At 49.6% G+C, this 1138735-nt stretch overlaps 5 protein-coding genes and 1 pseudogene across 7 annotated transcripts; 4 read left to right on the top strand and 2 right to left on the bottom strand.

Moving 5' to 3' along the window:
* Positions 1–95391: 95391 nt before the first annotated feature.
* SDK1 (sidekick cell adhesion molecule 1) lies at positions 95392–819043 on the top strand. The gene is made up of 45 exons (XM_052636011.1): positions 95392–95635; positions 372592–372751; positions 392359–392465; positions 394582–394729; positions 536546–536679; positions 635719–635830; positions 636445–636635; positions 644095–644178; positions 647498–647692; positions 649931–650047; positions 651295–651462; positions 653343–653445; positions 655727–655903; positions 662751–662887; positions 675318–675465; positions 676369–676509; positions 680947–681128; positions 702488–702603; positions 704812–705004; positions 709259–709357; positions 714577–714768; positions 717052–717173; positions 737703–737812; positions 739439–739589; positions 740146–740383; positions 745801–745916; positions 747110–747299; positions 749194–749292; positions 758202–758396; positions 759511–759712; positions 763767–763870; positions 766094–766164; positions 773039–773174; positions 774275–774334; positions 776214–776315; positions 783800–783915; positions 785755–785941; positions 787634–787771; positions 791964–792125; positions 792780–792905; positions 804330–804494; positions 806961–807098; positions 808630–808750; positions 809059–809188; positions 818798–819043. Exons 1-45 carry the CDS (start codon positions 95392–95394, stop codon positions 819041–819043), a joined length of 6573 nt encoding a protein of 2190 aa, XP_052491971.1.
* LOC128043636 (heterogeneous nuclear ribonucleoprotein H3-like) lies at positions 288584–289483 on the top strand (annotated as a pseudogene).
* Positions 819044–1005100: 186057 nt separating the features above from the next.
* On the top strand, positions 1005101–1058863 carry FOXK1 (forkhead box K1). Its single transcript, XM_052636034.1, has 9 exons — positions 1005101–1005591; positions 1037820–1038005; positions 1048451–1048607; positions 1049001–1049147; positions 1049586–1049779; positions 1050174–1050340; positions 1050445–1050729; positions 1051509–1051733; positions 1052240–1058863. Exons 1-9 carry the CDS (start codon positions 1005101–1005103, stop codon positions 1052500–1052502), a joined length of 2115 nt encoding a protein of 704 aa, XP_052491994.1. The 3' UTR covers positions 1052503–1058863.
* A 3175-nt stretch (positions 1058864–1062038) lies between these two features.
* Positions 1062039–1078870, top strand: AP5Z1 (adaptor related protein complex 5 subunit zeta 1). 3 transcript variants are annotated; one of them, XM_052659879.1, is made up of 17 exons: positions 1062039–1062115; positions 1072778–1072915; positions 1072985–1073171; positions 1073357–1073498; positions 1073583–1073695; positions 1074004–1074172; positions 1074415–1074555; positions 1074720–1074757; positions 1074824–1074986; positions 1075367–1075545; positions 1075903–1076045; positions 1076212–1076352; positions 1076708–1076819; positions 1077049–1077146; positions 1077479–1077611; positions 1077689–1077903; positions 1078134–1078870. In XM_052659879.1, the coding sequence occupies exons 1-17, from the start codon at positions 1062075–1062077 to the stop codon at positions 1078402–1078404; spliced, it is 2424 nt and encodes an 807-aa protein (XP_052515839.1). In that variant the 5' UTR covers positions 1062039–1062074; the 3' UTR covers positions 1078405–1078870. The 3 variants fall into 3 exon arrangements, with proteins under 3 accessions (XP_052515839.1, XP_052515848.1, XP_052515854.1); XM_052659888.1 differs by lacking the exon at positions 1062039–1062115 and having other exon boundaries at positions 1072785–1073171; positions 1078134–1078400; positions 1078582–1078870; XM_052659894.1 differs by lacking the exons at positions 1062039–1062115; positions 1072778–1072915 and having other exon boundaries at positions 1073096–1073171; positions 1073346–1073498; positions 1073588–1073695; positions 1078134–1078400; positions 1078582–1078870.
* A 2619-nt stretch (positions 1078871–1081489) lies between these two features.
* On the bottom strand, positions 1081490–1137346 carry RADIL (Rap associating with DIL domain). Its single transcript, XM_052658403.1, has 14 exons — positions 1137257–1137346; positions 1132639–1133237; positions 1101294–1101529; positions 1098986–1099618; positions 1097814–1097851; positions 1093281–1093441; positions 1089677–1089789; positions 1088955–1089192; positions 1088314–1088486; positions 1084684–1084834; positions 1083306–1083947; positions 1082368–1082507; positions 1082139–1082278; positions 1081490–1081731 (listed from the first exon to the last, which is right to left on the bottom strand). Exons 2-14 carry the CDS (start codon positions 1133171–1133173, stop codon positions 1081626–1081628), a joined length of 3306 nt encoding a protein of 1101 aa, XP_052514363.1. The 5' UTR covers positions 1133174–1133237; positions 1137257–1137346; the 3' UTR covers positions 1081490–1081625.
* Positions 1120419–1122805, bottom strand: PAPOLB (poly(A) polymerase beta). Its single transcript, XM_052658415.1, has one exon. It carries the CDS (start codon positions 1122624–1122626, stop codon positions 1120707–1120709), a length of 1920 nt encoding a protein of 639 aa, XP_052514375.1. The 5' UTR covers positions 1122627–1122805; the 3' UTR covers positions 1120419–1120706.
* Positions 1137347–1138735: the final 1389 nt, after the last annotated feature.

Consider the following 1138735-nt stretch of genomic DNA (forward strand, 5'->3'; position numbering starts at 1 on the left):
ATGAATGGGATAAACTCAGTGTGGTCCGACCAAACGGTGGGAGGTTATTCAACCTTAGAAAAGGAAGGGAATTCTCACACATGTCACAACGTGGGTGAAGCCAGAAGACGTCATGTGAAGTGAGATGAGCCTTTTGCAATGGGACAAACACAGCGCAATGCCACTTACACAAGGTCCCTGGAGGAGCCGGAGTCACGGAGACAGAAAGCAGAAGAGGCTGTGGGTGGGGGGCGATGGGGAGTTAGTGTCTAATGGGGACGGAGCCTCAACCTGGGAAGATGAGTAAGTGCTGGAGATGAGGACGGGGAGGCTTGCACCACACCCTGAATGTGCTTAATGCCGCTGAGCTGTGCACTTGAAAGCAACACAGTTCATCACGACGGTACATTCTATGTTACATGCACTTTATCACAGTTAGACACGACTTTTTAAGTAAAAACAAACTAATCTCCTGGGTTGGTGAACTCCGCAGCCCGGTGATGTCAGGGAGGCCCTGGTTCCTTCCATTTTTCTGCCCTGCCAACCTTGGGGACGTTGTCGTCTTTAGCCATCTCCCCTCCTGGTCTAAGACCTCTGCGGCCTCTTCCGATCTCACAACTTCACCACGGTGACAGCAAGCAGGAAAGGGGGCCTGTCTTGGCAGCGTCTCTTTTTTGAGGTTGAGGAAGCTCTTTTCCTGGAAGTCCCCTGTCGTCCTCTCCCCCTCCCCCGCCCAGCGGATGGGACAAGTGACATCACCTGCCCTTCACCCGTCCTGTCTATGGGCGACTGGCCACGGTGAGCCCAGATCCCAGGGCACCGGGGCTGGGCCCTGCCCCAAGCACAAGTCTGCGCGGAGGTGGTGACGTGCGCAGACCCGGGGCCCTGGGATGGGGCCGCAGGAGTGGCCACCCCAGCAGGCGACCAGCACAGCTCGAGACGACGCTCATCACCCCTTTTAATGCTGGGTGGTTTCTGTTTGCTTTTGATTTGTAGGAGCTCTTTACATATGATCAAACGTAAGCTTTCTGTGAGGAGTGTTAACAATGGTTTTCCTAGTCTGTTGCGTTCCTTGGAGTGGACTGTATTTATGTAAGGCCAGGAGTCAGCTATTGGCACCCCACTCCAGGACTCTTGCCTGGAAAATCCCATGGGCGGAGGAGCCTGGTGGGCTTCAGTCCATGGGGTCATGAAGAGTCAGACACGACTGAGTGACTTCCCTTTCACTTTTCACTTTCATGCACTGGAGAAGGAAATGGCAACCCACTCCAGTGTTCTTGCCTGGAGAATCCCAGGGATGGGGGAACCTGGTGGGCTGCCATCTCTGGGGTCGCACAGAGTCGGACACGACTGAAGCAACTTCGCAGCAGCAGCAGCAGGAGTCAGCTATGGTTTTTCCAGTTGTCATGTGTGGATGTGAGAGTTGGACTACAAAGAAAGCTGAGCACTATAAAGAAAGCTGAGAATTGATGCTTTTGAACTGTGGTGTTGGAAAAGACTCTTGAGAGTCGCTTGGATAGCAAGGAGATCCAACCTGTCCATCCTAAAGAAAATCAGTCCTGAATATTCATTGAAAGGACTGATGCTGAAGCTGAAACTCCAATACTTTGGCCAAAAGATGAGAACTGACCCATTGGAAAAGACCCTGATGCTAGGAAAGACTGAAGGCAGGAGGAGAAGGGGATGACAGAGGATAAGATGGTTGGATGGCATCACCGACTCAGTGGACATGAATTTGAGTGAACTCCAGGAGTTGGTGATGAACAGTGAAGCTTAACGCACTGCAGTCCATGGGGTCACAAAGAGTCGGATACTACTGAGCAACTGAACTGAACTGAACTGAGGAGTCAGCTGGAAGTGTGCTTTTTATGCCCAAATCTCGATTTCATTAATAATACAGATGCTTGTCTCTTGCTGAAAAACTAAATTGGAGGTAGCTGAGGCCATGAAGCCCTCGTTATTGGCTTTCAGGCTTCAGACATTTCCAATCAGAGGCAGATGCTGAGCCAAGTCACTGGGGGCTGCAGGTGCCCTGGTGCTCTCGGGGCACCTGCTGGCACAGGAGGGCAGCGAAGTGATGGGGCCACTGCAACCACGCACGAGGGCCGCGCGGGAGGAGAAACTGCCCTGTCAGCTGCTGTGTTGCGCCAGGGCTTCCCCTAGGAGTGGGGGACCTTTCCCTTCCATCCTCAGGGTACAAGTGGTTGTGCTCTGCCCTGTGGGGACCTGGTGGGGAGCACGCCCTTGGCCTCTGCCTGTGTTCCTGACTTACTGACCACAAGCAAACCAAGTAGATGGAGACTCTCAAAGAACTTGATTTGGAAAAACAACCCAAGTGCAACAGAGACTGCGTCTCTATACAAAGCCCACACAGACGATTCCGCTGATGGGCTTAACCAGATGGCAAAGCTGACTCGATGATCACAAACGTACACACATCTCAGGCCACGGGAGCCACGCAGGCCTGGGGCTGGTAGGACGGAGCAGAGAGCAGTGCCCATCCCTCATCCTGGTTCCTGGCCTCTGCACACTCCTGGGAGGTGGTGGGATGGACTTCGGGGGCAAGGAGAACAAGGGAGATGCTTTGCTGTCTCATTGGTCTCACTTGACTTGTTCAGAGCCCAGGGAACAAGGGGTTTATTTACTGGAGATCCCCTTGCAGCCCCAGGACCCCATCACCTGGTTTTTGTGGACACAGGGGCTGGAGTGACTTCAGCTCCTGGGTGTGTCGTGAGTCCTGTGCTCCAGGTACTGTGCTCCTTGCTTTGCAGGTGTAACAACCTTATGAGGTTAGAACTGACATTGACCCATTTTACAGATGGGGAAACTGAGACACAGGAGGCCACGTAACCACAAGCAATGCTGCTGCTTTTGGAAAGCAGAAGCCCCTTTGCCAAAACCCAAGTGGGGTCTCCCATGTCCTGACCCATCTGTGGTTGGCAGCTCACCTTCCTTGCCAGCTTTCTGAATCGAGGACGCTGACGACCAAGTGGGAGAATGGAGATCATGAGAAAGGGTCTGGGGGAAGAGAGAAGAAGGAGTCCTGAGATACTGAGGAGGAAAGGTCCTCTTCTGAGGCCGGGAGAGGGTGTGGGGGTGAGATGCAAAAGGCAGGAGCCTCCCTGCACCTTGTGGGGCAAAGGTGAAGCTGGGTTCTCACCCGGGGAGGGGCGGAACACACGAAACAGCATGAGTCTGGAGTGACAAGTCCTTAGGGGTCCCCTGGGGCCCCCTGACCTTAGGTCACACTGCTTCCTCTCACACTGGCCCATCAGTTCTCTAACTGCTGCGTGTCAGCGTACTGCCTGGAAGGAGTCGGCAATACACCAGGCTGGGGAGAAAGTGCTTCACTGGCACCCCACCGGCTGTGCTTCCATCTGGGACACCCAGGAACACCCTGAAGCTGTGGGCGGAACCACGGAGCATGTGACTGCCTGCGGCTTCATGTATTTTTCTGCAGAAACCATGTGCAGCTGTCACCAGCCTCCAGAAGGCATCCTCCATGAGATTAAAGCCATTGTTCTCTGTCAACGGCCATCCCTCAGGCGGGCAATGGCTCTGGACTGGGACACCATCTTCTCAGTGACACCAGAGCTGCAGGCTGGACCTGTGTAGGAGACGGAGCACTGGGTCAAAGCCACCCACTCAAATCCTGTGTGATTCCAGGCTGGTTTCCTACCCCCTCTGCATCCTCATTTGTAAAAATGAGAAGCTCCTTCCACGCGTGAGGAGTAAAGACAGTTACCAGCTTTCCTGGTAGCTCAGTGGTGAAGAGCCTGCCAAGCAGGAGACGCAGGTTCGGTCCCTGAGTTAGGAAGATCTCCTTTGGAAGGAAACGGCAATTCGCTGCAGCATTCTTGCGTGAAGAATCCCATGGACAGAGGAGCCTGGTGGGCTACCGTCCACGGGGCCGCAGAGAGTTGGACACGACGGAGGGGCCAAGCACACGTGCTCGGGGCCTGAGTCACACGTCCGGTTGCCCTCTTGCCTCCTGCACAGTCTCGCTCTTCTCGTCAGACTCCTCCTCCATCCGGTGTTCCGCCTCCGGGTCCCCGAGGGTGGGACAAGGAAGAGATGAAATCTCGCTTGTTTTACCACCTCTGAGCAGCTGCAGTTAATATCTGGGGGGAAGAAGCTGAAATCGTCATCTCGGTCAGGACTGTGTTTCAAGGGTTCTCAGCGCCTCTCCTCAGATGACCCCTCCCTGGTCATGAATATTCGAGAGCCCGATGATGGTCCAGTTGCTCAATGCAGCCACCGAGAGCGAACATCTGGGCCCCAGAGACACCACACCCGGAGGATATTAGCAGGAGAGGGAGGTGCTGGACACGTTTCCTCCTTGGCCACCTCCCAGCCTCAGCCAGCCATCCCCAGACGGCCCCCATCTGCGCTGGCCCACGGAGGTGAGAGCGGGTCAGCACTTGGGGCCTAGGCCCAGAAATCTCACTGGCGGCCCTGATGCCTGAGCACCTTTATGGCCCAGTCAGTCCTCGGCCTCATTTCCTTGCAGTCTCTGCTTTTTTTTTTTTAACTTTCAGCTTCCATATTTTCTGGTGACAAACTAGGTCATATCCACAGCAAAGGGGACTCTACCATCATATCATGCCATCGTTATTAAATAAATACACACTGACCGTAGGTTGCTGATTCGTTCTTAATTTGAAGGGGAGGGTCAAGACCAGAAGCACAGGCGGCCAAGCCCCCCACCCCCAGCTCCCCCAGTCACCCCCCTCATGCCTCAGGGGCACCGTGTGGCCGCTTCCGGCCGATGGGCAGCGACCTGAGGAGGTGGCATGAGGCACTTCAGGGCGGGAGTAGTTAAGAGCGGGCATGAGATGGCCCCACTCTCTTGTACAGAATGTAGGGGCCACGTGGTGAAGTGGAGAGCAGCATGGGAAGCTCCCTGGATGGCAGAGTCACTGAATGGAAGACTTTAAAAATATAGATTGATAGAAAACTCGAGGTACAGAAAGATCAGCAGGTCAGGAGACGACTGCCCTCAGAAAGATCGTTTGTTACTCAGAGAGGAGGGGGCATGTTCCCGAGAGGAGGGGGCATGCGATGCCAGGCAGGGCTGCACGGGGAGACCCCAGGGCGGCTGGAGGCAGAGGGAGGGAGGGTCAGGGCGGACCAGAGACCTCACTGAGGTCTCTGTGGAAGGAGTGGACAAGGCGGGGTGGGCAGCTGAGGACTGGCTGGTCTGGATCGTTCCCGCAGGCTCAGGGCCCGTCGCCGGTTGTGTGGAACCTGCCCAGGGTGGAGAGGACAGGTGGACAGTGGCCCAGAGTGTGGGAGCCCCGTGGAGGAGGGGGAGGGTGGTGGATGGACCCTGGGTCGGTTGGTTTGCCTTGGAAAGGTGTGCTCACAGGTGAGTTGTTTACTGTCTCTAGGAACTAGCCAGTCTTGGGAGGGGCAGTTCCCCCCGAGGTGTGACAGCATCAGACCAGAAAACAAGGGACATGGTTAATACAAAGAAGCTCATGCTGGGCTTTGTGGGAGGGAATTAACCTGGGTCGTGTTGAGCCATGAAGATCTGGGGGTGATGCGCCATATTAGGGTAGAGCACTGTCGTAGGAACTCAAGGAGAAGTGCAGGAACTTGGCTGTGGAGCTGAGTCTCACAACGTTGTGACGTCTAAAATGTTGATTCACTCACTCAGTCAATCCTATATTCAACCGGTGGTGACTGCACATCAGCTGTGTGTCAGGCCCAGTGCTGGGTCTGGACTCTCAGAGGTCAAACTCTAGCCCTGCCCTCAATGGAACTCTCAGTTTTAAGAGAAAGTAAGAGGCATTGAAGGGTAGGGTGAAGATGGCCAGGATAGAGGCTGGGCAGACCCAGACAGAGGGTGGGTCCACAGTGATGACTCAGGGAGTGATTCCTTTTCAGGTGGAGAAATTAGGGAGGGCTTCTCAGAGGAAGCGATGTTTGAGTTGGGTCTTGATGGAACGACATAAGAGTTTTCCTGCGGAGACAGTGGGCATGGACGCTCTAGGTGGTCTAGGAAAAGCAGATAAACACACATCCAGGCTTGGCAAAGGGCTCAGTGGGGCAAAAATAACTACTTTAAAAATGGGCAAAGAAGCTGAATATTTTTCCAAAGACCTACAAATGGCCAAGAGGTATATGAAAAGATGCTCAACATCACTAACCGTTAGGGAAATGCAAATCAAAACCACAGCGAGATATCACCTCACACCTGTTAGGATGACTATTATCATGAAGACAAGAAATGACAGGTGTTGGCAAGGATGCGGAGAAAAGGGAACCCTTGTACACCGTCGATAAGAATGCAAATTGGTGCAGTCATTATGGAAAACAGTGTGGAGGGTCTTCAAAAAATTCAAAATAGAACGGTCATGTGATCCAGTTCTGGGCATATTTATTAATACACACCAAAAAGAAATGAAATTAGCGTCTCGAAGACAAATCTGCACTGTCTGTTGCAGCATTATTGACACCACAGTCAAGACACAGAAACACCCTAAGTGTCCAGTGACAGATAAATGGAGGAGACTGCGGACTATTTAGCCTTTAATAAGAAAGAAACTGTGCCATTTGCGACAACATGGAGGAGCCCAGAGGACACCGTGTTGAGTGAAATAAGCCAGACAGACAAAGACAATTAAAGTAGGGTCTCACTTACATGTATGTGTGTCTCAGTGGCAAAGAATTTGTCAGCAGTGCAGGAAGTAAAGGAGATGTGGGTGTGGTCCCCGGGTCGGGAAGATCCCCAGATGGAGGAAATGGCAGCCCACTCCAGTATTCTTGCTGGGAGAAGTCCATGGACAGAGGAGCCTGGTGGGCTAGAGTCCATGGGGCTGCAGAGCCAGACACGACTGAGCGCACACACACACACTTTGAGAAAGTCACAGAACCCGAGGCTAGAGCAGTGGTCACATGAGAAATGGGGGAAGTTGGCCAAAGGGCACAGACTCCAGTTACAAGATGAACAAGTCCTAGGTCTCAACACGCAGCATGGTAAGTAGAGTTAATAATGTTTGAAAGTTGCTGAGAGCCCCTCCCTCAACACACTCAAAATGCTAGCTATGTAAGGTGATGGATACAGTAACTTGTGGTAATCACATTGTATACACATATTAAATCATTGCATTATATGCTTTTTAAAAGTCACATTGTACAACCTAAATATATATATTTCTCTGTGTGCCATTAAACCTCAAGAAGCTGGGGGGGGAAAAGAGTTCAGAGTGGCTGGAACAGGAAAGGACCAGGAGTGTGGTCAAAGACATGGCTGGAAGACCAGGTGGGCTGACACCTGAGGTGGCTCTGAGAGGAGGGGCCGGGCTCCGGACCTCCTGCTGCAGGTCCTGGAAGCCTGGGCCATGGACAGACCAGGGGTAACATGATGAGATTAGTGGGCACAGCTAACAATGAGATTAGGGTCTCAAGGCCCTCCTTCAGGGGCTGCACCATCAGATTTTTGGGACACTATTGGTAAAGAACTTGCCTGCCAATCCAGGAGACATAAGAGACATGGGTTAGATTACTAAGTTGGGAAGATGCCCTGGAGGAGGAAATGGCAACCCACTCCAGTATTCTCGCCTGGAGAATCCCATGGACAGAGGAGCCTGGAGGGCTACAGTCCTTGGGGTCCCAAAGAGTTAGACATAACTGAAGGGACTTAGCATGTATGAACGCAGATTCTCTCCTGTTAAAGTAGGAGACAAAAAAGTCACTTAATCTCCTTTCCTCCAAGACAGGGAAAGTAAATACTCTCCTCCCTTCTTGTATTTATAGCAGATATAACGAATCAATAGACATTCTTTGGATTGGAGGCCATATAGAGCCTCAGAGGCTTTCTCAACACTATTTCAGGCAAGTACTACCCACAGGTCCAGATTGACACACATGTCAAATTATGTGTCATTTAAGAGGTTAAGGGCATTGTGGCCTTTTTATAGAAGTATTAGTATTTTCATTTGGAAAAATAAGAACTGTCCTAGGGATGCAGAGTTTAATCAGAGGAGTAAATCTCTAATGGTAGAATTTTAGAAAGCAGAAGTTTGGAGAAGGGAGAGGAGGTCTGTATGACTGCCTCACATCAGACCTGCCTCACCCACTCGGAACGTTGTCCTGTGTGGAGACGAAGGACACGCTTTTTGTTTTCTCACTTTCCTGCCTCCATTGTCGGCAAAGCCGTCCCTGTTTGTTTTCCTGGCCATGGTAAACACGGCGGAGCAGGCGGGAGATGTTTCCATGGCAAGCTCCCCCCACAGCCTCTCCTTTTGTGTCCCCACAAAGCCCACGATCTGCAGGCAAAGAACAGACTCTCAATAAACATTTATTGATTGAATCTAAATTGCAATTTTGTCTACGGCCCTCTGGGAAGCCGAGTGGAAAGGAAATTCACCCCCATACGGTGCGGAGATGCACTGACTACCTAGAAACCAACCGAGGACCGCCCAGACTCCGAGATGGTGTCTGTCAGAAGCCACACGGATCAGGACTCATGAGGCCCCTCGGTCAACTCTGGGATGCACACCCTCTTTCCTCGGCTCCCCCTGTGCGAGCCCTGAGAATAGTAACCGGCCTTTTCCCTGCTCGGCGTCTTGCGACCTGGCCCAACACTCTCCATGAAAACTTGTGAACGAATGAGACGGTTACCAGCACCGGGAGACGAATGCAGGGAGGTGCTCCTCCCCTCCTCCCCAGTCCGCTAGGAGAGTGTGGGGCCCCTGGAAGGGCAGCTGGGGTGGGAGGTCGGGGCAGGGCGGAATATACGATGAGTTCAGTTCTGAGCTCCGTGAACTCGGCTGGTGGGCTTTATCTGGGGGAGCTTGGGGTTTGGGGGCAGACGTTGGTTTCCTGGAAGCGACAGGGGACCCCCGGGGGAGGGGACGCCAGGGGGAGAGCGTCAGGAGAGCGGGGAGAAGCCCAGCTCTGGTTCTGGAGCAGGGCAGGAAGTGAAGCGGCCGGGGGTGTCAGGGAAGGGACGGTGGAGGGGAGGCGGCCCCGGAGAGGAAAGCGGGGCCTCCACGAGCGCCTTCCTCACAGGGCAGCGAGGAGGAGAGACGCCCACAGGGTGTGGTGCCACCTGGACGGCGCGGCCTCGTCACCTGGAGCCCCGTCCAGCCTGGAAGCTGTGCCTGGCGCGGTTAAAACGGCTCAGTTCCCACAGAGACGGAGAACCGAACACGCTCCCATCAGCCAGCCTTTCTTGGGTTGCCCCCTGCCCCGCCCTGACCCCCTTCCCCCGGCCCTGGGTCTGAGCTTCCGGTGTGACTTTACGCGTTTCTGGCGCCAGCGCACCGGCAGCGTGGCCGCGCCCGCGTGTGCAGCCTCTGGCCACGTTTCTCTCCTCCCGAGAGATCAGGTCCGAGGCCCCGGATGTTCTCGAGGCTTCCGGGTTCTCGAGGGCCCGGATGTTCTCGAGGCCCCGGATGTTCTCGAGGCCCCCGGATGTTCTCGAGGCCCCCGGATGTTCTTGAGGCCCCGGATGTTCTCGAGGCCCCGGATGTTCTCGAGGGCCCGGATGTTCTCGAGGCCCCGGATGTTCTCGAGGGCCCGGATGTTCTCGAGGCCCCGGATGTTCTCGAGGCCTCCGGGTTCTCGAGGGCCCGGATGTTCTCGAGGCCCCGGATGTTCTCGAGGCCCCGGATGTTCTCGAGGGCCCGGATGTTCTCGAGGCCCCGGATGTTCTCGAGGCCTCCGGGTTCTCGAGGGCCCGGATGTTCTCGAGGCCCCGGATGTTCTCGAGGCCCCGGATGTTCTCGAGGCCCCGGATGTTCTCGAGGCCCCGGATGTTCTCGAGGCCTCCGGGTTCTCGAGGGCCCGGATATTCTCGAGGCCCCGGATGTTCTCGAGGCCCCGGATGTTCTCGAGGCCCCGGATGTTCTCGAGGGCCCGGATGTTCTCGAGGCCCCGGATGTTCTCGAGGCCCCGGATGTTCTCGAGGGCCCGGATGTTCTCGAGGCCCCGGATGTTCTCGAGGCCCCGGATGTTCTCGAGGCCTCCGGGTTCTCGAGGTCCCGGATATTCTCGAGGGCCCGGATGTTCTCGAGGCCCCGGATGTTCTCGAGGCCCCGGATATTCTCGAGGGCCCGGATGTTCTCGAGGCCCCGGATGTTCTCGAGGGCCCGGATGTTCTCGAGGCCCCGGATGTTCTCGAGGCCTCCGGGTTCTCGAGGTCCCGGATATTCTCGAGGGCCCGGATGTTCTCGAGGCCCCGGATGTTCTCGAGGCCCCGGATATTCTCGAGGGCCCGGATGTTCTCGAGGCCCCGGATGTTCTCGAGGGCCCGGATGTTCTCGAGGCCCCGGATGTTCTCGAGGCCTCCGGGTTCTCGAGGCCCCGGATGTTCTCGAGGGCCCGGATGTTCTCAGCGCCCAGAGGCAGCGCGTGGACCCGGGCCGCGTTAACTCACGGGTGCGGCTGTGAGCAGAGGAGGAGCCCGGGACTCCTCCGCGTGGAGACTCGGGGCTGAGGGCGCGGGGAGCCCGTGCATCGGGGACCAGGAGGACCCGACTGTCTCCACCCTTCGTGCTGGGAGCGGCAAGCGGCCTGCTGTGTGGGGAGCCTGCTTCTCATGCCATCCGCGTGGATGGGGCGCCCACTCGGGGCGGTTCTGTCCGCCGAGCCACTGGACGCTGTCACCGGGAAGGTGCGAGCGCGCCTCCCCACAGCCTCAGCTGCCTGGGCCAGACGGGTCGCGGGTGAGGGGCTGCAGGGTGGCCCGGGAGAGACTCGCAGAGCACACTTCCCAGTGGAGTCTGCAGAACAAACCAGAGGGAAACAGCAGGGATCCCGAGTGCGGGGCCAGGGCGTTCGTGCCCGGCCTGGTGAGAGGCTGCCTCTTGTGGTGCGGAGAGACTGGTTCCTAGGCAGTTCCGGGAATTCACGGCCGTTTGCCAGCGACTCGCCAACAACCGTGAGGCTCTGGCCTTTGGAAATCAGGCTGCTGTGTGTGGGGCCCAGGCAGGAGTCCAGGGGCCGCGGGAGGTTACAGAGAGAGACCCCAACACATCCCAAGGGCTCCAGGCCACTTAGGGGTGGAGAGTGGGAGGTTCTGGTAGAAGGCTGGACAGGCCAGCCAAGGCCAGACCCTGGTGATGGTTGCAGGGCTTTGTCCTGCCTGCCTGGGGAGCTGTGGAGGGTGCCAGGGTAGCCTGTTCGAAAGCTCATTTCCCCGCTACAGTGGGGAAGGGACTGGAGGGAGAGCGGAGGGTTCGCAGTTAGCGGAAAGGAGCTCGCCTGTGATGCAGGAGCCTCAAGAGACGTGGGTGCGATCCCTGCGTTGGGAAGATCTCCTGGAGGAGGGCATGGCAACCCTTTCTAGTATTCTTGCCTGGAGAATCCCATGGACAGAGGAGCCTGGTGGGCTATAGTCCATGCGGTCGCAGAGTTGGACACGACTGAACAACTTAGCACGCAGCATGGGGGGACTCTGTAGCTAGCTGCCACCCACAGCACCCGCTAGACTGTAGTCTCCAGTTCTGAGCCTGCTGTAACCTCTGACTCCTTGTGGGTCTCACAGCAGCTCTGGCAGCCACCTGCGGACCCTGGGGGCTTTTCGATGGTCTGCAAAATTGTATCCATGCGTCTTTGCACAGTGACTTCCAGGCTCTTCCCATCTGCAGAAGAGTCCGTTGCCCCACGCCCAAATCCTCGGGACTTGCCTTGGCCAGTAGAATTTGTCAGAAGTAAAAGGTCCGAATGCTAAGTGTGGGCCCCGTGGCGTTTTGCATGCTCTCCTCTCCTCTCTCCACCCCACAGCTGTCCTGTGAGTCCAGGGCTATCACCCGCTGGATAATGAAGACATCACTTCCTGTATCTGTTAGTGCTGGCTGCATAACAAGCCATGCTCAGTCACGTCCAACTTTCTGCGATCCCATGGACTGTAGCCCATCAAGCTCCTCTGTCCTTGGGATTTCCCAGACAAGAATACCTGAGTGGGTTGCCATTTCCATCTCCAGAGAATGCTCCGGATACTCTTCCCGATTCAGGGACTGAACCCGGGGCTCCTGCGTTGCAGGCGGGCTCTTACCCATCTGAGCCACCAGGGAAGCCCTCCGTGCTGACCCTGGGCCAGGCTGCTTTGCATGCTGTTAGTTGCTCAGTTGTGCCCGACTCTCTTGTGACCCCATGGACCATAGCCCGCCAGGCTCCTCTGTCCATAGGATTCTCCAGGCAAGAACACTGGAGTGGGTTGCCATTTCCTCCTCCAGGGGATCTTCCCGACCCAGGGATCGAACCTGCGTCTCCTGCATTGGCAGGTGGATTCTTCACCACTGAATCACTTGGGAGGTGTAACAAATCACCCCCAAACTAAGCAGCACAAAGACACACGCGAGCGTGAACTCGTGGTTTCTGTGGATCAGGAGTCAAGGCTTGGCTTGGCTGGGTCCTGTGGCTTTCAGTCTCTTGTGCGGCTGCACACAGGGCTCAGATGGGACCAGAGTCCTAGCGGGATTGACCAGGGGCAGAATCCGCTGCCAGGCTCAGCTCCCTGTTACTGTGGAATTCAGTTCCTCTCGGGCTGTTGGCCGGAGACACGCCCCAGGCTCTCGATGCATAATTTCACCATGGGGCAGTGTCATAGCACGGCAGCTGGCTTTGTCAGAAAGAGAAAGAGACAGAGAGAATGTTATCAGGATGTCAGTCCGACTTCTGTGTCCTCATCTCAGGAATGACGTCCATCACGGTTACTGTCATCTCGTTCCTAGAAGTGAGTCGGGGGCTAAGCCCACACTCACGCTTGTTCAGTCCTGCCTCTTCTGTGATGCTTCCTCAGGCCCTCCTGCACTGCGGACCTCCCCTTGTCTGACCCCATTGCCTTTGGTGGCTGGGCCACCACTGGGCATTTCTCAGCTCCCTCCAGGAACATCTGATCGTGTGTTTGGCACCACCTGGTCTTGGTGGCTCCCTCCGTTGCCTGCAAGATCTTCCTTACCCGCCAATCCAGTTCCTTCTTCCCATGGAAGGTACTAGAGCACAAGCTCTGGGCTTTGTTTCCAGCTCTGTGTCCCCCTGGAGAAGGCGATGGCACCCCACTCCAGTACTCTTGCCTGGAAAATCCCACGGGCGGAGGAGCCTGGTGGGCTGCAGTCCATGGGGTGGCAAAGAGTCGGACACGACTGGGCGACTTCACTGTCGCTTTTCGCTGTCATGCATTGGAGAAGGAAATGGCAACCCACTCCAATGCTTTTGCCTGGAGAATCCTGGGGACGGGGGAGCCTGGTGGGCTGCCGTCTCTGGGGTCACACGGAGTCAGACACGACTGAAGTGACTTAGCAGCAGCAGCAGCTGTGTCCCCCTGGCTCACCCGGAATCGCGTCTTCCATTTAGCGCGAACATCAGGATTGATGGATGGCATAACTCTGAGTCCCCTCTGTGTATGACACAGGTGTGACCTGCTATGAGAGCTTGAGACCACAGTGAATATGCGTACAGGGTAAGAGACAAGCAGAATACTGTTACGCCCTTCAGTTACCCTCCCCCACTGAGACCAACCTGTGTGACTCCATTACAACATCCCAGCGGGAGACTGTTCCCAGTTTCACGTGTGTATGTTAATGTGTGTATTCGGTGCCACGCAGTTTTATAACTGTGTGTATTGTGTGACTTCTGTCAACCACAGTCTACACAGTTCCATCAAAAGGACCTCTCATGGGAATTCCCTGGCAATCCAGTGGCAATCCACGATCTCACCTGAGAGGGCCCGGCTTCAATCCCTGGTCAGGGAACTAAGATCCTACAAGCCAAACATAGCAGCAGTCAAAAAAAAAAAAAACAAAAACCCTAGTGCTGCCTTTTTATAGCCAGAGCCACCTCTCCTCCCCGCTTCCCCTGGAAGCCCCTGGCAACCACTAATCTGTTCTCACCTCTAATTTTATCATTTCAAGAGAGTTATAAAAATGGAATCATACGCTGTGTAATCTCTTGAGGTTTCGCTTTTGGCACTTAGCACAATTCTCTTGAGATCTGTCCAGGTTATCATATGTATCAATAGTTTGTTCTTTTTTCTCTTTTATTACGGAGTCGTATTCCATGCTATAGACACATTGCCACTTGTTTAATCACCACCCTTTGAAGGGCATTTGGGTTGCCTCCAGTTTGGGGCTATTATGAATAAGCCGCTGTGGCCATTCCTGTGTAGATTTTAGTGTGAACATGAGTTTCCGTCTCCCGGGGATGCACGCCTGGGAGGACAGTGGCTAGGTTGGATGGCGAGCACGCACTCCATTTTCTGAGGGTCTGCCGCACTCCTTTCCGGAGGGGCTGCACTGCTTTGCATGCCCACCGCTGTGTGATTCATTTCCTCCACCTCCTCACCGGCACTTGATCTTATCTTGGGTTTTCCTTTTCGCCATTGGATAGGCATGTAGTGACAGGTCATCGTGACTTTATAATTACGTTCCCTCACTGGCTAAGGATGGTGAGCCCCTTTCCCCTTCTGTGTGTCCTCTGTGGTGAAATGTTTGTTTATGCTTTTGGCCAATTTTCTAATTGGAATGTTTATTTGCTGTGAATTTTGTGAGATCCTTTTTACATTCTAGACAGAAGTCCTTTGTCAGATATGTGGTTTGTAAATATTTCCCCCTTGTCCGTAGCTTGTCTTTCCATCATCTTAACAGGGTCTTTCATGGAGCAAAGGTTTTAATTTTGAGGAGATCCAATTAACCAAATGTTCCTTCTATTAAACATGCTTTCAAGCAACTCTTCATCCAGCCCTATATTGTCAAGGCTTTCTCCTATTTTAATTCTAAGAATTGTGTACAGCTCACCTTGGATAGCACAGGTTTGAACTGCATGGGTCCACTTACAAGCAGATTTTTTTCAGTAGTAGAGACTACAGGATTACACATGCTCAGGTGGTTCAGTCCGTGGATGACAAAACCGTGGATATGGAGATGACTCCTGGATGAAGGGCTGTCCATAAGTAGATTACCATGGATTTTCAACTGGGTGGAGGGCTGGTGCCCCAGCCCTACATTGTTGAATGTGTATGCTAAGTCGCTTCAGTGGTGTCCAATTCTTTGTGACCCCATGGACTGTAGCCCACCAGGCTCTTCTGTCCGTGGGATTTCCCAGGCAACAATACTGAAGTGGATTGCTATTTCCTTCTCTAGGGAATCTTCCCGACCCAGGGACAGAGCCCATGTCTCCCGCATTAGCAGGAGGTTTCTTTGCCACTGAGCCACCAGGGAAGCCCCTGCATTTGTTTAATCACTAACTGTAAGTGTATTTTCAGTCCATGGCCCATTTTGAGTTAGTTCTGTATAAAGTGTGAGGCTTAGATAGAGGTTCATTTTGTGGTGGTTGTTATTTACAGGCGTCCAGCCGCTCTTGGAGACAGAAATGGCAACCCACCCCAGTATTCCTGCCTGGAGCATCCTATGGACAGAGGGACCTGGCCGGCTGCAGCCCATGGGGTCACAGAAGAGCCAGACGCAACTGAGCGACCGAGCAAGAGCAAAGTGGCCCCGGCACTGTTTACTGAGTGGACTGCCCTTCTTCCATTGAATTGCTTTTCTCCTGTTTTCTAAGATCAGTTGAGTGTTTGTGTGAATCTGTTTCTAGCTCTCTGTTTGATTTCTCTGACCCATGTGTAATCCCTCTGGCAAATCCACACGGTTCTGATCACTGTAGCTATATATGCATGCCTGTGTGCTCAGTAGTGTCCCACTCTCTGCGACCCCATGGACTGTAGCCTGCCAGGCCCCTCTGTCTGTGGATTTCCCAGGCAAGAATACTGCAGTGGGTTGCCATTTCCTATTGCAGGGGTAACTATATAGTAACCCTCAATATTAGAAAAATTTCTCCCAGTTTAATCTTTTTCAAGAACATGTTTGCTGTTTGAAGTCCTGTGCTTTGCCCCAGAAACTTCAGAATAATCTTATCTGTAAAAAATCTTGCTGGGATTTTGATGGTACTTGTGTTAAACCTATAGATCAATTTGGGAAGAATTGACATCTTCACTATATTGAATCTTCCCACCATTCATGTAGGTCTTTTTCTGCTTATTTTGTGAGTATTTTGTGACATTCAAGATACAGATGCTGTGCGTGCTTTGTTAGATTTATACCCGAGTATTTATTTTCTTTGAAGCAACTGTCACTGTTTCCAGTTTCACTCTTCACAGTTCATTGTTATTATGTTGAAATGTGGTAGATTTTTGTAAGTCGATCTTTCACCTTACAGCATTGCTGAACTCGTTATTAGTTCTGCAAGTTTTTTGGTAGACGCCTTAGAATTTTCTGTATAGGCAATCAGGCCATTTGTAAATGGTGACAGTTTCATTTCTTCTCGTCCAAGCTATATAACTTTTATTTCCTTTTCTTGCCTTATTGTACTGGCTAGAACTTCTAGTACTATGTTGAATAAGGTGGTGACAGAAGATATCCTTGTTTTGTTTCCAATCTTAGGGGGAAAACATTTAGTATTTTACAATTAAATACAATCTTGGCTGAAAGGTTTTTGTATATGCTTCCTTAAGTTCAGGAAGTTCCTCTAGTCCTAGTCTCCAGAGAGCTTTTGTGATGAATGCATGTTGGATTTTGCCAAATGTAGTAGTTTTTTTTTTTTTTTTTTTGCATAAATTGTTAAGATCATATGATTTTTCTTCCTTAGCTTGTCAGTATGGGATATTGGGAGAAGGAAATGGCAACCCACTCCAGTATTCTTGCCTAGAGAGTCCTGTGGACAGAGGAGCCTGGTGGGCTGCTATCCATAGGGTCGTACAGAGCTGGACACAACTGAAGCGACTTAGCATGCATGCATGCACTGGAGGAGGAAATGGAAACCCACTCCAGTGTTCTTGCCTGGAGACTCCCAGGGACAGAGGAGCCTGGTGGGCTGCCGTCCATGGGGTCACACAGAGTCGGACACGACTGAAGTGACTTAGCAGCAGCATGGGAGATTACATTCACTTTCGAATATTGAACCAGACTTGCATCCTAGAGTAAAATTCCACTTGGTTATAGTATAAAATTCTTTTTTACGTATTATTGAGATCAATTTGCTAAAATTCTTGTTGATGTTGTTTTAATCTAAATGCATGAGAGATACTGGCTTATATTTTTCTTCCTTTTACCTGCCTTTATCTAATTTTGGTGTCAGGGTAATCTTAGCCTCATAAAATAAGCTTAAGGTATTACTTTCTCTTCTATTTTCTGGGAGAGATTGTGTAGAATTGTTGATTTTTGTAGGGATTCCACTATATAAACACAACTTTTTGCAGTCTGCTAATATTGTTGCTTCACCACTTGGGTAAAATGTAAGCTTCCTTTCACTTAGGTCTCTATTACTGCCTCATGTAAGAAAAAATAAATACATATCACACACATACATATAATATGTGTATATACATGTACGATGATGTATATAATTGTCTTAAGCATCTCTTACATATACGAAAGTCACATCAGGTGTTATAACTTTGCTTCGCTTATGAAACACAACTTACGATGCTCAGGAGAAGTGACAGTCTGTTATACTTATCCCTATTTCTACTCATTCGAAACTTCTCTTTTTTTTCTTTCTGAAGTACCAAGCTTTCTTGAAACCAATGAAAAAAATAGAAATTCTCAGTAACGAAACCGAAGTTCTATTTTAAAAGCTTCTGTTTATACCACTTCTTTTACCTAATCTTTAAGGATATGTTTGCCAACAATGAATTCTCTTTGTTTGCTTTCATTTGAGAATCTCTCTTTTCCTCGGTTTCTGAAGGATATTTTTACCAAATATAGAACTCACAGTTGACAGCTCTTTCTATAGCACTTGAAAAATGTTGAAAGACTTTCCGCTTCCATAGTTTGAGATGAGAAATCTGCTATCGTTCAAATTGATGTCCCATGTAAGCAATGTGCTGTTTCTCAATGTTTTTAAATATTTTTCTTTGTCTTAATTTGCAGATGTGTAATTTTTATGTGTATTTCTTTACACTTATTCTACTTGAGATTAGTCAGCCTTTTGAATCTATAGTTTATTGTCCTTCTCCAAATTTGGCGAGTTTTCAGCCATTATTTCTTTGGATACTTTTTCAGTCCCACTTTTTCTTCTTTTGGGACTCAGAAGCTATGAATATTTATCCTTTTTCACTGTCTCAAAGTCCCTGAGAATCTTTTCTTTTTCAGCTTATTTTATGTTTGTATTAAGGCTAGGGAATTTTATTGCTCTAGCCTCAAGTTTGCTGATTCTGTCCTTTGTCATCTCCACTCTTCTGTTGGGCCCCTCCTGTGAGGTCTTTTCCTGGTTATTGTATTTTTCAGTTTTTAAATTTCCATTTGGCTTTAAAAAAATAACTTCTGTTTCTTTACTGAGAGTTTCTATTTTATTTGTTTCAAAAGAGTTTGTAATTGCTTCTTGAGCCTCTTTGATGATGGCTGCTATTAGATTCTCGGCCATTTCAACCTCCCATTCATTTCTGTAGGATGCCTGTCGACTGTCTGTTTTTTCACCCAAGTTGTGATTTTCCTGGTTCTTGGTAAGAAGGGCGACTTTTCCGTTCTGTCTCGGTCATTGGGAGTATTATACTATGAGGCCCTGGTCCTATTCCAGTTTTCTCTCGAGCAGACAGCCTCCTCTGGGAGGCAGCACGAGGGTGGACAGGCTGTGTGGCCAATTCCCAGCTGAGCCCCCGTGCCATCCTGGCTGAAGTGACTGCCCACTCTCGCCGCCTTGCTGCGGCTGGGTTGGCAGCAGTTTGCTTTCCCCTTGGCTCTGCAGACACCTTTGCAGTGAACGCGGAGAACAGCTTGTGGCGTCTTCTAAGCCCTGCTGCTAGGCTCCCCCGACACAGGGATGGGAGAAGTGGGCACGTGAAGCCCACTGCTGTGTTGCTGCAGGTTCACAGCCAGAGGCGGAGACGCTTCTTGAGCTTCTTGGCTCTGTCATGTCCAGGGGTCTTCAGTTGTGAGGAGGAGCACTGGGAGGCGTGGGCCTCTCAACTTCGTCCTGAGCTGGAAGTTCAGGTGTGAGAGGACCTTTCTATTCTTACTTTGCAAAATGGCTATTAAAATAATAACACTTACTCTGCCTGCCATCTGGAACTGTTCTGAGAATGAGCTAAGATGTACGTGTATATGAAAGTACACTGGAGACTCTGATGCTAGTAGAGAATTTTATTATAACGATTTGTTATTTCTGAAACTAGAGTCTGGTAAGATGTATCTTGAGAAGAGACAGGAAAAATAGTGGAGGCCCTCCATCTATCAGTTTAATGTTGGCGAAAGCAGACTTCACAGCCAGAGATCAGCCTTCTCTTGCCCAGTTCCCTGTCTCTCTCGAGTCTGTGGCAACTTTCTCTTGACGATCAATAACCCGGGAGAAAGCGAGAGGAAAAGTGAAGATTAGGGTCATGGCAAGGAGATAGCAGTAAAGTAGCTTTAAAGAGCCTAATAAACCAGGATAATTGAATGTAGTAAGGTTCGTGGCTAAGACAAGGGTGGTGTCTGCAAGCACCATTTCCAGGAAAACGATCACGAAAGGGAAAAAAGTGCCGAAACTGGGAGGTAAGGAGCAAGTCACAAAGGGGACCTGAGTGGGTAGGGGTAGGCATTCAGGATGGTCACCTTTACTCAGGGGCATGGGACAGGGCTACCCGCTGGAGTGGCCCCAGTGTTATCAACCAGGATGATCTGGGCCTCATGGGTTCTTCCTCCCTGTTCCAGGTAGACAAAGGCTTGTGCGCTTCCAGTGTTTGAGTCTCAGCTCTGCCACCTTGAGTCTGTGTGATTTGGGGTGAGGTCCTTAATCCCTCTGAGCCTCAGTTTCTCCTTCCATCAGTTGAAGTTGGCACAGGTGCCCACCCCAACAGGGTGTTTGAGGGTCAAAGGTGAGGGTGAGCCTGAGTCATCCAACTTGCCCGTAGTAGAGAACCGATTTGTAAGGTAGTCCTCTCCTGGGCTCTGGGCCCAGGAATTGTGGCCTCAGTCCAGGCTAATAGTAGAGAAGGAAATGGCAGGCCACTCCAGTATTCTTGCCTGGGACAGAGGAGCCTGGCAGGCTACAGTCCATGGGGTCACAAAGAGTCAGACACGACTTAGCAGCTGCGCACTCAAGCTAGGCTAAAAGACAGGAGACCGTCCATTCAGTCATTTTGGTTCCTCCACAGTCCTGACCCACTGCCGAGAGTGACGCCCCGCTCCCTTCCTTCTTGGGACCGGCTTTCCTGGTGTGTGGGCATGAAGGTACAGCGGATCCACCTGAGGCTCTGAGTAAGGCTGGCAGGATGCCTGCTTTCTTACCGGTTTCTCTAGAGCTTTACGCAAACCTGGGATGTGGAGCTGCAGACATGCAGCCCCTGGAGGCGCGCGTCGGCCAGCCGGCTGCCCCCGGCGTGTTTCTTAATCACCTTCCCTCTGGAGCCAAGTTGTGCTGTAGATGGTGTTCTTCCCACCACTGGCTCGGCCAAGAGGCGCCTGGAGCCCTTTGGTTTGGGGGGAGGATGAAGTCTCTGGAGTGTCCTAAAATTCCCACGTCACTTCTCTCAACATTAAATAAACACATGGAGTAACTTTTGTTATTTTTACCCTTTGAGAACCAGTGTTTTGACTAATAGCAGTAGATAACATGTATTGAAAAGCCTGCCCGCACTGCATGCCAGGCATATTTCATCTCATTTAATCCCCCAGCAACCCTATGGAACAGAATCTCATACTGCTCCACTTTAGCAACAGGGCACTTGAAGCTCAGAATTCAAGTCATTTGCCCACGGCTGAACAGCCAGCCTGGTGAGTCACTTCCCCAAGGGCCAGAAGCTCAAGTGCCAAGAGCCGAGGCAGCACACTTTGTCTGCTGGGGTCAAACTGTAGATATTCGAGGCGCTGTGGGCCAGACGGGCCCCGTGCAGCTGCTCGTCTCTGAAACGTGAGCGCCATCACGGGCAGTCTGCAGACAATGGAGCGTGCAGCGTTCTAAAGAATCTTTAGGGAAACAAGTGTTGGGCCAGGTGTCACTGTGTGCTGACCCCTCACCTGAAAAGGCCAGCGGATCAAGTCAGTGAGTAAAACAGGAGCAGAACAAACAAAAAGGCAACCCACCCTGATACACACCCTGACATGTTCCAGCCCGTCTCCTCCCCAGACGAGGGGGAGACAGCGGACGCAGCACAAGTGCCTGCTCTGTGGCCGCCAGCGCGGGGAGGGGGCGGTGCCCACGAGCCCATCGGTGGGCAGTGGCCGGCACTTAGCCTCAGCCACTCGCTGACCCCCACCTGGACACAGGGCGGTTCCCAAGCGAAGGCACAGGTCTGGACTTGAGGGGAGCATGTGTGTGTGTGTGTGTGTGTGTGTGTGTGTGTGAGAGAGAGAGAGACCTCTGTTTTCTAATATTGTAAATGAGTGAAACGGATCCCCGAATCCTGTGCAGACCCGAGGAGAAGATGCCCAACTGCTGGCCGTGATCTGCTGGCTGCCAGCATAGGGCCTGTGTGCTCTGAAGGCTTCCCCAACAACACTGCATTTATTAAGTAATAATTCATCTGTTTTCCGATATATTTTATTTATCAAAGACCTCAGTAACTGTCAGGCAGAGTTTCTTATCAGCAGGAACTGACCAGCGGACAAGTGTTACCTCCCAGGCCGGATGATCAATCCGGAGGAACCAGGGAACCCTGACATTTCAATTATCCGGAGCGTCCTTATCAGCGGTCAGTCCCGGCCACGGCGCTTACCATTGTTCCGAGCCCCTAATTGGGACTCTCTGATCTGGTCCCAGGGCCGCTCCTTCCCGAGGCTCATCCTCACTGCTTCTCTCTGGCGCTGCCTTTGTATTATTCAACAGACCGCACCGCCAGCACCCTCGGAGTGAGCCGTTCTCCTCCATATCCACGCACGGTGTAGCATCCTGAGCCGCTGAAACTAAAAAAAGAAGAAAGGGTTTCTGTTTGCTGCAGCACCAGCAAAAATACAGAGAATTTTTTTTTTTTTTTTTTTACATAGAACAAAGAATTACTCCAGACCGAGCAAGGCGGTGGACAGATTTCCTTTTCCTGGGGCTGGTGGTCAAACTGCAGAATTTGGTAGGGGAGTCAGTACTGTGCAAAGTCACTTTAAGTTATTCTTCATCATGTAAAATAGAAAAAATTAAAGTGATGTCCTGGGAAAGTGGAGAAATCAGCAAATAAAGCAGCTGAGGTTAGGTTCACATTTGCTTTTAAAGAAGAGTTCATTTTAGTTGCTAAGAGGCCTGTTGGCTTTCTCAAAGCCTCCTTGAGGGGCGGGGGAAGAAACACCCATCACCACTGGCCCCGCCTGTGCCCCCTCTGAAGAGGATGCCGCCTGCTGCCCTGCTCACGTGACCTCACCTGGCTGGGCAGGTGGGGCCAGACGTGGGGACTTGACCTTGTGCAGCCAACGCAGAGGGTGACAGAAGTCGATGAAAGACCTGGTGGGATTCCCTGCGCAGGAAACACGGAGGGAAGCTGGCTGCTGCCCTGGGCTCCAGGCTGCAAGGCCGTGGGGCATGTGGGCGGCCTGCTCACCAAGTTCTGGCTGACGTCCTGGAGTGGCTGAGACAGGAGGAGGCAGAGAGAGAGAGTACGGAGGAGCCATGTGGAGAAGGAGGGGGTGCTCCAGGAGAGGAGAGACGAGCAGGTGCCCACCTCCCAGAGGCACCGTGCAAACACAGCTCCTCCGGGGAGACCTGGCCGCGGACGATCGAGAAAGCTGCCAGGAGCAGAGACAGGCCTCAGCCGTCTAGAAAACCATGACTCTTCGGACACCGCACGCCGAGGTTTCCGTCTCTGTCCAATAAAAAACAGGTCTAGACCTCTTATGGCAAGACTATCTGGCGGGATCACTGTGAGCAGGGAGGTGGGGCAGGGGGTCCTTGCAGTTTGGGGAACACTGACCACAGATCCGTTAGCATCGCAAGGTTTTTCTCTTACGGAAAAGAGTAAGTGGGATTTCCCTGGCTGTCCAGTGGCTGAGATTCTGTGCTCCGAACGCAGGGGGCCCAGGTTTGATCCCTGGTCAGCGAACTAGATCCCGCATGCCGCAACTAAGGCCCGGCACAGCCAAGTAAATACCTATTTTAAAAGAGTCAGCAAGGCTAGGAAGAAACCTTGTGGGGGAGTCATTCTAACGGGTGGGAGTGGCAGGGAGATTGCGGCAGCAAATCAGAGAGCGCCTTCCCCTGAGGCCAGCCTGCTCCCAGGAGGGGAGGCGCCCGTCTGCGGGCTCGCTGGCCTCACTCACGTAAGGATGGCCAGAGTTCAGGGACCCGCACGGAGAGAAAGTGAATGCAAGCTCTGTTAACGGGTTGGTTCTGTGTGATCAGCTAGACAAGCGATCCAGCGAATCATCTATGAAGCGAAAGATAGGGATTTGTGGGGAGAGGGTCTGAGTCTGGCCTCGTGGTTGCGTCTGCACCCTTGAGTCTTATCCAGGTCATACTGGGGGAGGGTGTTTCTTTTCAGTGAGCTGTTTCCAGAACACGAGAGGGTGGGGGATTTCTTAACCCTGCTGTTTTCTCAGAGCACAGGACTCAGATAAAATTCAGCTTTGCCACCCCTGGGGGGGTCACCTAAAACACTTTCACGGTGTACGAATACTTTAGAAGACTGTCATCTTTGCCTAAAACCATCTGATGGTCCTCTGGGCCTACCCCTTCTAGAACCTTCCCTTCTACCCTGTCCCCCCCCAATTGAGATGGTCCCTCAAATTCTGGAAGGGTTTGCAGTAGGAAGCGGGGGCTGAGCAGAGAGGCTGCCCCAGCGTCTGAGGAAGTCTCCTGAAGTCTGCATCCTGGACCCCATCTCAGGCCCCGTTGTCAGGAGGGGACCCTCAGCCTCTGCCCCTCTCCTAACCTCTTTCACTTTAATCTCCCACCAGCTCTGTCCCCAACAGCAGATACTGACCCTCCCCCATCCCCATCCCCCGCCATGATCTGTTGCAAAACCCCAACAACAGACTTGCAAATCTCAAGCCTGTTGACTTAAGTCTTCTTGACTGTGCAGATCTGCCTGTAAAAGAATTTCCAGGAGCTGGGTTGCCACAGGATGTGGAGGGTTGAAACCTATTTCCATATGACAGTGAAACTAATATTCATTGTGATCATTATCATGATAAATAGTATAACTACTGAAAGGCCCATGGGTGTGACTACGTGTCAGGTGCTGCTGGAAACACATTACACGTGTCGACTTAAAAAGTAGTCCCAGCCTAGAAGCTGGGAGTTAGGTCTCATCTGGTGTGAATGTTAGGACTCCATGCCCGGGAGACAGCGTCTCAAGTGACCTGAGAACTGTTCCAAGGAGGTGGGGCGGGGAGCCAGCTTACACAGAAGTTTGCCACAAGGGCCAGGTAGTCTGAGCATCAGAAAAGAAAAGCAGGTATCCCAAGTTAAAGAATGTAGCACTTTTCTGTGTATGGGAAGACGCAAGAGTCTGGGCTCACTGAAACTGTTCCTTTCGTACGCCTCTGAGCTACCTGGGGCCAGCATCCTGCGATTTGGTTTTTCACATCCTGAGTTCCTCAGTCCTCATCATAGGGAGTGGCAGCCATCTGAAAGCTGCCACGTCACAGGTATTTTTGTTTCTTTCCAGTGACTCAGATAGTAAAGAATCCACCTGCAACGTGGGAGACCCAGGTTTGATCCCTGGGTTGGGAAGATCCTCTGGAGAAGGAAATGGCAATCCACTCCAGTATTCTTGCCTGGAGAGTTCCATGGACCGAGGGGCCTGGCAGGCTACAGTCCATAGGATCGTAAAGAATCGGACACAGCTGAACCACTGACATTTTCAGTTTCTGGATTCAGAAACTCACATTTGGAGGGCCGGAATAGCTGATGACCGTGACATCCTTGTTTATTAACGTGGCGGGACTGATTCGTCCGGTCCAAGCTTCAACCCTGCAGCGGTAGGTATCTTATTTTTCCCATTTTACAGAGCAGGAGGCTGAGGCACAGGAGCGTTGTTACCGAGCTGGGGTTTCAACCCAGGCAGCCAGAAGCCACAGCAGGCCTTTCACCACAACCCTCAAGCATGCTCAGGGCTCCAAGGCGGCACCCTCTCCTGTCCCATAAATGATTGTTTCCCCATTCCTGGCAGCTGGAGCGGAAGGATTACCTGCTGTGAAGTCAGGGCCAGGTTTTGCTGAGACACGTGGGCTGGTCACCCAGCGCACTCTTCCTGGCCCGGGGCTGGGAACCTGGATTTTCCTTTCAACAGGCTCTCAGATGGAGTTAAATGAACTCGAGATTTCATTAAGATAGCTATTGTGTAAGGGAACCGGGCAGTCTGGCAGAACAGGTTTTGGCTTTGTTTTGCTGTAAAATAGGTACCTATTTTAAAATCAGATGAGTATCAGTTTTGGTGACCCTCCGTCTGCAGCGACTCACTCACTCTCTCCTCAACCTGCCTAGGAGGGGGTGTTCCTGTGGCTGCCGACTGCGGAGCCTGTGATCCGGGGTTCACCCTGGAGATGGTAATGTGTAGATGACTCTGTCCTACTGTGTGCTGGGCACCAGCTTAAGCCCTTAATACACGTTGTATCTAGTTCTTACAAAAACCCTGGAGGTGTGTGATGACTAAAAGCTGGGGCCTTGGAGTCACCCGAGGTTAATTTAGATCCCTACTCGACCATTTAGTAAGCTGTGGCCTTTGTAGGTTCAGTCCCCTCTGTAAGTTTCTATTTCTTCATCTAAGGGTGGACATCCTGAGAGTGTCTGCCTGACAGGGCTTTTGTGAGAATGAATGAAAGCATGCATGTAAATACATCATGCATGTACAGTCACCACCAAAAGAATATTCGCTTTTAAATGGGCATCGCTAGCCTCACTGTACCCAAGAGAAAATGAAGTTCAGAGAAGGGACACGACTTGTCCCCAAATCACAAAGCTAGTTAGTGGTGGAGGTGAAATCGGGGAGGGGGTGTCTGAACCCAGATCCTGGCTGCAGTAAGCGATGAACAAGTGGAGAGTATTGATGGTAATGGTGATATTAGTAGTATTATGACAAGCTGGCGGCTCGGGCTCCCGGGAGCCTGAGCTGATGCCCCACTGTGACCGACGCCCCGGGAGAGTGAAGTAAGTCTGTGGCTGATGGTAACAACCAGCACCGATGAGGAGGGGGCTTGCACGGCGGTTATTAAAGACAGTGTCCTCTCACGCCTCACTTTGTTCTCTGTATGTGCCAGTGAGCAGAGGGTCTGCTAAAGCTCCCCTGACCCCCCAGAGGTGATGATGCTGTCTGTGCCTAAATTTAAATACCCAGCACACGTATTGAGAAATACACACCAGGAATCCACAAGATCTTCCAGAGGTGTGTGGGGCCACTTGTCTCGATGGTAATAATAACGGTGATGACGGAGAGGCACTGTGCTCTGGCGACAGGTATGGATGGGGAGAGTCCGCTCCAGTCCTCGGTTCAGAACCCAGCTCCGGCGCTGCTAGCTGTGCGGCTTTGAGCTAATTCCCTAACTCTGTGAGCCTCAGTTTCCCCATCCATAAATGGTGACGATGAAAGCACCCACCGCTCAGAGCTGGGGTGAGGACGGAGTGAGATGATGCGTGTGGAGTGACGAGCACGTGACAAAACCCACAACGAAGTTTAGCTGCTGTTTGGAAACATGGGTCTGTCCCGGCTCCCGGGGGTCTGGGGTCACGTGTGTGTGTGACGGAGGCGGTGGGGGTAAGCTGATCTGAGGCCCTGTCCCGGCTCCCAGGGGGGCTGGGGTCACGTGTGTGTTTGTGTCTGTGTGTGGCAGCAGAGGGGGACGTGAGCTGATCTGAGGCCCTGTCCCGGCTCCCAGGGAGGCTGGGGTCACGTGTGTGTGTGTGTGTGTGTGTGTGTGTGTGTGTGTGTGTGTGTATGTGCCTGCACGTGTGCGGTGGTGTGGGCTGATCCGAGGCCCTGTCCTGGCTCCCAGGGAGGCTGGGGTCACGTGTGTGTTTGTGTCTGTGTGTGGCAGCGGAGGGGGCCGTGAGCTGATCCAAGGCCCTGTCCGGGCTCCCAGGGAGGCTGGGGTCATGTGTGTGTTTGTGTCTGTGTGTGTGTGGCAGCAGAGGGGGGCATGAGCTGATCTGAGGCCCTGTCCCGGCTCCCAGGGAGGCTGGGGTCACGTGTGTGTGTGTGTGTGTGTGTGTGTGTGTGTGTGTGTGTGTGCCTGCACGTGTGCGGTGGTGTGGGCTGATCCGAGGCCCTGTCCCGGCTCCCAGGGAGGCTGGGGTTGCGTGTATGTGTGTGTGTGCCTGCACGTGTGCGGTGGTATGGGGTGATCCGAGGCCCTGCATTCGAACTGCGTTTCCTTCGAGCACAGCATTGTGGCAGCTTTGGCCTCTGGCCCGACCGCTCGGGAGAAAGTAAACACATAAAGACCTGGCAGGTCCCACCACTCCTGCCCTCACCCTCCCCTGCTCCCCTGCCCCCAACACACATCTGACCCCCTCTTTTGATGTGTCCCGAGTTCTGTTGCACCCTGGAAGGAAAACCAGTTTCTTAGTTGTGACACTGCCCTATTTCCCCTTTTATTAAAAAAAAATGGTGAGAAACCTTCCCTTCTCGCATTCCTGCACCGTCTCCTCTTTCTCTCCCTCAATTTCTTAGGAATGAAATCACCCAAGATATAAATAAAATGTTCTAAATAAAGCTCTGCTCTACTGCGGCATAAGACGTATCTGTGTATGTATGTGACTGTCAGCCAAAATAAATTAACCTCCAATGGAAGTCATTTTCATGTAATTAATTATTCCTGTATCAGCTGAAAGAGACAGGTGCGGCCACTGGTGTGCTTTGCCCGGACTTCTCAGTGAACTTTTTAAGACAGCTCCGCTTAAACATGCTGAGTGACTGGTAAGGGCAGCTATGGCTTTTGTTCTGACACTGTTTCTTGACTTGGAGCCTTCATTTCTCAATTACTGTAAATGGAAAACAAAAGAACTGACATCAGAGGCATTTTTGAAGTACAGGATGTGCTAATTAAGCAGCAGGAACACAGTATCCTCTGTCAGCTGATGTTTGCCTTCTCCAGGTTAAGAAAGGGGTTTAAGCTGTTTGGGGCTTTACAACAAAACAACCTGTGATGTGGTTAAGTCTGTGATTAACACAAGTTCTCTCTGCGTCTTGGCAGTCAAAGCCCTGGCATAGTAAGATATCTGGATGAGCTGGGGAAATAGGATGAAGATGGCCAGGTGACTTTGCAACTTAGAGAATGAAAGTGTCCAAATAAGGACAAGCAGAGAGTTGGTGTCTCGAGTGGATTGCTTTAGGACCCTTTTCTTAGCCTTTTTCTGAAGTTATTCAAGGCTTATCAAAGAGGGACATGTCACGCAGCAGGACAGAATCAGACTCATCAACAGGCCGGAGTGATGGGCCTATTTAACAAGTGGCTGTTTTCCAAAATAAAATTCTGTCCTGGGGATAAGAATAATAAAAGCAGCTACAGGGTGTACAAAGATTAACAGCCACCTTATGACCTTCACCTTTCTGAGTCGTTGCTTTAAGTGTGTCTCCTGTTCACAAGCAACATGTAACTCTGCTTTAAATCCAACTTGATATTTAATAAGTGAGTTTAACCCAGTCACATTTATTGTGATTGCTAATATATCAGGATTTACTTCTGTCATCTGATTTTGTATTTTTTTCCTGTTTGCCGTGTTCCTGCCCCTTCCTTTCTCCTATGTACTGATGAGCTGTGTTTATTTTCATTTGTTTCTTTCACTGTGATGGAAATGACAACTTATGGTTCTGTTCTCCTTTGTTACTCACAAATTCTTAAACATAGATACTTTTCTCAAAAGCCTAAAGGTATACAGCGTCTCGGAGAAGGCAATGGCACCCCACTCCAGTGTTCTTGCCTGGAGAATCCTGGGGATGGGGGAGCCTGGTGGGCTGTGGTCTGTGGGGTTGCACAGAGTCGGACACGACTGAAGTGACTTAGCAGCAGCAGCAGCATACAGTGTCTCCGTTCTTCCAAGCAAGAAAAGGGCTTTAGCAAATTCAGCCTCTTCCTTCCCAGTTTCCATGTTGCTGTTCTATAGAGGTTCGTATATATCTTTTGTAAACACAGAAGTAGCTTTTCTTACAATCAATAGTTAACCAAGACTTATCAAATCACTTAAGGATGTTTCTGTTCACTCGAGTTTCCTGTGTCACACTCTTTCACCTTTCTTTCTTCTGGAGGAGACACGTATCTTTCTTCTGGAGTACATCCTTTAGTAGCTTTCTCACGTGAGGGTGGGGCCATCTGTGGAAATGAACTCTTTTTAATCATTTTATATGTGAAAATACATTTAGTTTGCCCTCACCTCTGAATGATAGCTTATCTGGGTATATTATTCTAGACTGACTGTTTTTTTGTTTTTTGCTTAGCAGTTTTATGGTATCTCATGTTGCTGATGAGATTCTTCCTAATTGTCTTTGCTTTGCGGGCAGTCAGTACCCTCCCCCTGGCAGCTATGAGTCTTTTTCTGCTTATCCTTAATACTCTGCTGTTTCATTAGAATCATCTGAGTGAGCTCATTTGTATTTATCCTACTCACCACAAGATGTGAAATTTCTAATTAAGGATCCAATATCTTTCGTCAAAAATAAACTTGAGCAAATGGAAAGACATTTCTTATTCTTGTACAGGATGACTCAATGTCATGAAGATGTCAATCCTTCATAAAAATACCAGAATTTTCCCCCTGAAACTACACAAGTTGATTTGAGTGCCAAAATAGAAAGATAAACATGCAAAAATAGGAAAGTCACAAAAAGGGCAATAAAGGCTAATGACTCTTCAAGATATTAAAACACATTATATAGCCTCTATAACTAAGAATGTTGTTTCGGTGCATAAACAGGCAGAGAGAATGGTAGGAAATAGATACAAGGACATATGAATATTTAGTATGTGGTTAATGTGATATCTCAAATCATGGGGGATAGGATAGACTTCTTTTTTGTTGTTTTCAAGTATAGTTGCTGTAAAATATAGAAGCTACAGGTATATAATATAGTGATTAACAATTTTTAAAGGTTGTACTCTTGCCTGGAAAATCCCATGGATGGAGGAGCCTGGTAGGCTTCAGTTGCTGAGTTGGACACAACTGAGCGACTTCACTTTCACTTTCATGCATTGGAGAAGGAAATGGCAACCCACTCCAGGGTTCTTGCCTGGAGAATCCCAGGGACGGGGGAGCTTGGTGGGCTGCCATCTATGGGGTCACACAGAATCGGACATGACTGACGTGACTTAGCAGATACTCCGTTTATAGCTATTATAAAATATTGGGTATATTCTCTGTAGAATATATCCTGTGGCTTATTTTACAAACTTTTTGCTTGTACATCTTAATCCTCTACCCTAATACTGTCCTCCCCCCTTTCCCTCTCCCCACTGGAACCACTGGTTTGTTCTCTAGATCTATGAGTTGGCTGCTTCTTTGTTAAATTCACTGCTGCTGCTGCTGCTGCTGCTAAGTCACTTCAGTCGTGTCCGACTCTGTGCGACCCCAGAGACGGCAGCCCACCAGGCTCCCCCATCCCTGGGATTCTCCAGGCAAGAGTGCTGGAGTGGGTTGCCATTTCCTTCTCCAGTGCATGAAAGTGAAAAGTGAAAGGGAAGTCGTTTAGTCGTGTCCGACTCAGCGATCCCATGGACTGAAGCCTACCAGGCTCCTCCGTCCATGGGATTCTCCAGGCAACAGTGCTGGAGTGGGGTGCCATTGCCTTCTCTGGTTATATTCACTAGTTGGTTGTATTTTTTAGGTTTCACATATAAGTGATATCATACAGTATTTGTCTTTCTCAAGACAGACTTTTAAATAAACAGTTTTGTGATATGTATTTGGACATAGAATCAAAAGTTAATCCATTTCTCACATCATATGCTACAATAAATTCAAAATGGATTAGAAGTCTAATGTAAACAATGAAATGCACAAGTGTTTTTTTTTTTATTATGGATGAATTCCTTCACAACTTGGCTGTAGAGAAACTCTTTCTAATTATGATGAAAAATCTAGATGTAATAAATAAAAAGATTCGTATATTTGACTGCATGAAAAATATATACCTTTATGATTAAAAAAAATCAATGTAAGCCGAGTAAAAAACAACACATGAGAAGCCAGGGGACAGGAGTATAACTTACATTACAGATAAAGGGTTACTATTCCTAAATATAAAAAGCCTTTTAAAGGGAGGGATGAAAGCCCGCAAACTTGACTGAAAAATGGAGCAAAAGATATAACCACATACTTCATTAAAATCAATACACAAATAGCCCTTTCAGACAAATGAAAAGGTATTCAACTTTACCCTCAATAAGATATACAAATTAAAACTGCACTGAAGTATCATTTCTTATCTTTCATTTTAACAAAAATTTATGAACAACTGAGTAACACTCTAGGGGAAGATATGTGCATGCCTGCTAAGTCATATCTGACTCTTTGCAACCCCAAGGACTGTAGCCCTACCAGACTCCTCTGTCTATGGATTCTCCAGGCAAGAATACTGGAGTGGGTTGCCATGCCCTCCTCCATGGGATCTTCCCAACCCAAGGATCAAACCCGAGTCTTCTGCATCCCCTCCATTGCAGACAGATTCTTTACCGCTGAGCTACCTGGGAAGCCCCCAGGGGAAGATGCAGTGGGGTGTAGAGAGACCACCCCCCTGCAGGGAACTGGACAGCGTTCAACCAAATACCAAGCGTCTACTCTTTGTCTCACCAATCTCACCCTGAAGACACATCCCCACAAATATGAAACGACTTGATGTGAGGCAGTTATTGCAGTCCCATTTCTGATGCCAGAATATCAGGGACAACCTAAGTACCCATCCATAGAAGATGGATTGGAAAAATCAGAAATGCAATAGATTACTAGGCAGCTAGAAAAAACAATGTGGAAAAGCCCTAAGAGGTGACAGAGTGATTTCCAGAATATCAGTTCAGTTCAGTTCAGTCGCTCAGTCGTGTCCAACTCTTTGCGACCCCATGAATCGCAGCACGCCAGGCCTCCCTGTCCATCACCAACTCCCGGAGTTCACTCAGACTCAGGTCCATCGAGTCAGTGATGCCATCCAGCCATCTCATCCTCTGTCATCCCCTTCTCCCCCTGCCCCCAATCCCTCCCAGCATCAGACTCTTTTCCAATGAGTCAACTCTTCACATGAGGTGGCCAAAGTACTGGAGCTTCAGCTTTAGCATCATTCCTTCCAAAGAAATCCCAGGGCTGATCTCTTAATGGACTGGTTGGATCTCCTTGCAGTCCAAGGGACCCTCAAGAGTCTTCTCCAACACCACAGTTCAAACGCATCAATTCTTCGGCGTTCAGCCTTCTTCACAGTCCAACTCTCACATCCATACATGACCACAGGAAAAACCACAGCCTTGAGTAGACGGACCTTAGTCGGCAAAGTAATGTCTCTGCTTTCCAATATGCTATCTAGGTTGGTCATAGCTTTCCTTCCAAGGAGTAAGCATCTTTTAATTTCATGGCTGCAGTCACCATCTGCAGTGATTTTGGAGCCCCAAAAATAAAGCCTGACACTGTTTCCACTGTTTCCCCATCTATTTCCCATGAAGTGATGGGACCGGATGCCATGATCTTCTTTTTCTGAATGTTGAGCTTGAAGCCAAGTTTTTCACTCTCCTCTTTCACTTTCATCAAGAGGCTTTTTAGTTCCTCTTCACTTTCTGCCATAAGGGTGGTGTCATCTGCATATCTGAGGTTATTGATATTTCTCCTGGCAATCTTGATTCCAGCTTGTGTTTCTTCCAGCCCAGCGTTTCTCATGATGAACTCTGCATATAAGTTAAATAAGCAGGGTGACAATATACAGCTTTGACGTACTCCTTTTCCTATTTGGAACCAGTCTGTTGTTCCAAGTCCACTGTTCCAGAATATATTGTTAAGTAAAAAAAACAAAGTTCAAAAGATTGTTATAATATGCTGAGTTTTGTATGTATGTATTTATTTTTTTTTTCTGTAAAGCAATACAGGAAACAAAAGCAAAAGTTAATGAAAACAGTTACCTAAAAGTTTAGGGGACTGGGATAGGAAATGAGATTTCTTGAGTATAACTTTTTACAGTTGGGTTGTGTAATTATCATATCTATTTCATTGTTTCTCTGAGTTGTGTCCAAGTGTTTGCACCTCCATGGACTGTCACCTGCCAGGCTCCTCTGTCCTTGGGATTCTCCAGGCAAGAATGCTGGAGTGGGTTGCCATTTCCTCCTCCAGGGGATCCTCCCAACCCAGGGATCAAACCCATGCCTCCTGCTTGGCAGGTGGTCAAACCCATGCCTCCTGCTTGGCAGGTGGATTTTTTACCACTGAGTCACCCGGGAAGCCCCACCATGTCTATGATTGCCTTTCATTCACACCCCTCCTCTCTCTGTCTCTTACTCTTTTGAGGGGTGTCTTTGTTGCTTCTCCTGCCTTGGCCACCTTGAATTAAGCATTTTATGTGATTCAGTTTACTCCTCTATCAGCATGTGAATTACGTTTCCTTTAAGAAACGTCTCAGTGGTTTCAATGTGTATGTCCAGCTAGTCCAAGCCTCCCTGCCGACGACCCTACACTGCATCCTCACACAGAGCGTCCCAGCTTCTGTGATAACGCTGGTGTCATGCATTTCACTTCTCTGTTAGTTGCAAATGCCCAGTTCATTGTTGCTGTTGTTATTTTGAAGTTATCTTTCAGCTCAATTAAGAATAGTAAAATATTTTGAACTTTATTTCTTCTCTACGGGTCTTCCCTTCTTTATGCAGATCTGAGTTTCTGCTCTAAAAATCATTTTACTTCTCTCTGAAGGATTTCTTTTTAGCATTTCTTAGCAAGGTAGGTCTACTGGCAATACATTCCTGATTTTTTGTTTGTTCGAGAAAGTGTTTCTTCTTAATTTTTTAAGTATGACTTCACTAGATACAGTTTCAAGGCTGGAAGTCTTTTTTTTTTCCCCTCGACACATTAAACATTCCACTCCTTTCTTTTTTGCTTGCATGGTTTGTGAAGAGATCTGTGAGGTAGACTCGTTCTCATTCCTCTCTAGGTAAGTGTTTTCTTCCTCTGTCGTCTCTCAGGACTTTTCTCTGTCTTTGATTTTCTGCAGTTTGAGCGTGAATCGCTTCGGTGTAGATGGCTTGGTATGTATCCTTCTTGGTATTCTCCTGTAATTACAGTTTGCTGCATGTCATTAATTCTGAAAGGTCCTCAGCCATATCACTTTAAATCTCCCTTCTGTTTTCCCTGTTTCTTTCCCTGTTGTCCCCATTACACAAACCTTTGCGCCTTTTGTAATCATCCCACAGCTGCTGGGCATTTTGTTCCTCGTTTCTCCCCACCGATCTTTCTCTTTGTTTTTCAGTTTGGAAAGTGTCTTCCGACATTTTGCAAGCTCAGTGGTTTTCCTCGACCGTGTTCAGTCCACTGAGTTGCCCATCGAAAGCACCCTTCGCAGGGCTCCCCTGGTGGTCAGGTGGCTAAGACTTTGCCTTCCAGCGTAGGGGATGTGGGTCTGACCCATGGTTGGCGGGCTAAGATCCCACATGCCTCATGGCCAAAAAAACAAACCGTGAAACATAAGCACTGTTGTAACAAATTCAATAAAGACTTAAAAAATGGTCCACATCAAAAAATCTTAAAAAAAAAAAATCCTTCGCTTCTGTTCCGTTTTCTATAGCGTTTCCCGGTGATGCAAGCAGAGAGATGAAAATGCCCGTGATGGATTTCATCTCTGCTTACATCACCTGCCTTTCGATGCATGCACTGCTTTTCCCGTTAGTTCCCTTAGCATCTTAAGCATTGTTACTAAAACCCACAGCCCGGTAGTTTCAACACCTGTGTCATACCTGCGTTTGATTCTGGCACTTGTTTTAGTCTCTGCAGGCTGAATTTTTTTCCCTGGCCTTTTATCATGCCTGTAATTTTTTTTTTTTTAAGTCAGACATGGCATATCAGGCAATAGGAGCTGAAGCGAGTCGGCTTTCGCTTTCCGTGTGAGGTTTTCTGTTTACCTGCTGGAGGTTAGGCTGTGTTAATGCTTGCAGCAGCTTCAGTGTCAGAGGCTTCCGTTGCCTCTGGTGTTCTTGCTTTTTTCCTCCCTGTGTCTCTGAGTTTCCGTGGAAACTTCTTTTAAAATAGAGTCTGTGTCTTGCAGATTTCTCAGTTGTAATTCACTGTGATTATGCCGGGGCCCTACTGAGGTGGTGGTGAGGCGCTGTCGAGCAGAGACATTCTATCATCTTATGATTAAATCTCAGGCCTTTTTCTGCTTGGATTTTGGTTGTTTTTGTTTTTCAGGGGACCGGAGTCCATGGACTGCACCCTTCAGAACTGTTTATCAGCTGTTTTCCCCTCAACTTCTGTGAGATAGGAAGGCTAGAGTTGGTTCCAGCTGTCTAATTGCCCCTACCCTAGATCGGAGAGAGTCTGGAAGTTTCCTTTGAGACTAGGCCTGTGTGGCTGAGAAGTGAATGTTCTGGGTGTAAATAAAAGGTAAAACTTGTGTAGCTGGGGGACCCCCAAAACTGGGCCCCTAGGAATTTAAATTCTCCAGGAGCTTCTGTTCCCCATAAGCTGTTTTCCCCTATATTCACCCATCTCTCCAGATCTCAAAGCAGAGGTTTGCCCTGTGACCTCAGTTCTATGAGGGACCTAAGAAGAGCTGTTACTCAGTTTGTTCAGCATTTTTTCTTCTTGGGATGATGGGAGTGATAACTTGGGAGGATGGGAACTGAAAGTTGGAAATCAGGTTCCCATTTTCTTTTCCTTGCTTTCTTAATAGGCTACATAACCATTTTGTTTTCTATTGCCATTTTGCTGTAGTGCCTTTGATGACGGCGTCTCTTTTATAGATTTGTTCATTGTTGCTCTAGGTACTATGTTATAAATGCAAAATATTCAGCAGTCCACTGGTGTCTGTATTTTAGCAGATTGAGCAAATGTAGAAAGTTTGCTTATTCTTAATATTCCTTTATCCTCCCCTATCATGATAAAGCAATCATGGAGAATCACATCAGTGTTATAATTTTCACTTTAGCCATCAAGCATAATTTGGAGATTTCAAGAGGAAGACTCCACTGTGTTCTTTGTTATTTCCTTGTGTTCTGAGATCCCTTCTTTCATCATTCCCTTTCTGTTTGTAAAACTCCCTTTAGCTATTCTTTAGCATTGTTCTACTGGTGGCAGATTCTCTTAGCTTCTAGTCATTCCGAAAAGTCTTGACTTTTCCTCCATTCCTGCGGGAGTTTTCACTGGATATAAAATTCTGAACTGGCAGATCTTTTCTTTCAGCGCTTGAGAAATGTCGTGTCAGTGCTCCTGGCCTCTGTGATTTCTGGTGGGAAATCCACTCTTGTATGGATTGCCTTTTCCCCGTTAGATGAGGTCTCAGTTCTCTCACTGCTATCAAGAGTTTTTTTCTTTTCCTTTTTTCTTTTTCAACCAAAGGGTTTTCATAAATTTGCTTGTGATATGGATTTCTTTTAGTATATCCTGTTTAGGGTTTACTCAGCTTCTTGAATCTGTAAGTTTGTGTCTTTTGCCAAACTGAGGAACTTTTTAACCATTATTTCTTTGAAGACTTTTCCAGTCCCACCATTTCCTCCTCTTTTTCTGGAACTCAGATAACATGAATATAAATATTTTGTTACCGAGCTGCAGATCCCTGAGCCTCTGCTCTTGTGTCGTGTATTTTCTCTGTTGTTCTGATTTGTTCATTTCAATTGTCCTGTGTTCACGTTCACTCTCTGTCCTCTGCATTCTTCTCTTAAGCCTATCCACTGAGGTTTTTATTTTGATTATTGCATTTTTCAGTTTTTAAATTTTTATTTTAAAAATTATTTTCCATTTCTGTGCTGAGACTTTCTTTTATTTTCACTTGTTTCAAGTATGTTCATGATTGTTCACTGAAGCATTTTATTACGAATGCTTTAAAATCTTTGTCAGACAGTTGTATCATCGGCATCATCTCCATGCTGGCATCTGTCTTAGTTTTCCAAGGCTGTCACAACAAATTACCTTAAACTCAGTAACTTAAAGCAGCAATATTTATTCTTCCGCAGTTCTGATGGCTGGAAGTCTAAGATCAAGGTGTCACCAGGCCTGGCTGCGTCTCAAGGGTCTGAGGGAGAGACTGTGGGGTGCTGGTGGCTGCCAGCACCCTTGTCATTCCTTGGCTTGTAGGTCCAGTGTCTGCCTCTGTCTTCATATGGCTTTCTTCCTTGTCAACCTTGCTGTGTCCTTACTCCTGTAAGAAGAGGAGAAACGCGTGCTCAGGCATGTCCGACTCTTTGTGACCCCATGATTTGTAGCCCACCAGGCTCCTCTGTCCATGGAATTCTCCAGGCAAGAATGTTGGAGTGGGTTGCCATTCCCTTCTTCAGGGGGATCTTCCCGGCCCAGGGATCGAACCCAGGTCTCCTAATTGCAGGCAGATTCTGTAGCATCTGAGACACCTGGGAAGCCCATTTCCAGAGAAGTCATATTCTGAGGTTCCAGGTGAGCATGGACTTTGGGGGAATGCCCTTCAACACAGTGTAGCATCTGCCGATTGACTTTTCCTCATTCAAGCTGAGTCTTGTTGGTTCTTTATGTGGTGAGTAAAATCTGATTGAAACTTGACATTTTGAGTGTTATGAGAGTTTGGATTTTATTTAAACCTTCTGTCTTAGCACGCCTTTTCCACACTCCTTCAGCTGTTGGAGGGGTCCTTCCCTTGTTGCCCTCAGTGGAGGTGGGGGGAACGCAGGTTTCCCATTTGATGTGCAGTGACATCAGAGGGAGAGGTGTTCCTGGTTGGAGCTGGGTGGAGGGCTGGCTCAGGCTCCCCACGGGCCACCACCGCTGCCCCGGCTGGTGAGCACGTGGCGTTCCTTACTTCTTTCTGCATGGTGTCCACTGTCATCAGGCGAGGGGAGCCTTGTTGCCACTGGACGGTGCCAGTGCCAAACGGTCTGATTCTCCTCTTGGCTCTTCTGACGCCACTGCCGCAGGGAGGTGGACGGTTGTGCCATGCTACTGGGCACATGTGGACGTTCAGGGCCCCCTCCATGGTCTCCAGTGACGCCATGCGGTGGGGCCTCATAGCCGCCTCAGTGGGGGTGAAAGTTCTGGCTTTCACTTGGCCTTTGTTGGTGGACTGCTGAGCGCAGGTGGGGTCACAGTGTCTCCTGTGACGTTTACCTGCAGTAGAGCAGCTATTGTCTTAAAGTCTTCTTTCTAGGCTGCCCCTTTCCTGGTTCATTAGTTAGAGAAAGCCAGCTTTCCTTGGGACTTTTTTTGGTCTGCGCCTTTTGGTGCTCCCAAACTGCTAGCTTTTTCAGTGGGATGTACATGGGATAGATGAAGCAGATGGAAACTAAAGCACTCAGAGCTGTAGCTCACTTCTCCTTTCCTCAGAGCTCTGCCTTCTTCTTTCTACCTTTCAGCTTCTTTATGTATTTGTTTTCAATATAACGTACAAGGTTTTTAGGAAAAAGTCCGTGAATTCTATCTTCCTGTGAGTGGAAGTTCCTGTTTCCAAGATTTTCTAATTTTTAAAAATCTTGCTCTTTCACTCATTCTTGTCTGCTTCGTCACCTTGGTCCTGTTCAGTGGGTATCAGTCCTCCCTTTATCTCTGAGGATTGTAATCATACTTATTTTAAATCCATTTCATGTTACCGTCACATTTTTGTTTCCTTGGGATTGATCAATCTGTTGCTCATCTCCTATGAGACGTGCTTTGGAATTTTCGTTTGAAAGCTCATCTTGAATTGAAGTTCTCTGTGTCTGTGGGTACATTTCCCCACCCTGGGACTGCTCACTGTGACCACAGTTTTTCAGGGGTCTCCACCAAGCCCATTGGGTTTCTGAGTAACAAGGGGGCTTCTGAGTAACAAGGGGGCTTTTACAGTGACCTTGAGCAGGTGTGATTTGACTTAAGTGCCACAGGTGCCTCTGCTGGTTCCTGTCACCCCCGGCAATCACCCTGGGCCACAGACGCAATGTTTGAGCTCCATTCGTGGATGGGAGTGGCTTCCCCAGACTGGACCCTGTTCTGGGATACATGGAGACCGTTTTCTGTTCTCTTTGTCTTGCAGGATTTAGCTCCCAAAACATCTATATATTTTTTGAAGGCGGTTACGTCTTGGAATATGTTTATACTTTGATCATTGTTTCTGTGATTTAGGAACTGGAAAGGAGAAGGGCTGTGTGAGCTCACGTTGCCATTTTAATGGAAAGTAACCTCCCCTGCCCGCCTACAGAGCAGCAGGGCCTCACGGAGCATGGATCGCCTTGGCGTTTCAGCTGCTATCTTAATTAGTTTGTAGTCAGGCTTTGGCTTGATAACTGTATTAAGTCTAGATAATGATAACAATCCTTTAAAAAGATTATTGCCCTATACGTTAGATTTCTCAATCGAAAACCTTAAATTGCAACATGACATATTTCAGGCATGTATTACCTTGGGTGACAAAGGCAGAGAAGCCACAGAGAGTCTCTGAACATGGCTGAAGTTCCTGCTCTGGCGCACAGTTATGGCATTTTTGTAAAACTACAAAGAAAGGAAGAGGATGTGATATTTCTCTCTGAAAGGCAGCTTCTTTTTCCAGCACAGACTCGGGCCTCATAACCCCCAAACCCAGGCAGGGTTTCTGCCCTCTGGTCCTTCTGACGGTTGTTCTCATTCAGTGCAGGTGATCAGCCAAAACGCGTGTGAACGAAAATAGCAGCTCCACCCACCCTCAATCCACTTTCTTTTCTGTCCCCCATCGCCACTCCAATTTGGCCATAATTGTGCTGTTCCCATAACAACAGCCAAATCACTGGATCTTTGTGGAGGGCTTATAACAGGGTTGTCCACAAAGCTGCTGGCAGTGCCGCACGGATCCCGCGTATCAGTATCTCACAAAAGAGACCGCTATCGGGGAGAACGCGTCTTGGCAGCTCCGAGTCCAACTTGCAGCCGATGCTGCCGCTGTGTTTCTGAACAGCAGCCCATCTTCCTCCTGCGTTCTCCACAGGCATGAGGCCTTCAGATCGCCACTCCCTTGTGGCCTGCCTGGGACAGTTCAAAATGCACGCGCAGAGAGAAACACACAACAAAACTCCTCTGTGTGTATTTCACCAAATTGCTGCAAAAATCAAAGAATCACACTCTCTATCAGGTCTCAGGGCTGTGCTTCAGGCAGTGTGGTAGCATGACGCCAGTGCCAAGACTCGAAACACGTTCAAGTGCCTCTCTGTATGGAAAGATGGAGAGAGAGACAGAAAGACAGACAGACAGAGAGATGCACACAGTGAGAGGCAGAGACGGAGACGGAGGGAGAGAGACAGACAGGGAGAGAAACAGAGGGGGAGACAGAGGGAGAGAGGGACAGAGGGAGAGAGAGACAGAGACAGAGACAGGGAAAAGAGGGAGGCAGAGGGGGAGACAGAGGGAGGGAGGGACGGAAAGAGACCGAGAGAGAAGGGGAGAGAGAGAGAGAGAGCAAGCGCTCTCCTTTCTGCTGTCCATCTGTGTGGCATCAGGGAGCCGGCTTGTCGGTCAAGGTGGAAGAGCTGGCTGAGTAGCAGCCCTCTTGTCCCGGCCGGCAGGTGCATCAAGCCAGGTGTCACGTGTCCCTGCCAAGAGCTGTCTCGCTCTCAGTACTAAGTGAGGCAGCCACAGTGGGTAAACTGGGAGCAGAATCCCGCATTCCATCTGAACTCAGAGCTGGGGCTTTGCAAACAGACAGCTCCCGTCCCTTTTCCGGGGAGCTGCTGACACACGAACTGTCTTCATCCAACTCTGGGGTGGGTTGGGGGGTGTTGGTGAGAAGTTGAGTCCTGCTCACCTTCAGTCGCTGACTCGGGGGTGTGGTGGTAATGACCATGTCACCCCAGGAGCTGCAGGGCTAAAAGCCTTTGGAGGGAAACTTAGAGCCCCAGGTCACCCTCCTGCAGAATGAGATCATGGCTGATGCCTCTGGGGGCCCTGGGAACGGGGCTGGGCTGGGCCGGGGCGGGACCTGACGCCTGGCAGCAAGGTGAGCTCAGAGCTTTTGGCCTCAGGTTGTACCCACTAGGAAGGGCATTTCAAATGCATCACTTTAGATGAAAATTGGTGGCGCTAGTGGCAAAGACCCGCCTGCCAATGCAGGAGACATAAGAGATGCGGGTTCAGCCCCTGGATTAGGAAGATCCTCTGGAGCAGGGCGTGGCAACCCACTCCAGTGTTCTTGACTGGAAAATCCCGTGGACAAAGGAGCCTGGCGGGCTGCAGTGTGTGGGTTTGCAAAGACTCAGACACGACTCGGCGACTAAACAGCAAGAGGGCCATTGCCCTAATCCCTGTGGAGTGTCACTGGCCCACCAGGAAGCTCTCCTATGTGATTGTTACTTGAGAGAAATAAAACCTGTAGTCTTTGCCCTCAGGAAGCTTTAACATTCCTCTGGGACAAAAAATCTAAAATACCTGAAATTGTTAGTAAACAGTCGTTAGTGAATGTATATTCAATACTGTGTTTTAGGCTGGCATCTTAGTCCACGCAGGGTGCTAAAATGAATTTACCTTAGACTGGGAGGCTTAAACAACAAACATTTCTCGTAGTCCTGGAGGTTAGGAGTCCAAGGTCAAGATGCTGGCAGATTTGGAGTCTAGTGAAGACCAGAGTCCTGGTTTGTGGCCAGCTGCTTTGTTGCTGGGTCCTCACGCAGTGGAAGGAACGAGGGGTCTCTGGGGTCTCTCTGTAAGGGCACTGACGCCATTGGGCTTCCTCGGTGGCTCAGCGGTAAAGAACACCCCTGCCAGTGCAGGAGACACAGGAGACATGGGTTTGATCCATGCGCTGGGAGGATCCCCTGGAGAAGTACATGGCAACCCACTCCGGTATTCTTGCCTGGAAAATTCCATAGACAGAGGAGCCTGGCGGGCTACAGTCCATTGGGTCGTAAAGAGTCTGACACGGCTGAGTGACCAAACACGACCTTGTGCTTGAGGGCTCTGCTCTCATGAGCTCGTCATTCCCCATCACCTTGGGGGCTGGGATTTCAAGATACGAATTTTGGGAAGACATAAGCACTCACTGTGTTGCAGCTGGCATCTTCTAATAATGGAAGTGAGTGTGATGAGTAGATCGAGTTGGGGAAGATTTGAGGCAGGCTGGGTGGACTGAGACACTGAACTCTCCCCCTGTCGAGGTGAGGCAGGAATTCTTCCTCTTCCCAGATGAAGACTCTTGAGAGTTAAGCTAGTAAAACAAATGAGATTAGATTTTTTTCCATCTTCCTCGTCTGTCCTTCTTCTCTGAGATTACTCATTAGGCATGGAGGATGGCTCAGAATTTCGTGACTGCTAGTCACAAGTCCTTTGTAGGGTCGTCATAAATTTGAGAGGTAGGTAGTTTTACAGGTGAGTTCAGGGAAGACTTCCTGGAGAGGGGGGTGACCCTGGACATGGCTCTTGAAGGATGAGGCCGCAGAGGGAGCCGTGGCAGCAGCAAGCATGCCCGGTTCTTGCAGAGCAGACCTGTCGTGCCCAGCCCTGGCGCAGCCCTTGATGGAGATCCCCGTGCATTTATGAGCTCCGGGGTGCGATACGTTTGAATGGTTTGAAACTCTGGGTTTTGCTTTGATGAGAGTTGAGTACTGTGGGTTTGGTAAGTCCTCAGCCCTGTGTGGGAACAGGTCACTGGCCAGCCCTCTCCGCATCTGCCAACTCCCGACAGAGGATGGCTCAGCTGAGGGAACAGTTAGTCCCGCTCACCCGTGCCCTCTGGCGGTGTTGCTGCTCCTGAGTCGGACCCGCCAGACGTACATCTGTTTGAAGGCAAGAGAGGAAGCGCCTCTTCCCTCGAGCTTCTCCAAGCTGACCAAGACTGCCGGTTTACTGATGGGGCACAGCCTGAGGAAACGGGGGCCCATGTTTAATGAATAAAAGGCCGCCTGTGCAGACCTGCCCAATTCCAGGCAACGCGCACATGGTGAGGGTCTCCCTCGGGGTGGGTGGTGTGGCAGGTGGGAAGGGCACAGGCGAGACCTCCGCCCTGGAGGACCCTTTTTCAGTGCTCTTGCTGCCAGAGAGTGCCTTGCCAGTCATTCAATCACCCTCTGGCTTGTTAACGCAAGTATTTATTGAGCACCAGCTGTGTTCCAGGCATGGCACTGAGTTCTGAAACTACAGTGAGCTGCCAAAGCAAAGAGATGCCGGGTGACTTATTTAAAATAGTGCGAGCTGTGAAGCCCAAATCTTCTAGCACTTTTTTAAAGGGCCAAGATAGTAAATGTTGCTGATTTTATTATGTGACTACTCAGCCAGATCGTTTCAGCATGAACACGCCATACACAGTACATAAATGAATGAGCATGGCTGTGTCCCAGTGAAATGGTATTTACAAAAACAGGCATCAGGCTGAATTTTACCTTCTGGCTACAGCTTGCCAACCCCCGATTGCAAAAGATGACACCCCCAATACCTAGAACCACAGAGAATTAGAATCAGAAGGAACCAGATAAATCTTTAGTTCCTTGCAGAAATTGTCTCTAATTGCCATGTGATCCAGCGATCCCACTCCTGGGCATATATCCAGAAGAAACTTTAATTCAAAAGATGCACGCACCCCTGCGGTTCCAGCAGCGCTATTCACAATGGTCAAGACGTGCACACAACGCGCATGCCCATCAGCAGATGGATGGACACAGGTGTGGCGCGTGTGTGCCGTGGAGCGCTGCTGCCGCCCCTGCCAAGTCACCTCAGTCGTGTCCATGGCACCCCAGTCCAGTGCTCTTGCCTGGAAAATCCCGTGGATGGAGGAGCCTGGTGGGCTGCCGTCTGTGGGGTGGCGCGGAGTCGGTGGAATACTGCTCAGCCACAAGAAGGATGCGATAGCGCCGTGTGCAGCACCACGCGTGGGCCGAGGGACGCCATTCTAAGGGAAGTGCCTCAGAGGGAGAGACAGAGGTCATGCGGCACCGCTTACATGTGGAATCTGAGATGTGAGACACCGGAACTTACCTGTGAAACAGAAACAGACTCACAGACACAGAGACTCGTGGTTGCCGGGCGGGGGGGGCGGGGCAGAGGGCGGGACTGGGAGTGTGGGGTTCACAGACGCCAACCGCGGCATACAGGATGGACAGACGGCGGGTCCTGCGGAGCAGCGCGCGGGGCCGTAGGCGGTGTCCTGTGGTTAAGCATAGTGGAGTAACACGAAAAAGAATATGTGTGTGTGACACGCAGCCAGGTAGATCAACATGCATTGTATGTGTATTCAATTATATGTTAACATGTATTATGCATACAGTATGTATTCATATATATGTGAATCCAACTGAATCCCTTTGCTGAACAGCAGAAATTAACACAACACTCCAAGTCAATCATGCTTCAGTAAAATGATTTTTAAAAAATTGTCTCTAAGACTCCGCTAAGAAGTAACTGGCCAGTTCTGTTCAGGCATAGGGACTATACCCCGTGTGAATCCTGTCTGGACAGTTTCAGTCATTAGAAGGTCTCCACCGAGTACAGCTTGTTCCTGGATATGGAGAAGCTAGTATGTGTGTCCCACATCTGCCCCAACGCAGTCTGTTTAGTGAGAACTCGGAAGTAACCCAAATGACCGTTAGTAGAAAATAGAAACGAATCATAGATATGCATAGAATGACACATCGTAAGCAGTTACTAGATCCATACTTATCAGAATGAATAGATCCCATAAAACAAAAATTTCAGAGTGATGTGAAATATTTGATGTCATTTGTACAAAATTGTAAGATATACAAAACAATGCCAGCGTTGTTTATGATGGCATATATATGTAGAAAAATAAAATCAAGAATTAATGTGTTTATACCAAATTTTTGATGCTAACTGCTTCCAGAGAGTGGAGGGAAATAATGGAACTGGTACAGGAGGTAAAGATAACCTCACTTTCGCTTGTAATTCTTTACTTCATTATTAACATTCTGAAGAAAGGGATAAAATTACGGCTAATGATGGGTTGCTGCCTAATCTCTGCCATCAGTTCCCATCGTGAGAGTGCCAGGGCGCCGCTGGAGAGTTTTAAGTGGGCTCTGTGACACTGTCAGGTGTTTAAATGATCCCTCTGAGGTGGAACGGGTGGACTGGAAGGAGTCACGGTCGGTGAGGCTGCAACAGTCAGTGGCCGCTGCAGGTGGCATGGGCAGGCTGGGCAGATGTGGTGGCGGCAGCGGAGGCGGTGGTGAGGGCGATGCAGGTGATGGCGGCGGTGGTGGTGGAGGTGATGGAGGCGGTGGTGGTGGAGGTGATGGAGGCGGTGGTGGTGGAGGTGATGGAGGCGGTGGTGATGGAGGTGATGGAGGCGGTGGTGATGGAGGTGATGGTGGTGGTGATGGAGGTGATGGAGGCGGTGGTGATGGAGGTGGTGAAGGCGATAATGGTGGTAAGGATGGTGGAGGGGGAGTGTAGACATGATGGTTGGGGAGGTGATGGAGGCGGTGGTGATGGAGGTGATGGAGGCAGTGGTGATGGAGGTGATGGAGGCGGTGGTGATGGAGGTGATGGTGGTGGTGATGGAGGTGATGGAGGCGGTGGTGATGGAGGTGATGGTGGTGGTGATGGAGGTGATGGTGGTGGTGATGGAGGTGATGGAGGCAGTGGTGATGGAGGTGGTGAAGGCGATAATGGTGGTGAGGATGGTGGAGGGGGAGTGTAGACATGATGGTTGGGGAGGTGATGGAGGCGGTGGTGATGGAGGTGATGGAGGCAGTGGTGATGGAGGTGATGGAGGCGGTGGTGATGGAGGTGATGGTGGTGGTGATGGAGGTGATGGAGGCGGTGGTGATGGAGGTGATGGTGGTGGTGATGGAGGTGATGGAGGCGGTGGTGATGGAGGTGGTGAAGGCGATAATGGTGGTGAGGATGGTGGAGGGGGAGTGTAGACATGATGGTTGGGGAGGTGATGGAGGCGGTGGTGATGGTGGTGATGGAGGTGATGGAGGCGGTGGTGATGGAGGTGATGGAGGCGGTGGTGATGACGGAGGTGATGGAGGTGGTGGTGATGGAGGCGGTGGGGGTGCGGTTGTGATGGTGGTGGTTGATGTGATGCTGGCTATGGTGGTCACCGTGATTGGCTGGTGGAGATGAAGAGCTGTAGAGGTCTGCAACATGCTTAGAAGGTAAAATGAACAAGATTTAGTGATTCTTAGAGTCACTTAGAAATGAAGAATGAGGAACAAGGACAAATCAGATGTATTTTGTAGAAAGTCTTGTAATGACCTTAAGCAGCTCTTAGTATGGTTGTAAGCCCGTCTCTGCTGACCTGCCTTTCATAGTTCAGCCTCCCAGTGTGCCTCAAACAGCACCATTCAGGCTCCAGAAACACCTCTGCCTTGCACGTGTTCTTGGTTGCTCTGGGGGGTTCAAGACAACTATACACATTCTTTGACCATCTTTCATCAAGAGATGGGGTTTCTCTCCCTTCCTCTGAGACCTAGGCTGGCGTGTGACTGTTTTGATGAATAACTTACGGAAGGAGTGACGTGGGTAACTTCTTCCCATAGCATCTTGCCTCTGAAGAGGAGTTGAGACTTGGTAACGGATGCTCCATCTGCCAGCCTGGTCCCTGGTGTGCCGTGATGCATTGTCTAGTCACTGAGGGTATTTAAATTACTCAGTCTGAACACTCCCACCCATGGAAGATCTTAAATCCCAACTCACAGGAAGATACGTGAGAAGCAAGGGGCAAAAATCTGTCAGCGGTTCCCTTGCTTACTAACCCTCAGCTCGTTGGAACGCTGCTTCCTAAGTGAGTGTTCAGTGTGTAAACGCATATGCAATTTCGAGACTGCACAAAATGAGGAAAATAAGTTGATGATTTCATGTGGTGACTCTTAAAAAATCTAAAGAGTTCATTTATGTTATTCTTGTTAACATTTTCATTGTAAAACGGCATTTCTTCCCAGGATGAAAGCTCATTGAAACGACGCCTTCCTAGGAGCATATGTGCAAACTTTACACTCGGCTAATTTTATATCCGATTAAAAGTTAAATGCATGAAGACATCCTTTGGAATAATTAAAGACTCTTCAGTAGAGGCATAGAAATGTGTCCGAGTACATCTGAACTCAGCAGAGATGGAGCCGGGGATCAATATGGGCTTATGTCATTTTATGGTAATTTAGAAGGAAGCGGAATTTGGCTTTCAAAGGACATGCTTTTCCATTTGGGGTAAAATCAGGTGCATTCTCCATTCAAAGGAAGTGCCCCGCTCGTGTATAGTTAATGTATGAAGGACAATTTATCTCCAGGTTGTTGGCGGGAAAGCAATCATTTAAGGGGCGCGGGTGTTCCCTGGGAAGGGAGCCTCGCAGACAGTTTTGATCCACTGATGAGTGCTGTCTAATACGCTCCCTGAGGTACAGTTTCCTTAAATCCATTAGCCTTTTACAGTCTTCCAGGAAGTGCAGTCTGGAGATGCTTCATCACACTGTATTAACTTGCCAACGTAATGGACTGCGCTCTCTTTATTTTCATAGGAAGTGCTAGGATTTGACCTTGAAACCCTTAACCACACTTTATAATCCTCAGCCTATCCTGGCACGGAGGGGCCCCTAAGCAAGGTTTGAGTCCGTGAGACTTTGGATTTGAAGAACGGAAACAGGAGGTGTCGGAGAGTGGGGGTCCTGGTGGCTGTGTCTGGACGGGTGGGGGCAGATGAAGAGGGGAACTGAGTCACAGGTATCCTGTGGGCTCTCACCTTGTGCCAGACGCTCACTTCACAGGACTGTCCTCAGGACTGTCCTCACTATCCACAGGACTATGGATGAGAAAACGGGCTCAGAGAGGTTGAGGAACTTAACCCAAGGACACCCAGCTACTAAGTGGCAGAGCCAGGATTCAGACTCAGGTCTTTTAAAACTTTTGTTTATATTTATTTATTTTTCATGGGAAGACACTTTATTTTAAACATAGCAGTGTGTGCATGCCAGTCCCAAACCCCCAGTCTATCCCTCCCCCCACCATTCCCCCTGGTAACCATAAATTCATTCTCTAAATCTGTGCAACTCACGTTTTTTTGACTCAAAAGTTTGAAATCTTAAGCATGATGCTGTTAGAGGTCATGTTGAAATAAAAGCTCTGCTTTTGAGGAAAGTAAGTTGGTTTGGAATGCGGAATGAAGCGGGGCAAAGACTAATAGAGTTCTGCCAAGAAAATGCACTGGTCATAGCAAACACCCTCTGCCAACAACACAAGAGAAGACTCTACACATGGACATCACCAGATGGTCAACACTGAAATCAGATTGATTATATTCTTTGCAGCCAAAGATGGAGAAGTTCTATACAGTCAACAAAAACAAGAGCAGGAGCTGACTGTGGCTCAGATCATGAACTTCTTATTGCCAAATTCAGACTTAAATTGAAGAAAGTAGGGAAAAGCGCTAGACCATTCAGGTATGACCTAAATCAAATCCCCTATGATTATACAGTGGAAGTGAGAAATAGATTTAAGGGCCTAGATCTGATAGATAGAGTGCCTGATGAACTATGGAATGAGGTTCAAGACATTGTACAGGAGACAGGGATCAAGACCATCCCCATGGAAAAGAAATGCAAAAAAGCAAAATGGCTGTCTGAGGAGGCCTTACAAATAGCTGTGAAAAGAAGAGAGGCGAAAAACAAAGGAGAAAAGGAAAGATATAAGCATCTGAATGCAGAATTCCAAAGAATAGCAAGGAGAGATAAGAAAGCCTTCTTCAGTGATCAATGCAAAGAAATAGAGGAAAAGAACAGAATAGGAAAGACTAGAGATCTCTTCAAGAAAATTAGAGATACCAAGGGAACTTTTCATGCAAAGACGGGCTCAATAAAGGACAGAAATGGTATGGACCTAACAGAAGCAGACGATATTAAGAAGAGGTGGCAGGAATACACAGGAGAACTGTACAAAAAAGATCTTCATGACCCGGATAATCACGATGGTGTGATCACTCACCTAGAGGCAGACATCCTGGAATGTGAAGTCAAGTGGGCCTTAGAAAGCATCACTACAAACAAAGCTAGTGGAGGTGATGGAATTCCAGTTGAGCTGTTTCAAATCCTGGAAGATGATGCTGTGAAAATGCTGCACTCAATATGCCAGCAAATTTGGAAAACTCAGCAGTGGCCACAGGACTGGAAAAGGTCAGTTTTCATTCCAATCCCAAAGAAAGGCAATGCCAAAGAATGCTCAAACTACCACACAATTGCACTCATCTCACATGCTAGTAAAGTAATGCTCAAAATTCTCCAAGTGAGGCTTCAGCAGTACATGAACTGTGAACTTCCAGATGTTCAAGCTCGTTTTAGGGAAGGCATAGGAACCAGAGATCAAATTGCCAACATCCGCTGGATCATGGAAAAAGCAAGAGAGTTCCAGAAAAACATCTATTTCTGCTTTATTGACTATGCCAAAGCCTTTGACTGTGTGGATCACAATAAACTGTGGAAAATTCTGAAAGAGATGGGACTACCAGACCACCTGACCTGCCTCTTGAGAAACCTATATGCAGGTCAGGAAGCAACAGTTAGAACTGGACATGGAACAACAGACTGGTTCCAAATAGGAAAAGGAGTACGTCAAGGCTGTGTATTGTCACCCTGCTTATTTAACTTCTATGCAGAGGACATCATGAGGAACGCTGGGCTGGAAAAAGCACAAGCTGGAATCTAGATTGCCGGGAGAAATATCAATAACCTCAGATATGCAGATGACACCACCCTTATGGCAGAAAGTGAAGAGGAACTAAAAAGCCTCTTGATGAAAGTGAAAGAGGAGAGTGAAAATGTTTGCTTAAAGCTCAACATTCAGGAAACTAAGATCATGGCATCTGGTCCCATCATTTCATGGGAAATAGATGGGGAAACAGTGGAAACTGTCAGACTTTATTTTTGGGGGGCTCCAAGATCACTGCAGATGGTAACTGCAGCCATGAAATTAAAAGACGCTTACTCCTTGGAAGGAAAGTTATGACCAACCTAGATAGCATATTCAAAAGCAGAGACATTACTTTGCCGACTAAGGTCCATCTAGTCAAGGCTACGGTTTTTCCTGTGGTCATGTATGGATGTGAGAGCTGGACTGTGAAGAAGGCTGAGCGCCGAAGAATTGATGCTTTTGGACTGTGGTGTTGGAGAAGACTCTTGAGAGTCCCTTGGACTGCCAGGAGATCCAACCAGTCCATTCTGAGGGAGATCATCCCTGGGATTTCTTTGGAAGGAATGATGCTAAAGCTGAAACTCCAGTACTTTGGCCACCTCATGCAAAGAGTTGACTCATTGGAAAAGACTCTGATGCTGGGAGGGATTGGGGGAAGGAGGAGAAGGGGATGACAGAGGATGAGACAGCTGGATGGCATCACCTACTCGATGGACCTGAGTCTGAGTGAACTCCGGGAGTTGGTGATGGACAGGGAGCCCTGGCGTGCTGTGATTCATGGGGTTGCAAAGAGTCAGACACGACTGAGTGACTGAACTGATCTGAAGTTGGTTTGGGCTGTGTTTCTCCATTGAGTGCCTTTGTATATTATCATGTAATCTTTCCTTCACTTACCCTAAGCCAATGGCTGAGCTGTCCCCTCCTGGCTTCTTCCAGGAAGAAGGATCCTTCCTTGGGGGCTGAGGACAGTGTTGTTGTTGTTCAGTTGCTAAATTGTGTCTCTTTGGGACACCATGGGCTGCAGCACGCCAGGCTGCTCTGTCCTTCACCGTCTCCCGGAGCTTGCTCAAATTCATGTCCATCAAGTCAGTAATGCCTTCCAACCACCTCATCCTCTGTTGTCCCCTGTCTTCCTGTCTACAGTCTTTCCCAGCATCAGGGTCTTTTCCAATGAGTCAGTTCTTCACATCAGGTGGCCAAAGTATTGGAGTTTCAGCCTCAGCATCAGTCCTTTCAGTGAATTTTCAGGGTTGATTTCCTTTAGGATTGACTGATTTGATTGCGTTGCAGGCCAAGGGACTCTCAAGTGTCTTCTCCAGCTCCACAGTTTGAAAGCCAGCAGTGTGCCAACTTTTATTTCCTGCTCTGGGTCTCCAGAACAAGACATTCAGTAGGGCTGAAATGGTCCCGCCATGCAAACCTCCTGGATGCTGAGCCTGTACAGAGCTTCCTTTTGCCTACCTGGACCAATTGGGGTTTGCTTCTAAACCCCCAGGGACACCCTAAAGTGCTTGACTCTGCAGAGACCAGTGCCTTTGGATGGCTGATCTGAGATCCTGTGGGTCACGTCAGAGGTGGCCCATCACCATCCCCTGGTGGGTGTGTCTGGCTGGAAGCAGTGCCCAGGTCCGTGGCTGGCGCTCCCGAATTTGCTTCCTTCTGCAAGCCATAAAGGCTTTTAATTACTGAAGAATGATTCCTGCTTCCAGCCAATTTATCAGCCTCTGGCAAGAAGAAGAGTCAGCTGGCTATGAATCCTACCTGATTACTAATAAGAACTACATAAGATGACACTGGTGCTGAGGGATGCTCTTGCTTGGGCCCCAGCCAATGCAGTTCTGGATGGGCTGACCCCGCTGGAGACAGCGACTGCTCTCCCTGGTGCAAAGGAGAGGCTCCCCGAAGGCAAACGTTCCCAGGGCCGTGAAGGATTGGGAAGCGGGCGAAGGCGGTTTCCAGCAGGTCCCCCAGTGACCCCTCCCCATCCCAGGAGCAAGTTCACTCCCTCCAGGCCACCAGTCCCTTCTCGGGGTGCAGCAGCAGCAGCAGCGCTTCCTCAGCTGGAAGCCCAGGGCTTGGTGCTCTACAGGCGCTCACAGTGTGGGCGATGCGGATTGGAGCCAGGATGCCTGGGTTCAAGTCACACGATAAATATCCCAGGTGCCCACCGGTGAGTCAGTGGACAAACTGATTGTGCCATATCCATACAATAGAGACTCGTTCATAAAGAGGAGTGATGCTCTGGTACACACTGCAACGTGGCTGAACCTCAGACACATGATGCTCGGTGAGAAAATGCCAGACGAAAGGTCACGTATGGTATGTTTCCAGTTCTCTGAAATGTGCAGAACAAGGAGAACCTAGAGGCAGAAAGCAGACTGGTGTCACCAGCGTGTGAATGCTCCTTCGTGTCCGCCTCTAGGCGACCCCATGGACTGTAGCCCACGAGGCTCTTCTGTCCGTGGAGCTTTCCAGGCAAGAACACTGGCGGGGGGCGGGGGGGGGGGGGGGGCTGCCATTTCCTACTCCAGGGGCAGTGGCAGTGAGGCGTGACCGCTTGGTGGGTGAGGGTTTCCTTTTGGGATGACAAAGTGCTTTGGAAGTAGGTAGAGGTGAGGGTCACACGACATCTGTAATATACGGAAGGCCACTGAATTTTTCACTTTGAAATGGTTATTTTATGTCATGTGACTTTTAGTCCAAAAAAGCAAAAAGAAAAGCAAGTCAGATCATAATGACGCATTAAACAAGGTAGGGAAGTGTTTTCCCTCCAGCAATGGCCAGTAAGACACCTGAGTTCGGGTTCAAGGCCAGTCTGGGTTCTAGGAAAGCCGTGCACTCCTGGTCAGCGTTCAGGCAGCTGGCCTCACCTCTGCTCCGTATTTCTTCCTCCCTTGAACATGGCTGCCCTGTCTAGGGCAGGGGTTCCCAGCCTCCAGGATCTAATGCCTGATGGTCTGAGGTGGAGCTGTTGTAATGGTAGTAGGCATAAAGCGCACAATAAATGCGCACCTGAATCAAAAGCGCACAGTAAATGCACACCTGAATCAAAAGCGCACAGTAAGTGTGCACCTGAATCAAAAGCGCACAGTAAATGCACACCTGAATCATCCCATGACCATGCTCCCTCCTCCGCCCCGCCTGGGACTGTGGAGAAACTGTCTTCCATGAGACCAGTCCTTGGTGCCAGAAAGGCGGGGGCCGCTGGTCTAAAGTCGCAGGAGCCACTCGCTGTGCGGTGATGGGAAGCCCTGAGGACCATAGGGAGCGCGGGCCTGCCTGTGCGTGGCGGCTGCTGAATCAATGCTAGTAAGGACCCACCGCTTGTCCTTCTGTTATGGAGAAGAATCAATTCTTATTTATTTAATCCTCTCTAGAAAAACAGCAGAAGCATGGATGGGGAACGCCAGCCGGGGGGATTTGTTCCCCATCCTTGTCTAGACCCCTTAGTGCCTGTGAACGTTCATGATCACAGCGCCGCTAATCCTCGTTCTAATATTTCTTCTCTGCGTGCGTGCTGCCTGCTAAGTCACTTCAGTCGTGTCTGACCCTTTGTGACCCTATGGACTGTAGCCCTCTGGGCTCCTCTGTCCATGCGATTCTCCAGGCAAGAATACTGGAGTGGGTCGCCATGCCTTCTCCAGGGGGATCTTCTCCACCCAGGGATTGAACTCGTATCTCCTGCGGCTCCTGCATCAGCAGGCGGGTTCTTCTCTACTGAACACAAGGTCTATGTTATTTCTCATTATTTATTGTTTTCCCAAAACAATAAACACATTGAAATAAAAATCAGAAGCAGTCATCTGGCAAGAGCTTGCTGTGGGGCCCTCCAGAAACCCACACAGTGGGGGATGCATCTGTGAATGAATCCAGGGGTCCTGGGGGTATGTTCCAAGACCCCCAGGGATGCCTGAGACTGACTAGTACCGGACCCCAGTTGTGTTATGTTTTTTCCTACATGTACATACCTGTGGTGAAGTTTGATTTATAAGTTAGGCAGAGTAAGAGAATATCTGAACTGCCAGCAACACTACTGTGGCAGTTCGGGGGCAATTATTAAATAAAACAAAGGTGAGTTGCACGCAAGCCCTGTGACGTCGTGCCAGTAAAGCTGATAACAACTGCGGCTCCCGAGCGACTAACAGCAGGCACGCGGGAAAAAGCGGTGGCTCACGTGCCGGAGGAACCGAGCAGGACAGCAGATTCCATCCCGCCACAGTGAAAACTGAGGAACTGTCTAGTTCTCGAATTTTCCATTTTGCGTCTTCTGATAGATGACCACAGGCAGCTGAAGCTGGGGAAAGGGAAACCAAAGGTGAGATGGGACGGCTGGGTGGCAGGATTGCGTGGTAACCGCAGTGCGTGAGTTACAGTCGGGGATGCTCGGGAGTCTGGAGAAGGGACCCCAGAGCCTCTCGCCCAGGTGGAGGGGGGCTCAGTTGGGGAAGGGCTCTTCCCTGGGCCTGAGCCAGCAGTGGGGCTTGCCGAGGCGAGTGCGGGGAGCAGCAGGCTGCGTGGGGCGGACGGGGTCTTACATGGCGCAGCCTCCGCTGGACAGTTGCCACTGGTTTGGTTTGGCTGGAAGTGCAACATGAATGTGGTCAAGAAAACAATTGTCAGCGCCCGTGTTTCCGCCGTCAGACCTCCCTCCTGCTGGACACGGCTGTGCTAACCTGGCCAGGAGCCGAGCCAATGGGGAGGGCCCCAGGGCTGGCCACACTGCTCCCCCGAAGAAGGAGAGCAGGGAGAGAAGGGTGGCATTTGAGAATCAATGCAGGAGAGAAGCAAACGAGATGAGCAGCTCCCATAAGATGGGGCTTGAGGTGACAGAGTTCAGTGCCTCGGGGGTTGGATTTTCTGCTGATTGTGCCGTGGCTATTGGAGACTTGGTCTCCTTCAAGGCAGGAAAAAGAAGGCTGGATTTACCTGGGTTACAGCAAGGTATGGGCCTTCCCTGATGGCTCAGCTGGTAAAGAATCTGCCAGGAAAGCAGGAGACATGGGTTTGATCCATGGGTCAGGAAGATCCCCTGGAGAAGGAAATAGCAACCCACTTCAGTATTCTTGCCTGGAGAATCCCATGGACAGGGGAGCCTGGTGGGCTACAGCCCATGAGGTCACAAAGAGTCAGACACGGCTGAGTACTGAGCCCAAGATGCCCAGTGAGGTAAGATGGGGATGGAGGTGAGGTGGATGGTGAGAGGGCCCCCCCATGATGCCCTTGGCTCATCTCTAGCATCTGGGAGTTTATCCTGATGGCAGAGGAGGACTCTTGGATCTTGAGCAAGTCAGCCTCACTAAAGCTCAGCTGCTGCTGCTTTAAGACGGAGGTGATACTAACACCTGTCCTAGAGTTTTGTCGTGGGCCTTAGAGAAAACCACACGAAGAACAGACCCAGCAAATGTCCTGGCACAGAGGAGCCTCTCAATTAATGCTTATTGAATCTGGACCTTTATCTGCCCCATGTCCTATTCATCTAAGACCAATCCTCTCTCCAGAGCTGATCCATATTCTGGATCACAGAATGCCCGGGATGTGAGTAACATGATAATATCGTGTTTCGTAGCCACCTTTGCTCCTTGAGCCAAAAGAGGGAGCAAAGTGGACATTTTCGCGGGCAGAGGAGAAACACACAGTCTGTTTCATTCCAAGGTTCTGACTCTTGAGCGGACTCTTTCTGAGATCAAGGGCCTGAGTAACAAAAGCCCCAAGAAACAGAGATTAAATAAAAGAGTAACCGACACGCACCGCGCATGTGCTCAGTGTGCCTCTGTGCAGCGTCTCCCTAGTCTTCGCCTCGGCTCTGTGATGCGATGCTTGTAGGAGCTCCTCTTTACTGATAAATAAGCAGCCCAGAGAGGTTGAATAGTTTGCCCAAGGTCACACCGGCCAGGAAGCGGCAGGTCCAAGACCCGAGTCCAGACTGTTAACCATCGGTCTGAGCTCTTGAGTCATTGTCCTCAGGAAAGCCAGGAAGGCTCTCTGGCAGAGGAGTGAGTATCCAGAAGTGCATAAACCACAGTCCTGAACTGACCTTGATGAGAGCCTATAGAGTTAGCATTAAAAAAAAAAGGCGTTTGTATGTGCATCTTCACCCTCGTAATCCATTCTGTTCAGATAAATTAACTGTGCTCAGCAATGCAGAGAGGCAAGGAGCAGCCCCCAATCAGATGGCTCCACGCACACGCCGTTTTCTCTTGTGGGACCAAGTCCTGGAGGCGTTTCCTGCAGCCCAGTGACTTCGAGTGTGACCACTGCAAAGTACAAACAGGATTAAGAGGAAAACATCTGTGTTTTTCAAGGCTGCTCTAATTCAAAGACAAACATGCTGTGGAGATACCCAAATGCTCGGTGACTTTTGCTGTGGGGAGGGGCGATGACCGTCTGGGCTGGGCTTTGATTGGAAGAGGTGCAGGTAATGCCCAGGCACCCTCACGCCTGAAGCTTTTGGGCGGCCGTGAGCACGACGACAGGGGCGTGGAAGTATATGTATGATTCCATAATGTCAGATTGAGTTAGAGGCCATCTTTTATTTTTTATTTTTTTTGGTTAAAGTCAGTGAGTCCTTAATATGTTTCCCTCCCAGGATGAAGTCTTTGGGGTTGTAGAAATACTCCAAATATGTACTACTATTTTATTAACGAGTCTCGCGTCCCATACAGGGCTCTGAACTTCAAAGAAAACTAGCCAGGATTTGATCTTCAAAAGAAGAGAGGAGTCCCCATTAAGATGCTCACATGCCTCAAGCTATGTGCTGGGTCCAGAAAAAGTCTCATTTTGGGAGGAGAAAAGAAAACTTAATTACCAATGAATGAAGCAACTCTCAGAGCATATGGTTTTCGGGTTTGCCAAGCTCCAAAGCCAATTTGTTACTTTATTATTATTGTTGTTGTTAATCTTCACTTGAAAGATGTCTTAAGCCACTGAGTCAGTCTCTTTCCTGAGGATGCAAAAGCTGAAATGTCTCTGGAAGGCAAAACCAAATGGGATGGCAGATCAAAGTAATATTTTTGTCATCTATCGACATTCAAGGGTGACTGTAAACTGTGTCCCATGATGGTTTTTTTCCCCCTCCTAACAAAGAAATAGCCACTCTCCCTTGTTTGGGAAACCTACTTGGATGCCTCAAAACCCAATCTTTCCTGATTCTTCTGTTCTTTTCCTTTGGCAAGTGTGTGCTGCCTGCTTCTGCGCCATTCTTTGGAAGGGATCTTCTTCCCTTGTTTATACTCCCATGTTTCAGAGAAGACGTCACGGCTGCAGCAGACATGGTTTGCAAAAAGTCCTGCTCTCAGTGAGCCAAGGAAAACATGTTTCTAAAATCTTGCTAACATTTTAGCTTTGGCATCTTCAGACCTCATATTTCTCCCCTCTTTCTGTCTTTCTCCAACACGGCTGTCAGTGGACTGTTTGGTCTTAAGAGTAATCAGGGCAGAGATGTGCCCTGGAGCTCTGCCACCAGCTGGAAGAGAGTGTGTATTATAAGATTACTGCTCCCTCCAATTTGAGGGGCAATTTGAGCGGGACAGGGAGCTGCCTGGGTCTCAGTTGGGATTCTGCATGTGTGAGACGAGGCATTTGAGAATTGTTAGAATTGCCCAGAGGACGGAGAAACCAGCAGCCCACAGGGCATTGTGAGGAGAGTTTTAAGACTACTGAACAGACTCAGGGCTTTATGAAGGACCCCTTACGCTGGTGACACTCAGCTGACCTTTGCATCCTCAAGTGTGCAGGTCAGGCATCTTTTGAGTCCTAATAGTTTCTTCTGTGGGCTTCCCTGGGGGCTCAGATGGTACCGAATCTGCCTGCTAATGCAGGAGACCTGGGTTTGACCCCTGGGTCGGGAAGATCCCCTGGAGGAGCAATGGCTATGCAATCCAGTATCCTTGTCTGGAGAATTCCAGACAGAGAATTCCAGGTGGGCAGAGGAGCCTGGTGGGCTATAATCCGTGGATCGACTATTTCATAGGTGGCCAGATCGAAGTGCATTAGTGCTCTCAGGGGGCTACGTCTTTAAATGCCTCCTGGACAACACCCTCAGGGGCCCCTACCTCCTTCCTAAGTGGGCCTTTCTGCAAAATCCCAGTGCACTTCCTCAAGCTGGGGCATCGGCTGGCTCAGCCGCGGTCCTCGCTGAGACCACAGTGGCAGCTGCTGAATATTTTATTAGTCACTGTGTCTATCTGTGAAGCGTGCATCTGGATGTCGTCTTTCCTGTTGTGACACCCTTTCCCTTTAAAGGAGCCGCCAGTGATGATGGGTTGTAGTCTGTTTAGAAACAAGGACTCAGCCAGCTCCTAGTCAAGCTGGAAAACAGTCCTCCTTTCTGAGGACAGATCTTTGAAAGTTTGTGAAGATTTGGTAAAATGGAACACTCCTTTCCCAAGGAGAGTTTTGCTTTTAGGAAAGCTCCCTGTCTGCCCCTTATTCCCCTGCCACTAACCCCAGGGAAGAAACTTCAGAAAGGAAACGTGAACCGAGGGGTCCCCAGGGCTCCCCAGCGGCCGAGGGGCAAAGACTCTGCCTGCCAACGTGGGAGACGCGAGCTCAGTCCCTGAGCAGCAGAGATCCCGTGGGGAAGAAATGGCAAACCAGGATTCTTGCCTGGGAGGTCCGTGCACAGAGGAGCCTGGCAGGGCTGCGGGGTTGCAAAGAGTCAGACGTGCCTTTGTGACTGAACAACAACAAAAGGGGCCTCCAGGGTTGCTTTTCAAAAGGCACTGATTTCTGAGATCACTGTTCTTGTGCTCTTGTTTTAGAACTTGGGTGAGTTAATTTATTCCATCAAACAAGTGTTTACTTAGTTGCTATTATGTCAGGGACTAAGCAAGGTACTAGGCCTCAGCCTTGAAGAAGACAGCTACCTTGTCATCAGAAAACAGAAGGCCCAGTGAGGGACTCATTCACTCATTCTTTCGTTCACTGCACACAGTTTATGGAGTGCCTACTGTGTGCCTGGCATTGCTCTAGAGACTGGGATACACAGCAATAGACAAAACAAACAGAAATCATTCTGGTGGGGGATGGACATTTTTCAAATAATCACACAGTGTGTATAGTTATAAAACACAATGAGCCCAATGAAGAAAACTTCTTACGAAGACCTTCACTGGGATTCTATACCCAGCTAAGCCATCGTTCAGCAGCCAGGGCTAAATAGCAACATTTTCAGATGTACAACAAATAAGAGAGTTTATTATCAGCAGATACTCTATATCAGAGGAGTAAGAAGAGGAGAGAAGCACGAGAAAAAGAAGAAAAGTGAGAAACAGGCACAAAAATTCATCAAATACATTGGAAAGTGCAGTGAATTATTGCTTACCCTAAACTGCTATTTTTTGTTTCAATAGAGGAAAAAGTGCGATTCATGAAAACCAGTGAAATAGAACACTGGGATCAAAAAGGAAGGATATTTCATAAAGCTGGCTTTTTAATTAAACAGATAAAATAGACAAGCTTCTACCAAGATTTAGAAGTGTATCAGAAAGGCGTAAATAAATGTAGGTATAGAAATGGGTAAACAGAGATACAGTTGAATTTTTTTTTTAATCAGGAGGATACAATGAATAACTGACACCCACAGAGTTGAAAGCTGAAATGACGTGAATTATCTTCTAGAAAAATATAGACTACCAAAATTGACTCAAGAAGGTTCAAGCACACCAAAACTAGGTGAAACTACGGAAGTAATTTTATAAACAGTATAACCATGGTGAGCCAACCGTATATTCACGAGACCGCAAAGACGGCTCGAGCACCTTTGTTCTACCAGCCAGTGCCCTGTTCGTTATCCTATAAAGAAAGGGAGGCTTCGGTTACCTGGCCCATAGAAAGAGTCAGGAAAAGAAAGATGGGTTATCATCGCCCATCTCTCACATTAAGCTTTGTGTTAACATGAGAACTTTGTTTACTGCGCAAAGACCTAGATGTCTCAGATGACATGTAGGCAAGACCCCTCCAGAAGCTGGAATTGCAAAGGTGAGGTCTGCCAGGTCCATTCTGCTCTACGTAAATGCAGTTGCCAAATGCTATCGTGTTAAAAATGAGTGACCCGAGGGAATTCCTCAGTGGTCCAGTGGTTAAGACTCCATGATTTCATTGTTGAAGGTGCAGGTTTGATCCCTGATTGGGGAAATAAGATCCCACAAGCCACTCAGCAAGCCCCAAATAAATAGGATTAATGCTAAATCCCATGGGATCCCAGGACAGCAAGTGAAAAACCAGAAAACTTAGATTCCATACTAATAAGAGATTGGCAATGTTCAGGATATAAAATAAAAATGTAAAGTCAATAGCATTTCTCTATAACAATAGAGACCAGTTAGAAAACGTCATAGAAGGAAAAGGCACAGAAAACAAATAGAAGAAAAATACTATATCAAATAAGTGTATTTCCAATAACTGTGAATAGATAGATCTTACGAAAACTTCATGGAGAAAGTACAAAATATGACCAGAGGAAAATTTGCTTTGTTAAAGCAAGGATAAATCATATGGAAGGTTGTTAATCTTTAATGTATTAATAATAAAGATATTAATTCTACTCCAATTTAATTTATAAATTGAATTCAATCTAAACAGTAATTCTTACAGAACTCTCCCATACTTACTCAAAATGTCATGGCCAAAACGTGAAGGCCAAAGCCAAGAACACCCTACAATTTGTTGAAGAAAGAGCGGGGAACTTGCCCTACTAGGTACCAAAACCTTTATAGAGTTTTTGGGTTTAAAATAGTATAATAATAACACCAAAAATAAGGTGATAGAGTAACAGAATAGGAAGAAGAGAGAAAAACCAATGTATATGGAAACTAATATTCACATTAGTGAGGAAAGGATAAAGGCCAATTAATAATCCATATAAAAATTAGTTCCCTCTCCATAATGTACACAAAAATAAATCCTGATGGATGAAAGCTGACATGTAAAAAATAATATTAGAAAACTCTTAATGGAAAATGTAGAAAAATATATTTTTGGCCTCCATGTAGGAAAGGATTTCTTAAGACACACAAAGAAGTACAAACTACAGGAAACTATGAATGGATAAATCTGATGATAATAAAACAAAGTCTCTGGACATAAAGAGGCTAAATTAAAATCTAAGGCACAGATGAGGAAAAGCAATAACTGATTCAGATGTGGTTTCTGGAGTATATGAAGAATTCCTACAAGAAAACAAAAACTCAATAGACGAATGCAGAAAGAAAATGAACAAATAACTCACTGACAAGGAAATCTGCAGAGTGAGTAAATATCTGGGAAAAAAGAAGGTCCGTCTCACTAGGAATCCGCCAAGTGCAAACCAGAGCAACAACGAGACACTGGTTTCACACCCATCAGACAGGCAAGAACTTCAGAGCGTCACAATGCCGAGAGTGGCGAGAATGCAGAGAAACACAAGCTCTTGTTCATTCTGTACAAACACAAGTTGGCACAGATTTGAAAGAACATTTGGTGGTGTCTTGTAAAGCTGGAGACACACATGCCCTATCTCCCTCCAGTTCTGTTTCCAGGTGTGTGCCAAAATGTCTTCAGCAAAGGTGTGGTGTTTTTTTTGCCTCACACCAGTTCTCCAACTCAGAAGGAAATGGCACCCCACTCCAGTGTTCTTGCCTGGAGAATCCCAGGGATGGGGGAGCCTGGTGGGCTGCTGTCTATGACGTCGCACAGAATCGGACACGACTGAAGCGACTTAGCAGCAGCAGCAGTTCTCCAACTCTCTGATACTGAGTGTCCTACAATTTATTTCAATCCTGATTCTAACTAACTGGAGTTAGCGCAGAGCCCACAGGTGAACGGCTGAGTCCCTCAAGACTGGCCCCACCCACTTCATGCCAGTCACGAAGTCCAGGTTGCCACCTGTTGTCTAGTCCCTAAGTCATGTCTGACTCTTTGTGACCCCGTGGACTGCAGCACACCAGGCTCCTTTGTCTTCTGCTATCTTCTGGAGTTTGCTTAAACTCATGTCCATTGGGTCAGGGATGCTATCTAAACCATGTCCATCAGGTCAGTGATGCTATCTAAACCTTCTCATCTTTTGCTGCCCCCTTCTCCTTTTGCCTCCAGTCTTTCCCAGCAAGAGAATTCCAGAAAAATATCTACTTTTGCTTATTGACTATGCCAAAGCATTTGTGTGGATCACAACAAACTGGAAAATTCTTAAGGAGATGGGAATACCAGACCACCTGACCTGCCTTTTGAGAAACCTGTATGCAGGTCAAGAAGCAACAGTTAGAATTGGACATGGAACAATAGACTCATTCCAAATCGGGGAAGGAGTACGTCGAGGTTGTATATTGTCACCCTGCTTCAACTTATATGCAGAGTACATCATGAGAATCAAGACTGCCAGGAGAAATATCTGTAACTTCAGATATGCAGATGACACCACCCTTATAGCAGAAAGCGAAGAAGAAATAAAGAACCTCTTGATGAAAGTGAAAGAGGAGAGTGAAAAAGTTGGCTTAAAGCTCAACATTCAGAAAACTAAGGTCATGGCATCTGGTCCTGTCACTTCATGGCAAATACATGGGGAAACAATGGAAACAGTGAGAGAGTTTATTTTTTGGGGGGGCTCCAAAATCACTGCTGATAGTGACTGCAGCCATGAAATTAAAAGACTCTTGCTCCTTGGAAGAAAAGCTATGACCAACCTAGACAGCATATTAAAAAGCAGAGACATTACTTTACCAACAAAGGTCCATCTAGTCAAGGCTACAGTTTTTCCAGTAGTCATGTATGGATGTGAGAGTTGGATTATAAAGAAAGCTGAGAACTGAAGAATTGATGTTATTGAACTATGGTGCTGGAGAAGACTCTTGGAGTCCCTTTGACTGCAAGGAGATCCAACCAGTCAAACCTAAAGGAAATCAGTCCTGAATGTTCATTGGAGGGACTCATGTTGAAGCTGAAACTCCAATACTTTGGACACCTGCTGGGAAGAACTGACTCATTGGAACAGACCCTGATGCTGGGAAAGATTGAAGGCAGGAGAAGGAGACGATGGAGGATGAGATGGTTGGATGGCATCACTGACTCGATGGACATGAGTTTGAGCAAGCTCCAGGAGTTGGTGATGGACAGAGAAGCCTGGTGTGCCACAGTCCATGGGGTCACCAAGAGTCGGACATGACTGAGCGACTGGGGTGAACTGAATTGAACTTTCCCAGCATCAGGGTCTTTTCCAGTGGGTCAGTTCCTCCTGTCAGGTGGCCAAAGTATTGGAGCTCCAGCTTCAGCATCGATGTCGTCCCCTGTACACTTCTGTATGTTTGACAGGTTTCATTGTATATGAGCTAGAAGGAGAGAGAAATTATATGAAGACATAACTAATGAGCTGTAACTTACAGTGAATGAACCCATCCCAGGTGCACAGCCTGATAAACCTTTACAAGGTTAACACTTGCAGAGCGTAGTGCAGACCGAGCGCTGCAGAAGGTCCTGCCAGTGACAGGCCCGCCCCCTGCAAAGAACAATGACCGCTGTAACTTCCATCAGCACCAGGGGATGGTGTTTGTGTGTTTGTGTTAGAATGAAGGAGTCGTGTAGAGTCCTAGAGTAGATTCTCTTTAGCCGCTGACTGCACTTTCCCAGCGTTGTCTTTAAGATTCATCCCGAGAGGCTGTTTCTAAACGTCCTCAGCGCTGATCCAATCAGAAGGCAGGGGCTTCATGCTCAATGTGAGGAAGAGCTCCATCTTCACGGCCCCCCCAGCCCTGCAAAGCAGCAGAGAGGGAGATCTAACCCTTCTGAAGGATGCTTTTTTTTTTCTCTCTCTCTTAATTAATTTATTTTTTATTGAAGAATAATTGCTTTACAGAGTTTTGCTATTTCCTGTCAAACCTCCACATGAATCAGCCATAGGTATACACTGAAAACCACAGCTGTTTAGGGAGCTGGAGTCCATCCTGCCGACGGCTGTAGGAGGATTTGACGATGCTCCCAAACCCCCTTCTGGGCCTCAGTCTTCTGACTCCCTTGCCTAAATGTCTGCTTGAAGTAAAGTAAAAACCAAGTGTCAGGGACTGCAGGAGGGGCTTGGAAGAGCTTCCCAACTCAGCCTTCAGACAGCTCCCCAGGGGAGTAAAAATAATTACGGCTGCAGAGGGAGACGCAGATACTAATTTCACACAGACGTCCAAGGCTTGCCTCCCTCCAGCACCCTGTTCCAAACCCTCACTCGCAGGCAGAGTTTTTAAATGTTAACCCTTCATGTTGTCTTTGTCTGCAACGTTTAACCTACAACTCAGAGGCCTCGGAGATATGTTGTGAAGGAGAGAGGTACAGATGCGTGCTGGTGGGGTCTCACAGCTGGGCTGGAAGGATGCGCACTTTGACATTTCCTGACATGTGATCTGTTACCTGGGGCTGCGTGTTGGCGGGCTGTGGGCCATCGACCTGCTTCCAGGTCCATCCAGATGCCCCTATGGGTGGTTCAGTTCATTGAAATCTGTCATCGAAATGAATGGACTGATGGAAGTCTCTGCTTAAAACTAGAAAAATAGTGGAGGTTGGTATGAAACACACACACACACACAAACTAGACAGAGCCCAGCAGAATTCTACATCTATCGGAATCATTTTTCACTTCCATGTTATCACTTCGCTTTGTCTGTGACAGTGAGGTTAACCCAAGTTACACACGCTCTGGGTGGTTTTCCTTGGAAGATGGATCGCCACAGATGACAGTCTGAATTTGACCACCAGATCCACTGCCCATGGTTAGACTCTGTTCCCGCTGACCTGAAGAATCAATCCCTGGAGAAGGAAATGGCAACCCACTCCAGTATTCTTGCCTGGAAAATCCTATGGACAGAGGAGCCTAGTAGGCTACAGTCCATGGGGCTTCAAGAGTTGGACACGACTTAGTGTCTAAACCACCACAACCAAAGGATCGGTACCATAATTTTTAAAATACTCGTTCATTCATTTGGCTGCACTGGGTCTTCATTGCAGCGCTTGGGACCTTTGATCTCCGTTGTGTCTTTCAGGGTCCTCAGTTTGGTATGTGAACTCTCAGTTGCTGCATGTGGGATCTAGTTACCCGCCCCTCACAGTGGTCAAACCTGGGCCCCCTGCATTTAGAGCTGGGAATCTTAGCCACTGGACCACCAGGGAAATTCCTCCCATAATGGTTTTATTTTTGCGTCCATCAAGAAAAGTTTTAGTTGCTCAGTCATGTCCGACTTTTTGCCACCCCATGGACTGTAGCCTGCCAGGCTCCTCTGTCTATGGGATTTTTCAGGCAAGAATACTGGAGTGTGTAGTCATCCCTTCTCCAGGGGATCTTCCCAACCCAGGGATTGAACCCAGGTCTCCTGCATTGCAGGCAGATTTTATTATTATTATTATTATTACTGTCTGAGCCACCAGGGAGGACAGCACTGATGATCCGGGTAAAACAGGGCCCCGTGAGGCTCAGAAAACTCTCGGTGAGGACAAGATTAAGAAACACACCTGTGAGTGGGAATCACAGAATTGCCATGGAGACCAGGAGGACAAGGGTGACGTTCGTGGCCCTCATGAAGCTGATTTGCTCTCTGTGTAAGGGCAGAAACTGAGGTTATTTCAACAAAGAACCAAAACAGCGGAAGCGTTCATTCCCCATTGGGTTTAACCCAAACTGGATGGTGTCTATTCGCTTGTTATTCCTCTTGGACTCCGGAGGCAAGAAAGAATCACGACTCTGGAGAAAGGATGCAAGAGCAGCAAGGTGCTGTTGAGATGATGAGGTGCCAGTCGAATTATAGACAGTCTGTCCAGAAAGGCAGAGAGCTGGTGCACTTGAGGATTCAGCCAAGGAGAACAGTGGAAACCAATAAATTATTTTGGCTGCTGAGAATAAAAACCTGTTGGTGGGAAAGGCAGGGAACAGAGTGATGGGGTAGGAAGGAGAGGAGTGTCAAGTCAGATCCCGCTTTGGTGCCATTACCTCTAACGTTGGAGAAGACAGCTGGCATGGTGGCTGTGTCCGAATTCTTGTCTGCAGCTCCCCAGGGCTGCCTGATGGTATCTGGCTTTTGCCTTTGCCATCTGCAGTTAGGAGAGAAAAGCTCCTTTTAAAATATGAGCCACTTGTACATTTATAAAATCTTGGATCTTCTGGTTTGTACCCGCACCAGGGATTAACAAACAACAAAATGCCATTAAAAGCTAAAAAGAAGTTTTTTTGAAAATCCTCAGAAGGTTGCAGACACCTCTGCAGAGTTCTCACTCAGTCAGAGTCCATGGACTCCCAATCTTGTCGAAACCACTGCTAATTAATACCTTCTCACTTCCCCGCGGAAGCAAAACAATTTACAATTAAGTCAGGCAGCCTACGCATAATCACCCTCACACCTCCTATGTATGTTTTGAGACGTGCTCTCACATTTCATGATCCGTTTGCTTTACAGGATGGGTAAACGGCAGACAATTATGGTGATAATATGGCTGAGGTGTTTGGTTTTTATCTCCTCGCAGTAAATTGTGGTTGTTCAAGCCTTCACAATAATGGTTTCCATGCATCTCCCGTTTTCTTCCTACCACCTGACAATAAATATGCATTCTTTTTTTTAAACAAAAAATAATGTTAGTTTATTATAATCACATCACTTATTCAAGTAGCAATATAATTAAAAAGTTTCTTGGTAGGCATGACTGAAATTAATCATACTAACAAATATATTCGATGGTGTGTGCCTCTGAAAACAGAATCTTAGGTGTGTTAAGTCTGATGTGTCTCCTTTTTCTATGCAGCAGCGAGAGGTGCTGTCTGGGTACTTGGGCAGGTGATTTTGCTTTTGAGAGATGCTATCAAAGGGCATGAGGATTTAATTTAAGATTTTTTTATTAGAAGGGAGTGTGTCCCACATGTGATTCTAGGCACAGGATCAGGACTGACAGGCTTCAGAGATTCACAAGCAGCTGGAATGATCATGAAAATCAAAGCCAGGGCGATGGGGAGAGTTGGACCACGGAGAGTTTCCTAGCATCTTAGACCTGTTCTCTTTATTGCTCGTTCCCTCGAAATGTCCTTAGTCTACTTTTGCCAGAGGCATTCTCAGACTTAAGAAAAAGGAGCCGGGTAGGCTGTTTGTAGAGGTCCAAAAGGATTAAAATTTAAAGGTGAAAGCCCTGTTAGAAATACTTCCCTCAAAACTCTCTAAACAGTTGACAGTAATATTCTCATACCTTTTGCCTGCTGGCTCTCTCCTGGGGGTGGCCTGAAAACGTTCTTGGAAAATAATGTTTCAAGAACACACATAGGCAATCTGTGAGTGTGATTTAGAGATTACTTTCTGAGTTGTCCCCTCTGCAGAGCACATCAGAAAACTATAGTGATGTCACCATGAGCCTTCCTCCCCTGTGACACCAGTGTCATTAATTAGGTTACGGAAACACAGAACTAAATTGCCATCTGGGGAGGGTAAAATGCAATACTCTTTTTTCTTTTTCTGCCTTCTGAATTTTGAATGTGTTACAGTTGGCCATAGCCAAAGCCATCCTTTAAGACCCTCTGACATTTGAAAGTAAGAAATCTGGAGTCTGACTTTATTCTAAAGCTTTTCTCCCTAGTCCACCAAGAGCGCTGTGGATTTTACAAAGTGTCTTTGTACATATTAGCTCGTTTGTTTGTGAACAAGATCCCTAGCACTTGGCAAAAGGGTGGGTGGGCGGGAGGCATGCTGGGCTTGATTTATTATTTTTTCCATTGGGACAGGAATGGAAGCAAATGGAGATCTAGTCATCCCGCTTCACAGAGCTCTCTCTGCCCATCTCTCGTCCTCTCCACGAACTTCCAATCTGTGTCAAGCCCCCTGGACCGCCACCACATTTTATTTGGGTGTTACTCTTTAAGGCCATTGTGTTTTCCATAGCAGTTCTGGGACCCCCCTCGGAATGCCGGGAGGTGACCCCTTCCTGTGGCTCTGGGGTCTGCCCTTTCTGAAATGTGATCTCCAGTCCTGAGCTCTGACGGGGGAACGACTTCACGCCGCAAAGCCAGCACAGCTGTTTTGTGACTCATGGGAATATCATATTTAGCATGTTTTCCCCAGCGAGATGTATTTATTTAGCTGACACATAATACTGTCGAAAAGCCAAGCCTGCCCCGCTCTTACACTCAGCCTTACAGAGGAGAGTGGAGGAGTGGAATGGGCAGAAGGAGCTTCTTCGGGAGAGCCAGCTGGCTGGGGGGGCCCCTCGGGCCATCCGAGCAATGAGCTCACAGTGGAGATCTAAACAACAGGCAACGGACACCAGGCACGGAGCTCCAGGGCACAAGGCAGAGGAAGGACTTTGTGGCCAGTTCATCCTAAGCATTTGCAGCTCACAAATATTGCCACTGAGCCTGGGAGATCACTGATTGCCCACAAGCATTCTGGAGAGAAAAATACAGTCATCTACCACTTGAGTTGATAGGGTGTTTTGGAAAGTGGTAGTAGCATTATGGCCTTTCTCCACTCTGTAGGTCATCCTCTGGAAGGTAACAAGGCTGTTAGCACTTGAACAAGCCAGATGGCTCACTCAACAGACAGCAAACTCCCGCTCCTCCTTGACCCAGTCCCCAGTTCAGCTGTTCCCAGCCTTGGCATCACTGAGCTCAGAACATCACCCAAACATAGGGCATGAGGGGGAAACACGGGAGTGAAATTAACGTGTAAGTGGCAGGCAGTCTTCCCATCTTGTCTTTAACCTTCCTTAGTGATGTCTGGATCATGGGGACTTTGCCAGAGCAGGTGCTGGGGACAGTCACTGAGACCTCCCATTTTGTGGAGAGCATCACATTGAAGTTGCTCACATTCAGTCTCACCTCCCTCCTTCCTGCTCAACTGCACAGACTCTTGAGTTCTGCCTAGTTTCCGTCCTCACTTTCCAGCCCTTGTCCTTTTATCAGCTAACCCTGAGCTTTCTCTGCAGCGCACCACACCCACTGCCTTCAGCTCTTGCGAGAGAATGTTAAAGAAAACTGGGGCTGGCCCTGATCCTTGGGGGTCTTGTTCTCTACACCTCCCTGTGCAGAAGGCTCTGTCCCTTCACCACTAGGATTCGTTCCCTTGTCTGTGTCATTTACCGACTGTGTCAAGATAGTCCCCATCTCAACTGGTCAGTGGCTCAGTCATTTCAAAGTGGATAAGATTCCTCTTGAAGTATTGAAAGTGTAAGGAGGTGTCTTTTGAAACTTGGTAGTAGTAAAATCCTTAGTTACCCCACTGTTGTGCCACCACTGGGCATCTAGAAGGGTGTCGGTATATCAATCAAGACCGGAAGAGGCACTCAGTCAATGTGCAGCTGATCATGACTAGTAACGAGGAGCCCAGGGGACAGTGCCACACAGGAAACGAGCCTTTCCCGCCCGGGTCACTGCTAGGCTGTTGCAGAATTGGCCTCAGATAAGCTGCAGGGCTTCCCTGGTGGTTCAGATGGTAAAGGATCTGCCTGCAATGCATAGATCCAGGTTCAGTCCCTGGGTCAGGAAGATCCCCTGGAGAAGGAAATGGCATCCCACTCCAGTGTTCTTGCCTGGGGAACTCCATGGACAGAGGAGCCTGGCGGCTACAGTCCATGGGGTCACAGAGTTGGACATGACCGAGTGACGAACACACCCTTATCGGTTATAAGAGAGCCTGTCTTTCAAGAGTCACCCTCCAGCTTCCCTTTTCAACCCACTCTCCCATCCAGAGTCCTGGTCTTCAGCTTCTGGTTCCCTGCACAAAGTCAGGGAACCATCACTCTCTTTGTTCTATCCTGTAGGGCAAAAAGAAATCACAGTTTTCTGTGGGTGTAATGAGGTTGGTGGTGATAATGAAGATCGTGCTGAAGATGGTGGTGGTGATGAGGCTTCTAGTGATGAAGATGATAATGATGGAGGTGTCACTTGTGATAATGATGTTGATGATATGGTAATGGCGTCAGTAATTAAAGACTGCAAGACACCAGTCTTAGCAGTTTGCATTTATTAACTTGTTCAACCCTCAGAACACCCTTATGAGGCCAAGGATTTTTTATGATCGATCCCATTTTGCAGGGGAGGTAATCAAGGCATAGAGTTGCTAAGGAACTTGCTTAAGGTGACAATAGCCAGTAGAAGCAGAGCCAGGATTTAGACCTAGACAGTCTGCTCCAGAGCTCACACTTTTGGCCACTGCACTAAAGGTATCGATGCTCTGAGTCTTTGAGGTCGTAAATCTGGGAGCCAGTGAACTCGTATGACTGTTATGTAGAACTGCCATTAATTACGTTAAATGACCCCACAGTGAGGATGGGATGGAAGGTGAGGGGACAGAGAGTAATACTATGTCACACCTTTTCTCAAAAATAATCTCATGTCAAAAATGGAGACAAGCAGAGCTGTTTGGGAAAAACAGGTAAGGAGGCCTGGATCCTTGTTCAATGACCTTCCCAAAGACCCTCCAAAGTGGCTCTGAAGGCTCTGCCCCTCAGAGATCTGAGAGGCTGCAGAACTTGGATGGGAAATCTTTGGGTTGCAAGTATAGTCAAGAATACTGGCCACTGCTTATAACATACCTGCTACCTGCCAGGTTCAGTTCAGTCACTCAGTCATGTCTGACTCTTGGCAACCCCATGGACCGCAGCATTCCAGGCTTCCCTGTCCATCACCAACTACTGAAGCTCATTCAAACTCCTGTCCATTGAGTCGGTGATGCCATCCAACCATCTCATCCTCTGTCGTCCCCTTCTCCTCTCCTGCCCTCAGTCATCCCCAGCATCAAGGTCTTTTCCAATGAGTTGGCTCTTTGCATCAGATGGCCAAAGTATTGGAGCTTCAGCTTCAACATCAGTCCTTCCAGTGAACACCCAGGACTGATCTCCTTTAGGATGGACTGGTTGGATCTCCTTGCTGTCCAAGGGACTCTCAAGAGTCTTCTCCAACACCACAGTTCAAAAGCATCAATTCTTGGGTGCCCAGCTTTCTTTATAGTCCAACTCTCACATCCATACATGACCACAGGAAAAACCATAGCCTTGACTAGATGGACCTTGGTCAGCAATATAATGTCTCTGCTTTTTAATATGCTGTCTAGGTTCGTCATAGCTTTTCTTCCAAGGAGCAAGTGTCTTTTAATTTCATGGCTGCAGTCACCATCTACAGTGATTTTGGAGCCCCAGAAATGAAGTCTCTCACTGTTTCCATTGTTTCCCCATCTCTTTGCCATGAAGTACCTGCCAGGTACTTAAAAAAAAAAAACACCAATGTGTCTTGTAGCACAAATTCTGTTTTATGAAAGTTGGGGTAAATATTCTTTGGATATTAAGAAAAATCAGTTTAAATCCTCAGCACTGCTTTTAGAGCGAGGTGTGACTGTCCTCATGGTATAGGTGAGGTTGCAGAGGCTCAGCGCAACCTGCCCAACTTGACCTCGTCTACACTGGTGGCAGAGCTGGGGCTGGAGCCAGGACGGAGTGACTCCGGAAACCTGCTCCCTCCGGGTGTGTCACCCCGTGGAAGCGAGAGTCTCCGCTCCCCTCTGCACAGCTGACTCGCCCCCTCGGCCTCGGAGGACTCCAGTAGACCCTCAGGTGTGCGTCCTCTGGGCAGCAGGTGGGCAGCCGCTCTTGCTCCCACACCCCATTCATTCCTTCCCCTGTAGGTTATTTCTGAGCCCACGGCCTTCTCTTCTTCATTCCAGTCGCCACCAGCTTGGTTCGGATGGAGGCTGAGCTGCATCATCTGAGCTGGGATTCCCCGGGCCCCGCCGCGGCGCTCTGAAGGTGGAGGTCACGTCTGTGAGCTGACGTCCTCTCTAGCTCGGTGGCCACTGGCGACGAGAGGTCCCCACTCCTGCCAACCAACATCCCCGACTTCATGCATGATCTGCAGCTCTCTCAGGTGGACACCATCTGCTTGCAATGGCTCATCTGTGCCTACTTCTCTCCAGTCTGGCTTGGGACATCCTGGTATTGACCATGGTTTGATCTAGTACCTGTCTGCTATAGGAGCCATTCAGATAGCCTCTGCGGACCAAGCTTGGAAGTCCATTCAATCCGTTAGCTGTTTTCTTTTCATCCTCTCCCCCATAGAGAGCGTCTATCCATTAGTCGTTTCATCCTTTTAAAAACCAAACTGGGCAACTGGATTGGTGGTTTTTCCTTCTCCTAGCAGGATATTGACCTTGACTTTGACCAGGAAGTTGTGTTGCTTAGTGACCGAGGGTATCGACTCTAGTCAGACTGACCCGGGCAGAAGCCCTGGTTCCATCACTTCCCATCTTGGGGAGCCTGCCTGATAGGTGCCACTTTCTCTCCCTCTAGGGAACTGCTCCCCCCACACTCCATCACGGGGGCTGTGCTAGGTTGCCAATCACAGCACACCATCACCTTGGCTACAGTGATTGGCCCAGGGATGGGTCCACCAGAATCCTTCCCCAAATTTTCCTAAATAGATCCTGATGGGGTGGCCATTTCTACCCATACAATCCAGACCTGCTAAGGTCCTTTTTTTCACGTCTCCAGTGAGGGTCTGTTTGAGATAGGTAAAGCAAGCTCAGAGCGTGAGAATCGAGAGATGGGAGACCTGGGAAACAGGGAGTGAGGAGGAGAGTTGCCCACCCCCAGAGCGCAATCTCTGCGGTCTCCAGAGCCAGCAGCATCACCTGCCTTTCAGTTGCACGAATCAATGGATCCTCCTCTCCCCTTGAGCTGGTTCGTGTGGGCTCCTGCTGATTACAACCAACGTGTCCAGATGAATCCAGCACTCGACTGAGTTTCCTACTGAATCTCTAGAAGTCTTTCCTCTTTAACATCATTTGAAGACTTCTTTTCTTGTGAGCGGTGTGAGAATCTATTGCAAACTACACAACCAAATCCTGGAGGCCCAACTGTCTGTCTGTCTATGCCTCTGTGGATTCTCCACTTCCACCTGGACAAGCTTTTCTTTTTCTTTCAGTGACCTAAACTGCTCATAAAGCACTTTTGTAGGTCGTGGTTTGCTTTAGTCACAAGTTGTGTTTGACTCTTGTGACCCCACGGACTGTAGCCCACCAGGCTCCTCTGTCCACGGGATTTCCCAGCAAGAATACTGGAGTGGGGTGCCATTTCCTTCTTCAGAGGCTCTTTCCAATCCAGGGATTGAACCCAAGTCTCCTGCATTGCAGGCAGATTATCTACCTACTGAGCCTCCAGGGAAGTCCGTCTGCCTCCTTAAATGCTGCCAGCCAGCGTTCGAGATCAGAATCTGCTCGTTAGGTTAACAAACCTGCTCTGTCGAGTCACTAATTTTGGCACTGGTAATACACAGAGGAGCGTGACAAAGCTCTTACCCTCCGTGAGGTTACATTCCAGGGGGAGAGGCAAACGAGCGGGTGAAAAAATACATAGTGTGACTCAGGTGCCAGTAAGTCTGGCAAAGATGAAGCAGATCGAGTCAGAGAGTGACGGGGGGCACGGACGCCATTTTAGACAGGTGGCAGGAGGAAGCCTTTCGGAAGAGCTGACGTTAAACCAGAGACCCAAGTGAACTCAGGGAGTAAGCAAATGGGGAAAGGAGTCCAGGTCTATGTACAGCAAGTCTAATGATCCTGAGGCAGGAATGAGATTCCTGATAATCAGTGAGGCCAATGGTGTGAAAGTGAGGGGCAAGTCTGCGCGTCTCTTTAGCCTGCACTGCACCTACTAGTCTACCTAATCGCACCAGGACCACAGCCTCGTCTAACTCAGTGAAACTAAGCCATGCCCACGGGGCAACCCAAGACGGGCGGGTCATGGTGGAGAGGTCTGACGGAATGTGGTCCACTGGAGAAGGGACTGGCAAACCACTTCAGTATTCTTGCCTTGAGAACCCCATGCACAGTATGAAAAGGCAAAATGATAGGCTACTGAAAGAGGAACTCCCCAGGTCAGTAGGTGCCCAATATGCTCCTGGAGATCAGTGGAGAAACAACTCCAGAAAGAATGAAGGGATGGAGCCAAAGCAAAAACAATCCCCAGCTGTGGATGTGATTGGTGATAGAAGCAAGGTCTGATGCTGTAAAGAGCAATATTGCATAGGAACCTGGAAAGTCAGGTCCATGAGTCAAGGCAAATTGGAAGTGGTCAAACAGGAGATGGCAAGAGTGAACGTCGACATTCTAGGAATCAGCAAACTAAAATGGACTGGAATGGGTGAATTTAACTCAGATGACCATTATATCTACTACTGCGGGCAGGAATCCCTCAGAAGAAATGGAGTAGCCATCATGGCCGACAAAAGAGTCTGAAATGAAGTACTTGGATGCAGTCTCAAAAACGACAGAATGATCTCTGTTCGTCTCCAAGGCAAATCATTCAATATCACAGTAATCCAAGTCTATGCCTCAACCAGTAATGCTGAAGAGCTGAAGCTGAATGGTTCTATGAAGATCCACAAGACCTTTTAGAACTAACATCCCCAAAAGATGTCCTTTTCATTATAGGGGACTGGAATGCAAAAGTAGGAAGTCAAGAAACACCTGGAGTAACAGGCAAATTTGGCCTTGGAGGACGGAATGAAGCAGGGCAAAGGCTAATAGAGTTTTGCCAAGAGAACGCACTAGTCATAGCAAACACCCTCTTCCAACAACACAAGAGAAGACTCTACACATGGACATCACCAGATGGTCAACACCGAAATCAGATTGATTATATTCTTTGCAGCCAAAGATGGAGAAGCTCTATACAGTCAGCAAAAACAAGACCGCGAGCTGACTCTGGCTCAGATCATGAGATCCTTATTACCAAATTCAGACTTAAATTGAAGAGAGTAGGGAAAACCGCTAGACCATTCAGGTATGACCTAAATCAAATCCGCGAGCTGACTCTGGCTCAGATCATGAGATCCTTATTACCAAATTCAGACTTAAATTGAAGAGAGTAGGGAAAACCGCTAGACCATTCAGGTATGACCTAAATCAAATCCCTTATGATTATACAGGGGAAGTGAGAAATAGCTTTAAGGGCCTAGATCTGATAGATAGAGTGCCTGATGAACTATGGATGGAGGTTCGTGATATTGTATAGGAGACAGGGATCAAGACCATCCCCATGGAAAAGAAATGCAAAAAAGCAAAATGGCTGTCTGGGGAGGCCTTACAAATAGCTGTGAAAGGAAGAGAAGGGAAAAGCAAAGGAGAAAAGGAAAGATATAAGCATCTGAATGCAGAGTTCCAAAGAAGAGCAAGGAGAGATAAGAAAGCCTTCCCCAGCAATCAATGCAAAGAAATAGAGGAAAACAACAGAATGGGAAAGACTAGAGATCTCTTCAAGAAAATTAGAGATACCAAGGGAACATTTCATGCAAAGATGGGCTCAATAAAGGACAGAAATGGTAGGGACCTAACAGAAGCAGAAGATATTAAGAAGAGGTGGCAAGAATACACAGGAGAACTGTACAAAAAAGATCTTCACAACCCAGATAATCATGATGATGTGATCACTCACCTAGAGGCAGACATCCTGGAATGTGAAGTCAAGTGGGCCTTAGAAAGCATCACTACAAACAAAGCTAGTGGAGTGATGGAATTCCAGTTGAGCTATTTCAAATCCTGAAAGATGATGCTGTGAAAGTGCTACACTCAACATGCCAGCAAATTTGGAAAACTCAGCAGTGGCCACAGGACTGGAAAAGGTCAGTTTTCATTCCAATCCCAAAGAAAGGCAATGCCAAAGAATGCTCAAACTACCACACAATTGCACTCATCTCACATGCTAGTAAAGTAATGCTCAAAATTCTCCAAGCCAGGCTTCAGCAGTACGTGAACCGTGAACTTCCTGATGTTCAAGCTGGTTGTAGAAAAGGCAGAGGAACCAGAGATCAAATTGCCAACATCCACTGGATCATGGGAAAAAAAGCAAGAGAGTTCCAGGAAAACATCTATTTCTGCTTTATTGACTATGCCAAAGCCTTTGACTATGTGGATCACAATAAACTGTGGAAAATTCTGAAAGAGATGGGAATACCAGACCACCTGATCTGCCTCTTGAGAAATCTGTATGCAGGTCAGGAAGCAACAGTTAGAACTGGACATGGAACAACAGACTGGTTCCAAATAGGAAAAGGAGTACATCAAGGCTATATATTGTCACCCTGCTTATTTAACTTCTATGCAGAGTTCATCATGAGGAACGCTGGGCTGGAAAAAGCACAAGCTGGAATCAAGATTGCTGGGAGAAATATCAATAACCTCAGATATGCAGATGACACCACCCTTATGGCAGAAAGTGAAGAGGAACTAAAAAGCCTCTTGATGAAAGTGAAAGAGGAGAGTGAAAAAATTGGCTTAAAGCTCAACATTCAGAAAACTAAGATCATGGCATCTGGTCCCATCACTTCATGGGAAATAGATGGGGAAACAGTGGACACAGTGTCAGACTATTTTGGGGGGGCTCCAAGATCACTGCAGATGGTGACTGCAGCCATGAAATTAAAAGACGCTTACTCCTTGGAAGGAAAGTCATGACCAACCTAGATAGTATATTCAAAAGCAGAGACATTACTTTGCCAACAAAGGTCCGTCTAGTCAAGGCTATGGTTTTTCCAGTGGTCATGTATGGATGTGAGGTTGGACTGTGAAGAAGGCTGAGCACCGAAGAATTGATGCTTTTGGACTGTGGTGTTGGAGAAGACTCTTGAGAGTCCGTTGGACTGCAAGGAGATCCAACCAGTCCATTCTAAAGGAGATCAGTCCTGGGATTTCTTTGGAAGGACTGATGCTAAAGCTGAAACTCCAGTACTTTGGCCACCTCAGGTGAAGAGTTGACTCATTGGAAAAGACTCTGATGCTGGGAGGGATTGGGGGCAGGAGGAGAAGGGGCCGACAGAGGATGAATAGGCTGGATGGCATCACCGACTTGATGGACGTGAGTTTGAGTGAACTCTGGAAGTTGGTGATGGACAGGGAGGCCTGGCGTGCTGTGATTCATGGGGTCACAAAGAGTCGAACGCGACTGAGCGACTGAACTGAACTGAACTGAACTGTACCTTCAGGTTAATTAGAAAAAGGCACCTACTCTGGGTAGACTAATTCACACAAGGCGTCATTGTGTAGGACATGACCTGGACAACTGTACTTGGCAGTCATGAAGATAGTCTTAGGGGATAAGGTCAGATAGAGACAGGAACCAGTTCATTTAGGACAAATGCTGAATTTTACTCCAGAACCACCCAAAGAAATAAAACAGGAGCCACAAGTGTAATCCAAAACTTTCCAATAACCACATTTTTTTTAAAAAAAGATGAAATCACTGTAATCATATTTTTTTAAACACTTACACAGAACATTAACATTTCAACTTGCAATGAATATAAAAAATTAATGAGATATTTGGCATTCTTTTTTCATAGTGTTTTTTAAAATCTGCTATATATTTTGCACTTATATTGGGTTGGCCAAAAATTTCATTTGGAGTTTCCATAACATCTTACAGAAAAATCCCAATGAACGTTTTGGGCAACCCAATACATAACATCTTGACCAAGTGTTGAAATTTTATCAGAAATATTTGATCAGTATTTAGAGTCCATATGTTTACAGTGAGAAAGTAGATGCATATATTCAGCTTGTTTAAAACATGCTGAAAAGTTTTCCTAATAACTGAATTGGCCATCAGTTCTGAAATTAATTCAGTTCAGTTGCTCAGTCGTGTCCAACTCTTCGCAACCCCATGGACTGCAGCACGCCAGGCCTGCCTGTCCATCACTAACTCCTGTAGTTCACCCAAACCCATGTCCATTGAGTCGGTGATGCCATCCAACCATCTCATCCTCTGTCATCCCCTTCTCCTCCCACCTTCAATCTTTCCCAGCATCAGGGTCTTTTCAAATGAGTCAATTCTTCGCATCAGGTGGCCAAAGGATTGGAGTTTCAGCTTCAACATCAGTCCTTCCAATGAATACCCAGGACTGATCTCCTTTAGGATGGACTGGTTGTATCTCCTTGCAGTCCAAGGGACTCTGAAGAGTCTTCTCCAACACCACAGTTCGAAAGCATCAGTCTTTGGCGCTCAGCTTTCTATATATTCCAACTCTCACCTCCATACATGACCACTGGGAAAACCGTAGCCTTGACTAGACGGACCTTTGTTGGTAAAGTAATGTTTCTGCTTTTCAATATGCCGTCTAGATTAGTCATAACTTACCTTCCAAGGAGTAAGCATCTTTTAATTTTATGGTTGCAATCACCATCTGCAGTGATTTTGGAGCTCAAAAAAATATTCTGACACTGTTTCCACTGTTTCCCCATCTATTTCCCATGAAGTGATGGGACCAGATGCCATAGTCTTCATTTTCTGACTGTTGAGCTTTAAGCCAACTTTGTCACTCTCTTTCACTTTCATCAAGAAGCTCTTTGGTTCTTCTTCACTTTCTGCCATAAGGGTGGAGTCATCTGCATATCTGAGGTTATTGATATTTCTCCCAGCAATCTTGATTCCAGCTTGTGCTTCATCCAGCCCAGCTTTTCTCATGATGTTCTCTGCATAGAAGTTAAATAAACAGGGTGACAATATACAGCCTTGACGTACTCCTTTTCCTATTTGGGACCAGTCTGTTGTTCCATGTCCAGTTCTAACTGTTGCTTCCTGACCTGCATACAGATTTCTCAAGAAGAGGTGGCAAGAATACACAGTAGAATTTTACAAACAAGATCTTCATGACCCAGATAACCACAATGGTATGATCACTCACCTAGAGCCAGACATTCTAGAATGCGAAGTCAAGTGGGCCTTAGGAAGCTTCAGTATGAACAAAGATAGTGGAGGTGATGGAATTCCAATTGAGCTGTTTAAAATCCTAAAAGATGATGTTGTGAAAGTGCTACACTCAACATGCCAGCAAATCTGGAAAACTTCTGCAGTGGCCACAGGACTGGAAAAGGTCAGTTTTCATTCCAGTCCCAAAGGAAGGCAGTGCCAAAGAATGCTCAAACTACTGCACAATTGCACCCCTCTCACACGCTAGTAAAGTAATGCTCAAAATTCTCCAAGCCAGGCTTCAGCAATATGTGAATCGTGAACTTCCAGATGTTCAAGCTGGTTGTAGAAAAGGCAGAGGAACCAGAAATCAAATTGCCAACATCTTCTGGATCATGGAAAAAGGAAGAGAGTTCCAGAAAAACATCTATTTCTGCTTTATTGAAATAAATTTAAAATTGACTTCCTCAGTTACATGGGCCACATTTCAAGTGCCCAGTGGCCACATGTGGCTGGCATATCAGACAGGGCTGTCCTGTGTGTTCTGGGGTCCATGGTAGGGTGGACCACAGGCAGGGACATGAACTGAATGACCTTTAAGAAGGATCTTTCGGGACTTCCCCAGTGGTCCAGTGGTTAAGAATCCGCCTTGCAACGCAGGGGATGAGGGTTCAATCCCTGGTCAAGGATGCCGCATGCCACAGAGCAGCTGAGCCCGCGCGCAGCAGCGACTGCAGCCCATCCACTCCCGAGCACACGTGACATCAGAGAATCCACGCGCCACAATGAAAGATCCCGTGGGCTGCAACTAGGACCTGAAGTAGCCAAATGGATAAAATATTTTATTCTTAAAAAAGAAATACTTTTGGGCGCTACATGGAGTCCAGAATGGAAACTGGGAGAGCAGCTGTGATAGCCCAGGTGGGGGATGAGGAAGCCTTGCTCCCAGGAGGTAGGGCTGGGGGAGGGGGTGTGGTGACGCTGGGCAGATTTGGAATACCTTCCGAAGGCTGGGCTCGTGGGCATCTCAGGGAGCAATGGAGATTGACCGCAGGGTCCAGGAATACTTTCTAGGATGCTGATGAAGCCCAGCCTTCAAGATCCCTCACTCGTGTGGGCTCCTCTCCAAGGTTTGGGTTCTGTGCTGCATGTGGTACTTGTCAAATTTTACAAATTTGTGATGACTTCTTTTCTCATTCCAAATAAATACTCACTTTTGTTCCTGATTTGATTAATACTTTTTTTTTTTTTCTTATTCCAGATTGAGTAAGCTTCAAATCCATAAAGACTGGGATTAGCCTCTGCTCTGGGATGTACTGGCCCATTTTGAAAACGAGAAAACTGAGCCTTGAAGAGGTAAAAGTGACTTGACCTCAAGAAAACTGATCAGCTCAGATCACGTGTTTTCCTGCACTGAAGCATTTTTTCATCATGTAAGTCGGCTTGAAAGAGCGCTCTGGCTTTTATGGAGTTATTTGTTCTTTTTAAGCTCCCTTCATGTTTCCAGAAAGTCCACTTTTGACTGTATTATCTGCATTCTCTTTCTAAATGGAGCAGGTAAGTAGGCAAACTAATTTTTGAGCATGTGTTCTCTGCACTTTCCCCCAGACCATGAATTTGTTCTGTGATTTGGAAGTGAACTAACATGGTCACCACGGACAGGAATACCTCCTGTACAGGGTGGTGGAGAGGATTAAATGAGACATTCCATGTAAAAAAATAGGACAATGTGTCTATTTAAAAAAATTTTAAAAACGCTTATCATTTTTTTTTTCCGACCGTGAGGCATGTAGGATCTTAGTTCCCTGATCAGGGTTTGAACCCATGTCCCCCTGCACTGAAAGCACAGCATGTTAACGACTAGACCAGCAGGGGAGAAATGACCCCAAGTGCCTTTATTTTTCAGAGATGCATGATGAAGTGACTTGGGGGAGGATGATAGGAATAGTTCCTCAAGGAGAGAGAAAGAGAGGATGCTGGGAGGGAGAGACAGGAGAAGCGAGGAGGAGGAAGGGAGAGAGAGAGTGAACGCAGATGAGCGTAGCAGAAAGCCACAGGTGCGTTCATCGTAGTAGTCTCTCAATGTGGCTGCGAATTTGAGTTTTTTCCAAGAAAAAACAAAAGCCACTGACCTTCAAAGCCACTTGACCTTTACTTTCTGCTCAATAAGATGTTTGGCTTACCGATGCGGGGCAGTGAAAGCTTTCCGTCAATAGCCGGGCTAAACTGGCCTTTTTGCTAACACTGTTAATGTTCCTTTCTCATCTTGGTCGCCCCCATCCAGGGCATGGCAGTGTGGGGGCGGTGCATGTCCCGCCTGCGTGTTTTATTACCTGAGATGGAGTCTCCGCCTCCTGGGATTCCCTAGCGCATCCTTGCCAGGTGAGGCCAGGGGCCCCGCTGCCACCTGCGTCACCCTTCTGCAAGCAGCTTTTCTCCTTCCATCTGCTGTCTTTCTCCTTATCGTATCATTTTTGGCCTCAAAGCCCGTCTCATCAATTGCATCCCTGCCACCAGGTCTCCAGGATGCCAGCCATGTTAAGATCTCCATTTGCTGCCAAGGATCCGTATGAGCCAGCCTATTATTTAGGCTCCTGGCATCAGGACGTGAATCCGGCTTTGTTTATTTGTCCACTCTCTGCCTATGTAATGTCTCCTTCAGTGGGTCAGCTTCTGTCTATTCCATTTATTTTTTTTTTATGAAGGCTACAAGGCTTTCCTCCTGGCCTCTAGAACAGAAGCCTCATCAATCTTTATCACTCGCTGGCTTCCTCCCGTCTTATTTTAAGTTTGGAGAATCTGGTGAAAGAAGTGTTGGACCTTTTAAAGCTCTTGTAATAGAGCCGATATGAGTTGAGGTGTGAAAGCTGGAGAATCATTTGTATTATAATTCTCTGCGCGTGTCCTACTCTAAGCTATAAATTCCTTGAGGACAGGGGCTGTGTCTTATTCCCTAACCCTAACCCTCAAATTGTTTCAGGTACCTAATAACAACTCAACAAATGTTCTTTGGTCAAATGAAGATTCCCAGGCTTCCCTGGTGGCTCAGTGGTAAAGAATCCACTTGCCAGTGCAGGAGACCTGGGTTCGATCCCTGGTCTGGGAAGATCCCACATGGCACGGAGCTGCTAAGCCTGCGTGCTGCGGCTACTGCAGCCTGCACACCCTAGAGCCCATATTCCACACGACCTGCACCTGGAGCAGCCCCTGCTCTCTGCAACTAGAGAAAAAGCCTGCCTGGCAACGAAGGCCCTGCACAGCCAGAAACGAATGAAGAAAATTATTTAAAAAAAAAAAAAAAAGAAGCATCCTCATTGCTGTAGTCATAACCCCTTGTTAACTGGACAGTCTTTCCGAAGGAACAAGCCATTTTCCTTTAGACATCAGACGGCTAGCAATTCAGAGAGTCCTTGGCCTTTTAAGTCATCAAACGCCATCGTTAAGCAAAGTAGAGTGTCTGCAGGGTACTCTTCTGGGCTTAGGGCCTGGGGAAGAATAGGGAAGGATTCAATACAACCTGTATTTATTGATCCGCTACAGATCAAGGTCCCTTGGTGTTCATTCTACAAACTCTGTTGGGAGCCAGTGTTCCAGGCGCCGTGTAAGGACCAATGACAAAACATGACGAGCCGCTGATGGCTCTTAAGGAGCTCCCAGTGTCTCGGGGAAGGATGACCCAAGCACACAAGTGATCATCAGACAAGACAGAGAAAAATATGTGCCACGAGAAGATGAAAACATTGTCAAGAGTCCTGCTTCTGAAATGGTCCCGAAAGCTCTTGGGAGAAGACACTGGCGAAACAATAACAGCGGTATTTGTGGAACCTGTTGTAACTACAGAGTATTCACAAGCTCTGGATGCTCCTCTACCACGAAGCCTGAAAGAGACCCCTCATTTCCTAGAGGAGGACAGCGAGGCTCGAGGAGGGACGGCAGCCTGGCCCGGATCTCCCAGCCGGGGGTCGGCCAGGCCGGGACCTCCTCCGCTGCTCTTTCCTCTGGGCTGTTGTTTAGTCACTAAATCATGTCTGACTCTTTTGTGACCCCACGGACTGCAGCCTGCCAGGCTCTCCTTCCGTGGGACTTCCCAGGCAAGAATACTGGAGTGGGTTGCTGTTTCCTCCTCCAGGGGCTCTTCCCGACCCCGGGATGGAACTCGCACCTCCTGCATCGGCAGGTGGGTGCTTGACAGCTGAGCCGGCTGGGAAGCCCTTTCCTTGCTTATTTCGGGGGAACTGGTGTGAGGTGCTGATTCACAGCAGACTCACCAGTTACCCCCACAGGCTGACTTAGTTGGCCTGGGGTGTGCTTCTACAGCCCCCTGAGTGATACTAATGAGAACCATGTGTGTTAATCATAGTTTCTTATTCTGTACTTTTGATGCTTTGCTATCTTGGGAACTTGCAGACCCTGGAGGGATGTTCTCCTGAGGCTGGCTAACCAGTTTCTAGAGATGGTAAACAACTCGCCCATTAGCGTGACTTTCATATGCAAACCGAACAACCCAGAGCTCCTACCCCAACCCCTCCTCCCACACTCTGGGCCACTGTGCACCTGCTCTCACCAGCCGGGGCAGCTGCCTGGATCTTCTTGATCACTTTCATATTGAGAACCCCATGGATCTGCATGACGAGGGTAAAGGTGATTTGTTAAAATATCAAGGAGGGGACTTTGAGGACAGCAAGGGGAATCTCACTTCTGCTCGGGGGCAAGATGGTATCTCACTTATAAATAATAATGATCATCGAACACCAACCAAAGGAGATGAGAGATTCTGGGAAAAGAGTGTCATCATTTTGGTGTAGGAAATTGAGCTGATGACATCTCTGTTAGGGAGTAAATGAGCAGAAAAGGAAACACATGGAAAGAGTATTTTTGATTTCCTAAAGAGCCCTTGACATGGTTCTGCCCCAACATCCATTTTTAAATCTTTAGTTAACATAGGATGGGGTGGGCAGTGTGGTTTTTTTTTTTTTTTTTTAATGAATGAGAAAATGACTTAGAGACAGGGAGCAAAGAACAGTAATGAAGAGGCAATTCTGGCAGGAGCAGTTCAACTGGCGGGACCCCGACAAGGAGCCCTGGAAACGGTCCCTTGTGATGCTTTTGCAAACAGTCTGGAAGAAGACTGCCCCGAAGTCAGTGACTCGGCGCATGGCCTTGGACCTTCCTGGGTGGTGGTACGTCAGGCCGATGGAGATGAACGACGGGAGGTCTTCAAGGCTTAGCGCCTGGGCAGGAAAGTGGCAAACGAGCTTCACTGGGGCAAACCCGGGTAATGCATCCCAGGAGGAGCAACATGGTGCTGTCAGCCGGGGACCCAGGGAAGGGGTCGGGCAGGCACCATGCACTTTTGCTGGAACATGTCAGGCAAGACACAAATAGAATACGGCTCTTCCTGGGAAGGGCACCAGGTCACTAGGCGACACCGCTCGTTGTCCCACTGCTTCAGGAAACGCCTCTCTTTCACTGTTCTCCCCTCACGCCCTAGCCCCTCCTTGCTGGGTGTTCCTTTCAACTTTCTTCATTCTCCTTTTGCAGCTATGATTTTGAATGTTGGATTGCCTTCCACAGAGTACCACCTCCTCGTGAGTCCCTTGTTCAGTCACTCAGTCATGTCCGACTCTTTGCGACCCCATGGCCTGCAGCACGCCAGGCTTCCCTGTCCTTCACTAGCTCCTGCAGTTGACTCACACTCATGTCCATTGAGTCCGTGATGCCATCCAGCCATCTCATCCTCTGTTGCCTCGTTTCCTCCTGCCTTCAATCTTTCCCAGCATCAGGGTCTTTTCCAATGAGTCAGCTCTTTGCATCAGGTGGCCGAAGTACTGGAGCTTCAGCGTCAGTCCTTCCAATGAGTATTTGGGGTTGATAGGGCCCCTCCCCGCAGCTGGCACTAAAATAACCTCTAATAACTTGCCCACACAGCCGGGTATTTAAAACCAGCCGTGGCGCGGGACTTCCCTGGCAGTCTGGTGCTTGAGGCTCCACACTTCCAATGCGAGGGGCGCAGGGTCGAGTCCTCCCACCTTTGTCTCCAAGCCCTTTGTTCTGCCGACCTTCTCACTTGGCACTTGTGTGTCTAGCTTGTGACTCCCCCTCTTCAGCTGCACCACCAAGAACTGAGCACGTGGCTCCAGCTCTGGCCAGCGCGACCCACTCTCCGTGCACCACGCTGACCACCGCGTGCTGCAGGGCCCCCACAGCGCTCAGAGGCCGCCAGAGCCCAGCGGGGAGCCTCGTCGCACACGTGTTGCTGTGAAACCACGTCCTCCCCATCCAGTGCTTCCCCCGGAGGGTAGCAGATTTATGGAAATGGCACACTTGAAAATTCAAATAGCTTGGGAAATGACGCAGACAACCTCATGGCCGAGAGACTCACAATGGCTTATTATGGCAAACTGGGGTGTTCTGCCGCACTCTGCTTGTCCAGCTGACAGCAGGATAAATAACTGTGTGGCATGAGATGGTTTCGGAGGCCCCTTCCAGCTCTCAAATCCTGTGATTCTTGGTCCTCCCACCATGTTTTCTTTGGAGCCACGGTTGACCCCAGAACAGAGCCAGCGGGGCCAGGAGGCTGCCTCAGTTGTGATGGTTTTTGAGAGGAAAAGGAACAGAGAGAGCAGCCTCGACACACACACTGCCACGTGTAACATAGACAGCAAGCGGGTCACTGCTGCCCATCCCGCACAGCAGCCCAGCCCGGCGCTCGGAGACGACCGAGCGGGCTGGGAGGGGGAGGGGAGGGCGGCTGTACAGGTGCTCTCACAGCCGATTCACGTGGGTGTACAGCAGGAATTGATGCAATGTTGTAAAGCAATCATCCCCCAATTAAAATTTTATAAAAAAAGAAGTTAAAGACAAAAGAAGCAGAGGTAGGAAGATGCAGCATTACTGGAAATTCCAAACATCTCCCAGTATGAGTTGGACAAATGCTTTTTGCACCTCAGGTGGGAGGAGAGAGCGGCTGCTACCACCTCCATGTAAAAACATAACTTATTTTTGTTTACTCACTATTTATTATAAACTGAAATGTATTCAGTCTAGAATTCTTAAAATTTTTAATGAAAACGTCACCTATAATCCAATACAGGAGCGATCACCATTAATATTTTGGCGCATTTTCTTCCAATTGTTTTTTAATATTTATCCATCTTTACAGCCATTCATCCATCCAAAATATACCCATGTATTCCATATTATTTTTTAAAAAAGAAAAATGGTATAGACAACTTCTCCCACTTATTCTGACCATTTTCCTAGGTCATTAAATATTCTTTGAACATACAGATTTAATAAATTTGCAGTAGTCCATGAAGCAGATAAACCATGATGTATAATAATTTCTACTTTTAGACATTTAGGTGGCTTCCAATTTTTTTTTCCTATCACAAACAATGCCAAGATAAGCATTCTTGTCCATGAATCTTTGCATTTTCAATTATTTTAAAGAGATATTTATTGGAATGTAATCTTGGGCCAAAGAATATGAATTCTTTTAAAGCTTTTCATATACATGTATCACCAGAGCACTTTCCACAGTCTCTATGTGACCCTGTAGTTATGCACCTCTTTTCATTTAATAACTTCTCAGAATGATGGAGTCGATCAGCTCTCAGCTTCACTTCCTAATTGAATAGAACACAGGAGAGTGAAAGGGAAAAACACATAATGAATGTTCTACTTGAGGCTGAGGTGCCAAGGAGCACGGGTGGGCAGCGATGACCGTGCCCATAACCGTGACAGCAAGTCACTCACTGTATCCGTTTGCTAGGGCTGCCCTGAAAGAGTCCAGGTTGGGTGGCTTAGGCAACAGAATTGAGCTTTCACACTGTTCTGGAGGCCAGGGATCCGCGTCCATGCATTGGCGGGTTCCTCCTGAAGCCTCTCGCTGTGGCTTGTGGGTGGTCCCCTGCTTTGCCACCTGTTCACAGGGCCTTCCTCTGTGTGGGCATCCTGGTGTTCCTGTGTGCCCAAATTTCCGCTTCTTCCAAGCACACCAGTCAGAATGGATTACAGCCTGCCCTAATGGCCACGTGGTAAGTCATGTCACCTCTTTGAAAGCCACTCTCCAAGAGCAGCCCCACTCTAAGGCATTGGGTGTCAGGCTTTGCACATGACTCTGGGGACGGGACACATAATAGCTAGTTGAAGGAGGGCTGTGTATTTCTAATCTGAACCCTGGGTCGCTAAGCAGGACTCCTGGACCCTGCAAAGTACTCTTCTTCCAAGTACTGGGTTGGCCAAAAAGCTCTTTGGAGTTTTCCTGTATGATGGTAGGGTAAACCTGAACAAACTTTTTGGCCAACCCAATATTTGCTTGAGTCCATAGGGACTGTCTCTGGGAGACTGTATTTTCCAAGATGGCTACAACGGTATTTCACAACTTGCCTGCTCTCCTGCCAGGTGACTTGGCCTCCCCGCTACCTCCAGCCCAGTCAAGAGATAGCATCTAATTCTCCCTCTTCTTGAATATGGGCCAGTCTCAACCGATAGACGAAGTGATGGTGCATTCCTTCCAAGGCGAGCTCATGCAGTTTCCAGACACTCACTCCCAGGTGCTCCCTCTTGGACTCAGCTGCCATGTCGTGTGGAAGCCCAAGTCATATGGAGGAACTGCACGAATGCAGTCTGGTTAACAGCTGCAATCCAACCCAGCCTGCAAGTGATCCCACCGCAGGCACCAGACAGACATCGATGAGGATATTCCAGATGATTCCAGTCCCCAGTCCTTTCCTGGCTGTACCCTGATTAAAACACTGACCCTGAGAACCTGTGAGCAGAGTAAAGTGATTTTTTTTTTTTATACCACATTTTGGGATGATGCCACTGAAGCCAAAAGAGGGACAGTGGAATATTCACAGCTGTTCCACGGGCAAGTGATGGCACTAGATTATTCTCCAGCTCTCGCAACCTTCAGTCCACAGCTCCTTCCACTATTTACTCTTAAACAAGGGTTTATTTTTCCCAGTGAACCACACACCACTGGGGGCACTGGAGCCAGGAGGCAGTGATGCTTGCCTAAGCTCCAGAGTGCATCCAAGGACCAGCGGATGGACGTTGCAGAGAGCCCGATTACAATTCAGGGCAAGTGAGACCTTGGTCGTAACCAGAGCTTTCTCCAAATGGAACGATCTTGAGGGCTGACAAAGAGGAGCTGAGTGCCTCCGGCAGACGATTGGACTTAATAGGCATTAAGATCCGTTCCGACTATCCCTTTCAGTTCTGAGATCCCATCGCTTCCACGCCTTGTTCCCAAAGGGAAATAAGAGCTTTCTTGTGTTTGACTTAAAAGTTCCCCTTTTAAACAGGATGCCCTTTAAGGTCCCCTCTGATCAGTTTTCATGATGCTGTCTGTATAGTATTTTGCCTTGCCTACCTCCGAAGCAGGAGACAGCAGCAGGACAGAGCTTATTACCCCGCTTGTTGGCTGGGCACCCTGGACACGTGATGGAAACTCACCGAACCTCAGTGACGCGCAGAAACACATTTCCTATCAGAGATTGTTGTGAGGATTAAATATCATGCTTCTGTGAAAACTGAGTTTCCCCGGTGGCTCAGCAGTAAAGAATCTGCCTGCCAAGCAGGAACTGCAAAAGACGCGGGTTTGATCCCCGAGTGGGGAAGATCCCTGGAGGAGGAAATGGGAGCCCACTCCAGTATTCTTGCCTGGAGCATCCCATGGACAGAGGAGCCTGGCGGACCATGGTCCATGGGGCCGCAAAGAGTGGGACACGACTGAAGCGCCAACATGAGCATGTGAGAACCAGGTGGGGAGATGTCTATTTGAATCTGGTGTTAAAGTCTCTCCCTTCCTCTAAAGTAAATATCTCAAAACTTCTCAAAGTCTGCCAACTCCCTTCCTCTTTCTATGCCTAAAATAACTAAGGTCCCCTGTGGAAGAGAGTGATGAAGAGAGAGAAGATAGATAAATAGACAGAAAATACAAACTGCATCTTCCTTAACTTGCTCCAACTGCTCACCAACTAAGCTGTGCCCCCTGCCCTCTCCCTGGCCTCCCGTACAGTGGCCTGGATGGCCTTCCCCTGTACATGGCCAAACCTTCACTTGACAGGACACTCCCAAGGGTCTGGGCTTCCCTGATAACTCAGTTGGTAAAGAATCCACCTGCAACGCACGAGACCCCTGTTTGATTTCTGGGTTGAGAAGATCCACTGGGGAAGGGCTAGGCTACCCACTCCAGTATTCTTGGGTTTTCCTTGTGGCTCAGCTGGTAAGGAATCTGCCTGTGATGCGTGAGACCCGGGTTCTATCCCGGGGTTGGGAAGATACCCTGGAGAAGGGAAAGGCTACCCACTCCAGTACTCTGGCCTGGAGAATTCCAAGGACTGTATAGTCCATGGGGTCGCAGAGAGTCAGACATGACTGAGCGACTTTCACTTTTCACTTTCCCAAGGGCCTTCAGGACCCTGAGCTATTAATTACCAACCCCTCTTTTTGGGTCTCTCTTTCTACAAACACCAAATAATCTTGCCACCTTCTACCCTCACCTTCGCACTAAACCTCTTGAAAATGTCACCTCCATCTCCCACTCATTCCTCCCTGACCTGGGGCTGGCTCAGGCTCCCGGTGAAACTGCTGTCCCAGGTCTGGGAGGACACTTTGGTCACTAAATCCAGGGGTCACTTTTCCATCCAGAGCTCCTGGACACTGTGCTGTCTTTGCCACTGAAGATTCGCTGAAGTCACCCACCTCCCCATCAGCTGGACACCACACCCTCTCCTGCCTTTCCCAACCTCTGCTCCCTCCTTCTGTTTTACCCCCAGACCCACGCATCTCGTGTTCATATCAGTGTGATGTTGTTCCACAGACATCTCAGCTCTAACGTTCAAAGTGGAATCAGTATTCCTCCCACCTTCATCCCTCCAATCCCGTTCCTCCTCCTGTGTTCACCCTCTTAAGAAACAAAAGGCTGTTTTTCTAGCTGCTTGAGCCAGAAAGCAGGTGTCCGCTTTGACACCTCCCTTCCTCAAGTGTGGATCCTACCTTCTAAATAGCTCCTTAATCTGCCCCTTCTCTGCCGTGCCCTGGCACTGTCACTTCCTATTTAATTGCTGCAATGGTCTCCTAGCAGGTCTTCCGGCTTCCAATCTTGCCCCAGCTCCAGTCCAACCCACCATCCGAATGACGTTTCTAAAAATGTATCTCATTGTGTGACTGCCTGTTACAAACCTTGAGTAGATGTTCATTGGTTTCATGCTAAAATTCACACCCCAGGCTTCCTCACCTGGTGCTCCCTCTGTCTGAAAAGTCCTTCTGTCTCCTGGCTATTGACTCAATTCCCGTTTATCCCTCTGGTCTACATTTAGACTTGCCTTCTGGAAAACTTTCCTTGATTTCCCCAGGCTTCAAGATCTTTCCTCAGATGTCCCTTTAAGTGCTTTCGCTTATCACACAATTACTATAATTGCTTGTTTCTCTCTTGCCTAGCACTGGAGCTGGCACAAACCAGGAATTTAATAAACACTTGCTGAGGAGTAGGAACGGAAGGAATTACTTTCCAGCGGGTCTTCTAACTTGAGCATGCATCTGAATCCCCTGAGGGCTCCCCCCGAGATGCTGACGTTTGGGGTGATGCCCTGGAATATGCATTTCCGACCGGGTGCTGATAATGATGGCGTGGGACCACACGTTAAGAGCTTAGAAAGGTGAAGGACGGTCACCCGTAAGGAGGGCTGGTAGAAGAGTGTGGAGGCTCGGCGAATTCCTGGGGCAGGCACATGTGCATGCTCAGTCTCTTCAGTCGTGTCTGACTCTGGGATCCAGGGACTGCAGCCCACCAGGCTCCTCTGTCCCTTGGATTCTCCAGGCAAGAATACTAGAGTGGGTTGCCATGCCCTCCTCTAGAGGGTCTTCCTGACCCAGGGATCGGAGCCCCGTCTCTTGTGTCTCCTGCACTGCAGGCAGATTCTTTAACGCACTGAGCCACCTGGGAACCAAACGTCTGGTACCTCTCTGTTTTCTGCAGCCCCCTTAAGAAGAGCATTTCATGAGAGAGTTCTGTCTCTGAAAAGATTCTCAGGACACTGGGTAGACTCGAAGGTAACCAAAACACAGGCCCCCGTAGGAATCAAAGGCAGCACCTGGTGGCTTGGGAATGGGTTGCTAGGCAACGGAACACAGGTGAGGGTGAGGGCAGGATGGGCAGGTGGTGGGGGTTTTTGAGTGAGACTCAGGCATTCGGAGGGCAGACGTCCATCAGAAGGCCATGGGAGCCAGTTGGAGGAATCCCCTCCATCTTGCCTTGGCTTGCACGCGGCCGGGCGCAGCGTCCCTGTGCGGAGATGCTGAGGCCGTGCCTTAGCCTCTAATGGGACTGGGGAGTATTTTTCTCAGGAGAGCCACTGAGAGCCCATGAGGGGCATTTCTTAATGAGTGATAGGTGAGAAATGACTCGGGCTCCTCACCATCTGCTTTTTAAAAATAAGCTCCTTGTTTATTATGAAATACATATTCACATTTGAAAATTTTTTTTTTAAGTAGAGAAAAGTCATATAACTCTAAATCCCCTAAAGGAAACATTTAAGTTTGGTATCCACTCTTTTAGAAAAAAAGAAGAAAATGAACATAAAAGGGATTATTTTATTTATACTTGCCCTATAACTTTATAATAGAGAAGACTTAGCTGCATATAGTGGGCATTTCTGTATTGATTTTGTCTGCTTCATTCTTTTAACAGTCATGTGGGATTTCATTGTGTGGATTCACCATATTGTACTTAAACTTCCTGGATGGGCAGTTAGGTCGCTTCCCATTTTTGCTACTATTAGCAGTGCTGCAATGGACAACCTTAGGCACACATTTGTGCATCTGTGAGGTAGAATGGGTAGATCAAAGGCAACTTTGATTTTTAGTATTTAAAGCTTAGTTGCAGATGGCAGGTTTCTCTCCAGAAAGCCTTAATTTATATCTCTACCCACAACCCGAGTGCCCTTTCCCACACACCGCTACTTGCCACTGTCACTCCTTTAACTTTTATAAGCCCTATTTAATTTTTTATCTCTTGGATCAATTTCTTTGGGCATTCTTCAAGCATTGATTTTTCCCTTTGTATTTGTTCTAGACTTGCCTGTTCCTGGGCTTTGCTCATCTTTCTGTTAGGAATTGTTCATCTATTTTCTGTACTGACATAAATACCATTTATATAGAGTTTGCTGCTTGTTTCTCTCCCCACCCCCACCATGGTCCCATAAGTGTATTGAGTCTACACAGTTGAGTCTATTATGTTCTAGGAAGATGCATATTTTCCTTTTAAAAAAGCAAAATTATAACTCTATCATGAAACAAATCTTTCCTTTTATCTCATGATGGGCAAAAGAAGAGGGGGGAAAAAAAGCACAGAATGAGTGAGAAAAGAGAGCTGTATTCATCATGTCTATTAAGTTTTTGAGACAGTGTGATTCTCCAGCTTTAATTCATACGTGAATCCCCTGGAGATCTTGTTAAACTACGGATTCTCATTCAGTAGTTCCAGGAAGGGATTGAGATTCTTTATTTCTTACCAGCTCCCAGATGAGGCTGCTGGACCACATCTGGAAGAGCTTCAGTTTATGACAAGTTGAAAATACCAGCGGTCTCAGTGAACAGCACTAACTCCACTTCAATGATCATTTGTTCTGAAAATCCTTTTTCTAAGTAAGCAGGGAAAACCCTAACTTCTTGTTCTGGGAAATAGGAACTAGCCACAGCTCCTTTTTTTTTTTTTTTTTTTTAAGGAAAACTAATTCTGGTTTCATGGAGTAACATGCCTCCACACCTTGGTCCTTTAGAATACATATATGGCTAAAGCTTTTAAAATATGTATAAAATGTTCACTTCTTGAGACCTTCTTATTGGGCTGGATAAGATTACACTGAGAAATTAATTGGCCCTTTGGGGGCAGAAACATTCCAGTTCTGTGCTGGCCACCTCCTTGCCCCAGCATTATAGAGGGGTTTTTCTGTAATCTGTTTTCAAGAATATCTAGAGTCTAAACATACCCCCTAAGACAGTAACCTAATGGGTCATGTAAGAGGTAACATTGTCTGGTGTGGAAAAAGTCTTAGAATTGGGCTCAAGAGAGCTGGGCTCCTGCTCTGGCTTTATCACGGCTACTTTGCGTCTATTAAACTTCCCTGGCTTGGTTCCTTCAACTGTAAAATGAGACGCCATTAGAGCCTCACTTACTCAGGATGATACTGGAATAAAAAATTTCCCAGAGGTGTCTCCAGACCTTTCGGGGTAGCAGTGATGTCAATGCTTCTGCTGCAACCTCCAGCATACTGGCTTGCCTTTCCAATTTCCAAGCAAGTTTCCATAAAGGTGCCTCTGAACTGCAAAATCAATCACAGCAAAAGAGGCTCGGGGCACTTTTTTGAGCGTCCTGACGTCAAGAAGTTGCCCGAGCCACTGAAGGGCAGGGAGGCCTGGCGTGCTGCCTTCTGAGGGGGCGCAGAGAGTCAGACACGACTGAGCCACTGAACAGCAAGATGGGCACGCGCTGGCATTTGCAAGGAAGGTCACGGTCATGTGCTCCTGGACGGAAGGAAGAGCTTAAATGTGGACTGGACTCAGCTGGCAGAGCGAGGGTGGTTTGCTTCAGGAAAACTGGTATGAGGAAAGGGAAAGTAGCGTTTATCGACTGGGAATTATCTCACTCCTTCCCAACAACCTTGTGAGATGGGACTTGTTCCTTACTCTTTACAGGGACATAGAGTCAGCAGTTTACCCGGATTTCGCAATTGGAAAGCCTGGAGCTGAGACCTCCAAATCCTCATCCGCTCCTAAGCACCTCTTTCATCTTATCTCCCCGCTGCACTAGGGGCACACCTCTCACACAGCGTGTGGCGGGGGTGAGTGCGATGCTCCGGCACAGGGCTGGCCTGCCGGGGTGGCCATCGTCCTGTAGGCATGGCTCATTTTCCTCTCTAGACTCTTACATAACCCTGCAAGTTAGAAGAGGCCCAGGGCTGCTGCATGACGTAAGAATAACTGGGGGTTCCCCGGCGGCTCAGTGGTAGAGGATCCGTCTGCCGATGCAGGAGATGGAGGAGACTCACGTTCGATCCCAGAACGGGAAACGGCAGCCCACTCCAATATTCTTGCCTGGAAAATCCCATGGACAGGGGAGCCTGGTGGGCTACAGGCCATGGGTGGGGTGTGTGCGCCAAGAGTCAGACAGTACTTAGCCGCTGAGTATACACAGGGCTGCTGCAATGGAAACTAATATGGCTCCCTCACCCCAACCCACCGCTCAGTGCCCTTCGGATACCCTTGGTCCCCAGGGTTCTGCTGTGGTATTGGAGTCAGTGCGCACTAGTGTTTCAAGAGGGCGTTAGAGAACACGCTAGCTTTGGGTTGCATCTCGCTTTTTAGCCCTCCTCGCATGATGTAGGAAGTGGGCAGAGGGCAGGCCCTGGGATCCCATCCCGTTCAGAATCCACCTCCTTGACCGGCTGCTGTCCTCGGTCCTCAGTTTCCCCACCTTTCCTTCTCAGGGTCATTGTTCAGACTTACTAGAGGCTGGGGAGCGCACGGTGGGTGCTCTGAAAGCCGGAGCTAGCCCCCCGCTCAGAAACCTCGGCCATGTGACCCGCTGTCCACTCTCCCGCCTGAGTCGTCCTCGCCTGGAGCAACAAACGCAGCAACAAGGAACTCGCACCCCGCGCTTCCTGGGGACGCAGCCCCGAGCGGGGCGCAGGCCCTCTCCGGCTGCCATCACCACCTGCGCAACCGCACTCAGTCATCACAGGCCCCGGGCCTCAGACTGCGTGTCACCTTCCAGGGCCTCCTCTCACAAAAATTCTAGCCTCCCAGCCTCCAGGGCGCTTAGTTCACCGCATACACTCGGCGAATGCTTACCACATGCGGCGGAGCTCCGCCGCCCGCGCCCACCCCGCTTTGCGGGCGCCCAAGGCTCAGAATCAGCAGGAGACCCTCCCTCTAGAGGACCCTCCCCTGGGGGACCCTTGCTCGAGGAGACCCTCTTCATGCAGGGACCCTCCCCCTGGGAGACCCCCCCCCCCAGTGGATGACCTTACCTCTAGGGGGAGACCCTCCCCCTAGTGGACGATTCTCCCCCTAGTGAACCTTCCCCCTGGGAGACCCTCCCCCTAGTGAACCTTCCCCCTGGGAGACCCTCCCCCTAGTGAACCTTCCCCCTGGGAGACCCTCCCCCTAGTGAACCTTCCCCCTGGGAGACCCTCCCCCTAGTGAACCTTCCCCCTGGGAGACCCTCCCCCTAGTGAACCCTCCCTCTGGGAGACCCTCCCCCTAGGAGACCCACCCCCTGGGAGACCCTTCCCCTAGCAGATGCTTCCCCTAGGAGGCCTGCCCAACCCACGCTGGGAAGCAGCCCAAGCTGTGCTCCCCGCCGGCCGCTCATGACCTTGGACGCGCTTCCAAAGCCAGTGTCCACTCCTCTCAACAGGCGGCGGGTCTGCACCCACAGGTGCCTCTAGTTGCTGGGATCTGAAAACCCGATCCGGCGTGTTTCTTCTCGTTTGCAATCCCGGCAACTTGGCGCCGAACCACAAGAACGCCGAGCGGGCGGGAGGGGGCGGCTCCCCGGGGGCAGCGGGGCGGGCGGGCCGGGGCGCTGCAAGAGCGGGGCCCACCAGCCGCCCGCCCGCCAGCCAGCGCGTCCCGCGGCCGCACGTGAGAGCCCACCTGCGCGCGGGCGCGCTGGGGCCGGGCGAGGCCGGACCGCGCCCGCGGGAGCCGCCCGGGTCGCGCGTGCAGAGCCGGCGCCGGCCTGCAGTGCCCACCGCGCGTCCCTAGGGGGCGCAGCCGGCGCGGGAAGCCGCCCGAGTGGAGCCCCGCGGCCCGGCGCGAAATTCCGGGCGGGCGGGCGCGGCGAGTTTGAAAGCAGCCGAGGGCGCGGGGGCGGGACGCGGGGGGGGGGGCCGCGAGCCGCCTCCCCTCGGCCAATCAGCGGCGGCGGCGGGCGCGGGCGGGCGGCGCGTGCGGCCCGGCTGTGAATGGGGCGCGGCGGCGGCGGCGCGCGGGCGGGCGCACTTTCTCCCCGGCGCCGGGCGGGGGCGGCGGCGTCTCCTCAGCGCCCGCCGGACCCTCGCCGAGACGCGGCGCGGCCCGGGGCGCCCCGGCCGCGGAGCCGGCGGGACGGGCGTCTGCTCGCGGACAACTTCTCCCCCGCCGCGCCCCTCAGCCCTCGGACGCCCGGCTGCCAGGCCCCCGCGCGCCGTCCCGCTCTGGCGGCTCCTCGGCATGGCCCGGGGCGCCCGGCCGGCGGCCGGCGGCGGCGGCGGCGCGGCGGGCCCGGGGCGGCCGCGGGGGTCCCGGCCCGGCCCCGAGCGGCGCCCGCGAGGAGCCCGCGCGGCGCCCGGGCGCCCCGGCGCGCACGCGGGGGAGCGCGGCGGGCGGCCGGCCACGAAGTTGGGCGCGGGCCGGCGGCGCGGGTGGTGGGCGCTCGCGGCGCTGCAGCTGCACTTGCTCCGGGCGCTGGCTCAAGGTAAGCGCGGCGCCCCGCGGGCCGGGAGGGGGGCGCCCCGGGGGCCGCCCGCGCGAGCCTCCAAGCTGGGGGCCCTTCGCCCCGCAGCGCGCCGGGCGGCGCCGGCCACCGGGAGCCGCTGCGCCGCCGCCCCCAGGTCCGGCCCCCGAGCCCGGGCGGGGGGAGCCCGGCGGCTGGCGGAGCAGAACTTCGGGTGCCCGCGGCCCCGCGCCGCCCGCCCCCGCCCCCGTGCCCCCCCGGAGACCGCGCTGGTCTGAGGAGGTGCTGCCCCTCTGCCGGCGCCAAGTGACCGCTGGAACGGGGAGGTGGCGTCTCTCCCGAGCCTGGCCCCCGACACCTGGGTTCTGTCCAAGACCCGGAACGTCCCCCGGCCCCCCCCCGAGCGTCCCTGCTCGCTGAAGTTTGCGGGTCTGGGGAGGCGGAGAGGTGGAAGTACCTGGCTGCACGCGCCCTCTCGGTGCGGGCTTTCACGCGGCCGCGGGCGGCTCCAGGGGCTTGGCTTCGGTGGTCCTCGGCGTCGCGGGAGGCAGGTGGACGGCAGATGCGAGCACTGAACTTAAATTAGCCGTGTTCCGTGTCCAGAGAAGGTGATGTGTGTGTAGCGACGGATGATGGTTTAAATGGAATCGCATCTCAAAGGTCTGATCTCAAAACTATCATCCGATCGCGGAACAGCAGAGAACTCATCCTTCTCCTGTGAATGTTAACCTGATTGATCCGCACTGAGGTCCTCCCCTCCCTCTCCCCAAGGCTTTCCTAAATGCCCGCTCTCGTGTTTTGCTACATAGAAACAAATTGCCATATTTCTGGTTAATTTAACTCTCCTCCATTACTTGGAAAATTTTCGTTTCGCTTGTTTGTGCTTTTTTGCTTAATGACTGACTTTGGTAGAAAAGCATTTATTAAGTCGTTTCGTAAAATGGGATCTGGAGATTGCCAGAGAAGCTAGGTTCAAATGAGGAAAGCTAAATCAGTTAGGGATGACCTTTAAGATAGAAAGGGTGTTTATTAAGTTTTCCTTTTTTGTCACCGCCCCCCCCCCCCAAAACAGTGACTTGCACTTTACAGTAAGCTCTGAACCTTAATCCATGCAAAAATTTGTGTACAAGTTCAGAGTGGAAAAATCTGGCTTTGTTTTGAAATATATATATTTTAAGTTTTTATCAGTTTGAAGGCTGTCAGTGTGTTGCTTTTTACAACGGTAATGTTAGTGAAATGAACTTAAAACAAGCACTAAGACAAACTTTGTTAGGGAGGAGTATTTTATTCCTCATTGCCAATAAAAAAAAAAGGGGGGGTACCTATTTCACATTTTACATTTACATGGTTTATAAAGTGTACAGATCTTTTAGTATAAAATTTCAAATAGGTTGTCACAAATTTTAAATTCATTGACAGGTTTCTGTTCTCTGTGCTCTGTGAAATGTGTAATATATCCATCATTTTTTATATCATATTGAAAATTCATATTACAGGGGAGATGTCACCATTTGACAAAAGCTCATGTATCTTGAAAATGAAAATTCTGGGGCTGCTACAGATTTCTGATGGAATGATGAGTTGGCCATATGCAAGGGAAATGTATTCTCTTGAATCTTATCAGATAAAATGTAACATTCTAAATGGAACACTTACCACTAGGTTAGAACCAGCCAAAAGTACTATATATTACTATGTAGCTAGGTGAAGCAATTCCTAATTTCTCTGTAACTGTTTCCTTCTAATGGCCTTTCATGTGGCTAGGCTTGGCCGTGACACCTTGGGAGACAACAAGGGCCATATAGACTAGTAAAAGTTACATAATTTCACAACCCAAGTTTTAACCAGAGTGCCTAATTGACCATTAAGTGAAACACCAAGTTCAGGTCTTCTAATTGTAACTTTTTAATAGTCCTGGAGTTTCTTTTTACACAGTAATGATAGTTTGAATTACATAGTCTGCTTACTGGTGGGTGTTTGGGACTTTTCTCCATTGCTAAAGAGTGGAGTCTTTTTAGTTGTGCCAGGCAGGTGGCAATGCATGCTTTCCATATATTGTCCACTAGGGAGCCACACTTGAGTGTTGAAGAAGGATGCTTTCTGGGGCGGAGGATGGCAGGGTCATCAGTGTCATTTGTGTGAAGCCTGTGGTGTCTTAGCTTTCCTGATGGACCATTACAGGCTTACTGATTCTGATAATGCTCAGTACAACCTTGTGTTAAGGTTGTGTTCATCAAGAGAAGAGTAGGGAAGCACTTCTCAGTTACTGTTTGGGGTGGTTCACAGTTCTTAGTTTCTCCTTTGGAGTTATTTCCAGCCCCCTGGACTCATGGCTCTCCAGCTGTGGCGTGTATCAGAATTACTTGGGGAATTGGGTGAACCTAGAGAGGAGAGGGCCAGCTCTTTTTGTTCTTTAGTGAGTCACACTGAAGTGGTGAACTTGCTTCCAGGTGTCCCTGATGATACCCACCAGAGTTTGAGAACCACTATCTTGGCTTGCTTAGTTTGTCCTCATCCTATCACCTATTGATTCCCCATGTTTCTCAAATGTGTTTGCATGTCCAAATCACCTGCAAGCTCTAAACAATACGGAAGGCTGACCCTCATTCCCAGAATCTGTTTTAATTGACTTTTGGTTTGACGTGAGCATCCGGAGATTTAAAAACTCAAGTGGTTCCTGTGCTCAGTCAATTTTGAGAACCACTGTTTTAATTTTTTTTTTTTTTAATCTACGATCACTTGATTTTTCCTTTAACCTTGTTTCTTGCTGGTCTTGTGGTTCTGTAGACTGTGCACCCCCTTGCTGGACCACACACAACTCCAGTGAGCTTTCTACACTTTTAGCTGATTTTCACTTGTTCCATGTTCATGATCTCCAACTTTGAAATGTCTTCCAGACTTAATTAGCTTTTGAGTCACTCATTCTATTTATTCCTACCGACATTGTCAAGTTCCTGCTTTGTGCTAGTCTGGGGTTTACATCAGAATCACCAGTGCAATTTAAAAATACCCTCGTCTCTCTGGGCTCTACCTCCAACCAGCAGGTCTTTGGAGGGAGAATGTGTGCGTTTAAAAACTCCGCAGGTGATTTCTTGTGTCTTTGTGTTATGGCTTTATCCTTGTAGGCCAGTCTCATAATCATACCCAGTTCTCTGTCATCCTTACCCTGACTTGCTGTGACCTGGCCTCCTACATGGATCCCTTTTCTTGGGCAAATCTCAGCCTTGAGTAAGGTCTACTCTGCCCCTGGCTTGCTGAAGAAATCTCCAAACAGAGCTGAATTGGTTCAATACAAATCTACCTTCGTCTTTGGCCCTCCTTGCTTCCCATCTTCCCAGAGTGGTTTGTTTTCCCTGTTCCTCTTACTCCCATACCCACTTCTCCTCACATCTTTGTAATTTGAGTCTCACCTGGGGCTTGAGTTCCAGGCTGCTAGCTTCACCAGAGAGTCTTCATGGTGCCACACTTAGTTGCGTTCAGGTGCATCTTATTAGCCCATGGCATGTTTAACAGATGGCAAGTGGCCACCTGGTTGGTAGCCGTCCTGTAAATCTAATAATACGCGACTATCACCCTCTGTGCAGTGTTACGTAGGGCCACCTGTACCTCACCCTTCTGAGCCCTTATTATGCACCAGGCACGATGTGCTTTACGGGTACGCTCATTTACTCTTCACAACAACCCCAGAGAGTCAGGTAGCATTTTGTACTCATTTTGCTTATGAGGAAACTGAGGTGCTGAGCTATTAACTAATTTGCTTAGGGTCTCAGGGCTAGGGGTAGAACCAGATTGGAAGGCAGACTGCCTGATCCACGGTTTCTGTGCATAACCAATGGACTGGGGTGTCTCCCACGCAGCCTGTGGCTCTATGGGGGAGGGGGCAGGAGGGGGAGCAGTCTGATCAATACCAGAGGGAAGATGGTGGCTGATGCTTTCCAAACACTGTACTGAGTTACATGACCTCAAGTTTCAGGTTACCTTATTTACTGTTCCCTTAGAACAATAAAAACTGCATTAAACAATCTGGGAAACAGAAGAATGTGCATAGCCTTCTGCACATATCTGTTCCTCTCCTATAGTAAAATGACTTGCCGTTTTGCCTTTTCTTTTTGAAGACTTTTTTTTCTCATAATGTAAATGCCAGATTACAATTGAGAGTGGGATTGTGACAGTCTGTTGGCAGATTTGAACCCCCTCAAAATTGACCACTAGGAGCATGCTAACCATTTCTTTGAATGACACTTGGAAAATGCTCACTTAAGTACATGTATTTAAGTTCCTCAAATGGAAATAGAGAGGTGGGGTTTGTGAGGTACTGATCTTTTGTTAGCAGGCATTTTAGCTAACCCCAGTTCAGTTTAGCTACATATTGGGATTATATCTAACCAGAAAGTTTTTGTGTCACCAAATATTGGAGTAAATCAAAGTCACTCTGGAAAGCTAAGTGGGTGGTGAAGTGGAGCCAAACAGGGTATTGTTGTTTAGTCCTACCTGTGTGTGTGTGCCCAGTCACACCCGGCTTTCTGAGACTCCATGGACTGCAGCCCGCCAGGCTCCTCTGTCCACGGGATTCTCCAGGCAAGAATACTGGAGTGGGTTGCCATTGCCTTCTCCAGGGGATCTTCCCGACCCCGGGATCAAACCTGCATCTCCTGCACTGGCAGGAGGATTCTTTGCCACTGGGGCCACCTGGGAAGCCCTCTAAATTCTACCTACTGCTGCTGCTAAGTCGCTTCAGTCGTGTCTGACTCTGTGCCGACCCCAGAGACGGCAGCCCACCAGGGTCCCCCGTCCCTGGGATTCTCCAGGCAAGAACACTGGAGTGGGGTGCCCGTTCCTTCTCCAATGCATGAAAGTGAAAAGTGAAAGTGAAGTCGCTCAGTCGAGTCTGACTCTTCATGGACTGCAGCCTTCCACGCTCTTCTGTCCATGGGATTTTCCAGGCAAGAGTACTGGAGTGGGGTGCCATTGCTTCTCCAAAGTTCTGCCTACTAGTTAGCTGCCTCCATATTCTGTCCATCCTGAGTCCTCGTGTTGTTTCCTTGGGGGAACTTGGCGGGGGGAGGGAGTGCCTTCTTCCAGGTGTCCTTGAGGTCAGGGACCAGTAGTGTCTAGTGAGGATGTCTAGAGACTGAGACAGTGAAACTCAGAAACTGGGTCGTGACCAGGTCATGACTTAAGTTCCTGTAAGAAGGGAGAAGGGCAGTAGCTTTGAAAGTAGACTCTTTCAGTCCAAATCCATGAACGCTGAGTAAAGTGAGGATGAGGAATGAAAATCAGGTTGAAAGGTATAGTACAAAGAGGAGTTAAAGTACAATTATCTAAAAAAAAGAAAAAACAAAAGTTAAGCTCTCAATGTAAGTTTATGATCTGGTAAGACTTGGGGTAAGCAGTCACTGTTTTTTACCTAATGTAACTGGGCATTTTAATACATATACAGTCCCTTTCATTCTAATTTAGTAATTTGACTTCCTCATTTCCATGAGGTATTTTCTTAAAATTTACCGTCAGTTCATAAATCTTTTAATAAAACAGAACTTTTATTTTTATTTTAAAATATTAAAATTTAAATTTAATTATTTCAAGTAAATTTAAATTTATTGTAAATTAAAATATTATTTAAAACAAAAATTTTATTTAAAAAATAAAACAAAATAATAATCTCCTTTAATATAAACATTTGTGCCTTATTTTGTCACATGGGGCTGCAGCGATGGCCTCTCATGTCATTCTTTTGTAGCAGTGTGTAGAAATCAGTCTTGTGTTTTTTTTAATGATTCCCCAAAATAGAAAAGTCTCTCGTAGTTTGATAAATACCACCTGCCAGTTACCGAACCCATACCTGAGCCCTGTTCTGGAGAAATACACTGTTACTAACCTTGCAGCTTTGGATACTACTCTACTTGGACACTACTCTCACCGTATCCAAATACAGACAGAGTTAAAGAGGGATGGGAGCCGTGCTTCTGGAAGCGCTTGTTTGCCCGTTTGCTCTTCTGGCCTTGAGGTGGTCTGACCCCTGACAGGCCGCTCTGAAGACAAACTCATTGCCTTGGTCTGGCTTCAGGCTCCCTGTCCCCAGGGTCTCCTGTGGGTATTGTGGGAATGAGAACATTTTATAAAGCTTTCCTAGAAAAAAGGATATGGCGAATGCAAAAGACATTGGGATAAGGGTTAGTAGACCTGGTTTCTATTTCATTCTGTAACTAACTTGTCCTATTAGCAGGTCTGTTGATTTTTTTCTCACCTGTAGAAGTTGGAGGTTAAGCTACATCTTCAGAATTGTTCTCCATGGTTTTTTTATTTGCATTTTGTCACATTGTTTCTGCCCTTTACCCAGCTTCTGTGTCTTCTGTCTGGGGATTCTGTAACTCCACATATCTTAGCTCTTAGGACCTGATTCTCTTCATTTTGCTTTTGCTGTGTGGTGTTTACAATGTTGAAGACAGCTAGGATGCAATATAATATTTCTCCTTAGGTGCTGCCATCTTACACATGATATATTTACTCTAGCTTGAAAGTGGTTCATGCTCAAAATTTTAGGTTCTCTAAAATGAATTAGTGCTGCAATTTATCAATGAAGACCTGAAGTTTGGAGGAATAAGTTTCTTTAAAATGTGAGATGCTTATTTATTTAAATGGCTGGAAGAAAAAAAGGGCAAGACTAATTGAAATCTAGGAGGTAATTAATGCAGTGAGAAAATTTGAAAGAGATGAAATAGTGATGTGCCAACGTTTATGTTTACTGGACAGTGACCGTCAGTAATTGATGAGATTAGTGGGTGCTGTTTCTGGGTGCTACCTAGTGCTGTGTTGGTTGTCTTCATTAGGGACTTTCAGTAAATCAAATGGTTCTCAAAATTCACAATAATTATTTTTCACTTTAACAGGCTTAGCTGGCATGCTGTTGGTATACCGACAATGTCTAGTGAAGATAACAGCTATCAATTAAATCTAGTTCCTTAATAATGAATGTCAGTCAGATAAATCTTCTAATGTACTGATATTTGGAGATTAGCTTGTTGAACATGGGCCAAGTCTGTAGTTTCTGCAGTGTTTTTGGGGGGTGTGTGTGTCTGTAACTTTGGGGATGTGGGCTAATGAGAATGGGCTAGATTCCTGGGCCCATATCATCACCCAGATAAATTTAGCCTTTGATGTAGTGTTTTGTTGCCTTATCTCTCTTCTAGAACTCTCTTCTGTATTCTAGACATAATTCTTTATTGTGAGAGGCTTGGAAGCTCTCAAATATGTAAGCTTGATTTTTTGAAGATGAATGATCTTTCCAAGAGAAAGAATATAGCAAGGTAACTAAAAAATGACTGTGGCAATTGGAAGAGGAATATGGCTACTCAGAGTGCTGTTAGTTACCTTTATTAAGAATCTTACCAACCCAAGCAGGCTAGTTGAGAAAGTTAGATTTTGGGTGAGGAGAGATAGCATAGCTTATATCACACGGGTATAACCTGTTAGTATGTTACATCCACAGGTATCTATGGGTTTTTCTCTTCAGTGTGAGCCTTAATTTTGTGTATATTTGTGGTTGAAGGTCAGTTCTATCTCACCTTCCCTCTAGGTGTCAAATGTGATGCAAAAAGAATAGGAGGTTTTGATTTTGTGGGCCAAGCCCGCTGTACAATGAGCGTCAGTGTTGATTTAATACATGAACCACCAGATGGCAACAGGAAAAGTATTTATATAGGATGTAATCTCTAGTTTGTGGAGCTATTTTTTCCCCCTCCCTTCCATGGTACACTGCTTTTCAGCACTTCATGCAATATATAAAATTCTTGGCTATGAGCAAGGTGAATTCATAATACCTTACAATGCAAATTACAACCAGGAAGTAAAGTAGTGGTGAAGTATTACTTGGGGAAAAAAAGACATTTTATTTACATGAGTGCATGTATAAACTGTTCCCAGAGGGAGTGGGTTTCTAAGGATGCAACTTTATGATTTATATTCTTGTACAGTTATGCTTTTTCTAATTTTTTATTCAATGTTTAGCTCTATAGCAATCTATGATGATTTGCAGAACATAAAAGAAAACATGGCTCTTAGCCTCCAGCATTTTATGTAACACCTTTAAAAGGAGGAGATACATGAGTTAACAAACATTGTGTGTATTTATGTATTTTCTGGCCAAAGGTATTTTCACTTTATGTGAAATTTGTTTTATTTTTGCTGTGTAGGTGTGTCCCCCTTTTCTAAGTGTGTCTTCTTGGCTTTTCTAAGGTGTTTTGTTTTTCCTTAGCTAAGACTTTCTTGGTTGCAAACTAGAAACTCAGTCTGAATGACTTAAGAGAAAAATGGTTTTATTGAAGGCATCTTGAGGTATCAATGTTACAAGACAAATACTTTGAAACTTGGCAAATTTAGGATTCAACTCCATCTCCAGGTTCAGTTCAGTTGCTCAGTCATGTCCAACTCTTTGCAACCCCATGGACTGCAGCACACCAGGCTTCCCTGTCCATCACCACCTCCAGGAGCCTACTCAAACTCATCGGCGATGCCATCCAACCACCTCATCCTTCTCCTCCCACCTTCAATCTTTCCCAGGATCAGGGTCTTTTCAAATGAGTCAATTCTTCACATCAGGTGGCCAAAATATTGGAGTCTCAGCTTCAGCATCAGTCCTTCCAATGAATATTCAGGACTGATTTCCTTTAGGGTGGACTGGTTGTGTCTCCTTGCAGTCCAAGGGGCTCTCAAGAGTCTTCTCCAACACCACAGTTCAGAAGCATCAATTCTTGGGCGCTCAGCTTTCTTTATAGTCCAACTCTCACATCCATACATGACTACTGGAAAACCCATAGCTTTGACTGTATGGACCTTTGTTGGTCAAATAAAGTCTCTGCTTTTTAATATTCTGTCTAGGTTGGTCATAGCTTTTCTTCCAAGGAGCAAGCATCTTTTAATTTCATGGCTGCAGTCACCATCTACAGTGATTTTGGAGCCCCCCAAAATAGTCTCTCACTGTTTCCACTGTTTCCCCGTCTATTTCCCATGAAGTGATGGGACCAGATGCCATGGTCTTAGTTTTCTGAATGTTGAGCTTTAAGCCAATTTTTTTGCTCTCCTCTTTCACTTTCATCAAGAGGCTCTTTAGTTCTTCTCTTTCTGCCATAAGGGTGGTGTCATCTGCATATCTGAGGTTATTGATATTTCTCCCAGCAATCTTGATTCCAGCTTGTGCTTCATCCAGCCTGGAATTTCGCATGATGTACTCTGCATATAAGTTAAATAAGCAGGGTGACAGTATACAGCCTTGATGTACTCCTTTGCTGATTTGGAACTAGGCTCTTTTTCCATGTCCAGTTCTAACTCTTGCTTCTTGACCTGCATAGAGATTCCTCAGGAGGCAGGTCAGGTGGCCTGGTATTCTTATCTCTAAGAATTTTCCACAGTTCGTTGTGACCCACACAGTCAAAGGCTTTGGGGTAGTCAATAAAGCAAAGGTAGATGTTTTTCTGGAACTCTCTTGCTTTTTCGATGATCCAACAGATGTTGGCAATTTGATCTTTGGTTCCTCTGCCTTTTCTAAATCCAGCTTGAACATCTGGAAGTTCACTGGAGCCAAAAATTCAAACCCTCTCAGGTGCTGTCCTCTTTGTTGTCATCTCTATCTGCTTCTGTTTGTGTGTTGGGGTCCTTCTTGATGCTCACTGAAATTGCCTTTCTCTTTGTGACTGAAATGGGCTGTCTGCATTCTTATGCCAGACTCTGAAATAAAAGATTGACTTAAAGCTTTGGTTGTGAAATAGTCAGATTTGCATTTTAAAATGATTATCTTGAGAAGGAAAAAGCACTTTGATTGCAAAACTGAGAATGGGTTGGGAGAAACCAGAATGCCTTTAGACAAAGTTAGACTGTGTCACCTGTTGACATGAGAGAAAGTCATAGCTTGGGCCAGGGTGGTAGAGTTCGAGATGAGAGAGGAGGATGGATGGGTTGAGAGAGAAGTAGGGGACAGAAGGTGGATGGGATTTGGCAATAGGTTGGGCACAGAGGCTGAGTGAGAATGTCAGGTGGTAGCGTCCGACTTTCCGACTTGCATGCTTGGTTGGTTAGGGGAGTCAGTCACTGAGGTTAGACACCTTAGTTTGGGCAGGGTAATCATGATTTCCAGTGTATTAATGTGAGGTGCCTTTGAGGCATCCAGACAGACTTGTCAAGAAGATGTTTGAATGTTGCTTTTGCAGTTAGAGGATAGCTCTGGGCTTTTGATATAAATTCTTGTGGAGATAATGTAGCCTGTTTAAGAGGATAGGCTTGGCATAAAATAAAATCGACCCATAAAAGCTAGCTGTGCTTCCTTGGGTTGGCTACTTAATCTTCTTTAAGCACGATTTCTCATCCCTGAAGTATAATTGTACAATGTACCTTCTTAGTTGTACCTACTTCATATGGCTATTGTGAGAATCGGTTGAAATGATCACAGATAAGGAAGGTATTTAGCCAAGTACACAGCATGTCTCCAGTACGTGTTAGGTGGTGGTATGGTTGTTTACACTTTGGTGAACAGGAGTCATGCCTCATTCATTTTGTCTTTTCCCATAGTTCTGAAGTGTTAGTCACTCAGTCATGTCAGACTCTTTGTGACCCTATGGACTGTAGCCTGCCAGGCTCCTCTGTCTATGGGAATTCTCCAGGCATGAATACAGGAATGGGTTGCCATTTCCTTCTTCAGGGGACTCTTCCTGACCCCGTGACCGAACCTGGGTCTCCTGCATTGAGAGAGCCCTCAGGGAAGTAACAAGCCACTAGGGCAGAATGGGGATTGTGAGCAGCTGTCGTGACTCGAGTGTGGCCACGTCAGTGTGGCAGCAACTTACTGGCTAAACTGCAGGAGGGAGAGGGGGATTGACGAGAGTGCGTCTGATATGAGGACCGAGAAAGGCCATTGCATTTGTTGATAGAGCAGGAAAGGTCGACTCTTTCCAGTACAATTTCACTAGCGTTGTAGGAACATAGAGCAGGTTGAAGCTGACTGCAGGGTGAACGGGCAGTGAGAGTGGAGTCGACGGGTGTTTTTCTCAGACTGTTAAAGCTCAAGCAAAGAACTGCAAAGGCATTTGAAGTGTGTAGTGACAATGCCTTGGGAATATTTATCTTTTCCAATTTAAAACCTGTTCTCAAGGCTGAAAAAAATTGTGGGCTGTTGTCAACTGGCAAAACTGTAAGTAACCATCACAATTCCCTGAAGTGATCAATTCACAGTTTCATATTTTGTGACTCCTGGAGGCTTCTAGCAACATTGCTACTGGAGCTGATGTAGAAGACTTCCACTCCCACCCTGCTGTAAACACATCGAAACTGTGGACGAAGGAGAACAAGGACGAGTAGAAGCATTCCTGAGGCTGGTGAACCAGGAATCCCAAAGGTCAGAAGTGGAAAGAGAATTCAAAGCCAGGGTATCATTGGGAGCTCAAGGCCTGTGGTGGTTTTAGATCTGGGTATAGGGCCCAAGGGTCTCATGAAGGAATAGGAGACATGGTCTTAGGTCTGCTTAAAGAAGGAAGGCAGAGTTGGGGACTTCCAGTATAAAATCTTGAGGGGTGTCCCATCTGTGAAAAGAAGACTAGAAAAGTCTTGCCCACTAGACTGAGGGAGTACAAAGAAACGTGCTGTCCTCCGGGGCTGTATGTAACTAGGAATAAAAAAAGCAAGCCCATACCTCACATTGGGGGTAGGTTGAAATTTAACATTTCTTACAGTGTAACTAATCCTCAAGCTAAGAAATTAGCACAAAATCTGGTCCAGAATTGTGGGAGCCCTCCGAAATAAGTGTGAAACTGTCCTGCAGAGCAGAGGAACAACCTGGGACTCAATAGAAGAAACCACTCATGCTAAGGATGAGCTTGAAATAAAGCATGCCAGTCACACAAGGAAATGAATCATTACAAAGGAGCTTTGGCAGATGTTGTAAATAGGAGAAAGGTGCTCCTGGGACATGGGACAGAAATCACTTGGTTAAAATTATTAGCGATAATAAGACTGCAATGAAAGAACATCACAGATTGGGAAGAGAACACACAGATTTGGAAAGGAACCAAGTAGAATTTCTAGAAACCTCAAGTAACCTCAGTGCATAGGTTAAACAGCTTGCTGCTACTGCTAAGTCACTTCAGTTGTGTCCAACTCTGTGCGACCCCATAGATGGCAGCCCACCAGGCTCCCCCGTCCCTGGGATTCTCCAGGCAAGAACACTGGAGTAGGTTGCCCCTTCCTTCTCCAACGCATGAAAGTGAAAAGTGAAAGTGAAGTCGTTCAGTCGTGTCTGACTCTTTGCGACCCCATGGACTGCACAGCTTGAGTGGATATAAATGAAGAGAAAACTGTTGATCTTTGAGGGGTTCTGAAGAAATTGCTTGGAAGAGAGAGAGAGTGAAAAATGCATGGTTAAGACTTATGGAATGTAGTACAAGGCAGTTCACTGTTACCTTCTGTGAGCTTCCTGAAAGAGAAAACAGAGTGGGAGAGAGACTCTTCAAAGATATAATGGTAGACATTTTCCCATAATAGATGCAAGGCTTACTTCTTAGGTTCAAGAAGCACAGTGAACCCTAAGCAAGATAAAAACAATTCCATACTTAGACACATTGTACCTGAGACACTAGGAACAAGACAGAAGCAACTGGGGGAAAGTCATTGTTGAGACTAGAAAACGTTCTGTTGGTAGCAGACGGTGATGGACCATTATCTGCAAAGTGCTTTTGGAGAGAGACAAACATCAACCTGGCATTCTGTATCCATATGAAGTAATACTCAAGGGTGAAAATGAAACAAAGTTTTGTAGACGGAGACCAAGTTGGTCACTTCTGCTGAAGGAACTACTAGAAGATGTACTTCAGGACGAGAGAAATTGGAAACTGAAAGGAGGAGTGAAATACAAATAGTGAAGTGCTGACAGAGGGTTCAGAACCTGGCGGATCAGCGTAAACAGAGTCCTGGTGGGGCTACGAGTAGGCAGGTCAGTTAGAGTCTGGAATTCAGCTTAGCACTTGGGAACGTTGGGAACGCAAAGATGAAGGATTCAGGTAAAAAAGACGCTGCGCGACAGCGGTGATGACTTCCTTGTCTACATAAGAAGATTCTTGCCACTTTGGACCAATGTCAAGACCTCCATGTTTAGCCAACACATTCCATAATGACCTCCTTAACATTCTGAATTGGGGTCTTAGCTGTGGAAAAATAGGACTTGAATCTTAGCTATCAGATATGCAATGCACAGGGTAAACTACATTTAACAGTTGAAGGAAAGCATACATATGGAGGGAGGACCATGGTTAAGATACAAAGAAACTCAATGGATGAGGATAAATCGCAGATGAAAGTGTTGACTTTTGCCATGTTGTGTCAACTTGATATGATTGGCTGGTGGTTTTTGACCAACTCCTGGACTTTGAAAATTGCTTAAATCTAGTATCACAGTGTTATAAAGACCACAGTCATCTGGATCTTAACTTTGCTGTTCCCCGTGGGGTCACAAGTGTGAAAGGAAAGCTGTGGCATGCTTTTATGTGGATAGATACTTTATAGCAAGTTAAAATCTATAGTTTAACATTTTATTATCTGAAAATGCAGCTTAAGAGGACTTTTAGAAACTACATTTCTTTGGTTTGAAAGTTGCTCTTTCTTGGATAAATAAACTTAATTTCATCATAGAGACTATGGAGAATTAAAAACTCTAAAAAAGAAACAAACAAAACCCAAACCCCATTTGCCCTTCTCCGAAGTCAGCTAGTGAGGAAACACTGGGAGTCTTAACCTGCTCTGACCCCCATCCCCGGCTTTTAGGGAGTAAGTCGGGTTGGATGGAGGCCGGCGCACTGCATGTAACAGTCAGTGGCAGGCAGCTCTTACCAAAATGGTGAGATCTGGATCTTTATGGCGTCTTTTCTAGCGGCTGAGGTAGCACATGAGGAAACTACGGTACTATGTTGGTGCTAAAAAGGTGTTGTAGAAGCGGATCTAATCGACATGGAAGGATGTTCAGAATATATTCGGTGAAAAATGAGGTTATAGCATGGTTTGTACAGTGTGATGGCATGTCTTTATCGAGTGCTTCTCATGCAGCAGGCAATGTGCTGAGGCCTTTCTGTGCAAGATCTTCCCTTGTGACAGTCCCTATTTCGTAGATGCGGAAATTGAGGTGCGGAGAATTTGAGGTCGCCCACTTAGTAAGTGATGCACTTGGGCTTTGAATGTAGTTCCGGCCGACTCAAGCGCCCCGCCCCTGCCCCTTGCCCTGTGCTGCCCGTGCGTGTGACCGAGCACATGCGCTGGGGCGTTTCTGACACAGGGTCATTCACACGAGTGTCAGTAGACAACGGCCTGGGGTGCGGGGCCCCGGCACATCGAAGCGGCTGTCTGTCGATGACTTTATTTCCTTTTACTTTCCTCTAATTTCTAATTATTCTGTAACGGGCTTGGATTGCTTTTGAAATCAGAAATAGTATAAAACTTATAGAACAGTGTAACAGACTAAAAAAAAGTAATGGGGATATAATTTTAAGTCAGAAATGGATAAGAAATTACTGTTTTATATTCAACAAGTATGGTTGAAGAAATAGACCAGTCTGCTTAAAGTGCTTATCTCTGTGTTATGGGAAATTTTTCTTTTTTTCTGTAAGTTCTAAGTTTCAAACAATAAGCATTTATAATTTTAAAAAAATTGTGAAAGCAATTATTATTTGCTATAATGTGATATTAGTGGATTTTGGGAGGAATATGGTATTAAAGTAACTTAGTGGTTCAGCCTGAGATTGCATTAATGGGGACTTGAGATTTTGGTGCTTTTTTCCTATTCAAGGAAACTTAAATTACTGTTTTGGGCCTTATTTTGTTCATCTACTTGAAAAAGGCATGCAGTATCTTAAATTACAGGCTTATTGTAAGAACAAAAACTCCTTTGAAAGATGAGTTGATAAACATATTTGTACCATCGATTTTTTAGTTAGTGATGTTTAATATTTTATGATTCTGGTGTCACTTCTCCCAGTAACAGCTCTGATATCAAATACTTTTAATAAGTTTAAATTTTAATGATATTATGTACAAAAACTTTGCAGCATGTAGCTTGTGTTCAGTGAAAATTAGTGATTTTAAATTTGTTTTACATAAATTATGAACTAATACATATATATTAAATATAAATGCAAATTACAAGAGTATTATGTATGAATGCAGTACTGTAGCTGACCACAAAAGATGCTGTCTTCTAAGAATGACCCTGGTACACAGCAGGGAACCCCATTGGCCATTTCTCTGCTCTGTCATCTCTTGATTTGTTTTCATGGAGTTCTGCAAAGTCCTGCAGCTTCAGAGCTTCTCTCGTTCTTGCTGACCCTGAAGTTTACATGCTTAACTTTTTCTCAAGTCTGTTTTCCAGTGTGACTTCCTTTTGCTTAAGCTAGCTGGTATAGTGTTTTCTTGGAGCAAACAATATTCAGACCTTTTAAAATGGGAAGGCATAGTAAGCACTGCCAGTAATTTTGAACTGTATTATAAATTAAAAAATTGTACAAGTTCTAATAGTAAATATTTCAAGACAAGCAAAGGAACATGTTCTGAATTCTGAATGGGTGTACTACTCATTGAATGACAACAAATGGATTTGGTCTTTGCCTGTTTTGATCTTGCTTTCATCTTAACCACTTTCCAGATTGATTGGAAAGTGAAAATTCCTTCCTCTAACCCTGCTTAAGGCGCTGTTGTGCCTTCAGCTCCTCCTCTGTTTCTGTGGCTTGGCTTCCTCCTGTGGCTGTGCCCGCCTTGGCCTCTGGGAGTGGGCTCTTCTCTGCCCCTTCCTGTTCTCTTGGCATGCTGTTTTTGAGGGGCTGCTGTTTTCCCCTCCTCACCAAGGTTGCTCACCTGCAGTCTCTCCTCCGTGTGTGTGGCAGCATGTGCGGTCCACGTTTAGGATGTGAGCAAAGTTAATAGGCACCAACCCCCAGAAACGATGCTCTATTAGAGTAGATGTGCCTTTGTGGTTCTTAAGCCTCTTTCTTTCACTTAGCTTTGGTAAGCAAGGAGGCTTAAAGTGTCTTTTCATGACAGGATTTTAGTTTACAATTATGTTTTATTATGTAGTGCTTCTGTTAGGTCCATACCATTTCTGTCCTTTGTTGAGCCCATCTTTGCATGAAATGTTCCCTTGGTATCTCTATCTTGAAGCGACCTCTAGTCTTTCCCATTCTGTTGTTTTCCTCTATTTCTTTGCATTGATCGCTGAAGAAGGCTTTCTTTTTTTTTTTTTTTTTTTTTTTTTTTTTGAGTTATTTAAAACCATTTATTTTATTGCAGCTTCAAAATAAGTTAAGTCCTACTATTTTAATTAACTTCTGCATTCATTAGAATATCAACACAATCCTGAATAAGAAGAAAATAATTGAGTTTGATGACTGAGAAATCTTCCCTTTTCCCTTTAGTAAATCAGCTTTTAAAATATAGATAGAAAATAACATATTTAACCTTTTAAAGCTATAACTAAATGATAATGGAGATATGGGAATAGTTACATATCCAGTTTCAAATTCTGATTAAAATATAATTTAAATGTTCACAGGAGCTTACTTAAACATTTCAACTAATTTCTTTTTTTTTTTTTTTTTTTTTCCAACTTAAAGAGACTTTTATTGACTGAATAAAAAAATGTAACCATCTATTAAAACAAAATTTTGATAGATTAAAACACATAAAACATGTTTAAATCCATAGCTTCATTGTGGTATGTTAAAAAGTTATTTTTTTTATTTTTTTAGGACACTGGGGCGAGAGCTAACTCATACATACTGGTTTATTTTTTTTTTTATTTTTTTTTTTTTTGCAGAGAGGCTGGTGGGAATTCTTCACCTCCCCCATTTGATTTTTTTTTTTTATTTTTTTTTTATTTTTTATTTTTTATTATTATTATTATTTTTTTTTTAATTTTAAAATCTTTAATTCTTACATGTGTTCCCAAACATGAACCCCCCTCCCACCTCCCTCCCCATAACATCTCTGTGGGTCATCCCCATGCACCAGCCCCAAGCATGCTGTATCCTGCGTCAGACATAGACTAGCGATTCAATTCTTACATGATAGTATACATGATAGAATGCCATTCTCCCATATCATCCCACCCTCTCCCTCTCCCTCTGAGTCCAAAAGTCCGTTATAGACAGCTGCGTCTTTTTCCTGTCTTGCATCCAGGGTCGTCATTGCCATCTTTCTACACACCGAGGAAACCAGAATTGAAAGAGACACATGTACCCCAATGTTCATCGCAGCACTGTTTATAATAGCCAGGACATGGAAACAACCTAGATGTCCATCAGCAGATGAATGGATAAGAAAGCTGTGGTACATATACACAATGGAGTATTACTCAGCCGTTAAAAAGAATTCATTTGAATCAGTTCTGATGAGATGGACGAAACTGGAGCCGATTATACAGAGTGAAGTAAGCCAGAAAGAAAAACACCAATGAAGAAGGCTTTCTTATCTCTCCTTGCTCTTCTTTGAAACTCTGCATTCAGATGCTTATATCTTTCTTTTTCTCCTTTGCTTTTCCCCTCTCTTCTTTTCACAGCTATTTGTAAGGCTTCCCCAGACAGCCATTTTGCTTTTTTGCATTTCTTTTCCATGGGGATCGTCTTGATCCCTGTCTCCTGTACAGTGTCACAAACCTCCGTCCATAGTTCATCAGGCACTTTATCAGATCTAGGCCCTTAAATCTATTTCTCACTTCCACTGTATAATCATAAGGGATTTGATTTAGGTCATACCTGAATGGTCTAGCGGTTTTCCCTACTTTCTTCAATTTAAGTCTGAATTTGGCAATAAGGAGTTCATGATCTGAGCCACAGTCAGCTCCCAGTCTTGTTTTTGCTGACTGTATAGAGCTTCTCCATCTTTGGCTGCAAAGAATATAATCAATCTGATTTCGGTGTTGACCATCTGGTGATGTCCATGTGTAGAGTCTTCTCTTGTGTTGTTGGAAGAGGGTGTTTGCTATGACCAGTGCGTTTTCTTGGCAAAACTCTATTAGCCTTTGCCCTGCTTCATGCTGTGTTCCAAGGCCAAATTTGCCTGTTACTCCAGGTGTTTCTTGACTTCTTACTTTTGCATTCCAGTCCCCTATGATGAAAAGGATATCTTTTTTGGGTATTAGTTCTAAAAGGTCTTGTAGGTCTTCATAGAACCATTCAACTCCAGCTTCTTTAGCTACACTGGTTGGGGCATATACTTGGATTACCGTGATATTGAATGGTTTGCCTTGGAAATGAACAGAGATCATTCTGTCGTTTTTGAGACTGCATCCAAGTACTTCATTTCAGACTCTTTTGTCGGCCATGATGGCTACTCCATTTCTTCTGAGGGATTCCTGCCCGCAGTAGTAGATATAATGGTCATCTGAGTTAAATTCACCCATTCCAGTCCATTTTAGTTTGCTGATTCCTAGAATGTCGACGTTCACTCTTGCCATCTCCTGTTTGACCACTTCCAATTTGCCTTGATTCATGGACCTGACTTTCCAGGTTTCTATGCAATATTGCTCTTTACAGCATCAGACCTTGCTTCTATCACCAGTCACATCCACAGCTGGGGATTGTTTTTGCTTTGGCTCCATCCCTTCATTCTTTCTGGAGTTATTTCTCCACTGATCTCCAGTAGCATATTGGGCACCTGCTGACCTGGGGAGTTTCTCTTTCAGTATCCTATCATCTTGCCTTTTCATACTGTTCATGGGGTTCTCAAGGCAAGAATACTGAAGTGGTTTGCCATTCCCTTCTCCAGTGGACCACATTCTGTCAGACATCCTGGAATGTGAAGTCAAGTGGGCCTTAGAAAGCATCACTACAAACAAAGCTAGTGGAGGTGATGGAATTCCAGTTGAGCTATTTCAAATCCTGAAAGATGATGCTGTGAAAGTGCTGCACTCAATATATCAGCAAATTTGGAAAACTCAGCAGTAGCCACAGGACTGGAAAAGGTCAGTTTTCATTCCAATTCCAAAGAAAGGCAATGCCAAAGAATGCTCAAACTACTGCACAATTGCACTCATCTCACATGCTTAGTAATGCTCAAAATTCTCCAAGCCAGGCTTCAGCAGTACGTGAACCATGAACTTCCAGATGTTCAAGCTGGTTTTAGAAAAGGCAGAGGAACCAGAGATCAAATTGCCGACATCTGCTGGATCATGGAAAAAGCAAGAGAGTTCCAGGAAAACATCTATTTCTGCTTTATTGACTTTGCCAAAGCCTTTGACTGTGTGGATCACGTGAACTGTAGAAACTTCTGAAAGAAATGGAAATACCAGACCACCTGACCTGCCTCTTGAGAAAGCTATATGCAGGTCAGGAAGCAACAGTTAGAACTGGACATGGAACAACAGACTGGTTCCAAATAGGAAAAGGAGTACGTCAAGGCTGTATATTGTCACCCTGCTTATTTAACTTATATGCAGAGGACATCATGAAAAACGGTGGGCTGGAAGAAGCACAAGCTGGAATCCAGATTGCAGGGAGAAATATCAATAACCTCAGATATGCAGATGACACCACCCTTATGGCAGAAAGGGAAGAGGAACTAAAAAGCCTCCTGATGAAGGTGAAAGAGGAGAGTGAAAAAGTTTGCTTAAAGCCCAACATTCAGAAAACTAAGATCATGGCATCTGATCCCATCACTTCATGGGAAATAAATGGGGAAACAGTGGACACAGTGTCAGAGTATTTTTTTGGGCCTCCAAAATCACTGCAGATGGTGACTGCAGCCATGAAATTAAAAGATGCTTCCTCCTTGGAAGGAAAATTATGACCAACCTAGATAGCATATTCAAAAGCAGAGATATTACTTTGCCAACTAAGGTCCGCCTAGTCAAGGCTATGGTTTTTCCAGTGGTCATGTATGGATGTGAGAGTTGGACTGTGAAGAAAGCTGAGTGCCGAAGAATTGATGCTTTTGAACTGTGGTGTTGGAGAAGACTCTTGAGAGTCCCTTGGACTGCAAGGAGATCAGTCCTGGGTGTCATTGGAAGGACTGATGCTAAAGCTGAAACTCCAGTACTTTGGTCACCTCATGTGAAGAGCTGACTCATAGGAAAAGACCCTGATGCTGGGAGGGATTGGGGGCAGGAGGAGAAGGGGACGACAGAGGATGAGATGGCTGGATGGCATCACTGACTCACTGGACGTGAGTCTGAGTGAACTCCGGGAGTTGGTGATGGACAGGGCGGCCTGGTGTGCTCCGATTCATGGGGTTGCAGAGTCGGACACGACTGAGCGACTAAACTGAGCTAAAGTAGTGCTTCTTCCGTATGAAGCATGATGGGTGGAGAAAGGATCTACTCCTCTGATCCTGGTCCTTTCTTCTTAAGGTCATCACTGTTCTCTGATTATTCTTTCAGTGATATTTTTGTGTAAGGCACCCAGGTGCATATACCCACCCACCCACCACTTTAGCATTATGCACATGGTAGCCTGCTGTTATCTACTTTTGGAGATTGGACTCAGCGTAGTGGTTCACTTAATAATGTGTCGTTTCATGTTAGGAAATACAGATGTGTCTTATATTTAAATACGTGTATAGAAAATGTGCTTGTAAGTCATTGGCTATAGTGTATTGGCATTATTACGTGATGATATCTTAAGTCTTAGAGCTGGGTTCAAATCCTGGCTTTGCCATTTATAAACTTTGTCACTTTGGGCAAGGTACATAACCTGTCTGTTTCAGTTGCTCATTTATGAAATCAAAAGTTAGTATCTCTTCCCAAGGTTTTTGTAAGGATTAGAAGAGAAAATGTATGTAAGATTTAGCACAGTGTCTTGCTTAATATTAATAAATCATAGCTGTTTTCATGCTTGTAAATTTATCAGATCAAGTGAACCGCTAATGTGTTTCTCCTTCCTCAACTAAAGTAGAAGACACAGGAGACATTACATGTTTCTTGACCTCTTAACTTATGTTGGTTGTCCTTTTTCTTCCAGTCTTGTTTATATTCGCTCCTGCTCCCTTCCTCACCCTCTCCCCAGCCAATAATTTGTATCTCTTTTGCCTGTGAGGTTTCTTACTGGTCAGTGGTACCCTCCTGCCATTGCAGTGTCGCTTCTCACTTGCCAGGTCATTCTGACTCTTTGTGACCCCAGGGACTGCAGCATGCCAGGCTTCCCTGCCCTTCACTCTCCCATGGAATTTGCTCAAACTCATGTCCATTGAGCCGATGATTGCCATCTGACCATCTCATCCTCTGTTGCCCCCTTCTCCTCCTGCCTTCAGTCTTACACAGCATCAGGATCTTTTCCAGTGAGCTGACTGTCTGCCTCAGTTGGCCAGAATTAGGTGCTATCATTTGTGCTTTAGTATAAACCTCAGCAGAGAAGGCATATTTCTGTTGATGATACTCTGGAGTGAATTTAATATTGGCAATTATATTTAGTCATGTCAATAGACAGGACGATTCTTCTTGTGACTGGGATTTCAACTGGGATAGAACTGATATTTGGCTACAGATGGCAGTTGACACAGAGGGTTAAGTGTGGGCCTGAGATTCTACAGAGGCACTTCTACTGTGGGCCTGCCTGGAAGTGGCCCTAGGAGGCCAAACCATGATAGGGGAAGTGTGTGTGTGCATGGCTAGGGGTATGCAGTGATACGTTGTTCACTAAAAACTATCAGGAGAAGTCAGAGGCAGTGGGTTCTTATGAGGGAATAGTATGCAGGGTATGGTGTGTTTTTATAAGAAAGAAAAAAAATTGGTGTGTATAAACCAGATGAGCTTCCTTACTGAACTCTTTTAATGTTCTGCTCCAGAGTACAAGCTGTCTAGCTGTGGGAAGCCCCCAGCCTTTTCCACAGGGGTGGCATGAGTCTCACTTGACAGAGTCTGCCAAGCTGTCACACTTGGAGGGCTGAGGACTGGTGCACCCAGGAATACTTGTGGACCTTTTAAGGGGGTTGAGTGCCTGTAAGAGTGTCTGGGGGCTTAGCTGCCCAGTTTAAGGTATTAATTCACATCAGTGTGATTTCATCTGTTCCCACCGACTCATGTGGCCTAAACAAGCCGCCTGATATTTGAGAGGTTTCTTTTATCCTCTCTTCAAGGTTGTTTTCTGGCTTCTTGGCTTTGATAGGTTTTCACTACCTGAATGATACATACGTGCACTGTTTGAGAATCTTAATGTTTTTGTCCCCATTGAGTTTCTGTCATATGTTGTGGTCATGAGTGAGAATCTGCTATGTACTCCCAGGGTGTCTGGTGATGGTCTGCATGTCCTTGGTCTGTGTATTGCCTTTCTGCCATGGAACTGTCATCGCTGAAAGAAAGGCATAGAGATGTAGCTGTTGAAAGACACTTGAAACGTCCTGCTCAGGGAGCTCACTTTTGTTGCTGACTCTTTGTATTAAGAATCTGATTTCCTCCATTTGTCTAGATCTAGTCCATTCTTAGAAATTCTTTTTCTTCATTTACTTTTCTGAAAATTTGAACATTTAAAGAGATGACGGCTCAACTCTGTGCCAAGGCTTTCTGAGAAAGTGAGAAAATGAATTTCATTTTAGAATAGCTCAGAACTGGTAGAGGGTGTGGCGTGGCCGAATCACAGTTCTTCTGCCTTTTGAAACCACCCTTCCAGATTCATTTCTCCTTGCCCCCTTCTATCTGATGTGTGGGTTTAAGAAGCAGCAGATGATTCTGCCTCTTACACAGTTTCCCGCTCTCTCCCTCCTCACCCCTTGTACGTGGATAAATACACTCAAAGAGTTAGCCATTCTAATTCCAGACATCTTTGTCCTCCTTTACAGTTGGAGGTTCCCGCCCCCCCCCCCCCCCCCCAATCCCATGTTCTTACCTTACATATAATACTTTGGACTCTATGAAGAAAGCTACAAGTAAAATTATATGTATTTTTCTATTATACAGAATGAGAACTCATGTTCCTGTAGATTGCTGCTTAGTATTCAGAATTGTGTATTTCAGCATCAGAGTTCCTTCTTTAAAAAACTGGCCATGTTTAATATTGATATTTTGTTTGTTTTGGTTGGTATATGAACACGCTGAAGACAGAGGAAGCTGGTTGACTAATTTTTGTTCTTTACAAGTAAGTCATTAGAAATCAAACCAAGTCTGTAGTGCCAGTTCATGGTCTTTGTAGACTTTTGTCAAATATCTTACATATTTTAAGCAATTTCTCTTTTACTCATAATTGCAAAAATCCCAGAATTACTCCTTCTTGAGGTATAAGGTTTGTTGAACTAATCTGTCTTAAGAAAGGAAATAAAAGACCTTTCATATATCCTTTGCTGCTAATAGAATAATGCCAAACTTTGTTTATAGTGTTAAACATAGTAAAAAATGTTTAAAGTAATTTTGATCTCAGGAATTAGATAAATTAGTACTTTGGTCCTGGCTTAGAAATATCAGCCAAGGCTAGGCAGCCTTACTTTAAACCTTGTACTTGATAAAAGTTGAATGTTGCCTGCAGACTTGGACAGAGAGGATCACAAAGTTCTTGAAGTTTCTGTGTTTTTCTTCTGAAATGTAACTTTTCTAACCTAACATAAGGTATAGCTATGTCTTGCTGTGCTAAAATTTTAAGATACATCAGAGCATGTCTACTGATGGCTCTTGAAATGAAGATTAACCAGACCATCTGACCTGCCTCTTGAGAAAGCTATATGCAGGTCAGGAAGCAACAGTTAGAACTGGACATGGAACAACAGACTGATTCCAAATAGGAAAAGGAGTACGTCAAGGCTGTATATTGTCACCCTGCTTATTTAACTTCTATGCAAAGTACATCATGAGAAACGCTGGACTGGAAGGAGCACAAGCTGGAATCCAGATTGCCGGGAGAAATATCAATAACCTCAGATATGCAGATGACACCACCCTTATGGCAGAAAGTGAAGAGGAACTAAAGAGCCTCCTGATAAAAGTGAAAGAGGAGAGTGAAAAAGTTGGCTGAAAGCTCAACATACAGAAAACTAAGATCATGGCATCTGGTCCCATCATTTCATGGGACATAGATGGGGAAACAGTGGACACAGTGTCAGACTTTATTTTTCTGGGCTCCAAAATCACTGCAGATGGTGATTGCAGCCATGAAATTAAAAGACGCTTCCTCCTTGGAAGGAAAGTTATGACCAACCTAGAGAGCATATTCAAAAGCAGAGACATTACTTTGCCGACCAAGGTCCGTCTAGTCAAGGCTATGGTTTTTCCAGTGGTCATGTATGGATGTGAGAGTTGGACGGTGAAGAAAGCTGAGTGCCGAAGAACTGATGCTTTTAAACTGTGGTGTTGGAGAAGACTCTTGAGTGTCCCTTGGACTGCAAGGAGATCAGTCCTAGGTGTCATTGGAAGGACTGATGCTAAAGCTGGAACTCCAGTACTTTGGCCACCTCATGTGAAGAGTTGACTCATTGGAAAAGACTCTGATGCTGGGAGGGATTGGGGGCAGGAGGAGAAGGGGACGACAGAGGATGAGATGGCTGGATGGCATCACTGACTCGATGGACATGAGTTTGTGTGAACTCCGGGAGTTGGTGATGGACAGGGAGGCCTCGCATGCTCCGATTCATGGGGTTGCAAAGAGTTGGACATGACTGAGCGACTGAACTGAACTGATTGTACATAAAAAATCTTTTTTTTGAAACTCAAAAATCTTAAAAAGTAACCTGGAAGAAGATGATACTACAGAATCTTTGGACAGGTTACTTAGAAGCTTCGAAATCAAAGTCAAAAAGAATTAGGAAGTCATCTTTGATTTTCCTGGGTCCTTTGATTTGTGTAGATTTCCCTGTCGCATGTAAGGTGCTCATGAGAGTAGAGTATAGCGCTGGTGATGGGGCCCTGGCTATCAGGTGGTTGGCAGTGGGCTTTGGCTTAGCCCTGGCTCTGAAAGCTCAGCCCAGGAATGTGAATCAGGTGAGAATATCAGGACCTGTCCTGCTGTTTTAAGAAGAACTAACCTATGCTGTTGCGAAAACTCAAAAAAGCCATGCTTTTTCCTTAAAAAACGACCAAAAAAAAAAAAAAACCCAGCTAAAATATTATAAAGATCTTATAGTATCTTAAGAAGTTTATGCAAAGAAACACTCTTCGTGTTGTGGCAAAAGTTATTTTTTAAACCTTTGGTTTAAAAAGGTGAATGTGGAGGTGTCTTGACTGCTTTGTGACCTTATTTACAGGACTCAAAGGTGGAACTGTGTGGGAGTGTGTATAGGGAGGTCTTGCTTTACATCCTTGCCCTCTAGCCTGTTTGCTCCCACCTCCTGTCACAGGTAACCATGCTAGTTTCTTTTAAAGATAATTTTTAAAATTGAGATGAAGTTCACATAACACAAAGTTAACCATTTAAAAGTGAACAATTCAGCGGCTTTTGGTACTTTCACAGTGTGGTACAGTCACCACCCCTGCCTCGCTCCAGAACATTTTCATCGCAATGGAAGGAAACTTGTGCCCATTGGCAGGAGCAGCCCCCAGGGCCCCCGGCTGTTTCCCGCTCACTAATCTACTTTTGGCCAGCCTGCATTTACCTCTGTCCCATGTAAATGGAGTCATACAGTGTGGGGACTTTTCTTACGGCTTATTTCCCTTAACCATGGTTTCAAGGTTCACTCGCTTGTTGCGTGTATCAGCACTCCATTTATTTAGTTATTTATTTTAATTTTTAAATTGAGGGATAATTGCTTTACAGAATTTGGTGGTTTTCCGTCATACATCAACAAGCAGCAGCCATAAGTACACCCATGTCCCCTCCCTCCCATCTCCCTCCCCACCCCACCCTTCAGCGTGTGGCAGAGCCCGTGTTTGAATTCCCTGAGTCATACAGCAAATTCCCATTGGCTATCTGTTTTACACGTGGTATTGCAAATTGCTGTTACCCTCTCCATGCATCTCCCCTTCTCCCTCCTCTCCTCCCACCTTGTCCGTAGGTCTGTACTCTATGTCTGTTTCTCCATTGCTGCCCTGAAAATAAAGTCAGCAGTGCCATCTGCCTTCCCTGGCAGCTCAGGCGGTAAAGTGTCTGCCTGCAATGCGGGAGACCCAGGTTCGATCCCTGGGTTGGGAAGATCCTCTGGAGAAGGCAATGGCACCCCACTCCAGTCCTCTTGCCTGGAAAATCCCATGGATGGAGGAGCGTGGTAGGCTACAGTCCATGGGGTCCAAAGAGTCGGACACGACTGAGCAACTTCACTTCACTTCATATGATATTTATATTTCTCTTTCTGACTTACTTCACTCTGTATAAGGGGCTCTAGTTTCATCCACCTCAATGGAACAGATTCAAATGCGTTCTCTTTATGGCTGAGTAGTATTCCATTGTATATGTGTACCACAGCTTCTTTATCCATTCATTGGCCGATGGACATCTAGGTTGCTTCCATGTTCCAGTTATTGTAAACAGTGCTGTAGTGAATGCTGGAGTACATGTGTCTTCTTCAGTTCTGATTTCCTCAGGGTGTATGCCCAGGAGTGGGATTGCTGGGTCATATGGTAGTTTTATTCCTCGCTTTTTAAGAGCACTCCGTTTATTTTACGGGCTAAGTAGTAGTAGTCCGTTTTTACGTGTGTGCCATAACGTGTTTATCCATTCTTCCATTAATGGACGTTTGCATTGTTTCCGCCTTTTGGCTGTCGTGCCTCATGTAGCTGTGAAAATGTACGAACATGTGTCTGAGTACTTTCATTTCTTTTGGGTATATTCCTAGGAGTGGAAGTGTTGGGTTGTGTGATGTTTCTATGTTTGATGTTTTGAATAATCGCCAAATTGCTTTCCACAATGGCTGAGCCACTCGAGAGTCCCACCAGCAATGTGTGAGGCTTGCCACGTCCCTGCCAATCCTTGCTGTTCTTTCTTTTCTTTGCAATCCTGGTAAGTTTGAAGTAGTATGTCTTTGTGGTTTTGATTTACATTTCTGTAATAGTTAATGAAGCTAAGCATCTTTCTGTAAAATCACTGGGCATTTGTGTATCATTTTTGGAGGAATGCCTCAAGTTCTTTGTCCATCTTTAAACTGCATTGTCTTTTTGTTGAGCTGTGAGTATTCTTCTAAATTCTATCTGCACCCTTACCAGATATGATTTGTGTATTTTCTCCCATTTTCTTACTAGTTTCTTTTAAATGGTTTTTTGTAACTTAATTTTTTCAACCTAACAATATAATCTAGAAATCAATCTATATAGGTACATAGGGATTCTCTCTCCTTCCCTCACTACCCCCTCTTTGAATAGTACCTCGCTATATGGATATACTGCAGTTTATTCAACCTGTTCCCTAGTTACTTGGGTTCCATTTTCAGTCTTTATTCCAGATAGTCCAAGCTGCATCTAGCACTGAAAGCTCTTCACCTGCCTCTAGACACCACTGAACGTTTTTCAGCCGATTCTTCTATTCTTCTGTAACCTAGTCTAAGATTCAGCCAGTACTTTCCATGTCTTGGTGTCACCATTGTCCACTGAGTCACCTCAGCTAGAGACCTAAGATTCACCTTGAGTCTCCCTCCTCCTTCTTGATTCTTCCCCATCCCTTGGCATTCCATCCCTTACCTACAGTCAGTTTAAAATCCTGTGGGTTTTCTTCTCTAAGTATTTCTAAAATCTGTTGTCATTCTTGCTGAATTTTCTGCCCAGTTCTTGGTCAAATGCATCCTCCACATGGCTTCCAAAATAAACCTCCCCACGAATCTCTGCTGACAGTGGCTTTTACCGGGGAGAGCTTCATAGTCTGAGCCTCGTCTCCCTCCGCTGTGTAATCTCTTCCTGGGGTACAGTTGGCCCCTCAGAATATTGAGTTGCAGTAGTTCAGCCTTCTGCTCCCTTCTCCCCATCTGTGTTGCTTTCACCTCCTTTGTTTTCGCAGGTCCAAAGGGAACGTCCTAAACACTCTCTCCTAACCCCTCCCTCTCACCCTGCCTTTGGCCAGGCACACTTGCGCTTATTCCTTCAGCCTTAGCTCAGTTATCACTGCCTTTCAGGTTTCTGTGTCCTCCAGATGGAGAAGCGCCTTGGTTTCCACAGCATCCTGTGCGTCTCCCCACCTCTGCACTGTCCTCGTTATAGTCGATCGTGTCAGTCCCTCTTCACAAGGCCGAGAACCTCAAAAGATAGGATTGTTTTATTATTATATTCCTCACTCCTGGTGCAGGGCCCAATATATAATAGGAACCCAAAAAAATACCTGTTGAGTGAATGAATATGTTGTACAGTTTTCCTTTACCAACATTTATGCCTGTGCTTATTGAATTTCCAGATCTTGCTGTAAAAGGTAGGAAGAAATGGTGTGGTTAACATGGGCCGACCTTCATGTAGCTCATAACATAGTTGGAGACTCTAGAGGAACGCGTCCTGCCGAGTTCTTTCAGCTCCTCTGCTTGTAGAGCCGAGGTCCCTTTTGCATGTTGGCTGGGGCCACCCTCTGCTCCTAGAGGCCTTCCTTGTACAGCCCCTCCACCTTTAGACCGGCAGCGGCATGCCGCATCCTTCTCATTCTCTGAAAATCTCTCGCTGCTGCTTTCAGCCAGAGCAGCTCTGCTTCCCAGGGCTCATGTGCCCAGGTCAGGCTCGCTGGGACAGTCTCCCTGTCTGTGCACGCCACAGTGCTCTAAGGTTCCAGAGGGTGGCGGGGGGTGGGGGGCATTTTTGGGATTCTGCCTACTGCAGTGCTCCAAGTTTAGTGATGTCTTGACAGATTGGGGAAGGGTTCTGCTTTGGCCAGTAAAGTGTGTCTTTCCCTGCCTTTCAACGTGAGGGTTTATGTGACCTGTTTCCATTTCTTCAGGCCCCTTGGTGTCCTGTTGCTGCCTTTGTGACAAGGAGTTTAGTCATGTGACGCAGCTCACAATGTGGAAATAAGCTTGAGAGAAATAAGTCTAAATGGACTGTTGGTCCCTGTAATGAAATCTAGTATGCACTGTTCTAGGAGATGAGATTCATGTTTCTTTCCTCAATTTCGGTTTTAGATTCAGACTGTTTTTCCTGCCTTTCTTCTCCTTCAGCATTTGAAATAACTGAATAGGTTGTTCCGATTCTAAGCATAATATTGGTTTCCTAAAGTAAGTGTCTTATTGAAATAAACCTACAGAAAGGTACACAAATAATATATCACTAGATAAATGTTCACCAATGGAACAAACACATGTAATTAATATCCAGATCAAAATATTAGAACATGGACCCGCATTCCAGAAGCCTGACTGTCCTCTGGTCCCTTTGAAAGCAGTGTTTTGCTTGCCTGTTAGTCTGAAGAACTTTTTGTTTATATAATCGGTTAAAAAAAACTTTTAAAAGAAGCAGGTACGAAAGGTAACCCTTAAACTGTTTGGAACATGGGATCATAGTTAGGAGGCTGGTCTTGCAAGTCTGTTTGCTGCAGAGGATGGGGCTTAGTGACCAGAGGTGATGTGGGGCTAGGTTCCTTACCCTTTTGGTAATAAGAAATAAACTCTCATTGTATCACTGACTTTTAGTTATAAAAATGGGCTTTGCACTCTAAGTAGTAGTAGGCTCTTACTTTTACTGTTAGGATAGAAACTGGAATTGTTGTTCGGCCTTTTGGCTAAGATCAAGTGTAAAATAGAAACTGGAAAACTGTTCTTTAGGAAAGTCAACCTAATGAGGTCAATGTGGAGTGGCGGTTGGTTTTTGTATTTTATTTCTAAGACCAGAGATTTTAGTTCTTCTCTTCTATAATTTTGTTAAACCAGTGCTTAGAAAATAGAAAAGGGAAAAATTATAGAATTTATGTTTGAATGTTCTTAGGAGCCAGTGTTGAAAAGGTAGTCCTTTTTCCAAACTAAATTTTTCTATTTTAACATATGGCAAGTTTCCATGTAGAACTTTTCTTTTTTAGGAAAAAAGAACTTTTCTTTTTTAGGAACAAATTTTAGGAAGCTATATTCAAGCCCTGCATGCTGTGATAAGACTTTGATAATGGCATATCTATTAGTTTGTGTGTCTCAGAGCTTTATTTATTCTCTGCATTGCCAAAAGAATCCTGGCCCCTTTGGGAAAGACAGCTTCTTAACCTTCTTTCCTCATCCACAGTTGGGTGATGCTTCAGTGCCACAGGTCCGTGTTAAGCCACAGATTCTGATACGGTGTTCTAAGGTAGAAATCTGACTACTTAAAGTGATAGACTATATCATAAATACTGATACTGAGGATTCATAATCTGAGTAATCAATAGTTTATTTTTCTAGTTACATATAACATTCCCAGTCTTATGTGTAATATCCTGACCTTTGTATGTATCATCTTAACCTATAACTGTGTATTTCTGTAACCTCATGGATTATTTATTGCATATATCTATACATAGCATAAGTAATTTTATTTATTTTCCTTAATATTAAAATATGAACTTTAAAAGAAAAATATGAATACATCTTAAATTGGGAATTTTGATGTTACACTTAAAGCTCTTTTTATTATAATCATATGAAGAAGCTCTTTTTGTGTAATCCTGGTTCCCAGGGACCAAAATGATTTTTATTATAGATGATAGAATATGAGAATAACTATTTCCATTATAGAACTGATGGATTAAAATGCATATCAGCAAAATAAGCCAGCTCCTTGTGTAAAATTATTAATTTTGCTAAATGATATAGTTTTATATAGCTATGAAATAGTACTATAACCATTGCTGAGTAATGTCTTACACATTTTAAAAATATACATGAATGGTTCTCAGACCTCTTGAATTTCTTGTGTTTTGTTCAACTAAGTTTTTGTGAGCAGGATGATCTTACAGGTGGTGGCTATGATAAAAGTGGCAGGCTTTTAAAAGTTGTGGCTAGATTGCATGAGTTAAATACATTCCATTTGAGAGACCTGAGCGAGGCTGCCTTGCTTGGCTGTATCCATATATATTCTCACTTACGAGAAGGAGCCACCAAAGTGAAAATTACTTAGGCATTTATGTATCTTGTCAAATACCTCTTCATGTAACAATGATAATGTGGTTTAGCTTTTCCACCCCCGATGGCTTAGGATTTGTAAAAATGTGACTTGTTCATTAAAAAAAGTCGAGTGTGGACAACTATAAAGAAAGTAAACATTAAACTGGAGAAGAAAAGAAAGTAAAGATCAACAGAAATCTTCCTCCACAGAGATAATGGCTGTTAGCATTTTGGTGACCTTGTTTCTAGGAATCTCTCTGTGCTTACATACACATGGAAAGTATACATATCCCCAATGAAGTGGGGTCACAGTGTATGTTGTTATCTTTCACCCAACAATGTGTTTTCAAACGTGTAAATATAGACATGCACTGTTATTTTCAATGGGTGAGTGCATTCTCCTCCAGCGTGAGTCAGATTTTCCTTCACTCTCTGATTAATAGACATTGAAGTTGTTTTCATTCTTCTCCATATTAAATCATAATGTGGTGAATATGGTTGGGTATATATTTTTTCCTAGTTGTCTGTAAATATCTTAGAGTAGGGTAGCTGCATCCCAGAGCATTTCCGTTTTGCTCTGTATCACCAGGCTGCCCTTGAGAAGGTGGTGTTAATTCACACCTCACTAAGTCCTCATTTCTACATCTTCTCACCAACACTGCTTTGTTGGTCTTTTTGATTATTATAAATCAAAAATAGGCGAACTGATGGCTTCTTTTTTTCCAGTTTATCTTTCATTTTTATTGCTTTAACTTGCATTTTAAAATGTAAATATGTCCAAGATTAGAGTATGCACCTCAGTTCAGTTCAGTTCATTTCAGTCACTCAGCTGTGTCTGACTCTTTGGACCCCATGAATTGTAGCACGCCAGGCCTCCCTGTCCATCACCAACTCCCGGAGTCCACCCAAACCCATGTCCATCGAGTCGGGGATGCCATCCAGCCATCTCATCGTCTGTCGTCCCCTTCTCCTCCTGCCCTCAATCTTTCCCAGCATCAGAGTTTTTTTCCAATGAGTCAGCTCTTCGCATCAGGTGGCCAAAGTATTGGAGCTTCAACATCAGTCCCTCCAATGAACACCCAGGACTGATCTCCTTTAGAATGAACTGGTTGGATCTCCTTGTAGTCCAAGGGACTCACAAGAGTCTTCTCCAACACCACAGTTCAAAAGCATCAATTCTTTGGCACTCAGCCTTCTTCACAGTTCAACTCTCACATCCATACATGACCACTGGAAAAACCATAGCCTTGACTAGACGGACCTTTGTTGGCAAAGTAATGTCTCTGCTTTTGAATATGCTATCTAGGTTGGTCATAACTTTCCTTCTAAGGAGCAAGCATCTTTTAATTTCATGGCTGCAATCACGATCTGCAGTGATTTTGGAGCCTAGAAAAATCAAGTCTGACTCTGTGTCCACTGTTTCACCATCTATGTCCCATGAAGTGATGGGACCGGATGCCATAATCTTAGTTTTCTGAATGTTGAGCTTTAAGCCAACTTTTTCAGTCTCCTCTTTCACTTTCATCAAGAGGCTCTTTAGTTCTTCTTCGCTTTCTGCCATAGGGTGGTGTCATCTGCATATCTGAGGTTATTGATATTTCTCCCGGCAATCTTGATTTCAGCTTGTGTTTCATCCAGCCCAGAGTTTCTCATGATATATTCTACGTGTAAGTTAAATAAGCAGGGTGGCAATATACAGCCTTGACGTACTCCTTTTCCTATTTGGAACCAGTCAGTTGTTCCATGTCCAGTTCTAACTTACTTCCTGACCTGCATACAGGTTTCTCAAGAGGCAGGTCAGGTGGTCTGGTATTCCCATCTCTTTCAGAATTTTCTGCAGTTTATTGTGATCCACACAGTCAAAAGCTTTGGCATAGTCATAAAGCAGAAATAGATGTTTTTGTAGAACTCTCTTGCTTTTTCCATGAGCCAATGGATGTTGGCAATTTGATCTCTAGTTCCTCTGCCTTTTCAAAAACCAGATTGAACATCTGGAAGTTCATGGTTCCATACTGCTGAAGCCTGGCTTGGAGAATTTTAAGCATTATTTTACTAGCATGTGAGAATATGCACCTAACACCCAGTTTTTTCACCTAGTGATTTCAGCTCATGGCTAATCTTGTTGCATCAACATCCCACTTGCTTCCTTCCCTCTGTGCATTTGAAGCATGTTCCAGACATTATCATTTAATCTGTGTCAAATTATTATTCAATACCTCATTTTGGTTGACATCTCTCTGTTACTGAGACTGAGTATCCTTTTCTGTACATGTTGGGTGCCAAGTGGTTCTACATTTTACTTTAGTAGTGAATTAGTTGATCTTCTCTCTGTCAATTTATACCAGTTGCATTAGTGTGATTTAGCACTTCGGTTTAGTGATCTTAAGATGTTAGAAGTAAAGATAATACTCGGTTCCAGGAAAGACTAGACTCTGTGCTGGTCAGATAACGTCAGCATTTGGTCCTGGGTATGACATCTTCAGGATGTTGACAAATGAGCGTGCCCTCAAGAGAGAGATCAATGTGGAAAAAATTTTGGAATAACGTCACACAGAGGATGGTTGAAGGAGCCTGGTGGGCATCTTTAGTTTGGAGAAGACAAAACTGCGGAAAGAAGCTGATGAGTGGGGGTGACTCTGCCGATCCGTCATGTGGAAGGGTTTTGGGGAGATAAAGAGGAAGAGGCTGCTAATTAAGTAGCAATAAATGATATTTCCTCTCTGGCTCTCCTCCTCGGATTTTACTGAGTTTGTTTACACACAGCTGATAAAAGAAAGCAAGTGATTAGTTATGTGATGCTTTTGAGTTTCCAGGAAAACCTGAGATGATCTTTGTCGGCTATACACCCGACACACCCCTCTCTCCAAAAGAGGACTTAATTCTGAGGCTTAAAGTGATTTCGCCATACAAGAAAATACTCTTCAGTAGAAAAAATTTTCCAGCTAGAAAACTGCCCAGTATAGGCCCAGAATTCCACGTCGATCACTTCAGCATAAAGTTTTGAAATATTTTTTATAACTCATTGGAGGCGAAGCTTGACCTGAACGGATATGTCTTTATTTACCCCCCTTGGTATGAGTATTCATACATTTCTTTGCAGAAACAGTAATGTGTTAGATTATATTGTGCTTTGCCATACCCCAGAGTGTGTTGTGTGCTGCTATATTATTACTGATCTAAAACCCAAAGAAATCTGAATTCTAAAACACTGGTCCAAAGACTTTCTGTACCTGTAATATAATGGCTGTTTTTCATACGTTAAATGATGTACTGTGTATTTTGGTGTCTGATCACTATGTGTGTGTAAAAAGAGGATGATAATGAGTTCCCCCATTTATCCTTTGGAGGCTATGAAAATACGGTTAGGATGTAGAACATTCAGAATAGGATTGCCTGAAAATAACATGTTACAAGTATAGTATTATTATTCAGTATGTGTTATAGTATTATTATTCAGTACATTTCTTCTGAAAATGGGAAGAATAATGTTGAAGTGTATAGCTGAAATATTATAGATGTTTAACAAAGAGATGTCTTCCAGAGGCAAGCAACATATTTCAAGATGTTTTCACTTCAGCTAGTCTGATCAGTGCATTATAATGCTATTTTGAATTATTTGAAATGAAGTAATGTATCATAGAACAGAATCAGGCCTGTTGGAAGGTCCACATTCATGAACCCTCTGAATTTTCTTTTGGGCATATATATTGAAGTTACTTGTAAGTGATGATGATCTCATTTTAGATCATGCTAGCATTCTAGTTCAAGTGATCTAGGTTGCTTATATTGTGAGCCACCCACCAAACATCACACTGAAAGGTAGTGTGGTTTAAAAATGTATTTATAAAAACAACTCACCTGGTTGGAAAAAAAAAAAATCAAGCAGCAGAAAAATATGTTTAAAAAAAGTCTCCCTTCCCTAATCTACTCAAAGATAATTGTTACTAAAATTTTTTTGTGTGTATTTTTAACCCTCAAAATCTTTTTTCGTGTTAGCTTATATGTCTTAAAAAAATAATACAAATAGGATTGTATATTATCTATAATGTAGGATTGTATATTCTCTATAACGACCTTTGGGCTTCTCTGGTGGCTCAGTGGGAAGAATCTGCCTGCTGTGTCTGGGTTGGGAAGATCTCATGGAGAAGAAAATGGCAACTCTCTCCAGTAATCTTGCCTGGGAAATCCCACGGACAGAGGATCCTGGCAAACTACAGTCCATGCGGTTGCAAAAGAGTCAGTTGGACATGATTCAGTGGCCAAGCAACACTGACCGTTACTGTTTCACATATGTGTTAGAAATCTTCCTATAAATGTACACATAGATCTTGCTGTCACTGTGTAATGTTCAAGAGGTATCATAACTTTCATGGATGGTCCTTGATGGACCTTTAGGTTTTTTTTTTTTATTAGACATGATCACGTACTGAATATCTTTGTGTGTAGTTTGACATATTTTTTGCAAGAAAATCCAAAAAGTAGATTCTTACCATGAAAATACTGGATATGCACCTCTAAACATACTGATAGTGTTGAATTCCCAAGCAGGCCTCACCAGTCTGTCTACTTACTGTGTTCATGAATGCTATTTATCCCCTCTCTTGCTGCTGGTAGGTTTTATTTATGCAGGTATGTTTTACTTTTTCATTGAAATTAATTCATATTTTGTTAATGTCAAGTTGAAAAAACTTGTGTGTGAGCCAGGCCATTTTTCATGTTGCAGACAGTGGTTGGTATTCATGTAGGTTCTCAGCTTCCATGTCTTTGAACTACCTTCATGAGGCACTCATGACATTGGAGAGAAACAGATTCTCTCTCCTCTCTTCATTGTGACCTCCTTGTTCATACACTTGTAAAATTAAATGTCTCTATTGATACATAATTTACATGCCATATAATTCACTCATTCAAAGTGTAAAATTCAACAGCTTTTAGTATAGTCATAGTTGTACAACCAATCAACAGTCAATTTCAGAACATTTTCATCACCCTTAAAAGAAACCTCACACTCCTTAGCTGTAATCCCTCCATCCTTAGAATCCTGAGTGGGCAGTGGGGTGGTGGGTGGTCTCACCTAAATAGCAGTTAGATTATTTACTAATTTACTTTCTGTCTCTATAGATTTGCCTGTTCTGGACATCTGATATAAACAGAGTCATACAATATGTGATCCTTCTGTATCTGGCTTCTTTCATTTAGCATCATATTTTCAAGGTCCATGAAACTTGTATCAGAGCTTCATTCTTTTCTATCACTGAATCGTATTCCATTGTATGGAGATGACACATTTTATCTATCTATTCATCAGCTGATGGACAAATATTTGAATTTTTGGTGGTTATGAATAATGCTGCCATACAACTTTCTGTGTGGCTGTGTCTGCTTTCCTCTTGGGTATATACCTAGAAATGGAATTTCTGTGTCATGTGATGACTGAAGAACTGCCAGGCTGATTTCAAAGTGGTTGCATCATTTTATATTCCCACCAACAGTATGTGAGGTGCTAACTTCCCCAAATCTGTGCTGGTAATTGTCATTTTCCACTTAAAAAAATGAACTATAGCCGCGCTAGAAGTGGAAGTGTTATCTCATCGTGGTTTTGACTTGTGTTTCCTTGATTGCTAGTGAGGTTGAGCCTCTTTTCATGTGCTTATTGGTCATTTACATATCTTTAGAGAAATGTGTATTTGGATTCTTTGCACATTTTAAAATTACTTATTTTTGAGTTGTGATAATTCTTAACTAGTATATGATTTCCAAGTATTTTCTCCCATTCTTTGACTTTCTTTTCGCTTTCTTGATGGTGTTCTTTGAAGCACAGAAGTGGTAAGTTTTGATGTCCGATTTATCTTTTTCTTTTGTTTCTTGTACTTCTGGTGTCATATCTCAACATACATTTTTAGATGGTGAACTTGCTTGGTGAAACACCTTCCCTTTGGATACTGGTGCAACATGTTTCTTTCAAACCCTCCTTGAACATCTTAGGTGCAGGGTATTTTAAGGCAGTGTCAACTAAGTTGACTTAGATGTTTTACTTGGCAGTATTTTAAAGGTATTTTCATAAAATTAATCAACATTTCATAACATGTGACCTTGCTGTGTAGTTCTGCATATTTATGGTAAAACATTTGTTGTTACTTACTTTATAGGTACTAAAAAAATCTATTTTTAGTTTGAAAATGTGGCTTTCTCATGTTTTATTTTGATTAGCAGTAAGCCTCTTTTTTTTTTTTAAAGCTAAGATGGTTATGAATTTATTGCAGATTAAAAACCACATTATCCAAACTTATCTTTAAAGTTAATATCTCTGACATTTTTGAGTAACACTAGTTGATACTGAAGTTGTTTGAGATTTTAAACGATTTATTTTTGGTCATCTGCAGAAAGTTAAAATTTTTTTTTCTTTATTGTAGTTTTAAATCTCTTTTTTCTGGATAATTAATGTACAGGGCCTGGCTTACTGATAAGTATGACTAAAGCTGTACACATTACTCCTAGCAGGGTTCCATCCTTTCATGTCAGTGCTGTGAATTGTTCTCACAGTCTCCCTGTTACTCTGACGTTTTACCTTGTGTAGATATGAATTTTTGTTTTGTGGGCAAAAGGGATATGGTTCAGTAGGATTCAGGAACTTAAAAATTGCCTTCCTTCACATTTCTAATATGTATTAATAATAACTCTTTCAAAGTGAAGTCAGTAATTATAAAGGAATGATAATGGAATCTGTTATCTATTTGGAAAAACAAATTTACCATTTGTTTTAGAAATAATATATTTCTAGACCCTAGAATGGGGAAGGCAATGGCAACCCGCTCCGGTACTCTTGCCTGGAAAATCCCATGGACAGAGGAGCCTGGTAGGCTGCAGTCCATGGGGTCGTGCAAAGAGTCGGACACAACTGAGTGACTTTACTTTCACTTTTCTCTTTCATGCATTGGAGAAGGAAATGGCAACCCACTCCAGTGTTCTTGCCTGGAGAATCCCAGGGATGGCAAAGCCGGGTGGGCTGCCGTCTATGATGCTGCGCAGAGTCGGACACGACTGAAGTGACTTAGCAGCCGCAGCAGCATATCATTCAGTTCAGTCAGTTCAGTTCAGTCGCTCAGTCATGTCCGACTCTTTGTGACCCCATGAATTGCAGCACACCACGCCTCCCTGTCTATTACCAATTCCTGGAGTTCACTGCAAACTCATGTCCATTGAGTCGGTGATGCCATCCAGCCATCTCGTCCTCTGTCGTCCCCTTCTCCTCCTGCCCCCAATCCCTCCCAGCATCAGAGTCTTTCCAATGAGTCAACTCTTCGTATGAGGTGGCCAAAGTACTGGAGTTTCAGCTTTAGCATCAGTCCTTCCAAAGAACACCCAGGACCGATCTCCTTTAGAATGGACTGGTTGGATCTCCTTGCAGTCCAAGGGACTCTCAAGAGTCTTCTCCAACACCACAGTTCAAAAGCATCAATTCTTCGGTGCTCAGCTTTCTTCACAGTCCAACTCTCACATCCATACATGACCACTGGAAAAACCATAGCCTTGACTAGACGGACCTTTGTTGGCAAAGTAATGTCTCTGCTTTTGAATATGCTATCTAGGTTGGTCATAACTTTTCTTCCAAAGAGCAAGTGTCTTTTAATTTCATGGCTGCAGTCACCATCTGCAGTGATTTTGGAGCCCAGAAAAATCAAGCCTGACACTGTGTCTACTGTTTCCCCATCTATGTCCCATGAAGTGATGGGACCAGATGCCATGATCTTAGTTTTCTGAATGTTGAGCTTCAAGCCAATTTTTTCAGTCTCCTCTTTCACTTTCATCAAGAGGCTTTCTAGTTCCTCTTCACTTTTCGCCATAAGGGTGGTGTCATCTGCATTTGAGGTTATTGATATTTCTCCTGGCAGTCTTGATTCCAGCTTGTGCTTCTTCCAGCCCAGAGTTTCTCATGATGTACTCTGCATATAAGTTAAATAAGCAGGGTGACAGTATACAGCTTTGACATACTCCTTTTCCAATTTGGAACCAGTCAGTTGGTCCATTTCCAGTTCTAACTGTTGCTTCCTGACCTGCATACAGGTTTCTCAAGAGGCAGGTCAGGTGGTCTGGTATTCCCATCTCTTTCAGAGTTTTCCACAGTTTATTGTGATCCACATAGTCAAAGGCTTTGGCATAGTCAATAAAGCAGAAATAGATGTTTTTGTGGAACTCTCTTGCTTTTTTGATGATCCAGCAGATGTTGGCAATTTGATCTCTGGTTCCTCTGCCTTTTCTAAAACCAGCTTGAACATCTGGAAGTTCACGGTTCACGTACTGCTGAAGCCTGGCTTGGAGAATTTTGAGCATTACTTTACTAGCATGTGAGATGAGTGCAATTGTGCAGTAGTTTGAGTATTCTTTGGCATTGGCTTTCTTTGGGATTGGAATGAAAACTGACCTTTTCCAGTCCTGTGGCCACTGCTGAGTTTTCCAAATTTGCTGGCATGTTGAGTGTAGCACTTTCACAGCATCATCTTTCAGGATTTGAAACAGCTCCACTGGAATTCCATCGCCTCCACTAGCTTTGTTTGTAGTGATGCTTTCTAAGGCCCACTTGACTTCACATTCCAGGATGTCTGCCTCTAGGTGAGTGATCACACCATTGTGATTACCTTGGTCATAAAGATCTTTTTTGTACAGTTCTTCCATGTATTCTTGCCGCCTCTTCTTAATATCTTCTGCTTCTGTTGGGTCCGTACGAGGTGCCTAAGTAACATTAGCATTTTAAGGTAAAGCTTACCACTTTGCCATTACCACTGATTAGGACTAAAGGCTAAACTGAGCCTGGGGACTAGGCTTCACTGTCCAGAAAAGGCTATTCTGTTTCTCCTCGTCAGTATGTCATACTCTTTTATAAGGGCATTGCCAAGATAGGAAGAGGGTGCTGCTTCAGGCAGGGTATTTGATTATGTCATTCTCCCAGGGCGGAGCTCTGTGAATGAGTTCAGACCTCTTAAGAAATAGGGAGCTGTGGTTCTGTTGCTTTGAGGGTGCCAAATTCCTAATGAAGGTCAAAATGCAGAGCTGATGGGGCCGATTCCTGGCAAAATCCTGATGCTCAGAAACCACTTGTTGGATATCTGGGATCTCTTACTTTTAAAATCTCTCCTGACATGCAAATCCCTACCACCAAGATAATCTCACTTTATCCTCTCTTGTGGCCACATTGCTGAGTACTTTGGAGTGAGCCAGAACAACTTTGAAGAGTGCTTGTATTGGTCAGGATTCAGTTGTAGAGAATGGAGTCTAGCTCTTACTAGTTCAAACAGGAAGAGATTTGTTATAGGGAATTAAACGTCTCTCTGCATTGTTAGTAAGAAGGCTGGAGGAGCTCTGAGTGAGTCAGTCTACAGTGTTTTCCATAGGTGTGTGTTTTCTAACTCGACCTGGTTCCTCAAAATTCTCCACTGTCCTTCCACTTGTCCTTGATTGGGTGAGTCTTCTGGTCCTTGAATTGTCAATTTCTGCTCCACTTCACTCTGGTCCCTTTTAATCTTAGCAGATGCTACAGTCCAAGTGAGAAAGAAAAAGCTGTGGTGTGAACTTAATCATTCTTCTGTCTTCTTTCCTGTCCCTTTCAAATTACTGTGAGGAACTTGCAACCCTTAAAGAATGTAGGAAAAAGGAGGCACGAGTCAGCAAAGTTCCTAGGAGCACAGAGATTCTTAGAATTGGAGTCCAGAAAGTGAAGAGAGTAAGCGTGAGGAGGGAGATAAAAACACTGTTGAGACTCCAGAATCGGCCTCACAAGCACTTGAGAGCAGCAGGGTCCTCTGCACTTCTTGAAACCTTTCTTCGGAGTCTGGGACCTTCCCGTCTCCTGTCTCACTGACTGAAGCCGTCTCTCTTTCCTTTGTTGAATCCTCTCCTGGCTTCAGGGCTCAGCCCTGTTTTCCTTCTCTCTTTGTGGGTAATCAATGGAAAAAATGGAAACAGTGAGAGACTTTATTTTCTTGGGCTCCAAAATCACTGCAGATGGTGACGGCAGCCATGAAATTAAAAGACGCTTGCTCCTTGGAAGAAAAGCTATGACCAACCTAGACAGCATATTAAAAACCAGAGACATTACTTTGCTGACAAAGGTTTGTCTAGTCTAAGCTATGGTTTTTCCAGTAGTCATGTATGGATGTAAGAGTTGGACTATAAAGAAAGCTGAGCGCCCGAGAATTGGTGCTTTTAAACTGTGGTGTTGGAGAAGACTCTTGAGAGTCCCTTGGAGTGCAAGGAGATCTATCCAGTCAATCCTAAAGGAGATCAGTCTTGAATATGCATTGGAAGGACTGATGCTGAAGCTGAAACTCCAATACTTTGGCCACCTGATGTGAAGAGCTGACTCATTTGAAAAGACCCTGATGCTGGGAGGGATTGGGGGCAGGAGGAGAAGGGGACGACAGAGGATGAGATGGTTGGATGGCATCACCAAGTCAATGGACGTGAGTTTGAGTAAGCTCTGGGAATTGGTGATGGACAGGGAAGCCTGGCATGCTTCAGTCCATGGGGTCCCAAAGAGACACACTGAATGACTGAGCTGACTGTGGGTAATCACCTGCCTAATATATCTCTAGCCTTAATCTTCCCCAGAGGCCTTCATTGATTCCTCTTAGACATGTCAGATCAGTCTAAAACCAACTTTTTTTTTTTTCCTACTCCCAATTCTTCCCTTTACCCAGTGTCCTCTGTCTTAGTCAATGACATAATTTATCCAGTAACTCAGGCCCAGAACCTTGGCATTATCCTTGGTCTTCTATTTCTCATTCTATGTTCAGTCCATTAACCACTTGCACTTGAAACTTTCAAAATACACAGTACCGAATTATATAGTCACCATGCCATACATTACAACTCCAGGACTTTTGAGTGGAATTTTTGAATCTTTTGATCACCTTTGTGCCTTTCATCTACCCCCTACTTCTGGCAGCCACCAGTCTATTGATTACTAAAGAAACGAAAAAATTTCTCTTCAGATACTGAAGTCTGCAGTGGAATTCTTTGTTTGCTGCTCCCTGCAAGACTGTCTTCTCATTCTGTTCATTTGTTCACACTGTTGCTTCTGAACTTTTTGTTATCGCCATCATCTGATGTTAGCCTGCCTTCTTTAAGTTGTAGTTTTCCTCACAGAGTCACTTTTCCAACAATTCCTCTCCAGTTGCACCAGCCAAAACTGATTTCTTGTGTTCTTGCTTTTCCTGTATTAATAGCTGTTTTGTACTACCCTGATAATATTTGAAGGGAGTCATGAGACATTCTGTAGTACACGGCGCAGTTGCTTTATAGGTTAAAGAGCGGATTTAATGCGACATTGGTGGTGCTTGTTCTGTCTTGAGTAAAGACTCTGCCTGCGATGCAGGAGACCCTGGTTTGATTCCTGGGTTGGAAAGATCCCCTGGAGGAGGCCATGGCAACGCACTCCAGTATTCTTGCCTGGAGAATTCCCATGGACAGAGGAGCCTGGTGCGCTACAGCCCATAGGGTCGCGGAGAGTCAGACGCGGACACGACTGAGCGACTGAACATTGGCAAACGTGCAACAGGCACAGTGAGCGCTAAGCTGGAGCCTCGCGAACACTGGCCCAGGAGGACTGCTGCCGGCAGGCAGGCTGTGACAGGGCAGCGCCCCCAAGTCGGGGAGCTGTGGGAGAGAGTGGGGAGATGGTGCCGGCTGGATGGCTGGCGACTCTCCCAGAGCCGCTGCCGAAAGGGCCTGCTGCAAGTCGACCTCTCCTCCCGTCTGTCCTCTGAGGGCTACGGTCAAGTGTAGCCGAGACGCTCTGTCCAAGGTGGTTTTCTGTCCAAAAGACCTAGGTATTTACAACCTCCCTTTAGTTTCATTTCTGCCAAACTCTTGAGGGCCCAGGGCCCATCACTAGAGCAGTATCTCCCTATAGCTTGTTTCTAAATTGTATTCTGAATTTGGTTTATACTCCTAAATGGCTTTATAGGTTTTTTCTCCCCATGCCCTCAGAGGTAGTTAATGTGCTTCTGAACCACTCGGGTACCATTTTAGTAAATGAAGAATTCAGTTCACTGGATGATACCCCTGTGGCCGGAAAGAGTTAATACAAGTTTCTTAAGTGCCTTATTAATTCCCAGGGAATAATTTATGCATTAGAGTGTAGCTTAGTATCTAGCCGGTTACACACATACACTATGGAATTCCGCCCCCCCCCCCCCCCCCCCCCCGTTTTGAAAAGTAGAATTGAGCCCTTGAAAACAAATGGAGATTGAGCTTAAATCTAGGACTCCTGCTTCATAAATACTTAAACACGTGTAATGTTTCAGTGAGAGAAGGGGTATATTGTTGTAATAAAGGCGAAGCAGGTTCATATCCCAGCTCGGCGCTGTGCTTCTGTGAGACTGTGGGACATTAACCTCGCCACATTTTTCTCATCTTTAAAGTCAAGAATCATGCTTATGTTAGAGACAGCATAGGACAATTGTTAAGAACTTAGGTTTTTTTAAAATTTATTTTTAATTGGAGAAAAGTTGCTTTACAATGTTGTGTTGGTTTCTGCCACACAACAATGCAGACTAGCCATGATTATGCACACGTCGCCTCCCTGTGATCGCCCCCCTCATGCCATCCGTCTCGGGCATTGCGGAGGGCCAGGCTGGCTGCCCGTCCCATCAGCAGCCTCGCACCACTGTCGGCGTCGCACTGGGTGGTGTGCGCGTGTCCGTCTGGCTTCCTCCCTCCCTCCCCCGCTGCGCCCACAAGGCTGTTCTCTGCATTGCGTCTCCATTCAAGTAGCTGCATTGGTACCGTTTGTCTAGACTCCATGTATATGCATTAATACAGTATATTTGTTTTCCCCTTTCTGACTTCGTTCAACATAACAGGCTCTAGGTTCACCCACCTCACTGGGACTGACTCAGATTCACTCGTTTTTTATGGCTGAGTAGTGCTCCCTATTGTATATCTGTACTGCATTTTCCTTACCCATTCATCCGTCAGTGGACATGACGGTTGCTCCCATGTCCTAGCTATTGTAAATGGTGCTGTTATGAACACTGGGGTACATGTGTCTTTTGCAGTTATGGTTTTCTCAGGGTATGTGCCGAGTAATGGGATTGCTGGGTCATATGGCGGTTTTATTCCTAGGTTTTAAAGGAGCCTCTGTACTGTTCTGCACAGTGGCTGCATCAGTCTACATCCCTACCAACAATGCGAGAGAGTTCACTTCTCCACATCCTCTCCAGCATTTAAGAACTCAGGTTTTAGTGTATAATTCGGGTGCACTGAGTTTGGTTCCTGGCTTCTCTACATTAACTGTGTGACCTTAAGCAAATTAATCTCCAACTCAGCCTTTTTCACTTGTAAACTGGAATACTGCTAGAACCTAACTCATAAAGTTGTTTTGAAGATGAACAGCTCAGTAAATGCGAGCTGCTATGTTTATTATTCACCATTATGACTTTTGGTAAGTGATAAAAGGTGCTCTGCCTGGGACATGGCAGCAAGCGCTGAGTAGAGCACAGCTTTTGTCTTCAGCATTGTTAATCGCAGAAGCTTCCTCTGCAGTGTTCCAGTTTTAAAGTGCAGTGGAGTCAGCCCCTCACAGAGCAGGGCACGTTGATGCTCTGCCCCTTGTTTCCCCTATTGTTAGCCTCTGTCCTGTCTTTGGAAGGTTCTCCCTACAGCTTTGTGCCTGTCACTGTAGACTTGCGGCTGGCTTGCTTTCCCCCTCTCTTTGCCCCCTAGGCAGAAGTAACCTGAGCGTGAGCTTGAGCTTCAGCATGTCTCCATCTCCTTTCTGTGTCTGCGCCTTCACTGCTTTTGCTGCCCCTTGCCGCAGTCTTCAGCTGCCATGTGGTTGCATTTAGAAGAAGAAGATCCTCCCTGTAGCTGTGTGACGTGGACTTCGTGAGCCCTGTGGTTCTGTGATGAGATGGGTCTCACTTAAGGGGAAAGTCACTCTTGGATGGGCTCATCTGAACAGGAGGCTAGCTTCCGAGGCAGGAGAGTGAGTGGCACCGAGGCTGGAGAGCAGGGTAGGGGAGGAGCTCTGGGTTCCTGCAGGACGGAGCTTCACTTGACCCTGGGACCCGAGTGTGACTGACCAGGATGTCCTAGAAGGCGCTGCACTGGTGGGTGTCTGTGAGGGAGCAGCTGTGTGGAAGCAGCTAGAGGACTAGGAGGTGAGCAGTATGGGCACGTGGCCTGTGAGGTTTTGTCTGCTTTCGGGGACCAGAAGCTCTGTCTTAGAGAGCTCCCTGTTGGTAGAGTCGGGAATTTACTCCTTGAGCATTGTCAGGCGGCAGATAGAGCAGCAGGAGGAGGATGGAGTCTGACTTTGCTCCGCTGCGTCTCACGTTTGTGCCCTCTTTTCATGGAGCGCGATGATGTAAGCCCATGACGGTGGTGTGTAGCTGAGGTGCTCCAGCCACAGTACGCTTAGTCTGAGGGTATGTGTGCTGGGTTTCTTCAGTCCTGTCCGACTCTCTTGGTCCTGTGGGCCACAGCCTGCCAGGCTCCCCTGTCCATGGGATTCTCCAGGCAAGAATATTGGAGCGGGTTGCCAGGCCCTCCTCCGGGGGAATCTTCCTGATCCAGGGATCAAATCGGTGTCTCCTGCATCGGCAGGCAGTTTCTTTACCACTAGCACCTGCTGGGTAGCCCTTGGTTTGAGAACAGTAAACTATTTTGAGTCAACCAGTATGTAATGGATTAAAGGGGTGAGTGAGAGGACCCCACCCCCACCCCCAGCCTGGCAAGTAACATGATTTAAAAGTAGTAACAGTGGAAATAGGCATATGCCATCCAGCAGTGAGCTCAAACAACAAGAGCTTGTTAGTGCCCTGTGAGCCTTATCTGCTAAGAGTGTCTATTGGAGAGGACAGGCATACTCTGATACTGAAAATGGATAAATCTTCTGAAGTCAGTAAATGACTCTTTAGTGTGATTCTGTATCTGCCCCACTGAGCATCTGTTGTTACTCCACTGTAGTTCTTTAGTATAGCACACTTGTGGGGACAGGTTACAGGGACAAGGAAAGTTAAGTGTTTAGTCATCTGTGTGTTGTTTTCTTGTAAATTACCAATAATATTGACAACATGTCATTTTGCTTAATGTAGCTGATAGACTATAAGTTTGGACTGAGGCGTCTTTCCTGAGACACTCTAGGGCTGTGATAGAGTTTCTAGAGTACAAGACCGAGTCTCATTGCGTACTACTAGCCGTGGCCATTAGCCATGGCCTTTTCCGAGTGACGTTCCAGCTTTTACTTCTATAGTCACCCAACGTGTCATGTTAATTTTGCTTCATTTTACAATGCAGGGCCTTGTATCAGTTTATTCACATCTCACAATCGATCATGTCTATGGTAGTTTGCTTGAAACTTAAAAAAATCAACGATACAATTATAATACTCATTTTTCCCCCATTAAAAGTGAAATAACACTGTTTTGTTTCTGAGGAATTTGGCTTCAATGGTTTTTGTTTGGATCTTAAAGAGAATTATGATAGAATAGTAAACACAATTAGTGACAGCTGGTTGCTGCAAGGATCAGTAATATCTGATAGGTAGACATTTATTTTGTGATAACATACTCTAGTGAAACTAGAGTTTTATCTAGTTTCACTAGATATAAAACTAGAAGAATAAAAACGAATTTGAAAGCAGCTTGGTTACTGCCTAAACAGCAGTTATTTTGAAAGTCTGTTGCCATCTTTTTAAATGGGTAGCCTTGTATTTCAATGGATTGGTTAATCTTAAAGACCAGATGGTAGTTGTATCAAAATTTCATAAAGATTTTATGTCCTGTGTTTTGCTATCAGCTAAAATCATTAGAATTTATTAACTAGGAAAGTTAAACATCACCCCAATCCCACTGAGAAAACAAGCATATAAATAATAAGAATAAAAATTGATGAATCATTTTATTTACCTAATAATTGATTGACTAATAATTTGTCATTATTCTCAAAGAACACAAGGTAGAAACTTAGAAGAGAATGAACCTTAACACCATTGTCTTCTCAGAAGAGGAAAAATAGAGAAGAGGCGGGAAAAACATGCAGAGTAACATCATTATAAATCCAAGTGTCAGTGATTACAATAAATGTAAATAGACTAGGTTATTCAGTTCGTAAAGGTTGTCAGATTAAAGAAACCCAAGTTAATGAGATGCCAGGTGTACAAAAAGCATATCTTAAAAATAAGGATACAGAAAGTAAAAGAATGGAAAGTTATATTTCAGGTTCTTTCTAACTGAAAGAAAGCTGGTATATAACTATATTGATGGCAGACAAAATAGAGATTAAGGGAAAAGGCATAGTAGAGGGGAAGAAAAGCACTGCACAATGGTAGAAGATTCAGGGCATCAAATGCAAAGAACTTAGGTGCTCTGTGACTCATGTGATCACATAGGAAACATACAGACACAGGAAAACGGCCAAGGCACAGTCCTGTGGGAAGTGAGCACAGCTTTCTGAATAACTGATAGAATTGACAGGTAGAAAATTCAGAAATATGTAGAGGATTTGAAGAACATAAGTAACAAATTTAACCTAATAGATGTATATAGAATGTTACACTTTTTGTATAACCCATTCTTTCCAAGCACGTATAGAATTTTATTTGACATTGACTATGAATAGGATTGTAAAGTCAGTCTCAACACACTTCAGATGATTGCAAATCACGTAGAGTATGTTCTTGCACCGTCATGGAAAGAAGCCACAATGAAAAGATAACAGGAAAATCTCCATAGGTCTAAAGGTTAAGAAATGTACTTCCTAGAGAGGTGGAATGGGAGGGGATATATTTATATATATACTTATGACTGATTCCTGTTGTATGGCAGAAATCAATACAACATTGTATAGCAATTATACTCTAATTAAAATTTTTAAAAATATACTTCCAAATGTTTTCTAGATTAATGAAATTTTATAGAAGCACTGGAAGGACAAAAACCAGTCATTTAAAATGTTTTCTGAATTAATGAAGTTTTATAGAAGCACTGAAAGGACAGAAAACAGTCATTTAAAAAACATTAACAAATCCCTGTAGTTGAACCTAGTAATTAAAAATTTTCAGCATTTGGGTATACTTTCCTTAATGTCCAAATTTTTTGATAATTCTATATTCCAGAGATCTCCAGTATGTTGAAAATTCTCCTTTCCCTGGAGCCCAGTGATCATCTAAATGGAATCATCTGCGTCTCTGATCTAACTAGGGGAAAGATCACTCCTGCTGGTGGCAGGAGAATGTGCCATGACCAGGAAACACATGGATTTACCAGAAATGGAATATTAACGCGCAGGTCTCAGCTCACAGAGCTCTGGAGACCAGCTGAGCCTGGAGTGCGACTGTGGGCTAGACACAGGGAAGGGAGCTTGAGACCCAGACAAGCTGAAGTGGGTTGGTTCTGCTTCTGTATTTAAATGATGGTAGCAGAGACACCTGCAGGCCTTCACCGATGTGTCTGAGATTTAACCACCCCTTCCCGTGTCCATTTCTGAGCAAAAGAGGGAAGAGGTGTTTTAGGTCATGACTGATTGTGATCTGGAGACCCCCCTTGGCCCCGCCCCGCCACCTTTTCCTTTTAAAAGGTTTGGGTAGCATGAAAGGATTCAGGCATTCCAACTTCTGAAAAGGCAATGAGTTCTGGCCCATTTTGAAAGAGTGAGGATCTAAAGAGGACAGACACCAGGTTGAAGAAACAATTTGTCACAGCATGGGTGCAGGAACACACTGTATATGGAGTACCTTGCTGAAGTGGAGAGGGTTTGTCCCGACCAGTGCGTGGAGGGGAGATAAGTGTCGGGGAGATACGTGTGCTTTTCTGGTGATCATAGCCTCATTAGCTTTTTTTTTTAGTTTCCACATTATCCCAATTTATAGTTACTGTTCCTAAGGCAGTTTCTTTGATTCCTGTTACTGTTACCTTTTTTGAGCAGAGGCTGGATATCTGAGTGATGTAGATGATGGCATGGAAAACTTGAAGACCATGTGTAGTCGATTACAGTTGACTCTTGAACAACACTGGTTTGAACAGCTCACCTCCACTTGTTTTTTCACTGTTTACTAAATACATACCACACTACTACGCAGTCTGCAGCTGGTTAAATCACAGATGCATAACCTCATGGAGAGCTGACTGGTCTGTAAATGTAAATGCAGATTTTCTTCTGCGTGGGGTTGGCACCCCTAATTCTTGCATTGTCTAAGGATCAGCTGTGTATCCTCTTTTACTCTTCTTAAAGTATTGGATTAATCCTGGATAGATACTTGCACATTTTAATGAATATCTTTCATTTTGGGGTTATTTTGAAAATTGTTGACATTTAGAATAAAAGTTGATATAAATAAGTACCACATTTGGATTTATAAAACGTACTGAACATGACTCCCAATTTTTGAAATAACCATAATTTTAAATAATTAAAATGCTTATTCAGTTCAGTCACTCAGTCATGTCTGACTCTTTGTGACCCCATGGACTGCAGCAGCACGCCAGGCTTCCCTGTCCATCACCAACTCCTGGAGTTTGTTCAAACTCATGTCCATCAAGTCAGTGATGGCATCCAACCATCTCATCCTCTGTCATCCCCTTCTCCTCCCGCCTTCCCTCTTTGCCAGCATCAGGGTCTTTTCCAGTGAGTCAGTTGTTTGCATCAGGTGGCCAAAGTATTGGAGTCTCAGCTTCAGCATCAGTCCTTCCAATGAATATTCAGGACTGAGTTCCTTTAGGATGGACTTGTTGGATCTCCTTGCAGTCCAAGGGACCCTCAAGAGTCTTCTCCAACACCACAGTTCAAAAGCATCAGTTCTTCAGTGCTCAGCTTTCTTTATAGTCCAACTCTCACATCCATACATGATTACTGGAAAAACCATAGCTTTGACTAGATGGACCTTTGTTAGTAAAGTAATGTCTCTGGTTTTTAATATTCTGTCTAGGTTGGTCATAGCTTTCCTTCCAAGGAGTAAGCATCTTTTAATTTCATGGCTGCAGTCACCATCTGCAGTGATATTGCAGCCCAGAAAAATAAAGTCTGACACTGTTTCCACTGTTTCCCCATCTATTTCCCATGAAGTGATGGGACCAGATGCCATGATCCTCGTTTTCTGAATGTTGAGCTTTAAGCCAAGTTTTTCACTCTCCTCTTTCACTTTCATCAAGAGACTTTTGAGTTCCTCTTCACTTTCTGCCATAAGGGTGGTGTCATCTGCATATCTGAGGTTATTGATATTTCTCCCAGCAATCTCGATTCCAGCTTGTGTTTCTTCCAGCCCAGCGTTTCTCATGATGTACTCTGCATATAAGTTAAATAAGCAGGGTGATGATATACAGCCTTGACGTACTCCTTTTCCTATTTGGAACCAGTCTCTTGTTCCATGTCCAGCTGTAACTGTTGCTTCCTGACCTGCATACAGATTTCTCAGGAGACAGGTCAGATTGTCTGGTATTCCTATCTCTTTAAGAATTTTCCACAGTTTGTTGTGTAAAATGCATATTGAGAGATGTTAAATTTTACTACTTGGAATTAATAGAATAACTCATGCTCTTTCTTCTCTTTGTAAAATTAAAAAAAATACATAGCCCCAATTAGTTGTATTCTATGCTAAGTCCCTTTAGTTGTGTCTGATTCTTTACAAACCTATGGACTGTAGCCCACCAGGCTCCTCTGTCCATGAATCCCAGGCAAGAATACTGGAGTGGGTTGCCGTGTGCCCCCCCCCAACCAGGGGATCTTTCTGACCCACGGATTGAACTCGTATCTCTTACATCTCCTGCATTGGCAGGTGGACTCTTTACCACTAAGTGCTACCTGGAAGCCCTGTATGAAGTTTCCTTAATGGTTCATCCAAGAATTGGCTGTAATCCATTTCTAAATGCCCATAGAGAAGGAAATGGCAACCCTCTCCAGTATTCTTGCCTGGAGAATCCCCATGGACAGAGGAGCCTGGCACGCTACAGTCCATGGGGTTACAAGAGTCGGACACGACTTAGCGACTAAACCGCCACCGCCACCGAATGCTCCATGGCCTGCCCGCCACTCTGTGCTGTGTGTGCTTGGTCGCTCAGTCGTGTCTGACTCTTTTGACCCCATGGACTGCAGCCCACCAGGCTCCTCTGTCCATGGAAATTCTCCAGGCAAGAATACTGGAGTGGGTTGCCACGCCCTCCTCCAGGGGATCTTCCCGACCCAGGGATAGAAATATTACCACTCTGTCATGAATAGAAACCATGATAACTAGGTTAACAAACAGACTGTGATCCATAGTTACACAGGCCATGTTTGTCCTTGTTTGATGAAGCACCGTTCACTGTGGACTCCATACAAATGATGAACAGAAGCAGCAGTCTAATGTGCTTGAGTTCATCCTGTGTCGGCCTCTGTGCAGAGTCCTAGGGTACCTGTGTAGTCCTCATAATGATCTCATAAAGTTGAAGACAGGGATCTAGCCCACAGCAAGGTTGACCAGTTGCCCAAGTAACACATTTTGTGATAGAATTAGGTTCTGAATCAACATTTTAGACCACTGTCAAATATCACAAAGATTCAGACTTTTTTTTTTAAGACAAAGGAACCCAGAGCTGTGGACAAATGGGGACAGTATGATTTCACTTTAGGTCTTATGTTTATGTCTGGAAAAAAATGAATATAAGAGTTCTTTTTTAAGCAGTATTTTTCTTTGGTAATTATCATTTTAGAAATTAATTTTCTGGGAAAAATGTTGGTAAATGCAACATCATAAAAGTTAAATTGAACTGTCCTCACATTTCATTTGTGAGAACATTTTTTGGTATCATTTAATGCTTTAAAAGCTCCTGAAAAAATTAATGATCCATTTATATTTTTCATACATGTCAAAATCACACATTTATTAAATCACATACAGTTGATCACATTTCATTGGACATTCATATTGACTTCGTGAGTCTGGAGTAGACTGTTCAGCTCTGCTAGCAAAGGCATTAACCCTTGCCCTTGTTAAAGACACATCCTGAAGCATAAGAGCAAAATATTATTGACTGTGTTGTGCTTAAATATCTCAAAGTGAAATAGAGTGAAGCAAAGTTAAATGAAGAAGTTGTTGAACTTAAACTCTGTTTATTTTCTCATTTTCTTTTTTAACTTTGGGATGTATCTGGCCAAATCTAGTCTTTTTTACTCATGTGATAATTTGCTTGATATATTTTATTAAGATTTTTAAAAATACTAAAGTAATTAAAGATTTCAGAATGTTTCATATCTAAAATTTGGTTTTGAATATCCTCTGAAATTAGGGCTAAAATTCTTTGTTAAAATATAAATGAATTATTCATAATGATAATGGAGTTATTTTTTGTATTTATTTTTAATTTTTATTGGAGTATAGTTGGTCTGCAGTATTGTGTTAATTTCAGGTATACAGCAAAGTGAACCTGTTTTATATTACTATATATAAAATAAATGATTAATAAGAACTTACTGTATAGCACAGGGAACTCTAGTCAGTACTCTGTAATGACCTGGATGGGAGAATATAAAAAATAGTGGAAATATGTATATGGAAGTATTTTTAAAACATAGACAATGGTGAAATGCACTCCTTGCCATTTGCAAATTTAAACCTTAATGTTTTCGCTGTGTTTCCAGGCAGCCTTCCCTTCCATTCTCTACATGGACTTTCCCCATCCCTCTCTGTTCCCTACTGTCTCCCTCCTCACGTGTGCCCTTCATTGAAGAAATGGAAGCCATTAGTGGAAACACCCCGGGCTTCTTACCCACCTGTCCACATGTTTATTCTTCTAGACACCCATCCTTCCCATCTGTATTTTAAGGGCTCCTGGTCCTAACTTCAGAAAGGATCCCCTAAATTCATCTATTATGCCCAGATTCATTGTCCGTGAAATCTGCCGTCATATGCCTTCCATATTCTGACTTTCTTGCCTTGAGAGGATGGGGCATAGTCCTGTGCAGCACATGCTAGAGTTTTCCCTCTGGGGTGGATTTGATCCAGTAACAGTTCCCTGTATGTCTGGTTTCTCAAAGCTGGGAAGTGACACAACAGTTCCATCAGGGCACGTCCCCGTCTTGCCTCTCCCCACCCCCTACCACGAGGGCTGCCCTGTGTGGGTAGGACACCTCGTAGCTCTTCAGACGGGAGCACTGTTGGAGAAGGAGGGGTTCATGGCCTTGCAGTGTCTGAATTCCCATGACATCTTCGTTAGCTTTTACAGACTGTTCTCTCAGTTTGTAAGACTCTTGGTAGGGATCCATATTAAATGTATCTAGCTATAGTTTTTGAAAAATGAGACCACATTTGCCCTTCCCCAGTCATCCTGTACCTCTTAAATTTTTTAGCCTTTTGTGTGCATGTGTGTGTGTGTGTGTGTGATGCAGCACATACAACGTGCATAAAGCAGATGTGCAGTCCAACCAGCTATACAATAAGCGCTTGTATAGTCACCACCAAGATCAGGAAGCAGGACATTGCTGGCTCCCCGGAGCCCTCGCTTTGTTACTTCTCTTGACAGATTAGGCAGGTATTGCATGAGCTCATGCACGAGTTCCTACACTGTGATTAATACAAGTTAGGAGACTGCAGTTCATTTAGAGTATCTAAGAATCATGACTTCACTGTTTTCACCAGGCTGTGGATTTTAGTCTTCCTTTTTCCAAGTTTAGTTTTCTGTATGTATTCTGAAGATGATTTTTTTTGACCAAGAAGGTGTTTGTAGTTGTGTATGCTTTATACAATTGTTAACAGTGTAGGATAACTAACTAGAGCTTCAGTTTCTACAAACCTCAGTTTATTCTGAGATTGTTTTCTGATAAGACTTCTAGAGATTCCTGCCATTTTCTTAAACATATGACATGTCTCTGTCTTTTGAACATTTCTGAACTTATTAGAATGCCTGCTCAATCATGTTAATCGCCTTAAATATCTCTTCTGTTTCTTTCTTCCTGAAATCATGTGTTTGTAGTCAGAATTTGATCTTGGACAGGCTTAGTACACTCTCGTAGTTGAGGTACATGTTCAGAATCATGGTCTTAGAAGAGGTGATGTTTTATGTTTTTTTTTTCTTCTTGCTTCACCTCTTTATCAGGCTTTTTTCTCTTTCTGTTTTTTCCCCCTCTTCCATCTCTGTTCACTGTTCTCTCTCTCCTTCCTTTCTTTCTCTTACTTGAACATGGTATAGAAAACACAAAACTAAGTTTTAAAACATAATGGCACACGTATCAGACAGCCCAGGTGTCGTACGGCTATGCCCTGAGGGACTGAAGAGAAGGCAGACAGTGTTAATGGCCTGAAGCGTCAGTACATTGAGGGTGGCCTGATAGCTGCCCTACTGTTATGTGGCCATTGGGCAGGTCTTCCTTGATTATCAGAAAAAGTTGAGCTAAACTTTCTCTGCTGTTGTATTTATGAGTTGTGACTAAGTGTGTCCTTTTTTCCTCTTTCATGATCGTGTTGCGGTTATGGACAGATGCATTTCTCAATTATATTTGCTTTAAAAAACCATGTATTTAGTAACACTGAATGTAGCTTAACAGAGTTTTAAACCGCTAATAATGTTCATAGGTTGACATGTAAGCTGTACCTGTTTGTTTCTGGTGCTGGATGTGGTGATCTTTGACAACTTGTTTCTTCAGTTATTTTAATAAGGGAGGACATTTGGAGCAATTAGCTAATCTAATCATTAAAATGGTCTTTTAAGATTACAGCATAAGTTAAGGTATGACTCATCAAAAAGTTTTTCTGTAAAAGCAATCTCAAAATAGAAAGAATTAAGTGTTGTCTGGAATTACTATGCAGCTAGAATTTTCTGTAGGATTGAAGGTTGTAGTAGCTCTGAGCATTGATATTGATTTTGAAAATTAAACCAATTGGCAGTCATCCCTGGAGGACTTGATTTCTGAGACCTTCATATGTACTTGGACTACAGTAAATAAAACTGCATCCTAGAGGGAGCCAAAATGTGGATTTTAAGTATTTAATAAAAGCATTAAGCATTTTAACTATTTAATTTCTCTTGCAAGAATACTGGAATGGGTAGCCTTTCCCTTCTCCAGTGGATCTTCCCAACCCGGGGATTGAACCCAGGTCTCCTGCGTTGCAGGCGGATTCTTGACTAGCTGAGCCACAAGGGAAGCCCAAAAATCCTGGAGTGGGTAGCCTGTCCCTTCTCCTGTGGATCTTCCCGACCCAGGAATTGAACTGGGGTCTCCTGCATTGCAGGTGGGTAACTTACCAACTGCTATCAGGGAAGCCCTGCAATTGCAAAAGAAGGGTTGAATACTGATTGTTAGAGATATGGTACACCATTTCTAAGGCATGACTGGGAACATTAGTGCAGCTTTCCCTCCAAAACATCTAAATCAGAGCCCTGGTTTTCAGACCGTCCCTCAGAACCCCAGGAGTTATGGGAGTCCCCTCAGGCATCACTGTGGGGCAGGGGGTGTGTATAGCCGTGTAGGAAGGAAGACGCTGCCCCTCCCTACTTCCCATTGAGCTCTGCTTTTTTATTTGCCCTCAGTACAAAAATAAAATCTGAGATTTAGCTTAAAGAAAGGCTTACTTTTATAAAGATGGAAAGCTGGAAACTTTGTTGCACTGGGCTGTGGGAACTGCAGTTTTCTGCCTACAGTGGCTTTCCTCCTGTCTGTGTTCTCTCAGACCTCCCTCAGCCCACACCATGTGCCGGGGCCTGAATATAGTAAGTGGCTCTTTTGTGGAAGCTGTCCTCTCCTGTCTCCCCCAACTCCTGACAGAACTGGACGGCCGCACCGTGGAGACACAGCGTTAGTTTAAGGGATGCGCGTGTGATCAGCCAGGTCGGTTGGCAGTCCTTCGGCACTTTTCTGCAGGACTATCAGGGAAAGACTGTCTTTCTGTCTGGATTGCTGCTTGTGTGTGGGCTGCCAAGTGGCCACCTTCTCAGCCCTGTCGGGGTGCTCCTCTGAGGAACGCAGCCCTTGGAGGGAGCAGAGCCAAGGCACTCAAGCCCTGATGACGCTCTAGGAATCTGGGTCCCTAAAGGTAGGAGTCTTCCCCTCTCGGGCTACTCACTTGTGTTGTGGGTACATTCTTTTTGTTAAAGCTGTGTGATTTTTTTCCATTCAGAACTATGAACAATATCTTAAGATGAAACATTAGGAACTATACTGCCTGGTTATTGTTTTTTTTTTTTAATTAAAGTGTAGTTGATTGACAATGTGGTGTTAGTTTTAAGTGTATAGCAAAGTGATTCAGTTATACATATTATATATATTTTCAGATTCTTTCCCCTTATTAGTTCAGTTCAGTCACTCAGTCGTGTCTGACTCTTTGCGACCCCGTAAATCGCCGCACACCAGGCCTCCCTGTCCATCACCAACTCCCAGAGTTCTCTCAAACTCATGTCCATTGAGTCGGTGATGCCATCCAGCCATCTCATCCTCTATTGTCCCCTTTTCCTCCCGCCCCCAATTCCTCCCAGCATCAGAGTCTTTTCCAATGAGTCAGCTCTTCGCATGAGGTGGCCAAAGGATTGGAGTTTCAGCTTTAGCATCATTCCTTCCAAAGAACACCCAGGGCTGATCTCCTTCAGAATGGACTGGTTGGATCTCCTTGCAGTCCAAGGGACTCTCAAGAGTCTTCTCCAACACCACAGTTCAAAAGCATCAATTCTTTGGCACTCAGCTTTCTTCACAGTCCAACTCTCACATCCATACATGACCACAGGAAAAACCATAGCCTTGACTAGACGGACCTTTGTTGGCAAAGTAATGTCTCTGCTTTTGAATATACTATCTAGGTTGGTCATAACTTTCCTTCCAAGGAGCAAGCGTCTTTTATAGGATATTGCAAAATAGTGAGTATAGTTCTCTGTGCTATATAGTAGGTCCCTATGGGTTATCTGGTTTATATTCAGTAGTATATATATGTTAATCCCAAACTCCTATTCTGCCATTCCCCCTCTTTCCCACTGGGTAACCGTAGGTTTGTTTTCTATATCTGTGAATCTATTTCTGTTATGTATATACGTTCATCTGTAAGTTTTGCTCCCTTAACATGTGCAAATGATATCATGGCGCTTGCCTCTCTGTCTGGCTCACTTCAGTTAGTGTGATGATCTGCAGGTCCATCTGTGTTGCTGCAGATGGTCTTATTTCGTTGTTGTTTTTTTTAATCATCGTTATTAAAATAATCATAATCTAGGCTTTTAGCTTTATTTTTTAAGTTACTATTATATTTTTCTTATAATGAGTGGTTTTTATATCTGGCCAGGAATGCATTTAAGTAAAACACTTTGGATACTGCCTATAAAATGTCTGCTCTCAAAACAGGGTGCCTGTGTGGCCCCTTGGTGCTGACAGTCGACTCCAGAGGGTGTGGGGCTCCCAGTCGGGAGCAGTGGGGGGCACCGGGAGAGCCGCAGAGTGCACGCGCCGGCCCCATAGCAGCTCCTGCCGGCGCTCTCCAGTGTCTGAGCCTCACTTTCAAGAGTTTGGCAAGTTCAAGACAGAATCTGTAGGCTTCATGCAGCTCTTCAGAGGATGCTACTACTCAGGGCATTCTGGAAGTCACGGTAAAAAGCCAAAATGCTCAGTAATTAAGCCCCACAGATAGGAATTTAGTCATGACTCTTTGGGTCTTAGGGCAAACCCAGGAAGCCTCTTTGTCTGAGTGAATGTTGAGGTCTCCTCCTTGCCTCTGGAATTCTTGTGCCTGTTTAGACCAGTAGATCCTTTCACAGAGAAATTTTTAGAAGTAAGGTATTACTGTGCTTCCTCCATTTGACTTCTGGTTCTGCCATTCTGCTGTCATCTCTGCAGGCCAGTTAACATCAAGGACCTGAAGACAGGTGTTCCTTCCTCTCTCATGGCCTTCTTTGAGTGAAGCGCCTTCTCTTTCACATTCCCTCCACTTCTCTTGGTTGGTTTCTTCAGCGTTAGAATGCAAACCTCGAGAGGACAGAGGACAAGCTAGTTTTGTTCACATTATGCTCTTCACTAGACCCAGTGGAGTACCTGGCGCAACAGGTGCTCACTGTTCAATCTGTTGAATAAATGAACAAAGCTCCTCGGTTATTTAAATTTCAGTCGCTTGTGGGGCTGATTCTCATCAGATCAGTGCAGAAAACAAGTATTTTAAAGCAATTAGACTTCATAGGAACACTGTCATGCAAATACGTAATTCTGGGTAGCCTACTCAAAGGCCACGCCCATAATGTTAGTAAATGGAGAGAGAGAGAGAGAGAGAGAGTGTGTGTGTGTGTGTGTGTGTGTGTGTGTGTGTGTTGTGGGGGCAAAACAGATTTTACTTTCAATTCTTCAGCATTAGGTCTCCTTAGGTTTATTGACATTCTTCAAGAGGAATAACTGCTGAAGATTCCTGTTGAAACGTCAACTTTTCTTTGCTGTGCGTTTTAAAACATGTCAGAAGTATGTGAGAAGCTACTGTTGGGTTGATTGTCCCAAGTTGTGTAACCCTGGCCCAGTGCTGCCTCCACAGTCCCAGCTACCTGGCCTGCGGATCCTGAAGCAGCTGGGGGAGAAGTTGTCAGGGTTTAGCTCCATGAGAAGCCCTCAGGAAGGGAAGTCTATGGTCTGTTATGAAATTGCAAGCCCACTGGAAGGAGGAGGGAGTTTTAACTTGGGGAATTTCCATATTGGAAATGGTTCTGCCTGTGTGTTACGCCATGTACTTACACAGAATAGCAATTCAGCACATTTGAATAGTAAGGACTAGCTGCCATTTATAGCATGTGTACTGAAAAAGCAAAATGAGTTGCCGATCATGTCTGCCATCTTTTTGCTTTGGCTGAATTTTAAAGTAACAAACTTTAAGGAATTTAATATGATCAAAAGATAAACATATACTAAATTCTTAGAAAAAATACATGGCCATTTATCTCTGATATTGACATTATTTCCATAATTACTTAATTAAAAAACCTTTATTGAAACTAGTGCTAATTTTCTGGACGTTCGCAGTAAGAAAATTTTATTTCTCTTGTTATACGTCTGTTACTTGTTCTTTGATTCTGTTTTATGTCATACCTACTAGTAAGTTCTCGTATATTTTCTGCTTCAATGGAGAGATCTTGTCTTTTCTCCATTTCCATATATCTTCTCCTTCCTCAAGTTACTTCTATCACATCTTCATTTCCTCCTCTTCTCTCTTTATCTTTTACTTTTGATTCATTCCCTTTACATCTACGGTTTACCTCTCTCATTTATTTATTTTTTAAATTATTTGTTTCACTAGGCAATTTCAAATAGGCTAAGAGCCAGCTATACTTCCTGACCTCCCCTGTGGCTGCCTCCTCCTTACTTAGACCTACCTGTTGGCTAGAATTCTCCTTTGGTCATGCAAAGTGTACAGACCTTTACTGAATATTTATTAGAGGAAAGATATATAGCTGGGCAAGTTTCTGATCTCAATCAATTAAAAATAGCTAGTGAATTTTTCAGGGTGATTATTTAAAGTGCTATACCGATAATAGTTACTGAAATGAAGCCATATGCACAACCTGGCATTTTAAAAAATCTGTTTTAAGTATTTTAGGTCTTTACCTTGGAGCAGATTAATTTTTTAGTGGCAAGCCTCATTTTCTCTGCCTTGAGTTATGACCTGGTACCAGGCTTTATTGCAAAAGTCTCAGACCTAAAGGATTTAAGGTTTATTATTGCAATTTTAGAGCAGGATGGAAAGGAAAGAAAAATAATTTTCCTGAGTGAAAGGACCTAGTTCTTAACAATAGCATTTTGATTTGAGGACTATACTGTGATAAATAACTCTCACTGTAGAATCTGGGATGAAATTAACACTGAGAGAACTTATATATCCCTAAGGCATTAGGTGGCCGATTATGACTCTGTATAATCTGTTTTCACACAGTGTAGTACACAGATATGTGTGTGAGCCGAGTGTAAAGCAGCCTTCCTTTACTTGCTCTTTTTTGGCTCTTTTTGGTGGCTCCTTTCAGTGAGGGTCTATCTAATGCTGCTGGAATCTTCTCTTCTTGTCATCATGGTAAGTCTTATCAGTTGAGTAGGATTTTGATGACTGTGTTTGAACATAAATATACAGCAGCAGAAAGTGTGTACACCAAATTCATAGTTGTTCTTGGATTTATTATATCTAGAGAAATGCCATCTTTAATATTTTCTAGTGTTTTACAAATTCCATTAGAATACTAAGGTTTAGAAAACTAAAGATAATTCTTTCTTTTCAGACTTTCAAAGGGATACACAAGATTTAAAATTCATTAATTTTTAGAAAATAAAAGCTTTGCATTTATTTTTTAAACTAAAACACTCTGCAGTATGAATTATAGTTTTGAAACATGTAATTAGGAAAAACAGTATTTATTAACAATTGTATACAATTGATTTTTCTCCCTAGAAAGCATTTTATTTTTCTAACTTATTATTTTTATATTGGAGTGTAGTTGATTAATGATGTGTTAGTTTCACATGTGTAGGAATGCAATTCATATACATGTATATGTGCAAAAAAATCATATACGTACACATTTATATGTATACTGTATCTGTTCTTTGTCAAATTCTTTCCCACTTAGATTGTTACATAATATTGAGCAGAGTTCCCTGTGCTATACAATAGGTCCAGTTTGGTTATCCATTTAACATATAGCAGAGTGTACATGCCAATCCCAAACTCTCTAACTATCCCTCCCTCCACCATTCCCCCCTCTAAGTTCCTCTCTGAGTCTTTTTCCTATTGTATCAATAAATATATAAGTATCATTTTTAAAGATTCTACATATGTGATATCATACTCATCCTCACACATGTACAAATACATATACATACACACATATTTGGTAAAGAATCCACCTGCAATGTCAGGAGACCCCAGTTCAATCCCTGGATTGGGAAGATCCTCTGGAGAAGGGATAGGCTACCCACTCCAGTGTTCTTGGACTTCCCTTGTAGCTCAGTCAGTCAGTTCAGTCATTCAGTCGTGTCTGACTCTTTGTGACCCCATGGATTGCAGCATGCCAGGCCTCCCTGTCCATTGCCAACTCCGGGAGTTTACTAAAACTCATGTCCATTGAGTCGGTGATGCCATCCAACCATCTCATCCTCTGTCATCCCCTTCTCCTCCCACCTTCAATCTTTTCCAGCATCAAGGTCTTTTCAAATGAGTCAGTTCTTCGCATCAGGTGGCCAAAGTATTGCAGTTTCAGCTTCACCATTAGTCCTTCCCACGAATATTCTGGGCTGATTTCCTTTAGTATGGACTGATTGGATCTCCTTGCAGTCCAAAGGACTCTCAAGAGTCTTCTCCAATACCACAGTTCAAAAGCATCAATCCTTCGGTGCTCAGCTTTCTTTATAGTCCAGCTTTCACATCCATACATGATTACTGGAAAAACCATAGCTTTGACTAGATGGACCTTTGTTGGTAAAGTAATGTCTCTGCTTTTTAAGATGCTGTCTAGGTTGGTCATAGCTTTTCTTCCAAGGAGCAAGCATCTTTTAATTTCACGGCGGCAGTCAGCATCTGCAGTGATTTTGGAGCCCAAAAATATAAAGTCTGTCATTGTTTCCCCATCTATTTGCCAAGAAGTGATGGGACCAGATGCCATGATCTTCGTTTTCTGAATGTTTTCTGAAAAGTTTTAAGCCAACTTTTTCACTCTCCTCTTTCACTTTTATCAAGAGTCTCTGTAGTTCTTCTTCACTTTCTGCCATAAGGGGGGTATCATCTGCATATCTGAGGTTATTGATATTTCTCCCGGCAGTCTTGATTCCAGCTTGTCCTTCACCCAGCCCAGCGTTTCTCATGAGGTACTCTGCATATATAAGCAGGGTGACTGTATACAGCCTTGATGTACTGCTTTCCCTATTTGGAACCAGTCTGTTCCATGTCCGGTTCTAACTGTTGTCTCCTGACCTGCATACAGATTTCTTGGGAGACAGGTCAGGTGGTCTGGTATTCCCATCTCTTTACGAATTTTCCAGAGTTCGTAGCTTAGCTAGTAAAGAATCTGCCTGCAATGTGGGAGACCTGGGTTCTATCCCTGGGTTGGAGAAGGGAAAGGCTACCCACGCCAGTATTCCAGCTTGGATAATTCCGTGGAACAGTCCATGGGGTCACAAAGAGTCGGACATGTCTGAGCCACTTTCACTTTCACTTTTCACACATATTTACATTAAGTTCAGAAGTCAAAATTAAATGGAAAGCTATTTTTGAGATGGCTCACTTTCATCTCTAGTCCCTTCACTGATTCCCAATGTCTCCTCCATTTTTCATAAAAATAGGAAAATGTGTGTTTTCTTGGACGAGAGACAGTATTGTACATTCCCTGCTGTCCATCTCTTTTCCCCACAATGTATCCTGCAGATTACTCCATGATAACGTCTGGGGGCATTCCTTGCTCCTTTTTATGGCAGCATAAGTACTGGATAATTTTGCTGTGTAATTTCATTAGATGCTACAGAATTCCTCTTTATGGGGATTTTGTTTTGTACTTGTATTGACACTGTTTGATGTTTTCAGTTACTTCTCAACCTTGCCAGGAGAAAAGGTTTTTGCCAGGTAAGTGGGAACTAGTGTTTCAGTGTAGTTCTAGTTTGCATTTCTCTTCTGTGCATAGCTGAGCATTAAAAAATTATTTCACAGCTTTCTTTTTTGTGAACTGTTGGTTCATTTTTTCATTGCCTATTTATCTGTCAAATTTTTAGTACCTGTTGCTTCTATTTTTGAAGAAAAAGATTATCTTCTTGGAAGATGAATCGTGAGTGTTAAATATAATTTGGTTTCTCATTTGTTTTAGGATGATCTTTTTTGGATGTGTGTTTTGAAAGATGCCGTCTCACAGTCGTAATTTCATTTGCTCTGTCTAGATCGTTATGCGTGTGTTCTACGTAGATGGGGTAGAGAAGTTAGGGACTACTTTTCCTGTCTGCATTCTCTAGCTGCTCAGCTTTTTGGGGTATATTAATATTTCAAGCCACCTCTCGCTAACAGTGCATCATTTCAGGTCCTGTGTTGATTAGTCTTCTCACCAGATAGCAGAAGACCACAGAGCCTCTACAGGCTTCTTGTCGATTGTGAACTCATGTGCGAAACAGTTGTCTGGTGGTGGTAATTATTTCTGTGGGACGGCATTCCCCTTTTCTCTCTATATTTGTAATATATTTCCATAGTCTGTGTTCCTTGCATCTCTTGCCTAAAATGGGTTTACAATATCTTTCTGCAAAGGGCCAAAACAGAAGTAAGCGTTTCAGGCTTTGCAGACTATATGGTGTCACAATTGCTCAAATTTGTTTTTGTAATGTAAAGATGACCTTAGACGACCGACATGTAAATGAAGGTCATGGCTGTGTCCCAGCAAACTGATGGGGAGTAGGGGAGGGAGCAGAGTGGGCAGATTTGGCCTGCGGATGCTAAAGAACCCACCTGCGACGCAGGAGACCCAGATTCCATCCCTGGGTCAGGAAATGGCAACCCACTCCAGTATTCTTGCCTGGGAAATTCCATAAGCAGAGGAGCCTGGTGGGCTACAGTTCATGGGGTCGCAAAGAGTTGGACACGACTGAGAGACTAACACTTTCACTTTTTCACTTTCTATTCTGCCGACCCCTGGTCTTACCATTATAATTAAACTCCCCTTCAATTTGTTTAACTGCCTACTTCCTTGCCATCATTTTGAGTAAGTTTAGTAGAAATTCCCTTAAATGTAAAATCAGATAGTAGAGTCATGTACCTCCAGGGTATTTAATATACTGTTTGGATGATGATGACAATAAGATTTTACTTGTTTGGTTCACTATTATTGCAGCACAAATATACAGAAAAATTCTTAAAGATCAGAATAACTAGAACGTGCTTCAATTCCTATTTATTGGATGCTAATGTTGCTGACAATACTCCCTTTGAGGATGAACTTTGCAGAGAGACTGTTGGACCGTGATACCATCGCACTGTCCGATCTCTGTAGAAGTGATAGTTCTAAGAGGAAACGATCTGCATCAGAAAGGAGCCCTGTCCTACTCTTGTAGTTGTTATTGTCCTCAACTGAAAGTAAACTTAATAATAATGGCTTCTATGAGTTAAAAAAATTGAAACAGGTAGAATATGTAAAACTTAGTTAACTGTTGAGTCAGGTATGGACGTCCTGATCGTTTCTGGATATTACAAAGAGAAGAAAGTGTTCCCAAACCTCTCCTTCCCTGAAAGACAGAAAGTTGTGTTTACCCACTGCTGACACACATATTTGTCCTCCTGTTAGACTAGTATTTAAATGAACATTTAAAAATCTCCTGTTGCTTAGCTCACTTTTGTGGGAAACATTTATTCAGTTCCAGATTTTATCAGAGGCATTTAAAATCCGGTACCTCTTACCATCGTGTTTCCATCCAGTTTTCATGGGGTTGCAGAAGGGCAGTTAGTAATAGGGTATTAAGGGGTTGAGTGAAATTAATAATTTGAGAATTAAAATCAGCCTGGAAGACTTTGAATCGTGGGATGGTAGAGTTGAAGGGATAAACCAGTAAGGACAGGAGGAGAGGAGGCGCATTGGAAACTCTCTGAGACTTTGGCAGTCTGTTGTTTGAACCTAAAGCATGTGCCCTTGACCTTGCCAGCCCAATCTTTGCTTCTGTTCATTTCCACTCCTAGAAGCAAAAAGAAGCCTGGTATGACCTGGCAGCTCATCTGTATTTAACACTTTGTTTCAAACTTGTCCACGTTTCTATGAGAACCAAGCGAGACAGTCAGTGCAGAGCCCTGAGAACAGCACTGATGCCAGTACCTAAGGGCCGAGTAGGAGTCAGCTGTGGCACACGCAGCTCGATTGCCGTTAGACCTGTGAGTGTTGCTCCTTGTGTCTTCTGTTTCATTCATGAAAGTTAAGACTTTTGTGCTTCTGTGAAATTGAGTTGTCCCCAAATTTTCATGCGTCGCTGCCCTGCTTCCTCATACCTCGTTTAATAGTATAAGCCGTTTGATTGAAGCACAGTGATGCTGCTTTGTTCCTGCATCATGCACGTATGTTTCCCCTCTACAATGGCAGAGTTGAGTGGATGAGACAGAGATCATGTAGCTTGCAGAACAGAAATTATTCCCTGTCTGTATGTTATAGGAAGAGCTTGCCAGTGCCTGATATATAGGGCCTTCTGGTCCAAAGTGAAGGTGAATGTAAAGTACTCAGGTAACAGTTTTCTGAAACCATCATTTAGTCATTTCTCTTAATCTCATTGAAACAGATGATATTGTATAAAAGGGGATAGCACAAAATAAGATGTTTATTTAGGTTTTTATTCATGTTGTTGTCAAAGAGCTGATCTTGAATTACTGTAAATTATTAAAAAGATTACCAATTGCAGTAAACTGTGTGAATTAATTTAAATGCTTGAGGTTTCTTCTTTTTCATAATAGATGAAAACTGGAACCTATAAAATTTGTGGTACATTTCTTTCCACTTACTGAGAATAAATACATGTATACTGTGTAGTAATTTGCTTTCATAAGAATTAGTATTTCAGGGCAGCACTGAGCCTCATCAGCTCATGGTATGAACTCAGAACATTATTCTAGACGTGAGGAGTCAGTGGTATCACCCTTATCCACAGGAGACAGCATGTTGCTTCCCATTGAGGAGGACTTTAGGGACGAATCTTTGTTTTGAAATGTATCATTACTATTATCAGAATCACTTAGATTCAGAGCCTTAATAAAGACTATGAACATAGGTCTAAGATAAAATTTGATTTAGATCTGACTTTAAATTGAAATATACATGTGACTTCAGAGAATATGGTTTTGATAGTGTGATTGTTAATTTCCCCAAAGTGAATCTGCTTCTTGAGTACGTGGGTTTTCAGAGCAGTCTCCTTACTGGCAGGGGAATTTCAGACAAGTGGTGTTTTTCAGACAGCAAGGCAGATGGCTCTTTTTCTTCAGTACAGGGTATGCCAACCAAAAGAGACAGCTACACAAACGTTAACCCCTGAGGGAGTGAGAAAACAGTTGCTGTCAGTTGTTCTTTATAAGTCTGTAGCTTGAGTTCAGAACGGTGTGGGAAAAGAGATCTTTTAAGAAAAGCATGCATTAAATGCACAAGTGCAGCCTATAATCTCAGTTCTCATTAAAACGGTGGAAGATGATGTAATATAAAAAGGAAACAAACTCTTAGGTCTGATGTTTCTGAGATAATGTGGCAGCATACTGCTTGGGCTTGATAGATTGCTTCCCAGTTTCTGTTAAAACCTTCTTGTAGTTGACAAACGCAGGCAAGTGAACTATAGAGCAAATGCCATATGCTAAGATCTGGGTAGGAGCTTCCCAAATGAGGTTGGTGGAATGGATTGAGACTAGTTAGGGATTATATCAGGGAAAGCAATGGCAACCTGCTCCAGTACTCTTGCCTGGAAAATCCCATGGATGGAGGAGCCTGGTGGGCTGTAGTCCATGGGGTTGCTGAGGGTCAGACACGACTGAGCGACTTCACTTTCACTTTTCACTTTCATGCATTGGAGAAGGAAATGGCAGCCCACTCCAGTGTTCTTGCCTGGAGAATCCCAGGGACAGGGGAGCCTGGTGGGCTGCTGTCTATGGGGCCTCACAGAGTCGGACACGACTGAAGCGACTTAGCAGCAGCAGCAGGGATTATATACCACAAGTTCTGCTTCAGAACTATCAGTAGAACAGGCCCCACCCAATGTAGGATAGAGTTTGAAGATTGGGAGCACATGTTAAAGATTTAAGAGACTTGACGATTGGAAGCACGTGGGTTATGTTGAGTGGAAAAGTTTGCTGCCTGTAGATTTTGAGTCTGTCAAATCCGTGGCCTTAACCTGTTGCTTTCCCATCTCCACTAGTTCGTTTCCATTCATCTTCCTCTAAAACCCAATTCCCCATGTGCAGCCCAGTAGCAGGAACTAGGTGAAGGTGGCTGAGGGCAGCCTACCCCCGGAATGCATGTGGGTGCCCATGCGTTTCATGTAGATGTACAGTGCACATGGCAGCTGGCAGGAGTGCCTCTCAGATCAGGAAAAGCTGCTCTCGCCACATGATCACACTACAAGGGGTGTCTAGTTGCACATCAACAGCTGAGCTGAGAGGAGAGCACACCTAATTTCAATCTGAGTCTCAGTCTGAGAGGGGGAACCTGCCAACATTTAGTGGACATAGAGGAGACTAAAGGCATGTTACCTCGTCTGCAAGAACGTTAGATTTAAATAGCTCTGTCCTCTACACAACTTGTATATGGAAGATGTCTATTGTGTAGTTTCTGAAAAGATTCTAGAAAATAAGGGAAATTAAATAATGACTTTGAAGAGATAGTATATCTCTCTGAAAATGATTGCATGTAAGAAACACATTTAGTATAAATATACAACAAATTTAGTGTCAGTTTCCTGGGATCTTAAAAGATTATGACCTTGAGTAAAAAGGAAACCAGAGAGCCCTAAGGAGGAACAGGACGAGATGAAAGAAGAATTGTCAAAGCTGGTTGAAATAAAAGAATGCAAGAAAACAAAAATTGTGATAAAACTTAAAATTTGTATTAAGGCAATCAAAAGAAGCTTTGATATTCCAAAGCATGGAGGAGTATTATGGAAAACAAGCTTGAGAACAGAAGGCAGAGAAGGAAAGGACAAAGATATGTAATGAGAAGTAGATACAGAGGGCAGACCTTCAACCCAAGAGGTGTTCCATAGCGGGAAACTAGAGCAGTTATCAAGGAAATCATGAGTGAGCTTGCCCACGCCAGAGAAGAATGCCAGTAAAACTCAAAGGACACCCTGAGAAGCAGCCAAAAATAATGGAGAAGAGCTCCTACTTAGGCTATTCTGGCAAAATATTTGAACTTTAAGGATAAAGCAAACCCAGGAAATAAGGTTACTAACAAGGGAACACCCTAAGTCTGCGGCTCTGTAATTGTGTTCAGCCTATATATATACACACACACACACACACACGTAAAATCTTGTTTTTAAATGACTATTTTCAGATGTAAAATAACAGCATTCATGTTTCATCCCTCAAAAAGCTCCTTAGATACATGTTTCATCCATGGAAGAGATCACTCTTGGATTTTAGTTTTTTTTTTTTTACTTTGAAAGGAGAGCGTGGAGTTGTATAGCCTCCTGATGCTTATGCCATGTCCTTTGATTGGAGGTTAGCAGTACGGGCTGTCAGACTAGCTCAACTGAAAATTCACCACCCAAACACAGAACCCAAAATAATCCAGCTATATTTCCTTTATAAAAAGCCATGTGCCAAATAAAATGACTCAGAAAGGCTCAAAGGAAAGAAATTGGTAAGTGTACACAAGGAGAATATAAGTTCCCTTACCCTAAGACAGCATTAAAATGGAACAAAAGTAGTCATGAAGATGAAACGTATAAGCCACAATAAAGAAGTGACATTAATTTTTATGGGATAAATTACATCACAATAAACATTAATCACTGGGAATGCAAAGGAAAGAAAAGAGTAATGAGACACTAATGTTTCTTTTTGGCAGATTGTTAGACAAGGAGTCAGGAGGATCGAGGGCATGAATATTCTCAGGGTGAGCTAAGATGCACGTCGAGAGCTTTACCCTGAAAATAGAGGCGATTCCTTCTTTTTAGGGCCCCAGAGAATTCTTTTTTCTAGATCATAAAATCTAAACTTACAACAAACTGAATATAATAGAAAATACATTCCCTAGCCACAATGAAATTTCAAAAACATTGTACATGAAAATTTAAAACAGAAAGTGCTGAGTTCTCCCCCTCTACCCTGCTTCAAGCCATTTCCTAAATAACTCTTGACTGGGTCAAAGAGAAAAGCAATACTAAGATTACAAAATATTTAGAAAAACTGTATAATGGAAAGTGTATGTTAACGCTGAGATGTGATCAAAGCAGTACCTAGAGGAAAATGAATGTACTTAAATACTGACATTTCTTAGCAAGAGGGAATAAAAAGCATTTCAGCTCAGACCTAAAAGAAAAAGGGAAGTTATTAAAAATGTGCTCTAGAAAACAGTACTTGATAAGCTTGTTGTCACCATAGGAAGGACTTCATTGTGTCCTGGGGCGTACCGGTGTCTGAGTCTGGGCGGAGCTGCTTCTGTCGCTCCCCACTGCCTCACCTCCCATCCCTGTCTTTTGCAGAGTTTTCTTTGCCTGTTCTCTCTTAGGCCTTTTGCAGAGTTTTCTTTGGCCTTTTGCAGTTTTCTTTCCCTGTTCTCTCTCAGGCTGTAGCACCCACACTTGGAGCTCTCCCCAGGTCAACCATCTACTTGGAGCTGCCTTTTCACTGCCACCAGGAGTGCAGGGGATTGTGGGCGGGGAGCTCATGAGCCCAGCTGTTCTCAGCTCTGTTTCCATCAGCCTGTTGTCGAGCCCCTCTTGCTTTTCTGTACTTGTTGACTCTGAGCTGGGAACTGCTTTTGCTTCTCTGTGAACGGCTCTTGCCTTCTGTTTGGGGCCACAGTTAACATTGCTCGGTCTTCCAGGAATCCCTCATGTTTTCAGTCCTGCAATTTTTCTGGTTTCCAGGCACCCTATAAAGTATTTAATCTGCTGATGGCACTGTTTGGGGCCCAGGATTCTTTAATAACAAAAGTCTTCTGTTGGTGCATGAGGCCTTTGGTGGGAGAGAGGACAGACACTTGTGCACAGATGCCCTGCTTTTTTGGCTTTTGTTTTTGTGGTGTGTTATCTCCTTGAAGTTCTCTAAGTGCTTATTTTTAAATTTCTTCTGTTTGCTGAACTAACAGTTAGTGAGGGGTTGGGAGTGTGCACCTATCCCTGTCGTACACGAGGAGACACTAAAGTCACATTAAGGAGACCAGGCTGTCTGACTTCAAGTCCATGCAGCTGCTTCACTGACTTTCCTGGGTGTTAGTTGGAGGCCTCTTTTTCATGCCATTTCTTTACCTCAAACACCCAGTGTTTCTTGTATTCCTGTTCACTTCTGTAGGTAACGATCAATGACAGAGTGTATTTCTTTAGCTCAAGTGAGAATTCTCCTCTCACCTCGTGGCAAATACAGGTTCAGCACAAGGGCTCAACTTCAGATGACTTTTCAGGGGCCAGGAGGGGCTGCTTTGGGGCAGGGGTTTTCCTGAGCTTCCTGCTGGGGGAGGCAGCCCTGCCCCATTTCCTTTGTCCCTTTGTGCACCTGGCTGTCTTCCGGGTTAGCAGGCTGTGCGCATGCCCACCCACCCCTCCCTGGAAACAGACTTCAGAGCTAAGCAGCTGAGGCTGGGAGATGCATCCAGCACTCCTACCCTCCAGTTAGTTATCTGGCCAGTTGTCCGTGGCCAGCGCCCTCCCCTAGCCTGCACTGCACTGATAATGGGATTATCTGAGCTTCTGCTGGGAAACTTGTCATCTGTCACAGGTTCCTTATGTTTCCTTGGATTTGCCATTGTGTTTTCAGCAATTTTAGTTTTTCCAGAAATTCACTCATCTATTCCACAAATGTTTATTGTGGAGGGCAAGTGTGTTGGGCTTTAGAAAATTAAGGTGAACAAAAAGAGAAACAGCCCATCGTGATGGAGTTTATACATAGTTGTATGGGGAAGATGGGCATTAAACAGATGACTGACTTACAGAAAGCTCATGTTCTGTGAGGAAAAGTTGCGGTGTGCTTTGGGGACACGTGAAAGGGCTACTTACTGGGAGAGGGATTGTTGTAGAACTCTCCCTGGAGTCAGTGACAGTTGACCTGAGCCCTGGGAAGAGAAAGGAGACCGAGGGGATGGAAAGTAAGGACAAGAGTGTCGCTAGCAGCGGGGAGAGGAGGTGAAGAGCCTTACGGATGAGGGTGAGCATAGTCTACTGGGCATTTACTCTTGCTGTGTGCACTTTCACTATATATTTATTCTCCCGTTTCATTAAGTGTGGGAGAGAGAAAAATTTTGATCAGTTGTCTTGATTGAAACAAGAAGTCTCAAAGAAGAATAATCCAGGAAAATTTTTCTGATATAAGCAATTAATGAAACATAAAAAATTTGCATATTGTATGTGCTATGCTATATATAAATGAACATGAAGGCACTATACCAATACCAGGGCTTCTCTCATAGCTCAGTAGGTAAACAATCTGCCTGCAATACAGGAGACCCAGGTTCGATTCCTGGGTCAGAAAGATCTCCTGGGGAAGGAAATGGCAATCCACTTCAGTATTCTTGCCTGGAAAATCCCATGGACAGAGGAGCCTGGGGTCACAAGAGTCAGACACAACTTAGTGACTAAACCACTGGCACCACCATACCAATACCAAAAATATTATCCTTAGGAGGTGGGATGGTGTGATTTTTATGACCTTTTTTATACTTCTATTTAATTTTCAGCTTTCCTATGAGTGTAGGTTGCTTTTGTAGTCAGAAAAAATTTTTCTTAATGTCTAATTTATGGCTTGACTTATAAGCCCAAACAAACAATTGCTAAGTAATTTCGAGAGAGCAGGCTTTAAATTTAACTTTTTTAAGTTAGGACATGTATGACAGTTTTTAAACTATGCCATAAGGGAACCAGGCTGCCTCTTCCTGAGTTCTGTTCTTTCAGTGTGGCTGCTGGCTTCACAGTAACTGGACGGCTGCTGCACCTTGAGAAAGTGCATCTGTATCCAGGCAGGGAAAAGGAGGCAGGCATTTCAGCTGGGTGTGTCCCTTTTTATCAGAAAATAAGTAGTTGTCACAGAAACCTCACCTGTTGGACTCCCGTTTGCCTGTCACTGGTTAGAACTGTGTCACAGAACTGTTTGTAGTTAACTATAAGGAAGCCTGAGATAGCAAGTTTGTGTTCTTTGTATTTAAGCCAGAGCACATTGCTCTTCAAAACGAAATAGGGTTCTATTAATAAAAGGATGAATGGATATTGGTTAGGCAACTTGCTGTGTCAGCTACAGGAATGGTTGCTTATAGATGGTAATAAAAGTCAGGAGCATGATTAAGACTACTCAGAGGGAGTATTCAGAGTAAGAAATGAGAATCCGTGAAAGAGCTTGAAGAACTTTAGGATCAGAGGAATGTGTATTCTCCAGGGAGGGCACTAAGAAAGAGGGGCTGTGAGAGTGGTAGAAAGGTGATCATTTGATGGGTGTTGCATTTTCTAAGCCTCCGGAGAGAGAGGAAGACAGTTTGTCTTGTCCTGTGTGCTGATGAGTCAAGTACACCAAGAACTGAGGTGTGAACTTGTTGTTAAGTCTCTAAAGTCATGTCTGACTTTTTGCGACCCCATGGACTGCAGCATGTCAGGCTTCCCTGTCCTTCACTATCTCCTGGAGTTTCCTAAGACTCATGTCCATTGAGTCGGTGATGCCATCCAACCATCTCATCCTCTGTCACCCCCTTCTCATCCTGCCTTCAATCTTTACTAACGTTGGGAACTTTTCTAATGAGTTGGCCCTTCACATCAGGTAGCCAAAGTATTGCAGCTTCAGCATCAGTGCTTCCAGTGAATATTCAGGGTTGATTTCCTTTAAGGATCAACTGGTTTGATCTTGATGTCCAAGGGTTTCTCAAGAGTCTTCTCCAGCACCACAGTTCAAAAGCATCAGTTCTTCAGCACTTAGCCTTATTTATGGTCCAGCTCTCACATCCATACCTGACTGCTGAAAAAACCATAGCTTTGACTATACTGACCTTTGTCAGTAAAGGTACTCTGCTGATTTTGTTGGCAAAGTGATATCTCTACTTTTTAATATGCTGTCTAGGTTTGTCATAACTTTCCTTCTAAGAAGGAAGTTTAATTTCATGGCTGTGGTCACTGTTGGCAGTGATTTTGGAGCCCAAGAAGAGAAAATTTATCACAGCTTTCACTTTCTCCCCATCTGTTTGCCATGGAATACATCATGCAAAATGCCGGGCTAGATGAAGCACAAGCTGGAATCAAGATTACTGGGGGAAATATCAATAACCTCAGATATGCAGATTGACACCACCCTTAAGGCAGAAAGCAAAGAAGAGCTAAACAGCCTCTTGATGAAAGTGAAAGAGGAGAGTGAAAATGTTAGCTTAAAGGTCAACATTCAGAAAACTAAGATCATGGCATCCGGTGCCATCACTTTATGGCAAATAGATGGGGAAACAATTGAAACAGTGAGAGATTTTATTTTTGGGGGGCTCCAGAGTCACTGAAGACAGTGACTGCAGCCATGAAATTAAAAGACACTTGCTCCTTGACAGAAAAGCTATGATGAATCTAGACAGCATATTAAAAAGCAGAGATATTACTTTGCCAACAAAGGCCTGTCTAGTCAAAGCTATGCTATGGTTTTTCCAGGGGTCATGTATGGATTTGAGAGTTGGACTATAAAGAAAGCTGAGCGCTGAAGGATTGATGCTTTTGTACTGTGGTGTTGGAGAAGACTCTTGAGAGTCCCTAGGACTGCAATGAGATCCAACCAGTCCATCCTAAAGGAAATCAGTCCTGAATATTCATCGGAAGGACTGATGCTGAAGCTGAAACTCCAATACTTTGGCCACCTGATGTGAAGAACTGACTCATTGGAACAGACCCTGATGCTGGGAAAGATTGAGGGCAGGAGGAAAGGGACCACAGAGGTTGAGATGGTTGGATGGCATCACCGACATGATGGACATGAGTTTGAGTAGACTCTGGGAGTTGAGGATGGACAGGGAACCCTGACATGCTGCAGTCCATGGGGTCGCAAAGAGTCGGACATGACTGAGTGCCTGAACTGATTTGCCATGAAGTGATGGGACTGGATGCCACGATCTCAGTTTTTTGAATGTTGAATTTTAAGCCAACTTTTTCACTCTGCCCTTTCACTTTCATCAAGAGGTTCTTTAGTTCCTCTTTGGTCTCTGCCATTAGAATGGTATCATCTGCATATCTGAGGTTATTGCTATTTCTTCCAGCAGTGTTGATTCCAGCTTGTGATTCATCCATTGGTGACCTTGGAGAAAGTGTTTTCAGTGGTGGCTGTGGGCTATTTAGTGAAGAGGGATGAAGTAGTGGCAGTGAGAGTAAAGGACTCTCAAAGGGCTCTGAGCAAAACAGATGGCGGGAAAGGGAGAGGAGTGATTGGGGGAGCTGTGTGTTTGGACAGCGATACTGGACTGCGGCTAAATGTCTGAGAAAGGCTTTCTATCGGAGAATTGTATTTCCCAAGGGACGTGGAAGTTGTTGCGATCTAGAGCCCAGGGGGGAAGGTAAGCTTTGCAGTAAGGAAAGACAGGGACACAGAAGGACTTTCCATAGTTTGGTGGCAGAGATATGAGAGGTAACTTCTGATGGCTTCTGTCTTTTCTGGGAGATGAGAAAAGACATCTTCCTCAGAGCTATGAGAGAGATGGCGGATGTGGAGGCTGAGGAGAGTGGACAGGATGATTGATAAGTTTCGTAGGGAATTTGGGGGAGAGTGAGAGATGGGTAGGTGGGTTGCAGCCCAGTCATGCTTAGGGAACCTGAGTTAAGTTCCACAGCACCAACACGCCCTGCATCACTATCTTATGGAGGAATATATTTTTAAAAATTTAGCTGACATTTCTGACTGATACCTTATAAGCACTTTAGAGGTACATAATCATAGATTTGTAGGAAAAAGCTGTTAAAACATGCTAAATAGGTTTCTTTGTCTCTGAAGCAAGTAATTTTGAATAATAATAACATTTATTGAGGGCTCCACTCTGTCCCAGGTGAGAAGGTGAGCACATTACTTGCACGATTTATCCAAACTTCACATGAGAAACCTAGCAGGCGGGTGTATTACTGTTGCCATTTAAAAGATGACTAAACCTAGGCTCAGATAATTAATAACATGTTATAGATCACAAGGCTAGTTGGCAGCAACAACAGGACTTGACCTGCGTCTCATTGACTCCAGAGTTGTGTTAGTAACTACTGTTGTATGGATCGAACCACATAAAATTTCCTGTTTTGTAGGTAAAAAATGACAGAAGATCGGCAATTTTATGGCTCAACCCCATACACAGTACTTACCCAAATAATCACCAAGGTGATGGACTGCTTTGTCCTAGGTATTGCCTAAGTATTTTAGTTGCCATATTCTGTGACATTTTGAACTATTTATTCAGTACAACCTTGGTTATTTTGATTTTTGAAATCACATTTGTTCTCATTTTGAAATAGTATCTTTAGTTTGTTTTATTTTTTTTTGCTTATTTTTGGCCTGGATTTGCAGCTTGTAGGGTTTCAGTTCCCAGACCAGGCATTGAACCTTGGCCTTGGCAGTGAAAACACTGAATCCTAACCATTAGACCACCAGGCAACTCACAGTTTTGTTTTGCCTTTTTTAAAAAAAATTTATCTAGGTCTCTGTTGCCATGCGTGGGCTTTCTCTAGTTGCGGCTTCTCTAGTTCCTCTGGTGGCTTCTTGTTGTGGAGCGCAGGCGCTAGGTGCCGGTGGGCTCAGGAGTTGGGGTGCGTGGGCTTACTTGCTCCGCAGCACATGGGGTCTTCCCGGATCAGGGACTGGACCCATGCCCCCTGCACTGGCAGGCAGATTCTAATCCACTGCACCACCGAGGAAGTCCTGTTTTACTTGGAATGAGTACGTTTTTATAGTGATGTCACCTTTTCCTGATTATACTGACAAATTGTATTTTGTGCTGGTGGGAATGTGCTGGGAATATTGGCAAAAATATAGAAGAAAACAAACATTACAACTTTAATTTTTCACAACATAAAAATGGACTGAATTGCAGTAGCTGTAAGCCTGCTTATTTAGTATTCATTTCCATTATTTATCTATTATCTATATCTATAATTTATCTATTGTCTATGAATATATATAAAATCATTATAAGCCAAACCACAGGGTAAATATCGGTTTCTTTTAAGACATTTCTTCTGGTTATAAAGCAATCCATACTTATAGAAATGTTGAAAATCAAATATATAAAATCATATATAATCAAATATACATAAATTACATATAATCAAGTATTATATAAAAGTAAAATAATTATGAATTTGTATTCTCCACAACATCTGATTCAGTGAGTGGTAGTCAGTCAAGAAATAGGATTCATTTTTAATTCAGGAGATTTCTGACTTACTACGTATCGTTGACTGCTGATCATCCTGACTCCCTTTTATTTATGAATAAAAGTTTTGAGTAAAGAGAAGGAATTCTTCCTAACTTCGCACTTCACCTCCAACTTGTGAACACCCCCAGGTACCAATGATATTAAAAGTAAATCAGCCACTCTCCCATACTAATAAAATATTCATAAATAGTATTCTTATACTTCAGTTAAAAGTTTCCATTTAAAATCATGAATTTAGAAATTGGGCGATTATTTTTTTCAAATTAAGGTCTTAATTAAAAGGATAAAAGTTGTCTCTGTGACAGTGTTTGGTTTACCAAGTTAGTGGAGGGTATTTGGCTTCTTATCTGCTTCATATAATCAGTTAGGTTGCATCCATATCGAAACCCTTAAAGTGTCTACTAATTGTGCTCCGTGCTGGGGACCTGATCTTAAACTGTGTAGTCTTAGTATTTGCATATAAATTTTAGTTCAGGTACGAGAATTTCTTTAAGATGGCATGGAAATTAATTATGTGACTGTGAAAAATAATTTTCTCCCAAGTTAACTGCACAAATGACTGTAGCCCTAAAAGGTTAATGATTGTCAAACATCTCTGATGCATGGAACCTATTAAGTGCCAGTATCATTTGAATTAGTAGCTCAACTAGACCTCCTTGAACAAGTAGTCTCAGCCAAAGGACGACAGCACATAGTGCCCTTTTTCTTGTTTTACAGGAGCACTTTTTAAACTCTGCAGCTAGAGGACTTAAGTCAGTCTTAGTCACAGTAGATCTTTATATTTCAAATTAAAACAGTTGACAGAAAACTACAAAAGTAAAGCAATTATCCTTCAATTAATAAATAAATAAATTAGGAAATAAAAGCAAAAATAAACAAATGGGGTCTAATTAAAATTAAAAGCTTCTGCACAACAAAGGAAACTATAAGCGAGGTGAAAAGACAGCCTTTGGACTGGGAGAAAATAATAGCAAATGAAGCAACTGACAAATAACTAATCTCAAAAATATACAAGCAACTCATGCAGCTCAATTCCAGAAAAATAAATGACCCAATCAAAAAATGGGCCAAAGAACTAAATAGACATTTCTCCAAAGAAGACATACAGATGGCTAACAAACACATGAAAAGATGCTCAACATCACTCATTATCAGAGAAATGCAAATCAAGACCACAATGAGGTACCACTTCACACCAGTCAGAATGGCTGCGATCCAAAAGTCTACAAGCAATAAATGCTGGAGAGGGTGTGGAGAAAAGGGAACCCTCTTACACTGTTGGTGGGAATGCAAACTAGTACAGCCACTATGGAGAACAGTGTGGAGATTCCTTAAAAAACTGGAAATAGAACTGCCTTATGACCCAGCAATCCCACTGCTGGGCATACACACCGAGGAAACCAGAATTGAAAGAGACACGTGTCCCCCAATGTTCATCGCAGCACTGTTTATAATAGCCAGGATGGAAACAACCTAGATGTCCATCAGCAGATGAATGGATAAGAAAGCTGTGGTACATATACACAATGGAGTATTACTCAGCCGTTAAAAAGAATTAAAAGCCATTAAAAAAGAATAGAGTGCCTGATGAACTATGGATGGAGGTTCGTGACACTGTACAGGAGACAGGGATCAAGACCATCCCCATGGAAAAGAAATGCAAAAAAGCAAAATGGCTGTCTGGGGAGGCCTTACAAATAGATGTGAAAGGAAGAGAGGCTAAAAGCAAAGGAGAAAAGGAAAGATATAAGCATCTGAATGCAGAGTTCCAAAGAATAGCAAGGAGAGATAAGAAAGCCTTCTTCAGCGATCAGTGCAAAGAAATAGAGGAAAACAACAGAATGGGAAAGACTAGAGATCTCTTCAAGAAAATTAGAGATACCAAGGGAACATTTCATGCAAGGATGGGTCTGATAAAGGACAGAAATGGTATGGACCTAACAGAAGCAGAAGATATTAAGAAGAGGTGGCAAGAATACACGGAAGAACTGTACAAAAAAGATCTTCACGACCCAGATAATCATGATGATGCAATCACTAATCTAGAGCCAGACATCTTGGAAAGTGAAGTCAAGTGGGCCCTAGAAAGCATCACTACAAACAAAGCTAGTGGAGGTGATGGAATTCCAGTTGTGCTGTTTCAAATCCTGAAAGATGATGCTGTGAAAGTGCTGCACTCAATATGCCAGCAAATTTGGAAAACTCAGCAGTGGCCACAGGACTGGAAAAGGTCAGTTTTCATTCCAATTCCAAAGAAAGGCAATGCCAAAGAATGCTCAAACTACCACACAATTGCACTCATCTCACATGCTAGTAAAGTAATGCTCAAAATTCTCCAAGCCAGGCTTCAGCAGTACGTGAACCGTGAACTCCCTGATGTTCAAGCTGGTTTTAGAAAAGGCAGAGGAACCAGAGATCAAATTGCCAACATCCGCTGGATCATGGAAAAAGCAAGAGAGTTCCAGAAAAACATCTATTTCTGCTTTATTGACTATGCCAAAGCCTTTGACTGTGTGGATCACAATAAACTGTGGAAAATTCTGAGAGAAATGGGAATACCAGACCACCTGACCTGCCTCTTGAGAAACCTATATGCAGGTCAGGAAGCAACAGTTAGAACTGGACATGGAACAACAGACTGGTTCTAAATAGGAAAAGGAGTACGTCAAGGCTGTCTATTGTCACCCTGCTATTTAACTTATATGCAGAGTACATCATGAGAAACGGTGGGCTGGAAGAAGCACAAGCTGGAATCTAGATTGCCGGGAGAAATATCAATCACCTCAGATATGCAGATGACACCACCCTTATAGCAAAATGTGAAGAGGAACTAAAAAGCCTCTTGATGAAAGTGAAAGTGGAGAGTGAAAAAGTTGGCTTAAAGCTCAACTTTCAGAAAACGAAGATCATGGCATCCGGTCCCATCACTTCATGGGAAATAGATGGGGAAACAGTGGAAACAGTGTCAGACTTTATTTTTCTGGGCTGCAAAGTCACTGCAGATGGTGACTGCAGCCATGAAATTAAAAGACACTTACTCCTTGGAAGAAAAGTTATGACCAACCTAGATAGCATATTCAAAAGCAGAGACATTACTTTGCCGACTAAGGTCCGCCTAGTCAAGGCTATGGTTTTTCCTGTGGTCATGTATGGGTGTGAGAGTTGGACTGTGAAGAAGGTTGAGCGCCAAAGAATTGATGCTTTTGACCTGTGGTGTTGGAGAAGACCCTTGAGAGTCCCTTGGACTGCAAGGAGATCCAACCAGTCCATTCTGAAGGAGATCAACCCTGGGATTTCTTTGGAAGGAATGATGCTAAAGCTGAAACTCCAGTACTTTGGCCACCTCATGCGAAGAGTTGACTCATTGAAAAGACTCTGATGCTGGGAGGGATTGGGGGCAGGAGGAGAAGGGGACGACCGAGGATGAGATGGCTGGATGGCATCATGGACTCGATGGGCATGAGTCTGAGTGAACTCTGGGAGTTGGTGATGGACAGGGAGACCTGGCGTGCTGCGATTCATGGGATCGCAAAGAGTCGGACAGGACTGAGGAACTGAACTGAACTTTACAACTGTGGCGGATTCATGTTGATGTATGGCAAAACCAATACAATATTGTAAAGTAAAATAAAGTAAAAAAAAACTTTAAAAAACAGTTTATATTTCAGAAGGTAATTGTGATCATGTATTATCCACACTGTACTTTATAGAACTGCTGAGTTATTCCTTGAAGCTTGGAAATAAATGTATTTTTTGCAGACTTAATATGGACGTTAAAGAACTGAATAGAATTAATGCATAGTTATTACTGTGGATATCTGAAGTGAAACTTTTTTTATAGCTGTTTATAGAAGAAAATATTATTATATGGTTAATAATTTTATTTTAAAATGCCAAACTTTCTTACGTCTTTCTTAATCTTTGCCTTTTAATCTTTCTGTTTAATGGATACCTTTTCGTGACTGTCAGTAGTTAGCCAGTTCCAAAGAATCAGCTGGAATGTGCTTTTCTTTTCAGTAGTGATATATCCTGAAGGACAGTCTGAGGAACAGAAATTCCTTTAAGAGACACTTTTCCAAAAATGATTGCATGGCTCAGTAAATTTGGCAAAGACCGCACACTGCATCCTCCCTTTACAAGGTTAACAATGTACATTAACAGACTGAAGGATCTGAGAAACCTGGAGGAAATAAATAAGGTTAGCATTGTCTAATTCGGTGTTTCCTAATCTTACTCGATGACAGAAATTTCTACTCTTCTTATTGACCGACTCTTTGTGACCCCATAGACTATAGCCCTGCACACTCCTCTGTCCATGGGATTTCCTAGGCAAGACTGCTGGAGTGGGTTGCTGTTTTCTACTTCAGGGATATTCCTGACCCAGGGATTGAAGCCAGTCTCTTGAGGTTCCTGTATTAGCAGGCAGGTGTTGTACTGCTGAGCAACCGTGCAAGCCTAATACCGTGTGTAGTTGGTTTGCAGTGCTAGTCTCAGATGTGCAGTAACGTGATTCAGGTTCCCATACATATACCTGTTCTTCACATCCTTCCTCCTCATTAGTTTGTTTTCTGTGTGTGTGGGTCTAATTCTGTTTTGTAAAGTTCATTTGTGTCATTTTTTTAGTTTCCACATATAAGTGATACCATGCGATATCTGCCTTTCTCTGTCTTACTACACTTAGTAGGTGGGAGTACCAGACCGCCTTACCTGCCTCCAGAGAAACCTGTACTCAGGTCAAGAAGCAATAGTTAGAACCAGACTGGTTCCAAAATGGGAAAGGAGTACATCAAGGCTGTATACTGTCACCCTGGTTATTTAACTTGGAGGCAGAGTACATCACGCAAAATGCTGTGCAGGATGAAGCACAGGCTGGAATCAAGGTTGCCAGCAGAAATATCAATAACATCAGATATGCAGATGATACCATCCTTTTGGCAGAAAGTGAAGAAGAACTAAAGAGCCTCTTGATGAAAGTGAAAGAGGAGAGTGAAAAAGTTGACTTAAAATTCAACATTCAGAAAACTAAGATCCCAAGATTGTAGCATCTGGTTCCATCACTTCATGGCAAATAGATGGGGAAATAAAGGAAACAGTGTCAGGCTTTATTTTCTTGGGCTCCAAAATCACTGCAGACAGTGACTGCAGCCATGAGATTAAAAGACACTTGCTTCTTGGAAGAAAAGTTATGACCAACCTAGATAGCATATTAAAAAGCAGAGACGTTACTTTGCCAGCAAAGGTCCATATAGTCAAAGCTATGGTTTTTCCAGTAGTCATGTATGGATGTGAGAGTTGGACTATAAAGAAAGCTGAGTGCCAAAAAATTGATGCTTTTGAACTGTGGTGTTGGAGAAGGCTCTTGAGAGTCCTTTGGACTGTAAGGAGATCAAACCAGTCAATCCTAAAGGAAATCAGCCCTGAATAGTCATTGGAAGGACTGATTCTGAAGTTGAACTCCAGTACTCTGGCCACCTCATGCAAAGAGCTGACTCATTGGAAAAGACCCTGATGCTGGGGAAGATCGAAGGCAGGAGGAGAAGGGGGTGACAGAGGACGAGATGGTTGGATGGCATCACCAAAGCCATGGACGTGAGTCTGAGCAAGCTCCAGGAGATGCTGAAGGACAGGGAAGCCTGGTGTGCTGCTGGCCACGTGGTAAAAGAGCTGGACACGACTGAGCCTGAGTGACTGAACAGCAAACGATAGTCGCTGAGTCCATCTGTGTTGCTGCGAATGGCATCCTTTCATGCTTTATGGCTGAGTAATAGCCATTGTGTGTGTATACACACACACACACAGACACACGTGTGTACATCACATCTTTACCCATTCGTCTCTTGATGGGCACTTAGATTGTGTCCATGTCTTGGCTGTTGTAAATAGATCTGCAGTGAATGTTGGCTGCATGTATCTTTCCCAATTACAGTTTTTTCCAGCTATGTATCAGTGGAAGCTAGAAAAGGCAAGGAAATGGACCCTCCCTAAGAGGTTTCAGAGGGAGTGAGGCTCTGGCTGACTTTTGCCCTTTTATATTCATATTTTGGACTTCTGGCCTCCAGGACTGTTAGAATAAATCACTGTTACTTTTTGCCATCAGTTTGTAATAATTTGCTGTAGTAGCAATGGAAAACAAATACAGATTTGGGTGCCTGGAAGAAGAGTGCTGCTGTAACAAATGCTTTAAAATGTAGACGTAACTTTGGAAATGGTTAATGGCTGGAGGATTGATTTTGAGTGCATGATTGAAAAAACCTAGTTTGCCTTGAGCAGACTATTGGTAGAAATATGGATGTTCAAGGCTCTGCTGAGTGCACAGAAGAAAATGAGAAGCTTGTTATTGGAACTGGGGGAAGCAGATTCTTGTTTTACAGTATCATGGCAGAAAGCTTAGCTGAATTATGCCCTGAAGTTTAATGAAAAGCAGAACTTGTAAATGATCAACTTGAATATCTAGCTGAGAATATTTCCATACAATGTGCTGAAGGTGCATCTTGGTTCCTTCTTGCTGCTTATGGTAAAACTTGAGAAGAAATTCTTTCTGTGGACTGCAGCTTCAGTGCATAGCCTAGAGTTCCAGCGTGCCCTTTCTGACAGCCTGCCCCAGTGGATACACTTTGAATAGGAAGGTTGTGGAGAACCATATTTGTTTCTTTAGAGTGTCAAACATATGTCATATGTACAGGAGTTTGAATTTGCTCATCAGTCTTCAACATGTTACAACTGACAATAACTTAACTGATCTAATTACAGTGATCCAAGCCAGTATATAAGAACCACACCTTCTCTTATTCTGAAAAGTTTTTTGGTGTTTCTCCCCTTCTAGGTTGAAAAGCATTTCTCTCCCCTCTGCCCCTCCCCCCCCCATTCATATTTACTTTGTACCCTGGGATTGTGACCTTATTTGGAAATAGGGTCTTTGCAAATGTGTTGAAGTTGACATGAGGTCATGCAGGATTAGGTGAACCCCAATCTAGTGACATTCCCTTATGCAGTTAGGGGAATTAGGACCCAGGGACACAGACACATAGGGAGAATACCACATGAAGACAGAAGCAGAGATGGAAATTGTGCTGCCTTAAGAGACGCTGATGCTGGGAGGGATTGGGGGCAGGAGGAGAAGGGGACGACAGAGGATGAGATGTCTGGATGGCATCACCGACTCGATGGACATGAGTTTGAGTGAACTCCGGGAGTTGGTGATGGACAGGGAGGCCTGGCGTGCTGCGATTCATGGGGTCACAAAGAGTTGGACACGACTGAGCAACTGAACTGAACTGAACTGAACTGAAGCTGAGAACACCAAGGGTTGCTGGCAGCCACCAAAAGCCAGGAGAGAGGCATGGAGGAGATGCTCCTTCTGAGCCCCCGAGAAGGAACTGGCCCTGCTGGCAGTCTTGATTTTGGGCTTCTGGTCTCCAGAACTTTGAGAGAATAAATTTCTATTGTTTTAAGCCACCTAGTTTGTGGTATTTTGTTTTGACAACTCTAGGAAACCAATCCATCTTCTAACAAGTACAAATTAGGTAAAGGGCCCTAGCAAATTAATTGAAAACCTGATAGCAAATGTCAGTCTCCCACAGAGCCAATGACTATGATGGCTGTCTTCCAAATTTGGAATTATGGAGGTGAAAGTTGGTGATGATAGCTCCTTGGATAATTCTCAAACCTTTTGTACCAGGTGAAATTTGAAATGAAGTGAAAAGACATTTTAACAAAATCAAGCAGTATCAAACTAAGAAGGGACAAGAAAGAACTAGAAGGAAGGTTGCATAAAGTGGCCCCATGTCTTCTGCAATTTGTTCCTTTGCTTGTAACTTTTGCCCTGGGCTGGCCAGAGAAGTAATAGGTAGACTCTACAGGAGTCAGCTCTTAAATTGACCTTCCCATCATTCTTTTCCTCTGTCCCATCAACCCCCACATGACCTTTGGTCTTTGTGCAGGACTTAGAAATGCACTTTGAATATAAGTAGTTGGTTATAGCAGTGCTGGGACTCAACACATGCCTCTTTATGTGGAATAGAGTTGTCCCTTGAAATTCTGCTTCAAAGTACATTCTATGAAGTGAAGCTGTGTTTCTTTCTTTTTAGTTTTTCTACCTTAGAATAAAAGATTTCTTCCCACAAGGAAGTAATTTTACCCAATATGTAATTTTAAAAACTTTCAAAGAAAATATATGTATCCAATAAAAAAATAGGAATATTAAAAAATATTCTCTATTCAAGATAGCATGATATATATAGCCTGAGATTAAATTAGAAAAAAAAAATGCAGTCTTTGGCAAAGAGATATCAGTAAGTGCACTGATGTACTGTATTCACCGTGGAAGGTGTCAGTTTTATAAGGATGATGGTTGTCCCCACATTAACCCATAAATTCAGCTCTAATCAATAACTGAGCACTTGCAGTGTTTTTCATAGCAGGCATTTTCAAACTTCACAGAAGAGAATAGTATCGTGAACCATGTGCCCATCATCTAGCTTTGACAGTTATCAGCATTTTGATGATCTTGTTATAATTGAAGGAATTTGAGAGGAAGAGTGTGTTTTTATTTTCCTGGAGAATTTTAAAAGAGGACCAGAAGTCATGTCATTTTTGCCTGTAATTACTTCAGTTTACATCACTAAGTACTTAATTTTTTGAACATAACTACTGTTCCATTGTCATACCGAAAGAAGTGAACAGTGATTCCTTAACGCCGTCTCGTTTTCCATCCACAGTCAGACTTCTCAGGTTGTGTCCAGAGATGGCTTTTTCCACTTGGCTTATTTGGATTCGGATGTAAACAAAAGTCCTTCCATTGTATCTGAGTATGCCCTTTAAACCTCTTTGGTTGTATAATGGCTTTCCCTCTTTTTATTTCCTGCAGTTTATTTGTTGTGTGTGTTTTCGTGTGTGAGATTGTGGACAAGTGTTTGGGGGTGGGGTGGGTGTTCCAGTGGTATGTGCTTGAGCCTTCTCTTGATAACCTTTCATTTGAGGTTTTAGTGTTCATTGATGAATATTGCCCAGAACCATGATTTCCTCAGGGGTTGAAAAACAGTGCGTTTCTAATGATAGCATTCTTTATGCTTTTATTAGCTGGAATTCTTTATATAATTTATCCCTCATCAGCTATATAGTTACCCTGAAATAGTTATATTAGAAGGGCAAGATAAATCTTAATTTTTTTTCCTTTATCAGTTTTCAGAGTAGTAAGCGAATGCTTGATCATCTGCTGCTGCTAACAAATTACCCCAAGATTCAAGGGGAGTAAAACAACAACTGTTTTATTAAACATCATTATTTGATAGGTAAGGAATTTTGGAGGGCTTGGCTGACAGTACTGTTGAATGTGGAAGAAGGTGTGTGGGCTGATCTGAAAGGTCCAAGACCACTTCACTCATTCTTTCGCATGTGGACATGCAGTTGTTTCAACATCATTTGTTGCATAAACAGTTCTTTTCCCATTGAATGGGATGTAGAACACTTGTCAAAACTCAGTTGGCTGTGGAGGATTTATGGATTGATTTCTGGACTCTCAATTCAATCCTATTGGTCCATATCTCTCTCTTCATGCCAGTACCACACTGTTTTAACTGTTGTTGCTTTCTAGTAGGTTTTAAAATTGGGAGTATGAGTCCTCCAACTTAGTTCTTCTTTTTCAAGATTGTTTTGTTGTTTGGGACCCCTTTACATTCCTTTTGGATTTGAGGATTGGCTTTTGCATTTCTGTGAAAAAGACTCCTGGCATTTTATAGAGATTGCACTGACTCTGCAGATCACTACAGGTAGTACTGATATCTTAACAATATTACGTTTTTTGATCCATGAACATGAGGTGTCTTTACTGTTATTTGTCTTTATTTCAGCAATGTTATATAGTTCTTAGTGTACAATTCTTGTACTTTCTTGATGAAACTTATTCCTAGTTATTCTTTTAGATTCTATTATAAATGGAATTGGTTTCTTAATTTCCTTTTAGATAGTGTATTGCTGATATATAGGAATGTAACTGATTTCTGCATGTTGATTTTGTACTCTGCAACGTTGCTAAATTCATTTAGTAAGCCCCAGTAACTTTCTTATGGATGCTTTGGGGTTTTCTGCACATAGGATCATCTTTGAATAGAGAGAGTTTACTTCTTCCTTTCCAATTCAGATGGCTTTTTAACCTTTTTCTTGTCTAAGTGCCCTGGCTAGAACTTCCAGTACAGTGTTGAATCACTGTGGTGAGAGTGGGCATCCTTTTCTTATTTCTGATCTTACATGGAAATCTTGTCAGTGTTTCACCATTGAGAATGATGTTAGTTGTGGCCTATTTTGTAAATAACCTTCATTATTTTGAGAAAGTTTCCTTCTAGTCCTGCCTTTTAAAGTGTTTTTTTTTTTAATCTTGAAAGAATATTGAATTTTGTCAAATGCTTTTGCTTGTCAATTATGATCGTATGGTTCTCTTAATGTTCTTTGTTCTATTAATGGGTGTTTTACCAATTGTCTTATGTTGAAGCACTGTTGCATTCCTGGGTAAATCAATTCGGTCATGGTGTATAATTCTTTTTAAAAAATTTGTTTATTTTTAATAAAAGGATAATTGCTTTACAATATTGTGTTGGTTTCTGCCATATATCAGCATGAATCAGTCATAGGTGTACACATAGCCCCTGCATCCTGAATCTCCCTCCCTTCTCCCACCACTTCCCATCCCTCTGGGTTGTTACAGAGCTCCATTTGAACCCCCTGAGTCATGCGGCAGGCTCCTTCTGGCTGGCTGTTTCACATACGATAATGTATACGTGTCCACGCCACCTCTCCACTCGCTCTACTCCCTCCTTCCTCCCTCACCCTCCCCCACGCCTGTGTCCATGCATCTGTCATGGTGTGTAGCTCTTGAAATGCTGTTGGGTTTGGTTTGCTGGCATTTGTTTTGAGACCCTCGTTAGTTTTTGGTAGTTTTATTGGTTGCTAGAATAGCAAGGGTCTTAGTCTCATCTTGCACATTTCATCACTTCATTGTGGAATCGAGCATTTTGGAAAATAGCCCTTGTTCCATTTAGTGGAGACACTATTTAGAAACCATAGTTTGGGTTATTACTTTTCGGTGTTTACAGTGGTCAGAGCTAGAAAATACACACCAATACACACATATCTATCTCTGAGGTCATGTACACACATACATATTTTTAGTAATATGATAAATATTAATTTTAAAGTGAAAAACTTATGCTTCTAAATGAAGCGAAAGTGTACTAGGTCATCTTTGATTTTATTTTGGAAAGTATGATACTACTCATTTGAATTACTCTGATATAACCATGATAGTTAGAAGCAATGATACCACAGTATTTCTATTTACAGAAAGACTACAGAATGCAATTTAATATTTCTTTGCAGTTCTCTTCCTCCTCACATGCCTTTCTCCTCTCCATCCCCATTCCCCCTCCCCTACCTTAAGCTGTATCCCTCTGGAGAGATGTTAGTGAAAAATCAACTTTTTTTTGGCTTCACTGAGTGGCTTTGGGATCTCAGATCCCAGACCAAGGATTAAACCTGGGTCATGGCAGTGAAAACGCTGAATCCCAGCCACTAGACCACCAGGGAACTCCGCAAATTCAGCATTTTATAGTAACTTGAAGTAATTGTTTTCTCTGTGTGGTTATGCCACCAACTTGTGCAATTTAGTTCATTTTCTATCTCAGTAACTGCCTTTTGTTTGTTTTTGCTTAATTTTGCTTTTAAATTACATAATAGGATTACATGGTTTCATTGTCAACATTGTAAAAGAAGATATATGCAAAGAAATCAGCCCATGTACTCTTCCTGTTTGTATTTTTACTTTGTCATCTAAGTTGTTGCATTTGTTAGTATAAAGTTCATAATATTTCCCCATAGATCTTTTAATTTCTCAAGGGCCAGAGGTAATGTTTCATTCCTGATTTTTGTGATCTGTATTTTCTCTTCTTTTTCTTGCTAAGGGTTTATATACTTAAGGGTTTGTCAATTTTGTTGATTTTTTAAATAACTTATTTTTGGTTCTTCAAATTTATCTTAGAAAACTTATTTTTTCTATTATTTTTGTTTTATATCTCTTTAATTTCTAGTCTCATCTTTGTTATTTCCTTCTTTATGATTGCCTTCAATGTGTTTTCCTTTTATTTCTATATTTTAAATTCAGATGCTTAGATTTTTGACTTGTGGTCTATCTTCTTTACTAATATAGGCATCTAATTCTCTATAAACTTTCCCTTAAGTCTTGCATTAGCTGTATCCCATACATTTTGACCTGATGTGTATTTATTTTTGCTGATATCAAGATCCTTACTAATTACCGTTGTATTTTTCTTTGATCCATTGTTATTTAGAAATGTGTTTAATTTCCAAATGCTAGTGGATTTTTCTAAATTTTCCTCTATTTCTTAATATCTAATCTGATCCTATCATGTTTGGTGAATATGCTTTGTATAGTTTTGATCTTTTTATATTTATTTATTTATTTATTTATTTTTGGCTTTGTATGTGGCTTATCTTGGAGAATGTTCTGTACTTGAGAAGAATGTTTCTTTTTTTGTTGTTGTTGTTGAGTAGACTGTGCTATAGATGTTGGTTAAGGTAATTTGGAGAAAGAAATGGCAGCCCTTTCCAGTATTCTTGCCTCGACAATCCCATGGACAGAGGAGCCTGGAGGGCTACAGTTTGTGGTGTTGCAAAGAGTCAGATATGACTGAAGGACTAACACTAAGGTAATTTGGTTGCTAGTATTTTTCAAGTCTTCCATTTCCTTACTGATCTTTCTGCTTGCTTTTTATCTGTTATTGAATGTGAAACGTTGACATGTGCGGTATTACTGTTGAGTTGTCTGTTTCTCTCTCTAGTTTTGTCATTTTCACTTCCGTGTACTTTAGGGCTCTGTTATTAGGTTCATAAATATAATTGCTACCTTTTCATCTGAACTGACCGTTTTATCACAGAATTTCCCTCTCATTTTCCAAGTTATATTTTTGTCCTGGTCTGTTTTGTCTGACTTTAGTAAGTTCTACTTTACTTGCTGTTTGCATGACTCATCTTTATCCTTTTGTTTTTGACTTACTTGTGTCTTTGAATCTGAGTGTCTCTTTTACATAGCATATAGTTGAGTCATTTAAAAAACATCCATGCTGTTAATCTGTTTTTAATTTAAATGTGTAATCCATTTTCATTTATTGTTATTACTGATAAATTAAGATAAACATCCATTTCATTATTTTCTACATGGCTTATATCTTTTTGGCTCATCCATTGCTCTGTCACTGCCTTCTTTTAGGTAGATTTTTTTCACCATATATATGTTATTTTCTTAGTTGTTATGTTGGGGATTATAATTAACATCTTAATTTAAAACAATCCAGTTCATATTAATCCTAACATAATTTCAATAGTACATACAATTTTGCTCTAGAGCTATATTAGCTCTAACCCTTTTCCCCACCTTTATGCTATTTTTGTTTTACAGATTGCATCTTTATACATTATAAGCCCATTCACATTTTTATAATTGTTCCTTTATATAACTGCCTTTCAAATCAAATAGAAGAAACTCATTACACCTTCTATCCTCCCCAGATATAATTATTGTCTTTTATATTTATCTATGTAGTTTCCTTTACTGGTATTCTTTTGGATTTGAATTGTCATTTAGTTTCATTTCATATTGAAGAAATCCCTGTTTTAAATTTCTTGTAGAGCAAGTCTGCTAGTGACAGATTCTTTCAGCTTTTCTTTATCTGTGAAATTAACTTTGTTTTTGGAAGGATAGTTTTGCTGGATATGTAATTCTTGGTTGAGAACCTTTTTCTTTCAGTGCTTGGAATATGTCACTCACTGAATTCTGGCCTGCCTGGTTTTTAATGAGAAGTAAGCCATTAATCGAATTGTTTTTGTCAGACCACTCTGGGGATGTGGCCTTCCCTGCTTAGTGAGTTCTGACTGACAGCAGTGAAAGTGCTTTTTGAATGGGGCCTTTCCAGGGAGTTGAGACAGTGTTCTGGAAATGGTGCTTTCCGAGGAGATCCAGACCCAGTGGCTGCAGGGCTGCAGGTGTTTACAGTTCCTGTGGTTGTGGGGCTGCTGGTTGGCAAGGTCGCTAGTTTTTACGAGAGTTTAGGAGAGGAGTGGTGTATGACATTGTAATGTGCTCTAAGCAGGGTTTATCTGTCTTCCTGAGATGTACTCCTTGGATTTTTGTTAGATTTTGGTTAGTTTCCAAAATTTTGAAAAAGTTGATTTTTCACAGTTACACTGGCATTTTCGTTGTTCTTTTGGATGAGAGCATTTACACAGGCCCTCACTCCACTATTCTGGAATCTGCCATTCCCTGACCCCTCCCCCCCATATGGATCAATTTTAATAGCAAGTGAAGCAATAAGATCATGAATGTTACATACATCATTTACCCATTTCATACACTTAGAACTAAAAACACAAATGCATGTATGTAAATCCATAAAATATATATAATATCTGCATCACCGAAAATACATGAACAGTTCCAAATAGTGGTCTCCTCAGGTGGAGGCAGACCTGGAGCTGGGATGGGATGAGGTAGATAGGAGCATGTGTGTTATAATTAAGGGCCAGTTTTATTTTGGACTTCTGGGTTCATGGGATTTTATTACATTATTATAAAACGTACACAAAAGATTTTATGGTTGTGGTTACTTTCACATTAACACACGAGATAGGGAATCTATTATGTAATGGAGTTTTATAAAAGAGCTTTGACCTTGGCTTTCAAATTCATTTTTACGGCCAGAAGAATTACTTAGGGAGCATATCTTTGCCCAGTCCCCCATGGGACTGCCTTAGCTTGCCCTACCTCCATATCAGGACAAGACAGGGATACTGAAGAAAGGAGTGCTGCTTTGGGATGAAATCTTGTCTCACACTGCCCTTTGCTAGGGCCCTGCCGCCACCTCCAGTATCGTAGCCCTCAGCTCCACAGTGTGCTCTGAGGGGTTTAATAAATACAGAGCAACGGTCAGCAAGGCCCCAGTAAGGACACCGGCAGTCCTGCCCTTATTGAATCTGTGTTTAAAGCCTGATGTTTTCTGGTTGCTCAAGCATTCAAGAGTTTTTTTTAGAATAACCAAGTGGAGATCTAGGGGAGATAACCTACACTGTCATCGAGATGACTTGTGCATAGTATCATGCAGGCAGGATTAGAATGGAGAGGAAACTAAGAAAAATGAAAACTTAAACAGTTGCAGTTTTCTATTTTAAAGAATGACTTTTTAAAATAGAAGTGTCAGCACAGAGCATTGATAATGGGAGTACTGCCACTGGGTAATTTATATCACTGAAAATCTTTTTGAGAGACAGTATTGGTAGAGTCAGACGGTGCTCCTAAACCTTTTCACGTATGGAATCCATAGGAAATGTTCATTTTATGGCTTGTTGAGGAAAATAGCAAGGCTGCTCATGGCTGCAATAGCTGGAACCAACCATGGTTCACTGGTTGTGAAAATCCAACCTTTCTGAATTTGCTTCTTGTTTACCAGTCTAAACTATGGGGATAGTTGTGCCAACTTGTGATGACCTTGTATCTACTAGCTTTAGAATACAAAACCTTAGTTTCTCAAATACTGAAAATGTAACTTAACATGTGAATACTGGCCAAATCAGAGGAAATGCATTTGTACAAACGCGCAGCCGTTCTGTTGTATTGTCACTTAACTCTCTGGACTTGAAAGCCAATGCGCGGCATTCGCTAGCAGTCGATACTGATGCTCGTGTGCGTTTGTGGCTGGCTGTACTGGCTTCCTCACGAGGAAAGTGTGAACGTCTGCTGCTGTGTGTGCCCTGTGCAGGCTATTGTGGGAGAGACAGAGAGGCAGAGAACCGGTCCTACTCGTGGACCTCGATTTGGCTTATCACGTGTTGCTTTGTTGCGAAATATAAATGATAAGGTGGTGTCATTTACAGAAAATAATATGCAGAGAATAAATGTAAAAAGGTCTTAAAGAAGAGAAGGCTCCATGTGGCTTAGTGTCTGGCACTCAGTAGGATATACAGGGGATATGTGTGAGGTCTAATTGAGATTCTTAGCAAGGGATTTAATGAGGACTGAAGAACTGAACTATCAGACATAAAAGATGGTGAAGTCTGGCTATTCAGAGAGTTTTTATTGTCTTCCTAAGAAATTTACTTGGAAGCACAATATTCATTTCTAAAGAGGAAGACTAAGTTTTAGAGAAGAAATTTCTCCTAGATACTATTATAAAGTTTGAGTATTTCTATTATGATTTTATTACATCCCATCTGTGGTAGATGTTTTATTGGAATTATTTGGATGTTATCATCAAGCTGTGACAATGATGTTTTAAAGGTCATACTCAAAACACAATTAAATTTCCCAAGTGAAATAAGAATATGCATTGTGAAAGGCAAATAATTTGAAGTAGTTTCTCTTTTTTCATATGGGCCATTCTATGATGACATTTTGAGGCATTTAAGTAGATCACGATATTGTTTCCTTTTTGATTGCAATTTCCCTTCACTGTTTGTGTAGCTTAAAAATAGAAACCAATGTGTTTAAGTTACATTACTGAGTCTTATAGTTAATATAAACTTTATTTTAAATTCAACAGTAGGTGCCATTATAACTATGTGGAAACTTGCTAATATTATTGTGTTCTTATATACATGTGATGGCTTCTGATTGGTAGAGATTTAATTATTCACACTTCGGTTTATCGTAAATCGGGTAAACCAACAGTTCTGTACCTGTGCCATTTGCTTACTCATTGGGAGATTGCTAAGATTCCCTTCATCTCAAATTTTGTGATTTTATTTTTACTTTTTCCCCTCTAAAAGTAATAAATGATTATTTCTTTCAAATGTTTGGAAATTAATACTGGAAATTTTAAAATTATTGTTGCCTACCACAGATTATTTTAATATTTGACAGTGTTTTCTGTTTGATTTGTGGTGCTGACTCATAAATGCCACTGGGAACAAAGGCATTTTGGTTCTAATATAATGATCAGTTATTTAGGTAGCAGCATAATGACTTGGGCAAACAAAAATTTCCTTATAATTATGAGCAAAATAACAGATGATACCAGTCTGAATAAAGTGAAAAGCACAAGTACATTAAAAAAGGTTAACTCAATATCATATCAGTTTCAATAGCCCAAAGGTTACTGTCTCTTAAAAATAGGCTGATATGGTTGTTTGTTTCCATGTGGATTGCTCACTGGTGTGTACTTTCTGAGAGGGCAGGTGTACTGCACATCTGTGTGGGTACTAGAGAATTGTATTTCAAATTGAATTAAATGGAAATATGTGTGTGTCTACCTATTCATCTCAGGTAAGAGTCAGAGATGACCGAGCGACTGAACTGAACTGAATAGAGAATTGGTAGCATTATTAACAGAGTCTGTTGACTTTTCTTTGTTTATCTAAACAAATGACTAGTCTGCCCTTAGGACTGGCATTGTTGTAGGGATATAGTAGAAGTTGGTGGGAAAGGAGTTGGAAATGATTAAAATTATTAAGTACTTCTGAACTGGTTTTGAAAGCTTCTCTGGGCTGAAAGCCAGTTGATTCTTGTCAGTGTTTTTATATGACTGAGGTCAGTTACTTCAGAGTTAGAACAACTGCTGCCTTGGTAAGTGGTTTAATTCTGCCTGGTGGTACAATATAGGATCCTTTTAAATGCAGCTGTAATCGATGTTTAAATAAATATGTTTTGATTGGACCAGAATGGAAAAGCTATTTTGGAGTATTTTCAAAGGCAGAAGTTTAAAATAATGTAACTTGTTAATTTTGTGTTCTGTAATGTATAGAGTAATATTGAGGTTTCAATTTTTATACTAAGTAAATGATAATATTCACGTAAACTTTTTATATAAGAGTGATTACCAACAAGTGAAAGATTCTGAGCAAAAACAGTTGGATTTAAAAAATTGAACTAGTTCGCTAAAGGCTTGGGTTCTCACCATGGCCTGTCTTTGGCTCATCAAGGCCTACCACGGCCTTTTAACTCCAGGACGTTTTAATATCCCATTGTTGAAGAGGATCCAGTCCACCTCTCTCGTCTGTGAATGCTTCGTTAGTCCTGGAGCTCCGGGAAGGAAATGAGTGTGGCGTTAGCGGCTGTCTGAGTATCCTGCCGCCACAGGAGGTTGGAGTTTGAGGGAGAGAGCAGAGTAGTCGGAGGTAGAGCCTGGGTGTGCCTCATCCAGGTGGCCCGGAGCCTTATTGCCAGACAGGACTGCACAGATTTCACACCGTTAGTGCACAGGCCAGGAGCAAGCAGCCATTGGGCTGACCCCTGTTTTTAATGCTCATCCCCAACATTGTGTGCAGAGCAGCCTTATCGATGTGTACCCTTCCCGTTCCCCACAGTCTCTACCTTTGTTTTGTTTCATGGCTGCCTGTCATCTCTGCCTTTTTGCCTTTGGAATTTTTTGAGTTGACCCCATGTTGGGGTAGTAAGTAGACATAGAAAGGTTTGGAGAGGAGAGTGACATCATCAGTTATGCTTATAAGAAAGTTTACTTTAGCCAAACAGTACGGGGTTGATAGAGAAGGGTAGTGTCTGGGTAGCTAACCCTGTAAGAAAGTTAATAGCAGTATTTTTCATTTTGTTTCATTGCTATCTTCCTCAGAATAGTTCTGTATGTTAAAATATTTAAACAAAGTGTAGAACAACTTAATCCAAATGTTTTTTGCTCTCAGTTAAACGCTGATGCTTTGAAATAAGAACTCAGTCAGTAACCATCTCACCATGCTTATCGTGGTCTAGGACTTGGATGTGTGTATTGCAGTGGACTCTTGGCTTAGAGAGTCTGTCCTAGACATGCATGCGTGCATGCTCCATCTCTAACTCATGTCTGACTCCTTGTGTTCCCGTGCGATTTCCCAGGCGTGAATCCTGGAGTAGGTTGCCATTTCCTTCTTCAGGGGATCTTCCCGACCCCGGGATCAAACTTGCATGTCCTGCATTGGCAGGTGAATTCTTAGCCACTGAGCCGCCAGGGAAGCCAGGATGAGATATAGATATATCTATATAATTTGCAATGAATCAGACATGACTGAGCGACTGAACAACAACATGTAAATCTCATCTATGATTGATAAGACAATCAATGATAAGACATTGGTATGTCTCCGGGAAAGATTTTCAGATAGCCCAGACAGTAGAAATAACCCCAGATTTGCACTGAAGTACCAAACATGTTTCTCTGTGTACCACTTGTATCTGGGGGAAACTTGCTTTATGATCTTTTCCTCTCCTCCTGCACGGTCTGGGCACATTGTTGTCAAGTCAAGATCAAATATGCCAGAGTTAGACCTTGTTTGAATCTTATCTCTTTCTTCAACTTTGGGCCAGGTCATTAATCCGCCCGGGCTTTGGTTTCATTTTAGATCGTTGATAGATAGATGACTTTATGGATGTGATGAAGCATACTAAGAATATATGGCTTTGTCATCCAGACGAGAGTCGTGAGCGAGAATGAGCCGGTCTCCCAGTGTTTGAATGTTTTCATCAGAAGGAATATTCAAGGGAAAGCCACCAAAGGCTTGAATGATGGAGAAGCCACACACAACATCCACATGTAAACACACAGGCACACAGGGAGATTTATGTGTGCGCATGAATACAAACATTGATAGAAACACAAAGTGAAGTTAGAAGGTTAACTGATGAATGGAGGAGTCTCCATTTTGTAGTTATTCTAATTGAACAAACAGGACATCTGTAATGTAAGCATTCCCCTTTTATACTAAAACAGAAAAGCAGAAAATGACCTCTTCTACTTTTTATGCCTTTGTGGACAAGATTGAGCAAACTGCAGAGTTGGTGAGGCACAATTTGTTGCCAACAGGATTAAGAGTCCTGGAGGAAAAAGGCACAGATTATCCTTTCACCTGAAATTGCTCTTTCTCTCCGTACGAGTAGGGAAAACAAAAACAAACACTCAGTGAACAGAGACAGGGAATACTGCCTGCACTCACAATGCTTGGGGTGAAGAAGTCCTTACAAGTTGGCCTTTGTTTCTCCCTTAGTTAACGGCCTGCTCAGGATTCACTGCGCTTCCTGGAACTTCATATTAAAAATTTCGTAGATCACAGAAGGAATTTTCAAACAGCATAATCTTTGCTGAGAGCCATTACCAAACATTTGCTCTTTCAATGACTCTTTGAAAACAAAGCTGCTTTGAGCGCTTTTGCACCCTGCCAGGCTTCACAGATTTTTGCATCGTGGGAGTGATATTCTGTGTTTCTGTGACCAGTGCCACGGTTGACTGGTCTCAGCAACCTGCTTAATCTGTGATGAAAAGATGTGACTGAAAGAGCAAAGAAATGAAGGAAAAAATAACTTTAGCAACAATATGTTTGCTTACAGGAATCGGTTTTTCCCAACATGTGTAACATTGGTCAGTCTCCTTTAATAAAGAAGATTTATTTTCAGGAAACCAGCTTTATGTGAATCATGTGTATATCATAATACTTTATTTACCTATATTTTGACATTTCAAGCTGGCTACTATAAACTGAAGAGTCTTCATATAGCAAATGTTTCTTGGATGATACGTCAGGCCCTGTCCTAGCACTGGGTGTCCAGGGGTATGTAAGAATAGGGCTTTCCTTTTAAGGGGATTCTACTTCTGTGGCAGAATTGTAGCAAATCCTGTAACTAGTCCTTACTAAATGACTACAATGTGCCAGATTTGGTTTTAGACTCTGAAGATAGTGGCAGGCATAGTCTTGCTCCCAAAAGACACTGAATTTTAAGAGAAAGGTACAGTCGCGGGTGAGAAGCTCAAACAGAACTTACAGAGAATCAGCTGAAGTCCAGTGTACGGTGATAACTTGGAGAACTCTGTAGTTCACTCCTTTCGCTCAAGTAAATTCCCTTTATGACTAAAATGTTACTTTTCCTCTGTTCTATATTATTAATCATCCATCCTCAGTCTTTAATTATAAGCATTTGCTTTATTGATTTTTTAAAAAAGTTCACTCTGATTATTTCTAAAAGAAGTTACAAATTCCATATAGCAAGCCATTTGACAAATTACTGAAAAAATAATATTTGAATAATATGAGTATCTCATTTATCTTGTTATTGAAGGAGATTTTAGCCAATTTCTGCTTCCTATATGTTGAATCGATCATTCTTCTTCAGCACCTGTTTGTATAAGCTTGTTGATTTGATCTGTACTTGAATTCACTGTTCACATTTAATATGCTGGAAAGACAGTACTATGGATTACTCTCTTTATGAGTAATAATTGAATAAGAGTAATAATTACTCTGAGTAAGTTGTTCGAATGTCTGTTTCTAAACTCTGCTTTTAGAAATTTATTTGCTTTTGCATTCTCAACTCTACTTACCGCCGTTTGATAATAATGGATTATAAACTGGCAGGGCCGTTTATTTACCAAGGCTTGCAATACTTATTTTGTAGTTTCCAGTTTTGAAATAATTAAGCGGTACTGATGTACAGTTCCCATCGCGTTTTCAGAACCGAGCTAGTTAATTAGCTTAAGTGGCTCTGTCAGCCCTATCGGCAGTCCAGGGCACACAGTGCATGCTTGTCAGGCTGCTGAGAGGGAACGTCTAAGAATGCCATCACCGTGGTCAGCTTGCGTCCCTTCCCACCCTTGAGGTACGAGTGGGCTTTCGTTTTCACAGCATAAAAACAGAACCAGATAATGTGAACTGACACTTTTGCTCGTGATTAGCATGGGCCTTTTTGTTCACTGTGGGTTGGTGGTTTTCCAGTCCTTTGCCTTGCTGAGCTTTCCCTGCTCCTCATATCCTGTGTCCCTTTCCGATGTGATGGTCTCTTAAGGTTTTATTACATTTTGTTTGGGATACCTTCAAGGCCCCTGGAGTCATACCAGTGATGACTCCGAAGTATTGTTTAAGTCGCCAAGTCGTGTCCAGCTCTTTTGAGACCCCATGGGTTGTAACCAGTCAGGCTCCTCTGTCCATGGAATTTCCCAGGCAGGAATACTGAAGTGGGTTGTTATTTCCTTGTCCAGGGTCTCTTCCCGACCCAGGAATCACACCCACGTCTCCTGCATTAGCAGGCAGATTCTTTACTACTGAGCTACCCGGGGAGCCTGGAGACGCTGAGAGCCACTCACAGACCATTTGTCCTGTGTCTGCCTTCTGGTTGGCCGTACATTTGGGTAGGTGGTCTTGTTCTGCCTCTTGTCCCTCCAGTGCCTTTCAGGCATCCTTTGTGGGTGGGGTTTGAGGTGTTGCTGTTTTCTATTTTCATCAAACTTTGTGTAAATTATGGAATTACTCCACAGCATACGTTTAGTACAGTTTTGCTGGCTTTAGAATCTAGCGCTTTGGCGGGGCAGTGGTGAATGAAGTGGAAATGGAGAGAACAGGAGGAGAACAAGGAGGAAGAAACCCAGACTGGAGTGGGACTGAGAGCAGGAGAGCCGAGTGTGGGGTGACTGTGAGCCGAAAGCCGGGCAGTGCCGACACGAGAGGCATGCAGAGAGGCGGCCTCTGTGTGTTGGGAGGACGGGCAAGAGGGGTGAAGTGGAATGTGGAGTCTGAGTTTTGACATTCCTAGTTTATGTTGTTGAGACACTGTGTGGAAATCCCCTGTGCTGTGTGCTAAGTCGCTTTAGTCATGTCCGGCTCTTTGCAACCCTGTGTCTTTGTAGACTGTAGCTTGCCAGGCTCCTCTGTCCGTGGGATTCTCCAGGCAAGAATATTGGCGTGGGTTGCCGTGCCCTCCTCTAGGGGGTCTTCCCAGCCCAGGGACTGAACCTGCCTCTCTCGTGTCTCCTGCATTGGCAGGGGGGGTCTTCAGCACTAGCAGAGTCTAAGTGAATAAAGGTATGTACTTGCTGGGATGTATGTTTGAGAGTCACATATTGAATACTTCTTAGCTCCGGTGATGAGGCCTATATGAACATGCTCTCTGGGCCTAAATTTGCTCATCTATAAAAGGGGCAAAATAGGATCTTTGTGAGGAGTAAGTGAGTTAATGTGTGTAAAGTGCTTAACAGCTTCTAGCACATAATAACTAATATTTAAATGCTAGTTACCCTCACCATCACAATTCAAGATTTGTTTAGAAAGAGGTATTATTATAGAGTTGGCACTTGAACAGTGTAGGGCTTAGGGAAGCTGAACCCCTGCACAGTCAAACATCTGTATAACTTCTGACACTCCTACCCACAAATTAACTAATGATAACCTACTGTTCTCTGGAAGGCTTACCAATAATGTAAATAATCGATTGACATGTTTTGTGTATGTATTAAACACTGTATTTTTACAATAAAGTAAGCTAGAGGAAAGAAAACATTTTAAGAAAATCATGTTGTTCAGATGCTCAGTTGTATCGGGCTCTCTGCGACCCCATGGACTGCAGCATGCCAGTCTTCCCTATCCTTCACTATCTCCCTGAGTTTGTTCCAGCTCATGTCCATTGAGTTGGTGATGCCATCCCACCATCTCATCCTCTGTCACCCCCTTCTCCTGCCTTCAGTCCTTGCCAGCATCAGGGTCTTTTCCAAAGAGTCAGCTCTTTGCATCAGGTGGCCAAAGTATTGGAACTTCAGCATCAGTCCTTCCAGTGAATATCCGGGGTTGATTTTAGGAAGACGAAAGACATTTATAGTACATTTATGTGCTTATGAAAAAAATCTATAAGTGGACCTGTGCAATTCAAGCCCGTGTTTTTTGTCAGCTGTACATATTGTAGAGAAGAGGGATACTTGACTTGAGCACCTTAAGTGCTCTGCCAGGGGTCACATAATTAGTAAGTGTCAAGAATTTGAACCAGGTCAAACTGTATTCCTAACTACACTTGTCTCTCTCCTTCCTTTGTGAAAATAAGCTCTTCTGCAGAGGTTGTGTGGTGTAAAGAAAAGATAAAGGACAAAATATCTAACCTGAAGAAAGGCTACTCACTGCAGTATTCCTGGGCTTCCCTTGTGGATCAGCTGGTAAAGAATCCGCCTGCAGTGCGGGAGACCTAGGTTTGGATCCCTGGGTTGGGAAGATCCCCTGGAGAAGGGAAAGGCTACCCCCTCCAGACTTCTGGCCTGGAGAATTCCATGGACTGTGTAGTCCACGGGGTCATAAAGAGTCGGACACGACTGAGCAACTTTCACATCATTGTAAGAGAGAAAACCTTACAGAAAGGTGCAGATGGCGCTTGGTATTTGAGAACTGCTGGGGAAGAGTGAAAGGGGCAAAGGGAGAAGGTCTCAGTGGAGCAGAGAGACGCCAGAGAGAATGAGAGAGTAGAGAAAGGTCATATAGTTTCTGCATTTAGGGACAAGAAAGCTTCAAAAAGCACCTGTTGGTTGACATTGTCAACTGCTGCGTGAGAAAAGGCAGTCTGAGTCACTGTTTGGTGTTAACAGATTAAATTTATTTCCCTTTGGAGCTAAAATCAATTGACTAAAAATACAATAAGAAACAGAAATATATGATCTAGTGATGTCGATGAATCAGCAAAAATTTGGAGTTAGATTTATTCTTCTGAGACCCCCCTTCTAGTTCATAAGTTTTATCGACAGAATATCCTAGTACCATGCAGTATCTGACATTTGTCAGTTTAATTAAAGATCTTGTTGGACCACTCAGCTGTCTTGTGCATCTGTGAGGCTTCTCTGCAAATCTGAAATGTAGCAGACACACTGCCATGAAAAGATGAACAACGTGCTCATGGTAACCTGGAAAAGCACCCTTTTAATGCAATGACTAGTCTTATCCATACTAATTCTTGCCATTTTTTCTTAATTCTTTGTGTCTGCTCTACAGTCAACAAGTTATGAGCTGACTAGACCATATTTTGAGAGCAGCAGGTTATGAACTCTGCTGTTTAATTTGTCTGACGTCTACGAGGGCTTGGTAGGGCTGGCGCTTTGTTCACCACATATGAGCCCATTGCCTAGATTAACGCCCAGCACATAGTAGGTCCTTAATCAGTGTAATTTAGATAAGGAGTGAGTGAAGTTTCATAGTCAGAACATTTACAAAAAATTTATCTGACACAATATAATAATATACGTAATCGGTGTGTTTCAAAATTAATCAAAAATAGAAAACAGACTATGTAAGTTACCAAAAAGCACAATTTCATTTCATGTAAAATCAGACTTTTATACAGTTGACATTGTGTATGTGCATGGGTGGTTGGCGGGAGGATTATAGAGCCCAACTCAGAACCGTGGGCAGGGTTAGGGCAGGGGTTTCAGACCCCCAGACCTGTGACCCAACCTGACTGAGCTTCCTGGGGTTCCTTCTTGGCAGATTTTCAGACACCCTCCCTCAAGTATTATGGTTTGGCATATTGTGACCATTCATCTCACTTAACAAGAGAATGACTTCCACCCTCTTTAATAAGAGCTACACTTTATCTTATTGAAAGGCCAAGATTAGATAAGAATTGGTGTAGTCTAGGGGTGAAGTTTCCGATGAACCCGATGAGTGCCCATAATATTTCTGGAGCCTATGATATTGATGCAGCAAATATATTTTGAGAACCTACTTGGTACAGAGTATTTTGGAGAGTAAAAGATGCCTAATGCACATATATCCTGCGAAAGCTTATAGCTTTGAACTGTTTTGAGATATAATTCAAATACCATAAAATCCACCATTTTAAAGTACAAGTTCACTGATTTTTCACATATTCACAGGTTTATGCCAGCCAGCATCACCACTAATTCCGTAAGATTTTCGTCAGCTTGGAAAGAAATCCCATGTGATTAGAAGTTACTCTCCATTCTCCCTCCTCCTCCCCCGGCCTCCATCCCTGGGAACCACCAGGGTACTTTCTCTCTTTATGAATTTGTCTGTTCTGGATATTTCATATAAGTGCAGTCGTACAGTGTGTGGTCTTTTGCGACTGAAAGTTTTCACTTAGTGTTTCCAAGTTTCATCAATGTGGTAGCATCTTTCAGCACTTTCATTTTCATTGCTGAATAATATTCCACTGTATGGATGTACCATTCCACATTTTATTTATTCATTAGTTAATGGACATGGGGATTGTTCCTACTCTTTTGGACATTATAAATGATGCTGCTTTGAATACTCATGTACATGTTTTTGTGTGAAAGTATGTTTTCACTTCTCTCAGTTATATATCTAGGAGTGGAATTGCTGGGTCATATGGTAACCTGTGTTTAACTTTTTAAGGTTATGTAGAATTTTAATATCTACAGAGTGCTTTATATCTTTATTTATCACAGTGACTGAGAAAGGAAACTGAAGTTCTGAAAGATTAGCTAGGCTAGAGAAAAGCTTGCATCTGTCACAAATATACATTTAAAATGAGATTCATTGATGTATTGGTTAATTTAGGGAAGAACTGAAACCTAAATATTCGTCTGGAAGGGTAAATAAAATGTATGGTATTCACATAGTGGAAGTCTGTTGCAGATAGATACGTGCATAGAACAGTTATCTACATAGCAGAAAATATATGTATATATACACACACCTCATCAGAAATAGGTTTAAAATCATAGAACATAATGCCTAGTGAAAAAACGGGTTGCAGAATGATAGATACAGTATAACATCATTTACGTAAGCTAAGAAAACCATAAAGAAATAATATACATGGTACCCACATGCAAAAGTGTAAACATGGATATGGAGACATTCACCCGTCTGTGGAGTGGTTGGTGTGCATCTCTAGCTCTGAGCTTTAGAGTTCCTGCCATTACTCTTCGCTATATATTTAGCAAATGGTTTCCATTACAAGACTGTCAGTTTCTTTATGTAGGGATCACATTTTCTCCACTGTTTTATTTCCGTTGTCTAGCACAGGGTACCTAGCACACGAATGTGAAAGCATGTTTTTGAATGGCTGAGCAAATGAGTGTTCAGTTCAGTTCAGTCGCTCAGTCGTGTCCGACTCTTTGCGACCCCATGAATCGCAGCACGCCAGGCCTCCCTGTCCATCACCAACTCCTGGAGTTCACTCAGACTCACGTCCATCGAGTCCGTGATGCCATCCAGCCATCTCACCCTCTGTCGTCCCCTTCTCCTCCTGCCCCCAATCCCTCCCAGCATCAAAGCCCTTTCCAGTTAGTCAACTCTTCGCATGAGGTGGCCAAAGTACTGGAGTTTTAGCTTTAGCATCATTCCTTCCAAAGAAATCCCAGGGCTGATCTCTTAATGGACTGGTTGGATCTCCTTGCAGTCCAAGGGACTCTCAAGAGTCTTCTCCAACACCACAGTTCAAAAGCATCAATTCTTTGGCGCTCAGCCTTCTTCACAGTCCAACTCTCACATCCATACATGACCACTGGAAAAACCATAGCCTTGACTAGGCGGACCTTAGTTGGCAAAGTAATGTCTCTGCTTTTGAATATGCTATCTAGGTTGGTCATAACTTTTCTTCCAAGGAGTAAGCGTCTTTTAATTTCATGGCTGCAGTCACCATCTGCAGTGATTCTAGAGCCCCCAAAAATAAAGTCTGACACCGTTTCCACTGTTTCCCCATCTATTTCCCATGAAGTGATGGGACCGGATGCCATGATCTTCGTTTTCTGAATGTTGAGCTTTAAGCCAACATTTTCACTCTCCTTTTTTACTTTCATCAAGAGGTTTTTTAGTTCCTCTTCCCTTTCTGCCATAAGGGTGGTGTCATCTGCATATCTGAGGTGATTGATATTTCTCCCAACAATCTTGATTCCAGCTTCTGTTTCTTCCAATCCAGCGTTTCTCAGGATGCACTCTGCATATAAGTTAAATAAGCAGGGTGACAATATACAGCCTTGACGTACTCCTTTTCCTATTTGGAACCAGTCTGTTGTTCCATGTCCAGCTGTAACTGTTGCTTCCTGACCTGCATACAGATTTCTCAAGAGGCAGGTCAGGTGGTCTGGTATACCCATCTCTTTCAGAATTTTCCACAGTTTATTGTGATCCACACAGTCAAAGGCTTTGGCATAGTCAATAAAGCAGAAATAGATGTTTTTCTGGACCTCTCTTGCTTTTTCCATGATCCAGCGGATGTTGGCAATTTGATCTCTGGTTCCTCTGCCTTTTCTAAAACCAGCTTGTACGTCAGGGTATGAGTATTAGGCCACTTAAAGTATTTTGGGAAGAAGGTAGGGTGGGACAGATTAGATTAGCCATTCTCCCCTTCTGCTCACTGTCTCTTCATACCTTCATATCCCCTGGTGTTATCATAATATGAGGCCTGCAATTACAAGAGTAGTTCTGTGTGACATGACATGCTAATCAAGCAGATGGTGTGTGCAGATAAGCAGGAGAAAAGACATCTTTGCTGCAGAAGTCATTGCTGTCTCCTTTAAAGTATGGAGTATTTTATGATATCTCAGTAGATTTTATCTTCATTGTCAGGGTAATGATTATGTATCCTATAAATCTTGATAGCTTTGTTGTATGAAGTGTCAAATTACACAGCTTAGGTAGTTGTAGAAAGAAAGATGTCTAAGATCAGATTTGGAAGGAGTATTACTAATGTTTTTGCCTTTCAGGAACATGTTGGTTTCACTTCTTTGTGTTTATATGGAGGAAGAAAACTGTTTCCACTTAGGGTCTGTCCCTCCTTTCTCTTTATTATCTTCTCCCCACAGGAAAAAGAAGGGCAAACTAAAGTTTGGAGCTAAACAATAATACGGTGAAGTTTCTGGTTTCCACATCTCGGTTCTGACCCTTTCCCCGAGTGTTTCGTGGCAGTAAAGATGCTCCTTGCTCTCCCTGCTTCACAGTAAGCAGAGCAAGCGGGTCAGCCCTGGCAGGACGCGTCTGGTCCTGTCTCAGCCTTCCTGGGTGGGCAAACCAATTAAGGCTCTCTGGGAATCAGGTTATGAGGAAGGTCATAGGGAGCCTCATTTTTGACCCTCAGCTATGTTCTCCCACACAGTTCACCAGAACTACCAGGGACTATAGGTAGCAAATGCTTTGATCCCCGTCTGTCTGTCTGTGCTTATGCTCAGTTGATTAGAGCCAGGCATGAGGGTGAAGTGAGCCATACATTTCCTGGGTTACACTTCCCACCCCGTAACAATGATAGTCTTGATTTTCTCCATCCTTTGCAATGTTGAAACTTTTTTATTCATAATTATGTCTCACAGAATCTTCAGCCAGCATGTTGGCATTGTAGGAATTTACTCAGCTATTCAGAAGCAATGTGACCTATTTGAACCCATAAAAGCAGTTAAAATCCTGAGGGATCCTGTCAGAGCACATTGATGATAGTTGCTTTTATACGTGGTGAAGCCTTTTATTTTTATTTGTGAAGGTACCAAAACAGTCTGTCTTCCTTCAAATAAATACCTACTCAGCACAGGAATATTTTACTTTATAAATGTAGCTGTTGTATTTAATTAAATCTGAGATGCCACTGATTAAAAAGATGCACTGTCTTATGTCTCACTAAAAATGATGCTGCCAATTAATTGTAAGATGCTGTTGGTTAGACGGTGCAAGCCCACTCCACGGTATTACAATATGAAGAAAAAAGAAATACGGAACAAATGGATTAAGGAGTGGCTCTCCATTTGCAGAATATCTCAGTAGGAGCAGGTTGGTGTATTAACCCCTGAATGGTGAACTTAATGTCTAGAGACTGAGGTTCTAGTTTTGGCTACAGGAGAAAATGTATATAATTTTGCTTTGAAAAGGATAGAGATGATAGAGTTTGGAACAAGTCTGGCCTTTGCCCACCTCTCCAGCATCTTCTCATGACACTTAGTTTGGCCTTATTTTAATTTCTCAGGCCCCCCGTCCTTTGCATACGCTATTTTCTCGGTCTAAACGCTTTCTTGCTCCTTCTTTTGGTCATGTCCTACTAACTCTTCAAGCCCCCCCTTAAATATTACCTTCTCTGGCTCTCCAGGCTGGGTTTGCTTGCTTTAATACGCTAAGGCATGTATGCCGAGTCTATGTACTAACTGCCCCTCGTATTTCTTGTTAGTAACATTTGTCATGCTTGTAATGAAGTGTTTATGCAGCTTTTCTCTTGTTGCCTTTCAAGATAGGCTTGTTCATGCTCTGTTCGCCCTGCGTGTTCAGTGCCTGGCACGTATTCTGCACCTAACTGAGGTTTCTTGAGTAAATAAAGTGGCAGTGTCTGCCAGTGACACATAGTGCTGAGGGTGGCAAGTCAGAGTCTGAGGTGCCCACTCTCTTTGGCAAGTAGAGTCACTGGATACTTAGAAGGCATAGTTTTAGTGGGAGAGTGGGGACAGAAGTGAGACTGCAGAATATGCTACAAAGGAAAGCGAGACTACTCTCCATAAACACTGGAACACTTGCAGATGGTTTCTTGACTTGATAATACCTTTCCTTGTGTTTTCCTAATTTCATGAACACTGTCAGAATCCTCCAAATTACAGCAAGATAAAAAATAAATCCCAACACATGCTACTATGATTTCTTTTCTCAGTGGATAATGGATAGAATGGAATATTCACTTCAGTAAAGTAATCACGGGCAGGCAGTTCAGAGCATTCTGCTCCAGAAGAGCAAAGAGTAGCCCAGACGTTCTCTTCCCCTCTGCTTATCCCTGAGCCAAAAGTGCAGTCATCTCTCTTTTTTTTTTTTTTTTTCAGTACCACTGGCATCAAAAAATATGTACTCTTTCATCTCTGTGCTCAACAGAACTTGAAACAGAACTTTAGAAGACCAGTTCTTCACATAAGCATGAAGTAATTTGAAAATCCTATGTGATGGAAGTGGCCTTGTGAAGATCCTAATTGTGAAGATCTTCCGGGCTGTGTTGTGAAAGGTGCTGTGGGCAGGCCCATAGGCAGTGCTGCGTGTAGTCCTGGTGTGTTCTGCTTGTGACAAGTAATAATGGTGACAAAAGCTTGACACTTGCGGTTAGTCACCTGTTCTGAGCACTTTACATACATTTGCTCGTTTAATCTTTGCAACAAATTCTATGAGGAAGCTGTCCGATTCCTTTTTCTCTTTTCTTTTTTTTTTTTAATCCATCAGGAAACGGATGCTCAGAGTAGCTTGCCCAGGAGAGCAGAATTGGTGTTTGAACTGAGGCCTTCTGGCTTCAGGATCCTTGTTCCTAAAGACTGTAATGTACCTCTGATGGCGCTGATTATATGGTCAGGACCTGGGATTGACTGCCATTCCCTTTTCTGCCTCCTTCCTCCTCCCCTTGTGCTGTTTACCTGTCCCCTCTTCACTTGGGGTGTGAGTGTCTAGAGAAGCCTCAGTGCAGACGCTTCCACGCTCTCCCACCCGGGCAGTTCCTGTTTCGGAGTGTATCGGTTTCTGTGGACACCGTCACTGGCTCTGTATGATTCTTTTGCAGTAGGAGCTTTGTTGTGGGTTCAGTCAGTTTCTGAATGCCGGTCACAAATCCTAGTCAGCCTTCACCATGTTGATCATTTGAGAAAATACGTTCCTGGTTCTGATGACTGTTTTACATGCAAACTTCTGGAAAACCTAATCTGTTTTTAGAGTTGATAGCCACCTTGTGTATGCATTAAGTACTGAATTTCCCAGTGTTCAGGAAATGCACTACAGCATTAAAGAAGAATTAACAGCTTTCTCTAAAGAACAGAACTAAGCTCAGTGTGGTTTGGAGTTAATCCCTGCCTAGAAGTCCCACAATCAAAAGGGCAAAATGTGGAAAAGCAAAGATAAATAAGTAAAATTGGAAAGTATGCAAAGCCGTTAGATATGTGCCAGTGACTCAGAAGTAGATAAAACCGAGAAACTCGTCCCAGCCCTGGGCTATGAACGGGCCGCCACAGCACTGGGTGTCTGAAGTGTTTCCCTGACGCTCAGACCTCCTGTCAGTGGTGCTCGGGAGAGCCTTCCATACTCGCTGCAAAGAGAAGAACGCCCTGGAGGGGAAACAAAACAAAATGCTATTTAATATTCAGTTTGGTATTCTTTAAATTTACAAGTGTCAGTAATAATATCATAGCTGGATCAACAGTATTGTCATCTTAGCATTAAAATGTTCCCATTATTTTTTTGGCGTGGTCAATTTGAAAGTATTGTTTAACCTAAAGGATTTTTAAAGGTTAGATGAAATAGCATTTATTTTGCACAGTTTGATGGATTGCCAGCAGCAGGGAAGACTTGCAGCTCAGATGTTTTCAACACCCTTCTGATCCTCTTTTTCCACTTTTCCTTGCTCGTTAATTTTTCTTTCAGAGCTGTGACCATTTTACTTTATATAGAAGAGATGCCTACGTAGTTAGGTGTTAATGAACTTCTCTGCATTTTATGTGTCTGTGTGTCTGCTTCATCATGTCTCTTAATAGCCTTGCTGATGTTTGGGGGAGAGTAAGGGGAGGTTTTGCTTAATTTTGTGATATACTTTGTATTGTACAATAAGCAGGATTATAATTAATTGCCATTTTAGAGAATCTGAATGTTATCTCATTGTATTCATTTTAATATACAAAGAATCTTTATGGAAGAATTTACCACATCTCAGGAACAATTATTTTTAAACATAGTATTTGGGATTGCCTTATTGCATTGTTGCTTAAGTGGTAGTGCAAAGGAGAAAAGAGTAAAACGCTTTACTAATGATCTTTTTTTACAACGGATTTCCTTCTCTGAACTCCTGCTTTTAGTTATTTCAATGTTAAATTTACTGTTTGTCACTAAATAATTGTGATGTTCACAATTACATAGCTCTTAAAATTGCTCTTCATATTTGCTACTTATGATAGAAAACCTTTTGACCTAAATATTTTATGAATACTTAAAATTTCATATTATTGACTTTAGACGTGTAGAGTTTAATTTTTAGTACTGAGCTACCATATGTAAACTGCTTATATTACAAAATGAAATCAGTAGAGAATGGACATGTTCTACTTTGCATGAATGTTCAAAATTCAAGTACATCTCTAGGCAATGAGGTGGCTTCCCATTGGTTCTTGATTGGGACTGTATTCTTGCGGACTTGACAGTGGGTGTTATACCAAAAGACGGCTCCCATCCCCTAGGTTAAGGGTGATGTTTAGAGTACTGTGAGTTTGTGAGAACTTGCTCTCAACCTCAAATAAATAGAGTGCTCCAGGAGCTCCATTTTTTTATTTCTGATTTCTGGGCATTTGAGACTATTTTGGAAAGAGGGCAAACGTTCTTGTAAGGTGATTGAGTTGATAAGACCCTAGAGAAGTGGAATTGTCCCATAGTGTCTCAGTACTACTTCCCTGCCTCCACAGAGCATCCCTAGTTTGTTATGATGAGCCTGAATAAAAACTAGATAGCTTAAGTTTTACTTTAGATCTGCATTGGCTACTATAAGAAAAACATTTAAACTGGAACCTGATAATTAAGTTTTTAATAAGATTTTCAATATGCTAAATGTACAACATAAGAGACGTATAAAAAATGTCTGAGCATGGAAGAGACTTCTTGGAGCTGTGGAGCATGGTTGCTGATGAGAAGAAATAAATAGCAGATTGCATGGTGCTCAAAGTCAAATAGTAAATCAAAAGACATAATGCCTGGTTAACAACAGTAATGGGGATATAATTATGTGTGTGTGTGTGTATATATCTGTATCTATATTGGGATTTCTGAATTTCAAAGTAAAGAGAAAATTCAAGTATCTAGTCAAAATATAACATGTTAACTTCAAGTGGAAGACAGACCCAAGGATTCTGTACCCAGCTAATAGTACTACTTAAGTGGTTAAAGGGTCCATGTTAGCAGACATACTATTGGTCTAACTATGAATCCTTTCATAAAAAATTAAGAAAACATTGAAGGCAGTGGCAAAATCTAGGGTGGAAAACCTGCACAATATTATAGAAAAGAAACAATGGCTTGTATGCAACCAGTGGAACTCGAATCTAAATAATTGCTAGTTAACAGGTTGTGAAGCTAAGTGCATTCATTGCACTGAAAATACTGTGGAACATAACCAATTTTTATTTTCTTAATAACACAGGAGTTCTTTTGCAAAACTCAAATTATTCCTTTCTATAGCTCTTGAGTTCATGTGCATTTCTAATTAATTGAAAAATCTACTCTGGCAAGGCCTGGGACCAAAGGGAGGAAAGATAGTGATAAACTTGGGATATTTAAAAGTGGGTGAGGAAATGATACGAATATGATAAACTGTCATTTCTAGGGAAGAATACCAGAAACAATCTGATTTTCAGAAGTAACCATAAAAATAGATAGCATTTAATGAGTGTTGCAGGTCTTATTTTAAGTATTTTGTTATCTCATTTTACACTACATATTTTCAGGGATCTTAATGGACAGGAAGTGTAAAAAACATGCACATAAGGTACAAGATATAGATACCTTAATTTTAAAGTTTTTTTTACTATTTCCCCTTCGCTGTTTTTAAAAATTAAATTTTTTTTAAAAATTGAACAATTGTTTACAGAATTGTATTGGTTTCTGCCAAACATCAACTTGAATCAGCCATAGTTGAAAAGTCTAGGGAGTAATCATAATGAGGAATTGAAGGGAGCTGCTGTAGATACTGATGTAAAGAGAAAGTAATACATTGGCTGGTGAGAGTTATCCTCCTTTCTATAAGAAAGTTTAAGCACAAACGATGCCAATAGTTTACCTTTTTTACTGTGGCAACGTAGTCTGCTTGGTTTATATCTGACGATAGAGAAGAGTAAAATTTTTATGGAGGAGCCAGGACCTCAGTTTCCTGCTTTAGGAAAAGAGAATATGTAGTTAATTTTCATGATCCCTATCAAAAGAACAATGAACTTTTGAAGAGGTTGGTGAACAAATGGAGTACAGAGCAAGGCTAATTGAATCTTCAACAGGGAGAATTTCTGGAGATAAGTAGGTTTCTATGATTTCATAAGATGGGTTTTTTGGGACAATGAGAACATAAAAATACTAAATTCAGGAGTGAAAACTCAATCGAAAAAGACCCTGAATTGTGTTTTAATCATGGAGTCAATTGCTTTTTATACTTTTTTCTTTTGTTTTCCCTCTGTACAAAGAATCCTATATAATAGAAAAATATTTCCAGGTGGTATTGTATTATAGAATTCAGTAACTTAGATTGAATTTACTTTTGCTTTTGCTTTCTGAATGGATTAGGAAAATTCTTCTGGGCAACCAGGGACCAGATGATCGGACAGACATCATATCATTTCTTTGCTATGAAAATTATAATTCAACCTTGGGAAATTTTTCTAATGTTGTATTTTCTGTAAATAATACAAAGAGTAAAAATAAGTAAAACTGTTACTCTGTTTTTCTCCCTTCATATTCTGAATAATAAACAACTGATTTTTGGCAAATACATATTAATTTAATTTTAGGGATGTTATTTTTTAGTTCATTTTGATCAAAGATGTAAAAAGATCCATTATTTTATGCTCAAAGGTGTGTTAGCCAAGATAGCTTGCTGTGGATATCTGGTATGTTTTCATAAAATAACTATGTTTAAAAGAGTCTTTTCTCTGAAATCATCTCCTTAAACACTTAAACCTAGTTAGATCACCCTAAGTATAAGGGATTTGTGAACCACGTAGGATATTTCAGGAATTCTTTCATACAGATGCAAACAGGAGGCTTTAGTATTATTGTGGAAAGGAAAAAAGTGGGAGATTTTGGGGTAGCTGTTTCATTTCTGCATCAAAATTTATTTTTTCTTTTTGCTAATAGTCTGATAAGCAATTTTGTTTATCTAAGAATTTCTCTCCATAATTAATCAAACCCAAAATGTTTAGCAAAATATTTTTGATTATTTGAAATGGCTATGGCTGATTAAAACTATTTCTAGCAAAACTGACTATATATTAATTAGGTCCCATCACTTCATGGGAAATAGATGGGGAAACAGTGTCAGACTCTATATTTTTGGGCTCCAAAATCACTGCAGTTGGTGATTGCAGCCATGAAATTAAAAGACGCTTACTTCTTGGAAGGAAAGTTATGACCAACCTAGATAGCATATTCAAAAGCAGAGACATTACTTTGCCAACAAAGGTCCATCTAGTATGGTTTTTCCAGTGGTCATGTATGGATGTGAGAGTTGGACTGTGAAGAAAGCTGAGCGCCGAAGAATTGATGCTTTTCAACTGTAGTGTTGGAGAAGACTCTTGAGAGTCCCTTGGACTGCAAGGAGATCCAACCAGTCCATTCTAAAGGAGATCAGCCCTGGGTGTTCATTGGAAGGACTGATGCTGAGGCTGAAACTCCAGTACTCTGGCCACCTCATGAGAAGAGTTGACTCATTGGAAAAGACTCTGATGCTGGGAGGGATTGAGGGCAGGAGGAAAAGGGGACGACCGAGGATGAGATGGCTGGATGGCATCATCGACTCGATGGACATGAGTTTGAGTGAACTCTGGGAGTTGGTGATGGACAGGGAGGCCTGGCGTGCTGCAGTTCATGGGGTCGCAAAGAGTCGGACACGACTGAGCATCTGAACTGAATGAATATTACATCCTCCATATGGAAAAAATATCAAAACCGTGAGGTCTTTGATTTTCTGTTCTTGTCAGACGTAAAACTGTCAGCATTTTTTTGCAAGTGGTAGAAGAGCTATAGGAACTACTGAACTAAAATGAGCCTTTTCTTTCTATGCATAAGCTGCTGCTCAGCCGCTGAGTGATCTCGGGGAGGCAGGCCTGTGTTATCGTCCAGTGGCATTGACTTACACTTTTACAGAGAACAAATTTATGGCCCTTATCTGGTGAAGACTTTATGAATGACTGGTATAAATCAAGAACTGAATGATTATTTTTCCCTTTGAGCATAAATCTATGATTCAGAGACTGATTTCTGAGTAACTTTTTTTGTAACCCATTTAAATGACCATTTTCATCCACTTTTCTATATTTTGGCATAAAACAAATAACTAAAATATAACTTAATACCAATGACAGATTTATTTTTCTTCTGTTAAGGAGCTCCTGGAATTCACCTGGAACTCTTATACAACTCAGTAAATGACCTCAATTAATAGGGTGGTGGGAATCCAATGCCTGGGATTGACCGAAGCAACTACGTATGTCCACCTTTTAGGTGGGAGAGGGAAAATGAAGTATATATTTATTTTTAAAGGTACTAATGATGAAATGTGCCATTCATTGAGGAAAATAAGTAGATAGGAAAAGCCGGTCATTTCTAGGACATTTGCAGAGTAAATAACTTCTGTCGCAAGTCCTAGAAAAGTGAAAAAGTGTTAGCCCATGATCTTCTGAACACTCTTTCCCAAGAGACTTTCCTTCAGGAGGATGTCTCTAAAAACAAGATGGAAGACATGCAAACTCACTTGGAAGGAAAAGCTAGAAGCAGGTGGGCTTAAAAATAGTTTCATGAACACTGGCCTTCTCCTCAGGAAAATTTTGGTCTATAGGTCGATCCCTGTAGGTAGAGGGGTTTCATGAAATGATCTTTTATTCTCACGTGGTCCTTTCTCTGTCTTCCTCTTGTTATGTGCAGTTGTATGACTTAAACAGTTAACAACATGGAGAAAATAGTTGATCTTGGCTGTTTTAAAGGGACAGCAAGAGAGGGCTGTAAGTGAAGTGATGCAGCCCCTGGTGAAGAGGATGGCCCCCTGGATGAGCAGGTTGAGGATGTGTTTGTTAGGAGGGTTGATTGAATCACGGTATAGAAGTAAAGCCCTTAGGACAGTACTTGGCACAGGGCATTCAACCAATAGCAGCAACTGTTACCATGCAAAGTAAGGGCTGCCTGTACTTTTAATCATTTTGCAAGCAAAGAAACCGAATTTTGGAAAGATTAGATAATTGTCTAAGGCCACATAGGTAAGAAGTGTCAGAAACCCATTAACAGAGCGTTTTGATGTCTCTGGACGTTAGTGTTGTAAGAACTCACAACCTGTCTGTTGATGCTTCTGTCAGAATACCTATGGAGCTTGCATTACAAATGGATTGTTTTCAAAAACTCATCCACCTATCTAATCATGTCTGTAGCCATCTAGGGGACTCTCTGCTTAGCTGGGCTGACCATGTAATATTGCCAGGGCTTGCCTGAAAAATGAATTATTATACAATGATTGCACAAAGCTTCTGGAAGCTAGTGACACACTTGGCCTTCCAAGATTGTTTCTTGGAATGAATCAAAACTCCTTAGTCTTAGAATGAAGGAGGAACCACCCTGGAACAAATGAAAAATCCCGGAGAAGGAAAAGAACATCCCAGTAACTGAGTGGAGAAAAGTGGGCTAACTAACTGCTTAGCAGTGAAGATGCCTGGTTACACTGGGAGATGAGCAGGGTGGGAAGGGATGTTGAGTGACCCTACCTTTAGTTTCCAGGATTCAGTGTAGTCTGTGCTCCATTCATTGGCCAGCTAGTAGTTGGAGTCCACACTGAGTAGTTAAATCTGAGTGAGTCTGATTCTAATTTACAATCCAGCTTCCAAAATGGAGGAGATCCTATTCAGAATATCTTAAATTATTCAGGGTAGAGGAGAATTGTGATATGGAGATGGACTGTAGGATTAATACTAGGCCTGGAAAGATGAAGACCAAAAAAAAAATTTGATTAAAGAAAAAATCTGACATTATTTAGTGCCTCTAAGATGCCAGGGCTTCTGCATGACTTTTACTTATTAATTATGTAATTCTCATAAAAATCTTGTTAGCAGGCGTTGCAGAGACAAGTAAGCTGAGACTCAAAAAAGTTAAGTAACTTAACTACTAGGGCTAGCAAGTGGTAAAGCTGAGATTTTCTTTTTAAACCCAGACCTATTTTAATATATTACACAGCTCTTAAATGAAAGACACCAGAGTAAAACATTAAAAGTAAGACGTTTTGGGAGTGCATGTCTCAGCTTCGATCTTGAACATCTTTGATCTTGTTGCAGGAACCCCAGAATTCATGTTTCTCTGGAAATAATGTTTGAACTTGTGATTTGTTACCTGGGCCGTACTGCAGAAACCTATTTTATGTGCTTATGGCTGTCTTTCTGTGTCTTGATATGTATATCGATTTCTTTATATATAGCTTTCTGTACTGTTGATCAATAAAATGCATATAATTATTATATAGGGGCTTCCCTGCCAATGCAGGAGACCAGAGTTTGATCCCTGGGTTAAGAAGATCCCCTGGAGAAGGAAATGGCAACCCACTCCAATATTCTTGGCTGGCAAACCCCATGGACAGAGGAGCCTGGCGGGCTACAGTCTCCATGGGGTCACAGAGGAGCCAGACACGACTTAGTGACTAGATAGCAACTATTACATAAAATAATACATTTTGGGGTATATCTTAGGGACCCTGGGGGCTCTGTTCCTCACCTGGAGGGCAGCCCTTCCTGGCAGCAGTGCTGGGCAAGAACAGGAGCGCCGGTGGGTAAGTTGTCAGGGGGTTCCTCTGTGCTGGGTGGCAGCTGTCTCCCTCTCTGCGTTCGCGAGGGAAGCGGCATGGCCAGTGCGTCACTGCTCGGGAATTCTAGATTTGAGAATAAGCAGCACTTCCCTGATACATTCTTATGTCGCATTTTTCTTTCCATGCGAGTATTCTTAATGTTTCTGTGTATTGCAAGTGTGTCTTCATCAGCAATCAAATGCTTTTCGTAGCAAGTAACAGAAACAGACTCTAGCCTACTAAAAAGACGCTTGTTCCAAGGCCTCAGCGGTGTTTTCACGGTGGGAGCCGCGCTCCGGACTGTTAGGCAGCGAGGAGCTTCTCTGCTTGTCTGGCTCTTCTCTAGCTTACCTCTGTCTCTACCTTTGCCCCTCTGGCTTTAAGGTCACTTTCCTTTGCCTGTTGACTTCCTTCTCTCCCTGTCCACTGGTTTGCTCTCGGCCTCTGAGCAGAGTCCTATGGGGCTGCCTCCCTGCTCATGATTTTTTATCTCCTCAGTTTCTAACGAGCAGATTCTAACCAGAATCTCTGAGACGTCATTCCAGAATCCCAGAGACAGAATGGCCTGATGACTGGCCCAGCCTAAGGTAGATACCACCACTAGTTAGGTACCCATATGACGTCCATGGTCTGGGGGCCGAGTCCGGCCCTCCCCAAGTGCTGCTGGGGGTCAGTCTTCTGCTGGAACAGGAGCAGGGGGAGACTGGGAGGTGCCTGATAGCAGTGCGTTACTCACTAATTGGATTTGGCTTTTTTGCTTCTGGCTTTCTTGTATTTAATTCCTTTTAAACTAAGGGAGCAGTTATTGCCACTCATTCTGTATTGTCAAATTAAAATTCACTTCCAAAGTATTCCCAGTAATAAAGGGCTCCCTGAGAACTGTGGTACAAGGAGGACCAGGAGCAGACTTACTCTGAAAACTGCAGAAGGTATTTTAAAGCAAACTCATCTCTCTCACTCACCAGGACCCTAACAGACTGCTGATTGTTTAGCTGAGTAAACTGAAGACACACACGTGGGTTTGGTCTATAAGTTAGACTGTGCCTTTCAGGCACATTCTTTGCTGCTTCACTGCAATGAGAAATACCAAAGGTGAATGCCAAATCAGTTTCTCACTGTTGCACTTATAAAGGCAGTCCATGAAGTGGTGAATGGAAGAATCAAACTTTCATGGTAAAATCTTTTACTGTAATCTGTTCTCAGCTCTGTCAGAGAAGCAGCGTGGCCGAGTGGACTAAGGGGAGGACGGGGAATTTGAGCTCTGAGAGATGATCTATGTTGCAACTGACTAGCTTTGTGACCTTGATAAAAGCACATTGACCGTCATCTACTTCCTCATGTAAAATGGGGTCTACCTGACGGAATGATCAGAATATAGGTACATTCTGATTTGAGCAAACTGAATAATAAGAGAGATTTTATATGAATCGGGAGTGGGTATCAGAGGACTATGGTTTGTAAGAAGATTCCTCCTAGAATTCATTTAAAAACCAACCTCTTCTCAGGCTTTTAAACTGTGGTTAATTGACAAAAGTTAAATTTATATGTATGAGTTTTAAAAAATACACTTATTGGATACTCTGAGAAAAAAAATTCTGGTAGAATTATGATTTGATAACTCAGTAAATCCATGTGAAATACTAAAAAAAAAAAATGTTTTGCAGGCAGCAGTAAACAAAGAATATTTTGAGACCTTAGATTTCAGGGTGAATTTTTCAGTATGAGAGTGACTGTAGTGCCATTTCTGCCATATCTTTGCTGACTTGTTGACATGGGCATCGTCATATTGGTCTTGGCGTCATGACACCGGTGCTGAGTCGGCATTCACACTGGCAGCTTGTCGTCCTGCTCCAGCCAGGAATGGCCTGTGGGCAGTTTCAGTTTCTCTGCTGCTATTGGAATTTTGAGGTAGCAGTGTTGAAGGTTCTATTTGTGCTATGGCAGCCTTATGGCTGCTTGTGAATGTATTCTCCAGAGGACAAAGCACCCTAAAAGCTAACATAGAAACAAGCTCAAAGGAGTAAAGTAGGAGGAAGAAATGAATAGCAGTTTGTTATATATTTATATTGAATTTTGCATAACAGTCTTAGTTATTTAAAAGTACATTTTGCCAGTTTTCACATAGAGAAACTCCTCAAGTCCAGAGACTGAGTGGCTAGAGACACAGCATCCAGATCTTATTAAGAACCCAGATTTCCTAACTTCCCAGTCCAGACTGCTCTCTGAACTGTTGCAGAAGGGTGTTGGTGGACTGGGTTCTGAAACCAACTGATATGTGCTTTTGAGTTGCGTTTGAAGGAGATATTCCACTCCCTCCATAGCCTAACAAAATTTGCTTATAACTCCCCAATAAAATTGTTTTCCTCCATCTGAAAGAGACTCTCCCAAACCAGTCTGAGGATGAACGGTGCTCTGCCATCTTTTCCAGAAAGGGCTTTGTGGCTGAGCCTCATTGTTGCATGGGTTCACAGTGTGTTATTGCTAACTTGTAAATATTCAGTTACAGGAAAGAGTGACTAAAATCTTGGCATTCTTTTATACTGCTGAGAAAAAGCTAGGTTTTCTGTTTCTTTTAGAGGAAGGTTTTCCCAAAGTTTCATCTTGGTTGCAAAACATATCCCCAGAGATTCCAATCAACATAACTCATGCTGACCAGCTGACTCCAAGTATGACAGCACCGTGTTCAGCAAGTCCAAAGGAAGCCAGGTGGAGGCCAGAGAATATGCCTACTTTCGCCCGAATTATCTGGTTAACTAACTTTGGTTCTTGATTTCAGCTGGCCTCAAATGAATATTAACCCAGAGGCAAATTTAGTAGCCTTTCATGACGCTACAAGCATTTTGCCATTGCAGTTACCGGTTTATAGTTGGCTGCAATGCTTGAGTTAGTGCAGCACTTGAAATGCTTGGTTTAGCCGCTTTGATATGTGGGAGGAAGATTTAGTTGGATTAGATTTCTGTTCTTTCTTTTCTCTTGAGAAAGATAAGGCAGGTTCTCAGATTATTGTATTTGATTAATAAACTCCCCTCTTCCAGGTATGCCATCACTATCTCTGTCTCTATTACTATCTCTGTCTTCAGCTTTATCTCCATCTCTTCTTTTTCTCTCTTCTTCCCTATTTCTTCTCCCTTTTCTTTAGGTGTATATTAAACAGGAAAAAAGTTCCAGCACAATGACTGAGCGAATTGCAACATTAAAGACTGCTTGGCCAAGAACCTATTAATCTTTGTATGAAAGCCTTTAGGGACCAACATCAAATACAAACATGTTAGAAATCTTTTTGCTATTCCAGCTCAACTGACCCAGAAAAAAATTTAAGAGCAATAGTCACTGCTTAACAGAAAAAAGATACAATTGTAAATTTGAAAAGCTCTCATCTTTAACATGGCTCTTATGTATCACAAGCTTGACAACCTTATAGATTCCATGCATGCTGCAGTTGACTTCAAAAATCTGTTTTAAACACAATTTTACATCGAAGTTTTCTGTGTATTTAGTGATTTACTTTCCCTTTTCACTTTCATGCATTGGAGAAGGAAATGGCAACCAACTCCAGTATTCTTGCCTGGAGAATCCCAGGGATGGGGGAGCCTGGTGGGTTGCCGTCTGTGGGGTCGCAGAGTTGGACACAACTGAAGCGACTTAGCAGCAGCAGCAGCAGCAGTGATTTATTAATAATTTTAATTTTTGTTAAATAGCTTACATTGCATGTAAATACTACAATGTATTAAGGAAGTGTTGAGAATTGTTACCCCACATAACTGTCAATTTAAAGCAGTGCTCTTTTAAGCAGTCAACTGAAGAAAGGAATAATAACAGAAAAGAGGCAAAAACCATAGATGTGGGTCCATCTGATAGCCTGTTTTTGCTGATAATTTTGGCCTGTTTTGTGATGGACTTGTTTTCTTTTCTTTGAAGACCTAGAGTTAGAGATCATGCCTGGAGTGCTGCTCACCTTACCTGGGGAGAGCCAGCATGATGGAGAGAAGACTAGGAGGTCATGTTTCCAAAGGCTGTTTTAGTGAAGAGTGGGTTAGTTTGACTTTTCTTTCATCAGGATCTGTAAGAGAGTTTGCACTTTGTTCCCTTTGGTTTTAGTGTGTGAAGTGGAGTCTTCACTCAAGCCCTCTCTTGAGTGAGACTTCTGTTGAGAGTGAGTGCTCCAGCTGCGCCCCCTCACACTCCCCTCAGGAAGTTTGCTTCTCCACAAGAGCTGCCTGGTTCTCCTGCAGAGCGTGGGTGCTGGAGCTGGAGCTGCCAGGTGTGGAAGATCACGCTTCCCCATTGTAACTCTCACGACAACTAAAGTACTTCCATTTCGTGGATGCTGATTAGCTCATCCTAGGTCAGTTTTCCAGCTAAGTGACCCAGCTGAGATTCTGTCCCGAGTCAGCTGACCCAACACCGATGGTCCTAATTGCTTCTAGATTGCTTCCCCATGCGGTGCAGCTTGCTACCATCACCAACCCTAACTGCCCTCTCTGGGGGTTCTGCGTTGCGACCCCTGGCGGGCATCAGTGCTGGCAGCAGAGTGGGTTGGAATCAGCATATTTTGCTTCCACGTTGACCCCCAGTAAACTCAGACACAGGTCAGAATTGGCCGACTTCATAGCACTGTTTATGTTCTCTCGTTTCCTAGGTGACTTCCCTGGAGGAAAGATGGGGTAAAATTCTAGAGCAATTTTTGAAGACTTTCTCTAATTGTTAAGTTTCTATCTGGATCCCACTAATAAGAAATGAAGCTGTATCACAAAGAATAAACTTCCAAATTACATAATTCTTATTCTGATCAGTTAATTGCCATCTATTTGGCTTCACAAGAGTTAAAGATTTCTAACTTATAGTTTTGTGATTCTTAATAATACAAAGAGACTTTTGTTAAAATATTACTGATATAAATATTTTCTTTTTCTCACTATTTTATGGAAGACAATGACTGGCAGAAAAGCAAACTATAGTATTATTAAGCATAAAAGAAATTATGTTAGAAGTGTTTTCCAGTGTGATTTCCAGACCCACATGTTTTGACATGTGACTTACTTAAGGGCGCTACTGTTCAAAGAGGGAAGTAAAGGGAATTGATCTCTATGCTATTTTACTATCCTAACTCTTGACTGTCTTCTGGGGGGGGGGGGGTGGTTCTGAGTTATTCTGTTTGTTCCCTCCCTTCTCTTAACCTCCCTTCTGTCTGTGGTCACTGTCTGGGGACCTCATCCTTTCTCATGGATTTATGGTGATTGCTCCCACACTTGGATTTCTAGGCTGTCTCCTCTATATTCACTTATTAGCCACAAGATTGCATAGTGAGACTGATGCAGCTTTCTCTCCACTAGAAGTACTAAAAAAAGGCAGGACTGCTGCTCTGGACTAAACGTTAGCTTTGGAAATTAGGCCTAAATTATGTTTTAGGTTGTAAATGAGTGTAGCATGATGTGGCTTGCATCCTAAAGTTATTTTAAAGAGCTAGTTCCATAATGGTTCCAAACAATTACATCATTTTATTTTCTATATAATATGGATTTTAATTGTAACACTAATGAGTATGAGGACACTTTACATTCACTCACGTAAAGCAATTTGATGAGTTAAAGTGAGGTGACATTTGATGGATTCAGTGGGACTTTAGATCAATTTGCATTTCAGTGGTATTTTATGGCTGACTTCAGAAAACTTTATTTTAAATAGGATTTCTTGGTAAGTTAAAGGATTTAGTGGGATGATTATAAAATAATTTATTAAAAAGTGTGCAGTGTTAGTTTTCATTGAAATTAAGCTTGTATGAGTTAAATTTAAAACCTAATTCAGTATTTTTTAGGTTATACATTTTCCCGAACCTCTTTTGAAGTATTAATTTTGTCATGCTTGTCATTCTAATCTAATGATGATTTGATGTTTGCAAACTGAATAAATTTGTATGCAAGGAGTTCTGCTGTGTTTTTAATCAATGAAGATTAAAATTTGGCAACTATAATAAAAATGGAAAAATTTTAAATAGAAAATGAAAATAATGATTATACTTTAGAAAGTACTTTTATTAATGTTCTTGTCTATGAATTACGTAATATCTTTCTCATCTTTTTATTCTGTAACATTTAGAAGGTGATTGAACCTTAAAAGAAGTAATTACTACTAAATTGTGAAGAGTATGTAAATTAGAACAGAATATTTAAATTAGAACAGAATCCTTGTGCTCACATTCTTCCCCATTTCCCTGAAACATTTGATCTAGAGTTGCAAATAAAAACCAGAAAAATGCTGGACTACTTTAAAAACTCATCTGCCCTCCCCAGGAACTTGCATAGACAATAGAATGTTCTCTAATGAAAGTATATCTTTACTTCTTTATTACTTATTGATAAAAATGTAGGGCTTAAAATATGTAATAGATCAGTCACATGAAAAGTAAGATTCCTGGGTTAGATATCCAAAGGGCAGCAGTTACTATTCATCAGTCCAGGAGAGCCTAGTATGGTTTAACATTACTTTTCTTTCCCAAAGATCTCTTGACACTAAAAGACAATTAATGCATACTTAAACGAGGCAGCAGGACGTTTATCGCAGCGCTTCACCTTTGCTGCTCAGTGCCCTTCAAGGAGAATGGAGAGCTTCAATGCAAAAAACAGACCTAAAAACTGAGCTGAATGATTAGTAATAAATGATTCTTAAAAAAAAAAAGAACTAACATTGTTATTTCCCAGTATTGAGAGGCCACCTCTCAATAAAAGATGAATGTGATTATTTCCAAGGCTGAAATTTGACTTTTAAAAAATGATGATTTAGCATGATAACACAAATGTTTAATAGTATATGAAAGGCAAAACTTAAAAAAAATATGAAAATTTATGAAACCTGTAACTCCTATCAGATGTCAGCAGTTAAAGTTAGGTATGATGGCACCCCACTCCAGTACTCTTGCCTGGCAAATCCCATGGACAGAGGAGCCTGGAAGGCTGCAGTCCATGGGGTCGCTAGGAGTCGGACTCGACTGGGCGACTTCACTTTCACTTTTCACTTTCATGCATTGGAAAGGAAATGGCAACCCACTCCAGTGTTCTTGCCTGGAGAATCCCAGGGACGGGGGAGCCTGGTGGGCTGCCGTCTATGGGGTCGCAGAGTCGGACACGACTGAAGCGACTTAGCAGCAGCAGCAGCAAGCAGAATAAAACCTTATTCACATAGCTTTGTAGAAGCTTTGACTGAATAGAAGCTTCATCTTTTGTAGTACTGTAACTTACTAGTGAAGAAACCACATAGCTGATACCCTGGAAAGAGATAATGTGTTGATAATTGAGAATGCCCCTTATATGTGTGTGAGAGACTTGACAGCATCTTAATCACTATCTCATTTGATCCTCTCAATTCTGAGACATTGTTAGAGCAGGTGGGATTATTTTACATTTTACAGATGAAGAAATAGAATAATTGTTATCCAAGGCTACATGGTTAACATTTGTAACTAAGCTCCAGATCTTTCAAAACTCTCCTTTTCCCCACAGTGCTTTTAAGGTGCTGTGTTGTAAGTCCTTTGATTCCTTTGACTTTATGTATCGTGTTTAACACTAAGCCAAACATTTGCTGCTAAGATCTGCATGACATTGCTATTTCATATTCTCAATATAACTTCTGCTTATAACTCCTTCTGTAACAAAGATTATCCTTTTATAGTTATGTTGTCTTCCAGCTAAATTTGATGCCTCCATTTACAGACCGAAAGATAGAATGAGCCCCATATTCTGAATCACTCCCTTCTTTAGCCATAGCCTATTCCAGGCCCCCAGGAAGAGAGCAGCCCCATCAGTGTGTGTGTTTCCTGTTGCTGCCGAGTGTGTCTGCGCTGCCGGTGCCATCTGAACAGCGCACTCAGCTACAGAGACAGCACTAGCCTCGTGAACTGTCTGTTGGGAAGGCCGCTAGCCCTGTACTCCTGCCACTGGCGGCATGCGAGGACGTTGGCTCAGTGCTGGTCAGACTCTGGCTCGGGAGCAGCCGACGTCTGGGTCCCGCTCCCGCTGCCACTCGGTTGGCATGGGGCCTCTCATCTTCTTTGCCAGTGCTCATCTTTGATTCTTTGTTTTCCTATTCAAGTTCTTAATCTTTCCTGCTGTAGAATCTTCACTCACTTTGGACAGCCCTCATACTCAGTTCTAAAAAAGTTTATTCTTCACTAATTCCCTCATTGGCAGTGATCCTGTTGTTGTTGAGTTTTTTGAATGTGTAGTTCACGGAAGTCTTCATTTGAGCCTCAGCTGGTTAGATACAACATAATGAACTCATTTTTTTCAAAAGATGAATAATGTTAAATTTCCCCTGAGTAAACATTCCATGCATTTGTTTACATGCCACTTTCTTGCTTAAAACCGATAAACTGTTTCTCAGGCCATGATTATACATGAGGAGCATGCAAGCTCCGAGTCCAGCTGTTTCACTGGAGACCATTATTGCACTTCTTACAAAACCGTGGCGAAATAGTCATGAATAATATTAACTTGTTTGGAGGTGTGGTCAACCTTTCCCAGGACTGACTCAGTGGACAACAGTCAGCTCTGTGCCAAGATACGGAAGTGGAATCCAAAATTCCACATGTTAATACTAGTCCTGATTCTGTATAGGAATTATACTGGGAGTCAGTGTTGCTAGGAATGTCCTGTATTGGCTTAGCTAATACTTTCCAGTGGGTTTAAAAAAAAAAGTTTCTCCTACTTTTTAACTTGCTTCTTAATCCAATACACTTTTGGATGAACTATCAGACTTTGCTTTATAGAACAGAAAAAAAAATTTCATTCGTGCATTTCTTGGTTTTATTACCATGTCAATAACATATCAGTTTTGTGAGAAGACTGTCAGAATGGCCAGCTCAGCTCTGACTACACACTGAAGAACTCACCCCCACTGAAGGGCCCTTTTCTTGCGCCAGAAGCATCTAGGTGAATCAGAATGGGACATGAATGAAAATAACTCATAAACCTATAATGGACTTCCTAGGTGGCTCAGATGGTAAAGGACCCACCTGCAATGCAGGAGACCAGAGTTCGATCCCTGGGTGGGAAAGATCCCCTCAAGAAGGAAATGGCAACCCACTCCAGTATACTTGCCTGGAGAATCCCCATGGACAGAAGAGCCTGGTGGGCTACAGTCCATGGGGTCACAAAGAGTCAGACACAACTGAAGTGACTTAGCAAACCTATACTGTACATTTTTTAAAGTTACAGCTCTATTGAGGTGTAACTGACATACAACAAGCTGAAAATCTTTAAAGTATACAATTTAGTAAATTTTGATGTGTATATATCATGAAATCATCACCATAATCAAGGTAGTGAACACATATATTCCTCCCCTCAGGTTCCCTTGAGCAGAGTGGTAATTCCTCAAGCAGGTTCTTTGCACATGCCTCCATCATCAGTCACTGAATCAGCTTTTAGTCACTGTAGATTAGTTTGCATTTTGTAGAGTTTTATTTAAAATGAAAGCATGCAGTATGTCTTCTTTTTGTCTGGCTCGATTGTTTTGAAATTCATCTGTCTTGTGTGTATCAATTGTTCATTGTTCATTTTTGCTGTCGTGTAAATATTGTGTGGATGGGCCACAATTAGTTTATCAGTTCATCTGTTGATGGATATTTGGATTATTTTGAAGTTTTGTCCATTACAAATAAAGCTGGTATGAACATTTCGCTTAAGTGTTTATCTGGACTTAGGTTTACATTTTTCTTGGGCAGAACATAGGAAGGGGCAGTGGAGTCATATGGTAAGTATACTTTTTAAGGACACTGTTTCCAAAATGGTTATTCCACGTCTGGTTTCTTCAGAGTCATGCCAACACTTGGTGTGGTCTTCTTAATTTTGGCAACTCTAATAAACATGTAGAAGTATCTCATTATGGTCTTAATTTGAATTTCCCTAATGACTAGTGATTTTGGCCATCTTTTCATGTGCTTATTTGTCATCCGTATATCTTCTTTGGTGAAGTATCTTCAAATCCTTCATCCAGTTGAAATTAGGTTGTTTGTTAAATTTTGGAAGTTCTTTATTTTGAAAGCAAGAATATCAGGTATGTGCTTTGCAGGAAGTTTCTTCCTGTCTGTGACTCACCTTGTTCTTAATAATTTCTTTTGAAGAATAGTTTTTAAGTTTGATGTGGTCAAGGTTTCCAGTTTGTCTCTTTTGTGCTTTTGGTATCATATCTAACAAACCTTTGTCTAATCCAAGATCACAAATGTTTGCTCCTATATTTTATTTTAGATATTTTTTTTTAGTTTTTAGTTTATGATCCATTTGGAACTATTTTTTATGTATGGTGTGAGGGATGGATCTTAGGCATTTCCTTCTTTCTTTTTGGTAAATGGATCTCTCATTATTCTAGTACCATTTGTGGAAAAGGCTCATTTTTTTTTTCCTCCACTGAATTGCCTTTGTACTTTCCGGACATCTTTTGTCCATGTGTGTATGAGTTTGTTTTTGTTTTGTTCCATTGATCTACTTCTCTTTATACCAGTAGAATGAGGTTTGATTACAGTATTTTTATAATAATTCTTGAAGTTAGGTAGCATTAGCCTCCTGTCTTCTTCTTTTGTTCTCCTTTTTCAGAGTTGTTTTGGCTATCCCATATAAATTTTGGAACTAGCTTGTCATTTTCTGACAAAAGGTCCGCTAGGATTTTGATTGAGATTACAATTGAATATATAGACCAGTTTGGGAAGAATTGAATCTTAATGAGTATTGAGTCTTTCAAACCATGGACAGGGTCTCTGGATCTCTGAAAATTTAAAGTGAGTATCTCGGTTCAAAATGTAAACCACTCAGGAATCAAGAACAAAGTGAAAGAAATACCTCAGGTGCCTCACAGATTAAACAGTGCACTGGAACATTGGTCTTTTTATCCCGTCAGCTTTGTTGTGCTGTAATTGACATGTAGCACTGTATAAGTCTGGGGCTTCTCAGGTGGCTCAGTGGTAAAGAACCTACCTGCCAGTGCAGAAACTCACATTCAGTCCCTGGGTCGGGAAGATCCCCTGGAGGAGGAAACGGGAACCCATTCTAGCATTATTTCCTAGAGAATCCCATGGACAGATGATCCTGGCAGGTGACAGTCCACGGGATTGCAAAGAGTCAGACACAGCTGAGTGACTGAGCATGAACACAGTTTGTACAAGTTCAAGGTAACAGTATATTGACTTGACCTACATACACCATAAAATGATCATCACAATAAGCTTAGTGAATATCACCACATATAGACACAAAATTTAAAAAGTAGAAAAATACCTTTTTCTTTGTTATGAGAACTCAGGATTTTCTTTTATATGTAACACGTATCAGCGTTAATTATGTTTATCATGTTGTACATTATATCCCTAGTGCTTATTTATCTTATGACTGGAGGTTCATTCATTTTCACTGCCTTCATCCAATTCCTCCCTCCTGCAACATCGCCCCTCCCCCAGCCTCTGGTAACCACAAGATCTGAGCTCCTTTTCTATGAGTTTGTTTGTTTTCAAAGTATAATTGACCTACATCACTGTGTTAATTCCTGGTACATAACATAGTGATTTGATATTCCTATACATTTCAAAATGATCACCTTGATTAGTCTAGTTACCATCTGTCACCATAGAAAGATATTACATCTAATTAAACTATCTTCCCCACACTGTACATTTCATACCCATGACTCATTTACTTTATAACTGGAAGTTTGCATTTTTTTTTTTTTTGAGTTTGCACTTTCTAATCTCCCTCTCCTCTGGCAACCCCCTGTTTGTTCTCTGTACCCGTGAGTCTTTCTGTCCTATGTTTGATCACTTGTGTTCTTTTAGATTTCTCACATACATGCAGTTATACAGCAGTGGTCTTTCTTTGATGTGCTTCACTCAGCGTAATGCCCTCTAGGGCCATCTGCGCTGTCACGCATGGCAAGCTCGTGTTCTTTTTCATGGCTGAGTAGTAGTCGTAGTCTGTTCATTATCCAGTCACCTCTTGATGGGCATTTAGGTGGCTTCCATATCTCAGCTGTTTTAAATAATGCAGTGAACGTGAGAGTGCAGATATCTTTTCCAATTAGTGTTTTCGTTTGCTTTGGATAATTGCCAGGAATGGAATTGCTGGATCACATGGTTCTATTTTTAATTTTTTGAGACATCTGCATCCCCTTTTACATGGTGACGACACCAATTCATTTATGTTTACGTTCATTTATGTTTACATTCCCATCAACAGTGCACGAGAGCTCCCGTTTTCTGCATCCTCACCAATACTTGCTGTTTGTTGTCTGCTCTGACAGGTGTGAGGTAATACCTCATTGTGGTTTTGATTTGCATATTAATTGGCTGTTTGGTTCTTGATCAGTTCCCCACAAAATTTTCATTTAACGTGAAATGTCTAAATGTTAGATGTCTCACTCAGTAGAAACCTCAAGCCCTCCACAGGAGTCTTTGTCCCAAGATGCCAGTCAGTCATGAACAGGTGGACTCACCATGTCTGCGGATACCACACTGGGTGGTGAACATTCTGGATGAAAATAAGTGGGGTTTAAGCTAGAGATCTGGAGAAGGCGATGGCACCCGCTCCAGTACTCTCGCCTGGAGAATCCCAGGGACGGAGGAGCCTGGTGGGCTGCAGTCCATGGGGTTGCAAACAGTCGGATACGACTGAGCGACTTCACTTTCACTTTTCACTTTCATGCATTGGAGAAGGAACTGGCAACCCACTCCAGTGTTCTTGCCTGGAGAATCCCAGGGACGGGGGAGCCTGGTGGGCTGCCGTCTATGGGGTCGCACAGAGTCGGCACGACTGAAACGACTTAGCAGCAGCAGCAAGCTAGAGATCCAAGAATATTCAGATCCTTCCTTGATCAGCTAACTCTTGGTTGGAATTTCCTGCAGGAAAGGCAAAGGAATACATGCAACAAAAATGAGACCATTATCAATAAGAGCAACATAATTCTGGTTATGAAAGAAAGAAGTCAGATATCACAAGTATCTAGATAACCATGCCTTTTATAGAATTATAGCCTTTCATGTTGCAGCTTAATACTTTTCTGAAGGAGTATTGATCACAGTATGAGACGAGGCTGTGACACAGACAGCGGGATTGCTTATCGCCGCCAGAGCTTGGACCCAGCAGCCCTGTGTAGTCAGTTATGTGAAGACAACAGATAGGATGGTGAGGGTCATTGCAGACAAACCACCAGTCCTTCAGAGACAAGTCGGAACTCTCTGTCACTGGCGCTGTCTCTCTGCCGTTCTCTTACGTGGAGAGCACAACCTTGCGAGCTAGGGTCGTGCTGTGGTTGAGAACGCAAAATTAGCCTACATGGATCCAGACTGCCATTCTGCCTTTGCACATGTGGGGAGTCCATTTCTCTATGCCTCTTCTCTTTAAAGAATACAGAAAACTGTAATCATAGCACGGAGATACTAAAAACGAACACTTGGTTTTGGTGTGCTTGGTACATTTTGTGTCTTTAGCATAATGCATTTTTAATCTTTCATTTCGTATGTTCTTGTTGCCCCTGACTACCTGTGAGAGTGTGAACTGTGTGTTCAGTGAACGACTTTCGCTTTGCTTTGTGTAAATTATTTGCTCTACTCACCCCGTCTTACCTCTTGCATTCCCTCTTACTTTTTTGATCTTTTCTTTTCACCTCAGTCATCCTTCTCTTTTACTTCAAAACTAATTTCTTCCAAGAAGCCTACCCTCACACACCACAAATGACTTATAGATTAGAGGTGGGATGGGGGATATCTTTACTTCCACAACCCAGAAACAACCTCTCCATATCCAACCTGTAAAAATAAAAAGCCAAATGCTTTTTTCTATCCCAAAGCAAAGAGAAAAGTTTTAGCATTCTATCCTGAAACTTAGAGTTCAAAACATTTTGTGTCCTGTCTAGTAGTGTGGAGAGTATTTAATAAGCATTGATAAAAAAATTAACCATTTTCTTCCAATTAACAATTTATTTTATTTAGCTTATTTCTAACAATTTTAGAATAGGAATAAGACAAAACTACTAAACAGAGATAATAGTAGTTTGAAAAACCTTTATGTCACATATACTAAATTTGAAATATTGGAAGGCTAGAATCCAAATTCAGGAGTAATTAACCAAAATAGTTGACAGATGTCAGCCATGCTAATAAAATTTGTATACCCTGAATATTTTCCAGCTTGTAATTAACTGCACAGATGATGTGATCTGATTTTGTCACTAACTGCTTATTAATGAAGGAGATAATGACTGGTTACAAAATCCATGGTGCTAGATGCATACCAAGTTTAAACATTTCCCATACAGCTGGAACCAGCAGGAGTCATACAACCCTTGATATTAGTTTGATTTGTGCTTACTTTCTTCATCTGTGATTGCCAACGGGAAACTGAATTTGCTAACTTCAGCTTTAAGTGACCTTGAAGATAGTAAATCTACTTTTAATTTTTAGTCAGCAAGCATAATGGCTTTTATTTTTAGATTTTTTAAAATTAAAATTTAATGTCGTCAGGCTAGTGATATCACCAGTGAAAGTTTAAAAAGTGCAAGCGGATAATGTCAAGTTCAGTTAAAGCCACGCAGAACATAATCCCCTAGTGTGACTTGAAGATCTGAATGCATTAAATAGTTAAATAAATAGTTCAGTCACAAAAGAGCATTAGTCATTATTTGCATATAATGTGACATTTACCTTAATATAGAAGAGAAACACTCTTCAGATGGCGAGTGAATGTCTAAGCATAGACAAGAGATTGTATTCGGTGTTTGACTTGAGAGCACGTGCTACTAGAGATCATGGGCGCTTGCTCCTGTCTTCCATCTCTTGTCAGCCAGCGCTGTTGAGCGCTCAGTGTGTGTGCCAGACCCTCCGCCGGGGCTGAAGATACAGTAGTGAGGCGAGGATTCGGCAATCGCTGAGTAGCTTGCACCCTAGAGGGGGGTGGACAGAGAGTCACTCCAGAGAGTCCAGCTGTGGTGTTGTGAAGGCAGGAGCGTTTCATTGTCACTGATGCTGGAGGTCAAGAAAGGCTCTCTTAAGAATGGATTGCTGAAATTCCAACCCAGAGGTGACTAGGTGGAAAGGGAGGATGAGTGTGCGGGAGACAGACCGGCTGACCGCAGGGTGCCTGTGGCGGGAGAGAACAGCCACTGAGCGGACAGGGTCTAGGAAGCCGGTTTCAGGAGCGGTGTCTTATGCTGTATTGTAAAGGGAACCCACAGGAGGGCTTAAGAAAAAGAGGGGCCATGATTAAACTTCAGTTTTGATTTAAAAAAAAAAACAACACCAAAATGACGAAAAGCCTATGACTGCGGTTGGACAATGGATTGCAATGAGCTAAAGTAAGTGTGGACTAGAGCAGTGAGGGGGCACTTAGAGTTGTTTTGCCAAAAGCGTGGAGCCTGACCGGAAGCGGAAGGGCTCAGGAGATGCCGTGGAGCAGCCTTCCCGTCGCTGTCTCGTCTCTAAGAGGCCTGTGCAGCCCTCGCACCGCTGTTCCTTGTGTCCTTTTTCCCTGGAAAGGACACGTTAGTCTAGTTCTGTTCTTATTTATAAGACAGATGACTGATGCCTCCTGAGCCCAGGCCCCTGCTCTTTGCTCTCTTCCTTGGGTGGTCTCTCTCTCTCTCTCCAGTAGAGGGGTCTCCAGTATTGATGCTCGTCTGCCTGCTAGTTTGGCCTGTTTGACATCTGCACTTGGATGTCTCGCAGACAGCCCCAGTGTCACATGTGCTTGGAGCCCCTTTAGAGCCCCTTTTTCCAAACTTCCCTCCGCTGCCTTCTCGCCTTTTGTCTTACTTACTTTTGTATCCCTGTGTTTGGGGTAATACATACGTGTTGAATGCGTGGGGGAATTCACCATATAATTTCAGTGGTAGGTAGTTCTGTTAATAAGAAGAGGGAAGGCTCTTTCCTTATTCCATCCAGGAATAAGAAAACTCCATTCATTTTACAAGAAAACTATAGTTTTTCAAAGTTCTTTTAAAAGAACCATCCCAGAGGAACGGGAGGAACGGTGCCTTGATACAGGGCAAGAGTGGCCGTCTAGGCAGCCCACCTGGCTTCTGTTTGTAAGAATTTGTGTTTGTGTTTTTTTCAGAGGTGTTTTGCTGGAGTAGAATGGTTATTGTCTAAAAATGTTCTGTCTTGTTAGGTTGTGTCCTTCCTTATGCTTTGGTTATTGGAGGAAGTTTTTCTTGGAGGTTTTTTTGTCTGGTCCCATTGGTGTTTCTAGGTTGCCATTTTCTTCAGCATCTGATCTGGGATAAGGCAAAAAGAAAACTAGGAGAATATACTGCTGTGTCTTTCTTTGGGTCCTGGGGTCCCCGTAGCCAATCTTACTTCTTTCCACCTTTCAGCAGCTTTTATGATTGTTTTATAGATTAGCTTCAGAGTTTTTATCTTCACTTAGCAGGAGAAATAGGGAAAAGTACATGTACTTCATCTTGATTTGGAGCTGGAAGTCAGGAGGCTTTCCTGAATGATTATACATCTTTTAAATATAATTTTCACATTAAATCAGAATATTCTCTTCCCAGGGTAAAGGAATGTTCAGCCAGTTTAACTTATACGTGTTTTATGCATATTTGTCAGTGTTTTGGTTTTGGAATTTTTGATAGCTTTGTATGAATCTAAGATTTTGCTAAGAATCACAGTACTGGTTACTGTAACTTAGGGAGCTTCTGCTGTGCACTCGGCACTCTGCATGCTGTCTCTAATCTTCTCTCGACCCCTGTGCATCAGGTTGTGTTATGTCTGTTTTGTGCATGAAGCATCTGAGGCTCATGGAAGTAAATTAACTTAGCCAAAGTCACAAATGAAGAAATGGTTGCATTAAGGTATGAACCAGAGTTTGTCTAATATTAAAATATTTGCCCTTGGCCTTTATCATACAGTTGCAGAAAATTGGATAAAATCTCAGAGTTAGCAAAATTTCCACCAGCCCTTCTGAAAACAAAACTAAAATTACTCTCTCAATGCTTTGTTTGACTTGCATTTAAAGTAGGATTTTAAAGATAGTTTGGGTAAGAACAACCAACTTTCAGAAACTTTATCCAGTTAAATACCTTGGATCCATTCAACTCTATCAAGTCTCTGCTTTTAATTTTCTCTAGCACATCCCTGACAACGTATTGTAAAACAGCATTTGTAGAACAAGTTAACTATGACTTTAAGCAATACCTGTTTTCAAACAAGATTAAACTGTGTTTGAATTCAATCCCTGAGAAATAATATTAAATCAGTGGCACTGGATAGAATTAGGTTAATATCCTAGAGCATTGTTTTAGCTACAAGTATTTTTGGATGTTAAACTCTAGCGTCAAGTGTGTTTGCTTATGAGATTATTGCTTTACCATGAATTTATTCTCTTCAAATTCTGTTTCAGACTTTCAAAAAGTCTTTATGTGGCTCATCTTTTTAAAGACCGTGTAATCAATAGAACAGCTTTCAAGAAAAATGTTGAGAAAAAGATGGATGGATTTTATGAAGGGAAAGTTAATGAACTGATGTGAAATATGAATGAATCTGATGTGCTGGGTTTTAGGCCCCTTTTTTGTGCAAGTGACAGGTTACAGAGCTCTGAACCTGAAATCTTATTAAAATGTTAGAGGATGGAGATATAGTAAATCTCATCTTGAAAGTGTTCTCTACTCAGCAGGTTGTAATTCAGCATTATTTGTATCTGTTTTAATATATTAAATATTACACATTAAACTACTTTAGAGGAAGCAATTTTATGTTCAATACTTTAATTACAAAAGTAAAATAACCTGATTGTAGCATTTGAAGCAATTAGCACATTATGAAGAAAACATTAATTATTTTTCTGCCAGCAGCCTCCTCTTTGTCCTCTTTCCCTCTTGCCTACTAATGTTAACATCAGGTTAAAATAAATAAATTCATATTAAAAAAATTAGAGAGTTTATCTTTCCACATCTTTTTCCATGTTCAAGTACAAACACACACATACTTACACCCATGGACATTTCAAATGTATTAGACTTCACTAACAGTAATTCTGTGCTCCATAAATGGGACCATTCTTTATACATATGAGTCTTCAAATTGCCTTTTTCCTCTCTTTCCTTCAGGATGATAGATATACATCCAAACTATTTAAAATTAACTAAGGGTTTCCCTGTGGCTCAGCTAAAAGAATCCACTAGCCATGCGGGAGACCTGGGTTCCATCCCTGGGTTGGGAAGATCCCCTGGAGAAGGGAAAGGCTCCCCACTCCGGTATTCTGGCCTGGAGAATTCCATGGACTGTATAGTCCATGGGGTCACAGAGAGTCGGCCACGACTGAGCGACTCTCACTTCCGCAGTACTTAGTGTCTGTAGTAGGGACAGTTTATGCACTCATTCCCTATTGTTGGATATTTCAGTAGGTTCTGGTGAGATTCTCATTTTTGCTTTTAGTGACGTTTTCTGACTGTTGGAGATGTTGTACATCTTTTCATTTTCTATTAGCCACTTCAGTTCGGTATTTCCTCTTTGTGTTACTTGCCTATTTTCCCATTGAATTGTCTTTTTGTTTTCAGTTTGTGGGAGTTCTTTCTGTATCAGGCATTAACTGTTTGATCATTTATTTTTGAAGTATTTTTTTTTAACCAGTCTGTAACATTTTTGAAGTGATGGTATTTTTTGCTATAGAATAAATACAAAATTATGTTCTCACAGTTATCTGTATTGTCATGAGTTTCCTGTCTTCCCTAGTTCTACACATATCCTCCTAAATGCTCTTAGTCTGAATGTTATTGTTTTACTTTTTTTTGTATGGAAATCTTTAAGTCATCTGTAATTTACTTTTATGTATGGTGAGATGCAGGGGCCAAGCTTTGCCTTTTTCTTGATAGCTAACCATTTATTATGCTAATGGCTTTTAGTAAATAAACCATCCTTTCCCCCTCAAAATTTAAATGCCATCAGTATTCTTTTAAAATATTTAAATGATTACATTTCTTCTCCAGCTTAACCCATTTTCAGAAAGGTAATGGCTTTTTAAAAGCAGGATTTAGTAAATTGGAAAGGTTATTTCTCTGTGTTCAAATGTCAAATGCTACCTGATACTCCTCATTGTTGCTGACTGAAATTGCAGGCACAGGGATTATTGCTATGAACAAATCCTTTAATCAGGATGCAACTTAATTTTAAGACCCTGGGTAAAAAGGGGAAAATTTGAGATATTCATTCGGTGCCTCTACAAAAACAGTAACATATAACTACTATGAAGAAAGTAATTTATTAAATATAAGAAAGAAATCTTCTTTTCTTTGCAAACCTGTGCAGAGAACTTAGGTTCACAGAGGCCTTCTCTCTCCTCCATGGCATAAGCCACATAGGGATGGCTCTCTCGGCTGAGGGCACCTCAAACTGCTCCTCCAGGGGCATCTGAAGGCAAACTCTCTACTTGCCAGTACTGTTTGGGTTCATCTTTTAAGTATTCCCTGCACAGAGATATCAAATCCAGGCATATCTTACTTTCATTCATTGTGGAAATAAGTCTTTGGGATTGGTTCTACAACAGTGTGCTTTCCAAAATCTTTTTGCTGAGGAATGCTGATTGAGTTTATCCACCATCATACAAGTAGTGAAAGAGAGGAAAAGTAACTTCAGTGTCTCTAATCAAGAGGTAGCAGCAAGAATTATATTAATGACAGATCTGAGAAGATTTGGTTATATATTCCGCCACTATAACGATCGAGCATCCTCGTAATTAGAAACAGGCTCTTGAAGTCTGTTCAGAGCCCTTTGCTCTTGTTGTTTGGTCACTAAGTTACGTCCAGCTCTTTGCGACCCCATGGACTGCAGCCTGCCAGGCTTTCTGTCCATGGGATTATCCCGGGCAGAAATAGTGGAGTGGGTTGCCATTTCCTCCTCCAGTGGATCTTTCTGACCCAAGGATCAGACCCACAAGTCCTGCACTGTGGGTGGACTCTTTGCCACGGTGCCACCTGGGAAGTCCCTCAGAACCCTTTTAATGGACAGCTTAAATATCTGACGGTAAGACCTAAGTAAATAGAATGCTGTATTCCTAGGATGGAATAGTACGTCAGGAGAAGGGGACGACAGAGGATGAGATGGCTGGATGGCATCACTGACTCGATGGACGTGAGTCTGAGTGAACTCTGGGAGTTGGTGATGGACAGGGGGGCCTGGCGTGCTGTGATTCTTGGGGTCGCAAAGAGTCAGACACGACTGAGCAACTGAACTAAACTGAATGAATCTTCTGCTTCAGTGAATATTTATGGTAGATAAATATTCTCACAGTATCATGTTTCATGATAAAATATCATCTACAATAGATATCCAGCATTTAAACTCAAAAGATACCAGTAAAAAGACTTGTGGGACTAACTTCTCACTCATTTTCATTTACCAAATAAAATGGACTAAAATGAATTAGAAAGGTAAGAAACCAGGAGGAAGCCAAGGGAGGAGGGGCTTTCCAAGGGATGCAGGAATTAGTGTGGTCGGTTGGTGCACAGCGTGCCCATCAGCTCAGTCCTGAGAGGTGCCTGTTGGATTTGGCAACAAAGCGGTTGTCAGTGGTATAGCCAGACTCAGATTTCTGAAGTGGAACTGAAAGATGGAAGCCAGTGGGGGCTGAATAGAGGACTGGAGATGAAGTAGAGGCAAGCTTACGAGTATTTGATTTCAGTAGGCTGGCTGTAAGGAAAGTGGACGAGACAACAGCCGGAAGGAGATGGTGCAGGGCTAAGGGAGGTGTGTGTGTGTGAGATGCACACAACTTGAGCAGTGTCCCAGGTTTCAGGAATAGAGTGAGAGGGGGTGAGGGAGGTGGTTGACACGAGGTCCCTATAGAGATGGGGAAGCGTGGAGCTCTACTGAGAAAAGGGGAGCCCTTCCCACTGTGTCAGCAGCGAGGGAGGGAAAGATACATGACAGCGTGCGGCAGGATTGGGTCAGAGGTGGGGTCAGCAGGGGAGAATGGAGACAGTGCGTGTCCTTCTGTGAAGGGAGAGATGCAGGGGAGAATGGAGACAGTGTGTGTCCTTCTGTGAAGGGAGAGATGCCTTCTGAGCACAGAGAGAGGAGAGAGAGGACCTGGGGACCCTGGTCAGGGAAGGGAGCTGCCGAGCAGAGTGCGTCTGCACAGGACCACTGTTCCCGGTCCTGCTGATGTGTTGGCATGGAATCAGAATTAAGCACATTTAACTCGATTTCCAACCCTGAATATTTGATGGAAGGACTGATTGATGCTAAAGCTCCAATACTCTGGCCACTAGATGCAAAGAGCCGACGCACTGGAAAAGACCCTGATACTGGGAAAGACTGAGGACAGGAGGAGAAGGGGACGACAGAAGATGAGATGGTTGGATGGCATCATCCACTCAGTGGACATGAGTGTGAGAAAACTCTGGGAGATGGTGAAGGACAGGGAAGCCTGGTGCGCTGCAGTCCACGGGGACACAAACAGTCAGACACAACTCAGGGCTGAACAACAGCAACAAAACCTGACTTCCATTATCTTTCACCACATAAGAGATTTGATGCTGAGAAGTTATGTGTAATATAGGACTGATTTACTGAAATCTACGCTAAAATAAATATTTGATGAGCAACACACAAGTAAAATTAAATAGTTGCATCACCCTTCATGAACCCTGCTCTACCTGATTGCTTTCCATTTTGCTCTCTTTCCAGTATCAACACTTTTCCTTCAACTATGAACCACCTGTTTATGGCCAATCAAACCAGTGCAGTAAGGAAGAGCCTTGGGACAGTACATGAAAGTGTTGCTTTGGGCAGTTGCCAAGAAAATGGACCCCAAGTAGGAGTGTTAATATACTGTATAGGTTTCTCTACTTATGAGCTCTGTCTATAATATTTTTTGTATATAGAAAAAATAATTTGTTCAGAGCTCATTAACATGAATAAACTGGTATCTTAGAACAGGAACAGAGGGCTAAACTTTTTAAGTAAAGTAATTAACCTCCAATTAAATAAATTAATATTAAAAAGATTTTATAAATTTGTCAAAGGTTATTGAAACTGACTCGCATGATTAAAAATAAGTCACAGACATTTTTGAGTCTTGTCTGTGTAACATACCTGGGGCCTTTGTCATTTCAGCTTTCTTTGGACTGGGTCGAGTGTCCATCTCAGCTCTTCCGGGCAGTCACTCTCCTGCGGGTTCTAGGGCGATGGGGCCGTCTCCGATCCCTAGATGCTGGCTGTGCGCCGCTCTTGCTGAGCATGCAGTTCCTTTCTGCCACCCTCTAGAAGCTGGCAGGTTGGGAGTTATATGCCAACATATCAATAAAATGAATTTATTAATTCGTTCTGAATCATAGGGAAATTCTTACAGTAAACATCCCTGGAATAAAGTTAACCATGTGATTGTTGTATCAAAAAGTAAAAAGCAAGAAAGTTATCTGGAGAATGCATTAACAACAAGTCAAAGCCTTTACTCCTAAAATGTCACATTAAGAAGACTCTTAATTTTCTGTATATTTGCGTCAATACTAAGAGCTCAAAGTGCCTTCATACAAATATTAAAATTCAGAGGAATACATGTCATTGTGTGACTTCTTGGAGTTGCCCTCCCTGCATCCACCAACCTGTTAGAAGTTCCTGACATTTACTTTTCCCTAAAGCCTTGTAAGGTTTTCTGGTGAGTCAGATTTTTGTTGCTCGTCCTGCTGAGGTGCCCCTTTCATCGCTCCCTCCTTTTGTTCTGTGGCTCGTTCTGAGTTTGTTTTTTTTCCCAGCACAGAGCACATTCCATTGTGAAGCCCTTACTGATGTCAGCTGCCCTGTCCCACCTTATTCAGCCGCGAGAAAACTGCGCGTGGCCGTTGTCATTTCTAATGCCGCACTCCGTTTGTCCCAGCTTTGCTTCCTCAGCGCCATCCTGCCACTGCAGTGAGCTGACCTAACCCTTTGCTGGGTTAGACACCGGGAAACGCTGGGCCTGGTGGGTTTATCTGTCAGGTGGGTGTTCGTAAGATACCCTGCCGTTTTGCTGTTCCTCCAGTGCTGGCACCCTTGACCAGTTCGTTTCTTTCTTCCATCTTTCCCAGTTCCTGTGGGGTGAAGATTCAGCTCTTCAGCTGATCCTGTGCCTTTCCCCAATCCGTTCCCATGTATATTACACGCATTGTCCCATCCCTTCCTTTTACGCTCCCAATTTCACAACTTTTGGTTGAATCTGAGCATGGTGTTCCATTTTTATGGTTAGTAATTATTGTTCCTAGCTGGCCCACATGATGTGCTGTGGAAGATATTTCTTTTCTTCCCAGGTTTTCTGTGTATCTATTACTGGTCTATCCCTGAACTCTATAAAATTCAGTTTAATATGGCCAGACATATGAGGTGGCTTATCATTTCCTTTTTCGTCTTAGAGATGTTCCTCCAAGAGGCAGGCTTCAGTCTGAGCTGCTTGTTTCCTGGGCCTTCTGCACAGCCCCATCTTAAAGCTTCACATCACACTGTCCATCTGCTTCCTTCACCCATCTCCTTTGGGGTCTCCTTAGCTCCCTGGATTCCATGTATTTTTTCCCTTATTTTGCTTCCTATTTCTTGAAGCATACCCTCTAGGAGTTTCCCAAAAATGCACGTGAGAGATGTACAATTTTAGACACTTTTGATCTTTGAAAATACCTATTTTGCTCTCATACTAGTCTAGGTATGAATTTCTTAATTATTTTCCTTCAGAATTTTCAAAGTGTTGCCCACTGCCTTCCAGCCTCCAGTGATTCTCTTGGGAGATCAGATGTCATCCTAATTCTTGTATCTGACATATAAGAAGATAAATACTTTAGGATATCTCTCTATCTTTGATGTTTTGAATTTTGCGTCCATAGACTTGATGTGGTTGTGGCATTGGGCTGGGTCTTAGTGGGCTACTTTAATCTGGAAACTCTTCCTTTTTCAGAAAATGTCTAATATTATCTCTTTGGTAATATCTTTCATCTTATGTCCCTCTTCTTACTTTATGAAATTCAGCTAGAGTATAAATAAGCTCTAAAACTAGAGAGATTTTTTATCTCTTTTTCTCATTGCTTTACCCCAGTGCCTGGTACCCTGCCTTTCTGATGTAAGTACTCTGTACAATAAATATTGACTGAATTTATAAATGAATTCTATTTGGCAGTTAAATCTGGATTTATCTTCTAGCTATTTTGCTTTTCTTCTTACGAGTCTTTTTCTTTTTGTTCTATCACAGGGAGATCTGCTTCGCCGATCGTCCCACTTCCCTGCTTTTTTCTCTGCTAATCCATTATTATTTTCAAGAGCCTTCCTTTTTTCTTCTTTTTTGTAAATCACATTTATGTTCAGAGTGCTGATAGGAAACAGAATATAAGTATACAGTCTGTCTGGAATTTGTTGTTACACATAGTATGAGAAAGAGTACAGAACTCGCTTTTCCCGTATGTGTGTATCTGACACGCCATCGTTATCACTGTGGCCTCCAGCCTGCGGTGCTCTGTGGTGTCACGTTTGCCATGAATCAAATGACTGTGCGTAGGACTCGCCCTTTTGCTCAAGCGAATAGAGATTCTATTTTATCGTCCTCTTTCATCTATTGTGCACTATTACCATGCTATCTCAATTATTGCAGTTTAATAAACAGGATTTATATCTGATAGTGGAAATCTCTGCATTTGTTCCTCTTTGATATTATTTTGATCAGTGTTGACCTTCCTGTATTTCCATGTAAGTTTGTATAATCAGTGTGTCAAATCACACACACACAAATACTATGCAAAGATTTGAATGCGATTATGTTGTCCATAGATGAACTTGGGAGCCACTGATGTCTCTACAGTATTATATCTATTAATCCATGACTTTTGTATATTATTCTTTCTATTGTAATTTTTATATTTAATGATGACATAGGAACCTGAACTTGGCATTTCAGGGGTGTTGGCCTCGTAGTTCTTCTTTTTTCTACTCCAGGCATAGGTGCTCAGGGCCGTTTCCCCATCTCTGGAGCTTCTGAACTTAAAGAGCCATGCAGGTGTAAAATGTTCCTCTCTTTCTGATAGCTTTGATCTAAAAACAAATAAATGCCTTTTAGTATTTTTAAACTATGACTTTTTTTTTATCAGTTGTGAAAATTATTTTAAAATATTTTATGTACTTATTTCTGAGTACTATTATACATTTTTCTCTGAAGGGAAAACATAGAAATGCACATTTCAAGTATATAAAGCACTTTTTTGGGACAGAGAAACTTGTTTTTCTCTGTTAAAGCAAGGTATAAAAGTTAAAACTTGAAGTGTCTCTTGTATCGATTACTGTGTTTTTTTTTTAAGAAAAGTTATGTTTTTTTAAAAGCAACATTTATAATATGGTAAGTATTTGCTTACTGCTTGTTTCACAGTATGTGTTTAATGTTTATGGTGTGTGTACATATGTGTGTATCTATACACACATATAAAGTACTTTGGCTGAAACATGTTTCAATTTTAATGCATTTCTCAGTTCAAGTTTTTAATAGCAGATTTTTATAGTCAAGTTAAGTCCTGACTTTATATTGTGCATTAAATTCATCCTTACCTGGAGAAAATATACATTTATATGATGTTTTTCCTTTAGATTTGATGTTGAACTATATTAATAATATCATACTTGAAGTATGATAAGTATCATACTTGTAAGTATGTAAGTATTTGACACTGAAGTAAGTATCATATTTGACACTGAAATAATAGTATCATATTTGAAAAATATTCATAGTTGAATATTTTGAAAATGTTCTGTGTGTAGCCAAAGCTAAAATTATTACTAACTGAGGGTACACTTAGAGGAAGAGTTTGAAAGGAGGGGCCCAAACTCCTACAGAAGTTGTGTCAGAACATTTGAAAGTGGTGGAGGCAACTCTATAAGTGAGGCTGCAATGTGGGAGATCCCCAAAGCAAGCCGGAACTGGGCGTCCACTTCAGAGTGGCCAGTAGAGCTCTGTGGATGAACTCCAGTGGGCATCCCGATTGGTGGTCCGGCGCGGCTTCTGGGACGAAGCGGAGCCCTCCTATCTGCTTGTCACTTGTGTCAGTGGGTGGCATTCTCTAGAAACTGTCATAATTTTTCCCATCATTTTATAACATGCAAACTCAACTATGAATAAAGCTATTGAAACCAACAAATGAAAATTAGGAGAAGTAGGTACTTAAAACATAATGAATACTCTCAGTATAATTTGAGATCTCAGCAATTGAAGACTAAACCTGAGAAGAGAGATTCTAGTAGAGATACTCTGGTGTCCCTGGCCATTGGTTTTTCCTGTTGTGTGATACCTATGGACACTTTCTTTTTGACTGGCCTTCCACCCCTCTAATTGCTGAGGTTTGTATGATGTTAGGTTTTTGGTGGGATCAAGCCCCCCATGTACTGGAAACATACTCTTCCTGATTAACCATTTAATGGAGGATGGGAAAGGCCCAGGAAGGGAGGTAGTCCCTTTTTTCTTCCTTATCATTCGCTTATCTCACCATTCAGGCACAGGACTTGGAAGGACTGGAAGGAGTGCCTGGTGAGCCGGCTTAGAGCATGGTATTGGTGTTCACGGAACCATTTTACGGTCTACGATGGTGCGTTCTGGGGGGTCAACACTGAGCTAGCCATAGGTCTGAATATATATCCGATGAACCACAGGAGCTCGGTGAGGAGGATTTTATGTTAGCCAAAGCCTGGACACGTTCACATGGCCCTCGTCCTTCCTGAATAGAAGTTGTAGTGACCTCTAATCACGCCTGTTTTCTTGGGCTGATTGTAAAGCGTACACACGGATCTCTGTAAGTGCTGCTTCAGGGTGTGGTGGTTTTCCTCTCCTCAAATGGGCAACCGTGTTAGGTGAGGTTGGCTACGCCTTGACCTCTGCCTCATAGAACGGGACTGTTGGGCACAGTGGCAGTCATGATTTAACACGTGAACACTCATGGGAAAGGAACTTTTGTTTAGTCCTTGGGATGTGGAGAGGGCCTGAGGATCCTCAGGCAGATTCTTAGCTTTTCACACTAGCTCTGGGAGCTGTGTTCTGCAGGGTGTGAAACACTGAGGGGTTCCGTAACGGATGCTGCTGCCCCAAGCAGGGAGTGATAGGAAGTGCGGCAACATCGATTCGCGCTTGCTCTCTGAGGCTGGATGCATTCTGAGCGCTCACCTGGAGAACAAAGCGAGCACTGTTCTTTCACAGACAGGATCCTTACCTGCTGTGTCCTGACCTCAAGAATCCAGTTGGGTTGTGTCTTGTCAGCTGGATTCCTTAGCCTGGGCTATGGACTCAGCCTTGCCCTGTTTCTGGCAGGTTCACCCATCTTCAGCCACTCTTATCTCAGAATGAGGATATCTGTTGTTTGAGCCATGTTCCATATCCACAGTTCATGTGAAATTGCTTGTCATTCTCGCTTATCACATAAAATAATAACTGGCTCCTGTCTATTGTAGCATTTGCTAGTAATGGCAGAACTATCCAAATGATTGTGATAATGTGTCAAGAGGATTACAGCAAGTATTCCCCCACCCCGCTTCTCCATAGCAGAGTTGAACTGAACAAGATAAAGGGAATTTTCCTAGCTTAGGATTTTGACTAATGATTTACTATGTGTTTAAACTGATGTGAAATGGCTGGAGACATTGACTTTTTAGAGTTGGGAGTATTTACAAATCATCCATGGTAAACATTATGTACCATCCAATTCTTCTTCATTAGTATCTTTAGTTCCTTGGATAAGTATGCTGGTAAAAATCTGTCTCCCTCTGTCTCTCTCCATATGCACATAATATATGTGAAAACATACATGTAGTTGGTAAATGAGATCTTAAGTAAAGGCACCATATATTGATAAATGTGGTTATACCTGAGTGGTAGAATTTGGGATACTTTTTATTTCTTTATACTTTGCTCTGTGCTTCATGGAGAGCATGTATTTTTAGTGAATTAGTAAAAAAATTTATGTAATTGCATATTACTTTTATGGTAGAAAAATGGTTTTAAAAATTGCTGACAATTGAAAACAGTAAAATTTATAAATGGACAGTGTTTAATTAAAACTTTTTCTCCAAATGAAAACTTAATTTTCCTTAGTATTAGACTTTGTTTATTTATTAGCTAATGCAATGGAACAGTGCTTGGAAAAATCTGAAAATGCATCACAGGTTTATTAGAGATCTTGCTTTAGTATAATTTTTAGGCTTTCTGGCTTTCTAATTGTTATATGTAGGTGACATAATTATCACTGTTACTGTATTTTTTTTATTGTGGATTTTAAGCAGTTCCTTGCCTCATTTGTTTATAATGATAAATATTCAAGAAATGAAAAATTATCTTCATATTTTTGAATGGAAAAATTAAAACACAGAGAATCATTTGTTCAAGTATGTTAGTTGTTCGGTTGTGTCCAACTCTTTGTGACCCCAGGGACTGTAACATGACAGGCTCCTCTCTCCATGGGATTCTCCAGCAAGAATACTGGAGTGGGTAGCCATCGCCTTCCACAGGGTATCTTCCTGACCCAGGGATCAAACCTGGTCTTCTGCATTGCAGGCATTTTCTTTACTGTCTGAGTTACCAGGGAAGTTTAAGTTGTGAGACAATTTCAGATAAATGTTCAACATTTCTCTATTCTTACTTCATGTGACATTCATGTTGTTTCAAAGAATATTTTCTGTTAGTACTAGTGAAATATGATTTTTCCGATGCCTAATGTGTTTTCCAGAAGGTTAAAAACAAATTAGTTTATGGAATTTGGGGGGCTGTTTACACAATTTGAGCTTTTCTCTAATTACATAAAGTCTGGTGGCTCAGACAGTAAAGAATCTGCCTGCAATGCAGGTGAGATCCAAATTTAATCCTTGGGTCAGAAAGATCCCGTGGAGAAAGGAATGGCAACCCACTCCAGCATTCTTGCCTGGAGAATTCCATGGACAGAGGAACCTGGTGGCATACTGTCCATGGGGTCACAAAGAGTCGGACATGACTGAGTGACTAACAGTTTCACTTTCATGAAATACTCAGTAACAGCATGTTGTTAGGTCTAAAGATAGATTTTTCTGATTATGTGATTATGTACAGGCTGATTTTTAAGTTTGGAATTTTCTATCAATTGATTTCATCAGAAATTCTTTAGAAATTAAGATGCAGTAAATAGCGTCAGATGATGTGTACTTCTTCAGTATTTTAAAATATTTGTGAAGAGCTGGTCTACTTAATTGTGATTTAGTTTTCCAGGTGGGGCATATTTCTAGGTTGGTTTTTCAAAGAAAGTTTTTGGTAAGTGTCAATGCCATGCTTTTCCCTTATCCATTGACATTTCTGAAGACTTTGTATTCTCCATTTAATGCCTAATTATTTAAGGATTCTCGGAGCAGTTTGCTTGAAGTCTGTTTTTCCCTCTTAGCCATTGACAGCAAAACACATCTGCCTGAGCGAGGCCCTTTTGATCTTCAGAGAGCTTTATCTAAAGGGAGATTAAAAAGAAGTCTGTCAGGCATTCTCCCAAGGAAATTGAAAGCGCTTCCTGAGATTGCAGATCAGGTGAAGCTTCTCTGAATTAAGACATAGGAAGGGAACTGTGCTGATCAGTGGCTTACTCATTGGTTAGAGACTTCAGAGAATTGCTTGACTTGGTATGAGAGAATATTTTTAATGTCATCTCAGGCTCAGAATTTATGCAATAATATTGATGGCCAGAAGCAACATCTTTTCATTAATTTTACTGTATTTAACACTCCTCTTGTCCATGAGGACAGAGACTAGCAAGGTTCCAATGGTTTTCAGCCTTGTTGGGGCCTGGTGTCATTGGAGGAATTTGGAACTGGGCTTTTCTGAGTTGAGTTGAAAATTTTCAGAAACGTGTATGCCAACCCCCTTTCCTCATTTTAAACAAATATACAGAGAGTGCTTATTTTTTGTCAGACTCTTAGGTTTGTACTGTTCACCAGGAGCAAATCTAACAGGTATAGGATCTAACAGGCAATGGGCTTCAGAGCCAAAGGACTGTCCTCAAAATACTGTATATAACTAAGATGTCTTGTAGGGCCTCAGTTTTAGTAAAGAAATATAAAGTCTGTAATCAAACTAAGTTTCATTTTAAGACTATTAATTTAGCCTTTTAAAAAGTTAGAGCTGGGGGTGGCTAATGAGCTGCTAATTTGTAACATAAAATATGTCTGTGAAAAAAGAAAGTCTGCTTTGGGGCTCTCTGTCAGTAAGAAAACCTTGGGGAGAAAGCTGTAACTGTGTACAGTAGAAACTTTTTTTGAGTTTGGGGTTGTGAAAGGAGAGGGAACTATGAAAGTCTAACGAAGGATTACAGCCTGATTTCTGAAATGAATGGTTGAAAGGACACGGAAAATAAGGGACCAACAGGAGAATCAAGCTTTCCAAATTTCTTTTCAGAAGTTCCAGGCTTTTTATGAAATTGTGAGAAAATGGCTTAGCCTTATGTTCTTCCATTTCGAGCTGCTTGGAAGAAAGTATCATATAAATGCAAATTTCTGCTGTAATAATGTGTTCACCTTGTATTATGTGCCTCAAGAGTTGGGAGAACCCAGGAGCTATTTAACGTACAAAGCCTTGCCTATAAGATATCCCTTTATTACCTAAAGAGTTGGCTGTGTTTGATAAGCGACTGCCTCTCCTTTCTCCTCCTCATTTATAGTCCCACAGAGTCTGAGAGGACCAAAAAGAACCTGTCAGCACCTTCCAGTTCTTGCGTCTGTTGGAGGACTGTGGGTGTATTAGGACTTCTGCTGCTGTCCGTTGATAACATTTTGATGTCCTTCATTTCATTCATTAGTTTAGGAAAACAATTTGAATTTCCTGTACAAGTGCGTGCTAATTACCTGAGTCACGAGAAGATCGAGAGAGGTCCAAGGGTCCTATTAATTGCCTTGAGCCTGAAAATTTTCTCATAATTAGTTTGGCAAAAAGAGTCAGTGAGATTAGTTGCTAATGAGGAGATAAGTATGTAATTTTAGCATGATATAAAGCTGTGATTGTCAGTAAGTGGTATTAGGAATCTGGATTATTTTTATTAGAACTTTTTTCTCTTGACAAAATCATCATCATCTCCAGATATCGTAAACTGGGTTATTTCATACTGTTATTTTTAACGTGTTAATCCTCAAACTACAGGTAATTAAAAGCTTGCTAAGTAAGGGTTCATTAATAAAGTCATCAATATGAGCAGTCAATTTAGATTCTTCAACTAATTCAGAGAAATTCTATTTCACATATTTATACTTTGTTTTCGTTTGTCTGAAATGTTTGAAGTAAGTCAAGAATAAGAAACTCATGTCAACTTATTTACATAGACCGACTTAGTTTGTGTTCAAGTGAAGAACTGGTAACATTGCAAAGAAACAAATAAAATACTGCTTTTTACTAGCCAAGAACAAAATGAGTGTTATGGGGCTTTACTTTCTATAGTCCATTTGGCTTTCTGTTTTTAATATAAAACTTGCCTGATTTTACTAGTATGAAACACTCTGGGACTTTAACCTTCAATTGTAAGGTGAAGTTTCTCTGAAACAAACATTGAAGTATTTTTCATTAGTGAAAAAGGCTCTTTTCCTCTTAAAAAAAAAAATCAAACTCTTCAAATTATTTATAACCACAATCACCTTTACTTGAGGCATGTGCTGTAGTCTTGAGCATTTATTCAGCCTTTCCCTTTGGTAATCTTTATCTCCTTTTGTATTTCGGCTTCTATGAAAGTAGCGTTACAGTGAACACAAGCGCTTTCTATCCTTTACCCGTGTCTCCTTCTCCACTGTGTTTTCAGTTAGAGAATTCATACTTCCCTCCACTACTTTTTTGTTGGCAAAAGGTTTGTCAACGTTTGCATCTCTTGTTTTTTAGATATCCACAAAATTCCATTTTTAGCTATTATAATAGTTTTCACAATTTCAAAACTTTTGCTGAAGGAGGAAGGATGCTAAAGAACAATTGAGTTTCTACATGTTACACATTTTGTGTAAATTCTATTGAGCATCTGGCATATGCCTAGTGTGTTGCTAGGTACTGGGAAGGAGATTAGAAGAGTTAATCATTTTTCTGCCTGAAGAGATTTATTACATAATTAGAAGGATGAAGCTAATAAGTTAGAAAAAAATACAAGCTAAATATATAAGTATGTTTTGAAGGAACAAATACATAAAATTGTTTTTGTATCTTAGCAGAATAATTGTAATTGATAATGACTAGTTCTGTATCTAGTTGAAAATGGTTACTTCCCCATCACAGGGCCTTGAAATAAATAGGGCACTACTGTGTGAATTAAGAAAAAAAGTCACTGTCTTACTGAAGTGAAGTTTGTGGAGCACTAGAAAGCTATGGCTTCAGCAATACGTGAACCGTGAACTCCCTGATGTTCAAGCTGGTTTTAGAAAAGGCAGAGGAACCAGAGATCAAATTGCCAACATCTGCTGGATCATGGAAAAAGCAAGAGAGTTCCAGAAAAACATCTATTTCTGCTTTATTGACTATGTCAAAGCCTTTGACCGTGTGGATCACAATAAACTGTGGAAAATTCTGAAAGAGATGGGAATACCAGACCACCTGACCTGCTTCTTGAGAAATCTGTATGCAGGTCTGGAAGCAACAGTTAGAACTGGACATGGAACAACAGACTGGTTCCAAATAGGAAAAGGAGTACGTCAAGGCTGTATATTGTCACCCTGCTTATTTAACTTATATGCAGAGGACATCATGAGGAATGCTGGACTGGAAGAAGCACAAGCTGGAATCAAGATTGCCAGGAGAAATATCAATAATCTCAGGTATGCAGATGATACTACCCTTATGGCAGAAAGTGAAGAGGAACTAAAAAGCCTCTTGATGAAAGTGAAAGAGGAGAGTGAAAACGTTGGCTTAAAGCTCAACATTCAGACATGGCATCTGGTCCCATCACTTCATGGGAAATAGATGGGTAAACAGTGGAAACAGTGTCAGACTTTATTTTTCTGGGCTCCAAAATCACTGCAGATGGTGATTGCTGCAATGAAATTAAAAGATGCTTACTCCTTGGAAGGAAAGTTATGACCAACCTAGATAGTATATTCAAAAGCAGAGACATTACTTTGCCAGCAAAGGTCCTCTAGTCAAGGCTATGGTTTTTCCAGTGGTCATGTATGGATGTGAGAGCTGGACTATGAAGAAGGCTGAGCGCTGAAGAATTGATGCTTTTGAACTGTGGTGTTGGAGAAGACTCTTGAGAGTCCCTTGGACTGCCAGGAGATCCAACCAGTCCATTCTGAAGGAGATCAGTCCTGGGTGTTCTTTGGAAGGACTGATGCTAAAGTTGAAACTCCAATGCTTTGACCACCTCATGCGAAGAGTTGACTTATTGGAAAACTCTGATGCTGGGAGGGATTGGGGGCAGGAGGAGAAGGGGACAACAGAGGATGAGGTGGCTGGATGGCATCACCGACTCAATGGACATGAGTTTGAGTGAACTCTGGGAGTTGGTGATGGACAGGGAGGCCTGGCGTGCTGCAATTTATGGGGTCACAGAGTCAGACACGACTGAGCAACTCTACTGAGAAAGCTATGAGAACTTAGAACCTGAGCTTAAATTACTCAGTGTATGTTTGAAGAAGTTAAGACCAGTGACTTGCCTAAGTTAAACAGCTGCCTAATAGTAGTGCCATAAGAACATGGGGTAATATACAGCAAGTCTGAGTTGCTGGCAAACCTATGGAAGAGACGCTCATAAGTATTATTGATGTAATAACATGAAAGGTCATTTTATTTGACCCTTCCCTTTCTTCCACCTTTGTTCTTCTTTCTCTTGCTACTCATCTTTCTCCATCATTAGCAACATCATCAGTGTCATTATCCCTTCTATTTGAATGGCTCCTTATGGCTTAAAATATTTTTATATATACCAATTTACGTGAGCATTACAGAAACCTGTGGGGTAGGTCAAGCTTATCTGACCGAAGCTGATAAAACACACCTGAAAATCAGTGAAATAATTTGCTGCAGCAAATGAAAAAAGACCTCAGACCCAGATGTCCTTCTCCAAGCCTTTCCCACTGCCTCTCAGAAAGTCGGTTCCATCCCCAATCCTTTCCCAAACCAGGGAGTCATCTAGAACGTGTGGGAAATGAGGAGTGAAATTGTTTAATGCTTATTGTAATTATTTGGCTTGCACCTTTAAAAAATGCTTTATAAATTTACTTCTTAAATAATCCTTGTAGATTTGTGTTGTATGCACTATTTCTAGCTGTTACATAGTATAAATAAAAATCTAGGCTGGTTTGAAGAATAGCTTTGTGGGGTGTTTAACCGAGGGACCACCCACCTCTAGATGGGACTCTTGCATGAAGTCAGATGTTGGCAAGCCTAAATAATTTTGGAGAAGCCTTTTGAATTTGTGTGCTCACATGTGCTCCTCCCCTGGAGAAGGAAAAAGCTACCCCCTCCAGTATTCTGGCCCAGAGAGTTCCATGGACTGTGCATGGGGTTGCAAAGGGTTGGACACGACTGAGCGACTTCCACTCGTATGTGCTCATTGATTACTGCTGCATTTTCCCTCTAGGCTCAGCTACTAGCATATCTTCAATTATTGCTTTTTTTTTTTCATTCTATCTTTGTAATTACCGTCGTTCTACTTCTAGCTTCTTTTTCCTAAACATAGAACCCTAATTCCTAAAATAAGATGCTAATATATTGATATAGGATAATGTTTAGAGAGTGTGGTAGAAATTAGGTGATCATTTTAGACTATTGTCTCCATTTATTTTTCTTAGGCTATTTTTCCAAATCCACGTGTATTCTTAGCTTTTCTTATTCGTATATATTCACAGCAATGAAGGACAGAGGAAGATTCTGGGTTTTTGAGTCAGTGGTTTCAGTTGAAAGATGCCCTCCACCACTTGCCAGCCATGTGGTGTGATGACTGGGTTCCTGCAGTGTGGGATAGAGAGGCAGGAGATGAGGTCAGAGTGGTGTGGTGTAAGAAGTACCTGATCAGCTGTTGCTGACTTTGCAGATGGAAAGAGAGGTGGGTCAAAGGAGGCGGACGCCATAGAAGCTTGGGAAGGCAAGCAATGCTGTCCTTCCCTGCAGCCTCCAGAAAGGAGGCAGCTCGGCTTGGGGTAGCCCAGTAAGACCTGCGTCAGACTTCTCAGTGTTTCCCTGGTGTATCTTTTTTCTTTACCTTTCTGTATTTCACTATGCTTGTGCCTTGTGTCTCTTGTAAGCATTACAAATGGGGATTTCTGTTTTTTTACCTAGTTTGACAATATTTGTTTTTAGTTGGAGGATTCAGAACAATTATACCTGCTATGATTATTGATCTATTTGGAGCCGTTTTCACCACTGTATTTCCACCATTTTATTTTGTCCCCGTTTGACATTGTAAAAACCTTTTCCTATTTTCCCCCACTCCTTTAGATTTAACAAATTATTTTTCTGTTAGCTTTGCAGTTACTCTTGAAGGTTTAATGTGCATATTTAAAGTCTAAAGACTTCACTCTACCACTCCCAAGATCTGAAGGATCTAAATGATGAATTAAGATCTAAATGATATTAATTCTGCTCATTTCTCTTCTACATTCTTGTTTTCCAGTATATTTAGTTCTATCTCTTCTTCTTTCTTAATCCCCAATGCAGTATCTTTATTGTTGTTTTATATGGTTTGGGATTCACTGTGTGTTTGCTGTTTGCTGTGCCCAGCTCTTCATCTTGCATTCTCAGACCATCCTTCTGGGTTTGCAAGTCTATATCATTCAGAAATTCCTTTTGACATTGTTTGGTTTTGTCTTCCTTAACGTATTTTTATTTTTGCATTGTATTTGAAACAGTTTTATTTGCTGTAGAAATCTATGTCAACAGTTATCTTCTTTCTGTATCATAGACTGTTCTGTTGTCTCCTGACTTCCCAACGTTGATGAGAATTCTTTGTCAATTGACTTGCTGTTGCTAAGATGGTCTGTCTGACTTTGGTATTTTAAAGTTTCATAGTAATGTGCTGAAGTGTGAATTCCTTGTAATCATCTTTATTGAACTGGGACTTGTTGTGCTTCCTGAATCTGAGGACTTATGCCCGTCATCAACGCTGGAAGGTTTCTGTCCTTATATCCTCCCTGCATGTTCGACAATTCCTGTCACATGTATTTTAGCACTTCTCTATTCTGTATCTCTGAACTTTAAACAACTTTTTTTCTGTTTGCCTTATTCCACATTCTAGTTACTTGTCTCTTCTATCTCCTGCTTCAAAAGTTCTCTTTTCAGCTATATCTAACTTGCTGTTCAGTTAGTTCTGTTTGTTTTTAGAAGGTGTATTTTTCCTTTGTAAAGTGTGCTAAGTCATACTTTGTCTCTTGGTTCTTTCCTGTGACTTTTAATTGCCTATTATTTTTTAAAACACGTTGAGTATCTTGGATTGTTTTCAATATCTTAAAATTCTAAGGTATCCTAAATTTTTTAGTGAGTCTCATGATCACATTTGCTTGGAATTTTAAGATATTGAAAACAATTTGGCACATTACCATGAAATTTTAAAATACCAAAGTCAGACAGACCATCTCAGCAACAGCAAGTCAAATGACAAAGAATTCTCATCAGCAACATTGGGAAGTCAGAAGACAACACAACAGTCTATGATACAGAAAGAAGATAACTGTTAACATAGATTTCTACAGCAAATGAAACTCTCAAATACAGTGCACTCACTCACTACAACGCTTTCTTTTCTCATGTTATTTCTATTTTGAGTTTGTGTGTGTGGAGATTTTAATTGTAAAAATGGGAAGACTGCACATCACGAGGAGACTTTCTCTGGAGGCACCTGTGTCTTCTCTTACTTTGGGACAGCTACTAAGGTGGGGCTACTTCAGATTAATTCCTCTGTTTGGAGTGCTTTAGCCTCCCTGGTGGCTCAGTGGTTAAGACCCTGCCTGCCCATGCAGGTGACCTGGGTTCGATCCCTGGGTCAGGAGGACCCCCTGGAGGAGGCAATGGCAGCCCACTCCAGCATTCTTGCCTGGGAAATCCCGTGGACAGAGGCGCCGGGTGGGCTTCAGGTCCACAGGGTTGCAGAGAGTTGGACGTGACATAGGGACTAAACAATAATAGTGTATGCTTTGGACCACACAGATAGAGTAAACTTAGATTTTAGTCATTCATTAAGGCCAGTTTGTGGTTAAAACTCAGATACTCCCCCCACCTTTATCCAGAATTAAGACCAGAAAAAAGACTGTTTCATCTTTTCACAGGAAGTAGGGATCTCTAGTTGCTTTATTGTAGTTTCTCACCTTGTATGGGCCCTGGGTGTTGCAATTTGTACAATCATTAAACCAGACGCTCTTGGTTCTGGGCCGCCAGCGTAAGCTGCTTTGTCTAGGTGCTCCATCTTTATGCTTGACGCTTACTTGTGTTATCCTTTGAAAAGGAGTTCCCTCGTGTTGTGAGCTAAGCTATAAACATAAAAGGAATTTCAAATATACATCTTTCTTTGTATATTTTATTGCAAAGAAAAAGCTTTTGAGGGGTCTCGATTAGTTTATTTTCTATTTCCTACGGTGTACGCTTGCCACAGCTTCTGCGTCAGCACCTGCTGCTTCAACTCACAGTTCAGTGTCGTGTAGACGGTTTCTTTCCTTAAGTCTCTGTTAGCTTCAGACTTTTCTTCCACAAGCTTCCTCATCTCTTTCAGACTTTATGGAATTGAGCAGAGCTGGGGCCTCCTACTGAACTAGGTTTTAGTTTACTGGAATATTGTGACTGGTTCGATCTTTTATCCAGACCCCTAAAACTTTCTCCATGGCAGCAATAGGACTGTTTAACTTTTTTTCTTTTGGTCATTTATGTATTCACAAGAGTAGCACTTTTAATTTTTTCAAGAGTTTTTACTTTACATTAACAGCTCGCTTAGCTGTTTGACTTAGAGGCCTAGCTTTTGGCTTATCCACAGTTTGACATGTCTTCCTCCCTAAGCTTAATCACTTCTGGCTTTTGATTTAAAGTGAGATAGGTGTGACTCTTTCTTTCACATGAACACCCAGAGGCCATTATCAGTTTTGTTAACTCATCTCAATATTGTTGTGTCTCAGAATAGGGAGGCTCAGAGACAGGGAGAGGGACCGGAACGGCCCCTCACTGGAGCAGTCAGAACACGGTGGACATTTGTGGAGTAAGTTTACTGTCTTACGTGGGCATGGTTTGTGGAACCCCATAAGAACTACAGTAGCAACATCAAAGATCACTGACCACAGATCACCCTGACAAATGTAATAGTGATGAAAATGTTTCAAATTTTATGAGAATATAATGAGATATTAAGAGAATTACCAAAATGTGACACCGAGCCCCGAAGTGAGCAAATGCTGTTGGAAAGTGGCATAGATAGACGTGCTTGACACTGGGTTGCCATGGAGATTCGATTTGTAATAAAAAATACAGTATCTGTGAAGCGCTATAAAGTGAAAAGCAATGAAATGAGGAATGCCAGGAGTTTCGACTGAGGTCATTTTCCTACAACCTAAAATGTTTACTGTCTGGCCTTTCGCAGGAAATGTTTGCAGACCTCTTTGCTCTGTATTTACCCTGATTTATTTTTCTTTATAGCCTTTAACCTTCTGCCCTTCCTTCTGCCCTTACCATATGGTTATTTGTTTATTATTTGACTCTGGCTGCTATAATATAAACTTCAAAACAGACTGTGTTTTCACCAAAATAATACCAGGTATGGGTAGGAGCTCAGGAAATGTTTGTGCTGAGCAATGAATGAGTTAGCAACATGTGAGAGAGCGTTCAACTTTCCCACATCCTTGTGTGCACCTAATAAGAGATTGATAAACTTTGCCAATATCTGGGTGCAGTGATATCATGTTGTTTTTTTATTTGCATATCTCTGGTTACTCCTGGTGAGACTGCAACTTTTTCTGTGTTCTCTGTTTATTGATGATGTACATTTTATCCTGTGTGGATTGCTTGCTAATCCTTTACCTGTTTCTGTTTGCTGCCTGCAGTAATGCTTTGAATCCACATTGATGCTGCATTCCTCCAGAGGGGATTGTATTTGCTTTTGCCAGTTGCCTGGGGGCTTAGCTACCTGAAGGGTACATTTAAAACTGGTTAGGTTGCTATTGTTTTGGACTTCCCTGGTAGTGTAGTGGGAATTTGGGCCGGATACCTGCACGAGGCCCCCTGGTGGTTAGAAATTCTCAGGGAACTTGCTTTCCCTTCTAAAACAGTAACTCAGACCTGTGTCCTTGCCTTTTTCTTCTGTACAGGGGTTTATTTCTCATTCACCTTTACACTGTGGGCGAAGGACTTTGTGATCCCAACTGTATTCAGAAGTCTCTTTTGAGCCTACCCCCTTGTAGGAACCATGGGCTTTACTGCTTATCTCTGATGCCCCACGCATTCAATGAATCAGAAGCTCTGGGCCACCAGAGTTCAGAGAGATGGTAAAACCCCACTGCCCTCCTGGAGTATATCTTTCACTTTTTTCCCTGCCAGTTTCTTACGCTCTGCCTGATCAGAGATACATTTTGGAATACCTTTAAAAAAGTATTTCATCTAACATTTTAAATTGTTGTCAGTAGGTGCACGCTTAGGGTATCTGATCTGTCATAACACCATGAAATAAAGCCTGTCTCTCTTTGTTCACCAGCACCACCCATTCCATTGCTGTAGTTCTAGAGTGTGTCTGGTAGAATAGGTTCTTTCACTTTGCTATTGTGCGGTGTATCTTTTTAATGGATGTTTTGACATCTTTTACATGTCTTAATTATTAATCCTTTCTTATGTTACGAGTTCTGTCTGCCAAATCTGTTGCCTTTTTTTTGGGTCACACAAAAATTTAAGTTTTGGTGTCGTTAAATTCATTGTTTTTCTCTTATGTGTTTTCAGTTTTGTGTCTTTGTAAAGAAGGAATTCTTACCCAGGGTTATAAAATATTTATTTTCCCTTTACCTTCTATTAATATTTATATAGTTTGTTTTGAATATATTGATCTTCAGTATGTCTGTAATATTTCTTGTGATTGATATGAGGTAGGCTTTAACTATTTATTTCCCCCGAAGGACAGCTGATTTGATTACCTGATTCTGTCTCAGTGTATCAGTCAGGGTCCTGGCAGCAAACAGATTGAGCGAGTAAATAGGGATAGTTTTTGAAGAGTTTAATAAAGAGACTAACAAATTGTGGCAGTTGAGGGAAAGAAACTGAAAGGAATCCTGCCATACTCTGGAGCAAGTAACAGCTGTTTTTTTCCCTCACTAGGCCTATGGCACCGACTCCAGTACTCTTGCCTGGAGAATCCCATGGACGGAGGAGCCTGGTAGGCTATAGTCCATGGGGTCACGAAGAGTCAGACACGACTGAGAAACTTCACTTTCACTTTTTACTTTCATGCATTGGAGAAGGAAATGGCAACCCACTCCAGTGTTCTTGCCTGGAGAATCCCAGGGACGGGGGAGCCTGGTGGGCTGCTATCTATGGGGTTGCACAGAGTCGGACACGACTGACGCAACTTAGCAGCAGCAGCAGCAGGCCTATAGGGAGAAGGTCAGTGGGAGTGGAAAACAGATGTGGAGAGGGCCACCTGAGAAGAGCTGGGGCATTTTGCCAGGGGGTGCTGAGAACTCTGTGGCAACCCTGTAGAAACAGCCGGTGTGTGTGGAGGGAGGCAGCTGAGGCTCAAGGGCCAGAATGAATACCTTGCCCTAGTTATTGACCCTCACTCCCCATTGGGAACCAACTGGAAGTCATAGAAGCCCGCTAACGCAGTCCAGACAGGTCAGCCTCCTGGGCACAGGGCAGGGTTCAGAAGGGCACAGCTGGAGAGGTGTGGTAAGAGGAAGATGTTACAAGCATGCCCAGTGATGGAAAGTTTTATCTTTTAAAATTCTGAGCCTCCATAAACTATATGGCACTGTACCACAGTAGTGTGCTGGTTACTGTGGTCAGATATGCTGATTTGAATCTCGATCTGCCAGGCACTACTTGTGGCATCTTAGACAAGGTACTTAACCTCTCTGAGTCTTAGTCTCCTCAGCTATAAAGTGAGAACAAAAACAGTGTACCTACTTATGAGGAAGAAACAGATGAGCTAATCTGTGCAATAAGTTTAGAACCATGCCTGGCGCATAATAAGTGCCAAGGAAATGTTAGCTATGATGAGGATGATGGGAACAATGATATTCATGACTTCAGACCTTTTAAATTGTCTTGTTAATTGCTGTTTCTCTTCCTGTATTAGTTTTACTCTTTAATATAATGCTATTTTAGCTTCTTATTATTTCATATAGCTCAAACTTTCATTGTTTTTTTAAATTTAAATTTATAATTGGAGGCTAATTACTTTACAGTATTGTATTGGTTTTGCCATATATCAACATGGATCTGCCACAGGTGTACACGTGTTCCCCATCCTGAACCCCCTTCTCACCTCCCTCCCCATACCATCCCTCTGGGTCATCCAACTTTCTTCCATGTTTGAAGTTTCTATGGAAGTTTTAGGATTAATTGGTCAAGTTCCTGGGCTAGGGATTATGTTTATCAATAAATTTGTTAGAAATTGACCTTTTTACAATACTGAGTCTTACCATTCTCGAACAGAGTGTATCTTTTTGCTTATTCGGCTTTGCTTATGTTCTTCAGTGAAGTTTTACAGTTGGCATAAGGGTCTTGAATGTTTCTTTTAGTTTTATACCACTTTAGTGTTTATGTTACTTTTTTCTGTTAGATTCTTAAATTGCCTATTTTGGAGGTGGAAGAAAGCCATTGATTTTTGGGTTGACTATGTATGTGTCCACTTGCCAAAATTTCTTATTTTTTCTGTTGATTGCCTCTGATTTACTATCGTTTATGAATTATGACCCTCATCTATTCCTCCCTATCTTTATACTTCTGTATTTTTGTCTCTAATTGCAATACCCAAATCAAGTATTTGGGTGTGGGGTATTAGCAGATAAACCCCAGCTCCTTGTTTCAGTCTTCCTTTAACGGACACCCCTCATATGTGACCATTACATATAAACTTTTCTCTAAATTTCTGGTACATACCCTTGAGATGAAGTTGCTAAGCATTTTTGTTAGAAATTAGAGTTGCTGCTAAACTGCTAAGTCGCTTCAGTCGTGTCCGACTCTGTGCGATCCTGTAGACGGCAGCCCACCAGGCTCCCCCGTCCCTGGGATTCTCCAGGCAAGAACACTGGAGTGGGTTGCCATTTCCTTCTCCAATGCATGAAAGTAAAAAGTGAAAGTGAAGTTTCTCAGTCGTGTCTGACTCTTCGTGACCCCATGGACTATAGCCTACCAGGCTCCTCCATCCATGGGATTTACCAGGCAAGAGTACTGGAGTGGGGTGCCATTGCCTTCTCCCAGAAATTAGAGTTGGGTATCATCAAATGATATTGCACCCTTTATTTGATAACAATGTTTTTTTCTCTAATAGAGTACTACAATAAATTCATTGGGGTTCTTTCCCTATTTCCATTATTATTAAATAATGGAATATTTATTAAATAAATATTAAATATTATTATACTTATATACCTTGGATAAACCCTACATGGTCGCAACACTTGCCTAACTTTTATATCCTGATACTTAATTTTTAAAAAGTTACGTGTGCTCAGAAGTGTTATTTCTGAGTTTCTCTTCTCATGTTTATCATGTTTATGAAATCAGTTAATGTTGGTCTGTTAAAATACGTCAAGTAGCTTTTTGAAAAATACTTTTCTTTGTCCCAAGACATTTTATATAACATGGGGATTATCTGTTCCTTGAAGATTTGGAAAACCCTCCTGAAAACCATCTGAGTGTAGTGCTGCTTTAACTTTTGGAGTCACATCATTAACTGTTGTTAAGATTTTAGTTCTTCCTGTGGTCACTTGGTCTGCTCACATCTTCCCTTATCGTATTCTCACTGTACTCTTTCTAGTATATTTTTCTAATATTTTATCCATCCTGCCTACGTTTTAAAATTAAAGGTGAAACATTTTCAAAACTGAGTTTTTTCCTTTTCCAATTCTAGAGTGTTTTATTTGAATGTTCTCCCTTTCTTCTTAGTCAGACTTTGCCAGTTTTGTTTGTCATTCCAAAGAACCTAGGTGTCAAGTGTCCTGGTATTTTTGTTTTATTTTCTAATTAGTTTCTTCTTTTATCTTTAATAATTTATTCTGCTTTCCTCTGCAGATTTATCTCTGAGTGCTCCCATCCCCCTGACTCATTTTCTGAGCTAAAAACTGACTGAAATTTCATGTGTTTTCTAAATAAACGTATTTTATCTTCTGATTTTCTTCTGACCCTGCTTTGACTGTTTCCCAGCCTTTATTTTGTAAGCTCTAATTTTTATTTATGTATAAAGGAAACAAAAATTTTTCCTTTTTTTTCTTTACCCAAAACATATTTTTAAATAAGGTTTTAAAGTTCAGTAGATTAGTATAGAGATAATATTGTTTGTAGCCATGCTTTAATTTTATCTCATTACATTCATTAAAAAGGTTTATATAATTTGTTTTTTTTGAATTTGTGAATGTATTCTTTTGTATTAATATTTGGTAATTTTTGTGAACATTCCAAATTTGTTGAGTGTACATTTATCTGTCTCTTATAACTATCAATTTCTCCTTGTGTTTATCTTATATATTTTAAAACTATTGTATTAAGCACATAAAAGTTTTATTTGCTTTGCACATACTTTATTGAAAGTGAAAGTCGCTTAGCCGTGTCTGACTCTTTGCCACCCCAGGTACTATATAGTCCATGGAATTCTCCAGGCCAGAATACTGGCATGGTTAGCCTTCTCCTTCTCCAGGGGATCTTCCCAACCCAGGGATCGAACCTAGGTCTCCCAACTTGCGGGCGGACTCTTACCAGCTGAGCCCCCAGAGACGTCCAAGAATCCTGGAGTGGGCAGCTGGTCCCTTCTCTAGCGGGTCTTCCCGACCCAGGAGTCGAATCAGGGTCTCCTGCATTGTAGGTGCACTCTTTACCCACTGAGCTATCAGGGAAGCCCCAAGTATTTTATTAGCTATCTTTTTATGGTCTAGAATAGATTTGGAAGTTTTGTCTTGTAAAGGGTCAGGTGATAAGTATTTAGGTTTTGTGGCCAGATGGTTTCAGCTGCTCAGCTCTGCCCCTGTAGTGTGAAAATAGTCTTAGATGATATATAAATGAGAGAGTGGCTTTGTTGTTGTTCTTGTCTGACTCTTTGCAACCCCATGGACTGCAGCACATCAGGCGTCCCTTTCCTTCACAGGCTCCCAGAGTTTGCTCAGACTCATGTCCATTGAGTCAGTGATGCCGTCTAACCATCTGACCCTCTGTCATCCCTCTCTCCTCCTGTTCTGAATCTTTCCGAGCAGTCTTTTCCAGTTGAGTCGGCTCTTCACATTAGGTGCCAGACTACTGGGGAGAACAGCTGTGTTTCAGTAAAACTTTATTTGTAAAAACAATTGTCCCACTGGTCTCAGTTTGCCAACTCCTGGCCCAGCATAAGGATTATGAAACTCTGAAATGTAGTTATTCTTTTTCTGCAGTGTCATCTGTGTTACATTTTGTAACATTTTGGTAGTGTTAACAAACAGACTGGTTCCAAGTAGGAAAAGGAGTACGTCATGGCTGTATGTTGTCACCCTGCTTATTTAACTTCTATGCAGAGTACATCATGAGAAACGCTGGGCTGGAAGAAGCACAAGCTGGAGTCAAGATTGCCGGGAGAAATATCAATAACCTCAGATATGCAAATGACACCACCCTTATGGCAGAAAGTGAAGAACTAAAAAGCCTCTTGATGAAAGTGAAAGAGGAGAGTGAAAACGTTGGCTTAAAGCTCAGCATTCAGAAAATTAAGATCATGGCATCCGGTCCCATCACTTCATTGGAAATAGATGGGGAAACAGTGGACACAGTATCAGACTTTATTTTTGGGGGCTCCAAAATCACTGCAGATGGTGATTGCAGCCATGAAATTAAAAGACACTTACTCCTTGGAAGAAAAGTTATGACCAACCTAGATAGCATATTAAAAAGCAGAGATATTACTTTACCAACAAAGGTCTATCTAGTCAAGGCTATGGTTTTTCCAGTAGTCATGTATGGATGTGAGAGTTGGACTGTGAAGAAAGCTGAGTGCTAAAAAATTGATGCTTTTGAACTGTAGTGTTGGAGAAGACTCTTGAGAGTCCCTTGGACTGCAAGGAGATCCAACCAGTCCATTCTAAAGGAGATCAGCCCTGGGTGTTCTTTGGAAGGAATGATGCCAAAGCTGAAACTCCAGTACTTTGGCCACCCCATGTGAAGAGTTGACTCATTGGAAAAGACTCTGATGTTGGGAGGGATTGGGGGCAGGAGGAGAAGGGGACAGCAGAGGATGAGATGGCTGGATGGTATCACCGACTCGATGGACATGAGTTTGAGAGAACTCTGGGAGTTGGTGATGGACAGGGAGGCCTGGTGTGCTGTGATTCATGGGGTCACAAAGAGTCGGACACGACTGAGTGACAGAACTGAGCAATGTGTTAAATTTGTACAGCTGTACCCATGTTTGGCATTTCTGGTATCCTTCCTCTTGAATCAGTATTGAAAATCCTTATTTTGCTAAAACATTTTACTTAAATGCATTCTTTCTCAGAAAGAACATTATTATGAAAATTGGTTTGGGTTGGCAGGGGAGGGCAAAAATAAATCTTAGAAACTGCAGTAGTTTGTGGCCATTCAAAGCGGAGTCCTACCCGACAGAATCTTACTCCTTAGCATGTAACTTCCAGGGCAGGTCATCGATTAGGAAAGCCTCCTTAGGGGCACGATAATGAGAAAATGGTAAGGCGTTCAGATTTAGTATTGTTTCCTGAATGTAATGGGGCTTCCCTGGGACTATTCTTTAGGGTTATTACAGTGTCTGTTTCTGAGGCCCCATGTTTTTCTTCCTCTTGCTGCTGTATGTGACGTGTTCGCTCTCCTCTCACCCTAACTGGAGGCTAGTCTGTCTAGTCTACACTAGCCCCTTCAGAGAAACCCTCTTGGATTAGTTGTCTCATTCAGGGCTTTCCCAGACTCATCTATTTTTGTCTTTACTCTGATAGTTCTGTAGTGTGCGCATGCCCAGTTGGGTCCAGTTCTTTGCAACCCCCTGGACTGTAGCCCGCCAGCCTCCTCTGTCCGTGAGATTTTCCAGGCAAGAGTATTGGAGTGGGTTGCCACTTCCTTCTCCAGGGATCTTCCCAATCCAGGGATCAAACCTGCATTTCCTGCACTGGCAGGTGGATTCTTTACCAGCTGAACCAGGAAGGAAGGAAGCCTGCTATCCCTAATTGAATGATTAAATTTCTACTTTTCCTCTCCCCAATTTTATGTGGTATCTTTTCTTCTGATATAAACCTGATTATATTTCTTTTTTTCCCTGTATCTTTCTTTTTTTTTTTTTGGTATGCAGGGTTCTTGCTTAAATTATTTTCTGAAGTTTTTGTAATTGCTTATTTAACTTCTTATTTGAGAAATGATTTAGTATTTGAGGAGAATGTATTCTCCTTATTTATCTATTTTTGTTTTATATTTTTGTCATGAATTTCAGTTTTATTACATTATCTTCACAGAATGTGATCTCTGTAATTTATGTTCTTTTGAATTGAGGCTTAGTTTGTGGCATAATATGTAATCAAGTTTTATAAATGTTTTGTGATCATAAAGTGATTTTTGAAGTCTATCACAGTGATCATCAGTTTAGGTTGCTTTCAGCTATAGGTAATGGAAAAATAGTTGAAAATGGCTTAAGCAAGAAGGAAATTGATTATTTGCATAATAAGAAGCCCTGAAGTTGGGTAATTCAGGTAACTTGTTAAGTGGGGGCTTCAGTAGTGTCATCAAAACCGAAGTTCCTTTCATTTTTCCATTCTCCCCTTTTCAGCTTGGGCTTATGCTCTTAGGCTGGTTCTCCCCCTGGTTTCAAGATGACTCTCACAGATGATGACCAGATAAAGAATAAATGCCCTCATTTTAGTGTTGGTGTGTGTAAGACCTTCCCCAGAGGCTACTATAGATCCAACAAGCTCTGAATGACCAGAATTGAGTAATAGGCTCATTCCTAAAGCAGTCATTGGGAATAAGACCATCATGGGTAGTAAGTGCAATAATAATTTGCCGCTTGAGAGTGAGTCAGAGTTGGAGGCACAAAAGTGACAATTGCCTTTCCCAGAGAACATCGACCTGAGCCAGAGTGAAGAAGAGTCAGGGTTCCAAGAGTGAGTCTAAAGCCTGGGGGAGCAGGGGGTGCAGGGGCAGGGACCGAGTGGGGAACCGGCATTCCTGTCTACACAGTGGAGCCCTTTATCAGCTATGAGGCTGCGCAAGCAATCCAGGCATCGTTTGGAATATTTATTTCTTCAGGTGTAACTTAAGCATCGTTTTGGCTGTAAATAATTCAGTTTATCATGGGAAGTTTAATGTGATTTTTGTCTTCAATAGTGATTGCTGCCCCCTGAAAAAATGATTACTGTTAAATTCTCTGTTACTATGAGTATGTCAGATATATATTTTTTACGATTTTGTTTATAACTCAGAATCTTAGGATTTTGAGCAAACGTTGTGTCTTCTTTATTGTTCATCCAGCAGTGAGCACAGTATTTCCAGAAACTAATTATCAGTAATAATAAAAGGTGCGTATCTGGAGATAGATTGAAATGTAGCTCAAGATGTGATTAGCTACCTAGTTTGTTTTTATTAAAAATGTTTTTCCCTGCATATTTGTAATCCAGGGAAAGTGTCTAATATGAAAAAGATTTATTTTAAGACAGCATATAAAAAATAATTGGTTTAACAGCATTGTGTGAATACAAATGAGATGGTCCTATTAAAATCTGGTCACAAAGCATATATAGTAACATAGCAAGATTCAGACTAATTGTTAGCTCAAGTCTGTGGTGAAGCGCCGAGTCCCTGTGAAGCTGTGGGGTCACCAAACGAGTCCTGTCAGAAGGAATGATGCTGCCATCACACAGCAAGCAGTCAAAGGTCAGTATGCTAGAGTAACTCATTGTCAGGATGAACGCTTCTATCTGCCTTGTGCTTACTGGTCTTTCACTTACTTTCTCTCTTGTTGAGAGAACACCCAAAAATGATGGACTGTCACTTGCCTTCAAGCTTGGTGTTCGACTGAAACCGATTTAGTGAAGGGAAATCCATTTTAAGTAAAATTAGTATATGTATCTTGTGACTGTTTAGTCTGGTAACCGCTAGGTCCTTTACTTTGCATCTGGGTAATTTTATATGAATGATGGATTGTTGCTTTATTTTAGTAGGAATATAGGCATATTTTAAATTAATAGTCCTTATACCTGATATTGTTCAGTTGCTAAGTCATGTCCACCTCTTTGCAACCCCATGGACTGCAGCACCCCAGGCTTCCCTGTCCCTCACTGTCTCCCGGAGTTTGCTCAGACTCATGTCCATTGACTGAGTGGGAGCTGCCATCCAACCATCTCATCCTTTGCCATCCCGTCCTCATCACTGATACCAATTAGCAAAAGAGAAATGAATTCCCAGATTTAACAGCTCTTTCAGGATTGTTTGGTTACTCTTGGGGAAGGTGTATGAATTTTGGTCTAGATATCACATCTGGCATAGGATAAATATATTTACTAATTAAACAGTATTTACTGAGTGTCTGTGATTGCCAATAATTCATGTGTTCTGTATGTCACTTTAAAGGTTGCTATTACTTTATATTTCTTTAGAGATATTATTTTGTGTTAAGAATTTACCACGTAGAAAGCTCTGACTTCCTGTCAACCTCCGTGTAACTCAGGAATACAGTTCAGTGGACACGTGAGTGAAGTCCTGCCTGCTCAGACCCTCACTTGCTGGGAGTGGCTGGAGAGGGGAGAGCGCTGCCTGGGCCCACAGCCCTGATGCGGGTGGTCTGTGAGCACCGCCTCTTCCATCAGCTCTAGGACATGCCGGAGACCTTTGTTCCCTGTGATTCTGGGGATGGTTTTCCAGATTTTCGCGAGGCAAGGAGCTTCCTCTATGCTTTGGTGAAGTGCACTCTGCCTCATTTCTAGGGGCGTTCTTGGACCGGACTTCAGGGGAAAGACTAGGAGAGAGTGCCATCCCCCTGTCCCTCGCTCCCCCAGGCAGATGCTCTCCTCCTTGGCGTTCACTCCTGGGTGGCATCCATCCTGTGAAATGTGGCAGGCGTGAAATTTGGGAATGGCAGGTGTGGAGATAGACAGCACCCCTCGGCCGATGCCCTTCTTCATGCCTCGTGCTCTACGTACTCTCGTCGTCAGCCCCACTTTACAGCACTTTGTAGATGGCAGGAGAGAAAGGACTAGGGTCTCGTTTGGACTGCCTCGTAGACGTTCAAGCATGTGCTCATGGAACTTCATTTTACAGGCGTGTGTAGCCTTAAGTGAGCAGGATGTCTCCTGTTCGCTAAGGGGCCCACATTGGCTTTGGTTCAGGCAGGTCCGCGTATCTTCCTATCATAATACCGCAGTATGGAGTGCTGTATGAGACCCTGCCGAAGTCTTGAGGCATAGAGCCTGGGCCATCAGTATTTTGAAAGTGTCCTTCTGACTTCAGTACACAGTCAAATATGAGAACCACTGGTTTAAAGCTTTGAATAACACATTTGTTGCAATTTTAATGGTAGATATTACTGAAAAAGGTGGAAGTATCTATAAAATGAATTAAAGATTAAAAATTCTCTTTCCCTTCATTCATAAACCATTGTGATAGTAGTCTTCTATAGAATTACCTAATTTTGCCCGATGAGATTTACTTAGAAAAAGAAATAAACTTATAGCTGTGTCTCTCCTGAAGTCTTTTTGCAGCAAGTAATTAAGGCAATAATTAGTAATAATTAGGCATTCTTACCTGAGGTGAAACTTTAGATATTGTCTCATTGTTCCATTGAAAGTTACCTGAGCGTTATGGCTTTTTAAATGAATCAGAGCAATAAATCCAATATTGTTTGCAAGCCAACTGCTTTTTCTCATGTGCCAACAATTATGTAATCAAACTATAAAGTAGCTATTTAAAGATTTCTTACTCTTGAACAGAATTTAAATTTAAGAATTAGAAATCATAGTTAGCACAGATAAAAGTGTCTTATTGACCACCACTTATTTGATGCAGTGAGTTCAGGTCCTCTTATGAAATATATTATAGGCATTTAAAATCTTCTATCCATTACCTTTTATTCCATTTTACATTGACTCCCTGTTGGTTTCTGGATACGACTCAAGGTGTTGGTTTCATTTTCAAAGCCAAATGTGATTTGGACATTGGGCAGGATAACCCTTAAATTTCCTAAAACAGATGCTTTTTAGGAACTTAAAGCATGAGAAAGCCGTAATAACTGCTTGTTTAAATCCAGAGCAGTTCCAAAAGTCTTTTCTGTTCATCCCAGACTCTCTTCTCTGCTAAAATTTATTATGTGTGAGGGCAGATCTGTGAGTGAGAGAGGGGCATCTGTAGTTAGAAAGCTGGTGTCTGACAGATGTCTGTGGAACTGGTGATCTTGCCAGAGGAGTGGGTGGGCAGCTGGCATGCACCGAGCGGTTCTACGTCAGAGTTCCTCCTCCTCAACACAGCGGCTTCATCCCGTCTCTCACAGTTTACATTTGATAAGTGTCCTGTTGCTTTCTGGTTGACGGATGCTTTGTTTGTTACATAACATCCTGACATCCTATTAAGACTGTAATTATAAAACAAAGCCCCAACTCATTGACAGTAGTGGCAGACAGAGATACAGCTGTTTAGCTTGTTCCTCTTAATTGAACATAGAACTTAATTCAGCCTTTCGTTGCCTAATGACTGAAATTTTTATATTTTAGATGAGTCAAGAAAACAGTGGGAATTTAATTGAGATTCAGATAATTAGTTTATGCGTGCACTGTGTTCCAAGAGATTTAAACATTTGTCTGTCTGTCTGCCTGCTTGACACATACTTCTCCATCCTTGACATTGCTTGAGAGCTAAAACTCTACCTGAGTTGTTAATCTCAAGTCTAGAGTTCTGGTCGTTCAGTTATTGTCATAATCATTTTAATGATGCTTATGGATTTTGCTCTCAAAAAAGAAAATTAAAAATATTTCTTCTGGTGTAGTGTGCTGTTCTCACTACAGAGCATTGTTTCCTTTATTTCTAGTTTACACATTTTTACAAGGAAATACCCACACAGATAAAATAGTCATAATCAAGTAATTTGATTCCTGGGATAATTCTTTTATTTAACTGAAGAAAAGGAGAATTATAGGAAGGATTTTACGAATTCCGTCTCTGAGTCAGGGCTTTTGTATCGTCAGGGCGTTTCAGGGTCCGCTTCTCTCTTGCAAGGTTAAAAGAACTGTTTCCGTGTTAGCTCACAACTACTGCCTCTGGTCGTCCTTTCTCACTCACAGCCTCTGACTTGTGGATCCGCAGGATAGTAGCTCGGTCTGACTTTCTTTCTACGTGGAGTGACTACACTGAATTGGCACTGAAGTTCCATTACAAATCCTTCATCCAGCCTTCAGGTTTGAATGGGAAATATCAATTCAGGAAGCACATGAGTCATCAGATGTTTCAGTGGTTTGATACAGCCAGAGCATCCAGGAGAATAAGTTTCTGTATAGATTGCTTATTGAACCAGTCCATTTCTGCATCATCTTTAGGTGGGTTTCGAAAAGTTAGGTTTTTCACTAAACTTTTATCCCATTTAATAGAATTTGGGTATAATTCAAGGACCAGAGAAAGCAAACAAACACCTCTTCCCTTCAATGTTCAAAATAGTTATTACGAAACCTTTTTTTTCTTACTGCATAAGACTTTTATGCTTTTTTTTTTAACCTTGAATCAGTATGCTTAGCTCATATACAATTTTAACAAGTTTTGTTATGCTATTCTGTTATAGTCCAGATTAAAAATAGGAATTCGGGGAGAGGTGATGAGTAATACTAGATGGAGCAATGAAAAATGATGGGGTAATCATTTTTGGAAGAGAGGGAAGGAATTTTAATAGTCTGGGGATATTTAGGGGTGTGCTAAATAACTCTGAGCCAATAATAACTTCTAAGGATATCATAGCATTATGCTGTAGTAAGATTAGTGTTGGAAATTGTAAGTTTATGAAAGAGGGTTATGTTTTATATACTCTATTAAAGAAGACAAAATATATTGGGAAAACCACTAAAACTATTACAAGTCTAACCTGATATTTAAAAAGACAAGAGCAAATGTATGTGAAAGTGAAGTCGCTCGGTCGTGTCTGACTCTGCGCCCCGTGGACTGTAGCTTACCGTGCTCCTCCATCCAGGGGGTTTTCCAGGCAAGAGCACCGGAGTGGGTGCCGTTGCCTTCTCACCAAGAGCAGATGCATGTCAAGTTCACCTGTTTGGAGTGCTTCGCTCACTGATTACGCTGCATAATTCAGAGCTCAGTCCAGAGACTTTATCTGGGAAGCGTTTGTCATGCTCTTATTATGGGCTTCGTTCGTAGCTCGGTTGGTAAAGAATCCTGCCTGCAATGCAGGAGACCCCGGTTCGATTCCTGGGTCAGAAAGATCTGCTGGAGAAGGGATAGGCCACCCACTCCAGTATTCTCGGGCTTCCCTTGTGGCTCAGCTGGTAAAGAGCCCGCCTGCAGTGTGGGAGACCTGGGTTCAATCTCTGGATTGGGAAGATGCCCTGGAGAAGGGAAAAGGCTACCCACTCCAGTGTTCTGGCCTGGAGAATTCCAGGGACTGTACAGTCCGTGGGGTCCCAAAGAGTCGGACACGGCTGGGCTTCCCTTCACTGTCGTGCGCAGGAGGTGAGGTGGGGATTTCTCCTCTCACCAGGTGCCTGCTCCTTTGGCCTCGGCTTCATGTGTGTCTCTGTCTATCCATCTGCAACCCAACCTCTTGCTTGAGTTCCAACCATTGTTTCTTACACGGTAATGTTTAGCAATGTCCTTCTCTCTTGTGAAAACTTGAACCCTAATGTCACTTGCACACATTTGTGCAAAAAGAGATAGAGAATAATAGTAGTGCATATGGGCCAGTGGGGCAGAAAAGCTCAGCGTCGTCTCAGGTGGGGAACTTGGGGACTGATCCAGAAGTGACTTGAGGGGATAGTGTTTTTTTTTTTTTTTTTTCTTTTGTTTAGCTGCATAAATTTTATCCTTCCTTATTAAGTGTAGGAATTAACCCATCAGTTCTGGATGCGGAGGCAGGCTTCCTAGCCTTGGTACTGTGCCCTGCCTGTTAGAAGTTGGACTGGGGCCTGCGAATGCCATCTCTTCCCTATTCAGAAAGCCTGTGTTAAAATAAAGAACTTGCTCTGCTCTCTCTATTTATGAACTCTTTGGATGGGAAAAAGGACTTCCCCAGATTTCAAATCTGTAATAAAGGCATTAAGAAAAGGCTTCTCTTTGTCTCTCTTCCTCAGAGTCACTCCTTGGCTTGGTTAATGGGGACACCAGTGTCTGCCTCTCAAGCCTGGAGCTTTAAGGGAATCTCAGTGCCTGGCGCCCGCTAGCTCTCTGCAGCCTGTTGATCACAACATTACGTTTCCCCAGAACCATCTTCCCTGTGAGACTCCTCTGTGCCCTTAGCTCAGGCCAGCAGCTGGAATATGTAACAGTTCCAAATGCTTTCCCTTGGTTTATGGAGGCTTCCTACAGCACTGATGTAACTGTTCCCTTAAAAATGGCAGCGATGGTGTCTTGCTTCCCACAGGGACCTCCACTAACTCCTCGGTCGTCCAGGTTCTGCACCCCTCCGCAGCCTTAGCTCCCTCTGCTTTCTCCCCACCTGCTGCACCTTGGTCTCTGCAGTGGGCTGTGTCCCCCCACACAGCCGTGAATGTGCAGGTTCTGCTCTCATTGCCTAGCTGCCCTTACAGTACTGAAGCCCAGGGAAGGAGAGACCACTGTCTCTCGAGTTAGCAGCTTTTTCTAGTGTAGATGTAGTAAGCTCGAAATTTCAGTTCTTCTATTCCAGGACAGTTTTCTACCTAGGACATATGTATCCTATTTTCGCAGTGGACTGTTACTGTGAAGATCAAATAAGATCTTAACTGTAAAGTTATTGATGAACATTTTCCAAGGCATAGAGACAGTATAACATAGTGATTAAGAGCTTGAACTCTGGAGGCACATGGCTTGGTCTTGAACCCTTGCTGTAGCCCAGAGTAAGTAGCTGTGTGGCTGTAACCTCCCTGTCAGCCCTGCTTCTTCATCCCTGAAGTTGGGGTGATACAGTACTTGTCTCAGGGCTGCTGCAGGAACAACGAAGTCAGCATATCTGGAACTTCACGGGTGATGCCTCGTATGGAGTCACGTGCTGTACATTTTAGCTGTGGTCATTTCTGTTATCTCGGTTGCAGCTGTGTTTGTAATTCCTACAGTCTGTTTATGGGATTCTGAATTAAACTGTTCTTTTTGCAAACATAGACACATATACATATATACTTTTTTAAAGTTCCTGTAACTTGTTAGGGTATCAAGCCCTATTTTTAACATGTCGTCAGCATTCTAAATGTAAGAGGAGAAGTTGTCATACCTACCTTATCTTGTTTTACTTCCTTATTACAATATATAGAGAAAATAATACTGTTTTGTATTAACAGGTGAATTGTTTGGAACAAGTTGCTTGGTGAGGGTGAAAATTTAAATGGTGAGGATTCAGGTCAGGTATAATACACTGGTTTATGCTCAATAAATTTCAAATCAGTGAATTTTTACATGTTGAATTTCTCTGTTTTATGAAAGAATGCCTGTGCTCTCAATGTTTAGCCTTTTAGTTCAGTTTCATTGGTTACATTCTGAAGGCGTAAAGAATGGGCCATTGGTTAATTTATTTAGTGTAGTGAAGGCATACAAATTCAAGCTAAATCTGGCTAATTTCTTCTACAGGCTGGAAGATAAAAATCTTTTTTACCTCCCACAGTTAGGTTAGTAGTGCGTGACCAGACTCCTCTTCTGAGGTCACCTGATTTAATTGTGGTTGTGAAGCAGCCATACAATGTGTCTCCATATTCGTATTTCTGTCCCTTAATGTTTCTAGCTCAGAGTAATTAAATAATTAGTGTTGCTGGTCATGCCATTTTTCCCAGTGAAAAAGTCCACAACAAACATGTGAGAGTTGAAATCATTCTAGATTAAGAATGTTTATTGACGGACAAGACAGTGCTTACTCCCAAGGCTTTATTTTAACCTATGACTTAAAAGAGAGATCCTGAGAAATGTTCCTAAAAGCACATTACCTCCACGTGAGCCCAGCGGCCACTCTCTTAGTTTTTAGATTGTTTTGCCCTGAAGATAGGCATCCCTCGGGCGGAAATTGTGAAATAGAAAGGTACATGGGGGACTGGGGCTGCAGATTTGTGTGAATAAATATAGTATTTGTGGGGAATGTCAAGCTACCTACTCTTTTACATTTTACTTTTTATTTTTTGATGGATGATGTTTATCACTCTCTTCGTCGCTTTCTGCCACAGACATCGTTGCACCTGTATATGCGAGTGCTGTAGCTTTCCAGCCGTTGCTATTCCAGAGTGAGTTTCTGAAGCAGCAGGAGTGAGATGATTTTGCAAATTGTAATATAATACTATATGTGATCTTGTCTCAACCTGTAACACACGTATCCTCACAGAAATAACATTTAATTATGGTAATATCCTTCCTGATATCAGACACAGTATGGCGCCTGTTAAGATTATATTGTTTGTATAAGATGGAGTAAAAAGTCATTTAAAGATGAAGGAATAAAATCACATACCTTGATAAACCCCATAGATGCTATTTAGGCTGTGGAGAGCTTTTTATTTTGTTTCCTTTCTGTACTCCCCACATAAAAATGCCAACAATAATTTGACAGCAAGCACTGCCAAACGCTGTAACCCCTTCTAGTCCCCTCCCTGCACACTTTAATCCCTGGTGAGCTTTTCTCAGCTACATGGGCTGTGAAGTTAGGGAGTTCTGCGTGTGACCCTTTCCCCAAAGTCTCCCAGCGACAGATGCAGTGACCTTGTCACACAGACAGCTCTATCCAGTTTGACAGTCCAGCCATCTGGTTTATATTGATCATAATTGATTTAAAGAAACCAGCTCTCTGAAAGTTGGTCATTTAAAACCCCAAGGCTAAATTGGCCTACATGTTAATTTGAAGTTTTAAGCAATTATTCTTGAAACTTGTTTCAGACTGATATGTAAAAAATTAAGGCCTCGTTTCTTGTCTATGTGAGCTTTAGGGGTGAAAAAACTCATGGTCTACCTTGGAAAACGTCAGGTTTTATGAAGAATGGTTTGTACTCTACAGACTATGAGTATGTGCTCATAGTTTGAATTTATGTCTCTTTTTAGATCTTGCAAGAGCTGCAAGTGTAGGTGGATTTATTTACCAGCTTTCTCGATTTGAACTCATACTTCACCCCTCTGAGTCTCTTGAGTCTGTAAAATGGGGTGACGATGGTACCCATTTCATCTCATTGTTGGGAGAATTGAGATTAACCTACTGTGTAAGAAGAAAGATTGCCTTCCTTCCTGATTAGATACTAATTACCAGCTGCTCTTAATAGCCATCACTTTCCCCTTCTTGAACCCGTTTCCTCTGTGGGCTTCTAGAACCCTCCTCTCACCTTTCTTCCTCAGGATCACTGACACAGTGCCTCAGCCTTTCACCTGTTTCTGTATCTATCTGCCTGTAAATGTTGGAATTTCTCTTGTACACGTTATCTTTTGTTTGCTTCGCACTCTCCGTAGATAATCTGAGCACAGCCAGGACTTCAGCTGTGGCTTGTTTGTATGCTGAGTGGCTTCCACGTGTTGATCTCCAGCCCTGGTCTCTCTTTTGGGATCCTCTGAAAGGCATTTCTTATCCTGCTTACAGGGCAGATCAGGCTTTATGTGGCCATAAGGGCAGGTAAAGATCAATTTGGGAATGAATACCATTGATCTGAGCCAGCTCTTATTGGTTAATTAAGAATAGGTGGAAATCCAAAGTTTAATTAAAATGTAGGGGTTTTATACTTTGTTTTTTAAAGTCTGATGTTGCCTGTCACACCATAAAACAAGTAAATTTCGGTCAAGTGTTCAATTTCTACAGTTCCTGGTTATGATGATGCCTCTACAATTTGTTTTGGAAAACCTGGTTTTCTGAATTGCTGAAATTGTACCAGTGCAGCACTAAGTTGTTTAAGATGGACATCTTTTCAAATTTATCATGTGCCTTAATTTAATTCAACAGTTAATAGTCATATATACAGCATTAACTTGGATAAATGCCATGTCAAGGCTACCTACTCTTGTTTACAATTAATTTTTTGATAGGTTATTTATCACTCTTTGTAATTCTCTGCTACAGGCATCATTGCACCTTTATTGTGAAAGTGCTGTAGTTTTCGGAGAAGGCAATGGCAAACCACTCCAGTGCTCTTGCCTGGAAAATCCCATGGACGGAGGAGCCTGGTAGGCTGCAGTCCATGGGGTCGCTAAGAGTCGGACATGACTGAAGCGACTTAGCAGCAGCAGCAGCTATAGTTTTCAGTCACTGTAACTTTTTAGTCATTTTAATAAAGCACTAACTTTATTAAAATGGGGTTTATTAACCAGTTATTCTTAATGTCTTAGTTTCTTTTAAATTTATGAGACATATACTATATGGGGAAGAGTGTATATAATGTGTATTATGGTTTAAAGAGTAATAGTAAAATGAACACTTAAGTAACCAACTTCCAGGTTAAGCAAATAACATTATCCGTGTCCAGAAGCTCCCTATGGAGTCATTTCCTGTGTTTCCCTTTTCCCCAACCCCCAGGAGATGTTTGTTTTTTACTGAGTTACTTTTGTCCATCTGGGTGTGTAAGGGAAGGGCAATGTTGTGCTGTGGTCTCCATAGTTAGAGAAATCTAACTGAGTCTTTGGGTCATAGCTGGGCTTCATTTTTCCTGGAGGTTTACAAAGCTTCTTCTGGGGAAGTTAGTGCTCAAGGTCATGAATGAGTTCTGGGAAACAAAAGGTTTACCATCATCAGAACACCTGGCAGGGCTGTTCCGTGAGTCATGTGTCAGATACCTGGCAGGAAAACGCTGACAGGGTGCACGCATCTCTGTCCTATTTCTGAATTCTGCGGTTCTGGCCGCCACAGCTCTCCAGCATCGAGGGGAGTAGTCATCATAGGCTGAGAAGAGAGTCTTCAGTGGGTAAAGGCTTCAAGGTGGGGTTGGGCTTTGGTGGGGAACTGAGTAGGAACTTGATTCACACATGGTTAGAACAAGCCAAAGCACAAAGAGTCTGGGTCAGGCTCACCTGGGCATTTTATATTCAGGTTGAAAAGGTGGTTAAAAAAAGGCAAGGGAGGGAATGGGGTTGGTGGTGATAGTGCTCAGCCTGTGTATCTCATTAGTCATTTTGTTGAAATTGGTTTAACCCTCTGTCTCACAGTCCTGATTCTAGGATCATTCTTCATTGTTTTCATGATTCCATTTGCCTCTTCTCTGCTCTGGACCACCTGCTTCCTGAATCGCACATTTTCCTCGTTTTAGATTACTTCCTTGTTTTGGTAGAACACAGCCTCCGGTATTTTTTGAGATAAAGCCGCGTGGGCGATGCCTTTTTTGAGATCTTTATATATCTAAAAAATCATTATTCTATTCTCGTTCTTAGACTGAGGGGTTGAGTCTTGATTGGAAATGTTTGTCAGTAACATGAAAGCGCCGCTCCATTGTCTTCTCACTTCCAGCGTTGCTGTTGAGAAGTTCCACGCCACTGGGTCTCTTGACTGTTTTGATGTGTTCTTGCAGTTGTTCGTAGGCTCTTTGTCAGAGCTCCTTTTAGGACAGCACTCTCTCCCTCTGGCTGTGCCGGACCTTCTCTGCTGCTGCCGCTGCTGCTGCGGCGCTTCGGGCTCTGCAGCCCTTTCTCGCGCTTCTGCGCGTGAGCGTCTCGCTGTAGTGGCTTCCCTTGGGGAGCACGGGCTCAAGGCTCGTGGGCGTCAGGAGCTGCAGTTCATGGACAGGGTAGCGGTGTTTCTCGGGCTCTAGAGCACAGGCTTAATAGTTGAGGCGCACTGGCTTAGCTGCTCTGCGGCATGTGAAGTCTTCCGGGATCAGGTTTCGACCCAGAATCTGGCAGGCAAGTTCTTTACTACTGAGCCCCCAGTGATGCCCCCATAAGAACTACTCGTTTCCCCAGTGTTTTGAAATTTCACCACGATATGCCCAGGTGGAACCAGTTTTCTTCCGTCTGTCTGAGTGCTCAGGGGGTCCTTTAAATCCAAATACTGGTTTCCTTCAGTTCTGAGAAGTTTCCTTGGATAATTTCGTTAATGATTTTCTCTCCATTCTTTTTTTTGTTGTTGTTCTTTCTTTCTGGGATTCCTGTTATTCAGATGCACCTCCTGGACTGGCCCTCTATTTCTTATCTTTTCTTTAATTTTACATTTCTTTGACTTTTTGCTCTACTTTCCAAGAGATTTCTTTAAATTAATTCTCCAACTATTCCTTTATTCCTGTTATGCTATTAAGTTTTAAGTGTGTGTGTGTTCTTTTTAAAGCCTCCTGTTCTTATTGGTTAGATGCAATATTTTTCCATATCTGTGAGAATTTTAATGATAGTTTTTTTTTGCGTTTTCTTCTTTGTGCATAGTCTTTACATTCTAATGGTTGCTTTTCTCTGTAATTGTTTTGATTTCCGACTTCTCTGAAGTCTTTCCTTCCATGACTATTAATCCTATATATGTGATTATAATGCCGAATAGCAGGATGGAAAGTTGATGGAAAGTACTAAGCATGTGGGGGGGACATTTTAACTTGGAGTTTCACTTCAGGGTGATCTGCTCGAGCTCTTGTTTGGTCACATTGACATTAGTATCTTCAGAGAATTCCTGTTGGACTAATTAGATTCCCTAGAGATTACTTCAGTCACTTTTTACTTGGATGTTAGCTTTGGTCACCTTTTCTTCCTCTCTCTATTTTGCTATTTCCAATTTTCTATATCTAGCAGATGGGGGAAAACCTGATTAGGATTGTTTGAAATTATAACAATTAAATCCTGAGTGACAGCCTAAGGGACTGGCCTGTGCATAAAATGCTTGTAACGTGTGGACTTTCTGGCATCTATTTTGGTGACCTAGAAACATATTTTTTTATTTTGTGTTCTTAGATGTACTCTGGAAACATGTGTTCATGTAACAGAGTTCTAAATAGATGAAATGTTATTGCAAATTGTTCTGGAATAATTTGTTTTTTCTTGACCATTTCAGTTGATCCAGTATGGATACTTCTCTTGTTGATGATAAAATGATTTATTACTTTGTTCTCTAATCTTTCTGCTGAATTAAATACTACTGGTCCATAATTATCATAATCTTTCTTTTATTTTTGTTGAAGTAGAACAGTCCTTTGAACTTTTTGTAATTATAAACTATGTACAAGTTTTCAAAAGTAATAGGAGATTATGTTTGAGAAATATTTCTTACTTTTGATGTTCTCCAAGGTTCATATTTTGATTTCCTTTTGATTTACAAACGTTTGGAAATTTCTGGTATTCAGTAGCCATTTTAACTAATTCTTGGTTGTTGTTTTGCCCTCCTAGACCACAGATGTATTTTTTTTATGATTTTATGTTTTTATACAGTTGGGTTTCTAGTGATAGAAAAACCTTTAATAAAAATTCCATTTATATGTAAGCTCATTGTCATTTGCTTACAGTGAATTAACCTATTAATGTTAAAATCATGGTTTTATTAAGTCATGCCATTAAAAGAAAGTTATGAAATGAAAACTCAGGTGTACACAAGGATTGTTAATTGGGGGTTGCTGCTTCAGAATTTTAACATTCATTGTTTTCATAAAAATTCTTAACAATGTTTCACAAGATTATTTATTTTAATAGTATCTAATGCATTTAAAGTCTGATTATATATGCAAAATTTGGATTCACATACATTTTCAGGACTGTATATTTTGCATGAGCTTATATATACCTATATCTTTTGACAAATGAAAGGACTTTTTGGTAGAAATCATCTCCAGCTTCTGATTTTCTGAGAGACTAGACAAATTGTGTATTTGTTCTGTAACACACTTTTCTTGGCTATAAAACTGAGATGAAGATGCTAATCCTGATTCTACCAAATCATTGCAATATTGTAAGGATTAATGAACTAATGTTTGTGAAATATTTTCTTCTTTTTAGAATTGGAGTTACCTAAATAGATGATATTCTCATTAATATTGTGTATTATGTTCAGTACAGTGGACTAGATAATGATACCATTGTATCAGCCAATGTTTGGGATTTCTTTTAATTAAAACTACAGGGAGATAGTGGCATGCTTGCTGCAATCTTGTCCTCCTCTGCAAATGGCAAGTGAATATTAACACGAAATATTTAAATTATACATAATTACAAGGTTCTGAAGAATTTATCAGCTCTAGGGAAAAATAGAGAGTAAGAAAATATCAATTAAAATTCAGAAATTCCAGCAATTGTATTTGGAACAGTTGGATTATTTGGCTTATGGTATTCCTAATATTTTAGTATATTCATTTTTTAGCAATGATTGACAAACACAGTATACAGCAGTGAATAATCCACAAATGGATTAAAGAAAACAACTACATTTTATGGTAGCATTAAAAAGGGTGAAATACTTAAGAATAAAGAGATGTGCAAGACTAGTATACCGAAAACTATACAACATTGTGGGTTTTTTAAAATATTGTTAAAAGAAAGTAAAGAACATCTAAGTAAATGGAAAGGGATGACATATTTATAGATCAGAAAACTTAATTTTATTAAAGTGACATTATTCCCCAAATCTATCTACAGATTTAACACAATTCATATAAAAATCCAGCTGAATCTTCCTGTGTTGCAGAATTCATAGGCTGATCCTAAAGTCAGATAGAAATACAGAGGATCCAAGATAACCAAATAATATTGAAAAAGAAAGTAAAATTGGAGGATTTGCACTTCCCAATTTCAGACACTCCAAAGCTACAGCGATCAAGACAGTGTGGTATTGGCATAAAGAAAGACATGTTGATCAATGGAGTAAAATTGAAACTGCAGAAATAAACCTTTACACTTAAAGTCAATTGATTTTTAACCAAAGTTCTAAGGCAACTAAGTGGAGAAAAAAATAGTTTCAGGAAATTGTGCTGAGACAGCTGTATATCCACGAGCAAAGAATGTTCTGGATCCCTACCTCACACCTGTACCAAAATAACTCTGTTTTCCTCTTCTGTAGCTAACACTATAAAACTCTTAGAAGAAAACAGGAGTAAATCTTCAGACATTTAGGCATTAGTTTCTTAGATATTATACTGAAAGCATAAGAAACAAAAGAGAAACACTCTCTTGTGGATTGCTCATGGTAATGTCATTTCAGAAAATAGTTTGGCAGTTCTTCAAAATGTCAAAGATACAATTATCATGCAAACCAGCAGTTGTACTCCTAGATATGTATCCAAGAAAAATGAAAATATACATCCATTCAAAAATGTGTGCACAGGTGTTCCTAGCAGTGTTACTCATAATAGCCCCAAAGTGGAATCAATCCAAATGTCCATCAGCTGATTAGTAAATAAAAGGTGCTATACCCATACTCTTGAATATTACTCAGCAATAAGAAGGAAGGAAATACTGCTGCGTTCTGTGACATGAGAGAATCTTGAAACATTGTACTAAGTGAAGAAGACAGACACAAAGAACACACTTTGTTTGATTCTGTCTATATAAAAGGTGCCGAACAGGCACATCTATACACAAAGATAATTGCCTAGGGGCAGGAGTGAGATGGGGAATGGAAATTAATTGCTAATAGAAGTTTCTCTTGGGATGATGAAATATTCTAAAATTGGATTGTCATAGTGATACAACTCATAGAATTTACTAAAATCCATTAAATTATACCCTTTAAACAGCTAAAATCATGTTAAATGACATATCTCAATAGTACTTTCTTAAAACCCAGCTATTTCATAGTTGTAAGATGATATAAAACAGAAGTTTATGGACTGTGCTTCATAGACCATTTTGTTTCATGGAGATGTATTTGGAACTGCCATGGGTGATCGGGAAGTCAGGTGACAGGGACCTCAGGTGCCCTCAGCCTACCTTTTGACTTCTAACAAAGTCCCTCCTCTTTTATTCATTATATAGATTGTAGTTCCACATATGATTTTATTTGGAAAATGTACTTTACTGCTTTAAAAAATAATGTGAAGTATATGTTTAGGGTATTAGCCACCATTTATAATAATTTGATTTATTCATACATCTATTATTTATTGAGCACCTCTATGTGCTTTGCATAATAATATAAGGAAATAAACAAGTAAAATATATAACATTTCAGGGAGTGATACAACTCTAGATGTTTATTTTGGCTCTTTTTTCTATATGGTAAGATACTTGAGTATTAGAGTAATTTTCTTTAGAAAGTATAGATTGTATGTAGTTGAAAAAAGTGAAGTAGAAATTTTCCTTTTTTCTTACCTTCCTTTGGATTCAGAATTTTAAAGTACAACCTGTTATCTTTTGCCTTATTAACTGAAACCCTTTACTTTTTACTGGTTGCTCTAGGGTTTTCATGTGTATTTGATTTATATTCTGTCTTTAAATATTAACCTGCTCACGTAAAAGATAATAAACCAAAGAAAGCAATATGCTTTTGTTTTCCCCTTTCTGCCCTTTGTGCTATTACTATCACATGTTTTTTACATACGTATAAACTCTACAATTATTTTTTATTTTTACTTTTAACTGACAGTTACTGTTTAAAGAAATTAAAGGAATAAGAAAAATTAAAGTTAAACTTACCTATATTTACCATTTACAGTGCTTTCTATTCCTTTTTGTAGTTTCAAGCTTTTATTATGCTTGTCTTTTACCTGAAAAACTTCCTTTAGCTCTTTTTAAAGTTCAGGTCTCTTGAAATCAGATTATCTCAACATTTTTTGGTTCTAGTTTTGAATGGCATTTTCACTGGATTAAGAATTGCAAGGCGGCAGTTTTATTTATTTCCTTAAAGAGAAGGATTTTCTTCCATTGTCTTCTGACTTGCATTGTCTGTATGGAAAGTCAGGAACAGCTCTTAATCTGTTTTCTCTTTTCCTCTGACCACTTTGTAAATTTGTCACTGGTTTTCAGATGTGTAATTATTATGTGCCTTGGTATGTTTTCTCGGTTTTATTCTGTTTGAGGTTTAGAGGCCTTTTGGATATGTGGATTCATGTTCTTAACTAATTTCTCAAATTTAAACACTTCACTGTCTTCCAAGACTCCAGCGACCTCTGAAACATGCTGCTCGATGATTTTCCTGATCACTGTGACTGCTTATGTCATTGGCTCTTCTTCTCCCATGCTTCAGCACGTACAGTTTCTAATACCCTATATTCAAATCTACTGCTCAGTTCTTCTCCTAAGTTTGTGTGATTTTTAAGCACATTCAGTCACTTTTTCATTTTGGGCATTGTGTTTTTCACCTCTAGATTTTCCCCCCTATATTTGCATCTAAATTCATTGTTTATTTTCTTTTAAATTTCCACTTGAAGTTTTTGCCTATTAAGTCGATCATCTTTGTCATTGCTGTATCTGCTTATATTGCTTGTTTTTTCTTCTGGTTAAGTTACATTTTCCTTTAAAAGCATTTATTGTTTTCTTTTTCTGGTGGCCAGCTAAATTACATGTGTGTCAACTTGATCTCTTCGAGTCTGTCTTTTGAGTTTTGATTGGTGAGTGAAAAGTGGTCCTTACTAATTCTAATCATTCATGGTCTTCAACTCAACTCAATACCTCTGGTGTTTAAGGAAGTTCAAGTGGGACTCTGATGTCATCCAACCCTGTGTGCACTCCAGCAACTCTCCAGTTGATTTTTTTTTTTTTTTTTGCCTTGTCTCTTCTAATCTCACCCTACACGTGTACAATTTTTTTCAGGCAAAGAATCAAGGGGATTGTATGCTGATTTTTGGACTTATTTGTAAAACTCCTTTGTTAGTGTTCTCCACAAAGTCCTGTCATCTCTGTCTCCCCGGCTGACAAGTCCAGCTGCTTAGGCTCCCACCCCCCATAACATGGTCCAGTAAATGTCTCCAGGCAGAAATCCAAGGTGACTGTAGGGCTCACCTCATTTGTTTCCTCTTTCTTGGGCATCATAGTCTAGTGACAGAAAGCAGTTATTTCTGATAGTTTGTTCATGTTTCTCATATTTTGTCTTCTAGTTTCTTCCTCCAGGAATCCTGGTCTAATGCTAGGTATTTCACAGTGTCTAGCAGTCCCTTTACTGTTTGTCTTGCTGATATTTTGTCAACTTGATCAGTGCAGAGGCTCTCTCCTGTCTGTCTTGTATCATCGAGTCTGGAACAAAGCCTAAGACATATTAAGTGGTTAGTAAATATTTGCTGAATGTTTTACTGACTAGATGACCTCTCCCTTCCTCCTGTGTGTTCCATATCCCCTGCTGGGCTGGCGTCCTCCAGTCAGCGTTATATGTGCTTCTATCTCCCCTTGTCTTAAGAAAACATTTCTGAGCCTGCTGTCATAATTCTCAACCTGTTTCATTCTTGCTTTCACCTAGTATTTCTCCAGCAGTAGCATCTGTCAGGGTTCCTCCTGGCTCCCCTGCTATTTAAGTGAGCAGACTGTCTCTCTACTTATCTTACTTAATTTCTGGTGGCACTTGACACTTCCTGAAATTCTCTATGCCTGCCCCACCTTTTTCTTTTTTTCTTTTCTTTTTTAATAATCACAATTTCCTGCTTTTCTTCTTCCCTTTAGGGCTATCCCTTTCTTTTCTGATTTCCTTCTCTCTCACCACGCGTAAGATGCTGTCCGTTATTGGAGTACTGTCTGTGCTCTTCGTCTTTTCTGATTGTGTACACGCCTCCTTGGCAGTCTCGAATGCTTCTGTAACTTGAATTAGCAGCCACAAACTGGTGTTTTCCATATAGTTTTTTTCTGGCCATACTTTTTTCTGAGCTTTAGATTCATGTAGAGAGCTGACTTTTGTCTTCCCTGTCCATAGACTGTCAAACTCAGTATACTTCAAATTGATCAAACTGATCATTACTCTTGGCTCTCTGACATTATCATTCTTCAGACTGCAGCTTAGACATCTAATTCCAAGAATCCTTTCCTAATTCTCCAATGATTTTTGTACTTTTTTGTCTCAGCACATAGAACCTTTGTATGGAAATTGCCCTGTATTGCATTGGCCTTGCCCCAGAGTTGTTTGTTTCCCAAATTAGGTTGTAGGTAAGTTCTTTGATGGGAGGAACTAAAATCTATAAGTAGGTATTTAGTAAGTTTATGTTCATGAACAAATGAAGAAATGATTTACAGAAAATGATTATTTCTTTTACTGAATGTGGCATGTAGTCTTTTCTTTTGCTCCTAAAGTTACTTCCCTCATAGCTCAGTCAGTAAAGAATCTGCCTGCACTGCAGGAGACCTGGGTGGGTTAGATTCCTGGGTGGGGAAGATCCCCTGGAGAAGGAGATGGCAACCCACCCCCGTATTCTTGCCTGGGAAAGCCCATGGACAGAGGAGCCTGGTGAGCTACAGTCCATGGGGTTGCAAGAGTCGGACAAGATGTAGCAACTAAACCACCAGTGCTTAAAGAGTAAACACATTTAAAATGTAGCAAATCTAATGTTCTAGTAATAGCTGTTGCAGTGATGGCAGTCATAGCAGGCAGGCAGTGATGAACTTAACATTTTACGATAGCCTGAGGAATGAGGTCTGTGTGTGTGTGTGTGCATGTGTCTTTTTGCATGCTTGTGGGATCATGTGTGCACATATGGACACAATCCATCCTAAAGGAATCTGAAGTAAGATTAAGCTGCATTAGATAATGGAATTGTGCCCGGTGGCCTGACCCCCACGGTGCCAGCTCCGACACACGCACTCGGGGGGCTCTCAGGCTTCTCTAGTGCAGTGTGTTTCCAATAGTAGTGATGGGGGCTTCTCAGGCTGACCCTGAAGCCAGGGGTGCTTGGGCCAGAATCCCAGCCCTGCCAAGATGCAACCTAAGACATTCATTCACCTTCTCATGTTCCAGTTTTCTCATGTGTAAAAATGGGAATGATTTGTAAGGCACTTAAGGGTGCCTGGCACGTAATCATTGCTGTTTAAGAGTTTGTTAAGTAAATGCTTAAAACCACAATCTTAGGGGTTATTCTGTCATCTCTGTTTTACAGATCCAAAACTGTGGGCCAGGCAGCTGAGTGTCCCTGGGTTCCTCTGGGAACAGAACTGACCTTTCTCCAGGTCCTTTTCCCTACATCATGCCTGCATCTTCATGCACCACGTGACCCTCCATTTAACAGCGTGATCAGGCTCCCAAGGCAGCTGTCACTCAGGGCAGGTGTTCTCTACCATTGGCCCTGGGTAGGATTTCTGGAAGAAAAGGAGCAGGACAGGCAGAGGGAGGAGCCCCCAGGACACGTGGGGAGTGAGCATGTGGGGTCTACACCTTAGAGTAGAGTGAATGAGTAGAATGAGGTCAGTGGTTCTCAGCTCAGGCTGCACGTGAGGATCAGGCCCCCGTGCCGTCAGAGCTCGCCCAGTGGCCCTGAGGCGCAGCCGTGGTTGGGCAGATCCAGCGATGTAGACTGGGGGGCGGCTCAGTTGTGGCTTGTGCCTCCCGGCTTTTCAGGAGCCGGCCTCTCAGCAGATCATCTCACTGTGCTTTGGCTGTGCTTGGCCCTGGGGGATTTTTTTTTTTTTTTTCATTGCAACTTGAGCTTCACTTTGTGTACTACTGTGTGCTGCTAGTCATGAGGCAGGCGTGTGAGGTGGGGAGGAAGCTAGTGTATAAAGGAGTGTAAAATTTCACAGGGAGGCAGGCTGGGTGCTCAGCGTGGCATGGATTTGCACAGAAGATTCTGCTCCACCCTAGGTGTCACCCTAGGCTGCTTGAAATTTTCACTTCACCTGTGACAGCTGGCCATGCAGCGTTTGGTTGTTGATGTCCTATGACTGTATTTCAGCTGAGTGCTGATATTCTGATGTTTTGCTTAAAAAAGAATTAAGATGGTAGATGGACAATGAAGTGAAGAATTGAGGGATAATCAGTGGCTAGCTTTGGAGAAGGAATGTCTCTATCTTTCTTACCACTCTTTTTGGATATTCCAGGCCATGCTTTTCTCCACATGAGTATAGTTTCTTGATGTCTGGTAATAATGACCTTTCGCAGTACAGACATCAAGTATCATTGGTCTTACAAGAGAGAAGTGAACATTTAGAACTTATTTTTAGGTGGATTATCATTGGTGCCACTCTTGTCACTTAGCACACATTTATTTGGTGTGTACTGTGTGCCGAGGTGTACTATGTCATCACCTCACATAACCTGGGAGTGTGGGCTTCCCAGGCGGTGCTAGTTGTATAGGACCCGCCTGCCACTGCAGAAGACAGAAGAGACGCGAGTTCCATCCCTGGGTCGAGAAGATCCCCTGGAGAAGGGCATGGCAGCCCACTCCAGTATTCTTGCCTGGAGAATTCCACAGACAGAGGAGCCTGGTGGGCTACAGTCCATGGGGTCACAAAGAATCAGGCACAACTGAAGCAACTTAGCACACACACATGCGTGTGCCAATTAAACTCATCAGTGAACAAAATGGGCAGAGATCCTGCTCTCATTGAGCTTCTATTTAGGGACAGTATTCACTGGGGACAAAGGGTAAGTAATAGACACATACTGCAAGCTAGGTGCTATGAGGAATAAAAAGAGCAGATATGAGCGATGGAGTTGAGTGGCCTGCAGTTGCAGAGTGGTTGAGGGAGGGCTTCATGGAGATGGTGACATTCGAGCAGGCTGGAGAGAAGTGAGGGAATGAACAGTGCAGTTGTGTTAGGAAGGAATGTGCTAGCGAGTGCAAACACCATGTGGGGTGCAGAGTAGAGGCACCTTCCACAGATTTCTGTGAGCAACTAGAAGGCCGTGGCTGCAGATGCCAGAGGCCAGCAGAAGAAAAGTAAGCTCGAGATCACGGGGCATGGGTGGCCATGTCTTTGCAAGGATTTTGGTTTTGACTTTGTGTCAAATGGGAAGCCATCAGCACCAGAAGTGACCAGATCCAGCAGGAAAGGACTCGCAGTGAGGAAGAGCAGGGGGATGAGAGTGAATGCGGGGAACCGGGCCTGGGGCTGTTGCAGGAAGACAAGCAGAGGGGGTTGGACTGGGGCGTCATGGGTGCTGGGAGGTAGAGCCGATGGGATTCCACGGTGGATGTGTCGTCTGAGATGAGGGGCCAAGGATGACCCCCACCCTGATTGTTTTCTCTTGGCGTTCACCTCAGGCTGCATCTGGTAATTTAAGAAGGTGATACTGAGTTTTATTTCTTCCATGTCTGGGCATTTTTAACATAATTTGCTACATTCTGAAAGCTGTATTTGGATTATATGTAATCTTCTATATATTTATGTGGAACCTTACTTTATTCTCATTATTATTCTCCAGGTGGTAATATCTTTACCTGTTTATCTGGTCTGAGATTTTGTGTTTGATTTCAGGGCTAAAGGTTTTAAATAAAACTGTAGTTGAAAAAACATCTTCAATTCTTTGATGTTTAAATTATTTAAAGTTCAATAAGTGGATTATTTGGGTCATTTTACTTACATTAGTGCTTTACATTAAAATTTTCCTGTTTAATGAATATGTAATTAATGAGTAAAATTTGCTAATCGAATTGTCAGACTCTGTTAAATACCTTGTTGAAATGTTTATTTAGCAGTTATTCCTGTCTCCTTAATATTGCGGAATTCCTTCTAACTCAGGTTTTTCCAGGTAATTGTGAAAAGTGGCAGCATTTCACGATTATTTTTTTAAATGCCTAATAATAAAAAGGTAGAAAATTATAAAGCATAAATAATTTAAAGAAGAAAAAAATAAAAATAGAAAATCAACCATAATTTTACCATTCTGAGCCAACCATTCCTAATGTTATTATTTTTCCCATCTTTTTATTTCTATGCTTACTTGAATGAATAGTTGAGATTTGGGGTAAATGTAATTTTGTGACTTTTTTCACACTTAACATCACAATAAAAGCTTCTTTTCCTGTTTTGTTAAAAATGCATCATGTCATTGTAAGAACTGTGTGATTGTAATGAGATTTAACATTCACCCATTCTTAGAAAGTTTGGTTATCTTCGCCTTTTAAAAGTTATAAATAGCACTTATATGTATGCACAACTAAAATAATTGTGCATAAAAACCTCTCCTGTATTTTAGATTATTTTCTTACGGTATAGTCTCAGAAATTAAGTGACTGATTTGGAGAATAGAAACATTTTTGAAGGTCTTTATGCACATTATGAGGTAGCTTTCCAAAAATTATACTAATAAATATGGTGCGGTCAATATTGAGCTGTTTTATTCCTAATTCTTCTGATGTTTTATCTCATTGTGTATGTGTTAGGCCCTCAGTCATGTCTTTGCGACCGCATGGACTGTAGCCCACCAGGCTCCTCTGTCCATGGGATTCTCCAGGCAAGAGTACTGGAGTGGGTAGTCACTGTCTCCTCCAGGGGATCTTCCTGACCCAGGAATTGAGCCTGGGTTGGGCTCAGATGGTAAAGCATCTGTCTACAATGCAGGAGACCTAGCTTCGACCCCTAGGTCCAGAAGATTCCCTGGAGAAGGAAATGGCAACCCACTTCAGTACTCTTGCCTAGAAAATCCCACGGACAGAGGAGCCTGGTGTCCATGGGGTCGCAAAGGGTCGGACACGACTGAGCGACTTCACTTCTTCTTCCTGCATTGCAGACAGATTCTTTACCATCTGAGCTCATTCAGTTCAGTTCAGTTCAGTCGCTCAGTCGTGTCCGACTCTGTGACCCCATGAATCGCAGCACGCCAGGCCTCCCTGTCCATCACCAACTCCTGGAGTTCATTCAGACTCACGTCCATCAAGTCAGTGATGCCATCCAGCCATCTCATCCTCGGTCGTCCCCTTCTCCTCCTGCCCCCAATCCCTCTCAGCATCAGGATCTTTTCCAATGAGTCAACACTTTGCATAAGGTGGCCAGAATATTGGAGTTTCAGCTCTAGCATCAGTCCTTCCAAAGGACACCCAGGACTGATCTCCTTTAGGATGGACTGGTTGGATCTCCTTGCAGTCCAAGGGACTCTCAAGAGTCTTCTCCAGCATCACAGTCCAAAAGCATCCATTCTTCGGCGCTCAGCTTTCTTCACAGTCCAACTCTCACATCCATACATGACCACCGGAAAAACCATAGTCTTGACTAGACAGACCTTTGCTGGCAAAGTAATGTCTCTGCTTTTGAATATGCTGTGTAGGTTGGTCATAACTTTCCTTCCAAGGAGTAAGCGTCTTTTAATTTCATGGCTGCAGTAACCATCTGCAGTGATTTTGGAGCCCCCCAAAATATAGTCTGACACTGTTTCCACTGTTTCCCCATCTATTTCCCATGAAGTGATGGGACCAGATGCCACGATCTTCATTTTCTGAATGTTGAGCTTTAAGCCAGCTTTTTCACTCTCCACTTTTGCTTTCATCAAGAGGCTTTTGAGTTCCTCTTCACTCTCTGCCATAAGGGTGGTGTCATCTGCATATCTGAGGTTATTGATATTTCTCCCAGCAATCTTGATTCCAGCTTGTGCTTCTTCCAGCCCAGCGTTTCTCATGATGTCCTCTGCATGTAAGTTAAATAAGCAGGGTGACAATATACAGCCATGACTTACTACTTTTCCTATTTGGAACCAGTCTGTTGTTCCATGTCCAGTTCTAACTGTTGCTTCCTGACCTACATATAGGTTTCTCAAGAGGCAGGTCAGGTGGTCTGGTATTCCCATCTCTTGAAGAATTTTCTACAGTTTATTGTGATCCACAGAGTCAAAGGCTTTGGTATAGTCAATAAAGCAGAAATGGATGTTTTTCTGGAACTCTCTTGCTTTTTCAATGATCCAGCAGATGTTGGCAATATGATCTCTGATTCCTCTGCCTTTTCTAAAACCAGCTTGAACATCTGGAAGTTCATGGTTCACGTATTGCTGAAGTCTGGCTTGGAGAATTTTGAGCATTACTTTACTAGCATGTGAGATGAGTGCAATTGTGTGGTAGTTTGAGCATTCTTTGGCATTGCCTTTCTTTGGGATTGGAATGAAAACTGACCTTTTCCAGTCCTGTGGCCACTGTTGAGTTTTCCAAATTTGCTGGCATATTGAGTGCAGCACTTTCACAGCATCATCTTCCAGGATTTGAAATAGCTCCACTGGAATTCCATCGCCTCCACTAGCTTTGTTCGTAGTGATGCTGAGCTCATTAGATCCTCTTAAAATTCCTGTGTGGGGTACCTGTGGTGACCCTGTTTTATCCCTGGAGAAAAGGAAGCCCAGGGAGATGGTGGAAACAGAGTCAGGATTCAAACCCAGGTGGCCTGTCTCCTCCACAGCCCTCGCTTTTGCACCTGTTTGCTGTGCTGCTTTGCAGGAAAATGCTGCATTGGTTTTCAGTCCCAAATAACTACTATTTAAAGTTTCTTTTTTAAAAATCTCCATAATTTTATTGCAGAGACATGGTTTCATGTTTTGGTTTACTTGGAAAAATTAATGAAAAATTATTCACACGTGTATTATCCATTTGTATTTCTTGCTTTGTTCTTGTTTTTCCATGACCTTAAATTGTTATTAAGTTGCTATGAAGCAGCCTATCTAAATTGTGTCGTATTTGTCACAAGTATTTTGTCTGCGTTTGTGATTTGCATTTCAATTTTAAGTTGGCTTTAATTTTTAAGTTGGCTTCCCTGATGGCTCAGACTGTAAAGCATCTGCTTTTCCCTGCAATGTGGGAGACCCAGGTTCAATCCCTGGATTGGGAAGATCCCCTGGAGAAGGAAATGGCAACATACTCCAGTACTCTTGCCTGGAAAATGCTATGGACAGAGGAGCCTGATAGGCTACAGTCCATGGGGTCGCAAAGGCTTGGATACAACTGAGTGACTTCTCTTTCTTTCTTTGATTGCAGGTTTTCAGTTTTAAAAAAAGTATGGTCTGAGAAGATAAATTTGTTTCTTTTATGGTTTCTTCTATTTCTTTGAACCATAGAAAGAAACATCATCCAGAAAGTTGATAAATATTTACATATACATTTTTTCCCCTAATTATGGGATTTTATTTGGAATTGTGTTCACCTTATAAATCAACTTGAGACTAACTGACATTTAAAAAATAGTCTTCCTATAGATAGCAACCAACTCTCTTTATGCAAGTCTTTCTCATGTTTAGTGCCTCTTAATGAAGACTTAATACTCATGTGGCGGAAACATGAAGATATGGCGGACGATGTACATAGTGGTATTTTAGAAGCAAGGAGAGAGCAGAAGGAGAAGATAGGTTTCAGAGCAGATGTGTACAGACTCGCCGTCTGGAGTCTGCATGTTTCCCAAGTGTGATTTTCCCTTCATTTTATAAGTTGAATATGTACATGAGCATCTGTTGCTTTCTGGGCATGTTTTTATGTGTCGATGTGTATTTCCTGTTCGTGAAACAAGGAGAAAATATGTAGTTACAACTCGCAAATATATTCATAGAAAATTTACTTCTCAGGCAGATTAGCTTTGGCTGCTGTCGATGGGAAGTCCGCATGGCTTGAACAGGAGAGAGAGTTTCTCTCGCATTAAGAGAGGTAGACAGCCCAGGGCTGGTGTGGTAGGCCCACAGCGGTTGGGACTCAGGCTGCATGGGACCCGTCACCCTGCCGTGGAGAGCATGTCGTCATGCTGGATGGGCGCCCCCATCCAGCTGTCATGCGTCTCAGCTTGTAGGAAGGAGGAGAGCCAGGAGCTCAGAGCGAATGGTATATGCCTCGCTTTCCACTGGGGAGGCGTCTACTTGCACTTCTTTCTCACTGGCCGAACACTGGCCTGTGAACAAGATGCAGTATTTTGGGCCCAGCTAGAAATCGGGAGTTCTTACTGAAGAGGAATTGGAGAATAGATATTGGGATAGATAAGTAGCCATCTCTGCTCCACTTTACTGAATGTTCTCTTTTTACATACAAACAAAAAAGCATTTATTTTATGTGTAATAAGAGCAAAGGGAACATTTCTGATACTAATTAGAAAAAGAATCCCTTCGGCCATTTTCACCACTGAATGTAAAGCTTCAGGATGAGATATTGTCAGGCTTGGAAGGTACCTTGAACACTGTTGTTCCTTTGACATCTCTCTGTATATCTGTGGGCTCGGGAGGCAGATGAGAGAATGGAGAGACTGGAGTGGCCAGAAGACTGGACCAGAAGGTGTAGCAACTTCTTACTCTGCTGTGTTGTTGAATAATCTTGGGAAGTTCAGCATGTCTTGGACTGAGAACTGACTCTTAACTCTTGGGACCATTCTGAGAAATAGTCCCTTAAGAGGAAAGGCTTCTGCATTTTAGAAAAAGAAGAAAATTTGTTATTTTTTGTTGTGTCTAAGGAGGAGAGGTAGCCTAATCAGCAAAATTCTGGAGGGCAAAAATTACATCCTTATGAGTTGTTCACCACACGTTCATCTGCATAAGGCCCACATTACCAATTACTTTAAGTTACAAATACATTGTTAAGAAATCCCAATAGCATAGTCTCAAAGCTATAAATCATTGTATTTTGATCAATTTTTGAAGACTGAAACGAAACTAATGAAAAGTCTTACCAACAAGGACCTACTGGGAAAGATCAAAGGCAGGAGGAGAAGGGGACGACAGAGGATGAGATGGTTGGATGGCATCACCAACTCAATGGACATGGGTTTGGGTGGACTCTGGGAGTTGGTGATGGACAGGGAAGCCTGGCGTGCTGCGGTTCATGGGGTCGCAAGGAGTTGGACACGACTGAGTGACTGAACTGAACTGAAATGGGAAAAGAATTTGGAAAAGAATAGATACATGTACTTGTATAACTGAACAACTTGCTATACACCTGAAACTATCACATTATTAATCAACTATACTCCAATATAAAATAAAAAGTTAAAAAGTCTTCACTATGTATAAGAGGCTTAGCTTTTTGACTTTTGGAAATATTCTTCTAGTATAATTAGAAGGGCCTTCTGCATATGTAATTATTTCATTACTAGTTGTTATTTTATGCTTATAACTGATCAGATGAGAACTAGTTAAAATATTGAGTCTTCAGTGCATTAAGTTAGAAGAGTGTAAGGAAATTTTAGAACTCTCCTTTGTTCTTACCCTTTAACTCAAAAAATATTTTGTTTTTGGTCCACTTTCAAAATAGGCATGTGTGTGTATAGTGGTTAATATATGTATATATACAAACTCCATCTCCTATATATAAATATATGTACAAACACCTATATGATATATATGTACCTACATACTATATTTATGTAAATTATACATATATATGTACATCTTATACATATTATAAGTCACATATTTATATATAATGTTTGTACATACACATACCTATGTATAATTACTCTCCTGATCAAAGACACACAGACACACATACTACCTATGTCAAACCATCCTCCTGGATGATTCTATATTCTTTTAGTCAAAGCTGACTTTTATACATTGAATTTATTTGCCACAGGCTAATAATTGAAAGTGTAATAAGACATTTTAAAGTATTTTACTTTAAAGGGCTGTTTTATATTTTAAGAAATAAAGACATAGTCATTAAACCTTTTATGAAAACATGCACCTGATTTCTAAATGAAGTATTTTGAGAGCCTCCATGACCTCTTAAAGAAGTAGTGAACTGCTCACAATACTTTGGCAAAATGTTCTAAAGATACATTAATCAGGGAGTAAGAGCCTTTCCAGTGAATTATTGTGGCTTTGTATAAAGGATAATTTTGGAAAGTTCATGGAAGACTTTTGTGAAAAACTCTGATTATCTTCTAATAGTTAACAATTTGAAATATATCCAGTATTATACATTTTTACTTTTAAAGAAATTGATACAAAAATCATACAAAGAAAAGCATCACTTTCTTAAGAATCCATTAACTGTAATAGACTTCATTACCTATAATTTGGGGACATGGAAGAACTGCTCACTTACAGAGCTATGAAATGCCATGTTGGATCAGATCAGCCTGCTAGGAACTCTCTGATGCTGGCAACCAGAGACTGTTCTTTGCTATGTTTGTCTTGGATTGTGTCCTGTCAGAGGATAAGGGTTATAAGCAGGCAGCCCTGATTTTTCTCTGTGACCTATATTGTGTGCACCATTCACGAATGTGTGAAGCTCTCATTGAACCCACTTACATTTTTAGTCTGAACCATTTCTGGAAGGAACTTATTCCTAAGCAATTATTTCTGAAAGAATACCAGCAATTGCTGTGATGGTCAGGAAATTAGAACTTTCAGGGTTATGAGTGTGCCCCATAATTCAAGCATGTCCATCTTTACCTGAGAACTTCAGTTATCCCCAATTTACTCTTCTATTTTGTAGTGTGCTAATGCTTTTAGTCTGTCTTTATGTGGGTTTCTTATGTCCCCTGTATTATTTCAGCTTATTTTTGTTCTATTTGCTGCCTCCTCTTGGATTGTACCCATGTGAATTCACTACAGTGTCAGAGGCAGAAGCACATCATGGTTCCACAAAAGAGGAAGTCAAGTCATGTTCCATTTCAGATGCTCTTCCTGATGATGCTTGTCACTTTTACATGCTTTCTGCAGGAGGTTGTTGCGCCTGTTTCATTAGGAAATGCCCCAGGACAACTTAGGGAGCCACGAATATGTCACCATACATGATTCATAGCTCAGAGCCTGTCGTCTCTGGAGCAGGCTGAGTTATTATCTGGAGTGTGTTACCTGCAGGTTGTCCATGTTGATGCCCACCGCTCTTCTGATAAAGCTCTTAGCTTGTCCAAGTCTCATGACTATTAGCCTGTAACTTTATTACTGCCTGGTGCTTTCTCTTGCTAGCTCGTCCAGTGCATTTCTTGTGCATCTCTTCTCCTAGGTCATCATCAAATAAGACCATTTTTCTAGTGGCTGACACTGCAGTTGAAATTGCTTTTTCCGGAAAACAAGTTTCTTGCTACTGTGCGGCCTTTACCCAGTGACTGTTTTCCGTAGTGGTGAGCTCATCTTGCATTTCATTAGTCTGTTTGGTGCCCTCACTCTTTTTGGTGCAGAAGCCTACCTGGGGATTTAAAGAGTCAAATTAAAGTTACAATTTTAGGCCCTTTCTTGTCAAGACATAATTAATCTTTCAAAGTGTTTTAGTGAAGTATTTATGTATTTAGTATTTAGTATTTAGTATTGTTTTTGCCTAGAAGATGTTTGTAAGTTTGTCAGTTTACCCAATGTTGATATAAGGCAAGAGAATATATAATTTTTAGGTGAACAACTTATTTTGTACTATCCTTTTTGGAAAAGAGAATAGTAATACATATGAAGAATTCTTTAAGTGTGAGCCTTTCTATCCAATAATTATACTTCTCAGAATTTACTGTAGGAAATAATAACAATGGCTAACATCTCTATACCACGTGCTGTGTTTTAGATGCTGTTTTAAAGCATTTCACATGTATTAACTAGCTCATCCTAACCCTATGAGATAGATACTGTTGTATCCATTTTTTTAGGCTAAAAAATTGAGGAACCAAATGCTAAATAACTTGTCCAGCATCACTAATCTAGTGAATGATGAAGCCAGGATTTTATTTTGCCTCTATTAGTCTCAGAGCTATGCAGTAAAATATGTGTAATAGATGAAAAGTTTTGAATACACTTATATTTCCACAAATAGAGGTTATTATTGAATAAGAAGAAAATCATACAATAGAATTCTATGAGATTAAAAAAATTCAAGTAGAGGCGATCTCCCACTTCCAGCAAGGCGGCCTGTCAGAAGGAGGATTAACTGAGGCGGAATTCAGTGGATGAAGCCGAGCCTCGAAGTGGGGGTCATCCAGCATTTCTCCTCCATTCCCTGCTGGTTTGGCTTCCGCCATTTTGGCATTTAAATCAAATGGTATTGAGATGGATTGGGTTATGAAACATAATGGTCCAAATGACGCTAGTGATGGGACAGTATGACTTTGTGGACTGCCATTTGGTTGCAGCAAAGAGGAAATAGTTCAGTTCTTTCAAGGTATATTGAGATCTTCAGAAGTAGCAGGAGTGAAATCAAAGGATTTTATGGTCCACCAAGAAGATTGCTGGGCCAGCGACCAGGACCATATGATAGACCAATAGGAGGAAGAGGGGGTTATTATGGAGCTGGGCGTGGAAGTATGTATGACAGAATGCGACGAGGAGGTGATGGATATGATGGTGGTTATGGAGGTTTTGATGACTATGGTGGCTATAATAATTACGGCTATGGAAATGATGGCTTTGATGACAGAATGAGAGATGGAAGAGGTATGGGAGGACATGGTTATGGTGGAGCTGGTGATGCAAGTTCGGGTTTTCATGGTGGTCATTTTGTACATATGAGAGTACTGCCTTTTCGTGCAACTGAAAATGATATTGCTAATTTCTTCTCACCACTAAATCCAATCCGAGTGCATATTGATATTGGAGCTGATGGCAGAGCAACAGGAGAAGCAGATGTAGAGTTTGTGACACATGAAGATGCGGTAGCTGCCATGTCTAAAGATAAGAATAACATGCAACATCGATACATTGAACTTTTCTTGAATTCAACGCCTGGAGGCGGCTCTGGAATGGGAGGTTCTGGAATGGGAGGCTACGGCAGAGATGGAATGGATAATCAGGGAGGCTATGGCTCTGTTGGAAGAATGGGAATGGGGAACAATTACAGTGGAGGATATGGTACTCCTGATGGCGGGTGGTTATGGCCGTGGTGGTGGAGGCAGTGGCGGTTATTACGGGCAAGGTGGCATGAGTGGAGGTGGATGGCGTGGGATGTACTAAAAGCATAACCACACATATAAAAGTCCTGACAACAGCATCTGGTCTACTAGACTTTCTTACAGAATTACTTTCTTTTGTATTTTAAGAACTTTATAATGACTGAAGGAATGTGTTTTCAAAATATTATTTGGTAAAGCAACAGATTGTGATGGGAAAATCTGTTTTCTGTAGGTTTTATTTGTTGCATACTTTGACTTAAAAAAATAAATTTTTATATTCAAAAAAAAAAAAATTCAAGTAGTAGAAATGCCTTCCATTATGCTAAACCTTAAAAAAACTATGAAACTCTTTTTATAAAAAGTAGAAAAAGTAATAGACATAAATTTGAATAGTGATATTACATAAATAAACTAGGAAATCATCTAACAGAATATTAACAGAACATTACCCCTGGATGTTGGGATTATGGCTGATTTTATTTGTGCATGTATTTTTTTCTGTTTCCTAAATTTTTTTCCATTGAGGACGTTATTGTACGTTGGGAAAGAGAGGTTATTCTTGATGCGAGTGTTGAAAAGTCTGCCTGCAATGCAGGAGATGTAAGAGACACGTCTTACACAGCTTCAGTCCCTGAGTCGGGAAGATCCCCTGGAGAAGGGAATGGCAGCCCACTCCAGCACTCTTGCCTGGAGAATCCCGTGGACAGAGGAGCCTGGTGGGCTGCAGTCCATGGGGTCGCAAAGAGTTGGATACAACTGAACTATTGAGCCACAAAATTAAAAAAAGATTTTTTCAATAATTAGGTTAGAAGTTACTACCTTTAAGTATATTTTAGCCACGTACCAGTTAAGTAAATAAAAATGCTAAGTGTCATGTTATCAGAGTCTTCTCCAGAGCCCTTCCTGAGGCGGTTACACTCACACCCTCCCAGTATTTGGCACAGCGATCTTGTAAATAACATGTTGTCCAGATGTGACCAACAAGTGCATAGTTTCACTGTCTTTTCCCCTAGGGCTTCTGGATGAAGCTGTGTGGTTTCATGGTTTATCTACATCCATCTCTAGTTTGTGTGTTAAGAACATTAGGTGCAGTTATCTGCTTGCTCTGTTGAGCCTTTGGATGGTTATCTCCTTAGTACAGCATTTATAATAATGAAGCTGTGTGAATAGTCTCTCTGTAGGCTATTTAACTTAACTGTGTTTTGTGTTACAGTCTGTTCTCATAATCTCGTCAAAGAAAACTCCTTGGATCATAAGATGTTTTGCCTGAATGTTTGGGAATTTTTATATAAACATCTAAGTTTATTTCAAAAGCAATTGAAGCAAATAGCCTTGTCATATAATTCTAGTATATTTAACCCAATTATTTTAAAATCCAGTTTGTTTGGGAATCTCCAAGTTATCCTTAATCAAAACTGAAACGTGGTCTGCTCTTTATTATCTCTGTGCAAGTGGGCACATTTATTTAACCAACTTACCAGCATTTAGCTTCTGTTTGAATAGCTTGTCTGAATTTTCCTGTCGGCCTGTGTACCACCTTGTTGACCTTGCACTGTCGTATTTGTGAGCAGATTCATTTCTTATTGCTACCATAGTAGATTACTACACTTCTAGCAACTTGAAACAATGCTCATTTATTACGTTACAGTTCTGTAGATCAGAAGTCTGAGTACATCGTGGTTTGACTTGCTTTTCTGCTGGAGTCTCACAAGGTCAGAGTCAAGGTGACAGTGGAGTTCTGTCTTCCTGGATGCTCTGAGGGTGAACTGGCCTCCAGTCTCATTCGAGTGTTGTCTGAAATTAATTCCTTGCAGCTGTGGGACTGAAACCCCCATTTCTTTGCTGGCTCTCCTCCAGCGGCTGAGCTCTCCCCTCAGAGGCCACCCACATTCCTTCTCCTGTTGTCCATGAGCTTGATTCTTCTTCAAGGTGACATCCTGCTTCCCTCCTGTGGCCCCCTCTGCTGTCAGAGCGCCTGTGATTAGATGGGGCCACCCAGATAATCCAGGATGATCTTCCTTTTCCATTTGCAGAGTCTCTGTTGCCTCATAAAGTAACATAGTCAGAGGTGCTCAGGGGTCCGGGGTGCTGCTGTGTGTACCACAGAGCCTGTTTGTTCTCACATCCCTTCTACGTGGTGACCATTGTGTTACCCATAGTAGCAAGCACCCAGAAAATAAGGGACGGAGTCTTGACACATGAATTGGTAAAAACTAGTTGAGGACTTGTGATAAATCTGCTATTGGTTTTGGGGGATTTTAAAGGAAAGTAAATTCAGTGAAGATGGAAAATAAGGAAGGCTTTATAGAGTAGGAAGTTTCTGGGTGCGCCTCTTAAGACTATATTGAATTTTCATATTCTAAGCATTGAGGGGTTGTAGAAGGTGGGAAGAACTTGATCAGCGCAAACAAATATGGTGTAGGATTGGACATGGTTCATTTATGTGACAGCAAAGTCTGAAACAATGCTCATTTAGTTAATGACATGTAAAAATTGTAGAAAGTTTGGAGAGTCATACAATGGAATTTAGGTATGATTTTTTTTTAATGGGAAGCCACTTCGTTTTGAGTAAGAGTAGTACAAGGAAATGGGTTTCTTAAAGATTAGTCCAGCAGCAGTCTGCAAGTTGGACGGAAGATGGAGAAGGTGGAGCTCAGACCAGTGGGGCCCAGGGTTTGGACCATCATCATCAAGCACCTGTGTGCTGAGCGCAGTCTAAATACTGGCATCATAAGACTCTTTTATGATTTTAAAGCATACGTTCTAAGAGGTGACTTCATTAACTCCTTCATTAATGATGAGATCTTTTGGTTTTATTGTATACGGTAAATCTTCCTCTCTCTTTGGCAGCTTTGATGTCAGTAAGAGTGATAAGCTTTTCTCCTGTATCAGACTTACAGTGCTTCACACACTTTTCTGATAACTATCTTCAGAATGCATTCAGGATAGAAAGAATTGCTTTTTCTATTTGAATATGAAGAGGTGAAATTCAGAAATCTGAGGTTATTTTATCAAGATCATTCGGCATGTCAGTGTCATAAGTAGAAGCAAAATTCTGGGCTTTAATTCTGATCCATGCCCTATCCTTGCAGCTATTCCTGGAGATAAGTTGAGAGAATCTTCAGATATACAGTTTGAGCTAACCTGAATAATTTTCCTGCTAAATAAATATATGTATTCACTTACTAGTTTTTAAGCAGATGACTTATCTATGAGGCATATGTTAAATACTTTGGAGTTACCTGCATGCAGAGACTTGATCATCTTGGTGCTTCGGGGTTTGTTATGGGGCCTGGCTCCTAGAACGAGCCCTGAGATGCTTATTAAATTGATGATTGATGATTGGGATCACCTTGGCTCACCTTTGAAAAGCTGCTTACTTCTTTTCTTCCAAAGTTCAAGAGGCCTGAAGGTCAGTGGATAACCTGGCAAGCGTCTCACCCAGAGTGCTTGATTTGTGAGGTTCCAGCTGTGAGGCTCACAGCACCCTTTGAAAAACACAATCTTATTTTAAAATAATTTCCATGTTAATCCTTTTGGTGGAGAGGGAATTCACAAGTATTCATATCAGAGTGTGAGTAGCCTTTTCTAAGGAGATCTGATTAGTTTGTTAAATTCAGACTAGCATTTGGACATGACTTCAGTAAAGGTTACAGGCACTGTTTGGCTCTAAAATTTCATTTCAAAGTAAGAGGTCCCTAAGGGCTAGTTTGACTTATTTAATTATACTGTATAGGACTTGGGTAATAGTTTTATAAAAACCGTCTTCAAGGCAAATTCATAATTTAATACAAAGTGGTAAATTGGTATACCTTTAACATTTGTATCATGAGACAGATGATGTAGATCAGGATTAAATAAAGGAAAAAATTAGGTATCACATTTGAATTAGAAATGACAATATTGGTATATTGTCTGAGAAAAGATTTCTGAGAAAACTTGGAGTGAAATCACCTGAAAAACACTAAGTGCAATTGACCTGAATGATGTAATTGTTAAAGAGCCACCAGATTTTGCAAAAGCATTTGTAAGTCATAAATGAAGCAGCTTTTTCCTTCTCCATTTACAGATGGTTACTGCTGTGTGAGGCGCTGGGTCCGAGACGGGGCCGGTGCTGTCTTGTCTCGTGGGGAATGAGCCACAGGCTCAGACATATGTGCCCAAGGGGGTTTACTGTGGGTGCACAGCGGGCGTGCAGGGAGTACTCAGTGCACAGGGGGCATCACCAAGCACTGGAGTAGTGAATGAATCTGACCCTTCTTCCAGGCGTGTCTGCCTGGTGAATGGCTACCAAGCTCTTGAAGTTTAGCGGAGTCCCGCAAGCATCTTTACCGTTGACCCTTGACCTCCTCTCTGGAGTGTGTCACAGCATTTATGATACCCCAGCGGGTACAGCCATCAGAATGAATCCAGCATGCGGAGCGTGGGGGGCCCAGTTTCCCAGAGCAGGAGGAAAATCTGTAACTGTCAGAAATCAGAATGATCAAATATTAAGTGAGCTGTGACAGTTGTTAACAACCAGTCACCTTTTGATTTACAGCAATGAAAAACTCTCTTTTCATCAAGCTAGAAACAGAAACAAAGGAAACTCGAACACTTCCAACAACACGGGAAGACTCTACATGTGGACCTCACCAGATGGTCAACACCGAAATCAGAGTGATTATAACCTTTGCAGCCAAAGATGGAGAAGCTCTATACAGTCAGCAGAAACAAGACCGGGAACTGCCTGTGGCTCAGATCATGAACTCCTTATTGCCAAATTCAGACTTAAGTTGAAGAAAGTAGGGAAAACCACTAGACCATTCATGTATGACCTAAATCAAACACCTTGCAATTAAACAGTGCAAGTGAGAAATACATTCAAGGGATTAGATTTGATAGAGTGTCTGATGAACTATGGAGGGAGGTTTGTGACATTGTACAGGAGACAGGGGTCAAGACCATCCCCAAGAAAAAGAAATGCAAAAAAGCAAAATGGCTGTCTGAGGAGGACTTACAAATAGCTGTGCAAAGAACAGAAGCAAAAAGCAAAGGAGAAAAGGAAAAATATACTCATTTGAATGCAGAGTTCCAAAGAATAATAGCAAGGAGAGATAAGAAAGCCTTCCTCAGTGATCAGTGCAGAGAAATAAAGGAAAACAGTAGAATGGGAAAGACTAGAGATCTCTTCAAGAAAATTGGAGATACCAAGGGAACATTTCATTCAAAGATGGGCTCAATAAAGGACAGAAATGGTATGGACCTAACAGAAGCAGAAGATATTAAGAAGAGGTGGCAAGAATATACAGAAGAACTGTACAAAAAAGAGCTTCATGACCCAGACAATCATGATGGTGTGATCACTCACCTAGAGCCAGACATCCTGGAATGTGAAGTCAAGTGGGCCTCAGGAAGCGTCACTACAAACAGCTAGTGGAGGCGATGGAATTCCAGTGGAGCTATTTCAAATCCTGAAAGATGATGCTGTGAAAGTGCTGCACTCAATATGCCAGCAAATTTGGAAAACTCAGCAGTGGCCACAGGACTGGAAAAGGTCAGTTTTCATTCCAATCCCAAAGAAAAGCAATGCCAAAGAATGCTCAAACTACCGCACAATTGCACTCATCTCACATGCTAGTAAAGTAATGCTCAAAATTCTCCAAGCCAGGCTTCAACAATATGTGAACCGTGAACTTCCAGATGTTCAAGCTGGTTTTAGAAAAGGCAGAGGAACCAGAGATCAAATTGCCAACATCTGCTGGATCATGGAAAAAGCAAGAGAGTTCCAGAAAAACATCCATTTCTGCTTTATTGACTATGCCAAAGCCTTTGACTGTGTGGATCACCACAAATTGTGGAAAATTCTTCAAGAGATGGGAATACTAGACCACCTGCCCTGCCCCTTGAGAAACGTATATGCAGGTCAGGAAGCAACAGTTAGAACTGGACATGGAACAACAGACTGGTTCCAAATAGGGAAAGGAGTACATCAAGGCTGTATATTGTCACCCTGCTTATTTAACTTCTATGCAAAGTACATCATGAGAAACGCTGGGCTGGAGGGAGCACAAGCTGGAATCAAGATTGCCGGGAGAAATATGAATAACCTCAGATATGCAGATGACACCACCTTTATGCCAGAAATTGAAGAAGAACTAAAGAGCTTCTTGATGAAAGTGAAAGAGGAGAGTGAAAAAGCTGACTTAAAACTCAACATTCAGAAAATGAAGATCATGGCATCTCGTCCCATCAGTTCATGTCAAGTAGATGGGAAAACAGTGAGAGACTTTATTTTTTTGTGCTCCAAAATCACTGCAGATGGTGACTGCAGCCATCAAATTAAAAGACACGTGCTTCTTGGAAGGAAAGTTATGACCAACCTAGACAGCATACTAAAAAGCAGAAACATTACTTTGCCAGCAAAGGTCCATCTAGTCAAGGCTATGGCTTTTCCAGTAGTCATGTATGGATATGAGAGTTGAACTATAAAGAGAGCTGAGCACTGAAGTATTGATACTTTTGAACTGTGGTGTTGGAGAAGACTCTTGAGAGTCCCTTGGACTGCAAGGATATCCAACCAGTCCATCCTAAAGGAAATCAGTCCTGAATATTCATTGGAAGGACTGAGGTTGAAGGTGAAACTCCAATACTTTGGCCACCTGATGTGAAGAACTGACTCATTGGAAAAGACTCTGATGCTGGGAAAGATTGAAGGTGGGAGGAGAAGGGGACGGCAGAGCATGAGATGTTTGGATGGCATCTCTGACTCAATGGACATGAGTTTGAGTATACTCTGGGAGTTGGTGATGGACAGGGAAGCCTGGTGTGCTGCAGTCCATGGGGTCACAAAGTGTCGGACACGACTGAGTGACTGAACTGTACTGAATGATCGAATGAAGCAAGGTTGTCAACACAGCTGATGTGCTGACTCAGGCCACTAAGGGAGCAAGTGTAGATAGAAGAGAGACAACTTTCAACTGAATACTGGATTCACCAACATTTAGAGGTCTGGACCATAAAGAGGAGACAAGCAGAACGGTGGGAGGAGACCAGGGCCCAAGGAGTCCTGCAAGGCGAGGGAAAAACGGTGGTCAGCGTGCCAGCCGCTGCTCCTGCGTCCAGTGGGGGACACTGACACTTGAGCGCTGGGTTCAGCCCCAGTGGAGACCTCAGACGTACAGTTCTGATGGAGAGACGCTGGTGGAAACCTTACTGGGTATTGATGAAAACCTAAAACTCTCTCCAGAGAAGCAGTGGGACAGAAGAAATTGGAGGAAGTGCAGCTGGAGTGTGTTGTAAAGGAGAGTGAAGAGGGGGAGAGGGAAAAGTTAGAGACAGGGAGATACTGGGTGGCTTGCTGGGCTGAGGTCCGTGACTGAGTGTGCAGATGCAGGCTTGGCCTTAGATGGGAGCATGGGCAATAATAACGGGGGAGAGGGCAGAATCGACAGATATAGAGGCCGGTGGAGCCGACTGAAAATGAGGAAGCAGGAGGTTTGGGGAAAGGTGTACAATATTGTCACGTAAGGGATTGCAAGAGGGACTGGGCCAGACAGTGGGACTGAGAAGAGACCCACCTGAGGTCTGCAATCATGAGTTTAAAGGGAGCCCAGCTGATGTGGCTGTGTGTTTCTGTTTAAACACAGTCAGCTGCCTGGGACTAGAAGTCAGTTCACATGTGTGAGAGTGGATGGTGGGCCTCCTCCATGGATTCAAGCACGAGGAGGGGGTTCTGCGTGCAGTGGGTCACTTCCTGCCTCCTGCCCTTTCCGTATCTAGTGAGTTTAGGTCAGGCCGCTTGCTCACTGGTCCTTAGGCGGGTGCCTTTTCACTTGTCATGTGGTTTAGACCCCACATCCCCCTTTTCTTATCTTCTGGGAGGTTGATGTTGCTGTATGTTCACCCCCCTGCCCAGTGCATTCTGTGAGTGTCGCGGGTTACAAGAGAGCAGAGCCGACTCAGTCGTGTCGCCCGGCACTGGGGACCTGGGAGGTGCTTCGCAGCTGTTGCCTGCACGTTGGGCAGTCCTGCCAGCAGGAGCCGCTGCCCTGGTGTGAGTCAGGCTTCCTTCCTGTCGCCTCTCTCCTCTCTTGGAGGGCCGGCCTAGGACAGGTGATACCAGCACAGGAGCATGTTTCCAGTGGCTTCCAGACGCTGTTCCCTACTTGCCTGGTTATTTTCTGTCTCAGTTAGTTTGTGAAGATTTTTTTCTGCCTGAAATTCCCTAACTCCCTGTTCTCTGACCAATAAAAACACTATCACATTTGAAGTAATAACTTGTCCTATATAATTTTGTTCACTTAAATAAAATTCAAATTTTACCAGGGACTTAAAATGGGGTTGGGATAGAGATTAGTGAGATATACCCGCTATCAAATAATTCACATTTTGGCCTTTATAGGATTTGTTACTTTTACCATCCAATTTTACATCATAAGATTTACCATGGATTTTTATTATGGTGCCTGCTTCACTGTAAATTGGCAGTATTTTTCATCTATTGAAGAAAATTTTTAAAGTCAATGTTTTCTCCTATGATTTGATATACCTTCTATTTAATAAGCATTGTTTTTAGATTGAAATTTTTATCAGCTTTTCATATTTTCCTTATATGAGGTAATGTGAGTGTATGTATTCCATATATATATGTCTGTTCATATATATGCACATATATATATGTGATTTTTTTCATTGTCTGCAGATAGTTCTTAGGGTGAGTTTTAGTTATGCTTTCCTCTATCACTTTGCTCAGAAATGCTGGATGAAATAGTTACTTTCAGTCCGCTTTTTCACCATCATGATTGTTTCCTGCAGTTCCATTTATTTCTGTCAAGTTTTCCTTCACGCCATCAACCTGTCTCATTTGTCCACCGGCTCTGTTTCTTTTGCTTTTCTCGCGGCCGTGCAGAGCTGCAGATGTCTTTTATTTGCTTGATTTTCATTCTTGATGCATAGACTAACGACTGGAGTATGCAACTTTGAATCCTATGTGTGTGTTCCAGATTTAGCTCTATATTATTGTGCAGGTATCTGTCATCTGGTCGGCTTGGAAAGGTGGGCTTCCTGAGGCTCTGCTTGCCTTTCCTACTGTTCATATGCAGGTTGTCAGTTAAAGTGCCTAAATCTATCTTCAGCTTCGGTATTCTGTTATTACACAGGTTGATTATGAATGGCCCATCTCCAGTGTGGTGGCCCGCTCCTCATATATGCCAGCGGTTGGTGTCACTAACCCTGTTATTTTACCACTTATGGTGAATCCACATCTTCAGATGATTAGTTTTCTCTTTTGTGAATGTTTGTTATACATTCACTTCTGTCAGTGTGTCAGCTTAGCATATATCTGTTAAATGCTCACCGCGTGTTAGGCGCGAGAGTAACAGGGATACCATGGTGCATTGGATGCCCTCATAAGAATTAGATTCTCGTATGGGAGGCAGACAGCAAGCAAGAGAATACAAACCTTATGGAGCCACAGTGTGCGTGAAGTGCTACCAGAAACATGAAGCAGGGTGCAGGGATGGAGCCGAAGACATTGCTGTGATCAGGGAAGGCCTCCCGGGAAAGGTGGCATTCAAGCAGAGTCCTGATGGATCTGGTGGACTGAAGGGCTGTTTAGACAAGGGAGCCGCCCCTGGAAAGGCCCTGAGTGGAACTAGCTTGGTGAGTCCTAGCACAGCAAGAAGGTCAGGGAGGTGACGGCAGTTAGCTGCGGCAGGTGGTAGGAGCTGAGCCTGGAGAGGCAGCAGGGGCGACCAGAGGGCTTCCGGGGGCATTGAAGACTGTGGATGTTAAGTGGAGGGTTTGTCCTCCTTAAAATGGAGGTTTTTTTTTTTTTTTTCTTTTTGGTAGGAAAGGATGGTGAATTTGTTTGCATTTGTTAAAAAACAAAAAGCAAGAAAACACCCCCGTAAGCACAGTATAACCGTCTGAACTAGGAAGCAGGTGTTATTGTTACACGGTCCGTCCGAGCAGCCTGTGGTCTCTCTCTGCTTCCCACTCCGGTGTCCATATGTTGCCTTTGGTCGCCGTATCTCCTGCCATTGAGTCTGTGTTGGTTTCTCTGTCTTTTTCCATCATTACAGTGTTGACATTTCTAAAGAGTTCAGGTTTATCTCTTCCCCCTCAACCTGAGTCTGTCCAGTGTTTCCTCATACCCAGTCCAGGGCTGGGGTTCTGGCAGACTTACCGCCTAATGTATACTGTGCTCAGTGCGTCTCGTCAGGAAGCATGTGATGTCACCGTACCCGCCGCTGCCAGTGTTCTCCTTGTCAGTGAGCCACCAGCTCTCCCTTTCTAACTCGAGTATCTTGTGGGGAGACAAGCCAGTCCACACCACTATTGCGTTTCTCATCAGACCTCCCCACCGAGCATCAGCAGCCACCGACGCCTCCATCAGTCACCATCACACTGGGTACCGGATGGTGATTTGTTTCTTTTTACTCCATTATTCCTTCCTCAGTCACTAGCAGGCGTTCTGCTGTAGGGGGGACCTTTCCTTCTCTCCCATTTACTTATTTGTCTTTATTACCATCACTATTTATTTTGATACTCAAATCACCCACAGTTTGGACAGTGAGAGCTCCTCAGTGTGGGTTCTCTAGCTTTTGGATAGGACCCTTCATTCTGAGTACTTTCTTGATTTCTTTTTTTGTTTTTTAATTTATTAATTTTTAAATTAATTGTTTAATTAGAGGAAAATTGCTTCACGATGTGTGTTTTTTTCTGCCGTACGACAATGCAAAGTCGTCCTTGCCTTCTGACACAAATACATTTTCTAGCATCATCTTATGTTTATGCTGCAATCAACAACTCCCTTGTGGAGCCTTGGTTATTTTTTAGTGGAAGGTGGAACTTAGACTATAAGACCCAAGTGTTTAGTGTACTCATTGCATTGAGGAATCTAGATTTCTAGGAGTCATGGCTGGACAGAATTTTAGAGTTCATCACTGTAAAGATGGTCTTGAAAGTGAGACTGGGCCAGCGTGGTTTCGTGTCTCCCATAAACCACGTCAGCTGTCTGTGTCCCGGCAAGGTGGGAGTGGAGCATCTGGTATACTCAGCATTGGGGTTTCCAGCTGCTGTGAGCAGGGCCAGAGGACAAGGGGGTTGGGCTGCTCATGAGGCTTCCCAGGTGGTGCTAATGGTAAAGAGCCCACTTGCCACTGCAGGAAGCATGAACGATGCAGATTCGATCCCTGGGTCAGGACGACCCCCAGGAGGAGGGCATGGCAGCCCACTCCAGTGTTCTTGCCTGGAGAATCCCATGGACAGCGGAGCCTGGTGGGCTACAGTCCATGGGGTCGCCACAAATCGGGCGTGACTAAAGCGACTTAGCAAGCATGCATGCAAGGGATGACTATAGTGATGGCCAGTGGCGTCTACCCTTGGTGGGTCTGAGAGAGGACATGGGCAGAAGAGTGACTAGTGAAGATGTGCTGGAGGCCAGCGGCGTGAAGGTCTCGATGGAGGTTGGTGGTTGCTTGGTGGTGTGTTAGCAGGACTGCCTTATTTCACAGCTCCAGTCCTGCAGCCAGGAAGAAATCTCAGTGGCCCTGATGATGAGGAAGTGAGCCAGACACAGCAGGGTACTGGAGGCTGAGGTTTTGTCAGGCTCTCTAGAGTGTCATCATGGGAGGAAGTGACCAAGTTGGGACAGAGGAAAAGTTCTTCAGCTGTGATGACAGAGAAGAACTGAGAGATGCGTGTGAGGGATGGATCATCTGTGTGCACATCGCATCACGACAGAGACTGATGACGTGAGAAGGACTCGGCCTCCATGCTGACATTTTCACCACTGAGGGAAAGGCTGGCCAGAAGTCCCTAGCTGATTTTAGCAAGAAGCAAGTAGGGTGAATGGTCTTGTAAGCGCAATAATGGCCCCCTAAAAATATCCCCATCCTGATGGCTGGGACCTGTGCGCATGTCACCCTACACGACAGGAGGGATTTTGCAGATGTGATTTCAGTCAGATTCTTGAGATAGGGAGATTATTCTGGATTATCTGCCTGCACCAGATTCCATCACAGAAGTCCCTGTGAGGAGGAGGCAGGGGGGTTGAGTCAGAGAAGGAGATGTCATGATGGAAGCAGAGTCGGGAGGCCGAGGCGACGCTGTGCTGCTGGTTTGGGAGATGGAGGAGGCGGCCCCCAGCCCGGAAGTGCAGAGGCCTCGAGGAGCTGCGGAGGAAGGAGACAGGTGGGCTGCAGCCCTGCCGACGGTGCGATCTTGGCCCAGGGAAACCCTTTTCGCTCTTCTCACACCCACAATGGTGAGAGAGTAGACCTGCGTTGTTTTAAGGCCCTGATTTTGTGGCAGTTTGTTATAATAGGAGTAGTTGGTAAAGAGTCTGCCTGCAATGCGGGAGATCTGGGTTCGATTCTTGGGTCAGGAAGATCCCCTGAGAAGGGAAAGGCAACCCACTCCAGTACTCTGGCCTGGAGAATTCCATGGACTGTATAGTCCATGGGGTCACAAAGAGTTGGACATGACTGAGTGACTTTCACTACTGAAGTGAACAGCATCAGAAAAATAATACAAATGATTTAAGGCTAATTCTGTAAATTTGCAGAAACTTTGAGTGAGGAAGAAGATTTGGAACCAGCCATGGCATAATGTCTGCATGGCAGTGGCTATGGGGCGTGGAGAAGAAAAGGGCTAATGCCTCCTACACCTCCTTTATGGGGGCTTCAGGGGACAGCCTGGTGTCAGTAAAGGAAGAGGGGGTGGGGCCATTCAGAGAGGAAACTGAGGATGTGGAGGCGTGGCTGACGTGAGTTCCAGAGGGCCTTGAGCCAGGGTATAGGGGTGGGGCAGGTGGAGTTTGAATCCATTGATCGCATGCAGAGGGCCACGTGGGGTTAAGAAGTGGCACATGTCAGATAACTGGAGCGCTTGGAGTCGGGCGGAGGTTTACAACAAAACAAGCGAACCCAACACAGCTAGTCATTTAGGGCGTAATGGGATCGCTCCAAAGAAATGTTAGGTATCAGCGCTCAGTGAGAGCCCTGTGTTGGAATCGGTCTGTGGGGCAGTGAGGAGTGGTGGTGATCACCTCGTCCAGGCCTCCCCAGCCACACTTCACCTGGGCTGGCCTGGGGTCTTCCCCCTGCAGACCTAGAAGGCCCATCAGTGGTTAGAGAGGCCTGAGTGCTTCTCTTATTTCCAACCATTCAGGTACTCTGTTCCACCACCAAAGTACAAAATAAAACTCACTAATTCTTTTAACAGTATTCTTCACTTTTTCCCTGAGTTTTAATGGAACGCTTATAGAGATTATTGAGGCTTCCCTGATAGCTCAGTCAGTAAAGAATCCTGCAATGCTGGAGACCTGGGTTCAATTCCTGGGTCAGGAAGATTCCCTGGAGGAGGGCATAGCAACCCACTCCAGTATTCTTGCTTAGAAAATCCCAAAGACAGAGGAGCCTGGCAGGCTACAGTCCACGGGGTCGCAAGAGTTGGGCACGTCCTAGGGCTATCTTTCTTTCTATAGAGATTATAGTAACATATAAAGAAGGAAAGAATGATTCACTCGAGTGACCAGCATTCCGTTTTGGTATATTTCTTTATTGTTTATCTGATGTAGTTTTACTCAGTTGGAACAGTGCTATATATAAAACTCCATGTCTTGCTTTTTAAACATAATATATCTCATAGCCATTTTACCTTCTTTTAAACATTATTTATAAGCAGCTGTTTAATATCAAATACTATTCCAAGTAGTATTCCATCCTATAAATGTCATAGTTCAACACTGTATGGTTCCACAGTTTTCAGTTTTCACTATGTGAGGAGCTCCTTTGTGGGTAGAATTCTATCCCTAGGAGTATTTCATGAGATAGAGTTCCAAGAATGTAATAACTGGACGAAAGAGGAAGAACTTTTAAAGTCTCTTGAAAAGTATTGTTAAATTATTTTCCCCAACCTTGCACCAGTTTCCACGCACACTAGTGATTTGTACTTAAGTACCAGTTATATTAGCTCAAAATGGCACAGAGTTTATTTTCATGCATTTAAAAATAATAATGGGCTTCCTTGTTGGCATAGATGGTAAAGAATCTGTCTATAATGCATGAGACCCAGGTTCAATCCCTGGGTGGGGAAGATCCCCTCGAGAAGGAAATGGCAACCTACTCCAGTACTCTTGTCTGGGAAATCCCATGGACAGGGGAGCCTGGCAGACTACAATCCACGGGGTCACAGAGAACTGGACACGACTGAGTGGCTAACACACTGACACGAAATTAATAATCCAATAAACCATAGTCTTACAATGACCCACTTCTACTTGCCTACGAACACCAATTATCAATAGATACTTCTCTGTTACGACATTTTCTGTGGTGTTCCTTACAGATGTTCATCACTTTTCTGCTTAAACATTTCCAGTGAAAGTTCATAGATTTGGTTTCTTTTAAGGCTAAATGCTTATTAAAATTTTAGGCCTTTCCAAGTTACTAAGGGAAATTTGTCTTTTACCATATTATTAACTGACATGGTAGCCTGTAGAAGACATCTATTAATATTAATGACTAGTTCTTAGAATGATTATAAACCATGAGAGACATAAAAAAACAAGTCAGAAAGAATAAAGTAGGGCTAGACAGAACTTAAAGGTTCACTCATGTTTTATAGAGGAAAATAAATGGAACATAAATATAGAGGAAAATAAATAAAGGGACAATAGAGGGGAAACAGTATTTTTTTGTTTACTTGTGATATTGTTGACAGTGTACCACCGGTTTTCAAATTGGTAGGCATATAAAGTCAATCACCTATTTCAAAATTACCTTGAAGATGAAGCTAGCATATGTACATGGCTGAGGAATGAAGCTGTAAGCTGTGGTAGCTAAATTCACACCCGGAAGGTCAGCGTTCATTTGCTTCACGAGGAACGCTAGTGAGTCTGTAAGACTGCGTCTATGAACAAATTTGTGTGATAACATATTTCCTGAAAGAATTATTTGCTTGCCTTATTATTTCCTCTGTGTATAAAAATACAGACAACTGTGCAGAAGGTCAAATCTAAATATGATTACAATGTGTTTCTCAATGGAAAAACCTTATTGTACGGTTGCTCCTCTCTGTTGAATTTTCATTGGTTTGGAAGTATATGACTGGTTTTTGGAATTATGCTGTTAGAATATTCTACCAAACTAGCTCTGCTTCATGTAGCAGTGAATGAATGATTCGTTTAAGAGTCTAACAAGATTTGACTATTGTGACGTCTTCTCTGAATGTTGGATCTGCTCCTGATTGTCAGACCAAAGTACTTTCAGGGTATATGGCTTTCAGTTGATATTAAAATGGATCTTTTGATAAGCCCACATTTTAACTTGAATAATTCAAGGGCATGTTTTTTGAGTGATCTTAATCCATTCCCTATATTCGTGCTTCAGGTAAGGCCTTTATTTACCCTAAATTTTGTATTGGAATGTTCATGATATTTTTTTAGTTAAGGGTAGTGAGAAATGAGGCAGATTTAGTCTTTATTTGAAAAACGGGTATTGGAGGCTAAATTGAAGGCTAAATTGGGATAAATTTGACTTTTGCTTTCTTAAAATTAAGAAAAAAGAATTTACCAGCTATTTGATCATTGATTTGTCTCTGGATACTTTCAGAGAGACTTAAATTTTCCTAGCCAGGTTCTGAATCTAGCCAGAAGAGAATGTAGGTTAGTTAGAACATACTTAGTGTGTAGGTAATTATATTTGTGTCATTATCTAAGTGTGTCTCAGATAGTCAAATATGATATTAATGTATTTAAAATTATTTGGATCACTTGTATTTTCTCCTTGTTAGTGTAGATAATTAATTTCATTATTTTGAGTTTTCCATTTGTTCTGGGTACTGACTTTTGTTAGAACTGATACATGACAGAGTTTATTCTTGAAAAAGAAATGGTTTTTGGTTTACTACTTATATTTATCTGAACAATACAAAGTATCGCACATTAATATTTTAAACATACAAGGAATCCACAGGAAATACTTTGCAGTTCAGGTAAAATAAGCTGTCTAGAAATTATGTAGGCTTTTGTTTTAAACATGATTCATTTATTTGTACTAAAGTAGCACATTCAGTAACACCCCATTTATCTGGTCATTTTCCAGAATAAGATGGAATTTTCCAGGTAACTGATCATAAATTAGTTTTCCAGGTAACTGAATCTTACACCTTCAAGGACTAAAATCTTTTAAATTTGACCATTTTTGATGGAAATCTTTATAAAGTACACACTTTCTACTTTCTTACTTTCCTATGTTTCCTTTATCAGAGGATTCTCAATGTAATTCAGTCTTTTTTTCTGATGACTCAGGACCACAATTTTTAAAAAATGAGGAAGTTGAGTGTTATGCCTACTTTGACTTTTTTTTTCTTTATTCTGGTCAGGTTAATAATAAGCTGCCATTTCCTCTGCTTTTTATCACCTCTAATACCTCTTCTTTTTCTCTTGGTGGTTTTGCTTTTTCTTCTCCATGGCTTGTGAAACCAGAGTTGTTAGGAATTACTGTTTGTGGTAAATTAGAATGGAGCAGAGCGAGGGCCTCGGGAAGCAGGGGTGCTGCTTGGGTTCTGTCCTTCTCATCGGCTGGTCATGCGTTACCTCTTTCTCAGCACTCCTGGACTGGGCCCGCTGTCCTGAAGTCGCTCAGTCGTGTCCGACTCTTGGTGACACCGTGGACTGTAGCCTACCAGGCTCTGAGCCTCTCAGTCAGTGGGTTGCCATTTCCTTCTCAGGGGATCTTCCCAACCCAGGGATTGAACCCGGGTCTCCCGCACTGCAGGCAGACGGTTTACCGTCTGAGTCGCCAGGGAAGCCTGGCTTACACTAAATAGCAGCAAACCCTGGGTTCAGTCTCAGACTCCTGTCTCCAAGCCTAGCGCTTCTCTACTGTAACTATGATCTTAACTCCTGGCACTTATTAAGAACATTGTCACCAGTCTTGGCAAATAAAAACAGTCTGTTCTTTCTTAAAGGGACTCATGTCATCCATCCTCTTACCTACTCTCGAAAGCAGAGACTCCCCTAGCCTCCCCTGTGCTCTCTATTCCAGGAGTTCCTGGCACCTTGCCTGGCTAAGTCTCTCCAGAACCCTCCCTCTTCCCCAACTCTGTTGCACAGGCCTGGTCCATGCCTGGTTCTCTGCTGTCTTTTTTCTCTCTTTATTCTGCACCCTGCTTTTGGAATCACTGTCTTCAAAAAGCACCATCCATTTGGCCAGTATAAACAGTCAATCACTGGAGAATATACGTGGAGAAAGAGGGAGATGGAGAGACTGTGGACCATCATGAATTCTTGAGGGGCAGAGAGGGAGCGCCAAAGAGTAGAAAAATAGAAACACCCAAATACAGGCAGAAAAATAACTGAACTGTGCATATGTGGCTGTGAGAGACAGGGACTCAAGTGTTACAGTCAGCTGACACCCTGTGGTACAGTGTGGCCTAAGATTCCATGGAAACCCTGGGGGCTTATAGTATAGATGAGACCAGCCCACCTCTCCCGATACAGCTTCCTGCCGATCAAACTGTGATCAGAGCTCCATTTCTAATGGAGTGAAGTTGCTCAGTCATGGCTCTTTGCGACCTGATGGACTGTAGCCCACCAGGCTCTTCCATCCATGGAATTCTCCAGGCAAGCGTACTGGAGTGGGTTGCCATTTCCTTCTCCAGGGCATCTTCCCAACCCAGGGATCAAACCCGGCTCTCCCGCATTGCAGGCAGACACTTTACCGTCTGAGCCACCAGGGAGGCCAGTGCAGGGTAATCCTAAATAATAAGTTTGGACAGGGCTGAAAAATGTGAGCTCTAGTGAGTAAACTGAAAGTTGATTAAGAACACCCATTGGTATATACTGAAGGAAATGGAAGTACTATGACTTGAAACAGTTAAGGGGTACTTACGGGGTTTCCCCAGTGACTCAGAGATAAAAAATCTGCCTGCAATGTAGGAAACATAGCTTAGTTCCCTGGGTTGGGAAGATCCCCTGGAGTAGGAAACGTCAACCTGCTCCAGTATTCTTGCCTGGAAAATCCCATGGACAGAGGAGTCTGGTGGCTACAGTCCATCAGGTCGCAAAGGGTTGGACACGACTGAAGCAAGTGAGCAGCGCTTTGTGTGACTTAAATATATAAACTTTATTATTCTGAGGGTGATGCCAAAATAAATTCTTTATGTTCTCTAGACAATAAGGGATTATGGTATAAGCAGGGTTTTGAATTTAAATATTTGTATTTTTTATCAGCCCAACACATATGCTATATAAAACCAATTAGCACCTTAAAAGTCTATAATGAAAACTTACAGTATCAGGTACTCTGTTTATCCTTATAATGTGGAAATTCATGTTCTGGGATTTTTTTTTTTCTTTTCCACTTTTGGTATTGTTTCTTTGATAGTTTCCTTTTTTCTTTGTGTCTTTATTTGTTTTTGGAACTCCTGTCAGTCTCCCGTTGGCTTTGCTGGGTTGGTTGTCCCATTTCACCTGTTTCTCTCTCCTGTTGCCCGTCGTCTCGCCTCCCTGGTGGCAGCTTCTCACGGTCGCTTTTCTCGGCTGACTGAGGGTAGTCACCTTTCCTTCCGCTCTCTTCCTGCCTCTGCTGCTGCCGGTGTCCCTTTTCAGGTTTGTCTGTCTTGGTCCTTTGTGTGGAAGGCTTTCCTCAGATGCCTGTAGGTCATGAATTCCTTGCACATGGAGGAGACCCAAAGGCTTGTTCATAAGGTGAGCTGTCTTATCTCAGTGGGGTCCTCCAGGTGTCAGGGTACTTAGTTCTTTCCTTTTAAGTGCTCCACATTTAACTAGCAAATCTAGAAAGCTATTTGAATTAAGCGTAAGGAAAACTTAAATTCTAGTGATATTAGCTATTGCACTGAATTATTATGTAAGGCTTTAAAACTTTTGAAAACTTCTTGTTCTTGTTTATAAATATTAATGTTATCTGTTTGCAGCATGTTTAACATGAGAGGTTTTGTTGGGGAAATCGGGAGCAGAGTCTTTGTCTTTTCATGGGTGGGGAGGGTGTTGTTTTCAGGAACATTGCAATTCTACTTCCTCAAAGTTCACCGTAATTCAGGGGTTAAATTGGATTTAGACTAACAAATTACAACACATACTTCTTCCGGTAAAGTAACTATCCACTTACGTGGCTCAGAACTCTTCCTAAGTAATACTTCATTGCCGTGATCCTTAATTAGGATAGGGTAACTGCTATTTTTTTCATTCTTAAATACTTAGTTCTTGAGAAATTATTTCATGTAAAACTGATTTAAATATTTTAAACCACCATTTTAAAAAGGCAGATATCAGGAAAGTTCAGTGTTTTCATAGAAAAGAGCAGTGATACTTTTCTCAAAATCATTTTACAAACAGATGCTAAGGGTCTTATAAAGTGAGAAAAAATCTATTTACCTTATGATTTAAATTAATAAAATGCACCAATTTATTTTGTAACTATCAAAGCTAATAAAATATGAAAACTTGGACATCAGTTTTCATTAACATGATTGTATTTAAGTGTGGGTAGTTATTTTATTATATTAAAGAAACTACGGTAGACTATTAAGAGTCCCTTATCTGTTGGTTTAATTTAAAAGTAAAACATACATTATTCTAATTATATGCACTAATGTTGAATTTTACATTCACAAATTCATGACTCTCTTTCTTAATAAGAATATCTAACTGCTTTATACCCTGTGGCTACAGTATGTAAAGAAATCGGGCCTGCGAACCAAGAGAACTATTCTCCAGGTTGAGTTAGGCTACTTACTTAGAGGTGTGACCTTCCACAAGTACTTAACTTCTTACAGAAGTACTTAACTTCTCTGCTTTAAAGTTTTCTCAGCTGTAAAATGAGAGCCCTTGAGTTTCCTCTATTTGTAATACTCCCTTATTATATGACAAACTATGTCTTTATAGGTCTTTCTTATTAAATTAATGTATAATCAACTAATGCAAACATATATATCCACATACATACATGTATATTAAATTGGCTAAAAAGTTCATTTGGGTTTTTCTGTAAGCTATATATATCATAGTGAAAAATTTGGATGTTATCAAAATATATAAAACAAAAAGTGAAATTCTGCTCCTACCCCAACTCAAAACAGGTTAAAAGTCTACAGTGACAGCTAATAAATGCTAATGGTCTCTGTACGTTATTGCAGAAATTTTTCGTGTATTTGTCAGTATATAGACACTTAAGTCATAATACAGGTAACTATTTAGCACCTTACTTTTGTCCTCTTTACACCTTTGAAGTGATTTTATGTAAATGTATTCCTGAACGTATTTATTTTTAATCAATTTCTGGTAGCTATAATTTATAATTTAATAGGAAATTTAATTTTTAATTCTTTGCCTTTTCCTTAAACCTTAGTTTCCCCCTTGCATGTTTGAATTGTAACAGCAGAATAACTTTTAAAAATCTTTATGAAACTTTATGAAAAACTTTATGAAAAAATGTCTGAAAGTAAATAAAGCAAATGTTAACAGTGCTTATATTGGATGCTAAATTTCAAGTAATTTTTCCTTTATGTTTCCTATTTCATATTTTTAGCAATTGACATTTTATTGGGGGGGAAATCCATTTTAATAAAAAGTACCATGCTATTATGAAGTAATTATCAATCACTAGTTGTTTAATTGAATTGTAAAACCATATTCTTTATTGACTATTAAAAAGCACCTCATTAAAGTATTTTATTGTTATTTTTACCATTCTTTTTATTTTTTAATTGAAGCATAATTACATATAATAAAAGGCAGAGATTTTAACTATACATTTTGATGAGTTTTTTACCCACTGCACTTGAAATATAAAACATTCCAATAAGCCCATAAAACCCCCTCAAATCTCTCTTTAATCAATCCATATCCTCCGGCCAGGCAACCACTGATCTAGTATCTATCCCAATAGATTCATTTTTCCTGTTTTGAGCATCATTTGAATGAAATCCCACTCTCTGTACTCTCTTGTGCCTGACTCTTTCATTATACATAATATCATATTTATGTGTCTTCATCACTATTTTGAAAACCCTATTCCTATTCTTCTTAATGTTTAAATAACTGGGCCAAGGTTGCAGAGCTTGGAAGCACTGGAATCAGAACTTGGTTTCAGGTCTGTGTGACCCCAGAGTTCTTTTCTACCTTTCATGGAATCTTTGTCTGACTCCTTTGCACTCCTTTCTGGGATAGCTCAGGCCACTCAAAATCCCTTGGGACTACATTACGAGTGGTCATATCTGCTGTTAGTTTCCCTGTCGCCAGCTTTGGAGCCAGGCTTCTTGCATCAGCTGTAGCGCCCCCACCGTTGCAGCCTTCTCCAGCTGCTTGGGTTTCACTCTCTCCTGTGCTCCCTTTGCTTTAGGAGGAGATTCCTTTCCTGTCGTCGCATGAAGTTTCGGAAGAGAATTGAAGACACACATGCTTGTAGCCTGCCATCTTTATCTTGGAAGTTCCCCCTTTTTAAAAAAGGAAGGCAGTCTAGGAGTAGATTTTTAAAGTTACTTCTATGTTTTAAAATTAATGTTTCCTTCTATTCTGAGGCAGGTTCAGAAATACTGAATGTTTTTATTTTCCAAAGATCAATGTAATTTTGACTCCAAACACCTTCCTGTTGTCCTGTCAGCCAATTATCCTTATTCACTGTTAAGGCACATGACCCTTTACTGGAAAGGGAGGTGGTGCTGGACTGTGAGATACTTTGGATGGTGCCCTGAATAACCTCCATTGTATTCTTTTTATGTGGGAATCAGCTGAGTCCTCATGGTCCCCTCACATCTGCCAACCCAGCTATTTCTGTGCTAGACTTAGGACACAGGAATTCAAGACATTTCTCACCCCAGACCATGATGAACTTGGAGGAGGGCACAAAGGCTCACTCAGGCACTGATGGAGAGGAAGTCACTTTGGTGGCTAGATAATGTTTTAAGGAACAAAAGATGGGGGTGGGGGTGGGGCAAGGAAAGAGAGCGGGAGATCCAAAGTGTATTCCCTGCTGTTGTGATTTCATGGTCATAGGAGCAAGGGCCAGAAGGGACCTCCTTTGGCACTGTTTTTGCTGGATTGTTTTCCCCCATTTCTGTCCTGTCTCCCAAATTGGGGTCATCTCTCTCTGCCTTTCCAACCTAGTCTCTTACGGACGTGACTCAGTTCCTGAGAAACGACTCTGGTTTTGTTTGTGAGTTGAATACTCTCCACCACCACTGGGGGAGCAAGAAGACTCAAGGGAGAGGTTTTCCAGTAGGACCTTTCTGTTGGTTCAAATCACCTAATTCCCAGGTTGATAAGCGTCTTTCCACCAGTTAGGGCCTGTGTGGGAGGGGTTGGCTAGAGCATCCTTGTACTTCCAAGAAGCTGGAGCTTGGCTGTGGCACTTCATCTGTAGAAATTCCTTCAAAGACTTGATGTATACATGGTTTACAACATTATTTGAACGTTTGTGTGGAATTTTAATGGGAGAGTGAAAGAGGAGCTGTTGAGCATTTGCCCTTGACACCTGCAGTCCCAGCTGAGGGCTTCTTGCAGGAGTTCTAGGCTGGATGACTGAATCTGCGCTGGCTTTGGAACTGCTGCATGAGAGGTCCCTGGGGATTGGAGACTCTGGGCTGGAGCTCAGCAGAGGCTGATTTACTTGCCTGGCTCCCTACCTGGGATCACAGGCTCGTTTAGAGCAGGGCCACATCTCATTTGTTGCTGAACTCCTGGCAACTGGCATAGTCCATGGGATGTGATTGGTGCTCAGAAAATGACTGCAGGCCAATTGATTAAATGAGGCAGTTACCACCACCACCACCATTAAGCAAGGCAGTGATCGTCCACACGAGGATGAATCCTAGGAACCGGTGAGGCTGCAGAGAATCACTGCGTGGGTCCCCATCACAGGGCTCATGGCCTCCGTGGGTCCAGGGCCCCTGCGAGTGAGTGCGGAGTGCTCACTTTGGGATGATAAGCTGCAGCCTGGCCCAGTGCCAGGGGACAGGGGCCGGCTGGGGAGCACGCACCTTATCTGACGACGGCTGTTGCTGCTCAGCTGTTGCTGGCAGATACGATGACACAGCTCCCAGACTTTCAGAGGACAACATTAACTATTCTGATGTTTAAGTCTGCAGTGTTTCGAGGAGCACATAAACCACATCTATAGGTCAGATTGGTTCTGTGGGCTTTCACACTGCTCCCTCCAGAAAATCAACCCAGAAGAGAAGGGCAGGGTGCCAGGAATCTGTAAGGGGCAGGTGGAAGAAAAAAAATTCCAGCAAGCTTGAGAAAGAGTAATTAAAGAGCTGGAGGAGAACAGTGAACTTGAATCTTAAGAAGGGAAGACTCTCAAGAAACCTGGGCAAGGTTGATGGATATCTGCTATGATATATGCTGTGGAGAAGTCAAGTAATTAGAGAACACAGTGAATCATTCATGAGTGCAGGGGGAATGCATATTAGCATTGTGCAGCTATTCTTGGCCTGGCATAAATATGGTCCACACTGTGACTTAAGGATCAGTTGGACCAAACTTGTTTTCAAAGTTATTTCCTTAAAGCTTTGACCAAAAAAAAAAAAAAAAGAATGAGTCCAAGTTCATGTAAATTAACTTGACATTTTGAAAACCATTATTCATGTATCCAAAATATAATACTTCAAAGGAGTGTTTAAACTGTTTCAAGGAATTTACATGAAACTGTCACGGGAATCATTCTTGTTATAGCTTTACCATGTTAGGATAGGCCTTCGTCTTGTCTGTCTGGGTAAAGTTATGACAGTGGATCCTCTTCCAGGAGGTTTTATTTTATTGGAAGGAAGCCCAGGTAAAGTCTCATATTAATTTTCTGTCATGTTATCTACCAAAGAACAGAGTTCCAAAGTCCTCAAACATTTGACACAATCATTTCCATTTGCTAAACTTCATCAATGTTTTTCAAGTGATATATGCATTTTAAGTCAAAATCGAACAAGGTTTATCCTTGAATAGAACAAAATGTGTCCTGTCTAGGGTACTGCATTAATAGAAGATGTTTTCGTTTTTATTTGTTGAAATAGAAAGTTTATAGTTATAAATTACTCAGTGCTTTTTGCAAGTTGAAAATTGTCTCACTGAACAAACAAAACCCATTTACTGAGTTCCCTCCGTGTACTTTCACATGCTCAAAGCCATACAGTTTGGCTTATTATCATAATGCTGAAGAGGGTATAATCTCAGCCACACAACTCACCATTCTCTGTACTTCCATGCCTTCATGTCTTTTTCTGATGTACTGCCGTCTGCCTGGAATGCCCATCCACCCCCAATCTCCTGTTCTAACCTTTTTTTGTGAACTTCTGCTTATCCAGCAGGGACAGTGTAAAATGTCACTCAACAGCTCTCCTTCATCCCTCCTTATCATTATTCCCGTAACACACCTTGTATACTATGAATAGACCACTTCTCAAACAGTATTTTTGGTATTTTTCTCTTTCACAAAACTGTAAGATTCCTGAAGTCTGCCTGACTAACTTCTGCATCTAGGCGTGTATCTGACATGAGGGAACTTTCCAACCAATGATTGGTGACTTGGATTGAAACCACGCATTAGGACAGGTTTTACTCTAGTGCATGGCTCTGGCAAATAAACCATTAACCCTATGTGTTGTTAAATATTTACAGTGTGAAGAAGTAAGTCATCCCACATATTATTATTATGTGATTCAAACAAAGGGACAAAAATAAGAATTTTCAAAGGAAGAGGGGCTAGGTATATATACATAAGCCTTCACAAGCTAATTCATTCAAAAATCCAACACTATCTTATTTTAAGAGGGATCACGTTGATTAAATAATTAAATTGTTGATCAAGTAGTCGGTGACAAAGCAAACTCAACACTTCTCGTGCGGAAGGATAGCCGTTTCTCTAGTAATCTGCAGTAGATTGCTGTTCTGTCGTAGCCTGATGTTACAGAGTTCAGACATGCCACGGGTCAACTCATCAGCCAGAAGCCTAATAATTGTCAAAGTCCCACACAAGACAACTGAAAACATTATTTTCCTCCCAACACTGCTGCTGCTGCTGCTAAGTCGCTTCAGTCGTGTCCGACTCTGTGCGACCCCATAGACGGCTGCCCACCAGGCTTCGCCGTCCCTGGGATTCTCCTGGCAAGAATACTGGAGTGGGTTGCCGTTTCCTTCTCCATCTCCCAACACTGGTATTGGAAAAATGATCCAGTATGTTAAAAAGATCTTGTAACCTCTGCTTTGTAGAGATCGTGAGCATAACTCCTTGCTCACTCACTAAGTTGTGTCCAACTCTTTGTGGCCCCATGGGCTGCCACAGGCCAGGCCCCCTGGCCCTTCACTATCTCCTGGACATGCTCAGATTCATGTCTGTTGAGTCTTTGATGTTATCTAATCATCTCCTCCTCCGCTGCCCCCTTCTCCTCCTGCCCTCAACCTTTCCCAGCATCAGGGTCTTTTCCAGTGAGTCAGCTCTTTGCATCAGGTGGCCAAAGAAAGCATTGGAGCTTCAGCATCCGTCCTTCCAATGACTACTCAGGGTTGATTTCCTTTAGGATCAACTGGCTTGATCTCCTTGCTGTCCAGGGGACTCTCAGGAGTCTTCTCCAGCACCACAAGTCGAAAACATCAATTCTTTGGTGCTGAGCCTTGTTTATGGTCCAACTCTCACATCCATATATGACTACTGGAAAAACCATAGGTTTGACTATGTGGACCTTTATTGGTAAAGTGAAGTCTCGGCTTTTTAATATGCTGTCTAGGTTTGTCATAGTTTTCTTCCAAGGAGCAAGCATGTTTTAATGTCGTGGCTGCAGTCACCATCCACAGTGATTGTGGAGCCCAAGAAAGATCCTCTGGAGAAGGGAATGGCTACCCACTCCAGTGTTTTTGCCTGGAGAATTCCATGGACAGAGGAGCCTGATGGGCTACAGTCCACAGGGTTGCAAAGAGTCTGATACAACTGAGCAACTTACTCTTCACTACAATTATGTGGTAGGCTTAGTTTTATTTTTTGTTAATGAGGAGTACCTTCAGGGAAGGTACAGAGCTCTGAAAGGGGCCTTTTTAAAGTGTAAATGGAGAAATGAGGAAGAAACATGAAGGGTACAGAAAGGTTTCTAAGAGGGAGAGTAAACCTGGATTTACACTTGCTTCAGAAGTTTCCCAGAAGGGGGGACTATGAGGAAGTGGGGCAGATCCTGCTGAGGGCCTTCGTCCCCTTTCTTACTTGTCTAGTTCCTGGATCCAGAAGCCTCTCGGGGAAAAGTAGCCCTCTCAGCGAGTCTGCAGCTGCTGCTGTTGCTCTCTTCGCCATACTGGGCAAGCTTAGCTCGTTCCTGTTTGTGTTTCAAAGTTTTCTGCCCAAGAGTGTATTTCTCTGAGCTTATGCTTCATTTTTATTTTATTTTCTTAAATTGACAAAGCAGTGTTTCTGCCATTAGCAAGAAAAAAACTCAGATATCACCATAGAGGAATTGTCATTGAGAGGGCATTTGTGATAAGATTTGACCTTTTGAAGAAATAGATCCCATTTCCCTTGGCCTCCTGTTCTACTCTGAGTATTTAATTTGATCATTATCTGTTGTGACTGTGAGGGTAAAGTCACAAGGCCAGACTCCTGCCCTGTGGGGACAGCCATTTTACTGACGAGATGCGCTTTCCAGTCTGAAAGGAGTCCACGCAGAACGGACCCCAGGCAGGTCAGGTGGGAGGCAACTGTACTTGACTAATAAGATTTCTAGGGGCCACTTCTAACAGTAGGTGATAAAGATGACACACAGTCACCTACAGGCAGGTCTGGAAATGTGCAAGATGGTCACTCGCTTACTTCCAAGAAAAAGACTTGGAATGACATTCAGGCTGTTTCTGACTGTGTTATGCATGTTTGCCGACATGGACAGGAATTATAAGGACTTTTTGTTAAAATGTGTTTTAAATTCTATTGATCATATAGTTTGAATTTCATTTTTGGCTTATTCTGTATGGGAGGATGACCTATTCAGAGCATTTGATGAATATTAACTTCTACATTACCTCAAAATATCCAGTTATTGATTACCGATAATAAAACACCAATAGCCATCTGAGCTTTATAAACTTTTTATCATTGAGATAGGCTTGATTTTGCTTTTGAAAAATAATCATGTTTTGCTCATAGATCATTTCTGCTACACATCTTTGCTGGTGTTCAGCTTCTTTAATTCTTTTTTCAACTGTAACAATTGTATACTTTTTATGTTTGAATTATTTTCCTCATAAATTATGTTATCCTTGGCTAAAGGCTTTTCTCTTTAGTAAATGCTTTTGACTATCTGGCCTTTATAGCATCAATTTCATTTTTAAATGCCTATGGAGACATGCTTGACTGCTTATAAATTTTCTAGTATAGTTCTGTAAGAATTCTTCATTTCCAAGGACCATACGTACCCATGTTGGTTCCCAACAGTTTATAACTGGCAGAATAATTTAAAAGACATTTTCCCTTTGCAACTTAATTTAGAATAGAGTGCGTTTTGTCAGGAGAGGCAGTGCTGGAGGGGGCGTGGGTCAAGCAGTCTGGACCTCCACCAGCCTCAGAGGCATTGTGGACATCCAGAGCGCTGCCCAAGGTGTGGTGGGTGGGTGTGGGGGGAGGGGTTCTGAATTTCAGCTTCTTTCCTGGTTAGGCTACACATGCAGTGTGGGTAGGCAGGGGAACTTCAGGTGAGCACAGCCCTAGGCCAGTGGAGGAGCCACCATCTCAAATGCTGATGCCCGCCAGAGGGGAAGGCAGTGTGGCCCATGTGTATATGCATATAGTTTACGAAGTCCTAATGCTTCTGCCTGGAAATGAGGCCCCTGGCGTCTGCTTGCATTTCATGGGCTGAAGGAAGGCGCCATACCTAGTTCAGGGGGTGGGGAAGTGCAGACACGACAGGGCCTGGCAGAACTGAGAATGTCTGCTAAGCTGCAGGATTAAAACCGCACTTCACAAAGGCAGTCTTCCAACGACAGCCAACGTTAGGAGAAAATTTTGACAGATAACAGATCTTTGCTCATAACATCGCCACACTGTGCAGAATGAGGCTGATGACTGGTAGAAAAGGTGTTAGCAAGCAGAGACATGTCATGGGATTGATGGAGGGTTAGAACAGTAGGTGAGGCGCACCGAATGAACAGAAGGCCAGCGGGGCCTAGTGCCAACAGCCAAGTTTAGGCCAACATGACGCTGCAGATTTGGGGGGAAAGATGAGTGTGCAGTTGCTTCCAGAAGCTCTTCACTTCGAGAATGCGCAGCATCCTTTATTTCTCATCCTTCCAGGCTTAATTCGAATATTAGTTATTTGCATGTGTTTTCCCACCCAAGTATGAATTCCTCAAGGACAAGGGTCCGTTTTTGTATCCTGCATGCCTAGCACATGGTTGACAGTACAGGCACTGCATGACTGTTGAATGAATGAATTGGAACCGTCTGGCAGCCCCCTCCCATGGTGCCAGGTGCCTGCTACCCCTTTGGCTGGGGATTTCACACACTTATCCCGGGGGGTGGTGGTGGTGGAAGCAGCGAGAGCAGGATGGCGTTTCTGAGCATCCTGGCCTCTGCTCTGTTCCTCTTGGAGGGACCAGTGCAAGTAGGAGGGATCATCAGGTGGTGTTCGGAGAGCGGAGCAGTGAGAAGTAAATGTGTACCTAGTGTGTAATGTTTGTTTTGCTTTTGTTCCCTACTTTTGAGTGTATTAAAATTAGGAAAACCTAAATTAATATAATCTCTTCACTTGGAGACTTTATAATTTGCGGTATTCTTGGCCTCACTTTTTATTACGAAAATCACAAGATGTAATTAGACATACAGCTTACTTTTTAGACCTTGGGGTGTAGAGCAGCAGTTCTCCAACTTGAGTGCATCAGGGTCACCTGAAGGGCTCGCTAACACCCAGATTGCAGAGCCCTGGCCCCCAGAGTTTCTGGCCCAGCTAGTCTGGGCTGGAGGTGATGAGACTGCTGCTCCAGGGAGCCACGCTTTGATAAGCAGTGAGGAGGAGGAAAGGACTGAAAATGGAGTAGAAAAGTGTGTGCGTCTGAATCTCTGTGATGCTTCATAATGAACATTTGATTTTGCGTAAGTTACTCAGCCCCTCTAGCTTTCTGTGTCCTTCTTGTGGAAATGAAGGTCATAATTGACCTCACAGAGGATCAGATAAGATTGTATAACAGAACCGTTTTTTTAAAAAGTGAAGCTCTGTGAAATTACTGCTTTAGTATGTCCTATGTGTTATGAACCATGGACATCTAATTGGCAGCCACATGTGTGTGGGGTACTCTGTGCAAGGCAGTGGAGGGTAGCACACAGGGAGAAAAAGAACAGCAGCGCTGTGGACGTTCAGTGCAGTTCAGCTCAGTGCAGTCGCTCAGTCGTGTCCGACTCTCTGTGACCCCATGAACCGCAGCACGCCAGGCCTCCCTGTCCATCACCAACTCCTGGTGTTCACCCAAACCCATGTCCATCGAGTCGTTGCTGCCATCCAGCCATCTCATCCTCGGTCGTCCCCTTCTCCTCCTGCCCCCAATCCCTCCCAGCATCAGAGTCTTTTCCAATGAGTCAACTCTTTGCATGAGGTGGCCAGAGTACTGGAGTTTCAGCTTCAGCATCATTCCTTCCAAAGAAATCCCAGGGCTGATCTTCGGAATGGACTGGTTGGATCTGCTTGCAGTCCAAGGGACTCTCAAGAGTCTTCTCCAACACCACAGTTCAAAAGCATCAATTCTTCGGCGCTCAGCCTTCTTCACAGTCCAACTCTCACATCCATACATGACCACAGGAAAAACCATAGCCTTGACTAGACACACTTAAAATGATATTAAGAACTCAAAGAAGGAAAGGTTGTGGTGAGCTGCTGGGGTGGCCTTTACCCAAAATTTACTGTGTAAAGACCATTATTTCACAGGAAGACACTAGTTTTTCCTTGCTGTGGAACTGTCTTATTGCAGAGCTAATGTCCTGAAACCTAGAAATCTATAATTTTGGCACATTTTGAATGTGAAGTTTATTCTTTTGTGGATCAATCTCAGGTTACCTACTTACAGTTTGGTGAAATTAAGAGTACAGAATTATTTGTTTTGCCAGGATTTAAAACTCATCTCAATCAGATAGTTGTAAATATAAATATCAGAAAGCTATGTAGTGTCATTTTCTTAGCCTATTCAGGCTGCTGTAACAAAATACTGCAGATGGATGGCTTATATATGACAGATAGTTGTTTCTCTCAGTTCTGGAGGCTGACAAGTCCAAGATCAAGGTGCTAGCAGATTCAGTGTCCTGTGAGGGACCCAGTCCTGATTCATAGGGAGTCTTCTCTGCTGTGACCTCAATCTGCTGTCTTTTTTTTTAAGGGCACTAAACTGCCACCCTTATGACCTGGTAGCCTCCTAAAGCCCCCACCTTCTAATAAAATCACAATGAGGTTAGAGTTCAACACGTGAATTTTGGGGGGATACACACATTTAGGTCTATAGCAGTCTACTGAAACTTTTAGCCAAACAGGATGGGTGAGGAAAGTCCCTGAAAAATCTCAGCTTAAAACACATAGCTCATACACAGTTGACCAGCACTAGCATTTTTCTTTTATGATTTGTGACCTCCTCCATTCTTAAGATATTATGGTTTAACTGTAGTTTTTAAAATTATACTTAATAGTATGTATAAAAATTCATATTGTATACAGAATATTAACATTTACTTTAAGTGGTTTAATAGCCCTATATTTAAGATTACAGTGATAATTTATCATTAATAATATTGATTTAAGTAGAAAATTGGAGCAATTTTAATCTGGTAAATAAAAGTTATTTTTTACAATAAAATTGAGATTTTAAAACTTACCTTGGGCAAAACAGTATCTGAGTAGCAGATTGAACTTTAGATGGTGAAGTGTAACTATATTTTCTGGCTACCATTATGATGGATATGTTTATATGAAAGCTTTACTGCAATTGTAATACTGTAGATTTTATTATGTATTTTTCAACCAGTGAATCCCAAAGGCCGCTTACTATATCCTATGGGTTCTGTTTAGATTCTTGGCATTAAAAGGGGGATCCTCTTACCTGAAAAATATTGGGAATCCCTGAGGCGGTGCATGGTACTATTCTGTCCCTTCATCTTGACTTGCTGTTTGGATCCTTTGTGACACACATTTCTTACATTTGTCTTACCCGTTTGGCTACAACTGAATCTTCTCTAAAGCAGGCAAGGGTGGAAAAGCAAGAATATTAAGATGTGAGGACACTTCAGTACTCTCTCAAGATTCGGACACACGTCAGCCTTCGACAATTGCTTTTTGCTTTCCCCCTTTCCCTCTGTTGGTCCTCTCCTTCTCAGAACCGCCTCTGCTCATGTCAACCTACATAGTCTTGTTGAAGAATTTGCTAGAAATCATAACAGTTTCTCCCACCATCCTCTTTCCTTTTTTTTCTAAAGTACCAATGGAAGAGTAGACCCAAGAATATGGCCCCTAATTCTGAAATATTTCAGGGTGGGACAACTGCAAACCTTATGCTACCTGACACCAGTTTCCCGTGATCAGATCAGTGTAGACTAACACTGAGATAGATCTACTGAATAGGTTAGAGACCCAAGTATATGCAAAGATCTGGTGTATGCTGAAGCTGCACAAATCAGCTCAGAAAGATGGTTTATTTCATAAATTTCATTGACAAAACTGATCATATGTCCAGAAGAAGACACTTTCAAACATCCTTCTCCTACTATGTGTGTGTGTGTGTATATATATATACATATACTACTATAAATTTCGGGTACATGATTATTCTAAACATTCCAAACACACAAGCTGCAGAGGCAGGCTTTGCGTCCAGGTCTTTCTCGTGCTGTGCATGGCATCTAAAATGCTGACTCATGCGGTCCTGCTACATTTCCTGAAGTAGAGACGGGAGAGAAATGTTTGCTGTTGCTCCTCCTTTGATAGTTCCCATTTTGTTTTATTTTTGTCCTTATAAATGATGCTTATAAATTATGTCTTGATTGATAAGTGGATCTGTGATTATTTTCTTAGAACCATTTTCTAGATGTGAAGCAGCTGATTCAAAGGATACTCAGGTTTTCTAAGGCTTTTGAAATGAATTTCCAAATTGCTCTTTAGAAAGGCCATGCCAATTTAGTGGTTTGGCTCTTGTGTTGTACTCACAATCTTACTATTTTTCTATTTCTAGACCATCATTTGTCATAGAAAAGTAATTTCCCCCATCTTCTTTTTATTCTGGCAAGTTTTTAATTAACTTAGGGCTTCCTGTGAAGTCTGAAGCTAATATTCTTTTATCCTTTTTATCATCTGTTGCAGAAGAACATATCAATAAGGTCGGGAAGAAAATATCACTTCTTTGACCCTAAATATCTTCTTCTCTAGCATTAATCAGAGGCCTCTGTTACCATCTGGTCACACAGGACAGCAGTAGCGGGCTTCTCTTTGCGCAGTGTCAGCATATCAGCTGTGGGGTGGCCAGATGCCCCGCCGCCTCACGCCGTCAGTGAACCACACCCGCGGTGGAGCCTGCCGCTACTTGGTTTCCGTCACTCTGCGTTATCTATTCAGCGGAAGTGCAGTGCGTTTCCAAACTATACAGCAGCATGTACTGTATTAAGATTCACTCCTGTGTTTACTTATCTTTCATCCGTACACTTCTCTTTGCTGGAATCTAGAATTTACTGAGTTATTTCCAAAGACCATGAAATGTGATTGCTGTGAGGTCTAGTCTTCTTGGGAGGATGCAGTCTGTCTGTGGAAGCCGCCGCAGGGTTGACACAGTACTGTTATTATTATTTTATACACTTTTTTTCCTCCACCTGTCACCAAGAGATGGAGTTGAAATAATGACATCTCACCAATTATTTGATAACATAAATTTTCTTGTGTGCTGCCATATTACTTAAATTTTTAAAAATAATACATTGAGCTAAATATTATCCCTTGTGCTGAAGGAAAGTAAAGTTCTTTGCAGAGCAGGGAATTTTATGTCATATGGTATTTGATGTGAAATAGGGTGGATATGTGTCATCAATCTCAGTGCATCCTGGACTAAATTCAGAGCACTTGTGTCCTGTGGTCACGGTTATCTGGTCTCCATGCAGTGAGGGCTTTTGGTTTTACTTTTTAGCACAGACCAAGACGATTATGGGCTTCCCCAGTGCCTTAGACCATAAACAATCTGCCTGCAATGCAGGAGAGCCAGGTTCGATCCCTGGGTCAGGAAGATTCCATGGAGAAGGGAATGGCTACCCACTTCAGTATTCTTGCCTGGAGAGTTCCATGGACAGATGAGCCTGGTGGCCTACAGTCCATGGACTCACAGAGTTGGACACAACGGAGCAACTATCACTTAGACTATTACACTATGAATAAGGTGAAAATTATAGGACTTGTTAAAATTGATCCTAAACAATAACAGACATCTTTCTTAAATGGCTTTATTAATGCACACAGAGGCACCACTCTTTCCTCTTGCCCTTCTGTTTACTGCAGATCAGTTGCCATGTAAAGAGAGATCTGAATCATGATTCGTTTTTCTTTACATAGGCCAGTTCTTCTCTCAAGCCAAATGTAGCCAGAAAGGAAAGAAAGAAGTCCTGTTTTGGTGCATGCCACACTGACATGAAGCAATGCAGCTCACTCATAGTCTCCCTGAATCTGCATCTAAAAACATATTTGTATGTATATATAAGATATACACAATATGTCTATTAATCATCAGTACAATTTTTACAATGATGATATTTATAGTCAACGTGAATTTTTAGCTTTACATGTAAATATATAAACATATACATTCCTACATATGTATCAAAGTATTTTGCATATCTCAACATATATGTATATCTCTATATATCTGCATATATACTAGGATTAAAGAAATAGCATTTATTAAAATGAAAGTGAAAGTCGCTCAGTCATGTGAGACTCTTTGCGACCCCGTGGACTATACAGTCCATGGAATTCTCTAGGCCAGAATACTGGGTAGCTGGAGTGGGTAGCCTTTCACTTTTCCAGGAGATATTCCCAACCTGGGGATTGAACCCAGGTATCCTGCATTGTGGGCAGATTATTTATCAGCTGAGCTACCAGGGAAGGCCAAGAATACTGGAGTGGGTAGCCTATCCCTTCTCCAGCAGATCTTCCTGACCTAGGAGTTGAACCAGGGTCTCCTGGATTGCAGGCATATTCTTTACCAATTCAGCTATCAGGACTACAAATTTTAGGTATCTTGTGATGTTCATGCAAAGATGGGCTTGATAAAGGACAGAAATGGTCTGGACCTAACAGAAGCAGAAGATATTAAGAAGAGGTGGCAAGAATACACAGAAGAACTGTACGAAAAAGATCTTCATGACCATCATGATGGTGTGATCACTCACCTAGAGCCAGACATCCTGGAATGCGAAGTCAAGTGGGCCTTAGAAAGCATCACTACGAACAAAGCTAGTGGAGGTGATGGAATTCCAATTGAGCTATTTCAAATCCTGGAAGATGATGCTATGAAAGTGCTGCACTCAATATGCCAGCAAATTTGGAAAACTCAGCAGTGGCCACAGGACTGGAAAAGGTCAGTTTTCATTCCAATCCTAAAGAAAGGCAATGCGAAAAATGCTCAAACTACCGCACAATTGCATTCATCTCACATGCTAGTAAAGTAATGCTCAAAATTCTCCAAGCCAGGTTTCAGCAATACGTGAACCATGAAATTCCAGATGTTCAAGCTGGTTTTAGAAAAGGCACAGGAACCAGAGATCAAATTGCCAACATCCGCTGGATCATGGAAAAAGCAAGAGAGTTCCAGAAAAACATCTATTTCTGCTTTATTGACTATGCCAAAGCCTTTGACTGTGTGGATCGCAATAAACTGTGGAAAATTCTTCAAGAGATGGGAACACCAGACCACCTGACCTGCCTCTTGAGAAACTTATATGCAGGTCAGGAAGCAACAGTTAGAACTGGACATGGAACAACAGACTGGTTTCAAATAGGAAAAGGAGTACGTCAAGGCTGTATATTGTCACCCTGCTTATTTAACTTCTATGCAGAGTACATCATGAGAAATGCTGGGCTGGAAGAAGCACAAGCTGGAATCAAGAGTGCCGGGAGAAATATCATTAACCTCAGATATGCAGATGACACCACCCTTATGGCAGAAAGTGAAGAGGAACTAAAAATCCTCTTGATGAAAGTGAAAGAGGAGAGTGAAAACGTTGGCTTAAAGCTCAACATTCAGAAAACGAAGATCGTGGAATTTGGTCCCATCACTACATGGGAAATAGATGGGGAAACTGTCAGACTTTATTTTTGGAGGCTCCAAAATCACTGCAGATGGTGACTGCAGCCATGAAATTAAAAGATGCTTCCTCCTTGGAAGGAAAGTTATGACCAACCTAGAGAGCATATTAAAAAGCAGAGACATTACTTTGCCAACAAAGGTCTGTCTAGTCAAGGCTATGGTTTTTCCAGTGGTCATGTGTGGATGTGAGAGTTGGACTGTGAAGAAAGCTGAGCACTGAAGAATTGATGCTTTTGAACTGTGGTGTTGGAGAAGACTCTTGAGAGTCCATTGGACTGCAAGGAGATCCAGCCAGTCCATTCTGAAGGAGATCAGTCCTGGGTGTCCTTTGGAAGGAATGATGCTAAAGCTGAAGCTCCAGTACTTTGGCCACCTCACGCAAAGAGTTGACTCATTGAGAAAGACTCTGATGCTGGGAGGGATTGGGGGCAGGAGAAGGGGACGACAGAGGATGAGATGGCTGGATGGCATCACCGACTTGATGAACATGAGTCTGAGTGAGTTCCAGGAGTTGGTGATGCACAGGGAGGCCTGGCATGCTGCGATTCATGGGGTTGCAGTCGGACACGACTGAGCGACTGAACTGTGATGTTTAAAGAAACTCACAATATTTTAGTGCCTAGGATTTTTTTAACTTAGACATTTCAGTAACTTACATTTTCTTCCCTTTCCTAATTAGTCTTCAGATGAATTAATATACTGAAAATCAGTGTATTACGATGAAGTGAAAATTGTGGTATTGCACACATTACCAGGGGTTGCATCAGAGTAGTGCTCACGTTTGTTTAGTCTCTAAATCATGTCCCTGCTGATGACCACTTGCTTAAAGCATGCATCTCATGTCCTCTCTATCTTTAAAAACCTTCCTTCGTTATTACTGTATACTTCCTTTTATTCCTTCTCTGATTTTATTGGAATAGTATAAACTGTAATGCTTCCTTGCCTACCTATCATATGTCAGTCTGATTCTTCTCTGTCCTTAACCCTTGATGAATGACTACTAGAAGTCGACTTTTATAGCACGTAGAGAACAAGTCAGGAGTTTTCTAGTACTGATTATATCCGTTTGACGGATATGTTCTGAAACTTTCTTGTAGTCATTAAAATGTGAAGTAAAATTTGAAATGCTTTGTGTGATATATTGTTACTATAACAAATAATAGTTTAGCAAAGAAATATTTCTTATAAGAGCTCTCATATTTCCTTTTACTTTCATGTTTTGGAATTTCTAGGAAATGTTATCCTCTATTAAAGGTAAGTACTTATAATATTTTTTGCAACACTGCTCTAGAGTATAGTTGAAATGAACATATTAGCTTATTTTAAACCTTCTTTTACCGTTTGTGATTGTTAAAAGAAGTAAAGGTTAAAGTAAATTGTGTAAGTGCTGGGTAAACTCAACCAGCTCTTGATACCTTAAAAACTATATAAGGACTTCACATACTCTTAAATCATGCAAACTAAATTTTCTCTTTTTCTTGCTTAAAAATCTTTTTCTTTTTTATTCTTTTGCATTTTATTTATTGTAATGGTAGTTTGCCAGGAGTAGATGTTTTCAGGAGGTGGTGGTGGTGGTGGTGGTGGTTTGGTAGCTAAGTCGTGTCCAACTTTTGTGACCTCATGGGCTGTAGCCCACCAGGCTCCTCTGTCCATGGGATTCTCCAGGCAAGAATACTGGAGTGGGTTGCCATTTCCTTCTCCAGGTTTTAGGAGGTACAACCCAAAAAAAAAAAAAAAAAGCACATCTGTGTTTATAATGCAATATTTATTAATATAGGTCATATTACTTTAATATATCAGTACCTGATGGGTATGTGAATTATTTAAAATGAGTATCTGTGTACTATTTTATGGTATTTGAAATAAAATGAATTTTTAATGTTCGTATGTAATACGACCTGCCAAGATTATTGTGGTAAAAAGTTTCCAGATCCAAATTAGGAATCAGCTGCAGTGTTTCTCCCTCACTTTATAGCAAGCCTAAAGTTGGACTCAACCTCCAGTGTTGTTTTCCTGCTTTAAAATGGGCTAATTATGCACATATTTATACACGATTATGTTAATAATTTTTGAGTCAGTTAAACTTCAAGCTCGGCTTGCATGCCTCTTCAGTCTTTTTCTTTCTGGAATTAAAGCTATCCAAAAATAGAAATACCAGTTTAGCTGATCTCACTTTCCCCCTGAATTTAGTAGTTTTATATAACAGACAACCTTAAAAGTTTTCTTAAAGTTTTTCTTAAGGGAATTATTTAGATTAGAAATTCTGATTCATGTTATCAGTCTTTAAAAAGTCTTAATCGAGAAGATTCAGTACAGGTGTCACTGAGCTTTCAGCTCAGTACAGGAGCTCCTAAGTGGGAGATCTTACTCTTTCAGACCCTCTGGTTGCTGGAAGTCATGGTCACAGACCCTCAGAAGATGTTTGCTGAAGGAATGCTCACCGAGCAACTCCATCCTTCAGACGCTGTTTGGGTTTTTACCTGCTTCTTCTCCCCTCTCAGTCAGGCTGATGAAGCTGCTATAGTCTGAAGGGAAGACAGAATTTGCTGTTCTGTTAGTTTGTGACACGTATTTTTTCTTTAGGAGCACTTATTTTCATTTTGCTGGATCACACGTTTTGGAGAGCTCTTTTCCGTTAGGCTGATTCCGAGCAACGTTTCTGAGCTGGACTAACTGCAGAGTAGGATCTTACCTTACTTGTGGCTGCGAATCCTATTAATCCATTTATCTTAGCTGTCATGCAGTTTGCTAATTAAGTCATTCTAGGGGTTAGGGGAAGTGAAAGACTTTGAAATAATCATTCCATTCTCTGAACAAAGTAGCAGCAGTTAATGCTCTTGCTGAGTCGTTCTATTCTGATGTCTCATAAACCCAGAAATGCAAGTTTGAATCTTATTGTTGGGTCCATCTTCCTCACTTTATTTGAAGATTGTGCAGAAGATATTTAAATACAAAGTGACAAATTTAGATTGTAGTTATTTAAGAATTTTATCATCAAACTAAAACCTGTTAATTGTATAACATTTGGAAAATACAGAAAAATACAAAACCAGGAAATTTAAAAGTATCCGTGATCCAACCATCTAGAGGTATAATCATGTAATGAATTTCATTTTGGCCTTTTCAATTCATGTTTTTTCACAAAATGTAGCTATTACTTTATGGTTTGCAACAGTAACGGACATTTTCCAAGTGCTCATTTCACAGAAGGCAGTGAACTGAGAACTTTATATGTGTTATCTATTTAATGTTCACCACGCACTATGAGACAGTTTTTAATGATGAATCTGAGACTTAGATTTTACTCAATGCCAGAAAATTAGAAGCTGGAGATCCCCAGTCTGTACAAATGGCATAGATCTGTTTCTCCTTCTTCTTCCCCACTGAGAACAACTGTAAACCTTAGAAATTAGGCAAGAGGCTAAAAAGGAGAGCTCTGAAAGTTGGTAAGAAACAAGCAGTCTGGTTTGGGACCTCTGGACTGGAGGAACCAGAATGATAGTAGAGCACATTACATTCCCCCAGCCAGCACAAGAACCAGTGAGACCTGGCATTTCCTGGCCCCCGAACTAGCAACATAGGCAGCTCAGATGGGCCCCTTCCTTCCCTGGATAAAGAAGAGCAAGCCTCATGCCACCAGCAAGGAGGATCAGTAGAAGCTCCTCTAACAGTCATTGGCCAGGGTGTGTACTCTCTCTTTCCCTGATGGGCCTGAGAGATAGCTGGGCACCTGGCAGCCCCTGCTACTGGGGGCCTGCCATAGCATTTGGCCCTGCCAGGTAACTCCTTTGTCTTATGGGTCTTAGATTCCCTTCCTTGCCCAGAGACAAGGGGTAATGAGCACACAGGTCAGGGGTCCTGGTAAGCGCTAGGCCTGGGAAGCTTCTTCCAGTCTGGAGGCTTGAGACGGCAGGCACCTGTACCTGGGGGAACCCCTTCTGTCCTCTCAGACAGTACCTGTGGGAGCCTCAGCAGCCCCAGATAAATGAAGCAGACCAAAAGAGCATTGCAGTGGCTCTGAAGATTAGACCGTCATTAAAACCACAGCTCATGAAGGTAGGCCAAGGCCCGTATGAGTGACTACCTAGAGAAGAAATCCTCAAGAATATAGAAGGGCTAGCCAGCATAGTCAGTCAATGAGCTGATTGGCATTTCTAGAATATGCCACCCAACAATGACAGAATGGAGTCTTCTCAAGAGTTCATGGGACATTTGCTGGAATGGGGCACATCTCAGGGCTTAGAGCAGACCTCAGCACATGTCAAGCAGTTGGACTTATGCAGAGTGTACCCTCTGACCACAGTGGAGTAGAATAAGGACTCAAGAGCAGAGAGAAAATTCAAGAGCCTGGAAAAGCTCCAGGCAGGTGAAAATGAGACAGCACGCTTCTAAGTAATACATGGATCAAAAAGATATTAAAGGAAATCATAGTACACAGAACTGAATGGAAATGAAAACAAACATATCAAAATTTGTGGAATGCAGCTAATGCAGTTCTAAGAGGGAAATGTATAGCACTGAATTTTACATCAAAAGTGAGGAAGCAGCTCAAATCAATAACCTAAGTCCCTCCCTCAAGAAATTAGAAAAAGAAGGGGGGGGGGGGGGGCGGAAACCCTGAAAGCCAGCTTAAAGAATGAACATTGAAGAGCAGAAATCAACGAAACTGAAAATGAGAGAAAATCAGTGAAGCAAGAAGCTGCTTCTTTGTAAGAAAGAAAACAAAAAAATTGATAAACCATTAGCAAGACTGAGAACAAAAGACACAAATCACTAATATCAGGAATGAAATGGGCTAACACTACAGATCCTGAGAGCCATTAAGAGATATAAAGGACAACTTTGTGCTCATACATTTGCCAACTGAGAAGAAATGGACCAGTCTGTCAAAAACTACAAGCTACCAAAACTCAATCAAGATGAAATAGATACTTTGAAGTTTTATAGCCACAAGGAAATCGATCCAGGGTAGAGGCTGTGGTTACAAAAGGGCAATGCTCAGGATCTTAGTGGGGGTGGACATATTCAGTACATTGGCTGTGGAGATGGACACACAAACCTATGCTGTGCTGAAACTGTAGAATTACACACACGCACGCAAATGAGAACAGGTTAAACTGGGAAAATCTGAAAGCAGTGGATTGTATTTGTGTCAAATCCTGGTCCCAATATCCTGTAGTTCTGCAAAATATTGCTGTTGCAGAAAAAACTGGATGAATGGTATTGAATATCTCTATAATTTCTTACAAATGTATGTGAATGTATAATTATCTCAATTACATTTTCAATTGAAAAAATAAAAAACAACTTGTTACTTTGAGTTGAAACCTGACAGTGTGATTCCAGAACCTGTGTTCCCAATAACATGTCTACATTGCCATGTGATTTGAGACGTTGCATTACTAAGCAGTTCTGTGCAGCCACACTGATCCATACTGTGTGTAAATTTAGAGTGAGTGTGTCTGTGTATGGATACATTGGTGTTTGCATGTGTATCTTTATCAGCAGTGGCTAATATGAGATGATATAGGTTTTTTCTATCACATAGTTTGGAAATTCCATTCAGTATTGGCAGTTGTAGTCACCAGAGACTGTAGATTCTAAGTGACATAAACCTGACGTGGCCTGTTCAGTAGAACCAATTGAAATTGCCTGTATGGTGCTCAAGTTAGACCATTTTTGATTTACAGAAATGGCAGTTTCATATGGTTCAAAGAAATTGCTGGAGCACAGAGGATTTCTCAGAAGGATCTTGGACTAGGTAACAGGATCACAGGAATTGTGGAGGGACAAGAGATCTCTGGGGGTCTCTGGAGCTGGAACCTGGGGTATAGGCTCTCTGCTGCTGCTGCTGCTAAGTCACTTCAGTCGTGTCCGACTCTGTGCGACCCCATAGATGGCAGCCCACGAGGCTCCCCTGTCCCTGGGATTCTCCAGGCAAGAACACTGGAGTGGGTTGCCAGTTCCTTCTCCAATGCATGAAAGTGAAAAGTGAAAGTAAAGTCGCTCAGTCGTGTCCAACTCTTAGCAACCCCATGGACTGCAGCCCACCAGGCTCCTCCATCCATGGGATGTTCCAGGCAAGAGTCCTGGAGTGGGGTGCCATTGCCTTCTCCAATAGGCTCTCTACATATATCTTATTTTTTGCTTCTCACATTTTGGGTTCTGTGGCAGATGAACATTCGCCGGTACCTCTTGCAGTAGGACCACTGGGAGCCTCCGGGGTCTTATGCTAACCTTCCTTCAGTCAGAAGGAAAGGGAACTTCCCTCCCTGAAGAGTTTTTTGAAGAAATCCTAGGGAGGACTGAGATGAGCCTGGTTTGGGTCACATTCCCATCCTTTTCCAAACAGTGGGAAAGGGGCAGTGTTTGGGGAACAGCCTGGCAGCGTGGACAGAGGGTGGAGATTGTCGTTGTATGAAGATGGGCGCGGAAAGGGAGGCATCGCAGTGACCACTGGGCCCCAGGAGTGCTGCGGTCCGCGTGGTTAGTGGGGCGAGACGCCTAAATGACAGCTCAGCGGTGATTATAAAGAGAGTTTTTAAAACGTACTTAATTGTTATAGCTGTTGAGTTCAGTAGACCTTTCCCCTCCTGTTAAAGACAAACCAATCTATATTAGGGACTATCAGAAATATTTTTAAGATGACATTTAAACAAGGAATATTTGTATGTTTTTAATATATATTTTTATTAGGCAAATGTGTATTCCACTCTGAATTCAAATAATCACCTTTTCCTACCACACTTGAGGTCATGTATCTAAAATTGTTTGAAAGCATGCTTTTGACTAATGGATGTTAGAAGCAACAGCTGAATATTTTAAACTTTCCTGTTGCATACAGGATATATCTTTTTGAAAATTTAAGAATGAAAATAGAAAGCATGCCCTCTTCAACTGAAGGTGTTTTCTTTGAAGTCTTTTTAGTCTGTACTTGAGATGCTGAATCTAACTATGATATATAAATAGTCATTTTTATTAATATTACAAAAGGCAGATGTGTGCTTGGAAACAAAATCCTGAACAGTACATACTAATGACTCTTGCAAGGGTATAATTTACTGTGATGCAGTCTGACTTATGACTCATCAGCACGAGAAGCATCAGTTTGAGCAAAGCTGGTGCCTCCTGGATACAGTGGTCACGGACAGTCTTCTTCACTTCCACTCTGTTATCCAGCATGGCTTTCATGAAGACCCTTGTGAACTCTGCTTTGGTCAATTTCCAGGAAAAATATTTTCTCTGCCAGTGAATTTTTGTGTCTGTTTTGTCAGAAAAGGAGAAGATACATGCTTTAAATTTTTCTTTAGTGGCTTAGAGGGTGGCTTCCCAGGTGGCGCTAGTGGTAAAGAGCCTGCCTGCCAGTGCAGGAGACATAAAGAGCTCCAGTTCGATCCGTGGGTTGGGGAGATCCTCTGGAGGAGGAGTGGCAGCCCACTCCAGTATTCTTGCCTGGAGAAACCCATAGACAGAGGAGCCTGGCAGTCTGCAATCCACAGGGTCACAAAGAGTGGGTCGTGACTGAAGCGACTTAGCATGTGTGTGCACTTGAGGTCCAGTTTAGTGCCCAGATGTAGGAATCAGCACCTTCAGATGTAAGCCGTTCATTTGCACTCTAAAGTGTCCTGCAGTCGCTTTTACTGTATCTATGAAGCCCTGTCGTAACAGAAGTGCTGATTCAATTTACCTGCATATCTGTTTACAATTGCTGAACTGTTTCGAAATCATAAATATCTGAACCTCCAAAATAACCCTGCAAAGTTCAAATAGAGATGGCACTGTGTGTTTTCCTTTTTAAAAACTCATCTGAACAAAAACAAGCACAGATGAACTTGGTATTCTAGACAGAGACTATGGACTTCACAAGGGCAGGGACTCTTGTTTTGTTCACCACTATGTCCCAGTTCCCAGTACAGTGCCTGACACTCAATAAATGTTTCAAGGTGATTGATGTTGAATCAGCTTTAAAAGTACTGAGCTCCTCAGAACTTGGAAGAACACAGAAAAACTTGTATTGGCAGAAGAGAGAAAGGCACAGCCCCCAGAGACCAGGATGTGGCTCAAAGCAACCTGTCTCAAGCACATTTCTTTGAAGTCTGGTGTTTTATCTTAAAAACTCGTGCACATTTTAAATTCTACTTCATCGTAGGACTATTTGTTTTATCACAAAAATTACTTTAAATGTTATCTATCATCAAAATAGTATCATGCTTCTGGAAAGTGCACTGTGTGGATCCTGAATGCCCCTAACTAATGCATCTCTGCTGCTTTTGAGAAATACAAATGTCCACTTATTTACATTCGGTTTGAGTGCTGTCTATATACTGATGACTTCCAAATGTAGGTCTTCTGTCCATCTCTCAGTTCATCACCTTAGTTAACGACACTTCTGTCGTTCCAGTTGATTGGGCAAAATGGTCGTCGAGTCATCCACGGCGTGTTTCTTTCTCTCCCTGTCTACAACCAGTCTCGGTGAAATGACTGTTGGCTCCGCCTTGAGAATATATCGTGAAGTAGGTCTCCTGTAGCCAGCCCTGCTGCCACCACCATCTCTTAAGTTGAAAGGAGTCTATGAGACTAAAGTGATTCTAGTGCTGGTGGCTTTTGTAAGTAAAACGAAACCTAAGCCTGTAAGTGTCTTGAAGATTATGAAGTCAAAACCCTGAGAATAACTGATCACAAACAACCAGCTTGGCTTTACCATAGCCAAGTACACGATTTACCATTTACCATAGCCAAGTAAATGATTTGCTTCCGTACTTTATATAAGATTTTCCCCCGTCTCCATTGGGTAGAGTGCTCCTGATCACTTCCTGTTTGGGTTGCATGATTCAAACTGATTTATGCTCAAATAAATTCTTATTTTAAATACATCTCAGTTTATCTTCCAGCATGTCTTACCTGGGTTTGTTCAGGAGCTGTGTCTGCCCCTCCTGTCTCCTTTCTGTTCAGGGTCCATATAGCGTCCGTGTGATCCTACAAACACACAGGTTAGATCACGGCCTCACTGGGCACAGCCCTGTCCAGTGGCCAACTGTCTGACTAGACTGAGGGCTGGGTCCTTGCTAGGCCCTGCAGGGCCCTGGCATGCCTCTGTAGGCTCTCCCATCCTGCCTCCTCGTCTTCCCGGTTCTCTGGCCCCCAGTCTGGCCTCTTGACTGTGCCTCTAGCATGCCTGAGTGGTGCTTCCTCAGGGCTTCATGCTCACTGTTCCTTTTGCCAGACCAGCTCTTCCTCAGATGGCTTGCTTCTATACTTCAGTGGGGTCTTTCCTCAGAAGTCACATTTGCAGTGAGGCCATCCTATCTAAAGTTTCACGCTTACCACCAAGCATATCCCCGTTTCTCACTTTTTTTTTTTTGATTCTTTAAAGTCAACGTTAAAAAAACTAAGATCATGGCATCTGATCTCATCACTTCATTGCAATTAGAAGGGGAAAAAGTGGAAACAATGACAGATTTTATTTTCTTGGGCTCCAAAATTACTGCGGATGGTTACTGCAGTCATGAAATTAAAAGACACTTGGTCCTTGGAAGAAAAACTAGGACAAACCTAGACAGCATATTAAAAAGCAGAGCCATTACTTTATCCACCAAGGTCCAAATAGTCAAAGCTATGGTTTTTCCAGTAATCATGTACAGATGTGAGAGCGGGACCATAAAGAAGGCTGAGCGCAGAAGAATTGCTGCCTTCGAACTGTGGTGCTGGAGAAGACTCTTGAGAGTCCCTTGGATCTCTTTCTTCCTCAGCTTTCCTTCTCTGCAGAATACATCCCTAGACATAAAGGCAGGATAGAATGGTGCCTGTCGCATACCAGGCGTGCCAGGAAATCTTCCTTTAATACTGAGCTGTGTCCAGAGTTATCAGAATGCTCCCTCTTAACTCTCTCTCTCACTCATGTCTTTTTAAAGAAAATACTTATTTAGCTGTTCATTTTCTGGCCGTGCAGGCTCTGCATTGCTGTGCAGGCTTTGCTCTCACTGTGGCGAGCAGGGGCTGCTTTCTAGGTGCGGTGCATGGGCTTCTCACGGAGGTGGTTTCTCTCTCTGTGGAGCGTGGGCTCCAGGGCATGCGGGCTTCAGTAGTTAGGCATCTTCCCAGACCAGGGGATGGACCTGTGTCTGCTGCAATGGCAGGCGGATCCTTTACCTCCGCGCCACCAAGGAAGCCCTCAAGTCATGTCTTGAGTCAGACCCCAACACTCACCCTCAAAGTCTAAAGCCTGCCTTATGTTTGTAGGATACTGGGCCAGCTTTTGGAGAAGGCAACGGCACCCCACTCTTCCTTCTGAGCCAGCCGTCTATTAATAACTGTTTGTGGACATTCCTTTCTCCAGGCATCAGAGACGGAGATTCTAGTGGAGACAAGAAAAATGCTGTCTCCTCTCTGGTCACCTTTTTACTCCCACATGGGTGTCCCAGGTCAGTTCTAGAAAGTATAAGCGTGGTTGTGGAAGTTGGAAGGACCCAGGAGGGAACATAAACCTTCCTTTGATGATTTGTTTCCTCTGGCAGGGACTCCTTAAGAGACTTACTCATCAGGATGTGTACTTTCCTAAATGGTGGTTATTGGCGTGACATAACGGCCGGCCCATACTAAGTGCTCATTAGACCGTTCATGAATCAGGACTGGGCCCCTGAATTTGAATTTGATGACTTCGGTTTCTCCCCATACAGCTTACACATGGCCTTCATATATTTACGTGCTGAAGCTGCCGGAGATGTTATCAGAGACCAGACTACAAAGAACATGTTTCCTCCCAGAATGCACTGTTTCTAACAAGCGAGCTAAGTAGGTTTTTCTGAATATAGGCTTAAACAAGATTCATTATAGGGGTGGCCTTGCACTAGGAACTGATTTTTTTTTATAAGGAACCTGTAAGTTATGAATAGTTCATTCTCTTTTCAAAATTTTCTTTTTAAATTCACATTTGCTTTCATTTTCTTCTGAAAATGGATTGAGAAAGATTAATTTTAACAACAAAAACGCCGCCAGTGGGGGCAAGTACAGAGAAAATCTGCAGTCATCATAAATATTTTAGGTCTCTGTTTTTCAACACTCTGCAGCTATGTTCACAGAGATGGTCTGGGACGGGATGCAATGCTGTATCTGTGCAACATACTGCCTGCGAGCCAGTGTTCACGTGGAGAATATAACCTGAGGTTTGGGGAGCTGCACAGTGTCCTGGCAACGGATGGTTCCAAGTGTGAGCAGAGCCTCTCTCCCAGGGTTTCAGACCACCGTGTAAAGTTTCCAAGAATAACTTGTCATTATCAACCTTGACCCTTAAACCTTTAAAATAACATTTTCTGTTTATTCAAGTAAACTATGCTCATCATGGAAAATAATTTGGAGTCTTTAGGTTCTACGTGTAAGGAGTGGTGTATAGACCTTTAGTCCCAGCCGAAAGGGGAAACTAGCATAGACTACCTATTTCCTGTTCTCAGGAAGAAAGTACAGAAACTCAAGGGAAACATGGGTGCTAAGAGCAAACTACAGAACCCAAAGACCCCCTTGTGGAGCTGAAGGCTGTATGAACTTTTGTATAATTGGCAGGTGTGTGGCTGTAGCCGCTGGGGAGGCCAGGTGAGCTGGCCAGACTGAGGTGTGTGTTTGGTGTGTGTTAGGTTCCTTGACAGGTGTTTCTATAAGTGCAAGTGGACTTATGTTGCTATCAAATAAAGAGAGATTCATCCACCTCATTCTTTTACGTGAAGCTGTCCAGTTTTCCCACCACCACTCACTGAAAAGACTGTCTTTTCTCCACTGTATATTCTTGACTCCTTTATCAAAGATAAGGTGCCTATAGGTGTGCTGCTGCTGCTGCTAAGTCGCTTCAGTCGTGTCCGACTCTGTGCTGACCCCATGGACGGCAGCCCACCAGGCTCCCCCATCCCGGGGATTCTCCAGGCAAGAACACTGGAGTGGGTTGCCATGTCCTTCTCCAATGCATGAAAGTGAACAGTGAAAGTGACGTCTCTCAGTTGTGTCCGACCCTGTGCGACCCCATGGACTGCAGCCCACCAGGCCCCTCAGTCCGTGGGACTCTTCAGGCAAGAGGACTGGAGTGGGTGCAGTTGCCTTCTCTCTAGGTGTGAGGGACAAATCGAGACAGCAACGTGGGGACGTGCACACTGCCACGTGTGAGACAGCCGCCAGCGGGAACCCGCCGCTGCCGCGGGGGGCTCAGAGCCAGTGCTCTGCGACAGCCGGCAGGCACGGGAGGGAGGGGACAGGTGTGCATCTGTGGCTGATGCGTGTTGCTGTGTGGCAGAAACCAGCACAATATTGTAAAGTCATCCTCCAATTAAAAATAAGTAAAATTTCTTTAAAAAGAGAAGCTCCATAGGCAAAATGACTCAGGACTAAGATTTTAGTCCTTATCTGCATCACTGGGTTGAGGGGAAACCAAAGGGACTGGGCAATAGGGATAAATAAACAAGTTTTCTGTATGCAGTCACTGTGCCTACAGAAAACAGAAGGCGCAGCACCTAAAGCAGAAGAAAACTTGGTTTTTCTGATCAGAAATAGGAAAGAGAGGTGGAATGGTGGAGAAAACAAAGAAAGTACATTAAAACGGGAAATGGGAAAAAAGGCAGTCAGAGTCCAATATGATACTAATTACAGTGAATGTTACTGTAATGTACATTATAAAGAGACGTTCTCAGACTGAATAGAAAAACAAGATGCAAAATGAATTATCTATAAGAAACATACTTCAAAAGAAAGGCAGGAAAAGGTTGAAAATAAAAGGATAGGTAAGAAATGCACAAATATGATCCAAGAGAAAGTAGCAGTAACTTAAATATAAGGGAGAAGAGGAATGTTCTATACTGATAAAAGGAGCATTAGAACATCAAGCCTGCAAAGATGGTGCCGTCATCAGAAACACAGGGGTCTAACAATACAGCCCGAGAATATGCCAGGCAGAAATCGACAGGACTGCTGGGAAAGAGCGGGAAAACCAGCAGTCGTATTCGAAGATCTTTTTAACACACCACTCTTAGAAACTTAAATCCTGCAGTTAAAAAATAAGCAGATATGGAGAAACCCTGAACACCACATTAATAAACTTGAGCTTTCAGAAATACACCTAAAACTGTATAACTCACAGAAACATGACTTTGGTGGGGGGTGGGGCTCATGTGGAATGAACAGATATTATGCCATAAAGGAAGCCTCAACTAATTCCCAAGAATCAAGTGACACAAATCAGCTTCAGTATTGTGCAGTGCAATAAGAAATTAATAACAAAAGGAGAGCCCACCCCCCCATAAAAAAAAACCTTATGATTACGCATTGAATAGCATATTTCTATATAACCCTTGGGTTAAAAAGGAAATAAATTATGATATATTCAGAATTGAAAGACAGTAAAAACATTAAATGTAAGAATTGTGGGATATAGTTCAAGCAGTGGTTAAAGGGATTTTACAGTCTGAAATACATTTATCAGTAAAAAAGAAAGGTTAAAAATAAATGAGCTGGTTTGAGCTCCGAGTCCCTCCTAAAACCTAGAGGAGTGGGCTGGGTGGGAGGTGGGAAGGGTGGCCAAGAGGGAGGGGACATAGGTATGCCTGTGACTGACTCCTCTCGACGGGCGGCGGAACAAATACAGTGTCGTAAAGCAGTTATCCCTCAATTAAAAATAAATGAACTTTTAAAAATGCAAAATAAATAAGTGAGCTGACATTGAATTCAAAACTTAGTATTAAAAAAAAGTTTAGGGAAACTAGAAGGAAGGAAATAGTAAAGGTAAGCCCAAGGGCCATAAAATGCAGAAGAGTAGTGGTAATAAACGATGGTGAAGGCTAAGAAAAGCCAGAACTGGACCTCTGAGAGGCCTCTACGAGACTGAAAGGGAAGAAGAGAGAAGAACGGGACAAAAGACGAGGCTGTAGACCAGACATTTTCAGGTGAAAAAAGTAGTGGAACAAATATATGCTAATAAATTGGGGGGACTAAATAAAATTAATAAAATTTCAAAAAAAAGTGAAATGTCAAAACTGTCACAAGAAGAAATAGAGAACATAGTTAGATGAACCTATGATTTTAAACCAGTCTTGGAAAATAGTAGTCAAAGGCTTTTTCTCCCCAAATCTCTAGGGAAAATTTTATAGGTGACTTCCGATAAACTTTTAATTCACAGTCACTTTTTCTCTTTTAGCAGTTGTTCCAGAAAATAGAAGATAGAGGGGAAAAAGTGCTCAGCTTATTTTATGAAACTGTTGTAGCCATTATTGGAAAATCTATCACTGCACATTTAAAAGGATGGGGGGGAAATGATTATCGCAGGGTAGCAAAAGCATTTGATACATTTTAACATTGGCGCTGTGCTGAAGAAAATGCCTGCCAGTGCAGCGGGTGCAAGAGACAGGGGTTCAGTCCTGGATTGGCAAGATCCCCTGGAGAAGGAAATGGCAACCCACTCCAGTATTCTTGCCTGGAAAATTCCGTGGACAGAAGACCCTGGAGGGCTACAGTCCATGGGGGTCACGAAGAGTCGGGTGCTACTGAGCACACTCATAGCGTTTTAAAAAGGCGGTGCAATGAACACCTTTAAAAGTAAATGCTTGGTCCCTTTCGAGGTTATCTGCTTAGAAGAATGGTGCTCTGGCATTTGCCAACTATGACCTCAGACAAGGCATTTCTACCTTTTGCCTTATTTTCTTCATGGGTTGTTGTGCGGCTTGAATGACTTAAACCTGTAACAGAAGAGAGTCTGACACATAATAAATGCTTGGTAAGTGGTAGCTTATTGCTATGGAGTTACTTCTAGAAGCAGAAGCCCTAGATTAACTGGTGTTAACTTTTAAAGACTCATCATTCGTTTGCTTATTCAATAAGGATGTGTTGTGTGTCCACGGCGCGTCTGGACGTCTAGACAAGGGTGGAACTAAATTGTTGCAGTGGCAACAAGAAGGGGAACAGACACAGCGTATGTCACAAGGTAGTAAGTGCCACGGACGACAGAGCTGCGGTTGGCCCCCATGGTGCTCTGACCCCGGCCTGCTCTGCGCTCGGGTCACCTGCTGACCCCAGCCTGCTCTGCACTCGGGTCACCTGCCCACCGGGTCATCCTTCATTTTGTTGTTCCACCAGTATCAGTGAGAGACGGGAACCCCTGAGGTTTTCCTCCGATTCGTCTTTGGTTCCTAGTCAAGGAGGGGGTTAAAATGGCTGCCCACCTGCTACTTTTATCACATTCTTGATGATTCTCAAGAAGGCGATTGGTTTTTTCCTCTTTATGTTTTAAACTATGAAAGTATGAGAACACACAGGAGACTTGGAAAATACAGAACAAGGTTACATATAGTTATATGTTAAAATCATTTTCTTAAGTAGATAAACTCAGATTCTTAGTTGGAGCTGCAGTATCCACTCTCAAAGACAAATAGAATGAACATGCAGAGAAGCTGAAGGATATAGCAGGCCTGAAAGCACTGTGAGCCGACTCAACAGAAGTAAGATTGGTGCAGTTTTCACACAGCAGTAGGATGCAAATCCTGTCCAAGTTCCCACAGACTGTAAACTAGGAGACACTGAACAAACTCAAGGACATCAGCAAGGGGCAAAAGCTTCATGCTCTAAGGCTGTTGGGATCACAGTCTGTTCTTCCAGAGGGGGGTGGTTAGGAGACTTGCTGTTTGACCAGTGCCACTAGTGACAGCATATGGGTCCGTTGATTTAGCGTGTTAATCTCTGTCAGTCAGCTACTTCAGGCAACTGTGACGCGCCGCTCCTCATTGCTGGCTGCTTTCTGGCAGGAAGCAGGTTCCTTCTCGCTGCTTCCATTGCTCTTTGGACCTCGGTGAAGGCAGTAATCGCCACTCTTCTTTATATAAAATGTGCCTGTTTTTCCCTCTTGCTAGATTTTGGGTGATTCTGGGCAGGGACTATGGCTGGTTCATTGTGAAATACCTAGAGTGGTTACCATTCAAGGAGGTTTTGTTGAACTGGATTTGACCTTCCCCCTTGGTATCATTTGGACTTCTTTCTGGTAAATATTCAGGATGTCCCCCAAGGTCGTTCAGTACTGCATCCCAGAGGACCTCAGAAATGGCTCACACCAGCAGTGTGTGATAAGCAGCAGGCCCTGGCAGACAGAGCCTTTATAATTCACGACTCCCCTCTGGTGACACACGGATGTGGCCTGTGGCAGACTCCCTGATATGAAATGATTTTTTTTTTCCTAAATTGGCCACATCTTGGAGTATCTTTGAGTAATACTGATCACTAGACCGTTTCAAACACCACTCAGATACCAAGTTTTGCTCCTACATAGGGGCATATATCCTTTTTATGTTGTTAATAAAACAGAAAATATTTTCCTAAAGGAATTATAGGAAAAATGATTGAGTATCTTTTTTTGCTATACAGATGAGCATTCAGTTTAGCTTCTCTTATTTGTTACTGAATATTTTCACATGGCATATGTTTTTTCTGGTACCACGTTACTATCAGCAGTTCTTTGGACCTTAATTTTCCTGCTTGAAAATTTAATGAATTTGTATTTTTTATATTTATTTATTCATCTAAAATTTATATCTTATTTGTTCTAAACTTAGTTTAAAGTTGATGAAAAGGATATAGAGAGTACAAAAAAAAGGTATCAGAAGTGAAAAAAAAGAAGGAAAAAGTAAAGGAGGCCCTCAAACTGGAAGAAGAGGTGAGGCTGATAGAAGGATGCAGAGCCTGGGTCATTGTCCCAGCTGCCGATTTTAGTGACATGCTGTGTTGCGGCCAACAGGAAAAGGGGTCCTTGCCAGCTGCCTGGTTCCCACGGGTCACCAGATAAGGCCATTCCTTGTCTCAAAGGAGCACAGCTACTCAGGATGCCAGGACCAGGGGCTACGTTTCTTGAGAAGTTTGAAGGGAGGACACTAAGGCTACATGAGCAGTGTCTCAGCAGCATCCTATAAAGCCTTGTGAAGAGTCCCGAGGGCGTCTGGTGCAGTCTCTGCTAGAGAGGCCAGGGCATCTGTGCACCCAGGAATCACTGGCTTCTGCTTTTCACTTATTGAAGGAAATGCTCACTCCATCAGCATGCTTCACAAACTTGTTACTTTTGGAGGAAAACTTGACCTTAAACCTTTTAGCATCTGTTCTTTCTTTGTGCCATACAGTTGGCTCTTGGTTCACTGTGTTAGTGGGAACCGTGTCCCTGGTGCGTGTGATGTGCAGTAAACCACTTTTACTTTTTTCCTCTGAGGTTGTGTTTTCCTTTGAGGTTGGCTCCCAGAGGCTCAGTCTTTCTCTGCCTTGGGACTTAGGACTGTCATTTTATATTTATTTATTGGAATATAATTGCTTTACAACATTGTTAGTTTCTACTGAGTAGTGTTGACATATATCCACTTGTCATTGCTGTTCAGTTGCTAAGTTGTGTCTGATTCTTTGCAGCCTCGTGGAAGGTAGCAAGCCAGGCTCCCCTGGCCCCCACTGTCTCCTGGAGTTTGTTCAGATGCGTGTCCTTTGAGTTGGTGATGCTATCTGAGCATCTCATCCTCTCTTACACTACCATGTGTAAAATAGATGGCTAATGGGAAACTGCTATATAGGAGCTCAGCTCAGTGCTCTGTGATGACTTAGGGGGTGGGATGGGAAGGTGGGAGGGAGGCTCAAGAGGGAAGGGATTTATGTATACATACAGCTATCAGTTCAGTTCAGTTCAGTCGCTCAGTCGTGTCCGACTCTTTGCGACCCCATGAATCACAGCACGCCAAGCTTCCCTGTCCATAACCAACTCCTGGAGTTCACCCAAACTCACGTGCAAGTTGGTGACGCCATCCAGCCATCTCATCCTCTGTCGTCCCCTTCTCCTCCTGCCCCCAATCCCTCCCAGCATCAGAGTCTTTTCCAATGAGTGAACTCTTCGCATGAGGTGGCCAAAGTACTGGAGCTTCAGCTTCAGCATCAGTCCTTCCAAAGAACAGCTATATGCATACATAAATACATGTATGGGCGTCCCTGGTGCCTCAGATGGTGAAGAGTCTGCCTGCAGTGCAGGAGACCTGGGTTTGATCCCTGGGTCGGGAAGATCCCCTGGAGAAGGCTATGGCTGCCCACTCTAGGATTCTTGCCTGGAGAATCCCATGGACAGAGGAGCCTGGAGGGCTGCAGTCCATGGGGTCTCAAAGCCAGACACGACTGAGCCACTAACATTTTCACCTTCACAGCTGTGTCACGTTGATGTACAGCATGACCATCATTTTCTTATCACTCTTTCTTCACGACTTAAATCACCGACAACAGTGCCATCATTTGAGAGAGAGATAGGGACAGAAACCACTGGCTGCTGCAATGACCAACCTAGACAGCGTATTAAAAAGCTGAGACATTACTTTGCCAGCAAAGGTCCATCTAGTCAAGGCTATGGTTTTTCCAGTGGTTATGTATGGATATGAGAGTTGGACTGAAGAAAGCTGAGCGCTGAAGAATTGATGCTTTTGAACTGTGGTGTTGGAGAAGACTCTTGAGAGTCCCTTGGACTGCAAGGAAATCTAACCAGTCCATCCTAAAGGAGATCAGTCCTGAATATTCATTGGAAGGACTGATGCTGAAGCTGAAGTTCCAATACTTTGGCCACCTGATGCAAAGAACTGAGTCATTTGAAAAGACCGTGATGCTGGGAAAGATTGAAGGCGGGAGGAGAAGGGGGCGAGAGAGGATGAGATGGTTGGATGGCATCACCGACGTGATGGACATGAGTTTGAGTAGACTCCGGGAGTTGGTGATGGACAGGGAGGCCTGGCATGCTGCAGTCCATGGGGTTGCAAAGAGTCAGACATGACTGAGTGACTGAACTGAACTGCCTGGTTCCGGTTGGTTTGGGAGAATCCTCCAGCTGTTTTTCCCTTTTTGTGCCCTCAGTGTCACTTAATAATTCTGTTTCCCGAAACTGCTCTCTGCCTCTCACTGTTCAGCAAGGGTTCTCACTGAATTCATCGCTCTTGAGAGGATCTCTCAAACTCTGTCTTATCTGGGATAGTTTTTGTTTTCTAGTGGTAGTTTTATTTGCAACAGCACGGTCATCAGCTCATGTCATAGCCACAGGTGGCAGTGGCCTGGCCGTCCCTGCTGCGCGGCGTGCCACGGCACGCGAGAACTGCAGTCGAGTGCACCCGCGGGTCCCAGAAGGCACTGCACGCCTTGCCCCACAGAGTGCTTTATTTTAACACAAATTAATGCTCTTTATTTTGTTCAGTGATTTTCGTCACTACATAAATGCTTAGAGTTCATTATAATCACAGTTTGCTCGTTTGCTTTTAATGCATGCTTCTTTAATCTGTGGTGATTTATGTGTTTACCGTCTGCAGTATGAATTTCTCTGTCAGAATATGTTCTGAGATATTTGTACTTACAGTACACTCATTTGTTTTACATTTCCCCAGGGAGCTAATGTTTTATATTTTTCTCAAATATATTTATTTAATGAAATTAGGATCTTCTCATTGAAATGTTTATTTTTAAAATTCCAATTAAGCATTCTATGTCATGCAATTTAATTTACATTTGGGTGGTTAAAGTGGATTCTTTACTTAAAAGTAATTGCTGCAGTATCTCTATCTCTATATATATTTATAGATATATAAGCTTATTTTAGATACTTTACTGATCTGCAAAATTTTGGTTTTGATGGTATCATTCTTTCTTGTAGGCTATCTTTGTTGTTAATGAAGTAGCTTTTTGTTTTAGAGTTTGTTATAAGGGAATTCCTAAGTTCATATCTTTTGAAAAATATTGGTTCACTAAAACCCCTATTTTAAATCAGCTTTGAGAACTGTAAGGAGCTCACTGAATATAGCATTCTTGGTAACCAGAGAATAGGATCCAGTTTTTTAACTTGGATTAGTAATTCTAGAATGAGTTATGAGGAAATGTAAAGTGACCTGTCTTTTTTTTCCGACCTGTCTTCTTAATGTTGAATTAAATCTGTTGTCTGAGCTTTTTAAGCTGATTGGTAAACCTCTGCCCAGCCCTTAAAGAAGTCAGCAGTCATTCTTTCTTCTCATCCTGTTACTCCCTCCTCTTACCCACCTTACTTTCTTGCTATCCTATTAGGAAAATCTTCAAAATCTACTTGTTTACTATCTAAGTACATAGGATTTATTGGCTAACTACCAATGCCTAACCATCAAAGACAGGAAACTTAACCCATTAAGGTAAACCTTTGATCAGCAGGAAATGACTAATTTTTTTTTAAATTCAATTTGACAGGCATTTACTAGATACTTACTATGTTCAAACTATTATGGATAATAAGAGGACTAATAAGTCAATCATCTGTTATTTAAAGTAACTTCTGTTCTTGCTTTTTTCTATTACTTTGCTAGAATTCATCAACCTAAAACAATAAAAGAGCCAGGTATTTTTATCAGCAAAATGGGTTTATTCAGGAACAGAAAAGAATTGCAGTCAAGGACACGTGATCTTTGGGGAACCACAGGCAAGTGTAGAGACAAACAAGAGGAACAGTCTTTTATAGTGGAGAAGGGGGGACTATTGTGACAGTCTCTCATTGGCTGGGCTGTTGCTAGGCAGGGAGAAATTCTCCTTTCCACCTGCTGAGTGGTAAATAGCCTTCTTCCTGTTGGAGATGCAAATGTGCATCTCTTCTTGTTGATGTTGAGGAGGAGTCGGGCGTGAGAGCTCTCCTGGTGCTCCCCTGACTCCAGTTTAAATGACGTTTCTGTTTATTAAGTTGTTTAACGGTATTTCATGTATTGTTGTAAAGAAGAGATTTTTAATGACAATCCTAGGCAAAAATGCCTCATTGGAGAGGATGTGGAGCCTGTGTAGGATTAGGATCTTCTAGACCCTCAGAGGGCAGGATTATGGGCATGGTGGGCGTCAAGACCTGGGCTTGGTGTAGACATCAGGTCTGACAGGAGTGACATCTCCGTGTGCTCTGTGAGGTGCACAGGCCACGGAAGGAGCCTGGGGAGACAGCAGGAATGTGCCAGAAAGACCACAGGTCCAACGATGTGAAAGGGCCTCGCACATTGCCTCATGGCTCAGTAAATCGTGGTTTCTGTTCTTCTTTTTTTATGATGAATGTTCCTCTGTGAAGATAGCTTTTCATCAGCACCTGTGACACGCAGGGCACTAGGTACAGAGGATTCCACTGTGAACTAGATGGACCAACTCATTGCCCCCTGGAACTTGTGGGGGACGCCGAGTGCACAGGCCAAACAGCGTGTGTGACAGTAGTGGAATACAGCATGCAGCTGGCGTGTGTTCTTTTGAAGAGCAGGTGCAGGAAGAATTCCCATTGGAAGGGGTGTTCTGGCTGGAAGGTGGGTGGCAGTTGGTAAGAATAGGGGGTGAGGGGAACCCTGTTCCTGCAGAGGCAGCGTCCACAATGGCTATCCAGAAGGGAGGGAGGTACAGAGCCCCCAGGAGCTTGGGGTGCAGCCCGGGTCTGGGGCCACACGGGCTCTGCTTGGGCAGTGCCTCTAGCTTGCTCGGAAGGTGCCTGGACTTTATCCCACAGCAGTCTGGGAGCTACAGATTAAATACTGCTGGGATCTGAGAAAACACTTAGAAAATTTCTCTGGTCTCAAAGGGGAGAATGGTTTGGGCTGGTGGAGGAGTTGCTGCAGGGCCAGGGGCAATGGCAGAATTAGGGCTGGAAGTAGGCCAGGGGCTGACGCTGACCAGCTGTGACCAGGAGGGCAGAAGAAGGCAAATAATCCCACAGAGGTGTGGCCAGTGGACAGAGTTGAGACTCAGAGGAGTCTTCTGATGGGGTCAGTCTTGGGGTGCTGTATACTCTCAGCAATGGGAAATGGGTGGATCTGTTCACTCGAGGGCTGAGCCCAGGGAAGGGCTGGCATTAGGAAGCCAGGGTCACTGGACCATGGTAGACCAGCTGTCCACCACGGAATGGGAGCATTCACTGTATGTACAGCCCGGGAGAGTTGTGCGCACAGTGAGTCTCAGTCCCGCCCAGCACCTGGTAAACGAGCATTTCCTCCAGAGCCAGCCTCTGAGTAGCAAGCAGGCTCAGCCATTCTCCAGCAAGAACCCTGGAGTGGGTTGCCTTGCCTTCTCCAGAGGATCTCCCTGACCCAGGGATCGAACCTGGGTCTCCTGAGTCTCCTGCATTGGCAGGCAGATTCTTTACCACTGGGCCGCCTGGGAAACTCTGAGTAAGAATAGTAAGCAGATGCTCCTTCCCCAGGGCTCGTGCCTCATCTGGATTAGCTCAGGGCCACAGCTGAACGGGAAAACCAAAGACTTTCCGGGAACCCGGCTGCTTTGTGGTCGCTGTGGCCACCAGACACTGATCTCTGCTCTTCCTTTTTCTCTAAGGCAGCTGGGGAGCCGTCAGGCCCCACAGCTCTCTCCATTTTCCACTCACTTGTTCCAGTGCTCATTAAGGAAGAAGAGACGCAGAAGGAAGAAAGGAAAGGAAAGCTGAATGTGTGATAAGCTCAAACCTAGACACTGTTTTTTATCTTTGCTTTTCCTGACAGCTTCATCAATTCTACATGCATTTATTGAATATTTACTAAAGATGGGCTGTATTTTAGGTGTCATTCTTTGCAGAGTTGGCGTTCTGAAGATAGGGTGTGTTGCAAGACTCCTAATAGTCTACTTTGATGAGTAAACTTGATAGACTCGGCTTCACAGTGAGGGCTCAGCTGTCTTTTCAAAGCAGACTCTCTGTGGTCCCTGATTTGACATGGTTTGTAAATTTCTGCTGTTAACTGGTGGCGGAACCTGTGTTTAAGGAACCAGTAGGGCCAGCATGCTGTTCCTGAGAGTGTGTGAACCTGGGAAGATTCTCTTCCTTCCCACAGCCCAGACCCTCAGGAGTACTAGGCCTAGGGCCCCACCATTTGCAGATAAGATGTCCATTCCCTTGTGTACCGTCTCCCTCCACACGCACATTCCACACAGCAAAGGCATCTGATAACGTAGCTGATGCAACACTGCACTGTCTGGCGTCCTAAAAATCAGAAGGAAAACAGTTCACTTAAAGATGTGAAGCAAAGCAGTTACTAAACTGAATGAAGGAGCATGTGATGAAAGGCAAAAGAAAGTTGAAAAGGAAGTCTACTGAAATGAATAAGAGTTCTAGGATTAAGAAGATCCGGAGTTATCAGCCTCACAAATTAATAACATGAAAAGCGCTTTCTCTGAATTATAGAAAACATCTGAGTGTGAGCTGTTGTGTTGGAGCCGCTTGGCACCTCTAAGTGCTGAGGAGTCATGTTCCAAGGTGCTCCTTCTAGCCCCCTCCAGACTGTGTGAGTTATCACTGCTTTACACTCAGCAGGAGCCCCCTTTACCTCTCAGAAGACAAATCCAGATCGAGGTGCTGGCCACGTTGGTTCCCAGTGAGAGTTCTCTTCCTGGCTTGCTGATGGCCACCTTCTTGCTGTGTCCTCGTGGTGGTCCGAGAGAGAGAGTGCAGACCCCCAGGCGTCTTCTTCTAGGGCACCACCTCCATTCTCGTGACTTAATCTCATTGTCGTCACCTCCCAGAGGCCTGATCTCCAGACACCATCACACTGGATGTTAGGACTTTAACATAGGAAGTTTGGGGCAACAGAAGCCTCTGGTCCTTAGGAGCATCTCATTTAATATGTTTATTTAAGCTAGAAGAATACATTTATCAATTTTCAAAAGGGGGAAAACACCCACATAGGCTATAAACAGTGATTTCAGCTAGCTTTTTTTTTCATGAGCAAGAAAAGTAAATGTAGAGACAAACTATAAAATTCCATTAAGTAAGAACTTCAAAGGGGCCATCTTCATAAAGGCAGTAGCTCTGTTTAGAGACAGTTTGGGGGATCAACTTATTAATAGCATTCAAAGATATTAAGCTTCCTTTGTTCTTTAAAGTTACGGGAATGAATTAAAAGCAAGATTCCCAGTCTATCATGTATCATTGAAACCCAAAACACAATAGCATTTGTCTTGTTACAGACCAGAGGAGGCTGTAAATCTATTATTCATTTTTTATTAAAGGTGCAAGCTCCAGAGTGAGGCCCATGAATAGCCAAGAGAAATAGGAGATGAAGCTTTTCATCTATCTGAGTCCCTCCCCGTGTGTCCCGGTCAGCAGTGATTCAGTGTTCCTGCTTCTCTTATGAATGTGTTTGTTTACCTGGACTATGTTCAAAGGCAAAGAGAAAAGAAAGGGGAAAGATGAGGAAAATCACAAATCTGACTTTACCTTTCAGAGCAGAGTTAGAGTTGTAATTAGAGACAGCTCTGTTGCCATTTCCAACTCTCGACAGAATTTTCCATCAAACCAGCTGTGCTCTGGCTCTCTCGCGGACCATTAGGCGAAACGTAGGCTGCTGCTGCTGTGCTATTCAGACTTCTCTTTTCTCTCCATCCCTCTCGCCCTTGTCGGCCCCTTGGGGTCACCGTTGTTTGCAGAGTAGGTGGTGGCCTGCCCCAGGTGAGGGCTTCTGAGGGTGCACCAGACACTTGGCTCTGACTCTGAACCAGCCCTGGGCACCGGGGGCAAGTAGGCTGCACGCTGCCTGGTCAGGGAAAGCCTGCGCCTTCTTCAGGGGCCTGCGAGCAAGTGCAGAAAGCAGGGAGCAGAGACGCCCCAGTGGACGCCAGGAAGCCAGTGGAAGACCCCTGGTGACTTAGGATGGTGGCTTTGGAGGGAACTCACCTGGGTCGTGGCACCATGCCTTCAGCTGTCCAGCAAATAACTTCCTCACTTGAATACTTTGGTTGCACTATGGTAAAGCAGCCAGTATCTTTAACTTGCTAGAAAGAGCAAGTCATAATCAGTTCTGCCAGTTTTCTCCAGGGCAGGAGACATCACTTATACCTGTGTGAACTATGCACAGGGTATGTGGCTGTGTTTTGATGTGTTAACCCATGTGAACCAACTAAAAATAGCGTTTCTTTACTGCCCCAGAAACTAGAGCTTCTGCGTTTTGTTCCTGATGCTTCCTTGATTCTGGTGGAAGGTGTGAACCTAAGCGATGTAAGTAGTCTCTGCAAAGCCAAAGGCGGCTGCTGTTTGCGGGGACTACCTACACCTGCCTCTGGGAAACAGCGGGCAGCTGGCGGGCGCCTGAGCAGAGGGCAGACTCAGTGTGCGTCTGTGTGCCCATCCTCGCCGCAGACAGACTTCTTGGTCTTTCCTCAGTGCCCTGTAGTCACCTCCTGATGCGAGTCCTCGTGTCCAGTCCACGTTGCAGAGACGGGCCGCACATGATTCCCCTGGGGCCTGGTCTGCCTCTGAGCCCACTCTGCGCCGAGTCCAGCCTCCTGCGTCTGGAGTCTTGGACCCCCCGCCACCCCCACAGGCCAGCTTGGCATGTCCTTTCCCTGTGCTTCCCTGTGAACCTTCTGTCCCAGTAACAACCGTGGTGGTGGCAGCAGAGCTCCTGGGCTGGTCGTCTGCTCCATGTTTCAGAGGAGGCCGGGAAGGTAGGCGGCCCAGCCCGTGGGCCCCGGCCAGCAGGTCCAGGTGTCGAGGCTTTCCTGGCTGCGGCCCCGCATGCACCCTTCTGTGCAGGAGGTCCTCTCGGGGGCTCCCCTCCCTCCTGGAACCCCCAGGGAAGTCTCCTGTTTTGCAGTTGTTTAGCCATCTCTGTGTCAGACCCTGTGCTAAGAGCTTTCTGTGTCTGTTAACTGAGAGTGAGGTAAGCTGAGAATTTCGGCCTTGCAGCAGCCCTGGGAGGAAAGCATTCCCCAGTTTACAAATGAGGGGCCTGGCTCGCGTTAAGTTTTCATTTGCTGGTATTGTCCTCCAACCATGTTACAAGCTTCGTGAGGGCGAAGACTGTAATTTCCTCATTTTCCATGTTCCCAGGCGACCCCTAATATGTTCATACAACAAAGAGGCTTGCAGTGAACGCCTTAATTAATGCAGTTTAAAGGCAACCTCGAGATACAGAGAAGGATCAGAGGGAGAGCTGCTCATTCACCCTGTGGAGAGGAGAAAGGGGCGGCGAGATTCCTTGCTTTCCCATCCCCTGCCCCCTTTTGGATTCATCCTGTCTGTTTTTTTCCCTGAAGTTTGCATTGTTTCCCCCTAAAAGGGAGGCTCTGTGAAAGCAGTATCAAGGCCAGTCCTTCCGTTCTAATCCTTGTCATGACTTCGCAGCCAGGCCCTTCTCTAGTCCAGCCCGCTTCCCGTGTTTTCCAGCTTCCCATCTCCATTTGGCTGTGGCCTATGCGTGGCAAGGACTTTATTCTTTAGGGCCCCAGTGGTGTTGGAGGGAAAGACACACCTGCGGAGGATCGTGGCGGCTAGTAAAGCATGTGCACCGGCCGTGGCGGGCTTCCCAGGCGGCGCTATTAGGAAGGAGCCTGCCCACTAACGCAAGAGACAGAAGAGGCGCGGGCTCGATCCCTGGGTCGGGAAGATCCCCTGGAGTGGGCCGTGGCAACCGACTCCAGTGTTCTTGCCTGGAGAAGCCCACGGACAGAGAGCTTGGTGGCCTATGGTCCGTAGAGTCGGACACGACTGAAGCGACTTAGCAGCAGTGTGGGTGGTGGGTGTGCACGTAGGAATGTCCAAGCCTGAGGCAGTTGTCGTCCCAAGGTCCCTCTCTGTTGGCCGCAAGGAGACGGTGGGGTGCGGTGGTGGGAAAGGTATTTTGATAAAGAAACTCCAGCTGGAGACTGTGGACAGACTGGTGAAAACATCCTCCAGGCCTCTGGCTGTCTCTTCCATTTTAGGCCTCGACTGCAGCCACATGGGCCTCGTATCAGCGCGACCTTGTTTATAGCTCTTGGTCTCATCAGGCTTATCAGGAGTGCCTGCGAGCATGTAAATCTGACAGTTCTTACTCTAACATAGCATTCTCCATCTTTCGGGGAGGAAACCGCCTTCTCAGTAAACACATTTTCAGTTTGTTATGTTACTACTTAGAAGCTTTCCTCTTGTGCCAAGTTGCTCTTAAAGGTGACTGATTCTTAAAGAATATTTTATTTACTTTGAAATAAGATTCTGCTAGAACAGTTTTAAAACACAAGGAGAGTCGGCAGTCCCTTGCTGGAAATATGCGAGGCGCTTAAAACACTGATATTCACGTCCGTATTTATGTCTTTGAGAGGCTGTTCCTGTCCAGTTCATGGCACGTACATCTGCTTCACTCACGGAGTCACTATTTTGTGCAAGGCCCTCCACTCAGGGCTCTCCTTAAGATACAGAAATGGATAAGACACAACCATTCTCTGGCCCTCGAGCCTGTACACGTCGGGAGGGGAAATGAAGCTAGTGCTAAGCGAGAGGCGGAGAGTCCACGCGCCTGCTGAGAGGCACAGTGGGCAGGTCAGAGGGGCCGGCCTGGAGCGGTGGCGTCCGTGCCGCGGACTTCGGCAGGAGACAGGGAGCGGCGCAGGCGTTCCAGGGCGCACTGTGGACGGGAGAGCGTCTGTGAGCCCTGGGGCGTCCAGGCGGAAGTGAGGGCTGGGTGCCAGCAGTGTGTCACGCAGTAGGCTAGACCGCTGACCTGGGGTCAGACGCCAGCCATATTTCACCATCTAGGAGGAACCAAATGCCGGTCTGAGGCAGCTGGTGATAGAGAAGTTTCTAGAATTTATAGAGCAGGAAAAGTAAATTGATTTGAATACTTTTTCCAAAGTATGTTTTTTGAAGCCAGATTAGAGTGTTGTTAGGAAAAAAAAAAGGGGGTTCTTTGCCTTTACGATAAGACTGTGCAGTGCCTTTGATGTGCTCTGTGATCTTCTGGATGGTGATGCATTTTGTGCCGTTTCAAATGTCCTGGACCATAATCCCGAGTGGGACACCAACCAGGTGCCCCCTTGGGACTCCCTTGGCCGCCGCCTCCTTCCGCCTCAGGTGCTGTCTGGCCCGCGTTCCCTGCCCAGCTTAACTCACAGCTCCGCCTGCCCCGCCTCCTCTGATCTCCATTCTGATTCAGTTGCCCCTCCACTCCTGGACGCAGGTAAAATGCCTCCTGAGGGCATTTCTGATGAGGCGGCCGAGGGGTGGGTGATGCAGCCCAGACATACTGGGGGATCAACTTTCCAAGAGGTGAATCTCGATCCATAGGAATTGGGGGAGCTGGGCTGGTGGATTTCCCGTGCTCCGTCTCTCTGCTGCTTCTCCTGAGAACTTCTCAGAGAAGCCGCCTGTGCCTGGACGCATTGCCAGGTGAGCTGAGGGTCTCTGAGTCTGTGCCATCACAGCATCCGGACGCCCCAGCCCTTAAGCTCTGCCCTAGCTTGTGCTTCCCGAGTAGAGTGTCAGCGCTTAATCCTTGCCTCAGGCTCTGTCTTCCAGAGAGCCTGGGCAAAGGCAGAATCTTGTTTCTGTTGAGGCTTCACGAGCAGCGTTCACAGGGCTCACTCGGGGAGACAGTGTCATGGCTGGACGGGCTGCGCTGGGGCAGCAAGGATGACCATCTCTCAGTGCTCCAGATGAGCAGTGGGGAGGACGGGAAGGGCAGGGCGTGCCCGCAGGCAGCTGCTGAGCTGACTCAGAACTGAGGCTAGAGGAGCGAGGCATAAGGACTTGAGGGGAGGTCTCTCAGGGGTGACTGACAAAAACGAAGTGGTGTGAGCTGCATGTGGGTGGGTGTGAGCAGAGAAAGAGGGGGTGGGCTGCCTTGGTGTGGAAGGGGAGAGAACAAGGAGCTCTCGAGAAAGGGGTGACGTGGAAGCGAGGATGGAGTGTGCAGCCCCTGAGAACTTTGAGGAGCAGCATCCTCATGGCAGGAGGTGGGTCAGGCCCTGGGCTCAGGGAGGCACGGCGCACGGGACTCACGCTTAGCGGAGGGGCTGTGGGCACTGCCATGGTGGCGCTGCGGCTGGAAGTTTGGTTTGGCGGAGGGAGGGTGGTGCTAGAAGAGACATCTGGGTTGAGGGAAGGGCAGGGTAGATGAGACGGGAAAAGCGAACGGAGCGCAAAACAGGTCACAGCCACGTTTGCCTTTAAAGATGTGGCGCGGTTTCGCCACTGGGGAAATAAATACCTGTTTCTCTTCACCTTCAGAGATTGGCGCCTGAGCTATTAAAGGGAAGACTGACATTGCAGGGCCTCCTCTATTTTCTCGTCCTTAAAGGAAACAGAGTGTGTGGCTCTTGGTCTCAGATGAAACAAGAATGAACTTTCGGATATGCAGATATGGGCTCCACAACTGAGAGCTAGTTGCTGTGCTGAGCAAGGTGGGGGGGACTGACTCTGGGGTTGGGACTGGCCCAGGAGAGAGGCCCGAGTTGCTGAGGATGGAGAGCGGCCGGAGCCACGGCTCTGCTGCGCTTACTCTCAGTGAAGTGAGCGGGGCTCACCTTGGGTGAGCGGTGAGCACCTTGGCCCAGTATCTCGGGCAAGATGGAGCCGCGAGAGGAAGGATTCAAGTCATACTGAAAAAAAGGGGGCCACGTTCTCCTGGGTCAGCATGGATCTGCAGAACCGAGCTGTGGGCCAGCAACTGTGAGCAGGAGCAAGCCTGCCCAGCTGCTGTGACCTTGGTAGCCCGTCTCTCAGGGATTAGCAGCAAAATTGAGGAGGGATTTGGATTTCCCACACTATAGACACTGATATTGCGGTGTCCAAGGACAGAGTGACCTTAGCTGTTATCTGTCCATCAGGGGGATTTCTTAATGTTTGTGCAGGCAACAGGGGAGCACTCAGTGGAGGCAGAGACGCGGCCCCTTCTGCAGAGAGGCCACATGTGCTGGGAAGTTGTGAGAGGGGCAGTGTGATAAGGATTCCGTAGGAGAGTTATTTTTAAAGCAGCGAGGGTCCAAACAGAGTTAGCTGGCCTTGTAGTGAAGCAGTTGACAAAGCTGCTAGCTGTAGTAGGAGAAGGAAGAAGAGGCGGAGGAGAGGGTGGGGCTCAGTGCAGAGGTGTGGGGTTCCCACCGTGGGCATGGCCTTATATGAGATCATGTTGGAAGGGCTGGCCGTGGGTCCAGACACAAACTCTGCTCAGGGACCTAGGGAGGTGGAGGAGATGACTGAGAATTTAGCAGTCAGACTGACGCCAAGCTCAGAGGAGAGGTGATGAGGATGAAGGGTCAGAGGGGGTCTACGGGGTGTGAGACTTCCAGCATCTGCTGCTGGTGGTAGAGCTCTTCATAGAAGCAGAACCAGCGGGGCCAACAGGAGAGAGCGAGATCGGCGGATGGCGGCTGAGACATCCCACACCCGCCACCTGCAGGCTGGAAGCCCGGGAAGGCTGGTGGAGCAGCCTGAAAGCCTGAGGGCTGGTGCTGTGGATTCCAGTCTGTGTCCGGCTCAGCAGTCGGCACAGGGAGAGTGAGTCTGGCACTCCTCTTCCCGCTGGTTCTGTTCAGGCCCCCGTGGACTGGATGGTCCTCACAAACAGTGAGAGGGGCCGTTGGTTCTGTTCAGGCCTCCATGGACTGGATGGTCCTCACCCACCGTGAGAAGGGCCTTGCTTACTCAGTCTACCGATTCAAACGCTCACTTCCTCCCCCAAAGACCCTCACAGTTTAACTAGCCCTCTGGGCGGCCTTTGACCCAGGAGGCTGGCCCACGAAAGTGACCGTCTCATTCCCCCCTGGCCTTCCTTGGGTGGAGCCCTTGCTTCGCAGGGGCGCACGTCAGACCTCCACATCCGGGTTAGGCACGAGCTCCCCTGGAGCGGAGTCCCGGTCTCCTCCTCAGTATTCTCTGCAGCCGGCGCAGTGCTTTCCATGTACTAAGTGTTCAATAAAAATGTGTTGGATGCTTCATTGATCCAATAAAGTTATGTCTATGCCAATATAGAATTGCTCTTGAAGAGCTGTGGGTAAATCAATTCTTTGTAAATTGAATCTTATTTCAAAGGTACAAGAGATCTTCAACATTTAAAGGAATCTTAGGTCAATCTTTGGGAATCCAAGAGTCTTTCCTCATGGATAAGGAAGCTGATCTGTAGAAAGATAAAGCGTCTTGTTGCAATCTGATATGCTGGCCAAATACAATGTTCCTTAAAGTCAAGTGTACCTATTTTTTAGGTAAGGACGGCTCAGAAGTCCAGCCATGGGGTTTATCACATTAGATTAATAATATCATAATTCCAGCAGTATTTAGTCTGCAGATATTTAGTAGATTTCAGTTAAAGCATTATTTCTGTTATACACTAATGAGTGAATTCTATATTGAATTGTTTTCCATTTTATAGCAGGTTAATATAAACAAAAGATATATAAGCAGCCAAAGCTCTGGCCTAGAAACTTCGCTTGTAAAAGGCCCCTGACACAACGTGCTGGGTTTTTCTCCAGTGGCTTGGGTTGAACACGTGCTCCTGGGTTCTCCATTGTGGTGGTGGAAATCCTTGAGGTTGTGGCTTAACGTTAAGTGTGAGAAAGATGTTGAGAGAGGTTTAGTGAAACCCTTTGGACACCTCACTGATTGAAGTATTCGTTTAAAATTGATCAGGTTTGATCGACTTCTGTATTGGGTTGATTTAGTTTCTTCTTGCTGTGTTCTAGAATGAAGTAATTTATTAGATGAGAGGAACTTGAGAAAAAACCACAGCTCCTTGGATCACTATTTTGGATGATCCAAACCAAAGCAATAAAAGAATCACAGCGTGCATTTCATTTGGTCACCTTTCTCTTCATAGTCATTTTCACATGACTTCTGCTTGTCAAAAATGATTTTGAAGTTGTCATTTACTACAGAAAAGGCTTCCTTTTCATTTGGGATTTTAGTTTCCTGACAGGGAACAGTGAATCGGATGTGGAGGGCAGGAGTTAATCTGTATTGATACTCACTGACAGTTGTGGTACAGATATCACCTCATTTAATTCTCACAGCTCTGCAGGCTGGAAATTGTTAGCCCCATTTTGCAGATCTAGAGACACATGGGATAAACAGACTTGCTCACACAGTTAGTGCGTCCCTGGGGCATCAGCGTCTGGACCCCTCTTGGCCATGCCCGCAGCCAGGGTGCCGTCTTGCTCACACAGCAAGTATGTCCCCTGGGCATTGGCGTCTGGACCGCTCTTGGCCATGCCTGCAGCCAGGGCACCGTTGTCTAGTTTTCATGTGTGTTATCAACGTTGGCTGCTGTGACCACTGTGTTTGGAAGACAATGTGATATCATTTGCCTAAGAATCTCTTGAATAAGGCATATGCGTGCTAAGTTGCTTCAGTCCTGTCTAGCTCTTTGTGACCCCGTCGACTGTAGCCCACCAGGGATAAGGCATACTATTTGAGCAATTTGAAAAGTTCTGGATAAATGGGCTCCTTGGATCGTCCACACCCTCAGTCTTTGTGCTCGCCACAGTCCCCGCTTAACCAGAAGTACATGCTCCCTGGACTAGTCCTGTGGTGCCATGCCAGATATACACAAAAGTGATGCGGAGGGAAGGTTTGTCTTCATGTTGGTGTGAATATAAATATGGGATGGAGGGCAAATAAGCTATGTGTGGGTTTATAAAATTCAAGACTAAAGCTGACCACTTCAGCTGAAGCTCCGATACCTTGGCCACCTGATGCAAACAGCCGGCTCATTGGAAGAGACCCTGATGCTGGGAAAGACTGAGGGCGAAAAGAGAAGAGGGCGACAGAGGATGAGCTGGTTGGGTGGCATCACCAACGCAGTGGACGTGAGCTTGGGCTAACGCTGGCAGGTGGTGAGGGACAGGGAAGCCTGGAGTGCTGCTGTGCATGGGGTGCAGAGAGTCGCACAGCTGGGCGACTGCACAACAGCGGCGAGATGGAAGCTGGCTGCGCTGCTCGCAGCAGGCGGCTTCTGACTCTGCTCCCAGGATGCAGAGGGCACTGGTGCTTTCCCTCCATCTGTTATGGGTCCCCCTGAGTAAAAGTTGAATGTTAGTCGATTTGAAGTAGAAATAGTCTTTCTTGAATTCTGGCTGGTTTGAAGTCTTTAAAAAACATGGGGCGGGGGGGGGGGGGGGGGGAGGGATCAATTTAGATGTTCAGCCTCCTTTCCTGTTCCTGTTTCCTTTGCTTTTCTTGGGATTGAAGTGTAAATGAGCATTGCTTACAGATGAAACACAACAGAGAAGGCAGGCTATGGGTGAACTGGAAAATCAAACTCAGGGAAGATTTATTACTTTTAAATTATGTAACAAATTTAATGAAATCTAATGAAGCAAACAAATTTAATGAAAAAGTGAATTGACAATTTAAAATACTCTGTTTAGCTTCTAAAAAGTGAATACCAATAAGTTTGAAATCACTAAATCATAGTAATCTCCTACTTTATGCAAGAGAGTTCTGTTAATTAAAATTTAAAGTCTAAACATATTTTGGGCAAGATTGCTATCGTCAGATAACTGTGTGTGATATCCTTCAGTTACTTTAAATGGTTCTCATTCTCAGCTGCACAGTGAAATCATAAAGAAAGCTTGAAAAATACTGATGCCTGAGCTCTGCTCCCAGACATTCAGATTTCATTGTTCTGGAGTATGGCCTGGGTATAAGCATTTTGTAAAACTCCCCGGGAGAGTCTAATGTGCTTCCAATGTTAAGAACCATAGATAGTTGTATTATAATCATTCTTTAATCACATTTGCTTTTTTTTTTTAATTAGATCTCTGTATTTTAACATTTTGACTTTAGAGTTGTAAAATTTTGAGGAAGGTAGCTCAGATCAACTTACAGGCAATTCAGAATCTTGACCTTTATCCTTGACGTTTTCCTCTTTCAGATGGCAGTTACTGTAAAGATTACCCTTTTCCTTTTGCAGCATCATAATACTGAGTGCCAGGACCTAAGTTTTTGAAACCTCCCAGTAGACCCTTTTTAAACTGTTCTGGGCCTGCAGGCTATGGCGGGACCTGGCTGTTAATTCAGTACTTTCATCTGATTGACATGGGGAGGATCACTGGCCACCTAGGGGAGGCCTTCCTGTTATTAATTCCTTTCTGGATGTCCTTTATGTGTTTGCCCAGAGGCCTTGGCATTGGGCACGTTGTGAAAGTCATAAAATTAAAGACGTATTCTGCACTGCCTGCTCAGCCTAACATTCAGGAAAACAAACTACAGTAATGGCTGGCGCATCCTCCCTTGAAAGAACATGCACCAGATGTCTTTTTGGTGTGTATTTCTTGGTAGAATTTTCAGGGCTCCTACTGTGCACTGATGGATGAAGAAAGGGTTAGTGACGGTGATGAGGCCACAGCTGCTGGGAGCTGCTTGTAACCTGCGTGACCCTCTGGGGTGGGTAGGCATGTGTGTGTGACTGCATATGCACCCACACGTGGGCACGCTGTGGTGTACATATATTACTTAAAAAAAAACCCTTGAAACAGGAAGTTCATTTTTAAAATGTAAACCTTTGAGTGGGTGAGTCTCCAACTTTTGTAGGCATATCAGGATCAGATTTGGTATCAAATTTGGGGTTCAAAGTTCGAGAGGCAATGATTTAAATAAACTTTCTCCCCAAAGCTATTTTTCTTAGAAGCCCTGACACAGATTCCAATGAGTCTATTGATGGTTTCATACAGAAACGAATCAATGTGTTTTTACCATTTGTGGAAATTATAGTTTTGAAGCTGGGACGGTCTGTGTATCACTATCGGCTCTATTTTTGGAAGTAATGGGGGAAGTATTTTGACCTGATTACTGCCTGTGGAGTGAGGAATTTCTTAGTATTTGACTGGCCACCTGCTGATACTTTATTTCCTTAGAGCTCCTCAAGTCATTATAAGAATCACCCAACAGTCTGAAATCAAAATGATGTCTTACTGTAAAATGTCAGCTATCTGTCGTGAAAAAATTACATGCCATTTTAAATATAATTGCCATCCCTCCCCTCTCTCCCTTACATGCAAACATTTAAGAATAACAGAATCCTTGCAAAATGAGGAGGAGCAGTCCAAGGTTCAAGCTTTGCAAATCTGAGGAACTGCCTTCCTTCCATTTTCAGTCTTTTAATAGCCCAGATAATTGTAGCTCCACTCACTGCCCTTTCTGTCTCTCTGCCTCCTGGTCATCCTTGCGACATTTTAGTGATGCTGTTTGTGTGTTGCTGCTGATGAATTCTGTCCAGTGAAGCTTATTTATTTTCTCTCCAGCTAGCTTCTATCCTCCGTTTACTTGTCTTGGTATTCTCTTTCCTTTCTGTACTGCTACCAGACTTTCCTTTCCCTGCCTTTGTGTTGTGCAGCAGACTGGGGGAGCTTGTGGGCTCCCCCTGTGGGAGCCCTGTGTGGGTGAACGATACTGCTTTAGACAAAGAAGAGCTTGGCCACACCGCGACTCGAGACGCAGCTTGGATCGCCACCTCTTACCTGTCGTACCTGGCCGTTTGGGGGCATGTTCACTGTATCCTTCTGAAACGCTAGTTGGTTTGGCGCCAGGGCCCTACCTCATTGCTTATCTGTATCCCTGGGATGAAGGTGGAAAGTGGCCAGTGGGGCTGAGTGACCTCGCGTCTGTTGCCCCAGGTGCCAGGGGAGCGAGGACTCCCCCTGAGACGCTGTTGGAAGGCAGCGCTGCCGCTGGGCCTGCCTCGGTCTCTGTGGGGAGCGTGGTTCAGCTGACTCAACATCTGTGACGGCAGGCTAGGGTCTAGGCACTAATTTGAGAAGTCTTACCCATCTTAAGGCTTATGTCTTGATACCTGTGTAGTAATGCTTTGTTCTCAGCACCTCAGGGCTTTTGAAAGAGGCACTTGCCTTCAGTTGCTTCTCCCCGGCAGCTGCCGCCCTGGGCCTCCCTGTCGGGTGTGGAGGACACGGGGACAGTGTGGACCGTCCCCACCAGGCTGTCCCTCCCTTCTTTTGCCCCAAAGGTCAGGAACAGCACGTGCTCCCAGTGGGCAATGATCGTGAGTCAGCTGCCGCTTTCCTTCAGCCTTGCTTTATTTACTCAGGGACCTTAGAGGCTCAGAAGGTACTCAGCTCATTTTTATATAATTCTGCTCGTTTAGAACATGATTATTATTATTATTGAAGAAGACTTGAAGACTTTCTCATCATGGTTTTCCTTCTTATTCTCAAATTAAATCCATCAGCCTTGCCCAAGATCTGGTCCAAAAGAGGGCCACCAGCCCCCAGGGGAGATGCTTTTAACCTTCCAGCATGTATGTCTGGACTCAAGCCGACTGTCCTCCCAGCCTTCTCCCATGCCCTCTCCCGTGCCCCCTCCCGTGCCCCCTCCCGTGCCCCTCCAGTCTCCCGCCCCTTCCTCCTGCTCACTGACCGCTGCTGACACCCACAGACAGAAACCGGTTCTTTTCAAGAGGACACAAGGCCGAGCAGGTTTTCAAACTTTGCATGAGGTCCCCTGGTCCAGCTCTGCCACTTCCCCACTGTGAGCCGCGGGCACATCCTTGACCCTGCATGCCTCAGGTTCCTCATCTGTAAAGCTGCAAACGTAATAGTACTTAGCATGCTTAGCGCACTAGCTGCTATTGTCATTTCCTAAACAGGCTACTTTAACAGCGTTACTGAGATAGTTTAAGGTCATGAAATCCACCTGTTTGAAGTATAAATTCAAAGTTCTTCCTGTGTTTACAGGGTTGTCCAGCCATCACTACACACTAACTTTTGAGCCTCCCAGATAAACCCTATCCCTGTTGGCAGTCTCTTGCCGTCCTCTCCCCTCTTCCTGCTCTGCTTGCCTTTCCCCAGGTGGCCTCTGATCTGCTTTGTCTATACATTGGCCTCATTCTGGGCATTCATATTGATGCACTCGTAAACCACACGATTCTTTGTGATAACCACTCTCAGCACAGTGATTTAAAGGTTCATCCGTTTTTCGTTTTACTGCTGAATAATATTATGTTGTGTATCCACCCACATATTGTTTATCCGTCATCTCTTGAAAGACACTCGTGGTGTGTCCGCCTTTCGCCTGTTATGACGAGTGCTGCCATGAGTATGCATGCGTGAGTTTTTATGTGGACACGTGTTTTCATTTCTTGTGGACATGTACCTAGGAGTGGAATTTCTGGGTCACGTGCTAATTCTATGTTTGATGCTCTGAGGGACTGATAGACTGTTTCCACTTTATGGTCCCATCAGCAATGTATGAGGGTTACAGTTTCTCCATGTCCTTGCCAACACTTGTTCTTATTTGTCTTCTTTGTAAAAGCCGTTATGATGGTGGTTGGGATAGGTTATCTCAATATGATTTTGATTTTGATTTTTGTAATGACTGCTGTTGAGCATTTTTGTGTGTGCGGTGCTCTCCGTCGGGTCTCTTTGTGACCCTGTGGACCTGTAGCCCGCCAGGCTCCTCTGTCCATGGGTTTCTCCAGGCAGGAATACTGGAGCGGCTTGCCGTTTTCTTCTCCAGGGGATCTTCCGACCCAAACATTGAGCCCACATCTCTTATGTTTCCTACGTTGTGCCTATTAGCGTAAATGTATTGACTGTTAAGAAAATTGCACTTATGTTTAGAGATAATAACTATGAAAAGTACCAGCTCCTGCTTTAGTAAAGTTTGTATCCATGGCAAGAGAGGAGAGTTTTAAGTCAGAACTGTATGGGCAGTCTCGTTAGCATAATGGTGGGGAAGAGAGAGCCTTGAAATACCAGTGACCAGGTGAGCAGACACGAGCTATCGATCTGAAGCAGCTGGAGCAGCGGCTGAGAAAGGAGTGCCTCTGTTTCTGAGGCAATGGCTAGATGTCTGCCTTAAGGACTTTTGATTGAGGTAAGATTTGTAAATAGTGAGATTCACAGATATCAAGTGTACAATTCAGTGAGTTTTGGCAAATATATAAATTCATGCAGCCACCACCTTAGTCTGGAAATAGAACACTTCTGTCACTCAATCACATTTTTCCATGTCCATTCTAGTCAACCGCTATCGCTGTCTGCAACCATTTTTCTGATTTCTTTTCACATAGATTAGGTTTGCCTGTGTTTAAATTTCATACGAAGGGAATCATATAGTATGGACAATTTTTCTTTCACCCAGCATGATGTCTGTGAAATTCCTCCCTTGTGTTGAGTTATTGATTTCTTCATTTATATCAATGTCATCTCTGTTGTTTTCAATTTAGGGTGTTATAATTCACGCCACTGTGACTATTCATGTAAAATTATGTGTGTGGACGTTCTTTTCTCTCAAAGAAATATATAGGCCTGAAATTTCTGGTTCATTGAATAGGTGTTTGATTTGGTAAGAAATCGCCAGATCTTTTTCTCGGATGGTTGTACTATTTTTACACTCTCACCAGTCATTGAGGAGGATGTTATAGTTGCAACAGGTATTTGCCCACATTTAGTGATGTCTGTCTTTTACAATTTAGCCATTATTGTCCCTAATTTCAGATGGTATTAAGCACCTTCCTGAGTGCTTGTTAGCTCTTGGTATTTCTTCCTTTGTGAAGTGTGTGTTCAAGACTTTTGCTCATTTTATTCACGCTTGCTTTGTGTTATCATTGAGTAGTAGGCATGCACATATAATCTGACTTCAAGTCTTTTTAAGATACATGTAACCAGAATATTTCCTGCCACTCTGTGGCTTTCATATTCATTATCTTAACAGTGCATTTGTTTCAAGTTACATTTTGAGGTAATCTCATTATTTTGCTGATTAGGAAACTCCAGTGTAGGAAGCTGAGTTACGCGAGCTCACAGAGCTGGTGGGACTTGACCTGTGGTGGTCCGCCTCCTGAGTCCTTGCTCTAAGCAGCTCTGATGTATGAATACAAGTACTTCTCTTTGAGAACCCCTTACTGTTTATGACTTTGCTGAAATCAATAGGCATTGTCTACTTGTATTTAGATATTCTTAAGAAGTTCTTTTCCCATGTAATTTTCTTGATCTAAAATTAAACCTTCACCATTTAGGTCTCTTCCGAGTCCCAGTTTTACGTCAGTTCACATGTGATAGGTACTCACCAGTCTGCATTAATCAGAGAAAGATAAATCGCACCTGAGTTTCTTTTCTTGGACCTTCTGGCCTTTGATTTGGAGTTTTAGGATTATTTGAAAAAATATTGGAAAGAAATATTATACCATGTTCAAGAAAAATGTTGGTTATTTCTGATAACCGTCCTCTTACTTTGGTTGGTCATACTTTTATACCACAGACCATAGAAATGAGAATTTAGTGCAATTCTACTTTGAAATAAAATACTGGAGAGCTGGAAGCTTATTGCAGTTTAGAGAAATAGGGAAATTGTTTTTATCCCACTGCCTCTTATTATTAATTTATATGCTGAAATAGATTAGCACAGTGCAGGATCAAACCAGTACATAAATACAGCCATTTGTATTTTACCATCAGCTTCACTGTAGATTAATCTCAGTGAAAGCTTGAATGGCTTCTTAGGGGAAGACATTGGAAGGGTAGTTTTACCCCATGAGTCCCCTTAAATATGCTGTTAATTCGCATTGATTTTACAGAAAACAGAGATAATCAGTTTGACTTCCCCCTGACTGAATGCGTCGGCAAGCTGCTCACAGTGCTGTTTAATGGAAATCTCGGAGACCCCTCCTGCTTTCCTGTTTGCACACACACAGTTCCAAACTCCAACGGAACACCGCCGCGCTCTTTCTAGATGAACCTTTGAACAGAAAATGATGACTCTACCTTGAAATCGAGGTGTACGCGGTGACCGTTTGATCTGCTTTCTCCTGCTGATTTCAGTGCTCCCGGAGGACAGTCAGCAGCCGGCCCTGGCCTCCTCCTCGTAGTGCGCTCAGCTGTCCTGGCCGCTGGTTCCCAAGCCCTGTCCCCAGCCAAGCTTAGCAACCACTGCTACCCCCCAGGCCTGTCCTCTTCATCCTCAGGGGCCTCTCCAGGGGCACGAGGACGGCGCCCTGCCCACCTTTCAGAGCTGAGTCCAGGCCCAGACGTACAGACAAACGGCTCATGCAAGTTCCCTTAGCCGGGATGGAGGCGTGCCATACCAGAACGATTCTCATTTGTCATAAAGGATGAGACAGTTCTCTAACAAGCCTCCAGAAGCCTTTGGGGGCCACCGTGTAGCTGGAGCAGTGCAGTGAGCTGGACCCGAGCCTCTTGGTTCTGTCCGGCCATGGACCTCAGCCCCTGAGGAGTCCGGGTCTGTCAGGTTGCTCTGGACGCTGGACCCCTCAGCCAGGGAGGGTCTGCGGCCCTGAACCGCACTGCGGGCCGTCTCGGGCCCCGGCTTGTGGTTGTGGCTCACCTCCTCTGTCGCCCTTGGCCTGCTCTCCAGCCCATGACTCCTCAGGGGAGGGATGAGCTATGTCGTTGGGCAGCCAGGAGCCGCTCAGCAGCTGAGGAGTGGTGAGGTGATGATGAGGTGTGACGTGGGCCAGGAGCCCCTTCTGTGCAAAGCTCTGCCCAGACCGGGAAGGGGTGAGGGTCTGGCTGCTGTGGATCAGAGATGCTGCTGTGCGGGGTTGGGGGGTGGAAGCCTGGCTTACAGTTCAGCCTCCAGTCCTGCCCTGTCAGAAGCACTTAGGAGAGAGTGGCAGCATGAGAACACCCGATTACTGTGTCTCGTGGCCGTCCTGGTAGGCTCGGCTTATCGTGTTTGAAATCAGATCTGTCGATACTTGTTCAGTTGTAGCTACCTTTCGCCCTGAAGTTTGTGATATTCATTCATTTTACAAGGCAGAGGTAGAAACATGTGAAGTGACATGCAGAGAAGTTGGCTAACTTTTTTAGCCACAGAATGTGATGGTATATCCTACTATATTTGAAAGTCTGTCACTGGAAAATGTTTGTTTCTGATAAGGTAGAAGTAAGAGGCCCTAGAATTAGCTGGGATGGCAGAGCCAGTGTCTCTTCCTCTTTCTTCTCTCTGTGCTTCTTCCCTTCTTCATCTAAGCTTAGCACTAGATGGTCACAGAAAGTGCAGGTTGAAACAGCTAGTCTTAAAACACATAGAGGACTTTTTCCTGAGACAGTTATCTTATAGGATCATCTTTCTACATTGTTGTGTGACCTTTCCGTATTTGCAGATTTAACTGTAGGAGACCATATCTAATCATATACTTAAAGTTTACCTTAGAAATACATTTAAAATGCACAAGAGTTGTTTTAAAAAGATTAATACTACTATTATGAAAAAAGCACAACGTGGTGTGAGATTAAATTACCGGCTTCGATAGGTGTATGTAGTGACCTGCGGGCAGCTGAAATCTGAATGACTGTATTTATGGGAAACAGTCTTCCACCCATATTTTTCTGAGTAGCTGTTCACAAATGATGCATTACGCCCTGTGCTTATGTTTCTCGCTGGGTTTGAAAAATAAAACTTTCCGTTAGTGGTAAATTCATAAGCTTGGGGCGTGAAAATGTTTGAATTTGATATAAAAGAAGTTTTGAAAGGAAGATTAGTGGTTTAAAGCAAAAGATTAGTCGCCCTGGGAAATTCAGCTGTTGAGAAAGCCGAGTTCAGTAACGCCAGGTCCTGCTCCAGCTGATTGCTCCCTCACACTGAGATTCCTAATCTTCCCACTGCACTCCCACCTGACTGGCAGGGCTGATTACCACAGCTTCATACGTTCTCCATCACAGAGCGCAGGGGGCTCCTCTGCTTCAGAACCCCCTTGTTTGTGGCAGGTTGATTCCTCCACTAAGTGGAAGGTGATTATTATTATTTCTTTACCCATTATCACTTTAAAACGGAGAAGAAGGGAAGTTACCGAACAGGTTACAATTAGTGGTGGTCGTGGCTAAAATTCTCTCATGGGCAGCGTTGCAAGAATCACCTGAAGTTTGACTTTCTTAGCACCTGATAGCTGATTCCCATCCATTCTGCCATGAACGTGTCTGGTACTAGATCCTCCATATTCCATGGGAAGCAGATAATTAAACCCACGCCGAGGCCCACTTCCACACGGGACGCTAGCCTGGAACTACAGGACATGGCTCCCCTTCAGAGCATCTCAGCCTCTGGCTTTCCCATGGAAATGACTCCCACGGAGGTACATGGTCACGGTTCCCTTCTAGATGAACAGAAGATGGGCTTCGTATTGGATAGGTAAAGGTAAAGCCGTTTACATTTTATCAGAAAACCTTTAAGGTCCGTTTAGGGAAATGACTTCTACATCATAAAACCAAGATGTTGTCTTGAGAGAGCATTCTGTCCATTCCTTCCCTCTGGATGGACCTTAAATGTGTATTATCCAGGCAGATGAGGCTCGCTCTCTCCTCAGTGATTTGTACTCTATTTCATCGTATGTGAAAATGGAAATATCACAGTTTTTCTTCGTAATTCACTGAGGATTCTATGAATGTTCATTGAATGAATACAGAAGCATACTTAATTTCTGCTCATTCTTCCTGAAGGAGGAGAGATCTGTTAGTCATTACCTGGGAAAACACACACACTCACACACACTCACACACTCACACACACACTCACACACACACACACGCTCTCACACATACACTCACACACTCACACACACACATACTCTCTCACACACACTCTCACACATACACACACTCACACACATACACACTCACACACACTCACACACACACTCACACACACACACACACTCTCACACACACACACTCACACATACACACACATACTCTCTCTCACACACACACACTCACACACTCACACACACACACTCTCACACACACACTCACACACACACTCACACATACACACTCACACACACACTCACACACACACACACACACACACACACCCAGCACCAGACCGAGCCCTGACATTTCCCCAGGCCAGTCTGATAATCCTATCTCGGGTGACTCAATCGCGTTTGTCTTTATGGATCTTTTCCGACTCTTTCTGCTCCATTTAAAGTGTATAAAGATCACAGACTTTGGTAGGGATCCGAGCAGACCTGAATACTCACCTTCCGCTTCTCTTTCTCTTCCCAGAGCTTTTATGTTTTGTTGCCTTTAAACCCTCTTAGCTTCACGATCTACTCTCTATACTTCAGCGCTAAATAGTTCTAGGTTCAGAAAGATTAACTGTGTTATTCTGCACATCGGCTAATCTACGTTAAAATACTTGTTGTAATTAATAATTTTAAATTAGACATTCAGTTTTCCATAACATTGACATAGGTACTACCCTTCTTCCTACAATAAATGTTAGAGTCTGTGCTAACTGTAATTGTAGGCATTTAGATCACAAGGTTTCCGCTTCCCAGCTGTTTGAAACTATTCTTTTCAAAAAACTTTTTTCTACTAGATCACAGTATCCAGCCGGGTTTGTAAATAGTACAGGCATATTTGTGAAAAAGCGTTAGTCTTTTAGCCATGTATGACTCTGAGATCCCATGGACTGTAGCCTGCCAGGCTCCTCTGTCTGTGGAATTCTCCAGGCAAGAATATTAAAGTGGGTAACCATTCTCTTCTCCAGAGAATCTTCCCAATCCAGGGATCAAACCTGGCCTCCTGTATTGCAGGCGGATTCTTTACCATCTGAGCCGCCAGGGAAGCCCATAGGCCTGTTTATTAAACTGTGAATACTTAGAAAACTTGAATTATTACGGTATTTACATTTAGAACATGTATATGTTAAATCAGTGATGTCGTCAATTATATAACAAAATCAAGTATTTGAGCATCTATCTTGAAGCCTTTTTCTTTTGAAAAGATGTGTGGTTTTTTTTTTTCATGATTCATTCTTGTAGGACATTGGAGCCACATGAAGGCATTTCTCTCTCTGTTGTTGAACACAGTGCAAATGGTGAGGCGCTGGACTGTAGCTCTGCCAGTCCCAAGATATCAAAGCTATATCCATTGCAGCTCAGCTCTATTAGACTGCTTGGGTCATGACACTGGATGATTTTAGCTGAAATACATAGCAAAAGGGGCTTCCCTGATAGCTCAGTTGGTAAAGAATCCGCCTGCAATGCAGGAGACCTGGGTTTGATTCCCTGGGAAGATCCCCTGGAGAAGGGAAAGGCTACCCACTCCAGTATTCTGCCCTGGAGAATTCCAGGGACTGTATAGTCTGTGGGGTCGCAAAGAGTGGAACACGACGGAGCGACTTTCACATAGAGAAAAAGGAAATTGGACACACGGTTGACATTCAGAGCCTACAGTCTGCTTGAATTATAACCTAGAGTAGGCGATGTGTGGCAGTAGCCGTGGAGCTCTGGGGCTGGGACGAGGGTTGACTGCTCCAGCCCTTGAGTTAGGTTAGGGTCACAGCATCGGACGTTTCACCAGCCCTGCTCCTGTGCTAGACTGAGGCTGTCACCTCTGACGGGACAGAAAGTGTGCCCCGTCCTCCTACCCCCGGCGCTGGTGACAGGGTCAGCATGTGCTCCTTGAACAGGAAGTGGTGTGAGTCAGAGATCCAAGTCTCCTTCTGGACACCCCTCTCTCCTTCACCCCTGAATTCGGTCCGTCGTCGTCTCTTTTGCCACCTAAACCTTACTTCAGAGCGATCCATGTCTCCCCGTCTGCACCACCACGCTCAGCCCTGTTCCCTGACCCAGCCTGCCATCGCCCTTCAGAGCGTTTCCTGGGTTATTGCAGGGACCTCCTGCCTGGTCTGCCCCCACTGCTCTGGCCCTCTTCGCTCCTTCTCCACTCTGCAGCCAAAATGAGCTTTTAACTGCGCAGCCCTTTCACAGCCTTCCTGCTGTCGTTCTGGGCAAATCACCATCATCATCATACTGACAGTACTTTAGACCAAGGCCTGTGAATAGGGTGGCCACACAATCCATCATTCACACGAGAACGCTTCTGAACGTGAAGTGGGCGCCACTGAGACCCACACAAGTGTGCCGTGGGGGCAGGTGTGCGCCTGCCGCGCCTTCCCCCTCGCGCTCCCGGAGCCGCAGCGCTGCTCGCGGTCACTCTCTGTGCTTTCCCGCGGTGCCTGCCGCGCCTGCTGCCGCCACACGGCCTTTGCACCTGTTGTCTGAGTATTTGAAAACTACTGACCTTTCAACTGTTAGCTCCTGCCTGGCATCTCACTGTCTCACTGATGCAATTTAGCATTTATTTATTTGAATCAATACTAGGAAGAAACTGGTAGTATCGTATTACCAATACACCAGTTATGGGGTACAGTGGTCGGCACAATGGCAAAATAAACTCTATGTATTTAAGTTTATATACTTAGTACAGAAGAAAACGGCTAAACTTACACAATTTAATGTGCACGTATACTCTCAGTTTTAGCGCTGTTAATGTGCTATTTGATATTTATTATGCTTTGTCTGACACTGTTCCCAGTTTCCCCATCTATTTCCCGTGAGGTGATGGGACCAGATGCCATGGTCTTCATTTCCTGAGTGTTGAGCTTTAAGCCAACTTTTTCACTCTCCTCTTTCACTTTCATCAAGAGGCTTTTTAGTTCTTATTCACTTTCTGCCATAAAGGTGATGTCTTCTGCATATCTGAAGTTATTGATATTTCTCCTGACGATTTTGATTCCAGCTTGTGCTTCTTCCAGCCCAGCATTTCTCATGATGTACTCTGCATATAAGTTAAATAAGCAGGGTGACAATAGACAGCCTTGACGTACACCTTTTCCTATTTGGAACCAGTCTGTTGTTCCATGTACTCTTGAGAGTCCCTTGGACTGCAAGGAGATCCAACCAGTCCAGTGTAAAGAAGATCAGTCCTGGGTGTTCTTTGGAAGGACTGATGCTAAAGCTGAAACTCCAGTACTTTGGCCACCTCAAATGAAGAGTTGACTCACTGGAAAAGACTCTGATGCTGGGAGCGACTGGGGGGCAGGAGGAGAAGGGGACGACAGAGGATGAGATGGCTGGATGGAATCACTGACTCGATGGACGTGAGTCTGAGTGAACTCCGGGAGTTGGTGATGGACAGGGAGGCCTGGTGTGCTGCAATTCATGGGGTCGCAAAGAGTTGGACATGACTGAGCGACTGAACTGAACTGAACTGATGCTTTATTTGAAACATATAGTAATTTAAAAGTTCAGTTTTGTAATTCTACAAATTTATCAAATATTTGAAGTTATAGGGATTCTTGAGAAGGTTTCTCTATTGAGAAATCTGTGATATTTAGAGTTATGATATACAGAGTAGCTGGATTCTGGAACAGATTGCATGCGTGTCTGATTCTTTGCGACCCCGTGGACTATAGCCTGCCAGAGACTCTCCAGACAAGAACACTGGGGAGGAGGGCTGCCATGCCCTCCTCCAGGGGATCTTCCTGACTCAGGGAGCAAACCTGTGCCTCTTGCGTCCCCGGCATTGGCAGGCAGGTTTCGTTACCACTGGTGCCATGTTGGAAGCCCCTGGAACAGATTGCCTGGGGTTTAAATCATCATTTTGCCACATACCATCTCGGTGGCCGTGAACCAATCAGTTTCCCTCTGCCTCTCTTTACACATTTTTAAAGTGGGTATAATAACGATGTCTATTTTAGAGGGCTTCTGTGAGGATTAAATCAGGTAACGTATATAAACCACTTGGAGCAGTCTCCAGCACAGTGGACACTGAGTCAAGCCTAGCTGTCGCTGTTATTTGCATTGTTATTATATTTATTCATTGAGCAAATATTTATACTTTTTTCCTGGCATTGGTCTCAGAACTCTGACGTGATTAATACAGGGCAGGGGAATCTGCTGAGTTTAAGTCAGGGTTTGTTCGGGCATGTGGGTGGGAGGAGCTCTGTGAACCTGGAGGATGGGAATTCATCAGCTTGCAGGAGGCTGAGGGGAGTACCCAGGGTGGGGAAGGAGCATGACAGGCCCCCTGAGGCAGAAGGGGCTTCTTCTAGTTCAAGAGTTATGGCAGAATGTGCCGGGTGTGCGTCCCTGAGTCAAGGCAGTAGGAGGCCTGAAGGGCAGACTGTGCGGCTGTGCCCCAGGGCTTCTGTTAGAAAAATGAGAGGTCGTCCATTCTACGTGTTTTACTGATGAAGACACAAAAATCCACGTGTCCTGATCCGGATCACAGAGAGTCAGCAGCTAGCACTGGAAGCAAGTCTCCTGTGGGTTTTTTTTCCAAATTAATGAAGCATCATACAAAAATTGCACAAGGCAGACAGAATGACTTTCCGAGTTCTCACAGTGAGAGCCCCTGTGTCCCCACGCCTTGGCGTGCTTGCCACTGCTGCCCCGCTGCGCCCGCCCCCCCGCACCCCTCCCCCAGAGGCACCGTACCTCTGCTCACCCCCAGCACCGCAGACCAGCTCTGCCTGGGCTTGAACTTTATGAACTTCTGCATGGAAGCGTTGTGCTGCCATCCTTTTCCGACTGGCTTCTCTCACTGCACGTGTGTCTGTGAGGTCCATCCGTGGCGTCGTGGGTTGTGTATGGCAGTAATGGGTTCGTCACAGTTGCTGCGAGCGGTTCCTCTGTGTGAATACACACGGATTTCCGGCGTGATAGCCCCTGAATGTCACCATGAGATGAAGCGTGTGTGTGAGGTGAAAGCTGGATTAAGACTCATGGCATTTACGTCTGTAGGTTAATATTGCTTATCCTACTCTTTTTTTCAACTAAGTGAAGGTTATATTTTTCTTGTAGAACCAAAGTATATAACTTTGATGGTCATACTTTGAGAGTCCGATGTTTAGTCATTGAGTCGTGTCCGAGTGTTCTGCGACCCCATGGACTGTAGCCCGCCAGGCTCCTCTGTCCCTGGGATTTCCCCGACAAGAAGGCTGGAGTGGGTTGACATTTGCTTCTCCAAGGGCTCTTTCCGACCCCGGGATGGAACCCGAGTTTCCTGCGTTGGCAGGTGGATTCTTTATCACTGAGCCACCAGGGAAGCCCACTTTGCGAGTATAACGCCATGTTAAAACAAAGGCTTGCATCAGCAGAGATTGCTTGATGTGTGATAAGTAAGTGTTAATCACGAATGGAAATAGACTAGCTTGCCAGGTGCTTTAAGATGGTCCTGTCATAGAACATCAGCCTTTTGAAATGTTAGCTAGGGGAATGCAGGTTTCTAGGGGGTGAAGGATAATTTGCTGCTTAATTGGGCCAAATGGCTGCCGTTTCTACTTTTTAAAATTAGGTCTTTCGATAAAGTGATTAATTGGATGAATCCCATTCTCATGTGTACTCCATTCAGTTTTTTTTTCCTTTCTCTCTCCTTTCTCTTTAATATTTCAGATGACGTTGTGCCGTACTTTAAAACAGAGCCAGGCCTTCCACAGATCCACCTGGAAGGGAACCGCCTCGTGCTCACTTGCCTTGCGGAAGGGAGCTGGCCTTTGGAGTTCAAGTGGATGCACAACGACAGTGAGCTCACCACCTACACCAGCGAATATAAGTAATTGATTCCTTGAAAATAAGATTACATTTCACAGTGGTATATTCAGAGTATTTGCCTTATAGGCCGTGATCGCGCGGGGAAGGGGGAATATTGGATTGCATTGGTAATGCATTAAGGGTTAAGGGGATATATTTGAACATGTAATCAGAGTGTGATTTACTATTCCAACACAGGTTGTATTTACACTCAGGAAGTCTGTCATTTTATTTGTGAGAGTAAGCCCCTTAGTGAAATTGCCAGACCGAAAGAAGGCGTAGTTACAGAGGAATGCAAATAACAGCTTCAGCTGATGAAACTTGCCGTCCTGAGGCAACAGTCCTGCCCGCCAGTATTGTTCCTGCCTAAAGAGCATCACAGCTTTCTACAGGTCAGAGCTTCTGGAGCTCTGGCTGCCAACAAGACTGCCCTGGCTGACGGTCAGAGCTGGGGCGGGCACAGATGGAACTCTGGGGGGGTGGGCGTGAGCACAGCGAACAGTCAGCAAAAGTGAGCGTCGCTGGACTGCGGCCGGGGTGGGGGTGTCGGGGGTGCTCAGTACAGGGGACAGAGAGGGGGCCGGGGTGGGGGTGTCGGGGGTGCTCAGTACAGGGGACTGAGAGGGGGCCGGGGTGGGGGTGTCGGGGGTGCTCAGTACAGGGGACAGAGAGGGGGCCGGGGTGGGGATGTCGGGGGTGCTCAGTACAGGGGACAGAGAGGGGGCCGGGGTGGGGATGTCGGGGGGACCCAGTACAGGGGACTGAGAGGGGGCCGGGGTGGGGATGTCGGGGGTGCTCAGTACAGGGGACTGAGAGGGGGCCGGGGTGAGGGTGTCGGGGGTGCTCAGTACAGGGGACTGAGAGGGGGCCGGGGTGGGGATGTCGGAGGGACCCAGAACAGAGGACTGAGAGGGGATAGGGTGAGGGTGTCGGGGGTGCTCAGTACAGGGGACTGAGAGGGGGCCGGGGTGGGGATGTCGGGAGGACCCAGAACAGAGGACTGAGAGGGGATAGGGTGAGGGCGTCGGGGGTGCTCAGTACAGGGGACTGAGAGGGAGCCAGGGTGGGGATGTCGGGGGGACCCAGTACAGGGGACTGAGAGGGGGCCGGGGTGGGGGTGTCGGGGGTGCTCAGTACAGGGGACTGAGAGGGGGCCGGGGTGGGGATGTCGGGGGGACCCAGTACAGGGGACTGAGAGGGGGCCGGGGTGGGGGTGTCGGGGGTGCTCAGTACAGGGGACTGAGAGGGGGCCGGGGTGGGGATGTCAGGAGGACCCAGAACAGAGGACTGAGAGGGGGCCGGGGTGGGGATGTCGGGAGGACCCAGAACAGAGGACTGAGAGGGGGCCGGGGTGGGGGTGTCGGGGGTGCTCAGTACAGGGGACTGAGAGGGGGCCGGGGTGGGGATGTCGGGAGGACCCAGAACAGAGGACTGAGAGGGGGCCGGGGTGGGGATGTCAGGGGGACCCAGTACAGGGGACTGAGAGGGGATGGGATGAGGATGTCAGGAGGACCCAGTACAGGGGACTGAGAGGGGGCCGGGGTGGGCATGTTGAGGGGGACCCTGTGCAGAGGACTGAGAGGGCCGGGGGTGAGGGTGTCAGGGGGACCCAGTTCAGGGGACTGAGAGGGGGCCGGGGTGCGCGTGTTGGGGGGACTGAGAGGGGGAAGCTGGAGATCAGGTCTGAGGTGTGGCTTCTCCAGGAAGCATGTGGACCAGCTTCCCAGCCTCGGGACCTCCTGGCAGCGCTTGAGGTCTTCCAGGTGTGTCTTCCCACCTCCTTTTCTATGCGGGGATGATGCTGGATGCAGTTCTAAGTGGGATGGAGAATTACTGACTGCCAAACATTCCTAGAGGCCCCAAAGTCAGCAGGATTCAGTAGTGCTGTGCTCTTAATTAAAGGAAATAAGAAAGAGAATTGAAGACCTAGAGGTGTTTTAAGTGGAGTAATGAGCTTCTCCACAGGGGCACAGCCCACCATGTACTCTTTACCCCAGAAGTTATAACATGGTGGTCCAGGAACCACAGTCAGCCTACCTAGAATGTGGTGTGCTTATTTTAAATATCAGTTAAGATATATATATGTGTGTGTGTATACGACCAGTATTTGTTCCTCAGTTGATTGCCAGCATTTAACACTTATAAGATTTCACATAAAATTCTGCTTTTTGGGCCCTCTGGAACAATTAGCAGGCTTGGGCTCCCGGGTGCACGCAGAAGCAGGTGCTAGGCGGCACGGTGCTGCGTGCCGGCAGGGACATCCATTTCTCAGCACGCTCTGGTCCCCACCCTGTAACGCCCCACTTGCTCTGTGCGGCCCTGGTGTCCAGCTGCCCTGTGTGGACAGAGGAGCCTGTGTCCTCCTCTCATCATTTGATCTGTACTGTGAGAGGACCTGCTGTTCTGAGAGCAATTGATCACAATAGTTAAGGGCATGTTGAAGTCAAACAGACCTAGGTTCGAATCTCAGCTCACCACCAGTTACATTAGCGGTATTACTTTGAACAAGCTGTCTGTTAGCCCCACTTTCAATAACCTGCAAAATGGGGGTGATCAAGCCTCGTCTGTGGTGTTGTGAGCATTGACAGGCTCTCATGTATGTGAAACAGCATACTTTCTGGCCCACAAGCAACAGGTAATAAATTGTAGGCAACATTATATTTTGTTGTAATATGACACAGGGCTTGGTTTATTAGAAGGGGGTATAAGAAAGCAAAAAAGAAACAGTGAACTTAGGAATGAGAGCTGTTATGAGCTTTGATGGCAGATGACTTGGGTTCAAATACTACTATTCAACTTACTATCTTTGGACAAGTTATCTAACCCAGTTTGATCTTTTCCCATCTGTAAAATGGGTATAATAAAACCCACCCTAGAGGGTTCTCATAAAAATTAAGTGATATGATCTTTCAGATGCCCCAGGAAGAAGGAAGTGAGGTTTCAAAGAATCCATCTTGTTTTTCCTCATGAAAAGAAGTAGTGATGTGGGTGATCCATAACAGTGGTCTTGAAACTGGGGGATATGCCATGGACGGTGGCAGAGGAACGGTCTCTGGACCTTCAGTTTCCGCAGGCGTGTTAGTGGAGCTGCCTGAGAACGCACCTCTGTGATGGTGCCTGCCGTTCTCTTTCTGTGCCTGCTTTGCATTATCTCTTCCACTTCACAGAAAAGCGCACACCTTTCCCAGTTTGAATCTTCTGTGAAACCACATCCTCAGCGCACAAGACTAGCACAGTTTAAAACCTTGGGCTTGGAACTTCCCTGGTGGTCCAGAGATTAGGACTCGGAACTCCCAGTGCAGGGAGCCTCCAGTTAGATCCCTGGTCAGGGAACTAGATCCCACGTGCTGCATCTAAGATTCTGCACGCTGCAACGAAGATCACAGATCCCACGTGCTGCCACCAAGACCTGGCTCAGCCAAATAAATAATTATTAAAAAGTAAAACAAAATACTGGGCTCGAAGAAGCCTCTTTTAAACATCCCCCGGAGCTTCTTGCCTTCTCGCTATACGTACTTCTTTCAAGGGCAGAGTGTGACGCTAACAATGGGGTCTTTTGCCCACTCTTGGGATTTTCCTAATTCGGATGTCTGTAGGTGGTCAGCAAGAGCGGTACCATTTTCTTGTGAACACCCTTCCCTTTTCCATTCTCCAGCCATCATCAAAGTATATATTGTGCCTCAAGGAATGTTAATGAGAACAAAGCAGGGAGACATCTGCAAGAAACACTGCAGGCCAGGTGCCTTGTATCCGGTTAGCGTCCAGCTCCGTGGCTTACACATTAACACAAAATAGGATTACAGTTTTCAAGATTTGTCAGAAAGAAAACGTCTGCTGAGAAGTACTCTTCTCTGAAGTACACTTGTCTCCATTTCACCTACCCAGAAAGGAGAAGAGCTTGGCAAGGCCTCACTGGCAGATTGCAATGAGGGCGAGTGTGTGTGCGTGTGTGTAAAGTCCTGTTTATTTTCTTCAAATCAGTGCTCCCTCTTGATGTAGAAAGACCACGCGCTATAGGAAAGTTGACGCTTTATATTTTCTCATTCATTTGGAAGACACTTTCATTAACTTTTGGAAAAAGGTATCATTTGATCTTCCAAGTCCAAGTTCATTTGTATTGCCTCAGTGTGCTTTGCTTGCTGGTCTGCATCGGCCTCTTTGCTACGTGTTTGTCTCTCTGTGTTCTCATTAGGTTTAAATTAACTGTATGCAGATATGTGGTCAATAACTTTTCTTTTTGTAGTTAATTTCTATCCAGTTCTGTTCATTCTGATAAATAACTTTCCACTCACTAAAACGTAAAGTAATTGCGGGAGAAAAAAACACTTTCACTCAAGAAGCATATCTTCTTTCTATGATTTTACTGTTCAAGGATGATTTTTCAAAATTTGTAATACATATATGTTGTTTTGATTAGCTGTATAGTAACAATAATTACAATCAACATGTAATCCACATGAAAAATTTTTAAGTGCTTAGAATATTTTGGTCAAAGGATATTCTTTTAAAGTTATCATTTACTTGTATATTTTTATTTCAGAGAAGTATGTTGGATAATAAATGATGAGTATCTTTCACGTATGGACACATGTCACATTAGAAGAAAATTCTGTGGGGTGAGCAGATTTAGTACTCAAGTTCAAAGAGTAAAAAGAAACCATATGAGAGTTCTGTCTGTTCATTTTTAAGAAATAAATATTGTGGATATCAAAATAATTATATTATTTAAATTCCATTGGATACTTTTAAAACTGTGTGACAGTTTTATTTTAAAATGCCGAAACATACACTGTGCCATCATTATATGTGCAACTATTCAGACTTCTCTATGAGAGAGCATCTTTGGTGTCAACTTAAAAATACGCGAGGAGACTAAGCTTTTTGCATGGCTCTGTGCAGCAGCAGCTTTACCTGTTAGCCTGACACACCCTGGATAATTCCCAGGAAGACAAAGCGCTGTTGCTTGTATTGAAGCAGGATTCATTTTATATTTATATATGGTTCATTATATATGCACCATTGAAATAAAGTAGATGCTTCACTACCATTTCACCAGAAACTTGTTAAGAAGAAATGGGTTATTCTGAAGCAAAAACGGTTTAGGTTAGACGTGATGAATTATATTCTTTGCACTGAGGGCTTCAGACACTGAGATGGGTTATCAAGGATCCATTGTATTTTGTCATCATTTTTTTCAGGATATAAAACCTGTCTAAAAGTCCTAGGCTATTTTTTCAAATGACTCTTTTATCTGCTTCCTTCCAGTAAGCACATTCGGCTGTCATATGTTAGCCTTCACAAGGCTGATGTAAGTCTCAAATTGAAAAACATGGATGCTCTATGAAATGGGAGCTGTATTCCTACCTAGCATTGAGGCCCTCTTTCTCCTCCACTCCACCCTTTGGTGTGGACAATGAAAATACTAACCCTAAAAAAGCAAATAATATAAACTGAGCTTGTCCATCTTGGCTAAAAATAGCACGTTTGTTGCTGCTTGTGTTACAAACTGCAGGAGGAATTTCGGTGAGTTTCAAATGTTGCGTTAATCGTACTGATGCTTGTCTCTATGTTTAAGCACAGGTGTGGCTACACTGGGAAAATGAGAGTAGTTCAGTGATTAAACAAGGTTGCGTAAGTGTCATAGGCAGATTTGTATTTTTTTTTCTCCCAGAAAATATTTACTGTAAATTATTTTTTCTGCTTTGGAATAAAGACTTTTTTTGTAGTTATATTCAAAATATATGTGTGTGTGTCTGTGTGTGTGTGTATATATATATGTATGTATGTATGTATGTATGTATGTATGTCCAAAATTTCTAGTGCTAGGCACTCCAGCAGGAGGAATAACTGGATACTTTGCTGAAGATCTTATAGTCTCCTTTCGTGATCTATCTTCTATTACAGTATAAACAGTAGAAATTTGATGGATATTTATTTTTCATTTCACTAAAGAATAGGAATGGTTAAGGGGAAAGTTACTTTTTCTTATGTCCTATAAAGGGACAAAAATTCTACAATATCAATAAAGTTTAATAAATACCTGGGAATAACTTTATAGGAAATGAGTAGAGTGTGAAGAAAAATAGAAAACCTCACTGAGAGCTATAAGGGTGAATTCTAGATAGGAAATCTAAACAACCATAAAGCGGGACAAAGTATACGGAATAACTGTTTTCAGGATACTGGGCCTCAGGCAACTGAAGGTGTGATACCTGAGGGATGGAAAACCGACACGGTGAGCCCTCTGATCGCCTGACTCGCTGCCCTGAGAGAACTTCCAGGCTGTGCCACAGAGAGGGAGAACACAGGTGAAGCCGGGGAGCCCTGAGCTGAGGGCAGCTGAGAGTTGCGAGAGATCAAGGCAGAGGACTGGAGGGGAGAGAGCCGTGCAGAGAGGACTGGAGGGGAGAGAGCCACGCAGAGAGGACTGGAGGGGAGAGAGCCGTGCAGAGAGCGAGCGAGCTCTGGAGATCTGCAGAGGTCCTTTTCCTGAGTATTTAGCAGATTATTGGCCAGCACATTCATGTAAGGAGACTGCCCAAGTCCAGGAAACCAGATACCCAAGAAGTGGAGGCAGTAGTCCCCAGGCTCACACAGGGCTGGGTTGAGTGCCTTTTCTCAGCAGCCAAACTGAAAAACCTCGTAATTCACAGCATTATTGGATAGGGTAACGGAAGGGTCTTGGGTCTGTAGTGGGGGATTACTAACCCTGGACCAACTACAGCTCTGGTCCTGCCTGAGGAATCTTAAAAGACCAGAAAGGATCAAACTGTTTCTAAGTATCTTTGCAGCAGTGGTGAACAAAGCTCAGGAGTATTTATAGGAAGACACAAATAGCACCAAATAAATCCCATCACCAAGCAGGGTAGAATTCACAGTGTCTGGAATCCAGTCAGAGATTATTAGGGATGTAAAGAGGCAGGAAAGCAGGATCCAAAACGAGAAAGATCAATCCACCAAAACCAAACCAAAGCTGACACAGATGTTAGAATTAGCAGAGAGTGGTATTGAAACGCGATAACTGCATTCCATGTCATCAAAGTAGAGACATGAAAGATACTAAAAGGCAGAAGATATTTATAAGGATGAAGCCCATAACATCTGAGATGAAAGGCACGATCGGTGAGACTCTCAGCAGATCAGGCACTGCAGGAGAATATACTAGTGAACTTGAAAACAGCAATGTAATGGGCTCCCGGGTAGCCCAGCTGATAAAGAATCCACCTGCAATGCAGGAGACCCAGGCTTGATTCCTGGGTCGGGAAGTTCGTCTGGAGAAGGGATGGGCTACACACTCCAAAATATTCGTAAACTTAAAAATAGAGCAGTGCAACTGCTCAAGACGAAAGGCAGGGACTTGCCTGGCAGTCCAGTGGCTAAGATTCTGTGTTTCTGATGCACGGTATGCAGGTTTGATCACTGGTCAGGGAACTAAGATCCTATGTGCCGTGCAGCTTGGTCAAAAATAAATAAATGAATAAAAATGAAAGATAGAAAAAATGAACACAATGAAAAGACCATTAGTGATTACAGGAGAACATCACATGGCCTAATATATGTATAAGTTGGATACCCAAGATGGGGTGGTAAAGTATCTGAATAAATAATATTCAAAAATGTTTGCATTTGATGAAAACTACAAACTCATCAATGCAAGAAACTGAGCAGATCCCAATAATGGAGTTACTAGCCAGTATAATAAGAAAAAAATAAAAAGCATCTAGATTGTAAGAGGATATGTAAATTTATTGAAGGTTACATGATTGTAGAAAATATAATATTGTCTTTTAAAAAACTGCTAAAATTCACATGTGTTTAGCAGTGTTATAGGATACTGGATGCGGAGAAGGCTATGGCACCCCACTCCAGTACTCTTGCCCGGAAAATCCCCTGGGCGGAGGAGCCTGGTAGCCTGCAGTCCATGGGGTCGCTAGGAGTCGGACACAACTGAGCGACTTCACTTTCACTTTTCACTTTCATGCATTGGAGAAGGAAATGGCAACCCACTCCAGTGTTCTTGCCTGGAGAATCCCAGGGACGGGGGAGCCTGGTGGGGTCTATGGGGTCACACAGAGTCGGACACAACTGAAGTGACTTAGCAGCGGCAGCAGCAGCAGGATACTAGATGAGCATGTGAAAGTGAAAGTCGCTCAGTCGTGTCCGACTCTTTGCAGCCCCATGGAATACACAGTCCATGGAGTTCTCCAGGCCAGAATACTGGAGTGGGTGGCTTTTCCCTTCTCCAGGGGATCTTCCCAACCCAGGGATCGAACCCAGGTCCCCCGCATTGCAGGCAGAGTCTCTACCAGCAGAGCCACCAGGGAAGCCCAAGAATCCTGGAGTGGGTACACTGTCCCTTCTCCGGGGGATCTTCCTGACCCAGGAATTGAACCGGGGTCTCCTGCATTGCAGGTGGATTCTTTACCAACTGAACTATCAGAGAAGCTACAGATGACCGTACAAGTCACTTATATTTTTGTATACTAGAAAAGAATAGTCTGCAATTTATTAAGATTTATGATTTTTATAAAATATATAACATTTATTTTGTAAAATTATTTTTTAAAATATCTTAAAAAATCTTAGAGATGAATTTGACAAGGTGTTTGCAAGATTTTTACACTAAAAACTATAAAGCATTGCCTAAGTTTCCTAAAAGAAGACTTAAATAAAAGGACAGATATGCCATGTCCACGTGTCTAAAAATTTAGTATTGCTGCCATGTCAGACTCTCCCAGATTGATTGATTACCTGGCCATACCCTTTGGGTTTAACACCCCGAGACAGCGCTTCATCACTAAGTCATGAGTTAGACTCCTCTGCCTGTTTGTTATTTTCAGTTCAGTTCAGTCGCTCAGTCGTGTCCGACTCTGTGACCCCATGGACTGCAGCACGCCAGGCTTCCCTGTCTATCACCAACTCAGAGTCCACCCAAACCCATGCCCATTCAGTCAGGGATGCCATCCAACCATCTCATCCTCTGTTGTCCCCTTCTACTCCTGCCTTCAGTCTGTCCCAGCATCAAGGTCTTTTCCAATGAGTCAGCTCTTCTCATCAGGTGGCCAAAATATTGGAGTTTCAGCTTCAACATCAGTCCTCCCAAGGAATATTCAAGACTGATCTCCTTTAGGGTTGATTGATTGGATCTCCATGCAGTCCAAGGGACTCTCAAGAGTCTTCTCCAACACCGCAGTTCAGAAGCATCAGTTCCTCAGTGCTCAGCTTTCTTTATAGTCCAACTCTCACATCCATACATGACTACTGGAAAAACCATAGCTTTGAATAGACAGACCTTTGTTGGCAAAATAATGTCTCTGCTTTTTTTTTAATTAACTTATTTTTTTTTGGAAGGATAAGTGCTTTACAGAATTTTGTTTTCTGTCAAACCTCAACATTAGTCAGCCATCAGTTCAGTTCAGTTCAGTCGCTCAGTTGTGTCCGACTCTTTGCGACCCCATGAATCGCAGCACGCCAGACCTCCCTGTCCATCACCAACTCCTGGAGTTCACTGAGACTCACGTCCATCGAGTCAGTGATGCCATCCAGCCATCTCATCCTCTGTCGTCCCCTTCTCCTCCTGCCCCCAGTCGCTCCCAGCATCAGCGTCTTTTCCAGTGAGTCAACTCTTCATATGAGGTGGCCAAAGTACTGGAGTTTCAGCTTTAGCATCATTCCTTCCAAAGAAATCCCAGGGCTGATCTCCTTCAGAATGGACTGGTTGGATCTCCTCAGCCATAGGTATACACATATCCCCTCCCTTTTGAACCTCCCTCCCATCTCTCTCCCCATGCCACCCCTCTAGGTTGACACAGAGCCCCACTTTGAGTTTCCTGAGTTGTACAGAAAATTCCTGTTGGCTATCTATTTTACATGCGGTAATGTAGGTTTCCATGTTACCCTTTCCATACATCGCACCCTCTCCTCCCCTCTCCCCAGGTCCAGAAGTCTATTCTCTGTCTCTCCACTGCTGCCCTGTAAACAAGCTCTTCAGTACCATTCTTCTAGATTCCGTATATATGTGTTAGAATACGATGTTTATCTTTCTCCTTCTGACTCTCTTCACTCTGTATAATAGGTTCTAGGTTGTCTCTGCTTTTTAATATGCTTTCTAGGTTGATCATTGCTTTTCTCCCAAGGAGCAAGCGTCTTTTAAATTCATAGCTGCCATCACCATCTGCAGTGATTTTGGAGCCCAAGAAAATGAAGTCTGACACTGTTTCCACTGTTTCCCCATCTATTTCCCATGAAGTGATGGGACCAGATGCCATGATCTTCATTTTCTGAATGTTGAGTTTTAAGCCAACTTTTTCACTCTCCTCTTTCACTTTCATCAAGAGGCTTTTGAGTTCCTCTTCACTTTCTGCCATAAGGGTGGTGTCATCTGCATATCTGAGGTTATTGATATTTCTCCCGGCAATCTTGATTCCAGCTTGTGTTTCTTCCAGTCCAGCGTTTCTCATGATGTACTCTGCATATAAGTTAAATAAGCAGGGTGACAATATACAGCTTTGACATACTCCTTTTCCTATTTGGAACCAGTCTGTTGTTCCATGTCCAGTTCTAACTGTTGCTTCTTGACCCGCAAACAAATTTCTCAGGAGGCAGGTCAGGTGGTCTAGTATTCCCATCTCTTGAAGAATTTTTCACAGTTTGTTGTGATCCACACAGTCAAAGGCTTTGGCATAATCAGTAAAGCAGCAATAGATGTTTTTCTGGAACTCTCTTGCTTTTTCCATGATCCACTGGATGCTGGCAATTTGATCTCTGGCTCCTCTGCCTTTTCTGAAACCAGCTTGAACACCTGGAAGTTGACAGTTCATGTATTGTTGAAGCCTGGTTTGGAGAATTTTGAGCGCTGCTTTGCTAGTGTGTGAGATGAGCACCAATTGTACGGTAGTTTGAGCATTCTTTGGCATTGCCTCTCTTTGGAATTGGAACAAAAACTGACATTTTCCAGTCCTGCGGCCACTGTTAAGTTTTCCAAATTAGCTGGCATATTGAGTGCAGCACTTTCACAGCATCATCTTTTAAGATTTGAAATAGCTCAGCTGGAATTCCATCACTTCCACTAGCTTTGTTTGTAGTGATGCTTCCTAACGCCCACTTGACTTTGCATTCCAGCATGTCTGGCTCTAGGTGAGTGATCACACCATTGTGGTTATCTGGGTCATGAAGATCTTTTTTTGTATAATTCTACTATTATTATTGCCGCCTCTTCTTAATATCTTCTGCTTCTGTTAGGTACATACCATTTCTTTCCTTTATTGTGCCTGTCTTTGCATGAAATGTTCCCTTGGTATTTATAATTGTCTTGAAGAAATCTCTAGTCTTTCTCATTCTATTATTTTCATCTATTTGTTTGCATTGATCACTGAGGAAGGCTCTCTTATCTCTCCTTGCTATTCTTTGGAACTCTGCATTCAAATGGGTATATCTTTCCTTTTATCCTTTGCCATTCACTTCTCTTCTTTTCTCAGCTATTTGTAAGGCCTCCTCAGACAACCATTTTGTCTTTTTGCATTTCTTTTTCTTGGTGATGGTCTTGATCACTGCCTCTTGTACAGTGTCATGAACCTCCATCTGCAGTTCTTCAGGCACTCTATCTATTGGGTCTAATCCCTTGAATCTATTTGTCACTTCCACTGTATAATCATAAGATATTTGATTTAGGTCACACCTGAAGGGGCTAGTGGTTTTCCCTGCTTTCTTCAATATAAGTCTGAATTTGTCATTAAGGAAGGAGTTCATGATCTGAGCCATAGTCAGCTCCTGGTCTTGTTTTTGCTGACCGTATAGAGGATTGGGGAAACATACTCTTCGAAGGCAGAAACAAAACCTTGTATTGCACCAGGACCCAGGAGAAAGGAGCAGTAACCCCACAACAGACTGACCCAGACTTGCCCATGAGTATCCAGGAGTCTCCGGTGGAGCTGTGTGTCGGCAGTGGCCTGCTGCAGGGTCGGGGGCACTGAGCGCCACAGTGCTTGCATGGGACCTTTGGAAGGCAGTCTCCATTATCTTTCTTACCTCCACCATAGTTCGGCCTCAGGTCAAACAACAGGAGGGAACACAGCCCCACCCATCAATAGAAAACTGGATTAAAGATTTACTGAGCATGGCCTCACTCATCAGAACAAGACCCAGTTTCCCTCTCAGTCAGTCTCTCCTATCAGGAAGCTTCCATAAGCCTCTTGTCCTTATCCATCAAAGGGCCGACAGAATGAAAACCACGATCACAGAAAACTAACCAAACTGATCACATGGACCACAGCCTTGTCTAACTCAGTGAAACTATGAGCCATGCTGTGTAGGGCCACCTAAGATAGACGGGTCATGGTGTAGAGTTCTGACAAAATGTGGTTCACTGGAGAAGGGAATGGCAAACCACTTCAGTATTCTTGCCTTGAGAACCCCATGAACAGTATGAAAAGGCAAAAAGATAGGACACTGAAAGATGAACTCCCCAGGTTGGTAGGTGCCCAATATACCACTGGAGATCAATGGAGAAATAACTCCAGAAAGAATGAGGAGAGAGCCAAAGCAAAAATAACACCCAGCTGTGGATGTGACTGGTGATGGAAGTAAAGTCTGATGCTGTAAAGAGCAATATTGCATAGGAACCTGGAAGGTTAGGTCCATGAATCAAGGCAAATTGGAAGTGGTCAAACAGAAGATGGTTAAGAGTGAACATCAACATTTTAGGAATCAGTGAACTGAAATGGACTGGAATGGGTGAATTGAACTCAGATGACCATTGTATCTACAACTGTGGGCAAGAATCTCGTAGAAGAAATGGAGTAACCATCATAGTCAACAAAAGAGTCTGAAATGCAGTACTTGGATGCAGTCTCAAAAACAACAGAATGATCTCTGTTTGTTTCCAAGGCAAACCATTCAATATCACAGTAATCCAAGTCTATGCCCAGAGCAGTAACGCTATAGAAGCTGAAGTTGAATGGTTCTGTGAAGACCTACAAGACCTTCTAGAACTAACACCCAAAAAAGATGTCCTTTTCATTATAGAGGACTGGAATGCAAAAGTAGGAAGTCAAGAGCTACCTGGAGTAACAGGCAAGTTTGGCCTTGGAGTACAAAACGAAGCAGGTCAAAGGCTAACAGAGTCTTTTGTTTTGTTCTTAATCTGCGGGGTCCCCTCCTCATCAGGAAAGGTCTGTTTTCTTAAGTGAAGTGTAGCCAGTTGGTTTTGTCACCAACCAGCCAAACTGAGGGTAAGCCCCACCTGCGTTTCCCCACACGGGGCTGAGTCCCCAGGTTTCCAGTTTCCCGACCTTGTTTCTGGTCCTTCCTCCTGGTTCACTGCCTTCTGTGAGCTGCCTAGCTCCCAGAAACCACAGTGGGTTGTGTTTTGGTTCATATGAACGAATCAGTCTTGCCCACTTTGACTAAAGTAAGCAGAACCCCTTATAATCTCAAACTCTTAATGCTTGGGGTAGCTTTCTTATTTCCTGGAGCCCAAGATGTGAATGGCTGGGCACTAGGTGTAAAGCTTTCAGCCTAATTTTGGCCTTTCTTCTATATTACAAAGCTATATTTAAAGCCCTGGAATTAATAAATGAAGTTCTCATTCCTAAGGCATCAGGTCCTTTTGTCAATTTCTGTATAAGCTCTGGCAGGTAAAAGTGGGCAGACTACTCTCATCCCCATCCCAGAGTATCCCATGTTGAATTCCAAGGCTTTCATGGTGTGAGTCTGTTCTGTCTTGTTTGATTTTGATCTCTAATATTAATTGCGTGTCACAAGGCTTATATTCCTCCTGCCCAGTTGTGTATTGTTTACATTTATTTCTGATTTTAATTGACTATCTTTTCAACTCCCTGTGGTCATAGCAGATATGATTCTTTCCAGAGAATTTCTGAAGCAAAATTATCATTGAACTTTTAGAAGTTCTTACTGGAGATGATTTGGATTTAGACAATTAATTCCATTTGCCTCGTTCATCTAATCATCATTGTCAAATCTAAGAAGTTTAACCAGAATGACCAAACAAGTGTGTACATAATTGTCGACAAATGCTTCCAACCAGATGAGTGAAAGCTTTTTAATTTGTTTCTAATTCACTTATGCTAATATTGTAACACTTCATAGCCTAGGTTCTCTTTCCATTGTGTTTGGTGTGGATCAATTTGAGTGTGTAGGAACTGACATTTCTCCTCATATTTTAACCCTTCATATAACGGTCTTAGATTTTTTAATGTCTCTAGAGAACCTGGAAAAATAAAGAATTAAGTAAACAGATGGTGTAAAGGATATTTAGCTCTAAAAAAAAACCCGAGGTCTTTCACAAAGATTTCTGAGGCTCTGTTCTTCCTCATTTGAGAGGTGTTTTCTCCTAATCACATATCTGACAGACTATTTTCAACTGTGTGTCCGTATTTCCCATAATGTGAATTTCTGTTTTTCTGTCCCTTGTTTGATGACTGAAGCTAGGAATGGATGAAGGAGTGATCTCAAAACAATGTTCCCATTAGAGAAAATCACAAAAACCACAATCCCAGAAGAAGGTATTTTGGAACTTTTCAGTGTTAACTCTTGAAATCTTGAATTGGTTTTTATACGTGAATACACAGTTCACTCGCAGTTACTGGTCTGTGTACGTGAATACAGTTCACACACAGTTACTAGTCTGTGTATACTCGCATCCGCTTGTTCTCTGGGGTGCTTGTAGTCCCCAGATTCATGTTCTCAAACAGCACGACAGACACAAAGGTGCTTCCTAGCCCAATCCCAGAAGGGACCTGTCTGTTGCCTCTTTCAATTTAATACAAGTTTTTAAGTGAACAAAATTCAGATTAGAGAATTTTTGAGGATATAATGTTCCCATTGACTAACTTCCATCTTTATTATGCTGTTTACTTTAACTTCATACCGATTAACTCTTGAAAGGAATTCAAAACGTAACCGTTAATGTCTAGGACATATTAGTGAGCTGGCCAATGCTTCAAAATTTTGGGTCCATCTCTTTCTTAACAAGTTTCAGTCTGGATCTTTCATTTCACTATTTACTCGAGGAAAAAATCAACTATAAACTCATTCCACTTTTGACTGTTGTTGTATTTTAAAGTTTCAAATAAGAAATTTTTAAAAATGAAATTGAAAATACAATTATTTGTCATCTTGTTTCCAAAAATAGAAATGAGTTAGTTCCAAGAAGGATATAACAGCTTAGTTTTGTATTTTTTTTTTTTTTCTCTTAACACTTTAAAGAATGAAGGACTTCCCTGGTGGTCCAGGGGCCAAGACTCTGCACTCCCAATGCAGGGGGCCCGGGTTCAAAGCCCAGTCAGAGAACTAGATCCCACGTGGTGCAACTGAACGTTCTCAGGCCTCAACTAGGGATCCCACTGATGCAGTGAAGACCCAAAGCAGCCAAATAAATAGGACTTTGGGCCCAAATAGGAAAGTTTATCATAGAACTTGGTTGTTTATTTTCATGCAAAATAGATATTTCCATACCAGTGTAAAAAAAAGTAAAGTTGTGGGGAGTAGTCTTATCTGTGGTAACATAAAATGAACGTAGGCCCCCAAAAAAGAAAAAAAATATATCTAAATGGGTATGAAAAATCTTTCTTATGGATTGAGTTATGTCCCTGCCATTAGAGGGAGAAGTACAGCTTTTCTTTTCTACAAGGAGGATGTGATTGTGTTATTCTGAACTTGATGGGTTTCTGTAGACCTGTGTGCTTAGAGCATCTAACTCTGGTTGGGAATAACCGCTCAGCAGTAACTGTGCTGAAGCAGACAGTACTTTCTCAGACACTTTCTAAAATTTGAGTGGCTCTTGTTAGGGATACTCCTCATAATATGTTAATCAGTCTCAGTTTCTTGGGGACTATTTACCGCTTAATGATTCTTAGGGGTTACCCAGGAAGCTGTGATTTTTTAAAAAGGGATTATTCAATGAGGCATTATTGAGGTTTTTCTGTGACCATGATGAGTACCTAGTAACTTAAGACGTTTTTTCAACCAAAATTGTGTCAGCTACATTCTGGGGAGTTCCAGGACAAGCCAATCAAACCCTCTCTGAAGTAAAGGATGTTGTGACCTGGTCATTGGCCTTCTCTCACAGTCTCAGGGCTGGCTTGACATTGGGCAAGAACAGAGGGAAGTGGGCCCTCCAGAGCCAAGTCACCCCCATAGCCAGCCCCATCGGGCCCTGCGGCTGCTGGCACTGCTGGGCCCTGGGTGCACCCATACAGCCACTGCCCTGCTTGGCACTGGGCACCTGCCCTGCTCCCCTGACCCCGGGCTCCTTTGTGCCCTGCTGCTGTGCTCCTGGGCAGACGCTCTCTTCTCCCTGCTCCTGTGTCACCAGTCCCAGGTCTAAATGTCCAGACTGTGTGTGTGTCCAGGGACCATGCACTCTCTCATTCCTGTGCCCTGTTCATGGAAGGCTCTGCCTCTACCAGGACTCAGAGCAAAGAACTCTCCAAATACAGAAGACGGTGCCGACCCTGGGCAGGCAGTGTCAGCCATCCTTTGCGGGTGGGGCTGGGCAGGCAGTGTCAGCCATCCTTTGCGGGTGGGGCTGGGCAGGCAGTGTCAGCCATCCTTTGCGGGTGGGGCTGGGCAGGCAGTGTCAGCCATCCTTTGCGGGTGGGGCTGGGCAGGCAGTGTCAGCCATCCTTTGCGGGTGGGGCTGGGCAGGCAGTGTCAGCCATCCTTTGCGGGTGGGGCTGGGCAGGCAGTGTCAGCCATCCTTTGCGGGTGGGGCTGGGCAGGCACCTGTTAGGGCTGAGTTGGACCTAGAACTGCTTGTTAGAGGAAGTCTAGGTGGTCGCTGTTTCCCGCGTCAAGTGGCAGTTCAGAGCTGAGGTATTCTGCATACCAGAAAGAACCTTTCAACCCTTGGGTTTGTTGTGATTTTGTGTTCAATTTTCTTTAATTTGCTCCTCCTGATAATGAACTGGCCCTGGAAAAGGTTCTGTTGGTCTGGTAGATTCTGCCGTGAAACAGTGAATACAAACATTCCCCACTGAGCTTTTTTGAAATGGGAGCAAGCATTTTCTATATTTTAGTGGCATATGGTGCTAAGATTTTATCATGCTTTCTTACAAAGAGTCAGGGAACTTTCTCTGCTTAAAAGTGTATGTTTGTAAACAAGAGGCTTGCGCTGAATATTCCCATCTGTTGGGTGAGCATAATTTGTGTAGGAATTCCTGTATTAGGTGGAATACTTTGCAACTTTTTTGTATATTTCTTTTCCCTGGTGAGACATTAGACCAAGAGACAGTACAAAGCAGCATATGCCTATTATTCAGTTTGTGTCTGCTTCTCCCTGTTTGAAAGCAGTGCTGGTTTTCTGTATTAGTACATAGGAGTACTATAGAAATTCATAAGAATATAAAAGCTATTCAGGGTATTCCAAAAATACAAAATATTAATAACAATCGTATAAATGTGGTTAAGTTCCAGTGATGAAACTGTTCTTGTATTTTTTCAAATATGTATTCCAGTAACTTGTTATTTCTTTTCCAAAAACTTTTCTTGATTTTGTTTTAACCTAATCTCAAAACTCCTTATTATACTCACAGTATATAGTAATCAAAGCTGCTCATTCTTCTAGTCTTGCTTTGTAATTTAAATAAATGGCATTGACTCTTTGTGTTCAGTTTGGTATTGTTCTGATTGTCTTCACTAATTAATTTTCTGTTTGAGAAGAACCATTCTTCAGTATAGAATAAAATTTTGAAGACTAAGGCTCAGCAGTATTTTTTCATAAAATATTTTATTAATCTTGCCGTAAGATCTCATGATGGTTATCAGGGGGCAAACACACTTTGATTAATATTTGCTTAATACTGAATTACCTGTATTGTCCAAATGTTTTATTCACTTAAAAATTATGCCTAGCAGTTCCTTTTTCTGGTTGACTACTTGGACATACTTGAGTAAAAACATGAGCAATTAATTGAATATAAGTGATTTCAAGGTATGCGTAGGAACTGAGCAAATAAAGCGCATGTTACTTGTTGCCTTTTACCTGATTATCGTTGTTTTTTTGCATTTCTCTGATTATACTTTGTAAGAGGAGGTATTTTTAAGTCGACTGTACCTGTTGCTAGATAACTAGGTCTATCAGCAGAGCATCTTGTTAGAAAAGGGTAGCATTGTGGTGTCTTCTCTTTTGGGGAAAGTAGGTGCCTATTTGACTGGGTTCAGGCTCTCTGTCTCCTTCTTAGCATGGCACCCTCCCATGTGTAAAAAGTATCCACAACTCGAGCCTTGATTCTTGGTGAACATAGCTTAGAAACCAATTAAATGGGTTCTGCTAGGTAGCACGAATATGGAGAAGGCAGTGGCACCCCACTCCAGTACCCTTGCCTGGAAAATCCCGTGGATGGAGGAGCCTGGTGGGCTGCAGTCCATGGGATCGCGAAGTCGGACACGACTGAGCAACTTCACTTTCACTTTTCACTCTCATGCATTGGAGAAGGAAATGGCACCCCACTCCAGTGTTCTTGCCTGGAGAATCCCAGGGACGGGGAGCCTGGTAGGCTGCCATCTCTGGTGTCGCACAGAGTCGGACACGACTGAAGCAGTTTAGCAGCAGGTAGCATGAAAGGTTTGAGCTCTGGAGCTGCTCACCTCAAGTGGTCCCCCCTTGTGTCTCCTGCTTGTTTATGGACTTAAAAACATCTTGGGTTACAGGGAACTCAAAGTCAGTGCTCTGAGACAACCTAGAAGGGTGGGATGGGATGGAGGGGAAGGGAGGAGGGAGGGAGGCTCAAAAGGGAGGGGACATGTGTATACCTATGGCTGACTCATGTTGATGTATGGCAGAAACCAACACGATATTGTAAAGCAATTGTCCTCCTAGCAAAAATAAATAAATCCCTGAATTATTAAAAAAAACAGGGCTTTTATGGAAACAGTATCTTCTAACTACCTTTTCCCCCCTATAATATTTACTGACCTTTTTAGAAAGGCATTGATTTGAGGAACAGTTATTTATAATCATAGAAATGGAAAGTACAAATAAAATAACCTTTTAGTCAATCAGGAAAGATTTTAAAGTTGATATCAGGCCATATGTGTTGAAGAAAGGCGGGTGTGTGAAGCGAAGGGTGCTAGAAGGTGTCTGCTCTTTGTGGGGAGCAGAGCTGTGCCCTGGAGTCCCTCTCGCTTTGCCTGAATGAGACCTGTGTCTCATCCTGCATTGTCTGAACTTTGATGCAGGAGACGTAACACGTTAAGACTGTTGCAGTTCCAGAAAGAATTTTTAGAAATTCTGAGAAAGGGAATGTTAAAAAAAATCAAAAGGCCTAGTTTAAGTGGAATGCTTTTCAGCTTCTTAGCAGTTCTCTTTCATTCAGGCCATTCTGAGTGATGTGTCTGCATGATGGCATGGGGCACAGTGGTGAGCAAGACGGGTCCAGAGCCTTGCTGCATGGGGTAGCCACAGCCTCGCTGGAGAAACAAACAGCCGTTACATAACCTCACAGACAAGCTGCAGTTGCAGTGAGCGTGTTGGTCAGCAAAGGGGTGCATAGATATTAGTTTACCAAAAATAAAATATTTTTGCTGCTAGATACCAAAATATACTAGATTGGATGCCAAGGCTGGCTGTGTAGTTATACAACCATTAACACTGCTTTTTGCTGTTGGCAGGTACGTTATTCCATCTTTGCAAAGGCTGGATGCCGGGTTCTACCGCTGCATTGTTCGAAACAGGATGGGAGCACTCTTGCAAAGAAGATCAGAAGTTCAAGTCGCATGTATGTGCACATTGAAAACATCTACAAATGTTAAATAAAACAGTGTCTGTGGGCACACTAATCAAAATCACCTTTGACCATGGTGGGAATTGAGTGTCTATCTCGGGTTCTATTTGGAAGAGGATAATTGCTAAAATTGGTTGAGAGATAAGTAAATATAGAATGCAGCTGGTCCGACGATGATGGTGGGGCTGGAGAGGTGAACACCACTTCTTTCAATTCAGGGGATAAGGCACTGTGGGGGATAGGAAAAAGGAGCAAGATGCCTTCTGTTTTACGAATTAGCTGCTCTCAGCTTTTGTTATATTCAGATTCAAATGTTTTTAAAATAAAAAAGTTAAACTCAGATAAAATTTTGTCTGTTCGTAATCAGTTCTCTCCAATGATGATTTGTTTAGAAATCCTTCAACTGCCTAAGTACATGGATAGCATGTCTGAATTCTGGACTGAGTTAATAATTCTCTACTGGGCAGACCATTTTGGAGAATGAAACTTTTAAAAGAAACCAGAGGGGATATCAGCATGCAGGGGACTAGAATTTTGGTGTAGTGTTTAGCAGAATGGTGGAGAGGGGAGTCGGCCAGTTCAAAGCATTTACTATTTCAGTATTAATATTTAGTATTAATACTTCAGTCCAAAATCTGTGACGGGTAGGGTCCATGTAAAGTGGCCTGTAGGCTTTATTATATTCTGAATTTATGACCAAAATGTCTCTTTATTTAAAAGAAAGCAAAAAGTGTTGTCATTTTAAATTGCATATTAATGCATCATAATAGATTTTAGAGAACTCTAAAGAGCTCCTAAATTGGGTCATGTCAACCAATGATGAAGGTATTTTCTCACTTGTCATGTTGACCCCAGTTAAAGCTTGCAGTTTTCAGTGTTACTGTATAAAATAAAATAATTTCTAGTTATTCTTTTCCTCTGTAATTACTAGTGACTGTGTATGATGCTATACGTGTTTAGTTTTAATTACTAGGAAGGCTTCATTTTTCTGAATTGTGGTGGTGAAGTCACTCAACTAAACCTGTCTGCAGAATAATTCAGAACTTTTATTCAATAATTGAAAACAATTCATAAATAAAAAATTAAGGTCAGCACTCAAAATATATTTGAATAAGCTTAGAATTTATTATATTAAGTACTAGTTTATAAAATTTAATTTTGAGCTTTTTTCTTGCTATCCTTTATCTCTAGGGCTAGACTTTATCTCGAATTTCTCTATCTCTTTGATAACAAATTTCACTTTAACTGTGAATATCCTAATCTGTTTCATTGTTTCATCTGTTTCCTAGACTATTAAATACTGCTTGCAACATAGTAAATACTTTGTTTTGAATCACAAATTCATTGATAATAGAGACCTTTTATAGACTCTTCCAAATGTATATGAATTCCATATCCATGTGCATATACATATATCTGTAGCTACCCATAATATGAAAAATTTTCAAACCTTTCAGGTGGTACTAATTTTAAAATTGGCCACATATACCCACATTGTAATGTCTGGGTTTTTTCCTGAGATCCTATTTTTTTAAATGCTCTAAACCAGTAGCACAAAGACGGGAACAAAACCTACCTGCCCCAAATGAAGTCAGTAGCATGGGGTTTAGAGAACCCTCCAAGAGAGAACTAATGGTTGAAAAAACACTTGTCCCGGAAGACTCTTTCAGGAAGCGTTCACCCCAGAAACAGAGGCGAAGCTGAACAGGTCTGCCTGAGCAGAACGGGCTGCAGAGATCTGGTCGGCATCCGAAGGCATTTTCTTAGCGCTTCTGGGGAAATGCTTCATGCAGCAGGAGGATGCTTTCCAACAAAGATGTCAGTATTAAAATCGGCTGCGCACGTGTCCTCATCCTGTTGCAGCAGCAGCACAAAGACCATGGAGCTCCGCAGCCGCATCACCCTGTGGGCCCCCTGGAGGCCCGCGGCTCCTGCCCTCGCTTCTCCCCGCCCCCAGCCTGCGCTCATCCGCAGGAACGCTCCTCTGTGGTCTCCCTGCTTCACGAGGGCGACGTCGGTGACTTTGCCATAAAACAGAGTGTCCATCTTTGACCTCCCTCCCTCTCAAAGAGAGTCTTCTGGAACTTAGACGTCTGGTTTTCCTCTACAGATATGGGAGATTTCACGGATGCGGAGGAGAGACGAATGGTCTCCGAAGGCCGCGCAGCCGTCCTCAGCTTGCCGCCCATCAGCAGCTGCCCCCGGCCCCAGGTGACGTGGTTCCGAGACGGGCACAAGATCATCCCCAGCATCGGGATGTAAGTTGTTTCGAACCCTGCAGTTCAAAACGCGTCTCAGGACACCAGTCGGTACCACTGTACATGTTAAGTGTACCAGTTAAGCTTCAGAAAGAGCAACCTGGTCTCGTACACCTACCTCGAGCCTTAATCAAGAGCTATTTTAAGACTGGCTCGGAAGTTTTTAAACGGTTTAGGAAAAGCGCCACGTGATGTTCCTCCCCAGTGCACCACATGCCCTAACTAAAGCACCCTTGCTCGCTCTTATGGGTTTTTTTTCCCTTTTCTGAATGCACTTGTTTGAGATGTTGTCCTCCTGAGCTGTGCTGAGCTCCAACCGCTAATTTGATGAGCTCTGGTGTTTAGTACAGAGCTGCAGGGGTTTTCCCTCTTTTTACTGAGCCGCATTTGATACTACTTCCTCTGATGATAAAACAGTAATTACTGCTTATTTCTCTTTATCCTTTTATCCCACCATGACAGTTTTATTTCCCTTTGTCTAATTAGTGGTTCACCCATCTATTGCAGAGCAGTTGCTTTGTGATTAGATAAGCATTATTTCAAGGTGTTCTTGCCTATCTCCCATTTAAGATATTTATCTCATGCAAGATAGTTTTTGCATTTGGAAGCTTTAAGTGATTAAAAAGAACATTTCGGTTTTATTTCATAAGTGGGCATTTTGCAACGTAATGTAAAGATATAATGAATATAAAGGTTTTGAGGATGGACATTTCTGAAAGGATCATGAAATGCTATAATCTTGGGCTAAATGTCAAATATTTATGCCATCAGATGGTTGCACTCAAAAAAAAAAAAAAAAAACTGTGAGAAGAAAATGTTTTTATTTTTTCCCCAGAAAGAATGTGTGTAAGAGAATTTGCTGAATGGTGTTTCAAATATGCTTTCTCCCTACTTGACCATCCACTCTGTCCTGTCTTTAAGCCCAGAATCCCCACTCTTCTGCCTGGGCATCAGAACTCTGTTTGTGCCTACACAATTCTTAAGCTTATTTAGCAAATGTTTCTATCCTGGATATTGAAAACAGGCAAAATACTGAAATATGTAAAAGCCGTATTTTAAAATTCTAGTAAAAATATAAATTACCTTGGGAAATGGGATAACTTCTGTCCTTTTTCTGTATTTTATTGAAACTTGCTTAGGTATCCACCTTTATATTGATTCCAATTAAAACAAATGCCTATGGAATTGGGGTGAAACACAGATAAAGGATCAATTTCTCATTCTCTTAGAGGGTGGTGCGGCTGAGAATAAGGCAGCTGAGACAGATTCCTGTGCAGTGTTCTGGAAGGTCCTTGTGTTGAGCACAGTGTGACTGGGCACAGGTGGAAGGAGTCAGTCCTCGGAAGGGCGGCTAGGTCGACTTAGGCTTCCTCTCAAACACTGGAGCTTCTAATTAGTGTCAGTGGTGGAGGATTATTTTCATTCAGTAGCAAATAACTACACAGTAACTCATTTGTTAATCCATTGTCTAGCTATGTTCCTGAGACAACATTTATTCAAGTACAAAAGGATGCAGAATGAAATAGCAACTCTTAATTTTGTAAGCTTGTTTTTTTCTTTTTTTAACGTGATTTCTTGCTGAAGACTGCTTAATTCCTGGCGAGCCAATAACACAGAAGATGCTCATAGGGCTCTAACTTAGTGTCGCAGCAGACAGGTGGCTTACCACCATGAAGCGGTGGATAAATCTCCAGTCTCAGTAGAGTAACATGCCTGATGGCTTCTTTCTTTTAAAGAGAGGAGATGAGGCTGATTATGGATATTTACACTTTCTCAAGGCCTTTTAGTTTCACATTTTCCACCTCATCATCACCCCCCTATTTATTAAGTACCTGCTGTGCAAGAACTCATAAATCAGCACTTGCACAGTTATCTCCACAAGTTTACGCATCATTCACAGATGTATTACTTTACACTTCTAATAAAGTCCAGCTCAGACCTCAGGTGCAAGAGCACTTACGCATTGCCTCTGCCCAGATGGTTGGCAGACAAAACTCAGATGGCATTAGATCTGTTCTGGACCATGAGAGGCATCATTTAAAAATGAAACGTTTGGCTCAAGGTGTTTCACACCTACTGAGACAGCTCAAACCTGTCCAGCAGCCTTTACCCTGATTCCCTGGGGTCAGCACCCTAACACATGGAAGAGATGGACCTTCGTGAAGGGAAGGAAGGAGGAGCCTCACCTTGCCACCCCTTCCCTGCCACGTTTTAACATTATCTCCTAACCTTAGAAATGTGAGCTTTAGACTTAAAATTAAATGACTATTTTTTTTCATTTTCAAGGGTAACAGTGAGTCTGATGTGTCTCAACTTGAAAAATTAGTTGAATAGTCTATTAATAATATTAACAGCAGCTGTTATTGAGTACACTTTAAGCATATCTTCTCTAATCCTCAGAGCTGCCTACTGAGGCAGGTATAATTAGCCATCAGAACTGAAGACTGGAGTTGTTGAATGACCCACCCAAGGGCGCATAGCTAGCCGGCGGCAGAGCCGGGGCCCTGACCCACGTCTGCTGACTCTGCGTCTCAAGCTCCCTTCTGCATCAGGCCGATTCTTCTCTTCACTTTATTTTGCTGAACCTTTCTCGTGCTTTTGATTTATTTTTTCCTCATACTGCTTTCATTTTTTTCCTGCTGTTTTAGAATAGCAGCTTTCAATTTGAAATACTGTGGGTTAGCCTGGGTTTGCCATGAGCCACAGGCTCCCACAGTCACATGCCCACGTCAGCAGTGAGCATGCCTGTATGTGTGCTGTTTGTCCTCCCTGTATTGGGTCTGTTGGTCCCTATCTTCAGAAAGTCTTGACGAAGAGAAGGCAAACACGGCCTTCCAGTTGAGGTGTAGACATTTGTTTTGGATGGCTTTGTTAAGAGTGACATGATGGTAGATGGCCAAGGGGATGCGGTCATTGGACAGTTGTGTATACCACACTCAAGGCTACCAAAGGAAGCTTGGTCAACCTCGGGGTGGTTGCTGCATTGTTGCCTATAGGCTTCACAGTGCATATGGGCCACACATGCCAGTGAACAAAGCCCAGAGAGCTCCACCATATCAGTTAAGGTGCTCTTGGCTGCAAGTCACAGAGGATGCCTCTGGCTGAGCACAAAGGACATGTGTGGGAGTGCTTAGGGAACTGCAGAGCCTAGCCAGCTGAAGCAGACGGGGAGGCAGCCAGGGCTCCTCCTGAGGCCCGAGGAGCGGGAGCAGGGCCTTCCAAGGGGATGCAGGGCCCAGTTCCTGAAACTGTTGCGTATGGGCAAAGGGGCTGAAGGCAGAGGGCTCCACAGGGGACTGCTACAGTGGGACGGTAGGGGTCGCACCTGGAGGCAAGTGTCTTGGGTCTGTCCCCATGACCAGCCTGTGGAGATGTGGCCACTCATTCTGTCAGCATCTCTCCTGGAGGCGTTAGCTGGCGAGAGCCACGACCCCATCCCGTGTGTGTGGATGCTGTCTCCTCAAGGGGTTTTCACCTCCCCTGGGTCCTGACCATGTAAGATGCTTATCTCCCTGCTTGGCCTGGTGCTGTGCAGAGCAGAGATGCAATACTGGAAAAATGGAATGAATGAGGAATGTGAAGGAAATTCCTGTAATAGTATAAACATCCTCACCAAAATGTGGGGCGGCAGGGAGAGACATCACAAACCTCAGGAGAAAGTGGTGCTAACGAAGGCGAAATATATCTTGGAAAAGCAAACAATATTTTGAAAGAACTGAGAATAAGATATACTTAGAATTTTGAATTGGTAATTATAGGTTTTATTTATCTGAAAAGATGAAAAAAGTGCTTGTATATTTTTCTGATTTACTGAATCCAAACAGTTAGTTTGCTATCTTTGCACGTCAGAGATGAGTACAGCCTTCTCTTATAAGTATAGTCTAATTTGATAACAGGATTGTTCTGCGTTATTTCAGCTTAGAGATATATGTTCTTTGTTTCCTTTTATTTCTCAAAATATGAAATGTGAATGCTGACATCATTCGGTGCCTCCCTTACCTCCGGGAGGTAATTCACGTTGGCAGTTATCAGATTAGGCCGCAGAAGCTTGTTCTGTGCACGGCCATTCTTCTGTTTAATTGCAGGTTTTTATGCTCAAACTGCACCCTTAGCCTACCTGACGGGAATGTGTAAGCGCAAGTATACAGGCATGTGTTTTCCTAGGAATGCGAGGTTTATAGACTAAATATTTCAAACCTGCAGTCAGTTTTGTGAGACGACTTGCTCAGAATGAGCTGAATTGTGAAGTATGGGCAGGAAACAGCATCCCAGGTGACTTAAAAACAGTCTGACTCATGATTGTCCATGCTTAAATACTCGAACATCCATTAACCTATTACCATTTCATTTCAAGTGCTGCAAGAAAGATGTATTTAAATTAGCACTTGTATTGGAAGTCACAACTTAATGCTTGAATGAAGTAGATCTGGTTGTAATAATATTTTTATAGTTAACTGGGCTTTCAAAATAATATGCTTTTAAATTTTTCATATTATGTTTTATAGGCATTTTGTGGATGTTTATAGAGTATGTCAATATGTGTGAATTGAGCCACGTTTGTATGAGTAAAATAGACTAGGAGACATGAGCTCCGGACCTGCTTCCTCCATTAATTCTGACCTCGGGAAGATGACTTACTCTCCTCTGCCTCCATTTTCTCATGTCAAAAATGAGGATGGCATCGTCGGTGACCTCTGAGGTCCTTTCTGGTGTCGGCACCAGCAGTGCTCAGGGCCAGACCTGCCTCTCCCCTGCTCTTTCTTCCTTCCTGCGCTTAGTAGGTGCTTGCTGAGCACTTGTCCTGTGCCAGGCACTGTTCCAGCTGCTCAGGCCAGGTAGGGGCCCGAGGACATTGGAGCTTCTGCTCTCACGGAGTCACGGTCCAGCGTGGAAACACAGGAGTAACCAGAGGATGATGAAAGTGAAGAGGCGTGTAGAAAGGTGGGCGGGAGAGAGCTGAGCAGGAGCGGAGTGTGGTCGAGGACACCTCTGTGCAGGTGAGGGTTTAAAATCCACTTTGTTGAGTTGTAATTTACATACAACAGGACATACAGATTTTAAGGACACAGGTTGATGAATTTTAGCAAGTGTATACACAGATATTATCACCCTCCTAATCAAGATGCCTAGGACAATTCTTACCCCTGGTCCCTGCCCCACTCTGCCCCCTAATCTCATTCTAGTACCAGAGGTTAGTTTGCTTATTCTAGAATTGCTTATAAATAGAATCACAGAATATGAAATCTTTCATTGGACATGATTTCTGTGACATTTTTGAGGTGCTGTTGATAAATATTGTTTTTATCTATTTTTTGAGTGCTAGGCGCTGGTTGAAGTGTTTTCTCTGTACTGATTCACCGAAGCCCCACAGCAGCCCAGTGGGTTGTATTGACATTATTGTCACTCTGCTGAAAGGAGCAGCGACAGAGAGGGGCCAACAGCTGGTCAGTGCTGAGCCCACACTTTGCCCCTGTGCCCCACTGCACCCTTGGGCTCCTGTCTGAAGGAGGAGCCAGCCATGCACAGATCTAGAGGACAAATATTCTGAGCAGTGGGGTCACATACATGCAAAGCCAGTACAAAGCCTGTCGCCTTTGCTAACCGGTGGTCTGGTGCTCAGGGCATTGTGAACAGAGAGTGGACAGAGAAGGGGCCCAAGAAGGGAAATGGGATCCTGGAAGTGCCAGAATTTGGGAAGGAGTCTGGGTTTAATTCCACGCACAGTAGTACACCTTTCAAAGGGTTTGTGGTTTTTATTTTTGGAATTTTTTTTTTAATTATGGCAAAATATGTGTAGCATGAAATCTACCTTAACTATTTTCCTCTGTAGATTAAGTGTCATTAACTGTATTCATATTGCTGGGCAGCCATCATCACCACCCCATCTGTGGAGCTCTTTCATCTTGTAAAACTGAAACACTGTCTGCATTCATGGTTAACTCTCCGTCCCTGCCCCCCAGCCCCTGGCATCCACCCTTCTACCTTCTGTCTCTGAGAATTTGATGCCAGCTGTTGTTGTTTACTTGCTCAGTCATGTCCAGCTCTTTGCAACCCCATGGACTGCAGCACACCAGGATTCCCTGTCCTTCACTATCTCCTGGGATTTGCTCAAACTCGTTTCCGTTGACTTGGTGATGGCCTTCCAACCATCTCATCCTCTGTCATCCCTTTCTCCTCCTGCCTTCAATTTTTCCCAGCATCAGGGTCTTTTCCAATGAATCGGCTCTTGGCATCAGGTGGCCAACGCATTGGAGCTTCAGCCTTAGCATCAGTCCTTCCAATGAATATTCAGAATTGATTTCCTTTAGAATTGATTGGTTTGATCTCCTTGCTGTCCAAGGGACTCTCAAGAGTCTTCTGCAGTACCACAGTTTGAAGGCATCAGTTCTTCAGTGCTCAGCATTTTTTATTGCCCAGCTCTCACATCCATACATGACTACTGGGAAAAACCATAGCTTTGACTATACAAACATTTGTTGGCAAAGTAATGTCTCTGCTTTTAATATGCTATCTGGGTTTGTCATAGCTTTTCTTCCATGGAGCAAGCATCTTTTAATTTCATGGCTGCAGTCACCATCTGCAGTGATTTTGGAGCCCAAGAATGAAGTCTATCGCTGTTTCCATTGTTTCCCCATCTACTTGCCGTGATGTGATGGGACCAGATGCCATGATCTTAGTTTTTTGAATGTGGAGTTTTAAGCCAGCTTTTTCATTCTCCTCTTTCACCTTCATCAAGAGGCTCCCTAGTTCCTCTTCGCTTTCTGCCCTAAGAGTGGTGTCATCTGTATATCTGAGGTTATTGATATTTGAGGCCAGTAGGTCCCTCATATGAGTGAAATCATATAATATTTGGTTTTTCCTCCTTTTTAATCAGACTTGGTATTTGGGTGAATTGTGGATTCATATGCAGTGGTTAGGAGTCATACAGGGGGCTCCCATATGCCTTTTAGCCAGTTCCCCACAAGGTTGTGAGGCCTTGTAGGGCTGTTGTGCAGCATCACAGCCAAGATATTGAGGTTGATACACTCAAAACACAGGATAGTTCCGTTACGTTGCCTGTTGACATCACAACCCCTTTCCTCCAACCCTCATCCGTACCCTAAATCCTGACAGTCACAAATCTGGTCTCCATTTCTATAATTATATCATTCAGATAATGTTCTGTAAATGGAATCACGCAGTCTGTAACTTTTTAGGATTGACTTTTTCACTCAGCATAGTTCTGATTCATTCAGGTTATTGCAGGTCTGAGTACCCGATTCCCTTTTATGGTGTGGTTTTCCATTGTGTGGACATACCACAGCTTGATAACTGTTCACCTGGTGAAGGACACTTGGGTTGTATCCAGATTCCCTGTTATTGTGTGGTTTTCCATTGCATGGACATATCACAGTCATATACCCATTCACTTGGTGAAGGACATTTAGGTTGTATCGAAGTTTTCACCCTATGAATAAGGCTGCTGTAAATATTCTTGTATATGTTTTGTGTGAACATGTCTTCATTTTTCTGGAATAAATGCCCAGGGACACAGCAGCTGGGTGTCTGGTATTTGCATTTTTTTTTTTTTTTAAGAAAATTCCAAACTATTTTCAGAGTGACTGTACCATTCTGTATTCCCACCAGTGGTGTGTGAGTGATCCAATGTCTTTGCTTCCTCACTAGCATTCAATCTTGTCACTATTTTTTATTCTAGCCATCTTGATGGGTATGTAATTATAACTCCTTGTGTTTTTTAATTTGTATTTCCCTAATGGCTAATGATGTTGAACATCTTTTAATGTGCTGACTTTAAAAAGAGCCAAATGCAAAAAAACTAAACTTCTTGAAGTGAAAAATACAATCATTTATCTTAAAAACCAATTGAATGGGTAAAAGAGCAGACAGTATTACAGCTAAAGTAAGAAATATTGTTTTGCTAGATTGAAGGAAAATACTCAGAATAAAGCACAGAAATAAAAAGATGGAAAATACAGAAGACAGGCCAAGAGGATGGAATAATATTGTTTTGCTAGATTGAAGGAGAATACTCAGAATAAAGCACAGAAATAAAAAGATGGAAAATACAGAAGACAGGCCAAGAGGATAGAATAATATTGTTTTGCTAGATTGAAGGCGAATACTCGGAATAAAGCACAGAAATAGAAAGGTGGAAAATACAGAAGACAGGCCAAGAGGATGGAATAATATTGTTTTGCTAGATTGAAGGAAAATACTCGGAATAAAGCACAGAAATAAAAAGATGGAAAATACAGAAGACAGGCCAAGAGGATGGAATAATATTGTTTTGCTAGATTGAAGGCGAACACTCAGAATAAAGCACAGAAATAAAAAGATGGAAAGTACAGAAGACAGGCCAAGAGGATGGAATAATCAGTAGAAATCTAAGAAGAGCCCCAGAAAGGAAGAATGAAGCCAGTGGGGCAGGTAACATTCAGAGAGAATTACTGCAGTATTGCCTAACATGAGGAATCCTCAGAGTCAAGAAACAGAAAAGGTTGCAAGATAGATGAAACTAAATCCAAATCTAAACTTATTACAGTGTCACCGTAGAACCTCAAAGACAAAGAGGAGGCCTTAAAAGCAACCGTACATGTAATTCAGATTTCCTCAAAACATAAGTTAGATGACAGTTGACTGCAATAATAGAGATGATTGTACCTGAGGCTACAACGGTCATCACAGAATTTCATATCCAGCTAAGTTAATATCCAAGAGTGAGGGAGGAAGGAAGACCTTGTCAGACGGAGAATTTACGTTTCTGAGAACTTTGCTGTAAGAGCTGCTAAGGACCAGCTTGAGGACAGGGACATTGGACCCAGGAGGAAGTAGGATGTTAGACATATTGGTCATCATTTTATTATTTCCTCTAACTAGGAAATGCTCAGTAATGACAATTTTAGCATATTTAAGAGAAGAGAGAAGGCTGTAAAGATAGCAAGATGAAATAACTCTGGGGCATTTTTATTGGGAATGGCTGCAGTGAAATGGCAAGTATCCGTGAGATAGTGAGGGGGTGGCACCAGTGTTTGAGGTGCGAAATAACTGAGAATGTTTATGTGCTACAGATATTCTCTCCTAGAGAAGGAGAACGTGGGGATGCAGTGAGGTGTGGGTGTGGGGCAGAGTTCTGGAGGAGGCGGGGCAGCACAGACAGTCTTACCACCAGCACGGGAAGCAGGGCCCCAGCGTGGTGGGTGCACTGGCTTCGCGACGCTGTGGGGGCCCCTTCAGGGCTAGAGTAGAGGCCGAGAGAGCACACTCAAGCTTCCGCACAGAGCATGGATGCATGCTGTCTGCAGACGTGCTTGTGGAAAGCTGAGGCCTTTCTTGTGAGCTTTATTTCCTCTCTGAATATTGGGAATATGTTAGAAGTTTAGAGTGAAGTGTGACACAAGGAGAGAAGTGAAGGTATTAAATAACTGTCTGGAGAGTCAACAGCAAATCGAGCAACACGCTAGACTTAGGGGCCCATCTGAGTGCACTCGCACCTCTGTGGTCATGGACGGTGTCAGCAAAACCGAGAGGTTCTGATGCAGTTGCAGAGAAGGCAGTTGGCCTCAAAGAAGGAAGAAGTATAAAGCCTGTCACACGGGACTGAGAAACAAGGGTGCGGAGGGTTTGCGGGTGGGAGGTGGCTTTTGGTTGTCTGTATGTTGTATTGGGAGGAAGTGATGGGTAGTCCAGTTTGGCAGAGTCAGAAGACCATGTGGCTGTGGGGTGGAAAAGCGCCTGAGTAGGGGACCGAGGGGAAGTGGGTGCTCTGGGCACCTCCCATCCTCTCATCCTCTCCTTGGCTGCTCCATCCAGTCCCTCCACTTGACGGGTCTGGTCATGCAGTTCAGGAGGGTGGCCTGGTTGGGTCCTTGTGGGTGGACTTAGACTCGTAGGGAGTCAGGGTGGGTATGTGCTGATAAGGGGTGTGGGAAGAGATAACCAGTGAGAAGCGACTGACCAACTAGTGAAGAGATAACCGGTGAGAAGCCATTGACCAACTGGTGCTCAAGGACATGAAGCCCGTAGGTACTGTGTGTCACCCACACGACATCGCAGACAGCAGTCCTGTCCTGGCACCTGCCTCGGAAGTGTCCTGAGTAACTCACGCGGCTGAGCGCATGGCCGTGGCTGTGGCCACCTTCTGGGACTTAGAATAAGCTGGGCAGGAGGGGCCCGGGGCAGAGAGTGTGCTAGAGCCCCGGGGCACAGCATGGCCGCCTTGGCCTCCTGTGCTTGCTCTGTGGGCTTTCCAAATGCTGATTTCTGGGGCCTAGAGCCTTCTTTTTGTTGTGGTTGTTCTAACCACAGCAGGATGCAGAGGTGAAGGTCCCTGGGCACGTGCAGGCAGCTGACCCTCTGCCCCTGCATTGGGACACAGGGCATATCACAGCCAGAGGACCATTCCTGTGCAGAGGAAGTAGCCTGGGTGAAGGTGTGGGCATCTTACAGTTACTCGGTTCCATTTGAGTGGGCAGTGTAGTGTTTAATGGCAAGAGTTTAATATTCTGTGTACCAATTTTTCATTTGAAAATAAAATACCACTTCATTTTCCATGAGCAGATCTAGTGACAATAATGCATTTCTTTACAAATATTAGCCTATTATACATCTTAAGTCAGTTGCACATAATTGCATTTCACCAGCTCTACATAATACTTTAATTAAAACTAGGATAATTAAAATACAGTTTTAATGAACAATAAATTCTGAAGTTGCCAAGCCTGGAATGTGTTGGTTGAATCATACCTTGCTCTTTTTTTTAGCTCTTAAATCTGTAGCCACATTTTGTTTTGAAACGGCAACAACCATGATCAAGAGGCATTTTTAAATGCATTTATTAGTTCAGTTCACTGCAGTCGCTCAGTCGTGTCCGACTCTTTGCGACCCCATGAATCAAAGCACGCCAGGCCTCCCTGTCCATCACCAACTCCTGGAGTTCACTCAAACTCATGTCCATCGAGTCAGTGATGCCATTCAGCCATCTCATCCTCTGTCATCCCCTTCTTCTCCTGCCCCCAATCCCTCCCAGCATCAGGGTCTTTTCTAATGAGTCACCTCTTCGCATGAGGTGGCCAAAGTATTGGAGTTTCAGCTTCAGCATCAGTCCTTCCAATGAATACCCAGGACTGATTTCCTTTAGGATGGACTGGTTGGGTCTCCTTGTAGTCCAAGGGACTCTCAAGAGTCTTCTCCAACACCACAGTTCAAAAGCAACAATTCTTCAGTGCTCAGCTTTCTTCACAGTTCAACTCTCACATCCATACATGATCACTGGAAAAACCATAGCCTTGACTAGATGGACCTTTGTTGGCAAAGTAATATCTCTGCTTTTGAATATACTGTCTAGGTTGGTCATAACTTTCCTTCCAAGGAGTAAGCGTCTTTTAATTTCATGGCTGCAGTCACCATCTGCAGTGATTTTGGAGCTCAAAAAAATAAAGTCTGACACTGTTTCCACTGTTTCTCCATCTATTTCCCATGAAGTGATGCGACTGGATGCCATGATCTTTGTTTTCTGAATGTTGAGCTTTAAGCCACCTTTTTCACTCTCCTCTTTCACTTTCATCAAGAGGCTTTTCAGCTCCTCTTCACTTTCTGCCATAAGGGTGGTGTCATCTGCATATCTGAGGTTATTGATATTTCTCCCGGCAATCTTGATTCCAGCTTGTGTTTTTTCCAGTCCAGCGTTTCTCATGATGAACTCTGCATATAAGTTAAATAATCAGGGTGGCAATGTACAGCCTTGACGTACTCCTTTTCCTATTTGGAACCAGTCTGTTGTTCCATATCCAGTTCTAACTCTTGCTTCCTGACCTGCATACAGGTTTCTCAAGAGGCAGTATGTACCACTAAATAATATGCTTCCTTATGGCTGTCATCTGTCTGTCTATCTCCCTTGCCTAAAGTTGGTTGTTTGCTACTAATTATAATCTGTAGAAGCAGGGAAAAGTTTTTCTTTGTCTCCCCACCCCCCACCCCGCCCGAGTACAGTATTACTGAGATGTATTGATGTGTGACATTGTATTATTTTAAGATGGGCAGCATCATGATTTGATATATATGTATCACAATAAGTTTAGTTAATATTCTGTACAACCCATAGGTAAAGACTTTTTCTTGTGGTGAAAACTTAGTATCTACTGTCTTAACAATGGCACCCCACTCCAGTACTCTTGCCTGGAAATTCCCATGGGCGGAGGAGCCTGGTAGGCTGCAGTCCATGGGGTCGCGAAGAGTCGGACACGACTGAGCGACTTCACTTTCACTTTTCACTTTCATGCACTGGAGCAGGGACAGGGAAGCCTGGTGGGCTGCCGTCTATGGGGTCGCACAGAGTCGGACGCGACTGAGCGACTTAGCAGCAGCAGCAGCAGTATTGTAATGTACTATGCTGTACATCACATCCTCAGGACCTGCTTACCTTATAGCTAGACCACTGTCACCTGTTCTCCCCTAGGACCCCACTCTGTTAACCGCCAATCTGTTCTCTCTTTATATGAGTTCAGTTTTTTAGATTCTGCATATAAATGAGATCATACAGTGTCTCTCTCGACTTATTTTACTTATTTTACTTAGCATAATTTCCTCAATTTTATCTTCTTTTTTATGGCTGAATAATATTCATATACACGTTCATCCATCAGTGAACACTTAGGTTGCTTCTACGTCTTGGCTATTATAAATAATGTTCTTATGAACATGGTGGAGTATAGATATCGTTTCGAGATATTGATTCCATTTCCTTTGGATATGTACACAGAGGTGGAATTGCTGGGTCAAAAATGTCTATTTTTAATTTTTTGAGGAACCTCCAAATTGTTTTCCATAGCAGCTACGCCAGTTCACATTCCCACCAACAGCGTGAGGATTCCTTTCTCTCCACATCCCCACTAGCACTGGTCGTCACTTGCCTTCTGAAAATCGCCATTCTGCGAGGTGTAAGGTGATAGCTCACTGTCGTTTTACTTTGCGTTTCTCTCGTGATTAGTGATTTTTGAGCACCTTTTCGTGTACCTGTTGACCCTCTGAATATCTTCTTCAGAAAAATGTCTCTTCAGGTCTTTTGCCCATTTTTTAATTGGATTATTTCTTTGTCTTTGTAGGCCCAGCAACTTAGCTCAGTGTTTGGCCATACTAAGAAGTTAATGTTTGTTGGATGAATGGAGAGTATTTCTTGGATAAATAAATAAATAAATAATAGAACTTGGCTCATTCTGGGCACATGCTGGGGGGACCGCCTACACTAGGCTGGGACTCAGAAAACAAAGGTCTTTGTCTCAGCTTCGTCCCTTAGGAGCTGTGTGACCTTGCGCAAGACTTTTAACTACTCCCAACAGAGATGATGTGATGGGATACCCCAAATGAAATCATGGTACCTACCCTACCACACTCTTGGAGTTATCCCGGGGAATGTTGGTTTGGTGGACAGAATTACAGATGTGAAATCCCTTTATATCCGGCAGAGTAATCATCACGGGGTGGTCTTATCACCATCCCCTCTCTGCCCATTACGCTCTCAGTTCTGTAAAGAAGCATGCATCAGTACTCAGAGTCCACTTCCGAATCATCGACTCATTTGCAACTATGGATTTTTTAGGTTGTTTTGCAATGGATTTTCAGTCCTTGGTCAATGGCTCTTTTAGCAGAGAGTACAAAGACATATGCCTCCTCCAGTGCCCCCTTCTTAAAACGTCCGTGGGAAATTTAAGCCAGTCTTACTGTTGGCTGGATAACTAGGGAGGCATTTCTACCTGTACACCTAATGTATGGTTTATTACACAATCAAAAAGCAGTGACGTTTATTAGCTTCCCTTTTGATTATCGGTGTTAGTGTCACTCTCCCTAAATCCGGGTCATTTACTCATTCACTTATCTGTTCATTTAAAAGCACCTAATTGCACTGGTGTCATCCATGGAAGTCACTCCTAAAGCATGATATCCCCTGTGAAGGAAATATGCTTTGGACCCAGGCCAGGAGATCCTGCTGGAGTTAATAAGTCAAGAAGACGTGGTAACACTATTTCATCTGTAACCCAGACGCAGGGCCTGGCCTGCCAGGGCAGCTTCTGGTGACGCTCTGGGACGCATATCACCTGCACGTGCATGGAGAGCCAGCCACCGAGTGTGGTTCGGTAGCTTACACGTGCACTTGGGGGCTCTGTATTGTGGCAAGCCTGCTCACGTCTGGTCTTACCCAGGTCTTCAGGAAGAAACGATGGTTACCAGTCTGAGTTCCTCCCACACAAACGAGGAGGAGAAGGAAACTCCAGGAAGGAAAGGATGTTCTTAGAGCCAAGAGAAAGTCACAGGCTGTGTCCTTTCCAGGCCCTCGTGCATCTTAGGGCCGGGGCCCTGGGGAGCTGTGAACTGGAGAGGTCAGGGCAGCAGGGCATGGAGAGGATCAAAGGTCACACAGAGGGACCGTGGCCAGCTGAACTTGGCAGGAGGTGCTGGTCCAGTTGGCAGCCTGCGTCCCCAGGTTCCCTCTTTGTGGGGAGAGAGGCAGCCTTTCAGGAGGCGGGGAGCAGTGCCCCCACAGAGTCCTGGGGATCCTGTATATGGAAGTGGTCAAGGAAGGCAGATGTCAACAGGAGCAGTCCTCTGTGCAGGCGAAGTTTGAGGAGCAGAGTGGGCTTTGGACAGCACTCTGGGTTTTCAGAGAAGAGACGACTTTGAGAGTCAGCTGTACTCTGACCACTTCCTGATTCTGGGCAGGCCTAGTTAGTGTTTGGAGACTTAGCTTTTTCACACATGAAATGGGGTCACACCAATCATGTGAATGTCATCCTGCCCATTTGTTGGCTGGGGCTCTGCGGAGGAGCGGAGGGAGCCGGCGTTCCTGGGAGGAGGAAGTTCTGCAGGGGAGGGTAAGTGATGTGCAGCCCTTGCAGGCGCTACGGAGGGCCCAGCACATCTCTGTTCCCTTCTGCAAGACCGCTCTAAATCTCCATGATGTCCCAGTCGAGAAAGTAGAGGAAGTCTTATCACACCAATTTTGTGGATGACTGCCTGGGGGAAGAGAGTAGCTCTGTCATTTAGGGTCAAGTCTCCGTTAGCGATGGAGCCCGGGATGGAGCTGAGCAGCGGAAAGATGCTGTCCAGGTTAGCCCTGTGAGTGTGGACCACAGAGGTGGCCTCAGCTTGCCCAGGAGGGCTGTGGTTTGCAAGAGGCCTGCAGTGGGCATTTCTCACCCACTCTGACCCCACAGTGCCACGTGTAGGCAGGTGTCTTAGGGCCAGTCTGTAACTTCAGTGAGGCTCCATTTGTCCATCTGGAAAACGAAAGTGATGATAAACCGGCCGGCCCACCTCACAGGAATGTTACTGTTGTGTGTGATATTCAGATAGAGTAACAGATATCAGAACCCTTTGTGAATTACAAAGTGTCACGTCTGTGTGATGTGGAATCATTTTCTCATGAGGGCTCATTCTTGGCTATAATCAGATCCGAGCAAAGCCTAGTTAGATCTAATTGCTGGAGAATTTGCATCCAAATGACAGTCGCTGATCTCAAGGTCATCCTTCATCCATTCAGCCCATCCACCAGTCAGCACTGTGCTAGGATCTGGGGATAAAAAGATCAATACAGTGATTCTGCCTTAGAAAGGCTCACAATCTAGTGAGTGGATTGTAGCCATTTCAGCATAGTTCATCTTGTACAGTCCTTTTATTAAAAATAAAAAGCTTTATTGAGATGTAACTCAATTATCATTAATCCTTTTAAAAGAATATATCTTTTGGGACTTCCTTGGCAGTCCAGTGGTTAAGACTCTGCATTTCCATTGCAGGGGGTATAGGTTCAATCCCTGGTGGATCAGGGAACTGAGATCCTACATGCAGCACAGTGTGGCCAGAAAATGAAAATTTAAAAAATAATCATTTACAAAAAAGAGTATATCTCTTGAACTGTATAGATCAGTGGTCTTTAGTATACAGTTGACCCTTGAGCAGTGTCGGGGTTAATCCACATATAACTTACAGCCAGCCCTTCGTATCTCCAGTTCCTCTGACCACAGACCCCATGTGGTACTGTAGTATTTGTTCAGTGGCCAAGTCATGTCCAACTCTTCAAAACCCCATGGACTGCAGCATGCCAGGCTTCACTGCCCTCACCGTCTCCCAGAGTTTGCCCAAGTTCATGTCCATTGAATTGGTGATACAATTCAACCATCTCATCCTCTGCTGCCCTCTTCTTTTTGCCTTCAATTTTTCCCAGCATCAGAATCTTTTCAAATGAGTTGGCTCTTTGCATCAGATGGGCAAAGGATTGGAGCTTCCACATCAGTCCTTGCAATGAATATCCAGAGTTGATTTCCTTTGAGACTGACTGGTTTGATCTCCTTGCTGTCCAAGGGACTCTCAAGAGTCTTCTCCAGCACATTTTGAAAGCATCAATTCTTCAGTGCTCAGCCATCTTTATGGTCCAACTTTCACATCCATACATGACTACTGGAAATATTACTCTTGAAAACTATCCACACATGGGTGGCCCTGTGCAAGTCAAACCTGCATTGTTCAAAGGTCAAGCGTATGCAGAGTTGGGCAGTCACCATCACTAACAGAATATCTTCATCACCCAAAGAAAGCCACACCCAGAATCTGTAGCTCACCACCACCACCCCGCTCCCCGCTCCCATCACCAGACCCTGGCAAACGCTGGCCTCCTTTCTGTCCCTCTTCATTTGTCTGTTTTGGACATTTCATATAAATGGAATCACACAGTATGTGACTTTTTGACACCTGACACCCTATGTAGTCTTTACTGAGTTGTTTTTTGTTTCCTTTTTGGCAGTTTTTTTCTTTTTTTTTACATTTGACTGATGATCGCTAAATATTTCATTGAATCTTCTTTTTTACTTTCACTGATTATCATTAGATATTTCCTTGGACCTTTTTTTTCCTTTTGCAATTTTCTTGAGCTAAGTTCTGTGTGGGTAAAGATGTGCCTTTGTTTCCTTGAGAAACACTTGCCAGATGCTTCCTTGTGTCAGACACTCTGGCAGGTGATGACATCACATGGGTCCCTATTCTCACAGCATTTAGAGTTTGGTAAGGATAAACAGATGAAAAATGGGCAAATGAGCAAAGACATCAAGAGAATCAGCCCTATTCAAGGACATAACGTTTAGACCAAAATTTGAAGAGAGAGAAGGAGCCAGTGACAGGAAGAAGTGGACCTGCATGTTCTGGGTCCACCGTTGGTAGAAGCAGAGGTGGTGAAGAGCTGGTGGTCTGAGACCCGAAAGGAGTCTGCAGGGCAACAGTGCAGGGATACCCCAGAGGACGACGGGGCCCCGTCACGTGGCCCTGGAAGAGAGCTTGGGTTTCGTTCTCAGTGCAGTGGAAAGGCACGGCGAGTGTCGTGATCTGATTTACTTCGTGAAGAATGGGTGGTAACAGTGGAAACAGAATTCTTAGGAAGCTTTGGCAAACATCTTATTTGCAAATGCAGCACTGGCAGCTTGGATTAAGACAGGGCAGAGCAAATGGGGAAAGTGTACGAATTAAAGCTGTAGGTTCAAAGTATAGTCAACAGTTACAGAATGAATAAGCAATAACAAAATAAGGATTAAACAAGTAGGCTCAATGGGCTTAAAGATCAATTGGGTACATTGTGGAGTTAGGCTTCTTGTTTCTGATTTACTGAAACAATGACTACTATATAAGAATGGTTTGGGGTCCTGCTAAGTTTGAGAGAGACACCTGTGACGAATCGGTGTACAGAGATCAACTTTTGGATCAACAGTTGGAATGACAAAAGTCTGGAGCTCAAAGGAAATATCTAAGCTTAAGACACAAAATTGGAAATCTATCAGTGTAGAAGTGGCTTTTAAAACCGTGAGAAGGGGAGAGAGATGGTAGAAAAGAGAAGCCAGCTCTGAGAATGCCAACATTTAGAGAAATAAGCTGCCCACAGAAAGAGACAGCAGGAAGGGAGCAGGCAGCCAGGACTGCTGATGTCGGGGAATCACCAAGAAGAGAGTGTCTTACCTGAGTGCGGCCCACAGGTAGTCTGAGTGGATAGACCCTGAATTCCAGGACAAACACAATGAGGAGGGGGTGGTGGGGCAGCAGAGGAGGAGAGGAGGGGCGGAGGCGATCACAGGAAGAGCACTAGGGTGGCAGAGGAGGAGAAAGGCGACGTGGGCAGAAGAGGACCCGGGGGGAGAGGGGAAGCACGGCGCCCCCACCTCTCGGGCAGAGCCTGCACCCGCTGGACCCAGCGCTGCGGGCTGGTGGGCAGAGGTCCAGTGTCCTCGCTGCCGTGGCCATCAGTTGGAAGGCCCTGTGGACACAGTGTGCTGTGGACAGGTTAGAAAGCCTGGAGGAGACAGCCCTGCCCGGCAGGCTCAGGCTCCACCCGGGGGATTCTCCTTGCTGTTTCAGTGCTCCATCTCGATCACCGCTGACGGAATTTTACCTTGGAAGATTACAGATGGGGAGGAGCCCTCAGAACTTGTTTATCTTTGAGAGCATAAATCTCTCCTTCTTCCGTCGAGACGTGCCCATTCATTATAAGATGAAGAGAACTGTTCTATCCAAGATTGATAAATTATGTCCTGAGGTTGCACGCACAATGTGTGCACTTTATTTCTGCAGTCCGAGTCTATAGTGTAATGCATGAGACAGTTTTGTATGCTGAGTGACCTTGGGCGTTTAGAAATTGTCTGTGTGAAGTCTACCCACTTTAACACACGTCTTTCATCCCACAAAAGTCACTGGGAAGTCATTACTGCCTCCGATGACGATCACCGTCTGCCTAAGCTCTGTGGAGCTTCGTCTTCTGCCTGAAACCTGTTTCGTGGCCTGGCCTCTACATGGCTGACTTACCGTCAGCAGCCTTACTCACCTTTTCTGATTTTAAAACTAGATCTACGTGGAGAAATAGTCTGTTTTGAAGTTGCTGTGTATGGGTTAATATTATTGAATTAAATTGTAGTTAAATTTACAAATTTTGTCTGTGAAAATGGATGTGAATCCACACTCGTGTTAATTAAAGTTGGAGAGGAAGGCGGAACTGGCCACCTGTCGACGGCTTGTCTCTGGCTGTGAGTGGACTGTCTGTCTGTCAGTGCCTGGCTTTCATCTAACACACTCTGTATGAATTTAAGTAAATTGTAAAGGCCTCAGATAAATTTTAGTCAGTTCTTTGATCGCATGGTGAAATTAAGGAATTGTCTCAATGATGGAAATTGTGAAAAGCATCTAATGACTAAAAGTTTCAAAAAGAACTTAAAAAAATGTTTGTCCCCATCTTAGCATTTTCTGCTGTCTTACTGTTCTTAGTATGGTTAGGAAGGATAATATATTCAACTTAGAAAGACGCAATGTAAAGTGGTGGCTGAGAATGTGAGCTCTGAGTTCGGACCCTGGTCCTGCCATTTAGTGGTGTGTGACTTTGGGTGTGTGACCATTATTCAGCTCCTCCGTGGTTCAGGTTCCCCTTCTGTGTGGCTGGAAGAGCAATAATCCCCACCTCATGGGACTGTACAAGTACCCATTCACATAGAAGGCTTGCCTGGCTCCTGGATTATATAGGAGCATTGAGACTGTTAGTGGTTCTTGCCTCTCTTGTGATTACTCATTTGAGGGTTTCAAATAGAGGAGGCGGCAGTGGTTGTAGCATTCTCCCAGCGTTGGTTCCTTTCAAGTAAATCCTGCAGAGCAAAATTGCATTTTGTATTTCTGATTACTTTCATCCCATCTGGAGGTGTGAACGTGATTTCCTTAATCCTTCATGTGAACCACAGTCCAGATTCTCAAAAGCAGTAGGTGAGATGGGACTCCTGGAGGAGCAGTGAGGCAGAGCCTGTGGGTGAGCCATAATGAAGCTCTGCCAGTGTAGGGACAGGATCAGGTGAGTCCTGGTGCTCTCCAGGAGATGCCCTCTTCAGTTTCAGGAAATAGGAAGCCCCAGAAGGTTTCGCAGGCTGAGGCTTGGAGCAAGGGGATTCGTATTTGCCATCCCCCTTGTTGTGCCTTGCTCCTTACTTCTAAAAGGAACAAAACCAGTTGTTGCTGACAACCCCCTGCGAGTCCATCTGTCCATGTCAAGGCCCTATTTTAGCAAGATGGTGAAGGCACCAGGAGGCAGGCTGTCTTTACTGGGCCTGAGAAAGAAGGGTGCTGACAGGGACGCTTGGAGGCGAGAAGCCTGCAGGCTCAGTATTGGGGCTGGTTCATCTGCTGAGAGACGACCCAGCAGCGGCAGATTTCAGGATCCTGTTTCCTCCAGGTGTGTCTCCTGCTCTCACGCATGTGCATGCTCACACACCCACATCCACAGAGACATGCATGTGTGGTACCCATGTATAGCATGTGTAAACATATGTCTGAATATGGACGTGCATGGACGTGTGTACAGCATGCATCTTACACGTATCAGACAGCTAGGACATAAATTTGATTTCAGTCTGGACTTTGAAGGAATGCATAACTAGATTATTTTAAATTAGTATTAATAAAATACATAGAATCGAATATTCCCATATTTTAAAATCTGTTTATAATAGTAAAAAAATTTGATTTGTCCAATTTGAAGTAAGATTGTGACACTTTTAGAATAAGATTTGTAATGAAATAAAATGTCCCAGAGCAGAGACCTGAACATCCATGTTTCTGTCTTCAAATGAGGTGATTCTAGGAGGACTAATCAAAAAATGAAAGCTTATTTCACGCATAGTATTTTTTCCTCCTTTGAATTTTTAAATTAAATATTTAGGGAACTTGAATTTATGTTTGTAGCACATCTCCTTGACTTGGGGCTTGTTCCGTGTTTTTGTTTATTTTCCGCGAAGTTCTCCTCTTGAAGTTTATGCTGGAATCGAGGGATTTGTACAACAAAACATTGGGTACACTGAGAAAATAAACAGTTGTTCAGACCACATATCTGTGGAAGGGTGTGTGGCTGGCAGGGTAACTGGCTCTTGCTGGTTTGCCTGGGACTGTTCCAGTTTAGCACTGAAAGTCCACGAGTCCCTGGGGCAACAAGGATGGTTGGCCACCCAACCTGTTCTTTATGGCTACTGTCGTTATAAATTTTGCTGTATTATATGTTTTCCCTGCCAATGTCAAAGGCTCTGCATCTACTAAAGAAGCTGGGAAAGTAGAAAAAGAAGTCTCACCTTAGCTAAGTATCCTGTAATTGCTAAGCGAGGCTTATTTTCAGTTGAACGGAACTTATTTTCAAAGCATGTTTCAAGGTAAGAGATTGTTGTCACCATGGGAAGAAGGTGATATGCTTCCAGAGTATGCTAGGCATTGTCAATTTGAGAAAAATTAGCTGTTAAGATATCCCCTGACCCCAGCATCTCAGTTTAGTCTCACAGATATAACTACTCATCCCTTTTTACGGGCATTCTGGTTTGTCTCCCGCTTTGTTCTCCGTCTGAACAGCATCAATGCTTACTGAAACGTACCTGTTGAAATTAGCTCAGTGAGCTTCCCTAGTTTGCCACAGGGAGATGTTTTTCTTTCTTCTTGGTGGGATGCTTGTCAAAAACACACATGCCTTGAAGAGGAGGTGAAACGCAAGGTGAGCCGGGTGGGGGTGCCTGCCAGCTGCGCCACTGAGACACTCTTGGTCTCCACAGTTGTTGTAACGAGAAGGGCCAGGCTGCTAACTGCCCCTCAGCTCAGGGCAGCTCCAGTCATGGCGTGAAGGAGCGTAATGAGAGAGTCTGATACGTGTGCTCTCTGCTCATACGCACATTTTATTCTGGTCATCTTAATGCCTTTGCTGTTGTGCTTATAAATTTGAAGAATAGAAATGGTATAATCTAGCTTCTGGTATGCTTGAATCTCTTTCTAGGGAAACTTTTTTTTTTTCTTTTTGCACACTTGAGGATGTAGATGAAGTCTGCATGAGTTCTAACAACTTAGCACCTTGCTTTAGGCTCTCAGACAAAGGAACACTGCCTCCAAGAAATAGAAAATGTTACTTACATAACTTCATGTTTGAAAAATAGCAGAGACTTTAAAGGACAGTGTGTCATTTTCAGAAAGAATAGATATGAGCCATATCAATAGAATGATTAAGATCTTTATAACTTTGAGTAGGTTCTTTTGACTAACTTGGAGATCGCTGACTTCACATGGAAGTAGAGAAATAGATGGAAGATACACCTCTCCGGGACAGAATGGACTTTCTCACTCAGTCGTGAGAACTGGTGCTCAGGCCCCTCCTCTGTGAAGCAGGGTCCAGGTAGGAGTTCTCTGTAGTGGCACCCTTTCTGTGCACCCCCGCCAGGCTCCAGCCTCTCCTCCTCCTCATCCCGAAGCCCGAGCCCCTTGGCACACACTTTACGACTAGCAGTCTCACTTAGGGGGCACTTGAGCAAGGTTTACACGCTCTCTTTGACCCGATGGATAAGTCATCTGAGTGGGTACGTCATCGAAAATAGTGAATAATTCTGCTGTGACTTTTGTTCCAAGCCCTACTTCCTCAAGTCCAGCTAGGCTGGAATTCTCTGAGGGAGGGACGGACTGGTTTTTCCTTACCTTTGCACCGCTGGCACACAGCGCAGTGCCCCACACGTGTTGGTATTCAAGGAATATTTGTGGGTCGAATGAATGAATGGAGCTTGGCTTGCGCTTGACATCCCATAGTAAGTTGTCCTGTCCGCCTCCTCCCTGACACAAGGCAACAGCGAAGGGCGGCAGGAAGTGGTGCTCCGAGGTTGTTCCAGGACCCAGGGCGACCCGTGGAGAAGAGGCCCTTCTCTGACGCCGGCACCTCGGCAGCCTGCAGTCTGTCTAGTGGCCCCGAGGGTCAGATAAGTGGTAAACAGTTTATTCACGTTTGAAATAGGGACTGTCCTGTTGTTTTTCCTCTCTCTACCGGCAGACGTGGACTGATCTGTAGTGGAGAAGGCAGTTTCTCAGCTGGCTTCACTAGTGAAGGGCCGAGAACCTAGACCAGCTCCCGCCGTCCTCTGATGCCTCCCTCGCGGTCCCCGGGGTCATCACGTTCTCCTTCTCCCCCAGCACCGCCCGCCGTCAGGCCGCGGGCGCGCACTGCTCGGATCGCCGCAGGAACCCTGCCCGTCCCGGGCTCCAGTTTCGTCCTCCTCGGTCAGCCTCTGCCCTGGAGGGCAGACGCTCCCCGCAGGCCACACGAGGTCCCGCGGGCGCCCTCCCTGAGTGCTTTCTGTGGTTTTCACGACGAAGCCTGCGCTGAGTCGTCCCGGCGGGCAGCCGCCTGCCCCCGGCGCCGCCCGCCTGGCCCGTCCCTCCGTGCGACAGCCGTGTGGACACTCTGCCCCCCTGCGCTGGGCCCTCCATCGCAGGACCTCACACGCGCCATGCACTGCCTCGAAGGCCATTCCCCCGGCTGGTTACCCCTTCTTGGCTTTGCATGTCGTCTTCCTCTGAGAACGCTTCCCAGGCCGCTTGGCTGAGCCCAGGCGCGGCGAGGTCTGTGTGGTCCTGTGTTTCGCTCGCAGTTGGGCCCGTCCGCGGCGACAGCCTGTGCGCTCGTGAGGATGGACGCAGTGTCGGTTGCCTGCGTCCCCAGGCCCTAACGCAGCGCCTGGCACACAGGAAGCAGTAGAATTTGTTTGAGTGTGTTTGTTCATTGATGGCTAATATTGATTTTCCCTCCCTGCTTGCCTATTACAGTACATTCATGGAGATAGAAAGGTCTGGGCGGCAGCGTGGTCCCACCGTGTCGGTGGGAAGGTGGCTGGCTCATTCTTTCCTGCCTTGGGTCCTGCAGGATGAAAGGGTTAGGTGTGCTCTCTCTTACTGTCACCTGATGGTCCTGAGCCACGTAGCCTCCTCTCTCTCTCTCTTTAAACTTGCAGTCGAAGCAGGTTTTTAATTTACTTTTCTCTTTAAGGACTTGTGCTTTGTTAAATGGGTGCTCTTGTAGTTTGGGAAATTGCGTGGTAGAGATTTTTTTCATAATGTGCTCCTAGAAGAGAAATGAATGATATAAGAAATAAAAATCCCAATGAATTACGACACATGCAATTTCCTGTGTGTCTCTCTGTACTCTGCCAGGTTATTCTGGCCTGACCATGGGTAGGTTCTCATTTGAGAAATAGATATCCGTGAAATTTATATAGTTGTTCAAATGTAATCTTATTATGACTATATTATTATAAAAAATGCATCTTTGGGACTCTGCAGCTTCTATTTATTCTGTTATTTAAAATGATGAAATCACTTATTTCTTTTTTATACAAGTAAAATGTAGAACAACATTTTGGCCTAGAATGATCTTTTTAAAGCTAGCCTTTTGAAAAACTGGGGCTAAATGAAAATCTATAAATAGCTGACTCGCAGGAGCTGGTAATTCTGGTCACCAGAGATACAGGCGCACGCAAGTACCACTGACAGTGTGACAGGCATGCACCTTGCATTAACTGTGGGGCAGGGGCATGTGAGGAAAAGAAGCCTAAGGTTTACTGTTTCATCAAGCTTCAATCTAATACTCTCACTATTGTGTTTTCAGTTCAGATATAAAGGCACATTGCATTGAGATTTTAACAATCAACATATGTAAAGTGTCACTTATCTGATTAATTTTATATAAGCTGTTTTAGAAAATCATCCCTGTGGAATTAATATAAACACAACGCAACAGTTAAGAGGAAAAGTTAACCATGCACACCTCCTACTGAAACTCCCTTTCTTTGTCTTTGTTTCTCCTTCAGCATGTCTAAATCGACCAGCATTTTACAAAATGAACCATCGTCACCCTGATCTTGTTCCTTTGAAATCTGCCTTCTTCCCCAGCCCCGCTGTACTATTAATGTCCCTGTTTCAACTGATGGCCACCATGTTTAATTATGAAATATACATAAATGTGGAAAAGTGCACAAAACATAAACGTGTAAAGTAAAACATGATATTCAGCAAACACCTACATGAGCAACTGTCATTCCCGTTTTGAACACAACCTGTAACCCTCCTGTGGGTCCCTTTCCAGTCACCCCTCCATTCCAACCTGAGAAGACTTGACCTCTGTGCAAATACTTTCTTTTTTTTTTTTGCAAATACTTTCTAGTTGTTCTTTAGTTTGCTGCTTGTATCTTTGGCTTCTTTGGTGGTGGGGGGTGTGGGGGGAGGAGGCATTTTTACAAATGGAATCAAATAGAATGTATTCTTTTGTGTGTTGCTTTCTTACTTCAGCGTTATGTTTTTGAGACTCGTGTTTTTGTAACTGTGTCTCGCCCATGCTCGTTGCCCTGTGGTTTCCATGCCACAGTTTACCATCCTGTGGTTACCAGTCATTAGTCTTGTTTGCAATTATGGCTACAGTGGGCGGCCCTGCTGTGAGTACACAGCCCCCCTTGTCTGCGGTTTCACTTTCTATAGTTTCAGTTGCCCACCGAGGCCCAAAACTATTAAATGGAAAGGCTCAGAAGCAAGCAGTTGCCCGTTGCTTGCTGCAGTCTCTCACTATGCTGCTCCGGCCCACCACGGTGAGGCCCCCAGCACCCGCGCCGTCTGCTCCTGACATCCACTCGTGGACGTTGTCACAGTTCAGGGTCTCAGACCACTGAAGCAGATGGCCCTCCTCCTCATGTGCCGTCAGAAGGCTGATGGTAGCCTCACACTGGGTTATGCTGCCAACACCATTCATCTCCCTTCTCACATGAGATGAGGGATGAGAACTGTACAGTGAGGTATTTGAAGGAGACCACACGTATGTAAGTTCTATCACAGTATATTGTTACAGCTGTTTCATTATCAGTCACTTTTGTTACTCTCCTGCTGTGGCTAACTTGTAGGCTGAATGTTGTCATGGGTATTTTTATACAGGAGACCACACAATGCGCATAGGACGCAGTCTCCCAGCTTTCAAGGCCACTGGGGGTCTCGGACGCCATCCCCCGCTGAGCTGTGTCCTTGCACGTGCTTCCTGGTGCATGGGGTCATAGGCTGTGCCTGTCTTCGGTTTCACTGTATTTTTCACTGCTTTTGAATGTCATGAAGGAATAAAAAACTCCACCTCTTCATCAACATTTAGATTTTTCAGATTTGCCACACTAGCAGGTGTATAGTCTTATCAGAGCAGTTCCAATGTCCCCGCCACTTAATTAAGCGAGGCATGTTCGTGTGTGTTGTGCGTTCTCATACGCGTGTTCGTCAGTTGCATCTCCTCCCTTACGCGGTGCCGGTTTGAGTCTTCAGACCTTCTGCCCGTCTTCCCTCTGGAGTTAGCCGTTTTCCTGACTGGTTCGTAGGAGCTCTTTAGGGACCCTGGGCGCAAGTCCTCTGCCTGTGGTACTTTCCTCCTCTCTGTGGGTTGCCGTTTCACGCCGTACGGTGTCTGTCGAGGAGAAGGATTTCTTGTTTTTCCCATGGTTACATTCGGCATCTTTTCCTTTATGGTTAATGCCTTTGTCTGCCTGAGGAAGGCCTCGCCTCCTGTTTTATGACAAGCTGACGTCCTCCTAGGCTCTGAGGCTCTTACAGTTTCCCCTTCTACACGGGGCCCCTAACCTACAGACGGTTGACTTTTGTCTGTGGCGTGAAGGCAAATCCTGCATATTCTCCCTTCCTTTCCTTGACACCCCTTTGTTTCTGCTCTTATTACCTGATGCCTGGCTGGTACCTCCTGCCTCTATCTTGCAGTTCACCTCACCAGGTAAACTTTCCCAATACATCACTCTGGTGATTCTATATTGAACTAAAGAAAAAAAACCCCCACAATGTCACTTATTTCATATATGATTGACTTTTGTCTTTTTTGGTATTCAAAACTCCTCAGAAAAAACCTGTTGTTGTTTTAGCAAGAAGACTTAGCACCTCATCAGGTAAGAGCAGCTGGCTCCCATGGGGGTTCATCACCACATCCAGATCGAGGTCCTCATCTCCGCACACGCCAAGCTGGCTTCTGATGGTTCGTTTGGTCTGAATTCTGGGAACTGGGCGTGCCCTGGGGACTGAGTGATGGGCGTGCCAAGCACTCACCTCCAGTAAGCGGGCAGCACACTCCCGCGACCTTTAGACTCGTGTCTGGTTTTCAGGTCGCCCTCTTTTTAGGACCAGAAGATCCAGGAAGCTAAGTTGGTGTCACAGAATGCTTTCCGTGCAGACAGAAGGAGCTAGACCATTTTAACAGATATTTATTCTGAGCCATGGTGAGGCTAGACACTTTGTCTTTACAGCAGTCTACCTGGGGTTTCGTGTGCATCCAGGTCAGTCTCTTCCTTTCTTGGACTGGGCTGAGAAACACAGCCAAGTCTTCGTTCTTTCGGCTTCTCTGTTCCAGGCTACATGCTGACCCACCCTGTTCTCCCCACCATCAGAGCAGAGTACAGTTGGGTCAACTCGTACCACTGTTATTCTGAAAGAGGCCACCTTTTCCAGGTTGTGGTATGTCTCACTGTGTCTCCAGTCCCTGCCCCTAAGGATAGACATCTATTTGATTTGAGCGCATCTGGCTTCTCTCTCCTTAATCCTACTACAAAAATTCTTGTGGCTTTAGGCAGAACAGGCCACTTGCTATTTTTGAAACACATCTTGTGGTTTCTCGGTTCTTTACCTTTGGTTAATTATGTCATTTCTCTGTCTGGGTTACCCTGTCTCGAGGTCCATTAAACCTATAACTTAAGAAAGTCCTGTTTAGTGACACATAATGAACCTTTTCTTTGGGAGATGTCTCACGGTCACATTTCCTGCTAAAGGGCAGAACCCAGGGGGCCAAGTGTGAACTGCACGGCTCCTTCCTCAGGGCACAGCTGATTTCAGATCGCAGGTGACGGAGAAATTAATCCACCGCTGACCCTTGGCTAATCAGAGTCTTTAAAGAAAGCTGTCCTAGGAAACCCAGACACTGTAAGCCTGTAGAGTCGTTTCTTGGAAAAAGCCGCACATCCTCCTGTGAAGTTACTGGATGACAGAGGAGCCTCCGTGCGTGGAGGAGGCAGTTCTGCAAAGGGCGGTCTGGGCGGGGAGAGGAGAAAGGACATGAGGTGGGAGGCCCGGGGCAGGCGGGGCTGGGGAGAGACGGGAAAGCAGCTCCTGGTTCCGAGCGGGTCCCCTTGATGCGGCTCTGCTTCCTTCCCGGGAGATCTGTGCCCTCCTGCTACAACGGCAAGGTTACCTAGCAGGAAGAGAAAGTCTTCCTCCCAGCCCCTTCCTACCTGAGTCTTTCCTACCCAGAGCTTGCATCTTTTTTCCTTCATTTTAAAATTAAGGTATAAAGTCCACCCGTTTTAGGGTACAGTCTAGTGAACTCGGACAAACGTGCGGTTTCTGATCCCCCGCCACAACCAGGACATAAGCCACTGTCGTCGCTCCGAACGTCCTCGTTTTGAGCCCTTCCCCACTCCTCAGTCCTTACCAATCACTGATCTGTTTTCTGCTCCTGTGGTTTGGAATCTTCCAAGAACGACATGTAAATGGAATCCTACAGTGTCCACCTTTTTAACTCTGGCCCTTCCATTTAGCACAGCGCATTTGCACTTCATCTCTGTTGTTGCATCGGTTCCTTTTTATTCCCAAGGGATGTCTCATTATATGGATGCACCTCAGCTTATTATTCTACTCACTACTTGAAAGACATTGGGGATATTTCCAGTTTGGGCCATTTATGAAAAAACCTACTAGAAACATTCACAAATGGGTTTTCATGTGAACATAATCTTTTTTTCACCGAGTTAAATTCCTAGAATGGACCTGCTGGGTCTTAACATAAATCTATGTTTAACATTATCAGAACGCTAGGGAATCACTTAGCTGCCACACCAGTCCCGTTTCCACGGCGTGAGGCTGCCACGGACACCTGATTCTGTGATAGCAAAGGGGCTCATCGACTCCACCCAGCCCTCGAAACCTTGAAATAGCCTCCTGGTTCTTGGCCTTATTGGAGATAGGCCAACATGAGCAACTCCATCTGAAGTTAACCTTCTAGTGGGGAATTCTTGAGGAGAAAAACTGAGGCATCATCAGAAGAGGACATGCAGACGAAGAGGGGAGAAGAGCTAGAAACCAGTGCCTGGGTTTAAGTCCAGACGTAATCCCGTTTACAGGCTCCAGAACTGCCTCAGTGAAGGACATGATGTGGAGAAGTGAGAACACTCAGAAAGCGCTTAGAGGGCACCCTGGCGCCCCCGCGGGCCCTGTGCCAAGGACCTGCCCCTCCCTGTGGACAGTGAGTGCAGGTGAGCACTCACTTCCAACTCTTGAAACAGTTAAACATGTTTTCTAGGGATGTCTTTCAGAGAAGGCAATGGCACCCCACTCCAGTACTCTTGCCTGGAAAATCCCATGGATGGAGGAGCCTGGTAGGCTGCAGTCCATGGGGTAGCTAAAAGTCAGACACGACTGAGTAACTTCACTTTCACTTTTCACTTTCATGCATTGGAGAAGGAAATGGCAATCCACTCCAGTGTTCTTGCCTGGAGAATCCCAGGGACAGGGGAGCCTGGTGGGCTGCTGTCTCTGGGGTCACACAGTCGGACAGGACTGAAGTGACTTAGCAGCAGTAGCAGCAGGGACGTCTTTAAACATTTCTTTGAAGGATTCCGAATGATGTCCTCTTATTTATTTTCCTATCACTTTTAAAGGATAAAATTTTTTATATGTTCTTTGACTCTGAGACAGCTTTTACTGATAGTAAATAAGTACTTTAAGTACTGAGATACTTTTTTTCTAGCGTTTGACCAAACTAAAAGGTAGTGGCCCCTAAATTTCAGTGACACACAAAGCTTTTTAGAAAACAAGTTCCAAAGGGGATTGTTTTTATCTACAAAACACCATCTTATGGACAGGATATTGACTAGACTTAATAGAATGGAGGCGTGAAATGAGAATGAAGCGTCGCAGTAGCAAAGCCCAGTGGGGCGGTTTGCAATCAACAGGCTCATTCCCTGCATGGAAGCAGCTAAGAGCTGGACAGGAAGATGAGAGGCAAGCGTTAGTTCTCCGGAGGAAGCCTCGGTCTCCCCCTGGTGTCACGTGCTGTCGTCTGGCGGCTCTTTTTAGGGTGCTTATCAGCTCACAGGAGAGTCTTATGCGCCTCATAATTTATAAGCAAATGTTTAAACATTCCAAAATGAAGATGCTGGCATACCCCAGTCCTGCTGGTGTGTTCCCGTCTGAGTTGATTCACATCAGTTGTGAGATGCCGTGGGTAGTCTTATTCTGTGTTGCTTTTTTTCTGTTTCATGTGATTTTGAACGTTATATTTTCCTCATGCATCAAGGTGGTCCTGTCTTACTGTGGGGAGTCAGAGGGGCTGCTGTCGACACAGAGCTTCCCTTCGGGCCCACTCTCCCGGCCTCTGGCTCGGTCACTCCTTTACGTGTGGGCGATCGTCTTCACGTCAAGGGAGGAAAGCGTAAATGCTGGTTTCGTTTGAGAAAGAAATAGTGGTGCTGGCTGTACAACGTTGTTAATGTATTGAGTGCTATTAAATGCACGCGTGCACGTGTGCTCAATCTCGTCCGACTCTTCCGCAACCCCATGGGCCCCTCTGTCCACGAGATTTCTCAGGCAAGGATACTCCAGCGGGTTGCCATTTCCTCCTTCAGGGGATCTTCGCGACCCAGGGATTGAACTTGTGTCTCCTACATAAGCAGGCAGATTCTTTACCATCTGAGCCACCAGGGAAGCCCATTAAATACATACAGAACAGCAATTTTAAAGAAGACAATTCAGTGGAGAAAGAATAATCTTTTCAACAAATAGTGCTTGACCAACTGGATGTCTGTAGGCAAAAAGAATGAACTTATGAACTTCACACCAGAACAACAACAAAAACTGAAAGCATGCCCGTAGTGAAGAATTCTTAGACACGGCACCAAAGGCATGCCTCATAGATGAAAAAAACAAAACAAAACAGAAATTGGGTTTCATCAAAATTGAAAAGCTTGCAATGTGAATGATGTTGTGAAGAAGATGAAAAGATAACCTACAGACTGGCAGAAAGTATCAATATTTGTAAATCACATACCTTTCGAAGGACTTGTATCTGGAATATATACAGAATTTTCAAAATAACAGTTAAAAAATCCAGATATGAAACGAGTCAAGGACATGAATAGGCATTTCACCATAGAGGATACACAGATGTCAAATAAGCCATAAAAATACTGTCAACATCATTCAGTTCAGTCGCTCAGTTGTGTCTGATTCTTTGCGACCCCATGAATCACAGCACACCAGGCCTCCCTGTCCATCACCAGCTCCCGGAGTTCACTCAAACTCATGTCCATCAAGTCGGTGATGCCATCCAGCCATCTCATCCTCTGTCGTCCCCTTCTCCTCCTGCCCCCAATCCCTCCCAGCATCAGGGTCTTTTCCAATGAGTCACCTCTTCACATGAAGTAGCCAAAGTACTGGAGTTTCAGCTTCAGCATCAGTCCTTCCAGTGAACACCCAGGACTGATCTCCTTTAGGATGGACTGGTTGGATCTCCTTGCAGTCCAAGGGACTCTCAAGAGTCTTCTCCAACACCACAGTTCAAAAGCATCCATTCTTTGGTGCTCAGCTTTCTTCACAGTCCAACTCTCACATCCATATATGACCACAGGAAAAACCATAGCCTTGACTAGATGGACCTTTGTTGGCAAACTAATATCTTGGCTTTTGAATATGCTCTCTAGGTTAGTCATAACTTTCCTTCCAAGGAGTAAGCGTCTTTTAATTTCATGGCTGCAGTCACCATCTGCAGTGATTTTAGAGCCCCCCCAAATAAACTCTGACGCTGTTTCCACTGTTTCCCCATCTATTTCCCATGAAGTGATGGGACCAGATGCCATGATCTTAGTTTTCTGAATCTGAGCTTTAAGCCAACTTTTTCACTCTCCTCTTTCACTTTCATCAAGAGGCTTTCTAGTTCCTCTTCACTTTATGCCATAAGGGTGGTGTCATCTGCATATCTGAGGTTATTGATATTTCTCCAGCCAATCTGATTCCAGCTTGTGCTTCTTCCAGCCCAGCATTTCTCATCATGTACTCTGCATATAAGTTAAATAAACAGGGTGACAATATACTGCCTTGACGTACTCCTTTTCCTATTTGGAACCAGTCTGTTGTTCCATGTCCAGTTCTAACTGTTGCTTCCTGACCTGCATATAGGTTTCTCAAGAGGCAGGTCAAGTGGTCTGGTATTCCCATATCTTTCAGAATTTTCCACAGTTTATTGTGATCCACACATTCAAAGGCTTTGGCATAGTCAATAAAGCAGAAATAGATGTTTTTCTGAAACTCTTGCTTTTTCCATGATCCAGCACATGTTGGCAACATCATTAGCCATTAGGAAAATGCTAGTTCAAACCACAATGAGATTTCATTATACACCTATAAGAACAGCTAAAATTAAAAGTAGTGACAATACCAAATGCTGTCAAGATGTGAAGCTGAATCACTTGTGTTGCTGGGAGGTGTGTAAACTGACACAGCCACTCGGGAAAAAAATGGAAAAAACAAACTTATCACAGCACCCAATAATCACAGGTACTTGGGCACTTACTCTGGAGAACTGATCACCTGTGTTCAAGCAAAAGTGTGTATACAAACAGAGGTTGCAGCTTTATTTGTAATAGCCAAGTTGTAGACACTTCTTTGTAGTCAGCCAAAAGTCAGAATCAAAACGAGTTGTCCTTCAGGAGGTGAATGATTAAACCAACTGTGGTCCACCATAACCGTGAAATATAACCCAGCAATGAAAAGGGATGAGCTATTTATACAGGCAGCAACTTGAGTGGATCTCAAGGACATCATGCCGAGTGAAAAATATCCAGTCTCAAAAGGCTCTGTCCTGTGCGGTTTCATTTCTGTGGTGTTTTCAACACGGCGCAGCTGTGGAGCTGGAGAAAGACCAGTAGTTGTCCGGAGTTGCAGTTCCAGGAGAGTTTGGAGGGCCGAGGGGTGGATGTGCGTGTGGGAGGTTAGCACAAGGGCCTCCATGCTGACGGCACAGCTCTGTGTCTCGATGGCGGTGGTGACGCAAGTGATGGATGCACGCTAAACTTGCATAAAACCGGCAAGTCTAAATACAGGCTGCAGGCTACTCTGCTGTTGAACTTGTGCGATAATTATGTAAGACTTCCTGTGGGGGAACTGGGTGACGGGGGCCAGAGGCTTGCTCTATGTGCGTCTTCCCATGGACCGATTGTTATCCAAAATCTCCGGCCGGCTTTAGCACAGTTGTGGAGCTGTTACTGCTACAGAGGGAATGCCTGTCGGAACGATGTCAGGAAATGCACTGCAGCCTCCGAGAAGCTTACGCTCGCCTGTCCCCCACCCTGCGCCTTCTCTTCATCCTGCCCCCACCCTACCCCTTCTCTTCATCCTGCCCCCATCCTACCCCTTCTCTTACGCTCGCCTGTCCCCCACCCTACCCCTTCTCTTACGCTCGCCTGTCCCCCATCCTACCCCTTCTCTTCAAGGGAACAGCTGTCCTGACTCATAAGTGTGTAAACCAGTTGGTAATTCTTTATAAATTGTAATAATTAATATCGTTAATAGGTGTACCCCCAAGTACAATAACTTAGGTTTTAGACTTTCTATAAATGAAATCTTATTCTTTTTGTGTTCTGACCTCTTTCACACAACATATTATGAAATTCATGCTTGTTCTAGAAAGTAAAAGTTCATTTTCATTACCTTTTAATGTTCCATTGTCTGCACACAGCATGGTCTGTTTATCCATTCGAGTCGTAATAGACTTTTAAATTGTCTCCTTTTTAGACTATTATAAACTATCCTTATACATATTCCTGGTATTCCTGCACACATGACTGTTGGGTTTTGCCAAGGAATGGCTGAGTCAAAAAGGTAGGCATGTTCTCAAATTCATGAGAAAATGCCTATTTTTCAAAGCGTTTCTGTCTAGTTGTGGCTGAGTCAAAAAGGTAGGTGTGTTCTCAAATTCATGAGGAAATGCCTATTTTTCAAGGCGTTTCTGTCTAGTCGTCCAGTTTTTCCTTCAATGACTTAATATATTTTACTCTTTATAATGTATAGGTATGACTTATCGTTAGAATAACGATACCTCAAAATGCTGTTTTGCTTTTTCTATGTTGCACCCGCAGTATCTGTAACAGAGCCTGTCAGGCCAGTCGCTCAGTCATGTCCCTCTCTTTGTGATTCCATGGTCAGAGCCTGAGATGTGGCAAACATAGCAGATGGTTTGTTGAATGAATAAGTCAAAGTCCCAAAGACATCTTTCCTCCCTTCACTTGAGGTCCACAGGGTTTTTCTTCTGAACCCCTGGAGACCAGATGTATTTTGGAGTTCAGAGCTTTAAATATTTCCTTTTTTGGAAGTGTAGCAGTCCTTACAGTGTATATTACCTAACACCACAAGTGTGGACGCTGGGAGCCTCGCACCATCAAACGTGTTCACGTCTCTGCCGGTGAGACTATAACAGGCTAAATGGGCTAAGAACAGACTGTAAGTAGCCTTAGAGCAGTTAAGGTAATCGTTTGATTAGAATTCTAAAGGACCTGCCTGTCAAATCACTTGAAGATTATGATGCTAAAAATTACTAAACAAAATTCACAGACGGGTTGCACCTTTCACTACAGCTCTATGTGAAGATAAAACGGGTAGATAAGATTGTCCTCACCTCCCAGGTGCCATAATTGAGTCACCAGAAAGAAAGGATCTTGCCCCAGGGTCCACTGAACAGCAGAGCTGGAGCACAAACCTTGTCATGATTCTCATACTTTTACAGCAATGCCGCAACCGCTTCTCATGAAAGCGGCAGTTTCTGTGATTTGTAAATTAACTTTTCCAAAGGGGAGGAGGCTTCTTCATGATGAAGCTGTCATAAATCCCGCACAGTTGTACTGAGATTCGAAACAGAACCGAGGGCACTGCTCCCGCCAAGGCGCGCGGGTGCTCCGGACCGTCGGGGCAGCGTCCACGTGCCTGCTGAAGCCAGCGCCCTGGCCCTGCGCACACTGCACGCTCTCGGCTGCAGCCTCAGCGACCGCCCCGGCCCCTGCTGCTCTCCCCTCGGCCGTGTCCTCGGCTCCGCGCTGCCCACTGCACTGCAGCCCGCTCGCTTCTCGCAGCAGAAGACGACCCAGAACCAGGCGTCCGGGGCCTGTCTAGCCCTAGCAGCAAACCTGACGATGGGACCGGTGCCCGTCAGGCCGGCCGCCAGCTGGCAGGGACTGACACTGAGTGACCGAGTGAGCGAAGGGCCGCAGCTTTTCAGGCTTCCTCCGCCTTCCGGTGGAGGTTGAGTCGTCTCCTCCAGTAGCACGTGAGCCTGTGAGGGCGAGGCTTCCCCTTGTTCTGTTCCCTGTGTTTCCCTAAGACCTGCAACAGGGCCCAGCCCCCGCTCTGCACTTGCCAGATACCTGCTCATAAACAGATGATTGTTTGCTGGCTTAGTCTTAAGAGCAGCATGCTTTTGAGCTCGGTTAAAAACAGTGTCAGGCTGGAAGAATCAGATAGGGTTTCTGTGGAGTTAGGTGGACTTTGCGATGCCCTAAAGGAGCGCTTGTCATAAACTGTCATCGTGATTTCCGGGTCGTCTGTTCATTGCGATCAGGGGGCTTGTTAGGACAGGAAAGTCACCCTTGCCTGCTCACAGCAGCAATTCAGCAAGTATTTACTGACCTCAGGTTCCACCAAGATGGAGGAGCGCCACTGCTCCCAGGCCCTCCCCTCAGAACTGAAGCTACCCCACATGGCACAGCAGAGGCACCCAGGGCGTCTGAGCGTGGGAGAGGGGGCAGCCCTGCTGGGGACTGGGGCGCTGAAGGATCAAGGGCTTGTGAGCTCCCCGAGCTTCCTCACTGTCACCGAGTGTCCCGGACGAGGAGCTGCAGAAACTCTTATCTGAGCCAGCAACACACACACACACGCACACAGACATATACACGCAGACACACCCCACCCCTGAAAAAGACTGTTGCTTCTACCCAGAGGACTGGGAGAAGTCTCCACAAGTGTTACCCTTGTGGTAACCCTCTTCTACTCTAGCCAGACAGGACTAGGAAAAACGTCCCCACCACCAGCTCCTCCTCCTGGGGAAGTTGATGTTTCAGCTCAAGTCCCATCCCACCCAAGCAGGCTTGTGCTCATGTCTGCCCGTTGGGTGGTGTTGGCAGGACTGAGCCGGAGCTGATCCTCTATCCTCCACCCAGAAGACACGAGTGGTGTTCTGAGCCCTCCCCACCAGAGTGCTGTTGGTGGGCTCCGGGATGGAGCGCAGTGTGCCCTTAACTCAGCAGCCACGAGACCCTAAGTAGACAGTAGGGGTGGGCCCAGGAACCCTCAGCACTTGTTCCATCTGGGCCCTGTGGGAGGGGAGCTTCAGCCCGCCCTGCAGAAACAAAGCGGTCGCCCCCACCTCCCGCTCCTGGAGGCTGTGGGAGGGGGCACACTGTGGAGCTGACCTTCACTCCTGACACAAAGCAGTCGCCCCCAGTGCACAGTGGGGGCACACCGTGGAGCTGACCTTCACTCTCACTCAGGAAAAGAGGTGGTGGGAGTCAGAGCCCCACCTTTGCCAGAGGAGAGTTGGGGGCAGCAGTGTGAAGCCAAATGTACATGTCAGCCATGGGACCGCCTGCTGGAATGAAAGCGACGTGGGGTGCAAAGCCTTACGTGCTATCCAAAGTGTCTAGGACACAATTTAAGATGACTTACTGTACTAAGAACCAGGAAAATCACAACTTGAGTGAGAAAAGTCAGTCAGGAGACACGAACCCAGAGATAAATCAGATGTTGGAATTACCTGTAAAGATTATAAAGGGGCCAGTCACAGAAGTACTTTAACAAGGAGTTATTAACTCTCCTCAAATAAATGGAATAAAATAGAAAACTAGGAAAGCTTAGCAAGTAAGTTGAAACAACAGAAAAGGACCAAAATGGAAATTAAAGAACGGAGAAATGATGACCAAAATAAATAACTCACTGGATGGACGTGGTGGCAGAGCAGAAAGGGCAGGACTGAATCCGAGAATGTGTAGAATGGGGCGGGGCAGTGGGGAGGAGCACAGAGCCACAGGGCCCTGTGAGCAGCGACAGGAGCCCAGGCTCAGGAGGAGAGGAGAGTGAAGGCGGGGCTGAAAAGGGTGCAAAACATCACTTCTGAAAACATCCCAGATTGGGCCGAAAAGATCAACCTAAAAAAGTGAGTAAACCCCAAACCAGATAAATGCAAAGAAAAGCACACTCGGACGTGTTATAATTAAACTGCTGAACACTAAAGAGAAAGTCTTGAAAGTAGTCAGAAATGACACATTACCTACAGGGGAACACGAATTCTAGTGACAGCAGTCAGCTGAAACTGTGGGGTGCTGAAGGAATTGGCCTAACATTTTTAAGTACTGAAAGAAAAGAACTGTCAACAGGAAATTTTGTCTAGTGGAAACATCCGTCAGAAGAAAGGGAAATCGAGACATACTCAGGTGATGAGAAACTAAAATGATTCGTTGCTGGAAGTGCAGCTAAAGGCAATTCTCTAAACAGAATATAACAGAAAGAAGGCTTAGAACTTCAGAAAGGAAGCAACGCTGGAGTGCATAGAAAGAAGGGGAATTTGATAGACTATCGTGCTTCTCTCGAATGTCTTAAATCATACTTGATGGTTGAAGCTAAGACTATAGCATCATCTGAAACGGTGCTCAGTATATGCAGGGGAAATACTTCAGACAACTCGCCTTTAAAAGTGGAGAAGGTAAAGGGATCTAAATGGAAGTAAGTTTTCTAAACTTTAGAGTGGTAAGCTTTATATATGCATATAGTACCTACATCAGCCTGTAAGGAAATCATTCAAGATACTGAAAAAACACTAGAAATAAATCACTATATTCCTAAGAAATGTTTCAACAACCCACAGGGAGATAAGAAAAGTGAAATAGAGTAACAGAAGAAAGAAACAGAAAAGTAAAATGGCAAATTTAAGCCCTAATGTATCAATAATTATATTAAATGTAAGTGATCTAAGACATGGGCTTCCCAGGTGGTGCTAGTGGTAAAGATCCTCCCTGCCAATGCAGGAGACTTGAAGGATGCTGGTTCGATCCCTGGGCCAGGAAGATCCCCTGGAGAAGGAGTGGCAGCCCACTCCAGTATTCTTGCCTGGACAGTGCCATGGACAGAGGAGCCTGGCGGGCTGTAGTCCTTAGGGTGGCAAAGAGTCGGACGTGACTGAAGCGGCGTAGGGCACACACAGATCTGCGATGTAGATCTGTAGGCTGAATAATAAGCACAGGGCCCGTCTGTTTTCTGGCCACAAGAAAGTGACTTTAAACGCAATGACACGGGGGGCTGAAAGTAAAGGAACAGAAAACCGTATATGATGGCACCGTTGAGAAAAATCCAACTCTTTTTATGAGGATAGTATTGCTTTGATACCGACATCAAAGACAGTATTTAAAAGAAAACACTGTATACCAATCTTTCAAACACTTAGTCATAAAAATTCTTCACTAAAATATTAGCAAATCAATTCAAGTAATGTATAAAAAATTATATATCATGACTAGGATTTATTCCAAGTATTAACATTTGAAAATCAGTCTATGTAGTCCATCTTTCTCAATAATCTAAAGAAAAAAAAAATGTGCAGAAAGAAGGCTTGGCAGAATTCAACTCCTATCTCTGGTAAAAACTCTCAGCCAACTAGGAATAGCGGGTGTTGGGCTGCACCCCACAGGCCTATGAGGCCTGCACTGGCCCAGCTTTAAGACCCGAGAGCAAGCCCAGAGTCAGCAACAGAGACCCGTGGTGGAATGAATAGGGGAGCCTACCTTTCTGAAGCGAAGTTCTGGGTCGACACCCCACTGTGCGGTGGATGGCAGGCAGGACGCGGCAGGTGGTTGTCACTGCAAAGGGAAGGCGGAGGTTACCAGTCCTAGGGGAACTGACGTCAGGTGGGCTCAAATGACCAGGGAACCCGGTAGAGGGCCGGCCCCTCACCCCGCTTTTGGTAAGAACAGTCACTAGCTGGGGCCTGGATCAAGTAAGCAGGAAGGTCAGTCAGGGGAGGAGGGTGCGGGTGAAGCAAGCCCCGGTCGGGCAGAGGCACAGGGAGCCAGAAAACAGTCATCTGAATGACCTAACCACATACGCCTCCCCCTCGTACCCTGAACCCCCCTTACAACCTTGGTCTGCCCCTCTTCCGCCTTATCCCTGGGGAAGGTGCAACCAGGATACCATAGATACTGCCAGGCCACCCCCACGGGGAGGGGCGGACCCTGGCTCTAAAAGAAACGTTCCATTGGCTGAGTCAAGAGTCAGCTGATGCTGGAGCTCCAATACTCTGGCCACCTGATGTAAAGAGCCAACTCATTGGAAAAGACCCTGAAGCTGGGAAAAGATTGAAGGCAGGAGGAGACGGGGGGGGGGGGGGGGGGGGCTGAGGATGAGATGGTTGGATAGCATCCCCGACTCGATGGACATGAGTTGAGCACGTCCAGGAGATAGGATGGGAAGATGAGGAGAGCCTTTCCTTCCCCGGTCAGTAGTCCGCACGTAGTCACAGTCGCCAGAGGAAGCTGCTGGCGAGGAAACCCGGAGGAGCATGGCAGCGTCTCACTGTGGATGCAGCAGCTGTGCTAACCTCGCAGCGAAGCCGGCGCTGGTGCTCAGATAGAGCTCCTCCCTCGGACTAGGGACGCGAGGGGAGACCCCTGACTGGCCGTCATGGGAGATGGTGATAACTGGGCAGAATACAAGCATTCGGAGATAATGCCACACCCGCCTCTGGCTTCTGCCCTGGTCTGCGGTGCAATTTACAAGACTCCCGTTTTCAGTAATGCAAGGACATGTCCAAAATCACATACACAGTGGCCACCCAGTTTTACCTTGGATGTCTGACCACAGCTACTCCATCTTAAATGTATTCCCTTTCTCAGTGGCCAAAGCAGAGGTACTCTGCGCATCCGAAAGACCACAAAACAGGCCACTCCACTCACTAAAATTTAAGTGAAGCCGTGGATAAGCCACAATGACCTCCCCATGCCTGAATACATGCAGGTTTTCCCCACCATTTCCCCTCTGATCACAAACTTTTCAATAGAAAGCATTGATGATTAAAATACCTGTCCCTCATTGCTGGGTGCCGGCTCCCGCCTACACGGCACAGCCCAGACTGTGATCGGACGTGAACCCACTCTCTGAATTGAGGCGACACGCCTGGTCTCAGGACTCGGTGAAGTTCAGGCTCTTTATGTCTCATCACAGAAAGAACTGAGGGACCAAGTGACAGGTAAGGTATGGATTTCTTTAGAGGGAGACACATTCCACAGACAGAACGCAGGCCGTCTCAGAAGGTGAGGGCAGCCCCACGGCAGGGGTCATCTCAGAAAGCAAGAGCACCCAAGGGAGAAGGAGTCTGCAGGCAGAGCGTGGGCCAGCTCAGAGGGCAAGCGCTGGGGCGACCAGTTTTCACAGGCTGGGTCACTTCTCAGGCTAATGAGTGGGAGGGCTATTCTCACTATTTTGGGGAAAGGGAGGGGATTTCCAGAAACTGGGCCATCACCCAGTTTGGGGGCCTCTTATGTTTGGCCTCGGAAGTGTCATGGTGCTGGTGGGTGTGTCATTTAGATGGTGGTGCATTACAATGAACCTGTGATGAGGCTCAAGGTCTGCTGGAGGTAGAGCCATCTGCCACCCGGGCCTAGTTGGTTCTAGCCAGTTCATGCATGTCCCCAAAGGCTGTGTCCTCAACCTGTTAGCTCCACTGCCCCAGGTTCTGTCATGTCCCCTGATTGCTAGGCCTTCATTACAGTTCTCTTAGTCCTTCACGTTGAGAGAAAACTAATCAGATCTCAGGGCATGTTAATGAGGAAGCACTTTATAGGCCGTGCATTTCATCACTTATGCCCATTGTCACACAAGCACTGTGCGTTTGCTTTTAGCAGCAGGCTTAAAGCAGGCAGTGTCGCACTTCAGGAGTAGTGATGCCGACAGTCTCACTAGCTGATTTCCTTTCCAACCAGAACATCTAGGCCAAAGTATGGCTGACACAATAACTTTCATAAATACCTCAATGAACAGAGCTAGAATTTAACATCCACTGAAACATAATACTGTTATAAAATTACATGCACCTCCACCAAACACAGCCAAAGCAAGATTAATTTGTTTGTCAAAAAAGTCTGGTCGATTGGTCATAAAGGCTCCTCCAAATTGGCTGTGATGGAGCGCCTCAGAAGGAACAGCAGACTGGATTCCCAAAATGCCTCTCCAGGCCAGGAAAGCCATGCCAGAGGCCGGTCAGCAGCCCCCACCTCTGGATTTCTCTCTTTTAGAGGTCCCCAAATGATCAGATTCCTGCACAGGACGGGAGAGTCTTTCCCATTCCCTGCTAAGGCTGCTCAGAACCCACGAGTCTCAGCTTCTGGAGACCAGACAGAGAGAAAGGAAAAGTGCTTCAGTTCAATCCACATGTAGTTTATCAAATTGCTGTAAGTCATAACTAACCTGAGGGGAAGGGCTTCCCCATAAAAACACAGATTAAAACCAGTAACATCCCAGACAAAACCTGTGACCATTATAACCACATTCACCAGTTCTCTCAGTAACCGATCCTTTTGTTAACTTTGTATGAAGCCATTGGGTTTCCCATTAGAATTCTACTTACCCAGGTCAGCAGTGTGCTCTGAAATTCACCAGAGATCCGTGCTTGTTAAAACGTCCTTCCTGTGAATCTTCTTGAAGATGAAGCGCTTTTGCAAAAGAATCAGAAGAAAACAAAAACTGTCTATAAATGACAAAAAAACTTAAAAAAGCACAGTTATCACGATATAACCGATAAACATGGGTGCAAAAATTATGACTGATTATAATCTTAACCCTTGAAAACCTTAACGTCTGGCAAAATCCAAGAAGCAAGAAATTGTGCATCTCCTAAGTGGAAAATGCAATGCTTTCCTCTTCCTCTCCTGAGCAGGCAAAAGTAGATAAACTTAGACCCACACCCAGCAACTAATATTCCAGCATTCCGTCTTATTTGAAACGGCCCATGAATTCTCTTCTGGTGTCACCGAGTCTAAGCTCACACCGCTCACAGCACGGCAGTCTCGTAATTGAGAAACAAGTTGTTGGGGCAAGGAAGAATGACTTCATCCAGAAAGCCAGCAGACTGAGAAGATGGTCAGCCTGTGCCCGCAGAGAACTGTCTTGCCTGAGTTAGATTCAGGCTCCTTCTGCACTAAAGGGGAGGGAGTCAAGTCAAACACTTCCTGGTTCCCATCAGCCTCTGGGCAGGTCGTGAATTTCCTCCTCCCGCAGCCATTCACAAGTGGGCCTAGTGGAGAGGTTTCCTGTGAGATAAACATAGGTATTTTAGCTTAATGCTCATTCCCTGGGAAGCAGGGTTCCCAGAGATGACCATTATGTATAATTTGAGCTTATAGGCAACATCCCTTTAGTGATGAACTTGGAATAGAATGCAATGCAGGAGACCCCGGTTCAATTCCTGGGTTGGGAAGATCTGCTGGAGAAGGGATAGGCCACCCACTCCAGTATTCTTGGGCTTCCCTTGTGGCTCAGCTGGTAAAGAATCTGCCTGCAACGTGGGAGACTTGGGTTCAACCCCTGGGTTGGGAAGATCACGTGGAGAAGAGAAAGGCTACCCGCTCCAATATTCTGGCCTGGAGAATCTGGCCTGGGTCACAAAGAGTCGGACAGGACTGAGCCACTTTCACTTTCCCTTTGGAAGCGAATACAAAAGGTTTTCTTCCCTATTACACTTTCAACTTTAGTTTCAAGTTACCAAAATCTAAGAGAGGCTATTTCAGATAAGCATTCCCAAAACATAATTACTTCTAGGGATTACCTAAAATTATTAAGAGTTTACCTAAAAGCTCTTTTCTTCTCCTTTACACTTAGAGATCATGTAAGATTAAAGCTGCAGAGAGACCAGGTAGTTCATTTAATCTCAAAGGCACAGGAGAAATCCCAAATGTTTCTAGAAAGCTAGCTAACCAGTTACAGAAGGTTCACTCTGATACAGTAGCAGAGACGTTAGAAGCCATTGTTTGCAAGACACCTTGGCAGCCACCATTATCAAGGACAGTCACCACAAGGCCCAGCATCCTAAGAGCTTTCTACCCGCAACACACACACACTTTCAAGATCACCCCTGGAAACCTCTGGGCCCCACGTGTTAGTGGAGAGCCACCCAGGCTCACACCCGCAACTTCCGGGCCCTGCCTGCTAGTGGACAGCCCCCGCAGCTTCCCATTCCCCATCCTGAATTTCCCGACATCTCTGCATTCACGGGATTTTCCTTGGTCTCCTGGCTGCTCCACCAGTTGTTGGGCTGCACACAACAGGCTGCCTGGCCTTTATCACCCAGCTCTGAGAGCAAGGGAAGAGCCCGGAGTCAGCAACAGGCAACCAACGGTGTAATGGATGGGGGAACTTACCTGCCAGAGGCAAGGTCCTGGAGTGACACCCTGCCGTGTTGGCAGGACAGTACCTGCGGGCAGTCTTTGCTCCCTGGGGGAGGAGATTACCAGTTAAAGAGGAATCGAGGCCAGGTGGGCTCATTAGTTACCACGAAACTAGTTAGAAGGGCAGGCTGCTCACCACTGCTTTGATAAGAGCAGTCACTAGCTGGGGCCTGGGTCGAGTAAGCAGGAAGGTCAGTCAGGGGAGGAGGGTGTGGGTGGAGCAGGCCCTGGTCGGGCAGAGGAGGCACAGGGAGCCAGACAACAGCTGCCACAGAGAGGGGGACTTTGTCCTTCCTCAGACTGATCAAAGCGCTTGGTGGGGCGGAGTGGGGGACACTGCTATCGCTCATCCATACACAGCAGGCGGGAATGTAAAATGGTACAGCCACTCACTATAGGAACTGTCTGGCAGTTTTTTGTAAATCTAAATATGCAGTTACACACAACGCATCAAATGGACGCTTGGGCAGTTTTACAAGATTCAGATGTCTGCAGTGAAGTTTTCTGGTTTCAGATGCTCTGCAGAGACCTCCTCTTCCTTCCACGGCCTGGAGTCAGCACATGCGTCGTAAGCGCTTAGAGTGAGGGAGTGAGAGGGGAGCTGTGGCAGCTTCACAGATTGTCAGGAAAGGTTTACTTCCAAGGGTTAGAGGATCTCAGAAGGGAAGCTGCTCCAGAAACTGTTTTAACCGCCTTCCGGGCAGTGGATGCATTGAGAGCTTGAGGGCTATCAGTGCAGTAGTGACGCAGCCAGTTCCTACCCCTTCTCTGAGTGCTGTGCACACAGAGCCAACCGTCTCATTACTACTGCAGGACAGCCGAGGCTTCTTCAGGGTTTCTTAGGCGCTTTACATGCCTTTCCAACTTCCGTGAGAGCGACGTGGCTTACAGGAGACTGCAGCTGGTTCAGCCCGGTGGCTTGAGAATCAGACCTGGACTCAGTCTGGCCCCGCCGGTTCCTGGCTATGTGGCCTCTGGCAGACCGGTCAATCTTTGGGCTTCAACTCTTGCTGCGAACAGGGACTGAGCAGTGACAGGGTCGACCCCTCCTGAAGGGTCTCACGAGGGATGAACGAGGCCCTCCGTAAAGTGAGTCCTCGGTGCTCTGAGACGCCCGCTTTGCCACTGCCATTGTCAGTGTTCTTAGAAGCAGGAGCAGTCGTGACGGTGGGCAGGGGAGTCCAGGGACAGGTTTCATCCCTGCCCCTAACTTGGGGTGCGACTTCTGGAAGGTCACTTTGATCTCGGGCAGCCTTGGGTTCCCAGCCAGAGGCTGGGCTGGCTCACGGTGGGGAGAGCGCCAGATCCCAGCCATCACAAGGGCCCCAGCCCTTCGGCTTTGCAGAAAAGAATTTCCGCACAGATGGAAAGTAGTGACGCAAGCGATGTGTTTATTAAGAGGAAAAAGAGCACAGTACGTGTGGATAGGCACACGGGTGAGTCGGCCCCTTGTGGCAGCTTAAATCACTTACACGGGGCATTTCTTAAGGGTTTCCTCTGGGTGTCCACGGTGGCTCCGAGGATAAAAAATCCGCCTGCAAGGTGGGAGACCTGGGCTCGATCCCTGGGTTGGAAAGAGCCCCTGGAGGAGGGCATGGCAACCCTCTCCAGTATTCTAACCTGGACTATACAGTCCATGGGGTTGCAAAGTGTCAGACACCACTGAGCGGCTTCCACTTGCAGTTTCCTGTGGCCCATCATTCTGGTTTGCCTGGTTCACAGGCTGTACATGGTATATCTCAGGATCCTCCCATGTGTACACACCCATCTCTCAGCCGAGGTGGATCCTACCGAAGAGGTGTCTGGATAGGGAGCATCCCTTAACATAACTCCCCTTTGACTTGCAAGAAACCTTTCTGCACATGTGTGGTTTGGGAGGTCTCCTGACTTCAGGAATGAGAAATAAGTGGTCTGAGCAGGGCACAGCCTCCTCCCTTAATTGCCCTGCTATTCTTGGAGTTTCAGTCAATAGAGAATGAAATCTCCAATTGCTTTACTGGGGCCGGGGCATGGGGGTGGGGGACCCATCTGCCTCCTGCCTCAACCTAGCTTTTCAGACCTGTTTCCTCTTCTAGAGTCTTTGCAGGCAGGACATTGAAGATAATATGCAAAGTATCTTTCAGTGTTCACTTTCTGGGATTCTAAGGTGATCCTGTTGGAGACAAAATGATAAAAATCACAGTGGTTTTTTTAAAAAGTAAAGAAAACAAGCTAAAACACACACACAAGCAAACAGCGGTGGAAAGCAGCGTCCGTGGCGTCCTCTGGGCCTAGATTGAGCCTTCGCTCCTGTGCGCTGTTCAGGGCAGCTTTCGGACTGGAGCCCTGGCTTTGTTAAGATGGCCGCGCTCCGGGCTTCCCGTTCCTGACCGGAATCATGATTTCTCGGAGGCAGGTCAGCAGCCTACAGCTGCCAAGGGCAGATCCGTGCCCCGCCACGCCCCGTCAGTTCGGTGTTTTGGTAAACGAGGTCTTATTGGAACATAGCAAACTATTCCTCTGTGTGCTGTCTGTGGTCGTTTCCGTCTGCGCCGGCAGAGGGGTTGGGTAGCTGGGACAGAGACACACGGCCATCAAACCCTGAGCTGTTCACTGAACGGGGCTTTGCAGAACGTGTTTGCAGCCCCTCCTCTAAGAAAGCGGCGGTCCTCCCGGCCCTCAGTTTCCCAGCCTCCCTTGCAGCCAAAGAACGATGGAGGGCAGGCTTCCGCACAGACTTCGCTGAGCGGCTGGGCTGCTCCTGGAGCTCCTTTCCTTCAGAACATTTCTGCGGTGGTTATTCTTGCTCGTGCCTCAGTGAAATCCAGTATTATCGTCTTTTACTATTGTGAAACTGGACCCATTACTTCTCCAGGTCTCAAGTTTCTTATCTGTTTCTCATTTAATGATAGTAACAAGGATTAAATTAGATGAGACATATAAAACTTTTGCTCAGTTTCTTCCATGGAATAAACAAACAATTGGAAGTTACTGTTTTTATTTCTGATGAATCCATACATAATTTTATTTTACTTTGAGTCTATGTGTCCACAGGCATGTATTTGTCAAATTAAATACCTTTTGTAAAAAATCACATTTTATTTAGAAATGTTTTGACAGCCAGAACATGTGTTTCTATTGCAAACAAAAACATTTTCAGTTTAGAAATACTTGTTTTGATCATCTGCGTGGAAATAATGTTTTGTATTTGAGTTAAGCTACAAAATATTTTTGCCAAATGCTTTTGCAAATATATCCATACATTTCTTAGAATATTGCCTTGGAGAAGCACCCAGTGGCAATTACGCTTTGAGATGAGATTTACGGTTTATAACCCATAGCAGATCTAACCTTTGGAAAAGATGGGGAATGACAGCTGGGACAGACAGCTTGGTTACTGTCAGGGCAGTGGTTGGTGTTCTCGCCACGACTCCAGCATTATAACCAACACTGGCTGGATGGGCTTCCAGTGTGAGTGTCACGAAGCCAGAATTAAATGGCACGTTATACTTATGTCCCAAGCATCATACAATATTGATCTTTTTATTGTAACTATAATTTTCTGAGGGCTGTGAGTAAATAGATTTTTTTCCCACAATTATAGTAATCCACTTGAAGCTTACTGTTGCCGTTCAATGATAGTGGCAAACGTTTATTTTTTTTTTATAATAAATCTCACATGGTTTCCCTTCCAGATTTTACACATAGTAAATGAAAAAGTAAGCCCACTTTATCGCCTGTGTCTTTTGATGGCATTTAGGATAAAGAGAAATCCAATAAATCTTTCATGGAGCAGTTCTACTGATATTGGATTATGTGATCATTGTGTAACTTTACAGATAAATCACCAAGCAAACATCACAAGGCCAATCTTGTTTAGAAAGTAGGAAAGCATGTCTTCATGGTAAGATTCCACCTTCGTTTTAACCCTGTATAACATACCAATATATTTTCAAGTTGATTACACTCTTCACTGCAAGACCAGTATAAACTTTACATTAATAAAACCCATATGACTTGTCTTTGAGTTCCAAGAAAATTTAATTTGGAAGTAATACTTTGCATATATGTAACACCTTTCCTAATGTGTAGTCTCAAAGCATTTCAGGAAGAAAAGTACACTAATATTTTAGTCTGCCTTTACAGGCAATTCACTGGGCTCATAGTTCTTTATAAGACTCCGTGTGGCCCACCAGAAATACTCAAATGTAGTGGTTTGTCTTTGTCAGATGATTTTGCTCTTCAAGGAAGATTACTTGGGAGAAAATTTCTTCAACTTATGATAGAAAAACACCTCTCTCATTTTCTTATCATTTAGCAGAAAGTGCACCGATTTCTCTCAGACAATTAAACTAATGCTTCATACCTTAGAATTACCTTTCAACATGAATAAATTCAAATGTGTTTGAAAACCAATTACAAATTTCTGAATTTCAGACTTGTGAGGGAGAAAAAAAAAAGGGGCTCGAATTTTCTTAAGTTTTATGATGATCACATAGCAGAGTAGAAATGCCATGAAATCAGAATGTCTTTGGATATGAAGAGGTCAGGCTATTCCTTGGAGTGAAAATGAATCACAGGCTCTATTTTGCTCTGGGATAGACAACCTCCCCTACCTGACTGTGGAAATTTCATAGAACTGCCAAACGTTGGAGATAGCTCAAAAAATGACGCCCTCTCCTCCTTTCAGGGGCCTATATAAGGAGGCAGCAGTGTTCACAGTAAGAAGTAGAAGGTGGATGTGCTCTGGTGCTTTGGCATTTTGAGAAGAAAGAAACAGACTGTTACCAGGCGTGGCCCATGTGGCCTCGGCTGCCCGACGCCAGCACACACGCGCGTGCTGCTGTCACGTCTGCGCTCGGTGTTCAGGACGCGGGAAATGGGCTCTGCACGCGGTGTGTGTTCTCGCCTCAATCGGGCAGTAGGTCGCGGCTTGTCTGCCTACTCATCCTTGCAGCAGGTGTCTGGCATGTGTCCTAAGGCCCGTCGCCCGCGTGCCGCGAGGACGTCCTGGAGACGCGAGCGGCTGGAGGGGCTGCTTGCCTGCCAGGCTCACCCAGGCCCGGCTTCTCCTCTCCCGCCTGCACTGCCTCCCTCTCCTTCCTTCCGTCTGCTCATGCATCCATCCATATTTCTCTCCATCCCTGCAGCATGCCAGGCCCTCAGACCACAGCTGTGGTACCGCTGTTCTTGGTCCTGCTCTAACTTCTACCTGAGTGGGGAGACACGTTAAATAAATGATTGTATAAATAACTTTAGTTGCAATTGTAATTTCTGTTCAGAGACCCCAAATGATTTCTGACTTCCTTTTTTCCTTAAAAAATTAGTTCTGATTCTAAAACTTTATAGACAACCTAGAAAATATAAGACTGTATCAAGAAAAAACAACCTTCTAGCTCTAAAGGAGAACACGGTAACTGCTCTTCCCGTTGGATACATTTTCTTCCCCTGACCTCTTCTCTTTTAAGTGTGTATATATGTGCGCCCACATGTGTGTGCATTTGTAATCACTGTAATCACTGTATTCTCAGTTTTGTTGTTTGCCTTAAATGATCATTAAATAGTGAGAATTTCTTGTTATTAAATATGCTTAAAATATATTTTAGTTTTACTGAATGATATTTTATTTTGTTTATGTACCTTAAATCATTTAACTGTTTTTCTTCGGATACATTTTGATGATGCCATCTCGATTTTTGTGTTATTTTAACTGATGTGATGATGAAAGTATAAATCCTGGTCTCGTTTCTTGTTATCCTAGCATAGTATCTAGAATTGGAATTACTGGATCAGAGGGTATATTTTTGCCATGCAACATGTACATATCATGTCATCTGCAAAGCATTATGAAAATATTACGGCTTTTGACCCAGTTTATAGATACATAATGTGAAGCATAGTCCTACTTTATAGAAGTGTACCAATTTACACACTCATTCTCAGAGTATGTACGTATCTAGTTTACATGTCCTCAGCATTGAGTATTTTGCAGATTTAAATTATATGTCAATTTGATGGGCAAAAGTAGCATCTTGACATTTTACTTTAGTATTTTCAGTTGCTTATCATCTAGTTGTATTTCATGTGCCTGTGTGTGATTTGTCTATTTTCTATTATTGTAGTCTTTTTTTAAATTAAATGAACAAATATAAATAAAGTTTTAGATGGCATTATATATTATGTTAACATGACAATATATTTCCTATATAATACATTAATATAGAGATGTTGTTTCTGGGGGATATTGACAGTCTATTATTCTTTATGAATAGCACGGTATCCCGCACGGATCTGCGATGCTGCTTGTAGATCATGCATTTAGCCGTGCGTCAAGGCCTGTCTGTCCATCTGTGTCTTTTTAGGACCTTGTGTTCCTTTTACTAACTGCCTTTTTTGCATAGGAAGATGTTTTAATATTTGTTATTGCGAGTGACCTGAATTACTTAAATTTTCTGTGTCCTAGTGTTGCCTCTTAATTATTCAGATGAGTTTCAGAATCGCAGTGGAATGTTCACAATTTTTTCTTAAAGATTTTGACTAGAAGTACATTAGAAGTATAAGTTAAATTTGGGAAGAACTGACATCTTTACAGTATTATTGGGTTGGCCTAAAAGTTTTTTTTCTCATAAAATGTCATTTAATTGTCTTTAACTTCATCTGAAACACTTTGTTAGATTGTATTGTGACAGTTATCATATCAGCATGTGTTTAAAAAAGTCATGGTAAATTTTTAATATTTTAATATTGAAGATGGGAGAAAAAAAGCAACATTTTCATCATATTATCTCTATCATTTCAACAAAGGTAAAACTCAACTGAAACAAACAGAAAAAGAAAGATTTGTGCAGTGTATGGAAAAAGTGTGTGACTGATCCAAAAGGTCAAAAGTGGTTTGCAAAGTTTCGTGCTGGAGATTTCTCTCTAGATAATGCTCCATGATTGGGCAGAGCAGCTGAAGTTGATAGTGATGAAACTGAGATATTAACTGAGAGCAATCAATGTTATACCACTCAAAAGACAACTGACATACTCAAAATATCCAAATCAAGCGCTGAAAATCATTTGCGCCAGCTTGGTTATGCTCACCACTTTGATGTTGGGGCTCCACCGTAGTGCATATGTGTGCACACTCAGTTGTGTCTGACTCCGCGACCCTCTGCGCTATAGGCCACCAGGTTCCTCTGTCGGGGGATTATCCTGGCAAGATACCTGGAGTGGGTTGCCATTTTCTTCTCCAGGGAATTTTCCCAACCCAGGGATCGAACCCAGGTCTGCCTGCACTCCTGACTTGCAGGCAGATTCTTCACCTCTGAGCCACGGGGAAAGCCCATAAGTCAAGTGAAAAAACACCTTCTTGACTCTATTTCCACATGCAATTCTCTGCTTAAAACGTTCCATTCTAAGAAACAAATTGTGATGAGCAATGAGAAGTGGGTACTGTAAAATAATGTGGTATAGGAGAGGTCATAGGACAAGCAAAATGAACCACCACCAACTATACCAAAGGCTGATCTTCATCCACAGCAGGTGATCTTGTGTATATGGTGGGATTGGAATGGAGTCCTTTATTATGAGCTTCTTCCAGAAAACCAATTAATTCCAACAGATACTGCTCCCGATTATACCAACTGAAGCAACACACAACAGAAAATGTCTAGAATTAGTCAACAGAAAATGCAGAATCTTCCATCAGGATAACACAAGACCACATGTTTCTTCGATGACCAGGTAAAAGCTGTTACAACCTGGCTAGGAAATTCCGATTCATCCTCTGTGTTCACCAGATACTGCACCTTCAGATGTCCATTGATTTCAGTCTTTACAAAATCCTCTTCATGGAAAAATTTTCAATTCCCTAGAAGATCATAGAAAGCACCAGAACAGTTCTCTGCTCAAAAAAAAAAAAAAAAAAAAGGAAAATTTTTGGGAAGATGGAATTATGAAGTTGCTTGAATTTTGAAAAATGGTCAAAGTTGGTGGAACAAAACTGTGAATATGCTGTTCAATAAAGTTGTTGGTGAAAATGAAAAAGATGTCTTGTATTTTTACTTAAAAACCAAAGGAGCTTTTTGGGCAGCCCAGAATATCTCCAATGTTCTGTTGCTGTGTGGGGCTGTGTTCCCTCCCTGTTGTTTGGCCTCCCTGTTATAAGTCCTAGTCAAAGCTTTGGTTTTTCCAGTAGTCATGTATGGATGTGAGAGCTGGATTATAAAGAAAGCTGAGCACCAAAGAGTTGCTGCTTTTCAACTGTGGTGTTGGAGGAGACTCTTGAGAGTCCCTTGGACTGCAGGGAGATCCAACCAGTCCATCCTAAAGGAAATCAGTCCTGAATATTCATTGGAAGGACTGATGCTGAAGCTGAAACTCCAATATTTTGGCCACCTGATGCAAAGAACTGACTCATTGGAAAAGACCCTAATGCTGGGAAAGATTGAAGGTGGAAGGAGAAGGGGACAACAGAGGATGAGATGGCTGGATGGCATCACCGACTCAATGGAGATGAGTTTGAGTAAACTCCGGGAGTTTGCAATGGACAGGGAGGACTGCCGTGCTGCATTCCATGGAGTCACAAAGAGTCAGACATGACTGAGCAACTGAACTGAATTGATACAAGCTAAAGAGCAGAAAGAACAAAGAATGAAGAAAATGAGAGCTCAGAGAAAAGTAGGAGACTATTAAACACACCAACATATGCATAGTGGGAATATGAGAGAGAGAGAGAAAGAAGAGAAAAAAATATTTGCACAAACAGTGGCTGGAAACATCTAAAATTTATTGACGAACAATAGCCTGTCCATCCAGGATGCTCAATGAAGTCAAAGTAGGATAATAGCAAAGAAACTCATTGTATCTTTATAAACAGCTGCATCGTAGTAGAAGTGCTGAAATTCTTAAACAGATGGGAATACCAAGCCACCTGACATGCCTCCTGAGAAATCTGTATGCAGGTCAAGAAGCAGCAGTTAAAGCTGGACATGGAACAACAGACTGGTTCCAAATAGGAAAAGGAGTACGTCAAGGCAGTATATTGTCATCCTGCTTATTTAACTTATATGCAGAGGACATCAGATGAAATGCCAGGCTGGATTAAGCACAAGCTGGAATCAAGATTGCCGGGAGAAATATCAATAACCTCAGATACTCAGATGATACCACCCATATGGCAGAAAGTGAAGAGGAACTAAAAAGCCTCTTGATGAAAGTGAAAAAGGAGAGTGAAAAAGTTGGCTTAAAACTCAACATTCAGAAAACAAAGATCATGGCATCTGGTCCCATCACTTCATGGCAAATAGATGGGGAAACAGTGAATATAGTGTCAGACTTTATTTTGGGGGGCTCCAAAATCACTGCATATGGTGACTGCAGCTGTGAAATTAAAAGACACTTGCTCCTTGGAAGAAAAGCTGTGACCAACCTAGACAGCATATTAAAAAGCAGAGACATTACTTTGCCAACAAAAGTCCGTCTAGTCAAAGCTATCGTTTTTCCAGTGGTCATGTATGGATGTAAGAATTGGCCTATCAAGAAATCTGAGCACCGAAGAATTGCTGCTTTTGAACTGTGGTGTTGGAGAAGACTCTTGAGAGTCCCTTGGACTGCAAGGAGATCCAGCCTGTCAACCCTAAAGGAAATCAGTCCTGAATGTTCATTGGAGGGACTGATGCTGAAGCTGAAAGTCCAATATTTTGGCCACCTGACACGAAGAACTGACTCATTGGAAAAGACTCTGATGCTGGGAAAGATTGAGGGCAGGAGGAGAAGGGGATGATGGAGGATGAGATGGTTGGATGGCATCACTGATGCAATGGACATGAGTTTGAGTAAGCTTTGGGAGTTGGTGATGGACAGGGAAGCTGAGTGTGCTGCAGTCCATAAGGTCACAGAGAGTCAGACACGACTGAGCGACTGAACTGAACTGAAGAGAGTGCTGGCCCTCTCTTGCACATCCTCCCCTCTCTCTGCGAGGGGCTCACTTAACACCTGATGTTCACTGTGGTCCTGGCTCAAGTCTACATTCCTCCATGTGACCTTGACTATCCCCTCTCTTCTCAGATCCATGTGACCATCCAGTATTGATGAAAAATCTTTTATCTATTTCTACATATTTCTTGTTCTCTTTACCCAGGATTTGATGATGGTGCTCTGAAATTATAGTCTGACTTTCTCTCACAGAGTATACTGTTCTCTCTTCCTTTAAATCATCTTCTGTATTTAAGGTTATTCAAAAAGCAAAGATGATTGCATCCAATGTAATTATTGTCTACATTTCTAACCCTTTGTAGGTGGTAACTTCTAAAATAGCATTTAGAAAATTAATTAATGAAAGAAAATATATTTAATTACTTTCCAATTTATTGATTCTGTAATTATTGTAATAGATCATATATTGAATTTAGAGACTATAATATAATTATAGGAAAGTAATTTACTGTAAAGGAAGAGCATTTCATTGCTTCTGATTCCCTAGGGTGTCCAACACTAATAACTTGGAGACATCTAATATTTACCATTGTAATTTCTTAAAGAAAACTGAAATAACATGGTATGAATGATACATTCAGTTCATGTTTAGAATAACAGTGCTGAGTGAACCCTTAGTTTGAAAATCCTTTGAAGACCTTGAAATGGATATACATCCTCATGTTCTTAAGTATAATAATTGTAATGTGAGACAAATCTTTTATTTTCTAGCTTTTCCTCCTCTAGCTGTTTTTTACCAGTTTTTATAATAGAACGTCATGGAGGGAGTGAAGGGGATTTAAACCATTTCTTGCAAGGATTCTTGTCTATTACCTTGGAAAATAACAGTGCAGGGCTGTGGCTTTTAAATTGCTTGTCTGCTAATTATACAAAAAGCCAAGATATTGAAATTGGTGTAGTGCTAATTACTCATCCTCTCTCCCCCACTGTAATTTACGGTGTGTCTTTAGAATGTCAGTCGCTGATTTGGAGCTTCTGTCTCTGCCTTTTTTCTCAGCAATTAGGTTTCATCTTCTGCTAATGGAACTGAGCGATGCTTGGCTAACATTATGAAGAATCCCTCTTTAATGCTGCTTCATTAAAAGTTGACATGAGACCTTAAAGAACGTTTTGTGTTTTTTGTATCTTAGGGCCATGTGTATTAACATAACTTTCATCCTCCTTTTTTTCTTAAATTGTTATTGCCTTCCTACTCTTTGCCCTGGACAGTTTTTGGCCATCTCCATCACCAAGCCATTATCTTTTGCCCTGAGCAGAGCAGGCTGGGTCCTTGTTTTTACTCCTAACGTTGGTGTACGGTTTGTAATTTATCCATCTCTTCTTCCCCCTTCCATCCTGTAGCAGGTTTTTCTGTTGTTCCTCCAGCATCTCTATGTGCTAATGATCCTTGAATCTTATTTTGCTGATCATCAGTCTGTGGAAGAGAAAGAAAGACTGTTAAAAGAATCTTCTCAACCCTGGCTTCTGGAAGGATGGAGTAGATGTGCTTATTTTTCCTGCTCAGCACAGCTAAAATCTATAAACTTTTTATATGGGAAGTGCAGAAGGCAGATTGCCTAGGGACTTGGGGACCCGAAGAATGGCAGTGGTCGGCTCCCTGAGCTTTCTGCTCACCTCAGATGTGTTGGACGGAGTGTCAGAGAAGCTGGAAACCCAGGTGCCAATGGACGCAGAGGAAAGAGCCCTCAAGAAACCCTGTCCTTTCTAGACAAAGGACCACAAGAGGGCTGGTCTCGCAAGACAGAAAAGCCTTAACCAATAGTCACTGTATTGCGTCAAACGCTACACCCACGGACTCCATCAGGAAAGCCAGTGGGAGCCTGGACTTCGGCCTTGCCAGTCTGCCTCGGGCAGGTGCACTCCCCTGCCGCTGCCCAGAGAGGTGGGAGAGAAGGCCGAGTGTGCTGCTGAGCCTTCTGTCCCCGCGGGGTGGTCAGGGGGGACCCACGGCGGGCCCGGGCTTGTATTCACACCTGGTGCTGTTTCTGCCTCCTCGCTGGGCCGGTGTCAGAGGAGGCCTGACAGAGACTCGGGACTTCCACGTCCACCAGTGGTGACAGGGCGCCCTCCCCGCAGTGACCGCGGAGGCTCTGCAGGGAGTAGTGAGGGACTCCCCCTGCACATCCCATGCAGGGAGGGGCCAGCGGAGGCCACGGGCCGCTCCCGTTCCCACCTGGCACCAGCATCTGCCGAAGCAGGGGGCAGAAGCCCGCCTAAACAGAAGCGACCCCGTGGCCTGTGGCCCCCGCCAGGCTCCTCCGTCCATGAGACTCTCCAGGCAAGAATACCTGAGTGGGCGGCCATCTCCTTCTCCAGGGGATCTTCCCAACTCAGGGATCAAACCTGGGTCTCCCGCACTGCGGGAGGATTCTCTACTGACTGAACCACAAGCCTTCAACAGAAGCGCAGTTGCCAGGCCTTCTCTGCAGGGGATGTGGACTTTTCCAGAACGGCCGGACCCTCCTACCTGGCCTCCTGCAATGCACGAGCGGCCCGGATCCTTGCCAGCATTCAGTCATTGCCACTCCTTTTAATTTTGCTTTTCCTTTGCACCTTAGTGATACTTCAGCATGTTCTAATTTGCATTTCTCTCATGACTGGTGTTTCTGAATATCTTCTCATGTGCTTATTTTCCATCTCATACCTTCTTTCATAAAATGTCTCTTTGTGTCTTTTGCCCATTTTAAAGCTGAGTTTTTTTTTATTGTGGAGTTTCAGGAGAATTCTCTATGTATTCTAGAGAATGTATGGCTTTCAAGTATTTTATTACAGTCCACAGCTTGTCTTTTCATCCCCTGAATAGGCTCTTTGGCAGAGCAAAAGTTTAAAATTTGAAGAATCCCAATTTATTGATTTTTGTGGATCATGTCTTTGGGGTCATGTCTAGAACTCTTCACCAAATCCTAAAACCCAGAGATTTCCTTTTATGTTTTCCTTCAAAAGTTTAATAGTTTTACTTTTCACATTTAATCTAACACATTTTGAGTTAATTTTTATATGAGAAGTAGGGTTTAGGTCAGGCCTTATTTTTCTTCTTACGAATGTTTAATCCTTTCAGCACCGCTTATTGAAAAGCCTGCTCTTCCTCCTCTGGACTGCTGCTGTGACTTTGTCACAGATCAGTTGGCTGTACCCGTGTCCGTCTTTTTCTGGGTTCCCAGTTCTGCTCCGCTGACGCGTGTGTCTAGCCGTGTGCCAGTACCACAGACTTTTCATTACTTTAACCATGTAATAAGAATTCAAATTGGGTAGCGTGAACCCTTCCACTTTATCCTTCTTTCTCAAAGTTGTTCCAGCTTCTTCGCTCTTCCATATAAATTTTAGAATAACCTCTTTTATACTTAATTTTTTTTTCCTTAGGATTTTTATAGGACTTGTATTAAACTTCTATACATCAATTTGGAGAAAATTGACTTCTTTCAATCCATGGAACATATATTTAAATCTTTGATTTCTCTGTTATATTTTGTAGTTTTCAACATCAGGTTCTGAACGTGTTTTGTTAGATTTATACCTAAATATTTCTTTTTTAAGCAATTGTAAAAAGAGATTGTGTTTTTATTTTAGTTTCCATGTGTTCATCACTGCTGTATAGAAATGCGGTTCATCTCTGCATGTTGATGTTGTATCCTGTGAGCTTGCCAAGTTCAGTTACTCGCGGAGCTTTTTAAAAAGCAGACTCCTTGGGATTTACCAGGTAGTCCATCACACCCCCTACTAAATAGGAGCAGTTATGTTTCTCCCTCTCCTGCCTGCGTGCCTGTTATTTCTTCTTCTGCATTATTGAGCTACGTAGAAATCCCACTACTGTGTTAAAGAAGAGTGGCCAGGGCAGAGACACCCTTGTCTTGTTACCAGGTCTACAGGGAAGCATTCGGCATGTCCCCGTGAAGTAAGATGTCAGCTGTAGGATTTTTGTATACGCTACTGACCAAACTGAGGAAATTCTGTTCCTAGTTTACGGATAGTTTTGATCAGGTATGGCTGTGAAATTTTGTCAAATAATTTTCCTGCACTTGTCGTTGGCTTCCCAAGGGGTTTCAATGCTGTCTCATCTTACAGTTTTATTGTTTTTATTTATTCATTTGCATCAACAAATGGTTCCTGTCAATAGAGTAAATTCTTTGTCTTGAAGTTGGTTTTCTGCAAACCTTTTCTTAGCTGCTTTCCAGGATGGACAAAACTTCTGCCATCAAAGGAGAATTTACAAAGGTGGGAAGCTCCAGGTTGTCTCCTGCTGATGTCTGCCATCAGGGACCTTTGTGTTGAGCTCCATCGCAAGCTCAAGGGAGCAAAACGTGTGGCAGATGCCCCAAGTCTCCCACAAACTTCTTAGTTTCGTGTTATTTTTTTATCTTTTGGTAAATTGTCTTAAAACCATTTGATATATTATTTGAGTACAGAGGAAGAGATTTTATTAAAGCTCTTTAAACATTTCTTATATACTTTTAATATTGCCTACAGTGTCTTTTACATTTTAAGCCCCTTCAGGAGCAGGTAGGGAACTGACATTTCTCCAACTTTACAGTGGCAGATGCTGTGATACTTACAGCCGGTAATATGCTGCAGTTAGTTGCTCTGCCGTTCCACAGGTATGCCTTTTGCTTTCCCTCCTGGCTTTCTTAGAGAATTCTGTCTGTGTACGTATGAGCCCAGTTGTGTCCGACTCTTTGTGACCCCGTGGACCATAGCCCACCAGTCTTCTCTGTCCTTGGGGTTCTCCAGGCAAGAATCCTGGAATGGGTTGCCATTTCCTCCTCAGGGGATCTGCCCGACCCAGGGATCAAACCCATGTCTCTTGCATCTCCTGCGTTGTCAAATGAATTCTTCACTGTCAGCACCACCTGGGAAGCCTCATCTTAGGGAGGGAGTCACGTGAAATACTTCTGCTTCCTGCAGGATGACTAGCTTGAGGTGAGGTTGTCACACACTGGACACACACTAGTAACTTGTCTCACTGGTTACTCAGTGCTTCCATACTATTTTAATGAGACAGGGAAACGCTCATTGCCCAGACCTGATTGTTTTTATTAAAGTTCTCACGTTGGAGTCATTAAGGGCAGAAATCCGATTGTGGTCATTTCTAATTTCAACATATGAACAAGCTGTTCAGGGAAAATCTTTCTCTTCTTTCTTTCTCAGTGCTTCACAGTGTACTTTTCCTTAAGCAGAGTTTTCCACACGCTAACGCAGAGCAGTGCCATCAAAGGCAAAACTTGTGAGAGTGCTTGCACACCCCAAGTTACCTGCAGCCGTGTGGTCATTGCTTCAGCAAAAGGGGCTCCCAGGTGATCCGGAGAGCACGCAAGAGGCCACCAAGGGGGTCTGCAGTCTTAGCAGCCACCCCCTTCCACCTTTTAGTAAATCCCCAGCAATGTTCACCCTCTTGGTTATTTCTATTTTCAAATAGCCTTATGCTCTCACATAACACAGTGAACACTACAGCGTCAAGCATCTGGCTGAGGTCTTTACTGCTATGGCTTTGCACAGTAGTATAGGGGGTTTTCTCTAAAATATAAAGTGCACTTTAAAATTATTCTTTTAACTTTATGTCAGTTTCCAACATTAATTTTATTTCCATTGAACTCTTAGGAAGTACTTTTGTATGCATGACCTGTAATTTGATCACAATATTATTGCTCAGAAGGTAGACTAGCTTTATATCTAAAAGTCTGAATTATGTAACTTAAGGAAGTTGATATACTTTCTCTTTTATTATAGTAAACAGTATGATTTGATTTTTTCAAACGACAAAAATATTTTTATATATTTTTGCAGATTTCCTTTTTTCTTTAAACTGAAAATAATCTCCATTAATTTAGGAGACTGTGCTATGTGTCACCTTTGCTTTTAAGGACTCACTTATTCTGTCATTAAATATGTATTGAGTACTGGGCTTACACTTTATGGATATATCAGAGAGAAGACAAATAAGGTCCCTGACCTCGTAAAGTTTACATGGAGGGACAGGCAGTTAACAAGTAAGCAGATGAATCAGTTCAGTTCAGCTCAGTCGTTCAGTCGTGTCCAACTCTTTGCGACCCCATGGATGATAAACAAGACAATTCTAGATGGCCATAAATTACACGAGCGGCTTCCCAGGTGGCTCTCGTGGTAAAGACCCCGCCTGCCAATGCAGGAGACACGGGAGATGAAGGTCAGATCCCTGGGTCGGGAAGATCCCCTGGAGGAGGTAACAGCAACCCACTCCAGCGTTCCTGCCTGGAGAATCCCAAGGACAGAGAGCCTGGCGGGCTACAGTCCATGGGGCCACAAAGAGCTGGACACGACTGAAGTGGCTTCGCACAGCACAGCATAAGTTGCACGAAGGGCATTGGGAGATTCATGTCATTGGTGGTGGGCAGCTTTGGCTGGTGGTCAGGGAAGTCTGTTTTAAGAAGCTGGCATCTGCACTGGTTCCTAAAGTGTAAGACTGAGCCAGCAAGTACCTGGGGTCAGAGTGCTTCCAGCCCTGGAGATGGCGGCTCAGAGAGCCCGAGCGGAAGGGCTGTGTGTGTCAGAGAAGCTGGAGGAAAATGAGTGTGGCAGGAAGAGCCTCAGGACGGGGGCAGGGACAGACCCGGCCCTGCTGCTGGCAAGTCTGGGGGTGGGCAGGGGCTTATGGACAGCTGGGGGTACGGGGACCCCTCAGCAGCCCCGGGAGATGTGAGCACACCCCCAGGGACAAGCACCTGTATTCAGAGCTGCATCTGGCCGGTCAGCAAACTGATGGGCGGTTAAGGCATTGTCTTCTCCATTAGGATAAGAAAGATAGGGATTTTCATACTTTAGAGTCCTCTGGGAACTGAGGTTCTGTGTGAAGTACACTTGGGGTGTTTCTCTCTCCACACCTAGAGAAATCCAGCCTCTCAAAAGAGCGGGGATTCCCAAGGAGTTTGAAGTAAGAAAGGATTTCGGTGGGGTGAGGCTGCCTGTTGCATGGGAGTTGCTCCGCTCCTCTCTCGCCCTACCTGAGACATCTATTTCTTTCTCCCCACCACAGTCTTCTGCCATTGGATCGGGCCTGGTCTAGACTTCAGTATTTGCAACAAAAAGGGCAAAAAAGAATCTTTTCAAACATGTGTCAGCCCCATTAGAATAAAATGTCATCAGAATCTCAGCTGCTCTCTGTTCCTCTATTTGATCATTGATCGTGGAATCAGAACTCGAGCTTTCATCTGGAGAATATACTGGCTTTGAAAGCAAAACCACCCAGCAATTTAATTACTGTATAATTTGCTTATGCTCAGATATTATAGTCACAACCTGTCATTTATTGACAAGTCATATGTCTAGTAACCTTTGTGATTAAGAACCAAAATGAGACCCAGGAGTCCGCAAAGCTGACTTTACACAGCCAAAATAAGCACCACATTAATTCAGGGCTGGATTAAAGAGAGAGCACTCCTCAGACCCTAATTCAAAGGCTGTTTCATCTCAGTCCACACACATGCTTGGGATCTCAGGTTAGAAATGGTGAGAGGCAGGTGTCCAGGCAGCAGCGTGGAGGGAGCCAGCAGCGCGGCAGCCCTGGAGGAGGCAGGGGAGCGCAGAGCGTGGGGCCAGTGTCACCACCACCCCCACCCCCACCCCGAGGGTGTAGACGACCCTGCAGGACAGGCGGCAGGGACAGCTCTGGACTCAGGCTCAGATGGGCTCCACCACCCCACCCACCCCCACGACGTGCAGCACAGAGTCCAGGCAGAGGCCTCAAAGTGCCGTCTGTGAGCAGACTTTGCTGTTCAGTCGCGAAGTCACATCCGACTCTGCAGCCCCGTGGACTGCAACACACCAGGCTCCTCTGTCCTCCACTGTCTCCTGCAGTTTGCTCAGCCAGTGATGCTGTCTAGCCATTTCATCCTCTGCCACCCCTTCTTTCGTCTTCAGCCTTTCCCAGCATCCGGGTCCTTTCCAATGAGCTGGCTCTTTGCATCAGGTGGCCAAAGTATTAGAGCTTCAGCTTCAGTCCTTCCAATGAATATTCAAGGTCGATTTCCTTTAGGATTGGTTGGTTTGATCTCCTTGCAGTCCAGTTGCTTAAAATATCCGAGTTGCAATTTCTCCATTGTAAAATATGAAGGATAAGAATTATTGTTCTTACAATTAAATGAAATAATACATGTGAAAAGGACTTTGGCTCTATAAAAGTACAATGTGAAGATTAGCTTTTAAAAAGTCCTTTTTCTGCCTTTGATTAGGTATTTAATTACTGACTAGTCACTCATCCTGAGACTCAGTTTCCTCCTAAATTGAGAAAATAATTGTACTTTACTTGCCCATTTCATACCAGCAAAATAATGTCCTTAAACTGCCTTGCATTCGGCGAGCATTGCCTTCTTATGAATGAATGATATTGTCATTCCTGCAATACATTACAGAACAATAGACAAATTGTGAAAATGGTCCTGAGGCCTCCAGAAAAGCTTAAATGTCATCAGTATGGTTTATTTAAGAAGGAAAAGAACTGCTGTATAATTAATTTCAGAAAATTTTCTCCAAAATGTGTTTCTAAAACGATTGACCGTGCTTGAAGCAGTGAGCATCAGGTGTCTGGGAAATTCGCTTTTGCAGGATATCTCATTTCCCAGTTATGCCAGAATGAGTTGTTTGGTGTGTGTCTCAAATGTGGAGAGGTTCTAATTAAGTGCAAATTACAATGAAATTAATAAATGATACCAATTTTGAGATTTTAAAATGGGCTTTGAGAGAATGCAGTGTGGGCTTAGATTGATAATAATTCTTATCTTTTAAGATTGTGAATCAATATTATATAGCATTAAAGCTCAAATAAAAAGTAAATGAAGACTCAAGTAGAGAGACCACTCATCTCTCAGCGTGGTTCAACCTCTCAAATGATGACTTTAAAATTTATCAAATGCTAAGATTGCAATTGTCCTTATTGTTCACTGTATACCAAAATAATTGTACATATAATTAATCAGAGATGTTAAACTACAGAAAGTGAGTGAGTGAAAAAGTTGGCTTAAAGCTCAACATTCAGAAAACGAAGATCATGGCATCTGGTCCCATCACTTCATGGGAAATAGATGGGGAAACAGTGTCAGAGTTTATTTTGGGGGGCTCCAAAATCACTGCAGATGGCAACTGCAGCCATGAAATTGAAAGATGCTTACTCCTTGGAAGGAAAGTTATGACCAATCTAGACAGCATATTCAAAAGCAGAGACATTACTTTGCCAACAAAGGTCCGTCTAGTCAAGGCTATGGTTTTTCCAGTGGTCATGTATGGATGTGAGAGTTGGACTGTGAAGAAGGCTGAGTGTGGAAGAATTGATGCTTTTGGACTGTGGTGTTGGAGAAGACTCTTGAGAGTCCCTTGGACTGCAAGATGATCCAACCAGTCCATTCTCAAGGAGATCAACCCTGGTTGTTCTTTGGAAGGAATGATGCTGAAGCTGAAACTCCAGTACTTTGGTCACCTCATGTGAAGAGCTGACTCATTGGAAAAGACCCTGATGCTGGGAAGGATTGGGGGCAGGAGGAGAAGGGGACAACAGAGGATGAGATGGCTGGATGGCATCACTGACTCGATGGATGTGAGTCTGAGTGAACTCCAGGAGTTGGTGATGGACAGGGAGGCCTGGCGTGCTGCGATTCATGGGGTCACAAAGAGTTGGACACAGCTGAGCGACTGAACTGAACTGAACTGAATTACAAACTTCAGGTTTTATTTGACTTTTTGCAGATGAACTGCAGACTGTAAACTACTTAATGATATAGCTATAATACTTAATAGAAATTTTGTTAAAATTATTTGATCCAGCATTTTCTTTCTTTAATTAAAAATACTTTATTGCTACAAAATGCTACCCATCCTCTGAGTCTTCAGTGGGTCATGGTCGTAACATCAAAGGTCACTGACTGCAGATCACCCATGACCAATAAGTAACAACGAGGGAGTTTGGAATATTGCGGAGACTACCAGAGCGTGGCGCAGAGACACAGAAGGAGCAGATGCTGTTGTGTTGCGCCCAAGTCGCGGAATCTCCCGATGACCACCAGGGAGCCGATATCCGATGCAAAAGCACGAGAGTTTTTATTACCAAGCTCGAGCTGGGGCTCCCACTGTTACTGACGCAGCGGCTATAAGGAGGAGCCCCGGGTTTTGGATTACGTTGCTTATATAGGGAGTGTTCATGAAAAAAAGAATTTCTAGGTAGGGAGATGTCTGATTGGTCACTTTCTTTCCAAGGGTTGTGTGTTGGTTTTTGATTGGTCCCTATTACCTAGGTAGACCGCAAGTTCCTGAACGTTAAGTCAGGAGATTCTGGTCTGGGGTTCGATTGGCTCGTGGGTGGTGGGGTGAGGTCAGGGGATTTCCAAAGGCTCTTTTCCTGGAACCTTACAAAATGGAGTTTTTCTTTTAACCAAATGGAGTAGCTTAGATTCTTCAGTTGGAAAAATGGCACCGATTAACTTGCTGAAAGCAGGGTTGCCACAACCTGCAATTTGTAAAAACACGTATTATCTGCAAAGTGCAGTATAAAGAGGTCTGCCTCTTGTTCATGGTACCTCTATCGACAACCCCAAATCGGCTGAATAGTCCTTCATCCGGATTCCCCAGAAAGTCTACCAAGGGGTATTGGTACCTTGAGGGCAGAGATCATTCCTGCAGTTGGAAACTCACAGAGAAGTTGCTTTGTAATCATTTGTTAATTTATTTAAAGATGCCATGTCCCCTGTTAGCTCTGCCACTGAGTTCTCACAGGCATCCTGATTAACGTCAGCCTTGAGGCACTGAACTCTCATGCTTGAGGGCCTCTGATTTCATTTGTTTGTTTATGGTGTCACGGTCAACTGCTTGGTCTTGACTGTTGCTACAAGAAGGAGTCGGGCTGACTGCACTGAACAATAAAGAAAACATTTACTTAAAAGAAAAAAAGAACAGAGCTTCAGGGACCTGTGAGACTAAAAGCTAAGATCTAACATTCATACCATTGGAATGCCCAGGAGGAGAGGAAAAAGAGCAGGGCTGAAACAGCATTCAAAGAAACAATGGCTGAGAACTTCCTAGATTAGGGGAAAAAAACAAAACAAAACAAACCTGAAGATAAGTGAATCCCAGATAAGATAAAGTCAAAGAAACCTATTCAAAGACACATCATACTTAAACTTACTAAAAGTAAAGAAAAATGAAAGCTCTTCAGACTGAAAAATAAAAAAGAATTGCCAACTGTGAGTTCTATATCTGGCAAAAATATCGTTCAGGAGTGAAGGGGAACAGCTTAGACTAAGAGACAGAGAATGTGTTTCTACAGCACCCGCACAGAGACAGCGGCCAAGGAAGCCCTGCAGGCACAGAGCAGAGGAGGAGGCTGGGGGCTGCAGAAAGGAGAGGGGGCAAGAGCTGGGAAACGGAACCCGACAGACGACCCCCTCGTGAGTTCCTTAAATTATATATGAAACTCAAAGGAAAAAGCCACCTACAACGCAGTCTGAAGTGGTGCTAGACACGTGTCGCACGCATGCTCAGCCACTCCAGTTGGGCTGACTTCTTTTCGACCCCATGGACTGCAGCCCACCAGGCTCCCTTGTCCAAGGATTCTCCAGGCAGGAATACTGGAGTGGGTGGCCATTTCCTTCTCCAGGGGATCTTCCCGATCCAGGGATCAAACTCCCGTCTCCTGCGTTGGCAGGCAAGTTCCTTAGTGTCTGAGCCACCGAGAAGCCCTAACTCGACTCTATCCAGTGTTGAGGCTTCCTAAACAGTAGGCGCCCAGGAGCTGTTGCTGGCCCTGCGTGATTCTCCAGTCCTTTGCCTCTGTCTGTGGGCTTTTTCAGGATTGGGGACTCCGTATGGGCACGCAGTGTACACCCCACAGCACTCCACACACGCTGGACATGCAGGAAGTGCTCACAAAGGGCCACGGCGAGTTCAGCACCACCCACGGCCCAGGAGGCCCAGACGCGTACACTGTGACATCAAGCGCCCCTCATCCCGGCCCAGGGCCCTCGGAGGCAGGGACTGAGCTGTGGAGGGTCAGCACACACGCCTGCCTGTCCTTCAGGCCACGCCAGAGGCTGGACCAGCGCGGGCCACACACCACCCCTCCTGGCCTTCCTCTTCCGTTCTCAGGAAACACTTCCCAGGGTAGCATGGAAAAGCAGCCGAAGTATTGGTACTTAGTATTTAGAAACGCCTTTCACCTTGAAATCGCTTTACAAGCTTTAAACTTCACTTGACTCTATGGATAAAGAAAGAAGTGACGTGTAATATTCAGTTTCACACTTGGGAAACAAACACTGAGGTTAAGTACCTTCTGCAAGGCCAGCTAGCACATCTGTATTTGGAAGGAGTTTCTGACGATGTAGTTTTGTTCTCAGACCTTTCTCAAGCGTGTTCAGAAATAAAAGGCTTCCATACTCAAGATTTAGCTTCAACCCTCATGAGTAATAAGTTAAGAATTCAAGATGAGACAGTAAATAAGACCAGATAAATAAGTTGCCTCTGTGTACTGAGATGTAGACATAAATTCAGATCATTACCCTGGAACTGAGAGAGCACTTTCCTAAAATATTAGAATAACAATTTCTACATCTTAAATACAAGCTTTAGAAAAATAGGATATTTGTTGATAAAAGGACACTTCTAAGGGCTGCTACATATCTTGGGGAATTTAACAAATAGGGAAGGTGAAAAAGGTTCCTTCTTCAGTTTTCTTTATTCATTTGTTAGCAGTACAATTAGGAAAATCAGTGAGAGAATTTTACCTGTTTTGTTGACCTAATGATAATACAATGTTTCATTGTAAAGCTTGAATTTCAAACATAGATTCTTCTCATTACTGTAGTCTGAAGACTTAGAAAAAGACGATTCATGGCGTTTGCAAAGTACAACATGGCAGATCAAGAAGCTGCCATTGTACGGCGCCATCAGCTGGTTCTGTCTGAGTGATACTGGATTGCTGTGTGCTGAGGGCGAGGTGAGGAGAGAGTGCTTTTGTTTAAGTACAGCTGGTTTACAATATTCTGTTAGTTCTAAGTGTACTGTAAAGTGAATCATATATATATATGTAACATATATATGTTTTGAGATGATTTTCCATCTTGTTACAAGATACCGAGTATCGTTCCCTATATTTTGCAGTAAATCCTTGTTGCTTATCTATTTTATATATAGTAGTACATCGCTGTTAATCCCACACCCCTCATTTATCCTTCTCCCCAACCCCTTCCACTGAGGTAACCATAGGTTTGTTTTCTGTGTCTGTGAGTCTGTTCCAGCTCTGTAAATAGATTCATTGGTGTTATTGTCTAGTTTCCACATATAAGAGATGTCCTACAATATTTGTCTTTTCTGTCTGACTTAACTTAGTATAATGTTCTCTGGGTCCATCCGTGTCGCTGCAGATAGCAACATTGCATTTTTTTTTTGGCGGCTGAATAATATTGTGTGTCTGTGTGGATACAGACACACAGGCATGACATCTTTTTTATACATTCATCTCTCAGTGGACACTTAGGTTGCTTCTCTGTCTTGGCCTCTGCAGATGCTGCTGCTGTGAACGCTGGGTTGCATGTGTCTTTTTGATTTAGAGTTTTTATCTTTCTGAATATACACCCAGCAGTGGGACTGCTGGGACATTTAGTTGCTCTTTTTCGAGCATTTTAAGGAGCCTCCACGGTGTTTTCCATGGTGGCTGCACAGTCCTGGCCAGGGGGCTGCTTTCCAGGAGTAGCTGTGTGCTTTAGAAACAGAAGGTGGATTCTGTGGACAGTCCGCCCAGGAGCTCTTTGTTCAGCTGTATTAGCTTAGACTTCTGTCCTCAGCCATGTTTTTGTCTCCAGACTTGTGGGCCTCAACAGGTACTTTTAAGTGAAACATTGTCCTAGAGAGTTGAATCTGTTTTCACCTGATACAGAAATTAATTGTTCCGATTAGAGTTTAGTTAAAGAAGGAGACTTCCTGAGCATTCTGAAAACTACTTGAAAATCTACCCTTAGTCTAACTAGAGAGGTGAACGAAGGCAGGGTTTAAGGTGCAGTCTTCCAGGCATCACTTCTAGGAATTTCACAAACTGAGACCCAAAGTGTGTGTGCCGAGGCCTTGAACGTGAAGGAACTCAAGTCCCAATGCCTTCCTGTTAATATAAAATCAGGGGCTGGGGAAGATCAATAGATGGATTTTCTGTTAAGTAACCCATTGGGCTTTTCTCCTTGAAATCCAGAAAGGACTTCAGTTTTGACAAATTCTGTTTTAAAAACATTTTTCTTAATCATAATTATAGAGGGGGCTGTAATAAAGGATCCCCTTAAGAGTATTCATGCTGTCATTAAAATCACAGCTACTGCAGAAACTCAAGCCCACCCCTGGTGTTCTTTTGCTCTCTACTTTGTTAAATCAGAAAGGGCTCCCTGCTGGATCAGTTTGTAAGGAATCTGCCTGCAATGCGGGAGATCCAGGTTCAGTCCCTGGGCCGGGAAGATCCCCTGGATGCAGGAATGGCAATTCCCACTCCAGTGTTCTTGCCTGGAAAACTCCGTGGACAGAGGAGCCTGGTGGGCTACAGTCCATGGGGTCACAAAGAGTCGGACACAACTGAGCGACTCACACTTCTTCATTTTCATAACGTGAACCATATAGAGAGAGACAGGAGCCCCAAGAACAGCGAGGGTAGCCATGATGAAGAAATGATCAGCGCGGCCTCTGTCCCTGGGGGCTCAGCCACCCCTAGTCTAACTTCAGAGCTGCCCGAAGCCAAGACGGTTCGAGAGAGGAGAATTGCCCAGCCCGCCGAGAGGGCACACCGTCTCCTCCTCTGCAAGCATGGTCATGAATGACATCTGATTTGAAACCACAATTTACTGCTGTAATAAAGTTTCTAAGATTACTGCAGTCAGAATTCAATTGTATTGAACAGTCAATTGATTCTGGGCTAAAACATGCTTACATTACAAAATAATGACTGATTTGAGAAAAATAAGGTTGTGTTCAGGTACCAGGGTCTCAGAGCAAGAGGGACGCTTTTGAAACTCTTCAGGGAAAAATGGTGCAGATCTGCCAAGTCCGCTTGGAGTCACATCACCTTCCGTTTCCCTGTGTGTGGCCCTCCCAGCATCCCAGTGAGACAGAACAGGGACTCCCACTCCACAACAAAGAGTCCTGGGGTCGGAGACGGCATCTCCAGAGAAGATTCCAGTCCAGTACTAGAGCCCAGTTTGTGAGAATCTTTGCACTACCGCAGGCAAAATATGATAGCCACTGAGTTGACAGAGACTTTCTTTTAAAAAGTGGATTTAGAGGCATGCTTCCCCAAATCCATTACCTCTGATCAGCATGAAGAACAAAGTTAATGCTTTTGGATATTAAGATAGACAGTACATGCAAACAACGAAATCGGCAGCAGCAGCTCAGCTGTAGATAGTTCTTACTTCTAGGAAATTAATTTCCTGTAGCCTTTCTGGCAACTTTTGAGACCTGTGGCTCAGAAGGTAAAGCGGCTGCCTACAATGCAGGAGACCCGGGTTCAATTCCTGGGTGGGGAAGATCCCCTGGAGAAAGAAATGGCAACCCACTCCAGTACCCTCGCTTGGAAAATCCCATGGACGGAGGAGCCTGGTGGGCTACAGTTCATGAGGTCGCAAAGAGTCGGACACGACTGAGCGACTTCCCTTTCCCTTCCTTTTCTGGCAAGTTTTGAGACCCAACTGTTATCCTCTACGTGTTTTCCTTTGAGGTAGTAAATGAAGTCTTTGTCTTGGTAAGAGCCTTCTAAAATACTTGATCTGAGGTTTGGTTTTATCCATTGCAGCACAGTTATTTCTTAGTTTTTTCTTTGTTATTGAGTCTGCTCCACAATTGCAAATCAAATTTAAAAAAAAAATATATATATATATATATAAACCTTTAATCCTTCAAAAACTTTAAAAGGGGGGTAGTGGTGAACATTAAACTGGGTTCTCCGGTGTTGTTGGGAGCTGGGAAGTTCACAGCTCATGACGGCAGATTTCAGCAGTGACCACAGGGCCACCAGATCTTCTGGTTCCACTTTTCTAATAAATGTTCTATGACCAACCCAGCTCTTCCCCTTACTCAATCTAGTGTGAAGTCTGTAGGGGTGCACATGCGGGCCAAGTCACTTCAGTCGACAACTCTTTGCAACCCCATGGACTGTAGCCCACCAGGCTCCTCTGTCCCTGGGATTCTCCAGACAAGAATACTGGAGTGGGTTGCCTTGCCCTCCTCCAGGGGATCTTCCTGACCCAGGGATCGAACCCACCTCTCCTGCATTGGCAGGAGGCTTGTTTACCACTCACGACACCTGGGAAGCCCCTATAGGGGTGTAAATGATACCAAACGGTTTTTGCCCGCCCCGCCCCCCCCCCCCCCCCTTTGCTGGATATATTGGAAAGAAATGCCATTTATACATGCTAATCAAACTGTAATTGCCTGTCTCCATGATAAATAGATCAAGGATAGGTCTCTGAGTGGCATTCTGAAGAATGTATCTCTCAGTCTTTACAGACACGATGTGTTTGTGACAAGAAAGCAGGCTTGACATTAGAAAGACAGCAATGCTTCCCTCCATTAAAGCGAATTGATTTTTAAAATTTCACCTGCATCCTAAGTAGGCATTGGAAAGAGTGTCCCTGGCTGATTGTTTACATGGCAGATAGAGGAGCCAGTTACTTTTAGTTTTAAAAGCAACCTTGTTGCCATATTGATTTAATCAGAGCTCTATTTGCTTGTGTCTGCTGATCTAATGTGTAATCAGGGTCCTTCAACAGGAAGTGGTTTTGCTCCCTTGCTCTCTGTTCTGGAAGAAAGTGCAACGCTGGATTCGCCGCCAGTGCTTGCCATCAGCTTGTCACCGCCAGGCACCAGAGACGTCCTCGGCATCATTTCTGTGCTCCCGCGTGAGGCTGTTTCTGCCCTGCCATCCTTCTCTTTCTGCCAAGAACACCAGTGAAGAATGACTCATTAGAAATGAAACATGTTAGCTAAAGCCCTTATTCCATTCAGATTCCACGTCTCTTTTCTGTCCCAGGATCTTGTCCAGGCCCCCACAATACACATGGTCGCTGAGTCTCCTTCCGGCTCGGCACTCTGTGATGGTTTCTTAGACGTCCCTTGTTTGTGATGACCTTGATAGTTCTTTTTTTTTTTTTTTTTTCTTTCTTGGTGTGTGTGTGTGGGGTGAGTGCTGGTAAGATACTTCGTAGATTTTCCTTCTTAGTGTTAGTCATTCAGCCATGTCTGACTCTTTGCGACCCCGTGGACTGTAGCCTGCCAGGCTCCTCTGTCCATGGAATTCTCTAGGCAAGAACACTGAGGTGGGTAGCCAGCCATGCCCTTCTCCAGGGGATCTTCCGACCCAGGAACTGAACCTGGTTCTCCTGCACTGAAGGCAGATTCTTGACCGTCTGAGCCCCCACGGGCTTGCTGTTTGATACAAGACGTCTTTGTTGAGGGCTGCACCAGGAAGGGAAATGCTCACCGACTCTTAGCTGAGCGACCCAACTACAGTTCCACAATATATCAAGATTACGGTCTGTCTTATCTTCTTGGGTAAAACCTCAAAAATCCTCTGAATTTGCTTTGTGGGGTCCACAGTGGGGAAGGGTCTGGGGACCCTGAGGAGAGTGGCCAGCAGACCACAGAATCCTGAGTTAGAAAGCGCCAGCGACTGTTTCTAAGAGTGAAAGGGGGCTTTCCCGACGGCTCAGCAGCAAAGAATCTGTCTACAATGCAGGAGATGCAGGAGATGTGGGTTCCATGCCTGGGTCGGGAAGATCCCTTGGAGCAGAAAAATGGCAACCCAGTTCAGTATTCCTGCCTGGGAAATCCCTTAGACAGGGGAGCCTGGCAGGCTGCAGTCCATGGGGTCGCAGAGTCAGACACAGCTACGCATGCAAGCATGAAAACACGTGCTTGAGAGGAAGCCACTGTTTCCAGACGGGCACCCTGGGTCTGTCACTTTGCTGGGCTCCTCGCCTGCCTTGGCCAGCTGGCAGGACACGTGGCATGACGCTCTGCCTGCTATGAGGCTGGCCTCCCTGGACTTCCTCTCCGCACAACTCTGAGCTTTGAATGATCCTCAGCCTCTGGTGTTCACTGTTCTTTTATCTGAAAAACTTGCCCATGTTAACTTTCCATCAGAGACCACGCATTTCACGTCTTCTGTGACTTTCAAGCTTTAGCGCAGAGCTGAGCTCTCGTGGGCATGCTCCTAAGACGCCCTCTTCTTTCTCCGCCGTATGTCTTTAGCGCAGAGCTGAGCTCTCTGGGCGCGCTCCTAAGGCGCCCTCTTCTTTCTCCACCGTATGTCCGTATGCCTTCCATGGTATCCTTAGTTCTGCCTCTGCATGAAGGACTGAGTATTCTTTTTTTTTTTAATTTTAATTGGAGGCTAAATAATTTGCAATACTGTGGTGGTTTTTGCTATACATCGACATGAATCAGCCACGAGAACTGAGTATTCTTGGTCCCTGGCACCAGCAAAGCAGTCATCCTACATGGAAACAACAGCAAAAGTCCTGTAGCTTATAAAGAAATGCATTGCGAAACAACCACAAGTTCCCACTGAAATGAATGCATTCAAGCATTAGTTAGTGTCAGCAAAATGTGTAGAAAATTTGGTTTAAGAATTGTGAAGGAAATGACTTAGGGAGAAGGTACCCCTGGACGCCCAACCTCAGCCGTGGGGATCAGCTGCTGGCAGGCTGGGCTGCTTGACAGCTCCGTTTAGCCTTTCCTGGCATTGCTGCCCTTGCTTGAGTGGTATCTGTATTTATTCTAACAGGTCCTCACATTACATTGGGTGTTAATGAAAAGTCTGAATATAAGGTCCAATAAAACTGAGTGCTTTTTTATAATACTAAATCATTCACTATTTTGTTTTCAATTTAGAATCAAAATTAATGCTTATGTATTCAGGTGTGAAATTGTTAGCCCAATGAAGTCCGACTTTCACAAAGGGACAGTTTAAAGGCTTGACGTTGGAATCGTTCACTAGGACTTTCTTCAGATGCCCACAGTGGCCTTGATTAGTGGCTCCAGGGTCAAGGAAGGAGTATATCCTTTAGGGGACTCTTGACAATGTCTGGGAGCATTTACAGACAGCAGGGTGGAAGGGTGCTGCTACTGACGTCTTGTGGGTGAAGCCACGTCCCCCACCCCCCCAGCCCCCAGCAAAGAGCTGCATTGTCTGGGACCCTAGGTTGACCAAAGCATGAGCCTTATAGAATGTTCCAGGGTGACTTCTAGACGGTGATTTCCACTCAGCCTATTTGAATAAGAAGGGCCTTTTTAATGGCTAGAGCTTTCAGGGAGTCTCACATGATTGTTGAGCTCTTATTCTCCAGTAATGGAGAGAATGCGCAATAATGCTAGCACACACACTCATACCTGCTCACAGAGTGGCTGTGGGTTAGTAAGATATTTGCAGTCACTTCTGTCTTGTCAACACAACATTTGAAAAACGGCAATACCCGTGTTTCTGTCGTGTCAGTTGAGCTCAGTTCAGTCACTGAGTCGTGTCCGACTCTTTGCAGCCCCATGGACTGCAGCACACCAGGCTTCCCTGTCCATCACCAACTCACAGAGCTTGCTCAAACTCATGTCCATTGAGTTGGTGATGCCATCCAATCATCTCATCCTCTGTCGTCCCCTTCTACTCCTGCCTTCAATCTTTCCAGCATCAGGGTCTTTTCCAAGGAGTCAGTTCTTTGCATCAGGTGGCCAAAGTATTGGAGCTTCAGCTTCAGCATCAGTAGTATGTGGTGGTGTTGGTTTAGTCGCTAAGTCGTGTCTGACTCTTGTGACCCCATGGACTGTAGCTTGCCAGGCTCTCTGTCCATGAGATTCTCCAGGCAGGAATACTAGAGTGGGTTGCCATTCCCTTTTGCAGGGGATCTTCCTGACCTAGGAATCAAACCCAGGTCTCCCGCCTCCAAGGCAGAGTCTTGACCGACTGAGCTACGAGGGGAGCCCTATCAGTGGTGTGAACCCTATTATTTATTCAGTCTCCAGTTAGTGCTTTGCTGCAGGTGGATTCCATGGCCCCTGGAAGGAAAATGGCCCACCACATGGGAACCATCTTTAACAGGGATTCCTTTGAGACAGAAATGAGCTGGCGAATCCTCCCATTTGGAGCCGAACGAATGGTCAGTCTGGAGAGGGGAGGGGTGTCTGAGCATGCAGCGGCAGCTCATTGCCTGTCTGCTGATGGTGGTGGGTGCCCTGCGGGCCTCGGTGTGCCTTCTCACCGGCTGAGGCGCCCAGCTGCTTTCTCCAGCCCCAGGGAAGGTAGGAGCCCTGGAATGGAGCCAGGGGATAGAAGAGACTGTCTCCCAGACTCTGAATCTCCTGGGACTGTCTGTGTCCACTTTTTCAAAGAGCAGGTTGTGAAATGGCACCGGTAGGACATGGAGGTAATAGAGATGTGAATGAGCCGGCTCTAGGAGGGCAGCAGGTGGAGTGGTGCCAGCGGGAAGAGCCCATCAGAAGAGCAAGTGCCCTGGCAGCAGGTCCAAGAGGACGAGGTGACAAATGGCCTTTTTCTCTGGGAAGGAAGCCAAAGGCATGCGAGAGCTGTGGCTTGGGGTCCAGATCTCAGATCATCTCTTCTCACTCACAAAATTGAGGTCCACACGCCTTCCAGGAAACTAGCTGAAGCAAACAGATCAAGAGGCGGCCAGCTGGAAGAGCCTCGGTGCAGGAGGAGAGGCAGGGGAGGGAGGGCATGTGTAACCAGCTACTTTGGCAGCTGTGTCCCACCAACTCTGGCCTCGAAGCTTTTTGCTTTGGCTCCCAAACTTGAGGCCTTTTCAAGGCTGCCATCCATCTTTGAAATACAGCATCAGAGTGTATTTTAGGTTGAACCTTGGGACAGCTTTGGTTTTGATTTTGGTTCTCAGCTCATATTCTCTACATTTCCATCAAGTAATGTATCAGCTAGCTATTGCTGGGTAACAAACCACCTCCAGACTTAGTTGTTTAAGGGAGTATCTTTTTATTATTTTTCATGAGTCTATCAGTAGGCTGGGTGATTTTGCTGATGTGGGCTCACGTATGCATCCATCATCAAGGATCGGGGGATGACTGGGAGTGACTGGTCAGGAGTGGCCTCACACTTCTCCCCCATGTGCCAACATCGTCCTTCTATGAGGCTCAGTTGGCACCTTCCCCTAGCAATGTGTCCAGAGAGAAAGAAATTCACAAGCGCTTTTTTCGAGGTGCTGCATGCATTATGCTTCCTATGGAGCTGCCATCCAGTAGGTCACACAGCCAAGCTCAGAGTCAGCGTGGGTGGGCGTCACTCCAGGGAATGGACGTAGAGAGGTAGGTGTGGGGCCAGGACTGCTGTCACTCCGCCAGAACCGGGGACAGACAGGGAGCCGGCTGCCAGCTGCCGGCTGTTGGAAGGACTTCTCTCCTGCGCATTCCTCTATGTCTGCTACTGCTGCTCTGGAGCTGAACATGGCACGTATTTTAATCTTCTTTGTGGTTTAGATCCACCTCGGCAGGCATCTTTACTAGGCGTTTTAAGTGGATAATTTTCCATCTCTTAGTCATTCTGTCACCCACATGATGATAGAAACCCCAGGAATATAAACACCACTCTCCATGGTGTGTTCAGATGCACTAAATAAAAGAAGTGTGTAGATTTAAGAAGAAACAGAATGGGATCCCCATGGAGAAAAACTTCCTGGTAACTTCATTTTTAAGATAAAGTAATGAAGGAAGACGTGTTTGCTGGACTACATAAAGCTCCAGTTGGGTTTCTCTTTTTCTTTTTTGGGGAGTAGATGGCGCAGAATCATGAAGGAGGGAACTCTAGCCACTTGTGTATTTTTTCGGTAGGGCATGAAACCACTGATTTTCCAATTGTTATGATCAAATGAATATAGAAGTATTTATGAACATATGCAAGTAATAAGAATACCTTTTTACACTGTGTCAGGAGAAAGCTGCCGTATTATTTGGAGTTTATTTAGATAGAATAAAATAGAACTTTCTAAAATTTCAAGAAAAGACAGGTAAGATTTTTCTAACACTTTATACAGTAAGTTTTTACTTTATACCGTTCATATTTACGGCGTTACCATCAGTCCTCTCAATCTCAACCATTTCTACTCATGTATTTCCTTTGGTTCAGTGCTAATAATGATACCTTTATTTTCTTTTAGGAAAGACATTTCTCTCCTCTCTTCATGTGATGTATTCAGAGACTAAGTGGCAAACACTGATTAGTCTTTGCAGTGTGCCCTTCTATCCGATTAACCCAGGCACAGAAAGTCTGGGAATACAGTTGGTGGACGGGATTTAGCAGCAGAGAGAGGAGGCACCTTCCCTTCAGGCTCCTGCCGCTGCCTGAAGCATAAGGCAGCAGGGCAGGCCAGGGCTGAAATTTCCCTAGAGTGTAGGTGTGATCAGTGTGTCTCTCTCAGATCAAACCAGTCAGTCCTAAAGGAAATCAACCCTGAATACTCATCACAAGGGCTGATGCTGAAGCTGAAGCTCCAATACTTTGGCCACCTGATGCAAAGAGCCGACTCATTGGAAAAGACCCTGATGCTGGGAAAGGTTGAAGGGAGGAGGAGAAGGGGAGGCCAGAGGATGAGGTGGCTGGATAGCACATCACTGACTCAGTGGACATGAATCTGAGCAAACTCTGGGAGGTAGTGAAGGACAGGGGAGCCGGCGTGCTGCAGCCCATGGGGTTGGAAGGAGTCGGGCGTGACTGAGAAGCTGAACAGCCAAGCACGCTGGCCGCCTTTCCCTAAAGCGGCTCTCCTGACCTGGGTGGAGACTGAGCTTATCTGGACTCCAAGTTCTCCTCGCATCTGGGGCCGCGCGGTTCGGCTTCTTGCAGGTAATCCCACAGATCGCGAGCTTGCGTTTTGGTCATTGGTCTGCACGCTGGCAAGTGAGTCCATCCCTGCGGCTCTATTTCCCTAATTAATAAAACAGATGTCAGGCAGTTCAATGATAAGCATAAAAGAGTTTGACAAATTTCTTGAAAAGAGGGTTTGGGTGGCTGGGAGCAGCTCCCTCTGTGATGTGCTGGGTCTTTAGAGGATTTGCTAATTTATCGCCCTGTGTTTTTTAGTCGGCCACTTGAATCTTAAGAACTTTAACAGGATGACAGGAGAATAGTCACCATGTTGGGAAGGCTGTCAGACAGCCATCGCATTAATAAATGATAGTCTTTCATACAGGAGAGGCTGTCTCTCGAGTCATTTCTCGTGACTGATGCATAGAAACCACGAGTTACAAGGAGCGCCCTCTCTGCCTTCTTCGGGTTCACTGGGTCCTCCTTCCAGAGGCACAGGGTCTTCTCAGTTCCCCATGCTGGTGGTCCGAGCACAGAGCAGGAAATGCCTGCAGGTGGCAGGCTTCCTGGGCACCTGCGCCAGCTCCTCCGCCTCTAACCTCCCTAAGACCTGTGCCCACCTCCCCTCAGTTCCTCAAGCTGCCTCTGTCTCCGGGCCTCCTTGACACCTGCTGCAGTGACTAGAGGTGAGGTCACCAGTCCAGACGGTGCTTGGGCAGGAGGGGACAAAGGAAAGCACAGCGGGGCTGGAGTGGCTTCCCTCTGAGGCGCTGCAGGAGCCTGCAGGTCACCTGCCTCCTCTGTGCGAGGTTTACTGCCTGTCCCGTCCCAGCTCGCACTTCCCATGGTGACTGTTCTCAGGACCAACGGCTCTCAACCCTGAAGGCATGTCAGAGTCATCCAGGACACCTGTTCTAGAGTCCCAGCCCCGAGCTCCTGACCCAGCATCTCCAACAAGTGGCCCCGAGGATTCACTTTTCCAAAGGCTCCAGGATGTTTCTGATAAAACTGCCCCAAGAATCCATGCCGGTGACTGTCGGTCCAGACCTGCCACTAGCCTCGGCGCTGACCGGAAGCTCCTTCCTCTTGCCCAGGTTCCCAGCAAGATGGAGGTTCCTACAACCCATTCCCTCTCCTTTCTGGCAGGCACCTGGAGTTAAGGAGCCAGGGCGCCTCTCCTTGCCCTGTAGCATCTGCTGGTGTTCACACTGTCTTCACACTTGTTGATGGTTCGCTCCCTGGACAGTTTCCTGCTCCTGCCGCGGAGGCCTCGGTGCTCTAACCCTGTAGGCACAGGAGTGGAGGCCCGCGTTCCGTGACCAGCCTGCACAGGACGGACTCCAGCCCAGGCAGAACGGGGTCAGAGGGGCGTGGACGTTCTCTCTGCACGGGTCAGCTTGAGGAAATCTATCTTCCCGCATTAATCACGGCCACGACATCTCCATTCAGACTCTGACCCACCTGCAGATGATATTAAAAATGGTACTCGAGTTTAGAATTTGTCTATAAGCAAGCTTCTCCTTAAGTATTACGTCAGTAATTTGGTAAGAGGGCTAAACATTTCAGCTAAAGATATTATCTGAGATGAGTTACCGTTTGCAGTTTAAATAATGTTTCCCTTTCATAACCTGATCAAACGAAATAGCAATTAATTAAACACCAGTTCTTTTCCACTTGGAGGAAGTGAGTGTAAACAGCAAAGGCTGGAGGCCAAAGTACTTTTGAGCGGTACGGGGCATCCGTTATGAGCGTGGCTGATGTGTGTCTAAGCCACTTCATCTTCTACAGCGTGAGTTTCTAACTGAATAGCCTGTCTCTTAAAAATGCATTACTTGAGTATAATATCTTTAGGATCAGCCTTCCTTTGGAGGTGGAGCAATGTTTTCCATCCCCCATATTCTTTATTTTCTGAGTTCCACCGACAATAGGCTCTTGGCAGAATTGTGAAGAAGCGATGTGTCTTTAGTGACTGTGTCCCTCACTCTCTTTTTGTGTGCATGTGGGCTGACTCTGGTGGGTGCGTGACACACTGTCAACCTGGGTTAAGCCCAGCGGGGACTTTGTCACCAAACTATCGAGGTCTCTTTGGAATCATAGGGCAGGAGTCCAGCTGGGACTCAGAAGGGCTTAGAACCAGAAGCCTCTAGATCTTTCTCTCTTTGCATCTCTCTCTGCATTTGCTTCATTCATCTCTTTCACTCTGTCCAGTGGTTCAACCGGACATGGACAGGGAGGGGCCTCTTTGTGTAGAAAAGCCATCAGGGGCTGACCCTGAGGTCTGTGCGCCCGTGCCGCTCCCAGCCTCCCAGAGTGGGACGTGGCTTGTGGAAGAACATGGGCTGCTTCCAACCACGTGTCCCCGAACGCCCGCCCCACCTGTCACCTCCTATACACCAGCTGGATATCTAGGCTCTTGCCAAGTCGCTGAGGAAGGCACGATAGAGTTTCTGGGACAGGCCTCCCCCCACCAGCAGCCCCAGGACTATCTGCAGCATTTTAAGTTTATCCAGCAGAGTCTTTGAGAAGCAGAACTCTAGGAAACCCCTGTCAGCCCCCTTGCACCCCGGAGCTCTGAGCAGAAACGTGCAGCTCCTGAGGGGCCCTTCTCCCCAGCCTGCCCCCCGTCCCCCTGCAGTGGCCTGTGTGGGCATTGTGTCCCCCACTGCCAGTACCATATGTGTGTGGAGCTTATGTTAGTAATCCTAATCAGGAAATGATTAAAACAACTGTTTTTTTTCCTTTAAACTACTCTGTATTTCATCTGTGTTATTCTTGAATATTGGATTTATATTAAATAGTAGTTTGCCCTAATTAACTTTAATGTTACAGATTTGTGCCTTTTGAACTCAGCATGCAGATTTATGCAAATTATATGAAGCTTTTAAGCGCAGAGTCCCAACATTTCCATTCACAGTCCCATTTATCTTGTGTCACTGTATCACAGACTCACCAAAGAAAGAGATGGGCTATCGGGATCGACATGCTTGACTATTTTAATTTTGCTACTGTGTAAACCAAGAAGCCTATGGTACATGGCTTTCCTAAGACAGATGCATATTTGGCTGTTGACTTGGACAGCCAGCCAATGCCCAGCTCGCTGCACTGGAAACCCAGGACTCCATCCATTTTCTTGAGCTGCAGTTTGGGTGCTGTGCTCCAGAGCGTGTGTGTGTGTGCAATATTTGTAGCGACTTCAGAATTAGTCCTCGAAATAGAGAGGACAGAACAGTTATTTGGGGGCAGTTTTAAATTACATTTTCATCTGTCTGCTTTCATTAAATCTGACTCTCCCTTTTCCCCTCATTCTTGTTCTCTTCTCTTCTTTATCTTCTTTCCTTCTCAATCTCTTCTGCATTTGTCAAAGTTCATGACATCAAAGATCAATGCTCTTTTGATCAGAGTTCACAGGAGTTTGTTCACGGGAAGACATCCCTGGAGAAATATTCTAGAAAAAAATTGTTACTAACAAGCAAAAAGAATTACCAGGAAACTGTACTTATTAAACTGAGACTGGCTTCCTGCAGGGTGATTCTTCGTCATCAGCGTTGGTAGTTTGTGCTGAGCTTTGGTGCAACAGCACTTCTGCTTCTTGAAAGGTATAGGATTGGTCATACAGGATTTTCCCACATCAGCGCACATGGCTTGTGTCAGGAAAGGCTGTATTCAAGAATGAGAAACATCCTGGGTGCCGTGAACAGGAGAGGTGTACTTAGACACACCGATGGGGAAAGTCTCGATGTGGGGGTGAGGGGGACTCATATGTGGGATGGCTTAAACACGACCCTTTGTTTAGTTTATGCCTGGAGGTAGCAGCAGGTGCGTTTGGAGCTGGACGTTGTCTGGCTGCCTGGGTGAGTCTGGCTCCGCTTCTGTAGGTGGGCACGCCTGACCAGTGCCCTCCTCTCAAGGCTCTCTGAACTGTAAACGTTCAGCCCTTTCTCCCTGCATTCCCTCTACCTCTCTGCTGTGGCTTATCAGAGCAACTGGAGTTGACTTTTCAGTTTATTTAATCAATGGGGAGGAGACAAGCAGCTCCAGAGAAGGCAGACGCCTTCTTAAAACACTCACACCTTCCAGTCTTGCTTTATTTCACTAGAACAGATATGCTGAGACACAGAATACCCTAATGCCTAAAGATAACCTCAACTATGAACAGTTATAATAGCCAACACTTAAGAAACGATTACCATGCGCCAGGAAGGAACGTGCTTGGTGCTTGCTATGTAGTAGTCATCGTGATTAGATAGAAGGGAGAGGGCAAAGCCTGAATATACCACCCTTGAGTGTCATGGAAAGAGGTAACAGAGGCAGGATAAGGAAACCTTCCTGCCTGGATATTATTGTGTGAAGGTGTAATGCCTGGGGCCACAGTAGCGATTGCTCAGCACCGCCTGTAGCCGTGAGTGGATCGTAAGAGGTGTCTCCCCAGATGGTGCCATCATTCCGTCACAGCACCGACCCCAGGGTCAGCATAGCCCCCAAGCGTGACGCATTTGTTCTCTGTTTGTTGTTCTGTGTGATCAGTAACACAGGACCACTAACTGTTCATCAAGCAACGTTGCTCAGGCGTTCTGTAACTGGCACCCAGAAGCATCCTGTTGGAGATCTGGGAGGACAGCGGTCTCTCATCTTGTTGATTGCAATGGCTCCTGGCTTGTTCCTTGGAAACTGAGGAGCACACTTCAAAATAATCCATGAGGTAAAGAGGAAATCACATGGAAACTTAGAAAACATTTTTAGCTCAATGAAAGTGAAAAACATAACATGACAAAATTTGGGATGTAGAATTTCCAGAAAGACATCTCCTTCTGCTCCATTGACTACGCTAGAGCCTTTGTGTGGCTCACAGCGAACTGTGGACAATTCTTCAAGAGATGGGACTATCAGAGCACCTTACCTGTCTCCTGAGAAATCTGTATGCCGGGCAAGAAGCAACAGTTAGAACCCTACATGGAACAATTGACTGGTTCAAAATTGGGAAAGGAGTACGACAAAGCTGTATATTGTCACACTGCTTATTTAACTTATATGCAGAATACATCATGGGAAATGCCAGGCTGGATAAAGTGCAGGCTGGAATCAAGATTGCCGGGACAAGTATTGACAACCTCAAATATGCAGATGATACCACTCTAGTGGAAGAAAGTGAAGAGAAGCTAAAGAGGCTCTTGATGAGGAGCTCTAGAAGAGGAGAGGCTTAAAGCTGGCTTAAAGTTCAACATTCAAAAAACTAAGATCATGGCCTCCAGTCCCATCACTTCAAGGTTAATAGAAGGGGAAGAGTGGAAGCAGTGACAGATTTTATTTTCTTGGGCTCCAAAATTACTCTGGACAGTGACTGCAGCTGTGAGCTCAAAAGAAGTGTGCTCCTTGGAAGAAAAGCTATGACAAGCTTAGACAGCGTATTGAAAAGCAAAGACATCACTTTGCTGACAAAGGTCCAAATAGTCAAAGCTGTGGTTTTTCCAGTAGTCATATTCGAATGTGAGAGTTGGACCACAGAGAAGGCCGAGCACCAAAGAATTGATGCTTTCCAACTGTGGTGATGGGGAAGACTCTTGAGAGTCCCTTGGCCACCAAGGTGATCAAGCCAGTCAATCCTAAAGGAAATCAACCCTGAATATCACTAGCAGGACTGATGCTGAAGCTGAAGCGCCAGTGCTTTGGCCACCTGATGTGAAGAGCTAATGCATTGGAGAAGAGCCTGACGCTGGGAAAGATTGAAGGCAGAAGAAGAGGGCGGCAGAGGAGACAGTGGACAACAGGGAAAGCTGCAGTGCTGCAGTCCATTGAGCCATAAAGAGTTGGGCGTGACTCAGCAACTGAGCAACAAGTTGCAAAAATCATAAAAAGTCTAGCTTCTCCCATGGTGACACATTGTGTAACTGTAGAAAAATATCAAGGCCAAGAAAATGATGCTCATGCAACACTGTTAACTGGACTACAAACCGTATTCGGTTTTCACCAGCTTTAACATGCCCTCTCTTAAGATTTCTAGCCAATGTAATGGGCGTGATAAGTCGTAGTAACATTGTTGGAATAGAAAAGAGAAAATGTATCATTTATTTGTCTTTTCAGAAATACCCAAAGTAAATGTTCTCAGACTATTAATTTGGACGTTCTTAGGTTGTTGTGATTAAGAATGTATACTCTGCAGCCTGACTGTGAGAGTTTGGATCTTGGCTCCACTGTGGACTGTCTGTAATTTTTAAGCAAACTGCTTAACCTTTCTTCTCATCCTTAGAATAGAGATATAATAGAGTCTGTCTTGCTGAACTGTTTGTGAGGCTTAAGGAAAATAACATATATAAAGCATTTAGAACTATACCCAACATATAAGAGGTTAAATGATAAGAAATAGCTGTTTTTATAGATAAAAATGGTTGTATATTGTCCACGCCATATAATTTGACCTAAAAGTGATGTATAAATGTTCTTTTATTTGTGTTATTACCACCAGTAAGAGAAGTCAGTAAGGGCAACTAGTAAAAAATTAGATGTTAAAAAAAATCAGAGAATATCAACTTCTAACATCATAGTATGAGGAACTCCACTGACCCAGTCCCCCATGAAACTGATAAAATTATTTTTTAAAAAAATATTTAGAGCTTCTATAAATGGTCAAATATAAGTGCAAGGGACAAATATAGAAATATCTATTAAGGAATATCTACAAAAATTCTAGAGGAAAGGTGGGAGTCTGTGGAATTTGTATCAAGATTGCTCCTTCCTTCTAGCTTAGCAAGGCAGAGGCTCCATTCCAGACTCCCTCAGCCTAGACTGGGGCTCCTTATGCCTCCACCTCCCCAGTGAAGGATTTTCTTCCTGTGAGGAAACGTCAGTGTTTCTCATCCACCTTAACTACCTGCTGCTGAGTCTCAGCTCCAGTAACTGCAGCAGATTGGTGAAGGCTTCCTTCTTTCCACCCAGCCTCCACTGTGGATTAAAGAATTCGCTAGAGGAGCTCAACAGCAGACTTGAACTGGTAGGAGAAGGAATAAGCAAACTTGAAAATATTGATAGGGTTCTGCAAGCTGACAAGCAGAGAGAATAAAGAATGAAGAAAATGAGAGCTCAGAGAAACGTGGGAGACTATTAGACACACCAATATATGCATAGTGGGAATATGAGAGAGAGAAAGAAGAGAAAAAAATATTTGCAGAAACAGTGGCTGAAAACGTCTCAAATTTATTGGCAAACAATAGCCTCGATGAACATCCAGAATGCTCAATGAAGTCAAAGAAGGATAATAGCAAAGAATCTCATTGTATCTTTGTAAACAGCTGCATCATAGTAGAAGTGCTGAAAGTTACAGACGAGGAGAAAAATCTTGAAAGTAGCAAGAAAGAAAAATGGTTCATTACTTGCCAGGAAGTCCCAATAAGATGAACAGAGCACATCTTACTAGAAACCATAGACGCCAGAAAGGAATGGGGTAAGATGCTTACCCTGCTGGTGCTGAGCAGTGGGGGCCCTGTCAATCAAGTGTCCTATACTCCACAAAGCCATCTTTCAGAAACAAAGGCAAAGTAAAGACATTCCCAGGTAACGACCGAGAGAATTTGTTACTAGCAGACCCTCCTTATAGGAAACACTGAAGAAAACTGTCCCAGCCTAAAGCTAATAATCCACGTGAATGCCAATGAGGATAAATTCCAGAAATCTACTACTAGGTAAATCACATTTAAACTATAGAAAATTGAAAACAGGGAGAAAATTTTGGGGGGAAAAAGAGTAGGCAAAAAAAAAAAAAAAAAAGACACCTTGCTAAGCAGGAAACTAGAATAAGAAACACATCAGACTTCTTGCTGGAAATTGTACGAGCAGGGAGAGAGTGGAATTAAATGTTAAAAGCATTCAAAAAAAAAAAAAAACCAATCAACCTAGAATTTTGTATCCAGTAAAATTTACACTTGAAAATTGAAGGAGAAAAAGTGAAGGAGAAAAGCTTCCTAGCCCCAAACTCAAAAATCTGTTGCCAGCAGACTTGACTGGCAAGAAATGTTAAAAGAAGCTCTTCAGAGAGAAGGAAAATCATGCATGTCAGAAGGGCCAGTCTACATAAAGAAAGGAAACACATTATAGAGGGAGTAAATTAATGTAAAATAGTTTACTTTTTGTATTTGTAATGTAAAACATCAGTATCTCAGAATAGTTACTGTATAATTCCATTTTTACAAAGTTCAAGTATAGACAACCTGAATTACGGTGTGTAGAGATGAACACATAGGCAGTAAAGGTTCGCTGGGGTGTGAAGACTGTAAGGGGCACAAAGGCTCTGTATTTTGACCTAGGTGATAGTTTATATAAGTATTTTTGTCTCACATACTCTCTTATATGTGTGTAATTTCATAATTAAAGGTTTTTCAGATAACTTTCCTATATAATTAACTTTCCTATATAATTAGTGTGTGTGTGTCCACTCACTTGATCAGTCTTATGTGACTCTTTGTGACCCTAGGGTCTGAACCAGAAATGAACACAAAAATAGCGTTTCCAAAGAAGACAGTGACACAACATTGAATTCTATAATTTATGATGCAATATTAGTATATCATAATTATATTGTATATCAGTGTTACTTATGCAATATTAATAAATGATATAATTTTAATGACAGTGATATAATATTTAATGATAGGATATGAAATTATACAAGCTGGGCACAAAGCAATATGTATAGTTTAGTCATAATTTTGACAAAGAGAAATTGTATGTATATACATGCAGAAACAGAAATAATTCCAGATTGTTACTTCAGTGGTTTGTTAATGTGGTAAGAGGAAGGGCATTTTTTTAATATTCTCCTTTATTTTCTCAATTTTCTATAATGAATAGGTGTTACCATTTGCCTGGGGAAAATATGTATTATTTCAGAAACATAGGTTCCGTTTTACCTTGGAACATTTAAGTGAATAGTCCTTATATGTTAGAACGGGCTGACGACGTGACATGGCAAGCACTGGTTAAATGGCCCGGAGTCAGGGCTAGTGCTGACCTTTTGCCTTGAAGAGCTTCAGTGTCCGCTTTTCCTCCAAGAATCCTTAAGCTTCAGTGTTTGTTTGTTTTTATTGAAATGTATTTCTCAAACTTACGGATCTGGGAAAGAAACTGAAGCCAGCTAGCCGTGGGCAGTTGCTGCAGAAATTCTAAAACGTGTTCAGCTTCTTCATGCTTCACGTACTGAACTGTAAAAATTCTGGTTTTGTTACCGACAGGTATCATAGGGTGGATTAAATCTCATCCCTGTTTTATTTGACTGGGAGCAAAAGCAGATCTTAAAAATTCATAAGTGCTTGGTTCAACCATATAATTACTGTGCATAAACTTAGAACCTCAGCTACCATATGCTTTTATTTTCAGTACGACTCACAGTATCACTGTTATTTGGGTATATGTGATTTGTTATATCTAGACTTTTTCTTTTCTGCAGAAATTCATTCATAATAATTCTGGTTTAGGGTAAGTTTTCGTATATCAGGGAACAAAAATGAATCAAGCCATGTTATAGATGGAGACATACCAGTACTGAATATTTTGGCAGATCATGTTCTATTTCATGCTCCCAGAATCTAATCTCATGGTCTAGTAGGGGAATGCATCAAAGAAGGACAAGGGGAACACCACCTCCTAAACTGACAAAGGAAGGAAAAGAAAGTTCTTCCCCCTGCTTGCCTGTGTGCTACGTCACTTCAGTCGTGTCCAGCTCCTGGCGTCCCTGTGGACTGCAGCCCACCAGGCTTGTCTGTCTGTGGATTCTGCAGGCGAGCATATTGGAGTGGCTTGCTATACCCTTCTCCAGGGGATCTTCCCAACCCAGGGATCGAACCCACACCTCTTCTCTCTTCTGCACTGTCAGGTGGGTCCATTACCACTGGTGCCACCTGAAAAGCCCCACTTCCTCACAGCTCGGGAGGAGAAAAGGTCGCTTGCATCCTCCTTTCCTCTCTGCTGGACCAGGGGCAGGGCGATGAGGTTGCCCGGCTTGTACACTGGGCAGAGTTCCAGTCTCCCATCTCCCTCCCAGTGATAGTAACATGCCCTGCAGCTCCCAAGGCTTGGAGCTGTCCTGGTGTGAAATAGCAGCAATGCAGGTTTGCTTTGGACCAAGTCAGCACTGTAGAGAAGAAGCAGAAATGAAAGCAAAACCCCGCCTCTCCCGGAAAACCAGCGTACACTGGTTTAACTTACATTCTTGTTAGCATCCAGACATTTTTCACACTTTTTAATACAAAGCTCACGCAGGCTTACAGAACTTGGTGAGATGTAATGTGTGTTTAGGGAATAAGACATGATTTATTTGCCAACCACAGAATTGACTAAGTTATTGAACAAAATTGGCAAAAATGTTTTACTCTCAGAATGTATGGTTATTTTGACTGCTTCAATTAAAAATCACTTAATAGCATCGGTTTATCATTGCCAAGGAGGACCAGAGATTTAGTAGGATTTTACAAGCATCTCTAAAGAAGGTGCTTGATTCAAGTGATTAGATGGACAGCAAGGAGCGTGAAAGAGGTGCTGATTGCATCACAGAAGAGTGAAGACTAAGGCAAACCGCTTAATTTCAATGTCTTCTCTCGTGCCAAGTCAACACATATAAAAGTATTTAAATATATAATTTATATGTAATGTTGCCTGTAAATACTGAGATAAGAGGTACTCGATGGAGTCAAATGCGATAAACATTTCAGTTTTTGCCATCGATTCACACCTTTCTTTTCTGCATATTTTCTGCCTAAGTTGTGGGAAGATGCCTGAGTACGGTGGTGACAGGGGAGCGGAAGAGTGTGTCACAGCCCCCTGCTTGCGTACCAGCCTCGCGTACCTGCATGTGCAGAGCCTGTCCCTTTTGAGAACTTGCTTTCTCCTTCCGGAGCCGCCTGCCCCCCACAGTGATTCCTGGGGCTCCCCCTGTAGCTGTGGTCCCAGAGGAAGCCTGGGGCCTCACTGTCCTGGCCCAGAGCCCTCCCCCTGGCCCCTGTATGGCTACCGGCCTGAGAGCTCATGCTTCCGTTATCATGGGACGTTTAGGCTCTCACTAACATGAAACTTAAATTTCAGTCAGTGGTTTTCACGTGCACATCAGTCTTCTGAAGGTTGATAGTTCTTAAGCCATCGAATAAAAGGGCTATAAAATAGGATAATGCCCCTTTTTACTTCCTGTCCGATAAACCTTGAAGTCAGCGCGTCCCTTCATAATTCATCACTGCGGTGCCTGTCGCAAACAAAGCATGTGGGTAGGACCAGAGACGCCACCTACCAGAAGGAGAGTGTGGGGCAGGGGCGTGGCCAAGCCCCTGATGCTGTGGTGGCTGTTTACTCGTTGACCATCCCCGTGGACTACAGCCAGGGGACTGAATCTCAGCCAGTGATGAGTCTCTGACCGCCGTACAGACCTCTTCTTGAAAGGAGCTTTTCCTCACAAGAAATTATTCAGCATTTCCTTGCTGGCAGTGCTGAACTCTGGTCAGACCTTGCCTACAAGCCCTGGAAGGGAGTCTGTGGGGCAAGACATTGGCCGTGGCCCCTAGGCAGCTTTGCTGGTTGCTGGGCTTCGGCTCCAGACACCTCCCCTCCTCATCGCCTCTGAGGACTGCTCTCTTCTGAAAGCCCTGGGAAAATCGTTTTCTGCTTCCATTTCCCTCCCTGGTTCAGTTGCAAAATGTATGTGGTTATATCTAATTTTTAAAAACATCACGGATGATGGTCTAGAGTCTGAAGATAGCATTTCATGGGAGGCATATTTCCAATGAGCAGAGGGTGAAATGAGCTCTCTGCCAGTGGGAAAAGTATCCCTTTTGCCTTCTATGATTTACATTTCAAAACAGCCTTTGGGGAGAAAGTTAACTAATAAACTTTCTAAGTCTCTGCCTACATGATTGAACATACATCACAATTCTTGTTTTCATCTTGCCAAACCTGATGGCTGAGGCTGAAATTGACTCTGTTAACTTGTCTTCCTAAAGCTCTTATTCACTGCTATTAAGGACTGCAATCTAAGTAATGAATTTATTAGATCAATTATTTTAATCTTAATGCATGTTTAGGACTTCAAAGATCCCTTTCTTTTGATTTTCATTCATTTAAATAGTTTCCTGCACATCACAGCTTCCAATGCCTTCACTTTGATACATAATTACTATTCTGCAAGGACTCCTGACACTTTTAATGTCTTTGGACCTTAGGATTTTAACAGAGTTAAACACAAACAAGCGGAGAAAACAAGGGTCATGGAGAAACTGAGCATTAGGAGAAGTTTGAAACTCTTGGTCAAAGTGTGATTCTGTGTTTAAGAAATCAAAAGCATGCTGAGAGACACCTTCAGAAACATTTACAGAGATTGTTTTGTTTTTAGAATTCTAGCATGCATTTATATCATCTGGGATTATACTCATCCCTTGGTATCCTCAGTGGGTTGGTCCCAGAACCCTAACCCTATACTACCCCTCACTTCAGAGCTACCAAAATCCAAAGATGCTCAAGCCCCTGATATAAAATGGTGCAGTACGTGCATGTTACATCGGAATACTCTCTTGTGCTTTAAATCATCTCCGGATCACCTACAACTCTTCGTGACCTCAAGGACTACATATGCCAGGCTTCCCTGTCCTTCACTGTCTCCCAAAGTTTGCTCAGCCTCATGCCCATCGAGGCAGTGACGCCATCCAACCATTTCATCCTCTGCCACCCCCTTCTCCTGCTGTCAATCTTTCCCAGCATCAGGGTCTTTTCCAATGAGTTGGCTCTTCGCATCAGGGAGCCAAAATATTGGAGCTTCAGCCTCAGCATCAGTCCTTCCAATGAAGGCCATCCTGTAAACCTGTTTATCTCAGGGACAGTTTCAGCAGCCTGACTCAGCAGTGAAATGCATGAGGGCACACTCATAAGTTGATGAAGTGGTGTTTGTGGGCCATGATCTCAAATAAAAAGAGATCAAATAAAAAGATATTTAAAAAGCCATATTTTGAAGTAACTAGAACTGGACCCTTCTGTATTTATTGTCTTTTTTTCTATATTTTTTAATTTCTATATTTTTACTATATTTAAAAACATGTATTGATGAGAATTCAGTATCACCTATAAAATAAAATTTTGAAGGAAAGTAAATGCAAAAAAATTAATAATTTTATGAGGAACATCTATCTTAGAGACTTGATATTTCTAGGCATTGCTCTTGGCTTTCCATTCAAGACTTCTGGCCAAACCATAAACATAAATGTCTTGGCCATGTGGAAATGGGTGTAAAAGGCATTTAAGAGAAGGCTGACCCAAGAGCCTTGGATGCATGCTGGCCAGTGAGGTGGCCCTTGGGGAGTTCATCCAACCAGCCTGAAGTTCTTTCTCTGAGAAACTCACATTACTTTCTAATACGATTATCTTCGTTCATACCCCAAAGATTTACTTAAGTTATAATTCAATGTTGCATTTTTAAGAAGGTTTCTTAATTTATTAATTCCTTCATCAAATTTTGCTTGGTGTTGTTCTGTCAGAACAATTAAATTTTACACCAGCTAATTTAGCCTATATAATATTTCTCCTGAAATTCAAATAGCTTGGCAAGCTGTTACAGGTGGTAAGAAAGAAAACACTTTTATAGGAAGCATTAAAATGTTAAATTGTGAAGTGCAATCGTTTTTTCAGTCCTCAGAGGCATTCCATTACTAACCCTCCTGTGTCCTTGAAAGAAAAGTTGAATTTTACTGAAAAGCCAGTGCTTTTCTTAGCTGCCCTTTCATTGCCTAATGCACCTCCTTCCTTCCTGTCTCCTCCTATCCCGGAAGTTTTTCCAGAATTGCTGACTAGAATAACAGCAGGACCTGGTTTCTGAGTAACCAAGAAAAAAGAAAGAAAAAATTCCTCGTCAGTGGTTAACAAGATGCAGTGAATAATTAAGAAGTGATGAAGCAACGTCTCGTTTGACAAGACCATACCTGCTCACCGAGTTGCCCGTGTGCGCTCGCCATGGCCTTAGTTGGGGGAATACGCGGGGTTCAAAGGGCTTTGGTGATTCTGAAGGAGCCTGCAGCCCAGGGAGCTCTCACCAACCTCCTTCCCACTGTTCACTTGTTGGGCCCAGAGCTGCTTACGTTACTGATTGCATAGCACTTGGGCAGTGTTTTATCTAATTTCTGATAAGGCTTTGTTTTATAAAGTGAGTTTGCTTCTGTGGAAATAAACGAGGAGAACAAAGAGAGGCTATCGACTGCCCGATTACTCCAGCAAGGGAGGGGGCCTTGCTTTTGGCTGAGACTTAAAGGCTGGCCAAGGCCTGGAGGGCTTTACAGGGAGAGGAGGGGGGCGTTGCAGACCCTGCTCGGAGGCCATGCCTAGGACGCTGGAGGCGGTTGCCTGGAAGAGGGACTGGTCTGGGGAGTGCAGTGGGCTCCCCCTGGGTGGTCCTGAGCTGGGGAGGGGGTAGGGGGCCAGCAGTGACCGGGTCTCAGCCTCCCCAGCTGAGGGGGCAGTGGACACGCCTGGTCTCTATAGGCTTCTCACGCGGGTCAGCGTCCCGTTGCCTTAACGGTCTCTCTTGTATGTTCAGGCTCTCATTTCATACTGAGAAACGTATCTAGTCACGTGTGAACTGAACATTCTTCAGTGGGAGGTTTCAAATCAAGAAGGATATTGGGATATTTTTAAACTTGACTTTTTAGTTTGTATACAGTAAGCTCTACTCTCTTCAGAGGATGTAGGCTCTGACCTCCACCACAGTCAGGACACAGAATGTTACTTCCAGGTGTCCTGCACGCTCCCACTGCAGCCAGCCCCTCCCCACACCCCTCACCCCGAGCAACCACGCATCCATTTTCCGACCCTGTGGGTTTGCCTTTTCTAAGACATCGTATGAATGGGTATGCAGAGTACAGAGCTTTTTGATCTGGCTTTTTTCACATGTTATAAAGTGGAAGACACGTCCATATTGTTTTATGTAAATCAATTGTTTATTCTCTTTTTAAAAAAATCTAAACTTTAGGTTTTATCTGAATCCCACCAGTTTTTCCCTAATGCCCTCTTCCTGCTCCAGGATCGCATCCAGGATCCCATCCCAGATCCTGCGTTGCAGTTAGTCATCCTGTCTCCTTGGTCTCCTCCAGTCTGTGGCAGCTTCTGGGTCTCTCCTTATTTTTATGACCTTGGCACTCTGGAAGAGTACTGGTCAGCTACTCTGTGGAATGTTCTTCCACATGTTTGACATTTCCTCATGATCAGCCTGGGCTTGTGGACTTGGAAGAGAACCACCAAGTGCAGGGCCCTCTGTATGACATCACCTCTGGGGCTCCAGGAGGCCAGCCTGCCGTATTCGCTACCTGGGGACCTGGACCGCTTGGTACACGTGATGGGTGACAGGTTTTTCCAGGTATAGTTCCTGAGTTTTTTCCCTACACTCCTGGGAGATTTTCCACATACTGACCAAACATGTAATGCTCTTCCACACCAGTGCTCCAGCTCTCTGACAGCAGCTGGTGTGCAGCAATTCAGTCCCAGGAGCTGAGCTTCCTTTTCCTCTCTGGGTGTGCCCTCTCCCAATTCCTGCGTGTATTCACCTACCCGGAAGCCTTGCAGACCCCTCAGTCTAGGGGTTTTATGGATGTTTTGTAGCATAAGAATGGTTGAGTACATCACTGCTCACTGGTGCTTACCTCAATCCCCAATCCCTTTCCTCCGTAAACCTGGGGGAGTGGAACGGACAGTTCCAAGTTTCTGATTGAGGCTTGTCTTTTTGCAGCCAGCCCCTTCCACCTCCCCCCAGTCTTGTAAGCTCCATAGGAACCCACCAGGAACCCATCTTTAGAAGGAAAGACACTTCCATCTCCCTTTCTTGTTATTATTCAGTCACTAAGTCGTGTCTGACTCTTTTCCACCCCATGGACTGCAGCATGCCAGGCTTCCCTGTCCTCCACTATCTCCCAGGGTTTGTTCAAACTCATGTCCATTGAGTCAGTGATGCCATCCAACCATCTCATTCTCTTTCGCCTCTGTCTTCTCTTTCCCCTAAATCTTTCCCAGCATCCGGGTCTTTTCCAGTGAGTTAACTCTTCGTATCAAGTGGCCAAAGTATTGGAGCTTCAACTTCAGCATCACTCCTTCCAATAAGTATTCAGGGTTGATTTTCTTTAGGATTGACTGGTTTGAATTGCCTTGCAGTCCAAGAAGTTCAAGCTTTAGTCCAAGCTCAAGAGTCTTCCAGCACCATAGTTCAAAAGCATCAATTTTTAGACACTCAGCCTTTTTTATGGCCTAACTCTGACATCCGTACATGAGTACTGGAAAAACCATAGCTTTGACTATATGGACCTTTGTGGGCAAAGTAATGTGTCTGCTTTTCAATATGCTGCTTAGGTTGGTCATAGCTTTTCTTCCAAGAAGCAAATGTCTTTTAATTTTGTGGCTGCATTCACCATCCACAGTGAATTCGGAGTCCAGGAAAATAAAATTTGTCACTATTTCCACTTTTTTTCCCATCTGTTTGCCATGAAGTCATGGAACCAGATGCCATGATCTTAGTTTTCTGAATATTGAGTTTTAAGCCAGCCTTTTCGCTCTCCTCTTTCACCCTTGTCTCCCTTACTCAGGAAATCCCAGTTGTTTCAGGAACTCAATTGCCAGGAACCCAGGCAGAGACCAAATGTGTGCTTCCCATTGGTCTCTAATTACTTAGAAGCAAGTCAGTCACTTGGTCCAGCCCACCCTTCAGGATGGCAGGGTATTGGGATTAAACTCTACTTTCTGAAGAAAAGTGTCAATAATGTGGGCATGGGCACCTGTTAAAACCGTCGCAGCAATCAGCTGATATTCTGAGGAGATATTTTAGGGCTATTCAAATACCTGTTTCTCCTTAAATTTTATCATCAGGGGATCTTGCTCGTAGCAGTCATTGTGGTGAAGTTCCGTTTCCCTCATTCTTTCTATGTTTATTATTTTGAGTTCTTCTGTAACAAAGATTTGTCTCTTCTCCCCATGTATTTTTTCAATCCAGTCATTTATTGTATTCTTATGGGCGTGGGCGTTCACGCTATTCCTTGAGTTATAATCTGGTTTAATCTGTGGCTCAGGTGATTCCAGCCTTGGGAGTTTTTTCAGGTTGGCTTCTGCGTGTCCCTTTGATTTTTTCATTTGTTTGTTTTGTTTTCTTTTTGCTTAGCATTTCCTTCCTCTCTGGAACCAGGAGATGCTGCAGGCTCATTTCATGTACTATCTGCACCAGCCTCAGAATTGGCCAGGCCTTAAAAGAGTCCCGGTTTCTTTTATTGGAAATAGGATTAGAAAGATCTGGGCACTGAGCGTGCTTGCTGCTGCTAGATTGCCACACTTCTGGGCCTCGCGGTGGACAGAGTTAGTACATCGACACAAATATTCTACCCCCACACACACACACAAGTCTGTGTTCCAGTATCTATCTGTATACATTTTTAAATAACCATGAGTTCATGCAGGTATCTCTGCATGATCCAGGACCATGGGTTCATTCCATTTTTTTCCATTTCTTCTTTGTCACTTCTCTCTTTCTCTGACTTCCATTCTCTATAGTTTGTTTACCCACTTAACCCCAGTGTAGCTAGTTTCAGAACTGCTAACTCACACCCCTGTGAGAAACAGGTTTACCAACTAAACACTGTTTTTGTATAACTCCCTTACCTTTAGCCTTGAAATAACCAGTCAAAACACAGTTTTCCAAAGCTAGTTAGGGCGCTTCCCTTTTCCTCACTTCCTTCAGTAAGATTACATCTCACGTCTGTATCTCATTTGTCAGTCATTCATTTATCACAGTCGAAGCTCCATCCTGGGACCCTCCAGTACTTGGCTGAGCTGTTTCCTTTTCCAGTTTGCAAGCAGTGAAGTCCAGTCTCTGATGGGCTTCCTGTGGCCGTCACAAGCACCGCACACCGCAGTCCCGTCGCCCTAAGACGCCCGTATGTCCTCTGCGCTCAGTCCTTCCCACCAAACCCTGGCAGCCACTAAGCTGTTTCTGACCACACAGTTGCGCCACTTTCAGTATGTCTTATAAATTGGATCTTTAGGTCTTGCCTGGCAAAATGTGTTTAAAATTTTTCAGGCCGTTGTGTGAATAAGCAGTTCACTCCTTTCAGTGCTGAGCTGTCTTCCACTGTCTGAATGCATCACGGTTTGTTCATCCACTCCTCTGCCACAGTATGTTCTGATGGTTGGGGGGATTAGGAAGAAAGCCGCTGTAAGCATTGCCTACGTAGTCTTTTGTAAACTTACATTTTCGATTCCCTTGGGCGTATACCTAGGAGTGGGTCAGATGTAACATATTTAATTTTTATGTCTGTGTTTGCAAAACGTTTTTTTATCAAGAACATAGAGTGAACAGCATTTTCCTTGGTGAGCATTTTGATTGCCCAATTACATGCGGTTTTTTTGTTGTTGTTTTTTCAGTTGACCGATTTTCCCCCTTAATTTCCTTGAAAAATTCAGTATCCTATTGATCAAGAGCATTTTTCTTTTGGTCCTTACTTAGTGATCTGTTTAATTATTGGGCAGCACCTCTTCTAAACAAACAAACTCAGGGGTCCTTTCATCTTTTCTTGCCTTAAAAAAAATATGCCTAAATCATTGTACAGAGATGATGGGGGGAGAGAAAGAAAAAGAGAAGAAGGAGCAGCCAAGGGCAGAAGACTCATCTAGGCTGCTGGGGAGGGTGGGGCAGACAGGGAAAAGCCTCGAGGGCATTGGAGACACCAGCCTGATTAGGGTAAACACACCCCAGCAGCGCTGCTGCCAAGGGACACAGACAGTGGCAAGAGTCAAGGCTTGGGGTCGCGCAGCACCAGAGCACCAAGGCTGGATGATCTGAAGACTGAACACCAACCGTAAGCACAGTATTTAAGAACAAGCACGAGGCTTTTGTACTTGCTTCGATTTTCAAACAGCAGAATGCGGACCCTTTCGCTTCTGGCTCAGTGGTATAACTCCAGCCCTAGGCAGGAATAAGCAAATATTGTTTCCATGTGACAAGTCTTTAGCTACTATTCGAAACACTTTCTTCCTAAAGAACTACAGTCAGGAAATGTGAGCCGATGACTGTGTATCTGAATATATCTTTGTGGGGTTGTGTTATTTTTAACCACAACTCGGCCATGAATTGCTTAAAGAAATTGAAAATATTTTTGCATTGAGTGGTTTAGGGAAGACCACAGGATAGACTGCTAGTCCTGTTTGGGGGACTGCATTTCTGCTGTTGAAACCTGAAAGTTCCTCAGGCTGGCCTCTGCTCCCCTTAGATTGCCGGTTTCTCGTGGAGGTGCGTCCTTGCTTGGGGTGTTGGTGAGGCGTGTCTGGTCCCTGATGGCAGCCAGTCACAGGATAGGAGGCAGGCGAGTCTGCCCGTGGGCTCACGATGGTCCTGCAGGATGAGGAATGGCTCTGTGCCTGCGTGGCTTCCCCACACCTCCCTGGATGTTTACACAGACTTAGAAAAACAAACTGATTATGATCCGAGCCAAGCACTCCATTTTAAAAATAAGCATATTGTGTTTTTTGCAGAGTTTTTAACATACACTGAAATTCTCCACAAATGCAATTACTCAGTAAATTGAGGGAAAATTGTACTTTGTTTTGTTGGGAACTGTAGCAAGAGCTGTTCACCATTTCAGCAACGCCCCTGCGGTATGCGCACACCTGTATCTGTCTTCATTTGCAGCCATGGCATGCAAGCATCTAACAGAGGGAACTGGGGATTCAAAACAAGAGACTCAGAGCCAAATGTTTTCTAATTAGTAGAGGAATATTAGATGTGAAGACACCATGCCTTCTAGGTTTTATAAAATGTCATTTACTGTCATCCTCTCTCTTTTTTGTTCTTGTAGTATGCCCATATGAAATGCATTATAAAATCGCACACTTAAATTACTGATTTGAGGGGATGGCCTGCTGTTTTCTCAGTCTCTCTCTGATACTGACCCCAGTGGCCTATGTGTTACAGCCGCTCCGTTCTTTCCCTTGAGGTATAGAGACCAGGCCTATGGCTTGGCACATGGAGGAATGTGCAGCAGAAGCTGTGTTTCTGGAGGCTCATTTCTCAGCAGCCTGTCCCGTGTCAGAGTAGCACATTATGTGGACACAGCATTCAAAAATAAGCCTCGTTATTCCTGAGAATATCGTGTACTTCTTTTTCTTCACTTTAATCATGCGTAATTTGTCTTGAAACGTTATTTCAGTGACTATAACTTCCTCTTTCTCTCATTATTTACCATCTGTTATTATTTAGCCTAAATTGTTTAATAGTTTAAATTTTTATTGAGATATAACTTACACATGATAACGTACACAGATCTTAAGTATAAAACTCAGTGGATTTTCCCTGTATTTTATTATGAACACTTTCAAACATAAAATATATATATGAATTGAACACCTTCTCGCCCTCCACCTAATTTCGGCAGTCAACATGTTGCTGTCTTTGCCTCACCTTGCGTCTCTCTGTTGACCCATACCTCTCTTCCCACGGGTCCATCTCACTGTCTGATGCTTTACAAAGTGAGCTGCAGACATCAGTAAGTTACCCCTAGGCATTTCACCATGCTTATGATGACAGGCTTCAATATTTGTTCACTCTCTTTGGGTAAACCTTGCATACAGTACCCTGCATAAATAGTAAGCGCGCTTCCTTTTTACAGCCGCATACATCTGTGTGCCCGCCCAGCCATGACTGAACACCGCCGTCACCCTCAGCGTTCCCTGGGGCCCTCCCCGCTCCAGCCTGACCCCCACTCCCAGAGGACGGAGGATGCTGTGGATGTTTTTCAACAGAGATTAGTTTAGCCCGGGTCTGGGATTCGTGGCTGGAAACCTTGAAGGGGCACTGTGGGGCCCAAACTATTTTTGTCAGACGACTTAGATCTTCTTTGCCCTTTCCCGTCTCGCTCTCTAGGGAGCCTGCCGGGGTCCCCGCTTCTGCGTTAATGTTTCGCGTGGCAGGCCTCCTGCTGCTTGGCCTCATATTTCAGTGAGGATGGTGAGCTGGGAAAGAATAAACACTTTAAAGCATGTTTTAAGGCAGTGTTATTCTCAAACCTACTGGACAAAATCGCCCTCCCCTTTTTATTACAACAAATATTTAATCATGCCCCCTTACTCACCTGCAATGAAACTCGTAGATTAAAAAACCAGCCTATACATATAATTTCAGAAAATCAATATAATGCCTTAGTGTTGCTATAAAGGAGAAATAAAAGAAAGTAATTCATGATGAATACTTATTTTAATATGTAAATTGAATGCAGAAGCAGATATGAGAGTCCAGCTATCTTCTATTAGGTCAAACATTAAAAAGATTTGCAAAGATGTAAAACAGTGCCATTCTTTAAACTTTTCTTTTTCCTGTTTTGGAAAATATAATTATTTTTCATAAAATATGATGTTATATATGTCAGTATGTAAAGTTTGTTATTACCATTCTTAATGGATTAATCTTTAGCTGAAGCTGAAGCTCTAATACTTTGGCCACCTGATGCAAAGAGCTGACTCATTTAAAAAGACCCTGATGCTGGGAAAAATTGAAGGCAGGAGGGGAAGGGGATGATAGTGCATGAGATAGCTGGATGGCATCACCATCTCCATGGACATGAGTTTGAGTAAGCTCTGGGAGTTGGTAATGGACAAGCAAGCCTGGATGCTGCAGTCCATGGGGTCACAAAGAGTCGGACACAACTGAGTGACTGAACTGAACCGAATGGATTAATGAATATTTTAAGTGTCTTTAAAATTGAATATGAGAAATAGAAGTAGATATAATCAACATAAATCAGAACTTCAGGGGGTTCTCAATAATTATGATTGTAAGAGCTTAATAAAACTAAAAACTTTGAGAACCACTAGTTTAGCCTGTACTAGAGCTTCATATAAATGGAATCAGACAGAAGGTGTAAGTTTTTTGTCCAAAGTTTATTTTACTCAAAATAATGGTTTTGAGATTCATCCATGTTCTTTGGTTTGTGTGTAAAAAAAAGAAATTGTTAGTTGCCCAGTCATATACAACTCTTTGCAACCCATGGACTGTAGCCCACCAGGCTCCTCTGTCCATGGAATTCTCCAGGCAAAAATACTGGAGTGGGTAGCCATTCCCTTCTCTGGGGGATCTTCCAGCAGTTTATTCTTTTTTATTGATAAATAATAGTCCATTGTGTGAATGTACCACAGTCAGTGAGTTTTTAAGTATATGTGTGCCCATGAAAACATCATCCGGATGGTGTAAGATATTTCCATCATTGCTGCCCCTAGAAGTAGCTATCATCCTGACATCCACAGATCTCATGTAAACAGACCAAAAAGGATACTCACTCTTATGTCCTTTATGGTTCTCACAGCATTATGCCTGTGGACATTCACTGTGTCACGCACAAGAACAGGTTGTTCTTGTTCTTCACTCTAACGTCAGTTCTTGCTCTCTTGTCCATTCACACCTCTTCTTTCGTTTTCCCGTACTGTCATGTGGAATAGTTCTTAACCCTACATTTGTATTAATGCATCCAGATGTATTCATTTTAAGAAGGCTATCAGGTGGCTCAGTGGTAAAGAATCCACCTGCCAGTGCAGGAGATACAAGAGACTCAGGGTCTCAGGTTCAGTTCCTGGGTGGGAAGATTCCTGGAGGAGGAAATAGCAGCCCACTCCAGTATTCTTGCCTGGAAAACCCCTTGGACAGAGGCGCCTGGCGGGCTACAGTCCATGGGGTCACAGAGAGCCTCACAAGACTGAACACACACACACACGAAGCGCCTGCTGGCTTCATCTTGCTTCCAGTGCTGTCAGGCTTAAGGCTCTACATGTTGAAGTGCATCAGTTCAGTCACTCAGTCATGTCTGATTCTTTGTGACCGCATGGACTGCAGCACGCCAGGCTTCCCTGTCCATCACCAACTCCCGGAGCTCACTCAAACTCATGTCCATCGAGTCAGTGACGCCATCCAACCATCTCATCCTCTGTCATCCCCTTCTCCCGCCTTCAATCTTTTCCAGCATCAGGGTCTTTTCAAATGAGTCAGCTCTTCATATCAGATGGCCAAAGTATTGGAGTTTCAGCTTCAGCATCAGTCCTTCCAATGAATATTCAGGATTGATGTCCTTTAGGATGAACTGGTTGGATCTCCTTGCAGTCCAAGGGACTCTCAAGAGTCTTCTCCAACACCGCAGCTCAAAAGCAGCAATTCTTTGGTGCTCAAGAAATGCATGGTCATTATACATTGTTTTATTTTTCCTTCTCTATATCATTGATTTTTTGAAACTATATGTAAAGTGTGGTTATTTTATCTATGAATTTCACTTCAGAAGAGTGAAGTGGGCATTACTAAATATTTGTTGTTTAGTAGGAGTTGAGTGGATTGAATCCCAAATGGTTGAGAGTGCTTCTTGGATCATGGTTTAAAGTCTTTATTTTCTTCTTAGCTCATCATTCTTGCTGGAATATTGAACCTAGTAGCAATAATATTATAATGCAAAGAATTAATCATTAGTTTCATAAGAACATGTTTCTAATAAGTGTATCATTTACTTAAAAAAACTGGCATTTTTCCAAGAGATGACATTTCTGGCCATTTGGCCAAGATTTGCAGTGATGGATAGAAACATCGTGTTTAAGGACTGGCATCTTGAATTATGTGCAAGGTTCTAATACTGATTTATGGAGGGCATTGTTCCTGTTGTGTATAATTATATGTATCTCCTTGATATCTGATTTGCATTGGTTAGTGTAAAATAAGCAGACTGGCTATTCATTTTTTTTCTCAGTCTGAACATTTTCTAAATTCATGCCTCAGGAAGATCTTTTATTCCAAGAAAATAACCCAGCCACCATGAATTGCAAAGTGTATTATTACCTTATTTTTCACCTTGAGAAGTAAGTAGAATGGTAGCTGCAGGTGAGACGTCTGAAGTCAGACTACCTTGATCTTCATCCTGGCTCCACCAGACGGGTCGTTTCTCTCTGTCTGCCTCCACTTTCTTATCCATTAAATGGGATTAACTGTACCTACCTCATACCAATGGTACCTACTTAATAGAGTTGTTGTAATTATGAAATGGGGTAATAGAATGCGAAACACTCAGAATAGTGCCTGACTTTTACGAAGTCTCTGCGTGGAGAAGGTTCAAGAGTGTTGCTGAGGAGAGTGAGAACAAGCGCAGCCCAGAAAGGCGTTTGAGAGAATGCTTTTCTAGCATTCTCCAGACACTCCCACACTCGGCCGGACGGTGCAGGCCCCTGGGGTGGGAGGCTTCCGAGGGCGAGAATTAAGGCTTTTTCTCTTTCTCATTTTTTGGTACTTTATTGCAATTACCTGTTGTAACAGAAAATGACATCTACAACTGCTAGCAGGTGCTTGGTGCTTACTGTATGCAGGCTCGGTTCTGGTCCAAACACTGTATGTGTACCAGTTCATTTCACCTCCTGGCCACCCGGCGAGGCGGGTAACATCCTTCTTGTTGCTTTACTGAGATGTGAGGAGACAGACCCAGAGAAACAGTATCAGGAGAAGGGACCAGGATCTGACCCAGGCAATCTGAGTCCCGACTCTCTCTTCTTTTTTCTATTTTTTATGATATGGACCATTTTTTTAAAGTCTTGATTGAGTTTGTTACAATGTGACTTCTGTTCTGTGCTTTCATGTTTGGGCACTGAGGCCTGTGTGCTCTTAGCCCCTGGCCAGGCATCAGTCCCGCACCCCTGCATGGCAAGGCGGAATCTCAGCCACTGGACCACCAGCGAAGTCCCTGGACTCTCTGTTCTCAATTATGATGTGTTGCTTATTAAAATGAAACGAAACAAAAGAACTCAAACTTTGGAATTATCTAGACGGCAGCAAAACATAGAGCAAGACAAAGTTATAGTTTCCCTCCTTCCAGGTCTTGATTGTCGTGGAATGGCTTCTTATGGGAAAAAAAGGAAAGATGATCACTGCACGTTTATTTTCAGCCAGTTACTCTTTAGTCCTTTGCATTCCTTGCCCCCTTTTAATCTCCGCAACCCTAATAGGTGGGCACAGTTATTATGGTCCGTGTCCACAAGCACAGGGGCTAGAGGTGCCTCACTTGCCTGAGGTCACTCATCAAGGAAGGGGGACAGCCCGGGGCCATCTTGGGCTCTGGATGGCCGTCTGACCATCACTGATTCCCCATTTACTCTTCAGGTTAACAACCAGCTCTTTAACTATATTTGCTATTCTCTCTAAAGCAGCTGTGAATATGGCAGATAGCAGCATCCCTCTCCTCTATCAGCAACGTGTCAGCGGAAAAGCAGGAGCTTTGAAGCTTCTGAAGCGTCACAGATCTGCCCTTCAGGAAGCAGAGGGCAGAGGCCCCCAGACTCCAGGAGAAGGAAAGGCTGTACTGGGCAGAGTCAGTCCATTTAGCGTGCTGGTGACCTGTTTCACTATCATTCCTGAACCTTAGATTTCAGTGAAACTAAATAAAAATCAGTAACCTCAAAGACAGCATTTCATCAAACAGCAAGTATTCCTTATTAGACTCTCAGTACTCCTTGGCCCAGCAGCAGTTTCTGCGGCTGAGCCCTAATGATTGGATCATGCAGGCGTGTGCCATACATTCGGAATGTCCAGAGTTGCCTCTTGGAAAATCGAGCACCCTGGGAGTCTGGGGTGAATTACACGCCTGTTCTCACATGCTGACAGAAGTTTTCACACTTCGCGTTGCCCAGAGTCTAAAGCTGTAGCACTCCGCTGTAGGAGTGTTGAGAAATGGACAAGAAGCGGCCGCCGCACCTGCGTGTCCAGAAGCCTCCACGCCCTGCCCTCGGCAGCCTGCTCCTCCTCCACCATCTACCTACTCCGCGACCCCCATCGTCTTTGCCTGCTTCTTCTCCCAGGCTTCCCTCCCCCTCGCTCTGGTCCTGCTGGGCGGCCGTGCTGTGGGAACTCAGGACCAAATGGAGCAGGTTGCTCACGTGTGCCGAGTGACGTCTGTCTGCAGAACCGTGGCACAAAGGTTGCTTTCTCTGGGTGCCCGAGTGTGGCTTCCGTTGGGCTTTCAGCAGTAGAGCTTTTGAAATGGAACTTTTTATTTTGAGATGATCGTAAACTCACACGCACTTGAAAGAAATAATACGGAGAGATTCCATGTACCATTGACTCAGCCCCGACAGTCGGGCGATCTTGACGAAGTGCACTGCAGTGCCACGGCCAGGATGCTGGTGTTGACAAGGCAACGGTGGCCCACCCGTCCTGTTCAGACTTCCCAGTGTGCCTGCATTCATCCTGTGTGTGTGTGACTGTACCACGTGTAGGTGCCTCTATCTTCTTGGTCAAGATGCAGAATGAGCCCATCGCCACATGGGCCCTCCTGCTGCCTCTGATGGCTGCCCCGCCTGCCGTGACTCCACCTCGTCACCCCCGCCTCCACCCCCTCCACACCCAGCGCCCTGTTCCCCATCTCTAAGACTGAGCCAGTTCAGAACTGTTACATAAATAGAATCATATAGTATATAACCATTTGACATTAGTTTCGAGACTGGACCTCTGCATAATTCCCTTGAGGTCCATCCGAGTGGCCGTGACTATTCGTAGCTGGCTCATTTTTGTCGCTAAGTAACATTCCACAGTGTGCTCAGTGTTTACCCATTGACGGCCATCTGGGTGATTTATGAATAAAGCCGTTGTGAACATTTGTGTGAACACAAGCTTTCACTTCTCAGAGATAAAATATCCCAGAGTCCCATCACTGCATCACATGGTAGCTTATGTTTGGTTTTGTAAGAAATCGCCAGGCCGCTTTGCAGAGTGGCTGTGCTGTTGCACTTTGCGGCCAGCGGTGTCCGAGCGGCGCGTTTACCTGCGCCCTCATCCGCGTTTGGTGTTGGCAGCCGCTGTCGCGTATCTTAGCCACCCTGCGTCTAGGTCTGGAGTGATACCTCGCTGTGGCTTTAACTTGCCTCCCCCGATGGCTAACTGATGTGGGGCATCTTTTCATCTGCTTACTTGCCATCGTCAAATATCTCTTCACATCATTTGCTCATTTTCTGACTGAATTTCTGTTGTTGACTTTCAAGAGTTTTTATATACTCTAGATGCGAGTCATTTGTTGGGTGTATGGGTTGCAAATACTTTCTGCTAGTCTGTATCTTATCTTTTCAACCTCCCAACAAACTTTGTTGCAGACAAAGGTTTTAAATACTGATGAGGCCTCATTTATAAGCTTTTCCTTTCCATGGACCATGCTATTGGAATCAAGTCTAAAAACCCTTCAGCAAGCCCCGGGTCCAGAGAATTTTTCCAGTCTCTCTTTCTAACAGTTTTGTAGTTTTACATTTCATATTGAAGCCCATGATCCTTCGGGTTAATTCTGTATAGATATGAGGATTAAGTCGAGGTTAATTTTCTTTTTCCCTGTGAATGTCCAGTTGTTAGAAACCCTGTCCTTCCTCTGTTCAACTTCTGTGACTTTGTTAAAGAAAAAATGCAGTTCCTATTTCTCTATCTCTGGGTTAGTCTATTTTCTGTCTCGTTGATCTCTGTGCCTGACCATCCACCGGTCGAGGACTTGTAGAGGCTGGGCGGGGCCCCGGCGCTGGTGGGCAGCAGGGTCAGCTCCTGTCCATGCTCTCCCCCAACCCCGTTCCTGGAGAAAATCACCACTCAGTCCCGGTGGTTCTGGAATCACCTGGGTCATTGCTCTGCCTGGGCTGGTTTTCAGGAAATACAGGTCAAGTTAGAGGGTTAGAAATAGTGCGAGGCGTTGGTTTTCACGAGCTCCTCGTGGTCTCCGCTGTTTTCTCCTTTTTCAGGCCGGGTGGATTTCTGTTAGGCTGAGGCGTGTCAGTTGAGCACAGGCAGCGGCACTCGGCTCAGCACGCCGCGCGGCCCCGGGTGGCCATTGTCTGCTCGCAGCTGTGCCTTCCAGGGCCTTCTGTTGTGTCTGCAGAGCAGACGGCCCACGGTCCTTCCATCCGTTACACATGCGTTGGTCCTGGTCATTCCAGCTGATGTTATGAAGTAGTTTCCCACCTTCTATAACATTTTGTATTCTTTTGATTTTTTTTCTGTTTAATTCTTACACTCAGCTGTCATTGCCTCTTTAAATGGAATAGTCTTTGGGTTAGTGTCTCTGACTCTCCGTCTCCTACAACTTAACTGCTCGTGACCATCCGGAGCGCCCTCCGTGCAGCGCCCGCTTGTGCCCAGGCTGAGTGCCAGGCGCCTGGGCTGTGGGTGTGATCGTGGATCCACAGTGTGCGCTCAGCAGGTGTTGAATGGATACACGAGAGAGCAAGCGGGTGAGCGAGTGGTGTTGGCTCTGGCGGAGCTGCTTGTCTTTGGGGAGAGACGAGGTGTGGGCAGACGGCTTCAGTCCACTGTGCGGGGGACCACCATGGAGGTGGAGGATGGGTGTATGGGACTCGGGGGAAACCAAGGAGATTCCTGGTTTTCATACATGCTGTGCCCACCTTCTGCTTCCCAGTTACATCCTGCAACATACTGTCACATCGATGTGCAGGTAATTCAGCGCCTCTGTTACCGTCACCCGAGCCGACTGTGCGGCTCTCCGTCTCATCCTCTGTGTCTAGCTCCATGTGCTGTAAAGAACCCAGCCAGGCCCTTTGCTGTGTAACTTGTCTCTGCTGGGCACTCTCCTCACCCAGCTCACAGCGGCGTCTTGAGGCTTCAATGGGAATGATATATGACTGTATATAACCCGGGGCTTCCCTGGGGGCACAGCTGGTAAAGAATCTGCCTGCAATGCCGGAGACCCTGGTTCGATTCCTGGGTGGGGAAGATCCCCTGGAGAAGGGATAGGCTACCCACTCCAGGATTCTTGGGCTTCCCTGGTGACTCAGCTGGTAAAGAATCTGCCTGCAATGTGGGAGATCCTGGTTCGATTCCTGGGTGGGGAAGATCCCCTGGAGAAGGGACAGGCTACCCACTCTAGTATTCTTGGGCTTCCCTGGGGGCATAGCTGGTAAAGAATCTGCCTGCATTGCGGGAGACCTGGGTTCAGTCGCTGGATTGGGAAGATCCTCTGCAGAAGGGAAAGGCTACCCACTCCAGTATTCTGACCTGGAGAATTCCATGGACTATACAGTCCACGGGGTCGCAAAGAGTCAGACACAACGAGTGACTTTCACTCACATACACACACACACACACACAGACAGCATGAATTCTAAGCATATAGTCACCGTGTATGATTGTTTATATATAATCATTGCAAAATGTATGACTGGCCCATAGTAAATGACATAAGAAAAGGAGGTATTTTTCTAATATTTTTTTTCTAGAAGAAGTAAAGCAGAGACCTAGCTCATGTACCAGTAGCCTGGTTTCTTGGACAAGGATGAATCTGGAAAGGACAGATGATAGAAATTGACCTTGGTTTTGTTACAGAGACCCAACGCGGTCATGTAGCAGCCTTGTTGAATCTGCCCTGTAGTGAAGCTTCTCGAAAGCTCCATGGCAACACGCAGAGGACTGTGGCGCATAGAGCAGCGCATACCTGTGTGAACGTCCAGCAAGAGATGTGCGTCCTTCCCCACACCCCACGGCTGGCTTCCTCTCTGTGCGTCCCTGCACCTCAGACACCTGCTTCTTTGTCCCCAGTCACGATTGTCTTTTCCTCCAAAATCTGATTCTAAGTCACTCCTCCGGCATCTCCTCTCCTCCCGTTGGCTCCTACACAGGAGGAGATGGAGGTGTCTCCATAAGGCTGCAAACTCTGGGCTACGAGGAAGACCTTCGAGACTTAAAGCAAGTGTTTTCTCCCAGACCTGAATGAAGCCCGGGTGTGATCTTCAAGTGACTTTCACCCCTGCTTCATATTCAGGAGGCGGTACACTCACTCACCCTCCTTAGCATGCACTTAATAGATTTCCCTGAGCCTTCTTACAAACAGTCTAATGTTTGAGTAAGACTTTACGGCTGTCAAAGTGTTTACTCACATAATCCAACTTGATCCTCACCTTGTGAGGTAGCTGGGGCCGGTAGCGAGGTTGTCACTTCACGGACAAGGATGCGTCTTCTGACGCGAATCCGCCAGCTAGTGGTGGAGCTGGGGCCTGACGCTTGAGTCCGCGTGCCTGTCCTGCCCCTGGAGTCCCCTCGGGACCACCCCTGTGATCTGCAGCCTGGGCTCAGAGTGGGTGCTCCAAAAGTTCTGACCGAGTACCAGCCTGCAGCTTGTCATGCCCTTTTACAGTGTGCACTTATGTATTATTTTTCTCTAATTGTCTTAATCTTAGGGACTTTGCAGAAAGTTGTCCCAAAAGTATTGCTAAAAACCTGTGGTGATTATGAAAGGAGATGAGGTCTGCCCCCCCACCTTTCTAAGTGTTAACAGCACCAGTTCCCTGTAGAGAAAGGGTCAGCAGGAGACAGAAGACGTTATTTGGTAGCTGGCATTTCCTAACATGATTTTACTTTACACAAGTAGCCTGAACTCTTTCTTGATAATTCTCTCATCTACCTTCAGGCAGAAGATGGGCTTTGTTTTTGTTTTGTTTTTAATGTACACACATAGAAGTCAAATGGGGCATGCATTTTCCCTGCCATTCTGATGACCGTCTTGGTAACAGCCAGTGGTGTATAATAGGAAAGTCTTTCTACCTTTAAGCAAATTTTGTTTTCCTTATTAAGAAAGAAGGTATGAGCTAGAATTTTCTGTACATTGGTCCATATTTTTGTAAAATTTTCTTAAAGGAAATCATGAAAAAGCATGTATTTTGGAAAAAAATGTATTTTGGAACAAGCCCTCATGACTTAGAATTTTTGAACAATGCCTTTGTTAAGTGTTTTGGACTTTGGACAGAATGTCTCCATAAGGAGCTCCGTTTCCCACTGCATGGTCCTTCGCATGGCTCTGCTGAAGTTCACATCATCTTTTTATATCTGAAAAATATAGGCAGAGAATGTTTTTGTTTCATCCAACAGTTATTTCTACACATGAGCAGACGGCTCGCCTGCGTCTGTGTTTATGCTCTGACAGCACGAGCGTGTGTTTATTTCATTATAGTCAAGCACATCACATATGTTTTTAGTCAGTTGAAGTATAGTTAGAGCAAGCATGAGTCTAAGATGATCCATAAACTAAAAAACATTTCATCTTAACAGAATAGACTTGGCTGACTTTAAGCATAAGCTTAAACAAAACGATGAGTTCATAATTATTTAATGTAAACTGAATAAGGTTGAAGGGCCCTGTGGGGTCGATTATCTCAAAGTGCTCCGATGATTACACATCATAGGCCGCCTTCCCGGGAAAGCGCTGTTCAGGTGGGAGGCTAGCTGGCAGCACCATAAAGCACCTAAATGGCTTCTGACTCAAGAATCTGTTAGTTTTGTAGGTTTAACATCCTTGACACTTAATAGGATTTGGGATTCCAGTGTAGCAGCAGCTTTTATTGCAGACACTTTAATTGAATGCCTCAGAGTAAAATGAAATTAGCAAAGACGGTATTAAATTATGGATGCTCCTTTTTTATCATTTGGATAAGAATTCTGCCCAGTTTCTTTTTCTAATTATATTATTTCAAACTGATTGATATAAAAACTTAACACACTGTCTTTAAGACTGGGTATGCCATCTGGTCCAAGAAATTCTGAATAGAAGCAGTGTGGAGTTGACGTTGGCCAGCTCGCCTCTCCTGAGCTTCAGAAAGGAGCCTCATTTGGGCTGGTGTGGTTTAATAACAGCCCGCAATAAATCCCCATTCTTGAGTGGGCAGGGGTCAGACAGACCCGCAGACACCAGAGCTTCACGTGACCCTGCAGGCAAGCGGGAGACCCTGAGCAGCAACTGGCATCTGCTGGTGACGTCGCGCTCTGCTCAGTGTGGCAAGGGACAGGTGTCCGGTGCCCTTCACACCGGGCGAAGGCAGCTGAAGCAGACCTGCTTTGTGTTTTCTCATTTATTGGGCCGCACCAGGTCTAAGCTGAGGCAGGCAAGCTCTTGATTTTGCCACACACTATGTAGCCCCCTGACCAAGGATGGAACCTGGGCTCTCCACACTGGGAGCAGCAGGGAAGTCCCCAGACTCAGCTTCATGTAAACACCCATGAGTGAAAAGTAGTTTCTGCATTAGCTGCTGTTGGTCTTGACGCTGCACCTCTCTATTGTTTCGGACGCAACTTTTAAGGTGTTAGGCATCTTCTAACTGAAACAAAATCTAGGGGAAACATTGTCTAGTAAGGAGCTGAGGGCAGTCCCCGTGGAAACTGTGGAAACAGACACAAAATGAAAGCGTTGCAGATGAAATACTTGTTTTTCAACAGACCGTTGATATAAAAGCTCCATAAAGGAGAGGCAGAAGAAAACTGAACACATGTGGGGACTCAGCCAGCTGTTGCTCAGCCCCTCAGCCATGCCGGACTCTCCATGACCCCACGCGCTGCAGCACGCCAGGCTCCCTGACCTTCACTGTCTCCCAGAGTTTGTTCAGATTTCATGCCCATTGAGCCAACAATGCTATCTAACCATCTCATCTTCTGCCATCTCCTTCTCCTCCTGCCCTCAATCTTTCTCAGCATCACTGTCGGCTCTTTGCATCAGGTGGCCAAAATACTGGAGTTTCAGCTTCCGAATCAGTCCTTCCAATGAGTATTCAAGGTTGATTTCCTTTAGGATTGACTGGTTTTATCTCCTTGCAGTCCAAGGGACTCTCAAGAGTCTTCTCCATCAACACAGTTTGAAAGCATCAGTTCTTCAGCACTCAGCCTTCTTCCTGGTCCAACTCTCACATCCATACATGGCTACTAGAGAAACCATAGCTTTAAGTATACAGACCTTTGTCAGCAAAGTGATGTCTCTGCTTTCAGTATTCTGTCCGATTTGTCATGGCCCTTCTTCTAAGGAGCAAGTGCCTTTTAGTTTTGTGGCTGCCGTCACCATCCACGGTGATTTTGGAGCCCAAGAAAATAAAATTGGTCACCATTTCCACTTTTCTCCCTTCTATTTGCCGTGAAGTGATGGGACCAGATGCCAGTTTTCTGAATGTTGAATTTTAAGCCAGCTTTTTCACTCTCGTTTTTACCCTCATCAAGAGGCTCTTTAGTTCCTCTTCACTTTCTGCCATTAGAGTGGTTACCATCATCTGCATACCCAGTCAGCACAGACATTTATTTAATTTGAAAAATATGGTTGCCCGTGATCATAAGTACCCTTCCAAGCTCTAAGTCTGAAGAGTGTAAGGAAAGAGAAGACAGTCCTGAAAATTTCCCAGAGCATCGCAGATTCAGGCAGTGTGTCCACAGCTGTTACATCTTTACCCGTTCAGCCACATCATCAGGCTGTTCAAACAGCAGCGCCCTTATCTTACTCCCCCATGCAAATTGGTGAATACATACTAAGTAAATAAAGCGTGCGTTTCAGATACACACAGCTGTAGAGACGTGCTCCTTGTGTTAGGTCATGGGTCTTGTCGTCTCTCTGTGTCACGTGACGCAGTCGTGGTCACACACATTGTATGCAAATATGACGTCTTTCAAAATCGGACAAGCTGGCACCACAGTGGAGCGGAAAAGGCATATTGTTCTCCTGAATCCCCTCGTCTTCCTATCTTGTTCCTCTTCCTTCGAGTTCTTTCTGTCCATATTTTGGCTTCTCTCTCCGCTTCCTTCCTCCCCACCTCCTGGTGAGCAGCACTTGTCGCTGGACAGAGCATGATCCAAGCACGGTCCTCTTTACGGCCGAGGCTGTTATCCACCATCAGTAACTGCTGCTGGTGACTTGCTGCCAGTTAGACAGGCTTCCCAGTGAGCGCCAGCGCTCTGAAAGCAGAGGCATCCTCCGGAGCAGGCCTCCTCTTCCCCAGCCACCCTGGGGAGGCTTTCTCCTCTCTCCCCATGAAGACATACCAGATACCTTTGGTTTCAGGATCATAAACGCTGGCTTAGTGGCAGTAACGTATGTGAAGCACAGAAGAAGAAGAGCAGGTTCTGGTTAATGCCCTTGATGCCTCTCCACATGAAAGAAGGTACATGAGATCCCTCAGATGTCTGCCAAGGGGCAGAGCTACTTCTGTGTCCCCTGGCGGGACTGGGGATCAGGACCAGCTATGTGCTTTGGTAACAGTGAGTTTCAAACAGTAAACGCTTTTACTGGTCTTCATCTCCTGGATGCGGAGACTATTTGCTTGCATTAGGGCTAGAGGGAGAGAAGAGGTAAGCTTGATGGTACCCGCGTGCTTTACACTTCACTTTTCCTTAAAAATATATATATATATATACATATATATATATATATATATACATATATATATATGTATGTATTTTTAACACAACTGCCCTACAACTGGCTTCCCAGGCGGCACAGTGGTGAAGAATCCACCTGCCAATGTGAGAGGCGTGGGAGACGTGGGTTCGATCCCTGGGTTGTTGGGAAGATTCCCTGGAGAAGGAAATGGCAGCGCTCTCCAGTAGTCTTGCCTGGAGAATCCCATGGATGGAGTAGCCTGGTGGGCTACAGTCCACAGGGTCCCAAAGAGTCAGGCGCATCTTAGCATGCAGGCAAGTTCTCCTTACAACGAGGACTTTGCAACTCACTTGGCTCTTTTTGCTCTTCTCCACCCCCACACACATGCTGGTTCATAAAAAAGGAGTATTACCTGAACTTCATGTCAACTTATTTAAAACATAACAAAGAAAGTAGAAGAAACAGATTAACATGTTCCCTTCCTTTGCTCAGACCAAATTGGTTGATGCCGTTCCCTTGACATAAACATTGCTTCTGTTTGCAGACTGCAAATAAGAAATGCGACCTCTCTTGACAATGTATTCATTATCACTAAAATTCCTTCATCCCTGGAAAGACTTATTACTGAAATCATTTTTTTTTTTTTTAATCCCACAAGGAAAACTTTTATGCCGCGGAGTATGGTCCTTAATCTTCTTTCTTCTTTTGCCCACTTAATTTTAATGTTCTGGCATTGTTTGAATACTAATGATGACTGACAAAATTCTTTTTTTTCTAACTGTATTCATCTAAATTCTGATTAACTAGGAAAAGCACAAAGAACGCAGTTATTTCATATACAGGAATGAAATATTTGTTGCGTTTGTAGGAAGGGGAAGGTGACAGAGCCCAGGAACAAAGACTGCACAGTGAGGACAGGCCCGTGCTCCCCCGACCCTGCTCTGCCACAGGCGTGAAGAGCGTCTTCTCACCTGAGAGGCCAGCTACCCAAGAAGAAGAAAGAAATACCTATAGAAACTAGTTTTGAAACATTTGCTTTTCTAAGGCAGTGTTGCAAAATCTCTTCTAATTCCCTCTATTTCTATATCTCAGGGATTCCCAAAGCACCTCTGTATAAATAGTAATAGATAATTCCCTTTTTTTTTAAGCTGGCCCAATTCACAGGTATCCTTTTTTTAAAATGTGCGTGCGCGCATGCTAAGTCGCTTCAGTCATGTCCAACTCTTTGCGGCCCCATGGACTGTAGCCTGCCAGGCTCCTCTGTCCGTGGGACTTCTCAGGCAAGAATACGGGAGTGGGCAGCCATTCCCTTCTCCAGGGGCTCTTCCCGACCCGGGGATCCAACCTGCACCTCTTTTGTCTCCTGCGCTGGCAGATGGGTTCTTTACCACTAGCGCCCCCTCTAGCCAGTTCACCATAATATAGTTAGTTCAAGAGGCACTCTTAAAACCCCTGTGAGGTTGACCCACTTGGCAGAAATGTAACATATCTGCTCTGTCTGCTGTCCCTTGTACATTCAGTAGCTTAGTGAATCACCGCATCAAATCGTCCCTGGACATGGGAGGGCGCTTCGCTGGGGCCCTGCCTCAGGAGCGTGGGGGCTCTCTGCCGTCAGTGTCAGGGGGCAGATGGCCCAGCACCCTCTCTCAGCAGGTCTGCAGACGGAGGCACGGGATGCAAGCTGGATGCTCACGGAGCGCTGGGAGAAGCGCAGGGCCGCTCTGCACCGAGCTGGGAAAGCTGAGGAGTCGGCTGCCCTCGGGATCGGGGTCCCTGGTACACGCAGGAGGGCAGGAGCAAAGCTGCACCACCAGGGCTGGCCCCACGACCACCTGCCTCTGCGGGGTCGGAGGCAGGACGCCCTGTGTGACTGTTGACTCCCAGCTGGAGCCTCACTGGTGCCGTCAGAGGCAGGGAGATCCTCTGCCTCTCGACACCAGGTAGAGGATGTGGTTGCCAGACCCCCTGTGAGCGGGGCCCTCCCGGCAGCCGCCCGGCGGTGCATGCCCGCTCGGAGCCCAGCGCTGGGCGCTGCTCCTCCCAGCCCTGCGTCCCCATGGCCCTCCCGGCAGCCGCCTGGTGGTGCGTGCCCGCTCGGAGCCCAGCGCTGGGTGCTGCTCCTCCCAGCCCTGCGTCCCCGTGGCCCTCACAGTGGCGGCTGCTCCCACAGTGGCTGCTCCGTATCAGCTCCTCCCTGCTCTCAGGCTTTGGACACCTCTGGAGTCGGCACCACGTGTAAGTCCCCTCTGCTGACACTCCTGGCACGGCTACTGTTTCCCTGACTCACAAACATCAGTACGTGGAAGTCTTCCCCTGAGTTCATTCAGCTTCTTCAGAGATGGCCACCCCCCACCCCAGCTCCCAGTCTGTGACGTGTATGTCTGGCTGCTGGTTTGGGGGCACCGGGCAGACAGTGGATCACAATCAAGTGGAGAATTCTGAGAGAGATGGGAACACCAGACCACCTGACCTGCGTCTTGAGAAATCTGTGTGCAGGTCAGGAAGCAACAGCTGGAACTGGACATGGAACAACAGACTGGTTCCAAATAGGAAAAGGAGTACGTCAAGGCTGTATATTGTCACCCTGCTTATTTAACTTATATGCAGAGTACATCATGAGAAACGCTAGGCTGGAGGAAGCACAAGCTGGATCAAGATTGCTGGGAGAAATATCAGTAACCTCAAATATGCAGGTGACACCACCCTTATGGCAGAAAGTGAAGAAGAACTAAACAGCCTCTTGATGAAAATGACAGAGGAGAGTGAAAAAGTTGGCTTAAAGCTTAACATTCAGGAAACTAAGATCATGGCATCCGGTCCCATCAGTTAATGGCAAACAGATGGGGGAACAGTGGAAACAGTGTCAGACTTTATTTTGGGGGGCTCCAAAATCACTGCAGATGGTGACTGCAGCCATGAAATTAAAAGATGCTTACTCCTTTGAAGAAAAGCTATGACCAACCTAGACAGCATATTAAAGCAGAGACATTGCTTTGCCAACAAAGGTCCATCTAGTCAAGGCTATGGTTTTTCCAGTGGTCATGTATGGATGTGAGAGTTGGACTATAAAGAAAGCTGAGCGCCAAAGAATTGCTGCTTTTGAACTGTGGTGTTGGAGAAGACTCTTGAGAGTCCCTTGGACTGCAAGGAGATCCAACCAGTCCATCCTAAAGGAAATCAGTGGAATATTCATTGGAAGAACTGATGCTGAAGCTGAAACTCCAATACTTTGGCCCCCTGATGTGAAGAGCTGACTCATTGGAAAAGACTCTGATGCTGGGAAAGATTGAAGGCAGGAGGAGAAGGGGACGACAGAGGATGAGATGTTTGGATGGCATCACCAACTCAATAGACATGAGTTTGAGTGAACTCCAGGAGTTGGTGATGGACAGGGAGGCCTGGCGGGCTGCGGTTCATGGGGTCCCAAAGAGTTGGACACGCCTGAGCGACTGAGCTGAGCTGAACGGAGGCACACAGTGGGCAGGAGGTCCACCACTCAGCCCGCAGCCTGTCACTCCAGCTCCTGGCACCCCACCCTCTGCCATACCTAGCACCCCCACATGGGGACTCTCTCTAGGGTAACTTCCCTGGAAAGTCAGCTGTCCTGGGGCATGGGCTGGGTACTGCTGGGAAGGTTGTATAAAGTCTACATATGAACTTCACACCAATTCTGCTGCTTCCGTCCTGCACCCCCGCCAGCCCCCACGGGACCCGTTATGACTGCCTTGGTTCTGCTGATCCAGCTCCAGCTCCTCTAGAGAGCTTTGCAAGATAGAAATCTTTGCCCCTCACCCCACCTCCCACCCACCAGGACCAGTCGTCCTTTGGGGGAAGTTGACCCAGAGAGCGACCCCAAGTGGGGGTGCACGGCATAGCAGAGGGTGACGGGAGATGCAGCGGCAGGCTGCATGCTGGGCCCTGTCTGTCCTGTTCCCCCAAACACCAGGCTATGTGAGCAGCTCTCTGTGAGGACCCAACAGTGGCCGCTGCTGAGGAGCCTGCAGGGGCCCAGCCCGCATCCTGGTGCTCAGTGAGTGGCCCACACAGAGGCAGACACCAGAGGAGAAGCCTCAGAGGCTGAGCGAGCCTCTGGAGTAGGACCAGGGAGCCGGGGAGGGGTGGCATGGGGGCCGCTGTGCCTCGGGAGAGAAATACAAGCGCAGTGGACCCCCCCGCCCCCCACCATCAGCGACTTCACTTTGCTCAGTTAACCTGCGGTCAATCGTGGTCTGAAAACATTAAATGGAAAATTCTGGAAATAAATAATTCATAGGTTTTAAATTGCACACTCTTCTGAGTGGAGAGGCAAACTCTTGTGCTGTCCCCCTCTCGCGCCCGGGCCTGAGTCACTCCTGTGTCCAGCGTCCCCTGACCGGCAGCCCCTTGCAGCCACTGGACCGTCAGATCAGCCATCGTGGTGTCCCAGTGCCTGTGGGCGTCACTCTCGGCTTACTTACTAGTCGCCCCAAAGTGCACAGGTAGCCGTGCAGGCCATTGGTGTATTCTCTCACCATGCCTAGTTTACAATTAAACTTTATCATCGACATGTCCGTATAGGAGAAACCAGAGTGCGTGTGTGTGCGGTGTGGCTGGGTACTGATACTGTCCCCAGTTTCGGGCATGCAGCTGTCACCTCCCCCGTGGATAAGGGAAGAGCACTGTGTGAGCAGGCCAGCTTGAGCTTTCTCAGTGGCCCAGAGGGCTTTGATTGTGGAGCCTCCTCCTTAGGTTTGAGTCTCAGCTCCACCCTCACTAGCTGTGTGATTTTGTACAAGTTACTGCTGCTGCTCTCGTTGCGCCCCTAAGTTGTGTCTGATTCTTTGTGACCCCATGGACTGCAGCACACCAGGCTTCCCTTCACTATCTTCTGGACTTTGCTCAAGGTGGGTGATGCCATCCAACCATCTCATCCTCTGTCGCCCCCTTCTCCTCCTGCCCTCGATCTTTCCCAGCATCAGAGTCTTTTCCAATGAGTTGGCTCTTCACATCAGGTGGCCAAAGGATTGGAGCTCCAGCAGCAGTCCTTCCAACAAATCTTCAGGGTTGATTTCCTTTAGGATTGACTGGTTTGATTCCATCTCTGTCCAAGGGACTCTCAAGTTACTTAACCTTTCTGTGCCTCAGTTTCTAATAAAAGTGCCTGGCTCCCAAGGTGTTGCAAGGATTAAATAGTAGTTGTAAATTGGAAAAATGAACAGTGCTGGCCTATAATAAACATCATGCCAGTACTTTTTAAACAGAAACACCTGGACTGTGGCTTGTACCATTTGTGACTGAGCTGGTGAGCAAAGCCAGAATTTAGTTGAGCAGGAACATAAGGCTGTGAGATCCAGTCACAGTTAGGGGGACTACAGCTGGTGAAATAGGAGTCTGGAAGCAGATTGAACCCCTGGGAACGGGTTTGAATGATGGAGATGCCAGAGCTCCAGATACTGGAAGGGAGCTATAGCAGAAACCATGTCACGTGGAGCAAGCCCTGGTATAGACACGAGGGGAGGCTGACTTGGCAGTAGCTGCTTGTTCCAAAGCTCCCCCAAGCCCATGGGTCAGCAGCCCAAAGCAGCAGAATCTTCCAGGTCCTACTAGCGGGGAATGGCTGCTGGTGTGACTCCTGTCTGGCCTTCATTCCTTTCAGGACCCAGCCCAAAGCTGAGTGGAATGATGCTGGAAGCTCCCCCCAGGGAGAGGGGACGGGAACCTGGGCAAGGTGGGGGCTCACACCCAGCGCCCTCTCCGCTGAAGGAAGCCTCCGGTTCTGTCTTTGAAAGGGGATCGATTTTGAACTAGACCTTGATCAAGGGGGATGAGTGCAGGATGTGCTCTGGGGACGCAGTTCAATCCAGGAGCCTTCAGCCACACATGGAAGAAAGCTTCCAGATCCCTGGCATTGCTTGGAATCCATCACGGACCCCAGAACAGGGTCCACACTGTCCTGGACACCCACTCCCACGCCTAGTGGCCACACCCTGACCTGCAGCTGCCTGCTGGTGTGGGCGTCCTGCTCGTCCCAGCCAGAGACAGAGCCCCCAGTACGGCCTGCCTAAGAGTCCCTGCCTTCCTTTCCTGCATTCTTTTTCCCGTTCTTCTTCCGTCATTTCTAGTGAACTCTGGAATTCATCTTTAAATTTCCCAAAATGTCTGTTCTTGAAGGTATGCAATGTAGCATATATGTCTTTATATTCACTGTACCCCTGCCAAGCAGGCTCTGCAAAGAACTGACCTTTATTAGCTGACAAATGAACAGATCACACAGAACAGCACTTTTATGCTGTCACCTTCTTTCTCTCTGAAGGTGTCTCATCATGGACCTGAGCATCTCCACTCTCTCTTCATCCATCCACCCACCCACCCATCCATCCACCCACCCACCCATCCATCCACCCACCCACCCATCCATCCACCCACCCATCCACCCACCCACCCACACATCCATTCTTGCATCCATCCACCCACCCACCCACCCACCCACCCACCCACCCACCTACACATCTATTCTTCCATCCATCCACCTACCCACCCACCCATCCATCCACTCACCCACCCACCCATCCATCCACCCACCCACCCACACATCCATTCTTGCATCCATCCACCCACCCACCCACACATCCATCCACCCACCCACCCACACATCCATTCTTGCATCCATCCACCCACCCACCCACCCGTCCATCAATTCTTCCATCCATCCACTCACCCACCCACCTACACACCCATTCTTCCATCCATCCACTCACCCACCCACCCATCCATCCATTCTTCCATCCATCCACTCACCCACCCACCCACTCATCCACCCACTCACCCATTCACCCACCCATATATCCACCCACCCATCCATTCACTCATCCGTCCGTTCTTCCTCCCGCCCACCTATCCATCCACCCACCTATCTATCCATCCTTGGTGGTTCTCTGTACATCTCACTGTAAGCTCATTTACTTAACATCAGTGCCATTGCTGACTCTTGCCCAGGCTCATTCTCTGCAATTTCTAACACATATACCAGCCTAGCTTTTAACATAGAAAGCTTAATGAATACATGTTATTTGTAGCTTCAACACAATGAAATGTTAACATTGTACTAATTCAAGGTTTGTACTTTTTTTTTAACATGGGAAAGAAAAAGATTCACTTCACAGTGATACACAGAATTGTGTGGGTGATTTTAAAAAAAAAGTTCAAAGGATTCCAGAATCTTCCAAATGGGATGATGATAAAATTGTCACTAAGAAGAGTGACATGCTGTTATGAGAAATATCTACCCAAATGTCCCTTTTAAAAGAGTTACTGTTACATGTAAGGGTTATAAGTTCAGTATTTTAGTCTGTTTCTGTAAAAGACAAGTAACACATTTCTAAATTTGAAGGCAACCCCTCCACTATTACAAGATCCTGTAAATGATTCATTCACTTAGCTTTAAACCATGTTTTCTTATATCCCTCTGAAAAGACATGGTCATTACTAATCATCAGCAGCACATAAAATATATTTTCTAATGGACAGAAAAGCTGTGTATCTCAAGATCTCCCTGCTCCATAAAGAAAAGCCCGCCAGCCACTGGCATGACCAGGCCTGAACATCCGCACAGCGGCGGTCACGGTGGGTGGAGAGGGCTTCCCCGGCCGCGGACGGTCTTCCGGCCCCGCTCTCGGCGGACTGTCCCCAGAGCCTGGCGCCTCTGTCCCTGCAGCTCCCACGTCCTCTGAGCCTGGCAGGTCTGCGGCTGTCCTCGGCAGCTTGTTTTTCCTTTAGATTTGGGAAGCTATGAACCGCATCTTTTCTAACCTTCTTTTCCTCTGCCACTTAGCTACTGGAAGTGAGATTTAAAGTGGGGTGTCAGCTTTCAGAACACTGAGTCCTTAACGGCTGTGCAGCGCAGCTCTTCTGGAATCACAGGAAGGGAATGGGCTGAGCCTGGGTTGGGGGTGAGGGGTGGGGAACAGCGTTTTTGCACAGTTGCCGTCACCTTGGAAAATGTACCCAGGTCTGCCTAAGCCTGATTAGGACTGCCCCCCACCCCTTAAAAGGGGTCCCCTGGGAACAGGACCTTCCCTGCCCCCTCTCTGCGGAGCCCTCCCCTCCTCTGCTTCTGAAGCCCTCTTGCTCCAAGGGTGTCCCCCAGCGCCTTTGTTTGAGAGCACTCTCTGGTTTTGAATAAAGACACCATCTTTATAAAAGTACTCCAATATGTTCACTGAGTTCATTTGACATCTTACAATTTTTGCCTCCATTTTTAAAAATATATAAATTATTTTATATGTACAGAAACAGTTTGCAAGAGAGCGTCCTGAATGCATGAGCTGCCCGGCTCTAGCCGAGGGTGAGGAGCTTTGTCCGAGCACGTGCCGGCCCTTCCTGCTTCTCCAGCCCTCAAGCTGCAGACAGCATCCTGGATCTTGTATTTCACGTTCCTGTTTTAGCTGCTGCTGCATTTTACTTTTAGTATAATTTTTAAAACAAAGAAAAAAATTCAATATATCAAATGTATCTCAGTACAGCTGGGAATTTTAAAAATAAAGGCTAAGTTATCAAAGCAAGAAAATAACGCCCGGCAGGGGACCAGCTCTGGGGACACCCAGCATGCCCGCATGCCCGCCTGCATTTCAGAAGTGGACGATGTCCTCTGCCCGCGTGGCCGGCCTGGAAGGCATCTGCCTGGGATCCTCTGTCTGTTGCCTGCATGAATTCTTGGCTGCTAAATTTGTCCTTTAAGCGGAGATTAATGGGCTTCCTATAACAGGTTATGATAGTTGTTGCCGTTGCTGTCACTGTTAACCGTTTGGGATGAGCCCTGCCAGGGACTCTGCCAGGCACCGTGCCTGCATCCCCTTTCCTCCCTGCCGTGGCCGTCCCGTGGGGCATCCTCGTTCGTCTCCTTGCGTGGGTGACAGAGCTGCCGTGAGGTCAGGCAGCTTGTCCAAGGCTGGCGGTCACCGCCTGCCTCCAGCATTGCCAACCACGTGGTGCCCTCCTGGCACACGAGGTGGGGCTTAGCAGCCGGGACTCAGCCGGCTCAGTCCTCTGTTGTCCTTCAGTGGACAGCGTGCTCTGACTGATCATTTTGTTTTCCCATTCAGGAGTGTTGGGTATATGTGTCTTATAAACTGATGCCACCTCAAATGCCAGGCCAAACAAGACTTGGCTCTCCATGTACAGCTGGCACCTCCCTTGGTGCTGCTTGAAGGGGTCATGTCAAGGCTTGTGGATCGTTGTGTGTGTTTATGACAGACGGGGAGTTCGAGGGCCTAGGAACAAATACACAGTGCCCAGAACTCCTTCAGAAATGGGGCCTGAGAGGGGTGTGGGGTCTGCAGAGAGCAAGAGCAGGGGGACAGCTGACCGGGGACTTCTTCCTTGTGTCCCTCCCCGAAGCTGGCGTTCTCTCCCTCCTCTTACTTATCATGAAAAGTTGCTGCTGTTCAGTCGCTAAGTCGTGCCCAACTCTTTTTGACCCCATGGACTGCAGCAGGCCAGGCCTCCCTGTCCTTCACCAGCTCCCGGAGTTTACTCAAACCCATGTCCATCGAGTTGTGATGCCATCCAACCATCTCATCCTCTGTCGTCCCCTTCTCCTCCTGCCTTCAATCTTTCCCAGCATCAGGGTCTTTTCCAATGGGTCAGTTCTTTGCATCAGGTGGCCAAAGTATTGGAGCTTCAACTTTAGCATCAGTCCTTCCAATGAATATTCAGAGTTGATTTCCTTTAGGATTGACTGTTTTGAACTCCATGAAAAGTTAAATTACATTAAATTGGAAAGTGACGCTAATATGTTACAACCCATCATATTAGATTGAGAGCCGAAATCTGACCACAGACGTGTCTTTTCTGAAGCATTGCTCTGGCAAATAATCCGTGTTCTCCCCGTGTGATACGGTTACAGGGTAAAGTTGCAAGAGTGGTGTGTACCCATCTGTGTTCTTCCCTGAGTCAGGTTGTAAAATCTGTGAGGTTGACTGATTATACTCGGAATAATATCAGCAAGGACGATAAATCTAACTTCAGATGTCATAAAATGTGTTTCTGGGAAGGTGATGATTCATGATCAAATGCACACACAGACATCACGAGAGAGCTAAGAAATAGAAGTCATAACCTCTGGCTCTAAAAATCATGGACTTTCTGTGAATTCAACCAGCCTTTCTCTGGAAACCAGTAAAATGGAGCTTGACAACTGTGTGCCCTCTTTTTTCCTTCTTTGCCTCTCTCGATTTTCTTGGAGGTGTAAGTTCTGCTTCTTGTGATGTTTTGGAGATGAAATTAAAAAAAAAAAAGATTAAGGAAATAAAAAATAGTTCTGTAAAATGAAAGGGAGGTTCAAGTGTGTATAGGCTCATAACGGAAAAACTAATAAGGTCTTTAAGTATGAGTGAATGGGACGCCTGGAGAGTTTATGCCAGAGCCCACAGATGGCCAGATAAAACGGAAGAGGCTTGAATAGAGAGGGAGAGGCTTTCTTGGCCAAGTTTCTTAATCAAGAAGGTAACAAAACGCGGAGGTGGGTCTCCTGTGCAGGCTGTTCTTGCTCCCCACCTCCCCGCAGAAGCAAAGCTCCCTCCACAGACGCTGTGCTTTTCTGCTTCCCGTCCTGGCCGGCACGGGCCCCTGCATCCCTGTCTCCTCCTTCCGTGGGCCCCGCCTGCTGTGAACATCCCGGGTGCAACCGCTTCTCACGGTCTCCCCATGACCACCACGGTCTCCTGGTGACCACTGAGGTCCAAGCGCGTGGGTTCAGCTGTGCCCCTCTGACCCTGATAAAGACACTGATCATCGCTTTTGCAATGACAATTTTGCTGTTGACGATGCCGAGCTTTTTTCAAATATGCATTCTTCGTTTTCGTTCTTAAATGAATTTCATGTTTGTTTCTGCGTTTGGGCAGTTTGCCTTTCAGTCTTCTTGATTTTTTGGAATAACATTCCAGACGTTGTGCAGTCCAGTCAGTTCTCCTTTTCTGCTCCGGGAGCCCATCCAGGATCCTGCATTTCGGGATTTACCCATTACATCCCCTTAATCTCCTGCAACCTATGACAGTTTCTCCATCTTTCCTTCTCTTTCGACTTTTACACCCTTGAAGAGCACTGATTACTTGCTTTTTAAAGTGTCCCCAAATTGCGGTTTGTCTGATGTTTTCTCATAATTATGTTGGGGTTATTTGTTCAGTTGCTCAGTCGTGTCTGACTCTTTGCAACCCCATGGACTGCAGCACACCAGACTTTCCTGTCCTTTACTGTCTCCCGGAGCTTGCTCAAACTCCTGTCCATTGAGTCCGTGATGCCATCCAACCATCTCATCCTCTGTCACCCTCTTCTCCTCCCACCCTCAGTTTTTCCCAACATCAGGGTCTTTTCCAATGAGTCGAGTCATTACATCAGGTGGCCAAAGTATTGGGACTTCAGCTTCAAGATCGGCCCTTCCAATGACTATTCAGGGTTGATTTCCTTTAGAATTGACTGGTTTGATCTTACAGTCCAAGGGACCCTTGAGAGTCTTTTCTAACACCACAGTTGAAAAGCATCAGTTCTTTGATGTTCAGCCTTCTTTATGGTCCAACTCTCACATTCATGTGTGGCTACTGGAAAAACCATAGCTTTGACTAGAGTAACCTTTGCTGGCAAAGTAATGTCTCTGCTTTTTAATACGCTGTCTAGGTTGGTCATTGCTCTTCTTCCAAGGAGCAAGCGTCTTTGAAGCTCACGGCTGCAGTCACCATCCACGGTGATTTTGGAGCCCGAGAAAATAAAATCTGTCACTGTTCCCATCGTTCCCCATCTGTTTGCCATGAAGTGATGGGAGTGAATGCCGTAATCTTCATTTACTGAATGTTGAATTTTAAGCCACCTTTCTCACTCTCCTCTTTCACCTTCAACAAGTGGCTCTTTAGTTCCTCTTCACTTTCTGCCATAAGGGTGGTGTCATCTGCATATCTGAGGTTATTGATATTTCTCCCGGCAATCTTGATTCCAGCTTGTGCTTCATCCAGCCTGGCATTTCTCACAGTGTACTCTGCATATAAATTAAATAAGCAGGGCGACAATATTCAACCTTGACGTACTCCTTTCCCAGTTGGAAGCAGACCATTGTTCCATGTCTGGTTCTAACTCTTGCTTCTTGACCTGCCTACAGGTTCCTTGTGAGCATGGTCTTGCCCAGAAGAGCAAGGGTGGGGTTACAGATCTGGGGATAAAGGACCAGGGAGGTGACCTCCTCCTCACCTGGCCATGCCTCGTGACATCAGCATCAGTCATTGCTGGTGACATTAGTCTCAGTCAGCAGCTCAAGGTGGGGTCAGCGAGTCCATCCGCCGAGAAGTCAGCCTCGGAGAGCTATCATTGCCTGAACTCCTGGCTCTCCTTGAGTTAACTACCTTTAACTTTCTTTTTGTGTCGGCTGATCCCTTTGTTCTTAACTAACTGAAATGTCCCAAGTGCAGATGTTTGCATAATGAAATCACTTCACTGTTATATCCAAAAGCACATGTAAACTGGTCACACCAACCTGACAGGTTTTGAGCAAAGGAAGACAGAGACGCAGAAGACACTATCAAACACACGACTATTTCATTTATGAGACATTATTAGTAATTAGCTATTTCACATAATAGAGTTTTTCTTTAATAGCTGAAAGTGATATTTTATTACTATAACCCTTTTTATTTTTACTTTGTGTTAGTTTTAATGAAAACTTTTTTAGAACATGTCTACTTTTATTTTAGAGCATAGGGCCTGTAATTTGCTTTCTTCTCAATATCACTTCAAGGTTATAATTAAAAGCATTAACTCCTGTTCCCTGACCCTTACAGGCTACTGAGTTGTTTAATCCTCCTTTGTAAAATTCAGTGACCGGCCTCAGCTCTGCGTTTTGAGTTCTTAGAGCTGCATTTAAATAGCTTATTTATTCCCGTTGCAGACTGTCAGTATCCCCATCTCCTTCATCCTCCTCTCTCAGCCCTGAGGCTCTGCCCTGAGCTTGACCGAAGAAGCAAGGGTGACCTTGCAGCAGTAAGCTGCGTGGCCTTGCCCTGAGAAGGGCTCCTGGGTGAGGATGGTCTGGGAAGGTCCAGGGCCCAGGGCCGCCCCATCGCGTCTCCTGCCCCGGCTCCCTGCTGCGTCTGCTCCGGCCTCCACGGCTTCCTCCGACATGCAGGAACACCCCACACCTGTCCCGACCCGGGGCTCCGCACTTGGTGTCCGCATCCAGAGCCTCGGACCTGTTTTATCATTCCGTCCTCAAACCCCAACTTGTATCCCCCTTGGAAACTCCAGCTGTAACTCTCCACTGACCAACTGGTGAGTTCCAGGAGAATAAAACAGCTTGTTGGTTTTAGTTTCCAAGTTGTTGTCTTCCCATAGAATGAGTTGGGAGTGTTCCTTCTTTTTCTTTTCTCTGGCATAGGTTTACCCACCGTTGTTTAAAATTTTTTATTTTGAAATAACTATACACTCCCAGGCAGTTGCAACATCATTGAGAGAGGTCCTGTGCACCCTTCACCCATGGGTTTTGTTTTACGTGACTGCATTGTGCTATCAAAATGGGGAGGCTGAGCTGGTGTGGTGTGCGTGCTGCTCCGTGTCCTGTATCACGCGTGTGGTTTCCCAGGAGGCTGAGCTTGGTGTGACGTGAGTGTAGCTCCATGTCCTATAATCACACATGTAATTTCCCAGGAGGCTGAGCGTGCTGTGGTGTGCGTGCTGCTCCGTGTCCTGTATCACGCGTGTGGCTTCCCAGGAGGCTGAGCGTGCTGTGGTGTGCGTGCTGCTCCGTGTCCTGTATCACGCGTGTGGCTTCCCAGGAGGCTGAGCGTGCTGTGGTGTGCGTGCCGCTCCGTGTCCTGTATCACGCGTGTGGCTTCCCAGGAGGCTGAGCGTGCTGTGGTGTGCGTGCCGCTCCGTGTCCTGTACCACGCGTGTGGTTCACCAGGAGACTAAACTTGCTGTGCTGTGCGTGTAGCTCCGTGTCCTGTATCACGCGTGTAGTTTCCCAGGAGGCTGAGCTTGCTGTGGTGTGCGTGCCGCTCCGTGTCTGCTTGTCGCGCGTGTGGTTTTGAGTCGCCGCCTCTGCTGTCAGGGTGCAGAGCTGCCCTTTCTCCACAAAGGCCTCTCTAGTGCTGCCCCCGTGTGGTCACACCTGCCTCCCACCCACAGCATCCCTGCAGCCCACCACTCACCGTCCTCCCTTGCTAAAGTTTCGGCTTTTCTGGAATGTCATGCAAGTGGAATCATAGCCTGTGACTTTTTGAGATCGGCTTGTTCACTCAGCGTAACGCCCTTGAGGTCCATCCAAGTGGTGTGTATGGGTCGGTAGTCCCTTTCTATTGCTGTCTAGTTTCCCTTAGTATGGCAGCAGCAAAGTTTGTTTAACTCTTCACCTGTTGAGAGATACTCAGGTTGTTCTCAGAATTTGGCTATTCCAAATAAAGCTACTATGAACATTTGTACACAGGTTTTTGTGTGAACTTAAATTTTGATTCCCTGGGGAAAATGTCCAGGGCTCTAATTGCTGGGTCAAATGGTAAGTATATTGGTGTTTAGCTTTTTTAAGAAACTGACAACCAGTTTTCCAAAGTGGCTGTACCATTTTACCTTCCCACCGGCAATAAAAGGAAGATGCAGTTTCTCTACCCTACCATTTTCAGATTTTAGTTGTTTTCATAAGTGTGTATTAATATCTCACCATGGTCTAGTCAAGGCTATGGTTTTTCCTGTGGTCATGTATGGATGTGAGAGTTGGACTGTGAAGAAGGCTGAGCGCCGAAGAATTGATGCTTTTGAACTGTGGTGTTGGAGAACACTCTTGAGAGTCCCTTGACTGCAAGGAGATCCAACCAGTCCATTCTAAAGGAGATCAGTCCTGGGTGTTCTTTGGAAGGAATGGTGCTAAAGCTGAAACTCCAGTACTTTGGCCACCTCATGTGAAGAGTTGACTCATTGGAAAAGACTCTGATGCTGGGAGGGATTGGGGGCAGGAGGAGAAGGGGACGATAGAGGATGAGATGGCGGGATGGCATCACCGACTCGATGGACGTGAGTCTGAGTGAACTCCGGGAGTTGGTGATGGACAGGGAGGCCTGGTGTGCTGCGATTCATGGGGTCGCAAAGAGTCAGACACGACTGAGCAACTGAGCTGAACTGAACTATGGTCTTAACTTACATTTCCTTAATTGTGAGTTAATAGGCACCTCTTCACATGCTCATTTGCCATCTGTGTCCCCTCCTCAGTGACACGCCACCTCAGGCCCTTCGCCAATTTTCTAGTTGGATCGTTTAGTTTCTTTTTTTTCTTTGTACTGCTATAGACTTTTGAGAGTTCTTTATGTATTCTAGGTATGTATCCTTTGCCAGATTTATGATTTACAGATATGTTTTCCAAATCTATGATATGTTTGTTTTTTAAAGGGTTTTTCATAAAGCAAAAGTTTTAAATTTTGATGGTATAGTTTATTGATTTTTTTTTCTTGGCTTTCAATGTCATGTCTAAGAAGTCTACACCAAGCCCTAGGTCCAAAAGAATTTCTCCTGAAATGTCTTCCAGAAAATTTATAGTTGTACACTTTGCATATAACCTCTGACATATTAGGAGTTAATTTTCCTATGTATGGGGTTAGATCACAGCTAATCTTGCTTTTCCCTTTGTTGCTGTTGTTCAGTCAGTCGTGTCCGACTCTCTGTGATACCATGGGCCACAGCGCACCAGGCTTCCCCGTCCTTCACTGTCTCCTGGAGCGTGCTCAAACTCATGTCCATTGAGTTGGTGATGCCATCCAACCATCTCATCCTCTGTCTCCCCCTTCTCCTCCTGCCCTCAGTTTTTCCCAGCACCCAGGGTCTTTTCTCGTGAGTCAGCTCTTCACATCAGGTGGCCAAAGTATTGGAGCTTCAGCTTCAGTCCTTCCAATGAGTATTCAGAGTCGATTTCCTTCAGTATTGACTGGTTTGATCTCCTTGCAGTCCAGGGGACTCTCAAGAGTCTTCCCCAGGACTGCAGTACTTTCCCCTAGGAATGTCCAGTCACCCCAACCCCATTTGTTGAAAAGACTCTCCTGCCTCCATTCAGTCGCATTGTCCCCTTTGCCAAGAGCCAGCTGGCCAGACTTGCATCCGTGTGTTTCTGGGTTCTCTAGCGTATCTGCTGGTTGAAGTGTCTGTCCATCTGTTAGCACCACTGTTCCAATAACTGTGTTATGGAGTAAATCTTAGCAATCAGGCAGAGTAACTCTTCCTACTTTTAAAAAATTGTTTTAACCATTCTAATTTCTTAATCTTCCATATTAATTTTAGAAATATCTTTCCTACATCTCCAAAACTATTTCTGGGATTTTGATAGAAATTACATTAAACCTATAGACCTGTTTGGAGAGCACTAACATTTTTACTTTTTCAGCCTATGAACTCAGTATGTCTTTTCATTTATTTAGAACTTTGTTTTCTTTCTTCAGTGTTTGTGGAGTTTTTTACATAGGAATCCTGTGTATATTTTCATTTTCACATGAGTATTTCTGTTGAGCAGTTATAAGTGGTGTTATATTTTTAATTTTGATTTTTGCGTGTTTGTTGCTGTTATACAGAAATATAATTGGTTTTTGTATGCTTATCTCATATCCTGAAGCCTTTGCAGGCTTCACTTATTAATCCCACGAGTTGTTTTTGTGTTTGTTTTCTGTCGATTTCTGGGTATTTTCCATGCACACTATGCTATCTGCAGATCGAGACAGTTTACGTCTTCTTTTCTGATTTTCGTGCTGTCTTATTTGTTTTGTTTGTTTTGTTAATATTTGTTTATTTATTTATGACTGTGCTGCGTCTTCATGCGTGCTGTCTTACTGATGTCAAATCGTGCCCTTTTAAGGCAGTGAAAGCATCTTCAGGTTGGTTCCTGAGTCCTTTCCATACGACCTTGTCTTTGGTTGTCTCCTCCCCGTGTGATACCAGATGTTCAAGGCTCATCTTGTACCTTTCCTGCCCCAGATCCATCATTAATCATTTCTCCAGAAGGCCCTGGTTCCCTTTTGTGGGAGCAGCATTTACGGACCACAGTCTGGCATTAGGGATTGGAGCCAGCACTTTAGGCCGTTGCAATAGACACGCCCGACCTCAGCCCCTGCTGGACTGTGGAGCCTGAGAAACCCTCCCTCGTCCTCTCTGACCTCACCTTCCAGTACAGGAGCGTGGTCGTCTGTCAGACGACTAAGTAAATGAGTGAGTGAGAGAATGAACACACGAATGAAACACATCTCATGCAATCCCTACTTGATGGCAAAGCAAAAAATATAATACAGCCATCCAAAAGAGAAGTGTTGTCAAAGCAGCTAAAATCACTGCCGGCCCCTCCAGAAATTACAAGCACAGGCGGAGCGCGGACTCCACTTCCCATCCGTCCTTCCCTCCGTGGCCCTTCCCCCGCCCTCCCCTCGGGGTCAGTTCTGGATTTCGGGTCCTCTTCTCGTGTGAAGCCCTCAGGCCCTCTCCTCCTCTGGGTCCCTGCTGTTACCCCAGGGAGCTCGAGAGGACCCTGAAGTGAAGGCGCGGGGAGATCACAAATGCTTCTGATTAAAAGTCTTCCCTTTTATTCTCATCACAAATAAATGATAAATGCTGCCAACATTCTGTCAGAGGAAGCTCCGAATCAGCCTTGCCATAAATTTGAATTTGTGTGATAATGGGAAGTGTGTTGAATATTTTACAGTGCCAGGCCCTATGCTTAGTGTGCACGCACGCACACACACATTTTAAACTCACTGTCTTCAATGTACATAACAACCCTGTGAGCTGGGTAGGGATCTCTCATTTCAGAAGTGAAAAAACTAGAGCCCAGAAAACTGAAGTGTTTCTATTGTTGCTGTGACGTATTACCACAAACCTAGTGTCTAAACAGGGCTTAACTGGTGGCTCAGATGGCAGTCAGCCTGTAATACAGCAGACTTGGGTTCAATTCCTGGCCCGGGAAGATCCCCTGGAGAAGGAAAGAAGGCTTACTCTCTTGCAGCTCTGGGGGTCAGAAGGTTGAAATTGGCCTCACTGGCTAAAATCAAGGTGTCAGCAGGGCTGTGTTCTCTGGAGGGTCCTGGGCTCTTCCAGCTTCTGGGGCACCTGCGTTCCGTGCTGTGGCCCCTTCCTCCATATTCAGAGCCCCTCGCATCACACCTCCAGACGTCTCCCGGGCTCGGATGCTCCGGACTCCTTTCACTTTTAAGATCCCGTGTGATTACTTGGACCCACCTGGAGAGTCCACCGTCATCTCCCTGTGTCAAGATTCCTAACTTAGTTGCATCTGCAAAGTCCCTTTGCCGTGCGAGGTAACGTGTTTAAAGGTTCTGGGGGTTAGGAGATGGCCATCTTTGAGACCACTGTCCAGAAACCCAGAGGAGGTTCACACAGCAAGCGCGTGGCACAGGTGGGCTGCATGTTCACCTTCACTTAGCTCTCCTTCCAGCAAAGGTGCCCTCTCCTTCAGGAAACCCAGAGGTCCTTACCTCTGTGTCACTCTGTGAGGGTTGGCTGTGGTCTTCCATTGTGTTCGAAGCTTGTGCCTGGCTCATTGAATCACTCTGGGCCAGGGTGCTAGTTACACAGGGCTCACAGCGAACCTGGGAGGCCTTTGAGAAATGCGGCCGGGGGCCAGGAGCAAATGCGTCACCGCCCAGCGATCACCCGTGTGGCTCCACAGAGACGCATGGAGGCGACTGCTTTGCGTGCGGCCGTGTTGTGTTTGTCACGGAAATGAGCCGCGTGATCAGTAACGGTGGCAAGAAGTGGAGGCAGTTGGGAGAAGTGGTTGTTGTCTTTTTTCTATTCTTATCCACTCCCCTCCTTTTCGTTTCTGTTGGGGTGTCTAGGCACTGTGAGTGATGTCACCTAAAGACGCGCACCGCCTGCATCGCACAGGTGTGTTGCCATGGTTCATAACGTCTCCAGTTCACACAGACTTTCCCCAAACAGCCCTATTTCCATTTTTTACGGCTAGACCTTGGGCAGATCACCACTCACCCAGACAAGTCTGAAGTCACCAGCTCATTTTCTCATTTTAGATACATTCCAATGCCCCAAAGAAAGGCTGTTTAGGCTTTTCTGGGGAGGGTCCAAAGTTGGTAGTTCTTGAGGAAAAAACATTCCCTCTCTGCAAAGAAAAGAGCATTTTCACGAACTGTCATGACCCAGCCGGGCCCCCTGCCCCTGCCCCTGCCTCTTGTTTCCAGGGCTGACAGCTCTGACCCAGAGGACATGGGAACTTCCGCAACCGCGACCGAGAAGACCTGGTCTTAGGGTTCTACCAGGATAGGAAAGGGGGGGCCCTCCCCTCCAGCCTGCACTCCTCAGGGGCACGGGGCTCCCACGGGGGTCTGGAGCATCATGGAACCGCCATCCTCCCGGTGGATGTGGGTGCCGGGACAGCCTCGCGTCCGGCGGTCACAGCTCCACTCCTTCACTGCGCCACCACTTCCCCCAGGACTGCCGTATGCCAGGTGCCAGCTTAGCCATGGGGGGACCAGACAGGAGTCCTAGCAAGGTGGGGTGGGGGGTTAGAGGAACGGAGACAGAGAGAAAGAGTGAGAGCGGCCCAGGACGCAATAGTGAGACTCCCTGGACAGCACTTTGCCTCGGAACCGAGGCTGGCCTCCGGGTCTGGGCAGAGGGCAGGTGGCATAGCCTGGGGTGAGGGGCCTTGAGCAAGGACTGCATTGGGGCAGGGGGCTGGAGGGTGCTGGCTTAGCATCTCAGCTCTTCCCTTTTCATTGGAGAAGCTATTTCGTCCCCAAGAGCCTCCGTTTCCACCTGTAACGTGGGCATTGTGACCAGTTTGGAGTGTGGGTTGTGTGCCAGCTGTGGCGCTACTTGCTTTTAGAGCCAATCTCACTCGTCTCTCACACCTACACTGGGAGGTGGGCCCCTTTATGATGCCCATCAGCAGAATAGGCGTCAGGATTGTGCCGCCCAGCAGGCAGGCAGCTTGCTCAGTGCCTCAAGGGTGTCAGAGGAGCCCCCCTCTGCAGCCACACCCGGGCTGCTCGCCCCCGGCGGCCGGGAGGATGAGGGAGACAGCGCCTGCAAACTCAGCCCCGGGCAGGCCCACAGCAGGCGCCCAGAGGGGGAGACACAAGGGGGCTTCCTGCTCCTCCAGGGACCCGCGGGCACCCAGGGAGAGGGACGAACAGGGCGACGACTCGGGGGTCAGCCCTCAGGGGCACCGTTCAGACAGCCAGGCTCGCCCCTGCTGAGACCGGACGCAGAGCACCCCGTCAGAGCTCTGAGGATGCCAGCGTCCATCTCCCAACTGTGGCTGCTGCTCAGCTGGCTCCCTGATGGCACCTGTGGACTCACTCCAGCCCCACGGCCCCCACCGGCCTGCGAAGGGGCACGGTGACCTTTCCAGAGAATTTGGTGTAGGGGCCCAGGGTTAGATAGCTCCCGACCTTGTTGATAAATTAGCTACTCTCTGTTGAAAGTTTCCCACTTCCCTGAGTGTGTCAGAGCCTGCGTGTAACCGCAGACGGCTTGTGGGCCCCTGAGAAGGCGGAGAACATCAGACGTTGTGCTTACACGCTGCTGCTTACACACAAGGGTAGTTTCCAGAAGGAAAAGAGGTTACAAGAGAATTGGGCTGTCTTCCCGGTTAACTTCCCTTTGCCGTCTAGGGTGTCGTATTCTTGAGCGTGAGGGTCTCTCTCTGGAGTCTGGGGAGCAGTGTCTCCGGGCCCCTGTCACTGAAGGTCCGCTGCAGCGCTTGAGGCTCTGTGCACACAGCTCTGTCCCTGAATAACTACAAAGAGGTGGACAAAGGGTAGACCTCCTTTGTGATAAGCCAGGCTCTTTCAAGAGGAGCTAATCCTGTGGCCAACTTGAAAGGCGAGGCGTGTGCAAAGCCTGTGCCCACTAGCGTTGCCCGGGCCCCCCTGCCATTGTGGGGGTTAGAGGGGAGCGCCTCTTCAAAGGCTGCTGCTCCGCCCCCTTGATCCTGCCATGAGGACACAACCCTGCTCCGTGGAAGCACGCCGAGCAGGGTCAAGCGCTCCACCCACTGTGAGAGCCTTCCCCTGAAGAGAGTGGGGTGCAGGGAGGGACCTGCTCATCTGGAAGCTTCACTGGCCAGCCGCAGGCTTTCCTGACTCCACCTGCACGCAGGAACAGCTGGGCCTACCCCTCCTCTCCAGCCTGCCCTGGGAAGGGCCCGCCTCCCCGAGCCCACACGGGGTCTCTACACACCCTGCCTCGGCAATGGCCCACCTCCCCGAGCCCACACTGGTGACCTCACGCCCCGCCCTGGGAAGGGCCCGCCTCCCCGAGCCCACACGGGTCACCTCACGCCCTGCCCTGGGAAGGGCCCACCTCCCCGAGCGCACACGGGGTCTCTACACACCCTGCCCTGGGAAGGGCCCACCTCCCCGAGCCCACACGGATCACCTCACGCCCTGCCCTGGGAAGGGCCCACCTCCCCGAGCCCACACTGGTGACCTCACGCCCTGCCCTGGGAAGGGCCCACCTCCCCGAGCCCACACGGGTCACCTCACGCCCTGCAGAACTCTTCACCAGACGCTTGTGGCCCTGGCTTGGCCACCACCCTGGTCTTAATGGTCTCTTACTTTGGGAGGAGTCTCTAACTTGGCTACTCATTAATTTTTGGCTGAATCACATACCATTTTTATTAAATCTCTGCATAGCATGGACTTGCCTCAGCTTTGTTCATTATTTTTAGAGGGTCTCGGGGTAGAGCGGCTGTCACGGGTACCCTTTTCCTCACATGCCTTCCTGCTATGTTTTCAAATGGCTTTTAGTTTGAGTGGATCTTATAAGATGGGTGTTTAGGACACTCTTTGGACTTAAATACCTAAAAACACACATTTCACACATTTTAAGTCTTGTTTCTTGTTCTTTTTGTTTTAGCAGAAAAAAAAAAAAAGGTTGGTTGGAAATTTTTACGCCTTGACCTCAGCACCATTGAACCTTCCTCTGTCACTTGACTCTTTGCTGAATGACTGACCAGACCAGGAATCCTGCAAGGCTGTTTATCTGTGTCTGTGCTGACAATTAGTTAAAATAACAAAAGCCCCCCGAGCATAAATCAACTAAGTTATAGATCTACTGAAATGCTTTAGAAAACTAGCTAGAAATGTTAAGAAACCCTGTTATCAGTAAATATATATCTGCTGGGCCGCGTCCCCGATGAAATGAATCCCTCCCCGTCGCATGGTCACCCTGTAATTTCCGTGTTTCTCTTCCGCCTCTCCCGTCGTTCGGTGTCTGTTCCAGAGGAAGAAGGTCGGCTCTGTCTGCGACACATGGACGCGTGTTGAGAAGCCGCCATGGGTTCCTGGCATTAAAGTCTTGTAAGGTGGGCCTTGCCGTCTGTTTCTCAGATGGGCGGACGTGTCTGAAAATGGGCTTTTCCCGGCTCTCTGCTGCGTCACGACACCTCAGCTCCCCAGTGATGGCTTTTAGGTGGGAGCGCATCAGATGGTTCGTGACCGTAATCTGATGATTCCGTCGCCTGGCCGTGTGTGTGTCTATAGGGAGGTCTGTGAACTAACACTCTAGGAAGTGGTTGCCATTTAGCCACCTCACAAATAGGACAATTGTCTGTGTTTCTCCGTTGATCACTTATTATCTGTGTGCACCACGCCTGGGAGCCGGGTTCAGCACCAGCCAATGCTGAATGACCGGCTGTGTGCCGGCCTCGTGTCCCTCACTGCCTTGATTTCCGTTTCACGGGGTCCTTTTGGTGTAGGTACTGTTGCTCTTCTTTCACAGATGGAAAAAAAAACCACCTAAGGAGCCTCGGGGAACAGAGTCAGGGCCAGATCTGGTTCCAGGCCTCGCTCCATCCAGGTCGAACTTGTCTGAACATTTTTAGGGGTTCGATCCCTGGGTCAGGAAGATCCTCTGGAGAAGAAAATGGCAACCCGCTCCAGTGTTCTTGCAGAGAATCCCATGGACAGAGGAGCCTGGTGGGCTGCACCCCACGGGGTCACAAAGAGTCAGACATGACTCAGCGACTGAGCTTAGCGTACCGCGGCCGTAGAGCAGGGCCTCTGAACGTTCCACAAGGCACGGGCCGTGCCGCTCACTGAACTGGTGGAGGTTTGAACGGCCCTTCTCGTCTCTAGGGTCTTCCTCTCAGGTCATGGCTGGTCCTTCCCCCACTGGACAAGGGCCTCACTGTGCAACCTGAGCTCTCGTGGGCCTGCAGCACCGGGCACAGCCGGGCTAAAGTCAAATCCCATTTACTCCTGGTCGCCTATCCTGGGTTTTCCTGTTTCTACCAATGAACACAACTCACCACCTCTCTGGGTTTGAAATTTTGAGAAATAGGTTTCCCAAATTCTCGTTCACTTGCCTTTAAAATGTTATTCTCGCATCTGGGGCAACCAGTGAGCAGCAAGTGTTTACATCTTGACTAAGTAAACATGTCATTCCGCTGCCTTAACATTTATTGAGTACCCAGGGACTCCTTATGGCCGACCATTCCTTAGAAGCAGTTTCAGTTCTCGTAATTGTACAAGTAAGGGAAGTTCATCAATTTAGAAGCTGTCTGCCTTGAACTTGCTGTTACACAGGAAGGCTTGAGATCGAGATTATCCTCACAGCACTAAACCTCGGAACCGACCCATTAAAAAGCTGTTTAATTAAAATAGGGAATATTTTGAATCTTTCATTTTTATGTTTAAGGGTTTAAAAACTAATGTTCTGCATTTTTCTACACTCCCAATTTTTTAAAAAATGTAATAGAATAACAATCGAAACCAACCAAACGCTGCTTTTGCACCTGCAATAGCAAAGCCACAGACCTGGGTTTACACTCTCCTGTCTCATGGGCACAGTCCTTATTTTCCTGAGCCCTTGGCTGAGTCTCCATCACAATGTTAGTCGCTCGGCCGTGTCTGGACTGTGTGATAATGTGTCAATACCGACCCATGTTTATGTTACCACTGGCTGTGTGTTCAGTTCAGTTCTGTTCAGTCGCTCAGTCGTGTCTGACTCTTTGCAACCCCATGAATCGCAGCACTCCAGGCCTCCCTGTCCATCACCAACTCCCGGAGTTCACTCAGACTCGCATCCATCGAGTCCATGATGCCATCCAGCCATCTCATCCTCTGTCATCCCCTTCTCCTGCCCCCAATCCCTCCCAGCATCAGAGTCTTTTCCAATGAGTCAGCTCTTCGCATGAGGTGGCCAAAGTACTGGAGTTTCAGCTTCAGCATCAGTCCTTCCAAGGCTGATCTCCTTCAGAATGGACTGGTTGGATCTCCTGGCTGTGTGTTAAAAAGTGTCAAAGATCAAAATACTTATTGAGAACTAAGTATATATTTAAACTTTTTTATGAAAACAAAAAGGATGAGTTACAGTGACCGGTTTTTAAGGTTTGTTTATTTAGCCCTGGCTGTGCTGGGCCTCCGGGGCTGTGGGCTTTCCTCTAATTGCAGGGAGAGGGGGCCACCCCTCCTTGCGGCGCACGGGGTTCTCATCCCGGTGGCTTCTCTTGCTGCGGAGCGCAGCTGGAGGGTGCGCGGGCTTCCGTGCTGTGGCGCTCAGGCTTACTTGCTCTGTGGCACGTGGGCTCTTCCCCGACCAGGGACCAAACCTGTGTCCCCTGCATTGGCAGGTGGGTTCTTAACTACTAGACCATCAGGGAAGCCCACACTGAGCGCTGTGATGCGCGTTATGGAAATTCGGGGACCTCTTGGAGCTCTTCGCTTTGCGTCCATAACCACTCTTGCCGCTGCTGCTGCAATCGCTAAGTTGCGTCCGACTCTTTCGTGACCCCATGGGCTGTTTCTGGCCTGCGAGGCTCCTCTGTCCCTGGGATTTCCCAGGCAAGAACCCTGGAGTGGGTTGCCATTTCCTTCTCCAGAGGATCTTCCTGCCCAGGGATGGAACCCGAGTGTCTTTAGTCTCCTACATTGGCAGGTACATTCTTTACCACTGAACCACCTGAGAAGCCCCCAAACCACTGTCAGCACTCTTAAGGGCAAATTATTAGAGTGTTCCCTGTTACTTCATATGGTATGTAAATATGTCAGCTCTAAGCTCCATGGGACATGGCCAGTGTGTGCCTGGTTCAGGTTGGATTCCCTCCACTCCACTCAGGCCTGGGAACTCAAATGGTTGCTGACTCATTAGCGATACAGTTATTTGGACCTGTCCCCATGGCAACCCAAGGACACACAGACCCTCGCTTTCCTTTCCTGGCCTTGAGCAGGCACACCCCGGGCTGCTTGCATCAGTGACCAACCCGGTGCTTCTGGAATTGATACGATGATGTCACTTCTCTGGCAGCAGATGCTCCTATGGCACACAGAGCGTGCCGTCCCTTCAGCACTGGCTGGTGTGGGGGGAGGCACACTCGACCATATCGCCACTGCCCAGCCCCCCAAAACCCACCCACCGCATGCATCAGCCCGCCTAGGAGCCCGCCCCCAGGAGCCTGTCCCCCTCAGCGTTTCTGACCAGTGCTGGTGGCCCAAGACCACCAGGAGCTCCTGGGGGGCCGTCTTTTCTGAAATGGAGAATTCTTGTTCTGCCCACCACCGGGAGGATCAGGTGGAGACCAAAGCCCCAGAGAGCTGTCCATCCGAACCGCTCTTCTTCTGTGGAGCCACAGCGCTTCCTCTGTCAGGAATGTCCACTGTTAGGGGCAACTGGCCAGTGACAGCTCCCTGTGCTCAGAGTCAGTGACTGGTGTGTGACCCTTTAGCTTCTGTTCTTTATGGGTCCAACACTCTGGTTTCCTGACTAAAGCTCATTTATTTCACCCATACTCGACTGGGTGCTTTCATTTTTTTCTTATTTTCTTTATCATTGTTCCAATACTTTGGCCACCTGATGCAAAGCGCCAGCTCATTGGAAAAGACCCTAGTGCTGGAAAGGATTGAGGGCAGGAGCAGAGGGAGAGATGGTTGGATGGCATCATCGACTCAGTGGACGTGATTCTGAGCAAACTTCAGGAAACCGTGGAGGTCGGGGAAGTTCTGTAGCCCGTGGGGTCACAAAGAGTCAGACACGACTGAGGACTGTGCAGCAGCAGCAGCAACATTATTCCATGGAACTCGGATTAGAAGATGTCGCTCGGAAGTGTAGAATTAAGCTGGGAAAGACTAAGGAAATAATTTTACATAAAACCATACATACAGTTATTTCCATAAAGTTAAGAGAAAGGAATATCTCTGGCCTAATACTGTAGTTTTCCTATTAAAATCAATGTAAGTTTTAAATTAGTGCTTTGGAATTACATTGTAGTGGAAGCTACGTAATTTGTAATATGGGAAATTATTGAACTTTGCTAATTACTTAGCAGACCCTGCATTCATTTTGAGATTCTTTTTCTTTTGATAACAAAAGTCATATTTACTATGGAAAATTTTTTAAAAAATCAAAAGAAAATAACTTGGAGTCTTTTTACTCAGAGCTTGCCGCTGGCTGTTAGGGTCTCCCAGGTGGCACTAGTGGTAAAGAGCCTGCCTGCAGCGTAGGAGGCGCAAGAGACATAGGTCCAGTCCCTGGGTCAGGAAGCCCCCTGGAGGAGGGCGTGGCCACCCACTCCAGTGTTCGTGCCTGGAGAATCCCATGGACGGAGGGGCCTGGCGGGCTGCCGTCCATAGGGTTGCAAGGAGTCAGACGCAACTTAGCCCAGCACACAAGGCAGCCACTGTTTACATTTCACGTCTACACATCGGTCGGCCGATATATGGGCTTATTTTCCTACGCACAGAGGATACACATGCTTTAGGGTTTTTTTTTGTTTTTTGTTTTTTTACCCTCAGTTCAGTTCAGTTCAGTTGCTCAGTTGTGTCCGACTCTTTGTGACCCCATGGACTGCAGCACGCCAGGTTTCCCTGTCCATCACCAACTCCCAGAGCTTGCTCAAACTCATGTCCATCGAGTTGGTGATGTCATCCAACCATCTCATCCTCTGTCGTCCCCTTCTCCTCCCACCTTCAGTCTTTCCCAACATCAGGATCTTTCCCAATGAATCAGCTCTTCACATCAGGTGGCCAAAGTATTGGTATTTCAGCTTCAGCATCAGTTCTTCCAATGAATATTCAGGGTTGATTTCTTTTACGATGGATTGGTTGGATCTCCTTGCAGTCCAAGGGATTCTCAAGAGTCTTCTCCAACACTGTAGTTCAAAACCATCAGTTCTTCAGCACTCAGCTTTCTCTATAGTCCAACTCTCACATCCATACATGACTACTGGAAAAACCATACCTTTGACTAGACAGACCTTTTTTGGCAAAGTAATGTCTCTGCTTTAATATGCTGTCTAGGTTGGTCATAGCTTTTCTTCCAAGGAGCAAGTGTCTTTTAATTTCATGGCTGCAGTCACCATCTGCAGTGATTTTGGAGCCCAAGAAAAGAAAGTCTGTCACTGTTTCCATCATTTCCCCATCTATTTGTCATGAAGTGATGGGACTGGATGCCGTGATCTTTGGTTTTTGAATGTTGAGTTTTAGCCAGTTTTTTCACTCTTGTCTGCTGTTTTATGTGCTGAGTCTGTTTCAGAATGTGTTTCATTTCTAGTGACAGAAACCCTTACTTACTGTGTTTAAGCACGAATGGCGAACATGACCTCGTGAAGTGGGAGGTCCAGGGATAGGAGGCCTGCAGGATGGTTCACTGGCCCCACCAGGGCCTCAAGATCAAGGACACAGGTGCTGTCCATTCTCTCTGTCCTGCCATCAGCACATCAGCCTTGTGCTAAGGTTGTTCCCATCACGGCCATAAAATCGTCACCATGAGCATCTATCTGGGGCAGCAGGCTTCCTTGTTCCCACTTAGTAGCAGAAGAAAAAGCCCGACCCCCAGCCAAGGAATGGACACCCTGCCCGTTGAGCTGATGAACTAACTTAGGTGTGGCCACCCCAGACCAGTGACAGCCCAGGTCCACGCCACAGCCTGGCTGGCCGGAGCCTGGTCTCCTGTGTCCATCACCAGCAGGAGGGACTGGAGGGCACCGCTGGCACAGACCAGTCTGTGTGGCGTGGCCCTCTCAGCACAGGGCTCCTGCCCCAGGGTGGGCTGTGAGGAGACGCCGGCCGTCAGCCCACCTGGTGACCTTGCGTCACCGCTGAGCACTTTATGAGCAAGTGTAGGGGTTGCATTAAAGGACCGCGCCGGTCACTTTCTCATCACTACATTCAGGCTGCGGGCCAGCTTGCTCTGATTCTCACAGTCCCAGCCTTCCTCCTGACTTGTTCACATGCTCCCCCACCTTGGGGTTGAAAGGGCGGCCACCGGCAGCCCCAGGGCAGCCGAGGTCTGATCGGGCCCCACACAGCCCTTCTGCTGGCCTCACGGGGAGCTCGGGTCCCCTGGCAGCTCCTCGCTGCCTTGAACAAAGCCGGGGTGGCAAGCCTGCTGCTGGGAGCGGGGCTGGCTTGACTCCTCACCATGTGGCTGCCTGGGGAGGCTTGGGCACCACCCCAAATTCAGGGTCTCCCGGGAGAGAGGACACAGAGCGTGGACGCCTGGTACCCGCTCCACTGTCTTTAAAGATGGTCTTCTTCTTAAGCATCACAGCCATCACCAGAGCTGTGAATGAGCTGAATGTTGTTATATATTTTAGTTTTCATTTAAGAATCAGTTCCTTTTGTATAAGTGCTCTGTTCAGAAAGAGTTTAATAGGCAGGGATGAAGTCTTCTGGGGAACTGACCCTTATTACTGTAATGTTCTATAAAGTTTGGGAATTTTTGTGGTATTCTTTTTGGCAATAGATTTCTCTTCACAAGTTTTGACTTTACTACAGAAATTTAAAGCTAGAAGAAAAAATGAGCTTATAGATATAAATTATAATAGATGTAAACTTTAATATTTCTATTCTTTATGTACTTTTTATTTTCAGTACCCTTGAAACAATGTCATAAATAATACAGAGAATTAATGGATACATTTTGGAGAATAATTCTGAGGAATAATAGGCATATTTGAAATTACTATTGCAAAAATCAGATGTTAAAGAAAAAAAGTTATGATATATTCAGTTTTTAAATTGTACTATTAAATGTGAAACTTCATGTGTAATAAATAATTTGTATTTAATTTTAGGTGCCAGGGTAACATATACTAAAATAAAATGGAACAATTTCCATGGTTCTATAAAGGAATCTATAAAAGAGTTATAAATAATTATAGTAAAGCTTTTGTGAAATATTTTTATGGGACTAAAAATTGAAAACTTCTTAATAGGGAAATTTTCTTAAATGAGAAATGGGGTAAGCTAATCATAGAGACCTCAAATCTAATATATCCTATGGGAACCCTGAATAAGCAGTAACTTCTTTAAGATAATCTTAAAAAGTGTCTGAAAATCAAGAGATTTCAAAAAAGGTTTTTGGAGGTAGCAGGAAGAAAAAGATGATTGTTATGTTAAAATTTCTCCTGGCAAGTTATTTATTTTGCATGTTTTTTGATGTTACTGGAATAGAGATCTCAGTTTACCTGAACCTGGAAGGGCTGTGACTATGTAGGATTAAAAGCGAACAAATGAAACTGTTCACCATAGAGTCACACAGCTGTGGGAGGTGATACGATCCACTCCAGTGTCCCAGGATTTTTCCAGTGTTTTGAACATGAGGGCGTAGGCTGAAGGACATTCGGTGCTCAGACTGTGAAGAAAGCGCTCTTCAGCAGACAAGGAAAAGATCACTTACCTTTGTCTTTTTGTTTTTTAACACAGGGTCTTACTGCCTCCCAACCTCCTTAGCTAGTAAAAAGAATACAGGACTATAACATGGGCAAAGCATACCCATTTAATGAAAGGTCGCTCGGATTTATGAAATTCCTGTCTTTATTGCTTTTCTTCTTCTTCTTTTGAATGAGTAAGGGTGAGAGTCTGTGTATGGGGTATGGTCGGCAGAGCACAGTCTATGTGTGAGAAGACCAAGCCCCCTCTGGTATCGTCACCTTGCTGTGTTAGCTCACTTGCTGTATTCAGTCTTCCAGTCGTGTCTGACTCTTTCTGACCCCATGGACTACAGTACTCCAAGCTTCCCTGTCCTTCACCATCTCCGAGAGCTTCCAAACTCATCTCCCAAACTCATGGCCATTGAATCAGTGATGCCATCTAAGCATCTCGTCCTAAACTCGTGTCCATTGAACCAGTGATGCCATCTAACCATCTCGTCCTAAACTCGTGTCCATTGAACCGGTGATGCCATCTAACCATCTCGTCCTAAACTCGTGTCCATTGAACCAGTGATGCCATCTAACCATCTCGTCCTAAACTCATGTCCATTGAACCAGTGATGCCATCTAACCATCTCGTCCTCTGTTGTCCCCTTCTGCCTTCAGTCTTTCCCAGCATCAGGCTCTTTTCCAGTGAGTTGGCTCTTTGCATCAGGTGGCTAAAGTATTGGAGCTTCAACTTCAGCATCAGGCCTTCCAATGAATATTCAGGATTGGTTTCCTTCAGGATTGACTAGTTTGATCTCCTTGCAGTCCAAGGGACTCTCAAGAGTCTTCTTCATCACCCCAGTTCGAAAGTATCAATTCTTCAGGGCTCAGCCTTCTTCGTGGTCCAACTCTCACATCCATACATGACGACTGAAAAAACCATAGCTTTGACTAGACAGACCTTTGTTGGCAAAGTGATGCCTCTGTGTTATCTTGGGCAAACAACGTAACCTCTCTGATCCTTGGTTTTCTCATTTCTGAAGAGAAGGTGTGCGGGTAGGATGTGTCCCAGTGGTTCCTTTGCACCACAGGATTGGAGTATATGAGGACTCAGGGATGACGGCCTAGAATGTTTGTTTGCACTTGCGGGCATGGGGAGAAAGCACGCGAGAGCCTGTGCAGTCCTGGGGTTAGCGGTTATGGGGGGACTGAGCTGAAGGGGTCAGCACTGTGCCCACTGGGGTTAGCGGTTATGGGGGACTGAGCTGAAGGGGTCAGCACTGTGCCCACTGGGGTTAGCGGTTATGGGGGGGACTGAGCTGAAGGGGTCAGCACTGTGCCCACTAGGGTTAGCAGTTATGGGGGGACTGAGCTGAAGGGGTCAGCACTGTGCCCACTGGGGTTAGCGGTTATGGGGGGACTGAGCTGAAGGGGTCAGCACTGTGCCCGCTGGCCACTCTTCTTCTACCCAGGGCTCTGGAAATAGAGCTACAGTGGCTGCAAGGAGGCTCCCTGGGAGTGGAGAGTCACAGTAAACCCCGGCTCCGTGGGTCCGGGTTTGGGGTCCAGTGGGTCAAATAGCACTGCCTGGAGGAGAGGCCAGCCGCTCCAGAGTTTCTTCTAACCCATCTCATCATGAATTCCCAGAGGAACCTCTGAGTGTGACAAGCCCTGGGTGTGTATGTTCCAAAGGCTGTCTTCCCACAACCAGGGGAGGTGGCGTCCGGGGCTCCCAGACCCCTGCCTGGCAGGAGCGAGTGCATCGTTGGACCTGAGGAGGCTCGGCCTCTGCCTCATTCCTCTGGTCGGCCTGGGGATTCGTTTCTGTCCTTCCAGATCTCGTTTTAACCCAAAAAACAAAAAACAAAACAAAACCCAACTGTGGACATTCCTGTACAGTTGGCCTGGTGACTTAACGTGCTTTGCAAAGAAGTTCTGTGGATGGGCCTTGACCCTGTCCTTTCCTCTCCCCTGACGCAGAGCCATCACCCTGGAGAACCAGCTGGTGATCCTGGCAGTGGCGGCCAGCGACGCGGGGGCCTACTACGTGCAGGCGGTCAACGAGAGAAACGGCGAGAACAAGACCAGCCCGCCCATGCACCTGAGCGTAGCCAGTGAGTGCGCCGCCCGCTCGGCCACGGCGGGGCGGGGTGGGGGTGGGGGGCAGGGGGGCGACGCTGGGTGCAGGGGCAACGTGGCTCGCGTGCAGGGCCGCCGCGGCTCGCAGGGCGAGGCGTTGCGCAAGTCTCGCCCCTCCGGCTAGTGCTTGCGGTTCAGGGTTGGTCCAGTGTCTATAGCTGCTTTCCTTGAAGTGACTGGCAGGAAATGTGACCCCGACCAGTAATTCTAAATGCAAGATCTTATTCATTTGGGGGAACTTAAAGACAAAAAATCTGTTTTGCTTTGGTGCTCTGTTCATGTATGTGTTTTTTTAGCAACAGAACATCTTTGGGCTTATGAGTTGTATCCATGAAACTTCTATGGGACGAGATTAGGCCACAGGGTGTGTTCTTTTACTTTAATTAAAAAAAAAAAAACCTTTGAGAAAATGCAGATATTAAGTTTTGTTAAAATTAGGAGTGTATCTTAAGAATCATGAAGAAAATGCACACGCGTCACAGTTAAATGTTCAGTTTATTTAAGGAAGTTTTAGTTTGAAGCAACTTAGTTTACATACTTGGCCTTCGAAAGAAGGCTCCAAAAATTGTCCTTGCAAGAGCTGATTGCCAGAGAAGTGGGGAATGATTAGAAGTGAGAACCTGGAGCTGAAAGAGATCAAAGGTAAGTCTCAGAAGTGCCACCGATGTCTGCAGCGAGAAGCTTCACGGTCGGAAAGGCCGGGACTGTGCTATTGAGAAAACACAGCTGGCAGATGGGTGTGGAAAATTTCAGAATACTATGCTCACATCATAATGGAGTGAGTTAAGTGAATTTGTCTGTATAGTGGGAGGTTCCATCTTTTTACAAAGCTCTGTGGAGGAATGGCTTTCCCCTTCAGGTGGTTTTGTGTCATAGCTGAGCTCAACCACAGCGTCTGCCTCCCCTGGTCCCCAGTGATGCTGTTGCTTTAGGCCCAGCACAGTTTCTGGGAGAGTGTGGCCAGCACCGGGGTCAGGAGGCAGTGGGCATTAACCAAGTGTGCCTCACCTGCCCTGCACATACCCAGCAAGTGCTCCCAGGGACCACCACCCTGTCGTCAGCACCGTAATTCCGGGGAGTTGAGTCCTCAGCTCCAGACCACAGATGGCGCAGGTCTGGCCTTCAGCAGGGCCTCTTGGGGCTGTGGAGAGCTGTGTCCACTGATTCGACATTGGGCTCACAACGTCCAGTGTAGGTTGCTCTGCTGTTTAAAGGACCCTGTGAACCAAGAATCACAGCAGTAAAAGAATGTGATTTGTGAAGACTTTTCAATACTAACCAGAGAAGGCAATGGCACCCCACTCCAGTACTCTTGCCTGGAGAATCCCATGGATGGAGGAAAACTGTGTTATTAAATAGACTGTGATAACTTTAGTTATTTCCAACTTATATCATTAGAGCCATTTATTCTGTTTAGCAACTCTGATTCCACACTCAATTGTACAGTATGTACTAGGCTAATAAAAATAGGTCAGATTAGCAGAATTCTGAGTCAGAAACAAAAAAATTTGACCTTAGTCTATTAGGAGAGGGGGGGAGCTGCACAGATATTCTGGCTAACTTGATGCCAGCCTCACAAGTTATGAAACAGCCCACACCCAGGAGCCTCCTACAGGGCCAGAGAGTGAGCCGGCACAGTGGGTGTGCGGGTCGCCGTAGTGACACAGCACCAAGCCTTAGGGAATTGGAATATGTAAATTTTTTAATAATTTCAGTGTCTAACCAAGAAGCATTTTAGAAGCAGCTCATAACTATTATAATTAACTGCCTTGCATTTTGTTCCCATGTGTATTTGTATCTTTTTGTTGGCACCAGGTAAAACGTGTAGAAGGTGAGATATAAGGAAGTGACGGTATGCACAGACTTACTTTAAATCTCAGGAGAAGACCTGCATTCTGTCTGCTTTTGTGTTCTCTGCTGTTTATGGGGACCAGATAGAACGTGACAAGAAAGGAGACTGAGGGGACAACCTTGTTTTAATTCTTGAGTGAACTGGCCTGTTGATGTATTAGGTTTCCTTAAAAGTTAAATGGCACCCAATTGTGCATTTTCTCACTGGAGTTCTATTTAGAAAACCTCTAAAGATCAGAAGTCTTGATAAATCTGCAGAAAAACCCCATAATTGCTTGTTTATTTATTTTCACTATGATTTATTCCTGTTTTAAAATTTTGGACCATGCTCTGCAGCTTGTGGGGTCTTCATTTCCTGACCAGAGATCGAACCCACGCCTGCAGTGGAAGAGCCCTAACCACCGGGCCTCCAGTGCATGGCCAGGGAAGCCCCCGGAAGGGACTGTTCAAATGTCTCTCCTCTCTGGACCATGGGGAACACCGTGGGGATGGGGGGATTCCCCTGCCAGCGCCGCGTGACATATGGAGGATGCATCACCCCCACCGGATTTATTATGGAATTATAAATAAGTAATGAGTAAAACTAAAATTATAGAAAAAATAAACTCCATAAATTTATTATGGAACACTCTTGAAAGACCTGTTCACGCAGACAGTAAGATGCAGTGTGTTCTTCAGACCTAGACATCTTTTTTTCTCTGGTGTACACTTCTTAAAAACACCAAACAAGATTGATGAAAAATTATAGAAACTTGCCAGCCAGCATTTATGAAGAATCTAAAGATATTACAGCCAATTATCATTTAACGATGATAAATTTTCCCTTGGCATCAGGAGAATAAAGTAGGGAACCTTTCTGTGGTGAATCTGATCAAGGTGCTAGGCTACTGGCAATTAAATTCCTGGTGGTTTGCACTGTAATTAACTTAAAAGTGGAGAGAGCCACACAGCCCACCTCTTGTTTGCAGTCATTGTACTAAACTGTTCCTGTTGCTGGGACAGCCTGGCGTCCAGCTGGAGCAGCTCCCAGGCCGGCCTTGCCTGGACCCACCCAAGTGAACGACCCCCTATCACCTGGCCGGCAGGAGGAGACAATGCGTTTCCCCACACAACTGTGCGCTTCAGAGTAACATCACCACCTTCTCAGTGGCTGAATATTTTGGCTGCACGGGAAGCTTATGGGAAGCAAAAAGGTTGAGATTAAAAATAAAATTTTGAGGAAGCACGGCAATCCGAATGGCTGTGCAGCCCGACCGTGGTACCCCCGCTGCTCCCCGCCCTCCCGCTGTACGTGGTTAAGAGGGTAAGTCACTGCGTCCTGCCAGGCGTGTCCTGCCAGGCGTTTCCTGCCTGCCGCGAAGGGGAGGGCGTCTCTGGGCTGTCCACCACTGCTCCCGGGGAAAGCCTGCCGCAATCTCGGGGTGGGTTCACTTTGAAGTTTTCATGTGACGTGAAGCCAGCAGATGTTAAGGACGTAGGTGGACCGCTGAAGCACCCTGCATGAATTTTTCATGGCCGACTCCCGCAGCTCAGGTGCACGCCAGGGAAAGAGCGGGCTGTGCTCGCCTGAGAGGACACGTCTCCACTCTGAGGGCAAACCAGGCGAGCTCCATACACCTGTCAGCCTGCGCTCGGCTTCCCTTTGAAGATTTTACATCGAGCTAACTCGTGTGGATCAGATCTTCCAAACTGAATTAATCTGTGAATGAGAGCTTCTTTTTTAAAAAAAGGAAAGACAGAGTTTAGGAGATGAGACAAGTGATTAACCAATTATTGTTTAAGCGCCATCATACGTGCCTTAGACACATCATCAGCTCTGACCTAATCTTCAGAATGTCCAGCATAATGAGACTCTGCTGGGGACGAAGCTTAGATTAGAAAAGAAATGACTGCCTCTCTCCTTCCTGCTTCCTTCACCTCTCTCATTTTAATGTCTCCTCTTCAAACAACGCTTGCAGATAGGATATCATTTCAACGGATCCTCCTTGAGGCTGGCAAACCCTTGCCTTTAATTCTGAAGCCCACTTCACATTCTTTTGTCCTCTATAATGCTAATCTAACTGCAGACCTCATATACAGGTAGCAGTTGAAAGTGAATTCCTGAGGATAATGTCTGCGAACATTCGTCCAAGAGGACTGCCCTGTACAGCGTGGCTTTCGCGTGCCCGGATAAAATTCTGTCTTGCTTCCTTCATGCCTCTAACATCACAGGGAGAGAGGGGGCCTTTGAGCACACACCTTCCACTTGTTCTTTGACATAGGCTGGATGCCCGAAGTGATAGGAACGATTTGAAATGTTTTTAGAAAGCAATCTGGAGGTGGTGTCTTGTTATAAATGACCAGTTGCAGATCCAGCAATGACTGTATAGGTTACATGGTGCCTCACTGCCAGAATGTTCAGAAACAGAGAAACAGGAAGCGTCCTTCACGGTGGAATTCACTCGCTGAGCTTGTGCATGCTACGTCGCTGCAGTGTGTCTGGCTCTTAGTGACCCCGTGGGCTGCAGCCGGATGTGCGCACACTGAGCTGTGCTGTGGTGTGAGCGCGTATCGTACAGAAAGGCGAGAAATGAAAGGTGAAGGAAACAGCATCGTGAGCATCCTGAGAGTCCCGACGGCTGCATTCCGTCTTCAGTCCGTGTCTCAGGACACAATATGCGCTTGTTGAATGGAAGCCCACACTGTGCTTGGTCCTCCTGAGTCTTCAGCTCTCTGGACAGGCTCTTCAACTTCTGACTACAGAGGGCAGTTTGTCCTGGAACGTGGCTGATGAAGAGCACGGGCGTCAACGTGGCCATTTGTGTTTCTGTGGCTCCTTTGCGCGAGGCTTGTAACTCAGATCTGTGACTTCCCCCCAGGTGTACTTTGTATCCAGTTGTCTACCCTGTCAGAGTTAGTTTAGTTAAAAATACGCAAATACATAAATCTACCTACCAGGCAAAGGTGAAACCACGGCCCATTGGGAGGTTCTGAAAGCACATGGATATATGAAGGCATCTGCCTCCCTTGAGAATGAGAGTTTTTAGATCTGCCTTGGGGCAGCTTGCGTGCAGTGTGTGGTGGGCCATCCCACTGGCAGACCCCCATCTGCATAATAGCACTGACGATTAGTTCTCTTCTTACGGTTCCAGTTCAAACACAAGTGAAAATGCCAGTTCCAGTGTGTGTGTCCATAGTGGTGGATGAGGTCTGGAATAAGCGTACACTGGGGATTCTCAACCAGACTTGAGAAATAAAGGTCCAAGTGATTAAAAATAACGAGGCTCTGATTCTCTCCCCACGTGCGCAAGACAAAACCAGGTTGTTTTTTTTTTCTCATCTACTCGTTTTCTCTCCATCGAATTCCCACCTTTTCTCATCCCAAGCTGTCTTCCGTTCCCCCCCGTGACTTATTTCAGTCTAACTTCATCCTTGGTAAATCCTGGGGGGTTGGGTCCAAGCGTGAATTGAGATTTGTCCTCAGCTTTCAAGCACATCTGGGGTGCCCAGCATCTCCACTCTCCCAAAGCAGTGCCCCTCACGTGGGCTACGATGCCCCCCAGGGCACACAGAAGCTCCCAGGGGGTGGGCAGCCTTGTGTGATCTCAGGGCAGCTGTTACCAGCTGCTTCCTCATCTTCTCTGTAAAGATCAGATCATCCTGGGGATTGATTCTCTGGTAGTCCGGTGGTTACGACTCGGTATTCACGCTGCCTGGGTCCAGATTCGAACCCTGGCTGGGGAGCTAAGATCCCGCAAGCCACAGCATGGCCGATGCTAATAGTTAAAAGTTAAAAATAAAACCCAGACCGTCCTGAGGATGCCCCACGTGTCAGGGGCCTCTTCTCACCATTGTCCCTCTCCTATGGGCGTGTGTCACACTCTTCCTCAATCTTTAGTACAGGCATCATCTGAGGGTACAAACTCCAGGTGCCAAACAAAGGGGCGATTCTAAATGGTGTCAGAACCAAGAGAGTGAAGCACTCTAATAGCTGGGAAGTAAAGCCTTTTATAAATCAGGTGTTTTCAATTTCCTGCTGTCTACAAAATGAGGCAAAACCCAAAGGCCCTGTCAGCTGACACTTTCCTATAAGTAATCTTCGGTGTTCGATCGCCAAGTGACAGAAAGCCCGCTTAATCTCAGTCTGGGCAGGCATTTCCAGACCTGCAGTTTGGGGGCTGCCCCGCTCTACTCAGCGAACAGTGAGTGGAAGGGGCGGTCGCTTCAGGCCGTGTGTTCAAGAGCTGGCAGGCCACCTTCACGCTCCCCCTACCCTGCGGGGCCCACCATGGCGGGGCCACGTGGAGATGGTGGAGCCGCCGGCAGGGCAGGCTGAACCACCGCATGGAAAGAACAGCCCTGGGGAGTCACCCCAGCTGCATGAGACTCAATGTGAGTGGGAAAGGGCTTCCCAGGCGGCTCAGTGGTAAAGAATCCGCCTGCCAAAGCAGGAGACACGGGTCCGACCCTGGGTCGGGAAGATCCTCTGAAGGTGGGTATGGCAACCCACTCCAGTACCCTTGCCTGGAGAATCCCAGGCTCCCACAGAGGAGGTCACAAAAGAGTCAGGCACGACTTAGCAACTAAACATCAGCGGAAAACTTTGCATGCTAAGCACTGAGATTGCAGTTTATTTGTTATTAGAACAAAAAGTAGTCTACATATCTGATAAATTACCCTGTGACTTCTGGTATACTCAGAGGAATTTAAACAATTGAGAGGTATTTCTAAAACAGAATTCCCTCCATTTTCTTCTACTTTTTTATATGAGCAAAATTTCCCAGCAGTTATTTCTACAAAAAAAGAAAGTAGGGTTAGAATGAGGGTAAGCCTTGCTATCCATCTCATGCATGTCCTGTGATTTTTCCTCTTGTATATAATATTCATCAAAACATGTATTTCTGGGCGGAGTTCAAGTAATAATTGTAACAATAGCTCAATTTAGAGCATGAGGTTTTTTAAACTCCAGCAGCCTTTGTTTTCTGGGAAATTTTTAATTTATATACATAGTTTTTCAGTGATAGGGTGATCAATAAAATACTTTTAATCATTAAATATAATAAATTAGGATAAAATTCTGTTGGAGGAATATAATGGAAACACAAATTCAGAAAGGAAAATAGAAATGGAAAATTTCTGACTATTAAAAATTAGAGCTTGTTCATGAATTGTTTAAATGGGTGCTGATCTATATCAAATCCTTAGACCTACTCTATCAAATATTTAGGTTCCTTTGGATACATATAACAGAGTACTGCAATGGTTTATATTATTAAAATATACTAGAACATTAAAATATTAATTAAAATACACCAGAAATTATATTCTTTACTCTTCTTCAAGTCTGTGTTTAAAACCTTTAGATGTCAGCTTATGCTATGGAAGTGACAACATAGGTTTTAAAAAGTTCTTTTAGGTGGTGTAGCAGCAAAAACTTTTCTAAGCTATATCAGATTTGGTGATAATTTATAAATAAGCTGTTGAGCGACTCCTCAAGGGCACAGGTAGAAGGGAACTTGCTCCTTGAGATAAAGCTAGGTATTTCACATACGTTTTCCTCCTGAAATGCCACACCTGCCCTGGGAGTTAATGATCCATCCATTTCAAAGCTGAGGGCGCTAAGGCCCTAAGAAGTTAGGCTGTTGATGGAAAGCACAAGAAGTTAAATGGAGAGTTGAGACTTCAAATCAAGGTCTGTGTGACTCCCGTACACCCTAGTTTCTCCTCTAGGAGGGAGGCTGGGCCGGGCCCTTGGTGTCAGCTGTGACTGATGCAGGGAGCCCCATGGAGAGGCTGCATGCACGGGCAAAGTGGCCGCTCCCCGAGGCAGCACCCCCTGGTCTGGAGGTTGTCTGTCAGGAGCTCTTCCACACGTGGCCACAGAGGAGGAGGCTGTGTTTTAAAAAGCGAGAGCTTCTGTTTTGACCCCAGAGCCACTTCCACTAACCATTCAGTCCTGGTAAAGCCCGTGTGCTGTCTGTGCAGACGCAGTGTGCAGCCTGGCCCTGTTTTGCAACCCGCTGAGGTCGGCTTGGGTGGCCTGGACTTAGACCCCACTCACCTGGACACAGGTGTGCTTACGGGTGTCTTGGGAGGTGATATGGAGCCAGCGCGGACCAGCGCGCGTCAGGGTGATAAATCTCAGCGTCCAATAGCTGAGTGGCGGTGTTTCCTTGGTAACACGTTAGACACCACGGGGGCTGTCAGGCAGAATGTGGTTGGTCTCAGTGTGTTTCCCACAGGCACGGTTTTGCTCCCCCACTTCCCAAGCATTACTGTTGACCCGCTGGGGTGCCTTTTGCAGAGTGAGTGAATGAGACACCCCCCGGGAGTGAGGGGAGTACATGGGCGAAGTCCATTCACCAAGCAGATCCTGACCAGCCGGATGCAGTAAATGAGCCATAGTATTCATTTACTTCTCCCAATTGTAACATGGTTATTTAAGGGCACAAATCAATTAGGCAGTGATTTGCCTAATCAGATTTTTTTTGACTCTTCCACAAAACTCAGCTTTAAGAATTTCTCCAAAACCCCTCTCCTCCTGCCCCCTTACTAACCGTACCACTTCAGGTGATTATATTCAGATATGTGTTTATTTTTTGGCTACACTGGGTCTTCATCGTTGCCCTCAGGCTTTCTCTAGTTACAGCCACTGGGAGCGACTCTTGGCTGTGGCTCATGGGCTTCTCACTGAGGTGCTTTCTCTTGTTACTGCACGTGGGCTCCCGAGCACAGGCTCAGTGGCACACGGGCTTAGCTGCTTCACAGCATGTGGGATCCTCCCAGACCAGGAATCGAACCCATGTACCCTGCATTTGCAGGTAGATTCTTATCCATTCCACCACCAGTTAAGTCCCTATAGCCGGATATGTAAACACATGACTCTTGAGGCAGCTGGAGAACTGTCAATAGAAGTACCCCTAACGACTTTTACCCTTGACTTTGGGGTCCAGTGTCTTAACCCTAGCCAACAGCCACATCCTAAATTTAGGTAACTGAGAATTGAAGAACATCTCACTGTAGGCTCATAATATGCAAACATAACATTCCAAAACTTAAGAACATTTGGAGAGCAACTCAACATTATAACTCAATATTGTAACGTTTTAACTTACTATATACTTATGCAGTAAGTATCTTCCTAGTTGTGACCAAAGGTAAGGAGTTTTTAGACTGCACAGACAAAGGGGATGGAAAATTGAATTTTCTGTACAATCATTTATGATCTCTAACATCTATTCAGTGTCCATCTTGTCTGGGGAAATCCCAGACAAAGTCATAGTTGCCTGAGATGAGACCGCAGAACTAGTTGTTAGTTGTAGACGTGGTTTTCTCAGTTGTTGAATAAAAACGCCACACACTTCCCAGTACCATTTCTTTTTATGAATGAGTTCAATATCCAGAATCTGATAATTCAGAAACATCTGTTTAGCTTCTCTTCCTCAGGCCTTTTTGAGGTTTTCCAACTCTAGCTTGTAGATTACTTAGATAGCAGAATTATTTCCAATTTATGAAATTGTATTGAAAGTCCTTCATCTGGTTGTTGCCTTAAGCAGGCAGCCTGATGTTTGGTCATCTTCTGATAACAGCTCAGGCCTACCTTTACCGCTTAGGCATAATGTTTTATTACTGATCACAATAAATGATGTTCTTTTGGCTCTTACAGAAGGCAATTACAGCAGGTAATTAAAATTGTAGATCTTTACATGGTGGCTGAGAATATTAAATCAAATCTTAAGAAAATCAGGTAAAATGTTGTTAAAGAGAAAGGCCACTTAGCTGCTATGAAGACCATTACCAGATCCAAAGTGCCAGAAACCCCTGCTCTTCCAAGAACACTTTGTATCTGAGATGTAAAAAAGATGAAATTTGTGTCATAAATAATAGGAGCCAGAAACTGATCTTAAGAAGTAGACTCTTTCTGTGTTCTAACCGGTGAGTCCGCAGTGGTCTCTGCGTGTGATTCTTCGTTATTTCAGGCAATTATCTTGCCTGTGCCCTCTCACCTCTCATGATCTTCAGGAATGTCCTGCTTGGCTCAAAGTCAGTCCCCACTCTCAGAGCCTCATGTAGCTCAGTATCTGGCAAAGCAGGGCGTCTGCGAGTGTAAAAAGCATGGCTTCTGATGGTCAGTGTAACTTGCTGTTGGCCCAGGAACGTCAGGCAAGCGTAGCTTCTTAAGGTGGATTCCGAGGACTGCTCTTTTCTGTAGTTTTGTAGGATCACAGATATGTGAGCTCAGGATTTTCCAGTTCACCTCAGTTGCAGATGAGAATGACCGTCTGGGGAGCCTGAGGGATGTACTGTGTGGTTTTCCCAGGGAGCAAGACACAAACAAAATCCAGAAGAGCGAAAACTCTGGGGAAAGGATGAGTGTTTTTTACTTTGGTCCCCAACCTGGACCTGGGAGTAGGAGTTAGAACTCCAGAAGAGGAAGTCGGTGGTGGCGACCCAGTCAGCTGACCCCGCGGGTGGGTTGTTTGTCTGCCTGTTCTACTGATAATGGAGTTCGTTGAGCTGTATCCCAGCTGGAATTAAATGACCCTCTCCCTGCAGCTCCCTTCACTTCCCTTGAAAGATTGTCCACACGCTAACGTATCTCCCTATCAGGGTGTCGCTCAGTGGCTGTATTGATTCAGACAGGCCTGAATCATAGCAAGGCTTGCTCTCATTTGGGAGGGTTTCCAGCAATAATGTGCTCCAGAATTCAGCCTGCTCCCTTTCCATCCCTTCAGACTTTGGGAAGCACCCTGATTAGTCAGAGTGTCTTACGTGTGAAAACCATACAGACAGGCTGCCCTTTGGTTAATAGCTCATTTAAGAAAGTTTCAGTGGTTTACTCAGGAAGACCAAACTCAATAGAGGAAAACATCCTCAGAAAAACTTATGCAAAAAAATGTTACCATCATAGAGAAATACAAAATGAATAGGCAATAGTTAGACTCTCATTCCTTTGTTCATTTTCACCAGAACATTAAAAGCATTGTGACGATAACCACACTCTTACAAAGATGAAGGCAGGAGTTCTGCTCCCTTGAGTTCTGTCCCGGTGTTGACATCAGCTGGGTTGAATCTACCTCTGGAGTCTGTACCTGAGGGACTGGGTGGTCACCAGTGTGCCCCCACGGGCTTCGGTGCTGACTGGTTGGTGCCCCTACCCTGCTGGCCTGATGGTCATTAGACATCTTGGATCCCTAGCCCGGAGGAACACTTGGATGCACAGAGAAGTGGCTGGACCGTCACTGCAGGAGCAGCTGGCATCCTCTGCCGTTCCTGAGTCGCCCTGTGCTCAGCCCCGGACACCTGAGGAGGAGCAGTCAGGAGCGCCGCAGGGTCGTCTCCGTGGCTTCTCATGTTTCTTCCAAAATGTATAATCCCCATTTGAGAACTTTAGACTTCCTCCCTGGTATTTTGTTCAGAAAGCGCTGAGCGCCTAGTATCTACCAGGCATTATACTTGACGCTGAGAAAACTGAATGGATGACTGAGGCACGTGGTTCTGAGGACGTCCCCAGCAGTCCAGAGAGGTCAAGACCCCACATTCCCAGGGCAAGGCCCATGAGTTCGGTCTGATCAGGAAACTAAGATCCTACATGCTGCCATACGTTGCCAAAACAAACAGCACACGCGCCCTTCCCAAGCGTGCTCTCCTGAGGAGGGGCGGATCCGTGAGCACATGTTGAGGGTACAGCGTGTTAAATGCCAAATGGAGCGTTTCTCTTCCAGGGCCAGAGAAGCGCTGTTAGCGGAGCTCTGTCCTCTGTCTCCCGTCGATGGAGGGACGCAGCACCAGCCGGGGGTTACGAGAGGATGTCTGGGGTCAGACTGTGCTCCCTGGGGCTGGGGACCCTAGACCTGACGTCCTGGTGGCCGCTCCCCCGGCTTCAAACCCACGTCTCCTGCGCCTCGTCCCTCCAGGCGCGCTGTCTTCTCTCCACCAGGACGTGCTTTCCACCAGGCCAGGCGGGGGCTGTCTGTTGCTCCGCGTGGGTCAAAGAATGCGTGGCAAGTAACAGGGACTCTGTAAAGACTTGTGAGTGAGTGAAGCAAATCCGTTCCGTCTTCACCCTTCACCCTGCGCAATGGACCGTTACTTGTACTCTCCTGTTCTTTTCTTCCTTAACATGTATTTATTTGGCTATGTCGGGTCCTAGTTGTGGCACGCAGATTCTCTGTTGCCGTGTGGGATTGTCTGCTTCAGCTCATGGGCTCTGCAGATGTGGTGTGCGGGCCTAGCTGCCCAGTGGCATGTGGGATCCTGGTTCCCTGACCAGCGATGGTGCCCACGTGCCCTGCGCTGCACGGCTGACTCTTAGCCAGGGGACCACTAGGGAAGTCCCTGTGCCCTCGCGCCGTGGACCTCTGCCCCCTGTGGCTGCCCGGTGCCTTCTCACCAGCTGTCCTCTTGTCCTCCAGCTCCTTGTTTCTGGGGGTCTCCAGCTCCTTTGGTCCTCTCCACTCCCACACAAGAGGCCTCTCCATTGCCTTATTCTCGGGTGCGATGTTCTGTTTGTTTTCTGCTGCTCACGTCTCCTTGGAGGACTCACTGATTCTGTGACTCTATCACCTTCCGTCAAATGTTCTCTCCCAATACTTCTCAGCATTCAGTCCTTGCTAAGCAGAGAGTTGGATGAATGATTTTAAGTCCATGACGACTCTAAAATCCTGATCATCTTCTGACTATTTAACTTCTTTGCTTGACTTAGTAAGGTGCCCTGACATGGAAGTCTTGCTCCCATGCACCTCCTCAATTACTGATTGTTTTCTGTTTAATGACTCCTTTTGGCCCTCTGGTCTCCGGCTTCCGTCTTTCTCTCTCGCTCATCCAAGAGAAAAAGCGGTCAGGAAGTTAGGCCCTGAGAACAGAATCTCTGGTGGTGCTGTTGGACATTGTCACTGGGAAATTAAATTATCCTGTGTCCTTCTACTTCCTGCCTCAAAGTCTGTTCTTCTCTTAAATTCCCTACAAAGTCACCTCACCTGCTTTCTGTGTTCCCAGCTCTCAGCTATCCCTGATCATGTAGTTAAATCCCAGATTCTTCAGAATGCCCATCCATCAGTCCACTGTTGGGTTCACTCAACACACTTGAGTTCATTCAGTGCTCGGTAAGCGGCAGCAGGCCCCTGATGCCGTACCGGCGTCCAGGCAGGCCAGGTTCCACTGTCAGAGGCTGCACCGCCGGGAGGAGGAGCCAGACCAGCACTTCCGCCGGGCGTCCTAGGCTGGAGGCGGGCGTTCCCCACGCGCCCTGAGCAGGGACGTCTGCCCCTTTCTTTTCTAATCCTTCACCTGCTTTAAAAGGTAGGGCTGGGAAAGTGAAAGTGAAAGTCACGAGTCATGTCCGACTTTTTGTGACCCAATGGACTGTACAACCCATGGAATTCTCCCGGCCAGAATACTGGAGTGGGTAGCCTTTCCCCTTTCCAGGGGGTCTTCCCAACCCAGGGATCAAACCCAGGTCTCCCGCATTGCAGGCAGATTCTTTACTGTCTGAGCCACTAGAGCAGGATACTGGGGTAAGGAGCCTATTCCTTCTCCAGGGGATCTTCCCTACCCAGGTCTACACACGTTGTAGACAGACTCACTAGCAGCTGAGCCACAGGGAAAGCCCAAGAGCACTGGGGTGGGTATCCTATCCCTTATCCAGCAGGTCTTCCTGCCCCAGGAATCGAACCGGGCTCTCCTGCATTGCAGGCGAATTCTTTACCAACTGAGCTATCAGGGAAGCCCTCCGGTTGGTAAGCATGAAGTTAATATGTGCGAGGTGTGTGTTGAAGCATCAGGGAAGCCCCCTGGTTGGTAAGCATGAAGTTAATATGTGCAAGGTGTGTGTTGAAGCAACCCTTTTTGTGAGAGGTGTTCACAGTGGTTCTTATTTGCATGACTATTAGTGTAGGCTTATATAGAGAAAACCAGAGAAGGCAACGGCATCCCACTCCAGTCCTCTTGCCTGGAAAATCCCAAGGACGGAGGAGCCTGGTGGGCTGCAGTCCATGGGGTCGCTAGGAGTCGGACACGACTGAGCGACTTCACTTTCACTTTTCACTTTCATGCGCTGGAGAAGGAAATGGCAGCCTACTCCAGTGTTCTTGCCTGGAGAATCCCAGGGACGGGGGAGCCTGGTGGGCTACCCTCTCTGGGGTCACAGAGTCGGACACGACTGAAGTGACTTAGCAGCAGCAGCATATAGAGAAAACATGAAAAAAATTCAAGAGGCAGATTACATTAGAGATAAATAGAACAGATCAGTGGAATTTCAGCCTCCAAGCCGTCAGTATCACTTTTCCCAGGAGCGGGGTCCTGTTGCGAGCAGAGCTGACCAAGCCCTGTGGCGTGATACAGCGCCAGAGTGTCAGCCTGTAACTTAAGAGGTGGATTGCTTTACAGCTGGACCATTAGCATACGCTCTTCACCGCTAAACCATCCAATATGTGATCCGTAGCAACTGATTTTCCCATAACTCATGTGTTACATGCATGCCTCATATACATGTGCACGAAATGACTTTGAGACACAAGTGAGAACTCTCATCCTGGCTCAGGCTGCCACAGCAAGACGCCACGGACAGGGCAGTGAAAACAGCACGTCCCAGAGCCAGGTGCAGGGTGCTTTCTGGTGAAACCTTTCTCCCTGCTTGCCGACAGCCGTGTCCTCTGTGCACCCGTCAGGGGAGGGAGGGAAGTGAGATGCCTGGCGCCGTGTCCTTTCTAATGACACCAGTCCTATCAAATTGGGGCTGACCTCATTGCCTCATTTTACCTTAATTCCCTCTGCAGAGGCTGGATCTCCAAAGCTAGTCACAGGAGGGTTAGAGCTTCCACGTACGGATATCAGGGCTTCCCCAGTGGTGAGCAGGTAGAGAATCCACCTGCTGCGCAGCAGGCACAGGAGATGTGGGCTCAGTCCCTGGGTCGGGGAGATCCCTGGAGAAGGAAGTGGCAGTCCTCTCCAGCACTCTTGCCTGGAGAATCCCCCGAACAGAGGAACCCAGCGGACGACAGTCCATGGGGTCGCAGAGTTGACACCACTGAGCACAGCCCAGGGCATATGGACTCCAGGGGAAGACCATTCTGTTCACAGCCGCCCCCAATCTCTTCTACCTCCTGTAGCTTCTTTCCTGAGCTCTTAGATCAGGAGTCCAGACTTCCCATCTCTGGGATGTGTTTGCCTCTTGCCTGGGTCTCCTTTAGTCTACACAGCATCTTAAAAACCCATGGACCAGCATTTAAGCATTGAGAGAAACTTTTCTGACCTCAGAAACTGTTTGACAAGTTGCCACCTTCCCTGGAGGAGCGGTCTCCCTAGCTGAGCACCTCCTCCTGAGGCAGAGGCTAGGGTCTTCCCAGGGAGCACACTGTTCTTTGTTTGGGGAAAACATTCCTGTGGAATGTTGAATTATCGCAGGTTTAAAGCTGTGAGATGGGCAGCTGTTTCAGAGTGAGAGAGAAGTCTCTTCGTTCTTGAGGAACTCGGGTGTTTGTGTTGACAGACCCCCTGTTTGGAGAGAAATGTTTCTGAATCTCCCGCCACTGCTCTGGGGCACCTGAGCTCTGACCCGTGGGCACTTTCTGTGATGATGGGGGTCCTCTCTACTTGAGCCGTGCAATGTGGTGGCCAGTACCCGCAGGGCACTGTCAAGTACTCGAAATGTGACTAGAGTGTTTGAGCAAGTGGATCTTTACCTTTACTAATTTATTTTAATTTTAGTAACCGCGTGTGTCCGGGGGTACATTAGACAGAACAGTCCTGTGAGAACACGCGACACTCTGTATACCAAAGGGCTCCCGCTGAAGCCACCTGCACGCCGCCTTTGGTCTCCGTGTGCTCCTGGGATTGTGTAGAGGTGGCGAGGGCTGTCGTGACCAGTGACACTCCGGCTCCAGCCCCCTTGCTGGTGTGAGTGGATGCACACCTGGGTTCACGTGCCAAAGGTCTGCAGCCGCAGAGCAGCTTCCCCTGGGTGGGCTTCTGTTGGCAAAGACGGGTGGTCAGTCACTCCTCTGGGGCAGCTGCACTACACACCTCCAGGGTCTATAACAATCTGTGTTAACAGCGCCCCGAAGAAGTGGTCAGCTCACAGCCAGTGTGGGGTACTTGGCAAGTGACTGATGACCTCATTACAGTTCCTTGCAGAATATCTCATACGCCAAGTCTTGTGCTGGGCATTGGACAGTCAGGGAAGCCAAGGGTGAGAAGGTCATCTAATTAAATAGGTGATTAAAAGAAGCGTGTGAGCTGTAGTAGAGGGAAGCCCAGGTCACTATGGAAACCCCAAGGTGGACATCCAGCCCCATCTGGGGGACCCTGGGAAGGTGGTCCCTGAGGGACTGATGCTGACTGAGACCAAGGGTTGAGTAGGAGTTCGCCGGCTCAAGAGTTGGGGAGGAGGCCGCCCTGATAAGGGCACAGCAGTGCCTGGGGTCAACAGACCCCACTCTGTTCACAGCTGGAACATACCAACTTCCAAGATGAGAAGCAGGCTCTGTCCGAGCAGAGGCCCAGAGAGGCCTGTTCAAGGAATGTGAACAGCCTTAAAAAATCCAGAAGATTCCATGTGGACACTGAAGAGCTGGTGGCCCTGGACCCAAATGCCCTCAAGACAGCGGGGGGCCAAAGCGGCTGCCACCCAAGTCTCGTGGGCAGTCCCGGCGGTCCCGGATGGCCGCCCTGACAAGGACACCAGCCAGGCGCTGGTTACTGTCCTTCTCATAGCGGGACGTCTTCTGCGGTGCCCAGTCTCTGTCAGAAAGCGGTGAGCGGAGGTCAGGCAGAGAAGCTGGGAGCGTCTCACAGTGCTCGGCGGAGTCGTCCCTGCTGCCTGGCTGCTTGGTGCCCTCTGTTCTCCACTAACTGATGGGGTTCGCCTCCATCCAGGACCCTCAGGTCGGGGCTCAGTTACTTCGGGGCCTTAGAGATGGATGGGTTTCCAGGAACCAGTTTCTACCCTGCGTTCACGCGTGGACTGTCTCCTGGACTGATCTGCCCGAGGAATCGTCTGCAGCAAAGGAGCGGGGCGTTCCCCTCCCTTTCTCAACTGCTTTTCTCCTACCGCTCAAGGGAAGAGGCTTCGTCCCACCAAAGGCTAGTCTTTCTTCTGTGCATTGCCCTGGACTGTCAAGCCCTCCACTTGTTGGACAAGGAATAATTTCAAACACTGGGGTCAGTGCTGAGAAAGCAGATGCCCTTAATAACTGGGTAAGAGATCCTCTTGTAAGTTGGGCGGCTTACAGTTCTTAGCTTTCAGCAGAATGGAAGGAGGACCTAGGCAAGCTCTCAGCCAACAGATCATGAAAAATAATGTTTGATGATAAATTACTGTGTGACTTTGGGCATAGCCATCAGAATAATGTCAAAGAAGTGACTGACATTGTTACAATGAAACTTCCATTCTCATCTACTTATTTATGAAAATAAGTTTTCTTGGTGCATACATTTATAAAATCAAAAAATAGGAATAAAATTGATGCTGAATGATTTCTCATTTTAGCTGGAAGTAATATTCATCCATGAATACATGAACTAATTAAAAGGAGAACAGTCCCATTCATCTCATTAAGAGATGCATTTCCAATAGAATTTTACTTTTTATATTCAGTATTTTTCAAAATTTATAATGATATATGTTGGTTTGATTTATTAAATATTAATAATAATTATAATGGATAACCAACCTAGAAATATTTTTAACATACAGAGTTTTAGAATTAGAGGAATTTGAAAAAAATGAAATATCTCCCCTTTCTTATGGAGAGAAGTGTGATGCAATGATAAAAGACTTTCAGACATAAAACACATGACAGTGAATAGAATTCTGCCATGGACTGAAGGAGAAGAAGAATGACATAAAATTTCTAGACATTAAAAGGAGGTTTTTAAATGAATGAAGGCTGGCATCATTTCACAAAGGAATCTAGGTCCCTTTTAGGTGCATGTGAAAGAGTGATCTGAAGGTTTATTTAAAATACACTAGAAATTAAGTGTTGTTATTCAGTTGCTTAGTCATGTCCGACTCTTTGTGACCCCATGGACTGCAGCACGCCAGGCTTCCCTGTCCTTCACCATCTCCTGGATTCAGTGTAACCATTTAAAATGTAAGCTTAAAAGATGGGAAAGGGATACAGGGGATACAGTTTCTCAGAATTCCCTTATGGTTGATATGGGCATAAATCTGTGGAGCCCATGTTCAGTGAAAGTGGTAGTGAGAGGTCTGTGCTTAGTTTGGAAACGAAAGTTGAGACAGGGAAAGAGGTGGGGCGGGGGGTGTGGAGCTGAGGACCGCTGACTGCCCTCCTGCAGGGCCCGGACAGTGGAAATGGGAGGTCCACTGACAAAGGAGAGGTCACAGGAACTCAGAAGTGCTGGGCCAACGTGTTTAACAGTATCACAGGGAAAGCGACAGAATGGACTGAAAGTATCGTTGAGTATATGACACTCTCCTTAACCCTGGACACTCAAGAAAGTTACTGGGCTGCATGGATCTGGACCTCTCTGAGCCTCCAGTTAGTTCAGGGAGATGGCTTGGAGTTCAAGACCGGAAAGGACAGCTTAGTGAGAGACTTGCTGCCGAAACTGTCATCCCAAGCTTCACTCGTCTCCAAGCCTGTGGCCACCCATTCTGCTGTGGGCCCTGGATGCATAACCAGTGGGGAAAGTCACCTAGACACTTTGAGGAAGGTCTCAGCCACCTCCCCCGCCCAGACCAGCGGCCCAGTCCAGCTGACATGCCAGCTGAGGGCGAGGAACACACCCTTCCTTGCTCACTCTGCATCACTGGAATCAACTCCCCGACAGCCTGACAACAAGGCATCCAAGTCTGCATGGCAAAGAGAGCGTGGTGTCAGCACACCAGGAGACGGCCGCAGCATTTGTGGAGGCTCAGGAGAGCACGCGGCAGCAAGGAGAGGAGGGGGCCCACCCGCGTTCCCTGGGGCGGGGCGCCTTGAGTGCCCACAGAAGCCCCTCCCCAGTCACTGTGCAGCGGGGAGCACCAGTCCAGCCAGCAGCCACCTGTGGGGCTCGATCGTGGAGGGGCTTGTGCAGACTGGCGCCTCCCTGGGCCCTCGACTTCCAGGCGCTGGCTTAGCATGGGGCCTGGTGCAAACCCAGACGGGAGGACAGACTCACTCTCCTTGACTCTGTTGACTTCAGGGTTCTGCAGAGCGTGGGCTCGCCTTGCTTTGTCTTCTGGACCAAGTTGAATACCCTGGCTTCAAACTGTCTTCTCTTTGCTACAGATGGGATATGATTTATTAACTTTGTCTCTAGCAATTTTTGAAAAGGAACTTTTATTGTGGAAAAGAAATTGTTAAAATTTTATCACCTGCAAAATAGAACTTGTCTCTTCTCCAAATTAACTAAAATTGATGATACTCCTTCATTAGTTTTCATTCATTTTTTAGCACATCTGATTTTTTTTAAATTCATAATGCTTTTGATGAAAATTAATTAGTTTCTTTTAGAACTGAAACAATATTATCATAGGCACTCAGACGTTGTTATACAAAAAGGCCTTATTATAAAGCCTGGCCTCCACTCTGAAGGTTTGAGTCTATTTTGTAGAGAACCCAGCTCACGATGAAACTGCAGAGGCTTTCTGGTTTTTTCACTGCTGAGGATTTGGACCTCAGTCTTTCCATCTGTAAAATGAGGAGTCTGAACCCTGTGAAGTCTAAACTTCTGTTTTATGAGCCCAACAAAACTAAATAAACTTTTATAGACTAGATGTGGGAAGAATATATACAAAGAGTTCTGTGACTATTATGCTGCTTAAACATTTTCTCAGCCCTGTAAAGAATACCAATCAAATGCTGACTGGTGCAGCTTTAGGATTTTTCCCTAGGGGGGGGAATCCTCAAACAGGGTCAGGGGATGGGAGGAGGGGAGTGGACTCCAGCAGGGGTCAGGTCCTAAATTGCAGGGCCTGGGACTTGCTGACCTGGCTCTCAGGGGACACTGAAGCTTGGCGTCTGCACCTTTGCTGATCTTCCCCAGATAAACGGCTTCCTACCACTTGCTCTCTTTTGCAACACAACACTGTGAAACCAAACTTCAGCAAACCCAGGGGAAAATCCACGTTTTCAACTATAATTTCAACAGCAAAGAATTTGGAGAGAACCACCTCGAAAAACCCTTTCATGCCAACAGCAGCTCCCAGCACGAGTCCCAGCCACGGGACATCACCGTCCTGACAGCCTCAGAGACAGAACTCAAACCTACTTTCCTACCATCTTTCTGATTTGGTCTGAGTGAACAAGAGCCTTAATTCGGATAATATGTGCAATTATGTGTTCAAAATCCATTAGGAGTAAAACCTGAATGAATCCAATCATTACTTAACAGATAAGTGTGCATTTCTCCCACCACCCACCCCCCGCCCCCCAAGAGAAGGGCTTTTCACATAATACTTGGTCAGCCGGAATATGTGTCTCAGCAGAACATCTGTGGTCACACAAGACACACAGAAGGAACCGGGCTCCGCGGCCCGGCCCAGGCAGACTGCCCTCTGCGGGGCAGCGTCAGGGGAGGAGGCCTGAGAGCCGGGGCAGGGAGAGAGTGGGGACCCAGCAGGTTCTCATGAACAGAGGGGTCTGAGCCGGGAGGCGAAGCCGCTTAAGCCAGCGGATGAAAGAGGATAAAAATGTCATCTGGGTCTGTCGGTGGTTGGCCAGACCCATGGAAAGAACAGAGGGATGTGTGGGCCGTGGAGCTCATCAGATGGCCTGCAGTTTGCTTGTGCTGAAAAGAGGTCCTGCTGCTGCTGCTGCTGCTAAGTCGCTTCAGTTGTGTCCAACTCTGTGCGACCCCACAGATGGCAGCCCACCAGGCTCCCCTATCCCTGGGATTCTCCAGGCAAGAACACTGGAGTTGGTTGCCATTGCCTTCTCCAATGCGTGAAAGTGAAGTCGCTCAGTCGTGTTCGACTCTTAGTGACCCTATGGACTGCAGCCTACCAAGCTCCTCCGCCCATGGGATTTTCCAGGCAAGAGTACTGGAGTGGGGTGCCCTTGCCTTCTCTGAAAAGAGGTCCTAGACCTGCGCTATGGGAAAGCAGGTCTTGACTCGGAGTCCCCAGGCAGTGGGTCTTCCTTCAGCATTTACATGTGATTCTCTCTGTGCACAGTTTTTTTAAATTTTTTTTTTCAAGTGCAGACTAGTCAATTAAAAAGAAGCTCCATTTGCAGTGAATATTTATTTAACACTGAACAGGTCACTTGCTGTATGAGCCCCCCAAATAATAAAAGTAAAAGATCTGAGTGAATAGGGAAAATTGCTGGCTACGTTTAGGAAGTGACTGGATCCTCAGTATGAACAGGCTGAAAGTGTGGTTTCTGGAATAAGTTTAGTGGAAATGGTATTTTATTGGAGCTGCTCCCCTACACACAACTTTACAGAAATCCAATTTAATAATTTTAGACCATATTCCCAATTACTTGAAGAAGGTTGGGTTTGCATGTCTTGATAACGCGTATATATTTCTGTTTGAAGTAAATGAGAGGAGCTTGCACATATCAGGAGGAAAAAGAGCCCAGAAGTTTTATTAACAGTGAGTTTAGGTTGCTGATAAATGACACACTCCCTTATTTCCATGCGCTGAATAATAAAAAGGCTCACAGGGGACACAGCCAGTCACATGTGTGTGCATACACACACCATGCTTAGGCACGCACGGGAAACAGAATATGCACAGACACAGCCCTTAGGGGTATGCCGTTAATACACTGTGTAAAGGGATCTCAGTAAAGATTTCCTATAAATTATGTTTATTGCATAAAGTGAGTAGAGTATTAGGGGTGAATTCTAAATGTGCTCAGGGAATTCTACCCTCTGATTTTAAAAAGAGAAGGACGTTTGCCTAAGGAACTTGATTACCTCCTGATAGGTCATTTTGGAAAATATATACCGTGTTCATCTCGGACCACAGTCGGTGTTTCCACACAAACCACTCTCCCTCGCGCAGCCGCCCTCGCTCCTCATTCCGTCAGCACCCTGCTGACCCCTCTATAAACTCCCTCCAAGGCGGCGTGTACCGCCTGGCTCTTAACTCGCTTCCCGCCTGTTTCCCAGGGGTCTTCCTGCTTCTGCTCACGCCTGAAACGCCCCCACTTCCTGGAGCCGCTCTTCTGGGAGGCCTGGCCCTGCTGTCTCCTGCCCCTGCAAACTGCTCATGTGTCCTGTCTCCCTCTTGCCACCACCAGGCTCCCATCGGCTCGTCTGGGCTCTGCACAGGCTTGTGCTCCTACTGAAAGAACTGTACAAAGCTTGGTACCTCCTTGCATATTTCTTAAAGATATTAAAATTTTTACTAAGCATAAACATTTTCAAGAAATATCTGTTATTGACTTAATTGACTGTGGTCTTCCCAGGTGGCTCGGTGGTAAAGAATCCACCTGCCAAAGCAGGAGCCTCAGGAAACCAGGTTTTGATCCCTGGATCGGGAAGATTCCCCTGGAGAAAGGAATGGCAACCCACTCTTGCCTGGAGAATCCCAGGGAAAGGGGAGCCTGGTGGGCTGTCGTCCATGGATCCACAAAGAGTCAGATGGGACTGAATGACAAGCGCATGTGCATGTCGTGAGTGGTTATCGTATGCCATTTTTAATATTAATAAAAACAGGACATCTTTTTTAATTTCTAAAAAGGGTCTGAGTTCTTGACCAAATCTGAGGGACTAACTGAAAAAAAAAAATCCTATATGTGCATGATCATAATTCAAAATTATACAATACATGTTGGAATTTTTACTTGTTAGAGTGAAAATTATCATTTTATTAAAATGCATTTAAAGCTTGTTAGAAGCAGACAAAGATACTATCTAGCACGAATAATAAGCTTTTAGGAGACAATGTCTCTCTTGAAGACATGATATCGTCCTTCTAATTGAATTATTTGGTGATATTAACATTTTAATGAAGGAATTATCCTATTTTATATTTCTTAAGAAATTGATATTTAATTTCTGCTTCACGTTAATAATGTTATAAGTATTTAGCATATTTTAACTCTGAGTTAAAACTAATTTATATTTCATATTTCCATAAAAAGAGAAGCAGAATGCGCTTCGTTGTATTATGTGTTTGTATTCTTGCTTTGCCAGCAGCATCCGCTTTAGTGGAGCTATAGTTGAAAATACTAATCCCAAGAGAATAATAAGTTAGATAAGCAGTATCTCTGATGTTAGAATTTGCCAATCATACAGGTGTTGTGAGGATGCATATTTAAAAAAAGAGCCCTGTTCACTAAGCACTGTCTACTGGCATGAGGTATCTTGGTACGTGTGGTTTAAGGGAAAGTCTGAGAACGGCTCCCCACAGCCCGCCAGTAAAGCTTCCTCACAGGCGGCCACTGTGAGCCCAGCAGAACTGCCCTTTGGAAAAGACTGGACCCGGAAGCAAAATGGCTAAATGGCTCCTATCGCCCCCCTGCAGGGAGAGAAATGGATTTAAAGTATGGTTGCTAAAGAAGGAGACGGCAAATGAGAGTGCATTCTGATATCCCTGACAGATTTTCACAAATAAGAGAACATGTTCCTAGCAGGGAGTACGTGTTTGAAGTATATTTTAAACTGTTTAGTGGTTCCGGTACCTTGAGAGGTTGCTTGTGAAGTGGAAGGTGAGTGAACGGAAAGAGAAGGAAGTGTTGGATGGGAAGCTGGCCTTTTTGTGGACCATCGAGTTAGAGGACAGGCCTAGCTGCTGCCCTCCAGGCCCTCACATTCATGACTAACTGTGTTCAAGGGTGTGGGTCGACTCTTGTTTTTCTCTTGGGATCGTTATTACGTCATTTTGAAATTTTGATGACAAAGGTGGCTTTAGCTAGTGTCCTCTGACTAGCAGACCAGAGGGCTGGATGTAGAAAGTCTCTGAAAGACAGCTCACGTGTTTGGAAGACGCATTCGGAAGATGTGGTTACCACGCTATCATCAGCCGGCACAATTGGAAACACATCCATTTTAAGAGTCTGGCGAAATGGGTGAGAGCTGCCATTTGTTTGAAAATCTGTTTCTTGAAGTTTACTTTAAAACATGCTATTTAAGGAAAGAAAAACCTGTTTCCTTAGTCTTTAAACACCACGTACCTTTGCCATCACAGCCACCTACCCTCAGGGATCTGCCCTTATGAACGCAGAGTGTTGCCTCGTGGTCCCACTGACTGGCTCTGTCTTCCTCCCGGCAGCGTGGACGGGACACGTCTGCCACGTGGGTGACGCCCAGTGTGTGTGTTGACTTTGCCGCTTGGAAAGGTAGGAAGAAAGCTCTTGTTCGGACTAAACTTGGAAGCAGCTTGCAGCCCTGAGTGTAGATTCCGGAGCGTGCTTGTTTACTTGACGACCCTGGGTGGCACTTACACAGCGCCAGCTGTTGGGGATCTAGCGAGAAACGTGACTGTCTTTTAGGCCCTCCCAGTCTAGTCTGTCTCATGTTTTACAGTCCTTAGGGTTTTTTTTAATCAAGTGAATTTAAATATTGAAAACTATGTGAGGAGATTTTTGTAATTAGATTTTGAATATGTGCATTTTTTTTTAAATAAAGCTTAACAAATTTCTTAATTTGAGAATATGGAGTAGGGATTATAACTCCAAGGAATAAAGTACTTGAGGATGATACAGTAAATCTCACTTTCTCAGAAAACTTGTTGGGGCCAAATATGATCCATGGAATGCTAGAGGAGCAGGGGTTCAGGTCTCTGCTCCATCCCTCCCTCGTCTCACGACTCCCTGTGGGAAGGGTGCCTTCAGACTCTTGCTAAGCTAGAGGAAAGGGGAGAAGGCGCTGCCCGGGGTGATCGAGATGAGCACCAGGGCCCACAGGAGACCCGCGTCCTCCTCTCCCCACAGTGAACGGACGCAGCCTGTACTCGAGCATGGGTCCTCAGCCCAAGAGATGCCTCGTCTGTGCGAGGTACACAAACACGCCTTACAGAGTGTTTGTGCAAATTAAGTCAGATGACATAAAAAGAGCTCCTTGAAAATGGCAGACACTCAGCAAGTGTTCATTATTTCCCCTTATTTCCTTACCCACACTCTCAGTACGTACTTATCGCCATTATCTGTTATTAGCCACTGAAGATGATCTGATTTTTATAGAGCACAAAGCAACCATACTCCCTAGTGCTGACAAGAAGATCTTTCAGTGGGAATGGAATGCAAATTTAAGAAATAGTCTGCTCATGATATTTTAAAAAGTCACAATTATACTCGAGAACTTATATTTATTAGAAAACATACAAGTGACAGCGTGGGTTTATTCTACAGCATTTTCTACCAGAAACAGAAGAAGAATATTTGAGGGGTTTCAGTTCAAGCGGGGGATGAAGATTCTTCATAGCCTCTTCCTCTTCCTCCAAATGGTAGAAACAGGAACAAAGATGGACAGATGATAGACAGATAGGGGGCTGTGGTTCAGTCACTCAGCTGAGTTTGACTCTTTGCAAGCCCATGGACTGCAGCATGCCAGGCTCCCCTGTCCTTCACCATCTCCTGGAGTTTGCTCAACTCATGTGCATTGAGTCAGTGATGCCATCCGACCACTTCATCCTCTGTTGCCCCCTTCTCCTCCTGCCCTCAATCTTTCCCAGTATCAGGGTCTTTTCCAAAGACTCAGCTAGATAACAGAAAAAAAAAGGAAAGGGGATATATTATGAAGAATTCCTGAAGAGAGAGAGCAAACAAGAGTGCGTGGAGAGGAAGCTTGGAGACAGCCAGAGTAGCACAAGAGGTGGGAGCCGCCGAGAGCACGGTGGCACGGAGACGCAAACGCAGGGCCTGCCGGCTCCGCAGCAGCTCTGCCAACAGTGTTCCCGCGGACGTCTCACTGCCCCCCCTCTGCTGTGGCCGCAGGTGCATTTCCCCACAGGCCAGAGCTCTGAGTACTGAGACTGTGTGTGTGAGAGAGAGGCCAGTCCTCTAGTTCTAAAGCCAGAAGGCTGCCTAGATAAGCACGCTGGTCAGCAGCACTGTGACCCCCTTCTCTCACTTCAGTGAGGAGATTCTACCGTGAAGTCTCAAAGGCAAAGATGAACACAACACCAGGGGACACTGGACAGCCAGGAAACACCACGGAAGAGAGACGACACCAAGCTCAACAAAGGGTATCTATGCAAGGAAACGTTGAGAAGAGCAAGTCAAACAGGAGATGCGTGCCTTACTTTAGGAAACAGGAGAGAACGTTCATCAATAAAAGCTAGAGATCCTGGGACTTCCCCAGGGCCTCAAAGCATATCAGTAAGATGAAGCAGTGAACTGTGGACGCTGGAGCAGGGAGGAACGAATGTGCTGTGTTTGGGTGTCCAGTGTGAAAGCTGTCTCCAACATTTACTTGCTGAAGGCAATCATTTCCCCCTCCCTGCCTCTGCTCATGATTCTGTGGGTCACGAAACAGGAGGATGAAGCCAGAGGATTATCTCCTGCCCGCCCGTGGTCGGCTGGGCGCTGGCTCAGGAGTCTCCTTCCAGGGTGGCTCGTCCTCATGGACCTTTTACTTCTGGTGTCTTCAGGGTAGTGGCACTCTTAGGATGTGAGAGGCACTCATCAGCCATGTTCCTTTGGATTTCAGGGAGCAGAGGAGCTCAACTCAAACCGTTTTGTTTTTTTGTAATTTATTTATTTTAATTGGAGGTTAATTACTTTACAATATTGTATTGGTTTTGCCATACACCAACATGTGGCAGATTCAACCCGGTTTCTAACAGCTAGGTGGCATCGCATGTGCAGCCGGAGGGCAAGGCAGCGCCTGCAGCAGCCGCGGTGCCGCTGGAGCCTGGCTCCTCCCGCCTCTCTCTTGTTTGTTTCTTTGTTTAAGTAGAATCCAAGCATCGTTTCCTTTGATGTCTCAGTAAACCCAGAGCTGTGTCTCCAGTACCTCGTTTCTCCCCTGCTTGCAGGGGTTGGTAATCCCACATGGGCGTTTCTGGGTCTGGGGAGGTTTGTGTGCTTCAAGCTGAAGAGCTTTAGTTGGTCCCCTGCTGCTTGGTTGCCTCCAAAAAGAAATGGAATGAGTAATTTGAACACAAATGGGAGAAAGCAAGACTCATTTCCATCCCAAGGAGAACTTGAATGTCTCCACCAGAAGGGCTGTCTGTTAACTTGGTGCTCGTTCAAAACCGTATTTGGGGCTAACACTTCTTTATAAGACGGTTTCGTGTGCCTGGAGTAATTCACGGAGATTGATTTGTAAAACATTCTGAATCAATTAAGGCTTTAATCAGCAAAGAAGCAAACTTCACATGGCTTGTGGACTAATTTTACCATCTCCCATCAAAGTGAACCTAAGCTGAAAAAAGAAAACAATTACAAGGATGCGATTATCTGTCCTGATTGCCGAATTAAGAGAGTTTGTGTTTATCCGTCCCCACGTAAAGGTGGGTACTGTCTGCGGAGAACAGCCCCAGCAGCTGTCGGGGTGACAGGCACCCCTCCTCGCAGACCCTCAGGGACTGAGGTTGACTTGGGTCCAGAAGACTCCAGCCGTCAGCTTTGAGTGACCCGGCACAACACAAAGGCTCCTGGGTACTGTTTTGTGGAAATGTTTTTGAGAGCAAGTTTCCAAAAGCTCCTTGCCAACAGCAAGGACTTCTCGGGAACCCCTTGAATCTATATCTCATTTGAATTACTACATCTGCAGATACATCTACTTACGCAATGATTAGGAAATTGGTTTCCTTTATTTAGACCAGAGCTCAGCTGTGGCTTCATGTTGGAATCACAAGGGGAGCTTTGGAAAGTCCCAGAACCCACCCAGGCCTATTCCACCAGAACGTCGGGGGCGGGGGAGCCTGGCATGGGCACTTTTCGAAGTTCCCCAGTTAATTCCGGGCTGCAGCCGGGATGGGGAACCCCTGATTGAGACAGCGTTTCCAGGAGAGCACAACCCCAGTCTGTGTTGCTATCACATGGTGGCTGTGTCGTTCTAAACTAGAATAATTTTTGACATTTTATTCTTCTCAGTAAGGGGTGTGTGGCTTTCCAGGTGGCTCAGCAGTTAAAGAACTCACCTGCGAGTTCAGGAGATACAAGAGCAGGGATTTGACCCCTGGGTTGGGAAGGTCCCCTGGAGGAGGGCATGGCCACCCACTCCTGTATTCTTGCCTGGGAAATCCCCTGGACAGAGGAGCCTGACAGGCTCCAGTTCATGGGGTCACAGAGTCGGACATGACTGAGTGGCTGAACGCAGCAACACACCACGGCACAAAGGGTGTGTGTTAAATGTAGAATTAAAGGCAATTTTTGTGGCCTTATCAGACTTTCCCTCCCATATTTACAAATCAGAAAGATCCCTTCCTCAAACACTTTCTAATTCCAGGTTTGGAAACTGTGGTCACCTGAGCTACATGTTACGTAAACCTTAGATAACCAGTGGCTTTCACTTAGTTTTCTCCTTGTATTTATCAGAAATGTCATCCTTTTTCTGACAAAACTAGGATTTGACATACTGGTGGCCCTTTCCTTGAGGGCATCTGGTCCTAGCCCCGTATATTGCAGGGCCCCTCAGAGGGAGGGCAGGGAAGTGCTGCTGAGAACACCCCGCCTGTTCGCCGCCATCCTCAGCCACTCTTCCACCTCTGTCTCGGGCTGGAGAGCTCTCCTTGGCAGTGTGACTGGAACAACTCAGGAGGAGACCCTGTCACTCGTGTTCATCCGTGGGGTGCTTGCCTCTCACGTCATCTTGCCGCTCATCACACAGCTTCCCCCGAGAGAAGTTCTGGCAGAAACTTTTCTCAAAGTTTCCATCAGTGTCTCCACACCCCATTGCTGAATGGGTCCTTTTGTTAAAAAAAAAAAAAAAAAAGATTGTGATAAATTATGTGTAATACAAAGTTCACCATTTTAAGCAGTTCTGAATGACATTGAGTGCTTACCCACTGTTGCACAACCATCCCACAATCCACTTCTGGAATTTCTTCATCTTCCCAAGCTGAAAGTCTTTCCCCTCTACACAATAACTCACTGTTCCCTGCTCACAAATCCTGCTCTCCTTGCTGTCTCTGTGGATTGGGTTGCTCCTCCTCTGCGTGGAACCATGCATTTGCCCTTTGTGTTAGACGTCTTTTGTTTAGGATAACGTTTGCAAGGTTCATCCAGGTTGTGGCAGGTGTCAGAATTTCCTTCATTTTTAAGACTGACTAACACTCCCGTGTATGGATGAGCCACATTTTGTTCACCCGTTCATCCATCAATGGACACTGGGGTTGTTTCGACTTTTCGGCTACTGTGACTGATGCTGCTCGGAACATGGATGTGCAAGTATCTGTTCAAGTCTCTGCTTTCGATCCTTTTGGTCACACGCCCAGAAATGGACTTGCTGAATTGTATGGTAATCCCGTTGGACTTTTCAAGGAACTGCCATATCGTCTTCCACAGCGGCGGCACCGTTTACAAGACGAGCACACCTTCTCTGTATTTCCCCCGCGTCACCATTTAGCTAAGTCCCATCTCTCCCCAGTGAGCGAAGGGATGCAGAGCGGAGGGAGAGAGAAACGGATCAGGGGTGAGCATCTCTCTGCGAAGAAGCCTCTTCCTCAGAACTGTCCCCCGAATGTAGCAGAGCCTCCTTTGCTCCTACTTGAACTGCGTCTCCGGCTGCCGGCCTTCTGCGTTGCCAGCTGTGTCCACACTTTTCATACATGTATGCAGCTTCCCATCACTCAAACCTCTTTCCCTAGACATCAGACAGGAGTACAGAGCATACCCTGGCCTTGGACTTGGGGAGCGAAGCATGTCCGAGGACAGGAAGCGCTGCTGGAGCTGCTGTGGCAGGGCGGGAGTGGGGAAGGGGGAGATAGTGGACGTGCGGGTTGGGTGGACAGAGCCTCCTGACAAAGGGAGGGTGGAGTTAGCCTTGAAGGAGTGAGTCTGACAGAGAGACTGGGGAGAGCAGTCCTCCCTTCTCCCTTTGAAGGGATATTGGAAGGAAACAGTAGTAGGAGCACGGGTTCAGAAATTTTTTTGACATATGACCTGCCATTTACCAAAATAATCTGTCTGCATGAAGAAATGACGCAGCTGCCCTGAGCAGGAAGCCAAGTGGCCTCAGTTCTTGACACTCTGGTTTCGTGGGCTTCCTTCTGTGTAACCCACATACAACCCAAGACCTACCACTAGCATCTCTCCAGAAGTTATTTTGAGGGTCACAGGGAAAGGAACCCTTTGTAGTCAGAAGTGAGTAAGTTTTAAATATGCACTTGAAAAAGAAAGAGAACCTCAGTAAACAAGGCAATGCATACATACACCGGAGGGGGCTCAGTACCTGCTTGCAAGGAAAGAGAGCCGCGGCAAAGGACCAGAAGGCAAGAAGACGAGATCATCAAGACTGTGTGTGTTAGTTGGGTTAGATACGTTGCGAGTATCACACAGCGTCCTTTTGAATACCGGGAGGCTCATTGCCCTCATCGCGTCCAGCCACATCAGAACCTCTCTCACGTCTCAAACTGCTTTGAAAGGCTGATTCGTTCACATATTCATTAATTCAGCAGATATCGATTGGGTGTCTCTGCCTAGACCTGTTCCAGGCTCTGGGAGTCTGATAGTGACCCTGCTCTGATGAGCCCTATTCCGTGGGGAAGACAGACAGCAGACAAGTCAAGAGGCACCTTGCTGCAGCCTTTGCAGACGTGACGAGTGCTTGGAATGATGAAAGAGGCAGGCAGCAACCGCAGGGGCCCCAGGAAGGAAGAGGGCTGTGAGGTTCAGGGGGAGGAGGCCAGAGCAGCGAGCCCACCATCGCTACTGCGGGGGAGCGGAGGGACAGATGGTGAGCGCCGTGGACCAGCACGGTGCACACACTCACACAGGGAGCTTTATGGATGCCCCCCACCGCCCACTCAGAGTCCATGGGCCACAGATTAGTGCAGGAGAGAGACTGAGCTTTGATTTGGGGGCGCACAGGAACCACGATATTAGAATGGGGAAGCATACCATTCCCTGTGAGAGAACCACAAGACGTGTTTGCAGGGTGATGATGATGGAGAAGCAGTGTGAGAGGAAGGGGTCGGGACCCCTGTGAAGGGCTTGGTTTGCCAGCTGGAGTCTGGATTTGACCCCGTTGGTCATGACAGCTGGGTCACCAAGAGGGCAAATGGCTTGGAGCCCACAGCACTTGGCTTGCTGGCCAGCGTGGCAGCGAGGCTGGGGGACCCTGACGGACTCAGGCTGGAGGATGCGGTCATTGCCTTCTTCCTCTGCCCTCCTGGCAAATTAACAGGGCACAGCGGGAGACTGTAGACGTGGCCATTGTGCACGGGTGTTCATTCCTGGCACTCATGGAAACCCGTTTCTCCAAGTGATGACTCAAGAACTCAGAGAAGTTAAGGTCCAGCCAAACACAGAAAAAGCATGTTTGGTGATTCTGTCATGTTGGATTAAGAATTTGTCTCGGTCAATCAATCTGAGGATATGAGTTCAAACTAGCTGAAGAAAAATAAAAGGGCTTTTAACACAGGAGAAAAAAGAAAATGAACTCTTCACTGAAAGTGTATTTTTCCCAAGTACATTAAGAGATTAGAATTTGATTATATTGGTGGGAAGACATATAGAAGCATAGGTCCTTTTGATTAAAACGTCTTAGAAAAACTTAAAATACACGTCTGGATCTCTGGGTCGTTCTCCAGTGCTGAGACAGCAGGCTGTTCTAGTCGGTTTGGGGGATAGCGGTGCGTCTCATCTCAGCTGTCATCCATGGGACGTGCGTGGTCTTCCACTGCATGGCACGTTCTGTCCTTTGTTTGCTTTTCTTTCACGAAAGAGATAAATGTTTTCTGGCAGGCCATTACTTATCCTTTATATCTTTCTAGAGATGATCAGAGTTCACAGATTACATAAAACCTCTCATAAAAACTCCATTTCGTAACTCGAGAGTCATTTTGGCTTGAACGTTTAGCAGGATGTTAATTCTGGCGTATTTAGCTGCCACGATGAAGGATTGTGACTGTGTGGCTGTGTAAAGTTTAGATGAGTCATAGGTCAGCCTTATAAATTGGAAGGAAATATAATCAAGTAACCTGACAATTACCCACTAGAAATGTTATCGTTTATTGCTTATTAATGAACAATAAACAAAACTGTCACCAACCATTGATTCTGAAAAAAAAACACACCGCTCAGTTTATTTCAGTGGCTGGCCTCGTCTGAGCAGGGAGATTTGTCTCAGGGAAGCACTGTGATTATTAAATACCATCAAGCAGACCCTTGATATAATGAGATTAAAACTGTCTGTACAGGGGCACTAGACTTTATTAAAAAAGAAAGAGGAAAAGAAAGCCACCTCACCAGAGCTGGCTTTACAGACTGGGTGACATCTGGCTCATAAGTTTGCTCTTTTTGTTGAAAACACGATTTGCATTACTATTAGATGAAATAAAATACGCGGACGCCTTCGCCGCCAGGTAACGTAATGTGCTCTGCCTCTCTGGTCAAACCCAGTTCTCTCCTCAGCACTCTTCTTCCACAAGAATTTGCCAATATTTTTATGCTGCATTCTACCATGGTAAATGGGAGGGATTGGGGGCAGGAGGAGAAGGGGGCGACGGAGGATGAGATGGCTGGATGGCATCACGGACTCGATGCACGTGAGTCTGGGTGAACTCCGGGAGATGGTGATGGACAGGGAGGCCGGGCGTGCTGCGATTCATGGGGTCGCAGAGAGTCGGACGCGCCTGAGCGACTGACCTGAACTGAGCTGAACCATGGTAGACAGTCTGCATGTCCCTTCTGGTTTAAAATTAGTATGAATGTAAATCTGTACTCCTGTTTATTTCCTCAGAAACTAAGGGCACTCAGGTCACGTGCACTGTGGCCTATGTCTTTTTCTCCGTAACATGAGTTAAATTGTAAACATTTCTGCTAACGTGCACCCATAGGAGGGTGTTCAAGAGCTGCTGTTCATGAAAGAGGAATTTATAAAAAGGCATCCTTTTAGCCTTCAGAGTGAAGTATCTTCCTTGCCTGCTTTTGTTGCCTAATATCCTGAGATGAATAAATGATGTGTACAGTACCACTGCTCTGTATAAGAAAATGTACATTACTATACTATACATTACATTGTCGAAAGGCGGTGATACAGAAGGGAGATACGAGGTTGATTGACATTCCTCCTCCAGGAAAAACAGAGCTACCTCTGGTGATTCTTGTAGGGGATGCTGCTTGGCTGTAGAGCATTGTCAGTTGAAGATTTTCTTCAAAAAAAGAAAAACAAGTGGGAACTAACATTGTGCATTTTGGCACAGTTGTGCTTTTCATTTCTCCAAGATTTCCATCAGGGGAGCAAAGCCTGCAGGGAAGTGGGGCAGCCGGAAGTCACGGGCGGCTCTGAGCTTTCGGAAGCCCCATCTCCTCTTCTGGATAACTCCTCCCCCCGCCCACCCCCATGCTCAGCACTGCACAGGCCAGGTGCGCTCTCCCTGTCAGTGAGAAAAGGTGGGCACGCTGCTTTTGACTCTTTGACAGGTAAGACTTTGAGACCTCACCTGGAGGAGGACGTGGGCTGTCTCAGGCAGTCTCCTGAACACAGGAAGGCTATGCTGCCCAGCGAAAGGGAGAAGGGCTCACCTGTGGGGCTGAGGTCAAAAACTAACAGAGCACATTGCGTGCAACCTTTATCAAATCATACTTGGATTCCTTTTGTTCCCACGGGGTAGAAAAAGAAAATGCTGTTTAAGTAATTTTATTTGAAAGAAATGCCATCTGATATTTATCGTTCCCTGAGTTTTACAACTTAAGTGTCTCATGGATTTATTTCGGATCATCCGTCTGAGTGTGATATGAAAGGTTCTGGGTAAATGGAGTTCTGTCATTGTGTCATTAGAAGTAAAAATGATCAAAATAATAAAGGGCATTTAAAAATGCATTTTTCTTTAATACAAAGCTTTTGTCAGCGCTCAGAAAAGTTTATGTAAAGCTGTGTAGTGCTTTGCTTTTAAGATTCCATGGAGATATTACAGTCCAGAGGCCCGGGGTTCTGTGTTTTTATATATTAAAATTAACTCTCGCATCCTATAAAGTTATTCTAATATACCAAGTCGTTGCCGCTTCACATTGTTTTTACCGCTCTGTGCCCCTTTTAAACTAAGGAAGCTGATCTTATGTGCCAGTTTCCATGGAAAGATGACAGTTATGAGACATAAAATGCATGCTCCATGAGGGTGTAACTATTATACCAAACAAGCTGGATTTAGAAGGATGCAGTCACTTTTCAAAAAACATCTTTAATTAATTCTCGGCTCTCGCTGTCGTTTAGTCTCATTTAGTGTCAAGGTCACTGCCGTTAAGACATTCTCCTTAGACCAGTCTTTCCCTGACTGCTTGAGGGAAGTCTCCAGCTGGTACTATTTACCTTTTGTTTTTTTTTTTTTTAAAGGAAGTAAACTTCTAATTTTAAATAATATTAGATTTACAGAAGAATTACAGTTTGTACAGAAAGTTTTGTATACATTTCATCCAGTTTCCCATAACATTAACAGTTTATGTAACCATGATACGTTTATCAAAGCTGGGAAATTGACATTGCTACAGTGCCATTAACTAATATTTAGGTTTTATTCAGATTTCATGTTTTCCCATCTATGTCTTTTTTTTCTGTTGCAGCGTCTGCTTCGGGCTGTCATTTTGCATTTAGTTGTTATGTCTCCTTCAATCTGTAATCATTTCTCGCTTTTTCCTTGTTTTTTATGACCTTGAAATTTTGGGAGGATCAGATATTTTGTAGAATTTGGTTGGTATTGAATTGAATCTGTAGATCAAACATGCGAGAATTTGACCTCTTTACAACAACTGACCTTCCTGTCCATGAATATGGTATACTTCTCCATTCATCTCTGTCTTCTCTGACTTATTTCACAGTGTTTTACAGCTTTCAGCAGACAGATCCTGCACAAATTTTGTTAAATTTATACCTAAGTATTTCTTTTCTTTTTTGTTTGTTTTTGGTGCAAGGGTAGGTGGTGTGGGTTCTTTTTCCCACAGATTCCCGTTGTTCATTGCTGGTATACAGGAATATAGTTGACTTTCATATATTAATCATGTACACTGCCATCTTGGGAAACTTACTTATTCTAGGAGCTTTTTCATGAATTCTTTAAGAGTGTCCACATGGACAAGTCATCTCATTTGTAAATAGAGACAGTTTTCTCTTTCTTTGCAATCTGTATTATGCCCTTTTCTTTACAGGTAGGAAATGAATAGATTGTTGACTAGAGCTCATGGAGGAGACAGCCCTTCCTTGTTCCTGATCTCCAAAGTCCTTTCACTGCTAAGTATGATGTTAGCTGTAGGTTTTTATGGATATCCTATGTTTGGTTAAGAATGTTGTTGTTCAGTCACAGCATCAGGATCTTTTCCAAGAAGTTATTACTGGCTCAGGGTTATTTAGCACACCCCTAAGTAACTGTCTACTACAGAAGACAATTTTCTTCTTTTGGAAGATTGCCCAGGCGGTTGTTGCTGTTCAGTCGCTAAGCTGTGTCCAGCTCTTTGCGATCCCGTGGATTGCAGCACGCCAGTCTTCCCTGTCCTTCACTATCTCCTGGAGTTTGCTCACACGTAATGTCCATTGAGTCAGTGATGTCATCCAGCCATCTCATCCTCTGTCACCCACTTCTTCTGCCTTCAATCTTTCCCAGCATCAGGGTCTTTTCCAGTGAGTCAGTTCTTCACATCAGGGGGCCAAAGTATTGGAGCTTCAGCTTCAGCATCAGTTCTTCCAATGAATATTCAAGGTTGATTTCCTTTAGGATTGACTGGTTTGATCTCCTTGCTGTCCAAGGGACTCTCAAGAGTCTTCTCCAGCACAATTCAAAGGCATCAAAAGGTTAAGAAACTTTCCCTTTTTTACCAGTTGTTGAGAGGTTTTATCATGAATGAACATTGAACTTTATAAATTTCTTTTTTCTCCATCTATCGAAATGTACATATGGTTTTTCTTATATAGTTTTAATAAGCTGAGTTATTAATACATTGAATGTTCTTTTGATATTGAGCCCACTTTCCAATCCTGGGATAAATTCCGCTTGGTAATGATGTATTTTTCTTTTGTACACTTTGTATATTCCTATGTTCCATTCCTAATATTTTGTGGAGAATATATACATCTACATTCATGATGGGTATTCATCTGCAGTTTTCTTTGCCTGTAACGTGATTATGTGTTTGGTATTGGGGTGATGCTGGCCTCATAAATGAGTTGACATATTCCCTTTCTCTTCTATTTTCTGTGGAGTTGGTATGTTTAGAAGATTTCACCAGTGGTACTATCTGGGACTGGAATTTTGTTTTGTTTCATTTTATTTTTATTTTAGACATAAGATCATGCTTTTCTTCTTGAGTGAGTTTTGCCCATTTGTTTCTTTCAAGGAACTAGTCCATGTCATCTGAGTTATCAAATTCATTGACATGGAATTGTTTATGGTATTTCCTTACTATCTTTTCGTGTACATGATATCAATAGTCATGTTCCCTCTCATTCCAATATTTTCAGTTTGTGGCTTCTCTCTCCTCAACCATCCAGCCTAGTTGTCTATGACTTTTGTTGGTATTTTTTAAAACAACAACTTTTGTTTTCTTTGACTATATCTCTGTTTTGAAAACCCTTATCATGACTGCTGTAGTTTACAATATGCACCCTAATTTTTTACTGGAATACACTTGCCTCTTAGGCAGGCCCTGTGACGCTGGGCAGGGCTGTGGCCTTTGCGGGTGTTGCTGTTGCTGCTCTGCATGCCTTGCTGGGCTGGCTTGTGCTCTGGGGTCTCGCTCAGAAGCAGAGCTCCCCACCCAGGGGGCTCCACAGGGTCCTCCTGCCACTTCTGTTGCTCTTTCTCTGACTAGTAAGCCTTCTGCGTTTTTTCTGGGGGGGGTGGTTTGGGGAGATGGGTAGGGCAGTGTTGATGCTAACTGCCACCACTGCCTTCTCCCAGCTGCTGTAGGGTTCTACCGGTGCCTAAAGGCCACGGTTTTGCGGTCTCCCCTGCAGAGGAGGGATTTTGTTCTTGACGAGACAGAAGAGATAGGTCTGGGCGGACTTTCAGTGGTGGCTGCTCTCCGCCCCCGCCAGTACCAGGAGAGGCTTTCTTCGGACCACCGTCGGCCTTCCTGGTGAGCGCCTTTAGGGCTCCGGCAGGGGAACCTTGACTGGGCCATCAGCCACGCGTGTCCGTGGCCCTCAGGGCGGCGCGCTCACACTGGCGGCGCGCTCACACTGGTCCAGGCGTGTCCGTGGCCCTCAGGGCGGCACGCTCACACTGGTCCACGCATGTCGTGGCCCTCAGGGCGGCACACTCACACTGGTCCAGGCGTCCGTGGCCCTCAGGGCGGCATGCTCACACTCGTCCACGCATGTCTGTGGCCCTCAGGGTGGCGTGCTCACACTAGTCCACGCGTGTCCGTGGCCCTCAGGGCAGTGCGCTCATGCTGGTCCACGCGCGGCCGCAGGCGCCTCATCGCAGCCTCTGCTGAGCCTCCCTCCAAGCTTCAGCCCAGCTCTGCGGTGTCTGCCCCAGGTAAGCAAATGCAGGGCCCAGACCCTGGTTCTCCCTGGAGGTCCTGCCTCTTTCCAAATGTGGAGTCAGTTGTTTGCCCTGCAGCTTCAGTTCTCTGGCAGTTTCAAGAAAAATCATTAGCTTGCACTTTGTCCAGCATTTTTCTTGCTGTAATTGTGGGAGTGATGCTCTTTACATGTTTTACTGTATCGCATGTCTACCATTTACCTTTCAAGTCACTCAGAAAAATCAACACCCCTGCACTTGGTTAGTACCTCAGATAATCCCAGTTCAGGAATCAAACCATCTGACAAAACACAGAGATGCTCTTGAAGCTGTTTGTCCTGCTGTCTTCTCAGGCTTCTGCGGAGCCAGCAGCCGGCAATGGGAGAGGGGATTGGGGTGGCGGGGGGCTTCCCCACTTCCGCTTCTCCTCTCCCTCTCCCAGCAAGCCCAGCCCTCCCAGGCTGGAGACCCAGGGACAGAGGAGGGGAAGATTGATTAGGGATGGGGTTGGGGAGGAGTAAAGAGAGGATGCAGGGAAGTTCTTACTTGGCCAGGACTTTCTTGCCTGCCGTGTTTTCCCGTGGGAGCCCTGGTGAATCTGAGACCCCTTCCTGCTGGGTGTCTCCAGCTGTAGGTCCCTCAGTCGAGAAGGACGCGCCTCCTCCAGGCTGCCGGGCCCTGTGTGCCCTTCCTGAGCCCAGGTACCCGGTCATGCTTGTTCTTTCCTTCCTCTTTCCCCTTCCCTGCCAGGTCTGAGACAACGCCGAACTGGCTCACTTGTGATCTGTGGAGCACTTCCACCTCTGCAGCCGTGCTGCCGCTGGGGGAGGGTGGCTGTGTTCCCAGGGGCAGCTCTTACACTGGAGGCACTTTGGCTGGTTATTCTGCCTGGTCCGGTGCCAGCTGGACTCCAGCGTGCTCTTTCCCCCAGACTGCCAGGGACACGTATCCCAGCTCTGCCAGGGGCCTCCTGCAGCCCCTAGCACTTGACTCGAGGTGATTGGAGTGAGGGTCAGATTCTCAACATTCTGATAACTGTCTCCAAAAATTTTTTCTAATCTCCAGCTCCTTAGGTGCTACTTTCCCCAGTCTCTTTAGGTTGCAAATGTGCAAAGCAAGTTTTTGACATCCAGTGTTGCAGGTCTTATTTTGAGATCTTGCACTGTGGAACAAAGAAGTCATTCCTTCAATTTCTCAGGGCCTCAGTAGAACTGAGACAGGAGAAATTCAATATTGTCGTCCTCTTACCTGCTCCGGTTCTATTTAAGAGAATGATGCTTGTAGTAACTGGCAGTAGGACATCACTTTTTCTCCAGATGTTATTTTTATAATTTTAAAATGTGAAAACAGATGAACCATAGCATCCTGAGACACTTCAGGTTTAAGATATCGAAGACTACATTTCAGATTTCAGAACTCAAAGTACAGTGCTACCACAGGCCTGCAGTGGCCAAAGGAAGGGTTTTTTTTGAAGGGACGTGGACACTTACTGTCTTTCCTTTTGACACGGTGGCACTTTTAATCAAGACAAGTGACCGTGCTTCCACGTGAAGTAGCTGAAGTATGTCATCATATACTTACAGCATTCTAATACTTTACTTTGTGGCCCCAAAAGAGTTTTGGAGGGTTGAGATCTATCCTAATAATAACAGGCATTTGTAAACAAAAAAATTCTACATTGTTCTTTTTGTGAAGCTAAGACTTGTTGAATAAGGTAAATAATTCCTCTCTCTCTCCCCCTCCCATGGGTCTTATGTATAAATTTTAATTCTTAGATTGAGAGGCAGCATGCTTGTAGATGAAAGGGCACAGTTAAAAAGTCCACCTTCAGACTTAGAACTGCATTCACATTCTGACCAGGACAGACCTCTAACAGGGTGAACTGGAATGGTCCCCTGACTTGTCAGAGCCCCTGAACCATTAGGCTCCTCCGGCCTTGAGCTGCTGGGCCTCGCCCCTCTCCACGGTCCCCGCGCTGGGAGTCAGCCTCTGAGGCGCGCTTCCCTCCAGACGTGGGAACGGTAGCCTGTGTCTGGCAGTGTCGCGAGGACTCCCCAGGCACAGGCGCCCCGCACACAGTGGGCCCCCGGCAGAGGGCCGCGGTGATGGTGCTGTCGATGTCGGAGGTCTCAGGCAGAGCCAGCGCCCTCCCACTTTCGCTTGCTGACCTGAGTCCACATCACTTCCGGGGACGGGGTTAGTCCATTAGAGATATGAACGATACCGATGGAGACTTTCCTCTGTTTCCCAGTTTTAAAACTTTAGGTGGTTTTTCTATGTTAGTTTTGGCTATAAAAGTATAAAAAATGAGAGAATATGGGGAAAGTAAGAAAAAGAACTGTAGTATCACGTGTATGCTACATCGGGTGTTAACCGCTGTCAATTTTGGCGGGTATATCCTTCCACATTTTGGGGGGAAATATACCAATGTGTACAGGAATGGTATTATATGAAATACAGTGTTTTATAACCTCCTTCTCACTTTATGGTATATCATAGAGCTGTTTCCATGTCAACATATAACATCATCATAGAATGTCATTATGTTAATTTGGAATAACGTCTATCAGTGGACATTTAGACTACTTCCAGTGAACTGCTGTGATCTCACTTATATGTCTGTCTTTTCATACGTAGATGTTTTTTGTCTTGGGATACAGTCTTAGAAGTTGATTGGATGCTCACAACAAAAGCCTCCAGTTGTTTGGCTGCACTGGCGATTCGTTGCTGTGCGTGGGCTTACTATAGTTATGGCGTGAAGTTGCCCCACAGCATGTGGGATCTTAGTTCCCCGACCAGGGATTGAACCCACATCCCCCGTATTAGAAAGTGGATCCTTAACTGCTGAAGTCCCAGGAAAGCACATTTTAAATGAGGCATATTATCAAATTCACTTGGAAAGACTGTTCTGTTACACTCCCATTAAAGCAAATGTGAAGTCCATATCTCCACATGGAGTTTTAGAATAAAATATTTCTACATTCTTTCTTCACATTTTCTCCCGTAAAATTAAAGCAGCTTAAAATTTTTTTCGTATTAAAATTTTAAGAAATTCAGTTATCTAAAAAAATAAACAAAAGCTTTTAACTGTAAACCAATTCCTTTGGTCCTAGTAACTTGAAAACTGCGTTCATCAGAATCAGCATGGGGTCTTAGACATTGTCTTGGAGAATCATCATTCTTTAGCGATGAGCAGCCCGAGGTCTGCAGTCAGGGGGCTAAAGAGCACCCTGGATCCTCTGTCACTTTTCCTGTTACCTGCCTCCCCATCCTGGGATAGTCATCGTTTTTACTTGCAGTTCAGTTCAGTTCAGTCACTCAGTCGTGTCCGACTCTTTGTGACCCCATGAATCGCAGCACGCCAGGCCTCCCTGTCCATCACCAACTCCCGGAGTTCACTCAAACTCACGTCCATCGAGTCAGTGATGCCATCCAGACATCTCATCCTCGGTCGCCCCCTTCTCCTTCTGCCCCCAATCCCTCCCAGCATCAGAGTCTTTTCCAATGAGTCAACTCTTCACATGAGGTGGCCAAAGTACTGGAGTTTCAGCTTTGGCATCATTCCTTCCAAAGAAATCCCAGGGCTGATCTCCTTCAGAATGGACTGGTTGGATCTCCTTGCAGTCCAACGGACTCTCAAGAGTCTTCTCCAACACCACAGTCCAAAAGCATCAATTCTTCCACACTCAGCCTTCTTCACAATCCAACTCTCACATCCATACATGACCACAAGGAAAAACCATAGCCTTGACTAGACGGACCTTAGTTGGCAAAGTAATGTCTCTGCTTTAGAATATACTATCTAGGTTGGTCATAACTTTTCTTCCAAGGAGTAAGCGTCTTTTAATTTCATGGCTGCAGTCACCATCTGCAGTGATTTTGGAGCCCCCAAAAATAAAGTCTGACACTGTTTCCACTCTTTCCCCATCTATGTCCCATGAAGTGATGGGACCTGATGCCATGATCTTCGTTTTCTGAATGTTGAGCTTTAAGCCAACTTTTTCACTCTCCTCTTTCATTTTCATCAAGAGGGTTTTTAGTTCCTCTTCACTTTCTGCCATAAGGGTGGTGTCATCTGCATATCTGAGGTTATTGATATTTCTCCCGGCAATCTTGATTCCAGCTTGTGTTTCTTCCAGTCCAGTGTTTCTCATGATGTCCTCTGCATATAAGTTAAATAAGCAGGATGACAATAGACAGCCTTGACATACTCCTTTTCCTATTTGGAACCAGTCTGTTGTCCCATGTCCAGTTCTAACTGTTGCTTCCTGACCTGCATATAGGTTTCTCAAGAGGCAGGTCAGGTGGTCTGGTATTCCCATCTCTTTCAGAATTTTCCACAGTTTGTTGTGATCCACACAGTCGAAGGCTTTGGCATAGTCAATAATGCAGAAATAGATGTTTTTCTGGAACTCTCTTGCTTTTTCCGAGGAAATATCATTTCTCTCCTAACCTCAGGGCTGCCCTGTGACATTTACATTTTTTTAAATAGGTGAGTCTAACATGCATAGAGAAAAGTATAATAATCTCAACTGAATGGGTTATTAAACACACCTGTGTACCCACCACCTGGGTCAAGAACGAAAAGAGATTTTTGTACTAACATTTCTAAATCAGGTGACCACAACGGAAAATGTAAAATTGCCCTGAATACTCCTTGGACTGCAAGCCTGACATCAGACCATCAATAATTTCACATCAGAACGTGCTCAGCAGGTCTCCTCTCTTCTGTTCTCCCCTGGGCGGAATTACCTCTCGGTGTCCTGTGTGCAGTAACTCGTCTAGTTTTTAGATTGTCCTCGGCACTGAAAAAGCTTTCAGCAGGCTTGCTCTTTGACCATGAAACCAGACCATGAAATCATAGGGGCAAAACGTGGTGGCGTGCAAACACACGTCACTGAGGGCGCGCTGGCCAGAAATCACATGTGGACGGTCTGGCACAAGCTGTCATCTGGTGCTAGCCTTGCAGTTTCTGGATGACCCTGGAGGGACAGCAAGGAGCAGGCACTCTGCTCCAGAGAACCTGGCAGGAATCAGAGCGTCTGTGAGCTTGCTTGGCACGGCGGCCAGCAGTGGAACCTGGGAGCAGAGCCGTGTGCCTGCAGCTGCTGAGCTCGATGGACGCAGAGGCCGTAGCATCCTGCCTCCTGGAGCAGGGGCCGGGCTGGGTGGAGAAGGCTCAGGGTCGGCTCATCCCAGCTCAGCAGCCGCTCCCACGGCCTCGCTGCGCCCTCGCCTCACTGCGCCCTCGCCTCGCTGCACCCTTGCCTGCGTGCTCACGGGGACACCGGGTTTAATCTCGTTGCTCAGTCCATAGCTCTGGTATTATCTCTCTGTTTTGTGGCCAGTGTTCCGTTTTTCTTTCTTTTCCTGCACGAACACAACCTCAGCTGCACTGCTTACCCTGCATGTGGAAAAGTTCCAGTCTGGACTGTAGCAAACAGTGCTCTGATTAAAGTGATTAAAGCGATATACAGCATGCATAATTAACCTTTGCGCGGCTGTCACCGCGAGCTGATGCACGGAGCTGATACTGTATCTGTCTGTGGCAGCCGGCGTATGCTACATGACCATTTTTTTTTCCTGCAGAATTTTAATCACTCGAGATAGGGTCTTTAGCCAGGAGAGAGAGATCAAGGCTGTATTAATCCTCTCAGTGGCTTTATAATTTCCCTTCTGTTCTGCTGCTGGTAATCAAGGAAAATAATGCCGCCTTAAGCCTAGATGCCAAGGTCAATCATCCCCATGCCCTTTGATAGCAAGGGTGTCATTATGAAAAGATTTTAATGAGCGTAAAGCTGGCCATGCTTGGGAGAAGGGTGTGTGGCCTGACCCCAGGATGGTCAGGCAAGCCTTTGTTTCTGGCAAAAATAATTTTAAAATATTAGCCCTATCAGAAATATATCCCGGACAGTTGGTCAGGCCGCAGCCTGGTAGCCTCCGGTGATTGAAGAACTGGGGAGTAGGCCGGGCCGGCGGGTGAGGCGGGCTGACCGGGTGATGAGCAGCTGGGGGCAGGACCATGCTCTGCGGGCTCTCCAGCACTGCCCTGGGGTGCCGCCGCTGTCAACACACGAGTACAGCTGTGTGGTGACATTTGAAAACAAGGCCCTGTAGTGTTTTTAAGAACACGCAGACAGGTGAAAAACAGAAGTCCTTTCCGCTCAGAAGCACCTGAGCTGCATTCCCAGCTGGCTGCTGGCAGCTCCTTCCACCCAGGCCCGCTCTAGTGCGGCTTCCCCTCGAACAGGCTCCCCCGTGGAGGTGACCGAAGGTGCCAGGTGAGGAGAGCACAGCCGCGGGGCGGGCCCCTGCCACGCCGCCCGCCGGGTTCTGCGCCTCCGCCGCGCACGGACTGCGGAGCAGGACTTCTTAGGACCTCCGCTTCGTGGTCACTTGTCCTGAGCAGGAAAGGCCGAGGGGGCCGCGAGCGCGGACTTCAGATCCACATGAGTTTACTGGGGGTCGGAAGATGAGCCTTTAACTGTCGCGGACAAAAGGGAGCCCTCAGCGCCTCCGGCAGGACCCAGCGCGGCTCCGGGGCAACTGCGAGGAGCCGGCCCCCGTGTGGTTAATGCACATGGCCTCTAGATCCGTCTCTGCTAACGTTAGCTCTGCCTTCTCCTGAAGGGCCGCTGTGCCGTTCCCTCCAGGCCAGGGGCGGGCGGGGCAGCAGAAGACCCTTCCTGCGTCAGAGCAGGCAGGCTGACTGGCCAGCGTTAACCAAGAACCCCCTCCTCTCGGGGCTTTGATCGTGTCTCTCTCCTTTGTACTCCGCCCCCAGGCTCTGATTCTGGCCCCCTGGGATTTGTGCATGGTTTCCCTGAGCGTGTCCCGGATTCTGCGCCATCAGGGTCTGCGGTCCCCTGGCCGGTCCCCGGCATGGAAGGTGAATAGCACTGCAGAGGCACCATTGCCTGCTCCCCTGGACGGTCTCCGTGAGGCCTTAGGCACTGCTGATGCCACTGTTTACAGATGAACCTTCTTTTTCAACAAAGTGGTCTTGACAGGGCCTCTTTTTGAAACCGCTTTCTTAGCAATTCATTTGAGCCATTAAAATGAATGAAACTGAATTTAAAAGAAAATATTCTATAATTTGGACTTTCTCCGCTTCCTCTGAGTTACTGTACTGATGTGGAAACAGTTCCGTCGTGCATGCCTAAGAGAGCGCCCGGCTCCGGCTCCTGTCGCATGATTCCACGATGGAGCTTCTGCCTGATTTTCATAGACCAGAGCAAGTGCCGGCTGGAGGGGCCACACAGGTGTGCTCCTCATAAGAAATGGGAAAGTGGGGGCTACCACTCTGAGTTACTGGTATGGCTAGTGAGCCCAGGCGCTTCTCTGCTGGTTCTGCTGAACCCAGGGGTCCTGGGAAGGTGCCAGGAGTCCCCCCCAACATAAAGCCAGATTTCTGGGTGGCCACTGAACAGGGTGCCAGGCCCGGCTCTCAGCAGACATGCTTCATCCAACGTGGCGCCCGCTTGCCTGTTTTCTACCTGAAGCTCCTCCTGGGACTTGTTAAGGAAGATATGCTTGCTGACAGTTGAAGAGCGTGCACAGCGCTTCTTGTAGAGCCCTCTGCTCCGCCTCGAAGGAATTCACGAAGCGCAGGGTCGGTCTCCTTCCTGAGAGCCTTGAGGAGCGAGTGTATCTGAAGAGTGCTTGAAGACGTCTGTCTCCCGTGCGGTGACCTAGGTGCATGTGTGTCTGTGTCTGTGTGTGTCTGTGTGTGTCTGTGTGTGTCTGTGGGTGTGTGTGTCTGTGTCTGTATGTGTCTGTGTGTGTATGTGGGTGTGTGTGTCTGTATGGTGTCTGTATGTTTCTGTGTGTGTGTCTGTGTATGTGTATCTGTGTATATGTGTGTCGATGTGTGTGTGTATGTGTGTCTGTGTGTGTATATCTGTATGTGTGTGTGTATATCTGTGTATGTCTGTGTGTGTGTGTGAAGCTCTGTAGTTTAGGCTGTCTCATTGCAAAACTGAGTTTCAGAGATGCACCCTGAAGGCTGACCAGGGCTCGCGGAGGCCCCAGGAGACTTTGAGCCCCCAGATTATGAAGGCCTTTGTCTCCCTTCTAAGAAACGCGGACTTTTCCGTGAAGACGGAACAGGAGCCCAAGTCGCACTTCAGAGCCCGTCGCCGCTGTCAGCTGTAGTGACCGCTCTGCCTGGTGGTCAGGACGCGGGGTTTGGAGCCCGGGCCCCCCTGCACCTGCCGCCCTAGATCTCATCTCCCTCAGGAAACGAGGTTCTCACCGCTCTGTGGCCCCAGACTCCTTCCTCAAGCTCCACGCGGCCCCGAGAGTCCTACCTTTAATACAGACCCCAGGAGTCACCACCCCACAAAGAACCCATAGCTGTTTCCCACAGCCAGATTCCACCCAGGCCTCTCAACAACGAGCAGTCTCTTCCGAGGGCCCCCTTGTGGGCAGCTCCTGTCGGCTGCATGCCTCTATGCCCCACCCGCCTCCCACGTGTGGACCCTATGGCACAGCCACAGAAGGTGTCCAGCGTGTGGAGGGGCATCTCGTGCACTTGGAGGCTGTTGCTGTGTCCTGGGTTCCCGTGCACCGGCTTCTGATGCAGGAGGTGGAACTGACTCCATCTCTCGGATGAGGAGACTCAGCAGGGTCCGCCTGACTCCGCTGTCCGTTAACACCCTCCCGGCACGCAGTCTGTGCGGGACTGCAGCAGCTCCCAGCGGGTGGGACAAAGAGGGGGAGTTCTGTGGTGTAGCAAGCACAGAGCTTGGGGGGCAGCCGGGACGTCCCCCACTGTATGTGGAGAAGGTGCTTAATTTCCAAACCTCAGTGCGCCTGTGCTGTGAGCCCTTCGCACGTCCGAGGGAAAAGGCAACGGCTTTTCTACAGAGTCAGGGTGGCCGAGCACCCTGGCGTGTGCCCGGTGGCCACGTGCCGCCCTCCGTGGAGCTGGGGGCGATTCTGTGCCTCTGATTTCTCCGAGACGCGGAATATCGTATCTTGCAGTAAACAGGATGGATGCTGCTTAATTGTTTGGCTGTTCCTGGTCTGCCTCATCCCCTGACTCCGCAGTGCCAGCCTTCTTCGGCTGTGCCGTTTCACAGAGCCTGTCCCCTCTCTTGTTTCCTCCCAGAGCTCCCAGTAAATGACAACAGTGACCAGTGCTGGTCAGCATTGATCCGGCGCCTCCCGGAGGCAGGGCACGCGGTGCCTTTGCATGGTGTTTTATTTTGAATTCTCCCACTGACACCCCAAGACCAGGACTTCAGCGCAGACGGTTCGTCTGGGAGGCAGGGGCGACACGTGGCACAGCCCAGGGAAGGCAGAGCAGCGGAGGGCCGCCGCCAGGCACGTGGTGCTGTGGATGGTGGCCCAGAGGAGAGCACAGCTCCATCCCTTCGGGGCCTCCAGAGCCAGCGCACAGCGTGCGGGGGGGACGAGGGAGCCGAGGTGTCCACAGGGCAGCCCCCTCCTGCGATCAGCTGGTGACAGTGCTAGGCGGGACGCTCACAGAGCGGGGCCCAGCCCCCAGAGGGACCGCGGGCCGAGGCATACAGGTGCTGGCTCTGGGAGGTGGGTCAGCGGGCACTGCTGTGGGGGCGGAGGGGTGGACGTGGTCAGGGAGCTGCAGCACCGCCACCCGAGGCCGCCGTGGTCCTTTCGCCAGACTGATGATCACACGGAGTCTTCGCGGACTGGGCGGCTGGCCTCCGGTGACACCTGCTGGCCATTCGTGTTCTCTGCGCCGTGCAAACTCCCCTTCCTTTCTGCCCATCCAGGGGTTTAGCTCGCAGTCCAGCTCAACAGTGGCTTCACGGGCTTGGCACCGCCTCCTTCTGGGCTGGGGCCTTTTCCACCTGCCTGCTCAGCCGCTCCGTCGCTCCGTCGTGTCTGACTCTTTGGGATCCTGTGGACTGTAGCCCACCAGGCTACTCTGTCCATGGGATTCTCCAGGCAAGAATACTGGAGCAGGTTGCCATTTCCTCCTCCAGGGGATCTTCCCAGCCCAGAGACTGAGCCCACGTCTCCTGCATCTCGTGCTTTGCAAGCAGGTTCTTTACCCACTGAGCCACCTGGGAAGCCCCCTTTCCACCTGATTCTGGCCCCAAAGTTGGCTCTCGAGATGCCAGGTGACTTGCTTCAGTGAAGAGAAACGGATGAGGCTGGGTGAACGTTTCTGTTGGAGTGTTCTGTCTCTGACTTAGACTTTGGGTAGTGAGGAGCCCGGGTTCTGCTATCACAAACAACCCTGTGGTCTCGGCGTTCACTGGGGGTCCCTGTGGAGGCTCGCAGCCCCAGGCAGCTTCTGTGCCCCTCCCCCGCCCCAAGGGCGCCATGCCTTCAGGTCACAGGCATGACGGGGGCTCCTGCCGGGGCCTCTGCCCGCTTCAGCCTGAACTGAAGATGCCCGCTCTAGCGCCGGTCACTCATCAGGTCTTGTCCCGTTTCCCAGCTCTGTACAAGAAAGCTGGAAGCGCCCAGAAGGGCGGGTGGGCGTGGGACCCCTGGGTCTCAGAAACGCCTTCCCCAGTAAGGGAAGTCAGGATAATTAAGCAGTCATGATCAAGGCCCTCCTGGGGCCTTTCCTGGGGCTTGCTGGAAGGCTGGAAGAGTTTTGCCTGGGGCTGCAAATGTCAGTTGCTCATTAATTCCTCAGAAATGCCCAGAGCCAAGGTTGCTATTGCTAATAAGATATATGTGTTTCGTTATTTAACAAATCAAAAAAAGCATGTTGTCATTTAGCAAATCAAAAGAGCGTGTTGTCGCTGGCGTGGTCTTGATAGATCTTAAAGCAGGTGCCTGACCTCCACTCTGTTCCTCATATAGGTTGTCTGTCTTTTCGGCCCTATCCCTCCAAGTTATGCTCGGGAATGAGTCTTCTTGGCATGAAATGTCACCGCAGGGGAGGAATCAACAGTTGTCACAGCTGTTTTGAAACCTAAACAACTAAAAAAATGCATTTTAATGTTTATTTTAATAATTCTTTTCTCTTCCTGGCAACCCCCATGAGATCTGCTGGCCTTGAATCCTGCAAGTTTTCATTTACATTCGGTGTATTCTTTCTTTGCTCTGTCTGGTTGTCTTACAGGAAAAGTGACAATGTATCATTCTTGCCACCGTAACACTAAAGGTGTGCAGATGCTTTCCAAATATATACATATCTATTTTAATGTGACTGAGCCAAAAGGAGACCAACAGATTCAGGAAGGAACTGAATGTGTTTCCTGAAATGAATCACTGAAGTCTGACTTTCTTTCTTCACAGTGATTAGCAGATGCCAGGCCTTCATTGTTTAAATTGGAGTATAGCTGATTTACAGTGTTGCATTAGTTTCAGGTATACAGTGAACTGATTCAGTTATGCGTATGCATGTATCCATCCAGGCTTCTTCAGATTCTTTTCCCGTTTAGCTCCTTACAGAGTGCTGAGTAGAGCTCCCTGTGCTAGTCCGTGCTAGACACAGGCCCTTATTTAGTTATCTGTTTCACACATAGTAACATGCCAGCAAATCTGGAAAACTCAGCAGTGGCCACAGGACTGGAAAAGGTCAGTGTTCATTCCAATCCCAAAGAAAGGCAATGCCAAAGAAGGCTCAAACTACCGCACAGTTGCACTCATCTCACACGCTAGTAAAGTCATGCTCAAAATTCTCCAAGCCAGGCTTCAGCAATACAGGAACCGTGAACTTCCAGATGTTCAAGCTGGTTTTAGAAAAGGCAGAGGAACCAGAGATCAAATTGCCAACATCCACTGGATCATGGAAAAAAAAGCAAGAGAGTTCCAGAAAAACATCTATTTCTGCTTTATTGACTATGCCAAAGCCTTTGACTGTGTGGATAACAATAAACTGTGGAAAATTCTGAAAGAGATGGGAATACCAGACCACCTGACCTGCCTCTTGAGAAACCTATATGCAGGTCAGGAAGCAACAGTTAGAACTGGACATGGAACAACAGACTGGTTCCAAATAGGAAAAGGAGTACGTCAAGGCTGTATATTGTCACCCTGCTTATTTAACTTCTATGCAGAGTACATCATGAGAAACGCTGGGCTAGAGGGAGCACAAGCTGGAATCAAGATTGCCGGGAGAAATATCATTAACCTCAGATATGCAGATGACACCACCCTTATGGCAGAAAGTGAAGAGGAACTGAAAAGCCTCTTGATGAAAGTGAAAGAGGAGAGTGAAAAAGTTGGCTTAAAGTTCAACATTCAGAAAACTAAGATCATGGCGTCTGGTCCCATCACTACATGGGAAATAGATGGGGAAACAGTGTCAGAGTTTATTTTGGGGGGCTCCAAAATCACTGCAGATGGTGACTGCAGCCATGAAATTAAAAGACGCTTACTCCTTGGAAGAAAAGTTATGACCAACCTAGATAGCATATTGAAAAGCAAAGACATTACTTTGCCAACAAAGGTCCGTCTAGTCAAGGCTATGGTTTTTCCTGTGGTCATGTATGGATGCCAGAGTTGGACTGTGAAGAAAGCTGAGTGTGGAAGAATTGATGCTTTTGAACTGTGGTGTTGGAGAAGACTCTTGAGAGTCCCTTGGACTGCAAGGAGATCCAACCAGTCTATTCTGAAGGAGATCAGCCCTGGGTGTTCATTGGAAGGACTGATGCTGAAGCTGAAACTCCAGTACTTTGGCCACCTCATGCGAAGAGTTGACTCATTGGAAAAGACTCTGATGCTGGGAGGGATTGGGGGCAAGAGGAGAAGGGGATGACAGAGGATGAGATGGCTGGATGGCATCACCGACTCGATGGACGTGAGTCTGAGTGAACTCCAGGAGATGGTGATGGACAGGGAGGCCTGGCGTGCTGCAGTTCATGGGGTCACAAAGAGTCGGACACGACTGAGCGACTGGACTGAACTGAACTGAATGTGTGTTTATCGACCCCAGGCTTTCAGTTTGTCCCTGTCCTGCCCCTCCCCTCTGGTAACCCAAGGTTTGTGTTCTAAGTCTGTGACTGTTTTCTGCAGGTTTGCAGGGATTCTGTTGATGAGGGAAGGAACCCTGCCTTTACAGCTGTCCCCATGCCATCCTCACGCAGTGATGTGTTATGAAAATGTGGAAACAATTGCTTGTTCTGAGTGAGAAGGACTCAGCAGCACACAGCCCGGTGCTATTTTCATAACTGTGCCCCACGCATAGCCTGGCCTCTGGCCCCAGGATGGAATTGGCAGCAGCATCCGCCGAGAGCAGGGCAGGACAGGAAGCATGCCCGCTGTGGAGGGCACGTTCTCTTACTGGCCCCGATGGAGAGTAGGTTTACGAAGGCTTTCGAGGACCCAAAGGGAAAATGTACCCGATAAATCAATGGTGATGCATTAACAGACTGCTACTGAATGCATTGTTCACAGAATGTAATTCCCTGATAATGGCATTCTGTACAGTATATCATCGCAAAACAATGGTAATATCACCACAGCAGAAATGACTGATAAATTATACACAAATAGGATCTTAGAATTCTCCTGTAGATCCAATTTGGGGTTATCAGGGCTCGTGGAGCAGTAGGTTTCGTTTTCGCATTGTACAAAGGTACAAAAACCCCAGCACATACTGTGAGAAGCCATGTTTTCTATAGTAAGTTATTGGTGCGGAATTGGCAAGGCTTTCACAGCTTCTGACTCAGTCTCCTCTTATTCTGTGTGATAAGCTATGTTCACTTTGGTTCTTTTATCTAAAAGTGAACCTGTGAGCACTTCTGAAAATTGCAAGAATTTTTAAAGGAACTATGAAATTTCATTTGTTTAAGTGGAGGCATGGGGGTAGCATAACCGTCTGCTCTTAACTGTCTGATAGTTGTATTCGCTGATTCTCCTCTGGCCGTGCTGGGCCTCCCCTGCTGGGCGGGCTCTCCTCCAGCTGCAGCGGTCGGGGGCTCCTCTCCCACTGTGGCGCACAGCCTTCCCGCTGCTGGGGCTTTTGCCTCGTTACGGGCTCTGGGCGCTCAAGCTTCAGTGGCTGCAGCTCCCAGACTCCAGAGCGCAGGCTCAGTAGTTGCGGTTCACAGTCTTGGTTGCTCTGTGGCACGTGGGATCTTCCCAGACCAGGGACCAAACCCAAGTCTCCTGCATCGGTGGGCATCTTCTTTACCACTGAGCCAGCAGGGAAGCCTTTGCTGCTCCTCATTTTTTAATGAGATGTGTTGTTACTACTTCAAGCATCCTGACAAAAATCATCCATAGTCCTGTTGCCCTCTAGGACCTGGAAATTCAGAAGCCCACTAGCAGCTCTGAGCTCTCTGAAGTCTGATAAGAATTGAGACTGAAAGGGATGTCTAATCAATACCTCCAAGATCCTTGAGGACAGAACAAGATGTAATTGAGTTTTTGCACACTTTCTAATACCAGGACAAGTGCCTTGTGTCCCAAAGCACTGGCATCGGTGACGATGGCGTGAGATCCTGTAGGGCCGTGGTGTGCCCCGTGCTGCCCCTGCCCCCAGCATCCAGGAGCCAGGCTCTCCCGGGGGTGGGGCGTGTGGCCTGGGGAGGGCACCGTAGCCACTTCAGAACCCACCGTGGCCATGTCCAGAGGCGGCATGTCCTGCAGCAGCGCCAGAGACACCCTCGCCAGACTGTTCCCCCTAGGAGGCAGCGGCTGCACCCCACTGTCACAGAGACACCTGCGCTCCTGTGGGTCTGTCTTCTAAGACTGGCTGGCCAACCTCTTACTGGCTTTGTGAACTCCTGAGAACCTTCCAGGAAACCTCCCGCCTTCTTCCTTGCTTTATGTAAGTTAACCTGAGTTGGTTTCTTTCGTTTACAGCCAAGAACCCCCGAAAGATTGGGCGGTCAGTGTTGGCTGACATTTCCTGAGTGCCCAAAACAGAAGGAAACCTGGGAGGTGGTCCGATCTCCCCTTTTACGGTGACTCCCAGACATGCCCCTTGCTCGGAGGTGCAGGCCACTGGCAGCAGAGCTGGAGCTGGGGCCCTGCCCATCGGTGGAAGTTCTGTGCGGGGAGAAGGCTCACCCTGGAGACCTGTGCTGTTCGCTATGGCAGCCACTAGGCACGCGTGGCCTTTGAGCGCTTACAGTGTGGTGCATCCAAGTTGTGACATGTATCAGAAAAGAGGAGACGATCTCATGTTTTGTGCTGATCATATTTGAATGATTATATTTTAGACATACTGGATGAGATATATGTTTCTGAACTCATTACCATGTAATTTTTCAGTGTGGTGGTGGTTTAATCACTAAGTCATGTTCAACTCTTAGAAACCCCATGGAGTGTAGCCCGCCAGGCTCCTCTGTCCATGGGGGTTCTCCAGGCAAGAACACTGGGGTGGGTTGCCATTTCCTTCTCCAGAGGATCTTCCCGACCCAGGGAAAGTTACATGTGCAGGTTAGATTCCATTTCTGTTGAACAAAGCTGCTGAACACATTCAGGAGAGAAGATGACATCTGAGTCTCGGGACAGCAGGGCGTCTTTGCTGGTTGCGCTTGAACACCGGTCAGTCTCTGCTGTGGCAGATGCTCCCCAGATCCCGGGGGCTTCCAGCAGCACACGCTTGTTTCTCCCCATGAGTCTGCCCAGCAGCTGTGGCCGCTCCAGCCGGGCTCCTCTCATCCGGGCTCCTCTCATCCGGGCTCACGTGCTGCTCCCCTAGGGACACAGCTCTGGTGGAGCAGCCATCTCTGGGGCCCGTTCTCACTGTAGCAGCTCCAGCAGGAGCAGGAACACCAGCGCCTCCTCCTGAGCTGCTGCTGGTGGGGGCACACCGCCCCTTCTCTCCTGCGCCCCTGGTCAGAGCAGCTCGCATGCCCAGGTCCGCAGATGTGGCGGGGGTGTGAACCTGCCTGCTGGGCAAACGCAGCTGTGGCAGGGAGGGAACGAGTGGGTGTGAGCACGTGATGCTCCCGTGTGTTCACTCTCCTCCCGCGTGAAGGAGTATCGCACGTTTACGGCGTCCAGCACAGCCCCTCTTGACCTCACGTCTCGTGAACCAAAGGGTAGGCTCGTTGCCTCCCCACTGATGGAGCAGGGGCAGGGTAATAGGAGCAAAGGCTTCCGTTTGAAAGGTGGGGGCCCACGGTGGCCAGGCCAGTCCTGGGGGCCTGCTGGGCTGCTGCTCAGAGCCCAGGAAGGGTAGAGGTCTTGCCATCTGCCCTTCACATGACTCTGGACAGCCCTCTGGAAGCTGCACTCCTCTCTTATCCTCCCCGGCTCCCTCCGAGGAATGTGCTGGAAGAGATGTCCTCCCCAGTGGCAAACAGATTTCTTAATTTGTGTCCTACCCATAGGAAAGGTGGAAGCTGAGGGTCATCTTCGATCTCAAGTGATCCGTCCGTTTTAATTCAGGCTAAGAGCATGCCTGGCGCTTCATGAAACCATTGTTTGCTTTTGAATCTGTGACTCCTGTGGGCTCCCTGTGCACATAGCATTCCAGTCACTTCCAGCCCAGGTCCTCTCTCTCTCTACACACACAATGTTTTGAGCTTTTGGTGCTTCCAAGAAGTCAGATTCCTGGTCTCTTTCCCAGGGTCTTTTTGTGCAACCAGGGAGTCCCCTGGAGGGGTTGGGGGAGTGGGGATGTTCAACAAAGGGAGTGATAGTCCCACATTTGATTTAGTCTCTGGAGGAGACTAGAGGAGGAAACTCCAGGACTCTTGCCTGGAAACTCCCATGGATGGAGGAGCCTGGTAGGCTGCAGTTCACGGGGTCACTAGGTCACTAAGAGTCGCACACAACTGAGCAACTTCACTGTCACCTTCTTTCTGGAGGAGGCTGAGCCTTAATGGCCAGGCGTGACTTGGTGAGAAATAGTTCCATTTTCAGATCGTTCAGGTCCTGAAATTTGGGGGTTTTCTCGATTCCCTTTCAGTTGCACAGCAGTGGGCTGGGTCTTCTGTTGCGGCGGGGGCTTTCTTCTGTCTGGGGGGTGGTAAAGTTATCCTGTAACAGCAGTTTGCGTGGGTAGCATCCTGAGAACAAGGTTAGCAGGTGCGTTTTCCACCTTCTAAGTTGTCCAGGCGGTGCTTGCTGCCAGATGTTTCAGGACTGCATCCCTGGGGGTGCGACTTTTCCAACTTCCTCTAAGAGTTTTCTGGCTCCCTAGCACCTCAACCTCAAAGCACGCTGTAGATTTCAGCTTCCTGTCACGGCAGCCCTACTTGTGTGCCCAGTTTCTGCGCTAGTCAGCTTTTGTCGCAGTAACCAACAGCCCCCAGATCTCTGCAGCATCCAGCAACCAACATTTGCTTTTCACATAAGAGTCCTGCTCGCCAGCGGCACTCTGCCGGCTTGGCCACGCTCCCCCTGTCTCCTCGTGCCAAGACGGCGCCTGAATGAGCAGCCGCCATCTGCGCTGAGCTGTTCTCGTGGTGGAGGGGCAGGGGCCCAGGGCGGAGTGGAGACCCACACGACCCCGCACAGCCTCTGCTGGGACCTGGCATGCTGTCACCTCCCACAGGTGACCCGGGAAGTCCAGAGCTCATGGGGCGGGAGCGCACGCTTCACCTTCTGGGAAGTCATGAAAAGGACGGGGAGGAGGTACATGGTATCGGACAACTACCCCCGTGACTCACAGGCTCAGACTCTGCGCAGAAACCCGGGAGTGCGTCGCCAAGAACAGCCGTGCAGCATCTTTATAGCAGCAAAAGCACAGGCTTGATGTGGAGCACGGGGCCTCCGACTCCGGGTCCTCCAGGCGCACACCCGGCTCCAGCTCCGGGCCGCAGAGAGAGCTCCCTGGGGAGCTGCAACGCCACCTCTTCCACTGTCATGGGCCAGAGACTCTTCCCCTGCAGATCTCAAGCTCCTCTTGGCTAGTAACAAAGGGAATGGCCGTCTTTGCTTTAGGTGGTACCTTGTTGCTTTCACGGAGGATGCTCTGATTCTCTGCTGAACTGCTGGGTCTGGCAGGAGCAGGCTCCATCAGGAGGGGTCTGGGCTGTGGGGCAAAGGGCTCAGGCTTAGGAACCAACTGATTCCATTTTGTTCCCATTCTGCCATCTACCAGACGTGGACAGTGAAAGTCCCTCAGTCTTGTCTGACTCTTTGTGACCCCCTGGACTATACAGTCGGTGGGATTCTCCCAGCCAAAATACCAGAGTGGATAGCAGTTCCCTTCTCCAGGGGATCTTCCCAACCCAGGGATTGAACCCAGGTCTCCCGCATTGCAGGTGAGTACTTTACCAGCTGAGCTACAAGGGAAGCCCAAGGAACCTGGAATGGGTAGCCTAGCCCTTCTCTAGCGGATCTTCCAGACCCAGGAATCGAACTGGGGTCTCCTGCATTGCAGGCAGATTCTTTACCAACTGAGCTCTCAGGGAAGCCAGATGTGAAACAAGGGCCATTTTAAGTTTCTGCGTCGATTTCCTTGTCCACGTAATGAACACAGCAACTCATAGTGCTATCGTTAGGATGGTTTCGGGCAATTTCTACCATGAGAAAGTTCTCTGTTCCATTGAGTCAAAATCTGATGACCTCACCCGTGACCTTTGGCAGCAGTCCCGCCTCCGTCAGGGGCAGCAAGGCCGCCAGGAGCGTGCGCGCGGGCTGCCCGCGTCTGAGTCCAGCTCTGCTGCTGCCGGGAGTGTGGCTGGGAGGGTGCTTAAGGCCCTGTGCTCAGGGTCCCCGCTCACAGCCACCCGTGAGAACGGCTGCTGCCGCCACTGTCACTGTTCCCGCTTCAGAAGGCAGCTCCCGGGGCACCTGAACCCAGGTTCCCTGCCTTCTGCAGCCTCCCGTACCTCTCCAGGCTAAACCACTCAGCCCCTCGAGCCCCCTGCAGGCGTCCGGGTCTCTGCACTCCCCACCAGCCCCTGCTGGGAACCGGCTTCAGCAGCCCTGGTTAAGAGCTGAAGGAGCAGCAATTGCGTTCAGAGCTGGCTGGAGTCAGCACTCACAGGGCGGATGGCCGCATCCAGGGACGCGCACGGTCCGCCGCGGCCTCCCTGCCAGCCCTGGCTGCTCAGCCACTTTGGGCCTCGCCCTGCCCTCTCTGGACACTGGTGAACTTAGTGCCGGTCCCACCCTGCCTCCGGGGCACCTGCCACGTGAAATTTTTTGTCTGACTTAGATTTCCTGGTCCAGGACTGAGGAGCTCGTGGCTTACCTTTGAGAAGCCTTCTGACTCTAGCATCATAACCATTCATTTTTCTTTGCTGTGAGGGTTCACTTCTTATTCTCCGGCCTTCTATTTTAATGGTCTGGGTTAGTGATCTTACTGAGGGTATCTCTGAAAGTGTTCATTTAATCAACCGGGGAAAGAGAAAGTAACAATTTCCTGAATTTCTTGGTCTTTTCAAGTAGAGAATGGGAGAGGAAATAGACGATTTTTTGTGAAATGTATGAAGTGGTCACTTATTTCTTCACTTACATTTAAAGTCAGGTTTGATCCTTTAGCATCTATACTGATACATCAAGTCAGCTTCAACTTTTTTAAAAATTCCTGTCTTTAGATACCAAGTGCACTCTATTAGCATTTGGAATGAAGATAAAATACCCACAAGTATTTGAATGAAACTCAGTTGTCTTAAAGGAAGCAGTCTACTCTAGGACCCAGGGTTTACCTGAATAGGGGTCACAAAGGCAAATATTCTCTGGGGATCCCCTGGGCCTCGCCACTGCAGAGGTGAGGCCCTTACCCACACCCTGCGCTTCCCCTCTCCCCATATCTCCTCTCTGCTCCTCTCTTAGCTTGACTGCCAGGGACACCTCTGCGGGTTTCTCAACAGCCAGGCATTGTGGCGGCCAGGACGTTTAAGGTACAGGAATAAATTCACTGAAAGGCACGGGAACTTTCTTAAGCAATGTCTCCTGAGGTTCCCCTCTCAATATGACAAGGAGTGCCATAAGTGCTTTAAGCTGGGAGCTTTTCTAGCTTTCCATCATTGGAGTTGGACCAGTTTGAGAAAATATGTACCATATATAATCTTCAGAGCATTTTAATATACTGCCGATAGTATTAAAAGTCAAAGCTTTCATAAAACTTAATTTACTCTGCCTGTAACTTAAATCTGGAGCAGCTTAAAAACGTGCATGGTGCCTTCTAAAAGGCAGCCCCCCTTCAGGCTCCTGGGGGGCGGGAGGCTGTACTCCTGGGCCTGGCAGCGTGGTGACCCCGTCTCCCTAAAGCTGTGTCCACTCTGTGGTGACACCCCCTTGCAGCCTGGGCAAAGCCAACCGCCTGCCCACCCCCCTACGTCTCTCTGCTGACCCCAGTGGTCCTTGTTTCTGAACTTGCATGAATTGGATTCCTACACCAGTGACCTTCTTCTTTTCTAACATAAATATCTGATGCTATGAAGCTCTCTCTAAGCAGCGGTTTAGGTGCATCCCAAATTTTTGATACATTGGGTTTTCCTTTTCATTCATGACAAAATATTTTCTAATAGCCTTTGTGATTTCTCCCTTGACCTCTGGGTTATTTATAAGCACGTTGTTAAGTTCCAGCTGTTTGGAGATTTTCCAGATTATCTTTCCGTTATTGATTTCCGATTTAATTCTGTTCTGGTCAGAGAACATATTTTGCGTGATTTCAGTCCCTTTAAATTTATTGAGATTTGGTTTATGGCCCACAGTATTTTGGCAAATGTTCTGTGTGCACTTAAAAGTAATTTATATTTTGCTGTTGTTGGGTGGAATGTCCTGTAAATATCAATTAGGCCCAGTAGGTTATAATGTTGTTGGAGTCTTCTATATCTTTGCTGTTTTCCTAACTTTTTAAAGAACTGACTCATTGGAAAAGACCCTGATGCTGGGAAAGGTTGAAGGCAGGAGAATGGTTGGATGGCATCACCGACTCGATGGACATGAGTTTGAGCAAGCTCTGGGAGTTGGTGATAGACAGGGAGGCCTGGCGTGCTGCAGTCCATGGGGTTGCAGAGTCGGACACGACTGAGCAACTGAATTGAACTGAAGTTTTAAAAAGCAATTTATTTTATTTATTGGTCATGATGGGTCTTCTTTGCTGCATGGGCTCTTCTCCACTTGCGGCAAACAGGGGCTACTCTCAGTTTGGGCAGCAGGCTTCTCGTTGAAGTGGCTTCTCTTGCTGTGGAGCGCAGGCTCTGGGGTGTCCGGCTTCGGTAGTCGCCGAGCGTGGGCGCAGTAGCGGCAGCGCCCAGGCTCCGGAGCACAGGCTCAGTAGCTGTTGCCCGTGAGCGCGTGGCTGCGTGGCGTGTGGGACCTTCCCGGATCAGGGATCAACCCCATGTCTCCTGCACTGGCTGGAGGCTGCCTTACCGCTGAGCACCAGGGAAGCCCTAACTTTTCTTTCAAAGGAATTCTTAAGTTACATCTGCCCACACGTTTGCCCTCTTGGGGCGCTTCTTACCCCCTCGCGTGCATGCAGCCTTCTGCCTGGCGTCCTTTTCTTTCTCCCCAAGGCATTGCTTCCCCCTTCCTGATGAAACTGGCCTGTGGGTCCCAGGGTCTGTCCGGACATGGCAGAGCACGAACTCTTTCTGGCCTCACTGGGCTCCTGGGGGTGCACTGCCTGCCCTTCCCTCCAGCCTGGCCTGGGCGGCGTCCTGCCCTGGACTGCAGGCGCACAGGTCAGTGCCAGCAGGGGACTGGAGGGGCTCCCTTGCAGACCTCCGGACTGTGTGTCTGTGCTCTTGCCTCCTCCACCAGCGTTAGCCTCCTTGGCCTCCGCGAAGTCTGAAGTTTCTCGTCAACTCAGGAAACCCAAAGGTGTGTGTCCGGGCCCCTCCCTGGGATGGACACTCCGGGCCCAGGGTGGCCAGGCCCTTTCTCCTCAGGGATCAGTGCCCTGTGCAGCCTGTGGCCCAGCATCTGAAAGTCACTGTTTCACATCTTTCATCTGTTTAAGGTGAGGAAATACGCCTGATTCCCGTTTCTCTTTCACGGGTGAAGACAAAGTCCTTTCCATCAACTTTTTAAGTAAAAGAGCCTTGATTGGGACACGAATCCATCGCGACCTCGCTAAGCGTCCAGCTTAGTGTCACGTGCATTCGCGTTGCTGGCGGCCGTCCCCAGGAACGCTTTCTCTTCCCTCTGGAGCCCTGTCCCTCAAACGCCAAGCCCCCGTTCCCCTCCCCAGCCCCGCTCCCACCCTTCTACTGTCTGCGCCTGTGGATTTGGTGCCTTCTGGATCCCCCAGCTCAGTGGAGACATGTAGCACCTGCCTCGTGTCCGACTCGCTTCGCCGGGCAGAGTGTCCTGAAGGCTCCTCCGTGTCGTAGCACGTGCTAGCCTCTCCTCCCTCGGGAAGGCCGGGTTTCCATCACGCGCGTGGGCCGCGCTGTGCACGCCTGTCCCTCTCTCAGCAGACGGCTGGGCGCTTCTACCTTTTGGCTGCGGTGATGACACTAGTCTCCATGAACCTTTAATACTCGAGCTTGTTAAAATTCTTCACGAGTATTGATGGCCATCTCACCAGATTGTCCAGTTTGTCTTTACAGGTGTAGGTGAGTGTGTGCATGTTTATCTGAAATTCTTACGAGAAGAAGAAGAGATAAATGCGTACAGTGCATCAGCCAACTGTGATCAAATTCCCGTTCCTCGCCGTGCTCGCTTTCCATTTTCTCTCCTTCCCTTCTCCTGCTGTCCCTCCTTTTCCTCTCTCCCTCATTCTTGGCTCCCCTTTCCCCTCCTGCTCTCTCAGCCCCCTCCCCTCCTTCAGTGGACGTGTGGCAGCGGCCTCGTGAAGCCGCCGTGTGCAAAGAGAGCAGTCAGCACGCTGATGAGCCGACAGGGAGCCCGACGGCTGCAGCCTGCAGGTGAAAGGCAGTACAGAGGCGGCACTTCACCGCTCCGTGAGGAAGGTTATTTTTGGCTGGTGATGATCCAGGAAGGCTCCGCTGGAGTACTGATGGGTGACTTGAGTCCCGGGTTTGGGCGCAGTCAGGCTCCCCAGCGGTGGCAGAGACGTGCTAAGTAAGAGAAGAGATGTGAGCAAAAGCAGAAACCTCCTGTCATCATGTCATTCGGGCCTCTTTTCCTGAGAATTCTTTTCAGCTAACTTTTTAAACTTCAAAGCAGTATCTGGAGAACTATACACGTGTGTGACAATTAAAATTGGGCAATGAAAATTGCATTTCTTTTTCATGCCCTTTGCCCGTTTTTTGAATGGTTTCAGACTTTGTGTATTGCAAATATTTGTTCAGTTTATCATTTGCCTACTGCTTCTTACATCCTATTGTTCTTGAGAAAATAATTGCTCCTGAAACAAAAAAGAAGCCTCACAGTAATTCTGACTAATGATAAGTCATCTGAATTAGTAAAAAGTTAGAATGACTAATTTAGAGTTTTAATGTTATTATGTTGAAGGCATTTTGTCACCTTTGATTGTCAAACTATGTCTTAGCAATTAGAGCTCTTTGGGAACATGTTTTAACGAATGAATGGTGATTTTATCACAGGGAACGTTTTTCCTTTGCAAGTGCAAAGAGGTTATGCTCAACATCTTGTTTATATTGTTGATTTGCTAAGAAAAGGTTTCATCTTTAAACAATGTGGAGGTTTTAACCCAATCCCTAAATAAAGTATCATAAATTCTGAATTAAAGGTTTTCTAGTAATACAGAAAGGTGAAACAACCCATTTGTACCTCATTTTACTATTGTAACAGTATAATTCTAAGTTTCTTTATTTCAACTTTAATCAAGAGAAATTCATTCAAGTATATTTCCCTGCAATCCTCCCACATTTACTGTCGATGTCAAGGGGGACAGTGTGCAAAAATTGTCTCGGAAAATGAAGACATTTACCTCCTTGGTCTGGTGCCTCAGTTTTTTGTAAGATGTCACCCTCAGTGCCCCTACAGCAATCTTCTGCCTAGGGCTTCCACAGGGTGTCTCCACGGCATACTGGTCCACACCTTCCTCTGCATAATACGGCCCTCTCACGTCTCCTCATCGCCTGCAGATTAGCTCCGTGTAAGAAAGACTTGTGTGCATATCCTGTGTCTGCCTCGTACTGTGTGACTTACAGGCAATGCTCTTCTCTAAGCCTCAGCTTCCTTGTCTGTAAAATGGGCGTGACCGAGGTTCTCAAAGAACATTGGCGGGAGACTGGATGAGAAAGCAGATGAAGCCCTTGGCTCGTCTGGCCCAGGCGTGGTGCCACTGCGTCCACATGCCTGGCCGCCTCCCACTCCACACCAGTTCTCGCATCATGTTCAGTCGCTCGCCGTGGTCCTGACGCCTGGCTCTGTTGGCCCCAGGGTTTCTGCTCCCCGTCCCCTGCCCGCCACACCGTTTCTTTCTGCCGTGAACACCCTCGTCCACTTGACAGCGGCCTTCAAGTGGCAGCCAGGATGACCCTCGTCCAGAGGATGCTTCCTGACCCAAGGACCCCTGCTCCCAGGCCTTGAGCTCGTCTCAGCCACAGGAGATGTCCTAGCAAAGCCCAGTTCTTCTCTTGAGTTTTGGCTCCGTTGCTCACACTGGGCCTCACCTTATAAATTGTTAGCTATGCGAATAGCCTCTTTTATTAAAGAAATTAAATATCACCCTCCCAGCCTTCTCCTCCTCTCTTTGCTATGCCTGCAGAGTCGCTCAGCCTTGTCCCACTCTTTGAGAGCCCACGGACTGTAGCCCACCAGGCTGCTCTGTCCGTGGAATGCTCCAGGCAAGAACACTGGAGTGGGTTGCCATTCCCTTCTCCAGGGAATCTTCCTGACCCAGGATTGACCCCATGTCCCCTGTATTGGCAGGCAGGCAGATTCTTTAGCGCTGGGCCACCAGGGAAGCCCTTCTCTTTGGTGAGGGAACCATTGACTGGCATTTGCTGTTATTTCTTCTGTTTCCCTATTTCCTTACACATTCCCTTCCCCCAAATCCTGTAGAATATAGTTTGTGCATTTTTAAATTCACATGAACTTTTCCATTTTACACTGGTTATTCCTCAAATATTTATCAGGCGTAAGCGACCTGACAGAGGTTAGGCACGTGTCTGGGTGGCCCTGTCCATGGACCCCGTCTTCTTGTCAGTCGCCAGGCTGCTGTGATAGTGGCATAAAGCTCCTTTTCGGAGTTAGTGCTCATTTCAGCTTACTCATCGTCGCTTCTCCCACCCCTGCCTCCTTCTGAGGTTAGTATCCTTGCACAATCTCCTTCTGCAGAAGCCGTCTTCTACTGCAAGTCTGAGAGGATCTGTATTTCACCTCACTCTTTTGTCCTCCAGCTGTTATTTTGGAACATTTTAGCCGACAGCTCGTGTGTCTTCCACCCTTCCCTGGATGCAGAGGTTGTTGGCGTTCCCTCCCTCCCTCCCTCCCTTTCTCCCTGTCTCTCCCCCTTCCCTCCCGCCCTCCCATGCTCTGTCCCTGCCCCCGCCCGCACACCACACACACTTTTTTGACTAACACATCTGAGTATATTTTGCAGATATTCCCCCCCAAATACTCGTAACATCTGTCTACTATGAGTAGGAGCAATCTCCTCCATAATCATAGAACAATTATCACTCTTTAAAATTTAGCATTGATTTAGCACTATTATCTAATATATAGTCCATGTCCAAATGTCCCTCATTATAACAATAAAGAACTCTGTAGCTTCTTTCAGTCCTGGCATCCAATTAAGGACGATTCATCGCGTTCGTTTTCACGGCCTCTTCATCTTCTTATCCTTCATCCAAGAGTTCCTGGCCTTTTGTCTGATTTGACAGCGACATTCTTGAAAACTCCAGACTGGTTGCTTTCAGAATGTTCTTCAGTCTTGGGTTTATCTGATTGTTTCATCTTTATTAGATTCGGGTTAAGCATCTTGGCGATACTATGCCCTTCTCCATGTACCGCATCGGAGGCCACTTGATGTCTGTCTGTCTCATTATTGACGAGTTTTGAGAAAGGGATTATTCGGTTAAATTGAGGCTCACAGATTTTTCCGCACGTGAAAAAGCATGTCTCCCTTGTAATCAGTTGAAGGTCTGTGTGGCAACACCCTGCTGTGTGCCTGTGCTGTCTCCCAAGGCTTTAGTGTTCCTTGATGACTCTGGCTTCAGTGCTGGCGGTTGGTTTTAAACTTCGAGCATTCTGTGTGTTTTAACTTAGCACTCTTCTGTAAAGAACTGTTTTTCCTTCTTCATACCTCTACCCTGTAAATGAAATTTAGAATGGAATCGTGTGCTCTTTGTATTAACTCAGCACGTTATACTGTAACCCTTCGGTTATTCATTCTGATGCTGAAAAGTGGTCCACGTTTGGCTGGCAGGGGTCCACTCAGTGTCTCCTATATTGTTTTAACACATTTTCATCTGATTTTGAGAATTTCTCACTTTCAGTCACAACAAGGTGCTCACCTTGTGTTCTCCCTGCTCACAGCCCTGGCATCAGCCATTGTTTCCAAGAGCCATGATTCCTTTGAAGGGGTATGGTATTTAGAAACCAAGATCTGGGAAGTAGGTGTGCTCATTATTACTGAGATACTATTGCCTCAAAGCTCTTACAATGGACAGATCAAGAAGCCATGTAAGATATATATAGTAAGATAATGTAAGATATATAATAATATGGTATGAGACGTATAAGATATATGTATATCTCCTTTCTTTGCCCACTGAAAAAAGAATAAATTTATTTATACTTGTATATATTTTGTATATATATAATTTATACCTAAAATCACACATGTCTATTGGCACTCCTAAATTTCAGCTTAGTGTTGATATCACAGGGTTCTTTCTCCCTTTCCCCCACTACAGATTTGTGTCTCCCTTAACTCACAGTGAGAAAACTGATTTCTGACAAAACTAATATATTTATTCATTTTCTCGGTCCTGTAATTCACTGTATAGGATTCACGCTATAAAGTGTTGAAATTGCCAAACCAATACCTACTTTAACGTCATTAGTAGAATTCAGGATTCCTTTTGTGCATTAAAGATATTGCATGGAGAGTCCCTGTCAGTTACTGAGTTCCAACCTTTTATGAATTAATTTCTTTTTTTATCCATTTGTCTATCAGTGGACACAGCTGCTCTCACATCTTGCGTTTCTACCTGTTTGGGGAACCTGAATCGGTTTCCAGGGGCTGTGCCGCTCTGCGTTCCCTCCAATAGTGCACGGCAGCTCCCTATTCTCCACATCTTCGACAACAACCATTGTGTGTTGTCTTTTTAACAATAGCCATCTGACAGGTGTGAGGTGACACCTCGTTTTTTTTTTATTTGCATTTTTATTTGCATTTCCCTGATGATTAGTGATGCTGAGCCCCTTTTCATGTGTCTCTTCCCTGTCTATATGTCTTCTTTTGGGAAACTGTCTATTCAGGTCCTCTGCTCATTTATGAATTGGGCTATTTGTTATTTTGAAGTGGCATTATATGAGATCTTTGCATATTTCAAAAATTAACCCCTTATCAGATACATAGTTTGCAAATAGCTTCTCCTGTTTGGTCGCTGGCCTTTTCATTTGATTGATAGTTTTCTTCGCTGTACAAAAGCTTTTTAGTTTGATGTAGTCCCATGTGTTTATTTTTGCTTTTGATTCACTTGCCTGGGGAGAAACATGCAAAAAAATATTGCTTAGACCAGTGTCAAAGAGCTTACTGCCTTTGTTTTCTTCTAGAAGTGTTGTGGTTTCTGGGATTAGGTAGTGTTGGTGGCTGCAGAGCCTTGTGATAATAGAAACCACTCAGCTGTGTATTTCAAATGGTGACTTTTATGGTATGTGAATTATATCAATAAAAATATAAGCATATATATATATATGAGCACCTTGTTTTCAATTAATATTTTAGAAATCAATTCATAAAATCCTTCACCATTCCTTTTTTACAACCACAGCATACTCATTGTACCAGAGTTTATTCTACAATCTCCTATGGATTGACGTCTAAACCTTCAGTATTTATCTGTTATAAGTAATGCCACAGTGAATATCCATGTCTGTCCATCCACTGAAAGGTGATTTTCCTTTCAGTCTTGAATGAAGTCTAGAGATGGGTGCAGTCCCAGGGTGACGGTTCACTTTCCCTCCACTCTCTCTGGCTCCTGCTCTGTTTCCCTGCAGCCCCTCCGTCTCTGCTGCCGGCCCAGTTACCCCCTGTGGACGCCCAGTTACCCCCTGTGGACGCCCGCTCTCTCTGGTGCTTGTAAGGCTCCTCCTGCCATCTTTCTGTCTGCATTCTCACCAAGCAGTTCATTTCCTCCTGCTTGAGATTCGCGATGTTTCTTAAGCCTAAGGAGTCATGTTTTTTATCAATTACAAAATTCTTAAGAGCTCTTCTGCTGGATATTGTTTTTCTTTCTCTTATTGTAATCTCTCTTTCTAGAACTCTGATTTAGACATATTTGGGGACTTCTTCTTTTACCTTACTTTCTCTTAGCCTCATTTTCATAGTTCCCGTGTCTTCTCTCTTTGCCATAGCCTGGGAAATCTTCTTGATCTCTCTTCCATTTAAATATTTTCACTTTAGCTTTGTCTTATTGATATGTATCCTTACCTCTGAATTTTTAATTTCAATGACATTTTTCATTTGTAGAAGTTTTATTCAGCACTTTTTAAAATCTACCTTTTCTTTTCACAGTATTTTATTATTTTTGTTAGAATTTCTCTTTTTTCCCCTTGCTTAATCATTTCAAACTTTCTTATTTTATAGTCTCTCTCAAATTGCTCTCTTGCCTCAAGTTCAGGAGTGTAAAGCTTACTTTTGAATGCACTGGCCCTTCTGATGGTGGCTGTGTTTTGTGTAAAGAGAAAGCGTGTCTTTGTCAGTTTCAATTCTCCTGTTCATGAATCGTGGAAGTATTGACACACAGTCGTCTTGCATTGTTTGTGCCTTTGTCCCGCTGGTTTCATTGTTCTGGTAACAGTTTGATTTTATTTTTCAGATTAAGGAGTCCTACAAAACACAAGTAGTATTTCTTTGTCTTTTTGAACGTCCCCGTTTTCTGGCATATACTAGTTGTCTTGTTTTTCTCTTTCAGACTTAGCTCTGACTTCTAAATTTCTTTTTTATGTTTCATCTAAACCTTTATGTGCTTATAAGCGGAAATGAGAACCATGATAGCTCATTCTGCCGTGTAGCTAAAATCAGAAATCTTTGAATAGATTTTTTTTTTTAGTGTTTGTTTTCTTTTAACATTGGCGCATAGTTGATTAACAGTATTGTGTTACGTTCAGGTGCACAGCAAAGTGATTAAGTTTTACATATATACATGTATCCATTGTTTTTCAGATTCTTTTCAAAGTCTTTTAGATTCGTACAGAATATTGAGTAGAGTTCTCTGTGCTATACAGCAGGTCCTTGTTGGCTATCTATTTTATTTGTTTATTTTGATTTTTATTAGAATAGAGTTGAGTTAGTTTCAGGGATACAGCAGAGTGAGCCAGTTCGGTCATCTATCGCAACTCTAGTGGTGTGTGCATGTCAGCCTCAGTTCTCAATCCATCCCGCCCCCCGTCCCGTCCCTTCCCACCCCCATAACCCGAAGTTCATTCTCTCTGTCTGTGAGTCTGTTTCTGTTTTGTGAATAAGTTCATTTGTATTCCTTTTTTTTTTAGGTCTTAGAACTAGATCTTTGTAAAAATCTTTAAATAGATTTTTTATTGTAGTAAAATATATTTAACATTCTGAAAGTTGCTCGGTCCTGTCCGACTGTTTTGCTAACCAGTTCTCCAGGCCAGAATACTAGAGTGGGCAGCCTATCCCTTTTCCAGCAGATCTTCCTGACCCAGGGTCTCCTGCATCGCAGGCAGATTCTTTATCAGCTGAGCTACTGGGGAAGCCCGTATATAACATAACCCTCGCTATTGTAACCATTTTTAAGTACACAATTCAGTAGCATTAATTGTATTCACAACATTGGCCAATCATCACCAATATCTATCCCCAAAATATTTCCATCGCCCCAGACAGAAACTCTCTTCCAGCTGCATTAACTCTCCATCGCTCCTCGCCCACCACTCCTGGTGACCTCTTATCTACTGTCTATCTCAGTGAATGTGCATATTTTAGAGATTTCACCGAAGTGGAATCATACAACATTTGTCGTTTTGTATCTGCCTTAGTTTACTTAGCATAATGTTTTCAAGGCTCACCCACATTGCAGTATATATCAGAGCTTCATTTCCTCTTTCTGACTGCATACTACTCTATTGAATGGATGTCCCACAGTCGGCTCATTCACTCACCTGTCAACATCGTCTGGGTTGTTTGCACCTTCCAGCTGCTGTGAATAATGCTACGGTGAACATTCACCTACAAAGGTCTGTTTTAGTCCCTGCTTTCAATCCTTTAGGGTAATACACCTAGGAGTGGGGTTTTGGTAATTTTATGGTTTTAAATAGATTCTTAGCAAAATGAAATTAATCATGAAAGATGCAGCACTCAAGCAATAGAGGTGGTGAGGGTCTTCTATCAGGTTGCTTCTATTTGGGTATCATTTATGATATTCAAGGGCAAGGTCAATAGAGTTTAGCCCTAGAATTGCCCAGGTATTGATATATATTGCTCAGCTGTGTACACCGTCTGTATCCAATGTGACTTTCTTTGGATCTAAGAATTGATGCTTTTGAACTGTGGTGTTGGAGAAGACTCTTGAGAGTCCCTTGGACTGCAAGGAGATCCAACCAGTCCATTCTGAAGGAGATCAGCCCTGGGATTTCTTTGGAAGGAATGATGCCAAAGCTGAAACTCCAGTACTTTGGCCACCTCATGCGAAGAGTTGACTCATTGGAAAAGACTCTGATGCTGGGAGGGATTGGGGACAGGAGGAGAAGGGGACGACAGAGGATGAGACGGCTGGATGGCATCACTGACTCGATGGACGAGAGTCTGAGTGAACTCCGGGAGTTGGTGATGGACAGGGAGGCCTGGCGTGCTGCGATTCATGGGGTCGCAAAGAGTCGGACCCGACTGAGCGACGGAACTGAGCTGAAGGTAACTTGATTGAGTGAGTGCTTACATACATACTGCTCATCTTTTCTTCTTAGTTCGGGAGGGCTGGCTTGTGTGTTTGGGGCTTGGGGTGATGTAGGTCAGGGCTAGACTCCTTTCTGCTCCAGTGTAGCACCGGCCTCTCTCATCACTTCTCTTACTGCGGCTCAGCTCTCCTTTACTTAAACACATACTGAGTGCCTAATTCCCTGCCGGGGGCACCGGCAGATCCCTTCACGCAAGACCGGCCAGACGCCCACCTGCAGTGCAGTCAGGTGTGGGCAGGAAGCGCGGGGCACCAGGGAGCGGCACGGGGCTCACGGCACCGACCCCAGAGCGCGCGGCGGACGCTTCCGGGTGTTCCGACCCTCAGTGCACCTGTTAGCACTGCCCATTAGGAGTTCCTTCCTCTGTTAAGTATGCTGAGATCACCCTTAAGCTTATAGTGATAGTTGTCTTTTTTCCCCAAATCAGTTTAGTCTACTTTTGATGTGCGTACATAATGAGTGTATTTGCCCTGTGTCTTCCCTGGCCTCCAGAGCAGGCATAAGCAAAAAGCAGCATTTGGGGGGGCAGGGGTGGGGCGTGGACCCAGGAGGGAAAGAAATTATTTTTGGATGCCTTGGACTAAAGAAGGAATAAGCCACATTTGGAAGACATGTGTAGAAGTCCCTTGTATCTGAAGGTGTCCTCTCCACAGCGCAGGTCCTCTTGGGGTTCTCAGATGGGCCGACAGGAGACGAGAGTGAGGCCAGATGCAGGCGGTCATCCTCTGCTCAGGTGGCCGGGGGTGGAAGGGGACTAGGAAGGCAGCCCTGGGACGACACCTCTTAGCCCGTGTTCCTCTTGGTGCCCCTGACGGTTATGTATTCCTGGAACTGGCTTTAAAAATGAACAGGGAATTTCTTGGCACAGGTCACAGAAGGGTCCAGGGGCAGACTGTCTTCAGAAACAACTGGACCCACATGCTTGAGTCCTTTGAACTGGGCTTCTTCCCATGTCTGGCCCTGGCTCCATTCTCAGGCTCCCAGATGTTGTCCAGACTGCTGCTGGAAACGGTAGCCTTAAACCCAGCTTGGCCGTGGGCTGGTGCTCCATCAACTCTGTGGTGATGCTGCCGGCTGGTGCTGGGAGTGGCCGGTGGGCAGGCGCGGGCGCTGGCCCTGCGGTGGCCTCTCCTTAGGCTGGCCTGGCCCCGAGCAGCCCTGACTGATCTTTACCTCTTCAGTGTGTCCCTAGCCCTCCCAAAGATGCCAGGCTGGGGAAACACCTGAGGGCAGGGACCATCCGGGCGGCCCCACAGCGCCTAGTACAGGGTCTGCCAAGCATCAGGTGCACATGGACGGATTCGCGCTGTAAGCACTGAGTATCGGGTTTCAGTTATTTTTCTAGGTATAAATATTTTAAAATTTACCACAGAGAAACTCAACGATTAAAGGATCCTCCCTTCATTCACACGACCTGTGGCTTTATCTTCTGTGCGCCTCACTTGCTTAAAGTCAGGTACTTCTTAATACATAAATCAGCCCCTTTTGGATAGAAGTTAAATGCGACCGGATTGAAACACAGCCTTGAAAACATAAATGAACAGTAGAGGTCATTAGGCATCGACACCCCTGGAGAAATACCTCTCTTATAGGAGAAGTCGGGGGCCGAGTATCAGGTCCATTTAAAATGTATAAAAACAGTAAAAGCACTCAGGGATTGCAAGGCCATCAGAAGGGGCTGCTGGCATTGGGTGATGCCGGCGTGCAAGCCCCGAGTTTCTGTGCAGGGAGAAAGTGACACGGTGCATGCCCCACCCCCCACCCCCCGCTGTATCAGCAGACAGGCACATTGTTTTCTATTGGAATGTGCACAGCCCAGAGCCTCTGTTCTCTCTGCAGCTCGCAAGCCTCAGCAGAGAAAGAATCGGAACGTTTCAAAGAGATGAGACAAAACCCGATTGTTCTGCCGTGCTGTCGCAGCGCCACACCGCAGAACTCTGTTCAGAGCTGTCCCCTGTGAGGCATGTGTATTAAGCCGTGTTCTGTCTGTAAAGGCTCTCGGTGTTGGAGAATTTGCAAGTGTAGGGAAAACAGCTGCATGTTGCCAAGTGTGGCCTCAAGAGGTAGGACCCTCCTGGCCAGGGACTCCATTTCCTTGGCTTTTTGGACGGTGCCTGAACTTCTGCAAGGTCACTCCGAACCATCGACTGACTGTACCGTCCTGTCCATGCATGCAGCCATCCGGGCCTGAAGCCTCCCAGGCCCCTCGGGGCGGGGAGGGGCGGGTGGTGGTTCTGCGCAAACACGCAGCCCAGGCACGTTCCGTGCAGGGTGTGGGGGGAGATGTCTCTATTCCTTCGTTGTCCTGCAGGCTTAGCTTGGAAGTGGCCTCAGTGTTCGTTTCTGATGTGCAGGTCTCCTGAAAGGCCAGTTCTTTGGCCCTGCCGCCCAAACAACTGATGGCTCTTCCTCTTGCAACCATCAGGATCACTTATCCAGAAAAACTGATTATTCAGATCGTTAAATCCCCAATTAGTCAGGCTAATCGGCGCTCTATTGTATTCCATAAATATGACGCTGCTGCGGGGCACAGAGGGCCCTCCAGCGCCAGTGGCCCCTTTCTGCGCTCAAGTTCACATGTGCGGCTCCTGTGGCCCCAGCTCTCTGCAGGCTGGCTTGCGGGGCCTTATCAGGAAGGCATCCTCGAGCTGTGCCAGCTCCCGCTTTTGTGGGAACTGGAGTGGCCCAGCCAGGGAACTTGTGGGGAGCCAGTCTTTTCTAACTGGGACAAAAGTTGAAATGACAGGTATATAAAAAATGGATCAAGTTGAATGTACATACACGTGCATCCTGCAGCCACTGTGCTCTGAGCTTGTCTCCTCTGCCCAGGGAAGAGCTAGACTTTAATCCGCTGTTTGTCTGGACACCAAAGCCTGTACATATGGTCCCCGACCTCCTATGGTTCAACTTACAGTTTCTTGACTTCAGGGTGATACACAAATCAGGGTGATCACTTGACTCAAAAGTGATACACAGTTAATAGGAACCATACTCGAATTTTGAATTTTGATCTTCTCCCAGGCTGGCCAGTGACGTGCAGTAGGATGTCCTCTCATGATGCTGGGCAGTGGCGGCGAGCTGCAGCTCTCGGTCAGCCCTGTGATCGTGAGAGCAAACAGTGGACACAGTTGCTGCCACTCTGACCCCCGCAGCTCTTGTATTTTTCGCTGTCAATACAGTATTCAATAAATTATATGAGATATTCTACTCTTTATTATAATACAGGCTTCACGTTAGATGGTTTTGCCCAACTGTAGGCCAGTGTGTGTTCTGAATATGTTTATGGGACACTTGGTTGAGCTCTGATGCTCAGTAATTTAGGGGGGTGTATGTGTGTGTGTGCGCTCAGTAATATCAGACTCTTTGAGACCCCTTGTGCTATCGCCCACCAGGATTCTGTCATGGAATTTTCCAGGCAAGAATACTGGAGTGGGTTGCCATATCCTACTCTAGGGGATCTTACTGAGCCCACGTCTCTTGCATCTCCTGCATTGGCAGGTGGATTCTTTATCACTGAGCCACCTGGGAATCCCCTAGGTTAGATGTAGTAAATACATTTTCAACTTAAGATATTTTAGACTTACAGTGGGTTTATCAGGGAGCAACCCTGTCATAAACTAAGGAAAATATGTGCTCTTAATGAGGGAAAGTGGCATCAATGGAAATTCAATAACCTACTGAAGTCTTGTAGCTGGGGAGCAGCCCAGGCCAGCAAGTTCTGTACTGGACCGCTGCTTAGCCTGTAGCTCTGTGTCAGGTGTTGGGGGAGGGAGGTCACACAGGATGTGCAAATGATGACGAATTAGGAGCAGGCCCTTCCCTGGAGGAGGTAAGGGGACCGTCCATCCCCCTCAGTGTGTGTGGTGTGAGTCATCCATCAGAGGCTGCAGGTGAGTGACCTGAGAGAGTCAGTCGTGGAGTTCCCTGGCTGTGGAAGTGTTTTAGATGTGCCTGAAGGGTAGGTGGAAGCAGAGATCTGGGGACCAGGAAGCCTTCCAGGAAAGGGACCAATGTGAGCAAGGGATTGTGGGTGGAGGTATGAGCAAGGGATTGTGGGTGGGGGTGTGAGCAAGGGATTGTGGGTGGGGGTGTGAGCAAGGGATTGTGGGTGGGGGTGTGAGCAAGGGATTGTGGGTGGGGATTGCCCCTCCACTTGGTACAAAAGAAGACAAGCGAGGCCACAGGAACGTGGATGGAGCTGAAGTTTGTTGTGTGACCTCAGAGAAGGGTTTAAAGATAGGAGCTCTGGGGTGACAGCTGTGTTTTAGGAAGATGAATCTAGCACGTGGAGGAGGAGCTGAGGCATGGCATTTCTTAGGCCACAGGAAGAGAGCCGCCTTTATTCCTTCCAGATTTTGCTTTCATATGCTAATATGCACATTGTGGATTCTGAGAGAGGAGGAGCTCCTATGTTTATTTGACCACAGAAACTCTTTTTCTCAGTAACTGGTACATGGTGGGCCCTCAGCGTCTTGCATGAAGCAATAAGCAAGTACAACACTGTATTCCACGGAACAGGGCTTAAGAAGCACTGTGTCCTGGAGAAGGGCTTCAGCAAATGGAAGGGCCAGTGAGAGAGCTTGGCAGTTACACAGGGGATGAAGATGGAGGGACCACTCAAGAGTCAACGGGCTGAAGAGAGCAGGGCCAGCAGACCACCAACGGCCCCCGGCCCCTCCCCTCCCCTCCCAGCAGGCCGGGTGGGGGCCTGCCTCCGGGCCCTTGGGCCCCCGGGGCTCTCCACGCTGCTGTCCACTCCCCAGCCTCCTCCAGCTGAGCTGAGCACAGGCAGCCAGACATCCCGTGGAAGGAAGCAGAGGGGAAGCCACGGACTTGGCTTCCCGCTTTTTAACCAGACAGTGTGGTACCTTTCTGCAACACCGCGTGTACCCAGGGATGGGAGCTGTTTCTGTGTCAAGGCCTGAGAAGCCACACGGAGCCCCCGCAGTGGCGCTGGGCTGGGGGAGCCAGGAAAGGAGGCGCTCTTGTCTTTTCTCCTCCTCATGCTCCTCCCTGCTCCCCGTTCAGATGGTGCTCTGAGACCAAGGGGGGCTCACGACAGGGGGACTTGAGAGATGGGGGTGGGGCGCAGCCTGCAGGAGGCCTGGAGGTGGAGACCCTCCAGGCCTCAGGGGAGCTCCTTGGTCCTGTTCAGACCTCAGGGCTGGGGTCTGTCTCTCTCCCATCCACTGCCTTCCTCTCCCACCTTAGCTCCACTCCGCCTTCATTTCCTCCAGACCACGGCACCGCTGTGGTAACGTCCTTTCCCCTATAAGCTCTCTTCCTCCAAAGCCTCCCCGAGCAGGTTCACTGACAGCTCACCCTCTTTCTTCCCTGTGGGAGCCTTTGTGTGTATGCTACCTAAGGAGCAAGTGTCCCAGCCAGACACCCTCTGCAGCCAGTCTCGAGGAACAGATGGGAAGCCCTGGCGGCTCAGCGGTAAAGAATCCGCCTGCCAATGCAGGAGACAGTGCAGGAGATGCCAGTTCAATCCCGGGATCGGGAAGATCCTCTGGATGAGAAAATGGCAGCCCACTCTATTCTTGCCTGGAAAATCCCATGGACAGAGAAGCCTGGCAGGCTACAGTCCATGGGGCCCCAAAAGAGCCAGACACGACTCGCTGACTAAACAACAGTAACACATCCTGTAGCCGAGATGTACGAAGGCTCAGATATCCCCAGGCGAGGGCTCGGGGCGCTAGGTACTCAGAGGGAAGACCACGGAGATTCTCCACTGAGCCAACCCTGAGTGGAGGCGGACACGGTAGTAAGAGGTGGGGGGTCAGGAAACCACGGCACTTGTTTGAAGAGACCCTAACTCATGCATCAGGCTTAGAGGACCTGCACACGGCCACCGGGCAAGTGAAAGCCGCAAGTCACGCCGTCTATTTCCAGGGCCCTGAAGGGGGGAAACTAAGACATCTTGACATCATTTTGACTTCTAACCCTATCTCAAAGTTACGTTCCTGCTTATACACACACCTGCACATACGTGTGTGCGCACACATGCATGTGTGCATGGGCACACCACACGCACACACACACGCCTTCCTGCCCTCAGGGTATATGGCCTCCACTGGGAGATGAGAAGATGTGGGGCTCACGGATTCTGAGCAAAGTCTCTGTGAAACAGAAACAGCTTCTTTTTAAGTTCTAGTCTTCTGTTTTTAGTTTTTCACTTCTAGTTTGTTAGTTTCATGGGCCTCCTACAGAAGTCATGCTTTTATAGGGGTTCCCTTCTAGGCAGAGATAAGACGGTAGCATCTCCCTTGACTGGGTCACGAGCTGCCTTCCCAGCCCAAAGCCAGGGCATGATCAGACACCCCAGAAGTAGGGGGGCCCCTTTGTCTTCCATCCCCACACCACGCTGCCTTGGAGCCCTAAGAAAGCAGCTGTGGTTATTCAGATGTGTCTGTCGGAGGTGACATTGGATGGTCACTTCCACTGAGAGCCTTCCTTTTTTAGCTGGCCTGATTTGTCCTCTAATCATTTTCTACGTACATGGCTTCTCACACCCTTTTTCTCGTGAACACATCCGTACCACTAACAGTGTTATATTCTACTTCTTCTCAGATTGATCTGTTGGCATGGAGTTATTCTTCTATCTATTATTATTACAATATCCAGTGCAATCATCATTAGCCCATTAACTCATAACTATTACTATCATAGCTAATACAATGACTATTAACTAAATATGAATAATTCATGCTACTACTAATATAATTACTATTATTAACTATATTCCATCTCACATGACCCATCTTTGCTGCCTCATCTCCCCTTCCTCCCTCTCACCCTGTCCCTGCCTCATCTGACAAACCAAACAAGCTGGGCTTCTCAGAAGATCCTGAGTCAGGCTTCCCTCCCCGGGATACAGTACACGTGTCAGCGACCAGTGAACGGCTGATTCGTCTGCAGAGGTGGCACCTAGGGTGAACGGCTGGCTGTGTGGCCCATGGGCGTGCACCAGCGCTGCTCTTGTCTTAATGTCAGATTTTGTCTTTGCTGAGGCCGTGGGCTCACCTGAAGCTGCAGGTGAAGAATCAGAGATGGGTCAACATGCCCAGCCCTCTGGACCCTTCCAGTGAGAACAGAATGGAGCAGCTGGAGGAGGGGCGGGGTGGCAGACGGACTAGGGTGCCCCTCTCACCCTCCCTGTTGAACTGAGAGACTTAGTGGAAAGCCTTGATCACATCGAGGCTTTGACCAAACATTGCCAAGTGTTTATGCTCCATGGAGTCTGTCGATAAGGGTAGCATCGCCCTTCGGAGCTCTTAGAGATTCCACTGACTCGTCAGCAGAACTTGGACTGCTGTCAGGCTCCGTGGGGTAGCTGGAGACTGCAGCCTTGAAGAGGCTTGCAGTCTAGCTGTGGAACTCACGGCATAATTCACTGGGACCAGCTGCGCGTCAAAGACTGCTTGAGACCCGGACTGCACACACCGCTCACATCCCGGACACAGACTGGGCCTCAGAGAGGCCACAGCCCGCCCAGGGAGAGACAAGGAACGAAGGAACGAGAGAGACGCGATCAGCGCTGCCGACCACTGGAGTAAGCCCTGGGGGCTCTGCGGCCACCAAAAGGGCTGCCTAATTAGCCCGAGGGGGTGCCCGTTCTGAGAAAGCTTCACCAGGACACGGTTCACTGACCATCTCAGGATGGAGAGGAGGCAGTGGGCAGTACCAGGTGAGAGGGCAGGGCGGGGGTGGGGGACTGCCTGCAGAGGCGGGGAGAACTTCCCTGGAAAACGGTGGCCTCACCGCGGCTGGTGGCGTTGTGTTCAGGCAGGTGATGGAGAACAGGTCTGGGGCTCAATAGGGGAAGACGGTGCCGTGCGTACTGAGACTTGTGGACGTCACGCCGTGGGTCGTGCTAATTCATTACAGACTTGAGACCTGTGAGCGTTCTAAGAGCTTGCTGGCTGCAGCTCACAAGCAAACGAGAGGAGGCTTTTAGCAGTGCGTCAGATGGGGTGTCAGCAGCGCTGGAACTGCAAGTGGCGAGGCGGGGACGGGAGGGATCGTGCCCCCGAGTCTGGGGGAGAATGTAGAGTCAGCAGGAATTACGATGCACTAATTCACGGAGCTAAAGCGAGGGGAAGGTCCTGTGGGAATTTCTAGCTTGAAACGTCTTCATTATTATTAACATGTTACAGTGACCTGTGGTCAGTGATTTTTGACATGCCTACTGTGTTTGGGGCACCACAAATCACACCCGCCTAAGACAATAAGCCTAACTGATAAGCACTGTGTGTTCCGACTGCTCCGCTGACCGGCCGTTTTGCCATCTCTCTCTTTCTCTCTTGGCCCCCCTGTTTCCTGAGACACAACAGTATTGAAATTAGGCCAGTTAACACCACTGCAGTGACCCCCAAGTGTTCAAGTGGAAGAAAGAGTCACTCATCTCTCACTTTAAATCAAAAGCTAGAACTGATCAAGCTCAGTGAAGAAGGCCTGTCAAGCACTGAGATAAGTCAAAAGCAAGGCCTCTTGCACCAAAACTTCACCAAGTTGGGAGTGCAAGGAAAAATGTCTTGAAGTGAATAAAAAGTGCTACAGGACTGAAGACACACACCGTAAGAAATCAAAACAGCCTCATTGCCAGTGTGGAGACAAACTTAGCTGGTCTGCACCGCAGAGCAAACCAGCCACAACATTCCACTAAGCCCATCTGGCCTTGTCCAGAACAAGGCCCTAACCCTTCAACTCTGTGAGGATGAAAGACTTGAGGAAGCCGGAGAAGAGGAATCCGAAGTCAGCAGAAGTGGGTTCGTGAGGTTTAAGGAAAGACGCCTTTCCCATAAAAGCGCAAGGTGAAGCCCCAGGCACTGTGTAAATGCTGCAGCGAGTTTTCCAGAAGATCTGGCTGAGATGGTTGATGAAGGTGGCCACCCTGGACATCAGATTTTCACCGTAGGTGGAACAGACTTCTCACAGAAGATGCTGTCCGCGCAAGACTCTCATAGCAAGAGAGGAGGAGTCATTGCCTGGCTTCAAAGCCCCAGAGGACAGGCTGAGTCTTGTTAGGGGTAAAGCAGCTGGCGACTTCGAGTTGAAGATAGTTACCGTTCTGAAAGTCCTAGGGCCCATAGGAGTTGCCCTTAATCACTCTGTAATCACTCTGCATGTGCCCTCCAAGCGGAAGAACAGAGCCTGGCTGCCAGCACATCCGTTCACAGTGTGATGTTCTGAGTATCTCAAGCCCACTCTCGAGACCCACTGCTCAGAAGAAAAGATTCCAAATAGTACTGCTCACTGACAGAGCACCTGGTCGCCCGAGAGCCCGTGGAGATGAACAACGAGATGAATGTTTTCCTGCCTGTGGCCCTGCATGGCATCTATTCTGCAGTCCATGGATCAAGGAGTAATTTCAAATTCCAAGTCTTGTTATTTAAGAAATACATTTCATGAGCCTGTAGCCGCCATTGATGGTGATTCCTCTGATGGACCTCAGCAAAGTCGATTGAAAACCCTCTGGAAAGGAGTCACCCTTCTAGACGCCATTGAGAACATTGCTGATTCATGGGAAGAGGTCAAGATGTCAACACTAACATTTTAGAAGGAGCCGATGCTGACCCTCGTGGGTGACGTTGAGAGGCTCAAGACATCAGTGGAGGAAGTAACTGCAGATGTGGTAGGAACAGTAAGAAAGCTAGAGTCAGAGGTGGGGCCTGAAGATGGGGCTAGATTGCTGTAATCTCAGGACAGAACTCTCATGGGTAAGGAGGTGTTTCTCGTGGAGGAGCAAAGAAAGTGATTTATGGAGCTGGAATGTACTCCTAGTGAAGATGCTGTGAACGTTGTTGCCACGAACGGAAATGAAGGCGCAACAGGATTTGAGAGGCTGGACAGCAATTTTGAAAGAAGTTCTACTCTGGATAAAGTGCTCTCAGACAGTATTGAATGCTGCAGAGAAGCCATTCCTGAAGGAAAATCAGTCAGGGTGTTGAACGTCTTTGTTTTCTTGTTTCAAGACTTTGCCAACCCCACCGTCAGCAGGCACCACTCTGATCAGTTAGCAGGCATCCACATCAAGGCAAGACACTCCACCTGCAAAAAGTTTCATCTTGCAGACGGCTCAGATGACTGTTAGCATTTTTAAGCGATAAAGTATTATTTTCTTATTAAGGTATGTACCTGGTAGCTCAGATGGTAAAGAATCTGCCTGCAATGCGAGAGACCCAGGGTCAATCCCTGGGTCAGGAAAATCCCCTGGAGAAGGAAATGGCAATTCACTCCAGTATTCGTGCCTGGAAAATTCCATGGACAGAGGAGCCTGGTGGGCTATAGTCTATGGGATCGCAAAGAGTCGGACGCGCCTGAGCGACTAACACTTTCACTCTCGCCTTGTTTCGAAGACGTAACGGTATTGCACACTTACGGACTGCAGCATAGAGCAAGCATAAGCCCACGTGGCTTGCTTTATTGTGACATCCCCTTTACAGTTGGTGGCCTGGGACTGAGCTAGCCACGTGTCCACGTCTGCCTGTGTATGTCCCATACAAATTACATGTAAACATTTTTAGTGAAATTAGATCATGCTGTATGGACTCTTTTGTAAGCTTGTTCACTTAATATCTCATTATTTATACAATATTTTTAATACCTACTTTATCACTTTAAGTAGCTGCCTCATTTCCTTTGTAAGCAGACATCACGACTCATCAACCTAATCCTCAGTTGTTGGACATTCAGGTTGTTTCCAGATTTTCACCATTATAGACAGAATGATGAATATCCTTTTCGCTACATCTAATGTAAATGTTGAAATTGTTTCTTTACAATAACTTCCTAGGAGTGGAACTGTTTTTTAAGCATGTTCTAGTGGAGCTCTTTAATTGCAAAAAAGCAGAGACCCATACAAACCTGCCGGCTCCAGTGTGGAAAAGGGTTCAAATGTACAAAAGGAATGAGAGCATCTCATGGAGCTCAAGAACAGGATGCCCCCAAGCCTCTCGAGAGACTGAAAAAAAGGCCTCCCAGATCCGAAGCGCTTCCCAGCTCTTCAGGAGCCAGGCGGCCCCATCTCCGCTCCTCTGTGTCTCCTGGCTCCCTCCTCTTCCTCACCGGCCTATTTTGCGGACTTCTTTTGCCACCAGACTCAGTTTTATATCACAGCTTCAGGGACTGACAGTCGTCTCTGTCCCTCTGATAAAATTCTTAGGATGGTAAGCCTGATTGGCAGATTCCTACCAGTCCTGAGTCCTGGCCAGTTAACTCTGGACAGCCTTGGATTAGTGGCTGAGGCTAGGTTTCAGCCGTGTGCTGGTGCGCGCTGGCTGTGGGCGTCTCCTCCCAGCACCATGTGCAGTGAGGCTGTGTTTGTATCTTCAGACCTGCTGGGGTGGGAATGACTGCACCAGGGAAACTGGAGGGTACTGCAGATCAGGGCCGGAGAAGGCAATGGCGCCCCACTCCAGTGCTCTTGCCTGGAAAATCCCATGGACGGAGGAGCCTGGTGGGCTGCAGTCCATGGAGTCTCTACGAGTCGGACACGACTGAGCAACTTCACTTTCACTTTTCACTTTCATGCGTTGGAAAACGAAATGGCAACCCACTCCAGTGTTCCTGCCTGGAGAATCCCAGGGATAGGGGAGCCTGGTGGGCTGCCGTCTATGGGGTCGCACAGAGTCGGACACGACTGAAGCGACTTGGCAACAGCAGCAGCAGATCAGGGCCGGTTGTTCACTGCTTATCAGAACACCACTGGGTGTCGCATGGAAAGAACCTGTCAGATTGCTCAAGAAAGGTTTGGCTGGTGACCAACATCTTTGGGATATTTGTGATACGGTTCAATTCTATTAAAATTCTGTAGATGTTACTTCGTCCTATTCTAGCTTTAACGTTGTAGAGAAGTCTGGCGGTCTTTGGTTTTCATTTTTGTTTTCTTTGGGTTGATGCCTTGCTTTAGTCTATCCTAACTCTTACAAGTTTTGTTTGTCCACAAAGCCCCCACATTCTACCGGGGCGTGGCGGTGTGGCTGTCTCCTCCACATTCTACCGGGCCGTGGCGGCGTGGCTGTCTCCTCCACATTCTACCGGGCCGTGGCGGCGTGGCTGTCTCCTCCTTGGCCCTCAGGAGGCCCTCTGAGCTGAAGACACGAGCCGTCTTTGCTCGCGTCCGCCGTTAGCGTGGCCAGCGCTCCTCCACTGCCTCCAGCTCTCCCGTCCGGGGCCCCTGCTCTGCTCACACTGGGTCTCCTGGAAGCGTCTTCAGTCTGCCTATCCTCTCCTTATAGCTCATTTAATCTGTCTTCTCTGAATTCTAGGAAGAACCCTCAATTCCAGCCAGATTCACTGATTTGATTGTGTACGCTAATTTGATCTGTTCTTCCGGGCTTCTATCGAATTTTTAATTTTGGCAACTGTTACTCTCATCTAAAAACCATCTTTTCTGATCTCAGATTCTTCCATTTTCATATTTATAGTATATTATTGACCCTTCTCAATGAGTTTTTTATTTGATTCAGATTTTCCGACTCATCCGAATCAATTTGATTCAGAAACTTCCTGAAGCGTTCCGTTTCATAAAGGAGATGTTCTTTCAAGTGCTTTAAAATGAAGACTTCTCATGCTGGCCTTGGCCATGCTTGTGCGGTTCTCTGGGGAGTCCCTTGGACTTTTCCTTGGAGTTAGGAGTTCAGATCAGCAAGCCTTTGCCCCAAGCAGGGCTCATTCCCACCACCCTGTTAGAACTCTCCCGTGCAGGGTAGCAATCCTGATTTTCAGTATTAGTATAGTTGTTTCCCTATTTGTTCCTTTGGAAATGTCCACAGGGATTTAAGAAGCACAGAATGGGTGCTTGCAAATCACCTTGGGGCAGGAGTTTGATTTTGCTTTAATGGCAGCATTCAGGGTGACTCGGGGGGGTGACCTCAGAGACTTGGGGCCGAGGGAAAGCTGCCGTACCCTCTAGGGGGTCGGTGGGGCCGGCTGTCGGGCAGCGAGTGATGCTGGTGACAGACGTTGAGCTCTTAGGAGCAGGGGCTCACCTTGGGGGCGGTGGCCTGAGGAGTGTGGGGGAGGATGGGATGAAGGGTGACTATGTGCCGGAAGGTGCCGCCTTGCTCCTGGGATGCCTGCCTCGGACAGAGCGCTGCCCTGGAGGTGGGGAGCGGAAGGAGGAAGCCTTTCCCAGCCAGGGGTGCCGCGGTCAGCACAGCAGCGTGGGCCCGAGCCAGGCATGGAGACAGGGGTGCAGCCCCCTGGTGCGGAGTGCCCCAGGCGCCCTGGCCACGAGCCCAGCTGTGGGGCGGCAGGCAGGCTGCAGGCAGACGCAGGCCCCTGCCGGGACCCCCCTCGGGCTCTCACGTCCTGCCTGGCTCTCGTGAGGGAGACAGTCAGGACGCTTCCCCACGGGCCCTGAGAGGGACTGGCCGGGGCAGCCCTTCTCCTCGGCCGCAGCCCCCACTTTGTTGGTGAGTTCACAGCGGCCCCCCGCGGGCTCCCCGGAGTTGTGGCATGGCAACTCCCAAGCTCACCAAGCAGCGCCAAAGGTCACAGGGACGTCCTTCCCCCTCGCCCTCCCCCTGCCCGTCGTAACCGCCCCACATCGCACGCCGTCTTCTTCGCAGTGGGGAAGGGCCAGGCCTCTCCGTAAACAGGCCCGTCGGGACCACAGGTCTGGGGCTCTCACTCCTGCTTATGGCCCGGGCCGTGTCCCCACTGGTCCTCTGGGGACAGGAGCTGGAGTCTGGCACCTGCTCCACGACCTGCCCGGTCCCTCCTCCCAGACCAGACGCACCTTAGGTCACTTTAGAGAAATCTGCTCGGCCGGAAGACAATGTCCTCTAATTTCACAAGCAGACTGGATTTTTGAGGTGTGTGGGTTTTTTTTTTTTTTTTTTTTTGGCAGGACTCTAGCTTCATTTAATGTATTCAGATGGTGGAGACTGTGGTTGTGATGAGATTCTTACCTGAGTTAGCAGATGATTGTTCCTCACTGCAGAACTACAGGAGTGACCCTTATAAATGAACACACGCTTTGTTTTCCCTTGATTGCTGACAGCCGCTGCTGTGAGTCCTGAGGAGAAGAGTATTTAGTGACAACAGCCAGCCTAGGGTTGCAGCAGGAGAAAAAGTAGGAAACTGATGAATTATCTTTCTATTTGCACCTTCAGAAATAGGTTAATTGTTTCAGTGACTGGCTCTGTCTTGATTAGGAAGCATTAATAGCAATTAATGATATAACTTCAAGAAAGGTATAGGGAAATTAACAGAATTCTCAGCCAACATAAATGAGAGCCATTATCTCCTGTATCCAGAGCCATTATGGCTGCTAGGCTAGTTGATTAAAGTGCAAGTGGATTTTTTGGTCTGAATTCTCTAGATAACTGAACAGATCTTTTCTTTATTTTTCTAGTATAAAATTCCCCGTAGTGAGCTAATACTATTATTTAGTTCAAAATGCCTCAATTCTACGACTTAATTAAAAACCGTTCACAAGTTAATTTTATTAATATATGCACATTTTATCTACATGTGCAAATATTACTTGACTATGATGATGAGGTTTTTTTTTTAGTAAAAAATAAAAAAGAAAGAAACTGCTCAAGAATGGCAAAGAACAGTTCAGGTCCAAAAATTCAAAACTGCAAACGATTTTATGAAGCTTGAGCTCTGCTTAGCTGTAGGAGCAGAGCACGTTTTCTTTGGAAAAACCAGAAGTACAGGGGATGGCAGCAGCGACGGGGACGAACGTGCAGCAGCTCACGCTGGCAGCGCCCTCGGTCTGTCCCTGGGACTGGGTCCCTGAGGTCACCCTTCATCTTCACATTTGTAGCAACCTTGGGGTTTCCCTGGTGACTCAGATGGTAGAGAATCCACCTGCAATGCGGAAGACCCTGATTCAGCCCCTGGGTCAGGAAGATCCCCTAGAGAAGGGAATGGCTACACGCTCCAGTGTTCTTGGACTTTCCTGGTAGCTCAGATGGTGAAGAATTCACTGCAGTGCAGAAGAGCCTGGTTTAATCCCTGTGTCGGAAGACCCCCTGGAGAAGGGGGCGTGGCAGTCCACTCCACTGTTCTTGCCTGGAGAATCCCATGGACAGAGGGGCCTGGCAGGCTACAGTCCATATGTTTGCAAAGAATCGGAAATGACTGAGTGACAAGCACTTTCACTTTTAGGCAGGAGTTGTCTCACTTACAAATGAGGAAGCTAAGACTTGGAGACGGTCAGGAACTTGTGCACGGTCACCCAGCTGAGCGGGACGCTGAGAGCTGGGGGCTGGCTGGGTGAGTCCCCGGCGTGTCCTCTCAACTGCTCTGCCGGACTGCTGTGGAGGGCTTGACTTCTTTGAAGAAGATAAAATTTGCCTCGCTGGACCCAGCTCTGTCCCGTCTGATTCTCTTTGTCAGTGTCCCCAGGAGACGCATCACATACAGCTGTCCTTCCCAGTGTCAGCGCCAGACGTACAGGAGTCTCAGGAGAGTCTAAGCTGCCTTAAAGCTTTACTGAGGGCTGGGGGCCGCTGTGTTTCTCTTCACTCTTGGCCAAACTATGATCTGGGCAGAGTCAGCCTTAGAGTCAAGACGTGCTGCCCAGCCCCACCGTTCGTTGCTGAGGCCTGACGGCTGCGTCCCTGCTGATCTTGCTCTTTGGCTTCAGTGTCTCACGGATGGTGACCACTTGCCCAGCCTGCGTCTGCCAGACTGAGCCCAGTGCCCTGTGTAGGCCTGGAACCCTCGCCTGTGCCGTCGCCTTGACGTTTTATGTGTCTTCCTCAGGCCTTTCTAGCCCTTTCTTTCTTTTCCGAGGATCTGGCAACCAGATGAGCATTCCAGGTCTGCACTCTAACCCGTGAGGAGTGTAGAAGTGGCGCCATGTGTCCCCGCCCCCAGGGATGCTTCTGAAGGTTAGCCTCAGGATTCTGTCGGCATGTTTAGACAAAGCGACAGAACTGATCTTCTAAATGCCTTCCAACAAACCGTTTATTGCCGTGTTGCCTTTTGTAATGCATTCTGGGAGGGTCATGTGGATTTGGGAGCAGGGGTGAGAGTGATTAGGGAAACCTTCAGAGGTGGAGGAGTTCGATCTGGCCCCTGAAGGATGTCTGCGAAACTAAGTGGCCTCCAAGGTCAGTGGTGGATCGGTGGGGAGGGGTGGAGGGTTGGATAGGAGCCAGGCGCAGAACTAAAGCAGCAGGGCACGCGGGCCAGGCATGAGGAAACCAGAATGACCGGAGCTGGGGAGGGGCACTACAGAGAAGCGGAGACAGATACTCCGGGTGGGGAATCCATCAGTGCAGGCAGAGGGGCACCCCAGTGAAGACCACCTGAAGGCCCCCGGGGCCCCAACAGCAGTTTGCTCCTCACTCACATTGCTCGTGCAGCGGAGGTGCAGAGTGGGAGAAGCGTCCTCACTGCACGGTACACCCCCGCTCCACCACGTGGGCCTTGTCCCCAGGCTCACTGCAGGGCACAGGGGTCACATGCCGGTGCTTGGATGGAGCTGCTTGGAAATGACACAGGTCCCTTCCACTCTCATCTCCTGGCCCAAACCAGCCACACGGCCAACTGTACTTGACACCTAACTCTCTGGGAACAGGGAAGGACCCTGCTCTTGTGTCGAGAAGGAGAAGAGAACTCAACACACTGGTGAGCCTCCGTAGTGACTCCCACCCCAGGCAGAGGGCGGAGACTGGCAGTGCCAGGTCCTGCAGCAGCTGTCAGGGTCTGAGGGAGACGGGGTGGGTTCTGGGAGCGCTGGCCTGAGTTCAGCATTTGAAACGACCACTCAGGGTCTGAGGGAGACGGGCTGGGTTCTGGGAGCGCTGGCCTGAGTTCAGCATTTGAAACGACCACTCTGGCTGAAGGACCTCTCAGCCTTCTCTCAGTGGGCTTTCACTTCTGTTACCTGTGCATGGCCGCGCCTTGGCCCTCTTCATTGGAGTTAGGATGGGTGGGAGTTACGAGCACAGATTCTAGTCATAAAGCCCTGGGTGCATATCCTAGCTCTGTCCTGTGAAGCAGGGGCGCTACCTTGTGAGTCTGTTTACTCATCTGTCAAAACTGGAACAACAAAAAAATACACGTGATAATGGACACACGGAGAATAGCACAGGGTCTGGCCCATGCTAAGCAGTCAGTAAATGCGCTGTGATCATCATCTGAAAGTCTCCGCCTCGGGGTCCTTAATCCCACTCGTGGTCTTCCTTCCCTCCCACGCTTCCTGCCTTTGCCTCTTTACTTCTTCAACACCGAGCTTGTCCCTGCTGCCCAATTTGTTAGCCCCCTTCTAGCATCCTCTCCTTCCTCCACACCATGATGTCCAAATTTCAGTCATTTCCTGTGGCGTCAGTCCCCTCTCGACCTTCTAGCACGCTCAGCTTGCGGAGCTCAGCCCGCCTTCCAGCTGCTGCTCCTCCGCAAGACCGAGGCGCCACCAGACGGGCGTCCCCCAGCGTCTCTGCAGGCGTCAGTGCTTTACGGCAGCCCCTGGACTCACCCCAGGCTCCCTCCTGCCTCTTTTCCTGGTAGCTGTGCCACACCTTGCCTCCTTCCACCACCTCCTTCATGTTCATGAAGACAGAGGGTTTTGTGTCTTCTTTTATGTAATTGATAGCCGCGTGAATATAATCCCAACTGAAGAGTGAGAGCACTTGGCACAGAGTTCCTCCAACTGCGTGAGCACACGTGTCACCCAGAGAACTGAATGTTCAGGCCCTCATTCGGGGGCCTGGAGTGTGGCCTGAGTCTCTGCCCCTCCAGCCACCCCCCAGGAGGGGTCTGCACTGCCACTCCCAGCTCCACTCTGAGGAGCAGTGATTGGTTGATACGTATTGAAAACTCGCTCTGTGCTGAGAAGCATGATCTTTCCCCTCTAAGGAGGGGGAGCCCTGCTGCCAGGGCATGGCCCACAGGACAGGCTTCCTCGAGAGCTGAGCAGTGGGGAGTCTCAGCTCATCCACCCAGACCCGCTGGTTTAGAATCTGCCCTTGAACAGGTTCCCAGATGACTTGTGTGCACATGAAGGCTTCAGAAGAAGCTTAGAAGAGATAAATAAAAAGGTCTTAAGAACCGTTGTAAAACTGCATGTTGTTTTTCAGTGTTTTGCAAACTGAAAGTATTGATGTCAAATTAAGCTAATTAGTGAGGGGGTTGAAATTAATTAACCAGAAAAGACACTCTGAGGAAAATAAATTTTGTACCAGCCTTAGAAGAAGAAAAATATACTTATGAATGTATTTAACTTGTATTTTTAACATCATTTAGAAGGTCTTATCTATAGCTATTTCTTAGAAAGCCTAGTTGTAAAAGAAAAAAAATGATTCCTGCATCTGTCTTACTGAATTATTTTTAACTTTTGTTCCATCATTTTTAATGTAAATAGAAGCAAATATGCATGTATAGTCTTATTTTCCCTTTCTTCTACCCGAAAAGGAACATGCCATACTTGCTTTTCAGTATTTGCTTTTTTCATTTATCAGATCGTCTTAGAGGTCTTTCTATGTCAGTCTATAAAGAGCTTCCTCATCATTTTTTTGCTGCTGGGAAGCATCAAACAGTGTGGATGCACTTCCTTAGTATTTTTCTTTTCAAAATGATATTTAAAAGCCCTTTTCATAATAATAACCAGTAAGTAGGAGGTCATACCCCCAGAGAATAATTGCTAAACCTATGTTAAATTTCTACATCTTTTCTGATTCTTGTCAGGTAGCCACCATATGTTTCAATGAGGGTTATTTTAGGCTAAGATGTTTTTCCCAAACAGTCCTTAATTTTCAGAATGAAGAAATAAAGGGAGCATATGTCATCTGAGAGAGCCGCCTCTCACCTTGGGGGAACTGTTTGGGGGGAATCCTTGCCTCACGTCCTTGCAGAACACGCGGGGCAGATTCCACACTCCTCAGGCTCCCGGTGCCTGCCCCCCAGAGCTCCGCCCACGTCCACATGCTGATTGATCCCGTGTGGCTGAAAAAAGAGCTTCACCCTGCTCCAGTCCCTTTCTGTCTCCCACTCTGGGGGCTTGTGGGGCATTTCACTGCCTGTAAGCAAGTCATTCCATGGACTGAACAGAGACCAAGTCAAATTTTTAAACAAATAGACGGCATCCTCTTATTGGAAGCTGTGGGAGAGGTTTGGTGGCAGTGCCTGTCATTTAGTGATTTGCCATAATTACTTTTAGATTTCCTATAAATTCTCTATAAATCTGTTATTCATGCTGTCACACAGAAAGCGGAGCACCCGCGCTGTTTTAAAACGACAGCAGGAGCACTCTTGGGGCTCATCTGTTTGAGCTGATAGTTTGCACCGTCCAGATTTGCTGAGTAATCATCGACCTTCTGCATGTTAAATAGGCCCACACTGACCAAATTCTTCCTTAATATATTTGAACAATCACATAAATGGGTTTAGGACTTTATTTTTTATTCATCTGCCTTCCAGTTTATGTGAACAGACTTCTTATGTTTCCACCAGCAGTGCACTCCCCTCATAAGGCTTGTGATAATCTATTTGCCAGTATATTTCTTCAGCAGGATCTTGGCTGTGTTCTGTACGCTTAATTGTTTATATGCACAGCTTCTGTTTTATGTACTCTCCCTCTTTCTGTCATCAACCTTAGATTTATTGTCGGTGCTGATTTTAGACCAAAATATAAATGAGATTGTGTTGACATAAAAAAGAAAAAAAAAAAAAAGAATCCTTGGTTCCTAGCAGATTGAGTAGAGGACCAGTTGGTTTAAATAGATAACCCCAAGGTCATATCGGAAAATGTCTTGTTCTAGCTGAGTACTCTATTCTTGCACCATGGGACTGACTTCATTCATTTAAGGGAAGCTAGGGCATACAGGGAAAGAAATATTTTCTTCTCTTAGGATTTCCTGATTTGTTTGTACGTCTGTTGTGACACCCAAGGGTAATTCTGATACAGCAAGTCTAACAGAAAAGAAACGAAATGGGAAAACAGAGGGGGCATTCCTCCGCAGTCGTGAGTGCTCATCCTTCACCATCAAAGCCTCCGTGCCCCGGCTCATTCTGCGGTCGTGCTTGCTGTGGTCCTCATCAAGGACGATGCCCCACCTAATCCCCAGAGGTAGACAGGGGAGAGAGAGCGCACACAGGAGCAGGAGAGAGAGAGAGGAAGACTAAGGAAAAGCCGAGGCCTCACTCCCGTCTCGCCTGTGCCCTCCGACCAAGCGTGATGTTGCTCTCTAGCCTGCTTCCTGGCTCCCCGTGGGGTCAGGGCCCCCGCTCAGGCACTGCTGCTGCTGTCCAGCCGCTAAGTCGTGGCGGACTCTTTGCAGCTCCGTGGACCGCTGCATCCCATGGGCTCCCCCAGAGTCTGCTCAGATTCCTGTCCACCGAGTAGGTGTTGCCATCCAACCGTCTCATCCTCACTCAGGATGATGACTCTCCAAAGAGGCTGAGCCCAGAACCTGCCCTGGTGCAGGGCAAGCAGTCAGCCACACCATGTAGGTGGAGGGCACAGCCCCGCCTGGCCCACCCGGAGATGAGCTGGGTTAAAGCCCTCCCTCCATCCTCCAGAGAGAACTGCTCCTTGACCCTACTGTCAGAAGACAGAACATGGTTCTATTCCCAGAATCAGCTTGGAATGAATATGGCTGATGGACACAGCTGCTCATTAAACCATTTACTTACTCTTCATTGTTTTGGAGCTTTGAGCGCTCACAGTTGCTCTACGCTGGTGGATAGAGAGCCTACAAGGCGTTCTGCCTCCGAGTTTGCTCTCTTCTGAGATGAAATAAATAAGAACTTGACTACCTAAAAACAGTGCAGAGGAAGTGTTCTTCAGTACATTTGTATGAACATTAGCGTTTAAGGTGGGAGTGCATAAGGAAACCCCACATGATTGATGAAGCGTTCCTTCAATTCTGGGCGGAACCACCTCGCGGCATCTCAGTTTTATGAAACACTAAATATGTAAATGAGAGGTTTTATTGGTTTTTGGATTTCTAATTTGAGAAGCTCTGGTTTTATTTAGGACATTAGTCTCATACGGAAAAATGAAAAGAGGGTCATCTGTTGGTCTGTGGGTTGCCCCTTCCGGGAAGGAGCTGAGACCTTGAGAAACCTGTTTCTCAAAATATTGGCCCCTCAGTTCTTGATGTTTTCACGTGGCTGCGGGGAGGCATAAAATATAACGCTTTCCGTGTTATGTCCTTCCAATCAAGCGAAGTCTTCAAAAAGTAACAGCCCGGGGAGTGTTCACCAGCAGCACAGCTTCCCGAGCAGGCGTCTGTATAACTAGCCAATGAATTTACCTTGAGCTTCAATTGCCATAATTTCTAGTCTGTGAGTTGAACAATGGTATCTGTAGTAAGGGAAAATAACTTCAATTTAGTCCGGTTCTCTAAAGATCCTCATTGTATTTTAGTGTGGCGGGGGGGAGGGGGCCTGGTTGTGATTTTTCCAGATAACATTCTGTGAGCATACCATGACCCCTTGCTCTCTTATTTATCCCCGTTTTTCTTTCACGTGCTTACAGCGTTTGTTAAGATAATCTTCTGTTTTCTCCAGGGACTCAGGATTGCATTTCTTTGTTCTGGGTTTTATCTGTCACAGACACTTTTCTAGTTACAGATTCTGTTTGTGAATCGTGCTATGTAAAGAACAGCTGATATTTTAGCAGGATCTGAGCCTGGCCGAGAGTCGTAAGCACATCCAAGGAGCAGAGCTGTGCTTCTCTCCGAGAACTTACATGCCGGATGCTGGCCTTGGGATGAGATTTGACTGTCTTAGGAACAGATATTGATATTGCTTTGGAAACTGTAAAGTCAGATTCCGTTTGGCAAGCACCTGTTAGGCACTTACTGTTTGCCAGGGTCTCTAAGGGCTCTGAGGAGAACAGAGGCATATGTGGATCGCACACCTTCAGGCGTTGACGGGGCGGGGCAGCTGTGTGCCCTCACAGATGCCCTCCTCTGAAGGACGCACACGTTCGTCTCACTGCTCCCCAGAAGCAGAGCGTGTGTGCTCAGGGAAGATGTGGGTGCAGGTGTTTACTGAGAGGTGACCCTCGGAAGTGTGGCACAGGAGACAGAGAAGGGAGAGACACCAGTGTGGGTGCCTCAGTGAACCCACCACCCTGGGGAGGGAAGCCCGGAAAGCCTTCCTGGAGGAGGTGACGTGCTCCCTGACCTCAGCAGATGGGTGGGGGTTCAGGAGGCAGCCGTGCAGCAAGCGGGGCAGGAATGGGGAGGGTTGCTGGGGGGCATGGCACTCAGGTCGGGGGTGAGGGTGGCTCTGGGACGATTCAGAGGGCGCCTGGCATGTGGCCGATGAGCCAGGGAAACTGAGCCCTGCTCTCTGTTCAGTCAGCAGATGCCTACTGGACACCGCTGGGCACCAGGTGCTGAGAGAGTGGCCGGGGCAGTGCCTGTGCTCCCGGCTGTGCTCTCGTGGGGAGAGACAGACAGACTGGTGCAGCTCGTGGAGGGTGCCCTGGTGTGGGAGCCCAGGGATGAGCGTGGCAGGGAGGGCCGGCCCGTCCCCGTCAGAGCTCCCAGCCTCCGGGGACAGGCCCTGTTGGTGTTGCTCCTAACCCAGACGGCAGGCTCACGGTCATTACAGAAATCCCCTGTGGGTCTGATTCCTCCTCTGGGGGTCGCTCCATGCTGTAGTGCTCTTCCTGGAGGTCTACCAGCCTCTAAGTGCTTTGGGTCTCGTGTGAACTCTGAGAAAATCTTTTTCCTTGGAGCCCCTCCAGCTCTGGGGGTGAGGGTGGTGGGAGAGGCCACGGCTTCAGAAGGCCCCCCCAAAGGGCCCTGTGGCTCCCCGTCATCCTTGCTAATAGCCTTATATGGGGATCAACTGCCCCGGTCGGCTCCACGCCCAGGTTGCATGTTTGACAAGATTATTCAAGCCTCATAGAGGCTAACAGTGGCCTACCACTGCTCCTAGGGACACCCTCCATAATTTCAGAGCACCATCCGGGAAATGGAGCTAAGCCCATGGAAAATAGCCTCTTACTCCTCTAGCCACCGAGCTGCACACGGATGGGCTTCTTTTGGGCTTTGCTGGTGGCTCAGTGTTAAAGAATCCACCTGCCAGTGCAGGAGACCTGGGTTTGATCCCTGAGTTGGGAAGATCCACTGGAAAAGGGCATAGCAAACCTCTCCAGTATTCTTACCTGGGAAGTCCCAGGGACGGGGGCCCTGACGGGCTGTGGGCGACTAAACCAATAGTGCTTCTTCTACTATTAAGCAGCGAGTGCGCGCTGGAGCCCTGCCGTCGTGTCTATGGACGGGGGCCCATCAGGCTCCCCTGGCCATGGGATTCTCCGTGGGAACACTGGAGTGGGTTGCCCGGCCCTGCTCCAGGGGAGCTTCCTGATCCAGGGATCTGACCCATGTCTCTTGTCCTCTGCTTTGGCAGACAGATTCTTTACCACTGGCGCCACCTGGGAAGCCTATTAAGCAGTGAAAGTGAAGTGAAGTCGCTCAGTCGTGTCCGACTCTTTGCGACGCGTGGACTGTAGCCCACCAAGCTCCTCCGTCCATGGGATTCTCCAGGCAAGGATACTGGAGTGGGTTGCCATTTCCTTCTCCAATTAAGCAGTAGGCTTTGCATTTATATACTTAAATGAAAAGCAGGTTATCAGCTGTTGTCCCTGGAAATGTGGGTCGCTCTGGTGTCCAACCACGCAGATCCTAAATCCACACTCCAGCTCTCCGGTTTACCACTTTGGGCTTATCCCAAAATAAATAAATAAATGAATGAGCCTACTGCAGAGTTGCCTTTCACGCCTTCATTTTTCTCTGCCTAGTAAAAAGCCGATGAAAATACATTCTTGGTAACGTTCCATTCATTTCCAAATGTGCCAGTTCTCAAGTACGTTATAAATGAGAAGAAAAGAAAGGGCTGGGTTGTTTGTCAAGCTGTCATATTACTTTATTTATCGTCTCTTGTCAATAGAAAAGTCCAGAAGTGTCTTGAGATAACAATGGAAGTGCGTGTAAAGATAACAGTGTAAATGGGGCGTACTGCTGTGTGTCCTCCCATTTTTCTCTCTTCCTACCTTTGGACAGTAAACAAGAACTGAGCCGGCTGGTATAGACTCATCCGGAGGGAGCAGGGAGTGCTTCCGTAATGGGGTGTGCCCCCGTTACACGCCCCCAGCCCCACACAGCCCCCCTCCATCCCCCACTGCACCGCCCAGTGCCTGCAGGGTTGTGACTGGGTTCTGGCTAATGGTCGAGAGAGTACACGGCGTTTGAGAGGACAGGAAAGCTTTCTTAGCTCCACACACAACAGATTATCAACCCAGAAACTTACACAGCCCCCTCACCTGTTCGGGGCTGGGTGAGGAGAAACTAAAAAGTGAGTCTGGGGAAAGTAACAGGTGGGAGGGACATTCAATTTAGTGAAGATGATTTTTCCAAACAGGAGAAAATTCATGCTGCTTATTTCAGTTTTCAGAATAAAGTGCATCTGGAAGTTGCCCAGGTTCTGCCTTGAGAAACTCACCTCTTAGAATACGAGACAACGGCCTGGTTTGCCTGCTGCACGTACACCATTTATTATAGTACATGTTAACAAATAATAATAATAGTAACTTCTATGAGTTCTTGGAGATCATATGTATTATATATATGCACATATATGGGGCTTCCCAGGTGGCACCAGTGGTGAAGAGTCCGCCTGCCAGTGCAGGAGATGCAAGAGACGTGGGTTTGATTCCTGGGTCGCGATGATCCCCTGGAGAAGGAAGGGGCAGCCCACTCCAGTTTTCTTTACTGGAGAATCCCGTGGACAGAGGAGCCCGGCAGGCTACTGTCCATGGGGTTGCGAGGAGTCGGACACGACTGAGCATCTGGGCACACACACATGCACGCACATGCATGTGCACACACATGTGTCTCCTCGTCTCCTGAAAGCCACGCGCCCTGGAGGGGTCAGCTCTGCAGAACTCGAGCTCGCAGGACGCCGGCTCCCTGCGGCGCGCACAGCGAGATGCTTCGGCGTGCGGGAAGACGCTTCACCCCTTTGCCAGGCCATCTGAGTAATGCAGACAAAGCTGACAGACTCCATGTGGTTGCAAAAGCAATTGCTGAACAGAAAAGCCACTCGATTTTCTTTAAGTGAAATGGCTCGAAGCTGTTTCACCCATCTCCCAAAAGGGCACCAACGTACCTAGTTGTGCAAGGAAGAAGGTTAAGAATCATAACAAACTGACCGATTAAGTGGTGTTTTTATTGCCAGAAAGCAGTTGAGAATGGTTGGGAGGCGGCTGGGGTGCAGAAGCTGAGCTACACAACTGAACAGAAGAGGGGCTCCTGCTGTGCGTGTCTGGTGAGCTCTGTGGACAGCGAGAGGCTTCTTGGCGGAGGTCAGGATTTTTGCTCATATATATATAGCCCCACATTCCTTAGCAGTTGTTCCGCCAGGCAGACGCAAAGCTGCATCTTCAGAAACTGAGCAGAAATGGCCTTGATTGTCTGTGGGAGAACTCCGGTCCGTTTGGAAGAAACAACAGCCTGTGTCTCCTGGCGCCATGCTGTCTTTCTCGCCCTCCTTCCACTGCCCTGGCCGCCTGTCGCCCCGGCCCCCGTGCGCTGCTCTGCCTGCCCTTCTAGACGGAGGCACTGGGCTCCGTCCCAGGCCCAGGCCCGTCCTCTGGTCTTGACCCCGTGCTCTCACCGCGGAGAGGGGTGGGGGGCAGCCTCCCGATCTGGTGCCGGTGCCCCACCGTGGACCCCCACAGTGCCCTCTCGCCCGCCTCACACGTGCATGCCGTCGCCCCAGCCCGCCCTGGCTCCTACGCTTTCACCCTGCTGCACGCTCCGCCTGCACCCAGACCTCTCACGCCAGAACCCGCGGGAGCACAGGCCCAGTTTCTCCTCCTCTTCCCCCCACCCTCCTCCCTTTCACCTCCTACCGACTCCACCGCGGCTTTCCTCCCCCGAGTCCTTCAGTTCCTTACTGGACGAAGCCCAGACTCTGTAGACAGCCCCCTGCCATGGACAGCCTCCCCTGAGGCCACCCACAGACCCCAGCTTCCCCTCAACCTTCAAGAACCACTTACAGTTTTCCAAACACGCCAACCCAGTTTCCACCTTCCGTTCCCGAAATGCCTCTGCCCCCTCGTCTGCCTGGTGGACGCCTAGCCGTCTTCCCGGGGCCTGGCCCCAGCCTTGCCTCGTCCCCTGGAGGGACTCACCCCACCACGCCCTGCTGCGTGCCCTGCCCTGCTGCCCGCTCCCCACCCCGGCTCTTCCGGCCCCACAATAACCTGCTAGTTCTGCTGACTCGACTCTCTTCCTCCATAAACCCAAGCCGCCTCGACGCCACTGACCTCTGCAGTCAAACCCCAAGCCCCCCAGCGCCACGCTTACAGTGCCCGGCACTGTGCCCCAGAAATAACAGGCCGCTACTGCTGTTACCACCCTTCAGCAATAAAGCCCTGATAATAATGACCAAGAGTGTTCTGAGACTTAGTTCTTCCTTCAACAAGTACCCACAGCGGGGCTCCTGCAGCCCAGGCGTCTGTTTTGTGCAAAGACGACCAGCATGCCTGCCCTCCTCATCCCAGGGGGTGGACACCCCACAGGCCAGGACGCTGCCGGGCGGTGAGAGCCCGCCGCCCCGGCTCGAGGGGGCCACTTCCTGCTGGTTTTAGGTGCTGCTGCCTGGGCACTTGCTGTGTTGCCTCTGGATACGTTCATCAACAGGAGATCCTTGTGGCACCCCTCCCCCCGCCCCTGTCTTGGTTGAAGCCTCAGATGTGGAACCACTTGTACAGAAGGGCCATATATCTGGAGGGACCATGTATCTGGAGGGACCACGTATCCGGTGGGACTGTGTGTACAGAGGGACCTTGTATCTGGAGGGGAGGGACCATGTATGGGACCGTGTATATGAAGGGACTGTGAGTACAGAGGGCCGATCCTAGGTCGCATGGGCATTTTCACCTGCCAGAGCCTGGCACCCATAACCCCAGCATTGCTCAAGGGTCAACTGTACACCCTGAAGTGGACTGCTGGGTTGTACAGGAGTTCCATTTTCATTTTATTTGTTTATTTATTTATTTTTTTTGAGGAATGGGCAGATGTTCTGAGAGCGGGTTGTGTGGGTAAGACAAGTGCATGTCTCTCTTGGGAGCAGAGAGGCAGGGACCAAGCACGGAGGAACAGCCAGAGGCTGCTGGCGAGCCTGGAGACCGACGGGCCTGCCGCCTCCGAGGCAGCTCACCGCCCGCACTGCCTTTACCTGGCCCTGCCCTCTCAGACCCGGCAGGGCCCTCTTCCAGCTCGCTCCTACCATCGTGCCCAGTCCAGTCCACCCACACTGCATGCGCTCCTTTTGAGAACATCCCAGGTTCCGTCACACCTCCACCACCCAGTCCAAACGTGGCCGTCTCCCACGGGCTCATGGGGTCACCGGGCTGGCTTCCCGCGCCCTCCTGTGCCCCGCCCAGTCCCCAGAGTCCGAGCCTTTGCGTCTGGATGCCTGCGGCTGGTCCCCCACTTCGGACTCTCGGTCAGCACCTCCCGCCTCCCCGCGGGCTCCCTGGCTGATGTGGCTTGCGTCCATTCCCACTAGGCCATCCCCCGAGGGCACAGTCTTGACTGCCGGGCATCAGGGCGTCTGCCCTTCATCTGCTGTACCTGCAGTAATCCCACAGCTTAGCAGTTCAGGTACACTTTGAACTTTTTTCCCCTGTCTGAGTGATTCAATCTTCTTTAAATGTACTTTTTAATTAAATGCAGCCTGGACAGCTCTCTCCACTCAGCCTCTCTGGTGACTGAGGGTTTCCTGTGGGGGAAGCCGGCTCAGATGGGGCCCCAGGTCCCCCTGCCAGGAGCCTTTCTTCCCGGGACTAGAAAGCATTTGCCTTTCTGCCTTTGAAGCTGCCCAGTGCCCACTGCTGCTGACCTCGGCAGAAACCCGCTTCTTGAGCCTGTGTCTCCATCTCCCAACCACCTACACAGCCTGGGAGACATTCAGTGAAGATGCTACAGTGAAGTCTCAATTAAGGAAATGCTCAGGGGAAGGAGCGTTCCAGTTAATTTAATTTTTGGTTAACTGAGCACAACCAAAGTTTTTATTGAGAGGCGGCGGCGTCATGTAAAAGAAAGATTATGAACTTAGGATGAAGACATTCGTGTTTAAAACCCATTTTCTGCCATCTGAAGTCACGTGACTTTGGGGCTCAATTTTCTCATCCATAAAAGGGGGTGCTAATAGCCGTCTTACTAGCTTGTCGTTAGATTAAATGGGGCAACATTTGTGACGTGAACATGTAGCAGAGTTGGGCGGCCGTGTGGGAACTTGGTGAAACACACTTTTCTTCCCGCTTCCCATTTTGTTTTCATTTTTCATGGAAATAATTCTTACTACACTGGCATCTGGTTTTTTAAACATATTTTTTAATGCAGAACACTGGAGGAGAAGGTAATTTTCCTGGCAGTGGTAATAGTGACTCATTATTGTAGAATATTTATGAAAAATTAACCAGTCGTTGAGTATCTGTGGAGCACTTACTGTATCTCAGATACTGTGGGAATAGCAGAAATGAAGAGGTCATTTTATTCTTTTTAAAATGCCCAGATAGTCTTTGCACTTTTATGCTAAGAATTGAATTTGGGTGGGGGGAAATGGTAGAAATGTCAGCTTGGCGGGTTAAAAACACACATCTGTGACTTCCTCTCACTTGAAAAAGAAGATGAAGCCCACTGGGAAGCAGACTGAGGTCCACGGGACAAGAAGGAGCCGCTGGGGAACGAAAGATGAGAAGAACGTCTGGATGGAGGAATAGTGACCTTGGGGCAGGGGAAAGGGGTCTCGGCTTGGGGACACCCAGGACAGACGCGGCCACCTTGGGGCTGCTGCTGACACAGCTAGAAACGGGGTCAGTTCGTGGTTTCTGTCTGGAACAGTCTGCTCCCTACCTCCCACTGTGTGCAGATGGACAGGGGAGCCGACAGACAGACAGGAGAGAAGCCACTTCCTTCCGAGAGGGAACGGCTCCCGAGGAAGAGCTCTGCGCGCTGGGGTTCGGCCTCTGTGAGCAGCCCTGAGCTCCGCGCCCGACGGAAGCCAGGCTGCCGTTGACAGGCCGCACAGTTCGCATTTGGGGGGTGCGGCGGGCCGCCCCATCTTTAAGCCCCTCTTTGCTGTCCTGTTTAATCCACGTGCTCACACGGGTTTGAGGATGGGCTGACGCCCCCCAGCCCCCAGTGCAGCTGCTCACGCGACCTGTGCTGCCGACCCAACAGCGGAGGGGCCTCGAGCTCCTTTCATCGCCGGGGCAGTGAGAGCCACGTGAACAGAAGTCCCCATCCCATACGAGCCCCCGTTACCAGCAGCTTCCTCCTTTCCCCTCCTGGGGGTACCGGCTATGTCCAGTTCGCCTGTCCCCAGGGGCTGTGGGCTGGCCGCTGGCCCACCGACCTAGTGGGCAGCGGGGGGCCAGTCTCCGGGGACCGTCCCCCCGGGCTGGCGGGACAAGTGCTGAGCACAGGCGCCATCTCGGGCGCCCGGCCAGCGGTGATTAAGGCCACAGTAGCACCTTGCTCGGCGACCTCCCCGCGCCCTGCCGCTCTCCTTCACGTCACGCGACTGTGTGCAAATATTAGCTCCTTGGGTTGTTTCTCCTCATCAGCGACTTTCACAGATGACAGGCAGGCTGCTCATGTGACCCGCGTTCCCAAGCCCTTGTCCTTTGTTGAGAACGCTGTCTGCACGCGGAGATCTGACCAGCAGCCCCGCGGGCCCCGCGGTACCACCCGCCCAGGGCGCCAGCTGTGGGGAGGGGCAGGCTGCCCGGGGCTTTCCAGGAGGCCTGAGGGTCCAGGGAGCAGCCTCCCGTTAGCATAGTCAATATGAAGGTTGAAAATTGATTTGGTGGTTCTGCCTGCAGCAAGCTTTTTTCTTTGTTTTAATTCACACGAACCTTTCATTCCAACATCTTTTCCCGGTGAGTCAGTGAGAGCGGGACTCAGCACTGTGGGGCTATGACTAGAGGGTGGTCCTCTTTCCTCACCTCTCCTCTCTCCATGGCCCTGACCGCACTGCCCACGGTGGAACCGACCAGGGGGCCCCTCAGCCACTCGCGCGGGCGGCGCGTCTCTGCAGCCTCAGGTCCTCTGGGAAGCATTTTGCATTTGCCATGATGTCCACTTATTTTTTATTTCCAGGCTCATCTGTCTCCACCTTTATTGAAATTCCTGTTCTCGAAATGTTTGCTCAGTCTTCGTTTTCCCTGGATAAACAGTAGTAATGCACACTGTGCGTAGTTTAATTTTGATATTACACATATTTGAGAAAAGAGTTGCAAAACCATCTCGTGTTTTTTTCTCCCTTGTCACCAGAGGGATGAGCTGAATTATTTATAGCTTGATACTCGCACAATGGAGATGGAGTCAGGGTGTTTACACTTCAGACAGAAAGGATTGCACTGAGTGCTTGGTTCATGGGATGTGTTTGCTCCGGGGTCACATTCAGGCCCACATAAGAGAGTGGCCACTTCCCAACCACACACATACCCATGAGAGGGCCTGACCCATGAAATAGTTGTGGAATTGGATGGATTTGAAAGTAGTGGCTAGACCAGGTACCTCAATCAGCAACGTCTTTAACTGATAAATAAGGTCAGCAGTGGAACATGCTTGACTGTATGAAGGCCGTCATGAGCACGCTGGGCAGAGGGGCAGCGAGAGCTCTCAGTTTCCGGGGCTTCTGGGCAGGACGTGTGCTCATGGGCTGTGGGCTCCAACCCCAGCTCCTGTGGTCAAAACCGCCTGACCGGGACCCCAGGAAGGGCTCCTTGGGGCTGGGTCGGGCCCGGAGGTGCTGGCTGTCCTGTGAGCGTGGCTCGATGAGGTTCACGTCTGTGCCCCCTTCACTCCACGTTCCTGTCGGTGCCCCATCTGTGCTCCAGAGGCCCCCTTCATGGCTTCCGCTTTCTCTGCCACAGGAGACGCTGGCACGCCTGAAGCCATGGCCCCCATCATCGTAGTCCCCCCGAGCAACAGGAGTGTGGTGGCCGGGTCCAGCGAGACCACCTTGGAGTGCATCGCCAGCGCCAGGTACGCAGCTGGCCCCCCGGCGGGCGTGGCCCGCTCCCCCAGCAACAGCGGCTGTGGTCCCGCAGCCCGGCCGCAGGCACAGCGCATCAGGGAAGATCGCGCGGACCTTTCCCAGGCCTTGCTCTGCAGCGTCCATATTGGATGCAACGTTTATACTAGAAGTCGGCACTTTCACTGGGGGTCAGGTGGAGAGTGTCCTCTGAGATTCTGGCTGAGGAGGCAGAGGGGAGCTGAGGCCTCTGAGTGCAAAGGAAAGCGTTGACCCCTTCTTCTGTCGTCCTAGGTGCTCTCCATCCAGTCAGTGGCCGCCCCACGCTCGAGTCCCTGGGATCAGGCCTCCCATGTAGCGTGCCCCCCAGCAGTGCTCATTTCACATTCTCTTCCGGAGCCAGTGGAACCATTAGCACTTATGGCCCATTGCTGCTGCAATTAGCTATCCTTGCTCAGCAGCCCTTGAGCAGAATGTATCATCCGTGGGTGCCGTAAGGGAGCAGAGCTGTGTCTGGATGGATTTTTAACTGTCCATTGTTCAGCCCACCATGGTTCCTGGTAGAATGATTATTGCCACCTACGCAATCCACAGTTACCGTCACTAACACCCCTCGTTTCCACAGGCCCGTCGAGGAGCTGAGTGTGACCTGGAAGAGAAACGGAATGAGGGTCACCAGTGGGCTCCACAGCTTCGGGAGGCGCCTCACCATCAGCAACCCGACCTCCTCGGACGCTGGGATGTACGTCTGTGAGGCGGCCCTGCTCGGCAGCGCTTTCGAGCCCGCCAGAGCCAAAGCCTTCCTCTCTATCATAGGTAAGGCGCAGACGGGGCGGGGCCCCACACCTCAGTCTGGGAGAACAGCATAGTTAGCTCCCGTATTCCACTCACTTTATTTTTAACTCAGCACATGGAGGTGGAGTTTGCCTCCCAGATTCAGCCTGTTCTTTCCCAAGAACATCAACGCATTCAATCCAAAGAGTTGATGTTCTGAATACTTCCGAGAAATGTTCTGAAAACTTTGAATCGTAAAGCTTGGGAAATAGAGAGTCAAGATCTTTGGCATATTTACCGCCTTCGGATGCTGGTCTTTCTGCCACGAGGCTTTCCTATAACTCTTATTTGTCTGTTCTGATCAGTGTTCAGAGATTAATCTGTTACCATTATATTTTTTACTTTCTGACCCAGAAGAAAGTCAAAGAGTCTTGAATGTTCCCTTTTGTTAAACTGAAAAGTGAGAGCAGAGAGGTGTCCTAGGACCACGTGTCATCCTGAAACCAAGACAATTAGGCGTGGTCTGGCTGCTCTAACCCCTGGGAAATGCTGGTGTTTAAGAGGTGTGCGTGGTACGCCGACTAAGGGGATCCTCCGTCTGTTTTCAGGTTATGAAAAGATTGCACTGTATCACGAGGCAGGGCCCATAGTTCTCGCGTGTTTTAAGCCCCTGTTAGGACCCGCAATGGCTATGATCGCCGTCTCAGTGGCCTGTCCAGGAGTGGTGGCCGCTGCCAATGAGCGGTGCCCGCGGGGTTGGCCCAGGCGGGACAGCCCCTGCTTCCCTCGGAAGATAAGAACGAGGTGAGATAAGGTGAGAACGAGAAGGGAAAGTTCTCAGGAGCAGAAAGCCTCTGAGAGCAGTCACTCCTGACGCATTAATCACAGACCCTGCAGTCTGCCTCTTTGCAAACTAAGAAAGGACAGAATCCTGCGTCTTCACAAGAAATTAACAAGAGTGTGAAGAAATGCCGCATAACAGGAAGTCTGTGCCGCGTTCCTTCCAGTCGTGAGGAAGCGGCTCTACAGCCCAAGAAGGACTGTCAAATACATGTGACGCGAGCCTGCCCGCCGCTCTGAGAGACACTCACGAACTGTAAATTGTCGGCGAGGCAGGCCTGAGTCAGATTCCACACCAGGGGGCCGGGCCGGCTCCCTGCTGCCTTCCTCATCCACACTTCACAGCGGTCCATCCTGCACCCCGTTTCCCGAGGGGGACCCTTCTTCCGGGGGTGACCTCCAGCTGTGTGAGCGCAGCACGTCGCAGGTAGAGCCCAAGTTAGGGTCTGTGGCGTTTAAGTCTCCAGCAGACGGGGCGGCATCGTGTTAGAACGGTTGCTGTTGTCATTGTCCAGTCACTCAGTCACATACGACCCTTTGCGACCCCATGGACTGCACGCCAGGCCTCCCTGTCCTTCACTGTCTCCCAGAGCATGCGCGAACTCATGTCCACTGAGTCGGTGATGCCATCCAACCGTCTCATCCTCTGTCATCCCCTTCTGCTCCTGCCTTCAATATTTCCCAGCATCGGAGTCTTTTCTGATGAGTCGGCTCTTTGCATCAGATGGCCAAAGTATTTAAACAAGAGAAGAAATTTATCTCCCTGTGAACTAGAACATTTGTTTCCGTCGTAACTCCCTTTTAAAATATTTAAATCAGTCACAGGAACTTGATTCTGCATTTCTATCTGGATTCCAGAGCAGATTGTTACTGTATTCTCCGAGTTGCCACCTGTCCATATTCCAAACTTGCATCTCTATGATGTTGATTTAAATCCCCTTTATTCATAAGAATTTGCTGTGACAGGTGGAATTTTGTGGTTGAGTCCTGGGAAGGCCCTGAAGAACTAGTTCAGAGTGATTCGGGAGATTACAGCCCTGAGCCCCGAGACAGTGGAGGGAGGGGTCCTCGAGAAACACGGGGCCTGGCTCTGTGACGCTGTCATGGGGGGAACTGTGTGGGCAGCCGTCGCCATGAACATGCCGATGAAAGGGAGCAGGCTCAGGCTGGCTCCCCATTGCTCTGTTTCATACCGGTGAGACCAGACAGGCGAGCTGTGGCTGCGCACCCCGCCCGCCAGCTCCTCCCCTGGGCTGCTTCACTTCTGAGGATTAAACAGGAGCATGGGGTCTGACTGCAGCAGCGTCATGGGCACGGCTCTCCTGGGGAAGGCGACCTCCTGGGCTTGGCGATCCGTGCTCTCCTCCACCCACCCTGCCGCAGGGTCCATTTCCTTTTGTGCCCGCTGTCTGGGTGTCAGGGTGTCCAATGTGTGGGGTCAGGGGACCCTGGGTGCCCGCTGTCTGGGGTCAGTGCTCCTGCTGTCTGGGGCCTGGTTGCCTGCTATCTGTGGCCAGGGTGTTCAGTGTGTGGGGTCAGGGTGCCCACTGTCTGGGGCCTGGGTGCCCGCTGTCTGGGTGTCAGGGTGTCCAGTGTGTGGGGTCAGGGTGCCCACTGTCTGGGGTCAGTGCTGCAGCTGTCTGTGGCCAGGGTGTCCAGTGCGAGGGGCCAGGGCGCCTGCCGTGTGACAGGTTGGAATTGCTGGAGTTAAGCCCCCAGGAGCATGTTCGTCCAGCACTGTGTGGCCTGGAGGGGAGGAGGGGGAACTTGGAGACCAGGAAGATGCATGTCCATCCCTAAAGGAGTGTTAGGCTCCTGAGGCCTGTGATCATCTCCTCTCTATCTCCTCAGATAGGGGGTTTCTAAGTGTCATCTCGGAAATTATATGAAGTCCAAAAAACACAGAGATGACACATTCTTCCTTGAAGCAGCATCCAGCATGGCAGGAAGACCACCGTCTGTGTACAGCACAGAGATGTGGGTCATCGGCCCCCAGGGCACGTGGCCGAGGTGAGGGGGTTTAGATGCAGCCCGCAGAGGTCAGGGAGGCTCTGCAGAAGGAGCAGGTCTGGCCCTGCAGATAGAGTCTGAATTTTCCAGCGAAGCGACTTGAGGAAGACATTCCCTGCGGAGGAGCTAGGACGAGTGGGCGGCCTCTGTGTTGCTCAGGTGAGAAAGGATCACAAACTCAGCACCTTAAACTAACACAGACGTGTCACTTCCCAGTTCCCGGCCTCCGAAGGCTGCAGCCAAGGCCGCGCTGGGCTGGGCTGTGTCCGGAAGCTCTGAGAGGGTCCACCTCCCGGCTTGCCCAGGAGCTGGCAGATTCAGCTCACGAGGCTGTGGAACTGGACCTTGTTTCCTTCCGAGCTTCTTGGATTCTGGAGGCAGCCAGCATCCCTGGCCACAGCCACCTCCGTCTTCAGAGTCAGCAGCAGGCCGGGTCCTCACACTGCAGACCTCTGACCTCCCCTCCTGCTGTCCCTCTCGCTTCCAGCCAGAGAAGGTTCTCTGCTTTTAAGGGTCCCTGTGATGAGGATGGGTCCACCCAGCGGATATAACGTCTCCCCATTTTTAGATCGATGACCTCAATGACGTCGGCAGAACCCCCGCTGCCATGCGGTGTAGCCTGTTCTCGGGCACCGCTGACTGGGGGTGGACACCTTTGGGGGGCGTCCTTCCCACCCCAGTGGACAGAGGCATCAGCATGTGGATGATGGTAGGAAGTCAAGGGCCCACCCTGGGCTCTGCCGCTTCCTGAGATGGTGGCTCTGGAGGTGGGGTGGGGGAAGGATGGCTGAGGGGGTGTCTCGGGGCCGTGCAGTGAGCCCTGCTCAGGACAGGCCCTGCAGCTCAGGCCGAGGGGTGCAGGGAGGGCAAAAGCCGAAGCCCAGCGTCAGGGGCGGGAGAGCCGGAGGGTTCCTCATGGGGCGCTCCCCGGGGGCGTCCCTGCCTCCATCTCTGAGGAGCTTCTGCTGATAGGAAGGTCAGGCCCCTCTGCCTGTGGCCCCTGGCAGAGGTCGGGGACCATCTGCACGGCTGGCCTAACTCACCGTGTCCACGGGACAGGAACGTTTTCTGGATGTCTACATACAGCTTCGGAAGAGGTGACAGTTTAGTTTCGGTCCCCAGTTTTGCGGGCTGCGGCTGTGACCCACTTTCAGAAGTTGCGTGCGAGCCTTCATTGGCAGGGCGCCCTTTCTGCAGCAGGGCTATTGCCGATGAGCTAGGGCACGCACTGGCCCCGAGAAGTCCACGGCGAGGCTGCCTCGTCCACAGCAGACTCTCCCCGCCTCAGCGTCTCTTGGGTGATGTGCCCTGTACTCTCCCTGCCTGTTCTCCTCGTAGCTGACAAGTAGCTGAGGGTGGAGAGGAGAGTCTTCCGAGCGCTGCCGGGCTGCTGGAGGATGGGGCGGGGAGATAATGGGCAGAGGCGGGGCACGGTGGGATGACCGTCGGAAGCCGGGAGGCTCTGAGGCCTGTGGCAGCCTCACGTGTTCAGCCACCTGAAAGGCTTTCTGGAAAAGGCAGGAGAATCAGGGAATGAGCGAGCAGACCTGGCCTCCCTGGATTCGGCCTCTGAACCCTGCCTGGGGTTCGGCAGCAGAGGAGACATGCTCGGCCAGCTCTGGAGGCTGCTCTCCCAGACGTGCCCAGGGAGCCTCGGGGTCGTAGAGCACACGGAGCCGGGCGCCAGGGCACTGGCCAGGCAGGGGCGACTGCGCTCGAAGCAGAGAGGCCTGGCCAGGCACCTGCAGCCCTAGAGCCAGGCCTGTGGCCAGCCTGGGCAGCCGCGGGCCACTGTGTGATCACGGCCCCTCGCCTCTGAGCCCAGGCGGGCTGCTCCCCGGCGTCTGGGAGCCCCGGACACTGCAGAGCCAGGAGGGCAACCCCAGGACACCACTCGGCGTGCCGGTCAGCACCTGCAGTCTGCACCTCTGGGCGTCTGGTCCCGTGGGTGCTGAGCATCTTACGTGTGGGGTTTTACCGTCAAAATGTGACTCCTCTCGGGAGACCCTCAAGGGATGCTAAATGAGAAAAGCCAGTTCTGCATGGCCAGTACTGTGTGATTCCACGTGTGTAACGTTCTTGAAATGACAGCAGTAAAGAGACGGAGAGCAGTTGAGGGTTACCAGAGATCCCGGTGGGGCATGGGCGGGCGTGGTCACAGAAGGGCAGCATGGAGGGCGGACTCATTCGGCATCTCGACCACGGTGTGGGTGCAGACCGATATGAGCTGCAACAGTGCACGGGACCAAATACATACGCGTGCGCACGTACACGCGCACACGGGAGCACACGGGAGACAGGCAAGACTGGAGGGGTGGGTGCCGAACACGCGAGGTGCCCCCTTCCCTGTGAGCGTCGGGAAACCGAGCAGAGGACGTGGGGGCTCTCTCTATTATCACAGCTGTGTGGGTCTCTCCGGTGATCCCAAAGCAAAATGTGGTCAATCACAGCAGATGCCGATGTTTCAACTTCGATCTTTTCCTTTCCCCTCACCTCCCTGTAGCCAGACAACAGGGGTAGGACTTGACGTCAGCATCCATGATGACTGCGGGGCCCGGGCAGGGTGCAGCCGCCGGGTCGTTACTCTGTCGTCTGTTCCTGCTGCCGGGTGGTTAGTGCTGCTGGCGTCACTACCAACGAAGGAGACGTGGTGGAGTGTGCGTGTGTGAGTGTGCATGTGTGAGTGAGCGTGTGTGAGTGTGCGTGAGTGAGCGTGTGAGTGTGCGTGTGTGTGAGCGTGTGTGAGTGTGTGTGTGCGAGTGAGCGTGTGCGAGTGTGCGTGTGTGTGAGCGTGTGAGTGTGCGTGTGTGAGTGAGCGTGTGTGAGTGTACGTGCGTGAGTGTGCATGTGTGTGAGCATGTGTGAGCGTGTGTGAGTGTGCGTGCGTGAGTGTGCGTGTGTGAGCGTGCGTGCGTGAGTGTGCGTGCGTGAGTGAGCGTGTGTGAGCGTGTGTGTACATGTGTGAGTGAGCGTGAGTGTGCGTGTGTGTGTGTACGTGTGTGAGCGTGTGTGAGTGACCATGTGTGTGTACATGTGTGAGTGAGCGTGTGTGAGTGTGCGTGTGTGTGAGCGTGTGTGAGTGTGTGTGTGCGAGTGAGCATGTGTGAGCGTGTGCAAGTGTGCGTGTGTGTGAGCGTGTGAGTGAGCATGTGTGAGTGTACGTGCGTGAGTGTGCATGTGTGTGAGCATGTGTGAGCGTGTGTGAGTGTGCGTGAGTGTGCGTGTGTGTGTGCGTGCGTGAGTGTGCATGTGTGTGAGCGTGTGTGAGCGTGCGTGCGTGAGTGTGCGTGCGTGAGTGAGCGTGTGTGAGCGTGTGTGTACATGTGTGAGTGAGCGTGTGAGTGCGTGTGTGTGAGTGTACGTGTGTGAGCGTGTGTGAGTGAGCATGTGTGTGTACATGTGTGAGTGAGCGTGTGTGAGTGTGCGTGTGTGTGAGTGTGCGTGTGTGAGTGAGCGTGTGTGAGTGTGCGTGTGTGCGTAGTTGAAGACCAGCCTGCTGACGGGGAATCTGCAGTATTCTTCGAGGCCTGGTCTACACACACGCAGCCAGGGGGAGAGTCTACCCCCATCTGCAGCCATGGCCTCGGCCAGATGGGCTGCTTCCAGCAGGTCATTTCTGCCTGAGTGACGCAGTAATTGCAGGATTGACACCTGCCTGCTTCCAGGGAGGGACTTGCAGCCTTGCCTCCTTCATCATGTCTCTGAAACACTGAAGTTCTCATTTCTCTGTTTCCTCCTTTAGGTCCCCCCCGTTTAAAGATTTAGTCAGTACAGAAGGCAGGCCAAACTATAGTATCCACAGTCACACAATCAAGAGTTGGAAACAAACCTGTCTGGAAGACAGTACCCAGAAATTATCACAAGGAAAGCGAATGACCAGCCGTGGTTATCATGATAATGAAGACACTACTACCTTAATACTCGACAAACTTGGCCATGCCAATATTGCATTCCTGCTAAATAAACCAAGAAAAATACCGCAATTTACTCTCCCAGGAAATTCATGGTTTAATACAACTACTGCTGTTCTGCTGTTCTTCCAGCCGCAGGCGGGCGGGCCGGGTGTCTGGAGATATGCAGGTGGTTGCGTCTCCTTTGCTGCTGAGGATGGATGAGAGGCCCGTTTCCTTTCTTCTCCTAACTATGATTTTACCTTCCACTGAAGTATTAAACCTATGTTTTGGAGAAGAACTGCTAAGACTTTGAAAAATACGTTAATAGGCTGCCCCGTTCCCTGATACAGGCCGGGCACCTGCCTGTGGTGCTTTATTTGACAGATTTCGTGAGTTGTTGTTTAGTTTAGACACTGAAGCAAACTAGCCTATGAAATACTGTACTGTAAATATAAACCTGTATGAACCTCATGGGATAGTCCTTCTAAAATGTGAATTAAGATATTCTATGATTCAGACACATAAACTGGAAAGTAGCCATTGCCCTGAGTAGTAATTTGCTTTCTGAAACCTTGGACTGTAAATTGCCTTTGGACCCTGCTCACTGAATTCTGAGTTTGTGTGCACGATGGTAGGTAGCTAATGAAGTTTTCAAAAATAGTTCTGTAAAAGGAGTTCAAACTCTTTCAGGCTGTAAGGGTCTTCTGAAATATATCTCTTTGGCTTAGGGGCTGTTTTGGTTTTTTTCTTGTTTAAAGAGCCACCCTATTTTACCGTGGAACCCGAGAGTCGGATATTAGCGGAAGTGGAAGAGAGCGTGGACATCGTGTGTGAAGCCATGGGTGAGTGAGGGGAGCTGTGGGGGGGCGGTGCAGGCGAGCCATGGAGGGTGGGGGAGCCACGGGCGGGCACACAGAGGCTGTGGGGGGCGCCTCCACGCGGTGGAGGACCAACAGGGCATCTCCAGGGCAGAGCCATTGTCTGGGCAGCGCTGGCAGGTGGGCTGTGAAGGGGAGAAGGCAGACGCTTCGCCTGGAGCAGAACTCAGCTGCTGGACATGCAACCTTGGAGAAGGCCTTTGATCTTGCTTAGCTTTTGTGTCCTCACCTGCAAAGCAGGGATAAGAATATTTATCCAAAGGAACAGCCAGGAAGCCTTAACGGCATCCGTCCCAACAGAGAAGGGCCAAGTCTTATCCTCCTGACTCCCTTCAGAGGCTCCAACTCCCCCAGAGTGAGCCTCCCAAGACTTGGGGCAGGAAATTCCTTCTCGTCCCCGGGGTGAGGGGGGCTGCTGCCCACGTCCGCTCCGAGGGGAGAGAGATCATTCTAACTTCTTGAATAGGAAATCTTCCTGTTTTTCTGGCCTTTTAGCTTTTGACTGACCTTTCTTCTGTCATGGGGGTGATTTGACCTCTTGCCTTGACCCTTCACTGGCCATTGCTCCTTTTCCACGTCCAGCACACATGTGGTCACACTAGGCCTCCAGCAGGGCCAGGCTTTCTGCGGTGATTTCATAATCAAAACCGCCCAAGTGCCCTGGAGAGGATCAGGGAACGAGAAGGACCTTTGACATTAAGACCTGTGCGTCTTAAGGGTTTCAGCTCTTCTTCTAAGAGCTTGGAGGCTGTTTCCCAACAGTTCTGGGAATCTTCTGGAAAGCACCCCCTCAGGCGCAGAGGCGGGAAGATGGAGGAGACCCTGTTGTAAAGTCACCGCCTGGGCTCTGGTGAGGGCGCTGCTCTCAGATCCCCGGACAGGCCAGATCCAAACCCACATCCCCCAGCTCTTCTTAGCCTGTGCTTAGGCCCGGACCCGAACAGATACGGCTGACCTGCAGGGAGGGAGCGGGGGTGCCCCTCGGTGGCGTGGAAGGTCAGCGTAGACACGGGCGTCCAATCCCCGGCCCTGCATCCACTGAGCCTCCTGCAGAGATGGCTCCAGCCCAGGGGAAGTGGTTCCTCGGGGGCTCCGGCCCCTGCCCCAGCAGCTCCCGGAGCGCTGTGTCCGGCCCCGCTCGGCGCCCTTCTCTGTGACCGGCTCGACCCACAGGGATGGCGCCGGGAGGGGAGAGGAGGGGTCCTGTGAACGTCCCGGGGAAATCTTTTCTTACCTTGGCCCCATTATTCTCACTTCTGTCTAAACACCAGTTTTTTAAGGCCAACAACTCTGTGAAAGTGAAACTATAAAATATTTAGAGTGCTTCTACCTTAGAAACAGCAGTCTGCATACTGCAGGGATAAGATTTCTGTTTATGACAATAAATTGCCCCCAAACAGAACTATTCCTAGTTCCCTGTATACTAACAATTGTTTTTCTATAAATGGCAATGTTAGGCTCTCCCTTTGACAAGAAGATGCTTTTCTTGCACGATTTCTGCAGAGTAAACTGCTTGTTAAGTACAGGCTTATAAGTACATACTGAACAGGTCTTTCAACATTGCGTTGCCGTCATATAATTTACTGCTTTCTTTTAATTTTGACAATGAAACCACAGCAGCATGCGAAGTGGTTATTCTTTATGAAAGCTACGTCGTGTAATTGCTATTATGAGACTTTACATGAAGTGGTTGCTTTTACCTTCAAATGAATTTTTTTTAATTTCCTGATTTAATGAAAAGTGACAGGAAGCATAATGAAGGCAAAGAACAGAATCTGAGAATACATTATCCTGAAATATCCCCCGATATTAGCTTTATTTATTAAAGAAGACGTCTTACACCTACACAGTATCATAAGTGAACAGATCCGAGTGTGCCTTTCAGTGTGAATCGTGTCGAGATGTTTTATTTAAATTCATGTTATATTTAGGGAAGCTGAGGCACAGAAGGACCCAAGATCTAGAAGTAAGTCAGGTGCTTCCGCATTTTTCCAACAACCAGCGCACTGTGCCCGGGAAGCCCAGGACCCTGTCTCGAGTGCCTCGGTCTGTTCCACAGACGGCCTCCCTGGTCCGCCCTCTTGGGTGGCCTGAGCCTTCTCGGCTTCAGGAGGAAGGGGCAGGGAAGCTGTCTTCCCTTTGCCAGATCCCCAAGGATCTAAGGGAACCGAGAGGAGGGCCTGGTGTGTCCCAGACGGCAAAGCCACCAGGGATAGAGCATTTTCATCCGGTCGCCTGGTCACCTGCACTGACTGCACCCATTTGGGGGCCAAGCCACAGAGGTCCTCATGCTCTTGGGCCAAGGAGAGCCCCATCATTTACAACCTAGGGTCTGCCCCGGGGCCTTGTCCACCAAGTACAGCCACCTGGCGAACCCCAACCTCAAGCCTCCTTCCAGGTGGCGAGGCCGTGCGCAGCTCCAGTCTCACTGCTCGGGAGTCTCGGCCTCCCCTGTGACATCACCAAGATGAGGAGGGGGCACCCAGGAGGGGCAGCTGGGCCTTGAGCCTCCATCTGACGCTGGCCCACCTGCTCTTGGGTGCAGGCATGGGAGCATCCCCCCACACCCCGTCATCTCTGCACCAGCCTGGTCTCGGGGCCACGGTGACGTCTCCCGAATCCACAACCTGGACCAGATACACCTTGCATGCTTGCTGCTTGAGGTCGTCCACCAGGCCCCCTGTGCGTGGATCGGTGACTGGCTCATGTGACTGATCAGTGCATGGATCAGCAGCACGTGGATCAGTGACCCCGATTCCTGAGACAGGGTGCTGTAGTCCCAGGCTGTGCGGTGAGCACGCCCCCTGGGCCGGGCGCCAGGAGGAGCTTATGTGCTGATGCGATCGATCTTCACAGTCACCTTCGAGGGGGGACACCACTTCCTTCCCGAGTCCCAGGGAACTGGGAAGAAGAGGGGTTACCTGCCCTGGCCAATGGCACAGCTTGGAGGGGGCACCTGTCTCCCACCCTGGTGACCCTTCCCCAGTCCCCACGAAACAGAGGCAGTCACCGCAGGGCCAGGGGCCTTCCTCCCAGCACTGTCTGAGGTCAGTCACAGCCGTACCCGTAGGACAAGGGCAGGGCCAGACGGTGGGAAGAGCTGGAAGGGTCTGCAGCCCTCTCCCCATCTGCATGGAAGATAAGAACACCACCCGACCAGGCGCTTGGAGGGATGAGGAGATGCCCAGTGAAATACCTTGGAGTCGTTTTGCCTCAGTCCTCACGTGGCAGTTCTTGAAATTTCAAGAGTTTTAAATGCCCAACTGTTTCCACTTCTCCGCAGGGGTCCCTCCTCCCGCCCTCCAGTGGTTTAAGGATGCTGTCTCCATCAACAAGCTCCAGAACCCTCGGTACCAAGTGCTAGCTGGCAGAGGCCTGCGTGTCCAGCAGCTGCATCCAGAGGACTCGGGGATCTTCCAGTGCCTGGCCAGCAATGCGGGTGGGGAGGTCCAGACCCACACCTACCTGGACGTCACCAGTGAGTACTGCCCCCACGCCTCCCAGAGCCTGGCCCCTGGACAGCCCTGAGGCCCCGGCGTCCCTGCCCTTGCCCCACGGATGCTCAGGGAACACGGGTGTCTGTCCAGCCCGAGTGCCCACACCCCGGGCACTTGAACACGCTGCTCTGTTGAGATGTAGAAGCAAAGCCCCCGTCTTTCTGGGCAGAACTGGAAAGACTAAGTGGACAGCTCATGCCTAATCTTCTTCTTTTGATCTTTTTTTTTCACCTGTTTTTCTATATTTATGCTCTATTTTAGTTTTATTGAACAATTATAGTTCTTTCATGAGTTTCTTTTATGATCCCATTAACAGAAATACTTTGGCATTATGAAAAAGTAAGATAAAGGTATCTGTGGGTTTTCTCTTTAATCTCCCATAGTTGTTTTCCCTCTAAAACAAGTAGAGTTTAGTGATTATGGAATTCTCATGCTTGCCCTGTCTGGAAGCAAAATGCTGATGTCTCCGGGTGCGGGGGCCGTTCAGGAAATCAAATCACGGTCAGTGCGTGCATGGCCAGTGGCTCTTGTCAGCGATGACTCGGAAGAGACTGTTGCAATACTGAGATATTCATGCAAGTGTTTTGCTGAACTAGGGGTCACTTCCTCTGACCTTGCCCAGGGTCAAATTTCCCCTCCGTTGTGGAGTCTAGGAAACCAGTATCACTTCAAGCAGTGAAAGTACTATTGGGGTCTTAAGCTGGAGACTGAGCTTTGATCTATTAGAATTGCTTGGGGAGTTCCAGGCGGCATCAGTGGCGAGGAGCCCGTCTGCCAGTGCAGGAGACGACGCAAGAGACACAGGTTTGATCCCTGGGTTGGGAAGATCTCCTGGAGAAGGGAAGGGCAACCCACCCCCCCCCCCGACCAGTGTTCTTGCCTGGAGAATCCCATGGACAAAGGAGCCTGGCGGGCTGTGGTCCATGGGGGTCTCAAAGAATGAGACACGACTGAGTGTCTGAGCACGGAATTACTTAACCCTGTTCTGCAGCAGGGGCCCGGGATGTGCGGGGCAGGGACTGTACAAAGCCAGATGTAACTGCTTTTGGCTTTGAGGGAGGCGGTTTCTGTTGCCCCCACTCACCTCTGCTGTCGTAACCTGGAGACAGCAGAGACAGGTCTGAGCAGACGTGGCTGTTCACAGGAGTTCATTTACAGAAACAGGGGCAGACTGGACTGGGCCCAGGGTGGAGGCTGCAGACCCTGCTCTCATGGGAGGCCCAGGGAAGACTACCTGATCCCACCCAGACCCCGCTCTCATGGGAGGCCCAGGGAAGACCGCCCGATCCCACCCAGGCTCAGCTCTCTCTTCAAAACCTAGCCAGCTCAGCCCAGGTCACAGGGGTCTCAGGAGGATCAGTTTAGAAATTTAAATGAAAGTGCTACTTAACCTGGTTCCCATGACAACTGGAGCATGAACAAATAAATACCTGTAATGATAATACTACGTATCTGTTTTGTAAGTACAGGGCTTTGCAAAGTGGATTAAAAAAAAAAAAAAAAAAAGAGCACTTTTCATGAAATAAAAATATAGTGTGTAAAACAATCAGTATCTATTTATTCATTTAACAAGCATTTACTGAGCACCCATGTCAGTTACTCTGGGCCCATGAGGCTCAGAAACAAAGCTAAGATTCTTTTCTGAGGTCCTTAGAATCTGTTTATTTTAATGTTCAAAATGGATCCTAGGAAGTGTCAAAATGTCATCTCTTGGGTGATATTTAATATTCAGAAATTAGATATTTCTATTTTTTTTTTAAGTAATGAAAGCAGCTTGTTTGATTTCTATAAATAAATGTCCGTCTTTTTTTTACTGTTCATCTGAAAGCTCTGTGGTTCAGTGGTAAAGAACCCACCTGCCAAAGCAGGAGATGTAAGAGACGTGGGGGGGTTGATCCCTGGGTCGGGAAGATCCCCTGGAGGAGGGCCTGGCTCTCCCCTCTGGTATTCTTGCCTGGAGAGTCCCATGGACAGAGGAGGCTGGTGGGCTACAGTCCACGGGGTCGCAAAAGGGTCGGATGCGACTGAAGCGGCTGCGCATGCACGCAGCCCTCCTGCTCTGCCCGCTCGTGCAGGTGCAGGGCTAGAGGCGGTCCCGAAGGGCTCCCATCTGTCACCGCTGCAGCGCTGTCTGTGGCTAGTTCTGTAAACACCCGGGCAGATGCCTCCTCCAGGCGGGCCTGAGCGTTCCCGTCTCACTGTCCGCACCCTCTGCCTAGATGTGGCCCCAGCCTTCACCCAGCTCCCGGTGGACACCACGGTGACCGACGGGATGACAGCCGTGCTCAGGTGTGAGGTGTCCGGGGCCCCCAGGCCGGCCATCGTGTGGAGCAGAGGTAGGCGGCTCGCACCTGCCTCAGGAGGCGAACCCGGCGGGGCAGGGCTACCTCTGTTACTCCCATTCACCGTCCATTCTGTGAGGAGGAAGATCCTGGGGAGCCAGATGGGCGAGACCCCATCGGAGCTCACCGTCCGAAGAGGAGGCCCATTGCCCTACCACGCGCGGGCAGCTCTTTCCTCCTCAGGGGCCTCCGTCAGTGCCTTGGGCCAGGCGGCCCCTTAAATTAGGGCGTCCGGTTTCAGCCCCTTTGTGAAGGAGGGTGGTCACAGCTAGGAGTATGTACTTTGTTACTTTAAGCAAGCTGCGTCCAGCACAGGACTACCTGCGTCCTCGGCAGCTGGACGTGTGCGACACTCAGTCTGACTCTGTTTCCGTTCCTGTGAAGTGTGGAGTCACGTCTCAAGCTCACTGCAGCACCACCCCGCCCCCGCCCAGCCCCATCAACACCTTAGGCACCCCTGCCACTGAATGAATGGCACACGCGGTCCATCCTTGACAAGCCCCAGCTGAGTTGGGCTCCTCCCCATAGATCATGCTTGGTGGACTGTATCCGGGTGAAACCTCAAAACTTGCACTTTTTTCTCACCCAGACAAGCCCTTGGTGGCTTCCCAACTCTCGAAGGGGCCTCAGCTTACAGACACAACGGTCTGGGAAGCTACGATTAATCGGAAAGAGGAGGGGATTCTTTCATTTTAGATATTTTCTTCTTGTCTTTCCTGATTCAGAATGTAATAATAGCCTTAGATAGAAAATTTATGTACAGAAAACTCAAAATCCGCCACTCAGAGGAAGCCATTACGTTTATGGATTGCAATTTTTTTAAACTTTTTACTTTGTGTTGAAATTTACCCAATTCACAGTGTTGTGATAGCTTCAGGTGAACTCTGAGGGCTTTGGCCAAATGTATACTTGTATCCACTCTCCCCCCAAACTCCCCTCCCATCCAGGCTGCCACGTGAGGCTGAGCAGGGTTCCATGTGCTAGACGGTAGAAAGACAGCAGGGTGTACGTGTCCATTCGTGGCTCATGGTTTTCTTAACCGAGTCTCAGCGTTGGAAGTTAGGGTGTTCTTGGCTTCCGTTATCCTAATGACTGCTAAAGCAAACTGCTTTGGTTACTTCCGTGCGTATAGTTTCCACTGTTCCGATTATTTCCTCGTTTATCTTCCCGGCTGCAGCCGCAGCATTGCGTCTCCTTGAACGTTACGGTTCTCACGTTCCTGTTTCCTCTGTCGTCCGCAGGAAGCCATATTCTGGCCAGCGGCTCTGTGCGGATCCCCCGGTTCATGCTCCTGGAATCTGGGGGTCTGCAGATCACCCCTGTCTTCATCCAGGATGCGGGCAACTACACCTGCCACACAGCCAACTCAGAGGGCTCCCTGAACGCGTCCGCCACGCTCACCGTGTGGAGTAAGGACCACGGCCCACGTGGAACGACCTGTTAATAATGGTTTAATCAGCACATTGTCTGTGCTTGGGGATGTCAATATGCCCTTGGACTCCCTAATCTAATCAAAGGAGAATCATCATTTTTACAACTAATTTAGAGAAATCTGTTGAGCAATTAGTTTTTTTCAGCTTCTAAAAGACTAATTAGAAAACATATTCAAAGATTTAATGGGGACATTTCAGGAGAGAGAAAAGGTTAACTTTTTAAAGTCAGTAGAGTAGGGGTATTATGCCAAACTAGTTCAAAGAACAAAACTGAGAAGTTGGCTAATTTTATACAAATCACATGAGAAGAGTAGATCAAGACTTAAAATCCAAGGGGAAGTATTTTTCCCACACTGTAATTATAACCAAATAAAACCCTCCCCATATATTAAGTATGGATGTTTCCTATGTGTAGGAGTGAACTATAACATGGGTTTCTGAAATGCAGAATAAATTGTTTTCCAGAACCTAGGGTTTGGATTACCAAGTATTCAGCTTCCCCGGCTGATTAACTTTTCCCTCTCTGCTTCTTCTGTATCCATATCACTACAACATTATTGTCCAAAACAGCCAGAAACAGTGCTCATGAATAGATTTTGCTAAAGCCATCTATATGAGGAGAGAAACTTTTAACTGCATGAGTGAATAATTTGTTAAAATAACTTCCTTGAAGAAAAACTAAAAAAAAAAAAAGCACTTGTGCCTTATTTCATATCTGGTTTACATTTCTATGATATAGTTGGTATCCACTCTGATAAATGACCCTTCCTAATTTATTAGGTTTTCTAAAGATATCACTAGTTTTTTTTTAAAACCATGAGTACAGTGCCCGCCCCCCCCCCCTTATTGTTAAATATTTACTAGAAAAGAGATTTTGTTCCATGGGATAACCTAATGTGTCAACCATGTCTGATTCATCCAGCATCCCTGGAAATTAACCGTAAATGTAAACGCTTGTGGAAAACTGATATCTGCATCTCTGTAGGTCATTCACCAGAGCATATTGTGGGTCTGCTAAGATGCAAAATTGTAGTAACACAAGAATGGCTGGCACAGCCCTGCGTGGCCTGGGGTTTTCTCAGGTACTCCGGCTCTGTCTGTCCCAGTGGGAGCAAACAGCAGCACCCCTTTCATAGGCAGGAAAACCGAGCTCCGAGCAGAGGTGTTTCTCTGGATGCTCCACGGGTGAGCAGTCAGCAGGGACCCAGCCTCCTGACCTAGGCTCCGGGCTCCTTCCAGCCTCAGAGCAGCACCCGCCTCCAGGGTGTGCGGCGTGGGGACACACAGGGCGGGGCTGTGGAGTGCCGGCGGATGTTCAGGCCCGCACAGAGCACCAGGTCCCCTGCGCCCCGGACTATCGGGCAAGAGACCCTGCAGGGCCAAGCACCGGTTTCCCCTCCTGGTCACTGGGAGAACCACAGCCCTCGCGAGACTGTTGTAAGGATTCAGTAAACCCATAAATGAAAGCGCTTTGCAAAGCCATGAGGTGCAGTGTGGACCTTACCAGAATGTTGATCCTCTTAGGTAAGAATCCAGATTCTTCCTCAGAGCGTAGAGCCTGGTAGACACCTGCCTGTGATCTTGCTTCCCATTTCCTTCTGGAGTGTTCTGAGGTCGGGGCATGACCAGGGTCGGGGGGTTGGGTGGGTGGGAGGCCTGCCTGCCTGCCTCCCCGAGATGCAGACGGGCTTGCTCTCAATTCCCCGAGCGTCTCTGATCACTTCCGTTTACACTCGTTTTGCGGAGAGAGGAAGCGAGGTTGGGCTGTCAGATGACCGGCTCAATCCCCCCGCCCCCCGAAGCAGGAAGCTCTCAGCCTCGGGGTCCCGTCTGAGCTGCAGCCTGTGTCTTTGCAGATCGAACGTACATCGTGACCCCTCCGGAGGACCGCGTGGTGATCAAGGGGACCACGGCCACGCTGCACTGCGGAGCCACCCACGACCCCCGCATCTCTCTCCGGTCAGTTCCGTCAGTTACAGCATTAACATTCCGTGAGCTGGGGCCCTGAGGTAGAGACAAGAGGGGAGAATCTCGGGAGCTTTGATTTCAGCCACAGGTCCCTGATTACAGCCTCTTACAGTCCCGGGCCCCTTCATTAATCACACAGACCCCATCTTCCACTCCAGCCTTATGTATTATTTACAGTGAGCTGTGTTGCACTTCATGACTTCAATACAGCGTTTCATGATTTTTCTGCCAAGGTTAATACACTATCTGTAAAACATGCTTGTCAGAGGTTGATACTTAATGAGAGAAAAATCCAGAGAGATCGAATGGGATTTCAGCAGTGTTTGTGCTGGGGCCTGGCTGGACCCGAGGGGTCTGCTCTACCGCAAAGACAGCTCCTGTGTATCAGCCAGAGAGTGAGTGCCACGTGGGGGAAGGCCCCGCAGTGATCAACTCGCTTAGAGGAAAACACATGGAACGAGGGGAACCGGAGGATGTGAAGACCCGCTCAGGGGACGGTGACCCCGCCCCGCCTTTGTCTGACTCAGCCTGGAAGGTCGTGATGAAGAACCTGACTGTCCAGGTAGACACGGGGCAGCAGACACAGGTGGCTGTCGACCACGAGCTTCTTCCCAAAGAGCCGCCACTTTCAGAAGGGTTTTTAATTTTCAGAACCAGCCTTGAGCATGCATCTAGAAAGAGGACATGGTCATCCTTGCGTTTCCACTCTGGCCTCAGCCCCAAAGGCGTGCAGTTAGCCCCGACAAACCGAGGCGTCCTCCTGCGTCCTCACATTCCACTCTGAGCAGAGGGAGAGGGCGGTGGGCACACAGACGCGTCACTACCCGGATGTGGAGCCCCGGCTGTTTCCTCTCTTCTTGGGCAGCTCCTGGACAGACTGAGAACTGTATTTCTGTCTGCCTCTCTGGAGTTCCCCAGAGCTCAGAAATCAGGTTTGCCTTCCTTCCAAGAATGTTGAGTGCAAAGCAAACACATGAAAGCCAATGAGCTAGAAGATTACCTAGAGAATTCTTGGATCCCAGAGAATTCATTCATTTCTAAAGGACTTGGGAGTGTCACCCAACAAAGGACAAACATATTTTCTGCTGCCCTAAGGCCTCGAGAAAAAACCCTCTGATCTGTGTGGTTTCCTCGTAACTTCTTATGTGTGGTTAAACAGAGTCGGAGCTCACTTCCTGAGAAGTGATTAAGTTGCTCACTCTGGGCACCCCCGCCTGGACACCGGGAGGGCCGCTGGCCCTGAGCTCCCAGAGTGAGCAGCGATTCCCCTCCTTCCCACAGGGGCAGTCCCGCTCTGTCTGCGGGTGATGCCAGACGAGCTGTGCGTCGGCACCTGAGCTCTGCGCACATCAAGCCTTTAAAGAGCTGGGCGCGGTTTGGAAATCCGGCCCAGGGTTTGGGAGCAGAGAGCCAGCACTGTGGTCCCAGTGACCAGGGAGGGGCCCGGCCCACCCACAGCCCCAGGCTGGCGGGCTCCTAGTGGCGTCTGCATGTGAAAAGAAAAGCGTGCTAAAGTCCTAAGAAATGAAAAGAGAAGGGCGTGCAGTTTCAAGGACGGAATGACTGGGTTTTAAGAAAGCGTGTTGACCGGGTCTGATGCGTTTTCTTCAGGAATTGGGGAATTCCGCCCTGGGGACTTTTACGCAGCCCTGCCCCTATCCAGCCACACTCTGGCCTCCAGGATGTTCCTCAGCAGGGGCGGGGGTGGGGGGGGCAGATGTAGTGGTGACAGGTGTGACCACGACCCCTCAGACTGCCCGACCCGATCCCCAGGACTGAGCAACGTCCGCCCTGTCTTCAGTGTCCGGCTTTTAACTTCAGCATCTGCCTCTGTGTTGTGACCAAGACCTTAGGTTGCTTTCCTTTTTTTAAGGTATAATTCCCACGTTAGGTACCACCCTTTAGAGAGCACATTTCAGTGGTTCTTACTATTTACTACAATATATTCACAAAGTCATGCTGCCCAGGGGGCTCTGGTGGTAAAGAACCCGCCTGCCGATGCAGGAGACCTAAGAGACGCAAGTTTGATCCCTGGGTCGGGAAGATTCCCCTGGAGGAGGGCATCGCCACCCACTCCAGTATTCTTGCCTGAAGAATCCCATGGACAGAGGAGCCTGGTGGGCTGCAGTCCGCGGGGTCGCAAGGACTTGGACACAACTGAAGCAGCATAGCCCACACGCATGTTCACAAAGTCATCAATGGCTTGCTTTTTAACAGAGGGGTAAGGTCAGCGGCCGGGGTCCTCACTCAGGCCTCTCTGCTTGGCCCACAGCTACGTGTGGAAGAAGGACAACGTGGTCATCGCCCCGTCCAGCAGCTCCAGGGTCGTGGTGGAGAAAGACGGGTCCCTCCTCATCAGCCAGACGTGGTCGGGCGACATCGGGGACTACACATGCGGGGTGATCTCCGAGGGCGGGAACGACTCCAGGACGGCACGCCTGGAGGTGATGTGAGTACCGCGCCCGCCTGGCGCTGGGTCACTGCTCCTCCATGCGTGGTCACACGGCGGTGGGTCGCACAACAGGGATCAGAGGCCGCCGCCCTGGGCCGCAGGCAGGCACACTTGCAGGGCTGGGGGTTTGGTAATCGCCTTGGGCCTCAGACACGCACACTTACAGGGTGGGGGTCAGTAACCTTAAAGTCGGATCATGTCTGCCCTCAGCTTGGCCAGTTCACGATCGCTTTTCCTCCTCGATGATTCCCTCTGACCCTGCGTCCTGATGGACTGTTTACCCCGCCTTTCCACGTGATGCCCGTCAGAACCTCCAGCCAGTAAGGGATTGCAGGCCGGCCCAGTGCCCCTGAGAGCCCCCTACTCTCTGAGGGGAGGCACACACCTCCCACCAGAACTCACGGATGTGGCAAGCAGCCGCCCATCCCACCTGCCTGGCCTTCCGGGGTGGGGAGCTGTGGGGGCCACACTCGCCTCCCACAGCCCCTCTCCTCACAGGCAGGAAGCTGAAGGGCCTGCTGACCAGGTCATCTTTGCAGCGTATATTTGTTGTTATTCAGTCGATAAGTCGTGTCTGACTCTTTGTGACCCCATGGCCTGCAGCACGCCAGGCTCCTCTGTCCACTCCCTCCCAGAGTTTGCTCAGATCCACGTCCATTGGGTCAGTGATGCTGGTTAACCACCTCACCCTCTGTCTCCCCCTTCTCTCTCCCCTGGAGTGGAGGATGACACAGCTCTGCGTTTTTGAGGCCTGGCCATGTTTGGCATACCTGGAGCGCTCAGTAAACGCACATTGGTAGGTTGAATGAATGTGTCCAATAGTCCTCCCAGCCAGTCTGCTCAGGGCTCTGGCCTTCCTTCAGGTGTGTACACGCCCAGGCCCCCCACCACTTGAGGGTGCCCGCCCTGCTCAGCCCTGGTCCCCTGTCTTCCTTCCCCCATCCACAGCTCACAGAAAGGCCTTCCTAAAAATTGTTGATGATTCTGGCGTCCACGACCCGTAAATCCACGTGACGCACCGTGCTATTCACAGGTAAACTACCTTTGAGAACTCTCAGATCACCCGTCATTGGTGCCAAATAAGTAAGCGTTAGCGTTTCATAAAGATGCTGTCAGCAGAAGCCAGACTGCAGCTTCCAGCGCAGCGCGTTCTCTCTCTTCCGCAGTTTTTTGTTCTGCTGATTTACGTATCTTCCCTACCATTTGCTTATTTGATTTCCTTTAAGTAAAATGCATTTTTTTCAGCAAATGTTGCTCTATCTATAAAATAATGGGCTTTCTGTAATGGGAAAACACCTCATCTCCAAATACAGAAATACTGCAGATTCGTGATTCAAACCAATTTAGGAGCGACTGGTGGCAGAGCTGATTTGAGAGACAGCGGTCCTTGTGCATTGTCGGAGTAATAAGCTCTCAGTTCTTCCAAATCGGAATGAATGGGGAAGGTTGTAGGTTAGAGCGCGTGTATCTTTAGATGCAATAAGGTCCTAACTCTAGGACGTCGGCAATGACAACAGTGATGATAATAGCCGTAACTCAGGATTGCGGGGCGTTCGAGCTTCTCAGAGAACTTGCAAATCCAGCGCGTTAACGTCTCCCGGATTCGCACGGATGACAGCAACCACAGTCTCCTGTTGCGGGGGTGACTGAGAGCTGCTCACAGCTAAATAGTGTCCTTCAGAAGAGCCTGAAAGCGTGCTTCCCAGCCTCCCCACTCGAGTTAAAAGCCACTTGGTTAAATATAGAAATTAGGAGCGTTACAAGGGGGCTTCTCAGGAGCAGGCCAGCCGCTGGCAGCTCTCCTGTGGGCTTGCTTCATAGTTGGCGCCCTGGGGCGTCTGCTCTGTGTCAGCCAGGGGGGCAGGGGGGCTAGGGGACCCTGGTGGGGGGAGAAGCCACGATCGCACCAGGGCCACTGGCCACCCCCGAGTGACACTGGCCTGGGGGCCCCTCCCCAGCTCCCATGCTGCAGCCTCGGTTTTCTCACCTGTGAACAGGGCGCATTGTTGTTTACCTTGAAGGATGGTGGTGAAATTTGAATGGACTGGCCAGGAGCCCCACTCAGGGGGGACAGTCAGTCCCAGCTCTTACTATTCCTCACCATCTCATAAAAAAAATACTCCTGTTTTCATCAACAGCACCCCACACACACACTGGGCCCAAGAGGTGTCTCTCTTTCACCCTACTTTATTTCTGCCTGAGGTCTGTGACCCTTGGACGCACCAGGTATGTCTGTCTGCCATGGAGGCCTTGGTGCCTGGAACAGGTGGCCCATCAGTGTCTGAGGAAGCCCTGCTCCACTTAGCAGATGGAGACAGGTTTGTGTATTTGGTGCCACCAAGGAGGATTAATTTCAGAGGGGTCTGCCTCACCCCCTCCCAGAGAGGAGCTGCTGCTGCTGCTAAGTCGCTTCAGTCGTGTCCGACTCTGTGCGACCCCATAGACGGCAGCCCACCAGGCTCCCCCTTCCCTGGGATTCTCCAGGCAAGAACACTGGAGTGGGTTGCCATTTCCTTCTCCAATGCATGAAAGTGAACAGTGAAAGTGAAGTCGCTCAGTTGTGTCCGACCCTCAGCGACCCCATGGACTGCAGCCTTCCAGGCTCCTCCATCCATGGGATTTTCCAGGCCAGAGGACTGGAGTGGGGGGCCATTGCCTTCTCCGCCCGGAGAGGAGAGGTCTCTGCATTTCCAGAGGGTCTCACGGCGCATCTGACCAGTTAACAACACGCAGTCTTGGTTACGCTGGCTACCGGTCATGGTAGTTCCATCTGTCCTACCAGTTTGCTGGGGCCTTACAGGACGAAACTGGGTCTGGGGTGGCTGCAGACCCCCGAAGCTTCTTGCTGTATTGAGCATCCCAGAGGGACCAGACGCCAAGGCTCTGTGGGTTGACTGTTAATCATTTAAAAACCCAACTAGCACTGCGTCTTTCCTTCTGAGACCAGAGACTAATTCCTCTGAGCCAGAGTACAGAGGAAAGCCTCATTTACGGAGCGACTGGAGACACGGCCCCGAGGCAGCGGGAGAGGTTTCCTTCACTAGAACCACTTCTGACAAGGCCGTAATACAGAGCAAACAATTTAGTGCCATTTCTCAAGAGCTATCGAGCCCCCACTGCCTTCATCCGCAGAGTGAACTCAGAGAAGATGGGTTTGACCGAGGCCGTCGTTTGTCTGCTCAAGGGGCAGGGCTTTTCTATAGAAGAATGCTCATTGGGCCCTCTCCCTCCCGGGCAGCCCCCCGCGGGCGCCTCTTCACCATCCGCTTCCTCTCGGGTCTCTTCCCCAGCTGGTTTTTCCCAAACACACCTCGCCGCCTCGCCTGCCTGCACAGGCCTGGCTGGGTGGTTGGTAATTTCTGCCATTACGCGGCCTAGTTCCCCCGATGGCAAGTTCTCTTCACACCGCCTGGTGACTCAGCACGGGCTTCGCCCCCGCGTCCTCGGATGCGTTTCGTTCGTCACCCCGTCTGCACACCAGGGTCGGCGAGTCCCCCTGCTGGTCGTGTACCTCCCTTCACGCTGGCAGAGACGTGCTGAGACACCCTCTCCTGCTCTCAGATAAGATCCTCCGAAACGGATTCAGAGTATCGGAAAGCCTCATTTGTCGGCCATGGATGGGTTAGATGAATATTTCACCAGGCTTAATTTTGCAGATAACCGAAACGTATCATTTAAAGAAATAGTGTACATTTCCAATGTATATTAAAGAGTTCTCTGCATTGTGAGACCGGTAATACTGAAACCAGAGATATGCCAGAGAGGAATTCCGAATGGGGAGAGGCTGCAACCAGAAGAAAAAAAGAAATCTGAATTTCCTTCCGACTCAGAGTCCTGTGATGTATGTAAAAACGGCACTTTGCATCGGCCGTCCTCCGGGGGTGACCGTGGACTTGGGTGGCGATGGACGAGGGCTCGTTCTCTCCAGCCGCGTCCCAGACAGCGACGTCCTTGGGCACTGCTGGCTCTAAATCTCGGTACCGGTGCTAAATGTCTCAAGGCTACTTTGCCTTTTAAGTTCCTAAGTCTCCGCAGTCTCTCTAGAATTCTCCGCTCACCCGTCCACCACAGGCTCGGTCGCTGCCGTTCGATGTGCCCCCCGCCCGCAGGCCCTGTGCGCTTCCCCTCGGTGGCCGTTCAGGGGCCAGGAGGCAGGACCCCAGACCCGCGCCCCAGGTGGGATGAACGGACCAGGGCCTTGTCCGAGCTGGCTCCAGGGCTTCCTGAGTGGACACCTGGATGGGAGGCTGCCTGGAGTGACCAGCAGATGCGGCGTGGTGAGCAGCCCTCCGCCTTGCCAGCCTCCAGCCCTGGAAGAGCCACCCGCTCACCCACCAGATGGGTTGCCGCTAAGTGCACTCTGGTTAGGCTGAGAGGCACGATCTGGCTCTGAGCGCAGACCCGGGGTCTTCCCGGCTGTGGGAACGTTAGGCTCGGACCCCTCGCAACCCCCCGGGATAGGGTGTGCAGAGACGCTCTGGGCCACGGCCAACTCTCCTCTTATGCAGAAGGAGCCGGTCCCTTCCCGCCGCCCCCTGTCCTGTCCGTCCCTCCTTGGGGACAGGAGGACCACTCTGCGAGGCTGGCCCCAGGGCCGCTGTGCGCTCCTCCTCCGGCTGCCGTGTCTTCCCCGACCCCACCCACGTCAGCCCCGGCTGCCTGCCTCCTCTGACCACTGACCAGGCTTGCCGCACGTCTCTTCTCCCTCCTGACGGTTACACAGAGCATCCTCCGACAGTTTGTCGCCAGGACCCTTTCTAAGGAACTGCCCTCGGGGTCCCAGTTCCAGCCCCGGAAAGCTAGCGTCACACCAACAGCCAGAAGTTCTGGACCCGGGCCTCTCTCACTCGCCTCCCTCCACGATGCACTGCAAGCCCTGCGTTCCCCCGCTGCAACCTCATGGTGCCCCTAGTCCTGCCTGTGCCCCCAGCGGCCACTGCCCGCCTGGTCCTCCGTCTTCACCCCCGATGCGCTCGTCCTCAGCCCCCGCCTCCCCCGCAGGGCACTGCCTCTCAGCTGCTGTCCCCGTTGTGGCTCCCCAGCTGGGCACTCTGGGCAGCCAGGGCCAGGGCCGTCTTCTGGCTGTGTCCACACCTGGGAGGGCAGGCTGGAGAGGGCTTTGTTCTTCCCTCCGCCCCCGCGGGATCAGCGCACCCACCCTCCCCACGTCCCCCGTGTGCCGCTCAGCTCCAGGCGTCGGTGACTCGGGGTGGACGAGGCTGCCTGGCGGAGGACGAGGGCCCGTCATCCAGCACGCGGCCTGGCCCTGCTCTGTGGACATCATGACATTTGTCCAGCTGGAAAGTCTATCAATTACAGAGGGAGTCGAGGTAGGCGTGATGAGTTCTGCTCGTCGAGTCAGGGGCGAGGGGGCGCAGAGGGTCCCCACAGAGGGGAGACTGAACTCTGGAGGCTGGGCGAGTGGTGAGTTATGGGCTTGGTCCCCCTGGGCAGCGCTGTGCTCGCAGGAGAGTACCTGGGGGGCAGAGATGGCTGAGCCGGGAAGGGGTGCTGCTGAGGGCAGGGGAGCGGCGTGACCCCTGGCAGAGCGCAGGGCTCCAGGCAGTCTGATCCTCACGACTCCAGGAGTGCTGGTGTTGTGGACAGAGCAGAGGGGCCCCTTTCCTGATTTAAAACTCAGTTCACAATTAAAGAGAAAACAGGACGACATTTCAGGCCCGAGTTCATCCTTCATGGTACTGATTTAAAGTCGCGGTCTACGTGAGAAATATTAGTTTGTTTATAAACCGCATTGGTGGGTTAGAGAGAGCTGTGTTTCTTAGGTAGCTGCAGGCACATAACAGCTTAATAAATTTCCAAGGGTAATGAGTACACTTTTTAAATTAAAAATATCAAGTATAATTATGGCTTTCTGTGCTGGCCTGTGTGGGTCAGCAGTAATTGATGTGTAAGAGAGACCAGAGCTAGCTGGTGGGTGAAACAGGTCACACCCAGCGTCCCCTTTCCAGCCCCCTCCCCTCTCCAGCAGGAGGAAAAGCCAGTTCTAAGGTCCAAAACGCAGGGCCCTGCCCTGGGGCCCAAGGGGCAAAGGTTAAACACGGGCCTGGCAGCTCGGGGGTGCAAGGTCTCAGCACCATTGGTGGCAGAAACCACGCAGCTGGGTTTTGAAGCTTCATCATCAGTAAATCCCAATGAAGACGCGTTCTGCTTGTAGCTTCTTTCCAGAGTTTGTCTGCTTTGTTTCCGCTTTGTATCCTTGCTGATGGGTTGCTTACTGTTTCCATGGGTTTTCAGTTAGCGTTTTCACCGCAGTTGCCTTTCAATGCCTCTCCCGAATCTCCATTGCCCAACAGAACCAGGGCAACAGTATAACTGCCCAAGCCCAGTCATGAGACGGCCACGCTGTCCAAGGAGACATACGGGCATCGTGGCTGGTGACTCCAAACAGCTGGTGTGGGGAGCTTCCACAGTTGACCCTGTTTCTCGGGCCTCTTCCTCTCACGTGGCTTGCTGTGTTCCCATTAACAGCGTCTCACTGCAGAAGCAAATTGGTGACCAAGTTTTCTCAATCAAACCATCTACTGTATGAAATGGGCACTCCCCACTCGATTTAAGTGAGAGTCATTAGCTGTTTAATCCCTACCAGAGGGATTAAATCAAATTACGTTTGGAAAATAAAACACATTGTGAATGGTGATGGTTTTTGTTTTTTTTGAGGAGGGAGGGCAGCGAGTCATTAGTGTTTGCATTCGGGGCCTGCTTGTTGTTTTCCATTTTCCAAACATCACACCCCAGGACCTGGCAGTGTGAGAGCCAGAAGGTTATCACACAATTCTGATATGTGGTTCTTTTTTTTTTCTTTCTTTCTTCCTTTGTATCCAAGTGAGCTGCCTCATTCACCCCAGAACCTCGTGGCCAGCCTGAACCCTGCACACAGCCATGCCGTGGTGCTCTCCTGGGTCCGACCCTTCGACGGGAACAGCCCTGTTCTTTACTACATCGTGGAGCTGTCCGAGAATAGTAAGTAGCGACGCGGTGGTGTCACCGTGGGCAATGATCAGGTTTTTTCCTGGCTCTTAATGTCTTTAACCTTTCCTTCTGGCTCAGACCCACACCAGCCAGCGAAACGCTCCAAATGCTTTACGGAGTTTCAAATGGAAACCGCGGCTTGGGCTTCAGGAAAACAAAAGGGCAGTGTGGGCGCCGAGGCGGGCAGCAGCAGGAGAGGCCCTGGGGCCTCCCTGGGTGGGCGCCGGGGTCTGTGCCGAGGGCCCGGGGCCATGCCCGCAGGGGCGCCCCGCCTGCGCGGGGTGGAGAGGACCCCGCAGGTGTCGTCTCCTTGAAATCGGGACTCTGTTTCCGTCATCTCTGTGCCCTTAATAGGCACTCACGGATGAACGGGGTCCGGTTCCCTGGTGGATTCCCAGAGGATTTACTCGGGTCCTGTCACCGACCCTGGGCCGTGAGGGAGGTGCCCTGGGGTGCCCGGGTCACCTAAGATAGGGCACGGCTCCACACGCGCCCCAGCTGCCCCCGACAGTGTGCGTGGCTGGCTGGCTCTTTGTCAGGCGTCTTGCCTAAGTAGGAAGCGGGTTTTACATACAGTCACTCACTGCATCGGTCCATCTGCTCAGTACTTGGTCCTGCTTGGGCGTCTGCTGTGCACCAGGCCCTCTGCTGGGTGCTGGCTGCACGCTGACACCGGCAGCCTCAACCCCTGACAGCCGGGCTCTCCCGTTGAGGTGCCTTCATTCCAAGTGCCGTGGGGAGACAGTGGGGGGAGGACCCAGACGGGAGACGGTCGGACGACGCCCCTGGCGGGCGGGCGTGGCGGGAGGCCAGGGTGGCAAGGGCAAGGGGCAGCGTGTCACCTCCAGGCCTGTGGAAACAGCTTCTGAAATGAGGACAGCGTGCGGGAGGGGCCAAGACGCCGAGAAGGTGACCGAGGGCGTTCTCTGCCCCCGGCTCCCCTGCTGGGCCCACCTGAGCTGGCCACTGCCCAGACGCTTTCCCCAAGAGCCTCTAGAGAAGAGTCTGGGGTAGTCCGCACCGTCACCACGACTGCATCGAGCATGGTTACCACAAAGACTCTGAAGTGGAGAGGACCGTTCTCTCCGACTGGCCCCGACTTCATCTGCGGCTTTGGCCAAGTCAGCCCACTTGTCAGTGGGAGAGTCACACATCTCCCTGCCGAGCAGATAGCAATACCAGCATTGTCATCTGGGGTTTATATTTATTAGGGAACAGCACCCTTAAGAAGCCCCTGAACACGCTGGCTAATCACGGTCAGAAAGACCCGCTTAGCAGCTAACGCGCTAAAACGGAGATGGTATTTGGCTGGCGCTGAGGGCTGTGCCAGCGGACAGTTCTAAATAACCCCATCCAACAGTCCCCACGTCCCACTTCTCAGGGTACGGGCCACCACCAGCACCGCCTGGCAGGCAGAGTCAGCCTCTGTCCTCCTGGAAGTGGGTCCTGCAGGGACCACTCTGGCCTGGCTTGGTGGTGGAGGCAGGCGCTGGGTAACACCTGCCCTCTCGACGCGCCAGCGTCACAGGACGGCCTTGTCAGCACGCTCACGGAGCAGAACTCTGAAGCTGCCGCCACAGCGTGTCTAGGCACCGGCCTGAGCCAAAGCCCGTTTGTGCAGAGCCTGGCCCCGCAGGCGTCCCGAGCTCCTCCCCGGGAGCTGGCCGTCCTCTGGCCCCAGGCGTCTCTGCCAGAGGCCAGGGCTTGGAGAGAACTGCCACATCCCAAGGCCCAGCCCAGGGGACGAGCCTGCTGGGCTGAGGGGGGAAGGCCCGGCCGGGCCAGGGGGGCCTGGCGGGCCCTCCATGGCGGTCCAGTGGTTAAGACAGCCCTCTTTGACTGCATGGGGCACAGGTTCAATCCCTGGTCAGAGACCTAAGGTCCCACAGGCTGTGTGATGCGAACAAAGGAAAAGAGAGAGGGCAGGGCTCTTGATATCTTCACAGCAGGGACCCTGCAGACAGGCTGAGGACTCCGTCCCACAGCAGAAGGGCGTGGCCTGCTCTAAAGTGCTGGTCGAGATTGATCAAGACTAGTCTTTAACGTTGGTACAGTCCCAAGGGGGAGAGTGCCAGAAAAACCTGTGATGGACTCTGAAGTGGACCGAGGGGCAGGTCACCGTGGCCCTTCGAGCCGCCTTCAGGGTCACCTGATGCTTTTTCATTGTTTTTGAGCTATTTCTATAACTCTAGAGTAATCTCACAGCTCTGGAGCTTTCTCTAGAACGCTCGCAACGATGCAAATAAATCGTGTGTCCTTGTGATCAGTCATGACCGTAGCAGCTGGTTGTTGCTCTGAAGCTGCTGGCCAGTTTTGCCTCTGTTTGTAGGTTCGTTTTAGCCTTCCTGACGGTCGCATGTATGTTGTTTGAATGCTCTTCTGATGCATTGGAACGTCTTAGTGGTTCCCTCATTAATCAATGGCAGCTAAAATCTTTGGGCCTCACTCCTTGCTCAGTGGTAAAGAATCGGCTAGCCAGTGCAGGAGATGGGGGTTCAGTCCCTGGGTCAGGAAGATCCCTGGGAGAAGGGAACGGCTACCCACTCCAGTATACTTGCCTGGGAAATCCCAAGGGTGGGGAAGCCTGGTAGGCTCCAGTCCCTGGGGTGGCAAAGACACCTTAAGGGCCCCAAATGTGGCCCCCAAATGTATCTGTGCTTCCAACAGCCTGGACACTAGTCCCAGGAGCACTTCTGACCCGGTCGCCAGCCCTGGACTCTTTCTCTGTAGAAGCACTCATTGCTTAGAGTGCAGAGGCCGGGCTTATGGCGTGGTTCAGGTCAGTCCAGCCGCACAGTCGTGTCCCCGAGGAGGTGGGGAAAGCCTGCCTTCCCGGTGAGACTGCTCACAGCTCAGCTCACTCTCCTCCCACACAGGTGTCTGTCTGTCTGTCAGCTGGCAGCTGCCACCCCGACAGCATGCGTAGCCTCCTCCTCCCACCTTGGTGTCATGAACTTCAAAGCTGATGCCTGGCTGCGTGTTGTCTTCTTGCCAAAGTGGCAGAGAGACTTTGTTCTTATGCTTCAGATTATTTGCAACCATCTTTGAAACACATGTCACACAGATGCCTTCTCATAGCCTGTGAGAGTGAGGAGGTGGCTTCATCTGAGCCCACTTTCTGTGGGTTTTGCGTATTGAACCTCACACTGACAGCACTTGCCCCCATTTTAAAATCCATCCAGACCCTCCCTGCCATGTCACCATGTCGTCAACACAGAGCCTGGCTGAGGCAGGGGCTTGGGGGCTTGTCTCCTACCCCAGGCTGAGCTCCCCTCCACTTCTGGGCCTGTCTAGGCCCCGTGTCTAGCAGCTCTAGCCAGCGTCTCCTTCTCTGACGCAAATAGCCTCTCCCGCTCAGGGATCACACCCTTCCCAGGACCACGTCCCCTCGTGAGCCCACCCGGGGCACGTCTGGCGTCTCCCCCAGAGCTCAGGGGCCCCAGGCCCAGGGATGTGAGCGGCTCACGGTCTCACAGCCTGTTCTTGCCGCCACCCTGGCCATATTCCTTAGCAGGGAATTTCATTTAGTTCCCAAGTTCTCAGCTCTTTTTGTTCTTCACTTTTAAGACAAAACTTAAAACTCTAACCCTGCACAGTTTTTGTTTCTCTAAAACAGATACAGCAGAGAAAGCCTTCCCAAAGTAGAGGCTGTGAAACTTGTAACCGCCTGCTCTCTGGGGTTCTGTCTGAGACAGAACATGCTGTCCCTTCCTGCTCCTCCTCCTGGCCCAGTGACCATCTCTGACGAGTCTCAGCCTCTCACCCCAGCCTTCCTGGGGGAGTCTGGCCCATCCCTCCTTGGGGACCTTGGAGATCTTAGTCTTATCCCCCATGGGTGCCATGAGCAGGTCTGAGTCACAGCATCCTTTCACAATTGTGCTTCAGTTCACTCACTGAAGGTATGTTTGATGCCTTGATAGAATCACAGAAGACCTCATGGTCTTCTCTCAAGAGTACGGCCTGTACTAAAACTATTATTTCTGCCAACTCAAGCTTGAAATTCTAAAGTGCCACTACAAATTATATTCCTCTCATTCTTTTAATCATTCTTTATCCAGAATCCTGTAGAAGGATCTCATTTAACCTTCACGGAACCAGCTATTATCTGTGCTTCTCCTTTAAAATCCGGATGAGCTGTGAAGAAGCCAGCAAAGGCGGTTCCGCGGCCCGGAGGCGCTCACCTCTGAGTTCTCACTTCCGCCCAGAGCAGATGAGTGGCTCAGAGCGGGGATCAATTCCACAGCCCCCATCCCAGCGGCTTCACTCTGAGGAGCTTGAGATTTTGTGTTGTCTGGGCTTTGAAACTGTCTCTGTTGACACAATGACAATAATCTGAGGGCCCTTTAGCATAGAGAAGCAAATGTTATTCATCCCGCCAAAGTAGTTTCAATAACTCGTTGAGCTGAGCACTGAAATATAGGTCAGAGTCTCTGAAAAACTTGAAAATAAATACAGCAAGCACTTGAAGAATCACAAGGGTGGTTGAGAAAACGACCGTAGTAGCAACCTGTGCTTGTTTCGTTTCATTTTCTTCTGCTGCTCTTTTTTTTTTCCCTTCTAATTTTGGAAATGAGTTTATATTACTTTTTTGAGAAATACATACACGTATATTTATATATGTGTGTATATGTTTTAAAAAAACTTCCCTTTAGTATTACCCTATGGATGTACAGTTCTCAAACTCAATCCAGGTTTTATAGCATATGTAATTTTGGAGATTTTGTTAAGTAAAAAATCATTCAGGGCTTCCCTGGTGATCCAGTGGTTAAGAATCCACCTTGCAGCACAGGGGACATCGGTTCAATCCCTGGTCCAGGAAGATCGCATATGCTGCTGAGCAACTAAGTGGTCCCGTGCACCGCAGCCGCTGAGCCCGTGCTCTGCAGCCGCTGAGCCCGTGCTCTGCTTCTCCTGAGGCTGGAGCGCCACAGAGGCCCCTGCTCTGCAACAGGAGAGGCCACCGCAGTAGGAAGCCACACAGCGCCTGGAGAACAGCCCCTACCTGCTTCAACTGAAGAAAGCCTGCCCAGCAGCAAAGACCCAGCACAGCCAAAAATAACTGAGTAAAATTACCAGAGAAGGCACCCCACTCCAGTACTCTTGCCTGGAAATCCTATGGACAGAGGAGCCTGGTAGGCTGCAGTCCATGGGGTCACTAAGGGTCAGACACGACTGAGCGACTTCACTTTGACTTTTCACTGTCATGCATTGGAGAAGGAAATGGCAACCCACTCCAGTGTTCTTGCCTGGAGAATCCCAGGAACGGGGCAGCCTGGTGGGCTGCCGTCTATGGGGTCGCACAGAGTTGGCACAACTGAAGTGACTTAGCAGCAGCAGCAGTGGCAAGTAAAATTACATGTAAAAAATAAAAACATTCAAAAGTGAAAGGACCACCCCCCCCGCCCCCAGGGATCTTGGGCAGGGCCAGTGCAGATGGGGGCCAAGGGCTCAATGTGCGCCTGGAGAGGGCATCGGGTGACCGCTCTCGCAGCTGGTGGAGGCCCAGCCCCCTGCTCTCAGTGCACCCCAAAGGCAGCAGACCCCCAAACAGGAGAGGCTCCCGTGCATCCTGACAGGAGGGCCCACTCTGCAGAGTATGAGCTCCAGGAGAGTCCCGTGGCCTTCAGACCTGGCTCTCCGCATCCAGCTAGTGTGTGCCGGGCGTGCCTGGTGGCCTCATGCCGCAGCCCCGCCGTCCTCCATGCAGGACACCCGGTGCGTGTGCAGGCCCACACGCCCCTGGTCCACACCGCCCCGTTAACTGGCTGGCCTTTCCCTGCTCCCCACCTCCTAAACATTTTATTTCAGAACATTTAGGTTTACAGAACAACTGTGGGGAGAGAGTTCCCCAACCCGACACTCGGTTCCCCTCTCATTAACTCGCCTTCGTGTGGGACGTTGTCAAATTCAGTGAGCCGATGTTGCTGTATGATTGTTACCTAAAGGCCAGGTTTTATTCGGTCTCCTCAGCGTTTTGCACGCATCCGTTTCTGTCCCAGGACCCCACCTGGGCCCACACCCCATTCGGGGGCCTTGGGTGTCTCCATGGGCTCCTCCTGGCCCGGCGGGTTCTCAGACTTACCCTGACATGGACGACGGTGGCAATCTGGGGAGGAAGGGGAGTGGCGGAGGTCCTCGCACAGTTAGGCTGGGGCGAGGGGTCTGGGGAGGGACCACAGGGCGCGGCGCCCTCTCACCGACCGCCCCCCCCCAACCAGGCCCTGCTCTCAGGGCGGCTGCTGCTGGTGCCGCAGACAAGCCTGTGACGGGGGAGCTGCAAGTGAGCGTGCGCCCGGGTTGCCTCCTCCGTGGCCCAGTCCTGAGCGTGCACCGCCAGCCTAAGAAACCCAGAGCGCTTGCGTCCCACATCTGCACGGCCAGCCCCGGCTGGGAGAGGAGAATCTCCCCTGAGTGTGGCCTCCCTGGACCCCGAAGCTGGCGGTCCAGCTCCCCTTCTGCATCCTCTCTGTGACCGAGCCCTTGGCTTTCCTGCTGCAATTCCAAGCAACCGCCAGACGTCGAAACAACGAAGGTGTACTTATCTGGAAGTTTTCACGACATGGGAGGATCAGGCTGTCATCTGTGCCTCCGTTTCCCATGTGTGGGTGCAGACGATGGTGCCCGCTGCGGGTCACCATGGAGCCATCCCACAGTGCCTGGCACGACAGGTGCTTCCCCAGAAAAAGGACGAATCCGGGCCCTGGGGTGAGTCAGGCCCTCTTCTAGGTGTTGAGGCTCTGACAGTGACTCAGATGCATCTGAATGGAGTTTATCTCCTGGGTGGCTATTTAAGTGGGTGCATGTGAACGCATGCTCCAGTCATCCAGCTGTGTCCGACTCTTTCGTGACCCTGTGGACTTGCCGGCCAGGCTTCTCTATCCATGGGATTTCCCAGGCAAGAAAACTGGAGTAGGTTGACCATTGCCTCCTCCAGGGGATCTTCCTGACACTGGAATCGACCTGGCATCTCCTACATTGGGAGGCGGGTTCTTTACCACTGAGCCACTGGGGAAGCCCCACTTAGGTGGGTATCTATTCTTATTATAATTCTTACAATAATCCTTGTTTCAGGAGAGAGAGAGTGCAGACAGCTGCTGCCAAATCAGCAGTGGAATTTCAATTAGAAAAATGATAAATTTGCATCTTGATTTTCCACTTAGCTCTCTCTGTAACCTGGGGGAAGTTGTTTTAATGAAAGCATGTTCATTCTTATTTGTACCAAAAAATACAAGGACCAGCATCGGTGAGATCTCATTGTTTGACCTACCAAGTGTGCAGCTGAGGACAGTCGTAATGCTCACTGCTGGCAAAGCTGCGATAAAACAGTCACTTTCGAAAAACTTTTCATTAGGAAAAATACAATATACACGCCAAGGTACAGAGTATTCTTGTGTTCGGTTTCAAAAACCATCAGCAGTTTACAGGATTTGTTTCGTCAGCACCCCCACTCTTTTTGCTAGAGTATTTTAAAAGAAGTCCCAGAGGTTTTGTCATTTCGTCCATACGTGACGCAGTAAATACTCAAACAGGGACATCAAGCAACATTAGTAGAATCCTTAATATCATCTTACACTCAGTCCACATCTAAACGTCCCTATTCTTTTAAAAAAAAAAGCCTTTTCACAATTGATTTGCTTGAATCAGGATCCAAGCCGGGTCCATCTGTCGTGCTGGTGGTTTTGCCTCGTTCCTCTCTTAATCGACTTTCCCTGTTTTGACCCCCCGCGCCCGCCCCCTGCTCTCCCTGGCGCACAAGCCCGGGCCCTTCCTGTCCAGCGTCTCCAGGCTCTGGCTGCCTGCTTCCTCCCGGTGCCATCTAATTGGTTCCTGCATCTTCGTTATCGCCCAGAGACACTCAGCCTCTGGTTTTGTGTGCCTTCTTGGTGCACGCGTGCGTGTGTGTGTGTGCACTTCCTGGGTGCTGCTGGGCACCCTGTGCCTCGTCACACGAGGAGACCCTGGAGGCCCTGCTGCTCTGCTCTCAGTGACGTGGGACCCCCCCGGAGGCTAGGCGGCGACAGCCCGTATGTCTGGGGAGAAGTTACTTAAACTTCTGGAGCCTTGATTTCTCGGCCTGTTAAGCGGGGAGAGAGTGCCGCCTCCCCCAGAGGTCTCGTGTGGTCAGATGTGAAAGAGCCTCCAGAAGGAAGATGGCAGCACAAGCATTAAGTATTAACAGTAATAACGGTTCTTTTGGCAATTAAGGAAATTTTCTTTGGAAAGTAGTTTCCTTCCTCAAGTACCTTTAATTGAGAAAATGGTGATGCTCTTTTTTTTTTTTTTGAATCGAAAAAAAGCTTCCAGTACACTTGGGAAGATTGAAAACCACCAGCTTTTTAACCAACAGACGGAGTGGAGGGATGATTACCGCCTTCTGGTTTCCAGGCACTGGAAGCCAGGAGAAAAGCTCAGTGGTGCCCGTCTGTGGAGCAGAGGTTTGTTTAATAGCCCGGCTGGGGAAGACTGGAATTCCTTCGTCTTCTAGATCAGAGGAGCAAGGGGCATCCCCAAGGGGGAGGAAAAAAGCTATTGAGACTTTTATGGGGCGGTTTCCCCTATTGAAAGGTTCTTCTGCATTCCAGCCCTAAGAGAAGCATCTCGTGGTACTTTTCTGTGAGGACCTGGGGAAGAATCTTTCAAAGGGATTTTGCGTTATTGATTGTCAGGAACAGAGTTGCTACTTAAATTTTAACACTTCTCAGCAAGCTAGCAATTCCGAAGCTTGTGAATGAGCAAATCCTCCCCACAACCACTTTTTTTTTTTTTTTTTTGATACAAATCAAAGTGCCCATGAGATGGATCGGGTTCATTTGTATTAGGTTTCAGTTTAATCTCTCCTCCTGCCAGATCTTTTATCTTCGAGCGGGAGAGGGAAAAAGAATAAATAAGGAATCCTATAGTTGCAGCAGGAAGACTGAGCAGAGCCCCCGGGTCCGGAGCAGATTAATAGGCCCTGTTGTCAAATCAGACTGGGCAGCAGCTCCTGCGGCTAGGGCTGCACTTTGGGAGCTGTTTACACCCTGCATGAACAGATGGCCCTGAGCCAGGCAGTCGCGTGGGGTGGAGTTGGGAGTCGGGGTTGGGGGAGGGGGGCCTGCGTGGGGCTGGAAGGCGGCATCCGGGTGCTTCTCGGCCCCTGCCCTGCGCGGTTCATCCTTCAGTCCTCGGGCTGGACCATGGTCTTTCTGACGCTGCCCCTTTGTGAAATCGCCGCCGTACCTGGCTGAGCAGGTGAGCTGTTTGCTCCCAGACCCTGCCATCTGCAGGAGGAGAGGGATGGAGAGACACTTTCTTGCGTTGTGTCGCTCAGGGCCCCGCGGGAGCAGGCGCGCTCTCGGCTTGTGGTCAGGGGGCCTTTACGTGGGAGAGTTGACCGAGGAGTGGGGATGAGAACTGAGTGACCAGGGACCGGCGGCAGCAGGGCCAGACTCGTCCGTGGTCACAGGGCCCAGGAGCCACAGAGCCCAGGCAGGGGCTGTGCAGAGCCGCCCCCAGAGAAGAGAAGGGGACCTTGGTGTGAAGAAAGCAGTGTCTCCAGTGAGGAGGGAAGAGCGCCTCCCTGCCTGACAGGCCCCCAGGGCACAGGCAAGGTGGGGACGGTCGCGAGGGTCTGGGTGAAGACAGGAGCACCCAGCAGAGTCCCCAGCGGGGCCAGGCCTGGGCCAGAGGCGTCAGCACCCCACCCTGGTGGTAGCCCCCACCCCCTCGTCATGCTATGTGTAAATCAGGTGAAACTTTTCACTGTGGTGAGATGCACACAGCATGAAACACCCCATTTTAACCGCTCACAGTGTTGTTCAAGTGATCCGCAGACTCTTTCCACCCTGCAGAACTGGAGCCCTGTCCCATTAAACAGCTCCCCGGCCCCCAGCCTTCTGAATTCTGGCTCTATGAATCTGGCTGCTCAGGTGTCTCATTTAAGTGGAGTTGTATGTTTTTTTGTCCTTTTGTGTCTGGTTCATTTCACTAAGTATCACGTCCTCAAGGTTCATCCATGTGGGAGCATAGTTCAGAGTTTCCTCCTTCTTCAAGGCTGACTAATATTCCATCACGTAGATGGACCGCATTCTGTTCATACATTCATCTGTTGAGGGATGCTTGATTTGCACCACCTTTTAGCTGCTGTGAACAATGCTGTTAAAAGCATGGGCGTACACACAGCTGTTTGAGACCCTGCTTTCAGTTCTTTGGGGCCCATGTGTTGACATGGGTTGCTGGACCACACGCTCACCCTGATTCTAACTTTCTGAGGAAGCGCTGCCCTGTTTCCCATCGCGGCTGCACCGTTCTGCATCCCCGCCGGCGGCGTACACGTGTTCGGGCCTCGCCCCGCCCTTGCCGAAACGCTATTGTCTGCTCTTTGACAGCAGGTGTCCTAAGGGGTGTGAAGTGGACTTCAGTGGGCTTTTGATTTGCAACGCCCGCCCCCGGCGTTACCGCTTCCCAGCTGGCACTGCAGTAAAGACTCTACCTGCCAATGCAGGAGGTGCGGGTTCAGTCCCTGGGTCGGGAAGATCCCCTGGAGGAGGAAATGGCAGCCCACTCCAGTGTTCCTGCTTGGGAGATCCCATGGGCCCAGCAGCCTGGCAGGCTACAGTCCACAGAGTCACAAAGGGTCAGACACAGTTGAACAGCCGAGCACGCATAACACGCATTTTCATATAAGAAGCAGGAGCAAAACTGAAGCAATGTAAGCGGAAGAGCTCAGAGTCGACTTTGCTCTCTGTCTTTCCAACCGGCTATCAGCCGTCTTCAGGATGGAACCTGTATCTCCTCTGAAGCCTGACTCAGCATGCCCAGTCCCCACCAGCCGCGTCCAGTTACACTAGACGAGAGGACACTAGCGGAGCATCTGTCCCCCTCTGTGGTGACAGAGGACTCTTTTCTGTAAGGGAACCTGCCCAGAAAACCAGGTCACCACGAGCTGTTTGATGCCCTAGAGGGGTCTCAGGCTCCCAAAGTAAAAGGAGACACTGGTGCGAGTTTTTCTACAGTTAACTGGAGACACACACGTTGCATTTTTAAAGGAAACATAAAAGCGGGGGTCCTTGTCAGCAGTAGATCACCTCTGTCACCGAGCAGCGCAAGCCAGGAATGCCCAGCTGGTGGCGAGGACTGCCATCCCAGAAAGCCATTTTGGGAGCAGCTTTATTTGAAATAATTAAAAAGACTCAGCTTCACGGCCCAACTGGCGCCGTGCTGCGGAGCGTGCAGCTTCCATCGAGGAGTCCAGACTTAGCGTGGACGGCATTGCGTGCGGGTCAACAGGAGTTGCCTCTGAGGGCCTCATTTCATCTCAGAACAGCTTATGGCCACTTCTTCACCCATAAAGACCCCGAGTGCATTTCTGATGAGCCCCCAAGTGCAGACTTTTAAGTCTCCATAGCTAGGCCTCTAGGTCTTCGCAGAAGTGGCTGTGATGTTGTTGGGCTGTGCAAGCCTGTGTGCAGTCCGAGCTGAGCCTGTCTGACATCAGGGTCACAAGTCACCCTGTGTGACACTCTCAGACGTGGGCGAGCAATTGCAGCACTGTTTCCAAGGAGCAAGAAGGACAATTTGATTCCCGAAAGAGCTGCCCATCCTCCGTCCCACTTCACTGATCAACTTGAAGACACAGTTCAGCCTCAGAGTAATTCCAAGTGGACCTGATAGAGGGCGCTTGTTCATCCTAAGGCTCTGCAAGGTGATCCGGCCAAAAAGCCTGTCTCAACTCTGCAGAGAACATCCCGGGGAGGGGTGGGGGCCAGGCAGAGACTTCCGAAGCCTTGCGTGGGAGAGCTCCCTTGGCTGGCCGGGTCACCCCTCCACACCTGCCCGGAAAGCCCGGGGGAAAGATCTCCTAAACTCGCTGTGAGTTTCATTCCGCGTCTCTCCAGCCAGAGCCGCTCAGGGGCGTGGATGGAACGGGCCGCCACGCAGATGGGCGGCAGAATGCATGGCCCATCTGTCTTTATCATGCTCATTTCCTCTTTTATTAAAATGTTAATGAATATAGTTTTTATTTATCATTTGGTGGCGTGTGCAGCAGCCTTTTCTGGGAGACAAATCTGCAATCTGCCACGTGAGCTGACAGCATCTTCTCATTACCCAGTGAACACGGGAATGAGGAACAACGTTCTGGTTCCATTTAAACTGCCACGTGCAGGCTGAACAAAAAATATCCCTTTACGTGTAGACAACAGCTTGGGGTTGTCAGCGGGCACCCCCAGACTCGGGAGCGGGCGGCCTGTGTCCAGAGCTGGGCTCACCGGTACTCACCACGGCCCGGCACCTTGGTGTGAGCGTCCGCTCAGTGGGGCCAGCCTCGCCATCTGCCTTGGCGAGCGAGGGAGATGGTTTACGGGGATGCACTTTGCATTCCCTTATTATCACTCAGATGGGTGCCTGCAGAGTTTCGAGCTTATTCTGCTCCTCCTTTCAGACTCTCCCTGGAAAGTGCACCTGTCAGACGTCAGCCCCGAGATGACTGGCGTCACCGTGCGCGGCCTGACCCCGGCTCGCACCTACCAATTCCGAGTGTGTGCCGTGAACCAGGTGGGCAAGGGCCAGTACAGCGCAGAGACGAGCAGGTGAGCCGCCGCGTCAGCCTTGGTGCAGCGAAGGGAGCCGAGCATCTCGTGGGGCGGAGGGAGGCCATCATCAAGGTCACTTCGAGGTCATCAACCTCTACCCTTACTGACTGACCTTAGCAGGGAACAGACCTGAGTGGGAAGCCTGTAACCGAGAGGAAGCGTAGGGGTTCATGGGGTGGGCCGGGGCTCCTTCACTGCGGAGGGAAGTTTCTTAGGTCCCTGGGGCACTCTGACTACGCAGACAGGAGGCATTCCCGATCGCAGAGCCCACTGTGTCCATGACATTAAAGAGCTGGCGGTGTCTCTGGGCCCTTTATGCAGCCGACCACCTGTGGGGCGGGACTCATAAGCACCCAGCAGGTTCGCAGGAGGCAGGGCGAGCCCCCGTGTTTCCCTGGTGGTGGTCCTGATGCTGAGTCCTCCCCACCCAGGCCGGCAGCTGCTCTCAAGCCCGTTCAGATGTGATCCGGGAAAAGGGCTTTATCGCATTTCAGCGCAGCCTCCCCAGCCAGCCGGAGCGCTCGGTGGGCCTGTGCAGTGGAAGTGTTGAGAGCTCTGAACGACTGCTGTCTAGTCGTGGTGGCTGGGTGTGTGAAATACTGAAGGGGCCAAAGAAAGCGATTTGGAAGCAGCCCCGGACTCGGGCCCATGAGCCGGCTCGCGGGTCCTTAAAGGGCGGGGGTACCGTGGGCCGCTCAGGCAGAACAAGCCCGCCCCCTGTGTCTTCCGGGACCCGTCACATCGATTTGTCCTTCCTGTCGGATCAGCTGTGTGTTTTGCTTTATTGCCACTCGATTCGAGTACACAGTTCAGCTCAAGATTCAGCAAGACTGAGAATGGGCGCGAGGGCCCCGTGCTCCTGGGGCTCATCTCTCCTCCTCTCCCGCCCTCTCTTTTCAGACTGATGCTCCCCGAGGAGCCACCCAGCGCTCCCCCAAAAAACATAGTGGCCAGCGGGCGCACCAACCAATCCATCATGGTGCAGTGGCAGCCGCCCCCGGAGCCGGAGCACAACGGGGCACTCCGCGGGTACGTCCTCAGGCAAGTACCGCGCCCGGCCACGCGCGCACCCTTGAGGACAGTCCAGGGCCCGTCCTGCTGAGGCCGCAAGCTCAGATGTCTGCAGGAGCCCAGCGGTAAGCCGGACTCAGGCCAGCGGTAGGACTCCCGGGGGTGGTGGAGACTGCGGCCAACAGCGAGAACGAGCGCCTGTGGGCAGCCTCTCGGGGACAGGCTCTGCAGATCCAGCCGTGATGCGCACACACAAGAGCCCACCCTCAGGGGGTGCAGTTTAGCGGAACGGAGGGGACTGTTCCAGGCTGGGAGCAAGGTGCGCTTGTTCCTTGTAAGTCCTTTCACTCTCGGCTTTTACCAGAGGTGTGCGTTCTGAAGTATAGTGATTTTTAATTAATGAAAATACAATTGATTTCATTACAAGCCAGTTTTTACCATGCTAGTATGTTGGGCTGCCAGATTTTCCAGAGAAAAAAAAAGGTAAAAGTCTGGCTTTTTGACATGCATTCTCACAGTTTTCCCGTGTTGGGAATGAAACTAGTATGTTCTAAAACACAGGGCAGGCCGCACCCTCCCAGCTGCAGACCAGACATGGCCCAGGAGTGGCCAGTTCGCTCCCTCTGCCCCTCTGAGAGGGGTTTGGCTTCTGAGTGCCTCGCGTGAACCGAGCCAGCCCTGGCTGGGTTGGCAGAGGAACCTGCTTTGCCAAAAATTACTGCTAAGTTTAAAATGGTAGTGAAAGTGATCGTTTTAGTAGTTTGTCAACGCAAGTGAAAGGAAAAAAGCAAACCAGTATTGAAAAGGTAACTGTTACCTCCCTCCTCATGGGCACACCCGTCGACAGCCTCTGTGGGCGGGGCTGGCGGGTGTCCAACGCGCAGACACCCAGCCCACGCCTGTGCTAGACCCATGACCAGGAGACACCAGGCTACCAAAGGTCTAACACGGAGTGACGTAACGTCTTAGCTAAACGGTAAACGCTGTGAGAGAGTTGCTTCTTTAACTCCATTGTCTGCGCACAGAAGTCAGCTCATCCCCAGCAGTATGTATGTAGTCACCCGCTCATCATTTAATACGCATTTATCTATATGCACGTAATGTGTGCCTGTCACAACCAATTCACTGCTGTTCTCCAGTTGTCCCCAAGCGTATGAATTATCCTCTGAACACAAGCCAGATCATTGTCTGCCTGAAGAGGTTCAAACGCGGCCGTCCCCCGGCTGCACGAGGGCCACAGGGCTGAACCCGCACACAGGGCCCGCTCGGTCCCTGAGCCCCCGGCCTCCCCTGGATCACAGAGGAAACTGCCGATCGGCCCCCTGTGGGCAGGGGGCGCCTGTGGACCCGTGGGTGGACCTGTGGGCCCGTGGGTGCTCCCAGAGCCTGGTCTCTCCCTCGGGAAAGCAGCCCAGCGCTTCCTGCTGCTCGAGGCCCAGGTTTTCCTCGCTGCTCGCCCAGCTGTCCCCTGGTTCCGTGCTCATCAACTAATGAAGATAATTGGTCTCGCCTCTGGACTGGCCTCCCCCTCGCATGCTTGTCATCCCATCCGCCTCTGTCTTTTTTTGACAACAGGGAAGAAAAGTTTCCTGGGGTTCCATCTGCCAAAAGGACTTTAAAAGTCAGGCCACAGAGCCAGGCTCGGGGCGTGGAGTTTCCTAATGCAAGCTCTCTGATGTCGCGAGGCCCCTTTGGGCACTGCACACTTCCCTGTTTTGTGGGATTAGGACTCTTAAAGGGATTTTCTGTGATGGTGTCAGTGGAGGCAAGCGCTGGAAAAGAGGGCATCCATATTTGCAGGGGCTTCAATCCAGAGAGCCCCAAGACACGGGTGTACCACACAGGCTGTGAATATCCCAAGTTTTCAAAAATTGAAGATCCATGCCAAAATGAATTTGCTGGGAAACATTTCCAAATAATCTTCCAGCCTGCAGATCAGCTCTGTTTGCAAGCGTGTACCCTCCAGGGCACAGGGCTCCATGTCAGACCAGCAGCATGGTCCACGGAAGAACAAAATGGAAATAATTCACCCCCACGGCTCCAGCCATAAGAAGTAGTTAGAGTGCGTGCACAGTAATAAAATATTCATAATAATGGGCAGGGTGTTTCTTTGAGAGGAACGTAGGGGTTATGTCCTTTAAAAACATTCTCCTGTTTATTTCCATGTAAAGAATCTTCTTGTTCTCTCTGAAGCGGTCTCCTGGGCAACGTATCCAGCCCTTCAGCGGACGATGCCCTGTGCTTCTGTTATTAATTATGACCTTCCTAGACATTCTGTGAATATTACAAGAGCGCCTTGAAGCCGCTGGTCAGAATGGACCACGCTCCCTGCTGGAAGGGAGTGCCAGGAATCTAAGAGGTGGATTCTCCCCGCCTCGTACAGACAGGTCTGGGAGGAGGGCTGAGCAGGCTCAGTTTCAGGGCTCAGAACTCAGGGTTCTCTGTTAGCATACTTCCTACACAAGCAGTGTTCCCAACAGAGAAATGTTTTGGGGGCGGTGCTTTAATCCGTCACAGCTCCTTTGGGCCCATTGTTTCACCTGGTTCTCGAACCAACCCCGCGGGATGCCATTATTACCACGTCACTTTAGGGAGGAGGAAGCCAAGGCTCAGAGAGGTGAAGAGTTGGCTTCAGACCTTCCAGCTCGTGAGTCTTCCTCTCAGCTTGGTCTTCTGGGCAGCTTGCTTTGCTCTCCCTGGAATGCGTACGGGACAGTGAAGCGGGGGTCTCCAGCAGCCATGCCCGCTGTACCCTGCTGGGTACCCATGGTCCTGGGCCCAGTCACTTGCCAGGCTACTTGGGTCTGGTGTGGGTGGGAGCCAATATTTGCCTTTTTTCAAAATGCCTGTCTGATTGTCCCAGGGCCATTTATTCTCAAAGTCCCTGCTCTGTAGATGGGGAGATGGCTGGAACCCGGATGACGCCACACCAAGCCTTCCCTGCCTGGAAGACAGGCCATCCTATGATAGACTTGGTTCAGCCCGCCGTGAGCGGCGCCCACCCCTGGCAGGGAGTCCAGTGAGGCGCAGCGCGATCGGAGGGGGTGGCAGAGAAGCACAGACGGGTGTGAGGCCTCTTTCACGTTTGCCCATCACGGAGCGCCATGCGTGTGCCAGCGCCTCCCCCAGGGCTGCTGCGGGCCCGTGTCCTGCGGCTCCTCTCAGGCGCGAGGCAGGAAATCCCGGGGCCTTTGTGCCCTTCGTGGCCTGGCTGCTCTCGATCCTTTCTGCCTCCTCTCCGGCAGGGATCACCACACACAAGTGGCCTGTAGCAGGAAGGGCTCAAAGACGATCTCAGAAAACCCTGATTTTCACGAAGAGCATCTTATTACCATGTCCGTACATTCTGAGTGCATTTTCAGTCATCACTCTCCTTGGAGAGCTGTTTCCCACTCCAGGCTTGGATTTCGAGGTCCTTCTCTTTTCTGAGGGCAGTGGCCTTGCTGACACGCTGGTTCGAGTGAGTCTGGCTCAGGCCCTTCCCTGCGTCCAGGCCCTGTGGCCCTGGGGACAGCACGGTGACTGACCGGGCCTCTGCAGGGTTGCTCAGCGTTCTGGAGGTGCCTGAAGACCCCAGCCCGCCGTGGGGAGTGGCTGCGTTGGCTGCCCCACCCAGGTCTGTGCACTTCTGCCATCCCCACTGAGCACCAGAGTCGTGTCTTCTTGAGGAAGGAGCCAGCTCTCGGCTGGAAGCTCCACGCTCTTGGAAGCTGTATGATGACCGAGGAAGTTATTCCCACAGCTCTCGCCCCTCGGTTTACCCAGAGGAACGGTTCACTTCTGCACGCATGATCAGGGAAGACGTCCGTCACTCAGAATAATGTTACAACAGGCCTTTCCCTGTGCAAGTACCGGTTTCCCAGCTAATGTTTTCTGTGTTCAGAGTCGTGTAGGTCATTGTTTTAAATAAATGCAACTTTAAATCTCTGCCTTTTGTCCACAAAAGAGCCTGCACATTGCCCTCTCGCAGGTCCCCTAAAAGCCACTCTTAGCAGTGGGCCCGTGTTTCAGGAGTGTGAGCGCCTTTGAAAGCCAGTCATTCTGACTCTGGACGAGCCCAGCAGGGGGCTCAGCCCCTGGACACTGAGGGGCACCGCACTGCCCGCTTCTTTTCCTCCGTGCTTCAGAGTTGCTGGAGGAAGGGGTCTCTAGGACTGATCTGTAGCCGCAACCCACTAGAAATCTCGTCTGAAAATTGGGGTCCTGAGTTACGGTACTCCCTGGACGATTTAAAAAGGGATTATTTTTCCTGAACCCATGGTTGAAGCATCAGATCTGTTAGCCCAGACTTCTAGTCACTGTGCGATTAGGCCAGACCTTCTTGGCGATGGAAGTGGAAGTAGCGTCATCTGGGGCAGGCCTCTGGGCTTTCTTCTCGTCTGTCTACCCCGATCTCCTCTAACCACGTGGGGGAACCTCGGGGAAACCCAGTCTCTGGCTCAAGCCGTCTCTCCTGGTCTGCCGCAGGTACCGCCTGGCCGGCCTGCCCGGGGAGTACCAGCAGAGAAACATCAGCAGCCCCGAGGTCAGCTACTGCCTGGTGACCGAGCTCATCGTCTGGACCCAGTACGAGATACAGGTGGCTGCCTACAATGGGGCCGGCCTGGGCGTCTTCAGCAGGGCGGTGGCTGAGTACACCCTGCAAGGAGGTGAGCCCGCCCGAGTGGCACGGTCTTCTCCACTGGGGAGCAAGATGTGCCAGGTTCTGTTGGAGCAAGTGAGTTGATCAACTCACTCAATGTTTGAAATATTTATTTCTGTTGAAATAAAAATAGAGTGTTCAGTCCTCGAGGGAGCAATCAGAAGGGGATGAATCACATTTAATTTAATCTCTCCTATTCATAAACTATAGCAAAACCACAGAAAGGGATTGGATATATCATTCTGTCTGCTGCTTTCTGGTTCCTAAGGATGGAATGTGTCTCTACACATCCTTTAACTGGTCCACTTATTCTGAAAATTCCTGTGGAATTAACTTTTTCTAAGAGGAATAATGGTATATTTTGCAGTGGAGGTGGCTGAGGAGTCCTGTGTGAAGCTGTGAACGTTTTTCACAGAGAGTGATTATTCAGTGTTTTGTTTTTAGCGATGTAACACAATAGTCAGTAACAGGGTTTGCGACTCGCCGCTCTCCACCCCCACTTTGGGTTTCGTTTTTCAGTTACACCAGCAAACAGTTCACTAGATCCATAAAAACCCCTCCCCACACCCACCCCCCAAAACTGACCAGGCAGAGTGCCGTAAAACCAGCAGGTCTTACATTTATGTGCTGAGACCCAACCCCGTCATTTCCAGCTAATTCCACTGTTTTCTGGAGGGTCCGGGTCTTGGCCCCAGGAAGGGCTGGACCCCCAGAGACACTCTCCACATCTGCATTTCACTCTCAGTGCTCTTCACAGTAACACACAGGCCCTCTCTAGACACAGTGGCGCGCTAGAGCAGCGCAGAGCCCGGCCCGGGAAGCAGTTTTCCCACCAAATCGAAACCCCTTTTTCGTTTAGCAGTTTTCCCCCGTCCTGACTCACAGGTGTGAGTTTATTCGCTTAGGCGTTTTTATTGCTACCAGGCCTTGGCCTTTTTCAAATGATAAGGTTCCTAACTGCCCACGTCTCTCCCCAAATCATGCCTGAGACCTAATGTTCCCTGATATTACACGCTGTCGTTATCATCCCGTATTGATCGGCTGTCTGCTGCCATCCTGGAGCCCATAAATCCTCCTCACGAATTAAGTGCCATCAGCCCTCTTTCACGGTGACGAGCAGAGAGACGTCACGTGCAGGACAACAGGAAGGGCTTGTGTGTCTGCCTGCGCCCCTCGATCACTCACTGGAAAATGAAAATAGCTGAAAACCCGCTCTGTTCATGCTTGCTTTAATTAGTCTGTTTAATAAAATAACAATAAATTCGGAAACACTTAAGGTGACAAACACTGCTGCTGACGGTCCCCCAGCACTGTTTACAGTGACGGCTTCCTCCTGTTGCCAGCGCGCTGATGTTCCGTGCGGGGCACAGTCTCCCCCTGACCGAGAAGGGCTGTGGGGTGCTGCGTCTCGCATCTGTCCCACCATCCCGGGAGAAGCTTTAGGGCTGTGAGCGACATGATCAAAGCGCCGTGTGAGGAAGGGAGACCTGTCGGCAGGTGTGCGGGGGAGACCGGAGGGGGCTGGGGGTGGGGCAGCTGCTGCAGACGGGAGCGCTGGTCCGGCTGTGAGCTGATGAACTCCCCCAGTCGCCGACGTGGGCTGAGAGAAGCCACGGGCGTGTGCGGTGCAGCTTCACACATAGCCCCTCTGGGCTGCCCTCCACCCCGTCCAGCCTGCCTCATGAGCTCTCTCGGGGGCGTCCTGTCCCATGGCACCAGCCCACCCCCCTCTTCAGCTCACTGGCAGTTTCTGGGGTGAAACAGGGTGCGTTTTGCTCGCACTGAGCGGGTCTGAGGTCGCTGGGCTAATGCAGGCAGAGCAGCACTAACGCTGGGTCCTCTGAGTCAGCAACGCTGTTTTCTGGGCACCCTTGGCCCCTCTGAGGTCAGTGGGGCCCCAGGGATTCATCCGGCCTGACTGCTGGCGGCGTGGCTGCCCCTCTGGCACGAGGGCCTCGTGGATCTGGACGCGGCTGGAGGCGGGCGCTAACTGCGCGTGGAGCCATCTCTGGATGCCTCGGCCCGGGTGAGGTTCGGGGGTGTCTACCTCCTCGCGCAGCTGAGAACCTGACTTCCGGTAGCTCTGCGTGCAGAGGTGTTCAGAGTCTCTCTCTTCTTAGCTGCTTATGAGCAGATGTCGTGTGTGGTTTTCCCATCTGCGTGTCAGCCTGCGTCGCTGGGTTGCCATTCCTTTGCCCAGCTACTGGGTGGCTGGCAGGGGAGCCTGGAGCTAGGAACCCCAGCAAGTCTCGGGGCCCCCAGGGTGATCACAATCCACGTCTTTGCTTACTTGAGGGTGTTTCTGACTCTCTGTGAGTCCTTGATGCAGGCTGTGATCCCACCAACCTCAGTGTGGACACAGGAAACACACATCCTCTGGGGCTCCTGGCATGTTTCCCAGCTGTGATTGGCACACCCAGACCCGTGTGCTCCGTGCAGTGGTAATGCCCAGGCAGCTGACCCCGAGCACTGCGCCATGCTCTGCTTCCAGGCCCTGCCCTGCCCCTGCCCTGGACCCTCGGTCACCAGCAGAGCTTCTCAGGCCGTTTCAGCCTCTGACCTTTCCCTTTTTGGCTGAGAGTCATGCCCGAGCCCCAGGACTGGCCCCTTGGGCTCCACAGCTGGCAGATCAGGATGGACCCACGGCCAGGGGAGATACCTGGACCCTCAGCATGGGGCTCACTCACATGGGGTTCACGTGGGGCTCACTTACAAGGGGAACACTCACCAAGGGCACACACACACACACACACCTTTCTGCCTGCACAGCCCCTGAGTTGGCCCTGGCCCAGAGCCCGTAAAGCCTGACTCTATTACTTGTCAGCACTACTTGTCTGCCTTCCAGAGACATCTTAGCTCTTCTCTGCCTCTGCCTTTTTTGTTTTTGTTTTTTTTTTGCGTTTGTAAAGCTCTGACATTTCCACCTGCCCTGACTACTTTAAGGGCAGTTGTGGAGAGAAAAGGAAGCAATATAGGTGAAAATGCTATTAAATACTGAGCTGTGACATACACACCCATGTTTCTATCTGCATTCCTCCATCCACACCGACAACAACCAGAATCTATTGTGGGGTTTGAATGTCTCCATCATGGCAGTTGTGCAGAAAGAACTTTGGGGTCCATTTCTCTGCTGTTAGTAAACGCATGTCGAGGAATTGGTGAGTGCCTACTCTGTGCTGTAATAGGTCATGCAGCAGGCCAGGGCGTGAGTGGAGGGGACGCCCGTCTCGTCAAGCCTGGGGGCTCCAGCCTCGACTGGAAGTGAAGAGTAGCATCTGTGACACAAGATCAGGAATGAGAACAGAGTCCGGCCTCGTTCTCAGGAAGGCAGTCCTGCTCAGCACTCCCAGCAGCGTGCCGTCCCTGTGAAGGCACCTCCGCACAGGGGCTTTACTGGGACAGCATCAGGGAAGTAAGGGTAGCTGCTGGACTGGCTCAGAATGGAATCCGGCTGCTAGAAACAGACCCAAAGGAACAGGAACGTAAATGAAGTGGGGATGTGTTATCATCTTTCTGACACCAAAAGAGTGGGCAGTGGGTTCTGTGGGGTCACAGAGGCAGCTTTATTCACCAGAGAACCAAGTCCTCCTTTTTTCCTTGGCTATCTGTAGTGCTTGCCTCGTGGTTACAGACTAACTGCTGTGATGCCAGCTATCACATCCACATTCTAGGAGGAAGGCACAGGGTCTGCCTTGTGGCCAAATAATCAAGTATGCCCACCTTTGAAGAACTTTCTTAGAAGTCCCATCTACCACAGACTCGTGCTTACAATTCATGGACTGTCTCCATGCCAAAGAGCCTGGGAAGGGTCCCTCAGCTGGGCACATTTCCGTCCATTATTAAGGAAGGAAGAAGGGAGGGCAAGCAGAGGGCAGCTAGCTGTGTCTGTCCCACTTGTTCGGCAACTCCTGCTGAGGAGTCGCCCGAAGGATGTACAGTTTCCAGGTATAAACTGGTGAGACAGCCTGTCTCACAGCCACTGAGGGCAGAGCGCCTCCTGGTCCTTCATAACCATCCAGACTGGAGTCACCAGACACCGCAGGCCCACAGCTCCCCAGACCCCTTGGCCTCCTCTGGAGCTTAGCGGCTCTGCTCCGGCAACCCGCTGTGTGTCCCAGGGCCGTTCGCAGCCGTCGCTGAGAAAGGCTGGGGGGCTGAACTGGTCCCTGACGCTGCAAAGGGAAGAATTAAAATGCTGGTATGTTACGGGGATAGGGAGGGGTGACTTATTCGTAAGATTAATTGTTCATCAGCCTAATTTGGGAAATTACTGGAATGTGTGTAGTCACGATTCTGAAGCCGTTCAGGAGACTCTGGAGGAGCAGGAGCAAAGAGAAGGGCCGAGCCGCCGTCCAGCCGGCCTCCTTTTCCTCTCCCGTTAGCCACGTGGTGAACTGGAGCATCGGGGACACGCAGTGTGCTTTATCTTGACTTTAATAAGGCTTCTCTTGAAAAGGTGTCAGAATACCGGGGGAGCTCAAGGGGCTTCCAATGCCGCCAGGGGGGGCGTGTGCGTGTCAGACGGTCACCCGCAAAGAGGACATGTGCACGACGCGGCGTCCGCCCAGCGAGGGCACAGGGGGCGGGAACGCGGGTGCCCGGAGATGTGCGTCCCCGAGCACATGGCCTCAGTCTCAGAGGGGATTCCCTCAAGGGGGTTCCTGAAGGAAGATAAGGGGGTCACACCTCTGAGCCCAGTGAACTGACCCCGGACGTGGTGAGAACCGCCGTCCACCTGTCACGCCCCAAGTTTTTCCTCAGTCCTGTTTATTGTTGAGATGCAGTGAAAGCATCTGTTACGGTCCACGTCCTGCCACTGCATGCGACCCCAGCCACTCCGAGGCTCCCCTGAGCCTCTGCAGTCACATGACTGCTTCACCTGTCTCTCACCGTTAGCTGAACAGTTTTTAACAGAAACTGATTGTGGAGCCAAACACTGCGTCAGCATCGACTTCGAACCACTGATTGCTTCAGATGACTACAGTGCTTTTCCTCCCTTACTGGATGATTAGAAAGTTGCTGAAGTAGACATTGGCAGTAGGAAAAATGCTCATAATTACACAGGGTGTTTAGTTATGCAGAACTTAGACTCTCTGGCTTTTTCCTCTTGAAACCAAAAGCATATTGATTTCTGGAAGGGTTCGGAAGGAACTTCTGGAGTGAACTGATGTTGTCTTCCATTTCATTTGGGTGATTGCAATGGACGTTTGACAGCTTGGGTTCTCGAGTCACGTGGTTAGAGCTGTTTTAAGAGTCTTGCTGCTCCGTGTGAACATTGCTTGTGTGCATGCTCAGTCGCTTCCATGTCTGACTCTGCGACCCCGTGGACTGTAGCCCGCCAGGCTCCTCTAACAGTGGGATTCTCCAGGCAGGAGTTCTGGGGTGGGTTGCCATTTCCTCCTCCAGGGGATCTTCCTGACCCAGGGATCGAACCCACATCTCCTATGTTTCTTGCTTTGCAGGCAGGTTCTTCACCCCTCAGCCAGCGAGAAAGCCCATGTGTAGGTTAATCTCTCACATTTAAAACTTCCTTCTGCAGGAAAGAGAAGGTCATGAGGCCCTGCTAACAACGTCTGTTAAATGGGACTGATGGGCAAAATCGGGGCGGGTGGGGCATATGAGAAGCTCGGGGGTGAGAAAGTTTGTGTTAGATGATTCCCAGGTGCTCAACTCGTAAAGAGCCGGGGCAGACCAAGCAGACATTCGAGGTGCGCTCGCTCACTTGCTCGCGTGCAGCTCTTTGTGCCCCCAGGGACTGTAAGCCTGCACCAGGCTCCTCTGTCCATGGGATTCTCCAGGCAAGCATACTGGAGTGGGTTGCCATTTCCTCCTCCAGGGGATCTTCCCGACCCAGGGATGGAACTCACATCTCCTGTGTCTCTGCACTGGCAGGCAGATTCTTAGCCACTGAGCCATCTGGGAAGCCCCAAGCCAGTGAGGTTAGCAAACTTTATCCCTTCCTTAAAGGTGTTAGTCGCTCAGTCATGTCCAGCTCTTTTGCGACCCCATGGACTGTAGCCTGCCAGGCTCCTCTGTCCTTGGAATTCTCCAGGCAAGAATTCCTTCCTTAAATAGGTCCATTAAGATGCAAATACTGATTTTTCTATAAAGGGCTCAAAGACAAATTCTACTATAAATCATCATTCTTGAGCATGCCAAGATTTTAATTTTTTCTGGTTTTATTTCTTTATCATTTTTCTTCTTGTAACAGGTATTTTTGTGCTGTAATGATTTATTCTGGTTTCAGAACATTACCTTCTAATGAAAGAGAACTATTCCATATTTAGAGAGAAATGGGAAAAAACATTTGGTTATCCAGGTTTCTAAAACATTAGTAAAAGCCCCTAAATGTTCACTTGGGCTTCGCAGCGTTTTCTAAAGTAAGGATTATAAATGAGCACTCTGCAAGCCCCGTTCCTGTCTCCTCTTGGGAAATTCTCAGTGTAGCATAAATGACATTGCATGGAAAGATTTGTTTCTCAGCCCTGATGACTTTCTAGGCCTCAGGCTGCACCCACAGATAGGCTAATGTTCAGATTCTCCCGGCATCACCTGAAACACCCAGCAGGAACTGAACAAAGTGGTGCGGGGTGTTCCTTCAGGTACGGGCCTGACTTGGTCTTTGAGGCCTTTCAGGAAAGCGTAGGAATCGACTTCTTCAGGGGGAGCCACTGTGCGTCAGTTTCCACAGTCCTGTGTGCCGTCCACGTACGTTCATTGCCTTCTGCGGCCATCCCCCAGCCGTCGTGTGACAGAGGCACCACGGTTCCTGTTTTACAGAGAAACAGACAGAAGTTCAGAGAGGTAATCAGCTTTCCAAAGGTCACACAGGTTGAAAATTCTGGGACGTGCTCAAATTTATGCTTTCCCTTCTCATTCTGCATATAAACATGGGCAAAAATCGCTTCCAGATTTTCAGTGCTCAAGTGGGTTTGCAATAGCTTGTGGATATTTTTTACTGGAATGAAAAGCAGGCCCAATAAGTCTGTTTTACATGGAAACTCAGGACAGACACACACACACCCCTGAAACAAAAGGGCCAGAGAAGAATGACTACCCTGACAGCGCAGGATGGTCTTTAATATTTTCGGCTCTATTCCATTCTGTCTCATTCCTTACTTCTTTAACAAATGCAGGCTGCGATCACTGAGCTGAGTTTCTGGTCTGCTGCTAATGCAGTAGCGGCCTGCAGTTTGAAAAAACACTGAATTCAAGCAATACAGCGTGTTTGGTTCAGTTGGCCGTGAGTCCCTTTCAGAGCAGGTGTCAACTGGCCTGTAGTTTACGTCAGGGTCAAGGCTGAAGCCGGGTGCCCAAGGGAGCTACTACAATGAGAGACCCAACAGGGGTGGGGCTGAGTGGGGACCGAGCGGGGCAGCCTGGGCACCAAGCCGAGATTCGGGGGCTGGAGGCAGGTGGAGTCCAACACCTGTGTCTGTGCAGACCTTGTGGGAGAGAAGGCTTGCCCTTCAGCTGCTACTGAAGGACAAGGGAACAACCAGACCCGTCTTAAGTGGCTGTGCCTGCGCGCTAAGTCACTTCGGTCGTGCCCGACTCTTTGTGACCCCATGGGGCCCACCAGTCTCCTCTGTCCACGGGATTCTCTAGGCAAGCATGCTGGAGATCTTCCCCTCAGGGGATCTTCCTGACCCGGGGGTGGAACCCAAGCCTCGTGCGTCCCCTGCGCTGGCAGCGGGTTCCTCGCCACTAGTGCCACCTGGGAGCCCAGTATTGCGGCCAGCACACTATTTGGGGGGTTCAGACTGGTCTTCCCTACAAGCCTGTGCAAGTTTTGAAGGAAGGGGCTGCATCTGATTGATCTTATTTACATCTGTACCCCAAAGCCAAGCAAGGTGCCTGACACGTCAGTAAATGAAGCGTAAATAGATGTCTGATTATGGCGAACGCCTGCTGTTTCCATTTCAGTTCCCACCAGTGGGCCAGTGAGTGTCTGTGTTCAGCACGATGCCCAGCCTTCTCTCCCGTGGTCTTCTCCTTGTCTTAGAAGAAGAACCCAGTGCCTGCTGGCCTTGCGCCTCCGCAGCCTGCAAACTGGTCCCAAAGGCTTTCCCCGCAGTGCCTGGTGCACAAAGGATTGGGGAAAAGAAGTTTGGAAAGGGAAACACAGAACTTTTTCAGTGTTAAGGTATTTTCTTATGCAGGACACTTAAAAAGGGATTCTCGAGCTTCTTTGTGCAAGATCTGTTATCCTCACAGAGTGTCAGGACTGTTTAATGCAGGGAAGACACGCAGGCGCATCAAACCCACGAGCGCTCATGGCTCAAGAGCTCAGCTGCAGCCTTCAACGCTCTGGAACTGATGGCACCGCCCAGCACGCAGATGGAATACATCTGTCCACACAGCAGAGTTGTAGCCCGTGGTTCCTCCACGTCGTGAGCTGCTTCGCCCCTTCTCTGAAAGGCAGGTAGTGGTGTAGGCTCACCTGGAGAGGGAGACGCCCATGAATTCTGGGTGGACTCTTCAGTCCCCGATACTTGAGATCATACACGTTCAGGATAAGGAGAATCGGGGTGCGTGGTTGTGGTGGAGACGTAAGGAATCGGGTGTCCTTCCGTGGCATGGTCACTGCTGGGACCAGCCGTCCCGCCAGCAGCTCCATCCCCAGTGAACAGAAGGTGAGCAGAGGTGAAGAGGCGTTTCTCTAGGTGAGGGAGGCCCTGAGTGTCCACACGCCAGGCTGCTCACAACCAGGAAAACCGACCTTGCCTTGAGGGCGGTGAGAGACGAGCCGCCATTGTGCGGGACACCGAGGGTTCATAGTTTGAGACAGATACGGTCGGTATGGTACCTCAAGCAGATACCCACGAGCATGTTAGCATACAGAAACGTTGTTGAGCGATGCACTATCATCTCATTCTGTGCTAAATTCAGCTGATTTGACAGCATTGTCCCTGGGCCATTAGCATCTTTAGGTTGGACTCCGCCTGCTGATAGGGGGTGAGAAGGAGGAGGCAGACGTCAGTCACTTTCCCCTATGGAGGCCTGGACGCTCACACCCACCTGCCCCATGAGACCTTGGGAATCTCCCTGCTGGCATTTCATGGTGTCACCCCATTAATTTTATCTGACGTGTTGTGAGTCTCCCAAACATCAGGCAGCTCCATAGCCAGCACACGTTTCTTCTGATTAACTGTTATTTTAAACCGATTTCCGCTGTTCACATAGATTGCAGAGAAGATGGACTGTAATGATAGTCTAGGATTTACTCAGGGGTCCTGCAGATCAGCTTTGCATAATCTGCGTAATGTTGTCTGAGTACTTGAATGAAATAACAAACATGAGCCCAACCGGTGTCTCTCTTTCCAGCTGCAGAGACTGGCTCAGGAGAAGTGCTGACCTGACAGAGTCTCAGATGCTGTGGGCTGGGAACAGCAGTAGACATTCCTGGAAGGAAAGGTGGAAACCTGTCACCGGGAGTCACCTTGGGTCACTCAGAACAGGCCACCTTCTAACAACCTCACTGCCTCCTGGGGGAGGGTTGCCGAGTTGATAGGGCCAAATGCTATGTTCGTTCTGTGGCTTGATTTCCACTCATTGCTTCATTTACTCATCAGTTCTCCCAGTCAGCACCCTTGTGGCTGAGATGGAGAGCCGTGGATTGGGTGATAAAGTCATCAGGCCCCCGAGGACTCAGGTTTGCCCAGAGAGTGTCGTTCACCTGAAGGACCACCAGTGTGAAGGTGACCCCAGCTGCAGATGCTGTCACCCATCGGGGCTCTTCTTGCTCAGCGCTTCTTTCAGGGACTCAGAGCGGGTGGAGACGACATGCCCGGCAAGCCTGCAGGTGTCACAGCTGAGAGAGCCATTCAGATGTTCTGTCCCCGAATCAGAAATAAAAATAAATTGCGGTGTTAGATTGATGGCTGAAATCAGGCTGAAACATAAAAGCCAGACGCTGCCTTTCCAGACACACGACCAGCCACGTGACGGGAGGAGGGACGGGATGTGCCGACTGTTGCCATAACGAGAGCTGGGGAGGTGAGTTGAGCGCAGATCCAGGGAGATCTGGGACCGGACTTGTCAATGACACGTTTCCGAATCAGGGCAGATGCAGTGCCATGGAATCCTGTTTGGGCTGAATGCCGCTGGAGCCTGGAGGCCAGCTCTGGGTGCCTCGCCATCAGGGCTGGCGGAGAAGGGGCCCAGCACAGAGCACTGCCCCTCCTGTCGTGCAGGAAATGGGAGAAGCAGAGTGTTTCCTTGGCCCCTGGGAGCCAAGCCCAGCTGGATAGACTTGTGATTTTCAGATGGTCCAGTGGCTCTGTGGGCCAGGAGACAGACAGGTGTGGACAGGCAGCGGTTGTGAAAGGAAAGCCGCTCCCTTTCCAGCGTTCGGCCGGGGCGCATGGGGACTGCAGAGAAGGAAGGGGTCCGGGAAGCCCTACTGGCCACCGAGCGGCCGCCTGTCGGGAGGGGTGAGGGGGCTCCTGCGAGGACAAGCTGGTGAACCCCAGGACCGCAGGGGGCTGGAACCATGCCTACAGGAGAAGGAGGTAGAGACAGAAATTAGGTGACCCTGAAGCCGTGTAAATACATTCCATCTGTTCATGCGCGCATGCATGCTCAGTGGTGTCCAACTCTTTTGCAACCCCATGGACTGTAACCCACCAGGCTTCTCTGTCCACGGGATTTCCCAGACAAGAATACTGGAGTGGGGTGCCGTGTCCTACTCCAGAGGATCCTCCCGACCCAAGGATCAAACCCACATTGCCTGCATTGGCAGGGATTCTTCACCACTGTGCCACCTGGAAAGCCCTCATCTATTCATAAAACTAAGTCATTTTAAAACATTTATAACAGAAAGTCTGAAAAACTGAAGGCAATTTGAGAACATAGCGGTATGCTGAGGTTGTGAACTTAGCCAAACGGAAAGTAATTATTTCAGCTAACTTTGAAATGTGATGATCTGACTGCCCATCCCTAGCACAGAACTAACATCAAACACTGGAGGGAAAAAGGTCTGCCGCTTTCAGCAGCCGCGGGAGCGGGCGTGCTGGGTTTGGTGTTTTTAAGGCACAATTGTGTGAGAGCTGTGAGGAAAAGCAAGGAAGTACTATGTGGCTGTCACTGGGAACTGAGATTTTTGGCAGAGTTGAAACCCTAAATTGGAATTGGAAGTATGATGATTTTATCCTCGAAGAAAGAAAGAGCTTCTTGTAAAAAGCCTGGAAATGAGAACCAACCTAGTAGGGCAGAGTTTCCCAGTAACCCCCAAATAAACAGGCTTTCTTGGCAGAATGGGAGACTCCGGGCCAGGAGCAGGCGGCATGTAATATAATGCAGTGTGATATGTGACTCCAAAAAGTGAGGGAGCTGATCAGACCCCAGTGAGAGCTTGTCAGGAAGACCCCTGAGCCACCTTGAAGAGGCCCCCACTCGTTAAAGACAGGATAATGTGAAAATCAACAATAATAACTGCGACGAATTGAAGTGTTCCAAATACATTTCAGGCCATGGATTCATGACCGTGTGTATTTTCAGAGCCACGTTGATCAACTTTGGAGAATGCTAGGGGAACTTTTACATGCTGAATTTGTATAAAACTTTCCAATCAAAATCTCAGAATTTTGAGTGAGAAACTTGACCTCAGTGGGTGAACACAACTTATTCAATATGTGGTTTTATTCTTGAGATGGTGCCATTCAGATACCATCAAGACTTCTAATGAGAACCTCTTCAAGGACTTGAAGGTAACCATTATCAAGAAAGCATTTGCACAAGTAGGTGGTCATGAGTGCCTGAAGATTATTTATCGCTTTTTCCCCAGTGAAGAGAAACTTCTGTCTTACTGTTAACCAGAATGGAGACAATTAGCCCTCTCTAAGTTATACTTTAAGGGGGCAGTATTTAGGTTAACAGTTTTTCCTTTCATTTTGACATTACAAACATATGTAATGTCAAAGTTTTTGTGATAGTGTGACTGGATTTGGAATCTGATCAAATATTTCTCACAGAAAGTATTTTAAAATAATGGGCATTTGTATATATCTACACAGATACTGCTGCACATCTTAATAATTTTTTCTTTAGAGTTCAAAGACTGATTCCTTTAGAAATATAAAACGGATTGCATGTCACTCATACATGTTAGTATAGATGGTCTGGGGAGTTCTCTGTGGAGTCCAATCAGATGCTAAAGAGTGTCAGTTAATGCCCATTTTTGGTGCCAATAGCTTTTCCTTCAACAGACCTTCAGAGTGAGACCCATTCACTAAAAACATTAACAATGATAATAATAACACTTTATTCACAAACTCTTACAGAAACTCTTGGACAGCTGGTAGGCTTCAGTTTAAAATTAAAATAGGAAAGTTCCGTTACGAATAATACTGTTAGAAGATAAATGGATGGCATGTCAGATATGAAACGAGTCCAGATCATTAAATCAAGAGCACTTCCATCACAGGTTGATGAGCACTGATGCACAGCACCAGCTTTAACCCCTCAGAAGAATTCTTTCTTTTGTCAAAGCGGTATCCTGATCCCATTACTTTCACAAAGTGGAAAACAGGTGGGACTATCGGGTCTTGGATTTTGTTCGGGTCACCATCTGATAAGGAAAGCTATGGCAAACCTAGACAGTGTGTTAAAAAGCAGAGACATCCCTGCTGGCGGAGGTCCGTCTAGTCACGGCTCGGGTCTTTCCAGTGGTCAGGTACAGATGTGAGAGCTGGACGATAAAGAAGGCGGAGCGCTGAAGAACTGATGCTTTCAAACTGTGGTGTTGGAGAAGACTTGAGGGTCCCTCGGAAAGCCAGATCAAACCAGTCAATCTTAAAGAAAATCAACCCTGAATACCCTTTGGAAGGACCGATGCTGAAGCTAAAGCTCCAGTACTTTGGCCACCTGATGCAAAGAGCCGACTCATTGAAAAGACCTTGATGCCGAGAAAGACTGAGTCAGAAGAAGAGGGCGACAGAGGATAAGGTGGTTGAATGTTATCACTGATTCGATGGACATGCGCTTGGGCAAACTGGGGAAGATGGTGAGGGACAGGGAAGCCTGGCTTGCTGCAGTGTGCAGGGTCGCAAAGAGCTGGATATGACTTGGCAGCTGAACAGCAGCAACACCTGTTTAAATATAAAGAATAATAAAGTGGAGTGTATGTATGTAGTAACTTCAGAAATCACCTTTTCAAAAAGTTGTGCTTGAACAAATTCTTAAAATTTTCAAATAAATTGGGTTGAAAAAAATCAGAAAAAATAAGCATGCAGTAAGCAATATTGATATTTTCCTTTTTAATTAAGGATTAAAATTCTGAAAAATTCATAACAATTAGTTATATACTATCTTATCCGGAATATTTCAAAAAGTACATTATTTGAAGCTGTCAAACCCTGTAGTCCTTTCTAATGCCTTGATTTACTCATGTGGGTTATTATTTTTAAATACTCATGTGACTTAGTGGTTAAAAAAAAAAAAAAAATCCACCTGCCAGTGCAGGAGCTGCAAGAGACGCTGGGTCGATCCCTGGGTCGGGAAGATCCCCTGGAGGAGGAAGTGGCAACCCACTGCAGTATTCTTGCCTGGAAAATTCCGTAGACAGAGGAGCCTGGTGGGCTGCAGTCCGTGGGTTCACAAAGAGCTGGGTATGACTAGGCACACACTCTTCAGCAATGTATGTAATGCGCACATACAGTTTTCAAATGTAATTTCAACAGTTGTATGCTTTTGAGCGGCCATAAAGAGTGGTTGACTACAATGAAAAGCTGGCAGCGTCTCCCAGCCCGGGTGGACCCCAGTGATGGCACCCTGACTGGACGACTGTACCCCGCTCCGCCCTCCACTGGCCACCCCAAGAAATCCATCCTCAGGAACCGGGAAGCGCCTTTGTGTTATCAGCAACTTGCAAACGTTTCCCGAAGGCAGAGGACCTGTGTCTGAAGCCACTCCTGCGGCTCTCCATTCCCATAACCTGGCTGTTCAGTGCCCCAGAGCGCTGGGGGCTTCCCCACAGGGCTTCTTGTCCTTGACTGTGAAAACAGACAGTGTCCTCACTGGGGTCTAGGGGAGATTATCTGGTGAAAATGGATTTTTTTTTTTTTTAGCAGTGAAAATCACAGAAAGGCATAACCCTTGTCACTTCACCAGGCCTCTTCACGGCCTGCAGTTTGAGGCTTGGAAAGAATGGCATTTCAGGTGCTAGTTATCTGGGGAGAGAATGCCCCTGGAGGCCTCACTTGGGCGGCAGGAGGCCACAGCTTCCCAGGAGGGTCCTCCGCGCGCAGACCAAGCCCAGCTGTGGACACGTGGGCCTCCACCGTCCTGCCAAGCGGCGGCTCCTCAGGGGCTGAGCCCTGCCTTTCCCGGAAGGCTGGGGTTAGGTAACCCTCCTCCATAATTAAGACCTTTCCGCCAGAGCAGCTTCTTCTTTGAAGCTCTGTCAAGAAGGATTTATGGGCTGTAGGTCTTTTTCTCACTTGAGGGAATTTTTAATCCCATTGTCCACAAATTTGTGAGTCACTTCTGATGACAGTAATTAGGAGAAAGAGATGCTCAAGGATCTGAGCGCAGAAGAGACCTGAGGAGCATTGTGAGCTTTGACATGAGGAGAAGGGAGCTTGCCTTCTTAACTGGGTTAGCCGGGCCAGGATGCCTGGTATCTGGGCCCCGGGGCAGGGAAGTTAGGGAGGCGCTGGCGTGACGGTGAGAGGGCCTCTCAGCGCGGCTGTGGCGTGACACAGAGGAAAGTAAGGAACGGCAGGAAGCATTGCTCATTTAGTTCATGCCACGTGCCGTTCTCTTGACGTGTTCGATCGGTGTGGTCTTACTTTAGAGAATATAACCACATTTGACTGGAAAATTTTATGGAACTTCAGAGTCAGTAATTGGAAAGGAAATCCCAGAACTAAGCCTGCAAAGAATGAGGACGTGGGCTCTCCAAGAAGTCACGGCCCTTTGCAGTTCTTTCCCGACCGCCCTTCATGTTCTTTCGTCCCTTTTCCCTCCTTATTTCCCCTCCCACCGCCTTCCCTGCTCTCTGACACGGGGGAGATTGTCCGGGTGACCCATTGCCGCAGGATAAACCTGGAGCTTGCAGGCAGCACCGTTGTACCGTATCTCGTGGTTTTACAGGCTGGGAATGGGATCCGGAGGGGTGGTACCTTGGGCTGGCGGCTGAGGGTCCAGAGAGGGGAGAGGGGTTCCCTCGAGTGTGGGTGCCTTGGCTGGAAGGCCATCAGGTCGGGCACCCTGGGGCTGCCCCCCGGGCACCACACCCAGCCAGTCCAGCATGGTGGCCGCAGGGACAGCAAACTCCTTTCTCCTCTCAGGACTTCCAGAAAGGACGGTTCTAGAGATATGGCGTGGAAGCTGCTAGTTTATTAATGCCTGGGTCATATTCTCTTGGTCAGAACAGTCAGAGTCTGCACTGAAGTGCCTCAAACACCGCTTGCCTCAGACACCACCTCTACATGAGAAAAGACATCAAGCTTTCTGCAGCCATTTTAAGTCAGATTTACTGATGTATACAACTTACTTGCCTTGAGAGCAGAGCTCTGCCCCACCCCCGCCCTTGGCACGGTTCTTGTTTCCTCTCCTCTAGCTTTCCCTTTTACAGGAATCATAAAAATGGGAAAGCCAGCATGCCGTGGAGCCGGCTGCGTCTGGCCCTTCCCCGCGTCTGGCACTAAGGCCATCCACATTGTTGGCAAGAGTGAGCGGCTCCTCCCCTTTCACTGTGAGCAGCGGTGCCTCCCGTGGACGGGCCAGTTTGGTTTTCCTCTCCAGCAACTGAAGGGCTTTGGAGAAGTTTCCAGTTTGCTGCTGTTGTTGTTCAGTAGCTCAGTTGTGTCCAGCTCTTTGCGACCCCATGGACTGCAACATGCCAGTCTCCTCTGAGTTCTCTCAGACTCACGTGCGTGGAGTTGGTGATACCATCTAACCATCCTCTGTTGTCCCCTTTTCCTCCTGCCCTCAGTCTTTCCCAGCATCAGGGTCTTTTCCAGTGAGTCAGCTCTTCGCATCATGTGGCCAGAGTATTGCAGCTTCAGCTTCAGCACCAGTCCTTCTAATGAATATTCAGAGCCGATTTCCTCTATTCACTGGTTTGATCTCCTTCCTTGCTGTTCAAGGGACTCTCAAGAGTTTTCTATTTCTTTCATCAATTTTCAGCATACAGATCTTGCCTATAGTTTGTTAAATTCATATCTATTTCATGTTTTAACTGCCATGTAACTGATACTGAATTCTTAGTTTCAGTTTCCAGTTCTCCATCGCTTGTGTTTCAAAATATTTTGATCTTGTATCCTGTGATCTTGCTAATCTCGGTTCTGAGTAAACACGGGAATTTCCTACACGGAGAGTAATACTGTCTGTGAATAGAGAGACTTTTTGGCTCTGTTTTCCTTTTCAATCTGTATGTCTTTCGTTCCTTTTCCTACGTTACTGCTCCAGCTTGGCCGACCAGAATAGGAGTGGTAAGAAAGGCACCTTTGCTTTGTTCCTCATCTTAGGGGAAGGCACTCCCTCTTTCATCCTAAATAAAATGCCAGTTGTAGGTGTTCTACAGATGCCTGTTAGCAAGTTTGGGCTTCCCAGGTGGCGTTAGTGGTAAAGAACCCGCCTGCCAATGCAGGCAGCATTAAGGGACGCAGGTTCCATCGCGGGTTTGAGAAGATCCCCTGGAGGAAGGCGTGGTGACCCGCCCAGTGTTCGTGCCTGGGGAATCCCATGAACAAAGGAGTCTGCTGGCCTACAGCCCCTGGGTCGCAAAGAGTCGGACAGGACTGCGGTGCCTCAGCATGCACACGTATGCTTAGCAAGGTTAGTGAGTTCCCTTTAGTTCCTACTTGGGGAGTCGTTGCCGTTGTTTTCCCTTTAACCTGAGAGCTCAGTTGGTAAAGAATCCACCTGCAATGCAGGAGACCCTGGTTCGATTCCTGGGTCAGGAAGATCCCCTGGAGAAGGGGTAGGCTACCCACCCCAGGATTCTTGGGCTTCTCTTGTGGCTCAGCTGGTAAAGAATCTGCCTGCAATGCGGGAGACCTGGCTTCAATCTAGGTTGGGAAGATCCCCTGGAGAAGGGAAAGACTACCCACTCCAGTATTCTGACTTGGAGAATTCCATGGAGTCGCAAAGAGCTGGACACGACTGAGCGACTTTCACTTTCACTTTTCCTTTAATCACTATCTGAGGTTCAATTTTGTCAAACGATTTTTCTAAATCGATGAAGATGACCGTGTTTTCTAAGTTCTGTTGATAATGGCAAATTACTCTGATGAATATTCAAATGTTGAACCAGCCTTGAGTTTGTAAGATAAACCCTACTTGAATTAGCATAAATTGTGATTTTTACATATTTTTTAATTTGATTTTTCTAATATTTTATTAAGGATTTTTGCACCTATGTTCTTAGGCCTATAGTTTACTTTTCTTTCTTTTTATGTTCAGCACCTTTTTCTGATTTTGGTGTCAGCTTAATGCTTTGTCTTTTATTTCCTTCTTCTTCAAATGCTTAGTAAAATTAACCATTGAACCTTATATGCTTAAGAGTTTTCTTTTTTGGAAGTGTTTAATTTTGTATTCAAATATTTGATAGCTACTTGACTACTCGGGTCATCTAGTTCTTAAGCAGATTGGAAGTGTGTTTCTTTAAAGACATTTGTTCATTTCATCTAAGCTGTCGAATTAATGAGCATAAAGGTACGCAAAATGTCCTTTTTTCTTTTAGCATCAATAGAGTTTATAGAGGTGTCTCCTGTTATTGGTGATGTTGGTAATTTGCAATTTCTATTTATTTTTTATCAGTCTGGCTAGAAGTTTATTGATTTTTAAAAGAACAGCTTTTGGATTCATTGGGGTTTTTTTCTATTATTGTTTATTTTTATTTCATTGATTTTTGCTCTTTTTCTTCACTATTTTCCTTCTTTTTAAATTTACTCTTATAGGTTCTTAAAGTTGAAGTTTAGATTCTAATATAAACATCTAAAGGCTGTTTATTCAGTTCAGTTCAGTAGCTCAGTCGTGTCCAACTCTTTGCAACTGCATGGACTGCAGCACCCCAGGCTTCCCTACCCATCACCAACTCCCGGAGCTTTCTCAAACTCATGTCCATTGAGTTGGTGATGCCATCCAACCATCTCATCCTCCGTTGTCCCCTTCTCTTCCTGCCTTTACTCTTTCCCAGCATCAGGGTCTTTTCCAGTGAGTCAGTTCTTCACATCAGGTGGTCAAAGTATTGGAACTTCAGCTTCAGCATCAGTCCTTCCAGTGAATATTCAGGACTGATGTCCTTTAGGATGGACTGGTTAGATCTCCTTGCAGTCTAAGGGACTCTCAAGAGTCTTCTCCAACACCACAGGTCAAAAGCATCAATCCTTTGGCGCTCAGCTTTCTTTATAGTCCAACTCTCACATCCATACATGACCCCTGGAAAAACCATAGCTTTGACTAGACAGACATTTGTAGGCAAAGTAATGTCTCTGCTTTTTAATATGCTGTCTAGGTTGGTCATAGCTTTTCTTCCAAGGAGGAAGCATCTTTTAATTTCATTGCTGCAGTCACCATCTTCAGTGATTTTGGAACCCCCCAAAAAAAATCTCTGTTTCCATTGTTTCCACATTTATTTGCCATGAAGTGATGGGACCAGATGCCATGATCTTAGTTTTTTGAATGTTGAGTTTTAAGCTAACTTTTTCACTCTCCTCTTTCACTTTCATCAAGAGGCTCTTTAGTTCTTCTTCGCTTTCTGCCATAAGGGTGGTGTCATCTGCATATCTGAGGTTATTGATATTTCTCCCGGCAATCTTGATTCCAGCTTGTGTTCCTCCAGTCCAACGTTTCTCATGATGTACTCTGCATATAAGTTAAATAAGCAGGGTGACAAGGCACAGCCTTGACGTACTCCTTTTCCTATTTGAAACCAGTCTGTTGTTTCATGTCCAGTTCTAACTGTTGCTTCTTAACCTGCATACAGATTTCTCAGAGGCAGGTCAGGTGGTCTGGTATTCCCATCTCTTTCAGAATTTTCCACATTTTGTTGTGATCCACACAGTCAAAGGCTTTGGCATAGTCAATAAAGCAGAAGTAGATGTTTTTCTGGAACTCTTGCTTTTTTGATGATCCAGCACTTTTGAGTCCCCAAATTTTGATATGTTGTGTTTTTCCCTTTTATTAAACTAAAAATGCTTTCTAGTTTTCCAGGTGATTTCATCTTTAACTCATGGGTTACTTTGAAGTGTGTTCCTTAATTTACAAGTTTTTAGGGACTCTCCACATAATCTTTCTGTTGTTAATTTCAAGTTTAATTCTGTTGAGTCATAAAAGACACTTGTTGTGATTTCAGTTATTTTTAACTTGTTTAGATTTGTTTTATATGACATATATATTTCAAATATGTCCATCTCGGCTAAGTTCCACATGTGCGTGAAAAGAATGTGTAGTCTGCTGTCCTTGGGTAGAGTTCTAAGTAAATACTGTGTGGATCAGATCCTGTGTGGTGGTGTCTGGCAGAAGGTCCTCACTGATGTGCCTGTCTGCCTTCCTTGTTTGGTGGAGTGTTGAGGTCTCCCGCTGTCCCCGAAGTGCTGTCTAGCCTTACCGTCAGCTTCGTCAGCTTTGCCTTCTGTACCCTGAAGCTCGGTGGCGTCCACAGCCAGGGTTGTTGGGTCTTCTTGAGGGACAGATCGCGGCATCATCATGCCGTGAGCTGCTTTATCATCGGTTTCATTGCTTGGTAGGATATTTACTTTGATATTAATATAATGACACCAGGTTTATTTTAATTAGTGTTTTCCAGTATTTTTTCCCATTCTCTTACTTTAAAGCTATTTTTTAAAAAGAGGGGGAGGGTCCCTCTTTTCTCGTATTTCAGACCCAGTGGCCCTGTGGCCTCAGCTTCCTTGTGGGCTCACAAAAGGATAAGACTTTATCGTCTGTTCAGCTTTTCCTCATGTTTGATGGGTGTGCCATGCTTCTCAACTGCCTACATGCTCGGCTCAGTGATGCCTGTGGCCGTTTTCAGTCCACCAGTTTAGGATGGTGCTGAGTGGGAAGTGAGTAGGACAGTCTTCCTGGTATCGTATGGAGGGAGGGCCCAGAGACAGCACGGGAGGAGACGGGAGCGGCTGGGTGGCTTGGAGTCTAGAGTGGAGGGCTGGGATGAGGCGTGTCTTTCTCATCTCTGCCGGATGACGTGAGATTCTGAAGAAGAGCGTAATGAAAGCTGCAGTGATTTTCAACAGGACCATACTGAATCCTCACGTGTTCTGTGCCAAGAGACGCGTATCTCTGTTTCTGTTCCTGGAGCCAAAGGATCCTCTGGGATCCACTGTCTTTCCCTTGAAACAAGCTCCTAAAGAACCAAGACCTTCCTACATGTCCTGCAGAAAGCTGTACGGCACAGCCAGCCGGCCTGCCCCCTCTGCAGAGGCCGTCCTTCAGAGGCCGGCCGGGTTCCATCTCTGCCGTTTCCAGAAGCCCACTGATTTCCCACTGCCCTCTGTGTACGCTCTCAACCTCTGTGTCCAGCACCCGGGGCCATCCCCACAGTGACCCGTCCACTTTCTCAGCCCCTTCCCCCCCAGCACCCCATGTCCAGCCACGCTCATTACTCTCTCACCACTCACCAGGCTTCTCATAATCGCTTGCCTTTGCTGACTCCATTTTCCCCGATGCGAACACTGTTCTCAAGGCCTTTCCGCCCTCGGAGGTCTGCCTTTTCTCCCAGCCCTCGTGCGGTGTCCCCTGGTCTGAGGCCTTCTGCATGCGCCTGACGCAGAGGCTCCACCCGTGTGTGCACCAGAAGGAACTGCCTGTGACTATGCAAGTTGCAAGAGAGAAGCTCCCCAGGAATGTGACTTCCTTGGAGGCCTCTGGGCAGGCACATAATTGGGCTCAATAGCTCTTCAATAAAAGAAATGGAAAGTGGAAAATTTTTTAATGGTGGTTTCTATGGCAGACAAAGAGAAATTTAGCCTCTGAATGGATAAGTAAGTACATATGAAAAGGGATTTTTTTTAATATATAAAGGATAACTGGGCTTGAAACAGAATGATATGTAACAGGGGGTGCAGAGGCCTAGATCAAACCTTGCCTTGATCTCATATACTGGCTAACTGAAAAAAAAAATCGGAGAAAGCTTTTGTTTGCTGTCTTGGGACCCCCTAGGAAAGGCTCCCCGTGGGTTGAGACGACCTGGTCCACCCTTCTGCCTGTGCCTTTATGAATTCTCCAACAGAAAGTGAGGAGTAGCCCAGCTCTTTCTTGTTGTAGCATCACGATTAGCTTCCAAAACCGTGCAACACCCAGGCGCGCAGCGCTGAGCGTGTCGGTGAGTCAGTCGTGAGCGGCAGCTCAGGGTCTCTTCTCTCCCCGCCCCCCATGCCTCCTGCTGCCCTGGAGCAGTGCCGACCGCGCCCCCGCAGAACGTGCAGGTGGAAGCCGTGAACTCCACCACCATCCAATTCCTGTGGAACCCTCCACCTCAGCAGTTCATCAACGGCATCAACCAGGGATACAAGGTACGCCCGGGGCCACAGCCAGGGAGGGGGCCGTCTCAGCATCAGCGCGGTCTTCTGACCAGGGCGGGGCCCCCCCGCACCTCGTTTCGTGAGGAACCCACCGCATCCAGTTACAGACATGTTGGCCTTGGCAGGGTCTCCTTTCACCCACGGTCGTATCACCAGCCATACTGACTCATAAACTACTGGTTGCCAGAGGTTGGTTGTTGGGAATTCCCTGGTGGTCCAGTGGTTAGCGCTCTGCACTTTCACTGCCAAGGGTGGAGGTTCAATCCCTGGGTGGGGAACTAAGATCCCGCACAGCCCAAAAAACCAAAAACAAAAAAGGGTGGTTCCGCTCAGACTGGGCAACGTTATGAGAAAGGCCGCCCACTTAAAATGAGCGGCGGGAGACCCATCCGGGCAGACTGAAATCAGCACGTGTACCGAACGCTTCCTCCCGGAAGGGGGGCCTCTCTGAGGAGCACAGACTCAGAACAGAGGGCACGGGGCACAGCTGAGTGAGGTTTCTACCAAGTAACGATGAGCAGGTGCCCCCTCACTGCTTCAGGACAAGTTCTGTGTGTGGAACCGAGACCTGCTGGCTCGGGGCCCCTACCTGGACTGAGCAGAGACAAAAGGCACTCCTGCCTGCCCTGAGCTGGTCCTGCCCTGAGCCGGGTCTGAGCACCGGCCTCTGACCTTCAGAGCTGTGCCTGCATGCAGCCTCCAGAAGCACAGCTCTGCTTTCCTTTTGGGTAACCATCCCCGGCTGGGCAGGGAGCCCGCCTTCATTTCACCTGTAGCGTGATATGTGCACATAGCTTCTGCAGGAGCAGGTCAACTCAAGGGTTCCACCTCGTTTGCTTAAAAACTTGATAATTTCATATTCAGAGAGTGTTATTTCCTCAGAACACAGTTCACTCCCCCCGCCCCCGCCCCGATTTGGAGTCAACTTACTAAAACACTTGTTTTTCACTAGAAGGACAGGCATAGTTGGAAATCTGTCCTGTCTTTTCTTTTCTCCCAGAGGTAGCTACAGTCAGAAGTTACTTCGAAATCATACTGATCAGTGAAGATCTTACTGGCAAGGCTGAGGTGTTCATTCTGTGGCTCGGCTGTTGGCTTACTCTGCATAAATGCACTCCTTGTCCTGTGATGTATCAATTTTCAGACCTAGTTAGCACTAGAAATGTTTGGTGTCAGAGGAATTAAAAGTCACACTCATACAAAAATGTTGCCAAAACGTTAAAACAGCTGCCTTTGGAGTGTGTATAGATGCTGCATTTCTGACTCAGGTGGTAAAGAGTCTGCCTGCAATGCAGGAGGCTTGGGTTTGATCCCTGGGTCAGGAAGATCCCCAGAGAAGGAAATGGCAACCCACTCCACTATTCTTGCCTGGGAAATCCCACGGACAGAGGAGCCTGAAGGGCCATAGTCCATGGGGTCGTAAAGAGTCGGACATGACTGAGCAACTGACACTTTCACTTTCATAATCAGTCTCCCCAAATCCATTTTTAGAAAACCGGCATGAGATAAATTACAGATAATTAACATTGTTCCCATTGAACGTAGGACTTCTTCTTGAGTCAGAGTAGGTGCCCATCCAGAAAAATATTTGCATTGATGTTTCATCCATTCAAATAACAGGTAATGTCATCTTTACTTCTTAATGTTAAATATATATATGTTCTGTAACATGTTTAAGTGAAGAGAAGGTGAAAGTTTGAAAAGTGTCTTTTTTCCCAGTGTGAGTTAAAGTAGATTTTTTGATACACGTGTATAAAAGTATACGGGAATATACGCGTGCTCGTTGCTTAGTCACGTCCAGCCCTCTGTGGCCCTGGGGACTGTAGCTCGCCAGGCTCTTCTGTCCGTGGGATTCTCCGGGCAGGAATGCTGGAGTGCATTGTCCTGTCCTGCTCCAGGGGATCTTCCCCACCCAGGGATCAAAGTCACATCTCCCGTCTTTCCCACATTGGCAGGCGGAGTCTTTACTGTTGCGCCACCTGGGAAGCCCATAAATATACATATTTGTACTCAAGTAGTCTGTGAGATGTCTTTTAAAATCCATATTTTTCAGCAAAACTATAAAATGTAGACTGTAGTAAATTTCTTGATCATGATTTTGCTTTCTTCGAAGACATACTGTGGCAAAATAAAACTTTGGTGCAGATTTGAGGGTGAAAGCATGAAATTAAATCTCTTTTTCACCCCGTTCCATCGCAGCTTCTGGCTTGGCCAGACGATGTCCCCGAAGCTGTCACTGTCGTCACCATTGCTCCAGACTTCCATGGGGTCCACCACGGGTACATCACCAACCTGAAGAAGTTCACCGCCTACTTCACGTCAGTTCTGTGCTTCACCACCCCCGGGGACGGGCCCCCGAGCACGCCGCAGCTCATATGGACGCATGAAGACAGTGAGTCCCCTCTCCCAGGGTCTCATCAGCCCCCTTAGTCATCGAAGAGGTTTGGGCCCCTGTCATGTCCAGCTTAGCTTCGTGTAGTCTGTGGGGTGTGGGTGACCCTGGAGAAATAAGCTGGGAGCTGACCAGAGGCGTCTCAGCAGCTCAGTGAAGACTCGTAGTCGGAGCCGTCTAGGCATTCGGGACCGCGGAAGGACTTCCCGTGGGGCTGTGGCTCAGGCGGTTTCACAGCTCTGTCTGGAGGTTTTGTGGTGATAGACTGGAGACCAAGGTGATGCAGTCTGGGGAGAAGGTGGATAATCAAGAGAGCCTGTGCCCAGACGCGGGGCTAGCACGGGGGAGACGCAGAGACGGGGTACAGAGGGCCAGGGGCCGGTGGGGTCCAGGGGCGGGGGTGGGCAGGAGGGGCTCTCCAGGATGAGTCCGCAAACTGCGGCTCGGGTGACAGGCCGGTGGGGACGGCCATGACCGGAGCGTGAAGGCAGGTCCAGGGCTGGGGCGCGGGGCTCAGCCGGGGCCCGCTCACGTCGAGGCAGCAGCAGGCCTGAAGAAGCGGATTTGGGAGTCCAGCACCCAGCGACCGTGACCGTGCTCTCCCAGGAAAGGCTGGGGGCTGTAACTGAAGCGTGCGGTCTTACCACAGATGGGAATGCTTGGAATCAGTGCTACCTTGGGGCGTCTGAGTATGAGGCCCTTGGCAGTGAAACCACCTAAGTGGGTGCAGTGGCTTTGGGATCAGGGGGCTTCAGAGAAGCAGGAGGCCGACTGGGCCCTGGCCCCGCCACGTGCGAGGAGGCTGGTTGGAGCCTGCGTGCAGAGGGGCGAGCAGGGGGCCTCGGGGTGGCGGGCTCTGGAAGAGGAGGAGCTCTGCTTGCTGGAAGGCCCCTTCTCCACTGCCCTGAAGGAAACACAGCTGGACTCCTTTACGATTGCAGGCGAAGGCAAGCCCCCCCACCCCCATGGTTGAGGGAGGTGGCAGTGAATTCTCAGAGCGTCTCAGGCACCCCTCGTAGCTCTTCATCATTTGGACATTTTCTTCCATTTCATTATCAAGAGAAGAGCCCAGGGCAGCATCTCAGCTCCAACCACAGCAGGTCCAACTGGACATTGGGTTTTACTTTCCAGAGGACACTTACTAAGAACAACAAGTGGCAAAAGCAGGGAACTTCTTTGGATAAATGAGAGAAGACTCCTGGCTGAATTCGTTACTTAAAAAGCTCTATTGTTGCCAGTTAGACACAGCGGACATGAGACTGAGCAAACTCCAGGAGATAGTGGAGGGGAGCCTGGCACGTTGCAGTCCACGGGGTGGCAAAGAGTCCACAGGACCGAGTGAAGGAACAGCAAAGACAGACTCGGACTCGCGGAAACACCTCATGATGCTGGGCAGCCAGAGAGCAGGGCCTTCACGGCCCCAGGCCCACCGTCAGGAGGAGGAGGAATGCGAGATTTCCTGAGAGCTGAGAAAAGTAGCAGTGACATCATCTTTTTAGAATTTTCTAACTGAACCACCATCTTTTGATAGAAGGGGAGCCTGTCGGTCCTACCTGGAAAGACAGAGCATCCTTGTAGGCGTGGACCGTCTCCCTGAAAGATGGGAGGTAGGGCTGCTGTTGGGCTTCCCAGGTGGCGCTAGTGGTAAAGAACCGGCCTGCCAGTGCAGGAGACCTAAGAGATGCGGGTTCGATCCCTGGGTCAGGAAGATGCCCTGGGGGAGGGCATGGCCACCCACTCCAATATTCTTGCCTGAAGAATCCCATGGACAGAGGAGCCTGGCGGGCTACGGTCCACAGGGTCGCACACAGTCAGACACGACCGAGCAACTGACCCCGCACAGGGCTGCTGTCAGCTCTGGGGGCGCAGCCTTTAAAGGAGGACCTGGGACTCCGCGTGCCAGCAGAATGCCCCCCACCACCCCATACTGACGACGCAGATGGCGCCCTGGTTAGTTCTGCACACACAGCGGGCCTCCTTCTCCAAAGCTCTGATGAAATAAGAACTGTGGGGAGGGGGCGAGGGGGGGCAGCGCAGTAGAGAGGAAACAGAATATAAATTTCAGCCGAGACGCTGCCAGCTGGTTCCAGCAGAGCTAGAGGACAAGCGTATTTGGGCAGGAATCCAGGAAGCAGAAACACTGAGAGCATGAAAGGAGCAAAAAGCTTTCTTCGCTATTCTATCGATCGGAAAAAAGAACAAGCCAGTTCAAAAATCCGTCCGAGTGTCTTTCTGGAATCTTAGAATTGGAGGAGGACGAGATGGTCTTGACAGCCATCCTATTTTACCGTGTTCCGCACTCAAAGAGTGAAATTTGTCAGAGCGTGTGAGCTTATCCTTAAAGAGTCTTTTGAAAGTTTCGCCCAGATGAGTGAATTTGCTGAGGCTGTTATCATTTTTTATTTTTTTAAATCACGAGGTGTGTTTAGAGGCTTTGTCCAAGTACCAACTGGGTACCAGATGTGGAATTCGCCTTAAAATCCTGCTGTCTCTACAAGGTTGACAGTGGGCAGAACAGGGCTGAGGCCGGTTAGCTGGGATCCCTAAGCTTGGCTCCTGGACGGACACCAGGCCCTAAAACTTCGTGCCCTCCTGTTGGGCTGAAAAAACTGTGCTTTTTTATTGTGAGAAAGCTCCCTGTGTGGCCTTGCCCCGAGGCATCCACGGGAGGCCAGTGGGAACCTGGCTCCCCACCCGGCAAGGAGCACACTTGTCTCCCCTCCGAGTCTGCCTTTGCGCCTCCCTTTCCTCCCTTGTTGTTGTCCCCTACGTTTCTCCTGCGAAAGGGCAGATGGGTGCATGTGGGGGGCGCCACCGCAGAGAGGCGAGCGGAGCAGGGCTGGTGAACTGCGGGCCCGAGGGGTGCCCGCTAGGCACCCCACGATGCCCAGCTCGGGACTTGGGACGCAAGGGGCCGCTACTCTCTTCGCCTCCCCCCGCCTCACCAGCCCCCGCCCCATCTGCCCACTGCGCCTCCTCTCCAGGGTCTCCTTTCCCAGCAGCCCCCCCGCCACGCAGCACAGAGCAGGGCCTAACCAGCACGTGTGACCTGTCACTGTGGGCACAGTCACTTGTCACCTCTTCCCACCTCCTGGGGAGGTGGCCGCCAGGGGACCGGGTGTGGGGGCGCTGGAGTGCTCAGCCTGGAGGAGCTGGAGCAGGCGGTGGGCTCAGAGCCCCCTGGTGGCCCCTGTGGTTCCTCCAGGGCAGGCGGGAGACCCGGGTGCTGGACCAAGCTCCAGGCTGGCACCTGCGCATCCCTGCTCTGAGCTGGCGTGGAATTCTACAGCCGGAGAACTGGCACAGGGTCAGAGCAGACTCCTGACGACCCTCTGGGTCTGTGAGTCTGGACCTGTTTAGCTCACGTCCTGGCCTTTCAGGCCTTTTCTCTCCGGTGCTTTGCAAACCAACAGTAAGCTCAGCTTAGAAACGACTCTATATTCTGATGGCATAACTGACAACTGCTAAGAGCAGCAGCCACGTCAGTCGGCACTTTTGTGATGCTGGGGACATGCTAACCGCTTTCATGCTTTATTACATTTTTTTCTCACTGTTACCTTGCAGTGTGAGTTACTTTTATTTTCCCTGTTTCGCAGATGAGCAAACTAAGGCTTAGGCACTCAAAGGACCACAGAGCCAGCCAGCAGGGAACAGGCTTCTGCCCAGCCAAGCTGCACTGCCCTCCTGCCGTAGGAGGAGGCTACGGTCAGGGAAATTCAAGGGAAGCATGCAATTTTGGCTGGAAATTTCTCATGCCTGCCCTGCCCCTGGGCTACGTGGGGAGAGTAAGTGCAGGTTACAGCCTGATCAGGCTGGCAGGCATCGGCCAGTGACCAGGCATGGCCGGCCCGGCCTCCTGGCTGCGGCCCCACACAAGACAGACACACAACACGGATGCAGAGGTGTCAGGGACGCTGGAGTAAGCAGTAGCCTGCGGGGTCCAACCACCCGATTGTTCAACTAGATCCAATCAAGAGAGAGAGAAGGGACTGCGTCCGCATCTCCCACTGCTGGCCTCTGCAGTTCTGGTGAGGCTGGGGTGAGGCCGACAGAAATCTTCCATGTGGCCGTAGCCCGGTCCCTCTAACACCTCAGACCCTGTCCTCCTGGGTTTTCTCTGGCTTTCCCTGAGGGCTCTGACCGGCAGGCTTGGTCCTGGCTCCCGCCTCCTTCCACAGACAGACTGTTCCCCGCCAATCCGACTGGAGAGAATCGGGCCGCACGCTAACAGATGTCTTTGGTTTTCATTTCCAGAACCGGGAGCTGTGGGCCACCTGAGTTTCACAGAGATTCTGGACACATCTCTCAAGGTCAGCTGGCAGGAGCCCCTGGAGAAAAATGGCATCATTACAGGTAAGGGTCTCTGCGGTCAGAAAGAGGCAAAGCAAGTCTGCCCCGCACAGAGGGATGGACACAGCTCAAGGCGCCACAGCTGGCAGAGCCCGGGTGCCCAGGGCCTGCAGGGCGACTGTCGCGGGGCCAAGGTTGGGGGAGGACCTGTCCCGGGGGCCTCGCCTCACGTGGGCCCCTCCCGGCCGGGCTGCAGCCTCGCAGTGTGCAGGCTCGGTCTCGTGGGCTTGTTGAACAAGCCTCTGACGTCTCTGCCCGGGAGACCCGCGCTCCGGGTGTGTCCTCTCACAGCCGTTTCTGTTCCGTGGTCTCGTGGCTGTGAAGGGAGTTGACAGCTGAGATCACGGCGGTGTTACAGCTGAGGAGGCTGGGGCTTGGGCGGGCAGGGAGAGCCGAACGCGGGCGCCATGATGGGGTGGCCCTGCCCCCCGCCTTCCCCCACCCCCCAGCCCCACCCCAGAGAGCGGCCAAGCCACGCCTGTCCCCTGCCCCAGTGCCAGGCCGCCGGGGGGCACTGCAGGTGAGGGGCGCCCAGGGAGCAGGGCCCCAGGCTGTGCGTCGGCCGCCTCCCTCTCCTGCAGTGCCGTCTCAGGGGAACGGCTCACTTTGGTAGGACTTTTAATGATTTCATTTTGTAGAAGAGGCTTTTGAAGAACCTTCCAGGTTATAGGGCTGAATTTCCACTTAAATTGAGTCATCCACACGCGGCACGGGGGTCGGCCCAGGCTCCCCACCTGGGCCCAGGGCTTCGCTTCCCGTGTTCCCAGGGACTGTGCTGCCCGGCCAGGGGAAGGCCGTATGGTTCTGCTTCCTCAGTGGTTAGGTGCAGACAGCTTTATAAGTATTATATCCCGGCAACTGAACAGCCATTTGAAAGAAGATGCGTTCATTGAAAGAAGAATGTCTGCATTTCCTTAAGTAACCAGTTAGCTCCCAGTGGGATGCGTGCGCCACAGGCACTGCCCAGCTTCTCCAGTGTGGAATCACAGTGGGCCCCGCCCGCCTCCCGAATTTCCTGCCCCATGTGGTGTTCACACGGCTTTGTGTGACCGCCGGAAACGCAGCGGAGACAGGGCGCATTCAAAGGCTCGCGGCGTGCTCTGATCCTGGGATTGCGACTGGCTCCTGCCGCAGGTTCACGCGGGGCCTCAGACACAGCCCCCTGCACACAGCCCGGGGCCTGTCCCTACGCTGAGCTCCCCGCTTCTCTCCCGTTGTTCAGGAAACCTCCCGGGGCCAACCCGCAAGGTGCCCTCTGCTTGCCTGCACCCAAGCAGACCCCCTACAGAGGGAGTGCTCCGATCCGGGAGGTGCCACTGGGGCACCGTTGAGCCAATGCCGCCTCTGACCCTCACTTTTCAGTAAACGCGTGAATCTAGATCTGCCCTCAAGAAGCTGTGAATGATGGTAAGTCCAGGAAAGGGGGACAGTCCCTACTGAAATCGGACCTCCAAAGCCCAGTCTGCTCACACGCTGAGGCCTCTGGGCAGAGGACGCGGTGCTGCGTGTGTAGGGAAGACGCCTGGAAGGAATGAGACCAAGTTGGGGGGGTGGCGCAGCAGAGGAGGGCGGTCGTCCAGAGGAATCCAGCTTCCTGTAGCTTTAAGCTGCACAAAGGGAGGAAAACAGACGACCAGCGAGAGGGAAGCAAACCCAGGAGCACCGGAAGCCGAGCAGCGGCCCCCACGTGGAAGAAGTGCTTCCGGCTCAGCCCTGTGGGGACGTCTGTGGCCCGAATGACAGTGAGTTAGAGCTGAAGCTGCCGCTGACTTCAGGGGGGCCGGGGCGCCGCGGGGCAGGCAGACCTCTCACCTTCGTCAGCTCAGCCCTGAGGATCCACAGAAAGGGAGTACGTTTCGAAAACCTGGCCAGGACGCCTCGGTGGACAGACTCCACTGGAAGGCCTCCCGCTGACAGTCACAGCCTCGGCCCTTCCTGGGCCCTCCCAGCACCCGCCCGCCTCTCCCTCCCAGCGTCCAGCCTTGCGGGAAACCCACAGGCACCACCACCCCGCCCCCCCCCCCCCACCCCGAGTGGAGCCCACCTCCCCAGGCTGGGCGCCCGCAGCCAACACTCCTGATTGATGATCATCAGTTCCTACAGCTAATAGGGCTTAATGAACCCAATTTCGTGTTTTATTAAACAAATACTCAGCAGTCACCAGCAACAGCTACTGTTTGTCATGGAACGCGTAGCTCAGGCTGTTCAGCGCCGGCTGCCCTGCCCTGGGCTGGAAGCAGGTCTGCAGTGGCAGCTCCGAGGGTCAGAGCTTCAGGCAGACGCTCTGCTCCAACCACGCCTCCCCCGGGGGCACGTTGTTCCTCGTGGTCTGTTCTCTGCCTCACCTCTCCCCTCGACTCTGTAAGATGGGCTGCAGGGGGAGGGGGCCTTCCCAGAGGCCGGACCCCAGCTTCAGTGTCCCCACAGTCACCCCCCAGGACCCCTGCCCTCTGTGGGACTCTCCCTGCCCTGGATGCTCTGCTTGGACACGCAGGGCAGCACCCCTGGATGGACTTGGTTTCCCATGGGGCACGCCAGCCGCACCCCAAAGGCCTTTTCCAGGCTGAAGGGAGAGAATTCCACCAAGTACAGCAAAAGAAACCCGTGTTTGTGTTTGTGGGCAAACCTGGCCTCCGAAAGCCGCTTTCAGGAAGCATCTACAGGGCACCAGCCACCGTCCTCCCAAGCCGCCCCGTCAGTGCTGGTCAGAGAAGCTGCCGGGCAGATGGTGCCACGTCCAGTCCTGCGCACGGGCCGTTCTGTGGCCCAGATGCCCTGTAGGAGACTGGATGTCGGGAGTGCCCCTGAAGCGCCTGGAAGGAGCCCACGGGAGGCGGCAGGGGTGCGGGGCGCCCAGCGAACTCTGCCTGCGTTGCCCCTGTACGCGGCATTCCCCACGGTCCCCCCCTAATGCTGATTTATGAGCAGGAGGACGCGGACAGACAGCTCGCGATGGGATGCGCTGCTCTCTCGTGGAGAATGTACTTCAGCTCAACAGGGAATCATTTCTGCAGCCCCTCTGGCCATTAGTCTCAGTTAGGCGGCATTTGGAGCGGGTAAGGCACACGCAGGGAGGGGGGCTCTCTCCTCCCTCCTCCCTCACCGGGGCCCGAGGAGCACCCTGGCCAGGCCTGCCTGCAGGGGCCTTGCCCACCACGTGCCCACGCCCCGTGCCTGTGTGTGGAGCATCCAGGCCAGCCTGCTCTCGCTGGCCTTTGCCGCGTCCTTTCCTGAGCATGTGAGGGCCTTCCGTTGGGCACTTGGCTTCATTTGTATCCACAACAACGGCCGCCCACCAGACTGTCTGTTGCCATGCCGTGGAACCCTGCTAATTCTCTTCTGCTAAGGGTGCTGGAAGCGCTGTGTTTGGGCTCCAGGTTGCCATGCAGAACAAGATGCTGTTTTAGTAAATCTTGATGAAGAACAGCTTTTAAACAAAGAGAATTGTCTGGCGGACAAGGTGGTGATGTTAACGGCACGCACGAGAACACAAGTGTGTAACAGCACCCTTCTCCTCCGGTGCGCGTGGGGCCGACTCGAGCCTCTCCGAGCGGAGGTCCCTCAGACAGCCCCCAGGCCGGGCCCAGCTCCCCAGGGCCAGCGGGCTGGGAGGGCGCTCCCTGGGAGGGTGAGGAGCCACGGCCTTGGTCCCCTCCTCCGTGAGTTGGGGCGGCGATGCTGCAGCCTCAGAGCTCCATCCTAGGCTGAGTGAATTCACGCGCGTGGGGCACTCAGGACATCATGGGAACGTCAGGGACACGGCGTGTGTGAAGTCACCAGTCCTCACTGCCCTGCCGGGTGGTCTGGTTTTCACTGTACAGTTAGTCCCAAAAGTTGGAGGGAGCACCGTCCTCTGTACGGAGGAGGACTGGGAGTGGAGGGGCCCGGGGAGGCAGCTGGGGCCGCAGGCCTGGCTGGAGTGCAGCTCGGGTAAGCAGGGGCTGCCGGTGTGCGGCACGGCCGGCCTCTGCCCCCCATGCCCTGCTGCCCCGACCCCGCCCCCCATGCCCCCCGCCCGCGGAGGCCGCCAGGCTGTGGGGCAGCTGACAGGCAGCGGCTTCTAGCGCTATTTTTTTCTCCAAAGTACTGAAGTCCCGAGACGCTCTCCTCTAAGTTCTGTTTACCTGAAGTGCAAGTCTCTCGCTCGGTTTATTGCTCCATCAGAGAGAGGAGCCCAGAGAGCCTGCCCGCGCCTCTGTCTCCACGAGCTCGGCCGGGAGGACGGGACAGCGCTCTCAGCGCTTCGCGCCGGCCGGGGCCCCTCCGTCAGCGCCTCCCTCATGGTAGGGGGGCGCTCCCAAGTGTTCTCTGATCACAGAACACCCTCCCGCAAGGCGGCTGACTCAGGGCTGCCTGGGTCCTTTTTCTCTGAGCCCCGGATCGCGGTGGGACCCAAGGCTGAATGAATTGTGATCCTGAGGCCCCGACGACGGATGAACCTGAGCACGGCGTGTGGGGGAGGGGGGAACCTGGTGTCGCTCGGAAAACAGGCTGAAGAGGGAAGCAGGGCTGGAAGCAACGCTCCTGCCACTCGTGCCGGGGTGGGGAGAAGCTTTAGGGCAAAAAGCGCTTCATCAGTCATCTTATAAGGGAAAAGTGGCAGCGTTTCCACAAATTAGTTGCAAGCCAGGAGCAAGCCTCTGATTTAGGGCGCCAGGCGACGAAAATATCGGTTTATAAAAATGGAAATGCGGATGAAGCGCGTGCACCATCTGACAAGAGAAGGCTGCACCGAGGACCGCAGGCCAGCCCTCCTCGTCAGCCCCGCCGTCCTCCCCAGGCCCCTCCCCCTCCTCCCCCAGCCCCCCTCCGTCGTCCCCCAGGCCCCTCCCCCTCCTCCCCAGGCCCCTCCCCCCTCCTCCCCCAGCCCCCCTCCGTCCTCCCCCAGCCCCCTCTCCATCCTCCCCCAGCCCCCCTCCTCCCCAGGCCCCTCCCCCTCCTCCCCAGGCCCCCTCCGTCCCCCCCCCCACAGCCCCTCCCCCCTCTTCCCCCAGCCCTGCTCCGTCCTCCCCCACTCCATCCTGCCCCGGACGGAGCTTGCCAAGACCCCAGCCCATCCTCCTGCCGCCCCCTGTGGCTGGGGTCTCGTCCCCATAGGCCCTGGACTGGCAGCCCAGCTGGGCTCCGCACTGTTGTCAGAGCCACGTGATGACCGGGGGCACCCACCTCTGCCCCAGCTCCCCGGACCCCGGAACTGACCCTGTGCCCCGCCTGCCTTCCAGGCTACCAGGTCTCCTGGGAGGTGTACGGGCAGAGCAGCTCGCGGCTCACGCTCACCCTCAACAGCTCGACACACGAGTACAAGATCCAGGGGCTGTCCTCTCTCACCACCTACACCATCGACGTGGCGGCCGTCACGGCTGCGGGCGCCGGCGTGCCCACCTCGTCCACCATCTCCTCCGGGGTGCCCCCAGGTCAGTACGCTCGTGCCCCGGTGTCCCCACGGCCATGTCCCCTGGGCCTTGCTCTCGCTCCGAGTTGGTGGGCATCTTTGTGCAGAAGTCACTGGGGGCCTTTGAAAGGGGTGTCAGCCCTGGGCTCGGTTGGTTGGGGTCAGTGAATTTCTGCAGTTAAGACCAAGAAGCACAAAAGTATCCCCTGAGAAAAGCAGGGGGAGTGTGGCTCTGCAAGGGGGAGTGAGAAGGTGGGGAGGAAGCGGGCAGACAGGGGGTTCAGTGAAGGTTGGGGAGCGCGCCCGCCCCCGGCAGGGCCTAGTGACCCTGCTCTCGGTGGGGCCTTTCTGGAAGTCACATCATCTCCCTAAACGTTCATGCTCATTCCAGCCTCGGAAACTGCACTCAGCTGTTTCTCTTACATTTAAAATGAAAGCGTTTTCCCCAGGAATTCACCAACACACAGACGTGAGAAAACGTTGTGTCATCGATTCAGTTCTGTAGCTAAATCAGAGACCCTGTGTTCTCCAGAAGCCGTCCAGTCGCCTCCTTTGGGTCTCTGAGAAAAGCAGGACAGCCCCGGAGACTGAAACCAGTGGTCATCCCTGCAGCCCTCTCCTCGGGGAGCCAGGAGCCTGGGGTCCTGTGGCACGGCTGTCCATCCCCTGACACGCAGTCACCACCGTCCACTCTCGGGCAGGGCTTCTCACACCGTCCTGTGCATCCATCTCAACCCCCGACCCCCGAGTCTGTGCTGGGCCCACTCCCACGTGGCCAGCCCCTGGATGTGAGCAAGGCTGCAGAACTTGCCCCGGGACCCACTCCAGGTGGCGCCCACGCTGCTGGCCAGGCCCCACGCTTGAGCCAATGCGATGTCTTCTCTAAGGCATTTACATGAGACATGTGTCCTTTCTTAAGAAGGAAGTCTTTGGCTTCCAGAGAGATTCATATATTCCGTGTACACAACAGCTACCAAAGCACACGTGGTTAGGACCTTAATAACTAGTGACAATGAGGTGGCGATGATGCCGTGTGATTTAATGCTTTAGAACTGGCTAATGGACAGTGGCCGGGGTAACAGGGAGCATCCCTGGGCGACCAGCTTGTTCCCTGGATGGTTTGGACACCATCCAACCGGGGCCTGGAAGTGGCCAGCTGGCCTCCCCTCTGAGCAGCCTTGGCCCCAGCGTGCCTGTGAGCAGCACTACCCCAGATGCAGAGAAGGGCTGCGGGAGTCGGGCCTGGCCACGCCGAGTGGGCCTGAGCCCCTGGCTGGGGGCGGGCCAGGGGCTGCTGCTGCTCCTTGATGGCCAGGCCCCCAGGGCCCGGGGGTCTCTCCTGGGACACACCGAGAAAAAGCAGATGACGACCGTCACTTTGGGCTGTGATCCGTTGTGGTGCTTGAAGTTTACGTCCATTCATGACTGGAGAACCAGCTAAAGAACCCAGAGAGCTGGCAGATACACAGAACGAGTCACTCGTCCTTCCATTTAAACAGCCTCCTCCTCAAGCTCATTAGACGTGAGGTGGAAAGCACCCTTGAGAGCCCAGCGATGTGCTGTGCCATCCCCGAACCAGAGTGGTTGCCCCCGTGCAAGACCTGGTCTTAAACACTCCGGACACAGCAAGTCCGGAAGTCATCCCTCGGACACGGCGCCTCTGGAAGCCTTTCCTGACACTGGCGTCACGTCTTTCTTGCCTGCATTGCACCCTGCGGTCTTCCTCGAGCGTTTTTCAGTTGCCCAGCAATGTCAGAGCTCTCACTGTGAGCCCACAGCATCTCACTTTCTAGTGGGACAGGCTCCTGGGGGCGGGCCAGGGGCATCAACCTGCAGAAGGGCCTCTGTTCAAGGAGGAGGCTTAGCTGCAGGTGGCCGCAGACGAGGGGCCACAGGCAGAGCCCGCCTGCCCTCTTTCAGTTGCCAGAGCAGCAGAGTACAGGCAGAGTGGGGCGGGCTCTGCACTTTCTCCTGAGTCCAGTTGTCTTGGAAACCAGAGCCAAGAAGCCTACGGCTTGGGACCCGCACACCTCCCGCTTCGAGCTGCCCAGAGCTACTCGGGGTGCACGCCCCCTCCCCGTCCTTTTTCGAAGGCACCGGGGCATTGGCAGAAGGGAGATGGACACTCAGCCCTTTGGTTCTTCGAGGAGCCTCGGAGGGAACGCTGTGCTTCTTGCTCTGGCAGTTGTGAAAATCAACCCTGTCTTGGTGTGAAGGCGTGTGGGAAGTGGTTGCTGCTGACATGACCTTTCCTGAGCTGTGGCAGGATTTAAATTTCCACCTTCCCTCTCTCCTCTATGTCCAGAACTTCCTGGTGCCCCATCCAATCTGGTCATTTCCAACATCAGCCCTCGCTCAGCCACGCTCCAGTTCCGACCAGGGTACGATGGGAAGACGGCCATCTCCAGGTGGATCGTGCAGGGACAGGTATGGCCACCCTGAAGCCGAGAGCTGCAGTCCCCGTAGAGTCACGCGGGGCCTGGAGGTGACAGGCAGCTCAGTGATGCCCTTGCAGGATAGATGACCCCTGGCTGGAGCAGCCTTGGATGCTTTCGGGGGCAGTGGTGTTTGGAGGAGGAGAAATGGAGACGGGAGTGGCTGGGGCACCCGGGGCAGACGTGGGAGCAAGCGGGGACATGGGGTGTCAGGCTGGTCTCTTGCAGGATAACAGAAGAAGGGCTGGTGGGGGCACACGTGCAAAGTCACCATGCAGTCAGTTCAGGCGCTCAGTCATGTGGGTCGTGTGACTCTTTGGGACCCCAAGGGCTGCAGGCTTCCTGGTCTATCACCAACTCCTGGAGCTTGCTCAAACTCATGTCCGTCGAGTCGGTGATGCCATCCAACCATCTCATCCTCTGTCACCCCCTTCTCCTTCTGCCTTCAATCTCTCCCAGCATCAGGGTCTTTTCCAGTGAGTCAGTTCTTTGCATCAGGTGGCCAAAGTATTGTAGCTTCAGCATCAGTCCTTCCAATGAATATTCAGGACTGATTTCCTTTAGGATGGACTGGTTTGATCTCCTTGCAGTCCAAGGGACTTTTAAGAGTCTTCTCTAACACCACAGTTCAAAAGCATCAATTCAGCTTTCTTTGTAGTCCGACTCTCACATCCGTGCACGACCACTGGGAAACCATGACTGATGGACAGGGAAGCCTGGGGTGCTGCAGTCCATGGGGTTGCAAAGAGTCGGACACGACTGAGCAACTGAACTGAACTGAATGGAAAAAGCTTTGATTATACTGACCTTTGTAGGCAAAGTAATGTCTCTGCTTTTTAATATGCTGTCTAGGTTGGTCATAGCTTTTCTTCCAAGGACCAAGCGTCTTTTAATTTCATGGCTGCTGTCAGCATCTGCAGTGATTTTGGAGCCCGAGAAAATAAACTCTCTCGTTGTTTCCACTGTTTCCCCATCTATTCCCCATGAAGTGATGGGACCAGATGCCATGATCTTCATTTTTCTAATGTTGCATTTTAAGCCAGCTTTTTCACTTCCCTCTTTCAATTTCATCAAGAGGCTCTTTAGTTCTTCTTCGCTTTCTGCCATAAGGGTGGTGTCATCTGCATATCTGAGGTTATTGATATTTCTCCCGGCAATCTTGATTCCAGCTTGTGCTTCATGCAGCCAAGCATTTCTCATGATGTCCTCTGCATATTAGTTAAATAAGCAGGGTGACAATATACAGCCCTGATGTACTCCTTTCCCGATTTGGAACCAGTCCGTTGTCCCATGTCCAGTTCTAACTGTTGCTTCTTGACCTGCACACAGGTTTCTCAGGAAGCAAGTCAGGGGGTCTGGTATTCCCATCTCTTGAAGAATTTTCCACATTTTGTTGTGATCCACATAGTCAAGGCTTTGGCATAGTCAATAAAGCAGAAGTAGATGTTTTTCTGGAATTCTGTTGCTTTTGCTGTGATCCAGCGGATGTCAACAATTTGATGTCTGGTTCCTCTGCCTTTTCTAAATCCAGCTTAAACATCTGGGAATTCTTGGTTCATGTACTGTTGAAACCTCGCTTTGAGAATTTTGAGCATTACTTTGCTAGCACGTAAGATGAGTGCAATTGTGTGGTAGTTTGAGCATTCTTTGGCATTGCCTTTCTTTGGGATTGGAATGAAAACTGACCTTTTCCAGTCCAAAAGGCAGTGATCAAGACTGACCCCAAGAAACAGAAAGGCAAAACGGTTATCTGAGGAGGTCTTCCAAATAGCTGGGAAAAGAAGAGAAGCAAGGGCAAAGGAGAAAAGGAAAGATATACCCATCTGAATGCAAATGGCAAAGAGAGAAAAGAAAGCTTTCCTCAATGATCAGTGCAAAGAAAAAGAGGAAAACAACAGAATGGGAAAGACTAGAGATCTCCTCAAGAAAATTAGAGATACCAAGGGAACTTTTCATGCAAAGATGGGCTCGATAAAGGACCTAATGGTATGGACCTAACAAGCAGAAGATATTAAGAAGAGGTGACAAGCATACACAGTTGAACTATAGTGAGGCGAGGTGAGGTGAGGTGAGGTGAAGGCGCTCAGTCGTGTCCGACTGTTTGCGACTCCGTGGACTGTAACCTACTAGGCTCCTCCGTCCATGGGATTCTCCAGGCAAGAATACTGGAGTGGATTGCCATTTCCTTCTCCAGAGGATCTTCCTGACCCAGGGATCGAACCCGGCTCTCCTGCATTGGAGGCAGACGCTTTAACCTCTGAGCCACCAGGGAAGCTGTACAAAAAAGATCTTCATGACCCAAATAACCACAGTGGTGTGATCACTCACCTAGAGCCTGACATCCTGGAGTGTGAAGTCAAGTGGGCCTTAAGAAGCATCACTACGAACAAAGCTAGTGGAGGTGCTGGAATCGCAGTCGAGCTATTTCAGTTCCTAAAAGATGATGCTGTGAGAGTATGCCAGCAAGTTTGTGAAACTCAGCCATGGTTTGATACAGGTTCTCCCAGTTTGATGGTGTCGTTGGTTGCGATTTTTCTTTTAATTCTGTATCACAGTGAGCTACAGAACAGACTGTTTGGTACAGTCCAAATGGATGAACCTGCATTTACTCAACAATGTTTATAGCATGTTTTTATCTCCAGGCCCTAGTCTAGCATGAGGTATGCAGTGGTGAGCAGAAACAGACACTGTTTCTGTGCTCAGGGAGGAATGTTCTGTCTCAGGGGAAGGACCTTTAGGTTGCTGGGAAAGGAACAGGAACTTTCTCTGTGGGGACAGACGGCTGTAGTGCGGGGTGTAGGGAGGAGCTGGGGGTGGGTCATGGGGAGCCCGGGGGTCCTTCTTAGGAGGACTTTGCACGTGACTCAGAGCACGATAGCAAGGGAGCAGGACCCACAGGGCTCATGCGCCAGGCAGAGGGTCCCACCGGCCTCCATGGATCCCACCCGCCCTGACGCACCTTGTTCCATGCAGAGTAGAGCAAACTGACGCCAAGCCGCATGCCGAGAGCATGAGTTTCCAGCCCCTTCGTGTCCGCAGTAAAACCCCGGTGGTTTCCATGACTATGCTTGTGCTCTGTTGCAAGACAATTCAATCCTGGAAACTTGGCCATAAATCAGGGCACGGATTCATCTATGTCTTCAAAACTTTCATTAAGCAACCGTTTCTGGAAGCCTCTGCAGGATCCTGACAGTGGGCCAGCTAGTTGGAACCGATCGATCAGTGTGGCTGGAACAATTAATTACTTAGGAAAGGATCACTGAGAAAGCACATCCCCGGGAAACGAAGACCGAAACAATAAAAGCGAGCTTGAAAACGCATCAAAGAAAATAAAGGAGGAAAACTGTGGTCCCTCCTGGAAAGCAGAGGCTCAGAGTCGGCCAGACAGAGCCAGGCACGCACTCCAAGGAGCACAGGAGCCAGGAGTCCGTCCTTGCTGTTCCTGGACAGCAGTACCACCGGGCACAAAGGGTGGATGCTCTTCAGGGTGGGCATCAGGCCAGGCTGGGCAGCGGGAGTGGAGATGCCACCTCTGCTGGCTCTGCTCGAGACCCACGTCCTGCACCCCCAGGCCAGCGCTGGGAGCGGCCCGCTGCTGCTGCTGGGGCCCGCTCACCAGGACGGTCACGGGCGCTGGTCAGAGAGGGCTCCTTCTGTGCGTGGAGAGACGGTGATGGGTGAGCACGTGGCACCTCTCTGCACGTAAAGTGCACGCGCGTTATGCTTCTCTCCCACAAGGGACCTCTTGATCCTTGTGTTTTTAATATAAAACATCCTCAGCGTGCCCAGGCGGAACGCGCCCCCGCACGCCCCGCACCCGCACTCACCTCTTCCGTTCCGCGTTCATCTGCTCCCTCTTTCTGTTGCCGCTGGAGCAGCTGTTCGTTTGCTTGTTTTCAATTTAAAAAAATTTTAGCAAAGTATCATTGATTTACAATACATAGTACTTTCAGTTGTACAATATTTTTGCAGATTATACTCCACTTAAAGTTATTGTAAGACATTATCTGTATCCACTGTGCTGTGTCTTGTGGTTCCGTCGCTCAGTCGTGTCCGACTCTTTGCAACCCCGTGGACTGCAGCACGCCAGGCCTCCCTGCCCTTCACCATCTCCCCGAGTTTCCTCAAACTCATGTCCACTGGGTCAGTGATGCCATCCAACCGTCTCATCCTCTGTCGCCCCCTTCTCCTCCGGCCCTCAATCTTTCCCAGCATCAGGGGCTCTTCTAGTGAGTTGGCTCTTCACATTGGGTGGCCAAAGTAATTTTTACAGAGTATACTCCGTTTAAGGTTATTACAAGGTATTGGCTATATTCACGGTGCTGGACGTTAAATCCTTTATCCTATTTATTTCACGCCTGCTAATCTGCTCCTCTCCTTTTAAATTGATGTATAGTAGCTGCACAATATTACATAAGTTAAAGGTGTGCAGTATAGTGATTTGTAACTTTTAAAGGCAGTGCTCCATTTATAGTTATTATAAAACATTGGCTCCATTCCCTGTGGCGTGGGCAGCTTGTGCTCCTGTCCGGAAGCTCTGGGAGACCACCGTCTCCCCGCTACCCTCGCTTGTGCAGGCTGTTGGCAGCGCTCACCTGCTGAGGTCCTGGGACCTAGCCAGGCGTCATTATCCCCAGCTCCAAGAGGCCCCACGTCCCTTTCTCCACCTGCAGAGCCAGCGGTGGGGGAGCAGGTCCTTCTCAGGCCGCCACTGTCTCTTTCGTCTCTCTCCCTGACCCACTCTCCCGCCTCTCTCTGGCATTTTCAGGGTCGGTTAGACCCACCCAGATAATCCGGGATAATCTCCCTGTGTCAAGGCTCTTCACCTTAATCCCGTCTGCAGAGTCCCTTCTGTGCGGGGTGACCTGCCTACAGGCCCCAGGGTTCAGGGTATGGACCTCCGGGTTAGGGGAGATGCTTGCAGGGGCCTTATTCTGCCTAAAGGCTGCTCTCAGCCTTTTGCACACTCCTTCTGTGTTTATGTGGCTGAGTCTCTGGGCTCCGTCCCTAGGAATGGGATTTCGGGACCAACAGTGAGTGTAAACTTTCTAGCCGTTACCACAGCTTTCTGCTGCAGGTCGTACATGTTGCATTTCTATCAACTATATATAGAATTTTTGCCATGCCGAAAAAATTGATGTTTAATTTATCAGTCTTTTTTGCAAGCCTTTGGACGTTGAGGTCTTAGATTTCACCCAGCTTTTACTATCACTTCTGTGATTTCATGCTTGCATTCAGACCTCCATCCATTTGGAATTTGTTCTTTTATATGAATGATATGAATCCATATTTTATGATTTTGCAAGTAGCTGTGTCATTGTCTCAAAGCCGCCTATTGAGAAGTCCATTTCCCCCGCCTCCTCATTTGTAGCATTACATTCCCATGAGCAGGTGGGGCTGTTTCTGAAATCTTTATTCTGTTCTGTTAGTCTGGCTGTTCACGCAGTAGCTGCACTTTGTTTAATTAGCAAGGCTTTAGAGTGTGTTTCAGTGTGTGGTAAGGCCTTCACCGCCCCCGCCATCACACACATGCACGCGCGCACACGCCCTCACATGCACACACGCCCACACGTGCGCTGCCTGACTTATGCAGCGTTTCTCTCACCTTCCTCACGTCTCATGACGTCGAGTCTTTCTATCGTCTTTCCACGATACGTCTATTTTCATCAGGTGTTTTCTTCTTGGGAAGAGCACTGGGCTATCTCTTCTTACCTTCACTCTGCTCCCCAAAAGGCAGGGCAGCTGGGGGGGATCAGTGTGCCCCGAAAGCCATGATAGGAGGAATGTGGACTTTGTACCAGCCGCCCTGGCCCCCCTTTTCCTGCCCTCTTTGCCAGCTCCGGGGTCCTGGGCGTGTTTAACTCCTGTGCCAGCCTCAGGGTCCTCACCTGGAAACAGGGCCAGCAGTGCTGTCGCAAGGCCGGCATGAGAATTAATGGGCATCTGTGCATCTGAAATGGCTTTTTCTGGCTGTTGCTGGCCTGTAGGGTCACAGCTGATTTTGGAATTTTTTTTTTTAATTTAATGAACTCTCACGTGTTCTTGGGCTTCCCTGGTAGCTCAGCTGGTGAAGAATCGGCCTGCAAGATCCCGGTTTGATTCCTGGGTGGGTTGGAAAGGTCCCCTGGAAAAGGAATAGGCTACCCACCCCAGTATTCGGGGGCTTCCCTGGTGGCTCAGATGGTAAAGAATCTGCCTGCAACACAGGAGACGTGGGTTTCATCCCTGGGTCGGGAAGATCCCCTGGAGGACGATATGGCAACGCACTCCAGTATTCTTGCCTGGAGAACTCCATGGACAGAGGAGGCTGGCAGGCTACAGTCCATGGGGTCGCGAAGAGTCAGACGTGACTGAGCAACTAAACAAATGTGTTCTAAGCGCTCTTACACGTTCACTCCTTTAATCCTCGTACTGACTATGAGGAGGTCACTGTGACCCCCTCCTGCAGACAAGACGCGAGGGACTGAATTGCACAGTTCAGCCCAGGAACGGAGGCGGCCGGAGTGGCCTGGCCCCAGCGCCCACCTGAGGCTACGACTGTGTCATAGCCCAGCCCAGCACTGGGGTGTCACGGCCCAAAGCTCCGGGAATCTGCCGTTGGTTGGTTAATCCCACTGCCGTCTCTGTAAAGAAGCCACGTCACCTGCTGCCACTGCCAGTTTTACTTCTTCCCTTGAAACCTTCGTATCCTTCCTTTCCGTTTTTTGTTTTTATTTATTGTCCTCAATGGACGGTCTAGAACCCCCCATATCATATTGAGTCAGAGCAGTGACAGAACAACCTTTGTCTTATTACTGACTTTAAAGAAATTCGGTTAAGGTTTTATTATCAAGCCTGACATTTACAACATTTATGGTTGGTTTTGTGGGGAATTTTTGGTATTTTGTTTTTACAGCTAGCTTGTATTGGGTTAAGACAATTCTTTTCTAATCCTGCTTTGCTAGGAGTTGCTTTGGGGAATTTTGGGGATAAAAAAAAACTCACAAAGAAGTGTGATTCTGCCACACTGTGCCTTGCATCTATCAAGTTGTTCATGTTTTTTCATCTTTTGTCTGCTGGTGAGATGATTTAGGTTGATGTTCTAATGTTCGCTAGTCCCAGTGTTTCTGAGATAAATGCAATTTGATGTTTATAGTGTTTGATTCAATTTGGGTTTAAGATTTTTGTATCCATGTTCATAAGTGAACTTGGCCTTTTCTGGCTGTTGGTTTGGCTCTGAAAATTGAGTTTACTTTCTCACCAGTTTTCGTAAATAATGTGATTGCTCTGAAGGGGGAGGTGAGAGGCAGGGGTGCTGACACCCCGACCTCGCCAGCACAGACAGGAACCTGGAGATCATCTTCCTAAGGTTCCTGGGGTTCTCCATCCCAGCTGTGCTTTGGCGGGTGGGCAGATTTTAGCACCCAGAGCCCCCGTCCCCCGCTACACACAAATCAGTTCATCAGCAGCTCCAGGTCCAGGCACCTTCCTGTTTGTAGGTAAACAAGATGACATGGGTCCCCTGGGTGACACAGCAAGTTAAAAGCTACCATCTCCTGCTTGGGTGTCCTGGGGGCCCCTGCGCAGGGCCTGGAGGGGCAGTGTCAGTGATCCAGCCTCTTCTCAGCTCTCTGCCTGGAGGTTCCGAGGCTCCGGCTCCCTGGGGAAGACGATCTGGGCGGGCTCCCTGCCACTTCCCCAGGCTGCACCCAGTGTCTCAGAGCAGCCCCAGTGGGGCAGAGTCACAGCTCAGAGTGCTCACCGCCAGCTCCCCATCAGCCTGTAGCCACCTCTTAAAAGTTTGGGGTTGCCCTGAATTCATGTTTACCTTTCACCTTGAAAGTATTTCACAACTGCATAAAACTTGCTAGAATACCACAAAGAAACAACCCTCCACCCACCCAAACACTCCATCTGAGTTTTGTCAGTTGTCCCTGAATGTCCTCGGTAGCAAAAAGCTCCAGCCCAGGACCGCTCGCCACGCCTGGCTGTCCTGGCTGTCCTTCCCCACCACCTGCGCTCGCTCCTCGGTCGTTCTCGACTTCCTTGACGTTGACGATGTCAGAGATCACAGGCCATTCATTTCCCAGAATATCCCTCAATTGGAGTCACGCATTTCTCCATGATTAGACCCAGATTATGCGTCTGTGGTCAGAATGTCGCCAAAGTGGTGCTGAGTTCTTTGCGCTGCGTCCTGTTGTGTTTAGCGTGCTGTGGAAAGGCCCCATCTGTGGGGGAGCTGGTTTTGGTCACCCAGTTCTCTCGCCTTCACAGTGAGTGAGTATCCTGTGGGAGATGCTTCCAGATTGTGTGGAAATCTCATTCTCCGTTCCACCCACCTCCTAGAGAATCATTCCCTGATTAGGTCTTGCCAGAATTAATTAGTATAATGAGGCGCCCAGTTGTGACCTTTCTAATTCAATTGTTTCTTCTACATGTATTGACTGGACTTTTATTGTTTTCCTTTTTTTTAAGCTTTCTCTTCTCACTTGTTTGTTTACCTCAGTGTGGACCTTACATGACACATTATAATCCGTTCCGATCATCGTCTATGTCAGTGTGGGAGGCCCTCCCTCCTTCTCACAAGTTCCGGTTATTCCAAGGCTCTCCTCACTTTCTGGCACGAGATGTTCTAGTTCACTCACTCCTTCCTCTTCTTTCTCAGCCATTTCTCTGAGGAGCTTTGGACCCTTTCTGTGGAGAGTGGTATTCAGAAACCAAGACCTGGGCCCTGGAGGTGCTCACGGCTCCTGGGGTGCCACTTCTCCCAGACCCTGCTCACAGGTCCACCCCCAGGTCTGTGTGTCTGTCTGCATAAGCTGAGAAGCGCTGGCTCACAGCAGCACCTCCAGATACAGTTCACTGTGTGTGTGTGTGTGTGTGTGTGTGTGTGTGTGTGTGAGTGTGTGTGAGCGTTTGTTGCTCAGTTGTGTTCAACTCTTTGTGACCCCATGGACTGTAGCCCACCAGGCTCCTCTGTCCATGGGATTCTCCAGGCAAGAATACTGGAGTGGGCAGCTGTTCCCTTCTCCAGGGGCTCTTCCCGACCCAGGGATGAAGCCCAGGCCTCCCACATTGCAGGCGGATTCTTTATGGTCTGAGCCACCAGGGATGCACACCGTTCAGCACCATCGCTTCACTCAGGCCTCCACCTCCGCACTGACAGCAGCCTGACTTTTCTCCCAGTGCTCTCATTCTGTGTCCTTACTTGCTGAATCCCCCGTGTGTGGCCCATCCTCTGAGATGACCAGCCTGCTTGGACACCTTCCCTGCACGGGTCCTGACTGGGCTCCTTGGCACTGTGCTTCCAGAAGGAAGAATGAAAGCTGCCCTAAGAATTTTAGCTTGCAAACTTAAGTTATCAAAACCTAAAGTTGGCCATTGTCTCTCTCTTCCTCCCAGTGATACAAGATTCTAAAGCTCTTCATTCCAGTTGGGGCATACTTGTGCCCAGCATTTCCGTCCCACCTTTTCTTTCTGTATCTCCAAAGGCTGTGATGCCTGTTAGCACCTCTTCTTACAGTCGGTGCTTGCTGAGCTTCCACGGCCAGTTTGCCTGCAGCCTCACTTCCCGCTCTGTCGGCCTCCGCCACGTGCCTTTCTCCCCCGCATGCTCAGCTGTTCATCGCTTATGCGTCCCTTACACTCCGTCCAGCTCTGCTCTGGCTCCCGGGTGGGAGGTTATCTGGTCTGCCGAATCTTCAGAACTGGATGTCCCTTCAAAATAGTTTGTCTAAAATATTTTAATATTAACTCAGCAAGTCTGAAAATTCTCGTAGTGGTATAGACGGTTGGAACTTCAAAACCAGAAAGGAAATGTTTTCCCCTGAAATTCGTTATCCGAACCATTTGTGTTTCAATGTTCCTAGCGAGTAAATGTTCATCTATAAAAAGAAACTTGGATCCAACCCACAGGGGTAAGGCTTACAGACGTTTCCTGGCCAAGAGGAGACTGGAGGATACTTGTTGGCATTCCATCACTAGGTGCCTAGGGGGCCCTGAGCCACCCCCGTCCCGGAGCTGACACACACTCGGCCTCTGTGACGACCCCGCCTGCCTCGCGGACGAGACGCCACGCTCCTCAGTCCTCCACACCGGCCCCGTCAGCAGGCCGCCGCGGGTGTGGGCTGCGCTCGTCCATCTGTTGATCGAATTAGTCGGAGCTGGTTTTCATTCATACACTAAGTTATCCCAAGAAAATCTCACAATGATGTGGCGAAGGTTAGCATGGATGTCCACTTTGGAGCAAACGAATCCTGCTCTTATTTATGAACTGCTCCTAAGTAGCCCCTAAGGCATGTTGCAGCAGGGTGTTCATTCAAAGCTCAATGAAGGGGGCTCCCCTGGTGGCTCAGGGGGAAGGAACCTGCCTGCCAAGGCAGGAGACACAGGCTTGGTCCCTGACCCAGGAAGATCCCACACGCAGGGCAGCCAAGCCTGTGGGCCACACCTGTGCTCTAGAGTCCATGCCCTACAAGGAGAGAAGCCGCAACAGCGCGAAGTTCACGCACCACATCTGGAGAGTAGCCCCACTCGCCGCAGCCAGAGAAAGCCGTGCAGCAGCGAGGACCCAGCCCAGCGGGAAAAAATAATAGTAATGAAGGAACAGGCATCTCTTTAAAGGTCTTGGAAGGCCCTTCGTTGCTAGGCCGGTGTTCAGCTATCTCAGACTGAAGGCAGAACACTCTCCGACCCACCCCGCTCCCCTGCTAACACATGCGTGGCCCGTCCGGGGACTGAACAGACCCGCCCCTGAGACCCTTCGAGAGGCTCCGTCACTCCTCTCCTTGTATCAGCACCACCTTCCTGGCCATCATCACCTTCCACGCGTCGCCCTCTGACTCACCCCCGGGGAAGGGCCACGGACAAGGGCCCCGGGGACCACAGTGTGGAGAACGACCCTGTTGGTGGTGCAGAGGCCGTCCGCACAGGCTTCGGGACCAGAGAAGCTGGCCTGGAGCCCCTGCTCTGCCCTCCCGGCTGGGTGGCTCTAGGGGAATCGCTTGTTCAGGTGCCTTCACCGCAGAGCGGGACTGACGGCAGCCGTCTCGAGGGCTGCTGGGGCGTCAGGACATGTGGGCATGTTCGCATATCCTGGGAGTGCGTGGGTCCATGCTCTGTGGACACGAGAGACTTTATGAGCGGAGTCTCCTCTGAGAAGCCTGTCAGCGCCTCAGGGCAGGGGGAAGCCGTGTCCACATCACACTGCCCCTCAGGGAGCCTCGGCGCACCCCCGCTATTCCTCTGAGAATGTCTGGGCACATTCCCTGGCCCAGGCAGGCTCCACACTTTCTAAACTCGGCACACTGGGGCCCTGGAGACCATGAGGGGTGTATATGAAGCCTTCTGGAGCATTCCACACCTCATTCCCTTCGCACGGGTGTGGATCAAGCCCAGGCAGCTGCTCTCTGCGCTCCCCCGGTCACTCATCTGAGAAATGGTCACCGCCTCCTGCCCCGTGCCTGGCCGCGGGCTGGGATCCCCGGAGCAATGAGGCTCAGGGGCACGCGGGCCAGTGAGTTGTCGGCCACTCAGCGATTCATCGCGTGGAAAGCAGGGGAGCAATTTATAGAGGTGTGCTCGGGGCGCTGGCTGAGGAAGGAGGCCTGAGTCCATTCAGGTGGCTGCGGAGGTCCACAGAGAGGGTGGCATCCTGGCCCACCCCCCAGGGACCACGGCCACTAGCCAGGGAGAGCGGAGGGCAGCCGGGCAGCCTCTGGGAGCCAGGACCGGGCTGTGCCAAGCACTTCATGACGGGGCCGCCTCTGCTCTCCTTCCTCTGATCCATTGTGTTTGCAGAAGTTTCTTTTGAATTCTGCCCGCTGTTTAAGTGTGCCGATAAGGTTGCCTCCTTGGGGTTGTCGCCAGTGAACTGTGGAATCAAAGACCCTCATCATTGGAGGAGCCCCCTTGAAGGGCCTGAAATAAGCTGATGCCCAGAGGTGGGTTAGTAAGATTGTGAACTGCGGTTTTCCCAGGTACCTCTGGCCCTGCACGGCTTCACTTGATTAGTAACCTTCGACTGGAGAGTGAGCACAGCCTCTCTTTCCACGTTTTCATGGCGCACCCGGAGAGCAGCGACTGCAGCCGGCACGTCTTTTCCCTGCTCCCGCGCCCGCCTGCCCACCTGCCCAGAGCCCCTGCACCCACCCCCCAGCACAGCCGTGGGCTGAGCTCTAATAGCCAGAGTCACCCCAGCTGCTCCCAAGCCTGCTCTGAGCGTGGTTTTCTGCCATGAAGATGCTGGTGGTAGCGCCTGGGTGCAGATAAAAACTGTCTCCATCGGAAAGAGGGAAGAAAAAAAAAAGCCCACTTAGTGTGTATTTGTGCATAATAGTAGCCATTTTCTCAACGGGAATGGTTTCAGGGAGTGTTATGTGCTCATAAAACACAGCACGGCCTCTGTTGCTGGTCTCGGTAACTAAAGAGCAGCTGGGGTGGAGGGCCGGGGCCCGGGTCAGGGCTCCTGCAGAGGCCCGAGGCAGTCGATGCGGCTCAGGGCTAGCAGGTGGGGACCCACCTTCCTTCCACAGGGAAGTTGGGGTGGGGCGGGGGTTCTGTCTTCCCCCACCCCTCACCCCAAGGACGGATCCAGGCTGAAGAGTGGAAGCCTGGCCTTCGTTTCCTCTCCTGCTGGCCGACACGCTTCTCCAGAGAAAGCTGGACGAGTCCTGTGGCCTCAGGGGCTTGGCTCCCTCAGGATAATGCTGAGAGAAGGACACGGCATTGAGACCCTCCACGCTGGCTCATATGTTCTGAGTACTTAATAAACACAAGCAGATGAGAAAATTGTGCAAGTGAAGGCAAGTGTTTGGACTCAAAGAGAGCGGCCTGCGGCAGCATGGCTCCAAGGAAGGACTGTCCCTGCCCTGGGAGTGCTCTTGGGACGGGCCTGTGCAGAGTGCACAGCTCGGCCCAGAAAGTACTGCCATCAAGCCGGCTGCCAGGGCCAGGCCGGGCCCACCTGCCCACCCGAGGGCAGCATCCTGACGCTCAGCTCGGGAGGTGCTGGACTTCCGTGGTCTCCAGTCAGAGAACCGAGGTGGCCCACATCCCCGGCGGGGGAGGAGGGGTGCTGGTCAGGAGGAGCAGCTCCCGCGGCCAGAAGCCAGCCCAGCTTGAGTCAGTTGAGCATCCAGAGCGTCCAGGAGCTGGTGGGGGAATCTATTCACGTGGAACCAGGACCAGGCCACATCGGCCGTTCCCGGTGCCCGCCCCCGGGAGACTGTCCACCCTTTGCCTGTGTGTCCGTCCACCTGGCGGCCTGCCACCTCCCACGGCATGTCCTGTCTCCGCCAGGGTCACAGGCCAGATGTTCTTTGTCTCATCTCCTCGAGCGCTGGAGTTGGGGATTTCTAATCGCTGATTTTATCTCCTCCTTCCCTCGTCACGGGTGGTCAGTGCTGTCTGCGGCCCTTCCGACAAGCGGGTGTCAACATCACAGTTGTCATACGCCTTCACTGTGATGGAGTTTCTTTTTCATAATAGGAAGGAAAAGAGCAGCATTATTTCTGAGCGGTTGTCAAGTGTGCACATGAGCGCTGTCATCACTGACGGCTCCTTCAGGGGTGGCTCGGCCGTCAGATAGAGTCGCCGAGATGGGAGCAGCTCAGTTCCAGGGTGACGCCTCTGCCCGAGCGCGTGTGTGCCGCGGGGATGGGCTTCAGGAGTGGCTCGGCCATCAGATAGAGTCGCCGAGATGGGAGCAGCTCGGTTCCAGTGTGACGCCTCTGCCCGAGCGCGTGCGTGCCGCGGGTATGGGTGACAATGACATGCATGCTCGGATATTTCAGTGTTTGTTGTTTGCTTGGTTGTCCATAATAACGCCCTTGTGTTGACTTTCCTCTCTCATTTCTCGACTTGCGTAGGAAGACTGTACAAGATGGATGGTTTGAAGGGGCTTTTTTGTTCGTTAAGTCTATCAGGTCCTTTCTTCCTCCTATTATGGGACTTTTTAACAGACCACAGGAGAAGGAAATACCGCAGCCTAAGGGACAACTCAAGTACAACCGAGGAAAGCGCTTTACGACAGATGTCACTTTCAAGAAATAGAGGTCAGCATCCGTATAAATCGCCCCTGTCAGACTGAGTTAAATTTTATGGGAGTCATGTTTTCCTGTTCTTTTGGAGACTCACTCAGATTCTTTCATCCTGATTCTCTTGTTGGGATTTTAGATTTGCCTATACGCTTCATTTTTCCCATCATTAGGCTTTGTGTTTGCTTCTTCCAGTCAGCCATTCATCCAGCAAACACTTACTGAGCCCCTGCTGTGATATTGGTTCCCGGACTGATGCCACATACTAGATTACAAAGACAGACAGCTTTCAGCCCCCGCCTCTAGAAATCCACAACTGGGGGAGTGGGTAGGAGGAATGATTGAGATGTAATAATCAATAAAATGAGGCTTGTGAGAACTGTTAAGAAAAAAAAAAAGTGTTGCCAAGACAGCCTTGGAAAGAAAATGGGTAACAGAGTGGGATAATCAAGGAGGGCTCCATGTAGGAGGTGAACTTTTTTTAGCCAGATGGGGAGCAGGACACTCCAAGCAGAGAAAATAGCAGAGTGACAGGCGCATGGCCCCCCAGTTGTTTTAAAATGTAAATTTTATTATTATTTGGGTAGAGTGAAGCCAGGGCGTCAGGAGACGACTGCCTGGAAAGATTGTTTGTTACTCACAGTTCCCGAGAGGAGGGGGCAGGCAGAGCCACACGGGGAGACCCCAGGGCGGCTGGAGGCAGAGGGAGGGAGGTTCAGTGCAGACCAGAGGCCTCACTGAGGTTTCTGCGGAAGGAGTGGACAAGGCGGGGTGGGCAGGCTGAGGACTGGCTGGTCTGGATCGTTCCTGCAGGCTCCGGGGCACAGGGCCCATCCTGGTTGCGTGGAACCTGCCCAGGGTGGAGAGGACAGGTGGACAGTGGCCCAGAGGGTGTGAGCCCATGGAGGAGGTGTGAGCGGTGGGCTCTGGGTTGGCTGATTTGCACAGGGAGGCGTGCTCACGGCTGAGCCGTTTACTGTCTCTAGGACCCAGCTGCCCAGGGAGGGGCGGTCCCTGCAGGGTCAGCAAGGCCCCAGTGTCAGGGTCTTTGATACAGAGCGAGAGCTGTGGCTGGTACGCGCGGGGAAGGCTGAGCCGCGGCGTGGTTGGGCAGCTGGGCATGAGCAGGCAATGATGGGAGCAGGCACCAGAGGGGAGGAGGGAGCCGATGTGAGGCCTGCAAGGCCTTGCTGAGGGGACTGTGTTCCTGAGAACCTGAGTCTCCCAATCTCTGAGCCTCAGCCAGGGTGTCCCAGCGCTCCACACGCTTCCCCCGTCAGCGTCTCCCAGTGGGCCTTCAGGGCTGTCCTGTGGTCCCCACTCCAAGGCCAGGGGCCCGCATCACATGAGCAGAAGGTGGGGCTTCTCGGGTTCCTGCCCTTTTCCCAGCCCCCTAGACTCCCACCCCACCTCACTTCATCAGTGATGGCACACAACCCTCGCCGGCATCTCGGGATCTTAGCAAGTGGCACGACACCCGCACAGGGTTCGTGGAGATGTGGGCAGGTCCTGTTTGCCCTAGAGAGGGGGCGTGTCTAAGGGACAGAAGCGTCAGACACAGAAAAGTCCCCCGGAAGCTCGTGAGGGATCCTGGGAGGCCAGCTTCACATGAGGGCTGAGCAGGAGCTGGATGCCCAGCTCCCTCAGTGGCTCCAGGGAGACGGCGGCTCCAGGCTGGTCCCACACCTCCTTCCCCACCCCGAGTCATAGCGCAGCTGTTTGGTGGGGGGCTCGGGCCATGCACAGTGGGTCTACAGACTCCAGGAAGGCTGGCCCCCAGGGGCCCCCAGTGCAGGGACGGTCCTGGGTCCACAGTAGATTCCAGGGGAAGCGTCTTCTTGGGATGGGGGGACTTTGTGGAAAAACTGGTTCCTAGGAGGATATTTCAGGGGGAGTGTGAATAAAGTGGTAGGAACCCCAGCACCCGCGGGAGGTAAGAGAAGGAAGGCCGGGCAGTGGAGAAGGCCCTGGGCCATCCTTGCGGCCCGGCGGTGAGCCAGGCTCGCGTCTGCAGTCGTCACGGCTGTTCACTGGTGCAGGGGCCGGGGGACAAAGCCCTGAGCCTCTGGAACGGTCGCGTCACAATCCTCCTGCCTCTGAAGACAGAAGGAATATGAAATAGCTAAAAAGTAAATGAATCACCAAGGATCACGATCGGAGGAGGGAGGAAGCCGGCCTCGGGCTGCTTCCCAGCAGGAACCTCCACACAAGCTGGTGTCAGGCAGTGCGGGGTGGGCGGGGGAGCTCATTAGGGTCGCAGGCTGCCCGGACTCTTCGCGAGCTGGCCTTGAGCCCCGTCCAGGTCTGAGTCCTGGCCTGGTTGTGCTGCAGTCTGCCAGAGGGGCCAGCGGGGCGGCCCATCTGAGCCCCTCCTCCGCGTCCCCAGCTGCCTCTCTGGGCGGCCGGGTGTGGGGACGCCGCTCAGACCACAGGCTGCTGGACGGGCGGGTTTTCCTGCTCACTCCAGCGCTCGGCTCAGCACGCTTCCATGCCATGGATTCTGGAGCTTTCCCTGTCCTCCACTCTGCATAAGAACAGGGCCCCCTCCACCTCTCCCCTCCCGGCCCACAGCTCAGCTCCACGTGCCCCCTCTGCACTCGCTGTCCCCTTGTGGACGAGGTTAATGCCTCTCCTCTGAGTAGCCATCGATCCCCGGCCCCCTGGGATGCTGAGCTCATCAGGGCTGCAGGCGGCTGGGGCGCTGGAGGTCCTGCCCGGTGGCTGGTTTCCACCTGACTTCTCAGAGGCAGGGGCTTCCCAGAGCAGGCAACTCGGCAACCCTGATGAAAAACCCACTCAGCAGGGGACCCCAGGCATTCAAAGGGAAGGCGGGTCTGAAGGAGCCCCGCCTCCCGGGGGTGCCAAGTGCCTGCCAGGGTTGGGGACAGCAGCCCAGAGCCCTACCCAGAGGAGGCAGGAGACGGCAACTCCTGGGGCTTCAGCACAGGACGCAGGGCTCCCCATGGATGCTCACGACTGCCCCCCGCCGAGCAGCATTTGAGATGTATGGCATCTCTGCTCTCGTCCTAAGTATTGCAAAGTGCTGTTTGTTAGCTTTAAAAGAAAAAGAAGCAAAAAAAAAAAAAAATTGTCAAAACCCCAGCCTCCCCGTTGAGCTCTGATTGTTTTATCTTTAAAGAATTCCTCCGCACCCCCTGCCCAGCACATCATTAGTGAGCGCTGGTTACTTCTAGAACTCTCCTTCCTGACGGTCTTGGAATCTAAGCTGAGAGCCTGAGGAGCCCAGCAGGAAACACAGTCTTTGGCTCCTTGCGGAGAAGCACCCCCCTCTCTACTCCACATGTAAACCGCTTGTTACAGAAACTCGACCCCCCACCCCTGAGGTCTGGAGCCCCAGTTACGTTCTCTGATCATTAGTTTTGGAGCTCAGCGCTAGGCAGCCCATTTCAACACTGATTTTGAAATCATGCACGTTTTTTTGTATTAACACAGTCATCCGTATGTTAATAAGCTGACGGGTCTGGCCCTGAGTTTGGGCTGGACCCCGGTGGGGTGCTGGGGCTTCGGTGGTGAGCCAGACTCTGAACCCCCCCTCAGGGGCTCATGGAACAAGGGACAACAGAGGGGAAGATGCCTTGGGAAGGAGGCGGGAGGGGGGCGCACCCCGCGGGGACCCCGGACAGGGTGTGGACAGTGAGGACGCAGACTGCGCGGGAGGTGCCTTCTGCTGTGGCTTAGAGGCTCCGCTGCGGGGCCGCTGTGCCCGCACCCGTGGCCCGGGAACGCTGCGTGCCCCGAGCCAGAGGCAGGCCAGGGCCCTGTGAGTGAGCCCGCCTGAGTCCCCTCTGTCTGAAGGCCGCTGATGGCCTCTGACTCGCGCATCAGGGTCCGGCCCAGACGCTGCCAACTGAGGTGCACAGCTGCAGAAACCGCAGGCTCAGAGGTCGCCGCGCGTCGCCCTTCTGACCAGCGTCACACCAGGTGCGGCCGTCTCCTCGCAGCCCCCTGCCTCTCTAGGCTCCAGACCGCCCCTCGGGTGCTCTCCTCGAGCCCCGCACCGCCCGCCGCTCTCTCACCCGCGAGCACAGGGAACCTTTGCCTGGCGCCGCTTCTGAGTGAGCCTGGACGTGACCAGCCGTGCGTCACAGAAGGTGCCGGAGGGCACGGAATTAGGGCATCGCCTTCTGTGGCCTGTTTCGGGGGTGGGGGGGGTCCTGTTCACGGAGACGTCTCGAAGGCCCGGATTCGGTCCAGATTCCAAGGACTTCATCCTGAAGGCCCAGTTTCTGTCCAGATTCCAAGGACGTCGCCGACTTCGTGGAGAAGAACAGAGGGCGGACGTGTTTTCAGAAGGTTCGGGTGTTGAGACTGTGTGATGCTGTTGAGTCACGACAGACAGGCCCACAGGGAGAACGGCCAGCGGGTCCACGTGGCCGTGAAGCACCCACCTGAGCCCTAATGATGCGGCCTCCGTTCAGATCCAAGTCTTTTAAAAAAGAGCGGTAGATGAGGACGGAAATGTGACTTGGGTACCCCAGCCCTGCAGTCGTAGGTTACACTCTGCAGAACAAAAGCCCCACGGCCAACCTGCAGCACCTCCTGTGGGGTCACATGCTGAGGCCGGGGAGACCTGGGCCCCCGAGCGCCAGGCCCTGGACCCCGGCCGCCCTCCTCCTGATGTCCCTACCCGTCCAGCCGCTCGCTGCTTCGCTGCCCCCGAGCTCAGCGCCCACTCTGACATCCTGATCTTTTCCCCACCGTGCTCTTGGCTGGTCACTGCCTTTTGTACTTTTGATGTTTTCTCATTGAGGTGAAATTCGTGGCGAACATAAAGTTGACCACGTCAAAGTGTACGGTTCATGGATTGGTGCCTCCAATCCAGCCTCCACCCCCACCTGGGGCCGAAACGTTTCCAGGCTCCCCAGACGATGCCGCGCCTGCCTCCCCCGCCCTGGTGCCCAGCCGTCTGCTGGGGGTCCACCTGTCCTGAGTATTTTATGAGATGGGATCACTCGGCATGTGGCCTGCGGGTCTGGTTCCTCTTGGCATCACGCCTTCAAGGCCCGCCTGCGGTGCGGCAGGGGTCAGCGCTCCACCCCTTCTGCGGCCGGGCAGCATCCGTCCTGGGGCTGCACCCGTTTCCCCATCGACCATCGACGGGCACTTGCGTGCTTCCCCCCGGGGCTGCTGTGAGCAGAGCATCCATGAACGTGTGCGCACAAAGGTTGGAGAGCCAGCTTGCACTTCTTCGGGGTATAGACCCAGAAGTGAGGTTGCTGGGTCACGTGGTGGTTCTGAGTTTAACTGCTGGAGGACCTGCCAAGCCGTTTTGACGTTGTGAATGGAGAGGGTTTAGAGTTTTGTGTTTCGTTTCCCTGGGACTCAGGCCGCCCAGCCCCATGTTTGCTGTCCCCTCTGGTCTTGCCCGTCTCCAGTCCACCAAGGTCCTTCTGAATCCTCATGCCACCCCACCGTGGCCGCCTGCCAGCTTGGTTTCTCTGCAGACGTTGCAAGCGCATTTCCTGTGCTGTCCCTGAAGCCATCTGTGGGGGTGTCGCCTGCATGGGCCCTGGCCAGCCCGCCTTGGCACTGCCTGCTTGGCCTGAGGCTCTCCGTGCCCACAGCCCTCCGTCTGCAGGTGTCCCCGGGCCCCCGACCCCCCAAGCCTGCACAGGCCCTGCACCTGCCTGGACGGGGTGCAGGGACCTACAGAGAACGCGGGGGCTTCCCTGGCAGGTGGTGACCAGTGCCCCCTGCCCGCACCGTTGCCCTCTCGCGGGATCAGGTCCATTGGTCCACAGGGCAGAGAGTGCAAGTGGGGCAGTCAGACTGGCTTGGGCAGAGCTAGAAGCTGCTCGGATGAGGACGGGGATCAGGAGAGGTGTGGCTTGGGGTCAGGCCGGGTGGTCCTGGAAGGGCTGAAAATACCAGCTGGGCAGCTGACTAGCTGGGACTTCATGGACAGGGAATAAAATCAGCAGGAGGCAGTGTCAGGCAGGACAAGGGGACAGGAGGGGCTCAGGACAGAAGATGTTGGGTCAGCTGTGCCCCAAGGCAGGCTTTACCACCTCAGCTGGTTCCCAGGGCAGCAGCGGGGTCCCCTGCGCAGGAACCTCCAGAGGCCCAGCCAGCGGTGGCGTCTTCGGCGTGCGTTCGGGCAGAAGGGTCAGGGTGGAAGCAGAGGCACGGCGGGGGAAATGGCTCTGGACCCTCTGTGGGGACTCCCAGCCACTCGGGCCCCGTGGGGCTGGGCAGGTCTTCTCTGCCGGATGGTCCCCTGTCCACAGGGATGAAGGACATGAAGGCAGGTCCCGTCCCGAGCCCTTGGTCTGAGTCCCCGGGGCCAGGTATGCCCAGGCCCTGACCGAGAGCTGGTGACTGAAACCCCCAGACCCAGTGGTGGGGACAGAGGGGCCCCCGCTCGTAGGCGCAGGTCGGGGGGTGGGGGGTGTACGCTCACGGGAACGAACGCCCCCCGTGTGAGGGGTTGGCCAGCGGCCTCAGCCCCACGCGGTCCAGTGGGTCCCAGGCCTTCCGTCCTGCAGGTTGGAGCAGTCGGGGACGAGGAGGAGTGGGTCACCCTCTGTGAGGAGGAGAACGAGCCGGATGCCCAGATGCTGGAGATCCCGGACCTCACGCCCTACACTCACTACCGGTGAGAGCCGCCCGCCGGGGCCCTCTGTCCGCAGCGGTGAAACCCAGCTGCACGCATGCAAGCGAGATGCTTCTAGCTGCCGTAGCGGTAAACTGAGCTTTTCCGGCCACCAGATGCTGTCTGTTGAGTGTCATTCCCAGAGAGACTGTCCCTGCTGCCAGGCCAGCAGCGTCCCTTCCACCGGCTTCGCTGGCTGGGCAGCCAGCAGGCATGGCTGGTGCAGCAGGCTCGGCAGCCAAGGCTGGAGATGCAGATGTGTTCATTTTCTTCGCAGAACCCCACCTCCGGGGCTGTTAGGGTGCTGCGTGTGTCAACCCCACCTCCGGGGCTGTTAGGGTGCTGCGTGTGTGAACCCCACCTCCAGGGCTGCTAGGGCGCTGCGTGTGTGAACCCCACCTCCGGGGCTGCTAGGGCGCTGCGTGTGTGAACCCCACCTCCGGGGCTGTTAGGGTGCTGCGTGTGTGAACCCCACCTCCGGGGCTGTTAGGGTGCTGCGTGTGTGAACCCCACCTCGGGGGCTGTTAGGGTGCTGCGTGTGTGAACCCCACCTCCGGGGCTGTTAGGGTGCTGCGTGTGTGAACCCCACCTCCGGGGCTGTTAGGGTGCTGCGTGTGTGAACCCCACCTCCGGGGCTGTTAGGGCGCTGCGTGTGTGAACCCCACCTCCGGGGCTGTTAGGGCGCTGCGTGTGTGAACCCCACCTCCGGGGCTGTTAGGGCGCTGCGTGTGTGAACCCCACCTCCGGGGCTGCTAGGGCGCTGCGTGTGTGAACCCCACCTCGGGGGCTGTTAGGGTGCTGCGTGTGTGAACCCCACCTCCGGGGCTGTTAGGGTGCTGCGTGTGTGAACCCCACCTCCGGGGCTGTTAGGGTGCTGCGTGTGTGAACCCCACCTCCGGGGCTGTTAGGGTGCTGCGTGTGTGAACCCCACCTCCGGGGCTGTTAGGGTGCTGCGTGTGTGAACTCCACCTCCGGGGCTGTTAGGGTGCTGCGTGTGTGAACTCCACCTCTGGGGCTGTTAGGGTGCTGCGTGTGTGAAGAGCAGACGTCTTTGAAACACCTTCTGCCTCACCCTCCCTGGGTCCCGGAGGCATGGGTTTCACTAATCAAGCATTTAATGTGCCATTTAACCTTTGCCTCTTGAGCCTGAAACTTATCCAGGCAGTAAATCCTTGGCCCAAACAAAGGGCAGAGTGATGGCTGCTTGAGATGCTGTGCCTTCCCGTAAGATTGAGGAAAGAGATAGGATTTCCAGTTATCTCAGGTGCTGGGTGTGATAGCGGCACTGTCCTGCCAGGATGGATGCACTTCATGTGACCGGGGAACAAAAGACTGAGAATGACTAACTCAGGGAGTAAAAGGGGAAATTACATCTTTGTGAAGAACACTGTTTCAATACAATACCAAAGTGAGGGGTTTTGGTTTTTTTAAAAAAACCTAATGAGATGTGCTATTGAACCTAAGCTCATTTTAACATCCTTCCTAAGTTTAGAGCAGATGAATCAAGATTCACTTGTTTTTAGGGGAAAACATTCAGCGTAAAATGAGCTGCCGAGGTCCATGTTGTGCCGTGTGAAACTGGTGTGGGGTTTTGTTTCCTTCCATTTCCCGCGTCCCCTCTCCGTGCAGGTTCCGAATGAGGCAGGTGAACGTCGTGGGCGCCGGCCCCTTCAGTCAGTCCTCCCGGGTCATCCAGACGCTGCAGGCCCCCCCGGACGTGGCCCCCACCAGCATCACTGTCCGCACTGCCAGCGAGACTAGCCTGCGGCTCCGCTGGGTGGTGAGTCGGGGGTGTGGTGCTGTGGGGAGCCCGGAGCTTAGTTGTTGCTTCCTCCTGCCTTTGTCCAGGTCAAAGCTAATCTCGTCATTAAACCAAGAAGCAGTACACTCTACAATTAGTGTTGGATCTCAGACCATCCCCAGCTGTCTTAATTAGTAGCGTTACACACTGGCTTCTTGGAACCAAGACATATTCTTTAGGGAAGAAAGTCGACCATCCCGTGGGCTCGACCTATATAAGTCCTTAAGCTCGGTAGACATGGAATGGGTCTGAAGTATTTGTAAGAGAGCCAGCTTGATATTGAATCAGAACATTTGCTCACAAAATTAAGCCACAATATATTAAAAGAAATTAAGTCCAGCTAAAATTACTGACAAGGCTTCCTGTAATTAACAGAAGAAAAGTTCCAGGGGAAAGTAAAAAAGAAAAAGTCCAAGAATATTCACCCCAGTGTAGCTTTTCCATGGACTTGGCCCCATAAGGCAGGCTGGTGCTTGGGTACCCTCATGGGGGTGGTTCCGAGAGGGGCTCACCACAGACTGTTGTCCGCTTCCAGCCACTGCCAGACTCTCGGTACAATGGGAACCCCGAGTCCGTGGGCTACAGGGTCAAGTGGTGGTGCCCGGACCTGCCCTCTGTGGTGCAGACCCAAGTCATCAGTGACCGGCTGGAGCGGGAGTTCACGGTCGAGGGGCTGGAGGAGTGGACGGAGTACGCGCTGCAGATGCAGGCCTTCAATGCCATCGGCGCCGGGCCCTGGAGCGCGGCCGTGCGGGGCCGGACCCGGGAGTCGGGTGAGTCGGGGCCCTGGGCCCTCCCATGTCTCCTGCAGGAGGAGCTGAGCGGGCCCAGGCTCGTGGCATCTCACTGGCTCACCCTTAGCCCGCCCCACACCCCCTACCGCATCTTTCCTGAGGAATTAGGCCAGCCTGCCTCAGAGCCCATGACGCTGCTTTGCCTTTGATGATGGATTCTCCCAGGGGCTGGACTTGCGTTGCTGTCTTTAGTTAGGGGTGATTTTCACCACCAGCGATTGGAAGTAGGGGCATACGGAGACTCTGACGGGATCTTTATGGCGCACGGTGTTCAGGAATTCCTCCCGACAAAGTTGTGCATGTGGTGTGTTGAGACAGCTTCCTCTGCCCCAGAAAATAGACCCTCAAAAATTCTGTTGCTTTTTCACAACGGGAGTTTCTCTTTACAGTGTAAGGTGGGTGTGCCTGTCAATGAGTCCATGGGGTGATTTGAGGACCCAGGCTCTCCCATCCTGTAGACTAGCTGCCGTCTGCATGCAGTGGCCAGAGGGGCCAGATGAGCAAAGGCTGGGCACCTCTGCCTCTTGACACCTGCCCAGAGACGGCTCACAACCCTTTGCTTACTGCCAGGAAGGGAGGAGAGCTTCCAGAGGTCGCTGGGCAGATGCTCATCTTCTAGGTTCCACGGCCAGACTGGTCCACAGCAGTTTGCAGGACCCTTACTGGCCTGGTTTGAGCTTGTAGAAACTCAGAAAAGAGTGTTGCTGACACTCTTTCAAGACACACAAACCAGCTCTTTCCGAGGGTCTGAAATAGTGAGGTTTTCTCCTGAACAGAAAGACCATCTCTGCTCTTCAGCTCACCCCCACCCATGCTGTTCAGTGCTTGATGCACCAGGGAACTGCTTACCCTAGACCACGTGGGCTGTTAGAAGTCATGCTCTGAATACCTTCCTGACCTCCACCCAAGAGGGCTGAGAAAAAGGTGTAAAGTCTTGGGTTAGATGTCACGCTCAGAATACCTTCCTGACCTCCACCCAAGAGGGCTGAGACGAAGGTGGGAAGTCTGAAACAGGAAACCAGCTGCCTCAGGACTTCGCTATTTCCTCAGAGGCTTCCTGAGCCCAGGGCAAGTCCTGTCTTCTTCATGTCTTATGTTGTATACCTTAATCTTACACAGTGCTAAATACAAATCATACGTAACGTTGACTTGTTTGTGTAACATTGATTCTAAAGCTAGAAATAAATTTTCAGGTCTTTCATTATTAAAAGGAAGCATTAGAACTCTAAGTAGAGATTAAAATACCATTTAAAACAGTTTTTCTTAGGGAAAAAAAATAAAACACAACCATTCAGTAAAACACAATGATTGAGGTAAGAAGTAGGTTAGACACTGCGAAAGAGAGAATTGCCAAACTGGAAGCTGAAAATGAGTGAAAATCTCAAAATACAGCACAGAGACATTGACGCTGAAAGTACAATAGAGAAGTTAAAAGACATAAAGACTAGACTGAGAAGGTCCAATATACATTCAGTAAGATTCAGAAAGGGTGGGGGCAGGGGCACGGAGATGAGAGGGAGGAAATACGTAGAGATTATGGCTGAGAAATTACAGAATTGAGGTAAGACACTGTGCATCAGACTGAGGACATGAATCCTGAATAGAAAAGATAGAAATAAATCTGCACCGAATTGCCCCGCCCTTCAACTGCAAAATACCAAAGAGAAAATCTTAGAAACATCTGGACCCAGGACCTCTCACCTGCAAAGACCATTTGAAACCAACTTCTCGAGAACAACAGCGGGCAGGAGACAATGGAGTAATAATCTTGAAGGAACTGAAAGAAAGTAACTGTCAACCTCAAGCTCTGCACTTAGCCACAGCCTTTTGTTCAGAAAACAACAATGAAATATCACGTGAAGGTGAAGAAAGTGAAATTTTAAATGGAAAATAATATTTTGGGATAAGTTTTCAAAGAACACTCAACAAAGACAATGAAGGGCAAAATGACTGCCTTGAGAGTATCTTTTTGTAAAAATCTTTCTAGCTGCTGAAAAGCCATCCTTACAGTGGTCAGACAGAGGATCAGATGGTTGGGTGGTATCACCAGCTCAATGGACATGAGTTTGAGCAAACTCCAGGAGATAGTGGAGGACAGGGGCGCCTGGCGTGCTGCAGTCTATGGGGTCACAGAGAGTCAGACACGACTTAGCAACTGAACAACAACAACAAAAAAAACAGTGGTCAGAGGTCATCACTGCATTTGCTGAAGAGGGTGAAGGGGTCTCCAGGGCACGCTGGTGAAGAGTCACCTGCTGATGAAGTCAGACGGGGTCGGAGGGAACTGGAAGGAGAGGAAGCCTGCAGATCCTGGAACACGCAGCGCCTCCGCGATGAGAGCTGTATGTCCGTGCTTTAAGAAGCTCAGCGCACAGACATGCTGAAAGCCAGCCGTGGAAGCACCACGCAGAACTTCTCAAACCACATTTGCATGAAGAGTCCGGTTTTAATGTGCACTTGAGCTGGTTTCATGACTTCTTATGATGTATTATAAGGGTAAATGAGGCCCTTAAAATCAAAGACACTACATGAGGCACAGCTGGTGCTGAGAGAGAAGGAGCCCTGCAAAGGGGAGAGAAGAAAAGAAGGCGATGCATTTTAAAAGGTACTCTTTTTAATGAAAGGGGAGTTTCTAGGACTGTCTCAAAACTCAAGACACCAGGTTAGGAAGGAGTTGAATCTCCCTCAACTTACGTAATGTGCAAGAGTTTTTTCCCAAATCTTAAGAACATAAATATTTTGTAACTAAATGGCAGTTTTCCCTGGTGAGACTCGAATGGGCTGAAATTTTCATCATGAACACTACCGTTTGCTCAGCCTGTCTCCTCGTTGGGAACCCAGCTGTGTTCTGGGCACCGAGGCTGGGCTGCCACAATTGCCCAGTTGCCCTCACTCTCTGGGGACACAGCTGGCCTGCCAGTGTGTGGAGGCACATGTTACCTCGTCTTAGGAGGTCATCTGTTACATGCAGGTCTACATGAGAACTGGGCACTTACGGTCTCCACGAGGAACCACAGGAGACAGTTAAGGATTGAGAGGTGGCCAGTTTGCGTTGCTATGACGATGGCCTCTCTCTTTGCAGAGAGACGGAAATTTAGAACTTAACGCTAGTGTCTGGGTACAGTATACTTGCTCCTCTCACCTGGTTCTAAATAAAGTGGAAAATGAAGTCGGAAAATTGTAGGCTTACCTTCTCTTTGAATGATAAGTGACACCTTTAATTCACAACTGATGCAAGGTGCCAGCTTCTCGCTCAGTTTTTTTTTTTTTTTTAATAAAATAAGCATATGTGTCAGCAATGTCCTGGTAACCGCCTTGGAAGTTACAACACCGAGGGGGAGCCCCTGATGGGTGGAGGACACGAGTGGCACCCTGGGAGCCCCTGCAGAAGGTGGGGCCTCGGAGTGGTGTGTGCGGCCGGCCTGCTCCCTTCAGGGGGCTGAGTCCACCGGAAGCCAGGAGGATTCTCTCCCTGGGACACAAATCTGCTCAAGTGAATTACAGTGTTTTGTTGAATGACTGAATGATGGAATCAATGACCCTCTACTGACGTAGTTGGGAAGAAAAAGTTAATCAACCAGGTGAGCTGGCCAGCGTCTTCTCTCCAGAACTGTCGGGAAGGAAGACGCCTGTGCTCAGGACAGGCAAGCACCAACAGCAGCGTGTGTGTGTTGTGGGGGCATCAGCCAACCCATGTGGCAGCCAGTTCACGCCTGCGCTCCGAGGCCCATCAGTCAGCCTCGTCGGTCAGGCTCCGAGGCCCTTCAGTCAGCCTCGTCGGTCAGGCTCCGAGGCCCGTCAGTCAGCCTCGTCGGTCAGGCTCCGAGGCCCGTCAGTCAGCCTCGTCGGTCAGCCTCTGAGGCCCGTCAGTCAGCCTTGCAAGTGGACAAGGGGTAGGGGGTTCCCGCCTCCCAGGCGGTCAGGCCAGGGAAGCTGTCTTTCCAGGCCCAGCGCTCCCAGCAAGTGCCCCTGCAAGGTCCGGCCAGCCGCTGGGCCCTCTTTGGCCCCCCACCTCCATCCCAAACCTGCCGCTCGTGGAGCAGCCGGGACCAGCTGGCCAACAATGGAGAGCGTCTCCTCCAGGGCCTGCACAAGTCCTGTCATTTGTTTCTTAAAGACTTCGTTACAGCAGCCCCTCATTTCCTGGGGCTGCTGTAATCACGTGCCCCAGAGTGGTGGCTTCAAACAGCAGAAATGTATTCTCTCGAGGCTCTGAAGGCCAAAAGGTGGAGAAAGGGGTGTGAGCAGAGCTGAGCTCCCTCTGGAGGTGCCAGGAGGGGCAGTCCTTCCCCTTCCCAGCTTCTGGAAGCTCCCCAGCTGCGGCAGTACAAACCCAGTCCTGCCAGGGGTTGGCAGTCTCCCCACGTGCACGTCCGTCTCTTCTCACAGGGATGCCAGTCCTGCTGGAGTAGAGACCGCCTCACCCCCATGTGACCTCATCTGACCCATTACATCCACAGGGACCATATTTCCCAATAAGGTCACATTCTGGGCCCAGAGGGTCAGGACTCAGCATGGGAACTTGAAGGGACACAATTCAACCCACAGCAAAGACTACATCACTTTGGTATAGAAGCTCTAGGAAGCAGAGTTGGGGAGCAGTGGTGTTGTGCAAACATACGTTACTTTCTGTCTTCAGACTGACTACAGAGGGGCCTGCACAATGGCTGAGCAGAAAGAAGGGAGTGCTTACGTATGAGCGAGGGAGCGAGGGAGTGAGGGAGTGACAGAGGATGTGAAGGAATGAATGGGTGAATGAGTGAATGGATGGACGGGTGGAGGAGTGAGCCAGTCGGCCGGCTAGTCCTGGGGGTGGTCACTGAGAAGGTGTCGCAGCCCCATCACGTGTTCTGTGCCCGTGAGTTTCGTGAACTTGGCATGTTCTCCTTTTCGACCGTGGAGGTGCTGGGGGTGCTGACACTCCCTTTGGTCGGTGCCTGTCACCCCCTCCCCACAGAGGCACACCATGTGAGTCTCCCCTGCTCCCACCCCGGGTGCCGATCATAATCTCCCCTCCTCCCCTCTCCGCCTGCCTGTCCCCCACAAAGTCCGCGTTTAGAGAGGTCCGTGAACTGTGTCTGAAAGTGAGGATCCCATCTGAGATAAAAGCCACAGTTCTCGCCAGTCAATATAAGAATGAGACAAGCTAATTTTCTCTCTGGGTGGACTCGGGTAACATGGAGCTCCTAAGTACCCAGGATTTATGGGATTTGTTGCTAATATTAAGGAGATGTACATTTCCGTGATACCCCTGCAGGTATAATCTGATCACTGCAAAAATGCTCAGAGTGCATTGCTATTTCAAGGACAACTTGATTAGAAGGGTGAAAATTAGACCTTTATTTGTAGAAGCCGTTAGACTTCCAGAGCCAATCTCTTTAACTCATTCCTTGCAGTTCCTTCAGCCGCCCCTGAAAATGTGTCAGCCGAGGCCATCAGCTCCACCCAGATCTTACTGACGTGGGCCTCGGTCCCCGAACCGGACCAAAACGGGCTCATCCTGGGCTACAAGGTACGTGCCCAGGTGACCTTCCCTGCCTGCCTCCCCGGCCCGCGAGCTCGCGTGGCCTGCGCATCACTGGCTGTGGCCTGTTTCCTGGACTTCACCGCCCTCCTCTCATCTCCCTCATCACTGTCTGTGGTGAGGGTCACTCCACCATCGTCACGCGGGCCCACACAAGGCGCTCTGAGCCCGTGTCCTCCCCCTAAGATGGGCGGAACGGCGGCTGCTCCCTCCAGTCGATGGTGGCTGATTTTGTAAAATGCCAAGGGCATGTCCAGAGGCCCCAGCACACGCGTCTGCAGGTGTCACCACCGCCCGTGTCCGTCCTGGGTGCTGCCTCGGCGTCGAGGCTTGGACGCCTCCCGGCTTCTCTGGGAGACCTTTCTGGGCCAGCCCCTCAGAACCCCCCTGTTCTGCTCCATCCGCCCCCAGCAGCAGGACGGGCCTGCCTGGTTTGGCCGTGAGGCCGCGCGTGTCCGATGCGCTACGGCCCTCTCCTGGGCCGCCCGTCTTCAGGATCCCGTTCTCTGTTCCCACCCGTGCTCACGTCCCGCCTCCCCGGGGCATCCTGATCGCTCCCTTCTGGCCCGTTTGGACACAGTGCCCCCAGCCCCACATGGCCGTGCACAGCCCTCCCTCCCGACCCCTGCCCTTCACAGCCTTCCAGCCGCTGCTCCTGCGGGCCAGCTCCCAGGGGGCAAGCTTTGGGAGTGAGGAGCCGGTGGGCTGTGGAGGGGCCGTCTCAGCGCGGTCGCGTCTGCAGTGAGGGCAGTGAACGGCCCCGGGGCGGGGTCTCGGGTTTGGGGGTCCCCAGGTCCTCCGAGGCAGGAGGCCCGCCTCCTAAGGACCATGTAGCCAAGTGGCCGCCAGCTCCTTTTACAAGAACAGGATGTCTCTGTGCTCATGTCGAGCCTTGGTTTTAGGGGCTGCCACTGGGGACCTCAAATCCTGCCAATTACAGCGAGCGTCTGGCTCGCCCAGACGGCCAAGGGCTGGCTCACCGCTGCAGCCACCTTCCAGTCTCCAGGAAATTGCTGCACTTCCCTCCTTCCCCCAAAACGCCAGCGGTTAGGAATTAGATCCCCACGCCCTCAACCGGCTGCCCTGGGGGAGGACCCTGTTCCTCGCCGGGTGGTCCTGAGCCCCCCAGGTCCCTCCTCACACACTGCCTCCCCTCCCTGCCCTTGTGTGTCGCCACTCAGATCCTGTTCCGGGCCAAAGACCTGGACCCCGAGCCCCGGAGCCACGTGGTACGCGGGAACCACACGCAGTCGGCGCTCCTGGCGGGCCTGGGCAAGTTCGTGCTCTACGAGCTCCAGGTGCTGGCCTTCACCCGCATCGGGAACGGGGTCCCCAGCGTGCCCCCCATCCTGGAACGCACCAAAGATGACGGTACGTCCGGGCCATGCCTCCGCCCACCCCCCAGGTTTCCTATCCCCGTCCACACCCTTCGGACGGTGGTCATCTTCAACTTAATTTTCAAAACACTCCTTCTCCCCTCGGTTCAGCAGAGGAAAATGAAGCAAAGTTGTTTTCTGACCACAGAGTGCCCCTATGGCCAGTTTCAGCCACAGTGAGTGTTTACAGGTTGGGGGTGAGCCTGAAAGGCCAGATAGATAGGCCAGGCCAGGACACCTCAGGCCGCTCCTGATGGCATCGGCACAAAGCTGCCAAGCAGCCCTAGGTTCCCTGGGGTGGCCCACTCTCATTTGCATAATAAGATTATTACAAGCCCCCTCAGAGGGGATGTTTGAGGGGCTGGGGTACCCAGGTTCCCAACCCCAGAAACAAATACCTCTTGATGGTTGTCTAAACCCTCAGGCGTGTTTCTCCACCTTGCAGGTGTCAGCCGCCCAAGGTTAGCTCGTGCACACAATCTTTGTTAACCAGACTGTGGCAAATAATCTCCCCTCAAAAAAACCCAGGCTCAGATTCAGCTGAAAGTGAGACACCAAAGATTTTCTTCAGTCTTTTTATTGAGGAAATTAAATCGGCCCAGAACGCGCTCTAACCGCTGAGATGACACCCTCCTCCCCATCTGCTGGGAGACAGGGAGGGAGCTGGGACTCGCCTGGGTCAGAGGAGGTGGTGCCTCAAGCATCGTCCTTCCTCAGGGGGCTGGTCTCAGGGCAGCCAGGGTCTGAAAGGGACCCTGTGACCTGAAGGCCATGTCTTTGCAAAACTGTATGTAGTATCCAGGACCAACCCAATGAACAGTAACAGGGGTGTTTAGTAACGGTTCCTCCAACTTGGGAGGGTATTCTTCCCAAAGCACAGGCAGGGGAGTCGTGGGCTGACGTGTGTTTCCTGCCACAATCGTGATATAAACTTGTTTCTCCTTCCCCTCATTTCATCACGATGCAAGCGATCACCCTTGGGGACAGTGAGGGGCAGAAGCCACGGAAGACAGACCAGACATGAGTTTCCCATTTGTGAGTCGGTCCTGGCATGTGAGCCCGTGGTCTCCTTCCATTTACTTCACCCAAACACAGGGGTCAGAGCACAAGTTCATAATTTAAAACACTGTTCTCAACTGAGTAGCTCGAGGCAAAATTCTGCAGCCCTGGAATGGCTGTAGCACACATCATTTTATCTCTGTATTGATTGCTCCGTGCCTGTTGCCTCTTACCTGGGAAGAGCCAGTTCTTAAGTTCCAACGAGAAGTTCCCACGCTGGCCACACATTTACTAGCTTGCCCATTTAAGTAAATATATTTTGCAGTGTCTACGACCCTATTATTCAGCGGTGCCTGCATACATAGCTAGTTTTTGAATTACTGGTGCACCCGACCATGAAGAAGAACTATTATATTCATTTGTGGACATCGCCTCTTGGTTTTCTGGGACGATGCAGGAGAGGGCTCGTGTGTCTGAGAGAAAGGCCATTGTTGCAGGCATGTTATTTGGTCAGTCACTGTAATCTCCACTGAAAGTTGGGACAGACATGCAGCCACCTTCTTCACCTTTCATCTGCTGTGTGGACGTCCAGACTGGGAGAGGAATCAGCTCAGACTGGCGAGGTCTCCGCTCTGACTTGACGTACCCTGTACCATGCTACTTAGTGGCTGCAGTGGCCAGCTTTCGACAACACTCAGGACTCCCAGTGTGATTCATGAGCGCTACAAAAGTCACCTTCCCAAAACTCAGAGTGATTCACCCATGAGCAGTGTTGTCAGCAGTCGTGACTGTCCTCGGCCGGCCCATAGGACCCTGCAAAACCCCGCCGTGTACCCATGTGACATCCCCAGTGGGTCCTGATTCTCAGGTCTTTTTTTTTTCCCCTTCAGCCCCAGGCCCGCCCGTGAGGCTCGTGTTCCCGGAGGTGAGGCTCACATCTGTGCGGATCGTGTGGCAGCCTCCAGAGGAGCCCAACGGCATTATTCTAGGTAAGGGAGCAGCGGGGACCACAGCTCAGAGAGAAATGACAATTAGATTGATTTCATCCATTTTTATTAGATGTCTAAAAGGTTAAAAAAAAAACAAAAAGTCCCATCCACCGCAGCCCGGCATGTTCTGAGCCGAGAGACCACAGCCCTGTGTCTCCCGCTCAAAGGGGTTCTTCGCAGAATGAAATTTACATTTTGTTCACCCAGAATCTCTCTGTTCACAGTACCATCTGTAATTGACCTTCCCTCTGCTCAGAAATAACCCAGTTATTTTGACGTGTGTTTGGAAAACAGCAGGCTGGCTTTTCACAGAAGATTCCCACGCTGGCCTTGCTCCAAGGTCCCAGAAATGTCTCTCTGCTGCTACAGGGCCTGCACCCAATCCTTCAAGGAAGTTTCCCAAGTGAACTGTGTGCTTGGGTCCCAGGGAAGCAGTTTGCTTTGAACTTGGCATTCGGAGGGCCAGCTCTGATAACTTTGATGAAGAGTCTTAATTTGCCCCAGTTTTCCCAAAGGCAGCAAGTTTTATTTTTAAAGGTCATCAGTCCTTTGATTTGTTCACCCTTTCCCTGTGACAAATCAGGAGCCTCGGATGTGCCAGGCCTCATGTGCAGAGGGGAGGGGAGGGGGGAGGGGAGAGAGGGAAAGATGAGAGCGGGGAGGGGAGGGAGAGGGGGTGTAAGGAGTGAGGAGACGCTGGCGGGGCCGGTCCTCGAGAGGAGACCCCAGGGACACGACTGCGTGGCCTCGATGCGGGGTGCGCGTGCGTGCTCGGTCACCCATTCGTGTCTGCAGCCCACCAGGCTCCTCTGTCCATGGGATTCTCCAGGCAAGAATACCGGCATGTGCTGCCATTTCCTCCTCCAGGGGATCTTCCCACCCCAGGGACTGAACCTGCCTGTCCTGCATCTCGTGCTTTGGCAGGCAGGTTCTTTACCCTGAGCTACCCGGGCAGCCCTCCATGCGGGGAGGTTCTGCAGAATGCCCTGCAGGGCAGCGTCTCCTGGATCAGGGGCTCAGGGCTGGACAGTGTTTTCAGCCTGGAGCTTGAGGATGAGTGTTGGTAAACAAAATATTGGGTCTGCTCGCCCACAGGCAGTAAAGCCAGTCTCCTGACACCGGGCCGTGGAGAAGGCGAGTGCAGCACTTACTGCCGGGCAACAAGCGCAGCATCAGGGCAGCTGACGCTCAAAACGCCCCAGCTCCCCAGTGGGTTTCAGCCGGGTGGGGGGTGTGATCGGCGTGCGCTGTACTGTGGCTGGCAGACAGCGAGATGACAGGCGGGGTCACAGGGGTTAGCCCAGCACGCCTCAGGCTCCGCAGACCTGGGGGCTGTGTGCTCAAGGTCATTCAGTCATCCAGCAGTTACGGCCTCCCCTGCGGTGGGGGTCTCAGCATCTGTGGAAGGACTGAGGGACGGCACACACTCTTCCCGTGTGCTTCAGAGAGGTACCCCAACACAGGACACGTGGAGGGGGCTGTCCCAGGAAGACCCAGAGAGTCTGCTCCGTCACACGGTGGTCTTGAACTGAACGCTGCCTTCCGCCTGCGGGAGCATAAACATCCCTGAGGGGTGTGGGCTGGCTGGGCTGCAAACAGCTGGGAAGGCGTCGAGTGCAGGAGGGGCCAGCGGCCCAGACCTTCCCACCTGGGCCTTCGAGGGCCCAGTGTGTCCCCCGGGGCCAGGCTGGCCCTGAAGTACGGTCCTTCCTCCTCCTCGCCCACCACAGACGCCAAGCACATCTGCTCAGGTTGTAGGTGATTTGACAATCACACCCTAAACCCAAATGGCAGTAAAATGTGCCACTTACACCTGCTCTCCAGGTGAGGACGGTAAGATCTTGTTTGCAAAAGGGTTTCACTTCATTAAAAAAAAAAAAGTTTGAAAATCTGTGCCAAGGGAATCCCCCAAGGACCTTGAGCAGCTGAGGGATGTGATCAGATTTGTCTTCTGGGTAATACCCAGCCGCCGTGAAAGGATGAGCAGCGAGGCAGGTCTTGCTGAGCCCCGGCTTCATCACGACGGGCCCGGGCTCGCTCGCCGCCTGCACAGCTCGGCCCTGGCCTCTGCGGCCCCGGCAGCCGCTGCTGTGTGTGAGGACGGCACCTCTGAGCCAGGTGACCGAGGACCTGCACATTCTGGCCACTAAAACCACGACCATCGTCGAGGAGCCTCTGTTGCTGTGTGCATTTCAGACCGTGTGCAGCTGAGAGGCCCTGCCCGGCTGCTCTCAGGCCCCGGGGCGGGAGTGGTCGTGGAGCTGACGAGGCTCCCGAGGTACCCTGAGCCCTCATGCGGGTAGGGCTGCCCTCCTCTCTGCAGCCTGTCGTGGAAGCAGCAGGACAAACCGTCTGATCACTGCCCACTCCCCGGGGGGGAGCCCCAGCGTGCTGCGGAGCAAGATGCACGTTCGGAGCAGAGATGCGAAGTCCCCCCACCCGGCCCCCCCGGGGGCCACGCACGCACACACACACACCACCTCTGCTGAGACCCAGTGGTCCCGGTTCTGTGATCATCTCCACTGTCTCCGCAGCCCTCCCGAGCCGATGCAAGCCGGTTCTGACAGCAGCACTCCGTGGGAGTGGGCAGAGGAAGGCCTGCCCTCCCCTGTGTCCGCACACACAGACACATGCTCTGCTTTGTGACCGTGACTTTGAGCTGCTTCTCCCAGGACTTCCCTGAAAGCCCAGCAGGGCTCCAGCCTCAGCCAGCACTGGCGGTGACCCTTCCCGAGTCCCCTGCCAGGAAGGACCCCCGTCACCCCCGGGTGCCACTCCTCCTCTGAGAACCACATCAGAGGGCGCCTCCGCCTGCTGCCTCCCCTCCCCACCTGCCTGGGCCGGGCTCTTCTCCTCTTGGCTCCCAAAGCTCCTGCACCCACAGTCACCACACGAATTCCCCGTCCGTAGAAGCTCAGCGGCTCACTTTAGAATCATGTCCCCTACTTTTACTGGTCTTTAACTTTTTCTGATCATGAAAGCAACATGTACAATGATAATTCAGACCACAATGCAGATAATTTAGATACCATTTCACAGTCCTCAGACTTAGAAGTCCTCTGAAGGTCTGATGGTCCCCAGGAGAGGTGAGGAGGTGGGGAGAAGCCTCATGCGCTCTCCCTGAGAGCGCAAGCGCAGCTGCAGAGGGGACAACTGGGGCGGGTGCACCCCAACCCAGCCCCGCCCCCACCCGGCCTTAACGCTGAGAAACCCTCCCTCCTGTTCACAGGACCAAACGCACAAAGAGAGTCACGGCAGACTGCGCTAAATAACAGGAAATTTAGAAAAGAAGCAACTAGAAACAACCCAAATGTCCATCAGTGAGGCAGTGAGAAGGCAAACCATGGGCTATTTGCACAGAGAAATTACAGAGACCGTTAAAGTAACAGACGCGTGCTCCAGGAAGTGCCACCAAAAAGCCTCACAAACATCTGTTGCGGGAAAAACAAGTTGCAAAAGCATCCACACGACCCGAAGATGTCTCTGCACACTTGAAAACTTTGCAGACACGACCCGTTGTCGTATATGGGTACTCCCCTGTGGCGAAGCTGAAGCTCCAGTACCTGATGACTCACTGGGAAAGACCCTGAAGCTGGGAAAGGCTTAAGGCAAAAGGAGAAGAGGGCGGCAGAGGATGAGATGGTTGGACGGCATCACCAATCCAACAGACATGAACTTGGGCAGGCTCCGGGAGACGGAGAGGGACAGGGAGGCCTGGCACGCTGCAGTCCACGCAGAGTGGGACCCGACTGAGCAGCTGAAAAACAGCAACTTCAAAGTCACTAAAGCCGCTTGCTGCCCGCAAGTGGCCGGGGTTCAGAGCCCACCAGGGCCCCTCTGCTCCTGCTCCAGAGTGACTGGCCTCCCCTCCCCTTTGTGTCCCTCTCCCAGATTCTCAGTAAGGCCGCCTGAGGTCCAGTCTCAGGCGTTGCGTACAGCCTGGGCGGGGGGCAGGGGGTGGTTGTAACTCAGCGGCCCCTCTGCTCGGTGCCCAGGAGTCACTTAATCCCTCTGTGCCAGGCTGCCCCCCTCAGGGGGACCGGTGATCAGGCCCCCCAGGCATCGTTCAGGGCGCCGAAAACCCAGAACAGCCAGTGCCGGACGGCACCATCTGGGCGCCGCGGGCCTTCGGCGCCTCCTCCCCGCTCTCGGACCAGAGAGGCCCTCCAAGTCGCTGTGTGTCTGCACTCGGCATTTCTCTGCGTCCATCCCGGGCGAGCTGCGGGACTTCGTTCTCCATCACCCTGGTGGCTCCAGCGGAAGGTTCCTGCTGAGAGGCAGCTTGGGGCCAGGTTACAAGGCGCCGCGAGGTGCTGAGAAGTCTGGGCCCAGATCTCTAGTCCCTGGCGGTCCTTGAAAATCACAAAACCCCAGGTCAGGAGGGGGTCGGCCTCCAAGGCTGTGTAACACAGCTCGCCACCTCCCCCAGCGCCCTCCAGGGCCGTGAGGCGTGTAGTGGCAATTGCAACAAACGTTGTCTGGGTAACCTGTCACCCAGATATTATTACCGCCAGTGCACCGAATTGTAGATGCTGCGGAAAGACGGGAAAACAATTTCTAAAGATTCAGATTGGTGTTCAGGGGGGAGAAAGGAAAACATCTTTTTGCAAGACTCGCTTACGTCCAGGGACCGGCGGCGTGGCCTTCTGAGCACATAAACACCTCTGCGGCGAGAGCTTTTGTAATCTGTATCAAAACATGTTCTTTCATTTCCGAAAGAGATTAACAGCGTGAAATACTGGAGGCGCCTACAGGGAGAAACACTTGCTTATTTGCGTAAATGTTTTACCAGGAGAGCTCGCAGCATTTAGAGCCGTCCTTGGGGGTGGGGGGGAACCACCCGGGAGTGGCCACCCCCCCACCATTGGCTCCACAGTCGCTCAGATGCTGTGAAGCTCCTCGGACCGCGAGGGTCTGTCCCTCCAGACAGGCCGGATCCCCACCTCCACACGGTTAGAAGTCAGGCTGCCCGTGGGGGCCGAACCTTGACCTCGAGCTTCTTATACAGGGTGTGCGGGACTCTGCTGAGAATTCGGGGCTCAGCTGAGTAGGGTCCGTGTTAGCAGAAGCGTGGTTTGCTCCGCTGTTGCGTTTGTCTGCCCCCCAGCCTCACACCGAGAAGCTGTAAAACCAGTGACCCAGGCGGCATCCAGGCTAGGCTGATGCTTGCCACCCTCCCCCCGACCCCCAGGGAGATTCAGCCGCTGTGGGTTCCCTGAGCCAGAAGTCGGCACTGTGGAGCCGTCACCACCCACAGTGCCTGCAGGGGGGTCGGCAGCCCTGTGCCCTCCTCGCAGCCTTGGCCTCAGGGCCCCAGGATGGTCCCTGAACAGACAATGGACAGAACTCTCAAGCGGACACCATTTTTCTACCCAGGAACCACCCAGTCCTTGAAAGGCCTCGCTACCACCTGGGAGGTCTGCCCTCGACTCTCCAGAGTCACTCTGGGGTCTCTTCACTGTCAGCTCCTTTGACCAAGACGCCCCCCACCCCACCCCTGCAAAGGCCCCCCCATCCTTGGCTGCACCTTCTCTGACTCTCCCCCGGCCCCGGCTTCCCCTGCGGATGGCCCGGAACCCGCCCTCCAGCCTGTGGCGCCGCCTCTTTCCCTGCTGGTTCTCTAGACGAGCGACGTGTCCTCATCTTCCGGGTAACTCGAGCTGCTCGGGCTTCTACAGCCCACCGCATTCCCCCGCGTCCTCATGGGCCGCGTGTGGTCGTGCCCCCCTGAATGCCCTTCCGCCGCGGCTGCCCTTGGCCCTCTCCTCTCCACCCGGGGACCCAGATCCCTGTTCCTTTCTCGCACGGCCGCACCCTCTGACCTCCTGTCGCTGAGGCTCAGCTCCTGTTTCTGAGCTTGCTGGACCTGGGATCAGATAACGAGCCTTTTCTGTGCAAACACCTCCGTCCTGCCTTGCTTCCCATCCATGTTCCTGAGTGTGTGGGCCAGCGCTCTGCAGTAGCTCTTGGCTGTTCCTGTACAGAAGGCTCTCTCCTGCTCATTGAGCCCGTGTTGAGGTGCGGTGTGGGCGTCCATCCTCCGGGTCATGGCACTGCAGAACAGGACCTCAGGGACACAGTCCCTCTTCCAGGGCAAAGGACAGGAAGGTGCTCCTGAGTCCAGGGCTGAGGCATTTTCTCCCAGGCGCTCCTTGTGACCTGGATCAGAGACTAGCCCAGGTTTCCTGCGGTTCTCTGAGGTCGCCTGGAGCTCTCGGGGCCCAGGCAGAAACGCCCCCATCAGTCCAAAAGAGAGGGGACAAGGAGTGAGTGAGGGGCCATGTGACGGGGCCCACACGGGCAGGTGGAGGTGAGGTCAAGGGTCACCCCAGGGTCGTGCCCTGAGGGGCGGGGCGGGGAGTAGGGGTGGAGCCTTTGGTGGAGGGCAGACCTCAGCCTACCCGGGAGGCAGTTAGTGGCTCCCGTTTAGATCGCAGCTCACAAAGACGTGCCATTGAACAAAATCTCGCTTTCACCCCAGGATTTTTAACTCCTGCAGCAGATAATCTGAGCAGAGGTGAAACGTGATCAAGAACAAACGATAACAAAAGAGCCTCAGTGACCACATCCAAATCCTCATTAATTCATACTCACTGGGCGGAAGGTGATTTGAATGATCAAGGAGTCTTCATCACACGTGACTCTCTGAAATACAAAGGGACACGTTAAGGGACCACCTGCCGGCTGGTGGGCGCCGTGAGGGGGGTGGGCCCTGGGATGCCTCGTGTTGACTGCACGGCAGTGTCCCCCTGGGGTTCCCCGTGCCTGGGAGGCGCTGGGCAGGTGGTTTCTGCTCCCCCAGCCATCTCAGCTGTAGTCATGCCTGCTCACAAGCTGCAAAAGAAACCTGGTCAGCTCAGATCTACCCAGAAGTTCAGTGTGCACACACAGAGGGCCCAGGCCTCAGAAGTACATATGTTCACCTGTTTTTAATGCAGAGTTCCTTTCTGCCTCTCTGAGGGCAGAGGGTAGGGTTGGAGTCCCTTCTTCAGGAGGCATGGTGTTTCTTCAGTGGCCGAGCTCACTCATCCTGGGGACACGCCTCCCTCTGGAGGTCCTTAAAATATTGTTTGATCACGTTCTTGTTGGTCTGTGTCTGCCTCTGTAGTCTTTGCGCTTGGTCATAAAGTTCGGTTTGTCTTTGCAGAATCAGTTCAGTCGCTCAGTCGTGTCCAACTCTTTGTGACCCCATGAACCGCAGCACACCAGGCCTCCCTGTCCATCACCAACTCTCAGAGTCTACCCAAACTCATGTCCATCAAGTCAGTGATGCCATCCAGCCATCTCATCCTCTGTCATCCCCTTCTCCTCCTGCCCTCAATCTTTCCCAGCATGAGGGTCTTTTCAAATGAGTCAGCTCTTCGCATTACGTGGCCAAAGTATTGGAGTTTCAGCTTCAACATCAGTCCTTCCAATGAACACCCAAGACTGATCTCCTTTAGGATGGACTGGTTGGATCTCCTTGTATTCCAAGGGACTCTCAAGAGTCTTCTCCAACACCACAGTTCAAAAGCATCAATTATTTGCAGAATACCTTTCCTTAATTCCTTGCCATAGTTCAGCTACTTTCGTACGGGGCACAGGCTGACTTTCCTCCGGTGGCCAGGTGGACACAGGGGTCATTGGCTGTGTCCCGTCACAGACCCCCCACCCCCGTGCCCTATGTTACCTGCTGTAGCTTCTGTGGGTGAACCACGTGCCTGCATGGATGGCGCTGCCCGCCCCCTGCGTCTGATCTGCTGGGTGCCCCTCTAAATCTGCTGAACACAGGCCTCACCCTGCGCCTCAGTCTCCTTGCAAATCCCGACAACATACAAATAATAATACAACACGTGAAAGCTGGAGTGGAAGTCCTCAGTTAGAGCTGGTGTAGGAAGGCGGCTGACATCACTCTGGTAGCAGTGGGTGAGCTTCAGGAGAAAGCTGGGGGTTAATAGAGAAGAAATGTAAATGTTTTACGGTGTGACGGGGAGAAAGAGCAATGATGTAACTGATCAGGATGGTGTGACAGGCAAGGGGGAGCTGAGGGAGCAAGGGGGAGGCTGGTGCTCCCACGAAGGGGGCGCACACTGCCGGGCGTGCAGGAGGAGGGCTCCACCCAGGTGGGCATGCTGACCACGTTGCCTTCCTTTTCTAGACACCAGGTGTCCAGGTGTCTCAGAGCTGGGTCTGCAAGTCCTCTGCCGCTTTGGATGCAGGCGGAGGGACCTGGCAGGGCCTGGTCTTCGGGGCGGCCTGGTCCTTAATGACGTGACTTTCAGCAGTCATGGACCCTTGATAATCAGGGCACTCGGAGAGGCGGTCCGAGCTGAGGGCCCACCCGGAGCTAATGAGCAAGCCCCTCCCGCTTCCTTGACTGCGGGGAGCACCGTCCCTGGGGGAGCCCCCCACCCCACCCGCTCATAGCCACGGGGGTGAGGCTTCTGGGGAGCAGGAGCGCTGGGGTGGCAGGAGGAAGAGGGGTATGCAGACAGACAGACAGACAGCAGACACGGGGTCTGAGCACAGGCACCAGCGCCTCCAGGGCGGCTGCTCTGGGGAGAAGGGTGCCCCAGGCAGGGCGACGCTTGCGGGTGGGAGCAGAGCTGCTAGAAGGTGGGGGTGGGGGCAGAGAAGGCATCGCCCTCTGTGCTGCTCCGGAACGTCCTCCGGCCGGGGCCACGGGGAGGAGGCAGCTGTGCTCACGTTGAGTTCTGCAAAGGATGGAGAGGGGGCCTAGCGCCCCGAGGCCCCCTTCATCCCTGGGCCTGGCTTTCCTCTCAAGGGCTCAGCCTGCAGCTCAGACGCCGGCCTGAGAGAGGGAGACAGCGCAGAAACCCGGGGCTTGGTGGGGTGTCCTGGGTGGGGGCTGGGGGCTTCCCTGTGAGGGGGTACGGCTGACCAGCAGTCTTCGTGTCCCGCCCCCCCAGGCTACCAGATCGCCTACCGCCTGGCCAGGAGTAGCCCCAACACCTTCACCACTGTGGAGGTTGGTGCCACCGTGAGGCAGTTCACGGCCACCGAGCTGGCCCCCGAATCCGCGTACGTCTTCCGGCTGTCAGCCAAGACCAGGCAGGGCTGGGGGGAGCCGCTGGAGGCCACGGTCATCACCACTGAGAAGAGAGGTGAGACCCGGAGGCCCGACTCAGTGTCGGCCAGCGGTGGGGAGAGGCCCAGCGTGCCTGGGCAGCGGGTGAGGGGTGAGGGGTGGCTGTGCAAACTGCGAGTTTATTAAGCACCTCCTGGGTCCTTCCTGGAGCTGGACGCACAGCTGGTCCACACAGCCTGACACTCACCGCAGGCCCGCATCCTCAGCCCTGATGTCTGGGGTTCAAGGAGAGAGACTGCCCCTCCTCCCCCTCCCCCTTCTCCCCTTTCCCACCAGAGGTGCCAGAGCCCCCTGCTGGCTCCTCACCCCCACCCCCACCCCCGGGAAGCAGTTAGGCCAGCCTTCCAGCATGGGGAGCAGCAGGGCTGAGTGCCCCCCACCACCACAAGGCAACCGAGAGTCCCAGGCCCTGATCCTTGCCTTCCTCCTCAGAGTCCACGCAGCCCCTTCTGCAGGAGCAGGGAGCGGACAGGTTTGCTCAAGGTTTGGTGTGACTTAGCAGAGTCCACAAGGAGGTGCAGATGTGACCTCCCTCGGGAGCAGCCCTGTTCCCCACCCTCCAGCCCCCAAGTGCCCCTGCCTCCCTGCAGCCCCCATGGCTCAGCGAGGGGCCCAGGAGAACCGGGCCCCTTCCCATGGGCCCAGGAGGGGACTCGGGCTCTCAGGCCGCAGCGTGGGCCTCAGGGAAGGGAGTTAGGTCCGGGCCCCTCGCGGCCATCCCCGGGGGGCTGGCAATCAGCTGCAGCGTCATTTCCCCCCGCACGTCCTGATCGAAACCCGCGCTCATCACGACACACAGCTCAACAGTTACTGCCCCGTGGGGCTTCTCTGTTGCCGTCGATGGGGTGAGGAGCCCGGGCGACAGGCAAGTGACCCCCACTGAGAAACGGGTCCCGGCCCTGCTCCCCGAACCCAGTCCCAACCTCAGAGGCTCAGCGCGGCCCCCAGGCCGCCCACGCCACAACCTTCGTGGTCCCAGGCCCTGGTCGACGTGCAGGGAGCACGAACCAGGGTTAAAGAGGCGCTGGCCCAAAATCGGAAAGTGGGAGAGTGCCCCAGGCAGCCGCCGAGCCCCCCCGGAGCTGCTCGTGGTGCCCCGGCCCTGACCTGGCATCCTCTCTTGGTCGCAGAGCGGCCCGCACCCCCCAGGGAGCTCCAGGTGCCCCAGGCCGACGTGGCGGCACGCAGCCTGTGTCTGCGGTGGGTGCCCGGCAGCGACGGCGCCTCCCCGATCCGGTACTTCACGCTGCAGCTGCGCGAGCTCCCCAGGGGCCAGTGGCAGACCTACTCCTCGTCCATCAGCCACGAGGCCACAGCCTGTGTCGTCGAAAGGTACCGAATGGGCAGGGAGGGCCCTGCCTCGCCCCAGGGGCCCTGCTGGGCGCTCCCCCTGCCGGCTCCCACCCTCCCAGTAGGGAGACCCACACTGCGAGCCCACATCTGCCCTCTGGCCGGCCCTCCCATGCTAGGACCCAGGAGTCCCAGGGCCCACCCCGGCCTCTTCCTGCCTGTCCATCTGAGCTCTGTCCGTCCCCGCCACCCTTGAGCTGCGGGATCTAATGAGGCGATAGGGGCGGAGGCTCCCAGTCCCTGAGGCAGATGGCAGCCCAGCTGCCCCTGGCACCGTGTCACAGGCCAGTGTCATAGTCAGGGAGACAACGCTCCTCTATGCCCCGGTCTGGGTCAGTAAGGCACACCTCTTTCCCCCGCTGCCATCTGTGGCTCCACAGTGATGGTCGACGGCAGGAGCAGGGCCTCCCCTGAGCCAGCCATTTCATGACCACTGGGTGCGGGGAGGCCCTGGGCTCGCTTTGTCCTGATCCCACCTGGCCTCTTCTCTTGGCTGCACCTGCTTTGTGGTGGAGGAGGTGAGGGCTGGGGGGCATTAAGTAGCCTGCCAGCTTCCTCCAGATGGAACTGTCTAGACGGGCAGGCCTGGGGAGTGATGGTCCCCTGGAACAGAAGCCCTGGGCTGCAGGGTTGGTGGTGGTCCAGGGGGGCCCCAGGGAGACGCCCAGCATCACCTGTCCTTCCCCTCAGCCCCGACTCCACGGGTTCACACTCCAGGGTGCCCGGCAGTGGGTACCCCTGTCTTCGTGGGTCTAGAGCCCTCGCCAGGACCTCCTAGGAGGGCAGAGGAGGCCCCGTGCTTGTCTAGCTGACCACGGCTCCTCTCCCAGCTCCCAAGAGCCCCGTGCCGGGTGCTGTGTTACGTTCCCATCCAGTTGGGTGTCCCTCGGGGACAGGGCGGTGACTGCCTGGGCTCCAGTGACGGCTGCTGTGCCCAGCGACCGTGGGCCCTGCTGCTTCCCTGAATGTGCCCTCTCCAGCAGCCTATGGGGAGACGGGAAAGAGAAAGGAATGTTTATTAAGCGCCTGCTGTGTGACCAGACTCCTCGAGGCAGGCTGTGCAACAGAACTTCCCCTGCAAGCGCAGATACCATCACCTCCATTTCCATAAATGAGCCGACTGAGACTCCAGAGAAATTAGACGAAGTGCCCCAGTTAGGAGAGGTGGGGCCGGAATCGGAATTCCCGCTTGGCCCTCTTCAAAGCCGAGGCTGGAGGAGGCCTGGGCGAGTGAACAGAGCAGAGCTGGGGAAATAGGAGGGTTTGTTCCTCCTCCGTTTTTCAGGTGGTCCTGGAAGTTTTGTTGTACTCAGCAGGGAGCGTGGTGGGAGCAAAGGGGCAGGAGGGAGGTGGTGATGGCAAGTGCCCGGGGCAGAGGGTAGACCAGTCGTCCAGGCTCAGTAGCCACAGTTGCGTCTCCAGGACAATGAGCTGGCCACTCTTTTCATGGCTTCTGAGCTGCCCCGTGCCTATTTCCAGGCGCCAGGCAGGGCTTTCCTGCTGAGACAGGAAGTCCTGCAGCTCAGTGACCCACAGGGACAGTCGTGGGTCCTCTGGAGGAGAGGAGCCTGCTCAGCGCAGGGTGAGGCTGGGAGCTCTGATTCCCGGTCCCCTGGCCCCAGCCCGTCCATCTCAGACCAGGGCCCACTCATCCAGCCGTCAAGTCTTCCTTCACTGCCCGTGATGTGCCCCCAACTCCCTGAGACCCCGGAGTTCAGGAAAGAAGGGGTGGTCTTCAGAGGTCTTTGGCCTCAGTTCCCAAAATCCTCAGAGAAGAGCGAAGTGCTAAATGCAATGTGGTAAGTCAGGTGCGCTACCGTGTTCCAAACAGAGTGCCCTAGACGCAGTCCACAGGGTCGCGAAGAGTCCGACATGGCTGAGCAACAGGGCTCGCAGGCACGGGCAGTCGAAGTGCTGCGTCTGAACACGAGGGTCGCTTCCCGGGCCCCCACCATGTCCCCAGCCTGCGCTGACTCTCACGCCCGTCCCCTTTTCAACCCTCCCGAGAAACTTCCGGGGCAGATAACGTCCCCCTGCGTTCGTCCCTCTAGCGAGCGTTCACTCAGCACCGCCTGGCGCCAGGCCTGGCCAGTGGTGGACGAGCATCCCTGCAAGTGTGAGCTCACGGAGAGCCGCTGCGGAGGTCTCGCGTGGGAGGCGGTCTGGCGCGGGAGGAGGTCTGGCGAGAGAGGCGGTCTCGCGTGTGGGGCAGTCTCACGCAGGAGGCGGTCTCGCGCGGGAGGAGGCCTCGGGTGGGGGCGGTCTCGAGTGGGGGCGGTCTCGCGCGGGAGGCGGACTGGCGCGAAGGGGGGACGGTCTGGCGCGGGGGGCGGGGGGGGGGTGCGGCCTCGCGCGGCAGGGGTGCGGCCTCGAGTGGGGGCGGTCTCGCACAGGAGAAGATATGAAAACAGAGGGAGAGGAAAGCTTTCTAATCGCGGCTTCCAAAAACAGTCCTCAGTGTTTCAAGATAGCAGAATCCTTTCTCTAAACGAAGTGTTTCCCAGAAGTGATTACCAACCAGATGGATGAGGAGCTGATTGACGCAGGGGGAGCAGAGACCCTGGATGCCCAGAGGGTTCCTTAGCATTTCAGGGGTTCCTTGGTCCTCAGTTTGAAAGCCACTGGTTTACAGGTCAGGTGAGAAGCGAGAAGGCAGGGTTGGTTTGAGGCAGGAGGGCTGTGCTTAGACCAAGGTGAGGAAAGCTGGAAGCGGTCTGGATTAAGGGACAGGGAGGGGGCACCTAGAATCACTTGGGATGTTTGGGTCCAGGAAACAGAGGGGATGACGGGGCCACCGCCTGAGGCAGAGGGAAGGGGCAGGAGGGGTGCTCATCGGCTCCCCGTAAGCAGGAGTAGCAGCTGCTGCTGAATGGGGTGAGCGGGAAGTGGCCCCAGGGACGCGGTGAAGGTTTGTGTGTCCTTAGCGCGGACGAGTCCATCTGAAGCCTTCGTTGGTGTGGCTCTGCCCTGGGCACATGAGACCCCTGCAGGTCCGGACCACCTGGGTGGGTGGATGGATGGAAGGGAAAGCGGAAGCCCAAAGCGGTGGCACCAAGAAGTGCATTCGTGTCCCTAAAGTCTTGTCCACGGGCCGAGGAGGGACATCATTTCACTGTGGGCAGTTGGCATCATCTTGGTCTTACTTAGGGTTGTTTAAAAGGAGACTTGTCTTCCCACCCCAGCCATTGACCAGTCTCTGCAGAGGGCAGAGGCCTCTGTCCCCTCCTCGTGACCTGGGAATCCTGATGGCTCCACCCTGCAGAGCCGCCCTGAGGGTTAGAGGGGTTTGCGCTGGTCAAAGGCTGGGTACCCTGGCTGGCTTAGTCAGGAGGGAGGAGGCCAGGGCAGACTCCCAGGTCATGGGAGCTGCAGGCAGGACCCCTGGGGAGGGGGAGGGGCGTGGGCAGGAGCTCCAGGTAATCAGTGCCTCTGGAGGAACCCTCCAGCTCCTTCCAGAGCAGCAATTTGTGCATGCACCGAAGTGTCTCTAATTACAGGAGGCAGCTTCCTCCCCCAGGAGCGCTGAGCCTAAGCTCCATCCCCACCGGGAGTTCTGCCCCTCCCTGAATCTCCTGTCCCCCTAGACTGATCATCAAGACAGCGCTGGGGGCTGGGGGCTGCTCCCCAGCAGTCCCGGGCCAGCTCACTGCTGCCTGGAGATGCAGCCCCAGAACGCCCCCTCGTGGGCCCCCCAGGGGATGCAGCCCCAGAATGCCCCCTCCTGGGGCCCCGCCAGCAGGGGGTGCAGCCCCAGAATGCCCCTTCATGGGGGCCCCCCAGCAGGGGGTGCAGCCCCAGAATGCCCCCTCCTGGGGCCCCGCCAGCATGGGGTGCAGCCCCAGAACGCCCCCTCGTAGGCCCCCCAGCAAGGGATGCAGCCCCAGAATGCCCCTTCATGGGGGCCCCCCAGCAGGGGGTGCAGCCCCAGAATGCCCCCTCCTGGGGCCCCGCCAGCAGGGGGTGCAGCCCCAGAACGCCCCCTCCTGGGGGCCCCAGCGGGGGGGGCCCCACGGTCACAGGTCTCTTCTGTGTTCAGGCTGAGGCCCTTCACCTCCTATAAGCTGCGTCTGAAGGCCACCAACGACATTGGGGACAGCGACTTCAGCGCCGAGACAGAGGCGGTCACCACGCTGCAGGATGGTGAGCAACAGGGCCCGCTTCCCGCTGCTGCCTGTGCACCCCGAAACCCGGGCTCCTAGAGAGGCCTGCTCCCGCCTTGAACCAGGAAGAGGTCATCCAAGGGAGCGGAGGAGCAGCCATGGGCAGCGGGGTTCCATTGGCAGTGGGGTTCAATTAGCAGCAGAAGCCGGCGACCCTGCACAGCCCAGGGCTGTAAATCAGACTTCAAGGGCTTCCAAATGGAGGGACGTTTCTTTGATTGGCTTCCAAACCTGACGATCCATTAGCATCCCTGACATTGAATAATTTATAGGGTCATTAAAGATAGATGCCGTGGGGTAGCTGGTTGTAAGAGCTTTCCCCCATTTTTCTCGTTCACAAGCCGTCCTGGTTTTGCCGCTTGACGAATGCACAGTGAAGTGTCAGAGAGACCCCGAAAGCTCCAGGTCCCTCCCCCACCCCTGCTCGGTTCCGCTCAGAGGAACTGGGCCTGCAGATCCCCTGTGAGTTTGTTTGACCATCGGCAGTGAGACCAGGCCCAGAAGGACAGGAAGGCGGGGTCCTCAGGCCCATCCAGCAGACAGGCAGGTGCTCAGGACAGAGTACAGCCGCTGCGTGACGACGCTGAGGCTCGGAGCCCAGGTGGCTGACCTGGACCCTCAGTTCACTGGGAGGTGCTTTGTGACAATCCCCAGGCCTGCTCTGAGTTCCCTGTTCCCCGCTTAACTCAGCGGTGGAGCCGCCTTCAAACCAGCCCATCCCCACGATCACACCAGGCCTCCAGGCTTCAGCTCTGCTCTTCTGTAGCCCGGGGTATCGGGGCCTCCTCCCCTGAGGGACCAGCCGCAGGGTCCAGGGCCTTGCTGGCTCTTGAATTCGCTGAGGTCAGGCCGCCAGGGCCCCGCGATCCTGACCGGAGAGGTGTCCCTGCCACCCTGTTGGCGGGAGGCCGGGGAGGAAGGGCGGGCCACGAATCTGGAGAAGCGGCGCTTGTCCCCTGTGGCATCCACTGTATTCCTGCATTAGCACCTTGCCTGAGCGCTAGTTCTTAGAAGGAAAAAACCCAGCAGCTTGTCCCTGGGAGAGGGGCATCCACCCGCTCCCCTCCCCATCACAGGCTCGGGCAGAAGGGGGCCGCTCTCAGCCCTTTCATATTCAAATCACCTCTTCATCTTCTCTTTGCAATGGGTTGGCCTTGTGTTTTTGTCCTGTGTCTCTGAGTCCACCTTTCAGGGGAGAGGACAGGCCACACTGACCATGCTGGGGCCAGTGCTGGGGGAGGGGCTTGGGAGCGCACAGATGGTTTGCTGGGAAAGGGTCTCTTATCCTGAGAGTACTAAGCCTGCCCCATGTGGGCAGGAACGCTGGGTCAGGCCTTTGAGCCGGAACAGTCAGAGGTCAGAGGGGCAGGGTAGACAGCGGCCCCTGGGGCCGGGGCCTAGAGTGTGGCCAGCATGGGCCCGTCCCTGGTCTGGGCCCGGAGGACGGGGAGGCCTGCAGGGTGCAGGGGTCGCTCAGAGCAGCTGAGTCGGAGTGGGGAGCAGGCTGGGGGTGCCAGGCACACAGGTGAGGCGGGTGGGGAGAGGCCCTAAATCCTTCTGCTCAAAGCTCGTTTCTGAACACTGACTCTGCGTCGGGTCTTGGGTTGTCACAGCGGGGCCGCTGTGAGAAGGCCAGTCCGTCTGCTGGGAGCGGGTCGCCCAGGCCCGGAGCGGGCAGACATGTTGGACACGTCTGGACGTGACGGACACTCCATAGAGCAGGGCGGGGTCAAACCAGAGCAGCACCAGGCCACCGCCAGGACCCTGGCCGGGCCAGAGGTCTCCCCAGCCCCCGGAGGCAGCCCCCTTTCCTGACAGTCACGTCCGTGTTTCAAGCGAAGGGCCCTGGGCCTGGCTTGCTCATGTGTCCTGTTCAGAAGTAGCTCTGACCCACGTACCCCAGAAGAGTGACGCCCCTCCTCCTCTGGAGAGGAGGTCAGGGAACTGCAGGAGCACTCCGGGCGCCTCGGCTGTGGAGAGACCCAGACTCTGCGTGTGTCCAGTGGGGCGGGTCCTTGGGAGGTGAGGTCGGGGAGGTGGTCCAGGATGAGCTCCCTCGCCCCTAGACAGGCTGGCAGGCGGGGAAGGGTGTCCCCAGGGAGGAGGGGCCGCGTGCTGGCTGGTTGAAAGCAGGCGGGGACGTGGCCCGGGATTGCTGGGCCGAGCTCGACGTTAACCCCTGCTGCTTCCCTCTTCCTTCCAGTCCCCGGGGAGCCCCCACGCTCCGTGTCTGTGACGCCACGCACCACCTCGTCTGTTCTGATCCAGTGGCAGGTAAGGCCCGGGGACCCCACGGCACTCTGTGAACCCCGCTCCTGTAGCAGTGAGCTCACTCAGCGGGCAGCCACCCGACCCTGGGTGGGGCTGGAGAGGCCGGCTGGTGCAGAGCCGTGGTGTAAGTGTGACCTCCAAGGCGGGAAGTCCAGCGCCGTGGTGACCTGCAGAGTGAACCGGAGCGCAGTGGGTGGGGGAGGGGCGGCCAGCAGGACGGCCGGGCGGACCCAGGGCACAGCCCGTCCGGTGGCCGAGTCATCCCAGGCGATTTCCTCTCCTCTCTGTTGCTGAGTGGCAGCTCCTCGGGGTAGCAGGACCCTTTCAGCGTGGACAGAAGTCATTTCCAGATGTCCCCCTGGTGAACTGGGAGCTCACTGCCGTGGCATTCTGCCCTTTCCAGCCTCCCTGAAGTGCTGAGACTGGATGGGGACCCAGGAGGCTTCAGCTGGGCTCTGACGGCTGTCCCGGGGGAGCCGCAGCCGAGTGGCCCTCGGGACCCTGGGAGAGGGACAGGCCTGGCCTCGGCCTGCGGGCCAGTTTGCCATAGCAAGACTCTGACCCCAGAAGCCTCTCTGACCCCAGGGTCCTCCTCTGTAAAAACAGGGGTTCCAGGGTCCCCTCTGAGGCCCCTGTGAGGTCTCTGACCCAAGGCCCGTTAGACCCCTGACTTCCATCAGGGTCTCTGGTGAGAGATGGGGAACATTCAACATGGAAACTCAAGGCTCCAAGCACTTCCAGTTCCCACTCTCCACCAACACGACTGACCAAGAGTAGATGGTCTTCCGGGTGGTGCTGAATTCTGCTGGGCACATGCTTGGTCTCAGACGTGGGTCTGGCTGCCCCGTAGCCAGCTGAGCTCAGGGCTGTGGCACCTCAGCCGCTCCCGACAGGCAGCTGTGGACGCAGTGCTGGCTGTCAGCCCAGGCCTCCCGCCCCTGGGCTGTGAGCACTCAGTCCCAGATGCCCTGAGAGGCAGCGAGAGCTGCACGGAAGGCGCTGGGCGTGTCTGGCCGTCAGCTGTCCTCCTTCAGAGCCCAGCAGGAGAAACTAATTGCAAGAAGCCTGAGCAGGAGGTGGTCAGTATGATGCATTGTGGAAATAAATGCCTGTCAACTGCCAGGCAATTGAAGTATAATTAAAATTATAAGTAATTTACTAAATCAGAGCCAACAGAACAAAGGGACAACGTTTAAATATAGATTTGCATTCCAAACAAAATGTTTCACCTATCTTTTTTTTAGTAATTTGTTTAAAAACGCAAGCACTGCCTGTAATTCCAAGGCCACTGACCCACTTGAATGGGCCATCCATCAGATTTGGTTCCTCTTAGTAGGATGATCAACATTCAAAACTCAACTTTCAAAAAACTAAGATCATGGCATCCGGTCCCATCACTTCATGGCAAATAGATGGGGAAACAATGGAAACACTGACAGACTATTTTCTTGGGCTCCAAAAATCACTGCAGATGGTGACTGCAGCCTTGAAATTAAAAGATGCTTACTCCTTGGAAGAAAAGCTATGACAAACCTAGGCAGCATGTTAAACAGCAAAGACATTACTTTGCTGACAAAAGTCCATCTCGTCAAAGCTGTGGTTTTTCCAGTGGTCATGTATGGATATGAGAGTTGGACCATAAAAAAAAGCTGAGCACCAAAGAATTGATGCTTTTGAACTGTGGTGTTGGAGAAGACTCTTGAGAGTCCTTTGGACTGTAAGATCAAACCAGTCAGTCCTAAAGGAAGTCAGTCCTCAGTATTCATTGGAAGGACTAATGCTGAAGTTGAAACTTAAATGCTCTGGCCACGTGATGCGAAGAACTGACTCATTTGAAAAGACCCTGATGCTGGGAAAGATTGAGGGCAGGAGGAGAAGGGGACGACAGAGGATGAGATGGTTGGGTGGCATCACCGACTCGATGGACGTGGGTTTGAGCATGCTGTGGGAGTTGGTGATGGACAGGGAGGCCTGGCGCACTGCCGTCCAGGAGGTCACAAAGAGTCGACGCGACTGGGCGGCTGACCTGACCTGGGTGGGACAGCCAGTCCGTGCCTCTCGGGGGCCGGTGCTGTTGGAATCTGAGGATTTGTGCGTATATTCTAGACAGCAGTGGCTCTGTGTTCACACTGAGTACAGCTCGTGCTGGGCATCCGTGTCTCTGAACTGACCACAGTTAAGCTGGCTGTTCTGAGACCTCCAGCGGGTCACACCGTCTGTGACTCATGCACCTCCTCTCTCGTCTCCTCTTCCAGCTTTTCTCTGAGTGGATTTTGAGGCTGTTTTCCAGCAAAATTAACATCCTAAGGGACAGACTGCATCACGTGCAGCGGCCTCGAGCAGGGGAGACTCGGCTGTGCAGGGCACCTTCCTAAGAGTGTGGCGCAGCCCCGGGTCAGAGGGGACGCGGGGGCCTGGCCTCTCTGGGACATCGCCTGGCCTTTGTTCCTTTCTCACCGCCCGCTCTGTCATCTTATGAGGACCGGCTCCGGCGCCGGGCTCTGCGCACCCAGAGCCTCCTTTCCCTGCTGTGAGGTCCACAGACGTCAGGGAGAAAATGGGAGGGGAGCAGCCGGAGGGGTGTGGGAGGTAACAGGATGGCCAGTCCCCGCCCCCTACCCGTCAGGGCAGGCAGGTCATCATCCGGTGGCGTGTCCGCAGGAGCGCAGGCTCAGGTGTGCCGGCTGCTGGGCTTCAAGGGCAGGCGCCTGGAGCTGGTTCTCTAGGGCCTCCCGTGCCCGCTGAGCCATGGACCCAGTCCAGCAGGCATCAGAGGGAACCCCTGCTCTGGGCTCCAGGGAAGAGAGGTGGTGGGAAGTCCCAGGCGCAGGCCCCAGGACGATGGCAGTGGAAGTCCCGCTCTGCCTCCAGCTCACCCTGAGACCCCGGACTCCCGGATTCCGGAGTAGCCTCCCCAGCCCCGGGTCCCCCCACCCGCAGCCTGCGCTGTCTGGGAAGGCCCTCTGAGCTGGCCCCAGCCTGACCCCTGGCGCTCAGCCAGGACTGAGGCTCACGGTGGGAGTCCTTCGAGCCCCAGCTCTCCGTCCTCTTCCTGCCTGCTGGAGTGGGGGGGCAGGTCAAGGCCAGTGCACTCCAACCAGGTTATGGGCACTTTAACAAGGGCCCCTTTTCCAAAACTGAAAAAACACCCAGGCCCCTGCGGACTGGCTAGTGGAATTTCCGATTTGCGAAAGGCAGGGTGAAGCACTTTAGATGCTTATGTCGCAGCTCAGGGCACCTCACCAACCTGCGGAGCCGGTCAGCGCTAGAGGCAGGGCTGGGGTGCAGGCAGGACCTTCTGCAGCAAGGAGCCCCGCTGACCTCCCGGGGGCCTCAGCCGGGTGCCTTCACTGCCGGGATCCTTGTGGGGCGGGGCCCTCAGGACCCTCCCTCAGGGGTCACAGCGGTGGGCAGCCTGGGACCCAGAGGGTCAGTAGCCCTGCGACCACTGAGCCTCACTTGGGAAGGGCGGTGGAGAGCGTGTCACTGAACCTGGACCTTCTCTGCACAGCTTAGGTGTCAGGTGGGAAAACGTCTCTCCTTTTATTCTTACGGGTAGACTTTTCCAACTTTCCCATCTGTTGTATTTCTTAAGAAGGGGGTGAAATAAACTTTCTCTTATGTGCTGTGATAGTTGTGCTTGAAGGAAGCCTAGGAGTGAGGATGTAACTTGTCTCAGCTGTAGCCAGCAGAAAACCAGGGCTAGGGTCGGAGGGGCAGACTGCGGGCTTCCGTCCTTAGGAGGAGATGGCGCCTGCGTGCATTACACACACAGAGACACACACACGATTTGCACGTGGCACCGACTAGCAGTAAGCACTGCATGGAGTCTGCCTTTATCGCATGGAACCAATTTTTAAATAGCAGAGGGTCGTGCAAAACAAAAACCCTTAAAGCTACCTGAACCAGTCCTATGAACTCAAAGGGGAGGGATCTAAAAAAAAGTGTATCAGAGGGTCTGAAACGCTGCCGTCCTCAGGGCGGGGCGGCTCCAGGGCCGGGGCTGGACAGGAAGCATAGGGACCGCCCAGCATGCCAGGGCATGCCCTGCTCAGGGGTGTCCCTGAGTCTGCAGTGTGGAGGACAGAGGTTCTGTCCATCAAAACTGGTGGGAAAGAGAAAGGCAGAATAAAGTAGAAACTGCAACCAGACACGGAGCCCAGGCAGGCCCCCAGGCTTCACCCTGCTCTCACCTCCCTTCCTGAGAGCACACAGCTCCCCGAGCCCCCAGCGCTCTGGTCAGGTGAGGCCTCGTTTTGGGAATGGCTGGGGCAGAGGGCAGCAGGCTCGCTGCTGGAGGAAGTGGCTGTGTCATGGTCCAGCCCCAGGCCCGCCAGGCGGGCATGTGCCTCCGAGACCCTGCGTGCCCGGCCGGTCACCTACCCTGCCCACCTGCCCCATCCAGGCGACGCGGGGGTCTGAGCGGGTCCACCTTCACTCTCAGATCGTTAGTTCTGCAACCGTGAGGTGAGTTTAAAGTTGTCCCCACCTGTGGGCGTCAGGAGAGCGGAGCAAGCACTGACACCCTGGAAGCATCCGGGTCCCATCCCAGACCCGCACAGGAGGGAGAATCTGGCAGTGAGGCAACCCACATGGCTGGTTTCTCAGTGTCTGTGAAGGTGACGTTTAGCAGGCCAGTGCCATCCGGGTGGGCCTGCTGGGTTCCTCTGGCCCGAGGGGTGCACGTGGATCCCGAGCACGCGCGAGTCCACTCCGGTTTCCCAGGCTTGCGTGTCTGCGTCTGATGGGAAGAATGGCCAGCCACAGCGCTTTCCGTGCGGGGGCAGGGTGGGGATGGGGGGTCGGAGGACTCAGGAAGTGGCGGGAGAGCACGTCGGGGGCTGCGGCAGACCCGCCCTGCAAACCTCTGGGCTCTCGTGGTGAAAACGTGGTGATTCCAGCTCATGGGAGGAAGCGCCCTTGCTGTGCGTGCTGCCCACTGGCGAGTGTGAGGGCAGAGAGCTGTCCCCTCCCACAGGGGTCCCGAGTTTGGGACCGAGAGCAGCCAGAGGTCACGGAGAACAGACTTAGCTGAGCATCCGGGTCCCCACGGTGCTGCCTGGGTTCAGGGACTGAGAATTGAAGGGTGTGAGTTTGGACAGCAGAGCCCCTGGAACCGGCCACCCTGCCCTCCCACAGTTCTGAAGGCCGGAGTCCAAGGTCAAGGTGGCGGCTGACTGCAGACACAGGGAAGCCTGCTGCCCGCCTCTTCCCGGCCTCCGGCGGCTGCAGCAGTCCTCTCCGCTCCTTGGCTTCTGGGCGCTTCTTTCAGTTGCCACCTCCGCCTTTGCGTGACATTCTTTCTGTGTCCAAATGTCCTCATCTTATAAGAATCTTTGGGTCTTTTTCTGGTCTCAGCATTTGTTAAATAATTGCTAGATTCTATATTGCCTCTTAAAATGTGTTTTGTCTTTACGATCCATCACGCTGAACATCTAGGTGCCCATGTGAATCAATTATCATATTACCTGATGGTATTCACGAGTCCCAAGTCTGCCAATTTGTTTGCAGGCAATCTTACTGTCTGCGCCCTTCAAGCTCAAAGGCCATCCTGTTGTCTTGGCATTGAAAAGACCCAGAGAGGACTGGTCTTGGCGTTTTGAGGAGTGGGGGGGAGTTAGTCCCAGGCTCACGTTTGTAGATCTCAGGACTGCCCACAGCCGAGTGTCCATGTGGGGTCAGTTTCTAGACGTGTGATCACTGCATGAAAGACTTGGGCAAATAGAATGGAACTGCCCTCTGGGAAGCCCGCCATCACCTTAGAGCACCCCCTTCCACAGGTGCCCTCTTCCTAACTTGATTACGTCTGCAGAGACCCGAATCCTGATGAAGTCACTTTGCCAGGACCAGCGGTTAGGACTCAGCATGTCTCCTGGGGGGGGCACAGTTCAACCCACAGCAGGGGGCTTTCCTACAGTAGCTGTGGCGTCCACTTGGGCAACGGGCGCTCTGGGTCCATCTGTCCGGCTGCAGTTTGGGAGGTTCAGTCCTGACCTGCTGAGGACCACAGCGGGAGGAGCAAAGCCCGTAGCCCCCAGCACCGGGGTCAGTGCCATGGCCTTATTTGGGTTCCACGTGGAGTGGGATGGTCTTCCTTCCACAGACAGACCTGTCAACCCAGCTGGGGACGCCCTCCCCAGGCTCACTAATCAACAGAAACCAGCCAAAGGGGGAGGGAAGTCAGGCCGGGCCCTCCCTGAGCAGCGGCGGTACCCAGAGGGAAGCGATTGCAAGGTCCTAGGCTCACACGCACAGGCTCAGACCCCCCACCGTCCGACCTTGTCTCTGAGCCACCTGTCAGCCGTCAGCCGCCTTCCGCTGGGTTCTTAGGAGTCAGACGAGGCCCTGCCCCACCATTGGCCGCTCTTACACCAGCTGAGGTACAGTGGGTGGTGGGAGGGGTTGTTCTAGCCCTACGCCGGTCAGGCGGGGGGCCACCTGGCACGCAGAGGGGTCAGTGAGGGTCCCAGCGAGACGGCCACAAGCCCGGGTAGACGGGAGGGTCGGGGACTGAAGAGACGGGGTGGGGTCAGTGGTGGATGACGCAAGGCCAGGCCACATCCACGGCCCCCTTTGGTTCTGGGTCTGCCAGGAATGGGCAGCTTCCTCTCCATCTGTGATCTGGGCCACAGTCTCCGGCCCCAGCCCTGGGGCTCAGGTGTCCGGGCTGGACAGGGAGACACGCCCGTGTCCACGCACACAGGACCAGGAGGCCCGGGTTCTGTCCCCGGACCCCGTCATTCCTCATCAGTGGGACACCTGCCTGTCCTCTTGCCAACAACCAAGGCCCCTCCGGTTGTCTTGAACCAGTGACGCCCCACCTTTCAACGCAGTCGGCCAGCATGCAGCCAGGCCCCTGACCGTGCTGTCTTTGCAGCCCCCGAGGGACGAGAGCCTGAACGGCCTCCTGCAGGGCTACCGGATCTACTACCGCGAGCTGGAGTACGAGGCGGCCCCCGCCACCGAGTCCAAGACGCTCAAGACGCCCTCAGCTCTGCGGGCCGAGCTCACAGGTGAGCCCCCCCTCCCCCACGGTGGAGGTTCCCATAACCACCACGTCTGCCCACCCCAGGCCTGCTGGGAACAGCCATGGGGGCCGGAGGGGGTACGGCTCTGCCCCCTCCCCAGCACCCCGACGGTTTGCAAGGCCCAGGGCACAGGGAGGGGACCCAGGAAGGCTGCCTGGAGGAGGAGCCATCTGAGGGGCTGTCGGGGTAAAAGGATGTCATGGAGGACGTGAGGGGAAGAGGGTGACGCAGGGCCCGGCACAGCTTGGTGGGGGGGCAGGGGTCACCAGCCAGGGTGGGGCTGAGCCTCTGGGGCCTGTGCGCCCTGGAGGAGGAGTAGCCGGGCCTCCAGGGGCAGCGGCTCACCCCACACGGAGCAGGCCTGGGGTGCTGGGGCCCGTGGAGCGAGGCCCGAGAAGGCTGAGAGATGCCTCCCAGCACCATCAGAGAAGACACCTGGGCCCCTGGCACCCACGTGGTGGGGGCGGGGGCAGGGTGGCCAGGGCACCGGGTCTGGCTCTGCCTGGGCCTCTCTGTGTGGGTCACACACACCGTGCTTGGCCCCCGGAGCCGCTCTGGGGTCAGCGAGGGGCTGCACCTCGGCCCCAACCCCACTGGGGGACGACCTGGCTCCGCTGAGACCCCCACTCACAGCGTCTCCGCAGGTGCCCCTTGCTGACACCCAGCTAGCCGTGACTGTCCCTCTGGGCTGAGTCACACAGACCCCGGAATAAGAGGGTGCGGGAGTCTGTGCACCTGCTCACTGTGGACGGGTCGTCCCCGCCGGCCTGGGGCGCTCACCTGAGCGTGTAACCAGACGCGGCTGCCCCAGGACCAGCCAGTCCTGCGGCCCTCAGTGCCGCTTTGTGCTACGCTCTGCCAGATGCCAATTCGACCCGTTTAATCAGAGAGGAGACCCCCTCCCCCTCGTGGGCCAGGGGCCTGGCTGGTTCAGGAGGCTCCGCAGGGGTCCCGGTGAGCAGACGGGCGTGTGGTGGCCGCTCGGGAGGCAGAGCAGCTTCCCGGCCAGGCCTCCCTCCGCGTCTGCGCCCCATCCTGGCGCCGGCTGTCCCCGCGCTGACGGCCTGTCTGCTCACCCCTCACAGCCCAGAGCAGCTTCAAGACGGTCAACAGCAGCTCCACCGAGACGACCTACGAGTTAACACGTGAGTGATCCCGCGCGCAGCTGGCGCAGCTGGGCAGTGCCCCTCAGCCTCTCGGCGGACTGAGTGCAGGCCAGCTCGGATTCCCAGCTCTCATTCCTGGAGCCCCCCAACCCTGTCCTGCTAAAATGCGTGATGGGCCAGAACCACCAAAAGGGAGTTTCTAGAAACACAGGCTGGGCAGGGGTTCCCAACAGCTGTTCTCGGAGTTTGGGACAGAAGGTCAGAGGGCAGCTCTCTTCTTTAACCCTGCCGGCTTAACTGTGGGTTTACCGTCTTCACCCCTGGTACGTGCAGACACTGTCATGCACCCATCCCCCCTGCCTGCCTCCAGAACCCTCTCACCCCCCACCTGAGACTCTGCCCCTTTAAACACCAATGCCCGCCCCGGGCGCCCACCCCCGACTTCCTGTCTCTGTGACCCTGACCCCTCCAGGGACCTCGCAGCAGGGGACTCGCCCAGCGGGCCCCTCTGTGTCTGCTGGCTTCAGGCCAACGTCCTCCTCACTACAGCGTCGGGGTCTCCCTCCTCTCGGGGTGCGGGGCAGCCACCACACGTCCAGCACTTGTCCATCCGGCCTCTCCTCCTTCGTATCCAATCGCCCCTTGGATTCCGGCCGGGGTGGGTTTCAGTGACCGAGTGCAAGACTCAGGGGCCGAGCTGCAGTTCAGCCCAGCGCAGAGAGGCCGCTGTATCAGAAAGCAGGTAACGGAGGGGAGGAAGAGCTGGCCCTGCCAGGCCCCGTGGGCACCAGCGCTCTGCCAGCTCATCCCCTGCCGCCCCGGCCACCTCCCGGGGCAGCCGACCAGCCCGGCAGCCAGGGCGGGATGCACAGAGCCGTGCCCTCCCCCCGAAGCTCCGCGCCATCCATCGTGGGCCAGCTCGCCTGCCCCCTCCCCACCCCGCTGCCTCCTTGTCTGTCCGCCGAGTCCCTCCTGGGCTGGGCGTGTCCCAGAGGTGGCCTCTCCAAGGGGTCGGGTGAAGAGTCAAGTGCAGGCCGGGCCCAGTGATGAGGGCTCCCTCCCCGGGTCCCCGCCCAGGCCTTTCTGTCTCGGGTTAGGAAGCATGGAAGGGGCGCCCTGGCCACACCCCGGCGTCCACTCTGGTGCATCTCTGTGGATTCCTGGCAATCACACGAGGCCCCAAGTTGAGGCAAAGCCAGTCTGGTGGTTTCTCAGCAGCAGAGTTCGACCGCGGGGCCAGGATCTTGACTGTTAAATATATCTATGTTGGCAAACCAAGGCCTGCGAGGTCTGAATGGCCACGTCCTGGGAAGAAAAGGGCATGAGACGCCAAGTCCATCATGCAGGCCAGGCAGCCACACATGAGCTCTGCACTACTCGATGTGGTGGAAACCACTGATTTTTTAAGCCATAACTTTCTGGAAGGTTCTCCCAGTCACATGACTGTCCAGAGGCCCCACGTACGTGTCTGACCACCTGAGCGCATGGTCCCTGCAAACCATACCTCCCAGAGAGGGCCCTGCTCTGCAGAGGTCAGCGAATGCGACCCCCAGCCCCTCCTGCCCTGACGTCACAGAAGGGGTCAAGGATTGGCCCACGTGGTCAAGCGGTGCCAGGGTCTTGCTCTGTCTGCTGTTCCTCTCCAGGAGAGGTTCCGGACCAGAAGGCAGGCCCAGGTCAGGCTCTGTGTCCTAGACTCACTCCCTTAGACGAGGAGCTTGTTGCCACATGGCCCCGAATGCAGGACAGCCGTGACTGCCTCACTGGGGGCATGGGCGGGTAGGGGGCACTGCCCCTCACAGGCTTCTCTCTGCAAGAAAGGGCTCCCTCGTCCCCCCAGGGGGCACTGGTCACAGAGGGAGCTTTCTAAGAAAGGGCAGGGCTCCATCCTGCTGACCTTGTCCCCTCACCCTTGCAGATCTGAAGAAATACCGGCGCTACGAAGTGGTCCTGACGGCCTACAACGTCATCGGCGAGGGCCCGGCCAGCGCGCCCGTGGAGGTCTTCGTTGGCGAGGCCGGTGAGTCCCATCTGGAGATCAGGGGCCAGCAGCGTCCCCCTTGTCAAAGGTCAGGTTATGGGGGTTCAGGAGGCTTCTGGTCATGCTGGGAAGAGTCCTTGGCCAAGGGCTGGGTGTCCTGGTGGCCCCAGGAGCGATCAAGTCTTGCTTTTGAGAAAGGTCTAGAGGTATCAGATTTATCAGGACATACTCTAGGGGAGCCACGCTGTCGTCCCTGTGGGGGTCCAGGGGGGCGGGACCCTGGGTGCGGGGAGGGGGACGTTTGTCACCCACCGTCTCTGAGCACTGGTCCTGGCCCCGAGTCAGCCTGACCGCCCATAATAGCCGCTCCCCAATCTCTGAAAGCTGCATAGATACATGTTAGTCCCCGTTTTAGACACCACCTGGCCCCTGGGCTTGTTTCAAGAACCGTCCCCTCTGTGGGGCTGACGCACAGGGAGACGGAGTATCCCACGCTCAGATCAGAGTGCTGCCTCCACCCTGCCCCCTGCTGCCCTGGAAGGAGGGAGTCACCTGCCCTCTCCCGGCAGAAACCGCCCCTGTGGGCACGCACACACACACACACACACAAACACTGTCCCACTGCCAGCCCTATCTCCACAGAAACCCCCCTGCCCTCGGGCACACACACACACTGCCCACAGCCCTCCCTCTCTCCACAGAAACCCCCCCTGCCGTCGGGCGCACACACACACACACACACACACACACACAGCCCCACGGCCGGCCCTCTCCCCACAGAACCCCCCTGCCCTCGGGCACACACACGCACACACTGCTCACGGCCCTACCTCTCTCCACAGAAACGCCCCCTGCCCGCAGGCACACACATGCACGCACACACACACACACTGCCCACGGCCTGCCCTCTCCCCGCAGGAACACTCCCTGCCCTCGGGCACATGCACACTGCCCCACGGCCTGCCTTCTCCCTGCAGAAACCCCCCCTGCCCCCAGGCGCGCACGCACACACACACGCACGCACACACACACTGCTCCACGGACAGCCGTCTCCTCTGATCTTGGCACGTGGCCGAGGGTTCTGCTAGAAACTGCGGGTGCAGAGTCAGGAGGGTGGACAGGGTTGGAATGCCCCTGGGGACGGCGACCCAGGCTTTCGGGGGACTCAGGCTGAATTCTCTGGGCCGGCCACAGGACGCGTCAGGCGACTGTGCAGTTTGGAGAGGTTATTGTCGGAAACGAGCCAGGACTGAAGGTCTCTGGCTTAGCAGGGTTTTTCCGGAAGAGTCACATGGTGTTTTCACGTAGACAAGGATAAACCAGGTGAGCCCACAGGAGACAGCGGGGGCCACCCCAGCCTGTACGGGAGTCTGTCGGCGGAAGGGGTGGAGGTCACTGGGGGGCCAGGCACTCCAGGAGGGCCTGGGCCTGGCCACAGAAGAGCCCACACAGGCGGGGCGGACGCGGCACACGCCGTCCGCGAGAGCAGGGCTCTGGAGCCTGGTGGGGCGTCATGTGGGCAGCCGTGCCACTGGGCTCAGGGTGCGGACAGCCAGCTGGCCAGGACCCATGGAGCTGACCCGCCCGCCCATCAGCCTGCAGCCCAACGAGAGGACTAGCGGTGGGGCCCAGGTGCTGCGGACGGGGCCTGCATCCCAGGACCTGTGCAGGCGTGTGGAGAACAGGGCTGGAACCCAGGCGGGAGACCCGGGAGATCCGGGACCGTAGCAGCCAGCGGGACAGCTGTGGACGTCTGCTTACCTCTGGGCTCGCGTCCTGGGTCTGTGGTTGTTTGTTGTTCATTTTGTGGTAAAGTACGGTTGACATGACACGCGCCATCCTGGCAAGCGTCCAGCCCAGGGGCAGGGAGCCTGTTCACCGGCTGAGTGGCCGCCACCCGCCTCCCCCGGCCCCGGCTTCTCCCCAGACAGACGCCCCTCAGCCATGGGCAGGCCCCCTTCCCCAGCTGCCATCAGCCCTGACTTGCTTCCCGTCTGTGGGCTCGCTGCTCCGGGTGCTCCTCGGACGCGGGCCAGAGCTGCGTTTGTCCGCTTTACCAGGCTTCCGTCTCCCGGCATATTTCCCGGGCTCACCTGAGCTGCAGCAGGTGTCAGACTCGGCTCCCTCTCGCGGGGGAGGACTCTCCTCTGGGTGCAGACCCTGCGTTCGCTGTCGGTCCCTCGGTGGACGCCTGGGCTGTCTCCCCGTCTCGGGTGCTGCGGTGCACCTGCTGTGAACCCAGGCGGGCCGCCTGTTTCTCCCAAGTGCCAGGAGGGTGTCCATTGGCTGCTTCTGTGGGTGGGCGGCCTCCAACAACCTCCAGTCGGGGACGCAGAGGCAGAACCCAGAAAGAGACCAGGCTCCCCCCTCAGGCTGCCCCCCAGGTTGGGCGGATGTTTGGCCCCAGAGCGTTGCTCGGCCGCCTGTGTTTATGCCCAGAGAACATTCTGGAAGGAGGACGCCATGCTTCCAGCACGGCTGCCACGCACCCTTGGCCGTCCAGTCACTGCCTCTCGCAGCCCAGGGCCCCTTGTAATGTGCTCCTCCTGACTTTGAGCTGCTCTCAGGCCTGCAGAAAATAAAGCTAAATGGGGGCAGTTTCCATTCACTCAGCCGGACGCTTCATCATTCGGCAGGAAACGCTCAGACTTGTGTGAAAACTGCCCGAAAACAGCGAGTTTCCCGAGTCAGACCTGCAGGTCTGAGGGTCACCTCCGCTGGCCCCGGCTCTGTGATGCTGGGCCTGTCACTCCACCGCTCTGAGCTCCGGCCCTGAGGACCACGGTGCAGAGGGAAAAGCTGCAGGCTGGGAGTGAGGCGACGGGGGTCCTCACCCTGACCCTGCCCCCAGCTCGCCCGCCCTGCCTGCATGATAAATGTCCAGGACACGCTGGGCCAGGGCCGGCCAGTAAGTGGTGAGCGACTGAGGCCCCGTGCAGGTTCTTGGTTGGTCTCGTCCTGCAGGACAGCGAGAGGTTGAGAGGTGATGAGCTGTGGGTCCCTTCTAGCCTGAATATGTAGTTTTTAAATCCTTCTAACCTCAGAAAGGGTAACCTTTAGGAGATCTCTCATTGAGATTGATTTCTGAGTCCGGGCATTATAAATTGGTAAAAATAGTACACTAGGAAGGACTACAGCTTGCAAGAGATAGAAACCCAAAGAGGCTTGAGCTGAAAGAACCTGCCATTAACTCACGTAACAGAGAAGTCGAAGAGCCTGGGTGCAGCTTCAGGCGTGGCTGGATCCAGCATGCTAACAGGCTGTCCCTGTGTCCCCTCTGGGCTCCTCCTCCTCTCAGCTCACTCCTGACTCAGGCAGGCTCTTCATCAAGGTGGCCCAGTGGCTCCAGGCAGCAGAAAGAGCGCTTTCTCCCACAGGGAGGAAACACCTCTCCCCCAGGAGCCCCCCAAGGCGGGCAGACCCCAGAGGGAGAAGCACCCCCAGGACCTGCTTGTCAGAAGGATGGCATGAAGGTGTGAGCGCCAGGAGCAGGTCCCTGGAGGGCATCGCAGATCTGTGATGACACCTCTGGGCGGCTCTCGGCTCACACAGACACCCCCAGGGGAGATGGACACCTAAGGGCATCAGCTCAGGGTGGCCCAGCAGCCCTCTGTCTCCACGGGGACAGAGCCCACACAGGAGCAGCGCCCTACCCGCCCGCAGGCGAGTTCGCCTCGGGGACCCACCTGGGGACGCCGCACTCGCTCCCTGCCAGCCGTGCTCTGCTCTCATACCGCCCGTTTCGTCTCAGCTGCAAGACCCTTCATGTCCCACATTTTCTCCAATTTTACAAATGGCGAAGCTGCGCTCGGGGATTGGACAGACTCCCCACATCCCGCCGTCCGAGCCCGGGGCTTAGACTCGCTGTGTGGGGCTTTCCCTGCGGCCTCCAGCCCCCGTTCCTGCAGCCTGGAGAGCACAGCATCGGTTTTTTGGAAGATGGTTTTTGTGACCAGTTTCCTGCTTTTTCCCGTTAAGCCTCTTTGGAGTTGTGTTTGGTTCTGGCTCAGCAGTGAGGTGAACAGGAGGGGGAGGTGAGAGAGGAGACAGCGGAGAGGCAGGGGCCGGGGCCCGAGGGGCGAGACGTGCTGGGCCCGCGAGCAGTGGGAGGCTGAATTCCCCGCCCGCCTCCCCCACTCCCCCTCCCCAGGCCCCTGGAGCCTCACCGTGAGGGAGAGAAGGAGAGAGGCTGAGAGCCAGGCTGCCTGGGTTTACACGAAGCAGAGTCCACATGCCTGCTGAGTGCGTGACCTCTGGCGGGTTGCTGGGTCCCTCTGGGCCTTAGTTTTCCCGTCTCTGTAGCCTGCGTGCTGAGTCACTCAGTCATGTCTGACTCTGGGCAACGCTATGGACTGTAGCCCATGGAACGCACTGGACGTAACTGCTGGGAAATGCCCACGGGTCATTGGCCAGACTGGTGTCCAGAGGGAGACGTGTAGCTCCCTCCAGGGGACTGTCCACAGGGTGGACACCACCCCATGGTGGGGCAGGGTGAGGGACGAGGGGCTGGATGGTGAGCAGTCCTGCCCGAACGGTGGGCAGCCCCCATACCCCCAGCCCTGGCCGCTTGCCAGACGCCTTGCAGATGCTGCTTCCTGTCCTTTCCATGCTGCGAGCACAGGGGGCCTCCCAGCTGCCACCCTGCAGCAGAGGTTCTGAAAGGCTCTGGTGCAGGGCCCCAGTGAGCCTGGGGCCGCCCAGGGTCTGCGGGACCTGCAGTCAGGAGTGCGACAGTCGGGGCCCGGGAGCCAGCACCCCCTTCACCAGCACGTCCACAGAAAGCCATGGGCAGCTGCTGTCTTCCCTTGATGCCGCATGGTCACTGGAGGCCGGCGAGCCCGTCCAGGGGCCACTGGAGCTGGACAAAGTGCCGGTCTCACTGCTTCTTGGGACCCGCCTGCCCAGTCCAGCCTGCAGCTCCCAGCTTTGCAGGGCTTCCTGAGCACTCAGCCAAGATTCCAGAAATCTCTGGTGTTCCATCACCACTATTGGGTACAAGGAGCCTGCCAAAGTCCAGAAGCATTTCTGTTGCCACCGTGGCCAGCCCTCCCTGTAGGCCAGTGGGTGATGGCCGTGGGGCAGCATCGTCTGCCCGGCCGAGGTGCCCAGGGGAACCTCTGCTCCGCGCCCCAGCCCGGCCCCTGCCTCCAGCACCGTCTGCGGCGTCCGCGTATCAGCTCACACCAGACTGCCGGGCCAGTGGGCTTTTGAAAACTGATTTCATGCGCTTTAACACGGCATTCTGAGCCGATGCTCACAGGCACCGTCCTCCACAGATAGTGAAGTGGGGGAACAAAGAGATCACGGCCTGTCAGATGCCCCACCAGCTTCCAAGCCGAACCCTTCACGACAAGCAAGGGTCCCTTGCAGGGTGTAAACGGGGTGTCTTCCTGCAAGTCAGGGGGGAGGCCTAGAGGCTCTTAGGAGCCAAAAGTGTAAGTCTAGAAGCCAGTGCGCTTTGCTCTGTGTTTACGTCAGTTTCTCTCTCCCCTGCTTGTGTCCTCTTCAGGGAAGTCTTTGTTACGGGCAGGGAGGCACTGTGCCCCAGGATGGGCTGGGCCCGTGGGAGCCCTGCCCGGGGACAGCGGTACAGGTGGGCCTGCCGCCCGGGATGGAACCGGGCCGGGGGTGGGGAGCTGTGCGTTGCACGTGTCCACCCCCGAGCCGCCGTGGGCCCTGGCTCTGCCGCGTCTTCAAGGAGGACACTTGGGACAGCGGACACTCACACGTGGCCCTGGCCCCACCGGGGTGGCGGCGGCATCCCACTCTGCCTTTCCCCACCCAATGGCGCCCCAGTCATTTCGCGACAGAGTCGCCGATGGCAAACATGCAGAAGACATTAACTTTATTTATGTTTTGGATTATTAATGCGGCTGTTAAAATTCCTCCAGTTAGTTTTGATTGAATTGTTTTTCTGTGTGATTCTGTTGTTTAATGGAGCGGTAAATAAGAATTTCTGATAATGAGGCTGAGCATCTGTCACAACAACCTGGTGAGGGTTATTAACATTTCCATTAGCGGCGGGGTGGGCCGCGGTAACACGAGCCACACAGTTAGAGCAGAATGAATAGGTGGTGTCAGGCTGAGTGCGTGTTAATTACTATTTTATTCTGCGCTGGGGGGCGGCGGGGAAGGGGCGACTCGCGAAGGTCGACCTCTCCGCGGAGGCCCCCTCCAGAGGACCGAGCGCCCGGCCGTCTCCCCCGATGGTGACCGTCTGTTTGGTTCCTTCCACGTGTGGCCATAAACAGACTTGAGCCCAAAGGCAGCGCCCGGGCCGTGGGCAGGGCCATGGGGGGTGAGGCCGCTGGGCTGGCATCTTGCCCCTCGCAGCCAGGCCCCCCCAAGACAGCTCCGGGGTCCAGCCCGTCGTGGAGTTTGCCGGGAGGGGAAGGGGTACCCAGGGAGAGAAGGGAGCAGCCTGCAGGGGGCAGGGGACAGACCGGCTGGCGGGAATGCCAGGCAGAGAGAAACGTCCCCAGACGTACACGTGGGCTGGCTGCGTTGTTCCCAGCTGCCCTGAGGCTGCCGGCAAAGCCACGGGGCCCTGCCAGTGCCCTTTCACCTTTCACCTGCACCTGCTGACTCCAGCCCAGCACGGTGGGGCGGGGGGAGCCCTCAGGGTGGGAGGAGGACCAGAAGGGTGGGTCCTCCCCAGGGGACATGCGGCAGCGGCCTCTGTGCTCCGTCCCCAAGGTGGGGCAACCTCGGGTCCGCAGACGTCAGCTCCCCGGGAGCAGGGCTGCGTACCCCGGCGTCCTGAACCCCTGACAGGATCATACGTGCCTTTGTTTTTCTTTTCTGGCTGCACTGTGGTGTGCAAGGTCTCAGCTCCCCCACCAGGGATCGAACCTGGGCCTCCGGCAGTGAAGGCAGAGTCCTAACCCCTGGATCGCCAGGCTGTTCCCACAGGTGGCCTTTGTTTTCTCCGAGCCCCATGTGGAATTTAGCATTTCCCTCAGTCGTGGTTACTGGAAAAGACCCTGATGCTGGGGAAGATTGAAGGCAAGAGGAGAAGGGGGCGACAGAGGTTAGGGAGCATCACCAAGTCCATGGATGTGAATCTGAGAAAACTCTGGGAGACAGTGAAGGACTGGGAAGGCTGGTGTGCTGCAGGCCTTGGGGTTGAAAAGAGCCGGGCAGGACTTAACGCCTGAACAACTGCCGCAACTCGGTAATGAATGTGACAGCCGGCACCACAGGGGCTGGGGCCTGGGTCTCCCAGCCACAGGACCTCCCCGCCACCCAGCGCAGTGAGGTTGGAGGTTGCTGACCGTCTCTGCTTGTCCCAGGCGACCTCGCAGCTCAGTCACACGCACGTGGGTTGCTGTCTCACCTTTGTCCTCACCAGCGCCGCTGTGTCTCGGTATAAGCGCTTTTCTTCGGGATTCTCCAGATTTCACCGGGTGCACTCAGAACCGTGGTTCTGAGACGGGTCCGTGGTCGTCCTGGCAGGGACAGGGGCTGGGAACCGGCACGGGTGGGCGGGCTTCTCGGCTGACCCTCCGCTCTCCGCCTCGCAGCCCCCGCCCAGGCCCCGCAGCGCGTGCAGGTGAACCCGCTCACGGCCAGCCAGCTGGAGGTCACGTGGGAGCCGCCGCCGCCGGAAAGCCAGAACGGGAACATCCAGGGCTACAAGGCAAGCCCCTCGCGTGGCGCGGTCTTCCCTCTCGGCCACCTGGGGACGAGGGCCGGCAGCCTGGGCCCCCCAGCTCACGGCGGCCCCCTGGCTCTCGGCACCCTCTGCGTCCTGCGCCAGCTCACGGCGGCTCTCGCCCTCAGAGCCGAGGGCATCGCCGAGGGGCTGGGCCGGCTCGGCCCACCTCCCACCAGGCCTGGGGGTGGGGGAGGCTCACTGTGCAGCCAGCAGCCCCTCCCTCCCAGGCCAGCACCCCCTGCCCTGCACCCCCTCGGGGAGCCTCCATCACCTTTGCTGACGGTGCAGGGGGCCCTGGGGAGACCAGGCCTTGCCCTCAGCTCCGCCCGGTGTCACTACTGGACACTTCCCAAGTCCTGACTCAGTAGGTCCAGGGCCCGAAAATGTGCATGTGTGACAAGCCCCCCAGGGTGCTTGGCTCCTGGGGACCTCAGTTCAAGAGCCCCAACACTGACCTGTTCTGAGCCCACATTAACTGAATGTTCCAGAAGCGGTTTGGAAGGAAGGCACCAGGCTGTTCCCATAAAAGCATCGGGCGTGAACAGTCACACAAGTTGGTGGGGGGCAGGGAGCCCCTCCCAGGGTTCCACCTCCAAGGTCACCCCTGTGGACTGGGCTGGGACCCCGTGAGGTCAGCCAAAACCCTCCTGAGGTGAACAGCCCAGGGCCGTCCCTTGTAAACCCCCATCTTCCTCCCAGGGTGAGTCTCCTTGTCTGGTCTGTTGAGCCCCAAGTTGATCCGTCCTCAGACTCCATGGGCTCGCCTGCCCTGATGATGACTATTGGACTGATTAAATGTCCTTCTAAGAATGATTTCTGTAGCTGTTTTGTGAAAAGAAAGGCCTTCCTCCGTGGCAGGGCCATTAACCATGATTGATGAGGTGACAGCGAGTCCCCTGGGCCGGGAGGCAAGGTGCTATGTGTATGTGTCCAAACCGTGTTCCCTGTTAATAACTTCCCAGTAATAGCACCTAAACAGACGCTGACTTGGGTATTGATCTCAGTGTCCAGGTTAGTACGGCCTCTTCAAGCAGAGCGCTTCACTGGCCAGTTCAGAGCACAGAAGCTGGAGTGCGTCTTGCAGGAGGGAATGAGCGTAGCTAACCCACGAGGGCCGTTCCGGCCTGGCCAGACGTGTGGACGCCAGACAGCCGGCCCCCGGCCTGCGCGGTCTCTGCTGCTCTGCACATGGGCCAACGGCTCTGACCGCCTGGCCCAGGTTACACCCACGGAGCCTAGGCGGATCCGCGGGTCAGGGCTGTCTCTGGGCGGCCTGGCTGGCACCGGCTTGGGGCTGTGGTTCTCTGCCAGCTGTCAAGGGAAACAGTTCAGATGACCTTACAAACCTCTGTGTGTGGGCATCACGTTCACCCACGAGCACATAAAAACCAGACACAAGGAAACAGAACCAGGAGAAACACGGGCCACCCAGCAGTGCTGAGCCCAGTGTGGCTCTTCTGTCCGTCATCCGAGGCTGTTTTAATGTCCACAGTATTGGGGCACATCAATTGAAAGCTTTGATGGATGTCGGGGTTAAAATGCGGGAGCCTCGAGTGAAGTTAGGGGCTGGTGCTGTCCACAGGCTGAAGCAGACGCTGGGTCGGTCTCCCTTATGTCCAGGAGCCTGGTCCTAAGGCACCTTCCTGGCAGTCACCTCTGTCCACAGGCCCCATCCTCCTGGCCTGGCCTCTGCAGAGGCGTGCTCACCCCCCAGGAACACTGGGGTCCCCCCACCCGGCTCTGTGGCCGCCTGTCCCCGGGCTGAGATGGGGCGCCACCCCTCTGAGCCACCGGACCTCCAGCCTCCACTCCTACCGACAGATCTACTACTGGGAGGCAGACAGCCAGAACGACACGGAGAAGATGCGGGTGCTGTTCCTGCCTGAGACCACGGCCAAACTGAAGAACCTCACCAGCCACACCAAGTACCTGGTCAGCATCTCGGCCTTCAACGCCGCGGGCGACGGGCCCCGGAGCGAGCCCCAGCCGGGCTGCACCCACCAGGCAGGTAGGAGCACGCGAGCCTCCCGCCAACCGCCCGGGCCAGCCCTGCCCTGCCGCTGCCCCCCGCCCCGCCGCTGCCCCCCGCCCCACCGCTGCACTCTGCCCCCATTCCAGCTCCCCCAGCTCCCCACTCTGCCGGTCCTGAAACCCAGCCCCATGTAGCCGGAGATTTCTGGGTCTGACCCACGTGGTGTCTCCGGCCCCCAGCCTGGGCCCGTTGCGTGGAGCTGCTTGCTATGAGCGCACAGGGCAGTGGGGGACAGGCTTCTAGCTGCACGAGGGCTTGTCCCTCGCAGCCAGGATTCGCCCCAGGCCCCTGGGGGCTTCTCTTGGGTCCAGCTCCCAGAGGGGGATCCCCTTGTCTGTTCACCTGCTGAGCCTGGGCTGCAGTGTGGGCCCCCCTGGGGCCTCAGCTGCAGAGCCCTCCAGAAGCAGCTGGCCTGCCATCTCTCAGGCACATGCCCTCAGGCGGGTCCCAGAGCGTGCCCGGGCTGCCCTGCCAGGGGTCGCACCGCCCGTGGCCTCCTCTCCTCACCCACTGTGTGTTCTGAGCTGATCGCTCACTGTCCTGGTGACTCTCGGAATCCCCTGTGGCCTGGGGGTCTTTGTGAGGCCGGCCAGGCCTCCCAGGGGAAAGGAGGCTGGGCCTGGGGTCCCGGGAGCTCCGAGGGGCTTCGTGAGATCCAGAGGATCACAGGCCAGCAAAGTAGGTTCGGGAGCCCATGGGGTACACATCCTCCTCTCAGGGGTCCCCAGCATTCTGTGCGTTCAGCCTTCCTGGGAGCAGGGGCCCCCGAGTGCTTTGCCCCGCACAAGATGACCACAGCCGGATTATAGGGGCCGCGCCCTCAGGGCCTGTCCGGCAGTCCCTGCAAAGCCGGGAAGGGCCCATCATGGACTCAGTGGGAAGGGGCAGAGCTGTGAGGCTAGGAGTGGGAGGCGGGGACCCTCAGGCATGGTGGGCCCAGCCGATCGTGGGGCCACAGGACCCCCAGGGATGGGGCAGAGCGGAAGCGGGGCAGGAGGGGCGGGTTTAGTGGGCATTTCTCATCTCCAAGGGGAACCAGGCTGGGGGCACGTCAGTCCCTATGCGGTGGGGGACGCTCAGGGCTGCAGTCCACGTGGACGGGGACCTTGGGTGGGTCGGCCTGCTCCCTGACCCCCAGCCGGCCTCTGTGTCTGCTGGGAAAAAGTGTCTCCCCACTCAGGGTGGCCTGCGAGCTCCCCCATCTCCAGACCAAGGGGGACCGTGAGATGGTTGGGCACCGGGGGATCCCAGATGAGGACGGCCCCGCAGAGGGAGAGGAGAGGAGGGCAGGGCCTTCAGCCACCACCCTCCACGGAGCCTGGCCCCCCGGAGGCGCAGGCCTGGAGCTGACACGCTGTCTGCGTGGCGCTTCCTGTTCCTGTCTCTACTGTTCGTTTTTACACCTTTGTCACCGTGCTTCTCAGGCTCCTTTGTGCTTAAACACCGTCGTTTCCTCTGCTCCTCTCGGGAGGGTTTGTTTCCAATTGATCCTGGGAGGTTGGGGATGCTCAGTAAATCTCCTTTACACCCCGCGTGGCATTGAGCCTGCGCCAAGTCGAAAATAACACCTGATAAACATCTCTGTTCCGGGCGGAGGCGTGGACACGTATGTAGATGATCTCTTGCTGTAAAAGGAGCTTCAGTGAACGTCCTGTCCTGTTCCTCCAGCTCCCGGGACCCCCAGCTTTTTGGCGTTCTCGGAAATAACCTCCACCACGCTGAACGTCTCATGGGGCGAGCCCGCGGCGGCCAACGGCGTCCTGCAGGGCTACCGGGTGGTGTACGAGCCGCTCACACCCGTCCAAGGTAAGCCTCGCAGGGCCTGGCTCCCGCCATCGACGCGGGAAGAGGCGGGTGAATGGGCCGAGCGCGTGGTGCGTTCCGCACAGCCGCCCTCCTGGGGCGCCGACCCGGGTCTTCACCACCTGCCGCTCCAGAGGCCCCAGGGCTTGTCCCACCCGGACACCACGAGCCGGAACCACGTGGGCAACGTGGCCAGAGGAGGCACTGGGCCCAGACGCTGCCCCCAGCTGCTCCTCCGGCCACCCTTCATTCTAACGTTTATTCAGCGAGGGTATTTTTAGGGCGTGCACACTGTGGGCTTGCAGGATGTTCCCTGATCAGAGACTGAAGCTGAGCCCCAGGGCGCAGAGCACACCCTGAGGGCTGAGTGGGCCTTTCTCTCTGCCCCTCCGTGTGCCCAGGACAGCGGTGCAGAGGAGGGCGGGGAGCCCCTGGTCATAGACGCAGGCAGACTGTAAAAGTTACGGATTGTTTAATGTCTAGGAGGGAAGGGTACCACCCACACGCCTACCGATCTGGCTCTCCACTTCAAGCGCCGCGATAAACGTTTCCTTTAAAAATAAGCACATTCAACTAAAACAGGGAGTTGATGTGAAGGAGAAAATTCAAGCCCTAGATTTTATTCCATCGCATCTCGACTGCCATGGACTCTTGAGATTCGTGGTTATTTTCTTAAGTGCTGAGGAAGAAAAAAGGCCTCTGATGCACTCCAGCCCAGGACTCGTGTGCAGCGCCAGTCCCAAGCTGCATCCCAGATCAGACATGGACGCGTGAGGAGCACGCGTCTCAAAAAATCCATGAACTTTGGTGAATAGCAAGAGAGGCGGCATGTGGACACAAGCTGTCCAACAGCCAAGAGGCCGGGGCCACATCGACTCAGCCCTGCTCAGTCTGGGGACAGGCGGCCTGGGCGTGGCTGGGGTCGCAGTCACAGCCCCAGAGGCCCTGGAGGAGATGGGCCAGGATCTTGCTCGTCCAGTGGCCAGGAAGGGCCGAGAATTACCGGACACTAGCGTTTTGCTCGCCCACGTGAGTGGGGGCGGAGACTCAGCGCTCTTTCACACGGCCACTGCCCCAGCTCCTGTCTGGAGCCCAGGTTCCTGGACGGCATGTCCCAGGCCCCGACTCCTGCTCGTCTGTCCGGTGCCCTGTCCAGGGCTGGGGCTGCCGCCCTTGACCATGACAGCACCAGTGACTGGCAGCGCTCAGCCCAGCCAGAGGAGCCCCGGGGCCACCTCTACCCTCAGAGCTGCCCTGAGCCGGGCCCACCCACCCTCTGACAGCTCTGGCCCTGCTCCTGCAGGAGCGAGGCTGACCTCAGGCCTCATGCCTCCCCCAGGCACCCCAGCAACCAGCACACACCCCATCCCTAGGGGTAGAGGTCAAGGCCCGCTGCCCGAGTGCTGCCCTGGTGACCTGTGACCTTCCAGATGCGCCCTGCTCACCACCAACCCGGGCCCGCTTCTCAGGATCCCACCCGGAGCCTGCCTGGACCGCGGCCGCTCCCTGAACCCGGTTCTTCAGTCACACGCTGGGCCCTAGCCCTTCCGGCCTCCACGGCCCTCGGCCCGGGAAGGTGGGGTCTGCCAGGCGGGGCTGCAGGGAGGCCATGCCTAGGGCAGGGCAGGGCCACTGGCGCCAGGTGTGGGGCCGAGCACCGGAAGTCCTTACTCTGGGCTCGGCTGGGGGCCTCGCACTGGCCAGCGCTGGTGGACGCCGGAACAGCAGCCACTTTGGGGCAGGGGGAGGCTTAGGAAGTGTTTGCACACAAGTCCCCACACCACGGCCTGTCCCTACCCAGGGCCCCCCAGTTCCTGGATTATGTATCCCCCCCGCTTAGGGCGGCCGGCCAGTCTGATGGGCGTGCGCGCCTCTTGAGTGGGGGTCTCCTGGAGAGGCCTGGCCCCATTCCCTGTGGGATCCGGGATCCCCACAGGCAACCATGGAAGTGGTGACGGGGGCTCCAGACAATTTCGATACGTTCACGTGTCTCAGAGGACCCGGTGTCTCCTGGAAACGTGGCTGCAAACACGGGACCCTCGGGTGTCTTCATTCTATGTCGGCTCTCTGTGGCAGCTGGCTCCCCATGAAGACCACCAAGGGTGTGATATGTACGTTACACACGCACACACGCACGTTTGCAGTGAAGACAGTAAACAGAAGTTGTGAAGCAGCAGCCTCGCCCCGGCTGATCCTGTGTGCCCCACCCCGGGCCCAGACCTGGTGGGCTGCCTTCAGCCCAGGGAGCGGGGGCCCAGCGTGGACCCAGGAGAGCCCGGGCCCACCTGGGTGTCGCCCCAGCCCTCAGAGCACCAGGCCCTGATCCTGGGAATCTGATTCCATGGAAGAGCTGTTTTTATGTTTTCTAAAAATGTCTTTTAAATGGGGGAAAGATTGAAGGCAGGAGGAGAAGGGGACGAAAGAGGATGAGATGATTGGATGGCATCACTGACTCAACGCACATGAGTTTTAGCAAGCTCAGGGAGACGGTGAAGGACAGGGAGGCCTGGCGTGCTTCAGTCCATGGGGTCGCAAAGAGTCGGACATGGCTGAGCTACTGATCATCAACAACAAAATGTTTTAAATGGAAGTATTTTAGGAAATTGCACCATGAGGCTTTGTAGTGCAGGGCACAGTTTTAAAATGGACAAACAAGATTCTGCCGTGGTTGGGACGGAATGGGGGGTTGGGATGGGACGGAGGTGGGGGGACAGAGTGTGCAAAATCTGTGCCCAGGGTTGGTTCTACTCTAAGGAGAAGGTATTTCTTTTTTAACAACAATAAAGGTGGGGGGTGCTGCTCTGCCAAAATCTATACATCCCACAGGACCCCAGCATCAGCTGGTGATGGTCTCCATGTGTGCGGACTGTCCAGAGCGATGGAGCTGAGGGGCAGCTTTGCTGGGCAGAAACCCCTGCTTCTCCAGTGAAAAGCTCCAACCAGGCAAAAGCCACCAGAATCGCTCTGAAATAACTGGGAAGAGAATGACTTAGCTGAGCAAGTGCTTGATAAAGGGCGTGATGTGAACGCAGAAAGCCACGGGAAGGGACCCTGGGACCTGCAGGACTGGAAGGATTTGCTCTGGCGACTTGGAAGCTGGACCCCTTTGACACAAGGACACGCTTTGGGGGCTCTTCTGAGGTCAAGGCCGCCCCAGGACTCGAGGTGCAGAGAACACTGGCCGCTCGCAGTGAGGGCAGACAGGCGGCCCATGGTCTCGGAAAGCCCGGCGGTCCTCTGTGTGGGGGACGCAGTGGGGCGGACCCTGGACCCTGGACTGTAAGCACCGGGCGCAGCTTGTCCACTCGGCCTCTGCTGACCGACCCCACCACAGCCTGACGCCCCACCCAGAGGTGCCCGGCGCCGGCGGTGGGTGGGAGGCTCAGAGAAGTCCCACAGTCTAGAGCTTCTGTAGTTTTTTGTTCAAACACCTCGTTTTTAAACTTGTCATAAAGAACCTTATTTTCCCTCCTGGAAAAGGCTGCATTTATGTATTTTTCAGGATGTATCTTCCTCCCAAAATACTGAAGCTCTGTTTTCTAATTAAACACCGTGCAGCCAGCATCGCGCGCGCTCTGTCCCCGTGTCTGAGGGCAAGAGCTCCGGGCCATCCCCGTCTCTGGGTGGAGGCACCGCTGTCCTTGGTGACAGGCTCTGCATCCTCGCGTCAAGTCCTGGGCGAAGCTGTGCTTGTCATGCATGGCCGAGGCCTTTACACCACAGGGTGGTCCCCACTGGGCGGGGGAAGGGGTGCACCTTTAACCCCCAGAAGTCTTCCCGAGTCTTCCTCTCCCACAGTCTCTCCTCTGGGACTGAGTCGGGAAGCCCGAGGTCGCCTCCGACGTGACTCAGGACTTTGCGGGAAGGCGCCCTCCAGATCCCAAGGCCCTGCCCTCCGGGTGGTGCTGGTCGCTGGGGTTCTCTGCCCCCGACCTGACCAGCGAGCCTGACCGCCTCCTCCCACGTGTTGTCAGGGTGCTTCTTCCCTTGTCATCACCCGCTTATCAAGCTTAGACTCTAATTGCACTTATCTGTGCTGAAAATTGGCCATTATCACCACTTAAACGCCTCCTAATTGTAAGAAAAACTTCCTTAGCAGACCGAAAGACCTCCGCCGTTGATAGCAGAGCCGGGCAGGCAGGCGGGGCTCAGGGCCCTTCTGAATCTGCCCCTCTCCCCATTCCTGCGGCCACAGGGGTCAGCAAAGTGGTGACTGTGGATGTGAAGGGGAGCTGGCCGCGCTGGCTGAAGGTGCGGGACCTCACCAAGGGAGTCACCTACTTCTTCCGCGTGCAGGCGCGGACCATCGCCTACGGGCCCGAGCTGCAGGCCAACGTCACGGCCGGGCCGGCCGAGGGTGAGTAGCCAGCCCCCTCCGTCCTCTTGCGGGTCTGTCTGCGCCCCAGTGAGCCGTCGTGGCCGCTCAGAACTGGCTTCAGCTCGGGTCTCTGTTGGTCCCGTCGCCTTTTTTTTTAACTTTTGGCTGCACCCCATGCTGTGTGGGGCCTCAGGTCCTCGAACAGGGATCAGCCCAGGGCCCCCTGCAGTGGAAGCAGGGGCCCCCAGGGGAGTCTCTTGGCCCTGTAAAAAAGCACGTATTAACGCAAGAGTCTGAATGTGAACACATTCAGTATAGACGAGCAAATTCCTAGGCAAGTTTGTATTTCTTTTCTGGGAAAATTATTAAGACAAAATAAGTGCATTCAATTCAGGATACACAGGAAAACTTTGAAGTTTTCACACATGAGGCTGAGCCAAGGTTTCCACTTCACAAACGACCTTGGCCTCTGTTTACAGAGTGCTTATGGAGGTGAGGCCAGGGCAGCAGATCCAGGGGGCACCTCCACACCTCGCCTCTCTTGATCCTCTGAGGGACCTGTGAGGCCTGCGTCGGCCCACACCCCGCCCCCACTCTCCAGAGGAGGAGCCTGAGACTGAGCTCAGTGGTCCTGCCTGGAGAGGCTCTGCGGGCGAGGAGTCCCCAAAGCCCCCTGCTCTGCTCTGTCCACAGGGTCCCCGGGCTCCCCTCGAGACATCTCGGTCACCAAGTCCATCTCTGAGCTGACCCTGCAGTGGACGGAGGGCCGGGCCGGCAGGACGCCCACCATGGGCTACGTCATCGAGGCCAGACCCTCAGGTAGGGTGGGCGCCACCCCGAAACCGTGTCCCTGCGTCTGTACAAGGAGGGACGTGTCCAAGCCGCAGGCCTGCCTGGCAGTATCTCCCTGATGACAAGGGGACCGAGGGGGTGGTGCTGAAATGAGAGCCTCCCTCTCACTGCCCCCACCCTCTGTTTTCATAATCATGACTGTGCTCATAACCTCACGGGCATCAGCCCCACGACAAGGTGCCCCGTGAGCCGGGTTTAGGGGAGGGTTTGCCTGGAGAATCCCAGGGACAGCAGAGCCTGGTGGGCTGCTGTCTATGGGGTCGCACAGAGTCGGACACGACTGAAGCGACTTAGCAGCAGCAGCAGCAGCAACGGTCACTCAGATACACGTGCTGAGGACTTAGGGCCCCTCACACAGCCCTCGGCTCACCAGTGACAGCCGCGAGTGGCTCAGAGACAGGCTGAGGGTCTCGGTGGACCGCGTCCTGCTCCCCCCTCACTGTGAGCCTTCCTGCCAGGAGTGGTGCCCGCGTCACCTGCTGAGAGCGAGGCTGAGACCCACCTGACCCCGTCCGCCCTGGGAGGGCTCTCCCCTTCCTCCGGTTCAGTTAATACCTTTTGTTGTTGTTGTTGTTCAGCTGCTCAGGCATGTCCGACTCTTTGCGACCCCATGGACTGCAGCACGCCAGGCCTCCCTGCCCATCACCAACTCCTGGCGTTTGCCCAAACTCATGTCCATTGAGTCGGTGATGCCATCCAACCATCTCATCCTCTGTCACTCCCTTCTTCTCCTGCCCCCAATTCCTCCCAGCATCAGGGTCTTTTCCAGTGAGTCGGCTCTTTGCATCAGGTGGGCAAATGTTGGAGCTTCAGCTTTTAGGAAGGACTTACTGGAAAATGAACTTTTGATGGGTTAAGTCTGGTGTTACAGCCAGGGGGGGGTGTCGCCCACACAGGAGCACTGCACGTTCAGACGGCTGCACAGCTCAGCACGAACCTCTGAGGGTGAGCGTACCTGGTGGGCCAGCGCCACTCTCAGAAAGCAAATCGCCAGGTCCCTCCCGCTAGATGGAGTCCAGCTCTGGGCGCGCTTCAGACTACGATCTAAAGCAGCTATTAGACCAGGAGGAAGGGGCCCTGAAGCTGCAGACCCCACAGTGTCACAGGCGCCCCTCCTCCCCAGCAAACTGGTTCTGAGAGGTTCCTTATTAGAAGTGCCTCTACAGACTTCTAAGGAGAAACCTAGTCCATAAACCAAGGCAGTTTCTATGAAACGTGAATGATTCTTTGGCTCCCACTCCCATGCTCAGCCTCCAGCCTGGGACCCGGCCAGTTTCTGATAAGCAGGGTGTTTGTCCTGTGCTGGGAACAGGACAAATCTGGGGCAGGCCCAGGCCCAGCCAGCACCGTGGCTAAAAGGCCCCTGGGGTCTGGGCCCAAACAAGGCTGTGGAGGCCATGCTGACCCAAAGGAAGCAAGCTGTTTGCCGCTCAAATCCAGGGGTTACTCTGCTCTCTCCCCACACCCCCGCGGTGTTCATGGATAGAATTCTGGAGCTCCAACGATTTAGATGGAAAAAAAATATGTTTTTATCCTCACTAACCTCTAACTGAAAGTAGCACTTCCTTCACTGATAAACGCACGGTAGCTTCCTCCGCTGCTGTAACCGAGCACCGAGCACACGGCGGGAAGCCTCAGATCAAGGTGTCGGCAGGCTGGTTCCCGAGGCGGGCCGAGCCGGGGGTGGGGGGGTCCGGTCCAGCGCCTCCCCGGCTCCCGGAGCATCGCCCACAGCCTCCGCAGTGCCTTGGCTTGTGGCAGAAGCATCACCCAGGCCCCGACCTTCCTCGTCACCTGGCCTCCTCCCTGTGTTCCTGCCTGCGTCCAAATGTTCCCCTTTTATTCCTTTTCTTCATTTACTGTTTTGGACGCGCTGGGTCTTCTTTGCTGCCCGTGAGCTTTCTCCAGTCGCGGAGAGTGGGGCCCACTCTCTAGTCGTGGTGCGCGGCTTCTCTCGCGGCGGAGCGCGCGCGCTCGGCGGGCAGGCTTCAGGAGCTGTGGCCCACAGGCTTCGTTGCTCCGTGGCATGTGGGATCTTCTCAGAGCAGGGGTCAAACCCGTGTGCCCTGCACTGGCAGGTGGATTCTCAGCCACTGGAGCACCACAGAAGTCCCTCATTCCCCTTCTTGGAAGGGCCCCAGTCATATGGAACTAGGGCCCACCCGCATGACCGCATCTTAATTAATTGCATCTGCAGAGACCCTATTTCCAAATAAGATCACGTTCTGAGAGCCTGAGGATCAGGCCTCGAGGGTGTGAATGACAAGGGGATGCAATTCAGTCCACGGCAGGAGGTGAGAAGCCTCTTAAGTCACTGCAGTGGCTGGGAGGCTGCCGGCAGTAGGAGTCACGGCCGCGTTCGCGTCACGTGCCAGCCGTGGAGAGACTCTCTGGATCCTTCACACTCATCCTTACATTGGAATTATGTCGTCTGCGGACCCTCCTCTACCTCCTTATCCAAGGTGTTCGTGACAAAGCCAAGACTTCCGAGTTCCGTGGTGTGAGGCTGTCACAGAAATCCACATTTCTCTACCAGGTCTTCCAAAGACCGCATGGCTCACCCAGGGCACTGAGAAGACCCACGCGACCCAGACCTTCCTCGCAGCCTGGAGACGGACATGGCTGTGAACCTCCGGGTACCGCCAGGCACTTAGCATCACCAGTGTTACTCGTTTCCTTTTCCGCTGTATTCCACACATCTGAAACCACTCTGAGACGGGGTCCTTCAAAGTCAGCCAGCTGTCAGAGGGTCCACGGCACCGAGAAAAGATAAGGAAGCCTTGGTCTCGAGCAGGGGCCCCCAGGTCCTCAGCCTCCATGATCTAACGCCTGCTGGTCTGAGGTGGAGCCGATATAATCACAATAGAAACAAAGTGTGCATCAAACGCAACGCTCTTGAATCATCCTGAACACCGCCCCCCGCCCCAGCCCTGTCCATGGAAAAACTGTCTTCCAGGAAACCCGTCCCTGGCGCCAAAAAGGCTGGGGACCACTGGAGATGAGATGCGCCCGCGACGCTTCCCGAGTCGCCTCCCTCTGCCTGAAAGCGGGCTGCCAGCAATTTCCCTTCTCCAGCGGCTGACTGGACCAGGGCAGGCTGACCGGCTCACCGTCCAGCCTCTGAAAGTCGAGAAAGATGCCCCCTGCACTCCAGAATGGAGGCCTGCAGCTGCTTGGAGTCAGATGAAACGTGGTTACAGCTTGTCAACGTTTAAACTCTTGCCGGTACCATGAGCTTTGGAGCTCGGCTGTCATCTGTTACAGGCCTCATTGCACAGAGAGTTAAATGCGGCACCACCTTGCTGCCGCCCGCCACCCCCCCCCCCCCACCCCGAGCCCTCTGTGGGGCAGTGGAGTCGGAAGGGAGCGTGGTGGTGGTGTGGGCCCCTGGGACAGGGAGGTTTTGCTCAGAGGCTGCCCAGGGTCTGGGAAGACTAAGCCCATTTTGGGGAGGCCCCAGGGGCCCCAGGGTGCCTACTGTTCACCCACCAATCTCATCTCCATCTTGCCCTATAAAGCATGGAGCTCACTCACTTGGCTGGTCCGGGAGGGCGGCCAGCAGGCCTGGACAACCCGGACAGGGCCGTGCACCCCTGTGTATCTGCATGTTAACCAGCCAGTTCTGCTGATGAGCAGGCAGGGATCAGGACCGTTCCCAAAAAAAAGAAACGCAAAAAGACAAAATGGCTGTCTGAGGAGGCCTTACAAATCGCTGAGAAGAGAAGTGAAAGGCAAAGGAGGAAAGGAAAGATATACCCATCTGAATGCAGAGTTCCAAAGAATAGCAAGGAGAGATAAGAAAGCCTTCCTCAGTGGTCAATGCAAAGAAATAGAGGAAAACAATAGAATGGGAAAGACTAGAGATCTCCTCAAGAAAATTAGAGATACCAAGGGAACATTTCATGCAAACATGGGCTCGATAAAGGACAGAAATGGTATGGACCTAACAGAAGCAGAAGGTATTAAGAGGTGGCAAGAATACACAGAAGAACTGTACAAAAAAGATCTTCATGACCCAGATAATCACGATGGTGTGATCACTCACCTAGAGTCAGACTTCCTAGGGTGCAAAGTCAAGTGGGCCTTAGGAAGCATCACTACAAACAAAGCTAGTGGAGGTGATGGAATTCCAGTGGAGCTATTTCAAATCCTAAAAGATGATGCTGTGAAAGTGCTGCACTCAATATGCCAGCAAATTTGGAAAACTCAGCAGTGGCCACAGGACTGGAAAAGGTCAGTTTTCACACCCATCCCAAAGAAAGGCAATGCCAAAGAATGCTCAAACTACCGCACAATTGCACTCATCTCACACGCTAGCAAAGTAATGCTCACAATTCTCCAAGCCAGGCTTCTACAGTACGTGAACTGAGAACTTCCAGATGTTCAAGCTGGTTTTAGAAAAGGCAGAGGAACCAGAGATCAAATTGCCAGCATCTGTCGGATCATGGAAAAAGCAAGAGAGTTCCGGAAAAACATCTATTTCTGCTTTATTGACTATGCCAAAGCCTTTGACTGTGTGGATCACAACAAACTGTGGAAAATTCTTCAAGAGATGGAAATACCAGACCACCTGACCTTCCTCCTGAGAAATCTGTATGCAGGTCAGGAAGCAACAGTTAGAACTGGACGTGGAACAACAGACTGGTTCCAAATCGGGAAAAGAGTACGTCAAGGCTGTATATTGTCACACTGCTTATTTAACTTATATTCAGAGTGCATCATGAGAAATGCTGGTCTGTATGAAGCACAAGCTGGAATCAAGGTTGCCAGGAGAAATATCAATAACCTCAGATATGCAGATGATACCACCCTTATGGCAGAAAGTGAAGAAGAACTAAAGAGCCTCTTGATGAAAGTGAAAGAGGAGAGTGAAAAAAGCTGACTTAAAACTCAACATTCAGAAAACGAAGATCATGGCATCTGGTCCCATCACTTCATGGCAAATAGATGGGCAAACAATGGAAACAGGGACAGACCTTCCTTTTTTGGGCTCCAAAATCACTGCAGATGGTGACTGCAGCCATGAAATTAAAAGACACTTGCTCTTTGAAAGAAAAGCTATGACCAACCGAGACAGCATATTAAAGAGCAGAGACGTTACTTTGCCAACAAAGGTCCATCTAGTCAAGGCTATGGTTTTTCCAGTGGTCATGTATGGATGTGAGAGTTGGACCATAAAGAAAGCTGAGCGTTGAAGAATTGATGCTTTTGAACTGTGGTGTTGGAAAAGACTCTTGAGAGTCCCTTGGACTGCAAGGAGATCCAACCAGTCCATCCTAAAGGAAATAAGTCCTGAATATTCACTGGAAGGACTGATGCTGAAGCTGAAGTTCTAATACTTTGATCACCTGATGTGAAGAACTAACTCATTGGAAAAGACCCTGATGCTGGGAAAGGCTGAAGGCAGGAAGAGAAGGGGACAATAGAGAATGAGATGGTTGGATGGCATCACCGACTTGATGGACATGAGTTTGAGCAAGCTCCGGGAGTTGGTGATGGACAGGGAAGCCTGGTGTGCTGCAGTCTCTGGGGTCAGAAAGTCGGACACGACTGAGCACTGAACTGAACTGAACTGAACCAAATTCTGCTGATGCTCTGACATGAACACCCGAAACTGAACAGCTACTAAGGAAATTCACATGGGGCTAGAACGCAGACTCCCTCCCAGTCCTGGAGAGGGGCGGTCAGAGAGCATGGACTCGGCCCCAGACCCCGCCGGACAGTCCTGCCGGAGGTTCACTTCCGGGGCTTTGAGAAGGTGCCCCCCAGTCGGTGTTGCCAAGCTCCGGGGAAGGCAGCGGGAACTGCGCACTGGGCATATGCAGCTGATTTATTCACACAAATTATTCCGAGGCGTTTCACTGTGTAGATCAAGAAGCCTCATTTACATATTTACACAATAGGCGGGAATGGCGCTGAAGGAGCTATAAATATATTTTCCTCTCCAAAGCAGCCGTGAAATACACAGATTTAGGGTGTTCCGAATGCAAGGAGACATTGCGTTGCCTTTTCACAAATAATGTATTTAGCCCGGAGATGGGCGCAGCTGAGACGGATTATGGTCCTTGGTCCCTGGGTGGGGGGCAGGGGTCTTCCCCCAAAACTTTCAGTCCTCCTGGGAGCCCCCCAGGCCCCTCCCCACTCATTCTGTCCACTTGCAGTCTTTGACTGCAGGACTTTTCAGCTGAACAAAGGAAAACATCAGTGTTTTGCCGAAGGTTTAAAAATCCACGGAAGTTGCTGAGTCAGCACCCTCAGCAGGCGCGCGGTGGCTACAGTTCTCAACTGTGCCACCGGCCTGTGCTCACGCCCGTCTCCCTCACAGCCAGTCAGCCTCTGCGGACGTTTATTCCAGGGCTGGGCCCCCCATCACAGGCCATCCTTTGCATTTCAACATTCATCTCGTGTGTCCTGCCTTAAACAAGGACCAGATAAAATACGATATTTTTAAATCAGATGTATTTAGCCTCAAATTTAATCCCCACCATGTAAGTTAAATTTCTGACCCAGACCATTTATACAAAGAGAAATGGCAGCGTTCAAGAAATAAACGGGCTTCCCCAGTGAGTCAGTAGTGAAAAATCCACCTGCCAGTGCAGGAGACCTGACCTGGGTTGAAGATCCCCTGGTGAAGGAAATGGCAACCCACCCCAGTGTTCTTGCCTGGGAAATCCCCTGGATGGCGGAGTCTGGCGGGCTACAGTCTATGGCGTCGTGAGAGAGTCAGACACGACTTAGAGACCAAACACCAAGAAATGAACAGCTGCAGGCTCAGAACTGCAAGCCGACATCCCGCGTTCACTGGTGAGTTAGTGGCACCAGAAATCTCGGGCCATGAATGACAGTTTCATTCAGTGCGGACACTGTCTGACTGTCCAGGAAATCAGACTTCTGTACTGGCGTCTGCCTGCGCTTCTGGGTGTTGGGGGACCCACAGAGCGCAGACCCCGGGATGTGCCTGCGCCGGGCGGGGCTCTGGTCAGGAGGGAGGTCGTCCTGGTTCCCCGGTGCTGAGAATGTCGTCCCGGAGACGTGGGCCTCCTGCCGCCGCCAGGCAAGGAGGGAGGTGCTGGCCCCGGAAGCGAAGAGTCGCCTTGCTCCGTTCCCTGAAAACAAGCTGGTCAGGGCGGCAGCCTGCATGGACAGAGGGTGCCTGCTTTCCTCGAGGCCATTCAGAATTAGCCATCTTCCTGTTTTAGGAAACAAACACTGCTGTAGGGCGGCCCAGACCAGGAGCTTCTCTCTTTAAAGGAAAACTGGCCGGCGGGGCGCGGGGCCGCACTGTGTGGGTGGACAGCTCTCCTCCCGAGTCAGCGCAGATGGAGGCATGTGACCAGAGTGGTTTATCCGGCAACATTCTGCAGCATTCATTTCTCAGCGGCTCCCCCATCTTCTTACTCACTCTGGTGTTTTCCCAGCAGTGTCTCAGTAACAGGAGTCCAGGAAGGTGCCGGGGGTCCCGAAGGGGGGCCGGGCCCAGCAGACACCGCGAAAACCTCGACACAGACGTCATGTGGCCCCGGCCTGAAGGTCAGCATCAGCACCAGGGAGGCCAAAGGCCTGGTCCTCAGGCCTGGGGCGTCAGCCACCCAGGGATGTGGCTTTGGGAAACACAGCCACTGTTTCCCTCAGGCCAATCTGAGCTCCCCACGAGGGTGGGGAGGGGAAGCTGGCTGGGGTCTCCAGGGCACCCAGCGGGGTAGCCTCATCTGGGGTCTGAGAGCGGGCCAAGCACATCCCCAGAAACACACAAGGGCCCGCACACTCCACAAATGTTGATCGAGATGGACATTCAAGCCCAGGGATTATCCTGGTGCGTGGAAAATCTGCTGCACAAATCTCATTATGCTTAATAGTTCTATAATGTTGTTGTCCCCCCTAATTTGTAGACATACTTTTCTCCGTCATTGATCTATTGAGATGTTTAATGACACAGTACAGATGAGCTAAACGGTCGGCGGTGGAGAGGCAGAGTGGGCGTTCCAGCGGCCGCCAGGGCTTTCTGCCGCCGCGATCACAGCGTGGGCATCAGCGCGGATAAACAGCCCAGAGGGTCACAGGTGGAGCCAAAAATGCTGAGTATGCTGGTTTTGGAAAGGCAGAATTAAGCAGAACAAAAATACAAACTTTTTTCTATTAATTCAGAAGGAAATTCTCTTGGTATGACTTCCCTCCCCCCAGCGTTTTTCCATGTAAAGTAAATCATCTGGTGTTGAGATTCTGTATCTATATTTTTAAAACATTTTTATGAAAAATACACATAATTCCTGGAGCTATGACAGAGCATTTAAAATAAAATGTGGCCTCTGGGTGACGGGAGAGGAAGGGGAAATCATTTTTTTTTATTCAAGTAGCAGGAAAGTATTACAGAAACCTTCGTGCCAAAGACACTCAGAGAACCCACCGCAGGAGTGCTCGAGCCGCTGAGGACAGTCTGGGAGCACCTCTCACGGTCTTGTTAGTCCCTTAATTACAGTGGCTTTAGGCACTATCCGGTGTATTAGGGTCTGTGTTTTTCCTTTAGTCTCTTTCACAGCATAACACTATCTTCTTAGAGGGAAAACACCACACGAGTCACCCAATGTTTAAAGCCCTTGGAACAGTGACTTGCTCATAGTAAGCACTAAATAAACAGTGGTGGTTATTTTATTGAAAACTTGCTTGTGCCAGGCCCTATGAAAAGCTATGGGGGCATAAGGATGGGTGGATGGATGGATGGATGGATGGAAGATAAACAGATGGATGGGTAGATGGAAGGGTGAATGGGTGGAAGAAAGGAAAGATGGATGGAGAGAGGCAGGGAGGGGAGAAAAGAAGGAAGGAAAGAAGGAAGGAAGGAAGGAAAGTGGCAAGAAACGGGGGGTGAATCATGTCAATTGACATCTACTGAACTCTTGAAACATTCGCGAGCCCATTGGTACAGACAGACAGGTAAACGTCAAGAAGTGTCCGGGAGGCCCAGAGGCGGACACTGCCATCTCTTCCCAGAGTGCAGGAATGGGTCAGGGCTGGCCTCCAGGAGGTGAATCTGAAAGGGTGAGATGACCTTGTTGGTTTTCCTCCACCCCCACCTGTAGATTCTTCAGTAGCTCGTTGAGAATAGAAGTCTCATCTGGCTCCCTGTTGGCTGGAACGGGGCCTGAGCAGAGCGTGAGCTCTGAAGTGATTGTGGATGGAGAGGGCGGGTGGAGGGCGTGGTGGGGAGCAGGGCCTCCCGAGGCCTCCAGGCGAGGGAGCAGGGCCTGCAGGAAAGCGCACCCTTCACACCAGAAATCGAGCACAGAGAACAATCGAACGTGCGAACCCTAATGGTCTCAGAAGGAAGCGGAAGCTTAAGCGATGACTTGCCATTTGGACGTTGTTAAGGGTAATGGGTGTCTTGGTGAGCATTTAGAAATAAACAGTCATCGTGCTCCCCCTCTGTACCGAGATCTGTGCCTTTCAAGTCTCACCCGCATCCATTCCTTCGTTAACCCGTGACTACAAGTGCTTAACTAGAGCTCATGGTAAGCCCTGTGCAAGCACAGACTCGCACGCGGGTGATCTTCTGTTGACCGTGGGGCTGATCCTCTCGAGCCCCTGCTGTTCCGAGGTGTGTGATGAGGCTGTTTCCCAGAGAGCCGTCCTCCCTGTGAAGCATGCACATTTAAATGCGCTGTTCCTCTCCAGGTCGCCTGCTCTTTGTAAAAGATCACCTACCTGCTCCTGCAACAGAATTTATAATTCACAGAGGATCAGTGCTTCAAATGAACAGTGTGGGCCCGGAGCCCACTTTTCACCCAACGAGCTCCTTAGAGACTGGATTTCGCAAACACTCGCGGGGCGTGCTGCTTACCGAGCACTTCATCAGTACTGACTCGTTCAGTCCCTGAGGCACGCCTGTGACGTAGATGTCCTTTGTTGCCCGCGCTCTCGGGTGAGGCACAGAGAGGTTAAACCCTCTCCCTAAGGTCACACAGCTCACGCGTGGTGAGGCAGCTTTGCACCAAGGCTGTCTAGCTGCTTCCTTTCTCTCTGTGTCCGATTTTCTGGCTTCAGTTTCCGTTTTCTTACCGTTTTCCTGTATGTCAGGGTTGAAAGAGACTCAGTATCTATTTTTATTGTGGTAACACACGTGGTGTAAGTGTGCCGTCTCGGCCGCCTGTGCGTGTGCGGCCCAGCAGCATGAAGTACGTCCCCGCGGTTGCGCACCGTTGTCCCTAGCTCTTGTTCATCTTCCTGGATTGAGGCTGTGTCCTCATTAAATCACATCTCAGCCCCTGGCACCCACCCGTCTCCCTTCTGTCCCTGTGGATTCGCTCGGGGAACCTCCTAGGCGTGGACCCGTCCAGTGTTTGTCTGCGTGTGACGCAGCGTCACGTCCTCGAGGTTCATGCACGCTGTGTCAGCAGGCGCGAGAATGTCTCCCTTTCTGAGGCTGGATCACACTTCTCTGTGTGGCTGGATGGACCACATCTTATTTATCCATCCCTCCGTGGATGGGCACAGGTTGCTTCCATCACCTCTGGACTCCTGTGAATAATGCTCTGTGAACACGGGCGTTTAAGTTCAAAATTCAGGTCGCTCAGTCGTGTCTGACTCTGCGACCCCATGGACTGCAGAGAGTCAGAATCCAGTACATCTTTTAAAATCTATACTTGTGTCTGGTAGCTCCCGGGAAGAGCTGAAACATGACTGGTCTTAGGGCAGGCTTGGCGCTGAAGCCCCTCCAAAGGGTACTCGAACTCGAGGAAGGCACTTCGGGGGTTTGGCTCGGGAGATGAAGCCAGGTCCCCAGGTGTGGGGCCGAGGCCCCCGTGGGGTTGGCCCAGAGCCCCTGCCTGCCTCTCCATGCCAGCTGCCCCTCGGTGCCGTCGCCCCGTGAGAGAGCATGACCTGCTATTGATTATCGAAAGCAGCACCAGGCGCGCCACAGCGACCACCCAGACAGTGTAGACAGCGTTACAGCGTCACCCCAACCCTGGGAGCTGGCTGGTGCACGAGGCTGTGGCTCAGCGTCTTCTCTTTGACCCGCCTGCTGGATTGTCATTTCCAATGAGAAGGCAGTGGGGCTAACTCAGGGCAGAGGCTGGTGTGCGTGGGGGCCTCTGGGCCCGTGGGGGCAGGGATGCGTGTCCTCAGTGAGTCGGGATAGTGGGAACTTGGGGGTTAGGGACACGCTGTGGGCGGGGGCAGCAAGATGTCCCCAAAAGAGCCAGCGCCCTACACCAAGAGGAGACGACAGAACCAGAGGCCAGGAGGACGTAGGGAAGACGCTTCCACCCAGCTGGCAGCCTCGGTGATGCCCGTTCAGGAGGGAGCAGGCGGCTGAGGGCAGGGCGGGCAGCGTCCACCCGCCGGGCCTCCGTGTGGGAGATGGGCACCCTGACCTCTGTTCTCGCTGCCCCGCAGACGAAGGCCTGTGGGACATGTTTGCCAAGGACATTCCGCAGGGCGCCACGTCCTACACCGTCAGCCTGGACCAGCTCAGGCAAGGAGTGACCTACGAGTTCCGGGTGGTGGCCGTGAACCAGGCGGGCTACGGGGAGCCCAGCAGCCCCTCCGCCGCCGTGTCAGGTAGGAGCCCCACCCAGGGACCCCGGGGGGCAGGCAGGCGGGCGGCATGGGCCCCGAGCATGGCCGTCCCTGGAGGAGACATCCTGGCTGCACTGAGCTCCTCTCGCCCTCCGTCAGAGCCAGGAACTCAGGTTGAGCTGGGCAGGATACCCCCAGGGGAGAAGGCGTTCCCTGCAAAGTGCAGCCTGAGGCCCTCTGTTAGTGGATGCGTCCTTGCTGTTGAGCTGAAAGTTGAAAAGCAAGATTGCACCAACCTGTCCCTCCCTAGCCGCCATCGGGGAGCGCGCGAGTCCTGGACACGAGGGTGTGTCAGCCCAGGCGTCCTTGAGGGATGCCGGCCGAGCGGCCCGGTGCACCCGGCACCTGAGATTGGAGGCCGAGGCCTGCCGGCTCCAGCGTCAGCCCCGGCTCAGCCGTGGGGGTAGCGCAGACATGGAGGGGGCGGCCAGGCTCCTTTACCCGGAGCTCAAGCATCAGTGGCGACAGACCCCGTCCTCACCAGTGACATGACGAGGGGTGTGACCGATGGGAGGAAGTGATGGCCCTGGGCCTGGGTCTTGAAGGGTGCAGGGGGATGGCCGCAGGGAAGGGAGAGCCTGCACGAGGCTGAGGGGCGCAGTGGGGGGACTGGCTGGTCACGCGGCCTGGACCCGCTCCTGGGGCCCCGGGCGTGGGTGAGGAGTAGGCCTCCATCCCAGTTGCACCTTAGGGGCCCCCCTCAGGAACACTTAGAAAACAGTTATGCAGGCCCCCCCACCCCGGACAGCAGCTGCATCACGGGGTCCATGGGTCTGGGCCTGATGATTTTCTAGCTGCAAGGTGGTCCTTCCACACCACCGAGATTGCAAGCCAGGCTCTAGAGGTGGGGGTGGCTGCAGGCCGACCACCTGGAGCCGATTTGAGAGGGGAGCTGGCTGCAGAGACGTTTGGAGGTCGCAGGCCAATTCTGGGCCAGAAACCATGAGCCTTCCTTCCAATCAAGACAAATAAGTCCCCCATCCCCATAGTCACATCTGTTTAAGCTGCTGACTGTGCTTGTTTAAATTGGAAACGTCCTTCATTCTTTCCTTGAGTGGGCCTGGAGGGAGGAGAGCATCCACAGGCACCCGGGCCCCACGCCCCCTGGTCTGGGAGCACCGTGGGTTCCAGCGGCACTTGCTGAGAGGGACAACCTGGGCACCACTCACTTGTTGAATGAAAAACAGGTAGAAAGACCAAATCTACTCTTCCGCTTCGTCTTTATGAAGAAACTTGTAAACCACCCCAAAGTAGAGAGAATGGAATAAGGAAGCCCATCCCTTGGTTCACCAATTCAGGGTTTGCTCCCCTCGACCACGTATAAGAAATTACAAAAGCAGTTCCAAACGCACAGGGCTCGCAGTTCCGCGCACACAGAGGGGGCAGCAGAGGCTGCTTCCTGCGTAAGAACACGGCTCCCGGTCCTCGGGGCGTGGGCACCCTGGCTCGCACGTCCCTCTGAAATCCAGCTCATGTATGTCGGATCTAAAGTGCTGCCACCTGCCAGGGCCCCCCCCCCCCATGCTGTCGGGGTAGCCAGAGAGGACTCCCGCTTGTTCGCAGGGCGCACACGCTTCACGTCCGTCCACTGAGACCGTTCTGGCGGGTTTCTGCTTCTGGGCGGCAGGCCTTGGGGCTCCCGTCCTGTCCTGCACAACCGATGCCCCCAACAGGGAAGCAGGTGGAAGGCACAAGGGGACCCCAGGGCCATCCGGCACCTGGCAAAAAGCAACTCCCATCTCTCTCTTCTCAGTAAACAGAATAAAACATGAGGAAGACAATCCTCTTTCAAAGGAACTCTGTTTTGCTGGGGGCTCAAAATACATAGAACACAGCCCCAGCTTCCATGGGTGGGGGGCCCTGGCGCAGCGGAGGAGGCCGACAGGTAGCAGACAGGACCCCCAGCCGCAGCGTGTGAGCAGCGGGTGTGGGCGCATCCAGCTCTTGGCCGGAGGGGTCGGTCATGGGGCTCCCAGGCTTAAACTGAGCGTACCCAGGCTCGTGGGCACAGCGCTTGCAGGAGGGGCCAACTTTCCACCCAAGAACTTCCTGTGATGCCAAGGATTCAGCGGGGTTCTGGTGGCAGGTGGAGGTGGTGAGACCAGGTGGTGGCAGCGGGAATGGGGGCGGCCAGGCGGTTTGGGGGTGTCTGGGGAGAAAGCCCCCATACTGGGAGAGAGGAGCAAGGCTGGGCACTTCTGTCCCTCCCTCCCTGTAACCCAGACAACAGATGAAACTGGGGGAATGTAAGCTCGCTGGCCAAGGCCCGGGGTGGGGGCAGCGGGGGCGAGGGGACCCCAGGCCCGAGAGAGATAGCGGACCCAGAGCCTCTTCGGGAAACCGGTGGATCCGCCCAGGACAACCCCGACCAGGCAGGGGTCCCCCCGACCCCGGTCACGGCGGGGACAGAGTTTCCATCCACGTGACCGTGCGCCTGTCGCCCTGCAGCTCAGGTGGAGACGCCCTTCTACGAGCAGTGGTGGTTCCTCCTGGTGATGGTGCTCTCCAGTCTGCTGGTCATCCTGCTGGTGGTGTTCTCGCTGCTGCTGCACGGCCAGAGCAAGAAGTACCGCAACTGCGGTGCAGGTGGGGGTGCCCCCGCCTCCCCGGGGACCTGGGCCGAAACGTCGGGCTTCTCCCTCCGGGGTCTGGGGTGCCCACACCATGCTCTATTTCAGTCCCTAAGACAGGCACAGCAGGCTTCCCTCTGGAGGCAGGAAACAGGGGCTCTGGGCACCAGCGTCTGGCCGGCTCTGCCCTCACGCGGGCCATGTGTCCTTTATCCTTCGGCCCCTGAGAGTCTGTTTCCACTTCTGCAGCTGCCCAAACGCAGGAGTGGTTTTTAGTATGATTAAAACCGGAAAGTGGGAGAAGGAAATGGCAACCCACTCCAGTATCCTTGCTGGGAGAATCCCATGGTCGGCAGAGCCTGGTGGGCTACAGGCTGTGGCGTCACAAAACGTCAGACACGACTAAGCAACTGAGCACGCACTGATTGCTATTTTTATATCATATCTCTTTCCACCCAGAGATTTAAAGGTGTGCTAACTTTAACTGGTAAATTTAAACACATAGATGCAATATGTAAACACTGCTAGGACCTTCAAAAAAAAAAAGTGGAAAGCGTTCAAGAGATGAGAAATGGCCCCTTCAGTATCACAAGAACAGTGAGCGGGGCGCAGCTCAGTTGCCTCGGTGCCGCCCAGGATGGGCCTGGCATGGAGCAAGTGCTCAGTGAGTGTCCACAGCTGAGAGTCCCCATCACTAGAAAAATGGACAAATGAACACGGGCAGAGCCGGCCATGGAAGGGCACAGACAGCGAGGCTTGCTTTACAGGAAGGTCAGGAGCACCCTAACGAATGGATGTTTCTAGAAGGCAGGATGGTGGGTGTTCTTAGTGCAGAAGTATAAACAGGGAGGGAACCTTCCAGGGCACTGGAAACGGTCCGCTGTGAAAGGGGCCCTCAGATGCCCCGACTGCAGCCCCCAGCACTGCAGTCCCTGCACCAAGAGGGTTAATAAAACCAGGATGCCCTAAAGTGCCTGCCATTTGCTTCTGTAACGTTAAGCCATTCATCCCTCCAAGAAAGGATTTATTTTTTTCTGTGTAAATTCACTTCTAACAAGTGTTCGTAAATCAGATTTGATTCCTGCGGGATTTACAGTGTATGAATGGCATGTCATTTTCCCAAGTTAATGCTATTACAGAATCCCACGTCTGGTGCAGAGAAAGTCTCCCTGCCTTCCCTCCTCTCCCTCTCCATCTGGGAAACAGACCGCAGAGTCCAATCTGACCTGCAGCTTCCAATCCTCAGCCTTACCCTGGAGCGTTCACTTAACATCATCATTAATGCCCAAAAAAAAAGAGAAAAAAAAAATTGTCCACCAGAATGCCTGCCTGCCCGCCCTGGAGACACGCAAAGCCGAAACCGCTGTGCTGCCTCATTCCACCCCTCCTGGACAACAGGCTCTCTTGTACCAGATCAGACTTCCTCTCTGATTATAATATTCACCTGCTCACCTCCCATCAACCCAAACCCCTGCTCCATGAGGCTCGGCACTGGGCCCCAGACGTCCATTTCCTGATGGGTCTGTGCCATCTCCGCCCATCGTTAGGTAAGAGCATCTCCAACATGGAGGAGTCCGTGACCCTGGACAACGGGGGGTTTGCCGCCTTGGAGCTCAACAGCCGCCACCTCAACGTCAAGAACACCTTCTCAAAGAAGAATGGGGCCAGGTAGCAAGGCAGCACGCCAGGCCCACACCCACGGGTCCCCCCGAATCCCAGGGGCAGGAGGGCGGGTGCTAGGGATGGTTTAAGGACGTTTCTAGACATAAAGAAGAGGCAGGTCTCAGGGGTAGGGGCCTGGTCTTGAGGGACCTCCGGCCCCTCCGGGCATCACTGGAAGTTGCAGGAGGCCTGGGAACTGTTTGCATGGCACCAAAACAGTGCCAGAGGCTGTGCATGGCTTTCCTCTCGATGCAGCCGCGACGAGGCCAGGGGCTCGGGCCAGGAGGCGGGGCTGACTGGTGTCCCGTCCCCAGGTCCCCGCCCCGGCCGAGCCCCGGCGGCCTGCACTACTCCGACGAGGACCTCTGCAACAAGTACAACGGCGCCGCGCTGACCGAGAGCGCGGCCCTCCAGGAGAAGCCGGGCGACGCCACGGAGTCCGAGGTGGGTGCCCGCCCCCCCGCTGCGGGCTCCGGGGGTGGGGGGGCCCTCCCGTCCCCCAGGGGTCCTGCGCTGGTCCCAACCGCGTCTCCACACACACACAGGCTCGCGGCAGGCAGAGCCGGGACAGAGGGTGCCCCTTCCCAGACGGGGAGGGTCCACGCTCGTCTCTGGTGTGCGAGGCCACCTCCCCGGTCAGTCCCTGGTCCAGAGTGGACTTTGGGTTTGCAAACCTCCTTGCTGCAGTCTGCGCTCAGATAGAGACCCGATCCACCTGAAGGTCACGGGGGAACGTGGCGGCCTCTGGACCCCCGAGGGGTAACGGGGCCCCAAACCCACCCACCCGACATGTAGAACCTGGAGCCCCGCCCACCCCAGACAGGGGCTTCCCCTCCCGCCAGCCTCCTGTGCGCCGGCGCTGGCTTTGGCTGCAGCAGCGCTGTCAGCTATGGGGGTCACCGAGCAGGGCGGGAGCCCCGGGGCCAGGGAGCCCCCGCCCCCTAGGGCTGTCAGCCTCCAGCCAGGACCCCCAGGGCCCCGCCCCACACATCTTGGTGCCTGGGCCCGTCCTGGGCGAGGTCTCTGTGTTGGGGTGGGGGTGACATTCCCTGAAGGGAGCCGTGGGGGCGCCGACAGGACCCCCACTTCCCCGGGGAAGCCCCTTCCCCACGAGCGCATCTCACAGTCAGGAGCGAACCGGCAGGCGCGGGTAGGGAGCTGGGCGCCCAGTCCTGACCACGGGGTTTCAGAGACACCACGACGGGGACGGAATTCGCCAAGCTGTTTGTCAGACATGAGGCCCACCCCACCGCTTGGCATTCATACTCTAAATCAATATTTAATCTAAAATAAGTCTCACCTTCATTTTGACCTGCGTTTAGGACTGATTGTGCCCTCAGGCTCAATTAAATGGCTTCTTTCAAACTGTGGTTTGTGTAGGAGTGCACGCGGGGCCGGCCGGCAGGCAGAGGGCCCGGTGCCCGCGGCCGCTCGGCCTCCACGCTCTGTGGACGCGGGCTCCGTCTGCGCCGCAGCCGTGGGCTCCTGGAAGCGGCAAGCTGCGCTGCGGGCGTGCAGGGGGAGCGCTGTGTCCGCGCGAGGCGCTGTCTGTGGAAGGAAAAGCGAGAATGCTGAGCCCAGCTTCCTAATGAGGAGGCCGCGGCCTTTTCCAGCCACTTGTCCCAAAGACGGCGCATCGGGAAGGGGTGGGCTGCCGTCCAGCGCTCCCCAGGTCCAGCGGTCATAGGCGGCCCCCGCCCCTGCCTTCCCCGGGCTCTCAGAGCATCGTCGACGATGCTCACAGCGACCCCGCGCTGCCCCGCAGGCTTTACAGCTCCACGCGGGCTAAGCGCTGAGTGCTTCCTCAGCTGGGCCTGGAGGCAGGCGGTTCTCGTCCTTGTCCCCAGGACACCCCTAAGGCTGAGGCCACCCTACACACGCACCCCCACCCTCAGCTTCCAGAGCCCACTGACCCCCACCCCTCCCCTCTTCTCCCACCCAACACCCGGGCCACAGAGGCCATTCCCAGCACTGCCAGGTCTGGACTCATCGATTCTGGACTATTTGTTCGTAAAAGCATGCTCAGAATGGGCTAAATGCGGGCCATTCAGTCTGTCCTCACACACGGGGGCATTTTGCGAGTCAGATCCAGCTGATTCGCATGGAGGATTATTAAGTGCCTGCGGGCACTAGGCCTATACATGCATGTAGGCATACATGTGTGCACTCACGCACATATAGAGACATCACATGCACACGGGGAAGAAGGCAGCAAGAAGGGAAGAAGGGAGCGGGTGAGGGTAGGAGGCGAGAGGGGTGTGAAACGCACACTAAATCCTGCAAGGAGCTCGTTCAGATCCTCACGTAATAGATGGGAGAGCTGAGGCTTGCCAGGGTTTTGAGTGTCTTCCCCAGACACACACTCCTGGGTAGACCTGGATGCAGACCCAGGCGGCGGGCTCCCTTCCGTCCCTCCGCCAGGCCGGCCGAGTTCTCGTAGCCTGGGACGTGCGGCCGAGTGAGGGTGGGCCGTGGCGTGCCCAGTGCCTGGAGGAAGAGGCTCCTTCCGTGATTCCCACAGATGCTTTGCGGGTCCTAACACTTTCTGGTTCTAGAAAGTTGATCAAAAGTGCGGACTCACCTTGAAACTGGCGTTCCAGGCCCCCCAAGCCTGTGGTAGGCGGGCACCTCCTGTGAGGGCTCCGGGAGTCCTGGGCTCCCCGTCTGCTCCCGAGTTCCCGGGTAGATGCAGTGAGACCCGTCTTTTCCCCCAGAATTCCGTGCTCTGTCATCTTGCTAGGGCCCAGCTTCGAACCTTACAACCTGGGAGAGTTGTAGGCAGATTCATGGGGTCCCCACAGAGGGATCTTGGAAGTGCCAGCTCCGATGGGAGCCTTTCCTTTGAACTAGTCTCGTCTCTTAACCAGACTGAGATGTCATTGACGCACCGTGCAGTTCGCGTCTTCACCGCGTAGGCTATTTGCTGCTGCTGCTGCTAAGTCGCTTCAGTCATGTCCGACTCTGTGCGACCCCAGAGACAGCAGCCCACCAGGCTCTCCCATCCCTGGGATTCTCCAGGCAAGAACACTGGAGTGGGGTGCCATTTCCTTCTCCAATGCATGAAAGTGAAAAGTGAAAGTGAAGTCGTTCAGTCGTGTCCAACTCTTAGCGACCCCATGGACTGCAGCCTACCAGGCTCCTCCGTCCATAGCTATTTAGGTGTGTGTTTTTCGTTTCCTCACATTTATGAGCTTCCCAAATTTTCTGCTGGTAATGATTTTTAATTTTATCCCACTGTGGTCAAAGAACATACTTTGTACATCTCCAACCGTCTTAACTTATTGAGTCTCGCCTTGCGGTGCAGCATCTGGCCTGTGCTGCAAGAGCCACTTGAAAAGGCCGTGTTGCTCTGCAGTTGCTGTGTGGAGAGTTCCACGTGTGTCTGCTACGTCCGGTTCATTTATCGTGCCGCTCAAGCCTTCCACACTCCAGATCTTTCCGCCATCTGTTAACGCACTGAGGTCTCCAGCAGTTATTGTTAGCATTCTCTATTTCTCTCTCCATTTCCAGCAGTTTTAATTTCCTGTACCTAGGGGCTCTCTTTGCAGGTGCATGTCTGTCTATAACCGTGGTGTCTTCATGGTGGACAGACCTTTGCTTCAGGATAGCATGTCCCTCTTGGTCTCTTGTAACAGTGTCTGTCTCAGAGTCTATTTGGCCTGACGTCAGCACAGTCGCTCCAGCTCTCCCTTGGTTCCTGTGCACATGGGATGCCATTTCCATGATTTCGCTTTCGACTTGCTTGAATCCTTGGATCTGAAACGTGTCCCTTGTTGGCAGCATAAGGTTGGACCGTGCTGTCTTACTCACCCTGCCAGTCTGTACCTGCTCCCCAGACTGTTTAATCCATTCACAGTTAATGTAACTGCTGCTCATTCCAGAATTTTCACGCATCTCTATTTCTCCATTTTTCCTTCACTGTCCTTTTGCTGTTGTTAAGCGGCTACTTTCTAGTGTATATCCGGCAGATGTTTTAATTCCCTTGTTTTGCTTTTACTATATTTTTTTCAGTTGTTTTTTTATAGTGATTGCCCTCGTATTAGTATTTGCTTTAGATTTATTCTAAATCTCAGTGACATATAGAAACTTTATTCTTGTATAAACCTATTCTCTCCTCCCCTATTTGTGCTTATTATTATACATGTCCATATTTGTGACAGACCCAAGGATGCATTTTTCTAACTGTACAGAATTTTGTCTTTTAAAGAAGTTGGGAGGAGAAAGGTGAGCAAGTCTTACAGTTTTTCATATTAACCATTTTGTTTACGATTTTTGGTCCTCTTCATTTCTCCCCTCCTTTTTGTGCCACTATAACTGTTGCATTTCTATATATCCTGGACCCAACAATGTAATTATATACCTAATGCTTTAGGAAATTGCTTTTTATATCAGATAAGAGAAGAAGGGAGGCCAGGCCCTTCCACTGCCGTCTGTAATTCCCTGTGTGATGGTCTGGTGCTGCTTTTGTGGGTGCGTGGATTTGATCCGCTGTCTGGTGTCACTGGCCTTCCACCTGACCATCTTCCATTAGTATTTCTTATAAGGCAGGTCTGCTAGCAATGAATTTTTCTGTTTTTTTCAGGATGTCCTATTGCGTCTTCATTTATGAAAACAGTTTTGCTAAATAAAAGATTCATGATCGACAGTTTTCTTTCAGCACTTTGAATGTGTTAGCCCATTGCCTCCTGTCCTCCATTTTCGCTGACCAGAAGTCAGCTGTTAACGTAATTTGAATTCTGTTGGACTGGATGAGTCATTTCTCTCCTTTCGATCTCAAGTTTCTTTTTGCCTTTGTCTTTCAGCATTTTAACTATAACTATGATGTGTCTGGGTGTGACTCTTGTTCCATTTATCTCACTTGTGGTATATTGAGCTTGTTGAGTATGCAGGGTTTTTTTTGTTTGTTTTGATTTTTTTTTTTTTTTTTTACCAGATTTGGGAGGTTTTAAGTCATTTTAACTCTCAGTATTTTCCATGCTTCTTCCCTCTTTTCTTACCCTGGTATTCTCATTACACATATGTTACCACACTCATTTTTTACCAGATTTGGGAGGTTTTAAGTCATATAACTCTCACTATTTTCTCTGCTTCTTTCCTATTTTCTCACCCTGGTATTCTCATTACATATACGTTACTGCACTCAGCCTTGTCACATATCAGGTGTTCTGGTTTGTGTTTATTTTTTTTCATTCTTTTCTCTTTGTTTTTCAAGTTGCATGATCCACTCCAATATTCTTGCCTGAAAAATCCCATGGACAGAGGAGCCTGGTGGGCTGCAGTCCACAGGGTCACTTGGGCTAGAGTCAGACATGTCTGAGAGACTGACCGTGGTGAGCCGTCTCTACCGGTCTATCTTCAGGTGCACTGAGGCCTTCCTCTGTCAGCTCGAATCTACTGTCGAGTCCCCCCAGTGAGTTTTACATTGGGTTATGGTATTTTTCAACTCTGGAGTTTCTCACTCGGTCCTTTTAAGTCATTCCTATCTATTTATTGATATTCTCCACTTGGTGTGATAGTGTCAGCATACTTTAATTCTTTAAACATGGTTTCCTTCAGTTCTTTGAACATAATAGAATAGCTACTTTGAAAGTCTTTGCCTGCCAATATCTGAGGCTCCATAGAGGCTGCCTGCTTTTTTTTTCCCTGTGTATGGATCACACTTGGCTGTTTTTTGAAAATAAGAAAATATTTTAAATATCTTGTATTCACTTTGAATACCGGTATTTAGGCCCCTCTGTGTGTTGTCCTTGTTCGCTTATTTGTTCAGTGACTCGTCTGGACTAGTTAGGGAAGCCCACGTCCTTAGCAACGTATCCGCTCTGTCGTCACCCCTCCGAGGTGCGGCCTTGGGCATGCGTGTGGTTTCCATGACAACAAGGGACAACTGAGGTCTCCACTAGGCATCCCCGTCTCTTGTTCTGACCTCCCCACTAAGGTTCCGGAAGGCCCACCACAGCTGGCATCACACCCAGCTGTTAACCTCCTCTCCCTGGCAGCTCTATTATTTTCGACAAGGCTCCGGGGTATAAATTACTCCACGGTTGGAGCCAATCACAGCCCAGGCAGCAGCAGGACATCGTTAATCTCTGAATTCTTCTCTAAGCCCAAGAGGGCTCCCGTCAGCTGTCTCTGCCTGGTCCTCCCTGTTAAACCTCTGGCACGTTCATCGCTCCACTCGTTACTATCAAGGACTTAGCTCTTAGGTTCTCACTCCTGAGGTTTCCAGTTTCCAGCAATGCCCTGAGGCATGAAAAGTGAAAGTGTTAGTCACTCAGTCATGTCCATGTTCAGCTCCTCTGTCCGTGGGATTCTCCAGGCAAGAATACTGGAGTGGGTAGCCATGCCCTTCTCCAGGGAACCTTCCTGACCCAGGTACTGAACCTGGGTCTCCTCACTGCAGGCAGATTCTTTACCATCCAAGCCACCAGGGACGCCTGCCCTGAGGCATGCCATGGTCCAAATAAAGCTACTCCCCTGCAGCAGAGCTGGCAGCTCTCTGTCTCTCTGACTCTCCCGCCATGAGGACCGCTGTGTCACAGCACCGAAGCTGGGGTGGGGACAATGGCCCCCTTCTCCATGGTGACCCGTGAGGCGCTCGGTGGGGATGGACGGCCCTGGGCTTCTGGCTGTGGCCCGGCTCCCCTGCGTGGCGCTCCTTCCACCCGCCATGAGGGCGGTGCGGTCGGGTTCAGTGTTCTCAGCCTGCCAACCTGGTGCACGTCAGCCAGCCTCCCAGCAGCCCCGGTGAGGAGGGGAGCCCAGTTCCCCGGACCACACCTCCAGGAATACCTCTGCGTCGTGGAGCTGGGGACAAGCAGTTGGCTGGCAGATGCCGGCGGCTTCCTCCTCCAGGTCAAACCAAATTCCTGGACCCAGAGTCTTAGGGGAGGGGCCCTGGCTTCTTGGCCACACGTGCCTCCCACTCCGCAAGTGGAGCTTCCGTCACCCCGGCTGGGGGTGGGGGAGCACTCAGAGTTCAGGCGGCTCAGACTCTTGCTCTTCTTAGTGATTTTAGATTTTCTGCAATAAATCTTGCCCCATTTGCTATATGCCCTTGGCACCATTTCCAGGGACTCTAAATGATTGTTGATAATTCGATTTTCCCCCAGTTGAGTCATTGTTCTACTGTGGGGAAGACCTGCTGCTTCTCCTGGCCATTCTGGAAGTATTTTTTGTATCGGTAGTTGGTTGACGACCCAGGTAGGGGGTCCCCTGCCCACCCTTACTGCCCACCCTCTCCTCCAGAGCCAAACACCCTGTGAGCTCTCTGCTGGGAAAGCTCTTCTGCAAAGCTAATACTTCACTGAAAGAAAAAAAAAAAACTGTGATGCTATCATTTTCTCCCTGGGGTGTTTTTAAACCGTTTTCAGAAATATTACTCTAGTGACAATTCTGAGAACCGGCTCACAGGTGCGGGAGAACCTGGCTGATCAGAGTGGCTCTGAATTAGACCATCAGCCTCGCAGGACACACGCTGTGGCTCTTGATGTTTCTCCACTTAGAAATAAGGGGCTTTCTCTCCATTTTATCGCCCAGCTGCTTACAAATTATATCAGGGCTACTATTCAAATCACATCTTAAAAATTATTTTCAAAATTCACAGAAACAGTTTTCAAGGTCTCTCTGGCTTCAGCCAACTTAGACCAGCCCCTTCTCAATTAATCCTCTGATAACACTGGAGTCTTTCATCTTGCCAGCGCAGCACCAGAAGTCCTGAGATTATCTCTGTCAGCTGCTTGCCAGGCATCCACGCGCCTTCAGAAACTCATGGTCAGGTGTGCAGGCTCATCCAATCACAGGCTGGCCTTCCTCGGTTTCCTAGGAAACCGACTCACATCGCTACTTCATATCACACAGGAAACTTGAAAAAAAAGGACCCCGCAGCGTTTCCTTTCTGTCAATAATTCTAACTCACTAAAATACATCCTCATTAAAAAATAATAATGTCATATCAACAATAAACAGAGCAGGCAGCAGGAAGAAGAATGGCATTTTAATCCTGTGTTTTCCCGTGGAAGCGAAAGCAAGACCTGAACAGGAGCCCCGAGGCCCTCAGCGCACCCCCGTGTGTCCCGAGGTGGGGGCACGCTCGCCCTCTCCCTAGAGGAACAGCGGGAAGCAGAAGGAACAGCTCTCAGTCTCCCCTCTCCATTCTGCGCGATGGTTTTGTTCTGTCCCCGTGGCTTTGGGGGCCGCCTGGTGGGCCTGCGGCCCCGCCACCCAGGGCCCACATCCCCACCCCCCAGGGAAGCACTCAGCTCTTCCAGGAGCGGTGGGAAAACTCCCAGGGCGGGTTCCCGTTGGCTCACTGACCTTGAACCTCCACGGGCCACCTGCCTCCTCCACCGGCTGCTCTGGGACCCCGAGGTGAGGGGTCAGGTCCCTCGGTGCTGCAGAGGGAGGGGCCCCAGGACACTGGACAGCAGACACCACGCTCGATCAGGGCCTCTGTCTTCGGAAACCTGCCCACAGAGGTCGGCATGGATGTGGCGTGTGTCCCACGGAGGACACGTCTCCTCACCCTGCCTGAGCTCACCATCAGACCCTCGGTCTGGGGGCCTGTGCCATAGTCTCGGGCAGTCTGCAGCGCCTGGGCCTTCCACACTCCCAGGCTCCGCAGCATTCTCCACAGAGGACACAGAGCATCCCCTGGGGGCTGTGTAAACCTGATCTGGGAGGGGATGGAGTATAGACCAGTCCTGGGAGGGGATGGTGTGTAGACCTGCCCCGGGAGAAGATGGCGGGAGAGGATGGCGTGTAGACCTGTCCTGGGAGGGGATGGGGTGTAGGGCTGTCCTGGGAGGGGATGAGGTGTAGACCTGTCCTGGGAGGGGATGGTGTGTAGACCTGTCCTGGGAGGAGATGGTGTGTAGAGCTGTCCTGGGAGGGGATGGGGTGTGGACCTGTCCTGGGAGGGGATGGTGTGTAGGGCTGTCCTGGGAGGGGATGAGGTGTAGACCTGTCCTGGGAGGGGATGGTGTGTAGACCTGTCCTGGGAGGAGATGGTGTGTAGAGCTGTCCTGGGAGGGGATGGGGTGTGGACCTGTCCTGGGAGGGGATGGGGTGTGGACCTGTCCTGGGAGGGGATGGGGTGTGGACTCTCCTGAAGCCAGAGTGCAGTGGATTCAGGTCCTGGGAGCGGCTCAGGCACAGGGATGGGCGGGGCAGCAGAGCCTCTGGGAGGAACGAGCTGGCTCCCGCTGCCCAGCTTGGCCCCTGTGGACACGCTGAGCTCTCCGTGGTCTTGTGGAGGCGGGTCCTGGGGTGGTCCACGCCCAGATGGTGGGAAGAGAGGGAAGCAGGGTGGGGTGGGAGGAGGCGAAGGGGAGACAAACAGGTGAGCGGCGCCACCCACCTTGGATGTCCACTCCTGCCCCCCCCCCGCCCCCCGTCCAGCCCTGCTGCCCGGGCCACCCCCACCCGGGGCCCCAACCCCGCCCCGGGGCCTCCCCCACCCCCGTGGCCCCAACCCCCCCCCCCGGGCCCTCCCCCACCCCGTGGCCCCAACCCCCCCCCGGGGCCCTCCCACTCCCCCTCCTCTCCCCCTCCCCCTCCCCGTGGCTCCAACCCCCTCCGGCCCTCCCCCTCCCCGTGTGGCCCGCCCCCCCCCCGTGTGGCCCGCCCCCACCCCGTGTGGCCCTCCCCGTGTGGCCCTCCCCCCCCCGTGTGGCCCTCCCCCCTCCGGCCCTCCCCCTCTCCGTGTGGCCCTCCCCCCGTGTGGCCCTCCCCCTCCCCCTCCGGCCCTCCCCCCCCCGTGTGGCCCTCCCCCCGTGTGGCCCTCCCCCTCCCCCTCCGGCCCTCCCCACCCCCGTGTGGCCCGCCCCCACCCCCGTGGCCCTCCCCTCCCCCTCCTCTCCCCCTCCCCCCCCCGTGGCCCCCACCCTCCTCGACACCCCCCACTCTCCATGGCCGCCCCTCCCGCCGGGGCAGCCCCTTCAAGACCACCCGCACACCCTCCCACGTCAGCCCCCGTCCGCGCCCTCCTTGAGCCCCGGGCCTCCGCTGTCCCCGGCCGCCTGGCTGAGCCCGCTCCGTCCGTCCGTCCGCCCGCAGGTCACCGACTCCGAGTCCGAGGACGCGCCACCGCAGCACTCGTTCGTCAACCACTACCTGAGCGACCCCACCTACTACAACTCGTGGAAGCGGCGCGCGGGCGCGGCCCCGCACAGGTACGAGGCGGTGGCGCGGGCGGAGGCCGGGCCGGGCCCGCGCGCCGCGGTCACCACGCAGAGCGCCGTGTTCGCGCCCGCGGCCCGCGGCGCCCGGACTCCGCTCACCGGCTTCTCCTCCTTCGTGTGAGCCGAGCGGCGGCCGTGTCGAGACAGTCACCTCCCGGAACTGGGCTCGAGCCGGGTTGAGAGGATCTGACGCTGATGGCTGACTTCACCCCCTTGTGAACCCGATTGCAATTAGGAACGTTTTTTTAACTGGCTTCTTGTGACATCGCCGCAGGAAGCAGGTTTCTTTGTTTTTCCTTTCTTTTTACGAGAAGGTGTGTTTCGCCGGGGGCAAGGGCTCGGCACGCCGACCTGGGAAGGCCTGAGCCCCGGGGCCCGGCTTCTCCGTCGCGCGGCCCGGGAAGGCTGGGGGGCGGGGCGGGGGTCCTCCAGGCCTCCCCCTCTCTGCTCTCCCTCCTGCCTGAGAACCAGCGCCCGCCGGGGGCTCCCGGCGCGAGGAGCAGGTGTCCCACCTGGGCCCGGGGCCTCCCGACCTCGTGCGAACGTCCCTGAAAGGTCCTCACTCGGCAGCTTTAGGCGGGGAGCCGGCTTCACAGTTCCTGGCAACAGGGCGGCAGAGGCCAAGGCTCATTCCAGGGGTGAAATACCCGGGGCTTTCCCGCTTCGGTCCTTTCTTTTAACCCCCATCGTCCAGGGGCCGGGAGCGTCCCAGCTGGGAGCCGCCTCCTGCCCCCGCCCCCGCCCAAGCTCGCTCCTCCCGAGGGCCCAGCACAGGCCCGCCCGGAGGGGACGAGACAGCGGCGCAGAATCGCTGGTTGTGCAAGAGGTGTGCATTGTTAACCAGAGTATTTTTTAAACCTTTTTATCTTTTTTTAAAATATGCCACATGAAATGAATGCGTCTCAGCTGTCTGCAGTGCCTTTCTGTTCATTGTTTAGCTTTGTCCACGGGAAAGACAAAGAGCCGCGGTGTCTCCAAGTAAAGCAGAACGGCTCTGAGAAGATGGGGTCCCCAGTCCCCCCTGGAACCCGCCCTGTGCCCCCCAGGCTCTCTTGTGCGCGTGGCCGCGTCCTTCCTTGGGGCAGCGCTGTGGTCCCGCCCCCGACCCCAGGCCAGCTCTTAGCCTTAACGGGTTTTCTGGAAACCTTTTTTCCCTTTAATTGTTATTGTTTTGTTTTCCTTTATTTTTAGCTAAATGAAAGTAGCATGAGCTGCTTTGAAAATGAGTCCAAACTGTAGCCTCTAGTGCGTCACGTCGCTTTTGTGCAATGAGTGGGGGGTGTAGGTGGTCAAGCCCCAGCCCTGGTCCCAGTCTAGAATTTTCCAGGGTGTGCCCACAGGGCGTGTGGGAAGGCCCCGTGTCCAGCCTGGTCAGCAGGGGCCTGTCCACAGCCCCCAGCACAGGGGAGCAGGGCCGGTCCGTCCTCCTGGGCGGCTGGCCTGTCCGCGAGCCAGCGTCTGGCCAGTGCCAGCAGGGAGCCTGTCTCAGGGCCAGGCCGTAGGTCGTGTCGTCTGTGGGGTCTCTCCTTCCCTCTTCCCGCCTCCTCAGGGCAGAGGGCCATCTTGACCCTCTGCTGTCAGAGTTGCGGGGTGTGACCCCAGGAGACCAAGAAAAGTTTGTGTTGTGTGAGGAAAAGAAACTCCTTTTCTGTTTTGCAGTTTTGTGTTGGATAAAAAACCCTTTTCGGTTTCTCCAAAAGTAGACGTAGGAGGTGTGGAAAGGTTCCCTTCTCTCCCTCCTCTTCCCCCATCCCTCCCCCTCCCCCTCCCCCATCCCTCCCCCTCCCCCTCCCCCATCCCTCCCCCTCCCCCTCCCCATCCCTCCCCCTCCCCCTCCCCCATCCCTCCCCCTCCCCCTCCCCCATCCCTCCCCCTCCCCCTCCCCATCCCTCCCCCTCCCCCTCCCCCATCCCTCCCCCTCCCCCTTCCCCCATCCCTCCCCCTCCCCCTCCCCCATCCCTCCCCCTCCCCCTGACCCCCCTCCCCCTTCTCCCATCCCTCCCCCTCCCCCATCCCTCCCCCTCCCCCTCCCCCATCCCTCCCCCTCCCCCTGACCCCCCTCCCCCTTCCCCCATCCCTCCCCCTCCCCCTCCCCCATCCCTCCCCCTCCCCCTTCCCCATCCCTCCCCCTCCCCCTTCCCCCATCCCTCCCCCTCCCCCTCCCCCATCCCTCCCCCTCCCCCATCCCTCCCCCTCCCCCTCTCCCATCCCTCCCCCTCCCTCCATCCCTCCTTTCCTTCCTTCCTTCTCTGAGTGGAGGGGAAATGTTCTAAACCAAAAATCCTGGATGCTCCGCCCAAAGCCTCCCCTGCAAAGACTAGCCCCCCAGCTCCCTGGACAGGCCGGCCTCCATCCTCTCAGGCCCCAGACGGGGAGTGGACAGGAAGCCACGGGGCTGCACCTCGAATTTCTCGGGAGACAAGCGGTGGACAGAGGACGTGGACACATGCCGCCTTCGCGCTCCGCTCGCTAAGCCATATGGCGCCTTGCCTACCTGACGGGAGCGTGCTGGAGCGTCCTGGCACAAGGACAGTTAGGTTTGAGGCGTGTGTCCCGCGCTGGGGTTCTGTGACAGCAGCGCCTTCCCCACAAGCCCATTCTTCCTTGTTCTCTCTGCCTGGAGCCCAGTCTTTAGGACGGAACTGTGGGTCCGAGGCTGCGGCTCTCAGCCCGGGGGCCCCGGGGCTCTGGGGCGTGGGAGCCGCTGGACCCAAGGGAGAGCCGGCTGTTTCCGGTTAGAGTTCAGCTTCCAGACAGTGTGACATTGGGAAGCCTGGGTTCCTAACCTCTCCTCTTGAGGGAGAAGAAAAAAAATCACATGATAGGGAAATGGATATTGGATTTTAATCCTGGTTCTGAACCCAGGACGGGCACCATTTCTCTAACAGAGGCAGGAGGTGTGTCCTCTCCTGCCTGCCCCTGCACCAATGCCCTGCAGGTGTCCAGCACTCGGCCTCGCAGGGACCCTATCCAGGGCCCGGCAATGGACAGGCGTGCTGCCCTTTCCCGCGAGAACCACAGCCGCAGGGCCGCGCTCTCTGCCTGAGCAGCAGGGATGGGTTTGCCCAGGTTTCCCCCACCCCCGCCGGGGCTCCCGGGCACAGGTTTCCAGGCTGGTGAGCGGCAGGGCGGGGCCGTGGAGCACATCTTCTGGATCTCCTGCACCTCCTCCCTCTGAATAAATCCGCCCAAAGCGAGGCCCTCCCATCCCCGGCCACGATTTTAAGGAGCCCTTGGTACACGCCATCGTGGAGGAAAACGAGCCGTGGGGCAGCGTCAGGGGAGACCCCAGGGGGTGGCACGCACTCCCCAAAGCCCTGTTGATGCTGCCCTTGAGCTTGGAGGCGGCCGGACCGCAGCGTGGCGTTTGCGTAATGGTTCTGATGGTTCACAGCATGGTTTTCGGTTTTTACAAATTCCTGGCACACAGCGTAGTTCTCCCAGTGAGCCGTCAGTCCGCGTATCCAGACGCAGCTCTCTGGCTCAGCATCTCTGCCGTGTGGACCATCCAAGAGGTGGGATGGGGGGGATCCCTGGGACTGAGCCGGTTGGCAGGCACGCCTCGTTCCCTGTCAGCCTCACCTGCCGGTTTATTGGGGGCTTGGGTCAGTCCTGAACTTTTTCCGGCCGCATTTTCTGGAATCGTGCAGAAAATTAGATCTCCCTTAAAAACAAAAACACTTGTAGGAAGAGAGGTGCTATGGGTTCAATTTTTAATAAAAGCATCATTTTGTTCCTCGTGCGCCTGTGCTTTTCTTCAGCGCGTGCGGATGCCACGACTCGGGGGCTCTAGGGCTGAAGGATGGAGCGCAGAAAGGCCGGCCCTGCGCCGTGTGGAGGCCATGCGGCCCTGCCCCTCCTGGAAAGGCAGGTGTGGACACTGGGGGCCGGTGAGGTCGGAGGGGCTCAGCTGGGGCTGTCCCAGGGACAGGCATGCCCGGGAGCAGCCTGGCGGGTCGCCAGGGCCTGAGGCAGGCGGCGTGGGGCCCGCACCCCCCGGAGTGGACAGTGGCCACCCTCCCCTGCCCCTGGCGTGCCCTCTGAAGGCTCCACAGGTGCCGAAAGGGAGACTGCTCCCGGCCGCCCGTAGACTGGACACGGGGGAGGCGCTCCATCCCCTCTGCGAGGCCACTCCAGCTGCTGTGCGTTCCGGGCCCGCCGGGAGGGCTCAGCTTCCCCCTCGTCCTCAGGGCCTCCTGGCTGCAGAGGGCGGTTCTCCACTCGGCACTTAAAACGCCCGGTGCCCACGCCCCTGCCAGGCCCGGGAGGACAGACTCTCTGGGAGTCGGGCCCAGGCACCCAGTTTTCGGGGGTGAAGCTGCCCAAGGGATTCCAGGGGCCAACGAGGAGGACGGGCGCTGGGAGGACCGGGCCAGGGACGGAAGGAGAAGCGAGCGCAGTTCTGACGTCGCTCTAGAAGCAGCCACCCGCAGAGCAAGCAGCGCTGACGGCCAGGGGTGAGCACCTTCTTTGCCCCTCTTTTCACACGTTGTCCACCCACTTCTGCCCTGCCCCCGTAAACGCGAAGTTAAGGTCCCCACGTTCCCGTGTTGGGGACACCCCAGCTGCCGCATGAAGGGCACCGGCCCGCCCCACGTGTCCTTGTGCACTCCCCACGTCCGTCCGTCACAGGCTCCACCAGGCCCCTGCAGGGGGGCTCCACAGGGCCCCCACAGGCATGAAGAAACACGCCCAGGGTGAAGCCATTCGCCCCAGGCAGACACGAGGAGGCGGCAGGGACCAGAGCGGGTGGAACCTCTGAACGGCCCACCTTCCCGAGGACACCAGCCTCCCCAGTGTCCCCCTCCCACACCCCCCGGCCCCGTCGGGGACAGCCAGCCTCAGGAGGCAGGGTCACTGCCTGCAGCTCAGGGCCGCCTGGTGACCTCACCCACACAGAAAGGCGCCTGGAGCCCCAGTTTCACCCTCCCGCGTGCCCGCCTCCTTCATTGAGGAGAAAGGGCAGGAATTCACCTGCGGCCATTGTCACCGTTACGCTGTTATCACGTGCCTGCTCAGTCACGTCCTACTCTCTGTGACCCGTGGACTGTAACCGTCCATGGGAGGCTCCAGTCAAGTATCCTGGAGAGAGTTGCCATTTCCTTTTCCAGGGGAGCTTCCCAACGCAGGGATCGAACCCGCGCCTCCTGTGGCTCCTGCCCTGGCAGGCGGATTCTTTACCCCAGGGCCGTAGGTAGGGTCACTTGTGTTGGTTTAGAGTCCACGTATTGGTGGTGTCGTATGGCGTTTGTCTCTGTCTTTCGGACTGACTGCGCGTAGTATGATCACCTCTAGCTGACCCGTGTTGCTGCAGATGGCACCATTTCACTGTCTTCATGGCTGAGCAGTGCCCGCTGTGTCGGGCACCGCGTCCTCTGTGTCCATTCCTCGGTCAGTGGGCACGTAGGTGGCTCCCACGTCTGGGCTGTTGTGAATTGTGCTGCTGTGAACTCGCACCTTTCTGAATTAGAGTTTTGTCTGGATATATGACCAGAAGTAGGATTGCTGGGTCATATGGGAACTTTTCATACTGTTCATGGGCGTCTCAAGGCAAGAATGCTGAAGTGGTTTGCCATTCCCTTCTCCAGTGGGCAGCGTTTTGTCAGAACTCTCCACATGACCCGTCGGTCTTGGATGGCCCTACAGGGCATGGCTCATAATTTCACTGAGCTGGACGAGGCTGTGATCCATGGCGTGCTGCAGTCCATGGGGTCGCAAAGAGTTGGACATGACTGAGCAACTGAACAACACCAACGTGGTAACTTTCTAGTTTTCATGAGCTGTTTTTAAATGGCCCAGCCAGGAGTGCCTTAAGTCGGCATCACTGTGCACACCCACCCAGAGCATTTGGGGGTGGCTCACATAAATGATAACAGGGACCAGTTGGCCCCCTGCATATGCGTGCCCCTCCTCCCCACGCCTCATCCTCCTCCCCAGACCAGGAGGCAGTGATTATCTCAGCCCAGCAGTGCGCCTCCTGGACCACCGTCCTCTGGGCAGAGGGGCCCAGGGCACAGGAGCCCCGCAGCACCAAGAAAAGGCAGTTCTGAGGTGGTGACCAGGCCTCCGCGGACGTCCCAAGGAAGCTGAAGTTCCGTGTGCTTGTTGCCGATTGCTGTGACGCTCACAGATGGTGTTAGAGGCCTGGCTTTGCCGGGAAGTGGAACCATTTTCAGACCCTTCATTCAGAAGCACAGACGTTCTGATCAACCAGCCCATTTTCCGAACATGATCCGCTCGCCAGACGCCTGTTTTAAAGCGATTTGAACACGTCCACGGCTTTGCTTGTACAAGTGCCTTAGGGTTTGCCAAAGTCTCTTTCCCTTTAATAGCTGGAGTCAATTAACAGCCAGCATGGGCGAGAATTCCAGGCTGTTAATTCTGGACTCTGCGGTCTTAAAACGTCCCGCTTCTCCTCAGATAAGACAATATTCTGCAGTCATTAAGCAAACCACGACATTATGGGGTTGAATCTGATCCAGACTCAAATAGTTTAATAAAAAATTCATATTTCTAAGGCATCTTGAACACGTTTCTGTGGAATTCTCCAACCAGCCACTGGCATAATTGACCTGCTGACTTGAGAGGTCCAGACAGCACCATGGAACCCCCGAAGGGAGCTCAGAAGAAACCTGGTGGAGTCGTGGAGTCTGCAGGGATGGCCTTTGGGAATGTTTTCGTGAGACTGTTGAAGGCTGAAAGACTGGGGGCTTGCAGCTCCAGAGATGACGGGTGACAGAAACCAGAGAAGCCCAACAAGACCTCTGGGGGCATCTGTGTTGGAGAAAGGGGGCCACACGGCCTCCCAGGGACCCCCAGTGCGGGGGGTGCTCGTCTGCATCTTGGGACTCCCCCCCTCACTATCCACCTCAGTGGCACCCACCCCCACCCGCAGTGTGGGCCCGCCCTCTATAAAGCCCAGAGACGAGGCCTTCCCCACGGCGGTCACCCCCGGCCCAGACGTAACGGGCGGGAAATGAATCCTATGTCCACATAGTGCAGCTGTTTCAGTGAGGCGGACTCAGACAGGGCTGCAAAGCAATCTCCCAAGTGATACTGTTCTGGGCAAGACAAGTGTGCTCCTGTGTGTGTGCCCACTGGCACACGCACACACACACACCTGTGCAGGAGGTGGAGAGACTCTCCCTGGAAAGATGCCTGGGACTTGGGAACAGTTCGCTCTCGAGAGGGAACGAAAGGAGAGGAGCCAGGGGGACGGAGACTCACCCCAGTGGCCTTTGTGCTTCTCTCCAGGTGCATCTATGATCCTCTCCTGTTAAAGGCGCAGGGCTGCAGCTCTGAGCCAACTGGGAACCCCCACCCCTCCCCAGCCCCCAGCTCCTGCCTTCTCCCAGCACCCAGGGCGGTGAGCATCAACAAGCATGGAAGACAACCGGCCACTTCCTAGCTGTGTGGTCTTGGGGGAAACACTAGCCGTCTCTGCTCTTTTTCCCTTCTGATATAACCCAGCTATTGTGAGGCTTAAGTGAGGAAAGGGCGGGAAGATAGTTTGCAGACTCTGATGATAATGCTGGTATTGGTTTATTCCTGGGGTCACCACTGCCACCATCTGAGGGGACCTTGAGCAGGAAATGGAGGCCAACCTGGTGTCCACGGGAGGACAGGAGCAGGGGACAGGCCACACTGTGCCTGTGCGTAGGTTTTAGAGAAAAACAGCACCATTCCAAAAAGAATTCACAGTGGTGGCTTCAGCCAGTTCACACTGAAATTGCACTGGTGGGCAGTGTTCCATTTCAGGAAAACTTATAGTCTTTTGGCAAAGAAACAGTGCTTGTGTGAGTCCCAGCTATCGTTCAGAATCCTCTCTGTATTGACAAGCATCATGTATTTTTTCAACCAATTTTTGAAGTTTCAGAAATACATACTTATCTAACGCTCAAGATTTGAAAACTTAAGTGGCTAAGCCCTCTACAGAGTCCTTTGCCCCGTTACGTCCTCCTGGTCCTGGCTTCCTGAGTAGCCTTTAATTCTGATCATCTTTCATCGTGTCAAGGACCATCACCACTAAATTTCGTGTTTGAATTTTCTGTTGCCTTCGAGTGAATCGGAATCCAGCTTGTACTAACGCTGGAAACGCACTGGAATCTCAATGAGGCTGCACCGAGTCCTGGTGGCTATTAGCAGAGATGATTGGAGAGCAGGGAGATGGATGATGGGCGGGGGAGCCCACGCGGAGATGAGGTCGTGGTCCGCATGGCTCCGGTGCCCGTGTCTGCTCTGAGAGGGGCCGCCTTTGCCAGCTCCACCACCAGCCAGCTCGTCTGTGCCCTTTGATGTGCTGCTTCCATCCAGCCGACGGGAAGAGACTGCTCACACGCCAGGCCTCAGGAAAGAGCCAGTTGAACAGGAGGCGGCTGATAGAGGATGAAGTCATGGCAGGCTGAGCGGGATCCAAAGGCTTCCGGGGTCGTCTGCGTCCCCCAGAGGCACAGGCTTTGCATGGCCGTCTTCCCAGCTCACAGCTTCCTGGAGCTGAAATCCCACGTCAGCTGCTGTCGGAACCCCAGGCTTACACCAGCTAATTATGATGTCGACTGGGACTGTGTGGGTCAGCTGTCTGTTGCCGTTACTCGGTCGCTCAGTCGTGTCCGACTCTTTTGAGACCCCATGGACTGCAGCACCCCAGGCTTCCCTGACCTTCACTCTCTCCCGGAGCTTGCTCAAACTCATGTCCATCGAGTCAGTGATGCCATCCACCATCTCATCCTCTGTCACCCTCTTCTCGTCTTCCCTCAATCTTTCCCAGCATCAGGGTCTCTTATAATGAGTCAGCTCTTCGTATCAGGTGACCAAAGGATTGGAGCTTCAGCTTCAGCATCAGTCCTTCCAATGAACTGTCAGGACTGATTCCCTTTAGGATGGACTGGCTTGATCGCCTTGCAGTCCAAAGGACTCTCAAGAATATTTTCCAGCACCACAGTTCAAAAGCATCTGTTTACATTTCTCTAAATCGAAACACACCTGCATATTAAGCTCTGTTTCCAGAGTCATATTCTCTCACCTCTCCAGCCTGTTCAGAGGTCCACACAGGAGCTTTCATAGGATTCTTTCAATACTTCAAAATGGCAACCAAAAGTTACCTCTTTTCCCTAACTTCTTCAGCCATGTAGGCTCTTTGCTTCCCACTAAAGTGACATCGGTGTGAAATAACAGCCCCATACTGGGGACACTGCCATAGAACCTGCAAAAAACAGTGTCTGGACTCACACCTCGGCCCTGTAGTTACTGGCTTCCTGACTTGGAGTCGGTTCTCCCATCTGTAAAACACAAGTAATTTTCACAAAATGGTAGCTATGAATATTATTATTGTACTCGGCTCTTCAGACACTAACAAAAGGAAAGCTAGGTATTTCTCAGTAATCATTCATTCATTCAAGACATCAGTGTTGAGCTCTTTACAATGGTCCGCCCACCCACCACGGGATTGATTTTCAAGTAAGAGGAGCCAGGAATAAGCAGCAGGTCTAACTGAAAGGCAGCTGTGGGGGCTGCTTGCCATGATAAACAGGAAGGGAAGCAGAAGGACATCCCTGGCGGTCCAGGGGTTGAGACCGCCTTGCAGCACAGGACATGTGGGCTCCAGCCCCGGTTAGGGAACTAGGATCCCACATGCCACAAAGCCATGTAGCCCACACACCCCAGCCACATACCCACCTACAGAGTCCACACCCCCCTACAGAGTCCACACCCCAACCACAGAGTCCACACCCCAACCACAGAGTCCACACCCCAACCACAGAGTCCACAACCCCCTACAGAGTCCACACCCCCCTACAGAGTCCACACCCCCCTACAGAGTCCACACCCACCTACAGAGTCCACACCCCACCTACAGATTCCACACCCCACCTACAGAGTCCACACCCCCCTACAGAGTCCACACCCCAACCACAGAGTCCACACCCCAACCACAGAGTCCACACCCCAACCACAGAGTCCACACCCCCCTACAGAGTCCACACCCCCCTACAGAGTCCACACCCCCCTACAGAGTCCACACCCCAACCACAGAGTCCACACCCCCCTACAGAGTCCACACCCCACCTAAGGGTCCACACCCCCCTACAGAGTCCACACCCCACCTAAGGGTCCACACCCCCCTACAGAGTCCACACCCCCCTACAGAGTCCACACCCCAACCACAGAGTCCACACCCCACCTACAGGGTCTACACCCCACCTACAGAGTCCAGACCCTGCCTACAGAGTCCACACCCCCCTGCAGAGTCCACACCCCACCTACAGAGTCCACACCCCAACCACAGAGTCCACACCCCACATAAGGGTCCACACCCCGACCACAGAGTCCACACCCCACCTACAGGGTCTACACCCCACCTACAGAGTCCAGACCCTGCCTACAGAGTCCGTACCCCCATACAGAGTCCACACCCCACCTACAGAGTCCACACCCCAACCACAGAGTCCACACCCCAACCACAGAGTCCATACCCGCCTACAGAGTCCACACCCCACCTACAGAGTCCACACCCCGACCACAGAGTCCACACCCCAACCACAGAGTCCACACCCTGACTACAGAGTCCACACCCCAACCACAGAGTCCACACCCTGACTACAGAGTCCACACCCCAACCACAGAGTCCACACCCCAACCACAGGGTCCACACTGCGACTACAGTGAAGGATCCTGAGAGCCATAACTAAGTCCTGATCTAGCCAAATAAATAAATAAATTTAAAAACAGAAAGTAATGTGCTGTTGACAGAACTTAGACACAGATCATGGCACCAAGTAAGAGCCCTAAATGCTCCGCATCAGCATGGCCAGCTGGTTGTTTCAAAGGTTCTTTCTGATGTGGACATTTCTGAAGTCTTCATCGAGTTTGTCACAATGTTGCTCCTGGGATTTTTTTTGTTTTTCCTTGGTTTTTGTTTTTATGTTTGGGGGGTTTTTGACCACGAGGGACGTGGGATCTTAGTTCCCAACTACAGATCAAACCCACACCCTCTCCACTGGAAGGCAACGTCTTAACCATTGGCCCACCAGGGAAGTCCCAGGCCACTGATTTTTGACAAAAGTGTAAAAGCAATTCAATGGAGAAAGGCAATTCTTTTTCAGAAATAATTCTGGAGCGGTCAGACCAAAATTGGAGCAATATGCCAAAGGTGAGCTTCAGCTGTATCTCCCCCTTCCTAGTGGTTATACACTCCATATCAACATTAACTCAAAATGGATTCTAGGTTTAAGTGTGAAACATAAAATTATACAACTTTTAGAGAAAAAACATAAGATATCTTAGGATTCACTTCTAGGTAAAGGATTAGATGACATCAAAAGCACAAAAAGAAAAAATTGATAAACTGGACTTCATCAAAGTTAAAAAAGATTTGCCTTGTGAAAGACCATGTGAAAAGGATGAAAAGACAAGCTACATACCACAAGAAAACATATGAAAATCACGTATCTGACCAAGGACTCATCTAGGATGTAAAGAGCTCTCAAAATTGACAGTAAAATATTAATAAAAATCGAGAAAAAAATCCAAGTAGAATAATGGGTTAATGCATAAAGAAACAGTTCACCAAAGATGTTCAACATCACTAGCTTTAGGGAAATGCAAATTAAGACTATGATGAGCCATCAATACACACCTATCAAAACAGCTAAAATAAAAATACCGACAATACCAAATGCTGGTGAGTATGTAGAAAACCTGTATCTCTCCTCAACTGCTGGTGAGAATATAAATGTCTCAGCAGGGTCGTTTCTTAAAAACCCTTTTAAAAAAACCTTTAACACTTGACCCAGCAATTGCTCTCTTGGGCATTTATTCCAGAGAAATGAAAACTTATGTCATCACAAAAACCTGTAATGATTGTTCGTGGCACCTTTATTTGTGGTAGCCAAAATAAGGGAGAAAAACCTGAAACAACCAAAATACCCCTTAGTAAGTGAGTGTTTTAAGTCAGCTCTGGTACATCCATACAGTGGAATACAGCTCAACAATAAGAAGGTTGAACAGCTGATGTGAAGAGCACGGATGGGGCTCAAGGGTTTTATGCTGAGTGAAAATAAATAAATAAAAATGATCTGAAAAAGCCACATACTGGGGACTTCCGTGGTGTCCAATGGTTAATACTTTGCCTTCCAATGCTGGGGGTGCGGGTTCGATCCCAGGTCAGAGAGCTAAGATCCCACGTGCCTCATGGCCAGACAACCAACACATAAAACAGAAACAATCCTATATTTAAAAACAGATTCAGTAAAGACTGTAAAAAGTGGTCCACATCAGAAAAAAATGTTTAAGCCACAAACTGATTCCATTTACATGACATTCTCGAAAGGACAAAAATGGAGAGATAGAGAGTAGATTTGTGGTCGCCAGGAGTTGGGAGGGTGGGGATGGGGAGGCGGGTGTCGCAATAAGAGGCAGCAGGAGGGGGCTGAACCGTCCCGCGCTGGGATTGCGCTGCTGGTCACCCGAACCTTGAGTGTGATAAAGTGAGAAGAACGGGCCACGCCTGTCTCAGCAGTGTCGGTCGCCTGGCGTTGCTCCCACTCCACAGTTACGTAAGCGAGGGCCGCTGGGGAGGGCTGGGTGGAGACGGACGGGAGCTCGCTGTAGTTCCCTGGCAGCTTCCTGCGCGTCTGTGATCGTTGTCAGGTAAGTTTTAAAAGTCACGGCGAGGCACCCCGACATGTCTCCTAGGAGCTGTTGTTGAGTCGCTCGGCCGTGTCTGACTCCCTTGTGACCCCATGGACTGTAGCCCACCAGGCTCCTGTCCATGGGATTCTCCAGGCAAGAATACTGGAGTGGGTTGCCTTTTCATTCTCTAGAGGTTCTTCCTGACCGAGGGATCCAACCCGCCCTCTTGCATTGCAGGCAGATTCTTTACCATCTGAGCCACCAGGGAAGCCTCCAAGGTCACCATCAAATTGTAAACTTGATAGAGGCTTGAGCTTCACAGTCGTAGTTGCAAACGAGGGGGCCCGGGAGGAAACTTTGTTTTCTGTAGCTGAACCGGCTCTCCTCCCTGAAACCCTGCGCCACATCCCAGCATCCATGTGACCCTCTAGAATGTCCACAGCCCCTCCAGCTCCTCCTGCAGAGGAAGAGGGGAGGCAGGTGGACTGTGGGGCTGTCTTGGCTCATTTCACTCTCTGCCTCGCCCTTAGACACACTCAGCCTGGGGCTGTGCCGTCCAGTACAGGAGCCCCCATCACATGTGGCTACTTAGATTAATTAAAAACTTAAAATGTACTTCCTTAGAAAGACCAGTCCCCATTCGGGGGTTTGGCATCACTTGTGGGTAATGCCCGCCGTTCTAGCGCAGATGATGGCTCATTTCCATCGTCAGGGACATTCTGATGGACAGAGCGCCCTGACTCACAGCCTCTCTCTCCATCACAGGTGTGGGATATGGAGGGTAATTGTCATAGGAAACTGACTGTTCTGGACCTCTACCCCTCACTGGGACGTTTTTTGGGGAATTTTGAAAGGTGAGTGTGTTTCCGAGTCATTCTCCCCCAGCAGTTGGGACCCTTTGGTGTGTCCAGCTAATTCTGGTTCTTTTGTCCTCTGTCTTGGGGCACTCTGAAGTAGAGAGGTGGAGCCAGGAAAGCAAAGAGGAAAGAAGCAAGGACCCGGGGCACTTACTGGGTCCCCATGGGAGGAGAGGGTATGCCTGGCTGGAGAAGGAAACAGGGCCCTTTGCCAAGCCCCCGGCCCAGGCAGATTCACAACTCTGGAATCCCAGGCTCCGTCTTTGCTCATTTCCTGGAAGCCGAGTCTGTCCTCTGCTCTGGGGAGACCACATTCATCTCCATCCAAGGCTGTCTCGGTACTGAGAACGCTGAGGCACAGCCAGGAGCGTGGAGACTGTTTCTACAATAAATCCACCCATTGCGGCTCAGCCCCACTTCTTGGACGAGTTTGGAACGCAGGCGCCAGCTGGTGCTGACTTTTCAGGTTGAACCTCACAGACAGCTGTTGGAGACACTGCCTTTCCCGTCCTTTCCCGTCCCTGCATGCGGATCTTCACTGGCCAGGAGCTGATGGTTTCCATTAATGCCCGAGCTCCTTCTGGACGGGCTTCCCTGATGGCCCAGGTGGTAAAGAATCCAAAAGACCTGGGTTCAACCCCCTGGGTCAGGAAGATCCCCTGGAGAAGGAAATGGCAACCCATTCCAGTGTTCTTGCTTGGAGAGTCCCATGGACAGAGGACTCCATGGGGTTACAAAGAGTCGGACATGACTTAGCGACTAAACGGCAACAATAATTTGAACCCCAGCTATGTGCAGGGCCCTGAATCAGGTACAAAGCTAGGGTTCATATTTCCAGAACCTTCTTGGACAAGGTGATAGCTGAGGGAAGTCTTGAGAAATGAGTGGACCCAAGTAGAAGCTGATGCAGGCAGAATCCTGGAATCTGCTGGGGGAGATGGCCCAATGTCCCCCAGGCTGAAAGGTGGGTCCCGACATGGGGTTGCTCCTCCTGTCGGCGCTCTTGACCAGAAGCGAGTCCAACGCAGCCTCCACGAGCTGACAGCTTCCTTTCCCTCCCTCTAGACCCAAGACAGGAATTAATCACAGCTAATAGGCTTAAAGCCCTTTTTCATATTCATTGTTCATTTCATACTCGGATGGCTTTGAAAAATACTGTTTGGTGCCTTGCAATCATGCCAGCATCTAAGATGTAGAAAATTTCCTCGGAATTGAGATCGTTTTTAGAACATAAAGACAGGGCAGAAATACCTGCACCCACGGTGGCCCCCAAATACCATTTATCTCTTCGCTGAAGTTAGAATAGCTGTATGTTAAGGCAGCTAGGATCTGAACGGGTTCCCTGTGAGATCCCAGGCCTTCCCTGGCTGGTGGCCTCGGTACGGGGTGTGAGAGGCCCTGGGCAGACCCCTCCTGTCCGCTGGTCATGATAACCACGTTTCTACCTTTGGCTACTAATTTGTCCCATTTCCCGCCCACCCCTGGGACATGGGGGAGTGACACCTTGGGAACCCTGCCAGCAGGTCCCAGCCACTCAGAGCCCAGCAGGGGGAGGCCCCACGACATGGAGCATGCCCCGTGGCATCTGCTCAGCCATTTGCGTTTCAGCTGCACTTGCCTTTGAGGCAGAAGGGGCCAGAGACAGCACAATGAACACAGAGCTGAAATTCTTAGACGGGAAGCTGAAAGGGCTGCTGGGAGGGCGACTGCAGTCTTGTGCCCCGTGCCAGAGCCAGCTGTGGTACGCTCGGCCCCAGGTGACAATCGGGAATGTCCCACGCAGTCTGAGGCCTGCCCTGCGAGAGGGCCCACCCCACGGCAAGTGGCAAAGACCCCAGACCACAGCCTGTTCCCTGGGGAGTTAGGGGCTTAGACACCTACCTGCACACCAACGCTAGCCCTCCACCGAGAATTCAGACCAGTCTCCTCTCCCTCACAGCGATGACTTCAGCTCACCTGATCTTTAGGTCCTCGGAAGATTTATATTCAGAGGCCGGACTAGCAAAAGCAGCAAAGTCAATTCAGGCTTCAAAAACGTGTCTAGAACCACCGTGAAACAGAAGTCCTTTTCTTGCTCAATCTGGGCTTCTCTGGCGGCTCAGACTATAAAGACTCTCCCCACAATGCGGAAGACCCAGGTTCAATTCCTGGATCGGGAAGATCCACTGGAGAAGGAAATGGCAACCCACTCCAGTATTCTTGCCTGAAGAATCCCATGGACAGAAGAGCCTGGTGGGCTACAGCCCATGGGGTCACAAAGAGTCGGACACAACTGAGCAACTAACACTTTTCACTTTCACTTTGCTTGCTCAGTCTGAGGGATCAGAGTATCTCCTGCTGTTTCAATTCACCTGAACCCTCCCCGTCCGCCCCCGTGCTTCAGCAATTCTGGCCAACAGAGGTTTCGTACTAGACACACCCACACGTCCTGTGGGCACATAGAGGCTGCATGGCCGTGACTGTGCTTCAGACATTTCCCCTCGTCCATCGCCAGGGAACCCTTCTTCTGCAAAACATCAAGAGGGCAGGGGCCTGGGATGAGTTCGTGAGGACAGAAGAGTCGCGGCCGCTGGGGAGGAGAGAGACGACAGCTGGGTCTCTCCACGTCCAGGAGCTGAAGCACGTGGACAACAGGGGCGCTGGTCCAGCAGCGCGGGCGTAAATAGCCACGATTTTCTTTGCCCTTTTTATAGACCATCGTGTGAAGCCAGATGGGCCCCATCTGCCTCCTCCCCGGCCTGCACTTTATTAGGACGGCCTGAAAGGCTCAGAGCCCACATGAACTAAGAGCAGGTATAAAAAGATATGGAGCTGGAAGTTATGACCCCAGGCTTTGGTCATCTGTGAGCTCCACGCACCTGCTGGCCAGGCTGTGAAGCATGGAGGCCCGTCCAGCTGGGCAGGCGGGAAACCCCGGCAGCTACGGGCAAGCTGGGGGTCAGGGCCAGGGGATCCTGGGGGACTGCAGAAAAGTGGGGGGCAGGGCTGGGGAACCCTGGGGGGCTGAACGTTGAGGGGTTGCATCACAGGGCTGGGTCCTGAGCTGGGGTCTCCTGATAGGGTTCTTTATCCTGTTCCCTTGCCTTGCGCTGCCACTGGTCCAGCGTTGACGAGCAGGACGAGGTCTGTGGCCTCAGTATGTGCTCCTTCCAGGCGTGATGGGCAGAGACGGGCTGGCTCCCAGGTGAGAGGCCTGAGCAGACACACGGGGCCACACGCTTGATTTCCTGATGTTTGAACGAGGGCACCTGCGTTTCCCTTTTGCACCGAGTCCTGAAAATTTGTGTAAATACTCCTGGGTGGGGAGGAGGCAGATGGGCAGGAAACAGATCAACCAGCGAAGAAGCAAGATAAACGCAGGCAGTGGTACACTGGGCGGGAGAATGACAGTGGGCCCCAGGCTGGGGAGCAGGGGCTGGGCAGAGGCTGGGGACTGGCTTGGGTGGAGGGCACACGTGGGGTCAGGCGTTCTAGGAGGTCTCTCGGAGGAGGCAGCCCTAGGACAGGGCATCCCAGGTGGAGGGCCAGAATGGGCTCCGTGGACCCAGGGTGAAGGCCAGGGTAGCTGGGGTGCAGAAAAGTCAGGAGAGGCGGGCAGGTCCAGATCCTTAGGGCTTTGTAGACGGGACGGAGCTGGGCTGTGATTTCTCTGCAGTGGGAAACCACCGAGCGGGGCGATGGGCGGGGGCACACGCGCGGGGCAGAAAGGGAGGCCGGGAGACCAGCGAGGAAGCTGAGGTCCCAGTGGGCGAGAGCGCAGCGGACGTGGAGAAGCTGCCTGGGCCTGAGAGATCTGGGAGATGACACCGAGGAGACTTGCCGCTGGATGGGATGGGGGCTTAAAACCAGACAGTCAAGGGCCGAGTTTAGGGCTTGGGTCTGAGCACGTGGGTGGAGGGGAGGAGCGCTGACAGGGAGTCGGAGGAACAGTCTGACGGGGACACAGAAGTGTGTTTGGCCATGCTGGGCTAGCCGTCGCAGGGAGACTGGGTGGACCCCGATGCCCATACACACCTCGGCACAGACTCTTCTGAGAAAGGAAAGATCGCTGTTGCTCAGTCGCCCAGTTGTATCCGACTCTTTGTGACCCCGTGGACTGTGGCACACCAGGCCTCCCTGTCCCTCACCATCTCCTGAAGTTTGCCCAGGTTCCTGTCCATTGCATCGGTGATGCCATCCAGCCATCTCACCCTCTGATGCCCTCTTCTCCTTCTGCCCTCAGTCTTTCTTAGCATCAGGGACTTTCCCAATGAGTCAGCTGTTCACATCAGATGGCCAAAATACTGGCGTTTCAGCTTCAGCATCAGTCCTTCCAGTGAGTATTCAGGGTTAATTTCTCTTAAGACTGACTGGTTTGATCTCCTTGCTGTCCAGGGGACTCTCAGGAGTCTTCTCAGCACCGTAGTTCGAAGACACCAGTTCTTAGGTGCTTTAGCTTCTTTACAGTCCGGTTCTCACAACCATATGTGACCGCTCAGAAGACCATAGCCTTGACTATGTGGACTTTGTTGGCAGAGTAATGTCTCTGCTTTTCAACACAATCTCCGCTTTTACACAAACCCTAAATGAGCCCTGAAAGTAACCAGTGGGCCTCCGTCTCACACCCAACCACCCCAACCCAGCACAAGAGACTCGGCAGTAAATACAGGTCAACCTCCAATGAGATACGGGACGGTCCAGCACGATCTCACCCACAGCTCTCAGCGTCCTCTCTTGTCATAGTTATTCCGCTGGCCCTGGGCAGCAGAGGTGCCCTAGTTGAATTCTGAAAGGCAGAGTTATTTTCCTTAGCGTCCAGGCTTGGATACATTCAGTAGCCACCGAAAAAGCGCATTTCTTCCCAGCACGTGGACCCCTAAAGGCGAATGAGTCCCTCAGACTCTCGTCCCCAGGGAGCATCTCGAGGGCGTCTGCAAGGAAACCCTGAAGACCTGTGGGGTGACCCTCTCCAAGGGAACAGTGCCGGTGACCCCCATCTGAGCTCTGGCCCCTGATCGCAAGCACTGACCAGAACCTGAGGACTTGAATCCTGAAAGGTAAGCAGGCTGGACACTCAAATTCCTGGCAGTTCTCAGGGTTGTGTCATCTTGGAACTTCTGTTGATTAGGAAAGAAGTTTATCCACAGTAAAATGCCCAGGCCATAAGCACACCGCGAATGAGCTCTGATAAACATACATACCAGGACTTCCCTGCCTTTCCAGTGGTTAGACTTAAATCTTCCATTGCAGGGGGTTCAGGTTTCATCCCCGGTCAGGGAGCTAAGCCCACACGCCTCGCGGCCAAAAAACCAAAACATACAGCGGAAGCAATGTTTTGACAAATTCAGTGCAGACTTTTAAAATGGAACGCACCAAAAAACGTCTTTAAAAAGAAAAAACCACATATATACCAGCATGACCACCGCACCACTCAAGATTCGGAATGGTTTTATCGCCGTGGGAATATCCCGGGGGCCGCTTTCAAGCCAGGCTGCACACCCCCGTGAGGAACCACCATTCTGACTTCTATGCCTGCAGATTAGTCTGGGTGGCCATTGACCTTCAGAAATTGGACTCATCCAGCCTGTATTTTCATGTCATTTGTCCCCTTTTGTTATGAGAAATGGTCCCTTGTATGGATGCTTAGCCCGTCTCCTGAGGGCAGACACTGGAGTTGTCCCCAGTTTGGGGCTAAAACCAACCCTGCTGCCACCGTCATTCTCGAAAAAGCCTTCTGGGGGGTCCACACCGCCCTTTCCCCGAGGCTGATCTCTAGAGGTGGACGCGTCATAGAATTTTTCTGAAGGAACATAAAAGAGGTGCTTCCTGCCCAATCTGAGACAGCCTCTGCCCACTCAGTGCTGACACCATTGTAAAAAGATAATTCGAATGTTCGCCCGGATGCGTCCACCCCACTGTCTCAGCCAAGGGGTTTTACCATCTCCGTGTGCTCAGAATTTAATTAACTGGTTTGAGGAAAGCGACACCAGGACCAGCTTGGAACAGCTGTAACTCTGAAGGGTTTATGGCCACATATTAAAACCACAGCCATGGGGAGACTGGCTCAGAGCCAGACAGATCAGCAGCAAGAAGGGTAAAGATGTGTCGAAAATAAAATTTAATTTTCCAGCTGTGGTTACGAGCAAGCCATTTTCCGGCTTGGCTGTGGGGTCGCAGCCTAACGAAGGAGGCCAGCCCAGAAGGATGCGTCGGAGGCAGGCACGCAGTGGAGCGGGGAGGACGCGGCCGGATCTGCCCCAGGCATGGCCCCCAGGGAGGAGGCCGGGTCTGAGTCCTGCTCTGCATAAATCCGCAGGGTCACAATCAAGGGGATCACCTGAAACGTGGCTAACTAGATGGCTTTTCACAACAGGTTGGGCAGAGCAGGAGCTGATTCTGTGTCCACCCTGGAGCAGGGATGGCGGAGCCTGTCCGTGGTCAGAGCAGCCGCGGCCCCTGCAGAGCCCGGCCGGCCCCCACCTTGGCCTTTTCCTCCGACTCTGAGCCTCAGGCAGGCCTCCAAAGGAGTTTTCCCTCGTTTGTAGTTTCTTTCAGAGGCAAAGACTCAGGTGAAGACAGGCTTGCTAAGTGTGGTCTTCGGCAAACACGGCTCTCCTGCCTCTCTGCTCCGGGGTGATGACGGGCGGTGACAAGTGGGGAGACGTCCCCCTCTCGACCTTGAACTCCAGCATGAGGAGGCTCTAGTGCAAAGAGGCCTGGCCCAGGAAACTTGCGTGAGCACCCAGGATGGAAGGCTGGGTCATGTGGCAAGCCGACGTTTCATCATCGTCTGATGAACGGCCAGACTGTTTCCCCAGCGTCTGCACCGCTTTCCATTCCCACCAGCAGCGGGTGACAGCTCTGATTTCTGCCCATCTTTGCCGACTCGTTTGTTTGTTTTTAATATTTCTTTGTTTTTGGCCTCATCCGGCCTTAGTTGTGGCTCATGGAACAGGCTTCTCTCCTGTGCACGCGGGCTCATTAGTTGCAGCGGGCTTAGTTGCTTGGTGGCATGTGGGATCATGGTTCCCCGACCAGGGATGGAACCCATGTTCCCTGCGTTGGAAGGCAGATTCTTAACCACTGGAGGAAAGTCCCCAACTCTTGTTTTCTTCTGAGTTTCTGATCCTAGCTGTCCTACCTGGTGTGAAGTGGTGTCTCGTTGTGGTTTTGATTAGCATTTTCCTGATAGCCACTGATGTTGGTTCTTAAAGTTCTTCCCAAATTGCAGAGTCCTATGATTCTGTATTTTGTATTTTGTAACAGGTTTACCTTGCAACGTGGGGGTGTGAAACTCCCAGGTTAATTTCTAGGGCATCTTCATGGGGCCCTCACAGCATCACAAAGAATTTAACCTGCCCCCAAGAAGTCTGGCCCTTCCTTGCCTTCAGCTTTGGGAGGTGATCTCAGAGCCCTGGGAATGTCATGCCTGATAGAAGTGTTTGTTTTGCAAACACTTGGTCCTGTATAAGTGCCAGGGGCCTCTGTCCATGGAACTCTCCAGGCAACAGTACCGGAGTAGGTGGCTGTGCCCTCCTCCAGGGGATCTCGGGCCACAGCAAATAGTCAAAATGTGAAATAGGCCTGGGGCTTTGAGTTGGGGGATGTTAACCTCCAGAGGGGCCACCCAGGGAGTTGCAAGCCGAGCACTGGTGTCCAGTGAAAAGCTTGGCTTGGGGCAGCTTCCCCTACTGGTGGCACTCGATGTCACACGGGCCTGTGGGGCTGCAGTCCATGGGGTCGCAGAGTCGGACACGACTTAGCGACTGAACAGCCGCCGAACCAAAGCGGGACAGACGAGATGGGGAGACAGGGGCTGGCTGGGGGACTCGCTCTTTGCGCCTCTACCCTTTAGATTTACAGCAGATGAATTTAGAGTGAATTTTCAGTCCACTGTCCCTGTGTGGAATAAAACCCAAGATTGTAACCCACAACACAAACATTTTAACGGGTTTTCTTTATTGTTTGATGTCCAGTTCATAATCGACTATCCCTTTCATCAAAACAGGCTGTCACTACGGGCTCATAGAGGTGGGAATTGCATTTGCTTTGTCAAAAGTCACAGGACCACCTCCGAGGGCCGAGGCCACCCGTGTAAAGCGTGGGGGCGTGGGGTGCTGGCCCCCAAAGCCACGTGCCTTCTATAGAGGCCTCTCTTGCTCCACCCGGGAACTTGACTTTGCAGAATCCTGGACTCCTTCTCACCCTTTGGCCACCAGCACAGTCACAGCAAATGAACACAGGCAGCGAAAGCCCTCAGTAAGGCGCAAAATGACCCAGATTTCTAGGGAGTAGTGGCCTACGAGCGTAACAGTACAGTCCTGAAACCCTCTTCGGTGGGTTTCTCTAATCTGTTGATGAGAGCAGCCGAAAGGTTTCTGGGGAGCTGCTGAGACACGGATGATAAAGAAGACCTGGGATCATTTTTGAGCCAAACCAAATAATGTAATTCATATTAACTAGCTGCTTTGTGAACCCAGAGTCATCCTGCCCAGGTTAACGCAGCATCTCCTCTGGAAGATGATTTTTTCCACTCAGAGTTACATTCACGGCCCTAAAAGCATGGTCTCCGAGCTGGATATTTGGGAAGATGTCCAATAGCGTGGCGACTTCAGCCTCCTTCCTCAGGCAGGAATGGGGACAAGGCAAGGTCATTGGCTAGATGCAGCCTGGGGGCGGCAGAGAGATGGCTGATAAAGTACAGCGACCACCGCATCTCACCACTCATCGCGTGGCTCATCGGTGGGCTTCGAGCTCTCTGCAAGGCGGCATTTTTTCCATCTGCTCCAGATGTGTGTTTGTGCCCCCAAAGACCAGGACCTTAACCCAGATTGGACACAAACTCTGCAGCACCCGTGGGGTTCTCACTTCCGTTTCCAGGGTAGGGTTTGCCGGGGTGGGTGCCGCTTGACTTGCTCTCAAACTGATGGAGGCATCCACTCTGATAAACACGTGGGGCCAAAGTATGTGAATCAAGAGCTTCCGAAACTGATGGAGGCATCCGCTCTGGTAAACATGTGGGGCCAAAGTATGTAAATCAAGAGCTTCCGAAACTGATGGAGGCATCCGCTCTGATAAACACGTGGGGCCAAAGTATGTGAATCAAGAGCTTCCGAAACTGATGGAGGCATCCGCTCTGATAAACACGTGGGGCCAAAGTATGTGAATCAAGAGCTTCCGAAACTGATGGAGGCATCCGCTCTGATAAACACGTGGGGCCAAAGTATGTGAATCAAGAGCTTCCAAAACTGATGGAGGCATCCGCTCTGATAAACACGTGGGGCCAAAGTATGTGAATCAAGAGCTTCTGAAACTGATGGAGGCATCCACTCTGGTAAACACGTGGGGCCAAAGCCAACACCACACACACCAAAGTGGGGGCTGGCCGAGAACTCAGCCCAGAACATCGTGCTCTTGCAACACTCACCAGCAACGGCAGCAGCACAGAGACCCTGAGAAGCGGCCAGAGGCACGCGCTTCGTCTTTTTTTTAGCAGCTTATCGAGTTCATGTGCCATATAATTTACCATTTTGTCATTGTTCAGTCACTAAGTCGTGTCTGACTCTTTGCAACCCCATAGACCGTAGCACACGAGGCTCCTCTGTCCATGGGGTTTTCCAGGCTAGAATTCCGGAGTGGGTTGCCATTTCATTCTCCAGATTTACCATTTAAAGGGTGCAATTCAGTGGTTTTGTTAAAAAATTTTATTGACATACGATTGACTTAACTATATTTCAATTTAAAAATTGTGTTTCAAGTATACAGCAAAGCAATTCAGTTATATACATGTATATAACTGATTCATATATGAACCACATGGTTGTGCACCTGAAACACAATTTTTTAATAAAAATATAGTTCTAAGTCAACTATATTTGACTTCCCCAATGGCTCAGTGGCAAAGAATCTGCCTTCAATGCAGGACACGCAGGAGACAGGGATTCGATCTCTGGATCCGGAAGATCCCCTGGAGAAGGCAATGGCAACCTACTCCAGTGTTCTTGACTGGAGAATCCCATGGACAGAGGAGCCTGGTGGGCTGCAGTCCACGGGGTCACAAAGAGTCCGACACAACTTAGCAGCTAAACAACAGCAACTGCACATAGCCCCATTCCCTCCGGACCCCAGCCCCAGGGCTAAGCTCGTTGGGAATATGGTTGGCTGAGAGAAGTGAGCTTCTGGGGGCAACACGGAAGCAGAGGGAGTTTCTCTCAGATGAAAAAGCAGCGTCTCCTGGGCACGTGCGGGAAGAGCTACAGCCCCCTTCAACGGCGGGGCCGGGGCCAGGCCTGTAGGCCCCACACTGTGCCCGGACCTCAGAGGCAACAGCCAATGATGTGCCCGGGCGTGGATCTCAGCCTGGACCGTCCACCGCCCCAGAGCTGGTTCAGGGGCAGACAGGCGAGCTCCAGACTCGGAGGGTCCGTAGGAGCTGGCGCTGGGTGTCTCTTCTCACCGGTCTCTGAGCCATGCAGCCCCCAGCTCTCTGCGCCCCACCAGGAACTCCAAATCCCAGGACCGACTTACAGAAGAAGCCAGGGTGGGAGCCAGTCATGAAAACCCTCTTGTGTTCCCACCAGCCAAGCAGGACGGGGACTCAAAGACACACCCGAGCTGATGTAGAGACGCTGAAGGCATAGGAGATTTCTGAAACACCCGGGTTGTGGATGGAGACCCCTCTCCACCGCACCCCTGCCCCAGCCCCACATGCACCAAAATAAATAGTAAACGGAGACGTAGCCTTTGCGGAAAGAAGAATTTTTAACAGATGTATGAGGCCATCAAAACCAGGGAGTCTTATTCAGCCAAACGATTACAGCCTGGGTTTTATTTCTAAGCGTCTTTTTAGCATTACACTGTCACCTATAATAAGTGGCTTTGCTTGAGCAAATGGTGGAGGATCCTAATTGGCCCTGGAGAAAGGATTTTTCATACGTCTCAGGGGCGGAAGGATGAGCAGCATATGCAGTTACACTAATGGCTTCATTTTTTAAGAGACTGAATATTGTTTATGTGCGGTTCTTATTTTATCGCTCGCAGACTAACAATTGCTCATCCCAAGAGAGGGCCGCATACAAACCAGGGGGCCGGGAGGCACCCTGCGTTCCCGGCTGTATCCCGCCTCCCTGATTGGTTTTTTCCCAGGCGCTGAGGTCAGTGACCGGCTCTGATTTCTGCCGAGTCCGTTTGCTGTGATCTGCCTTGTCCTCCCCTCTGACGTTCATTATGTCTCCAGATGAGGGCGGGGCGGGGGGGCTGACACAGAGCTGATCTCAATGGCAGAAAAACGTCTCTCTCTTTCTCGGGCCTCCCTTCACCTTGAATTTCGGCTCCCCCCTCGCCTAGGCAAGGTCTGTAATCACGAGTCACGCGGCTCCCAGGCCTCCATCTGGATGAGATGGGGAGAACTTGGTGGTGCTTTCTCTTTAGAATCCAGAGTTAATGTAGGGATGGAAGGACTTTATTCTCAGTCCCTTTCTTGTGAAATGCCTTTCCTGCTTTAAAATAGCCCTCCCTCCTGGAAGTCTGCTAAATGTCTTCCGTCTTTTGGGAATTTATTCCATATATGGTTCGTCTCATGGAGAGAGAACTCTGCCTTCACGTACCCAAAAGTAAGAGCAAAGTTCAAACAACTTCCCCCCAAAACCCCTTTTCTTTTTTTTTTTTTACCAAAAGACATGTATTGTCTCACAGTTCTAGAAACCACAAGGCCAGAATTAAGGTTTCTCAGACAGCGGGCCCCTCCTGGAGGTTCTGAGGGAAAACATTTTCCAGGCTCTTCTCTCAGCTTCTGCTGGTTGCCCGTGACCCTTGGTGCCCTTTGGTTTATCTCTGTTTCCTTTCTCAGGTTGTCCCGCCATCTGTACCTCTGTGTCTCAACAGTTACTCTTTTCAGCTCGTGCTGAAAGTCAGCAGTGGCTCACCGCAGGGACGGGGGCACCAGCGGCAGCAGTTCCTGAAGGTGCCCCTTGGCACAAACCCGCCTGGAGGTCATCATTGACTCTACCTCAAACCCCTTTTCTTAAAGAGAAAATAATCTCTGGTCCGATTTAGAAAGAGAACCGACGTCAGGCGCCTCCCCTTTCCCAGTACTTCAGGTGTTCATTCCCCAAACATACTCCATGGTGCTGTGTGCTCGTGAGCTTGTGAAAGTGAAGGCTTGCCCCGACTCCAGCCTCGCACAGGGACACCCTCCCCTAACGGTCATTAAGAGAAAACAAAGGCCTATCTAGTTTGTTTCGCTTCTTCTGTTTCCTATTCAGTGTTCCCATTTCATTTAGTTTGTTTTCCAATTTCTCCATCTCTACTTTTTATGTTCTTCCTCAAGCCTTAATCAAGCATTAGAAAAGCTTTAGCCACCAGGGAAGTCTATATATATATATATATATATATATATATATACACTTAAGTAATATGTATAACATATATATTTTAGAAAACATGAATTTTGCCTAACTAAAAAATAGGCATATTGAAAAAAAAAAGAGAAAACAAAGGCCACCAGGTGAGCCCCAAGTACTGACCATCCAGACTAAGACCTGGGGTGGGGGGAGGGAAGCCGTTGTCCGTGGCTGTGGAGAGAGGATGGTTGGTGAAATCAGCACCCAAAGAGCGCAGGGAATCCGGAAATGGTCCTTGATCCCTTCGATAATCTGAACTCCACCTTTGAGGCCTATGTGCCACACAATGTTATGTAGAAGCACCCCTTAGGTGTCCCTCAACCCCTCACCCCTGTAGCATCTTCCCAGCTCAGCCTCATGGCAAACAGAAGGAGGAAAAGTGGAAGCAGTGACAGATTTTATTTTCTTGGGCTCCAAAACCACTGCAAACAGGGACTGCAGCCATGAAATTCAAAAGACGCTTGCTCCTTGGAAGGAAGGCTATGACAAACGTAAGCAGCATATTAAAAAGCAGAGACATCACATTGCTGACAAAGGTCCGTCTAGTCAAAGCTACATGGTTTTTCCAGTAGTCATGTATGGACGTGAGGGTTGGACCATAAAGAAGGCTGAGCACCAAAAAGACTTGATGCTTTCGAACTGTGGTGTTGGAGAAGACTCTCAAGGGTCCCGTGGACTGCAAGGAGATCCAACCAGTCAATCCTAAAGGAAATCAAGCCTGAATATTCATTGGAAGGATTAAAGCTGAAGCTCCAATACATTGGCCATCTGATGCAAAGAGACGACTCATTGGCAAAGTCGGCTGATGCTGGGGAAGATTGAAGGCAAAAAGGAGAAGGGGGTGATAGAGGATGAGATGGTTAGATAGCATCACCAACTCAATGGACGTGAATTTGAGCTAACTCGTGTTTGTTTTTTTGCCTTGGGGTCACAAAATCGCTGCAGCGACACCAGCTATCACTACTCTTTGTCTGTAAAACAGAACAATACCCCGTCCTCAGTCCCCAGCAGGGTGGCTAACTGTGGAAGGACGTCCCAAATGAAGGCAACCCCAGAAGGGCACCTGGCCACGGCCTCTATCCAAACACGGCGCACGCTGTCTAGAATCAACCTGGCGACAGGCCACGTTGTGGGGACCCAGAACTGTTCACAGTTCTGGCTCTGAGATCAGCAGTCGGCTTCAAACGGGAAACAACAGCACAACCAGATGCCCTAGAGAAAGCGTAGCGCGCAGGTCACGGTCACGTAAGTGGATGGAGTGGGCGGGCCTGTCCTTATCCGCCTGGAGAGCCGGGTGGCGGCAGGCGCAGGGCCCCGGCAGCAGCGCCGTCAGCTCTCGCATCAGTTCATTTCCGTCGTGCCCGGCAGTGCCCGGCAGGGGACGGCGGCGCCCACCGAGATTCTGCTTTCCGTTTTCTCAGTGGTGCTTGCGCATTCGTTTCCTTGGGGTTTTTACTGGTTTTGTAGGATCATTACCTGTCTCCGAAGTGCATCTGGGCCACTGTCCATGGAGAGCTCTGGCTCAGATTTTGCCCAGGACAATATACCGAGGCTGTCAGGACTGGCGGTCAGGAAGGCACTAACCCAGCATCCTCTCCTCCTTGCCTGCTCTCGTTGTCAGCCCATCAAGTAGATTTTCTGTCACCGGCCTAAATTGCTACTTGCCGCATCCCTTTGCCTCCCAGAGCAATCCCTTCTACCGCCGTGTCTCAAGAGGCTGCGTCCTTGGCTCCTTCTAACCAGAACAAAGTGACTCATTAAACTGTGCCATCGCCTTTCAGAATGAACGTGGCCACGTAGGAACGTTTTTCTGCGTTTCCTCCTAGAAATCATGCATTAGGAGCAAGGAGAATTTCAAAGCCCTATAAACTCTATTTTTGGGGAAACCAGAAAATAGATACACTCCGCAGAGTTCAAAGTACGTGTACAGACTGACAAAGCAGGACCCGACAGGGGGGGAGGAAGGGAAGGAGGCGGGGCACCAGTGGCCAGGAACCAGTGGCAGGGAGGAATGCTGTTTTTCAGATGAGGGGTTCAGCAACAGTGGGTGCGGGGGCCGGGGCGGGAGGCAGGGGCAGAGCATCCTCCGACGAGTTTTGTTCAAAGAAGCAGAGGAGGCCAGACTGTAAAGCCTGGATGACAAGAGGCAAATGCAACCCAAACCACAATGAGATGGGATCCCACACCTGCCAGAAGGGCCTGCATCAAAAAGAACGCAAATAACAGATGTTGGAGAGGGTGTGGGGAAAGGGGAGCCCGCCTCTGCCAGTGGTGGGTGTGTGAATTGGGGCAGCCACTGTGGAGAACGGTTTGGGGGGTCCTCAAAAAGACTAGTTACTGTATGACTCAGCAATTCCGTTCCTGGGTGTATACCTTGGGGAAAAAAAACACTGATTTGAAAATATACATGCACCCCGATGTTTATGACAGCATTATTTACAATAGCGAGGCACGGGAGCAGTCCAAGTGTCCATCAGCAGAGGAGCGGCTAAAGACGGTATAGAATACAAGGGAGTAATACTCAGCCATAGAAAAGAATGAAGTGTTGCCATTGGCAGCAACAGGGGGCGACCTCGAGGGCATTATGCTTAGTGCAATCAATCAGAGAAAGACAGATACTGTACGATATCACTCATATATGGAGTCTAAAAAATACAACTAGTAAATAAAACAAAAAAGCAGCAGAGTCACAAAGAACATACAAGTGGTTACCAGTGGGGAGAGGGGAAAGGGGGCCAGTATAGGGGTGGGAAGGGAAAAAGGGTTATTGTGAGATGACGTGAAATCCGGTGGGTGACACTTTGGAAAGGCCCTGTAGGAGTTAAAGAATCTTTCACTCAATTTTAAAAAGAGAAATTGGGTGAGAAGCCGCCCCACTCTGGCAGGAGAGAAAAGTGCCCTCCCGGGGGCTGACACCATTCCACAGTCCCCCAGGGGCCAACCACCGAAGGCCCGTCTCTCCTTCTCACGCGTTAACAGCGCAGCAGCCATGAGCACGTGGCCGCCCGCGTGCCCCAGCCCCGCCCCCCGTGGCGCGCCACGTGCTCACGTGGCTCCGAGGGACCAATGGGGTGCGGGCGGGAGGGCCGCGGGGCTGGCGCCTGAGGGAGCCCCGGCGCTGGACTCCGGCGGCGTCGCCGTCTTCCCCGCAGGCTGGCCCGCCTGCGTGGCCGCGGGGCCGGCGCCCCGGTGCGCGGAGGCCCCCACCCCCGGCAGCCGGGCCGGGCGCCCGGGACGGCGGTGTAAGGAGAGCTGACGGGCCGTGGCTCCTGGAGCGTCCCCCGCACCCGGCACGGCTCAGCCGTCGGGTGAGCGGGCGCCGCGGGGCGGGCCGCGGCCCGGCGGGAACCTAGGCCAGTGCCGGCGGGCTCCGCGGGAAGGCGGTGAGCGGGTCCCGGCCCCTCGGCGCCAAGCGCCCCTCCAGGGGCGACAGGAGCTCCGCGTCTCCGGCCGCCGCTCCGCCTGCAGTCTCCGGTGAGCTTCCGCTGCTTGCATTTCATCCAGGAGCCCAACTTTCCGAAAAGTTGACCCAGAAAGCCTCAACTGTCGTGTGACTCAGAAACGTCTTCTCTGCAACACCCGGCACACTCCCACCTACCCCCGCCCCATCCTTACCCCCCAACCCCCAGCCCACCCCTTACCCTAAAATAACCCCCTCCCCCCCTTACCCCTCCCCCTCCCCCTTATCCCCTCCCCTCCCCTCCCCCTTATCCCCTCCCCCTTATCCCCTCCCCCATCCCCTCCCCGCCCTTCCCCTCCCCTTATCCCCTCCCCTCCCCCTTATCCCCTCCCCTCCCCTCCCCCTTATCCCCTCCCCTCCCCTCCCCTTTATCCCTTCCCCTCCCCTCCCCTTTATCCCCTCCCCTCCCCTCCCCTTTATCCCCTCCCCTCCCCTTTATCCCCTCCCCTCCCCCTTATCCCCTCCCCTCCCCTCCCCTTTATCCCCTCCCCTCCCCCTTATCCCCTCCCCTCCCCTCCCCCTTATCCCCTCCCCCCTCCCCCTTATCCCCTCCCCCCCCTCCCCTCCACTCCCCTCCCCTCCCTCCCCCCCCCCCCCCCTTATCCGCGTCCCCTTAACGGTTAGCCGAACCTCTCCCGAGTTCTCTACCAAGTCTAAGAGCTCCTTCACCCACGCTGGGCAGCCAGACTCGTTCATTGGTTTTCTAAAATCTCAACCTGTTGGTTGTGAAATGGTTTCTAGTTGGAGGATGTGCTGGATTCCGAGAAAAACTAGCTGGTCTGACGTCCACAGTCCGTGTTTCTTAGATGATACTCGTTCTGTGGGAAAAAAAAGTCTTCTCCCCAGATGCAATCTTAGCCAAATCGTTGTTGTATAAAGAGTTGAAAACCGACCTGATTGTGGTGGGTTCAGGGGCCCCCTTCCCTCTTCCTCAGCCAGCCTCAGGGATCAGAAGAATGCTTGTTGAAAGCTTGAGTCTCCCAGCCTGTCTGCAGTCCACACGGACCCCTTAATCCCGTTGTAGGGAGTAGAAGTCACAGACCCACAGCTAATGTTCACGGCAACCCATGGAGAGTCTCACAAACGATTTGCTGAGTGATAGAACTGGGCACAAGTACATACTTGCATTCAGGGGTATGGAATTCTAGAACAGGCAAAACAAACCCATAGTGATGGAGGCGGGTCAGTATTTGCTTCTCGGGATGGGCGCTGGAAGGCTCTAGATCTTGAGGAAGGCCTGGCTCACACAGGTGTATGCGCTTGTCCACGCTCATCAGATTGCAAGGAGAACTTGTGTGTTTCGGTGTATGTAAATTTTACCTGAGAAAAAACACATGCAGCAGACAGAAAATGTGGGGCTGAGGGTCCGCTCAGCATGCAGCGTGTTGTTGCTGAACTGAGTCGGGGTGGGAGCTGACAGAGAGCTGAGCCTGGGCAGGTGGCGCGGAGGCAACCACCGGGCTGCCCCGGGTGGCCGTTGTGTGTCAGCCAGGATGCGCCGAGTTTAGTCTAAGCCTGACGCCGACACGGTACAAGCTTTGCTTTATTGTGCTCACAGATACTGTTTTTTGTTCTGTTTTTACAAATTGAAGGTCTGTGGGCACCATTGGTCCAACGGCCTCTGCTCCCTTCGTGCCTCTGTGTCGCAGTGTGGTGAACCTGGCCGAGTCGCACACGTTTCATTGTTGTTTTCAGTATGCTTACAGCGACCGGTGGCTAATCTTTCTTCATTTTTTGTGATTTTCATTCTTTTTTCATTGACGAATAATTGCTTTACAATGTTGTGTTGGTTTCTCTGTGCAACAACGTGAATCAGCTGTAAATATACATATCTCCCCTCCCCTTCTGCGTTTAGTCTTTGATGTTACTGTTCAGATTGTTTTGGGGTGGCGTGAACTGTACCCGTGTAAGATGGTGAACTTGAGGTGACAACTTGAGGATTTAGAAATAACATAAGCCTAGTTGATAAGGCAGTGGCAGAGTGTGAGAGGATTCGATTTTGAAAGTAGTTCTGTGGGTAAAATGCTATCAGACAGCACTGCAGGCTACAGGGAAATTGTTCATAAAAGGAAAAGTCACCTGATGCAGCAGGCGTCATTGTCTTATTTTAAGAAATTTCAGCATCACCCCCCATCAGTCAGCAACCACCAACACTGAGGCGAGATCTTCCGCCAGCAAAAACTTTTAAGACTCGATGAAAGCTCAGATGATGGTTTGCGTTTTATAGCAGTATTTTTAAATTAAGGTATGCCTACAGCCCTGGGATTTCTTTGGAAGGAATGATGCTAAAGCTGAAACTCCAGTACTTTGGCCACGAAGCTGCCAAAGTTGACTCATTGGAAAGAGTTGACTCATTGGAAAAGACTCTGAGGCTGGGAGGGATTGGGGGCAAGAGGAGAAGGGGATGACAGAGGATGAGATGGCTGGATGGCATCACGGACTCAATGGACGTGAGTCTGAGTGAACTCCGGGAGTTGGTGATGGACAGGGAGGCCTGGCGTGCTGCGATTCATGGGGTCACAAAGAGTCGGACACGACTGAGCGACTGAACTGAACTGAATTGTTTTTTTAGGCATAATGCCCTTGCATACTTAATAGACTTTTCTATGCCCTGGGAAATTGCAAACAAAATCCAAATGACTTGATGGACTGCAGTGGTCTGGAGTGGTCCACAGTCTGAGGTCTGCCTGTGTTCTTGGAGGATAGCTGTTTGTCACGGTGTCAAGGGGGCACTTAACTTCCAGCTCCTCACTGTGTACCCTGCTGTGAATCCTGGCCGCCCCATACCCTAGCCTCTCCTCTGGGTCTAGGGAACTGAGCAGAGCGGCCTCTGCCTCCTGCCAGGCCACCTGGAAAGTGGGTGAGGGCTTGTTCCCTGAACTACAGTTTCTCCGGTCTTGGAATCAGTACCAGGAACTCAAGGAAAAGGGACCTTGTGGGTCCATCCTCCCAGGAGTGACCACGGCAGAGCTGCGGGCTGCGGTGTCGGGAGCCAGCCACTGAGGCAGCCCCAGCGTGTGTCATCCAGCCGGTGCCTGGGGTGGGGCTGCAGTGTCTTCCTGTGTGAGTCCGGGCTCTGTTGATGATTTAAATTGAAGTAGAGTTGATTGACAGTCTTCTGTAGTTTCAGGCATTCAGCAGCGTGATTCCGTTACGTAGACAAGCTCTTTCTCATTCTTGACCATTATAGGTTCTTACAAGTTACTGAGTACAGTTCCCTGGGCTGCACAGGGGGTCCTTGCTCTTTGGAGTTTGCGATGTCATTGGCAAAGCTTCCTCCAGGGTTCGAGCCAGATTCTGTTTCTGTTGCTTGTAACTCAAACCCTCAGTCCAGGCACTCTTCTGCTCTGAGAGTTGGTCACTGGGGTTTGAAGGTCACCATGGCAGAGATGCCAAGAAGAGCTGGAGGTTTGCGTTTGAAACCCAGCTCCCTCCCTCCCACATCATCTAACCATAATGAGGTCTGCATCTCCCTGTCTCTGCTCACCTAAGAATTCAAGAGTTCAGCAAATGATCTGAAGGCCTCGTGTGTGCATGTGCAGCCCCTCAGTCGTGTCCACTCTTTCTGACCCCACAGACTAGCCCGGCAGACTTCTCTGTCCATGGGACTCTCCAGGCAAGAATACTAGGGTAGGGTGCCATTTCCTCCTCCAGGAATCTTCCCAGTCTTTCTCCTCCAGGGGAATCTTCCCAGCCCAGGGATGGAACCTGTGTCTTCTGTGGCTTTTGGGTTGGCAGACGGGTTCTCTACCGCTGAGCCTCCTGGGACACTCTCTGCAGGTCTCATCTGGTGTTAGAGACGTGATGATGTGTGTAACTAAGAAGTCATTCCTGATAGTATTTGATGCCACCGCTCAGCTGCACTGGGCGATGGTACTGTCCCTGTGCTGATGGGCTGGGGAACCTCCTGGGAGAAGCCGTGCCCCTGAAAGTCCCACCACGATGCCACAAAGGCTCTCTGTCGCCTGCTGTCTCTCTGCCTAAGATGCCCACCCTCGCCGCTCGCCGAGACTTTGCCCCAGAGAAGGGAGCAAGACTGGCCCCCAGAGGGATCGTGGCCCCTCTGGCCCCCAGAGCTATGAGAGAAGACACAGTTGCCTGCTGTCTTAAACTGCCTGGGTTGTGGTCATTTGTTATGGCAGGAGATAGTACAACGGCTGGCCATCCCCTCACGCTGACATGTCCAAGGCCAAGCCCCGGGTCTTCCTCCGAAGCCCCCACACCCAGAGCCTCCCCCTCCAAGCTGATGTTGCCTTCTTTCCAGCCGCTCAGCCTGAAACCTTAAAGGCACTCTTGACTCTAAGATCTCACAGCCAAACCATCGGGGACTCCTGGAGCTCCCACCGTGAAGGTGGTGGTGGTTCAGTTGCTCAGTCGCCTCTGACTCTTTTCGACCCCGTGGACTGCAGCCCGCCAGGCTTCCCTGTCCTTCACCATCTCCCAGAGTTTGCTCAAACTCCTGTCCATTGAGTCAATGATGCCATCCAACCATCTTATCCCCTGATGGCCCCTTCTCCTTTTGCCTTCAATCTTTCCCAGTATCAGGGTCTTTTCCAGTGAGTCGGCTCTTCTCATCAGGTGGACAAAGTATTGGAGCTTCAGCTTCTGTCCTTCCAGTGAATACTCAGGGTTGATCTCCTGGCAGTCCAAGGGACTCAAGAGTCTTCTCCAGCACCACAGTTCAAAAGCATCAATTCTTTGGCGCTCAGCCTTCTTTATGGTCCAGCTCTCACATCCATACATGACTACTGTAAAAACCATAGCTTTGACTCTCTGGATCTTTGTCAGCAAAGTGATGTTTCTGCTTTTTAATACACTGTCTAGGTTTGTCATAGCTTTTCTTCCAAGGAGCAAGCATCTTTTAATTTCATGCACTTTGAAGGTATGAATCCATACCCAGAACCTTTCTCTGCCTCCACATGCTGGATTTCCAGGTCCACCGGCTGGTCTGTCTCTGCCCTTTTCTCTCTCTCACCTGCTCTCATCCATCCTGTTCCAGCCTCCTTGCTGTCCCCCTAATGCCCCGCAGCCTTTGCACAGACCACTTCATCTCCTTGGAACGTTCGTCCTTGACAGCAGGATGGCTCGACACCTCTCCCCCTTGAGGTCTTTGTTCCGACGTCCCCTTTCTCAGTAAGATCTCTCTTGACCACTCGTTGCAAACACCAGCCCCACCACCAGCATCCCCATCGTTTCATCCCGCCCCCCTAGTGCCTCCCATCGTGTTCTGCCCTTCCTTTTTGTCCTGTTTGCTTATTGTCTGTGTCTCTGGCTAGAGTGGAAACTCCAGGCCAGCAGGAGTTTTTACTCTCTGTATCCTCTGATCTAGCACCCAGGGCATGCCAGATTCGATAAATACTTGTTGAATAAATAAGTGGGAGGAAAAGTATCAGCTCTTTCTTTCCTCACAGAGTGCATTTGCGGGGATCACAAGATAAATGAAATCGTGTGGTCATCAAAACACATTGTCTGTGCTGTAGCATTTTGAAATATGAAGATCTTCAGCTTTGCCAAAATGGTTGTCATTTTTTCCCCTCATTTGCCAAATTGAGACGCCTCCCCACTCTGCACATTGCAGTGGGGCCCTTCACTGGCTCGCTTGCGGTGGAAACGCCCTGGGAACAGTGGTGTCTCTCTCCCAAGTGCCGTCCCAGACAGCCATCGCCCGAGGCCCCACCAGGGATGCCTGTAGCCCCTCCGCACACTCGCGAGGGGTTACAGTCAAGGGTTAGGGTTGTGGTTTGTGTTGAGGTTAGGGGTTAGAGTTAGTGCTTATGGTTTTTGCTGTTAATACACAGAGATCCCTCCATGGATCTGGTGGGGCATTCTTTCTGTTTTTACAGCCCCGCACACTGAAGGTAGTGTGTGTGCTCAGTTGGTCAGTCACGTCCACCTCTTGGGGACCCCATGGACTGTGGCCCAGCAGGCTCCTCTGTCCATGGGACTATCCAGGCAAGAATACTGGAGCAGGTTGCCATTTCCTCCTCCAGGGGATCTTCCTGACCCAGGGACTGAGCCTGCGACTCCTACTCCTGCAGGTGAACTCTTTACCACTGAGCCGCCTGGGAGGCCCCTCTTGAAGGTAACCTTCTGTACGGATCTTTCGGCTGGTTTTGTCATCCTGGACTGTTTCTGAGATTTATCCGTATTGATGCGTGTGGCCACAGTTCCTCTGTTTAGTCGCTGCGTAAGCCTTCTCTGGGAGAAGGAAGGGCAGGCCCTTTATGGGCTCTCCCGTTGTGGGGCGTTTAGCTCGTTTGCAGCTCTGAGCAGTCACCAGCAGAGCTGGAATGAGCCTCCCCACACGTCTGTCTCCAGGGCTCGTGGGTGAGCGTTTCTTCAGTGCGTTCCTCGGACGGACTTCTTGCATTTCTGGGGGAAAAAAAACTGATGGCCCAGTGTGCCTCCGCAGGACACGCTAGCTCAGTCTTGCCCACTTCTTAAAAAAGTAGTGTTATCTTTTAAGTCTTATTCCGTCTCAGGATTTCCCTTCCGTCTTTTCTCCTTGCACTTTTACTGCAGAAAACTCTGAGGTGCTTTTGGCGGATTGCGTCTCCCTGGTGCCTTCAGCAAGGCCCCCTGGTCCCTGTAATTCCTGCACACTGGCGACTGGCTCCAGAGGCGGAGTAGACCCACGCTTAGTCCCTTCGGGGGGACGCGATGTGCTGGATGTGGTGTCCGCCCTTCCTCACTGCACGGTCGAGGCTCTCCGGTGCAGTCTGAAGCCGCAGCACAGTGACGGCCACCGCCAGTGGCCCGCCCCTGACCCCAGCGGCAGTGCTGGAGAACGAGGCTGGGTGCTAAGCAGGGGTGGATATGTTTCATTAGGTGCTGTGGATAGGGGATCCGTGGGTCCATCCCTATTTCTTTGGGTGCCTTTTTTAAAAGCATGGATACTGAAATTTTTCAAATGCCCTTTCAGCATAAAATGATTATCTTTTCATTTCCCATTGAAGTACATTATTTTATTAGATTTCCTCAAATTGAACTGTTCTTATAGTCCGTAATAAAGTTCTTGGTTGTGATGTGTGTGATGCCATTACTCCATTCATTCGCTAGTACGGTGTTTTATTTAGAGATTTTGCATCTACAGTCATGGGAGAGAGTGGCTGGCTGGAGTGTTACCCATACTACTGTTATCATCCATGGTGACTAATGGTGGCCCTGTGTATGCTGCTCCTGCAGTCTGTCAGGTATTAATACCACGCTTATGCTTTTCTCAAGAAAAGAAAGTAACAGATTTTCTTCTTTTTCTGTTCACATGCTGCTTGGGGGTTTGTTGTTCATTTGCTAAGTGGAGTCCAGGTCTTTGAGACCCCATGGACTGCAGCATTCCAGGCTTCTCTAGAGTTTGCTCAAACTCAAGTCCATTGAGTCAGTGATGCCATCCAACTATCTTATCCTCTGTCACCCCCTTCTCTTCTTGCCCTCAGTCTTTGCCAGCATCAGGGTCTTTTCCAATGAGTCAGCTCTTAGCATCAGGTGGCCAGAGTATTGGAGCTTCTGCTTTATCATCAGTCCTTCCATTGAATATTCAAGGGTTGACTTCCTGTAAGAATGACTAGTTTACTCTCCTTGCTGTCCAAGAACTCTCAAGAATCTTTTCTCCAGCACCATAATTTGAAATCAGTTCTTCAGCACTCAGCCGCCTTTAGTAATTTCCTGAGAAGGTCTCACAGAATGATGTCTTCTCAGTCAAGCACAGTTTTGTGGGTAGTCTTTACACTTCAGGCAAAGTTTGGCTGGATATAAAAGCATGGCTCACAACCTCCTTCCATGAGGATATTGTAAGGATTTCTCTCTCTCTCTCTCTTAGAGTGTTACTGGGACAACTGGAGAAGGGAATGGCAGCCCACTCCAGTATTCTTGCCTGGGAAATCCCATGGACAGAGAGCCCGGCGGGCTATGTATGGTCCATGGGGTCAAAAAGAGCAGGACACGACTGAGCAACTGAACAACAGTGAACGACTGTGATGTCTGAGGCCTGCTCGGGCTTTTTTTCCCTTCTGTCTTCCTTAGCTATAGCCCACTAGGCTCCTCTGTCCATGGGGTTTCCCAGGCAAGAATACTGGAGTGGGTTGCCATTTCCTCCTCCAGGGGATCTTCCCAACCCAGGGATTGAACCTGCGTCTCCTGCATTGGCAGGCAGATTCTTTCCCACTGCAACACCTGGAAGCCCCAGACAAGTTCTAATCTGAATTTTTAACAAGGGTCCCAGTTGACGGGAAGAAATCTTTGGGGCCACAGTTTGAGAAATACCTAAAAATTTTTTGTCATTGAAGGGAGAGACTTGATCCAGAATCAAAGGTAAGTTCCAGTCAAACCAGCACCATGCACTATGCTTGGCACGCACAGATGGCTCCATAATCACACTGAGCAGAGCAAATGGGGTTTTCCTAGGTCTTCTGCTAAGGAAAATGCTAGGGGAAAATATTTGTTAGTTAAATAAAAAACCAACAAACATGTCAGCTAGGACAGTTTAGCCCCAGCTGCTAGCCAGATGAAGCACTGTTTACGCAGGCAGCTCATAGGGTCCTTGGGGAGTAGAGATCAGAGGCAGGACCAGTGTTTTGTCCAAAAATATCTTAGTCAGTCTTCAGGGCTTGAAAACTCTCACCACTGAGTCCTGCCCCCTGAAAACTGAGGAGGAGGAATTGTCTCCAAAGGTATATGAAGATACCTGATGAAAAAGACACAGGGCTGCGTGGAGCCCTCCAGTAAGATGAGAAACTGTCTTTTGTTTATAGTAGCATGAAACAACCGCTGATGAAAAACATCTTTAAATCATTAAAAGATCAAAGACTGAAATTTAAGACCTGACACCCTAACACTCCTAGAAGAAAACATAGGGAGGAGCTCCTGAGTGTTGGCCTTGGGAGTGTTGGTTTTTTTTCTTTTTTAACATGACTCCAAAAGCACAAACAGGGAAGCAGAAATCAACACATGGGACTACATCCAACACAAATGTTTCTGCCCGAAATAAAAACAATTAACAAAATGAAAAGAGACCTTACAGGATGGGAGAAAAGTTTTTGCAAACCATGTATCAGATAAGAGGTTAATAAGCAAAATAGGTAAAGAAGTTATAGAACTTAATAACAGAAAAAAAAACACATCTAATTAAAAATGGGCAGGAGAACAAAATAGACTTTTTTCCCAAGAGGGCATCAAAATGACCAACAGGCCTATGCGAAGGTGTTCACATCCCTAACCATCAGGGACATGGAGATGGAAGCACAGGAAGTGTCACCTCACACCTGTTGGAATGGCATCACTAAGCATCTGTGCTGTACCAGAATCGTGTGGTCAGGTTTATCAGAACTGTCAGAGTTCGTCTCAGATTTATGTAGTAAGTAACCCTGGTGTAATAAGAGCGTATATGCCATGTGGTCGAAATACCACCCAAGGAGTGTCTAACGCTGGCGTTTTCTTTTGCTGTTCAGTCACTAAGTCTTGGCTGAGTCTTCTGGCACTGCAGCCCGCCAGGCTCCTCTGCCCATGGGACTCTCCAGGCAAGAGCACTGGAGTGGGTTGCCATGCCCCCCTCCAGGGGATCTTCCCGACCCAGGGATCAAATCCGCCTCTCTCAAGTCTCCTGGGTTGGCCGGCGGATTCGTTACCACCAGCGCCCCCTGGGAAGCCCCGTGGTGCTCTGCACCGTGAGCCCAAACAAGTGAACGCAGTCGTGGACCGTCAGAGAGCACCGCTGATAAGCACTGCCCGACTTCATCCTTGGAAAATCTTGTTCTCCTGACATCAGACTCCATTGTCATGCTTTTCTTTGACCTTCTTGTCACAAACCTTCAAGAAATAATAAAATCTTGAAACCCAAGACTGACATGAGTGGACAGCTTTGATAAATTTACGTCAAGATTCCGACAGAGGCCTGTCTTTCAGACAGGATAATGAAGGTGGATGCTCCCAGGTTCCATCTGACTTTTTACAAAGCTTCTCACCTAATCACACACCTTCCCCCTACGCCAGATTAGGAGTTTATAGATGAAAAGGTCAGCTGGGATTAGGGGCTTTTTAATTCATGCAATCAATGACAGCGACCTCTCCAAGTTTATTTCCAACTCAAAGATGGGCAATTATATGAAATTTATGCTCAGTGAAGAAGAAAAGCAATTATAATGATTTTTGCATGCATTTGAAGAGTATTGATGCATTCCCCACAGGTGCGTGGAAGCTAATTAGCATTTCCGTTAATATCAGCTAATGTGATTACTATCTGCTGAGCGCCTTCTCCGTGCCGGGCACCGTGCTTGGTGCTGCAGATAGAAGCGACCTGGCACCGGCGCGGCGGAGCTCAGGGTCTCGTGGGAGAACCAGGTGCTCATGAAACAAAAGCAAAGATGGCTCACAAACTGTGATGAGCACGATGAAGGAGAAGGGTCGGCACCCGGAGAGAGCAGAAGGGACCCACGTGAGCTGCTTCGGAGGAAAAATACAAGCAGAAAAGCGTCACAGTGGAGAGACAGCCTCCCCTGGGGCATTCTGTAGCCATTCAGGGCTTTGTGGTGCTGTTCAGTTTCTAAGTCACGTGAGACTCTGCGACCCCACGGACTGCAGCACACCGGGCTCCCGTCTTACCTATTTCCTGGAGCTCGCTCAAACTCATGTCCATCGAGTCGGTGATGCCATCCAACCATCTCAGCCTCTGTGGTCCCCTTCTCCTCCTTCCCTCAATCTCCCAGCATCAGGGTCTTTTCCAGTGACTCAGTTCTTCCCATGAGGTGACCAAAGAATTAGGGCTTCAGCATCAGTCCTTCCAGTGATTATTCAGGGTTGGTTTCCTTTAGGACTGACTGGTATGATCTCCTTGCAGTCCAGGGGACTCTTAAGGGTCTTCTCCAGCACCACGGTTTGAAAGCACTAATTCTCTGGCGCTCAGCCTTCTTTATGGTCCAAATCTCACATCTGTACATGACCACTGGAAAAACCACAGCTTTGACTAGAGGGACCTCTTTGACCAGAGTGACGTGTGTGTGTGCGCGTGTGTGTGTGTGCGCGCGTGTGTGTGCGTGTGTGTGTGTGTGTGTAGTAGCTTCATTGGGCTACAGTTCATCTATTTAAAGTGTCCGGTGTCAGTGGCTCTCCAGATAATCCAGATGTGTGCAGCTGTCTCCACAGTCAACTTTAGGACATTTTCATCATCTCAAGAAGAGGCCCTATACTCTGATGATGTGGACATCAACCCACTGTTCTCCACCCCCACTGTAGCCCCTGGCAACACCCACCTCCTTTCTGTCTCTCCGGATTTGCCTCTTCTGGGCGTTACATGCAGATGAAACCGTACAAGGCAGGTTTCCTCCGAGCCTCGTTTTTTCCACTGAGGTGGTGTTTTCAGGGTTCATCCGTGTTAGCACAGGAGTCAGTTCTTCATCCCTTTTTATGGCTGAATAATATTCGCTCGTGAATAGATCATATTGTGTTTATCCTTTCATCTGTGGACACGTGGGTTGCTTCTACCTTTAGGCTAGTGTAAATAGTGCTACTGGGAACTTGGGTGTGCAAGTTTTCATGTGGATGTATGTTTTCATTTCTCGTGGGTGTTTAGGAATGGAACTGCTGGGTTGTATGCTGACTGTGTTCAGTCCCAGAGACACCAGACTTTTCTCAGTGGAAGCACCACTGTACGTTCCCACCGGCAGTGTGTGAGGGTTCCAGCTCCTCCGCATCCTGGTGGACCCTTGTAGCAGTGTTTGGTGTGCCTGTTCTGGAGGGTGTGGGAAGGTATTGCACACTGTCTCTGGGTGCTGTTCAGCACAGAGATGCCAGGGTCGTCCACGGCTGTGTGTCTGGTGCTGCAGCTCTCAAACTCGGAGGCTCTTCAGTATCACGCAGGGAAATTAAAACGCAGAAGACAGCGTGACTCCCCTGTCTGACTCAGCAGGCCCGGGGTGGCCGGTAACTGCATTTCCAGTGAGTTCTCAAGTGGTGGTGGTGCTGCTGCTGCTGCTGCTGCTGCTTCAGACACCAGACTTGGAGAACCGCTTTGCTAAACTTACCGAAGCCCTGGGTAGTCATTACTCAAATCCATTTCACGCGCCTTCACTCATCAAAGGTTGTCTGCATAAAACTTGCACCACCCGCCAAGCAGCACAGAGCCTAAACTACAAGTTGTTTGCCCGAGTTGTGGTCCAGGAATTTGGAGTCGGCTGTGGGCTTTCCCATGTGGCGCTTATGGTAAAGAATCCACCTGCCAGTGCAGGAGATGTAAGAGACGCGGGTTCGATCCCTGTATTGGAAAGATCCCCTGGAGGAGGAAATGGCGACCCACTCCAGTGTGCTTGCCTGGAGAGTCCCGTGGACAGAGGAGCCTGGTGGGCTACAGTCCATGGAGTGGTCCCAAAGAGTCGTACACAGCCGAAGTGTCCTGAACCGCGCACGCTTGGAGCAAAGCCTGTTAAGCCCCCTAACTGAGCGTGAGCGAGTGTGCGCCCAAAGACGTTGACGTCAGAGGGCGGAAACCCCACGCTCAGGTGGCGCCTTGGCTGAGTGGCGCCTGCGCAGAGCCATCCTGCCCGCCCCTTATCCCATCACCTACCCCACGCGCCCCCCACGCCGTGCAGCTTATCCCACAGTCCGTCGGCCCCTTGCCTTCGGGGCAGCTGGTCTGAGACTTGTTCTGTCTCCCCGCTCGGCCACCTTGCAAATAGCCCGCCTCTCTGTGCTGCAGACCTCAGCGGCTCCACGTTTTGACCTGCTCCGGCGCGAGAGCACGCCAAACCTGGTTCGGAAACCTGCCAAGAAAGGAGAGGCTGCGTGGAGTTGGAGGTGAGGGAAGAAAGGGAGAGACGGGGAAGGAGGTGGAGAAGGAGCTGCGGGGAAGGGAGTGCGGCGGGGAGACTCGCCTGGGTTAAAACGCCAAGACCCGCCCCCAGATGCTCAGAGCGGCTTCACCAAAGTCACCCAACATTGGAAGCAACCGAGATGCCCTCGGCCGATGCGGGGATACTCGTGGTTATTCCTGTCGCAGATTATTACTCAGCACTGAAAAGAAATGAGCTGTCACGCCGTGGACAGGCACTGAGGAGCCTTAAATGCATACCCCTGAGCGAACGCAGCGAGGCCGAAAGGCTCATGGACTGTGATGCCAAGTGTGTAACATTTTGGAAAGAGCGAAACTATGGCGATGGTTGAAGGTGGGTGGTGCCAGGGCTTGGGAGGAGGCAGGAGGAATAAGCGAGGACGGGATTTTCAGGGCGGTGAGAGGACTCTGCCTGATACAGTCATGCTAGACACCTTCGTCTAAACGCACAGGTCGTAAGATGCAAAGAAGGAGCCGTTGTGGAAACGATAGACTCAGTTCGTGACAGTGCAGCAGTGTTGGCCCCTTGGTTGTAACGTCCCACACTGATGAGGTGGAAACAGCAGGGCAGCTTGAAGGCAGGGGCTCTGGAGCACGGGGGTTGTGGAGGGGGCAGGTCCTGATCTGGGGGCCCCCAGAGCAGCAGGAGGGAAGGAGGAGGCAGCCCAGATGTGGGGAGACTTGTGGGCGCAGCCTGGGAAAGTAAAGGCATTTCACACTGGCAGCTTCCGTTTCAGGTGGAGAAGGATGCAAAGTCATTGTCTTAAAATGGGGGGTGGGGGGTTGGGTTTGAGATTCAAAACACTCATGGATCAGGGACACGGGAGCTGCTGAGAGGGCCTAGGGGAGGCCCTAGGGGCAGCGAGAGCCTTGCCCTTGGCAGGCGAGGCTGGACCTCTGAGCACGCAGGAAATCTAACCTCACGCTACGCTGGAAAGTGGGCGTTTCTATCTGCATCTTAAAGACGCCTTCAGATGCTGTCCTTCTGCGTTCCTCTCCTCCCCCCATGACGGGGACCCTAAAAGACCCCCCAACTCGGAGGTGTGCTTGTTTGACATTTCAGGGAGGTAGTCATTTCCTTCCTTGTGTTTCCCCTAAATGGTCAGCACCCTTCTGGCACTCAGTTTATCACATGATGGTTTGTTTTCGTGACCGTTTCTACCCCTAGAGGCCCTGAGGGCCAGGTCTGTACCTTCTTCACATTTTTCTACCAAGTGTCTGGCTTAGTGGAGTTGTTACCTCAGCATTTTGTCACGAATCCAAGTATTTGACTTTTGTTAATTAGGAGCGAACGTTTCCCCACGTCCTCAACAGCAGACATGTCCTTCATCAAGGGTCATCCTGGCTCTGGTGTCACCACCCAGATCCTTCCTGGAGGAACAGATCTGGGTGGTGCTCATGGTTGAGCCCACCTGGTTCTCAAAATAAGTGCCGCTCTGCTTTTTAACAATGTATTTTTGTTGAGGTGAATCCTGTGAAACTGCCCACTTTGTAATGCACAGTTCAGTGGCATTTAAGTCCATTCATAGGGTTGTGCAACCACTGGCTTTAATTCTATAACTTTTTTGTGTCAGAAAGAGACCCTGTACCATCAGTCACACTCCCCACCCCATGACGGATGCTAATATGCTTTCTGTCGCTATGGATTTACCAATTCTGGACATTTGGGCTGATCTGCCTTTTGGTTATTGTAAATAGTGATGCTTTGGGGACATCCCTGGTGGTCCAGTAGTTAAGACTTCGCCTTCAGTGCAGGGGGTTATGGGTTCTATCTCTGGTCAGGAAACTAAGATCCCACTCGCCTTGCAGCTCAAAAGCTGGAACATAAAAGCAGTATTGTAACAAACGAAGACTGTTTAAAATGGTGACGCTGATGCTGTGAGCTTGCGCGGAGATGCCCTGCTTCTGAAACGGACGCTGACTTGCGCCACCTGCCCACTCGCCCAGCCTGTCCTTCCGTCCACCCCCCACCCCGAGACTCCCAGCCCAGCCGCCACCAACGCCTTCCCCAGGCCTTCAGGAAAAGGAGACTGGGGCCCCAGTGGCCCTGCCCCTCTCCGAGACTGCTTCCAGATGCTTTCCCAGGCGCTTCTGTTTCCATAGACATGTGCCACTGAAGAAAACATGGCGTTTACGTGAGGCAGGGAGGGAGTGAGAGGGACACACTGCGCTTATCCTGGGCCTTTCACTGCGCAATGCGCTTCCATCTTCTGAGTGCTTGGTCTCGGTTCTCCGTGGTTCACACACCCAGATGCACCTCGTTATTTTTAGCTGTTTAATGAGCTCCTCTCCTGTTGATGGGCACGTGGGAGGTTTCCCATTTTTCACTCACTCAAGTAATTTTGTGACAAACATCATTTAAATGCTTCCTCGTGGCAAAGGTGCCAGGATTGCTGCCTGCCGAGTTAATGCTGCGAGAGGTCTCGGCCACTGGAAACGGCCTTTTCAGTTTGAATGGACTCCACCAGTTGCCTCCACAATCCTTGTCCCAGCGCTCCGCTAGGACGGCCTGCCTCGGTTCTTTGGCCAACACGCTGAATTCTTGGATGTGATGCTCCTGCAAACCCGGGGAAGGGAGGCAGCACTGAATTCTTGTTTTCGTCTGCATTTCCCTGGCTAGCAACCACACAGTTGCTTGTAGGTGGGACTAAGGCAGCGGTTCTCAACCAGGGCTGATGGGATGCCCTCCAGCATCAGGGTAGCCAAGTCTGGAGACTTTTCTGGTTGTCAGGCTGGGTGAGCGGGGCTTCTGGCCTCTAGAGTGTGGAGACCGGGATGCTGCTGACCATCCTGCAGTGCACGGAACACCCCACAACAAAGAAGGTCCACGGCACAAAGTGCAGAAACCTGGAGAAGAGAAATACACGGTCTAAAACCAACCCCTGTAACTGAGGGCGCCCTGAAATAGTGCATGTGGTTTTTATAGAAAACTGATGATGAGACATTTCTCAGCAAAACTTATCTCTGTGCACGAGTTGTGAGAGCTGCCCTGTTGAATGACGTCCACAGAGGCGGTGAGGACTTCCTGTCCACAGCGCTTAGCGACACGATTGCCCGCGTGTCATTCTGCATCTCCAGCCTCAGGCGATAAGAACCAGGTCAGTGGGATTTGCAGCCTGCAGCCCCTCACTGACCACAGTGCCCCTCTTTCAGCTGCTGTCCCTCTCCTGTCCCCGCTGCGCTGGGCACATTTCCCACCTGAACAGTCCCAGGCATTCCTTCGCTTTGTGTGCCTTGCCTTTATTTCACAGGCAGGTATTCGAAAATGCCTGTTAAATGATTCAGCATTTTCTGCTACATAATGAAAATTTATTCCCCTCCACTTTCCCAAATCATCTTAAGAGTAAGAATTAACTGTTTGGGAAATAAATATTTATGCATATTATTCCTGACCTCTGCCTCTCTTCAAGTGGTAAAGGAAAATTCTGCACCAACCAGACAAAAAAACTTAAAAAACAAATTACATTGCGTGAAAATCCCCAGGATTAACGGCCACACGCAGAATCTTGGAAAGGGCCCGTCTCCCTTGATATTCTGTAGTGAAATTCCTCAAGTAATCAAAAGAACAAACATTAATCGAGGAGGTGGACGTGGGGACTGGAGGCATGTCCGCCCAGATGGAGCCCTGTGCGTCCGTTCATGGGGAACAGGCAAGGCTGCTGTCCATCTGTGGCACTTACTCTCCAGGTGGGTTTGAACCAGTCGGTGCTGCTTTTAGAGACGGTGGGGGATGCTGGGAGTCCTGTGGAGAGCAGCCACCCAGAGCGGGCTCTCACTGGGGTGCGTGTGCCATTGCTGTTGATGCGCTCTATGCAGCTGACGAGCTTTCGGTTGTTCAGTTGTACGACGTGTCCAGCTCTTTGCGACCTCATGGACTGCAGCACGCCCGGCTTCCCTGTCCTTCACCATCTCCCAGAGCTTGCTCAAACTCATGTCCATGGAGTCGGTGATGCCATCCAACCATCTCATCCTCTGTCGCCCCCTTCTCCTCCTGCCCTCAGTCTTTCCCAGCATCAGGGTCTTATCCAGTGAGTCGGTGCTTCACATCAGGTGGCCAAAGTGTTGGAGCTTCAGCTTCAGCCTGAGGAGTCTTTCATAATTTCCTGAACAGCCCATATTTGCTGATTCCATAAATATTTTAAACACCCTGGGGCAGACGGAATCACTGGTGTGACTCCTTCCCTCCCCTGTAGTTTATTGTGCATCCAGATCTTGGCCATAGCTTCATGGAGGGCAGAGCATTTTCTTAGCACTGGACACTGGGCTTGGCCGCATGTCACACTTCGGCTCACATGGGGCAGCAGGTGAGATGCTGAGGCTTAGAATGTGCCCATCCAGTGTAGCCGGGCCGCACACTGCACGCCTCTGGGGTCCAGCTGATCCACAGACGAGCACCGAGCAGGCAAACTGGCCAAGCACAGCCAAACCGAGTGGAGATGAGTGGAATCCCTACCACCTGGCAGACACGGGAGCCAGAAGGAAGTGCTCATCACTGTCCACAGAGAGCTCAGGGGCTTTGCTGTGGGCTCAGTCACTCGGTTGTGTCAGACTCTTTGCAGCCCCATGGACTATAGCCTGCCAGGCTCCTCTGTCCATGGAAGCTCTCCAAGCAAGAATGCTGGAGTGGGTTGCCGTGCCTTCTTCCAGCGGATCTTCTCAACCTGGGTCTCCAGTGTTGCAGACAGACTTTGTATCGTCTGAGCCACCAGGGAAGCACCTGGGGGCTTTGTTACACAGCATTATTGTGGCAATAGCTGACCAATACACTCCTATAGTATTCTCAAACTCAGGGTGCAAAGATGAATAGTTTAATGAAAGGCCCCAGTGTTCAAGGGGCTTGAAGTTGGGTGCAGGAACAGACTTGTAAACTGATGCAAAGCTGACGCAGGTGCTATTATAAATGCATGAGCCAGAGGCATAGGGACCTGGAGGCCGGGCAGGGGCTCTGCTGCTTGGAGGAGATCATGTCACCAAGTCCAAGCGCCTACCGCTCACCACATGACAGGCCAGTAAATCGCAACATGAGTTGTCAGGACGAGGAATAGAGATGTTATTCAGACAGTCAGCAGACTGAGAAGATGGTGGACTCGTGCCCCAGAGAACCATCTTACCCAAGTCGGAACTCAGGCTGCCTTTATGCTAGAAGGGGAGGGGCTGTGGTTGGTTGGTGCAAACTTCTCGGTATCGGAATCCTTTGTTCTTGTAATTGGGCACGTTGGTCAGGCACAGTGTTTCTGTAAACCTCCCAGAAGACAAGTTTTGTTCTCTACTCTGCCACTTACTGTGTGTTTAGTTGCTCAGTAACATCTGACTCTTTCCAGTCCAGGGACTGTAGCCCTCCAGGCTCCTCTGTCCATGGGATTTCCCAGGCAAGAATCCTGGAGTGGGGTGCCGTTTCCAACTCCGGGGGGTCTTCCCGACGCAGGGATTGAGCCCAAGTCTCCTGCGTCTCCTGCACTGGCGGGGGGGGGGTTCTTCACACTAGTGCCCCCTGAAAAGCCTCTGCCAATATTTACCTCTGTGTAAACGGAGAAGTGTTATGCCCTGAAAAGTCAGAGCCGTGAGAATGGGAGGCTCCCCTGTGTATTTCAGCCTATAGACAGTTTTCTTTTTTTTAGTTTATTTTTAATTGGAGGATAATTACTTTACAATGTTGTGTTGGTTTCTGCCATACATCAACATGAATCAGCCACAGGTATGTATATATGTCCCCTCCCTCCTGAACCTCCTTGCCACCTTATAGGCAACATTCTTAACTGGTAGCAGAAGGTTAAAGTTAAAGAAAGAGAGCCAGCATGGAGTTGGGTTTGTACTTCCCTATTAGGGTGGGGTACCCTTCTTAGGGAAGGCAGCTCAAACTGAGATTTATCAGGCAGCTCGGGAGGGGGAGGAGCCAAGAGAAGAGACGTGGGCATTGTCCGTGGGTCTGCTGGCATGCAGTCTGGCTGGAGTGTGGGGTGTTAGGGGCAGGCAGACTGCCATGGGGCCAGAATTGGGGGCCTGCACCCCGCTGCAACCAGACCCAACAGCCACTTCTAAAGTCCTCTGGAAAGAATCTGGTGTAAAAAGCTGAAAATGATTGGGAGAGAGACTTTGATATAGGGGAAGAAAAATTCAATGTGAAATCCATGCTGTGACAGGTAACACAGCCACCCTAGAGAATGCTGGCACCTCCAGAGGAGACCTGACTTTGCGGCTGTGCCTGATACGGACAGACTGATAATGTCATCCAGACTGACAGGCTCTGAAAGGCAGCAAAGAATTGGAGAAGAACACGAGGATAAAAAGCTTACAAGTGGGCTGAAATCTCCCAGACAGAAAAAAAAACAAAGAAATGTCAGTTGACTGAAGTGTAAGTTTCTACGCAGGGAGAGATGTCCCCTGCTCACCTTGCGTTGTCTAGGACAGCAGTGAATGTCTGAAGAGCTCGCAGGGCCGGGCGCCGGACAGTCTGTGAAGGACGCAGTGGCCAGAGGAGAGCGTCTTGCAGTTGGTGTCCGGGGCGGTGCCTGGGGAGGCGTCCCGGGAAGGACCGAGCCTCCGACCCACGGCCCACGGGGCAGCCCGGCAGGCGAGTGAATGCACGCAGCGGGCTCGGGTTCGGACAGCAGGGCTTGGTGGGGACCAGAGCTTACAGCCCCAAAGGGCAGCTGCTGCTCGAGCCCTTTCCCTACCTGTTGGCGGGTAGGTTTGAGGACCCACAATGCTGATGCTTCCAGTTGGTTTCTGGAAGGGGTCAGAAATCAAGATTTTTGGGGGATGTCATCTAATGTGTAAAAGCTGTTAACTAATTCAAATTCAAAAAAAAAAAGCACTGCACATGTCAAATTAAAATCCCAAATAGATTCAGTCCTGACTGCCAGCCAGTGGTCAAGAGCGTTCATTTAAATCCCAAGAGGAATGGAAGGACTCGCCGCCAGGATGAGGTTTCACAAATAGCCACATTCTACCTGAATCCAAAAGCCGCCTTCGCATCAGGAGTCAGACTAGGAGAGGCTTTCTGAACCCCTGGCGAGAAGCACACAAAAGCAGGAAGCGGAAAATACCGGCCGCTTCAGAGTCATCGTGACACGTCTGCGCCAGGTCAGAAGATAAGGTGCAGATACAGCGACTGTGTCCTCCAGACAAGGCTTCGTGGGACCTGGGGGATTGTTGGCTTTGGGTTTCGAGGCTTGAGAAATATCACGCAAAGGAATAAAAACAAAATCGCATTTAGTTATGAATTTACTTGAGGGTTTCCCTGTATTTTCTGAATACCAGCCTCTTTCACGGTATTATGTCATCATAGGAACCATTGCAAGGCTTCCTGGGAAACTCAGTGGTAAAGAATCTGCCTGCCAATGTAGGAGACGTGACTTGGATTCAACCCCTGGGTCGGGAAGAGCCCCTGGAGAAGGAAATAGCAGCCCACTGCAGTGTTCGTGCCTGCGAAACCCCATCGAGAGGGGAGTCTGGTGGGCTACGGGCCGTGGATCGCAGAGTCTGACGCAGCTGAGCATGTGCACATCCGAGAACCGCCGCAGGTGTTTTAACCGTTTCACACCTTTTTCTGGGTCAGAGAAGCAGGGCCTCTATGAGTTTTTTGGATCCAGGGGTTTTCTCTAGACGCTGGTCCTTTACACACGTGGGAAGTGAAGGGTTGGAGGGTGGTTCTGAGAGATCGTAGAAAAGTCACTCAGCGGTTCCCCCTGAGCACAGAGCAGTGGGCAGGGTGGGTCCTCTGGGGAGATACAGGGAGGGGAGCACAGGCAGCGGTTTCAAGCACGGCGACTGGGACTCCATGGCGAGGACAATGGGACACCTGGATGGCCACTGTCCCTCTGGACCACGGCCAGGGGTCTGCAGGTGAAGAGGAGAGGATGCTGTGATGTGGAGCCCAGAGGGTGTGCTGGCCACCCTGGGCAGAGTGGGGGTGATGGGGACCACTGTCCCAGGGACGCTTGGCGTCTGCCCACCCCTGCGTCTGCTCAGGGTGTTCTGGGAACAGCAGCTGCTGCTCATCCCGCCCTCAAATCTGTGAAGTCCTCTTCCCACAAACTCTGTCCAGAAGCTTATAGGGCGGAACTCAGACATGGAGCTCTCAGGCTCAGCCAAGGTGGTCAGGTAACTCTGCGTGCATGAAGTGGAGTTAGAACCACCTCATGTGGGTCCACATAACTTTGAAAGAATGTTTAACACAAGTAATTATATAAACATTTATTTCATGAAATGTAGGGAGGGAGAGGGGGTTTTCCAAAACTATAGAAAAGGCTAGATTTATTTAAAATTTAAAATAAAAAATTTATATTGAAATGTACCTTGAATTTCAGCTATCCATTATATCCTAGAAATGGGCACATGGACAAACGTTGTTGCTCAGTTGCTAAGTCATGTCCAGGTCTTTGTGACCCCATGGACTGTGGCACACTGGGCTCCTCTGACCTCCACTGTCTCCCAGGATTTGCTCAAACTCATGTTCATTTAGTGGGTGATGCCATCCACCCATCTCTTCATCTGTCGCCCCCTTCTCCTTTTGCCCTCAATCTTTCCCAGCATCAGGGTATTTTCCAATGAGTCGACTCTTCAAGTCAGGTGGCCAAAGGATTGGAGCTTCAGCGTCAGTCCTTCCAAAGAATATTCAGGGTTGATTTCCCTTAAGATTGACTGGTTTAATCTCCTTGCAGTCCGAAATTTGGACTCCTTACAGTCTACCCAAGAGTTGGGTAGATGTTTGATGTTCTTGCAGCTTCGATTTCAAAACTAACTGTTTTAGAAACAAGTCGTGTTTTATTGTAAGTGAAAAGATGAGAGAGGTGGTTTCAAGCGCCACCTGTGAGCATCTCCACACAAACATGGAATTGGGGAGAGAGATGGGTAGACTCTTCTGGGAGATGGGGGACAAGTCAGGCAGGGCCGTGGCTTCCTGCTGTAACACTAGTTTTAAAAATAGAAAGGAACCTCAGTGTGTCATTTTTGACACAGCGTGGGTAATTTATGACTGTCATAAAGAGCTGCCAAGTGTCATCTAGAGACAAATTTGAAGTCTCCCTATTTCTTTTTTATTCTCCTATTTAACTTGTATTTAAAATTCAGAGTTCAGTATGCATCCCACCTTTGAACAGTGGTCTGGGCTGCGTATGCTCTGAGCCATGGCTAAGGATGACAGCCATATAAAATTGCACAATTAAAAACCACTTAAAGCTTCACAGTGGTCAAGCCTCCTTGGTGGCCTGAGTCATTCTGCAAGTGACGGAGCAGATGGCAGAGAGGCAGACACAGCCATTCGAGCTCCCGCCGCCAGTCGGGGGACCTGAGGGGCTGGTTCCTAGCTCGCCTCCCAGTCGGACAGCAGCCAGAGCGAGAGAAAAGACTGGACGTGCGGGCAGGGAGGAACGGAGGCCCAGCGCCCTACCACCTGGCTGGTAAAGGTCTTTTCGGTCAATGCCAGTCCACAAGACCTAGAGGGGGCCGTTTCTTCAAACATGCAGCCACCAGCGCAAAGCTACAGGCAACACCAAGAACCAGGAAAACAGGACTCATTCAAGAGGACAGAATAAATCTCCAGTATCTGACTGCGGACGTCCCCGGGCTGTGATACCTGTCCATCACGAAGTGGCGCTCAGCGAATGGAGGCTGGGAGGAGAGAGGGAGGTCACTGCCTGAGTCACGGGGGAAGCTTTGGGGGTGAAATGGATCAAGTCGGTCTGGTTTCGTACAAAACAGCATTTGCTGCTTTGTGTAACCAAAAAGTCCAAGGGCAGTCCTCACGTTGGTCCAGGATTGATGTCAGGCCAAGCCCAGCTCCGTTGCTCATCTCTCCATTGCTGATCAGATCTCTGCTGATCTTCTGAAGAAGACCATGTCATCTTCTCTGTGGGTTAGAATTGTCTTTGCAAACAACAAGACATCTGAGCGGCAGAGCTGACAGCTCGGGAAAAGGCTGCAAGCACACTGAACACAAAGGAAGGGCTCTGCGTTGCTCGCAGCTGCACGAGTCAGATGCCAGCCCCAGAGTCAGAAGCTCCCCTGAGAGGGGAGGCTGGACGTGAGAAGCCGCCGTGGGGGTGGGGGCAAAGTGGAAGTCTCAGAGAGGAGAGAGACGTGGTATAACACTGCAGGCAAAAAGAAAAGGAAAAGAAACAATACTGATACATAAAGAATGCTTGCCTTATAACACAACTAATTAGAAGATATAACACAAGAAGTGATTCCCTTAAAAAGGCAGGGACAGCCCAGCCGCAAAGGTAAAATACCTAAGAATGAAATGTGCAGGTTCATTATGAAGAGAACTTTAACACGCTCCTGGAGCTCAGAATCAGCCTAGAATAAGAGGGAACATATATCACATTCTTGCATCAGAAGATCTATAGAAGGAGAGGCCCACACTTCCAAAATGACTTCCAAAATCAAAGCTGCCATCACCCTATCACAATACCAATAGATGGGGTGTGTGTGTGTGTGTGTGTGTGTGTGTGTGTGTGTGTCCAATATACTTGAATGATGTCAAGTTGGTGTGGAAAACCAGGTGAAAACAGAGAGGAACATGTGAAAAAGAGAAGAACAGCCCTAGCAGATACTAAAACATTTTAAGCCTGCCTCCTCTAAAACACTGTAAGATCTACACGTCAATAGACAGAAAAATCAATGGAACAGAATAACAAGTCCAGAAATAGACGCACACATTTATGAAAACTTCGTTTGTGACAAAGTTGGCGTCTCAGTAGTGTGAGCACAACTGGGCAGTCAGTCCCACATCCACAAAAATAATTCGAACAAAATTATTTTTAAAAGAAAGCCACAAACATAATCAAGGAGAAGGTTAGGTTATAAAATAATCCTGGGTTTGGGGAGCTGTGTAGCCACGAGGCAAATTCAGAAGCCGTAAGAGAAGAAAGCAGATTTGATCACGTAATAGCAGCAATAGTGCCTCCCACACGACAGCCTGCCCTAAGCAGACTCACGAGACATGGCAAGGTGAGAAGAACCTGTGCCGCGCACAGCACAACGGCCTGAGTTCCCTCATCAGACGCTAGTGACGAAAGTGTGTTAAGGACAGAAGGTTCAGAGACGAGGAAATTAGCATAAAGAAGCCAGCAGGCACTTCGGCCATGTTGCCTGGAAATCTTAGCCAGATCCATCCGGTCATTGCAAGCATTTCCTGGTTTCCGTGTTACCATGGCAACCACTGGCTAAGCGTTCTGCCACCGCAGAATCAGGACCTCCTTCCCAGCAGCCAGCTCTCAACGCCAGCACATCCACTCTGCCCGCCACTGTATGCACACACGGCTGTCTGCGTGTGTGCACATGTGTAGACCTACACACACACACACACACACACCTGGTTGGTTGTACACTAAACATATGTCTGGAAACACTCACAGGGCGTGGGTTCCAGGACCCCAGGAGACACCAGAATCCACGGGTGTTCAAGCCCCTTGACTTACAGTCACCCATCCCCACCCCTGTATCCGAGCTCCTGCATCTGCGGGTGCGGAGGGCATTCGGTGCCCGTGTGTGATGTCAGATGAGATCAGTTGCACCTTGAGAAAAGAATTAGGTAGCCCGAGGCGGGCTGGAAGGAAGGTTTTCACTCGGTCTTATTTTGTAGCTTGTGAAGTTTGAACCACATAAATGTATTACCTAGGGCTTCCGTAGTGGCTCAGAGGTAGAGAACCCACCTGCCGATGCAGGCGATGTGCGTTTGATCCCTGGATCGGGAAGATCCCCTGGAGAAGGAAATGGCCGCCCACTCCAGGATTCTTGCCTGGGAAATCCCACGGACAGAGGAGCCTGGCAGACCACAGTCCATAGGGTCGCAAAAGAGTCACAACTTAGAGACCAAGCAACGGCAAATGTATTATCTATTCACAGAGCTGTTCATCAGCTTTAAAGAGGAAAAGGTTTTAACTCTGTATACGTAGGGTGGTGGTTTTTAAATTGTTCATAATGAGTTCCGTAAACAAGACCCTTGCTAAGTGGATGAGAATGCATGAACTTCCTTGGAGTACACAACAGTCAATTGAACGACAACGGTTACAGTTCTTTCAAACACTGGTGTTAAGAGGTGTTGCCGGGAGGAACAGAGGAGCCCGCTCACTTTCTCGGGTCGTGCAACGGCTGGGTTTTGCTGATGGGGGCTTCTGTCTGGGCCCCATCCTTAACAGCAGGCTGCTAACGAGGCCAGTGTTATGCAGTCAGTATCTGGAGGAATTGTAAGTATACTGCTCGCCCCTCCAGCCATCCTCTAACTCCCAGCCAGCGATCCAAGGGGTCGCCCCTTAAGAGGGCAGATGTCTCTGTAAATTGTGGATCATTACCGGCAGAAGAACGAGGCTCCGGGTCTCACTGACCGTGGGTCAGCGTAGTCATGGTTTTAATGGGCTTTGCCTAATATGGCACCAGGCACACATGCCAGGTCGCTCAGTCGTGCCCGACTCCTTGCGACCCCGTGGACTGCGGCCCGCCAGGCTCCTCTGTCCACAGGATTCTCCAGGCAAGAATACTGGAATGGGCTGCCATTTCCTTCTCCAGGGGATCTTCCCCACTTAGGGATGAAACCCACGTCTCTTAAGTCTCCTACATTGGCAGGCGGGTTCTTTACCACTAGCGCCATCTCAGAAACCCACGTGGCACCTCTGGCCTGCTATCACAGGGCACCAGTGCCCACAGCAAGGCGGCAAGAGGAGGCCCGGGCAGCCCCCGTGAGTTCCGGCCACCTTGTGCGCTTCTGCAGGCCTCTGACCCCTTCAGTGTGCTCAGTGTTTCCAGCAGGAATAAATGCAGCTTGTCGAAGGCATCTGAGGTTCAGCTGAGTTGAGAGCGCACCAGCCCACAGAGCATGGACAGAGCTGGGCTCTGGGTGAGACATCTCTCTCCTCGTTCCCGTTGTGCCCACCTGCACCTCTGAGCCCCACAGCCTGTTCTCTGAGGGTGGGGCTGTGATTCAGTCAGAGTCCAGATGTTAGATTGTGGGTGTGAGGAATAGCCCAGACACTGGGCTCAGTGACCGTCCAGTCGACCTTCACTTCCTGGATTCAGCATTTGGGAATTTGCCTTCTCGCAAAGATGCATGGTGTGTATAAGACCCCCTTGCAGGGACCTCTAGGAGAGTCCCGGGCATGTGGGTGGGCAGGCAGTGACCGCCCAGACCCGTTTTATGGATAAGAAGCGAGAAGCAGCAAGTGCCCACGGTTACCCAGGAGGAGCTGGGAGAGGTGGAATAGTAGCTGGCATTTGTGTACTCAGGCACTTGGTCGTGTCCAGCTCTTCGCAACCCCATGGACTGCAGCCCACCAGGCTCCTCCGTCCATGGGACTTTCCAGGCAAGAGCACTGGAGTGGGGTGCCATTGCTTTCTCTGGGGAGAGGTGGAATAGTAGCTGGCATTTGTGTACTCAGGTGCTCGGTCGTGTCTGACTCTCAGACCCCATGGACTGCAGCCTGCCACGCTCCTCTGTCTGTGGAATTTTCTAGGCAAGAATACTGGAGTGGGTTGCCACTTCCTCTTCCAGGAGATCTTCCCGACCCAGGAGTCAAACCCACGTCTCTTTATGTCTCCTGCATTGGCAGGCGAGTTCTTGACCACTAGCGCCACCTGGGAAGCCACGCAGCAAATTACCCCTGAACCTCGAAACGAAGTACCACGTATTGATTATCCCGCATGGTTTCTAGGGCTCAGCATCCTGGGAGGGGCTTGGCTGGTGGTGCTGGCGTTGGGGCGGGCCGGGGTGGGGTCTCGTGAGCACAGTCAAGTTAGCCAGGGCTGAAGTTGAAGGCTTGACCGGGCTGGAAGACGGGCTCCCACGTTCCCAGACGTGGCCATCAGCTCCCCACCAGGTGAGCCCCTGCAAAGGGCTGCTCGAGGCACGGAAGCTGGCTCCCGGCAGCACGAGGGTTCGGAGAGGGGCAGCTCAGGATGGGAACCGCGGTGTCCTCTATGACCTGATGCAGACAGGACAAGCCATCACTTTGGCCGTATTCTCAGTCCCCCAGGCCCACCTGGTGTGGTATCTCCTGCTGTAGGTAGAGTCTGAACTCGAACTTTCCTGACTCCAGTGACCCATATTCTTTCTGTTATATGTGGTCGGTGTTCCCATGTTGCAGGCGAGGTAAACTCTTTGAAAAGGCGGTGTCTAGAATTCACATCTCTGTGTTCTGCGGGAGTTTTTAGTAGGTGCGATCGACGTCCTCTTTGTTCATTCACCTACTGACTCTCGCTGAGCCCACCTGTGCGGACCACCCCCACCCCAGCTTCCTGCAACCTTCGCATCCACCTGACGAGGGGATTCAGGCAGCAGGAAGCTCACCAACATCTCAGCCCTGTTCTCGTCCAAGTCCCTTCTCCTCCACAAAGTCACGGGAGATTTCCTTCCTCGGGAGTGACGTTAAGTTTGGGGATGTTGCCGCTGCAGAGCTTGTACCCCGTCTGGCTTGTGACTAGGACTTCGTTCTTAGAACCTAAGATTCAGTGGTTGGACTTGGTGTCCCTGCCGTCCCCCACCCTTGTGCTGAGGGCTGCACGGGGGGCCCTGTGGTTACGAGTGAGGGCCTAACAGAGGAGGAAAAGGCACGTGGTCAGTCCCCCACAATCCCACCCCAGAACCTGGATGATCTTCTTGCCTCCCTCCTAGAGACCATCCTTGCTTCACAGGTGAAGAAGTGGGGGCAGAGGCCCGTGAGATGACTTGCCCAAGCCGCAGGCAGTGTGGTACCGAGTCCAGATTCTGTGATTTTCCACTTTGTGTCACTCAGCCATTTGTTGAATAGATGAACAGATAGTTTTCATGGTTAAGAGGCTTGTTCCTGTAGCTTGGTGCACAAATTATAACAGGGCATCTGACCAAAAGACAGAACATTTGGAGTCAGAGCTGTCGTGTAGAACCTTGCGGCGTGCGGGTGCCATGCGGATGCTTATCAGCACTAACACAGTCGCCTTCACGTCGAGTGCTGGTGACTGTGGCTTTTCTTCATTTTCTATGTATCCTTAAGCTGTGATTCTTCTATCGTTTGGAGCGACTGCGTTAGCACGAGCAGGCTCCATCCCGAGTGAGGCATCGATGCTGACCCAGTGGTGGGGCATCCGGCATTCGCAGTGCACATTCTGGACGCGTGCTTTCTTCCCGCTTAATCTCTCTGGCCCAGCTGTCCCCACTCTGCATGCCGTCAGCTGTTCTTCTGTCCTAAGTCTCGTTTCCCAAGGGCCTTGGTAACATATATCATGTTAACAGCATCCAGTAAATGCATAAAGGATGAACAAGTGAATCCATCGGTTTTCTGGACCGAGAGTCCACAGAACAAATGAAACATATTTCGAGGAGAGAATTCTTATGGAAAAGTGTGACCTTAAGGCGTTCATTCTCGCGTGAGAGAGAGAGACTGACCGACCTAGACACCACTAATGGTATTTTCTTTGCAGAGTCTGGGGAGACACTATAACATGGTGAATAGAAAGGGTCTGAGATGAGAAGGTTACTGACTGTCAGCTCCCCGGAAGGCGACTCACCCACTGGCCAAGCAGCGCCTGGTTTCTCACCCACAGTGGTTAAATCTGAGCCCAGCTCATCAGCGAACCGTGAGTCTCAGGTGAGGGGTCTAGCGCTGATGCATGTGATTTTGAGGTCTAGGCTTGTGTCCACTTCCTGCAGCTTCTGTAACAAACCGTCACGTGCTGAGCAGCTCAAAACAGCAGAAATGTCTCCTCGAGTGGTTGTGGAGGCCAGAAGTCCAAAACCCAGCGTCGGTAGGACAACTCCCTCCCAAGGCTCCGGAGGAGAGCCCGTGCTCTGCTGCCCCCAGCTTCCGGCGGCTGTCGCTGCCCCTGACTGCGGCCACGTCCCTGCACTCTCTGCCCCTCGTGAGGATGCTGGTCACTGGACTTGGGGGCCGGCCAGATAACCCAGGATGGTCTCTTCACCTTAGGATCCTTAATTACATCTCCAGAGACCTTTATTTTCCAAATAAGATCACGTTTGCAGCTTCCCAGGATTAGGACGTGGACATATCTTTGGAGGGGAGGGAGCACCATGCCGCTCACCACGTGTCTGCAGCGGTTTACGGTGGGTCTTTCAGTGGGGCGGTCGTAGCAGGACCCGGCAGAGCTCTCATAGTAACAGCTTGGACTGATGGGAGCCCTGAGGAAGGAGCTGGAGGGGGTTTTGAGGAAGACACTCTGTTTGATGAGCCTGTGATCGGTCCAGCTGAGCAGTCTCACGTCCTGGACTGGGCCTGAGTGAGAACCTGTGATTCAGATGAGCTGATTTTGAAGAAGTTCCAGAAGCAAGTGACATCAGAGGGAGTTGCTGTTGGGATCCGGCATCTGGTGGGGTTTCAGCCCCACTTCTTGGGTGTCAGCACCACACTGCCACGAGGCAGGGCTGCTTCTTGGGGGCAAGAAAGCAGACCCAGTTATCCTACTAGGAAGGAGCTGCAGGCTCCCACTGGGCCCCTGGGAGCAGAACGAGGAAGCCCACTTCTTGGCGGATGGGAGCTGAGACCCAGGGGCAGAGCAGCCCCCTCTTGTTGGAAACCCGCAGGGCTTCTCCCTGGACCCAGTGCCCTGAGGACGAGGCTGCCCCTGGGCCCACAGCTGCCTCCTTGGGGAATAGGAAGGCTGGACGGTTGAGTGTTTTCCCAGAAGGTGGTATTGGGGGTGGCAGAGGATGACCGGGCAAAGATAAGTCTCCCTCCCACCTTTCCGTCCACCAGGGAGGGGTTGCCTCATAAGGAAAGCGAGACCCTGGCAGGAAGCAGAGAGGCTGCACTTGCTCTCCACACCTGAGCAGGGTCACACCTGAGATGCCGCAGGGGTTGCACGCTAACAGCTCATCTGAAGGGGCAAGGGTGGGGACCGGGGCGCTAGACTCCCAGACGGAGGTGCTGCCTGAGGGCCGACCCGGGCTCGGCAGGTCCGCTAAGCACCTAACCCGAGGGTTGCTATTTGAGGGCTGCTGGCAGGAGGCGTCTGGTGTTCGTCCTGCAGGTTGGGGTCTGCAAGAGAAACGGGCTTTATAACACAAAACTATTCCCACCTACATTCATATCACCTGGGATTCTTTTCATTATCTGTGGTACACCCGGGGTGGATGGGACTCTACATAACCAGGCGGAGAAGGCACAAGCTCCAAGCCCTAAGTCTCCGGCCACACCGACATCTCCGGGGTGAGCAGCAGAAGGAGGAGCTGGCGAAGGCACACAGACGGAGCGGCGCAGCGCGAAGGTGCTGCTGAGATGCCGCCGACGACGGAGGAGCACACTCCCGGGAGGAAGCGCCTCCGCAGTCCCCGTCGCTCCGGGCAGCACTCGTGCGGGGGAACGGGGGTTGGGAACGCTCTGGCTGGGGGGTCAGCGCCCCTTGGTGCCCAGAGGCGCCAGCCCGGCCCCACCTGCCCCCCACGCTCAGAGTCCATGCTCCCCCACCTCCCTCGGAGCTCCGCCTCTGTCCTCTCGGGTGTTCGAGACTGCCCACGATGCTTCCTTGCCCTCCTCAGACTCCGTTTTCTCCAGCTCATCAGTGAAGGGCTTTCTTCTTGGAAACGCAGGAAGGCGTCACCACTGCCCACCGAGCTTTCTCTGGAAATGTGGATGGTGGTGTCACCCTGGCTGCTCCCGGAAACCAGAGGGCGAAAGGGCAGGGCTGGCGAGACCCTTTGAGCCCCACGTCTGGAGCTGGAGTGCTCCTGCAGACTTCATCCGACTGTGTTCCCAGTGGAGGACGACATGCTCAGCCCTGGGGGTTCCCCGCTGGTCCCCCTGACATGTCACTCCCTCCCTCCTCCGGCAGGCGGAGGGGCCGCAAAGTGTCACAGCATCGCTTGGGTTCCTGCCTCCGAGACCCCCTAACACCTGAGAGAGAAACCAGTGACCAGTAGGCTCGTCTCTTCATCTGAAGCAACTGAAAGTTTCCCCTTAGATTCACACCTGATGTTGCCGACCTCTCGACAAGGATTAATTTACCACGGCGTGGCTTTGTTCACAGCAATGAGGTTTTCCTGCAGAGGCAGCTGAAGGAGCTATGCTGGGCCTCCAAGCGTCAGATCCTGTCTAGATGGGAAGACCAGGTATCCTGTCTGGGGGGGCTGGGTGGACTCTAACGTGAACTGTTTGAGACGCAGCACTCTGCTGAGCCTCGTGTTCAAGGCAGTGTTAGTCACCGTGGACAGGAAGTGGAGACAGTCCAGGTGGCAGATGAACGGATAAGCAGCGTGTCGTCCACACGTTTTATATATGGTATTTTATCAAGAGTGTATTGCATTTATACATAAATGCCTATATAGATGGAATGTTACTCAGCCTTAAAAAGCAATGAAGTTCTGACAGCTGCTGCAACGCGGATGGACCGTGAGGACGTGATGCTCAGTGAAATAAGCCAGATGCAGAAGAACAGACACTGCTACTCCGCTTCCGTGGGGCCCCTGGAGGAGTCGGGGTCACTGAGACAGAGAACAGGCAGTTTCGTGGGCACCAGGGCCTGGGGGAGGGGGTGCGAGGCTAGTGTTTGATGGGCACAGAGTCTCAGTTTGGTAAAATGAGACGATTCTGGAGATGGTGGTGGTGATGGTTCTATAGCCCTGTGAGTGTTCTTGCTGCTGCTGCTGCTAAATCGCTTCAGTCGTGTCCGACTCTGCGCGACCCCGTAGACGGCAGCCCACCAGGCTCCCCCGTCCCTGGGATTCTCCAGGCAAGAGCACTGGAGTGGGGTGCCATTGCCTTCTCTGGTGAGTGTTCTTCAGTTCAGTTCAGTTCAGTCGCTCAGTCGTGTCCGACTCTTTGCGACCCCATGAATCGCAGCACGCCAGGCCTCCCTGTCCATCACCAACTCCCGGAGTTCACTCAGACTCAACGTCAGTGATGCCATCCAGCCATCTCATCCTCTGTCGTCCCCTTCTCCTCCTGCCCCCAATCCCTCCCAGCATCAGAGTCTTTTTCAATGAGTCAACTCTTTGCGTGAGGTGGCCAAAGTACTGGAGTTTCAGCTTTAGCATCATTCCTTCCAAAGAAATCCCAGGGCTGATCTCCTTCAGAATGGACTGGTTGGATCGCCTTGCAGTCCAAGGGACTCTCAAGAGTCTTCTCCAACACTACAGTTCAAAAGCATCAATTTTTTAGCACTCAGCTTTCTTCACAGTCCAACTCTCACATCCATACATGACTACTGAAAAAACCATAGCCTTGACTAGACGGACCTTAGTCGGCAAAGTAATGTCTCTGCTATTGAATATGCTACCGCCACAGAAATGGTTGAAAGTGAAAGTCGCTTAGTCGTGCCCGACTCTTTGCACAGACTATACAGTCCGGGGAATTCTCCAGGCCAGAATACCGGAGTGGGTAGCCTTTCCTTTCTCCAGCGGATCTTCCCAACCCAGGAATCGAACCGAGGTCTCCTGCATTGCAGGCAGATTCTTTACCAACTGAGCTGTCAGGGAAGCCCTGATAAACGGTTAAAATGGTCAGTTCTGTGGTGCGTTTATCTTACCACAACAAAAAAAAGTTAAAAGCAGTTATCTGTGAGGAACAGGACTTGGGGGTGGGAAGACTGATTTTCCTTATAAGCCTTGTGATACTGTTTGATTTTTTTAACTACATGTACATGATACTTTGATAAATATTTTTAATTAAAAGATCGAACACAATAGGTGCTATCTTTTAGTTGGAAGAAAAGAAAATCTATGGAGGACTATAAACTGTCATCACTACCCCACGTCTCTTATCTCGCCGGAGGAAACCGTGTATTCTTCTTCCCTGATGGGTTTGGCAGAAATGCTGAGGCAGTCTGCGGTGACTGAGTTTCACATCGGAGCACCTTCTCTAATGAAAGGATGGTGCTTTTACTTTGCAGTTTTCAGAGTGCCCTCGCACAACCATCTTATTCAATAGCGCACCTTTGTGTTAGGCTCCAGAAGTGTTTGTTACCCTCATTTTAAAGATGAGGGAGCTAAAGCTTAGATAAATTCTAAGCTCCTTGAGTAGGAGACGTCTCGGTACACAGTCAGACCAAACTCTGCTTAACATTACGCAAAACAGTGAATTTACCAAATACCAGTGGTCCCCTCGAGCATGGTCAGTTACTGGCTCTAAAAGTACTTGACAGTTATAGCAACATGATCAGCTGATGGGCCTGTCCTCCTTTGTCGCCTGTCTCTTACCTGTTCGCCACCATCATCTGTGCGTCATGAATTTATCGCATTTCTGTTGCTGTTGCTGTTGAGTCGCTCAGTCCTGCCAGACTCTGGGACCCCATGGACTGTAGCCCGCCAGGCTCCTCTGTCCATGGGATTATCCAGGCAAGAGCACTGGAGTGGGTTGGTGTTTCCTTCTCCAGGGGATCTTCCCCACCCAGGGATCAAACCCACATCTCCCGTTAGGCAGCCAGAATCTTTACCACTGAGTCACCTGGGAAGCCCATTTATCATCTATTACTTACATACACGCGTACACACACACATTTATCACCTATCATCTGTGTAGTATCTTTCATTTACTTACCTATTGTCTACCCTGATTTATCATCTCTCTGTATCTATCGCCTGTCTCTCTACATATCACCTACCCATCCATCTATCTGTGTATCACATATCTGTATATCACCCGTGTATCACTGTTGTCGAGCCCGGGTTCATGTCCCTGACACACAGTGAGGCCAACCCGAAGCATCAGAGTTTAGAGCAGAGAGAGGTTCGTTGCGGGACCAAGGAAGGAGAATGGGGGCTTGTGTTCAGAAGACTCAGAAGTGGGATCCACCTGGCAGTCCAGCGGTTAGGACTCCAGGCTTCCACTGCAGGGGGCACGGGTTTGATCCCTGGTTGGGGCACTAAGATCCTGCACGCCCCTCAGTGCAGCCAGAAAAAGAGAAAAGACTTGAAGTCCCTGATGAGTTTCAGGGAAGACGTTTTTCTAGGCAAGATCTGGGGGGAGGGCTGCAGGCTGTGTAACCCTCCTCTGATTGGTTGGTGGTGGGGGAACAGGGATGTCAGTCATCAGCCAGTCTGGGGTCCCTAGGCTTGTGCTCAGCCTGCAGTGACCGCCCGCCACCTGGATGGGGTTCTGCCTTGGTTCCTGCAGAAGAGATCAGTGATCGATATCAAATGGGTTATCCACGTGCCTGAGGGGCCGTCAGGAAATGCATCTTTCTGCATGTCTTTCGTTAGTAACTGGACCTGCCCTTTGGAGGTACTTCCCAAAGGGCTCAGCAGTCAAGAATCCACCTGCAATGCAGGAGACACAGGAAGATCCCCTGGAGAAGGAAATGGCTCTCCACTCCAGGACTGTCGCCTGGGAAATCCCATGGACAGAGGAGCCTGGCGGGCTACAGTCCGTGGACTCTCACAGAGTCGGACACGACTGAGCAACTAACCGCACACACACGTGTGCACACTGCCGTTTGGAGCTCAGAGAAGGTCTAGGAGGCTGAAAGCCCTACAAACGAGATGGGGGACACGGAAAGGCTTTAATGCCCAGGAGGGCCCACAGGCCTGCTCGGTTTCGGTCACCCCTCTGTCTAGAGGGGAACAGGTGCTTGGAGAGGCAGGGGTCAATCGTAAACTCCTCGGAGGAACTCGGTTAGAGGAGGGCTCGGTCTCGTTACCGGTCATCTGTGTAACTGTCATGTATTGCTTACCTATTTATCGCAGACAGGTCAGGCTCCTATGTATCACCACTAGGGTCACCCAAGCTCCCGATTTGCCTGAAGTAGTTTATTCCTCTTGTCCAGGGCAGCACTTGTCTAGATTCCTGATGTCTGACTCTGCGGGGCCGTAGTCACTGTGGAAGAATAAGCCCAGGTGGGAAGGACTCTCTGTAGCTGGAGCTTCAGCCCTCACCGCGCCCGGCGGGGTGTGCAACGTGCACGCAGGAGATGGAGTTCACTCACATCTGAGAAAAATCTGAAAGGCAGTCTGGGATCATCCACCCTGTGCCTCCTCACATTTCCAACAGAAAGTGACACCTGTGTTTCAAAGAGAGCATGTCGAGGACCCCCTGAGGAAACAGTGGGCTTGCTGGTAAACGGGGGGACTCAGGAGAGGCTGCACAGTGCTCACTCCATTCTCGGGGGGCGGCGGTGGTGGTTCTGGTGGTTCTGTTGCTAAGTTGTGTCCAACTCTTTTGCGACCCCGTGGACTGCAGCACGCCAGGCTTCTCTGTCCTTTGCTATCTTCCAGAGTTTGCTGAAACTCACGTCCATGGAGTCGGCGATGCCGTCCAACCATCTTATCTTTTGTCGTCCCTTTCTTGTCTTGCCCTCACTCTTTCCCAGCATCAGGGTCTTTTCCAGTGAGTCGGCTCTTTGCATCAGGTGACCAAAGTATTGGAGCTTCAGCATCAGGGTTGATTTCTTTTAGGATTGACTGGTTTGATCTCCATGCTACCCAAGGGACTCTAGAGAGTCTTCTCCAGCACCACAGTTCAAAAGCATCAGTTTTTTGGCACTTACCCTTCTTTATAGTCCAGCTTGGGTTGAAGGGAAGTATTCAGTGTAGCTGCCTGCGCTTTGACCTGCAGATTGAGTGAAGCTGCCGTTCCAGAGGTTGGTGAGGCTGGTGAGAAATGGGGAAGAAAATATATGTAGGTGTGTGTGGCCTGTTGGTGAGTGTGTTAGAATCATGAACACTCTTGCCGTAGCAGTTTGGACGTTGATTACATGGGCGAAATCGACACCTAGGTGTGTATTTCATGGTTGGGTAATGCCTTTTTATTTCACAACAAACTCTTACAGTAACAATCAACTGGAAATGAAAAGTGAAAGTGCATGTTTAAGAAAATCTAAGGACCGAATTTCCACATCTGCAGAAAGCTGATGACAAGTACATGATTGACACAAAACGCTTGTCGACCTGTACTGCTCACCATGACGCTGGGAAAGATCGGGGGCAGGAGCAGAGGGCAGCGGGAGATGGAGCGGTTGGACGGCATCACCGACTCGATGGACATGAGTTTGAGCGAGCGCTGGGAGATAGTGGAGGACAGGGAGGCCTGGCGTGCTGCAGCCCATGGGACCACACGACTGAAAGGCTGGACAACGATGACAGCGGGGGCCGTGGGGGCGGCAGTCCCCCCACGGAAGCCAGAAGAAAGTCCCACCGGCGGAAAACACTCCAGTGTCTACTTCGCAGGTTGATTGAGCACAGCCGTTTTAAAATGACCAAGATGGCAGCGTGACCTCTGCAGCTGTAGAAGGTAGATTTCCTGAGACTCTTCGGAGCGTGACTTTTCATTTAGATCAAATGAGTGTACTTCTAAATCAGTGTTGCTCATTTTTACTCCCCAGTTTTGCCTCATATCTATAAAAAGTGAAGCAGTAGCTATTAAAATGTCTATTTCATCAGAAGAATTTCACAAACAGTTAAATGATGCTGGTATTGTATCAACACCGTGAGATGTTTCAAATAGAAAATCAGTTCAATGCATTAGTGTGGTCTTTTTCATCCAGTTCACATAGTCAAAGTAGAGCCTTTGAGAAGTCATCTCTTTGAAGGCAAAACCTCTTAAAAAATCTTTGAAACTTCAGTTTCAAGTCTGAATCTTTGAAAATTCAGTTAAAAGCTTCAACATTGGAGATAAAATGATTTGGGGGACTGATCTTATAATACAAAATTTTATGAAGAATAATGTTGAGGTAAAAATAGCACTCTCACTAAATTATTAAAATCTGTGTGGCAAAAGCATACTTGGAACTGGTTGTGGCACCCACATAATTATTTCAAATATGAAGCAAGATTCTACCAATTGGAACAGAAACTGTGCCTGTCACCATTTGCAAACAGCTTTGTATTCACAGAGTAACTCAACTACAAAATCATTTCAATAATGATGCTAAATTTAAAAGAAACAATTTCAAAACTTTCTCTCTTTGCTTCCCATCATCAGTGCATTTCAGAAATGTTTCAACATTGAGGAAAAAAATACTATTTCATTTAAGCAAACCAGTCAGTCCTAAGAGAAATCAATCCTGAATATTCATTGGAAGGACTGATGCTGAAGCTGAAGCTCTAATACTTTGACCACCTGATCCGAAGAACTGACTCATTAGAAAAGACCCTGTTGCTGGGAGGGATTGGGGGCAGGAGGAGAAGGGGGTGACAGAGGATGAGATGGTTGGATGGCATCACTGACTCGATGGACATGAGTTTGAGCAAGCTCTGGGAGTTGATGATGGACAGGGAGGCCTGGCGTGCTGCAGTCCACAGGGTCGCAAAGAGTCGGACACGACTGAGTGAACAACAATGGTAGTGAGGGTTTGTTGTGGGGTTTTTTGTGGGTTTTGGGGGGGGTTTGCTTTAATAAATGAATCCTCCTAATTTAGGGCATCAGTTCAGTTCAGTCGCTCAGTTGTGTCCAACTCTTTGCGACCCCATGAATCACAGCACGCCAGGCCTCCCTGTCCATCACCATCTCCCGGAGTTCACTCAGACTCACGTCCATCGAGTCAGTGATGCCATCCAGCCATCTCATGGTCGGTCGTTCCCTTCCCCTCCTGCCCCCAATCCCTCCCAGCATCAGAGTCTTTTCCAATGAGTCCCATTGGAAATTTTTAATTAATCATGGATGCCAAAAGATCTTTCAAACTTAAGGATCTCAGCAAAAATGCAATTATTGAAAATAAAGTCTGTAATCAGGAAGGTATCGAAATTTGTTCCCACAAAAGTAAGCAAGGAAATAAATTGATGAGTTCAAACCATGTACAGGATCTAATTTTAAAATTCTAAAATTGTGATTGGGAATTTCTAAACTTGCAGAATCTTCAGGTGGAGCCCCTCTACTTTTTAATTTGATAAATTAATAGTACTTACAATTTTGCAGCATCGTGGATTAGTGAAACACTCAAGAGAGTCATATAATAAACTCTCTTCACAGAAATTTTTTAGTTTCTAATTTACATTGGAGTAGAGTTTATTTACAATGTTGTTTTAGTTTCAGGCATACAGAAAAATGATTCAGTTACACATAAACACATATGCATTCTTTTTCAGATTCTTTCACCATGTAAGTTATTGCAGAATATTGAGTGAGAGCTCTCTGACTGGTGTGAGGTAATGCCTCACTGTAGTTTGGATTTGCATTTTTCTGGTGATTGGTGATGCTGAGCATCGTTTCACGTGCCTTTTGGTCATCTATATGTTTTCTTCGGAGATATACTTATTCAGATCTTCTGCCCACTTTTTGATTGGGTTGTTTGCTTTTTTTTTTAACACTGAGCTTCGTGAACTGTTTTTATATATTGGGGATTAATCCCTTGTTGGTCACATCACTTGGAATATTTTCTCCCGTTCTGTGGATTGTCTTTTCATTTTGTTTATGGTTTCCTCTGCTGTGCAAGAGCTTTTAAGTTTAATTAGGTCCCACTTGTTTATTTTTATTTTCGTTACTCTAGGAGGTGGACCCAAAAAGATTCTGCTGTAATTTATGTCTAAGAGTGCTTTCCTCTTAGAGTTTTACAGTATCTGGTCTTCTGTTTAGGTCTTTGATCGATTTTTGAGTTTATTTTGTGTATGGTGTTAGAGAATGTTCTAATTTAATTCTTCTTGCGTGTAGCTGTCCAGTTGCCCCAGCACCACTTACTGAAGAGAACGTCTCCGTTGTATACACTTTCCGCCCTTGTTTAGATGGACTGGTTGTGGTTGTGTGGGTTTCCTCCTGGACTTCCGGTTCTGTTCTGCGTTTCTGTGCCAGGTCTGCACTGCTCTGATTACTGTAGCTTCACAGTGCGGTCTGAAGTCAGGGGGCCCGATTCCCCCAGCTCCATTTCTGTTTCTCAAGATTGCTTTGCCTACTTGGGGTCTTTTATGTTCCCATACAAATTTTAAGATCTTTGGTTCTAGATGTGCGAGGAAAAAAAAATGCCGTTCATAATTTGATAAGGATTTGCATTGAGTCTGTAGGTTCCCTGGGACAGAATAGTCATTTTGGCAATATTGATGCTTCCAGTCCAAGAACATGGTAAATCTTTGCATCTCTTCACGTCCTCTTTGATTTCCTTCATCCGTGTCTCACAGTTTTCAGGGTGCAGGTCTTCTGCCTCCTGAGGTAGAGTTATTCCTGGGTCGTTTCTTCTGTTTGATGCAGTGGCCAGCGGGGTTGTTTTCCTCACATCCTCTTTCTGACCTTCTGTTGGCAGTGTATAGAGATGCAGGATCTTCCTGTGTGCTCCCTCTGTGTCCTGCAGCTTTACTGACTCCGTTGAGGAGCTCGAGCAGTTTTCCGTCAGCATCCTTTTCTATGCGTGGTGTCACGTCGTCTGCGAACAGTGACAGTTTAACTTATTTTCCAATATGAATCCCCTTTATCTCCTTTCCTTCTTGGTGTCGTGATTAGACGGACTGTCATTCCAAAACTATGATGTGTAGAAGTGGCGAGAATGGACATCCTTGTCTTGCTCCTAAGCTTAGCGGAAATGCTTTCTGCTGTTCACCGTTGAATCAAAGAAGGTATTCTGAATGGAAGCAAAAGAAGAGTCTCTGTAAATTTTAAGGCTGAAATATTTACACATTTTACCACAAAAATAATAAAACTTGATAATAGCCTCCATTTATCTGAATTATTCTGAGTCTGCTGGATGCCTCAGTACCTGTAGAGAGGAATGTTTTTGCAACTTAAAATGCTATGATTGACTGGGAAAAATCAATGGAAGGTGTCAACAGTTTCAAATGCATTAGTCATAAAAACCACCTTGAGGAAGATTGCAGGCAATTTTATGAACAACAAAATAGAACAGTATTGAAAACCTTCCTTTTTCAAAAAAATACCAATGAGATGGTATTCAAAGTAGAGATGGCTAAAAAATTGCGGACATATGTGAATAGCTGCCAAGAATAATTGTTCTTCCTATGTTATTATCTAGCGTTAATTAATATAAAGATTTTTAAATTCTTTTACCTTCAATGCATGTAGATTTTGGTTAGTTTTTTAATATTTTTTAAAGAATTACTTTATAGCTGCATGAATAGATGAAACCAATTTGTCAGTCAGTAAATAAATAATTTTCAAATTATCTCTATTTTAGCATCACTTTCCAGTTTTCCAAATTTTTCCAGTCTGGACAGAAAAAGTTATATGGTTACCCCATCTTGTAGCCTTTCTTGTTCCAGACTAGGTCTAAGGCAACATAAAGAGACATGGAACACCCCACCTTTTAACCTCACAATTATCAGTAAATCACTAGGCCTCACTGAAGATTTTCAGATTTCTTTTCAGGATTTGTCCTGCTTTTAGTTGAGGTGACCAGTTTCAAGTTTGAGTAATTTTCCCTTGATTAGCTTTTATGATAGATAAAATTAGGGTGAAAACTAAATAGGTTTTATGTGATTTCATATTTAATCATTTATCTGACTACTGCTTACCACCAGGAAGCAAATTATGAATATGGCTCAGAGAACACCCGTGTTTAGGTGCCATTCAGATAGCTTACTGTATGCCTTTTAATTTGAAAGTCAATCAATCCGGCTGTTATTGGACCCCTCCCCAGTCTGGGGAGGGAGCAGTGTGACTTTCCAGAATATGATGAGGGGGACACAAGTGTACAACAAAGTCCTTCATCAAAACAGTTTGGTAGAATTGTGTGATTTTGTTCAGAAACAAGTCCAGTTTGTCCCCAGGAACGTTCAAGTCTGGGAAACGGACTTCTGTCTCTCTGCGCCCTCTGGGTGAGTTGTGTGTTAAGGGCAGCGGGAGCTTCTGAGACTTAGCAGAGGCATTTTACGGGAGTAAGCTGTTCGGCATGAAGTTAGGGAGTAAGTGAGCTGATCTCTTGGGACACCAGTGAGAACTTGCCCCAGAGATCAGAGCCTTTCTCTCTTCCCCGTGAGCTACAGAGAAGAGAGTTCAGGAATCAGCTGAGAGAAGTGAATGAAGTAGACAATTTAGATGCAAATGAACTTACAGTTACAAAACTGTAAGAGACTCATAGGAAATGAACTTGTGGTTGCGGGGGGCGGGGAGGGGGGGTGGTTAGGGAGTTGGGCCGGTCACGTAGACACTGCCAGATTTAAAATGGATAACCAATCAGGACCAGTTGTATAGCACATGGAACTCTGCTCAGTGTCTTGTGGCAGCCTAGATGCGAGAGGGGGGTGGGGGAGAATGGATGTATTTCTGTGTATGGCTGAATCCCTTTGCCATAAACTGTTCACCTAAAACTATCACAACGCTGTTAATCCACTACACCCCAATACTCAAAAAGAGTCGGACATGACTGAGCAGCTGAAAGAACAACCACCCCCAAAAAAGAAAGAGGCAATTCATGCTTCTGCCCTTGGGAGGATGGCAGGCCTGCTTGGGCACGTAAAAGAATTTCAGGAACTTTCCCAAAGACAGCTCGTTTCCAGCCAAGTCTTAGCCTGGATTTCCCCCGAGTTTAGCCCTGAGCTATGATGGAGTCTGCATCATTCTCCTGGAGGAAAATGTAAAAATAATAATAATAGACAGCAATATTAAATAATAATAAATATCACATTGAGCATCATGGACCCAGGGGGTTCCATCCCACTCTGGGAGACTGCCTGGGGGAGGAGGCTCCTCCCCTACCCTTCTCACCTCTGGGAGAGGTCTTGGAGGGGTCATGGAGCTGGAGTGAGTTACCCACCACCGTCCACCAGTCATTGAACTCAGCTCTCAGGGGTTGGGGGCTGTTAACACCCCGGAACTTCTGGCTTTGTGGGATGAGGGTTGACCAGGCTCCCGGGTACAGTTGGAAGCTAGGGGTCCCCACCCACAAGGACCACCCAGTGGCATCCGCTGTGTGTCTGTACCATCGCGTGGTCTCCTGGGGATGGATGTGTATGTCGTTCCCATCACTTCGTCTTTGTAGACGCTGCTGCTATGAACGTCCTCAGCCAAATCCTTGTGAGTGAGGTTCTCTCCAGGATCTGCACCTGAAGTTGGAATTGCTGTTTGGCAGAGTGCGGGTGTCATTAACGGCTCCAGGCCTTGCCAGATGGCTTTCCAAGACTGTTGTATCTCACTGTCATTGTGTTGGCAGTATATGAATATTCCTACTGATGCACATTCTCACCAGTGTTTCCTGGAGTCAGCGTTTCTGGGTACTGCCAACCTGGTTAAGCGTGACTTTCAGCGCGTGTCCATGGTCAGTAATACGGCTGCTCATGTCTGCATACGCCTTTTGTCTAGTGATGTCTTTTTAGAAATAGACTGATATTGAGTGCTTCATTCCTCAAGTCATGTGTCCACGTGTGTGGTCTAGGAAGGTGTGTGTTGGGTAGGGGGAGTCTTTGTTCACTCTGAGGATTTTTGTCAAGGAAAATTCTTCAAGCTCCCTAGGAGGATGTTCATGATGACAGTTATTAAGTAGTGCTTTTTTATGGGGACCCTCAAAATGATTTGAGCCACTATAATACTAAAGTTTTAAATAATAATATCCCGATTACCACCATCACAATTCCTTCACATTTACTGAAATTTTGCTGTAACTGTTAACCTATATTTGGATTCATTAAACCACACAGTTACCTATGGGATCTGAACAGTACCAATTCTACATGGTTGCATCAGATTCGGAATAATTACCTTATACTTTGATCACAATCCAAGATTATCTCATCATATGTAGCTAGCATTTTGTTCTAATCCATCTCTTTCATATCAACACACCAGGCACAACATCACCATCTGTCATAAATAAACCCCGTCTTAGTTTCTTCATTAGATTCAAAAACTAGAGAAGAGAAGCAGCTGAGGAAGTCCCAGTAAGGATGTTCTGTGTCATCTCAGCCCAAATGAACTTCAGATCAAGGGCGTGAATGGCACAGCAGGGTTTAAAGCAGAGTTTAAATGAATAGGTAACCATTGGTGAAAGGGACCCTGGGCAGCAAACGTTTATATCCGCAGGGCCAGGTTGCCCAAACCTCCACGTAACAGGTTTGGCTCTTGACTGGCTCCTGGGAGCTGTTCTAAGCCCTTAGCAGGTCCTGGGTGATACAAGTACCTCTGTTTATCTGGGGCCTTAAAATGTGCTGGAGAGTCTATGCTAGTGATGGGATATAGGGTGGGGCCTTGGACCACACAGTGTCAGCTTGACCACTGAAAGGACTGGAGACCAGATTCAGTTACACAGGTGGCCAGCCACACCTCTGCAACTGACTGCCTGTAAGAACACTAGGGCAGGGCTTCTCTGGCGGCTGAGCCACCTGCCAGTGCAGGAGATGCTGGTTTAATCCCCGGGAAGATCTGCTGGAAAAGGGAACGGGAACCCATCTAGTATCTTGCCTGGGAAATCCCAGGGACAGAGGATCCCGGTGGCCTACAGTCCGTGGGGTTGCAAAGAGCTGGACACGACTTGGGGAATGAACAAGAACAGCTAAGAACTTAGGGCACCAAGGCGCGGGTGAGCACCCTAGTTGGCAGTGCTCCTTACATGTCGTCATGTGTCCTTGCTGCCTGCATGGCCCCACTGGGGTGGAGCTCTACCCCACACGCCTCTTCCATTTGCTGATTCCAACCTGTACTTTTTTTTTTTTTCCTGTAATAAACCATAACTGTGAGCATAACGTCTTCCCTGGTTCGTGAGCCTCTGGGAGAACCTGCAGGGGACCACAGTACCGTGAACTGTACCCGTACAGTATGTGAATGCGAGGCCCAGAGGCGCTGAGGTCCTCCTGCTCCTCCACGGTCTTTTTACCACTGTCTTAGCTCCCATAGATGGGGTGGTTTAAGCGAGACAGTGGTTTCTCACTGTTCTGCAGGCTGGAGGGTGAAGATCGGGGTGCCAGTGTGGTCAGGTTCTTGGGGAGAGCTGACGGCTGCCTTCTTGGTGTGCCTGCACATGGCAGAGAGAGAGAGGCGTTAAGGGAACAGACTCTACCTCCTGTTCTTCTTATAAAGGCTCGAATCGCATTCATGAGGGCTCCATCCCCTGACCCGACCACCTCTTCAAGACAGCGTCCCCAGATCCCATCCCGTTTGGGATTCCAGCGCATGAGCGAGGGGGACACAGGTATTCAGTCCATGGCAACCGCTAATCACAGACACCCCTCGTGTGTGTGCTAAGTCACTGCAGTCGTGTCCCACTCTTTGTGACCCTGTGGATCGTAGCCCGCCAGGCTCCTCTGTTCCTGGGATTCCCCAGGGGGTGGGGTGGATTGCTGTGATCTCCTCCAAGGGATCTTCCCGACCCAGGGATCAAACCCAAGTCTCTTAGGCCTCCTGTGCGGGCAGGCAGGTTCTTTACCACCAGCATCACCTGAGAAGCCTGGATGTCCTTTACCTGCCCCCAAATGCCAGGGTCTAAACCCCACAGGAGCCAAAATCCCCTCAGTTGCGACAAAGACATCCCAGAGATAACATTTACTATAAATAGACCTGCCTTTTGCTTCTGTCAGCTAAATTCGTGACTCTTCATTAATTTCAAAGAGTTGTTTTAGAATTGGCCCAGCCTCACAGATAAGCATCCTTTAGAGACATGTATTGTCAATTCTTTCTCTTACTTAACCTATTTAAATCCTCTAATTAACAACATCTTTTCAGGCAATAGATTTGTATCCTTTGACCCTCACCTAAGAGGCCATAACTTCAAAAATTTCAACAGCAAATGAGCATAAATTACATCGATTATTCATCTTTTCTTCAGCTCTGGTTAGGAAGTTCATTTGAATTAGAAGAAAATGGAAAGTGAAATGTGTATTTAAGCAAGAGAAACAGATTACAACTAGATACGGAATATAATCCTAATTTTGTTTAAAAAAAAACCACCTACCACATGTAGATGGGAATAAGCGTGGGAGGGAAAACCTCTGGATGATAATTGTGGATGTGTGGCCTTTGGGAGCCTGAGATAGGGGCAAGCGCAACAGAGGAGCTGAATCTTAAGCTCTATTCAAGTCCAGTTACTCTCGATGTGAGGAGCCACCTGTGACCCCTGGCTTCCCTGTTGGACAGCACGTGGAGTCAGCTTTGCCCATGCACCTGGCAGTTGGTGCTGGTGGCTGGACCACCTGGGTGACCTCGCCATGGGGACTCTACCTGGGCTGGTTGGGCCTCCTCGGCCTGGCAGCAGGGTTCCAGGAGTGAGCGCCTGCAGAGGACCAGCAGGAAGCTGGGTCACCTTTCAGGGCCTAGGCTCAGGGGCCAGACAGTGTCCCTTAGGGGCTTCCCTGGGGGCTCAGACTGTTAAGAATCCGCCTGCAGCGCAGGAGACCTGGGCTCTGTCCCTGGGTCGGCAAGATCCCCTGGAGAAAAGAATGGCTGCCCGCTCCTGTATCCTTGGCTGGAGAATCCCATGGACAGAGGAGCCTGGCGGGCTACAGTCCATGGGGTCGCAAAGAGTCAGACACGTCTGAAGGACTAATACTTTCACTTCCACTTTTCAGTGTCACTCATGCCCTAGTCACAAGCAGACCCAGATTCCAGGGGAAGGAACACAGATCCCGTGCCTTGATGGAGGAGCCTCAGTGTCAAAGTGTAAGAAGAGGGCATGGAATGAGAGATGGTTTTGTGGCAAGAGGGAGGTTAATTTCAAAATGGATTATCTGTGACTGCCCCACAGACCACCTCGAAACGTAGTACCATAACAATTATTTATTTTGCTCACAATCCACAGGGTTCAGACAGCTCGTCTCTCCTCCAAAGAACTTTAGCTAGGGCAGTTCATTGGGGACCACAGGAGCTACTTTCAAGATGGCACATTCACAGGGCGGGCAAGTTGGTGCTGGCTGGTGGGTGGCAGGGAGCCCAGCCGGGGCCGTGGGTGGGTGGGGGTGGGTGCTGGGTCCTGGTTCCTCTCCATACGCTCGCTCCCACCCGTGGCGGCTGGATTCCAAGGTTGAGGCCCCAGGACAGGATGGCATCCTCGTGAGGCAGCCTTGGGAGTCACGGAGCATCCCCTCCATTGCCCTCCGCTGGTGGGGGCTGCACCAGGCGGGACCACGCTGTAGAGGAGGGGCCCTTCCACCTGGTCAGGAGTGTGGTGAGGGTGCCTGTCGGGTGGGAAGCCCCATGGCAGGCGTCTCGGCAAAACGGGAAGGTGAGAGTCTGAGGCGCCGGCTCGTCCTGTGCCTGGACGGTTTCTTGAGGATGCGGCAGGCGCCGTTTATGGTCGCCCCCTTTCCCAGCAAGCACTGCCCTCTGCAGTCGCTGGACCCCGTGCCCACTTCCTCCACATCCCGCGAGGCGCAGTGCCCGTCTCTCTTCGTTCACCTGCTCGTGACCTGCAGCCGGCGTTGTCTCACTGTTCTCTTTACCCCAAGGAGTATAAATACCGCTCACCGAGGCGCGTGGACTCTAGTTACGACCCTCGGGCTCAGTCACTGCGGCACGCGGACTCAACTCCCGAAGAGAAGAACGTGGCCCAGAGACAGGAAAGGGGCACGCTGGCCAACATTTTCCACATACAGATCCCAGATAAAAAGAGAGCGGTGGTTTGTACCGAGTAGGGGAAACAAAAATACTGTATGTTTTTTACCATTTGAGCTATTTCCAAATCACCACCCACTTCGCTATCTGGTCAGAAACATGTAGGAACTTGCCTGGTGGTCCAGTGGTTAAGAATCCGTCTTGAAGTGCAGGGGAGGTGGCTTCTGTCCCTGATCGGGGAACTAAAATCTCATGCTCTGGGGCAGTTGAGTCCTCGTGCTGCGGTGACTGAGCCCGAGGGTCGTAACTAGAGTCCACGCGCCTCGGTGAGAGGTCCTGTGCGCCGAGACTAAGACCCGAAGCAGCCCAATAAGTAAATAACAGGCATTTTTTAAAGAGAGAGAGAAACCTGTGGGAGCTTTCAAGAAGCACCGCTTGCTTTGACATCCTGGCAGCTTCTGGAACATTTCAGGAGCCCGTGCTCATGCGTTTGTCTCTGCCTGGAACTGGAGTGTCTGTCCTTTTCTCCCACCTTTTGCCTGCTTTCTCCCCACGTGCCGGGCTGAGATGGGTGCCCCTCTGTGTGTGACTTGTCACAGGGCAGGGACTGTCGCTGTTGCCATTGTTCGTCAGGGACAGAGACGTGTGAGAATGATTCAGGGCTGCCATATATTAATTTAGTCCCTGAAGTAGCTCTGCAGAGGACTGGGTTTGAAGTTTGATAAAATGAGTCCTCAGACACATATATCTTTTAGAAGCTGACTTTTTCTGTAATAAGCTCAAGGGACATTTTCAGCAAAGCCTGCCAGAAGGTTCCAGGCTGCAGGACTTGGGGGCACTCTGCTCCTCAGATCTCCCCAGTTCCTCCCGGTGGAGGAGCTCAGACTGGGGGTGACAAGGGGCTGCTTGTCTAGGGTGTGGCCCAGGGGTCGCAGGAATTCCTGGGTTGGGGGGCTCTCCGGGCCTCAAAGACACCTGACTCTGTTACCTGGAAACCTCCACATAAATGCTCTCCCTGCCCTTGCCGCTTGGTCACTGTAACACTTCAGAGCCCAGCTCTGACCACACGTGGGCGGAAACTCAGCAGATGGCTGAGACCAAATTGGGACGCAGTGTGGCCGCATCCCACACACACTCACCATGTGTGCCATCAGCTGTGAATGGGTGTCAGCCTGTGCCCTCTAACCACTCTCTGTGTGCCTGACACCGTGTATCGGCTATATGTATATCAGTGCATGGACGCATTGTGGAATATATAATGCAATTAACATACTTATAAAGCATTACAAATAATATATGTGTGCAAGTATTGATTATGCAAATTACAATTATATAAGATACATTGATTTAGATACTTATTTTAAGGAATGGCCTGGCATAATTGTGGAGACGGGCAAGTTAAAATCTGTAGGAGAGACCGGCAGGCCAGGAACTCTGGCAGGATTTGATGCTGCAGTTTTGAGGCAGAATCTCGAGTTTGTGCTCTTAGGCCTTCAGCTGATGGAGAGGATCATGGCCTTTACGGAAGTCAGCTGACCATGCGATGTTCCCACTTCCTCCCAGAGCTCTGGAGCCACGCCTGGATTTGTGTCTGCTCAGATGCCTGGGTCTTGTGGCCCTGCAGGTGGACACATCCAACTCGGCATCGCGTAGCTGGGACATTTCCAAGCACAGCGTTGACCGACCCACACATGGTGACTTTAAAATCAAGCTCTGAGAAAAGGGAGCTATCCTGCACCCCTGGTGGTGAAGCAAGTCGGTGCGGCCGCTGTGGGAACCAGTGCGGGTGTTCATCAGGAAACACAGAGCTGCCGTATGATCCATCAGCCCCACTGCTGGCCATGCGTCCAGACCAAACTCTAATCCAAAAAGACACACGCAGCCCTACGCGCACAGCCGCAGATTCACAACGGACCAAACAGGGAAGCCACCTAAGCACCCATCGACAGAGGAGTGGACACAGAAGATGCGGCCCAGGGCACAGTGGAGCGCCCCTCGGGCGTGAGAAAGAGCAGAACCGCGCCCTCTCCAGCAAGAGGGACGCAACCGGAGACAACCACACTAGGTGAAGCAAGTCAGGAAGAGAAGGGCAGGCACTGCGGATACCGCTTATATGTGGACTCTAAAATATATTAACACAAAAGAACCCATCTATGGAATGGAAGCAGAATCTCGGACAAGGAGAACACACTGGCGCGTGGGCAGAGGGGTGCACTGGGGGTTTGTGGGTAACAGTTGCAGACTGTTAGATGCAGGATGGTTAAACGACAGGGTCCTGCTGTACAGCGCAGGACACTGCACTCAATACCCCGTGGCAGACGGCAGTGGGAAATAACATGAAGAAGCAAGTGGGCGTGTGTATATACGTAAAACTGAGTCACCTTGCTGTACAGCAGAAATCAACTCAATCCTATACTGCAATGAAAAAACCAAACTCCACTATGTACACAACTAATTAATACATTGTACACCTAAGTGTGATAATAATGGTCAGAGGTTTATGATGTCAGTATTGTTTTGGGGGGGGGGGGGGGGCATTGTTTCAGCCAAGTGAATAAATCAGCAAAATAAAATGTCATGTACTTTTTGTGGGTTAAAGGAGCAATATCTATCCATAATATCGGTACCTCACTTAGCAATCTTCATTTACTTCTGAAAAGCCCTGCCCCTGAGTGAAAAGCTGTTAGGTGAACAAACGTTTCCATTATTCACAGTAAAAATTGTGATGTGTACCATCCTGGACCCAAATTTCCAAACAGTTTTCACAGATAAAATACAGATTGAACAAGGAGAACCGAGTTATAAAGAGCAACACTCTTAAAGTAAGTAGACACAGTTTGTCCACAGGATAAAGTGTGTGATAAAGTTTTAGCGTATTAGCTCTTTTGTCTTCTTTCAGCACTTTCTTCACCGATTTTTCAGCCTTCTGGGGCGCCTGGTGACTCAAAGTGAACCTAAAAATAAAGTAATGATGCATAAAATCACCTTGAGGGCAAAACATGAGAAGTGTTCAAAGCTGAAATGTGGAGATACAGCTTCCACACAACACACCAAAGGCTTGTTGAAAAGAAGACCTTGCATCCCACTCAGCTGGTGAGTGCAGGAAAGCAAGATATGTTGGTGTGCAATTACAGTTCACTGTAATTCATACGGTTGTTCTCCATGAGAAACTGTGTAAAGTAAGTTTTCTGTCCTTGCTTGAAAGTGACATGTCAAAATATGGCATCTTTGTAGCATGTTTATTTAGTGTGGTTTTGATGAAACAGTCATGACACCCGTGTGCACTCATGTGTACACACAAGGAGTCATTGTTTAGAAAAGCACTGTAACTTTCACTTAGAAAATGGGCTTCTGATAGCCGAGAGGAAGGGATAGTTAGGGAGTCTGGGAAGGTTCAGGACACAGTGCTGTATTTAAAATGGATAACCAGCAAGGACTTCCTGTGCAGCACAGGGAAGTCTGCTTAATGTCAGGTGTCAGCCTGGATGGGAGGGGGTTGGGGAGAGAATGGACGCATGCATGGCTGAGTCCCTTTGCTGTTCATGGGAAACGACCACAACGTTGTTAATTGGCTATACTCCAGGACAAAATAGAAAGTTTAAAGTCTGAAAGAAAGAAATGAAAGGTTTGTGTTTTAAGTGCTGTAAGTTTTAAGAGCCATTATGGTTACAGTTCACATGCAGAGGCATCGTTATGTGATGTCCATGTGTGTGTAGCTTGCCAGTTCGAAGAACATTTCTCCAAAGATAACAGGGAGCTGGTAACAGAGGCTGCTTCTAGGGAGGAGGACTGGGAGACATTGACAGGAGGGAAATTTCACTTTAACTTAAAAACCTTTTTTGAAACGAACGGAGAAAAATGTATAAGGATACCAGCAGGAGTCCCTGACTGGGTCCCGACAGCCTCAAATGGAAGCACACGATAGAAAGATTTCATGAAGAATAATTTCCCTGCGATGCCATCCTGTGGAGAGAAAGTGATCACACCACACTGTGAGATTCAGTTTCATGGAGGCTGTTCCTTCCCAGCATGTTGATGAGGATTCACAGTATTGCCCTGTGCAGATGAGCCCTTGGAGCAGACTTTTTGTCGTTCCGTGCTCCTCCCTCTTCCCAGAGGGCAGAGCCCACCCCCCGCCGCAGCAGCTGAAAATGAAAAACACGTGCATTCCAGCCTCCCTTGCAGCTAGGCTGGCCCAGCTCCTGTCCAGGGCGTCATCAGAGGAGAGCTGCTGGAAGAAAGTCCCCAGTCAGGCAGGGCATGAGAGAATTAAGTCCTCTCTATTCTTCTGGACATGAGTGGGTAAAGGCATGATGTCTGGAGCTGTGGTAGCTATGTGGTGATCAGGAGGAAAATTACCTGAGGAAGAAAGCTGAGGACTCCTGATCAGAAAGAGAGCAAGGACCCAAGTTTCTGATGTCTTCATGGTTCCCCTGAAATACCCAATCCTGGAATGACTTACTGTTGGACTTCTTCCAGTGAGAGAGTCTAAATGCCTGTATCATTAACTCTGATTGTCCTGAACTGAACAGAGCCTGTGTGCTCAGCTGGATTTGATTTTGTGACCCCACGCACTGTAGCGCTCTTCTGTCCATGGAATTTTCCAAGCAAGAATACTGGGGTGGGTTGCCATTTCCTACTCCAGGGGATCTTCCCAACCCAGAGATTGAACCTGAGTCTTCTGTATTCTGCACGGGCAGACAGATTCTTTACTACTGCGCCACCTGGGAAGCCCCTGATTGTCCTAAACATCCTATTTATTTAATCAAGTTTTCAGTTACTTGTAAAGTATCCTAGCTGATATTGCATGTCATAAACTTTTAAGTAATTGTTCTAGATATACCATGCCAATGAACCTGAATTTCACTGTGATACATTTCCTTTGTAGAATCAGTCAGGAAGAAATAAAAGTTTAAGTAGTGAGTGTTTTATCAGAGGGCCAAAGTCTACCTGAGTGCTGAAGAACTGATGCTTTCAAATTGTGGTCCTGGAGAAGACTCTTGAGAGTCCCTTGGACAGAAAGGAGATCAAACCAGTCAATCCTAAAGGAAATTAACCCTGAATATTCACTGGAAGGACTGATGCTGAAGCTGAAGCTCCAATACTTTGGCCCCCTGGTATGAATAGCCAGCCCATTGGAAAAGACCCTGATTCTGGGAAACGCTGAGGGCAGGAGGAGAAAGGGATGACAGAGGATGAGATGGTTGGATGGCATCACCGACTCGATGGACATGAGTTTGAGCAAGCTTCAGGAGACAGTGAAGGACGGGGAGCCTGGCGTGCTGTGGTACACGGAGTCACAGAGTGTCGGACTCAACTTAGCGACTGAACAAGAAAGCCCGGCCAGCGTTTATGTCCAGGTGCCTACATGATGCTAATCGTGAACAAACATCTTTTGGGAAAACGTCTCTTTGACATTTATCACTTCTAAAATTTCTTAACGGTAATGTGTATTTTATCACCAAATCACACGACTTACCGATCTCTTTACGGTACAGGTAGCTGTCACTGAGTAAACCATGCCTTGAAAAACGGTTCCTGTAAGTCTGTTAAAGTCTGTGTGCATCCAACCCACTAGGCTTGCCCTGCCTTCATCTGCTCCCTCCAGTGGGTGGAGAAACTAGCAGTCTTGAAATTGGGACGCTTGGGTTTGAATCCAAGTTCTGGTGTCCCAGTCCTCGCTAGGTGAACTTAATCATAAACTCATTTGTGCCTCACTCTCTTTGGCCCTAGGCATAGAAAAGATAAGAATCAGCCATGAACATGACTCATTAACATCCTGGGAGCTGTCTGGAAAACCCAGTGTGCCATGATGCAGTGTGCTTGTTACAGTATCATTTAGAACACCTTAGCTGCAAGCAGCGGAAAACTCAACTCACGGAAGCTTTACTCACTTAGCAAACAGATAGTGGTGGCCGCCCTTAGCGTTAAAGAGTTGTCGAGAATCCAAGACCACCCCATCCTTTGCCGCTTTCGTCTTCACGATGTGAGCTTTTTGATCTCAAGCTTCTTGTTGTACGGTCGCTAGATGGCTGCTGCAGCTCCAGGCATCGTGGCTTTATTCAAGAGCAGGAAGCAAGGGTGCAGAAGCGGAAGGTTGTTTTCTGAAGTGATTCCCTTCTATTAGCACCGACAGAAAGCTTTTGTTGAAGTGTTTCAGCGTGTTCCCTTGGGACTATGATAAATGACAATCCCTTTGTGGCAAAAAAAGAAAACTGGGCAAGCAAACATCTGGCCATTTTCCGTTTTCCAAAGCGGAAAGTAAAAAGGAAGGGAGCTGGAGATGGTCGCTGTCTGAGAGCATCTATTTTTGTGTGTGGATTTCTGTTTGTTTGTTTATTGGGGCGGCGCCGGCTCTTCATTGCTGTGCACAGCCTCTTCCTAGTTGCCATGAGGAAGGGCTGCTCTCTAGCTGTGCTTCACAGGCTAGTTTCTGTGGTTGCTGAGGCTCCTCTGGTTGGGAGCACCTGGGCACCTGGGCTCCAGGGCACCTGGGCTCTGTAGCTGTAGCACATGGGCTCAGTGGCCCCTCGGCAAGTAGGATCTTCCCAGACCAGGGATGGAACCCATGTCCCCTGCATTGGCAGGCAGCTTCTCAACCATTTGACCACCAGGGAAGTCCTGAACATCTATTTAAACTAGGGTTCATCCCAGAGATAACAACTCCCAAATACTGGTGAAGTAGGTTGGTGTCATAGCCCTAGCCACAGAAAGTCAGGGTTGGTAAACAAACTTGTATTGAGTGTCTATTAATCATTAATCCATGTACAAGGCGGGAGATTTCAGTCTTCAAGAAACAGAGACAAGACACCTACTGCTGTTAAGTAAAAGGATCATTTTAAACCGTGGTACACGCCTTGAGGGCGTCCCAGGTGGTGGGAGTGGTAGAGAACCCGCCTGCCAGCGCAAGAGACTCGGCTTTGATCCCTCCATCAGGAAGCGCCCCTGGAGGCGGGCGTGGCAACCCCCGCCAGTATTCTTGCCTGGAGAATCTCTGCAGACACAGGAGCCTCGTGGACTACAGGCCATAAGGTTGCAAAGAGTCAGACAGGACTGAATGGACTTAGCACGCACGCACACGCACACACACCTTGAAGCAAATGAAAGCGTGTGAAGAGTGATGCCAGAAAGGTGAATCATTCCGGCCAAAATATAAAATAACACTGGTGAGAAACGGCACCGAGCACCGAACGCTTTTCTCAAAACTCCAGTTGCCTTCTAATTGAAAGCGACAACGTGGCTTTGCTCCCCTCCCCGAGACCGTGCTCACCCACTCCTCTGAAGGTTCCTTTCATTTAAACAAAGTTTTCTAGGCCTTTTATACTCTTGACACCCAGCACAGCTCGATTTAGGAATGAGTTTTACGATCATTATTCATTTAAGAACATGTGTTTCCTCTCCACAGGGAGGCCCCGCTTCCCGTGCAGGTTTCTTTAAGACGATTTTCTTTGAATTTTGCTTATTGATCCTACGAAGAATGCTGGGACTTCTCTGGGGACTTGGCTGGTATTCAGTGTTGTAAAAAGAGGAGCCGGGAATGTAAATACCGTTGTGAGAAGAAAAAGACCTCACGAGAAGAAGCGCGGTCCTCTGCAGGAGCATCCGTCTGCCTTGATGCTATCCCTGGGACGAGGCGCGTTCACTCGCTCGGATTATGTGAACGCGGTCGACTGTCGGGGAGCCCACGGCCGAGTGAGTGATGGAGCCTTAGAGCGGCGAGTGACCCCGTGAGTCGTCTCACGCAGCCCTGCTCGTGCGGTGGACACCCTCAAACGTGCAGATCCACGTTCCTGGGACCAGGTCCCGTGGAGGGCAGGTCCCTGTGGATGAGGAGCCGACACGGCGACCCAGGTAACTCATGCTCTTTCTTGTGAAACCATCGCCCGTTGGTCCTGATGCTGCTTCTAGAAGCACGGCCCTCCCCTCCTCCTGACATCTCTCCGGCAGACGGCAATCAGAGTTTACAGACCTTTCCGTCTCAGCTGCTCGTTGTCGCTTTCAGCAAGAACTCAACGCTGTTGAATCCAACACGCCAGTGTTCGGCCTTCATCCTCTTTGTTTCAGTTGCCCAGCTCTTTGCGACCCCGTGGACTGCAGCACACCAGGCCTCCCTGTCCTTCACCATCTCCCGGAGCCTGCTCAAACTCACGTCCATTGAGCTGGTGATGCCATCCAAGCATCTCATCCCCTACCGCCTGCTTCTCCTGCCCTCAGTCTTTCCAGCGTCAGGGTCTTTACCAGTGTTCCAGTAGCAACACTTGGTACAGCCAGTGACCCCCTTCTCATGCAGCCACTTCCTCCATTTGGATTCAGGGTGCCAAACCCTCTGGGCTTCCCTCCACGTCTCCGGCTGAAACCCCCTGCTCCCTCATCCCTTAGCTGCGTCCTCCTCTTCCCGCCCTCCAGTCTCTAGGACCCTGTCCCCTGGTGATCACCTCTTCCAGGCCGAAGCCCACGGCCCCAGATGTGCACAGATCCCCAGCCCCATCCTTTCCCAGCCCTCGGGCTCAGAACCCTGCTTCCTCCCCACTGCCCACTGCCTAGCAGGCTTCCCCGCCTTCATGGGGCTGAAAAACGGGACTCCCGGCCCGCCCCACACCCAGCTCTCGCTGGGCTCCTGTCTCGGTTACTACAGCGCCATCCTCCCATCGCTCAGACGCCACAGTGAGGGCTCATCAGTCGGTCCTGTCCCTCTGCCCTCAAGGTTGTCTCCTAACGAGATGCCTTCACACTGCTCAGCTGCGCCCTTGTGTAATCTCCCAGGAAGAGTCTCCATCCACACAGACACTGCACGTAGGGAGATGTTGGCGCTGCCTTCCCAAACTCCTGTAGCTCTTACAGCTTTCTGCTAATGCGTGTCCCAAGCCACCTTGTGCAATGCCCGTCTGAGGTCCTGCCTTGCCTCCCCTGCTGCTGCTGCTGCTAAGTCACTTCAGTCGTGTCTGACTCTGTGCGACCCCATAGACAGCAGCCCACCAGGCTCCCCCGTCCCTGGGATTCTCCAGGCAAGAACACTGGAGTGGGTTGCCATTTCCTTCTCCAGTGCATGAAAGTGAAAAGTCAAAGTGAAGTCACTCAGTCGTGTCCGACCCTCAGCGACCCCATGGACTGCAGCCCACCAGGCTCCTCCACCCATGGGATTTTCCAGGCAAGAGTACTGGAGTGGGGTGCCATTGCCTTCTCTGTTGCCTCCCCTAGGAGGGCACAAAGCCCTTGAAGATGGGTTATCCTGCACACGCGTTCAGCCTGCTTAGTGCGCTCAGCCGTGCCGACTCTGTGGCCCCACGGGCTATAGCCCACCAGGCTCCTCCGTCCATGGGGGATTCTCCAGGCAAGAACCCTGAAGTGGCTTGCCATGCCCGCCTTGAGGGGGTCCTCCCAACTCGAGGATAGAACCCAGGTCTCCCACATTGCAAGTGGATTCTTCACCGTCTGAGCCACCAGGCATGTTCATAATCGGGCCCTGTAATTATTTCCTGAAGACCAGTTAGAACAAAGCCTTTTTTCCTTTTTTCTCCTCTCAGTGCTTTTAAACTTATTTTTAATTGGAAGTATTAGGTTGCTTTACAATGTTGGGTTAGCTTCGGGTGTACGGCAGAGTGCTTCCGTTACACGTATGTATGGTGTCCGACTCTTGCAACCCCACGGACTGCAGCCTGCCAGGCTCCTCTGGCCATGGGATAGATAATGTGTGTGTGTGTGTAGCTGTTAATTAGTCAATAAGTCCTGTCCAACTCTTTGTGACCCCATGGACTGTAAACCGGTTTACAGTAAACCAGGTTTCTCTGTCCACAGGATTTCCCAGGCAAGAATACTAGAGTGGGTTGCCATTTCCTTCTCCAGAAGATCTTTCCAACCTAGGGATTGAACTTGTGTCTCCCTTAATTGGATATGGATTCTTTACCATTGAGCCACCAGGAAAGCGCATATATATATATATATATATATATATACATATACACACACATATAAAAATTTGAAAAGTAATATATATTGTTATCTATATAAAACTGAATATATATACAGATAACTGAATATATATTCCTTTTCAAATTCTTTTCCTTTATAGGTTTTTACAAAATAATGAGTATAGTTTCCCATACTATACATGATTCAAAAAGATACATGCATCCCAGTGTTTACAGTTGACAAGGTGTGGAAGCAACCCAGATGTCCATCAACAGATGAATCGATGAAGAGGGATGTAGTATCTATACACGATGGAATATTTCTCAGTCATAAAAAAAATGAAGTAATGGCATCTGTGGCAACATGGATGGACCTAGAGATGATCGTGCTAAAGGAAGTAAATCCAAGAAAGACAAATACCGTACGATACTGCTTATATGTAGAGCCTTAAAAAAAAAAAAGTGGCACGAATGAGCTCATTTACAAAATAACACTCAGTCTTAAATACCGAGGCCTAGGAGTGACTTGGCAAGGGTACTGGCAGTTGTGTCTGAGCGCTGGTGGAGGAGGGCTGGACTCATGAAGACCACCTTCCCGGAGGCCACCAGGTCCTTGAAGAGAGAGCGGGGTGGCCGCATAGCCCTTGTTGACACCCCAGTCAGCTGTAGAGTTCACAGACCCCATTCTCTAAATTGTTCCCTGCGATCATTTCTCATCTAGGACAGAGTTTTATTTTGTTTTGTTGCTCTTCTCCAGCAAAGTAAACATCTCTTCCCCCAACAAAGCAAATGTCAGCAGTGCTTGATCAAAAGGGGACCTTTCTCACAAAGCCAGCTAGAGACCAGCCCCTCCAGATGGTTCCGTCCGTCTCCAATTTTAAAAAACTGAAAATTCCTGTGCGTCACTTTTGTACTTTTTGTTTCCAGTGGATTTATACATTTTCAAAAACTCGAGGGCCAAGTTATTTCCGTCTCTCCAATCTATTGGTTGGTTCTTGAAGGTGATAAATTGCGTGAACCACAAACACACATAGGAAACTAACGTCATTGTATTGCATCATCTTTGGATAACAGGGCTTCCCCGGTGGCTCAGACGGTGAAGAATCTGCCTGCAGTGCAGGAGACCCAGGTTCCATCCCTGGGTCAGGAAGATTCCCTGGAGAAGGGGATGGCTACCCCCTCTTGTCTTCTTGCCTGGAGAGTTCCATGGACAGAGGAGCCTGGCAGGCTACACTCCACAGGGTCACAAAGAGTTGGACACAACTGAGCAACTAACACACACTTTTCTCTGGATAAACTCACTCTTTCCAAAGTTGAATCAGAAGTTGAATTGATACAACAGGTACTTTTTTTTTAAAAAAAGCACTGAAACACAGACATGGAATCAGTGGGCTTTCTCAGATGGAGAAAGCTGAACAGGTTACGACCTGGTTCTCAAGCAGACTGTCCAGAAAACGTTCTAATTGGGGAAAACAGCTGCGAGGGTCTGATATTCCCAGCACAAAGGTGCACTGACCACTGAACTCCTGGTTTTCATTCCTGTTTCTGTGACTCGTAAGGGATTAAACAGGAGCTAAGAGCTCGGAAGTTAAAAAGGTGAGCGTTCTTCGGGGGTGGTTCAAGCATCATCCTTTGAAAGATTCCAATTTGTGAAGTGAAATTTGTCATCGGAGTGAGGTGCTGAGGTCTGAATGGCTCAGTTGCACTTGCATAGAACAACCGTAACCACACGTTTTCCCATTACTTTCCCCATGCACCCCACACCTCTGACCACCTGCTTCTTTATTCTCCATCCCATAAATACTCCACCCCCTGGGCCTCAGGGAGCCTGGTCTAGGACCTGTTCACCCCTTCACTTGGCTTCCTTGTGCATAATCCCACTCTTTGCCGCAAACGCACTGTCTCAGAATTTTGACCTGCTGAGCACTGGAGCAAAACCAACTGGGTCTGGTAACAAAGTCCCAGATCCCAGAAATTCAGCACAGCCCTGCCTTACCAGGCTGAACAAGTCGTTGTACACGGAAGCCAGTGATCCTCGTTTACTTACTTACTTGTTGGCTCTGCCAGGCCTTATGGAGGAGGAAATGGCAGCCCACTCCGGGACTCGCCTGGAGAATCCCATGCACAGAGGAGCCTGGCGGGCTGTAGCCCTCGAGGTCGCAGAATCAGACGTGACTGAGCATGCGTGCAGGTCTTAGCTGTGGCATGCAGGACCTAGTTCCCTGACTAGGGATTGGACCCCAGCCCCTGCTTCGGGAACTCAGAGTCTTAGCCCCTGGACCAGCAGGGAAGTCCCAGGGTGCTTCTTTATCGACAAACTGTTGAGCGCTCTCTGTGCTCTTTGATTTGTCGGAGACAGCCAGGCTTCTGTCCTGGGACAACTCCATAGTTTATTCTTGAAGATAAAGCTCATCCAGAGCCTTTCTTTCCCTCTGAGTTGCAAGTCGTATGGGAAAAAGGACAGTGATTCTTCTGTAGTAGAAATTCCAGCATCTCCAACTGTGTAACCACAAGCATCTTATAACCATGTTTGGCTGATCAGAAATCTTTTGAGACGCAAGAAAGACTTCCTTATCTGTACCAAAACTCCAGAGAGCATATACGTTAAGAAAATAACCCTTCGTAGGACATAAATGTCCGGAGTGGCACAACCGCTATTTCTTTAAAATGAACCCCACATCCTCAAGATTGCTGAAAGGCAATGGCCTTGAAGCTATTTTTGGAAAGCCTGGGATCATAGAATTTTAGGCTTCTGGCAGGAGACCATGAGTTACCCAACACCGATGTTTTAGGAAAAGGAGGAGAAACTTGCCAGCCCTGCCTTACGGCAAGGCTGCTTCCGTTCAGAGCGTCACAGAAATGCACCCAGGGATACCCACCTTTGATGGTCCTTTATGGTTAGGTAGCATTGCCACAAATCAAGAAAAACCCACAAATAGAAAGTTGTGGCAAAAAAATACCAGAAATGACCACTGTCTCCACCTTATAACATTGAAATCTAGTGAACCTGGAAGGGAACTTCTAGATCAGGTTCCAGCAGCTGCAACAGGTAACTGCTAAATGATGCCGCAAAAGAAAGCTATTAGGACGAGTTAGACAGGCGGGCCTGATGCAGTGGAATGTTTCATTGTGGTTTATTTAGGGGGAAATACGACTGTATTAACAAGGTACACATTTAGTGAGCCACCGTTGAAAAATAGACACCCTACTGAACTCGATTTATTGAACACATAAAATTTTGGAATTCACATTTAAATTTCTATTTAAATCCATACGTAGAGAACATACATATATTTTTGTAAAGTTTATCTTTTATTCCCTAATGTGATTCTTACCCTTTATCAGGTCAATGATAATTACATACTCACAAGGTGACTTGTCCATTAACACTGGTTATAGGTTTGAATGGCATGAACGAAATTTGTCAGCAGAAATCCAGCTTAAGTGTCAGCAAGACGCTGGCTAGGAGCTTCAAATAGCAGAGCCTCTGGGTTTAGTAAAAAGTAGTTTAGGCTTTGCCAGCCACGTGGTCTCTGTCCAAATACCCATCTTTTCTGTGTAGTCTGAAATCAGCCAGAGATGACACGTCAGCCAGCAATACGTGTACAGACGTCGAAATTTGAATTTCACATGCCACAGAAAATTTCTTTATAATTTTATGTATTTGTTTCTGACTGTCCCGAGTCTTCATTGCTGCTTGGCCTATTCTCTAGCTGCACCGAGCAGGAGCTGCTCTCTAGTCGTGAGGTACAGGCTGCTCATTGCGGCGGCTTCTCTTGTGGAGCACGGGTTCCAGGGCAGGCCAGCGTCAGCAGTTGTGGTATACGGGCTTCGTTACTCCGCGGCATGTGGGATCTTCCCAGATAAGGGATCCAGCCCGTGTCTCCTGCCTTGGCAGGTGGCTGCTTACCCAGTGCGCCACCCAGGAAGTGCACGTGCCACGAAATATTATTATTCTGTTTGCTTTATTTTGGTTTTTTTTTTTTTTTGGTGGAGGGGTTCCAACCACTTAAAAATGTAAAAATCATTTTTAGCTCACAGGCTGCTTGGGTAGAGATCAGATTTAGCCAACAGGCCCCGTTAAACCATTTCAAGGCCACAGCAGCCCCAGGAAGGGAAGCAACTGAAATGATAGCTTTATGGATGCAGAGCCTGGGGGTACTCAGTGACGGCCGCGAGTCACCAGCCAGGAGCGGCGAGCGGGAGACACGTGTCCGCCTCTGCAGCCTGCCTCTGCCGCCGCATCAGGCCCTCTCGCGACCGTGTGCCCAGTGCATTCGTCCACCATCTCGCTGCCAGGGCACACGTGCCATTGCTGAGTGCGTGCTCAGTCGCTTCAGTCGTGTCTGCCCCTGCGACCCCGTGGGCTGCAGCCCACCAGGCTCTTCTGCCATGTGATTCTCCAGGCAAGAACACGAGTGGGCTGCCATTTCCTCCTCCAGGGGATCTTCCCAACCCAGCGATCGAACCCTCATCTCCTGCATTGACAGGAGGGTTCTTCACCCCTACTGAGCCACGAGGGAAGCCTCAACATGATGTCATTCACTACACGAAATGCTCCTCCACGTGCTGCTTTAGTTCTGACACCTCTGAAGTTTTCCGTGATTGAGCTCATTAACAAGGAAGCAGTGGTTTGCAGTCAGTCCAGCAAATAGCCTGCGACAGCCAGTGCTTTATTGTCGGTTCAGACGACATTATCATTGTGATCATTTACTTGTTTGTTCATGTCCTGCAGTGTTCCTAGAGGGTCTTAGGTAACTAAGAGCGCCACAAGCTCATAAATTAATGAAGTTGCGATAAACGAGTGACGTTAAATCTTTAAATACAAGCCATAAGGCCTGGGGCAGGCTCCTGCGGGGTTATTAATTTGATTTCTTTCTCTTTCCGACACTTAAGAAAAATCATTTGCCCATGGGAAAAGCCAAAGGTGGACTTGGCAGCCTTCCAAGTCACGGCCTCAAGTTTCTGACAAGGTGTTGACAGTTCCCCTCCACGAACACATCCCCAGTGCCCCCCATGCTCTCCCGGCTATGGCAAATTATTTGAGGAATTCCAAAAAATTACCAGGCCCAACCCTGATGCTCAGGGAACTTAACAACCAAAGGGGAAACCAGTTCCAGATGAATCCATCACTTAAGAAATGTCCCTGCAGAGGGAACTAAGACCCCACATGCCTTTTAGCCAGAAAACCAAAACATAAGACATAGCAATACTGTAACAAATTCAATAAAGACTTTAAAGATGGTCCACATCAAACAAATCTTTAAAAAGGAATAGATTATGTAGAAGAAAACATAACTGAAGAGGGGATCGAAAATTTTTTTTTTTAATTTCACTGCAACCGTATTTACTTGTCTTCAGTTTTTAGAATGCTGGGCAGCAGTGAACTGCGGCCTCAGGACCTTTGAACCTGCTCTTTCTCCTGCTCAGGACAGTCTGTTCTTTACAGAGCGGCGCCTTCTCATCCTGTGATATGCCCTGCGCACCTCTATGAGGCATTTTCCTTTTGTTGGTGTGTTTCACCAGATTCTGCCCCCCCGTTTACGATATAATCACACAGCTCACGCATGGTGTGCATTCTCAGCTGTCTCTTTCTCTAGACGGGAAGCTCTAAGGGGACCACGTCTGCCGCTTGGCTCGCCACTGTTTCCCCAGCCTGTGGCACAGGGCCTGGCACAGAGTGGATGCTCAACAGATAGACACGGAGTAAATGCATGACCGAGTGGATGCGTGGAGGTGAGCAGGGAGGGGGACCAGGTGGCCGGGCTTCAGCCTTGCTCCCTCACCCCGCCCCAGACGCAGAGGTCGAGGCTTGGTAGTGTCACCTGTGGGTGTTCGTGGGGTCTTCTGCCTTGTCCGATTACCTGTTTGATTGTTTTTGGCCGTGCTGGGTGCTCACTGCCGCGTGGCCTTTCTCCAGTTTCAGCGAGTGGGGGCTACTCTGGCTGCACTGTGGGCTTCTCACCGCGGGGGCTTCCTCTTGCAGAACGGGCCCTGGGGTGCGGGGACTTCGGCAGTTGCGCACGTGGGCTCCGCAGCTGTGGCTGCCGGGCTCCGAGCACAGGCTTGGTAGGTGTGGCACCGGGTTTAGTTGCTCCGTGCCATGTGGGATCTTCTCAGACCAGGGGTCGACCCTGAGTTCCCTGCATTGGCAGGCAGGTTCTCAACCAGTGGACCACCAGGGAAGCCCTCTGTTTTGAGTTCTGAAAGCAAAACTCACGAGGCAAAGAGAAAGAAAGAGAAGTCGGCCTTGCCAAACTAGAGAGAGCGCTTCACACAAACTGTGAAAAACGAGGTCATCTGGGTCAACTGAGGTCTAAATACAGACGTACCCTAAAGCTACAGCCGTGAGTTTACAGCGCGCTGCCGACTCGTTGGGGAGAGGCGGACCGCTGCAGGTGAGCAGACGGTGCAGTCTCAGAGCTGCACCTCGGTGGGCACTTCATCCCTGACAAGGACACCACTGCAGAGCAGCGGGGAATTCTGACAACTGCCTCACCGTCATACTCCAAAAATACTTCACTTGAGGTAGGTCATAGGTCACAGATCTACACAGGACTGGAAAAACAACACGGCACGCGATTGTGAGGACGCTGGCACAGGAGATTCCTTAAAGACAGCGCCAAAGGGGCTTCCCAAGAAAGAGTTCTCAGACAGCAGACTTCATTAAAACTGAAACCTTCGCTCTATCGGAAGCGCCATTAAGGATGGGAACAGGCAATACACAGACATGGGTGAGGCAGTCCCGTGGCATGTGTCTGACAGAGGAGCCATGTGTACATATAAGTGAGGAGAGAAAGATAAGCAATCCAATTAGAAGATGGGCCACAGATTCGAACAGTTCACAAAAGAAAACACCAACTACTCCGTCAGTGGACAAAAGCATTTTCAGCAGGAAAGGCAGGTTACGGTCGCAACGAAACACCCTTACAGGCCCAGCAGAATGGCTAAGGTTTGTTATTTTTCTAAGGAAAAGAGAATTTAAAAAGACTGATGATGCCGTGCATATGCTGGCAAGCACAGGAGGTAACTGGAACCGTGATACGCTGCTGGTGGGAGTGTAACGGGTGAAGCCCCCTTGGCTAATCGTTTAGTGTCTACTAAAGCTATCATTCTTCCCAGGTGGCTCAGTGGGAAAGACTATATTTCAGTTTTTAATAAAAAAAAAAAAAAGATCGTGAAAAATAATAGCTTGGATGAAACATGATTTCCCTGACTGAAAGCCACCAGACACAACAAAGGACCCAGTGTGTGGTCCCAGGCATGAGCAACGTAGGACAGGTAAAACCCGCCTCTGACGACAGACGTGAGGCTGGCGGTCACTCTGCAGGTCAGAGATGGACTAGGTGGAGGCCCCAGGGTTAGGGTCCTAGGAACGTGGGAATGTGCTAAGCTTTTTTGGTGGGGTGATGGTTACACGCGCGCACAGACACACACATATACGGTGTATGCTCGACGTTAGTACATTTCACTGCGTGTATGTGTTAAACCGCCGTTAAAAGGTGGGTTTTTTGTTTTTTGTTTTTAAGAGAAGGAAGAACTCATGACAGCTTTTGAAGGCAAACGTTACCTTCCTGCATGATTCGATTCAGAAGTCAGCAGACAGGAAAAGGCGGGTTTCCAGGCTCTGAATAGTGATTCCATTGATGGAAACGCTTGGACAGGAAGTGGGCTGGCGGGGGCCATTTGCCATTATTGGGACCTGTTGATTTTGAGATCAAGCCAGGGTCCCTGAGGAGAAATGCCCAGCGGACGGCTGGGGACCTAGGGCAGGGGCTGGGGTCACAGCTGGAGACGCGGCCTCTGAAGGAGGGACTTGAAAACATTGGAGGGAAAGAAACCGAGCAAAATGCTCACATTCGGGATTGGTCCTCCGGTGAAGTCTACAGCCAAGAAGAGAGGAAATACCCAGGCCAACCCGGAGGGGTGATGTTTGCAGCGGGCACCAAGATCTCACGTAGAGATAGACTGAAACGGAGCAGGGACATGCCCTCCTCTTCCTTCTTTCTCTCTCTTTCTTTTTCTCTTTTTCTTTCTTCCCTCCCTCCTTCCTCTCCCTCCTTCCTTCTTCCCCTCCTTCATTCCTTCTGCATTGCCTTCTCAGGTTTTTTTCTCCTGCACCCCCACTTATCAGAGCCCTCACATCTGGGGAAAGCCGTTGGAGTTTGTTTCCTAAGCACGCTCACCTCAATTTGTTCTGAAACCCTTTCATTCGAACTGAACAAAGACACAAACATTAAACACACACACACATAGTTCATGGATTGGGAAATACATTCACTCTTCTGTACTAATCCAGAGATGGGCTGAAAGGTCATTTCAGATAATTATCACCCTGATAAGTGAGCAGATGGCAATCACCAAATCCAGCCTTCCCCGCCTGTCAGCGTCTCTGTAGCTAATTCACCTTCATGCCTGGGCAATTCATTCTAACTAGATTCCATTTCATGATTGCAACTTGTATCTTTGCTTCTCGGGGTACCCCAGAAACTGAATTTCCAAAAGGTTTGTAGCCACGGGAAGCTGTTCCTACAGAATATAGGAAAACTGGGCTGGGTCCAGAGACCTCATATCCTCTCTAGACCCCAGATATAGACCCAATCATGCCTTTTTTCATGGCCGCCTCTGTGTCTTTGAGCTGGCCCTCTCCCCTCTATTGTCCTCGTCCCTAAGCCTCAGAGGTCTGTCCTAAAAGCTTCTGCAAAAAAGGTGTTCAGTCTCTCCCCATGTCTTAATGAATCAAATCCAAAGCCCGGAAAAGCAATTCAATTACAGTCACAATTCTCCTTAATTTGTCATCCTGGAGACCAACTGTTTCCCTTATCTTTTTTCCCTACCTTTCCCTTTTTGTTTGGCTCTTTTTTATACGAATTCTGAAGGCATCTCCTACTGGGGAAAATTCACCTCTCCCCAGGAAAGCAATCACCCGCCACGGCAGTGCTCCCTCTGCGAATGGGTCGTTACTTTTCAGCAGGGATGTGAATAGTCCGTTTGCTTTGAAGAAATTAGAGGGAGTGTGGAGGCAACAACATATATTCACTTAATTTGGAGCGGATCCAGAACTGAGTATAAGCACCTCTGATTGAAAGGGAAAAAAGCAATTAAAGGCAGTGGGCAGAAAGTTCTTTCAAGTCAATGAAGTCACTCAATCAGCCCATTAAAAATGACTAGTTTTTGAAAGCTTAATTTGATCTCAAGTGAGAAGAGAGGATCGGGGCGGGGGAGCAAAGATTGGCATCCGAGAGAAGGAAAAAAACCAAGACCCAACGATAGATCGTTTAGAAATTCTCCATGATCTCATTGGTTTTCTGCTTCTGTTTTCCATTCAAGGAGCCCACACCTGCTTGGTGTGGGGAGGGCGTAGGGACAGCTCACAAGACCAAGTGCCAGACACTCACTCTCCCAGCCTCCCTTGCAGCTCAAGCTCAGACTGAGCATTGCAGGAAGGAAGGGCCCCTTCCAGGTCCCGAGAGTGGGCTCTTGTCTAACCCTCGGCAATGAACTGTCCTGGAAGACACACGCGCTGACGAACCAAGAGCCTTTATTGGGAAGGGGCGCCCAGGCGGAGAGCAAGCAGGTACGTGAGGCTCCTGTCCAGCTTGTCTCTGGCCGGTCTTCCTGCTCGGCCCACAGTTGCTCTGACCCAGGGTCCTTGCTGGTGGTGTGACCATCCCTCAGGCAAGATGGATTCCAGACTGAAGGATTCTGGGAGGTCAGTGTCTCGTCCCTCCGTTCGGCCCCTCCCAGATTCTCCCAGTTAATTTTACGAGACATATTGTAGGCTGGCATCTCATCCATTCTTTTGGGCCCCTCCCAAATTCTCCCCTTCAGTGTTCGGCAGCAACACGACGCTCCTTATCAGGACCTCCTGTCGTGTGACAGCTCATGCAAGCGGTTGTCATCACGCCTGCCCGAAGTGGGCAGTTTCGGTCAACAGGTCCTAACAACTGGACGTGCACCCCCTGATCAGCACCGCCTAGTGCCCACCCCTGAGCTGGTGACCCCAGACCCGAGGGGCAGTGAGCCCTCCATCCTTGCGTGTCCTCCCGAAACCCAGGTCTGAAGTGCGTACAGGGCATTTCCCCAGCTGGAGACCACGTGTCATCTGGGACAGGGCGCCTCCGTGGGGAAAGAGGAGGAGGAGAGGAGGCCGGGGCAGGAAACCAGCAGACTTAGGAGCGTTTGCCTCGAGGTGAATGAGTGTGGCTTGCAGCAGAAGGGGCCTCAGGAGTCCCTTTCGGTAAAACTAGAGATTTGCTCTTAGTGGGACTCCCCCACCGTTCTCTCCTCTCTCCCCAAACTGCCCCGAGTGCCTCCGCTTCGTGTCCGGATGCTCACTGAGTGCTGCCCACCTGAGTCCTCAAGCCCCTCACCTCTTCCCCCACCCGGAGTCGAGCACTGTGCTTATACACTGAACTACGACTGCGTTGTGGCCCATCGCCATGAGAGGCCAGCACGCCTCGTCCAACGCCACTGGGGCAGAATGGGCTTTCTGATTGAGAGCTTCGCAGCTTCCCGGAGAATGCACCCCTTGGGCTTCCTACCACATTAAAAACCCAGGAGGACCCGAGGCAGCAGCCTGTAATCAAACCCATTAATATTTCTGCAGGAAAGTATATGAATATTCAGAGTAAGCGGGGAAAATAATGATTATAAATAGCCTCTCGTCAGATCAGGTCAAGTTTTGCAGCTAAAAGAATCCTAAAAACTTCCAGTCTGCAAAACTTTGAGTTTTGGAGTTGCGTGTAAGGATTACATGTGCTAAGTCGCTTCGGTTGTGTCCACCTCTTTGTGACCCCGTGGACTGTGGCCGGCCAGGTTCCTCTGTCCATGGGACTCTCCAGGCAAGGATGCTGGAGCGGGTCGCCGTTCCCTTTCCCCCCAGTAGAGCCACAGAAGCAGGGGAAGGAAGTGGAGCAGCCGGCGGCATCAGCAGGGAACGGAGAGGCCTGGGGGAGCAGACGTGCGGGCCCCACCTGTGGAGAGAAGCTGCTGGTTTCCGGGCGTGGGATTTCCGTGTCACTAGGGGGCATCTGGTGACGGGAGACGGGCACTGGTTTGTTGGAAGCAGTCATTGTCGTGGGGCCGGTGAGCTGGGGGTGGGGGGTCGGGTGGTGAGGAAGGTACACGCAGACACAGCACGTTGGAGCCAAGTCTGGGGAGAGACACACTAGCGACTTCCGTCTCAGTTTCTTGTGTGTATTTTATTTCCACTGATCCCCTCTGAGGAACACTGAGGTGAAAGGACCAAAATTCAGAGTTTTTGATTGAGCCACAGGGCATCCAGCCTTTAAAACCAACTTACAAACTTGAAAAGGATCGCCTTTAACATGTTTCAATGGTGACATGATCGTCTTACCAACATCATTAAACTTTTGGAGAAGACGTTTAAAATGGACACTTTGAAAGTCAGTTTACCTGAGCCCAGCGGAGTGCTTTATCCAAAGAGCATACCTTTGACCTGAAAGTTCCACACATAGGAACTTGTCTTGAGGTCATAAAGGGACCATCGGACATAGATGAATATAGGGTAATATTAACTGCATTTCTCTTTACATTGGAGAAAATCAGAGAATGACCTAAATGACTATTGATAGAAACTGATGGAACAGATCATGGCGTAAGCATGCAGAGCAAGACCTTCACAGGCACAAAATCAGGCTGCAGTTCAGAACTCGCTGACACGGAAAGATAGCCATGAAAACAAGCAGGATGATGTTATGTTTGTTTGAAAAAGAAATATGTGTATGAAAATACACGCACCTTGAAAAGCATGCCTGAAAGGTTATTCATCAAAATGTTGTGAATGGTTGTTGAATGTTAGGATTACTTGCAATCTATTTTTTCTTTTTTTATATATTTTATAAGTTATTCAAAATAAACACAAATGATTATAGTAACTTACGAAAATAAAGTTACTAAAGGGTGTGTTGATAAGTTTTCTCTCAACATTTCAATGAATAATTGATCTATTTTGTGGCTCATGTTTACCCTAAGTTATAAATTCCCAAAGAGTGCTTTTCTTCCCTTCTTTCCGCAGCTCCACACAGCTCTGCAGGTAATAAGAACTCCATTATGACTGCTGACTGACTGGGCATTTAGATGTCAAGTGCTGAAAATAGCTAAGAACCAAATTGCACAGCTGAGCCTTTGGCACTCAAACTTTCATAAGTGAAAACTAAAATCTCCAAGTCATTCCATTTTATCATAAGTGAACCGTCCCCACAACTCCCCTTCAGTTCTGAAATCTTGCCAAAGTGTGGATTAAGACCCCATCTCCCAGCTCATGGGAGTTTCTAAAACTACTTGATGGCATTGAAAGTGAAAAGTGAAAGCGAAGTCGCTCAGTCGTGTCTGATTCTGTGCAACCCCATGGGCTGAAGCCCTTCAGGCTCCTCTGTCCATGGGATTTCCCAGGCAAGAGTACTGGAGTGGGGTGCCATTGCCTTCTCCAGGAGATCTTCCCAACCCAGGGCTTGAACCCGGGTCTCCCACATTATAGGCGGATGCTTCACCATCTGAGCCCCCAGGGGAGGTTTACTTGGCAGCATTATTGTCCTGCAAGTTGTGATGAGGGAGGCAAAAGTGAGTTAGGTGTTTGGAAAAGCCAAGTGTGGGCCTGCGATCTCTGTGATGGGAGCAGGGCCTGGCGGGCACCTTGGAGAAAGGTCTACTTTGCATCCCCAACTTCCTCACATTGTTTCCACTGTCTGTATCAGTCAGCTATTGCTGTGTAAGGAACACCCAGGAAAATCTCAGGGACCTAGAAAATGCACGTGTTTGTCCATCTAGGCTGGGCTCATCTGGAGAGGCTCATCAGCCGCAAGCCTGGCTGGCCCCTCCCTGCCTTCCCCCTCTGGGATTCAGACTCTAGCCCATGCCTTCTGGGTTCACTTTGGTTCCAGGTTAAAGAGACAGAAGATATTCAGGGGAAGCCTGTCTTTTGTCAATGATAGAAGGTCAAGAGTCCACGCCCAAGCTTGCAGGCACTCTTCCACCCCCCTGCCTGGGTCATCCCTTGGGCCAAAGCCAGTGCCCAGCACCCACGGGGCAGGGAAGACCACAGCAAGGGTGCATTGTAGGAGCCAGGACCAGTGATTCGGCTGACCGAGCTCTTACTCTCTTGGAAGTCTTTGCGGGGAAAGGGCACTCCTCCGGTTGGGACCGGCGTGTCTTGTCTCTTAGCCGTCAGGACACAGAGAGACTTCCCAGCGCGTACAGAGAGCATCCTTGGGGGCTGAGGGGAGACTCGAGTCCACCTCCTCTCCATGTAAGACCATACACAGCCATTGGTACAGTGGGCCCGTCCGAGGGGCTCTGATGGCGCTAGCCAAGGGGTATTTCCATTTCTCTCGAGTTGCTGAGCGGCAGCAGCAGCACCCCACTAACAACTCCTTGCTGTAAATCTCCAGGGACAGAGTGTACAGTGTCATCCTCTCAAGCCATCAGCCAGGCTGGGTTCTTGGGGACTGACTACATTGGGATGTACACGAACACAAACAGTTTTAGGAAAGTTGAAACAGAGTGCGTGGAAGGGAACTTCTGCAGCCTTAGTGGCCAACCAGTGGTGGCTCAGTGGTAAAGAACCCGCCTGCCAGCGCGGGAGACATGAGAAACATGGATTCGACCCCCGGGCTCAGGAGGATCCCCTGGAGGAGGAAGTGGCGACCCTCTCCAGTGTTCTTGCCTGGAGAATCCCATGGACAGAGGAGCCTGGCGGGCTATAGTCCACAGAGTCGGGCACGACTGGGCACCCACAACATCAAGGAGGCTTTCTGCCTTTTCCTCCCAAGTCTGGACACCAGCTGGCAATCGGTGTCCCGAAGGAGGAGCACACAGAATTCCTTCGGGGCTTAAACATGGCCAGGTGAGAGGGAAAGAGGACAGTCTTAAGAAATAATACAAAGCAGTGAATAAGAAGCTAGAGTCTCTGAGGGAGGCTGGAAAATAGGGCGGTTCAGGGCAGGGTCCTCAGACCCCCGGCCTGAGCATCACCGGAGGTTCTCAGGCCCCTCCCCAGACCTGCCGGATCAGAAACCCTGGGGATGGGACCCTCTCCCCCCCGGGGACATTTCCGGGGCCGTGGGTGCTGGATGAGCTGGGGGGAGGGAACAGCATCAGCAGGGGTGGGCGGTCACTGAGGGGCGGGGAGCGCTGGTGAGCTGGGCATGTCATCACAAAGTGATGGCCGTGTGGCTGAAAGAGCAGAGATGCGTTGTCTCCCTGAGATCGAGGTGGCCCAAGCGGCCCGAGATCGAGGTGTGGGCGGGGTGGGCTCCTTCCGAGGCTGCCGGGGGAATCTGTGCCATGAGGTCCGGAGGCGCTGCAGCACTCCGGGGCCTGTCGGGGAAGAACGGGGGCACAGGAGTGAGAAGGTGGGGGAGCCAGCCTCCTCTCGGTGGTGAGTGGGGCCGGAAACAAGGAGTCCCAGCGATGTCATTTGAGTCACGAAGGCCAGGACGCTTCCTCGACCTTCCCAATGCCTGGACCGGTACATCTGCTTTCTGTTGAAGTCTTTTTGGGTTTTTTTGTCCTGGGTTTTTTAAAAAATATCTTTTGTTGTTGTTTAGTCCCTAAGTTGTGGCCAACTCTTTGCAGCCCATGGAGTGCAGCCCACGAGGCTCCTCTGTCCTTGGGATTTTCCAGACAAGAATACTGGAGTGGGTTTCCATTTCCTCCTCCAGGGGATCTTCCCGACCCAGGGGTCGGACCGGTGACTCCTGCGTTGGCAGGTGGATTTGTAACTGCCAGACAACCAGGGAAGCCCCAATCCTTAGCTATTTTAGCCATTTGAATTTGTCAAATTGAATTTCTGCCTCATGTGATTGAAAGCTGTACCTCTTTAAGGATTGAGATCCAGGACTGAGATCAAACCACCAAATCACCCTCTGACTTATGTTATATTGTATATAACACATCAATATTAATGGCAGTATTGTGTAGTATCCACTATGGACTCCACTTGGGAGAAACACGAGCCATCAGACAGTGTTCTTTATGTTCTTGTTACGTCTTTATTGAATCGCAGCATTAACTCCGTTAAGCGTGATTGCCAGCATCCTGAACAGCAGCTGCTGAGCGACGGCTCAGGTCCTCTGTTCACGCGTGTCCGTTGGCTGAGTGTCCAGAGCAGCCTGCTGGCCTTTGTGACAAGACAGCAGAAAGGGCAGGAGACCCTCCAGCAGCTCACCTGCTGCAGGGAATGAGCTCAGTCTCGCTTCCTGAACTTCAAGGTGATTTTTCTCCGGCCCCTCCGCTGTGTGAGAGTCTGGGAGTGAGTGTCCACCTGCGGCCGTTGTTCCTGGCACAACCTCAGGGTAAGGGCACCAAAGGCGTCAGGGTGCCGCATCGTCAGGGGATCAGCCACAGTCCACAGACGACAGACAAGCCAGGATTAAACTTATCCTCACACGTGCACGCCTTCACGGATGAGTAAAAGTTACTTCTGGCCTTGTGACATCTTAGACTCTCTATATTCTTGGTTATTTAGATGGGAATGTTGTTGTTCAGTCGCTCAGTGGTGTCCAGCCGTCTGTGACCCGGTGACCTACAGCATGCCGTGCCCTCCACTACCTCCCAGAGCTTGCTCAAACCCATGCCCATTGAGTCGATGGTGCCATCCAGCCGTCTCATCCTCTGCCGTCCCCTTTTCCTCCCTTCAATCTTTCCCAGCATCGGGGTCTGTCCCAGTGAGTCAGCTCTTCGAATCAGGTGGCCAAAGCATTGGAGCTTCAGCATCAGTCCTCCCAGGGAGTATACAGGGTCGATTTCCTGTAGGATTGACCGGTGGAACAGAATCGACGCCATCCAAGAATTAAGCTGAGACTCTCCGAGCTTAGACAAAACGTGCAGAGCCGAGTCTACTGGTCCAGGCAGAGGGGCGCGTGTCCCAGCAGGAAAGCGCTGAGCAGAAACCCAGGGTTTAGATTCTGGACAGGGGACCCAGCGGTCGTGCCGATCACAAGCCTGACAACGGCTGCTGTGCGTAGAACGAGTCCAGAGGTGTGTGCACAGTGGGTCAAGACTAGCCCTTTCGTTCCCTGGTCTGGAAAACATCTTCGATTTGAAGAAAACATCTTCGACCCACACTGAAGGGGTCGGGGGTCAGTCCTTGGGCATGGTCCCCTGTCAGCGGTAGTGGCCGGGGCCAGTTGGGTGGTCTGGCTGAGCAGTGCCAGGCAGTGGGAGTGTTTCACATACAGTGTCAGTTCCCTTAGTCCCCATTTACTGACCCTCTGATCTGAATCACTTCACGCTGATCTCAGCTCAAACGTTGCCGTGTTAGAGAGGCTTTTTCCATCATCCTGTCTCAAGGTCGCACCCCCGGCTCCCCACCCACCATCCCACGTGCTGGCCCAGCGGCTCCTCCACTCCCAGCTGCAGCTGCAGGGACGTGGGTCTGTCTTGCCTCCGGCGAGGTGTTCACTCCTCCGTGTTCCCCAGAGGGAAGCAGCACCTCGGGTGCTTCCAGAATAGACACGGTGTGATCGAACAGAGCCAGAGGCTCTGTGTTTTAGTAAAATATATTTTACGGCCCTGTGTTATAAAGCAGGGGGAAATGAGGACTCTTGTCACTTGTATCCTGCTTTAGAAGGCAGACGATCAGCATCTGTGAGCATTTTTTGTTTTTAAGATTTTTTTGATGTGCCCATTTTTAAAAATTATTTTATTTCTTTATCTTTTGGCCGTGCTAGGTCTTTACTGTTGCACACAGGCCTTCCCTAGCTGTGGCCCTCAGGCCTGCTCTGGGTGGCGGTGCCCCGGCTTCTCGTTGCGGAAGCTTCTCTTGTTTCGGCGTGCAGGATCTAGAGCATTCAGGCTTCAGGAGTTGTAGCACACAGCCTCAGTAATTGTGGCTGACGGGCTCAGTTGCTCCACGGCATGTGGGAGCTTCCTGGACCAGGGATCGAACCCCTGACCTGGCCGGGCAGATTCTTATCCACTGTACCACCAGGAAAGTCCGACGTGAACCGTTTTTAAGGTCTTTATTGAATTTATTACAATATTGTGTCTGTTCTGTGTTTCGGTCTTCTGGCCACCGGGCTTGTGGAAGCTTAGCTCCCAGACCAGGGGTTGAGCTCTCACCCCCTGCAGCAGAAGGGCAGAGTCTTAACCCCTGGACCACCAGGGAAGTCCCTGTAAACATTTTAAATTCTCGTACCCCCGTCTGAAGAGTTCTGACTCTCTAGACCCACCCCGCAACCCCTTCGTGTATAAACCGTGCCCGGGATGACTTTGTGAAAAACCAACAGGTCTCAGGCCCCATCGGCCATGTGCTTCCCCGGGGTCCCTCGAACACAGAGCAGGCGTCCAGTGCCCACGGCCTTGCCACCTTCCTCGGTCACGGCCTTGGTCACGGCCACGTGCTGACGCGTAGCCAGGGCCAGACCATCCGGTCAGCACCGTGACCTGTCCCCACCCTTCACGACCCCACAGAGGGATGTCCTTGGCCTGCCCTGGCCTGAGGGCCCGCAGTCCCCCGCCCCATCAGGGCGTGTCTAGTCTCAGCCCTGCAGGCTGGAAAGCCTGGGCCAACAGTGTCAGTGTTAGCTCAGCGGGGCCCCGGAGCTTAGGGGAACATTGCTGATGGAAGGACCCTTAAGAGCCAGTAACTCCTGCTTTAAAAAAAAAAAAAAAATTATTTGTTTGGCTGAGCTGAGTCTTAGTTGTGGCCTGTGGGATCTAGTTCCCTGACCAACAATCGAACCCTGGATTTGGGAGAGTGGAGTCTTAGCCCCTGGACCACCAGGGAAGCCCCCCATAACACCTGCATGGCCACTTTCCCCTGTAAAGCTGAGCTGCTCTGGGGCCAGGCTGACTGCAGTCTCCAAGACCCCAGGCCCACTGCACCGTGCGGTTTTGGGCCCTTGCCACTGCTCACGAAGTTCAGTTCACCCACTCCCCTCACATGGGAAGATCAGGCAGGCACTCCCCCAGGCTTCTGTGGGCCAGGCATTCGGTTTCAGCAAGAGCTCGGTAGCAAGCTAATAGCAGCTTTTCACAAGCCATATTATCTAGTAACTGCATCAAAACCACAAGCCCCAAACCCCAAAGGGGACCTCCTGCTGAAGGCTGCCTCCCTGCGGAGCCCAGCGGCTCCAATTAGGCAAGATGCTCATGCCTGTTCTGCGCCCAGTATCTAGAGAGGCTGCCCAGGGAATGGGCCCCCGGGATAACCCTGACTGGTCAGCAGTGGCAGCACACTGCAGGGCGTCCCGCCCTCTTGCTCCCCGCATGCAGCTCCCAGAGTGTGGAGGGCAAGCTGCTAACTCAGAGTTCACCAACTTCAAAGTTCATCTCATCCAAAAACAGCCCCTGAAGTGACCCACAAAATAAACCCCATGGTATGTTTACCTCTCCACCCGCCATGCCTGGCATTTCCCCCCCTCCACAGGGCCAGGTAAGATGGGCGTTTAGGTACCTGTATCCACAGGCTCAGCGGTGAAGCCTCTGCCCACAGTGAAGAAGATACGGATTCGGTTCCTGGATGGGGAAGATCTCCTGGAGGAGGGAATGGATTCATGCCTGGAGAATCCCATGGACAGAGGAGCCCGGTGGGCTGCAGTCCATGGGGTCACAAAGAGTCACAAAGAGTCAGACACAGCTTAGTAGTGACTAAACCACCACCACATCCAACAGGGAAATCAAAGTTTGAAGTCCTTCCAGTGTGTTCAGACAGCCCTCTGGGCCCTCAGTCCCCTCTGAGACAGGGAGTCTTAGCCACTGGACCACCAGGGAGGTCCCTGCAGGCAGGTCACCTGATGCTGGGAGCTTCCGTTTTCTTGTCTGTCTGCTCGGTGAAGCAGAGGTGACCCTTCCCAGGGCTGCTGGGAATGATGGCTGGGATGACGTCACCGATGGAGAGTGCAGCCAGCAAGGACCTGGTGCATTACTTGGGAATTCCCTGGTTGCCCAGTGGTTAGGACTCTGCACTCATTGCTGAAGGCCCAGGTTCGATCCCTGGTCGGGGAACTACAGATTCCATCAGCTGTACAGTGTGGCCAAAAAAAAAAAAAAATAGCACCTGGCACACTGCTGCCTCTCAATATATGATTTGCCTCCTTATCTGTTTGATGACATTTCTGTATCTAAACCTCCCCATTTTCCATGAAGTCTCACTGTTCTTGCTATTTCTCTGATTGGAAATTAAATTTCTAATGCACATCTCAAAAAATAATTCCTGCCTGCCCTCGATCACAGACATTCTCTCCCTCCGCGTTCTTCTTAGGTCTGTGTTCCTCTGGCTGCACTGGGCCTCCGTTGCAGACTGGGTCTGCGTGCAGGCTTTGTCTAGTTGTGGCGACCAGGGCTACTCTTCGCTACAGTGCTGGGATTCTCATGGTGGCAGCCTCTCTAGTTGCAGAGCACAGACTCTGGGGCGTGTGGGTTTCAGGAGCTGTGGCACCCGGGTGGTTGCTCCAAGACACGGTTTATCTTCCCAGACCAGGGACTGATGCACTGCGCCACCAGTGAGGTCCCAGGTCTGTGTTCCTTTTTCGTACATCATCATGTATGCTATGGCGTTCCTGGCGAGCTACAGTCCATGGGCCGCGGAAGAGTCAGGCACAGCTTAGCAACTAAACAGCAGCAATCTCGTACGCAGTAGTGTCTGTATGTTAATCCCAACCTCCTAATTTGTCCATCCCCTTCCTTCCCCTTCAGGACCATATGTTTGTCGTCCATGTCTGTAGGCCCGTCTAGCACTGTTTGTTGAAGAGAATATTCCCCCTTGCTGACTTGCTTTGGCATCTTTGGCACAAATTAATCATATATGTATGGCTCTATTCCTGGGCTCTCTATTCCATCACAGTCCAAGAGAAATAGAATCCAAGCTATAAACATAAGTAGCAGGTGTAATTTTAAATTTTCTGGTAACCACATATTACAAGGCGGGGGAGGACCTGCCATATTGGACTGCTGTATTAATAACTCGTAGTTTAGTCAACCAGTACCCACAGGCACTGTTTTATGAATGAACACAGGCGATGGGGTGTCATGAAATATGTATCAAGTGAAATAAAACAGGTTCAGTTGGTCCATAGGCTGGAGCCTCAGCTGAAAGCTGAGCCCAGGAGTTGCAACCTTCAGTGCGACATTATGTGAAGTGCTACTGTGAGTCGCTCAGTGGTGTCCGACTCTTTGTGACCCCATGGACTGCAGCCCACCAGGCTCCTCTGTCCATGGGATTTCCCAGGCAAGGATCCTGGAGTGGGCTGCCATTCCCTTCTCCAGGCAAAACTATGTAATCAGCGCTAAGCATTTCCTCCCAGCCTGGCTCAGTAGAGCGAAGAGCAGGATGCTAGATCTGTAATCAATACCGTGAGTAATACGGAGTTTATTTAACTCTAAGAGGCAAGAAATTGTTAGAAGACTGAAATAAATCTTAAAATACATGTTAGTTAAAACTAACCTATGATATTCCACGCCAACCTCATGGATTAAGTTTTTAGAAGCAATCAGATGAGACTTAACTGGTTAAAAAAACAAAGATTTAAGGGAGAAGTAACATTAGGAGAACAAAGATTGTGAATAAGCATGTCTTTAGAATTACTGATTAGTTAACAAAAAATAAACAACAGAGACATAACAAACTGCTGGGCTAAGCATCACTTTCCTGACTCCCAAACTCCCATAAAAACAGCAGAAAATGTAGTTTTAATGAGAGTAAATACACAATAGTACTAGACGGACTGTAGAAGAGGTTCTTTTATTTTAGTGAAGTAGAGTTGATGTGACTGTTCGGTTGATTCCTACTATACAGAAAGATGAGTCCGTTATGTGTGCATATACATTCTTTTTTATATTCTATGGTGGTTTTTTTGAAACATCTTTTTGTGTCTTTATTTGGCTGCCTGAGGTCCCAGTGGCAGCACCCAGGGTATTCTTTGCGTCACATGGGTCTTGCGTTGTGGCACACAGACTCTCTACTGTGCAGGCTCTGGCGCGCGTGGGCTCAGCTGCTCCATGGGATGTGGGATCTTAGTTCCCAGCCAGGGATCGAACCCCTGCCGCCTGCATTGCAAGGCAGATTCTCAACCACTGGACCTCCGGGGAAGTCTCTCCTTTATGGTTTATCATAGGATATCGAATCTATTTCCCTGTGCTATACAGCAAGACCTTATTTTTCACCCATTCTCTATATGATAGTTCGTATCTACTAACCCCAACCTCCCTGTCCTCTCCTCTCCAACTAGAAGATTTTTTGAAGATTGGAAAGCCCCCAGAACATGATCTATGGAGGGAGAAAAGCCAGCAAAAGCAGTAGCCCAAAAGCAACAGGAAAGCTGGGGACGTTGTTGAAGGATGTTCCGAGCCCACAGGACAGCTGGGATGAGGGCCCACGGCGCCTGGCTCCACCCGCTGACTTCTCCCTCACAGTCCCTCTCTCTCTGCCAAATGTTTGCCTAAGTAACTTAGTATTTTAAAAGTGATCTCAAGTTACAATATTTTGGCCACCTGATGCGGAGAGCTGACTCACTGGACAAGACCCTGATGCTGGCAAAGACTGAGGGCAGGAGGAGAAGGGGGCCACAGAAGGCGACATGGTTGGACGGCCTCATCCACTCGGTGGACATGAGTCTGAGCAAACTCCGAGAGACAGTGAAGGAAGGGAAGCCTGGCGCGCTGCAGTCCACAGGACTGCAAAGAGTCCGACACAACTGAGCGACTGAACAAGTTACGAAACTTCCAACGCACAGGGAGCTCAACTCGGTGCTCTGCGATGACGCAGAGGGGTTGGGATTAGGAGCTGGGGAGCATGGGAGGGGAGGTCCAAGAGGGGGGCTGACTGTGCACAAGAGAGACTAGCCCAACACTGTAAAGCAGTTACACCCCAGTAAAGAAAAACTTTAAATAAAACCAAGATCAGAAGAAAAAAGAGAAAAATTCCCCCATTAAAAAGCATCGCACAAACAAGGTCCTACTGTATAGCGCAAAGAAGTGTAATAAACCATAATGGAAAAGAAAATAACAATAAATAACAATAAAAAATAAAAGTACAATGGAAAAAAAGCATCGCAGTTCATTACCACAAATAACGTTTCTTTTACATTTTCCTATATTCAAGTATATTTTACATATGCTTATTTCTAAGAGACGTAGGCCTACAAAGTTTTTGTCCTGTTTTTCATTTAACCTTATATAACATATTTGCTATTTTGTCACTGAATCTTCACAGCTTTTGTTTTTAACATCTACATAATATACGTTGATTATGATTTATTTTCTTTTTTCCTTCTTTTTGACCATTTGGGCTGTTTCCAATTTGTGCTATTATAAATAATGCTGTAATTGACATCTTTATTTCCTTAGCTGAATGTAAATCTGTTTCATGAATTAAAAGCAGCTGAATTGACTTCTGCCTCATTCCTTTTTGAACAGAAATGGAGTGTCCCGGTTTTGTAACAAGGAACAGTCTAAATTTAGGGTTACAGATCAGGCTGTATGACAAGTCACAGTCGCGGTGGCAGAGTTCCTAAAGCGTTTCAGCGTCTATTCAGCTTGCTTGTTCCTCTTTTGGGACTGCAGTGAGTCCGTGTTGCTCTGGTTTACAAAGAATCTCAAGATGGATAACTTCGCCCTTGACGGGGCTAATTCTGTCTTCAACGGTATGACTGCCAGATGCGCTGCTTCCTGCAGTTCTTTCTGCACGTGACCAAGGTCAAGGTCAACTGTGAATGCATAATTCTCAAGTCATTTAAAATACTGGGTAACACTGACGGGGTTTTTGTTTTTTCACAAAGTATTTTGTTGCTCCAGAAAAGTAGTGTACAGTGATAATATGGCAAAAATGGGGTGCCTGATTTTTTATTTTAATAATTCACAGTCAGAAATTTTGAATATGATACTGAAAATTTTAAACTCAACAAATGAGTAGGAGATTGATAGAACTAAAAACAGATTATTTCCTGACTTCCCTGGAGGTCCAGTGGTGAAACTGCGGGGGGACTCAGGTTCAATCCCTGGTCAGGGAACTAAGATCCCACATGCCCTGCGAAGCCAAAAAAAAAGGAAAAAAAGCTAAAAATGGATTATTTCCTGAATAAGTGAACCATTTTAAAGGCATCTAACATGAATTTCATAAGTAGAGAATGAAAGAAAGGAGGAGAGGAAAAAAATTAATAATAAAATTCAGTTCAGTTCAGTTCAGTGTCCAACTCTTTTTGACCCCATGAATCGCAGCATGCCAGGCCTCCCTGTCCATCACCAACTCTGAGAGTTCACACAAACTCACATCCATCGAGCCGGTGATGCCATCCAGCCATCTCATCCTCTGTCGTCCCCTTCTCCTCCTGCCCCCAATCCCTCCCAGCATCAGACTCTTTTCCAATGAGTCAACTCTTCACATGAGGTGGCCAAAGTACTGGAGCTTCAGCTTCAGCATCAGTCCTTCCAAAGAACACCCAGGGCTCATCTCCTTTAGAATGGACTGGTTGGATCTCCTTGCAGTCCCAGGGACTCTCAAGAGTCTTCTCCAACACCACAGTTCAAAAGCATCAATTCTTTGGTGCTCAGCCTTCTTCACAGTCCAACTCTCACATCCATACATGACCACTGGAAAAACCATAGCCTTGACTAGACGGACCTTTGTTGACAAAGTAATGTCTCTGCTTTTCAATATGCTATCTAGGTTGGTCATAGCTTTTCTTCCAAGGAGTAAGTGTCTTTTAATTTCATGGCTGCAGTCACCATCTGCAGTGATTTTGGAGCCCCCCAAAAAATAAAGTCTGACCCTGTTTCCACTGTGTCCCCATCTATTTCCCATGAAGTGATGGGACCAGATGCCATGATCTTTGTTTTCTGAATGTTGAGCTTTAAGCCAACTTTTTAACTCTCCTCTTTCACTTTCATCAAGAGGCTTTTTAGTTCCTCTTCACTTTCTGCCGTAAGGGTGGTGTCATCTGCATATCTGAGGTTATAAAATTATCCAGAGTTAAAAGACACAAGTATTGGGGTTGAATAGTTTGCCGTAAGTTGATCAGAATGCATGAAACAGAGAAGCAAAACCATGGAGTGGAGAGAAAGTCCTGAAAGCTTACAAAGCAGGCAGGAGAAGAGGAGAAAGCAGACAGCCTACCAAGGAGCGGGAGTGAAATCAGGCTCTGCCCGCTCCTGGGCAACAGTGGAGGCGACAAGACAAAGGGGCAGCAGCCTGCGTAGTCTGAGGATAAAACAGCCCTGAACCCAGCGTTTCAGACACAGTCCAAAAGCAGGACCTCTGCGTGAGCTCAAAACCAAGACACTTCAGACACACGAGAGCTGAGAGCATTGACCATCCATGAATCTCCTCTGAACAAATTTGTTAAGGATCTGCTCCACTAAAACAAGAATAATGAGTTTAAGAAGGCAGCACAAGACGCAAGTAACTATATGAGAAAAAATAAAGTCACTCCAGCAGTCATCTCAGGAGCTCCACAGGTAGACAACTGAGAACGGAGGGGATGAAAAATTATGTCTGACAATTCAGGAGGCATAACAGTCTTAAATGTGTCATTGAAAACTTTAAGCTGAAAACATACCAAAAGAATCCCACTTGGGAAAGGTGTGTCAGCAAGAAGAGGAGAGGAGGCTGGTAGGAAATACGAGGGGTAGAATTCTGTGAAAGGTCTCATCTTGCTGAAGAGAAAATGAAGAATCTGATTAACTCTGGACATGTTTTAAATTTAAAACCAGTTATTGGAAAAGTAGAATTATATGTATAACTTCTTAATTTCAAACCACTGGAGGAAAAATAATAGAACGTGATATGGTCAATCTTCAAAAGACAGGAAATAAAACATAAAATAAGATGGGGAGAATGTATTAATATTAAAACCTATTGGTAATAGCAACAAGTAAAAACCTGTTAAGTTCTCCTATTAAGAAGAAAATCTGTTTAGAACGTATCAGATAGTAAGTAGCCGGCTACGTGTATTTAAAACAAATGACCTGAGACAAATAACACAGAAAGTTGGCAATTAAAGAGATAACAAAAAGATGGCTTCTAGTTAACGTTAAGAAGACAGGTCATTACTATGCATTTTAAGCTATATGTGGAGTAAGATAGAAATTTTACTTTAAGTTAATTCATAACATAATTTTAACAATAAGCTAATCCATAACATAACTTTAAAATCTGCTCGTTAGTCCCAAATTAAAAAGGAAGACCAAAATTCAGTGAGACCAAAAATTACCCACCATCTCAAGAACTTAAAAAAAGTAAGCTGCAAAATAAGACAAGAAGGCAATATTAAAGGAAAGAAATTAATTTTTAAAAAATATACAACAGGGAGGATGAAAAAGCCCTATCTTTGAAAAGATAAAATCAGTAGGGTAAGATCAGTGGTTCTCTGGCAAGAAAAAGAGAATGAATAAATAAAAATTAAGGGTGACATGGACCAACAGACAGGTTCCAAATAGGAAAAGGAGTACGTCAAGGCTGTATATTGTCACCCTGCTTATTTAACTTACATGCAGAGTACATCATGAGAAACGCTGGGCTGGAAGAAACACAAGCTGGAATCAAGACTGCCGGGAGAAATATCAATAACCTCAGATATGCAGATGACACCACCCTTATGGCAGAAAGTGAAGAGGACCCTCTTGATGAAAGTGAAAGAGGAGAGTGAAAAAGTTGGCTTAAAGCTCAACATTCAGAAAACAAAGGTCATGGCATCTAGTCCCATCACTTCATGGAAAATAGATGGGGACACAGTGGAAACAGGGTCAGACTTTATTTTGGGGGGCTCCAAAATCACTGCAGATGGTGATTGCAGCCATGAAATTAAAAGACACTTACTCCTTGGAAGAAAAGCTATGACCAACCTAGATAGCATATTGAAAAGCAAAGACATTACTTTGCCAACAAAGGTCCTTCTAGTCAAGGCTATGGTTTTTCCAGTGGTCATGTATGGATGTGAGAGTTGGACTGTGAAGAAGGCTGAGCACCAAAGAATTGATGCTTTTGAACTGTGGTGTTGGAGAAGACTCTTGAGAGTCCCTGGGACTGCAAGGAGATCCAACCAGTCCATTCTGAAGGAGATCAGCCCTGGGTGTTCTTTGGAAGGAATGATGCTGAAGCTGAAACTCCAGTACTTTGGCCACCTCATGTGAAGAGTTGACTCATTGGAAAAGAGTCTGATGCTGGGAGGGATTGGGGGCAGGAGGAGAAGGGGACGACAGAGGATGAGATGGCTGGATGGCATCACCGGCTCGATGGACGTGAGTGTGAGTGAACTCCGGGAGATGGTGATGGACAGGGAGGCCTGGCATGCTGCGATTCATGGGGTTGCAAAGAGTCGGACACGACTGAGCGACTGAACTGAACTGAACTGAACTGAAGGGTGAATAAGATAATGTTTCTACAGATATTTAGACAGTAAAAATAAGAGCGAATTTGCTAATGGGAGCAAAGTTATACACTTGAGAATTTAGGTGACATTAACAAATAGGTAGAAAATCACGACACCTCACCAAAACTGACGCAAGAAGAAACAGGAAATTGACATAGTTTTATAATTATTAAATGTAGGCTTCCAGCCCAGCACAGTCCAACCCGGAAGGGAGACTCGGTGCTAAAACAGGCTTGGAGTTTTGATATCTCAAGTCAGACATGTTGATTTGAGATTGTTTTTTGCTTCTAAACTGACCTGGGAATGCCTGTCCTGTAAGAATGAACCCAAAATTCGTCAGCTAGCCAAATTTTTACTGGGAGGCAGAGGAAAGTTACTAAAACAACAAAAAATTTTTAAAGATGTGTTTTGATTTTTGTCTGGAATCAATGTTTTACTCATCACCATGGGTATAGATAGCCCCTACTGTATTCAAGATTTAAAAAATATTTTCCAGAGTTATTGACATATAATTGACATATCGCCGTGCATACATTTTATGTAATTTTTACTTGTTTGCCTGTGCTGGGTCGTCTTTGCGGCGTGCTCTCTGCTCTAGTTGCAGAGGGTGGGGGCTCCTCTCTAGTTGCGCCGCGCGGGCTTCTCGCTGCAGCGGCTTCCTTTGTTGCCGGGCACCGGCTCTGGGCGCTCGGGCTTCCGTAATTGCGGCTACCCCCGGGCTCTGGAGCGCAGGCTCCGTAGTTGTGGCTCCCGGGCTTCGTCGCCCCTCAGCGTCTGGGTGCTTCCCAGACCAGGGCTAGACCGCGTGTCTCCTGCATGGGCGTTCATGCTTCGTCGCTCGGTCCTGTCCAGCCCTTCTCGACCCTTTGGACCCTAGCCCGCCAGGCTGCTCTGTCCATGAGATTTTTCAGGCAAGAGTACTGGAGCAAGTTGCCGTTTCCTCACTCAGGGGGTCTTCCCAGCCCGAGGATTGAGCCCATGTCTCTTGCGTCTCCTGTACTGACAGGAGGATTCTTTACCGCTTCGCTAGCTGGGGAGCCCAGTTTCGATGCCAGTACCCTACTGTGTGACTGCTGTAGACTTACTGCAAAGTTTTAAATCAGTACGTGTGATTGATGCTCGGAATTTCGTGGCAGTCTAGTAGTTAGGACAATGCACTTTAGCTGCTGGAGTTCTGGGTCCAGCCCCTGCTTAGGGAATTAAGATCCTGAAAGTCTCAAGGTGTGGTCAAAAAAAAAAAAAACCCCAACTGCGCTGCCTCCAGCTTTGTTCTTTTTTCTCAAGATTGTTTCAGCTGTTAGGGATCTTTGGTGGTTCCACTTGAATTTTAGTGGGTTTTTTTTTTCTTTTTCTGGAGCCTAGTTGGAGGGCACTTTCAGAATCTACAGCCTGACTGACTTTGGAGGACTTACCTCCAGGGGTTCCCAGACCACAGCCAACAGGGGCTGGAGCCAGTTCACCGGCCGCTACAGGGCCCAGAGCCAGGACCCGGTCTATACGCCTGACACCTGAGCCGTGGGCGGGCCTGACTCTGGGCCTGGCTCCAGCTCCCTTGGCGTATGGTGCCATGCCAGGAACAAGCCATATGGGGCTGAGGCTGAGTTCTCAGGGGTACAGAGTTGCTTCTGGCCCCCTAGCTGGAACCACGGTCAGCAGCTCCATTGCCAGGTACGAGCTTTCCCTCTCAAAATCCTCTCCTCCATCTAGGACTGCACTGAGCTTTTACAGCCTCATGCCTGGATCCCGGAGCTCCTACAGGAGCACTTTTGTAGGTGGCAAAACAAGAGGATGTGTTAGTCGCTCAGTCGTGTTGGACTCTGTGACCCCACGGACTATAGTCCACCAGGCTCCTCTGTCCATGGGCTTCTCCAGGCAAGAATACTGAGTGGGTTCCCATTTCTTTCTCCAGGGGGTCTTCCTGACCCAGGGATCAAACCCAGGTCTCCTACACTGGCAAGCAGATTCTTTACACCGAGCCACCAGGAAAGTCAGCCAAGTCTTGACTTTTTCCCCAAAATCAGAAACCTGAAGTCTTATTTTTCCTGTTTCTGTACATTGCCAACAAAATAAAGAAAATTTTTCGAGACTTCCCTGGCACTCCAGTGATGAAGACTTTGCCCTCCAATGCAGGACGTGCAGATTCGATCCCTGGATGCCTCTGGGCGAAAAAAAAAGAAACAGAAGGAGTATTCTAATAAACTCAATAAAGATTTTTTTTAAATGATCCACAATCAAAAAAAATCATATTAAAAAAAAAAGTCTTTTAAACCTACAATGAACCAAGTAAAACTAATGTGTGCCCCTGATTCTGAACAGGCGTGAAACCTCTGATTCATGGTGAGGTCTAATCAGTGATAAATCACAGGGCAGTTAGATTTCCAGGCCAGAACTTTGGATCCAGCAGAGAAGGGGAGGTGGGGCTGGAAACGTGAGAGGCACAGTCATCTCTTTGCCATGGAAACCCCGCGGGAGAAGGTTGGGGTTTTTTTTTTTTTTTTTTTCCTGTATTAAGAAATCAATGGGAGATTAATAATAATCCTCCACATTTGTAGAGCACTTCAGACTCTAGTGCTTGCTCATCCCTAATCTCATCTGATCCCTGTAACGGCCCAGGAGCTCGTCGAGAACACCCGCCGCCCTCTGACCCGATGAAAGGGAGGTAAGCCCTCACACGGGCGCACTCAGAGAAAGAGGAGACACAGAAAGGAGACAGGAGGACCCAGATCTCAGCGGAAAGGTTCAGGATTAAGTTCGTTCTCCCTGACTTTTCGTCTGCATCCTTTTATCGTCCGTCTGTCTGACACACGGTCCTTGTCCGAGGTTGCAGGAGGCGGATGGAGTGTGTTCATACAGGGCAGGGGGGCTCAGCAGGGGTGGGGTCAGGACTCTGAGCAGTGACAGAGAACACATCTGGCCAGATTTGTAAGGAAGACGCCACCGGCTGGCCGAGGACCATGGCCTCGCCGTTTGCCACCATCTCTCCCCACGCCTCTGAACCGCCCTGCTTCTTTATTCCACATCCCGTAAACCCCCCAGCCCCTTGCCATGGGGAAGGGAGGCTTGACATTTGTTTTCCATCTCCTCGCTTGGCTGCCTTGCCAATAACCCCGCTCTATGCTGCGGACCTGGGTGTCTCAGTGGTTTGACCTGCTGTGAGTGGGCAAAACAAATCCGGCTCGGTGACACTGACACCTGCTTCAGCATGGACGAACCTTGAGGACACTCTGCTAAGTGAACTGTCAATCACGAGAAGACAAATCCGTGTGATTCTGTTCCAGGATAGAGTCTTCTAGAGAAGAAAGCTGGTGCCGGCTGCACAGGACCATGAACGGGCTTAACTCCACTGACCCTACGCTTAGAATTGGTTAAGATGTGTTTTACCCCAACTGTTAAAGTTTTTAAGTGGGGCGAAGTCACAGAGTGGATGCAAGCCCTCTGGCCTCAGCCTCCCTCTGCTCCCACTTTGGGCTTTGCAATTTGACCCGAATTCCTAACCCACTGGTGATACTCTGCCGGTCTACACCTGGGGAGGTCTGCCAATTCTGTTTCCCCTCCCTGGGGTTCTTTCCCTGCTGTATCACGTCTTTTGACCGAACCCACTCAAATGCCATGAGATGGTTGGATGGCATCATCGACTCACTGGACGTGAGTTTGAGCAAACTCTGGGAGGTGGTGGAGGACAGGGAAGCCTGGCGTGCTGCAGTCCGTGGGGTGGCAACGAGTCAGACACGAGTTATCAACTGAACAATGACATCAGCTGCCTGAGTCCTCCCCCATCCCACTACCCACCGCCTGCTCCGAGGGTTGCAGGTGTCTCTCTGGGCCCCCTCTTCATCGAGCCTGGATCTCTACAGCCGCCCTCTTCCATAATGTGTTGGCCGTGTGTTTGCCTGTCTACACGTGTCTCCCCAGTAGACGTGGGCTGTGTGGGACAGGGTGCCGGAAGGCATGAGGGTAACTGAGCCACTGAGGGCTGAGAGTGAAGACTCAACCATTTGGAGATGGAATGTCATTAAAATGGGATTATAGGGACTTCCCTGCAGGCCCGCTGGTGGGAACTCTATCACAACGGGCACAGATCGGTGGGAGCTCTGCACTTCCACTGCAGGGGCGCAGGCTCGATCCCTGGCCGGTGAACTAAGATCCCACATGCCGCCAACACAACAGAAAATAACTTTTAATGGGATTACGGTGGATGTAAACACACACACCTTGCGACTTGGTGGAGAATCTCCTTCCTCCATCATAAGCAGAGCAGAGGGTCTTAGGCTGGTGTCCCTGCAATTTGGGGGCATCCTTCGGGGCCATCAGGGGCTCAGGAGGGCTCCACGGAAAGATGATGAATGGGTTCCTGGCCGGGCCCAGGCCTAAGATTGCTAGTAAACTGTCCAGGGGGGCAGGAACGCATTCTTAAACAGAAGTTCCTGTGTATACACGAGGCCTGGGAAACGGGTAGGGGCAGGGGGGGAATAACTGAGAGGCGTTCAGAGGGCCTCCCTGGGCACTGCTGTGCACCTCGCCTGACCCGACCCTTAGACAGGCTCGGACCAGATCCCCAAGAAGAGGAGGCGCTGTAGTGAGCAGCCACAGAAATACATTTTTTTTTTTTAAGTGATATCTCCACTTTGGCCATCTGATGCGAAGAGCTGACTCATTGGAAAAGACTCATTGGAAAATCTTTCCTGGGAAAAGATTGAAGGCGGGAGGAGAAGGGGACGACAGAGGATGAGATGGTTGGATGGCATCACCGCCTCAATGGACGTGAGTTTGAGCAAGCTCCGGGAGTTGGTAATGGACAGGAAAGCCTGGCGTGCTGCAGTCCATGGGGTCACGAAGAGTCGGACACAACTGAGCGATGGAACTGATCTCCAGGAATATTTAAAAGCCCATTGAAAAGATACGCATATAGACAGAAAGAAGACATGAATTCAGAAATAGGCTCCCATGTGCACAGTCCATTATTTCACTGCAAAGGTGCCGGAGGGAGAGACTGCCTTTTCAATGATTGGTGCCAGAACAACTGAACATCCATATGGGGAAAAAATGTTAATCCTTGCCTCACACTGTATGCAAACTTTAACGCAAAATGGATCAGAGACTTAAATGTAAGAGTGAGATCCTAGAAACTGCCAAAGAAAAACACTCCTCAGTGTGTGTCTGACTTTGGATGTAACAGCAAAATCACAATCCTTTTTTAAAACAAAAAGGTGGTAAGTTAGGCTTCATCAAAATTAAAAACTTTTGCACTTTGAAAGACACCATTAAGAAGAAAAAAAGGCAAGCCACAGACTAAGAGGAGAGATTTGCAAATCAAACATCTAGTAACTTGTATCTAGACTGTATAAGGACCTGCTATAACCCAACTGAAGATAAATAAAAGAGTTGAATAGACATTTTGCCCAAAAACCATACAAATAGAATGTATTCCTGTATTTAAATATGTATTTGCATGCCCTCTCAATCAAGAAACCGTTGACATGCACTTTTTTTTTTTTTTTTTTTTTTGCTTCCAGGAAAACCTCTCGCCTGGTGCCTGCTTCATCCTGGAGCAGCTAAGACGGTGTTAATTCCCTGGTAGCAGCAGTTTCCTTGACCATCCCCTATAAGACTCACAGCCACAAACGGTAAGAATCGCATCCACCTGGTGACGTGGGGGGTCTGTGAGATGAAGCTGGAGGAGCCAGGTGGACCATAGGCTCATGTAAGCAGTGACGTGTCTGTCAGCGTTTAAGGCCTGCTCTCCAGGGGGAGCAGGGGCAATCCTGAGTCGTCACGTTCACCACTTTCTATGGTGTAAATACTCCCGTCCTGGCTCACTTCAAGCTAACGTCGTGACGTCACCGAACCCAAAGTCGGGAAGAGATGCGTGTGATCAGCTCTCCTGAGTAACCCAAACCCGCTCCGGCAACGAGATGCCGCTTCACACGTCTCATGAGCAGAGCACTAAGCCAGACGATACCGAGGGTTTAAAATGAAGACGCGTTAAGTGCTGGTGGACGTGGAAGCTGGTTCAGCCGCTGTGGAGGGCAAGGCGGTATTACTTGGTGGGATGCTTGTAGTCCGCAATCCAAAAATGTGTGCGGTTTTCTACCTGGAGATGTGTAAGCAGAGCTTCTTGCACCGTTGTTGGGAGGAGCCAGAAAGTGGAAGCAACGTTAATGTCCATCAGTCGGAAAACGTATAAATAAATCATGAAACAGTCACGGAGCGGGAGAATGCACTACAGATTTCTTAAAACTAATACGCTAATACATGTATAGGATGGCTGTATCTTGGAAAGCATAATGTGGAAGGAAAAAATCAAGCTTTAGGCTGTTATGTGATGCATAGCAGAGAACTTCTGTAGAAGTTTTAAATGCAGAAAATGCTACCCAGTGATATGATACAGAGCTATATATTCATTGAAACCTGATGAAAAATCATTTTAAATAGAGTAGACAAATACATCTGAAATTTATGATAATACTGCTCCTGGGGAGAGAGAGAGGAGCTTGAAGCTGGGGATGGATGTAAAGGGTACTTCATCTTATTACATTATTCTAGCTCCTTTAAATATTAAAAAATAGTGATCTGAAATAAAAATGACAACATTTTAATGGTTTACATTCTGTATTCTGACAAATAGGACATTGTACTTGTTACATTTTTCTTTATGTTTCTTGATATTTCAAAAAGTCCTTCAACACATCAGGGCACAATCTCTTTATGACATGAGATTAACTCCATCCCTGTTCACTGGCAAATCTCACGCACCAAGCACTCAGGCAGACAGCGTGACCAGGTGGGTCCTTTCCTCACACGTGATGTGCCCCTTCTCCAGGAAGCCCCTCGTGACTTCCTCCTCTGAGCTCCTGGTGGCATTTCATGAATGCAGCTTTGGCGACACTTGCCACACTGATTGTTCAGTAATTTAATGTTTCCAGCTGGAGCTGGGGTCATCCCAAAGGTTCTGTTCACATGTCTAGGTTGGAAAGACTCAAACATCTGGGAACTGGAGTACCTGGGGTTTCTGAGACACTTCTGTCTTTCTAGACAGATCCACAGATGATGAAGATAGACCAGCAGATGCAGATGGGTGATGGCTAATAGGTAGATAGAATGGAGATAGGGATAGGTGAATGAATGACAGATAAAGATGGATGACAAATAAAAGACAGAGAGATGACCATTCCAGTATTCTTGCCTGGGAAATCCCATGGGCAGAGTAGCCTGGTGGGCTGCTCCATGGGGTTGCAGAAGAGTTGGGCACAGCTGCGTGCGTGACTAAATAGATAGACAGACAGGCAGACAGGTGTAAATGTGGAGATAGAGGTACTGTGGGATGTTATGAATGTGTCATCTCTTGCTCTAGAACCACTTGCTACATGCTCAGGAATTCTGTGAGCTGGTCACCAAACCATCAGTAACTTGAAATTGACGGTGATGAGAGTATTTCCATCACAGAAATAAGCTGTACGTCAGGTCTGTTTTTGAGAGAGAGCAAGCTTATCTGCATCACTGGGTGTGGATAAAGAAATATCTGTTTTCTCCATTCTGTGTAAATGTATCCAGTTCTCCTAGCTTTGTCCACTGAGCCAAGATGAAAAGGTGAAGGGAGGTAAAACCTCCTCCCACTGCCTTTTAGGGAACAGTCACCATGTCTGCTGAGGGTGGTCACCTCGCCCCCGTGCTCACCGAACCTCTAGCAGCTCCAGAAGGGAGCAGCCGCCTCTGCAGTCAGCTGAGGCCTCGCCACAAAATCACCCCCTGATATCCGTTCAGAGTTAGAGGAATAGAGAGGAAGCAATGATTATTTACACTTCTATTGAAAAGTCTTCACTTAAAACTGAAGGAAGCAAACTCCACAATTGGCGAGGAGGTTAAAAAAACAAAAGACACTGAGCAAAAATAGTTTCCCCTCTGTTGATCTAAATCCCCCATGCCTTCTTTCGAAAGGACATCTTAAATCCAAAATTGGAATCAGGGACTGTGCTTTTTTGGTAATTGTATTGGAATATAGTTGATTGACAATGCTGTGTTAGTTTCTGGTGTGTGGCAAAGTGATTCAGCGATACATACATCTACTCCACATACGGTCACCACGGAACATTGATTAGAGTTCCCTGTGCTACCCAGTAAGTCCCTGTTGGTTCTTTATTTTCTATATATTAGTGTGTGTGTGTTAATCCCAAGCTCCTAATTTATCCCTCCCACCAGCACTTCCCCTTTGGTGATAATAAGTTTGTTTTTGAAATTTGTGAGTCTGTGCTTAAGTTCACTTGTATCATTTTCAAACTTAGATTCCACATGAGTGAGGTCGTAAATGTCTTTCTCTGTCTGGCTCACTTCACTTAGTGTGATAGCCTCCAGGTCCATCGCTGTCGCTGCAAATGGCATCATTTCATCATTCTTTGTGGCTGAGTAACTTTCATTGCCTGTGTGTGTGTATAAAGCATCTTCTTTGTCCAGTCTCCTGTCGATGGGCATTTAGGCGTCCCCCCTGTTCTGGCTATTGGGAACAGTGCTGCTGTGAACACTGGAGTTGCGTGTACCCTTTTGAATTATAGTTTTTTCCCAAATATATGCCCAGGAGTGATGGCTGGGTCACATGGTAGCTCTATTTTTAGTTTTTAAGGGACTTCCAGAGTGTTCTCCATAGTGGCTGTACCAATTTGCATTCCCACCCTCAGTGCTGGAGGGTCCCCTTTGCTCCACGCCCCCTCCAGCATTTGCTGTTTCTAGACGTTTAGACGGTGGCCACTCTGACCAGTGTGGGGTGAGACCTCACTGTGGCCTTAGTTTGCATTTCTCTAATAATTAGCGACGTCGACCGTCTTTTCGTGTGCCTTTTGGCTTATCTGTGTGTCTTCTTTGGAGAAATGTCTATTTAGATCTTATGCCCATTTTCCGATTGGGTTGTTTGTTTTTTTGACGTAGAGCTGCATGAGCCGCCTGTATATTTTGGAAATCGATCCCCCGTTGATTATAAAGTTTGCAGATATTTTCGCCCGTTCTGTGGCTTGTGTTTCATTTTGTTTATGGTTTCCATTGCTGTGCAAAAGCTTTTAAGTTTAATTAGGTCCCATTTGTGTTTTGTTTTTACTTTCATTCCTCTAGGAGGTGAATCCAAAAAAGATACTGCTGTGATTTATGTCAGAGTGTTCTGCCTGTGCTTCCCTCTAACAAGAGTTTTATAGTATCCGGTCTCACGCTTAGGTCCTCAATCCATTTTGCGTTTGTTTCTGTGTGTGGTGTTAGAGAATGTTCTAGTTTCATTCTTTTACATGGAGCTGTCCGGGTTTCCGTGTGCTGGATCTTGAGTGACAACCCAGCAGGACCGAGATGTCCGTATCCTCCACTTTCCACGGAAAGGGCTGATCTCGACCAGCTCCAGGGAGATAACCTTGAAGGTCAGGGTATTTCCGGCCTGATAAGAGTTCCATGGGGGCCGTGGGCCACACCAGATTGTTAATGCCGACAGTGTGGATCGTGAAAGGGGTCTTGGGCGGTACTGTACCTGTTTGACCTCTAGAGGGGCTACAGACTGAACAACTAAGGTCAGCCACACGGACAGTGCATCCTTAGGCGACTGACCCCCAGCAACACACCTGGAGGGCCAGGCCTGGGCGGCCTCCCCGGGCTGAGACCACGTCATGTGCGTCATCACACATCGTTATCGGGAGAACTAAGAACCGTCCCGCTGGGAAAAGACCACGGGAAGCCTGCTCACGGCCTCACCTGGACTCTGTCCTGCAATTCTTTTACCTTTGCTGATTATCCTCTTGCTATAATAAACCGTAATCGTGAGCGTGACTGCAGAATTGAAGGGGGCAGCCCCGTCGAAACCGCCTCAGTGTTACAGTCCAGCCGTTGCGCGTGTTCTTTCATCCCCCGTTGAGCCCACCTGTGGAACAGCTTGCCACTCTCCACACACCCAGTGCTTTCTCTCATCTCCACGCTCTTCTTAGCACTAGGGTTAGCAGTACAGGATTTATGAGAGTGTGACTGTGAAACACAAGGGCAGAAAGCAATAAGGTGCTCAAATCGTTGGTCGGAAAACAAAGATGGCACCGCCCTCACTGACCAGGCCGGGGCCCTGGCGTGCGGTAGCTCACTCGACAGGGTGGCCCACGGGCGTTTGGACTCATTATAGGAGGATGTCCTTTAGGGTTGCCACTGAGTGCACAGAAGCGGGGTGCCTCAGAGGTCAGACTGCGGCAGGAGTGGGAGGTGGAGGCCAGCCAGAAGAGATGATGACGACGTGTGTGGGTGTGTGTGTGTGGGTGAGTGGGTGTGTGTGTGGGGGGGGGGGTGAGTGGGTGTGTGTGTGTGGGTGTGGATGGGTGGGTCTGTGGGGGTGGGTGTGTGTGTGTGAGTGTGGGTGTGTGTGTGTGTGTGTGAGTGGGGGGGGTCGTGGGGGGGTGGGTGGGTGTGTGTGGGTGTGTGTGTGGGTGGGTGTGTGTGTGTGTTTGTGGGTGTGGGTGGGTGAGTGTGTGGGGATGGGTGTGTGGGTGTGGGTGTGGGGGGTGAGTGTGTGAGTGGGGGGGTGTGGGGGGGTGGGTGGGTGTGTGTGTGTGTTTGTGGGTGTGGGTGGGTGAGTGTGTGGGGATGGGTGTGTGGGTGTGGGTGTGGGTGGGTGAGTGTGTGAGTGGGGGGGCTGTGTGGGGGTGGGGGGTGTGGGTGGGTGGGTGGGTGTGTGAGTGTGTGTGGGTGTGGGTGTGGGTGTGTGAGTGTGTGTGGGGGGTTTGTGGGGGGTATGCGGGTGTGGGTGTGTGTGTGGGTGGGTGGGTGTGTGAGTGTGTATGGGTGGGTGTGTGTGTGAGTGTGTGTGGGTGTGTGTGTGGGTGTGAGTGTGGGTGGGTGTGTGAGTGTGTGTGTGTGCGCGGGGCTGTGTGTGGGTGGGTGGGTGTGTGGGTGTGTGTGAGTGTGTGGGGGGGTGTGTGATGGGGTGTGTGGGTGTGGGTGTGTGTGTGGGTGGGTAGGTGTGTGAGTGTGTGTGTGAGTGTGTGTGGGGTGTGTGAGTGGGTGTGTGTGGGGGGGTGGGTGTGTGAGTGTGGGTGTGTGTGTGAAAGTGTGGGGGGGTGTGGGGGTGTGTGTGTGGGGTGTGTGGGGGTGTGTGTGGGTGGGTGAGTGGGTGGGTGGTGTGTGTGTGTGTGTGGGTGTGGGGGTGTGTGTGTGTGAGTGTGTGTGAGTGTGGGGGTGTGTGTGGGTGTGTGGGTGGGTGGGTGGGAGGGTGTGTGAGTGTGTGTGTGGGTGTGTGTGTGTGGGTATGTATGAGTGTGTGTGGGTGTGTGGGGGTGTGTGTGTGTGGGTCGGTGGGTGGGAGGGTGTGTGAGTGTGTGTGGGTATGTATGAGTGTGTGGGGGGTGTGCAGGGGTGTGGGTGTGTGGGTGTGAGTGGGGGGTGGGGGGGGGTGCGAGTGTGGGTGTGTGTGTGTGTGTGTGGGTGTGTGGGTGTGTGTGGGTGTGTGTGTGAGTGTGTGTGTGTGTGTGGGTGGGCGGGTGTGTGGGTGTGTGGGGGGGTTTGGGGGGGTGTGCGGGTGTGGGTGTGTGTGTGGGTGGGAGGGTGTGTGTGTGTGTGAGTGTGTGTGTGTGTGGGTATGTATGAGTGTGTGTGGGTGTGTGGGGGTGTGAGTGTGTGTGTGTGTGTGCGGGGGTGTGTGTGTGTGCGGGGGTGTGTGTGTGTGTGTGTGGGTGGGTGGGTGGGAGGGTGTGTGTGTGTGGGTATGTATGAGTGTGTGGGGGGGTGGGGGGGTGTGCGGGTGTGGGTGTGTGTGTGGGTGGGAGGGTGTGTGTGTGTGTGAGTGTGTGTGTGTGTGGGTATGTATGAGTGTGTGTGGGTGTGTGGGGGTGTGAGTGTGTGTGTGTGTGTGCGGGGGTGTGTGTGTGTGCGGGGGTGTGTGTGTGTGTGTGTGGGTGGGTGGGTGGGAGGGTGTGTGTGTGTGGGTATGTATGAGTGTGTGGGGGGGTGGGGGGGTGTGCGGGTGTGGGTGTGTGGGTGTGTGGGTGTGTGTGGGGGGGTGGGGGGGTGTGCGGGTGTGGGTGGGTGGGTGTGTGGGTGTGTGTGGGTGTGTGTGGGTGTGTGTGTGAGTGTGTGTGTGTGTGCGGGGGTGTGTGTGTGTGGGTGGGCGGGTGTGTGGGTGTGTGGGGGGGTGTGGGGGGGTGTGCGGGTATGGGTGTGTGTGTGGGTGGGAGGGTGTGTGAGTGTGTGTGTGAGTGTGTGTGTGTGTGGGTATGTATGAGTGTGTGTGGGTGTGTGGGTGTGTGGGTGTGTGGGTGTGTGTGGGGGGCTGGGGGGGTGTGCGGGTGTGGGTGTGTGTGTGGGTGTGTGTGAGTGTGTGTGTGAGTGTGTGTGTGTGCGGGTGTGTGTGTGTGGGTGGGTGGGTGGGAGGGTGTGTGAGTGTGTGTGGGTATGTATGAGTGTGTGGGGGGGTGGGGGGGTGTGCGGGTGTGGGTGTGTGGGTGTGTGGGTGTGTGTGGGTGTGAGTGTGTGTGTGTGTGTGCGGGGGTGTGTGTGTGTGGGTGGGTGGGTGGGAGGGTGTGTGTGGGGGGTGGGGGGGTGTGCGGGTGTGGGTATGTGGGTGGGTGGGTGGGTGTGTGGGTGTTTGTGGGTGTGTGTGTGAGAGTGTGTGTGTGCGGGGGTGTGTGTGTGTGGGTGGGCGGGTGGGAGGGTGTGTGTGTGTGGGTATGTATGAGTGTGTGGGGGGGTGGGGGGGTGTGCGGGTGTGGGTGTGTGGGTGTGTGGGTGTGTGTGGGGGGGTGGGGGTGTGCGGGTGTGGGTGGGTGGGTGTGTGGGTGTGTGTGGGTGTGTGTGGGTGTGTGTGTGAGTGTGTGTGTGTGTGCGGGTGTGTGTGTGTGTGGGTGGGCGGGTGTGTGGGTGTGTGGGGGGTGTGGGGGGGTGTGCAGGTGTGGGTGTGTGTGTGGGTGGGAGGGTGTGTGAGTGTGTGTGTGAGTGTGTGTGTGTGGGGGGGGGTATGTATGAGTGTGTGTGGGTGTGTGGGGGTGTGGGTGTGTGGGTGTGTGGGGGGGTGGGGGGGTGTGCGGGTGTGGGTGTGGGTGTGGGTGTGTGTGGGTGTGTGTGTGAGTGTGTGTGTGTGCGGGGGGGTGTGTGTGTGTGTGTGGGTGGGTGGGTGGGAGGGTGTGTGAGTGTGTGTGGGTATGTATGAGTGTGTGGGGGGTGGGGGGGTGTGCGGGTGTGGGTGTGTGGGTGTGTGGGTGTGTGTGGGTGTGGGTATGAGTGTGTATGTGTGTGTGCGGGGGTGTGTGTGTGGGGGGGGGTGGGTGGGTGGGAGGGTGTGTGAGTGTGTGTGGGTATATATGAGTGTGTGGGGGGGTGGGGGGGTGTGCGGGGGTGGGTGTGTGGGTGTGTGTGGGTGTGTGTGTGAGTGTGTGTGTGTGTGTGTGCGGGAGTGTGTGTGTGTGTGGGTTGGTGGGTGGGAGGGTGTGTGAGTGTGTGTGGGTATGTATGAGTGTGAGGGGGGTGGGGGGGTGTGCGGGTGTGGGTGTGTGGGTGTGTGGGTGTGTGTGGGGTGGTGGGGGGGTGTGTGGGTGTGTGTGGGTGTGTGTGTGAGTGTGTGTGTGTGTGCGCGGGTGTGTGTGTGGGTGGGTGGGTGTGGGTGTGTGTGGGTGTGTGTGTGTGTGCGGGGGTGTGTGTGTGTGGGTGGGCGGGTGTGTGGGTGTGTGGGGGGGTTGTGGGGGGGGTGCGCGGGTGTGGGTGTGTGTGTGGGTGGGTAGGTGTGTGGGTGTGTGTGTGTGAGTGTGGGTGTGGGTGTGTGTGTGGGTCGGTAGGTGTGTGTGTGTGTGTGAGTGTGGGTGTGGGTGTGCGGGGGTGTGTGTGGGTATGTATGAGTGTGTGTGGGTGGGCGGGTGTGTGTGTGTGTGTGTGGGTGGGTGGGTGTGGGTGTGTGTGGGTGTGTGTGTGAGTGTGTGTGTGTGTGTGTGCGGGGGTGTGTGTGTGTGGGTGGGCGGGTGTGTGGGTGTGTGGGGGGGGTGGGGGGGTGCGCGGGTGTGGGTGTGTGTGTGGGTGGGTAGGTGTGTGAGTGTGTGTGTGTGAGTGTGGGTGTGGGTGTGTGGGTGTGTGGGTGGGTGGGTAGGTGTGTGGGTGTGTGTGGGTGTGTGTGTGAGTGTGTGTGTGTGTGCGGGGGTGTGTGTGTGTGGGTGGGCGGGTGTGTGGGTGTGTGGGGGGGTGTGGGGGGGTGCGGGGGTGTGGGTGTGTGTGTGGGTGGGTAGGTGTGTGAGTGTGTGTGTGAGTGTGGGTGTGGGTGTGTGGGTGCGTGCCACTCCACTTCGTCCCCCTGCACTAGTCCTCCTGGGTCACCACCTTTATCTTCTTGCAGGGTGTTGGCCTCAGATGCTCACAGCCACGGGCTTGCCACAGGCTTCGCTGGTCTAGGCTGAGACCTTGCAGCCCCGCGGACCCCGCGGGCCACCAGTCAGGAGTTGGGGCTCACCCCACTCCGGCTGGCCCTCTTGGCCACGAGATCAAGCGGAATTCCTCGTCATGGGGTGACTCCAGTGTCAAGGGTTCTGATGAGTCAGAGATTGAAGGAAAAGTAATAAAAACCAGTGGTGGAGATTCTGCCCCAGAAGCTGGCCGTGCTGGCCATGTTCTGACTCTCCCCAGCCAGGGAACCAGGGAAGCCTTTCTGGTCTTACACGTGGAATGCTTTTTTTTTTTTTTAATCCTTTTCATCTTGTTCCCCCCATCTCTATCTGCATATGAGAGAACTTTCTCGGCCTTTGAGGCCCAAGCTTTTGAAACCTAAAGCCATGAGATGACTTATCTTAGTCTGTTCAGGCTGTGATAACAAGATCCCTCAGCCTGGGTGGCGTTTATTTCTCCCAGTTCTAGAGGCCAGAAGTCCAAGGGCAAGGCCAGCTCGGTTGCATCATGGTGAGGACCACCTCCTAGTTCATAGCTGGGGCCTCCTTGCTGAGTCCCTACGTAGTGGAAGGGGCCAGGGCAGCTCTGTGGGGTCCCTTTTAGAAGAACACTAATCCCAGTGGGTTTCCCTGGTGGTCCAGTGGTCAGGAATCTGCCTTACAATGTAGGGGCGTGGGTTCAGTCCTTAGTCAGAAAACTAAGATCCCACTGACCTCGGAGCAAATAAGCCTGCACACCATAACTCGAGAGTCTCTGCACCACAACGGAAAACCCCCTCCCCCACCCCCGCCGTGATGTAACGAAGACCCAGTGCAGCCAAACGAATGAATAAAAAGAGAAAGAAGGAACACTAACCTCACCCGTGAGGACTCCACCCTTGACCCCTTCCCACAAAGGCCTCCCCTCCCAGTACCATCGCCTCGGGGATTAGGGTTTCAGCACACAATTGTGCGGGGACGGAAACCTCCACCCCACAGCCTGGCTCTTTCTCTCTCTCTGCGCTTCTGCTTTGCAGTCTTTCCTTGAGGCACTACAGGCAAGGTCGAAGGAGACATCAGGCAGGAGAAAACGCCAGCGACGGCTTGAAATCGCCGGAGATGGCTGCACAGCGCTGCGGATGTTCCAGACGCCGTGGGAATCGCCGGGGAGGGCTGCACAGCACTGTGGATGTTCCAGACGCCGTGGATCATACGCGTCAGAAGAGTTCACTCTGTGTACTGTGGGCTTCACCCAGAGAGAAAAGAGAGAAAAGGAGGCCTTGGTCAGTCCCTCCGAACACGGTCCACCTGCACGTTTCAGCATCAGCCCCGCGCCAGCTGGATGAGCTCGGCATTGAATCTACCCTCGCTAATTGGAGCACACGCAGGCTTCTGGCGGTGGCGACAGACTGTGTGATTAATTTAGCAAATGTCATGGTCAAGAGGACAAGCTGCGGAGAAGCCTCCGGGGGCAGGGCCCGGGGTCCACAGCCTAGCTCAGCCACTTCCGAGGGGTGTGACCTCGGCAAGGTCTTTAATTTTTTAAAATAATTCATTTATTATTAACAGCCCAAGAGGAAATATGTGACTATTATTCAATCGTCTGCATTTAACTTTTCATGTCTCATGAACTTTCACCCTGGGAAATGTCAAATCCAGCCACGCAACATCCAAGCAGAAGTCAGAATGTCCCCAGACGTTAGAGATATGAGCCACGGCCTTTACACACAGTTCCGGGCATCAGAGATAACGTAAATGCTCTGGGCTTTGGCGTCTGTATTGGCGAGTCGGGGGCCACATTCCGGCCCGGGCGTTCTGTTTCTCTCCCTCCTGACCCGACGCGGCAGCCTCCTGGCCGCCTTTCCCACTCCACCGTTCCAGCTCCCCGACTTAAAACGGTCCACGGCTTCCATTGTTCTTGAGACGCAGTCCAGAATCCTCACCTCGGCCATGGCCAGCTCCAGCCCCTGTGGGCTTGTCCCAGTTTCCCCCGAGGCTGCTCAGACATGCTCACTGCTTCTCATGAGCCACCCGTGGCCAGTGGCCGCTGGACTGGCTCTCCTACAAAACAATGGTGAGACTTCCTTACCAGCTGCTGTGAGAATCAGGTGAGATAGGCATTAGGAATGCACCCGGGGATAGAAAGGATGAAAGGAGAAAATCTGCCTTTAAAAGGAAAATTAGACACGTCACATAATAGATTTGCTGAAAAAATTGATGTTGAGGAAGAAAATTTATTATGTAGAAAGGTTCATAATATATCACAAAGAGAAAAAAGGAGACACCCAAGTATGCTCATGATATGCCACTGATTTTGTCCAGGTGCAGATTTTGCAGTTTTACACGAATATATATTGATATAATTATCTCTAAATCATGGGCAACCTGTAAGTCCATAGAATTGATGTGTGTGTGTGTGGGTGTGTACATATTTTTAAACCACAATGTCAATATCAACATAATAATAGTAGTGGTTGTCTCAGGGTAGCAGAAAGCATAAAGCCAGATATTTAATCTGTGTGTTTTCTGTGGGTCGTTTTTTGTTTGGTTTTGATTTTTTTTTTTTCTTACATTGAGCACAAGCTGTTTGTAATTAGAAGGTGAAGTTGACCATCCTCCTGTGTGATACTGTATTTCTTAGCTTGGACAAATAGTACAGGATTCTTGAACCTGTGACAGCTACTAAATGTGTTTAATATTTTGAATTATAGATAAATGAAGTAATCAGCTTTAAACTGAACAGAAAGCACTTCCTAGCTTAAGTCATCGGGCCGTGGGAAGTAGTTAAAGCCGCTGTATGCTGGCAGGCATCTGCAGGCTGGGAGAGCTAAGTCGTCGCCAAGTCTGACTTGCAGGGAGTCGCTCTGTTGGGCTTGTTGGTTTGGCGCCGTTGGATCTGCCCCGGCTCGAATGAGGCTCAGAGGGGCGGCTCTACCTGGACCTTGGGTTCCTGAGCCGCCTGGCCGCCCAGATGCCTGGGGTGCTGTCTCTGCGGAGCGGGATGGCAGCCCACCCTGACCACATCACAGAGACCTGCCTGGAGAGGGACGGTGCCCGGTGGGGAGGTGCGGGGAGCGGCGGTGACCCAGGAGAGAGGCCAGGTGGGGGACAGGGTGAAGGCCGTGGGCAGGGGGGCGCAGGCCCCGGTGGTCTCGGGAGCAGCACTAGACAGAACCCCGGCCGGACAGACGTCCGATCTGAGTGGAGCTGAGATTGCCAAGGCAGGGCCTGTACGTGGAGACGCAAGGCCCAGGCTGGGCGCTGGGAAAGGCCAGCCTTCTGTGGCCAAGGGCGCGAGCCGGGAGGACACATGAAGGACTTTCTCCCAGGAGAAGCCGGCCAGGGGGAGGGGGCGGGGGGGCGGGTGGGAAGGCGGCTGTTCCAGCGGCCCAGGGGCCACCTCCGCAGATGGGACCCTCAGGACTCGAAGCCGAGCTCCAGCAGGTCCCCGCGGCCCCCACCGAGGACGCACACCGCCCTTGGCCCGACACGGCTTCTCTGGAGAAACGCCCTTTTCCTCAACACCTTCATTCACGCACCCCCACGGGCAGAGTGCATGTGCCAGCCCCCAGGGGAGGCGGGGTCCTGGCCCAGAGCCGCCAGCACAACAAGAAGTAAAACCCTGAGCTTCTGGTTTAAATGGACAAAAGCCGCTCCTCCTCGCCCGTGACCGTCTATGTGAGTTTGCATACGAAAGCGCTCCTCGAGATCACTGGTCACCATAGCAGCCGGCCAAGGTAGGGCCCCCAGAGGAGGCAGCCGTTTCCTCCAGGGCGACGTCACGCTGCACCCTCGTCGCCGCTGAGACGGGCCCCGCGGGTCAAATCCGGTCAAATCCTGACGCTGCACTGCGTCCTCCAGCGCCACCCTTCTCCGTCTGCCCGGACGGCTCAGCGCCTCCCACCGTCTCCCGAATACTCACGGCGCCCCCAGGGTCAGCGCTGTGTCACTCGAGTGCAAGGCGTTGCCTCTGCCGGGCGGCATCGAATTCTGACTCTGGTCCCACTCAGGACTTCCCCCCGTAAGCTGCCTGGTGTCCCCCATGAAGCCAGCCGCTCTCAAGCTTTACGTCACGGCAGCAACCCTCATCTCTCACCAGGCCCCCCGCCAGGACTCCACAGATCACCCTGGGACGCTTGGTCGTCTGAGTTCCCAGCCTCCATCCTTGGACCATCATTCACCCTGTACCTATGGTTTATTCTCCTGGCAGTCTGCGAGCCAACACCAGATGCCAGGGCGATTTTTTTCCCCCTTCCAACACCGTGGAGGAAAAACAGATCTTCCAGGTGTGGGAGCCCCCCTGACGGTTCAGAAAATGACGGATGGGCAGGAGTCTCTATTCATCAGAAGATGAAGGCAAGAGGCTGGCTTCGCCACTCAGCCCCGTCGCCTGAGCCGTCCCGGAGTGGAGGATGACCCTCGGATCTGGAGGCAGAAAACCCCAGATGCGTCCTTGTCAGAGCCGGGCGCCACATCTGCGCGCCCCCAGGGGCCACAGGACAGGTGCAGAGGGAGCTGTTGGCGGACTGTTTGCTCAAGGAGAGCTGGAACAGCCGACAAGGGCTGTCGGGCCCGGCTGAAGAGCCGAGTCCCGTTTCCGCTGCGCTTGCGAGGCCCCTGGCGGCCAGGGGTTGCGTGGGGACAGCTAGCCCAGCCCTCGAGGCTCTCAGCCCTGGCCCCCACCACCGCCTTCACCCGCCCCTGCAGGCCCCTGACCACATCCCCTTCCCCATCTCTGTGATGCCAGTGTCTCAAAGGCAGTAAAGGGAGCCGGTAGACAGGTTCCAACCTCCCTCCTCTTCCTCCTGACCCTTCCTGGTTCTCACCGCGCCCCTCAAGACCCTCATCCAACGCCCCAGGCCCCTCCCTCTGAGGAAACGAGCTGGCCCTCCACCCTGAGATGACTGAGACCCTCAGGTCTGCGCTCTGCCATTTCCCCGGACCCCCACCCACACCTGTGCCTCCATCACCCCTCCTTCCGCACCGCTTGCCGCTGACTAAACATTTGGAACGTCTCCCACGTGTCCCCTGAACTTGGTCATCAGAAGTTAGTCCGGGCCACGAGCAGAGCATTCCCCGGGGAGGGTGCCAGTGCCGACACCCAAGAGGACCGTGGGTGCAGAGGAGGGCGTGGAGGCCGGGCTTCCGGAAGTGGCGGAATGTTCTAGATCTGCGTTATGGGCAAGGTTCCATGACTCCATCTATCAGTCCAAATTCACAGGACCGCACACCAAGGAAGGACGGACTTCTGTCCACGTCGGTCACAGCTCAGTGGCACCGCCTTCGGTTTGAAGAAGTGTATACTCAATCATTCGGGGGCCTACCTCGCGGTTCAGCAGTCAGGACCCCATGCTTGCACGGTAGGAGGCACAGATTCGATCCCCGGTTGGGAAACCACAATCCCGCGTGCCGCCTGTTGGTGCAGCCAGAAGAAAAAAAGAGATAAATCGTCCGTGTTCCGAGATGAGCACTTTTCCCTCCTCAAATGACTCCTGCGCCTTGCAGCCGTCACATCGCAGATGCTGCTCATGCAGAAAATGAGCATAAATATTCCCCTCCCAGCCCGTTTTCCACGTTCTCTGCTCACCAATTTCTCCTCATTTTCCCCTCAGCATAGATTCTCCTCACGTTCCTTAATAAGCTCCGTTCTATAATTAGTCCACTCTGATAATTCTTTTATCGTATATGTGTTTTATTTCTAAAACATTCACTGCTGTGTGCTGTCCTATCATGCCATAATTCCCAATTCCCTGACCACCATTTTTACAGTCTTACAGTCTTAATAGTCTTTTCTATTTTGGTAGTGCTTTTTTTTTTTCTTTTTGTCTGACGAACATAAAAGTACTCTGCAGGCATTTTATATCCCTGGGAGGTAGTTAGGGGAGGGAAAGAGATTTTGCAGATGGGAAAATACAGGCACAGAACGTTGTGTGGGGCGCTGGTCAGGAACATGGTGTTGAGTGTTAGCCAAACCTTGGCTGAGCTTCGAAGGCCAAGAAAGGAGGGGTCCAGTCGCCCCACGTCCTCTGCCCCCTGCAGGCCTGGGAGAACCTAGAGTCAACCCGTGCAGCCTCTGGGTGGGGCCAGCACAGGGCATCTCTCTTTACTGCATGCTTCCGTGCTGAGTCGTGTGCAACTCTGCAGCCTCATGAACTGTACCCATCAGCCTCCTCTGTCCATGGAATTCTCCAGGCAAGAATACTGGAGTAGGTTGCCATTCCCTTCTCCAGGGGATCTTCCTGACCCAGGGATCAAACCCAGGTCTCCTGCACTGCGGGCAGCTTCTTTACCACCTGAGCCCCGAGGGAAGCCCTCTTTACAGGGTGCAGCACAAAATCACGTCCCCCTCACCACCACCACCCCCACCCACCCACTGAACACAAGAGATCCACTGGGGGTTGGGGTGGAACGTGACCAAAAATGGAAATGTTAGAGCACACGTGCTGCCCCAGAGACGGGGATTTCCCCAAACTCAGAGGCTGCCTCCGTACGCCCCTGACGGTGCGTTTGTGAGCGCACAGTCCGCCCACCCCCGCCCAGGGGCTGGTCTGATGCTAAGTCCCACCTTCAGGCGTTGTTCCCCCAGCCGCCACCCCCTCAATAGCTCGCTGGATCCAAGCCTTTCTCTCAACAAGCACAAGTCTTCTGGGTTGTTGAACTGCCCTAAATGTTCCTCCTTTCTGGAAATACTGGGTTGGCCAAAAACTTTGTTTGAGTTTCTGTAACATCGTACAGAAAAACACGAATGAGCTTTTCGGCCAACCTTCCATGTCATTCCAACACGCAAGTCGGCACCAAACAGGGTCAGCCTTTATTGCAAGGTGGTGCGCACCGGGTCAGACCACACACACAGCTCAAGGGCTGTGCAGCAGGCCCCACCACCTAGGGGCGCTAACAAGCAGCCTGAGCGCCCTACCTGTGCGCTCCCCTTTTTTGCAAGGTGGTGCGCATCGGCTCGCCCCACACAGCTCGGGGGCTGTGCAGCAGGCCCCACCACCTGGGGGCGCTAACAGGCAGCCTGAGCGCCCTACCTGTGCGCTCCCGTCTGTGTTCAGTTTTTCGCACCTGCCGGTTGCTATGGATGCAAGTCCTGTGTCGCTCCAAGAATAAGCTGATGAGCTGGGGTTTGGACCACAGACCACACTCCTGCTCCTGCCTTTCCTTGGCATAATCACAGACCCGGGGCCTTGCTGGGACCGGCAGCGGGCCCTTCCGAGTCTGGACTCGCGAGGGTCACCGCCTCCCTCCAGTCTTGAACGGGTTGTGTCCTCCAAAAGTGTCCGCACATCTCCCATCCCAATCGCTCTTAAAACATCAACTTGCCGTTCCTGCCCAGGAGTAATGGGGGCCCTGTCCTGCCCCTTGAGCCTGGGCAGGTTTGGAAGTCTAGGCTTATTTACTCACTCACTTTGCTGTTGTTCCGTCACTAAGTCGTGTCCGGCTCTTTGCAAGCCTGTGGACTGCAGCACGCCAGGCCTCCCTGTCCGTCACCAACTCCTGGAGCTTGCTCAAACTCATGTCCATCGAGTCGGTGATGCCATCCAGCCATCTCATCCTCTGTCGTCCCCTTTTCCTCCTGTGTTCACTTTTTCTCAGCATCCAGGCTTTTCCAAGGAGTCGGTTCTTCGAATCAGGTGGCCAGAGTATTGGAGTTTCAGCTTCAGCATCAGTCCTTCCAATGAATATTCAGGACTGATTTCCTTTAGGATGGACTGGTTGGATCTCCTTGCAGTCCAAGGGACTCTCAAGAGTCTTCTCCAACACCACAGTTCAAAAGCATCAGTTCTTCAGCGCTCAGCCTTCTTCACAGTCCAACTCTCACATCCATACATGACCACAGGAAAAACCATAGCTTTGACTAGACGGACCTTTATTGGCAAAGTAATATCTCTGCTTTTCAGTATGCTGTCTAGGTTGGTCATAACTTTCCTTCCAAGGAGCAAGCGTCTTTTAATTTCATGGCTGCAGTCACCATCTGTAGTGATTTTGGAGTCCCCCAAAATTAGTCTCTCACCATTTCCATTGATTCCTCATCTATTTGCCATGAAGTGATGGGACCAGATGCCACGATCTTAGTTTTCTGAATGTTGAGCTTTAAGCCAACTTTTTCACTCTCTTTCACTTTCATCAAGAGGCTCTCTTTTAGTTCTTCTTCACTTCCTGCCATAAAGGGTGGTGTCATCTGCATATCTGAGGTTACTGACATTTCTCCTGGCAATCTTGATTCCAGCGTGTGCTTCATCCAGTCTGACATTTCTCATGATGGACTGTGCATGTAAGTTAAATAAGCAGGGTGACATTCAGAGTTAATTCCCTTTAGGATTGACTCCTTGCTGTCCAAGGGGCTCCCAAGAGTCTTCAGTGTGAGCATCACCCGTGCGCCTCGCCTGGCAGCCTCACTCAGATTTTAAACACTTAAGACTCTACTTTAGGGATGTCCCTGGCGGTCCAGTGGCTAAGTCTCTGCGTTCCCAATGCACGGGCCCGGGTTCCATCCATGGTCAGGGAACTGGATCCCACATGCTGCAACTAAGAGATGCTGTGTGCCAAAACTGAGACCTGGTGCAACCAAATTTAAAAAAAAAAAAAAACAGAAAAGTAAAAACATTTTTAAAAGACTCTACTTCTCCATTTTAGGAGAGAGATTCCTTCTGTTTTGTTTAGGAGAGAAATTCCCTGGTTTGCTTTGAACCGGAGGCAGCGCCTGAGGTGATGTCCCCAAAAGGTGCCAGGAGGACCCAGGAGGGAATCGGCACCCACTCCGCCTGCTCCCTGTGCCCTGCGCTTGTATGGACTCTGGGGCAGGAGGGAACCATCCCGAGTTAAAGAGCCACCCCCTCCACTCCCCGCCCCGTTTTGTCAGGTCCAGGCCCCTCTCGAATCCTTACATGAAAAGCCGTACCTCTTCACCACAATCCACAGCATATACTTGCTCTCCTGAAGCCTCTAGAATATGCAGCAGGCAGATAAAATTACGCCATGTGCAAGATCACTCTTGACACTTTCAGAGTGTTGTGGGAGACGGAAGGCAACCACTGAAAAAGAAATCGCGCGTTCTGTGCGACTGAGAGTGAAAACACGGTGGGGTCGGCATGCTCCGTCACACAGTCGTGTCTGACTCTCTGCGACCCCACGGGCTGCAGCCCGCCAGCCTCCTCTGTCCGTGGGACTCTCCAGCCGAGAATACTGGAGTGGGTTGCTAGTTCCTCCTCCAGGGGATCTCCCCAACCCAAGGATCGAACCCATGTGTCCTGCGTCTTCTGTGTTGGCAGGCGGAATTTTTTTACCACTGTGCGACCTAGGTTGGCAGGAGCCAACCCCAAATAATCTATCTTCACGTCCAGAGCAGTACATCTCTCACTTTCAGCTCTGCCTACGCATCAGAAGACAGTCCTCCTCCTGTGAGGGGGCACAGAGAATGACACCCTGTGAGATGTTTTCCCTCCTAGAGACAAACAGCCCTCCCTCCGCTTTATGGCTGTGTTGGGTCTCGGTCACGGCACGCAGGACCTCTGTTGCAGCGCCCGCCTTCTTGCCCATTGTGGTGCTCGGGCTTGGTTGCTCTGCAGCGTGTGGCATCTTAGTTCTCCGACCAGGGATTGAACCCATGTCCCCTGTGTTGGAAGGTGGATTCTTAACCGCTGGGCTCCAGGGAAGTTTCAGTAGCCCTCCTTTCTACGGAAATATGAGGGAAAGAGCAGGACGGGGCTCTCTGCCATGCATCCGAGGCTCTTCACAGCCGATTTCAGCCCCCTTCGCCCCCAGGGGGCCTTTCTGCTCCCCAAGCCCCTCACTTTCCAGCCTCAGGGCCTTGGCACGTGCTGTCCCTCCATCACAAATGCCAATCTCTCCCTCGTCTAATTGGGAAAATCTCCTACATCCTTTAAGACCTCATACAAATGTTACCTGGTTTCCAGAACATTCTAACACCTGCCTCCCCAGCAGGGTCAGCTCTTCCGGTATCTGTGCCCTATGTGAGTGTCCATCTCTGCCTACACGCTGGGCCCCGAGGGTTGGGTCCACACATAAGACAAGCTACGTAATCAACAAGTGGTGGTGTTGTTGCTAATGACAAAACAAGTAAACAAACACATCCAACATGTTTTGACCTCGGCCCCCCGGAAGGATTCTGCACACTCAGCGGCCCCTTCCCTCCCAAGGGCTTGAGTCTCATCCTTCCTCTTCTCAGAGGGGAGTTTCTCATTGTCATGGATGGCAACTCACACACGATGCAAATAATCACCTTTTCGTGTGGCCTTGGAAAAGCTTCTGTTTGATCTCGCCGCAGCTGTCTTAAATGGAAGGCTCCCATGCAAATAAAGAGTGCGGCAGCAAAATGTCAGGGGGCTCAGCCCGGAAGCCCGAGCCCCTGAAGGGTCAGAGGGGCCAGGAGGGGCCTTGGGCCCTTATCCGACTCTCCAAAAACCAGAGCACCTGCCCGCCCGCCGCCGCCTCCTGCCCTTCTGTTCTCTGTCCTTAGGACGCTCTGCATCTGCCCAGCGTGGGACACACAGCCCTCCTGGGACCCTTCCCACACCCCTGCCAGGGCGGAGAGCAGCTCTGTGTACCCCACCTTCCCCCGCTGAGCCAGGGCAGGGGGACGGGAGTGAGCCTGGTGGAGCCAGTGTGCAGGTGGGGGCTGCCTCCCGAGGCTGGAATCAAACGGGAGCTGAGGGGCCCCGGGGCAGGCGAGCCACGTGGAAAAGCCACGTGAGTGGGGGGTGGCGGGGGGAAGGGCCACTGGCATCTCGGTGTGACGAAGGCCTCTCCACAGGAGGGGTAGACCGCATCCTGCTGGCGAGGATATCAATCACATCCCTCTGTCTAAAGAGCAGTGTGCTGGGGACTTCCCTGCTGGTACAGTGGAGAAGAATCCACCTGCCAGTGCAGGGGATGCGGGGCCGATCCCTAACTCGGGGCAGTTAGGCCCGTGTGCCACAGCTGCTAAAGCCTGCTCGCCCTAGAGTCCATGGTCTGCAACGAGAGGCCACCAGGATGAGAAGCCCGCATACCGCAGCAGAGCTCGCCACAGCGAGAGCAAAGCCCACGCGGCAGCAAAGACTCCGCACAGCCAGAAGTGAAAACAGACAAATAAATAAGATCTTTTTTAATTGAGGAGAGAGAGAGAAGAGTGTGCTGGATTGGGAAACCCTTAGACTCAACATGAGATGCTGGAGCGGGGAGTAGAGAAATGCGTGTGTCAGGAACCGAGCTCCCGAGCCGAGTGACCCTGTCCAGAGTCTCAGTAAGCCCCTCCCCGACTGGGGACCCCCCTGTAAGAGGAAGGTGGGGTAGCACCCCAGTGGCTTCTAGCCCATGGGGCCCCAAAGCTCACACCATCAAAGATCAAAAAGACCCACACTTCTGAGAAAGATGTCCCACAGGCAGAGAGAGCACTCTATCACTTCTGTGATGATCACAGAGCTCTGGTTTCCAACCTAGATTTTTATCTGGCGCCAGCAGGGAAGAGGTTCTGCTTCTGAGTCAGATGGTATCTGAGCAGAGGATCTGGGTTCAAACCCAGCCCGGCCCATCCAGGGTGGTCTTAGGGCGAATTGTTGAAACCTCTCTGGACTTCAGTTTGCCAGTCTACAAAGGAAGTGTCCGGGATGGAGCTGATGGGAGTGTCCACACTGGGGCAGAGACGTCCCTGAGAAGGCCAAACGAGGTGATGGGACCCGGCACATAGTAAGTGCCCACTAAACATGGCTTGTTTTATGATCTCTCACATGGAACAGAAATGACAGACAGCTACTTCAGAGGTCGCTGATTTAGGGACTTCCCTGGTGGTTCAGTGGTTGAGACGCCACGATTGCAATACAGGGGGCACACGTTTGATCGCTGATGGGGGAAACTAAGATCCCACATGCCACCAAAAATAAAAACAAAAAAAGGATCAGTTGTCATTCATTCATTCAAGATGATGAACACAGAAAGTAAATTAAAACACCAATGGCAAGTTGCACCACCAGGCCAAAAAATAGTAGTTGATTTAGCCACTAGATTAAAAAAGATTGCTAGCTACATACTGATAATATATAAATAGATAAACTAGTCGGTTCAACTGTGTAACATAAAGATGTGAAATTTTCAGTCTCAGCCCCCTAACTTGCTAGGCTGCTGCCCCCAGCCCCGATTCCTGGGATGCCAGAGCTTTGCTGAGAAAGTGCTAGATGCTCTCTGCTGACCCCTCACCTGCTCATTCTGCCCCCGCCTCCTGATGCTTCATTTCTTGGCGACCAGGTCATAAAGTGTCAGCCTCTTTGGGCAGAGCTGCCAATAAACCCCGGTCTTATGCCCCTCCAGTCCCACTGAAACCCTGTCAGGAGGGATTTTTTTTTTTACTCCAGCAAACAGAAGATGAGGGTTATTTTATCTCACATTATAATGATCAGCTTGGGATAGTTAGCTTTTGTTTTTTAATTTTTTGACCACACCACAGAACATGCAGGATCTTAGTTTCCCAACCAGAGATGGAACCTGTGCCCCCCAGCTCCCTGCACTGGAAGCGCAGTCTTAACCACCAGACCACCAGGGATGTCCCTTAGGATGGTTTTTTAATTTCCTTATCAATGTCAAAATGAGTGATCACAAACCCCCAGCAGCCAGGCAGTTGCCATGAATAAGGGAAGTGCTTGGAGGTGGTGGGGCCTGACACCGCTGGTTCGCTGTTTTGGTCTTGCTGCTGCCACTGACAGAGGCTTTGGCGCCGGGGACAGTGGGGCACGGTGGAAACCAAGGCTAAGGCTCGAGACCCGTGCAGCCTCTATGTCATAATTTGAGAGTGATGTCCCAATTTTTCTAGTTTCTCTGATTTTTCATATTTTTGCATAAATTCCCCCAAATTTTAAAATATTGGCTCTTTTTTTTTTTTTTTTTGGACACTGTAAGTCAGAGAAAATATAACTGCAGACCAGATTCAGCTCCTGAGCCATCACCTGGAGAGGCTTCATGGAGCCTCCTCCAGCCACCCTCACCCCCGACTCCAGCGTGTGTGAACGGAAGTGGAGAGCGGCCAGGGTCACCAGGGAGCTTGTCCGGGCGTGCACTGCCCGAGGGTGCCCACCTGAGAGGTGGCCTCTTCTGTCCCAGGGCAGCTAGACTTGTCCTGCGAATTTCAGCGGCTGTCCAGCAGAGGGCAGTACCATTTCACAGTCTGACAAAGTCTGCCCATCACACGGTCTCAACAGATGGATGTGAAGTGTCTTCCTCCTTCAGATTCACCCAGAGCAGGTGTAAGGACCAGCAGCGGCCCTGAGCGGGGAGGAACCTGCAATGGAAGACCCCATCCATTCTGGCTGGGTTGCAAAGTGGAAGTTCCAGTTACCAAGCATTAGTGAGGTTGTGGGAAAACAGAAACTCCACTACCTGGCGGGGGGCGGGGAAGGGCAGGAGGAGGGTGAATTGATACACTCCCACGCTGGAAACTTGTTAGCAGCACCTACCCAAACTGGACACACAAATACCCATGACCCAGCAATTCCACTAGGCGTGTGCCCAGCCACACACCAGCATACGTGCACCTGGAAACGTTTAGAACATCCACGGGCAAAACTAGAAAGAGGTCCAATGCCTACTAGAAATGGAAAAAAATGAATAAAGTGTGTATCTGCAGGGTGGATACCAGACAGCAATGCAAATGAGCCAGGATGCAGAAAAATCTCCTCAAAGTGACGTTAGGTACGTGGAGGCAGCCGCAGAAGGGTGTCCTGGGTGATTCCATTCATATCAAAGGCGAACAGCAGGCAGGGATCAGCTGTGGTGTCAGGAGCTGGGGTGGCTCAGGGGTGCCTGGCGGTGACCAAGGGGCACACAGGGACTGTCCCGGGGTCTGGTGAGGTTCTGGTGCTTGCCCTGCAGGTGATGGCGTGGTTGTTGATGTTTGACCGCTAAGTCATGTCTGACTCTTTGCGACCCCACAGACTGCAGCACAACAGGCTTCCCTGCCCTTCACTGTCTCCCAGACTTTGCTCAAACTCACGTCCGTTGAGTCGGTGATATCATCCAACCATCTCATCCTCTGTCCTCTGTCATCCCCTTCTCCTGATCTTTCCCAGCATCAGGGTCTTTTCCAATGAGTTGGCTCTTTGCATCAGGTGGCCAAAGTATTGGAGCTTCAGCTTCATCACCAGTCCCTCCATTGAATATCCAGATCTGATCTCCTTTAGGATGGGCTGGCTGGATCTCCTTGCAGTCCAAGGGACTCTCAAGAGTCTTCTCCAGCACCACAGTTCAAAAGCATCAATTCTTCAACACTCAGCCTTCTTTGTGGTCCAACTCTCACATCCATACATGACTACTGGAAAAACCACAGCTTTGACTATGCAGACCTTTGTTGGCAAAGTGATGTCTGTTTTTTAAGTATACTGTCTAGGTTTGTCATAGCTTTTCTTCCAAGGAGCAAGCATCTTTTAATTTCATGCCTTCAGTCACCACCTGCAGTGATTTTGAAGCCCAAGAAAATAAAGTCTGTCAGTGTTTCCTTTGTTTCCCCTTTATTTGCCATGAAGTGATGGGACTGGATGCCGTGAGCTTCATTTTTGTGAATGTTGAATTTTAAGCCAGCTTTTTCACTCCCCTCTTTCACCCTCATCAAGAGGCTCTTTAGCTTCTCTTCGCTTCCTCCATTAGAGAGATGATATGGATGGGGTCTTTTTGGGAAATCGACTCATTCACTGGATGCTTTCTGTATACACGAGTCCAACATATGAGTGTCACAGCAGAGACCCCCAGGTGTGCGTTGGGCAGGGAAGGGCTTCCAGGAGGAGAGGCAGAGGAAACCTCCGAGTTCCTGCATCGGCACCTCCAGGTGGCACGTTCACTCCAGAGCTGCCCAGGGTCACAGGCGTCACACTATCGCTAGGGAAAGCCAGCATTCTTGGACGGGTCGTGTCAGCGACGGGTTGATGCACAGGACAGGGTTCGGGAACCAGGAGTCCTTGCTTCCCTGAGATGAGGGTTTGTGTGCTGGTCATTTATATGGCTCCCGGGAGATCCACGAGGGAGACAGAACCACCAAGGGAGGGCAGGACTTTGAGGCGGAGTCCCAGGCCCCTGGAACACGGGTTACACCTTGAGGTTTGTCCAGACAGGCAAGGGAGCTGGGCTTTCAGAGCCCCACACCCATCAGCACTTGGCTGCGGGCTCACCTGGAGGATGAAGACCCCCTGCCATCTGCATGGGCAGGCTGAGCGGCCCTAGTGCAGGCGTTCCAGAGCCAAGCATCCCTTGGCGGAAAGAACCATGGGAATGTGGGGGAACTCGGGGAACTTGGGTCCAGACTCTGACCTCCCCGCTTTCCCCAGGCGTCTGCAGTTCAGAGTAGGGATGGGAGGCTGCCTGTCCCACTGGAATCACAAATCACCTTCATCAGGCCCCAAGGCGGTGATGAATTGTTCAAGGGTATAGAAAGCGAAGAACTAAATTTAGAGCTTTCTGATGAAAGTGAAAGAGAAGAGTGAAAAAGTTGGCTTAAAACTCAACATTCAGAAAACTAAGATCATGGCAAGTAGATGAGGAAACAATGGAAAAAGTGACACTTTATTTTTTTGGCTCCAAAATCACTGCAGATGGTGACTGCAGCCATGAAATTAAAAGACACTTACTCCTTGGAAGAAAAGTTACGACCAACCGAGACAGCATATTAAAAAGCAGAGACGTTACTTGCCAACAAAGGTCCATCTAGTCAAAGCTGTGGTTTTTCCAGTAGTCATGTAGGGATGTGAGAGTTGGACCATAAAGAAAGCTGAGCACCGAAGAATTAGTGCTTTTGAACTGTGGTGTTGGAGAAGACTCTTGAGAGTCCCTTGGACTGCAAGGAGATCCAACCAGTCCAACCTAAAGGAAATCAACCCTGAATATTCATTGGAAGGATTGATACTGAAGTTTAAGCTCCAGTATTTTGGCCACTTGATGTGATGAGTCGACTCACTGGAAAAGACCCTGATGCTGGAAAAGATTGAGGGCAGGAGGAGAAGGGGGAGACAGAAGATGAGATGCTTGGATGGCATCACCGACTTGATGGACATGAGTTTGAGTAAGCTCTGGGAATTGGTGATGGACAGGGAAGCCTGGTGTGCTGCAGTCCATGGGGTCGCAAAGAGTCGGACTCGACTGAGTAACTGAACTGAACTGAACTGATGTTGGTTGCTTGCAGCGTTTGGGTTTCCTCTGGAAAACAAGAGGCCAGTGATGCTTTCAAATTGCCAATGCTGGGACTTCCCCGCTGGTTCAGTGGTTAAGACACTGTACTTCCAGTCCAAGGGACGCAGGTTCACTCCCTGGTCAGGAAACTAAGATCCCACATGCCATCTGGTCAAAAAAAGGGAAAAGAATATGTCAATATCTTCATAGTAACTGTTTTTTAAAAACTAAAAGTGAGTGAAGTCGCTCAGTCATGTCTGACTCTTTGCGACCTCATGGACTATAGCCTACCAGGCTCCTCCGTCCATGGGGTTTTCAAGGCAAGAGTACTGGAGTGGGTTGACATTTTAAAAACCAAATTGCCAAATCCAGCGCAGAAGTCCTGCCCCGCCTTGGCTTCCGGGTCTCCCTTTCAGACTTGCCCGGAACGACGACCCACGGGAACACCCTGCACACACACTCTGATCTCAGGGTTTGTTTCTGGGGACCCAGAACTAAAATGGAGAGGAGAATGGATTCCAACCACTGGGAGAAGTGGAAACCTGAGCTCCAGCGCGCAGGCCTCCTGCCTCGCCCACAAACGCCTGTGGGTCTGGTTTCTGCAAACAGAGCGAGTCTCTCGCAACAAGCTCGTCATCACTTCCAGGATCTGCCCGTACTCAAGTCATACTGTTTTCACTGGGAACAGAGACGAGTCCCTGGCATGCAACTCAGCCGTGCTTTCCCACAAAAATACCAGCAGCGGCTCACATCAGCGGGCGCGCCACCGCAGACCAAGCCCAGCCCCGAAGAGCCCTCTTAACCCCTGCGTTGCCCAGCGTGAATCTGTCAGCCGCCCACCTGAGTCCGGGCGCCCTTCCTCCAGGCTGAGGGGGAAGAGGAAGGTGTCCTCGCCCAGAACCAAGGCTCCTCTACAGGCCAGAGGCCGAGAGCTCTGTGTGTCATCCGAACAGACCCGGGACCTGGAGCTTCCCGGCCGCTGTCCCCCGGATAGGTGGCTGGCCTCCCGTTCAGACGTCCCCATCTGGGTCACAGACCCGAGGACACCAGCCTCTCTGCCTTACAGCCAGTGTTGCTCAAAGAGGATATTCACCGGGCAGCAGGCATGCGGAGGGCTTCCCGGGGGCTCAGCGGGCAAGAGCCCGCCTGCCAGTGCAGGAGAAACAGGAGACGCGGGTTCGGTCCCTGGGTCGGGAAGATTCCCCTGAAGAAGGAAATGGCCACCCAGTCCAGTACTCTTGTCCCTGGGTTGGGAAGATTCCCCTGAAGAAGGAAATGGCCACCCACTCCAGTACTCTTGCCTGGAGAATCCCATGGACAGAGGAGCCTGGCGGGCTACAGTCCATGGGGTCGCAAAGAGTCGGACTTAGCGACGGATCACACACACACAGGCATACGGAAAGGCGCTTCACGGCATTGACCGTCCAAGACACACCAAGAAAGGTCTCAGTGCAATACCAGACGGGGCAAAAGTAAGCTCTCTTCCAAGCCGCTTGGGAGATCCGTTTGGGAGCTAGTCACACACGGCTCCTGTGCCCCAGCCAGCTCCCTCATTCCCAAGCAGAGGAAGGGCGTGGACCCCTCGGAGACACGTTCAAGCGCGTCACTGCGGCTCTGCTCATAACAGGCAAACGCTGGAAACAAATGTCTGCCAATGGAGGATGGGGAAGTAGCACGTGGCGTGTACAACACGGCAGTGAGAGTGAACAAAGCCCCCTCCTGCAACACGTGTGGCCCGCACGTCCACCGCACTGAGCAGAGTTAGCGCCTGTGCAGCCAGAGCCCACTCAGATCAAGTTCAAAGACAGGCAAAGCTGTCCTAGTCCATTCAGGCCGCTTTAACAAAGCACCGTGGGCGGGGTGCCTTGTAAACATCAAGAATGTATTTCTCCCGGTTCTAGAGGCTGGAGGTTCCAGATCGGGGTGCCAGCGTGAACTCTGGTGAGGACCGTCTTCTAAGGTTGCATGCATGCTCAGAAGTGCCCAGTTCTTTGCAGCGCCAGGGACTGATGAGGAGCCTGTAGCCCGCCAGGCTCCTCTGTCCATGGGCTTCTCCAGGAAAGAACTCTGGAGTGGGCTGCCATTTCCTCCTCCAGGGGATCTTCCTGACCCAGGGACTGAACCCGCATCTCCTGCATGGGCAGGCAGATTCTTTTACCACTGTGCCACCTGGGAACCCCTCTTCTAAGGCTGCAGACGCCTTTACATAGAATGACCACACAACCCAGCAGTTCCGCTCCTGGGTATACACCCCAAAGAACTGGAAACAGGAACTCAAAATCGTGTGTAGTAATGTCCATAGAGCGTGGGAGCAACCCATGTCCGTCAGTTGGTGAGTGGGCAAACCAGATGTGATATGTCCACACAATAGATTGTTTTAAGTTTATTTGATCACGGTGTAGTTGATTTATAATGTCATGTTCATTTCTGCTGCACAGCAAGGGGATTCAGTTATAGATACATATTCATTTCCATTACGGTTTGTCGCAGGATGTTGACGCGAGTTCCTGGCGCTCTACAGTAGGTCCGTGTTGCTTATCCCTCCTGTGTACACGAGTTTGCATCTGCTCAGCCCAGCCTCCCAGTCCCTCCCTCCCTCTCCCGCTCTCCCCCTTGGCAGCCAGCATCCTTCTGTACGTCTGTGAGGCTGTCTCATAGATGAGCTTGTTTGTCACAGTCGATGTTATTCCTCCATAAAAGGAATCGAGTGCTGATACATGCTAGAATGTAGTTGAACTGGAGAACGTAATGCTAAATGAGAGAAGCCAGATCCCAAAGGACGTACATGGTGTGATCGAATGTCTGTGAAATACCCACAGTAGCAAATCCATGGGGACAGAAAGGAGATGCCTGGCTTCCAGGGGCTGGGCGGGCCAGGGGAAGGGGGGAGGTGAAGTGAGTACATCATGGGCTGGGGTTTCAGGTCGGGGCGGGCGATGACCAAGTTCTGGAACCCCATAGTGGCGACGGTTGCAGCAATGTTGTGAATTACTTCATGCCACCAAGGTGTGCGCTTTAAAACGATTCGACTGAGAGATTTTTTTATGTTGTGTGCCTTTTGCCGCGCACACAGAAAGTTAAACCTAAGTTACCGTATGACTCAGCAATTCTACTCCGAGGTGTAAAGCCCGGAGAATTGAAAACACGTGTCCACACGAAAAGCTGCCTGCGAACGTTCATAGCAGCGTGATTCATAACAGCCGTACGGTGGAAACCATCCAAATAACCATTGCAAGAGGGATGGGTGTTTTGATTTCTTAGGGTTACTGAAACAAATTACGGCAAAGCAAGTGACTTAAAACGATCGGAACGCACTGTCTCGCAGCCCTGGAGGCTAGAAGTCTGAAATCCAGGTATCGACAGGGCTGAAACCTGTGGGGGAACCCTTGCCTGCCTCTTGGGGCTTCTGGTTTTGCTGGCAGCCCTTGGCGTCTCTTGGCTCGTAGCTGCCTCCCACCACCCTCCGCCCGTGTCGTCACATGGCCTTCCTTCCATGTATAAGGACATGGGTCATCGTGGGTTAAGGGCTCACTCCAGGATGGCCTTATTTTAACTAATTCTTTGGCAGCGACTCTTTCCAAATAAGGTCACATTTCTAGGAAGTAGAGGCTAGGACTTGATTTCTTTTCTTGGAGGACACAGTTCCACTCCTAACGATGTATGAACTAAATGTGGTGTATGTACATGATAAGACATGGTCCAGCCAAGGGAGGCAATGAAATACTGGCACACGCACTGTTGCGGGTAAAAGCTGCAGGCGTGATGCCAAGTGGGAGAAGCCAGACTTGAAAGGCCACGCAGCGCACAACTCCATTTATGTGAAATGAAACACCCAGAACAGGCAAATCCATAGACGCATAAAACTGCTTGTAGAGTTTGGGGGAAGGGGCAGAATGCAGGGTGACTCCCCGAACGGATCTGGAGTTTGTTCTGGAGGTGATGAAAATGCTCTGGAACCAAACAGAGGCGTCAGTTGCACAACTTTGCAAAAGTAATAAAAACTGCCAAATCGTGCACTTTACAAGGGTGAATTTATAGCGACCGAAGCCATGAAATTGAGAGACACTTGCTCCTTGGAGGAGAAGTTATGACAAAAACAGCATATGCAAAAGCAGAAACATTGCTTTGCCAGTAAAGGTCCATATAGTCAAAGCTACGGTTTTTCCAGTAGTCATGTACAGATGTATGTAGCTCAGTCCATAAAGCCACTGCCCACAGTGCAGGAGACCTGGGTTCAATTCCTGGCTCGGGAAGTTCCCTTGGAGAAGGAAATGGCAACCCACTTCAGTATTCCCCATGGACAGAGGAGCCTGGCAGGCTACTGTCCATGGGATCGTAAGAGTTGGACACGACTTAGCACTATCTTTCTTTCTTCTTTCTTATATGGATGTGAGTGCTGGACCGTAAAGAAGGCTGAGTGCCAAAGAATTGATGATTTCGAATTGTGGTGTTGGAAAAAACTCTTGAGAGTCCCTTGGACTGCAAGGAGATCAAACCAGTCAATCCTATAGAAAATCAACCCTGAATATTCATTGGAAGTACTGATGTTGAAGCTGAAACACCCATACTTTGACCACTTGATGAGAAGAGGCAACTCATGAGAAAAGACCCTGATGCTGGGAAACACTGAAGGCAAGAGAAGGGGATGGCAGAGATGTTTAGATGAGATGGTTAGATAGCATCACTGAGTCAATGGTCATGAATCTGAGCAAACTCTGGGAGATAGTGGAGGACAGGGGGGTCCAGTGTGCTGCAGTCCATGGGGTTGCCAAGAGTTGGACACTACCTAGCGGCTGAACAACAGCAATTATTAATATTTCTCTCTTGAGCAGTGGGATTCGATCCCTGCATCGGGAAGATCCCCTGGAGGAGGGCCTGGCAACACATTCCAGTATGCTTGCCTGGAGAATCCCATGGACAGAGGAGCCTGGCGGGCTCCAGTCCATGGGGTCACAAAGAGTCGGACACAACTGAGCGGCTAACACACACGCACACACACACACACACACACAGAGTGGGATTACAAATGATTTTGATTTTCTTCTTTACCTGTATTTTCCCTTTTTCCCACAATAAATCTGAATGCATTGTTTTTATAAGAAAAATATAGTATGGGCCTTCTTTGGTTGAAAGCCACAGAAAGTAACTCAAACTGATCTAGACAAAAGGAGGGGAGGAAGGGTGTTGGAAATGAGACAGAAAGCAAGACTTGCCCACCCAGCAGCCATTCTCTACCTCTTCCTTCCTAGCAGAAGCCTGGTTTGCAGGGTAGGAATGTGTCCAGGTAAACTGTACTTCTTAGTTTCCCTTAAAACCGGGGATGGTCGTGTTATGGAATATAAGATATAAACGGCAATTAGCTGGGTGGGAGTCCTGGGAAAGATCCTTCCTTGCTTCTGCTATGTGGAATATCACTGTGATGCTTGTGCCGCAGCACCAGTTGTGACCGTAGGTGACCTTGAGGACGGAAGCCACATGCTGAGGAAGGCTGGAGCAAAGAGGAAGGGTCTGGCACTTTGGTGATGTGGAGCCACAGACCAAACATGGGCTGTCTGTTGCCAACATGTAAGCCACTGGTGGTGCAGACAGTAAAGAATCTGCCAAAGCAGGAGACCCGGGTTGGATCCCTGGGTCAGGAAGATCCCCTGGAGAAGGAAATGGCAACCCACTCCAGTCTTCTCGCCTGGGAAATCCCGTGACAAAGGAGCCTGGCGGGCTACAGAGTGGAGTCACAGAGTCGGACACAACTGAGCGACTGACACTTTCAGTTTCACTCTTTGCCGCTGCCTGCAGACCCACCTGTACCTGATCCAGTGCTCGCTGGACCGCGAGGAATCTGAAGAACCACCCTTGGAAATGAGCAAGGGCCAAAGCAGCTCAAGAGTTAAGAAGCAAGAACCGTATCCAGAAAGCTGCGGATGACTGCATCACCATCGCATGGTGACTCTCCTTCTCGAGGGAGCAGCGCGTTAAACGGCCACTGGTCTCTGAAAACAGACCACACCCTTTCCTGGAAGCAAAGCTATAGGTTGGGAGGACAAGAGAGAACACACGTGTCTATAAATCTGCCTTCAAAAAGTCCCACTTTGGAGATTTTGCTTGCTTACTCTTAAGATATTTCCAGAGAGAAATTTACCCTTTCAGTGTCTCAAATAAAACAAGAATTAATGGGTGCATGTGCCCACATTTCCCCACCACGAAAGATCTCTCCACCAGGCTGAACTGTAAACCGTAGGCAGTTGCTTGTGCCCAGACCGCCAGCGGGTGAACCTTGCCAGCTCAGAGGTCCAGGATGTTTAGGCAAGTGATGAAGCCGGCCTCCAGCAGAAACTGGAAGTGCCACGGGGTGAACCTGAACGAGGCTTCACGTGCTGTCAGACAGGAAATGGGAGGCCCTGAGCTCTCCATCTCGCAATTTGCAGAAATACCTGAGTGTGACCGAACCCACCAGGGGTGGGGGCCGGACCCTAAGATGGAAGGCCCCTCAGGAGGAGCAGGGGAGGGTGGGGGAGAACTCCACTCGTTTCTGGCCTCTTTCTTCTTTCGCCCCAGATTGCGTTTACAGAGGAAGACGCATCTGGTCGGGTCTCATGAGGGTCCAGACACCCATGGGCTTGAGGATGGCAGCCTCCTGGTTGTGTGCCCCACCCCACCCTCCCTCCACCAAACTGCATCCAGTGGGGAAGGGATTGGCAGTACCTCCAGTGAGATCAGAGAAAACGGACAGCTGGGAAACATAGATTTTAAATGTTAAGTATACACATCTTTAAAATATTTCTACTTCTTTGTTTGGCTGTGCCAGGCCTCAGCTGGGGCGTGTGGGATCTAGTTCCCTGACCAGGGGTGGGGCCTGGGCCCCCTGCGTTGGGAGTGCAGAGTCTTAGCAGCTGGACCACCAGGGAAGTCTCTAAGTAGATAAATTTTAAATTAATTTTCCCTTTAAAAAAGTAAGAGTTTCTGTGCCCAGAAGAATCCTGTGTTGAAGCCAACCTGAACAGCACTGTGATTCTCTCGGTCACACGGAGATAAATGCAGACCTAGAAGGAAAGCAAGGCATACAGGGGGTGAGCCACATGATGGCTGCTAGGACCTGCCAACGGTGCCCAACCAGAGCACCGTGGGGCAGCAGCCAAAGGGGCTGCTTTCCTTTTGAGCCTCCAGATCAGAGGAGGCTTCCTGGAGGAGGTAAATGGGGATGAAGATAGAGATTTGTACCGAAGGATGTGGAGCTCTGAATGGCATACTGAAGTTTTCTATGGAAAATGGGGTGTCACTGAAGGGTTTTGAGCAGAAAGATAATCTGGGTCTTGTCTCAGCAGCCATGTAGAGATTAGATTGCTCCGGTGGGAGAGATTAAAAGTTAGGAGACCCATAAGAATGTTGCAATCATTCAGATGAGCAGCGATAAGGCACTGCTCTGGAGACCGGGGAAACTAGGTAATGATGCAAAACCACATTCCAGGCAGCTAGACTGGGCAAGTCTCAGTGAATAACTGGATGTTGAGGGTCAAAAGGCAGATAACACAGGCTTTCTCTCCTGGGCCACGTGGTGCATGGGGGCGCTCTGTACCGACCTGGGGAACTCAGGAGCAGTGTGAGTGGGGAAAAAGCCGAGGTTGATTGGGGTCAGGTAGGACTTGAGATGTTTCCTGATGGAAATAGTCTACCAGCAGGTGGAAATCTGATCACAGGCAGAGTCAAGAAGAAACTGTTGGCCGTCATAACCTCTGAGTACTGAATTATGAATTATTTTTGTTTGGCTGTTTTTAGGACCCTGTGTGCTGCTTGGCATGTTATTTGTCTGGTTGTAAGAGAGAATATGCTTTTTTTTTTTTTTCAATAGTAACAGGGACATTCCTGGTGGTCCAATGGTTAAGAATCCACCTTGCAGTTCAGGGGACTCGGGTTCAGTCCCTGGCCGGGGAACTAAGGTCCCATTTGCCAAGCTCGCAACCAAGCTAGCCCGCCACAGCTAGAGCCTGCGCCCCTCAACTAAAGAGCCAAGCGCCACGCTAAGACTCGATGCAGCCAAATGAATAAATAAATAGTTTTTAAAACCATCAACTCATCCACAGAATTGTTTCACATATGTATGCGTATATGTATGTATCTCGACAGCAGCAGACAGGTGGGGATCTGGGAGATCGGGACGCTCACAGACAGGACAGAACTGAGGAACGAGGCTCGGCACCAGCCAGTCAGCCTGGCACAGACAGCGCCGTGACCCAGCACCTCCTCTCTGCTGGGCTCTAGGAAACGAGGCGGTGGCCGTGGCAGGCATAGTCCGCACCCTCAGAGCCCCGAGGACTCGGGAGGCGCCCAGAGAGCAGAGGCGCACAGATGGCCCGCTTGGCAAAAGAGCAGGCAAGCGCAGGTTCTGGAAGCTGCACAACTGGGTGGCTGAGCAAAAATCCTACACTCTGGGCTTCTCTGGTGGCTCGGTGGGAAAGAATCCACCTGCCAGTGCAGGGGGCACGGGTTCAGTCCCTGACACTGGAGGACCCCACGTGCCACGGAGGAACTACTGAGTCTGTGTGCCCTTGAGCCCGAGCTGTGTGATAAGAGAAGTCACGGCGATGAGAAGCCTGCACACCATGACAGAGAGTAGTCCCCAGTCTCCGCAACTAGAGAAAAAGCCAGAAGGCCCAGCACAGCCAAAACCAAATAAATACAATTCAAAAAATTTCTACCTTCTCGTAGGCTCTGGGAGAAGAAGGCAGGGATAGCTGGTCCCTGGGAAAGTGCTTGGATCCACAGAGACCATTCATACTGGAGAAAGGGCATTCTGCTTCCTGGGAGGATGAGACTGAAGATGTTATGTCCCTGGATTTCAGCCAAACCTTTGACAGAGGTGCTCTGGCTGCGACTCTGGGCAGATTTCGACACCATGGGCTGAGGGGTCTTGAGAGACACAGAGTCAGAGAAGGCTCATGGACCAGAAGCAGACTTGTGGCCAATGGGTCAATAGCAAGCAGAAGGAAGGTCTTGAGATATCACGCGTCTCCTCTCGGCTCCATCCTGTTCATCATTTTTTTAAAAAAAGAAAAACCGAGAAATAGATGCTGGCTCAGGATCAAAGACTTAAGCAAGCAAACATCTCTGGAAAAAAGAACTGGAGGCCCTTTGGGGTGGGGAGCCCCATCAGCGGGTATGTTTGAGCAGCCCCTGGAGGACACCTTCCATGAGCAGGAAAGCCAGAGTCCTGGAGGAAAGGGTGTCGTGGCAGCCCCTACCGCCCTTTCCAACACCAAGCCCCTTCCCGTCTACGAGAGCCCTTTGGAGCAACCACCTGGAAGCCCGCCATCTTGGCAAACCCGACGTGATTGCCACTGAGCAATTGGGTTCTGGGCGGCATGGGGTCCCTGCCATCAGTCATACCTGGGTTCCCTTCCAAGCCGCACCTGTCCAGGTGTGTGCCCTTGAGACAGAGCACGCCAGCCCCCCTCCAGGGTCAGCCGCCCCGCCCCTCCAGTCCCCTTGTCTGTGCTGTGTTCCCACCTGGCCCACCCCACGAGGCCACCCCATTCTCAGCACCCTCTTTCCTCTGAACCACCCCCAGCAGCCCCCCCACCCTCCGGGCCCTCGTTAGCCGTTCTGTAAACCACGACGCTCGGTTCTTTTTCTTCTCCTTGGCTTCCAGTCTTTGCAGTAAGACCAGGGGCTCTTTGCAGACGAGAGCCCAGCTGCTGCTTCTGGGGATGAGCCGGGACCCGTCTTGCTTGAGACACACCCTTGGGGAGCGCGCGCTATTGTCTCGAAGGCAGGTGCTGCCCGGGAGTTTGGGGTCATCCCAACAGAAGAGCTCACGGCACTTCCCGAGTGACACAGTGGCCCGTAACTCCAGCTCGGATTGGCCAAGACTGTCACCAGGGAGAAGGGGAAAGTCCTCAGAGTCTGTTGCTCGCGCGACAGGCAGAGCTCCGCCTTCTGTTTCACAGCCTCCTTGCTTGCTGCCTGCCCGTCCCCCTCCTCAGAGCTTTCTACCCCTGGTTACCCCTGAGGTCCCTCCACCCGGGCGAGGTCAGAACTCCAGCTCTGCCCACGCGAGCGCAGGCGGCTCCCCTCAGCAGTGCTTGCTCATGGTCTCCCTGCATTTGGGCGACGCTGTATCACCGACTGTTTTCCTCGCCCTGGAGCTGTGTCCCCAGCACTTAGCCAGCTGCCTGTCACATCACAATCAATCAATAAAGGCTGGTCCAGTAATTGAATGAACGCTCTCCGGTTCCAGCCAATATACGTGACCCTCCCACCAGTGTCTCTCCAAGCCGTCCTGTTAGAGGATTGCTCAGGGAGGGGTGCTGGCCTGGCTCACACCCCCCATTTATCTTGGAAGCCAGAGGGCCCCAGGTCAGTCCTGGCAGTAACAGACAGGCTGATCGGCAAAAAGTCGGGGAGGAGCCGCTGCGGGTTTTCTCAGCTTGGTTCTGTTCAATTCCCGTCCTGCACTGCCATCTCCAGGGCACCAGGGCACTCCGAGACGATCAGAGGTGCGGCCAGCTTGGCCGGAACCGCACAATCACCCTCATAATCAGAGCATTTGATCCGAGGACGGTCAGAGCCCTGGAGAAGGCCTTGCTCGTCGCTGCTGTGCAGCGGTGACGCCCACGGCCTGTCCCCGACTCCACAAGTGGGGGAGAGCTGGGGCCAAGGCAGGAGGTGCCCTGGACCAGCGCTTATCCCAGGGCCACGTGCCTCGCAAGCACCCAGGCACATGCAAAGTACAGATTCCATGGCGGTGGGCTGGGGTGGGGCCTGCGGGTCTGGGTTTCTAGCAGACGTCCAATGCTGGCACTGCTGGCCTGACACAGCAGTCCATCTTGACACTCCAGCTGTGGTCCAAGGGCTCTAACATCAGCATCTCTGGCAGGGTGTTGCTGCTCACGATGCTGTCCCCATCTGGGCAGCAGCAGCAGCACCTAGGAGTCTGTTAAAAATAGAGAGCCTCGGGCCCCACCCCAGACTTTCTAGATCAGAATCTGTATTTAAACCAGATCCACAGGGGATTCACAAACACAGTAAAGTCTGAGATGCTCCGCTCAAGAACCCTGGTCCTTAAGACCAGCTGCATATTGAAACCATCCGCCGAGCTTTTAAAAAATGACCCTGATATAATCTGTTGGCTACAATCTGCATATCAGGGATTTTTTTTTTTTCAACTCCCCAGGTGATTCTAACAGAAAACAAAGTCCAACTGCTTTTCTTTCTATTAGAATAGTTTATCAATATTTTATTAAATTTTGCTAATAGTTTTCTTAATATCCATAGGAAATTTTTTCTCCGGGGAAGATACAGAAATAGCCAACAAGCACAGAAAAAATGCTCGGCATCAGTAAGCAGTAGGGAAACGCAGGAGGAAACCAGAGTGAGATGCCACCTCCCACCTACTAGGGCGGATATCATTGTATCAGTGGGCAGTAAAAGGTGCCGGTGGGCACGGGCAGAAACTGGGAACCTCACACGTTGCCAGTGGAATGTAGAGTGACGTGGTGCCCACAGCCTGTCAGTTCCTCCAAGACTTAAAATGGAGCTGCCGTATGACAGCTATTCCACTCTTAGCTATTTACCCTAAAGAATTGAAAACGGGGAATCAGACGTTTGCTCATGCAAGCTCATTGCCGCGTTACTGACAACAGCCCAAAAGTAGACACAACCCAAGTGTCTACCAACAGATGAACGGATAAACAATATGTGGTCTGGCCACAAAATGGAATATTAATCACCCATAGAAAGGAGGGAGTGGCGTGATGCATGCCGCACCATGGAAGACCTTGCAGACATTAAGACGCTCACTCCTTGGAAGGAAAGTTATGACCAACCTAGACAGCACATTCAAAAGCAGAGACATTACTTTGCCAACTAAGGTCCGTCTAGTCAAGGCTATGGTTTTTCCTGTGGTCATGTATGGATGTGAGAGTTGGACTGTGAAGAAGGCTGAGCGCTGAAGAATTGATGCTTTTGAACTGTGGTGTTGGAGAAGACTCTTGAGAGTCCCTTGGACTGTAAGGAGGTCCAACCAGTCCATTCTGAAGGAGATCGGCCCTGGGATTTCTTTGGAAGGAATGATGCTAAAGCTGAAACTCCAGTACTTTGGCCACCTCATGCGAAGAGTTGACTCATTGGAAAAGAGTCTGATGCCGGGAGGGATTGGGGGCAGGAGGAGAAGGGGACGACAGAGGATGAGATGGCTGGATAGCATCACCGACTCGATGGACGTGAGTCTGAGTGAACTCCGGGAGTTGGTGATGGACAGGGAGGCCTGGCGTGCTACAATTCATGGGGTCGCAAAGAGTCGGACATGACTGAGTGACTGAACTGAACTGAACTGAAGCTAAAGAGGCCAGGCAGGAAAGAACAGCAGTGCAGGAGCCCTATTACATGATATATCTGGACTAGGCAGATTCCTAGAGGCAGACACGTTTTCCTGTGTCTTCAAAAAGCCAAGTTCTTGGACCCTCTTCTTCCAGTCTATTGCAAAGTGGTCAGGGCCCTTCTTCATCAGCTAAAACACCTCAGTTTCATCAAGAAAACTCCCGTCTTCCAGTTCTTAAAGGGAGAATAATCTGTCCTAAAGACTTTGCACATTTTTTAGGTTACTCCTGGGAAATTTCATCTTTTATTGTAAAAGGGATCTTCTGTTTCTTTCATTTATTTATCTTAATTGGAGGATCATTGCTCTACAGGGCTGTGCTGGTTTGTGCCTACATCAGCATGAGTCAGCCGTAAGCGTGCGGATCTTCTGTTTTCTAAGGAGGTGTTATCGCTATATAGAGCTGCTATTGATTTTTTTTTTTTTTTTTTTTTTTGCTGTATACCCACCCTTCTATTTTCAGTATTGATTGATTGATTGATTGATTGATTGATTTGGCTGCGTTGGGTCTTGCAGCATGCAAACACTTAGCTGCAGCAGGTCAGATGTAGTTCCCCAACCAGGGATTGAACCCAGGCCCCCTGCACTGGGAGCGCAGAGTCTGAGCCACTGGAACTCCAGGGAGGCCCCCTACCCAGGTCATGGTGGTTTCCCAATGGCCCTAAGGAAACTGGTAGTTCCCTAAAACAGGATGTAAGCTAGAGCTGACGTCACATACAAAAAATCTTCAGTGAGTTTTTCGTGCGCTGAAGGACCAGACTTGAGTCTTCTTCCCACTGAGTTTTATACAATTTTAACAGATGACAAGCCTACAGAAACCACTCCTGGATGCCATTAGAAGGTCAAATTGCTAAAGAGGTTTCTAAAGACTTATTTCCGATTTCTGTGCTTTCTTGCCATGGACCAGGAAACACTGGACAGACCAGGAGTGGTCCACAGACTTAACATTTTGAGTATCGTTGCTTTTTTCTTAATTGGGGTATAGCCAGTTAACAATATTGTGGTAGTTTCAGGTGAACAGCGAAGGGTCTCAGCCATATATATGCATATATCTGTTCTTTCCCAAATCCCCCTCCCGTCTAGGCTGGTGTACAACATTGAGCAGAGTTCCCTGCGCTATACAGGAGGTCCTTGTTGGTTACCCACTTTAAATCTAGCAGTGTGTACATGACCTTCCCAAACTCCCTAACTATCCTTCCCCGCTGCAGCCGTAAGTTCATTTTCTAAATCTGTGAGTCTCTTTCTGTTTTGTAAGTAAGTTCATTTGTAACATTTCTTTTTAGATTCTACTTACAAGGGATGTCCTACGTTATTTCTCCTCTGTCTGACTTCCTTCACTCAGTATGACTGAGTGTTATTGCCTTACACCTGGTCTCCAACTTCATTAAATGTTAGGATTCCAACCCTACACTCTGTAATACGCTCTCAGGCGTTGTTACCGAACTCTGTTTATTACTGCAAGATCAGACTGCTTCTACAAAGTACAGGAACCTGGATTATTAAGTGTGTGTGTGTGTAGACTTTTTATTTCTAAAACCAGGAAGAGATGAAGAATGCAGGACATTCCAGAGATAGATACACTAGTATATCTTGATATTGGAATAGTTCCTGGATTGTCTCCAGATTTGATGGAGTGAAACACTGCCAGAGGAAACTGGGCCAAAAATAGTTTAAAAATTCCGAGCAAATTACAGTTTGGTGACGAGGGACAGTGGAGTCTTTAAAAACAGAGGCTTCAGAGAAGCTGTCTGCCGTTCCTGTGAACTAGCGTCACAGGCAGCACGCACGGCCTGTGGCTCCTGCAGCAGCAGACTGCCTCCGCGCCTGGGGCCCTGGAATTAGCATGCTGGCCCGTGTCTCGCAAGACCTTCGTGGCACTACTCAGGGCGAGTGGTATCTGGGATGCCGCCAGTTCCTCCGCTCTGCTGGCAGGGGGACAAGTCACGCGCGGCAGGGACACCGAGTCTTCCTGTTGGATCCTGGGGCCTGCTGGGCACAGCTGGGCCTCCCCACCCTGCTGGCGGGTCGTGAGACTGGTGGATCCCCTGCAGCTAGCCTCCCCGGCGTCTTGTTTTAAAATCAACCATCAGTGCCACTGAGGAAGGCGAGGCTGCCAAAGCGTGTGTTCTTTCTGAGATGAGGTGTGATGTAAACACATTTTGATTTTTGGTTTTTTTTTTAATATTTATGTATTTGACCACACCGGGTCTTAGTTGCAGCATACAGGATCTTTAGTTGCAGCATCAGGGATCTAGTTCCCTGTCCAGGGATCGAACCCAGGCGCCCTGCATTGGGACCGCAGAGGCTTAGCCCCTGGACCACCAGGGAAGTCCCCAGACACTCGTATTTTAATAAGGACGCCTCACGACTGTCCCTGGGGGCCTCCACAGTTGACTGAAACCTCACACTTACTGCCTCTTTAACTCGTGACAAGTTTGGGTGATGGGGGCGAGGGCTGTCATCAGTGGAAAAAAATGATCCCACCTGCAGCTTGAGCCCTGGTTCTCCCTTCTGGAGCCTCTATTTGCTCATCTTTAAAATGGGTCCAAGAGTTGCTGGGAGGACCACATGGATGACTACATGGCTGTTGCAAGCAGCAGTTAGGAAGGCTGGGTACACTTGCATTAAACTCATAGGTTCCTCTTGGGGGCTTCATGAACGCTTCCTGCAGGCTGAGCCCCAGCTGGAGGCTGCAAAGGCAGCTGTGAGTGAGACACTAGACTCCCGGGAGTGGACGAGACAGCCAGTGAACCGCAATCCGCGTGATAAGGCCTGCGAGGGCTGTGTGCTGCTTGAGCAGGGCAGCGCTGCTTGAGCAGGGCAGCGCTCCGGAGGCCTCCAGAGAAGACGCCTCAGCCACAGATGGGTCAGGAGGCTCTGATCCTGAAGCCCCTTCCCTGTGGCTGGAGCCAAGGGCGGTAGGACAGATGGAGGGGCCTGGATCACTCAGTCCCAGCCCAGCTCCACCATCTAACCCTGGGCAAGTCACTTTGCCTGGAAGCATCATTTTCTCAATCCCTAAAAAGAGCTAAGATCACTTGTGTGTAGTGATTTTTTAATATATAATTAAATATTTTTAAAGTATTTATTTATTTGGCTGTGCCAGGCCTTAGTTGTAGCATGCAGGATCTAGTTCCCAGGACAAGGACAAACCCAGGCCTCCTGCATTAGAAGCACAAAGCCTTAGCCACTGGACCATCAAGGAAGTACCTCTGTGTAGTGATTTTTAAAACATGACTCCAAAAACCTTTGACGCTCCTCCGGCCAGGAGGTCGGTCTCCATCACCTCTCCTTGAAGCTGGGCAGGTTTCCAGTTGCTCCGACCAACCACATAGGACTGTGACTTCCAAGGATATGTCTTAAAATAGGCCCTTTCCACCTGGCTCCTTTGGGCACCTTGCTTTTTGCAAGAAGTCCACTTTTCCTGAGACCACCACGTGGAGGAAGCCACAGATGGGCAGCCCCATCTGAGCCTCCAGCTGACAGCCAGCATCACCTGCCAACCTGGACATCCAGCCCCATCCAGCCATCAGCTGCCCACACCTCCCCACCATCTCCTCCTGGTCACCACCGAGACCCGCTCCCACCACCCCCAAGAGAGAACTGCCGGGCTGAGCCATCAGATTGTGAGTCAGACAAGACGGCTGTCTTACACTAGTAAGCTCAAGGGTCATCTGTCCCCTGGTTTTAGTGATGGGAGCACCTCTCTCTCTACCCTCACTTCTGAAGACTCTCTTGCTCACCAGCTCCTACCACCGCGTCTTTTTTCTGTTCCTCAAACACACTGCAGTGGTTCTGGCCTCGGGTGTTTTCCATGAGCCATCCTCTCTCTCTCTCTCCCTGGAAATTCCCCTCCCTTCCCCCATCTTCCAGGGGTCTCCTTATCTTGTAAGGTCTCTGTTCAAACAGCCAGCCCTCAGAGGGCTCCTCAGGTCACCTGATCCAGATTAGATCTCAGATCAGGAGCTGCTGTCACATCCACAGAGGCTTCTTAAACACTTAGGCAGCATCTGCTAGTTTTCTGTGTCTGTTGACTGTCCTCTGCCAGACACAGTCCTCGAGAGGAAAGCCCTCCCCGCCCCGACTTTGATCTCCCATGTATCCCCCTGCTCCTTGCAGAAAGTCTAGCACAACTTAGGCATGGATCCGTGTCAATTAAATAAATGAATATACAAGAGGACACAGCCACGAGGAGAGGAGAGGGACACACGTTTCTGTCCAAGAACAGCAAGAAGTGACGACGGTGGCACGTTCCGGGTCAGAAAGACACCTGGTTGGGGCTCCAGGGGTTTGAGATGACACAGGCCTTTTAAGACGTAGGATATTTTCACATCGAGAAAATTAGGCACAATGTGAAGAAGGCTGAGCGCCGAAGAATTGATGCGTTTGAACTGTGGTGTTGGAGAAGACTCTTGAGGGTCCCTTGGACTGCAAGGAGATCCAACCAGTCCATTCTGAAGGAGATCAACCCTGGGATTTCTTTCGAAGGAATGATGCTAAAGCTGAAGCTCCAGTACTTTGGACACCTCATGAGAAGAGCTGACTCATTGGAAAAGACTGATGCTGGGAGAGATTGGGGACAGGAAGAGAAGGGGACGACCCAGGATGAGATGGCTGGATGGCATCACGTACTCGATGGACGTGAGTCTGGGTGAACTCCGGGAGATGGTGATGGACAGGGAGGCCTGGTGTGCTGCGATTCATGGGGTCGCAAAGAGTCGGACACGACTGAGCGACTGAACTGAACTGAACTGTGATCTCACTGGGGGGTGGGGGGGGTGCGGGAGGGGAGGAGATGGTAAAATACATGTAACATACAATTTACTTGCCTTAACTGTTAAGTATACATTCTGCGTGTGCATGCTCAGGCGTGTCCGACTCTTTCTAACCCCATAGGCGGTAGCCCTCCAGGCCCCTCTGTCCATGGGATTCTCCAGGCAGGAATACTGGAGTGGGTGGCCATTTCCTCCTCCAGGGGATTCTCCCCAGCCGGGATCAAACCGGACTCTCCTGTGTCTCCTGCATGGCGGGCGGATTCTTGACCAGTTCAGTTCAGTCGCTCAGTCGTGTCCGACTCTGCGACCCCATGGACTGCAGCAGGCCAGGCCTCCCTGTCCATCCCCAGCTCCCGGAGTTTACTCAAACTCACGTCCGTTGAGTCGGTGAGGCCACCAGGGAAGCCCCTTAAGGGTACAGTTCGGTGGTATCAGGACGTTCACACTGCTCCCCTCCGCCGCCGCGGTGTGCGTGAATCTGCCTGTTCTAGAGACCTGGCGGACGTGGAATCATAAAGCCCGTGTCATTGTGGGTCTGGATTACTCTCCCCGGCCCACCCATGTTAGACAGCACATGCCGCGGCTAACACACTCGGCACCCATTCTGCTCTGCTGCTTCTTCAGGTGGAACAGCAATTCCACTGCGTGCGCACACCACACACCGTTCACCAGCTCGGGCGGACGGGCGCGTCCAAGGCTCTCTTCAGGGCCAGGTGAACCCTGCCCCGGGGTGGGGACGGCCAGTGCGGGCCGAGGACACAGCCAGGGAAGGCCAGCAGTTCACCCGCCCGCGTCCCGCCGTACAGGCGAGGGGCCGGCCCGAGTCACAAGGCCCGGAGCGGCGGGGCAGGACCGGGCGGGGCGGGGCCCCGGAGCCCAGCCCATCCATCCTTCCCGGCCGCGCGCCCCGCCCGCCCCGCCCAGCAGCGCGCCCCGCCCGCCCCGCCCAGCAGCGCGCCCCGCCCGCCCCGCCCAGCAGCGCGCCCCGCCCGCCCCGCCCAGCAGCGCGCCCCGCCCGCCCCGCCCAGCAGCGCGCCCCGCCCCTTCCCGGCCGCGCGCCCCGCCCGCCCCGCCCAGCAGCGCGCCCCGCCCCTTCCCGGCCGCGCGCCCCGCCCGCCCCGCCCAGCAGCGCGCGGGCGCGGGAGGAGCCTCGCGGCGGCGCGCGGAGCGCATGCGCGGAAGGTGCCCGGCACGGAAAGCCCAGGTCCCCGCCAGGGTTTGAGTCCGCGATCCGGGCTTTCGGTCAAGCCCGGAGTTCTGTTTATAAACACACGGCGCTGGCCACCGGCGAGGGGTGAACCCTAAAGGTGGTGGGGTCAGAGGTCAGAGGTCGGCGGGAGCGCCGGCTAGGAGACCCATCCGTTCGCCTTCTCGGGCCGCTGGCAGTGCGGCGTGGCCGGCCCAGCTGCCCTACCGGGGTCTGGGACGGCCCGGGGGGAGGGGGGCGCCACGTGGTGCGCACGTGGTCCTGCCTGGCGCCGCGGCCGCCCCTCCCCCACAGCGCGGGCGGCCCCGGCGCCCCCTAGCGGCGGGCGGGGGTGGGGCGCCGCGCTGCAGTCGCGCCTGCGCACAATGCGTCACGGCGCGCCTTCCGGTGTGCGCTGTGGTCGGGCCACGCCCGTTACGTTGTCGTGAGGCCGGCGGTGCGTCCGCCGGGACGCGCACGTGGGGGGCTGGCGGGGGCTCGGGGCCCCGCCCTGGCCTGAGAGGAGACCTCGGGCCGCTGGGTTGTGATAAGGCTGGGGGGGAGTGTGCGCCGGCTGGACGCTGCCCGGCGTCAGTTTAGGTTCCCCAGGGCCCGGTGCCTGCAGGTGCGGTGTAAATGCTCGGTCAAATCAGTAAACGGAGGGCGGGTTAATCATTATTCAGGAAATGCTGATTCAGATTTTTTTGTCACTTCGCCTACTTTTTGTAAGTTTTATTTATGGGATGGTGCGTAAAAAGCTCGGGCTTCCCTTGGTGGCTCTGTGGTAAAGAATCGGCCTGCCAATACAGGAGACGCAGGTTCGATCCCTGGGTAAGGAAGATCCCCTGGAGAAGGAAATGGTAACCCACTCCAGGATTCTTTGCCTGGAGAATCCCATGGACAGAGGAGCCTGGCGGGCTGCAGTCCACGGGGTCACAAAGAGTTGAGCACCACTGAGCGGCTAAACAACAACATGCAAACCAGTTCGGCTCAGAGTCAGCACTGAGGGCTTCCCTGGTGGCTCAGATGGTGAAAAGTCTGCCTGCAATGCAGGAGCCCTGGGTCAGGAAGATTCCCAGGAGAAGAGAATGGCAACCCACTCCAGGATTCTTTCCTGGAGAATTCCATGGACAGAGGACCCTGGTGGGCTACAGTCCACGGGGTCACAAACAGTTGCACGTGTCGGGGCTTCTGACACTTGGCCCTGAGCCTATGGTAGTTACTGTTATGGCTGCTGCCTTTTATTTTTTGTTCTTTTGAGTTTATTCTGTTAAGTGTAAAAAATTTGAGCTGCGCCTTACCAAGATTAAAAAGACTTTCCCCCTCTTCTCCCATTTCATCCTAAAGACTCATAATTGCCACTGCTGGTTGTTTGTACAATTGTTTCTCAGAAGTTTGCCCACTTCTGTGTTTTTAAAATATCAGAGTATGTGCCAGGACACTGCCCGAGGTCCTAAGGAAGATGGATCCCACCTTGGTAAGAGAAGAGCTAAAAGTGATTTCTTACAAAGGAAATCGGGAAGTACTTACCCTAAAGGTCAGGCCGATGGCACCTGTGTAACAGCTGGCGGGCGAAGAGTGCGCATTTACACACGAACATCTATTATAAACTACTAATACAATGCGTGTGCAGCGCCCTTTCGCAGACGGGCAGCTTTTAGGCAACAGACGTGTTCCCACAGTTTGGTGTGGCGTGTGCATGCTCGGTTGCATCCCTCTCTTTGGGACCCCGGGAACTGTAGGCCACCAGGCTCTGTGCATGGAATTTTCTGGGCAGGAGCACTGGAGCAGGTTTCCCCATTTCCTTCTCCAGGGGGTCTTCCCGACCCCGGGATCAAACCCTCTTCTCTTGCATCCCTTGCGTGGGCAGGCAGATTCTCCACCACTTGTGCCTCCGGCAAATCTGAGCTTGCTGCTTGTTTCCTCCAAGGCCTCTGCTTGGCTAAGAGAGGTGAGCGTCTTCCTGTCCTCACGTGCTTGTCCCTCTATGCGTGTCTGCGTTCTGACCTCCTCTGCCAAGGGCACCAGTCTCACAGGGCTACCCTGGTGACTTCGCTTTGCCTTACCTCTGCAGAGGCCTCGTCTGCAGAGGTCATGCTGTGAGGAGCTGGGGGTTAGAGCATCCACATATGAATTCAGAGGGGACACAATTCAGCCATCACAAACCCCCAGTTTACAGATGAGGAGGCTGAAGTAGAGAAAGGCCACGTCACTTGCATGAAACCATGTAGCTGATAAGGAACAAGCCAGGACTCACGCCCAGGGAGCCTTACTCCCTGCTGTTGGACTGAACGTGTGTGCCCCCCGCCCTGCCCCCCACCCCCAGATTCTTTTGCTGAAACACTAATCAGCCAGGTCATGAGGGTCCTCACGGATGGGGTTGGCACCCTTATAGGAAGAGACGCAACAGCAATATTTCTCACCCTCCTCCCACCCCCGCCCACGTGAGGAGGAGGAGAGAAAGCAGCCGTCGACTGAGCCGGGGGCAGGTTCTCACCAGACAGCCGATAAACTGACACCTTGGCCGTGGGCATCCTCACCTCCACACCGTCAGATAAATGGCTGTTGTCTAAGCCACCCAGTGCATGGTGTTTTTGTTAGAGCAGCTGAGCTGACGTAAGACACTCCCACCGTCAACCCCTGCTCTAGCGCCTCGGAGAACTTGCTGGAAAACACTGCCGTGGAACCCTAGGGCCACAGTTGACCATGTCGTCGCTTCCCACCTGCAGACACAGGGCCAGGCACCCTGCCTGAGTTCCCAAGGGTGCTCCTGTGCTGATGCGGGCTTGGCAGTCATCAGACAAATGAAGGGAAAGGGCCCAGGGCAGGGACACCTCCCAGGACAGCCTTCTTCTACCACCCTCCACCCCACCCCGTTCACCCCGGGAACAAACTCAGCCCCAGGAAGCTCCCAGCCCGGTGGGCTCCGGATGGGCAGTGGTTTCCAGGCCTGGGTGGGCCAGGTTGCTCTCCTTCCTATTTAATGGCCCCCTCCCCCCACTGCGACTGGTCCCCTTCCTCGCACGTCGCAAGCCCACCTCACTCGTGTGGTCACAGGAGGCCCCGCTCAGCCTGCCCACAGCCTGGCTGAGCCTGGCCAGGCATCACATCCCGATCCGCAGGCCTGGAGGCGGAGTCATCAGGCCGCCTCCTGGAGTCGGCCCCTCTCTGACCCTGCCTCCTGTTTCCTGCTGGGTTTCACAGCCGAAGGGCTTCCCTGGTGGGTCAATTGGTAACAAATCTGCCTGCAATGCAGGAGACCTGGGTTCGATCCCTGGGTCAGGAAGATTCCCTGGGGGAGGGCACGGCAAACCCACTCCAGTGTACTTGCCTGGAGAATCCACGGACAGAGGAGCCTGGGGGCTACAGTCCATGGGGCCGCACAGAAGTGACTTTCCCAGGAGAAACCGGGTCTGCGGCCCCAGCGCTTGGCGAAGCCTGGATGCTGCACGCCCAGCCGCAGCCCCGCGATCAAAGGCCCGGGCCCTGGAGCCTGCGCGGTGGTCTGTTGGAACCTTGGGGTAGGTCCCAATTTATCTCTCCCTTTCGTGCCTCCGAGGCCAGAAAAGGAGGCAAACAAAACCTCTTTTCTAAGCCAAAGGGACTTTCTAGAGAACGAGAGGGAGCGCTAAGCCAAGTCCCCCGGCCCCTCTCACCAGTGTGACGCAAGTTGCCTGCCTGGGCCTCCCAGACTCACCGATGGGAACAGGAGTGCCCCGGAGAGGGGTCCCGACCAAGACCCATCGCCCTGGTGAGCCCAGAAGGCTGCAGCAGGGGAGCCAGCAAGGGGTCCTGGCCTGCGCGCACACGCGCCCCCCCCGCCCCCACCACCTTGATTCGTTTAAAAAACCAACACAACCCAATCAAATGGCGTGTTTTTTTTTTAAGTAGACACGCACTCGGAGGGTGGGAGAGAGAAACAGAGCCCATCTTCTTTCTCCGACGTCACCTGAATCTCAGCCCCTTTGTCTGCTTCCCCTGCTGCTGCCAGCTGCCTGAACCAGCAGTGAGAAAGAACCCGAAGCGTAAGGAACAATGCGCCTGCCTCACTCCTCTGTGAGCAGAAGTTGGGCTTCTCTCTGTAAACAGGGCTCGGCCCAGCCCAGACACCAGCAGGCCCTCGCTCCCCCCAGAACCAGGCCTGTTGTCTCTGATCCCGTGTCCGGACTGTCCTGTTACAGAGAGAGATGGCCTTTTCATCCACACACTGGGGCGCTTTTTCAGGCAGGAGGGGCAGCAGTCCTGGATGTTTATGCCTCTCAGCACAGGCACATTCTTCTTCATTAAAATTTAATTCAAAAGAAAAAAAAAAAGCTGGCTCAGAGGGCATCGGCATGTCGTCTATTTAGATATCAGGGCAGAAGTCCGTCCAAAAGCAGTGCAGAGCGATAGCCTGGAAAACCAGATGAGTGAAGGAGACAGCAGCTGGTGGAAAGGACCTCCGCCTTGGCCTCACCACGCACAGCAGGGGCGTGATTCCCGGCACAGATTCTGGCCTACCTGGGCTGCAGCCTCGCTCTGTGTTAGGCCCCACCTTGAACACGACCTTGGGCTCTGAGCACAGGCCTGCCTCCTTCCGTCCTGAGCCTGTGCTAAGCCCTGGGTCCTGTCGAGCAGGTGTCATTTCCCTGTTTTACAGCTGAGAACGCAAAGCTGCCCCGGGCCAAGCGGGGCCCAGCTCCCATCGCGGGAAGAGACCACTTAGCACAGATGCAGGAGCGAAGCCCAGGGCCGCCATGCTCCTGAGTCCACGCTCCTTCCCTGAACTTGGCCGCTTGAATCATTTAAGAGAACCCACTTCGGGGCAGTGGGAACAGGAGGGTTCATGTGCTGCTGCCCAGGAGACGGGGGGACAGAGTCTCACGTGATAGCATCCATGCGGGGCTTCCACCCAAGAGAGCAGATGCTCTTCTCACCAAGAGAAACCCGAGAGTCAAATCCTGCCCCCTGACTTACGCTCGGCGAATCCCACCCTCTCCGCAGGGCGTAACCGAGCTAAACGACTGGAATTCATGCCCTGTCAGGTGTGCAGGTGGTCCGGCCTGGCACGTGCCATAATCACATTGCAGGGGAAATTGCCAGTGTGGCAGTTAAAAAGTATTTCTGGAGCTTCGCTATGGTGAGGGTTGTTGTTGTTTTTATTTTTTTAATTAAAAATAATAGCACTGTCCTAGGAGAGATGATTATAATGATAGCTCTAGAGGTTACAAAGGAGCCGTCACACCAGAGAAGCTGGGAAAATGTAGGCTACAGCTGAAGCCGAATCACTGTGATTCCAGGAAGCACTAAGGTCTTTGATGGCCTATCAAACAAACAAAAAAAACAAATGCTTCTAATGATTCCATAGTTTTGTGTTTCGCTTTATGGTTTGCAGCACAAAGCAATGCACAGGGGCCCACCCCCAAAATCCAGAGACCTTCCTCCCACCCCATTCCCAGCACAGGTTTTTATTTTTCCCAAACTGGAGATTGGCAGGAAGCCACACCTTTGAGCTGAATAGAGAACTGACAGTGAGGAAAGGCTGGCGCTTAGGTTCTCAGCTTGCCCCCTTCCCCTGCTGTGGCCGTCCTTCCAGAGCGCCAGTTTATACTGTTTTGCAGAGAGTAATTGATCAGCGTCTGTGCTGTGCAGTTACTTAAAGTGACGTCCACTAAGGATCTCTAATAACACAGGGAAACACCCCGTAAGGTGAAGTGGATAAAGCAAGAGAGGAGATCTGGCTTGTGCGTGTTCTGCAGAAAATGTACCCAGCTCCTAAAAGTCATCGGCGGTGAAGTCATGCGTGTGATTAGTTTTCTTTTGATATGTATTTTCCTAATTTTCTACATCGAGTGAACAGACGTTGCGTAGTTGCACCGTGGCGTGTAGTTTCTTCAGTGAAATTTAACAGAAACCGGGTAACTCTTTCCTAGTCTTTTTCTCCCATATGGGGCCTTTTTCTGATGATTGACTTTCGTGGTCCATTTATGGTCCTTTTATTTAATTCTTGCTGTGGCTGCTGGTTGCTTGGTAACAATCATTGTTACTGATTGCCTTTTCCTCGTCTGTACTCTGTGGCAATGCGGCATTGCGGAGCAAATCAGTGTGAAATGATTTCAAACTAGGGCAATAAAGGAAACTATCTGACCTCAATTATCACACTTTCCACCTTAGGAGACGTGGCTACCCTGCCAACTCCTCAAAACGTTACATTTAATAAATGTACTAGAAAGAACTATGGCTTAAAGACCCGTGGTTCCTGGTTTTCACTCCCACGCCCAGCTGTGAAAAATCTCTCTCTGAGCTGCTGCTGGTCTCCAGGACGCTGTCCCCTCTCCTGCTGCAGCAAATGTGTTCACGGTGCCTACCTAGCAGCCCCCTCCCCAGTATTCTCTATTTCCTTCCAAGAGAACCCAGGTTTTTGTCCTGAAACCATCTTTCTATCAACTTCAGGAGAGCCAGGGCCCGGCTCCTGAGCGAGACTCACAGCTGGGCCAAGAAGAGTGCAGTGGTCACAGAGCCCTCACCGGGAAGTCGTTTAGACAGAAGCGCGTGCTGTCTTTTTGGCCAGTGAGACACGAGGCGGGGTGGGCTGGGGTAGAGAGGTCCTGAGAAACGAGTGCTCCTAGGAAAGAGATGCGGGAAGCAAAAACAGTCTCCACACCCTGTTTTGGGAAGATGGGGCGCCCGGGGGCCTCACGTAGACCTACAGCCACCTCGAAATCAGGAGAGTCGATCCGTCAAGGATGAAGGAGGCCAGCGCTGGGAGAACCTGAGCCCTGGTGGCATCAGAGTCCCTCAGTCACCCCAGGGCTGCCCTTTCTCCTGAGTTCTCGTCGGTAAGGTTGGAGCCCTCCTGCATGCTGGAGCCGTGTTTTCTGTTATTTGCAGTCAGAGCCTCCCGTCTGAGCCAGCCCTGACACTGAAGGTTTGCCTGATGGGGACCCCCCTGCTTCCCGCTCATGGGGTAGCCCAGGCCTCCAGACCGTCCCCAGCACTCACCGTCCCGCCTGCGATCCTGGGGCAGAGACCACGAGCGCCCTGCTTCACTGTCCCGAGTGCCCCGTTTCAGATGAGCAGTTACGCGTATGTTGTTATAAACTGAGTTGTGTCCCTGAGAAGTCCACCAGCTGAAACCCTACCCCTTGTAACTAGAAGTGGGACCCTCTTTGGAAATCGAGTCAGCGTAGATGTGAGAATATTAGTCGCTTAGTCACGTCCGACTCTTTGCAACTCCGTGGGTTGTAGCCTGCCAGGCTCCTCTGTCCTTGAAATTCTCCAGGCCAGAATCCTGGAGCGGGTTGCCATTTCCTTTTCCAGAGGATCTTCCCGACCCAGGGATCGAACCTAGGTCTCCGCATTGCAGGCAGAATCTTTACCATCAGAGCTACCAGGGAAGCCCCGTATCGGGGCAGAGTCGGCTGGGACTCAAGTCCAATGTGATCAGTGTCCTTATAAAGGGGAAGTTGGAGTCAGACACACACGGAGAGTGCCGTGGGAAGAGGAGGTGCGCTGCCATGAGCCAAGGAAGGACCTACCAGGCAGGGAGCGAGGCGGGGGGTGCGGGGGACAGACAGACCCTCCCCGGAGCCTTCAGGGGAGCGCGGCCCTGCTGACTCCTTGATCGCAGACCCCAGGGTGCACAGGAATAGATTTCTGTTGAAGTTGCTGCTTTGGTGGTACTTCGTGACGGCGGCCCTAACAAGCCCACGCAGATCCCACTGCAGGAGCGTCTGAGGGGGAAGGGGCCACTTCTGGTCACGGGTGGCCGGCGGTGGTGGCCCTGGAGGGGCCGTGGAGGAAGGGTGGAGGGTCAGCAGGCGGGGACGCTGCCTGGGGAGAGGGCCCGAAAGATGCGGAGAAACTCGTGAGGTAAAAGCACGCTTACAGACGCCCCCCGTTGCCTCCTCTGACTGCAGCGAGATCCCGGCAAAGGATCTGCCCAACTCGAGAGCGTCGGGCTCCTCCGAGAAGGAGGAGCCTTCCACGCTGGGCGGCCACAGAGGAAGTGGGCTGGCATCTCGGACACTGAGGTGCCCACCCCAGTTCCCGCAGATACACCAGTGAAACGACAGAGCAGACACAGACCCACGTGCATTGATGTGGTTCAGTCGCTAAGTCGTGTCCAACTCTTTGCGACCCCATGGACCGCAGCACGCCGGGCTCCTCTGTCCTCCACCATCTCCCAGAGTTTGCTCAGGTTCTTGTCCAGTGATAGTCGATGCCATCCTACCATCTCGTTCTCTGTCATCCCCTCTCCTCCCGCCCTCAGTCTTTCCCAGCTTCAGGGTCTTTTCCAGTGAGTCAGCTCTTCGCATCAGGTACCCAAAGTATTGGAGCTTCGGCTTCAGTCTCAGTCCTTCCCTCCAGCGAGTGTTCCGGTGGATTTCCTTTAGGATGGACTGGAGCATGTAACCAACGACATTGGCGGCAGTACAGAGACATAATTTTCAACCAGTGGCGCTAAGAAAGTTAGGTATTCACGTGGGAAGAAAAGAAATGGAACCCCTGCCTCACGTTACACACACAAGTCAGCTCTAGACAGACTTAAGAATTAAATGTAAAAGGCCAAGCTACAGAGTTTGAAAAAGACATTTGAGAGACCGTCTTCATGACTTCGAGACAGGGAATGATTTCATAACAAGTTATTGAACAGAGACATATCAATACATTTTTAGAGAGTGTCACAATTAACATCCGGCTTCCCTGGTGACTCGGCGGCAAGGAATCCGCCTGCCAAGGCAGGAGACGTGGTTTCAATCCCTGGGTCGGGAAGAGCCCCTGGAGGAGGAAAGGGCAGCCCACTCCAGTATTCTTGCCTGAGGACTCGCAGGGACAGAGGAGCCTGGTGGGCTACAGTCCATGGGGTCGCCAAGAGCTGGACACAACTGAGCGACTAACACACACACACACACACACACACACACACACACACACACACACATCACCACCCTGCGAAGTTGTTAGAGCTTAAAATTGATCAAGGGTTCAGAATACAGCTTACAATTATCGCTATCATTCACATTTTGCTTCCTTAGGTTTTTGTCCCAACTTTGCATATATTATAAATGTAAACTTTTCAAAAATGGCACATGGCAACATTTTGAGCGAGGGAGAATTTTTCGGTGAAATCTATGCAGATACTGTTTTCCTGATTGTCCAAGCAAAATATATACCAAGATGATAGTTCTTCTGAATATGGCTCTGATTCAGATGTGAATATTAGATCAACAGAAAGACAGAAGCCTTAGTGATTGATTCTGATATGAAAAGTGGAAATGAAGCTCGCGGTGCTGGAGAATGAGCCGCTGCTTCTACAGCAGAGTGGATTGAAGACAACATTTCAGTAAAATTAGAGGACTTTGCAGGTGTGCCAGGTGTCACTACTGAATGTGATAACCCCCAAAGTGTTAGTGAAATAACAGAATTATTTGGAGCCAGCCAAAATAAAATTAACCAGCCACACGTGTTACTTTCTGCAAAAATGTGCTCATCACTAATGAGTTATCTCATTAAAAGCATTTATCATAAATAAAAACAGCGATAAATTAAAATGAAGAAGTTGTTCATCAAAGGAGGATTGCAAAGAGAAAATGGAGGTGAGAAGGACAGTCTCAGAGCAGTGGAAGATACCTGGACCAAATATAACCAAGAAAAACCAGTTTTCAAAATATTTAAAGAACTTCACACTGATAAGGAAAAACAGACAACCCAATAGAAAAAGAAAACGGGCAAAAGACTGAACCCGCACATCACAGGAAGGTCAGACCCAGAGGAGCAGAGACGCGTGGAAAGTCGTCCCCTCACTGGAGGGTGTCTGAGTGCCCCTTAAAATTCTGAGGCATCTTTCTACCTTCCAGTCTTTGCCTGGCAAAGACCTTAAAGTCTGATGGGAGCGAGTGGCGGCACCGGCTGAGCCACGGAGCTCCAAGACAGACCAGGCGCCAGCGGATGGGTCCAGCGATGGGAAAGCGGTGCCAGCATCTAGGAAACTTGACCTTCGCACCTGCGGTGACTCACAGACCTGCTTCTTGAGGTGCATGCAGCCTTGAGAAGCGGCTCTCGGACTTCCGCAGACATCAGAATCCCCGGAGGGAGTCAGGGCCCCACCTCCAGAACCTGAGTCAGTGGGTGTGGGATGGGACCCCAGAGCCTGCATCCCTAGCAGGTTCCCCCCCAGGAAACGCTAACACTGCTGCCACGGGGACCACACTTTGAGAACCGCCTGGAGAAATGTGCGCTCGGCGCCTCAGGACGCACGTGTATTAGCTGGCCTTAGAGTCGTCGCTAAGACCGTCCACCGGCAGCTGCGTGAACAAGGTGTGCAGTGACTGAGAGTCGTTCACTCGAGCCCGACTCTTTGTGACCCCTACAGACTGTAGCCCCCGGGCTCCTCTCTCCACGACATTTCCCAGGTGAGAATACTGGAGTGGGTTGCCATTTCCTCCTCCAGAGAATCTTCCCAACACAGGGGTCAAACCTGTGTCTCTTAAGTCTCCTGCATTGGCAGGCAGGTTCTTTACCACGGGGCCACCCACATGCAGTACTGTTCAAACCACAAAATGTTGAAACGTAAAAAAACAATCAAGTCCTGTTATTCGGGGTTGCATGGGTATGTGATAAAACTATGGAAAAGCAAGGAAACGACCTCAAAGTCGGTGCCATGGTTTCCTCCGGGGGAAAGAGAAAGTGATGTGACCAGGGGAAGGGTGCCAGTTATTCAGTCATCAGCCCGGACCCAGCTTTGTGGGCCTGGGCCTGGCACCTGCATTCCGCGCTTCTGTCCAGCCCGCTGCCTCCCTGGCAGGATCATCCAGTAGGCGGCGCTAGACCAGGGCTGGGAGCGGACGGGAGGAAGGGGCCCGTCTGCACCCCCGCTTGGGGTCTACACCTGGTCCTTAGTCCCAAGCACTGTTGCAGCAGCGGCTCCCTGCCGCCGCCTCCTCGGTTCATTCGGGCAGCAGCGGCTTCTTGCCTGCCACTCTTCTGAAGCCCACAGAGACAGCTCCCACGGCCCCGGGGGACCCCCGGCACAGCCAGCCTCCTTGCCCCCAGCACCACCACCAAATGATCCATCTCGTTCAGTCACGACCTCCGAGAGCCAGGGCTCCCTCTGGACCCTTTCAGGTTACACCGAGGAAACCGCTTTGTGCCCGGGTCACGGTCCTTCCCATCAAGTTCTTCCCGTTACCGTAACTCAGCGGCTTTTGTCTTCGCGCGTGTCGACTCATCATCCCCTCCAGGATGGAGGCTGCGTGCTGTGCAGTGAGGGGCTGCAGGCGGACGGGAGCTGCATCTCCCCTTTCTCTGAGCAGTCTGCGGGGCTGGCCAGCCGCGTCCAGTTCGTGCAGGGCTGAGAAGTCAGTCACCCGGGACACAGGGTGTTCAGGGCTGAGACTGAGACAGCGTCGGTAGTGAGCTGGTCATCCTGTGACTTCACCTAACATGCTAACCCTAGTTACGTCTTACAGCTGCACTTGGCTCCAAGAAAGGATGGGAAATGTAGGTTTAGCAGGGCTCGTCATTACCATCTAGGAAAAAGCAGAGTTATGTTCCTTGGGGAGAAGGCCAGAATGGACTAAGGGAGGCGGTTCTGTCCTTTTAACTCCAGGCTGAGCACCACGCCCCGAGGCACTGCCTGAGACAGGGCTGGGCAGCCTGAAGCCAGGTGCTCTGGCCGTGGTCTCCCTTAGGACACGACGCCTTTTCCGCTTCCTTTCTGGCAGCTTAGAAGGGAGGATCATGCCTGTCCTTCCAGCTACGTCAACCCTACGTCCAAGGGGCTGGCAGCACCTCTTCCCACCACGTCACACATGGCAGTTTTACATAAGTTCTGTCTTCCTTTCTGCATCCACAGTTACCATCTGAACAGAGCTCAGGGTTTTCAGTTCTTCCTTCCGAGAGGGGTTTCGGATCTTGGTCTTGTCTTTCTCCTAATCTTGTATTTACTTGGTCCTCTCTCGGGCATTAATTATAATTCATGCTCGTTTATTCTATGTATCCTTCAATACCTGCATTTACTGGGCTTCTCTGATGGCTCAGTGGTAAAGAATCCGCCTGCCAGTGCAGGAGATGGGGGTTCAATCCCTGGGTCGGCAAGATCCCCTAGAGAAAGAAAAGTGAAAGTCGCTAAGTCGTGTCTGACTCTTCGCGACCCCATGGACTACACAGTCCATGGAATTCTCCAGGCCAGGATTCTGGAGTGGGTATCCGTTCCCTTCTCCAGGGGATCTTCCCAACCCAGGGATCGACCCCAGGTCTCCCACATTGCAGGCAGATTCTTCACCAGATCAGCCACCAGGGAAGAAAGCCCACACGCCTGGAGAAGGGAATGGTAGCTCACTCCAATTTTCTCACCTGGGAAATCCGGAGGAGCCCGGTGGGTCACGGGGCCCCAAAGAGTCAGACCCGGCCGAACGGCTGGGCACCCACCAACACACACCTGCATTTCTTGCTCTTAGCTTGGTAGGAAAACCCTTGCCAGAGAGGATTTTCAAAGCCAGTCAGTCACTATGCTGACTCACTTGAATTTCAACAGCCCAATGCTTATTCTTTATGACAACAATAAACGTAAAAAGAGGGAGGCAATATCGTGTCTTGAAGATTTAATCTTTTGATTAACTGAAACTTCGCAAGACTCTTAGCCCACTTGATCTTCCCCCTGATGTGTGAGTCGGTTCAGCCCAGCAGGGGCGGGGCGATGGTTAGGACTCGGGCGGCTGGGGCTGTGTGCCCTGCCTGATCCCCGTGTGTTCGCCCCACGCCGCCGTCGAAGGCGGCGAGTCCCCACGGTCCCTGCCAAGCGGGAGGCTGGTCTCCTCTGCTGCCCATGGGCCCAGCGTGTTCAGTGCAGCCGTGCTCCTTGCCCACGACCGAGAGCCGGGCTCAAAGCCAGGGCTTCTCAAATTCCCTTTCCTTCTCTCCGATACAGACTTCCCTCTAGATGTGGGAAGCTCCATTTTTCCTTTTCTCCGGCTTCAGAGCAGGAATTGGGGGCTTCCTTGCCAGCTCTGTGGTAAGGATTCCTCCCGCCAATGCAGGGGACGTGAGTTCAACCCCTGGTCAGGAAACTAGGACCCCACCTACCCTGGGGAAACTAAACCCGCCAGCTGCAATTAGAGACATGCCTGCATGCTGCAGTGAAGACCCCACACGACGGAACGAAGGGCCGATCAGCCGAATGAGTGAATGGACATTAAGAAGTCGCCCCTGTCCAGTGCCCTTTGACACCACAGAGCCATCCAAGGCATGCCGTGTGCCGTGGTGTGGGCAGGGGGAGAAAGGTGCTGAGGGGGACCCTGATGTACAGATGACCCTTGGAAGGAAACAGGATCTGAAGGATGGGCATTTAAGCCAGGTTTGCAACACGCCAGGGTCAGAGCCAGCCCTCTCCTAGGCTGGGGAGGGCTCCTCGGGGCCTCCGAGGTCAGCTGGGAATGTGGCCTGCGGGGAGAGGGGGGTCCAGGCGCAGGAAGTTGCCCTCCTCAGGAAGGCACCACTGGCTCATCCACCGGCCCTTGGCCCCGCGCTTCCCAGACACCAGCCCACTTGTCACTCAAGGGCAAGAGTGTGGGCACGGAAGAAGGTGCCCATGAGCTGCACGAAAAGGCTGCTCACCAACTTGACTTCCAAACAGACTCCCAGAGACAGGCAAGGGATAGATGAGGACCTCGGGATTAGCAGATTCACAGCACTGTCTATAAAACAGGTAAACAGCCAGGATCAGCTACATTCAATGAGTATGATAGTCTGGTAAGGAGCAACAGTGAATCCCTGTGTCCCATGCCTGAGACCAACACACTGTCCCAGAGTCCTGGAGCGGGCAGCCTTTCCCTCCTCCAGGGGGTCTTCCCGACCCAGGGGTCGGACCCAGGTCTCCCGCATTGCCGGCAGGTTCTTTACCAGCTGAGCTCTCAGGGAAGCCCCAACAAGGGAAGCCCACTGCAAGTCAACTCTGCGCCAATTTAAAAAGAAAAGCGGGGGCTGACTTGAGAGTGGGGTTTCTTGTTGTTTCTGTTCTGTTTGCATTTTTCTGGTTTTTGGGGGGAGTTTTGGCACAGACCTGAAAGGGTAACTGATGTTCTAAGCACTTGGTTAGAAATTCTCTTTATTACAGCATTTCTTTCTCTTCCCAGCTACACAACGTTGAAGCTGGATGATAAACACTCAGATGAGGACCTGAATGTTGTTGAAAGTTGTCTTTTTTGACCTAGAATTGAAAGTCTGACTTTCCATATTATCTCATCAGCTCCCAAACAACCTTACTTACCACCTTTAAAAAGAATATTTATGTTTTTTGTTTTTTTTTTAAATTTATCTGGCTGAGCCAGGCTGTAGTTGTGGCACACAGGATCTCCAATTTTCCTTCCGCCCACTGCCTTTTCTTTCTTTTTTTTTTAATCACTGACATTCCCCCCAAAAAGGTTGTCATGTACTGTCCAGGTCACCAGCGGGGGTGCCACCCCAGGAATTCCTACCACATCCCTAGTAAGGAAGAGGGGATGATGTGGAAATCCTCTGTGGTCTCTGTCAGGAAAAGGCCAGTTTCCTGGGAGGAATCAGTTCGTTTTTATCTTCTGAACAGTGACTCTTGTAACCGAACCTGTTTCCTTCTTTGCTGGGGCTGTTCGGAAGCTCAGAATTAAAACAAGCATTTATCTTTCCCAACGGTCTTAGACTTTAAGGTTTGTACTTTGTGTACTGACTGTATCTGTGGCTTAATCTTGTTTTTTTTTTTTTTTTTCCATCACTATTTCCCTGTTTTCCAGTTTCCCCACTTTTTTTTTTTTTTTCTTTTTTAGTTCAGATGAATGTAGACTCCATGAGATACAGTCAGTAAAAGTGGGAAACAGACTCTGGGAAACTTTAATGAGCAAATGACCCAGATTTTAAAAATAAATTGCAAGCGGGAGAAAAGGAGGCGGAGGGGCAACGTGGACTAAAAGAGATTAAGAGAATCCTCACTCGTCGCTGGGAACGTCCAGCTCGGCAGTCACTTGGGAAAACGGTCTGTTAATTTCTCTAAATATACATTCAGCGTGTAACCCAGCAGTTCCATCCCTCGGAGAGAAATGAAAGCGCCTGCCAACAAGTTGTGCATGAATGTTTATAACAGAAGCATTCATAAAACCCAACCTGGAGACAACCCGTGTGTCTGTCACGTACTGGACTGATTATTTTCCACAGGGGAATATTCATTCAGTGGGCTTCCCAGGTGGCTCAGTAGTGGTAAAATGCAGGAGACGGGAGAGACTCGGGTTCGATCACTGTGTCGGGAATATCCCCTGGAGGAGGAAGTGGCAACCCACTGCAGTGTTCTTGCCTGGAAAATCAGTCCCATGGACAGAGGAGCCTGGTGGGCTACAGTCCATGGGTTCTCAAAAGAGACTGACTCGACTTAGCAACTAAAACAGCAACAACAATAAATTACTCCTTAGTTGAAGTAAATTATCCTTCCATAGGGAAAAATGAAAGTGAAAAAAAGGAGAGAACGCTGGCCGGGAGTCGTATGCTGTTAAGCTAGGATTAGGCCTCTCTTTGGGGTGACAGTGTTGTGGTAATTTCTTAATTTTTTGTCTACATTTGTGTTGCTGCTCACTTTGTTTTCATTGATTTATTGGCTACGCTGGGTCTTAGCTGTGGCCCTCAAGGTCTTCGCCCTCCATTGCTGCACGCAGCGTCCGTTAGTTGCGGTGTTCGAGCGCTTAGTTACCGCACGTGGCCTCTGGCTCCCCGACCAGGGTGCCCTGTGTTGGCAGCGTGGAGTCTTAGCCACTGGACCACCAGGAAAGTCCTGTAGTGATGTTTTTGAAGCCAACTCTTATCTTCTGGGGATACACACTGAATTATAGGAAATGATATGATGCCTAAGACTGGCTTCAGAACAGTAGAGGATTTGGGCAGCTTGTGGATGAGACGAGGCTGAGTATCCACAGACCCGGGTTGAAGCTGGGTTTGGGGTACGTGGAGGTTTGTTTTATTATTCTGTCCTCTTTCATCTGTGCATTCAACATTCCAATAAGTGAAAGTTTTAAAAGAGGGGCTTAAGAGTCCTTGAGAGCAGGCCGAGTGGGCCAAGTCCCTGACGACATCCACTTGGAATGAGGAGGTGGACCAGCTATTGTTTGTCTGCCCGGCGGCCCCGCCCCCTGCACTAACAGGAACCAGACCCGCTCCCTGGACGGGCCAGCCCTGCAGGGTGGGCTGCGTGCCTGCCTTCCATGCTGGGCCCCGCCTGGCGCCTGCCTGCCTTGGGCCCAGGCCTGGGCACAGACCCTGTGCTAAGCCCTTCAGCAGCTTTCTCCTGGGGATTCCAGCCTCCTTCAGAATGACGCAAGAACCGGGAAAGTTTGGAGCCAGTTAATCCCAGTGCGGGCAATCCTGGGAGACCAGCCTTGGGGTTTTTGCAGCTAACTCTCCAGGGCCCCTATGCCTCCAGCCCTTTCTGAAACCCTGATCTCAGCTCTCTGCAGTTCTGTGATCACCCTAGCGAGGACGTACATGCCTTTTTGTTGAAGTTGGCCAGAGTCGGTTTCCAAACTGAAAACCAAAGGGCCCAGAGAAGGAAACAGCAAGCTCACCAGATCATTGGTGTGCCCTTTGGAACCTCTCCATACCCCTCAGCTGACCCTTTGAACCTGAAAACTCCCATACGGTGGTCTGATAAACAAAGAGGAGGGAATGTACTTGATACAGAGACACCAGGTTGATAGCAACACGCCCGTACTCCACTAACACACAAACCCAGAAGTGAAGTGAAGTGAAAGTCGCTCAGTCATGTCCGACTCTTTGTGATTACATGGACTAAACAGTCCATGGAATTCTCCAGGCCAGAATACTAGAGTGGGTAGCCTTTCCCTTCTCTTCCCAACCAGGGGATCTTCCCAACCCAGGGATTGAACCCAGGTCTCCCTCGTTACAGGTGGATTCTTTACCAGCTGAGCCACAAACCCAGAGCATTGTCATAATTAAGACAGAAACATCTATTGGGACAAAAAAGGTTACATTGGTCTCTAACAGCCCCATCCCATAGGAATATCATATAAGTCACAAATGTGAATTTTAAAAATTAAAATGTTTAACTTCCAAGTAATTGCATTAAAATGGTAAAAAGAAATAAGTGAAATTAATTTGGGTAGTGCATTTTATTCAGCCCAATGTATCCAACATGTTGCCATCTCAAACTATAGCCAATATAAATATATGAAGTACTAATAATACCATTTTGGTTCTTTCTTTTTTTTTTTTTCCTATAATCAGTATAGTTTTGTTGTGTGTGCTCAGTCACAAAGTCTGACTCTTTGTGACCCCATGGACTGTAGCCTCCCACCAGGCTCCTCTGTCCATGAGATTTCCCGGGCAAGAATACTGGAGTGGGTTGCCATTTCCTCCTCCAGGGGATCTTCCCGACCCCGGGATGGAACCTGTGGCTCCTGCTTGGCTGGCAGATTCTTTACCACCGAGCCACAAGAGAAGCCCTAATATAGAGATGCAAAATACTAACACTTTGCTTAAAAAAAAAAAAAAAAAAAAGCCTAGGCCTTTGAAATTAGGTTAGTGTTGTACACAGACAGCATGTCCCGCTTTGGCTGGGTCGTGTTTTCGGTGCTCAAAAGCTATAAATTATAAAGGGGTTCTATGTCATCCATTGGAGGTTTCTGCATATGTTCTGGGTCGAGCATCCTTAAAACGGCCGGCTCTGTCCTCAGGATGGTACCAGAGGCTCCACCGAGGGCTCAGCCCCAGCGGCTCAGCAGTCCCGGGCAGGTTCTGTCTGAGATGGGGACATTCCACCAGGATGATACCGCCGACTGGGCGCTCGGAGGGCGGCAGCTTTAAAGATCTGATGTGTCCTGTCCAGCAAGCACAGAGGGGGCTCGCAGGGCCCAGCGGGCGTCTCTCCAGAAGAGCAGACCCTGAGCTCTTGAGTGAATTGAGCCGTTCCTGGTGGAGACAGCATGAAAGCCCTCGCAGAGAGGAAGAGACAGAGCTGCTCGATTACCACTTGGAATGACCCCCGTGTCCAGTCTTGCATGCATGGAGCTTACGATGGTCTATGACACATAGGAGTGAATAGTCAAAGCTACTGTTTCTCCAGCAGCCACGCGTGGATGTGAGAGTTGAACCATGAAGAACGCTTGCTGCTACTGCCGCTAAGTCGCTTCAGTCGTGTCCGACTCTGTGCGACCCCGTGGACTGCAGCCTACCAGGCTCCTCCATCCATGGGATTTTCCGGGCAAGAGTACTGGAGTGGTTTGCCAGTGCCTTCTTCAAAGAATTTATGCTTTCAAATTGTGGTGCCGGATAAGACTCTTGAGAGTCCCTTGGCCAATCCTAAAGGAAATCAGTCCTGAATATTCATTGGAAGGACTGATGCTGAAGCTGAAGCTCCAATACTTTGGCCACTCAATGCGAAGAACTGACTCATTGAAACAGACCCTGATGCTGGGAAAGACTGAAGGCAGGAGGAGAAGGGGCGGACAGAGGATGAGATGGTTGGATGGCATCAGCGAATCAGTGGAGATGAGTTTGAGCAAGCTCCAGGAGTTGGTGATGATCGGCAGGCCTTGTGGGCTGCAGTCCATGGGGTCGCAAAGAATCAGACTTGGCTGAACAAATGAACAACAGCAACAACAACGTAACGCATTACTCCAACCACGGAAGAAAAACGCTCAGCAAGCCCGAGCCCAAGCCGAAGGATGAAAACTCTTCCTAGACACATCAGAGAAGTGAGGTCACAGGCAAACTGCCACCCCAGGTTGGAGGGACAGATGGATGAAGGTGCAGAGTCACGGTGCAGTAGAGCAGAGGCCAGAGAACAGGAAAGGTGGCGGCCCAGGGCCGGGCGGGCAGGCCACACGCTCCTGGGGGCCTGTCCTGGGGGCCCCGACACGGCCAGGAGTTTTACCACCCGAAGCTCTGCCGGGTTTTCACAGTAACGACCCCGAGCTTCCTTCGTTCCCAGGAGAACAGGAATTGTGTTCTTCCTGTTCTCTGCAAGGCCTGCCAGCTGAGCAGGTTCTGGGGGCTTCTGCAGAGCTGGCCCTTAGGCTAAGAGCCTCGCTTTCCCGACTTCCAAGTCTGCTCTTACAAAACACTCTGCATTTCTTGAGGTCCCAGGAGTGACTCTGTGTCCCCCCAACAGCCCTCAGCCCACTTCACAGCAGAGGAAACTGAGGTCCAGAGGCCAAATAACTTATTTAAGGGCACAGAGCTGGCTAATAATGGGGCTGGCTCCTCCTTCCCCTGGCACCGTCACGCTGCTTTGTCTTATTTTTTTAATATATATCTATTTTTATAAAAAGATATAAAAATTAAGAAGTTAAAAGTTAAACTTAATTTTAATTTTAATTAAAATTGAGAAATTTTTCTTAAAAATTAAATTAAAATTTTTTTTCTTTATTTATCTGTTTTTTGGGGGCCCTTCCCTTGTGGTTCAGCTGGTAAAAAATCCACCTGCAGTGCAGGAGAGCTGGGTTTGATCCCTGGGTTGGGAAGATCCCCTGGAGAAGGGAATGGCTATGCACGCCAGTATTCTGGTGTGGAGAATTCCATGGACTGTTTAGTCCATGCGGTCACACAGAGTCGGACAGGACTGCACGATGTTCACTTTCACTCTATTTCATTTGGCTACACCGAGGCTTGGTTGCAGCAGCATGTGGGGTCTTTACTTGTGACACGTGGGATCTAGTCCCCTGACCAGGAATGGAGCTGGGGCCCGTGCATTGGGAGCTCAGAGTCTTAGCCACTGGACCACCAGCGAGGTCCCACGCCACTTTGTCTCAACGTGGCAAATCCTCCAGGCTCCAGTGAGCTTCCAGAAAGCACAGCCCCATACGTCTCAGGAGGGACCCTAAGCCGAAAGCACCTCGCCAGTCACCCCTAAATTCCTGCCCCATGGACACGGTGAGATGGTACACGTTGGTGGTTTTAGCCGCTACATTTTGGAGCCGTTCGATATTACACAGCAATGGATAAGGTTTTTTTTCCCCCGAGTGCCAACACCCATGCGCTCTGTCGAGAGGAGTTTTCATCCCGGCTCTGTTTGGACAGCTTTCCTCTAGGATCGAAGTCAGACCTATCTTTTCCTGAATTGGCGTTCCAAAAACGTGGATGGACAGGTTCTAAACTATAGGGTGGCCAGAGGAGACTGTAAAAGAAAATCAAGCCCGGCTGCTGTAAGCGAGCTGAGGACACAGAGGCCCTCTCTCTGGTTTGGGGGCCTCAAGCAGGTGAGGAAATGGTTCGTGGAGGATTGTTCCGGCTGCCTCTGTCCTTTGGCGTGATACAAAGCTGCAGTCCCTCTCAGTGGTGGTCAGAGGTGCATCACCGTGGGACGTTCACCACCACCCAGGGACTCGGTGAACAGACAGGAAGCAGCACGGGGGATGCGAGGAGGGTCCGAGAAGGAAGTGGCATTGAGCAGACAGGAAGAGGAAGGGGCGCGGAGAGCGCAGAGCGTGGTCTGGCTTCCCCGGCCACTTGGCAGATGCCGCAGGGAGCCTCAGGCCCCAGAGGCTGCGAGTGTGCACTGGACGCTATCAGACTCCAAGGCGTCTAAGCTCCACTCGCCCGCCTGGAGGCCCAGCCAGGACTGGGGGGGACCCTGTCTTCTGATGGGGCCTCCCTGCCGCTGCCTTGCCCTTAGCCACCCTGGAACAGCAGTCATTGAGTCCCTTTAGCAAGAGGGTGAGCCCATCGGTGCTCCCTGGGGTGGGGGCAGGGGTGGGGTCCCCTTGTCCAGCTGCTCTGTGCGCGCAGCACGTTGCTGTGATTGCCTGACTCCGGAGGACGGAGGGAGGAGGGGGCAGAGGCAGGCCAGCGGCAGCCCCACCCCCAGAGCAGCACAGTCCAGGACTCACTTTGTGCGTCTGCACGGATCACACAGATGCCATTAGCCACGCTCTCGCCGCCTATCACAGCGAAGGGTTTCATTCCATTTCATCTTCATTAGAAGATAAATGTAGATGGTCAGATGTGAGTGGTGGCTTCTGAATTGGACAGCATTGCCCTTAACAGACCCTTGTTTTGGGTCTATAATGATACAGCCTCTTTAGATGTGTGTGTGTGTATGTGTGTATGTATTTTTTAATTTGACTGCATCAGGCCTTAGTTGAGTTACTCAGGATCTTACCTTGGAACGTGAGGACTCTCTAGTTGTGGTGAGCAGGTTTAGCTGCTCCGTAGCATATGGGATCTTCGTTCCCTGGCTAGGGATTGAACCCATGCCCCCTGCATTGAAGGCAAGATTTTTTACCACTAGAGAAGCTCAGCTGGTGAAAAATCTGCCTGCAATGCAGGAGGCCCCTGTTCCATTATCGGGTCAGGAAGATCCGCCGGAGAAGGGACAGGCTGCCCACTCCAGTATTTTTGGGCTTCCCTTGTGGTTCAGCTGGTAAAGAATCCACCTGCAGTGCGGGAGACCTGGGTTGGATCCCTGGGTTGGGAAGATCCCCTGGAGAAGGGAAAGGCCCCACTCCAGTATTCTGGCCTGGAGAAGTCCATGGACTGTATGGTCCATGGGGTCGCAAAGAGTCGGACACAACAGAGCGACTGTTACTCTCTAGAGCACCAGGGTGGTCCCTGGAAACATTTTTTCACTATTATTTGGCTATGCCGGCTCTCGGTTGCAGCACGCAAGACCTTCGCCGCGTCCCTCGGAATCCTCTGCTGCGGCCTTCCAGCTTTCTAGTTGCAGGACGCTGACTTAGTTGCTCTGTGGCTTGTGGCATCTTTGTACCCCGACCAAGGATCAAACTCGAGTCCCCCGCAGTGTAAAGCAGATTCTTGACCACTGGGCCACCAGGGAAGTCCCGATATTTCCATTTTTTAATTAAGGTTGATGTACATATAGAGTGAAATTCACTCTCTATTTCTGTGCACCGTTCTGCTTTTGGCAAACGCGTGGAGTCACATAATCGCCACCACGATCAGCACCGCTCCCCCCGCCGAGATTCCCACATGTCATTCTGTGGTCAGCCTCTCCCCAGACCTCCAGCCCCTGGAACTGCTCATCTCTTTCTGTCTCTACAGTTTTGCTTTTCTTTCCAGAACGTCCCCCAGGTGAAAGCATACGCGCTGCCCTCGGGGTCCTCCGATTTGTCCTGTTACGCAAACCCTGCTCCTTGCCTAGCGCTGCATCCATCGTGTCCCATCAAGTTTGTTACCCCTTCCCCAAGTGGGGTGCATTTGGGTTGTTGGGTTGTTGAGGTTTGGGTTGTCAGGAATAAAGCCACTGTAGACCATCATGAACAAGTTCTTGTGCCCACCCAAGTTTTCATTTCACTTGGATAAATATCTAGTCATGGGATTGCAGGCCATTTGGTAAATCAGTCAAACTAAGAAAGTGCCAGACTTTTCCACAGTGGCAGTACAATCGTGAATTCTCCAAGCCCCGTGGAAGAATTCTAGAAGTTCTCATCAATTTTAATATGTAATAGATGAACTTAAAACGGATGAGATTAAGACCAGTGTGGTTTTAATCTGCTCCCTAACAATGAATGGTGCTGAGCATCCTTTCCTGGGCTTGTTTGTCACACTTGTATCTTTAGTGAAAGAGATTTATTTTTTATTTACTGTCTTTGGCTGCACTGAGTCTTCGGTGTTGTGTGCAGGCTTTCTCTAGTTGCAGCAAGCGGGGGCCACTCTCTAGGTGCGGTTCACGGGGTTCTTGCTGCGGAGGCTCGCAGGCTCACAGCACGTGGAATCTTCCCAGATCAGGGACTGAACTCATGCCCCCCTGGGTTGATAGGAGGATTCTTAACCATTGGACCAGCAGGGAAGTCCATGGTTTTCATTTTAATGGATTGTTTCTGCAGATACCCCGTTGCCTCTTTTTAACTGGGCCTTCATCGTCACCCCCAATATGGTGTATGTTTCTTGTCAATGGTTTAGTGTCTCGGCGTTAATTGTGTCCTGTTTCGTTCCTGTGACCAGGCCCAGGGCCTTGCACCCACGGTTTGCACTGAGCCTGGGTGTCGGGCTCAGTGGCTGTCCACGTTCTCCCTTGCAAGCCTTTTCTTTTTCCTTTTTCGTGTGAAGGCGTCGTGAAGCAACTTTCGCAGGCCCCGTAGACCCAGAGGGAGTGTGAGAAGAGTTCACTTTCTCCAATTCTGGATCTTTAATGCCTTTTTATTGCCCCTGTTCTGACCCCTCTCTATGTCAAAGCTGTCAGTGTATCTGGAGGCTCCCCATTTAAGGAGAAAAGAATTGCAGGTTAAATGGGAGTCTGGGACTGCAAGACCATCATGAGTCAGCCCTGTACGCTCCCGCCATTATCACGGACATGTTGCTGCTCTTCAGGAAAAGAATTGTCTAGGTCTGTCCGTCTGCACGGAAATCTTCACATTTAATATTATTGGGCCTGAGGGGCCTGAAAACACGCGTCCCTCGTATATCACAGACTTGTCCTTAAGAAGTGGGAAGTCGCCCCAGATGAGCCAGAGGAAAGAATTTGGGAGGTTGTATATAGAACTTTTTCTTGTAAAGTGGTAAAATACGTAAAATTTACCATCTTAACTAGTTTTTAAAATATTTTATTTGGCTGTGCCAGGTCTTAGTCGCGGCAAGAAGGATCTTTGTGGTGGCCCATGAGATCGAGTTCCCTGACCAGAGGTCAAACCCAGCGCCACCCACCCCACCCCAACCCCGAATTAGCCGCTGGGCCACCAGGGAAGTCCCTTAACTATTTTAGGTGCATAGTTCAGTAGAGTCCATTCACAGCATTGTGCAGCCATCACCTCCAGAGCTTTTTTATCTTGCAGAACTGAAGCTCTGTCCCCACTGAACACTAACTCCCCATTCATTCCCCGTCCCCCGCCTGTCTCTAGGAACCTGACTCTGCCAGGGACCTCGCCGCGGTGGACTTGGGCAGCGTCTGTCTCTTTGTGACCGTGATATTTCCCTTAGTGTCTTCGTCCCCAGGGTGCACCCGTGCGGTCACGTGCCTCAGAGCTTCCCTTTGTTTTTAAGGCTGAATAATGTCCCATTGGACAGGTCGGCGGGCCTCTGGCTTCTTCTTAGGGCACTCCGAATACCGCTGCTGTGAAGGGGAGAGCATAAATGCCACCTCAGGACCCTGCTTTCGGTTCTTGTGGGCACAGACCCAACAGGGGAACTGCTGAATCAGACGAGCATGTGCTTTCCGCCCCACTGTCTCCCAGAGGGGCCGCACCGGTTTCCATTCCCACCGCCAGCGTGCCTGTAAACGTCTGTCTGAGATAAACGCCGCTCGACGCCCTTGGTGTCTCTCCGCCACCCCGATGCAGCCTCTCGCCTGGCCTCCTAGTTTCCTAACCGGCCTCCCACAGTCAGGCTGGCCCCTCTGCAACTCAGGCTTCACACAACAGCCAGTGATCCTATTTCGAATTTGTGGTCCTCGCGTTGCCCTTCTGCTCACCCCTCTCAGGGGTTCCCACTGCTCTGGGATCAGACCCAAGTTACCTGACTGGTCAGGTTCAGCTGATCTGGGCTCTTCCCTTTCCCAGCTACCTGTCAGTCCCTAGAAAGCACCCCCTTGCTTAGATCACGCTGTTCCTTGGCTGGAATGCCATCCCCAGCTCTCACCCCACCCCCCAGCAGCCTTGGATTTCAGGATATCACGGTTCAGGGAAGGGTCCCGGATCCCAGGACCTTGTCCTGATTCCACGGACAAGTACCATCTCTTGTTGCAGCTTCTTGTAAAAACGTCTTTCTTGCCCCTAATCGCAAGCACTAATTCGGTTTGTTCCTGTGTTTTCAATCACATGACGGTTGGGTTAAAACCTCCTGCAGCCCCAGACTGGACAGTGGGTAAGCGGACAGGCATCCCATCCTGGGGAGGAAGGAGGGGAGGGGGCTGGGCCCATCTTCCTACACATGTCACCTTGCAACAAGGCCTGACAGCTGTGATTTTGTATTTGTTAGAATGTTACTTGACTTCTGTCTGCATCTGCCACGGCAGTGTAAGCTCTACCAGGAAGGGTCTGTTTTCTCCCCCGCCTCAGTAATTATTAAATGACGACAGTGTGCAAACACTGCCACCTTTTTTTAGAGGGCCCTGGCTGATTCAGGAACGGGCATGAAGCACTTCTGAAGGATGCCTGAAGTAGCCAGATCTGTCTTTTCACAGAAGACCCCGCTGCAGGCGTCTGTCTCCCTGCCCCACCCCACCGGCCCCCCATTACACTGTAACGGATGTCAGGACCTAGGCGCCTGGCCTGCGTCCTCGGTCACTCCTGTAGCTACTTGTTGAGTGAATGGATGACTCCAAATTGGAACACAGAGCATCAGGGGTCGCCAGCACCTTGAAGCAAACTGCAGTTTCAGCGCGAGACCCCTCACTCTTGGTGCTTAAGTGGGATCGCACTTTGGGGTGTCAGTTGGAGCCTCTAGAGCCCAGGAGGCCGCTGACGTCAGTGATCCCTTTCTGCAGCGAGTGACCCAGGATCGAAACTTTCCAGTGCGGCTTCTTCGGGGTGTGTGTGGGGGGGGGGCGGGGGGGTTCCCCTCCCGCGTCGCGGGGCCGGAGGAGGCGGCTCCCCACGGCCGGGCGCGGCGGCGGCGGCGGCGGCCAGGGCGCCACCCCGGGGCGGGCGCGGCGGCCTAGGCGCTGCGCGCCGACACGTCCCCCTGGCGGCCCCGCGCGCGCCGCGCCCGCCGGCTCCGCTCCGAGCGCTCCGGGCCGGGATCCCGCGGCCGCCGCGCCCGGAGCCCCGCCCCGCGCGCCGCGCCGCCGCCGGAGGCCGCCCGGAGCTGCGCGAACATGGCCGAGGTCGGCGAGGACGGCGGCGCCCGCGCCCTGCTGGCGCTGCGCTCGGCGCCCTGCAGCCCGGGGCTGTGCGCCGCCGCCTTCCCGCCCGCCGCGCCGCCGCCGCCGCCGCCGCCCGCCCAGCCCCCGCCGCCGCCGCCGCCGCCGCCGGGCGCGATCGCGGGGGCCGCGGGGGGCGCGGCGGGCGAGGCCCTGGTGGCCGCGGCCGCCGCCTCGGTGCGCCGGAGCCCCGGGCCCGCGCTGGCGCGCCTGGAGGGCCGCGAGTTCGAGTTCCTCATGCGGCAGCCCAGCGTCACCATCGGCCGCAACTCGTCGCAGGGCTCGGTGGACCTGAGCATGGGCCTGTCCAGCTTCATCTCGCGGCGCCACCTGCAGCTCAGCTTCCAGGAGCCGCACTTCTACCTGCGCTGCCTCGGCAAGAACGGCGTCTTCGTGGACGGGGCCTTTCAGCGGCGCGGCGCGCCAGCCCTGCAGCTGCCCAAGCAGTGAGTGCCGCGGCCCCCTCCCCGGGGACGGCCCTCCGACCCCTGACGGTCGCCCTTGCCCCTGGGCTTGGGGTCCCCGCCCCCCGCGCCCCATCCCTGCCCGGCGTTGGACGGGAGTCACCTTCTGACCCCTGCCTGCCTTGGGCCGGGGGCGGCCCCCACCCTCCATCCCGGGCCGGGCTTCAGGGTCGCGCTTGCCCTTCCTCCCAGCAGAGCGTGGTGTTGCCCCGTCTCCTCCCGATCTGGACACGGGATCACTCTTGATCCCTGCCCTGCCGGCGCCGAGGGCGTGGAGGGTCGCCCTTGCCCTCCCCCACGACCTGGACACCAGGGACCCACTATCCCCGCCCCTTGTCTGGACCGCGGTTGCCCTCAAACGGACTGGCTGGAAGGGTTGCGGCCAGGCGGTCTGCGGGGTCCCCGGGGTGGGGGAACCCCGGAAGGTCAGGCCCCTTCAGTAGGGGCCGGGTCTGAACTTGGGGCCCGGAGGGGACAACAGGAGAGTGGGCTAGGGTGGGGACCGGAAGTATCCTCTCCTTGGTGTATCTGAGGACGCAGGTCAGGGGTCCCCATGACTCGGGGCATCCAGGGCACAGTTGGGGTTCCTGGGCAGGAGGGCACGTCCCAGCGAGGAGGCAGGGCAAGGAGAAGGGGACCCGCCACGCTTGGGGGACAGGCGGCCAATGCCCCGTGGGACTTCAGCAACACCCTCGTGTTCCCTGGCCCTTCCGGTTCCCAGCCTGCCTGGCCGCCCTACCCGGGAGGTGCTTGGTTTCTCCCATCTGCGGGTCAGGAGAAACCCCGCGCAGGTAGCCATGCCGCGTGGGGCACTTTCTTTTTCTCTGTAGCACTTGCTCCTCGGTCCTCACCACTGTTCTGTTCCTGCAGCGTGCCTGTGTTCCAGAGTTGTCTCTGACTAATTACTCTCGCTTTTATAAGCACCCTGGGTCCGCAGGATTTTTTGGTGGGGTGAGTCCCAGGGCCCAAAGCCTGTTTCTGTAACCTTCTCCCCTTTCTAAGATCTCAGCATGTTTGGTTGTTAAGTATTGTACTGAGTAATTTTTCAACATCAGCAAGGACTTACTGGTGTTTAGGGCCTGGGGAGTGTGAGGGGTAGGAGGTAAAGGCGTAGACAAACTTTGTTTTCCAAACATGAAAGGTATGTGTTTCTGTAAAGCCAGGACTTGATGAATAACAGAGTTGTCTTATCCAGTGGTTGCTGTCTCTCTGTTGTGTCTTTTCCACAACCTACACACTCCCCATCCAGGCCATTAACTGCTGCTGGGGCCAGCCCCTCCCCTGGTGAGAAAGTGACAGGTTAACAGCGCCTCTCCCCTCCCTGCCCTGTGGCCCTTGGAGGCCCAGTCTGCTAGGCTTCTTTGTATAAAGTCAGGTTCTGGAAGGACGTCCGCCCAGCAGTCTTGTTTTCAGAGCTCCCTGCCCAGCCGCTGAGTGGGTGCAGCCCTGGCGAGGCGAGGCTCACCAATTTGTGAATGCGCTAGTATTTTCTCTAAGTCAAGGGGAAGAAATTTCAGCCGGAGGAGTCCTCGGTTCACATGCTGAATCGGCGAGTCCAGGGCCCATTGTTTGTGAAACGTGACTGGTGATCACGCTGCCTCCCTGGCCCCTGGAGCCAGCAGCCGGCACGGCCGGCCCTCTCCGGCCGGGGCCCTGCCCACGGCGCTCGTCAGGCTGTGCTCAGATTCACTGCGCCGGGGTGATGGAGAATCCACAGAACAGGACGGGTGTGCTGGCGGAGAGACCTCGGGCGCAGACGTTTGAGTCTGCGTTCCTGGGAGAGGGCAGTTGTTTCTGAGACCATCCAGGCCTGTGGACAGACGTGTTGGCAGCCTGCCTGGTTTGACGTTGTTTTTATTTGCAGAAGCTCAGCCTAGGTGGTCACATCCATAGGATGGAGGGGCTGTAGAAAGCTGCTGTTTCGAGTCGGGGCCGGGGCTTTGGCTCAGCACGTGGAGAAGCGATCAGGCAGCGTTACTGAGCTCAGGGGAGGGAAGCTGGGTGCGCACTGGGTGTCTCCTGGGGATGGGAAGTTTGCTGCTGACTTTCAAAGAACGGCGGCAGCGAAGGCCGCTTCCTCTCAGGCCTCAGTGGCCCGTGTTGCCCTGAGCGCTCGGAGCCACGATGTTTCTCTGTTGCACTTTTAGGGAGTGCTTACCTGAGTGGGACCGCGTCGCCTGCAGCTTGTGGTGGGAGCTGCCCGAGACCTGGGGCTCTTCTTTGTGTGGGTCATCCCGCTGGGCGCCCCCGTGTGCCACCCTGCACACACACGCACCCCTGCACACACATGCCCCCCCCCTGCACACACACGCACCCCCCTGCACACACACGCACCCCTGCACACAAACACACGCACCCCTGCACACACGCTGCCGCCCCGCCCCCGCACACATATGCCACCCCACACAGCTCCCCGGGCCATCCCTTCTCTCCCTCCGACTCAGGGACACACGAGGTGGAGAGGAAACCCAGAATGTACCCACCTTTGTGACTACGAGTAGGTCTTTCCAAAACTAAAATGAAACACTTTTGAAATTACTGGCAGGAAAAAAGAAAAAACACAACTGCGTGTGACACCCCTGGCGGCTGACCCCGCTGGGTGACCGTGTGAACAGGGGGCGATGCAGTCAGTCCTGCCGCGGCCCCCCCTCTGCAGACCTCCGGGGGCCCCAGGCCTGGGCCTGGCACCCGTCAGCTTTACGTGGAGACAGGCACACCAGCAGTCGGTGTGTAAAAAGCGCGGTGTTTACAGGCGTGTTTGTCGATAAGGAATCCGTGACTGAGTCTGCAGCTCCCCGCGGAGGGGAAGAGGGTCCCCGAGGCTCTGGGTTTCTGAGGCGGGCGGCCAGCGGGCCTCTCCTGGGCCCTGCGGGCGGACGTGGTTCCTGTGTGTGGCTGGAGGTCGTCAGGCCAGCAGATCTGAATTTTGAATTGGATGGAACCTGTGAACTAAAGGAGGGGGACCCCGCATGGCCTCGGGCTTGCTCTCTCGTCTCCCCTTTCCAACCGTCTTTCCCAAAAGTGTCATAAAATAAGTACCTAAACATGCGGATGTGAGTTTTTACTGTAAAAGCAAGACTGTGTTTGTGGTGGCTTCCTCGGGCGGTGACACTGATGGGATTCTTCTTACTTTTCTGTGTGTCCCGAGTTTCCTGTGATGAGCATAGCCTGAGACAATGGTTGCCCGTGCCCGTCGCCCAGTTCCCACGGCTGCCGTGCTGTGGCCAAGCTCATCTTATCTGCATCCCCACCCGTCTCCCTCCCACTCGCCCCCCCCACAAGTCGCAACTGTCCCAGCACTCCGTCTGTAAACATTTCAACAAAAGATAAAGGTTCCTTTTTCAAAAAACCCAACCACAGTGTCATTATCACACGTAAAAAATTAATAACAATCTCTTACTATCATCAAACTTCCAATGAATGTTTGGATTTCCCTTCCCGCCGCGTGAATTGTTTTTTTCTTTTCTTTTCTCACAGCGAGTTCATTCGAATCAGGAACCAAATCAGGTCCAGACGCTGTGATTGGCTGGCCTGTCTCTCACATCTCTTTCAAACTGCAGGCTCCGTCCCATTCCCCCTCTCCCCCCTCTCCCTTTTTTTGTTCTTGATGAAGAAACAGGGTCATTTGTCCCGTACCCTTTCCCACGGTCTGTCTTCCCAGATTGCATTCCCGTGGTGTCCACTGTGCCTCCCCCCCGGCGTTCTGTGAATCTGTTGTCAGACCTGGAGCTTTGGTCAGACTCAGATCTGGTGCTTTTTTCTTTTTTTTTTGGCCAAGCCTGCCCTGAGGGCAGAGGCCGGGCAGGAAGCAGGCACGTGCCTGTCCCTGAGGCGGGATTCTGATGGGCGCTGCCCACGTCCCTCAGCCTGTTGTCCCCAGCCCTCCCGTCGTTGATGGTGGCCGCCAGCACGTGTCCCTGGCCGTGCTGACGCAGTCTGCCCTCCGAAAGGCGTGTCATGAACAGAGATGTTACGGATCATGGCCTCTGTAGGCATCCGTGATAAAAATTAATTGTAACCACCAAAGTATTTAACTACATAAATAATTGTTCAGGCGCTATGAAAACATACAGGCTTCCCTGCTGGCGCCTGTGGTAAGGAACCCACCTGCCAGTGCAGGAGACACAAGACACGCAGGTTCGATCCCGGGGTCGGAAAGGTCCCCTGGAGAAGGAAACGGCAACCCACTCCAGTACCTTCGCCTGGAAAATCCTGTGAAGAGAGGAGCCTGGCGGGCTGCTGTCCATGGGGTCGCAAAGAGTTGGACACGACTGAGCTTGCACACTGTGAACGCCTGCAGGACATACTTGCTTGTTGCTGGCCCAGCTGGTCACCGGAAGAATGTTGAATTCGTTACTAACCATCTTACGGTAGTCACCAGGTTGAAGTTATGTTGAAATTAACGGGAAAATGCCCTAGACTTGGTGAGGACTGCAGGTGTGGGTGGAAGGCCTCAGAGCCCAGCATCCCCAGGGAGAGCAGCTGGCTCCTGTCCTCCCTACCCTCCTCCTTGTCCCCCACCCCCACCCCCAGCCCACTGGGAGCCCCAGACGCGGTCCCTCCATCCTGGGCGGTGGGTCAGGAGCAGGCCTGCGTGCAGAGCTGGGGGCACCGTTGGGGCAGGGAGGGCGTCAGGTCCCAGGGGTGAAGAGGTGAGACTTGGTGCTGGCTGTGTTTCTGCGCGGAGAGGAGAGCGGTGGGCAGGGAGCAGGGCCGCGTGCGGCCTAGTGTGGAGCCAGGGGCCCACAGAGCCCCGTGGACATGGTCATCAGGCCTGACCCCCAGGGGCTGGGGGCGGGGGTCCGGGGGACCAGAGAGGAAGAGATGCAGCCGAGAGGCCTCCTGAAGGAGGCGCGCTCTCATCTGGTGATGGAGCAGGCCAGGCGGCGTGTGTCTGGAAGCTCTGGGCACAGTGCCCACGTGGAATGAAACTCAGAGGAGGTTGGGGGGGGCGTGCCGTGGAAGAAACGGAGCTTTGGAGTCCGGCTAGTTGGATCTGGATGGTACAGTCAAAATACGGAAATGTGGCATTTTCTCTAAATGAAAGCTTTGTTGTGTGTTTCTTGCTGTGTGCTCAGCCACATCAGTCATGTCCGATTCTTTGTGACCCCATGGACCGTGCCCACCCGGCTCCTCTGTCCATCGGATTCTCCAGGCGGGAATACTGGGGCGGGTTGCCGTGCCCTCCTGCAGGGGACCTTCCTGACCCAGGGGTCAAGCCCACGTCTCCTGCATCTTCTGCGTGCAGGTGGACTCCTTACCTGTTGAGCCATCGGTTGGCAGTTATTGTGTTATCACATATGCCAGTTCAAAGAATGAGTCTTGTTAAAAACTTACTTTAAAAAGGTTTGTAGGCGTGTAGTAATAGCAAAGTGAGGGTTTGTGCATTGAATCTGTGTTCCAGTATTGAATTCACATTGGCTGTTTTGGACTCATCACCTGTGTAAAAAAGTTTCTATAGTGCTTAAAAAAATCAATCTGTGGTAAGGATGGTTTTTGTTATGCAGTATGTGTTGAATTTATAATATACTTATGAAAGTCTTCATCGTTGATGAGGGAATGGAATTGGTAGGTGCTGAAAGAGTACTGAGTAGAGTTTTAGTGGTGTTCGTAGTACTTTTGAAAAAGACACGGCTCTGTTCACAATTATGTGCTGGCATGAAAAGGGAGCATTTGATGTGTAGATACAGTAATTTACTATGCGCTGTTTCTGCATCTTGTGAATGTCAGGGGATAAACTTGCTAAGTTAATGACAACTCGAATTACAGCAATGCCTCATTTCCGTAATTACCCTGCATTTAAAGCATTTCATATTAAAATGAGAGGGTTATATAAAATGCTTTTACTTTGATTTCCTGGAAAATAGGCCCTTGCATTTGTGACTTGTTACGCGATTTTGTAGTTCGCTCCCGTGGCTTCTGTGGCTTCTCACGAGTTTCTAGTTTTCTGGTAAAAAATGTTGCTGGTAGATCTAAAAAGAAAGAGAAATGTAGTCTGCCTGTGTGCACATGTTTCATGGGCCCGGAGAGGGAGGCTCTGTACCGTGGCCGAGTGCACCCAGCCTCTCGCTGGCTCAGTGGCCACCGGCCCGAGGCTGCACCCTGGGGCCTAGCGGGCTCTGCCTGGCTGCAGGGTGAGCCCGTGAGGGGCTCGCTTGGGTTAGCTCTGAAGGCTCGGCGTCGGTTCCTGAGGCCCTAAGAGCCAGCTCAGGTGTAGGCATTTGTTTGCGGTGACTCCGTTAGGAAGGAACTCTCATCCTTAGTCACCAGGGACGGGTTTAACTGCTTGATTACCGGGGAGCCCAGAGAGCTCTTGTTTACATGGGGTGTGTCTGTTACACTTGCCAGATTGGAAATTGCCCTGAGAAAATAAGGTTTATATATTTATTAATCTATTTAAAAATAGCAATAAGAGGCCTGTTTTAAAAATAACTTTCTATGAGAAAATAGCTCCGTCTCCCCAAACAAAAGAAAGTAGGATGGGTGTTCATTTCTGGGTAAAGTCTGCCCTGATTGACGCAAGACTGTTGACTCTCCCTGGCCGGCCTCTGCTTAGCACGTTGTGATACGTTGTTTCAGCTGTTTCCTGGGAAAGGGAGGAGAGTTTTATAGTCTTTGGGCCAGTTGTGGGTGTTCTCCCAGGCCTCTCCAGGGCTGGACAGTGGTAGTTTCTTAAAGGTTGACTGCAGAATGCCATCTGCAGCCTCATCCCTGGACTTTGGGGTAAAACATTAAAACCCATTGCCCTCTCTTGTGTTTTGAAGAAAATCCTTTTACCCATGGGTAATTTTGTAGCCTCATGCTTTGGTCATTGAGGAAAATACCGATTGAACTATATCTTGAAATTGAAAGATATCAACATATCTTATTATACAAATGTTTTATTTTTGTTCTATTGTTAGTTACTTTTGATCCACTCAAACCCAGTAACTCACATCTTTGAAAACAGAAATCTTTGAAAGGATCAGTCTTTCTGATGGAGTTTAATTTTGCTGCAAAAGTTGAGTGCGAGCACAGTTTGTAGAAATGAGTCAGTTTCGTTGTCAGTCTCTCTTAGCATCCTGTGGTATGATCTGGCGTAAATTTTAGTGTTCTCTCATGTGCAGTCCATTCTTGATTAGTTCAGACGGAGCTGTCCAGCCCACCAGTGACTTCTGCTCCTTCCCCACCCCCGGAGGGGTGCTGTGGGGTCCCTGGGGGGCTCCCCCCCTTTCCCTCCTGCTGTGGCCGTGGACCCACCCGGAAATGGGAGAGTGAGGCCAGCAGTCATGGAGTGACTCAGCCCTCTAGGACGTCAGGGACAACACGGGGCTTCATGGCATCATTCCTTGTTTGGGATTTTTCGTGAACCCTTTCTAAGCACACTTATAAAACAAGACTGGGCCCCTTTTGGTGATCATAAACCTTCCCTCCCTTCCTCCCGCTCCCATCTCCTCTAAGTGGATGTCTTTTTGTCCGTCTGTCTGTGTCTTCCCTCCGAGCTACTCGCTCGGCATCACACACAGCATCAGGCCCGTTTTCTGTCCCATCCTGGAAAGACTTTGCCTGTCGTGGTTTGTGTCAGAAAAGCCTGAGGGTCTTGCTGTGCTTCTGGATGAGCGGCTGTGAGGTCAGATGCGCTGGGACTGCACCCCCCCCCCCCCCCCCCCCCCGCAACACACACACATCGTCACCTTTCTCTGAGTCACAGATGCTCTAGGTGAGGGGCCAGTCTAGGTGCTGACCTGATGAGGCGAGCATGCCATCAGCTAGGGACCCGTAGTGCTGGGTTAGGGGGTGGCTGCAGGGAGCCGGGCGTGGGTCCTGGAAAGCCTGCCCAGAAACCTCGCTCCCGCCCCCGTCTGGTTTGGATGCAGTTTGCACAGGAGGTTAAGGAGCCTCCCATGTGTTACCAGGAAGCCTCGCTGGAGCGTTCCTCAGTGAAAGGTAGCCTGTAAACTCAGAGCCCACGTAGAAAGGGTGTCAGAATGAAGCCCGATGCTTCTGATGACGGAGCAGCCGGCAGCAGACCGGCTGGCGCCCAGGGCCCACGTGAAGAGGACGACAGCCCGCTGAAGTTTGTGCCCTCCCCCCCAACCCCCCCACCCCCCACCCCCCACTGCGGGGACGTAAACGTCTGGTCTGCTTGGCAGTTACATGCCCCACACTGGGAACAGTGACTCATCGAGGCCGGAGGAAAACACCTTCGCTCAGAGGGCCCGGCTGGGTTGGACCCCGTGTGGACCAGGGACGCCTGCTGGCTGCAGCGCCCGGCCCGCAGGGTGGCTCAGCCGACCGTCGGGCTTTCTCAGCAGTTCAGTCTCCCTGGCGTGGCGCTGTGAGCAGTTTCCAGGCCCCTCCCCATGTGGCCAGGCAGGGATCTCCCCAGTGTCTGGAGCACCCTCCAGCAAAAGAAGTGCCCAGCAGGACTGCCCGGGTCCTGCATGGCTGTTGACACTTGAAATGTGGCTGGTGTAACCAGAGGGCCGATTTCTTTCCCTTTTTTTTGGCTGTATCGTGTGGCATGTGAGATCTTAGTTTCCCAACCAGGAGTGGAAACCAGGGCCCCTGTAGTGGACTCAGGGGCCCCAACCACTGAACTGCCAGGAAAGCCCCTGAATTTTAACGTTTATTTTGCTTTTCAGTTTTTGTTGTCAATCAGTCAATAAGTCGTGTCCAACTCCCTCTGACCCCATGGACTGCAGCACACCAGGCTTCCTGTCCTTCACTATCTCCCAGAGCTTGCTCAAAACTCATGTCCATTGAGTTGGTGATTCTATCCAACCATCTCATCCTCTGTCATCCCCTTCTCCTCCCACCTTCAATCCTCCCCAGCATCAGGGTCTTTTCCAATGAGTCAGTTCTTAAGTTTCAGCTTCAACATCAGTCCTTCCAATGAATATTCAGGACTGATTTCCTTTAGGATGGACTGGTTGGATCTCCTTGCAGTCCAAGGGACTCTCAAGAGTCTTCTCCAGCACCACAGCTCAAAAGCATCAGTTCTCTGGTGCTTAGCCTTCTTTGTGGTCCAGCTCTCAGATCTGTCCTGCCCAGGTGTGGGGCTGTCCCCGGGCAGCCTTGGGGAGGTGGCGGGTCTGTGGATGCCCAGGCTCCAGGGCACGGCTGCCACCGCAGTTTACTCTGCTGGCTTCTGAGGCATGCGTCTTGCTTCTGCCATGTACCTCAAGGTGTGGGGGTGGGAAGGCCTGATCCAGGCTGTGGGGTCAGGTCGCATGCGGGGCGAGTGGTCCTTCTGCAGAGGAGGGCCCCGTTCAGTGTCTGCCGCCTTGGACCGAAGTTAAGTCCAGACGGACAGCTTCTATGTTTCCCTTCGTTGCCTCAGTACTTGAAGTCAGAGGAAGAAAGTCAGGGGATCCGAGACACGACTCCTGTGGGGGTTAAAGACGAAGGCAAATTTGCAGCTTTGCAGGAAATTAACAGTGAAAACCCTCTCCCTGGCCTTTGTAGCCCTGGGTTTATGGTGCGTTTGTAATGGAGAGATCCCCTGCGAGTCCAGCTCCCTGAGGCTCGTGTTTGGGTTTCTGTCCTTGCAGACTTTTCCCTCCTTGCTGAGCAGGTGAGTACCTGTCCAGAGTTGGAGTGGACACCTGCTTGGACCGGGTTGCTCTGGTCTGTGTGCCTGTGAGGGGCCCGTGCGCTGAGCCGGCCGGACTTCCCGGGCCAGTCACGTGCTGAGTGGACGCTGACCCTCGTCCCTCTGGCCCTTGTGTCCCTCTCGGGGATCGGGAGGTTCCTTGAGGGTGGCGCTCACACTCGTGGCCCCAGGACACTCCTCGTCTGTGGAGCAGATCTGGGTGCCTGATTTTGTGTGGCCTCGGGTGGCTGCACGGGGTCTGTTCCGACATCTCACTCACAGGAAGTCCAAAACCGCTGGTTCTGACCAGTGGTCAGAAAACCCTTTGAGTGGCCAGGCTAGGACCCAGGCGGGCGCCATCCAGTGTCACGTCCGCTCGTCCCAACCCCCTCATGAGCTCAGTCTGCAGCTGGCCTGCGGGGAGTTGTGCGGGGCCCTTGGGTGGGCTTGGGCCCAGGCCCCTTCCCCAGGCTCCTGTTGGTCAAGCTTTTCTGGCACTCGGCCACACCCCCGTGCCGACCTCCCGGGGCTGCGGGGTCCAGACTGCACGACTGCCAGCATCACAGCCGGCATCTGCTGGTCCTCTTCACTAGGAGCCCCACGCCCCTTGTCACATTTAATCCCTGCCGTTTATAGACTTCTCTCGGGGATGGGTAATGTGATAGGGACTTTTCTCCCTGATTGTTCTCTAAAGGTCAGAGCTCACAGGTAGGGAAAGGGGGCCCTTTCCGTTCACTCTGTAGTGTGTATTTCCCCAGAGTGAGAGTGTGTCCATCGCCAGGTCTGGCCCTGAGTCCGGGCAGTGTCACAGAACCTGTTTTCCAGCAGCCCCCTTCTTGGGCTCATTACCAGCTGGGCTGGGTCCAGGCTGGAGGCTGCACCCAGGGCCCATCTCCAGTGACCTTGACACTCTTAAGAGAAAACAGGAGTCACTGAGTCGGAGGGACTCGATTTTCAGGCGGTCTGTCCAATTTGACGACGTCCTGATCGGGTTCTGGGGAAGCGTCTCTGGCTGGAATGCTGGCCTGGGCTGCGTGCCCTTTCTGGGTGTTGCACACACGTGGGCCTTGTCGACTGGGTCGTGTGGCCACTAGAAGGATTTTGTGCTGTCGGGCTCCTCCACCAAATAGTTACTGGTGTTCTTCTTGTGATTAGTAATCTCTGAGATTCGATACTGGAATAAAACAGTAATTTCTAATCCAGCCGCATTTACCCCTGCTATAACAGTGTGTTAATTCACTCTCAGTGGTGGGAGTCGGCTTGGCCGGGCCCCCCCGGCAGGGGCAGCAACTGGCTTACCCCGGGCAGGACCCCAAGAGGTGGGCGGGTGGGGGCTCTAATCTCACACCAGCCTCCTATGTGCCCAACCATCACTGTGGTGTTTGTCCAGCACAAATGGGGGTGCAGGGTGCTTTGCAAAGGAAGAGCTGTGCCTTGGAGGTGGAAGCCCAGAACTGATGAAGTAACTCGTACGTTATTGAAGGCATTTTAAGAAATACAGGAAAGTGCAGAGGACAGTGTAAGGTGTCCTCAGTCACGTCCTGTCATTTTCTGTTTTTTTTTTTTTTTTTTTTTTTTTCAAAAGAAACGACAGGTCACAAGTGACTTTGGGATCCTCTGAGTTCCCGAGACCCTTAGGAGTTTGATTCTAGTCCTTTGTTATACCTTCCTGACCCAGAGCTGTCTCCAAGTGACGCTCATGCAGTTGTGTGTGTGTCTGTGGCAGGGCCCGGGGGGGACGATTTACGTGAGTGGGGTCTTAGCATCAGTGTGTTTCCTCAGCTGCAAGAGGAGTGCTTTATGGGCGAGACAGTCAGACGCACGGCCGACCGTGTCTTCAGAGCCCCGAGGCCTGACCGCTGCCCTTCCCGGCCCCACAGCCTCTGGTCTCGCCTTCCTCCCCCTGTCCCAGCTGCTCCAGCGCTCAGACCCCTGCACCCGCGCGCTCCCAGGCCTCACCCCGGCATCCCTGCCCACCCCTCGTCCCATCTGGGAGCCCCGTGCTCACCCTCAGCCGCCATCCCTGAGCTCACGGCTGGATCCGGGGGGCCCCAGGGGGCCTCTCCGTGCTGGATGTGGATGGAACCTGCAAGGTCACCCTGCGTCCCCTGCCCACACCCCAGTGGCCTCTCAGGCCTGAGACCTTCAAATTTCCGGCGGATCCAGCCGCTTGTCTCCCACATCAGCTGCTGAGCCTTCTGCCACGCTCTCCAAGGGTGATGCATCCAGTTGACCCTGGGCTGGCCACCCTGAGCACCTCTGAGCATCAGTCAACTTGGGATGTCAGCACATCCACGCTGTCTGCAGCCCGCACCCCCTCCATCTGCATTCTCTCATCTTCCCAAAGTGGGACTCATCCCCACTGACGGCCAGCTCCGCAGCCCCTGCCCGCTTCTCTCGAGTGCTGACCACACACCCACCACTCCCGCTGGCCCCCTGCCTGGCGCGCCCGCAGTCACCCAGTGGCACTGCCACGGGGCCGGGCGGGCCAGCACTGCGTGCTCTGTGTCCCCCGGGTCTTGCTGGAGTTCATACCCGTGCATTTCCCGTGTGACACGTGTGTGTGTTGCTGCCCCACCAACCTGGAAGGTCTTGAGGGTGAGGTCTGTGCGTGGAAGTGTTCCTGCGGCGGTTTGTGGGGGTATATCTGGGCCTTTCCCCCGCCGGCCCGCTGACCCTAGTGCACCCCAGAGGAGAGCAGGGTGGGGAGGGCCTCGGGACTCGGAACCACACTTGGAATAGTCCTGGCCAGACAGGTGGCCGCCCCGCCCGCCCAGCGGCAGGCTGGGCCGGCAGGCCCTGTCCCCCGTGCCCCTTCCCGCGGGCGTCTTCAGAGCTGCCCTGTGCCCCCGGGCACCGTCCTCAAGTACAGGGGTCCCGTAAGACTCTCGGCCCATATTTGGGGGCAGTCGGTTCTTTAAGTTTCTAGGAGCCTGGTGGACCTCAGTCTGTGGGGACATGACCGAGCTACCAAAGGGCAACCACGGGTTTCTCCCTCCCGACGGGGCTCTGACCTGTAGGGACTGAGCCAGCGCCCTGGGGACTCAGAACCCACAGGTGTGTCTCCCTTTTCTGGGCAGAACCACCAGTCTGTCTGTTACAGCTCCTTGTGAAGTGAAGTGAGAGTCACTCAGTCGTGTCCGACTCTTTGCAACCCCATGGACTATACAATCTGTGGAATTCTCCAGGCCAGAATACTGGAGTGGGCAGCCTTTCCCTTCTCCAGGGGATCTTCCCAATCCAGGGATTGAACCCAGGTCTCCTGCATTGCAGGCAGATTCTTTACCAGCTGAGCCACCAGGGAACCCCAAGAATACTGGAGTGGGTAGTCTTTCCCTTCTCCAGGGGATCTTCCCGACCCAGGAATCCAACCAGGGTCTCCTGCCTTGCAAGCGAATTCTTTACCAGCTGAGCTATCAGGGAAGCCCCACAGCTCCTTGTGGTCATCAGTTTCTCAGCCTTCACCTTTTATCATTTTCAGAAGTGTAATTTCATTTTTTTTTTTTCAGCTGCCATTTAAGCAGCCAAGGAAGTTTGATGTGTTTCTAACATGGTAACTATTTTAAAATGCGTAAAAATTGTTAAGGCCGGAATGAGGGTCTCTCTCTTTGGAGAACTTTCTTTATCCAGAGGCTTTTTTCCAGAGGGCTCCATGACTAATGAACTCAGTAGTTAATCCTCACCAGGGCAGAGAAGTTGAAAGTCTTGAATTCTCAAGCTTATTGGAGAGTTTGCTTTCTCAGCCTGCATTATCTGATTTTCTTACAAGTCAAAATTCTTCAATGTCATTTCTTTTCTGGAAAAGTCCGTTTTTGAAAGAAAGCCAAAAAAAGTACACATTAGCTTGACATCACACATCTATGCAGCCTTTATTATTTCAAACCTTTTGGTGTTACACACACAACCTGCGCTCATACAAACTTCGGAAGACGCAGAAATGTGGGGAGAAGAGCCCCGGACAGCTGCCCCGCGGAGGTGGCCGCTGCGGCTGCAGAGCCTTCGCCTTGCGCCTTCTTTCCTTTTTGAAAAAAACAAAACAAAACACTAGAGCGGGGACTCTGCTGAAACTGCATATTTGCAATTTCACTGCTGCTGGGGAATTGGAATCCGTCTAGCCAGGGGCTCTAAAGCACCTTTTTTATGTTAATATCTGTGTGGCTGAGTAGGTTAGGGCCCTGAGCCCAGCGTTGGTCTTTAAACAGAAGGGAGGGTCCCCACAGAGTCTGGCCTCAGGACTGATCCCCTGAGGCTGGGCCAAGTCAGGGGCAGGGCGGGGGCGGGACCCCCATCCCCCCCGTCCCCGGGGGCCCCAGTTCCTAGCGACCAGATCAGATAAGGCTCTTGGTAACCAAAATGCAGTGTCATTTCTCATCTTCCTAGGTGGTTTTCAGCATGGGGAAACGTGAAGGGAAGAGGCTGAGATGCGCCTGATCGGGGACTCGTCACAGGGTGGAGTGTTGGAAGCCTTTGGGGGAGGGGCCGTTGCCCAGGCTGTAAATGCTGTAAGTCCTGTCTGACCACGAGGTCAAGGTTGATTCTTGCTTCCCCTGCTGGGGCATTGCCCACCACAGACAGGACCTGCTGTCCTGAACACTTTTTGCAGGGTCTGTCTACAGATAATTTTAATGAAAGTGAATAAATAACACAAGAGGTCATGAGAAATACAAGCTGGTTTATGCCTTCACTGAACTCCATTGCATTCTCCCTGTGAAAGTGAAAAATAAAACCTGAGGGTCCCCTGCCTTTGTCCCCATGGGGCCGAGATGCTGCGTGCCCCAGATGCTGGCACCAGGGCGGTGCCCCCCAGGCGGAGGGGCCGCCTCCAGCTGCAGGGAGAGAAGACTGCCTGCCCGCCCTGCTGGGGCGGCAGGTGCTGCCCAGACAGCAGAGGAGAGGGCGGGGCCCCTGGAGACCCAGCGGGGCTGGCCCTGTCCGGAGGGTGCGTACGGACCCCTGATGGGCGTCTGGCTCAGTCTTTATTTCAGAGAAAACGGTTCTGCAATAGGCCATCCGGGATAAACTGGTGGGTTTGAGGCTGTAATTTACATAACAATTAAACCGGGTTAGTTTATCCTCACACTGCTGAACACAGGCTTCTCCCGGCAGAGTTTCTCAGTCTCATTAGCCTGTTGTATGACCCAGTTTCCCCAGACGGGTCGTTTCTCCTCCGCGGTGCTAACGCCCGAGCGGAGACGTGGCCCCGGCTGGCAGGGGCCAGTGGTGCTGGAGCAGCCCGCCGGGAGCTGGCGGGCCGTGGCGGGAGCGGTCCCTCCGGCCCTCCCGCTCCACGCGTGCACGCACTCAGCCCACTAGCACCGCACACGGGGCTCCTCCCCGTCCTCTGTCATGCCGAGGGGAGGGCTGGACCACCCCGTGGACGCAGGTGGGCTCTCCTCCACTCCTGGGGCGTCAGGGGTGAGCCCTGGGACAGGCCCGAGGCCTCTTCCAGGTGTGCGTTTTCTCCAGGCTGGCTCAGGGTCTTTAAACAGCCCCGCTGCTTTGCAAACAGACGCCGCCTCCCTCCTGGGCCCCAGCTCCTGTCTTTATCAGTGGCCCACAGTCAGCAGAGAAAGAGCACTCCTTTGGAAAGGGTTGGAAGGGTTAAAATCTAAGGTGACCTCAGATTATCAAAAGTGATCCTCCTGGGTTCGTCCGGAATTTCACGTGCCGGGAAAGAGGCCATGAAAGTGTAGCAAAGTGGGGTCATAGAGACAGGGCGCTCCAAGTGGTGTCAGCTTCTACTTCTGTGTGACTGGGAGAGGGTTCCTCCTGGACATCTGGTGAAGGCCCAGCAGCTGGGGGTGGCCCTGGGGCCCCACCCCCACCCCCGCTGCCCCGTCCTAGGGGGTTTGGGGGTGAAGGTGGCAGTGAGGTGCTGCTCTGAGGACAGAGGCTGGCGACCCGCAGGCTCCGGGCGGGCAGCGGGCGGCCATGTCACCAGGCTGCGTCTTCCACGCTGCTGGTGCTCGGGGGGGCCCGGTGCTGGGCCCGATGCGCTCTCTACTCCCAAGGTCGAGTCCGCCAAGTTGCCCAGCTCACAGGCCCTCTCCCTGGAGAGAACAGCACTGCTGTCCTCGGGGCCCGTGCGGGGCCTCCCCTGTGAGCGGGCGCCCGGTGGGCCCAGATGGCTCCGCTCGGCCGGGCCTGGGGCCCGGGACCCACACAGGCCTCAGCCGCATCCGCCACGCCCGCAACAGCTGTTGCTTCGTGGTGGCTCCTGGGTGGCCTGCGAGACGTCGTGCAGGGTGTAAAGTTTCGGGATTCCGCGGTGGGAAAAGGGAACTAATTTTCCACCTCAGAGTTCAGATTGCCGGGCCCAGCGTCATCCTGAGCACCCGGGCAGTGCCCGCCTCCCCGCGATGCCAGCCACTCGCCTGTGGGTGATGCCAGGACAGCAGGGGGTGGGCCCAGCAGGCCCAGGAGATAGTGAGCTGCCTGGTGGTAGGCTGACTCAGCAGCAGGGGTTTTTTTTTGTTTGTTTTTTTATGGCGTTTTATTGTGTTCTTCGTTTTGTCCCAGGAGGAGTCAGGAGGTCAGAGCCGCCCCGGGCTCCAGGGCTAACCGCGGAGGAGGGTGAGGTCATGGCTGCCTCCCCGAAGGTTCTAGGCTAAGGCGCGTTTCCTACCAGGGGGTTTTGACTGGCGTTTGGATCAGGGGCGGGGCGCCGGGATTCGGTGCCGACTGCCATGGGACCCCCACCCTGAAAACGTGTGGTGGTCGGTATTTCTCCTGCCTCAGGACACCTGGTCTTGGCCTTGGGGCTGCCCAGGGGCGGGAGGGGCCTGAGCCGGATGGTCTGCACCACTGACGCTGCTTTTGATGGGAACAACCCAGAGCCTCCCCTCTCCTCCACGTGGAGCTACAGCAGCGTGCCGTCTGGAGTCCCCCGCGTCGTTGTCTGCCCCTGGTCGTCGCAGGTGGTCTCACGGCTGTGCCCTCGGTGGCCCTGCTCCATGTCGTTCCTCCTGGAGGTGGCGGGGTGTGTCCACGTTGGGACGAGCCCGACGCCGCTGCTGCGTGGCCACGGCCCTCCCCCACGGAGCTGCTGGAGCGTCCCCGAGCTTAGAAGGGCCCGAGAGCCCTGAGCGGGGCACCTCGAGCCTGACCGCTGCTTCGGGTACAGGTGGCCACGCTGGGACCGGACTCCACGTCTCCTGACCCTCAGTCAGCACCGCTGCTGTCTCTACTGAAACAGGCTTTCCCCGGGATGCATCCCGGGGTTTACGTGAGTCCACTGTAAATCCCGAGCAGGCAGTGAGTTCCCGCCCCTCTGCACCGGGCAGCTCTGCTGAAAGCCGAGGGGAGGCTGCTCAGGGCTGACTGGTGTGCTGTATCAGTCAGGGAGACTAGGGTGTTGTAACAAACACGCCAGCGGCTCAAACGCAGTGGAAGTGAGGCGCAGCGCCTCGCGGGTGACGCGGTGAAGAGAGGGGCATCCGGGCATCCGGGCAGGAGCCTGAGGGCTTCAGGAGGGAGGTCAGGCTGGTAGGGCTGGAGCTGGGGCCCCGAGTGCAGAAAGGGGCCGGCAGCGATGGGCCTCGGGAACTCTTCTCCAGCAGGGCCGAAGCCAGGCGCCTGGTTCCTGGATGTCTGAGGTGGCTCGTTCGTGCTTGTCCCGTCCTCGCCGCCTCCCACGTGAGACAGGCCGGGAGGGTGGGAACCGGGTCCGCGCGCGGCGGTCAGCGTCTGGCGTGCGCTCCTGCAGCCCGCGGTGCCTCTCGGTCCCCCAGCGCTGGTGCTCGCTGGCGAGTGCGCTGCTTCCGGCGGAGCTGTGAGGGGTGCTGTGGGCGGGTCTGCTCAGTGTGAAGAACAGGCATCCGGACCGAGGACAGGGCTGCCCTCTGCAGCAGGGGATGGCCTTCACAGGGGCTCAGCCCACCTGGCCCGTGTGTGCAGACAGCCCCACCCGCCGTGGGCAGGCCAGGCCAGTGTTTGCTGTCAGGGACGAGCCCCGCCTGTTCCGCTCACACGTCTTTGGGAAGGAGCGCTGACCGCTGGCAACCAGACCGCCGCTCCGTAGGCTGTGGGCTCCTCCTCGTCGTCTGGAAGGTGGTCCTGTCTGCGCTGGGTTCAAGTGCGCCTGCTGCCCGGCTGCTCCCTTCACACCTGGGCTTTCTGTCCTCCCGCCGCGCTGACCTGCCCCTCTCCTGGACAGGTGCCGTTCAGTTCTGTGTACGCTTCTGCGTGCGTTCAAATCCATTTATGATTAAACACTGCTCAAACACCCAGGGTGAGACTCATGGACACAGGTCGGACCAGAACCGACGAGGATGGCATACCAGGGGCCCGTGTGGATTGCCTCCCTCTTCTGTTTATTTCCAGTTGGCAAGAGATGACATTTATTTTTAAACTGTGCTCACAGCTCTGTGACTTCTGCAGAACTACAAGCAAGGTCTCACTGTAACCCCACGGTAAGAAAAGGGGTGACGGTCAGTACCTCCGAGGGGCAGACCTCTTCCCGGGCTTCCGGCAGCCAGTGAACTTCATCTCCAGAGACGAAATCAGGCAGGCAGCCTGGCCCAGGGAGTTTGACTCAAGGACATTCGTAACTTTAGAAAGTTCTATTCCCGTCCTTTTTATCTGCTGGTTGTATTTTTTAGCAGTCCACAGAGAAAGTTCACAAGTATTCCTCACGTTTAACTGTGTGAGCTCTAAGTAGTGAAAAGCGTCTTTTTACATAATCAGTTCAGTACTGAAGTATGTGGGCTAAGTTGGGGCTCCCGGGAGAGGCCTGTTGCCCTCTGGAGCACGGGAAGTCAGCTTCCCAGTAGGGAGGTCCCGAGAGCCACTGCCCTCTGAAGGCTCATTCGGTGCTGATGGGGATCTTAGTGACTCCGACTCCCGGTGACCCCGGCCCCCTCCTTCTCCTGTGACCCCCGGCCTCCCCCTGCTCCTGGGGACCCCGGCCGCCTAGGGGCCGGGCAGCGGGGCGCTGTCTCTGGATCAGCGCCATCTCTGGGTTTACGGCGCCCTCACCCTCTCGATCGTCTCCCGTCCGCTTCTAGTGTGAGGGCTGCTTTGGGGTCATCTTGCCTTTAGGGCGCATCTTACAGGTTCTGACGTGCGTGCTGTCTGAGGAGGCGGTTCACAGCCTCGGCCCCCTCGTCCCCTCCCCCAGTGTCCGTCCTGCAGACCTGGGAGGAGCGTCCTCCCACGGAGAGAGCCCCGGGAACGTGTGCCTCACCTGCGCTTCTGCCCAGGCGCATGTGGTAGGGCCTGTGGACCCAGAGCACTGGGCGTCGCATCCTCCTAAGCGCCACGCAGAAGCAAAACCTCGAGAGTGAGAAGCAGAAGTCCCCGGACAGGGATGGGCGCCCTGCTGGCCAGCGAGTCTCTTGGCTTCATCGCGCGCAGAAAACCCTCAGTGGGAGCGTGGCTGGGACCGCGCTGGGTCTGGGTGTTCCCTCTCCAGGAGGGGTCACGGCCAACAGCCTCCATCTGCTGGCAGAGCGTCTCTAGGAGCAAAGCCCCTAGCATCAGGCCCCCGGTGTGCCTGGGTCCCAGCCCCGTGCACCCTGCCGGCCCTGCGGCTGGCCCTGCACTGGCTGGAGGCAGAGGCTGGAAGCCTGACCTGTGAGAAGCCATCTGCTTTTCAGTGTTTGTCTTGAGCAGAGCCAAGCTCAGAACAAACCAGGACTGTGTGAAGTGCTCCAGCGCTATGGAATAGGAAGCAGAGTTCTTTGTTTCTTGCTGTAACTGACCGATTAGGACCTGGGTCTGGCCAGAGTGGCTGCACTGGGCATGTGGTCAAGTTGGGAGTCCGAGGCGGCTCGCAGATTCCAGCAGCCAGTTCCCTGAAGGTGGAGCGATGTCGGGAAAGCAGTGCTTGCAGCGGCCGGCCCCAGGGTGGGGTCGCCAGGCTTCAGCGTAGACCCTACGGTCTGGAAGCTGTGAGTAAGGGGCCAGGAGTGAGGACCGCAGGACGAGGGTCCCTCCGCAGAGCTGTGGTCGGTGTGTACCTCCCTCGTCCCGGTGGGCCAGCTGCATTGGCCATGTGCACAGTCAGGATGCGAAGCCCCCTCTGCCTCTCTCCTAGGAAGGGAGCCTGCCCCCTCCCCAGGAGTCCAGGGCGCCCCTGGACGGGTGCTCTGAGTCAGCCCTGCAGGCACAGCATCGTGCATCCGTCTGGGCCGTGTGGGGCGGTGGTTCATTCCTCTTCGCCGCTGTGGGACCCGGTGGCTGATCGTGGCTCCTGCAGATAAAGCTGCCGTGAGCAGCCGCGGGCAGGTTTCCAGCCGACCTGATCTTCCCTCTCGGGGATGAGCGCCCAGGAGTGTGGTGGATCGGTCGCATCACGGGCTGTGTCTAGTTGAGGAACTGCCCGCTGGTCTTCCAGCCCCACCAGCAGGGCAGAAAGACCCGCACCACTTCAGCCATCTTCCAGGTGTGCCCCCCGGCGGCCCCCGATGGGCAGTGGGTCCCTGCAGCAAAGCGTCCGCTCTCTGGTTGCACTGGTTTTCCCTCCCGTGGGTGATAACAGCTTTTCACTCAAGCTTTTAGGACCTTTTGTCTGTCTTCCGTTTTCCGAAGGTTGGCGTCGATTTCTCTGAGTTTCGCCTGTCTGGGGATCACTCATCTTCTTGAACCTGTAGGTTTACCTTGCTGCCTCGTTTGGCGGTTTCTCAGCTATTTTTTTTTTTTTTTTTACCCCACCCACTTTCTGTTCTGGGACTTGGGCGTCAACCTTCTGTTTCAGCCCCACAGGCTCCTGAGACGCCGGTCCTTTATCTCAGTCTCCTTTCCCTTTGTGGCTCCAGCTGGGTGATTTCATTGTCCTTGGCTTCAGGCTCACTGGTCCCCTTCTCATTCTTTTCGTTCTGTCTGAGTCTGTTCATTGAGTTTTCAGTTACCACGTTTTTAGTTCTCACATTCCCTTTGGTGGTCTTCTGCTTACTGAGATTTTCTGCTTCTTGTAATTGCTCATTTTCAGATCAGTGCTTTAGAATCCTGGAAAGGTAATTCTGACACCAGCGTTCTCCTGTGTGGGTATCTATTCATGCCTTTTCCCATTTTGTTTGAGATTTTCCTCATAATAGAAATCTGAACGTTTGGGGAAACGAGCTCTGAAGACTTTGGACCTTACTTAAATCCAGTGTTTGATAAGCACGCCTTTGGGGAAGGGGGACCGCCCCCGTCACTGCCCACGTGGCCCCCTCGGTGCTAAGAAGGAGTCCAGGGACTCACGTGTCATTCCCGCCCCAGACCCGCCCGCTGCTGGCTCTCCACACTGGCCTGTGCACCCCTGTCCTCAGTGGGGACAAGTCCCCGGCCCCTCGGTGGGGACAAGTCCCCCCCCGGCCCGTCGGTGGGGACAACGTGTGCCCCTGTCCTCGGCGGGGGCAAGTCCCCGGCCCCTCAGTGGGGACAGCGTGTGTCCCTGCCCTCGGCGTCCCCATGCTGTGTCCCCACACTCCACGGGGAGGACATGGGCCCCGCGCTAGGTTGGGAGGCACAGGCTGCAGGACTGGTTTCCTCTGGGTCCGTGGCTGAGCCAGAGCCAGGACTGCGCGGCCTCACCTGCTGGGACCCACTTCACCCCTCACCTCAGTGTGTGTGTGTATGTGTGTATGGAGGTGTTTGGGGGGGGTGGGGGGGTCAGAGCTGTGTGTGGAGGTGTGTGGGGGGCTGGGGGGTCAGAGGTGTGTGTGTGTGTGTATGGAGGTGTGTGGGGGGGTGGGGGGGTCAGAGCTGTGTGTGGGGGGGGTGGGGGGGTCAGAGGTGTGTGTGTGTGTATGGAGGTGTGTGGGGGGGTGGGGGGAGTCAGAGGTGTGTGTGTTTGGAGGTGGGGGGTGGGGGGGTCAGAGCTGTGTGTCGGGGGGGTGGGGGGGTCAGAGCTGTGTGTGTGTGTGGAGGTGTGTGGGGGGCTGGGGGGTCAGAGGGTGTGTGTGTATGGAGGTGTGGGGGGGTGGGGGAGTCAGAGGTGTGTGTGTGTGTGTGGAGGTGTGTGGGGGTGGGGGGTCAGAGGTGTGTGTGTGTGTGTGGAGGTGTGGGGGGCTGGGGGGTCAGAGGTGTGTGTGTGTGTGTATGGAGGTGTGTGGGGGGTGGGGGGTCAGAGGTGTGTGTGTGTGTTCAGAGGTGTGGGGGGGTGGGGGGATGAGAGCTGTGTGTGTGTGTGTGGAGGTGTGTGGGGGGGTGGGGGGGTCAGAGTGTGTGTGTGTGTGTGTGTGTGTGTGTGTAGGTGTGTGGGGGTGGGGGGTCAGAGGTGTGTGTGTGTGTGGAGGTGTGTGGGGCTGGGGGGTCAGAGGTGTGTGTGTGTGTATGGAGGTGTGTGGGGGTGGGGGGTCAGAGGTGTGTGTGTGTGTGTAGGTGTGTGGGGCTGGGGGGTCAGAGGTGTGTGTGTGTGTTTGGAGGTGTGGGGGGGTGGGGGGATGAGAGCTGTGTGTGTACGTGTATGTGCGAACCGTGGTGCTGGCTGTGGGCGGACTGTTGCTCGTTATCCATCACAGGTGGTTTCCCGGTCTCTCTCCGAGGTCTGATTTACAAGAAAGTTACGGAGACTTGAGCGGCCTGCTCAGCCTGTCCCCGATCCTTGTCCACAGGCCCCTGGCCCCAGCTCCCCGCTCTGCAGTCCCCCCTCCTTTCTCCCTGTGGTTTGGGCCCAGAAGCCCCTGTGCAGAGTCTGTTGGGGTCTCTGTCCTACACACCCCCAGAGGGGCAGGCGGAGCACCCCAGACCGTGCCACCTGGACGAGAGGCTCGGGTCCCGGCGCCCTGTCTGTTAGCCTTGCAATCCTGGGCCTGAGGCCAGGTCCCCTCCTGGTTGGGGGTCTGTCTAGGACAGAGCAGGCGCAGGCCCGGGGGTGCTCCCACAGAGCAGCAGGTCGGGCCGGAGCACTCGCTGGTGAGCACTGCCCGACCCCGGCCTCACCGTCCGCTCACGCCCTGCGCCCAGCCCCCTGTGCTCATGCCCCTGTTCCCTGACGGCGGTTGAGGCCCGTCTCCGAACCTTCTTGCTGTGAGAAGCGGACTCAGGAGCCCAGAGAAGCTGGCTCCACGCTGGCCGTCACGCCCACCCACCCGCCGGGGGCCCTCACCCCCAGCTCCTCGGCCCTGGGCAGGGCCCCGTAGGGCAGTGCAGACGGCAGGGAGTCCATCTTCCAAGCAGACGCTGTTCCGGCTGCTGTCGTTAATTGTCGAGCAGCTGACGAGCCCTGCACTTCCTGCTTCTCCGTTGGTGGAGGCCCGTGCTGTGCTGGGTTCTCCGTCCACCCCGGCGTGCGGTCGGTGCCGGGCCACCCTGTGCCCCGCTGGGCGGCAGAAGGCTTTGGACACGCGGCCGCCCTGCCCGCTGTGCCTTGGTGCACGGCCCGTGGTTTGTTTTTCCCTCAGTGGAGAGCTCTGGCTTATTTTCCTTTCTGAAGCCAACTAGATTTGTTTCATCCAAAACGCATCAGGGACAGGGGCATCACATAGCCAGCCACGTGTTGAGCTTGGCCCGCAGGCAGGCCGGGCTCCGGGCCTCACGCCTGTGGAGGCTGCTATCTCTCTGTCCCACCGTCCTGTCCTGGCCAGAGTGGGGCTCCCACTTCAGGGCAACCTCCTTGCCCAGGGTGGTTGCTGGCAGCCCGTCATCACGTTTCCACTCCGGGCGAGGAGCGGGAGGAGGGACAATGGGCAGGAAGCCGCCCTTGGGAGCTGTCTGCCGGCCTCCACTCTCTTCCCCTGTGCCGCTGTCCATCAGTCACCCCTGGGGACGTGGGCACCCCGGGAAAAGCGCTGGGAGGGAAGTGGTTTGGGGCAGGGTACCCCCTGGAGTACCCCTTCACACCACGCCTGCCCCGCGAGAAACCCGGTTCCCCCGCCTTCCCAGGGGCAGCCCCAGGATCAGCTCACCCCATGAAAGCCAGCGCTCCTGTGGGCGGGGGAGCTGCCCTGGAATAATGCCCCCACCCCCGGGTCCCCCTCCAGGGACGCCCTGCCTTGCCCGCCTCTGGCTGGAGCCTGTGGGAGGAGGGGAGGGGGCCAGGGGGCCAGGCGGTAGGTCGGTGGGTCTTTCTCCCTGCCGCCTGAGCAGAGGTGAGAGCCAGGGTGGGGGGCTGTCCTGGGAGTCAGGGCATGGGGGTAGACAAGGTGACCCCCCACCACCTGGCCCGAGCGCGTCCACGTGCAGCAGGGGTTCATCCACCTCCGTGGACTCTTGACACCTCCCCGGGTGCCTCCTCAGGTTTCGGTTCTTTGGGGAAATGGGCTGGCGGCCAAGTGCAGTTCTCAGGCCGCCCAGGCTCCGTGCAGGGCGGCTCCGTCCGGCTTCCGTGTGTGCCTGTCGGATTCTCCAAATTAGGAAGGCGAGCCGAGCTGGGCTAGAGGCAGTCAGACAGGGTTCCTGTTGTGTTCTGACAAATGGAACATTTTTCTTTCTTTCTTTCTTTTTTTTTTAAACAGCAAAGGCTGTGTGCTCTCTTCGGAGGCGGGGCTGAGGTTTGTGTTTGGGATTCCCTGCGGAGCTTCGCTGCTCTCTCTGAGGCCGGTATCGAAAGGAAGGTCTTGGTTTGGGTGGTGGTGCACCCTGGGCAGGAGGCCCCACAGGTCCACCTGGATCTGTCTGCGTGGGAACGATGAGGCCGCTCCAGGCCTTCCCCGCCAGCCTGGGTGCCCGCACCTCTCTAGCCGCGCCCCAGGCTCTTTTGCCTGCAGCTCCTGACGGCGTTTTCCGGCCGAGTCTAACAGAAGTGAACGTGGCCCTCCTGAGCTGCTAGCACCCGGAGAGTCAGCGCGCAGAGTGGGTTCCTGCTTTGTTTTCCTGATTGTCCTCCAGCCACGACGTCATGGAGCCTTTTTCTTTCTGCCCCTCAGACTTAGAGGAGCTGTGATCGCACAGGGCCCTCTCCACAATGTCCTCCAGACACACGTGTTTAACTTAAGTGTCCAGAGAAATGGAGTATGTTGGTTAGTGGACACACTTAACTTGCCAGCTTGTGGTTACCAGGGACGTGAAGTGATAGCCCAGGCTGCTTTTTCGCTACCTTTCGCTGCATCGTATTATACTGCGTGCTCGTGCCGTGTTCTTGCAGCTCACGCTGACTGAGGTCTGATCTCAGAGCTGCGGACCGCCTCACATGTTCCGCCCCAGCAGCTGACAGCGGCCTCCCTGAGCTGCGAGTGCTAGTCGCTCAGTCATGTCCGACTCTTTGCGACTCCACGGGCCGCAGCCCGCCAGACTCCCCTGGCCATAGGGATTCTCCAGACAAGAATCCTGGAGTGGGTAGCCTGCCCCTTCTGCAGGGGAGCTTCCCGACCCAGGAATTGAACCGGGGTCTCCTGCATGGCAGGCAGACTCTTTACCAGCTGAGCCAGCAGGGAAGAAGGCCTGGCCAGCCCCAAACTCGTGATGTCAAATCAGCATCTTTCCTCGGGAGGGGGCGGCCTGCTCCCCACAAGGCGGGGGTTACTGCCGCTCCCTGGGTGGAGTCCGAGTGTCGATGCGGCTGTTACTCATTGCAGGCTCGTTCTTGTTTTGTGCACTTGGCACTTTCCTGGGTCTTCGTCTTTATGCTTAGACACCCTGTCCTCGGGAGGGAGGGAGAGGGGAGCTGTGTGTAACAGGGGTGACCTTGGCTCCTGACTGCAGACCAGGCGCATGTCGCAGTGGGCGGGCGGCGGTCTCTGCGCAGAGCCCGGCAGTCCCCCAGCCCCCTCTGCAGTGGCGCTGGAGCCGGGGGCGGCCCGGCCCGCTGGGCTCTGCACGTGGGGTATCTCAGCCCATCCTCGCTCCTGTTCTCAGTTGAGCCTCTCTCCGTAAAAACCATGGGTGCAGGTCTAAGCGGTGACACGGGGCCCCCCCACCTCCTGTGGCAGGGAGGGCCTCCGGCTGTCCCCTGGCTCTCTGCCCTGCGACTCTGCGCACACAGAGCAGGCGTGTGGTCCGTCTCCTGGCATGGTTCACCCAGGGTCAGGGAAGTCTGACCCTTGTGCTGGGGCTTGGATGCTGGGCTTCAGCCGTGACCTCCGGGCTGCCGCGTCCCTGCAGAAGGGATCAGGGTCCTTCGGCCTCAGGCCTGACCTTTACATCCTGGTAGGCTTGGTTACCCCGTGAGGCGCGGTCTGCTCCTGCGGCATTCACACACGTGTTACAGCTCCTGCGGCGTGCACACACGCGTTACAGCTCCTGCGGTATGCACACACACGTTACAGCTCCTGCAGCGTGCATACCCGCGTTACAGCTCCTGCGGCGTGCACACACGCGTCTCCCGGTGACACGCGGTCCACTCCTGCGGCATGCACACACGCGTTACAGCTCCTGCAGTGTGCATACCCGCGTTACAGCTCCTGTGGCGTGCACACACGCGTTACAGCTCCTGCGGCGTGCACATATGCGTTACAGCTCCTGCGGCGTGCACACACACATCTCCCCGTGACGTGTGGTCCGCTCCTGCGGCGTGCACACGCACGTTACAGCTCCCGCGGCGTGTACACATGCGTTACAGCTTCTGCGGCGTGCACACACACTCGTTGCCTGGTGATACATGGTCTGCTCCTATGGCGTGCACCACGCGTGTGTGCAGCATGGAGGGACAGGCAGCCACTGAGGTGATCCCCTCCAAGGGAGCCTGAGGCCTGGGAAGCCCCGCAGGGAGGAGCAGGGGTGCCCGAGGTGGGCTCTGTGCAGGGCTGGCCCTGGGGACAGGAGTCTGGAGACTGTGCATCCGCTGGGACACAGTTGGGCCCTGAGCTGGCAGCAGCCCGGCACCGGTGGGCTCGGCGGGTCCCCGACCTCAGGCTCCCCCACCAGAGGCCCAGCCTGTGGTCCATACTTGACTGCCCCGCTGCAGCACCCATTCATTGGGCAATGACCTTCAGGAAGCCAGGACCTTCAGAGTGGTAATTCTGACCTCTGTAGCTCCCCCATTCACCTGACTGGATCACCTTTGATGTTTTCCAGGCAGATCCGGAAGGTAGTTGCTTTTTCTGATACATTGGACTTCCTGCCCTATCTGATGTTCCAAACTGTAAAGCTTGGGAGCTCAGCTTAGGAGTCATTTTCTTGTCGTTTGCTTGTTTTAAACCTGACGCTTCCCCACTGAGGGGTAAGAATGTCCCTGGGAAGATGGCCTGGGGTCCTCCCAGCGGCTGCTGGCCCTGCTCTGCTGGGATGCTCTGAGCCCGAGGTCCAGGCCACGGGCAGCCTGGCCTCTGGAGGGGGGCCCTCCCCAACCCTGCTCAGATCCGCCTGCTCGCCGTGCTGGCTGGCTGTCCCGTGCTCACTGTCCCTGGTCCACACCGCTGCCCAGCACAGAGCGGAGATCCAGCCTCTGCTGTCTCCAGCCTCCTAGGCCCAGCTCTGTGTTGGTTTTTAAGATGTTTTAGCAAAATGTATTGTGTTTTTAACAGGAAGTAGATATTTTAAGTTAAAGACCATTAGGATTGTCAGACTCTTTTGATTTGGGGATTGTATATATAAAAGGTTTTTCAAAACCATTTCCTGAACTGTCGTGTTTTTCTTTGGTTATTCTTACAGAACTCAGAGCTTCTACTGCCTCTGGGGGTCCAGCTCCAGACCTCTGTAGATGGGGGTTGCTTGTGGCCCAGGGCCCACCTTGGGCAAGCCACCCACTGGCCTGCGCCTGGAACACCCCGGTGAGGGTAGGCAAAAGGCGCTGCTGGCTGTCAGCTGCCCCAGCCCTCCCTTCCGAAAGGAGAGGCCCAACCATCTTCCCACGCCTGGGTTGTGGTTATTTACAAAATTTGAACAGACTGGTCATCGAATGTGTAACGGCTTTTTTCCATCTCGAGTCTTTCATTTCTTTAAGGACACAGTTACAACATTCAGAAAACGTTTTGAAAGACTCCAGGCCTCTGCAAGGCCACCCTCTCGCCAGGGCTGTTCTCACCCCTCCTACTAGTCCTTGTCCACCGTGACGGACCAGAGCCCGAGTCATCAGCCACTTGCGGTGCCAGCCTCGCCCGCCCCGGGGCTCCTCCTGCACCCAGGCTTGGCACTTTGTCCCTGGTTTACCAGGGAGAGGTGTTAGGTTCAGCCACATACCCCAGGTCCCCCCACTTCATCCCAACAGCCCGTTCTCAAACCAAGTCTGTCTGATTTCAAATCCTGTGCCTTTTGCCAGGACGCTGGACCACTGGGTCTCTGCTGTTTTCCTTTTTTTGAGTGTCATCAGCATTTTTAAGCGTCCTCCACGGGCCGGTTTTAACGAGCGACTATTACTTCTTAGGGCTTCCCAGTTGGCACCGGTGGTAAAGAATCCTGCTGGAGACTCAGGAGCCGTGGGTTCAATCCCTGGGTCAGGAGAATCCCCTGGAGGAGGATGGCAACCCTCTCCAGTGTTCTTGCCTGGAGAATCTGAAGAGCCTGGTGGGCTACTGTCCAGGGGGTCGCAAAGAGCCAGACGTGACTGAAGTGACTGAGCGTGTGCGTTACTTGTTTGGCACCATGTGAACTTCCAACTGCTTTGTCTGGAGTATTTCATTTAATGCTCACGAGACTCAACAGCGTACACTCCGAGAATACCCCAGTTTTCCTGACGAGGAGAACGGATCGGATGCTTTAAGAGATTTTCCCAGAGACACGCAGTTCTGGAAGGCGTCCTTTTAAACGGCTAAATGATATTCTTCCGAGAGTGTGTACCCTGGTGCACTCAGCTGTCCCTCACAGGGAGCTCATCCAGTCCAGTGGCTCAGTCGTGTCCAACTCTTGGCGACCCCATGGGCTGCAGCACGCCAGGCTTCGTCCATCACCAACTCCTGGAGCCTGCTCAAACTCATGTCCGTCGAGTCGGTGATGCCATCCAATCATCTCATCCTCTGGCATCCCCTTCTTCTCTTGCCTTCAATCTTTCCCAGCATCAGGGTCTTTTCCAGTGAGTTAGTTCTTCGCATCAGGTAGCCAAAGTATTGGAGTTTCAGCTTCAGCATCAGTCCTTCCAGTGAATATTCAGGACTGATTTCCTTTAAGATTGACTGGTTTGATTTCCTTGCAGTCCAAGTTATTCTCAAGAGTCTTCCCCAACACCACAGTTCAAAAGCATCAATTCTTCAGTGTTCAGCTTTCTTTATGGTCCAACTCTCACATCCATACATGACTACTGGAAAAACCATAGCTTTGACTAGACAGACTTTTGTCAGTAATGTCTCTGCTTTTTAAAACGCTATCTAGGTTGGTCATAGCTTTTTTCCTAAGGAGCGAGTGTCTTTTAATTTCATGGCTGCAGTCACTATCTGCAGTGATTTTGGAGCCCAAGAAAATAAACGTCTGTCATTGTTTCCCCATCTATTTGCCATGAAGTGATGGGACCAGATGCCATGATCTTTGTATTTTGAATGTTGAGTTTTAAGCCAGCTTTTTCACTCTCCTCTTTCACTTTCATCAAGAGGCTCTTTAGTTCCTCTGTGCTTTCTGCCGTAAGGGTGGTGTCTTCTGCACATCTGAGGTTATTGATATTTCTCCCTGCAGTGTTGATGCCAACTTATGCTTCATCCAGTCCAGCATTTCTCATGATGTCCCCTGCATATAAGGTAAATAAGCAGGGTGACAATATACAGCCTTGATAGCTGTTTACAGTCAGGATGTAGGTTTGGTTTTTGTGACAGAGGTCGGAATGACGGGTGAGACAGGTTTCTTTTGCACTTGGCAGCCCCATGATGTGACCCGACATGGAAGCTCCAGGCTCTGTCCTGCTGCTCTGTTGCCCAGTGTCCATTTTACGGCCCACTGTGGCCGCTCCAGCTCCTGCCATCACACCCACATTCTGGCCATTAGGAAGGGGAGAAGTGAAGAAGACGCTCTCTTTCTCCTGAGGGCACAAACCATCCACATCTCACTGACCAGCACAGTCTCATGGGTGCACAAGATGCAGAGAAACATCGTCCTTAGTCCAGCAGCCATGTATCCAGCTGAACCGAGTTTGTTGTTAAAGCAAGAGAGATGCGTGTCCAGGGGACTAGCTGTCTCTGTCTACCCTCTCAGCACCCCCTGGGATTTGTGGCCTGGGTGATGCCAGTGGTCCTCCTCCTCTCCTGCTCCTAGAACACCTTTTCTTCAGTCCCCACCCCCCCCCACCACAGTACTTGGTCCCTGTTTTTCTGGGGGAGGCGCCCCCAAATGTACACCTCCTCCACCCCCAGCAGCCCCCAGACTGCTGTCATCTCTGCAAATTAGGGCAAGAATTCTGAGGCGAGCTCTCAAGGGACCACCCCGCGCGGTGGGTGGATGCTTGCTGGGAACCATCCCTGGGCTGGTGGATGGTGGTTTCAGCACGCACCCCCACATTCAGCCAGGGCCCCACCAGCACAGGCAGATTGCACCTGGGTTCAGACTGCATGTGGGCACCTTCAGGAGAATAGCCTTAACTGCAGAACGCACTCATTAAAACTCCAGCCAGAGCCCTAAACCAGAATGGGCCAGCTCTGCGGGCACCCTGGGAGGCATCTATTTAATCAAGGAGCGCCCCGGTATCTCCTCTTCCCCCCTCCTCCTCCTCCTGAGTAGCGGATTGGCAGCCTCGGGATAATTTTTGGAAGAGTGAGTCACGAGAAGCTTCTGAAATAGCTGTTGCAGTAAATACTGTGAAAATGTTTATGGTTAAAGCCTAATTGGGAAATCGCTGTTCCGGTGAGAAACGGTCCTGCTAGTATCAGTTATCGACGGCAGTCGATTTTGCTGCTGACAGTGTGCCCACGTCCCTGACCTGTCAATAGCCTATTTTGTTTCACTGAAGCCCCAAGCCGTGTTCGTGTACCGTCTATCCGGCACCTTGGGTTTGGACTGGAAAGCTCCCAGGAGGGGATCGCTCCTGCCCTGAGCACGCAGGGCCCCAGAGGCATTAGGGCAGGTGGGTGCAGAGCAGAAGTCAGGCTGGGAAGCGGAGAGAAGGGGGCCTGACAGTGCCCCCCGGCACCTCGCCGCTCCTCCTCCTGAGCTTGTCCCTCAGGGATCTTGTGCATCATCTCATCTGAACCCCAAACCCCGTTTCTAAGATTTCCCCTACCGTCTTATGACCTCTGCCTGAGGCCAGAAGCCACATCCCCTCTCTAGTTGTCTTGACAACTGTAGCTGTAAGATGACCTCAAGGTTGTGGTCTGATCCCATGTTAGCACGAGGACTTCACAGCGCAGGAAGTCAGAACTCCGCCCTCCTCTGGCAGAGAGGAGCGCGTAACTTGTTTCGTTAATTTGCAGCAGTTAAGGGCCATAGAAACTAACCGTCTGTCACAGTTACTGCCTTCCTCCGTGGCACTGGTGGCAGAGGGGGGTGTGTGTGTCCGCGGGCACAGACTCCCCCGCTGTTCATCTCGGCCCTTCGCTCACAGGTGGCGCTCACCTGTCCTCCTCCTGCTCCCAGGCTGGGGGACGCTGGGCCCATCTTGGACTCGATGGGGATGCACGTGGGCTGCGAGTTACAGAAGCGGGCCGGCCTCCGGGTCTGAGGAGACCCCGGGCCTCAGAAGGCATCTTAGGCAAATGTGTGATACGACTTTCTAGCCAAAATACTGACGGAGCACATCTCCACTGGGTGGTGGGGAGACTGAGGCAAGTAGAGGGGACAGGAGGCTTCTTTCATATGAGGTGGAAACGGCAGGCTGTTTCTATACTGCCCGGTGGCCCTTTAAGCAGAGCATGCATGACGTTGCCATTACAGACCCCCGTGACCTTCTGGTGCTGAGTCAGAACAGAATCAAACAGGAAGACAGCGTCTGTTGGAACAGTATCAAGATCCCCTTGTTCCGATTTTAGATTTGGAAATAGGAGCCTGGCAGCCGTGAATCCCGCACGGCACTGCCTCCCCACCTGCTGCGGGCGGGGCTCTGCCTTCACGGCCACACACAGCCCCTCTCTGCTCTGCGCCTCTGGAAGATCTGCACCGGCCAGTCGAGCCAGTTGGAGCTCCTGACGTCCTCTGTGAGATGCAGGCAGTGGCTCTGAGCGTAGATGCTTGCACTGCTGAGTCATGTAGGGAGAGGTGAGCCCTCCCAGCAGGAGGCTCGCACGCGCCCCTCTTGGCTGGGGGGCGCTGGGGTCCCCGCCTGCTGGGTCCCAGAGCCTGTTCTGGCTGGTTCCTAAATCCCCCTTCTGAAAGCCTATTTTACTGAGAGAAAAGGGAATCCAACTGAAGTGGTGCTTGCTACATCCCCGATTTGCTACTTAGACCCTGAATTGATTGACAGGACCAAATATCGGGCGCTTTTTGGTGTGGACCCAGCGTCTGCTCCATGGTTAGCAGCTTGTGGAGAACTTGGCGGTGTAGAAATCAAGAGGGTGTGCTGGACAGGCAACGCCCTGCTTTTCAGGCTGGGGCTTCTCAGAGGGCGAAGAGCGCTGGGCTCCTGTGCGCACACGGAGAGGGACTCGGGTCCGTGATGGGCTGGGCGGGCGGTCACCTGCAGTAGAGGACACGAGGTTCCCTCGGGTCCAGGGCGCTTCTGGCCAGACCCCCGCCCCTACCTGCGGCTGTTGCTGCTGCTGCCCCGGGGCGGGAGCGCTCGGCGAGGTGCTGACGTGGGCGGGGACACGGGTCGGGTGGGGGCCGGGTGGGGGTCCGTGCCCGCCTGGCCTTGTCCCGGGAGCCGAGGACGCGCATGGGGCGCGGTTTGGGCTCGTGGGCGCGCACGGCAAGGCCAGTCCCTGCGCTCGGCGCGCCGGGCGCCGCTCCCCTCGCTGGCCTGACGCCCGCTGCCCTCTCCTTGCAGGTGCACCTTCCGCTTCCCCAGCACGGCGATAAAGATCCAGTTCACGTCGCTGTACCACCAGGAGGAGGCCCCCGCGTCCCCGCTGCGGCCGCTCTACCCGCAGATCTCCCCGCTGAAGATCCACATCCCGGAGCCGGACCTCCGGAGCCTGGTCAGCCCCATCCCCTCCCCGACCGGCACCATCAGGTGAGCGGCCCGGCTGGCCCCGCGCCGCCGCTGCCCAGCGAGCCCAGGGCGCCGGCCTCCAGAACGCGGCTGAGGAAGAGGAAAGTGATACAAAGAGGGTGTTCTGTGTTTGATACACTGTGGAGTCTGTTTCTGGAAAATGGGCCATGGGCGGAAAATTTGAAACTATTTTAAGTGCATCTGGGGACCTGACAACTTGAACCGAGTCTCTGGAGAATGATCTTACAAAGTGAATCACTACCTAATTAGTCACTTTTCCAGTTTGAAATTCTGTACATTAGGGCCTTTGAAAGCAGGCATAGGTACCATTTTTTACAGACAGTGAAACTATTGAAAAGGAGGATTTGTATACCAGGATTTGGTGGACTTGGTTTTTCCAAACTTGGTAGAAATCCTTTCCAAAGTTTTAGAAATTAATCTAGTGTCGAAGAAAGGCAGGTCCTCAAACGTTCTCATCCTTGGCGCGCTATACGAAGAGAACCCCTGGGGGAGGCTTGAGGGTGACGCTCACAACCAGAGAGGCGGAGGAGGGGTGGGGCGAGCTGCCCCCCAGGAACACGGCGGGCCCTGTGCCTTCTTCCCCTTTTGTTGTAAAAACATGTTGGAAGACATGGATTTGAGGATCAAGATTTAATAAACTTTAAAGCAGTTTACTGCTTCGTTAAGGACATTTTAACACGAGATAGGCCCTGGAGATGGAGAGGCAGACCGTGTCTCAGGGTCGACGTGAAGCTAGTTTTGAGCTCATGTTCCCCCTGAAACGGCCTCAGGGACCCTGGGGGCCATGCTCTGCCCGTGCTCCCCCAGCAGAGCTTGCGCTCGGCACCCCGCGAGTGTCATCAGTGACAGTCACTCTCTGGCTAACCAGCCCGGGCGGGGCCCTGGTTTTGCACCTTTAAAGGTTTACATTTGGAAGCTGAGGTCGGTTCATCTCGGCATGGTCGCTGGCCTCACACGTGCCCTGTGTTCTCCAGCCCGGTGTCCATGACCAGCTGGGAGTCATTTGCATCGAGCTGCCTGGAGTCAGTTCCCTCCCCGGCCGGTGAGCAGGCGTGTTTCTCTTGCAGAGAGAGCTCAGGCATGCCTTTGAAATGTCACAGCCCCGAACTCAGGTCTGGGACCCCATTTCTGGTTCTGGCCACATCTCCAGTTGATGGGAGACCGGGGAGCAGGTCTCTGCAGCCTCCTTGGACCTTGTCTCCTCTGGCAATGAAGTGCACCCTCTAACACCACAGTGGCCCGGGATGACAGGAGGAGCAGTGAGTGAGTGGCCAGGCCTGCCGCTCAGCAGCTGCACCTGCGCTGTTTTATTTAGTCCTTAGGGATTTACAAGCGAGATTCTGTCCTAAGCTCTTTTCAGGTTTCCAGCAATAGCTCTGTTCTGAAACCCGAAATGTACATCACCTCCCTGCCCTTTCTGACATCTACCCTGAGAACAGCCTGAAGCATGAGGGCTCCTCTTGAGTTCACGAGGAAGCTATACTGTGAAAATGCTCTTGCACTCATACATCGATAAAAAAATTATGTGTCGTAGAACGAGGCAGCCACTTTGGGAAACAGTCTGGCAGTTCTCCAAAACATTAAAGGTTTACCTCAACTGCCCAGCAACGCACTGGGTCCTGAGGTCTCCGTGAAAACTCCTCTGGCGGCGTTCAGGGCAGCGATATTCATAGCCACCTCCAAAATGGAAACAACTCAGCCGCTGAGTGGAGGGAAACTGTGTTGCAGCCACAGCGTGGAGAATGAAAAGGAGCAAAGTGCTGGCACCTGGTGACCCCTGAAAACCTGATGCAGAGGAAAGGAACCGGTCTGCAGGAGAGCACGCGCTGGGTGGTTCCATTGACAGGCAATGTCCAGAATAGGCACAGCCTTAGAGGAAGACAGTAGAGAGCAGTTGTCAGGGATTCCGGAGGTTTAAGGGAGTGACGGCTCCGTGTCCTGGTTTCTTCTTTCTGGGGTGATGACCATGTTGTGGAGTGAGATGGTGGTCACACCACTTCGGACACTAAAAGCCCCCGAGTTGTACGCTGGAAACAGGCGCACTGTGCGGCGTGCCTAGCGCGGGGAGCTGGTAAGGAAGCCCTGCCCTGACACCTTCACCCCGCAGCACCTCGGGGCAGGGGCGGGGATGCCGGCCAGGCACGTGCCCCGCGCCGCCGCCGGGAGCCCACTGGCCTGTGCCAGGCCAAGCGCGTCGGCCCTCTAAGGCCCTTGCACGTCCGCCGAAACCAGCTCAGACTGGCACGGGACTGTGAATCAGCTGAGATTCCAGCCACATCGATGGCTTTTATGAGCAGAAAGTGTTTTGGTCTGTGCCCGGAGAGCTTCATAGAATAAATATAAATAATTCCCAGTAACATTTTGAATAAAAGCAACGGTCAGCAGGTCGAGCTGGAGTAGCGACCTCGCGAGTGTGGAGGCCTGTGTGCCTGGGGGAGGCGGCGGCTCTGGATCGGGGCCAGGGTTAGGGTAGAAGGGGTTCCCGGAGCGGAACCGGGCCTGGCCCGGGGGTGGGGGCGGGGCTCGGAGGGGGCTGCGGGGCGGGGGCGGGGCTGCGAGGAGGGGCGGGGCTTGGAGAGGGGCTGGGGCGGGCCGCACGGGGTCTCCGGTGAGCGCACGGGGTGGAGCATCTGCGGGAAGGCGGTAGCTTTGAGACGGGCTCCCGCCCTCTTGGTATCTAAGTGTCGCAGGGAAGGATTTCTGTTGACATCCGCTTGTCCGCGCCGCGGAGTCGGCTGCACGCTGGAAACCTCAGGGGCCCTTGAGGTTTTGCTGCCCGGATCTCCCTGCTCCCGCCCCGGCGCAGGAGCAGGGCGGGGCCGGCGTGTTTACAAACAGCTGCCCCCTCTTTCCCAGCCCCTCCCTGCGCCCCAGGTCCCCGCGGATCGCCGGGGAGGTAGGCTGCGGCCCGGGCCGCGGGGGTCCCCGTAGGGCGCGGGCCCCACCGTCCTCGTCTGCCGCGTCTGCGCCCGCAGCCGGGTCGATTGGCTAGCTGGGGCTCGGAGAGCTCGGTCTGGGCCGGCCCTCTCCGGAGCGGGTTTGGGGCGGGTCCATTCCCGGACTAGGGGGCGGCTGGACCCGTCGGGGCTGCCCCGCTGCCCCGCCCCCCTCCCTGCTGGCTGAGCGGGGGCGGGGGCGGGGGCGGGTGTGTGCGGTTTTTTTCCTGCCCTGAAGTACTCCACCCAGAAAATGAATGAACTCTCTTTGAAACAAGTTCTGCTATCTTAAGCAGCGTTTTGTTGACTTTTTTTTTCTTTCCCCGTTTTGCACTGAACTGGTGTCTTTGAGAAAGAACCGACTGGTTAATCATTTTCTGAGTGTTACGAAAAGAGACTAATCCTTGGAGCTGCAGTTTAAAGAAAACTGCTGGAATTCAACCCGAGAAAGGGGGCAGCACAGACAGCAGTCGACTGGTGGCTCAGACAGTAAAGAATCCGCCTACAATAGGGGAGACCTGGGTTCAACCCCTGGGTCGGGAAGATCCCCTGGGGGAGAAAATGGCAACCCACTCCAGTATTCTTGCCTGGGGAATCCCAAGGACAGAAGAGCTTGGTGGGCTGCAGTCCATGGGGTCGCAAAGAGTCAGACACGACTGAACGTCTAAACAAAGACTTTAGAAGCTATTTCTTGAGAAAGGCCTTTCTTGATTTTTCTAATATAGAGATCACAAAACCAAAAGTAACCTGCTTTGTGGAATTCGTCCAAGGTTAGTGGAACCCTGTATGAAATAAACATTAAGCCACTGGCCTCCGTTCCTAAACCACTTGTCACCCTGACCTAGCAGTCCATTCCGGCTTCACTGTGGCAGGAGAGTCAGTCCTCACTCTGCAAGGTTGTGTGTCTTCTGAGTTCAGATGGGGCGTGAGGACGGCTGTTGTGTTTCTGGCAGACTTTGGATCCTACCTGAGAGTGATTTACTCTGCTTTTCCTCGGTTCTCCCGAGGACCGGGAGAGGAGGCTGCCTGTGCACCTGTGGCCCTCACCGCACCCCACACACACAAACCTGCACCCACAAGGTCCCTTTTCTCATCTGGAAACTGGGGATATAAAAGTTGGTTCATCGACACAGAAAGATGTGGCCTTCCGTGTTCTTTATGGTTCTCTTCCTGCCTATCCAGGAGTTGGGGCCAGGGGGCCTTTTGGCTGTAAATTGTTGAACGGAAGTGGGCTAGGCTTGTGCTGTAGTCCGGTCTCCAGGGGGACCCTGGGGCCCTGAAGATCCTGCCTTGTGTGTTCCTGGGTGTGCCTTCAGGGCAACGCCCGCCTGGCATCCTGCTGCTGAGGGCCCTTCCTTTCCAGATGACAGCTGTGGTTCAGGAAGCAGGCAGAGCGAGGGGGAGGAGCAGAGGGAGGCCTGGGGCCCCCTCCCCTCCCAGATCTGCCCCCTGCCTGCTTGGAGAGAGAGATGCTGGGAGGTCTGAGCTCAGGCCAGCTCTCCAATCTTCTGAGACGACATGCATTTCAGACACCAGCTCCCTCTTCTGCAGTCACTTGCCAAGGTTTCACAGCACAGAGTTTCTCTTCGGGGGCACAGACCTGGTTAAGAGAGTGCTGAGAAACTGGCTTCCGTGAATTCTCTTTGCCTGTTCTTTGTTTTCCCCCTAGATTACAGAAATACTGTGTGCGCACTACACAAAATAGAGATGTTTCAGAAAGTGAAATCCCTTCAGTGACACTCCTGGAGAGACGTCTACAGGGGCCTCTACATGTGAATGAGTAGAGAGCTTGTCTGATGGCTGTCAGTACTTGTGACCCCGCTCCGGAAGGGCGCTGTGGAGCCCAGAGGGCCCTGCAGCCTGTTTTTCCTCCTGTCCCTCTGTCTCAGCCGCTTTCCTTGTCACCGCATCACTCGTGGCTGCAAGGTAGACTGTTTTGACATGGCCTTGGTTTACCAGTTCCCCCACGAGAGCCACGCAGCTATTGCTAGTTTCTTAGTCTTGTGGACAGCTCAGCAGCCAGTCTGGTTTGAAGTCGCCTCTCTGAGTGAGTGAGTGAATGAAAGTCACTTAGTCGTGTCCAGTTCTTTGCAACCCCATGGACCATACAGTCCATCAGCTTCTGCAGGCCAGAATACTGAAGTGGGTAGCCTTGCCCTTCTCCAGGGGATCTTCCCAACCCAGAGATTGAACCCAGGCCTCCTGCATTGCAGGCAGATTCTTTACCAGCTGAGCCATCAGGGAAGCCCGTCACTTCTGAAACGTCTATAAACGGCTCATGCTGAGGCCATCAAACCCTGAGCTTTGATTATTTTGTTTACAATACTCTCATTAGGGTTGTGAGCCACAGCATTTTAAGAACAGTGATTAAAAAAGAGCTGGCTCTGCTGTTCCTGCTGGGCCTGCGAGGAGGGCAGGGCGCCCAGTACACCCTTCACCCCGCAGGACCCGGCTCGGTGCTCCCCTGGCATCCGGCTCTTTGCAGATGAGGAAACCGAGGCTCCTCCTCGGAGGTCGTTCTTTCCAGCAAAACCATTGGGTGTCTGGGCTGCACGCTCAGCAGGCACCCACAGGAAGAGGCATACTAATTGCGTTCATGCTTTTTATTCTTATCAAAATAATACGTGCACCTAAGAAAGAAACCCAACCACTAATGCAGAAGAAGCTGAAGCTGACGGTTCTATGAAGACCTACAAGACCTTCTAGAACTAACACCAAAAAAAAAAACAGAGAGACCTACAAGACCTTCTGGAAATAACCCCTTTCATCATAGGGGACTGGAATGCCAAAGTAGGAAGTCAAGAGATGCCTGGAGTAACAGGCAAATCTGGCCTTGGAGTACAAAATGAAGCAGGTCAAAGGCTAACAGAGTTGTGCCAAGAGAACCCACTGGTCGTAGCAAACACCCTCTTCCAACAACACAAGAGAAGACTCTACACATGGACATCACCAGATGGTCAACACCGAAATCAGACTGATTATATTCTTTGCAGCCAGAGATGGAGAAGCTCTATACAGTCAGCAAAAACAAGACCAGGAGCTGACTGTGGCTCAGATCATGAACTCCTTATTGCCAAGTTCAGACTTAAATTGAAGAAAGTAGGGAAAACCACTAGGCCATTCAGGTATGACCTAAATCAAATCCCTTATGATTATACAGTGAAAGTGACAAATGGATTCAAGGGATTAGGTCTGATAGACGGAGTGCCTGAAGAACTATGGACGGAGGTTTGTGACATTGTACAGGAGGCGGTGATCAAGACCATCCCCAAGAAGAAGAAAGGCAAAAAGGCAAAATGGTTGTCTGAGGAAGTCTTGCAAATAGATGAGAAAAGAGAAGTGGAAGGCGAAGGAGAAAAGGAAAGATATACCCATCTGAATGCAGAGTTCCAAAGAGAGATAAAGCCTTCCTAAGTGATCAATGCAAAGAAATAGAGGAAAATAATAGAATGGGAAAGACTAGAGATCTTTTCAAGAAAATGAGAGCTACCAAGGGAACATTTCATGCAAACAATAAAGGACCTATGCACCTAACAGAAGCAGAAGATATTAAGAAGAGGTGGCAAGAACACACAAAACTATACTAAAAAGATCTCAATGACCCAGATAACCACGATGGTGTGCTCACTCACCCAGAGCCAGAAATCCTGGAATGTGAAGTCAGGTGGGCCTTAGGAACCATCATTACAAAGAAAGCTAGTGGAGGCGATGGAATTCCAATTGAACTATTTCAAATCCTAAAAGATGATGCTGTGAAAGTGCTGCACTCAATATGCCAGCAAATTTGGAAAACTCAGCAGCAGTCACGTGACTGGAAAAGGTCAGTTTTCATTCCAATCCCAAAGAAAAGCAATGCCAAAGAATGCTCAAACCGCACAATTGCGCTCATCTCACACGCTAGCAAAGTAATGCTCAAAATTCTCCAAGCCAGGCCTCAACAGTACGTGAACTGAGAAATTCCAGATGTACAAGCTGCATTTAGAAAAGGCAGAGGAACCAGAGATCAAATTGCTATCATCCATTGGCTCACAGAAAAAGCAAGAGAGTTCCAGAAAAACATCTGCCTTACTGACTACTCCAAAGCCTTTGACTCTGTGGATCACAACAAACTGGAAAATTCTTCAAGAGATGGGAATACCAGACCACCTGACCTGCCCCTTGGGAAACCTGTATGCAGGTCAGGAAGCAACAGTTAGAACTGGACATGCAACAATGGACTGGTTCCAAATCGGGAAAGAAGTACATCAAGGCTGTGTATTGTCACCTTGCTGTCTTAATTTATATGCAGAGTACAGTATGTGAAATGCTGGGCTGGATGAAGCACAAGCTGGAATCAAGATTGTCGGGAGAAATATCAGTAATCTTAGATATGCAGATGACACCATCCTTATGGCAGAAAGTGAAGAGGAACTGAAGAGCCTCTTGATGAAAGAGGAGAGTGAAAAAGCTGGCTTAAAACTCAACATACAAAACACAAAGATCATGGCATCTGGTCCCATCACTTCATGGCAAATAGATGGGGAAACAGTGACAGACTTTTATTTTCTCAGGCTCCAAAATCACTGCAGATGGTGACTGCAGCCATGAAATTAAAAGACTCTTGCTCCTTAGAAGGAAAATTATGACCAACCTAGACAGCATATGAAAAAGCAGAGACATTACTTGACCAACAAAGGTCCGTCTAGTCAAAGCTGTGGTTTTTCCAGTGGTCATGTATGGATGTGAGAGTTGGACTGTGAAGAAGGCTGAGCGCCGAAGAATTGGTGCTTTTGAACTGTGGTGTTGGAGAAGACTCTTGAGAGTCCCTTGGACTGCAAGGAGATCCAGCCAGTCAATCCTAAAGGAAATCATTCTTGAATATTCATTGGAAGGACTGATGCTAAAGCTGCAACTCCAATACTTTGGCCACCTGATGCGAAGAGCTGACTCATTGGAAAAGACCCTGATGCTGGGAAAGATTGAAGGCGGAAGGAGAAGGGGACGACAGGATGAGATGGTTGGATGGCATCACTGACTTCATGGATATGAGTTTGAACAAGCTCCAGGAGTTGGTGATAGACAGGGAAGCCTGGCGTGCTGCAGTTCGTGGGGTCGCAGAGTCGGACAGGACTGAGTGACTGAACTGAAGAAAGCAGAGGCTTCCGCAGGCTGGCCACGCCCACCGGTCCTCATGCTCCTGGGCGCCTCCTCACTCTGGTTTCTCAGTCTCAGATCATTGGACTGCCTGCCTGTGGGATAAAGGACTTGGCTTTTCCTCCTCACCTGTCCGCACAGTGAGATCAATGTCACAAGGGTCGGTTACTGCCCCCCCAAGTGGCCGTGTGCCATTCACACTGTTCAGCCTGGGCTCCTGGGACTGGTTGGCCCTAGAGCAGGCAGCTCTTTGCTCAAGCCTGGCGTCACAGCAGGGGCCCTCTAGGGATGCCCTGTGTGTTTATTCTGTGGCTCTTCCCTGCTTTTTTGATGGTCGGGGGATTTGACCTGGACCAGGAAACTCGGTCAGTCTCTCCAGTCATCTCTGAATCGCACATTCTCCGCCCAGAGGTGTCCTGCTCGCCTGCCTCCAGCTCTGCCCCACCCCACCCCCCAGCCCGGACGTGTGACCCCAGGGCGGCCGGGTACCAGGCACAGCCCTCTGGGTCCAGGCCAGCCCTCGGGGACAGCTGAATGAGGTTTATTGAGGCTGGGGCCGCCACGCGCGTGGACACACGCTCTCCAGGCCAAGCCCCCCAGGCCCTCTGGGCATCAGTGGTGCTCTTTGCCCAAGGAAGCTTCCCTGGGGAGGCTCTGTCAGCACCAGCCTCCCCCGCTGTGGAAAGCAGCCTCCCCTCCCGCTGGGGAGCTTGCTGCCTGTTCAGTTTCCACTGGAAACTGTTCTGTGAGGAGTGACAGCCTTTTCTCTGGGCTTTGCCTTTGGAGGGTTAGATGTAAACCTTCTGAGATGTTCTACAAAGTATGGACTTGGGACGGGCAGTGGACCCCAGTGCCCAAGTCCAGAGTCCTGTCTGCCGTCTGCACTGGTCAGGATGCCACGTGGGTCACGTAGGTCAGATGCCAGCGAGGTTTTCCCAGAGGAGCCCTGCACGCCCACCAAGCTGGACATCACCTGATCTGTCTGCTGGGGGCTGGTGTGTTTCTGGGGCACGCTTCTTGCCCCTGTGGTCAGAGCGTGGACCAGGTGTTGTCCAGAGCGGCGCTGAACCCCTCTGGGACTGGAGACAGTGCCCCGGCGCCTCTGCAGTGGCAAGCCCTGCAGCATCTCCAGGAGAGAGCCTCCAGGAAGCCCTCCCCCACCCCCGGCGGAGTTGAATCCCCTCGTGCTCCGGTGTTTGGTTCCCCGATGGGCACATTGGGAACCTGATGCTGAGTGTGTGACCATGTTACCAGTGAAACACTTTCCCTCCCCTCCCACATTACTTCAAAAGCTTGGGTTTTGTATGTTTGGTTCAAAATGAAATTCAGAAAGAGCTGCTTTTATTACTGCTTCCGACTTCTCAGCAGCTGGTTTATTATTGTTGGTTAAAGTGTCTATACTCGCACGACTTAACCTGTCCCTGTATCTGCAGAGTCAAATTGAGAGGGGAATGATTCCTGAAAATTCCCACCTGGGTTGCTGGGATTCCCGACCCCACAGGGGGTGACAGTAGGGGAATTCGTCATTAACATCAACTGCCCCCTTTTTCTCAGGCACAGCGTTTTGCTTTTTCCTTCATCCCTCCCTGAGATCAGTAACTATCTCTTGAGCCCCTCCTATGAGCCACAGACGGCTCCCCACCTTGGAGGAGGCGGGCAGGGAAGCCGGAGACAGCAGCCCAGCCAGAGAGGAGGCTGTGCGTATGTGTCCAGGAAACTGGCACGGAGGGCTTTCATATGAACTTGACTTACGGGGGAGTTGCGGGCGTCTTGTCCCTTGGACAGTGAAGGGAGACGCCCTCGGGGGCTGTGGGGAGTGGGCCTGGGAGGCCCCCCTGCAGGTGGGAGGTGGACGCAGCGGGGCTGGGCACGCGTGGAAGGAGACGATGACCTCCGAGCTCTGGTCAGCCCCCAGCTCGGGGCACCTCATACCTGGATTTGTGACCCACTTTTAGAGTTTATGACGGTTTTCTCTGAATACTTTTAACTTTCAAAACCAAAATTTCCACACGGCTTGACAACCGCAGCCAAATTGTTAGCGGCAGGAACCGGGCCACGCCTGTTGGTTGGAGCCCTGGGCGGGGCGGGGCGGGCCGCTTGCGCCGAAAGCACTGCGGTGCGGAGGGGGAGCCCCGCCGCTTCCCGCCCCCGGACAGGTGCGCAGTTTCCAACCGAGAGGAGCGCCAGCCCGGGCCGGCGGCGCCGGGTGGGGGAGCGGGCCGAGCACGTGTCTCTGTGCGGCCTCCCCTCGGGCGCCCCCGTGTGGCCGAAAGAGCGCACCGCGCCCCCTCGGTGCAGCGCGGACGTCCCCTAGGGCCCGACAGCGGCCGCCTCGGTCCGGAGTCAGACCTCAGGACGTGTCCTTTCTCTCCGCAGTGTCCCCAACTCCTGCCCAGCCAGCCCCCGAGGGGCCGGCTCCTCCAGCTACCGCTCCGTCCAGAACGTGACCTCCGACCTGCAGCTGGCCGCAGAGTTCGCCGCGAGGGCCGCCTCTGAGCAGCAGGCCGACACGTCCGGAGGGGACAGCCCCAAGGTCTCAGCCCTGGGCGCGCTGGCTGGTGCCCAGCGGGTGCAGGTGTCCCTGCCCTCCTCCCCGAGCCCCCCTTGTCCCGTCCACGGGGCCGGGTCGGCTCCAGAGCCTCCTTTCGGTCTCCGGGGGAGGGCGTCAGGCGCCTCGCCTCCCGGCTTAGCTTAGTTCATTCCCATCAGACAGCTGTCCTTAAATCAGTTTGCAGAGGAGGTGAGAAATTTCAGAATCAAACCTGACTTTCCCCCATGAGGCAGAATTGGCTCCTCCCAGTCTAAACCCCCAGGAGGAGGTGGGGGTGATGTTCTTAGACACCCTGAGAACCTGTGTCCCCTCTGGAGGGGGGTGGCTGGATTGCAAACGCGTCCCTCCGGCTCACCCCCTCGTCTGCGCCCCCAGGACGAGTCGAAGCCGCCGTACTCGTACGCTCAGCTCATCGTGCAGGCCATCTCGTCCGCGCAGGACCGGCAGCTGACTCTGAGCGGAATCTACGCGCACATCACCAAGCATTACCCTTACTACCGCACGGCCGACAAGGGCTGGCAGGTGTGCCCCTTCCCGATCCCCGGGGCTGTATACTGTGGCCCCCACCCTGCCCCCAGAGTCCACGCCACCCTCCCGGAGCCCACAGACGGGAAGATGTCCCCAGGCTCAGTGCACGGGGCGCTCCTGTGTGACCTGCAGACACGCCTCCCTGCTCTCCACAGACCCTTTCTTGTTTAGGTTCACAAGACCTTTGTTCAGTGTTCTAGTTGGCTCAGCACGCGTTCTGAACCTGGCGTCCCCTGGACGAGGGCTTCTCCTTAACGTCTGGCTTTTCTGTAAGGGCTCCTCATGAGCCCGTGCTGAATTTTCACAGGCACGACCGCTGTGACACCTCTGTGCTTGGGGCCCCTCCGGCCCTGACCCCTGGCTCAAGTGGCCAGGCCTGCTTGGGTCAGAGCCACACCCACCGTGACCGGTGACCCCCTGCTCTGCCCACAGAACTCCATCCGCCACAACCTCTCGCTGAACCGCTACTTCATCAAGGTCCCTCGCTCCCAGGAGGAGCCGGGGAAGGGATCCTTTTGGCGGATAGACCCTGCTTCAGAGGCCAAGCTGGTGGAGCAGGCGTTCCGGAAACGGAGGCAGCGGGGCGTCTCCTGCTTCCGCACCCCCTTTGGGCCGCTGTCATCCAGGTGAGCCCCCCTGCCCCGCCACCCCCGCAGCCGCGGCCAGTGAAACCGCTTCACCCTTTCTCGGAGAGACCAGCTCGGGCCCGAGAGGCAGAGAGAGGGCGTCGGCCAGATTCCCACGATGAGCTTTGCTCTCTGGGTGTCAGTTTGTCCCAAGGGAGGTTGGTGCCCGTCCCAGCAAGACTGCTGTTCTTAACATAGAAGCACAAGCCTCTTTCCAGGGCGGGGCAGGGGGGCAGCTGGCCTGGCCCCTTGGAGGTGAATGCGCTGGTCGTGGCCTTCCCTGGGCCCAGGATCGCGGGGCGGTGGTTCATGTGGCGGACAGCCAGCTGTGGCTGCAGGGTCGGGCAGCACTCGGGCAGGGTCACTGCCACAGTCCCGTCTCCCCATCTCCTAGGAGCGCCCCAGCTTCACCCACCCACCCCGGGCTGATGTCCCCGCGTTCCAGTGGCCTGCAGACTCCAGAGTGCCTGTCCCGGGAGGGCTCGCCCATTCCACACGACCCTGACTTTGGGCCCAAGTTAGCTTCTGTTCCCGAGTACCGCTATTCCCAAAGTGCACCCGGTAAGACCGGCCTCACCCTCTTGTCTGATGTCCTGGGACTCAGAGTCATGAGCCCCCCGGCAGGGCACGTGCAGGCCCCCACTGACCCGGCCCCTCCTCTGCAGGCTCTCCAGTCAGCGCCCAGCCGGTGATTATGGCCGTGCCACCCCGGCCTCCCAGCCTGGTGGCCAAGCCCGTCGCCTACATGCCAGCTTCCATAGTGACGGCCCAGCAGCCCTCAGGCCACGCCATCCACGTGGTACAGCAGGCACCCCCCGTCACCATGCTCAGGGTGGTCACCACCTCTGCCAGCTCCGCCAATGGATACATTCTCGCCAGCCAGGCTGCAGCGGGGGGTACCCACGAGGCGGCGGGCACGGCTGTGCTGGACCTGGGCAACGAAGCGAGAGGTAAGTTGACCGTACGGTCACCTTGGTGGGGCTGCGTCTGGCTCTCATGGGTCTCCAGAAGGTGGAGCCATCAGCCTGGGTCGTGGGGCTCAGGCCATCTTGGGCAGGATGTCTCTGAGGGGCCGCCCCTCGTCCCCTCCCGTTTTCCGGGGGTTCGTTCCTATGCAGCAGGGCTGATCATCTTCTGAAATGCCGCTCCCCGCAAGCAGCATCTGGGGCTCCGGGCACCCCTGGACTAGGTGTAGGGCCTCAGACTGGAGCCCCCAGCGAGGGCTCCTTAGATGTCCTTCAGAGTGAAAGACTCACAGTCCTGAGTTGGGTGTCAGGGTCCCAGAAGATTAATGCGGTGATGGTTGGGAACACCATCAGTGCTTTCAGGGGCCCTGGAGCCAACACTGAATGAAGCAGTGTCTTAGGGATGGCGGGCGGCTCATCCCAGCAATGACATCCCTTCTGATCCCGTCCTAACGAGGACATGAGCGTTTTGGTGAGAGGAAAGCTAGGTCATAGCTCCAGGTGCAGATCACTTCATTCCAGATGATACGCATTCTTTCTCAGATTAAACTTACTTTGGTTAAAGTATGCAGTATTTAAAATTTTCCCTAAAACCCTATGGCTTGTATTTCTCTTGTTTCAAAACATTCCATCAGTGGGAGTTTTCCTTTGAGAGCCCAGGTCTTTGCCCAGTGTCCCGGCTTCAGGCCCTTGGCCCCCCGCCCCGCCCTGGGGGCACCCCCTCAGGGCCGTGACCGTGGCTCTGACGCGCGCCGCCCCCGCAGGCTTGGAAGAGAAGCCCACCATTGCACTCGCCACCATCCCCGCCGCCAGCCGGGTGATCCAGACGGTGGCCAGCCAGATGGCCCCAGGGGTCCCCGGACACACGGTCGCCATCCTGCAGCCTGCCACGCCAGTGACCCTGGGGCAGCACCACCTCCCGGTCCGGGCCGTCACTCAGAACGGCAAGCACGCCGTCCCCACAAGCAGCCTCGCTGGCAGCGCTTACGGTGAGGCCCCACCTGGGGTGGCCCCCTCTCCCCGACTCGGCCCTGAGCGCCAGCCTGACTGGGGTCAGTTCAGCGAGCGTGTCTCCCCAGTTCATCTGGCCAGTTTCCTGAGCACTTGCTCTGTGTCCAGGCTGGGATTTGAGGCCAAGGTAGCTCCGAGGGAGCACCCTATGGGGACAGTCAGAGGGGACGGGAATGCGCTCAGCACCGCACAGTTAAAGCGGCTGTGGCAGGGGCAGGGGCGTTCCGAGGCACATCGCCGGGGTGATGTGGAAGCTGTCCAGGTGTACAGGGGGATCCCCGCACAAAAGCAACCGAAAGAGGGGGGACAGGGTTGGAGGCCCCGTGGGGTGGGGGCCGGAAGGGGCTGGTGCCCAAGAGCTGCCCCCTGGCTATACCCGGAGGTGCCAGGCAAGCTGGGGAGCGGGCCCCTCATCTCCTCTCCCTTGTGTGGCAGCGCTGGTCCGACCAGCTCTGCAACGTGACTCTCTCTCTCTCCACCCTAGCCCTCACCAGCCCTCTGCAGCTCCTCGCGGCCCAGGCTAGCTCATCCACACCGGTGGTGGTCACACGCGTGTGCGAGGTAGGGCCCGAGGAGCCAGCAGCAGCGGTGGCCACCAGCACAGCGCCCCCCACCGCCGCCTCCGCCTCCCCCACTGGGGAGCCCGAGGTCAAGAGGTCCCGAGTGGAGGAGCCCTTGGGGACTGTGACCGCACAGGCCGGCGTGATGGCAGCCGCCGGCCCACAGGGCCCCGGGACCGGGGAGTGACGTCGCGGCGTGGAGGTGGAGTGGGACACACGCCAGACGGAGCTCTGGGGCCGGACCGGGGCGGCTGACCCCGCCACCTCTGGGACTGAGACGAGAAAGCTCCCCGCTGGCTGAGCGCAGGGCCACGTGGGCGGGCAGGACACCTCTATCAGCACCCGGACACCCGTCCTCCTGCCCCCGCTCTGGTTTCAAACAAAAACACATAAACGCGTTCAGTCAGCTGATTGTACGATTCTGGAATTCTTTGTCTTCGTTTCCTTCTCCCCCCACCCCCGCCGCCAGCACCGCCTTTTCTCCCCAGGCCTTTCGCCAAGGGCGTGGGGAGAAGGTCGCAGCCCAGTGTCTCCGGAAACGTATCCAGGCGGCCCGGCCCCGCACAGAAGCCAGGCTCCCAGAGCACCTTCACCCCGAGACGGGATGGAAGCACGGGCCGGGGGCGCCAGCCCTGTCTGTAAGAGACGGGACCCCGGCGAGAGAGACGCAGAGCCGCCAGCTGTCAGTCGGTCCCCATCGCTGCTGCTTCTAAAGTGACACCAAAAGTGTCAGCTTTCGCTGGACGGAGGGGAGGGGTCTGGTCTGGCTTTGGGCCCCACGTGTTTCCGGTTTTGTTGAAAGGCGGAACTGAGGCTTCACTGACGGCCTGAGACAGACACAGAAGGGATCGCCCGTTCCTGAGGTTTCCACCCGAAGACAGTTCAACAGCTGGGTAGGTCTGGGTCTTCCCTGCATCGGTCCCCACAGAGTGAACTCTTGCCGCTCCGTCTGCTAACTTCAAGGAAGACCGACGGCCTCCTGGACTGGCACTCAAGGCAGAGAGCTGTTTGGATGAGAGGCCCACCTGCAGCGTCCGCCCTCGTCCCGGCCACACCAGGTTGCTGGGGGCGGAAGGACGCGGCCGCCCCCGCAGGAGGACGGTCACACCGAGTGGCCTCGTTTCCCGCTGGCTCTGACATCCGGGGTCCCTGCGGCTGCCCGCCCAGCCTCCTCACGAGCTGCCAGGGTCTCTACCGCTCGACAGCCTGCCTGCCATAACCGACCAGAACCGGCTCTGCGGCCCGTGGCGCCGGAGGCCCCAGGCTGGGCCCACAGCCCTCACCAGCTCAGGGGCCCTCGGGAGCGTCAGGCAGAGCAGGGCGCCTGCAGTCCTTCAAGTCTCGGGAGAGCACTCTCAGGAAGCGTTCAGCGCGTCTCTGAAGGGTGGCTTAGACCTGGCCTGGTGTCAGCCGGGCCCCAGGGGTCCCCACGGACATGGGCTCCCCGCTTCCAAACCGCCATCGCAGCTGCAGGGCCGGGCGTGCAGGCCACTTGCACCGCCAAGGTTGTCCCCGGGCGCCCCTCGGGGACTGGCGAGGAGTGTCCTTCCTCCAGCCCGGTGTCCACTCAGCCTGCAGGCCAGGTGCGTCCGTGCCGCCAACCCTCACCCTACGTTGTGGCCGTGGTGCCCCTGTGAGGTCAGAGACAGGAGGAGTGGCGCCCAGCTCTGCGCCCATGCCGCCCTGGCGTTCTCTGTGGAGTCCCATCTGGTGTGAGTGCGGAGCGTGAGACTGAACGGGTCGAGACGGGCATCCAGGCACCGCCAGGCTGGCTCCGCAGGTCCTGGGCAAGGCTAGGGGGCCATCGTCTCTTTCTCTTCCGTCGCTGCTCAGCCCTGGGACTGCGCGGGTCTCGCTCAGATGCCTTCTTGCTCACAGACCATCCTCCACACCACAGCTCGCCTCCCGCAGAGACAGACGCCAGGCCAGCCAGGCCAAAGGACACGCCCAGCCCCGGCCCCTCTGCCTGGCCCGACCAGTCTGGCCAGACCCTGTGTTCTCCTGACTTCCGAGGCATTTTGGTTTCTCTGTGTTACCATGGACTCCCTCACTGTTGTACCCTGGCGGTGGTTCAGGGAGAAAGGAGTGGAGGCGGGGCTATGGCTGGAACTGGGAGGGAGATGGGATGGGGTGTCCTCAGTGACGCTCTGCCACGTGCCGCACACATGCCTTTTTAGCTCCTTCTGGGCAGAAGGGACCCCATGGGACCAGGTCCAGGGGACCAGCCACTCCAGGTTCCTGGTGAGCCTCTGGTTGGGCTTTTGGTCATCTCCCCAGATGGCCTGTGGCGCCCGCCAGCACTTATCCTGAGACCAAGAGGCCAGGAGTGGGCAGCTGTCCAGGAAAGATGCTGCTGTAGCCAGAAAGATCCCTGGTGTCCTCGGAGCCCCCCAGGCCGTGGGGCCACACCTGCCTCCGCCACACCCGTCTGCAGGGGCAGCCAGGAGAGCCAGCAGCCGTGGTTTTCCACACGCCCGGGTGTGGCACGTGGACTGACCCACCCAAGGCTGGGAAATAAAAAGGTAACCTGGCTTGATGCTGGGGCCACGGCTGCCTCGGATCACCCAGGGGCTGGACTCCACAGAGGGTCGGCCGGGCGGGTGTGCTCGGGCCTGTCGTCACAGCCACTCCCTCCATCCGAATACCAGGCCCACCTGTCCGGCTGTACTCGACCTTTACCAGCGCCAGATACAGGAGGGTGCCGCTCTGCACAGCAGGGCAACACAAAAATCGCTGCCTTACCCCGCTGAGCGGCCTCCCCTCCGGCCAGTGTCACCTGCTCTCGGGCCCAGGGTGGACGCTGAGTGTCTCTCATCTGCCACCTGCATCTCTATGTGAAGCTCTGGGTCACCTGGCGCTGTTGGGCAGAGCCTGTGGTCGGGGTTCAGACCATCTGTCCTTCCCCCCACCCCCCTGGGATCCCCTATGAGGTCGGAGTAGCACTAGGGGGCCCCCCGGGCTGGACATGGTCACCTCCGACCCCCTCTGCTGCAAGGGGCCCTCAGGCTCTTTCTGCCGCCTGGTTGGCTCACGTTCGCAGTTTGCTGTTTGTGGGAGGTTGTTTTTTCTGCTTCAGAATTAAGCCAAATAGAGAAGGTGAAAAGTGGACTTCTGAGCTGCTAATCAATGCTCATTGGTGATTCTCAGGCGGGAGGGGGTGGGCTTGGTGGGGCCACCAGGCTGCTGGCTGCTTATCCAGACCCCGCTGGGCCTGGAGGGAGATTGGTTTAGGTCGCAACAGGTCTTGTTCGGCTGGCGCGCTTACTTCCCCTAAAGAAAGGTCTGCCTGGACCAGTCAGGGTGAGCCGCCTGGCTCCTGGGGCGCGCGTCCCGAGGTCTCTAGACAGAAACTTCTCCACTGACCCTTTGGAATTCAGGAGGAGACAGAAACTTTTGGATTTTTCCTTTGGTCAGTTTCTTCCTTTTTGGAGGCAAAGAAAAGACCGAATGTGAGCGTGTGTTAGAGAAGAGGGTCCTTCGCGCGGTCCTTTTGGGTTTAGACTGAGGGGCGGTTGAGGCCGGAGAAGGAGCTGTCTCCTTCCCAAGCCCCAGGTTCTGCTTTGCCCTGAGACGGCGTCGTCTGAGATGGGGCGCTGCCGAGCCCCCTGGAACCGGCCGCGGGCGCCGCCCAGCTCACGGCCGCCCTCCACGGCCTCAGTGCAAGAAGGAGTGGACGCAGCTGCCAGGCAGGCCCCGGGGCGGGGGGGGGCGGTGCCAGGGGGGCCACGCCCTCGCGGCCCGCCGCTCGCGGCCGCCCTCGGGGGTGCCGCTGCCCAGAAGCGAAGTGACCTACCGCGCGTCGTTTGCCTTATTCACACGTGCTGCTACGAGGCGGGGACGGGCCCCAGAAGGAGGGAGGCTTCTGTTCGCAGTCCTCAGGCTGCTCTCACGCGTGAACGCCTCTCATCCCACCCGTCCCTTCCTCCAGGCCTCGTCTCCATCGCGCGGACCCGCCCTTCCCGCCGGGCCGGCCTCTTGCCTCGTCTCTTACCCCCAGAAGCTGCTCCCCCCTGGGGCCAAGGGCCGGTCTGGGCCATCAGTCACCACGCAGCCCCTGGGGTGGCTTCGTCCGACCGCGAGGGGGCCCACCCGGAGTCACCGCTGCCCTGCAGCGTGTTGTGTTTGACACACACCGCGAGCGTCTGCTCTGAATGGAAACAGAAAGTGGGCCCGTTGGCTGAGTGTGTTTAGGGAAAGTAGTTTTGCTCTTCTGCTGAGAAGAATGGTCACTTGCCGAGTCGTCGGTGCCCCACCCCCCGCACCACCGGGTTGTCTGGGCGTCCCTGCGGAAGGCCTGTCCGCTGGGCTCCGGCCTTGGCTCAGCTCTGACCCCGCCCGCGGGGTCATCCCCTCCTGTCCTCATGCCCGGGAGCACGGGACTCAGCAGAGGAGAGAGGCTGGAAGGGTTCATGTCTCTGGGTTTGACAAGACCCCCCTCTGTCCCCATCACGTCCGAGTGAATGTCCCCGGGAGAGGTCTGACTGTCTGCAACACTTGCCCTGGCCCCGCCCCCAGCTGCAGGCCTGGCCCCGCCCAGTGACCCTGCCCACCGCCCAGTGACCCTGCCCACCGCCCAGTGACAGGAGGCTTCCTGCGGGCTCAGCGCTGACCAGGAGGGACTCTGTGCTTTGTCTTCACGCGGCCCTGAGGTGGAGATTGCTTCAAGTAGGCAAGCCTCAGGGTGTTCAGCGTCTTTTCCTCTTTCTCAGTATTCTAAAAAAGACAGGGGGCTGCAGGTGCTTTCTTTCTAGGCATCTTTCTTTTTCTCCAGGGAAGAATCTTGCTCAGAGGAGTTCCTTCATTCCTTGGACCTGCTTGTCATGCTGGAAGCAACTGGGTAAAGGTCCTGAGAAGACAAATTTGGGAGGGGGAGTGGGGGAGTTGTAGCAGACAGGTTTCTCTACTTTGGTTGATGGGCTGAACACTGGCTGCATGGGACCCCCTCACCCCCACCCCCAGCCCTGACGAGCCAGGGGGTCTTCAGATTACACCCTCCATCACCCTTTTGCTTCCAAGGGAGACAAGAGGTCTCCAAGCTATACTCTCTCTTGCCCCAGATCCGTTAAGAGTCAAAATAGAATTGGAAGAATTCTAGTTCATTATTGTTTGTTTGAGATCCTTTTTCTGCAATCAGTGGCTCATTGGACTCATCCAAATATTTATTTGTGGTTCACTCTACATGAGAAACAGTAAGAAGTGCAGGGGAGTCCAGACCTGAGAGGAATGTAGCTGTTCAGCACTGTGACCCCCCCTGGGCTACCATCGTGTTGGTCCGACTCACTAAAGATTCCATGCTGCTCATGTGAAGGTTTTTCTTAGTTGCTGGTGGCTCAGCTGGTAAAGAATCCACCTGCAATGCAGGAGACCTGGGTTCGATCCCTGGGTTGGGAAGATCCCCTGGAGAAGGGAAAGGCTACCCACTCCAGTATTCTGGCCTGGAGAAGTCCATGGACTATATAGTTCATGGGGTAACAAAGTCAGACACAACTGAGCAACTTTCACTTACTTATTTACTTACTTTCTTAGCTGCAATGATAAGACTGGCCCCTCTCAAGCTGTTGCCATGACCCCCATGGAATGCTATGAGCTGTCCCTGAATTCTGAGCATATTGGCTGAGCTGGAATGAGGTCCATGAACCCGAAATGGATTTCTCGTGCATGAAGTTAACTGGCCAAAAGGCTACGGAACTACGCCTGTGGCTTCTTAAGACGTTAGCCTCTAAATTTCTGAGTTGTTATCCAAAAAATAATTGTAATAAGTAAAAATAGGATTTAAAATCAAACATTCTTAAGTCTGGCCTCTCCCAGCTTCCTTCCAGGCTGGGCTTTCTGGGTACCCGGTCAAGGGGGACCGACCCTGCTCCGTTTCTGCTTTAGGACAGGGACGAGGAGGAGAGATGAAAGTGGGTCCTTGATTCTTGCTTATATTCAGACCCAGATCCCCGGCAGCTTGGTGCACGTGGGCAAGGGATAAACCCAGCATGGATTGTGTTTTTTTATCTGACTGACAATTAGCCTGTAAAGGCCCTTCAGCGGGGGCGGGTGTTGTTAGGGGGCGTGTCTGTGTGCTTTTTTTTTTTTCATGGTGGCTGTCTAAAGTTTTTTCCACAATACGTTTAATCATCAGTGCTTTAAGAGTGGCGGTATCCTGTAGAGTGGGAATTAGGCTCCGTGGTGTGTTGGGCGGGAGGCTGAAGTCGCGTCGCGTGGCCGTGGTTCACCATCCGCATGCTCTGGCCTCTGGGACACCCAGAAGGGACACATACACCCCAGCACCTGGGCAGGGTGGGGGGAGGGGTGCAAGCAGGCAGGACCCACCTCAGCTAGGCCGGCCTGTGTTTTCATTTCAAATGGGATACAGTATTTTTTTTTAATAAGGAGCCATACATTTTTTTAAAAATGTTTGAGATCTGAATGTGATTTCTAATTGTACCAGACGTTAATGTTTTAAAGCTATAACAAAGTTTAAAATTTCTACCTTTTTTTTTCCATTTGACTGTTCTTTTATCTATTAAATTGTTGTATGTGGACGGGGAAGTTTTGTCTTTCCTCTTAGCATTTGTTTCTATAACCAGAAATAAAATTATATATTAAAGAAATGACATGGGGCTCCACGTGGTCTTGTGAGCGACGGCTGAGGGACAAACGTAGGCAGGTGCCCTGGACACTCAGCTCCCCTCTCAGCTGCAGGGATTCGCCACCTGCCCTGTCACTGTTGAAAGAATGTCGAAAGAGTGTTTCACTGTTGTTGGTCGCTCCGTCGTATCCAACTCTTTGCGACCCCATGGGCTGCAGCACACCAGGCTTCCCTGTCCATCACCAACTCCTGGAGCTTGCTCACACTCATGTCCATCGAGTGATGCCATCAACCATCTTACCCTCTGTTGCCCCCTTCTCCTTGTTCCTTCCATCTTTCCCAGCATCAGGGTCTTTTCCACCAAGCAGGTGCTTTCCCGTTGTGCTGCCGTATTGACAGATCACCGGAAGGGGGCGCGCAGGCGTCGGCACTGCAGGCCGCCTCTGACCAGGGTCTGATGAAAGATCGTCACTGATCTGTCCTGTCAAGGTTCCCCAGTGTTTGTGACTCACGTGCCTGCTTCAGATCTCGCAGTGGCCTGCGGTGCTAAAGGAGCTTCCAGCACCTCTCTTCCTCCCTCTGGAACTCCACCACCATTCCAGAGGGAGGATCGGTGAAGCCTTAATGCCACAGTAACAGGTTAAGCACAGGTTGGGAGTCCAGCCATATAGCAAGCAAGAGCAAGAGTGGTAAGCTTCGGGAGCTATGCTGGCTAATTAGCATCTTTTTAAACTGTTGAGGTCTTAAAGGTTTGTTTTTGATGAAGACCTTAAAATAGCATTTTACACGTTTTCGTAAGAAACCGTCAAATATCACCCTTGGTAATTCAGTCGGATGTGTGTGGGGAGAGAGGACGCAGTTCCCAGTGAAAGCTAAGCTCCTCTGTGACCCTGGGTGTGGACCACTGAGGAGTGCACATCCGCCCCAGTGCAGTCACCCTTGGACTCGAGCTGTGCGCGCGGCTGGAGTAAACCAGTAGACTCCCACCAGAACCATGTGTCGTTGTTAGGCTACTGTCTGCTAGCTGCAGACCCAGCTTGCCGTGCTGTCTCATGGCTTCGGGTCTGGGCCTCTGCCAGACCATCCCCGCTGTGCCAGCTCCCTGACATCGGGCAGCCTGCTGCAGGGTGTGGGGTGGGGGTGGGGCTGGAAGGCAGGAGCACGTGTCCTGCGCCCAGCAGTTTTCTTCAGCTCCAGCAGGCATCCTGAGAACAGCAACTGACGGCATCTGGTGGTCCCAGCCTGCGGGCCTCCTCCCCGGTCAACGTCAGCCCTGCCAGATCCCTCAGCCAAGTCCCGGACTGTAACCCTTCCAACTTCTTCCCTTGTCTCCCACACCTCACTGCAGTTCTTTCTGTCGAATTTTCTAATGAAGTGACTTGCCTTCCATCTCCATACCAGCCGCAGATGGACACCAGGTGCCCCGAGTCAGGCTGACCTCGCTCAGCCTCCCCACGGCACTTGGAACTCGACCCTGAGTCCCGTGGCCTCTGGGACCCCATCTGTCCCTGGCTGTCCTCCCGCTTCACCGGCCACTCCTCAGCAGGCAGTGGGCAGAGTGGCTCCAAGCTGACCAGGAGTCCGGCCGTCAGTTCAGATCCCTCTTCTTCCTCCAGGTATGACCCTGGGCCCTGAGCCGGTTCTTCAGCGTCAGCCATCTCCTTCAGTAACAGCCCTCCTCGTGTGAGGTGTGAGCCAGTTGCTGTGCGGTACGTGGCAGGCTTTCAGCAAGACGGCCTGTGACCAGGCTCCCTTCCCAAGTTCCCTTCCTGATGAGCGCTGAGCTGTCCCCCTTTCCCCCATCCAGGGTCTTCCTCACCGCTCACCCTTCCAAGGCCTCGCTGACCTGCCCTATGCAAAGACACCCAACCTTACCCTCCCCTCTCCTCCCTTCATCAGCCCTGCAGAGCGTTTGTCACCACTGAGCTGCATATGGTTGTGTATTTGATAGCCATGTTTCTGGCTGTAAATTCTGTGAGGACAGGGACTTAGCCTCTCTTGTCCCCCAGAACCTAAAACGCTGCCAAGCACAACCCAGGGCCACCATCATGGCTTGTTCCATGAATGAATGATTCCACAATCCTCTTCATCCTCTCCTGCCACATGGCGGAGAGCACCACCCTAAAAGCAGGAAGCTATTGGCGCCCTTGGTTTTCCCTGTTCCTCCACCGGTAGCCCTTACCTAGCTCAGGCAGGCTCCCTCCCTCCCTCCTCTGGATCAGCCCCTTCTACACACCCATGCACACGCACACACATTCACTCAGGATCAGCCCTTTCTACACCGCACCCCACCCCCCCAACAACCCAGTCCATTCTCTCCTCTCCTGCCAGTATGTAAGCCCGGGGAAGCAGGCCTTCATGCTGCCTTCAAACCTTTCTTCTGCCTTCCCCTCCCACCCCTTGGCCTGACACCCTTGGGGCTCATCTGAGGCACCCGTTCCTCACGTCCCTCACAGAGAACTCCTCCTGGTTCGACTGTGACAGCATTTATCACGCTGTCACTGCGCAGAGGACCCGCGCGGTCTGCAGGGTGGAAATACTGTGGCCAGCACACCTTTCAGAATTAACTAGAATTTGACCTTCCCTCTCTGAGCCTGTTGCCCTTACCTGTAAAACGAGATACTGAGAGCCTGTGATTATGGTGGGGATTAAGTTGTTTTTCTTTTCTTAAGAGGCAGGTACAGCCTACATTAGATGCAAAAATGAAATGGGAATTTTAGAAAGCAACTTCTAGGAGTTGCCGCTGTTCCTTGCAAACTTCTGGACACGGACCCAGCGCACGGACGGGGTGTGTGCAGCAGTTTTAGCTGCGCTGCACACAAGACCTGCCGGCGACGGAGCGGACGGCGTTTGTGGGACAGAACCCGGAACGGAGGCGCTGGGCTGAAGCTCCTAACGGCGCCCGAAGCCACACCAGGGCTCCGGGCGCCAGCGATCCCGGGACCCGCGGCTTAAAGCGCCGGAAGCCCGTGCAGGGCCCCCAGCGCAGAGTCCCGCCCCCCTCCCCCGGGCGGAGGCGCCGCGTCGAAGCCTATTGGTCGGGGGCCGTGCGCCGAGCCCACGTGACGCGGCACGCTGCGCGGCCCGGAAGCCGGCGTCGGTGCGGGCACTGCTCCGCGGGGCGCTCGCGTCGGGAGCGCGCGGCCCGCCCTCAGGGCGGCGGCGGCGGCGGCGGCGGCGGGATGCTGGCGGCGGGGACGGAGAGCCTGCTCCGCCAGGCCAGGTGAGCGCCTCGGCCGTGTGGCGGTGGGTCTCAGCGCGGGGCCTCGGAGGAGGCCGGGCCCGGCGTGCGGAGGTCCGGGGGAGGCGGCGGGCCCGAGCGGCGCCCTGAGGGGGGAGCGGAAAGCTAGCCGGTCGGGGCCCCGCGGGGGTGGGCCGGAGGCTCGGCGGCGCAGGGCCGGGAAAGCCGCAGAGGCGCCGGGGAGCCTGCTGGACTGAGCCGTGGCGAGCTCTGTGTGCGAGGTTCGCGAGTCCGATGCCTTCCGAGGCCTTCGGGGAGCCGCGAAGGGTTTAGTGACAGATTCTCGCGCGCGCGCTGGGCGTGTTGAGGGGGTGCTGCTCGGCCCTCTGGCCCCGGGCTGCCTCTGGACGCCCACTGACTGGTCGCTAGCTCTCTTCTCACCGACTAGCCACTCACGGGGGAAAAGAGAGGTAGCCTCGGACCCAGACCCCGCAGTCCGTCAGTGTAAGACTCGGTGCTACTCGAGGAGAAGCAGAGGCGGCCAGAACCGTGGTTTAAAAGAACAACTACCTGGATTCAGAGCTAGACCAGTTGCTGGAAAAAATTGGGCTGGTTGAGGCTCCTGTGATCTTAGGGAAGCAAGATCTTGAATGCGGGTTAGGTCGTAAAGGCTGTGAATGGGCAGAAGTTTGCTGTAGTCAAAATAACCCTTGAAAATTTGTTAGGCTGATGTTTTCTCCCACTGCGTCCAAAAACGTCTGTTTCCTGCAATCTTGGACATATATTCCAATACTCAAGTTCCACTATTCCAGTTCAGCCTGTTTTGAATTTAGAAGCTGTATTAAGGGAAAATAGCTTTTTCAAAAAGTCGAAGTACAGTTGATTCACGGCATCAGTTTCAGGGGTACAATGTAGTGCTTCAGTATTTTAATAGATTATATTCCATTTAAAGTTGTTACATTGACTACCTTGCCTGTGCTGTACAATATGTCTGTACCTTGTTTGACGCCTGGTTTGTGCTTCTTAACCCCTTCCCCTCCCCGGTTCCGTCTCCACTGATAACCACCAGCATGTGCTGTGCGCGTCTGTTTTGTTGTGGTCATTAACCCCACTTTGGGCTCTGCGTATGAATGACGATCAGACTCTGTCTCCTCCGACTTCTCTCACTGTGCACAGTGCTGCCTGGCCTCTCCCATGCTCTGCACTTGCAGAGTTCCGTGCTTTGTGGCTCAGTGATGCTCCGTTGTGTGAGTGCACGCCACGTCTCCTTTATCCAGTCATCTGCTGATGACACTTGGACTGCTTCCGGGTCTTGGCTGTTGTAAACAGGGCTGCTGTGAACATTGGGGTGCGTGTTCCCTTTCAAATTAGAGTTTTTGTTTTCTTTGGATATACACCCAGGAATGAGTTCAACTTTTAGTTTTTTAAGGAACCTCCAGTTTTCCAGTGACTGCACCAATTTCCATTCCCGCCAACAGTGAACTAGGGTTTTCTTTTCTCCACTTACCAGCATTTGTTATTGTGGTCTTCTCATTTGATAGCATTTCTGACAGGTATGAGGTGTTACCTCGTTGTGACTTTGATTTGTTTCTCTCAGTTGAGCGTCTTTCTATCTGCCTGTTGGCCATCTGTATGTCGTCTTAGGGAAAATGTCTATTCAGGTCTTATGCCCATTTTTTAAACTGTTTTTTTCCATATTGAGTTGTGTGAATTGTTTACTTTGGATATTAAACCCTTGTTAGTCACATCACTTGCAAATGTTTTCTCCCATTAAGGTGGTTTCCTTTGCTGTGCAGAAACTTTTAAGTGTAATAATTGGGCCCCATTTGCTCGTTTCTGCTTTTGCTTCCTTTGCCTTAGGAAACAGGGCCAAAAACCGTTCCCACTGTTTCTGTCACAGAGTGTTTGTTTTCTTCTAGCTTTATGGTTTCTGATCTTACATTTAGGTTATTTAATCCATTTTGTTTTTGTATATGGTGCGAGGAAATGTTCCAGTTTCCTTCCTTTACAGGCAGCTCCAGCTTCACCAAGCACCACAGACTGAAGAGACTGTCTTTTCCTCCTGCATTTTGCCTCCCTTGTCGTAGGGTAATTGACCACACTTTTATTTCTAGGCTCTCTGTTCTGTTCTGGGGTGGGGGGGGGGGGGTCTGTGTTGCTGTGTGTGTGTGTTGCTGTGTGTCTGTGTCTTTGTGTGTGTGTGTGTGTCTGTGTGTCTGTGTGGCTGTGTTGCTGCCAGTGCATGATGTTTACAGTCATTACTGTAGTTTTGTAGTTTAGTATAGTCTGAAATCAGAGAGCATGATACCTCTCTCCAGCTTTGTTTTTTCTTAAGATTGCTTTGCCTGTTCATGTTTTAGAATTATTCTAGTTCTGTGAAAAACCATGGGTATTTTGATAGAGATTGCATTAAGTCTGTAGATTGCTTTGGGTAGTATGGAGATTTTAGCAGTTTTAAGTCTTCCAACTCGTGTACATGAGATCTCTTTCCATTTCTTTGCGTCATCTTCAGTTTCCTCTATCAGTGTTTTATAGTTTTCAGAGTATAGGTCTTTCACCTCTTTTGTTAAGTTTATTCCTAGGTATTTTATTCTTTTTCAGATGATTTTAACGTGTATAGGAAAGCAACAGGTTTCTGAATATTAATCTTGTATCCTGGCAACTTAACTGAAGTTATTTTATTAGTTGTAATAGTTTCTGGTGGAAACTTTAGAGGTGTTTTTATTTTATTATATTTTTTTTAGAGTTTTATATATATATGGTATCGTATCATCTGCAAATAGTGGGTTTTACTTCCCTTCCAAGTTTTATGCCTTTTACTGATTCTCCTAGTCTGCTGTGGCTAGGACTTCTTTCTTACTAAAGTGCTCCTACAAAACACTACACTGTGTTAAATAGATAGAAACGGTGAGAATGGGTACCCTTATATGTGTTCCTGATACTGGAAGAAAAGTATTTTCAGCTTCTCAGTGTTGAGTATGATGTTAGCTGTGGGTTTGTCATAAATGACCTTTATTATGTTCCCTTGATGAAGAGAGGCAAAAAGCAAAGGAGAAAAGGAAAGATATAAGCATCTGAATGCGAAGTTCCAAAGAATAGCAAGAAGAGATAAGAAAGCCTTCTTCAGCGATCAATGCAAAGAAATAGAGGAAAAGAACAGAATGGGAAAGACTAGAGATCTCTTCAAGAAAATTAGAGATACCAAGGGAACATTTCATGCAAAGATGGGCTCGATAAAGGACAGAAATGGTCTGGACCTAACAGAAGCAGAAGATATTAAGAAGAGGTGGCAAGAATACACGGAAGAACTGTACAAAAAAGATCTTCACGACCCAGATAATCATGATGATGTGATCACTCACCTAGAGCCAGACATCCTGGAATGTGAAGTCAAGTGGGCCTTAGAAAGCATCACTACAAACAAAGCTAGTGGAGGTGATGGAATTCCAGTTGAGCTGTTTCAAATCCTGAAAGATGATGCTGTTAAAGTGCTGCACGCAATATGCCAGCACATTTGGAAAACTCAGCAGTGGCCACAGGACTGGAAAAGGTCAGTTTTCATTCCAATCCCAAAGAAAGGCAATGCCAAAGAATGCTCAAACTACTGCACAATTGCACTCATCTCACATGCTAGTAAAGTAATGCTCAAAATTCTCCAAGACAGGCTTCAGCAATACGTGAACCGTGAACTCCCTGATGTTCAAGCTGGTTTTCGAAAAGGCAGAGGAACCAGGGATCAAATTGCCAACATCCACTGGATCATGGAAAAAGCAAGAGAGTTCCAGAAAAACATCTACTTCTGCTTTATTGACTACACCAAAGCCTTTGACTGTGTGGATCATAATAAACTGTGGAAAATTCTGAAAGAGATGGGAATACCAGACCACCTGACCTGCCTCTGGAGAAATCTGTATGCAGGTCAGGAAGCAACAGTTAGAACTAGACGTGGAACAACAGACTGGTTCCAAATAGGAAAAGGAGTACGTCAAGGCTGTCTATTGTCACCCTGCTTATTTAACTTATATGCAGAGTACATCATGAGAAACGCTGGACTGGAAGAAACACAAGCTGAACTCCAGATTGCTGGGAGAAATATCAATAACCTCAGATATGCAGATGACACCACTCTTATGGCAGAAAGTCAAGAGGAACTAAAAACCCTCTTGATGAAAGTGAAAGTGGAGAGTGAAAAAGTTGGCTTAAAGCTCAACTTTCAGAAAACGAAGATAATGGCATCCGGTCCCATCACTTCTTGGGAAATAGATGGGGAAACAGTGTCAGACTTTATGTTTTTGGGCTCCAAAATCACTGCAGATGGTGACTGCAGCCATGAAATTAAAAGACGCTTTACTCCTTGGAAGCAAAGTTATGACCAACCTAGATAGCATATTCAAAAGCAGAAACATTACTTTGCCGAGTAAGGTCTGTCTAGTCAAGGCTATGGTTTTTCCTGTGGTCGTGTATGAATGCGAGAGTTGGACTGTGAAGAAGGCTGAGCGCCGAAGAATTGATTCTTTTGAACTGTGGTGTTGGAGAAGACTCTTGAGAGTCCCTTGGACTGCAAGGAGATCCAACCAGTCCATTCTGAAGGAGATCAGCCCTGGGATTTCTTTGGAAGGAATGATGCTAAAGCTGAAACTCCAGTACTTTGGCCACCTCATGCGAAGAGTTGACTCATTGGAAAAGACTCTGATGCTGGGAAGGATTGGGGGCAGGAGGAGAAGGGGACGACCGAGGATGAGATGGCTAGATGGCATCACGGACTCGATGGACGTGAGTCTGAGTGAACTCCGGGAGATGGTGATGAACAGGGAGGCCTGGCGTGTTGCGATTCATGGGGTTGCAAAGAGTCAGACACGACTGAGCGACTGAACTGAACTGATACCAACTTTGATGAGAGTTTTTATGGTGAATGAATGTTGAATTTTGTCCGATGCTTTTTTTTGCATCTATTGAGATGGTCACGTGAATTTTATCCTTCCATTTGTTAACATGGTATATTACACCGATTGATTTGCAGATGTTGAAGCATCCTTGTGACCCTGGAATAAACATAAATCTAACTTGACCATGGTGTAGGATTTTTTTTTTCTTTTTCTTTTTTTTTTTTGCCGTACTTCATGGCTTGTGGGATCTTAATTCCCTGACAGGGATTGAACCTTCACCCTCAGCAGTGAAAGTGCAGGGTTCTAATCACTTGACCACCAGAGAATTCCCCATGATCTTTTTTTATTGTTGAATTTTGTTTGCTGATGTTCTTTTGAGGATTTTCACATCTATGTTCATCATAGATACTGACCTGTAATCGTTTGGGTTTTTTTTTTTTTTTTTTTTTTTGGTAGTGCCTGCCTGATTTTGGTATCAAGGTAATTGTGGCCTCATAGAAAGAACTGAAGAGTGCTCCCTCCCCTTCGGTCTTTTGGGATAGTTTGAGAAGGATAGGTATTACCTGTCTATATGTTTGGTAGAGTTCCCTCATGAAGCTCTCTGGTCCCAGACTTTTGTTTGCTGGAAGTTTTATTACTAATTTAGTTTTCACTGCTAGTGACAGGTCTGTTCAGATTGTCTGTTTCTTCCAATTCAGTCTTGGAAATTGTATGTTTCTAGAAATTTATCCATTTCTTCTAGGTCATCACATCCGTCTGCCTGTAAGTATCGGTGCTATTGTCTGTGGAGTGTTTGGCGTCTCACTTCACGATTTCTCCTCTTTCGTATCTTGCTTTATTTGGGTCCTCTCTGTTTCTCTTGACCACCCTGACCTACGGCTTGTCAGTCTTGTCTTTCGCAGTCTGGTCTGTTGTTCCCGTCTGTCTTGCCTCTTCTCCGCTCTTTATATTTCCCCCCATCTGCTGACTGTGGCCTTTGTCTCTTCTGTTGTTTAGATGGTGGTTGTTTGAGACTGTTGTTCCTTGAGGTGTGCCTGGATTGCTGTAAACTTCCCTCCTGGAATTGCTTTTGCCGCGCCCGTCGATTTGGGGGTGTGTTGTTTTCTTCTTGAGGTGTTTTCTATTTGCTCTTCCTTTTCTGTGCCGCTTATTTCAGTAGCATGCTTAGTAGCGTGTAGACTCTACATGTTTGTGTTTTTCCTGTTTTTTTCTTTCTGTAATTCATTTCTAGTTCCATACTGTTGTGGTCAGAAAGGGTACTGGGTATCATTTCTGTCCTCTTAAATTTGTTGAGGCTCATTTAATAATCTAACGTGTGATCTATCCTGGGAACATTCCATGTGCGTTTTAAACAGTGTGTACCCGGCTGGTTGGAGCGCCCGCCTCGTCAGCTTGTGTCATTCAAGGCTGCTGCTTCCTTACTGACTTTATGTCTGGATAATAAGTCTGTTGATACAGTTGCTTCCCTGGTAGCTCAGATGGTGAAGAATCTGCCTGCAGTGCGGGAGACCTGCATTCGATCCCTGAGTTGGGAAGAATCCTCTGGAGGAGGGCATGACACCCCACTCCAGTATTCTTGCCTGGGAAACCCCAGGCACCTGGAGGGCTGCGGCCCATGGGCGCGCAGAGTCGGATGCAACTGAGCCTCTAAGCACAGTGCGCCCATTGGTGTGAGATGCTGAAGCCCCCTGCTGTCACTGGACCGTTGTCAGCTCTCCCTTTGGCCTGTTAGTATCTAGGCGCGGCTTTATCGGGCGTGTGGATGTGAGTGACCATGCTGTGCTCTTCGCGTATGGGCCCTTCTTTGTCTTCTGTTGGACTTTGCTTAGAGTCTGCCGTGTCTGATAATGAGTGTTGCTGCCCTGCTTTCCTGTTTCTATTCACATGAAGTCTCTGTTTCCACCCCCTTTGCTTTCAGTCTGTGTCTTCAGTTGCGGAGTCTTTAAGTAGCATATATAATTGTTGTGTCTTGTTTTTAAACTGATCAGTTTGGCTTGCTGCTGCTACTGCTGCTAAGTCACTTCAGTCGTGTCCGACTCTGCGACCCCATAGACGGCAGCCCACCAGGCTCCCCCGTCCCTGGGATTCTCCAGGCAAGAACACTGGAGTGGGGTGCCATTTCCTTCTCCAGTGCATGAAAGTGAGAAGTGAAAGTGAAGTCGCTCAGTCGTGTCCAACTCTTGGCGACCCCATGGACTGTAGCCCACCAGGCTCCTCCATCCATGGGATTCTCCAGTTTGGCTCATGTCTTTTGATTGGAGCATGATAGTCCACTGGCATTTATAGTGATTACTGATGGGTATTGGGAGATTCCCTGGTGGCTCAGATGGTAAAAATCTGCCGGCAATGCAGGAGACCCAGGTTCAATCCCTGGGTCAGGAAGATCCTCTGGAGAAGGAAATGGCAACCCACTCCAGTACTCATGCCTGGAAGAGTCCACGGGTGGAGAAGCCTGGTGGGCTGCAGTCCATGGGGTCGCCAAGAGCCGGACACGACTGAGGGACTTCACTTTCCCTTTCGTGTACTTACTGCCACGCTGTTGCTCGCTTTCCAGCTGCGTCTCCGTCGTCTCTGGAGGCTCTTTGACCTGTGGTTATTTGTGGTTACCTACCATGGGGTTCATGTATGTGACCTTCGTGGTAGCTTAGGTGGTGGACCCACAGTACTACGATATATTTGCACTTACTCATGGGCGTTTTCCTAATCTATAAATTCCTATAACTCTTAGGGTCAGTGTAGTATTGATGAACTGTTTCAGTTTTTGCTAGTCTGAAAAGTTCTTCACCTCTTCCTTTAATTCTGAATGGTAACATTCCTGGGTAAAGCACCCTAGACTGTGGGTTTTTCCTTTTTGATAGCCATAGGGGGGTTCCTGTTAGAATTCTTCTTAGCTTTTGCCACTTTAATTTTGGTGTGTCTTGGGGTGGGTGTCTTTGGGTTTGTCTTTTTCGGGGGTCTCTGCTTCCTGTACCTGGCTGTTTCCTCCTTTAGGTTCAGGAAGTTTTCAGTCATAATCTCATCGAATGCATTTTCGACCCTTCTCAGACCCCTGTATGTGAATGTTAGTATCCTTGCTGTTGTCCCAGAGGGGTCTTAATTGGTCTCCATTTCTTAAAATGTGTTTCTTTTTGCTGTTCTGATTGGATAGTTTTCACTCTGTCTTCCATGACACCTACATGTTTTTTTGTATCACGTAGCTGGTTGGCATTCCTTCCAGTATGCTTTTCATTTCAGTTGTATATATCTGCTCTGATCATTTTTTCATATTTTCTAGCTCCTTGTTAAAAGTCTGTGTTCAATTCTTTTCCCTAGTTCAGACAGCAGTCTTCCTACTAATACCTGGAACTCTTGTTCTGGGAATCATGTTTCATTAGTTGTCTTCTCAGGTCTCTGCCCTTTCATTTTGCTTTACTGTTCTGTGTCTGTGACATCAGATGAAACAGTTAGCTACCGTGTGTGACCCTGAAGGGGTGCCCCAGGGTGCTGCCTTGGTAGGAGGTGGGCTGGAGACGGAGGGGCTGGATTCTCCTCACCACAGTGGCCATCACTGCCCGTGTGGGGTGGGGTCGGGTCCCACGGCTGGAGCAGAAGCCCTGAGGATGAGGTCCAGGCTGGGTCTGCTCCCTGAGTGTGTGCTCACCCCCCTCCCAGCAGTGGCATCCTTGCCCTTAAAGGGGAGCAGGGCAGGTGCTCAGCTGGGCCGGCATGGAAACCAGCCAGCGCATGCTCAGTCGCGTCCCACGGACTTGCGACCCCACGGGCTGCAGCCTGCCCGGCTCCTCTGTCCGTGGGATTCTCCAGGCAAGGACCCTGGAGTGGGGGATCTTGAGCCAGGTATCGAACCTGCATCTCTTGCACTGGCAGGCGGTTCTTTACCACCACGTGCCCTGGGACACCCCGGACAGTCGCGTTCTGCTTCCTCTGCCTTAGTTGAGCCGCAGGCGAGCCTGTGCCCACGTGTTACAAGTAGAGGCTAGGTTTCTCGCAGCCCTGCTGATGGCCTCACTGGTTTCCAAACCAGCCAAAGGACTCGTCTTCCTGGTGTCAGACTCCAAGGCTGGGACACGCAGTGTGTGGTTCACACCCTCAGTCCCCAGGACGGCACTCAAGCCCCTGTACCCCCCCTTTCCTGTGTCCCTCCGATCGCTCCTCCTCAAGTCCATGTGGGTCCCTCTCCCAGCGAGGCTCGTTTGTTTTCAGTGGGCACTGCCTCTTGCGTCGCTGTGGTTGTCTGCTCATGGGGGGAAGTGAGCTCTGTCCTCCTGCTCTCCCGTTCTCCTCGCCCCAGAAAAGAGGAAATGCTAGCAGCTCACTCAGCCTGCGATGTGCATGCCCCGCAGTTGTTGCCGGGACACAAAGAACTGAGACCCACTCAGAGCTCCCAGCTTGTCTTCTGTTCAGTCATAAACTCACAGACTGAAAGGCAGAAGGAGCAGCCCTGCTTCTCGTTTCTCTGCCCCTTCGGTGCACAGGAACTCCTGTTAAGATTTGAGGAACGGTTAAGTAACTATCAGTTGTGTTTCACTAGTGTTCATCATTTCTTTGATTTTTTGTGGCACTTTAAAACAAATTACTAAAGTTTTGGGAATTAGGATTTGGAGAAAATTTTAGTTATAAAGTTTTCAGAGATGGGAAGAAGGATGGAGAAACTTATCAGAAGCATGACTTGTGAGCTGCAGAGGAAAGGGGGACTCAGGTAAGCGGGGAGGGTGAGTGCAGGGCTGGGGGCCTTTCCTGAAGGACCAGACGACTAACCAGCAGCTCAGAGCAGGAAGGGAAGCAGCCAAGAGCGCTCCGGGCAGAGGGTCCAAGCTGGGCGAAGGCAGGCGAGCAGGACGCGGTGCCCTTGGTGAAGTAGGGAAGGCTCGGAGCTGCTGAGCGTGTGGGTGGCTGGACTCTCCTTTCAAAAGAGTCCTTGAGTTGGGATGTGGATGAGGGGCACTGCTGTCTGGGACAGGCTGGCAGTCTCTGCCTCCAACATCACCCAGAGAAAAGCAGGCTGGACCGGCCCAGGGCCAAGTCTCCTCCGCCCACTCACGCCTCTGCTTGTGTTTGTAGGGGCTGCGTCCCGCTCTGGCCGGGGTAAGGGGGAGTGGTGGGAGGTCTGCTGGGACTTCTCTGCCAGCCCTTAAGTAAACAGGGAAGCACAAGCCACCGCCCAGGGCCCCTCCACAGCCTTAGAGACGGGGCGCATGCGCTCTAAGGTCAAAACTGCAGACCCTGAGTGCCAGCAGAACGGATTTGGAGGGCTTCACCCATAGCTTGGGGGAGGGCCCAGCTGTGGGCTGCGCCCGTCCGAGAACCCCCCAAAGCTCGCAGCGTGGTGACTTGCTGGCATGTTGCCTCTCCTTGCTTTTCAGCATGGAATGGGAAGCAGGCTGTCTTGAGACCACATTCAGTATAGAACCTGTTTTAAATGCTTAGTAGATATATGTACATTTCAAATTAACCATTAGAGTAATGTCATAATATTTGCTCTATCGTACTTAATTCTTATTCCCAGAAGTTAAAAAAATCTTTTGAAAAGCAACTTGGTTCAGACTAAAATCTCCGTTAGTTTTGACTTCTAAACCAATTGGTTTTTCTGGTCCTGGAATAACAAAACCTGAGTGTGTGAAGGCTTGCTGTGGACGCTGGTGGCATGAGGGTCTCCCGCTGGCAGGGGAGGGGCAAGGACCTGGGTGGGTACCCGTCAGCGGTTCATCCCGAGGGGCCTAGCGCCCCGCCCACAACACCTGGGCCCCTCTGTTCGTGAGGGCCTGCCCCCCGCTGGGGCGGCCTTTCCAGTTACCATGCGGTGGTCTCCCTCTCCCTGCAGGGAGGTCAGGGCCATGGAGCTGAGCAGGTTCTGTGCCCGCGTCAGCGCGCTGCTGCAGGCGGAGGACTGGGGCCCCGACACCCTGGACGCCCTGCGGAGGCTCTTCCTCATTGTGGCGGCCACCAAGTACAGCAGGAGGTGAGCGCCCACCTGGCCTCCGGGCAGCCTGCCCTGCCCCACAGAGGCTGACCAGCCCCTGCCCTCCAGGCTGGAGCCCACATGTGTGGCGCTGCTGCAGACCGCCCTCTGCTCGCCCCGCTGCCCCGAGCGGCTCCAGCTGCTCTGTGCCGCTGTGCTGCGAGAGATGGCACCCTCCAACAGCCTGAGCCTGTCCTGTGACCATGCCCAGAGCTCGCGGCAGCTGGGGCTGGTGGCCTCTGTGCTCTTGGCCCAGGTAACGTGACTGCCGCGGCCCCCTAGCCCACCCCTGGTGGCCCTGGGCTCAGTGATCCAGCCGCCGTGTGCGCCCTGTGAGCGAGCAGGCTGGTCCGGGCCTGCCCTGGTTATGTTCTGGACGCCTGGGCAGAGTGGTGGTTGTTGGGAGGAGTTGGTGTTCACGTTCCGCCAGGGGTTCTGCAGGGCGACCCGCAGCAGGTCAGGACCGTGGGCCAGTGCGTCATCAAGGTCCTGGAGAGTCGGCAGTCCGAGGGGCCCAGCCTGACACACCTCCTCCCCGTCGTGTCCAAGGTCGCCAGCCTGGCCCCAGATGCCCTTTCTGAAGGTCAGCAGTGTCGGCGGGGGGGCAGGGGGTGACCACCGGGGCCACGCAGACTTAACTCCGTCCCCACGGTGTCCCCCCCGCCAGAGCAGACCAAGGCGCTCAGCAAGCGGCTGGGGGACTGGCTCCGCTATGCCAGCGTCCAGCAGGGGGCGGCCCATGCCTCCGGGGGCTTCTTCTCCACACCCAGAGCCCGGCAGGTGAGTCTCAGGGGCAGCGGGGGTGGGGGCTGCCCTGTCCTGGGGCCACGCCATGGGCTGCCTTCAGCTCCTCCTGTGGGAGCACCGCCCTGGTTCCAGGATGACCCCTCTCCTGTCTCCACCCAGGCATTGAGGGCGTGGTGCTTGGGTCCTGCGCCCGTGATGCTGTGAGGAGTCTCGGGTTGTGTGGGTGGGGATCCGGAGCAGGGCCGTGTCGTCAGCCCAAGTGCCCGCGTTCTTTCACCCTACGAGGGCGCCCTGGCTGTTCTTGGCCCTGCCGTGCCTGCTGACCTTCTTGTCCCCTGCAGCCGGGCCCTGTCACTGAGATGGACGGGTCCGTGGCCACAGACTTCTTCACGGTGCTGTCCACGGGCCAACGCTTCACGGAGGACCAGCGGCTCAACGTGCAGGCCTTCTCCATGCTGCGGGCCTGGCTGCTGCAGGGCGGCCCCACGCGCCCGGGTGCCACAGATGCAGGTAGGACAGGGCGGGCCCCTGGGCGCCTTGGCCAAGCCTCGTGGGCTCCAGACGTTGGAGTCAAGCAACTCCTCATCCGCACGCCTGCTAGCGGTTTAGACAGTCCGGGTGTGTCTCCACCACGGGTGTCCTGTGAGGGTGGGAGCAGGTGGGACTGAGCTCCGGCCCTGGCAGCCCACGGGCGCTCCCCCGCCCTCCAGACCACCCGTCCCTGCGAGCTGCTGAGCCGCCCCTCTCTTTAGACGACAGGTCAGAGCTGGAGGGCTCCACCGTGTCAGTGCTCTCGGCTGCCTCCACCGCCAGCCACCTGCTGCCGCCCGCCGAGTGGCTGCGGGAAAAGGCCCTGGAGTATTGCCAGCGCCTCCTGGAGCAGAGCGGCCGCCGTGAGTCCTGCGCCTGCCCCACCTGCCCCGCATTGTGTCCGCGCTGGGGTCCCCCCGGGTGTGGGCTCCCTGGCTGCCCTTTGAGTTTCCAGAACATGGGCCGCCGCCTCATCTGGAGGTGCCAGTGGGACGGAGAGACCAGGTGGCCCTCTTCCCTCCCCCAGGAGCCCTGAGGAAGGCCGACTCAGACCTGCAGAAGGCGGTGAGTGCCAGCGGGCGGCCTTAGGTGGGGCCCACGGCTCCCTCTGAGCCACCCGTGTCTCCGCAGTGCCTGGTGGAGGCCGTGCTGGTGCTGGACGTGCTCTGTCGGCAGGACCCCTCCTTCCTGTACCGTGCCCTCCCGAGTCTGCGGGCCCTGCGCACCCGGCTCTGTGGGGACCCGGCTTGTGTCCGTGTGCTGCTGCCCGTCGCCCAGTTCTTCCTGCGCCACGGTGAGCGCCTCCTGCGCTGGAGAACAGGGCGCCGGGCAGGGGCAGCCCCTCTGCCGCCGTAGAGCAGCAGCGCTTTGATAGGCGCTTAGCAGTCACGTGCAGGGGATTTTTTAAATCCAGGGTTTTTACCAGGTTGATGGTAATCTCGAGCTCTCTTTACCAAGGAGTTCCCTAGAAGGTGCCTGAAGCCAGCCCCTCTAAGGAACAGTCTTCGTCTCTGTACCCAGAGGGGTGGGTCTGTGGCCAGACACGGGAAGAGCTGGGTGCGCTCAGCCCGCGCTTGTGACGCCAGACGTGTCTGCCAAGGGTGTCCCGGGGACGCGAGAGGCCCTGGAGGCCAGGCCTGAGGCCTCCTGGCCTGACGGAGCCGGTGCTCTCAGGGGAGGCTGCTGCAGTGGACGCCGACGCCGTCTGCCAACACCTCTTCACCAGGATCCCGTCCGAACACTTCCACAGCTCAATGCTGGCCTTCGAGTTCATCCAGTTCTGCAGGGACTACCTCCTGCTGGTCGGCAGCAACCTGGACCTTCTTAGGACCAGCTTCCCCAACCTTTTCAAGGCACGTGAGCTGGGCCTCTGGGGCAGCGGGCACCCATGCTCGAGGTGGCCCGTTCCCTTGGGAAGGTGCGCTCAGGCTGGCAGAGCCCACGGCGTTGGTTCAGAGTTAGCGTCTCCACTGGGCGGCTGCGCCCGTTGTGTCATCCCTTTGGTGCCTTCATCTTTGATGGGTGTTTTTGGCATGTCACTGCGGAGCTTTTCCAAAATCAGAGACTCAGTCCTTTAGTCAGGAAGAAATGATGGCTAGTGGTCATTGGCACCAGGTCCGGGTGGAAGCAAGCGGGATCCCGGGGAAGACGGTGAAGGGCACGTCCCGACCCTGGGGTTGGGGGCACTGAGGCGCCCCTCCTCCCTGCAGTTCCTGGCCTGGAGCAGTCCGGCCCTCACCTCCGAGTTTGTGGTGCTCCTGCCGGCGCTGGTCGACGCAGGCACAGCCGTGGAGATGCTCCACCTGCTACTGGACCTGCCAAGCCTGACCGCGGCCTTGGAGCTGCAGCTCCGGTGAGCCCAGCCCGCTGCTGCCCGCTCCCACGTCTGCCCTGCCTGCTCCAGAGCAGGTGCCATTAGGGTGACGGCGGCTCGAGTCTCTCCCTGACCGGGGACACCACGGGGCAGGGGGTGGGGCTGGAGCCGCGTCCCAGCCCCACCCCGCCGTCTCTGCTTGCAGGTTGTCGCAGGCTGCGTCTGAGAGGCCACTCTGGGACACCTCCGTGAGAGCCCCCGGCTGCCTGGAGGCCTTGCGGGATCCCCAGGCCCAGGGCTTGTTCCAGCACCTGCTGCGGGCCAAGGCCAGCGGGACCATGGAGAGGTAGGCCCTCGGTGGTGGGCCCTGAGCGCAGGCCGCTGTGGTCGGCACCCGGCCCAGAACCTGCTGCTTTCTGACCTGGCCGGACAGTTCTGCTCACGGCCACCAGCAGCACTGGCTGCACGGCGGAGCACTTCCCGGGCACTGAGCTTGTGGTTTGTTCCGCTACCCAGTCCCGCCCTTGTTTCTCCGGCGGGTGGGGGCACACTGACTCCTTCCGCAGACGGAAGAAGTAAGGCTGAGCACCTGAGAGGCAGACGCACCAGGACTGGCCCCGCCCACACGCGTGTCCCGGGGGAGCTAAGGCAGGCCAACGAGGGCAGCAGCGGGTGCTTAGGACGGGGCTGTGTGTCCCCAGGCTGACACCGCTCCACCAGCTGCTGAAGCCCCTGGCCAGCTGCGCCCGGGTACTCCAGTGTGCCCAGGCTGTGCCCACTCTACTCCGAGCGTTCTTCGCAGCAGTGACACAGGTGAGCCCGTCTCCCAGGGCCTCTGTGCCTGCAGCAGAGGGCCAGCCGGAGCTGCGGGGCCAACCGCAGCAGTACGCGGGTCAGGGCACAAAGTGCTGCTCACAGCAGCCTGGGCCGAGCTCCTGTCCCCCCAGAATGTGGCTGTGAGCAGCCCCCGGGGCAGCGTACACAGCAGGGCCCAGCGCACAGGTGCCTCTGGCCGGGCACCCAGGCTCTCTCTCCCTCCCAGTTCGCCGATGGGGCCCTGGCCAGCCAGCTGGCACTGCTGCTCTTGGAGAGAAGTGACTCGCTTTTCCAGGTTGAGGGGTATGAAGCCGACGTGCACAGGTGGGTCTCCCCCGGCGGCTCTGCAGGGCTCCACCTCTCCTGCGGCTCCAGCCCCCCTGTGCCCTCAGCTGTGGTCAATGCAGACCCCCCTCCCCAGCCTCCTCCCAGGCCCAGCCTCGACATGTCGTGGGCTGCCGCACAGACTCTTCCCACTCCAGAGTTGCCTCATCCCCTCCCCCGCCAGCTTCTCTTGGGCAGCGCCTTCCAGAAGGTGCCCTTTCTGAAGGCCTGACTCATGCGGGCTCATCCCCTTGCCAGCCCGGCCCACCACCTGGTGGTTCTCCTGCCGGGCCGTGGGGCTGGGGTCTCTTGAGCGGCGTTCTCTCCAACAGGGTGCTGAGCTCCCAGTTCCCAGGCCTGTGCAGGCTGCACCCCCCGCTGGTGGTCGAGCGGGCCAAAGAGCTGCTGGAGTTCGTGGGCAGCCTGGGGGGGCCCCGCAGCACCGGGCACATGCTCACCTCTGTGGTAAGGCGGCCTCCCCCTCGCCCTGGCCCGCGCCTGCCACGGGGCCTGCTGCAGGCTGAGTGCTGTTCCCCGCCCAGGTGTGGGCCATTGGCGAGTACCTCTCGGTGTCCTGGGACCGGCGCTGCACCGCAGAACAGATCAACAGGTTCTTTGAAGCTCTGGAGGCCCTGCTTTTCGAGGTCACCCAGTCTCGGCCCTCTGCCACCCTTCCCAAGTGTCCTCCGCAGGTCATCACTGTGCTCATGACCACACTGACCAAGTTGGCCTCCCGGAGCCAAGACCTGATCCCCAGGTACAACCTGCAGCCTTCCTGTGGGGAAAGCGAAGGGCCTGGTGGTGGCCCCCTCCTAGACACCTGGACAGAGCGTCTGCATGAGCCTCCCAGCTGGGCGCCAGTGGCCCGGGCTGTGGGCACTCCTCAGTCAAGGCCACACTGGCCCATGCTCCTGGCGGCTGGGCCCCTCCCCGAGCCCCCGTCCACCTGAGGGGTGTTCCTACGCTGACAGGCTGACCCACCCCCAGGGTCTCCCTGCTCCTGTCCAAAATGAGGACACTGGCCCAGAGCCCAGCCGTGGGCCCCGTGCACGGCGAGGACGACCTGGGAGCCGTCTGCACACGGGCCACCGAGCTGCTGAACTTGCTCAAGATGCCCAGTGTGGCCCAGTTTGTGCTCACGCCCAGCATGGAGGTGTCCCAGCCCCGCTATCACCGCGACTGCAACACCGCCCTGCCCCTGGCCCTGGACATGGTCAGCCGGCTGCTGGAGCGGGAGGCAGGCCTCCTGCCAGGGTGAGGGGGACGGGCCCAGTGGGCACCAGGCTGCAGAGCCTGCTGTTCGGTCCCTACCGTGGCCTCAGGGGTCGGAGAAACCTGGGGGGGCGGCGGCGGGGGAGGCCACCACTTCAGCCTCAGTCTCTGCCTCCTCTGGGGGGAACAGCACTGACTCGGCTTTGGCTCTTCTTTGACCCAGACAGAAAAGCACAGCCCCACACGCCCCACGTTCACCTGGAAGTGAAACAAGAGAACGTGTTTGAGGGACTGTCGTGTCTGACTCTGCAATCCCATGGGCTCTGCCCGTGAAATTCTCTAGGCAAGAATACTGGAGTGAGCAGCCATTCCCCTTCAGTGGGGTAATAACTGTACCGGCCTCAGAGTGACCTGGGCACTTCGCCACAGGGCATGGGGGGGAAGCTGCCTGGTCTGTGTCCTGCTGTTATTTGGGGTAAGAGGAGAAAAAAATAAACCTCCTTCACAAAATATTTGTGCGCCCAAGGGCAGGGTCGTTTCCCTTTATCTCCACCCAGGAAGTGGGGAGCCCGTGGGTGGGGCCTTCCCCAGTGGTCCTCCCACCTAATCCCCATGTGTCCCCGATGATCGAGGGCAGGGCGCTGACGTGGTCAGAAAGGAGCCGTGTCCCTCTCCCAGAGCCGGAGGCAGCCACTGGGAGGTGAGTCAGGTCAGTGACAGGAGGGCTTTCATGCTCCTGAGTAGCTTGGAGACGGGAAGGCGGGTCTGGGGGCCCTGCTGCTTCCACAGGCCTGCAGTCTCCCACTGGCAGGACAAGGCCACCCCAGCACCTGCCGCTGGAAGCCTTACCCGGGAGATCAGGTGCGCTCTGCTCTTACCCCAAGTGGGGGACACAGTGGGTGCGGTGGGGCCAGAAGCCTCTGCAGCCCTAGTGCTCCCTACCCTCCTCCACTGGAGTCGGCCTGCGGTCTGGCCCACCTGAGCTGGGAGGGGCCCAGCCACCAGGAGGCGCTGCTGCCCCGCGAGGCCCAGCCCTGCAAGCCGCAGCGAGCCCCTCACCCTTGCTGCCCAGCCCTCTGGACTTGCGTCCCCGGAGGCCCAGGTGGAGCACCATGACCCTTGGAGAAACACTCTCCGCTTTGCCAGACGCCCCCTAACGCACAGCTCTCAGGGTTTTCAGGTCGTCAGATGTGGCAAGTTTGGGTCCCAAATGGGCCTAAGAACTAGTACATGGCTTTTGGGGGGATCTTGCTTGCTTCCTCACACTGAGCCAGGGCCCCTCCGCGGTGTCCCCTTAGCACTCTCTTCACAGGATGGACTTTTGTGGCGGCTGAGTCTACTTGAACGACCAGAGTTCAGATCCTTACTGCCGCCCAGGTGGAGGTGGCGATTACGCCCCGTCCTGCTCTGGCCTCGTGTGGGGAGCGTGCGCCCACTCCTCGGCGTGGCCAGGCGGCCCGCAGGGCGGCTGCACCACACACAGGTGGACGCTGCGGGCCGGGGAGCCTGACCCAGCCGCGGTGTGAGGTCAAGGTCGAGGTCTGCGTGCCCACAGAGCACTCACCTGAGGCCGTGCCCACGTGCAGAGAGGAGGGTGGCGGTGGCTTGCAGAGACTGGGTTCTGTGGGGTATCCTGTTACTCCGGCGCTCACTTACCCAGACAGAAAAGCACAGCCCCACACGCCCCACGTTCACCTGGAAGTGAAACAAGAGAACGTGTTTGAGGGACTGTCGTGTCTGACTCTGCAATCCCATGGGCTCTGCCCGTGAAATTCTCTAGGCAAGAATACTGGAGTGAGCACCCATTTCCTTCAGTGGGGTAATAACTGTACCGGCCTCAGAGTGACCTGGGCACTTTGCCACAGACAGGTGGCAGCTCCCACTCCCTGCGAGGAGCCCCGAGGTCTAACCCCACACCCACGGGACTGCGGTGTGCAGGCGCCCCCCAGCCAAGCAGCACCACGGAGATGGGGGGAGGTCGGCAGGCCTCAGGCCTCATTTCAACCTGGGCTCTAAGAGTTCCTTCTGGGTTCAAGCATACGTTTCAAATGACTTTTTAAAAGCACGCTTCATCCAGGCACCCTGGTGGCTCGGTGCCCCTAGCGCCTGTGCTCCGCAATAAGACGCTGCCCCGGAAGACCCCGCTCCCCGCAGAGAGCAGCCCGGGCAGCAGCCAGACAAATTCAGGGAAAAAAATGCATCTCACCCAGCATCTCCGGAGCTGCTTCAAGGCATCCGGAATCCAATGCCGACACAGAGCAGCCAGCAGGGCCACCCAGCCCGCCTGCCCCACTCACCCCACTAACCAGGGTGTGGCTGGGAGTTCGTGGCACTTGAGCCCCAGGGCCTGGGACCCACCTGGGGCTGACCGGGCTGCTGCTCCCTGCAGGAGACTCCTTTCCACGTAGGCAGTGTCTGTTGCGGACTGGCCAGGACCCCTCGTCCCCAGAGTCTGTGTGCCCATCAGAGGAGGACGCAGGCCCAGAGCCCGGCCCCAGGCTCTGAGCCCGCTGAGGACGCGGCCAAACCTGCTGAAGACGGTCAGCGCCTCACCTTGACACCAGCACAGCCCTGTGTGTGGCCCCGCTGCTGGGGCAGGAGGCGGGCCGGACACCGGGCGGATGCCAGATGGAGAGCCCGGGGGTGGCCAGGCTGGTGTTAGGGCCCAGCCACGGCAGAGAAAACATGGAGGGGCATGAGGCCCGGGGAGGCCTGGGCACCCACAGTGGGTCAAGACTCCCAGTTTATAGCCTCCCGAGGTTTCTAGACCATTTCTTCGGGACTGTGCTGATCGCGGCACCCCGAGCACAAAGCCCACTCTGAGGGGTGGGCAGCTCTCGCACTCTCCCTCCATGGCAGGGGGCTGCCTGGCACGGCCTGCTCTTCGTCTGGGGCGGGGGGAGGGCAGACGCGGAGTTAGGCAGAGCCATCCCACCACCCCCAGGATCCCGTGTTGTCACCGGTCTCCCACGCTGGCGGGGACGGGAGCAGATCCAGGAGCCCCTGTGGCCCCTCCGAGGACCAGCATGGTGCCCCCCAGATGCCATGCCCTGCCACCCTCTGGAATACGAAAGATAGTTTATTGAATCTATTTTTCCATTAAAATCTTCAAACATAAAAGCTCTGTAACAAACATCACAACGTTATGTCATATAAATAGAACATACACGAAGGGACTGCAGGGGGCGCACCCGCGAGGAACAGCCTGGCAGAAGAGACGTGCCCGCGGGACCCAGGTGCAGGCGGGCGGCCCACCGCCCAGGGCGCCTAGGGGGGCGGCGTGCGAAAGCGGACCTTCCTGGCCGTCTCCACGTCAGACTTGGCCACCAGAAACTGCATCTTCTTGCCCCCGTGTCGGATCAGATCCACCGCCCTGAAAGCAGCCAAGGGACGCGGCCGGTGTAGACGGGCGCCCAGGGAGGACTCGGCGCCGGCCCAGCAGGTGGAGCCTCCTGGTGCCGCCTGGGGCGGTGGGGGGGGCAGCCTCCCCACGACTGCTGTCCCGAAGGGAGTCAGAGGCAGTAACCCCGAGCCGCCCGAGTGGGACGTGGGACGTGGGACGGAGCTCCAGGATCACACAGCCAGGACGCCCGCTGCCACTCCAGAGCCTGAGGCGCCTGAGCCCCTGGGTGGGGACTGCGGTGGCATCGGCGAGTGGGGGAAGGAAGGGTAGGAGGCGACGCTGCGCCTCACTTGCTCATCTCCAAAGCGGGTAGTGACAGGGCCGCTGCTGGGCTTTGAGGCGGTGGCCAGGCTCGTCCCCCGGGGCGGGGCGCGTACCTTGGGTAGCTCACGCCCGCCAGGCTGCTGCCGTTCACCTCCAGGATGCGGTCTCCCAGCGCCAGCCGCCCGTCGGCCGCGGCGGGGCTGCCCGGGAGCAGGGTCTGGATGTAGAGCCCAGGGGCGCCCAGGGGCGTGTGCTGCGGGAGAGGGGCAGCCTCAGGGCTCCGTGGGGCCCCGGCACCAGCACCTCCACACCTCCCCAGCTGGGCCCGGGGCGGCCACTCACCATCCCGTCGATGAGGCCCATGCCCAGCCCCGAGGGGCCACGCTCCAGCTCCACCACGAACATGTAGCAGAAGTCACCGGTGCTGGAGCTGCGGCTAGACGGGGCCGGAGGGGGCCCGTCCTCTGGGGCCGCACAGTCTCCTGTAGAACGGGAAAGTGCCGCGGGCGGGTGAGGAGTGGCCACTCAGGCCTCTGTCCAGACTCCCCCCAAGTCCGGGACCCACGTCCAGCTCAGCTGCTCCAGAGGACACTTGCTCCCGAAGGTCCAGGGGAGGCCTGCTGGGGCCGTCCGGGGGACGGGGACAGGCAGGCTGCCTGGTGCTGCCGCTGGGCTCCACCCTCTCAGGAGGCTGAGCAGGGCCCCGCTCGGTCTCACCCGCCTCCCTCCCCAGCCTCACACCCCTCAGCGGTGAGCCCCGTTGGCCCCTCCCAAGGGGCGGCCCGGCCCCAGCCCCTCCGAGCTGGGGCCCTGCTGCTCCCCACCAGGATGGCTGGTCCTCCCCATGGGGCCAGCCGTGCTGCCCACCTGAGCGGTGTCCTGCCTCAGGCGCACCCACCCCAGTGACCCTGCCCGCGGGCCACCCACCCAGCTCGGCTGGACACCGAGGACTCGCCAAGGCTGCCCCTCAGCGCCCTCAGCCTGGCCAGCGCCCAGGGCTCCACCTCCCCCATCCTCCCAACCCACAGGCCTTGCACCAGCTCCAGGGCAGAACGCACATCGGGAGCCGTCCGTTCCCCCCCGAGCCCCCTCTCCGGACCCCCCACCCTGTGTTCCAGGGTGTTCCCCCCCACCCCAGGCCAAGCTAGGGCCCATTCTGGGTTCCAGGGTGACAGGCGCTCGGGGGCGACTCTGACAGCCCAGCCAGACATGCTGCCCTACTCCGCAGGGGAAGGACCCTGAGGGAGCTGCCGGAGCGCAGGGCAAGCTGGTGGGCTCACCTTCCCGGGAGGCACCCCGTGGGCCGCCGGGTCCCGTCCTCCGCCCTTCCGGGAGCGCCCTCCCGCAGGCACTGCTGCCTTCGGGCCAGTCGGGGGCCGCAGGCTCCAGGCCGAGCGGCGTGCCTGGGGGTGTGAGCAGGCACGAGGGGTCCCCGTGCGGGTCCGCAGCGTAGGGGCCCCCGTGGCTCGGGCAGCCAGGCGGCCTTCCTGGGAGGCCCTGTGCCCAGGGACCCCCCACGGAAGGGAGAGGCTGCTCCAGGCCAGCCTCCTGGGCTCCCCCACCGGGGTCCCTGGAAGGCGGGGGGCAGCTCTGGGCCTCAGGGTGGCCCTCGGGACTGGTGTGGTGTAGGCCCTGGGGAGACAAGAGAGAACTCAGCCCCAGCGGCAGATGTGAGAGGGGAAGCAGGGGCCGCCCCGAGCCGCGGGCTCCCCACAGCAGCGTCCCCAGCACCTGGAGGCCCTCAGGCCGGGCGGGCGCTCCGCTGGGGCCGGGCTGGCTCCGCAGGCCGCACAGGAAGCGGCGGAGGTAGAGGAGGTGCTGGGAGATGCGCTCGTCCGGGTACTCCGCATCCAGATCCACCTGGAAGCCCTCGCTCGGCAAGACGATGGGCGGGGGGTTTTCGTAGGACTCCAGGACCTCCTCTGTGGGGGGCAAGGGGCTGGACCTCGGCCAGGAGGCATTGCCTGCGACCTGCCCGCTGCCACAGGACCCCAGGGACCCGGGGGCGGGACCCAGGCCGGCCCAGCCCCAGGGGCCACCGGGATGACCCAAGCTCCGCCAGGGGGAACATGCACCCCACGCCCTCCCCGGCACCCCCGGCCCAGCACCCGCCCACACTGGGGGGGTCCCCTCAGCTGTGCTGACGGCACCCCACACTGTCACCCGCGGGGCACGGCCCACCCGACCCCCAGACAGAGCCCCCCACAGGCCTTGGACGTGACCCAGTACAAGGGGGGACTGTCCAGAGTCCAAGCCCAGGTGATGAGGGAGAGACGGGGCAGAGCCCCTTCTGTCTGCACCCCCACCCCGCACTGTCCGTCTCTGTGTCACACGGCTCACGACGAGAGGAGCTCGGCCAACTCATGAAGAGCGTGTGCATGTATGTGCATCTGTCCCCGTGTGCACGAGCGTGTGGGCACGGCAGGTGTGCCCAGGACCGTGCTGTGTCGAGCTGCCCAGTGTGGACAGCCTGCCCCTTCCCTGGTGGCCAAGCACTGGGCAAGGCGTCGAGGGGCAGCAGGGACCCGTTACCGAGCCCGGACCTCGGGGGCCAAGGGGAGCCCCAGCCCTGGGCCACCTTCCTCCTCAGGGTTCCAGTCCTGCCCTTCCCCCACGGGCGACGCCCCAGCTCCCAGTGCCCCCGCGGAGGGGCCTCACCTGACTTGAAGGCAGCAGGGCCGTCCTGGGCGCCCGGCTCCCAGGCGCTCATGGGACCCATGGCCGAGGCCAGCTGGTACTGAGTCAGCAGCCGGTGCAGCTGCGCGGGGCTCAGGGCAGGGAACGCGGCCCGCAGGCTCGCCCAGCTCATCTGCGACAAGAAGCGCTCCTGGTCAAAGGCCGCGGAGCCCACACCATGCAAGGGGGGCCAGCCTGCCTTCCGGGGAGCCCCCGGGGGCCAGGCGGAGAGTGAGGTCCGTAAGGGGACCGGCTCTGGCTGTGATGGGGACCAGGGAGGGCTCCCGGAATGCTCAGACCACCCCTGCCTTCTGCGGGGGGGAGCTTCCGAGGGCCTGGGGTGGGAAAGCACCCTCCGGCCACCAGGGCTCAGGACTCCAGGCGGGAGGCCCTCACGGGGAACCTGGGCGGCAGGTGTGCATCAGCTCCTGAGAAGCAGGCTCCTCCCTGAGAGCCCGCGGGGGCGCGTCCTGCGCAGGTCTTGGCCCATTCTCTCTGCCTCTCTGGCCTCCTGCTGCTAGGAAGCAGGTGTCACTGCCTGTCCCTTACCGTCCTCCTCTCTCCTTTTGCGCCTCACTTCCCTGCCAACATCAGAGGCCTGGGCGGGGTCACGGGGGTCCTGAGCTGTGTTGGGGGCGGCCCCACCCTCACCGCACCCCACACCCAGCAAGGCCTCGGCTGCTTCTCCAGGGAGGGAGTCAACGGCCCAACGGCCGGGCACCTCCTTCCCATCTCACGGGCTCTGCTTTCTGAGAAATTCCCTGAACTTCAACTTCCAACTCTGTGCCTCTGCTGTCGCAGCTTCAACTCCCAGGAAGCCTCGCTGTTCCCCCACTCACAGCACCCGGTCATCACGCCGCGGATGCTCTGCCTCCTGTTCACGAGGATGTCGACCGTTTTTTAATCAAGCTGCTTCTCCCCAAAGAGCCTGTCTCGAGGGTGGCAAACGACGGTGCTGGGCGGCGAGTGACAGCCCGGGGCAGGACGGCGGGTGGCAGGGAGAGAGCTCATGGGGCTGCCCGCCGCCCGGCAGGAGAGGGCCTGGCGGCCTCACCCCGCCCGGTGACGACCGTGTCATGGCACAAGCGAGGGAGGCGGGCGAGCTGGCATCCTTGCCGCCGGCTGCTGTCGTAGCAAACAAGCTCGAATGTGGCAGCGAGAACACAGTCTCGCAGGTCTCGGGGTCAAACGGCCAGCACGGCTCACACGGGGCTAGACCGAGGGCCGGGGGCTGTGCTCCCCGGCGGCTCCAGGGCAGAGGTCCCGTGTCCGTGCCGGCCCCGGGCCAAGGGCTGCTCCTGAATCCCGTAGGCCGCCGCGCGCCCCGGCCCGTCCTCCGCGCGCCCCGGCCCGTCCTCCGCCGCTGCCTCTCCTGTCTCTCTGACCCACTCTTCTGCCTTCTCTTCCTTTTACGGAAGCAGAGTTGACTGCCAGTGCTGCTAATTGCCGGTACAGGTTTATACACACAGAATCGCCCACCTGCGGCTCCTTCAGACTCTCCCATCGTGGTTTACTGCGGGGCACTCTGTGGCTCCTTGCGCTGCACAGAGAATCCCTGTCTCCCTACTTCACGCAGAGGCGTTTGCACCTCTTAATCCCAAGCCCCTAACCTCCCTCTTCTCCCTCCCCCTCTGGCAACCACGCGTGTGCTTCCTATGTCTGCAAGCCTGGCTCCGCTTCGTAAATAAGCTCCTTTACGTCTCATTCTGGATTCTGCACACAAGCGACATCACACGGCAACCGTCCTTCTCTTTCCGACTTGCCTAGCATGATGCTCCCTGGCTGCACCCATGTCGCTGCAAATACCGTTATTCCGTTCTTTCTAATGGCTCAGCAGCATTCCACTATACACAGGTACCACGCCTCCCTTCCCATTCCTGTCTGTGGACGCTCAGGCTGACCCCGCGTCTTGGATGCTGTAAATAGTGCTGCTATGAACACTGAGGTGCGTGTCTTTCTGAATCAGAGTTTTCTCCAGCGCCACAATTCAAATTCATCAATCCTTCAACACTAAATCTTTATGGTCCAACTCTCATATTCATACGTGACTACCAGAAAGACCGTAGGTTTGACTCTATGGACCTTTAGCTGGCAAAGTGACGTCTTTGCTTTTTAATATGCTGTCTAGATTCGCCATAGCTCTTCTTCCTAAGAGCAAGCATCTTTTAATTTCGTGGCTGCAGTCACCATCCACAGTGCTTTTGGAGGCCAAGAAAATCTGCCACTATTTCCACTTTTTGCCCATCTATCTGCCACGAAGTGATGGAACCAGATGCCATGATCTTAGCTTTTTGAATGTTGAGTTTTAAGCCAACTTTTTTACTCTCCTCTTTCACCTTCAAGAGGCTCTTTAGTTCTTCACTTTCTGCCATTAGAGTGGTGTCATCTGTGTACCTGAGGTTGCTGGTCATTTCTCCCAGCAACCTTAATTCCAGCTTGTGATTCAGCCAGCCTGGCATTTTGCATGATGTCTGCATACAAGCCAATAAGCAGAGGGACGATATACAGCCTTAACGTCCTCCGGTTAATTTCGAACCAGACTGTTGTTCCATGTCCAGTTCTAACTGTTGCTTCTTGACCTGCTTACAGATTTCTCAAGAGGCAGGTAAGGTGGTCTGGTATTCCCATCTCTTTCAGAATTTTCCACAGTTTATTGTGATCCACACAGTCAAAGATTTTAGCATAATCAATGAAGCAGAGGTTTTTCTGGAATTCCCTCACTTTTTTTATGATCCAACAGATATTGGCAACTTGGTCTCTCTCTGGTTCCTTTGCCTTTTCTAAACCCAGCTTGAATATCTGAAGTTCTCAATTCACGTACTGTTGAAGTCTAGCTTGAAGGATTTTTAATATTACCTCACTACCATATGGATTAAGTGCTAAATCGTATGGCAGCTCTATTTTAAATTTTTGAGGATTCTCCACACTGTTCTCCAGAGTGGCTGCACCAGTTTACATTCCCACCAACAGAGGGCCCTCCACGCCCTCTCCAGCATTTCTTTGTTTGGGGCTTTTTAGCAATGGCCGTCCTGACAGGCGTGAGGTGATACCGCTTTGTAGTTTTGATTTGCATTTTGCTAATAATTAGCAACGTTGAGTACTTTTTCGCCTGCCTTTGGCCATCTGTATGTCTTTTTTGGAGAACTGTCTATTTAGGTCTTCTGCGTATTTTTGATTGGGCTATTTTTTGATACTGAGCTTTATGACTTGTTTGTAGATTTTGGAAATGAAGCCCTTGTCGGTCACATCATTTGCAAATATCTTCCCAGATTTAAGGACTCCTGAGCTTAGATGGGGCCACCAGGTGACTGGGGTGACCGCCCCACCTCAGGGTCCTTCACCCCCGCCTGTCAGCAGGGCGCCCCTGTGGGTCAGGGACGAGACACAGACATGCTGGGCAGGGTGACAGCTGGGCACCAGGGGCTGCAGCTGGAGGAGGGCACGCAGTGCACCCCTGGATTCCTACCTAGAGAATCCCCATGGACAGGAGCCTGGTGGGCTATGGCCCATGGGGTTGCAAAGAGTTGGACAGGACTGAGGTGCGCTTCGCCTGCACGCAGGGACTGCAAGCTGCTGAGCCCAGAGAGACCACCGCCCCCTAGCCCCTCTCACCTGGATGAGCTGGGCGCCGGGCGTGGCCAGCAGGTTGAGCGTGCAGGAAAGCTTCCGGAAGAAGCGCTCCCCTGCCTCTCCGAAGCCGGCACTCCTGACCCACTCCAGGAGCTGCTGCAGGCGGGCGCAGGCCTGGACGCCCCTGGGCCAGTGGAAGCAGCTCAGCGAGGGGCCTGCAGGAAGGACGGCGGGAGGGTGATGCAGGGCCCTCGCAGGGCGCCCCCAGGGGGGACAAGCCCGGCAGCGCCCCGGCCTCTGGACAGACGGGAGGCCTTCCATTACTTTCCCAGCTTCCCCACCTGCTTCCAGGCCCCTGGGGGAGGCGGCAGGGGAACCCATGGGCCTGCCCCCCTCGCCCGGCCCTGTGCCCCAGCTCTGCCTCGGCCAGAGATCCCGGCGGCCCTGAACCTGGGCCAGGTGACGGAGGAGATGTGGGCGCTGGTGAGGCCGGGTCAAAGGTCTCGCCAGTTCCCTGAGCCCGATCCTTCCTCTCAGGGGCCCGGGGCTGAGTGGGCACAGCAGGAGCCAGGAAAGGCCGGAGGGCCCCCTGCACACACTGCCGGAGCGCCTGCCCGGGTCCAGCGCAGCACGACGGCCTCCCCCGAGGACACGCGTGGCACCGGGGGTGTACCCGCCCTCACCCTTGTCTAGCAGCTGGTTGAGCAGCAGCGTGCCGGAGAAGAAGAAGAGGTAGGCCAGCACCTGCGCGGCGACCTCGGGGTGCACGTGCAGCCGCCGCAGCAGGTCCAGGGTGGCCTGGTACACGGCCACCACGCGGCGCAGCTCCTCGGGCAGCGGGGGCCCCGTGCTCCAGCTCTCCCGGAACTCTGACTGGAACGGGGGGCACTCCAGTAGGGCTGGGAGGCAGACGTACAAGGCCTGGGGACCAGAGGAAAGCGCTGCCAGCAGAGGCCCAGGGCCCGCCCCGGCCATACCACGTGTCAGCCCCACAGGAGCAGCAGGGGTGCAGGAGGCTCAGGAAAGCTCCTGCGGAGGCGCAGAGGGCACGGGCAGCGGGGGGCCTGGCAAAGGGGCCAGGACGGGCACGGCCGCTGTTTCCCAGAGCAGCGAAAAGGAGGGCTAAGTCTATGGAAGGGAGAGCGAGCAAGGGGACAGAGGGGCCGTTGGGGCCGTTGGGGCCGGGGGGCCGGAGGGGCCGGGGAGACAGAGGGCGAGGCCGGGATGGGGGGACCGAGTGTCAGGGGACGGAGGGTGGGGCCGGGGGGTCAGAGGGGCCAGGGAGACAGAGGGCGAGGCCGGGATGGGGGGACCGAGTGTCAGGGGACGGAGGGTGGGGCCGGGGGGCCGGGGGTGGGGGGCCGGTGGGCTGGCGCTCAAGCCCCAGGCGCACGTGGCGCGGCACCTTGGAGACGTAGTAGACACACTGCTGGAAGGCGTACAGGACCACCTCCTCCAGCATCGCCATGGCCTCCTCGCTGGCTGTGAGGGCGCAGGAGAACAGGGACTCCTTGGAGCCTGCGGGGAGAGCGGCACTGTCACCAGGGCGGGGGGTGCACGGTCGGGGATGCGGACAGGAACCTTCCGGAACCGCCCTGTGGCCTGAGTGCTCCGCCCAACGCCTCCTCTTGGGCTTGGAGAATGAGATTACCCAAAGCCAGGGGGCGACCCACCCTCCCGGAACCGGCCCGCCACACCTCTCCAGGGCCCCGGCGTCCCGAGGAGCTGGCCGAGGCGGCCGGGAGCCAGGCCCCACGCCTCCTGCCCGTGGACGCTGAGCCGCTGAGAGCACAGCAGGCGCTCGTGAACGAGTCGATTCGGGACTCAGTCAGGACCCAGCGCCCGCGACGGCAGATCCGGTCCCAATCGCTTCTCACTGGGACCCAGGTCAGAGGGCACGGGCCAACACTCCCCCAGAAACCGTCACTCGGGAGAGCAGCGACATTTTCCAAGAAGAGCCCACACAGCCCCCAGCGCCCCAGTCGCCCCGCAGGAGCTGCGCTGTCCCAGCACAGGGCAGAGGCCCCGGCCCTCGGCACCTGGGGTCTCGGGTCCAGTGGGCGGCAGCCAGGGTGGGGGTGCGAGCGGTTCTGGGCGACTCCCCCCAGGAGGGGCTCCGGGAGAGCCAAGAGCCAGACTGGCCACGGGGTCCCCAAGAGCAGAGGCCCCAAAGGGTGGGGCCCCCCGAGGGGCCTTTCAGACGAGGGCGCACGGTGCCCTGGGGGCAGAGCAGACCAGACGGGCCCCCACCCCGGTCTGCACGCTCAGCCCCCGTTTCTCTACGAGGACAGGAGGCCGCCCGCACGGCTGTCCTCCCACTGTGCGCCCTGCACCGCCTTCTAATTAGCACACATCATGAACCCACGTCCGGGAATCTCCTCTCAGGCGGGAGGAGCCCAGGAATCAACCTGAGCCCTAAGCCGGGCCCCCGGGAGTACGGGGCTGGGGCCGCCAGTCAAACGGAGAGCAAGCGGTGTGAGTCCATCAGAGACCCACCCAGCAGACCACGCCATCAAGGGCTTGGGGCCCAAGAACCCACCCGACCAGGAAGCCAGAGGCCAGCCTGCGGGGCCCCCCAGGGCCCATCCCAGAGTCTGGCCTGCAAGATCTCATTTGAGAGCCTCCCTGGGCTTCGGGAGGGCCTGAAACGTCAATACTCTGGCCACCTGACATGAAGAGCTGCCTCATTGGAAAAGACCCTGATGCTGGGAGAGACTGAAGGCGGGAGAAGGGGACGACAGAGAGCGAGATGGCTGGACGGCATCACCAACTCGATGGACACGGGTTTGGGTGGACTCCAGGAGACGGTGATGGACAGGGAGGCCTGGCATGCTGCAGGCCATGGGATCACAGAGTCAGACACGACTGAGAGACTGAACTGAACTGGGCTTCAGGGGAGAAGCCAGGGGGGCAATTTGAGGGCCCCAGGCCTGCATCCTGCAGCCTCGGATGCCGCCCGCTAGTCTTAGAAGGCTGATCTACACCCCTGCGTGGACACCGGGGCTCCAGTGGGAGGAGCCAACAGAGAGGCGGCGGCTGGGGACCCACAGAGCACAACCCCGGGGTGGCCCCCAGCAGATGCCCAGGAACCCCCCGAAGCCCCGCCAGCCACAGCGCAGGCTCTGCCGGTGCTTCCGACTAAGCCAACACCCCCATGAGCCTGTCGGAGGGCCAGGAGCCTCGGATGCTCCCAGCTGCGTCCTGAGCCCCTGGGCCCTGAGGACACCCTTCCCATCTTGGATCTGAGGCACAGCCTCCAGGTCTCACAGGAGAACTTTAAATGACTAACATAAACACCCCCAGATAAGCTAATGTTTTATCTGCCATGTGAACGGGCCTTCTGGGTAAGAGCTTCAAGCAGAAAAGGGTGTTTGGGGAAGAAAAACTCTTTCCAGCACTCAGGACGTGACGTCCTGCCCTAGCGCTCTTCCCACAGACGCTTCTTGCTGGCGGCCAGGTGGCCGGCACACCCTCAACCTGCCCTGGGTGCCGGGCTGGTGGTGCTCCCTGCTCTCTGCAGGCTGCACGCCCCCAGGCCGTGTTTCTGGGGCTCAGGCCCTGCTGTGGCTGCCCCGGTCCCCAGGGTGGGCAGAGGCTGGACCCCCTCTCCCAGCGTCGACTGGGCTACACAACATCTGGGCCTTGGATCAAAAATAACTCCCTCCTGAGAGCAGAGGCAGTGGCCGAGGGAGCGGAGCACCCCTGCCTCCCGCTTTATGAACGTCAGCTGGACTTGGGGTCCCTCTGCAGGTCACAGCGTCTGAAATGATCGGACAGGAAGGGGCGCCGGCGAGACTCGCCTGTGAACACCGCGCCCAGAGTCTGGGGGTCGGGTGTGGTCGGGGAGCCTGCCTCCAGGCTGGCGACCTGCAGCAGCCCGGCGGGGTGGGGGAGAGCGCCCAGGAACCACCGGGCAAGGCGCACGGCGTCCATGCAAGGAGGACACGGGCAGCGCGCCAAGCCGGCGGGCCCAGACACAGACCAGCGGACACAAAGGAGCCACGGCTTCGTACCACGCGTCCACGCAGGGCCCAGAACCCCCGGCCCCCAGAGCCTCAGGAACCAAGACGGCCACGGGAAGGAGACGCACCCACCTCCCCAGCCCTGGCGGGGTCCGCCCAGGGCCCGAGCCCCCACGGGCTCGGCTCAGCCAGGCCTCCAGCCCCGCAACCGTCTCCACAGCCGGCTCCCTGCGGCCAGCTGAGCAGAGTGGACTGTGAAGCGTGCCCACGCCGCACACCATCGGCCACCACGAGCCTGTCCTCCAGGAGCTGGGCTGGTTGGCATTGGGCCCGGCAGCGGCATCGGGCCCAGAGCCTCAGGCCGACTGTGAGCCTGGGCCACGTCCCGGGAAGCAGGAATGGGTCAGTCGCCCAGCACACCCTGTCCTGTCGACCGGCCTCCCCACAGCCCTGCGCAGCCGGGTCTTGGGGCCGTGCCCCTGGGGAGCAGCAGCTCCAGGGAAGCTGGCAGGAGTGAGGGACGCGCGGTCCTGTCCAGGCCAAAACTGAGCTCTTGTGGCCCGGCCCGCACACGCAGCCCTGGCGGTGTGCCTGGAGGAGCTGGACATCACAGGTGAGCTGTGTGCCGGCCCCTGCCACGCAGCCCCGCTGAGCTCCGCTGCGGGAGCTGGGCTGCGCAGGGACCCAGGGTCAGCCTGCCGCTGCATCCCAGGACCCGCCAGGGCCCCCAGCCCCGGCAGACACACGTCCGCTGAAACCCCGCACGCCTCGAAGCCAGGCCGAACACCACCTTCCCCGCGAAGCCCTCCCAGACGGCCCCCTCGGAGCCCCTTTCTCACTGAGCGTCTTCAGCACTTCACGCCAGTTTCATCAACTCTCCTACGCACGGTTTCGAGCCTCAGTCTCCGAGTTTCCCATCACACGCTCTCGCGGGCAGCACGCCTCTCTGAAACTCTGCTGCGTGTAGGAGGGGCCGTGGCCGGGGGCTGGCAGTGCCCGCAGCAGAGCTCAGCGGGGCCGCATGGCAGGGGCCGGCACACAGCTCACCTGTGACGTCCAGCTCCTCCTCCAGGCTCTGCATGTACAGCGGGCACCTCTGCTGGACGAAGTAGAGAAGCTCCACCGAGTTGGACATCCAGAAGAGGACGTGCTGCAGGTCAGGGGCCAGGCCGGCCAGGGAGAAGCTGGTCGCAGACGGCGGCTCGGGGCTGCCGGACAGAGAGACCCAGGGTCACCGGGAGGCCAGCCTGCCCCTCTGCTCCCCCCGGGCCGCCACACCCCGCCAGCACCCCGCGTCGGGCTGGGCAGTTAGACTCAGACCCCTGACGGCGAAAGGCACGTTGCCCACGAACCTCATGGGAGGAGTGCCTGCGGCCCCAGAGCAAAGGCCTCTGGCGGATTCGCCGTCTTCACGCCTTCTCTCAGAGTTAGGTTGCACGGGAAGGGGGCTGCGACCGATCAGACAAGCAGCAGGGGTCACACCCCTGGTGCTAAGGAGCCAGAGAGAAGCGCCGCGTTCTAAGCTCACAGTGGAGCTAACAGGGAACGACGGCGTGACTGCTCAGGGGGCGGGCAGACAGGGCCGGCTAAGCGCAGCAGGACCTGGAAGATGGTGGGCAGTCAGTGGGCCGGGAGGAGGGGTCACAGGGGTCACTGGAAGATTTAACCATCAGGAAACACCACTGACCCCAGGTCGCTGACACACGGCTCAGCTCGCGCAGAGGCACTCAAGTCCCCAGGGAGGCAACGCAGGCGGGGCCCCCAGGCAGGGAGCAGGGTCCCATCACTCTCCTGGGGGCCGGTCCCCCGGGCGGGGGGACCCAGCACCTCTCCCGTCCCGGGGACACTGCGCACTGTGGGGCCCCCTGCCTCCGCGGTCAGGCGGCTTCCGCCCGTCTCGGGCCCTTCCTCCCCCACCTCCAGAGCCAGGACCTGGGGCCCAGGTGGCCCGCACTGTGACAAGCTCCTGTGCTGTCCTCGCCAGCCCCCGTGGCCCCTCGTGTAAGCGGCACCCCAGCGTCTCTGTCTGGCTCCTGCCCCGCAGCAAGCCTGGCTGGGAGACGTGTCCCAAGAGCATCCTACACTGGGTCCGACCACACCTGCCGAGGCTCCCACAGGCGAGCAGGGATCCTCGGAGAAGCAAAGCAAGCCCCCCGGAGACACACTGGGTCTGTTCGCGGCGACCGCAGCTGTGCCTCTCACTGGCAGGATTTCAGGGGCAAGGTAGGCGCTGCGGACATCGTGCGAAGACAGGGCCGACACTGGCTCTTCATCCTGCCTGGGGGACTTCCAGGAACCCAGAGCAGCTCGCAGACTCCAGCTGTCGCGGTGACCGCCAAGCTGGGGGTGCTGGGGGTCAGACCACAGGCCCAGGCAGGAAGCGCCAGGAGGGCTGGGTCCCCCTTGAGCAGCGGGCCTGGGCCCGCGGCGCCTTCCCACGCCCAGCTCTCCTCGTCCTTCCTGCTGATCTGGCTCCTCTCGGCCGTCCTCCTCGCTGGTCTGAGTCACACACACATCTGTGCACAGGAATGGAGAGCGCTGCGTCGTTGTTGCTGTTCAGCTACTCAGGGCTGTGTCCACGCACTGCAGCACGCCAGGCCTCCCTGTCCTTCACCACCTCCCGGACTTTGCTCAAACTCCTGTCCATCGAGTCGGTGATGCCATCCAACCATCTCATCCTGTCGTCCTCTTCTCCTCCTGCCTTCAATCTTTCTCAACATCAGGGTCTTTTCCAGTGAGCTGGCTTTTCACAGCAGGTGGCCAAAGTACTGGGGCTTCAGCTTCAGTCCTTCTAGTGAGTATTCAGGGTTGATCTCCTTTATGATTGACTGGTTTGATCTCCTTGCAGTCCAAGAGACTCTCAAGGATCTTCAACACCACAGTTCAAAAGCATCAATTCTTTGGTGCTCAGCCTTCCTTATGGTCCAACTCTCACATCCACACATGACTACTGGAAAAACCCTAGCATTGACTATACAGACCTTTATATCACTAAAAAAGGATTAATCTGTTTGTGTGTGCAGGCAAAGCTGCTTCAGTCATGTCCGACTCCGTGCGACCCCATGGACTGCAGCCCGCCAGGCTCCTCTGTCCACGGGATTCTCCAGGCAAGAACACTGGAGGAGTGGCCAAGCCGTCCTCCAGGGAATCCTCCTGACCCAGGGATTGAACCCAGGTCTCATGTCTCCTGCACTGGCAGGGGGGATCTTTACCACTGAGCCACCTGGGAAGCCCATTAATCTGCTTGTCAGAACCCAATTCCATTTTGTTTCCACACGTATCGCCCTTCTCAGTCTCACCCAGAACTCAGCGGGACAGACATGCCTCCACATAGGAACAATCCACCAGCTAAGCTATGGCCACCAGCGGGGCTCTGGTGTTGGGTCCTGGTGTGGTCGGCGCTGAGGTCTGTGCCCCGCCAGCCCGGGTGGCGCTCTGGGGCCCCAAGGAGGCGCTGCAGCCTGGCCCACCGTCCAGGAGAGCCTGAGTGGGGCCAGGGCCAGAAAGGCACCGGCCACAGAGTGGAGACCCATCAGTGGGGTCAGACCAACGGAGAGGCGACCGCTCACAGAACGAGAAGGCGGCCGACAGATGGGAGAGAGAATGTACAAACCGCGTGCCCGCTGGACGGGGCAGGCCTCCAGTGCACACAAGGGACCCAACACTCCCAAAGCAAAAACCCCAATAACCCGATTACAGACGGGCTAAACATAAACAGGTGTGTCTCCAAGCAGACCGACAGCGGGGGCAGGAAAATCCTCAGCCTCCCTGAGCACCAGGGAGACACAGGTCAGACCACGGGGTGTGGCCACCTCACACCTGCCAGATGCCTGCAGCGGGAAGACAGACGGGACCTCTGGGGGCCCAGCGGTCAAGAACCCACCCTGCATGGCAGGGGGCGCGGGCTCTATCCCCGGTCAGGGAACTAACCGCCACCTGCTGCAGAGCCACTGAGCCCCACACAACCAGGCATCCGTGCGCCTCAACCAAGGATCCTGCCGGATGCGACGAGGACCCCGCGTGCAGCGCCTGAGCCCTGCTGCAGCCAAGCACATAAATCAGCACTTTTTTTAAAAAAGACCCAGTCCAGTGAGCGTCGCAGAGCACGTGGAGAAACCGCAACTCCTGCGCACCGCCAGTGGGGATGCAAACTGGCACAGCCGCTGTGGGACAAAGCACGGAGGTTCCTCAAAAAATTAAACCAGAGCTTCCTTATGACCCAGCAATCCCATGTCCGGGCCAGCGCTGCTTGGATGCCCACAAGCCCCAGGGCGATTCTGTTCACCTCAGCCCAGCGGGAGCCTCGCTGATCAGACCCCGGCTCCCAGCTCCATCCCTCTAGGTCCCAGCAACAATGTAGGAAGGAGGGGGCGATGATGCTTCCTCCTGCTCCCCTTACAGGACCTACCGCAGGTGGACGGCACCCCGCAAGCACGACAGCAGGCCTGCGCTTTATAAATGGGCCCTCTTCGCTCGACATCTTCACACGAACAGTTCAGTTCGGTTGCTCAGTCGGGTCTTCGCGACCCCATGAACTACAGCACACCAGGCTTCCCTGTCCATCACCAACTCCCGGAGCTTGATCAAACTCATGTCCCTCGCATCAGTGATGCCATCCAACCGTCTCATCCTCTGTCATCCCCTTCTCCTCCTGCCTTCAATCTTTCCCAGCATCAGGGTCTTTTCCAATGAGTCAGTTCTTCGCATCAGGTGGCCAAAATATTGGAGCTTCAGCCTCAGCATCAGTCCTTCCAGTGAACATTCAGGACCGATTTCCTTTAGGAGTGACTGGCTGGATCTCCTTGCAGTCCAAGGGACTCTCAAGAGTCTTCTCCAACACCACAGTTCAAAAGCATCAATTCTTCAGCGCTCAGCTTTCTTCACAGTCCAACTCTCACATCCATACATGACCACAGGAAACATCATAGCCTTGACTGGACGGACCTTTGTCGGCAAAGTGATGTCTCTGCCTTTTAAATGCTGTCCAGGTTGTCACATGAACAGGGATGAGGCAAACCCCTGCGGACCGCGGTGGGACTTGTGGCCTCAGGAGCCCCGCAGCCCCGGCGTGTGGCGGCCGCGGGCCGCGCTCCCCCAGGGGCGGGCAGCCACGGCTCAGGCGCTGGCGGGCGGCTCCCTGCAGTGTCCACTCATCTCTACCGCCGGTGCCGAGCGGCCCCAAGTCCTCCAGCGCCGAGCGAGCAGATCCAGTGCTGCTGGTTGGAGAGCCGAGACCGGCTGCCCCATCTGGACCCGGGAGGTGTCCGTTCCCCCGAAGAAGCCGGTTCACATTAACACGGTCATTACGGGAGCAAGTGAGGAGGTGGCTTCCGAGAGGGTCGCGCCCACTCTGTGTCACACACTCCCCCGACACACAGTTCTGCAGGTGGTGACTGCAGACATGGAGAGAGCCCCCCAGAGACAGACACTTTAGGACGGGCCGGCTGGATCTCCTTGCAGTCCAAGGGACTCTCAAGAGTCTTCTCCAGCACCGCAGTTCACGGAGGCACAGAGCAGACCCCAGTGGGGGCGGGGGGAACCAGGGGCCGGGGGTGGGCACAGTGACGGGGCCGTACTTACAGCTGCGCCTGCTTCTCTGCCAGTTCTTTGGTTTTCTCCTACAATCAGAAACGGAGAAAGCAAGATGAGACGAACGGGCCAGCACGGCTGTGCGCAGTCAGACCACCACCGGCGGCAGCTCCGCCCACGTGCGCACACGGCCTCCCTGCCGGGGCACCCTGTGCCCGCTGACCTGCTCTGAGCCACACCGGAACCTATCTTCCCATTTGGTCGGACCTCCCAGCACAGAAGGAACATTTCACACCCAGCTCTCTTACGTAACAACCGGCCAGGCAGGGACGAGGAAAGACAGGTCAAACCTTTGACAAGTCTCAGAATAAGCATTCCAGCAACTCCCTGATAGTGAAGCTTCACAATCGCACTTTTAAAAGCCAGCCCCCGGGAAGAGCGAGCAGGTACACGTGGGCTTGTGTTTGCACAAATACACTTCCACGTGCCCACAGGGATTCAGGTCTGGCCAACATTTTCTGTCCCCTTCAGTCAAGAAATCATTCTTGGACTCTCCTGCCAGTCCAGTGGTTAGGGCCCCTCACTTCCACGGCAGGGGGCTCATTCTTCTGATCCCTGGTCTGGGAACTAAGATCCCACGTGCCTTGGGGACGGCCACACGTACATACAAATAACAAAGGAGACCACTCCTGCTTTAGTGAAGGTGGCCCGGCGGGCCCTAACGGACCCCTCGCAGGCTCTTAGCTGCTCCCGGCGCCTGAGCTGAGGAGACTTGTGAGCGCTGGGTGGCGGCAGGGTGAGGGACTGCTGATGCCCCCAGAAGAACAGACAGCAAAGGAGCCTCGGGGGCTCGAGACAGACCCATGCGAGACTTCTCGCCCTCGGGGAGGCAGCCCGGGACCCCGGGAGAGCGGTCCACCACCTCCACAAGCCTGCTCCGCGCCCGCTCGGGGGCGGGGCCCCGGGGCCGGTGCTACGAGCTTTGGGGGGAAGCCAAGGGTCAGGCTCGGGGTCAGGAGACGCGGGTCTCTGCCCCAGTGCTCTCAGCTGGGACATGGGACTCCCACGCTGTCGGGGTGCTGTGAGAATGGAATCCAGCAGCGGCGGATGACTACACCCAGTGCCTGGCAGGGGGCAGACTCGGGAAAGGAGGGTCACTCGTGGGATTCGGGACCTCTGAGCACCTGGCCCCTCCACCCGCACGGCCCGGCCCCACCACTGACCCAGACGGTCTCGCGGATCAGCCGGGCTATCTTGAGCAGCAGCTGCCCGAAGGAGCCCGGCTCGAGGCGGGTGGCCGAGTGCTGGATGCAGAGGCAGAGGAGGAAGGCGGGCGTCAGCTGGTGGTCATCGCCGCCCGGCTCAACCAGCGTCATGATCCGCTGCAGCAGCGCGTCCTCCACGTCGGGCTCGAACTCCAGCCGCAGCGGCCGCGGCCTGGGCAGGGCGGGCCGGGCCGGGGCGGGGGCGCCGCGGGCCCGCAGCAGGGCGCCGCACAGCCGGCAGCTCTGCGGCGCAGCCCGGAGGCGGGCCAGGGCCGGGGCGGGCAGCGGCTGGGCCTGCGCCGGGTCCTTGAACAGCAGCAGGTAGTAGAGGCCCAGCGACAGCAGGTCGCCATGCCGCAGCGCCACCGGGCGGGCGCCCACCTCCGCAAAGTTGACGGCGACGGGCGCCCCGGGCAGCGGCTCCAGCAGCAGCTGGGCCCCCGCCGGGCCCTGGCCCGAGGGCTGGCACCGGCGCAGGGTGCAGTGCAGGGGAAGGATGTCGGGGGCCGAGAGGCTGATGCTGGGCTTGCTGGATGGGGTCCTCTGGCCCACCGTGTGCCGCTCTCGGTTGAGCACGTACACCAGGCTGTCCTGAAATGCAGACGCCAGAGCTCAGCAGCTGGCCGCCACGCCGGCAACTCCATTCCCGGCAGCTCAGCTGCCGGGGCGCCCACCCTGGAGCACGGCCTGCCCCCAGCCTGCCCACCCTGGGCGTCCACCCCGACTCCCAGACACCAGGGCGACTCCAATGGAGACCTGAGAGCGGCCCTGCACACACTTGAGGCCACAGGAGGCAGGGGCGTTGGCCCAGGGGAACCACTCCCTGGGACCCGCCAACCCCCACCACCGCGGGGAGGTGGCAGGTCCCCCCCAAAGCCAGGCAGGCAGCGGCCTAAGCGACAGGTGGGTGGGGCCCAGGATCAGGTGAGCCCTGGCTGGGGTCAGTCAGTGAGGAGCTGGAGGTCCCTCCCAGGGCCCTGCTGCCTCCTACTGCAGCCTGCACCAGAGAATGTTCTAGAAGCAGAGAACAGGGAAGCCTCTACTCTCCTCCAGAGTCCAGGACCGACCAAAGCCACCACAGCCCCCGGGCCCAGCTAAGGCCAGCTGGAGGTGTCCACCTGAGAGCCCCTAGCCCCCTGACCCCCAGGTCCATCTGAGAGCCCTGTGCCCCCCCGCCCCCCGGGTCCATCTGAGAGGCCCACCCCACTGGTCCATCTGAGAGCCCTGTGCCCCCCCGCCCCCCGGGTCCATCTGAGAGCCCCTGCCCCCCGCCCCCCCGGTCCATCTGAGAGCCCTGTACCCCCCCACCCCCCAGGTCCATCTGAGAGGCCCGCCCCGCTGGTCCATCTGAGAGCCTCCTGCCCCCCGCCCCCCGGGTCCATCTGAGAGCCCCTGCCCGGTCCATCTGAGAGCCCCTGCCCCCCGCCCCCCGCGTCCATCTGAGAGCCTCCTGCCCCCGGATTCATCTGAGAGCCCCTGCCCGGTCCATCTGAGAGCCCCTGCCCCCCGCCTCCCCGGTCCATCTGAGAGCCCCTGCCCCCCGCCTCCCCGGTCCATCTGAGAGCCCCTGCCCCCCGCCTCCCCGGTCCATCTGAGAGCCCCTGCCCCCCGCCTCCCCGGTCCATCTGAGAGCCCCTGCCCCCCGCCTCCCCGGTCCATCTGAGAGCCCCTGCCCCCCGCCTCCCCGGTCCATCTGAGAGCCCCTGCCCCCCGCCTCCCCGGTCCATCTGAGAGCCTCCTGCCCCCCGCCTCCCCGGTCCATCTGAGAGGCCCTGCCCCCCGCCCCCCGGTCCATCTGAGAGCCCTGTGCCCCCCCGCCCCCCGGGTCCATCTGAGAGCCCCTGCCCCCCGCCCCCCCGGTCCATCTGAGAGCCCCTGCCCCCTGCCTTCCCGGTCCATCTGAGAGCCCCTGCCCCCCGCCCCCCGGGTCCATCTGAGAGCCCCTGCCCGGTCCATCTGAGAGCCTCCTGCCCACAGATTCATCTGAGAGCCCCTGCCCGGTCCATCTGAGAGCCTCCTGCCCCCCGCCCCCCGGGTCCATCTGAGAGCCCCTGCCCCCCGCCTCCCCGGTCCATCTGAGAGCCCCTGCCCCCCGCCTCCCCGGTCCATCTGAGAGCCCCTGCCCCCCGCCTCCCCGGTCCATCTGAGAGCCTCCTGCCCCCCGCCCCCCAGGTCCATCTGAGAGCCCCTGCCCAGTCCATCTGAGAGCCCCTGCCCCCCGCCCCCCCGGTCCATCTGAGAGCCCCCCACCCCGGTGAGGGCTCACGTGCTGCTGGCTGTAGCCCTGCAGGAGCAGCAGGTGGGGTGACTCATAGAGGGAGCAGCGCATGGCGTCCCGGCCAGGCTCCTCGGGGTCCCGGGTGGAAGCCGAGCTCAGGCTGGTCTCGCTGACTGTGCGGCGCAGCCGCGGTGGTGGAGGAGGGCTCCGGGCGCCCCCTGCGGCCAGGGCCGGGGTTCCCTTGGCACGGCTCCGCTGCAGCCTCCGGGCTTGGGCGTTTATCCCTGAAAAGCACCCGTGCGAGGTGAGCAGGGCCCGGGCTCAGGCCTCAGGAGCCACTCCTCATGCCGGTCACTGCTCCGTCCAGCAGGCCTGCAAGGAGCCGCAGGACTCTGCCCACTGACCACATCCTGGAAGGCTGGGCACCTTGGGGGCTCCCCCAGGAGCCAGGCAGCCCAGCCATCTTGAACCCCAAACACCCCCCAGGAGCCTGGCGGCACGCTGCAATCAACCCCCTGAGGGATGCCAAGCCCACCTCCAAGCCCAACCCATCCACCCGACCCATCCTGGCACCCCGCATGAGCGTGTGTGCGCTGGTTAGATGAGAACCGCTCATCCGCCCCACATTCCACAAGAAGGAAGCCACCAACTCGCCACGGCACCCCAGCCCACCGCCCGGAGCACAGCCGCGCGTTCTCAGGCCACCTCCAGCACGGCAGGTCAGAGGTGTGCTGTGCCCACTCATGCACACACCAGCACCCCCCAGGAAAGCCTTGGACAGACCTCTACGGGTGGGAAGCGCTCTTTCACAATAAAGCCACACGAAAGCTGAGAAGCCACCCAGAACTCGAGGCTGGTCTCCCGTCACGTCACGGCCGCATCCCCGGCCAGCCAGGGCTTCCGCTCTGAGCCCTCCGAGCGCCCTCCGCAGCCGCTGTCTGCAGCGTCCTCCCCACGACCACTCCAAACAGAAGCAGACACTGCCGGGGGAAGGGAGGGGGCAGGCGGGGCCAAGGGCGCGGCCTTACCAGGAGCTGGCAGCCAAGCGGGAGGGAGACGGACCTGCTTTTAGCAGGAGAGGGAAGCCGGCTCCTCTGCAGCCCACAGGGGGCCGGGGCTGCGGGAGGGAGGCCGCTCTGCTCAGCCCAGCCGCGGTGCGAGTGAGTGTCAGCCGGGACCGCCACTGCCGCAGAGCCGGGTGAGGGAGCCAGGGGAGGGGCGCGGTGGGGGCAGGAGGCAGGCATGGAGGAGGCAGCCCCCTCAGCCCTGTGTCCCGGCTGGGGCGGCGCCGCCCGAGCCCCGGGCCCCCCTCCCTCCATAGAGGACGCGCCCAGAACCACCTTCCAGAAGTGGGCTCCCAGGCAGCAACAGAGCTCAGAGGGTCATCCTTCCCTCTTGGACAAGGACGAGGCCTGGGCGCCCGGAGCCAGGGTCCCCTGGGATGCACAAGACGGGCGTGGGCGCCAGCTCCCAGCCACCGGACCCTCAGCTGGGGTCCCGCCCCCAGGCCACACCAGGGCCTCTCACCCGCCCGCGCTCAGAATGGCCTGGAATGTGGAATAGCACCGCCGGCCTGGCTCCCAGGGCTCCTCCGCGGGCCCCCGGGGGGGCAGGGCCAGGGCTGTTGGTGGCAGGGTGGGGTGGAGGCAGGGGCAGCTAGAGGCCAGGGCCACTGGACCGCCGACACAGCACGGCCAGCACACAAAGCCGACTCCAACGCTGCACACCCCACCGGGGCACAGCCAGGACGACCCTCGCATGCAGACACCGAGCAAGGACAGGCATGGGGCCCCCGTGAGCTCCACAGGGACCGTTCACCCGGCAGGATGGAGCCACGGCCGCTGCCCAGGGGAGGCCGGCCCTGAGACGCACCGACAGCAGGCAGAAAGGCCGAAGGGGGCGGCGCAAGGGCAGGAGACCCTGTCCGCACGGCAGCCGTGCGGGAAGCACCCCTGCGTGTGCCCGCGGGTGGATCCACAGACACGCCAAGCTGCTTGCAAAAGCAGACAGGAAGCACGCAGCAGGTTCTAGAACTAGCCGGCTCACAGGTCGGGGGAGGGAGCCCAGGACCGGCCAGCACACGTGGAACGCCACGCGTGCACACACGAGGACACGCTTCACGGGCAGCTGTGTGTGCCGTCTACTCACTCATAAAAACTCAATAAACCAGGTTTTTCAAATGTCAAGGTCAACTCTGGAAGGGAGGTACCCAGGTGTCAAGTACGTTATTGTCTATCCTTTATATTTTAAAACTTTCTTAAAGTAAAAGTCGTGAACACCACGCGGTCCCCTCCTGCGTGAGGACTCTGAGCTGCCCCGAGGTGGGGGGGATCACCAGGCAGCCAGTAGCTCCGAGGAGGTCGTGGCTTTCGGGGCTGACGCACGCATCCCAGTGGCGTGCAAAACCAGGGCAGCTCTGCCCCCCTGAGCAGACCCTCCTCGCTGAGCCTAGGATGGGGACGCGACCCCGCACAGCGGGAGGCAGGACACAGGGGCGGCCTCGCTCCTGGACGGGGTGTCTCTGACGGGGAAGGGGGCCGCGTCTGCGGGAGGGGTCCTTGACGGACAGAGGGGCGGCGTGTCCTCCAAGCACGATGCTTGTGGCTCAGGGAAGGAGCGGGCTCTCCTCTCACCGCAGCACTGCAGGGTGGGACCCGAGTCTCCCATTGGATGCTCTGGGGCAGGCAGCACGGGCCAGGGGGACGCCCCACCACACGGAGGTTCCTGTGCTGGCCCAGGCATCCCCATCCTCTCTGCCGGGAGAGAGCAGAGAACCCTGGACACGGGGGAGGGGACGTCTGCTGGAAGCAGCTGTGGTCAGGGCTCCAGAGCAGCCCTGGAAAGAACAACAAGGCCTTTCCTGCCTGTCAGGACGTTCCAACAGCAGACAGGCTGCAGGTCTGACCCCGGGCCCGTGTGAGCCTCTCTCCCTGGAGCCAGAGGGTCTGAAACAAGACACGCAGCTCGGAGCAGCCCCCGCTGCCACCCCCACCACCGGGGCCGGGGCAGGACTCGGACCGACCGAGAGGGGGGCTGACAAGGCCAACGAGCCTGCGCAGGCGAGTTCTGCCGAGACGGGGCTGACTGAGCCGACGTCAAGGCCCTGACAGCAGCTGGGGATGCGCTGCTGAGGCGCTCGGCTGTGGCCGTGGCGGAGTCCCGAGTCAGACCCGCCTTCAGCACGCCCGCTGGACTGGAATGCTGTGTCCCGGTCAGCAAAGGCTGCGTGACGAAGCTCCACGACAACCAAGCAACCCGTGAGCTTAACCTGAAGCTTTCTTGTATTTGAAATGAACAACAACAGAGACCTCAGGATCGTCCGGACAGCACCTGCCTCCTACACGACTGGCCTTATTCCACGTACTCTGCATTTAACTCCATTTCACTCTCGTATTATAATAAACGCTACAAGGGACAGCAGTGAGATAAGAATATGCTACGTGGCTTTCCAGGCTCAATCTTTCCATGGGCAGACACAGTTCTAAACAGAAGCCTCCGTGCAGGCCTGCCTCCCCGCGAGGAGCACACCGGAAGGCCTGCCGGCCACGTCAGTCACGCGGCACTGGGGTCCTGACCAGTATAGTCATGTCCGAAACACACACGGGCGGCGGGAGAACTGGAAAGGGGAAGCTGTAACTACATTACAGACGACGTGATTGTGTACAGAGAAAACGCAAAGCAATCTATGGGCAAACTCTTACAAGTAAGAAATGAAGTTACTCAGCAAGGGGACTATACACCGCAAGTAAAGAAATGCACCGCTGTTTTTAAATGCTAGAAACAAAGCAAAAGGGGCATGTCGTTACAAATGGCGCCAGGGAACACGAAAAGACTAAGGAATAAACCTTCCAGAAGCTGCGCAAGACCACACCACTGAAGACCACAAAGCGCTATTGGCAGAAATGAAGGAAACCGAAGCGGAAGAAGCACCAAGTGCAAGCGAGGAAAGGGAAGCACCAAGTGCAAGCGAGGAAAGGGAACCACAAGCGCCCCCGCACGCTGCCCGGAAAGGGAACCGCCAGCGCCCCGCACGCTGCCGGGGGGGCCAACCAGCAAGCAGCTGGAAGACACTGTGGGGCCGCATCTCTACCACTGGCTGTCAAGGCCGCTCTGAGGTGGACGTGACAGGGACATGCACAGCAGGGCCACTGCAAACGGGCCCAAGCTGGAGCCTTTACTCACCTCCGCCAACAGCAGGATGACCAAGTCAGCTGCTCCACAACATGCCGAAACGACGCGGCAGGCACTGACGCCACAGGAACGCACTTTAGCAGTGTGGACTCTGTTACGCCAGTTTTATTTCCATTCTTTAAATCAGGCTTTAAAGACCCTCATGTGAAAGGCAAGACCAGAAAGCTCTCCAAAGAGAACGAGGGGGACATCTTTATGACCCTGGAGACAAGGAAGGATGCCTTACCCAAAGCTGAAACAGAGAAACACTGACCGTAAAGAAGAGGGTGAACAAATCCAACCACGTTCACGGACTGACTCGTCAAAAGATGCTGCAAGTAGAATTCAGAGCATCAGTCACAGATCTGGAGGAAATGATCACAACACGCATCGCTGACAAAGACGAGAGGCCAGAGTAAAGGACGCCCGCAGAGCAATACAGGGCTTCCGACAGTCAGCTGGCAAAGAATCCGCCTGCAGTGCAGGAGACCCTGGTCCGATTCCTGGGTCGGGAAAAAATCCGCCAGCAATGTAGGACCCCTGGGTTCAATCCCTCGGTTGGGAAGACCCCCTGGAGAAGGGAATGGCTACCCAACTCCAGTATTGTGGCCTGGAGAATTCCATGGACTGTATAGTCCATGGGGTCGTGAAGAGTCGGATATGACAACCAACTTCCACTTTTCTCATTTCACAAATCAATAAGGACAAGATCAGACCATAGAAAACACAGAAGAGCAGCCCACGCTCTTGAGGTGGCCAGTGGGTGGTGGACCAGGAAGCTGGCCTCATCAGGTAGAGTGAAAATGCACACACTCAGGGTCCAGCCAGTCCCCACCAGGCACACACCGCAGAGGGGCTGCACACATGGGCACCAAGATGCTCACAGCAGTGTGGCTCCCAGACTCATTCGCGAGGGACAGGCCACGGCTGGGAGCAGCATGACGGAGGAGACGTAAATCCACGCGCTCAACTCAAAACAAGCAAAGCCAAACTCGCAGGCAGAAATACACGGGCGATAATGCTACGAGGAGAACCGAGAAGACAGCCGTTACAAAATCACGACAGCGGCTCCTTCCGAGGGGCACGGAGAGGGTGGCGCGCAGGGCGGCCCCGGGGGACAGCAAGCCGAGTCCACGTGCCCTCCTCAGCCTTGGGCCGACCTATGGGTCCACACAGGGTGCCTCCAACAGCCCCACACCCGACCGAAGCCTCAGGACCTGCCACCGTACCTGTCTGGGCGGAGGGCACCTGGAGGACACGGCGGGCACCAGAGCCCCACGTCCATCCCACCCAGGGCCCTGCCCCCTGCAAGCGGCCACAGGCTGCAGTAACCCGAGTTCCAACCAGCATCGAGGACGCGTCCTACACCAGCCGCTCCGGCAGCTGGATGCTGCCAGCCCTGCGGCTCCATCTCTCCCCAGCCCCATGCCCAGCACGAGTCTCCGCCCGCCACCCAAGGAGCTGACAGATGTCCGCCGGGCGCCAGCAGCCCAGGGGCTCCAGTCCCCGGCCAAACGCAGACGTCCTGCGCCTCCCAGCCTCGTCTCCAGGGCTGGGCGGAGAGCCAAGGACACCTCCCCGGGCCGCGACCCCGCCCCTCCCGCCGCACCCCAGCCGGGACGTCTCATTTCTGAAGCTGGGTCACGGGTGCACAAACAGGTCACTGCATTACCCTGGATCCAGTCCTCTGCTGAAAGTATTTCAAAACTAAGACGAGGAAAGCAACGGGAGGCGGGTACCGACTGTCAAGCACAGATGGCTTGTGCACAGTCTAAAATCCCCTCCGTCTCACAAACTAACATCAGGAGTGTGCTTCCCTGTCCAGTCGGCAGAGACTCTAAGCCACATGAGAGCGAAGGCAAGGCAAGACGGGCACGCGCAGAAACTGCCCGTGGGGGCGCCACCCGGCGTCGCCAAGGTCGAAACCAACCAGAGGCATGGCACCAACCACGTCCTGCTAGACACGCACAGGCCTGCATTTAAAAACGCCTCCAGCTCTCCACGCTGAATCCCACCTTTAAGTTCCTATCCTCCAGAAATAATCAGAAAAGAATCAAAGATGCTTACACAAACATTACTTACAGAGAGAAGTGGGAAATATTCTGAAGCTTCACTAAGGACACAGTCATGCAGACCACACCCCACTAAGCGCTAAACATGATGCTCACAGCATAAATGAGTACACCAAATTAAAAAGGGTCAAGAGCTCTGCGCACAGGTTGATTCGAATTACGCAAGAAAATAAACTTGATAGTAAGAAAAGGAAAGGCACCAAATGTTAAAAGCAATTCTCTTTTGGAGGTAATTTCACAGACGATTTTTACTCTCTGTATACTTTGTCTTATTTTCCAAATTTTCAACAATAAAAGCATTTTAAAGTACCGAGGAGGGGCTCCCCTGGCGGCTCAGCGGTAAAGAATCCACCTGCCAGCACAGGAGACACGGGTTCGAGCCCTGGTCCGGGAAGATCCCACCTGCTGTGGAGCAGCTCAGCCCCAGCACCTCGACACTGAGCCTGCACTCTCAGCCCGGGAAGCCTGCACTCTCAGCCCGGGAGCCGCAACGGGGGAAAAGCCCGAAAGGCGATGAAGAACAGATTAATCAAATCTAAAACCTGTTGTTTTTTTTTTTTAAAAAAAAGAACATCCTTAAAGTACCGAGGAGTATTATCTCCATGGTAAAACCTAGACCTCCTCCTCCTAATTAGGGCCTTAATCAGGAAGAGCAGCGTCTCCGGGAGGGCTAATAACCTAATTAAGGTAATGGGTAACTGAGCAGATCAAACGCTTCGGCCACTTGTCAGCCCGTCACAGATGGAGATGGGCCTCCCAGAGCCGTGCCGGAGACAGATCGGCGCGGCAGAGGCTGGATTTTTCCTCAGCTGAAACCGAAGGCCCCGTCGGATTCCCCGGAGACTCCTCGAGCCCTCCCTGGAGGGGACCCTGGTAAACACAGCACCCGCCCAGCCGCGCCCCAGGCCTCGACGACCCCCGGGAGGGGCTCGCCCACCGGCGGCGCTCAGCCGGGGACGCGCACCCCGCGGCCGAGCTCAGCGCCGGCTCTGCGGCTCCGCTAGGAGAGGCCTCCTCGCCCCGAGGCCACGCCTCCAGACGCCTGCACGGCTGCCCACGTGCACGCAGGCCGGAAGCCAGGAGGGGAAATCACTGTGCAAGTCGAGCGAGCAGACAAAACAGAAGCTAGGAGAGAACACGTCACGGGAAGACGGCCGCCCGGGAGGCACCGAGCCCGGGTAAGAGCAGGCCCGGCAGGGGCGATCCGAGGACCGGGGTGGTCCTTCAGAGAACGTGCGTTTTTAGGGTGAAATGCCCATTAAAAGTCGCTAAACACAGTAGAGATTAAGAATGCATAAATGGCCAAAATCCGCAAACAAAATTTTAATAACCTTCATAAAATAAGAGAACATGGACTTTATAAACAAATATGATAACTGATGCTGGAGTAGGAAGTGGCAACCCTCTCCAGTATCCTTACCTGGAAAGCCCCATGGACAGAGGAGCCTGGTTGGCTACGTGCATGGGGTCTCGGAGAGGGGGACACCACTGAGTGACTGACAGACGGCGCAGGATGACTGCTACAGCCGTCGTTTTTACATTAAAAAAAGAAATCTGACACAGAGGACGCAGACGCACGCTGAGTCTGTGGCAGGAGGCTGGGGGGCGATGCTGTGTTTCCAGGGGAGAAGGCGGGGATTAAGTCCAAAGGAGCGAGAACCATGTGTCATAGCTTCTCCCGGAGGGAGAGTTAGAAGACGTGCCACAGAGGCCTCCAAAATGCTAGGAAAGAAAGTATTTGCATCTAAAACTCTACATCCAGCTACACTATTAGTCAAGCATGAAGGTAGAACAAAGATCTTTTAAGCAACTTCACTTCCCATGGACACTCTCAGGAGGCCACTGGAGAAGCCAGTCCACCGAAGCCAGGTGTAAACCTACAACCAGGAGGAAGGGGACGGGAGATGGGGCGGGGTGGGGGTCCCCTCTGCAGAGACACCAAGGAGGGGCGGTGAGAGCGGGCTGGAGAGCAGCCGCTCCCAACTGGATAAAACCCACACACACCTGAGCATCTTGAGAAGAGATACCGGCAGAGGACCGAGGAGTCCTGAGTGAGTGAAAAGTACCGAGGAAAAGGGGCGAACAAATAACAGTGACAGCAGTTAGTTTCAAAGAAAACGGAAGCTGGACAGGAAGAAAGGTCCTCAGCTGCCAAACGCTGTCTCTGGCCCTAAGAATGTAAACACTGACTGCAAACCTAAGCAAACTTGTTTAGGTTCTCGAGCGGACAGGGCCGAGGGGCTGACGCTTTACATGAGCCGGGGTGAGCAGAGCGGCACTCTCACCCAGCGGCAGCGGGGCACGAGTGTTCCCGTAAGCCGCGGGATTAACCGCCAGCCAGGGCCAGAGTTCACAGCCGAACCTGGTTCCCTCTGGGCAGGGCCAGCTGGCAAGCGGGGAAGGCGAGGGCAGCAACCGGCTGTTTTGGCTTCCGTGGTTTGCTTTGTTGATTTTAATGAGTGATGAGACAGTATCGCTTTACCTGCTCACGGATGTAACTGGTGAAAACAAGCTTTTAAATGCACATGCTCCTCTACCTAGTGAACCAAGGGGTGAATGAACGCACGCACATATGGTGTATGTTTCCTCAATGCCGAGACACACGCTCACATCTCTGAATGCACCCCGCATGCACACGGAAGTCCCAGGCAGCAGCTGTCATGTGAGAGCTGCCTGTTGCTCCTGGGGGGCCAGATTGTGCACCATTCCAGTCACTTAGGAACCACCTGAAGAATGGACGAGTTCTGGCTGCCGAGCACAAACGTGCAGAACTTTGTGCCGAGGCCGAGAGACAATCCCAGGATAACAGTGAAGTGCTCTTAAGAGGCGTGGGCTCAGCAATGCTTTTTGCTTCTTTTCATTTTTGTTTGTTTTTGGCTGTGCTGGGTACTCCCTGCTGCCCGGATTCTGCTCCAGCTGTGAAAGTGAGAGTCACCCTGTAGTTCCGGTGCTCGGGCTTCTCATTGCAGTGGCTTCTCTTGTTGCGGAGCACAGGCTCGGGGCACACGGGCTTCGCTGCCCCACATGTGGGATCCTCCTGGACCAGGGATCAAACCTGTGTCTCTGGCAGAGGGATTCTTTACCACCGAGCCACCCAGGGAAGCCCAGCAACGTTCCTGAGGCCCAGAAAAGGGCGCCTGTGCACAAATAAATAACAATATGAGGCACTGTGTCCTCGCTGACCTTGCAGTACTTTCTACGCTAGCGGTGAGGAGGTGCTGGTGTTCTTACGATCACCAGCATCTTTTCTGTGGTGAAATACAGTACATACAGGAATACCTACTGCAAGATTCTCCTTAAATGATTCATCAGTAAAAAAAAAAAAAAAAGAAAACCTAAAATATATACAATGTTCTGACCATAGCCTGGAGTATTCCATAAGCCCTAAAATGAATGAATAAAAATGACAACAGATGACATGCGAAGATTTTCAAAAGGAATTTGCTAAGACAAGATACAGAGGTCTTCCTTGGTGGGCTAGTGGTTGAGAATCTGCCTGTCAACGCAGGGGTCACGGGGTTGATCCCTGGCCTGGGAAGTTTCCACCTGGCACGTAACAGCAAAGGCCCGTGGGCCACAGCTACTGAGCCGCACTCGAGAGCCTGCGAGCCCTGCGCTGCCACTGCTGGAGCCCACACGCCTGCAGCCGAGCTCTGCAGCGAGAAGCCTCCGCAATGGGAAGGCTGCAACCAGCACGCAAGGCAGCCCCTGCTCGCGGCGACCAGAGAAAGCCCACGTGCAGCAAGACGACCCTGCGTGACCGAGACTAAAGAAATAAATCTTTAAATACAGAAAAATAAGTACGTGATCCTGTTTCTTTAAAAAAACTTAATGAAAATCCCACACAGGGACATGTTTACATAGATCTGTACAGCAGCATGGGCACACAGGATAACTATGGAAGGCCATGTGGGAGCAGAATTCTAAGATGCCCGTGACCTCTGCCCCTGGGGTCTCTCCAGGAGTAGCCTCATGGGCAGGAGAGATCCTGCAGGTATCATAAAGCTCCTGAGCAGCTGATCTGGAGATAGAGAGATTATTCGGCGGACCCAACCCAACATGCAAGCGACCTCCAAGCGGAGTGTTCTCTGGCTGGTCACAGAAGAGAAGGTCTGAACAAGGTGGTTCCCTCGCTCGGATGGGAGGGGCCACAGGAAAAGGAGCTGAGAGTGGGCGCTGGTCCACAGCTAGCAAGAAAAAGGAAGAAATGAAACAAAACAGGGCAGTTTCAGTCCTACAGCCCCGAGGAGCGGAATCCTGCCTTGCACCAGCGACTCCTCCCCACCGTCTATTTTCCCCTTTCGACTCGAACACCCGTGACGTTTATCGTGCATCTGTCCCACCACTGGCTGCTGGGAGCGGGACGGGTAACTCGTCCCTGTACCCACGGGTCCAAGGGGGAAGGACTGTGCCCCTCCACCCTCAGGGCTGTACTTAATGGACTAAACCCAGGGGCCTCCTCCACACCTGACTGAGGCTACTAGGATGATGAGGTTTGGGACTTGACCTGATACTGTAGGGGGGTGAGATCTGGGGACCGGGAGATAAGCTGCATGCATTCTGCACGTGGATGAGGGTCGCTGGGGCCAGAGGGCAGACTGCAGCCAGAATTCTGGATGAGCCCAACAACCGTGCCCAGTCTAACCTCCTCCCCAGGAGTGGGTGGTGCTCCCCAGGGGGCGGTGGGGAGAGGTGTCTGGGCATCAATAAAAACAGGGAGGGGAGGAGAGAGTTCTAACCAACTTCACATGACCAGCTGGGGTGCAGAGCGGGTCCAAGGGACCTCGAGCTGCGGCCTCAGCTCCAAGGCCTTGGCTTTTCCAGGGCAACCAGTGCCTGCTCAGCAGGAGGCGGCACCAAGGAAGAGCCAGCAGGGACAGACAGGCGGTCTCCCCCAGGAGTGACCAAACAAGCACACCCCAAATCCAGGCGACGACGACAACGGTGTGCCTCGTAACAGCCTGAGACCTGAGCCGAACAGGGACTGGCCCACAGCGGGCCCCACGATCAGAGCGCACGGCGCCCCCACGCTCAGTGCAGCGGGACCCACGGTCGGAGCGCGGCGTCCACGGCAGGCAGAGCACCCGCGGTCAGTGCGCGTGGCGCCCACAAGCGCCTGCCTGAAGCTCGCAAGCAGGCTGAAAGGAGACACAAAAGCCCGCACACCCTCTGATTTAGCTCACAAAGTTCACACTGAGGCAAAACCGGGCCATCTGGAGAAAAGCAAAGCACAACCGTCAGAGTCGGGATGTGGGCGCACCTCCGGCAGAGACCCCGGCCAGCCCGCCAAGGACCAGGGAGGCGGGGCCACGGTGCTTTATAACGACTGGTTCGGCTGCACAGACGCGGCTTTGTTGGCGACGGTCTTCGGTTTGTCACCTACTATTTTCTCTCCCTCTCTTTGCTCTGCGCCGGGCCCTCACTGCTGGGGGCTGGCTCTCTCTAGCTGCAGAGCATCCACGCGAGCGTGTGCCGGCTTCAGCAGCTGCGGCTGCCGGGCTCCCGGGCTCACGCTCGGCAGCCGTGCTGCGCGGGCTTACCGCTCCCTGGCCTGTGGGGTCCCCGGGATCAGCGGTTGAGCCCGTGTCTCTTGCACTGGCAGGTGGATTCTTTACCTCTGAGCCACCAGGGAAGCCCTCGGATATGCTTCATATCCTCTTCTGTAAAAAGGAAAACGGTTCATCATGGTGGTCTAACGGGAGCTCAGGTCTCAATGACCTTTCCTCTCTGTATTTTCAAGAGTGGTTCAAAGTCTTTAAGATGAACGTGTGTTGCTATACGACCAGGATCGGGGGTGAGCAGACCTCCCCTAACTCCCTGACAGTGGGCCCTGCCCCGGCACCCCACACGCTCTGGGCTCCCAGCCCTGCCTCCACCCACACCCGCAAGCCACAGGCGCTTCCCTCAACCCTCCTTCTCAGCCAAACATTGTGGAAAAGCTGTCTGCGCACAGGCTTCCTAGTCTGTCTGCTACTCACCCTCCTGGATAACAAGGAAACACTGCAGGCGCCTGAGAGGCTGTGAAGAACAGAAACACATGCCCCCTGCAAAGGACATTCTAGACATGGGTGAGAATTCTTCCTCCAGCCAGAGAGAAGAGCTATGCTGACCTGGGGTCATAATTCCTCTGTGTGTATTTTTTCATGGATTAAGTATGGCTGGGATATTCTATACATACAGAGTAAGTATCTCTGAAAAGCACATATTTCATCTGCACCGCGCCGTGTGACACTACAGCTTGTGCCTTGCACGATCAGATCACATGCCGGGGTTAAAGTCAGCTGCCACGCTGTAAGGACCCTCCGTCAGCCTACGGAGAGCTGGGGCCTCCTGCCAACAGCCAGCATCAACCTACCAGCCGGCATTGCAAATGTTAAATCACCTTAGCCTTCCCGAGATCCATCAAACGTGCTCAGGATGGTTTGGTACACACTTCTGGTCTGGGTTTAGTTTTCATATCCACATTCATAAGTGAATTTGGCTGATAACTTTTACAATGTTCTGGCTCTCTGGTTTTTACATAAAGGTTATATTTGTTGTATAGAAAAAAAAAAAACGTGTCTTTTCCTGTTTTCTGGCATAGTCTGATGTAAAATATTGAAATAAATCTTCTCATTGAACATCAGGTAGAATTGGCCCGTACAACCTTCTAGGTCTTACGTTTTTTTTTTTATTTTACTTTGGTTTTGGTTGGGGACATCTTCAAACTACTCAAGCCATTTCTTTCAAGGTGGTAAGTCCATTCAGGCTTTCTATCCTTCAGTAAGTCTGGGTAGGTTATCTCTGTGTAGGAGATCGCCCATTTCAACTAAGCTCTCAACTTTACTGGCATAAAGCTTTATAGTGTATCGCTTACGTGTATCATCTTTAGCTTTCCCCAGTCTTCCCAGTTTTGATTGTTTCTCAGTCTTTCCAGAGAAGCTGCTCTTCGCTCGGGTGGCCCTCCGCACTGCCGGTACACGCCTGTCTTTACTCTCTGCTCTGTATTGCTTCTTTGAATTTGTTGTGTCCTTTTCTAACCCAGCTCTGAAAGCACAGAGCACATCACTCTTCACTCTTCATTTTCTTCGAGGGCAGTGCTTACAGCCAGGCCCCCTCCTCTAAACATCACGGCCGCATCCGTAAGCTGCACTCTCATCACGCTTCAGTTCCAATTCACGGTAAAGTGTCTTTTGTGATGCTTATTAGGAAGCGTCTTAGTGTCTAAAGGTATGAGTGTGCAAGACGCTCTATCACTGTACTTCAACACCCACTCTGTCCTGTTTTCCTCTCGCATAACAATGGGGATGGCGATGATGCGTCCAGCAGGTCCAGACTACGCCTTCTGGCCTCCCGTGCAGGTAGGCAGGGCCTTCTCGGGCTTCCCTAGTAGCTGGGGTGGCAAAGAATGCACCTGCAATGCAGGAGACCTGGGTTCAGTCCCTGGGTCGGGAAGATCCCCTGGAGAAAGGGACGACAACCCACTCCAGTACTCTTGCCTGGAGATCCCGTGGACAGAGGGGCCTGGTGGGGCACAGTCCATGGGGTCGCAGAGAGTCTGACGTGACCGAGTGACAAACACATGGGGCCTGCTAAGTTCCATCAGCAAAAGACGAGGGCATGTCATCTTCCAGGACAGGGTCTGCAGGGACACCGTCTCCCCTCCCCGCTCCCTTCCTTCCTCCCGCCTTAAAGGAAGATGTGGCGGCAGTAGCCCTGCCGTCACCCTGCAGCTGGAGGTGACCCTGGGGATGGAAGGCACGAACTACAACGGTGGGGCTGGCCCTGGAGAAGCCAGGGTCCCTGGGGACCAGGAAAGCGTCCCCACTGGCCCTGAACCGACTCCCTCTGGACGTGAAAGAGAATCTCCCTGTCCTGGGCTCAGTCACTGTCAAATGCAATGTCTGGTCAAATGCAATTCCTAACTGATGAAGACGAGTTTAAGACAACCCTCTGGAGGTGGCCCTGGGGCATGGTGGACAGCCCACTGGACTTCGGGAGATGACATCACCTTGGTGCTGGGTTTCCTGATCACAGACGTCACACACACAGAAGCATTTACAACTTGGACTAACAATAAAACCAACACCATCTCCTCCCCCACCCAACCTGCAAGAAGAGGAAGGCTTCCCATCTGCCTTCCGGCCACTGCAGCTCCCCTCCCGCCCCTCTGGCCCCAGCTACTCTGGATTGTTCCACTTTCCCTGGTTTTTCCCTTAGAGTTACACCCCACAGTGGTGCTAAACAACACTGCCCTACTTTGCTTCTCTTTAAACCTCATACAGAATGGCCACACCGCGTATTTTCCTACGCGTTTCTTTTCCCCTCAGCGTTATGAGATGCACCTATTAATATTATCTGGACACACGAGGCCTGGGTCCACGTTATTTACTGCATGACTACACCGCGCGGCCTCCACTCCGCGCTAATGGAGATGTGCATTTTTTCGGGCTTCAGGCTATTACAAAATGCTGTTTTACTCTCCTACTCATCTCCTGGGGACCGCGGGGCAGTCTCTCTAGCAAAGTGCTTCCTGAATTGGCACACGTGGGAACCGAGGACATCCACATGGCATGTGGGAGGTAAGCTAGAGGGGTTGAGGTGTCTGCAGCGGTGGCCCAGATTCTGGCCGCCTCGACAGACGAGGGAGCAGTCAGATGGAGGGCACCAGAGCCCCACGAGCGGGGTGGAGCCCTGGGGCACGTTGCCACACTAGCAGAGAGCCCCCACCTCCTGAAGGGACCAGTCTGCATTGTGGCCCCCTGGCCATCACATCAGCGTGCCCCCCTCCTCACCAAACCTCAGCACTGTCAGACTTCATTTTTGTTAAAAAAGGAAAAGGAAAAAACAGCTCTGTGGTCTTAATTCCCATTTTTCTCACCACTAACAAGATGCAGCGTCCTTTCACGTTTACTGTCCACTCTTATTTCCTCTTCTGTGAAACACCTAAGCATCTCTTTTGCCCGTTTATTGGGTTGTTTCATCTTTTCAAAGACACCTTCTCCCCCCACGTTAATATCTCCTGGATTGGACTGTCTCATGTATTGTGAAGTCTCCGTGCTTACAGCCTGTTTTCCTCTTTTCATTGTTCATCACTTGATAGAATAAGAGATTCTGTTTGTCAGTCTCTTCATGACTTTAGCTCTTTTGTGTCTTCTTTAGGAAATTTTTCTCTGTGCTGTTTATCTTTCATTCCCAGCTTAACTGTTTTGCAGTCAGAGAACATGTCCCATGAATCAGGTAATTTAAAATATGTTCAAGCAGAAAGTAAAGAGAGTTTCACTTTCTGCTTGAACACGAGGGGGGGGTGTGTGTGTTACATGCCCAATGTTTATTTGACAATAAAATGCGTTTTCTAATTGTTGAGTGGAAGGTTCTATAACAAACGCCCAACAGATGGAAACCACAAGTGCCGGTGGGGAATGGGTGGCAAACCCGGCCTGGGCGTCTGCTGACACGCATCCTGCCCTGAGCTTCCTTAAAGGGCAGAGTTCCGCAGCCATGACGGAAACTGTAGAGCCTCACGAGGCTGAACACACTTCCTAGCCGGCCCTTTATGGGCTTCCCCAGTCGCTCAGGGGTAAGGAATCCGCCCGCCATGCAGGAGACACAGGAGACTCCGGTTTGATCCCTGGCTGGGGAAAACCCCCTGGAAGAGGAACCTGCTACCCACTCCAGTACTCTTGCTTAAGAAGTCCCATGGACAGAGGAGCCTGGGGGGCTGCAGTCCCTGGGGTCGTAGAGTCAGACGTGACTGAGCACCATTCCACCACCACCTAGCCCTTTACAAGAAATGTTCGCCAACTCCTACTGTGTGTTCAAAAGTATTTCCTTTCTGTCTGCTTCACATGGATTAACGAAAAGAGCTGTGTAAAAGCCTGCGACAACGACACTTCGGACAGATCGTGGCCCTCTGTTCACGTTGAGGCTGTTCTATTAGATGTGAACGCTAAGCTGCGCCCCTTCCTGCTGCCATTCCTCTCCTCTCCCAGCACTGGGCCCTTTTGCCCCTGGTAATTATTTTCAGTTTGAAGCGTTTGGATGACACTGTTACTCTAAGCGTTTTTCGCTGGCCTTTTCTCCACTTCCTCTCATCTTACGTTCTGGGTGTGCTGCTCGTCAACAAAGCACCAAAGCTGAGCGCCGTTTCCCACAGACTCCGACAGCCTCCGTCTTCTAGCCAGGACGCTTAGTCCCTCACTACATACGCAGTGACAGACAGACTTGGTTTCACGTCCACCATCTTAGACGCTGCCTTCCTCCTGCACCTTCGGTCTGTGCCCCCCACGCGCCTCGTCCCTGGCGTCCTGATTGACCCGCACCCTCTCCGTGCCCTGACCACGGATGGAACGCTCGGCCCTGCCTGAGAAGTGCTGAGGTGTAAGCACTGGGCCGCCAGGCAAGTCCCCTACCTTCTTTTGAATTAGGAATTTTTTAACTCTATTTAACCATTTCCCCCCAAAAGAAAGTGGTTTATTGCTTTTAGGACAAAAATGCTCTCAGAAATTTTTTTTGGAACTTTTAGACTTCTAAAATGCTATTTTTGTCCGCTTCAATACAGAGGCCACTGCCGGGGCTGGAAGGCGCAGTCCGCGGCTCTGGGTCCCCTTCCCACCGCTGGCTGAAGCCGCCTGTTCAGAAGCAGGGCTGGTGCTGTTGGTGCCCCCCTGCCCCACCACCTGGGGCGCCCCTCTGCTGGCACCCACTCCAGCTCTTGCTCACCACCACCAACCCCCTCCCCACCGCAGCATCCTGTACAGGAGCCTGGGGGGGGGCAGGCAGGGACCAAGCTGCTTCTGGTCAGGCTGGCTCAGAAGGAAAGCCAGAGGCCATGTGTTCACTGCTGCTGCTTAAGGCCCTAGTCTGGTTGTGGGGTCAGCATGCTTGAAATGAAGTGTGAATCTTTTCAGGCTTCTCCCTAACGCTGTAACATGAACTCTAGACTTCAAACACAGTGGACAGGTTCATCAGCGTCTCCCTGCTGGAGCACTGTAAAAACAACTTAACCGTTATCCTCAGGTTTAAATCCCTCTGCTTGCTTCTTTCTCGTTTATTTTTATTGTTTTTTTTTAATGGAGAAATACATCATCTCTTTTCAAAATAGCGCTTGAAAAATACAAGGAGTACAGATACTATAAAACAAAGCCAACTCCAGTCATGAGATACTACGCACACAGTATGAAAAAATAGTCCGATATTCAGGTAATGAAAACAAGAATTTAAAAGCTCCAACTTTCCAGCTTGGAAAAACAAGTACAATTACACGAAACATTTAATAAAACTAATTTTCCCCCAATGTGTGAACAAAACGACAGGACTAAATTTGTGCCTGGCAATTTCAAGGACACAATCGCTATTCAAAATACACAGGTACTGTACACACGTCACCTGATTTTATTGTAGCAGAAGGGGAGAGGACCACACGGGTAGCAGGAACACCGTGTACTACGCGTCAGGAAGTCACGGTGAACAGAGTCTCAATTACTGCACAGCCCACAACGGAAACGACGAGAATCCAACTTTGGGGAAATTACTCAAAAGGGCAGGGAAGGAGTTTAAGAAGCTGCAGTTTGAGATGAAAAATGCACGTGTGGTAGAAAGGAACACTGTCGGGGGATGGGAAGAATCAGAACCAGGCTGTATGGAAAACCTGTTAGGTTTGCTACGTCCAGAATAAGACTGAGTTTTCATTCACCTACAAGCGCGGCATTCCTGTTTTTCAACATGAATGTTCTGTGGCTTAATTATGAGTGGCCTTTTTTTTTTAATTTAAAGAAAGGTATTTTGAATCTTTTGCAGGATAAACAAGAGTAGAAAGCTGACCAGATGGCAAGTGCTTGCTAGAAACTTTATGTCTCTACATGTAAATTTCACTAATGAATTTTACTAAGTCATTACAAATAAAAATTGATTTAAAATTCTAGAGAAAATGCTTTTGCTTACACGTTTAAATTAGAAATTAACTTTACCATAAGCAGGTATTCTGTGGAGTATACGCATCTTCTCTTACGTGGAGACTGTTAACGGCCATCCAAGATGGATAACATGCTTCACAGGAATTACTTTTAGTAAAACTTCGCTGCGATACTAGCCAGGTGGCCAGAGGACTGTTGGCTTCACATCATGGTTAAGGAAACACTAGCATACCGAGTGTTCTGTGAAACAATACACAAGCACGCCTTGTGCACACAAGCAGAGAGAAGGCAATGGGGGTAGGGGTACGAAAAGCTTTTTCTTGTTTTAAGACAAATGATTAAGTTATGGAGCTCTGTTAGCTCAATACAGTATCTGCTGTCTGACCGCTGATTGGTCGCACCCTGAAACAGTTCTACAGATAAAACCAGTGTCTCCTTTCTTGATCCTGTCCCATCAAAACCAAGCACTTACTAATTACTGTTCCAACGCCAAGCGCATATCCTAAGAGTTGATACTTCGTCTGAAAGGGTGGCCTCACAGGGCTGAGCCAGGTGCCCTTGATGCCACTGAAGCACAGTACACCGCTCGCCACACAATGGGAACTCACCGCAAGATTCATAATGAAGAACACCCTTCAGGAAAAAACTGAAACCCATCAAGCTGAAAAAGCTAAAATTAGTTCTACTTTCTAATAAAAATATACATAAAGTGCATCGTCAGCATAAGGAATTCTGATACCAGTGTGTATTGCAAGCTTCCCCCAACAATGCATCTAACATCAATCCCTTCCAGATGTCAGTCATGGGCACAAATATAGCTGGAGGGGTTTTTTCCTCACTTTTTCCTCCTAAAGGGCAGGAGTCCTTTGAAATAGCGTGACTGTGGCTAACACGTAAGTAACCTGACACATTAGTAACCGTCCTTCCAGCTTCACATACTAACCTGGACTTCTGATCAAGATTAGCCCATAAGGGAAGTCGCCAAATACACCTAATAGACCTATTTGGAACCGTTATCTAGTCTGGTGCCCCTCATTCTCCTCCATTAGCATGTGAAGACAGCAGGCTGAGTTGGCAGACACTGTTTATGGACCCTCGAGGTGTTTTTCTCAGTTCAATCTGTTTATTGAATCCTTGATAACAGGAATAGGGTCTGCAGGGAGAGCAGGGGTACTGGGAAGGCCTGCAGTGGATGTTCCCGTGAGGCCACCAGAAGCGGCTGTCTGAAGAGTCTTCACTCGAGCGACACTGGTCTCTCTCTGAGAACACTCCTCTTCCGTTCTGGCTGCCTTGGTCCTTTCTTCTTGGTGACGCGACGATGTCCTCTAGACTCCTACGATAGGATTAGCTATGCTTGTTGCTGCGCTCCCTGAAGGCCTGGGCGGATGGCTGACCAGCCGTGCTGAGGAAACGACTCTGGTGACCATGGGCTTCGGTGCTGGAGGAACAGCGGGCTGCAGAGCCGTCTGAGGGATGCTTTCGCTGGCCACGCCCCCGGGGCTGTCGCTGGGATTTGCCTGCTGCGAGGAAACCTCAGGAAACTGTACGCCGCTCACAGACGCCGCCGGGGCAGGGCTGTTCCCGCCTGGAGCGCCGCCAGTCACTGGGCCAGTCTGCGAAGCGGCAGGAAGTGACGACACAGGCGTGCTGCTCTCACTGCCGACGGACAAGTCACGGCTGCCGGCATCCAGGGCTGTCAATCGGACACCTTCTGTCGAAAGCGTTTTCTTTTTCTGCAGCACATGATTAGGCAGTAGTTGATGCAGCTCCTTTCTCTTCAAATGCATCGCAGCAATTTTCATGTCCACCTCAAACATTTTACTATTTATCGCTTGCCTATACACAGTGTCTGTGAAAGACTGGATATCGTAGGTGAGGTCGATACTGAGAACTTCAGAGTTCTCTGGCTTTTTTAACACTAACCCAATCACCCACATTGTACGAAATTCTTCCTTGTCAGGACTCTCCTTGGGTGCTGGAAATGACTGAGGATTCACGTGAGCCAGTGTAATAAATTCATTCTTCTCCAAGCTTCCAACCAGGATTCGGATTTTTGATTCCACCAAACCCACCCACTCTAGATGTTGTTTCTCTGTTGGCGCACTTGCCAGAAGCACAATGTAATGTTTGTACTTCTGGAAGAAGCTGGGTGCTTCAAAAAGTTTGGACCACTCTGCCTTACTCAGCAAAATCTCATGTGTGATAGCAAGCCCTTGCTTAAACTCTTCAATCATGACCATCCGTGTTGAAACAGACACGTTGTACGTGGAGTTCTGCTGTGGGTATGCTGGTGTGATTATGGGCATGAGATGGTACCTATCACTGGGATTTACTCTTGGGTCCCAGACAGGCAAATTCAGATTCCGTTCTTCGGGCTCTTTCAGTAGCACTGGATTCGGCCATTCCCACTCAGAAAACACCAAGAAAAATTTACGGACAAGAGTGGATGCTATGGCATTTGGATAAAGCTGGCAAGTTCTTGCTACTAGCATCGCCCAGGAAACACCACCAAGGAAACCTAGTATATTGGAATAAATATTGTGGCATTTGGCCCACAGCTTGATGGCTCTCAGAGTTAATCTGAAGTTGTCAATGTTTGGTACTAGATGTAAAATCTCATCAGTTACCCGGCAACCATTAAGGCTTCTTATGCATCTTATATCTAAGTTTTTAAGCAGACTGTCATCTCTTAGGTCCAAATCTTCAGGAATAGTCTGCAGTGCTAATCTTGCAAACAAAATATCAATCTCTATCCCATCGAAACACAGTTTGATAACTGGTACAAATGCCTCCTCAACAGCCCTTAAATCCTTTACTTCTTCATGTAGTTTCAATTTATCATAGAAGGAGGTGAAGAAGTCGCTTCGATCAACGTGTCTCGGTGCCACGCACAACGCATCGATATCTGCACCTTTCGTATGCACCCCTAACCTGTAAGAGCCAAATGTAAAGATTTTCCCTCCAACATTTTCAATTACAGCTTGTGGAAGACTCTTGCTTTCACTGATTTCTCGTATCCATTCCTTTACCAGATTATTTAATTTCTCCAAAATTAAAATCCTGCGCTGCAGTTCCTCTTCCTCTTCAAAAACCCCGAAGGGCTTCAGAGTTTCAATTAATTTCTGGGTAAGTATGCAGTCAGTCTCCCTGGGGGGTGCTAAACTGATGGGGGAAGAGATGCCGTAGTGCTTGGGCGGCGGCGGGGTCCGCTGTGGTCCCAGGGTGGTCACCGGAAACGGCATCATCTCTAGCGCTGGCCCCGCCACGCCGCGTCCCCCGCCACCGCGACCTCCGTGGCCGCCGCCCGGGTCATGATCCGCTGAGGCGGGAGGGGCGGGGCTCCTACCAGCCCAGGTCCGACCCGCTCCCGCTCCGCTCCCGCCGCTTCAAGCACCTCTCCGCGGTCCCCTCGGCCCCAACATGGCGCCGGGGCCCTCGCCGCTGCGTTCTAGAACGCCCACGCACGCCACGCCGCGCGCCACGCACGCCACGCGCTGCGCCCGCCACGCCTGCCACGGCGCATGCGCGCGCGCAGAGCCTCATGGGGGCTGTAGTTCCGGGGGCTCCACCCCGGCGTCCGGCCGGTCCGGGCAGGCAGGGGTGCACCCCGGTTCCGGCCGTGTCAAAGCCGTGTGGGACGTTTGGCCAGACCTACCGTCCATCTGCTCGCTCGCCATTTCCTCCTCGCCGGGTCTCGTTGTCTCCCGCGGCACCTTCAGGGGGCTTCTGCCCTCAGGCCTGTCCTTGAGGACCCCTGCACAGAGGGGTCCGTTGTGGGGGAGCGGCTCTGTCGCATCCCCCGTGGTCGGCTACCTGGGTGGCGGGGCAGCCGCGACCGCAGCTCCGGGTTCTCAGTCCTGTCCTGTCCAGCTCCGAGCGTCCCATCTGCTGACCTCTGGTTTCTGCGGCTCCCGGTGCAGAGTCTGCAGCCGGCTAGCCTGCTGCTCGCCGGTCTTGTCTTTGTGACAGCTGTAAAAATCGGTCTGAAGTGTCCTGCGGCATCGCCACCAGGGAGCAAGGGGAGAACCTCTCGTTCATCTCACGCGACAAACGCCGAGTCACGCTCCCGGGTGCCTGTCGGACACATCCGTGGGGTGCGTCCTTGGTCCATTCTCTTGGCCCTCTTCGTGGGGACATGTGACAGGCCTTCCCATCAGTTCCCCGTGACTCTCAGCCCGTTTCTGTCTGCATGATGCCGGGCCTACCTTGTTCTCTAGTCCTCTTCAGTCGTATTTAGTCTGCTGTTTAAACCATCATCAAAGTGTCCCTTTACAAACTTGCATTTTTATTACTAAAAGCATCTTTTTCTTTCCCAAATCCTCCCTGCCTTTTGGGATGACATTCTGTTCTTTCCTATTTTCTTTCTACCTTTTATTTCATTAAATAGTTTAAATCTACTTACTCAATATTTTATAACTAATGGTTCCATCTCCCAGGCTCTTGAGAATTTGAGTCTACAGTTTTCTACTGACTCATTTCAAGCAGCATCACTTCATGTGTCTTGTTATTCGGGGTTGTGAGCTCATCTCTGGCCAGATTTGGGAGACCTGTGTGGAAGGATGTCCTTCCAAAGAGTACTTTGTTCTGTCTGATGTCCTTGTACATCATCAAATTATGTACAATGTAATTTCTTATCCACATCTCTTAAACAGTACAATTCTGAACTCCAAACATGTGAGAGGAAGAGTGATTTTTCAATTCTAGGAAAGAGTATTTAGTTTTTCCCACCCAGAGCCCAGGTCAAGAGAGAGAACTGTCATCTCCTTTTACCAGGTAGCAAACTTTTCCTATTTTATCTTTTCATTGAGTGAGTCCACCTTTATAGTTTCCAAATATATATGAGGTCTCAGTTCCAACTCCCTACATCTTTCTTGGACAGCTATTAAACTTAAGTTTCTTGGTTACAAAGACTGGCAAACACCTGCAAGGCAACTGTAGCTTCATAATCAGTTCAGATTCTAAGGTCTTCATTTTGTCATTTTTTTTCACCCCTAGGGATTCCTTTTTTTGGGGGAGGTTCTCAGCTATGCATCTGAAAGGAGAATTGTTACAATTCATCCAGCACTTCCAGGTACTTTATACAGAAAGATCTTCCAGGCTAATTAATCCCACATATTGCCAGAAATGTAAGCACCACTTTCTCAACCTACTTCAGTGTGGTATGCGTGCTAAACGTTCCAGCAACAAAGCTACCAGGAGGGCCTTTAGTGACCACCATGTTGCCTAACACAATGGCTTCACTGGTCTGCACCTCTTTTGACCTACAGTAGACTCACATGGGCCTCCACGGCATCACACGGGCCTCCACGGCATCACACGCTGTGTTGTCTTGTACATCTCTGGTCTCCCCTCAGTCTAATTTGCTCCTTCATTACTTTTCCTCTAAAGTTGGAGCTCTTCCAGTTTCCTTGTTAGGCCCTTGACTCTTCTCACTGTATATGTATTTATTACCTGGGTCATCTATCAATTTTCACAGCTTAAGCATCACCTATTAACAGCTTAAGTTTTTATAACCTGCTCTCTGCTAAGCTCCAGATCCACATCGTCTGACTGCCTTCCTGACACCTCCACTTGGATGCCTCAAACTGAACACAGTCTACGGAGAACTCTTACTCTTCCCTCCGTAACCTGTTCTCTCTGGGAAGTCACCACTTTGGTAAATGGCACCTCCATCTACGCAGCTGCTCTTATCAGAAATCTGGGCGTCATTCTTGACACCTCTTTCTCATCTTTGGCGTCCAGCTCATTTACAAATATTGGTGATTCGATCTCCAGAATATAGCTGGCATTCATCAGCTTCTACCTGTTTTTCCATAACTCTAGTCCAAGCTACCATCAACTTTCACCTAGACTCCTACAATAAAGTAATTCATCTATTACTGACTTTTCAAAGTATTCTCTACCCAGTAGCCACATCAGTCTTTAACCCCTTCAGTGGCCTCCCATTAGACAGTCTAAAGTCCAAACTCCCTAACACCCCCTTACCGTCTCTCCAGCCTCACCTCTCACAGCCTCCCCGCCCTCTGACTGCCCTGCCTTCTGGTAACTCATATTTCTCTCATTCTCTCACATGTTAAAAAGCAGAGATGTCACTTAGCCAACAAAGGTCTGTCGAGTCAAAGCTATGATTTTTCCAGTAGTCATGTATGGATGTGAGTTGGACCATAAAGAAGGCTGAGTGTCAAAGAATTGACATTTTCAAACTGTGGTGCTGAAAAACACTCTTGAGAGTCCCTTGGACAGCAAGGAGATCAAACCAGTCAATCCTAAAGGAAATCAACCCCTAATATTCATCAGAGGGACTGATGGTGGAGCTCCAATATTTTGGCCACCTGATGCGAACAGCCAACTCATTGGGAAAGACCCTGACGCTGGAGGAGAAGAGGGTGACAGAGGATGAGATGGTTGGATGGCATCACTGACTCAACTCTGGGAGACAGTGAGGGACAGGGAAGCCCAGCGTGCTGCAGTCCATGGGGTCGCCAAGACCCAGACACGACTGGGCGACTGAGCGACTGAGCAACTGAGCGCCAGCAACAGCTCATTCCTGGGTCTCCGCACAGTGCTGCTCCCTCGGCCCAGAAGGCTCTTCCTGCCCCGCCTGCTGTCCACTCCTCTCACCTGCTCAGTGTTGCCAGTTTTGAGACTGGCTTGAATTTCATCTCAGAACATCCCTAACCTCCCTGCTAAATTAGCACCTATACTCTTCTTTTATAGCACACAGAAGTCGTCATTCTGTGGTTTTCAAATGATCTTTTATTTCCCACTGTAGACTCTTAGCTCCATAAGAATATGATCTGTTTGTTAACTGCTGCATATCCAGTACCTAGTCAAGTACCTAACATAGGAGCATTCAACAAATATTTGCTGACAAATAAATGAATTTGCATAACAAAGAAAAACCCTTCAGGACTTCCCCTAGTCCAGTGGCTGAGACTCCGCACTCCTAACGGAGGAGGCCTGGATTTGATCCCCAGTCAGAGAACTAGGTCCCACGGGCCACATCTAAGAGTCCGCACGCTGTGAGTAAAAGTGCCACTGCTGCAACCAAGACCTGGCACAGCCAAGTAAGTGTCTGAAAAGGAAAATTTCTTCACCTTCAAATCACTGGCTAATCAACATCCAGAAGGCCCATCTCTTGAGTTTTGTTTAGGCCGAGGGACCCTTTCAAAGTTACACTCTGACTCAGGAAAATCATCTCACGACTCGGTTCACAGCCGCTCACGCCCGCCAGTAAGAGCATCTCTCTGGCCACATGACTCCAGCACCCTGCCACCCTGCAGCACCTTCTGATTTTAACCTGTTTCTGGGAACACTTCCATGGGGCGGGGGCTCATACTCAATGCTTAAGGATGCGGAATGGCTATCCAAGAAAGCAGGCAGCCTGTCTGCAGAAGCTGCTGTCCCGCAGTAATCCAGAAGCGCCATGCCCTAGTGGGGACCCCCAGGGAACTTGGCACAGGCCCTGGAGAGGGTCATCGTGCCACGGTCTATAGCAGGAAGAATCGGATGCAACCTGAGTGCCCATGATTAGGAGAATGGATCATGGAGAACAAAAGCAAGTGGTGGAAACCACGCCTCAACAAAAGCAATGCCGCAAAAATGAGCTGGATTTACACGCAGCACCACAGGGAGAACTGAATGCTGTATCTTATCACACATTACATAGTGCATAACGTCTGTAGGTGGAAAGAAAGCTTAAACTTCAACATAGTCAAATTTATCTGCCTTTCCCCCACGGTTTGTGTCCTATAAAGAAAGATGAGCACTGAAGAATTGATGCTTTTGAACTGTGGTGCTGGAGAAGACTCTTGAGAGTCCCCTGGACCGCAAGGAGATCCAACCAGTCCATCCTAAAGGAGATCAGTCCTGAATACTCATTGAAAGGACTGATGCTGAAACTCCAATACTTTGGCCACCTGATGCAAAGAACTGAAACACCCTGATGCTGGGAAAGATTGAAGGCAGGAGGAGAAGGAGACAACAGAGGATGAGATGGTTGGATGGCATCACCGACTCGATGGACATGAGTTCTGAACAAACTCCAGGAGTTGGTGATGGACAGGGAGGCCTGACGTGCTGCAGTTCATGGGGTCGCAAAGAGTCAGACACGACTGAGTGACTGAACTGAAGCCTTATTTATGAAATCTTCCTTTTAGCTCTATAACTTTATCTCTGATGTGTGGGTTTTTAAACTGTTTGGAGTGAGGATCCAACTTCACTTTTTCTTCCCTGCACCGTCCCTGGCCATACTTAAGCCAATTCCTCATACGTTTTGTGTCTTTCAAACATTCTGCACCAGTTCTTATCTCCTGCTGTGTCTTGTGTGTTAAGCAGTGAGCCTTTGAAGGCTCCTTAGATGAAGTGGCCTGAAGTCTCCAGGGGTGGTGGGGGAAGATGCTGCCAGCCAAGCCCCAGGTGGGCACATCTGGCTCGGGGGACAGGGCTTCTAGGCTTCCGTCCAACACCCGGCCTCTATGTGAAACTAAAGGCTGTAATGTTTTTTTTTTTTCAATCTAAGCAGTGAATCAAAGAATGAAACTGGTTTGTTAGCTAACCAACTTGATGTTCTCTTTAAATTAAAAATCCTCAAGAACAGACTTCCCTCATGGTACAGTGGGTAAGAATCCACCTGCCAATGCAGGGGACATGGGTCTGATCCGTAGTCTGGGAAGACACCACATTCCTCGGAGCAACTAAGCCGGTGTGCCTTAACTCCCGAGCCGGAGAGCCGCCGCTCCCGAGCCTGCGATCCTGAGGCCCGTGTGCTCTGCAACGAGAAGCCACCACAGTGAGAAGCTGAAGCGCCGCGCCGCGACAGAGTAGCCCCTTCAACACAGCTAGAGCAAAGCCCACACACACAGCGGCGGCGGCAGCCCAGCACGGCCACAGACAAGCAATGCAGGTCCTCAAACATGCCTTTCAGGCTCAGTCGGTTTCCTAGCTTTAGATGACGGGGAAAGCTGGCCATTGTTTTGCTTTTACTCAACCACGTAAACTAAAGCTTTCCCACAGTGACTGTCGCTGAGAACAGGCTCAAGGGGAGTCTTGTTCAAGACTCAAGAGGCAGCTACTCTTCAGTAAGAGAGAAAAGAATCCAGATCACCTCCTTCATCCTGAGAGAAGTGTTATGAAACGTGAGATTCGTGGCAGGAGGGAAAAAAGGTCAAAAGCAAACAGCACCGAGAAGCTGGGGGACACAGGACAGAATTCACAGCACACAGCAGCTGAGACAGCAGCAGCCTCACCAGACGCCTGGACACCCCAGGTTAGTCAGGGCTCAGGCCTGTCCCCTCCTCCGTGGACGGGGTGGGACGGCAAACACAACCCCAGTCGGCTGCTCACATGACAGGCCCGCCCCCGCCAGCCCCTCCAGCCGGCCGGTCCCGTGGTCGGTGCCGGAGCAGCGCGTTCCTCCTCACTCTATCCCCAGCCCATGCTCGTGGGCACCCAAGCCCCCTGCAGGCCGCCCCACCGCCCACGCCCCACAGAGAAAACCAGTCCCAGCCCTGCAGCCTGGGGTGCACCATGAAGCCCAGACCTACAGAGGAGCTCGCCCTTCTAGTCTGCATCAACCCTTAAACAGGCACTTAACGAGCACCTGCTGTATGCCAGACCACACAGACACTGCAGAACGATTGGGACAAGCCCAGGGCTGATGCAGAGACGTCCCTGCAGAGAGAACCTTGTGACGCGGCAGCTTTAGAAACCCTCTCAGCCGCCCTCTGAAGAGGGCGCCCAGAGCTAAGGAGGCCCTGCCTCTCAGACAGGAGCAAGGCCAGGCAGGCCGCAAGGAAGGCACCCCAGTCCCTCAGGCAGGGCCCCAGTGCCCGGCCCGGCTGAGGGCCCAGGATACACGGCCTCGGGCGCCTGCAGGAGGCACAGGAGCAGCTGGCATACTGAGTTCCTGCCTCCCAGGCCACTGCGTCCAAACCAGCGGTTCCCATTCGAGGGTGAACTTGACCCCTGGCCACTCAGCCAGGCCCAGAGACATCTATGGTTGTCACAACTGGGGGGCGAGGCTGGGACAAAGCTAAGCATCCTACTGGGCCCAGGGCAGCCCCCACAGCAGAGACCTTCTGGCCCGGAGTGCCCCAGAGCTGCGGGTGAGAACCCAGCTCATGAGCTCGCCTCCGACCCAGGACACAAAACAACCCCATGCTCTCGCCTTCCCTCGCCACTGACAAAAACCACATGGCCCGCACCCCTCCCCGGGGTCAGCAGAAATGACTGCCGCCTTTTTCCAGGGGACAGGCCCAGAGCTCTCTGCATGGAGCACAAGCCCTAGATGCCAGCCTCTGGAAACAGGCGGGAGCAGCTCTGGCCCCCACCCACGCCACACGGGGCTGCCATCCTCTGGAAATCGTGGGCAGGCTGGCAGCTGGGAAAAGGCAATATTTACGGAAAATACACGCCAGCACTGCCCAAGGACACACTACGGGTGCGTGATGATGGCCAGACGGTCCTGGAGAGCCGGGTGGGGTCTTCCTCCAGCGCCCTCGGACAGCCCCTTCCACCGCCTGGCCAGGAGGGGCGTCCCGGTCACCAGAGGGTGCCTTGGGGGCTCCTGGAGCCTCCAGGATGCACGAGGGGGCTTTTAACCTGAAACCAGGGCAACCATTGAGCCCCTGCGCACCACATAGGCGCTCTTCTGACGTGAGGACAAAGTGGGAAAAACCACTATTGCTGTGACTGTTCAGTAACATGACACCTAGGGAGGTGGCACTTGTTCACAGCTGCACACACGCCCACACGCACATGTCCACGCACACACGTCCACGCGCACACACACACGTCCACACAGGCGGTCCATTCCTCTCGCACCCTTCTCCCGATGAGGTGGACCGTCCACTCCCGGGGCCTAGAGACACCGTCACCCATCCGCAGGGAAGGAGGCAGGGAATCTGGTGTCTGGGTACCCACCGCAGCCCACACCACCTCACAGCCTTCGGCAACACTCGGGAGACTCGGGGCGCCTACAGCATCTCGGGGCTCATCACGGGCCACCCAGGAGGTGGGGCGCCCCTTCTCTGGAGACGCAAGTGTTAGGAACAGGGGCAGAGGCCGCCAGGGAGGAGCTGCCAGAGGGGCTCATCGACCACCCTCCTAACAGCAACACCTTCACTCTTCAGTCTCTCTGCAGGCCGCGCCGTCGCGAGGCAGGGGCCCCGGACCCTGAGGTGCACTAGGAGGCAAGGGCACCTGGGGACCCAGGGGCTGCAGCGGACTCTACTCGGGGGAACGGTGCTGACTGAGTTCACGCGTGCGAGCGTATCCACGCAGCTGGCTATCCCCAGGATCCCCAGACACCTGACACAGGGGTCCTGGGCTCTGGTGAAGCTCCACCGCCCATGCCCGGCGGAGCAGGGCTGGATGGGGCGGGCCCGCCTGCAGGGTCCTCGGTGCTCGCTCTGCGGCGTGGTCACTGGCCGGGGGGACGGTCCAGCCAGGAGGCACAGGGCACCCAGGCCACACCCGAGTCAGAGGCTGGCCAGAAAGGCCGACTCCCTGGGGCCCGGGAGGCCTGCTCCAGACAGGTAACACAACCTGCTTCCAGCCCGGAGAAGTGTGTCAGTGAAACCCCACCCAGGTCAACAGACTCCTCTGAAAACCATCCCCAGAATGAATAGGCCGGGCACCTTCTCCTGCCTCAACAGTGTAAAACGAACAGGTCTAAATAGTGTCGCAGAACCGGAGACAAAACCCTGCGCCCCAGATGGCGTCCGGCCCCGGGGTTGCGCTGCTCCCCCTCCGCTCAAGCATTCACCCCTGTAACAGCGCGGCCCCCAGGGCCCACCCGGGACCCGCAGAACTGGCAGGGCCGGCCCAGCCCACATGCTCTCTGCTCTCCGTCCAGCAGAGGAAACACTGGGCAGGACGGTGACCGTGAGCCGAACACCCACCCACCGCCCACCTGACGCGCCGCGGCCCCTTCCAGGCCTCCTAGAGCGAGGCAGGCGAGGAGCCGGAGCCTCGGGAGCAGCAGGGCAGGGCCGGCCCGGAATCCACAGCCTGAAGCCAGGCCTGCGGGTGGGGCGTTTGGGGCGCTGGTCCGAGGAGAACTAGAAACAATAACATTGAAATTAACACGACACTGTAAATCACCTCTACTTCGATAACATTAGTTTTTTAAAAAAACAATAAAAGAAACAGCCCAGTAACATCAGCTACTCATTGGGCAGCTTCTCATCTCCCAGGTGCCTGCAAATCTGCACAACATCATGACGGCACACCTGGCCTGTCAGAGGGGCCCCAAGCCCATCACAGGTCCCCCTCCACTGTGAACTCACAGAACAAACCCCAGACAGTCACAGTCGGGAACTCTACACACACTCCTGCACCCTGGGGCCCCCGAGAGGCGAGCACCCAACCTCCAGATCACAAGACCGAGGCCAGAAGGGTAGCGGGCTCCGCTGCCGCCCACCACCACCCGTGGCAGCCCTGGAGCTGGCACCATGGCCCTGGCAGGCCCCAGGCCCCCGGCCATCAATCCGCCTGCCACACCCTCGTCCCCACACCCTGAGCGTGCAAGGCAGGCTCCACACCAGAGGAGGACCAGAGCACACGAGCGTTCGACACACCTGGGGACACGCACAGGATGTCAGCGAGGGCTCCAGCCTCCCGGCCCCGCAGGACCAACTGATGGGTCTCCCGAGGCCACCGAATGACCTCTGCTCTGAGCCACGTGAGACCACTCCATTTGCTCACATAAAGCCACCATTTTCATAAGAAACGAAGGAGAAGTCAAATACGACCCGAGATATATTTAAGAGTCTTTGGCGTTTGAAAAAAACATCTATTTTTCATGGCGCTTACTATTAAGATAACCAGCTTCTTCCACCAAGTGAATAAAAGCCATGCACAAACCAGCGGCCCTGCGGACCCCAGAGGCTGCAGCCCCTAAGGGGCCTGGGCTGCCCCAGCGAGCCTACGGCAGTGACCCACCGCCTCCAGGCTGGGCCTCCTCCAGCCCAGGCCCCGAGCCCGGGCACATTCCCCCATGCACCGCAGCTGAGACCCCTTCCTCCAGCAGCACACAGCCCCCTGCCCAAGAGGCCCCGGGAGCCTCAGACACTGACGGCCTTTCTGTACCACATCTGCCGCCTGCGCGGGCGAGATCCTCCCTGCCCCACGACACCACAAGGTGGCAGGAGTCGGCACCAGCAGGCGCCCGCCGTGTGGACAGGACCCTCCATCTGTCCCCTCCAGACACCCCGCCTCCCTGCGTCCCCCGAACCCCTACCTTCACCGCCTCACCTGCTGTCATGGTGTCCACGTCCTTGGCAGCCAGCTCCTCCACCTCTGACCTCTTCCTCAGCTCAAATCTCCGGGACAAGCCTTCTCGGGGCTTCCATAACTCCTGGATCAGGAGAGGCTTCTCGTTGTCGCCGAACACCCGGAAGCCCTGAGCCTGCCACGCATTCCCGCCGCCGCCGGCCTGGCCCACCACGTCACACAGCACGAACTGAGAGGCGCACTCGGGGCTCAGTGCATAGCGCTCCAGGGCCTCCCTCACCAGCTCCCGGGCGCTGGACGTGCCAGTGGCCAGGACGCTCTTGTAGTGGGTGCCTGAGCATACGCTATCCCCAAACACCTTCAGGACCCCGGGGGCCGAGAGCTGCGTGGACAGCTCGGCAGGGTCATCGCCGGCACCCAGGCCCGAGTAGGGGGCATCCAGGTCGCGGTACTTGTAGCTCAGGGTCCGGGACAGCACGCTGGACAGCAGCTGGCCCTGCCGCTTCAGCTTGCTCTTGGCGGGTGGGGACATGATGAAGTGGGTCCCATAGAACATGGTGGGCCCGTCTTCACTGACGAGCACCCAGGGCTCCGGCCAGCGGCAGGGAAGAGGCCGCGTCCTGGGAGAAAACGAAAGGCAGGTGAGCACCGATCAGCAGGAGCCCACGAGGCTCAGGAGAACTTCACCAGACTGGACGGCTGCCCAGGGCCCGCTGCCCCAGCAGAAGCCGCACAGAAGCCGCGGACACGGCACCTCGGAGGAATCAAACAGGGAGGATACAGCCAAAGCCGGTGGGACTGTAGGGGACAGAGCAGGTCTGGAGCGGCTGGGGTTCCCCTCAAGGAAAGCCGTCACTAGGAACTCTCCGAGGTCACCCAAGGGCGGAAAAGAGACGCCCAGAGCCAGGGCAGAGTCCAGCATGCCTCCCCTCAACGCCACCTGTCCCACCTGTGCTCCGGGAGACTCAGTGCACAGGGCAACACAGCCAGCCAACAGGCAGAGCCGGCCACACGGGCCAAGCGGACAGCCGCCCGCCGTCAGCACACAAGCCCCTGACACGCTGCTCCAGGCGGACCAGTCCTGGTTTGGAGGAGCACTTCCCTGGACGGCAGCACTCAAATGGACACGTGACCACAACGGACACAAAAGGGCTCTTCCAGAAGCAGCGGAGGCATGGCTGGAATGCCGGTGTCCACCCACGGCGTCCAGCCTGGCGCGGGCCCTGGCCAGGCCAGAGGGGCCATCTTGCCGAGGAAATCAGAACACAGCGCTGAGATGCCGAGGAGTGTCCTAAAGTCACGACTCTTGTGCACTTGGGGCCCCAGAGGCCTAGGGTTCCAGAGAGCAGGGTCCCGGGCCCTCTCCCCACAAGCTCCAGGTGGGCGGAGGGAAAGGAAGACATCCTCCTCCACGACCACTGGGGGAGGCCGAACACCGCCAGCTCCCAACTCTGTGCCCCCTCCAGGCAGGCAGACCAGAGAGGACAGGTCCGCTTTCTAGAAGGCTCTGGAAACCCAGGCCAGGCCCTGGTGAGAGCAGCTCTGGGCACCGGCCCCCGTGACCAGCATCAGCACGGGACTCTGCCGCGGTCACCACCTCAGCCCTGACTCACGGGCGCTGGGAGGGGCTTCCCGGGGAAGAAGGGGACCACCCCAGGCAAGAGAAGTGACTAGGGAGCTCCCCAAAGACCCACGCCCACACCGCGGGACCCAAACCAGGTGAGGCCCCCGGCCCGGGCACCAACATCGAACCGCGTTCTTCCCGGCGGGCCGGCCCCTGGGCCTCGGTCCCAGCCAGTGAGGTCATCGCCCCCACCCCGACCCCAGGGCTGTGGGAAGGAAGGCTGAGCAGCAGGCCTGCCCTCACGTTCCTCCAAAACCATCCGCAGAGGACCCTGAACTCTTCAAAACGCTCCTGACAACATCACACCCCGAAGACGGGCTTCCGCACACCCACGCGCGCCCTCCAGGTGGGCTGGGCTCACAGCCCGCTGTGCAGGCTCACCACCGCAGAGCCCCGCGCTTGGACCAGCTTTCTGAAGTCCCAACCTGCTGAAAACAGCCAGGGGTCCTCAGCCAAGGTGCACACGAGGTCTCCGGGCTCGAGTCCGGCTGGAAAGGAGCAACTCCGTCCTCCCCAAGGAAAGCGCACCAGCCTCTCAGTTCAGAGGCCGCGGAGCCCCGAGCTGGCTTGGCTCCCCAGCTCAGACCCGTCCGAAGCCCCGACTGAACCTACCACGGAGGCGTCTCCGCTGGGCCTCACGTGACAAGCACCCGGCTTTGGTTCGCACACCACACGAGTGCCTTCAAACCACCGCGCCTCCTGAGAGGTACACCACACGCCTCAGAAAATTCCAACTCGTGCCTCTGGCCACCACCCATTCTCTGCGGACCTGACCCTCCACAGACGCATGGCTCACCTCGAGCACACCCCCCACAGTCCTGACCCAGCCCCGCGGTCCGCCAGGGATGTCTGGCAGGGAAACCTCTCTGTCCAGAGACGATGTCCGAGTATAAGAGTAAACAAATACAATGCTGAAGATGGCAGAAGCCGTGTCTCAGCAGAAGGCCAACTCACAGAAAACTCAGGAAGTAATAAATGTGGGGATTTAAAAGGCCCCAGATACAACAGAGACCTTCCCAGGTGGCTCAGTGGTAAAGAACCCGCCTGCCAATGCAGGAGACACACGTTCAATCCCTGGGTTGGGAAGATCCCCTGGAGGAAGGAAAGGCCACCCATTCCAGTATTCTTGCCTGGAGAATCCCATGGACAGAGGAGCCTGGCGGGCTACATTTCATGGGGTCAAAAAGGGTTGGACACGACTTAGCAACTGAGCAGAGCAGATACAACGAAGAAGTAAAAAGCTATTTTGCACCAGAGAGTGCATCTTTACAGGTTCTGTAAGGCTCTTACAGGTTCTAAAACTTATGTGACTCTAAGTAAAACCAGAAAATCACAGACACACAGCTGCTATGTGTAGAGTCACAGAAGGGAGCCCTCCCTGCTCCGGGGCAAAGTCAGCAACATCAACAAAAAAGAGACACTGACTCACTCCCTTCCAGCAACTGCTTCTTGAGCCCCAAGAAGTCCCAGTAAACACAGACCCTGATGGGCTGGACCCATTTTACCAGGAGACTCATGCCTCCTCATGGTCACTCCCCCTGTGGCCACCCTCAGGGAGGGACCACGGAGCATGGCCACTTGCTCACAAGCACCCTTCCCCCACAACCACACACAGAATGCAGAGTATAGCCTGTTTGTCAAAATGGGACACGTGAGTTTTTTGCAAAGGGCAAGAGGCGTGCAGGAGTTTCCTATGGAGCGGAGCACGCCCGGGGTAACCAGATCTGTTTTTTTGGAAGCGTGACCAGCCTTTTCCTCTTCTGCTCAGTCCCCTCCTCTTTCACACAAAAACTTGGGGAAACAGGGGCCCAAGGCTGCAGGTCGCCTGCTGTTGCTTCTCCTGGAGAATGTTTTTCTCTTGTTCCCAAGAAAAGAGTCCAATTTCTGATGAAAACAAGCTCAAGTCACAGCAGCGAGTGAGGTCAGTGCGGGGCTGACTGAATGGGTGGAGGGACATGGCTGTTCCAACACTGCAATGTGGGATCCATTAGCATTTCCACCGGGGCAGGAAAGGAAGAGGGTGGATTCACAGGCTCTGTCTGATGCCGACCAGCCATAAATCCTACATTGACAGCTCCGGCCAGAGCCACACTTTTAAAGATGAAAATAATCTAATCAGATTTAATTCAGGCGTGCTAGCCTCCTGAGAGGGGTCTGACTTTTCTGTCTGTGGGATTAAGGACTGTCTCCTCTCTCCAGCATACTCCAGAGGCTGCTGGAGCTAGTGGGAGACACCTGTAACTAACCAGAGACGCCTGTAGTCACGGCTGGAAAATTCTTTCCAGCAATTCAGATTAATCAAACACTCGACCAGGTGCTGGGAGCCCGGGTGTCTGGGTCTGCAGCCCCGCCCTGGCCCCACCCACTGACTCCGAAATGGGATAATCCTGTTTCTTCCGCAGGGGTCCCCAGGAACCCCAGCCCTGAGTGTTTTCTTAACAGGCACTATTTTGTCGAGGGGCTGGAAATGGTACAGAGATAGCTAGGAGACAATGCTTTCAGCTGGCACACGAGCGAGGAACGTGCTACTGTGTGAACAGGAAAACCAGAATAGGCTGTGGGCGTGGGGGGGGAGTTGTCGCCCCGACCCTGGAGAAGAGGGTGACGGGCTCCTATGCTCCGTGCCCACCTGCAGGCGCCCCTCTCCAAGAGGGCCGCCAGAGAGACTGAAGCTCGGGGGACGCCGCGGTTGGGGGGACTGGATTCGGAAGGCCGCAGGGGGCGGTGGTCGCAGGTGACCTCCTGGAACACTCAGGCTAGGCCGACCTCACCCCCTGCAGCTGGCCTGCGGGACGCGCCCCCCGAGACCGCGCCCGGGCCCCCGAGAGCCGCCTGTTTCCACGACAACCGGACAAGCCTGGCCTGGGCGGCCCGAGAGACGCCCCGTGCGGGCCCAGCCGCCTCGGCGCGCGCCCCCCGCCCCGGGGCCTCGCCGCCCACCCAACCTCCGCGACTCGGAGTCCCGGACGCCACAGAGCGACCCCAGCCGCAGCTCCTCGCGCAACCCTCACTCACCTCCAACGCTGCCCGCCGCCGCCGTCGCCGCATTCCCGCGCGGCTCCCACCCCCGCCGTTGGCCCGAGCCCGTGTCCCGGACCCGCGCATGGCGCGACGCCTCCTGCCAGCCGCCCAACGGACGGGGGCGGCCCCTCGGGGGCGGGGCCCGGTGGGCGGGGCCGGTGGCGGGAAGACAGGAGCGCGAGCTCCTCCTGCGGCCAACCAGAGACACAGAGCGGGCCTCGGAAAGGGGCGGGGCCTCTGAGGGACGAGCCGCTGGCCCAATGGACGCGGGTGAGACCTGAGGGGGCGGGGCCTCCGTGGGTAGGCGGGGCGACGGGAGATGGGCGGGGCCTAGGGTCCTCCCGCGGCCGCCCAATGAACGCACACAAGGCCTGGAAGGGGCGGGGCCTCGAAGGAGGGGTGGAGCCGATAGGGGGCGTGCCGGGCTCCAGCACCACGTGCCGACCAATTAATAGGCACAGACGTGCCTCGAAGGCAGAGGTGGGTGGGGCCGGCCGCAGAGAAGCTGGGGCTGGGCCTCGCACCTCTATCTTCAGCTCAAGGGGTCTATGCTGGAGAGGCCGGGCCAGTGCTAAGCTCTGGGGCCAAGTGTGGCCTCAGGCTGGGTGGGGGCGGGGGCTGGCAAACTATTTTGTCCCCACCTTCTAGTCCCTAGGTGGACAAGGCCAAGGCAAAGAGGAAGCTAGGTTAAGACAAGCGCTGATGGAAAGCGCTTATGGCGGTACATAGCCGTTACTCTGATATATGAACATCCAAAACACGGAAAGAGGACGAGGGTGGCAAGTTCCCTCTCTCTTACAATCCGTCCCCCACCTAGCAGCCAGAGTCTTAAACGACAAATCAGATCATGGCTCGCTTCCGCTTAAAACGATGCAAAACGGGGTCAGCTCAGCTCCGGGGCTCCGGCCCAACCGCCCTCCTCGAGTAACTTGTTTTAAAAGAAGCTCCTGTCCTTAGAGCTCACTTTGGCACAAGTCCTCCGGCTGGGGTTCCACCTTGGAGAAAGGCTTCTCACAGATAGCTGTCTTTGTACCGCCCTGTTCTTGGTCTAGACCTGGGGGATTCATCTGGCCTCTGGATAAAAACATGCAGAATTCTGACCTTGCAAGTGAATCTTTCTGGTGACAGCCATTGGGGTATAAAGGGTTTCCCTGGTGGCTCAGACAGTAGAGAATCTGCCTGCAACACAGGAGACCCAGGTTGCATCCCTAGGTCATGAAGATCCACCGGAGAAGGGAATGGCAATCCATTCCAGTATTCTTGCCTGGAGAATTCCATGGAGGAGCCTGGCAGGCTACAGTCCCTGGGGTCACAAAGAGTGGGACAAGACCAACTGACTAACACTTTCACTTTTTCACTGAGGTATAAAATTTTATGGTCATGACCCCAAATTTGCTAGGGAGAGACTGAGGAGGAGGGAACAGCAATCTACTGACCACCTACTGTATGCCGGACCCTGGGCCAGGGGCTTTA

This window comes from Budorcas taxicolor, chromosome 2 (genome assembly GCF_023091745.1).
Source record: "Budorcas taxicolor isolate Tak-1 chromosome 2, Takin1.1, whole genome shotgun sequence".
In the NCBI taxonomy this organism is placed as follows: Eukaryota; Metazoa; Chordata; class Mammalia; order Artiodactyla; family Bovidae; genus Budorcas; species Budorcas taxicolor.

Bases quoted from the DNA above. Each gene is read 5' to 3' on its own strand.
- AP5Z1 (XM_052659879.1), top strand. From the start codon at position 1,062,075: ATGCTGGCGGCGGGGACGGAGAGCCTGCTCCGCCAGGCCAG. The intron at 1,077,147-1,077,478 runs GTGGGTCTCCCC...TCTCTCCAACAG, and splicing joins TATGAAGCCGACGTGCACAG to GGTGCTGAGCTCCCAGTTCC. The intron at 1,077,904-1,078,133 runs GTACAACCTGCA...ACCCACCCCCAG, and splicing joins AGCCAAGACCTGATCCCCAG to GGTCTCCCTGCTCCTGTCCA.
- RADIL (XM_052658403.1), bottom strand. From the start codon at position 1,133,173: ATGTTCTATGGGACCCACTTCATCATGTCCCCACCCGCCAAGAGCAAG. The intron at 1,101,530-1,132,638 runs GTGAGGCGGTGA...GGTGCTTTTCAG, and splicing joins CGTGGACACCATGACAGCAG to GGATAAACGCCCAAGCCCGG. The intron at 1,089,193-1,089,676 runs GTGCCGCGCCAC...TCTGGTCCCCAG, and splicing joins GTGTCTACTACGTCTCCAAG to GCCTTGTACGTCTGCCTCCC.
- SDK1 (XM_052636011.1), top strand. From the start codon at position 95,392: ATGGCCCGGGGCGCCCGGCCGGCGGCCGGCGGCGGCGGCGGCGCGGCG. The intron at 536,680-635,718 runs GTGAGTGCGCCG...TCTCTGCCACAG, and splicing joins CATGCACCTGAGCGTAGCCA to GAGACGCTGGCACGCCTGAA. The intron at 749,293-758,201 runs GTAAGGGAGCAG...CCGCCCCCCCAG, and splicing joins GCCCAACGGCATTATTCTAG to GCTACCAGATCGCCTACCGC.
- PAPOLB (XM_052658415.1), bottom strand. From the start codon at position 1,122,626: ATGATGCCGTTTCCGGTGACCACCCTGGGACCACAGCGGACCCCGCCG.
- FOXK1 (XM_052636034.1), top strand. From the start codon at position 1,005,101: ATGGCCGAGGTCGGCGAGGACGGCGGCGCCCGCGCCCTGCTGGCGCTG. The intron at 1,038,006-1,048,450 runs GTGAGCGGCCCG...TTCTCTCCGCAG, and splicing joins TCCCCGACCGGCACCATCAG to TGTCCCCAACTCCTGCCCAG. The intron at 1,051,734-1,052,239 runs GTGAGGCCCCAC...TCTCCACCCTAG, and splicing joins CCTCGCTGGCAGCGCTTACG to CCCTCACCAGCCCTCTGCAG.